The sequence below is a fragment of the Canis lupus genome, chromosome 28 (assembly GCF_011100685.1).
Source record: "Canis lupus familiaris isolate Mischka breed German Shepherd chromosome 28, alternate assembly UU_Cfam_GSD_1.0, whole genome shotgun sequence".
Classification (NCBI taxonomy): Eukaryota; Metazoa; Chordata; class Mammalia; order Carnivora; family Canidae; genus Canis; species Canis lupus.
Genome location: NC_049249.1, coordinates 17,016,043 through 18,169,475, shown reverse-complemented (window position 1 = coordinate 18,169,475; position 1,153,433 = coordinate 17,016,043). Strand labels below are relative to the sequence as shown.

General features: G+C 40.7%; 2 protein-coding genes, 10 long non-coding RNA genes and 2 other non-coding genes across 38 annotated transcripts; 6 read left to right on the top strand and 8 right to left on the bottom strand.

The window, feature by feature from the left end:
* Positions 1-38,709: 38,709 nt before the first annotated feature.
* LOC102155227 lies at positions 38,710-120,516 on the bottom strand. 6 transcript variants are annotated; one of them, XR_005380573.1, is made up of 8 exons: positions 120,445-120,498; positions 76,963-77,062; positions 76,315-76,414; positions 73,167-73,412; positions 71,948-72,078; positions 54,959-55,012; positions 47,794-47,984; positions 38,710-38,830 (listed from the first exon to the last, which is right to left on the bottom strand). It is a non-coding gene; the product is annotated as an uncharacterized LOC102155227 (long non-coding RNA). The 6 variants fall into 6 exon arrangements; XR_005380572.1 differs by lacking the exon at positions 38,710-38,830 and adding an exon at positions 45,829-46,403; XR_005380568.1 differs by lacking the exons at positions 38,710-38,830; positions 47,794-47,984 and having other exon boundaries at positions 54,870-55,012; positions 120,445-120,485.
* On the bottom strand, positions 40,719-41,132 carry LOC100687619 (peptidyl-prolyl cis-trans isomerase NIMA-interacting 4). Its single transcript, XM_038578742.1, is given in 1 exon segment — positions 40,719-41,132. A coding segment is annotated over 1 exon segment (396 nt). The 5' UTR covers positions 41,115-41,132.
* A 51,698-nt stretch (positions 120,517-172,214) lies between the features above and the next one.
* Positions 172,215-172,340, bottom strand: LOC119866655. The gene has a single exon (XR_005380827.1). It is a non-coding gene; the product is annotated as a U6atac minor spliceosomal RNA (small nuclear RNA).
* A 157,136-nt stretch (positions 172,341-329,476) lies between these two features.
* On the bottom strand, positions 329,477-388,787 carry LOC111092973. The gene is made up of 3 exons (XR_005380279.1): positions 388,665-388,787; positions 346,773-346,886; positions 329,477-329,529 (listed from the first exon to the last, which is right to left on the bottom strand). It is a non-coding gene; the product is annotated as an uncharacterized LOC111092973 (long non-coding RNA).
* Positions 388,788-407,499: 18,712 nt separating this feature from the next.
* Positions 407,500-407,664, top strand: LOC119866656. The gene has a single exon (XR_005380828.1). It is a non-coding gene; the product is annotated as a U1 spliceosomal RNA (small nuclear RNA).
* Positions 407,665-410,171: 2,507 nt separating this feature from the next.
* On the bottom strand, positions 410,172-414,821 carry LOC111093008. The gene is made up of 3 exons (XR_005380278.1): positions 414,746-414,821; positions 413,376-413,434; positions 410,172-412,308 (listed from the first exon to the last, which is right to left on the bottom strand). It is a non-coding gene; the product is annotated as an uncharacterized LOC111093008 (long non-coding RNA).
* A 68-nt stretch (positions 414,822-414,889) lies between these two features.
* Positions 414,890-476,781, top strand: LOC111093071. Of its 5 annotated transcripts, none has more exons than XR_005380274.1 (5): positions 414,890-414,987; positions 422,307-422,456; positions 429,799-429,967; positions 448,666-448,794; positions 473,888-476,781. It is a non-coding gene; the product is annotated as an uncharacterized LOC111093071 (long non-coding RNA). The 5 variants fall into 5 exon arrangements; XR_005380275.1 differs by lacking the exon at positions 473,888-476,781 and adding an exon at positions 448,919-449,203; XR_005380276.1 differs by lacking the exon at positions 448,666-448,794 and adding an exon at positions 419,065-419,101 and having other exon boundaries at positions 414,907-414,987.
* Positions 476,782-485,325: 8,544 nt separating this feature from the next.
* On the bottom strand, positions 485,326-1,066,936 carry SORCS3 (sortilin related VPS10 domain containing receptor 3). 2 transcript variants are annotated; one of them, XM_038578740.1, is made up of 27 exons: positions 1,066,283-1,066,936; positions 895,169-895,236; positions 814,561-814,660; positions 760,559-760,717; positions 689,027-689,100; positions 641,490-641,554; positions 623,191-623,309; positions 592,751-592,840; positions 584,463-584,642; positions 574,643-574,789; positions 573,092-573,194; positions 568,534-568,610; positions 565,343-565,434; positions 555,387-555,494; positions 532,696-532,813; positions 531,556-531,689; positions 522,323-522,436; positions 519,155-519,326; positions 516,610-516,796; positions 511,248-511,381; positions 501,527-501,650; positions 500,017-500,129; positions 496,339-496,470; positions 494,516-494,615; positions 493,423-493,528; positions 488,031-488,191; positions 485,326-487,286 (listed from the first exon to the last, which is right to left on the bottom strand). In XM_038578740.1, exons 1-27 carry the CDS (start codon positions 1,066,934-1,066,936, stop codon positions 487,222-487,224), a joined length of 3,696 nt encoding a protein of 1,231 aa, XP_038434668.1. In that variant the 3' UTR covers positions 485,326-487,221. The 2 variants fall into 2 exon arrangements, with proteins under 2 accessions (XP_038434668.1, XP_038434669.1); XM_038578741.1 differs by lacking the exon at positions 1,066,283-1,066,936 and adding an exon at positions 929,118-929,199 and having other exon boundaries at positions 485,330-487,286.
* Positions 591,676-605,577, top strand: LOC111092954. 2 transcript variants are annotated; one of them, XR_005380565.1, is made up of 4 exons: positions 591,676-591,927; positions 592,052-592,184; positions 602,592-602,710; positions 604,534-605,577. It is a non-coding gene; the product is annotated as an uncharacterized LOC111092954 (long non-coding RNA). The 2 variants fall into 2 exon arrangements; XR_005380564.1 differs by having other exon boundaries at positions 602,482-602,710.
* On the bottom strand, positions 1,011,186-1,045,793 carry LOC111092955. The gene is made up of 3 exons (XR_005380566.1): positions 1,044,493-1,045,793; positions 1,016,062-1,016,308; positions 1,011,186-1,011,424 (listed from the first exon to the last, which is right to left on the bottom strand). It is a non-coding gene; the product is annotated as an uncharacterized LOC111092955 (long non-coding RNA).
* On the top strand, positions 1,042,248-1,059,047 carry LOC102155182. The gene is made up of 3 exons (XR_005380567.1): positions 1,042,248-1,043,863; positions 1,052,243-1,052,352; positions 1,058,850-1,059,047. It is a non-coding gene; the product is annotated as an uncharacterized LOC102155182 (long non-coding RNA).
* An 18,759-nt stretch (positions 1,066,937-1,085,695) lies between the features above and the next one.
* LOC111093081 lies at positions 1,085,696-1,088,951 on the bottom strand. The gene is made up of 3 exons (XR_005380272.1): positions 1,088,855-1,088,951; positions 1,086,668-1,086,774; positions 1,085,696-1,085,958 (listed from the first exon to the last, which is right to left on the bottom strand). It is a non-coding gene; the product is annotated as an uncharacterized LOC111093081 (long non-coding RNA).
* A 39-nt stretch (positions 1,088,952-1,088,990) lies between these two features.
* Positions 1,088,991-1,115,526, top strand: LOC111093027. Of its 10 annotated transcripts, none has more exons than XR_005380557.1 (7): positions 1,088,991-1,089,125; positions 1,089,919-1,090,017; positions 1,093,636-1,093,928; positions 1,095,556-1,095,632; positions 1,095,778-1,095,961; positions 1,096,493-1,096,520; positions 1,099,301-1,099,516. It is a non-coding gene; the product is annotated as an uncharacterized LOC111093027 (long non-coding RNA). The 10 variants fall into 10 exon arrangements; XR_005380556.1 differs by having other exon boundaries at positions 1,093,629-1,093,928; positions 1,095,791-1,095,961; XR_005380554.1 differs by having other exon boundaries at positions 1,093,629-1,093,928.
* Positions 1,115,527-1,125,716: 10,190 nt separating this feature from the next.
* LOC111093075 lies at positions 1,125,717-1,152,674 on the top strand. 5 transcript variants are annotated; one of them, XR_005380546.1, is made up of 7 exons: positions 1,125,717-1,125,860; positions 1,127,933-1,128,032; positions 1,143,735-1,143,873; positions 1,145,111-1,145,263; positions 1,146,063-1,146,103; positions 1,146,512-1,146,635; positions 1,148,486-1,150,039. It is a non-coding gene; the product is annotated as an uncharacterized LOC111093075 (long non-coding RNA). The 5 variants fall into 5 exon arrangements; XR_005380548.1 differs by lacking the exons at positions 1,143,735-1,143,873; positions 1,148,486-1,150,039 and adding an exon at positions 1,152,546-1,152,674; XR_005380547.1 differs by lacking the exon at positions 1,143,735-1,143,873 and having other exon boundaries at positions 1,146,532-1,146,635.
* Positions 1,152,675-1,153,433: the final 759 nt, after the last annotated feature.

The window sequence follows — 1,153,433 nt, the reverse complement described above, 5'->3', positions numbered from 1 at the left end:
TTTTTTTAAGATTTTATTTATTTATTCATGAGGGACACAGAGAGAAGGAGAGGCAGAGAGACACAGGCAGAGGGAAAAGCAGGCTCCACGCAGATGTGGGACTCGATCCCGGGTCTCCAGGATCAGGCCCTGGGCTGAAGGTGGCACTAAACCGCTGAGCCACCTGGGCTGCCCGGACTCAGGTCTTTCTAACACTAAAACCCATGCTCTGAACCAACAGGCTCTGAAAACAATACAACCAATACAATCTATAACCCTTCTTTGATACGGTGTTTGTATTTCTGGCTTCCATGGAGATTTGGCTTCTAAGCAAATAAGGTATTAGGATGGAAACTGAATTCTCCCAGGAAAGGGAACAAGGGAAAGAAGGTAATAAAGCCTTCCTACCAGGCCACAGAAAGAGACAGCTGCAGAATCTATTCACCTCCATGAAACGACTCACCAAGAGGGAGGCGTTCAGCAAGGCAATTGGGGTGAAAGCCCTGAAAAATGCCCCAGTCTTTCCTTGCCGGGTTTATGAACCGCTTTGGCAGGCTAACAGCAGCACATTATATGTAATTGCTGGTTTACCCTACCTTGTCTGCCTTTTATTTTCACAAGGAATCCTTGTTATTCGGTGGAATTAGTAAAGGAATCCATTACATGCTGGCTACAAAGACTGCACAGTATTTATTCCAGTAATAAAAAGTCTAATTTTGCAATAACATGGCAATCTTTGGAAAGCGCTGGCTGATGGAATCCAAGTCTGGCAAAATCAGCCTCTTTTGGTGGTGCTTATTATTACGGTGCCTGTGAGAAGGGGTACATGGGGGGCTTGCTTGCCAAGTAAGCACTTTTACCAAACAAAACAAATTCTCTTTCACAGAATCCTAAAATGGGAAAAATGGGGAAACTGCCATCAGGCTGAGAGAGCAGAAACACCAAGGGGGCGGGCTTGTAATTAATGTGGCTGAGGCTCACTGCATTTAGTGTCCTTGGCAAATGCACTGACTGGTTTGCCACCTGGTCCTATTCCTCCCTTCCTGAGCCATCGGCAGGTGTCTCGTGCCATCAACAGGCCTGTGGTCTCCCAGCACCTGTTGGTGATTCGTGAAAACCGACCCGCACCAAGCAATTTATAGAATATCAGAGCTTGAGGGGACCTGAGAACTTGCCTCTTACAATCCTCTTATTTTACAGGTAACTGACAAGTTATCAAAGACACAGCACCAGGACTTTAAATCATGTCTCTCGGGTGTCTTTCCCCTTTCTTTTCCCATAGTTTCATCAATTAATGTTGTTTTACACATCACCATTTCTTCGTAGAACAGCGTTAACAGCAGATCCCTAGACCACATTAGAGTTGTACCGTAGATTCAGTATTCCTTATTTCATCAGCGGAAATCCCAGCGGTGTTCATTGATTAGGATAGCAGTTGCTTCTTTCTTGATCTGAAAGATGTTTTAAAATTCAAATTTCTAGTCTGACAAAAAACAGCTGTGCGTCTCTTTCCCAAAGTCTGCCAGTGCTAGACTAAGGACAACTTATTTTTCTCATCCTTCCCATGCCTCCAGAGGCAGGAACTACAAACTTGCTTGCCTTTATTTCTTAAACAATGGCTTTGGTGCTGAAAGAATTTAATAAGTGTGCTGCAAAGCCTTAGTTCTGATTGCAAGAACATGAGACTGATCTGTTGTGACTGCATATAAAACTCGCACTCCAATTAACCCGGAGACTCTAGGAACTCTGAGAGGCAGCTTCACTTCAGAGAGAGATCCCCACTAAAACACAAACTCAGGCTGCTACCAGTGGGAGGGGGCATTCTAAAAATTAACCGGAAATGACTAACAGCTGTACCAACCAGAAAGTGTGAACATTATAAGGCACCTAACATGGTAATAAGAACGTAAACAGACATCACAGAAAGTGGGTTATGGCTTCTATTCTTTCACACCCACTTTTAATGTAGCAGCTACTCTTATAAAGTAACAGTGATTATTTCATATACCCTTATTTGGTGTAAAATGCATAGTAGATCCTTAAGATTTCAGGATAACTAAATATAAGCCCACTTTATTAAACTTGTATTGAAAATTCTAAGCCCAGGTTACCTTAGATTTTAGCCAGTGAACATCAAAGTGAAGGATTGACTCTTAATCTATATTTATGAGGAACGGATGGTGTTCTTGTTATCCCGCTTACTGAGAGAAGTCATATATGAGTTGGGCTTGTGAGAGTTTCTGTCTAGGTTATGGCCATTAGTAGTCATTAGTAATCATTGTGTTTGAAATGTGTAAGTAATTATTCGTAGCGGCTAAGTTCAGTCAATGAATTCATTAAAACCTCTGATAAAGCATAGCTCAGTTAAAGGACCATTTAGTTACTTTGATTGGTGGCTTTGCTTGTTCTTGCTCACATGCTGTTGCCTTATCTTCCACAGCCTGTGATCTTGATCCCTTCCCTCCCTTTTGACCTTCCCTGCTACCTTCTGGGGAACATCATGGCCTTCAATGAAGGTTCTGAAACAAAAGCGATATATCGACTCACTAAATCCTACTTAGGCTCCTTGCATATTATTAGGTCTGTGGAGTCTGTATAAATACTTGCAACAGCATCATCATGTGAAGAAAGAAACTTGAATATTGTATTTCAGAGCAAGCTTTCACCCATCTCTCGGAAGCAACAGTTCAGAATCTAAGCGACATTTAATGGAAAACACATATAAAGGAACATGAGGTACTAGTTTCTTGATAACCAGTCCTTCTAATCCACCCAATGCTACCCACTGCATAATACATATTAACACTCACACATACTCCTTTACACACATAGTAACATCTTAGAATGCCCAAAAAAGGGTAATTTTTGTTGCTGACACTGTTAAAATTATAGTTATTTATATTTTATGTAGATTCCAGGCATTCTACAAGAGACTGTGACTTGAGGAGGATCCAGTGCCTCCACTTAGATGATATAAACACTAAAAGTACCTTCTTCACTGATCTTAATTTGGACAGAATAAACATGCCCACTGGTCAGAAGGATGAATGTTAGCTTTGATGCAAGCAACTTCGTCTATAAAGAAAGAATCTTTCCACTATGATTCTTCTCAGATGAGATTAAGAAATCTGTGATTTCTGTAAAGGATGGAAGAAATGTAATTGTGAATAAACAAGCATGTGGGCAATCCTTTTTGAGACTCTGCTCTAATGTAACCACAACAGAAAGCATAAGAGAGTGTAAAGTTTTTAAATCACTGTGCTGTTCCATTTCCCACATCCTTGTTCTGCAACAGCAGTGCTCTTTAGCTGTTCCTCCTGCCACCCACATAGCAACTTATTCATGTGTAAAGGTTAAAGCTGAATAATTATCTTAGAAACACATAAAAGCTACACAGCCTGATGTGTTCAGCACATAATATTGGAGGGAGTAAGGGACAATTTGTACACATGGAGCAAGAGAGATGAGAGAGATGCGGGGAGGGTGTTGAGGTTCTCTGCTTTGGATGGAATTGAATTTCTGGAAAAAACAACAACAACAACAACAAAAAAAACCTGTGGCCACTGCATTTGATAATGGCCATGAGTTAGCAACTAGGCACATCTAACCCTATATGACAGAAAGGAAGCTTTACTTTCCAGATTTCCAACCATCTTTCCTCCAAGGACAACTCATGTTAACATCAGATATTTTGAACTCAAAAACACAGGTGTACTGATTAACAAATGAAGATTTAGAAACGACAAATACCCACCATTTTCTTCGAGGTGGGTGGAACTGGAGGGTATTATGCTGAGTGAAGTAAGTCAATTGGAGAAGGACAAACATTATATGGTCTCATGCATTTGGGGAATATAAAAAATAGTGAAAGGGAATAAAGGGGAAAGGAGAAAAAAAATGAGTGGGAAATATCAGAAAAGGAGACAGAACATGAGAGACTCCTAACTCTGGGAAACGAACTAGGGTGGGGGAAGGGGAGGTGGTCAGGGGGTGGGGGTGACTAGGTGATGGGCACTGAGGGAGGCACTTGACGGGATGAGCACTGGGTGTTATTCTATATGTTGGCAAATTGAACATCAATAAAATATAAATTTATAAAAAAAATAAGAAGATTGATTTAAGTGATCTAGCTTAGAATTTCCGTCTAGAAAAGACACTCATTTAGGCACACAGTAGGGGCAAAGTAAGTGCTAGTTGAGTGAAATGAATTGTACCTGGGGACTAATTATGTCAGAGGTGAATTGTTGCATTGGTTTAAATTAAAAAGGAATATATTTTGCGAGAGTTCCTGAAATTCTTTAGATCTTGGTGAAGTAGTCACTGCTAACGAATTGGGAAGTAGTCCTGGAAGATATAACTTACCTTAAAAAGAAGATAGATTGGTTAGTGGTTGAATATCACTTTAAAGCAGAAATTTTACTTTCCTTACAAATAAACATGAGATCAGTGCCTGAGTATAGCCTATACACTGTAGCTGAAAGAAGATCCTGATGAGATACCCAGTGTTTATATTATATATTCTAATGGTAAATTCTATTTGCTTTTTAATTTAAAGGGATGTAATGGCACCATCTCAGATAATTTCTGTAAACATAATCCCCTGCAGCACCATTTTATTTTATGGAATAGCAGACAAGTCTCCTGATATAAACTGAATGAAAACTCTCAACACTTTGGCATGACATTTATTGATTCCTTATTACTAGTCCAAGTTGAGAGAAAAATGAAGGGTAAAAATCTAAAACCCTGAATAGTATAATATTAGGATCACAAGAGATCTGATGACATATTTTATATGCAACATTGATATTACAGCTGACATTAAATAAATCCTCAATTGATGCCTAATTCTATTAATAGGGAAATTACTGCTCCACAAAAAGTCAAATCTCAACCAAAACTCGCTTCTTCTCAATCAGCTTTCAGAACATATTTGCCATTTTAATTTCTGAATTGGAAAATTGTCATCTGAGTTAACAATGTCTACAATGTATGAAGGCAAAATTCCCCTGATTCCTGGTCACTGGGCATGTTTATCGGTCTCTGGTCATCCTTGCCTCACTTCTAGTCACTTTTCTACCTACCTTAAGCCACAAAAATTTAGATCTACAGGTATGGTATCTCCTTCCTTGTAGAATTTTGGTGCTTCCTCTGAAACTGGGGCTACATAGACAGAGGTATCCTGGGCTTAGAAATGGTTTCAGAATACTTGTTCATTTACAAAGCGTTCACCCATCTTGAATGGATGGACTTCAATGAGAAAAGGGTAATATTGATGAAGATGATGATGATGGCTGTAACAGCTCACATGTTACAGTCACTGTGCTAAGCACATAATCATCACAACAGCTATTACTCTCCATTTATAGTGGAAACCAAGATGCGGAATGGTTAAGTAAGTGCATGTCAGAAACTAGGTCTAAATTCAGATGTGACTGATTTATATGCCCTTGAGCACTATATATTTATTCATGAGAGACACAGAGAGAGAGAGGCAGAGACACAGGCAGAGGGAGAAGCAGGCTCCATGCAGGGTGCCTGACGTGGGACTCGATCCTGGGTCTCCTGGATCAGGCCCTGGGCAGAAGGTGGTGCTAAACCACTGAGTCACTGGGGTTGCCCCCTTGATCACTATAGAATGTTACCACCCAAATGAAGAAATCAGAGAAATAGTCCGTAACCTCCAACCCAGATGACTCAATGGAAATTTCCCCGGAAATTTTCTCCCTGATGCTTTTCCTCCAAGAGATTTAGAGATGTTCTCTTATTATTATGTTCTTGCTTAGTTTTCTTGAAAGCCACACAGTGGTGATGTGATACTGTTCTTACTAATTAGGTGAGGAAATGGAAGTAGAAAAATATGATTAGGGTTACTGATGAGGTCTATAACTGAATTACACGAATTACAGTCCACTTTTCTAATTTGGGTATCTTTTTTACAAAGAATTATTTACACCACATTTAAAATATGTAATATACATATACAAATACTCTTTACCATTTACCATTTATTTTATTTCTAAAGTGTTTCATTCCCAAAGTTATCAGTAAGTTACTGTGCACCTGCCTTTTTTCAGCATGCTTACACGTAACACGGCTACAGAGAAAATGAAAGTTTAAATAAAACTCAGTGTTTGTGTGAAACCATGAGAGTGGAAATGAAATGCTCTACTTTTATTTGTGACAGTGAAAGTATTACAAGACCCACAGGATTTCCCAATCTGTTCTAGTTATATTGAAAATTCAGTAAATTCATAAAGGCTTGGAATTCTTAGAATTCCTCTCATTTCAGAAATTTTCCCTTATTGTACTTGGTCAGGCAAATTATTTCTCTAGCGTTGTTGTTGAAATGTGAGACCATTCTTTGATGCCCCTTTTGGCTCTGCTGAGGGACTGGAGTCAGGTGGAGAAGGAGAAAAGAACACTGGATCATCAGCCTTAATCAATAACCTATATGAACTTCCAGCAGAACAAAATCTCAGCGAAAACCTCTTAAATTCAATGGAACTTTTAAAAAGGCATTTCTTTGTTGATATTAACTTTGAAGGCTACTTAAAATGTTTTTTATTCCAGGGGGAGTAGGGTAGGGGTTGAGATGGTGCTGGTGCTTGAATAGGGATGTTTTCTTTTGATTTTATTATTTTAACATTATACTTAGCAATGTCACAGAAGTAATGCATACTTATGTAAAACCTCCAAATAATGCAGGAGCACTGGGAATTACTCAAATGGAAAAGATAAAAATAAAAAATAATACTGAGAACATACTGGTTTGACATTTATTTTTGTCATTCACCCTTCTAAGCACTTCACATGGATTATAACCTCATTTACTCTCCACAGCCTTCCCAGGAGACAGTATTTTTAGTGTCTTCATTTTATGGATTAGAAAACCAAGAGTTAACAAGGCTTAAATGATTCATCTAAGACTGTACAACTAGTAAATTGCAATTAAGCTGTAACTTCGTGCTTGTGTACTTTCAAAGTGAATGCTATTAACCACTAGTTTATTTTGTCTGGTTTTTTTTCTGTGTTTTTCTTTCCATTTTCATTCAATCTTTCAAAATATGTGCTCCTCCAAATTAGCAACAGCTTAAAAGTCAGCCAAAAATACAACTTTGACTATAAACAATGTGAATGTCTACTAATTATTTTTATATCTTATTACTTTTTTAAAATTGACCATTTTGTTCCCTTTTCCTAATTTTTCCCACACCGCACCCCCTGCTTCTGGCTACCACCAATCTGTTCTCTGTATCTATAAGTTTGGTTCTTGTTGTCATTCTTGTTGTTAAGATTCCACATATAAAAGTGTTCATAGGGTATATGTCTTCCATATACTTCTCAAATGAATGCTATTAACCACTATTTTATTTTGTATAGCTATTTATTCCATGGGAAGAAACCAAGTCACTATTCTAAAGAAATCCATCAAACTGCCATGGAAGAAAGAAATGCAGACCTGTCTAGTCTCTAAAGAAATTATTTCCAATGGAAGAAATCACGCATAAGAAATTTCAATCCCAATGTACTATTTAGGAGAATGTTATATGCAGAAATAGAGGCAGTGTCCATAATATCCACTTCGGTCTTTATTTTGACACTACTTCCTGATTCTAAATAACCTTTTCTTATATTCATAGCTCACACATATTGAATACTCTAGATATTCCCGGAAACGTACAATGAATGGATCAGAAAAGCTATGATTTCTTCTCCCCTTGAAGTATATCCCAAGCTACCATTAATTTCTCTCCTGCTCTTCTTTTACTGAATTCCCACACTGTGTGAGATTTTGTAACTTGCTTCCAGAATGACTGGTAATGGAAATTAAGAAAAAAATTTTAAGGATGCAACTTGGTCTTTTTTTCCTTTACTTCCCTATCTATGTCAGTTTTAATTTTATCACCAATTTTTTTTTCCAGATTTTATTTATTTGTTTGAGAGAGTAGAAATGGAGATAGCAACAGAGATAGCAAGAAAGAGCACCATTAGGGAGGAGAGAGAGAAGCAGACTCTCCGCTGAGTAGGTAGCCTGATGCAGGGCTGACTGGATCCCAGGACCTGGGATCATGACCTGAGCCTACGGTAGATGCTTAACCAACTGAGCCAGCCAGGTGCCTCATTTTACCTCCAATTCTTTCTAGATCTCAAGGACTTTTATATCTAAAAGCAGGAAGTGAGAAAGGGGTGGCCTTCAGAGAAAGAGCATAGTTCCTTATTACCAGTCTACACTACTATAAACAGAGATAAAGTATACTACTTTGGCTTTCATCATAGCCACTGTCTCTTTAAGGCAAAAATAATGAATTTGATAGATCTTGTTCACTCCACTACTTCTATGAGGAGTTGCTTAGCAACCACAGGACATTGGTGAGAGGGGGATGTTAGAGCAGGTTTCAGAAAGAAGGAACTATCATTAACTGCAGATGTTAAATATGATCCATCTCCTACTTCCTTTCTTTTGTGTTACCTATTGGTCAGTTCAGACCCAGAACTCACGGTTCACTATTCAGTCCTTTACCCTTCAAGCCAGTGATCTGATCAAACTGAAAAAAATAAATTGTTCATAGAGCTGAGGGAGTGTCATGCTTACAAATAACAATGCCCTGTATGGATACTATAACAGATATTTCTCACATTTTTCAGGTGAGAAAAAAAACCCTAATAACCAAAAGCCCCAAAATATTTCAATAGTTTCATTCGCTAATTTTCACTCTGCAGTTGGATTTTGGACCTTTTCTCCTGCTCATAATATGGACTTGACCTCATTAGAAACTGATTCTATGAGTTTTTTAGTCCATGGGATAATAACATCGGACTATTTCTTTGAGAACCCGATTCCCTTGAGAATCTGCTGCCACAGGATTCTGTTATTATTGTTTTACATATTTAATGTTATGTATACATAAATGATTGTCAGTAACCTTTATTTGATCAATATCTCTTGATGATTTCACATAGTTCTACTTTTTAATTATGGAAATAGATATTCAACTTGCTAAAATAATTTAAAGATCATAAAGTCTGGGAGAGCAAATTTACTTCATAAAATAAGTAGTAACCAAGAGAGCACAGATTTTATTGTGTATTTACTGTGTGCCAGGCTCAAAGCTAATTGCATTAATAAAGCATTCCATTTAATTCTCATGGCAACCCTTTAAAGTAAGTACAATGATTTTAGCCACTCTTTAAAAAGGAAACAAAGGTTTACTATCTTGTTCAAGATCATAGCATTTTTCAGTGGTAGAGACAGTGAGTGAGCCTTCATACGCTTACCCCAGGAAGCCAAACAAGGAACCCCAGTGGTGGTCTATGTTTCAAAATGTTGACTGTTCCACAATTTATTCTTCAAACATAATAGTAGGGAAAGGAAGGAAGGAAAGAAGGAAGGAAGGAAAGAAAGAAGGAAAGAAGGAATGAAGGGAAAAATATTATTGTCTGGTATTAGGGTTTAAAAAAATAAGAAAACAATAAAACCATGCCCTCATCTTCCAATAACTGTCACAGAAAGTCATCAGTTTACTTCTAGGCGATGGAATCCAGGACACATAAGTGTGAAAACATAGAAGATATTTATGGTATGGTAAAAGCACTTTCTCTTTTTTTGTCAGAACTAAATTCAAATCAAGGCTCTACCTATCTATCTCTAGTTGGGCTGAGTGTTTTAAGCTCTCTACACTTCAGAGTCATAATCTGTAAAATGAAGTTTACAATACTAGGTTTGTATGGGAAATTGAGATTCTAAAGTAAAATTGCATTATTTGTTTCCTATGCATACAGGAATTTAGCAAATACTGGTTAATATTATTTTTGGAAAATGAAATAATTAAGGATCTATGAAAATTTTAAATAAGACAGGAAATAGTCTCTATTAATGGTAGGAGAAATCCACAAAACCGTTCATGGCTGATTTCCATGGTTCTCTAATCACTTATACTTATTTCATTTTTCTAAAAATTATATAATCAATTCTTCAAATCCAAAAGAAGTCTATAAACATAATAATCATCCCTTCTTAATAACACACTTTCTGTGTAGAACACACTGTGCAATAGCCTATGTTCAAGTGCAAATAGAACAAAGTGCCTTTCATCAAGGATTATAAGAGGGAGAAGGCACATGCACAAGTAGATACAACAAGGCAAACAAACAACACTACTTAATGGAGTTTATTTAGAAAGGGAGCTTTCACTTCTGGCTAGTGTATCAGGAAAAAGTTCCCAAAGGAAAGAAAATATGAACAAGGCCTCCTTAGGTGGGCATTTGTAGGTGATCTGGTGGTGGCGGCTTTTATTTATTTTTTCCTCCATACAGTGACTAATTATCCCTCCTGCTATAAGGGAGTCTTATGATCTTATTTTTATTTAGGGGACTTGCTCTCCCTCAGTTTCAGCCCTTGAGGTCTGGTGGTGCTGACTTCATTTGGTTATGTGTAAGCAGCTGGCAACTGTGTGGGCCAGGTAAGAGAGTGAGTGTTCCTGGCCATAATACTTAGTTCAGGGGTAGACACACTAATTCATGACAATCAGGCCAATGAAGCCCACTCTGGCTTTGACCCAACAGAATGCTGCCTCCCTCTTCTATAAGATTGGTATGCTTCCTACTGCAATGTTTCTACGTCTAGGAATCTATTCTCATATCACTATCGTTGATGATATCATTTAAGCACTGAGCTTAGCCATGCTGGAGCTAAACCTCCACCTTTGGACTTAACCTGTGTATTTTAGGGGCACCTGGGTAGCTCAGTCGGTTGAGCATCTGCCTTCAGCCCAGGTCATGATCCTGGCATGGAACCCTGCATCATGCTCCTTACTCAGCAGAGAGGCTACTTCTCCCTCTTCCTTTGCCTGTTGCTTCCTCTCTCTCTGTGTCAAATAAATCAACAAAATATTTTTTTAAAAAAATTAAAAGGAAAAAAGTAAATAACCTGTGTATTTTAATTATGTAAGTCTGTATGTATTTTTCCCTACCCATGTTTGTTGTCTTTGTTTTTTTTTACTTTTTTGTCATAACTGATAAAGAACCTGGTTTATAGTCACAACTGATACAGCATTGAAGACCAAGTAAAATTTCAGCACATAAAGAGAGTGGAGAAAGACATACCAATAGTGAGAAAACTATAGGCAAGGGTAGTGCACTCGCCAAAGTGCTCAGGAAATAGAAATATCAGGTCACCAGCCTGCTTTTCTATTAGCAGCTGAAACGTTTACTTCCCTTCAGGAAGGCTTTGTGTTGGCTTCCTCACCCCAGACAACTCCTGCTGTTTGAGCTACTGAGACCCACTGAGCCATTTCCCCTTCCACAAGTGAGGAAGAACGTGTTCATCCTTGTTACTGAGCTAAATGACTTCCATTCCCATGTGGTTTAGTGGCAGGGACCTGCTCTACCATCTGTAGGACACTGGTACCAAGCTTTTCACATGGTTTCTGGCCTTTCCTCTTTAGCCATCTAGACTCCAATAAAGAAGAAAAGTCATTTAGTGTTTCTGTATAAATAGGCAGCTGTGGTCCTATCATATGGCCTCATAATATTAATTAGGTGTGATGAATCTTTCTACATTCACAGTTGTGTGCTGAACCTGAAAGGTGCTGGAGACACATGCTTGGCAAGGTTCATCCCCCAGCAAACAACTCTCAGCTAGACAGAGTACCAGGACTTTTGTCTTACCAAGATATTTCCCCCTTCACACTTGTCCTGAAGAGCTTGATGAGTATGTAAAGCAAGGTGCATTTAATTAGAGAGAAGGAACACAGACTTCCTTTCCGCAAGGGGCAGCTCACTGCCTTTCATTCTTCTCCAGGGCATCAGTCTTGAGTCTGAAGAGACTGCCATATTCAATATTTGGCCATTAATAGAATACCTTTATCCTCCTGCTCTGAGTCAAAACTTGACCCACTCATTAAAGACTCCGTTCTGATCTCACCTTTCTGATTTAGTTTTCCCAAAACACATCAGCTCCCATGGGTAGGGAGAGTGAGGATGATGTGTCACACATAATCTGTCACTAATAACACAGCCATTTGTGAATAATTCATATTTTTTCAAAATTTAGACCCTACAGAAACATCATCCTCCACTGTCTTTGTTATGTGCTTTATTTACTGGGAGAAATAGGGTAAGGGCTACAGCAAATGTGGTCAGAAATTGCAGGTAAGTGTGGTCAGAAAATCCTCTTTTCTATTTTATATGTTCCAAATCTCACAGTTCTTACCTTCTTCACTCCTACCCCCCCCCCCCCCCCCCCCCAATTCCCAGCTTTTACTTGAACTGTCAGAACCTCCTAACTCATTTTTCTCCTACCATTGTCTGATCACCACTCTGGACTGTAACCTACCTATAAACCTCTCCAATGCTTCCAAAATGTAAAGGAGATCATGTCACTCTAAGTATTATAACCCCCCCAACGACTAGTCAACCATATTAGAATAAGATTGTCCAGCAGCTTCTATATGACTGGCCCTTACTTTCTCATACTCTTTTCTCACCCCTCTGTCCTTTGCCATTCCACAGTAAACAAAATGAGCTCCTAACTATTCCTTGAACACATTAAGTGTCTTCCAGTCTAAGGGCCTCTGCACTCACCACTCCCGAGAGGAATGTTTATTCCCAGATATTCACCTAGCTTTCTTCTCCCTCACCAAACCCATGTCTCTGCTCATAGACCAAGTTCTCAAGGAAACCTTTTTTTTTTAATATATTTTTTATTGGTGTTCAATTTGCCAACATATAGAATAACACCCAGTGCTCATCCCATCAAGTGCCCCCCCTCAGAGCCCGTCACCCAGTCACCCCCACCCATCGCCCACCTCCCTTTCTACCACCCCTTGTTCGTTTCCCAGAGTTAGGAGTCTTTCATGTTCTGTCTCCCTTTCTGATATTTCCCACTCATTTTTTCTCCTTTCCCCTTTATTACCTTTCACTATTTTATATATACCCAAAATGAATGAGACCATATAATGTTTGTCCTTCTCCAATTGACTTACTTCACTCAGCATAATACCCTCCAGTTCCATCCACGTCGAAGCAAATGGTGGGTATTCGTCGTTTCTAGTGGCTGAGTAATATTCCATTGTATACATAAACCACATCTTCTTTATCCATTCATCTTTCGATGGACACCGAGGCTCCTTCCACAGTTTGGCTATTGTGGACATTGCTGCTAGAAACATCGGGGTGCAGGTGTCCCGGCGTTTCGCTGCATCTGTATCTTTGGGGTAAATCCCCAGCAGTGCAATTGCTGGGTCGTAGGGCAGGTCTATTTTTAACTCTTTGAGGAACCTCCACAAAGTTTTCCAGAGTGACTGTACCAGTTCACATTCCCACCAACAGTGTAAGAGGGTTCCTTCTTTCTCTACATCCTCTCCAACATTTGTTGTTTCCTGTCTTGTTAATTTTCCCCATTCTCACTGGTGTGAGGTGGTATTTCATTGTGGTTTTGATTTGTAAGGGAACTTTTCTTGATAATACTATTTAAAATGGCACCTTCACCACTCATTATTCCTTTCTCATCAGAGAAGTCAACATTACTTGACATTATCAGACTACACAATTGTTTAATCTGCCTTCCTCACTAGAATATAAGCTCTATATCCATCCATCCATGATGGCATGGATGTTGTAATGATTACTACGTTGTAATGTCCCCTTGAACAGTGTTTGAACAAAGTAATTGCTTAATACTTACTGTTGAAAAGCCTGCAACATGAATTATCTATTTGAAAGCCAATAATGTGTCTAACATTATTAAACATGGCCAATTGTTGTATGTTCCCTGGAGTAAAATAAACAATGGTATCCAATTATGACCGTCTATTTATAATAATCACACTGATGTTTAGAATAATATGTGGAGCATAGCAAACACTATATGAGTATATACACACAGATTTGTTATGTAATACTAATATAATACAAGTCTCTGAGGAAGGCACTGTAATTGTCTCCATGTTAAATATATGAAAACCAAAGCACATGTAGTTTAAGAGATTTCCCCATGGTAATGCAGCTAATCCATAGAAAAACCAAGAGGAGAGGCCAAGTAAGCTGGCTCCAGATTCTATAATTCTAACTAGAAGGCTATACTCCTGTATTACTAAGTTGTTTGGAATAGATAATGCTTTAGGACAGTGGTTCTATCAGTAGGAATTAATCAATTACCATCTTTATTGTTCTCTTTACCATCTCATCCCATCAACCCTACTAAGATAATTTGCTGTGAGTAGTATCTGGGAGTTCTATAGCCCCACAGGGCTACACACATAAGATACACAGAGTACGAATTTGTTGATTGTTTAAAATTCAGATACTCTACAGGGACTAATCTTAACAGCTACTTAAGCTATGTCTTTATTGACTCCTGGTTGAGAATAGAATCCTTAAAAAAACAAACCCAGAATAAGCACCTAATTATGGTACAAGAAGAAAGGATATGTGAATATGGAAGGGAAGAGAGAGTACTTAGGGCAAATTTGATATCCTTTACAAGTTTGCTTTTTAGAGTTTCATTTCCTTTTCTCTCTCTCTCTCTCTCTCTCAACACAAAATGGGGCAACTTCTCTCTTTTGAGACAAATGTACCTGGAGTCAGAGTTTCTGGAATGGTAGAAAACATTGCAAGTAATTCATATTTATGTATTAGCACCTTCTCATGCTTCTGTGAACTAGGAGTCTGCTTCCATCATGGATTTTCTTCACTATTCCATTTGCCTGTGACAACACCTTGCCAGACATTAACATTATTTGTATCTTCAAAATCTATTCTGAAAGAGTAGTTTTTCATAGAAAATGTTTGCAATAACAAATGCTCAATAATCATTTTCACTCTCTTGCTGAAATATCTAAAACGGTGACATAAATTGAATTAGTCACTTATAATACTATTCAGATTATGTTTTTTGACCTTTCCTATTTGGTATAAGGTTCTTTTATTTGAAAGGAATTGCAATGGCATTTATTGGACAATACAGAGGTCTGTTAGAACTAATTTTAGCCTTTCCTCCTATTTAAGCAGCATAGAAAAAATGTTTCTTCTTGGGAGCTAAAGTATTCCATTAGATTAACTTGCCTTCCTTCTTCTGTGAGCAAATGTTATATTCTGTTTAGGAGGTCATGAGTCAGAGATCCGGAGATCTCAACTAATCCTGATGTGAAAATTTTTGCTATGACCCCAGAAACCTTCCTCAAAATGTCTTGCCTCGATAGTTGCAAAAGATATCCAGGATAAGAACTGAATTCACCAGCAAGGACCTCTTTGGTTGCCCTTAGCTTCTGTGTGATTTGCAGAAGCAATGTGGTTTTTTGTTTGTCTGTTTGTCATGTTTGTTTGTTTTATTTTCCCTGAAGGTTTCTTGTTTCTCTTTTTTTTCTTACCGTATTCACAATCCTAGTCCTTGGCATTTCTCCTCCTGCCTTCCCTTCACTTTCTACCATCTCAAGTAGAATAAACTTTATAAATAGCAATTTGACTCAGTCTCCCCTGGCTTAAGCTGAGGAAATAACAGAATACACCAAGTTTCACCCTGAGAATGTTAAATATGTTTTTAAAATATTGTTATCTCTAAAATAATCAGATAGCTAAGTGCTAAATATTGAGGGAAGATTGGATGTGTGCATATTGTATATGTGTGTGAATATATATAATGAATATATCATATATTATGTATATTATATATGTATCTATATAATGCCATACACACACACATAAAACACACACACACACATACTTATCTTGCCTTGGCTTTGCCTTTGTGAATGTATAAAGCCTAGTCATGTAGTACAATTTAGATAAGCAATGCCCTCTTTAAACACCTGGGGCCTTCTCTAAATGATGCCACCACAAATGTTCAATGGAGTCAATTAAGTGAGAAAATCAGGCAAAACAGCTATTTGGTACCACACAGACAAAATATGGGCTAATTAACTTTTCTCACTTAACTTGTTTGAGGATCATATGGATTTGATCCTGTAGCAACAATCTAGGAGTATAGCCTTTCTGATATTTACCAAATATCTATTTTTAATTCTGTGAAATCCTGTATATTATCACAATACTTTAAACCTATTTTCCAGCGAAAGCTCTATGGCATATCATTGTTTAAAGACTTTCTCCAAGATTAAATGCACAAAATATCAAGTTATGTCTTAAAAAATACATGATTCTCTTGGTATGTACCTGTGGGGATTGCTGTGCCTTCTCCGCTCCATCAGGCTATAAGCTCCATTTTCCTGACTACATATTGAAATAGTCATCTACATTCTCCACCTCATATTTTTCACCTCCCATTTATTCCTTAGCCAACTGAAATCTAGTTTCTTCTTTCATCATCCCTCTAAGACGGCTCTCTCAAAGGTTAGCAATAATCTTTGTATTGTCAGATGCAATGACTTTTGCTCACCCTTTATCTGGTTTCAAGTCTACATAAGTTGACTGTTTTGAGTACCTCCTATTTGAAACTTTGGCATTTATGCAATCACACTCTTCTCTTCTAGTTTTGTAGGCAATCTCTCAGAATCTTTCACCGGTTCATTTATCTCAACCTGTTCCTTAAGAGTAGGTGTCAAGATAAAGTCCTGTTCTTTCACCCTCATCTTTCCTCACACAACACAATTTTTGCTCATAGCTAAGTTTAGCTATTTCTAGATATGAAATCTCTGCCTATGTGGGTAGCCTGACAAATATAAGCCTTCAGCCTGGATCTCTCTGAGAACTATAGTTGAAGTTTTGAACTGCCTGCTAGGCATTGCTATCTGGATCTCATAGGAAGACTAACTAGGAGGCCATATCAAATTCTTTATCTCTTTTCTCCAGATGTGATCTCCTACCTCTTCAGGGTAAATGGATATTAATATGTTCTATATTAATTATACTCTTACGAGTTAACACATACTAAGTTGTCCCACTATTTTAAGAGCTTCAGTATAATGCCATTGAATCCTTGTAGCTACCCTTCAAGGTAAGTACTATCATTATAATTTTTTTAATGAGACACAGAAAATTCTCTAAGGTCAACTACAGAGAGGCGACCTACCTAGAGAGAACAGAGCTCATATTAGGGGAGACCATATGTGCAGTGTGGCTGAAAAATAAGGAGAGAAAAGGAGAGAGAGCTCAAGTTGGCAGCTCTACCTCTTCTATGGCGGAGTCAATCCCAGATGGTGCAGGTACACGGAATGGGCCCTGTCATGCTTGAGGAAAGAGAACCATGCATTAGTAGCTTCTAGCTGACCTGGTATATCTCTGGCTAAGGCACCCATTCTTCAGAGCCTCACATGGGAGCAGTTAACATCCTACATCTTGTATATTCGATAATGACCCACTCTCGCAGAGTCTATGCATTTGACCTGTACAAACTTTAAAACAGGCAACTACCATTAACACCTGATTTTTTTTTAAAACTCTCTACATTGCTTTTAGTGGATCAGTTTTGTGGTATACAGTGCCCTTTTATGAATTTCTTTTCATTTGATCCCTTTAAGAGCCAAAGACTTAAAGTAGAGCATGAGCTATTTTTCCATCTACGGATAAAGAAACTGACTGAGCTCTTGCATTTGCCTGATGGTCAAAAAAGACAGAGCTGATTCTAACTTTACCACTATTTAACTAATTAACTTTAGCAAACCACTTACTCTTTGGAATCACCTCTTCTTTTCAGGGTGCCTTTTTATCCTAACATTCTGAATCTAAGATTCTCAAGTAGATGGTATGGTTGTGATACTCTTACCCATTCCCTCTACTTTTATTGAGGTGGAGGAGGAAGTAAAGACAAATGTCTAACAATCTTCATCACTATTTGACCTTATCTAATTTTTGAGTTCTTGTCCAAAGACAACATTCTCAAAAGATGTGAATATTCCATTCCTCTTCTGAGAAGAAAGTCAGATGGAAGCAGCCATTGTTCTGAAGCTGTACTTAAACTAGGGACAGATTTGCGACCAAGTCTGCAGGCATTTAAAAACATTATATTAAAAAATAAAACATTGTATTTATAGCCTCGACATCATTCTTTGCTTCTCATAACTGGTTTTGGTAGTAGGCACAAAGAATACAGCCATTTTGATAGATCATTTTGATAGATCAGGTTGCCCTGGATGTGCCAAATTCTAGCACTTTCAGGGTGACTTGCTCTCCCAGACAGGAAGAAATGTGTCAGACAGAAAAACAAAAATACAGGTCCCTGTGGTGAGAAGCTATCATGTTGTTCAGGAAATGTCCACTGGAGCTAAAAATAAGATTAGAGAGGGAAGTGGATGTGGGACAGGTTGTGGACAGTGAAGCTACACACCTGGGGGTAAGGACCTTCTGCTAACATTGTTCCACCCAGAGGAAGAATGGATCTAAGGACCATGCTCATTCCTCTGGGAGTTTACCAAGACTAAAGCAAGTCCTAGGAATTGTACCATGGTCAAAAGTATAAGAGCTCTTATGTTATAGAGTTAATATAAATGTAAATATATCAATGGAGCCATGGAGCTGGGAATAAGATTTTGGTTCACTGAATTTTCAAGTTTGACAAAAATACATACATACATAAATAATTCTGGTGTTAACACTTGATGAAAATAGTTTTCTACAGTCTGAGTAGCTTTATTTGTATCAATGAGAATAGTCCGGTAAATGTGAATAAATAGATGTTTGATACTTAGGACTTTGTAAGGCATTAAAATAACCTTTCTGAGAGTTAATTTTCCTGATATATGGGCTAAAGATAAAAAAAAATACATGGGAATCTGAGTTGAATGTAAATTTAGTCCAGGATATACACTGACTTTTTAAAATATCCTTAACAAATCTTCCTTTACTGATTTTTGTTAAATTTTTTTAAAAAAGAAAAATGTACAGACATGAGTAAGGATAACTGAGAAATCATGCTTTTTCATATTGTACTCCTTTAGGTTTTTATCCTGCTGAGTTAATAAAATATGGAAATACTTGGAACTTCAGCTATTCTCTGAGCAGGATTCCAAAGATAAATTAGAACAGTTAGTAGAAACAATGTGAATGAAAGAGGACAGTTTTTTGGCTTGAGCAAATTAGACTAAAAATATGCAACACATTAGAAAAGAGATAACTTTGTCTAATAGAAGGGAGATTAGTCCTAAAATAATTACACAAAAATCATAATCACAAGATAAAAGTTGGCTGTACCTCTCCAAGCTCTATGAGGGCAGAGGGAATTTAGGTCAATGAAATGTGAATATTACATGGCTGTTTAAAAGGCTATCCCTGCTGTGGAGATGGACAGATCAGGCTGTTTTTGTCTCACATCATTAAGCCTAAAATCATCTCACTCACTCTCCTGTCTCTAATTCCATACTAATCAAGCAATCCTTCTGATTATAATTTGGTTTCCCGCATTGGTCTGCCTACAGGGTGAGAATGCATTGGCCATGCTTAAGCAAGTATTCCAGTCAGGGCAACTATACTTCTTATTGCAAAATAATGAATTAGTATCCATATCCACATAATTTTTATGAAAAAAATGGAGCCGTCTTGTGATTCTATAATCTAGTTTGTATACTCAGAAGATGAAGGCCCATAGATATTGTTTCGTCACAGGGTGGTTTCTCTGTGCAGTTTCTCAGAGCAGAGCAAGTTACCCCCATTCCCTTTAAAAAAATTATTCTATATGTTGGCAAATTGAACACCAATAAAAGATAAATTAAAAAATAAAAAAATAAAATAAAATAATTTGTCAGAGAGAGAGACAGAGACTTAGAAAGAGAGCACAAGCAGGGGGAGGGCCGGAAGGGGGAGAAGAAGACACCCCACTAAGTAGGGAGCCTGATGCGGGACTCAATCCGAGGACTGTGGGATCATGACCTGAGCCAAAGGCAGATGCTCAGTGGACTGAACCACACAGGCACCCCTGAACCCGACTTCCTAAACTTCAACAACACTCTTTGTGAAGTCTTCCCATTTAAGACATTTTTTTGCTATTATTCCTGACGATTAGCCCAAAAATTCTCACAGGTAAAATTTTCTAGTGAGCCCTCAAAACTTCAACTATAAAAGAATCCAAAAGGTTGATGTCTCTCATTATTGCTTATTTCGATACTTCACTGATGAGATGGAAAGAAAGGAAAGGATGATTCCCGCTCCCCCCCCCCTTACTGAACATCATTTCTGAGATTATTCAGCAATCTCACACAAAACCCAGCTCTAAACTTCCTGAAAAGAGGAAAGATCAGAGACAGAGGGGCATGAGACAGATCATGCTGTAGTTTGGGGTTGTGTTTATTGTCAGAAACTCTGGGCTATCACTACGTACATTTGAATTCTGGCTAAGTTCTATATGATCTACAACAAGATGCATAGGTTTTTCTATGCTTTAGTTTCTACATTTGTAAAATGGGGTCACTGATAACACCTACATCACAGGATTGTCATGGTAGTTTAATTACATAAAAAGTTTAAGTTAAATGACCACATACTCTTTGCACATTAAAAAAAAATTATTGCACTTACCAAATGTGTTAGATGAGTGGCAAAAAAACACTATTTTTAAAAAAAGAATCTATTTATTTGAGAGAGAGAGAGAACATGCATGTGCACACGCAAGGGAAGGAAGGCGGGGGGAGAGAATCTCAAGCAAATTCTGTGCTGAGCATGGAGCTGGGCATGGGACTCCATCTCACAACCCTGAGATCATAACCTCAGCCAAAGCCAAGAATCTGATGCTTAACCAACTAAGTCACCTAGGAGCTCCTAGAATAAAATTCTAGACCCTGGAAGAGTGGCCTAAAATTCCAGACACTAGTACTTGATCTACAAGATTTATAGACCTTTGGTACCAATCTGCAACTTCTGGGTGTCTGCTGGAACACAGTAGTGAATTTAGGCCCTGTTAAACCCACATTAGAAGTCTCCTCAATTCATTCGCTAGGGTTTCCATGAAGCAAGGGCAGTGTATATGGACAGAGGATTTGTCGCTGTGCAGTGCTGTTAGACATGTTAGTTCTGCCGACATTTTCTTCCTAACTTGTCTTGATCCACAGACACTAGTCTACTCTACTGGGTCCAGCAGAAGAGCCAGAAAGGCAAGTAACAGATGAATGTGTTGATTTCTAAGATTCTTCCAATTCTCAGATATGGACTGTGAATCGTGTCTCTTCATGAACATCCAAGCAGTTGACCTTCCCCCTTCTGAGATCACTGGTCTCAGAGAAATCCGAATGCTTATGCCAACCAGTTGATATTCTTCCAGACAATGGAAAACCTGATGGCCTGTTGTTGCTCTGTGTTATGATGTCAGTTCCCACAACTTTGGAACAAAAGGCCCAAAGTTTTAGACTTGTGCTATTTAAGCATTTTATTATCTGTGGGCAAGAAAAGCTTGAGATAAGTTTTATCTAATCTGTACAATTTTATTGTCACATACTAGTAGACCATACTTGAAGAGGAAGTGTTCAAAAAATGATAACTTCCTTAGCATTATCTGGACTTGTCTGCATCTTAACATGTCAGCAACTGTTATTTTACACATCTTCAATGAAATAGAGATAGCCTACTTGGGCATTTTCCAGGTGATAGAAGGTGAAATGACCAAAAATAGAAGTATCCTGTCTTTCCAAATTACTACATCTTGCATATAGTCTGTCAGCAGAGTTGCCCTGGTCTTAAATATTAAAATTGGAAGAATGTCAGCTGGACTGGATGTTTGCTAGATTCGGGGTGATGTAAAGTATTTTAAAATTTGTAGTGATAACTCTTGCTGTAATGTGCTATTTTGTCTCAATTGGGGGAAACAATTACATTTCAGTCTTATGTATAAGACTTCAAACGTCTTCTCACGTTACCATAACTCATACTTGTGCACCCATCTTTACAACTTGTAATACTACTTTTGTGTAGTAAAAGTGAATCTCTTCATTATTTCCTGATATACAGGCAGGTCTGGAAGCCCCACTTTAAAAAAATATGCAGTGAATGCCAAAATTGTTTTCAAAAAGGTATTTATTCTTACTACTCGGGTTACAGAAGAGCATCGTGCTTGCTTTCTAGCATGCCCGGCTTTTACACTTGATAAATCTAAGTCATTCTGTAAAATTCACAGGAAGTGCAAATTTATTTTTGGAAGAATAGTGGTTTGGGAGTAAGAAGGTGAGCCAGAGGTATTAGCTCTTCATCCTAAGCATCTGTGATTCTAACATCTTCCCAACTCCTGCCAACCTCCTCAAATTCTTGGTCCTCCAGGATGTCTCTCTTCCATAAATAGAAATGATCTTGCATATAAAAATCTATCTAGCAGTTCAATAACGACATAAGAGCATAGTTCTTGTTTTTATTTGGAGTCAGTGGCCTCTTCAAACAGTGTTGGAATGCACCTGTAGTCTCCAAAAGCATCCGAAAATTCTATTATCCAGATAGTTTCATTTGTCTAAACATTGCTGTTCCTTATCAAAAGCACACATCACCCAAGGGACCAAACACTGCTAGTAACATCTTGGTGAGGGTATTAGTTTATTCAGTTAACACTTGTTGAGTGTTCATTATCTGCCAAGCATTGAACTAGTGGAAAGATGGCTTTCTTAGGTGGTGTATGCATGTCTTTCCCTGAAACATCCTGTTCATATTGCCTGAAGAAGCAGGATTCATAGTCAAGTTTATGCACAGAAGTTTGCTCTGGGATAGTGACAGAGAAGGCCTTATTTAAATCCAACTCATGAACTATTTAACAATCAGCAGTTCCATGAATTTAACTCCTTGACCTCCTTGGCTCATTTATAAATAATTTGCATGGCAGCTTCAGTTCTGTGTTTGGGGAGTAAACTGAAATCTATTTACCAAAATGATTAATGTCCACTCCTATTCAGTGATATAAATATATATTTTAAAAATTTATGTTTTGTAAATAACTTGCTCGCTTGAAAATTCAGGTGGCTGGAACAAGACTGAGAAGATGTGATTTTGTTATCTGTGTTCAATGAGTCCTGAAGTAGAAAGGCCAGTAAAGGTATTCAAGTTCACCCCCTAACTCTATATGTAAGGCTTGAAAAAGAACTGGGGGCTGACACTCCAGGAACTCCTTCAACATCCTCCAACACAAGGTTCTCTAAGATATTTGTAAATATCAGTTTCTCCTAAGATTGTTTCATTCCTAATTTTAGCCAAAGGAGATGGGGTAGGTGATGGGAACAATAACATAGATGTCAAAAATAAGGGAATGGTCTTGTCCAAGTCGAGTTCATTACAAAAAAAAAAAGGAAATTTGAAAGTTCCTTAAGTGCAGTGTTAATAATTACTAACATTTGTACTGCTACTTTTGTGTTTTGTTATGATTGCCATATCTGTGTTCTACTTTGCATACTAACGGACAGCTTGTCTTCTCTGCCATGGATATGAAACCCAACAGCTAGAATTTTTATATCATTTTACATTTTTTTTCATTTTTTCATTAATGAGTAAATTGTTTGAACTTTGTGCTAAGTGAAGAACGATGTTTTTGGGACCCGAGTCTTCTCTGTGTCACCAATGGACTTACTGTGTGATCCTAGATATATCCTTCCCCAGCTCTGTGACTCCATATCCTCTTTGGTATAAAGAGAGAGAGAGACAGTGGTCTCTAAAATTCCTTCCACCTTGGACAATTCAGACTTGTGATACTCAGGCACCAAGGCCCCTCATTGGTGGTTTGATACAAGGCTGAGGACAGTCTCAGGGACTTGTATTTATTCATCTCTGTGTGCAAATATCAGTAAGACTTTTTGAGTTGTTTGATAGGGTCAATTCTCTGAAGAAAAAAAAAAAAAGAATTGAAAATAAAGGTTCAAATCCTTCTCCCCTGCCTCCAGCTATGCTGCTGCCAATTCATTTTTAAAATAAAATTTAGATATTCTACTCCTGCTTTAAAAATATTTTTGATTTTTTTTGGGGGGGAAAGTCAAAACTTGTAAACAAGGCCCCTGAGACCCATTGAATGCAGTTTCAGAATATCTTCAGAAGCTCACTTTTTTTGTTAAGAAATTCACATTTTTCAGAGTCCTCTAGTAAATTCTCCCCTTTCTTTTCACATTCCAGATATACTTAAATGTTCTCAGTTCCCTTTTCAGGTTTGCCATGCTGCCTTCTCCATTTTTCCAAGGACTCTCTTGTCCCCTGTACCTGGCCAGGGTGACTCCCACACATCCTCTACATTTCAGTTGCTTTGAGGTATGAATACCTTACTCTCTAGAGAGACTGCTTCAGGTACCTGTCTTACTGTGGTCCTGCAGCTCTCTGTATTCCTGTCCCTTAGGTCCTATCTCTTAGTGCAAGGGTCACCTACATTTATTCATTTCTATTTTATTTTCTGATGCAGCTGTTAGTTCTTAATATAGAACAGGATGTACAACAGGTGTTCTGTAATATGTGTGGCATGAATGAATGAAGGAATGGAAGTAGAAAGACACTTATAAGGCTTCGTAGTCCAAAAGATATCTTTTTCCATATCCCAACCATCCAAGGTGTTCTATGGCCTCCCCTAGACACAAAAACAAGGACACCATCTCCAAAATGGCTCAGATCACCATTTTGGGTACAGCTTCCTGAACACCTCTACTAAACACTGCTTGTATTAGGTCATTCTTCTGTTCCAATATGTTCATTGTCACCCTGTTTCCACCCATTTCTATTGCATTTCTTTTCCTTTGGCTGGCATGAACCATTCTTCATTACAGCCCCTACAGCCCATTCTATAATCCTTTTCTTCTTTTCAGTTTGTACCATTATACTCCAAACATTGGAATACTCTACCATCACATCCACATATTAATGGTTATTCCCATTTCTCTATATTCTCTATATTCAGATATGATCTTCTATTTGGCATGAGAATTCCCTTCCACCAATTCTAACCCTTTTCACTAACAAGAACCATTGTGAAACTTTCGTAGATCATTTTAACTAAGCAGCTTATTAGAATCATTTTGGATGTTAACAATCCAAAATACCTCTACATCTGGGATCTCAAGTATTGTGTTTGTCCAAATTCAGTTTACAAAATTTTTGTTTGACCCATAATATGCTTTTTTAATTTTTATTTTATTATTATTATATATTTTAGAGAAGGAGAGAGAAGAGGGGCAGGGGGAAGGATAGAGGGAGAGGAAGAGAGAAAAAGAGAGAGAGATAGATAATTAAGCAGGCTCTACATCCAGTGTGGAGCCAGACATGGGGCTCGATCTCGTGACCCTGATATCATGGCCTGAGAAGAAATCAAAAGTTGGACACTTAACTGACTGAGCTACTCAGGTACCTCATAATATGCTTTTAGAAAAGTGAGATTACCAAACGATAAATAGAAAAGCATTTGCACAAAAGTAAGGATTTGGTTTAGTAAGGATTAGGGGGTAAGGATCTCTACAAAAACATCAGGACATCTGGCAACAGTGGATAGGACCAGAGTAATAATCATTTGATGCTGAGATGCCTCCGTCCACTGTTAGATGGCCTGTGACCTATTCAGTTTCACCTATCCTCAGATAGCCCTTCTTACTCATGGATGTTAGTTGCCTAGCCCCTGTGAGAGCTTGAGACACTTATATAGGGTAGTTTGGGGAGTGGTGTAAGAAGAGAATTACCCATTGAGTGAAGGACAATGCTCACTATGAACTCCCAGCATAAGTTTATTTCCCCTGACTTTTTTTCTCTTAAGATTATTCAGGGGACACTAGTACCAAAATAATTTATGATCTGTGTTTTGTTTGTACAGAGAATTCACATACCCTTGGTTGCCACTGAGATAACAGGGAGGTACAATCAGAGAGAACTTTCAAAAGGCTTCAAGCTACTGCCTAACAACATATGTTCTCTTAAAAATACAGGAATTTATAAAAATGCCAACTGTTGGAATTTCAATTTTCTGTTATAAATCATTCTCTCTTTCTTTTAATTTTTTTGACAGCTCAAAGCTAGCACACATAATTATTTCTTGTTAGATACTGAATAGAAAAGCCCAGAAGATATTGGGGGGATGACAGGAGACCCATAAGTAATGAAGGCTTTCCTGCATAATAGCAATATTGTTGTTCATACTATGTGATAATTACTAGTTATTACTTTTTTTCCAAAACACAACACAGTTCTGATCTATCTGTGCACAATTTAGAGTGGCTAGAATTCCCTTTTTTTTTTTTATTGGAGTTCAATTTGCCAACATATAGCATAACTCCCAGTGCTCATTCCATCAAGTGCCCCCCTCAGTGCCTATCACCCAGTCACCCCATCCCCCCCACCCACCTCCCTTTCCACCACCCCTTGTTCGTTTCCCAGAGTTAAGAGTCTCTCATGTTCTGTCTCCCTTTCTGATATTTCCCACTCATTTTCTCTCATTCCTCCTATCATCCCTTTCACTATTTTTTATATTCCCCAAATGAATGAGACCATATAATGTTTGTCCTTCTCCAATTGACTTACTTCACTCAGCATAATACCCTCCAGTTCCATCCACGTCGAAGCAAATGGTGGGTATTTGTCGTTTCTAGTGGCTGAGTAATATTCCATTGTATACATAGACCACATCTTCTTTATCCATTCATCTTTCAATGGACACCGAGGCTCCCTCCACAGTTTGGCTATTGTGGACATTACTGTTATAAACATCGAGGTGCAGGTGTCCCAGCGTTTCACTGCATCTGTATCTTTGGGGTAAATCCCCAGCAGCGCAATTGCTGGGACATAGGGTGGCTCTATTTTTAACTCTTTGAGGAACCTCCACACAGTTTTCCAGAGTGGCTGCACCAGTTCACATTCCCACCAACAGTGCAAGAGGGTTCCTCTTTCTCCACATCCTCTCCAACACTTGTTATTTCCTGTCTTGTTAATTTTCCCCATTCTCACTGTGTGAGGTGGTGTCTCATTGTGGTTTTGATTTGTATATCCCTGATGGCCAGTGATGCGGAGCATTTTCTCATGTGCTTTTTGGCCATGTCTATGTCTTCCTCTGTGAAATTTCTGTTCATATGTTTTGCCCATTTCTTGATTGGATTGTTTGTTCCTTTGCTGTTGAGTCTATAGAATTCCTTTCATCATATGATTGCTGCAAGTCTTATTTGTGAATACTTCCCAGAGTATTCAGTGGACAGTGAACAGTGGCTCAGTCAAGAGACAAAGAAGGGAAAAAAGAAGCCTCATAAACCTCACAGTTGTAAGATTTAATTTATTCTTGGGGCACCCAGAATCAGGGAAATACATGAGAACTGAGAGGTGGAAGATTTAGACAATAGTACATTGAAGCTTTTTCCAAATATATTAAATCTCTGAATATAGTCTGGATTTCCTTAGGAGTTAGTGAGTTCTCCGTCACAGAGATGACTGAGAAGACAATGGATGGCCATTTGTAGGTGAAAAGGTACTGAAGCATTTAATATAGGTTGGAGTATACCTTCTCATGTTACTTCTAGACCATTCATAGTTGTGTAAGGCAATTCTGCCTCTCAGACTCTAAAAATAAATCCATCATATTTATCTAAATTTTAATAGTGGTCTATACAAGCTGGTGGGGTTTGGATTACCTTTAATTTCTCAGACTTGCTGAATTTTTCATATAGGCACTTACAATTTCTAAACAGAAAAAAAAAATACAAGTCCTAAAGAGAAATCCTCACTGTTTTTGTTGGGTTGCTGAAGGAAGCCAGCACCGCTACTTGAACTTAGAACATCAAAAATAAAACTTCAAATTTTGGGAATAGCTAAATGTTACAAAAAATAGATGAGATAACTAATGCAGCCTCCAAACATAATTTAAATACCAGCTTCATCATCCAGTATGTCCTGGTTATCTCACACAAAAACCCAGCTTCGCTCCTTCCAGCATTTTCTATAGCATATCCTTGAGCTACCACCTGCTTAGCTACTTATGACCTAGAATTAATTAGCATCTTCTGTGTATTTATTCTGCCTTCTCAACTAGACTGTAAACTTTGAAAAAGCTTTCCCATGACAGCAATTAGCAGAACACTTAATGGACTTGTACGTATATAATTTAAATGCTTCTAGTGTGTGCATGGCCATTTTCCAAACAAACATGGCCATGTCTTTGTCAGTTTTTTTCATCTTTATAATATAGATCTCATCCAGTTGCAAACAATGCCTAATGACAGATACATTAAAAGGTATTTGCAGAAAGTTTATGCAGATATATTGACATTTTTTCCAACAAAAGCTTTCTGATGTTAAGTCATCTTTCCATAAGGTGTGTTGTCTGTGTGCGTGTGTGCGTGTGTGTGTGTGTTTCCCCAATATACAATAATGGAACAACAACCCCCACACAATAATCAGGAACTTATTTGCATTACCTTTTAGAATTAATTATATTTATTTCTAATTTTCTCTTGCCTCTCTCAAGCTAAACAACTAATTTTTGGTTAAGTTTAATGTTCTTTCTGTCTTTGCTATTATTATTTTCTTTTTCACTTTCCCAGAACACACACTAATGAGAAAAGGAGGCATAATATGTATATCAAGGGTATATTGGAGATCAGGGTTGTCACTCTTCAGAACTGATGATAGACTGATAGATGATAGATCATAGATAGATAGATAGATAGATAGATAGATAGATGATATATACAAATTTAAGGAATGTTTTATGAACTTATGTTTAGGGGTATAGTCAAAAGATACTTAGAAATGTCATTTGTTTCTATTAAAATATCTTTTTCAAAAAGTATATTTTTTAATAAAAAGTTTTAAATCCAGTCTACTTAACATACAGTGTTATATTAGTTTCAGAAGTAGAATATAGTGATTCAACAGTTCTATACAATACTTAGTCTTCATCATGGTGTGAGTGCTCTTTCTTAATCCCATTTACCTACCTACCTAGATTTTAAATGAAGGGCATTGTGCTAGACCAGGGTTAATGCTAATATTGGTCTTTCTTGGTGTGCTTACATCTTCATAATCACATTCATTTTGAGATAAAATAATTGAAGCCAATAAAGCTCATCCAAATTTCTTTGGAGAAAATGTAAAGAGGTATTACAATAGAATCTAGTGGTACAATTCAGTCTAGCCAAGTTTCCACCTTCACCCCAGTGGCACTTAGGTAATGACTGACCAGTGTGGGCACAAATGCCCAGTATTTGCTTCAAAGCTGGACTATGCAGGGATCCCTGGGTGGCGCAGCGGTTTGGCGCCTGCCTTTGGCCCAGGGCGTGATCCTGGAGACCCGGGATCGAATCCCACATCGGGCTCCCTGCATGGAGCCCGCTTCTCTCTCTGCCTGTGTCTCTGCCTCTCTCTCTCTCTCTGTGACTATCATGAATAAATAAATAAAATCTTAAAAAAAAAAAAAACAAAAAACAAAAAAACAAAAAAACAAAAAAAACAAAGCTGGACTATGCTTATGGTATAATTTATACTTCAGAGCTTCCCAAGGGATCAGCCTAAGGCTAGACCTCATCTGAACCCATATATTTGCTGTTTCTTCCCCTTCTCTAATCTGCTTCCCTCCCTCACAGATATCTCTAGGGAGCAGTCCTTTGATAAATTGCTTGCACACAAATCCCTATTTTGGGCTCTTCTTCCAAGAAATAAAACCTAAGACAAATAACATTAAAATTAGATTGAAAAACTGAACTCTGTTTCTTGACAATCAATCTTTGATAATAACATCCATAGTAGATAAGCATGTTTAGGATAGTCATAATGGAGAGATAATTGAGATTTTTACTTTGGACCGGTGTCTCTCAACCAGAGCAATTTTACCCAACAAGCAACATTTGGCAATGTCTGGAAACATTTTTATTTATGAGAAGTGGGGTGAGGGGAAGGATGCCACTAGCATCTAGTGCACAGAAGTGAGAAATGCTGCTAGATATTCTGCACGGCACATGACATCCTCTTCCAACAAAGAATATTGGGCCCAAAATATCAATAGTATTACTATTCAGAAACCCTGCTATAGATCCAACACACTTTTTAATCCTGTGCACCTGCCTGTGTGCATGTGAATGTGTCTATATAGCCTTTAAGTTACACTACAAATCTAAAGAGAGTGTATCCATTTTTGCTTCCCTTACATCATGGGTTTTTATTAAAGCCCTACAATTTAGAAGTACAAAAAAATCTACCCAGACATAGCTTGGGATGCATTCAAAAAATATATAGGGACATGTGATTGACCAAGTCAAATTTTCTTTTTGAGCAGATACTTAATTTTCTTCACGGAGATAATTGCTACTTTCCTCTTGCTTTGCATTTCCCATCCTGTGTGAAAAAAAGGATTAACTCATATCTAGCCTGCTTTGAATCCTGTACCTATAAGGCAATTATCTGGATGTGGGTTTTGTATTGTTTTTATTTGCAGGGCACAATGAAGTTAGGATATTTTGTTATAAATGTACTTATGTAACTATTATGAATTTATGCATATATATAAATATGCCCACTTATACATATGTGCTTATTTTCTATGATTATGGTCATTAACATTAAAAGTCTTAAATAATTTGAATCCTTTCTTTTGTCAAGAGGAAATGAATTAAGTTTGAAATTCTATTTTGTGATTTCAGAACTGGCACCCTCCTTTTATATACCCTTAGTATGCCAGGGCATATAGACCTCCCTCATGCCCAAAATGCAACAGTGAATGTGATTTCTGCCACCATAATTCTGGTCCATGACAAAGCACATTCTCATTGTGTTTAAAATATATCCTTCAGCTCATCCCATGCAGGGGTGGTTTGAAAGGGCTGGCTCTTCTTTGTGTTGGTTCTGAATCCATCTGGCACTCCAATGTAACAGATTCCTTAGATTATCTGAATGCCAACTGATAAAGGAGGTGCTGGTGGACCCGCAGCTAACAGCTACCTCATGGCTTTTAGTGGGGCTGCACAGAATCCAGTAAAGACTTGGCTTGTGGGAAACGGGGAACTGCAGATGCAGCTTAGGCAAAGTCAATTTATAAAAATCCAAGTTTACACAAATGCTGAATAATGGACAGATTATAGAAAATAATTCTTCCTTTTGTGGATTTAATGATAGAGTTCCTTTAAATTGCATTATCCAAGTACATTTACAATATAACTTCATTTTTTTGAAAGAAATCATACAGAATATTCCAGGAAATGGTTCCTTTTCTGCACTAAAATTATAAATCATAGAAAGTGTTGAGAGAGACCTTATTGATCATGCAGCTTAAATTTTAACATTTTAACTGTGGAGAGAAGTACTCAGAGAGGTTCAGTACTAAACAGTCCAGATGCCTTCAACCTCATGGAAATTTTGATTTAATAGCATCTGTTTTATAAAGTGGTCACACACATCAAGGGTCTTGGCCTGAGCTAATGCTGACTTTCCTGTGCAGAACTTTTCTTCCTCTGGTGAATTTACACAGCCATTGTTGACTCTGGGAATCATGACTCCCTAAGGGCTCTTTCACAACTCTTGAGTCTGTTATTACCTTCAATGCCACAATTATCAGCCTTTCTAGGGAGATAATCAATCAACTTGATGGTTCAATAAGTGCTTGTTAAATTACACTGCACCAAGTTTGTTCACCCATCCATCCACCTGTGCTAGACTCTGGGGAGCATGGTGAAAAAATATAGAGGTTTAAGTAGATCAGATACTCTCTTGATGAGTTTTTGTGTCACAATTATAATGCAAAAGCTAGCTATGGCCACAGAACTCCAAAACATTGCCTTTATCTGCTCTCTGAAGCTTGAAGCTCTTTAAACAGTAATGAGCATCCTTGAGAGGCAACAAGTTTTTAGGAAAACCAAGTTGTTTAAGCATTTAACTGGAGTGGAGACTGAGGGTTGACTCAAGTACCAGGATAAATTGCTGGTTACACATCCATTGTTCTGGGCCTCAATTATGCTTGTCTGCAATACAGCTCTTTCTCCTTCTTTCTAGCAATAGATCCAGTCTACTTGGTTATGGTGGTTGGCCAGAACCTAGTCTAAGCCAAATTGAATATCTCTACCCTTGGACCATATTGATTGATTAAAAATCAGCTCATTATACATGTTGTACCAGCTCAGGCATTCTCTAAGACTTTTGCAATGGGATCTGGGATTTTTCTCTGAGCCTGGAGGTGCCAGTGGCTCTGCTTCTTGCCAAAAGAAGGAAACAAAATTCCTAATCTCCAAGAAATAGAAAGAGCTTCCATTCATGAGAAAGTCTATGTCTAGAAATGATTAAGGATGATCAAGTGCTTAAAAATACACATTTTAAAACCAGTCTGCCTCATTTCAAATCCATAGTTCTCCATGAATTCTGAAACCTCGAATGTTATGTATCTTCTCCTTAGCTCAGTATGACTCTAGGTGTGATGAGGATACAGTATCCACCTCATAGGACTGTGGTAGATCAAAGATGGCCTCAAATTCTTTGATATTCCTTTCACTGAGAATTGGTAAGACTCTGTGATTGTTTTAGAATCCAGCAAAAGTAGCATTGCACCAGTTTTGTGGCTCAGGCCTTAAGAATCTAGCAACTTCCACCTTGTCTCTCTTGTAACATTCCCTTTCATACTCCTGAGCCACCTTGTAAGAAATTCAACATCTTACTGGAGACATCATGCAGAAAAGTTCTGAAATTGTATGGAAAGTAAAGGGGACCCCACTGAGTCCAGTTCATCACCAAGTGAATGTTCATGGAACCATATTGGATGCTCCAGATTAGCCCTGTTTTAGTGGACAATTACCCATGCCTTATGGAGCCATGACCTACCTGAATTCCTGACCCCTACACACTCAAAATATAATAAGATCGTTGTTGTTTTTAGCTCCCAAGATGACCAAAACAATAATTTTAAGATTAAACAAAGCTCTATGAATAACGCCTGCCAATAGCAATGTTCGATAAACTAATTATCATTGCCATGGTTCTGATCTGTTCTGAATTCGATTAATTCACTCCTTAGTAGTTAGCTATTCTTTTTTTTTTTTAAATCCCCCTATTTATCTGTAATCAATTTAGAGTTAGGGTCTTATCATTTGTGTTCAAGTGGGTTCCTACTAATTCAGTATTTAAGATTCCTGAGATTCTCATTCTATGTGGATGATCCATCACACAAGTTACACAGAGATAAATATTTTTTTCACTTTTGTTCTTTTTAAATCACTATTTTTTCTGTTACTGGCTACAGATCTGTGACTTCATAATAAAACCAAACATAAAAACAAACTACCCCCCACCTTACAAGGTCATAAGTTCTGCCTTTTACTTTTGTCTTATTTTTTTCCCATTAGTATATAATTTGTGGGAAACAGAACTGTCCATGTTATCAAGTATGTCAATGAAGACTACATCTTTCACATTCCTCTGTACCAAAACAATGAAACAGAGAAAGAGAAAAAGAGGAAGAAAATAGTAATTTGCTCAATGGAGAACAGATAGTAGTGACGGTGGTACGCTGATGGAACCAAATAGTAGTCCTTAAGGTTTTGAGGAAATTGAGTAAAGTGAGGTTATACACACCTATTATTAGCAGATCTCAGATGGTATGTCCAAACCCTATCCTTGTTCATAAGCAAGAGTAGCAGGGAGAGAGGAGATTTTATCCTACATTTTTAGAGGAATTAAATGCTGTATTTTTCTGGATGGGTTTTTGACAAATGTTTTCTTAAAAATGCATCAACTTGTTTGCTTTGGTTTGTTGTCTTTTCTAAGTGAATCTGAGAGATTGGGGTGAGAAGTGGGGCATGGGGAAAAGGGAAGGTATAAGAGCTGTACTGATTGAGAGTGATTCAGGCCAGAGACTGGCAAAAAAAAAAAAAAAGTATATATACATATATGTATGTATACTGTCTTTATGTGCCATTTAAACCCATTTAAACCCATATGAAATGGATATTCTTCATGATAGGCACAAAAACTCCTGGTTCTCTGCTAGGCACATGTATACATATCTTGCAAAGGAGGGGACTCTACCATCCTCCCAATTAACCCTATTACTTGTTCACTGGAACATGAAAGCTCTTTCATGGAAAGAAGTAATTTTTAGGGGAAGAAGGAGATGTATATTAGACATGAATAGTTATCTAGATAGCATCATTTCCCCATTCTTCCTTCTTAACAAAGTCCCTTAAGTAGCCTGTGTGCCTGGAGGAAGATGATCTCATTCAGAATTCTCAGGGTAGAGCTGATTGGCAGAAAGGAAGGTAATACTTTTAAAACAGTGCTTGTTCTAGAATGGGGCATCTGACTTGGTCCAATAAGGCTGGAAGAAAGATCATTTACTCCTTAATGATGAAAAATGACGTTTAATTTTAAATTTTTAGCTGCTTGATGGGAATAAACAAATAGGTAATCCAAATTATTACTGGCAACTATGTTTCCATAAGTGCAACTATCCCAATGTTTAAGCCAGTAGTGTAATTGGAAGAACAAAGAAACAGGACCCTAATAACACTAGTGAGCTGTAGAATTTACATACCCAAATCCTTCCCTGATACAGGACTTATTATACTTAAAATGTCATTTCCATAATCTTTAAGGCAGTCAAAGAAGGTGCTTCTGATACTTACAAACCAAAATCTTCCTAAACTCGGAAGGAAATGACACTGGAACATTAAGAAATCATTCCTTATTTCCTGCAATTAAATTTATATAAAGAAGAGAAAGTGAAAGAACATGTAAGGACTCAGGATGACAAAAGACAGGACAGAAAAAAGGAGATCTAAAAAGTCACAGAAAGTGGAGACTGGCTGAGCTCAAAGAAAACCTCCATAAATTCACAATTTCCCCACAAGCTGTTTTAAAACTAGCTAACTCTAGACTAGAGGGCTGCTGCTTTTATTCTGTAATAATTTCTTAAATCCCTATCATGCACTTAGAGTAGTCAAAATTATAGAGACAGAAAGTAGGATGGTGGTTGCCAGGAGCTGAGAGGAAATGGAGGGCAAGGAAGTTAGTGTTTAATGGGTATAGAGTTACAGTTGTATGAGACAAAAAGAGTTCTGGAGAATGAAGGTGGTGATGGTTGTACAACATAACGAATGTATTTAATACCACTGACTGCACACTTAGAGATGGTTAAACTTGTAAATATTATGTTATGTGTATTTTACCACAATAAAAAAGTATAAGAAAAAAATCCACACCATGTATTAAGCCAATAGAAATGCAAAAGATACATACTTAGCTGTCAAGAAATTTTCAATATTAAAAAGTCCATAATAACCTCTAAATTTTTTATAGTTTCTTCTACTTACATTATTTCATTTAATGCTTAGAATAACATTGTGGGCATGTATATATTTCCCCATTTTATAGTCAGTGACTCAGTTTCTATAGTCATATAAAAAGGAATCTGTGAAGTTAGGGTTTCAATCCACCTTGTTTTTTACACTGCACTACCATCTTTGGATATTAAGATTCTCTATCACATTGGGTATTGTAATCCATTTTGTAGAGGAAATTTCTGGGCAATACAGTAATAACAGTACTCCCCCAAGACCCAACACTTTGATACCAAGAAAGAGAATGATATTTTGGTATGACCACATTGTTTGTTAGATGGAGGGGTATAATCCAACATATGATCAGCAGTCACAAGAACTGGAAGAGAGAAAATGGTCCAAATTGTGATTGAATCCCTTAGCTTCAGATTCTAAAGACAGTACTACACCAGAACTAGCATCTTAGTGCCTGGAAAGGGACCAGACCAAATCCTTTGCTTTATCATGTGTCACATCTTTTCTCAGAGGAGAAGTAAAAGACACAATTTTGAATCACAATTCCTGAGAGTTATTAGTGCACTAAGTATCAGTGAATGAGCTCTGCTGGTTGCAAATAAGACTGACAGGAAGCTGTACTAATTGCAGCACAATTAGCTAAATAATGGAGGAAAGGCAAGGTAATGAGTTGGAGAGTGAAGAAAAGAGTAGGCAAAGGTACCATGGATCATTATTAGTGGATCATTTGTGATTTTTTTTTTTTTGCATGGTTCCATTTACCTGTCATGCTCCATCTAAGACTTTTGTATAGTTGACAATTGCCCATAGGTTAATATTTAAGCAATATAACATGTGATATATAATCTCTTATAATCTGGCACATATGAAACCTGTCTCTTCTAGCATTATATGTAGTTCCCTACATTTATCAGATCTCTTATATCTTTAAGTTTTCATTAATTACTATTTTTTCTGGCTGGAACATTCTCTTTACATCTCTTGGAAATATTAACTATTAAAATGCTTCAAATTCTTATCATTCAGATAATGGTAAATAATCCACTTCTAGATTTACCTGCTGTCAACATTATTGAAGCTCTTTTAAATATTCTATTCATACTTTTTTTTTTAATTTCTTGTCCATATGGGCAATTCCTGAAGATAGCACTATGTGTTGCTCACTGTTTCATTCCCAGTACCTGATTTGTCATAGTTATTAAATATTTGTTGGATAAATTCTGAATGACTTTATACAGTCCTCTAAATATTTATGCACTTACTTTCTCATGAATAACTTGGCTGTCAGAAAGGACAGAGTTTTCTGCACTGGTTTAAGTTAGAGCTCATATAATTCAAGGAATATTTTTGTATTATAAGTCTATGATTCAGTGTGTTACTAATAAAAAATTAAATTGCATGCACCTTATTGTTAGAGATGGCAGAGTGAATACATATATTTCTATTTAATCCATTCCCTAAGCCACATAAAGATGACAGAAATGTTTTAAAGCATGAAATACTATGGAATAAAACAATGGGGGATAAGACAATAAAAAGATTTCAGAACCTGGAAACAAATGGAAAAGTGAAAACTGACTTAGCAGATCCCAGAAATCTGAATTCTGTGCTTAAAGTGAGAAAACCAAGAAGAAGCCTTATGTATAAACCCCTAAAAGATGTAGGACTTGGGGAAAACAAATAACTTAGAAGTGGGGTTTAGCATGGGAATAAGTGTCTTGTCTGAAGATCTCATTAGGAAAGAGTAAAATCCATGTAATGTGTAGTGACATGGCTGATGAGTTGATGGCTAGAAGTCTATTTTCTACAGCGGGCGAAGTAGGTAGTGTTTTCATTTGGGATTCCAGACACGTTTTTTTTTTTTTTGTTTTTTTGTTTTTTTTTCCAGACACATTTGAATGAAAAAATTCATTTCTGGGAAAATTTTAAAAGAGGGAGAGAGAGAAAATAAGTGAAAGTTTCACAGTAAATGTTGAATGTCTTTTCCAGTCTTCTCCTATATGATTCCCAGAAAAGTAGCAGCCAGTTTATACCCACCAAATGGGAACACTGAAGCAATTCTTGGGGATCTGACCAACTGGAGCTAAAAGACTGAAAAATACTGACATTAATGATTCTCAAAAAAACAGCCAATTCAGATATGCTAGAGTTAGGATCATACTGAATAGCTCCAATCAAATACACAGGGTTTCTGATCAACTCTATTCAAGCAAAGACAAGGCTTACTAGACATTTGAAACAAGCATTGGCTATGGAAAACAGATACCAAAGCTAAATGAACAAGTAACTCTTCTCCATTTTAGTTTCTTTAGTGTATTACTGTCCATAGTTTCTTTATTAATATTCTCAAAAAGATTAAGTAGCTATATTGCATCTGTGCAACAAGAACAGAAAGCTACCTAAAGGAACATGCATAGGATGTACATGAGATCTTAATGATAGAAAAAAAATAGAACATTTAGAACATAAAGTAAGGAAATAACCTTAATTAAGGAGAGCAAAGCAGAAGAAAAGTGACAAAGAATAGAAGGTAAATGATTCAGAAACTGCAATGTCTGAATAAAAAGCAGTCCAGAAAAAAGAGAGAGAAGAAAATAGAGGGATGATATCATCAAAAATGTAAACTTTTTTTTCTAGAACCGAGAGGCATGAATATCTAGAAAAAAAGACACCAAAGAACATTACTGAGAATTTGAAAACATGAGTGATAAAAACAAAGTTCTAGAAGCTTCCAGATAAGGAGAAAAAATATTTACATAAAAATTATGAATAATAATGGCTTGGAATTTCTCCCAAATTAGCAACTTCAGCTGTTAAAATGGGATAGAAAAATGTCTTCAAAATTCTGAGAATTTTTTTTCCAAAAGAACTGTATATTCAGAGCGTCAAGATACTTTCAGTTGTGCCAAAAAATAAAAAAAAAGTTACCTGCTATACACTCTGTCAGGAAGTTACTGGAAAAATCTTATACTAATCTGAGGGAGAAAACTGAGAAAGACCAAATGTAATGCAGGAAATAGAAGAGTCAGCAAAAGAGGTAAAACATTTCCCTATAATGTCTTAAGGGGTTTGCACAATGACATTTGTTCACTAGATTTAGCTATTTTTTTTTAGAATGGAAATGGCTGGAAAGGAGATATTTCTCTAAGAAAATTAAATTCATAAAAATTTAATTTCATTGCAGGTATTGAGAAACAATTAGCTCAGCTAGTAAAGAATTTGGGATTGGATCACTGATTTCCTCTTATACAGGAAAGGAAACCAGCCATATCAAATACTACATGTCTCATTTATGAGCAGTGTTAACATGGTAAGAATAATTTAAATAATAAACATTGACCGATTTTCACTTTACAACTATGTCAGAAGGATGTTGGGGCAGGGATAGTCAGGATAGTGATGAAATAAGTACATTATTATCTTAGTCTACAGACAATTTTTTTAAAAGAACTAACAATATAAGCTTTACTTAGAGATTTTTTTTCCTCGTATGTTGGTAATGACTCTTCTGTGTATTCAATCAGGAAGAAACACTACATTCTTCAACTTGATCTCTCAGCAATGTTTATCACTCTCTGAGTCAGTCAAGGAGCATAGAGGAACACCTATGGGAAGTTCTGAAGGAACATGGCAAGTGTGAGAGAGTCATATCATTTCTGTCCCAACTGGAGTGATAGAATTCAGTCACATGGCCATTTCTAATTGCCTCAGAGGTTGAAGCCTAGCTGTGTATCAAGGAGAAATAGGAAACAAATTTTGATGAACAGTTAGTATTTCTGTCACAATTTGTGAAACTATTTGATTCTTTAAGTCCATGTACAGCCTACTGTTTCAGCTATGATATTTTTCTTTATTTATTTATTTATTTATTTATGATAGTCATACACACACACACAGAGGCAGAGACACAGGCAGAGGGAGAAGCAGGCTCCATGCACCAGGAGCCCGACATGGGATTCGATCCCGGGTCTCCAGGATCGAGCCCTGGGCCAAAGGCAGGCGCCAAACCGCTGCGCCACCCAGGGATCCCAACTATGATATTTTTCTAAAACGATAAGTAGACCAGAAGGAGTCTGGCATTGTTTTAATTATAAAATTTCATGGAAGTTACAAAGTACTTCTTGTCTGGAGTAACTTTGTTCCGTGCTTCCTATAGGGGAAAGTCAATGGTCTTTCCTAAGAAGACAAACTATAAATTAAACAACCTAATCCTAAAATAAAGACAGAGAAGTGGAATTATCTCTATTTTACATAGGGAACAACTGGATTCTTGAATAACTGACAGACACAAAGTTGGTCATTTACTCATTCACTTCTCTGATATTTATTAGAGCGTCTACCATAGGCCAGTCATCATCTATGTGCAACAGATATGGCAGCAAACAATCCAGACAAGCTTTCTGCTCAGATGAAATGTTAATCCTAGAGAGGTTGTCCAGGGCAGAATGAAGATTCTAATTCAGGTGTTCATTCTGAAAGTTCAAAAGATCCCCACCAACTCCTGAGGTGCTTCTTTGGCTCATACATTTCCTATATCGCATCTCATCAGTTGCACTGAAATAAATTCTCTGCAGCTATACAATCAGAGGGAACTTCTCCTATTTACACAGTCAACAAAAGATGCAAATTCTCTTTGGGAGAATTTCTGTGAGTCAAAATCACACCCCTTTTTTCCCCTTACCAGCTTTTGAATGATGCTTCACACCAGTGAGAAAAAAAAGACATGCACATTCTCTTTCTGGACCTCCATTGCTTTCCTCCAGCAATTACAGAGGCACTTGTGACAGGCACTTTTTTTTTCTGGCTGCCTCTAAGACATGTTAGGCATGTTCTTCTATTCAAACAGACCTGGGATAGTCTAGTTTCCTGTTATGATGTCTGTAACATATTTATCTAGCTGCCTGAAAATTCACCAATTGTTTCTGTTTACTTCATTTGGGAAAACATCACCCTCCAACATCCCTACTTGCACTTACATGGTGTATGCTTAGTGTATTAGTTAGTGTTAAGTTTAGTGAAAGAGAATCTTTTACAGAAGAGTTCTAAACTTGCACTGAACATAAGAACAGTTACAGGAAACACAAAAATTCTAGAAGAGCTGTCCTTAGGGGATAATCATTCAACTCATTGTTCAAAGCAGGATAATTTTGAGAATGAGAGATGATGCTGTTAATGTCAGTGATATTGAGATCACAAATATAAATAGTATCTTGGACCAAAAGGAAATGTGAGCATTCAAGAGTAATTTCACTTTCTTTATCCATTGATGAATGAATGGGTAAACAATATGCGGTACATACATCAATAGAATATTACTTAACCTTAAAAAGGAAGAAAATTCTGATACATGCCACGGCATTATGCCAAGTGAAATAAATCCGTCACAGAAGGGTAAATGCTATATGATCCCATTCACACGAGGGTGGTCAAATTCATAGAAGCAGGGAGAAAAATATGATGGTTGCCAGGCACTGAGAGGAGGGGGAAATATGGACTTAATGTTCAATGAATATAGAGTCTAAGTTTAAAAAGATAAAAATGTTCTGTAGATAGATGGTCGTGATGGTTACACATGTAAATTTATTTCTTTTTTTTTCAGTCTTTCATACCGTTTTATTTTCTCCCTTCAACCATAATAATATGATATCCAAATTTTGTCCTGATTGGAGGGTCGGTAAACACAGGCTTATCTGGACCACTTACAGGCAAGGCAAATGCTGCTTCTTGAAATGGTCCCACCATGGAACCTCTGGTCATCCAACCCAAGTCGCCCCCTTGCCTGGCTTTATCTTCACTATACTGTGTGGCCACTTCATTGAATCTCATTCCAGACTTTAACTTTTCCATGGCTTCCATGATTTTCCCATGTTTTTCACACAGAATGTGTCTAACCTTTATTGTATTACCACCACCTTTGGGACCCTAGACCTTCTTGTCAGAACTGTCACTCCCAGAGGTGGCTCCCCCTTTCCCCCCTTTCCTGGAACCGCTCTTTCCCTTGGGCGGCATCTCCGAAAACTGAGACCGAACCCTCAATGGCTTCCTTCGCCGCACAAAGTCCCTGTAAATTTATTTCATGTCACTGAACTATATACTTAAAGATGGTTAAAATGATACATTTTATGTTACATATATTTCACCACAATAAAAAAATGATTGACTTCACTTTATCTATTGGGAAAATGTTAAAACTAGGACCTTCATCCCAGGCATAACACATCATGATCCTAATTAAGAGTCATAGAAGTTAGGGTGTGGTTGAATTACCCAGTGTTCCCCTCTGTTATTATCATTTGAAGGACAACATGAAAAATCCAATGGAGATTTACTCCTGGCAAAGCTGGTCAGAGAACTCAGACAACCTTCTCACCTCCCTCCTCAACCTAGACTTGAGTACAGACCAGATATTAGTGACCATGGCAGGCAAAAAATCTGTAACTAAGACAGCAGATTTGCTGGCTGCTCCAAAGCAAACTCTTTGGTTTGGCTGCTGGCTCCCCCAAAGCAAACTGCTTGATTTGCTTATTAAAGGAAGCAAGGTGTACTCTCTCTTCCTGAGAGTCAGAGGCCCAAAAAGCCAAGAGGGAAAAGATCTAGGCGATCAAGAGGAAGCTGATCTTACACCATGTGAGTTTCAGATAGTGGCCCAATCTGCCTTTCTATTAATGCCTCACAGATGTCAGGTTCTTCCCAGGCTCAGCAATCACCCCAGAAGCCCCCATATGCTATATAGCTATATCAAGTGAAGAGGAAAACATAAAGGGGTGAAAGAGAACTGAAAACAGATTCCTCTCCAACAAAAAACACTTTTAACCTTTGCTTTTCCTGTAGCCTCGTAGACACACAACAAAAACATTTTCTATCCCTTTAACATCCAACATTGGAAAGTATCACATTTTCTTCTTCACCTTGTGGCCCATCATTTTCTACGCATGCCATTCTGTTTCCCATTTACTCCTGAGGTGGTACACAAAAGAAAGAACCATTTGGAGTGCACATCACAAAGAGGGAGGGGGGTCATGGTCCTTAGATGCAAGGTGGACTGTTCTGGCACTGTGTCAATCCTGCAATCTACTTTCCTTTCTCCTGACCTACACTGATTAACTGATTCATATGTCTATGACCTCTAATCCTTAAGCCCCAACTTTAGAGCAAGCTAAAGTTGGGGCTGAACACAATGGTGTTAACTTCTGGTTCCTGTTTTCCATAAGAATCCATGCCACCTGCTTCTCCCTCTGCCTGTGTCTCTGCCCCCCTCTCTCTCTCTCTGTGACTATCATAAATAAATAAAAAATTTAAATTTAAAAAAAAAAAAAAAAAAAAAGGGATCCCTGGGTGGCGCAGCGGTTTGGCGCCTGCCTTTGGCCCAGGGCGCGATCCTGGAGACCTGGGATCGAATCCCACGTCGGGCTCCCGGTGCATGGAGCCTACTTCTCCCTCTGCCTGTGTCTCTGCCCCCCTCTCTCTCTCTCTGTGACTATCATAAATAAATAAAAAATTTAAATTAAAAAAAAAAAAAAAAAAGAATCCATGCCACCACAGCTTAGGGGTTCCATAAATGCCAGTGCTCCTGAGAATGTCCAGGTTCCTGCCCCAAGGGATCCTATTCTATAATAACAATCTATAGATTCTGGAACAGCTGGTGTCAGGAATGCCTCCTCACAGGCCCTGTGGGGCCTCCGGGAGGAAAGAATTTCAAGAAGATTAGAGGATGAACATGTTCTGAAAGACAGCACACAGTTAGCCTTGACTGCAAATTGGGTATTTTATTGCATTTGTCTGATGGATAATCACAGATAAAGACTTTGATCTTTATCCCCATGGCTGCAATAAGAAAAAAGGCAGGAACTCTGTGTACTACCGTTTATTTCTTTTTTCTGCAGTTCCTGGAAAACAGAACCCATTAAAATGCTCAGAAGAATCTCTCTGTTGTCTTCTTAAGCATCAAATCAAGTGCTGCTGTGTGTTACTGCCCCCACCTCCCTCCACTGCCATGGTAAGAAGGAGAGAGGGAAAGAATATGAGAGTCTTCTCCCTCAGCAGAGAGATTCATGGATAGGGAAGAGGAAGAATGTTAAAGGGGAGAGAAGAGAAAGAATGGAGGATTAGATGCTGAGTATCAGAGAAAAGAGGAGGAAGAGAAATTACTCTGGCCATTGTTGCATGGCAGCTGGAATGCCATGATCAGATCAGGGCTTTATTTCTCGCACACAGGACTCTGAGGGCCTATGGCCTGGAGTGGCAATGTCAGGAAGGTTTTTCCTCCCTCTGTAATTGTACCAAGTGGTGAAACATTCCACAAATTTGAGAACTGAATCCAAATCAATCAATCAATCAGCATGTAGGGAAGCAGTAGCAGAGTTCCAGGAGCCTGATAGCCTAGCACAGTGCTCCTTCCATCCCGCGATGCATTTAACTGAGTCCACTTGTTATCTAATCAATATGATTAGTGATGATGTTCATTAAGGACAAAAGGGTAACTTTCATCATAAAATGAAGATTAATGTTAACTTTTATGTGCCCTCACTAAGAAATCAGCCAAAGACCAAATGCTTCAAAGCTTGAGATAAATTCTGGTGTGCTGGAGCAGATGTGTATGGTTGCACAGGGCACACTGATGTGCTAGCACCCAGGGCCCAACCCCGAGGGAGGGTGTGGGTGCAGGACCACACATATTTCATCCTGTTTTGACAGACTTCAATGTAATCATGTACCATTGTATCCAAAGAGGACAACACACAGAATCATTTAGTTTTAATGTGAGTTTGTGGAATATTTTACATGTTTAACATATTTAAAGTCTTAATTCTGTATCTTAATTTTCTCATGTTTTAATGTACTGGCATACCTCAGAGAGATTATGAGTTTGGTTCTAGACCACTGCAGTAAAGCCAATATCATAATAAGGAGAGTCAAATAAACTTTTTGGCTTCTTAGCATTTATAAAAGTTACATTTACACTATACTGTAGTCTATTAAATGTGTAATAGCATTATGTCTAAAAACAATGTATATACCTTAATTACAAAATACTTTACTGGTAAAAAAATGTTAAGTATCACCTGAGCTTTCAGTGAGTCATAGTCACTGACCATAGATCTCACCTTGTTTTACTGTGTTTCACTTTATTGTGCTACACAGATAGTGCATTTTTTACAAATTGAATCTTTGTGGCAGCCTTGCATTGAGCAAGTCTGTCAGTGCCATTTCTCTGCATGCATTTGCTCACTCCCTGTCTCTGAGACACATTTTGGTAATTCTCAAATTTGAAGCCTTTTCATTATTATTATATTTGTTATGATAATCTGTGATGTTATTATTTTGATTGGGTGCATCACCAACCACACCCATATAAGATGGTGAACTTAAATGATGAATGTTGCATGTGCTCTACTATACTTCTTATTCCCTGAGATATAACTATATTGAAATTGTAAAAACCTTACAATGGTCTCTAAGTGTTCATGTGAAAGAAAGAGTCACACATCTCTCACTTTTAAAGCAAAGGCTAGAAGCGATTAAGTTTAGTGAGAACGACACGTCAAAAACCAAAGCAGGCTGAAAGCTAGGCCTCTTACACTAGTTAGGCAAGCTGTGAATGCAAAAGAAAAGTTCTTGAAGGAAGTTACAAGCGTTATCCTTGTGTACACACAAATGATAAGAAAGTCAAACAGCCCTGTTGCTGATATAGAGAGAGTTTGAGTGGTTCAGATAGAAGATCAAGCCAGCCACAATATTCCCTTAAACCAAAGCCTCATCCAGAGCAAGACCCTGACTCTCTTTAATTCTATGACAGTTGAGGGATAACAGGAAACTGGAGAAAAAAAGCTTGAAGCTAGCAGAGGTGGGGTTCACGAGGGTCGAGGAAAGAAGCCATCTCCACAATGTAAAAGTGCAAGGTGAAGCAGCAAGTGCTGATGTAGATAGAACCTGCAGCATGTCATCCAGAAGATCCAGCTAAAGGTAACTACACTCGACAACAGATTTTCAATGTAGACAAAACATCCTTCTATTAGAGAAGATGCTGTCTAGGACTTCCATAACTAAAGAGGAGAAGTCAGTGCTTGGTATAAAAAAGGCAGGATGACTGATTCTCATATTAAGTGCTATTGCAGCTGGGGACATTACATTAAAGCCAGTGTTTGTCTCCAAGTCAGATGAGAAGAGGGAGAGGGAAGGGGAGAGAAGGAGGAAGAGTTTATGTGTGTACACCACATTTTAAAAATAAAGATATAAGAACAAAAACAAAACAAAACAAAACAAAAAGCCAGTGTTCACTGATCATTCTGAAAATCCTAGAACCCTTAAGAATTATGCTAAATCTACTTTGCCTGTGTACTATAAATGGAACAACAAAGCCTGCATGATACCACATCTATTTACAACATGGTTTACTGAATATTTTAAGCCCATTATTGAGACCTCTGCTCAGAAAAAAAGATTCCTTTCACATTCCTACTGCTTACTGACAATGCACCTGATCACCCAAGAACCCTGATGGAGATGGACAATGAGATTAATGTTGTTTTCATGCCTGCTAACACATTATCCATTCTGCAGCTCACAGATCAAGGAGTGTTTTTGAATTTCAGTCTTAATATTTAAGAAATACATTTTGGCTGTAACTGCCAAAGATACTGACTCCTCTGATGGATCTGGATAAAGCAAATTGAAAGCCTCCTGGAAAGGATTCAGCACTTCAGATGTCATTAAGAACACTCGTGATTTGTGAGAAGAGGTCAAAATATCAACATTAACAGGAGTTTGGAACAGGTTGATGCCAATTTGAGAGGTTCAAGACTTCAGTAGGGGAAGTAACTGCAGATGGGGTGGAAATAGTAAGAAAACTAGTATTAGAAGTCCAGTCTGAAGATGGGGCTGAATTTGTGCAATTTCATGATAAAACTTTAATAGATGAGGAGCTGCTTCTTATGGATGAGCAGAGAAAGTGGTTTCTTGAGATGGAAACTACTCTTGGTGAAGATGTTGTGAAGACTGTTGACATGACAACAAAGGATTTAGAGTATTATATAAACTTAGTTGATAAAGCAGCAGCAGGGTTTGAGAGGATTGACTCCAATTTTGGAAGTTCTGCTGTGGGTAAAATGCTATCAAACAGCATCACATGTTACAGAGAAATCATCCGTGAAAGAAGTCAATCGATGCAGCAAACTTCATTGTTGTCTTACTTTACGAAATTGCCATAGCCACCTCAATGTTCAGTAAATGCCACCGTGATCACTCAGCAGTCATCAACGTCCAGGCAACAACCTCCACCAGCAAAAAAATTATGACTTGCTGAAAAGTAGAATAATGGTCAGCATTTTTTTAGGGATAAAGTATTTCTTAATTAAGGTATATACACTGTTTTTTTTAGATGTAATGCTATTGCATATTTGATAGACTCTAGTAGAGTCTATCAAATATGTACTGGGAAACCAAAAAATCATTCAACTTGCTTTTTTGTCATGGTCTGGAAATGAACTTGTATATCTCAAAGGAATGTCTGTAACCTTAACATTGCATGTACCCTAAACCCCACTTGATTTTTGAAATGCCCTGTGTGTGTGTGTGTGTGTGTGTGTGTGTGTCTTAATGGTAGAGAGGGAAAGTCTTAAGGTGAAAAGAATCCTAGGTTGAAGATTAAATTGCATGAAATGTTAAGAATTGCCAGGTTTGTTCACCAGCCCTTTACTTATTTACTTTTGGATGGCAACATAAGTCCCAGAGCAATTAATTATGGGCCTAGTCACTGGAATCACATATTTACCAGGTACAATTTGTAGAAATAGTTAAAACTTCTGGAAAGGAAATAAACCTCTAAGGTTGTCTCAGAATCAGGTACATCGGGCATGGTTTTTGAATGACACATGTAAAAGAACGACCCCTAGTGGTAAGAAGCCAAAGCTACAGGATGTAATTAAAGAACCTGCTCTGCCTGGGTTTGAATGGAAACGTATTGAGTTATAAAGCAACGTGAAGCATCCTCGAGGAGAGCACACAGCTGCCTGGATTTATCTCTAATAGTTTAGCAATCCCACTGGAGTAATTCCAAAGGCCCCGTTCCCCATAGAAGCCTAGACTTAGACCATCAGCTTGTAGGGAACTTTTCTTCTAACTTCTCTTTCCAAAGAGCAACACTATGCACAGTATTACTTTCAGTTATCCATCCAACGTTTACCTGAAAGGTTCCAGTCACAAAACACATTGTGGTCAGCATTTATCTTCCCCTTCCTCTCCCCCCCCCCCCCCCGCATAACAACAAACTCTATTTCTTGGGGTGGGGGTGAGGCTTCCTTCATGTGCCTAATTTTGGGGAAGGGGTAGGAAGCAGAGATTACTCTACTTCTTAATATAGACATGGGATGTAGAAGATCTTTCCTTTCTCAGCTCCTTTACATCTAGGATCTAAGCATGAACTAAGAGTAGATAGTTGTATATTCCTGCTCAGGAATGTGGAACTAGAATGAGGCAGTGATTTACAGTGGCAGTGGGAGCATGCAGAGTTCATGTCTAGCAGATGGGGTGTGTCTGATGCATTTAACATATCGTGCCATGGCCAGATTATATCATCCCCAAATTTTGTACTCCCTTGATTCCACTCCTTTCCAAACCTCCTCCTCCAAACTTTCAACATCTTATAACATCCTAGTAAACCTCCTGCTTAGGCAAAATTGGTTTCTCTTACTTGCAACCAAGAATCGTAATGTCCCTTGTCTACTTCATCACTGGGATGATGAACAACTTCATGTTATATATTCCCATCAGACCTGGTGCTGCATTCTTCTGCAATTTGATATTCCTTTGGTCTAACGTGAAATTCTTCTTCAAGTGTTCACATTATTTTTTCAAAGCCTTAGTATCTTCATATTAACATTTCTGTAAGGATAGAAAACCATCTATATAAAGTTGAATAACTAGAAGACAATTGCCTAGATATTTTCATTAGTCTGAGGTGGTGGTGCTATTATTGTTGAGACAACGATCTTCCTCATAGTATCTCATAAAACTTGTTGACCTTATGGTGCCCCCTACCATCTTGGAAGTAGACAATGTAGTGGCCTTAGTCAAGCTCAAAGGTATAAGATGTCTTATTTTTCCTTCCTTGAAGGAATCTTCTCTAATTATCCAGTTATCTAACCAACCTTCATCTACCTCCCACCTACCCTTAATCACCATGCATTCCATATTTCACAGCCAAGGACATTAAAAGGAAAGACGGAAAAAGAAAATTTGTCTATTTTTCTTCTAATATATGCCTCCAGAATCCCTGACTTTCTTGTGTCAACTAGAACTTTTAAACTTTCCAGATTCATCAGGACACGTACACTACCTTCGAGAAAGCTTCCCCACCTCAGTTAATGATAGTCCCCTCTAAGTATCTCCACATAAAAATGAGACTGGACAAATTATATAAATCTTCCATAGTAAATAGAATACAAATGGATCATGGAATTATAATTAGATTTCAAACACCAAAAAGGCCCAAAACTCATCTTGGAAATATAGGAAATTAGAGGAGGTACCATACACCAAGAAGGACTTCTAGCCAGGAGAGAAGCAGGCTCTGACCGGCTAATAATCTTTAGTCCTACAAGCTAGAGAGTCAGCATGGCTCATTCCAACTCAATTTGACTCTTTTTTTCTAAGATTTTATTTATTTGAGAAAGAGAGAGAGAGACAGTGTGAGAGCATGAGCAGGGAGGAGCAGCAGAGGGAGAGAGAGAAGCAAACTCCCTGCTGAGCAAGATGCCCAACACCAGGCTCTGTCCTAGAACTCTGAGATCATGACCTGAACCAAAGACAGACACTTAACTGACTGAGCTACCCAGGCACTCCTTTCTCATTTCTCTTTCTTTTTAAACCTCATTAAAATTCTATAAAATTTCTATCCAGAGTGAGACATCTTAAATTCTCGTTATGAGAATTTGCATTCGAAAATCAATAGTACCCAGAATTGTCAGAGAAAGACTCCATGCACAGTTGTATCCTTACTATCTCAAGAAAAAGAACTTGAGCAATGTAAGTTTTTGGTGTTCTACAGCAAGGAGAGGTTAACCAGAAGATGAGTGTAAGCCTAAGTTATTTGCCTGAATTTTCAGATTACCAGTGCTCCCATGTATTTCCTTTTCCAATTCTATAACAGGAAATGAACAGCCTCCAAACATCTTCCTTTGAACAAACAGTGCTTTAATTGCTTCAAATGCATCTTTACGGCAATTACGGTGGATCTGCTAAAAACCTACAACGCATTTAAACAAAGCTTTCAGAAGCAATCAGTTGTCCTATTGAACAAATATGGACAATAACTTTTTTGTAGCTGGTTGTTACTACTGTACATTCATCAGAACACAAAATAGTATATCACACTGAACTATTCTAGAAATTAGCATCAGATTGAGCTATGTGGGGGAAAAAGTTATCAAAAAACTCAAGTGGCCTTATAAGTATAACAACATACTGGAAATTTTGATAGCAAGATATTTCCAAGGAGTCAAATTATCTGTAGAAGGCAAAAAGGAGACAGACTATACATAAACGCTATGCATAAATGGTCCCACAGCTGCTAGACTATGTCTCCCTCCTACAGTGCTTCAAATGCACACATTAACACATAACCTCAAATGATATTTACCTTCATGGTAAATAACCATGACTCAAAACATGCACACACCTACACGTGATTTAATCCTACAATTTAATCCAGTTTAATATGTTCTTTTTTTTTTTTTGCCTTGATATCCTCTACATAATTTCCCCCCTTTTGCTATTATTGAGGAATAAAGTAAATATGTAAATTTGTACATCACAAAATCCATCGATTTTGAGTGCACAGTTGGCTCAGGCTTGACAAATGTTTACACCTAGGTCATCACCCGAATCAGGATATGTCCAACATACCAAAGCTTCTTTGGGCACCTTTTTAGTCAGGCTTCTCTCGTACCCAGACAAATACTGCTCTGATCTCTTTGACCATACATGAGATGTGCCTGTTCATAAACTCAATATAAATAGAAGCATACAGTGTGAGTTCATTTGTGTTATCTGATGCATTCAACTAAATTCATTTTACAGCTCACTAACGGGTTGCAACCTTCAGTTTGGAAAAAAAAATGCTGTAATGCATACCATCAACTGGTGTGCATCTGATTGCTTGGTGTGTTTTTTAAAAAAACAAACCACTCAGGCCTCTCCCACAGAGTTTCTGATTAAAATGTAGATTACCGGGACCTACTCCAGGCCAACTAACGCATACATCCTAGCGTGGTTCTGATGCAGGTTTGTTCAAGGACTACATTCTAATATGTTTTACAACCAGGTTTTTCAATCACTCTAAACAATGCTTTCACCATGTCACCACCTCTATCCCATCTAAGAAAATACAATGACTCCTTGTTTACTGCCTACTGAATCAAACCAAAGTACCTTCACCTGCCACATAAAGCCCTCCATCAAAGGGTCTTGCTTTCCTGGCTGATGCAGCTTCCTATTACACAGCACCGAGGATCTCCATGGTCATCAGTCTCCTTAGTGACCCCTGCTGCCCATTCAGCCCCGCACTGCAAAATCTAATGCTAACTTTTTCCTGCATTCAAGAATCTATCCATGCTCTTTAAATTGAATAACAGTCTCAGATTTGTATTCCCTGGAACCCGTGTTGGTGGTGGGTAGGTCTGTAATAGTCAAGTATGTAAGGCATTGGAGCTTCCTTCAGGCGATTGATTGACTTGTGTTAATTCTCCTCCACAAAACTGTGCTCTGTGTGATTTCTCTGTCAGAGAGAGCATCCTTTGGCCCTATCACCTTGTTAGAACAATGGTGCTATATGGTCTCCTGGGTATATTTGGAAACAGTTTGGTCTCATTTCTCCTTATGCTTTTGTACTCTGCAAATAGAAGAAGTAAAGGCCCTTAAGTTATGGCTAAAACAAAAGCTGTAGAAATCTATCACTAAAGGTAAAAAAAGAAGGAGCAGACTAAAAGAGAGAAGCCTGGGGAAGCTAAAGGCAAATTTCAATTTATGATCCTATGTTCTAGTCTCTGCTCTCTGACTCATATGAAACACAGTACAAATGCATGTTGATACCAGAGTTCAAAGCACTCTCTCAGTTATGTTCATTCATATAGTCATTCATTCATTCATTCTCGCTTTTATTCACCCAACATGTATTCTTGAGAGTACAATCTATGGTCTCTCAGGCACTTGTCTAGGCACTGAGACCCCAGCTATGAGTAAAAGAGTCTTTTACATTCAAAACAAAGGCTCTTACATTCTAGCAGGAACATGCAGAGAATAAACCTGTAAATATATCGAGTGACAGATCATAAATTTAGGTGAGAGGAAAAAAAGAATGCATTATTTACAAATGGTGATAATAGAAATTCTCCTCAATAAGGTAACATTTTAACAGACTTGAAAGAGGTGAGAGAGCAAGCTATCCAACTACCTAGAGAAGAGAAGGTCGGGCAGGAAAAAGAGGAACTGCAAAAGCCTTAAGGTGGAAGCCCTATTAGTGTTTGATGATCACCAATGAAGCTGTTATGAGGGAGCTCAGAAAAATACCATGATGCTAGAACACAAAGATCCTGGTAGGGCCTTGTGAGAACACAGCCACTTACTCTGAGCCAGTTAAGAATGAAATGGAGGGTTTTGAGGTAAGGCACACATGGTACATTTTGTATTTTCATAGATTTACTCCTGCTAGTGTGTTGAGAGAATAGAACACAGGGAAATCAAGGAGTAATCAAGGGAGGCTGTTACAGTAAACCGAGTATACAATGATGATAACTTGCATCAGGATGGCAGGATTGAAGGGGCTAAAAAAATGAGAACTATGAATATATTCTGAAGGCAGCAGTGACAAGATTTGTGAAAGTGTGAGGCACAAGTACAAGAGGGTAATCTAAGATAATTCCAAGGCTTTTGGTCTGAGGGGCATGAGAGATGGGCTCACCATTTCCTAACACTGCTGGAGCAGGTGGCAGAGGGTCTAGAAAGTAATTGTCCAACATGTTAAGTTTGAGGTGCCTTTCAGACATCCAAGTGGTGGTATCCAGAAGGCAGGGTACATAAAAGCATGGAGTTCATGTGATATGTTCAGTTCTGCAGTTCATGTGATATGTTCAGTTCTGCAGTTTATTTGATATGTTCAGTTCAGAGACAGGTCTTGGATTTGTCACTGCATAGATGGTATATAATAGTCATGAAATGGGATGGCTGTACAAAGAGAAGGAATGATATCTATGGAATGAGCCATTACCAATATATGACTGTCAGACAGGTGCGGAGAGGCCAATAAAGGAGATGGAAAAGTAATGTCCAGTGATGGAAGAGGACAAACAGGAAGATGTGGTGTCCCAGGAGCCAAGAAAAAAAAAAAGTAGTTTAACAAGGAACATGTTAATAAGGTCAAATACTCCTATAAGACAGTAGGATGAGGACTGAGAATTAACTACTGAATTTACAAATATAGAGTTCATTAGATTTTAACAAGAGAAGGTTCAGTGAATGTGTAAATACTTACAGAAAGGGGTTGAATAGAGAATTTCAGGAGGTAATTGGAGATAAAAATTATAAATAACTCTCTCAAGGATATTTGACACAAAGCAGATGAAAAAATGGTGGAATGCTTGAACTACCCAAACAAGTAAGTAGGAACAAGATACATACACATATATCTCATCTCTCTGTCTCTCGGTCTCTCTCTCTCTATATATATATGTGTGTGTGTGTGTGTGTGTGTGTATGTATCTGTAAATATATATATATATACATATATATACAAATATATTTGTAAGCTTAGAAAATCCAGTTGAGGGACGCCTGGGTTGCTCAGTGGTTGAGCATCTGCCTTTGGCTCAGGGTGTGATCCCAGGGTCCTGGGATAGAATCCCACATCGGGTTTCCCACAGGGAGACTGCTTCTTCCTCTGCTTGTGTCTCTGCCTCTCTCTTCTGTGTCCCTCATGAATAAATAAATAAAATCTTAAAAAAAAAAAAAAAGAAAATCCATTTGAGAGAAAAAAAAAAAAAAACTGAAGATGCAAGAGAGGAAGAGAGAGAATTCTTGAAGTGGTGTACCTAAGGAGGAGACAGGAAATGGGATCTGGGTAACAAGAGAGTTGCTAGCCTTTGGAGCATGAAGAGCTCACCTATAACATCAGGAAGGAAAAGTAAATGCATGGGTGCTGATGATAGATTTATGGTTGGGGGATTCTATAGAACTTCTCTTCTAATCGTTCCTGTTTTCTCTAGGAAATAAAAATCAAGGCCATCAACTGAGATTGAGCATGAGAAAGAAATGTTGGAGGAGCAAGAGGAAGTGTGTCTCCAACAGGAGAATGACAGAGTAAAAGGATTTCCAGGCAGCCCTGAAGGCCTATAGGACAGTCATGAGTGTGCAATGTCAGTGGTTGCAAGACTGGATGACCTTGTGTCAGTTCATCCTTATCATTCCCATCTTGCAGATAGAATATATTCTATGATGAGATGTAAGTTGCTAGAAGGCATATTGGCATCAGAGGTACCCCAGGTCCCAGTTCACTGCCCCCTGCCTATATACTGTTTTGTTTTGTCTTCAGTTTTGCACATGTTAGTTTTATTTCCCTAAGCAGACTTGAAACTCTTCTGGGATGGTAGTGTGTCTCCAATGCCATTGAGACTTTTATGGGACCTCATACCGTAAATGGCATAACATGTGTAATTCCACTATTTATGTCCTTAGCAAGTTTTTATTTTCTAGCTGTAAAAACTATGGCAGATGGGAAGCTTCCTGGAGCCTATTCCCTTAGAGAATGATATAAAGTGACTATTCCTTAATTATGGAGAAAATCAATTTAGGAAAAGGAGAATCAGTATATGTAAAGGATAGCATGAGTGTTCACCCCTTTCCATCTCTAAGAGTCTGCATCAAAGAAGAAGGAGACTCCAGATGAGCACTCCCTTTGTTTTAGATAGAAATAGCAATGGGGTATTATTTTAGTAAACTTCAAAATGTTGCAGCTGGACTTTATAATTACCTCAAAGGAAAATAAGTCCAAAGGTTTCAGAGTCACTGATAGCAGATCCCATTGGAGCCTATGTGCTTGATTCTAAAAGCAGTATATATTTTTTCTATAATGTCAACTAAAGATCTTCTCCCTCTGCCCCTTTAGTTAAGCCAAACTACTTACCTCTCTCCTTCTCAGGCTTGAGCTTGAAGGAATGGACAGGCTCTCAACTACAGAGAACAGACTGGTGGTGACCAGAGCAGAGGTAGGTGGAAGGATGGGTGAAATATAAGTGATGGGGATGAAAGAAGGCATTTGTCACAATGAGCACTCGCTGGTGTATGGAGGTGTTGACTCACTATATTGTACACTTAAAATGAATATAGCACTGTATGTTAACTATCCTGGAACTAAAATAAAAACTTAATAAAAAAATAATACATTTCTGAAGTCTCTAACTCAGCACACTAACTCTCAATGAACTGGAAAGCAGTTGTTCCTAAGAGATGGTCTTTCAAGGTCCTTAGCATTATAGATGTGATAGGCCTTGCAATAATAATATAAACATTAATTGGAAAAAATAAGAGTCTGAGCTTTTGTCTCCATTGTGAATAAACAATTTACTCATGGGACTGAAGGAAAACCAGATACAACCTCATTGGTATCTCAAAAGAAACTCAAAATTTATAATCTGACTGGCTTTATTTTGAAGTTGATCAAAAACTATTTTTTAAAAAACACATCTAATTCAAGTCACTGGGCTAAAACAGGCAATATATAACAATGAATTTTCATATACTCCATTGTTCAAAAAGCACTGGTTTTGGAAGAAGTAGTTTTAAAACTGAGTCTCTGTGCCACCTACTCATTCCATGCTCCAGCACAATGTAGTTTACTCCTCTGAGCCAAGCTTCATAACCTGTGAAGTAAAGATAATAATATTAGGCTCTGATTTCTGGTCTAGCATGTAAGAAGCCTAAAAGTCTTCATTTTGTCCTAACAACAAGTAAAAGGCTGAACAAATTGAAAAAAAAAATCAATAATTCTTCTTAGCTCTGGCAAAGAAGAGAGGTCACAGGGCAAACCACTCACCCCCAAATTGGAAAGACACACAGGCAGATAATAGAGATTTATAATTTATCAAAGCAGAAACCTCTTGCAGAACCAGTATGGGAGTAGAATAACATGAAATGTAATTAACAAATTGCTGGAGGCTTAGCATGAATAAACCTGAGATATAAAAATTTCAGGGGATCCTTTTATTAGGGGGGGGGGGGGTGGATCTTGGCATTTGAGGAGTTTTACCTCCAGGAGTTTCTTGCAGTGAAACAAAGAAAAATCACCTCATGTTTCCATAAAGGGAGGGGTGGGGGGGGAAAGGAACAATTTTGAAATATACAACATTGTGTTCTTAACAAGGCCTGTTCCCAGCAAAAACTATTTTACCAGAGTCTAACATGCTGGAGTTTATCAGAGCCTAAACAACTTGGAGAAAGGAAATACCTAAGTCAAGCTCTCTCCAGCCATCCTGTCTCACCTAAAGGTTGGTGGTGGGGTAGTGGGGAGAGGCATGAGAAACAGAAACGAAGTTCACAGTCCAGGGGCACAGACTTACCAAAAGACTGCTAACACATCAAAGGACCAAAGAAGTCTTCCTCTCCCCCTACACCTTATCACTACATTACTAAAGGTCAATTTACTTCAGTTCATTTTACCCAGCATATCATGTCCACCTTTCAATAAAAAATTACAAGGCAAGCTAAAAGATTTAAAACAAAAGGAAAAACACAGCTTGAAGAGACTGAAGAAGCATCAGAGCCAGAGTGAGATGGCAGGAATGTCGGAAGAATCAGATCAGGATTTTTTTAAAACTATGATTAATATGCTAAGGGATTTAATGGAATAAGTGGAAAACATGAAAGAGCAGATGGATAATGTGAGCAGAGAGATGAAAAGTCTAAGAAATAAAAAGAAATGCTGGAGATCAAAAACACTAATAGAAATGAAGAATGTCTTTGATGGGCTCATTAGTGGCTGGACATGGCTTTTTTCAAAAAATAAAATAAAACAAAAACCAGCTCTTTGAAAAGATCCATAAAATCAATAAGCCTCTAGCTAGGCTGTGAAAAAGAGAGAAAACACAATTTACTAATATCACAAATGAAAGAAGGAATTACTACAGATCCCATGGACATTAAAAGGATAAAAAAAGGAATTTATGAAAAACTCTATGCCTAAAAAATTGATAACCTAGATAAAATGGGCCAATTCTTTAAAAGACACATCTTTCAGAACTCACACATAAAAGAAGCCAATCTGAATAGACCTATCACTATTAAAGTAATTGAATAAATAATAATCTTCCAGAACAGAAAGCACTAGCTCTAGATGGGTTCACTGGTGAGTTCTATGAAACATTTAAGGAAAAAATTATATCAATTCTCTACAACCTCTTTCAGAAGATAAAACCAGAGGGAATGCTTTCTAATTCCTTCTATGAGGTCAACATCACCAAAACCAAAACCAGACAAAGACATTACAAGAAAAAAAAAAAAAACCTGCAGATAAATATTTCACAGGAACACAAATAAAAAATACTCATCATAATATTAACAAATTAAATCCAATAATGTACACAAATTATGCAAATCACTGAGTATAATACATTGCAAGTATACAAGACTGGTTCAACATTCAAAAATGAATTACTGTGATATATCATATCAAAAGCCTAAAAAAGAAAAAGACATTCCTGTTTAAATAGCTGCAGAAAGAGCATTTGACCTATTCATGATAACAAAAATAATAAAAAAAAAAAACTGTCAGCAAATTAGGAATAGAGAGAAACTTTCTCAACTTGGCAAAGAATACTTATAAACCTATACATAATATCACCCTTATTGGTAAGAACTAGAAACTTTCTGGCTAAGACCAGGAACAAAGAAAGGATGTCCCTTCTCACTACTGCTTTTTAACATTGTACTAGAAATCCTAGCTAATACAATAAGACAAGAAAAGGAAATAAAACCTGTGCCAGTTAGGAAGAAAGAAAACTGATTTTGTTTGCAAATGATACAATCATCTGTGTGGAAAATATGAAAGAATTGAAGAAAAAAAACCTCTTGAAACTAGTAAGTGACTAATAGCAAGTTTTTGAACTATAATGTTAATATACAAGAGTCAATTATTTTCCTATTTACTTGTAATGAACAAGTGTTATTTAAAATACAAAACACAATACCATTTATATTAGCGTCCCCCAAAATAAAATGTTTCAGTATAAATCTAGCAAAATATGTATAAGATCTACATGAGGAAGACTACAAAACTCTGAGGAAAGACATCAAAGAAAAACTAAATAAAATGGAGAGACATTCATATTCATGGATAGAAAGATTCAATATTGTCAAGATGTCAATTCTTCACAATTTGATCTACACATTCAATGCAATTCCAATCAAAATCCAAGTAAGTTATTTTGTGGATACTGACAAATTGATTCTCAAGTTTATTTGGAGAAGAAAAGGACACAGAACATCTAGCGCAATACTGAATGAGAACAAAGTTGAAAGACTAATACTACCCAACCTCAAGACTTAGTATAAAGCTACAAAAATCAAGTCAGTGTGATATTAGTTAAAGAATGGACAAATAGATCAATGAAACAGAATAGGGAGCCAGAAAGAGACCCACATAAATATAGGCAACTGATCTTTAACAAAGCAACCAAGTCAATACAAGATAGTCTTTTCAACAAATGGTGCTGGAACTCTCAACATCCACATGCAAAAAATGAATCGAGATACAGACTTTAAACCCTTAACAAAAATTTACTCAAAATGGATCATAGACTTAAAACTAAAATGTAAAACTATAAGACTCCTAGAAGACATAATAGGAGAAAATCTCAATGATCTTGGATATAACGATAAATGACCTTGGCTATGGTAATGACCTTTTCAATACAACACCAAAGTCAAAATCCATGAAGGAAATAATTGATAAGCTGCACTTCATTAAAATTTTAAAATTCTGCTCTGCAAAAGATGATGTCAAGAGATGAGATGATAAGCTACAGACTGAGAGAAAATACTTACAAAAGAGACATCTGATAAAGGACTATTGCTCAAAATATACAAGGAATCCTTAAAACAATAAGAAAACAACCTAATTTAAAAATAGGCTAAAGATCATAAAAGACACTTTACTAAAGAAGATATAAAGTTACAAGAAAGTGTATTAAACGTTGCTCAACCTCATATGTAATTAGGGAATTGAAACTTAAAAACAATGAGGCACAACTACACACCTACCTATTAGATGACCAAAGCCTTAGACACTGACAATACTAAATGCTGGTGAAGATGTGGAACTCTCATCATTATGCATATGAATACAAAATGGTACAATCACTTGGAAGACAGTTTTACAGTTTCTTACAAAACTAAGCATACTGGGCAGCCCCGGTGGCGCAGCGGTTTAGCGCCACCTGCAGCCCAGGGCGTGATCCTGGGGACCCGAGATGGAGTCCGGCATCGGGCTCTCTGCATGGAGCCTGCTTCTCCCTCTGCCTGTGTCTCTGCCTCTCTCTCTCTGTGTCTCTATGAATAAATAAATAAAATCTTAAAAAAAAAAACAACTAAGCATACTTTACATAATCCAGCAATCACACTGTAATTACCCAAATGAATTGAAAATATAAGTCCACACAAAAACCTGCATAAGCATGTTTATAGTATATTTACTTGTAATTCCCAACATTTGAAAGCAACCAAAATATCCTTCAGTAGATTAGTGAATAAATGGTACACTAAGACAATGGAATATTATTCAGTACCAAAAATTAATGAGTCATCAAGCCATAAAGAAACATGGAGAAAACCTAAATGCATATTACTAAGTGAAAGAAGCCAATAAAAGGCTACTTACTGTAAGATTCCAAACAGAAGGCATTCTAGAAAAGGTAAAACTATGGCAATTATAAGATTAATGGTAGTCAGTGGTTAGGCAGGAGGGAGCGATAAAACAGAGTGAACAGAGTGTTTTTAGGGTGCAGTGAACAGAGAATTTTTAGGGTAGTGAAACTATTCTGAACAATAGTACAATGATAGATACATGTCCTTATACATTCATCAAAATCCATATAATGCACAACACCAAGATTGAACCTTAATGTAAACTATGAACTTTGGTTGATAATTGGTTCTAGAATTTCTGCTCCAGAATCCCTACTAGGCTAGAGGATCTTGTTTCCAATTAATGATTTAATATGTAATGCCCTAACTAGATTCAAATTCCATGAGGACAGCAATCTAATCTGTTTTGCTCATAGCTGAATACTCATCATCTTGCATAGTATGAACAAAATAGGCATTTGTTAAATAAAACATATGGAAAGTAACAGGCAGATAAAATAAATAATAGCACAATCAGATGTTTTTTTAAAAGAGAATTTAATGAAAGAACCACTAAAAGTGTGGGCAGGTTTAAAGGAGCCACCAAATTATCTTAAGGTACCTAGCAATTAGCAGCAGTGAGAAACCATTGCTACATCTAGACCTGGAAAAGCAGGGGAGAAACAATATGATCAAAGCATAATAATAAGTGAAGCAGTGCAAGAGTTGCCACCTGCAAGGGAATGAAGTTATAGAGGGCAGAAGCCAGTGCCGGAAATGTGTGCCAATGTAGGGAGGAAGTAGGTAAGAAAAACCCTCCTCTCTCCTGCATTAGTATCCTTCTTGTGTATACCAATGGTAAACCAGAAGTCAAGAATGCATAATAGAGTTCATAGAAGTCAGTCTCTCGGGGTCCCAAGGCATGCAGAGAACAAATATTAGTGAACTGGGGGAAGGAGAGGTTGGCGATGGACAATAATCAACACAAGGATGATGTTATTTAGAAAGGATCTTTGATATCTTAATATTGGATAAGAATAAAATGCAAATACATGGAAAAATTTGACAAAGGAGAAGTTTCCATCTGTTCATTATTCAAGCAACTCTGAAAAATAAGATGCTAGTAAATCTGAAAGAGTTGGAACACCATCCGGAATATACAGAATTAATAACATTTTGCTGTAAAGAATTGTCGTTCTAAATTGCTAAAGGTGTGAAGAAGCAGTTTGTCCTTTGGCATCCCCTTTAATCTAAATATACTCAGTAAGAAAATGATACAGCTCAAACTTCCTTCTTCCACCTCAGAAGCCCAGCCCAACCACTGCTCAGTTCAACCAATTAGTAATTTGCAGGGGGAAACATGAACCAATTAATGCTGATGATTGCAGGCCACTAATTGGCTACTGGGCTGTCGGAGCGGCTTTGCAGTTGCTAAATCAAATTGATAGCTAAGGGCCATGAGCTGTTCAGCTGTTTGCTCTTCTCGTTTGGGACTTCAAGGCCAGGGAGGAGGAGTGGTTTCCCATGACATTTCAGTCACTCTGTCATGACCAGCCCATCATCTTCATGGCTGTGCATGGTCAGTATATTTACCCATAATTGTGGGGTTGGTTACAAGACTGTGGCTCTGGAAAGGCACGAGGCTGCCACTCTTGGGGAGATGTTCTCATCCTGTCTGACAGGCAGCAAGGCATGTGAGGTGAACTGTGAAGTCGATGCACTTCTGGAGAAAGCAGTGTGACTTTTTTGGAGGCCACACAGTTGGAGGCTAGAGCAAAAGTGTAATGGGTCACCAAAGAAGGGGAATCCATCAGGGGAGCTGCTCAGACCCCTTAGAGGCAGGATGCCTGGGGCTGAGTATAGCCAATACGTCCAAGTCACTGCTTGTCTCATGGATACCTTGTGCCATCTCTGATAAATGAGAGGATTCATTAATGAGCACTGCTGGACTTGACAGAAGAATATGTGCTATATGACATTGATGTAAGGATTCCAGTTTTATAAACATATACAAACTCACAAGAAAGTAAACATCAAAATGTGTGCTGTTCCTTTCAAAATAGTCCTCTTTGAAGGCATGTTACTTACTCCAAAGATGCTGTAACGTCTCCAGTTATGTCTGAGCATCTTTTTGGAGCATAAAAAAACAAATATTGGCAGCTCTAAAAACAAATACAAAACAAAAACCAACCAACCAAATAAAACAGCTCTTAATGGTTTACAACAGTGTTTCTTAACCAGGGACCCTGCTCCACCCAGCCCTTTTGTCCCAGCCCTTATTCACCCTGGGACATTTGTCAATGAATGGTGACATTTCTGGTTACTACAACTAGGAGTGTGGAGGGGGAAGATGCTATTGACATCTAAGGAGTAGAGACCTAAGGGGTGCTACTAAACATCCTACAATGTACAGAACAACCCCCAAAACAATGAATTATCCAATCCAAGATGTCAATAGTGTCAAGGTTGAGAAGCCCTGATTTACACTGATTTCTTTCAAGAGGAAATTTGGTTGATTTTGTGGAACTATCTAAAGGTCAGTCAGAGGTAAGTCTGGTGATTAAGGAGGTCCACCAAGCTGGAAAAGCCATTCCTGGACTAAAATAAGGGTAATTATAGAGTAATGAGACTGATTTTCTTACATGATAATTTCTAACATGGAGTCCACACAAAGAAAGGTTTCAAGCAATATTGCCACTCATTTTTTAATCCTTCAATTCATTAAATATTTATTAAGTATTTAATATGTGCTAGGAACCAATTAGCAAAACAAAATTCTTATGTTGAAAGAACTCTTAGTCTAGAAGCAATACAGGGTAATGTACCAGGCCTGTCTGATAAGTAAACTCTTTTAACTCTTTCATTATTCTTTCAAAAGGTTGTTTCTTTTTTTTAAGACTTTATTTATTTATTTGAGAGAAAAAGCAAGAGAGAGAGAGAGAGAGAGAGCATGAGCAGGGTGAGGGGGAGAGGAAGAAGCAGATTCTCCACTGAGCAGGGAGCCCAATTTGGGGCTCAGTCTTGGGACTCCCAGATTATGACCTAAGCTGAAGGCAGACACTTAACTGACTGAGCCACCCAGGTGTCCCAAAAGGTTGTTTCTTATGAGGATTATATAAATTAAGAAACACAAAACCTTTCTCACAGTTACTTGGCACATAGTAAATACTCAATATTTGCTAAATACAAATTATTAATATTAAAAATGCAAAAAACATATATGATTTTCCAAATGGATTCCTTTGAGGAATAAATATTCTTTAGAAGCATACCTTCAGTTATCCTTGTAAATACACACATACTGCCAATTGTATTTTTAGGCCATGATTAACAATGTTTTCCACCAAGAGAAATATGACTACATCCTCATTGGATTTGATGTAACAAATCAGAAAACAACAGCAACAAGCATCTTGTAGATACTTGTCTAGCCTTTCTAATCTGGAAGGCGCTATACAGGTAATGTCCTAGATATAAAATAATACATGCAACTATCTCTGCCTTCATCTGACTTTTAATAATCTTGAGGAGACAAACCACAAGATAATTAACCAGGAAAAATTAGCAGGGGCCACAAATGGCAGAGAAGTTCAAAAGAGGGCAGGATCCTTATAGGTTCCTAAGAGGAACATGTCCAGAGGACAGTATCCAAATAAGAATACAACAGACAGACAGACAGACTTTGGCCTCTGTTTTTCTCATCCATAAAGGTCTCAGGAAAATAGAAGTGTATCAAACCATGACTTACAAAGAAGGTGCCAGAAAATTCTGCAATAAGATGATTTTGTAATGGTGTTTTTAAAGGGAGAAGAAAGGAAGGGCCTGAACCAGTTGGAAGCTAAGAAGTCAGTCTCACTATTAAAATTAGTAGTTAAAAATTACTATTTATTTATTTATTTTTCATTTATTTATTTATTTTTAAAAGATTTTATTTATTTATTCATGAGAGACACACAGAGAGAGAGAGAGAGGCAGAGACACAGAGGGAGAAAGAGGCTCCATGCCGGGAGCCTGACGTGGGACTCAATCCTCCAAATCTCCAGGATCACACCCTGGGCTGAAGGTGGCACTAAACCACTGAGCCACCCGGGCTGCCCTAAAAAATTATTTTTTAAATGGTAGTAGTTAAAAATTATTTTAGACTGAGCAGATGGAGTCAGGGAGGGCCCCCAGTGACTCACTGGAGAAGCTCAGGGCTCCACGTGTTATGAACCTCAACATTATCATAAAAAATGCAGCTTCTTTTCTGAGCAAGAAGCACCTTGCTGATACTTTCTGAGACTGGACCTACATTGAATATTCATGAGTGTCTCCTGGAATGCCTGTTTAGTATTAAGCAAAAGAAGGGCTAGAAAAGGTGGTATGTAAATCAAATCTCTGCATACCAAATTCTACTTGAAATGAACGAAGGGGGTTCATTATTCAAAGGAACTTTGTAATAAATCCTTATGAAAAGCAAGTAAGGGATTTTTGGGATTGTCCCAGCTTGACCATCTTCTAACTGTGGGACTCAGAATAAGTCATTTCAACCCACTGAAACCTATTAGGACTCCACATTATAAATGAAGAGACTCTCACCTCAGCCTCTCCCAAAAGGTTGTAGTAAGCCTCAGGGGAGTTAGTTAATGTATGTGACAGTACCTTGTAAACTTTTAAATTGTGAGCCACTTCAATTTCTTGAAGACCTCTGATTTCATCTAACAGGCTGTTTTACAATGACTGCTTCCTACTAAGCTGAGACACGTTTTAGGGTAAGAAAAGTTTGAATTTGCCAACATCATATGATAAACCTAATTATTTCAGCCTTCTCTGTTTATGAAATGGTATCCCTGAACTAATCTTGGATCAGGAGCTTAAGACCTAAACGCTGTGAGCCAGTTGTCTCACCTTGAAAACACCAGGAAAATTACGACAATTTGCTCTATAGAATGTTGGTACAAAAGAACAGGCTAACAAATGGGAAGATATTTTTAAGTGAATAGTATTATGCTCTTAATATATAGGGAAGCAATGTTAATTTCTTGTCTTCTACTGGAGTTATAAATTTGAGTTAAACTTGGTGTTTACAAGGAGGAGGCACATCTTGGCAGGAATTCACATTGCTTCAGGAGAACCTCTTCCCATCCCTGACCACACATGCTCCAGGGTGTGTCTCAGGGATTGAGTAGGTCCATTCTTAAAGAACCTTGTGGCACATCTTCATGAAAAGCACATAAAAAGTTATGGATTTTCCCACCTTTACTGTTTTCTGAGTATGAGAAAACAGAAACAAAAATATTCTGTGCTGCCATTTATCTATCAGGGACTATGCAGTGATAAAATTCTATAGCTGATAGAAGCCTTATCTGAACAAAACCTGTATGTTTATGCTTTGAGGTTTCCAGGAAGTAAGGAACTCAAATAGTGATTATTCTTAATAGTGTTCTATTAAACTAGACTATTAAATCAGACTATTTGGTCCCTAACAGGAATTGCTTGATGAAAAGGATGAACCCAGGATGGCTCTAGCAGACCAGCAGACTAATTGCTTTATAAGTGTTTTAACGGAGTTTCAAGAGGCAGTGCAAACCAATGGTCCATCAGAGAGAAAAGTAAGACTTTCTCCTCTATCTTCATTCTCACTGATTAAGCTCTCTGCCCATAGGCTAGCTGTAGGCTCCATGTCCAAAATGTACCCAAACTTCTCTCCATTTCATGTCTTAGTAGCTTCCAGACAACAAATGTCTGGAACAACAAATGTCCCAAACAGCATGTCTGGTTCTTCTTCATGATGAATTTCAATGTTTACTTTTTAGTTTCAAATATATGCTTATTTGTGAATCTGTGTTTGATTAAAAAAAAAAAAAAACTTCTATAATCCAAAACTACCAAATACCATAAACTGAAGGAGAAGATATAAAGTCAAGCCAAAATCCAAGTCGATCATGAATACAAGGGACAATGATTAACCACCTCAGCATGTTGAGGAAAATCACAATATCACTGATAATGAAAGAGTATGTTATGCAGAGATCTTGAAATCCATTCCTTCTCTCTTTTGTTCATTCAACCTATGAATCACTCCTCCTGTCTCAGACACTGTTCTAGGTTCTGGGTTGCAGTGGTAGTGAGCACATTAGCAGACTCAGTGCTTTCTGGAAGCTTAAAAATGCAGCTAGAACGAGTTGGGGAGGTGGGGGCAATACACGAATGAACATGCAAGGAAATATGGGTGGCAAGAGCTGTGTTGAACCCAAGCAGGCTAGCAAGAGTTGTTCCTCTATCAAAAGGCCGTGAAACAATGGAATATCACTCAGCCATTAGAGACGACAAATACCCACCATTTGCTTTGACGTGGATGGAGGGTATGTGGAACTGGAGAGTATTATGCTGAGTGAAGTAAGTCAATCGGAGGAGGACAAACATTATATGGTAATTAATTTGGGGAATATAAAGAATAGTGAAAGGGAATAAAAGGGAAAGGAGAAAAAATGAGTGGGAAATATCAGAAAGGGAGACAGAACATGAGAGACTCCTAACTCTGGGAAACGAACAAGGGCTGGTGGAAAGAGAGGTGGGTGGGGGGTGGGGGTGACTGGGTGATGGGCACTGAGGGGGGCACTTGATGGAATGAGCACTGGGTGTTATGCTATATGTTGGCAAATTGAACTCCAATTAAAAAAAAAAAAAAAAAAAAAGGCCGTGAAACAGCTCAGTGAGTAGCTGGGAGGCCTACCAGCACGAAGTTCACAAAATATCTGATTTCAGCAAGGTATCATGGCCAGGGAACTCTGAATCAGGGATTGGCACCTGGTCCAAGCCTCTCTCCTCTATGCCATGCTGTGTTGAAGAGTCTTATTTTTGTCATATTCACATGACCAGACACATGCACGTTCTGATGCATAACCTATGGTATCAGCAGGATATTAACAGTGACACTCAGGGCAGCAATTCACCGAAGAAAGATGGAAGGGTCTAGAGCTATATGGAGTCGAATTTGAATTCTAGCTTTTTCTGCTTACTGTCCCTGTGAACACTGATCTCTCTTGTGCCTCTGTTTCCCTTCTGTTAATAATAATCCATAGATGATAGGTTGTTGAAGGGGGTCCAAGGAAGATTTAATTTTTGTTTTTAAAATATTACCTCGCACAAGATTGCAGGATTGGTTGAGTAAGGAAAATCCTATTTGGTAGAAAGCAGATTGTGGTAATTTGCAAAGAGTGTTTTCTATTAACCATGATATGAGAGGCAATTAAATCCCAGAAGAAAAATGTTGAAAGCTCAATATCAGCTCTTAATATGCTGGAATGTTAGTTAATGACTTGGTTAATTTGTGGGAAGTTTTGTTCTTATTTGTTTTTTAATTCCAGTATGGTTGACATACTGTGTTATATTAGCATGCAATTACTGTGTTATATATTGAGCTGTGCAATATAGCGATTCAACAATTCCATATATTACTCAGTGCTCACCATGCTAAGCATCCTCCTCCCCCTCTTCCCCCTTCTCCTTCTTCCTCCTCCTCCTCCTCCTCCTCCTCCTCCTCCTTCTTCTTCTTCTTCTTCTTCTTCTTCTCCTTCTTCTTCTTCTTCTCCTTCTCCTCCTCCTCCTCCTCCTCCTTCTCCTTCTTCTTCTTCTTCTTCCCCCTCCTCCTCCTCCTCCTCCTCCTCCTCCTCCAGTGTACTCTTCAATCCCCATCACTGATTTCACCCAGCCTGCCACCTACCTCCCCTCTGGTAACCATCAGATTGTTCTCTATAGTAAAAAGTTTGGTTTTTTGTTTGTCTCTTTTTTTTTTTTTCCTTTTAGTGTGTTTTGTTTCTTAAATTTGATTTGGGGAGAATGTTCAGCTTTGCCTCTCCTTTATAATCTTATGGCCAAATTATAATAAATATGTATAAAAATATTTCTATCTTTAAAAATTGAATTATAAGTGTTTCTGAAGCTATAGCTGAAAAAAAAGAAGCCAGAACTAACACTAATCTTAAAATATCAGTCACACTAATTCTGAATGATAAAAATCTGGTCTCAGGGGATTTTTATAGACCTCCAAATCAGTTTGAAGGTCAGGTCACCTACATCTAAGAAGTACTAAACAAAATCAGCCAAGTTTCCAACATGGTAGAAAGTGTCCTTCCAAGGAAATAGGAAGAAATGAAATTGAGTTTCACCACACAAATGTCTGCTTATTTTTTGGAATTTTATGTATATCTGTTGTCAGCTGAGGTTCTGAAAAATAGTTTATGCATGACTAAATGTTCATGGGGAATCAGTAATTTATTTTAATTTCTATGTTTTAGGCTCTTTAATTAAAGGAAGTCAGCTATAAGCCTCAATTTGTAAGGTTGTTTTGAAGTTTTAGAAAGACACCTTAATTCATGTGTCATAGGACTCGCACATAATAGGCACTCAATAAAACTTAGATATCATTATCATGATTGTTCCTCCCAAGAAATTTAGTTCATAAAATCATAAAATAACACTGGCACTAAAAGAATACTTCATGAAAGCAAGAACTGTTCTGCTCATAGTTTTTAGAACCTTCTTTGGCCAATGCCTGGGAAGTAATGGGAGGGAATCTGTTTCTAATTACAGTATTTTCTGTATGTCATTTGCTTAAAAAAATTACCTCAAACTCATTTACAAGTATTGAAGAAATATTTAAGAAATATAAATTTGGAAAGGAACTCTTGTATTGGCTAGCTTAGGACTGCCATGTGTTCTGGCCAGCCTTGATCACACAGAATGCAAGGTTAAGGTATCCAGCATTTTGCTCATTTTAACTGACGCTGTCTCTCCCAATTCTCCAATTCCTAAATAAAAGGAATATCTTCTAACCATATGGTCAGTGTTTACCAGGAAGCCTGTTCTGGCAATAATTTCTGTATCTATATGGATCCAGGACGTCAAGGAACATTCACCGGAGAAATGAAGACAAGCCTCATGCATGTCCATCACTACCATAGAATGTAGCAGTGTTTCCTCCACATTGTAGGTTTCTTTTTTTTTTTTTTTAAGATTTTATTTATTTATTCATGAGACACAGAGAAACAGAGACAGAGACATAGACAGAGGGAGAAGCAGGCTCCTCACAGGGAGCCCGATGTGGTACTTGATCCCCAGACCCGGGATCACACCCTGAGCCGAAGGCAGATGCTCAATCGCTGAGCCACCCAGGCGTCCCCACCTGGGAAGGTTAAATGAATGCTTGACACAGGAGCAGTTCTGTGTGTTCACTCTCCAGGGAGTGAACAGAGCGAGGAGAAATTATATGGAACTTCAAAAGTATTTTTAGATACCTTTCCTATGCCCTTTTACTGATTCAAAAGTATATGAATTGTTTTTTCTTCCTTGACCACAGGGTCTAGAGAGTTTTTCTGTATTTTACAGTAATACTCCTGACTTGTGAACACACATGTAGGTTTCTGGATGGTGACTCAATAACTGTAGAAATTTTAAATCGGCAAGTCTTTTTGTCCTGAACTTTATTGACCTGGGATCTTGAATGGATATCTCTTGTTTCTCTGAACATGAAGCCAGGAGAGCATCTTCCAGTAGTTTATTCTGCTGCCAGGAGAGCATCTTCCAGTAGTTTATTCTGCTGATTGCTTACGTGTATCACTCAGAAGCAAGCTGAGATACTGCTGAGTGTTTCTTTTTGCTTTGCTACTTCTGTTTCGTTTCTCCTTTCTGTTTATTGTATTTGTTTAATGTGATTCCTACTAACGATATTATGGGATGCAAATTAGCTTTGATTGAAAACTCCTACAGATACACATTTGCCTAAATATATAGTCCATTCCTGTAAGACTCTTCCTCAGAAAGGAAGAGAATGGGAGGATGTATACTGAGTTAATCGCAGCCTTAGTTACCTTTCTGCTTTAAGAGTTAATAACTATGTGGGAGCAGGATTGGGGGTGGGAGGAGTTGTTCTATTTTCAGCACCTTCAAAACACACAGCATAGTGCTGGCTTTGGCAGCACTTATACTAAAACACACAGCATAACCTCCATTCTAACAGCCCCCAGTCCTTGAACCTGCCCACTTCCCTGAACAGGCAGGGCTTTTCCATGCACTGCATTCCTCAAGAACTGCCAGTGGAGTGCAGATTGGTTTTAATACCCTATTAGCAGTTAGGGCAAAGCCAGCCTCTCTTCTCAGCCTACACACTCCATACCTCTAGACTCGTTTTTAATCAATTACATTTTACCTTAAACTTTGCAATTTTCCAGCAAAGCTGCCGCGTAGAGTCAGAAGCTAAGGGGTTTACATCATGAATGTTAGTCAGAAATCGATGTCCTGTACAGATACTATCAGCCCTGTTAATATCTACTAGCATCATATAAATCTTAGTTAATGGGTTGTCTAATCTGTATACTTTTTGCAGTGTGTTCTACTCTAAAGTGGTGCCCTGGCAGCATTTTCTCTGGTCATTGGAGCAATGTCACCCATATAGAACAGTAGGACAACCCCCACCTGCACCCCACCCCACCCCACAGACTGTTATACACAGAGCGTGGCCACCACCATCTAAAATGGTTTGGATTAATAGTTTTTTCGTTAAGAGTCAATAAACAAGCTCCTAGGTCCACGCAAGCTTCTTACAGCAAAAGCTCAATGTTGCCATTCATCATTGCCACCAGAGAACCAGAAATTCCATTTGTTTTCTCTGCTGCTGACAAATGTAATTTATAGGCTTTAAAGACCTAATTATTTTCTGTGACGCAGGATTAAATCTGAACACTTCTTACTGGAGGGGTGAAAGAGGTAGTGGATATCTTAGAAATCTGGAGCCTCCAAATTCTAGGTCTCAGATTCTCAGGTGAGAGGAATTAATGGTGATAAAATTGCAAGTTCAGACCAATAATACAAAAAGAGGGCAAAAAATAATGTTCTCATACAACCAGTACTCTGGAAGCATTTACTGCTGGTGCTCATCCCAGGCCCCTTATACCTTTTCGGGGCATCCATCCCCTGATGTCTGTGTTCTTTTGAATCTTGTCTCTGGCTCCTTTTCAGGGGGGCTGCTTTATCTTCCAGCACAGAGCTAGAAGTACCTGGAAGTTTACTTTCTTACTTCTTCCCCAGGCATTCCTTAGCCAATGACTACTTGGCATAAGGAAATTAAAACCCATCTCCCTTGCCTTGATGAATTCACAATGAGCTCAGGTGTAATTTACACCCCAGAGTTCCTCTGCAGGATGACTGGGGCTGGTTCTTTGCCTGAAATAGATTCCTTACTTGGCTTCTTCCCTTTCCTTGTTTTTGATTCTCCACTTTGACCAGTATCTCTGGAGAGCATTTCCTTAATAAAGCACTTGACTATCTCTCATAGTCTCAGAAACCTGCTTCTGGGCCACCCGTCCTAAGACACCCCCCAACTAACCCCATTATGAACAGAGTACCAGTGGGATGCTGAAAAGGAATGTTAGAAGAAGCTATTATTGTCCAAGAAGATAGCAATGACAATAAGCCCTCACAATCTGTGTTTATCCTATTTAGAGTTTCAATTTGGCCAATTATCTTCAAAGTTGGTTTGATATGTGAAAGCTTCCTAGAGAAGCAGACTTTGGTCTATATCTCCTGTATCTGAGCTATTGCCTAAGTGGGCTGGCTAGCACAGCACTGCTTAAACACAATTTCTGGCACCACCTGGGTCCCCACCAGAGCAAGTATAAGCATCATTCCCTGGCCTTGAAGATCTCCCGATATCCTCTTACCTCCCACCTAGCTAATTTCGATTTCTACATGTTTCAGCTTATGTCTTCTATGCCCCAGTCTATTCTGACTCTTTGCCCCCAAAATGTTTCAGCTTCATTCCAACCTCAGTACCTTTGTTCATAGTCTTTGTCTACTTAGAATGCTTTCCCTTCTACCAGCTACTAATCTACCATAATTTAATTTTGATCTTCAGCTCTTGAATTCTTCTAGAATATATATATCTCCTTTCTCATTGGCAAAAACTCCTTTGCCAATTTCTTTCTTTCCAAGATTGTAAGCTTCTCGAGTGTATTAAACACCTATCTTTTTTCTTTCCTTTACTGACTAGCAGAAGGCTATTAGCACTAGTCATATTTTTAAAGTACAGTTACATCTATAATATTATTTATAAATTATACTAAATGATGTAAAAACTTACATCTGTATTTGTATAAAATAATTACACACATAGGATGAAACAAAATTTTAGGCTTCTGTGGGTTTTTGTTTCCAGAAATGTCCATAATCTTAGGATATAACCCTGATCCCACTAAATTATCTTCTACTCCACTTTATCCTGAATCTGATGCCTAAAAATCTACCCCCGTCATTCATGACTTGGGGTTAAGCATGGTGTTCTGCTGATTTTCTGTCAGGTGCAGCGTTTCTGAGTTGGGTAACACATTGAGCCACCTACATTAATAATGACTCTCTTATATGTTTGTCATTCTATGATATGAGGTGTACAGAGTCATGTGGGATGACTTGTGCCTTAAAGATTGAGACAAGGAAATAAGTAAATGGGAACAAGGAGAACACAATACGATAATGTCAGATTACAAAAACCTCACATTACAAAACCACCTACCAAATTAATAGAGTTGACATTCAAGCACACTAGTCTTGTAATATGAGGTTTTTCTCCCCACCAAATGTTGCATACATTCTTGGTGTTATTTACTTGGAAAACACTTTACTTAAGTTTTCCTTTGATTTTAGATTAGCTCAATTTCAGAAAACCAAGTTAGGAATGAGTGTGCTAATTTAAGATGTCAAGCCAGTGGGGAATTCACTGGAGACCAGGAAACGGAATCAGACAATATCAAATACTTGATTTTCTCCACCTCTGCAACTGCAGAAAATAAAAGTCTAGCTAAATCCCTTTGTTGGTCACTTGAACTTAAACTGCAAAGGTATAAGAGAAACGTACCATAAGCCTTAATAAGCAGGTAACATTTATCTACAAACAAATTGAGAAAAAGGAAATAGATCAAACTCACCATTCAAATCCCCTGTCACTCTATTCACATTGATAGTACTGGTTTGCAATTTTAGGGGTGCATCACTATACCATGAAAAGTTTGTATCTTGTTTGGGTTGGATAACTTTACCATGTCTCCAACATTCTTGTCTGGAAAAGTGGGGGAAATCATATTCGATTAATTCCTTTCCTTCTCAATTCTATTAAGAGAGACTAATTTTTAAAGGTTTCATTTTAAGCAATAAAATATGTTATAAATTTAAATATAATAAAAATCTTAAGGAATTATGGTACTCTGATAGTCTTGGATGACAACTACTCTTTAAATACTAATTTCCTGTCTTAGATTTTCTGTATCTTTATATTGTGGAGAAATATATTTCTCATGTAGGAGACTGGCATATATGCTTGCTTTTTATATGTGAGGAGAAACAATTAAGAATGTCTTTTATCTTTCTGAAAAAATATATGGATACGGTGAGCTCATTGCATCATTTTAAATGACAACAACTATCTCTCAGTAACTTGTTTTGGGGAAGCTAAGTAATACCTTAAATGTTAAATATGCTCTTTGGCAAAGTGAGCTGATGTCCACAGTGACTCGAGCACTAGTTATGATCACAGACTAAGCTGCTTACACCCCACTCCAGTTATGGAGATATAGGGATGTTAAAAAAAAAAATGGCACTCCCAGCTTCAAAATCAAAAAGAGCCAATATTTACTGAGCACCTGCTGTATGCCAGCTTTTATAGCTTATCTCATTTGATTCCTACAATGCCCCTCTATACAATCATGATGATTGTCTCCATTTTATGTAAGAGGAAATGAGGCCTCCAAAATTAATTACTTGTTTAAAGAGTCATTGCCAGCAAAGGTCTGAGTGAGAATCCAAACTAAGCAGTAATGACACCACAGAGTTCTCACCCCTTACCACTGGATGGCACAGCCTCTCCTGAGCAGCTGCCTTCACCTGCCCAGAGGGTAAAGGAGTCAGATGTTCTACACATAGGACTGTCTTATACAAAAACATGTATCCAGTCATGTCTTAGTTTAGGGGAGAGCAAACTAAAAATAATGGGATTGGACAGAAAAGGATCTATTTTTTTTTTTTTTTTTCAGAAAAGGATCTATTACTCAGAATGTCAAAGAGTGGGTTTGTGGGAAGTAAGAACAAGTCAGAATATATGGAGAGGGGGAGAAAGACTAGTATGAGAGTATCTCATGGCCAATTACTTACCTGGAAGAAGAGAAGTCAGTTTGAGGTATATACGAGACAAACTTTCCAGAACATAATGATCCAATTAGGAGAAGGAGAATCCATAACTATTGGATGATTTGCCTTATCAAGTTCAATAATTATATCTGAGAAACTTCCAAATCCTCAAGATTCTCTCCTGGTCATGTTCCTTTCACATTATGATTAGATGTAGATATGGCAGAGGTAACCATTTTTGAAGTAAGCCCTGAAAGATATTAATAAGATCTGCCAAAAAGGATTATTTATTGTTTTATCATTTACTCTTTAAGGAAGGAAAACTTCTATTTAAAATGAGTGGTCTATTAGATGAGCTCTGGATTTAAGTTACGCTGTGTTTAGAATCACCTGGACAGTGTAGGATGCCACTACTTTGAGATATAGACGAGGTACGTGATAGTTTAAGAGCAGATATGCCTTGAGGTAATGTGGGGAGAGAGCAAGATGAAGTCTGGCCTCACATAATTTTATTCCACTTCTCGGTACAGGGTAGCGATATAGAATGGGAAGGCTATACAAAGGAAGGGACATTTAATTGAACATGTACATGTTTGCCCTAGGCTGAATATGCTCCCCTCCCCCAAATATGTCCATGTCCTAAACCTCGGAACTGGCACATGTTGCATTATGGGGGAAAAACAAGGAATTTGCAGATGTGGATTGAGCTGAAGATTTTGAGATTTTGAGATGAGATTATCCTGGGTTATGCAGGTGAGTCCAGTGTAGAAGAGAAACATAGGCGAAGTCAGATTCAGAGAAAGAGATGTGCTGCAAGCAGAGAAAGAGTTTAAGGAGATGCCTTTTGAGATGAAGTAAGAACCCCAAGTCAAGGAATCCTTGTAGCTGGTTGCTAGATTCAGGAAAAGGCAAGGACATGGCTTCTCTTCTCAGATCCTCAGAAGGAACCAGTCCTGCAGACACCTTGACTTCAGTCCTGTGAAACAGATTTTGGTCTTCTGACCTCCAGAATAGTTAGGGCATAAATTGATGTTGTGCTTATTTATTTTTTAAAGATTTTATTTATTTTTTTTTTTTTTAATTTTTTTTTTAATTTTTATTTATTTATGATAGTCACAGAGAGAGAGAGAGAGAGAGGCAGAGACACAGGCAGAGGGAGAAGCAGGCTCCATGCACCAGGAGCCCGATGTGGGATTCGATCCCGGATCTCCAGGATCGCGCCCTGGGCCAAAGGCAGGCGCCAAACCGCTGCGCCACCCAGGGATCCCTTTTATTTATTTTTTATTCATGAGAGACACAGAGAGAGAGGCAGAGACACAGGTGGAGGGAGAAGCAAGGCTCCCTACAGGGAGCCCCACGTGGGACTCGATCCGGAACCCTGGGATCAGGCCATGAGCCAAAGGCAGACGCTCAACCACTGAGCCACCCAGGTGTCCCTGATGTTGTATTTAACCCACTAGGTTTTGGTCATTTGTTACAGCAATACTAGGAAACTAATACAGTGTTCAAGGGGTTGCCTAGTCTTTACTCCTTACCAGCTCCTTTGCCTCTCTGGCCACCTTTTTAATCACCTCCTTAAATCAAACCCTTTTAAATCAGCAACTTCTGCTTCTGCTCACAACAATCTCCTTCCAGCCCACAACTTCCCTTTCCTAGACCCTTGCTACATGAAGCTGATCCTTGGATCAGCATCACTTGAGAACTTGTTAGAAAAACAAATTCCCTGGTCCTCATTAAATGTATTGGAAGTCTAAGTGCTTTTTATAACATGACAGGCTGTAGCCAGCCTTCTCCGTAGAGTGCCTGGTGTGGGAAAGACAGGCAGGCAGGACTCCATTTTTAGAGTAAGAAATATTCCACTCAGGATTGGTGGCATTACCAGCCTCCACCCTCACCGATCTCTTTCCCTTCACCATGGTTTTATTTTGTTTTATTTTTTTAATATTTTATTTATTTATTTATGAGACACAGAGAGAGAGAGAGGCAGAGGGAGAAGCAGGCTCCATGCAGGGAGCCCGACATGGGACTCGATCCAGGGACTCGATCCCGGGACTCCAGGATCACCCCCTGGGTGGAAGGCAGGTGCTAAACTGCTGAGCCACCCAGGGATCCCCTCACCGTGGTTTTATATGAAGGACTAGATTGTTTGCTGAGACATCATCACCCACCCTTGGACTCTCCTCCAGAAAGATCACACGTTTTCCTTTGGCAAATAATGTTAAAGATTTCTCTCCAAGGGCCCACTTTCTCTGTGCAGGAGCACACAAGTAGTGAAAGGAGGTAGTTGGGAGTGAGCTACCCAACTAGCTCAGCTGTTTTGGAAATAGTTCACAGGGCACCTGGGCGCTCAGTGGTTGAGAGTCTCCTTTGGCTCAGGTTGTGATCCAGGGGTCCTGGGATCTAGTCCTGCATTGGGTTCCCTGCAGGGAACATGCTTCTCCCTCTGCCTACATCTCTGCCTCCCTCTCTGTGTGTGTCTCTCATGCATAAATAGATAAAATCTTTAAAAAAGAAAGAAAGAAGAAGAAAGAAAGAAGAAGAAGAAAAAAGAAAAAAAAAAGAAGAAAGGAAGAAGAAAAGAAGAAAGCAACAGAAAGACAGAAAAACAAAAGAAGACATAAAGAAAGCAGACACCGAATACAGCACTACAGAATGAACGGAAGCCTGAAGAAAAGCCTTAAGAACGTAACTCCCTAAAGAAGAAAGAAAGAAATACGAACCACCATAGAAGAAAGAAAGAAAGAAAGTTCACAATCAGTTACTCTGAGCATGGCCCCAGGCCCTGCCTCCACATTTCACTCTCCCTGAGGGTTAATCTCATCTCATCAGGGCATCTCATCAGGTGACCATGAGCTGTTCCTGCTTTATTTTACCTTTCAGGCTGACACCATTGGCTCTCTGTCTTCCAATATTTACTCAAAGTAATCTGCTGCTGGCTGCCTCTCTTGATTTGTGGCACTATTATAGGGTCATTATTTTTACATGTATCTTCTTACTTTAATATCTTCTCTTTTCACATGTAATAGTCATCACTAGACCTTCATCCGCATCCCCCAAACCCTATAAGAGAGGTAGCCCAGTATGCTTTCCTTTGGTGGTGAAACCTTTCTAGCTTCAGCTTTGTCCTGTTGAGGAACCCTAAATATAAATTCATGGTGTGGCCAGCTCTTACCCAAACTCCACGTCTATTCATCCAGTTTCTGTTCCACAGCCCTGCATGCATCCAGAGGGTCTTTCCTCATATCTCCCCTTCTTCCCATAACCTCCATTTCCTGACCACAAGGATGAGTGAGTAAGAAAGGATTATTAATAAATCTTGGAAATTATGTCATATCCTTCCCTCCCTCTTCTCTCTGAACTTTCAGTCACCAAAACAGTGTTTTTTCTCCTTTGCCATGTCTCCATTCCCATATTATTCCTAAGCTTTGACCACCAGTCCTTCTTGCCTGAAATACTATATGTGCACTTGACTGCTAAGACATCCTATCTCTAGCTCCCATGTTCTCTTCTCACGGTCAAGCTCTGATCTCACTTACATCTTTAAGTTTTCTCATCTCTTGCTGGCCTCAGGTGAATATACACTGCTTAGTCCACCATTCATTATCAAATCTCTACCTGGATGGTCTTAAATGTGGCCATTATATGCAGCACACTGGAATTTTTTAATTAAAATATATCATCGTTTCACTTTCATACCTGTGGTGTTCCCATCTGAGAATTTCTTATACATTCCTCCCCTGTTCCACCCGGAACAACCCACACTCTTCTTTCAAAGCCCCTAAAATATCTTATCTTTCATTTTATATTTTTTTAATCTTACCAGCTGGAAGCCATGTTTCCTTTCTTTTCATTTCCAGAGCTCTCTATACGTCTTGTTTAGTTCTGATTCTATTTTTCCTTGAATTATATGTATACATACCCTAGGGAATAAATTTCTTTAGGACAGGGACCATTCTTTCACACTTCAGTACATTGCACATTTATAAGAGTTCAATAAATTTAGACTGAATTAATTAGAATCGACAGTGCTTTTTAGGGTTCCTGAAAGTACAATTTAGAATAGTAGCTAGTATGTGCTTCCTTTTCACAGGTCATGAGCATATGGGAGTTAACACATTACTTAATACATTCAGCAACAAGAAAGTTATAATGACAAATTAAAAATACATTCCCAGAGTTAACATATGTACTGAAGGGAGTGAATTGTTATTCCAAAAGTGAGCTTGTGTCTTTTCCTCTGCAAATTGTCCACTGTACATATTCTAGATTATTTATGTTAGATCAGCATTTGAATTTATAAGTTGGAAGTTCTAGATGATCCAACATATCATCTAAGTCCCTGAAGGTACAAGTTATTAAAATAGGGTTGATTTAAATTATTGTATTCTCAGTATAAGTGTCATTTATTTTAATATAAATAAGATAGATTTTCATCTTAATTCCTGGTGGATGCTTAAGGCTCAAATTTGAGGGTTTTCATTTAATCTCCCCAAAATTAGCCCCCAAATTTCATCACCGTCAACAGCATATATACACTTTTCTAATAAGCAAGGGGCTGATTGTTTTATAGGCATTAGCTTATTTAGTTCTTAAAACAGTCCAACTTTATAGATGAGGAAACCAGGACTTCCAGAAGTTTGGGTATTACCCGAGATATCAGAGCTAATAAATTTTAAAGCCAGGATTCAAAGTGATGTTGTGGTTTGTTTTCTTTTTTTTTTTTTTTTTTTTTTTTTTTATCTGTTTGCAGAGCACATAATCTATAAAATTGGACTTAATTCACTAGAATTCCCTTCCTTCTTTGATGTCCCCTTATAATTTTAGAGACTTCTCAGGTAGTTGTAAGCCTACCACTGTCTAGGAAAATTTAAAAGCACTGTTAGAATTTCAGTTGATTGACCTGGAGAATCAATGAATCAAACAGACACACATCTCCATGTTCTATTTATGTGATATGGAAATATATCTGGATTCTCTTTCTCTCCTCTCATCATTAGAATAGTTTCAAATACCTAGTGAAAGGAACCATATATGGTGCAATTCTGTTAGATTTTTGCTTTTGCTTCTATTCTTCAAAAGGAGACCCAGGGGGCTCTTGAAATGTCTACACCTGCAGCTTGAAGAAAGCATCTCAGCCTGGATGAGTTCCTCTGAGAGATTATGCTCACCCATCTGTTTTCATAAAATTTTAACAGCAGACAGCAAATTCATATATTGTTTTAACTTAATTTTTATTCAATCTGTTGTCAGAAATCTGACTTCTACAATCTGGTGGCAGGTGCGTAGTAACAAACACACAATGTGGTCTCCCCATGCTTCCCCAAGGAACCGTTCATGAACACACTGACTCTACATGTGGCAGTAATTAGGACTCTTGCTCAATGCAGGCATTGATTCCTGGAGCTTCCCTTTTATTCTGCAAGAGCCCAGAGGTGAAATATTCCCTTCCTAAACACCACAGTTCTCATTACTCAACCCAGGCCAACAATCAGGGGTTTGGCCTCCCATTGGCTTCTAAAATCTAGAGCCCAGGAGGCTACGGCCTTATACCACCACTTCACTGCCCCCAGCCAACAACAAGAACAACATCTAGAGTTCTAGTCCTTGCAGTTAAAGCCCCTGTAGTGAACTCTTGAAATTGATAGTAACTATAGTAACTATTCCATTATCATTATAATTCATTTTAAGCAGGAGGTAGGGATGCCACTAGCTCACATATGAGACCAAGATTACCATAGAGGTAGAAGTTACATGATCCTAGTTGTAAAGGTTAGAGAAATAGTTTTCAATGCTGGGAAGTCTTTAAAAAAAAAAAAAAAAAAGTGCCCAGACTCAGACTCTACCAGTACCAATATTTCTAAATAACAGTGAATGGCAAAGAAACAGAGCAACCCATGGTTCTCCTGCTGTGGTTCTCAAACTTCACTGTGCCTCCAAATGACCAAATGGACATGAATTTCTGGGTCCAATCCCTAGAGTTTCTGATTCAGCAGGTCTGGAGTGGAACACAATAATTTTTCTGGACAAGCTCCCAGGTGGTACCCATACTCCTTGTCAAGGCCCACACTATTCTTGGGGTCCTCCAATTCAGTTGCACATTGGAATCCTCCAGGAAAACAATGAAAAGACATAGATCCCACCCCAGGGCAATTGAATCACAATGTCCATGGCTGGATTTAAAAATTTAGTGTCTTGAAGAGCTTCTTGGGTGACTCTAAAGTGAACCAAGGTTTGAGAACCACTACCATTGAATCATATAGCTCCCACTTACTGTTGGACCTATTCTCACCCTGTTCCTTCCATTTCCAAGGAACAGGGCAGGCCACTTTACTCAAGCTTGGATCTTACCAGGTCAGGCACCTGCTCTAATCAACTTTTCAACTTCTAGGCAAGAATTTTAGAGAAATATAGCACTGTACATGGTGTTTCACGCAATGGATAGTGTAAAAAGACATCAATCTCTCTTAGGAAGAGAAATATCTTCTCTATCTATCCCCATAGCACTATCTTCCTCTCCTCCAGCCGTTCCCTTGGAGATACTATGTCCTTTGGAGCTCAGTGATGGATCTGTCAGAGATCAGGCAAAGACTGAAGTCGCTGCTGTGTGACACACAAAGGAGTGCATTCACAGCCCTCCCAGCAGCAAAGGGCTTCAGCTAATTGCTCTATACTAAAGAGGTACCTCGAGTCAAAAATTCCACTGAATTAATTGGCAACTCCATTATTTCTGCTGAAAATAATGGCTTGTTGTGGTGCTGAGACTCAGCTGGAGAGAACATACCACAACAGAGTAATTAACTGTGTCCCAGCACTCACTGTTGTGCCTTCCCCTCTGTAGCTACGCAACGCTTCTTACCTGCCCACTTAGTGTGTCTGAAATAGAAGTAAGCAGCACTGGTGACATTGCTTGAGCAATGCTCCTTATATATTTTCAAATGAGATGAGAAATGGCTTGAGCTTGGGCATGTGGATGGTCAACCAAATAAGCAAAATAAATCATGTTGTCCAAAGGACTCAAGAGATTCCCCTGTTTTCTTCAAAAGCCTAAGAGCTAGAAATTAAAGATTAGAGGACTACAGAACTTCTGGGGAAAGTTGGTTTTGGAGACTTCCTCATTCTCTGGCTGATTATGAAGATCATTTAACTTAAACTACATATTCCCTGAGTTCATTTTGGGTATCCATGCAATTTAAATTTTTCTGACTCTGAATGTGTTAGCTTGACACAGTTCTCTTATTTACTTTGGAAAGGAATTGGAGAGGAGTGGAAATGAGATAAAACTCGTTAGAAGGGTTTTCTCTCTCTCTCTCTCTCTCTCTCTCTCTATTTTCTAGCCTATTTGTCTAAACCAGGGATTTCCAACCTCATAACTTTTGACACTTTGAACCATGTAATTCTTTATTTGGGGGGTTTGTCTTGTGCATTATAGGATGTTTAGCAACATTCTTGCTCTCTACCCACTAGATCCAGTAGCAGACAATACCTGCCCACTCCCACTCCTCTCACCATCCCCCACCAGTCTGACAGCCAAAAATGTCTCCAAGGTTGGAGGGAGGTGGGCAATGGGAAATTGTCACTGTTGTGAATCAATGATCTGAAACACCACCTATCCTTGACAAGTTTCTTGTGGGTTTGTAAGTGCTGGCACTCGTAAAGAGTTTTATACTTTAAATGTGCTCTTGTGTGCATTGGTCTAGTTGAGCCTTACAAAGTGATATTCAAGGTTGAGAAGAGAACAGATGATTCTGAAAATCATACCTCAGATTCATGACAGAGATGGGATAAGAACTTGAGTCTCTATATTTACAACTCCACACTCTGTTACTGCTATCATTATAAGTGGGGCACAAAACTAACCTGTGATGTCAAATTGACATTGAGGATTGTGACTCTTCAGACCCTCTAAGCTGCAATAACATTCTGTATGACACAACTGATCTCATTCCTATGGACTTTCATACTAACTAGAATCTGCAGTGGGTAGTCAATTTCTCTGGCCATGTTGCCCTTGTGGCCTGGCAAGTATTGGAAAGAAAAACATAAGCTGAAGGGAAGTGATGATACATTATCCAGTCTTTACTAGCAGGTCTGTGTCAAATTTAAGTGCTTTCTGAAGTTATTACTAGTATAGTCTCAAGAGTCAAAGCACATTCCCATACCCATGATCTCTGAACCTTAGTTTCCTCATCACATAGCTATTTTATTTTAAAGATTTATTTATTTATATCAGAGAAAGAGTACACCCATGTGCAAAAGTAGGGAGGTGGGCAGATTTCTGCTGAGTGAGGATCCCAATGTGGGGCTTGATCTCAGGATCCTGATATCATGACCTGAGCTGAAACCAAGAGTCAGACACTTAACCCACTGTGCCACCCAGGAGCCCCTCAGATAGCTATTTTAAAGATTAAGTATGATTGAGACACTTATCCAAAAGCCCTGATTTCATCAGATTAGTTGTTCACTCTGGGCTTGTCAACAATCAACCCTAAGGCTATAAAAGTTAAGTGAGTTGCCTAAGGTCACAAAAGCAGTCAGGAAAGTTACTGACTTCCTACACAACCTACATAAAGCTCTAGTTCCTCTCTGCTCAGGCTTTTCCCATGCTATCATTTTAATGAACTAATATAGAACTTAAATCAGGTCTCCTCTCTTTCCTAGAGAAGACAGTACCAATGAATGGAATAAGCCCAGTTAAATGGGTTACTTACTGTATTCAATAAACTAGTATTGGGCGTCTTCATTGGGCAAGTCATTGTACAATGCTGCCTCTCTCTCGAGTTCTCTTTTATAAACGACTTCTAGATGATACCCAAAGTTTACAAATGTATCTGGGGAGGCAGGGAGGAATCTGGTACATGTGTGCCCACGATGTGCATTTACATTCCTACATTTGAATTGTTATGCTATTACATGTGTAAGCTTTATTTTATTAACTGTCCAGACTATGCAGACACACACCCAACCACAGCTCTCATTTTTCTAATTTTCAAGTAGTCTGTTCAGTGCTTTAGTCAATTTACAGAGACTGATAACACCAAAAGAGTTGAACTTTCTTTTAACTTCAAAGATATAGCTTTTGGCTTCATTACTATGATTGGTTACTTCTCCAAGTGAAAGAAAGAGAGTAGCTGATTATGTTGATGAGTAGGAGTTTTTGGTTTTTGAAATAAAAATCTAGGATTTTATGTGAAAGAATTATTTATTCTCATTGGATGTGGCTTGCCTAGATCTAAAAAATGCACAATGCTTTCACTTTCCAGAGGCTATAAGGAGGCCTCCTTAAACTTGCCTTATATTGATTGGAAGAGACTTGAATAATGCCAGGATAGGTCATTAGAGAGGTGGCTTTAATTTATGAAGAGATAGCGATCAATGGGTCAACTGTCAGCCCCAAGTCTGATTTACATGTCCCAGCTATTTGGGACCATTATGTTGATCAAGCTGTACATTTAGACTTATGCAGATTTTTCTATCTTTTACTATCAGAGTTGTCTGTTACACTGTTTCATTTATTATTTGTCCTTCAAGCCTTCACCTAATCCCTCATCCCAAGTGGAAATATCAGTCAACAAGCCACTAAATATTACATCATCTTAAAAATTTTTTTCAAACTTCAAACACATCTGTTGAACCTGAATTTTAAAAGCCACAGTCCTCTGAAAAGAGTGTTGGTGTTGGCAGGAGTGAAATCTTTTCTTTTTGAAGAGGTATTTGTTTTGCTGTTGTTGTTTTTATAACCCAAATGAAAACATGGGCAACAGTCTCTGTGTTACTCAGCAAATAAAACTTTCATTCTTCAGCGTTAGCTACAAACTAGAAATGAAGAAAATTCGTATTTACCTTCTTCCTCTGGTTATTATAGACCAACAGGGTTTTCACTTTGAGAAATGTCAAACTGTTCTAATCCCTCATTGCATATTTTAATTTACAAATCTTTTATTTATTTGCATGTTTTTCTTACCTTTCTTTAGACTACTAGACTACTGTAAGCTTTGAGGTTTGTATTTACCTACTTAGCCCCAAATCTTTTTCTGTCTTTCTTTTTTTTCTTTAAGAACTTCACTGGTGCTTTTTACCATTTTTAGTTGGGAAAACAAACAAAGCCTTTGTAGATTGTGTCAGCCCCATGTTAAGCTTTAATTTATAGAGTGACTTTGAGATTTGAAACAAGGTAATTGGCAGAGTACTGAACACTGTGGGAAATGTTTTACATGAATAAAAAGAAGGGAAAGTTAGTTAACAAATATTTGTTTAACAACTGCTGTGTTCAGAACCTTGTGTTCAGCAGCTCAGAGGTGGTGCAAAGAAAACAGAAGTGCTGAGAGGCCTACTGCATAAGTGGGAGCCTGAGGACTGAAAAGACATGGGGAAATGATTTACAAAGACACATAGCAGAAGTCCTGAGTTATTTAAAACAAGCAGAACAAAAGAAACAAAATATAATGGTAGGATGAGTATCAGATTTATGCCCCTACACCTGTGCTCAGAACATGGCTTCATCATCTAATAGCCACATGAACTTGGGAAATACACTTAGACTCAAAAAATATCACTTTCTCATAAGTAATATGGGCTTCATATTCTTTATGTAACAGGGTCAGAGGTAATATCTGTAATGTATTGTGCATAGTGTGCTGGCACACAGGCAAAGAGAGCATGGTACCTGGTAGTGGCCATGGTGGGTATAATCTCTGTCACTGTTGTTGGCGCTGCTACTACCAGTGCCATCACTGCTTTCATTACTACAATTGTGATTTTAACTGCTTTATCCTTCCAATCATTGCCCATTCATGTAGAAGGAACTAGAATACTTCACTTTTGGCTAAGGGATATGCAACCACACATGTGGGTTTTTTAAATTAATTAATTAATTAATTAATTAATTAATTAAATTTTAAAGATAGCAGACTTTTAAAAAAGATTTTATTTATTTATTCATTAGAGACACACAGAGAGAAAGGCAGAGGGAGAAGCAAGCTCCATGCAGGGAGCCGGATGTGGGACTCAATCCCAGGTCTCCAGGATCAAGCCCTGAGCCAAAGGCAGGTGCTTAACCACTAAGCCACCCAGGCATTCTGCACATGTGGGTTTTAAACTCCACCTAAGAACCAATCTGAAGATTTAAGTTTACAGTGTTCCATTCTGTAATTCTAGAAGTCCTACGTAGAAAAGTGGTCTGGCTTTCTAAGTAAAGGAGGAAAAAAGAAAGCCAACACACAAAAATTCAAACTAAGCTTGTTGCAGGTACAATGCCAAGGGTGTCAGTAGTAGTGTCTCCTATGGAGCATCAGGATAGTCACCATTATTGAGACCTTTGAATGTGACATGCTCTCTGTTAAGCAATTTACAGAAACCATCTCAGGTATCTCAGAGCAATCTTCTTCTTCTTCTTCTTCTTCTTCTTCTTCTTCTTCTTCTTCTTCTTCTTCTTCTTCTTCTTCTTTCTTCCTCTTTTTAAGATTTTATTTATTTATTTATTTATTTATTTATTTATTTATTTATTTATTCATGAGAGACACAGAGAGGGAGAATGGCAGAGACACAAGCAGAAGGAGAAGCAGGCTCCTTGCAAGGAGCCTGATTTGGAACTCCATCCCAGGACCCTGAGAACATGTCCTGAGCCGAAGGCAGATGCTCAACCACTTGAGCCACACAGACATCCCATCAGAACAATCTTCTAAGGCAGAAATTATAGTTTTTCCCATTTACTAATAAGAAACTACGACTGGGAAAGCCTACTCTACTGAGGTCATTATACTGACCCACAGAGCCAGAATTTTAAAATCAGTATCCATCCACAAAATATTTAAATGCTACTCTAGCACCCCCATGACTAATCTCCAATCTCTCTTAAATAAATAATAAATATAGTGTTATGTGAATTACTTCTGAAGAAAGCCAGTTTCATTCTTCTCTATTGATTTGTCTTGTTTTACATTCATGATATGGCTTTCTCTGGACTTTATCCTCAAATCCCTGAAGTTTTTGTCATCTCACAAGAATCAAAGGGATCTAAAGCAGGGTCCTAGACCACTGCTTCTTTATTATTCTGAAGAACCTAGTCATTGGATTGCTCCCTAGCAAAGAGAGTTACACAAACAGCATCTAGGATGTTTTCGATGGCCCTTCCTTAACGGCTGAATGCTTGATTTTGCACTAACAGCAACTACCATCAAATCACCCAAGTGGTATTATATCCCCAAGCTATGGTAGAAAGGGAGATTTCACTGGGCTTTTTACATCATGGAGAATTGTATGGTTTGTCTTCACAAGAAGAGATATATTTTTTAAATTGGTTATTCCTTTCCTGCCTGCCATGCTTCTGTCGACATTATTTTCCATGAGATTTCAGGATACTTCACTCACCGTGACAGTATCCAACACTACACAGGTTCTGACCAAGAAAACTACAAACAGTGAAAGATGCAAGACATTGGGTACAGTCTCTCATGAACAGAATACAAGTGTAGAAGAGAGAGTGCAGTTCTTACTATTTTAGATGAAGATGTGCTTACAATGTATATTTTTAAGTTATTCCTGTTCTTTAATTGGACTCTGTTGGCTTAAAAATATCCATAGTCAAGAAAGAACACTTCCACCATGAGAAAGAAGGAACAAAACAAAACAATATCCCATTGAAATGAAGCTGAGACTGCCCCAGTCCAGGTACTCTCAACCAAGGGAAATGGAAGTAGCGGAGGGGTTGCAGTATTGCCTAGAACGGTTGACTCTCACTATCAAGGGAGATAGATACATAGTGGAAACAAGAAAGAGTATGGCAAATCTTAGAGGATCCCCTTACACATTAGAACTGTTTTTTTCAAGGATAAATATTAAGGGAAGACTGCAGGAATCCCATATAAACACCACCATCACAAGCTCACATCCCTCAGGAAAACTTCCAGTTGCTGTACTTGCTGAGGGCAAGTTGAATGTGGACTCAGGAGTGGAGAAAGTTATCATAAATACCAATTATGCCCTCGGTGCCAATGACAGAAACAAAAATTATAGCACTGACCTATTTATTTTGTTTTGGTGTTTGCCATGTATATACGTACCTATATATCCATCAATTTTTGTAGTCATCTTATAAACGAATTTTCCTCTTCATTCTTCCTTGGCCCCATTATTTGACATGTGATGGTATACTGATGGTTGACTATACAATATAGCCCACAGGTTACAGAACATTAAGACAAGATCGTTATAATGGCCGTGAGAACACTCCCCACAGATCCCTAACCACGAGGTGTGTAATTGACCAAGGTCCTCAGCTACTGTGCTCTAAAATCCAAAGCTGCATTAGTGCTGAGGCCATGCCTTGCATGAAGTGTTCCAATCCAATGACTGAACATGACAGCAGTGCTAAAATAGGTTCTTTCCTAGGCGACATGCAGAATTTTGGCTCAGGACTCGTCATAGGCCTCCTGAACTTTCCTTGGACAGCACAGCAGCTCAGGGTGCTCCCACTCAACTTCCCTTCCCCCTGTCCTTCACTGAGGTGTGGGACAGGATTCATACCTCCATCATATCCTGACACCACTCCCAAGTTCTCCTAGCTCCTTCATATTGTTTTACAGGGGTTCCCTGGGAAATCTCTTGAAAATATAATCTATAAATGGTTTAATATGCATAGAATTATTGCATATTTAATCCCATCTTGTTTTCTGCTTTCTAGACTAACACAATCATCATAAAATAAGAATAAACATCATGTAGCAAGTCTGGGTTTAGAATAGGATAAAATAGCCATGTATTTCTGGGCTAAACTTTTTTGATAAGGAAGTAAAAGAGGCATATGAGGAATGGGATATTAAGTTAGGAAAGAACTGTCGTTCCTTACATTTCTTTTAAGAACTAGAAGTTAGAAAGAAAGCAGTTGTGGGTAGTCAAAGTGGTAGATTTTACAGATGACTGTGAACATCTTTCACCTATTTTCCCTCGGTCTTGTCCATGGTCAGTGGTACAGAGGGTCTGACGTTGGTGGTGTCATCAGCACAAACTGTGTGTATGTGCTTAGCAATAGCAGCTTGAGAGTTTTCAGCGACCATTTGTCAGCAGCAGAGTTGGTATCATTCGTGCTGCCTAGCCAGTATCCCTGGCCTTCCAGCATTCTCAGATTGTGTGAGCTTTCATAATTCCTGCTTTGCTTCCGACTTCTATCATTACTTCTTCCTATTCACAAGTAAGACCATATCAGTCTAGGTTTTTATAGGAAACAGATGATGGGATCAGTAGGATGGATAATCAAGGGTAGTTTAGAGAAACACTGTTGACAAAGTGTGGGCAGCATTAAGAAAAAAACTGCAAAGGACAGAGGAGTGCTCTGCAGCGAGCAACAGCAGAGTCAGCATCTCTACTCTTCTGAGGAAGCGAGGGTAGGAAAGATCACCAGGAGTCAGAAAGAAGGCTTTAACTACTGGAGACAGCTCCAGCAAGAAGCATCAACACGCGTGGAGGAATATAGCCAGTGCAACTCACAGCTTATCTGGGAAGGAGCAGGGGCTTTAAACAGTGATATTTTCTTCTCAATTTCTACCCTCCTTCTAGTACTGTCCATTGACTGAACTCAGCTGGAAATCGAAAAGCAAGTGAGACTGTTGATGTATCCCACAGCAAAAAGGATGAAAAATGGTAGACAACAGGTCTGAAGAAAGAGACCAAATTCACCCAGTACACTGACTGAGGAGGGCAAATGTTACTGCTTTTGGTTGAGCTTCATTTAAAACGTGAACATATTTTCCTTGACACATCTACAAGCAGAACCCTCTGGCAGCTTTGACCTGATTCATTGATTATGAAATGGGCTTTTTAAAATGTTTAATAATGTATAGTTTATACCATAGTATTCAGAAAGATGAGTGAGGCTATTACTTTTACCATTACTTTGAAAAATATGTTCACCAGACAGAGAATTCTGTATTGACTGTTTTTCTAGCACGTTAAAGATGTCATTCTTGGGTCTTTGGTCTGCAGAGTTTCTGAGGACAAGTCAGCTATTTTTCATATCATCATTCTTCTGTATGTAATATATTTTTTCCTGTTTGCTTTTAATATATTCTATTTATCTTTGGTATATGTAGAAATATATATAATTAAATATATATAAAATAAATGTATTGAAATATATAATTAAATATATATTGAAATATATTTATTGTAATATGTGTGTATACATATATTATATATAATTTCAATTTTAAAGCTGTGTTTTAAAGTTCAATTTTAAAGTCGTTTTTGGAAGAAACACATATCCAGAGCAAGTTACTTCTTTGTGCAGAAAGTGGAATATCCATTTGTAATTTATTTTGTAAGAATACAAATTCTTGCCAAGTGTTTTAGGAATTGTTCCAACATTGCTTTTGAATAAACCATTCTTCTAAATCTAGAAGTTCATTTTATCATATAAACAAAAAAATTTATTTGAATCTCTTTCTTATATCTAAACTTTGCCATTGGTATAATATACGTGACTACATTCTTTTAGTTACTACCTGTAACTACCTGTGCTACCTGTGTTTTTAATATCTGGTACTAGGTATCATTACGGCACTTTTACTAATTAATGCATGTATATATAACATATTTCTTCACAAATTTACTTCTAGATAGTATATTTTGTTCTTATACATTACATATTCTGTTACATTATATAACAAGGTGTTCATTGTAGTCAGAAAGCTACGGAATATTTACATTAAGTGTGGGTGATATGAAATTATGATTTCATTTTTAATATCTTTAGTTGTATCATCCAGTTTTCCATGTATATTATCATATCATCTGCAGGAAATGATGGTTCTTAATTCCTGTTTTCCAATTTTAACACCTCTTATTTCTTTATAAAAATGTAATCTACAGGGCAGCCCTGGTGGCTCAGCGGTTTAGCGCCACCTTCAGCCCAGGGCCTGATCCTGGAGACCCGGGATTGAGTCCCATGTTGGGCTCCCTGCATGGAGCCCGCTTCTCCCTCTGCCTGTGTCTCTGCCTCTCTCTCTCTCTCTCTCTCTCTCTCTCTCATGAATAAATAAATAAAATCTAAAAAAATGTAATCTACAGAATGGGAAGAAATAGTTGCAAATTATATATCTGATAATTCATACCCAAAATGTATAAGGAATTCCTACAACTCAGTAAAAAGAAACTGATTAAAAAAAAAAAAAAAGAAACTGATTAAAAAATGAGTAAAACAAGTAAACAGATATTTCTCTAAAGACATATAGATAGCCAACAGATAAATGAAAAGGTGCTCAACATCACTAATCATGAGGGAAATGGTAATCCAAAACACAGTGAGTGACCATTCCACCTGTCAGGATGGCTATTTTCAAAATAACAAAAAATAACATGTTGGTGTAGATGTGCAAAAAAGGAAACCCTTATGCATTACTAGTAGGAAGGTATATTAGAGCAGGCACTATGGAAAATAATATGAAGTTTCCTCAAAAAATTAAAAATGCAACTACCATATGATCCAGCAATTTCACTTCTCGGTATATATCCAAAAGAATTGAAATCAGGATCCTGAAGAGATCATCTGCACATCCATGTTCATTTGTGAAGAAATATGTTATTTACAATATCAGGGACATGGAAACAACCGAAATGTCTGCGAACAGATTAATAGATACAGAAAATGTGGTATATACATACAATGGAATATTTCTGTCTTTTTTTTTTTAATTTCTCAGTCTTAAAAGAAAGAGATGCCACTGTTTGCAACAACATGGATAAAGCTGGAAAACATTATGCTAAACTAATAAGCCAGGCACTGAAGTACAAATACTGCATGATACCATTACACGAGGAATCCAAAATAGTCAAACTCCTAGAAGTAGAGACAGAATGGCAGTTGCACACACCTCATGTGGAGGGGAAACAGGCAGGTATAAAGTTCTGGTTACACAAAACGAATTAAGTCTTAGACATCTACCATATTGCCTATAGTTAACAATAGTGTATTGTGTAGCTTAAAATTTGCTAAGAAGGTAGATATTATGTTAAGTGTCTAAGGTATAGACTGTAGAGATGATTTCATGGGTGTACCCTTATCTCCAGGTTCATCAAGTTGTATACATTAACTATGGATAGTTTTTTGCATGTCAAAAAATTTTAATTAAAAAACTACACTGGTTATTTAAATATTTTCTGATAGTATGCTTTAAATTATTTTGATAACTTGGTATTCATTAATTCTCCTCTTCTATTCATATGAAAAACTGCCCTTTGTTTTCCATGTTTTGTGTGATATCTTTGTGGGGTTTTAGTATCTATATTATACTAGGCTTCAGCAAAAGATTAGGAAACTCTTCTTTTTCTGTGCTCTGAAACAGGGAATCAGGGAAGCACAGTTAAAAAATACTGCAAAACATTTCACACATATCAGATAGGAACAGTAATTAAAATGTTAACAGTAATTAAAAATATCAATTCTGTACTTGGAGAAAGATGTGGAACCTTGTTCTCTGCTAGTAGGAATATAAATTTATAGCACCAATTTGGAGAAGTTAGTCAATCCTAGTAAATATTAAGATGCACATGCACTCCAAGCAATCAATTACACTCTCAGGAATACAACAGAGGACTTTTTACATTTGCTTGTAAAAAAGACTTTATAAAGGCATGTTTTTAGCACTATTGTCATAAAAGAAGTTCCTGAAACAAATGTCTATCAATAAGGGAGTGGATAAATCAATGGTACCATAGTTATAGTTGAAATAATTAAGGTAAAGCTCTGAGTAGCAACATAGTTAAATATCATAATGTGGAAAATTTTTAAAATGTTACAAAAAGATATGCACAGTTTAATTTTATTTACATAAATTATTTAAAATATGCAAAAATCATATATTCTTGGAATAAAAATGTAGTTAATCTATAAAGACATGCACTGAATTAGGAATAGATGTTGGGATTTAATGCCTTGTTGAATTTTTAATGCCTTTCAAACATTTATGGAAATAGCTTTCTTCTTTTTTGGACTACAATTGTGAAATATACCATTTGATCTGACTTTGAAAGATCATTACATTCTTGTTCTGAAACACATTTTAATTGCAAGTGTTATTTTAACACGTTTCTATATTTTACTTATTTGGAATTTTTGCACTGACATTCATAAGAACAAATAGACTATATTGTTGCTTTTTTTAACATTTGTTTTAGCAATAAATATTATACCAACTTTATTTTATTTTATACCAACTTTATTTTAAAGAGTATTGAAATACTCCTTCTCATCTATGTTTCAGTGAGTTTAAATAATATTTCTCTATCTCTTCCTAATGTTTCGGTAGTATATACCTAAAAAGCCATTGACTCTGGTACTCTTTTAAGGATAGCATTTGAATAATTGTCCACTATTTCTCTCTTTAGCTATTTTGTCATTCTCTTCTGCAGGTAGATTTACTAATTTATATTTGCTAAGAACAGCACTTCTTCTACGTGGATTTTGAATCTATTTGCACAGTCTTGTGCTAAGACATTTCAGTTTAGTAACATTGTTTGTCTCAATATTAATTTCCCTATGCCCATTTCTTATTTTATATGTGTGCTTTTTCCCTACTTTATTTTTAATTCAATGTATAATTTATTTTATTTTCTTTGGGTTTTTCAAGTGACAAGTGAATAGATTTATTATTTTCACTACTTTCTCTTTTCTAATTCATTTTTGTTACACCCTTATTATAGTTCTTCAACTTTTTATAGGTCTTTATTATTGGTCATTTTCTAACTTATTGATATGGGTTAAACTTAATTTGGGTTAAACTTAATTTGGGTTAAAACTTCATTTGTTTTTACTTTTGTTTGAATAAATATATTTTTGCATTTGCTTTAGCTATATCTCATAGATTAGAATATAAGCATTTTAAAATTTTGCTTTCGATAAATTCTGTGATTTCAGTTTTTTTCTCTGTTGTTTTGTAGTTTTATTAATTTATTAATAGTTGATTAATTAATTTTGACTAAAGATGGTCAGTCATCTGTGCCATCTCCACTTTTTTGGAAAGCATTGAGATATTCTTTATTACTCATTATAAGATCAATTTTACTAGTACTCCAGGGCACTTGGAATGTGGTATATTTTCTTTTTCCATAAAATATATCAGATGAAAGTAGCTAGATTCTTTAAGACCATACTAATCTTTTCCCCTTTTTTAACTACAATCTCTAGTGGATATAGATGTGATTTGACCTTATGTTGGCTATGCCCTCTAAATAGTGTTTATTGATAAAAGAGTTTTAAAGAATTATATAATAAATATTATGGTAAGAGGAAATAATGTGTTCTTCTTTTTAGAGCATCTGAGATCAGTCAATAGATTTACTCCTTGTTTGTCACCTGTGGAGAGTTGTGTTTAGAGAAAATCTGGGAGACCGGCATATTCAGTAATTCCTAGTACTTACTCCAATGAGAATGAGCAGACTTGTTAAAAATAATAAACAGCACACAATTATACCCATATGCATACAATTATCCTATTCCCTGGATCCGTTCCCATTTGTATAAAGCAGTCTGTAAAGGGTAGTAAATGCCATCATTATTTATAAGACTAGCTTATATGCTGTTTTAAGTCAGAATAAGCAAGCTTTAAAAAATTCCTTTCTATTTTGGTATTGTGTATATAAAATGAAATGAAATGTACATTTTTAGACTCACAATACATTTCTTTTTCAAGATGTGCTCATTTGATCTGGAAAGGGCTCAAATGTGATTGCATATTTCAAATATTCCTGGAGCACCAACACATATTTAACTACCATTTGGAGAGTGTAAGTGTGGAAAATAAGACATTTGGTGTTTAAAGAGGAAAACCCTTGAACTCAGAGTCTGCAGAGCAGGGCTGTATCTCATCACTATAACTATCTGAGTGACATTGCAAAAATGAGACACTGTCTTGGTTTTGCCATCTGTATAACAGGAGTGATTGCCATTTCCCTATATACCTTAATGAACTAGTTCACAAACAGAATGAGATTAATTTTGACAACTCTGAAGCCAAAAAAAACTTCTAAATTCAAAATGGTGGTATTGATGTTTTCCCAAACCCCTTTCCTCAGAAGAGATGAATTTGTCTTCTGCTCTGCTTCCAAATTCTTTATGAATGAGAATTTCTAGTGAAATAAATGTGTATTTATCTTTTATACATATTTAGAGGCTTTTCCTTAACATTTTGGTTACCCACTCAAAATCAGAAAGTTTACATTCCAAGTTTATCTTCATGGAACTACAAATGCATCCTGTGATAGCTAAAGTCAGGTTGTCTGTACATGTATTTCCATTCATTTCAGCAGGAATGCACTCCTCACATGTTATTTTAAAAAATATAACTTGTGTTATGTCCCAGGGGTATTCAAAGTTAAACTGTGTCCTCCAAGAGCTTCCAGTCTAATGTAGCTAATCTTGATATTTTTCTCTTCACAGAAATACCCTATAATAAGCACAGGCATGCAGGGTCCCCATATGAGAGCCAAGAAGAAAATGGAGTCTTCTAGGGTAACATTCATGGTATATTAGCCTTAAGTTAAAATAATTTTAAAAACTACTGAGACATGATGAGCCCATATGATGGGAGAAGCCTCAATTCTCAGAATTAACTGCCTTAAAGAAATGGAAAGGCAGTTTCTGTCAAGCCTTCTCCAAGGTAGTGACTGGGATATAGGAAACGTGCAGGCAAATAAAGCCAACATTAGGCATGAAGGAACGATCTGCCGAGGACACACTAACACGTATTAATCTTTCTGAGTGATTAGCTTACAAATACAGGGTGAGAAAAGCATTTTATTTCCTTTCCTATGTTTAAGTTTATTTGCTTTGTAAAATGCAACACAACCATATCCAAGAGCTGAGGTTCTGCTTTAAAGCAATCTCCTGTATATCGTATTATTGTAACGTGTTTATTTTAATATAAAAGTTTCCTGCTGAGTGTGTGTGGCTAGGGCTGTGTTTATCCAGGATTTACATTAAACCTTCATGTCATAAACAAAACACAAAGCAGATTGCTATATGCTAACAGCACAGACATCACTCTTTTCATGTTTTTTTTTTTTTTTTTTTTTTTTTTAATCTCTCACAGCCAAGTTACAAATGGTAGAGTTTTAATTCCCCTTCCTTGGTTGGGATCACCATCAAGCTATAGGACCCTCCTGAGTGCGCCCTCGTGGTGTTCATCAGCAGGAGAGCTTATAAATATCAATGCATTTTCAGCTACTGTGTCTGAGCAAAAAGGATCTGGAAATATTTAGGTGTCCAAATGCACAGTACAATAGCATTCTCCATCTCTGTCAATTATGATTTGGGAAAATAAATCCCTTCTAATTCTGAGCAGCTTCAGAAAAGCTATTTATTGTTAACAATTATTCTGGGGCTCCAGAATATCTAGGCAGCTGCACTGTCCTCATATGCCTCTCCCATGTGCCAGTATCTGTGACGTGGGTGCTACAATTGGGTTCTTAATACCAAGTCTCATTAGATCCACTTTTTGTTTGGGGAGTTATTGTATTCATAAGACTATTTTCTTTAACATGCATTCACTCATACCCAAACCTGAGTGTTTAATGGAACACAGGTGACTCTGTTAACTATCATACTCATTAAATGGAATAATCCATAAATAAATAACATGAAAACAAGTCATTTTTACACTCAGATGCTTTTTTCCCCTAACCTCTTTCTCCCATTTCTGTTCATAGTTGCTGTTGAACATTACCCTGTCAACTCTTCAAGTATTTGACTACAAAATATGCTTGGTAAATAATGTAGGGAGATTAACTAAATGGTACATAATTACCACAAATTTAGAGTCCTGTAAAAGAATATATTTTATCCATGATTAGAAGGCTTACAGACTTTCCAAATCCATTTTAATATATTTGACAGTAAGCCATGGGAAATTTTAAACAGCAGACAACGCTTATTCAGAATTCATAATAACTCAGCCTTAAATTATTGTATTATTAAAGACCGCAGCACATGAAGCTACTAATTTGTTTCCTTTTCCTGAACACACATTCTTCCTCCTAGCACATTGTCACCACCCCCCCCCACCACCAACTATAAACTTTCCTATGCCGAAAGCTGCATGAAATTGGAATTTAAGTTGATTTTCAAACTTTGCCACTCTAACAAGATATATCCAGTTCTGGCACACAAACAGGTCAATTAAGTAAAGCAATGAAGCAGTACAGGAAACTCTAAATTTTTTTTTTTTCGTCTTTACTTAATTGGTACCAAGGAAGGCTGGGTACACTATCTCTAGCGGGGAAAAATGTCCATGCAGTAATTGTCTGAACAGCTTTGAAATGTCACTAGGAAAAAATAGAAAACAAAAAACAACTTGATCTTCTCATAACAGGGCCAAGACCCACAAAACTGATAAGGAAACTGGGGAAATTTGAACTATTCTTTTAAAAACTGATCATCAAAAGGATCAGAATTGATGAATATATTGTATCTCTAACCACTCTTTTTGTCCAAAAATGTATGTTCATTTTGGAGCAGCAGATACCATCCCTACCCCACTCATGACTCCTTCTTGATGCAGATTGCTTCCACTAATAATTTGTGGCAGTGATCCCCTGGGACTCTCTGCTGAGCACTTCCTCTGGCCATGGGGTTGTGCTCAGTCTCCACGCAGGGAAAACTAGGCCTGCTGCAGAGTTGACATCCCAGGAGCTGCGCTCAACAAGTGAATCAGCCTCCTTGCTAATTGAGTGATACAGCTCTGACCGTGTCCAATATCATCTCCCAAAGAGCCCCAGCAGTGTGCTACTCATTCATGTATCCTATCTTTGGCTTCCTCCCCTTTCCTGCCTCATTCTCCACTTCTCCTACCAGTACTTCCTGGATCATTCCTCGAATAAACTATTATTTGCAATCAAACAGATCTCAGTATTAGGGAATCTTCTTCGGGAATCCCCTATACATGAGAAGAACAAGAGTATGGATTCTGGAGTCAAAATATCTGGGTTCAAATCTTTGTTTCCATCAGAATAGTTGTGCGATTTGGAGAAATGTATCTATCCTTGCTATGTTTTACATCAGTTTGTTCATTGTTGTGGTTATCACATGGAATGATGCACGTAAAGCACATCTAGAAAAGGACCTGGCACATAGCAAATATCAAACAAGTTTTTAATATTAACTACTTTTATTACTATTACGTTATAGCCAAGCATTGGGCTAAATGCTAAAAATAAAACACACAAACAATGATAAATAAGATAGGTATTCTGACTTCCATTCTTATGTTGCTCACAATCTAAAGGAAAGGCAGAAAAAAAAAATTAAAAAAAAAAAAAAGGAAAGGTAGACACACAAGAGACTAAAATCAGTTAGACCTTTTTAATAGTTGTTTATAAAATATCATTTCCTTTTATCTTCTGTGAATATTTAGATGAATTTCTATTTGACATGCACATATGCTAATCTCAAGGGATGGCTGAGTATAAATATAATTTTTGTTATTCAAGTAATATACTCTACAACCTTTACAAAACTAACACTTAAAGAATCTCTACTTTAAATTAAATTTAGGAAATGTAGATGCCCTGATTAAGGTGATTTACATATTTTATGTGTCAGATTTCCTTAAAATAGAGCTAGCCCAGATTGAAACAAGTTTTCTAAGCACCCGTTGTAGCCTCTATTCATGTCGTGGTCTTCCATTCGTCTAGTAAGTAAAGATGCTCTAAGGGGAAAATGACAAGGATGCTATCTATTAGATTAATTGCTAAGCTAATTCTATCATTCTATTCTATCAGAACATTTTCCTCATTTATTCCTGGAAATACTGAAAGACAATTCTCAAAGGAACCCTTCATATCCCCACGGACAGGCACTGTTACAGGATGACAAGGAAGAGATGGACAGAGGAGCAGGACTGCTGACATCAACGCAGATAAAGCAGTGCACCGGCTACGCCTCCGCATGTGCCCCATTTTCTCTTTTCTTATTTAGAGAGAAACACACCTAGTGCAAAAATCTTAATGAGGAGACTTTGTTATCCATTGGGCCAGGACCCAATCGGCTTCATGCTGAACCTATGCTCGTTTCTGGGATGGAGTCCAGCGTCAGATGCCATGTCAGTATTTTAGGAGAAAAGTATAACTGGTCCCTGGCCCAGATCCAGAAATGAGTCAATGACAATAAGAGCACCAGCTCTAATTAGAAGGGAAAGCTGTTTGTTCCCCCTCTGTGCTGTCTCCTTCACTTCCTCCAGTCCCCTTAAATAACGATAACATTAATAATAAATTTTAAAAGAAAAACAAAGGTTTTATGACCCTGGTTCTCACCAACATCTTGGAGCTGAGTGCCTATAAGGCATCAGACACCAAAAAAGGACAGGGTGCTTGCCCCTTATGAGGTGCCTTTCTTTTCTAAAGCATGTTTATAGACCGACTAAAGCTAGTGTGAACTCACAGGTGTGACTGGCTCTATAGATGATCAGTCCCTTTAGTCCCTTTGAAAAACATATGCATTTGAAGCTTTTCTTCCCTTTGAACATGGAACGCTGATAAAAGAAATTTTGTTGTTGGTAACACGGAGACCTGCCGTTCTAGAACTTGAAAGCCCACCTGCACTTTAAAGTTGAAACCTCAGCCTAGCCCCTGGGGGGAAAAATAATAAATTAAAAAGAGCAGTTCTGTTCTGCTTTGAGAAAAATCTCAAGTTTCAAGAGTGAATAATTAGAGAAAATCACAGTTCTGCCTTGCTGCTTTTTCCATTTCTGTGTTCTCCTTGCAAGACCTTGACATTATTGGAAACCATGGTCTATTCTTTCCTTCTAAGATTATGCAATTCAGCTTGTGGACACTCCCTCACGGCTGTGGCTCAAAAACCTCTGAGCATGGCATCTGTGCCACATGGCTCTAGAAACTCATGGTTAGACCATTCATTCTCAATTTATGTTACCTCCCACGTGCATCCTAAGGTGACTTTGTCAGGACTTAAGGCGACTCACAAAATCGTTTTTCCTTCAAATTATGACAGTATTTATTTCTCAAACTTCTCATTTTGAAAAATAATTAACTCATCTTGGATCCAACCCAGACAGAACAGTTCAGCATTCACTGACCATGTGCCCTGGGCCCTTCTCTCTTTGATTCTACTCTTTTTTTTTTTAATTTTTATTTATTTATGATAGTCACAGAGAGAGAGAGAGGCAGAGACACAGGCAGAGGGAGAAGCAGGCTCCATGCACCGGGAGCCCGACGTGGGATTCGATCCCAGGTCTCCAGGATCGTGCCCTGGGCCAAAGGCAGGCGCCAAACCACTGTGCCACCCAGGGATCCCTCTACTCTTCTTTCCACTTAGAGTACTTGACCCAAATATCCATTCTTTTGTTTCAGTAATGTTATAGTTTTGTCCTTCAAAATCCAAATCATCTGATTCTTTTTTTTAAATATTTTATTTATTTGAGAGAGGGAGAGAGAGCACCAACAGGAGTGGGAGCAGGGCTGGGGGCAGGGCAATGGGAGAAGTAGACTCCCCACTGAGCAGGGAGCCCTTCTTGGGTCTCAATCCCAAGACCTGAGATCATGAACTGAGCCAAAGGCAGGTGCTTAAGTGACTAAGTCCCCTAGGCATCCCCAAATCATCTGATTCTTATTCCAGGAAGCCTTCCTGATTTTCCCACCTAGTGGGATCTTTGCCTCCTCACTGAACTCTAGCACACTCTCTTTTCTTTCTTTTACACTGAACCCCATTCCCTTTCCTATTTGTAGAAGCCTCCCTGTTGAGGATCTCTCAGGGACAGACTGTCCTGAAATACTTCTATTGTGATCTGAAAACCAATCATTATTGTTGCACTCGCTTATTAGAATATTTATGTATGAGGAAGCTGTTTACCTATGGTCATATTTCCCAAGGTTAAGAGATATGCAAAACCTCAGTGAAGAGCAGCTTGGTATCTCTATGATTTATGGGATATTCATGATTTATCTTTTTTGTTTGTTTATTGGTTGTTTTGTTGTTTGTGTGTTTCTTTTCCTTTTGGAGGACTGAAAACATTGTAATGTGCGTGTGGTGTCCAGTATCACACCCACCCAGCCCATATCTGGTTTGTGTCCTGGGGTTGTGAACTATTCTGTGCAGGGTGATAATGCTATCCTTCAAGGCCCCACTGTGGATCTCTCTCTCTCTGCCACATAGTCTCTAGCATCTAGCTCAACCCAAGTGAAGGCAGAACCTGCAACTGTAGGCCTACTAAAACCTTTGAGGATAAATCTCAAAAAATGGGGGATGGGAGCCAATGGATAAATATCTGAGCCTCTTATTCTCTGTCAGGTAACTCTAGGAGGTACCTGTAATAACTCTTAGAGTTCTCTGTGGAATCAAGTCTTCATTTCCTATAGAAGCAACCTTGACAATGACAATCTTACTTGTTTTCCTCACTTTTTTGTCTCATTCTTCTCTATTCCTTTACTCCTGCTTAAAAGGATTTCTATCCAAATGAAATACCTATAACCAATCCTTTGTATAAGGGAAAGCCAAACTTGGAATGTAGAAATGGCCCTAGGAAACAGACCATCATAATAGAATTCTGATACCAGATCAATTTGATGCCCACAGAGACCCCACTGCTGATGGTAGTGTAATGATAACATCTGATGTGTTGAAATATCGCAACTATTGAGCTTCTAACTCTTGGTAGAATGGTATATATCACAGATATAAAGGCAAACATTAGTTTAAGCAGTAGTTTTAGCATTTGGACAGTTTGGGTAAATTAGCAATTTACAGCATAGTGGAACTGGTTGGCTTTTAATACCTTAAAGAATGAAAATGGTAGGATCCCTTCAGATAACTATAGCCTCAGGGTATGCTGTGAAAGCAGGAAGTTTTCTTGGCAACATTAAAAAAAAAAAAAAAAAAAAAAAAAAAGAAGGAAAACAAAAGAAAAATATTTCCTGCAGCTGGTGAGCAGCTGATTTTAAAAATCATGCCAGAAGTGGGGCACCCAGATAGCTCAGTTGGTTAAGTGTCCGGCTCTTGATTTCAGCTTGGGTCATGATCTCAGGGTCCTGAAATTGAGCCCTGTGTTGGGCTCTGTGCTGGGTATGGAACCTGCTTAAGCTTCCTCTCTCCCTCTGCCCTTCCCTGCTTTCCCTCTCTTTCTTTCTCATAAAAAAAAAAAAAAAAAAATCATGACAGGTAATAAATGTAGTCCTGGCCTAAATTTTTTTCCACATGTGTTCTTTTCCAATGCCTTTGTGGACTCATCAAGTGAACATTTTCCTGGTTCATTATGTTGTTCATCAACTTGATATGGAAGGAAAAACAGACTTGAGTAAGGATTCCATTGACTCCATCTCCCAGCTGAACCAAGGACCTGGAATAAGCAACTCCAGAAGACAGAAAAAGAAAGGTCTAGGGGATAGGCATACGGATGAATCTAAAGATATGGCACAGAGTATGCCAAATTTTGTGTCTTACTTCAATGTCCAACAGAGAATTTCAACTGTGGATGAGGCACTCAAGAATCAGGTGGATTAAATAGCTCATCCAGTAGATGTCAGCCAGCTTCTGTCCTCAGCCATTCTAGAGCTTATGCAACAGTGCTATGAGGGGAGCAGCCGTGGTGGAAGGCGTGGGGGCTCTGCATGAGCTCTCCCATCAAAGCTGATCTACGCACAGCTGCTGATAAATGCCCAACCTGTAAACAATAGTAGCTGAAGCTGTGTGCTTAATATGGGACTATAACGCGAGAAGGCCAGACAGTCTCTTGGTAGCCAGTTGATTTCACTGAACTTATTCAACCTTGAAGAAGCAGTAATTCTTCCTTATTAAGAATGACAATTACTGGGGCACCTGGCTGGCTCCATTGGAAGAGCATGTGATTCTAGATCTCTGGATCATGAGTTGGAGCCCCACACTGGGTATAGAGATTACTTACAAATAAATAAATAAACTTTTAAAAATGACAACTACTTCGTGTATGGGTTTGGCATCCTATCCTACACTATTCCACCAGCCGCATCATCAATGGGCTTATAGAGTAGCCTAATTTCGTGACATGGATCCAATAAAATATTGCTTTGAACCAAGTGACTCATTTTATTTTATTTTATTTTATTTTATTTTATTTTATTTTATTTTATTTTATTTTTATTTATTTATGATAGTCACACAGAGAGAGAAAGAGAGAGAGAGGCAGAGACACAGGCAGAGGGAGAAGCAGGCTCCATGCACCGGGAGCCCAAGGTGGGATTTGATCCCGTGTCTCCAGGATCGCGCCCTGGGCCAAAGACAGGCGCCAAACCGCTGCGCCACCCAGAGATCCCCATCATTTTAAAGCAGATGAGATGTGACAATGGACTCATGACTAGAATATTAACTCTTCCCACTATATACTTTGTCACCTCAAAGCAGATGTCCTGATAGAATTTTAGTAAATTATTTTTTTAAAGATTTTATTTATTTACTCATGAGAGACAGAGAGGGAGACAGAGAGAGGCAGAGACTCAGGCAGAGGGAGAAGCAGGCTCCATGCAGGGAGCCCGATATGGGACTCGATCCCAGGACTCCAGGATCACACCCTGAGTTGAAGGCAGTCGCTCAACCACTGAGCCACCCAAACATTCCAGAATTTTAATAAACTATTAAAGGCTCAGCCAAGGCACCAGCTAAGGGATGATGCATTATGGGGTAGAAGTAGTCCTCAAGGAGGCTGTGTATGCACTATACTAATAGCAGAAACCATAGCTAGACTATATCAGATAGGAAACTTCAAGATGGGTATATAATTGGCCCTTCTTCTCATTATTCTCAGAAACCAATTACAGAATTTGTTCTTTCTGGCACCACAATGTTACACTTTGCTGGATTAAAATTCCTGTTTTCTGGCAAAGAATATTTCCACTGAGAAACACAATGAGAATTCTATTGAACCTGAAGTTACAAATATTGCCAGATCCCCTTGGGCACCACACTCAAGTAGCACAGAAGGCAAAGAAAGATTGGGGTTATCAACCCTGCATATCATGAGAAGCTGGTGCACTGCTATTATAGAGATGAGAACTTACTAAAATATAATTTCAGGCATTACGCTTGGTCTTAACAGTGAGTAGGAAATTACAACAAACACAGTCTGACAAGTGCAAGAGAATCAAGGATTATCTCTCAAGGATGAAGGATTGGTCATCATAGCATGTAAGCAATCCTTATGGACAGATTTTCTCCTTGGAGGTGAGGAAAATGTAGAATGGATAGTGAAGGAGGTACATCATGAATATCAATTTCACTTTCAGAACCACGGAGCAGGAAAGCTTGTAACATATTCAATTAAATTCTTTGCCTTTCTTTTCTTTTTCTATTTTCTTTCTTTCTTTTTCTTTCTTTCTTTCTTTCTTCTTCTTTCTTCTTCTTTTCTTCTTTCTTTTTTCTTTTTTTCTTCTTCTTTTCTTTCTATTTCTTTTTCTTTTCTTTCTTTCTTTTCTTCTTTTTCTCTTCTCTTTCATTCCTTCCTCCTTCTTCTTTCTTCTTCTTTTTTTTTCTTTCTTTCTTCTTTCTTTTCTTTTCTTCTGTTCTTCTTTTTTTTCTTCCTCCTCTTAGAGGTCCTTGCCAAATTCAGCTCTCGTTGCTGTGAGAACACAGCAACTCAATAGTGAATTTTCATAACATGCCTCTATTAAAATGTTTACCTTTTCTGCCTCACTGCTCTTACTCTCACTGTTGCTTCCTGAAATTATTTTCCAAAGAAACCATCCCAAATCAAGTCTTGATCTCAGGTTCTGCTCTTAGCAGCATCGTAACCAAGGCAAAGATGTTTACATTTGATAAGCACATATATTTTGAAATATGACACACATGTGATTTCAAAATAAAATTTTCTTCCTGGAAAATCTATTGTGCTTGTGGCAGGTTCCCTCTAACAATGCTCTAATCAAGTTGTCTTTAACATTTTCCTCAGCTTAACCAAACTTTAGACAGGCTTCTGCCTGTCTCTAGGCCCCTGACCTCCCTTTCTTTAGATTATTTACTACAGAAAACTTGTAATTTCAAATTATTTATCTGTTCCTTGGAGATATATATATATATATATATATATATATATATATATCTTATATCTTATATATTACATATGAGTATGTATATTATATATATTTTTAATATTTTATTTATTTATTATGAGAGACACAGAGAGAGAGAGGCAGAGACACAGGCAGAGAGAGAAGCAGGCTCCATGCAGCGAGCCCAATGTGGAACTCAATCCCAGGACCCCAGGATCACGACCTGGGCCAGAAGGCAGACGTTCAACCGCTGAGCCACCCAGGCATCCTGAATATCTATATCTATATCTATATCTATATCTATATCTACTCTTTCTTAAAATATATGCTACACTTAGAAAGGTAGTTGCACAAATTCCTTGTCTTAGCACATATTGCTCTTTCCATCTTGAAAACTTTCCCTTTCCAGTTTTCATTTGAGTCTCATCCTTTAGGTCTCAATAAAGACATTACTTCCTTTGAGAAGTCTTTTAAATGGCAAGTCTGAATTAAATGTTCTCTATGTATTGTACTTCCCTGTGTATCTGTTTGTCTCCCTACCTCTACCACCCTTCCTTCAAACTGTGAGGATCACAGTTCCCAAACTACCTAGACAAGAAATAAATAGCTGCCAAATGAGTGATTAAAACATCTGTCTCCTTATCATAGTCATATATTACCTTCAGCTGATTAATATTTTATCAAAAATAACAGAGGATAAAAAGAAGATTTACTTTATAAAATATATTTCTGATCTAAAGGAAACTTAAGAATTTGAGGAGGCTTTATTTTTGTTCCATTGCTATGCCTTTCAAGAAATTACCACAAACATAGACATCCACTTTCTGATCTCTGATTTATGTCTTTTCTCTTAATACAGGAAAAAATAGTCCTCAAAGGATAAATTACCCAATGATTCAGAATGATAGCCAAGGCTCTGAAAATACAGCAATCTGTTAAGGTCAAATGTCATAAAAATGATTTCCATTGGCACACTCATATACCTAATGTCTTCATGCCTCAACACCATGAGATTTACATTATCATTCCCATTATACAGATGAGGAAATGAGGCTCAAAGACCTGTGAAGTATGGCCCTGAGTCAGCTAGCTGCTCTGCAAGTCTCATTATTTAATGTCATTATGTTGCCTTTTATTTAATAACAATTGCTCACCCTGGTGTAGGGTGAAGGCTGAGGAACTGCCATACCATAGTAGGCTACAAGGGTATTATATTTTCCCACAAATGAGTGTATACACATATATGCATGTATAGTCAGAAGAACCCAATATGTCCAAAGCTAAGATAAATTAAAAATCCACATTTCATCTCTTTTTAAAGCTGTATTGAAATATAATTGATATTTTAAAAATCACACACATTTAATATGTACACATTGATGAATTTGAATATAATGCTTAGAACTGATACCATCACCACAATCAACATAATAAACACAACCATTATCTCCAAAAATGTTCTTTATTGTGTCTACATGTGTTAAGAACACTTAATCTTAACATGTGTTAAAATCGATCCTCTTCACATATTTTAAGGTGCACAAAAGCAGAGGCACTGAGGTGGCTCAGTTGGTTAAGCATCCTAGCTCTTGGTTTCAGCTCAGGTCATGATCTCAGGGTCATGAAGTCAAGCCCCACAACAGACTCCACACTCAGTGTGGAGTCTGCTTGGGATTCTTTCTTCCTCCCCTTCTACTCCTCTCCCTACTCATTCTCTCTCTCTCTCTCTCTCTCTCTCTCAAATAAATAAATAAAATATTTTCAAAATTAAAAAAATTAAAAACATAAAGTACACAATACCATATTGTTAACTATAAGCACTACATTATATAGCAGATCTCTAGAACTTATTCATCTTGCATTACTGAAGCTTTATATCCATTGAGCAACAATTCTCCATTTCCCTCTTCCCCAGGCCCTAGCAACCACCATTCTCTTCTCTGTTCCTGTGCATTTGACTATTTTAGATACTTCATATAAATGTAATCATATAGTATTTGTCCTTCTGTGGCTGGCTTATTTCATTTGGTATAATATCCTACAGGTCTATATCTATGTTGTCACAAATGGTGAGATGCCCTCTTTTCTTTTTAAGGATAAATGATATTCCTTTTTTTTTGATAAATAATATTCCATTGTAAGTATATGCAACACTTTATTCATTCATCTGTTGATGGATATTTAGGTTACTTCAAGGTCTTGGCTATAGTGAATAATATTGCAATAAACATAGGAGTGCAGATATCTCCTCAAGATCCTGATTTCTACTCTTTTAGCTGTATGCCCAGAAATAGGTTTGCTAGATCCTACGGTTGTACTATTTTTCATTTTTTGAGGAACTTCCATTCTGCTTTCCATAGTGGCTGCACTCAATATACATTGTCACTAACAGAAAATAAAGGTTTCAGTTTCTCCACATCTTCTCCAACACCTGTTATCCTTTGTTGTTGTTGTTGTTGTTTTTTATAATAGCCATCCTAATAGGTGTGAGGTGATATCTCATTATGGTTTTGATCTTCATTTTCCTTCTGGTTAGTGATATTGAACACACCTATTCAAAAACCTGATAGCTATTTATATGTCTTGTTTGAAGAAATGTCTGGGTTTTTTAAAAGATTTTATTTATTTATTCATGAGAGACACAGAAAGAAAGGCAGAGACATAGGCAAAGGGAGAAGCAGGCTCCCCATGGGGAGCCCAATGTGGGACTCAATCCCAGGACCTCGGAATCATGACCTCAGCCAAAGGCAGACACTCAGCCACAGAGTCGCCCAGGTGCCCCAGGAGAGATCTATTCTTTTTCCCATTTTTAATTGGATTATTTGTGGCCTTTGTTTTGTTTTTGGTTCACTATTGAGTTGTAGGAGACTCTTACACATTTTGGAAATTAAACCCTATCAAAAAGATGATTTGCAAACATTTTCTCCAATTCATAAATTGACTTTTAACTCCTTTGATTGTTTCCCTTGCCGTGCACAAGCTTTTAGTTTGATATAATTCCACCTATCTTTTTTGCTTTTGTTCCCTGTGCTTTTGGTGTCAAATCCAAGAAATTATTGCCAAGATCAATATCACGATTTTTTTTTAATTTTTAAAAATTTTTTATTTATTTATGATAGTCACACAGGGAGAGAGAGAGAGAGAGAGGCAGAGACACAGACAGAGGGAGAAGCAGGCTCCATGCACCGGGAGCCCGACGTGGGATTTGATCCCTGGTCTCCAGGATCGCGCCCTGGGCCAAAGACAGGTGCCAAACCGCTGCGCCACCCAGGGATCCCAATATCAAGATTATTATCCCCTGCATTTTTTTAGGAGTTTTACACTTTCATGTCTTATGTTTAAGTTTTCAATACATTTTGAGTAGATATTTCCATCCAACAATTTCTTTGATGGCTTTCTACTGTGTCTTATATTTATATCCCCTTTTTCCCTTTCTCCTTGCTTCCTACAAATTCTTATTATATACAAACTTTCTTGAAAATTAAAAATGCTATATCATTTATTGGATTCTCAGTGTGTGCTGGGCACTCTGATAAATATTATATATGTGAGATATATATATATATATATATATGATAAATACATTGTATTTGGTAAGTATACAATGTATATGTGACATATATATGTACATTTCCAATTAAATCCTCCACAATCTTAGTGGGTATTAATAAACCCCTCACTTTATAGAAGAGGAAATTGAGGTTTAAGATGTTTGGAAAACTTGGTTATGATATATAATTATGTAAATATTAGAGAAGGGTTAAAAGAAGCAAATTCTGGCTAGGATATTAGTGATTACAAATGATGTGTTTTTCCAACAAAATAGGATTTCATTTTAATAGATGAAAATTAATTTCCCTCCCAGAAAAATATTTATATTGGTTAGAATCTAGGCATTGTAGTATTAGAGGCAGGAACTCTGTCTGGTTTCCTTCAACATAACGCTAGAGCATACTGATGCCTCTTTGTATGGTGGAGGTCTAATGCTCAAGTTGTGATGGTTCAAAGCACCCATCACCAAAGCTGGATCTAGAACTGTTACTTAGACCTCAGTTCAGTGCTGATGATGCACAACAATGAACTGCATCTTATAAAGAGCAGTGAATTTTCAGGGAAAAGTAGTCCTACTTTTGAAGCCATGTTTGTAATCAGTGAAGCACTGGTTTGAGAACTATACTGATCTTAAAATCACTCCAGGATCCTCAACCTACAGTTTATGTAAAGTAAAACAAGTTACTTAATCTCATTGTGCTACTATCTCCCTATCTATAAATTGGAGATAAAATTCATTCTTTATGTTGGAAATATTTATTAAAATCATTATATACATCTACTATGCCTAGAGCATAATAATAATATATACAAATCTAGCGTGGCCCATGGCATACTGTTAGAACTCTGTAAACAGTGCTTCCTTTCCAACTGTGATATAAGGGAAGAGGCTATGGAGAAATAGCAGACTCAGGAGGGTAGAAAGATTGGGAGAATTTGTTAGAGCTGCTATGTGTTCGTTATGTGAGAAGAGGAAGGGAAGCTGGATCTAGGCAAAGTGAAAATTATAAAGAATGGTAACAGACAAAAAAATGTGAGTCACATAGGTGGGTCAAGTTTTTGTTACAGTTGAATGCTATAAAGGAAAATCCAGTAGGAAATATAGTTTAGGGCCAGATAAGGGAAGACCTGTCACTTGCCTAAGGAGTTTAGAAATACTTGTGTGTATAACATGAGGGGCTACCGATGGAGCACAGGGATGTCATAGTGTCATGACTATGCATTTTCTTCAGGAAAACTAGTAGAAAAGCAGTACTGAAGACTGATCAAAAGAGCAAATAGGTTGTAGGCCAGAAGATCATAAAATTATTCAGAGCAATGTTCCAGGCAAAACTACTGAATAACTAAATTTTGGCAATGACTGTGTAGGTAAGGTCACTAGGACATTACAAGATAGTGGTTAGCAACAGTATAGAAATCAGATCGATTATGACATTGGCATTTTGACACTAAGATTGGGAACAGAGTGGCATCATTAGTAGAAATAACTGTGTTAGAGTATACTATAAGGTTTGGAGTAATGGTTGGTTTCTGGATGTGAGCTTTCAAGTTCCAGAAAAATTTATAAACATAAGTTTATAAAAGGAAGGCAGGAAGAAACACAATCCTTAGTTGGGGAGAGAAGCTGAATATTAGATCCCATTTACATATGATGAAGGATAGTTGGAAGAAAGAGACGCAGGGGCAAGGACCCCCCTCTTCCCCAAACTTCCCCCAACCTGTCCTAAGAGGAAACCACCATTAAAACAATTTTACACCACCCTGGAAGGAGCCCTCCACCTTCTCCCATGACAAAACAGATTGGATGACATGTGCATGGAGGGTTAATCAGATTAAAACAGCTCCCCAACAAGCCCATAAAAAATGCTAAACTTAGAAACTCTGGTGGCAACACTTTTGGATCTCCTCCCGCTTTGGGAGCTTGGTACTGTCACTTAATAAACTTTACTTTACTATCACTCAGTAAGCCTTGATTTGCTGCCCACCTACATTCTTCAAAGTGGTATGACCAAGAACTATGGGCACCAGAAGAAAAGAAATCCTGTAACACATAGAGGTTGTAATGAAATCTGTGGGGATTAAGTGAGGGGATAATAGAAATAGATTTACTTAAGGGCAGGTCCACAGAGATTATATCTGAAGTAGAGGAGAAAAGATTTGAGATTGAGAATAGTTTTAGTACTAAGATGAATAACAGAAGATATGGAAGCCAGAGTAAAAAAAGTAGTTACAGGAGAGATTTTCCAAGTTGGATAGGAAACAAAAGTGATGATGAGCCAAGTGGTCACTGACTTTTTTGGTGACTCAACTTCACAGAAAGAGAACTATTATGGACTAGTAATATAGAAGCCAAATTGTAGAATTTAGTTATAAGTGGGTGGAGAGCATATGAAGGCAATTAGTGTAGAACAATAGTTTCCAACCAGAGGCAATTTGGCTCCCAAGGGACATTTGGCAATATCAGAAGATTATTTAGTTGTCACAATGGGGGTAAGGGGCTGCTACATCTAGTGGGTAGAAGCCAAGGATGCAGCTAATCATCCTACAAAGCACAGGGCAGCCAGCCCTACACAACAACTGTCACTAATGAAGAGGGTAAGAAAAAATGGCATAGAATTAGAGACTTATTGTGCATTTGAAAGAACAAGACCAAAACTATGTTTCTTTCTGTGCCATTAGGTAATATTTGCAGATATAGGTAAAGTAGAACTTGAAAAGTAAACATTAAATGTTTAGTTGAGAGGTTTTACTGATAGAACAATATCTCATGTGAGATGGATTGAGATCAAGTCAAGGACAGGTGTCAAGGATTTCCCATTCTGGAGCTTTACTGTCTTTTGTATGCCCACTCAAACAATTATTTGACCCATCCATTTGCCTACTCCCTTGACTACCATGTTCTTGTTCCCATTTTCCTCTCACTCAATTTAATCCTATAGTCATCATTATAACCACTCTTTCAAATGATCATAACTCCTTGGATCTTCACTTTTTCCATTATATTCACCTATAATTCCACCAAATATTAGTAAAACCCTAACAGCCCCACTTTTGATTTATAATATCAAATCTTAAAATGGACCCTAAACATTATCTAAAACCTCTTCAATAGCATGTTTACGCTTCAGTTTTCAAAATTATTTCATACATCTTACTTACCTCTTTAAACTTTCTTTACCATTTCCCTTATTCAATCTCAGTTGATGACATAGACTCAAATTTCACTTAGAAAATAGAAACAGAAAAAACTCCCTCAAATTTCTACCACCTAGTCTCCCATCTAGCTGCATTTACTTTGAAATCTTTGCCTCTCATCCATTTGCAACAAAATAAGTACCGACTCTCATCAAAGGTCAACCCCTTTACTTGTACCCTATATATTTTCTATCTCTCCTCCCCTCTTCTTCTTCTCTTCTCTTCTCTTCTCTTCTCTTCTCTTCTCTTCTCTTCTCTTCTTCTCTTCTCTTCTCTTCTCAACTCCTTTTCCTTCTCTTCTTCTCTCTTCTTCTACCTCTCTCTCCCCTTTGCTCATTCGTATACTTTTTCTCTCCTTAAATATTTATCTAATATGGACACCTGGGTGGCTCAGTGGTTTAGCATCTGCCTTTGGCTTAGGTCATGATCCCAGGGTCCTGGGATTGAGTCCCGCATTGGGTTCCCTGTGGGGAACCTGCTTCAACCTCTAATTGAATTGTATTTATGTAATACAATTTTCTGCCTTGTTTTTTACATAATTACTTTTATTCTCTACTGAAATATTCCCATCAGGGTATTTACATACTACAGTCATTTCATATATATATATATATATATATATATATATATATATATTTATAAAAAGTCTTTAATTTACATATCCCTTCTTTTACTGTCTTACTACCTCTCTTTGCTCCTGAAGATCAAAGTGAATGAATTTTCTATACTTACTGCTACACCACCTCTCTGGTTTCTATTAAACCCACTCCAAGTAGGCTTCATGACCACCATTCTACTGAAGCTGTTTTTGTCAAGATCAATGACATTTCCATCTTACCCAGTCCAATGGTCCTCAAATATTCTCTTACTATACAATGTATGTGATTATATTCACGATTACTCCTTGAAATGTGTTCTGCTGAGTATCAGAACATCACACAAACCTCCATCCTCAGATCATTGCAACTTGGTCTTTCAGTTTGGGTCATCCTCCTCTGCTCAATTTCTAAAAGTTTTTGTCTTCTATTCTATTTGCTCCTTTGTCAATACGCTCTCTATTCTTCTTTGGCCAATCTCATTCAGCCAAATACTACTTGTATATCAAGTAGTATTAATGTAGCTCAAATGCCATTTCTGAGCACTTTACTGAGCTCAAAACTCAAACTTACTGATTACTGATTGTTTGACACCTTTAATATTTAGTGGGTATCTCAGAATTACAATGTCCAAAGCCAAGCTATACATTTCATCACTGTCAAATGTGTTTCTCCTGTCTTTCATTTTTCAGAAAAAGGCATCAATATTAAGGGATATAATCCTGGGAACCATTCTTTATTTATGTCTGTTTTTCATCTCTCCATCTAAAGTATCAATGAGGGGGATCCCTGGGTGGCGCAGCGGTTTGGCGCCTGACTTTGGCTCAGGGCGCGATCCTGGAGACGCGGGATCGAATCCCACGTCGGGCTCCCAGTGCATGCAGCCTGCTTCTCCCTCTGCCTGTGTCTCTGCCTCTCTCTCTCTCTCTCTCTCTCTGTGACTATCGTAAATAAATAAATAAAATAAAAAAAAGAACTGCTTTAAAAATAAATAAATAAATAAAGTATCAGTGAATTCCATCAGTACTACATCCAACATAGATCTTGAGACTTTCTACCTTCATTGCTAACATGCTAGGCTATACCAAATGATTTGTCTCATGAACAATTTTTATAATCTCATAATTGGTTCTCTGTATCCCCTTCTTTCTCCATGATAACAATACATTCTTCTTCAGAAATTAAGAAAAAGTGTTGAGATTTAAATCCAATAATTTAATCTCATTATCTTGACAAAGCCCTCTATTGGCTTCCCACTGTCTTATAACCAAATCCAAACTCCTTACCACAATCTTAAAAGGTCTCCATGCTTCTGCCCTCCTTTCCAATCCTTTTTCTTCTCTCATCTCTTTCTCCCTCACCTCATTCTTATTCTCTGATTCTTATGCTTATAACTTTGGTTTTGTTCACCAGAACATGCTAGGCTTAAGGTCTTTATGCTCATTGATTTAATTATCTAGGATATTCAGTCTCAATATCTTTGCATGCTTGTTCTTTAAAATTAGCTCAAGTGGCACTTTCCTGATAACTCTCTATGAAGGAACACTACACATACACACACGCATTCTCTGTCATAATGTAATTTATTTTCTTCAAAATGCTTATCATTATCCAGAATTATCCAGCTGTTTTTTAATACAATGTATGTTTTTACAATTAGAATTCGATGTCTACAAAAAGGACATTGCCTTTCTTATTCCTTGTATCCCAAAAACCTAGAGCAGTGTCTAACATATTGGTATTGAGGACATATTGTCATAATGTGTGTATTTCATTTTAAAAACACCAAATAATGAAGAAAAATTATTTCTTTCTCTTAATTGGAGGTGAGACTGACAGGATGTTTTTTAGTAAGATTTAGGTAAAGTTGTAAACGTGCAGATTTTTTTTATCTTTACCTTGGAACTGTATCCTATTCATCTGGCTCCTTTCTATCTGTCACAATGCCTAATTTATGATAGGTACTCATTAGTTATATCTTTAAGCATGGAAACTAGGGGGCAAGAAGTCAGGGTTGAAGCAGGAGAGTTAAGGGCTCAAGAACAAGTGTCATGGATAATTTGAGAGACCTCTTGCAGTTGAGGTTAGATATCACAGATTTGTAATAAAATCCCAGCACCAGGTCACCAGTCCAAGGACGCTTTGCTCTCTCCAAACAATACCAGTATACCTTACATAAGGGAGTTCTTAATAAGAAACCGCAGCCTAAGAAAATTAAATATTAACAGATTTACTTTCTCCATTAGCAGTCTATTGTTCCCTGAGCACCATTTAAAGTCTTCAAATTAAACAGAACCATCTTTGTCTCTGGAGCCAATCTCAGCCTGGTAATCATTTTCCAGGTGTAGGACTGGAGGCCTCTGTGAGATGTCTATGTGTATCAGCATCAAACATGGTTCTCACATATGTCCACACAAGAGTTGGCAGTAATTGGCATGTGGGGAGGAAGCACTGGCCCTAAGGACTGAATAACCCCTAGTCAAACATGTACCTGCCAGAAAGAATTGAGGCCTGGCTACAAAAACTGGAAAAAAAGAAAGCATCTTTTGTCTCTTTCAGCATTTCAGAAAAAGGAGACTTCTTATCTGTTGGCAAAGTTACCCCCAGGATTCTCAATTCTTTGGACATCAGAGAGCAGTGAGCTGGGTAGAGCAGACTCTTGAAACTATATTTGTCATCATTCTATATTTCCTACCCAGAGGCTTAAACACACACACACACACACAGTTTGGGTGACCTCCATGTGTTTGGCATTATCCTTATTGCCCTCTATAATTTGAAGAATCCAGAGAAAATAGAAGATATACTGTGTTCTCTAATTATGATGGAATTTGTTCCCTAGGAAAGGGCTAGAAATAAATGCATTAAAGCATAGCACTCAGGTATTCCAGAGTGGAAAAATTGTAAGAAAATTAGCTATAATGAGGGACAAAATGGGGAAGAACCAATAGCCTCTGGGATTAATCCAAGTCAAAAATGGCAAATTCAGCCTAGTTCTCAGACAGGTATCCAGGCCTACGGAAACATGGTTGAGAACACAGTAGAGTGAGGAACTATACAATAAAGCTCGTGGAAGTGCCAGAGTCCAATCATTCCATCCAAGTCTCTGTTGGAAGGCACCCTGTAGAAGAGCAAAGCAGGATCCAGACCCTAGATAGTATAGCCTATAGAGAAAAGGAAGGTCAAATGGGATTCAATCAGCCTATACTACTTTTCCACATATTTTGTCCTTCATGGAAAATATGTCTGGGATAAATAAAGTAACAGAAAAGAAAGGATTCTGTCATAATAGTAATAGATAGGTTATCTGTTTATCCACGAAGGCATAATAAGATGGCACCTACAATGACCTGACTCTACCATACCCAGTTCAATAGGAAAGTAGAGTCTTCCAGAGTGGTTGGGATGCTACTTAGCTAGATGTGGGAGATACCGGCAGAGATTCACTGAGATGACAAGTTAGAGAAGAAGATGCCTTGGTTAGTCCTAATCACTGAGGCTTTTAGTCAATGCTTTGCTGACTATTAGAAATAGCTATCCCCACTTCTCTGGAAGAAATAGGATAAACAACTTTTCCAAATCTGTAGCTGATCTAGAGTCATTTAATCAATAGAGTCATAATTAACCCGCACTTTGTGAAAAGCACTTTACCATGATCTAGGGATGCAGCAAGGAACAATAAGTACAATAAATTTTCCCTGTGGAATTCTACAGTGAAAATGTAGCAAGTAAAGTAGTTACAATGTGAAATGATACTAAGGCAGCAGATATCAGGGAGGCTTCCTAGAGAAAGTCCTGTCTGCATTGATTCCTAAAACTTGATAGGAGTCAGTTGGCTGCAGAGAAAATGGGAGAAATGATGTTCTGTACAGGAGAGAGAAGGAACATATGCAAAGCCTTAGAAACAGAATGGAAGTATAGAACATTTGAGGGATGGAAGGAAGTTGAGTATGACTGAGTTGTGGCATGCAATGTGGTTTTGGGGGAGGGAAATTGAAAGAAAGGAGATAGGAGAGGTAAGTGGTTATAGATCATGCAGAGAACCTAGAAGCCTCTTCAAGGAGCTTTATCACAAGGCCCTTTTCCTCCTCAGAGTTCTTTCAATATTTACTAATGGCACTAAGATCTTGGTACTTGATATTCTAAGCTGTGTGGGTATGTGTGTCCATGTGTGTACATGTCTCCAGCTAATATATAAGCACCTAGAAGAAAACAATCAGTATTTCACTTCTTTAGGGATATTTGAATGCCCTCCAAGAAAGAGTTTGATCAATATTTTTAATTGATTGGTTAATACAATGAGTGTTTCATGACATTGAACTCATGACTGAGAACCAGATGGATCAAGTCTCCATGCAGATTAAACCATAAAGCTTGGAGGGAGTACCCACAAGAAGAGATAAAATAATAAAAAGAGCAAACAAGGTTCAAGAGAGAATATGACAACATATATAATTAAATGTGAACAAACATAGCATTAATGTTTTTAGCCCTTACCATGTGCTGCTCAGTGTAGTGGTGAGAGAAGGCTCTCTGAAAAGTGATATATTAACACAAGCCTTGTGAAGAGCCAAGGAAAGGGCACCCCAGGTGGAACCACTAACATGGTAAGCCTCCACTCTGAGACATGTCTGTGGGTGAGCAAGGGGCCCAGTAAGAGAGGGAAAGAACCTTAGACAATGCATTGGGAGAATAGCCAAAAGCCAGATCTGGTAGGATGTGGTAAGAGGATGTTCTGAGTAGGTTGGGAAGACACCAAAGGGTTTGAAACAGGCGTGATCTGATTTGATTTTTATTTTACAGAGAACATTCTGGTGGTTGTGTGAAAAGGTGATGGTAACATGGACTTCGGTGGAATAGGGGTAGAAATGGTGAAAAGTAGTTAGATTTGCTCAAAGAATGGATGAAAAATATTAGTCTATTTCTCTAATATTTCAGTGAAGGGTGACATTGAGGTTTGGGGCCTGAGTAAGTAGACATTGAAGACAGAATTTAAATCTGACCTAGGGCTCTTGACTTTTCAACAGGTCTCTTTTTATTACTTCATGATAGTAGAGGCCATGAAGGGATTCTTATCATCTCATCTCAGAGGAAAACAGTGCATTTACAGTTAATATTATGCTTTTAAGTTTTAAAAAGCAAAAGAAGAAGAAGCAGCAACAGCAAAAAGCATTAAAGAGATTTCTTATTTCCCTATTGCCCCCCCTTCCCTTAGAATTCAGGGTAAAAATAATTATAGCCTAAAAGCCTTAGAGAGGCGATAACTATTTCATACATAAATTGAAGCTTTGCAATGTATGTTTTTGGCTAAGCAGTGGCAGCCATTTTAAATCCCTTTGTTTCTGGGTTAAGAATGGCAACATTTTGCTTATTTAAACTCATGGCTTGGTAAACTCAGGTTTTAGCAGAAACATAATGCATCAGCTGTAGTTTGGGTGTGAACAGAGCAATCTGGAGAGCGATTGCTTTCCGATTCCCGAAATAGCTTTTGGACAGCGTGCTCATTCAGGCTAGACAGATTTCATTTGTTCACCTTGTCTTCATCTAGCACCGTCTTTCTTCCCTGTCCTCTAAGATTCTGGCAAGCACAGAAACCTCCTCTCTCTCAGCTGGGATTTTCAGAGTGGATTTGGGGAGGAATTGTTGTTGCAATAAGAGACTACATCAGGGTCCCCAGGTTGGAACACGGTCCCTAGATGCCCTCCCGGGCCCAGAGGCTCCACTTGGATTCACCCGGCATGTGACTTCCAATGGAAAACCATCACCAAGCCAAATGCATCCAATTCAAGCCCACAATCATTTTGCATGTTAGAATGTGAATTTATTACCTGTAATAACCTTTTGAATCTTCATTTCTTATGGGTTCAAGAGTGATGATGATTTTTTTGTCCCAGTTCCTTCTAATGCCACCTTTATTAATGCCATTACTGAGGTAATAGCCAGTGGAAAAGAATGGGAGCATTTTATTTCTCATCTTCCACTCACTCTCCTTGATAGAGAGCATGGGGTTCAATTAAAAGAACATTGTTATGTAGAGGACAATGAGGTTGTTAAGACCCCCCTCAGTGAAAAAGCAAGACTGGGCCTTAACTCTTCCCTTCATCAGAAAAGTCCTCACTAAGACTCTGTTGCATTTTTCCATATCACCATTCTGGGACCCCTCTCAGACTTGGTTAGTTTTCTAAGGGAAATAGAAATGCAGCTTCTAAATATCAGTCATCAAGTGACTGTTTCTAGCATATTCCACCTAACCCAGTGAGTCCTAACATTTGAGATGGGGGAGGGAGAAAGGGGGATGTACACTGTCAAAGGCTATACTATTTGGCAGTATGTTTTGAGAGATTATAAAAAAATAAAGCAAATTTTAGACAATAGGTGGAATGTCACCAGTCACTTGTCTAGTCACATGAGACCCTCCCCATCTTTCTGCTACTGTCAGGTTGGACTCAGTTTCCTTGGGCAAAGTTCACATATGGGTGAAGTTGAAGTGATCAGGTCCCTATTCTTTGGAATGGCTGTGTTCAACCAGCTGCTCTGAGGAAAGAGGAGTGCTGATGGACTTGGAGCAGAAAGAATGGGGGAAGAAGATGTTGGGATGATTTGGAAATGCCCGACCTCTGCCCAAAGGGGTGGACCACATTGGGGAGCTGCAGTGGAGTTTAGAGTAAAAACAACAACAACAACAAAAAAACAAACATGTATGTATTTTAGGCAGCAACAGAATGGTGATATTTCCTACAAGTGGATGGGAGAGAAAGTCATTCTTAAAAAAAGCACATGAGCTTTCAAATGAGATAGACTTTAGTTAATTATCGATTCCAGTACTTACTAACATTGTGACCTTGGGTGAGTTAACCTCTCTGAGTTTCAGAATCCTGGTCAATGATGAAAGCACCTAAGTCACAGAGTTGTTGTGAGAATTATTATTTTTTTTAAATAAATTAATTTTTTATTGGTGTTCAATTTACCAACATACAGAATAATACCCAGTGCTCATCCCGTCAAGTGTCCCCCTCAGTGCCCGTCACCCATTCACCCCCACCCCCCACCCTCCTCCCCTCCCACCATCCCCTAGTTCGTTTCCCAGAGTTAGGAGTCTTTATGTTCTGTCTCCCTTTCTGATATTTCTCACACATTTCTTCTCCCTTCCCTTATATTCCCTTTCACTATTATTTATATTCCCCAAATGAATGAGAACATACACTGTTGTAAGAATTAGAAATTGTTCATGCGAGAATATTTAGCTTTGCGTCTAGTGTTTAGTAAGCATTCAATGAATGTTAGATGCCACAACCATCACCCATACTAAAAATAGATTCATAGTAATTGTACTTTAGGGCCGACCATGAAGGAGGGAGGATAGTAAGGATAACTCTAACTAAAATGGAGACAAAATCCTAGAAGGAGAAAAACAAGTCCATTTAAATATAACAGGAAAATGCTCCCATAAATATTATCAAAAATGTGATACTGACTCAAACCTCTCAAAAGATTCTTTTCCTCATCCGGCTCTCAGGGACCTTAGAGGTCACCTAGTAAATGGGTTTTTCAACATGATATTTTTGTCTCTCTGATTCTATTTCCATCCAGCAAGAATCAATAGTAGTAGAGCACTAAAAGTTCCAAGAAGCCTCATCCCCAAGCATTTCTAAGTCAACCACACATCATAATTAGAGTCATGGCCATACTGGTATTTTATGCAGTAAAATACACAGAAGGAAAGGAATTCCTTGCCTCCTGTTCATTGTAAAGGGGGAAGGTCCAATTCAAGGAACTGTTTTAGGCCTGAAAAGACCATCAGCTTTGGAAGCAGGGAGAAAGGATTGTATCAGAGAGTCTATTACTCGCAGTGATGCTTCCTTAAGAAAACTATGCTGAAGGGTGCATGGATGGCTCAGTTGGTTAAGCATCTGCCTTCAGCTCAGGTCATGATCCTGGGGTCCTTGGATCCAGCCCCAGGCACTGGCATTTTGCTCCCTGCTCAGTGGGAGCCTGCTCCTCCCTCTCCCTCTGTCCCTCTCCACCTTTCTCTCTGTCTCTTAAAAGAATGAATAAAATATTAAAGCAAAAACAAAAACAACTCTGCTGCTTTCTAAAGCTCAGTTTCCACATCTGTAAAATAGAAGATGGTAATATAAGAAGAGAAAAACAAAGATGTGTTATCAATAGTAGATGGAAATTGACCAAAAATGGACTTTTCCAGCAGGTTGGAACTACATGGAGATGGTATTGGAAGTTCTTTCCACAAAACAGCTTGTATTAGTTTCCTATCAATGCTATTTAAAAAAATAAATAAATAGACTAAAGTAGAGTTTAAAACAATATGAATTTATTCCCTTACCATTCTGGAGACCAGAAGTCCAAGTTTGCTAGGAGAAAGCCAAGATGTTGGTAGTGCACGTCCCTCTGGAAGCTCTGTTTCCTTGCCCCTTCTAGCTTTTGAAGGCTACCTGTATTCTGTGGTTGTGACTTCTTCCTCACACCACTCCTACCTCTTGCTTCCATTTTTTGTTTGTTTGTTTAAAGATTTAATTTATTTTTTCATGAGAGACTCAGAGAGAGAGAGGCAGAGACATAGACAGAGGGAGAAGCAGACTCCCTATGAGGAGCCCCATATGGGACTCGATCCCAGGACCCCAGGATCACTACTCAAGCCAAAGGCAGATATTGAACCACTGAGCCACCCAGGTGCCCCTCCTACCTCTTGCTTCCATCTTTATATCTATTTCCTCTTTTTTTTTTTTTGGATTTTTAAAAATTTATTTATTCATGAGAGACACACAGAGAGAGAGACAGAGACAGAGACAGAGAGAGAGGCAGAGACACAGGCAGAGGGAGAAGCAGGCTCCATGCAGGGAGCCTGACGTGGGACTCGATTCTGGGTCCCCAGGATCAGGCCCTGGGCCGAAGGAGGAGCTGAACTGCCAAGCCACCCGACCTGCCCTCTATTTCCTCTTCTATATTTAAATCTCTCTCTCCCTCTTCTGAGAATACTTGTGATTCCCTGTAGGACCCATTCAGAAAATCCAGAATAACCTCCCCATCTCAAGATTCGTGATTTTTCTACCTCTGCATGTACCCTTGGTCCCATAAGGTAACATTCACAGATTCCAGGGATTAGAATATGCACATTTGTCAGCCTATCTCAGAAGCCATTTCCCTATTTCTTCCCCTGTCTGGTCAAAGTAACTGTGGGCAAACCTGCAGCCCAGCATGCTGGGAGGTAGGAATAAGGAGACTTGTGAATTGTGGGATAAGGAGGGGGATACAGAGCCACCGCATAGTTGAACTTTAACAAAGACTTTGAGTAGCCTGGATTTGAGAGGACAGAGATGAGGAGAATGGATATATCATGAAGTGGAAACTGAACTTTAGCCTCACAAAACACACCAGAAGCTGCTTGAAGCGAGCAGGTCATCTCTCAAATTGTATCAGCTCTGAATGGTTTAATCTGCGTCGGTGACTGGCAGCTATGCCCTGAGTAAACCCATCATGACAGGCCCCAGGATGTCTTGAAGACAAGCACAGACATAAATATAACTAATCAATAGTTGGAATTGAACCTTCTGCCGGAAGATAACACCATGAGGGTTAGGACTCTTTCTATAGAGCTTATTTTAAAAACACAAAAAAACCAAGGCGTAGAAGATGAAAACAAGCAAAGACTACCATGTTGTATGAGCTATGCTATCATTATCAATTTCTATGGATTACTGCATATAACTTGATAATTGGATCCCTAATAATCAATATCAGATACGGAGAGTCAGGACCCTTGAAAAGCAGCAAGGTGACTTGGCTTGTCAGAATATATCATTCCTGGAATTCTGTTCTTTTGTTGTATGCTCTTCTTTCTATTCTGACTGTAATTCAATGTTTGTGTGTATGTGTGTGAGAGTGTTGTCAATATTCTTATTTCTACTTTAATAAGGGATTGGCTTACTTACCTAATGAGCTATATGACTGTGGGGAAAGTCTTTCAACCTCTCTGCCAGTTATCCTTTTTAAAAAAAAAAAAAAAAAAAAAAAAAGAGACCACACAAAATGGTCTCTTCAGGGCTCCCATTATTTTTCACCTCACAGCTCACACAGAATAAATGTCATATTGGGGTAAACAGATGAGGCAGTCCATTGCCAGGGGTTCCTGGCCCAGGGGCTCTGCTGTCTCAAGCCTTGTATGTCCACCAGAAGGCTGAAGGAGCCACAGACCCGCACACCTGTAACCTACTGTGATTCAACAATAGGACTCGGCACACAGAGGGTAACACTGCCTGGAAGAATTAAAATCTGTGGGATCACAGCTCTGCTATCTCCTGAACAGATGATCTTTCTCAGCTTGAACCATACTATTTCCTTAAATCACGCTGTCACCAAAGGCATCAGGTCTATGTATAAAAAGATATTGCCCATATTGGTGCTAATTTTTTTTTTCTATGCCTCATCCTAACAGATCTATTTTATAATCCTTTTGTTTCATATTTAAGTTGTCTGGTCCTCCAAGCTTGCTTCTTTCTTTCTTTTTTTTTTTTAATACCTGAATTTCTGGGATACATGTCTATTATCAAAATACAAACTTTAAAGAGAAGTAAAGAGAGAAACTAAAACTCCCCCTAAATTCTACTACCTGGAGATGACTACTTTTAACATGTTCTGAAACCTTTCCAGCTTATTCTTTATGCCTATATCATACTCATTGCGTGGTTTTATATACACCAGGTCATCTTTACCTCTCTTTGCCACTTAGTGATTGGTTGTGGATGTGAGTCCATCTTCACTTGTAATGAGTGGATTGTATTACTTTGTACAAGTTAGTCCATTACATATTTATACAATGTCTACTTTTCTCTAATTCAAAATGAATATTTCACATAAGCATTTTTGAGCATGTTTCTCTCTCCCCTTTTGCAGTTAGTGAAATTACAGAATCAAAAGACATAGACCATTTATGTTTTGATAAATGGTGATTGAGCCTGCTACCAAAAAGGCATAAATGTGCCCTATTGAAATTTTGTATATTTTTCTGGCATTGTAGTCCTCAAGATTCAGCTGTAGTGTCATTCCTCCAGGAAACTTTTCTCTCCTCAGTCAGAAACGTACTTGTTTTCTTCTCTGTCCTCTGACAGACTCTTCTATATACCTCTACTGCAGTTCACATCACATGTGTGGAACATATTCTCCACGTCTATCTCTTCCAAGGCTGCTGGTCCCTAAAGCACAGAGATCACAGGAGGCCATACACAACACCCTGGCCTCTGGTTTCCTACTATCTGGGCTCAGACACCAGCTCTTACTAGCTATGTGGTGTAGAACATGTAATTTATTTTGTTTAATTTTCATTTCCTCATCTGTAAGATGGAGACAGATGCAATACCTACTTCATAGGATAGATGTGAGAACACAGATAGTGTGTTGTATAAGTCAAGGTTCTCCTAAAAAACAGAACCAATAGGACATCTATCTCTAACATCATCTACCTCCACATCCACATCTGTATCTACCTACCTACCTTCCTACCCAGAGAAACATAATGAGAAGAATTGAATCACATAGTTATAGAGGCTGAGAAATCTCAACATCTGCCCTCTGCAAGCTAAAGACCCAGGAAAGCCAGGGATGTCATTCAGTCTAAGCCTGAAGGCCCAAGAACCAGGGAGGCTAATGGGGTGAATCCCAACCCAAGGGCAGAAAAAAATGAGATAAGAAGTCCCAGCTCAAGCAAGGAGGCAGGAAAAAAGGAAGAAATCCTCCTTCTTTCACCCTTGTATTCCATTTGTGCCTTCAAGACATCATCTGATAACGCCTACCCACAATAAGAAGGTGATCTACTTTGCTGAGTATGCCAGTTCAAATCTAATTTTATCCAGAAATCCCTTCACAGACATACCCAGAAATAATGTTTAATCTGGGCACGCCACGGCCAGCCAATTATCACAGAAAAGTAACCGTCTCATATGTTTCAACTGTAAATTAGTTAAACTCAGTGACAAAAGGAAGTAAACAACAGAGTGCTCATTTTGTGCCAGACACTGTGCCCACCGTATTTTTGATGAATTACATTCATAACGACTCACTTTTATGTTATTTTAACAACACCTTACTGGTTTCTTAATTTCTGAAGTTAACATTTTATAATCCTTTGCTGCTTATTTGATCTGGAATACATTTTTGCTCATATTTTCTCTTGAAAAAAAAAAAAGTGTGTAAAAGGTGACTCCCCAGACCACAGCAACTTGGAGTAGCAGAGAATGATAAACCTACAGTTCCCAAAGATTGACTTTCCCACTTTCTCATGCTGCCTAGACCTCTGACCTGTAGGCTAAGTTGCTCATAACAATAATGTTGCATGTTGCTAGTAAGTCTGAGTCAATTTTTAAGCTGGGATTTGGCTGACCACCCATGTGGCTGGCTCAGGAACCTGGAGCATGCAGCCTCCACTCACATCACACAGTGGGGTGGGCTACTGAGAGAGTTTGACTCACCTGCTCCCCTGGAGGCTACCTTCTGGATTCAGGCCACCACACATAACAGTTTTAGGTGTGTCTGATGGCTCTTTTTGTGCTGCTTCTGTATGAAGTCAGATCATCTTCCTCTTTTCTTGGGCATCCTGCCAGCCACCACCTCCCCTCTCTTCATTGGCAGATTCAACCTTGGTGTTTTTCGCTAAAACTATCACTACACCTCCTATAGCTCTCCATTTCCAGTTCTAATTTCTGTATCCTTCTATTTCAGTCTCTAGAACAGAAAAAACCGGAGTGCCTAAGAATCAACTGTGAGAACACAAGGATTGAGGTACCAGTATGTGAAACAGAGGGAATGATGGGAACCATGGCACAATGGAAAACTCAAATACTTTCTAAGTAAGGTCATGGCCATGGACACATAGGAATACAAGCCTAAATAAAATTGGAATGCATATTGCTAGACTTCTCATTTTTATTTTTCAATAAAGGTAGAACTCTAAACCAAAAATAAATAAATTCCAACTTAAAAATGTTATCAACTAATTCCATTCTCTTTAAGTAGTCCATGATCCAAATGAAGTATGCATAAACCTATCCTCACAGTTATTTTATTCAGAAATAATTAGCCCCATCCAACTGAATATTCACTCTGCGTTGTCATGTCTAGTGGCTCCAGTCTTTCTGACTAAAGTCCCATCCCCATTTCTGTTCCACTGGTCATCACTGTACATCTAAATTGTATCCATCCTTGAGAACTTCTTCCATTGATAGTCCCTTGACATTCACTCAAATTTCTGTTTCCCTTCTATAATTTAAAGCACTAATGTCTGACTTGTATTTTTAGTTATTATATGCAGGTCATACCTTCCCCCACACACATTAGATATGAACTCCATGAGACCAGAGAGAAACACTACATCTCACATTTTATCTTCCTACATGATTATCAGTTACTAAAACACAGCAGGTGCTCCCCTCACAATATAAACTATTTTATAGAGGTAGGGTCTACCATAATACAAGCTAATACTTTTTGAAGACTTATTATACAGAAGATACAATTACAGACTGCACATAGTTTTTTTATTGTTCTCAGTTTGACTCCCTGATGTTCTTAAAAAGAAGTTAAAGATTTCCACCCCGAAGGAGCTATCACAGGGTAAAACCCTCATCTTTATGAGTATTCATAGTTTATTCCTAATTCAGTATGCTGAATTAGGAAACTCTGGCACAGAGGGGTTAGGTTGCTTGTCCAAAGTCACAGAGCTATGAATCAGAAAACACCAGTATCTGAACAAGTCAGTATGTCTCCAGAGACTACATTTAAGATACCATGCAGCCTTGAAGGGTAGCAGAATTAGAATGCTGCTGACTAGAGATGATGTGTCCTTGGGGTTAGTGTATCAAGGCCAAACAAGATATGTACATCAGGAAATGAAAAATAGATCTTTAGAGAACTTACTGCAGGGGAAATTTACCTCAGCAGAAAGGGTAAATAAGCCAAAAAGACTGCTCCCCAAAAAGATGGCACCATTCTTGGAGTTCCAATGTTTACCTACTTGGCTGCTCTAATCATGTGATAGAAGAAACAGTGCTCCTTATAAATAATCTTTAAATGTGGACTCTTTTAAAAAAATTAGTTCACATCACAGCTGCTACATTTATTGAAAGCACAAAGGAATCACTGCACTTAACTCTATAGAGAAATAAAAAGTACTAGAGTTTGTTTCTACTGTTCTTTTACTGACTAATGAACAGAATGACAGAGGATAACTGTGATGCCCATAAGGGCACTGCTACCCCAAACTAGTCCTAGGGTTGACTGCCTTCAACCTGTATGCAGCTTAAATCCACAGTCATATCCCATGTTATGCATTAGATGGAAGGTGAGAGACAGTAATATATAACTCTGCTACTGGTTTTAGGAAACATGATATTATTACTCTTAATCTGTGGTGATTTGATCCCAAAACCTAGAATTATCAAAGTACTTTACAATGGCTGGTTGGAAGGCTCCCCCAGGACTATTTACCTGACATAAAAGATGGTAGCAGATGTGCTAGAAATTAGCTTGGCCAAACTCAGGAATTACTCTATCAATACATGTTTATTCAGTCCCTGTGGTGTGACTATACCTGGTTTGGGCACTATATTAATAAATTAATTCTTCGTGGACCAAGTACTAGAGTATTGGCCCTGGTGCTTTGCACTATGAAATAAAGAAGGAATTTAGTATTTATGGAGTTCTGGGAGCTATGTCAGGTACTTTACATGCATTATTTTATTCATTTCTCACAATACCTTATTGGGTGGGCATATTTTAATCTAGGTTTTGCTAATGAGGGATTGAGGCTTTGTGTCCTTCAGGGTTTGGTCAAGAAAACTAAAGATCCTCCAGGAAGTCCTAGTAAAAAATGTTTTTAAACAGGGATTAGAGGCTTGCACCACTGTTGAGATGTCTACCTAGAGAAAGGGAATGAAGAAGCCATTGGTTGGAATTCCAAAATCAGCAAATCTGTGTGTGGAATCCCTTGTAACAGTAAATTGGGAAGTTAAAGATTTCCACCCCGAAGGAGCAATCACAGCAAACATCAGCAATCACAGGGAAGAAGGCTACTGAAGATTTCTCTGTTTTCATCACCTCCATGAGTGCCCCTACAACCACCATACAATGCTGCCAGAACATTCACTTCTGCCCATGTCTCTACCTGTAGCTGCCCCAGAGATTAATCATTCTCTTTCTCATTCAGTGTTCAAATCTCACCAATGTAATGAAATCTAACTTATGTAGGAATAAGGCTTCCAGATGACATTGTTCCAAACTTTCCCCTGCTACACAGAGGACAATGTAGAAGGGGCTGGTAATGATGCTGAGCTAACAACAAAAACTCAGAAAGATGCTTATAAAACTGAACATTTTCAAAGACATCTACTTTGTCATAAGCAGGAATGTCAGGAATTGGGCTGGTAACAGGCTCATTCTCACATTGTGTTGTGCTGAAGCACCTAGCTCCACAAGAAACTTGGTAGCTTAGGTCGCCACAGAAATCATCAAGCAGGAGACACGGTTCCAGTTGGTCTGTAGGGTTCTGATGGGTACACGGGCATACCAGGTACATTCCTGAAATGGCTTGAGCAGAAAGGAGTGTGCTGGTAAATGGCAACTTCACTGCAGGACTATAATTCTAAATGTGCTTCTTTGGCATTTCTTGTCCCTGCCTCCAGTCCCTAGCCCACCCTGGATAGTGAATGAGTAATCACCGAAATAATGATAATGACCTGTAACCGACCATGTTTAGAGACATCTGGATCCCTTTGGGCAGGGACAGTGGACTGGAAAGGGCATGTGGTACACTTCTGCCTTCTGTTACACCTGGTGAAAAAACAAGGGGAGCCACAAAGAAAAGTCTAAGAGCTGCAAGAGTTAATGAGTTGCTTCCAGTCTCAAAAATCACTTGTTTAGATGAGGTGGAGTATTTTACTGTTTTCTTTTTAAATGCAATATTTCTTCCTTTTTATCCTATGTCTTCAAAGCTATGACAGGGAAGGAGAGGGAGGGGGCAAACTGGTAAGTAAACCAGATATTTAGATGTAAATATGAAACTCATTGCTGTTCTGCATTCAAGAGGAACAGGAGTTGACAGTCATTACCCTGAAAACAGCTTTAGCTCACTACAGATTTCCTCTCTTCTCTGCCCATTTCCAGTGACAGAGCCATCATGAAGAAGGATGTTCAAAGACATCACATCTATAACCTTTGCCAAAGGCACACACAATCTTTGGAAGGAAGACTTTTATTTTCCCTGTCACCTTTAATGCTGGATATACCAGCTGAAAGCTGAATTCCAAGTATAAGGTCACTGCATGGAGGCTTCCTAAAGACACAGAGCTTGAAAAGAAATCTTTTCTGAATGTCACTCTTATTTCAGCTCACATTTTCCTGATGTAGCCTAGATGCACTAATTGGCCTTGCTGTAGACAACAGAAGGAAAGAAAGAAAGAAAGAAAAAAAGAAAGAAAGAAAGCAAGCAAGCAAGCAACATTATTTGCCAGCATCCCTCACTGAAGCATCCATGCCTGTGATGAGCCCAGAGCTCAACACAGAGGGGCTGAGAAACAAACAGGAAATGCCCACTGTGCAGTATCCTTGTTCACATGCTCTATGAATGTCCATGTTCTTTCCCTGGAAATGAATCCTGTGCATTTTGTCTCACTTGGATTTTGAAAGAGCCATTGGAGATCTAAAGCATGAGAATCGGATGAAGATGTATACATTCTGTGCCTTTAGCATTGGGTGGCTTTATTTTTCTATCTCTCATATTTGACAGCATCATATTTGCCCCATCTCCAGGACACATAACAAAGCCAGCTCTTTCAAATCAGGTGACCTACTGACCATACCTATCTGATAGATAGGTCTTACTTTTTCATGAGCAGAATTTTAAAAGAAAAAAGGCTAATTAATTGCTCACAGTGGAAGATTTCATTAAAATTCAGATGATGCATCAACAGGAACCCTCCATCCCAGCATAAAGTTATTCAGCTTCTTCTTCCAGTTAGTGAAGCAGACTCTATCCAGTATCCTCCAGCCCTGCCCATTAGACATGTGTGTGGACTCACCAGATGGTCCACAGACACAAGCAGATGGCATTACCTGGGAGTTTGGTAGAAATGCAAATTAACTGGCCTCACCCTAATTGTCCAATCAGAATCTCTGGTGGAGAGGCCTTTGACCTGAATTTTAACAAGATCCCTGGGTGATTCTTAATGCACATTAGATCTTTAAAAACCTTGTACTGTACTAAGTCATTTGCGTGCCCAGCCTTGGTTAGCATGTAGGTTTGTACCTACTAACCTGGCCTGGCAAACAATGTTATTTCCCAGGTTTTATTTAATTACCTTACAAATATGAAATTGATGATGTTTTATTTTCTACCAGGTCAGGCTATATCTGAAGCACCCAGTTGTTTTGTGACCTGCCAGAAAATGCTGACTTGATTAAAAGTCATTGACACATTTAGTTATTAGTCATTGAAGTATCCCTGATTTGTTTTGCTTCAGAGGATCACTGAAAACTGCTAGATTTGTTTCTTTGTTCACTGGAGCTCAGTTATTTCAACACAGTGATTTTATCTCCTCCTCAAAGGGCAGCAAATTGGTCTCAGGCTAAAGTCAATGTTAGAGCAAAAGGCAGTGGTCCATGCTTGCCCAGCCATGCTCCATCACAGGAGGTCCTTTGGCCAGAGCCACTTGCCTACCGTAGTATAAAGTGAGACTTCTCCCAGTAGTAACAAAAGCTTAGCATCCTCCCATCATCTTTCAAAGCCAGATCCTCTCTGCCTCAAGAGAGTAGCTTTAAATAGCAGACCTCAGGCTGATTATAGCTCTGCTAGATGCCACGTAAAGCATCTTGGTGAAACTCTCCATTACCATTTGAAAACATCAAATGTTTTAGAAATGCTTCAGGTCTTTAAAAATCTCATCTTCCAATTCTGCCAGGACATTCAGTAAACTAGAATCAAGCCTCAACCCAAAGATTCAGAATCACGATGCCATGTAATGGCATTTCACATCTCTCTTTAGATCACCCAGAGCAGAATAGTCTAATTGTTCATGCTCAATTTATTTGTGCTCCTCGGTTGCACTCACACGGGCAGCGTGGACAGTCTAACGGGAGCGCAGAGTGTAAAAAGCATTCCAATTAGCAACTGGTAGTTACAGTAATTGAAGAATCAGGCTCGAGGTTAAGGTATTGATTCATTTTGATAACATTATATATGCTGTGAAATTCTCTAATAGTTAAACCGCCACTGAGATCTACTGAGGTAATAATACACGCTTCATCATGTTTCACACGACACCGCTGATGTGAGAATGCTTTGTGCTTTTCAGCTCCACTGTTGAGTCAGCCTGTTGGGATTCCGTGGATGCTGGTATCTGCTCAGAATTTGAGTGTGGGGCCAAGGAAATTTTCCAATCGATGACTTCAGGATGAATCTGCCTGTGGGCCTTGTCCCCTTTCATCAAAACTGGGCTTAATACAGGCACCCTCCTCAGGACGCAGGCCAGAGCTGCTAGGGTCCTCTCTGAGCTGGACAGAGAAACTATCAAATGTTAGCAAAAACTATGGCTCCTGTCTAGATACTCAGCACCAGAAATTGCCTTGGACTATTAAAGAGAAGGTCCAGCCCATAGCAATTACTGGCGTTTGTTCCTTAAAAGTGACCACCTGGGGAGGGATGCATAAAGGGCTCATTCTTAAAGAAAAGGCATCTCAGAAGAATATATTCCTGTAATGTATCCCAGCACAACCAAGAGAGTCCAGCTCAGAAAGGGCACGGGGACTTAAAAGATTAGCATTGGTAAAGTCCAAATGTTCACCTTGGCATTCCAGGCCTCCCAATGCTGGTCTGCATCTGACTTTGTCTCACCTTGCTCTGCAGCAGGAACACATGGTCCACGTCCTCCTGGCAACACCATGTGCGTGCCTGCCAGCCAGCCAGCCTACCAAGCTTGCTCATAGACCTAGCGCCTTCCTGGAGCACCATCTCATCACTCTTTCTCTGTGGATCTGGAGAAAATACATCATCTACCTCATGGTGTTTCTGTACACAATGGTTATTAAAATGGTGCACCAGGAAAAAATAAAATTAAATTAAATTAAAATAAAATACAATAAAATAAAATGGTGCACCGATAGGTTTGCTTACGGTAGTGTGCAGGGTAAATATTTTATTTTCCGATGAGTGCTTGGGTTTTATTTGCCAGCAAGAAGACTCGGGTAGAGTGGCTGGAGCGAGGAATCTAGATATTTACCAGCACAAGGAGATGATACGCAGATGCTAATGAAAGCTCTGGGGGTAGTTTTCCGGGCTGTTGAGTGTAATTTCTCACATCTCCAAATGGCTATAATAGGGAAACACCCTGAAAAGAATTCTCTAACGGCTGTGCGAATGCGGCAGAGGATCGTTGGAAAGTTAATGGGCCATGCCAAGCGGAGCTTTCTTCATTCATTCAGTTGGTTCGGTGTAAGGTGGCGGACTGAACATCGGACGCTCTGCACCTCGTTCTTTTTGGTCCTTTTATTCCTCTGCCACCAACCCTCCACCTCTGCCAAGTTACTTTCCCCTCAAAGATCAAGGCTGATGCTCTTAAGGGACCTCTCCTTAGCACGTTCACAAACCAGCTCTACCTCCTGTGTTCATATAGCACCACTGATGGACCTCTGTTACCCAAATTAACACATTTTAAATTAACTCTGTGTTTACCTCCTCCGATAGTTCACCAGATTGTGATTGTTCAAAAGCAGAGAGCATATGTTATTCTCCGTTGTATTTATTGCACAGCACCTTGCAAATGGGCCCTGAAAAAACAAAGAATCCTAGTCTATTCATCTACCTTTTCATTCTTTCTGGTACTTAAAACATGTTTGTGTAATGAACAAATGAATCCACAAGGCAGGAGACGTTGGTTGACTCTAAGAAAGTCGCCTCATTTTTTCCTGTGTTCTCAGGGCAGGGATTCAGTGACGAGTGTGTTTTGACAGAGAAGTCACATCTGTATTCACGAATGTTTACCATTGTCCTTAATGAGCAGGACACTGGGGAGAAGCAAGAGCCTCCTTTCTAACTCCAGAGAATCCTCCCGGAGGAAGCTGGGAGGAGCCAAGGCCAAGAAAATATAAAAGTATGTTGCCAAAGCTGTTGCTAGAAAATTCAGAGAAAATACAGTAAGGGCATGATTAAGACAGTATAATTTTGCTTCTGACTTCCCAGGACCACCCACTGACTCGAGGAAAGGCTTGGCTAAAGAAATCAGGACTCAGAATACAAAATGTGCTTCCCAATCCCCAAATCTGGCACCAAGACAGTGTTCTGTATAGAGGAGAAGCTAACCCAGCAAAATCTCAATTGGTCAGCCCACCCTGAGGCTGAGGATTCCAGCCAGAAATCTGGTCCCGATCAGTCGCTAGACCTAGGTCTCTCAGACTCCTGCCTCTGTCTGTGTATTTACCTGAGGCGCTTCTTCCCCATCAAACAGCGCTTCCACCCACCCTACACTGGACGGGGTCAGTCTTCTTGAGCAAACTTCTATCTGAACATGTGTAACTCTTGCAACACACCACACTCTCCACAAAGAACCTCATATACGATGCCTCTTTAAGAAGAATCACTTTTGGTAAACTCCACCAAGAGAATACCTAACCTAACTGCAGTTGCAGCCTCTTCCAGGAGTGGAATTCTTAACCAGTAAGTCTGGAATTTTCTAATCAGTACTGGTGAGGTCATTTGACTAAGACACTCCCCCCCCCCCCCCCCCCCCCCCCCCGCCTTCCCCTTAAGCAAGGATAACCTTGCCTGAAAAAATTCACTCTTTTAAGTCCCTTGTCCCATCTACCTTCTGCTTATAAAAGTCTTGTATTTAGCACAGCTCCTCAGCCTTCCTCTCTTCTTGCTGGATGTGATGCTGCCCAATTAAGGACTTGTTGAAAGAAAAACCACTCAATTAGATCTTTTAAAGTCACTCAGTTGAATTCTGTTTTTGTTTTACACTAATCACATGGTCTCAGTACAAACACTATGGCTGCTAACTACAGAGGAAAAGAGCAGGGTAACTGATAACACAACCCCAAGAAAATTAATCATCCCTCTATGATTTTCCCTGAGAACAAAGTATGCAGCAACCTGACGGTTTATACTCTGCCCCAACCTTCAAGTAGCTACATCCCCAGCAGCTCCTTACTGAATGAGCAATTAGTGGAACTGTATACTGCAAGCTGAGCAAATCCTGTCTGATAAAAGAAGTGGTTTCATGTTATCTTTAACTTTGCATGTCAAAGATTAGAAAATACAAATTCAAGTGACTGAAGTATCTACAATACAAACTGCTGGTAATTTCTGGATGGGCCCCCACCCCATGCAAGAAAGAGAACAGTAAGGAAGCTGGAAATTAGTGCCTTATCACAAAGACCCAAAATCTACATGTTTGATGAGAGAAAAATAAGATGACATGATTTTGAAAACAGACTGATGAGATGCCTAGAATTAATTTGGGGCTTGGAAAAAGAGTAAATGTCAAATCATCTCTAACAAAGGTCGACCTAAAGAGCAAGTGTGCAGAATTGCCTGCCTCCTGGCTTTCTCAACGGGGAGGCCTTCATCATGGCAGGGTGGCTGTGAGTCTTAAAAAGAAAGAAAAAAAAAGATAGAAGGAAGAAGAAACCTACTGGATCAAAACGACTGGGAGCTCTATGACAGAAATGAAATGTGTAACCACTGCTGTCACTTTGTTTTGCCTTTGCACTAACTGAGCCAGAAGTGCTGGGAAGACCATTCTTCCATTCTTGCTCAGAACAGTCTGAGCAAACAGAAAAGTGGAGCCCATCCTTTCGATTTCCTCCTAGTCCCTTCACTTGGAGAAAAGTCCTTATCTTTCTATCAAGCATAGCCTCCCAGGCCCTGCTTCCTGGCATCTAGTAGCTCAAATATGATTTTGGCATGATGTTATCCATAGATCTTTTCTCCCCGTTCACTCTCTCTCAGGATCCTTGGCCTTCTTCTGCTGTCTTTGTAGGGGCCTTATATCCCTCCATCCATCACTGACCTTGTCAACACTTTTTGTCTCTATCACACTGCCTTCTCAATAGCCCTTTGAATAATATTTTAAGTTACAGTTTAATAATAATTTTCTAATCCCAGGGCTTTCTCTTTCTGTCATTATGATGTAAAGTCATGTCTAATACCCAAATGTTACTCACTTTATATTCCCCGCAATAGCTCATGCAAAATATGTTGCCAATGTTTGGTACATGCACTTTGGAGAATCAATGGCTGTAGGCACAGTTTTATTTTGGTTGCAGAGTAGAGATGAGCATCACTCAGTTCACTTCTGGAAAACACATGCTTGTCATGCCTGATGAAGAACTAGCTACAATATCTTACATATGGCTTAATTTACTCCTTACTAATTTTACAGATGAGCGAAATGACATTCAGAGATAGGGTAAAAGATTTGCCCAGAAGTATATTTCTGGCAAATGTCTGAACTGGGTTTCAAATTTAGTTGTCTTCATTATTGATAGATGTCTACATAATATGAATTCGGGAGGAACAGTGGAGGATAGCGGGGTGGCAAAAAGAACCCTTGCCTCCTCCTGGACACAGACTCCTCACAAACTCTCCAAGACTTAAAATTCCAGGATCAAAGTTTCAGTCCCTTTATTCAAAACATTGTTCCCATTAAAATGCAAATATAAGTAGGAGTAGAAAGATTAACTATGAGCCTTCAGTCATTGTCACAATCCTGACAATTACCCTTGCTCTTTTCCTGAAAGTTGACTTTGATAAGAACCAGTGTGCCAGAGGGAACAAGGACTCTCATAAAGAGCCTCAGGCTTAGGAGGAGGTCGGGAGCTACTCTGGTCTTTGGTCCTGGTAATGTGTGATTTCCTCCAAGTCCCCCCTCCAACCCACAAGTGCCACAAATTTAAGGAAATCTAATTCTAAAGAGAATTAGAAAAGGATAAAGATTGAAATACCTCTGTCCTACTCAGTATAAATTTTAACACTGATCTCTAACTTCTAAGGAGATGTTTATGCCATTTGTTTAATGCTGCCTACCTGGCCAGCTTGGAAATAATTGATTTTTGGTTCCTTTGTATATACTGTATTTCTTTTTCTTTCTGTTTTTCTTTTTTTAAGATTTTATTTATTTATTCATGAGAGAGCGACACAGAGAGAGAGAGAGAGAGAGAGTGTTGTGCCCAAGATTGCGAATCCGAGAAACCACCAAGGAGCTGACAGCCGATGCAAGCCCATGAGAGTTTATTTACAAGCTCAAGCTTGGGTCCAAGTATACTCGACACAGTGGAGCAGGGACTTGGACCCCGAAGTGGCTTACAGCTGGGGTTTTTATGGGCTGGTCTAGGGGATTTTCAGAAGGGGTGAAGGAATTTCTCAAGTTCTGTTTACATTCTGATATGGGGCTTTCAAGGGCATTGAGCTCTGTTCTCATTCTAATATGGGACTTACAAGGGCATTGGGCTCTGTTCTCATTCTAATATGGGGCTTTCAAGGGCATTGAGCTCCGTTCTCATTCTAATATGGGACTTTCTACCACAGGCGTGGGCTCTGTTGTCTTTCTGATATGGGATTTTCTGCCGAGGACATTCTGCAGTTTTTCCTATAAAGTTCAGCTCTTATTCACAGGGGCCAAAGTGCTAATGCTAAACTTGAGGTGGAATGGCCTTATTTTTTCTCGGCCTCCACAAGAGGCAGAGACACAGGCAGAGGGAGAAGCAGGCTCCATGCAGGGAGCCAGATGCAGAACTCCATCCCTTGACTCCAGGGTCATGCCCTGGGCTGAAAGCAGGCGCTAAACCACCGAGCCACCCAGGGATCCCCTATACTTTATTTCTTGAGGTTTATTAATGGGGAGAGGCCTTTTGCCTCTAGGTAGGGCTCCTGGTTTATAACAAACAATTCAATAGCAAACAGACCCATTGTATTGAGTTTAAAGGACTACCCATCCTAAAAGGAAACAAGATACCAGCCAAAGGTCACAGAGAAGGTCCAGGGACTTTAAATAGCTGTGTCATAGAAACAAAAGGAAAGAAAAGGGGGGGGGGGAGGGAGAGAAGAGGAGAATACGAAAGAGAGTGAAAGAGAAAAAAAAGGTAAACCTTGTCTCTAAAACTCTATCTTTAATTCTATAGATTGGCTTTTTCCTGCCTATTTCCCCAGACTTCAAACAATCTACTTACTTGGCCCCTGTAGCGGGGCTAACGGATGCTTAAAGCTCTATATTCTTATTAGGAGGATCTAGATCCCTATTCACTGTCACCAACTTAATGACAGACTGAAATTTACTTCCTCAAGTAGTTGGATTTTGTCTCTGTAAGACCACCAACACTCAAAACTGACTTTCAACATGTCTATTGCCTACACAAGAGCAATAAATTAGAGAAAAATTAAAAACAATGAATGACCAATAAATGTCAACTATGAGGATAATAATGATTGATTATGATAATCACACCCATTTTTTGCTAACAAGTATCTGAAAGACATAATTAATGTTGGGTGACTTAACGTTTCATGTATATGTATCTTTTGCCAATTAATTTTACAGTCATTGCATAATTGTGTGTCTATGTGTACCAAACATACACAGACTACTGATATTTTCAGTTTCACATTACCCAAAAGACTTAAAAGTGAATATTTCTTTTAGTTTCCATTTTTGCCAATTCTACCCTTCTATCTCAAAGAGAGATGTAAATAATACTGCCTCCAAAGAGTCAGGATTCACCAAATCTCATATCTCAGTTAGGCTTCCTTCCACTGCAAACCCAAGGCCTCCCAGTATGGCAGTGCCTTCCTGCTCTCAAGCTCAGGAACTCCATGTTTATGAGGACTGTGAATAGAATTTTCATTCTCCCAAAGAGGAGAGCTGATAAAAACCACACATTAGGGCAGGTCAAAGTCTCAGAGAAGAACATCGTTATCAAGACTTTGCTTATATGAGATTGTGCTGATTTAGGTGTTTGGGAGTAGCTTATGGAAAACTAGTGCCCTCTTTTTAAGACAGACTATTTTGGACTATTTTGAAACAACACAAAGTTGTCTCAGAACATTATAAAAACCATCTACTCAAAAAAATAAAAATAAAAAAATAAAAACCATCTACTCGATTCTATTGTTGTGGTTGTTGTTTATTAGTTTTTTTTTTTTTTTTTTAAAGCATACGCAAAAGTCAAGTAGGGAAATGTATCAAACAAAATACCTTTCAGCTTTCTCTGCATCTGCCGATCCTAGTATGGTGTATGTAATACACCAGGCAATAATAATAATAGGCATTCAATAGTAATAGACATTCAATACATTATGTTCAATTATTAATTGATGAGCTTTTGGCCTTAAAGAATATAATGGACTAATGATACCAGGTTTTTTTAGAAGAAAAAAAAGTAAAGTTCTTTATGGTGAGTATTGTTAAAAGACAAGTGAAGCAGAATATTAAGTCTATTTGAGCAGAATATTAAGTCTATTTGAGCAACTGGAATTGGCATTGCCGGATTCCAACTGATTGGAATCCGGCAATGCCCAACAGGAAGTGTCAGGAGTACTCCACTGACAGAAGCTTTAGGAGATTTTTATAGAGAAAAGGCAGAAATGAGCCAGGGAAACTGAAGGACTCCATAAAAATATGCTTTTTGCTCCTTCTCCCACTTCTATTCTTGCTAGGACCTGCCTTCCAACTCCAGTTTACACATGCCTCATAATGCACACAATGTATGCCCTCCTTATAAGGGACAAGGAGTTAGTGATCTCTTTAGATAGATAACATCTAAGGCAGGACCCAGTGAGAATGACCAGACAAGCCATCATATGCACATTCTGACTACCAGCGCTAGACATCTCAGTGTCATGGGCCCCTGGCTCCAAGGAATAACACTTGGACCCTTGTCTTCACCAGTTCCTGTGTGCCTGAGGGCTCACCGGACCATCACTCTCAATAAAAACCCCAGTCCCTGAACAAAGCCAAGACTCACACTTTGGTTCCTTACCTTTCCCAGTCTCCCAGATGTTCATCTGTATCTACTCTCTCAGAGTTTATCTTCAATAAACTCTGCTCTCACTTCCTGCTGGCTTGCATTTGATTTCCATCCTGCATAAAGCCAAGGGCCGTCTTGGCCAGTCCTGCAGGCTCCCTCTGCCTGTTGGCATCAGAAGCAAAATAAGAAAACTATTTATTAGCAATAGCTTAAAGTCTAGTTGATTGTTTGTGATTGTTGTCCTTAGGTTTCGATTCTATAACCTTGAAGCATGTGTATAGGTTTGGATTTTTGGATTGCCCATGTAGGCTACCACAGTGCTGGAGCCACTTCAGTTTAATGGCCTCCTTGTTTAATTAATTTAACAGCATGGACTCAATCCCAAATCTTCATAATGGGTTAAGGCAGAGTTCAGTTTGAAACAGAGAATCCACATAGGCTTCTATGAGTCAGAGCAGGGGTAGGATTTTGAGTTAATAGAGTGTGATCAAGAACCCAAAAAAAGGATGGTTAAGTCTTCCTGCTTATGGTATACATAATAAATCTAGAAAATCCACCCAGTAGAGGGGGCTGTAGGCCTAAGAGTTCTACCTACCATGATATGCAAATGAGGCAAATCTTAAGATTCCATTTTTTCCTCACATCTCCAGATGTTTGCTATGACAAGAGATGTATCAAACATATCTCTATACCCAATATCTACATATCTCTTTATCTCATTATCTATACTTCTACAGTCATCATAATGTAGAAATCAGATTTTAAGTTGGAACATGGGTATGGAGTGTAAAAAAAGAAAAAGGTGTATTTAACTCCAGGAACTGATATGGGGGAAAAATATTTGAAGTATTTTTCCAGAAGTTTGAAAAATTCTGAAGCTCACAAATCATTAGAGTGAGTTTGTTTTCTTGATCCAAGTGGGATTGTTAGGAAACTCACATTGTACTTAAAAAGTTCTGCCTTGGGGCACTTGTGTGGCTCAGCCCCTCAGCCCGTTAGGCATCTGACCCTTGGTTTTGACTCAGGTCATGATCTCAGTGTCAAGAGATGGATCCCCTGGTCAGGCTCCATGCTCGCTGTGGAGCCTGAGATTTTCTTGAGATTTTCTGCCTCGCCTTCTCCATTCTTCCTCCCCCTACTTGCACACATACACTTTCTCTTTCTCTCCCTATTTCTCTCTCTCTCTCTCTCTCTCTCTCAAATAAATACATAATATATATATATATTTTAAAAGTTCTTCTTTACTATACAATTTGGTCTCCAGGGGTTGGGGTGGACTGGAGGGAGGTGGGACCTAATCTGCACATCTATTTTTGAAAGTCTGGCCCTGGAAAGTGCTGTTCAGGGTGTTTTGAAGATGGGAAAAATGTTGAGGCTAGTGATGAAGTATTCAGGGCACAGGAATAAAGAATCTAAACAAATAAGGAGACAAAGGAACTTAGCCAAAGATTGGCAAGATACTCGAAGGAAGTTCTAATAGATGGTTTTCAGTGGGACAGATATTCTTGGTAGAGGGAAATCATTTGTCTTTTGACTCACACAATGGAGCTGTTAATCCCAGTTCACCAAGAATATAGAAAAATACAACATTAAGACTATCTAATAGGAAAGTCATTAATAGTCTCAGTAATGATGGGAAAATGTCCTTTTTATCTCCTCACTGCAGCCCCAGAATTGAGCTTGACTAGGATTTAAAGACTGGAGATGTGAAATGCTGGAGCTGCATTAATGGAGAAGACCAGGAGGTGTCAGGACAGAGATGGGAGCAACTCCAACTTAACTATTTTAATGGCTCCCAAGGAGATTGTATAACTGCTCTGCAGGTTTCCACCACAGGATAGAATTTTAAGTCCTGGTAATTCTAGTGGTGGTAGCTCAAAACCAAACAACAACACGTTCCAATCACCGTCCATGATATTATTCATACCTTTTTTTTTTTTTTAATTCTCCCCAGGCTATATCTAACTAAAATAAAATGCCCCACAATGAGAAATCAGATTGTTACAGGTACATGGGTTGTTGTTGCCAGTGAAGACGAATTGCCAGTGTACTCTTTAAACCTTCCACAAGGGAAGTGGCTATTTCAAAATATCTTCATTAGGTTGGTCATTATAGAATATCTCACCAACATGAGATTTCCAATGACTTTTCATTTGTCCTTAAGAGGTTTCTTGTATTAATAAACTACCAAAAAAGCAGACACTTGCTGTATTATTCAATGTGACTACTTCCACTCAGTGTAAGATCCACCTTCTTGCTCTCTGCCCTTAATGTGACAACAGATTTCATTACATCCACAAATAGCCAGCATTTGGCAAAATAATTTTAACTTAAACCTTTAATCCCTTACATATGTAGAGCATAAAAAGATCATGTAATAGATAGGATTATTTTAGAGCTAATACAGACTTTTGAAAATATATAGTTAATAAAACCATTTTATAGTTTGAAAACAGGATAAGAGATATTACTCAACGTTTCTAAAGTAACTCAGCAGAGCTAGAAGTACATTTTAATTTCTTGATTCCAAGTTTTCTATTTTTTTAAGATTAATCATAACAACAATGTCAGTAATGATTCCAATTATTTGGTTACTTACATTTTTGAGTATTTTCAGATATTAAGGTCTTAAAAAAATGTTTCAACCATAGGCTAAGCTTCCGGTTCTAGGCTAACATTTATTCAAAATATCACTGGGTCTCTGACAAGATATTTAATGATTTGGATGAAGTTGTTTGAATTTATAAAGACCAACAACAGCGAGGAAAGAAATTTAATAATTTGGATTATTTAAATGAAGTTTCATAGCTCACTTCAGAAAGGCTTACTTGAAAAGAAGAACAGCTGTATATTTCTTCATATTATTAATAGATACATAGATGGGAGACAAATAAAAAAAACTTTGGGCTCTTAACAAAGGTTTACCACTATTTTTCCACAGACTGAAGAGTATGGTAGTGAGGGTCAGTCCACCAGATCATTGACTAGAACCCAATACAGAAATAAATTAGACAAAACACAGCACACAATGCAGTGCACACACTTTGCTTTCTCTGCATCAGCCCCATGATTGAGTGAGGCTAGAAGTGCAGCCAGCCTATTCAGATTGAAAATAGCTGCCTTTGACCCAGAGGAAGAAAAATGAAGTCCTTTATAAGGTAAGGCAGCAAAAACTAAAAAGGAATGTTACGCTATATCTCTACAGTGCACAGCCAATGAGCATTGTGGCACAAGAACGGTGTGGCGGGGGAGAGGGATGGAGATGTCAGAGAACATATGGGAAGAGTCTCTTCTGTGCAATTGTGGTCAGAAATAGAAATCTTTTTAGTTCTCAGTATTTTTTCTTCCTTCTTTTCTCTTTTTCCTCCCCCAATTCATTTAATGCCAAACTAAAGAAAAGATATATATTCCCGTTAGTTCTGTAAATATAATTGCGGAGTAATTGTAACCCCTGAATAGGCTATGTAGAACCGTTCTTTATATGTTATTTATTCATATATTTGTTAATTGGTACACAATATAATGAAGATCTGCTAAGTATAAGTCTGTACTCCTTACTGGTAATAGAGATAATGATGACTATTTTTGCTCTCTTTAAGTTGGCCATCAAGAAGGATGACCTAGATAAATCTCAAACTGCAATAAATATCTTTTTTTTTTTTTTTAGTTCATAAAATCTGGAAAATAGGAGAAAATCAGCAAACCAAAAATGGTTAAGACTTTCTGAAAAATAGAACATGGATAAATTGGATGAAGGGAAAAGATCACAGACCAGACCAAAACATGCAAATTAAGATGGTTACAAAGTTAGGCTAATTCCAGAGGTTGTTCAGGCTCAGGTTTGATTAAGTTAGAGAAAATGAAAGGGCTCTGGGGAAATCATCAAGGTGCTTAACTGAGAAACTTTTTTTAGAGCAGCAGGCTGCTTGGAACCTTCTCTATTTTATGCTTTTTTACTGACCAGGGATTTTACCATCGGGAATAAAAAGTAGGGCAATGTCTCAGGTGACTGGCTACTCCAGGAAAAACAGATTCTTTGCCACAAATACAAAGCATGAGGCACCCCTTCGGTAGCATATATAGTCAAACTCCTAAAGATGCTAGAAATAGGCTTCTGCAATCAGAAGTGGCATCCACAGAAAGGAGAGCTGCGATTATAAATGGCAAACAAAACCATCATTTGAAGAGAATCAATAACTGGAAGAAATGGCAATCCATTCAACAACTGGAAGAACACTCAAGGGTTTAAGATACAGTGATGCATATGTAATGAAATTAAACCTTTGAGTAAATAGATCCAGGATAATGAAAGCCAGGGTTCTCACTACTGTATGGAAGATTACAGATAAGAAAGGTGAAGAGGTTAAAACAATCCTTGTGGTAATGGATTGGAGTTGGAAACATCAGTATGAACTCATGTTTAGATTAATATAGACACAGATGGATATCATATATCTATAGATATATAGACATAGATGAATATAGATTATATATATTATTTTATCTATAGATACACATATTAGTATACATACATATAACTCCTTGTTCCTTCAGCCAAGAAGCAGTAGAGGCAAGAACTCTACTGCTCCAGTAGCAATGAACAAACATTGTCTCAGATCTTGGTTTCTGATACCATTCTCAAATAAAGGAACTAGGGCTCCTTGGAGAAATAGCTGATTATAGGTCTGAAGCATCAGTACATTTACAAAATGAGCCTGGAGCATCCTGTAGTGTCAGAAAGTAAGGCTGTGCCAAGAAAAATATTTTTAAAATGATGGGAATGTGTCAAAGGACACAGGAGCTCTAACTGAATGAACTTCCAATAAACAAACTTGAAAGTAGTGTCAGAAAATAAGGCAGTGCTAAGAAAAAGATAAACAAAGCTGAACAAATTTGAGCAAAAAATAAACAACGTACTATTGGATTACAAACCAACATATAAAATAAATATCCATGAGTCCATATTGATATAAATAAAGGATTGGGTGAATAAATAAATGGGGAGAAGAGACACATCTTGTGTGAGGAATCCCAAATAATTTATGTACTTCCTCCACCCTCAAGGATGTGGAACATAATTCCGTATTCTTTAAGTGAGGGCTATAAATGGTGACTTCCTTCCAAAGAGTACATTATTCAAGGGCAGTAGAGAGAGTTATTTTACAAATGAAGAAACTTGACAAACATACACCACTGCAGCCAGTGATCAAGGTCATTCTCACTTGTAATAAGTTATGTTGATAGCATGAACTCTTGATATATTCAAGAATCACACTTTACCTCTGCAGTCTTCCTCCCCAAAATCTAGAATCCTAGTCCAATCCTGAGAATAATATCAGACAAATTTCAATAGAGGGACATCCTATAATATATTTGACTATACTGTTCAAAACTGTCAATATCATCAAAATCAGAAAAAGTCTAAGAAATTGCCCCAGCCAAGAGGAACCTAAAGAAACATGATGATTAGAAAATGTAATGTGGTATCTTGGATAGTATTCCAGAACAGGGAAAGAACCTTAGCTATAAAAAATAAGGAAATCTGAATAAATATGGAGTTAGTTGTTAATAATGTATCCATACATGTTCATTGATTTATAATAAATGTATCATATTAATCTAAGATGTTAATAATAAGGGAAACTAAGCACAGGTTATATCGAAACTGTACTATGTTCATGATTTTCTGTAAATCTAAAAATGCTCTAAAAAGTAAACTTTACTCTTAAAAGAATTAAAACTTAGAGGTATACTAAGACAATGCAAATACCTGGTTACTACCCTTGAGCTCATTAAAAAAAAATCAAGATATTCTGCAACAAACTTAAAAAAGAATCTAAAAAAGAAAAAACTCACGTATCATTGTATCACTGATACTTCTGTATTTTTGTACCTTGTGATATAGGAAATGCTGGTGAGCAAAGTAAAATTTCCAATTAAAGAAAGATTTTGTTATGTTGCATAATATAAAGATATTACAGTAATCTATCAGTAAAATCTTACATGCTACCTATGTCCTGGAAAAGGGATAGAGGGAGAATGAAAAGATTCTTACCATTTTGCAGGGGAGGTAAAAAAGGATTAAACATAGATGTTTATAGGAAATATAAAGTGATTTTGTATTAAAAATTTAAGAGTACTCACTAGAGCAGCAGGTTCTCAAAGTGTTCTGCAAAGTGTTGTGCAACATCATTATCACCTACTAATGATTAGGATTACTAATAATGCAAATTATGGGGCCCACCCCAGAACTAATGAATCAGAAACTCTGAAAGTAGGGCCTGGCAGCAAACCCTCCAGCTAACTTTGAGGCACTCTAAAATTTGAGAACCACCACACTTGAGTAACAGAAAGAGAATTTACAACTTGAAAAATACTAATTAAAAAAAAAGAACTTTAAAAAGTGGTAAACAATTCAGCATATGGCAGGTTAGGGAAAAAGAAGGAAACATTAAGAACATAAAGTAAACAGGAAAAAATGATTGCAAGAATTAAGTCAATCATAGAAAAGTGATCACAATAAGGAGGTAGAGTAAAACTGAGTAAAATTGATTTACTCTTAGATTAAGTAAAATTTCAAAATAAAATCAGATGCATGCTAGTTGCAGATGACACAGAAAATGACATAAAGAGTCAAAATCAGAGAATGGATAGAAAGTGATCAGGAAAACTTAAAAAAAAAGCAAGCATAGAATCATTACTATCACAATAGAATTTTAGGTAAAAAATGAAATGGAACAAAGTGAGATATCCCATGATAAAAAATTGAATTTGTCAAAAAGATGAGAAAATGAGGATTTTTTTGCACCTCATAATATAGATTTAAAATATAGAAAGTAAACAGTAATAGAAATGTAAGGAGAAATAAAACTAAAATTATACCTGCAGATTTTTGCATATGTCTCGAGAATAAGTGGGATTCTAGGGTGACAAGCAGGACTTTCACTTTTGACATGATTCATTTTAAATTTGCATATTAGAAGTGGATTGTTCTCACTATGAGAAAAATGAAAATCTAACTAGTAATAAAACTAAATTTCTCCTTGATTGCGTACACCAATCCCAATCTTTCTCCAGAGTTACCCATTCTATGAATTTAGTACTATCCTTGTAAACATTTTAGTTTCTTGGGTTTTTTTATTTTTTTAAAGATTTTATTTGTTGAGAGAGAGCATGCACAAAACAAGAGAGAGAATCCCAAACAGACTCCCTACTGAATGTGGAGCCCTCTGTGGGGCTTGATCCCAGACTCTAAGATCATGACCTAAGCTAAAGTCAGATACTTAACCAACTGAGCCACTCAGGTGCCTCTAAACATTTTAGTTTTAATAGCATTTATGTAATATATGAATCTATCAAAATACATAGTTTGTCTCATTCATTTTCCTTTATCTGGGTTTGACTAGTTTCACATAAATGATATGATTTGTACATATCAATCTGTGTTTTTTTTTTTTTTTTTCATTCAGTGTGTGGAGTGAAAATCTCTCACTTGGAGCATTTCCATGTTCAGATATAAATCTATCTCATTTTATTTGTTACATATCCCAAATACTACTGTAGATCTTACCACTATCTTATTACTGAATATATAAGCTGTTTCTAAACTTTCAGCTGTGTCTTGATGCATGCTACCTCGTGTACATGTATGGTTTATTTCTTTGGAATCACAGGTACCTCGAAGTGAGATTGTTAAAAAGTATGCTCATTTAAAATATTGATAGGTAATGACAGATTGCTTTTCACAATGGCTACATACATGCACCAATGTAAAGCAAGAATTCCAGTTTTCCTATAGGCAAAATCAATATTTGATATTAAAATTAATTTTTGCCAAATGAGTGAAATGCTATCTCATTATTGGGATAATTTTCATTTTTCTTGCTGTCCATTTAGATTTGCCCTTTTGTGAATTGCCTATTTTATATCAAATTTCTCTGTGTTTTTTTTTTGGTTTATTTAATTTTTGTCTTATAAACTAAAACTAAATTTTTGTCTTCTAGGGATTATTATGTACATTACCCCTTTGCATATTACATTTATGGTGAACATTTTTTTTCCAAACATGGTATTTGTCTTTTAACTTTATTAATGATACATGGATGTTTTCTTTCAAACTATAGCATTTGGACTTTTGCACATTTTTATTCATGTAGTACAGGTGTTTTAAAGTTGTCTTTGCAAAAAAACTGTAAACCCAATGACAAGGGAATAGAGACAGAGAATTTAACTTTTCCCAAGAGAGTAGGAGAAACTTTGAAAGGAAAAGAGTGCTGGAGCTTTCCAGGTAGACAAGAAAGGAATACTTTTCCCTTACACCCCTACCCCTAGAAAGGGGGCATCTCTATTCAGGAAACCAATGTGAGTTGACTATTCAAGTCATGCAAGGATATGAAGAGAAATGGAGTGGAGGAAAGGCAGGATGCCCTGTTGAGCATTTGGACTCTTTTCAATAACCAGAAATAGCAGGTGGTGTTTGACAATGTCACCTTAAGAATAAAGCAACCATACTGTTCCAGGGGAAAACACTGACCTCCAATGGAAATTTGCCCCATAAGGGAGAGAAGACAAACTCACAAAAGGTTTTGTGGAATAAATGAAGCCAAAGGATCTCGTGTTCACCTGATAGGCCTAACCTGTGGCAGTTTGGACTGGGTTAATACAGTGATCCTATTGTAAATATTCACTATATTGAGCTTTGGCCTTTATTTCCTGGCCCTATATTTATCTGGCTTTAGATGGTCTGGGAAAGAGCCTTGGATTTCTAATTCCAGCTTGGATGCTGACTAGGTCACTCTCCAGACATCAACTTCCCATTCATCTATTAGATGCCTGATTTAGAGGATTTTGTGATGTGGTCCACAGTTTTACCCCTATTCTATTAAAGCACAATTTTATATTTCAGATTTGGAATGTTGAATAAAACCAACTCATAAAATAAGAACACTTTGAAAATAATAAAAACGCTATAAAAATTGAAGGCATTGTTAGTTGTTAGGCTGCCAACCTTCTCTTACTAAACAGGGAGAGAAGTGGAGAGAAGTGTTTATTAATAGGTCTGATTCACTACCTGAAGCTCAGACACAGAAGATATAAAAGTGAATACGGCATTTTAAAATTATTTTGGCAGTGAAAGTATGAGAAGAAAACAGGAAGTGATTAAAACTACGGATCAGCCAACATAAGGCAGAAAGAAGAAATGCACATGCGCACATGCACACACACACCCACAATTGTAAAATGCTTCAAAATAACCACAAAGGGGAAAAAAGGAAGGACAAGAACACTGACTTGGAAACAGAGGCAGGCAGGGGAACAGGGCTAAAAAGCGGTGAAGCTCATATACAGGGTTGCCAGATTTACACATTAAAAAGCAGGACACCCAGTTATTATTGAATTTCAGATAAGCTACTGATAAATTTTTAATGAAAGTATGTCCCAAACACCAGAAGGTGCCCCCTAAATATTCATTCTTTATCTAAAATTCAAATGTAACTGGATATCCTGCATTTTATTGGGCAGTCCTACTCCTATTTCGATCTCAGTATTGATCTAAGGACAAAGCCAGCAATGAATACTTGGAGTTCCAGTTCAAGTTGGAGAAATATCCAGCTCTCTACTGGACATCTCTTAAATGACTCATAGACTCTCCAACACAATATATATATATATAATAAGCTGAACTCCTGAGTTTCTCAAGCCAGAAACCTTTTCCGGTAGGGACTTCTACCTTACAGCCAAAATCTGTTTCATCACAAGTGCTGACAAATCCATCCTCAGGACATATCTCAAACCCTTCATACTTCACTCCATTCTCACTTCCACCAGCTTCATTGAGAACCCCATGATCTTTGGCCTGGATTAATCCAATTGTCTAGAGTGGACTCATACCGCCCTTTAAACTTTTCTTCACCCCACAACCAGAGTAGGTCATTTTATTTTATTTTTTAATTTGAACTTAGTTGGTGCACGATGTTATAGTAGTTTCAGGTATAAGAGTGGACCATTTTGTTTCCCTCCTTATAAACCCTCAATTGCTTCTCCTTAAATTTCACACATAATTATATTTCTTCCCATGGCCTACAAGGCTGAATGTGACCCTTCCTCTTGCATGAACTCCCCCGTGCCCTTGTGACAGACACTCCTCCACACAGTCCACTGGCTCCAGCAGCTATGGTCTTCCTTTCTTGAATGGGATGACCTTTCCTCCCTTGTTAACACATTAGCATGCCAGGCTGCTGTTAGCTTTCTCTTAGGTTTTATCTAAATATTGTCTCTGCAGAGATTCCTTATCCAAAGCTGGTCTAGCAAGCTGGGCACAGATTTGACTTACTCTAGGGACAACAGCCTTGCAAAAAGACAGGTGTGACATATTTTTGAGCCCTGCAAAAATGAATGACAGAAGCATGACCTAGTCTGTAGTCTCTCTTACCCTATGCTTCCTATGACAGTTCTCTTCCAACTCAACTACTTTACTCACTTTCTCAGCTCATTTTACAGCTGTGAATTTGCAAACATCCTTTCCCTTATTACATCATCTTCCCTGGCTTTTGAATTGCCCATTTACCACTTTTCTTTCAAGTCTCATTGAAGTTCTACCGCCCTCTTGAAATTCTGGGGCACCCTTCCCTCCTTCTCTAATCTCTGGGTGCCACATGGTGAGGCAGAGAGAACCCCCAGTCACACATTCTTGGTTTCAGTCCCACCTTCACCACTGACACACTTAGCTATTTAACTTCTTAGAGCTTTAGGTTCTTTAGCTATGAAAAACAGATTACTGGGTGATGCTTATTGTTTTAGAGGAAATAAAACAAGATATAATAACAGTTCCTGGAATACAGCAGACAATTTACATTAGATTCCATTTTCCCTTTTCCTTACTTCATGCTTAGACTATGCCACCACAGGATATTATAATTAATATAGATAAGAGCAAAATGATAAAGATGTAAATTAATAGAATCCTAGGACCAACGGAAATCTTGACAGTCATCAAGCCCCTCACTAGTACCTGCCTAGGCCATTCCAGATCACTCCAGAAAAGCAGGTTTCCTTTTTCTTGAAAACCTCTGGGCATTAATGCTAGGAACTCGGCTCCAAGAGACTGCAGAAGAAATTAGAAGCTGAGATTTATTACTGTCTCATGGAGATCTTTGAAACTGGATGCCCTTCTCTCCCTTATTCTCTAAAGATCTACCTGCTGCATATAGACTGACTAAATCTGTTCTACATATTAAAGATTTTGGTGAATGGGGAGTACTTTGTTCTGTTTATGCTTTAAGATGGGTATTTTTAAACTAATGATAGTATCAATTGATATTCACACTTGCTTCCAAATTACTTTCCTGTTAATTTAGAATGAATAGCTTCAACTCCCAAAATGTTTTACTGTCAATGTCTACAAATTATTTTGAATATAATTTAACCAGAAGAAAGAAAAAAAAAAAGCTTACCCTTTTCTCTTTGGACCATAGTGAGAAAGGATTCTCAATGAAGGGGAAGGACGAGATGATTTCTTTTTTCTTTTCCAGAGTTATCTGCATTCTGCAAATGAAAAAGAGCATTTTAATTCTGAAGAAGACAAAAATCACAAGCTGGAGCAGATATAAATTTATGATGTGAAGTGACTAGAAAGCACAGTTCAATTGCAGTTTAATTGGTGTGAAGTATCTATTTCTTATTATTGTTTTAGGTAATCACAAAATGAAATCTGATCAGAGGATTTGCCGTTCTACCTTAGTGTATCCTTCATCTCAGAAATTCTTTGGGAAGTGAGCATCTTCTTCCAATCTCTGTATGAGTCTGTACAAGATCCAAAGTCTTCTCTTCGCAAACCAGATTTTTCCTGGTGCCAGTTGTAAGATGAGCAGACTGGACTCTCTAGCAATCTTCCTTCTTCTAAGCAAAGATTCTTCTTCAGCTATAGAGCAGCAGAACCAAAATCACCTTTCAGGTAGTTTGGTAAGCAGCAAGGCTTGCCATGTAAGCTTGAAAGAGGAAACCCAATTTTGCAAGGTGATTTGGTTCTACAGTTTGTTTCTGCAAAGAATTCTTTAAGTGGAGAGAAGGGGATGACTGGATCAGCGAGGCTAGGGTACTCTGGAGGCCTATCAAAGAGTTTAATTTATTTGTATTTATTTTACATTTATGCTCAGCAGGGGAACCTCTTGAGGAAAGTACACTGTGCATACATACTAAATGCAGCTACATCGGTTTCCACGTTCACTCTCCTCATAAAACACGATTAGAGCACAATAAATATGGAAATATAAAATGCATTAAATTAAAATGTTATTAGTTAAAGCAGTTGTAGGAACTTCTTATACATAATCATAAGGCCATAGCTCCCATGGGAACGTCAGGCAGGATGTTTCAGGCAATAGCTCCAATGGGGAGACTTAGGAGGCATCAGGCATTATAAAACCCCTGTTCATTAAAATAGATTCATATCCACCACCAAAAAGATCTAAACTATCATTACCTCACATGTCTTGTCTTATATGATAGACTTGGAAGGTAGGGAAAAAACAACATAGGCCAATAGAGAAATTAGGCCCTCCATTTTAGATTAGAGTTCACCAACATAAATGCAGAAGGTAGGGATTTTCTAGTTTTTATCATCTAGGTATAATATAATTATATATGACAATAAAAAATGTATACATTTTTGTCTATTTCTTCAATCAATTGCTTCAGTGTGACACTGGGTGAATCCTAAGGTACTTCCAGGACTGTGGTGGAGGCATGAGGAAGGAACTCTCCATAAAGTTAGATCAGACCAAGTTTATAATCCCACAACCACCAATTAACAGCTCTATTCCTTTAAGCAGGTTCCCTAACTTCTCTGGATCTTTTCCTTAAGTTTTAGATAAAAGGGTTGGTGGATGGGATGGGAAGATAATAGATATCCAATGACAACAGGATAACAGGTAGAGCAACAGATTGAGTAGCCAGTGTTATTACAGCATTTATTATACATCACATGCATGCAAAAACATTGGAGAAGGAATACAGGAGTATGAATTCAAAGGAGTCAACTAATTATAAATGTTTTTCGGGCATCTACCAAAAAGACAAAGAGCAAAACAAAACTTGGTTAAGCCATGAAAGATGTATGAGATAAAATCCTGGCCCGTAGGCTTCTTTTAGAAGGAGACAAGTCTACCACACTCAACAAAATCCAAGAAATATACATAATGTTGGCAGCACACATATGGTATCTAGCAAAGAACAAACTTGGATCAGTGGGTTGTGGCAGTAAATAAGACTTCATGAAGTAGATGACACCAGAGGGAGGGTGGGTAGAGAAACTGGGAAGGTTCAAAGAGATATTTCAGGTGGCACAAAGAGCATGAATAAATGCCTTGAATCAAGAAGTACACAGCAGTGTATTTGGGGCTCAGGGGAGATGTCAGCAAGACTAACGTAGAGGCTTTCTCTAGACATCTAGAAAGCCAGGCAGCAGAGGCTGGGCTTGAAGTCACATAAATTCTGGAGCCCCAGGAAGTCCCTAAAACAGGGGGTAGCTAAGAAATTAGAGTCTGGAGTCTAGATAAATCATGTTTAATAGTTGTCCTTAGTGTGGCGAAGATTCTAGTAAAAAACCAACTAGGCTGGTGGCTAGAGAAGTCCAGATGCCCTGAGTGGGGGAGGGCCTGGAGGGGCCAGGCCTGTGGATCTATCCCTTAATGATTCTGTTTCATTTCCAGAGGGGAGTGTACACAGCACATTCGTTGGCAAACCATTCTCCACAATACTTTATGGGTTCAACGATTAGCTTACATTATTCAAGAAGCAAGTGAGGGCTCTTCTTGCATCACTAACCAGGCACAGTGTTTCTTTCTTTCCTATTTCTTTCCCCAGCCTCTTCCCCCTGGAAGATTTACCCTTTCTTTGCCCAGGACCATTTAAACTAGCTGTTCTTTTCCTGGAGAGCTTGAGAAAATAGGCTTTGCAGAAGCCCTTAAGAGCGAACTGGTGAAAGTCCCCTGAGAGTAAAGGTGTTACCCAGCTAATAGCCAGATGACTCACCATGTCCAGGTGAGGAGGTCTGAGCCCAGAGCCTTCCCGGGAGGCCAAAGAGAGGGCATTGAACAGAGTGGAGCACCAGAGGCAAACTCTCAGGTGTAGGTACTGCTCAGCACTCCTCTCCGCCAGGCCTGTCAGCTAACTTAGGGTGCTGATGTTCCGCGGAGCGGTGGAGAGCAGTTGAAGGTGGCTCCAGGGATTTTGAGGCTTCGTTATCAGGAAAGGAAGACAGGAGCTGGGCCTGTGGTTACTGCTGTTTGCACCAGGGGTTCCTGACGGGGAGCAGCCCTCAGAGAGACCCCAAGTGTGCAATCTGGGCAGGCCCAGAAGTGTGAAGGAGGAGAAGAGAGTGCCAGGGAAGCACGTGGTCCCTTCTGCTAAGGCCATGGTTCTCAAAGTGAGATTGCCAGGTCAGCAGCACCAGGTTGCACCTGGGAACCCCTTGGAAATGTAAATTTTCTCCCCTACCCCAGGTACACTAAATCAGAGACTCTGGAGGTGGAGCCCAGTGATCAGTGTTCACAGACCCTCCCAGGTGATTCTGATACACTCTGAAGCCTGAGGACCCCTACCCTGGGGGAATGAACACCCCTAAAAGCTACTTCCTCTGCCAAGGGTCTGTGACTTAACCCATTTGCCCAGCTTATGGGCTACAGAGCCAAAATTAAAATTCAAGCTTCTACTTCTCATCCAGTAATCTTTTTTTACAATGACTTGACGAGTCTAATCCAGCATTAATGAAAACCAATGTTAAAATGATGTTATTTCAAAACTGCCCAAAGGGGTTGATATGAAAATTTAGAAAAATCCGTCTAAAATTTCTCATCTGTTATGGAAACCTCCTTGTCCTTTAAAATACAATTAGAGATTCCATTTCATTTTGTTACTGGATTTTTGTCCTCTTAGTGCCCAGGTTCTTGGTTGTGCCACTTTCAAGAATGAAGAGGTAGACCAGACAACGATTGGTGGCAGCAAAGCAAAGTTTATTGAGCAGTAGTATAAAGTTCCCGGAGAGGGAGGGGGCCTGAGACGGTTGCCCCAGAGGTTTTTTTTTTTAGGTTTTATTTATTTATTCATGAGAGACACACAGAGAGAGACACAGATATAGACAGAAGGAGAAGCAGGCTCCCTATAGGGAGCCAGAGTGGGATTCAATCCCAGGACCCCAGAATCACGACCTGAGCCAAAAGCAGATGTTCAACCACTGAGCAACCCAGGTGCCCTGGAATGAATAATTAATTAGATGTTTAGAATAACATAGTCACCCATACTGGCCTGCTACTAAATAACTATTTCCAGTTTTGATTTGTGATAGATTAGGAGTCAGTCAGCATTAGTTTATTAGGAGCATTCAGTTGGTCCAGGAATGTGGCGCATTAAGAATATACTGAGCTACACAAAGGCCCCCGCTGGCAAACTTGGATTTATTTAAAGGAAAAATGTCAGAAGATACGCCAAACTATATTCAAGGGTAACTGATACGGTGCAGACTAGAAATCCAACAGGAGGCCCCACTATTCCCTCTTTTCATTTAGTCCTAATTGGAGAACTAGCACTCTGAGTTTTCCTTTATTTTTCTGTGATACAAATACTGCCTTCTGAAACGAGTGTTCTTCCAACGCTCTATTATGTTATTCATGCCTTTTCTCACCTGCTTCTGCCTGAATGTCTTGATTCAAGTCGACCATTTATTGAAATTACATTTCAGAAATCAAAGGAGCAGCTCTTGTAGGGAAAAAAAGACAAAAAAAAAAACAAAAAACAAAAAACAAAACTGAAGGGGGGCTTGAGGGTGGGGCCGACAAGTGGTGTATGCAGGTAATTTCACAGAAACAATTGATGCTCTTCTACAATAGGAAATGAATGAGATGAGTTTTTCCCCAGTCCTCTGGGGAAATCATTCAAATATACACTCTTATCAAACTCTAATAATGTTCTTGCTTCTGCCTGTTTGCTTTGATGAAGCTGATAATAACAGAAATCTACATTTATTTGCATTTTTCTACTAGAAGCCACTGGAGCATCCCAGAACATAATTTTAAAGTGCATATGCCTATAAGTGGCAAAAACATGAAATGTCATACAAATGCAGGCAGAGGGGGAGGGGTTCAGAAGCAGAATTCATTTCATTTCATTCTCATTTCAGGAATGAGCTGTGAGCTTGCATCCCTCTTCTTGGTATCCTTGACCTGAGAAGCACAGAAGGAAGTATCTTTTTGTAAGTCTTCCTCAGGCTGAAGACTAAGCATTTCTCCCCCAGTAGCGCAACTAATGCTCTCCCACTTCCATTTCCAGCCACGCTTTCCCTGCAAACACTGACAGAAATCATGTAGGGACACACAATGACAGTATTTAAAGAATTCAATGAAAAATAAGCTCAGAAAGGATTTTACGGATCGTCTACTCCATTCATTCCCCTGTACAGATTTGACAAATGTATCCCAGAGAGTGTAAATGACTTTTCCAAGACCACAAACCATAGTGAGACAGAGTCAAGGAAAGAAGGAAAGCTGCCCAATCCCTGCTGCTGCCGCCGCCAGCTCCATCCCCCCAACAACCTTAAGGCACTGCCTTAGGCTCAGAACTCACCTCGGGGAATCCATCTGCTGTTTAATTTTTTTAAATTCCATTTTTGATTTTATACTTCTTGATACAAGGTGTCATTTTTACTTTGATTGAATACAGATGAAAGAGCACTGGTCCTTTCTAGCCCTGCAGTGTGGGGATTCTGTGATTCAAGTTAATTTACGTGAGTCAATCCTAAAGCCATCTGCAGGAGTTGAAGCAGAACAAAACTAGACACTGGCAGTTTCAGAGTTAGTTACTCTCTCCGTATACATTTGTGATTCTGTGATTTATTTCCGAGGGGTTGCACTGTGCATGGGTGGTTGTAGGAAGAAATAATTTTGAAGGTAAGTTAGAGCAGAAACTTTAGAAAACTTGCAAGGAAGAAAGGTAAAATCTCAGTTAATTCAAGAAACAAAACTTTCTTCCACTATGAGGCACAGAAAGTCCCCATTGGGTTTTCAGCTGAGTTCATTTAGAACCTCGCTTTTCGAATGCCATAAAGTGTGGCTGACTTTGTGTCTATGAATTCCAGCACCACCACGTAGTAGCTGTGTGACCTTAGGCAAGTTACTTAACCTCTCCATACCTGAACATCTTTAGCCATGAAAGGGATAATCATAATGCACAGGTATTTGTTTGTGTGAGTACTGAGTTTATCCATGTAAAACCCTCAAAACAGCATGTGGAATATTAAGTGCTCAAAGATGTTAGGAATTCCTTTATGTCATTATTCACCTTACATACAGTGCACATCAAGTTGAAACAACCGGTTTTCTACCAAACAATGATTAGTTCTATGGTACTTTCCAGCGCTCAATACCTTTGCCTCTACCTGAATATGTTTCCTCATTGCACCAAAGTATGAGGGAGGAGAAAAGATCATTATTACTCCCATTTTGCATATCACATAACTGAAATAAAGGGAACTATGTTCAGATTTTATGTGGGGAAAAGGGATTAGAACCCCTGACTTTAATTCCATTGAAACTGCTATAGAAACCTAAAGATGGGGGACACTGGGGTGGCTCGGTGGTTGAGCATCTGCCTTCTACTCAGGGTATGATCCGGGGGGCCCGGGATCAAGTCCCACACCAGGTTCCTTGCATGGAGCCTGCTTCTCCCTCTGCCTGTGTCTCTGCTTCTCTCTGTGCGTCTCTCATGAATAAATAAAATCTTTAAAAAAAAGTAAAACCTAAAGATGGACAGAAATTAAGATGGGCACATTAGTGCCTCAGCAAGGGTTGACTTTAAACTGAACAATTTTTTTCTGTTCTTCATTCTTGAAGCCCACCCCCCTTCACTTGCTTTTCTGTAGATATCACTGTTCCAGGAACTAGGTATCCATGTTGACATCCCACTGACCTCAATGCATATTTAGTAATGAGACTCAGATGACTGGTGCCAGTGCTAGTCCTGAGGCCACCCCGAAGACAGGACCACCCTAGCTAGAAGCTGCCTGGATCATCTGTTTTCCTATAAAGACCCTCAGCCTCTCATTCCAGGCAGGCTTGCAATTTTGGAGGCATCAACCTGATGCAGACTCCTATGCCTGGCAAAGTAATAATTTATCTTCCTTCTTTACCCTCAAACTTCGTCTTCATGTTACAGATTTCTGTTCTGGAGCACAGAGGTCAGTTCTCTGCTGGTATATGTGTAGTTATTTCACAGAAAATGCCCCAATTTCATCCTTATTCTCAGATCGAAGATTGCAGTGAGAGTTCCAAAACTAAGGTGGGAGGTGCTGATCACATGAACTAATATAATGTATTAATTGTATATTATTGACTTATTATTTTCCCATTATAAACATTGAAAATAACATGAATATAAATGATACAAAATAAATCTGGTCCCATGGACCATCCTGTTTTGGATCCATGTTAAATCCATTGAAAATGTTAAGGATTTTTAAAATTGAGAGTTGCAATCCACATATGCATTAGAGCATTGTGGAATTTAGACTAACTCAATGGGAATCTGAATAAATAGAAACCTATGAGCAACCTTGTGTATTTTTAGAGGTGGATGGGGAATAGCTGTGGCTTTCTTTTGACTGTTCTCAATTACATAAGACTTCCCATTGTGCAGAAAATTCTTTTCACTGACCCCAAGGAAAGCTCATCTAATGGTTTGGCATCATTAGACTTGACCAAGAGAAAGACAGACAGAGAGAGAGAGAGAGAGAGAGATTGGATAGATACATAGATAGGTAGACATCAATTAGATACATAGATACATAGATGATAGAGAAATTTGGCCCTTCATGCTAGAACTCAAGTCTCAGAGCCACTGCTGAAAAGCAACCAAAGTTAGTCCCTTAACCAGTTCAAGTAGGGATGAGTATATCACACACACGGTTCTGTGGCAGGTCATGTGTTCTTGGCTTGGTTGTTTGCTTTGTTTTTTGTTTTCTGTTTAGCTTAGCACTATGTCTTGAACATACCATAGCAGCATACTTGTTTATCTTTCATTATTTTCAGTGATAGAGAGTACAGCAGGATGGGCAGTATTTTCAACAGTCTCTTCCTTAGTCTTTTGCTATAACACAAAATGCTGCAAATGTACAGAGTTTTGGAAACCCGAGTATCTTTCATTTTGAAGTTTACCTATCAGACTTAATGTGCTCAATTTTCACATTGCAGCAACTCTTGCTTCATGAGTTGACCCTTCCTGAGAAAGTCTTTGAATATTCTCAGTATTTTGGAAGGCTTCGTTTTACTCTTATGGGAATAAAACAGTCATTAACCAAGAGGACAAGGAAAGGATAACACATGCAGAGAAAAGCTTTCTTTCTGTTTCATTCTCTTCATGTTGATGGAGGTCAACTGTGGGAGCAACAGAACATTATAGCCATATATCTGAATATTATCATGAATACAGATGCCACATCTTCTTTTTGGACCATTTGAACACAATGTAATGATAAAAATGATAACAATAAGACAGAGAACCCAAATTTTTAAAATTCTTAAAGAAATTTCATCCTGTCACCAACTATTTCTTTGTAAACTTTAGAGGAGTTCCCTCAGTGAATGAAACAAAACTTCTTCTATCACTTAACTTGCTTTACATCAATCTCATTGTTTATCAAGGTGTAATTTATCTGTAGTAAAAATTATCCTTCTTAACTTTATTCTGTTATACGCTGCCATCATTATAATTAATATTTTACTGTGGGTTTTTTCTCAACTTTATATTTATTTGTTTTCTTCTGGTTAAAATAGCTAAGGATTTTTAGCTCTATTCCTTTTTTTTTTTTAAGGTTTTATTTATTCATGAGAGACACCAAGAGAAACAGAGACATAGGCAGAGGTCTTGAGAAACAGTTTCCCTGTGGGGAGCCCATTGTGGGACTCGATCTCAGGACCACAGGATCACAATCTGAGCCAAAGGCAGATGCTCAACCATGGAGCCACCCAAGTGTCCCTTAGCTCTATTCCAAAAACACCCTTGTACTTTGTACAATCCTTCTTGTACTACTACTACTGAACTAGTCTCAACACAATTGTATTACTTTTGGGAGAAATTTAACCAAATATTGGGTTGTGCATTTTTATACTTATTTGCATGTTGTACTACAGAGATATAGTGTACATGATTACATTTTCCTTCTTATATTTCTCTTTTGTTTTTCCTTTGGCTATGAGTGGCTGTTTTCCCCCTCGACTTTCTGTGTTCTGTTACTAATGTTCTCTTTGTTTCCTCTTTAAATGTTCTGAGAGAGTTGTCAAAGGCCTGTAAATGTTTTTGTTCAAATGCTCAATATTTTCACACACCCTCAGTGCCCATTTACTTTTTCCCTGGAGTCATCTCTTTTGCAGCTCTTCAACTTATTACTTCAATTTAACAATCTAACCTGGTTGCTGTCTCAGTAGCTATGGATTTCTCTTTCACCTCTTGTCTGGATGAGATTCCCTGGATCCTGGATCCTAAGTCCCATCCTTTGTCCTTGTGTTTAGTTAAGTACACTAGCTATTAGCTGCCTAAGAAAGTGCTTGCAAGTCCATTTTATAAGTCCTTTTATATATGGAAATTTACCACTTTTACCTGGTATCAATACTGATGACTGGTGGGGTAGAGAATTCAAGTTCAGAAATCGTTTCCAGCTAACATTGAAGGAGTTACACCTTCAGTCTCTTGATATGTCATAACTACAAGTCCAATGCTATTTTCACTACTCATCCTTTGTAAACTCCATTTACATTTTGGTGTTGCAATGGGGTATACGGAGGGTGGGAGGTTTAGGGTGGATTGTTATCTTTTTTAAGATCTATTTATCTATTTTAGAGAGAGAAAGAAAGAGAGCATAAGGAGGAGCAGAAAGGGAGGAACAAGCAGACTCTTCACTGAGCACAGAGCCGGATTGGGGGCTCAATCCCATGATCCCAAGATCATGACCTAAGCCAAAATCAAGAGCCTGATGCTCAACCTACTGAGCCACCCAGGGTCCCATCTTGTGGATTTTTATCACTCAATGATCTCTTTCAATCATGAGGACACATATCCTTCTATTATAGGAAATTTTCTTTATCATTTATTTGACAATTTCCTATGCTTCATTTTATCTGTTCTCTCTCTTTTGGAGGGATTGTTTTTAATTCTATCTTCCAATCCTTTTATTGATTCTTTTCTATCACATTTTTAATTTCTAAGCTTATTTTTGATTTTTGTTCTTATCTCTACTCCCATTTATTGGCATCCTGTTTTTATTTTATGACTATGAAAGGCTCTTCTCTTAACTCAGAGAGAGAATTGATAAGAGATTTTATATTTTAAAATTTTATTCTAATCTTTATGTTAAATAAATTTTTCTGAAGTTTCTTTCTTTTAGTTTCTTACATGTTGAAAGTTTTCCTTTAGTAATTTATAATCCTCAGCTATCAATTTGAATTGTGAGGTAAGGCATTAAATAGCTGATAGAAACTCTAGAATCAGGGGAGGTTCTTTCTGACTTGAGGCCTTCCTAGTAGAGTGATTGGATGGCAGATCTGATTTTTACTGGAAGTCCATCAAATCCTAAGGTTATTCCATTTCTCCTAAGAAAATTTCTCTAGTCTATTGCCTTGGTGTGTGAGAGTAGAATGGGTGAGTAATATATCTCACTAATCTTAATTCTGGAAACTAGCCAGGGTAAAACAGTCGGGAGACTCATGACTCACTTCAGATACTTCCTGAAATGTCCATATTTTCTCTCCGATACCTCAACACAATTTACTACCACAAACATCAGTAGGACCACCTACTTAATTTAAGGGGCCCAGTGCAACAAAAGTGTGGAGCTTGTTGTTAAAACTTACTAAGCATTTCAAGATTATTATGGCAAGTATTAAACAAATATGGGTCCTTTCTGAGAGTGGAGCTCTGTGTGATCATACAGGTTGTATAACCATGATGGTGGTTCAGATAACACACTCCGCCCCCACCTCTGCCAGGTTCAGGTTCCTCAGAAAAGAACAAATATGCTATCTTCTAATAGGTTTGGAAAAGGATAACCATCTGGCTAAAAGGCATGAGAATGCAGAAGTGGGAATTAATTTTAAACCAATCCACATGTTTTCCACATTATACCTCACTCCTGTTTGCTGTGATTTTTGGCAGTTCCAAAAATCTAGACTTTTCAGGGCACTTAGATGACTCAGTTAGTTATGCATCTGACTCTTGATTTCAGCCCAGGTCATGATTGCAGGACTATGAGATCTAGCCCCGCATTGGGCTTCATGCTCTTGAGATTCTCTTGCTCCCTCTCCTTCTGCCCCACTCCCCAAATTCTCTCTCTCTCTCTCAAATAAATAAAGAAAATCTTAAAAAAAAATAGAATCCAGGATTTTCAGGGTTCCATGAATAAGTCAGTTCATGTCTTATAATTTCATAACTATTTCCCTCTGTAGCCATGGTCTACTCTTCAAAGTAAGGTATTTCTCTTCTTTCCATCTTTCAGAACTTTGATGACATCTGTTATCTGGTTATCATTTCCTCTCCCATTCTCTTCCAGTTTTTTTCTTTCTTTCTTTCTTTCTTTCTTTCTTTCTTTCTTTCTTTCTTTCTTTCTTTCTTTCTTTCTTTCTTTCTTTCTTTCTTGTAGGCTCCATACCCAGCATGGAGCTCAGAGTGAGCTTAAACTTACGACCATGAAATCAAGACCTGAGCTAAGATCAAGACTTGGATGCTTAATCAACTCAGCCACCCAGGCACCACTATCCTTCTTTTTTTTTAACTGTCATTTTTGGGACTTAGCAAGTGAAATATATGTCAAAGCATTTTGTTTTCCAAATCACCATGTTTGACCAGAACCATGATATTTAGCCATTTTCTTTTTTTTATTGTATTTCTATAAGATACTTTACCCTTCAATTATTTAATATGTATCCATATTCTGCCAACAAAAAGATACATTTTTCTTTGCTGGGTCATCTAATATTTTGAGTTATATATTTTACTCCCTATTTCCACCTCCTCTTCCCAATTCTTTGAAATAAAAAAAATAAAACACATTTTCTGGAAGATAGAGTTGACTATGTAGTGTGCTTATCGACCCAAATATTTCAGGACAGTGTATGTCTTGTTCCAGCCAAATTGCTGGCTAAGGGAGATAAGATATTGAATTTTTAATTGCAAGTCATTATGAAACTAGCTGTTTTGTATCAACCAACATATAATCAGTAGTTAACTATTCTCCATTGGTTTCAAGACAAAAACCTCAAATTTAATTAGAATTCAGAGGCATAGCCAAGGACTTGGTGACTGATAACCATTCTGATAGACCTAAAACTTGAAGAAGTTGGATGGCAATAGAAACTCTTGAGCCTTAATGAAATGAGGGAATGGATTGTGTTGAGCTTAGTGTGTATATGCACAGATGCAATATCGTTTTAAACAGAATTCTTGGTTGAGGCTGCAAACAATGTTATTTCAGGCTTCCCTTGCTAAAGCTTCAGTAAAAATTAATATCAGTGTGCTATATCAGTTCCCAATTGTCCAGAACAGCTGAAAAAATAATAAAGTATCAAGAGAATTAATTGGACCAGATTCAAATTCTCAATGATCTCAGCCATTTCACAATCATGGAAGCCAAATATAACCTGGATCTCCCAACTAGTAGTGTATTGACTGTCTAATTAAGAAGCAAAACTGTCTAAGGTGATTTAAGATCTAGCCTCATTCTACAGTGAGATAGATGTCTTGTCAAAAATCTGATAAAATATTCACGACGACAACCTATTTGACCCAGATGCCACTCAGCCAAGTTGTGGAGAATAAAAAAAAAAAACTATATATTTTTTCTTGCAAACCTCTTTTATTTTGGTAAGGATATCTCTGTCCTGTTTTATTTCCCTTAGACTCTAGAAATGTCTTCACTACATTTCTTAGATTTGGGGAAATAAATGAGTATCTATGGGTAAATGTAAGTCATTTTGTCAGACAACTATTTTTAGGAAGGCAATTAAGGTGTTCTACTTGTAATATGGACCTGCCCTACCCTGGTCTTTCTTGAGAAACAGAAACGGAAGTGGGAGTCTGGGGCTGAAGATCTTGTTAGTCCTGATCACAGAAAATTGAAGGCTTTTAAGAGGTCTTTCTTCACATCTGCCTGCCAAAGGATCTCCTAAACGTTACTCTTCCTGAAATTTAAAGCTGCTACCTTTTTATTTTTACAAAGTAGAGTGTCAGATTCTTATTTATCTGATGATGGAAAATAATCCTAAAATTCTTGATTCAATAAATTTAGGTTGCAAAGTATTAAGAGAGTGAATTCACTGACTTCTCTACAGAGTAGATTTCCATTGACAACATGTGATTCCATGTCTTCTTAAGTAGAGTGAATTGGTGATGATGTAGAAAGAATAATAAACTAGGTAGAAATTCTAGTCTCTAGTTTGGTTCTGTGATCTACTTACTACCCGGGTGCTTTTGTATAAATCCCTTAGATTTTTTACATCTCATTTAATTACTCTTTAAATTGAAAGGTTCCTGGGTGACTCAGTCAGTTAAGTGTCTGCCGTTGGCTCAGATCATGATATCAGGATTCTGGGATCCAGGCCCACATTGGGGTCCCTGCTAAGTGGGAAGCCTACTTCACTCTCTCACTCTGCCTCTCTATGAGGCATTCATGCTCATGTATGTATTCTCTCTCTCTCTTACAAATAAAACAACAAAATCTAAAAAAAAAAAAGATTAATTACTCTTTAAATTGAGAATAAATGTCATCTGCTCATTTTGTTTTAATTTGGAACTCATTGTGTTACCTCAGTGTCAAACTTTCTGCCACCCACTTTATTGGATCCACCTGAAACTAGAGCTATTATCTTATTTTACTCCCCACAATAATCCTACTATTAGATGTGACATTAATATAAAGCTCAGAGAAGTCAAGTTACTTGAAGAAGATCATGCAGTTTATAAACAAGAGAAGCAGGATTTACAATTAAATCAATATGGTGACACGATTTAGAACCTTATGTCATACTACTCTGTGACTATAGACAAGCCATTCCACTTCTTTCTGATATCTGGTTTTAATCTATTTAATCTAGTGACACAAATAATGATGCTCTTTCATTAGATTGTGAAAGAGTTATATAGGATAATACATGCATGCCAATTGGACCTATACACATGTGAAATAATATCAGTTATTATAGTTATTAGTGTAATATGTTATTACTATAAATGTGTTTGGCCTCTCCAGTGCCTGTAACTTTGATCCCATTGCCATTCATAAGCTGTCTGGAAAGATTCTAAATAAGTATATGCAGAACTCTGCAATAAGGACTATCCTGTTCAGAGGATTTGGAAGCTCTCTATGTGTGCCCCATTGTCTCCTGAAAATTTCATCAACCATTGTTAGATGAAGGCTGAGTACTCACACTTTCTTAGTGTGTATCACTAATGAGAAGCCTTCCCTGTTAGCCCAAACTCCCACTCTGACACCAGAAAGCATTTAGACTACTGCAGTTTGTTCTTCTTACCTCAGATTTTAGGAAATCTCACAGACTGAATAGGTTATATATAGTTAGAGCTTGAAGAGGAAGAATGCATAAAATCTATGACAATGTTAGTAGATTTCCTCCTTTATCATATGGGCATTGCTTCTCTTCTTCCCCCCACCCCCTTCCAGAGCAACAGAGTGATGAGACACTGTACTACTTCTTGAAAACCCAAACTCTGTAAGACAATTGCAGGTGGAGTGATGTTCTGGCCACCAGAACCCAATTCTAACTTTCTCTAAACATGTTGGTTAATTTCTATAAGTATTCGCCTCATGCTACAAGTTGTGCTGGGGTCATTTTGGATGAAGATGTACACACTTTCTCAAATTAGGACTCCAAGACCATTATCAAATCATCTTAGGGTTTTAGGCTGCTGTTGAACTCCCCTCACCCCATGCATCCCTCTCCACCTCTCACTCCCATCAACCCACCCATCATTATCTGAGACTCCAAAGTCATCTCCTAAAAAGCCAGCAGATGAATTGAAGTTTGCTTTCTACAGCATGGCCCTCAGGGTGTCTGTGCAACTGTGCAACTGCCAGGTGTTAAAAAAAAAAACAAACAAAATTCAACTGAGTAAATCTTAAAGATCTTATTGGCTTTATTGAACAATTCATGAATTGGCCAGCATTCTACATAGCAGATAGAAAAGAACTCCAAGAAGCTATATAAAATGAAAGACTTTTATGAAAGCAGAAGGCATTGGGACAAGGAAGTTATACTAGTAAAAAGTGGATTAGTTGTGGCAAGGTCACCTTCCCTTAGGGGATGGCAGCGGTCTATCAGGCAGATTTCCTCACTAGTGCTGACCAGGTGATTCCTCATGGACTAGTTTAAGATTCCATCTTTCAGAGATGCTCAAACTATAATTAAGCTAAGTCTCAGACTGGTACATGAGGCTTAGCATAAGTGACTCCATTTTGGGCCTGTTGTCTTGTCTTAACAAAGAATTGTTGTACTTTAATGGTTTTCTTGCAGAAAGCTGCCTATGTGAAATAGTTGCCTCTTGAGCTGGTCAGATCCTTGTTACTGGTCTCCCCAGCTGTATGAGGTAGGGTGACTCCAGACTAAGAGCCTGAGTTAAAAGGGAGCCTCTTAAAATAAACCTGACTGGTTTCACCTTTCTATTTTAAAGTACTGCTCTGTGAAGGGCTCTGGCTTGCCATCTTTTGCCTTATAGCATATTTCTCCATAATAAACACCCCACATGAAATGAGACTATATACATGTAGGGCAGGAAGGCTGGCCCCTATCTGGGGACAGCAGAGTGACAAGGCTGCTTGTTTATTTTTTTATTACACAAAAGATGCTCTTGCAACAAAGCCCTGGGAGAATTATTGGTGAATAGGGTAAAACCCAGAATGAGTTCACTTCTATGGAAGGATAAAGATGGTTGATCACGGTGTCTTACAAGAAAAGACAATAATCAGAGGAGGTGAGGGCCTATTTTCAGTTTGCTTATTTATATCCTGCATATATTTCCTATTAAAGTCAGTGCTTTTGCAGATCTGATCCCTAATGGATTTTATAAGTACAACAGCAAGCCCTAAAAAGGGAAGGCCAGAGGTGAAAATTTTGAAGAGAGAGGACAGGGGATATATAACAATATTAGAAGTAGCATTTAGAAAAAAAGAACAGAGGTGAAGACAAGAAATTAAATAACTGACATATTATATGGGCTCATTTCTGTTTCCCAGGTTCTCTGGGGCATGGCAAAAGTCTTGCTTTCCATAGTTTTGCCTCAGTAGGGCCCCTGGTATAGACACACCTTAGGTATTTTCACCTCTGGAGCATTTCAGTAGAAGAATCGTTGCTACATGGATACTGGACACCAAAGCAGGAGGATTGAAGCAAATAAGTTAAAGTGACTAGTCAGGGTAGCTTAAAAAAAGTGCTAAACCAACCAACTTTAGAACACATGCCTGGCTTTGAATAAGAAATGTCTTCCAGGCAACGCTGTGAGTTCGGTGAAGGACAGGACTGACTATTGCCAGTAGCAATCACAATGGAAAATGCTCATTTGTCTTTTAATTAGCAAAATATTTCACACATCTCTTGCATTCACAGGTGGGATTTAGAGAGTCTCTGTAAGTGTGAAGGCAAATGGTTTTGTCTGGAATATATGAGGTTCACGTGGCCAACAACTGAACTGCTTTAGAGAATGTAAGACACATTTTCAATTTAACATATGGGTAAAAAATAACTTCCCTTTTCTCCTCCTCTCCATTCAGCAGGTCTCTGTATGCTGGAAACCAATTTTTAATATTATAGATGTGAATCAGTTAAGCTTTTAAATTTGGGGACTTTCAATTATATGGAGATTATTTTGGATAAGCAAAACAACTGCAGGAAACAGTACTTGGTCTCAGCAGATTTTGTGAGCTAAAATAAATTAGGTTTATTTCATCAAATAGAGAAATACTATTTCTTATTAAGTATCTTTATGTATTGGGAAATGATAGAATCTGCTAATCCATAACACCTAAGGATTCTGAATAATCAAAACAGCAAAACACTTTTAAAAATATCATTTGCTAGAAGATGATATTTTCAATGAATTTAAGATTTAGCAGCTCAGTTTCACTTCCTGTTGGGTAATTTCGGCCTCATCTGGGGCCTTCAATTTAGCGATCTCAATTTGGGGGGCCATCCCTAACAGTTTTATGTTGTGAGCTTTTAGCAATAAAAGGCTCACAGTTCAGAATGCCATTTTCTTATATTCTGAGACAGGTCTGAGGCAGGTTGAGTTATATTACCTTGCAGACTGAGGTTAAAGACTTTTGAATGGGATCAGATGTAGGTTGATGAATTTGGGATTGCAGATATTTTCATTACAAGGAGCACTACCATGCTGCAGCTGGAACAATTGGTTTAATTAATCTGAATAAACAGTGGGCTTTGACAAACAAATAATAACCATCAAATTAAACAGCTTTCTTGGGAGAAAACCATCCAAAGTGGCAGTATTGCCTTTGGGCTTTTGAGGGATTCTATTTAACAAGCTGCTTATTGCATTTTCAAAGGGAGAAGGAGGGGATAGAATGCTTGTATTGAGGAATGGTGGGAGGAATTTGACTTACCTGAAAGTGCAGTAATGTGAGAATCGTTGAATTTGGGAGTTAAATGAGACCTCGGTTGTCATTTACACCATCCACCTCTCATTATGTCCAAAGAAAAAAAGAAGATTGAACTGCAGAGAGAGAGACAGAGAGACAGAGAGAGGCAGAGAGAGAGAGAGCCCAAGCCTGAGCCCAAGAACAAAACATGTCAAGTCTATTCTCACATTGATAAGAATGATCATGGGGTATAGGGGTGATATAAGGGAAATCTATATTCAATGCATTCTATTATACTAAGAAAAAGATTTAGGTAACAACTTAAAAATCACAATAACAAGGTTTGGAAGATTCAAATACTGGAAATTTCACTAATGTGTTATATCCATGAATGTCCCCAGAGGTTTGAGATAAAGGAGCGTCATTGATCTAAGTCACACACTGGGCAGGATCATTATCAAATGCATTGTTCCAAGAGATCTTTGACATCAAGCTTGAACCCGGATCATCATATTCCAGAAATTACTGTTCAGTTGGGGAGCATTATGTATAGTTAGTTATCATTCCCTATCTGCAGAATTCTTAGATGGTTAGATAAGAGTGGACATTTAAATATTAGCAGTATAATGAGCTCAGCCTATTGTGATCCTGCCCACCACTGCTGTTATCTCTAATTTCTCCTATAAAAGAAAGGTAGGAAGGACCAGCTCCCTGTAGCTCCTCCAGGAGGGGCTCCTTTAATCCTGTGATGCAGGTTGTGATACAACACCAATAAGAATTTTAATAGGTATTTTCCCATCTTCTGTCACCTACTCAAACTCAAGGCTTATCTTTCCATTTTAGGTGGATTCATTGGTACCTTTTTGTTAAGCTATAGGCAAGCAGAGGGATAATGGCCAAGATCTTCAGTGGCAAATAAACTCTGAAAAACCAAGAAGGATGCTCTAAAGGTACCACAATGTCTGAACCTAAATCTTCATTTCTTTTTCTTTTTAAGTATTTTTAATTTGTTTCCTTTTTCCTTTTTTTTTTAAAGATTTTATTTACTTATTTGAGAGAGAGAGAGAGAGAGAGAGTGAGAGAGCATAGGGCGGGGGGAAGGGGTCGTGGAGAAGCAGACTCTCTGCCAAGCAGGAAGCCCAATGCAGAACTTGATCCCACTGAGATTATGACCTGAGCCAAAGGCAGATGCTTACCTGAATGAGCCACCTAGGTGCCCCTATTTTTATTTTATTTTTTCATAGAACTCTTCTTTCATGAAACCAGCAGGGCCTTAGTATGTCCTTTAGGATTTAAGTTAAGCTTATTGGAAGTTTTACTCTATAGACAGAACACAGATGCATTATTTAGGTGGCCAGTGTATCAATTAGAAGCAAAGGCAAACAGCTTCAAGACATCTTCAATATTTCCTTGTGTCAAGGCAAAGTCATTCTATGTGAAAACTCATGGCTTCTGCTCTTAAGATGCATCAAAATATAGATGCAACACTTAAAAGTTGTTCTTTTTTCTTCTAGGATATAGAGTATTTGGTAAGGTGGAAGAATGGCCATGAAGTAGTGGGGAGGTATAGAAATAAGGGTAGGAGGCTAGTGGTCTGTAGGGGAGCACCAGGTGACAAAGTCAACTCATGAAAGCATCTTTGGTTGCCTCTTATTTTTCAGGAATACCATCTTCTTACCCTACCTCCCACATCAAGATAGAGTCACTGGCAGTTTAAGCTACCCAACATGCCCAACACATGTGTCAGCACACATGGGTGTGCATGTGCACTTGTGCCCGTGCACACACACACACCAGTCACTTACCAAAAGAGCCACACATAACAACATCTCAAATTTCTTACCCTTCTCAAAGCCAAACTGTTTCCCATTTCTATGGGATTGTCTTGTTATCTCCTGTGTAATGTATTGAAAAGCTAATAGAATAGAGTCCTTTCACATGTACTGCTGAATACTGGGAAATATTGTCAGTACCATCTAAGATTATGTGATAGCATTCACTCTGTGACACTATTCCTAGAAACATTTTGCTCACTAAGTTTTTTGGGGGGACACCTAGAAAAGAAATAGTTCATTAAAATCAAGGCCCAAAGGCCAGTTCTGCTCCTTAATACTCTGGCTGAAGTTTGCTACACCTGGCCTACTGGCAGGGGAAGGCAGTTTATCCTTCTCCATTCCTTAGGCTTTGCCCAGTAAAGAGCATCCCTGGAGCGAGCTTAAAATGTGTGCTGACAGCAGGCAAAAGCTTCTATCCAATTGTCAGATTAGACCCTTAAAGATGGTGTATGTGATGGTGTGTGTGTGTATGTGTGTGTGTGTTTTAAACTTTTCCCCACCTTAGAAAAACAAGGAGAACTTTCCACTGGGAAAGTTTCCATTGAGCATTAAGCAAGAAGATTATGGCAAACAGTTATCTCCCCTTGGATAATTGTCTACCAAGAGTTCTCAACTGATTTGCAAGATGAGATGAGATAGTTCATGATATATTTTTTTCCTCTCCAGAAAATGCAGAATGCAGGACATGGACTCAATAAATTGACCCCAAAGAAGGGAAGCAGGGGTGAATTTAAAAAGATGCTAGTTTGCATTTCTTTCATATCCTCTGTGTGTGAGGTGCTTATATTTGATTCTCACACAAACCATGTGAAACAGGACACTGTTATACAAAGCTAGGTCAGGCTGGATCTGTCACTCATGCTTTCCCCACTGTAAACTGCCCCTCCAGATAGCACCTTTAAAAAAGTCATATAGAGAAAACTGAGTGGCTCAGTCCATTGGGTATCTGACTCTTGATTTCAGCTCAGGCCATGATCTCAGGCTCCTGAGATCAAGCCCAGCATCTGGCTCTGTGCTCAGGAGGGAGTCCACTTGAGACTCCCTCCATTTCCCCAACCCCTGCTAGCTCTCTCTTTAAAATCAATCAATCAATCAATCAATCGTTTTCAAAATAAATAAATAATTTAAAAAATCATACAAAGTGTCAGAGAAACTGGAGAATTTTAAATAAAAGGCTTTCCAAATATTAATGCCTCCTGAGTAGCAGAGAATTTAGTTCTCTTTTAAAACAAAGTGTTGATACGAGATGTATATGAGGATTTGTGTGAGAAACAGATGAAAACCCAGACTGAACTTTTGAACATTTGAACTATGCAGCCATGGAATGGGGGCAACATTGGAAAAGAGAAAATGGCCACAAGGCCAGGATTCTATAAAAGTTTCTATGTCTACATCTGAGAAATTGGACCAATAGTCCTCAGAAAAGCTGTAGAGTTCTACAGTTCTGCTATATGGAAGTAATGCTTCCCAAGCTGTCTGGATTTTACCTGTCTGCACTACACCCTCCTGGCCAATGCTGGATTCACTCAGATGGCATTACGTAACTTTTGTTTTAAAAATCCAATGATTACTATTGATGGACACCTGGACTCTTTCCATATTTTAGCTATTAAAGCATTGCTTCTATAAACATTGGGGTGCATGTACCCCTTTGAATCATTATTTTGCAACCTTTGAATCATTATTTTGCACCTAGTAGTGCAATTGCTGGGTCGTAGAGTAGTTCTATTTTTAACCTTTTGAGGTTAAAGTGTGTTCCAGAGGGGCTGCACCAGTTTGCATTCCCACCAACAGTATAAGAGGTTTCCCTTTCCCTGCATCCTCGCCAACATCTGTTGTTTCCTGTGTTGTTAATTTTAGCCATTCCAACCTGTATGAGGTGATATCTCATTGTGGTTTTGATTTGTATTTTCCTGATACTGAGTGAAGTTGAACATTTTTTGTGGGTCTTTTACCATTTATACGTCTTCTTTGGATAAATGTCTGTTCATGTCTTCTGCCCATTTCTTGAACGGATTTAGTTTTTGGATGTTGAGTTTAATAAGTTCTTTATAGATTTTTAGATACCAGACCTTTATCTTATATGTCATTTCCAAATATCTTCTTGCATTCCCTAGGTTGCCTTTAGTTTTGTTGATTGTTACCTTTGCTGTGCAAAAGGTTTTTATCCTGATTAAGTTCTAATAGTTCATTTGTGCTTTTGTTACCCTTACTTCTGGAAACACGTCTAATAAGACAATGATGTGGCAGAGGTCAAAAAGGTTGCTGCCTGTGTTCTTCTCTAGGATTTTGATGGATTCCTGTCTCACATTTAGGTCTTTCATGCATTTTGAGTTTATTTTTATGTAAGGTGTAAGAAAGTGATCCAGTTTCATTCTTCTGCATGTGGCTGTCCAATTTTCTCAACACCATTTATTGAAGAGATCTATCTTTTCTCCATTGGGTAGTCTTTCCTGCTTTGTCAGCAATTAGTTGCCCATAGAGTTAAGCATTCATTTCTGGGTTCTCTATTCTGTTCCACTGATCTATGTGTCTGTTTTTGTGCTGGTACCATAATGTCCTGATGATCACAGCTTTGTAATACAGCTTAAAGTCTGGAATTGTGATGCCACCAGCTTCGGTCTTTGTTTTCAACATTACTTTGGGGTCTTTTCTGAATTCATTTAAATTGTAGAATTGTTTGTTCCAGCTCTGTGAAAAATGCTGGTGTATTTTGATAGGGATTGCATTAAATGTGTAGATTGCTTTGGGTAGCATAGACATTTTAATAATATTTGTGATTCCAATCCATGAATATGGAATATTTTTCCATTTCTTTGTGTCATCTTCAATTTCTTTCATACGTGTTCTATAGTTTTCAGAGTACAGATCTTTTACCTCTTGGTTAGGTTTATGCCTAGGTACTGTATAGTGTTTGGTGCAATTGTAAACATGATCGATTCCTTGATTTCTCTTTCTGCTGCTTCATTGTTAGTGTGTAGAAATGTAACAGACTTCTGTGCACTGATTTTATATCCTGCGACTTTGCTGAATTCTTGTATTAGGTCCAGCAATTTTTTGGTAGAGTCTTTCATGTTTTCCACATAGAGTAACATAGGTAAAGAAATATAAAATAAGATAAAAACAGAGAGGGAGGCAAACTATAAGTGACTCTTAACTATAGGGTACAAACCGAGGGCTGCTGGAGGGGAGGCAGGTGGGGGAGATGGGGTAACTGGATGATAAGCATTAAGGAAGGCATTTGGTGTAATGAGCACTGGGTGTTATATGCAACTGAATCACTAAATCTATGAATCACTAAATTCTATCCCTTAAATTAAAAATACAGTATATGTTAACTAAATTGAATTTATTTTTTTTAATGTAAAAAGAAGAAGAAGAAGAAGAAGAAGAAGAAGAAGAAGAAGAAGAAGAAGAAGAAGAAGAAGAAGTCCATGCTTGCTATCTTAAAGCTAAACAGGCATGAATCTGTAGTGTAGTTTTTGAGTGCACTTATAAGGAGCATTGGAAAGAGCCCCTAGGGACCATCTAGAATGGTTCTCTGTAGTCACTGTGGTTATATTCCAGTTGCATCTTTGAAATCAGAACTTTAGTCGGTAATATGAGTATTGTTGAAAAATTTTAAATAAGACCTCTATGAAACATCAGAAAAGCCATGTCTTTAGCATGCAATACTCCATATAACTACCGAAAATTGTTAAAATTATATGGCATGAGATCTAGCTTAGGATAAAAGATTAGCATGGATTTAGCGTATTTTGGGTCACATGTCAGAAAAATAATCACAGATTGGACAAAACAATGTCATTTTTCTAGGAATCATGAGCTCAACTTATGTTAAACATTTATCTATTACTTGTAAAGGCCATAAGAATCATTATTTTTTCTAGCTCCTTTTTTTATCATCTGTACACATATTAACAACAGCATATTATTTATTGCACATTATACATAATCCTAATGTCTATTTTGCATAACATTTTTATTATATTTCCATAAGATTATATTATTTGAAATGCTATTCATCAATATTAAATACAATTAGGCTTATTTTGGTTGTCAGTAACAGAGAAATCAATTGAAGTAAAATAGAGAAATGAAGTTTAAGGATATACTAGTGATGCAATGAACCCAAGGGCAAGATCTCAGGAGTGAGCTGGAAGCAGAAGATTATAGTGTTCTCAGGACAACCTCTTTTTGTTGTTTGTTTGTTTGTTTGTTTGTTTAATTTTGCTCCTGTTCCTGTTAGGTACACTTCATTCATCTCATGCTCCCAGTAGATCAGTTTCCATTTTCCCATATCCTTGGTTCATGTGGAATAAAAAACTAAAAAGTGAGGGAGGTGCAGCGGCTCTGGTTGGGTACTGGGATGCAGAACAGCGGGGATTCAAGGCAGCTTCACCAGCAAGGGTCGTTGTTGAAGCCTGCAGGGTCTTCAAGGGTCGAATAGCTGTGGGATCCTCTTGTTCTCCTTTTCAATCGTGGGGAGAAGTTGTGGCAGAGGGGATCCTTCTAGATGTTAACCTGTGCCAGTTTAGGGGATAGAGTGACACAGGTAAAATGCTTTCTACACTCTTCTATGTGTCCATCCATTGGGTTTTGTGCTCCATCCCGAATTGTACTCTGGAGCACACCCAACATTTTCAGTAGTTGTTAAACAGTTCTTTTTGTGGAGCCCTGATAGGGAGGACTTCTTAGTCTTGCTGACCTCTGCCTTAAGTCTCTCGTAATTATTTTAATGGTTAAATAATATTCCTCAAGGTTAATGTACTGTCATTTTATTCCATTTACCATTCTCCTATTGGAATGTTGATGGACATATTTTCATTTCTTTTTGGTATTACAGATAAAGATGTAATGGTCAAGTTACTTTTTAGACAGTGAAAACTCTAAATAACTGTTGACTCAAAATCAGGTTTTGCTAAGTAAAATGTGGCTTTTACAGCCAGTTGAAGAATTAAATATAAACAGAAAATTTGAGGAATATAGACAGTACTATAAGTCATAAGGTATTTTTTTAGAGTATTCACCCTCTTTTTAAAAAGATTTTATTTATTTTAAAGAGATAGAGTAAGAGAGACAGGAAGAAAGAACATGGGGCCAAGGAGTAAAGGGAAGCAGACTCTCTGCTGAGCAGGGACCTCAGTGTAGGGCTTGATCCCAGGACTCAGGGATCATAACCTGAGTCAAAAGCAGATGCTTAACCAACTGAGCCACTCAGGCACCCCTAGAATGTTGGTTAGATGCCACAAAGTAGGTGGCAATGCCTTAACCATATGTATATTGTCAGGCCCAAGAGCCTATTCTGTCGTTGTCAAGGGGAGTGCTAACCTTCTTTCCTTTCATACAACACTTATGAAATGCAAACTCGAGGTGTCTTCAAATGTTCCACAATGTAAGTATTTGCTGAAACTCAATAATGTTAAAAAGTGTGATCTTGGGGTGCCTGGATGTCGTAGTCAGTTGAACATCCAGCTCTTGGTAGCCACTCAGGTATTGATCTCAGGATTGTGAGATCAAGCCCCATGTTGGGATTTGAACTCTGCAGAGGCTGCTTGGGACTCTCTCTCTCTCTCTCTCTAAAATAAATAAATAAATAAATAAATAAATAAATAAATAAATTAAATAAATCGTTTTTCTTTTTTAAAGTGTGACTTTAAACATCAGTCTCATTAATAGTAGATTTGTGTGAATCTAAATCATATTTATAATACTCATGCAAAATAAAGTTATTACTTTAAAAAACCTGCAGTAACAACGAACAAGTGTTTCTCAATAAAACCCTGACAGATCTTAATTCTCAATAACTAGTTATAATAGCAACCCTTTGCATATAACCAACTAATTAATGAACTTGAATCCTTAAAAATCAGTTGGTTCCTTTTAGTAGATTAAACACATCTCCATACAATGACATTTATTCTAATGTGCTCAGCAAATCTTTCTTCCTAGAGAGAGTCAAAAGTAAGTTTGAACCCAAAGCTAAGTCAAAAGATGATAATTCCGCAATTACTGGAGTATAGATTAACAGTATTTCTCTGTATGATACACCCTGCATATGTGGGAAGAGGGAGGATCCATTATTGTTTACTTTCAAGAGGTTTCTAATTTTTTTTAGATAAAGATACATAAAATGTATTTAGCAAGTATAATTTCTGCAGCTTAGCTGCTTTTCCTGCTCTGAGTCTGACCAGGAGATTTCCCAAACTCTATTGTGGTTGGCCTTAACTCAGATAGCTTCTGCTTCTAAAAGCTAGGCTATTAAGTCCTCTTTATATAATTATCATACTGAAAATGACTATAATCTATCTTCTATTAGAGTCAATAAAAGTTGCAAACAGATATTGGGAAAAGACAGTTGAAATTAAACTCATGGGGATCTCTTTATTTTCATGTTAACCCAAAGAAGTGATAAAGGTTTCCTCACAGGAGCCTGTGGAGCATTGTCAGCTCTTACCTACTAAGATAGTGATGTTAATAAGTTGTGAAAATGTAGCCCCTTTTTTGTACATAGTTATATAACAGGAATGAGATTAGTCTTCAAAATGTGTCATCTACTTCCCTTTAATGATGCTGGTGATGATGCCAAAGAAAAAAACTATTATTTACTACTCCCTGTCTTCAGGGCATTCATGTAGTTGCTTTACATCTTTATGTGCTTTTCATTTTTTTTTCTTTCTTTCTTTTTTTTTTTTTTTTTAAAGTAGGCTCCATGCCCAGTGTGGAGCCCAATGTGGAGCTTAATTAAACTCATGACCCTGAGATCAAGACCTGAGCTGAGATCAAGAGTCAGACACTTAACTGACTGAGCCATCTAGATGGCTCCATGCTTTTCATTTTTAAATCTTTGCAACAAATCTATGGTATTAATGCTCATTTTAGGCCCATTTTACAGATGAGGAAAAAGTTTAAGCTCATGATTCTACAAGGTTATGTGGTAGAACCTAGGTTGGATCTAGGCAGTGTATTTCCAAATACAAATGTTTTACAACTCTATTCTTCTGCCTTGGGTAGAAATTGCCCATGAAATTATCAAATTCTCTCAGATTGCCAAAAAAAAAAACCCTATTTCAATTAGCATTTATCAAGTACTTGTGTAAAGAGCATCAAGTATGTATGTATTTTATAGAAGTAATTGTGAGACAAGTGGAGTCACATCACCTTGTTTTGTTCAGGCAAGTCTCTTAGTCAGCTCTGGCTGCCCTAACAGCATACCATACACAGGATGGTTTAAACAGCAGAAAATCATTTCTTAGACATCTGAAGATTGGGAAGTCCAGATCAAGGTGTTTGTCAGTTAGGTTTCTGGTGGGGACTCTCTTCCTGGCTTATACACAGCTGCCTCCTTGTTGTGTCCTCACATAGTCTTTCCTCTGAGCACACATTTGAAGAGAGAGAGAGTAAGCAAGCTCTGTAGTGTCTCTACTTATAAGGAGACTATTACTGTTATGAGGGTATCATGACCTCATCTAATCCTTATTAGTTATGGTTCTCCAGAGAAACAGAACCAATAGGACATACATAGATATACAGGTTTCCCCAGCTATCCCAAAGTAGCCCAAATCAACTATCCTATAAACTCAAGGTCCACTTATCCTTTCAGATGTTCCAGCCACACTTTGCGTGAAAAATTCATGCAAGACCAATAAAACAGTGTTCCGGAGCCAGGATACTGTTCTCTTAATAATTGACATCCAGCAGATAGAAATTCTCCAAATCAATGGTACAAGTCTAAGGATCAAGTATCAGGTGCTAGCTCCAGGGATGGAGCAGGACCTACTAGGTTCCTAGGTCCAGTTCTGTAAGAAAAGGGAGAACCTGTTTTATCTACTGCTTCTCTGGAAATCTTGAATGGCATCAATGAGAGCCCACTTCTAACATTTGTCATGTTATTTAACAAGATTGTAGTTTCATCAATAAAGTCTGTTTCTGAAATTGCTAATTAATGAAGCATTTGTTTCCTATTGGGACATGAACAACAAAAATACTTAGAGTAGTTGCTTCCTAATTAGATAGTTAGTCCTCCCAGAGTCTGAATTCCTGTTGAAATCAACTAAGCTGCTGCTTTAGAAACAACCATGCATACGTAATATCAAAAGCATACCTGCACACATAATACTACATTGCCCCATTCAAGGAAGGACAGACTACAGACAAAGCAAATAACATTTATTCCTACTGTCCTAGAAGAATAAATGTATGTAAACATTTACTGTAATAGTAAAAAGGATATTCCAACTTGAGAAGTTTTCATATTTCAGTGAATGGAAGATATTTATTGTAAGATGCCCTTTTATTCTATGTATTTCAGGAAGAAAACCAAAACTGCCTAAGATGGGGAGGTTGTTAGGGAAGTGGTGCCTAAAGCCCTGATACCAAGCCTTAAAAGGGAAGCTAGAAATAAACTCAACAGGCAGGAAGACACCTGCACCCCGATGTTTATAGCAGCAATGGCCACGATAGCCAAATTGTGGAAGGAGCCTCGGTGTCCAACGAAAGATGAATGGATAAAGAAGATGTGGTTTATGTATACAATGGAATATTACTCAGCTATTAGAAATGACAAATACCCACCATTTGCTTCAACGTGGATGGAACTGGAGGGTACTATGCTGAGTGAAGTAAGTCAGTCGGAGAAGGACAAACATTATATGTTCTCATTCATTTGGGGAATATAAATAATAGTGAAAGGGAATATAAGGGAAGGGAGAAGAAATGTGTGGGAAATATCAGAAAGGGAGACAGAACGTAAAGACTGCTAACTCTGGGAAACGAACTAGGGGTGGTAGAAGGGGAGGAGGGCGGGGGGTGGGAGTGAATGGGTGACGGCACTGGGGGTTATTCTGTATGTTAGTAAATTGAACACCAATAAAAAATAAATTAAAAAAAAAAAAACAGGCAGGAAGAGACCACAAGCAAACATGCATGTCTAAAACTTGGCACCAAGCAGAAAAGGAAGAAAAATTTGCCCTGAACATACTTTTATTTACCAAGCACATATTCATTGGGGTTTAAAGGCTGAGGAAAGGCTACCAGTGTAGTCCCAAAACCTCATTGAATGTAAAGTGATCTCTCAGGTGGTTAGCAGCCACCAGGTGACTGGCCAATGTAAATCATCTCTGAGAAAACCCTTTATCAATAGAGACAAACAGCAATTGTCTGGACACTGTTGATTCTAAGGCACATACTAATTTCAGGGAAATTAACATGTGAAAAATATGTGCATATTGTAGTCAATGGAAGTGTGGATAATTATTACTTCATTTGCTTACTTGCATTAAAGAATCTCTTAGACAACAGTTTTCCTTTACAAAGGGCATTACAATACCATAGATCAGTTGAGTATATTCTGGGTTTGGTTAAATAATAATGATTGAATATATCTATTTATGGTGTGAAAGAAACCATGAAAGGAGATAATTTCAAGGCTGTATTCTAATATCTCACTGGCACTGAACTCACTTGGCTCACAGAAATGGCTTCCCTTTTGTTGACTTGTCATCAACCTTCTCTAATGGAAAAGAAGCCTTTTGTGGAGCAGGCCTCTGGGAAACCTCTCTTACAATTTAACTTATTTCAGGTTCATTCTTTGATTCTCAGCAGATATTTCTGTGTCTCTGAAGTGCAGTTGTTGGGGTTTTAACTTGATTAAGCTGTCACTCAAAATTGTTGTTTATGTGATCGATCCAACATCAAAAAGCCTTCATGCCATGCTTCTGATGTCAAAAAGTTAGGGAGTCTCAGCAGGAACAGATAGAGTATTATATCTTGGGTGTTCATCTCCAAAGCACTCAGGATGTTTCCTCCTCTGGAAATGGATTGGGGTTAACTTAGTCAACACAGATCCTCTGATTAACCCATGTCATGTCAAGTACAGAGAAAATGGAACAAGTTGTCTGAGTTGGGAGATGATTTGAATGGGCAGGCTTCTCAACCCTGCATTTGAAAAATAATTGGATATCAAAGCTTTCTTCGTCGTAAACTTTTTATTTTCTAATAATTTTAGACTCAAAGCAAAGTTGCTGAGATAATTCAGAGTTTCCAGTAAACCCTTGCCTAGTTTCCTGTAGTGCTAACATCTTATGTTGGCTTAATACATTTGTCAAAATGAAGAAACCAATATTGAAATATTCAAAGGTTTTTAAAATAGCATTTATAAAAAGCCTTTTTAAAATACACTGCTAAGTTCTAGATATTATATAAATGCACATGAGATTATATATAAAATAACTAAGCTTTGTGCAAAACCTATGCTGAGTTTATTTCTCATGTTGTTTATGCTATACCTACCCCACCCACTACATCCTAAAATTTAAAATAAATAAATCTGGCCAAGATCAAGTTCTTCCATGTCCTGCTCCCACTGCCATAAACTCATACATCTGCAAACTCCTATTATGTGTAGTGAGTACAAAATACATTCACACAAATTTCTGATTCATATAAATAAGTTTTCATACATAAATATATTATAAGGTTAGGGTTTAGAATATAAAAGACCTGGGTTTGTATTCTGATTCTTCCATTTTCTGTAGCTGTGTGATCTTGAGCTAGTAAAATAGTATTACTACCATCTACGGGCTAAGAGATTTGAATATTTGATAATCTTTTTAACTTAAAGTGCTTAACATAGTATATGGATACAGTTTACACAGCTAATAAATATTGGGTAGTAAATATAGCCAATAAACATTAATACTGCTGCTACTATCATTGACCAAAACTGTCCCATAGCTTGTCTTGGTATAATTTAAGAGCTAAAGAATGGTTTTTACATTTTCTAATGGTTGAAATAAAGAGAGTATTTTGTGACATGCAAAGATTATATGAAATTCAAAGTCAGTGTCCACAAATAGTTTTATTTCAAAATAGCCATGTGCATTGTTTTAGGAATTGTCTATGGATGCTTCTGAACTACAATGGCGGAGTTTTTTTTTTTTAATACTAAATTTATTTTTTATTGGTGTTCAATTTGCCAACATAAAGAATAACACCCAAAAAAAAATTAAAAAAAAAATTAAAAAAAGAAAAAAAAGAAAAAAAAATTGAACACCAATAAAAAATAAATTAAAAAAAATGAACACCAATAAAAAAATAAAAAAATAATAAATTGAACACCAATAAAAAATAAATTAAAAAAAAAAAAAGAATAACACCCAGTGCTCATCCCGTCAAGTGCCCACCTCAGTGCCCGCCACCCAGTCAGTCACCCCCACCCCCCGCCCTCCTCCCCTTCCACCACCCCTAGTTCGTTTCCCAGATTTAGGAGTCTTCCATTTTCTGTCTCCCTTTCTGATATTTCCTACAATGGCAGAGTTAAGTGTTTCCAATGGATACAATATGGCCTACAAAGAGGCCATATTTACTGCCTGACCCTATTATAAGAAACATTGTCCTGGAAGCTTTCCTTGCTATCTCTTATGTTGATCTCAATAAAAAAATAATATGACACTGTTTTGTCTTTTTCAGTTGTGGACACTACCTAAATAACTTATTCTTGCCTCATGAGAGCATAAGTGGGTCACAGCAACACTATGAACCAAAGGGTCTTCATCTTCAAAATGGGGATGATGATAAATAACACCTACCTCATAGAACTTATGAGGGTTAAATGAGAATGCATGTGAAGTGCTTATCAATGTTTCATTTACAAAGTGCTCACTGATGATCATGTTTTGCTCTCACCCTCCCCATCTGACTTTGCTGGATAATGGAAAAGACAGTCTTCTCTGAAGTTGACCTCCACACTACAGCAAATACCAAATGGTCAGTTTACAGTATGCATACCTAATGTTGAGACGCTAAAAAGCTGATTAAATACAGGTTCTAGTCCAGTGCTAGACACGAGGTAATTTCTCAATTACTACCCATCGATTAGTTCATTCTCATTTCCAAGTGGTTCATCAGAGACTAATTGGTAGAAAATAACAGCTTCTTATATTAACTAAAGTTAGTATGGTTCTTGTTTTATTCTGATTGCACACTTGAGACACTTGAAACCACTGAATTCTGGGATTTGCAGAATTAAAAATTTTTTAGTTATGTGGAAATACTTATCGGGCACAATACTAAGTAGAGTGCTATGTGTAGAAGATAAAATCATGAGCCTGCTCCATCAGATATGATGGAGCATACAGTCTAGTGGGAAAACAGGCATTATTGATCTGCTGCATACATACGTGTGATCTTTTCCCTGTGTTAAATGCCATGAAAAATAAGCATAGGGAGTTATGGAAACCTTTAAGAAAATCAGGGATGTGGATCAAGGATGAATTAGACTTGATTGGCTGCAAGAGGGGAGATTTAGACTAGAAAGAATATTATATTAAAGATTCTGCAGCAAGGGGGAGGATAAAGACCATGAGAGATACCAGAGCGGGGGCACTGATGCCACTTAAGGAAGGTGTTGGCTGTAGATGAAAGTGGACAGGTAGTCAAGGACTGGATCAAAGAAGGACTTGTCCGAATGTTAGATTTGTTCTTTAATCATAAGTGCAATGGATATCAGGGTATTGTTACCATCACCCTTGGTATCTCTGCTATAAAGTGAGATGATTCATTAATTTAGTAAAAATCTGATAAATACCTACTATGTTTCTAGTACTAGGTTCTAGGCACTGAGGATATAGTGGTGAAAGAAAACGGAAATCATCTTCAGGCTCAAACTCTGGAGGATTCCTTCACAAGATTTAGGTGAGTATGATATAAAACAATATTTTTCACCTTTTTTTTTTCATTATGCCCTCCCACACACACACAGCGCTTTAAGCATTTTTACCTATTGTCCTCTCCATGAAATTTTAATACCATGTATATGCTGTCTATGTATTGTATGTATACCTATGCTTTAAACATAAAATAAGTATGACATTGCATACTCAAGAACCAATTTTGAACCCCTTAGGGGCAATATCATTTGCACTGAAAATACGTACTACTCATATATAGACTTATGATTAAAAGAGAAATTTCTAAATCTTTATCTCTCTGCATATAGCAGGCCAGATCTTATCTAGGAGGTGACTTGGCAAGTACTAGCTCTGCATATCCATCACTGTCTTGATTAAAAATGATAAATTAGTAATGTTTGTGCTAGCTCCCTGCCATTATCCAATTTGTTTTCCTGATTCATTTCCCTATTCTGCATGTGTCTATCAGCTCCAACAGCGCCTCGAAACTTCCCACCATCCTTACTTCCTTAGCCCACCCATCTTTGTTCTTAGCTCAACTTATTCCAAGACCTAATTTCAAATTATTCTTTATTAGAATAAATTCATGAGGATTAGCGATTCCATAAGCAATCTTCTATCACCAGCCTAATTCTATACCTAAAAATGTCCATTCATTTCATTTAGTTCATTGGCTTTCAAAAAGAATTACATTATCCCTAAAGAAAATGCCATATAAACATCCTGACAATGGGTGGTTTAAGTGATGAAGAAAAGTTCAGGAATGGGGATAGTTTATTTGTATGCAAATGTGATAGTCATTGTGCATATTTCAGAGAAGAATTAGTAAATGACTTCATTAAATACAAGATAATTGGGAAACACCAAAAAAGGGTAAATTCTAAATTGTTTTGCAAATTCAGTATAGACATGCTGAGCAAATCATATTTTAGGCTGCCAGTTTTTAGTGCTGTAAAATGCATTACAAAGTGCCAGTCATATATCTTGGATTTTGTTTTCTCTTTGTAGAATTAAATTCCAGATTTGCTTTGATCTCACTCTTGTATTTACATCTTGCTCCTTTGTTTAAACTGTCTTCTTTTATTTACAGTATGCAGAGAGGGAAGCAGGTTTAAGTCCAATTACCATAATTTCTGCTTGACTTATGTGCACTTAAGCAGTTTAAATCTTGCTTTGGTGACAAGAGATTTTTCCTTCAGGATTCCTCAATAAATCCTTCCAAACCTGATGAATAATTTGATTCACAATCAGTCCCTTTGGTGCACAAAATACTTAGGTTCATGGGTATCACTAAGTTTGAGGAGCAAGCCTTATATCTGTAACACAGGACAACAGCAGAAACACCACTTGGCTGGGCCAAGTTTGTGTTGTATTAAACTGTTGTCAACAATTCTCTTTCTCTCTGAAAAAAAAAAATCACAAATTTTCAACTACTGAATCCAATACAAACTCTAGCTTAAAATTCCTTAAGGCTCTGTAAGAAGTGGCTCCCAATTTTTTTTTTTTTTTTTTTTTAAAGATTTATTTATTTATTCATGATAGACATAGAGAGAGAAAGAGGCAGAGACACAGGAGGAGGGAGAAGCAGGCTCCATGCACCGGGAGCCTGACGTGGGATTCGATCCCGGGTCTCCAGGATCGCGCCCTGGGCCAAAGGCAGGCGCCAAACCGCTGCGCCACCCAGGGATCCCCCAATTTGTACTGACTCCTTTCCAATTACTCTCAAATTAAATGTCTGGCTTTAGTGGGTTCTCTTTCTATTACATCTCCATGCTCTTGTTTGTTCTGACTTCCTTACTTGGGTCACCATTCTGTATCTCTCTTAAAATCCTACTCACTACTGAAGGCCTAGCTCAAATTTAAATCCCCTTGGGTTACATCAGCTCACATCCACCTATCTCTGCCTTAAACTCTATGGAAGTCTATTGATATTCATTTATTTTGACCAAAATTCTCACATGAAATATTGATTACTTTTATTGGAGTGTACATAGTGGGTCTATAATTGCAAGTCGTATCACTGTACAAGCTTGAATCCTGAAAGTTACTTATGATAGTTTAATAATACATCCATAATTCTTTGACACTGCTCTTTTCAGAGGGTGAATATAATTCTCATCTCCTTGAGTTCAGTTGGGCTGGACCAAGGGATTCATTTCTAATGAGTAAAATATGGCAAAAGTAACAACATATGACTTCTGAAACTAGTTTAAAAAAAAAGACATAGCTTCTAGTCTTCCCTCTCTCCTATCTAACTTGTCTTTAAACATCTGCCATGTTGTAAGGACACTCAAACAACCCTGTGGAGAGGTCTGTGTGTTGAGGAATATGAAGCTTTCTGCCCATAGCAATGGAAGTGAACCTTCCTGGACACAGATTCAACTCAGTCCCCGAGATGTGTGAAGCCTCAGCTGACATCTTGATTGCAATACAGCTGATATATATCAAAATTCCTAATGTATAGAAACTGAGAGACTATAAATATTTGTTGTTTGAAGCTGATAAATTTGGGGGAAATTTCTTTTGCAGCAATAGGTAACAATGCCGTGTCCACTCCTCTTTCTCTCATCTTTTTTATACATCTTTTTCATCACCAAGGCTTGAATATATATTCTTCAGAATATATCCAGGAACCATCTACTTTTCATCATCTCCACTGCCACTCTGGTTGTCAGTCACCATTGTTCTTCACTAAGACATTATCCTTCCAAGTGTTGTTCCTGCCTTCATTATTTATCTCCCCACCCACCTCCCAGTAAATCCTTCACATTGCAGGCAGATGGGGTCTTTATGCCAACTACAGTTATGCTCTACAAGGGCCAAAACTCATACTGCAGTAGGCAGAATTCTAAGATGGCCCCAAGGATTCTTGTCCCCAAGAATATATGCCGTGTAGAATCCCTGTCCTTCTATGGTGGGCAAGACAGTGAATATGATGGATTTCACTCCTGTGATTAAATTATATTGTATGACAAAGGTAAAGGGGTGTTACGAATTACACTGAAGTCTCAAACTAGTTGATTTTGAGTTCATCAAAAAGATGATTATTCTGAGTGGGCCTGACCTAATCAAGTGACTCCTAAAAAGGTATTGGCCTCTTCCTGAGGTGACAGATTTGAAGCATGAGAGAAGTTCCCCTGCTCATTATGAAAAGGTCAGCTGCTTTGTTGTGGAAAAAGTCATGTGACAGGGAACAGTGAGTGGCCTCTGGTTGTTGAGGGCCTTACTATAAAAACCTGAATTCTGCTAATAACCAGTGAAGTTGGACAAAGATCTTGTGCCTCAGGAGAGATCATAGTTCTGGATGATACCTTGATTTCACCTTTGTGAGACCTCAACAAAGAACTTGGCTGTACTGTGCTTCATCTGTTGACCAGCCGAGACTATGAAATAATAAATTTGGGTTGTTAAGCTACCAAATTTCTTACACAGTGACAGGAAACTAATAGACACACAAGCCCCTTAACCACCCCAAAAGACATGAGTATATTGGTAAGTAATCCATTGGAATAATTCTTGATTTGTACATTTGATTCAGTAATGTCTTCTTTGCTATGCTGCACCTGAACATAATTTATCACTTTATCCTTATAATCTTCACAGTAGACCACTTATTGTATTCCAATATTTTATACTAAAATATGCTACAAATATTACCTCACTTAATCCTCTTAACAAGCCTAGGAGGTTGATATTATTATTATCCCCATCTTAGAGATGAGGGAGCTACAGTACAGAGAACCTTTACTCTCAATCACAGCTTCTTGGAACTGACAAGAAACTAATTCATTAGAAGCCATCACCCAACATTTATTTAGGAAGTGAGGCTACCACTCCTTTCTGCTAGTGAGGATGTGGCTGAAACAGTGAAATTAAGAAGATGAGAACACCTGGAAATTGTGAATCTGATTATTTTCTTGCTTGAAATATCTAAGTTTCTACCCCCCCCCCAAATATTTATGGTAAAACCTGAAACCTTTGATTTACCTCTAAGCCAATGCATGGTGTAATCTTTTTCCCTCTTACCAGCTATATTTCATGCTATGTAATTGATAGTTTGTGAACTCATAATTCAACAGTCAACAAACTTATAGCAAAAGCCTATGAGTTATTCGAATCCTAGTTATAGTGACAAATCTCAGTCGAGGGAACAGATATATCTTGAACACTTACTATGTGCTGTGTCAAAGAAATTCAAGAATGGTTATGACACAGCTCTAACTTTCAAGCTGTCAAGCAGAAAAGATAAACATTTAAGTGCTTAGAGTACAGACTGATAAGCACAGGCTAGAGAGACAAATATTTGTGGAAACAACACTGGCATTTAGTGTTCTTACTTGTTTTAATGCAGAAAGAATATATAATGTGTAATATAGTATGATAATGTATTGATATTGGTTCATTAATTGTGACAAATGTACCATACTAATGCAAGATGTTAGTAATAGGGGCACTGTCTGTGGAAGTATATTGGAACTCTGTAATATCTTTGCAATGTTTCTATATATCTGGAATTTTTCTAAAATTTTAAAAAATATTAAAAGAAGTCAGTAAAATACTTTGATGTCATTTTTATTTCCTCCACTTTGAAGTTGTGAAAACAGAGACTCTGAAAAGTTTGAGGTTTACCATGGTCAAATAGCAATTGAGAAGCAGAATTGGGACCTGAGTCCAGTCTCACTGTACATGAGTGCTGACATTTGAGTTATTTTCCTAAAAAGAATCCCCCTGGAAGATGCACCAGTTCTAACAGAAGAGCTAGAGTCCCCAGTGGATGAACTCACCTCTCTTGGATTCTGGCCGTAGGGTTTCAGGTGACAAAAGACATACGCTGAGACTTAGGAATAGATGCTAGGAAATCCTAGAAAAGCCCAACCCAAGTAATTTATAAAAGAAATTAACATTTACAACAAAGCTCAGAGCATTTAATGCATACTTCCTTCTATTAGCTGTTTGCAAAGACCATAAACTCCACGAGGACTCTGAAATGTGGACTATGACTTATGACCCTGATAGTATTCACAACACTGGTTACATATTGGAGGTCCTGGAGAATATTCATTGATTGCATACACTCATCCTAAGTGCCAGCATCGGTAAATCAAAGATTCAAATAGACAGTGAGATAAAATACAGACTGAAGTCCCCCGATCACATTTTCCATCTGCAATTCCTCATGCTTCAATTCCATTGGCCTCCTTGTCCCTTTCTCATACACTGAGGCAGTTTGCTGCTACGTTATAAATAAAATCCACTTAAAATTTTTCAGAAAATAATGCCTTTTTATTTTTTCCTGTAAAAAGCCAGGAAATCAATTTTATCTCATGCTTCAGAGCATCAAGGGCTCCTCTTGGGACACTGCCTGCCTGAAGTGGCTGCCCTCTTGATGCCTCTCTGCCCATTCCTGTAAAAAGGAGTAGCTTTTCCCTTGTATTCTATGAACAATCTTTTTCTGACTGACCATTCTGTGGCAGTCTCCGTGGTAGGCACCAGAAATATAATGGTGAAAAAGATACAGCTTCTCCTTTACAGAATGCATCTTTTTGGAGGACAAAAAGAGAAGTCGTGGGACAATCACAGGTGATACATAAATAATGATACAAGTATCAGCCTTACAAGTGCTCTAGGGGGGCAGGGGCCCTCCTTTTCTGAGCTTGAGATTAAATGCAACTGAGAGACAGAAGAGTCAGAAAAGCAAAGCATTTTAAAACTCATAAAAAAATATATATCCTAAAACTGCAGGTCTAAACTGATGTTTACATTGCAGTGTTTCTGTGGAGAGAGAACAGACCAATGACTCCTGTGGAGAAGTAAACCCTGAAAAGACAGAAAAAGAATGATTGATCCGGGTATGCTCAGTTTCTTATCTCTGCTTCACCAATCACATCAGTACATGCTTCTGTCATAGGAAAGCATAAGTGAGACAACAGAGAGATGATAACACCGTTCCAGCAAGTGGAGAGTGAGGGGAGGGCAGAGAAGGTAAGATCCACGGGAGGAAGTACGGTTACATTGTGCTGAGAAGGATGAATGGTAGTTTGAGAGGGAAATGGGGAGTAAGACCTCATCATGCAATGCTTTTAGGTCATGTAAAGAATGTTTCCCCCTCATATCCTAAGTGTAACTATAATTTATGATATGGGAACAGGGTATGCATCTATCTGATTTGTATTTTAAAAGTAGTTCTTTGGGAGGAGGGGCAAGATGGGGGAAGAGTAGAGTCCCCAAGTCACCTGTCCCCACCAAATTACCTAGATAACCTTCAAACTATCCTGAAAATCTACGAATTCGGCCTGAGATTTAAAGAGAGACCAGCTGGAACGCTACAGTGAGAAGAGTTCACGCTTCTATCAAGGTAGGAAGATAATAAAAAGAGATAAAGAAACAAAAGGCCTCCGAGGGGGAGGAGCCCCGCGAGGAGCCGGGCTGAGGCCGGGGGGGAGTGTCCCCAGGACAGGAGAGCCCCGTCCCGGAGGAGCAGGAGCTGCACCGACCTTCCCGGGCGGAAAGGGGCTCGCAGGGAGGTGGAGCAGGACCCAGGAGGGCGGGGATGCCCTCGGGCTCCCGGGGACACTAACAGAACCTGCGCCCGGGAGAGTGCGCCGAGCTCCCTAAGGGCTGCAGCGCGCACGGCGGGACCCGGAGCAGCTCGGGGGGCTCGGGGGTGGCTCCGCGGAGGGGGCTGCGGGGCGGGAGCAGCTCGGGGGGCTCGGGGGCGGCTCCACGGAGGGGGCTGCAGGGCGGGAGCAGCTCGGGGGGGGCTCGGGGAGGCTCCGCAGAGGGGACTGTGGGGCAGGAGCAGCTCGGGGGGCTCGGGGGCGGCTCCGCGGAGGGGGCTGCGGGGCGGGAGCGCGAATCCAACAGCACAGACCGGGGCACAGGGCGCCGGGACACAGCCGGGGATCCGGCCTCCCCCGGGACAGGCAGAGGCCGGGAGGGCCCAGGACAGCAAGGACGCTCCTGCCCCGAGCTGAGCAGATCAGCGGCCCCGCCCCGGAGCCTCCAGGCCCTGCAGACCGAGAGCTCCGGAGTTACTGTGGGAGCTGACTCCAGGGCTGCAGAGCTGGCCCCGCCACTGGGGCTGTTCCTCCTGGGGCCTCACGGGGTAAACAACCCCCACTGAGCCCTGCACCAGGCAGGGGCAGAGCAGCTCCCCCAAGTGCTAACACCTGAGACTCAGCACAACAGGCCCCTCCCCCAGAAGACCAGCTAGACTGACAACTTCCAGGGGAAGCCAAGGGACTTAGTGTACACAGAATCAGAAGATACTCCCCCGAGGTTTGTTTTTTGTTTTTTTTTGTTTTGTTTTTTTTCCTCTTTGCTTCCGCCACCCTTTTTTCCCTCTCTTTCTTTTTCTTTCTCTTTTTATTCTCTTTTTTTTCTTCATTTTTTCTTTTTCTCTTTTCTTTCCCTTCTCTCTCTCCTCTCTTTTTCTCCTTTTCCCAATACAACTTGTTTTTGGCCACTCTGCACTGAGCAAAATGACTAGAAGGAAAACCTCACCTCAAAAGAAAGAATCAGAAACAGTCCTCTCTCCCACAGAGTTACAAAATCTGGATTACAATTCAATGTCAGAAAGCCAATTCAGAAGCACTATTATACAGCTACTGGTGGCTCTAGAAAAAAAGCATAAAGGACTCAAGAGACTTCATGACTGCAGAATTTAGATCCAGTCAGGCAGAAATTAAGACTCAATTGAATGAGATGCAATCCAAACTAGAAGTCCTAACGATGAGGGTTAACGAGGGGGAAGAATGAGTGAGTGACATAGAAGACTAGTTGATGGCAAAGAGGGAAACTGAGGAAAAAGAGACAAACAATTAAAAGACCATGAAGACAGATTAAGGGAAATAAACGACAGCCTGAGGAAGAAAAACCTACGTTTAATTGGGGTTCCCAAGGGCGCCAAAAGGGACAGAGGGCCGGAATATGTATTTGAACAAATCATAGCTGAAAACTTTCCTAATCTGGGAAGGGAAACAGGCATTCAGATCCAGGAAATAGAGAGATCCCCCCCTAAAATCAATAAAAACCGTTCAACACCTCGACATTTAATAGTGAAGCTTGCAAATTCCAAAGATAAAGAGAAGATCCTTAAAGCAGCAAGAGACAAGAAATCCCTGACTTTTATGGGGAGGAGTATTAGGGTAACAGCAGACCTCTCCACAGAGACCTGGCAGGCCAGAAAGGGCTGGCGGGATATATTCAGGGTCCTAAAGGAGAAAAGTATGCAACCAGAAATACTTCATCCAGCAAGGCTCTCATTCAGAATGAAAGGAGAGATAAAGAGCTTCCAAGACAGGGAGGAACTGAAAGAATATGTGACCTCCAAACCAGCTCTGCAAGAAATTTTAAGGGGGACTCTTAAAATTCCCCTTTAAGAAGTAGTCCAGGGGAACAATCCACAAAAACAAGGACAGAATAGATATCATGATGACACTAAACTCATATCTTTCAATAGTAACTCTGAAGGTGAACGGGCTTAATGACCCCATCAAAAGACGCAGGGTTTCAGACTGGATAAAAAAGCAGGACCCATCTATTTGCTGTCTACAAGAGACTCATTTTAGACAGAAGGACTCCTACAGGCTGAAAATAAAAGGTTGGAGAACCATTTACCATTCAAATGGTCCTCAAAAGAAAGCAGGGGTAGCCATCCTTCTAGCAGATAAACTAAAATTTACCCCGAAGACTGCAGTGAGAGATGAAGAGGGACACTATCTCATACTTAAAGGATCTATCCAACAAGAGGACTTAACAATCCTCAATATATATGCCCCGAATGTGGGACCTGCCAAATATATCCATCAATTAATAACCAAAGTTAAGACATACTTAGATAATAATACACTTATACTTGGTGACTTCAATCTAGCACTTTCTACACTCGATAGGTCTCCTAAACACAACATCTCCAAAGAAACAAGAGCTTTAAATGATACACTGGACCAGATGGATTTCACAGATATCTACAGAACTTTACATCCAAACTCAACTGAATACACATTCTTCTCAAGTGCACATGGAACTTTCTCCAGAATAGACCACATACTGGGTCACAAATCGGGTCTGAACCGATACCAAAAGATTGGGATCGTCCCCTGCATATTCTCAGACCATAATGCCTTGAAATTAGAACTAAATCACAACAAGAAGTTTGGAAGGACCTCAAACACGTGGAGGTTAAGGACCATCCTGCTAAAAGATGAAAGGGTCAACCAGGAAATTAAGGAAGAATTAAAAAGATTCATGGAAACTAATGAGAATGAAGATACAACCGTTCAAAATCTTTGGGATGCAGCAAAAGCAGTCCTGAGGGGGAAATACATCGCAATACAAGCATCCATTCAAAAACTGGAAAGAACTCAAATACAAAAGCTAACCTTACACCTAAAGGAGCTAGAGAAAAAACAGCAAATAGATCCTACACCCAGCAGAAGAAGAGAGTTAATAAAGATTTGAGCAGAACTCAATGAAATTGAGACCAGAAGAACTGTGGAACAGATCAACAGAACCAGGAGTTGGTTCTTTGAAAGAATTAATAAGATAGATAAACCATTAGCCAGCCTTATTAAAAAGAAGAGAGAGAAGACTCAAATTAATAAAATCATGAATGAGAAAGGAGAGATCACTGCCAACACCAAGGAAATACAAACGATTTTAAAAACATATTATGAGCAGCTATATGCCAATAAATTAGGCAATCTAGAAGAAATGGACGCATTCCTGGAAAGCCACAAACTACCAAAACTGGAACAGGAAGAAATAGAAAACCTGAACAGGCCAATAACCAGGGAGGAAATTGAAGCAGTCATCAAAAACCTCCGGAGACACAAAAGTCCAGGGCCAGATGGCTTCCCAGGGGAATTCTATCAAACGTTTAAAGAAGAAACCATACCTATTCTACTAAAGCTGTTGGAAAGATAGAAAGAGATGGAGTACTTCCAAATTCGTTCTATGAGGCCAGCATCACCTTAATTCCAAAACCAGACAAAGACCCCACCAAAAAGGAGAATTACAGACCAATATTCCTGATGAACATGGATGCAAAAATTCTCAACAAGATACTAGCCAATAGGATCCAACAATACGTTAAGAAAATTATTCACCATGACCAAGTAGGATTTATTCCTGGGACACAAGGCTGGTTCAACACTCGTAAAACAATCATTGTGATTCATCATATCAGCAAGAGAAAAACCAAGAACCATATGATCCTCTCATTAGATGCAGAGAAAGCATTTGACAAAATACAGCATCCATTCCTGATCAAGTGTAGGGATAGAGGGAACATTCCTCAACATCTTAAAAGCCATCTACGAAAAGCCCACAGCAAATATCATTCTCAATGGGGAAACACTGGGAGCCTTTCCCCTAAGATCAGGAACAAGATAGGGATGTCCACTCTCACCACTGCTATTCAACATAGTACTGGAAGTCCTAGCCTTAGCAATCAGACAACATAAAGAAATAAAAGGCGTTCAAATTGGCAAAGAAGAAGTCAAACTCTACCTCTTCATAACATGATATTCTACATAGAAAACCCAAAAGCCTCCACCCCAAGATTGCTAGAACTCATACAGCAATTTGGTAGCATGGCAGGATACAAAATCAATGCCCAGAAGTCAATGGCGTTTCTATACACTAACAATGAGACTGAAGAAAGAGAAATTAAAGTGTCAATCCCATTTACAATGGCAACCAAAAGCATAAGATACCTAGGAATAAACCTAACCAAAGAGGTAAAGGATCTATACCCTAAAAACTAGAGAACACTTCTGAAAGAAATTGAGGAAGACACAAAGAGATGGAAAAATATTCCATGCTCATGGATCGGAAGAATTAATATCGTGAAAATGGCAATGTTACCCAGGGCAATTTACACGTTTAATGCAATCCCTATCAAAATACCATGGACTTTCTTCAGAGAGTTGGAACAAATTATTTTAAGATTTGTGTGGAATCAGAAAAGACCCCGAATAGCCAGGGGAATTTTAAAAAAGAAAACGATAGCCGGGGGCATCACAATGCCTGATTTCAGGTTGTACTACAAAGCTGTGGTCATCAAGACAGTGTGGTACTGATACAAAAACAGACACATACATCAATGGAACAGAATAGAGAATCCAGGGCAGCCCTGGTGGAGCAGCGGTTTGGCGCTTCTTGCAGCCTGGGGCATGATCCTGGAGACTCTGGATCGAGTCCCACGTCGGGCTCTCTGCATGGAGCCTGCTTCTCCCTCTGCCTGTGTCTCTGCCTCTCATTCTCTCTCTGTGTCTCTATAAATAAATAAACAAAATCTTAAAAAAGAAAAAAGAATAGAGAATCCAGAAGTGGACCCTCAACATTATGGTCAACTAATATTCAATAAAGGAGGAAAGACTATCCACTGGAAGAAAGACAGTTTCTTTAATAAATGGTGCTGGAAAAACTGAACATCCACATGCAGAAGAATGCAACTAGACCACTCTCTTTCACCATACACAAAGATAAACTCAAAATGGATGAAAGATCTAAATGTTAGACAAGATTCCATCAAAATCCTAGAGAAGAACACAGGCAACACCCTTTTTGAACTCAGCCACAGTAACTTCTTGCAAGATACATCCACGAAGGCAAAAGAAACAAAAGCAAAAATGAACTATTGGGACTTCATCAAGATAAGAAGCTTTTGCACAGCAAAGGATACCGTCAACAAAACTAAAAGAGAACCTACAGAATGGGAGACGATATTTGCAAATGACGTATCAGATAAAGGGCTAGTTTCCAAGATCTATAAAGAACTTCTTAAACTCAACAGCAAAGAAACAATCCAATCATGAAATGGGCAAAAGACATGAAGAGAAATCTCACAGAGGAAGACATAGACATGGCCAACATGCACATGAGAAAATGCTCTGCATCACTTGCCATCAGGGAAATACAAATCAAAACCACAATGAGATACCACCTCATACCAGTGAGAATGGGGAAAGTTAACAAGGCAAGAAACCACAAATGTTGGAGAGGATGCGGAGAAAAGGGAACCCTCTTACACTTTGGTGGGAATGTGACCTGGTGCAGCCACTCTGGAAAACTGCGTGGAGGTTCCTCAAAGAGTTAAAAGTAGACCTGCCCTACGACCCAGCAATTGCACTGTTGGAGATTTGCCCCAAAGATACAGATGCAATGAAACGCCGGGACACCTGCACCCCGATGTTTCTAGCAGCATTTTCCACAATAGCCAAATTGTGGAAGGAGCCTCGGTGTCCATCGAAAGATGAATGGATAAAGAAGATGTGGTCTCTGTATACAATGGAATATTTCTCAGCCATTAGAAACAACAAATACCCACCATTTGCTTCAACGTGGATGGAACTGGAGGGTATTATGCTGAGTGAGAGGAGTCAATCGGAGAAGGACAAACATTATATGTTCTCATTCATTTGGGGAATATAAATAACAGTGAAAGGGAATAGAAGGGAAGGAAGAAGAAATGGGTAGGAAATATCAGAAAGGGAGACAGAACATAAAGACTCCTAACTCTGGGAAACGAACTGAGGGTGGTGGAAGGGGAGGAGGGCTGGTGGTGGGGGTGACTGGGTGACAGGCACTGAGGAGGGCACTTGACAGGATGAGCACTGGGTGCTATTCTGTATGTTGGTAAATTGAACACCAATAAAAAATAAATTTATTATAAAAAGATAAAAGTAACATTTTTTAAATAAATATAAAATAAAATAAAATGAAAATAGTTCTTTGGAAAAAGAATAGAAAAAATTTGACTTTTTCCTATGGCCCAGTGAGAAATTATGGTGGTTTATATCAGAATGATGATTGTGAAGAGCAAGAACATTTGTCATATTTAAAAATTTTGGGGATACCTGGGTGGTTCAGTTGTTGAGCATCTGCCTTTGGCTCAGGGTGTGATCTCTGATTCCAGGGATTGAGTTCCATATTGGGCTTTTTGCATGGAGCCTGCTTCTCCCTCTGTCTGTGTCTCTGCCTCTCTGTGTGTGTCTCTCATGAATAAATAAATAAAATCTTTTAAAAATTTTAAAATTGTTTGTGGGGGAAAGAGTCTAGTTTATTGAATATGGGAAGGGCTATGAGGCCAAGAAAAGTATTAAGGAGGACACTCAGGATTTTAGTCTACACAAAAGTGATGAGTGATAAGGTGAGTGATGGTTCCACTTACCAAAAGAGGACCCTGGATGAGGAGTGGAATGAAAGGTACAAGCTTTGTTTTCACTTGCTTCATTGTAAGTACCTTATAATAGCCAAGGAAGATGGAAGGCAGGCAATGGGGTTATAGGAATCGGGATTTTGGAGGAGTGACAGTTGCTTCTTATTAAGACTAATTTGGGGGTTGCCATGCCATCCCCTGTATGGCTTCCCAGCTTTTTCATCACTTGTATAACCAATCAATATATTTTATTTTCTTTGAGCTAAGTATTTACAGTGATAACTGTTTTCATGACTGGACTGGGGTTCAAGTTTTAGCACAGTGGTGTCCCTACAAAAAAATGGGTAAATCTGGAAAAAAAAGACACTGAGAAAATTCAAAAGGAGAACAAAAAACCTGACGTGTTTGGTGTCATAGAAGGCAAGAAAAAATTGCTATTTCAATAAGGCAATATGCAAATATATTAATTCTCATGTGGTGATTAATTCTGTGATGAAAGTCTCCTGAATTTGATAATTTGGACACCATGTTAGTATTCATGGAACTGGTATAATGGTTAGAATAGAAGTCAGACTTAGAGTGGATAGAAGGGTATGAGGAGACCGCAAGAGGATGAGAATGTTCCTTCAACTGTTGAGTAGTTTAGTTATAAAAGGAGAAGAGGAGAGAAATTGAGATAGAGGGAGATGATGGAATGAAAGAGAGTAAGCAGGCCATGGTGTCTGTGATGGTTTGGCTATATTTATGTTCAGTTTATTTCATTCAGTTTGGTTTATTAGTTTGATGGTTGATCGGTTTTCTGTTTGTTGCCATGAAAATTTACCACAAACTAACTTAATTACCATAAACTTAAACTAACAAACTACCACAAGCTTAACCAATGCAAATTTATTATGTTATAGTTCTGTAGAGCAGACATCAGACCAGCTAAGATCAAGGCTTTGCTACTTTTTGGAAGCTCTAGGCAAGATCTGAAGAGGTCACCCATATTTCCTGGCTCCAGGTTCCCTTTCTCCATCTTCAAAGCCAGTAAATTCAAATGGAGTCCTTCTCACAATCCATCATCCTGGCCTCCTTTCCTGCCTACCTTATCCACTTTCAAGAACCCTTGCAATATCCCAGGCCTACCTGGATCATCCCAGGATAATCTTTTTATTTCAAGGTGAGCTAATTAATCACTTGAATTCCATTTGCCATGTAAACTAATATATTCACATGTGAATAATTCCTTTCAGGAATTAGGATGTGAATATTTTGGGGGAACATTATTCTGCCTACTACAAAAAAATTATGGGCCAGATATAAATGCTGCTGAGATCTTAAAAGGAGAACATTAGAAATATGAGAAAGAAGGTAATAACAGAGTGTGGTCCCCTTCATCTTAAAAAGTAATCCTGTACCCACAAGGATAAAATTTCTGAGCATAATGCATGGTGGGCAGGAATGTTCTCATTTGAGGCTTTCTCTTTTCTTCATGAAATGTGAAGTTAAGCCATCGATTGAAGGAGAGAAGGTTTGAGGGGAGGGCTCAGGCATCTGAGGGTAGCGGAGAAGATGTGGGGCTGCCATGAGAAGTGAGAGAGACAGCTACAGAAGCAGAAGTGTTCTGAACGTCAAATAGCTGATTCCAGTCAAACATCACAACCAGAATGGTAATTTTCCATGATCCCTTTTAAGTTCAACATATACTTTTTGCATAAACTAATCTAAGTTCATCTAACTTTGTGAGTTGCTGATATGACAGTTACCTTTCTAGAGAAAGTTAACTGGCACTAGAGGAACATAAATGATGCCACATAATTATAAAATTGAAATAAACAAACAAACAAAAAATAAATAAACAAGTGTGCAGGAGAAGGAAGCCTGGAAAAAGGGAAGATTGGATTTTCATTTTTAATTTTTACTCTGAGCAATTCAAGATCCAGAGGTCTGAGAATCCTGAAATAGTATGAAAATGCTTTCTTTGGGAATCCAAGAAAAGTGACAAAATAGAAGCTTCTCTGGGGTCTCTCTTATTTATTCTCCAGCTTTCTCCCTCTCCCCCATTTGACTTTCCTGTCCTACCCTTCACTTTCAGAAGTGGCGAGGCCCAGCTGGCTATGCTGGCTTGAAAGCAGTGACTGCAATTCTCGATCACTGCCTGAAATTTGCCTAAAAACCCAAATACGTAAAACAGGCTTGGCCTGAAATCCTAATAAACAGCACTGAATAATATAAGCTGCATGCTACTGGATTTTTCATCTAAGGGAGAGTAAATAAATTGTTTCAGTACCAAGAACCTGGAAAGAGAAGGGAGAAAAGAAAGTATTTGAACAGAAAGCTGACAAAAGTTCCTTTGATACAGTTCCTGCTGACACCTTAGGCAAGATGTTCCTTGTGTAAGATAGATCACAAAATGCATTAAGAGATATTATGCTGTACACTCCAATTAGTATCACTGGTACCCCTTTGCTAGCTTACTGTCCAAAAAATTAATTTTACTGTTTCCAGAACTTTGAACAAACTCATATAACCCTTCAAGCAGATGTACGAGGCATTAAAAATCACAATTATATTACTTCAAAGCCATAATTTAAAAGTTTGGTTCTAGTTCCAGGCCTACCATTGATTTCTAAGAGAAACACACTTCAGATCTGATATAAGCCCTAATAAATTACCAGCTTTGAGCAAAATAAGTTTAGCTTCCCATAAAGAATAAAACGGGGTTTTATTGTGAGAAAAGGGGAAGACTAAATGATTGTAAATTTGTATTGCGTTTTTATAACCACTTGGGTTTGAAGTCAAATATAATTTGACATTTTATTGATATTTCCAGTGTTTAAAGCTGACAAGAAGTACATTAAATTTTACCATGTAAATCTGATATGACAATAAAAAGCCTTTCGCACTTCTCATTGGAATTGTTGCAGTAAAATGAAATAAGGAGTTCTATCAAGAAAATGATTTTTTTTTTCCTTCTGGAAACCTATTTCTAGGAAAAGATGTCAGGAGTGAAGATGTCCTCTCTACCATAGGATTAGACTTTTCCTCCTAAGTGGCAATTCTCCCAATACTTGTGAGTAAGCCCCAAGATAAACCTTATACCTCCTATTCTATTGCTTTTCTGACAAGCATAATAAGTGATTCTAATAATCTGTAGTATTTTTCTAGGGCTGCTGTAACAAAGTAGCACAAACAGAGTGGTTTAAAACAAAGTACAGTCTCTCAGTTCCATAGCTAGAAGTCCAAAATCAAGATGTCAGCCTGGCCAACCAAATATGGCTGGTGTCCTATATTTTCACCATAAGCATCTTTGCTATAGACATCTTTGCTTCAAGAATTTATGCAGCAAACATTTTCACTGCATAACTAATTGGCCACAAAAGATAAAAAAAATAACTGGTTGAGTTGGTTTGACAGTTTAACTTTATCAACTGGTGACAGTTTGTTTCATTTCTCCACTGGTACAGTGCTCCCATTTTTCTATTATATAAATCTAAGCTCTCGTGAGGGTCTATACTCTGGCCTACTTTTGAGCCCACATTTCCCATAGAACCTTGGAATGTCTATCAGTGGATGTGTGGCCAAGCCCACTGTGGAGGGCTTTCATAATGTAACACCAAGCATATTGTAACACAAGTTACAAATACGCATCCTAGTATTTGGAAAAGGATATCTATCTTAATTAAGGAAGAAATCTCAGCAAAAAAAAAAAAAAAAAAAAAAAAAAGAGTGATGCCAAATAAGGAGATGAATGAACAGGTAAAAAAAATGCATAATACTGAACTGAAAAATGAGAGAAAGACTGCACATAAGTGCTTAGGTGCAATATAAAAAATAAAGTCAATTATTTGCACAGTATTGCCTTGAATCTATATTCAAATATTTTATATTTTTCAATAAAGCCTTTTTAATTTTGTTATTCATTTTTCATGTTTCATTATGTCATTTTTAGTGAACGTTCTTCTTTTATTTGTCATTATTTTCTCTTTTACAGCAAAATTGCCTTTTGGCCAATCTGTGATGTAGCAAAAAATAAAGTGAAATAAGATAAAATAAAATAATAAATAAATGTTTGCAGCAGAAAATGCTTGTGGAGAAAATGCTTGTAGCAGAGATCCTTGAAGGAGAACTACATAGAACCAGTGTGCTTTCTCTGAACTCTGAACAGACAGACCCTTCCTTGCCTGCTTTCATGTTCTGGTGGTCTCCTAGCAGTCTCTGATGTTCCTCAGCTAGCAGCCATACAGAACTTATAACTTTGCCTTGGTTTTCCCATGACACTCTCCCAGCATGTGTCTGTCTCCACATGACCATCTTTTAATAAGGACACCACTCACATTAGAGTAGGGGCCCACCCTCATCTCCTATGATGTCACTTCAACTAAACACATCTGCAAAGATGCCTTCTCCAAACAAGACCACATTCTGAGGTACCAGGGAATTGGACCTCCAATCTTTCTTGGGGGGATGCATGTCAACTCTATCATAATCTTTATTGAAATCAACCATGCAAAGGCATCAACTGCCATGGAACACAGAGATATGGCTTCCATAGTGGTCTCTGCACTAAATATGTTGTCCTCAAGATGTTTCCAGTAAGTTATACATATTAAAAGCAGAATCTGGATCTTATTTAACGTGATATTCACATTCTATCCCACAACCACTCATTTGTTGCCATACCCAAAACATCATTTGACATTGATGAAATAAACATAAAGGAAGAATGTAATAAAATATACTCACAGCAGTATCATTGATAATCAGCCAGGACATAAAACCTAGAAGGACTGAGCAGGATCAAAACTTTCACTTATGTCTCAGTACAAAAGTCATACTGCAGCCTTTCCACCAAAAACAATTAAAAAAAAAATCTTCCATCCAGAACAGAGGACTCCTCAGTGAAATCTGACTTCAGGTGAGTAACAAATCATCTTTCAATGTAAGTATATCTCATGCAATATTTTTTTTACCTGAACTTAACATTTAACTGGCTTCCTGCATTTGACTTTGCTAAATCTGGCAACCCTATCCATGATGCTGTTATTGCCTATTAAAGTGTTTTTTCCAGCTATTTTCCTGGTGTCATGGGGGAGCATGGGTGACACATTAAGGGGCATATAGATGAATAAGCATCCATTAGGTTCACTCATTTGCAATGTTTCACTTCAAAAGTCTCACATTTAGGGCAGCCCTGGTAGCTCAGTGGTTTAGCACCATCTTCAGCCCAGGGCCTGATCCTGGAGACCCAGGATCGAGTCCCATGTTGGGCTTCCCTGCATGGAGCCTGCTTCTCTCTCTGCTTGTGTCTCTGCCTCTCTCTCTCATGCATAAATAAAAAAAAGTCTCAAAAAAAAAAAAGTATCACATTTACGAAGGTTGAGAATAGAAACATAAAAATGTGTCTGTGTTAGCATGTGTGTATATATATGTATATATATATATACACAGACACACATTTATAATATGTGCATATGTATAATATGTGTATTTATATTATGAATTTATATGTATGGTTTGTATATGTATATTTTACTGAACTGTGTCTGCCAAAATTCTTATGTTGAAGCCTTAGAACCCAGTGTGACTGTATTTGGCGTCAGGGCCATTAAGGGAGTAATTCAGGTTAAATGAGATAAAGAGGTTGGGGCTCTAAAAAAAAAAAAGGTTTAGGGCTCTAATCCCATAGGGCTGGTGTCCTTAGGGGAAGAGACACTAGAAAGCTCTCTCTCTCTGCACACACAGAAAGGAAAGACCATGTGGAAATACAATGAGAAGGCAGCCATGTACAAACTAGGAAGAGAAGTCTTACCAGAAACCAACTCTGGTAGTACCTGATTTGGACTTTCAGCTTCTAGAACTATAAGAAAGTTAATATCTGTGTTTAAGCTACCCAGTCTGTAGTATTTTATTATGGCAGCCCACACAGTCTATCTATCTAGTCTATCTATCTATCTGTCTGTCTGTCTATCTATCTACCTATGTAAAATTTTATACACTCGCGTGCAAATAAATGTATGAATATGTGGTTGTGTATGACCAAGAAAAGTTCAGTACTGCTATGAAATAAACATATATTACCTATTTCATTTTCAACATTAGTAGTAGCCATCAGAAAAACTTCCAGAAATATTTCAAAAAATTAGGTATAGGGGCAGCCTCGGTGGCTCAGCGGTTTAGCACCACCTTCAGCTTGGGGTGTGATCCTGGAGACCCGGGATCGAGTCCCACATCAGGCTCCCTGCATGGAGCCTGCTTCTCTCTCTGCCTGTATCTCTGCCTCTCTCTCTCTCTGTGTCTCTCATGAATAAATAAATAAAATCTTTATAAAAAATTAGGTCTACAAGCAATGCTTTAAGCTTAAAAAGTGCTTCTTAATAATCAACAACATTGGTTTTCTGAAATTGTCTACTTGGAATTACACACTTTCTGTATGGATATCTCTTACAATTGGGACTTACCTTTTTGAATGCATTGCAAAATGTGAACATCCCAAGTTTGTCTTCTTACTGAGAATTTTGTGTTTACTTTACATGTGAAATCTATACTAACATGCCTTCCATAGAACCTTCACTGGAATAAATTAAAGAAGGATTTATTTGCACATTTAACTGGAAGGACAAGGTATAGAGATTTGATTCATCAGCTCTATAGTAGTGGCAATAGGGACCTGCTTTCCTTCTGCCTGCCTCCCCCCGGTCATCAAAAAGTGGCTTTCCACAATACCTGGAAACATGAGCTTCTTCTACAACCCAAGAGAGAGAGACATTGGTATAGAAGCTTTCCCAAAGAATGAGGAAACTTTCCTCCCCAGAAAACTTGAACAGACTTCACTCAGATCTTAATAGTCCATCTCTTTATACACACCTGTGATGGAACCAACAATTATGGCTGAAGGATTGGATCATCTGATTTGTTTTAACCTGAGTCTAGTGTCTTGACCCACAGTCCTAGAAACAGAAAAAAATTCAGCTTTGCCCAAATGCAAGAGCTACACAGGAAAATAACATGTCCTGGTAACCAACAGCTTTCCTGAGGAGACAAATTGCATTGCTTTTGTTTCCTAAGATTTTATTATGAGATTTTTCAAACATAAAATAATTGAAAAAATTACATTATGAACATCCATATACACATCATATAGACTGTGTGACTGAAAATTTGTTATATTTGCTTTATCATATAGCTAGCCATCTTTCCATTGTGTTAGGTTTTGATGATCATATAAATGTCCTAAGGTCCTGGAGCCTACAAAATCCAACATATTTCTAAAGTCAATTACATTTGTATGAGCTTATAATGCATTTGTTCTCAAACTCCTTTCACAAGCTAAGTGAAGTTTAATCATCAGGCCACATATTTTGCATTCAAAGCTTAGAATTTTAAACCTCTAGGGGAGTAGTTTTTGGCACTGAAGTTCTGATTCTAGTGAATCATGTTTGGATAATTCTCCTGCAAATCGAAAGATTCACTGTAGATCTTGCCATTTACATCAATTTTCTTTGATTGTGAATTCAACACACCCATGCTTTATAAGGTGTTAAAACATAATACAGCTTCCAGTTTCTCAAAGTTCTGCTTCTACAAAGCCTGATCACTTTTACTGATTCCAATGGGTTTCATACATTTGTTCCTCCAAAGCACAATTCAATTATCCCCTCCCCTTATAGTGCTCCCAGACTCCCACATTTAGCCTTAGGCTAATCTGTCCACCTTAGTGTCATTGTACATTTCTTTATGATAACATTTATCATGTTATAATTGTAATTATTTGTTTATGAGCCTGTCACTGACCACAGTATTTTTATTATCAAGCTCCAATTTTGTGGTTTCTGTCCCGTAGTGGGAAGTCTATAAAGATTTGTAGAATTCAATTTAAATCAAGAGATGTGAGTTGGACCTGGAATTTTTCAACACTAGAAACTAATAAGAACAATCACTTCACATGTAACTATTTCTAAAAATCCCTGTTATATGCTTTAGAAATCAAAATCCATTCTGCAAGATATTGGATTCTTTAATACAAATCTCACTCTTTGTAGAATCATGTAAAAGAAAATCAACCTAGGTGGTTTTTATTAAACCACAAATAGCGTTTAGAATGATGAGTCAACATGGAAAAGCACAGGCATGGAGCTAAAGTGCAAGGGTTCAAGTCCAGACCACTCCTTTCTAGAGGTCATACCTTGGAAAAATTACTAAAACTTTTACTGCTCTGTTTCCTGTCCCGTAAAATGGAGATAATATGATTACCTATTTCCTTGGGTTGCTGTGAGCATTAAATAAATTAATTCACATGATGTTTATAGTACCTTACACATAGTAAGTTCCCAGTCTGTGTTGCTTTTTAAAAGAAAAGATGTAATAGACACTCTCTTCTACATTAATAGGATCTAAACTTTCCCACTCTCATTTTTTTTTTTCTTTTAACAAAATTCAGATTCATCCAGGTGGCTATAGAGATCCCTTGATCTCAGGTTGGTGGGACTCCATCAGAGCCCCAGGGACTAAACCATGATGCTCTAATCTAGCCATGTTACTGTTCTAGCACTTTATCTATAACTGGTATAGGAGTGGCCAGTGAAAGTTAAGTGAGAGACTCTGGGTGGGGAATCCAGAACAAGTTTTTTTGTTTTGTTTTGTTGTTGTTTTACTTATTAAAATGGATAGATATGACTAGGTTAGCCCTTTCTCTTTTCCCTTTTTCTTTCTTCCTGCCTATATTGCCAAGGGAAGCAGCTACATGATCACCAGAAGGAGGTAAAAGGACAGAAGCCCGCTCATCAAGAAAGGCAGAGAAGACAGATGGAAAGAATTTTCATCTATGATGACATCATTGAATTGTTGCAATAACATTAAATTATCTACTTCTAGACTTTGGTTATGAGTGAAGAATACCAACTATGGTTTAAGCACCATCACTGAGGTTTTTGATATTCCTAGTCAACACAATTCCGTTGGTACCAACAACGTAATATAGCATACCTTGGTGTGGTACATAATAATAGCATTCTTACTGATAAAAGAAAAAAGCTAGAGTAGTAAATACCACATTTTAAATGTTTTATTTTGTTAGAGGTTCATAGGTCACCATGAGTTTAGTCCCTGTATGAGTCCATTAACTTTCCCTCTTCTACAGATAAAAGTTGTATCATCGATCTTAAAAGACTGTTTTTTTATTTGTTTGTTTGTTTTGTTTTGTTTTTTCTTAGCTTGGCCTTTAACTACAATGAACCAGGGAGGAGGAGAAAATAGATCACATGGAACAGATTCTCACCCTCTACAGAAAAGGTAAATCAAACAGATAACCTTGTGTTTGAATATGCAATAACAGATCATTTAAAACCCAAGAAGTACATTTCTAAAGTGAAATACTTTAAACAGTAGAAAATTTAGGGCATTGACATTTGTGTTACACAATGACAAAGACATAAATTCAACTTTTCAATTCATTCATTCATTCAACAAATGTTCATAAATCTGTATCTTTTGCAAGGTATTATGAACAAGACAACACCATCTTTGGGCTCACTGGCCTTTCTATATGATGGCAGGAGAAATGTTTTTGAGGGTTTTTAATATAATGGAAAACAAGATTAAGATTGGACCGAATTATATGGGAAACCAAGGTAAGTTTGGAGACTAGTTTTTTCCCACATACGTGAAAGATGTGATCAGAAGACAGGTTGTTGGTACTGATGCCAATAGCAAGAAAGAAGTTTGAATTTCTGGAAGGAATCGACTTTTGAAACAGGTTCCATTTATAGACTCAAAAGGCTTTCACAGAATTTGCTTTCTACTTGCCCCAATTATATACATTTCTCCTTTCTTTCAGTTTATGTTTTGAAGTGAGAAGTATAAATTCTAGCTGGATCCCTGGTCAAAACTTTAGAGAGTTCCCCTCTTGAAACTATAGGAATTGCTAAATTTTGCAGGGTGCCACTGTCCTAAATTACCCAAAGGGAAGGGGCTTTACAGTATCAGCATAAACCATAACTGTATAATTTGTAGAATCTTTGCCTTCTTCAAATGCACTCATCCTAACACCACATTTTTTAAAGAAAAGCAAAATCGCAGCCAACCAGTTGAAAAAGAAGGAAAACTTTATTCAAAACTATTGCAATAAGGGAGAGAGATTGAATTGACTTCTCAAGTTTACTTGCCTGTAGACAAGATATTTGGAAAAGCACTGGAGGACATTAGCAGGGAGGTTGGTCTCTGTGATTAGCCCAGCTATATTTGCTAATTGAGCTTTATTGAAGTTAGGCTTCAACTCTTTCACAGAGGCTGGAAAATAGGGGTGCTATATTTCTAGATAATTATATTTCAAAAGAATGACCCCTAGGCTTTTGAAAAAGACATTTAGTAGAAGATTTACATCTCAAAGGGGCAAAGGAAGATTGTACAATTCCAGGTTTTCTAAAGTAAATGCTGTAGGAAAAGGGACACCAGGGGGCTACCATCAGAAAGAAATCTGTCTAGAGTTGAATCAGGGTGAGAGGAGTCTCACTCTGTCTTTGTCAGTTTCTTGTCATTATCTCCCTAGATCGTAGCACCCAGAATTGCCCCATGGAGGAATAGAAAGATGACTTTCACTGGGCAACTGCCCCAAATTGCTTTTAACTTTATGCATTTTTTAGAAGTGTTCACATCTCTGGGATGCCTGGGTGGCTCAGTGGTTGAGCATCTGCCTTTGGTTCAGGGTGTGGTCCCTGGGTCCCACATCTGGCTCCCTGGAGGGAGCCTATTTCTCCCTCTGCCTATGTCTCTACCTCTTGTGTCTCTCATGAATAAATAAATAAAATCTTTCTTTTTTTAAAGAAATGTTCACATCTCATCTTTTTTTGCAAAGCTCCCATGTCACCTTTTCCTATTCCTTTAAAACAGAAATTTAAAGTGAGGTTGCCTCAGAATGGAAGAAGAGATATCACTGCATATTTAAATATCTCCAAATAGATGAAAACAGGTGGGGAATTCCATTAAAAGTCACCCCCTGAAGCCAGATTTCTCTCGACCTTTCTCCTCTCAATGTTTCCAGTACTCTACAATAGAAGGAACTTTCTGCCTTTTATGGACTCCTATTATTTAAAACAAACATGATTTTGTATTTAACAGTGTTAATCATTAGCTTATATTGGAATATAAACCATTAAGCTATAGTAATTTCAAAGACATTTATTTACTTCAGGTACCTTTGTGTAGGATTAAATATTAAGCAGTTTCATAAAGCTTCCTTATTCACTATCCATTCTTTTCATGATTACTTTTCTTCTTGGCTAAAGATAAAAAATTCTTGAGGATCAAGAAATCTCTTGCTTTCTCTATCTCTTGCTTTTCTCTTACCGTACCCCTAAAGTGTTGATTCCATTTTATCTTCTCATCTGTGGCTTTATCTTACTCTGTTTGCTCCCTTTTTATACCACTTGCTAATCCGTATTGTATTCTGATCTGGAAAAAAATATGGAAATCTCTTCTTGACTATAGTGTATGCCTGACAGTTTTATGTGTACTATTACAAACCTCTCTACAAACTCAAGAAGTTGGCGTGTGTGATGAAAAGGAACTTTTACTAGTCCTAAAGAAATTTTCTGCTCCCCCTTTCAGAAAGGAGAAAAATCACAAAGGTAACCTCTGGCAGGGTAACATGTTACATACCCATACTTTTTTTTTTTTCTTACAACATCTGCCTTCTGGCAATGCGGTTCTCATTTGCATTTCTAAAGCAGCTCCTATTGGCTTCGATTGTTTCCAAAAATACTTAAGTTCTGTTTCCATTTATATTTGAATCCAGATAATTCTGCTTATCCTAAGGGTTGCTCTCTGGAGGATAATGAAGGGCATATCATTTTATAAAATAGTGGACAAAACATATATTATGTTTCTGTAAAAACATACAGAAGTGTAGCCGCAGCTGCTGGAGATCAGTGTCTGGAGACGTTTTAATACGTTTAAGAAATAGATTAGCATGTGGCAGGGGAAGGAGTGTTAGTTTCACAAAGGGTTCCTCAGAAGTGACTGATCACAAGAAACAAAGACATTTTCTTTTGGTCTCGTAATGAGATGGATTTCACACATGCACGCGCTCACACACACACACACACACACACACACACAGCCAATTGCTCAGAACTATGGAACTGTTAAAGGAAATATAAAAATAGAGTTGTAGCTCGGAACTTGTAAAAGAGAACATATGATAATGAAGATTTAACATGTGGCATGTCCTAGTCCTTTCTCCAGAGTATTCTCATCTAATCACAGACAGAGGTGCTGAATCCTCTGGTACCCTCCAATGGAATTGCTCCAAAATGTAATTATAGTGTGCAGCATTAGCTTTCTGAGAAAAGTCAGAATCTCTCATTCTGGAAGAATGTGAAATCAATGCTGCCATTAGTTCTTGTGAAAGAATAATTGATATATCTACAGGAATTACCATTGAGGTATTGATGCTTATTTGCTTATTTGTTTGTTTGAGCATGCCATAAATTGCGCCTAAGTTTTCTCTCAGCTGATGCTTTCTGTATGTATTCTTTGCACCTAAGAAAAGACATTGAGGGTAAAGTAGCACCCCATGTTGGGTTCATCTCCATGTGTTTTTATGTTCTCTCTAAGCAGCTTGTTGCCTCCATCTTGATTTCTTAGTCTCTTGGTTCAAGATCTGTTGGAGATCTTGGTCCTTTAAGCATTGGATTTCTTGGTAGTTCTCTGATGCCTTCATACCTTCGCACATATTTTTAGAATTCTAACCAGAATTTATAGTTGATATTGGCAGAATCATTGCTCTGTTATAAGCTAATCTGTCATAGAGTGGAGTTTGTTTGTTTTCACTATATAATTAGATTGCTCTAATTTACATTTGATATAAAGAGATATCCCTAGATCACCCCTGTTTAAATAGTCTAGGACTGGTCCCCTCAGCTTTGGTATCTGCTCTGATTGTTCCATACAGGGCCCAGTTACATATTGCACTGGTTTCTTCCTAAAATCCCTGCAGAATCATGGGGAAGAACCAAACTTGTTGCGTGGCCCACTTCCTTTCCAATTTAGTAGCAAGGGTCTAGATGTTCATAATGATCACATAATGATGACACATCCCCACCCTTCTTGCTTTATCTTGACACATGTACTGCTGTAATGTCATCTTAAAGGAGGCTTCTACAGATCTTGGAAGAAGTTCTAAGCCTTATCTTTAAAAATTTTTCTGACTGAGACAAGGGGACTAGACCTTAATATGTCCATGTCACTTAGTCATTGAGTGTGGGCCACCTCAGTAATGAGGCACTATCTTGAGGGAGGCAGCTAGCTTCAGCAGAGGTAGTCTCTTTAAGGGCTGAGTCTACAAATCCTTCATTCTTGAAGGGAGATCTGGGTAGCACATTGCAATATCAACCACAAAAATATTTTATCTATTCCTCATGTTTCTTGGAAATCAGAACCACCAAGTTTTGAAATTTTAAAGTGACAAGATGAAATGTTTTCAAGACCCACAGGCTCCTAAGACAATTAAGTATCTAGTATTCACTTCAGAAATCTAATGGAATCCAGGTGCCTCATTACCAATTGAATCTTACTTTCACAATAAAATTCTTCCTGCTGTGATTGATCTTTCCTGTTACTCAGCATTTTTGGGTTGTTCATAAGATAATTCAATGGTCTTATTTGTAAATGGAATTTGGGAACTCATGCAATTGTTTCCAGTGGGAGAACATCTGTTCTTCCTGGATTAAACTGTCCAGGTCTCTTATGAAATTTTGTTTTATATCTTCCCAATAGTTCCAAGGAGATTTCTGGTACTTTATACATCTTCCAGCATAGAAATTACAGAAATTGCTCTAGAATTTTGTATCCACATTTGTAGGAACATTTACAGAGTACAATTTTTTTTCTTCCTGTGTTCCAGTGTTGCAAAGTGCAACAGCCTCATTACCTCATCACCTAACGAAGTTACTCACGTAAGTAATCCATATGGTGTGTGTTTTATTTCTTTATTTTCTATTACAGTGAAAAAGGGAAGAAGAGCAAGCCATGTGAATCTGGGAATGTAATTAGTCTTGGCACAGCCCTGGGTCATAGCCCTGGCTCACTGTGCATGCAATTAGAGATGTATAAATAAAGCTAGTATCCCCACACCAGTGATAGCACTATAAAACTAAGCCTTCACATAAATTTGTCAAGACTGCCATACATATAAACTATAAGCCTTGGCTTTACCCCAACTAAATCACATCAGAAATGTTTGCTTTGGTCTACTAATTAAGTTATATGGAAAGGCAAATTCATCTGGGGGCAACAAAACCAAAACCCCCCAAAGGCATTATAAGCATGGTGTACAAATAGCAGTAACTTACATGCCTGTTTTCTCCTCCACTCACATTCAACAAATCAAAGAGATTCCCATTGAGGCATGCAGAAAGCTCCCTCTAACAGATGTAGACAAGTGCATTAATAAACCATGACCATCATTAAAATTCTAAAACCAATATTTTGCGATCAGACATACTTCTTGCTATCAGTTTTGGAGTTAGATAGAAATATTGCATGTATGGAACATTAATTAATGCAATCGTTATAGTTGACTAGTTGCCAAAGATTACTAGCAACACAATCATGGTTTAGGAAACAGTCAAGAAATTTGACTTGCAAAGTGTCTGTGGAGACATGTTGCAGCTAATAAATTTGTGCAGCTCCTGCTCACGTATGCTACCCTTGGGCAGAGCAAGGTGGCCCTAATTGTTCTTGTGTTTGTGCATATGCTCTCCACCCTATCCCAACATTTTTCAACTGTGCCCACAAATTCATATGCTTGTATTTTCAGATTGTGCACAGGAAAGCCACTTAGGTATAAACTGGGATTTAAAGAGGCAGATGAAATTGTATCACCCTAAGAACTGTGCAGTTTATAACAGATGCTGAGAGCTAAACTTTCCAGCCAAACAATATCAGAAAATTAGAGATAGCCGCAAATATGACACCAATTACAGCAGTAAGCTCTACAATTCCAAGAGTAAATTTCCTATAGGAGATGTTTAGGGATGTCAGAGTGAAATTAATACTTAGCATCTTCTGAATCTTTTAGTTCACCAAAGCCTTCTTAATTTTAATCGAGGTCAAAAATGTTTTCTTTGTCTAATCTAGCTTTAACTGCATAGGGAACATATGTTTTAGAAAACTGTAAGGAAAAATGATATAGGCAAGAACATGCAGCACATGCAAACCATTTATCCTCCCTCATTCTATACGCACAGAAATTATTTTTTAAAACTCTGTTTAACTTACAGTTTCTGTTTGTAAAATATCCTGATGCCTTCAAATATTTACAACGAGCATTTAAAATATTAAGGGATTATTTATCTCAATGCATTTTTCCCTAGAAGGATGAGGTCTTTGAAGACCCTTAACAGAATGCTGTGATTCAGCCCCTCTCTGCCTCACCTATTTGTCAAGTGATCATGTAGTTAGGACTGTGGTAAAGCAGGCATTATTTATTCAATAAACCTTAACAGCTTTATGGAAAAGCTCTAGATTCAGTTGTTATAAGAGAAAGGATGTTTATAGCATGACATCTTAGTGAAATTTGTCTTTGATGGACTTTGTTTTAATGGAATTCTCTAGCAAAGGATCATTTCTGAAATAATGTGACCCTAAGTATACTGCCACTTTTTAAAAAACTATTTAAGGCAGTGAGGAGGCGATGGTTGTTTTTGCTTTAATTTTAGAGTGACTTCTATGCCATGGTAGGCTAGATTTTGGCAGTTCTGTGATTAAGACATTACGAACCCATTTAGAGCACCCCTTTCAAATAAAAAATTATACTCTTTTTCTAGGAATAAATGGAATCAGAAGAACATTAGGCCACAATGAAATGTACACTCTTTCATCTTAAGCCAGTAGATGCTCCATAGAGAAACGATCCTCTCAGTCTTTGTAAATTTGTTATAAGTACTACAGGCAAGCGCAGTCTGGCCCTCACTATGGGAAGACCAGTACATATTATTCAGAGACCCAAGTTGGAGTAAGTAAAAAGATTGAAATCTAAAGAGATTTCTCTTGTCCTGGGTCTTAATACTTATTCCAGTCTCTTGCCTAAACAGTTGTTAAATCTAGAGTCACAGTCCATATCTCTGTGCTAGGTCACCTTGTTCTTATTCTATAATCTGTATCTAATTCTTCTTTTCATTGCATGGAATCAGTCTTCAAGTGAAAGTAGATAAGTGTTGAGGCATCCTAACCTTGCTAACAAATTCCGTCCTCTTCCTTTATTAGTCATCTCCTTAAAACAAATTGAAGGTGGGAGGGCATTGTGAGTAACTAAAGATTAGCAGCAAGGAGAGTTTACTGAATGCTGCAGAAGAGGGCAAGAAGTGTGAGAAAAATGAGTGATCCCCAAAATAAAGCTAGATGGCTAATAGTAGATACTTATTAAAAGAGAGCTTCATTATCTCTCTCACCCCTACAATGAAACAGAGACAAAGAACATCTAAACCTTAATGTTGGGGAACAGCTCAAAAGATACATTTTCAGTGATGAGTGTTGGATTAATCATCTAATGGAAGAATTTTGACTCATATGATTAATGTTATACTTTGCTAGATAATAGAAAAATCTGAGTGTGAGCATGATGCAGAAAATCTAGTTTTATCTCTTGCTAAGCAAATTTTTGTTATCAGTCTTCCTTACAATTTCATTCATTATTCATTCATTGAAGAATATTTTTATTGAGCACTCACCATGTGCCAAGTATTATTCGGGACACTGGGAATCATAATAGTGAACAGAGAATTTCCTGCCTTCCATGAGTTCTGGTTTTGTGGAGGAGAATAAAACAAACCCATATGCAAATAGATTATTAAAAATATTTGATACTGGTAAGGGTGATGGACATCAAGTGTGGTTATTATAGAATAATTGAAAATGAGGGAGGGGCAACATAACATTATGTGATTAGGGAATATCTGAGGAAGTGATCTTGGTGGTAAGAATGATATAATAAAAAAGATGAAGCCTTGGGGAAGAGTGTTCTAGACACATGGAACAGCAAAGGAACAGCAAAACAGCAAACTGAGATGGGAATAAATTCAGTATGTTTGAAAGTCAGAAAAAATGGCCAGCATGGCTAAGCTATGGTACAATAGGCAGTGGTATGAGAGAAACATAAGAGGCAGGTGGAAACCAAGGCATGAGAGGTCTTGACTCCATAGTAAGGGTTGTGGATTTCATTCAAATTATAGATGAAACCCATTGGAAAATCTCCCTTCTAACCACTAGCTAGAACTAGCCACTCTGCGGACAATAAATTATTATAGAGACATAAAGATTTAAAACAAGAAGATCATTTATGACACTATTTTTGAAGCCCAAGACAGATAACCATGACTTGGACTAAGGTGATAGAAGAAATGGTAAAAAGCAGGCATATTCAAGGTGTATGTTGGAATTAAAGCCAGTAGGAACTTCTGGGTTCAAGGTGGGACATGTGGGAGAAAACAAGTAATCAAATATAACTTGTAGGTTTTAGGCCTGTACAAAGTATCAGAGCTAGAAAGAAATATTACAAAGGAGAGATTGAAGGCCAGATGCCAAAGAAACTTGCTAAAAAATCCCATAGCTAGTTACTATTATAGCTGGGACTACTAGACTCCTCTGAGAACCTACTCCAGTCTACTTTCTAGCATGTTAGGTAGATGATTTCTCTCTTTCTTTTCCTCTAGGTAGAAGAAAAACTCATTCCAGTAGGTGAGTAAAGGCTGTATGTTCTCAGCAATCATTTCATTTTTTTTTCTCTTTCACCTCCACTTCACTCATGGTTTGTTTAATTTCCTATATTAAAATTAATCATTTTACAGGATCCAACTGTGACAATGTAAGAACAGAAAGTCTTTACTCAACTTTGTGACAAAATACTGATTGATTTTGGCTAAATTGATACCACATAGCATCAGGGACATGGGAGTCTTATGTAGGAGGGTGCTATATATAGTTAATTGTCCCAGAAGGATGAGAATAAAATTTCCCTTAAAAAAAAAAATATAGGGGCACTTGGGTGACTCAGCTGTTAATCAACTGACTCTTGATTTCAGCTCAGGCCATGATCTCAGGGTTATAAGACTGAGCCCCACATCAGGCTCAGCACTGGGAGTGGAGCCTGCTTATGATTCTCTCTCTTCCTCTCTCTCTGCAGCTCTCCCAGCCTTCTAAAAATTATATATATGGTACAACTTTATGTAAAGTTGTTTACATTAATAAAACACATTAATTAAAACTTACAAATATATGAGTTAAATACATAGCCATTATATAATTTTTATGGCTTTATTGAGATATAATTGACATATAACATTATTTAATATAAATATTAAACAATACTTATATTAAAGTTTAAGTGTAAGTATAATGTGATGTAAAATGTGTATATAATGTATAATGTGTATATAAGTATAATGTAAGTATAATGTGATGCTTTTATACACATATATATTATGAAATAATCACCACAATAAGTTTAGTTAAAACTTTCATCACCTCATGTGATTATGTGTGTGAATGTTTGTGTGTGTGTGGAGGGGGGAGAATATTAAAATTCTACTCTCTTATCAAATCTCAAGTATATGATACAGAATTGTCAGCTATAGTTACCATACTGTACATTAGTTGCCCAGAAATTTTTTGCATTATAACTGGGAGTTTGTACCCTTTAGCCAATGTATCCCCATTTCCCCCAACTCCCTGCCACTGAAAACCACCACTCTACTCTTTATTTCCTTGGCATTTTTAGATTCTACAATGTCAGTGAGATCATATGGTATTTGCATCCTTCTGACTCATGTCACTTATCATAATGTCCTCAATGTCCATCCTTTGCTACATATAGCAGGATTTCCTTCTTTTTAATGGCCAAATTATACATATGTACACACACACACGCACACATGTAGGCTGACAAATACCACACACAATAAAATCTGTTCAACTTATTTTCATTAATTGTCTGATACATATGTGATAATTTCCCACTACCTTTTTATTGCATTGTCTTTGATTTTCTCTTCTCATATGGTCAGGATTGTACAATACCATTTCTCTAGGAAGAATAGAAAGATAATTTAGCCTTTATCATGATTTATCAAAACATTTTTTATTGTTATAGGTTGAAAAAGGTGTTTTTAGTTTCAAAACTCATGCCTATTTTTAAGATTCTTATTAAACTACTCCATACATGACCTAAAACATTTCAGGTCACTTCAAATGTTCTTATGAATGACTAAAATTAAATAATCTTTAAAATAATCATACTCATTAACCAGTTTGTTAATGACATCATTGCTGTCATAATACATTATAAATTTTCTTTCATCTTCATCTCTCTGTAATTTGCTCTAAATTCGCAAGAAATGTAAACCTTGTCCCAATGCATTTATATGATCCACTCTTCTTCATTAACTAGATTATCAAGTAGTTTGAGAGCCTATTCATTCATTTAGTTATTATAACTTTTTTTTCAATTTGAAAATAAGGTACATACAAAAGCAATGCAATTGTCATTATGTAGTAACAAAACATATAATTGCATAATTAAATAATTCTTATGCTACATATATTAATTTACTGATGCATATATGGATGTTTTTGTAAAGGCATACTTATGTTTCTAGATCTTTCTCTTGGTTGCTAGTGATGTTGTGTACTTTTTTGCCTAATCTACCAGAATTCTCTTCAGGATAAGATATGTCACATATGCTTAGTGAAGATCTCAGGCGTTGGGATGCACAAAACTTGTGAATACATACAAACATACTTACTTATATAGTATTTATGTAGTTTCATGCCTTACAGACACAACTGTTGGTTATATTTCATGTGATTATAACAAAAAGTAATAAAACAAGTTGTGCTTCTAATTACATGTTGTGTACCTTGTTGCATATGTCCCATGAGTATGAACTTTTGTTTCGATTGTCAATGAAAGGTCAATCTATCACTTACACTTTATTATGTCTATAGATTAAAAGAATGTTCCCCAGACTAGTTTCTGGTCTACACATTTCAAATCTTGTTTCTCTTCCACTATGTATATGCTTATAGGGCTTGATCTGAAAAAAACAAAAAAACAAACAACAACAACAAAAAACCCACATCCTCAGTGACTGTATAACCTCTGGCCTCTGGTGCACTCTTATGTCACACCACAGGAACTGGTATAATGGATGGTAGGAGTATTTCTGAAAGCCATTCTTACATCAAGGCAACAATGTAATCTAGCACAATATAATTATCAACAACATAATGAAGCATAGGTGACTACAACCCTCATAGATGTATCCCACTAAACTAAAACTAATTGTGTCTTCATCTTAACTTTCCTTGCTTAACTAGATCTCCAAAGGACTCATGAAAACTCCAGAACCAACTGGTGAGAGAAAAGAGGGGAATCAGAGAGGAGAATGACAGTGGTCTTAACCTATTATGGTTAAAATATCTTATCTTTGAAGATTTTATAAAATAAGTATATGATTATGTAAATATGTGGCCAGTACCCCACCCAGGGTCTTGAAAATGATCCATGCAGTCAAAGACTGATGTTTAAACTCCACTGGCTTCATGAGAAATTTAATTCTGCTTGTGTCTCTTAGCCACAGTACTGAGAGCAAGCACCTGATGTTCTCAAGCATAGAGCACGTGATTCCTGGCTGCTGCTTTAGAAAAGGCGTTTACCTTATCACAATTTGGCCACAGGCTCTAAAACCTGCAACAGCCTCTCTCCATCCAAACTTGCCCCTCAAGTTCCATTTTATTGCTATTAATACAACCATCCCAGATCCTCCATTTAGAAACATCCAGAAACCTAAAAAGGCTGCACATGTGTGTTTTCTATCTCTCTTCCATATGTATTCTTGAAGACTATAAGTATGATAGCTCTAATGACTCTTTTATGACATTTGAAAAGATCATTAAGAAGGCTATTAACTCATTGAACATGTTTTCGAAACATTTTAAGTTGGTCTATATTGAAAAAACACGCTATTCAGCTTCTTTCAACAATGGAAAAGTATGATAAATTATAAATTGCACTCAGACTTCTTCTTATAAACTTATGTTTATCAAAAGACACCATTAAAAAAACAAAAAGGCAAGCCACATCCTGTGGGCAAAGCAAAGGCAAGCAAAAATATTCATAATAAACATATATGACAAAGCACATGTATCTAAAATAGATGGACTATTACAATTCAGTAATAAGAATACAAACAAACCAATTTTTCTAATGAGAAAAAAAAAAACATTTGAACAAAAACTTAACAAAAGCGGGTATACAAATGGTCAATCAGCACATTAAAAAGACCAGTCAACCAGGAAATGCTAATCACTATCACAACAAGATACTACTCTATTCTTCCTAGAATGACTAAAATTCAAAATGATAATCAATGCCAAACATTGACAAGGGTGTGGAGCAACTAGAATTTTCATATGTTGTCAGTGAGACTGTAAAAGGATATAAACATTTTTGTTAAAAAAAACCTGGCAGCCTACATACCTGAATAGGTCTATCCTCTGGCCCAGCCAGTCTACTCCCAGGCATGTCCAAACCAAGACTTTCACAAGAATGTTCAAATAATCAAACAAACAAACAAACAAACCACTTTTGAAATAACCAAAAGCTGCAAACAACCCAAATGCCTATCAGTGAGCATAAACAACGGTGATACGTAACTGGTTACAACTCGGCAATAAAATGAACTAATGATTCCTGCAACCACATGCATGAATCTACTATGACAATTTGTTGAGGGAGTGAAGCTAGGCACGAGAGTCGGCATGCTAAGTTTCCATCTAAAGGAAGTTTAAGAAGAGCCAGAGCACTTAATTATGATAGAAATCAGAACGTGGTTGTCACGGAAGTGGTAGGGGTAGCCGTTAACTGAAAACTTGCATGGAACTTTTGGGTTTGATGGATTTTTACCGTATTTTGATTTGGGTGATGGTAACAAGGATGCATACATTTGTCACAACTTAAACTAAATACCTAAGATCTGTGCCTTTTATTACATATGCAGTATTCTTCGATAAAGAAAAAATGCATTTGGGATAGCCAGCTTAAACACTTCTAAGTCTCCTTGAATTCACCAACGAATGCATTGATATCTTTGAGATAGGAGTCTGCTATTAAAAAGAAAAAAATTCAGTTTACATTTTTGCAGGCATATAAATGGCAGGAAATCTAATATTTATTTTACAAGCTTAAATTTATAACAGTAAGATATTTGCCTTCTAAACTATGGTGTCTAGAGTGACACCTATCAGCAATCCTTCAGTCTGTTCTACTAGCTTTTCTAATCTTCAGGAAGAAAGGAATAAATAATCACTAGGACAAAGCATTATGAATCAGGACCTCGTTATCTCTCTAGAAGGGATATCCTGGGAAAGAACAAAAAAGAGAACATGGCAGAGAAACATTCACATTTTCAAATATGCCACAAAAGACTAAAATATCCTTCAAGCCCTATGCAACTATCTTACCTCAATAGCCAAGATTACTTTAATTAGAGAATTTTCTACTTTGCCATTATTATGAAGAATATATTAACAGAGGTGTCTCTAAGTTGCCAATCATATCTCCATTCCTTAAGAGATTTTACTATTTATGAAATTGTCTTTACTTCTAGAAAAGCTGTATTGGAGAATGCCATTTAAAAAGGCAAGTAAAATCAGACTGCCCCTATAAAAATGGGAATTGTTGAGCTCTATATTTTAAAGATTTTTTATTGAGAGAGAGAGAGAAGAGAAGAGGGGAAGAGAGGAGAGGAGAGGAAAGGAGAGGAGAGGAGAGGAGAGGAGAGGAGAGGAGAGGAGAGGAGAGGAGAGGAGAGGAGAGGAGGAGAGGAGAGGAGAGGAGAGGAGAGGAGAGGAGAGGAGAGGAGAGGAGAGGAGAGGAGAGGGGAGGAGAGGAGAGAAGAGGAGAGGAGAGAAAAACCATCAGTGGGGGAGAGGAGAGGGAGAGCATCTCCAGCAGACTTCCGGCAGAGCTGGAGTCCCACACAGGGCTTGATCTCACAACCCTGAGATCATGACCAGGGCCAGAATCAAGAGTGAGACATTCAACCAACTGAGCCACCCAGGTGCCTCATGAGCTCTATATTTTAAAAATTCCTCTCTGGACAGAAAAATCTAACTGAAATCATTCGTGAAAACTGTTAATGAAACATGAAAGAATAGAAGATTATCTGAGTTGTTTTCATATTTTGTTAGGTTGAACAGAAGGTTGGCATATATTTCCAAATCCATTTCCAGAGAATTTCAGATAAATTTAAATTTATTTTATATTTTGCAAACAAATTACATTTCTCTCTGACCACTAGCTGAGAAACACAAAAATGTTAGTTTGTTTGAATAGACAAGGACAACTGAAACCACATCAAGTGACTTATAAACTTAAGATTTAAAATTGTTATAAAAGGTCTCTTAAAATATATATGAAAAAAACTATACATTCACCTGAATTAGTAAGCTATATTTGTCATAAGAAGTTGATTTTACTAGCCAAAACTTTGGAAATAATTAGATTTCCATAATATCATTATGCAGATCTGATGAGCTCAGAGAGGAAAGACTGCTTAGACTCTGAAAAATGGGAGCATAGTTAAAAGCACTTCTATAAACATGCTTTATAAATAAATAATATAGAGAGAGTCTCAAATGTGGATTCTCGATTTGCTTAGACACACTAGTCTAAATATTAGAATCAACTCAAAGGGAGATATAGTTGGTTTTATAGAGGTGACTGCCTTCAGCCACTCAGTCACAAACTCAATAGGTGGGTAACTGCATTAACTCCCCAACCTCAGGCTTCACCCATCAGCACTATTCCAACACCTCAAAGGTGACTACTAACTTTGAGGAAGAGAGTATGCTTCATGTTATAAGCAGGCTGATCCAGAAGAGAGAGGCAAGGAGGTATATGCCACCATTTCTCTGACTCCTTCTCCCTATCCTACTTACCACCCAAGTTATTCCTCCTCTCCTGGGCAGAAATGAGTTATTGATGAGCAAGAAATAAGATTTACAATACCTCCTATACAGAAGAGCTTCATTTTCATGGACCCCAGTGGAATAATGGAGAACAGGGAAAATTGTTTTTCTACAAATATATCTTTTTTTTTTTAAGATTTTATTTATTTATTCTTGAAAGACAGGCACACACACACAGAGAGGCAGAGACACAGGCAGAGGGAGAAGTAGGCTCCATCTGGGAGCCTTATGTGGGACTCAATCCCGGGACTCTAGGATTACGCCCTGAGCCAAAGGCAGGCGCCAAACCGCTGAGCCACCCAGGGATTCCCTGCGCCCCCGCCCTACAAATATATCTATCTCAGATTTGTTTCAGAAAATCTTACCTATATCTAAAATAGACATCTATGGAAAACAATTCTACTTTAGAACTGACAGTGAAGAGAGGAGTTATATTTATATCCTCTAAAATGGGGATTTGTGAATATTTTATTTATATTTATTTTGCACATTATTTTTCACTTAGATCATTGTGTTTTCCTTTCCCAGAACATTCAGAGTAGGCAGCAAACAAGGAAGCTTAAGACCATACTGATTTAATATAATTTTTTTATAAAGCATCTACTATGCCAAAAAAAAAAAAAGACAGAATAATGACATTTATAGAAAATATTAAATGATTCAGGATTATGCAAAATATCTCCTATATTCTTTTAAATCTCATAAGTTAGATTCTTTTTAGCCATAGGATTTGGGAAAGAAATCACTTACTGTTCAAACAGCAACAAACACATCACTGGTGTTGGTATTTAAGTATAACAGCTTCTGATGTGCTGCAAGCCAGATTACTAAGACTCTTACCTGTGATGGATTGGGATGCTCTTCTACTGGAAGGTGAAGGACTAGCTTATATAGTAATCTGGGTATGTAAACACTGTGAAAACACCAATAATTAAAAGGATTGCGAAGAGCACTGACTTTATTCCAAATCAATTGCTTTGGAAATCTTAAGAGAAAAAGTAAGCTGTGAATGGCAGAAGGTGTCCACAGTGGTGTTTAAAGACATCCTTACCTTCTACAGAAAGAGGGCAGATGGGGCTGAAATTCATGCCCAGGATGTCATGGTAAAGGTGGCAGTGTCCCAAAAAGACTAAGCATATAATCTTAACAGGCCTCTATGTTAAAATTAGAGTTCTCACAGTAGGTCACAGTAGCTGAAGTCTGAGTTGAGGACATTGGAGTGACAAACCTGAGAATCTTGAATCCTAGATTGTTCTGAACACAGGGAATTGGCCGAAGCAGCCTTCATCTTCTTGCCAGCAGAAAGCAGCCATAGTTCATCTGGATGGCTTGCAAAAGACCACACCTGAAGCATCCTGCTTTCAAGATGATGTTTATTCTACTGTGACACTACTTAAGGCCCTCAGCTCAATAATCGTGGACAGATTTCAACATGATCTGAACAGGAAATTATAGTCCCTACTTGGAGCAAAAATTGCATGCTCCCCAAAAGAACTGCAGGACCTGGCTTATATATACAGGAAGGAGCCAGAGGGACACATGTGGGCGAAGAGGGAAGAGTGTAACATGAGAGGATTCTTCCATGATCCAGATTTACTGTCATAGCAAAGACGCCTGGAGCCTATCCTAATGTGCTGTGGGAATGTTGGCTTATACAGTAAATGATGTGGAGACTCTGAAACAGCCTTTGCAGAATATGAAGAAGGAAGGGGTTGAAAAGCATAGGGAGGTGAGATTAGAATGGATTACTTGAAAACAGAGAAAGAAACACGTGGCAAAATTTTCTAGAATGGCTACCTTTGTGCCTGTTCTCACTCACTGAAAAAAAAATCCAAAGAGGATTTTTGCTTTTAGGAAAGAAGCTGTTACCATTCTAATGTAGGTTTCGTATCAAAGGAAAGTAGTATAATGTGAATTCTCAGGAAGTGGGGATACCTATACATAAAAGGCAATTTATTATAGATATTGGTTCATGTGATTTGAGAGGCCAGAATGCCTCATACTGGCATGAGCAAACTGGAGAACCAGGAAGGCTGGTGGTAAAATTCAGTCTGAGTTCAAAGACCTGAGAACTAGGAGGCTGCTAGTGTAAGGTGCAGAGTCCAAGAACCAGAAGCTCTGCTGCCCAAGAACAGGAAAAGGTGGATGTCCCAGATCAAGAAGGAACAGAAAATTTGCCCTTCTTTGACCTTTTCAATCCATTTGGGCTTTCAAATCAAAGAGGAGGGTTCCCACCCATATTGGTAAGGGTGGATCATTAATCAATCTATTGAATCAATGCTAATCTTTTCCAGAAACAGAAATGCTAATCTTTTCCGTCATAGACACACACAGAAATGATGTGTTGCCAACTATTTGGGCATCCCTTAGCCAAATCAATATGATATAAAAATTAACCATCACGATGGGGAACATGGGTATCTAATATGAAAGATTTCAACTGTTTGAGCATCTAGAATGTGTAAGATTTTAATGGGTAGAGATGAGAGGAAGGTAGTCTAGTTGTCTTCCTCTTGCTTGGAGGCCCAATAGAACGAACTCCACAATTCCAACATGGTTGTCACAATTCCACAATTCAATGTCATGAACAATTGATTAGTTCTTAAGTTAGAGAGCTAAATTTGGACCAAATTAGAAAGTGGTGGTGGTGGTTTCAGAAATTTATTCTCAAGCTGAAATAAATCTAACAAAGATTTTGGGGCAAGGAATAACATTAGCAGAATGTTTGGGAAGATTCACTTGGCAATGATATATATTGAAAGGGTAGATCTTAGAGATAGGAAGAGTATAAAGTTAGCTTTTGAAATAGTCCAGGCTTGAGGCATCCAGATCCTAAATTAGAATTGAAAGTGTGAAAAATAGAAAAAAAAATTAAAAATTTGCATTTATTTAAAATAAACTATTTCCAATGGGCTATAACTATGTTTAAGACGTGATACAAGTTACTAAGGCACTATAAACTGTGTTCCAGATTTCACACAGATAAATATGTTTTTATCTAGATGTAATTGTTTACATTGAGAGGTAATTATTTTTAAAAAATGTGTTTAGTGAGCTTTTATCCCTCGATGTGTAAAGCAACAATTCAAATTATGTTTAGTGGTAAATGCTTTATGACCTCCATCCCTAAGTCCCCTGCATTCATTCATTCTGCAACTTTGAGGTAAAGCCAATAGTCTAATTCAGTGCTCAGACCTGGAGATTTGGGATCCACTTAGTAACTGGAAGTTCATGAATCATTTACAATCTGTGCTCATGGTAGTATATTAAGCAATTTCAAAGGTCACCTTTCTGAAGAGGTATATCAGTCTTAATATAAGGAAACACCAAATAAGTGAACACATATTAGCTCCAGGTGTCCCGAGTCCCTAAATTGCTCTGATTTTTTAGAGTAATTAATGTTGGACCCAGATGACAAATGTTTGATAGGGGGAAGTGAACAGGCCAACTGATAAAAGGCAAGATAAGAAAACAAAGTATTATGGAAATGGATGATCATGTATTTAGCATGCCTTCCTTAAAACAATCAAGTAATTTGCTGTCTTGATTGTTCTGTTGTTCATTTTGGTGTTGTGGAATCTACAATAATTGACACTGATTTCAGATCTGAAAGTCCTTATAATTCAATCTCACCTCCACTTCCTTTGTCATCTGACTCTTCCAAAAGGAGTCTCCTGCCATAGGTGTCTGAGATTTATTTTTTTTAAGATTTTATTTATTTATTCATGAGACACACACACACAGAGGCAGAGACACAGGCAGAGGGAGAAGCAGGCTCCATGCAGGAAGTTCAACGTGGGACTTGATCCCGGGTCTCCAGGATCACACCCTGGGCTGCAAGCGGTGCTAAACCACTGAGCCACCCAGGCTGCCCTCAGATTTCTATTCTTAGAAAGTCCTGCTTGTAAGTTTGGCACTTGGCTGGACCTGAGAACTTGCCTTTTGGTGTTTTCCTGGTCAAGAGCTAACTGATAAAAGTGGATCATATGCCATGCTGTTTGTGGAAACAATATGGTTTTTGATGAACACTTGCTTTATTTCTGGGAGTCTGGAATTTTAGTACATGCAAAGCAGATGGTGCTTATGTGACCAGCCCCCAGTTTAAAAAAAAAAAAAAAACTTAGGTGCTTATTCTCTAATGGGATTTCCTAGGCAAAACCATAATACACATGTTGCTGTTTTTTCACTGCTGGGAAAGAGTATGCTTTTGTGACCCTTGCTGGGAAGAAAAGAGCGTAAGAAAGCCTGCACATGAAGTTTTCCAGACTTTGCCTGTTTTTTTTTTTTCCCCTTTATGAAATAGATGCATATCCTTACTACTACACTGTTATATATCTTAGCATGAGTATGACAATATGCTAAATCCATGTGTCCTTTCCAACCAATCTCCAAATGTGATTGTGTCTGCTCTCAGAGACCCCAACACAACCCCACTCTTCTCAATGATTTAATGAGTCTGGGCAAGAGCATTCTATATTTGTTTAAGTAAGAAATAGCACTTTTTGCATCCAGTTGAAGATTGGCTCCTCCCCACCCACCTGCCCCAGTGGAAAGACGGATACCTCCTAATGAAAGATAAAATAACTTTATTTTTCTTAAAGATTTTTATTTATTCATGAGAGAGAGAGAGAGAGAGAGAGGCAGAGACACAGGCAGAGGGAGAAGAAGGCTCCACGCAAGGAGCCTGATGTGGGACTCGATCCCGGAACTCCAGGATCAGCCCTGGGCCAAAGGCAGGCGCTAAACCGCTGCGCCACCCAGGGATACCAGGATAAAATAACTTTAGCCCAAAGTACAGGATATACTTTTCTACCTATTTAGGAAAAATGCTATCATTGTTCACACACAAATGTATAATTGCTTCAATAATCTTCCTTGGCAATCTGCAGCCACAGTGTCTAGAGTTCATTATAGGCTGTGAAGTTTCCTTTCATTTGTTTTCCATGTGCTACTTTTTGATTTCCCCAATTGAATGAGTGCCCTCTCGTTGTTCTGCTGTGGGAAAAGGTAAGCAAAAATGCCACTGGCCTTCCTCAAACCATCCATGATGATTTACCACCATTGTCATAATTGTTCCTTATATTCAGGTCTGCTAAATATCACTCAGTTCCATGCCCAGAGAAACCTCCATTTCCTTCTTCCCTGAATGGCATGAAAAAAGATGCTGTAAGCTTTTCTCAGGTCACCCTTCAGGTGGCTTTAGTGCAACCTTTCGAACAAGTGAAGGTACTACTGGCAATCAAGCAAAGCATGAAACTGTTAAGGTACCCTATTAAAGTTGAAACAATTTTCTACCCTTCTCTTTACCCCACATCGAATTGGAATCATTTTATTTAGCATGGATGCCTAAAACAGAGACTTCCCTCCAGAGCTCTCAGCAGCAATGACCTACAAAACACAGAAGTCCTTTATCTCTGCTCCATAGTGCTACTGATTACTCCAATCCCATTAGTAGAAGCTCACTACATGTTCTTTTTTTTAATAATAAATTTATTTTTTATTGGTGTTCAATTTACCAACATACAGAATAACACCCAGTGCTCATCCCATCAAGTGCCTCCCTGAGTGCCCGCCACCCAGTTACCCCCCTCCGCCCTCTTCCCCTTCCACCACCCCCAGTTCGTTTCCCAGAGTTAGGAGTCTTTATGTTCTGTCTCCCTTTCTGATATTTCCCACACATTTATTCTCCCTTCCCTTCTATTCCCTTTCACTATTATTTATATTCCCAAAATGAATGAGACCATATAATGTTTGTCCTTCTCCGATTGACTTATTTCACTCAGCACAATACCCTCCAGCTCCATCCACGTTGAAGCAAATGGTGGGTATTTGTCATTTCTAATGGCTGAGGAATATTCCATTGTATACTTAGACCACATCTTCTTTATCCATCTTTCGATGGACCCCGAGGCTCCTTCCACAGTGTGGCTATTGTGGACATTGCTGCTAGAAACATCGGGGTGCAGGTGTCCCGGCGTTTAATTGCATCTGTATCTTTGGGGTAAATCCCCAACAGTGCAATTGCTGGGTCGTAGGGCAGGTCTATTTTTAACTCTTTGAGGAACCTCCACACAGTTTTCCAGAGCAGCTGCACCATTTCACATTCCCACCAACAGTGCAAGAGGTTTCCCTTTTCTCCGCATCCTCTCCAACATTTGTGGTTTCCTGCCTTGTTAATTATCTCCCTTCTCACTGGTGTGAGGTGGGATCTCATTGTGGTTTTGATTTGTATTTCCCTGATGGCGAGTGATGCAGAGCATTTTCTCACATATGTGTTGGCCATGTCTATGTCTTCCTCTGTGAGATTTCTCTTCATGTCTTTTGCCCATTTCATGATTGGATTGTTTGTTTCTTTGGTGTTGAGTTTAAGAAGTTCTTTATAGATCTTGGAAACTAGCCCTTTATCTGACACGTCATTTGCAAATATCTTCTCCCATTCTGTAGGTTGTCTTTTAGCTTTGTTGACTGTATCCTTTGCTGTGCAAAAGCTTCTTATCTTGATGAAGTCCCAATAGTTCATTTTTGCTTTTGTTTCTTTTCCCTTCGTGGATGTATCTTGCAAGAAATTACTGTGGCTGAGTTCAAAAAGGGTGTTGCCTGTGTTCTCCTCTAGGATTTTGATGGAATCTTGTCTCACATTTAGATCTTTCATCCATTTTGAGTTTATCTTTGTGTATGGTGCAAGAGAGTGGTCTAGTTGCATTCTTCTGCAAGTGGATGTCCAATTTTCCCTTACTACATGTTCTAAACAAAGGGCAGCTCTCTATTAGTAATTGTCACATGTCTATGTATCAGAATCTACCACTAAACTTTAAATATATACATTCATAGGGTGATCCCTGGGTGCTTCAGGGTTCATGAGGTCTCATGTGTCGTAAGATCAGGCTCTGTGCTCAGCAGGGTGTGTCCTTGATGATTCTCTCCCTCTGCCCCTCCCTCTACTCTCTCTCTCATAAATAAATAAAAAAAATAAACACACGCACATTCTTAGGATACAGCCCTCTGAGACTCTGCCATTGTAAGTCTAAGGAGACCCAGGAATCCATATTTTTTAATAAGTTCCCCTGATAATGCTTTTTTTATAGATGGATATGATGGGAATGTAAAAAATCTTAACTGTAATTTGGGAAAATGTCAGAAAAGTAACATTTCAATATACTTTGCCCTCTATCACATGATTATCTAAAAGAGATAAAACAGAGAGGCAGTGAGCAAGCTGATTGGTCACAGCTTTTAAACCTAAGAGCTTTCGACAACCTACATGCAGCAGGAAGACACAGAGGAAAATGAAATGGACTGACCTTTTGGGAGAATTGTCTTTTCTCCTTTCCCTTCTATTCTTCTGTGAATTTGCATAGATTTTCATAATCTTCTAGCCTCTAGAAGCAGTTGTTTCTTCTAAGCCTCAGAGATAAAAACAGTTTGGTGAGGCTTGGTGGTAAGAACTAGAACAGCTGAGTACTCTAAGGAATTAACCCAAGAAATAAAGAAGGGGCATAGAGAAATTAAATCTATTTGCCTGCTTGGTTGGTGGCTTTTATGATTAAGGAGTACATGCAATGCACAAAACTGTTAGGTAATTATAATGTGTAAAAACAGATCAGACTAATCCATCCTGGGCCACCCATGATGTGAGGAACATTTTTTATACAATACTTCAGCTAAATTGATTTGAGACCCTTAAGACACCAACCCTTTAGGCTAGTGGTTCTTTAAATGGGAAGGAAATCTGCATTTTTCACTTTTCCACCTGGCTGCCTAATGCATCAAGACAGCTGCCCAAGATACACCTCATTTAATTGCAATTGTTGCGGATAAGTTTATGATTCTCTCTGAAATGTGGAACCATCGTTTAGAGTCTTATTTGCTCCTATATCTTGGACACTCTTGGTAACTTTTACTTGCATTTTTGTTGTTTATTTTCTTTTCCTCCTTATGCCCTAGTGGCACTTTTCTCTCTCACTCTCTCTCACATCTTTTTTTCTCTTCTTTCCCCACCACTAAACCTTTTGACTTTGTACAGCAAGAGGATAAGGGAAAGGTTCTGTCCTGATCATTTGGTAAAGCTACAGACCTGGTCCAGATATTCATTGCATACTATCTGTGATGTTGTGGTTTATAACAAATATATATTTGGTCTTTGTCTCCATTTCTTACACAGAACTCCCAAAACTCTTGCAATTTCCCAAGGGCTGAGTGTGTTAACGTTGTCTTGTTATGTTAGTGACTTGACTTTCAAAATGCACCTGAAGATGGAAGCCTGTTGCCAGGGGAACCAACCCTGCATTTAGGGGGTTGAAACTCTCAGTTCCACCCTCTGATTTCTAGAGCAGGGGAGGGACCCTGAGGTTGAGTACCAAACTAACCTAAACTTTATGATAAAGAAAAGGGGGCTCATGCGTCCTTTGCAGATTGGAATGCTGGTACTGGTTTTGGGTATCTTACCAAAAAATAGCAAATTACCTAAAAAGGTGGGGGTGGGACTTTGGAATCTGGGCCTTTATTAAGCACTCCATGGCCAATCACCAATGGCCAACAATTTAATCTATCGTGCCTATGTAAGGAAGCCTCCATAAAATCCCCAGGAGGATGATTTAGGAGAGCTTCATTAGTTGAATACATCCAGAATCAGGGAGAGTGGACACTTCAAAGAGAGCATGGAAACTGACCCTCCCCATATTCTTACCCTAGCATCTCTTCCATTTGGCGGCTCCTGAGTTATATCCTTTCATGATAAACTAGTGATCTAGGAAGTAAAATGCTTCTCTGACTTCTCTGGGACACTATAGCCAATTAAACCCATGGAAGTGGTTGTTGGAACCTCCAATATATAGCCAGTTGGTCAGACGTACAGGTAACTACTTGAACTTGCAACTGGTATCTGAAGTAGGGTGGGTTAGCAGTTTCCTAGGACTAAGCCCTAAACCCGAGGGATTTGATATTATCTCCAGGTAGATAGTGTCAAAACTAAATTCAGTTAGAGGTCACCCAGCTGGTACTGGAAAACTGCTTGTTGGTGTAGGGACAGCCCCACTTCACTCTCTCTTGCCACATGTTGGAATCCCTAAAGATTGTCTCCCAGGATCTCTCTGTGTATTTCCAGGCTCAGGGAGCTTATTACTTCTCAGGGCACCAGGCACTACTAGTGGACAAACCTAACTTTTTTTTCCGCTATGCTGAGCTCTAATATGGCTCATTAAAACTGCTGAGCTTTTGCCCTGATTCTTAACAGAATTTGGGAAGATAAATAAATGACTTAGTTTAGGTATAAAGAAATAAATTGGAGTTAAAATAAAGAATGGTGGGCACTTGGGTGAACTGAAATATTCTTTTACCTTTGAAAAGAGCTACCGGAACCAGTAATTTTTGTGGAAAAGCATGGTTTAGTGTCATCAGATTTTCTGATCTTTAAGAAAGACCAAAAGATTAGATCCTTATGTAAAAACTCCTAGTTTGTAAATAATAACAATGACTCCAAATTTGCAGCATTATGTAGGGTAACACCATGAGCTAAATAAAATGAATTGGGCCTATTGGCTTGAACCAATGCTCTTTGCCCTAAATTCTGTACTTTTTTCACACAACGGCTTTCACATTTTGGGAGCGAAAGCTCTTAGATTCTAATTTTTTTTCAAGCTAAATTTCTATTTCTTTAGATTATTTCTATCTAATCTAATTTCTAGAACCCTCGTTTTCACCGTGATCCTTTTCAGGCCCTTTTCTGTCAAACAAAGTTTCTCAAAATGAACACGGGAACACTGAGTCCTAGCAGGGGAACTGTTCTGTAAACTTCCCAACAGTGCACTAGACTTGACACCTGTCTTGAAAGAATGCTTGTGAAGTTGGCACTTCTCCCTCCTCCAAGTGGGCATTTATAAGCATATGCTTACAGTTACACACACATTCACACAGGCGCACATACATAATGCAAGGCACACATGCACTTCACAATTTTCAGTTCGATTCTAACTTGTAAGTATGACCTTAATTGTAATCTAGTGAATTCATATTATCTCTGATGGTGTCATCTTCTGTTTGGACCTAATAATAGGTTAATGACATCCATAAATTTAATAAGCCCATCTCTATGTCTTTACCAAAGGCACAGTTAAAAGATGACTATGCCAAGTGCAAGGATAGAGCCTGGAGATATAATATTAGTGACTAACTTACTTGCTGTTATTGCATTATTAATCAGACACTTTCAAGGTATAATAATGCAACCATGTGAAACAGGCGTAAATTGTCCAGCTCTTTTTTGAGGATACTGTGTTTTACTGAATTCTGAATACTCATAATTTTCCTACTGCTCTAGTCAACATCTTCATCATTGAAAGAAAACACAAGTACTCTCCAGACTATCCATCTCCTCTACCCAGGGTCCTGCAGAGTCACATGCCTCCATGGAGAAGCCCAGGCTATTTTCCAGCAGAACTTCATGCAAGAAGAAATACAATGTTCCCAGATGGCTTCAGTGGAATACATTGTGATGAAGAAAGTCCCAGCAGTGTGTCCACACTGGCCTTTCTGCCCCATAAGTAAGTCAAGGACATTCACTATAAGAAATCTGCAGTTGATATTTCCTTTGACTTACATAGGTAGCTTCTCTGCATTTTGAACTCCACTCAAATGTCACTTCCTCAAGAGAGCGTTCCTTTTATCCCATCTCTGTCTGTTATAAGTCATCGGACCTTAGAAAGCTACCCAATGTCTCTGAGATTTGGTTTCCCCCTCTGTAACAGAAGGGCAAGAGAACCACCTGCTTCACTGAGCTTTTGTGTGCATTAAATGATTTAATAACTGTAATTCCCTCAGAACAGTATCTTTGCAGTTGGAACTCTATCATTATCATTAATGTTATTGTCATTGTTTCAATACTTGCTTCCTTTCCTTACAGTCATTCTAACACATTTACCAATTTCCATATCTTCAAAGTATTATCTTGGTCACTGTTTACTTAGTGGATTTCAGTAACCTTCAGCCTGACAGGTAAATGCCATAAGAATATGCTTCTTGTCTCTGCATGGCTGCATCTCTGTTGCCTGGAATGGCATCTGGCACAAAGTCATCACCAGACACCAACAGCTGAGTGAAAGAATGCATACACAAATGGATGAAAGGCAGTCTCCTCTAGAGCAGCCCTGGATAAAGGGTGCTTATGCCAGGGGAAGACCCTGGCATAGGGAAACACCAATACATTTATAACCTTTTGCACTTGGGAAGCTTCTGGCCATTCCAGACTTTGTGAAGTCTAGAATCTCTATGTTACTCAATTTAGCCTCAGTACTCTTCATAATATTCATATCAGACCATAAGAGAGAGAGAAGGAAACAGAGTTCTATTCATAATTGAGGACCATCAATCTAATTTACAGGGAAAAATCCAGAGACTAGGACTTAGTGTATTGTAAAGCAACTCAATAGCTCCCAAAAGGAAACATGGAATGCCACTGTACAAACACAAACAGTGGGCTAGTGGAACTCAGTGTGTCTGAAGAAAATTATCTAGTGCTTGATTCACACACAAAAAGAAAGTAGGAAATAGGCTTTAAAGTATGCTGACTAAATTGTGTTATTTTATGAACTGGGGTGTTATGCAAATCTTAATAAAAGAATGTTAGATTCTTATGTATCTCTTCAGAAATATCCATTGGCATTTTTAAATAGGATATTCAGAATAGTTAATAAAATATATAACATTTTTGTGTAATGGTGGAATATAAGAAATAGTGAAAGGGATTATAAGGGAAAGGAGGGGAACTGAGTGGGAAAAAAAATTAGAGAGGGAGACAAACCATGAGAGACTCCTAACTTTGGGAAACAAACAAAGGGTTGTGGAAGCGGAGGTGGGTAGGGGGATGGGGTAACTGGGTGACGGGCACTGAGGAAGGCACTTGATGGGATGAGCACTGAGTGTTATACTATATGTTGGCAAATTGAATTTAAATTTTAAAAATGTAAAAAAATTAAAAATAGGAAAAGTGAAAATTACTAAAATAATTCTTTCTCCATTTGTCTATATGCATGTGTATGTGCATGTGTAAATAAATAGGAAAAGGTCTTGAGGAATGCACAAGTTACAGTGGGGGTCATCTTTAGGGAGGAGCAGAGAAGGTCAGAATTGCTTGAGGTGGTTTAAGTGGTGTGTAGTCTTATTTGTAATATTGATTTTTTAAAGATTTCATTTTTTGACAGAAAGAGCACAAGTAGGGGTAGAAAGAGAAGCAGGCAGAGAAGGAAAGAGAAGCTCAGCAGGGAGCCCAATGCAGGGCTCATCCCTGAACCCTGGGATCATGACCTGAGCCAACAGCAGACACTTAACCTGCTGAGCCACTCAGACACCTTTGTAATACTGATATTTTACATGAAAAATATATTCATGCCTTGTTTGATTGATAAATTTGATTTAAAAAGTAAAAACACACATTTTCTACATGTGGGGAAAATGCCGTCAAGTTCTATTTGCATATTAGACTTCTGCATGGTTAATACAGCTATAATACTTATCAATACTACTTAAATAAAGATAGTTTGGCACCATATTATCCAGAATAAACTCATGCTGTATTGAAATGAGAGTGACTTACTTTTTCAAGGGCATATAAACATCTGTTTCTAAGTTATAAAATCTGCCAGTAGGCTGTTAGCACGCTGAGTGATGAGTATTTCTTCCCTATAGTCTATATTTCTCCTTCTTTAAAAATGAACATCTTTTTTTTTTTTCTACTATCAGTTTGGAGGCTTCTCTCCCAGCCTCTAAAACCTTTCAAAGATCATTCATGGTTTTAACATGAGTACTCCTATTAATTTTTCTCCAGAGTCTTGAGCCTTGAATTAACTTTGTATGGGTCTAGAGACATAAGTCATTTGTGGCTGAAAAACAGTGATTTCCTCTTCTACTTTGGACTTATTTATTTATTTAGGGAATGAGATGCAATGCTTGTTCTACCTTTTCTAGAAGGGAAAAGTATTTGGAGAAGGCTGAAAAAATAGGAACTATAGGTTTGTCTGTTCTCTGTTATGACAAATATTTTGCTATGTATCCCGAAGTGCCGTGCTCTCTCTTCCTGCATTTTACTTGATGGCAAATGCAGTTGCCTGGCTTGTTGCAAAGGCCTTAATTCATTTAGTCCTTCAGCCATCCCAGCTCTCTCTCAGATCTATACCTCTGTTCAGGTTTGGACTTTTCTTCTATCTCATGTAGTTCCCATGTTTGTTTGTTTGTTTGTTTAATTTTTTATATTTTTAAAAATATTTAATTAATTTATTTTAGAGAGAGTCTGACCATGAGTGAGGGGAGTTGGCAGAGGGAGAGAGAATTGCAAACAGACTGTGCCCTAAGTGCCGAACCTGATGCAGGGGTTTAATCTCAAGACCCTTGAGACCGTGTCCTGAGTTGAAATCAGAAATTGGCCCCTTAACCAACTGAGCCACTCAGGTGCGCACCATGTTTTTAAATGGAGTTCACTGAGAGCACCCTAAGATGTGATATGGGTTTTCTTACCTGACTTTCCTTTTCCTTGTTCATCTACTTGTGATGGATTGTAAGCTTAGATTTTCAGTTTTTCAATATCTATCCCTTTTGAGCCACATACTTTTAGAGCCACTCTTTAAAAAAATCCTCTTTTCTGTGGATTGTTTCAACTCTGGTCTATATTCTCTCCTCTCGTTGCTATTATAAAACCCTCCCTGACATGGTGGTCACTTTCCCCCAGGGTCCTCTTGCCCTCCAGAGCACCAGTGTATTCTCCTTTGTTGGCTATAATTCTATCCAGAGGGGCTGTGACACTCAACTGCTGCTTCCACCATTGACATTGTCAGGTGCTCAGCTCTGCCTCCAAAGAGACTTCCAGTTGGTCTCCGGACAAATGATGTCTGCTGGCACCACAGTATCTGGAAATGTTCAGGGTTTATTCGTTTTGTTTTTCTGGCCACAAGATCCCTTAGTAATCATCCTCAGTGGTGTCATTTTTTTGTTTCTACTTTCAACCTCATCCAAATATCATACTATGTATGGGGCCTGAGAATCCTGACAGCTACATGTAAAGACTTTCCCTCAAACTAGAAAGCAAATGAGATTTTAAAAAACTGACTGTTTCTGATCTTCATAAGAAGAAAGATTTTTGTGTCTCTCCCAAGAGATAAGCTGCAATGTGGAAGAAAAACATGCAAAGCCTGAAAATTCCATTAAATGTCTCCTTTGCTTAGAACTTATTTTTGCAATTTTTATATGCTTACAAAAGAATAAGGAAAAACGGCTATAACAGAGACTTATGTGTACTCTTCCTCTTATTTCCTCTTTTTAGTATTTAAATTTTTCTTTTACCAAGCTTTATTGAGATATAAATGACATATATAACATTGTGTAAGTTTAAGGTGTGCAATGTGTTGATTTGATCCACTTACATATTGCAAAATGATGACCACCATCATGTTCACTCTCCCCATGCCCTCTTGGCCTCTGTGTTCATGGCTAGATCACATTTTCCCAGTGGATTTCTGCTAATGGGATGTAAGCAATGTAACCTGCATGGTTTCAGGGTCTTGCTCCTATAAATCCTCCCACTTGGCCCTCGGTGCTCTCCTTGCTGTAGGCTATGTCTGAATTCAGAGGATCATCTGGCTAGAGCTAAGAGACAATGGCAGAGGCACAAGGGGACCTATGTCCCTGCAGGATGTCTGGAGCAGAGTACTTACTCCATAAGCTAACCCAGTAAGCTAACCCACTTCACTTCAGCACCTGCGTTCACAGTCCTTGCACTGTACTTAGTGACTTTAAGCTACTAAATCCAGATTGTATTTTTTTAAATACACGTACTCCTGCTCTCTGTTGCGTTTGTTCCCACTGACCACACCTTGCTTCATCAAGTTTTCCCCATCCTTGTATTTCCCTGCATTAGTTTTTGTAGTTCTCATTTTGCCACTCTACAGGTTTTCTGCCTTCCTCTTCTTTCAATGTGGCTATTCGCAAAGTTCTATCATCACCTACTTAGCACTCAGCACATTCTCCCCAGTATTTCATTCCATTTCTATCTTTCAAACTAACACTTAATAACCAGCTTCAAACTGTGGGGGAACCTGGTTGGTTCAGTTGGTTAAGCAATGACAACTCTTGGTTTTGGCTCAGGTCATGATCTCAGGGTTGAGAAATCGAGCCCCACATTAGGCTCCATGCTCAGTGGAAAGTCTGTTCAAGATTTTCTCTCTCCATCTACCCCTCCCGTCCCCTCTTAAATAAATAAATAAATAAATAAATAAATAAATAAATAAATAAATCTTTTTTTTAAATGTGACCCCAACTTCTCTCCAACTTCACTTTTTTTTTCACAGCATGCTCTACTTCCACCCTGTGTATCAGCGCTAGTGCACTACCTATCCTTCTGTGGATATGCTACATTAGTACATGCTTCTCTTCTCATGTACTGGTTTCTCTGCTTTTTATTATCAAGCTCCAATTTTCCTCTCAAGGAAATCAATCATCACTGCTTCTCTGAAACCTTTCCTGTTCTTCCTTGGGCAGAATTGTGTGTACTCTCTTTTATGATCTAACCATAACTTTCACTTATCTCCATTATTAACATGTACCACAAATACTTTTCATGCTTATGTAGCCATCAAGTTATACATTCTTCAAAGGCATATTTCATATCTTATTTGTTTTTGCGGACCCAATTTTTTCAGCAGAGCATCTGCCACATAACAAACAGCCAGTGAAGGTAAGTTGAAAAATTATGAAATGAGCCTATAATTTACTACAATTTTACTAAAATTTGGAAGGATTTCCTTTACTGGGCTACACGCAAGAATTACATAGACAATTCACCCAACTTTTAGTCCTCTGTCACAAATGCCAAGGAGGATTTTTTTTTGTTGGTCTAAAATGAGGTGGCTTGATTGGGTGGTTGTGGTCAAAACAGAGGGGTTTTACTTCTAGTCTGTGTTGTAGGCTTCTGTGGGACAACTGGGTTCACAAAGTGTTTGAGTATTGAACCATTTATATTTCCTTCCCAGGGTCAGAGTTATTTTGGGTACGTAGTTATATTTTATCTTTATAGGTCTCTCATCTCATTTGAGAATCAAATATTAGTATATTACTCTGAGGAGGGATGAATCAGTAACCAACCAATCAAAAAAACCACTCAAAAGAGTTTTATATGATAAAAGAAATCTATTTACTTTTAACTCACAGTAGAGACAATAGGTCTGGAGAGCTTTTATCTGGAGACTTGGAAAGAGGAAATGAGATGTGCACATATGCCGCCAAATGGACAATAAATGTAGAGAAGTTTTAATTTATCCCCTCCATGGCCACCCTCTTTGGTTTTAAAACAGGTAAAACTCAAGGAGGTTTCTGCTCTGTCTCTCTTATTATTTAGAGAAGGAAGAGTGTAAGAATGGATAGTTGAGGGAGATTCCAAAGTAAAGAAGACAAGTGATAGCATCCATATCATACAGTTGTTTAGCTTTGGATTGAAAGACATGCATCACAATAGGAACTGGAAAGAGGCTTCTTAACCAAAATTTAGGCAATACTGATATTAAACATGTCCAGAAGAAGACTGGCTCAAATGCCTTCTCTTCCATGAAGTCTTTCCTAATCCTTCCTACTTAAAAGCAAACCTTCCCTCTTGAACACAATTGTATTTGGATCTGCCTCACTTGTGATCTTTACTATGGTGTATTTCATCTTGCCACATCTCCTAAGCCACTCTGCAAACTTTTTGAGTTCAAGAACAGCATTTAATTTTACATCTTGATATGACCAATAGCAGCTAAGATGGTGCCTGGTGCACTGTGGCGTGTCAACAAGCACTTATCATTGGACTCACAATAATAAACAGTTCTTTTTTGTAGGTTAGAAAAAAGCCTATAAAGAAAATTACTCTCACTTCTTCCTCTATACACAAATTTCCCAGCAAAAAATTTAGAGTATTTGTCATATGCACCTGTGTGGAATACCTTCCAACAGATTTCTGCTGGAATTCAACAAAAATTTATTGAGTACCAAGTGAAAGTGAAGAATTTCAAGAGGCTGGTGTTTGGAGTCAGCTTTTTGCAACTTCAGAGACTTACCTCTGACAAGAATGAAATTCCTCTGGCGTGTATCTCAAACTGTTCGTCAATGATAAAGAAAATTTCCTTGGTTAGGTGTATCTGTATTTGTGTCCCAGGGAAATTCAGAGAGAAAAATAGATTTTTGGAAGATCTAGATTCAGTGGTCCAGGCTAAGATTTCCGATAGAGGCAACTACTGTGTTTGCATCCTTGTTCTCTCCAATTAATTCAAACAAATGTTGAGTAGAAACAGAGAGCTGGTTTGTTATCACCTAACATGGATGATAATGACTTTGGGATCAATACCTGCTGAATTTTTCCCTTTCTTCTCCCTAAACATACAGACACTGCTCGATCAAAGGCAGCTCTGTTACAAAAGAATTGATTTACCATTTCCAAACACATGTGGCTGAACTTGCAACCAATTGTGTAAGCTACCTTAAACCCTTTTCTAGAAGGAAGATGACTGTAAATAAATAAATAAGGGTGCTGTATTTTCCTGCTTTCGTGAGAATGGTTTTCTGGGCTTCTTTCTTTCTGGAGAAATTGATGTTGTATGTTCTGCTGCTAACCCCACATTGTAAATAACATTTTGACTTTGAGCATCCTGGTGAAATATACTTAAAAATAAATCAGATGGGGCTCTAGGCAAAGATAAATTTGGAAGTGAGTACCTGCTATGGCTCTGCACTCTGTTGCCATAGGGCTATGCTGCCCAAACTATATTCCTCTTTCGACCATAAAAAATAGAAATGTGTGTTTGCAAATTATTGCGTGGGCTTTTTTTCCATTGCTACTTCATGCATGGCTTTCCTGGGGATGTCAATAGAGTGGGTTAGCAAAATAAAGACAGATGGCAGGGAAATAATTCTGAAGGTGGCTGTTTTTTTTTTTTTTTTTTGGTCGTTTTTGTCTCTTTTTATTGCAATGCAACTATTATAGACACTCAACTCCACTCATTGTTAACTAGAGATTTTGCCATTAGTTTTCTGCTCTTTCTAGTACCAGCTGCCTTTCCTTGCCCTAACAAGGGTAAGATTTTTTATTAGGAGGTGGGTAAGGGGGCAGCCCGGGCCTGATCCTGGAGACCCGGGATCGAATCCCACGTCGGGCTCCCGGTGCATCGAGCCTGCTTCTCCCTCTGCCTGTGTCTCTGCCTCTCTCTCTCTCTCTCTGTCTCTCATGAATAAATAAATAAAAATATTTAAAAAATTTTTTTTTAAATTTTTAAACAAGGAGGTGGGTAAGCACTTTGATACTCTGTCACACTTTCCGAATCTAAGGTAAATTAATGTAAACTGGACACTGGAAATGCAGGGGAGAAACCAGAGTATCTGGTATGGAAATGGATTATAAAAACATGCTCAATTCTCTGTCCCTTACTATTACTTATTTGCTTTGCAAATGCAAACTTCCCAGCTCCTTTCATTAGGGGGTAGAGACTATTTCCCCAGTCCTTGAGTCTGGGTTTTCTGATGAACTTTGGTACATAAAATGCAACAGACAAGATAGAGATGCAGTTAAGAACCAGGCCTCAACAGATCTTGCGGTTTAGGCTCTGTGCTGTACTAAAATGCTGCAACTACTATATAAACATGTCAGGGCTACCCTACTTAGAGTATGAGATGATGTGGAGGAGAGCCCAGTGGAAGAGAGTCCAGCTACAGCTATCTCAGAGTAGCCAGAAGAAGTCAACCTGAAAACATATGGACAACCCATCTAAGATCAGTGGAGCTGCCAGCAGCACATATATAGCTGACAGCAGATGCCTGAGTGAGGCCAGCCTAGAACAGAAGAATCAGCTAACTGAGTCAAAGCTAAAGCACTAAAATGTAGAATCAGGAGCTAATTAAATGTGGGTTGTTTTCAGCTATTGAGCTTTAGGGTATTTTGCTATATAGAAAAATCTAGTCAAAACATATGAAGATTGAATTAGCTTTTGAGTTAGATCAGCTGGTGTTCAAATCCTGTCTGTAGCATGGAAATGGTTAGCTTTGAGAAAATTTTAACTTAATTTCCTCATTTGAAAAGTAATAGTAATAATACCTACCTTTGTATTATTTCTAAGAAGTAGAAATTACACATGAAAAGCATTTGACTCTAAGCAGATGGTAGCTATTATAAGTAAAGAAAAATAATTAGGAATGAGAAAAAAGAGAATAAGTGATAAGAGGAGAGATGAGAGACAAGAATGAGGGAGAGAGGAAAATCTGGGAAAGGAGATATGGGGGAAGAGGCGAGGGAGAAAGGGGTAAGGATAGATGGGGAGGAGGAGGGAGGATGAAGAGTTTGGGATAACCTGGGGATAGAAAATTGAGGTTGGAAGACTGTCTTCAAGTCCTTCCTTAAACCTAGCGCATGGTTGTTGTCTGTATACATAGAAATTATACAGCCAGCACTATTTGAGCCCATGATCTGATTTAGGAACCATGCTAAGACCTTCAGAAACAATATTTCATTTCAACCTTACAATCTTCCATTTAGGTAATTATGATTGGTACCCCCATGCTACAAATGAGCAAACTGAGGCTTGGTGGGTTTAGGAACCTATTCAAGGCCACACAGCTAGTGAGGGATGGGGCCAAGTAACGGGGTGACACTGCTTTCTTACACACCATGGAGTATACTTCTTCCCTATAAAGGCTGCAGTTAGAGGGTAATTTGAGTTTTACAAACCTATCATAATGAATCAAGGAAAGACTCTCCTTTAATCAAAAGAGTTTTGTGAATTAGATATATCTTAAGTGCACATCAAGCTTTATAAATCAGACACATCCTTGAGAATGCATTCAGTAAGACGTTAGGTTCATCTTTTAAAAAATCAGGGAACCTAGAGGCTTTGTTGGTTCTCTTGTCTTCATCTTTCTCCTGGAACGAAAAAGAGACCCTTTTAATTAGAAAGTTGGCAGGGTATAGATTTTGTAACCATTAATGCAAGAACTAGAATTGTATATGAATCAGGTCAGGAACATTGCTTTGAATCAGATCCTAGAAACACACTAGTGACATGATATTTTAACTAACAATGCATTTGCTGTTTGACATCTTTCCCCAATCAGAAAAAGCATACTCTAAGACAAACTCAAAAAGCCCAAGGGATTTTGGGATTTTACTTTATCACATTTTGAATGTGGAAGTAAGGGACTGAACGTGTTATATTTCTAAGCCTTGACTGATTCCTGAGCTGTCGTTGTCTTTACTCCACTGAACACATGACTCTTCATCATAACAGATTTCAGTGAAGAAATTTCTGACTCAAAATTTGTGTTGCAAAGGACTACATATTGTTATAACACCATACTGGTGAGGTTTTCAGGACATACGTTTGCAAGTAACTTAAAAAAAAAAAAAAAAAAAAAAACAAAAAAAAACAAGGTATCTCCCACTTTTCTAAAGTTTGTGACACTTTGCTTTTACAAAAGACCTACATTAGTGGCTGATTTTGCTAACCAAAAGAAATATGAAGAGTATTTTTGCTTTTATCAGAGTGAACATCAAAAATAGCATTCAGCATTTGTTTTGCAGTCAGCTCTTAAAGAAGTGGTGGCCCCCCAGAACAGCAGGAGTGGCCCTGCCAAGCTCTTTCCTAGAGAAAGACACAGCCTCTCAGCATCCAGCCGCCAGAGCTTTGAACTGTGTCTGTGAGTGTCTGTGATTTATCTCCATTTATTTTGTGCTTCCATTCACAAGATGTGTCCTAAGGTATAAGAAAAGTCTGAGAGGTTATGTTTTTGGGTCTGGGAACACTCAAACATTTTTCCTATATATTTTCCATATATATTACTGATAATTTGTTTCCCCAATTTATGCTTCTTTGGCTTGGGAAAATTTCACAGGAGCATTCTACTTTCAAATAGTGGGGGAAACCATTGAGTTTGATTTGTCATCTCAGGGTATGATGGGGGATCTCACACTTGGAAAATTGAGTCTTACTGCCTTCAAATAAGTTGTATTTCAGAATTGCAATGAAGCACCATGACTTCCAGCAGCTAAGAGAAATCCTGCACTAGATAAAATTTCAAGTGACTCATCTTTGACAAAATCAAATGGGCTTACAAAATTATCTTCCAGAGCTTATATGCATATGCCAGAGCATTCCATCTGAGAGAAAGAGCTTCTAAGCATGGCAGGGTCTGACTTGATGACAAGACCATTAGACTCACAATTGTAGCAGAGCCAAGAGAAGGAAAAATACTCTTCATGTTTTTCAGAACACAACACTGAAATGTAGAAACTTAAGAATGCTTCACCCACCTTTCTTATTTTTATCTCAGAATGTTCTCCCCATTACTTATCCCAAAACTTCAATACTTGAAGCGCCACAAACTTAAATACTTGATTTTTGCCTTTCAGGAAGATCTGTCCAGCAGTTTCTTTTTTATGCATTATTTATTTTTACACTCAACTTTACAACTGACTAAGAAAATCTTTTTAAAATGGAGACACTCCTGAAAAGCCACAATGAGGCCTCTATTCATTTTATTGACTTAAAGACAGTAGCTTGGTTTAATAAAACCAGGAATCCTTTGAAATGCAGTGACTGGTCTCAAACATATTAGACCACATAACCAAGTTCTTTCACATCCATCTTATTCTCATTCAATTCTAATGACTACCCACTGCAGTAGGTGTTACTGTCTCCATTTCACACAAGAGAAAATGAAAGGAAATAACTTGCATATGGTTCTGTGACACTAAGGGAGTGCTAGCATGGAGACCCCAGCCTTTACCCATCTGGGTCCCGGTTTCCTGTTCCTCTGGGCATCAGGTTGCCTTCCTGAGAGTTTATGCTATTGAATATCCTCTTTTTTCCTGGAGAACTTAAAAAGTGATATCAATGAATATTTGCTCGTTTCTTATAGTGCTACTTAAAAAAATGTGTTTAATCCCCTCTATCTTTTACTATTCTATCCTTTTGTCCTTGTTATTTCTTAACCATATTGTTTGGATATTTGTTCTTCTAGAAAAAAATTGCATTCCCTCTATGCAAGTGATCTTCCCACCGCTCCCAGAAGCCCTAGGGTTTGCCTGTCACTTTTGAAGGCAGATAATAATCCAGAGACTAAGTAAATAGTGCTGCACACAATACAGACGCAGGGAACCAGTGAACCATGAGTAAAACAAGAACAGCACTGAAGCTAAAAATTCAGTTATTAATTCACACCATCAGGATTATTGCTTTTTGGAAAGGTATTTTTAATGAGGGGAGATAAACAAAGCCTTTAAAAATATACACCATTATAACTCTGGATCATTGATTTTTAGTGATTTCCCTGGGGCATACATTTGCTTATAAAATTTTTTGGTGGGGTGAGAAGTTTATGTTACATAAACTGATAGGGGCACAAAGGTCTGCTTTCTTTGAGACAAGGGACTTTTATAAATTATGCATTTTTATTATATAACTGTTATCACAAACTTTCCAAAGAAGACCTGAGCTTATATAGGTGTGCGTGTGTGTATGTGTGTTTTAACTACTCTAAATTCCCCAATGTAGGCAGAAGAAAACTCTGAATTGTAACACGGAAGAACAAAGTCACTAGCATGTCTGGCTGTGTGTGTGCCCACATGTGTATGCATATGCACACAAAATGCTGTTCAAAGGCTTGCAATTTAATTTGTACAACACTCAATGTGTTTATCAGACCAGGTGAGTTCTATGAGTGCTCAGAGAGAGATGTCTCAGGAAGCAGTCTTCAGTTTTTCATGTGAAATGGTCTTTTGAGTGTATGGTCTTCCTGATTTCCTTGTAGCATGCCTGTTTTAAAATATAACAACTTCCTAATAAACCCAGCTTTTCATATTCTGCTAACATGATTAGGACAACCATACATGTGTAACTAGAAGGTTGGACACCCTGTCCTAGATCTCAAAGGGAAATCAGACTCCTAATGAGGTCTAACTCCAAATCTCATGATCTCCTCATTCTCTGAACTGAAGTTTGAACGAGCACAATTGTGCAGGGTATACAGAGAGGCTCCTGAGAACCTGGATAAGACTTTTTATCTCTAGGGCAGAGAAAGTCCTTAATTCAGCATATAAGCTCCAGGCCTGGGGCCATATCTCGCTTATTCCATACTGAATCTTCAGCATTTAGGATAATAAGATACAGCCATTATTTTAAAATGTTGGTTTTATTATTATTTGGGTATGGTGAGACCAAGACCAGGAGACAACTGTTACTGAGAATATGGTTTGTTACAGAAGCAGGAGGGGTGGGCAAGGCATGCCATATAGGACCACAGGGCTGGTCAGGAGGCAGAAGGAGTAAGAAGGAAAAAAGTGGGCAAAAGCTATATTATGGTTTTCATACCAAGAAATGGGTGAGGCAAGGTAAGCTGGTTTGGGATCAACTAGTTTGAATAATGTCAGCAGGTTCTGGGGCATAGGCGCTGTCTGGAGTTGTCGGGTATCTTTTCCTGGTTGATGAAGGCAGGGGGTTATTGGCTTGGCTTGTGAGAGTTTGATAAAGGAGAAGATTGAGAAATATAAACTTTGGATTAGTCAGTTTGCAAATGAAGGGTTAGTTCTAAGGGGTATAGTTTCCCTTCTCTAGGAATTAGCTAGCCCTGGGAAAAGCTATCCCATCTGAGTCATCGAGTCCCACCTGAGTCCTCAAGGCCCTAAGATGTCAAAGCATCATAAAATACAGAAAATAGGGATCTCTGGGTGGCGCAGCGGTTTAGCGCCTGCCTTTGGCCCAGGGCGCGATCCTGGAGACCCGGGATCGAATCCCACGTCGGGCTCCCGGTGCATGGAGCCTGCTTCTCCCTCTGCCTGTGCCTCTGCCTCTCTCTCTCTCTGTGTGACTATCATAAATAAATACAAAAAAAATTTTAAAAAAAATAAAATAAAATACAGAAAATAAAAAGCAAGATGAGAATAGCCATACAATAAATATATATTCAGTGAATGCAACGATAAAAGAACTCCTGATTGCTGCATCTCAGGGTTATAATCTTTGTTCACACCTTCTATGATCCCTCTGAGAGTCAGCAAATGATTGCAAACAGAGCTGAGCACAGATTTGTCTCAAACTTTGCCCAAACGTTCAGGATCATTCAGGTTAGAGATTATATCCTGTTCAAGAGCAAGTATGGAGCACATGGGCATGGCTGCCTCTAAAAATCAGAGTCCTTCCACTGTGTATTTTTTATAGGTGTGCACTAGACTTGGATGATTCATTTTTCTTCAAATCTCAGATCCCCATCTACTGAAGAACTTAGACCCTTATGTAAGTAAATGCTGGTGATATTGGAACAAAAACATAAGCAGCCCACATGTAAGCTTTCAGGGAATGAATTTCAAGTAAATATTTCAAGAAATAAGTGAAAGGGAAGGTACTTTAATTTTTGGAGGCCTTAATGACTACATGGTACACATTGAAACGACTAAATAGTAGCACTGTTAAGGGAACTTTATTCACATAAATAAATTCACAAGGACAGTTTAATAACATTTGCAATTAAAATTATTCTCCAGTGCTGGAAGGACGGCTTTCAATTACATGTAGATCATTGGATTCATTTAATTCATATGACTTGTAAATTTGAGAGTCTGTGCTTCTAAAAATAAAGCCATGAAATTCTTCCTGAATATACACAACTCCATTAACGACTTCCTTAATTAAAATTATCAACAGTAAATACATTTGATTACAGTTGCTATATATTATGCCTTACTTAATGTTCCATCTATTTTATATACTATCATACAGGAATTTCCAACTATTGCCTTCATATTCATATATTTAGGTTTAATAGAACTTTATCTGAGTTTAGCTTCCCTTTTTAAAGAGAGAAAGGAATGCACTGTATTTTACTCACAAGCAATTACATAAAACAGAATCTTTATCTTTTGTGATGGTCTCTCTACACCAAGTCAAGACAGTTCATTAGATTTCTGTGTCAATTGTTTGGTGCCAAGCCTACACAAAGAGAAAAGCTGTCCTACCAGGACAGAATTACAGAAAGCTTGGGATGGGTGGTTCTAGAGCGGCTGGATGATTTTATCATTATCAAGGGTCAGAGATATTGAATTCTATGAGAAAGAAAATACTGAAAATTAATCCAGAAACAAAACAGAGGCAGTTGGCTAATCCAGTTTAGTAGGTTAGTTAAGGACAGAATGGATGAGGCAATGCCAGATGCCCAGGCAGGCAAGCCCAGAGTCTGGGAGGAAAAATGCAGAGAGTGGCACTAGTGAATGAAAGCACAGTTTTTGAAACTCTCGGCTGCATGGGTATAGTTGGATCTGCTATCAGAGGAGAGGCTTAGTTCTAACAGAGGCAGGGGGAAAAAGGTTAATCTCACAGAGAAGTTTTCACTGCTATTTTGCAGCATTGCCAAAAAAGCAAAGTGACGCATACCTGAGGTTGGAACAGCTAGGTTTGTTTTAAGAGTATGTTGCTCAATTCCAATGAGACTCATGTATAGTTCATTAGTTGAATTTGTGTATATGGTCATGACCCACCAGCAGACACAGACTCCCAGGCACACTGGCAAATGAGATTTGAACTTTAAAGTGACTAAAGTCATTAAAATGCTTTCTGAATTCTGTAAAAAATTAAAAAAAAAAACACCAAGTAAATGTTTATTAAGCATTCTCTATGTTCCTTTCAAGTAAATAATTTAATGTAATTAGCAAGAGTCCTTGAGATTAACCATGGGTGGTCCCGGGATTCAGGCATAGCTGGGCATGTATGGGTCAGTTAGCAGAAGTCCTTCTACATGAGGTCCAAGGAGCTTCCCAGAAGGAGTTCCTCCTAGGAGCTACTATCTGATATTAGAAATAGCAGATGATGCTGAGTTCAGCATAAAACTTGCTAAATACGTGGTCCTGTCTTCTAGCCACTGGGGAGGTGTGCCAGGGGTAAAGAAATAATAAAGAGAAAAGAGAAAATGCTAAGAGAAGGTCTCTCTAGATGTCCACGGGTCATTGATCTTAGCCCAGTGTTAACAATAATGGCCCTGCAGCCTTAGCAGCACTTCTGGAGGGATCTGCATTGGCATCAGAGCCTTTGGCATGCTGGTATAAAAAACAGTGACTAAGGGTTAGGGAAGACCTGGGAAATGTAGTATTAAAACAATAAAAAAAATTCAGGAAGGAGTAGGGTTTTTTAAACTTTATATAATCATAATACTATGTATATATTGCATATAATTTATATAATATCACATACAGGTGCCTGTGCACACACACTCACACACCAGTGAAAGAGGTCAAATAAGAAATGTGTTTGCATGCAGGATTGCTATATCGGAGAGTAGATGGAGAGGCGCTTTCTCTACCATAACAGAAAAAAAGGTACAAGTTTATCGTTCAGTGCCTGGAAAACTAGAATGTATAATCGTAGAAATATTCAGGTTTAATCAAATCTCAAATTATAAAAGGTAACAAAGGAGACTCTAGAGGACCTTGAATTATAAAAACCTATTTTGAATTGGAGACAATATTTTTCCTTCAGGAAAAGAAATGCCAAAATAAATTTACGTTCTTTGGGAAAAATTTTTTATATTGTTCTTATGGTCTTGTCAAACAGGTGTCTCCCTTTCTTCCCACCTATGGAGCTAAAAGTCTTAGTGGACTCACTTCTTAATATTGGCATTATATTCCTTTTTTTTTTTTTTAAAGATTCAATTTATTTATTCATGAGAGACACAGGCAGAGGGAGAAGCAGGCTCCATGCAGGGACCCCGATGTGGGACTCGATCCAGGGAGTCCAGGATCACGCCCTAAGCTGAAGGCAGGCGCTAAACTGCTGAACCACCCAGGGATCCCCTAAGCATTATATTCCACATTATCATCTGGTCACATAAGACATAAGTCTGAACACTCATTGAGGAGTTTCTAGCCTCTGATACTAAAGGAAATCAAGGTGTATTAAGTCAATGATATAATAAATGTAACATCTGCTGTGAATCAAGAACTTAAGAGAACATCTTCTGTGGGTTGCAAGAAGTAGAATCTGATCATTTATGAAATATAGAACTTTTGGCCAAATTACCTAAAAAATGGCATCAAGTATATATTCCTTGGAAAGGAAATTTCTTAATGTTGAAATTATTAAGGGCAGATAATGAAAGCAGCGATGCTGTAAATCTTTATCCCTTATCATTGAATTTACTTGGAAGCAGTAGCAATATAATTTTTAGAGTTTAATATTTGTAGGATTCAGTAGTAGTGCCAAGAAATAGTAAATTCACAAAAAACTCACTTTCAAAGGGCTTATGACCCTAATTGAGATAAGGTAATTAGATAAATATAGATAGATAGAAGATAGATAAAAGCAGAAATTAACATATAGTCTGTTCTAATAATTTTAAAGGCATAAGTATTTCAGGAATTAGCAGGTAGAACAAATCTGATAATCAAGGGTCCCTTATAATTCTGGACAAATTTTCAAATTAGCTGGTATTCAGATAGAGATATTATTAAATCTATAGATCAGTTTGGGAACTATTCCCATCTTAACAATGCTAAGCTTTCTGATCCACAAGCGAGATATTTTCCCATTTATTTAGAGGATTTTTATTTTTTTTCAACAATAGTTTTCAGAGTAAACTCCTGCAATTTTTTTTGCATTTTTTGTTAAATTTATTGCTAAATATTTTATTCTATTTGATGCTATTATGAATGGAAGTATTTTCTCTTTTTTTTCAAATTGTTCATTGTAAGTGCATGAAAATACAATTGAGTTTTGTATATTGATCTGGTATCCTGAAGCCTTGCTTAACTCACTTATTAGTTTTTGAAAAATTGTTTTAGTGGATTCATTAGGATTTTCTATATATAAGATCATGTTATCTGCAAATAAAGTTTTGTTTCTTCTTCCAGCCTAGATGCCCCTTATTTCTTTTTCTTGCCTAATTGCCAATATAGAACGGTCAGTACAATCTTAAAGAAAAATGTTATGAATAGACATCCTTATCTTGATTCTTGATCTTTAGGAGAAGGTATTCAGTCTTTTACCATTAAATATCATGTTATCTGTGGATTTTCATAGATGCCCATTATCAGGTTAGGAAATTTCCTTCTATTCCTAGATTTTTATTATGAAAGGTGTTGGATTCCACCAATTGCTTTTTATGCGTCTATTGATATGATCACGTGACTTAAAGTTTCTTACTCTATAGATATTATATTAATTGATTTTCAGATGTTGAAGTAACTGTGTTCCTGGGATAAATCCTACTTGATCATGGTATATAATAGTTTTTATATGTTGTGGAGTTTAGCTTGCTAAGGTTTTATTGTGGGATTTTGTATCCATATTCATAGGAGATATTGGTCTGTAATTTTCTTGTCATCATTTTGCTTGATTTTACCACCAGGGAAATGCTGCCCTTATTAAATGAATTGGGAAGTGTTTATTCTCCTATTTTTTGGAAAATTTTATGAAGAATTGGTGTTAATTCTTTGAATGTTTGGTAGAATTTGGCAATCAAGGTGTCTGGGTTTATTTGTGGGTAGTTTTTTTTTTTTAATATTAATTCAATCTCTTTAAACTTCCTAACCAACATTTTTCTTCAAGATTTCTTTTCTTTCTGATTCTATTAATTTGAGTCTTTTGGGGGGAGTCATTTTTTTCTCCCCTTGGCCAATCTACATAAAAGTTTATCAACTTTGTTGATCTTTTCCAAGAATCAGCTTTTGATTTCATTGATTTTTTTCAATTGTTTTTTCTATTTCATCAATTTTAACTCTAGTCTTTATTTCCTTTCTTTTGCTGGTTTTCAGCCAAGTTTTACTTTCTTTTTCTCCACTGTCTTAATGTAGAGGTTAGGTTACTTATTTGAGATCAATCTTCTTCCTTAATACGGGCATTTCCAACTTTAAATTTCCCTCTAGGAACTGCTTAGTTCTTAGTTCTTAGCTATATCCCATAAGTTTTGGTATGTTGACACTTCATTTCCATTTATCTCAAAGTATTTTATAATTTCTCTTTTGATTTCTTTTATTGCCCATTGGCTAGTTAGGAGTGTGTTGTGTAATTTCTACTTATTTCTGAGCTTCTCAATTTTCTTTCTCTTCTATTGATTTTTAATTTTATTTCACTGTAGTCTGAGAATGTACTGTATTATTGAGGTTTGTCTTATGGCCCAGTTTATGGTTGATGTTCCATGTGCATTTGAGAAGAATGGCTATTCTGTTGTTAGATAAATTGCTCTATGGATGTCTAGAAGGTCTAGTCATGGTGCGGTTCAAGTCTAGCTTCTTGTTGACAATCTGTTTAGTTGTCATAATATGACATATGTCATAATATGTTTACCCATATTATTGAAGATGGGGCATTGAAGTCTCCAGCTATTACTACTGTACTGTCTATATCTCTCCTTATATAGGTCCTTTTTTTGCTTCATGTATTTTGATGCTCTCTTATTAGATGCATTTACATTTATCGTTATAATGGCTTCTTGATTGGTTGACCCTTTTATCACTATGAAATGTTGCTCTTTTATCGCTAGTAATATCTTTGAGTCTATATTGTCTGACATTAGTATAGCTACTTCAGTCTTCTGTGGTTGCTGTTTCACTGTCTGAGTCTGCTATGGCTGCTGTATGAGAATGCCATATACTGGGTGACTTAAAGAGCAGAAATATATTTTCTCACAGTTCTGGAGGCTGAAAGTCCAAGATCAAGGTATCAGAAGGGTTAGTTTCACAGGTGAGGCCTCTCTCCTTGGTTTACAATTGGCCGCCTTCTCATTGTATCCTCACATGGCTATTCCTTTGTGCATGCATGCTCCTGGTATCTCTTCTGAGGTAAACAATCTTGTTTTCATAGAGATGATGTCAGAGTTCAGCATTCTCACTACATTTCTCTCCTCATCTCCACAAGGAGAAACCAGATAAGGGGCATCTTAAGAAAACACAATGAATATGGGCTTTTATATCAGTTTAACAATTGAAACAAGGGGGAGATATGAACATGTACAAGATATTCATGGAATATGATTAGATTATTGCAGCTGTATTTTTTTTTTTTTTTTGGAAGGAGAACTTGGATATAAGGGGATAGCATGAGGGTCTTGAGTGTCAAGGTAAGAGGTTAGTTCAACATTCTGAAAGAAACAGAAGAGCCATAGCCCAGGAGTACAATAGTAAAAGAAATGTTTTCAACTATCAAAATCCAGCTCATATAGCAAAACCTTATGAATACTGTAACTGTGAGCATTTCAACTTTCTATCTCAGTCCTTAATAATTAACAGAGTATGGTGAAAGGTTACAGGTTAAGTGAATAGCTTCCTGTACTGTTACATGTGTAGACCAGATATCTCTATTTTATATATAAATATATGTATAAAAATATTAATATATATGTAGAAATAATATACCCCTTATTCATGGAAATGATCACAGATATAACTTCACATATGTTGTGTTATTATTTGATTTCTATTTCTTCATAAGTAACAGCTCCACAGGCAAGAACTGTATATATGTTTTTTGCCATTTATATCTCCAGTATCTAACTCAGTGCCTATGACATAGTACAATTTCAACAACATTCCTTAAATAAGTGGATGGACATAGGATGGATGAATGAATGGACAGAAGGGTAGGAATTATTTTATAGATAACCAATTATCGAGGTGCCTGGGTGGTTCAGTCAGTTAAGCGTCTGCCTTCGGCTCAGGCCATGATCTCAGGGTCCTGGGATCAAGCCCCTCACTGGGCTCTCTGAACAGTGAGGAGTCTGCTCCTCCCTCCTTTTTTCTCTCTCTCTTTTGCACTTTCTCTGAAGTAAATAAATAAAACATTAAAAAAGATTTTAAAAAGATAACCAGTTATTTTAGTTCAGTGCATGTCCAATTTGAGATGTTTGCTATCTTTTTTCTATTGTCAAATTCAAGAAGGAAAAAAAAAAATCCTGTATTCCTAGTCCATGAATTGCAAAAAGTACCTAAAAAATATCTGTCTTCCTTTGCAGATGGTATAACTATCCAGAGGTTAGTGAAACTTACAAAATAAGAGCCTTCTATGGGGACAGGTTGAGGTTCAAGTTATCAAAAGAACTAACCATACTGGCTAGGGTCCTAAAAAAACATTCTAAGGACTCTCACCTTTAAATAATAACCACTTTCATTCTAAATAAAATACAGATAACTTCCCCAGTGAAAAACTGCTGAGCACTGTTTTCCCAATTCATCAAATGTAAAGCTAGCCCATACACAAATCAATTCAGGGGGTGTGCAAAAGGGAGGAAAGGAGAATACCAAGACAAAAATATCCATTAAAAGTGCAAAGTGCAGTAATGATTAGGAGCCTATATAAACTCAGCTTTCACAAATGGCAGCAACCAAATTTCTGAGTAATCCTTCCTAGAATAGGTCAAGGCAGAAAGGATTAGTTGAAGGTGAATGGACAGTAATGTGGTCTGATCAATTGCCCTCAGTATGCTTCAGACATTCCACAGTGTCAAAGCAGCTTGGTCTGATTGGTTGTGCCAAGGGTTGTCTTGTCAGAAATTCAATTCACGTAAGTGAAGAAGCCAAACAAACTTATACTTCTCAAGGACAAGCTTTGTTTGGAAACAGGAAGCAGGTACCCTGCAGTTTTCAAACAATTGCATGGGATCTATCCCAATATCAATACTGACAGTTTACTTGCATAAAATGGTCTCATTTAACAAGCCCCCCACACTCTCCTGCTATCATTTGATCCAGATTTAGGTGGGTTTTATCTTAACATTGGAAGCCAAGTTAAAAAAAAAAAAACAACATACTGGCAGCCAAGTTTTATGTTTCTTTTAAAATCTCATGGAGCCAATATCTCTTGTTAGAGAGACAATAAAAAATCCTGAGACTGCTCACCACAGCCAGGTTGCTTCTAGCATAGACTCAGGGAACTAGTACTTAACAAGAGAATAAGACATGCCTGGAAGGAGAGGATCTCAGTCTAGGGAGGGCAAATCCAGATGCTGGTGTTGAGGAAGGTGACACTCTGGCAGGCTAGCCACAGAGCACAAACGTCATAGCACAAAATGAAGCAGTCTTGGCTAGGAGGAATCTACCATAGAAGATAGAGTAGTACTGCAAAGAGGGATCATTTTACAGAAAAAGATATTCTTGAATTTCAAGAAGCAGGCACTTAACATTAAAGATGGGAGTCTTAACAAGCATTTTCCTTCCTTCTTCCATTCACTCATTCATTCAAAACTATGTTGGAGGGCAGCCTGGGTGGCTCTCCGGTTTAGCGCCGCCTTCAGCCCAGGGCCTAATCCTGGAGTCCGGGGATGGAGTCCCACGTCGGGCTCCCTGCGTGGAGCCTGCTTCTTCCTCTGCCTGTATCTTTGCCTCTCTCTCTCTCTCTCTCTCTCTCTCTCTGTCTCTCTCTCTGTGTGTGTGTTTCATGAATAAGTAAATAAAATCTTAAAAAAAAAATGTTCAAGTGCCTATTCTGTAACAGGCACCAGAGATATAAAGAGTTAAACAGATATCCTTGCCCTCACAGATCTTACTGTTTAGTGAGAGAGAGACATTCATGAGATAAATACACACATAGATGAATTATCATGAACCGTGGTTTAATTCTAAGAATCAGAAGTTCATGGAACTATAAAAGTCCTGAAATAGTCTGGTGGGTACAGTGAAGCTTCACTTCCCTGAGGAGACAAGTAAACTAAGATCTAAGAATTAGCAAGAGAATGGGGATGAGGAAACATTCAAAGTTCTTGGGTAGGAGATAACTGTACATTCAAGGAATTAAAAGAAGGCCAGGGCAGGTGAATTATAGAAAGCAAGAGGGGTATTGATAGGGATGAAAAGGAAACAAAAACCAGTCACTTAAGATCTTGTGAATCATGTTAAGATTTTGGTTTTTATTCTAAAAGCTTTGAGAAGATATTGAATGTTATAAATGAAATAATATAATTGGGTATATTTTTAAAAGATGATTCAGACCGAGACATGTAGAGAGGATTGTAGGTCATGAAGGTGGAAGGAACAGGAATGAATGATGCTGGGAATCACTTAGGAAGATTTTTTTTTTTTTAATTTGTCTTCTGGATGAAAAATATCAGCTGTCTAGATTAGGGTGTTTCAAACAGATGATGTAGAGAGGCTGATATATTTCAAGAGGCGAGATCAACAAGAGTGGTGATGGATTGAATGAGCTGTGTGGTGGTTGGTGGAGACAGAAGTGATAGAATTACTCCTCAATTTCTCCTTGCAGAATTACCCAGATGATAGTCTACTTTACAAAAATAATAAACACTGGAAGAAGATTGGATAGAGGGGAGGATTGAGTTCTATTTTAGACACTTTCAGTTTAAATTCCTTTGATACATCCTAGGAGATGTAAAGAGAACATAGTTGAATATGTAAGCCTAGGAGATGTAAAGAGAACAACGCTGAATATGTAAGCCTACAATTCAGAGTAGAGATCTGGGCTGGTCTCATTAACTGGGGAGCTATTTGCATATAGGTGATTCTTGTTGATGAAAGCATTTGGTGGGTATGTCATTGCCTAGGAAGGCCTTACAGAATGAGGAAAGAGGAGCACTTGGAACCCAACCTTGAAAAAGGTCAACTTTTAGAGGTTAGGAAGAGGAAAATGGACCAAAAAGAGACTGAAAGTAGCAGGCAAGAGAGGTGGAAAAGAAGTAAGATATGTGTGACATATCACAGAGGGCGGGGGAAGAAAGTATTTTAAGGAGAGAGGGATCAACAGTATTGAATGCTGGTAAGGAATCGAGAAAGATGAGGATTGAAGAATGTTCATTTAATAGTGACATGGAGGTCATTGTGACTCCAAAGAGCTTTTTTAGTGGAATTTTTGTGGTTGTAGATATTGTTGTTTTCTCTCTGAATCAATGAAAACCTTTTTTTTCATGATCAATACACCTATTGCCTTGCTGATTAATGAATTAACTAAGATATTCAGCATTAAGCAGGTTTTAAAAGGAGAAGGTAGAAGGCCGATAAAGATACACTGTGGAGATAATTTAGGATTCTTGTTAGAAATGCAGATACCCACATTCAACCTCTTCAGAATTTCATGCAATAAGTCTACACTCGGATAAGGGAACCCTCCATGGCAAGTAGTCTCCTTGCCCTAGAGAGTTCTCTTGCCCTCGAGAGTTCTCTCACACTGACTCTGGGCTCGTCCATTTGACTGGCTTCGACTATTGAAGCATCAGTGTGAAACAAGCAAAGCCTTGAGACGTGCTTACCACCGGGGCTTGCCATCTGGGAATGCTCCTTCTTGGAACACAATCATAAAGAAGCCCAGGTAGCAACATGGAATTGTTCACAGAGAGAGAACTGAGACCTCTAGTTGGGGCTTTCAGCTTGCAGAGAATAACAGTGAGAGGGTCATGTTGAACCTATTAGACATTCCAGCACTACTGCCAAGTCCACTTGAGACAGAACTGCCTGGTCAGCTCATTGACTCATGAAAAAATAATGGGTGATTCTAACAATACTGTTCCAGAATATATCAGCCACCATAAGATGCCACCATCTTCTCCCCTCTTCTTCTTCCTCTTTGTTCTCCAGCTTCTGCCTCTTGCAGCTCCCTACCTGGTAGCATCAAACATGAGAAGATGGAGCAGGAACCTGAAATCTTTCCCCACTAACATGTGATACTGCATAGCCGACTTAATTCTGGGAGCCTCAGAGGGCTCATCTCTATAACACAGGGCCAAGAGTTCTATCGCAGAAAAAGATGAGGTGATGTGTGTGGGATCTAGCATCTAGGTTTCATGTTTCAGGAGCTCCCTTTCTCTTGTTACCAGTTTATCTTTTACCCTTGAAGTCCTCCTTAGCATATTTATCTAAACTATTTTCCTCATGTTTGGTAACATTCATTTTTATTGGCTTCACAGTCATCAGCGCTCATATATAATAGAGTTTCTTATAGATTACTTACAAGGTGTGAAACAAGACTTCTGGAAGGGTGAACGTTTCTTCTTAGAAAACCATCTGCACTAAAATGCTATCTTATAGTGAAGTGATCCTTTTAGATGAAGGCAGGTGGGTGGAGGTTGCAGGGTGAGTGCTCTCCTATTCTCCTGCACCACCTCCTGAAAATTTCCAGCACTGTGGATTTTGCCTAATAGAAAACACTAGAAAACTTCTGGCTTCAGAAGTACTGAGGGGAAGCCAAAGTTCCTATTATATTTCTAAGCTCTTCTTTTCTGCTTGAACAAGTAACAGCATCACTCACCTATTCAAGCTATCAGTAGGAAATTGTGATACTCTTTCCCTCCGAACAAATCCAAAATAAACTGTCAGGAGCCTGTAACGGCACCAGGTTCTCAGACAACTGGTGTCCCCAGGCATTTCTCAGGATGGATAAGGAACTACTTGTGAAACTCATTGTGTTCCCCCTCTCCTCTGAGCCCTGGGTGACCTCTTATTGTGGCCGATCACTGGTCGTTCTGCTTCAGGGTTGCTCATGCAAGTGATTGGAGTTCGAGTATAGGCTGCAACCTAATCAAGCCCAGGGCCACTTAGCTGGGAATTCGCTCCACTCGCATGTGTGGCTGGCCTTGGTAATATGCATCATGGATATACTGAATGGCTCGGGATATTATTGAGGAATTTGGGTTACTGGGAATGTGGAGGAAAGTTTTTTGTCTTAGCAAAATCACTGAAAAGGGGCTCTGTGAAATCTGCCACTTGCTTCCTACTCCATCTTCTTACCCCGTTCATTGGACACATGCTCTTTTAATAGGTAAGAAGATGACATGGCTGATAATCCTAGACAGAAAAAGGTGTGCAAAATTGCCCTAGAGTTTGAACCACCTTTAAAATATTTTTTTTCTGTGAAATTTATTCTAGAGGCTGACAATTTTTTTTCCCCAATAGTGCCTGGTTCCCAAGTAGGCTAAAAGGCACTATGATATCAGAATTGTCACAACAGAGTAAAAATATCATCTATCTTACCCAAAGCCTGTCTTTGGAATACCAAGGAATGGTTGTTAAGAGTAGTAGTATCTTCTCTGCCTCCTCTGCTAACTCTCTGCTAATCAGTGACCTTTAGTCACTATTAATTATTCACTCATTCATTCATTCGCTTATTCATATAGCATCCACTATGTGTAGGCCCTGTTAAATGATGGGATACAGAAATGAATATTCCATGGTCCCAATAAAATAAGCAGCCTGTAGCAGGTAAAGACACATAATAATGGAAATTTATACAAGATAAGTGATTGTTCCAAGAAGTGATTAATTCTGCCTAAAGGGGTAAAAAATATCCTCAGAGAATGGATGATCCTTGATTTCACTGCTGTAGGATGAGTAGGAATTCCCTGGGAAGTTGTGATAGAGCTGATCCTATCAGGAAAACATCAGAGTATCCTTTCTTTTTCTTTATAACCAGGGACATGTCCCCACTGCTGGTTCTCAGTCTGGAAGTGCATAGAATCACCCATGGGGCCTAAGTAAAACCAAACAAAACCAAATTCCTATTCTGAATGGAAAGTGCTATGATGCCCTGTCCAGACTGTCCTTGGGCTATTGGCAGATGGTCCTTCATTGCCAAGGCTAAAGACTCAGGTCTCATTCTCTCCCCAGGGCAGTCAAGCCAGCATCGAATGACTGACCAATATGGGGGTATGAAGTCCCAGCTCCTTTACCTCAAGTGAATAGATCTCTGGGAGTGTCTGAGGGACCCCTTAGGTTAGCTGTGGCCTCTGTAGAGACTGAGGTGTAGTTCATCTTTCTCTGCCCAATCTCTCCCCTTTCCAGAAGTCACCTCTATTTGAGGGTCAGCCTCTTCGGGAGCTCCACCTGAGACAAGTGGCCTCCTTTCGCAGAAGTCTGAGTACACCAGGTCTCACAGAGCAGGGAGGTGTAGTTTATGGAGTTCTGCAGGCAGTTCTAATGTATCTCTTGTTAAGGACAACTAACTGGCCCTCTCAAAATGAGATCTGAAGACCCCTTGCCACAGAATGACTTTAAGCAGCCTTATTAACTAGAGATTCCTAGACCTCCCTCCTGGGCTCTCTGAATTATAATTTCTGGGCAAGGGAGGACTGAGAATCTGCATTTTAACAATTTCCTCCAGGTTCTTTATATGCACATTGCTTTTAGAAAGCACAAAAGCTCATCTCAAGCATTTAAGAAGGTATTTATCTTTTTTTACTTTATTACTTATAAATTGGGCTTGTACTCTAAACCCTGAGATCAAGACCTGAGCTGAGATCAAGAGTTGGATGCTTAAAAAAAAAGAAAAAAAAAAAAAAAAAAAGAGTTGGATGCTTAACCAAATGAGCTACTCAGGCACCCCAAGTATATATTTTCTAAATATGTACCACATATAGATATGAGTACATGTGATTCAGTAAGAGCGACACTGATTAAATAAGATTAAAAAAAAAAAAAAGAAAAAAAGAGCAACACTGATTACCCTGGAGCTGCTTTCACTCACACATGCTTAGCACTTGGGTAATGATTGAGTGACCTCTGGCCATGTGGCAAAAACAACAACAACAAAAACAAAACAACAAAACAAAACAAAACAAAACAAAACAACCAGACTTGCCTTTTAAGGAGATTTGTTGGCATCTGAACATTTTTTGTTTTGTGTCCCTAGCATGCACTCTGACTTTGGCCATTCTATTTCCCCACCTTGGCATGCAGTCAATACCAAAGATCGGAAAGCATCATTCAATATTTCTTAAACCTTTAAAGTGGAAGCCTCTAGACATAATCAAGCATGACTTCTGGAAGCTCTTTCAGGCTCTCTTTATGTCTCTCCTTTAATATACTTTGCTCATCTATTTTAAAATTATTTCTTGCAATGTTGCCTCAATAGCTTTTCCTGGGCAGGCACTCCATGGTCTAAATGGGCTTTGAAGGTTCTTTCCTCCTCAGCTACATCTTTGCTTAATCTTTCTTTTTTTTTCTTTTAAGATTTTATTTATTAATTTGATAGAGAGAAAGCACTAGCAGGGGGAGAGGTAGAGGAACAAGCAGACCCTACACTGAGCGGGGAGCCCAATGTGGGGCCCAATCTCAAGATCCTGGGATCGTGACCTGAGTCAAATGCTTAACTGACTGAGCCACTCAAGTGCCCCTCAACCTGTCTTCTTTTTGAAAAGCAGACAAACGCTATTGTTTATGTTCCTTTCTCCTTCTAGTGTTGCTGTAAACAAAGTACAAAAATAGTGGCAATGTGGTACAGTCATCATGTAACTGAACTAAGGTGAGTTAGCTCCTTGATGAGTTACAAAGACTACACTGAGTACACTTGTCACACAAAGGAAAACTGATTTGCAGCAAACAAGGAGATGACAGGGAAGAACTTCCAAAGCTGCGACTCCCTGAGTGGGGGCAAGTGGGTTTCTTTTATTTAGGGTTAGGATGAATATTCAGGTTGGGAAGCGTCATCCCACATACAGGTGGGCATACGGGTGCACAGGACAGCTTAGAAAACAAGGCTCTCCATGTATCCTGTGTTATGTTAATGAGGCTTGTGCTCCTCCAACATTATAATGAGAGAAAGGTCGCTGTCGAAGACTCTGTGGTCCACCTGTGTAGGTATGAGTTGATGGTCAAGCTCAAACTAATCTAGGCTGCCAAATCTCTTCCTCTTGTTTGCTTCTGAAAGAAGAGGTTAACATTCCTGTGAAGAAGGGAGGATTCAATGGGGGTCTTGCTGACAGTTCAACCTCATTAACCTTATGGGGTCCAGTTTCAGTTAGACACGTTCCTGGAATCAAACTTCCTGGATTCCAACCCCGGTTCTGCTCTTTGCTACCTATATATAATCTTGGGCTGGTTGCATCATCTCTCTGTTTCTTTGTTTCTTTGATCTGTAAGTCTAAGATAATATTACCACCCTCCTGGGGGTATTGTAAGAATCCAGTGAGTTAGGACAAAGAACTTTGGAACTGAGCCCAGTCTGGAGGAGGTCTTCGATCTGGCTGAGTTCTGGCTCTCATTATCCCAGAGATGGGCAAATGGGAACCAAGTTATGCTTATCTGCTTCACATTCCTGGGCCCTGTTTGTATCTTTCAAAATGTACTTAAAATAAAACAAATCAAATCAGTAAGAAGTGGGCAGAAGAGATTTGATCAGAGAGGCTTTTTTTTAATAATAAATTTATTTTTTATTGGTGTTCAGTTTACCAACATACAGAATAACACCCAGTGCTCATCCCGTCAAGTGCCCCCCTCAGTGCCCATCACCCATTCCCCCCACCCTCCCGCCCTCCTCCCCTTCCACCACCCCTAGTTCGTTTCCCAGAGTTAGGAGTCTTTATGTTCTGTCTCCCTTTCTGATATTTCTCACACATTTCTTCTCCCTTCCCTTATATTCCCTTTCACTATTATTTATATTCCCCAAATGAATGAGAACATATAATGTTTGTCCTTCTCCGATTGACTTACTTCACTCAGCATAATACCCTCCAGTTCCATCCACGTTGAAGCAAATGGTGGGTATTTGTCGTTTCTAATGGCTGAGGAATATTCCATTGTATACATAAACCACATCTTCTTTATCCATTCATCTTTTGAGGCTTTTTACAGAGACTAGTGGAAGCATGGAGGAGGAAAGTAGGAAAGTGCTTAAGACCAAGAAGAGCCTGTGAACATGTCAAGGTTAAGAGGTCTCAATCACCAAACTGAGATCTGACTCCATGGTAGATAATTTTTCATCTGAAGCCCCAGATATCAGCATAGATCTGGATCCTTTTTTTGCAAAAACTGTCTGGGTGGCTGTGGGCAAGACATTTGACTTCTCTGAACCTCAGTTTTATCTTTAAATTCAAATCACTCATCCCCCCCTTCACTGGATAGTTGTAAAGGCAAATAAGAGGGAGTACACCAGTATTCATCACAAAGTTGGTATTAAGCATTAGGGGTATGTATGAAGATGGAGGGAGTGAGGGAGGAAGTTGAAGACACAGCTAGAAGTATGGGGCACTGACTAGGAATGCTAGGAAACGGGGGCTTCCCGCTGGGCTGATGGGAGCCCTGGTGCTATAAAACCAGCACGGTCTATTTAACTTCTTTCCGTTTTGATAATCCCAGCAGTGGCTCCCTTAGGAGTAAATACTGATGGCTAAGAAATGTATTTGACAAGCTGAGAGTCAGTGACAGTCACTCTTCCACGCAGCAGGCAGCCCCAGGAACAGGGAACTTATTCCCCAGGTCACAGTCCCTGGAGGGAATCATAGCAGATCTTATTTTTAAAGGTGGATTTCTGACTATTCACCCCTGCCTTGGATGTTATACACCATTGGGCTTTAATGAACAAAGGGAACCAGCCTCAAGGTCCCATTCACAGGATTCATTACACAGATCCAAAGAGACACAAGAAGGTTGTTTCTTTGTCCCCAGACATTGGCCCTCCTGATTACCTATAGCCACAAGCTGTTGGCATATCTTTCTTCTAGATTACTGTTCACTTTCATCTTCAGAGGTAAAGAAACAAAGATAAAGAATGAACATATGTAAAAATAAAAACAATAAAATATCACCAAATATCTGCTTTGCATCAAGAAATTTACACTGTATCTTTACTTTTAACAATTTTATATAATCTATTCCCAGTTCCTCAGAGGAGGGTGTTGTAAGTAGATTCAGAAATGTATGACAGTTTATCCTCGGTCACACAGCTAGTAAGTACTTGGCTGGGATTCAGAGGGTTTTATTATTTTTGCCTGGACTCGGGCTCACATTCTTTCCATCCACCATGCTTCTCTTCCCTGAAAATCATTCAAGCTGATAATGATAATGGACAGGAAAGAGGGAGGATGGAGTTGCTTTCATGTCCAAGTAGCCCAAGAGTCTCTCTGCTTATGTTTACTTTGAGTTCACTGCTTTTGCCTATAGATGCCCTGAGAATAAAACAGCAAATAAGGCCACTGCCAGTGGACCACATTTGAGATAGCATTACAGTGCTTCTGTGGTTATACAGATTTGGAGAGATCTAGTAATGAAATCGTCTCACTTGACCTCTTGGGAGAAACAAAACAGAACAAAACAAACAAATTTTAAGCCCCTCACTCCCTGTATATTTTAAGTCAAACATTTCATTTTTGTTATCCAAAAGAAAGCGATTCACGCACTAAGCAAATATTTACTGAGCACATACTACATGCCAGTAGCTATCCTAGCACCTGAGATGTATCACTGAATAGAATAGATAAATATATGTACTGTCAAAAAGCTTATTTTGTCAAATACTCATAAATCCCAAGACACAAGGAGCCTTATGGAAGAGGATACAGCAGCTCCTTCTCCTAACACGCATTCCAGTTTTCAGTACATAGGATTAGCAAACATGTTCTGTTTCCTAATTTCTGGGTGTCCATGACATAGTAAAATCCATATCATCAAGAGCTCTGCAAATGGAAACTTAACAGCCAAATGTGACATTGTGGACCATTATGATGTGTTCAGCAAAAGAAGACAAAAGCAAAAAGTATGCTCAGAGGGAAATTTCTGGCAGCTAAGGTAAATTCAGTGGTACACAATGACACCAGCTGTGGGGTTATTTTACACAGACCTGATATGAGTGCATTTGTATACAGAGACCTATGCTGTGATTAAAGAGGAACTGATGGAAGTTCCAGTTCCAACTCTGCCACTCTCTGGTATGACCTTGGACAAATCAAGTGTCCTCTGCAGGCTTTCTTCATTTCCAAAGACAAATCGTGTCTATGTCATTGTGTTTTGTTTTGTGTATGTGTAGGTCTTTTTCTCTTAAAATACAATGAAAGTATGTATATGGTTTCATACACTTGCATGTCTTTATGCACAAAGCAATTTTTATCACGAATAATACCAGGATAAAGTTCCTGTCATCCTGCCATCTCTTTTTCTTCTTGTAATAAATTTGGTATTTTCTCTATATTCAGTTTCACATACTTGCCCTTTATATTCCTGTTGCAATAGTTCAGGTTCCCTTAGGGTCACTCCTGAAATACTGTAAGAGCTGCTCAGCTCCCTGGTTTTACCTTGTGTACCTTCCAATTCTATATATTTCTGACAGAGAAATCTACATTACAATAGTTCTTACATGAGAAATTCAATTTTTCCAATACTTCTTAATGTCCTGCATTATACATAAAATGAAGTTCAAGTTAGCATTTTTGGTCATAGTTTATTTTTCCAGGCTTGTGTGTCTCTACTAGCCAGGGACTCCTATTCACTATTCTTGATTGTGTCTCATAATTGCTTCCATCTCTTTGCTCAGACTATCCTCACTGAGCAGCATCCCACTTTGCCTCCATAGCTATGAGTTATGTTTCATTGGACAGTGTCTGCTTAGTCACCAATTGTCACTAGGGTCCACTACCAAGTAGGAGCTCATAAAAGTTTGTCAACTTGAAGACCAAATAAGATGCTTAGGCACAATTGGCTGATGAGTGAATTGATTCACACCTCTAAGTGTAACTTCTTGGTATTCTAGGAATTTTTGAGATTTTTTGAGTGTTCCTAGAATTTCCGGTTCATTATTATGTCCACATAAAGAATTACAGTTCCTCAATATTGTTAGCACCTGCCAAATTCTTCAGTAAGACCATGAAGCCCACTAAGGTGAATTAAATTTCCCAGATTCACAAACCTTTGGAATCCTCATTGTTAAACACTAACTCTTTAGGAAACAACAGTAATATTTGATACTGCATAATTCTCTCATTTGCTAAAACAGAATAATAAGCAATGAATACATTTTATATACCTTATCTTTTTAAAAATATATTTTATTTATCCATCTGAGAGAGAGAGAGAGAGAAAGAGTGAGAGCAAGAGAGCATGAGCTGGGAGAGGGGCAGAGGGGGAAGGGGAGACAGGCCCTCCACTGAGCAGGAGCTCCATACAGGGCTCGATCCCAGGACTCCAGGCTCATGACCTGAGCTGAAGGCAGATGCTTAACCAACTGAGCCACCCAGGTACCCCTACTTTATCTTATTTTACTTTCATTCAAGCCCTGGGAATGGGGTATCATTTTGTCCTTACTTTACAGGTAAAGAAATTGAACCTTGGTGATGAAAAATAGAAGTTATTCAAACCCACATAGCTTGTCAGAGTCAAGATTTGAACTCAAGTCTTTGTAGTCCACAGCCTGCACATCTGTTGAACAAATAAGGTGATAATAGGTACATGCCTATGTATGATGACCTACTTAGGATATACTGTCTCCTCCCTTGCCCCCTCTTACTGGCATTCCATAACACAATCAGAAATAATTTTCAAATACCAAACATTTTCCTGCACTGATAACCTCTTTAGAGGCTTCCCATGGACTCCTGAATAACATTCAAACTCCTTAGCATGAGATATGAGCCCATTGCTGGAATGGATATTGCCTGTCTGAACACCTCAAGACTCTTCCTCTGCAACCACTTATTCCACCAAATGTACCCTGAAGATCCTGTCTTCCTCTGGATTCAGTTGCCTTTGGGGTTTGCCCCAGGCTTAGTAGCTGGACAGTTAGTTTGTCATTATGGATCAAAAGAATGTACAATTTTGACCCCTCATCTCATATTCAGGCCTAAGGGAGACTACTTTGAGACTACATCTTGGTCAGTGGGGTTTAACCGCTATTATTTGAAAAAAAAAAGTTCAGTTTGACAAAACACATCCTGAAAATACCTTAATCTATGCATAAACTCTTTATCTATTGGGGGAAAAAAATCTCGGTTTTACTTGGCAGACATGCAGCACCTATCATGAAAGAAAAGCAAATGTGTGACAGGCTGTGAAATGGAAGGCAATATTGCCTCATTAGAGTTAATTTTAAGTTAGTTTTAAATGACGCTTTGTCATGCATCTAAATAACTTAAGTGGGTACCAGGAATATGTTTACCATAGTGCTTAGAATACGTTTTATTTTGCTCCCCTAAATATAACCCTTCTCAGAATTGCAAAGGGGGAGAGAAAAAAGCCTCCTTCCCTGCAGGAGGTTGTGAGTGTAATCAGGATTTTAATGACATTTCCCCCTGAGTCTGCCCTTGTCTATTTCCAGGAGCAACTCTGAGCCAGGGAACACTAGGAAAATCACTGTTTTGATGGTTTTCCTCTTCTTCTTTTAGCCTCGCTTCCCTCTTGGTACTATCTTGTTGAAATCTCAACAAAAGGTGCAATATGTGGAGTGGCTAAGAGTGGAGACACTCGGTGTCAGGCTGCTCTGATTCTAAGCCTGTCTCTGCCATCCAATGGCCGTATAACCTTAGATAAGTTCAATGATCTTTCTGTGATGCATTTTTTTAAGTAGGCTCTATGCTCAACATGGGGCTCAAACTCATGACCCTGATATTAAGAGTTGCATGCTCTACTGACTGAGCCAGCTAGGTATCCCATGTGATGCATGTTTTAATAACAACTTTATTAAGACACAAGTCACTGAGCATATAAATTTATGCATTTGAAGTATACAATTCAGTGCCTTTTAATATCTTGATAGATCTATGCAACCATTACCACAATCAATTTTATTTTTTATTTTTTTAATAATAGATTTATTTTTTATTGGTGTTCAATTTGCCAACATACAGAATAACACCCAGTGCTCATCCCGTCAAGTGCCCCCCTCAGTGCCCGTCACCCATTCACCCGCACCCCCTGCCCTCCTCCCTTCCACCACCCCTATTTCGTTTCCCAGAGTTAGGAGTCTCTCATGTTCTGTCTCCCTTTCTGATATTTCCTAAACATTTCTTCTCCCTTCCCTTCTATTCCCTTTCACTATTATTTATATTCCCCAAATGAATGAGACCATATAATGTTTGTCCTTCTCCAATTGACTCATTTCAATTTTAGAACATTTTTTGTCACTCCCACCCCCAACAACAACAACAAAACTGTAATTGTTAGCATCCACTTCCTATTTCCTCCCATCCCTACCTCTACCCCTGACAACCACCAATATACTGTCTCTGGAAATTTCATATAAATGAAATCATACAATCTGTAGTCCTTTGCAACTGGCTTCATTCATTTATTTTCAAGGACCATTTATGCTCTCCTATTATCAGTACACCATGCCTTTCTATTGCCAAATAATATTCCATTTCATGAGCATATTACATTTGTTTATCCATTCATCAGTTTGGACATTTGGGTTGTTTCCACTTTTTGGCTGTTATGAATAATTCTGTTATGAATATTTATGCACAAATTTTTGTGTGGACATATGTTTTCAGTTTTTTTTTTTTTTTTTTTTTGGTCTATACCTAGGAGTGGAAATGCTGGGTCATATGGTAACCTTATGTTTAGTCTCCTGGGGAACTGCCAGACTGTTTCCCAAAACAATCACATCAATTTTCATCTGTAATATATGAGAATTCTGATTTCTCCACATGCTTGACAATGCTTGCTATTATTTGTTTTTTTTTTTTTTATTATAGCCAGCCTTGTTGGTGTGATGTGATACCTCATTATTGTTTTGTATTTGTCTATTTGGTTTTTAATTACTAGACTTTATGTCTTAGACACACAGTAAAATTGAGAAGCTATTCTAGAGAGTTCTCATTTTATCCTCCTCCCAACACAAAGTTTTAATTATTAACATCTTATATGGTACTGTATTAGTTTCCTGGGGCTGCTGTAACAAGTAACCATAAGTCAGGTGACTTAAAACAACAGAATTTTATTCTCTACAGTTCTTGAGGGTTGAAGTCTGAAATTAAGGCATCAGCAGGTTCATGTTTCCTCCTTCTCTAGAGAAGAAATTTCCTTGCCTCTTCTCAAATTCTGTTGGTTGCTGGAAATAGTTGCTGGAAATCTGTAGCCTTCCTTGGCTTGTAACTACATTATTCCAATTTCTGCCTCTGTCTTTATCTGGCATATTCCCTCTGTGTGTGCCTATGTCTCTCATGGCCTTCTTCTAAGAATACCAGACATTGGATTTAGAGCCCACCTTAAATCAGTATGATTTCTTGAGTACATATACAAAGACTGTTTCCAAATAAGGTCACATTCATAGTTTCTTGGGTTAGGATTTCAACCTATCTTATTGTGAGAGACAAACCCACAAAAAGTATGCTTGTTTTTTTTAAAGTGTGCTTGTAAACTAAATTAATGAACCGATATTGATACTTTATTATAACTAAGGTCCATAATTTATTCAGATTTCCTATGTCCTAATATTCTAATATTCATTATGTCCTTTTTTATCCTAGGATTCCATACAGGATACCACATTACATTTAGTTGTCAAGTCTCCTTATGCTTTTGACTGTGACAATTTCCTTTGTAACCTTCCTTTGATGACTTTGACAGTATTGAGGTGTACTAATCAGGTGTATGATTAGATGGTCCTTTGTTGGAATTTTTCTGATTTTTCTCATAATCAGACTTGGGTTATGGGTGTTAGGAAGAAATCACAGAATCTTCCCAGGGAGATGAAAGAGACTATACAATATCATTGTCATCATGTCTTATTAAGGATACATACTATCAACATGACATCACTGCTGATGTTAACCTTGATAACCTAATTGAAATAGTGTTTGTTTGGTTTCTGCAACAAAAAGGCACTCTTTTCTCCCCTGTTCCATACTGTACTCTTTGGAAGGAAGTCACTATGCAAAGCAGCCCATACTTGAGTGGGGAGTTTTTCTTGCTTTCCATGCAAGAACTCTTCCATATTTCCATCTGTAAATAGGGATAACAACACTAGCTATCAATTCAGAGTGGTGAGGTGAAGGTTTATGGAAAAATTTATGTAAAGCCTAAGAACAATTACTTGTACAGAGTAATCACTCAGTAGACATCAATAATTATTACCATTATTATCATTATTAAAACACTCACCCTTTGCCTTTTATTGTAATAGATTTGTACCTATCTGTCCTCTCTTTGATATGGTAATTTCCTTGCTTATAAATGCATCTCATTATAATATTTCCATAATACCTAGCAATGGCACTATATTTCAAAGTCAATGCTCAGCTAAAAATATGTTCATTTGTTAAAATATAAACAGATAGATATAATTACTTAATAAATCCCTTTCTTGTCCTCACCCTCTTTAGCATGGTGTAGCTATTCTGAAAGAGTGAATCACATAGCTGACCTTGGTTAGGTCATCATGCAGATTGAGGCAGCTCTAGATGGGAGCCACTGCTCCAAAATATTCTGTAAATGCCCGTTGTTTCATCATTATAATTTATCTTCTTAGTGCCCTAAGAATTTTCATCTTCAATTTTCAAGTTCACTTTAATAAGGATTTCTTGGCTGAATAATCAGTCATAGGCACTCCGGGGATCATGAAGATGAGTAACAAATGGTCCTTGGTCCCTGCCCTCATTAACCTTACAATCTAATTGTGGAGACAGAAATAAATAACTCTAATGTGAGCCAGAACTGTAGTATAACTAAAGCTTTTTGACAATGCACAAAAGGGAGTAATTAATTCTGATTGTGATTATCACAGAGGACTTCACAGATTTGTAGTATTTGAGTTGACCTTTGAAGAATAAGTAAAATTTCAACAAGTAGAGAGAATAGGGAAAGAAATTCCACCTTATAGAAACTATATGAGCAGAAACATAAATATGAACCATGATAAGAGCAAATAAGAGCTATATTTATTGATAAATCATTAATAAGTGTTCTAATAATTTTAGGCCCTTACACAGTTAAATTATTTAATCATCATTAAAGAAATTCTGAAAGATCAATACTATTCATATGATTATCCCTTAAGAGAGTAATAAACAGTGACTCATTCTGACTATTCAATAGAATTTAGGGCATGGATGACAGGCGGTAACACAGGAAGGATAGTGGATAGGATGAGGCTGAAAGCTAAATTGGAAACAGATTGTAAAGGGCTTTAAATGCCAGCTTATGAGGTCTGGGTTTTGGTTCTGAGGTCACTAAGGAGTCATAAAAAGATGATGAGTGCCTCTGTATGTTCAAACTGGGTTGTATTGTGAAGAAGAAAAATCCAAGATTGGTGGAGAGAAATATGTCAGGTTTAGATACTATAAATAAATTTAGAGGAACATATTATATCAGAAATACCTTGTTGAAAAGAATACAATGAAGGGAAAACTGCAAAGGGCTTATGACCTTAACAATGAAATGAGCTCAGCACTCAAAATTTTAGCAAATAGAGCAAGTAGTGTAGAGGACCTACCCAATCTGAGGCTCACATGCTTGCTGTTTTAGCAAAGGTGCTTTGTACTTGTGTTATTATTACAATGGGAAGAACAAGACAAAGCCAAAACGTTCTAACCAAAGGAAGAGCAATTCAAGCCGCTATAGGGGAAGGACTGGAAGAGTTTGGAAGGAGTTGGTACCTTAAAAATGAATAAGAAATATCCTTTAGATGTGACTTAAAAATAAAAATGAATATATTAAACATGATTTGGAAGTTCTTGGTACTACAGACAAGTTGTGCCCTTGGTTGACTTTGTCATGGTAAGTTTATTTTACAACACTTCCATGTGGTCTCACTTATCCCCTGTGTAATGCCATTACATGTTAAATAGGTTAATAAGGTAGAGAAATCCATGAAGGATGCAGGGTGGTAGATCACTAGTTAGGAAGCTCATTTAGGCAATAGCATGTAGAATAGATTGAGGGAGAGGATGGTAAAGTATAGGAATTTTGGAATGTTAGTCATAATGAAAAAACCAATGGGATTTTAAAGTCATTTCTTTGTAATTGTAGATACTACTGAAAGGAATTTAGGCGATTTTCTCATTGCTCATTAGAGCTAGATAGACATAAATGTTTGGTGTAGAAGGCATCCCTTCTACTGAACAGCTAGTTCATTCATTCTAAAACAGAGGGAAAACTGAGGCCCAGAGAGACAGATGAAAGGTCAGATCTGTAGGTAAGTTAGTGGGTGAATTGGGATGAAAACAAATTTTATGACCTTCAAACTAGCCTGTTTTCCAAAACACCAGGTTCATCAGTTCTCAGTCTGGAAATCTGTTTGCTAATTAAAGAAAGAATGAGGCTGGAAGGATCCAGGTGCCCGATTAATGTGGAATCGAGAGCAATAAAATAAAAAGGAAGGGAGGAGAACACAGAAGATGGACTTGACCAACTTCGCATTTTGTCAAGAGGTAGCCCCACTAAATCATCACTGAAACCAAGTTCAGCCTATGGGAAAGGATAAGTGGAGATGGAATTATCTTTTTAAATAAAAATATATTTGCCCTGAAACCATATCCCCTCCTAGTCACCAGGCATGGTCTAATATTTTAATTTTCTTTAAAGGCTTCTCTGAGCACCACTGATTTACATCCAGTCCTCTGAAGAAGAGTGAAATCTTCCGGGTGAGCATTTTCCATAGATCATACCTTAGAATCAAGATCAAGATAAAAAACTCTTCCGGACCAGTGTGACACATATTATATCAATAAGTATGACGAAGAGGTAGATAAAATGTCTGTATTCATAATGATGACTCCTTTCTGTGTGAACTACAGATAGTCACATGACCTTTTTCTTTATCCATAAAATGCAAATGATGGTATAAACCTACTTTACTAGGCATTTATGAAGGCTTATGGCAACATGTTTCTAAAATTGAAAGCTCAATGTAAATAGCATTGCGCTGTGAGTTGTTAATGTGCTCCAAAGTTCTTTCAGTCAGTACATTAAAACATCTTTAATTCACCCTCAATTAATTCAAGCTTTGTAAGAATTTCAGCACAAGTTAGGCTGACAATTGTTTTATACTATTTGTTTTGTTTCATACTATTTGTTTTGTTTCACATATAAACATTTTATATAGTTACCATAGAAAAACTGTAAAATTAGCACCCGGCTGTGCAAGACAGAAAGAAAGGCATAGTGGTTAAAATCCCCCGGCACTCCATTTTTGAGCAGTTTAGCCCTGTACTTTAAGTTACACCTCTGTGCCTGGATCAGTTTTTTTATTTCTAAAAAGAGAAAATCGCAGCAGCCCCTCCCCAGAGCTGTGCTGGGAATGAAAGCTCTCCTTGCTGTAAGCTATAAAGCCCTGAGAATAATTCCTGGCTCAGAGTAAGTACTCGATAAATGTTAGTAGCTGTTATTACTACTTCTTTTTCTTATTGTAATGAGAGCCAATTTCTAGAAATAAATTTCAGCTGTAAGATACAAAGGATAACAATACAATTTTAGAAATAAAAAATTAATTGGCACCTTTGAAGCCTTCTTTGTCTCCTGGACTCTAGCACTCTATCCCAAAGCCAGAGAGATAACCACTGGCCTGAGGTTTGGATCTGTTACCCTCCTTAACAGTCTTTCTTAACCACATACTGATGTATCCCTAAATAGCATTCTTTGGCTAAAATCATATTGATATACTCTGTCACCAGTCTCCTCTGACCACCTCCCTGCCCTATCCATTTCCTTGAATCCACTCGTATTGATTCATGGACATGTAGACCATCCCTCCTTTCTGCTGTATGATATTCCATCATGTTCCACAGGAGACACTTCAGATGGACAGTTTGATTGCTTCCAGTGTTTTTGCTTCTGTTTTTCTCCCACATATGATGTTGTTATTAATATCCCAATACACATTTGTTTTTTACCCATCCAAAATTATTTCCAGGGTAAATCCCTGAGAGTAGAATTGCTGTGCAGTGGCATATGCATCCAAACATGGACACTAGAATCACCTGGCATCGAAAGAGAGCAATGACCATAGTTAGGCTTGAACAATAGTCAGAAATTGGAACTATCCCAAAGAAAGCATGAGGTGTAGTCATGCCAACCCTTCTAGATAATGTCTTTCTAAAAAAAAAAATTGCTTTTTAAAGTATTTCAATTTACACTTCTGCAAGTTGCTTTTTGCTCTTGATTGCAACTTGAGGCAGCTTTGGTAAGTCAGTAAGATACATTTTTCTAGTAATTTGCTGATATTCTACATTTTCAAATTTACTGGAATAAAATTGTTTTAAAAAATTACCTTACATTTTATTCCATTTGGTTACCTTTAGATATGCCTGCTTTGTCATTTCTAATATTGTCTTTATGTCCAATTTTTTTGATTGCTCAAACTTCCAAGAGATTAGTCCCTTGGGAGACAAATAGAAATTTGACAAACAGTTGTCTTTTTAGGATATTCTCTATTACGAGAGTATTGTTGAGGTTATTAATTTGTTATTACTTACTTTCTTTCACTTTCTTTCATGTTGTTCTTATTCCAACTTCATAAGTTTAGTGCTGAGCTTATTAATTTAAACCTATCTTCTTTTCCAAAATACAGATTGAAGTGTTTAAGGATATAAATTTCTCTATAAGAACTGCTTTAGTTTTATCTCATGATATTTTTTTAGGTAGAGAATTCTTATTATTTCGTACTGACTTTTAATCATTTTTCAATTTATTTTTTAACATCCCAAAATTTTGTGAGTCAGAAATTAGAAAGAGCTCATAGGAAATTTTATGTTCCTAATGGCTTTCCCTGTGTTCACTGGAGTCATCTGATGGCTAAGTCAGGCAACTTCATTCATGTGCCTGATGTGTCTGTGAGTCTGGGTTCAGCCTGGTTTCTCTCCATTTTCATGTAGTCTCAGAGCCTTTCCATGTGGTCTCAGGGTTGTTGAATTTGTAAGGTGGCCTCGGTGTCCATCGAAAGATGAATGGATAAAGAAGATGTGGTTTATGTATACAATGGAATATTCCTCAGCCATTAGAAACGACAAATACCCACCATTTGCTTCAACGTGGATGGAACTAGAGGGTATTATCCTGAGTGAAGTAAGTCAATCAGAGAAGGACAAACATTGTATGTTCTCATTCATTTGGGGAATATAAATAATAGTGAAAGGGAATATAAGGGAAGGGAGAAGAAATGTGTGGGAAATATCAGAAAGGGAGACAGAACATAAAGACTCCTAACTCTGGGAAACGAAGGGGAAGGGGAGGAGGGCGGGGGGTGGGGGTGAATGGGTGACGGGCACTGAGGGGTGCACCTGATGGGATGAGCACTGGGTGTTATTCTGTATGTTGGTAAATTGAACACCAATAAAAAATAAATTTATTATAAAAAAAGTTAAAATAACCTGTAGATCACCATATTTTCATGAGCAAGAACAGACACCCTATAAAGCTATAAAGTCCCCAAAGTAGATATGCTCTCCAAATTTAAGTCAATGTTATCATGAAAATAGAAGAATCAGGAAATATCGAATCTGAAGATGAAGACATGAAGAAAAAATCGGTAAAGGCACCCCTCCCAGAGCAGAGAACTGGAGCCTAAATGAGGAAGATCTCCATTTCTAGGCCTTCACAATCTCTTCCAAGCAGGATTTCAGAATTACTAGACACATGATTGTTTCGTGTCTCATATTCTTGTCTTTTCCCAAAGAGAAGCATTTTCTGTGGTTATATTTACTGCAGGCCACACTGCATATTCAGAGCAGGGAAACAGCTGACTTGTCTTTAGTTTCTTGGTCACCAGAAAATGAAAAGCCATGTTTGGATTTGATGGTATTGACTATAAATCGCTGGGAGGTCTTGAAACTTGAGTTGGATGCAGTGACAAAATGGGGCCTTAGTAGGTATGATAGAATTTGGATGGCTGTAAGTTCTTTGCTACTCCTGGTATCAAGAGGCAGAATTTAGTCCTTCCCTCCTAATTTAGGCTGACATTAGTGACATTCTTGATTTTTTTTAATTTTTATTTATTTATTTATGATAGTCAGAGAGAGAGAGAGAGAGGCAGAGACACAGGCAGAGGGAGAAGCAGCCTCCATGCACCGGAAGCCTGACGTGGGATTCCATCCCGGGTCTCCAGGATTGCGCCCTGGGCCAAAGGCAGGCGCTAAACTGCTGCGCCACCCAGGGATCCCAACATTCTTGATTAATAGAACATAGAAGTGATGTTCCTAACCTCTGAGAACAGGCTGTAAGAAGTCTTACAGATTCTATTGAGGTCTCTTGAGTCACTTGTCTGTAGAGTCTCATTGTGGTTTTGATGTGTATTTCCCTGATGGCGAGTGATGCAGAGCATTTTCTCACGTATGTGTTGGCCATGTCTATGTCTTCCTCTGTGAGATTTCTCTTCATGTCTTTTGCCCATTTCATGATTGGATTGTTTGTTTCTTTGGTGTTGAGTTTAAGAAGTTCTTTATAGATCTTGGAAACTAGCCCTTTATCTGATAGGTCATTTGCGAAATATCTTCTCCCATTCTGTAGGTTGTCTTTTAGTTTTGTTGACTGTATCCTTTGCTGTGCAAAAGCTTCTTATCTTGATGAAGTCCCAATAGTTCATTTTTGCTTTTGTTTCTTTTGCCTTCTTGGATGTATCTTGCAAGAAGTTACTGTGGCCGAGTTCAAAAAGGGTGTTGCCTGTGTTCTTCTCTAGGATTTTGATGGAATCTTGTCTCACATTTAGATCTTTCATCCATTTTGAGTTTATCTTTGTGTATGGTGAAAGAGAGTGGTCTAGTTGCATTCTTCTGCATGTGGATGTCCAATTTTCCCAGCACCATTTATTGAAGAGACTGTCTTTCTTCCAGTGGATAGTCTTTCCTCCTTTATCGAATATTAGTTGGCCATAAAGTTGAGGGTCCACTTCTGGATTCTCTATTCTGTTCCATTGATGTATGTGTCTGCTTTTTGTGCCAGGACCACACTGTCTTGATGACCACAGCTTTGTAGTACAACCTGAAATCTGGCATTGTGATGCCCCCAGCTATGGTTTTTGATGACTGCTTCAATTTCCTCCCTGGTTATTGGCCTGTTCAGGTTTTCTATTTCTTACTGTTCCAGTTTTGGTAGTTTGTGGCTTTCCAGGAATGCGTCCTATCTTCTAGATTGCCTAATTTATTGGCGTATAGCTGTACATAATGTTTTTAAAATCATTTGTATTTCCTCGGTGTTGGTAGTGATCTCTCCTTTCTCATTCATGATTTTATTAATTTGAGTCTTCTCTCTCTTCTTTTTAATAAGGCTGGCTAATGGTTTATCTATCTTATTAATTCTTTCAAAGAACCAACTCCTGGTTCTGTTGATCTGTTCCACAGTTCTTCTGGTCTCGATTTCGTTGAGTTCTGCTCGAATCTTTATTAACTCTCTTCTTCTGCTGGGTGTAGGATCCATTTGCTGTTTTTTCCTAGCTCCTTTATGTGTAAGGTTAGCTTTTGTATTTGAGTCCTTTCCAGTTTTTGAATGGATGCTTGTATTGCGATGTATTTCCCCCTTAGGACTGCTTTTGCTGCATCCCAAAGATTTTGAACGGTTGTATCTTCATTCTCATTAGTTTCCATGAATCTTTTTAATTCTTCCTTAATTTCCTGGTTGACCCTTTTATCTTTTAGCAGGATGGTCCTTAACCTCCATGTGTTTGAATTCCTTCCAAACTTCTTGTTGTGATTTAGTTCTAATTTCAAGGCATTATGGTCTGAGAATATGCAGGGGACGATCCCAATCTTTTGGTATCGGTTCAGACCCGATTTGTGACCCAGTATGTGGTCTATTCTGGAGAAAGTTCCATGTGCACTTGAGAAGAATGTGTATTCAGTTGAGTTTGGATGTAAAGTTCTGTAGATATCTGTGAAATCCATCTGGTCCAGTGTATCATTTAAAGCTCTCGTTTCTTTAGAGATGTTGTGCTTAGAAGACCTATCGAGTATAGAAAGAGCTAGATTGAAGTCACCAAGTATAAGTGTATTATTATCTAAGTATTTCTTCACTTTGGTTATTAATTGATTGATATATTTGGCAGTTCCCACATTCAGGGCATATATATTGAGGATTGTTAAGTCCTCTTGTTGGATAGATCCTTTAAGTATGATATAGTGTCCCTCTTCATCTCTCACTGCAGTCTTTGGGGTAAATTTTAGTTTATCTGATATAAGGATGGCTACCCCTGCTTTCTTTTGAGGACCATTCGAATGGTAAATGGTTCTCCAACCTTTTATTTTCAGACTGTAGGTGTTCTTCTGCCTAAAATGAGTCTCTTGTAGACAGCAAATAGATGGGTCCTGCTTTTTTTTTAATTTTTATTTATTTATTTATGATAGTCTCACAGAGAGAGAGAGAGAGAGAGAGAGAGGCAGAGACACAGGCAGAGGGAGAAGCAGGCTCCATGCACCGGGAGCCTGACGTGGGATTCGATCCCGGGTCTCCAGGATCGCGCCCTGGGCCAAAGGCAGGCGCCAAACCGCTGCGCCACCCAGGGATCCCTAATTTTTTTTAAATTTTTTTTTTAATTTATTTATGATAGGTGCTTTTTTATCCAGTCTGAAACCCTGCGCCTTTTGATGGGGTCATTAAGCCCGTTCACGTTCAGAGTTACTATTGAAAGATATGAGTTTAGTGTCATCATGATATCTATTCAGTCCTTGTTTTTGTGGATTGTTGCACTGAACTTCTTCTTAAAGGGGAATTTTAAGAGTCCCCCTTAAAATTTCTTGCAGAGCTGGTTTGGAGGTCACATATTCTTTCAGTTCCTCCCTGTCTTGGAAGCTCTTTATCTCTCCTTTCATTCTGAATGAGAGCCTTGCTGGATGAAGTATTCCTGGTTGCATACTTTTCTCCTTTAGGACCCTGAATATATCCCGCCAGCCCTTTCTGGCCTGCCAGGTCTCTGTGGAGAGGTCTGCTGTTACCCTAATACTCCTCCCCATAAAAGTCAGGGATTTCTTGTCTCTTGCTGCTTTAAGGATCTTCTCTTTATCTTTGGAATTTGCAAGCTTCACTATTAAATGTCGAGGTGTTGAACGGTTTTTATTGATTTTAGGGGGGGATCTCTCTATTTCCTGGATCTGAATGCCTGTTACCCTTCCCAGATTAGGAAAGTTTTCAGCTATGATTTGTTCAAATACATATTCTGGCCCTCTGGCCCTTTCGGCGCCCTTGGAACCCCAATTAAATGTAGGTTTTTCTTCCTCAGTCTGTCGTTTATTTCCCTTAATCTATCTTTATGGTATTTTAATTGTTTGTCTCTTTTTTCCTCAGTTTCCCTCTTTGCCATCAACTTGTCTTCTATGTCACTCACTCGTTCTTCCACCTCGTTAACCCCCGTCGTTAGGACCTCTAGTTTGGATTGCAACTCATTTAATTGATTTTTAATTTCTGCCTGATTGGATCTAAATTCTGCAGTCATGAAGTTTCTTGACTCCTTTATACTTTTTTCTAGAGCCACCAGTAGCTGTATAATAGTGCTTCTGAATTGGCTTTCTGACATTGAATTGTAATCCAGATTTTGTAACTCTGTGGTAGAGAGGACTGTTTCTGATATTTTCTTTTGAGGTGAGGTTTTCCTTCTAGTCATTTTGCTTAGTGCAGAGTGGCCAAAAACAAGTTGTATTGGGAAAAGGAGAAAAAGAGAGGAGAGAAAGAAGGTAAGAATAGAGAAAAAGAAAAAAGAAAAAAAAAAGGAAAAAGAGAAGAAAGAGAAAGAAAAGAAAGAGAGGGGAAAAAAAGGGTGGGGGAAGCAAACAGAAATCAAAAAGCAAAACGAACAAAACAAAACACAAACCACGGGGGAGTATCTTCTGCTTCTGTATACTCTAAGTCCCTTGACTTCCCCTGGAAGTTGTCCGTCTAGCTGGTCTTCTGGGGGAGGGGCCTGTTGTGCTGATTTTCAGGTGTTAGCACTTGGGGGAGCTGCTCTGCCCCTGCCTGGTGCAGGGCTCAGTGGGGGTTGTTTACCCTGTGAGGCCCCAGGAGGAACAGCCCCAGTGGCGGGGCCAGCTCTGCAGCCCTGGCTTCGGCCCCCGCAGTAGCTCCGGAGCTCTCGGTCTGCAGGGCCTGGAGGCTCCAGGGCGGGGCCGCTGATCTGCTCAGCTCGGGGCAGGAGCGTCCTTGCTGTCCTGGGCCCTCCCGGCCTCTGCCTGTCCCGGGGGAGGCCGGATCCCGGGCTGTGTCCCGGCTCCCAGTGCTCCGGGGCCTGCGCTGTTGGATTCGCGCTCCCGCCCCGCAGCCCCCTCCGCGGAGCCGCCCCCGAGTCCCCCCGAGCTGCTCCTGGTCCCGCCGCCCGCGCTGCAGCCCTTAGGGAGCTCGGCGCACTCTCCCGGGGCGCAGGTGTCTGTTAGTGTCCCCGGGAGCCCGAGGGCATCCCCGCCCTCCTGGGTCCTGCTCCACCTCCCCACGAGCCCCTTTCCGCCCGGGAAGGTCGGTGCAGCTCCTGCGTCCTCCGGGACGGGGCTCTCCTGTCCTGGGGACACTCGCCCCGGCCTCAGCCCGGCTCCTCGCGGGGCCCCTCCCCCTTGGAGGCCTTTTGTTTCTTTATCTCTTTTTCCCCGTCTTCCTACCTTGATAGAAGCGCGAACTCTTCTCACTGTAGCGTTCCAGCTGGTCTCTCTTTAAATCTCAGGCCGCTTTCGTAGATTTTCAGGATGGTTTGAAGGTTATCTAGGTAATTTGGTGGGGACAGGTGACTTGGGGACCCTACTCTTCCGCAACCTTGCCTCTCCTCCTAAATAAAATCTTTTAAAAAAGAGTATTTTAACTCTTGATTCAATATGTTTTTAGTCTAAGATGGTTGGGGTGTTTTTTTTTCTTTTTAAGATTTTATTTATTTATTAATGAGAGAGAGAGAGAGGCAGAGACACAGGCAGAGGGAGAAGCAGGCTCCATGCAGGGAGCCTGACATGGGACTTGATCCGGAGTCTCCAGGATCGCACCCTGGGCTGAAGGTGACGCTAAACCCGGACTGCCCTGTTTTGTTTTGTTTTTGTTTTGGGTTTTTGTTTGTTTGTTTTGTTTTTGTTTTTGTTTTGACAATTAAATCCTTCCAGCACTTAGATGACTTCTGGTCTGTTTCATTCCAAGTTATTTCTTAAATCCCCAGATAAGCTGTCTTTCCTTACTTCCTCACATGTTTGGTGACGTTAGAGGTGCTTACTCATAGTGAAGCTGAGCAGATGACACTCTCAGGCCATACCATTAATCTGATATTTACTGCAAATCTAGGTCTTAATAAGTATTTGTTGTATCAAGTTTCTCTCAATATTATTTGCTGATCTATTGTCTATCAACAGTAGGTTTGTTTGTTGCTGTTTCCGAAACGTAAAAGTCTCAAATTTCTGCACTTTCTATATTCTCTTGTATTTTTCCTGCAAATAAGCCACTTATTTCCTGAGTTAATTTCTGTCTTAGAATACTTTGCAAAGAAAAAAAAAAAGTAAGTTGCTAACAGACACTAAAAATTTGGTTAATTCCAATCCCTTCTTATGCTGGAGCTTTCAATTCTATAAGCATATGACCTGTTTCCCAAGTGTCAAAGCTTCAATTGTACCAAATGTTTTGCTACTGTAGTACATAGATCCAATCTTTGCAGCCTCTGATATGTTTCCTCCCTGCTCATGGAACAATCATTAAGCCAATGAGATCTACCTAAAGATCTCAGTTTCTGTTAACCCAGAATAAGTAATAGTAGGTACAAATATAGGCAACCTCAAATACTCCAAAGCAAATACAAGGACGTTTTAGGTCTCTCTTATACTTCAGTCTAATGCAAGTCAATAGATAAGTAGACTCTGCTTCACTCTGAATGATTTTTCAGAGATCCTGAGGTCTAAGACCATCACTTTTAGATTCTACTGGTCAAGAATGTCTTCTACACCATGGCTCTGCCATTCTCAACACATTCTCATATGTGCCTTCTTATTCATCCTGATATACTTTAGATAATAGGTCTGTATGTGGAGGGGTTCAGTGGTGGAGAATTTGGAAAAGGTACACCTACTCATAACTGCCTTGGGCTGGATGTGAGACATCCATTCACATTCCTCAGGCAAAGACTACACAAATCATCTCATCTAGATAGATGCAAGAGGTTTTGGGAAATTTGGTTCAGCTATGTACTTGGAGAAAGGAAACAGGGTGGTGAACATCTATCACAAATTGTATGCAGGCATTTTTGTTGTTTATAGTATAATAGTTCAGGGTACTAAGTCTGGATCACAGTTAGAAACGACAGTGTATTTTAATTTTCATCATTCTTTAAGTAGTCTGAAATTCTAGTTTTAACTCCCTTATGAACTATGGTTTCATAAAAGTTTTTTTTTTTCTTTTTGAAAATCTCCAGGTAATAGATTTTTTTTCCTTTTGTTTTTATTAAATGCTATTTTTACCTCATTGTGAGAAAAGAAAGTGACCCATATAATTCATGTCATTGGGAAATTAATGAGGCCCACATTTGGCCTAATATATGATCATTAAAAAATAAATGTCACATGTACTATTGAAAATAAGGTAAATGAGAAAATGAGAGACTTAACAACCTCCAATTACTTCCTATATCAGTTAAATACAGTTCAACTTCTCATAAAGCTCTGGGTGACCCAGTCTCTGCTCACTTCCCCACAGTCATCTTAGCCACTTTCCTTCCCCTTAATCATGGTGCTCCAGCCACACTGGCCCCGTTTATTCCTGCCTTGGACCCTTGGACCTGTTGTTCCTGCTGCCTCCAGATATAGGGCTGTGTGTCCATTACCTCTCATTCAAATGTTAGCCCTCTACAGCATCTCTTAGGCCAACACTGGTGAACACATCACCAGTTTCATTCTTTTAAACAAATTGTTAATTTGTTTATGCATTACTTGTTCTCCCCAACTAAAATATAATTCTGTGAGAAGGACTTTGCCTTTCTCATGAATGTTTTATTCTTCATGTTTATAAGAGTGCTATAATAAACACTAAATACATATCTGTTAAATGAATGAACATACGTTATCTCACTTTCTCATTCATGCCTACTCCAAGATGCAGAAGTTATGAAGTTGAATCATTCAGAGATGGTTCCTATTCCTTATCTTTCCCCCAGCCCTCTCTTCTGTCCCTCTCTCTCTCTCCTTTCCCCTCTTTACCTTCTCTTTTTCTTGTTTGTGTGAGTTGTGCATTCAAAAATATATTTCTTAACATAAAACATTAGACTGGGATTTGGTAAATGACTTTCTTTATTCCTTATTTATGGTCCTATTTCCAAATTTTATCTTCTTATGTATCTTTATCTTTTAGTTTGGTAGGAGAATGGCAAGAAATGTCTCAGTTATAGAGAGTCATTTACTATGTTTTTTCCAAAAAGTCTAGCAGAAGTTTTATCTGTGCCCTATTCTTCAAAAGTGTTTTAAAATAAAGAAAGTCTATATAAGATCTTGGGGACAAATTGAAGGTTTTTATGCAAATATATTTTTCAAGTGTTTTAGCAGCATTCATTTACATGAACTCAATGGGCTTAGAACAAATCACTCTTAATCTCTTTATGGAAGCTGCACTCAAGAATCTTCCCTTTGTAATAAAGCGTTGCATTTGCTTATGGTATAGGGTAAAAACAATTTGATTCCCCTTAAAACTCACTTTTAAATTTTTTTTTAATTTTTATTTATTTATGATAGTCACAGAGAGAGAGAGAGGCACAGAGACACAGGCAGAGGGAGAAGCAGGCTCCATGCACCGGGAGCCCAACGTGGGATTCGATCCCGGGTCTCCAGGATCGCACCCTGGGCCAAAGGCAGGCGCCAAACCGCTGCGCCACCCAGGGATCCCAAAACTCACTTTTAAATTCAAGTTTCTACATTCTTAATTATCTCCCTATTACTTCAAATGAATGTTTCATTTTTATTAATTAGATTAATATGATACTAAGTCCAGTTAACTTGACATAGCATATTTCAGAGAAGAGACAGCTGTAGTGTGTGTGTTTAAGTAATGGAGGTGAGGGAGGTGGCATAAGGGCTTTTTAGAGTGAAGAAAATAAAATTAAGTTCAAACTATGAGCTTGTGTTTTGTATACATGTCTCATGAGTGAAGGCTGGTGGCCCAGGGACATTATCTCGTATTCAGGTCCCTTAGGAAATAGCAGGGTTATTTTCAGGATAGTCTGTGCACAAAGGGCCATGTAGCAGCCTTCAAACTGATATTCATTAGGAATGAAAAATGCCAAAGCAGTTTATGTACATCCTATACCATGTCCTGGTTGGTCTTGATTGCTCTGTCCCAGGCAAGCTATCTTGAAATCTGGGAAAAGTTCAGAATACAAGCCCCCATGTCTTTTTTGTAAGAAGCAGCTCAGCTTAAGGAGTTGGTTGGTTTGGGGCTTCTACAGGATTTTTATAGAACTGTCTTGCTTTTTGGAGAGGAGAACTATTCAATAAGTTGGTGATTTCCTCTTATACCTATTACATGAAAAATAATTAAGGAAGGGAGCTAGTTAGCTGGTAATTCAAATTTGAATTAAATAACAACTATTACTTTTAACACTAAGTGCTTAACTCTGTTCCTGACTCAGGTGCTAGGAGTTTTAAACTCTTTAACTCCCTAATTCAATATGAGGAATCTCTGGGGCTAAGTACTATTATTCCCCCCCATTTTATATGGAAGGAAACTAAAGCTTAGGAAGGTTAAATCATTTGCCCAAGGTTGTTGTTACTAAGTTGAAGTTCAAGATTCAGAAACCAGGCAGCATAGCTCCAGGGATGATGCTTTAAATGACCAGTAATTGGATGGATGGATGGATGGATGGATGGATGGATGGATGGAAGGATGGGTGGATGGACAGTCAGATGGATAAGTGGTGATTGGTGGATAAATGGATGAGTTAGTTGTTAGATGGTGTCAACTAAAAGTAGGAGATTCAAATGCATTTGAAAATTGTTTCTTTATTCTAAGCTAATTTTAATGAAATCTAAAAAAATACTGATTTTTCTCTAAAGGGCCAATTTTTTTTTTTTTTTGATGCTAAGCTGATTTTAATGAAATTTTTAAAAATACTGATTTTTCTCCAAAGGGCCAGTTTAAACAATGTCTCCTACCACAGCATTTGCATCTCATGGAAATTTTGGACAGCCTAATCTCTCATTTGTATCTAGGAACTTGCTACACATGGAGTCACCTGTCCCAACTGAGAAGAGCTGGCGAACTGTGCTGTTCATTCATTAGCACCATCTGAGTGCCAAATTGATGTTTTACATTATTTACTTGCCTATCATTAGGAGCAAGGCCAGAGTACCATTCAATTCTCAGAGCAAAACACCCCAGAGTTTCCTCACATACAATTGCACATCATATAATGGTAAGGTTTGTTAAAATGCCACATGCTTGCAAAAATTTTCAATAATTGCTACAAATATTCACCAGAGGGGGGAATGTTTATTCATTTGCTTAATTTCTAATAACGTTTTCTGCTATGGTAATATTTCCTTAGTCTCTTACATTTAATTTGGCATCTGACCAGTTGAATTTATGCTTTTAAGCAAATGGTACAGGCTTTGAATGTTTAGCATCTCATTCATGTTATTTGTTCTTAGATTTGGTACCCATACAGCCTGTTGGCTGTGTTATTTTCTAAGGAGAATTTTGTAAAATGCCTTGGAGGCTCATTACAATTTGAGCCTCTTTCTTTCCATTCAAATGAGCCCCATTTTAAAATATAGCATCTCTTGCCACTGGGTGAGTGTTGGCTCTGGAGAACACAGGCTCTTTTCTGCAGAAAACATGCTGCTGCTAAACCTGGGAATCTCAGTACTGTGCGTGACACTAAAGCTTGCCCTCCTAAACTAAGAAATTCTTTCCCCACTTTCTAGTGGTTCTTATGTAGCCACATTATATCTTGTATTTTTTTTTAACTTTGTTAAGAAACTTTCTGATTTTCTTTTGGGTTTTATTGATGTATAATTGACAAATAAAAATGAAATATATTTCAAGTGTTCATGTGATTATTTGGTGCACATATACATTGGAAAATAATTCCTACAATTAAATCAGTCAATACATTCACCATCTCACACAGTTACCTTTTATTTACTTTTTAATGAGGATACTTGCTGTTTAACCTCTTAGCGATTTTCAAGTTAGTGAATTTCAAGAGTTACAAAGTGTTAAGTATAGTCACCATGTTGTACATGAGACTCACAAAACTTACTCCTCTTAGAACTATACCATTTGAACAACCTCTCTCCATTCCCCTCCCTATATCTTATAATTCTTCTATGAGCCCTGAGAGTGTTTCCAGTACTCTAATAAGGAATACTGAAGCTTGGAGACATTAGGTGACATATCAACCATCACCCAGTTTGAAATTCTAGGTTCTACCTTCAAACACATATTCTCGGACTCAAAAAATCCCTTGCTTTCTCTCAACATCCTCCCAAGGCACACTAATACCTCACTCCAACGCACCCATGCAACAGCTTTCACTAAACAGCTTTTATTGCTAAAAATTTGTCTCTCCAGTGACTATCACCAATTGTTTTTATTTCTATGGGTTGTACCTCACAGAATGGCTCTTAGCTATCTTCCATTTGAACTCCTTCAAGTATTAGGATATAAAACAAATAGCTTAATTTATTTCCTTTTTATTCCCCAAATAAAAATCTTCCAGTTCCTTTAACTGTGACTCTTTATCTAGTATAATTTATAGTTTGCTCAGCTACCATGGCCACTCTTCTGTGATCAGATTCTGCTTTTGGGTACAGAGTAGAACAATATTAGCATCTTCCTATTTCTAGATACTCTACTCTTGTTAATACTACCCAAGGTAGCATTGTTGGAATTTTATTTTGTGTTTGTTTAGCAGACTTGTGACAAAGTTACGTCACTTTCACTGTGGGCTGACTCCAAGTCATGCTTATGTATTTTGCTAATGAGGCACCCCCCCCCCCCGCCCCGCTTCTACCTTGCATCTGTAAGTTTAGTGGGGATGGGAGGACACTTTGAATTAGACACTTTCTGTACTACATCAGACATTCACTGCTGCCAAGCACTGCTGTAGAGACCAGCTCTGTAAGGTTCTGTCCATCTCCATGCAAAGGCAAACTGTCAGTGTCTCCCCTCATTCCTGTGCCACCTGTACCCCTACCCCAGGGCTTCCCTGCAGATGTGGAAGAAAAGGGCACTGCAAGATTCCCATTGGTTTCCCTGTCTGTGCAAGTCAGGAGTGTGAGGAAGTCGTCATCTTAAGGAATAAATTTTGACCAAGAAGATATGGGTGTGATGGGCAAATCCTCACCCAAATTGTTTGAGAAGCAATTCATGCAGCTTTTCAAAAGATATCTCTGCAACATCAGTCATTTGCACTGGTGCCCATTCAATGAACTACCCTTTGCATTAGCTTTCCTTTCTGCCTGGTTCCCTCTCCTTTTGTTCACTTCTGTCTTTCCCTGATTTTGTTTCTTAGTAAGATAGTGATGTGTAAGCTTTGGGCTCTGGCTATATTTTCTAGGCATCCTGGATCCAGGCATCCAGGCTAAGACCAATTAACAGAATGTTAATATCTCTCCCTTCGGTTGACTCTATTTTACACTTTAGGCATTCAAACTTTTAAAAGATTCCAATTCTTTCATGCAGAATATTTGTTCTTATTTTTGTTGTCATACTTTTCATTCAGAAAGTAGAACATTCTCAGGCCCCCTGTGTGGTCCGTCAGTAAAGTGTCTTCACTCAGGTCATGATCCCAGGGTCCTAGGATTGAGCCCTGCCTTCAGCTGCCTGCTCAGCAGGGAGCCTGCTTCTCCCTCTCCTCCCTGCTTGTGCTCTCTTTTGCTCTCTGTCTCTCTCTCTCTGAAATAAATAGATAATATCTTTTTTAAAAAAAAGAATGCAAAACATTCTCAATTATATAGTAAGGCCTTGGCCATAATGATGCTAGTTGGAAGCTAAATATTTTGGCTATTATTTTTAGCGTCAAGATGCCTTTATAACCAAAGGATACTTTTTTTTTTTTTTTTTTTTTTTTTTTTTTTTTTTGTGGAGGAAAGAGGAGAATGGAGGGATAGTAGTTCCATAGAGTTAGTACTTATACTGATTGAAGGAACAAGGGAGATATTTTCACTGCAGGGATTCCAAATTAAAAAGGTACATGCAGCAGGATTCAAAGGCCCATGGACTCTGTTCTGATAGGTATCATTTGTCATTCTTCAGATTGTACTTGCCAAACCCTATCAACATCCAGAAAATATACTAATTTTAGTAAGAAAACTACATCAATGACCATTTTCAGTCTGAGAAAATACATCTGATCAAAAACCATGTAAGTATGTTGAAATAAACCTTACAGCTTATGGAAACTAATCATTTGCTTAAAGAATGTAGCTGGAGGGAACTTGAATATTTTCCAATTCTTGCTTCCCATTCACTTTTCAAATAAAAGGAAACTGAGGTCCAGAGGAGGTAAAGCAGCCTGTTCTGGGTCACCAGGAAAAATTAACAGCAGAGTTTAAACCAGATTGCTAAACCCAAGGACTTTTTCACAACACTCGTTTTTGAGCTTTAAAAGAGTAAGGGCTTTTTATTCTATTCTGAGGAATTCCCACTGGGAATAGTCCATTAAACTGTGGAAATGTGGCTGAGAAGAAAACAGTTTGTAAAGCCTATTTTTTTGTATTTTCGCATTTTTAAGTCTCTTTTTAACCCTTGAATATAGTATTTCTCTCTTATTCTCAAATACCACAATCCATTTGCTTCCCAATCCTGACAACTGCAGCTTCAAGAATATATTCTGAACACTTTCACCTTCTCCATCCCTAAACCATTGTCTAAAAACTTGTCATATCCTAAAATAGCTCTCAATTGGTCTCCTCTTTTTTTCCCTCTCACATCCCATACGGTATTATCTACATAGCCATCAATGCGATCTTTCTAAATGTAAACATGACAAGACCATTCATTTTTCTCAAAATCTCCCAACGGCTTCACACATAAATTCAAAGATGGCCTCCAAGGCTCTATATGGTCTGGCCTTTGCTTACCTTTCCAATTTCATTTTCTAGAGCTTTCTCCTCACTCATTTTACAGTAGCCAGTTTGTTTAGTATTCCTCAAACAGACCAATCTTGTTATGTGTGGTGTTCCTTCTTCCCAGAATGGTCCTCTCCCAGATTTTCGTTGTTTGTGCCCTTGCAATACTCAGGTATCTGCTCATGTTATTTCCATGTAGTCCTTACCTAACCATGTATCACTTCCTTCCTGCTCTCTCTATCCTTGTATTGTGCTCTTTATTATAGCAATTATCACTATCCAAAGTTAGATGGCAACATAGTTAATACATACATCTTGTGTCTTGCTTACTGTAATGTAAACCTCAGAGATCAGGAAATTTGTATTGCTCATCTCAGTATCTGCAGCACCTAAAATGATGCCTAGTACAGGGATGGTGCTGACTAAATGTTTATGGAATGAATGAACGCATGCAGAAGGTTATAAATCTTTACTACAGAGAAGTCATTTTCTGCAAACATATGCCATTATGATTTTACTTCCCATTCTCCAGCAGTTATCCTGTTAACTAACTAAGCAATTCACCATTAATAAAGAGTCAATCAAGAAAGCGAGTCTCCAGTTCAAGCTATTAAAGTGCATTGAATTATCCCATGCATTACAATGCCTGGAACCTGAATGTCAAAGCCATTTGGCTGCAAGATATTTACTGCTTTTGGACCATAGAGATGGTTGTATTCAAATGATCTCATAATAGCAGAAGAGCTCCTAGATGGCCTATCATCAATTACATTATTACTCTACACTCTGTGGGCAATATCTAATTAGTCCCCACAGCATTGCTGGTTGAGAGCAGAAGCAACTAAAAGGACTTGGGGACAGACATCATCATGGGTGGTTTGTACGCATGGATGAAATCAGATTCAAAGAGCAAGCGTACAGCCTATTCTAGTCACTGGCCAAATATCACAGTGTATCCTCATCTATGTGTATTTTATTCCTAAATTTCTTCCTTAAGGAACTAAAATTTATCAGTAGGATGTTGCATGATACAAAAGTTTTCTAAATGTGCATTAAATGATACATTGCCAGAGGGTGGGCATACAAGAAATTTAGAGGCAACATAACACACAGGATCATTGGAATCAGTCAGAATTGGATTCAAGTGAAGGACCTGCACCTTCGTGGCTGCACATTTTGTGGGCAACTTAGTGAACTTGTCTGAGATTCATTGTCCTTATCTGGAAAATTGAGATGACAGAGGTACCCACCTCACAGAGTGCTGTGATGACTAGTAAAAGCAAGGCACAAAAAGCAGTCAGTACAATGCCTGACAATGCTTTATATGTCATTTATCATTATCACTGCTTTTTTAAAAAAAGATTTTATTTATTTACTTATTCATGAGAGACACACAGAAAGAGGCAGAGATATAGGCAGAAGGAGAAGTAGACTCCCTGCAGGGAGCCCGATGTGGGACTTGACCCTAGGACCCCAAGATCACTACCTGAGCCAAAGGCAGATGCTCAACCATTGAGCCACCCAGGTACCCCATTAGCACTGCTTTTTAAAAACGTCAATCATAGGTATCTATCAAAGAGTTATTGCCTTCACATAATGTAACTCAGACTGTAGGAGTGAAACAGTGACTCTGCCTTATATGAGCTTATGATCACTTTGGTGAAACAAAGTGTGCCTTCCATGTAATGACAAAATGAAATATGATGATTAAAAACTGCAAATATGGTAAAAGATGTAGTCATGGATGTACAGCACAATAGAAGTTTTTTCAGCTAAAAACTTCATCTGGTTTGCCTCACAATGAAGGATGAAATTCAAGGAGTACTGATAGAAGGTGGAGATTCAGAAAGTTAGAAATGGAAATAAAGAGATTTTTCTGTGGAAGAAATTATGCTGATTTCAAGTTCCTATTGTCTAGGTTCATTGTTGTTTATCTTGTGATTATTCCTGTGGAATACAGGCCCCCTAGGGACTTTGACTTCAGAAATACTTTGATAGCCTCATTGGTGCCAAAATGTACCTGAGAATAAGAGAATTGTATTTATTCAAGGACGTTATTTGACACCAACATATCTAATACCTTATTTTTACATATATTAAGATTCAAGTGTTCCCTACAGTTAGTTGTTTGTTCTTTGTATTATAGTCCTTGATTGAGTGAATGCAAAGAATGAAAAATATTAGAGCTATGGGTAAGTAAGCTTATCTTCTGATGGGAAAAATGACCCTGTTTCTAGACCACACAAAAGAAGTAAAAAAATGAGTGGATGAAACGCTTTTTCCCCAACATTTCTCCTATATGCACTTTTTCCCCTAGTTAAAGACACAAATTACATTGCATTATGATTGTTAAATATTTCAATAAAAAGTGGAACTCTGATATAAAGTGACTGCCCTACATTGGAAATGGGACTTTTTACAGGGCTTTTACGGAGTGTGACCTCATTCCATTATTAATAATGCACTTTGTGAGTTTTCTTTCATCCATTGATCTTGCTGGAGCTTTGCTAACATTAATTAATCCTCTTGTCATCTCCATGAACAAGGTAAGGCATTTATTGAAAGGCTTGCTCTGCCATGATGAAACTTGGGCAAAATCGCTTGATGGTGCTTGATGGATGTGTGGTGCCCAGGTGACAGTGAAGAGCTGACTTTTAAAAGAAAAGGGCTGTTTCAACTTTTCTGGCACAGGCTCCTCCATCTCAGGAGCAATCTGACCACTTTCTCTATCTACGTTTATTGGCTCAAATGTATCCCCATCTGTTTGGAGGGCATGCTGCCGAGGCAGGCACTGGTCAGATCCTTGGCGCTGATCTTGGGAGATGAGCACTTTCTGGGCAATATGTGTCCCCCTGCTAAGTTGCATCTGTTTTACCAGATGTCTCACCTCTGGATCCATTGGTATGCCAGCCCTGTTACTATGTGTCTATTTACAGCACATCTGCTACTGTGTAAATGCCAGGCTTCAAAGTAAATGGTAGGGATGTACGTGGGACGTATGTGTACGTGTGTGTATTTGTTGGGATGGGGGTTGGTGAAACCTAGAGTACAAGTTGCATTATGTACTTATTTAGCACTGCCTCCACTCATGGTAGTGTTTGCTGTTGGCTATAGCTGGGGAGCATTAAGACACCTGCCTGTAGCAGTCAAAGTGGATGTCTCAAAGTATATTGCTTCCAGAATCAAATAGCATATAAGTGTTCTGTGCTAGAAGTGTGTAACAAAGTTAAAAGGACTACAACATCTCCCCCAAATAGAAGCAGTACTAAGACATATTGGAGCTTTTCGTAGTGGTTTCTGCATGTCATCGTTTATTCATTTATTCAACAAATATCTATTGAGCTTACTTCTGAGCTATCCAAGGATGGGCTATCTTCATCCATTGCACATGAATAAAGAGCTACCAGGATAAACTAGATCTAAGCATCTAAGATGAAAGAGTTGAGTGACCACACAAGATAGTCAGTGGTAGGTGTCCAAGGGAGTCCTTTCTGTGGTTTCCAAGGCGAAGGAAATGATACCTAATGGTGATGGTGAATTTCCGTTCCACTCCCTCTACAAAGAAACAATGAAAGTATTCCGGACCCAAAATGTCACTAGGGTCTGTGTTATATTGTCTGCATGGTAATTTACTTTAAAAACAATATATAAATGGTGAAACATATGTTTTCACATTGTTCAACACTAATCTGTACCCTAGGGTCAGTTAAACGAAAACTGCACTCTCATCGGAGATGTGTGTGCCAGGGTACCCCGAGGGTGTTTAACTAGCAAATGAACTACTGCAAGCAGGAATTGACACATCCAGACACGGTTATTTGGCACTTCATACATCTTTGTCAAAATCCACACCAGAGGGTTTTTTAAATTAGCCTACTGATGTTAGGAATTAGATTTGTTAGAAAGATTGTATGGGCTTTAAGAAGTTTAGGAAGCCAGTAAACTTTGCTATTCAGTGACAGAGCATAACACTTGAGTTCTGGAACATTCTTGGTTTCACATTCCTGTGTCTCCTCTATGGCCCTGCCGCTTGACTCCTTACAATGCTAGCTGATCCTGCCACAGAGTTTATTGTTAGAAAAAGCTTTCTAGTGATCCCTGGATGGCTCAGCGGTTTAGTGCCTGCCCTGGGTGTGATCCTGGAGTCCCGAGATGAAGTCCCGCATCAGGCTCCCTGCATGGAGCCTGCTTCTCCCTCTGCCTGTGTCTCTGCCTCTCTCTCTTCTGTGTGTGTCTCATGAGTAGATAAAATCTTAAAAAAGAAAAAAAAGAAAGAAAAAGCTTTCTATGCAAGGTTCTTGTCTGAGTGCCTTAAGATAGAGAGTAGGAATTTCCCAAACCATAGTATAAGTCATATTTTATGCCAGTTAAGTGATGCACGTTTGTACACTAGATTTGCTCTATAGGTTGCTTTCATTGTAATATACAAACTCGTACGAGGCATTATAGTTATCCCATTCACACCCCAACATTGAAGTTTAACTGTAATTACTGAAAGGACTTGATATTGGCTCAATAGTAAACTGGCTTACATGAGTTCTCTGATGTGAAGAATGGTTACTAGTTGAATTTATAGCCAACAGGCAGAAGACATGAAGATGAACCTTAAAATATAAAACTCTATTACTCCCTACAAATCATGGTTTATAATTATTGACACGCAGGACAATTAAACAGCTATCACTAAATCAGCAGAGCTTGTGTACAATCCCTTTCTTTCTCCAACCTCCCCATTCTATCTTGTTTATATGTCTGGTGTGAACACTTTATACTATTCAGAGCCCTGAGTTTGCTCTTTTCTTGATAAAAAGTTATCTTTTAGCAAAGTTATGGCTGGTGTCCTGACATTTAGAATAGAAATCGACAGATTTCTGAAACAATAATGGTGCCCTCTTCCTTCTGATTCCTACCAACAGATAGTGTTTTAATACTTTTAGGCTAAATTTAAGTTCTCCACACACCTCTTTCATTTACATTTTAGTAATCTTTTATTTTTAAGAATGAAAAATTCAAATGAAAATCACAAGTACTTCTAGATTTATTTATAAGACTAGGTAAACTTTGACTTTGGATACATCGACTCCAGCTTATAAATTCTAGGATTGTTTTGCTATTTCCCTCACGCTTTTCACATGGGGCATTTCTAAACCCAAGGGAATTGGTACAAAGGCTAAACCCAGGTAAAATATTCCCATATATCAGCTCCTCCAGTAATTCTCCCCATGTTTAGGAGAGTTCTATGATAATGCATCAATAACTTCATCTGTAGGGGAGATAGTTAAATCAGTAAATGCATGAGAAACTGGTTGTCAATAAAGTAAATCAGGATTTTTTTATCTTGTTTACTTTCCACTTATTTAAAAAAAAGAGCTATGGCTCTTTTTCCAGCACAAAATCACAGTACACATTCACAAGACATTTTGTAGGGATATTAACTGTATATATACCATCACTGCAGTCTTGAACAAGACCGTGGCTGGTATTAGCTCTTTTGACAATAGGCCTGTTTGAAATTGTCAAATTAGGTTCAGTCGAGGGACAACCATGAAGATTTTTTGGTACATGGCATATAGTTCCAGAACATATCATTTAAGAAAATCCCAAATTCACAGAACTGAGACACATCTGACCCATTTGTTGAGTCCATTCTCAAAATGTTAGTCTCTGAACAGTGGCTAATGTAGATGATAAATGCCTTTTTCAATGTGACAATTTTGACACCTATCCTGGTCATATTGAAATGATAGTGGGAAGAAATATTAATAGAACATGCACTTAAACTCCAGAAATGATCAGAACAAGTAGCAGGGTAAAGTGAAAGAAATATGGGTTTTGGACTAAAAGATTTTCTTATTCCAGTCCCACCTGATGGAGTCTTAGTCTTCCCATCTCTAAATAGGTATCAAAATACCTGTCTTACAAAGTTGATATGAGACAAAAATCAGATATAATATGTAGGGGATGCTGCAGGGTAACTGAACTATTCTAAATCTTCTCCGGCAGGCTACCTATTTTGTAGAGCTAGAAAACCCAAAGCTTTATTTCAGAGACTCCCTTGCAGGTAAGCCTTCAGATGCAGTTTCCATTCTGCCACATGGGTCCACTTGCATAAGATTTAGAAAGAAGAAGCAAGAAACAGGCATCAGAAGGCACGCGGAAAAGACAGTACAATGAGGAGGGAAATAGTGTTTGTTTCTTGTGGCAATGGTGGTGAGGGTTCCAGTCATCTGATCTAGAGCACTGCAAGTTCCAAGAAGTAGCCTGAAGCCCAGGGGAGCTTTCCAAGAACCTATTTCTTCCAGTTATTCTCCCTATCTGTGTATCATCCAAGAATAATCCCCTAATCCTCCTGGAAATTGTTATAAACTGTTTAATGTCACTTGACTCATCTCTTCCTATTTAAACTTATGGAAATTAATTATAAGGACTACAGATAAGATCTCTGAGACCATATCTGAAAAGTATTTTGAGAAAGATAAAGACATTAGCTGTGTTTTTGAAAGAAAGAATCATATCACACTTGTGTTTATTAATTTCAAAATATAATAAGATCCTCTTAGGAAACAAAGTCTCTAAATCAGATTATTGAGCAGCTATTATATGATCAGTACAGACATTTTAAGCAGAAGGTCTATTTTCTGGGTAAAGGCTAGAATAAAAAATCTTACTAGGTATACATGAAATAGAATTCATAATTCCTACTAACAGTCATTTTCGGTTGTATGCCTTCTTGTCAAGTGCCCTCATTCTGCCCCACTCTCCCTAATTCATATCGCATGTTTGCAGTTAAAACAAATATGTATATACAAGATATTTTAAAGTATCAGTGTGTAAGAATTATAAAAACATATGTACAGGCATTCAGTGCAGATAATCTCTCTAAGAAATTGATTACTCAAGACTCTTTCAGTTGTAAGAGAGAGATTCAAATTGAAAGGAGAAAAGAGTTGACTTATTATTTTTTGTAACCAGGTTTTATAAAGGAAGATCTGGTTTCTGGCACAATGGGTATAGAAAACTCAGGGCTGATCTTCAGCCCTCTTCTTCCTATGTGTTTATTTCAATTCCAACTGCTTGTGGGAAAGATGATTTCTGCTAGTCTTTTATTCATATACTCCCAGAAACATAATCCTAAAATCATGTTGCCTTTCTTTAAGCCCCAAGCAAAATCTACTGGGGAAAATACCTCTTGCTAACTTGAAGCATATGCCCACCCTGCAGCCATCATGGTGGCCTGGGTGTGGTTTATGGCAGACCAGCTTGGTTCCCACAAGTACCAGCAGTTTTGAAAATTGAATTGGGAGTCATGTGATTGGAATGGAGCAGAAGAAAATTCCCCAGAGAGAGTTAGAGTGTTACATAGGAGAAAAACAAAGGTCCATTTCACGGTGTTCCTTGATTAAAAAAAAAAAAAGAAAAGCATAAGGCATCCCTAGTGCTCCTTTTCCTATAAATTGTAAAGTGCATCTCCAGTCATTCCATATTCTGTACCTTCCATCTGTACCTTTTTTATCCTAACATGCAAATTTCCTTTCTCTGAATGAGATAGTCAAGATATAATCACATACTCTCCTATAAAAGAAAAGCTATTTTATGAGGAACCACTAAACAAAGGGACAACACACACTCTTGATTGTATTCCAGCACCTTTGAAAGGCAGAGCAATAGGACCTGGGAATAGCTCTAGCATATAACATTGGATGGCCCCTTACAAATGAAAGCAATTATCTGATCTCATTCAGTCTCCATGATGGTGATGATTTTTACCTATTTTATGAGAATGTAATATTATTATTATTTCTGACTGTTTTATACCTGAGAATACACTTAGAGGTAGGCAAAATAGCTAGCCAGACTCAACATAGAGTCATTGAGCGATAAAGAGAGGATTTTTATCAAGGTAATGACATACCTCAATAACTTGGTCTTTCCATTGTACTCAAATCAGACCACTAGGGGCACCTGGGTGGCTAAGTGGTTGATATCTGCCTTTGGCTCAGGTCATGATCCTGGGGTCCCACGATCCAGTCCCACATAGGGCTCTCCATAGGGGGCCTGCTTCTCCCTCTGCCTGTGTCTTTGCTTCTCTCTGTGGGTCTATCATGAATAAATAAATCTAAAAACAAAAATAAAACAACAACAACAACAGAAATGACTCATGGGCTAAACTGTGGAAGATAAGTTGTTTAGGTCATTTTAATGAATTCTGGAATGCCTTAAGAACTTAGTATATGGCATCACTCTTTGGGGTAGGGTTTTGTGCTCAATCTAAAGAGGATGATATCCAGTGGAAAAATTCAGGGAACCTACAAAACTATTAAGTAAGTGCTGAAATTATCAGATTCCTATGGTCTACAGGAGGGGGAACTCCAAGTCTCTCCTATGTTTGGCTTGTAAGAACAATTATAGGAATCAACTCTTATATACTGTCAGAGTCAGGAATCCAGAGCTCTTCACTGATGTTCTCATCCTAGCTAGAAGCAGAACCTACCCATTATCCACTGAGAAAGTCTTACCTTGTCCTTAGATCCTTGGAGATATATTTTCAGCATAACACACAGATTCTTCAGCACTGTGTATTTAGCCACTACAGTGCACCAAACTTGCGAAGTAAGTTGTTTTCCATTATTATTTTTTTAATATCTAATGTCAGCTTTGCCACTAATAGCGCCTTCTCTCTCCAGGGATATCTAAGTGATTTTGGTCTCCTTAAAGTTTCCATGTTGTAAGTCATGTTTATGAGAAAAAAAGGGGGGAAAAAGTCTTGCATTCGTGTTGTGCAAAATACTATCAAACTGTCCCATTTCTGAGTTCTCACAAAAAACATGTAAGACATTCAGGGTATATATGGATATCCCAGGGGGAGAGATGGAGGAAATGAAATCCCGTGGAGTGAGTGACTTAATGAACAGTCCCAGATCTTTAGGGCAAATTAAGAGGGCAGTCAGATCTCCCCCATCCCATACCTAAGGTTTTTCTATAAGGCTTGTGGCTTCCAAATATATATATATATATATATATATATATATATATATATATATTTACTCTTATAAGATTTTATTTATTTGGGGGAGGGAGAGTGTGTGTATAGGTGGGGTGTTGGGTAGAGGGAGAAGGAGAAGCAGACGCCTGATGAGCAGGGAGCCCAAGGTGGGGCTAGATCTGATCTTAGGACTCTGAGATCTTGACCTGAGCCGAAAGCTGCTACTTAACAGACTGAGCCACCCAGGCACCCGTCAAATATTTCTTAATCTTTTTTTTAAAGAAAATCTGGCATTTATATATTGATGCCCAACATATAAAATAAATAATAGGGAAGCTGTTTTATGGAAGTGAGTGGGCTGAGGCCAGCTTCACCATGGAAACCCGTGGAGCATCACTGCAGAAGTCCTGTCTTGGACACAATTTGAGACTCACAGAACTAGCACAGGTTCCTGTCTCCTCTCCTCTTTCTAGTCTTTATGAAAATGTGCTAAAATGTTGATTCCCTTCATCCACCAGAAAGGCCCAGGAAGCGTGAGCTCTCTGGGACTGATCATCTCCATATCCAGATAATTGTCTAGGTGGGAAGCATTACAGAAAGTTTAGGAGTTTCTTCATTTTATAATACTACAGGAAGGTAATCAGCTACACCTGAATGGAGGAGGAAATTCCAAAGAATTCAAGTCTTTCTACATAGAATTTGCAAGCAAAAAAGAAAACTGGAGAGGGGTTGTTATAGAGCAAAGCAAACAAATGCAATGTTTAAATCCTTATTTGAGTAAACCAATATAAAACAAAGACATTTTCAAAAACCCAAAGATATGGGCAGCCCCGGTGGCGCAGCGGTTTAGTGCTGCCTGCGGCCCAGGGTGTGATCCTGGATCCTGGAGACCGGGGATCGAGTCCCATGTCGAGCTCCCTGCATGGAGCCTGCTTCTCCTTCTGCCTGTGTCTCTGTCTCTGTCTCTGTCTCTCTCTCTCTCTGTGTCTCAAATAAATAAATAAATAAATAAATAAATAAATAAATACATACATACATACATACATAAACAAACTTAAAAAAAAAAAACAAAGATAAGTATTGGTGAGGATGTGGAAAAAGGGAAATCCCTGTACACTGTTGATGGGGATATAACATGGGCAGTGTCTATAGAAAATGTTATGGAGCTTCCTAAGGATACTGAAAATAGAAAACCAGAGAATTCAATAATTCCAAAAGATATATACCCAAAAAACTAAAAGGGGGAATCTTAAAGAGTTGTGTGCACTTCTATGTTTACTGCAGCATTATTCACAATAGCCAAGATATGGAAACAGCCCAAATGTCCATCATTGGATGAATGAATAAAGCAAATGTCACATACACCCATAATAGAATATTATTCAGCCTTAGAAAAAGAAAGAAATTCTGCTGTATGTGATGCTATGAATAAACCTGGAGGTTCATGCTAAGTGAAATATGCCAGTTAATAGAAGAACAAATACTGCATGATTCCACTTTCAGGAGATACCTAAATAGTCAAACTCTGAGACAGAATAGAATGGTGATTGCTAAAGATTAAGGAGAGGAGAAAGCAGTGCATTGCTGTTCAAGAGGTATAAAGTTTCAGGAATACAAGATGAATTAGGTTTAGGTATCCTCTGCACAATGTAATTTTTACAGTTAATAATATAGCAATTCATTTGAATATTTAAGAGGGTAGATCTCATGTTAAGTGTTCCTACCACAATTTCAAGATCAAAAAGCTGCTTGATTCAAATAGAAAATTAAAACATTCATTTTTATTTTAAAAACGCATTTATAACCAACAGGTGAAATTTGGATACAGTGTAGATATTAGTTGAAATCTAGTGAAAATAGTAATAAGTTAATATTAGTGATTAGATAATGGTATTGGATTATTAGGAATCATTGTATCTTAGAAGTATCATAAAATTACATGTCTGTATGATGAATATAACACACAATCTAAGATAGATAAAATAAGATTAGTTATACATTACTAATTAGTAGAGCTGGATAATAAACACATTAGGGTTGATTAATCTCTATTTTTTTTTAAATTATTTATTTATTCATGAGAGACAGAGAGAGAGAGAGAGAGAGAGAGAGAGAGGCAGAGACACAGGCAGAGGGAGAAGCAGGCTCCATTCAGGGAGCCCGACGTGGGACTCAATCCCGGGTCTCCAGGATCACACCCTGGGCTGAAGGCAGCGCTAAACCGCTGAGCCACCCGGGCTGCCCATTTTAATCTCTATTTTTGAAATTTGTGTAATAATATGTTAAAAGAAAATAAACACAATTCCCAAAAAGAAAATAGGCACAAATTGCTAATACAGCAATAGATCAATGAATTCACCAACAGTCAGCAAAGTATAATTTGCAGGTCCCAAGAAGAATCAGGATGGAGACCAGAATGTGTATATATACACATACACATACACATACACATACATATACACATACTGAATTAATAAACTACCTTTGTGACCGAAAACAAAGGTGGTAATGGCAGCAGCAGAGTAGAGAGTTTTGGGAATCAAACTTAATCAGAGAAAGTGCTTTGAAGAAATAAAATTGCAAATGGCCATATAGTCTTATAATTAACAGTGCATAGTCAGTTTGGAAGTTAACCATAAATTGTTAAAAGGATTTTTTTAAATCCTTTTTTCCCTCAAAGGCAGTTTGTCTTCCATGCCTTATTAAAATTATTGTCTGTAGCTCTTTGCCCCCCTTCCAGTGGTAACTTTGTTAGACAAGTCTCAGGTTTTACTCACTGTACCAAGAAATGAAAGCCATGATGTGGAATTGGAGTTGGCAGCAATGATGTTGGGACGGGTTCAAATGAAGCCCATCACTTGAGTAAAAATTTATAGCCCTGCTTGTGCCGTGCTGTGCTGTGCATTTCAGTTCAGGGCCAGGAAAAAATTTGTCAAGGGAACGTAACAAGATGTATGGAAGTAGCAGGTAAGAATTTTGAAAGCCTTTATAAACTAGAGTAAATCTTGAAACCTTGGGCTTATTTTCTGAAAGTTGGGCTTCTGGATATAAGTACAGGTCAACAGATGACATATTGTGCAGGGGAAATAAAAGGAAGGCACTTAGGAAACCATGTCCCTAGTAAAACTAAGAGGTCTCCATTACACGGCACATGCGTGTGAATACCTATGAGAATCAGGCAGGTACCTTTACTGGAATGGCAATCAGCATTGGGCATTGGAAAAAGCTGGATCATGTGGGTTTTTTGTGTTTTTGTTCCTATATTTGTTTTTTTTGTTTTTTGTTTTCTTTTCCAAGAAAGTGCTTGCTGGCTCACTCCCAGCCACTGGTTATTACCATGCTAAAAGCCAGGCTTTTGGGTACAGCTTTTCAGATTTTTTAGGAAGAGCCAGAAATTTAGATAAGTATGTGAAATCTTCTGTTTACATAATGTTGGCAACATGTCCAAATTTATTAAGTCCTTGTGGGCATGCCTACCAGACCAAATCCAACTACAGCACATTCTACCTGAAGATGGTAAGTGTGCAAACTCTGGTTTATGTTCATTCATTTTTTAAAAATCTCTGTCCTTCTATGTTTTCCCCCATATTTACCTTGGTTCAGGACCAGCTTTAATATTTTTCTCACACTGAATTTGGTTTTTTGGACCTTTCCTGTTGTTTCAGCCTTTGAAAAATGTCATTTCCAAATCCTCCTTCATTTCGTTTGTGGAATATTGTTCCAGAGAACATAAAAGAATGAAAATGAATGGGTTGAGAGTTGGTGGGAGAAATTGAGGATTAATCTGTAAACTTCCTTTTCTTGGGCAGGTTAGACTTTGGTGCTTACAAAACCCACGTGAACAGTTTCACTTTTATGCAAACCTGCAAAGAATAAACAATAGGTTTCTCTAACCAAAGCTGAAAAAAATTGTGAATCACTGTGTATAACTTATACTTCTGAAAAAAATTAAGCTAAACTGACTCTTCCATTGGTTAGCTAATGCCGTACTAACATAAGATGGCAACACAGGTATCTCTGATTTTAAAGTGACCTAGCGATGCATGTAAGTGAAGTGTTGAAAGTACACATGGCAATGCCATGGTGATTATTTATGGAGCCTTCCAGGCTACAAGGATATAAAGTGGAGCACCCACAAATGCAGAGGGGAGACAGGATGTTACAGAGTGAGGGTTGGGCTGGGAGTTGGAAATTAGGACCGAGTCCCAGCTCTGCTGCCAACAGAGCTGTAAAAACCTCTCTGCTCCTTCATTATTTATTTACTATTTATATCTTGCCTATTTTCAAACAGATTGGAGGTGGCTTTCAATGAAAACCACTAATGTATCAGAACTCTTTTACAAGGTAATAACCTGAGATTAAAAAAAAAAAAACTTACAGCAGCAAATCTAAGCTAAGGGAATACAGTGTAATGAGCACCAAATGCTGCTATGAGCTCCATGGTTAAGGAGTAAAGCAGGAAACAGATTACAATCCTGTCATCATCTATGGGTCTCACCTTTCCTCTTTACCAAATGAGTGGGAAAAGAGGGTTGGATGACATCACTTTTTAGGTGTTTCCCAGGTGCAGTTGTTTCTGTTACAAAGTGACACATACATTTCCAAAAAGAATTCCTCACATTCTGCACAATCAGACACTACAGGACTTATGGGAAAATCTGGGGTCAGGCATTTCAGTCATAACCTGTGTACCTTTGTAACCAGAGATCAATAAGAATAAATAACAATGCTAATGGAAATCCTGGCATGGTTTAAAAGAAAACAAAATTCCAAGTAAATAGGTACTATAGTACTTAGAAGGCTTTATCAAGTGGGGACCTGAATATAGTTTCATGTAAGCCTATGTAAAGAAATCTTGAGACTTATGGGTTCAAAGACAAAACGCACACAGATCAGGTAAAATGTAAAATTAGATTTCAAGACAGAGCAAAGACCATGGTACTCTTCTCCTCAGCAGACTGCTCATGTACTTTCAGTTCAATCACAGAGAAATCTGTGACCAGAAACTGGTCAGTCTCAGATGGTATTTCTAAGAGTTTCTATACTGGACTAGACACACCTGGAAACTTTAATTTCACACAATATTGATTTGGCCAAGAGAAGACCTGGAAGCTGGTTAAGTTTTAACAACACAAAAGCTGTAGGAAAGGATATGGCCACAAGAAGATTACGATCTAAAATTGCAACCTAGAAAGATTGTGAGAGAGATTGTAAGAGAATTTTGAAAAATAAAACAAAACAGGAGAGGCATGAAAAGGCATTAGGAAATGGAAGAGAAGATAGTGAATATGTGCATAGTGGATGTAGGAAACTGAATCAGGAAATCTTGTTTGACCAAAAGAGAATCCATGGAAGCATTGAGAAAAAAAAGAAAAAATGGAAGGAAATTATCCAGCCATTCCCATGTTGGAGAATAAAATTCCTTTAAATCAACTAGGGATAATTTTGCTCCCCAGGGGAATTTGGGAACGCCTGAAGTGGTTTTGGTTGCTCCAACTGGAGAGGTACTACCAATGAGTAATGGAAAAAAGCCAGTTACACAACACAAAGAAAGGCCCCACAACAATGAATTATCTAACCCCAAATGTCAGGAGTGCCACGGTTGATAATCCCTACTCTAAATAAAAATAGGGCCACTTTTGCAGTCTGGAATCAATGCTTTAAATATAATTAATATGTTTCCTTTATTAAGGCAATTTTCCATGACCTATTCTGCTTTCCAGGACCTACGTGAAGTTGTACAGAATTTTTTCAATCTCTTATATGATAATTCTTAGACACATCTACTCCCACCAACCTGATCCGTAAAGCCTTAAAGAGAAGCTTGGCTCAACCCTAATCCATGCCTGAATGTCGTTTAAAATGTTCCCATTTAGATTATTTTCTGCCCTTTGCTATAATTTAGTTTCTTTGACCTTGAACAGAGCAGTGTTTTGACTCATAGAGAAATGACCTTCTGGTCCTGATTATGACTCTTTCTCTTCCTTCAGTTTGAGCCTCTTCTGATATCCTGAGTTTTATCACTCACAAGTGACATTCATGAGAGTCAATTAAATGGTGGTGGTGGGGGCACCCTCTAATGTTAGCATTTTCAGTGTACAACCGAGTTTCTGAATATTTGATGGCCCCTCTGTGCTTCCTTAAGACATTACCTTCATGACAAACATAGTTTTAACTGCTAAAATTATGAAAACAGCCCTTAGAATAATAATGCTCAGCTTGAAGAAGATGAAATCAATCAGAAGGAAACAAAAGAACTAGAGTCAAAAGCATTGCTTCTAAGAAAGCAGAAGAACTATGTTCTTACAATTATAGGAGGAGAAATATAGCAACACAAACAATTGACATTGGCATCTCTTTCTCAGGGATTTAGAACAAATTGCTGAATGGTTGAAGTTTACTTAACCTAGAATCTTTTAGTTTGGAAGTCAGTAGAGAACTCAATTGAACCTTTTGGGTGACCCTCTGTGCCCATAGTGGATCTGATTTGAATGGAACATTATTATAGAAAAATCTGCCCTTTTCCAGCTGTTTCAAATGCCAATTGCATCTGAGGCTTCTTCTATAAGGGGACATTAATGTCTTTTTCTGACATTTTTCCTAGTGATTGACATTCACCAGAAATTCCTCCTCAGCCATTGGTTTCATTAACATTATTATTGCTTTTGGTTGGCACTCTTCCCTCCACCTAATCCTGTAAAAATCAGAAGACATTTTTTTCTTAAAAGATAAAATTCTCATTGTCGTACACATGCATACCACACAAGAAGCCCCAGGAACACAGGCTATGTAGATGGAGCAGATGCCAAAGAGAGTGCGCTCCCAAACTCCAGGCAGAGGAAGATGTTTACAGTTATAGCCTATACTTCTCACTAATGCTCCAGAACAGGACTGAAAGAGAACATGTTTCACTTCTGTGCAGTAAATATTCCTCACTGAGGACAATAAAAGGCCATTTCATGGACATCACATCTACCCTTTCTGTAGCCCAAATGGAAAGCAGCAATATACAGTGAACTAAAGATATGTCTAGAAAGGTTCACTAGAGCACAATGAAAGGAAATTATAGTAATTCCTTTGCTGTTTTCTTTGAATATGGGCATATGTGTGCAAATGCATGCAAGTCTGTCTGCTTGCAAAAATGAATGCATCTCACTTTTTTGCTCTTCACAGTGGATCCTGAATTTTAGGATTTATGAGCTGTCAGAATTTCAATAAGTGAAAATGTCATCTTATTTCTAATGATATATTTGATTAAGCCATGCGGATATATAATAGACATTTTTCAGGAGTTTATTGAAACCAATCAGTATGTAAAATTCTTTCTGTATTGGTAACCAGCATTTACTGAATACCTCCTCTGGGCATCAGACACTATGCCAAGGGTTCTTTCTACACATGTTTTTTTTTTTTCTTTTAATTTAATTCTCTTGTGTCTTAGAATGATGTGTTCACCAAATCACCCCTTTCAAGAGAAATATATTTTTCAGCCCCCTTCAATTTAGGTGGAGCCATGGGACTGTTATGGTCAATAAAATGTGGGTAGGAGTAATGCATGCCATGAGCAGAGTTTGCCCTTAATATCTGTCATGTGCTCCTTTGTATGCATGCTCTTTCCTTTTCCCATTGCAACCTCTGGATGGAGAATATCCAGGGGAGGATTCTGAGGCCTGTAAGAGCACTAAATGAAGACTTCCTGAACTCTATGGAGGAAGACCATTCAGGAAAGCTGGTGGGGAGTATAGTAATTGATGAATCTTTACAAGGAATAAATAATGCTAAGCTACTAAGATTTCATTGCTGTTTCTGCAGCAGCTAAATTATTTAACCTAATATAGAAATTTTTAACTGCAAAAAAGTTGCTGCTATAATACAAAACTGAAATATGTAGTTTTTGCTTGTAGGTTGGAAGATAGGCAGGAAGGAGACAAGGAAGAGAGGCTCAAAGGATGGGAACCCATGTCCTTCAATGGCAAAATACTTGGTATAACTCTCTTCAGTCATAGTGTAGAAGGTAAACCACATGTCTACTGAGCCAGCAGCTAGTGTGTGTTGGATGCTATTAGATGCTTTGATAAGGTTTTATAAAAAAAGAGGTGAACATGGGAAAAACCTGGCTGGTGCGTGAGTAGAAATGAGATGGAAGAGAGTCAGAAAGCAATTGCCGTGTTTCTAGAAAAGCTATCTGCTTTTGACACAAACAATAAGAGATGGAACGTTAAAAGGTTTAAGTGTCAGTGGTCCACTAAAACTCAGATGAATAAAATGTCTATAGAAAACTATTAAATTAGAAATGTGGCTTCTCGGGCAGCCCTGGTGGCTCAGCGGTTTAGCGCCAACTTCAGCCCAGGGCCTGATCCTGGAGTCCCAGGATCAAGTCCCATGTCAGGCTCCCTGCGTGGAGCCTGCTTCTCCCTCTGCCTGTGACTCTGCCTCTCTCTCTCTCTCAGTCTCTCTCTCTCTGTGTGTCTCTCATGAATAAATAAATAAAATCTTAAAAAAAAAAAGAAAGAAATGTGGCTTCTCATTCAAGTCTGGCAGCCAACATTATATTGAGAGAGAAAGGGACAACAATAAGCAAAAGTCAAATAAAGGAAAATAAATAAGGGAAAGGAAAAAAATAAAAGTGACCTGAAGGTAAGTTTAGAAAAGAATGTGAGTAGGATGTTTGCATGTGGAACTAACTAATCAAAAGATCATGTGCACATGATCTAAAAACCATAATGAGATAAACACCTATTAGAATGGTTAAGTTTAAACAGACTGACCATACTAAATGCTGACAAGAATGTTCAGGGACTGGATCTCTTATATACTGCTGTTGGTGATGTAAGATGGGATAACTACCTTGTAAGTCACTTTGGAATTTCTTAGAAAAGTTAAATGTATGCCTACCATCTAATCCAGCCATTCTGCCCCTAGGTATTTATCTAAGAGAAAAAGAAGGCTTATGGCCATATAATGACTTACAAAAAATGTTCATAAAAATGGAAAAAAAACCCAAGTATCTATCAGTGGATGAAGAGATAAATAAAAGTATCAAAAAAAAGTAGGCTGAATAATAAACAGTAAAAACAAACAAACAAAAAAAAACATACACAGTGTTATAGGTTGAATTGTGTCCTCCAAAATTCATCAGTTGAAGTCTTGACAGTAAACTCAGAATGTGACCTTATTTGTACTGGATGTATACAGAAGTAATCAAGTTAAAGTAAGGTTATTAGAATGGGTCTTAATCTAATATGGCCAGTATCTTTATAGGAAGAAAATACTTGGACACAGACTCATATAGAAGAAAGACCATCTATAGACAAAGAAGAGGGCAAAGCAAACCAAGTGAATTGGTTCTATGGTTTCCCTATGAATTCTCTATGCTTTCCTCTTTTAATTTTCCAAATGGCAATATCACTGTGATTAATTTGTCCCTCCTTACCATCATATATTAAGTATGTGAAGAGGAAGGAAACGCCTTGTCTTTTAAAGTCATAGGTATTAAATCAGGAAGAGCCATATCTATGATATGAAAAAAGTCACTCATTACCCAGAAATGCTGCTGAATACAGTGCCTTCATGGATCTTTGAGGTGGCACTAAGAATGATCTGTGCATGGGAAGAGCATAGCTGAGACACTGTTCTAATCTCTCCATACCTTTTGATCTCCTCTTGGGCTCTACTATCTTTGTACGTTGCCTTACAGGTACTAAGACAATGTAACACAGGTATGGGGGATGAAATATCAGTAAACTAATGTACTGATGGTACTTCTAATAGTGGCCTCCAAAAATCTCTTTCAGATCTCTTACAAAATTTCTCTCTTCTCCTCTCCTTCTCCCTCTTCCACTTTGTCCAGACAGATAGAAGGGATCCAACGAGTAACTCAAAGGACTTTTGGGGAGCCCAAAATTTCTAGAGTAGATGAAAGGAGCCCAAATCCCAGAGACATTGCTTTACAGAGCCAAGAAAAACTGCCCATTTGAAGACACTCATAAGGAAATTTATGGGAGCAAGAAATAAAAAAAAATAAAAAAAAGACTTTTATTTGGTTAAGCCAAGAATTTTCAGGGTTTATTTGTTAATGAAGCAGCTGGTATTACTTATCCTGACTCATATGGTTTCCAATAATCTAGAAAAATAATTTCTCAAGTTTGTACAGTAAATTAGCTAACATGTGGTGGCTTAATCAAGTCTTAGTTTAGTTTTAGCTCAGAAGATTGAAGAAACTTAGATATTATGTCACTGTGGAAATGCATAGAAAGGGGATCTTTCTGAGCCATGACAGCAATATGCATTTAATCTGTCAATAGTGTGTGCACACATGCATATCCACATCCACAATTTGTATGAAATTCTTTCTGCAATCATGTGATGAATCACAGCAATTCAAATGAGTTAAGAATGAGGGAAAAATCACCAAAATCAGAAAAACATTAGTTGACCCTTATCCTTGCCAATTTACAGCAGGTATAATGGATTGTGAACATGAAAAAAGGGGGGGGGGGAGTCATTTCAATGTTAAATGGCAGTTGCTATAGAATATGTCTGAATAGAAAAATTACTAATGAGGCGGCCCAGGTCTCAAACCAGCCATCCAAATGCCAAGTAGAACTGAAATAGTGCTGCAGAGCAAGAAAGCAGCAACAACACAACCCCAACCAACAGACTTGCCAGTCCATAAAGAAAGCTGAATGGGCAAAATATTGGGTTACCTGGAGGCAGGAGCATTAGACAATCACAGTTCACATAGTGCATTAGTGTCCTAATGAGAAACCTAATGCCAACCTACTTGCCAGTGATTATTTCCCAGGACGACTAATCACAGAGGGAATAAGAAATGAAAGACATTAGAGTTAGCATCATTATAGAAATCAAAGTGTACTTGTTAAGGGGTAGGGAAGAGGAACAACCAGAAGATTTTTTTTTTTTTTTTGCCATGAGTTTGCATAGATTTACTACTTTTCTTTGAATGGTGGCATTACACTCAATTTTACTGCCAGTGTATTATGATCAGATAGAATTGGACTTTTCCTTTCTATGCAGGCATGATTAGGTGCTGACTATAGACATGAACAATAGGCAACTGGTAACGAATGATCCCAGTGTCACAGGAGAAACAGATCTATGATTGTACTTCTCACAGGTATTCGGCAAAGCATGATTTAGTCATTGCAGAAGGACTAGTGCATATATGTATGCTCTGTGCTTACCTTTACAGGGTATTTCAGCCATTATTAATGATACCATGAACAATCTTGAAGGGTTTTATTGGATCTTCCTCTCCCTTCATCTCTCCCTCCCTCCTTTCCTTTTTAATAGATGGAGCTTATATTGTAGTTGATCTTAAAAATACTTCACGTTATCAGAGACATTGTGAACACCTCTTGTTTTGCAAAGATGAATATCATTGTTGGTATAATTCTAGAACAAGAGTAAACAACATATGACACACAAAAGCACAAGAAAAAAAAAACCTTAAGAGACTTCTTCCCTCTAATGCCCAGTATCATATCCTCCCTTCCCACTTTGATCCTGCATCCTTCCTTACTCTTCTCCACTCTCCCCTAACATGTCCTTTCTACTCCCATTCTGTCCTTATGCTTCCAGTGACACACCTTGGCAGTTTCTATTTCTTCTCATAAATTCCCAGGGAGTTAGCAGGGGATTTATTTTCCCTTTTAATTTAACTCCTTTTTGGATAAGTTTTCTCAAAGCCTCCTCCCCGCAGACTAGGTCTCTTTTGACTTTCAATGGTCTTTTGATTATGTCTTCATAAGATACAGAGAATGTCTTCCCTTATGCCCAGTGTTGCTCTTCCTGACTTCCTGGCCCTGCAAAGGTAGCTAGTGTGCTGAGATGGGCTTTAATGGATACAAACCCAATGGATGGATAATCACAAGAGCTCTCCTTTTTCAAACCCAGGGTTAAGTCCCAACTCTGCCATGAATTCCCTGTCCTCCAAACAAATCCCTTGACCTCTGAACCTCCACTTACTCAGCTATAAAATGAGGGCAATAACACCTATTCCTCAACTGAATATCACATTACAGATCTCTACATTACAGAATATAATACACTCAAATTACCTAGTCCCAGATTGTGGCATATTGTAGGCCTCTAATAAATATTAGCTTCTTGGCAACTCCAGCCTTTCTTCTTAATCTTGCTATTAAGAACCAGCATGCAGGTTTTTTCGATCTTTTTTTCTCTTCTTTTTTTTCCCCCTTAACTTCCTACTTAATCAGTTGGGGATTCTTCTCTGTGTGTTCCCTTAGATTTAGATAAAGACTCTTGCAGGCCCAGGATGGTTGGTAAAAACAACTTCCCTCTATTTGCCTGCCTAACAAGGATGAATGACTCTATCTCTGTGGTTTATGTTGAATGCCTGATAATGCATCTCCAAGAGAAGCACTTAGCAAGAATACCCATAAATATGGCTATAATGTTTATTCAAACTACTCTATTTGCAAGGCCAAGTATACAAATGAAGGATGAAAACAGACAAAATGTGTCACTAAAATTAGCCTGCACTGTTTGTGAGGTGGATAATAATAATACAGTGTGTTGCTTTTACAGCCTGTGTTCCAAAGAGCTTTAGTTACATAAGAAAGATTTATTGGAAGAATGAGAAATTTATTCTCTTCCATCTTAATGTGATGTCTGCTGGTCGGGAAATGCAGGTCACAAAGATGTATTGCTAAAAGTGCACTCTGTGGAAGGTCCTTTGCCTCCCAAACCTTGATATTTGAATATTACATAAAGTCGATTTATATTCCTTAATCATACAGAAGCATTGCATCTCTTTCCCTTAGCACCATCACAATCATGTCCTATAGAACTGGAATAAAACTCAGAAGTTATTTACCATTAACAAGAGAAAATAAAAGAGAAGAGAATAGCTGTCTGATCATGAAAGAGCAACTCAACTTAATCCATATTGATTCCAGAGCTGGATGGAAGATAAATGGTTGAGACACAAGAAGGCTGATTTTGCCTCAACAGAAGGAAGGAAAGAAGGGAACAAACTAAAAATATTAACTACCCATTATGTATGAACAGCTGCACCTAGAATTTTCATATTTTATCTCATTTATTTGTCTTTACAAGTTGCCATTTTACACTTGAGAAAAAGAACAGACCAGAGATGTTTATGGGGCTTCTAGTGGCCACACAGCTAGTGAAGAGCCTACCTGACATTCATCTCCATTTATGATTGATTCAAAGCACTTCTCATTCTACCATTTTGTCTCTATAACCTCAGAGAACACTTTCACACCTCAAGCTGCTGAAAAATTCAATCAGTGACTGAATGGGTAAGCACTCTCAATCACTAGAAATAGGTGCACAGAGCCTGGAGCAGAGCATTGAAGAAAAGCTCCCCCAATAGGTGGAGATTGGACTTCCACTAGGTTTAATATCTTTGAATATCTTTGTTTTTGTGTTCGTCTCTCTTCTTGCTATTATTCTTGTAGTCAGCCTGTTAGATCTGCATCCTTTTTCAAACAGCAATAATAGTTGTTGTTTCTACCCTCTGTTACTGGTGTCTTGCCAAGTACTTTATAAACATGGCCATTTTCAGTCCTTAGCACTTACCTCAAAGGTTGTTTCTTTGTCCTATTTTTTCAGATAAGGAAAGTTGATTTCAGAGAAGGAAAGAAGCTTGCTTGAGGACATGCAGGTAAGACATTTGAAAGCTGGGATTCTAATCTAGATCTCAGATTTGAATGAAGTTTCACACTCTGGGCTGAAAGATCTCAAAGTTCTTTGGAAAAAAAATTACAGTAGGAAAAAAATCAACACTTGCCATGTGAAGGATCTGCCTCAAAAATTTAGAAGGGCTGAACCTGGTTCAGGTTGTCAGGCATGAGATTAGTTTTACATATTCTGCTAGTGCTTAGCTACCCACAAGAGCTCTCCTTTTTCATTTGTCAGTCTGTCCAGGTTTCTCTTTTACTATTGGAAAATATGACAGGGAGTTAACACCCTGCATCTGTTCATCAAGCTAAACAAACTGGTTAGAACTACTGAAGGAAAACAAGGGACTTGTCTATCCCTATACATACCCTTATCACCCTCCTGATCTCTGAGGGAATGGGCATCATTGCTGCATTCAATTTCATTTATATTTGGCTTCTTAATACATAAGCAAATGCATAAATACATGAACAAGTAAATGAACAAGTAACTAAATAATCAGAACCTTAGAGCATTTTCTTTGTTTTCATCCCAAAGCATACATTGCTGGAAGGAAAGCATAGGATGCTGCATGGAAACTTCTGCTTGACTTCTATACTCCCTAGGTTTACAGAGAGAGGTGAGTCAATGCACCACAGCTTGGACTAAGTAGGACAACACTTAAACAGGGATCTGGCTTTTTTACGGGAGTCTTCATCGTCACTTTCAACCTTCTTGCCGCCTTCATCCCATTTCCAATCAAAAGGTCTGGAAAGAGATATCTCATGTCTGCTCTTCTTGCTTTAGAAAAGAGTGGAGGTTGGTTCAAATCTAGCAAAACTGTGTATCTGAAACATCTTTAAGACCTCATACTGGATGATTTTTATATCTTAATTGTTTGTCTGCCAGTTAATCATTAACTTTCTATATGGGAATGAGCTACGACCCTATATTAAGTAAACTTATGATGAATTAAATGTATCTTCTTAGTTTTTCCTACTGACTTGTCTACCATCAGTCTATGTGTCTTAAGTAGTAACCCAAAGGTAACATTAGAATAATTCAAAGAGAATTTACTAACGAGACTATTTACAAAGTGTGGGTAGAGTTTAGGGAAATCACAGGGGATAGTAACACCCTGCCACATCTCTGTCACTTCTAGGCAAAAGGAGAGAAGGGAGGAAGTGATACTGAGAGCCCAAAGGAGAGAGAGTGGGAAGGGAGTCCCTAAAAGCAGTTTTCTTCTCTGCCAGAGGAAAGCTACCAACAATAGTCTCAACAGGAGAAGCGAGATGCCTCCCCAGTTTACATTCCTTCCCTCTGGTCTCCTGGAGCTCCTCATTGGACAAAAGTGACAAGAGGCTGGAAGGCTAAGAACTCATTAATCTAATCCAAACAAATCAGCTTCTTGGAGTAGAGTGATAGATGAAGGAGGGTGGAGAGTGAATCTGTAGGGGCCAACAAGATGCCCATCACACCATGTACTCAAGTTATACTCCGTAGCCCCACACATACCCCAGGCACCCTTATTGTACTACTGGAACAAAAGCATTTCTCCCCCTCAATTGTTTCTCCCCCTCATATTGGTTAAGTATTATCTCACTCCCTAATTGCTTTTGTTTCATATGTGGCTGATTACTGTATTAGATTATGCCCTCCTAGAAGGGCTAGTACTACATCTAATATCTTGGAAAGTCTAGTGTTGGGGTGGACCAAGGTGCAGACTGTTGAGGTCAATGTAATATAATGTAAGATAACCAAAACCTGTACAAACTTTACTTTGAGTGTATAAATGAAATGTCAGTGGATTTAAGCAAATTGACCAAAGTCTCTCACAGGGAATGAAGTTGAGAAAACACTTAGATTTATTCCAATTTTATACATTTAGGTCTTGTGGCTTTAATTTGCAATCAGAACATCTCTCTCTATATATCTCTCTATCTCTGTCTCTAGAACACATACACAATTTGGGTATTCTCTCTCTGGGTTAAGATCATTTTGGAAAGGCAATGTTCATCTTCTACAAGAATTCACATGAGGGAATTTGATATTCTACATGAATGTAGCAGGAAATAATAATATCCTGCCTTTTATTTTGAATCTCCCTACCGTCTCACTCCCTCTAAATCACCGTGTAATCAATCTGAAGCAGCAACATGCAACAGCATTAAAATTAGGGATGTTTGGAGAGGGAATTAGTCTACTCACTCATTATTCTTGATTAATAGAAAATTATCCTGCTAACATTTACTGTGCTATTCATTTGTTATTTGGAAGTGATTAGCCACAAATAGCAGTTAAGAACAAGTCAGTTTTGTAGTTCCAGCCCCAGCTATAATTACCTCCGCAGTGCCTCTTCCTTCAAACATGCTTTCCTTCACTCTGAAAAGAGCTCATACCCTTCCTTAAACGCCACCTCCTCTCAGCCAGTGTGAAATCAGCAGCTTGCTCACATTCACCCAATTTATGAAGACCCGAAAATCATCAGGGAAGAAGGTCTATGGCCCAAAGCTGGGAAAGCTTGGGGTGCAGAGGATTCTCTTTTCCAGATTGGAAAATCTTTTCCAGATTTCCCCGTGACCTGCTTCCTACATCTTCAGCTCTCAGCACATCTCTCATTCACTGACTTTCCTCCGAGAAGGAAGCTGAGGGGGCCTAGGTCAGCCAGGGACCTCGCAGCCCAGCAGGTTCAGCAATCTCTGCCCTCTTTCCTTACTTCCCCTTTGAAATACCCCTTGCCTGGACATTTCCTTTCTGTTCCTCAGGGTGTCCTCATGATAAACAGTGTTGCTCTAGGCATTTCAGATTGCTCACCTTGAATCTCCCACTTAAATTTCCTTTTTCTGCATTTTGCTCCCATAGGGAACTAGCTGCACCTCGCTGAAGGTTACTTGAGAAAGAGCAAAAGAACTAGTTTCCCAAAAGATGTTAATAATGACGGAAAATTGGGCTTTCTAAGGTGTCATCATCCTGAGATATTTACATTTTTGTCACTTTTTGGGCCCTAACACAGTAATTATCAGCCCAAACTGCTCATTAACATCATGTCAGGAGCTTTTTAAAACTTTCAATGCCTGGGCCTCATGTCAGAGTTTTTCCTAATATGTAGGTTGGAGCCTGAACCTAAGAATGGGCTCTTGTTGGAATTTTAGGAATTTGTAACAAGATAATGAGAGAGAAGCATCATACTCATCTATTGTATGAATGATTTATTTATATAACTGATTCGACTAGATTGTGATCTAATTGGTAGCAGAAAACATGACTTATTCATCTTTGGCCAGTACTTAGCAGACCACCTGGCAGATAGAAGGTATATAATACATGTTTGTTGATTTGATGATTATATTGCAGTGATTTACAGCCAAACCGACCAGTTTGTATCCTGACTCTACAGTTTGATACTGGTGAGACATTGGTACAGTTATGTAATCTCTGTGTCTCAATTTCCTTGTCAGTAAAATGGGAAAAAATAATTTTCTAATACTATTTCAAATACTATTTTTAAATGTCAGTGGGGCTGATATAAAGATACAATGAGTTAATACATGCGAAGTGTACAGGAGTGGGTCTGGGGCATTACTAATATTTTTATTAGTAGTAAAATTGGATAGATATTTCTTCCCTACATCATTCTTCTTAGAATCCATTTTATTCCACCGCAGCAGGTGGAAGTGCTTGAGCAAGTGGCTAGTTACACATGCATCTGTGACACCTTATTTTGATATAGGACTCCCATTCCCAGCGCTTAAACCTTTTATGGATATTGCCTGGCATCACTATGTGGCATTAGCAACTGACATAGAGAGATCTCAGGTACTGTCACAAGTCACGCAGTGAGTCAACAAAATAGACAAGACTTTACATGTTTAGGTCAATGCCTCCTACTCCCCTTCTAAGGATTGAGAATTTTGCACAGCAGTTCCTAACTTCTAAACTACATGCATCCCAAGCAGGTACAACCCTGAGGTCAGTTTTAACCTTCTACCCTAATTAATGCAATTTCTCTCAGCCTGGGAGATTGTGCAAATTTTTAAATGTTTCCTCTTCCATTGCTGAAGAAAAGGTTTCAAGCAAACTATCATAAGCTGTCTTGTAGAGGGCACTGGTCAGTCCATTGCTTCAACCTGAAGAGCGATGACTCTACCTGGGATAGTTTTGCCCCTACCTGGGGACTTCTAGCCATATCTGGAGACATGTTTGGTTATTTCAGCTAGGGGATGCTACTGGCATCTAGTGGGTACAAGTTTGGGATGCTGCTAAATATCCTTCATGTGCAGAACAGCCCTGGCAACAAATAATTATGTTGCCCCAAATATCAATAATGCCAAGGCCAAGAAACTGTTCTCTAGAGTCAAGTCACTACCTGAGCACAGGTTTAAAGAAATGGTATATTTAAATTCAATTTGCCAACATATAAAATAACATCCAGTGCTCATCCCATTAAGTTTTAAACGAATGTTCTACAAACTGCCAAATAAATTCGTATGTTTACACATTAAAAAAAAAAGAAATGGTATAAATTTTAAACATCCCGTATACTGGCTCTGTTTATGGTAAGTAAAACTCATGGGAAGAAAAGAGTAGACAAAGTAAAAAATGAGGACAATACAGTAGGGCAAAGAGACCTTTGGGCGATAGCATGGACTCCATTTTGATGCTTCAAGATTTCTACATCCCAACAACACAATTTGCTGCCTTTTTCTGACAACAGATATGCTGCACAGTCATTTGACCATTGGCTTCTATGGTAATGATACCCAGCAAGAACAGTGAGCCTTAAGAGCAGCTCTGTGGTTTCTGTGGTCTGACCTACTGCCCTTCAATGAGGCTAAATTCCCTTTGTGACTCTCAGCTGGCAAGGATTGGGGTCCTGGGAGCAAAAGCCTCGTTTGATTCATTTTACCCTCTAGTTTTCTTTAAAATTGCACACGTCATATTGGAGGGCCCCAGGTGAGAAGAAAAGTAGCAGGCATCAAATTGGATAAAATAATAAAGCAACTGGAGTCACAACCTCTCTCCTCCCCAGCTGCCTTCCTGTGATATTCACTGAGTTTTCTGTCTATAAAGCAAAATCATCTGATGGTTCCTAAACCATTCCAACTTAACATGCATGTCACACTTTAGTAATTGTTGGTCGTAATTACAAGTAAGCTATCCTATCTTTTTGTAGGGAGATTATTTTAGCCTTCTAATCCCAGAGCCAATGAGTTGCTCTAGAGTTATGTGGATAAATTATTTGTGTTCATGCATTAGTGCTTCAAAGGAATTTGTTAAGAAGAAAAGATAGAATGTTTTATTTTTTGCAGGTAATTTCTCCTCAATATCCCAAATTTAAAATATTTAAGATATATCTAGTTTAAAAGCTTATTCAACCTAAAATAAATTAATACTTCTCAGCTGTAGTCAAATTTGACTCTGGAATTTTGGTTTTAATAGATCATTGAAGGTATGAATTTCCATAGATAAATTCTGATCTTCTATCAAGATATATTCTTTTTCTTGTGATTTACCTAGTGTTCTATGATTCTACCTCATAGCTACCTGTTTGGAGGTTTCATCTGCCAAAAGGTTTGCAGATGTTTAAATGTATTTCCTTCCTACAAAATCATTTTTCTGCCAAGTTACTGGAGCAGCCTCAGTGGAGAGAGCCATGAGCCAGCAGAGTCTAGAGGCCATTGCAAATATTTCCCACTGTTATTAAAGGTTAACTCATTTGCTCCTCAATCTCTTTCAAATCCCAGGACCAAAAGCTTATGCTGCTGAGTACAATCAGAGACACAAGACAAACAACCCTGCAACATACCAATTAAAAAGAAAAAAGAAAGAAAGAAGAGCAGTGTTTAAAACATGGAGGCAACCTCTCTTTAGCAATGATTTAGTTTGGGTCAAAAATCATATAGACAAAGAATGTCTTAGTTAAAAATTTTTAATGTATTATAAGTGGAAAAAGACCAGCTCATGTTTTCCTAATCAAAGAAACAGAAAATAATGGCTTCTAAAAGTGGCCCTGTTAAAACTTAAACAGCTCATGTCATTCCTTTGCTCAAAATGGTCCAGTGGCTTCCTAACACTTTCAGAGTTAAGACAGAATAGGAGAGCTTATTGGGACCACCATCTCTCTGATCTCACCACCTAATAACCTTCCTCCTCACTCCCTTCAATGATTACAGGTAGACTCCTGCACTTGTACTAGCTGTTCCCTCTGCCTGGAAAGCACTTTCTCATTACTTGAAGTCTATTCCATTCACTTTACTGAAATTTCATCTCATCACTGAGATTTTAACTAGCCAGCTAACCATAGTTGAACCTCCAGCCATGACACTTCTTAGCATACTTTATTCTTCTCTTAGCAGTTATGACTATCTATTACACTATGTATTTTAATTATTTATCTTGCTTATTTTATATTTCCCACATTTTCATATAAGCATTATAAGGGTAAGGGTCTATGGGAATGGTTGGTGGAATGTATTCCAAGAACAAGGGAGGGGGTGAGTAGCCTCCAATTGTCCCTGTGTAGCTCCTGGGTCAACTGGTGATCAAGTCCTCTTGATGAAAGAAGTTAATCTAGGTTTCACAAAGGACCAGAAAGCTGTTAGAAACTTTGAAAGCTTCACTTATCAATTCAAAGATTCCTTTAAATGAATCTTCTTTGTTTTGTATAATTCTTCTTACCATCCTTGCAGCCTCACTTTCATTGATTCAATGTGTAACCATTAGATTCTCATTGCCTCAGTTCCAGATGAGAACTCCATTAGATTCTCTAGACTTTCACATTTCTGGAAGACCTTCATTTTTCTGGAAGAGAGAATTCAATTGGCCAACCTTGGAATAAGGTGTACCCATCTCTTGTGGCCAATCAACGGTAGCCAAAGGAAAGTGACCATGTAAGGCAACAACAGAGCTATAAGGTGTTCATGCCTATCAATGTAGGGTAGAATTTATTAGATTTTGAAGTATTTTCCAACTGACATTTATACTCTTCCATTGATATGTAAACACGCAAGCAGCAAATAAAGACAAGTGTAATAGGAAACGGAGATGGTTCTTTCTACTCTGGCCCTGTTTAAATGAACAAAACCCTGTGTTATGAGAAAAAAATTCAATTCTGTATAGGCACACCCTGCAGGGTATCAGTCTGAAGGACCTGTAGCTATTCCTGGTCATCAATTTTCAATGCCTTAAGAGAGTATTTTTCAGCTTTTTACGTGTGTGCCCTTTTTCCTTTAATGCTCAGGAACTTTATCATGGATAATCCCCAAGACATAGTCATAATCATATTAGCCATTGAATGGAAAAAAAAATGACAAGGAACTATTAAGATTTAAGTAAAAATTTGAACAGTTTTATATTTCAGAAATCATAATAGTATCTATATACAGTTAAAAAATAGTATGTCTATGTGTGAGACTTCCTTCTTGGTCAGCAGACATTGTTTTAACAAATCTCTTAAAATAGATCTGCTAGTCCTCAGGGCCCATGGTAAATGAGTCAGGAACTACAGGGCTATATGTACTACACTAAGACCTTCAAAAAAATCTGTTCTTCATTGAACTAATATATATTTACACACTTATTCTTTTCTGGGTACTACATTAGTGGTACACAAGATAGACACAGTCTCTGCCTATAGTGATATACATGATTTGCCATTATTTGCTGGTACTCTTAGGCCCTTGGATGAAAATAAGTATTTGAGCACTTATTGAATAGAAAGTTCTGTATTAATCTCATTTAATTATTCACAAAAAATCAGGATGTGGAAACTATTATATTTCTGCTCTATAGAGAGAAGAGTGAACTGTCCAGTTATTAGACAGAATTGTCCAATAATTTGACCAACCTTTTAAAGCTTATAAATGATGTAGCTGGGACTTAGAGCTCCAAAGTTTTCAAGGGAAGCAGGCAGTTATGTAAAGAGAATATTTAAATAGAATGCAATGGGTTTTCCAATATAGGATTTGACAAAGTTTTATGGGAGCTCATAGAAGAGGTGACAATCTGTGAGTAACTGCAGTAGATAGGGGCAGGGAAAGGAGGACATTTGAAGACAGAAATGGGTTTGAGCTTAGTCCCTCCACAAATAAATTATACCAATTACTCAACCACTGAACTTCCTGTTGCTTTCATCAGAAAACTGAAAATAACACACACACATATTTTGTTGTGGTAAGTACCTGATAAATGATAAATGTCAAATATATTCCAGGTACTATGTTTGAGAATTACAAGACTATACATGGAAGTTCTGCAACATAGTGTATATTCAATATTATTATTATCATTCCTTATTTTTTCTCTTTCCTAATCACCTCTGAATGTGTACAGGTAGGAATTGGGTAAAAACCTTCTTGTCTATTTCAAGAACATGTATTTCATTTGGATGTCTCTGGGACAAAAAGCAGTTTTGACTCATCTCTGTGTTATGGCCGTCTTTAGTTCACTGGTCTGTAACAGTCATAAATATCACTTTGGCCGGGTGCCCTGGAGTCATAAGAAGTGAGGGGCTAATTTTAGGTCTTGACTACTCTGTTGGCAACAAAAGCCTTAATTGGCAATCAATGTGTGTAAGGCCATTTAGGAAAGAATGAATGGGCTGTACGTGGACACTGGAAGCTCATTCATTGGGATCATAGAGAACCTGTTCTGAGAATCTGGTCTAAGAACATGCTTTACATTTCCTCATAACCTTGCTGAAAGGAGAGCTATGTTTTTACAGAACAGGTGAATCACTCTGCCAATTTTAGCATTGCTGTCATCCCCAACTTTGTTATTTCTTACTAAAGGCATAGTGGGTTGAACCATGAAAGAGTTCTGGGTTCCAGGCTCAGTTCTGTGTGATTGGATAATTCATTAGCATCTCTGGGCTTCATTTTCTCCCTTCACAAATGGAGAAAATGTGTATTGGAGCATACTTGATCTATGCTCGTTGAGAAAGCTTGTGTACAACAATGAATAGGGGCATTCATACATGGACAACTTTCTACATGTAGAAGACAGGCAGGACCTAGGCATACGTTTATATTGGCACTTTCTCATTAATTTCCCTCATTCTCTATTTTTGGTCATGCCATGGCATTGTACTGAAGAAGAAGGGAAGGGGTTTATAAACAAAAGGAGACACATATAACTTGGTATGAACATCTTTTAAATGTTAGAGAAAATGAGGGTATAGGACTTCAAGAGAACTGGGGATTTTGTTGATTGTGTTGTTTTTGCACCTATCTATAATTAATTGGCAAGTCTTCAAGATACATATCTAAGGATTTAGGCTAGGTGTTATAAGGGGAAAACAGACTTCTGTCCCTTTCTCTCCTCAAGGGACTCAGATTCTATCTAGCTTGAGAAATAGAACAGAACTGCCAAGGTAAAAATAATAATAATAATTTCCTCCATGACACAGTGTATTCTCAAACCTGGTAAGTGACATGGACATTGAGTTCAGATGTAGGAGATATAGAGTGACAAGGGAAAGAGTCTGAGCAAATCTAGACATTGGAAGAAAGTATGATTTAGCTTGTCAACAGATGAGGAGAGGGAGCCTGCCTACCAGGTTGAGGAGTAAGGTGAGCCAAGATGCACCATGAGATAAGCATGACTGGATCGATAAATTCTTATGATGAAATAGTAGACAATGAGATAGAGAGGTGTGTATTAGTCACTTTGGGAATGATTTTCAACATCAGATTGAAAGAAATTCAACTGGAGGTCAATGAGAGTTATTTATGATTGTGGCTGCAACAGATGAGCCCTGGGTATGAAGCAGCCAATGATGTGGGCTTCAGCACTGACTCCTTCTTCTTTGTTCTCTATCCCCACCTAGACAAGGCTGATGTACATGACCACAGCTTGCCTTTGGAGAATTTGCCAGTAGGCCATTGGCCATTGGCCCATTTACCATGTTTACCAAGTTTGTTTTTTCACAAAAATATTTTATTTACTTATTTGAGAGAGAGAGAGAGAGAGAGAGAGAGAGAGAGAGAGAGGAGAGAATAAACAGAGAACAGCAGAGAGAGAGGGAGAAACAGACTCCTCACTGAGCAGGGAGCCTGATCTGGGGCTTGATCCCAGGACTTCAAGATCATGACCTGAGTTAAAGGCAGATGTTTAACTAACTGAGCCATGCAGGCACCCTGGTCTACCAGGTTTGTAGTGGCCTCTGAGCACTGTCCCATATTTCTGTCCTTTTTCACCTGTTGAATTCCAACCAAACTTATCTGTCCTGAAGCTTCCATTTGGCCTCCCATTCTGTTTCCTAAGAATGGGAAATTGAGTTGGTTAAATTGATAAAATGATTGAGTGAATGGCTAGTAATTGAAAAGCAAAAGACTTCCACAGTTTTTAGACAGTGGATGTCAGGTTTGATTCTGGTCAGTAGAAGTAATTCCTTTGCACATATCCAAAGGAGTGATCCTAATAGTGAGAAATGCCTGGAAGGGCAGGAGGAAATGAGAAAATATACCCTCCTTCAGCTTTACCTGCTGCTGAATACAACTGGTGCTCTGTTCACGTTGTAGCATCTTGGAAAGTGTTCTCACAACTGTCTCCCTATCAAAAACACTACTCTCTTTCAAAGGTCAACTAAAATATCACCACCCCTGAAAAGCCTTCTCTGATTCTCCTTTATAAGGGTAACACCTAAAAATAATTGGCTGCCGCTTTTTCTCACCATCTTTAATAAAACTGTTTTTCTTATTATCTTTGATTTATAAATGAGAAAACCAAGGTTTAGAGCAGTTAGGGAGTTGTTCAAAGTTACAGAATTAGTGAGTGGTTAGGTTAAAGGTTAAAATTCTTAACAACCAGCTAATCCAGAAAGATATATTTCTTCCTCCTCTATATCCTCTTAAGAATTTTGTTTGTGTCCTTATTATTATAACAACTAACAGAGTCTGCTTTGTACTTTAGTAAAGTGTGTACCCCACAGTTGGCCTTGATAAATTATAGATTTCTGAAGTTTATTTATAACTTCCTCTTATTCATCCTTTTATTACCATAGCACCCAGTGTGTGCCTAAGGAAAATAAAGTGCTTAGCAAATTTTATTCGAATTATAAAAAATAAGTGAGAAGAACATATGCTAAATAGGTCCTTAAAATTATTTTTGTTTATATTTTTTTCCACTTTTACCTGGTATGTATGTGTGTCTATGTCTGTGTGTGTTTGTTTATGTGAAGTTCAAGGAAAACTTATCAGCCTAAGTTCACATTGCATGCCTATTATTTTGCCTCTTGTGAATGGTGTAGAGGTGGGAAATATAGCAGAAATAGGTATAGGAAGCCACTGTTATTATTTTGCAGAAAGAAAAACCTTGAAATATCTATAGGCTATGTCCACAGAACTCCCAGAGAACAAAGCCAATGAAATTTCTAATATGCATTCCTAACAGAATCACCTCCACATTTATTATTTAGTGTAAATTGTTTGGTAATGATTTTTATTTTTTTTTCAGCTTTCTCCCTTCTGGCTTCAGCTTTTAGATAAAAAGCATTTCATATCCCTGGCTCTAGTAGCTCCCAGCAAGTGGTAGGGGTTTTGGAGGAATTTTATCTCTCTTTCTCTTTCCCTAGCCCTGAGGACTATGCAGATGGGCTTTTTATGGTCAAAAACTTCCTGGTCCAGGACCAAGGGAGTGGTGCCCCTTTTCAGCATTCAACGAAGGGACGCCTGGGTGGTTCAGTGGTTGAGCATTTGCCTTTGGCTCAGGTCATGATCCCGAGGGGTCCTGGGATCACATCCCACACAGGCTCCCTTCAGAGAGCCTGCTTCTCCCTCTGCCTATGTCTCTGCCTCTTTCTGCTTGTCTCTCATGAGTAAATAAAATCTTAAAGAAAAAAATCTTCAGTGAAGAAAAATCACCTTGAAAGGAGGTCTTACGCCTTTTTTTTTTTTTTTGGCCCAAATTGCCAATATAGATATATAGGCACTTTGTAGGATAAAGCCCTGAACCAAACACTATAGAGCAGCCTCTTGGCTGGATGCTAAAGTGATTCCATGAGATTCTTCAGCTGGAAAAGTTGTTTTGCTTTGGAAGTATAATTTTGAATTATACTTCTGGATAATTTGCTTCTGGAAGTATAATTTTCCCACTTTCCTCAGAAATTATCTGACTCTTCTCTCTATTCCTTAAAAAGTATAGCATTATGCATGGCCCATTGTAGATTCTCAGATTAGTTGTAGCTACATTTTACTTCTCCTTAGCAGGTAACTCATGAACCCAATGTGTGTCACCTTCCAGAGAGAGTAAAAAGGAGGCCCAAATCAGCTTTGTATTAGTGCTACACTCTGTCTCTGTCCAATTCACAACTTACGCATCCTTGGCTCATGTATCACAGGCTAATAAGCAACAGGGAGATGGTCTAGTGCACAGAATCTAAGGTCAAATAACTTGGAAAAAATCCTAGCTCTGCAGTGTTAGCTCTATAACATTAGACAAGTGCTCTGACCTCACCGAATCCAGTTTTATAAAATGGGTATACAAAAGTGCCTACCTCATGCAGTTTCTGTGAGGATTAAATGAAATGATGGCTATAAAAGCACTTAGCATACTATTTAGATAAATTTGAGCTGTTGCATGGTGTTTTTATTATAATAATCAAGTTCTTCCCATTGCCATGTCAAAGTGAAGAGGTAGCATGGGCTGGATTTAATTCCTCATTTAACCACATATCAGATGTGTGGGCTTAGACAAGTTCGCCAATATCAACAAAATTGTTTCTTATCTTTCCGTCTGTGAAATTAAGCTAATAATAGTAATCACTTTATTGGACAGTTGTAAGCATTAAGTACTAATGCAAATAAAATCCTTAGCATAGAATTTGGCTCTAGTAATGCACTTAATTAATATTATCATTTAAAAATATCATAGGAATATGAGTATTATTATTTATTGTTATTATCAGTCAATTGTATGCTTTTTGAAATAAGAACAAGCTTCTCTGGAGCAATCTATCCTTGGCTCTCCTTAACCATTCAAGTGGTTTCAGCCAATCCAGATGCTGAACTCCTAAAGCAGCAAGCCAGGTGGCATTATTTCACCACTGGGAAGGAGATGCCAGTGTGCCAGCAGAGTGGCCAGCCATTTGGCTACAAAGAATATTTTCAAGGAAATTCACAACTGTGCTTCTCAGTCCTGGGACTCGTTTTTCCTCCTCCCTTCTTTACTCACTGGATACATGGGTATTCATTACTAATATTAAGAATTTTTAAAAAGGCTTTATTTATTTATTCATGAGAAACACAGAGAGAGAGGCAGAGAGATAGGCAGAGAAGTAGCAGGCGCCCCATGGGGAGCCCAATGTGGGATTCAATCCCCAGCCCCCGGGAGCATGGCCTGAGCCAAAGGTAGATGCTCAACCACTGAGCTACCCAGATGCCCCATTAATATTAAGAATTTTGATTTTAGGTTTAAATAACCTCCATTGATCTTTCTTCTCCAGAGGTTTTAGTTTCTTTCAGTGTCTCTCTCTCTTGAGTTTTGTTGGGGAGGACAGCTACCCTGCTCTGACTATGAGCCTGTAGTAGGTACCTCTAGTTTATTACATGTCACTTAGAATTACAGAGAAAAGAGAGGTTTGTACTCACTCTCTCTCCTCCCTCCTGTTCATTCTTCAACAAACAAATGTCTTATAACTCCTGCTCCCAAAGTGTATGCCCCCATGTAATCCTCTTTTTTTTTTCAGTTATACCATTTTTATTTTTTTTATTTTTTTAAATAATAAATTTATTTTTTATTGGTGTTCAATTTGCCAACATACAGAATAACACCCAGTGCTCATCCTGTAATCCTCTTTTCTTAAATACCCTCTTCCTTATAGGCTGTGACAGTAAGTTCTTCTGCTTTACCTCTTGTCCCTTTGGCTGTTCCTTCTCAGTTTCTCTTGTGAACTCCTCTTTCCCTTCCTAGGGAGATTTCCTCAAAGTTCTATTTTTTTCTTCACGAATGTATGTCTTCTCCAGGGTTTCACAGGTCCACCCATTTTCTCAAGCCAGCAATCTGGGCAGCATCCCTGAATCCTTACTCTTGTTTATAAAAAATGAATCTCCCCACAAGAAATCATTAAGTTCTGTTGAGTTTTCGGTCTTATCATTTCTTGAATCCATATATGTTTATTTTCCCTACTTCCACAGTTCAAGCCACCATATCACTTACTTGAATTACTGCAGTAGCTTTTTAATCCCCACATGCCAAACTTGTTCCACATCCTTCAAATTCATTGTCTGCACTGTAGCTAAGATGATCTTTCTAGAATATGTGTGATCATGTCAGAGTACCACATAGGACCTGTCAATACTTCCCTTACCTCTCTAATTTTATTTATCTCTTCCAAACTCCATGCTCTAGCCATAATGGATTGCATCTAGGTCTCAGAATGCTAGCGTTGACTTTTCCATACATGCTATTTGCTCTTCTTTTAAAATCTCCTTTTCCTCACCTTCACACACAACATATCTATGTATGATCCTCTGAACTTGAGTGGAAAAGTGGCTTCCTCTAGGAAGCCTTTCCCATACACTGAAGTTTTGATCTGGTAACTCTCCTATAATGCTCATTGACTTGCCTCATGAGAGCAAGCTTGAAATAAGCTATGTTGTAATTGCCAATATACTTCCCGTGTCCCTGTATGTAATTATTCATGGCCAACAGGCAAAGAGGAGCTGTAGCATTCATATTCATCTCCATGTCTCCCACATTGTGACTGGTTCCTCCTCAGTAAAGGAAGAAAAGAGGAAAGAAAAAAAAGGACAGAAGGAATGTAACCAACCTCACAAATAGGAAGAGGGGAAGGATGCTGTAACACCCTGCCAGCACAGAATATCTCCAAAGTAATTTACTGGTATCTAAGTGAGTTTTACACCAGGAGATTCACTGTTTCTTGGGTTACTTTATCACTGCCATGTTTTGATTTTCTTTTCCTGTTTGTGTTTAATTGCCTATTGGCTGCTTTACTCCAAACAAATAAGTAGATTTGCAGTTGAAAAAAGTTGAAATTTCAAGCATTGAAATGCATTTACCGCTGTAAACAGCATTGAATGCACTTTTGTTTACAGAAAGTAGTATGAGCCTTCCTCCCCCTCACAGTACTTGCATTCTTTGATGCTTTATTCAACACAGCAGCACTGTCCAAATTCTAAACCAAATGTTCCAATTATCCTGTGTTTATATCTCAAAAAACACTAACTCCTACCTGTTAAATTGCAATTATATCCTATTAGCGTAAGTGTCTTAACTTTGAATCGCTGTTTTTTCATTCCCTAATTACAAAATTGGGGAGAAAAAAAAATCCACCTAACAGAAAGCTGAAAACAATTTGAATTAGAATATAGCCATCCTCCAGAAATTAAAACACATCATCACAAAGATGATCACTGACAAAAGTTAGTTGCTTTGGTGTGTTTAATTTGAAAAAGATTATGACAAATAGGGACCATTCTGATGATGAGTTTGTCCATGTTGTAAGCTCCTGCAAAATGGGTGGCAGGCTCAGATACCTTTTCAGGGAATCACCTTATTTAATCACTATCCTAAGCCCAAAGGGTAGATACTATTAGCATTATCATTTCTATTTTACGGGTAAGAAGACTAAGGTTTAAAAATGTTAACTTATTTGCCAAAGGCCCTGCCTTTAATTGGGTGAGTGGGCCAGAATTCTAGTTCAGGCTCTGTAACACAAAAGACCTGTGCTTAACCTCATGCCAAGTGAGATTAATACTCCTGAGGCTTTATCATCTATTATTTAGGTTTGCACACTTCAGCAGACATACTACTCACTTTCTATTTGAGTATTTTGCTCATGATAAGGAAATAAATTAGCAGTCTCCACTGATTGATTTTTTATCTCAAATATCAGAACTCCTCACTTAAAAATCCAAACATGATTTTTTCAAGTTATTTTATCAGATGTATTTTTTTACTTAACTTTATTTGAGAGAGAAAGAGAGAGAGAGAGACTGAGCATGAGTGGGGGAGGGGCAGAGGGAGAGGGAGAAGGAGAAGTAGATTCCTTTCTGAGCACTAAGCCTGTGTGGGGCTTGATCCCAGGACCCTGAGATGACGACCTGAGATGAAGTCAGATGCTTAACTGACTGAGACACCCAGGTCATCCTAGATGGCATTTTAATATATGATAAACATTTAGACTTTTAAAATATATTTCAGTACAATTTAGTATTACCTACAAATTCTTAATTTGTAACAACAAAGGCATAATTTCTCATCAGTCTTCTGCAAATTACATAACCTCATTATGTCTCCATACTCTGATTTGTATAATACAATAATAATATCAAATTCATTGAGTTATCGTGAATATTAACTGATAAAATTTAAGTAAAGCACTTAGCGTAGTGCCTAGGACATAGCAGGTACCCAGTAAAGGCCAACTGTTGTTATTATTAGAGTTTACAAACTAGGGGCTGCTTTTACAATTTACCTTATATAGAGTCAACCACTCTATAAAGTGGTTTCAAAGCTAGAGAGCAGCTTGTCAAAATAATTCCTTTTGATGGCTTACCATAAATCTCAACAAGCCACCACAAGTTGTTTCTTTGGAAGATTCATAAGTTTATATAAAGGGTAAGTCTGACCTTGCTTTCCTAGTTTCTAATTAATTATCAAGGTCTACTTTTCTTTCTGCCTACCTTGCTTATGCACCCACATAGCAGCAGAAAACCATGTGTAGACAAAAGCAGCATGAATTCCATAAAAACAATTTTTAAAAACGAGTTTCTCAGTCATTTTTTTCTTTCTGCATTTTTCTGCCTCATCTGCCAGAGAGTGTATATCTATTTCTTATAATTAGTTGGCATAGGACTCCCTCATGCACACAAATACACAAGCTTCTGCCTTTCTGGGTGCCTACGGGAGCCAGAATATGTTTAGGCTTCAGCCTAGCTGGGTCCTGGCTTTAACTGATTTTATCAGAAAATGTGATCTTTGACTCTTGATTTTACCAGCTGATGCTTAGCTTCCCTGTTATGCTGTTTTCACATGGATATTTGATGCCTACAGAAAGTCGGATGTGGTAATACTCATCTACATTTTTCTTACAGTTAGGTAGTTTGTGTCACTAGTTCTTGACAGCATGCAGCAAGAAGAGGTGATGTGTCACTACCAGGCTGACAAAGTGAGAAGCTCGTGCTCATACCTCCCCAGCATTGTCTTACCTGCAACACTGACAGAAGAGACCATGTACCTAGATGGCACAGCACTTTCATGAGATGTTTAATCAGATTGTATACAAAAGTCACCACATGGGGAATTGCTTGAAACAACAGTAGACCTTGTGTGAGATGAATATAGAATAAAATTTTTGATGTGCTATTCTAGTGATTTGGGGGATCTTGTTACTGTAACATTACCTATCTTGGCTAAAATAATGAATATCAGTCTTACAGCTCACAAATCCTAGAACAAGAAAATGTTTTTCTCAGTATGTCTGGCAATGTCTTAGTGAGGATTGTCATAGTCCCATTTGAGTTGACCATTCCTGAAGCATCACTCTGACCATGTGATTGAGTGATCTGGTTGGCTGGTCCTATATCATGATCCACACCCTAGATGGAGAAGAAAGGAGCAGAATACACCTGACATCATCACCTAGACTGAATAGAACTCTTATGGAAGAACAGAGAACTAGTTCTCTAAGGCATGCTCTATCTATAATGTGGGGCACTGATGGTTTTTGACCCCCATCTCTGTCCAACATACAATAATCTTTGTATAATAATGTTGAGGGGAGTGATGCATTTGCTTTTTCCTAAAATGCCTGCATGACAGAGTTTGGATTTTTACTTTTGTGGTCATCAAACACTTTACTAAAAAGGTAAACACACACAGTTGTGAGTGGAGAAAGTTGTTAAATATGAGTTAGATCTACTCTTTTATTTTCTTCTATTAGCTATATGCAATGTGGCCCTTTCAATTTAATTCAACAAATCCACACAGAGAATTTGCTGAGTAAAAGATATTGTGCTAAATGCCATGTAGGGCACATGCCAGTGGGACAAGCATGGGGGACAATCCGCCTAATATAAAGAGGAACTTGGGACAATGAGTTCTGATTTTCAAAAGCAGGAAAAAGTGAAAGAATAAAGCAGCAATTAGAGTGGGCCTTGAATGATTAGGAAGATGTCGATAGCTAGAACATGGATAAAACAGCATTGCAACCTTGGAGACCAGGATGAGGAAAGGAGAGGAAGTTTGTGTTGTTGCTGGAAAGATGAGTTCATAGTTCCAGAGGATACAACCATGGTCCTAACCATCCACATATGGATGATTACAGAAAGTCTAATGAGAACTTTTGCAAGGCACTAAGGAGGGCCAGTGAAACTCAGCAAAGGCTTGTGCAACATGCCATGACTATCAAGAGCAAGAAGCAGCTAAGACATGAAGAGGCAAGGGGAAGAGGCCATTACAAAATCTGAAGAAATTGACAGCTGTAGGAGAAGGCCACTGATAGGATTGTTGGATTTTTGCAGAAGAATGAACCCATTGCCAACATGGGTCATAGGGGGGTGAAAGGGGGTGAGTGCCCAGGAAATGAGGCCAGGATCCAGGCTTATTACCCTCCGATACTTTTCTGCTCTGTCTCATTGGCCAAACCCAGCTGGAAACTCAGTTAAAATCAGCCTCTTGGATCACAGAACAAGACGCACAAGATGCAGATATGCCAGGACAAACAACGCATGGCAGCACAGATGCACAGGAGGAGAGTCGTAGATAAACCTGGAAAGGTAGCTTGTAACAAGAACAGGGAAGGCATTGGACTGAAGGGAGGTAGCCTGCATATTTGGGGAAAGAAGCACCCTAGGTTTTACAACTCTGGAAAAAGTACAAGAGATTTATTCCATGCAGTGCTTCCGAAAAATTCTCTTGGATGACTCATCACTTTCTAGAATATTATCAGGTATAATACATCGAAAAAGACCCCAGAGTCAGATAGCCTGTGGCAATGCTGGCACTCACCAAGTGAAACTAGTGATTATAGGACAGAGTTTTTGGGGTCTTTTAGCACACTAATGTACACTTGGAATCTGAAGAAGTGAAATATAATAATGTAATATTTCCTAAATGCATTTGATTGTGTAACTTTTTAAATAGAACATCTCTTGATATTATATAGAGCTCAGTGGTGATAATTCAGTAATTGTCACCTGGCATAAATTTGCTTATTCTATTTCATTTCATGATGTATTTTATACTTATCCAACTATATTTTAAGTTACTGGGGAGCAGGTAGGTGTCTGCTAATCCTTTTCTCTTCTACAGCAGGCTGCTTATTGCTAGTGGATTGGAGATGGTGAAGAAAGAAAAGGATTAAAGAGTCAAAGTAGGAGCAGTGCTTGATTGGCTCAGTCAGAAGAGCATGTGGCTCTTGATCTCAGGGTTTGTGAGTTCAAGCTCCACATTGGGTGTAGATTACTTTAAAAAAGTATGTTAGTAAATTGAACACCAATAAAAAATAAATTTTTAAAAAAGATTACTTTAAAAAAAAAAGAACCTACATACATATACTGTACAAGAATGTAAAAGTCAAAATAGGGAACTTAGACACATGGGTATCTCTAGAGTGTAAGTAGGGGTGCTATGGATGAACAGTAGTCAGAGAGGTATGCAGTACTTTTAGAAAGATCAAGTCTCATGGAGGAATCAAGTTGGGAATAACAGTTGTAGAGACTTTCAAAATGGTGTGGGAGCCCTACACTAGGGAAATGTGGCCAGTTTGCCAAAGATGTAAGCAGTTCAGTGGGACGAAGAATGAAAACATCCATGAGGTTAAATGGAGTTTATCCTCACAAAGCGTGTGTCTTTTCATGTTCTAGGCTCCTCGTCCCATGATCATTTATTTTTCATTCTAAGTTGAGTGTTGTGCCTGGAGCATATTTCCTGGAAAAAAAATTAACTGACCAGAGAGATTCAATAATCATGTTTCCATTGATTAAGGAGTGATGTAATAGTTCATCAGTATGTCATTCGATATTCAATGAAGAAATGCTTATGAAGTACCTACTATTTACACAAGATGGTGTTATCTATTCTCTTCCCCCATGTTTTATAAATGAAACGAGTAAAACAGAATTTGCAGAAAGCCAGAAAAGTTCTTAAATGGGAGATCCAGAAGGTCAGTGAGGAGAAATACTTTTTGGGATACGTATGATTAGAACAGGCCATGCATCTTTTGCATGCTTATGCCTCATGTGCGGCATACATGCGGTTTGCACACAGTGTGCTTACAGCCAGCCAATATCTTCTGTGTCTCATCCCTCAGCCTGTTCCATCCCCAGCTCAGGGAATCTGCTGTGGGCCAGTCCACAGCTAACCCAAAGAAGTAAGAGTTCTAGAATGACCATTTTAAGGGCAAAGTGACAGTGCATTTGGATTATAGCAGAAAGTAAAATTCATATTAGAAGAAGCTTTCTGCAATTTTCTTTTTTGTGGGGGAGCATAGGGGAGGATATTGCCTGGTGAGCATACAAGTTAAAAAATCATGCCAATTTCACTAGAATTGCTTACAACCTCAACTCTGGTGAACCGCAGATGAGAGTATTTTAAACTACACTGTTAACATTATAGGGGGCTTCCTTAGAAACTGCAGTGACCCTGAGATGACTGAAAATTTGGAGTAAAAGCTTTGATGTAGTTCATAAAATTGGATTCAAATGAAAAGGCTAATATGGGACCACTTGAGTATAACACAGAGAGCTTATCCCTGAATTCAGAAAATAAGGCCAGGGAAATGTGCCAGACACAGTGACAACCAGGTTTATGGGTGGGAAAAATGAAAAGGAGAGTGTTTTGTTTTTGTTACGTCTGTTTTTCTCCTCACTAAGGAATAGAAGGTGGATGGCTTGATGTCTGAGGTAATGAAGTGTGTTTCATCAATTCAGAAATGGTCATCTGTTCATAGTTCAAATACGAACACATCAGAAATCAGTGTGAGATCTTACATTTCTGTAAGTAATGGAAGGTCACAAAGTGGTGGTTGTCATTGCTTGGGCATGTACAAACTTGGTCGTAAATCCTGATGGCCTGACTAGACTCCTTGACACTTTGATCAAAAAACCATTTAGGGATCATTTGAGGAAGGAATACATGGTTGTTATCTTTCTAACAACTAGTTATTGTCTGAAAACCTTCCACTGTCACTTTCTGGTAATGCACTACCACCTGGGTTTGCTGATAGGGCATTGGCAGCATAGAACAAATCTGGAAGAGAATAATGGTGCACTGTTCAGAAATGCTGTGTCATCAACATGATCAACACATTTAAGGTCACAAAGGAAGATACTGTAGAGAAAGAAAATATGGATATTGAGGACTCTGAGTCAGAATGATTCCTGGAGAGCTGGCAAAAACAGACAGGCTTACCCAAAGAGTTAATTTTGTTATTATTTGAAAGGTTTCAGAAAAAAACATATTGATATCTAGAAAGGAAGGCGTGTGTCTGTGTTTAATGCTTTTGGTAAAAAATGGGAAATTCAGCTGTTTAGTGTTATATCACCAGCAACTTTGAGCTTCAGAGCCTTTGTGATAAACAATTTTTATGTGTTCAGTTATTTCTGCAACATATAGGTCAGCAATCTGTCTTTTATTGCATCTCTCTTAGGATAGAGTGATCTGAATAATTAAATCTTTACCTACCAGAAAAATAAAAACCATCACATATCGATGACCAATGGGGAATTAGTGAAAGTATATTAACGTGCCCCTAACAAAGGTAAGAGTGTAAATGGGTCATAATTTCAGTTTTCTTATTTTTTAGAGATCTTATTTATTTATTTATTCATGAGAGAGGCAGAGACATAGGCAGAGGGAGAAGCAGGCTCCAAGCAGGGAGTCTGAGATGGGACTGGATCCCAGAACTCCAGGATCATGACCTGAGCCAAAGGGAGATGCTGAACTCCTGAGCCACCCAGATGTCCCTATAATTTCGCTTTTCAATGATGATTAGTTATTGTTTATGCTTGGGGAAGCCACTCCCCTTCGCTGGCCTTTAGTTTCCTCATCAAGGACAAAAGGAGAGAAAGGGTTAAATGGATAATTTTATGTTTTGAGTGTCTAATGCTCCTACTGTGGTAAAAGCATTAACACTGAGGCTGGGATAAAGCCATTACACTTCTGCCTCTACATGAAGTGTGTGGATTTTTTTAAGATTTTGTTTGTTTGTTTGTTTGTTTGTTTGTTTGAGGGGGAGAGAGAGAGAGAGAGAGAGAGAGAGATTGTGTTAAGTGTGGGGAAGGGAGAGGAAAAGGAAAAGAGAGAACCTTAAGCAGGCATTATGCCCAGCTCAGAGCCTGACATGGGGCTTGATCTCAGGATGCAGAGATTATGACCTTAACTGATATCAAGAGCTGGTTATTAACTAACTGAGTCACTGAGGCACCCCCAAAAGTGCATTTTCATTACAGCAAAACAACATAGCTAGGTTTGGCACCTAGGTGACCGTGGACAGTTAATCAATTCTGGGTTACGATTCCTCATCTGTAAGAAGAGCATCCATATAAAAGGTCTATGAGACTCCAAGCTGCTATGATTTTTAACAATATTAAGTTTAAGCACACAAGGTTTAGTGGACAACTTGAAACAAGATATCAGAATCTTTGGCTTTCTCTTATGGAAAACAATTCTGAAGTCAAATCTCAAGCAGTTTTCTAAGCCAACTTCAACTGTAGTGTACACGTACAGAGTAAAACTTTTGTCATTGTGTTCTCTACTGCCCTTTCAGGGGCTGCCCAACTGATGGACTTCTCCTACTACCTGCATCAATAGCCTGGTCCATTAGTAACTAGATATCAAGTGCCTATTTTATGCAAGGTAGAGTTTTAGAAGTTGGCTTACCTAACAGAGGGACACAATCTGATCAACTTGTTCAAACTAAAGTTAGAGACTTCTACAAAGTGTTGCAGGGTACTCTCTGTAGGAAAACAATTAGAAACATAGATGACCCTTCTGGTAGTCTGAACTCTGTTTCCTCTGTGATTAAGAGTCCAATTAACAAGGCTAGTTTAGCAGTTACAGTAGAATTACTTGCAGGTGCAAGTAATTGTGAAGATAATTATCAGCTGGCTCCGTTTTGGCCTAGTCTGTAATAATCATATATATGTATTTTTAAGTTCGTTTTATGGGACCTTTTGAGGCACAAAAATGTTACCTATGTTCCCAGGATATTTGAAACCAACAGACAAAAGAGATTTCTTTTAAAACTACAACATCCAAACTTTTTATTGTGTTCAGATCAAAGGAATACTTAGAAAATTTCCACTAATTGTCATTTATTACTTTATTTTTTTTCTTTTCTGACCATATATTCTAATATTCTAAGTTATAATTACCTTAAATAAAATAATAATAATTACCTTAAATACCGATATTCCTGCTTCCATGTTTGAGTTTAATCATTTAGTATTCATGTGGCGCATAGGATTTGTAAATCACTTTACAATAATTAATTTGTTGAAGAAAACACAGATGGATATTTTGGTATTCAAATTATATTGCACCCTGGAATTTCCTTTAAATATGTATAAATATATATGTAACCAAAATGTTTTTATAATTATGAAAATCACAGTGATTTTTTTTTCAAACTGACTTTCTATTTCTGTCTTCCAAAACTACCATTTTACTCTTTTTTTTAAAAATTTTTATTTATTTATGATAGTCACACAGAGAGAGAGAGAGAGGCAGAGACATAGGCAGAGGGAGAAGCAGGCTCCATGCACTGGGAGCCCCACGTGGGATTCGATCCCTGGTCTCCAGGATCGTGCCCTGGGCCAAAGGCAGGCACTAAACCGCTGCCAGGGATCCCCATTTTACTCTTTTAATTGTGATGTCTTTTGGCAAATAAATAGCAACAGTTCCTACTGTATAAATTTCTTATTATCAGAGACTTTGATCTAAAAGCATTTGGATATAACCCCGCATGAATGGTTTAGTGGATATTTAGGCAGACTCTCTCAAACCAGTAAATTAATAAACAAGTGCATTATTTTTTCTAACATTTTCATTTTTATATTGCTTTGTGTTCCTATGGACTTTCCTTCCACATCCCTCAACCACCTTTTCCTGATCAGTAATAATGTTAGGCCTCCATCTGTTTGTCCCCTCCATCCTTGCTCTCTTCAAAAAATACAGATATTTAGACTAAGAGAAAATAAATACTATTTAATCTTAGTTTATTAGAGGCACCAAAAAAGAGAAAATATACATAAAATGTTTGTTAAAAGGCAAAAAGATTTTAAAAATTGAAGTAGAAATTAGTGATATCAGGGATACCTGGGTGGTATAGTTGGTTAAGCATTAGACTCTCAATTTTGGCTCAAGTCATGACATGGGTCCTGGAGGCAGCCCCACATGGGGATCCCCACTCAGTGCAGAGTTGGCTTAAGATCCTCTCTCCCTCTTCCTCTTGTGCACACGCTCTCTAAAATAAATAAATAAAATTAAAACAAAAACAAAAACTAGTGACATGGATTAAATATTTCAAAATAAAGCCAGTAAATTTGATCAACCCTCCAAAACAATTGTTGAGAAGGGAAAGGGAACACAACACAAAAACAGGAATATACAGACAATCTGACTACTGATACATAAGCTACTTGAACAATTATTAGTATATACTGAATGATATTTTATAAGGCTAAGCTAGTAAATCTAGAGGATCTATTCACAGTAGAAGTTAGAAATCTAAGTGGGAAAGTGTAAAGATAAATAGAGATAGCTATAGACTTAGTGCTCTCCCCCAGAAGAAACTAGACCCACTTTGTGTTACCAGAGACCTGCAACACACCATCAAAGATAACATAGTTGTTATATTATTTAAATTATAAGAACTAAGCAAAATACAAAAGTATCTCAGTCAAAAACAAAATATGCCTGAAAATAAAATTGAACAGAGGGAACATGTGCATTCACACATACACATGCAATACATGGTAGAAAGTTTCTCAGATTTTAGTAACATGAATTCCTTTCAAGAAAAATAAGTCTTATAGAACCCCATTTTGATTTATGTATTTATGTACAACTATATATGTACAAAAATTAAATTGAAAGCCTATATTAATTACACCTGTTTTACCTAAACCTCCAAAACAAATACACAGAAATTAAATGCGTACTTTAAAAAAGATAGAGTATAGAGTAAAACTTCTTAGCCACTCAATGTCAACCATTATATTAAGGGGGATAGTATTTAAAAGAGGAAAGGTCTATTTTTTTCTATTTTTAAGTTGAATAAAACTGATAATGAGTATGCCTGTTCACATAAATATACTTTTTAAAGAATTGCTAATTTCAGGGTTTGATTTACTAGTTACAAATCATCAGAACTCCTAATTTTCCAAAAACTGCTAATGAGCAATCTTGTACTCTTTAAACATGAATTTTAATTTTAATCAGGTGCCATATAACAGATCTGTAGATATGCCTAGTTCACTTGAAAATAAATTAGCATTGTGAAAATATTAAAGTAGGCATTAAATAGCTATTTTACTTTTTATTGCTGGAATAGGATTAGACAAAACCTTCATCACTTATTTATAATTTCATTTATTTTTACAAATTAATATATATTAGGGGAAAATATACATCTGTTCTTCTCATTTCTTGGTGCATATCAGAATTATTTGTAAAGACTAAAAAATATATATTGATATCCATATCCCAACTCCATAGATTCTAATTCATTTCATCTAGGGTGAGGTCCAAAAATGTGTATCAAGTGCCAAAGATTTCTGATCTCTACCACGCACACACAAGTAACTTTAATAAATTATTAACTGCCGCAATTAAACTCTTCTGGGCTTCATCTGCCCATCTTAATATGTTCTTTAAGGATGACCCAATTCTCTCATTTTTTTTTACCCATTGTTGTCTGTGTACCTTGTGATTTTCTGTGGTTAAATGCTCCACCACTGAGCCATACTCCCAAATCTTGTCATTTATTTTTTTTAAATCTATCCTTGGTGAGAAATCCATCTTAAGCACAAAGGCAAAGCAGGACCTTGGACTCATATAAGTTCTCAGTTGTAGGGTGGTGACCCTCATTTTCAAGATTATGCTTAAATATAGAATATCATCAAAATATGACACAATATGGAAGTATTTTACCATGAAAATAAATCTATAGAATACTTGGGTCCATGTATCTCAGTTAGAAATATGATTAGAAACCAAAATAATCTATAAATATGCAAATATTCTAGGTAACTAATAAAAAATTGAATCCAACTACACTTTAAAAGATGAATGGCATATTATGATCAATAAGGATTTTTACCAAGAAGGTAAATATAGCTTATTATTAGGAAATCTATTAATACAATTTACAATATTAATGATTTAAAAAAAGGAACTTAAGACAATCCAAATAATTTTTAAAGCATTTTGATGAAATTCACACATTTTTAGTAAACTATGAATAGAAAAACTCCATTAACTTAATTAGAGTTTCTTCCTTAAATCCAGAGCAAGTCTCTTGTTTAATGGTAAAATATTAGAATCATTGGAATTTAAATTAAATACAATATTTTAAATGCTCCAAACTACTATCATTCAAAAATAATGGTGTTGTCAGTAAAATAAGAACAAAAGGAAATGTGAGATAAGTTTTTTGGAAATTAAGTAACAATATTTGTATTCTACAAGTGATATTAACTATCACCCTAGAAAATCTAAAAGAATCATTTGAAAACGTTATCCAAATATAAAGGTAACACATGGAAATTAATAGTCTTCCTATATGCTAGTAATAACAAATCAAGGAGCCTAATGGGAAAAAAAGTTCTATGAGTTCTTTATAAACAAGAGCTATAAAGTAATTGACAGCTATAAAATAACCACTTAAAGAAATATTTAAGGTATTTAAAATAAAACAATAAATGTAATCCTGGTTTCTGGCCAAGATAAAGTAGGACTAAATTTACCCAATTGTCTTCACCAAATAGAAAAATGCAAAAAACATACATAAAATAGAGATTTTTTTTAAGCATTGGAGAATAGTCAAATGTCCCTCAGCTTATACCTTGAGAGGGTTTCTAGGCTGAGGTGCAGGGAAGGGGAACCCAGGTGACTGTTGGTGTCTTCCAGTTCAGTATGGATACTGGGCTTGCTTTCTTTCTTTCTTTCTTTCTTTCTTTCTTTTTTTTTTTTTTTTTTTTGATACTGGGTTTTCAAGAAGACTCTATAGTTAAATTTATAAGGAAGGGTACCAGAGAGGAGAGAGAAAGAGCACTCTGAGGATATGCAGAGGCCTGACTTCCAAGTCTTCAGGTGAATACATATCAGAGCAGGTACAGGAAGCAACCACTGAATGCTGGGGAAAGATCAGTAAAAAGCAGGCAATTGGGATTATGAGTATTAGACACATGGTCTACATTGACTCATGATCCCCTGTTGAGCATGCAACATGTGGGGTGCAGGTAATAAATGAAGTTCTGGCCTAGATCTGGTTCAGAATGGATCCACTGCATCCGCAGACAAACTTGGTGAACATTTTATTTTCTTGGTCTCTTAATGTGTGTTCATAATGGACATGCGTGTAGTTGTCAGAATCCTAATGTTGCTTCCTCACTAAGAAAAGAGCGATTATATCGATTATATCGGGTTAGATTAGATACTTTCGAAAGTCCTTCTCCCTAAATAGAGTAGATAAAAAACAATGATGCATCTTAAGTGAAATGATACATAGAGTGTCACTTTCAAAGACACAAAGGATGGAGGGAAGTAATTCCTGTCCAGTCTTCATTGAATTCACCACTCTGGCCCCTAATATATGATATGGATCACAGTATAGGAAAGACTGCTAGTACAGAATTAACCAGGTATTAACTCCAACTGCAGTTTGGTCGTATCCACCTGCATATGGAATGTGACTATGCTGCTGGTGAATGCCTATTTCACATTCCTATCAGGAAGGAGAATCAGAAGCAACTTACCTTATGTGAGCATCATATACTTATGATGTTAGCAGGATTATGTTAACACTCCCAACCTTTGTCATAATATTGCCAAAGATACTTGGATCATCTGCAAATTCTGCAGAACAGTACACTGGTACATCATATCAAGAACATGAATCCGATAAGACTAGAAGAACAAGAAGTAGCAAATCGGAGCCTGTGATCAAACATGCATGCTCCAGAGGTTGACATGTGTGGAGATTTTACCAGTCTAGTGATCTAGGGCATGTGAGGATAATCCCTTTCATAGAAACAGACAAGCTGTATTTTATAACTCTCATTAGTAAAAAAATAAATAAATAAATAAATAAATAAATAAATAAATAAATAGAAAAGAATTGATAGGCTTCCCTAGGTTTTGAAGTAGCATATTCCACTTTCTTGGAAACATCCGTCTCATTCATTTACTATATGACATCTTAACTCTCCAGTAAGAATGAGGCTTAAAAAAATAAAAAATAGATAAATAAATAAATAAATAAATAAATAAATAAATAAATAAATGGCTACACACAAACTGGCTCAGTTTATGAGAGGCAATCCTGCCATGTGGCCTGTATTACCAAGATCTTCATGAGTTAGGGACAATGATGCCTCATGCAGTTTATGGAAAGTCCAAAAAGAAGAGTCACAACATAGACCTCTATGGTTTGGAGACAGGTCCATCTGCAGCAGATAACTACACATTGTTGGAAAAGTATGAGATATGCTATGAGGTCCCCACAGACACTGAGCTTTTGAGCATGAGCCATCAAATGACACATGGCCAGAGCTGCCCACTAGGAATTAGATTCTTTCAAATAGCCAAGTCATAGTCAGGTGGGCTAAGCAGTAGTCTATTGTAATATAAAAGTGGTGTAGATTTCCTAGAAATCTACAAAAATAAAACTCCTAGATAATAAGGTCACAGAATGTTATATTAATATACAAAAATTGTTTATTTCTATGTACTAAAAATGAACACGTAAAGACAAAATTAAAACCTATTACCAATTACAATCACTAAAAAAAAAAAAAAACAAAAAAAAAAAACCAAAATACTTGGATGTAGTTCTAGCAAAATATGTGCTTTTATGGTAAAAACACAGCAACAAAATGATTGAGCCAAGAAATCAAAGTTAAATAAATGCACAGACATACTGTTTATATAACTTCTTCCAGGTTGCAAACTGCTGACTTCTTCTTGAATCCTCACATGGCAGAAGGAGACCTTATTAGCTTTTTCTGGCCTCTTCTTAGGACAGCACTAATCCCATTCATAAGGGCTGTATCCTCACGACCTAATTATCTCCTAAAGGCCCCACCCCCAAATACCATCACATTGGGATTAGGGTTTAAACATATTTGGGCTGGGGCTCAAACATTCAATTCACTGCATATGTACATACAAAACCACTTACACCTATTTCAATCATAAAAAATTTGTGCATATATCTAAGTAGGATGATGATTTACCAATTAGTTTATATGCATTGTCCTTCCTCACACTTACAACTTTTCTTTTGCCCCTGGGCTTGGCTTCTGGGTATTTGGCTGGGAATGAGCTTCTAATGGACCAACTTTCTGTGACAGACACAGCACTGAATGCAATGTTTTACCGAAAGGAAAATAAAGATGGGGGAGAGAGGAAATCATTGTCTCATTAAGCAGATGATAATTGCAATTATTCACCAAGAATTATGAATCACAAATGAGGATTGCAAAGTCAATTGGGAAACAATTTGGCTATAAATACTCTTATTAAACAGCTTAATGAAATCCGCTTTGCTTTAGAAACTTCCACTCTTGTTTTCATCAAGTGCTTTGCAGAAGTGCAAATCTTGATAAATTATTCCTGTCTCCTGCAATGCAGGAAAAAGGAGCAATGTACTATAATAATCATGTTGATAGTTGCAAGACCTTCTGATGGTAATAATATCCCCTACAGTTCAATTGCACAGGGTTTTTAGTTTTCTCACTCCAAACCATCATTTCATGTGGTCTCACAACACCATGTAATATCAGTCAAGGACAATATTCCATTGCAAATGTACAGCTAAGGAAAATGTAGTATAGAAAGGCATAATGATTACCCTGAGGTCATACAGTCATTGCTGGAGTAGAATCTGGGTCTGCTTATTTCCTCTAAATCTTGCCCCTGAATCACAATACCTCCACCATCAGTTTCAATGCCTTTGGTTTCACATAACTGAAAATCGAGCTCAAACTGACTTCAACATTAACAGAATTTACTGATTTATGTAAATAGGAATTTCAAATGTAGATAGGTAGATATGACAATTGATTTCATCTAATAGTTCAGAAATGTCATCTCATTTTTTTTCCTCTCTTCATTCATTTTCTGCAGTGCCCTTTATCCTTTCTTGCCTCAAGAACAGCTCAGGCTGTCACAGCATAACTTTCAGCAGCTTCTCCAGAGAGATAGATAGTGGCAGAGAGACAGAAAGAGAACCCATTACAAACATAAGTGTGGACTTAATTCTGATGGGCCAATGTAATTTAAATGCCCTTGCCATATCCAAGTGCTATGACTAAGGCAAAAGCATGTACTGATTGGCTTCAACTAGTGTTTCTGTCTATTTCTTTACCTATTACCAATGGCAAAGAGTTGAATTAATGCTGATTACAGGAACAATCAAAGCCCAGTTCCAGAGCCAGCGTAGAGTAAATCATACCCAAATTCAAACCACAGAGACGCTACATAATGATGTGGGGAGAGCATTCCCCAAAGGAAAACTGAGTTATATTAGAAAATGCAAGTGGATAGAAACATGAGCTGGAAAAGGAATAAATGAATGTCTACTTTACCTGCAAATGTACCACTCATTGGACAAAAAATGAGCAAGCCTAGAGGCTAATATGCATGAATCTAGACCACGGAAGATGCTGGTTAGAGCTAGGATTAAGAGGGCTATAAATGTACATTAGTTCTCATATAAACTCAAGATTTGAAATGGGATGGAGAATGGGATTTTAGGCAAAAAGTAGTTTCAAATAAATCTATGAGGCCAATGATACATGGTCAGTGTCCATGTTTTACCTACATCCACTTCCTCCTTATTTTGCTCCATTTTTTGAATCTCAAAGCTTTCTGCTAATATTAGATTGTGTTGGTAGTTGCAGAGCTCACTGTCTATTGAACTTATCCAAAGCCATCTGGCTACAGCCCCAGCTGTGTGATCTTATAAAAATTATTTGACTTCTCTGGGCCTCATTTTACTCTTTTATAAAATTAGTATTTTTCTAAAGTTGGTTATAAAAAAAAAAAAACTTCATCATCTCTAAGGTACCTTCCAGTTTTAATATCCAATAATGTTCCTGCTCTAGAGATGGGTTCACTTACCTTGAACATTATATTTGGTTCTATACCAAACCAAAAATATTCAGGAGAAAAGCTGAATACCTGTATTCCCCATTTTATCAAACATTAGACTGATTTGCTTGGCTGGGGGGAAATCAAAAGAATCCTTGTGCTTTCCAATAGACATAGAAAACATAGAAGACATAGATTTCCAATAGAAATCCTTGCTTTCAAATGGGGCTTCCTATCCCCATTTGCTGATAGGAGGAAGATTACTTACAAATAGGCTCCTACTTTCTTATCCAGGACTTTGTTTTTTATGGTAGCATTTGGTAGCTGAACCTAAACCATAGCTGCTGTTTTAACTGAAACTGCTGCATGAATGATGCCGGATGTTTACTTAAAAAAAAACTACTGAATTAACAATAACTCATCACCTCCAACCTTGCATCTAGTTTTTTGTTGTTACTAATAATCCTTCAAAAATGTGATTTGTATTTCTCTCTTTGTAATGTTTGCAATAGATTCCTAAAGTGGGATCAGTAGGTCAAAGACAAAATAGAGATGTTATTTTGCTAGAAGTTGCAAACTTTCTGACCATAGATATTGCATTACTTTGCATCCACAGCAGCAAAGTCTGAGAGTACCTGTTTCCCCATAGCCTCACAATCAGAGTTTCCAAAAAAAAAAACAAAAAAAACAAAAACAAAAACAAAAGAAAACAAATAAACAAAAAAACAAACAAAAAAAAAACCACTTTGGAATTCTGGTCAATAGATAAGAAACTGCATTGCATTGAAGTTTTAATTTGCATTTTCCCTCATGTAAGTGAAATTCTATTAAGCTCTGTAACTTGTAATCCTATGGTATAGTTGAACTTTTTCTTCTTTTTAGAAGTTCTTTAAATTTTAACTTTTGTCTGTGACAAAAGGTGCACATTTTTCTGCTTGGCATGCCATTTGTCCTTCCTCTTTGATTATAGTGTATTTTTTGGAGATATTTTTGTTTCATTATGATGAAATCAAATTTATATTTACTTATTCAGAGAATACTTTAAATAAGGTGCTGAGGGAATGTCAGAGGATATATTAAGTCTGAGAAACTGGAAGGTAGGGTGACAAGACATCCAGGTTTACCCAGATCAAGGGGTTTCTTGGGAATGAGACTTAAAGTGCTAAAGTCACAATAGTCCTAGGTAAACCAAGGTGAGTTGATAACTCTATTCAAAAGTTGAGATAAATTTTCCATCTGGGAAGGCCAGGAAAGAGTATTTGTGAACAGCAGAGACAAAGTTTAAAAGCAGAAAAAGCACAAATGTTTCCTAAGAAGTGCCATAGGACCACTGTAGAAGGAGCATAGCAGTGGAAGAGGATGGTAACCTATTAAAATAATGAGATAGAAGGGTCTGATCATGAAAGATCATTACACCATGGCGAAGTAGGGGTAACTTGCATTTATTGTAAAAGCTTTGGGATGTTATTTACGGGCTTTAATACAAGAGCGGCATGATCCATTCATGCCATTTGGAACTTGTTCATCTGTCATTGATTGAGTGTTGGCTTTTGGTTTAGTTTTTAATCTTTGCATTCCAGTCTCTCTATAGAAGACCCTTTATCTGCTATACTGAATCTTTTCCTCCTCACTTCAACATACATGTTATCTACCGCTAGAGCCTGCACAAAGAGTGATGAAAAATCCTTGCTGGATAAACAAATGGCAGAAGAATTGAAAAGTGGCCCATGTTCCCCTCATATCAATCCTATGAAGTGCCTTTTCAAGGGAAACAACTGATGGGAAAGCTTTTAAAGGCCAGAAAAACCCTCCAATGTAATACATTGTCTTTAAATTTACAGCACCTCCGTTTTCGTATGTTTCTTTTCTTATGGCTCAAAGGGAAGTATTTTTAGGTTTACCTGATAACTAGATATTTCCCATTTAATTGAACATTGTGAACTTTAAATATAAAAATGGAATGGTTTAATTATCCTTTTTCAATTCCTGCGTTCAAACATATTCTCTCAGACCACTCCTTTTGGTCCCTTAACAGTATATTAGGTAGATTCTGTGATTTAGCAATCACTTTAGATTATTAGAAGATGTACTCAGCCCAAACTGATATAAGTCCCAAATGCAATTCAAATACTAACTCCTCCTTCCCCGCAACAGCCCCCTGCAGGGGATATCGGTTGTGAACAAAATCTGTCATTTTATCTTAGACCCTCACATCCTAACACCTTCGAGGAATGTGGATTGTGTGGTTTGGTTCTCTGGCTCTAGAACACCTCCTCTCTTCACCCTTCATCTCTCCTCCCACCTCTGTGTCAAGCCCCTCTCCATAAAAGCAGCAGAGAGAAGAGAGTAGGAAAGGAAGAGTGGCAGTGGCTGGAAATATCTATGTTCTTACTCTGAGTCAGGCTAATTCCATTTGTTGTTGATGCTATCCACCAATATGGTGATTTTCTGCAAACACAAGAATGGTTTTCACAAGGTAGAAATTGTTTCACTCTGGCCCCTTCATTGTTAGGGACTCCAAGAGGAATAGCTGTAGTGTCTTACAATCCTGAGATTTCCACACACCCAGTCCTCTCTCTCAGAAGCCACATGGGCAGCCATATGGTTCTTGCCCATGATCAATTCAATAGTTTTTCACTTCACTTGAAGTCACAAGTGACTGCTGAGATGTTGTTTCACACTCTACAACTACATCTGGCATCCATTTTCACCCATATCCATTTGCTAATGTCACTTAGGTCTCCCTTCAGAGAATGACTCCTCTTCCATTGCTCAGTGGCACCTGTGTGGTTGATTTGAGTTTGCTAGGTTTTGCTGTGCCTCTGCATCAGAACTGAGATCTCATTGATCTAAGGCCATGATTTCACTCTTTGCCTGAAAATTAGGTTGGGTGTGAGTTCCTCTCCCCTTCTTTCTAAGCATACTATAAAATGATTCCTGCTTGCTCTGTTGATCTGAACAATTCTGTCTTCCAATATCTCCAGATGAGAAGCAGATCTTTGTTTCTTTGGGAACTTCTCCCAACTCTGGGGAACAAGGGTCAGCCCCTAGCCATAACCTAAAAAACATTTCTATTCCTTTGCAGTGCCTGCAGATTCTGCAACTGAACAATACCAGGAAGCAAGTGATATGCCAGTGTGCCCTTACCATAGATACTCCAAGCTCTCCTTCTTTGTAGACTTTGGGGTCCCTCTCACTTGGCTTTGATGAAGAGAAATATCTCTACCCTCTATAGGGAAGAAAAGTGCTATAGATTCTCTCTCCTCTTCTTAGTTCAGAGACAGGTACGGACAAAAAAGGGATGGGATGATGTGAGACACTAACAGAGATGCTGGTAGTCCATATGGCCCCTTCTCATTAATCAGAGCCAGGCATTTCCACTCTGGGAGGATGTAGCCTGTGTACCCACAGCGAGATTAGCAGGATGCAAGCTGGATTTCAGTTCTTATTACCCTCTTGGCTATGTATATTAGAAGCATGAACAACCTACACAAAACAACTATGAGCCATGGTCCCAACGCTTGCAGTGATAATCAGGTATAGAAGGTCTGGTTTGACTACTGCTTAATAAATACTGAAGAAGGGGGTCTGGCCTCAAGTGGCATTTGCTCTGTGTCAGCTATGTCATGAAAATGAAAGGTCAAAGAAAATTACCACCCAGCTTCCTTCTTTTTTTTTTTTTTTCCAGCTTTCTTCTGAATATGTTTAATTAAATTCTGTTGGACATTGTGTTCAGTGACTTGTACTGATGCTGGAAAAATTGTTATAAAATCATATCCAAGGGCAATTTGAAAGAGAAGCAATTGCTTGTAATGATTGAGAGGAACTAGGCACTTAAGAAAACTAAACTATACTTTAAACTATACTTTAAGGTTAAGTCACATTATCTTCATGTAACATACTCATAATAGCAAAAACATATTTCAGTTAAAAGAACCAAACTCTGGATCCAAATATGAAATGCATTAAGAAAATCATGAAAAGAAAATGTAGTCTTATGCCTCATAAGAATGGAGATGTGGCCCAAATTCCTTTAGTATTGTTTGTTTGTTCATTTAAGAGTTTTTTTTTCTCTTTTTCTTTTATTTATTTATTTTTTTAAATATTATTTTTTATTGGACTTCAATTGGCCTACATATAGCATAACACCCAGGGCTCATCCTGCCAAATGCCCCCCCTCAGTGCCCAGACCCAGTCACCCTAACCCCCCATCCACCTCCCCTTCCGCTACCCCTTGTTCATTTCCCAGTTAGGTGTTTCTCATGTTCTGTCTCCCTCACTGATATTTTCACTCATTTTCTCTCCTTTCCCTTTATTCTCTTTCACTAATTTTTATATTCCCCAAATGAATGAGACCATATAATGTTTGTCCTTTTCCGATTGACTTATTTCACTCAGCATAATACTCTCCAGGTCCCACCACGTCAAAGCAATTGGTGGGTATTTGTCGTTTCTAATGGATGAGTAACATTCCATTGTATACATAGACCACATCTTCTTTATCCATTCATCTTTCGATGGACACTGAGGCTCCTTCCACAGTTTGGCTATTGTGGACATTGCTGTTAGAAACATCGGGGTGGGTGTCCCGGCGATTCACTGCTTCTATATCTTTGGAGTAAATCCCCAGCAGTGCAATTGCTGGGTCATAGGGCAGATCTATTTTTAACTCCTTGAGGAACCTCCATACAGTTTTCCAGAGTGGCTGCACCAGTTCACATTCCCACCAACAGTGTAAGAGGGTTCCCCTTTCTCCACATCCTCTCCAACATTTGTGGTTTCCTGTCTTGTTAATTTTCCCCATTCTCACTGGGGTGAGGTGGTATCTCATTGTGGGTTTGATTTGTATTTCCCTGATGGCCAGTGATGTGGAGCATTTGCTCATGTGCTTGTTGGCCATGTCTATGTCTTCCTCTGTGAGATTTCTCTGCATGTCTTTTGCCCATTTCATGATTGGATTGTTTGTTCCTTTGCTGTTGAGTTTAATAAGTTCTTTATAGATCTTGGATACTAGCCCTTTATCTGATAGATCATTTGCAAATAGCTTCTTCCGTTCTGTAGGTTGTCTTTTAGTTTGGTTGACTGTTTCTTTGGCTATGCAGAAGCTTCTTATCTTGATGAAGCCCCAATAATTCATTTTTGCTTTGTTTCGCTTGCCTTCATGGATGTATCTTTCAAGAAGTTGCTGTGGCCAAATTCAAAAAGGGTGTTACCTATGTTCTCCTCTAGGATTTTGAAGGAATCCTGTCTCACATTTAGATCTTTCATCATTTTGAGTTTGTCTTTGTGTATGGTGTAAGAGAATGGTCCAGTTTCATTCTTCTGCATGTGGATGTCCAATTTTCCCAGCACCATTTATTGAAGAGACTGTCTTTTTTCCAGTGGATAATCTTTCCTGCTTTGTCCAATATTAGTTGACCATAGAGCTGAGGGCCCATTTCTGGATTCTCTATTCTGTTGCATTGATGTATGTGTCTGTTTTTGTGCCAGGACCACACTGTCTTGATGACCACAGCTTTGTAGTACAACTTGAAATTCAGCATTGTGATGCCCCCGGCTCTGGTTTTCTTTTTCAATATTCCTCTGTCTATTCAGGGTCCTTTCTGATTCCACACAAATCTTAAGATGATTTGTTCCAACTCTCTGAAGAAAGCCCATGGTATTTTGATAGGGATTGCATTAAATGTGTAAATTGCCCTGGGTAGCATTGACATTTTCACGATATTAATTCTTCCAATCCATGAGCATGGAATATTTATCCATCTCTTTGTGTCTTCCTCAATTTCTTTCAGAAGTGTTCTGTAGTTTTTAGGGTATAGATCCTTTACCTCTTTGGTAGGTTTATTCCTAGGTATCTTATGCTTTTGGGTGCAAGTGTAAATGGGATTGACTCCTTAATTTCTCTTTCTTCAGTCTCATTGTTGGTGTATAGAAATGCCACTGATTTCTGAGCATTGATTTTGTATCCTGCCACAGTGCTGAATTGCTGTATGAGTTCTAGAAATCTTGGGGAAGACTCCTAACTCTGGGAAATGAACTAGGGGTGGTGGAAGGAGAGGAGGGCGGGGGGTGGGGGTGAATGGGTGACAGGCACTGAGGGGGGCACTTGACGGGATGAGCACTGGGTGTTATTCTGTATGTTGGTAAATTGAACACCAATAAAAAATAAATTTATTATAAAAAAAAGAAGACTATTTACCATGACCAAGTGGGATTTATCCCCGGGCTGCAAGGCTGGTTCAACACTCGTGAAGCAATCAATGTGATAGGTCATATCAGCAAGGGAAAAAACAGGAACCATATGATCCTCTCAATAGATGCAGAGAAAGCATTTGACAAAATGCAGCATCCATTTCTGATCAAAACTCTTCAGAGTGTAGGGATAGAGGGAACATTCCTCAGCGTCTTAAAAGCCATCTACGGAAAGCCCATAGCAAATATCATTCTCAATGGGGAAGCACTGGGAGCCTTTCCCCTGAGATCAGGAACAAGACAGGGATGTCCACTCTCACCACGGCTATTCAACATAGTACTGGAAGTCCTAGCCTCAGCACAGGCAACAAAAAGAAATAAAAGGCACTCAAATTGGCAAAGAATAAGTCAAACTCTTCGTCTTTGCAGATGACATGATACTCTACATAGAAAACCCAAAAGACTCCACCCCAAGATTTCTTTTTCTTTTAAAACAACACAGATGAAAAGTTACTTACAACCCTTAATTCAGGACACCATCATTATTGGTTCTTCTATTGTTTACTTGTTTATTTATTTATTCTTCTCATGTGTCTCCATTGTGAATGGTGTTCGTCTCCCAGCCACAGGCCACTATTTTAATAGGTTCTAAATATATCTGTGAATCTCTACATATTCTTGTACAGGACATGCATTTGGAAGGTATTTTTAAGCTTTTAATTTTAATTATTTTTGAAATATTCTATTCTATTTATAATTTTTATTCTTAGCACTGTTTTTAAGATAATTCATTTTTATTATGTATGTATGATTATGTGTATGTGATTTTTGCTTCTACTTGCAATAAAATATTCCACATCATGGTCGTCCTGTCTTTAAATAATGGGTTGCCTCCAGCATTTAGTATCCTGATCCATGTCTCATTACGAACCTGTGTAAGACTTGGATTGCTGTGTCATAGGGTTCTGCACACTTAATTTGACTAAGGACTACTATGATGCTCTCTAGAATGGCCACACTGTTCTACACTCTCACCCCAGTGAATTATGGGCTCTCTCCTTTGCCAACAAATATCACCTTTACAACTGGCTTGCCTTGACTCTGTCAAGGGGACATGCAGAAGACTGAATCTACTTAATGAATCTACTTAAACACATATTCTATGCTATCAGAGAGAAGAAACCGGGATGAAGGTGGCTACAAGGTGTGTAAGTGGATATAGAGGGAATATTGTAATTATTAATGAAGCTGTTGCAACTTGAATTTGCTAAATAGATGGTAAGTTGATAGCTTAAAGAGAGCCCCTTTGCCTTTCTCTCTTTCTCTCTCTCTCTCTCTCTTTATATTAAAAGTAAGTTTATGGCTAAACAGTTAGAAAAGAAAATATGTCAAATGGCCATGAAAAAAAATTTTTTATAATAATACCAAATAGAAAACCCTCTGGAAAACTTCTGTTTTATATTTCTTTTCAGGTTGTGTATGTGTGCATGTGTGTGTGTGTGTGTATGCATCTTCATGTGGTGGGTTTTAAAAAATTTTTTATTATTATAGTAAGTAAAGATATAACATGAGATCTACCCTCTTCACAATACCACACCACATACTTAAAAACTACTTAATTATAAGCAAATAAGGTTAACTATAAGCAGCTCTCTAGAACTTTCCTATCTTGCATAACTAAAATTTTAAACCCAGTGAACAGTAACTCCCTGATTTCCACCACCTGAATCCCTAGCAACCCCCATTCCACTTTGTATCTCTCTCTTAAAACTATTTTCTGATTATCACAGATATATGCACACAGATCTTAATCTCAAAATCACTTTTGAATTTATAATTTGAGGTTATGGTGATGATTATAAATCCTTGCAAACACAAATTTATCATAGAAATTTCAAAGCAAAAAATAAAGGAGACTCACACCATTTCATATCACAGCCTGATATCTCCCTTGATCCAAGGATAGAAACAACATGAATTCTTAACCTACATTTTAGCAATCCAGCTCAAATATTTGATATTGAGATGGAATTTTTAATGTTTTCTTCTAGGGAAAATATAATTTAAAAGATCAGGGTATTATGTCAGGTATTGGGGAGGAATCCTTAAATTTTACCTTATAGCATTGTCAGGAAAAGTCATTAGAGAGGGGCAGGGGAGCAATTGAAAGAATCTACAAGGACTTGTACACTTTCCCTTTGGCAATGCAAAGGGGACAGGGATGTCAGCTAATTTGAGTTTGAACTTCTCAGAGATAAAAGCTAAATTATTTGAACAACAACAACAACAAGAACAACAAAGTGGTATAGCTTTTTGAAGTCAGAGATCTACCAAGAAAGTGAGAATTTTTAGAGCTAACCTTCCAGAAAGCAAGGAAGCCCTAAATGGTGAAACCAACATTTGGTACTGTTTCTCCCTTTGAGCATTTGCTGGTCTGAAAACAGGAAGTGAGAGGCTACAAATCTAAGCATAAAATAGGAGCTAAAATGATTGGCAGTCTATAGGTCTGGGTGTAAAAAGCCATAAAAAGGAGGGGCTGTTTGCTCACAAATGAGACAAACTGGGTACTTGAAAACCTGCATTGTAAATCTAAGTGTGAACTAAATGCAAACTGGCTCCTGCAAGGACTGAAGATTAGCTTTGAACCAGCTCAGATCTTGATTAAAAGATCTCCCCTAGCAAAAGTCCAAGGAGGACTTTTGAACTTTTGTCTCTAAATTGTGTAACACAAAATATCTAGCATCCATTAAGAAAACAACCAAGAGTATCAGTGAGAGTCTAGTCAGGAAGCAGAAACCATGCAATGTATTTAAATAGAAATGATTTCATATAAAGAATTTTTCAGTGGAAATTTATAAACTGAAAGGCAAAAGGTAGGACACTAAAGTGTCACTAGGTAGTAAGTGCGGAAGCAGCTATCTTATTTACAACTGAAAGATGAGAAAGAAGATGGAACTATTTTAGTGAAGTTTGGAAGAGAAGTTTCTCAGAGATAAAAATCAGGATATTAAGAAGGAATTGATCAGTGGTCTCTCTGATCTTACAGAAGGATTCTTGGGGTGCTGAGACCCAGACTTCTCCGGTGGTAATCCTGTCTGGTTGGTGCTGGACTCTGTAAGCAGTCACATTAAGGCTGGTTCTTTACCTAAAGAACTGGAAACTGGATTCCATTGGTGCTACTTAAACACCTGCTGTGGAGTGAAGAATCACTGGGAAGATAGCCATAGGAACAGGAAGCAGACAGGAAGCAAACTTGAAAGATAAAGTACCTTCTTTTCCATCCAACCTTCCAATCTCCCTCTAGTACCTTTATGGTTAAAGCCACATAGGAAGTCAGCAGGCAAATCCAAAATGTTTTTTGCAGATTCCCACTCTAAGAGCAAAGAACAGTGGGTTTTGAGGCTGAGAAGTAATAGCTCAGCAACTGTTGCAGCAAGCATGTAAAACAGCATGATTGACCAAGAGTGAGTGAAAAAGTAGACAATTCAATAGAATCAGAAGGGATCCAGATTTTGCGGTTGTCAAACAATTATTTTCAAATAATTACGATTAATAATATGCTCAAGAAGTAAAATGACAAGATGGAGAGAATTCTGGCAAAGAACTGGCAACTATAAAACCAAATCAAATGGAAGCTAAAAACCCTAATAACTGAAATTAAGAACTCAATGAAAGTTCAACTTATGGTTAACAAATAGAAGAATATAAAAGATCAAACTGTCAGGAAATAACAGAAAAAAAATCACATTTTTCTTTAATGTCATTGAGACCAGAGGGCAATAACCATCTAGAAAATGGAACTCTATAAAGTGATAAAGCTTTCCTAGTGTTGCCTCAGTAATAGGTTCTTGCCCCATTCAGTACCATTCACCAAATATCCAACTAACAAAACAGTATTTGATGGCAAGCAGATAATTTATTCGATGGCCAGAACATGGAGAAGGGGACTCATGCTCTAAAGTCACCTTCTCTCCATTAGGTCTCATGGTCAGTGTTTTATGGATTTAGAGTAATTAAGGGGCTGATAAGCAAGATGGTGTCAGGGTTTTTCAGGGAATGGGGAGGAGGTTTCTTCAAATTAGAGTGCCACCTCTTTTCTTCTCTTAAAGGGGCACAGTCAGATCTGTCATGGGTTGCTAGGTGTGTGTGTGTTTTTTTTTTTTCATTTTGACAATTAGATGGTAATAATCTTGAACTCACCTGGGGGTTACCTCATCTGAACTGGATCAAGTGGGCCAAAAACTGGGTCAGGAGGACTTAGTTGGAGCTCGTGGATTCTGACATCTGGCTTTACTTTCTGATAGTAAGCAGCACCTGCAAGCAGGGATGGAAAACTGGGTTATTGTGGCTTATTTGGAGCTTCTTGGTTAGTCCCTGGTGATACTAAATGAGTAATACAAAAGAGATTTTCATGCTTGGGGCCAGTTGCTAATGTGGGAACTGAAGGAAAGGCAAGTCTATAGCCAATTAAACATTTTTTTTTTTTAAAGATTGTGTTAAAAGACAGAGAGAGCACAAATAGAGGGGGGAGCAGAGGAAGAGGGAGAGAGAGAATCTCCAGCAGATTCCACACTGAGTGTGGAGTCAAATGCCGGGCTTGATCCCATGACTCTGAGATCATGCCCTGAGCCAAAATTAAGAGTAAAATATTTAAGTAAGTTACCCAAGCACCCCACCAACTGAACTTTTGATGAACATGTATGTATATTAGCCTGTAGATTTCGAATAAAATGCAAAACTATTCTGTCTAGTAATTATCTTACAAGGAAACTTTTTAGGAGTAAGCAGATATGGAGGCAAGCTGAAAAGCAGATCTTTTAATTTTCCAGTACAGAGTTTCAAATTGTCATAATCTCAAAATCTTGTAGTATTGTGGATTTACACTCACATAACCTCAGAATCTCATGGTTCTACAGTCACACATTCCACAGTATTGCAATATTAATGTTTCCAGAAATCATAGTCTTACAGTGTCACAATCCCCAAGCTTTGCAAACTCATGGTCTCAAAACCAAAAAGTGTCCTAAATATCTAAGGTCTAGACATCTAAAAATCTAGCAGTTTCACAGTTTTGAAGTCTATAAAACTTGAAATATCACAGTCTGAGTATCTAGAAAACTTATGATCTTTGGTCCCAAGGCCCTTCTAGAAGAAGTCAAATACATTTAATGCACTTAATCTAAGGATAAAATTTGTCCAATCAAAACTGTAACCAAACCTCACTCAAATTCAATGATTTATAAGATGAATGTTCTCAGTGTATGACAGTGCAAGAAATTGGGAGTTGGACTGATAAACAAAAGATATATTTTTTAGACTCACAACACTCAACTTCTAAGATCTTGCAAAGACTATTGAATGTTGAATGTAACAGCTAAAAGCAATAAAAATGTATTATGGAGCTGATAAGATATAGAATTTAAATACATGAAAACAAGAGCATGAAGCGTAGGAGCACTGTTGTAGTATCGTAATATTGTTTGCGTATTATCTAAAGATAGGATGAGAAAAGAAAAGTATATACACACATATATATACTTCAGAGGAACCACTAAAAATCAATGCAAACTATATAGTAATACACAAGATGGGTGCTTTGGTGGCTCAGTCAGGTTAAGCATCTGACTCTTGGTTTCAGCTCAGGTCATGATCTCAGGGCCATGAGATCAAGTCCCACAACAGGCTCTGCACTTTAGCGTGGAGTTGACTTGAGATTCTCTCTCTCTTCCTCTCCCTCTGCCCCTCCTGGACATGTGTGTGCTCTCTCCCCCTCTCTCTCTCTAAAGTAAATAATCTTAAAAAAATAATTTAAGGGGCGCCTGGGGGACTCAGTGGTTAAGCGTCTGCGTTTGGCTCAGGTCATGATCCTGGGGTCCTGGAACTGAATCCCTTACTGGACTCCCCATGAGGAGTCTGCTTCTCCCTCTGCTTGTGTCTCTGCCTCTCTCTCTCTGTATCTCTCATGAATAAATAAATAAAATTAAAAATAATAATTAAACAATTTTCAACACTTGAGATTAAGTGATATGCAAAAAGCACACACAATTAGCCAAAAATTAACAAGGAAGAGAGAACACAAATAGGACAAATAGAAAATGAATAGAAAAATGGTAAATAACCATATCAGTAATTACATTAAATGCAAAGAGACTAAATATTTTATGTGAAAGGCAGAGATTATAAGACTGGAAGGAAAAGAAAAGACCGACTATAAAGGCAAAGATTCTTAGACTGCATAAAAAAGCAGATACACATAAAATATGACAGAAGCTGAAAGTGAATAAAAGAAAAACATAAACCATGACAGTACAAAGCATAAGAATTTGGATATACTTCAAGATAAAGAGTATTACCAGAGACAAAATGGGACATTTCAGGAAGACCAAAGTGTCAATTGATCAAGAAGACACAACCAATCAAAGTGAGTATACATCCAATAGAGCTTTAAATCTAAAAAGCAAAAATTGGCAAAACCAACGGGAGAAATAAGCAAATCTATGTTATAAATAGAGCTGTAATATCTTTTCCTCTGTAATTGATAGAATAATAACTCAGTGAGAATATTGAAGTTTTGAACAACCCCTTCAACTAAAATGAGCTAATTGACATTCATAGATTACTACATCTAAGTCCTGAAAAATAAATACTCTTTTTACATGCACATGAAATATTCACCTATAATGACATAAAGAGCCATAAAACAAGTCTTAAAATTTTTCAAAGGATTGAACTACAATACTGAACATTGACTACACTGAAATTAAATTAAAACCCAAGAACAAAAAAATCTCTAGAGTATCTCCAAAACTACAACAAAGCAACACACTCATTCATGGTCCATGAATGAAAGAAGAAATAAAAAAGAAAATTAGAAAGTGTTTTGGACTGAATGATGACAACACAATATATCAAAATTTGTGAGGTGCATTTGTAATAGTTCTTAGAAGAAAATTAGAGTTGTGATGATTATATCAGAAAATAGGAAAGAGCTACATTCAGTGATCTAAAGTTCTACCTTAAGATGGGGGGGGCAAAGAAAAACAATTTAAACCTAAAATGAATAAATGAAAAGAAATACACTTTAGAGCAAAAATCAATGATATGAGAGACAAACATCAGGTAAAATTAAAAACCAAGTTGTTTTTGTAAGAAGATGGATAAAAATTGCTATCCTATAGCTAACCTGGTCAACAAAAAATAGAAAACATGAGTTAGTCAAAATCAAGAATAAAAGACACATCATTATCCATTTGACAGCCATTTAAAGGAAAACAAAGTAATATTAAGAACAGTATTATGCCAATAAGTTTGACAACTCAGATGAAATAAGAAAATTTCTTTCTTAAAAGCAACTTTATTGACATATGGCTGATGTACAAAAAAAGCCTGAGCATCTTAAACATATATGATTTGATGAGTTTGGACATCTGAAAACACATGTGAAACTACCCCTATAACCAAGGTAATAGACATACCTGTCAATAAAAGTTTTCTTGTGCTTCCTTAAGGGTTTTTGGATTTTTTTAATAAGAATATAATATGACATTTTCTCTTTAAAATAGTTTTAAGTACACAACACAATAATGTTACCTATAGGCACTATGTTGTACAAGAGATCTCTAGATCTTGCATAACTGAAATTCTATATCCAGTGTGTATGGATTTTTGGCATATTTTGCTTAGATTGTCAGGCATTTTTATAAGGCTTTATGCCTCCTAATATATTGACAGAATTGATGAAACAATAAACAAGTTTATTCATTTTTGTTTACAATCTCATTTATTCTTACTGACAAGTACAAGTTTTGGCTCAAGAAAGCATTCAATAAAGATTGGAACTGAGTACCACGTATTGAAATAGAAAGATATTTTCATTTGTACACCGGTAATAAGGACTATAAAGAAAGAGCTGACATTTTTGAGGACCCAGGAAACATCTGGCACTGGGCAAGGTGGCTATTTCCATCACATGTTTTGGAGTTTTATGAGTATTGAATGACAATTTATTTCTCACATCTGAAGTCAAAGGGGGAGTATAAACAGTACCAGTGAACTGACATTGTAAAATGCTTTGTAGTTGCACCCTGTACTTCTTTCTTCCTCTAATGATAGAAAGGTAACAGCATGACATAATCCTTTGTGACACCTTCATCTAAGTACCAATCCCCATGTAGACTGATGATGTAACCTCTCTCTTCCTCTACTTCCTCCTCTATAAAACCATTACATTATAGAGTGACAGAAAAATTGAGATAACATATGTAAAGTACTTTTCACAGTGCTTGGCATCTAAAACATTCTCAAAATATGGTATATATTAGTATTAGTACTAGATTAGTATTAGGTTAGCAGGTAAAAGCAACAAAGGACAATAGTAGTGTGATCTCTAGCAAAGTATGTGGCCCTCTCATGACATTGGTTTCCAGACAGATGAAGAGAAGGTCTTGGCTTTGACTTCTTAAAAACCCATCCAGTGCTAAAGCTTATGTATAATGCATGCTTTTACACCAAGGTGTATACATATATACATCACTGGTCTTTATCTTAAATGATACAACGTGCATTTCTGTTTTCCATTTTCATGTATTTGATTGTCTTCATAGTACCTTGTTACTGGATCAGCACAGTAAAGTTTTAGTAAAAAAAAAAAAAGAGGATGTAGGGATACCTAGGTGGCTCAGTGGTTGAGTGACAGCCTTTTGGCTCAGGTTGTGATCCTAGAATCCTGAGATTGAGTTCCACATTGGGCTCCCAGCATGGAGCCTGCTTCTCCCTCTGCCTATGTCTCTGCCTCTCTCTCTGTGTCTCTCATGAATAAATAAATAAAATCTTTTTTTAAAAAAGAGGATGTACATTAGAAGAGAAATGGTTGATTATCTATCTATAGATAATCATCTATTTACACAATATATAATTATTAATTTGCTTTGTCATGTAGTTTGCAAACTCAACCTCATTAGAAATGTCTTCAGTACCTTCCAATATACATTCCTACAAACTTTTACTTTTAAAAAATATTTTTTTTAATTTATTCATGAGAGACACAGAGAGGCAGAGACATAGGCAGAGGAAGAATCAGGCTCCCTATAGGGAGCCAAATGTGAAACTTCAAGCAGGATCCTGGATCCCCACCTAAGCCAAAGGCAGATGCATTGTCCCCTGAGAAACTTTCAGACCAGGTATCTGCCCCCAGCCCACTGAGCCACCCAGATGCCCTAAAATTTCACTTTTAAATCCAACAATTTCTATGGGCTCCCAGTGGCTTTGTGCAATTAGAACTTAGTCATATTTTTGCACAGAAGATGACAAAGTAGGAAAATCCTAGGCTCACCTTGTCCCATAGATACACCTAGAAAACACCCTCGTTGGTGTAAATAACCCCCAAAATGACCCCAAAACTGCCAGGACCAACTCTCCACAACTACATGTAAAGAAGAGGCCACATTAAAGAAGGTAGGAAGGGTGGAGGCATGACTGGGCACCAAACTGACCTGTGAGACTGTCTATAGGAGGGAGGGATGCCAGGGGCATGAAGAGAAAGGAGCAGACCCCACATCAGGTACACCAGGTACTCCAGCCATAGAAGAGCCACAACAGGAAGCTAAATCCCATAATACTTAGCTTTGAAAACCAGAGGGACCTAATTTTGTGTGTTCTTATAATCAGTGGAGCTTAATATGTGGAACTTTAAAAATCAGCAAGCTTGGCTCTGGGAAACCCAGAAGGGTGGAAAAAAAACTGAGCCCCTGTCCTTAAGGAGACAGTACAACAAAATAATCCCACTGAGATAGAGCATAGAAGCAGCAGTTTTAAAAACTCCTGAGGTATACAGGATGGAGATTTTTTAACTAATCTCAGAACATGTCCTAGAGGGGCAGATATCTTTGGGAGACTTCTCTAAGAACAAAGGAGCTGGAAGGTACCATTTCTACCTGCCCTGGCCTACATATACAGACACCTGCTGGAACTAGCATGCAGTACAAACACTTTTCACCTAGCTTGCTAACAGCAAATCCCTGCACACTTCTACAAATTCACCCTCTTCATCCCAGGCAGCTACAGATCTGCAACTCACTGGTGTGGAACTTGCTGGCACCACATGCCCCAACCCTGTATTCTCCTGTGAATCTCCCCACTCCCAACACACCCTTAGTAGGAGTTCATCCAAAGCGGTGCCACAAGCCTGGCACTATGTAAGTAGCCCTGACAGAGGTCAGAATCCCTTCAAAGTGACTGTTGCCCCAGCAAGAGGGGAAGATAACCACACACACATCTAAATGCAGCCCCAGCAGTGGGCTGGGGGCAGATACCTGGTCTGAAAGTTTCTCAGGGGACAATACAGGGAAAGCATCCTGCAGTTTGGAGCTACTACAGCTCTGGCAAACACTGGTCTGACTCACCTCAAGCAAAAAGTGTCCCCAGACTGGCCCACTAACAACACAGGGAGCAAACCGTGCTCACAAAAGGCAAAGAGAGCCATTGTAGACAAGTGGACTGAAGGTACACATGGGTTAACCGCAACAGTAGGGTATACCCAACACATGCAGGAGACACCCCTGAAGTGCCAGCTTCTGGGGAACAGAGGGCATTGTACTACAGGACACACCAGGACCTCTTCTTCATAAGGCCACTATTTTCAAGAGCAGGACACATAACTGACTTCCCTAACACATAGAAACAAACACAGATTGTTGTACAATATGAGGACACAAAGGAATATGTCCTAAAGGAAATAACAGAACAAAATCACAGCTGAAAATTTGACTGTAAACGTTTTCTTTTCTCTTGTTGCTTTCAAAATTCTTTATCACTACTTCTTTTTCCATTTTAATTACTATGTGTCTTAGTGTGGACCTCCATGGCTTGATTTTGTTGGGGATCTCTTTGCCTCCTGGATCTGGATTTCTGTTTCCTTCCCCAGAATCAGGAGATGTTCAGCTATTATTTCTTCAAATAAATTCTTCCTTTCTTTCTTTCTTTCTTTCTTTCTTTCTTTCTTTCTTTCTTTCTTGTTTTCGTGGTCGTTTCGGCTGATCGTTTCTTATATCTGTCTGAGCTTAATTCTTCTTGCTTCGTCTTCTTGTCGTTCTTTCTTTTCTCTTGTTAGTTACTCTTTTCTAGTTCTGTCTTCTGTCTTTCTTTCTTTCTCTTTCTTTTTCTCTCTTTTCCTCTCTTCTATTCTTTTCTCTTCTTTCTTCTTTCTTCTTTTTCTTTCTTTCTTTCTTTCTTTGATAGTCAGAGAGAGAGAGAGAGGCAGAGACACAGGCAGAGTGAGAAGCAGGCTCCATGCACCGGGAGCCCGACGTGGGATTTGATCCCAGGTCTCCAGGATCGCGCCCTGGGCCAAAGGCAGGCGCTAAACCGCTGCGCCACCCAGGGATCCCTCTTTCTTCCTTTTTTAATAATAAACTTATTTTTTATTGGTGTTCAATTTGCCAACATACAGGAATAACACCCAGTGCTCATCCGTCAAGTGCCCCCCTCAGTGCCCGCCACCCATTCACCCCCACCCCCCGCCCTCCTCCCCTTCCACCACCCCTAGTTCGTTTCCCAGAGTTAGGAGTCTTCCATGTTCTGTCTCCCTTTCTGATATTTCCCACCCACTTCTTGTCCCTTCCATTCTATTCCCTTTCACTATTATTTATATTCCCCAAATGAATGAGAACATATAATGTTTGTCCTTCTCTGATTGACTTATTTCACTCAGCAAAATACCCTCCAGTTCCATCCACATCGAAGCAAATGGTGGGTATTTGTCATTTCTAATGGCTGAGGAATATTCCATTGTATACATAGACCACATCTTCTCTATCCATTCATCTTTCGATGGACTCCGAGGCTCTTTCCACAGTTTAGCTATTGTAGACATTGCTGCTAGAAACATGGGGTGCAGGTGTCCCGGCATTTCACTGCATCTGTATCTTTGGGGTAAATCCTCAGCAGTGCAATATGTTTTCTGTCCCATTTTCTCTCTCTTCATATTCTGGGATCACTATAATGTGAATGATATTAAGCTGGATGGTGTCATTGAGTTCAAACTTAAGTGGCTATCAACTTTGTAATATAGACTACTATATGTATAAGCTATTATATATAAACCTAATGAAAACCTCAAGTCAAAAACCAGTAATAAATATGCAAAAAATAGAGAAAGGAATACAAGTATATCACTAAAGCAAGCTAGCAAACTATGAGAAGAGAGTAACAGAAGAAAGGAATAGAGAAGAACTATAAAAATAATCATAAAAAAGTAATTAAGGGCAATAAATACACACCTATCAACAATTATTTTGAATATAAATGGACTACAATGTCTAATCAAAAGACAGGGTGAAAAAATGGATTAAAAAGCTAGAAACATCTATCTGCTGCATATAAGAGACTCATTTCAGACATGAAGACACATGCAGATTAAAAGTGAAGGGATGGGGATCCCTGGGTGGCGCAGCGGTTTGGCGCCTGCCTTTGGTCCAGGGCACAATCCTGGAGACCCAGGATTGAATCCCACGTCGGGCTCCCGGTGCATGGAGCCTGCTTCTCCCTCTGCCTATGTCTCTGCCTCTCTCTCTCTCTCTGTGACTATCATAAATAAATAAAAAAAAAGTGAAGGGATGGAAAAGCATTTATCATCCATATGGAAGTGAAAAGAAAGCTGAGGTAGCAATATTTATGTTGGACAAAATAGACTTTAAAACAAAGACTGTAACAAGAGACTTAGGACATTATATAATAATTAAGGGAACAATCCAACAAGAAGATATAACAATTGTAAATATTTATGTGCCCAACATGAGAGCACCAAATATATAAATCATCTAATAACAAATATAAAGAAAGTGATCACTAGTAATACAATGATAGTAGGGGACCCTACTTCCATCAATCATTCAAACAGAAAATCAACAAGGAAACAGTGGTTTTGAATTATAGATTGGACCAGATGTATCAGATATATTCAGAACATTCCATCCTAAAATAATGGAATACACATTCTTTTCAAGTACATAAGGATCATTCTTCAGAATAGATTACATATTAGGCCAAAAAACAAGTCTCAACAAATTCAAAAAGTTGAAGTTATACCACACATCTTTTCCAATCACAACATTATGAAAATAGAAATCAAGCACAAGAAATAATCTGGAAAGAATACAAATGCATGGAGGTTAGATAACGTGCTACTGAGCAATGAATAGGTCAAACAAGAAATTAGAAAGTAAATTTAAAAATACATGAAGACAAAAGAAAATGAAAACACAATGGTACAACATCTTTAGGATGCAGCAAAAGCTATTCTAAAGGAAAAGTTTATAGCAATGCCAACCTAACTCAAAAAAGAAAAAATAAGGGACTCCTGAGTGGCTCAGTGGTTGAGCATCTGCCTTTGGCTCAGAGCATGATCCCACGATAGGGGTTGAAGTTCTGCATCTGGCTCCCTGCAGGAAACCTGTTCTCCCTGTGCCTATGTCTCTGCCTCTTTCCCTTTCTCTCATGAATAAATAAGTAAATATTTTTTAAAGAAAAATAAAAAATTAAAAAAGACTCAAATAAATATCTTAACCTCATATCTAAAAAGGCTAGAAAGGAACAAACAAAACTCAAAACAAATGGAAGGAAAGAAATAATAAAGATTAGAGCAGAAATAAATAAAATAGAAACTAAAAAAAATAATACAGATGAATAAAACCAGACGACAGTGTTTTGAAAAGATCATAAATTTTATAAACTTTAACCAGACTCATCAAAGAGAGAGAGAGAGAGAGGATTCAAACAGAATCATAAATTGAACAGGAGAAATAACAGTCAAAAATACAGAAATACAAATGATTGCAAGGAAGTATAAAAATTATATGCCAACAAATTGGACAACTTAGGAGAAATGGATAAATTTTTTAGAAACATATAACCTCCCAAAACGAAATCAGGAGGAAAAGATTTGAATAGATTACCAGCAATGAAATTGAATCAGTGGGATGTCTGGGTGCCTCAGCAGTTGAGCGTCTGCCTTCCGCTCAAGGCGTGATCCCGGGATCTGGGATCCAGTCCCACCTTGGGCTCCTGGCGGGGAGCCTGCTTCTCCCTCTGCCTGTGTCTCTGCCTCTCTCTCTCTCTCTGTCTCTCATAAATAAAAAAATAATAATAAAAAATAAAATCTTAAAAACAGAACAAAACAAAACTAGATAAAAACACCACAAAAAGTGAACTATAAGCCAATATCTCCAATGAACATAGATGCAAAATCTTCAACAAAATATTAGCAAACAAAATCCAATAATACACTAAAAAAATTATTTGCCATGATCAAGAGGGATGCATTCCTCATATGAAGGGTTAGTCAATATCCACAAATCAATCAATGTGATATGTCACATCAATCAAAGAAAGGATAAAAACCATATGATCATTTTAATAGATACTAACATTTGTATGGAACCACAAAATATCCCAGATAGCCAAAGGAACCTTCAATAAGAACAAAACTGGGGGCATCACAATCCCAGATTTCAAGATATAGTACAAAGTGATAGTAATAAAAAAAAGTATGGTTCTGGCACAAAAATAGACATATAGATCTAGGAAACAGAGTAGAGAACCGAGAAATGAACCCATGATTATAAGATCAATTAATTTTCAACAAAGAAAATAATATCTAATGGGAAAAAGAGTATCTTCAACAAATGGTGTTGGGAAAACTAAATAGCTACATTCAAAAGAATGGAACTGGACTACTTTTCCACACCATACACAAAAATAAATTCAAAACAGATTAAAGGTCAAAATGTAAGACCTGAAACCATAAAAATCCTAGAAGAGAGCACAGCCACTAATTTTTTGGACATTAGCTGTAGCAATATTTTTCTAGATTCATGTCCTTAGGCAAGAGAAACAAAAGTAAAAATAAACTATTGAAACTACATCAAAATAAAAAGCTTCTGCACAGTGAAGGAAACAACAAAACTAAAAAGCAATCTACAGAATGGGAGAAGATATTTGCAAATGATATATCCAAAAATGGGTTAATATCCAAGATACGTAAAGTGGTTATAAAACTCAAAACCCCAAAAATAATCCAACCAAAACTTGGTAGAAGACTTGAGCAGACATTTCTCCAAAGAAGACATGCAGATGGCTAAGAGAAACATGAAAAGATCCTCAACATCACTCATTGTCAGCGAAATGCAAATCAAAATTACAATGAGAGGTCACATCACATCTGTCAGAATGGCTAAAATCAAAACTACAGGAAACAATAAAGGATATGGAGGAAAAGGAACCCTCAGGCACTGTTGGTGAGAATGCAAACTGGAGCAGCCACTGTAGGAAACAGTATGGAGGTTACTCAGAAAATTATAAATAGAATTATAAATAGAATACATAGGTTATTATCATATGACCTAATAATTCCACTACTGGGTATTTAGCCAAAGATCACAAAACACTAATTCAAAAAAATATATACACCATATATTTATTGCAGGGTTATCAACAATAGCCACAGTATGGAAGCAAAGTGTCCATAAATAAATGAATAGATAGGGATGCCTGGGTGTCTCAGTTTGTTAAATGTCAGACTCTTGGTTCTGGCTCAGGTCTCAGAGGTGTGAGATCAAGTCCCACATCCAGCTCCATGCTCAGTGCAGTCTGCTTAAGATACTCTCTCCCCCTCTCTATCTGCCCTTCCCATAGCTCATGTGCTCTTTAAATATATATATATAAATATATATATAATATATATTAAGTATACATATAAAAGATAAAAAAATAATAAAATGAATGAGAAAGATGTGGTATATGTATATATATACACGCACACATATATATACATATATACATGTATGCACACAATGGAATATTACTCAGCCATAAAAAGACTAAAATCCTGCCATTTGCAACAAGATGGATGGATCTAGAGGGTATAATGCTAAGTGAAACAAGTCAGAGAAAGACAAATACCATTTGATTTTTCACATGTAGAATTTAAGAAGCAATTAAAGAACAAACAAAACAAAATAAAACAAAACAAATATAGAGAACTGATAATTATCAGAGGAGAGGTGGGTGGGGTGATGGATGAAATAGGTGAAGGGGACCAAAAGTACATTTACTATGATGAGTACTGTGTAATGGATAGAAAAATCAATATATATATATAATATATATATAATCTCTCTATATAATATATATATAATATATATAATCAATATATTATATACTTGAAGCTAATATAACACTATATATTAATTATACTGGAATTAAATTAATTACTGGAATTAAAATTATCTATGTGTATCTATACATGTATAACATGTAATTAATTATACTGGAATGAAATTACATATATATGTGTGTGTACAAGCTTAATCATTTTTTAAAATTTTTTAAAAGATTTATTTATTTATTTATTTATTTATTTATTTATTTATTTATGATACACACACACACACACACACACACAGAGGCAGAGACACAGGCAGAGGGAGAAGCAGGCTCCATGCCGGGAGCCCTACGTGGGATTCGATCCTGGGTCTCCAGGATCACGCCCTGGGCTAAAGGCAGGCGCCAAACCGCTGAGACACCCAGGGATCCCTTAATCATAATTTTAATGAGATATCTAGATCCAGAGTTGTTCACATATACCATACGTCTCCATACCATTTGTTGGAACTCCACTTCTAAACGTTATTTAGGAAAATTTGCCAGACTGCAAGTGTTAGTAAACAAATGCTATTAAGTCTACTCTAATAAAAATAAATGATTGTAAAACTTCAACAGTTATTCTGGATCATAAATTACTTGTGATGTATATTCCAGTTGAAGATGAAAGTCCAAGATTTAAAACACCACCAGTAAGAGTGATTATTCTAATGAAGGAAAAGAATGCTGGCACAAGCTTTAGAAGCAAATTTACTATATTTACACCCTGGATTCAATACTTTCTAATTACATGATCTTGTACATGTAACATAACCTCATTACTATTCCATTTTTATATATGTGAAATGGGAATTCTTGAAAATGGTCAATAAAAACCAAAAGCTTATCATGGTTTCCATGGCAAATTCTGATTAAATACCTTTTTTTCTTAGTGAATTATCAATTACTAAAGTTTGAAATAATTTGTGTGGTTTGTTAGTTATAACGAGGATGTGAAACATGAAGGAAGACACTAGGAATAGAAGTTGGGAGAGTCCCAAAGGGCTGCCATTTGCACTAACAAATAGTTTACCACTATCTCCTAGGCAGTTAGTTCACCAGTCAGTAAGTTTTCTAGCCCTGATTTCAATTTTTTTTGTTTTGTTTTAGAGCCTCATCCCTAACCATTTCTCATTTTTCTATGTTCCCAGGCAAAGACAGCTAAGCTTGATTTCACACTCTCATTGCACTTTGTTCAAATACCAACTGCTGTACATATTCTACTGATTTCCTTACAGATTATTTTCCCAGGCAAACTGAGTGCCTCAAACATTAGGATCACTACTTAGGTTTTTTTCTATCAGTTCCACTAAAAACATGGATTGTGTTGTTGTTGTTGTTATTGTTGTTGTTCATTGCTATATTCCCAGCACTTAACACAGTGCCTGGAACATAATATTTATTGATTAACACAATTATGATTTCAGTGCCTAATAAATGTTTGTTCCCAGGAAACTTTTGTGGAATGTGTTAGTGACAGAAGAAAGGGGATGAAGAGAGATGAATGGCTCAATTGAGTCAAAGCTTTTACATGGAAAGAAAAATCCCTCACCCAGATCTATACAGAAAAGTTAAAAATGTCCCAGATGTTACAAAAATCAGAGTTCAAAATAGAATATCATCCTTGGGATGATTTAAATAATATCAATCAAGTCTCTTGTTTCATTTAGGTCATTTTATGATATAGAATCTACACTTCTAAGCATTGCTTTAAAATCATTACTCATTTCTTAGCTGCATGGAAATAGAGGATTTGCCTTTTCTGTTTAGCTCGGTACATGTTAAATCAAGTAGTTTCAGAATGGCATTGCATGCAACTTTAGAAATAAGAACTCCCTGAAAACAACTAATAAGCATCATATTGTCTATGTTTCATTTATCTTGGATATTACATATGTCGCATTAGGGTCAGGACCAAATATTCTTAACATTTTGACTAGCACATTATAGATGACTGATAAGTATATGTTAAACAAACACTACAGGAAAAAGTGAATGCCACAGATGTTTTGATATGTGAAAGCAGAAAAACACACAGCTTATATTTTGAAAAATAATTCTGAGATTTTAAGAAAAATGCATATATCATCCCATTAAGATATATGTGGCAATAGAAGTTTTCAGTGTCCAGATCATAGAGGTAAGTAAGCTCATTAATATACATTGTAAAGCTTGGGTCACAAATCAAGATACTACTTTCTATCTTTGTCCATACTGTCTACTGAGTGAAAGTAGCTTGGGTCAACTAGTATTCGTCTCTCCATTTGACCATGAATCCATTTGCTGAATAAGTATTTGCTGAATATTTATTAAGGTAAAGATTAAGAACTAGACAGTATTTAGTATCTACTAGTATCTGGTATTTATCTCTATATATATCTGCCTTCAGGGGCTTAACGATAGAAGAGAAATAAATTAATTAAATTATTAGTAATAGTAAAATATGATAAGTGCTATACCAGCTACATCATATGGAAGAGTAGGAACATGTCACTTATTCTAGATATAATCAAAAGGTGGTCCCTAGAGAAAATGATATCTGAGCTAAGATCTAAAAGATAAGTAACTTGTGAGAAATTGTTTCAGATAGAAGGAATTCAGTTGATGGTATAAAGACAGTCATTTCAAACTGAAGAATAAGTCTTTCTCTTATTTGCAACATAGGGAGAGGCTATGGTCACCTCAAGACCTGACTCAACAAATGGAAAAATGGATACAGCAGGTTGGAGACTATTTCACCTTCCTATTATTTATGATTATCAAAAAGTCAGAGAAGTTAATTGTAAGCATGAACACTGACAGCAGTACTCTATCAAGGAAGACAAGTGAAAACATGTGAAATGATTGAGTACCATTTGTCAAATGAGAAGTCAAAAAAAATTGGGGGCAGGTCCACAGGTTCTTTTATGCAGAGGAGAATTATCAGGCAAAAAAAGTCAAGGTACATAAAATTCAAACCCAGGGATAGGTGGCATTTATTTTTAAATATATAATTGAGCTTTCTAATTCTTCTAAGTGTCTGAGCCAATGAACACCCTATAGATAGTATTAGTAGAGGCACGCATAAATTTATTGGCCAGCAACGTTCCTTGGTGCCTCAAGTATGTCTCCAACATATGTATCAGGAAAAGATGCATTATTCTGAGATATTTTCCAGTCCTACTGATTTCAGATGACAACATCAAAACTCTATGAAATTTTTATTCTCAAAGGCTTGCAGCTATTCCTGGCCTTCTTAGATAAAATAATCCAGTGACCCAAGACTTCTGCTTGCCTCAGAGCTCTTCCATTATCTCTGAAGACTTTCCTTGTAAGCATAAGAATTATAGTATCATGTCGGGAATTATTTTCCCAAATTGGTTCAGAGTCAGGCTATGCAACTGCCCTGGGCTCTATGTTTTGCTAGTATTGATGATATTCCAGGAAAGCTTTTCTCTAGAATAGACTTTAAGCCACCTTTATACTCATTGTATTTATTGCCCAATTTGGGGCTTCAATATTTCCAGACTAAAAGATATTCTCACTTAGAGGTATCTATTGAAGAGAAGATGGTGCCATAAAATTCTTTATAAATGTGTAGCTGATTCTGCAATGCAATCTTGGTCTCATCATTTTTTGGAAAAAAAATTCGTCTTAACCTAGTTTTATTGAAAAATAACTATTTTCCAACAAAATAGATGAGAAGAGCAGCATTGCTTTACATTTTTGCCAATTTCTTTTGTGCCCTGCTTAATAGAAGACAGCTGGATTCTCATAATATCAGTTTCTGTATTCAATGTATTGTGATTTATGTTGTTTTGGCTGAAGTATATGAAGAAATTATAGCTTTACACAGATAAGTAGAGAAGACTTTATAGATCTTCCAAAAGATTTGAGGGACCCCAGAATCCTAAGAGCACACCTGACAGGTCCTAATCTAACCCACAGTAGGCGGTGAGTCTTTACTGAGTTCAGACACGAATTAAATAAACTGTGGAAACAGAGGGAAAGAAGTCACAGAGAGAAAAAGATTTAATTGTAAAATTTGGTTAACATAGAAGCACTTCCTCTTTATATTGCTATTTATTACTGGGGAGAAAAATTGTGCCTCCATCTTGCCCCCTTTATCTTAACCATCTAGTGGTTTTCTTACTAAAGGTTCCAGTGAACACACAACATCATTTATTGGACAACAAGACTTTTTAGGGCACAGGTTCCATAGTATCCTTTATAACATCTTTTCTCAGAATGGGGCAAGTCTATCTTTTGATTATTTAGAGTTAAATGAATTTGGCCAGATTTTAAAATATATGTGAAACATTTTATCTGTTCCAACGGGTTGGTACATTTGTGTGTGTGATACTTTAATTTTTTTTAAATTATTTTTGCATTTTTTCATTAAGATATAATTGACATAATATTTTGTAAGTTTAGGGTGTACAACACACTGATCTGATACATTTATATATTGAAATAGGATTACCACCATGGTGTTAGCTAATACCTCTATTATGTCACATAATTATCATTGCTTTTTTATGGTGAAAAGAATTAACATCTAGTCTTTTAATAACTTTGAATTTTATAATACAGTATTATTGACATATAATTACTTTGCTGTGTATTAGATCTGCAAAAGTTATTTAGCTACCACTTATAAATTTGCACCCTTAACCATTTCCTGAATTCCTCCATCTTCCAGGCTCTGGTACTCACCATTTTATTCTTTGTTTCAAGGAGTTCAGCTTTTTTAAATTTCACATAAGTGATATTACACAATATTTGTCTCTCCGTCTGCCTTATATCACTTAGCATAATGCCCTCAAGTTCCATTCAATTTGTCACAAGTGGCAAGATTTCCTTTTTAATAGTGGCTGAGTAAAATTTCATTATGTATGTGTGTGTACAAACACACATGCACACACACATCATATTTTTTATCTATTTACTTGTTAATAGACACTCAGATTGTCTCCATATATCTTGGCTATTGTAAATAATGCCGCAATAGCTTGGGAGTGCAAGTATCTTTTTGATATCCTGTTTTCATTTCCTGTGGGTATATACCCAAATGCAGGATTGCCGGATCTTACTGTAGTTGAATTTTTAATTTGATGCAGAACATCCATACTATTTACCATAGTGGCTGAACCAATCTACATCCCCACCAACAGTGCATAAGGATTCCCTTTTCTCCACATTCCCACCAACACTTAACTCTTGTCTTCTTGAAGGCAGCCATTCTAACAGGTGTGAAGTGATATCTCCTCGTGGTTTTGATCTGCATTTTACTGATGATTAGTAATGTTAAGCATCTTTCCATGTGCCTATTTGTCATTTGCATAACTTTCTCTGCTCATTTTTAAATGATTTTTTGTTATGAATTGTATGAGTTCTTTATACATTTGGGATATTAATCCCTTATTGGATATATGGTTTGCCAATGTTTTCTTCCACTCTGTAGGTTGCCTTTTTTATTTTATTGTTTCTTTTTCTGTCTATTTTAGTTTGAAGAAGTCCCACTTGTTGATCTTTACTTTTACTGTTTGTGCTTTTGGCATCATATCTGAAAAAATCACTGCCAGGACCAATGTCAGGGAGCTTCTTCTCTATGTTTTCCTCTAGGAATTTTATGGTATCAGGTCTTATGTCTAAGACTTTAATACATTTTGAGTTAGTTTCTGTGAGTATTGTGACATAGGGAACCCCAAATTGATATTTATGCATGGAGTTATCCCAGTTTTCAACACCTTTTAGGAAAGTTTAGTATATTAGTATGTTTTTTTATTACTTGTTGACATGCATGGATTAGGGATGAGCTGTACTTTTCATCTATCTTCTGTTGCTACACCAAATAAGAAGATAGCATGGTAGAAATAAGCATAGTATTCAGTAAATATTGGTTGAAATGGAAGATTAAAGGGTTGATTTGAGATGAATCTCTCTACCCAAACATTCTTTCATACCTAGTTTAAGCTTAAACCTTTGTCTGGAGTTTCCTTGTTAGCTTTGAATGAGTCTAAATAATGTGGCGTCCAGCCTTGCAGCGTGGGTGAAGACTTCAGGCTCTAGTTCTTGTTTCCATTCTGAAGTGTTGTGAGGTTTATTCTCTCTATATAGCCAATAGCTTCAGGTTTGCTGATACTAAACAAATATAATAGTAATTCCCTAGGGACACTGAGAGCTAGAGATTTAGTATTTTGAAAATATTTGAAGTTTTAAAAAGGGATTTAAGCAGAAAATATTAATAATAAAATTGAAAAAAGAGATGAAACATTTCTAAATAGCACAGCTCCCTTGAGCAGGTTAGTTCAAACCCACTTCATCTAAAAATATATTTACCCCTTATTTTCAGAGCACTTAGTGGTATTAAATGCTACTTTCTTTATATAAAAATAAAAATATTAAAGCAATTTTACTACATTTGGGGAAATCAAGGACACTAATCAGTCCTACTGACTTGACTACAAGTAAAACAAAATGATTTAGGGTATGGTACTTCAAAATACAACTGAAGGCTTCTTTTTTTGGTAAATGTATAAAAGGGTGTTAGTCAAAGATAAGACATATTTCCTAGCTTCTTCACTTACTTGTTAAATATCCATTTATTTTTTTCAATTCACTGCTTCACCTGAAATCGTTGAGTCTATCTTTTCTGTCTCTTGTTAATTGAATGTTTGGAGTATTACAATAATGATATTCTCATTTTTGGATTTCCAACCCACTATTATGGATGAAAGTTATAACCTATTTAGCTTCTTCAATCACATAAATTCCTTCCAATACATCCATTTAGCTCCAATAATAATGTTTAGTTACTCCCACAGTATCACTGATTTTTTGAGGCAGAGGCATTGGCAAACGTTTAGATAGATAAAACCTGGTTTAAAAAATACAAGGAAAGATCTGTTGATCCACAATGCCCCAAAAGGCATAAAATATAATTAGATACAAATTTGGTTAGAAATAGTGTTCCAGATTTTCTAGAAATATTGACATATGATATGGAATAAACCTACTTAATCAGCCAACAGCTGTTTGCTGGATTAATATTCTAGGTATGCTACTGTATTGAAAATTGTAGAAATTACAATGAATCATGAGACTCTGTCCTAGAGGGACCTGCAATAAAGTAGAGGGAAAAAAACACAAATATTTTAAAAGTTAAGAAAACAAAACAATATAAAAACTCAAAGTCACAAGGCTTCGTGGAATATTCAAAGTACAAACTTGAAAAGGTGATATATTGCTTCCCATTCTTACCTCTATGATTAAGAACGAACAAATTCAGGGATCCCTGGGTGGTGCAGCGGTTTGGCGCCTGCCTTTGGCCCGGGGCGCCATCCTGGAGACCCGGGATTGAGTCCCATGTTGGGCTCCCTGCATGGAACCTGCTTCTCCCTCTGCCTATGTCTCTGCCTCTCTCTCTCTCTCTCTCTCCTCTCTCTCTGTGACTATCATAAATAAATAAAAAATTAAAAAAAAAGAAAGTCCAAATACCTTAAAAAAAAAAAAGAATGAACAAATTCAAAAGAAAATGCCTATTTCTGAGCTTTTAATTTTTTCTAAGGTTGTGTTTCCTTGGACATCTGTCTGCTCTAACTGTACAAAACTCAGATTCAATTATCCTCTAACATTCTACTATTTAATAAACATGTATTTTTACCTATATTTCAGGTTTAATACAAGCCTCATTTTGATCCATTTACAAAGTGCTAGCACCCAATGGGGGCATTTGGCGAATGAATTATAAATCCATCAACTGTCATTTCCTTCGTTATTTTGACCAGAAAGAAAAAAAAACCTAATGATGATTTAGAAGTAGGTATAATATTTTGAAGAAGTACCACAGAAGATGAAGAAAGAAAGAAAAGAAGAGGAAAGATCTGTGTTCAACATTTGAAAAGCAGATTCAGGGAACAGTTTAATACTACTCTATAGACAGATATCATTAAAGGAAAAGATTCTATGGAATTATTCAGAAGTATTTACTGACAGACTTTCATGTGGCATTGTACTAAGCATAGGGACGATTTCTGAAGAATGAGCAGTCCTAAAAATGAATTTTTGACAAAAAACTCATCATGAGAAAAATGATTTATCAGACACCTTTCAACTTAAGATTATGTAACTTTCAAATTCTTTCTTTTTTTTTAAGATTTTATTTATTCATTCATGAGAGATACAGAAGAGACAGAGGCAGACACAAAGGCAGAGGGAGAAGCAGGCTCCATACAGGGAGCCCCTTGTGGAACTGTATCCTGGGACTCCAGGATCATGCTCTGGGCCAAAGGCAGGTGCTAAACCGCGGAGTCACCCAGGCATCTCTCAAATCCTTTCTTAAATAAGAAGTCCCCATTAAATGGAGAAAACACTGTAGATCTCTAAGAACTGGAAATTTCCCAATGTATCCTCCCTCAATAACTTATGACCTATACCAGAACAATGCCTCAAACAAATATCAATGTAAGACATGGTCAACATCACTAAGTTTCATTCGAGATAAAGGTTATCTTACTATAAGTATTCACAATCAGTTCTTTCTTATCTGCATGAAGCTTCTCTGGAACAAAATGTTAGGGCTATCATTTTCGGTCTTTTCTTTTTTTTAAGATTTTATTTATTTATTCATGGGAGACACAGAGAGGCAGAGACATAGTCAGAGGGAGAAGCAAGCTCCCTGTGGGCAGCCTGATGCTAACTGGATCCTGGGATCCTGCCTTGGCCAAAGGCAGATGCTCAACCACTGAGCCACCCAGGTGCCCCTATTTTAAGTCTTATATTTTGAATAAAGTAAGTATTGTGTAAAATTTGGAATGCATAAAGAATGTAAGCCATAAAAAGAAAAAATATACATAACATATATATCAAAAGATGATGTGTAATTTTACTACATCACAAATATGTTTGTGTATTTTAATCAAAAATAAAATAGTAATGTTGCAATGTATGTCATCTATACATAGGTGTAATAGGTTTTATGTATTGTTTCACAACTTTTTAGGAGCATAACTAGATATTATAAATATTTTTCTACTTTATTAAGATTATTTACAAAATTACATCATGTAGATATAACTTACTGACTCAGTACAAGATATAATATGACTTATTGACTGGTTAATCCACTATTGAACATTTAGGTTTCTCATAATTGAGAATGATCCTTATATGAACGTCTTAAAGCATTTGGACATCTCTCTGAGGATTTTATGATTAATTTATAGATAGAGTATTGCAGGGCTAAAGGGTGTGAACACTTCTAAGGATTTTGCCGTATCTTGGCAAATTGTTCCAGAGAAGAATAGTCTTGTAGTCTTTCTCATCCTTTTTAGGATTGCTTCCTTCCTCATATCCCAAATAGGATTTTTTTTTTCAAATTTATGGGTAAAAAATGTTATTTTAGAATTTGTATTTGTCTAATTACTTGTAAGGCTGACTAGATTTAAGTATTGGCTATTGTATGCAGATTTTGGTTTGTGATTTATGAATTGTCTGTGATGATCTATGCTTATTTTTCATCAGAGAATATTTCTCTTGCATGTTTGAAAGAGATATTGGATTTTTTTTTAAGATTTTTATTTATTTATTTATTCATGAGAGACACAGAGAGAGAGAAAGAGAGAGAGGAGCAGAGACATAGGCAGAGGGAGAAGCAGGCTCCTTACAGGGAGCCTGATGTGGGACTCAATCCCAGGACTCCAAGATCACTCCCTGGGCCAAAGGCGGGTGCTAAACTGCTGAGTCGCCCAGGAATCCCCAGAAACTTAAGGTTTAGAAGGATTAAACAATCCAAATATAGAGTGAGTAAGAGACAGATCTGGCTTTCAGAGCAAGGTATGTCTGAGGCCAGAGCCCTAATTCTTGGACTCTACCTTCTAGCACCACACCTTATATATTACTACAAAGACTTTCCTTACCCAGAAATCAGATAAACATTGATCCATATTTTCTTTTGGTTCTTTTGTGGGTTTATGTTTATTTTCAACTTTCAAAAAATCTGGAATATGTTGTTAGAGGTCTCCCTAATATGTGTGTTTATAATTTGATAATCAATTGTCTTATAAATATTTATTAGTTCCCTACTGATATGAACTGATTTGCTATTTTTTTTATTACCAGGCTAGTTGCCCCACCCCTATTAGGATCTGCAGTCTAGATACAGGTATATGTTCTGAGTAGATAAATTTTATTCAGAATCTGAACTAACAACCATAATGACAGTGAAATATATTAATACATTAAGGTCCAGATCCAAAGGGAAATCAGTTGAAGACAGTCTGTTCTTTTAGAGGCTGCCACCAATAACAAAGGGTTGACTCTTATGGTTTTGGACTATAGAAAGGTGAATATAATTCCAGCATTTATTAGGTGCCTGGCATAGCATATATTCCTGAGTTCTAAAGAACCTGACATCTAATTTATCATGTTGAAAGAGAAATACAGGGACTGGGGGGAGAATGTGTTAGAGTTCCTCTGACCTAGAATGATAAGGTAAACTGAGAGACATGAGGTTCTCCCGTATTGGCTGAATTATCTCAAGGGCAGTTCTCACATGCCTACAGAAATCACTCATTTCTAAGGCAAGATCAAGTTCAACTGCTGTAACCAGAAGAGACTGAGGCAAGCCAGGCTTGTCAAAGGGAAGGCCAGAGTGCAAAGGGAGGCCCTCTGAGCTAGCTTGACCCATACTTTCACCCTACAAACAGCTTTTTGCAGCTTCCTCACTTCCAGGCTCTTTCAGGGATTGCTAATATAGAATGTGTTTATTCCTTTTTAACAAGCTATGATTACTCCAAAAAAGAGGCAGATTTCAGAAGGAAAACATGTTAATCTGAGAGGATGGCACATACATATCATGGATCATTGTTTAGAGACCTACCTAGTTGGATCAACATTTAAGTTTAAAGTGTTATTTTATTCAATGGCCAAAATACAGCAGTAATAAAACTGAAAGCTTATAGATAGAGTCTGAACATGGTTAAGAGATTTAAATCATTGTCCTAATGAGGGAAGCAAGCATCTGTGAGGAGACAGAAGAGAGAGATGGATCCAGAGAAGAGCCATCCTGTTTACAAGTGTAGGACAAGCAGAGAGGATCAAAGAGAAGTCGCCAATGAGATGATACCTGGGTCACTAAGGGGTGCACTAACAAACTGGTCAAGCTGAATTGGGTTCCATGCATAGGTAAAATTAGTATCACTAGCAGAATAGAATCTTAAATCAGTTTCTCTCTGCAGTGGGTTTCCCAGACTCCTGTTCCAGCAATTACTTAGGCAATGGGCTACCAGAGACCTTGAGGAAGACTGAGTTCACTCTATGAGGTGCAGCCAGCCTGGTGTTTCTCATTTTTTTCTGGCCCAGCAAATATATGGAGACCTGAGCAGTGGCTAAGAAGCTAGTTCACCAGGGAAGTGAGACCCCTGCTGGCCATATATGAGGTCCGTTATGGGTCTCATATAAACCTGGCCTGGAGTCCCTGTTTGTACAGGCTCCTCTTTGATGGCCTGGTATAACTGCATAGTTATATTGCTATTTGCTTAATAGGACTAAGAAATACTGATTCTGCAATGATGGTGGTCAAATAAGTTGTACACAGTACCTTATATAAATAGATACTTGCATTAATTGTACTTAAAAATATCTGATTGGTTGCAATGGTGATGTACCATACAGGAATTGAAGTGAGTATAGCTGTCCTTTGCTGAAGTCCTTCTGGAAGGTTTCCTTGATGGCTATCATCCTTAGCATCTTCTTTCTCTGAACTCATACTACAAAAAATTGTCTAAATAATTAAAATGTAGCATTTGATTACATTTTAATTGCTTCTTCCTATTGTTGCTTTCATTTTGTTGAAATCTGGTTTCCATGACTAGACTGTAATTCCTTTGAATGAGTAAGAGAGCCCTTGCCTGTCTTACTCATCTATCAAAATGCTCAGCATAGTGCTGGGCACGCAAGGCATTCAGTGAAGAACTGCTGAATCTTGGGAACTAGCTACTTACTATCTTCTTTCTGGAAATTAATAGCAACTAGTTGATAAAGCAACTGAGACTGGAATCTCCAAATCTTTTCAGTCTTTACATGAAAAGAAAGGCCTTCTAGAGTAGGCAATGTAAATATTAAATTAGACCAACCTCAAGTGGAGCTTTTCTGCTTAGGAAAGCCCAGCTACCTCAGGCTTCTTTGTCTGGAAATTTAGGGCTCTTTCTTAACATACATGGCATATATAACATGGGTAATGAAAAAGGAATTCTGTGGCTTTGAAAATGCCATCCGAGAATTTGGTAAAACACGCCAGAAAAATTGCAAGCTACTTTTGTGTTTGTGTGAATGGTGTGTGTGTGTGTGTGTGTGTGTGTGTGTGTGTGCTAGAGAAAGAGAAAAGGAGAGAGAGAGGGAGGGAAGATAAAGACAGTAGAAGAGACAGAAAGAAAGTAATAGGAGTGGAAACTATTAACTATATAAACTATATAACATGTATAGAAACTATATTACACATGTGTAAATTATACTTACATTTACAATATAAATATAATTATATATTTATATATGATACATGCATATACGATATGTATAACTTTTTTTCCTAGTACAAAGGCATCCTATGTAAAGGTAGTGGTATAATTAATAGTTTCATTGATAAGAAGATTAGCATGTACTTACAACACCAATAATGCAGGAATACCAATTAAATGAAGAAAAAATGGAAACAATATGATCATTAATACTTTCAAATGTCAAAATTGTCCTGGGGAAGCTTAGGTCTACATTGTCCTTGTTTCAGTTTATTTTATGGTTTGGTTTTATTTTTGTTTTGAATTACAGATGGTTGCATACTCTTCTCTATACTTGGGGGACCTGAAGATCTAAACAGAGTCCTGGGAAGGTGAGGAATTACAGGTTAGCAGATGGGAGAAGTAAGAGGTATAGATACTTGCTCAGGCCATGCATAATGAGTTTTTATACTGGATCCCAATTTTTTTTAAGTTTCTTTTTTTTAAGATTTTATTTATTTATGAGAGACAGAGAAAGAGAGAGAGAGAGAGGCAGAGACACAGGCAGAGAGAGGCAGGCTCCATGCAGGAAGCCCGACGTGGGACTCGATCCCGGGTCTCCAGGATCTTGCCCTGGGCTGAAGGCAATGCTAAATGGCTGAGCCATCTGGGTTGCCCTGGATCCCAATTTTTTGATCTAATACTATCACATATGATATGACACAAACCAGTCCACATTTTGGAGCCTTTCTTTTTTAAGCAGCAGTTAAATGACAATAGTAATAATGGCTCTCTGTTTGCGAGAAAGTCTTGAGATCAAAACAGAGTAGAAGTCAAGAATTATGATTTGAAAAGTTAAAGGTTCTGTACAAACAAAGCCCTTGATGACTGATGGGACATGGGAGTCTAGGGAAAGAGAGGACCTGAAAAGAACTTTGTGTTTTTCTACTTTAATTGTGGGAGGAGAACAATGTCATGACATTTTTTTTTAAGATTTTATTTATTTATTCATGAGACACACACACACACACAGAGAGAGAGAGAGAGAGAGAGAGGCAGAGACACTGGCAGAGGGAGAAGCAGGCTCCATGCAGGGAGTCCGATGTAGGACTCGATCCCAGGTCCCCAGGATCAGGCCCTGGGCTGAAGGTGGCACTAAACTGCTGGGCTGCCAGGCTGCCCGTGTCATGACATTAAACAAAATAGAGTGCTCACTATAGAGAATTCAGAGAACTGTGCTGGACTGCAGGTGATAGGTTATACCCAGGTAACATTCTGAGCTCTCTACACAACTTATGTGTCTTTATTATTTCTAGAAACCCATCAATAATTACACACTATCTCTGCTACTTTGGAAAGCCTTTTGATGGTAGAGATAGTCTTATATGTATTTTTGTACTTTCTTTGGTGCAAGGCCTCAAAATGTACAAGATTTGGTTGGGTTTGGGTATTTTCTTATCATCTTAGATGTTAGTCCCTTTCCATCTTTCTTTCTTCTGGATTCACTATATTAGCATAGTGCTTGGGCTTCTGGTTTAGCCAAGGAGGCAGCTATAGTCTCCTTTTCTAAAGGAGATCCTATCTGTAAAACATTTATATAGTGCATAGCATATAGTAAGTAACGTAAGTATTAACTATTATTACTTTTTTAAGAATCAAGTGCTAAAATTATAGGACTATGAATTTTCCTCTGAATAAATTTTTGGCTGCTTACTGTTTGGCTGCATTTTGAATCACGTACTTTCACATTCTTAGTCTGGAAAGGTTATATAGACCATGCTCAGTTTTTAAGAGAGAGAAATAGAAACATAGCCAGAAAGTAACTTGACCAATATCAGAGTAGTTTCCAGAGTATATATATGATTAGGCTTGCTGAGAATATATTAGTAAAAAAATAAGTGAATCTTCTTTAAATTGCCTTTTGGCTATATTTTGCAGGATCTAATGTGTAAATATCTGAAATTATAACCAACTTTACTATTGGTATTTCTAAGGAAGTTCTTCATTAACCAAAGAAAAATGAAAAATCAAGCAAATGAAAAAGTGAATATGGAAAAACTCACCCCCATGAAGTCCAAAAGGGTATTAATTTTGTAGATTCTCATAACAAAAGCCAAAAAAATTAATTACTTAAATAATTATTGAATTTTCAAAACTATTTTGGAAGTGCAGATCTAAGCCTTCCTATGTTATAGAAGCAAGGAAGCCTTGGACAGTTTTAGCTCTTTAATTTCATTCTTGAACATCAATTATAAGGAGAAGCTGCTGCCTGGTTATAAAAATTCATAGCTAAAAATTGGTTTTGAAAAATCTTCATCCACTCCATGGCAACTTATTCCTTTTTTCTGATATAATCATTATCATTATTATTGGCATATCCAAGGTTTTCCCTTTGGAAAGCTAAAAGAAATCACAAAGAGGCTAGCTATGTACAGTTGACATGCCCTTTACAAAATCTCCATTAGGTGTCTCATTTGGAAAATATGAACCAAATGAACAAACTACAGGTTTAATTTTGTTTCATTAGATTGTGAAGAGACCAACATGAATTAATTAGTGTTAACTACAACACGCTTCACTAATATCCTGCCAAAACAAAGATTTCCTACAGTGCCAAGATGAGAGACATGTTCAGGATGATAAGAGAGAAATGTAAGCCGGTTGGTGCAATTATTATTACAATTACTGCAGCAAAGACTTCTAATTGAAAGGGGATTTTGCATGGGGAGGGGGTGGTAATAAGCTCCCTTAAGATCCTGAGCTAGACATTTAATTTAGGTTTAATGGCATCATTTTATGTTAAATGGATGCAAATTAATTATTAAGGCACATTTATTGTGATTATTCATACAGGCAACAACATTTTAAAATGACAGGGACTTTTGAAGGGTAACCCAGTTACTCAGCCCCCAATGGGTTGAACTGATAGTAAATTGAGAAGTTTGGGGCATGGTAAGTGTCCATTTATGTGGTGAAGGAGAGGCTCCATCCATATCAGAGATATGCCATTGGAAAGGTGCTGCCTTCAGGTTATGGCTCTGGTCATTTAAACTTGAGCATCTCTGGTTATTAGAATACCTATTGTATAAATGACGAAATTTTGTAACACTCTGAAGGTTGTTCTCACTCTCTGTATTGCAACATAAATCACAATAATGTTAGCAAATTAGTGGTAACATTTTGTCCTCCAGGCTTCCTAGAGAGCAAAGTACACACACCAATGGAACAAAAGCAGGATGCAAACTACCCGCAATGCTAGACAATGTGTACTTATGTGTATGCACATACAGAAATTACACATTGCAGTGATTTCTAATGATTATCCTGTGCCTTGTAACTATACCAACAAAGTAATGTAATTCAGCTTTTACATCTGGCAAGTGTTCTCTGTGATACTTCTAGCTGTCACTCAGAACTGTCAATGACTTAAAATATTTAAGGTTGCAGAGAGAGTTTATGCTCTCCACCCCCACATACATCCTACATAAATATACTATACACACAAAGCTTTTAAATATTTCCTGATCGTTTTAGTATTTGCCTAACACATAATTCTTTGAAAGCTGGGGAAGATCTCTATGGCTTGGCCCCTGCTCTTGAGTTTCTAAATGATAAATTCAGAGACACTTAAACACATTATTATAAAAAAAAATAATTATATGCTAAGCATTTCCATGATGTGAGTTAACAGTCACCATTGACTTAGGCAGTTTGGAAAGTCATTAATGGAGAATTAAATTATAGGTATAGGAATTAGATAGGCAGAGAGATGAAAGGATGTTCCAGGGCAGGAAATGATAGCAAGGTTGGAGGGGACTTGGACATGTTAATGAGGCAGTGAATAGAAACAAATCTTCACAGGGGGACGTAACCAATAATAAGGTCAGATGGGTGGGGTTTAGACTTCAGTTTAACTTGCTGGCAGATAGGAGGCACCAATGTAAGAGGAATGATATGCACACTGTGACATTTTTTAAAAAGACTTTGTCTACTGTCTCATGAAGAGACACAGCAACTTCCTAGGAGGAGTGAAGCTTTACTAAAAGTAAGCCACTGCTGAGACAGATGGACTCCCCAGGCACTGAGATCTCTTAAAGTAAAATATCCAGGAGTTTTCCCTCTCAATTTAGGAGTAAATTTCCAAACCTGATTTCCCTAAAGAAGGGTGACATAGAGTTCTCCAAAGTTATGCAAAATAAAAGGATTCTTTATGAAGAATTGTCTGCAAACCAATAAGGATTGTACCTCATTATAGAAAGAATTTGTTAAGATCTGACTTGACGCTGCTTGGATAACAGTAGGGGATTTCCAATATCACACCACACCACCACAACTGCCCTTGCTTTACAAAACAATTATCAACATTGTAATTCTATCATTTGGACAATGGTCAACTGCGTGAAACCATTTATGCCCACAGATGCTTATAATAATGAAACAAGTCTTTAGCACTAAGATCCTAAAAATTCTAAAACATGAGATGGCTGCCCTATGGAAATAGAACTTTTTTTTCCACAGCTGTGCGTACTTTAGAAAACTTCACAGAATGGGAAAATACTTTGTCCCTCTTTGGAAGTCTGAAAAAATTAATTAAACATTTTTGGATATTTTAAATTCAGAGAAAAGTTAAAATATGTTTAAAATAAGTTTTGACAACATCTGTTCTTTTCGTATGCTAAAATTTCATTTATTTTTACTTTGTTAGTTAAAGTAGTAGTTTTTGTTCTTTGTTTGCTTTCCCTCTACAATAAACAGGCAACATTATACTAGTATTAGATATTGAGTACTATCTGACCTCTGTCACTTAAAATTTTGAAAAACTTCAAGATTGTTTCTTTGCTTGATCTTCTTTCTCAACTCAACCCTGTTTTCTATCATCTTCCTTAGTTGGTCACACATTAGAAAAAAATATTTACTTTCTTTTTAAATAAATGTTTACATTCTTTACTGTATAGTTTGAAACTGATGATGAAGTGGTTAACATTTTATGATCTCAAAAAGTGAAATAGGGGCACCTGGATTGCTCAGTCAGTTGAGTCTGCCTTTGGCTCAGGTCATGATCCCAGGATCCGGGGATGGAGTCCTGCATTGAGTTCCCTGCTCAGTAGGGCGTCTGTTTCTCCTCGCTCTGCCCCTCTGCCAGCTTGTGTGCATGCACACACTCTCTCTCTGAAGTAAGTAAATAAAAATATTTAACAAAAAAGTGAAATAATTGGCTATTTACCTCTGGAACTACCTACTTGTTTTGCTCCCCAGTTTCTCCCTTCTTGCTTGCTTGGTTCTTAGTAGAAAAGATATTTATTTCTGCCATTCTTATAACTAGCTTTTTAACCAAATGATTCATGGTAAGTGTGTGCACCCCGTGTGATACGTAAGCATGTTTCATATCCCTGTCTTAAGACTTCTGACTGACTTCCACATACAGAATAGGCACCTGCCTAGAACCAACTCATTTTTATTATTTATTACCATCCCTATTTAGAGGGGGAAGGGGTTTTTCTATCCTTTGTGTGTGCAAATGTAAGCCGACAGAGTCAGGAAATGGATATGAGTTCCCAGAATTGCCATGTGAAGGGCAGACAGGGGACGCAGTTGCCATGTCTGCTGCTGTCCCCTTTCATTCTAGCTGTGAACTTCCTTTGGCTGTTTGCAGTCACAGAGGGTCAGAAGCTGAAGTTAGCTTCTGAGTGTAATGTCTGTTTACAACATTTCACTCACCATGACAAACGGGACCCGGTCAGGCTCACTGTATTCTGAACCCATTCCTGGTGGGTTTCATCATTTTGTTCTTTGACCGCAAGTACAACTCTGAATATATATCTGTCAGGATACAATTCTACAGAGATACTGAAAATTTAACCCTCAGTTAAAAGTGGAACCATAAGATAAATTAACAAAATGCATTTTATGATGTTAAATTCTGATTTTCCTCCTTTCAGAGAAATCATTGACCTGTCAGTCTATAAGCAGTATATCTATGCCTAAATCCTCATGCCACTCAGATTGCTCTCGGTCTCTTCAACAAGAGTCCTCAGTCCATAATCTACTAATTTATACGTGTTTTTTCCTTCAGTGTATTCACCATCTTCCTGCCTATATTACAAGCTATTATCAGGCAAGTTGGGGTCTCTGAGTGGCTCAGTCAGGTTAAGCATCTGCCTTCAGCTCAGGTCAAGACCCTAGGGTCCTGGGACCAAGCCCTGTGAGGGGCTCCCTGTTCAGTGGGGTGTCTGCTTCTCTCTCTCCCTGCCACCCCCTGTTTATGCTCACTCTTTCACTCTCTCTCATACATGTGCTCTCTCTCTCTCTCTCTCAAATAATGCATAAATAAATACATAAATAAATAAAGTTTTTAAAAAACAATCTATTCTAGGATAAGTATTCTCTTAATTCACTGCTGTATATCTTCTGATTCCCTCATCCTTAACTTGTTCCCCTTCCTTTATCTTGTGGAAGATTTTGTTTTACTTCTCCATTCAATAAGCATTAATTGATCACTTCATTTCTTTTGTTATCAAGTGACAGTACTTCTAGTTATTTATTTGTTCAAATAGCTGAAATTCGGGCTATGGAAAAATCTCATATATAGCTGCAACCAGGATGTTGGAGAGAGGGTCAAAATAACCTTTTCTCTATCTGTCTCAATTCCATCCCTCTTTGTGGCTGCAGGCTCTGCTTGATTTGGAGCATTGGCCTCAGTCTTATTAAAGATAATTTTCTCCATTCAGAAAAGGAAAATAAACATGGGATGTTCAGCTCAGGTGTTCTTAGAGCTTTGGACTCTAGAAGAAGAGAATGTATTTTCCCAAACCTTCTCAAAACAGTTTGGGGGAGGCTTCTCATTAACATGATCTGGTTTTATGCCTATCACTAGATTTAAATGGTCCAAGATCAGACATACCAGAATCGCATACAATGAAGCCTATATGATTTCTGAAAGGATAGTAGGCAATGCTCTGCAAATGACCTGTTATTATATTAGTCACTGGGGATGCAGAGGTGAAAGACATGTCTGTAAGGAACTTGTAGTTAGTGAAGGAAACAGACCAAACAAAACACAACACAACACCACAAAATGCAGTTCTAATTTGGTGTGGTAATTACTGAATCTCCTTATGCTCAGGATGTTCTTGGAGCACAAATGTAGGCAAATCAGAGGAGGTGTTATCTCCAAGGATTCCTGGAGGAGCTAAATCTTGCAGAATGCTTAGGGGTTGGGCAAGTAAAAACAGATGATATGTATGGTACAAATAACCATTAACAGCATGAGGAAAATTTTTCAGGTAAGACTGCCTGACATAGACTAGGATCTGTTAGAAGTCCTGGGGGTGAAGAGGAAGGAATGGGAGGAAAGAGATGGAAACTATTAAAAGCTATAACATAATCCTATGCCTATATTAGTAGACATAAGTCTAAGAACACTAGGAAGAATGAACTCAGAGGTAGGGGAAAGGAGGGCAGAGAGAACTGCGGGAGGGTGGCTGCACCGAGCTCAGTGAAATTGCATAGGGAAGAAGAACAGCAATAGGAAAGGGACCTTGAACTGGAGAGCTATGGAGGAGCTCAGAGGGACAAAACTGAGTGACAAATTGGATAGATGGGATGAATGTTCAAGTTGATTTCTAGGTTTCAGATCTAGATGAACAGAGGGATGACAGACTAGAAACAAGATCTGGAAGGCTGAAAAAGGAAGAATATTAACAATTATTTACTATACTTCTATTCTACAAGCCAGCTGGTCTTCCAATATTACAGAAGTTCAAGGATCATCTGCTTGAGATGAGTTATCTCATGTTTTTTTTCTTTGTCTTCTGAAATGATGAAGTTCAATGTTTTTGGCCCACAAAAATCTCAATTTCTCTAGACTTAATTTAATCTGAAGGCCATGGGGAGGCCCCCAAATGCCACCTGAAATGGTATGACCTGTAAGTGGATTGAATCCTGGGTATGAAGAAGGTCTTGGATAGAGAGAGCCTGGCAAGGGTTCCTGTACACAAGAAAAAAGTGATGATATGCAGGAGTTCCAGGGGCTGATAGAAGAGCCCTGACAATGTAAGTGAGCTTATAACCAAAGATGGTTGGCTACAAAAAAAATTAGAAAAATATGGTTTCTCTTCAGCTCATATAAATCTTTTGACTTTTATACAAGCAATTAGAAAATGCAAAGCCATCTACCTATAAATTGTGGGTCTGCCTGTTAATTCCACTTTACCCTCTTCAACATACATTCCTGTTTTCTTTCTTTGAAAATTCTATTCATCTCAAAACTTCTCAAAGCTTATGGCTTCTGAAGGGAAAGTGAATATGATACATCCACCTCTAGCTCAATTTTCTTTAAGAAATAAACATGCTTGAAATAAATATGCCAAGAGTCTGTCAAACTTTTCTTTTTCTCATTGTTTTTATCTCTACCTCTCCCATTCTTCTCTCTCTCAATCTCCCTCTTGTTTTTCTATATCAAGACATTTGCTTTCTTTACAAAATAAACAAACTGAAATCTTCATCGTCTGACATCTTACTGACATTCGATAGAAAAAAACAAGCTGTAAATCAGGGAGCTGAATTACCTCAAGGCGAGTAAGAGTAAAAAGAAAATTTATAGGGATGATAGATCATTGTCACTGATTTCTGACCATGGGGGCAAAGAATCATAGGGTCCACATGAAATACCATGTGAGCAAAGGCTACACAGATAAAGCTAATCTTCAGGTGACATTCTCAGAGCTAAAACTAAGTACCATAAGGCAAATCAGCATTCTTAGCCCCCACATCTAAATAAAATCTCCTTCCAGACCTTTGAGTCTGTAGTCCTCATTCTTATCTTTATTCTATTCATACTGAGTTCAAACTTTCTCCCACAGATTATATCAACTGGTCCCTTTATTCTAACCATATCCCCTGGTCAAGGCAAAGCTCCATATGCACCTCTTCCAGGCAACAACCCCAGAGTAACTCAACCCTATAAAAACTTTTCCAATCAAGGATATTTTGAAGTTGTATAGATAAAACTACAACTTTCTATGCCCACCTGTTTGTTAACCATTCTGTATTATTCTTCTAGCTCTTTCATTCAGCAGCATTAGATCAAGTGTTCATACATGTATTCAAGCCCTGTGTTGATCACTGATGATATAGAATATGTTGAATGAGACATGCTTTCAGGTCTCATAGAATTTTAAGGAAATTGACAATGGCTATTCAGTAAGTTAGATTTTAGCTGGAGATATGAAGAGAATGCTGTAAGAGCACAGAACAGATGCGGGGCTTTCAGGCTAGGAGAACAAGAGGCTTGCTGGAAGGTTAAGAGGCCTCAGTTAAGTTTCATAGAGATACCAAGTGTTACCTGGGTGGAAGATATGGTGGGAAATCCCAGAACACTTGGAAAAAAATGTATTGAGGGAATTTTAAGTAGGTCCAAGTTAATGCCACAGGGAATGCAACCAGGGGTGGGAAACAGGCTGGAGAAAATCTTAAATAGAAGGTCTCAAATATTGCTACACAACTAAATCAACCTGGAAACTTACTAAGGGACGGAATCCTGGGGGGCGGGGGAAGCAAGAAATCTGATTCCCTGGGCCCAGTAATCTACATCTTTAACAAGCTCTTTTCCCCTAGGTATTGTTCTAAGGCATGACAAGTCTTGAATGTTGAGAAAAGACATTTGAAGGGGATCTTGAAAGATTCAGGGAAGCCTTGTAGGGTCTTAAGTAGTACATCACATCCAACTTAATTGAGCATTTGCCTAATCGGGGGCTGTTTTTTTTTTTTTTTCTTTTTAAAGATTGTATTTATTTATGAGAGAGAGAGAGAGAGAGAGAGTAAGAGGCAGAGACACAGGCAGAGGGAGAAGCAGGCTCCATGTAGGGAGCCTGATGTGGGACTCTATCCAAGGTCTTCAGAATTGCACCCTGGGCTGAAGGAAGGTGCTAAACTGCTGAGCCACCAGGGTACTGTGGCTGTTTCAATGGCGATTGCAGTGATTCACTTATTAGATTTATACACAACGGAGATTATGTCATACTGGTTTTTAAATTTTCTTTTGTTGTTGTTGTTGTTGTTGTTTATTTTCCAATCCCCCAAAGCAGTGTTTCTAAACCACTAATCATATCACAGTATCCTGTAATATTGAAAAATAAAAATTCCTGGGCTTTATTCCTTACATACTAGATTAAATCCCCCAGGTTGGGATCCAGTATCTACATTTTAATAAGTTCCTTAAGCAAGTCTCACATGCCACACACAGCATAACATCTCCAGAGCATCTCAAAAGAGTAAATTTGTCAGGACCTTTCAGACCAGCCCTTTAGGTGACCACAATGGGCTCTAATCTCAACACCTTTTAGCATCTCAAATGCAGAAATCATACTACACTGCATCATCCTTTAAGGTAATATTTTGTTAGAGCAGGGGTTTTAGTATTTCCCTGAAGCACTTAATTCCCCTCCCACAGCAGTTACAAAACAATACAAAACAAAAAGTGCTCATGCAAACTTTTTAGGCTGATACTGGAGGAACAGCAACTTCTAAAAGTCACATGGAAATAACCACCTATTAAGATGTATCTTTGAAAAGAGTTGCCACTGCTTCTGTGAAGCTTAAGGAGCTTTTCCTTAAAAGAAATCAAGTAATTCATTTTGAATTAAAGTTAAGCACTTGGCTTAGTTCTCTTTCATTTTTCTTCTTGTAAATCTCTGACTAAATTAATTAAACTGGTGTTTAAAACCGGCAGCCAACCTGACACAGGGGGCCATGAAGCAAGAGGGGTGAATTTAGAATAAAAGTTAGAATCTGCTGCTTGGAAAGAGATGCCTGATTTTCTGTCACCCCTCTCCACACTTTCAGTACACACATGACTGCCTGCCAAGACCTCCCATGCTGAATGCTCCCACTCTAAATCCCACAGCTGACTTTTTCCTCTGTTATATATATAAGGGATGACAAATGCATGAACAATAAAAGGAAGCTCAGAAATTTTCCACTCTCAAGCTTAACAGTGCGAACAGTTGCCATTAATCCCATAATCCAAAACCAGATTAAGACAGAATATTCAGCCAGATGACAGCAGACAAGTCAGCCCCTAGCAGACGTATAGGTGGTCCTGAGATTTTATTCACACCGGATACGATGGCTAACTTGATGCGTCAACCTGACCGGGATGAAGTATGCCCAGAGAGATGGTAAACATTATTTCTGTGTGTGTATGTGAGGGTGTTTCTGGAAGAGATTAGCATTTGAATCAGTAGACTGAGTAAAGATTACTGAGTAAAGAAGATTGCTCTCATCAAAGCAGGGTAGTCATCATCTAATCTGTTGAAGGATTGAATAGGATAAAAAGGTAAAGGAAAGCAAGTTTGCTCTTTTTGCTTGAGAGGAGACATCTATCTTCTCCTGCCCTTGGACATTGGTGCTCCTTGATTCTTGGACCTTCAGACTGAGATTGGGACTATACATACCATCAACTCCCCTGGTTTTCAGGCCTTTGGATGTGGACTAAATTATGCTACCAGCTTTTCTGGTTCTCCAGGTCATGCAGGGCAAATTGTGGAACTTCCTAGTCTCTAACATATAATCATGCAAGCCAATTCTTATACTAAATTTCCTCTTGTAGATCTCTCTATATCTTTTTTTAAAAGTTTTCTTTTCAGTTCCAATTAGTTATCATACAATGCAGTATTAGTTTCAGGTATACAGTTTAGTGATTCAACACTTCCATACAACACCGCGTGCTCATCGTGACAAGTGCACTCCTTAATCCCCATCATCTATTTAACTCATGCCCACCCACCTCTTCTCTGGTAATCATCACTGTGTTCTCCGTAGTTAAGAACTTGTTTCTTGGTTTGTCTCTCTCTTTCTTTTTTCCCCATGCTCACTTGTTTTGTTTCTTAAATTCCACATATGAGTGAAGTCATATGGTATTTTTCTGTGACTATTGTGCTTAACATGTTACTCTCTAGCTTTAGCCATGTCATTGCAAATGACAGTATTTCATTCTTTTTTTTTATCAGCCAAATTTTCTATCTCTTTTTGAAAAGATTTTATTTATTTATAATGAGAGAGGGAAGGAGAGAGAGTGAGAGAGACTGTGTGTACATGAGTGGGGGAGGAGCATAGGGAGAGGGAGAAACAGTCTCTGCTGAGCATGGAGCCTGATGCGGGGCAGGATCCTGGGACTCCAAGATCATGATCTGAGACAAAAGCAGACATTTATTTTTTTATTTATTTTTAAAAAAATTTTATTTATTTATGATAGTCACACAGAGAGAGAGAGAGAGAAAGAGGCAGAGACATAGGCAGAGGGAGAAGCAGGCTCCATGCACCGGGAGCCCAACGTGGGACTCGATCCCGGGTCTCCAGGATCGCGCCCTGGGCCAAAGGCAGGCACCAAACCGCTGCACCACCCAGGGATCCCCAAAAGCAGACATTTAATGAATTGAGCCACCCAGGCAATACCCCCCAAATTTTCTTTTTTATACCTAAGTAAATGACATCTGATAAAGAGTTAGTATCCAACTTATAGAACTCAATACCCCCGAAATGAATAATCCAATTAAGAAATGGGTAGAAGGAACATTTTTCCAAAGAAGATATATGGATGGCTAACAGACAAATGAAAAGATGCTCAACATCACTCATCATCCTGGAAATACAATTCAAAACAACAATGAGATATCACCTCACACCTGTCAGAATGGCTAAAAGCCACAACGTGAGAAACAATAGGTGTTGGTGAGGATATGGAGAAAGGGGAACTCTCTTACATTGTTGGTGGGAATGCAAACTGGTGCAGACACTCTGGAAAACAGTATGGAGTCTCCTCAAAAAATTAAAAATAGAGCTACCCTACGACCCAGCAATTGTATTACTAGATATTTACTTAATATAAAAATACAAATTCAAAAGGATACATGCACTCAATGTTTATAGCAGCATTACCTACAATAACCAGATTATGGAAATAGTCCAAATGTCCATCAACTGAAGAATGGATAAAGAAAATGTGGTATAGTGGTTGAGCGCCTGCCTTGGCTCAGGGCGTGATCCCGGGGTCTGAGATTGAGTCCCACAATGGGCTCCTTGCAGGGAGCCTTCTTCTCCCTGTGCCGCTGCCTCTGTGTGTGTGTGTGTCTCATGAATAAATAAATAAATTCTTAAAAAAGAAAAGGTGGTATATATATACAATAGATTTTTTAAATAATTTTTTTAATTTTAATTTTTTTTTAATTTATGGTAGTCACAGAGAGAGAGAGGCAGAGACACAGGCAGAGGGAGAAGCAGTCTCCATGCACCGGGAGCCCGACGTGGGATTCGATCCCAGGTCTCCAGGATCGCGCCCTGGGCCAAAGGCAGGCACCAAACCGCTGCGCCACCTAGAGATCCCTAGATTTCTATGTATATCCAAAAGTGTTTCATGATCATTTCTCTTCCTTCCTACTTCCTCCCTTCTCATTGTCTTTCAGCTTTCCTTTCTCTCCCTTCCTCCTTTCTTTACTATTGTCCTTCCTTCCTTTCCTCCTTTCTTCCTCTTCACTTAATCAAGCCCCTACTCTGTGGGTGGCATGATAAATCAGTAGTGACAATAGAAGCAAAATCCCTGTCCCTTTAGGGGGCTTGAATTCTAGTGGGGAAAACATATCATATACAGTTAGAAAATTAATGAATACAAATAAATAAAGATTAGGACACATGCTATAAAGTACCAGAACAGAATGCTGTAGGAGAGGATAGCAGAGGGGACTTTCAACAAGGTGGAGATGGCAAGGAGTATTTTCGAATGTTGCCATGCAGCAGGGGAGAGAGCCCAGATGGTACAGAAAATGTGTTCCTGGTAGAAAGGGGCAGTGGCAAAGGCTCCTGGGACGGTGCTCTGAATTTGAGTGGAACTTGTTTGTTTCTTGGAGGCCACACTCTCTTTCTCTCTCTCTTTCTTTTCAATAAGAAGTCACATTTTTTCCAAGAGTTCTAAATGGAAATTTCACAGGGCTCTCTGTAAGGGAAAGGTTGCTTTCAAAGTGAATTGCTTACCCTCTTTCCTTGTAAGGTTAAGACATGAGTAGCGTGAGTGCATGTGGATCAAGGCACCAAACAACAACAACAAAACACCACGGGGAAAGGGCTCCCTGTGAGCAAAGCTGTTGCCTTGTCATAATTAACCTTTGTCATAAGCTCTCCATTCAGCACAGTCCTTCCTATAGAGTTGACTACTGGGGAGGGGAAGGCATCTTGTCATCTGCACTAATTATATGGGTTCAGTTATTTGGGTCCCTGAAATTTATTTGACCTGAAGATTAAGGCAATTTAAAGCAAAGTTTGTTTTGGTTCTAGAGTGGGACAGGCAGCAGGGGATGACGATGGGGTGTTCCTAAATGCAAAATAGTAGCAGCTTTGAAATGCCAGCTGGGTCCTGATGGGGCAGAGACTGGGCTGACCCTCTGCCTGTCTGATTTGTGCCTGTCTCTGCAATGTAGGTGATGTGATTCGACACCAATTAGTTGGCATGCACAAAAGTCATCCGTTTCCCCAGTTAGCAGTAACCGTAGAATATCATGCACCTCTTCAAACATGACAAGTCATTGCCTTCGTTAATGCTCATCAGGGCTGACAGGCAGTGAGTTTCAGAGAGATGCTGGAAAAGCAGAAAATGTGATTGGCCACACACAGCATCAGGGAGGACAAAACCTCCTGATGTTTGGACCAGGTGAAATAACCAGGCAAAATTTAAGTTTATTACTGCCCCAAAGCATGAACTCAGAAAGTGTCTGTAAACATCCTGTGCATCTCAGGGGACTCGTTGGACCAGTAAGAGGTAAGATGCTTCCCACAAGACTCCTGACCTCCACTCTCCTGTGTAAAGTCTGACATGTTAACTAACTTCCAGAGAACATGGAAGTTTGTAATGTTCCAGTGTCTTAAAAAACTGTGAGCATTCTCACAAACAGGGAACAGCAACTTCAGTGTGGCTTTGATGGACATCATTTTATAATTTATATAAACTGTGTTTGTTTGTTTTAAATCGTGACCCTCAATGCCTAAAAAAAAGAACTTTCATAACAGATATTCATTGTGCCCCTCACTGACCAAACTCACCTAAAAATCTGCCGTTTCATGCTTTTTGCCAGCATAAGAACTATGGTGGTCCCCATTTCCTCTAAGAGCCCCCAAATCCTCAACCCAGAATTCTCTCAGATTCATATCTCTATGAAAATTTTTCCTTATGAATTACATGTTATAGTTATACTGGTCCTCTTTTTATCTATGATCCAAAGAAAGAAAGAGGCAAAGAAAAGATCCATAGGATTTTTTTTAAGATACAGAAATCAGGTATAAAAAATATGCATACCATATGATGCTGTTTTTTTTTAAACTATATATTTATATATTCAGTTAAAGAAATGGGCTGAGAAATTACAGGCCCAATGAGAAGGAAATTTTCCTTTCTACCTTTCTCCTTTGAAAACTTTAGAATTTGGGACTTTTTAAGATGAGCATGGATATGCATGTATGGATGGTATAAACTTACATGCTATACGTCAGTAGTATGAGTACTCAAGCAGGAATGGGGTGACCTCCAGGATTTGTAGACTCCACCAAAATACCAGAGAACCAACACCCAGGGGAACAAAGCGACTTACATATCTGAACAAAACCAGTTTGTTGGTCTAAAATAATATAAATTGGGACGTCTGGGTGGCTCAGTGGTTGAGAGTGTGCCTTCTGTTCAGGGCATGATCCTGTGTCCTGGAATCGAGTCCCGTATCAGGCTCCCTCTGTCCATATCTCCACCTCTCTCTGTCTGTGTGTCTCTCATGAATAAATAAATAAAATCTTAAAAAAATTTTAAATGAAATGATATAAATTAGTCAATGCATATCCCCTTCAGTCCCTTCAATATTTACCAGAGAATGTCTAGCTCATCTTCCGAATAGGCTGAGAAATGACACATTTCACTCAAGTCAGACCATAGCTGCCCTCAAACTCTAAATTCAAACTCAAAAACTCAGTTGATAGAAACAATATTTATGACCGATTGCCTAGAGGAAGTGCAATTCTGTTGCTTCCCTCAATCAGCGTTTCCTAAGTGTGTCTCTTGGGACATAAATTGCACAAGATGTCCTGTTCAGTGAAGAGAGAATTCTTTAGTCAATCAGGTTTGGCAAATGCTGCATATTTCGTCCCCCTCTGGAAATTCAGAATACACCACAGAGTACAAAGAGCTCTGAGAATTCAAGAAGTCAAGAAAAATCCTTCCATTTACTATACTAGAATTTTCCAAACCTATCTGGTAAAGAACCTGGTTTTTGTTCGTTTGTTTGTTTTGTGCAAAAGCCAGTGTAACGCACTCAGGAGAAGTGCCAGCTAGTCCTAAATGTACTCCCCATTTACACCCCAAACCTTCTTCCCCAGCCCCTGGGTGTGTTCCATCCTCCAGCTCCTCCGTAGCACTGCAGTTACGGAGCTGAAATCCCTGATGCTATCGCTTTATATGTATGCACTTCGAAACATGTTATTTTGATCAATGGGGACATTATTGTGAAAATTGTTTTACTTACATCAGGATAGAAAGTCACTAAATTTGAGCTGCTATTAGGAATGCTGAATTCTTTCACAGACTCCCTAAGATAAGCCTCAGAAGGATCCTATAAAGTGAGCATTGTTATTCCCAATCCGTGAGGAGGAGAAGAGCCCAAAGGAGCTCCTGCAGCCTTGCCCAGGATAGCGCAGAGGGTAAACTTCAGAGCTTGGATTCGAACCCAAGCAGCTTGGCCGCTCAGCTCACACTGTAACCTTGTTACAAACGCGATGCCTAAGGAAGCCCACGAGGGACTGTTCTTAGTGTTTTCTCTACCAGAAATATACTGATTCCTACACGCTTGTTATTGTGTTTTTTAAATATTTTGTTCACTGTATGTCACGAAAAAGGCGGGTTTCCTTTTTCCCACTGGTGCCCAAATACCTACAACCCCAGACCTACAGAACTTCAAGGCATGTGTGCAGTGGACTAACCTTGTATCGGCACCATATGATGTTTTTACTCTTATTTTCCCCTTGCCTCATTTTACCTCATTTTGTTTCTCATCAGCTTTAATTCATTTTTTTTTTATTGTTACACTGCGCATATGCTATACAAATACAGGGTGACAAGACAGAAACATATTGCATCTCTAGTACCTCCTATACATCTTCTAAGTGCCACAGACCTTTTCTCTCCAGCTGCATCATCATAAAATATCATTATGAAAATAAGCCACGATTGAGTTTCACTCATAAACATACGTTCTTTACTAGGGAGCTCTAACCCAGCCAGTCAATTAGCATACAGTGCATCACACAGGAGAAAATTTATCAAGAGCCCAGTTTGTCATCCATAGATAAGTAAAAGGTAGTTAATGTAAATTGCATTTCTAAAATTCATTCCACTTACGGTTCAGGAAGGACCTTGAGGATGCAATCTAAAGATTGCAATAAGAGTGAGTAACATGCCGGCCACTCTCCGTTTATGTGAGCATCTTTCTCCAGAGAGCACTTTGCTGTTGTCCTATTTACTCCTCCTCGATACACTTGTTTGGTTGCTCTGGTGTGTTATGAGAACATTGAAGCCTGAGCAAACATTAGTGGCAGTTTCCCAGAGCAGTTGCTTAAACTATGTTAAGAGATCTGGTTCAAACCAAGCTCGCATAAGTGTTGATTGCCCTGTGTGAGGAAGGACTCCATTTCAAAGATGGTTGACCACGCAAGGTGTCGACTTTATTCACCTGGGTAGTAGTAGCGCCAATGACCACCACATGGCCCATCTGTTTCTTCTTCTTTTTCTTGTTAAATATTTAAATTCAATTTGGCAACATATAGTATAACACCCCATGCTCATCTCATCATGTGCCCTCCTTAGTGCCTGTTGTTACCTGGTTACCCCATCCCCCCACACACGTCCCCTTCTGCAACCCTTTGTTTGTTTCTCAGAGTTAGGAGTCTCTCATGGTTTGCCTTCCTCTCTAATTTTTCCCCATTCAGTTTCCCTCCTTTCTGTTATAGTCCCTGGCCCATCTGCTTCACTTTCCAGGATAACAGAACTAAAGATCGGGTTTATAATTCAAATATTCAACCAGTTGTTTTAAAACAACAAAATAAGGAGCACCTGGGTGGCTCAGTCGGTTAAGTGACCCATTCTTAGTTTTGGCTCAGGTCATGATCTTAGGGTCATGAAATCAAGCCCCCTGTTAGGCTCTGCACTCAGGTTTGCTTGAGACTCTCTGCCCCTCCCCACTGCTCTCTCACTAAAATAAAAATAAATCTTTTAAAACCCCAAAATAACATTTTGTTTCATTGTGAAAATTTAAAAATAATATATATTTTGTATATAAATATACAAAAAGAAGAAAATATACAGCACCAAAATGGTCTTCTGGGCCATGGGAATGTGAGTGAATTATATCCAGACTTGGATTCATACACACAAGTACATACCATACATACACCATACGATGTAGGCATGTATGCATGTATGTATGTGTATATGTATGTGTGTATGTACGTATGTATGTGGTTTCACAAATCAGGCCCAACACTCAGGAATATAAACTTCCGCTCAACTCCCCAGTGGACTGTATTCCTATGTATGTACCATCACCCAGTTTCTTGTTCTGTGGAAATATTTTATTTTCCTGCCACCCTGCAGTCTGGCTTGACTGTGTCACTTCTTGCCTTAGCCAGTGAAACATAAGGAAACTGATGTGAGAAAGGTAAGAGCCAGCACACAATTCACCATGTTCTCTCTTTTCTCTTTTCCATGATAGCTGCCCTGTCAGCCTGCACTTCAGGGTGATGGCAGTGACAAAGCTGTAGCTGCAGACCCAGCTGACACTTTCTGGATGTCACGTGACTGGAAATCAACCTTCTCAGGTAAAACTGCTACCTTTTGGAGATCGTTTGTTATTACAGCATCATCTAGCCTGTCCTGGTTGCCATACTACGTACAGAAACCAGTTGCAACCAACTTCAAATGCCCATGGCAAAGATATATAAGTTAGCACTTCTTAAGAAGATCAGACTAGGGGCTTTTGGGTGGCTCAGTGGTTGAGCATCTGCCTTTGGCTCAGGTCGTGATCCTGAGGTTCTGGGATCGAGTCCCTCATCGGGCTCCCCACGGGGAGCCTGCTTCTCCCTCTGCCTATGTCTCTGCCTCTCTGTCTCTCTGTGTCTCAAATGAATAAATAAATAAAATCTTTAAAAAAAGAACAGACTAAATAGCTACAAACATCCACACCAGAAATGGTGCTCACCAGTGCTTTAGAAGGTTCTTGTCGAAAGCCATAGTTTAAGGTAGGAGCTTGGTTTTTGCTTCACCTGTGACATAACTTTGAGAGAAGTAATTTTACTTTACTCAAACAAGAAACAATTCTTTCTTGTTAATACAATACAAAGAAATACAATACAATTCAATACAATTCAAAGAAACAATTCTTTCTTGTTAATACAATAATATCCTGCTATACTTTAATAAGTGGTATCCCCAAAATTCATATAAGGTGTGATATTGTGTTCTTGCAATGATTTGAAATGCTCAGGCTTCAGTTTGATTTCCATGTTCCCTCTCCCTCACTCCATAATAAGAGAATATTTGTTGTGCGCCCTGCGGCAACATGATCAGGGTCCTGAGGATAAGGGGATGAGGAAAATAAAAGTAAAGAGATGGGGACAGGAGGGACACAGTGGATGATGTCCAAGCAGTGCCAGCTTTATTCAAGGTTTTACAACATTTTATAGCATGAGCAAAACAAAGCCAAGAAGGTGTTTATTTTTAGCAGGTTTGTGAAACCCTCCAAAGTTCCCTTTTCTCAGCATGCAAGACAGACTCACGGGTGCCAGAAGACCTTGGTAAATAGATAAGCTTGTTGCTCCAGATATGCATACTTCAAAGGAACATTAGGTATGGTAAACAGACCAGCAAGGACAGACAGACCCTTATTTACATTTATGCCCAGGTCAGAATAAGTTTTATCTATTGTGTTATGTGGGCGATCACGTACAAGCGAGCCCTGAGAACCATTGCTCAAGCCCTTTCTCAAGCGTCTACCAACTATTCACCCTTTAGGCTCTCGAGCCTTTTGAGTGAATGAGGGACACAAGTCCGGGCCTGGTTTGGTTGAGTTACTCCAGCTAGTTCGTGGTCGCCCACAAATATTTGACCTTTTCTCTCTGGGAATTAGAACGTACTTGCCAGTTAAATCTGATGTTGTACAATCATGACGTTTGTGGGATTTCTTGTCTACTGAGATGCATTCAGGTTTATTCCAGATTGGGTGGTCTGATTTATTTTTCTGTCATTCCCATTTTCTACCATTTTACAATATTATTGCTGGGTACTGCGATAAGAGGGAATTTATTAAGAGGCTCTCTGGGTATTCATATAACGAAACCCTCTTAAATAGAGCTTAAAGTTAGATAGTTTTATAGTGGACTTGATACTGTTGTTATAGTAAAATTTGACTGTAATCCACACCCAGTGGTTATAGGAATAAGGGTAACCCAGCATAGGCTAATTATGTCATCCACCACCTGAGATCGTTTTTAAATGGAAGCTGTAATACCAAGAATAATAGTGATCACATAATATTTATTATAATGTCTTGTATTTATGTTAAACCATTATGTTCTGGTGAATGAGACCAGATGATGTTTTAGCAACTAACTCAAAATCACATAACTAGCATAGGCTTTAAATACATATCTCTCTCTCTCTGTGTGACTATCACAAATAAATAAAAATTAAATAAATAAATAAAACATTTAAAATAAATAAATAAATAAATAAATACATATCTCTCTGACCCAGACCTGTCATCTTATCTTAAACTGACCTTCAGCTACCCAAAGCGGGTTAAAATAACTTACAAATAAAAGAAGTATGATTTCTGTAGTTTCAGAAAGTTTGTGGTATCACCAGGCATAATAGCCTTTAACAGATAAATACTTGATAGGATGGATGAGAAGGGATAAGATGGTTCATTCACTTAATATATCAGTCAGGAAGTCATTAATCCCAAAACATTTATTGAACACCTACTATCTGCTAAAGACTATGCTAGGAACTGCAGATAAAATGGTTCCCAGCAGATAACATCCTTTCCTTATAGAATTTAGTCTCATGAAATAGAAGCTAAATTTAAATAAATAAATGAACAAACACATAAATAAATACTCTTTCTAAGTTCGTAAAGGAAGTAAGCACAGTGGTGCCCTGAGGATATCACACTGAGGTGAATGGATGTGGGTGAAGGCAAATTTTAGAAAGGGTAGTGACAAAACCTCTCTGAATAGATGACACTTGAATAGAGACACTTGAGGGATGAAGAGCTAACCACGAATTGCCAGGTGAAATAAAATCTGCAAAAGCAACATCCAGGGCCTGAAGCAGGAGAAAAACCTTGAAGGAGCATGGCTGAGGGGAAGCAGGGGCATCAGATAAGTCAGAAGGGTCAACAAGGCCATGTGATGTGGGGATGTCAGGCTCCCGGTATGAAGCATGATCTTCGTGCCTAGGGCCATAGGAAGCTATTGACGTTTTAAGTGAATATGAGATTAGTGTTTCTCACATTGAGAGGACAGCACCCAGAGGCATTGAAAGAACCTTCGGAGGTGTTTGACTCGGGTGTGGGGAAGCTAGTTATGGCCAATGAAATCAACCAGATGATATATGCCACATGTGTAGACATAGCCCAAGGCTTCAAAGCTGCTTGTCTATTCAAGGTCCTCTTCCCTTCCCCGCTCCTCCTAACCAAGCAAATCTCTCCATCGTATGCTGAAAGCTCCCATGTGAGGCCTGTGCTCCCTACCCCCCACCTTCAAATTTATCCCAAACATCCCAGAATGCTATCTTTGGATTCCTTGCTAGTCTAGTTTACAATTAATTTGAGCCACAGTGTTTGCATGCATCTGGCCTATATCAGTAATCTTTCATACAAACCAAAACTGTGTTAAATATTTAACAGTTGCACAGAAAAATATTTATAAGGATTCATCCCCCTTAGCATAACTATTTACATCTCTCTATACACACATAAAATTTCACATAGTTGTAATCAGTGTTTACATAAAGTTGTGTGGCATTTTTTTATTTACATCTTTTGTAGGCATTTTTCATGCTTCTATAATTTTGATATTTATCATTTTTATGGGTGCATACTACTAACAAGTTCATGTATCATAGTTTAATTAATTCTTACTTAAGAAATAAATATATTACCCATACATCTTCCTAGTCCAAATTGGTTCCTAAACCCTTCTCAGTATGTTTCATGGTTCGTGCATGTTTCTAGAGCACTTAGGACTTTTAAAAAACAAAATTAAAAATTAAAAATGATCTTTTAAAATGATTATATATTCATGAACATTCAAAAAGTTTTTTCTCCTTGATTTTTAAAATATTTTTTTTACAAAGTGTGTCATACCCCTTTAATTTTTTTAAGTTTTATTTATTTGAGAGAGAGAGAGAGAGAGAGCACAAGTGGGAAGGGCAGAGGGAGAGGGAGATGGAATCTGAAGCAGAGTCCACACTGAGCTTGAAGCCTGATAATGGGCTCAATCTCATGACCTTGAGATCACGACCTGAGCCAAAACCAAGAGTCAGAGGCTTAACCAACTGAGCCACCCAGTTGCACCCCCTTTAGCTTTTCTAACTTTATTCCTATAAACCTCTACTGTTTCTTAACCTTTCTCTTTAATCTTATCTTTTTCTTTGGTTTCATTTCCTTTAGAACAAAGGCCCAGAATGGTTAACACACTCCATTGTACTCCCTCATGCTTCTGTAGTTTGACTCTTTTCCTCTAGGGCTTGGAGCTTGCTTAGACTTCTTCATTCTGAAAAATAGACATGGTTTTTGGTTTTTTGATTTTTTGTTCATTTTGGAGAGGTCCTTCTAGGTGATGGCTTGGACTTTAAAGAAAATGGAAAATATTAAAAATCACGAAAAGGAAATATATATGAAGTTCTACTGCTTCGTTACACTAGATTTAATTTATTGGTGGAGTTTCATCCTTCTCTCTAGGCATAAGTCCTACCTCGCTGTCACTATAATTTGACATCATGACCTAATAAGCATTGTTCCTACTATTTCAATTTTTTCATGGCCAACATTTTTAATGGCTACATAAGCTTCCTTTGATTGGTGATATCACAGCTTTGTTAAGTATTTTCTTATTTTGTATTTTCTAAGTTTTGTTAGGCTTCTTGTTAAAAATGCATTCTTTTCTAAGAAGAAAAGCTCATCCTTCAGGAGTCTTTAAGCAAAGTTTCTACTATTTCATCAACTGATGCTTTGATGCTTTTTTCAGGTGTTTGCACTGAATTTATTAGACTGCATTTTCACCTTCTCCCAGCTCTTCCCTTCCTCCCATGCCCTTTCTGCCTTCCTACATAGCTTGGAATTCCCTATGACAAGCATTTGATTTGATTTTCCCCTGGTTACAAAGCACCTTCTAATCTGTCAGGAAAGCTCATGCCTTACATTGCTTACCCCAGGAGTGATGCCTGGCGAGGCATCGATGATTGTCAAAAACATCACACACACTCTCAAGATGAGCCCAGAGGGTGTTCATTCAGGGAAAGGGAGGGAGGAGGAAGGCACACCTCCTCTGTGAGAGAGAGGAAGAGTGATGGTAAAGTGACCTGGAAGGGCAGCTTTGGTTTCTAGGAGAAACATTCTGCACGGAGAAATTCCTCAGAGGGAAATGGACTTCCCTAATGGATCATTCCACATTGATAAGGGAGACCTGGAAATGGCATTGGCTAAACACCACTACCCATTCAGTGCATTAATGAGACAGCTTTCAGAATTCCCTTGTACAAAGAGGGCCATCAATACTGGAGAAGACCAGAGGTACTGCAGCAGATTAGAGCATGATGAATGCTTGCTGAGGGGATGGGGGTTTTTCATGCTGTTCTTCCTTTTCCTACACACCACTGTCAAAATGCGGCAATACCCAGAAGTCTGAAATCCTACCCCATGCTTGTAAATAATTGTGTAATTTCATTGTAGTAAGCGTGCAAAATATTAGTGGATCATTCACACCAGTCAGCTTTTGAAGCTAACCTGACATTCTGATGATAGAGCCTCCACAAAGCTCTTCAAGTCAAGACATTTTATTGCTCAAATATATGTCCAAAGAAAACACTGTTTTAGATACAAATTTTTTTCTTGTTACTGCCCTATGTTAATAAACAATAAGCATTCATTTACTGTTCATTTATTCATTCATTTATATACCCTTCTACATATTCCACAAAGGATTTGAGGCAGTTACTAGACTATTATTAGAAAACCTTAGAAGGTGAAGGTTTATTAATAGTAAAATTGTATGTACTGTGATCAGGTTAATTTTATTGGTAGTGGCTAGAGCATTCTTTCTACTAGCTTATAATGTATCCTGGTCCATAGGATATAATTAATATCTCCTATAAGAATAATGTACATGTGGCTGGCTAATTTTGTAACATCTGACAATTTAGAAGTAAGAAAAGTTTAAAGACTTCCAATTGTACATTGTGAATGTCATATATGAATTAATCTTTGTACCCATATGATACCACATTAAAATATAAGAAAATAAATAAAAATGAGCTGTAAATATATAAAAGGAATAGACTAAGAGAGGAGACTTCAAGATGATTTTGGAATATAGGAAGATGAAAGGATGAGATTTTGCTAAGAAACCTGAATGCTTGCTCAGTGGGAAGCCAGCAGAATGCTAGCCAATTAGATGCCCAGAACTTTGGGTACCAATACCCCTGAAGAAAACAGCAAAGCACTAGAGGAATAATAAAGGGGGAGACATTGATAGTACCCTGGCCTATTATCAATTCCACCCAGCCATGCAGCTATGCTTTCTCCACCCTAACATGAGGTTTATAAAATTATTTATTTTATAAAACATGTAAGCCAGCATTGTTCTGTTCTGGGGGACCCTAGACACAGGACATCATGGGAGAACAATGATGTGATAGAAACAATATGATTGGGTTGAAGTTATCCTAGCCACTGCCCATAACTTTTTAAAAACTTTTCCCCCCAAGAATACTGGTACTGAACTCCCCCGACAATGACCACCCACCCCAAAATCTGGACCTGGACTTGGCTGCAGACAAAGCTTGTTCTTCTATCTTTTTAAAAAAGAATAGGTAAAAGAAGAAGTCAAAGATACAGCCATTGGAATCCCACCACCAGTGCAATTATTAGGACTAACCAAATCACTGAAAAATTTCTATTCATATAACAGACCTTCTAATCAGCTAGTTAGTGCCTGATCTGCCATATGAATCATAGAACACCAAGGCTAGAAATAAGTTTCTAAAATATCCTAGAAAATAAATAAACAAGGTTACACACAAAAGAATATGTATTAAAATGATACAGGATTTTTCAGTAGCATTACTTGAAGCCAAATGAAAATGAAACAATGCTTTCAAAACTCTAAAGGAAAATTCGTTTCTGATGTATGGCACCATAAATGGTCAAATCATCAATCAAGTCTGAGAATAGCAAATTCTATTTTCAGAGATGCAAGGCCTCAAGACTCCCCCTCGCGTATCATTCTCAGAAAACTACTTGAAGTGGTGTGTCTCCATAATGAGGGTATAGACCAAGAAAGACAAAATAGACCACTCATCCAGGAAATATCAGAACAACCACAAGAGAAGTGTAAAAAAAGTATTAAGAGGCTAGGAGGCTAGATACTCAGTTTAGAAGGCAACCAGTCTATAGTAGAAGTGGAAGATAGAGGGCCCAGGGTGGAGGATGGTTTCAAAGGGAAGAAAAAAAAAAAAAATATATATATATATAAGCTCAGTTGCTGTGGAGGAAGGTACTCTAAAGGATTCTCTACTTCTTTTGTAGAGTTTGGGGAAAAATGATTATATATTAAAAATTATGCACATTTTTATATAAAGGCAATGATGAACTCCAATATAAAATGTGGTTCCGGAAAGAAAAAGTAGTCATAGTACCCTACTATTGAATGATACCTATGTAGTCATGTAATGTAAGACAGAGTTAAGGGCTAAATCCTCATCTCTCACACAATAAAGTGAAAAAGTGATGCTCAACAGTACAAATCAACAATTGCTGATAGTATATTACTTAGAAATTTGGAAGTCAAACCAAATTGATAGAGATATATGTACCTATATTATTGATAGTAACTGACTCAGATGATCAAGGAATTCAGGTATAAAATGGAATGGGGGGAGGCAAAGAGAAGTGTTTTGTGGAAGCTTTATAGTACTGATTGATTTTTACTTTGCATGTTCCACTTTCATAAATAATTTCTGGGAAAAAAAACCATTATTTTTAAAAGGGAAGAAAACAGTAGACATCTTCAGGTCTTGAAGGTTAAGACATTTACATGGGAGACAGAGAAAAAAGACATTTGTGTTGGTCACAGTATTCCTGTGCATTTTTGTGTGTTTAAATTGTTTTGTAATTAAATCCTTAAGAGTTATAATGGAGGTCAATTCTACAGAACTTGTTGACTGCTTGATGAATGGTTGGTGAGAGAAAGGAATAAATCAGTCCCTTGCTGTGAGGATGAAAGCAGTGCTGTTTGAAGAATCAAACTCAGGAAAAAAGAATTCAAGTGGTAAATCTGTTATTTTATCCCAAAATTCCTTCCCACTTTAAGGTTTTTTCTCGTCCATCTGACTTAAGAATCATTCGTGAGCCACTGTAGCTCAGAACTCTCGATCTTTCTTGAAACAATGGGTCCTCTGTCCCCATCTTTGGTGATGAACACTATAGATCTATCTGGCTCTCCTTTGCTCTCTGTGTCAGTTACACACCCAAGTGTGTCTCACATACTCACTCTCTCTCTCTCTCTCTCTCAGGCTTTTACATTCTCCCTCCACACAAATAGACACACAAAGAGTTCTATTTCAGATTTCTTCTCCAAAGATTCCAGGGACTAGGAATAGGGATCTTATCTTTCTCAATAGACTATTAACAAACAAACAAACAAACAAACAAACACCACCTGCCCCTGACATCAAGGAACTGGTCTGTCACAGCTAGGCCTCAGTGTTTTTAGAAGCTGGCCTATTGCTCATAGCAAGGCTGTTATTGTCCTGGACAAAAACAGTCTTCCAAAACACCAACACTAGGCAAAGCCACTGTGACACCAAGCTAAAGTGAGACAAAAATAGGGCCGCTTCGTAACCTCCCATAAGCACAGACAAGAAAAGGTCAACGTGCAACCCACCAAAAGCCAAACTCCTCCCAGCCTGTGTGAATGACAGCTACTGTGTATCAACTACACCTTTATCCTAGCTCTAGGTTGCTTCCCTCAAAAATTAAGTTGAGATACCGCGTCATGGGATTGTCCCCACTTCCTAAAAGCCTCCCATTCAGGGTAAATCTTTGCTTCCTTTAACTTTAAAAAACATCACTCAACCAAAGCCCAGATCTTTTATCAGTTTTTTAAAAGATTTTATTTATTTATTCATAAGAGACACAGAGGCAGAGACACAGGCAGAGGAAGAAGCAAGCTCCCTACAAGGAGCCTGATGTGGGACTCAATCCCGGATCCCTGGATCACACCCTGAGCTGAAGGCAGACTCTCAACCCCTGAGCCACTCAGGCATCCCAAGCCCCAGGTCCTTTAATAGATCCTTTGTAGCACTGTCTTACTGAGACTTTCCATTTCCAATAGTGCACTCTCTCCCTTGTTGCAATGAGTCAAACACAAGACTCATTCCATACCGTGTGTTCAGGATGAGCTTTGGCTGCAGGGCATTGATACGATGGAGTTCTTTTGTCCATGGAAGCTTCCTGGCCCAAGTAGAGACAATTATTCTTCTTGTGAACAAGAATCACTTTTCCCTTAAACTAGGCTTAGTGTGCCTTGGATGAAATCTTCAACTCACACAATATGCCCAACACAGTTCAGGTACATTTGCTTCTTCCTTCATGACTAAAAAATGGGGTTTGAATTCAGATGATCAGATTTCAAATGCTGGCCCCACTGCTTACTGTTTCTCTAGTTATATCATTTCTCTGGGTCTCAGATGCCACCTCCTAAATCTTGAATAATTACAGTTCTACCCACACTGGGTTGCCATGAATACTGGAGAAACAAGGTTATATGTAATGGGCCAAACATAGTGCCCAACCCATTCCAGTTCTCAACAACTGCTCATTACCAATATTGCCATTTCCCCCAGTGAAATTATTTTGCATGAAGGAATTTAAGATTCAGTTGTGGAAGAGAGGATTATTTTAAGATCTTTTAAAAATGTCTAGCACATAGTAGGCATTCAAACATGTTTTTGAATGAATTGGCTACAACTTAGTTTGTATTTTTTCCCCTGCAGAGCTGAGTATCAATTCCATTTTTACAAAGTGAAAGCATACTAGGCTTATTCAAAGTTTCCTTCTGGTATATTTTTAGTTAGTGTGAATAAACACAATCTTGAGATTGATTTTAAGTTTAGAATTTCTTTCACATGAAGGGCATATCTGGAGTATGGTCAACCACTGAATTTTTTAGAGCAATGATGTATCACTTAATTTTTTCAATACAAACTAATACTACTTTTGCCTAAAACTGGAAAAAACTCCCACCCTGATGACATCCTACAATGATGTATCACTTAATTTTTGCAATACAAACTAATACTACTTTTGCCTAAAACTGGAAAAAACTCCCACCCTGATGACATCCTACAATCATTTTTAATGATGAAACTCCCGATGAGATTTTTTACAGGTCTGACCAGTAGGTGGAATATTTTCACACAAGCCCACCCACTAAAGTATCACTTGTTTCTAAATATATTTCTTGTTTACCCTTTGAAAAGAATGCATCCATCTATCACTCTTTTGAAATTTGGGAAGGAAGATGCAAAAGTCAGCAAGATCCACCCCTGGCACCCATGATTTAGAGCATATTGCAACAATCACATTTGACATTGCTAACAGTTTATCTGGCTCAACCTTAATTCTGATGTATTGACAAGTGAAAATCTGGCAACATAGAAGCATGGTGTGCAGATTCCTTAATGCTTCAAAAGCTCAATGGAGCTTCCTTCCAAACTATTTCAGCTTCAGCCTTTGCCTTAACTCTATCTTGGAACACTGTATTTCACAGGCTTTCAACTTTGTTTTGTTATTGTTATGCAAGACCAAGTTCGGAGTTAAAAGGATTTAAATTGATATATATGTCTGTCTGTTTGTGTATATATGTGTGCGTGTGTATGTGTTTACATTTCCATCTGTCAAAATAACTCTAGTAAAATCTCAATGATGGATTTTTTAAAAATCATGATTGACATAATGTCCTGATTGAAATGCTACTGTTGAGATATGTATGAAAAAAAATCCCAACCAAATTAATCCACAGCAGTGGTTCTCAAACTTTTCTGCATATTAGAATAAACTTTAATTTTAGAAGTTCTGATGCTGAGGTTGCATCATTCCAATGAAATATCTGAGAGTGGAAACTAATCATCCATATTTTCTGAAACTCCTTGCTAGGTTGATTCCAAACTAGCTAGTCATGGTGCTGATTGTGGGTTAACAGCACAGATACTATCTGGAAGCTTATCAGAAATACAGTTCTCGGTCCCTTCCTAGATCTACTGATACAGAATATGATCTGGACCGGCACTTCCCAAACTTCAATGTGCCTTCCAATAATCTAGGCATCTTTGTCAGAAGACAGATTTGGATTCAGTTGTTAAGTCATAGAACCTGAGACTCTGCATTTCTAATCATCTAGCAAGAGCACTTATGCCTACAGCTATTGCTCTGATAAGGATAATTATGGCCATGGCTTTTAAGTAACTGCTACATACCAAATGATGAGCTACAATGCAGGATTTTTTTTACAAGCTGTATATAGAAACTATGATAATTTGTACTTAAAAAATAAGTTTGAAATAATAATAAGATAATCTGTATTTAAAAAATAAGTTTGAAATAATAATAAGAAAGAAATGAGGTTCAGAGAGGTAAAAAATATGGCTCCAAGCTGCTCAGATTACTCTATGTTGAAGACTCTCATTGCTCAGAGGGATTATGAGTCACCCAATGTGTTCATTATATATATCAGTTATGAAATATTCTGTTTCAGTGTGGTTGAGGTGAGGAGAGCCAATAATCTATTATTACCCCAGGAAGTGGTCTGAGTCTCTTCCTTAGTTTCAAGTAACGGCACCAAGGCAACAGGATGTAAAGTGATTCTCACAGAACATGCCAAACAAATCCAGAAGGATTTCTACTTAGTAATGCTTTATCAGTATTGGTAATATATAGTTAACTGTATGTACTTAAAGTAACAAAGCATACTATTGAAATTAATTTTTCAAGGGATGAGCTTCTTATATTTTTAATAAATGGCAAGGCACCATCATTGTGCTTACCACTCTGGGACATTCAAAATAAGTGTAGTACACAGCATGTCCATGAAAGCCACTTTTATAGGAAACAGATATAAGCCCATAAAGTAGTTCAAGAATAACACAAGGTGGCATATGGTAGATGCCAAATGAGCAATAGAGGCAGTACTCATAATGATAGTGATACCACTTATTGAAGGACTATTATGTGGCAGATGTTTTACATAAATTGCCTCATTCAATCACTACAATCTATGTAAAGTTATAATTAATATTTCTATTTTACAGATAAGATAAAGGAAGCTCAAGGAGTTATGTGATTTTCCCAAGGACTTACCGATATTAAATGCCAAATTGGGATTGCAAACCTAGGTCTGTGCGACTCCAAATGAAATTCTATTTCTAGAATGCCTTATTGCCTCTTCTATACCATACTACCTCCTCCATATTCTTGGAGGTCAGTGAAGGAAAATATGCAGCAACAAAGAAAACTTTGTGGAGAGATTTTATATGAGCTGTTTTCATAAAGACTGCTGGGATTTAAATAAACAGAGAAGGGGCAGGAAGAGAAATTGAGCCAGGAAAAGAATGATTGGGGAGCAGTATCAGGACGCAAGAGGGTATTCAAGTTTGATATGAATAGCCTGTTTGGGGAAGAAATATGGGAGTGGAGTGCATAAGCTAAGTTCTTTTTTGAAAGACCTTAAAAATCAATCTCAAGGATATTGGTCTAAGAACAATGTGGTCTCAGAAGTTTTCAGGAAAGGGAGAGAAATGACCTTGGAGTTTCCATAAAATGCATAAAACCCCAATGTGATGGTTTATAGGGTGCAAAAGGAAGGAATTTGTGAAGTACTCTATTAAACCACATTGAAGCTCTGATGGAATAATAAGACAATCACATTTTCAGAGTAGAGGGTTTCTTTATGGAAATGGAAATATAAAGCAGTATTGTCTTCATAGTTCCAAGTTGTGGAGATCTAAGGGATTTGGAATCTTCTCTAGGCAGTGGAAAGTCATTATGAAAGTCCATCTTTGAAACAAAAAGACCTTTTTGAAAACAATGAAGTTTTAAATTGAAGTGTTGGCTGTAGAAATGGGAAGGAAAGTACAAATAATGGGAACCAAGTGTCTATAGATCAGAAGGTAAAGGAATTCTTTTTTTTAATAAATTAATTTTTTATTGGTGTTCAATTTACCAACATACAGAATAACACCCAGTGCTCATCCCGTCAAGTGCCCCCCCTCAGTGCCCGTCACCCATTCACCCCCACGCCCCTGCCCTCCTCCCCTTCCACCACCCCTAGTTCATTTCCCAGAGTTAGGAGTCTTTATGTTCTGTCTCCCTTTCTGATATTTCCCACACATTTCTTCTCCCTTCCCTTATGATAAAGGGATTCTGATTGGAACTTTGGTTTTCAGAGAGAAGTCAGAATGACCAGAAGATGGTAACACCTAGAAGACTGTGAGCTGTTTACCTATTTACTTATATTTTAAATCTAGACTTTGAATTTATAATGTAAAGGAAATAGTACCAAGTAGAATGTATTTTTCTTTAAAAAAATCCATAGTAATAATAATAATGGTTTGTATATTTTCTTGTTTTTTATTTATATATTTTATTTATTGTAATGTTCAAATAACTCTTACATAAATCACCCCATTGACATATTACTTCTCCATAGAATCAGGGTAGAACTTATTACCCACATTTTATCTGTGAGGAAAGTAAGGCAGAGAGAGGTTGAGATATTCACTTGAGCTTACTCAGCCCATGAGTGGCCAAGCCAGAACTGGTCCCATGTGTTGTGTCTCCAAGTCTCAGATCAGTCTCCTACAGCTAAGATAGCAAATCTTAGGCAAGAGGAGGCAGGGCTGGATGGAATGAGCACACACATTTCTGTAGCAATGTGTCATTCCTTCAATTAGTCCATAAAAGAGAAGACAATTCAATAAAAGTAGGTAATGGCTTTGCACTTTGTCATTAGATTTAAATTATAGAGGTACTTCTCATCAGTTTCCAGAAAAGGAAGACAGCAGAAGTGAAAGTTGAATAAAGGTGTGGGGTTTTTTCCTTTTCTTTTTGAAGTGCAAGTAATGCATATCTAAATGTGGAATTGCTTTGCATGAATCACTGACCCTTTAATTATTGAGCTCCAAAGCTATTCATCTCCCTGGTCAGAAGAAGTCCACTTCCAAATGAAGGCTCTTGGGGTCAACAACTCTCAGATTCTGGTCAGGACCCATTTATGACACCCAAGCATGGAGGTCAATATCACTCAAAATTTGAATTTTATTTAAACTTTCTCCAACTCCAGATGGGCAACAAGATGACAAAACTTAAGACTGTATATGCCTCTGCTTACATCTAACATTGCTTTTCTGAGAGGAAACAAATAAATGAAACAATGTAATTCTGGAGACCTGGATACATCATCTATAAATTGTTATACACCTGAGCAAGCCATTTAATCATTCGATTTCAGTTTCTTACCTGTCAAAGCACAATAAAAAGCAATAATTCCTAAATCTATTTACTGATTTATTTCATGCACTGAAGACCTTACTATATACCAAGGATTAAGTTTAGTGCTAAAGAGGAGCATGGAATAACACAAATTGTAGCCTAGATGAAGCTTAGGGATTATTAGGTGAAAATATAATCAAGCAAAAAAATTATTAAAATAATCCTATTTAATAACCCTAAGACCTCAATGGTTTAGTGAGCTTTTCTAGAGTGAAGGGATCTCTAAACATAAGACATGATGATTAAAAAAATAAAGCAATTTTGGGGTACCTGGGTGGTGCAGTCAGATAAACACCTGATTCTTGGTTTCTTTTTTTTTTAAGATTTGTTTATTTATTTATTCATGATAGAGAGACAGAGAGAGAGAGAGAGAGAGAGAGAGAGAGGCAGAGACACAGGAGGAGGGAGAAGCAGGCTCCATGCAGGGAGCCCGATGCGGGATCCGATCCGAGGTCTCCAGGATCACGCCCTGGGCCAAAGGCAGGCGCCTAACTGCTGAGCCACCCAGGGATCCCCTGATTCTTGGTTTCTGCTTGGGTTGTGATCTCAGGGTCAAGAGATCAAGCTTGGTGTCATTCCATGCTCAGCATGGAGTCTGCTTAAGAGACTCTCTCCCTCTGCCCCTCTCTCCACTCCATTCTCTCTCTCAAATAAACAAATAAATATTTAAAAACATATATTTTAAAAAATAAGCAATTTTAAGGTCAGAGGAAGAAAGCTAAATTTTATTGAGCACCTCCTATTTATTAGGTAGAATGCAAGGATCCTTATATGTATATTCTGATTTAATTGTTTCCTCAAACCACATATTATTTGCTATTATATATGTTTTCCCATAAGAGAATAAAAGCTCAGGAAAATTAACTTGCCCAGATTCATCATATTTTGGTGCCTGATAACCCAAATTCTGAAGTTAGACAAAATGGATTCAAATCCTAGCTCCATCTCTACACTCTGTGAACCTGGAATATTACTTACCCTTCCTATATCTCAATTTTCTCACCCATAAATTGTGAATAATAACATTATCTCTGTCCTATAGCTGTTGTGAGAATTAAATGAGTTCATTGTACCTGACAAAAAGTAAGGGTTATATAAATATTAACTAATATATTATTGTTAATATTAGTTGGTTTGATAGTTAATTTCATGTATCACCTTGGCAAGGCAATGGTGCCCATTTGTTTCATCAAACACTGGACTAGGTGTTGCTGTCTAGGTATTTTTTAGACATAATTAACATCTAAATCACTAGACTTTCAGTAAAGCAGATTATTCTCCATAATGTGGGTGGGCCTCATCCAATCAGTTCAAGGCCTCAAGAGGAAAGACGGAGTTTTCCTGAAGGCTAAAGGAATTCAGGTTCAACATTGCAACATAGAAACCCTGCTTGAGTTTCCAACCTGCTTGGCTTACTCCATAGATTTTGGACTTGCCAGTCCCCACAATAGAGAATATCCTCTTGGTTTGGTTTCTTTGGGGATCCCTGATGAATATCGCTATACAACCTGAATGTAAATCCCACTCAGATTGCAAAAGTTGGTTCAAAGTTTCAATGGGCTTTCCTGTAGTTAAACTTGAAGCTATTCAGTTTGTGCTGCCCTCTGTAACCAATCTGGTTTTCGAAAAAACAAACGAAGATTTTGATGAGTTTTCACTGAACAAGTTAGTGGCAGTCAAGTCCAAAGAGACCTGACTATAGGTCTGTTCTCTTCATAGTCCAGAATGTTCCTTCCCCGAGGGCTTTGTCACTGTGAATGGGAGCACATGTGACAAGTTGTATTTCTTTCATAATAGAGAGAAAAGTTTAAAATGAGATTCTAGACTTTCATTAGTTTTTCTGCTGCCCTAATTTCTTTTTCTCCTTTGCTTTCACACCAGCTGCAGACTTTAATTAAACTGTGGCAAGTCTCCTAAACTTGGCGGGCTTTCCAGAGAAAACAAGGGCATCTCCTCCCAGGGCAGATCTTTCTCTGAGCTCTCCAGCTTGCATTTATTTTCCCAACTGTCTGGATTTGGATCTAGAAACCTTGCACGACCTCACATCTCATTTCCTCCACCCTTTATTCTCTTCTATTTAGCGGATTTCACCAGAAGTTCCTGAGCTGTGTATTACTGCCACGACTGACTCAAAGTAATATTTCATTGCTGTAATTATGGTAAATTACTACACTAGTTTATCATTTTGATTCTTTATTTTAAAGAGCCATTCATAGCCACAGGATAAAACCATCATATCTGTATTTATGGATTAAATTAATGCATCCCTTTATTATGGACAATGATAAAATGAAAGGTGGAAAGGAAGCACAATCTTACTAGGCTGTAGACAATGACAAATATATTAGAGACCATCTCAAAATCTTCTGAAACTCAGTGGCTATGTACATTGGGCTGTGTTTTCCATACCCATTTTGTGATTACCAAACTGTATAGTACAGGGAGCTGAAACTCATCCCTGCTTAAGTGGCAAGGCTATTTAAATACACCAGTATATGTATATTTTTATTTAAAAGACCATTTTCTTCTGCAAAGCTTATTTTGAAAAACTGCATCACTGGACTCCTTCTACCTTATTTTATTTTATTTATTTTTTTTAGAAGGAGAGAGAGAGATCAAGCAGGAGGAAGGGGTGGAGGCAGAGGGAGAGAGAGAATCCCAAGCAAACCCTGCTGAGCTTAGAGCCTGACTCAGGGCTCAGTCTCACAACCCTGAGATCACGACCTGAGCTGAAATCAAGAATCAGATGCTTAACTGACTGAGCCAACCAGGCACTGCAATGTCTACCTTTACATAATAGCGACAATTTATAGGAAAATTCTAGAAAGTGGTTATGTAAAGATACTACCACCTGAATAAATGAGAAGGTTCAATGACTGGACAAATCATGGGAAGAAGTATGTATACATACCTTCTGCTGAGGAGTGACAAAACTGGGAAATGGTGAAGAGAAGATTTTCAAACCCAAAGAGGTAAAATCAGGAGGTCCAGGAGAGCAAGAATAAAAGAAACTTAAAACTAGTCTTGTTCTAACACCTAACCAGGATTTGCCTAAATTAAAGGGCATTCTTTACCAGATAATAATCTCAAGTGATTGGGCATCAGCTTATCCATCCTGGCTAGGCACCGGATATAAATAATTAAATAAATAGTCATTGAGACTCTACCATGCGTCTGGCCCTCAACTAGGCACAGAATATAACTGTGAACAAGAGAGAGATGGAGCCTGCCTGTGTGATGCTTACAGTTTAATTAGAAAGGGACACGTTAAATCAATAATCTTTAAATAGCTGATTATATTTAGAATTTTTAGAAGTTCTATTAAAAACAACAACAACAACAACACAGGATATATATACCTGTCAGGGGAGATATAATTATCACCAGGGTGGTTTTTCCAGAGTAAGTCTTACCCTCTGTACTGCCAATATGCTGACCTGTGATTTTTCAAATGGGGGAAAACTCGACTGCAGAATTTGTGGTGAGGTGGGAGGACTGTGTTCATACTTTCCCCTGTTTTGTTCTGGCCAAGGAGAAAAACGTCTCATTTTCTGTTTTGGCGTAGGTTTTCTTTTAAGCCTGAGCCCTTGGGTCATTTTTTAAGGAAATAAACATGTTTTGAAAAACTGAAAACAAACAAACACAGGATGGAGGTTGTTTTGGCTGGCCAAAAATCCGAACACCCCCCGCCGCCCCCCCCCCCCCCCCCCCGCTGGAAGTTAATTTTCAAGCCAACAAATGAGTAAGGCTTCACACAGACACACAGACTTTTCTCTCTGCCTGGAACTCCTTCTTTCCCTACACATGGCCGAGGACCTAAGATGGGAGGAAGCCTAAGGAAAGTGAAGAGCAATGATCTTGGAGGACAGTGATGGAGGAGGAAAGGGGTGTGGGGTGAGGGATCAGGAGGGTTTTAGGAAGACTGTGACAGGGACCCGCCGACCACATGACGTTTAAACTCTATTTTCAGAACAAAGAGAAGCAACTGAAATATTTTAAGCAGATGAATAATATGATTAGATTTGCAATTTAAAGACGTGCCTTCTTTCGAGAATGGGGCACTGGTAGAAGAGGTTTCGGACAATTTGAATATAACCTAGTTGGCAGGGAGAGCCTGCTACATGACAGGCAGTGCAGTCTGTATAGCCTTTGCCTCTGCTCTGCCAGGCTGGGATTCAGGGCTGGTTTCATGAGCAAAGGCCCCACACTCAGCTCAGTCAAGAAGCGCCTGATACTCAAAAGGCTCTGCATGAGGGGCTCAGGGCTCTGTGGTATCAGTCTTGAAATTCCTAGCAACTTGGTTATTGATGATATTTTGTAAGCAGAGTTCAATGTAGTGGAGCATGCCCAGGGGCTGGAAGCCTCAGCTCACATATGGTCCTGACCCACCCCTTCCCCCAGCCTCTCTGCCTCAGCTGTCTGCTCCCAGCACCCTGGGCCACACCAGACCTCCCCAACTCTATCCCAGCCCCATGACACTCTCTCCATTCTGGGCAGTGACTAAGTGGTACTGATCTGGAAAGACCTGCATCCCACCATCATCCTTTGTCCCCAGCAGGGGCTATCCCTCCTTAAAAGTGTAGAATGGGGCTCAGGCACATGGTGGCAGTTGTCCCTGCTCACTGCCTAGGGCTGGAAGCACCACATGTGTTTGATGGCTGACCTGTCAAGGACAATTTTCTCACCCTAATTCAGGTACCCAAACATGGTTTTGATTTAGAACTCCATCTAATGCCTATTTATGAAATTCTGACCTATAGACAGATAGGTAGATTATAGATAGATAGAATTCTAAATCTAAATTATGTCTCACAAGAAAATTCTGGGAGCCAATTCACATGTCAAGAACCTTGGGGACTGGGTGGCTTAGCGGTTTAGTGCCTGCCTCCGGCCCAGGGTGTAATCCTGGAGTCTGGGGGTTGAGTCCCATATCAGGCTCCCTGCATGGAGCCTGCTTCTCCCTCTGCCTGTGTCTCTGCCTCTCTCTCTTTCTGTGTCTCTCATGAATAAATAAATAAAATCTTTAAAAAAAAAAAAAAGAACTTTGGGGATTTTTTTAATGGGGATGATCACATTAATAATAAACATATTGAACACTTACTACATGGTTGACCTAAATCTAAGCTCATCACATGCATTACCTCTATTTATCCTTATAATTAACCTTAAAATCTGTTATCTCCATTTGGCAGATAAAGGATCAAGTCCTAGATAGTTAAGTAACTTGCCTGAGACAAAATGGCTTCATTTGCAGAAGTAAGATTTAACACAAATATAGGTAAATTACAGGCCACATCTCATTACCAGCCTGGACATCAGTACCAATCAGTCCAGCCTGCCCTTTTAACCAGTTGGGAAGAGCAAAGCCAGAGAGCCTAGAAATTTTCCTAAAGGTCTTATAGGGTAATAATTGGACAATCAATACTGGAACCCGGTCTGCTTCTTAATGCAAAACTCTGCTTTATAAATGATAACATTTCCAAGCCCTCCATAGCCATTGACCTCAGCTTTACCTGAGAGCATTTCTGCTAACAGGAGTTAAGGACTCACTTTGTCTGTGTCCACAGCGCTCAGGAGTGTGAGGTGGAGCTGCTCTTCACTAGTTCACCTTGGGAGGAATGAAGGCATCTGTAAACTGGCCAGTGAGTGGTACTTCCCAGAGTCCTCTGGGTCCAGAGCAAGTTCCCTGATGAGTGGACAGCTGAGCTCTCCAATACTCTCCGGACACTGCCTTGGCCCAGAAATCGCTGGATGAGTATGATGTTGCTTTCCTTTTCAGTGCCATGTTGAGGTGAGTACACTGATGAGGAACCTTCTACTTCTCTGCCCTCCTATTGAACCACCCCCCTTCATGTAAACAAGCAAGAATAAACACAAAGGAAACACACACAAAAAATACAAAGGATATATATACCTGTGTTTATGGACCTGGAATCAGTTCCAAAAAACTCAACTAGTAATAATCATTCATTCATGCATTCATTGATTTTAAAAAATGTATTTATTGCCTTTCTATTAGGTACCACACCCTGTTCTGGATATTGAGGATTACATCAGGGAACACAACAGAAAATGCAATGCTCTCCTGGATCTGATATTCTACTTGGGATAATGACATGGTACTTAGACATAGAATACATCTAATGGTGATCAATGCCAGGAAGAAAAATAAGCAGCTAAACACAAAAAGGAATGCAGGGGAGCAAGCAAAGTGCTATTTTCATAGGGGATCAGGGAAAGCTTGTCTGTTTTATTTGGGCAGAAACCTGAAAGCAGTAAAGGGTTAAACTACATACTTACCCGAGGGAAGAAAATTCCAGAAAGTATTCCACCAAAGTGCAAAAGCCCTGAGGCAAAAGTTCGCTTATCATGTGCAAGGAAATGTTAGGAGGCCAGTGTTCCTAGAGCAGAGTAAACAAGTACAGGGGGAAGAAAGAGGCCAGACAGGTGGTAGGGGGTGGGCAGGGGCATCACATAAAGCTTTGTAGGCCAAAGCAAGGACTTCGCCCTTAACTTAGAGATGGGAAACCCACCAGAAGGTTTTGAATACAATGGTCACATGATCTGAAAGCCTGGACCCAGCCAATGTGCTGGCGGGAGATTGAACCAGGTTGGAAGGGATGAAGGCAGAAGCAGAGTATCCAGTTTAGAAGTCATGGTGATGACCCCCGTGAGAAATGATGGTCCACAAGGGTGGTGATGGAAGAATTGAAAAGGAGATATGTTTGGGGTCTATTTGAACACCGAGCTAAAAGGAATTGCTCTGAGGATTGGCTGTGACGAGTAGGAGGAAAAAGATGATTACACAATTTTTGACCTGAGCCATCAGCGCTGATGGGGAATGGAATGTGAGAGCTCAGGTGTGGAACTGTTAAGCTTCAAGTGCCTACTAGATATCAAAAAGGAGATGTTGAGTAGACAAGTTTATATATAGTCTGTGGTTTGGGACGGACATCCTGGCTAGAAACGAAAATTTGTAGTTTTTACCATATTGATGGTATTTAAAGCTATACCACTGAATAAAATCACATAGGGAGAAATATACTCAGAAAAATAAAACATAATTAAAATGTGAATACCATTCTATATATATTATATACATTAGGATACAGATTACATGTATAATGTATATAATATATGCATTAGTTTAAGGAATCTTGTAATATCTCTGCAAAGTAGGTGGCATTCATCTCATTTCACAAATGGGAAATGCAGGAAGGTTAAGTGGCTTACCTAAATTAATTCAGGTAGCAAATGACAAAATGGGACTCAAATCCAGGACACTACACTCCTTTAGTACAACTGCCTTGATTACTATAGGCTCTGGACACCACAGTTTATCCTAAGTGTATGTTCTTTTCTCACCTGAGATTGAAAGTATTCTTAGGCACCAGTTCCCTAAGTGCAGAGCATCCGAGAGAGGCTGCTGAAGGATAATGATCACTGTTTTAGCATCCTTAGCCCTCCTTACAGGCGGAATCCCGCCTTGCCAAGTAGCCAGCAGGGACCTCAAGAAAGGAGGCCATTGGAACTGAATGATTTTGTGGCAGAGGAAAAGGACCACAGAGTTCTATGCACAACCCAAACCTAAATGTTCCTATAGCTTGGAGCTGATGCCGAAAGGCCAGGCTTTGCCCTAGGGGCTGCTGTGAGCAATGGGACGCAGGGCTGGTAGGAGAACGCGTCTGACTCCCTGGGGGCAAGACCCCTGGGCAGCTGGGCAACCTCCAGCCCAGCCTCTCCAAGGGTGGTGCTCTCTGCTTCCTAACCTGGACAGCCTGGTGGGATTCTTGTGTTTGGTTCATTTTAGCTGCCTCTCTCTCCTGAATGCACCAGCTTTTACAGTGTTCACAGCTGTTAATTAATGTAGACCTCTCTTCCTGAATAGCCGTTGGCGTCTTTAGTGAAGTCATGGATTTTCTTTCTCGATTGCTCTGGAGTCACCCCGAGGCTATTAATTTGGGCTATTAGCTGTGGGTGATTTCAAAATCCATATTGATAATGCTGAAGCTGTGGTGGCTGGCGGCTCCATGGGCTGTAAGTAAACAAGCAGTAGCCTCCTCTGTCACCTCTGCTGCAACCCGAGTTTTCTGGGAGCTAAGCGGCTTAGGTCATTTTATAGGAATCCTGCTCCGTGGATAACCCGGAGATAATAGCTGGCTTTTGTAAGAAAAAAAAAAAAAATATATATATATATAGCAATAGTCATGACAATAGTGATAAGTTTATATAATAAATTAACAATATTTTATAGCTAATAATGTTAATTCTCATTGCCTAATAACTTATTATTTAGATCAAATACCAATATAATAATTTTAATAAACAATGATGATAGATAGTTCTTTTTATGATAATTCACTTATGGAGTAACTACTACTTGCAAGGCATTGTACTAAGCAATATTTTTTTCATCAAATCCTCATACTCTTCTAAGAGATGAGAAATCTGAAATTAGAAAGTTTATGCAGTTTATCCCATCACACAATGAATGGCCCAGGCTCCAACACTTGTCTAAGTCCCAAGCCAGCACTCTTGGGTTTAAATGTTAGTTCTACACACTGGCTGTTTCCCAAGCACTTGAGCACACTTGTTAACACACAGATTCCCACACTCCTCTCTAGATTCATTCGGTCAGGATCTCTGTGGCAGGACCCCAAAATCTACAGTAGTAACAAGCTCTCCAAATGATACTCACATATGCCCATCTGGTAACTTTGGTTTAATGGCTTTTGGCCATATTTTATGAGTAGGGGGCTCTTGAGCCAGACTGCTTGACTATGGAGCACAAATTCATCACTTATTGACCATACATCATCGATGAAGTTACAGGATCTAAACTATACCTCAATTTCTTCACCTTGTAAAGGAAGGATAATAATAGTATATACTTTAAAATCTTGTTCAATCCCACATTTTGAGCATTTACTTATGTATTAGGCTGAATGTGGTCAGGATGAGATGAATGAACATGTATCATGGTTCTCTGACAGTGCCAGACATGCAGTGAGTATTCATTATCAATACACTAATCTTTGGCATTGTGGATTAGAGACCACAGCTGCCTATGGGCTTAAAGCAGTGCCCCTATATTTTTAATTCTTGAAGTTTAAGATTGGCAATTCAAAGACCTGAGTTGGAACTTTATTCTACCCCTTTCTATCTTGTGACTATAAGGTCACATAGCTCTTTTTAACTCAGTTGTAAAATGGGTTAGTAGCACTTACCATGCACCACTGTGAAGAGACAGCTGATATGAACATGCCCATCTTGATCTTGATGGTGCCTAAATGTGGCATGTGAACAAGTGTTGACTTTAAGAAGCACTAGAAAGGGCTCCCCTCTCTTGTAAACCTGTGCCTCCTTGCCATGCAAAACTTGCTCTATTCCCTTGGGAATCCAGTATGGAGAATTTATTATTTGGGGTTAAGGTATTATTTCAGGTTAAAATGTAAATACTGCATATATTTTACAAAGGAGCTCCTCCTCATTGAAACGAGCCAATAGCCAGGCATGGATTGCAGGAAGGATCAGATCTAGACTTTGCCTGATGTAGTTAACTAACGTTTTAGAGGAATATCAGTGTAGACAGCGTGCACAGCAAGAGTAAGCATAAACATTCTCTGGCAGGTGTTGCTCAGTGAATAAACATGCTGAAAGTTTTTAAAGCAAGAAATTAAATGTCCCACTCTCCCCCTCCCTTACTTCCTGAAATTATCATTTTTATAAAAGTTTTTGTATTTATTCAAAAGAATATACACTTTAGGTGTTCGTGGTTTTCCTTTTGTTTTTTTTTTTTTTTGTTTTTTTTGCTTTTAGGTTGCCATGGCTGGTGTGGTGTTGACAAGTGAGACTAGAAAATGTAGAAGGAAGACGTCAAAATCGCCCATAAACTCACCACACACAGATAAAAACACATCAGCCTGTTTCCTTCTGATTATTTTCTTTGATTGTATAATCTTTGCACTGTCAAAGTCTTTCTGATGTACAATGCTGCTTTCTTCTTTTTACACCCATTATTTGTATCATAAGCTTTCCGCATCTTTAGAAATCATTTAAACACATCATTTTATTGACAGTCACAGGGTAGATGTGTCATAATTTACTCAAGCAACCTACTATTATTTGACATTTCAGTAGCTTCAAATTTACACTCATTGTAAAAATGGTTGCATTGAATATGATAATGTGTAAATCTTTGTCTTCATCTGCATTTCTAATTATACTATTTATTTAGGAAAGCTTCCTCAAAATAGGGTTCCCAGGTCCATTTCTTTAAGGTTACCAATACCCCAACCTACTTTCCAAGAAGGCGGCCCCAATCTCTACTCCTGCCAGCAGTAAAGTGCCCAATTAATGAAACCTTCTGGGAAACCCTCTTTTTACAAATAGTAAAAAGGTTGAGATCATCATAAAACTCGAACCAGTCAATATGAAGTTAATCTAGCTTTACTATATATTTATTTGCTGATTATTAATTGTATACATTAACTGGTCTAATTTTAATCCCACCCACAGAATTTGGGATAGAAATAAATGACTGAGAATCAGACTGAAACAACCTCAAGTTCACATAGTGAGAGGATATCCGACTGACCTGATTTATGTGTAGTGTGATTCTCTGCTTCTCTCCCCACTCTCTATTCTATTCACTTATTCCACAAATATTTATTGAACATCTACTAGAATCATCTGTTGATTCAATAAATGATTACTGGAATCTTATTATGACACGGGGCACCAACCAGATTCTAAAGCAACATGGGCAAATAAGGCAAATATGTCCTCAAAGAGCTTCCATCTAATTGAGCAAATAATTACAAGCATGATAACTCTTAGGTGAGATAAGGACAGAATGTCATATCTATCTGGGAAATGAAGGATGACTAATAATGGATTAGCTGCGATGTAGATACTAAGAGGAAATAATACACAAAAAAGAATTTGGAAAAGGAAAGTAGGTGATATACCTTGAGGAACTGAAAGAACCCCAGTGTGACTATAGCACTGAGAACAGGGGTGAAGCAGAGTGCCTGGTTGGGATGAAGAAGAGGTTGGCATAGGTCAGACTTCACAGACCATTTAAAACTCAACATCTTGGTTCAAACACGAAACTGAAAGAATGCTTGAAGTGTTTTATAAGAGAGAAATGAAATGATCAGATTTGACTCTCAAAAGACAACTCCAGCTTCTGTTTAGAGAATAAATTGAAGAAAGAAAAGGGTGCAGATCTAGTGGTCCTTTAGCAGGTTAATGCAATCCAGAAGAGGGATGATGATGTGGACCCCAGGAGGCAGCAGCCATGATGGATGGAGACGGGTGATCTTAATATCAATAATCATAGTGGCAAAGCTTTTTGCTATTCTTAATCCCTTACACAGCTGCTGAAAATCTTTCTTCTTGTCCCTTCTCCCTTGCTCAGTGAGGATAAAGGATTGCTGATCACCGTTCATTCTGTAAGACCTTTCTCCACATAAGATCTGCATTATAACATTTCTCGTGTTCTTTCTTTTCCTTTGGTCACACAATCACATTTATTTTTATCTTAACTCTCAGGGTACATAAATTCAAATTCTTTAAACTGTTGTTTAAAAAAAATACTTTGGGGGGTGGTGGAATGAGTCCCAAGCTTTGAAAGGTGAACATGAATTCGTCATTTTCCTATCATGCAAGGGACACTCATATTTTCCTTGGTTTCTGTAGAAACACTGCATATGTTTAATAACCTAGTCATGAAATGCTAGAAGTTTATAGTTTATAAAGCAATATTTCTATTCTGTTTGCTATAATTTGATGAAAATATGATAGGACAGAATAAAGTTGTCTGCAAATGCACTTCTTTTGAGGCATGAATATAGGATTTTTTTCCTCTGTTAGGCAAGGTAGGAAGCTCAGAATGGTCACTTCTCTGGAACATATCCAGTTGTTGCCATGGAGGTAGGAATAGTATTGATTTCCTCAGACATGTCCCCTGGCTTGATCTTCAATTTTTTGCCCCATTTCTACAGATCACCTCATCTCACAGGGAGAGAAGTAAGGATTAAGGAGATAGCTTGTGTGACTTTATATAGCTCCTCAGAATAAAAGGGCTATATATATTCAATACATTATGAATCTGATGGTGTTTGCATTCATGATTTTTGCAAACATTGACTTAGCCCCTGAGCTTCTTGTTTTCTAATTTTGCATCAAGAGAGGAATTCAGCATTCGACCCCCAAGTAAGATATTTTTGTTAGATCAGGAAAAACAGGAGGAAGGTGGCCTTCATTCATGGTTTATCTTCTCACGGTCAATTCCTTTCTCTTTTACCAAATGATCACTCTCTGAATCCTTTCTCTCATCTCATGCAGACACAGCCCTACCTCTAAGTGACTTCACAAAATGATTGTGTACCTCCTAGTTACTGCTTGTTACCCTTCCATGATCTCCACACCCAACACACATCTTTGCTTCTCTGTTAATCATATGCTGGCTTTGGGAATTAAGAAGGAAGAACACTACAAGGAAAATCTAAGAGTGATATATTTTCTGCTATTTGCCTCATGATCCTGTACACTGATCCCTTATTGAAGGCTTCTGTATTATGTTTGATGTTTCCTGTTATGTTACATTTGATGGAAGTGGCAGGCTGAGAGTGACATTTCGCCTAAGTGTGTCAGGCAGTTGGGAGTAGCGAGAGGCTGCTTTGAGTAATTCCATGAAGACGCCTCAACCCTGACCTTTAATTGCTTTCATAGCCCTCAGCCCTGTCTCCTGCGATTTAAAACCATGATGAGATGGGTCCACGTTCAAGGTAGCTTTGTCAGGCTTGAGGAGTAATCTCACATTTTCATTTCTTTACTCTTGGCAATCTTTTCTGTGCTGAGCAATACAGGACAATGGAGAAGTCAGGTGTGTGTGTGTGTGTGTGTGTGTGTGTGTGTGTGTGCAGGGGCAGGCAGGGTTTGGAGTGAGACCTCAACTTCTCCAATATTCCTGCCTAGAGCATTATTTATACCCATAATGATGAGGATGGGCCAGGGTACTACAGACCTGCAGCCACTTGTATCACTTCCCATGACCTGCACTAAAGCTTGAACTCTACCTGTTTAGCCTCCCAGAGGAAACTCTTGTGTTTATTTATTTGTGATTTATGAAATTGTACCTTTGGCAAACTGCTGGTTTTGGGGAGCAAGCACACAATTGGAACCAGCCTGTAAGTCCCGTAAAGACCAGTATAGCAATCAACAGCTTTTGTCAGCAGGAACTGACTCAATGATGCCACTTGCTTCATAGCAATCAGGGCAGGGCTATTTACAAAGATGGGGCCTCCTCTGAGCCCCCAGAGGAAGGAGGTCAGGGTTTCTTCTTTAAAGACTCACAAATCCTCTTAGAGAAGTTCCATGTTCTTTGTCCTCCTGAGACTTGATTCCTGACAGCCTGGAGAGAAAGTCCATTCCTAAGAACTCTGGGAAAATCTCGGTAAATCCACTTTAATATAGAGCCTCCTGTGCCTAGCCCAGGGTGGTGCATGGGGCAGGTGAACACATGAACCCTTTATCTTCTGTGTAAAGATATACATTGTATCTCCTTTCGATCCTTGTCTCAAGGACTTTAAAAGGGCAGTTCCCATGGCCTCGTTAGCTGACAAGATGGAGCAGGGGAACCGGCCCCAATCAGGCTGTTGGCTTTGCGAATGAAGGAAAATAGCAAAGCTCTTGCCAGAGAAAGGGTGGTTGGGGAATCTGTGACATTTTGAAAATGTATCTTGCTGTGCTCTTTGTCTAAAACACACTACACAGAAAGTGCCTGATGATACGTCATCTTATACATAGTTTTCATTATGACTCTCTTTAGAGCTGAAGAATGGTGAAGACCAACCCCCCACACACTCTCTGCTTTAGCCTCACCACCCTTAGCACCCCCACCAGCCACAAATATATCTGTTCCCTTTCACTCTCCTTGTCAGAGTGGAGAACGAGAGGATCAAATATGTATTCATTTAAAATTGGGACCACAGTTATTGAAAGCTACACTTTCTACCTTATTGACTTTGTTACTTTAGGCATTTCATTGACATATGTGTTGGGCCTGGTGATTAATGAGTGGTGGCTCTGTTTTTGCTATTATAATTATGGATGCTACATTCTCTGGGCCTTGGTTTCTTCATCTCTAAAGCAGGTTAAAATTTTACCAAGGAGAACTAGTGTGAAGATTAAATGAAATAATACATTATGACTCTCTCTGACATCCCCATAGCTACATAGCAAGGTACTCACCCTCTGTACCTTCATGGGTCCCTCTGCCCCTATGATAGCTCTTTCTGATTTTGATCATAATTATCCATATACTTGTGATCACAACATGACACTAAGCTCTTGAAGGCAGGAGTATTAGTCATTTTGGGCTTCTATAACAAAAATACCATAGACTGGATGGCTTGAACAATATGTATCTCTCACAGTTCTGGGGGCTGAAAAATCCAAGATCATGGCACCAGTAGCTATGGTGTCTGGTGGGAGCCCACTTCCTGGTTTGTGATGTCCATTTTGTCATTTCCTCGCATGGCAGAGAGGGAAGGATCTGGTCCCTTCATCTCCCTATAAAAAGCACTAATCCCATTATGAAGGCCCTATCCTCATGACCTAATCTAACTGTAATTGCCTCCCAAAGCCCCACTTCCAAATACCATCATATTGGAGATTAATGATTTAACATATGAATTCAGGGGGACACAACCATTCAGTCTATAGCACCAGGGAAATTGGCTCTGTCTAGATTGGACCATAGTAATTAACAAGTATTCAAAAATACGTATTGTGTGGATGGGGGGGATGGATGGACAGATGGACAGATGGAAGGAACAGTAAGGTTTTTGGCTCTTAATATAATCTGAATAAAAACAGTAATGTCCTTCCTCTTAATATCACCCCCAGGATATTCTATTAGTATGCTCCTGACAGTGCTTCTCAGGTAAGGCTCAATTTCTAGTCTCTTTTTTCTTCTTTCCTAAAGTCATCAGACCCAATATGTGTCTTATTCCTAATAGAAAGCTAATGGCAACTGGCTGTCTAGGTAAGAAAAAATAAAGCAATCTCACAGCCACACTGGCACTAAATTGCTAATGACCAGCACAGTTTAATATATTTTTCCATTTAGAGATAATTTGCATTTTAATCAGTGACAGTACCTTAACCAAAGGATGGGTATATAAAGTGGCTTTTCAGGACTCAGCATTTTCAAGCTGGATCTTTCTATAGTATCCACCATAACAACTACCACCCACCCACCCATCTATCCTAAGACATTTAAGTATAAAATTAGTTATGAACCAGAACACCCATGCATCTGCTTTGTTCCCTCCTTGGCCAAAAAGAAGCCTGTCACCAAGTTATAGTATATTCCCAACAACCCGAAATATATACTTACGACATGTATTTGAGGTTTTTTTCCATATAAGGTAAGGGATGGAAGAGGAGTTCTTCCTGGGTGTTTTTTCCTACAACTGAATAGCTGGTCCTCCTCTGAACAGGGCCAGCCCTCAGGCAGCACCGTCACTACAAAATGAAGGTAGCCACACCCAGAATCAAACCACATGGACTGACAATTAGAAGCCGACTTATGAGAGAGAGGTGGGAACATTGAAATCTAGACTCTCCTGGAAAGGGTGGGACATGGGACTCTCCTGTACCTGTGGATAGCTAAAGAGGCTGCCTTTGCCCTCCAGGATTAGCCCCTTGACAAGTCTGGTCATGTGCAGCCAGCTCTATATGAAGCTTAGGACACAAAGGCACTGTCCTGTTCAGCAAACATCTCAGCAAAAGCCATGTAACAAAGGGATAGTCTTGCTTCCAATGATGTTGAGTAAGGGAAAGTGAGTTTTACTTTTGTGGCCACTGAAATGATTTGCCCCAAATCACCTATCTGTTAATAAGACAGAGCAGACCCATGTTTATGCCTTAAAAAATTGTATACACCATTTCTAAAATACTTTTTTAAAGTTACATTTGATTACAACAAATCAATGTGGTAAGCAGGGTAGAGCCAACACTTCCATTATATAGATAATGAGGATTATAGTGGTTTAGTCACATAGAATTTTCTAGAGGATGTAGTACAAGAGTTCAGTTATACCAACTCATACTCTGGTGGGTTTTTTATGTTTTTTGTTTTTTGTTTTGTTTTGTTTTCCTGTTTTTTTTTGGGGGGGGGGCCGGCTATTTGTTTGTTGTTTGTTTGGGGGTATGATTTCGCACAAAATGCCCTCTATTCTCTTTTTGCAGTGGGAGAGCAGCGTAAGTCCTGCTCTCAGAAAGTACCCTTCTCTGCCAGCATTTAGCAGGTGATCTTGGGCATTCCAGGTGATGGCTCTGGGCTTCAATTCTCCATCTTAAGTATGAGGAGGGGATGCACCATGTGGTTTCTAAGAAACTTCCCAGCTGCCTTTAAAAAACTGTCATGACCTTTGTTTATATTTCTTGACAGGCAATACCCAAGCAACAAATTCATACATGGTCTGTCCATAATCTTCTAGTTGCCCTTAGGCCCATTTCCACTTTTCTAGTTTCCTACTGTTATTTATGTTTATTTTTGCATAAGGTGCTCACAAGCACCCTGTCAAGAAAGCAGCAGAAGTTTCATGGCCCAGACTTGTAGGTTCTTTGGCACAAGAATTTAGGATATGGGGGGATCCCTGGGTGGCGCAGTGGTTTAGCGCCTGCCTTTGGCTCAGGGCGCGGTCCTGGAGACCCGGGACCGAGTCCCACGTCGGGCTCCCGGTGCATGGAGCGTGCTTCTCCCTCTACCTCTCTCTCTCTCTCTCTCTCTCTGTGTGTGTGTGTGTGTGACTATCATAAATAAATTTAAAAAAATAAAGAATTTAGGATATGGGGTCTCGAGTGACAGACCTGGGACTGAGTCAAGGTTCACTAAAATCTCAGTAGCAGCCTATAAATAGTAGTTCTAGAGCATATTAGTATTAGTGTTCAGAAACCAGGACCTGGGGGGATTAACTGCTCCTCGCTGCTGGCCAGGGCTCAACTTAGTCTAACACAACTATAGGACAGTGAGCCCTAATGTAGCAGGGACAGGAGGAGGGAAGGGAGGGAGCATATTCACTATTATAAATGTTACTAGGTTATATTATAATTTAGTATTTGCAAATGTACATTTTGTCTTTGTGATACACAAAGGAGAAACTCTGCCAAATTGTTATGGTTTCTGGGGATGCTTGCACATGCCAGATTTTCCAAAAGGGAAGGAGATTCCTATGTTTCTCCGATGCAGACGTAGGGTTTCAAAACTGGGAAATCCACGTGTAGCTTTGGCATGTGAGACCTGCACAAGTCCCTTCAACTCCCACGGCCTCAGTCTCCTTCCAACTGAAATGAAAGCTGGTCCTCCAGCCTTATGGAACACAGCAGGGGGAGCGAGGAGGCCCTCCTCTGTGCCCTTACTCCCCACCCAGCCCTCTGGCTGCCTTCACACCCATCCATGCCCCTTGAAGCCGCCCTGCTCCCCCTCTCCTTTGCTGCTGATAGCTGCCCTGCCAGGGGAGGTACTGAGAATTGCTAGCCCTGTTACTTCTTCCCCCACAGCAGGCACCAGGGATGCCAGTCACCGAGCCTTGACCTGGCTCTCTCCGAGTGTTTCTCTAGGCCTGGCTGAGAATAGCACACCTCATCTCAGAGATTTCTGACCTTTTCTCAACGTCTCCTTGCTGGCTGCCTCTGTCCTTTCTAAAAGCTTCATATTGATGTTTGGCCCTAATAGAGAAACGTAAACAAGAGATAGATAAAGGTTAACAATACCCAATCAATGCTGCAGAGAGAGGCAGCACAGGGAGGGATGTATTGAAAGGCCAAATGTAAAGAGAGTTCTATTGACAATTTAATTGCATTTATTCTTTCCTCTTATATGTTGAACTAATAACAGGGCTGCCTGATACCCTTTCATTTTAGCTACGGTGGCTTCTTTTTAGCAGAAGAAAAGCTGACATGCAAATAGATGCAGTATCATTTTATTAATTTTTTCAAACTAACTCTTTCTCAAATATACTCATAGATTGCCTATTTTCCATGGCATTCTAAGGATGGTATTCTAAGTGATTCTCCCAATCCCTGAAATAAACTCCTTTACCTTTTATCTCTTCTTTTTCTGTTATACCTGATCCACCTAGGGAAGCACAATTCTGCTGCTGTACCTCCTGGGAAGCATGTCCTGAGGCCCACCTTACAAGTGATGCCCCTGCCTCTGTCCTGGCCACCCCATCATGGCTCCATTGATATCTGTGTTCCCTCAGTCCAGAACTTTCACCCAAACTCATAAGGTGAGCAAAGTAGATGTTAAACAGTTGATAGAGGAGAAAAGTGAGGCTCAAGAGGATGATTTGCATTTCCTGGGGTAGTACAAAATGTCACAAGATTTGGAGTTAGAAGTTCATTCTTATATCTACATTCTACTATATTTTTCTACTGTGTTACATACTTCTTTTAGTTTCTTATACAAACAGCAGGCAATGAACTAGTCTATAGACAATACCTAGCTATACCTAAAACACACACACACACATAGTAAAAGAAAAAAGGAAGGAAGGAAAGAAGGGAAGTAGGGAGGGAGGGGAGGAGGGAAGAAAAGAGGAAAGGAGGGTCACTATGACAATAAATGAACCAGTCATTGGCAGGATCCTATGGATGAGGACAAACCTCTCTAATTGATTCCAATATTACTTTTTCTTTATTATAACTTATTTTGCCTCACTCCTTGTTCCCCACACCTCTGCATGTCTATGACCTAGCATTCCAAGAGTGAAAACTAAATATCCTCTTTTTCTTTTGAAGAATTTGGTAGGTTAGAACCTAGAATTGAAAACACAGGGAACAACAGGAGTGTGGCTTAACAATAACAAAGTCTATTATGATAATTCTTCCTTTACTACCTGTTTGTATGATCAGGATTCCCAATATTTGATTATTTGATTTACCAATTTCAAATTATTAAAACACATATGTGGCAGTATATTGGGATGACATGAATAGAAACCTGTTTTTTTTTTTTTTTTTTTTTATACCTTGCCCATTATGAGGCTTGACCATCCATGTGGCTTGTAGATAGCACAAGTCATGTCTAGAAACCTTCTATCCCAAGACAGGTGTACAGAATAAAGGTTGTATTTGAGTAGAGATCCTGCAATTCAATAACTACATGGTTCTTTTCAAAAGTGGAGAGAAGGAAATCAAGGTTTCTGCTCCCTCCAGAGTGGGAAAGGAGGGCAGAGGGTGCCAACAACTGGGAACCAATCTTTATTCTATGTTCTTCTCCATTTATATGCTGCAGGAAGAGAAACAGCAAAATACTGTTGCATCAAAGAAAATTGCATCAATTTTTAATTATGCACTTAATCATCCTCTTCCAGAAGGGCAAGCTGTCTTTCATGACATTTTTACATATTTGAAGGCAGCACTGTGTGATCACAGGGCAGGATGTTGGGTTTATTAGATGTCACAGACAATTTCAACTGACACTGATGGGTTGATTCAAGGGACAAGAGCCTTTTAAGGGGTGTGAGTACCAGACACGGAAGAGACATGCAATGCCTGGCCTCAGTATTTTTCTTCTTTTGTTTATTCACTCAGTTAATTTGCTAAGACAAATTCCACGAGGTATCATATTCTAAATGTCAGCAATGTAGAAATGAAAGACAGTACCTACTCTGAAAGAACTCACAGTATAATTATGGGTGCAAACATCAATAAATAGGTTAAAAATGAGAGCAATATTAATGGAGGCACAGACAGGCAAAGATTATCTCGATCTGGGCCAAGTAACTGTGAAAGTTTCTGGCTTCCTAGAAAAAGATTTGGCAGGTTATGAACAGGGTTTGGGGGGACAGGTAAGAGTTGGGAAAGGAGGCAGTGTGATATTGTGTGTTTGTGTGTGTCCCTTTAGTGCACACTTTGGAAGAAAAGGGGGTGAGCTCCAGTTAGAGGGAACAATGCCTACAAAAGCCTGTAGACACTTTTTTTAAAAAAGTTAACATTACACCCTACCTGCTAGGGCCGACCAAAAGCAAATATGGTATGCAGATGCTGAATATTGTCCACAGCTGTTTCAATACAGAACCTTTGTTTCTGTAAGTGATCGAATGCAACCAAGGGAAGATATCAGGATAAAGCTGGGATCCTTGTGGTTGACTCTAGTCTGACTCTTGAAATGTGTCATTTTTTAGAAGTGCCTTCCTTAATCTTTTGTTGTTGCTTATAGGCTGGCTTTTTTTTTTTTTTTTTTTTTTTTTTTTGCACTGTGGTAAAATACGTATAACACAAAATTTACCATCTTGCCTTTTTTAAATGCACAATTCAGTGGCAGTAAATACTTTCATGGTATTTTGCTACCGTCCCAACCACCCATCCACTAAACTTTTTCGACTTTGCAAAGCTTAAACTCTATTCACTGAACAATAACCGCCAAGTCCCTGGCAATCACCATTCTAACCTCTTGTCTCTATGAATTTGACTATTTGACTACTCTAATTACCTTACATAAGTGGATAATATACTAGTTGTCCTTTTGTGACTGACTTCTTTCATTTAGCATAGTGTCCTCAAGGTTCATCTATGTTGTAGCACATGTCGGAATATCCTTCCTTATTAAGGCAGAATAATATTTCATTGTAAAGTATATACCATATTTTGTTTATCCATTCATCCATCAGTGGATACATTGCTTTTACCTCTTGGTATTGTAAATAATACAGCTATAAACATGGGTGTACAAATATGTCTTTGAGACCATACTTTCAATTTTTTGAATATATATATACAGAAGTGGAATTGGTGGATCTTATGGGTCTTTGCTTTAACAGTGAAGATTAGAGTGTAGCTAGGCTGATTTTTGTCTTGCGAGGATCTTTGAATTCCAAGTGAGAAAACATGGGCTCTCATCAAATTTGTATCATTCATTTGACATGTAACCTTGAATAAGTCACTTTAACATTTTGCACCTTAGTTTCCACATCTGTTAAAAAAGGAAGTTGGATTAAATATTATCTGAGCCCATTTTAGCTCTAATATTCCACAGTTCTACATTTATGCAGGCTGTGGCTCCAGTCAGACTGATGAAGACAATGAACTCAGTTTATCCATTCTGACCCCACTACACACCAATGACCTTGCCTTGTCCTAGATAGGGAGGAATGGCAGACAGTGACTACTTCATTTTTTAAAAAGATTTTATTTATTTATTTATTCATGAGAGACAGAGAGAGAGACAGAGAGAGAGAGAGAGAGAGAGAGGCAGAGGGAGAAGTAGGCTCCATGCAAGGATCCCAATGTGGGACTCGATCCAGGGACTACAGGATCATGCTCTGGGCCAAAGGCAGGCGCTAAACCATTGAGCCACCCAGGGATCCCCTGACAGTGACTACTTCTGAGGGCACAACAGTGAGTGGTCTAGTTAGAAAAGTAAATTTAAATGTGCATTACTTAAATCATACTGCATTTTGTTGTCTGGTTATGGGCTAGTACTATACACAAGATCTTTTGGAAGAGACAGTTTATTAATTTGGAGTGAAGTTTCTGGAGCAAGACCATCTGGGTTTAAATCCTGGACTTCTACTTATTAGCTATATGACCTTAGGAAAGTTGTTTAATGCCCTGTGCCTTAGTTTCCAGACTGTAAGAATAATATACATGTCATGGCATTGTTGTATTAAACAAAGCAGCTAGAACAGAGCCTTCTCCTTGCCCATGATATTCTCCTTTGGCATTGTTCATATTTATCTCCCTCTTTGGTAAATTCTGCTTCTCTTTGCTTGGCAAATACTAAGTGTTGGGAATTTATATTCTGGACCTCTCAGATTCTTTGCCTTCACTTTTATTTTGATCCCTGTTTCTCATCCCTTCACCCCCTTACATATGTCCCTAGTTCCTCCCATTAGTGTTATTTTTCTTGATTTTATTCTTTTGCCTCCCCATTTCACCACTCATTCTTTTAATTTATCCTAACACCTTCTGGTCTTTTGCTCGTTTTCTTTATCTTTCTCTGCTCCTACAAGGAGATAAGCTCCTCTCTGCAGGTGAAGCACTTATGATTCTCAAATAAAATGAGGTCACAGATAAGATGCTCCCATAAAGGCCCAGGATACTCCTTAGGGCTCCTCTGAGATCTTGAGGAAAGGAGAAGTAAAGCTTAATTTTAAATAGTTGTACCTGCTTCTCAAATCTCGTATCTGTCAATTTTACTTTATCAATTTATTCTCTTGAGTAAGAAATAAAATAAGGGTTTATTCAAGGATCCTTTTTTCCCCCCCAAAGGAATGATTTTATTACATAACAACAAGGCCATTTTCAAACCTTAGAGCCATAGCTGTATTTTTTAAATAGCATCTAATATCTATGATTATCCATGATCATCCACAAAATGTCTTTTTATGAGTGGTTTCTTCAATCAATGTGTAAAGCAAAGGTTCATTGTCAGATTTGGTAGCTATCTCTTAAGTCTCTTTCAGCCACTTCTAAAGTAAAAAAAAAAAAAAAACAACCTCTTTTCCTTTCCTCTTTTAAAAACATTTCTTATATTTTGAATGAACTGGATGGTCATTGCACATTCTGAATTTGCCTAATTATTTCCTCATAGTGTCATTCAATTGTCCCTCTATCCCCTGTGTTTCCGCCATGGCCTGCAGACTTAATTCCTCCTAAAGGCTTCATTGGATCCGGGTTAAGACTTGGCAGGAATGCCTCACAGGTGGCGCTGTGTAGTGCAGGCTACAATACACCAGGAAACATGTAACGTTTGTCTCACTTTTGGTGATGCAAAGATTGATCGGTGGGTTCAGGTGGTGACAGCCATATCTCTGCATTGTTCTGTGATTTGGCAGCAGAGCCTAGATTAGGTCATTTATTTCAAGTATCATGGGCAGTGACTGTCTAGCCTTCATGGAAACTCAATAAATACTAAATGACCAGGGTGGATAAATAAACACTTCCCTCCTGCCTGGAGCCCACTCTCCCCTTAGATATTAACAATGATGCTGTCATTTACAGACTGCATGTGCAGTTGCCAGGGACTATTCAAGACACTTTACAAATCTTAACCCATTTATTCTCACAACACTCATCCACATTTTACAGATGAAAAACCTGAGATACGAAGAAGTTAATTAACTTGCCAAGTTCACATGGCTGAAAAGTGAAAGCTCAAACTCAGGCAGCCTTCAAAAGCCCACTCTTAACCCTCCCCACCAATTCCTGTCGAGATCACCTCAAACCTTACTTTTCCCAAAAGCCCAGCCTTGACTGTTTCAGTCCTTTCTATATTCCATGTGACACAATGTAGTAATGAAATTATGAAAGGTTCTATAGCCTGTATTTCTATGCTGCAAAAAGCATACCCCACCTGAAAATATGAGACGTGAAGTCAGGAGGGGAAAACTTATCTTAGGCTGTCACTTTCTAGCTCTTTGTCTTGGGGCTACTTAAATTCTGAGAGTCTAGTTTTCTGCCATAACAGTATTTTTCTCTTGAACTTCTTACGAAGGTCCAGTGAAGAACTATGTAACTTTAAGGCACTGCCTCAGTGCTTCAATCCTCTCATTCATTTATTCCCTCTCCCTCTTTCATACACAGCCTCCCTATAATTAGACATAAAGTTATCACACTCAGGTGCCACCTTGTCTCTTCCTTTTTTTCTCTCCAATAGCTTTTACTATTTTGCTATTTACTAACCACCAAAGCTTTATTCCCCAATGGACTCTCAGCCCAAAGATGACTCAAGATCCCAACAGGTCATCCAGCCCTGGAGAGCTGCTACATCTAGCACTCTGACAGTATTAAATTGAAGGCAAAGAACACCATTTCTATCAAAGTCACATTGATTAGGATTCTTCTGAGTTACATCATTCAGACATGAGAAATGTGCTTCTCATTCAGAACTAGCCTTGAGGTGCATGATGAGGTTGGCGAGAACCTCTTTGGAATCTAATCTTTTCACTCCTTTTCCCCCTACATGTTGAATTCCCTTGATCCCTGGATCTTCTTCAGGGTAAAACAATCTTTTATTTGTGTGTATGTGCATGTGTTACTATAAAATGAGGTTTACGTTTTATCTATCTCTAGTGCAGATGAGCAATTTGATTGAGGTCTTCAGCTGACTATAATTTTACACAAGGCATTAACTCCAATAGGTAGAAGCCTTAGACATGCCATTGGTGTTAGGGACATATGTGAAGGGAATTTGAGACAGAAACACTTTCCAGAACTCGTCAAAATGATTAAGAATCAGATAACTCCTATTCTACCTATATATAAAGCTATTCCATTCTCGATGTACAGACTGAGAAATTCTGAGTAATGATTTCTCTAGTGAATCTTCAGGAATTGTCCATAAGATGAGCTGATTCTAGTTTAAAGATTATTTGCCACAGTGCAATCAGAATTAAGCTTCTCAAGTCTATTATTTGGGTCTTCAGTTTGCAAAATGACACACCTAATTGTTATGTGTCCATTAGAGTCAATTTAATAAGATTTTTGTGAGCATCTAGGCACAGTAGGTCACTTAAGCCAAGAAAGACACAGGCTGCCCCTCTCTAGATGTTGCATGTGCAGAACCATGTAGAGAAACAGGAATGGACAAATCTGAGCCAAATCTTGGCACCAAAACTTACTAATTAAGAAATTATTTAACCTCTCATGCCTCAACTATTTTTTCTGTAAAATAAAAATAATTAATTGAATACCCCAGATATTTTGTTTTTTGAATAACTTAAAAGACACAAGAATCATGTTGTAACCTGAAACTAATGTAACATTATGGGTCAAATACACTAAAACAATAAGAGAGAGAGAAAATGAGACAGACAATGTAAGAAAGTGCATGGCATATCATGGTCTCTCAACAAAGAGAAATTTCCTTTTTGTTTATAATATAGTGTACATTGTGATAAGTTTCATAGCATAAGTGAAAAGTATCACAAACCTATGGGAGGAAATTAATTTAAAGAGATGTTTGTCAGATTGTATCATTATGTCCAATGAGACCCATATATATAATGCCTTCAAAGACAAATGCCTTCTTCTCTTAGAAAAATGCCTTCAAAGACAAAAGTTTCTAATTGAGACTCTCCACCATGTCAGAGAATCTTATGTTTGCCCATGAGAGGGATTTTTTTCTCTCTTGGCTTTCTATACCATTCCCTCTCAGCCAGGCAGCCAGCCTATCGGGGTCCATGGACACTATTCCTAAGCTTTACCATGCATCATCCCCGATCAAAACCTATGCAACTTTATGGGCTTGCCACGTTTCAAAGAAAATCTCTCTCTCGTCTCTCTCTCTGTCTCTGTCTCTGTCTCTGTCTCTCTCTCACACACACACACAGAGTCTTATGGGGTGGGTTTGTTTCATTTTGGGAGCAGTGACCATTCACTCAAATTCCTGGGCTTTTGGTTTCTGTTTACTGTTTTGAAGAAAACATAGATCACACCTTATTTCCTCACTCATTGTTGCTTATGTTTGGGGTTTTTTGTTGTTGTTGTTGTTATTGCTTGATTTTTTTCTTTTCTGTTTTTCCTGTTACTTTTGGAATAAACGCACTCTTACTAAATACTTAAATACTATGTGCTCTGAACTGTTCAGAAATAACCAGACACTTTCCATATTCTGTTGTGTTTCAGAGAAGTGAATAGATGGCTGGTTGAAGCACATGGAAGTCCATATACATCCAAGAAGAGGCTTCTACAAATTTCACATGGATTCTCAGAACCAAAACTACATTGCCAGAAAAGATCCACCTTCATTCTGTCATGCACAACAGTGTTTACTTGTTCCTTACAAGAAAACAAGGTAAGTGAGTAAGTGAATATTTGGGTTCCCAGCAAATGCAAACATTCACTGGTCAACCCTATATGAAGAGAGATCCAAGTATATGTACTAGACAGGTTTATCTCATGTTGAAAAGTTTTGTTGGGCAGACCTGATCGACACTGCAAATTCTGTGCACCAAAGAATGCATCTGTGTCTGAAATAGGATAACTTCATTTCTTTTTAAAACTTAACCTGTGCTTCAGCCATTAGAAAGGACAAATACCCACCATTTGCTTCAACATGGTTGGAACTGGAGGGTGTTATGCTGAGTGAAGTAAGTCAATCGGAGGACAATCATCATATGGTTTCACTCATATGCAGAATATAAGAAATAGTGAAAGGGACTATAAGGGAAAGGAGGGAAACTGAGCGGGGAAAAATTAGACAGTAGGACAAACCATGAGAGACTCCTGGCCCTGGGAAACAAATAAGGTTTGCAGAAGGGGAAGAGAGTGGGGAATGGAGTGGCTGGGTGACAGGCACTGAGGAGAGCACTTGATGGGATAAGCACTGGGTGTTATACTGTATGTTGGGCAAATTGAATTTAAATTAAAAAAAAAACTCAACCTATGCTGCCTCCCATGTTTCTTATCTTCTTATGACTATAAAACTTGCTTTCTGCACACAAAACCATGTGCCAAATAATTGAAAACACAAGTTTATTTGATTACTTATTGCTTTATAAACATATACACATTACAGAATAAAAAATATCTTTCATGGGGTGCCTGAGTGATTCTTGATTTCAGGTCAGATCATAATCTCAGGTCCTGAAATTGCACCCCATGTGAGGCTCCATGCCCAGCTTGGGATTCTTTTCTCCCTGTCCCTCTCCTCTGCCGCATCCCTGCCACTTATGCTCACTCTCTCACTCACTCTAAAAAAAAAAAAAAAAAAAAAAAAATTCTGTCTTACCACTTTCTATATTGCTTGCATCTACCTGACTGGCAGCCAACAAGACCCTTGAATATGTTCATCTTACCCTACACACCAGAAGAAGCAAAAAAGTACATAATTACACAGAGAACTATACATCTGCTTAGTGTATGTTGTTCTTTTCTCTATCCAACCCCACTGCCATACAAAGACAGATCAGATAAAGTACGAATGGCTTGACATTCTTGAGCAGTAATGTTTTGCTCTATATTTATTAGAATAATTGTTTGTAAACCTCAAGGTTAGATTGAGGATTGAGGGAGAATTTTCTGGTGAGCTACAGATCACTATATAAATGTTGGATGATTGTCATTTTCTTCCCCACATTATTTTCACCTATTTTTTTAATCAAACTCATATATTTTCTTTTCTTTTAAAGACTGAGATCCTAAAGATTTATCCAATCCAGTTATCAACCCCACAATAACAGTCTATAGTCTTTGTGGTCTAAAAAATAAAATGTAAAGACTTTTAGGGAAGATGGCAGAGTAGGAGGATCCTAGGCTTACCTCATCCCACAGATACAACTAGATTACCTCACATCAGTGTAAATAACCCAGGAAATTACCCAAAGATTGACAGAATAAACTCCAGAGCTAAATGTAGAGAAGAAGCCACATCAAAATCAGTCAAGGGACTCAGAGAATAAAAGGATGTAAATTAGGACAGCATATACCTAAAATGTAGGGAGGGGAGGAATAAAGAATAGCTTCAAACTTAAATGACCATCAACTAAAGATAGATTGCTATATACAGAGGATGTTATATGCAAACTGAATGGTAACCACAAATAAAAAACCAATAATAGATATGCAAAAAAATAAAGAGAAGGGAATCCAGGTCTATCTCTAAAGGAAGACAACTTATCATGAGAGAAGACAGCAAGGGAAGAAAGGAACAGAGAACTACAAAAACAACCATAAAACAAGTAACAAAATAGTAATAAATACATACCTGTCAAAAACTACTTCAAATATAGATGGACTAAATGATCCAATCAAAAGGCATAGAGTGACAGAATGAATTAAAAAAAAAAGACCTATTTATATGCTGCCTACAAGAGACTCACTTCAGACATAAAGACACATGCAGATTGAAAGTGAAGAAATGAAGAAGCATTTATCATGCAAGTAGATGTGAAGAGAAAGGGTAGCAATACTTATACCAGACAGGATAGACTTTAAAATGAAGACTGTAGCAACAGACAAAAAAGCATACTATATAATCATTCAGGTGACAAGCCAACGAGAAGATGTAACCATCATAAGTATTTATGCACCCAACATGAGCACCCAAATACTTAAAGCAGTTAATAACAAATATAAAGTAAATAATCAATAGTAATACAATAATAGTAGGGGATTTTAACACTTCACGTACATCAATGGACAGATCAAGCCAACAGAGAATCAACAAGGAAACAGTAGTATTGAATGATATATTGGATCAGATACATCTAATGGATGTATTCAGAACATTCCATCCTAAAACAGCACAACACACACTGTTTTTAAGTGTATAGGGAATATTCTCCAGAATAGATCACGTATTAGGCCACAAAACACATCCCAACATATTATAAAAGATTAAACTCATTCTGTGTATCTTTTCTGACCACAATTCTATGAAACTTAAAATCAACCACAAGAGAAACTCTGAGAAGAGCACAAATGCATGCAGGTCAAACAACATGTTACTAAACAATGAGTGGGTCAGCTAATAAATCAAAGATGATATAAAAAAATACATGGAGAGAAGTAAAAATGAAAACACAATGGTCCAAAATCTTTGAGATGAAGCAAAAGCTGCTCTAAGAAGGAAGTTTAGAGCAATACAGGCCTGCCTCAAGAAGCAAGAAAAATCTCAAATAAAAAAATCTAATCTTATACATAAAGGATCTAGAAAAAGAAGAACAAAGAAAACCAGACATCAGTAGAAGGAAGGTAGTAATAAAGATTAGAGGAGAAATAAATTAAATAGAAAATTTTTAAAAAACACAACAGGTCAATAGATAGTATCAGGAACTGCATTAGTTACCTCAAAAGTTGCCTTGTACAATTACATTCTCTTCTGTTACATTTCTTAATTATGTTACCTTCCAGCAAGATTCTAAGTCTGTAAAGCACCATGTATAAAGATTCAATAAGCCAAGAAGGAATATCCTTTTCTTACATACATTCTGCAATCACCATAATGCAATGCTCATACTTGACAAATATTTGACTGCTTAATAAAACCTGAGCATGCTGAAAAGATACACTGACATAATCTATATAAAGGAAAGCCAGACAAATATAAATATATATTGAATATTTCCATACATATGAAAAATATATAACATATATAAATATATATTACATGTGTTGTTTTTTTAAAAAAAAGATTTTATTTATTCATGAGAGACAGAGACAGAGAGAGAGAGAGAGAGAGAGAGAGAGAGAGAGACTGAGACACAGGCAGAGGGAGAAGTAGGCTCCATGCAGGGAGCCTGATGTGGGACTTGATCCCAGGACCTGGGATCATCCCCTGAGCCAAAGATGGATGCTCAATCACTGAGCCACCCAGGCATCCCTACATGTGTTTTTATATATTTTTAAACTTTTATTTAAGTCAAGAACTAAATGGAAGTAAACCATGACTTACCTACAATTCACTATGTTGGGAAGAGGCAGAAGGCTGAAATGAGTGTTTTGGGGGCCAGATGAGAAGGGAAACTCAGCTGATTATGGTCCATCATTCCCATGACCATATCTGAGAGCCCTTACCTAACATGTTTGATCATGAAAAATCTACATACCAGGGAGAATGTAAGATTGCTTCTATCTGGAAAAATGAGGAATCCTGAACTAAGGCAAAAGAAGAAGAAGGACTTGGAAAAGAGGATTGTCCTTCCTTAGTTCACCCTTCCAGGTGGAAAGTGTGCACATTTTGGTTTTGCTATCCACTTCCATTGATTTTGTGACTCTGTCATGGTGGATTTATGATACCATTATAATACATGCCACATTATTATTTTTTAAACAACAATAAAGTTTAAAAACTGAATAAAAGCTTTGCTCTGTGATTGACCAGATTCTTTCTCAGAATGAAGAAATGGATGAACAAATCACACAGCAAGATTGAGAGTCTGTGGGGGACATTTGACACCGTTTCTTTCGAGGGGGGTATTTGTAACAGTATGCTTCCCTGCACAGTTCAGAGCAGAAAATGCTGCTCTAGGTTTTATAGTTAACTGGCTTTAGGATATTTAAATCTCCAAACTGGGAAAATGACAAACTAAATCAGATTGCTAGTTAGTTGTCTTTGGATAGGATCCAGTTTGTACAGTATTGGCCTGTTCGATGTCTTTAAAAAAATTGGAGTTAATGGTCAACTTTTTAAAATCTGGCATTGTTATATAAGTCTTTGGATTTTTAGTTTTATTTTAAAAATTCAAGATATCTCTAATTCTGTGCAACAATTTGCTGAGTTGAGAAGAGGCTATTTCCTTTAGCTCTCCTATGTTCTTTTTTCTTAAGATTTTATTTATTTATTCATGAGAGACAGACAGAGACAGAGAGATAGAGAGACAGAGACACAGGCAGAGGGAGAAGCAGGCTCCATGCAGGGAGCCCGATGTGGGACTTGATCGCGGGTCTCCTGGATCAGGCCCTGGGCTGAAGCTGGTGTTAAACCGCTGAGCCACCAAGGCTGCCCACTCTCCTATTTTCTATAGTTTATCATAGTCTCGTGGGCACTGAGATTTGCATGCCAGTGGTCATTTAATATAGAGGAAGGTATTTGGGCTTTTTCCAGGATTCTATTCAAAGAAACAAAGCAAAAAAAAAAAAAATGACTTAGTGTCCATATGTTTCAAGAAAAGTTGGAGACAGCATATGTCTTTGTGGAAATATAGAACACTCTTCCATATGTATAGGTAGGCAAAAACATAATATAATTTGAGTCATCATTATAAAATAAACTCAGCCTACTTCATCCATTTATTATTTAATAGCAGTAAGGACCAGGTGTTTGACTTGTGGATTTATTAGACATTTTTTAGTTCATTTTTTTGACGTCTTCTAAGTTCAAATACTCTATTTATTCTACAGTAAATTCTAAGTGTGATTTACCATTTTAACAGAAGTAGCAAAATAATTCCCATGTGGACTTATGGAAATGAAGAGTGGGAGAAGAGATAACTGTACTCTATACTGAGAAGGACATAAAACTACAGAAAGTAAGCAAAGGCTAGAACTCAGATACCCTAGGTTGCAGCCTAGGACTATTTCTGCTATGATTTCTACCATTTCTGCTCTTTTCCAGATATATTAATCCATGATGGAGGCATTACTGAGTGGTTTGGGTCTCCAAGCCTCCTTTCGCTTAAGAAAAAAAAAAAAAAAAAGTGTACAAATTCCCGAACTTCACAAGAATCTTCCCTTTCATTTTCTCAATGATTTTACAGTTTGCAATGATGGTGTATAATTTTTCTCTCTTCTATATCCCTTCTCAGTTTCCTTTGGAACAGCCTTCTCTCTCTTCTGAGCTCTTAGAGTGTTTAGTTTTTACTGTCACTGGAACTAGAAGTGAACATTTTCTTGGTTTAATAATAGGATAGGCTTGCTTCCCAAGACATGAAGTGATTTTGTTCGGTGCAAAATTGCCTACTGCATTTTGACCATTAATGATTCATGATGCTTTCGATTCTACTTGCAAATGTTGAGTTTTATACTTCCCAGGGAAATCCAGACTTTCTCCCTTTTTCCAACCTGGAAAAGTTACTTGAGCAGAACCCACAAGAGCCAGTGATTCATGAATTTCATAAAAGAGCAGAGGAGAGTACATTTTAGGAGAGCAATATTTCAAAGAGCCCAAGGAAGACCCTCCAGAAAATATGTACCCACACTCACAGCACAGAACTAAGGCTCAGAATGAGGTTCCCTTAAGAGAAGAAACATTAGAAAGTTTATTGTTACAGGAACCAATCCCCAACCTCTTATTTGTGTGTTTTAAAGTGAAGTAATGCTTTATGAAGCTAGGTAAAAGTGTTTTTGCTCTAAGAAACACTTGTTTAAAGAAATCCTGACCTGTAGATTTGGACTAGATAATCTGAATGCAATTACTCACAAATTTCTCAAAACCTAACACTAGGTATTGCTTTAATGAATGCAAAATAGCTAGATTGATATCTGAATCTGTCAAATGTCTGTCTGCATTTGAAGGAAGTTTGCAAGGTCAAATGGAGCCCAAGATGTTGGGGTTTCTAAATAACAGAAAGCATATATTACCTTTTCTGAGATGGAAAAGTTAGCATGAGATCTTTGACTTCATTTACAAGTTAAGTGGACAATTTCTGTTTCTTAAAATGAATATACTACCTAAGTAAATGATATGTTTCAAAAACTATGTGGAATGAAAAGAATGACTATAATCATATGCAATATATTTAGTAAATAAAAACTCATGAGTAGGGGATCCCTGCATGGCTCAGCTGTTTGGCGCCTGCCTTCAGCCCAGGGAGTGGTCCTGGAGTCCCGGGATCGAGTCCCGCGTCGGGCTTCCTGCATGGAGCCTGCTTCTCCCTCTGCTTGTGTCTCTGCCTCTCTCTCTCTCTCTCTCTCTGTCTCTCATGAATAAATAAATAAAATCTTAAAAAAAACCATGAGTCCATAATAATAATAAAGGGAAAAGATCATTTACTATCATTGGAGGTGACTATTATACCAATTCCACACTCTGAAAATTGGCAATTAAGAATGTGGAATAATTCTTTCAACAATCATTTAAAGGGAACAAGATAATAAAATTGCTTAAATAAAAAGCTGATGGGGAATGGAATATTTGTACAGTTTCTAAGTATCACTCCAGACATATATTTGATTTCTGTGGCTGTACAACAAATTACCACAAACTTAGTGGTTTTAAATGACACCCAGTATGCAACATCAGTTCTGACAAGGCTACAGCCAAAGTGACAGCTGGGCTGTGTTTTTCTGGAAGCCACCTGTAGTTCATTGCCAGATGACCTTCTCAAAGACCTCTCACAACAAGGCAGCTTATTTCTTCAAAGACAGCAGAGGACTGAGGGGAGAGAAGGATGGGGAGGCTTCTGTCAATGTGTATAGTTTCAGTTTTGCAAGATGGAAATGTTCTAAAGATCCGTTGTACAAAAATGTGAATACAAGGACACCTGGGTCGCTCAGTGGTTGAGCATCTGCCTTTGGCTCAGGGCGTGATCCCAGATCCAGGGATCAAATCTCGCATCAGGTTCTGAGATGTGAGCAGGGAGCCTGCTTCTCCCTCTGCATGTGTCTCTGACTCCCTCTGTGTGTCTCCCATGAATAAATAAATAAATAAATCTTTTTAAAAAATGTGAATACAGTTAACACTACTGAACTGGACACTTCAAAATAATTAAGATGTTAAACTTACGTCATCTATATTTTAGCATATTTTTAAGCCCCAAAAGGAGGAAAACATAAAATATCTTTTGATTTTGAGGATTAATATTGTAGAAGTCAATTACTGCCTACCTTTATTAGATGCTCTGGCATTGTTAGCTCATACCAGTCTGGGTTGCAATCAATAGTTCAGGTCCTAAAATACTCTCAATGATGTGACTCAGTAGGGAGGGTTGTGGCTCCTACATTTTAAATAGTCAGAAGCACAAAGAGGTAGAAAAAATTTCCTGAGAGAGAGATTTTCCCAGCCACTGACTGTCCAAGAATAGGTGACAATATTTTAAACCAGTGTTTCTTGAAATTTCACACGTATAAGAATCACCTGGAGTCTTGTTAAGTTGCAGATTCCTATGCAGGACTTCTGGAATGGGATCTGAGTTTCTGCAATTCTAACACTCTCCCAGGTGATCTTGATGCTGCTATTTTGAGTCATGAGAACTTAAAGACATTCAAATAATTAGCAAAGGTTGAACTAACTATGCAGTATTTACTAATTTCATGTGGTCATAAAGATCACCTGCTACTTTATTAATACCAATGTCTAGGCCCCTACACTAGGGTTGATGCCTTAGTTGCTCTTCAGTGGCAGTCTGGTATTTGTGATTTCAGCCTCATGATTTTTATGATTAGCTAATTTAGGGAAATATTAAATGATATCTAAAATAGTTTTCGGTACTGACTTCCCACAATTCTGTTTCTCCATATTTCTCCTAAGGGCAAGCTGTAGACTACATTTTCAATGGATACCTCTCTCCACTGCTGGCTTGGTGTGCTGTTTCATCCCAGGGACATTAGAATCCCTATTAAATGGAAACATCCCTCCCCCTTTTATTGCTTAATAACCAAGAATAAGCTCTCTATCCATGAACCTGCTGTCATCATCTAGTTAGATGAATTCACTAAGAGATAGACATTCATTTTTATAACAACTCTGTTAGGTTTTCATTATTTCCCTCATTGTGTGGACTAGAAGACAGATAGCAATAGAGGTTAACTGACTTGCTCAACGTCAACCAGAAGGACAAAGTTGTAGGGTCTGGATTTGACTCTCATCTCAGTCTTGAACCTCATCCCTGAGACACCAGAGGCCCTATCATCTGTGCCGCCTCCTCCTTCATGTACTTGTGAGGTACAGAGCCTACAGGCTGTTTGCATATTCTGCTCTCTCACCTTGATGTCTCCATTCACCTCAGCTTTCTTCCTCCTGCTAGGACTTCAACACTCTGACTTTTGCATCTCAGGTCGTCTAGCACTGGACTTCAAGCCCTGATTCTAACCAGTGTCAGATTCAGACTCACTCTCTCCAGTATCTTCCCTTGGTCTTCTTGAACATCCACATTCATCTCGGTCTGGAGGAAAAACCAAACTGAGATGTAATGAAGCTCCTGATGGTAGGCTCTTTAGAACAGCAGTCAAATATAGTCCCTGGATTATTCTTCACTCAGAACGAGCTGCTCTGTGGAGAGCCTTGAGGTAGGATTGGTGGGGTGGGGAAATACACACTCATAGTGGTTAACAGAAACTTGCTGATTCTTTTCTATTCCTCAGTGATCATTACTACAAACTGCATGAAAGTCTTTGCCTAAATGATATGCTTCGAGCACCAGGCTAGAACTGCTCAGAATACTTGGAGATGTAGGGCTGAGTCCAAATGCCCAGGAATTATGTCCTCATGGAGCTTCTGATTAAATGACGTGAGGAAGATACTTTTATCTCTTTTTAAAGATTTATGTATTTATTTATTTGAGAGAGAAAGAGAAGAAAGAGAGCACAAGTGAGGGGAGGGGCAGAGGGAAAGGGAGAAGGAGAGAAGCAGATTCCCCACTGAGCAGGAAGCATGAGGGGCTGAAATCAAGAGTCAGATGCTCAATGGCCTGAGCCATCCAGATGCCCCAAAGAAGATACTTTTAATTAAATAGTCAAAACAATCCATGTTTGACTACAAGTAGAGATCAGGGCTATGAGGAGAAGGAACATAAATTTTGGATTAAAGTTTCAAATGTGTGGTAGAAATCAGCAAAGATCTGATCAGGTTAATCTCATTTTTCCTTGTATTTTTTTTTTTTTTTAGTGGAGTTGTGATGTTTATAGTTGTAAAAAGAGTTAACATTTATCGAGCCCTTATTAGTACAATTGGTTTCTTCTAAGTACTTGATATGCTTTGTTATATTATATCTGCACAGAAACTATATTAACCCTATAAAATAGCTACTCTCAATCCACTTGAGTTTCTTCATTTGCAAGTGTTGGACAGAGTGGTTATGGAACCATAAGCATCATACAGCCAGGGAGCAGTGGGTGCAGAATTGAACACAAGTCTAACTGATTCGAATGTTCAAGTTTTAACAATTGTTGATTGTTTGTTGCCACAGGAAAATATAGTAGACATGGTGTACTGAGAGCCAGGATGGAGAGACAGTGGCAAGAATAATATGAAAACAATTAGGTAGACTGCTAATTGGTGAAACACATAGACCCAAAGAAGATTTTTTTTTTGATGGATGGCAAAAAGGAGGAAGGGTTTGTAATAGCATCTGCCTGGGGCTTTCTCCTTGGCCCCATCTGAAATAGTTTGTCTAGTGGACCTAGAAATATGTATGAAGGGGAAGGGCTTATCCCCTGTACAGACAAAAAATGCCGAGAGGAGGAGCAAATATGCTGATTGACAAAATCAGTACTCACAAAAATCCCCACCAGGTCTGCATCTCTTAATGTGAAATGTAATGCAAATGAAAATGAAGTCTTGCCTTTTGAGTTCAGGTCATCAACGGTATAAACGTAGAACTGGGGAGATGACATTTCACATTTTGACAGAGGAATTTTTATGGGTTGGATACTCTAGATCTAGCAACAGCATAAGGGGACAGGTAAAATCTTTCATGAGACCTGTGCTTCACTCTGAGATGTGTAAAATTTTTTAAAAAATCAAATAAAACAAAGGAAGGAGGAGACAGCATTGCTTTATCTGAGCTGACCATTTATGGAAAGAGGTATTCCAGTATTCCACATGGTTTGGCACCTTCTAGTGAGGTTATATAGAGAACAATCAAGTTTTCTGGAGGAAAGAAGCAGGATGGTAAATGCTTGGAAATAATTTACTATGAAGGGAAGTCAGAACTTAAATGAATAAATAAAACAAGGTGTTGACTGTAGGGCAGATAAGATTCAGGATAGTTGTCAAATTGTCCTTAGCACTTGGACTGTTCAGCAGAGGTGGCACAACATCATATTGGGGATTGTGGTGGGAGTGTTGATGAGACCACTGGGCACAAGAAGAGGAAACTATGAGAGAATAATTGATCTCCATTTTACAGATGAGAAAACAGAGGTTTAGAGAGCCAGTAATGTTAGACTGAGTTAAGGGCTTGCCAAATAAATCAAGAGGAAGAGAGAGTAGGTGAAAGATTTTAGGGAAAGCTTCAAAAGGCAAATCAGAAGTCAGTACAAATAGGTATTCTTTGACTTGGGGCACCTGGGTGATTCCTGCTTAAGTGTCCAACTCTTGATTTCAGTTCAGGACATGATCTCGGGGTTGTAAGATCAAGCCCCACATCTGGCTCCACAGTGTGTCAGGAGTCTGCTTAAGATCCTCTCTCCACCTCTGCCCCTGACCCCCACTCGTGTGCTGTCTCTAAACAACAAAAACAAAAAATGGGATTCGTTGACAAAAATAATTATAGATAAAAATGTATTACTGTTATTTTACTCTGTTACATGCTTTCCATACCTAGTCTCATTTCATATTTCTTGCAATCCTTTCTCCATCTTAAAGATGAGAATACTGAGGCTAGGGGAAACTCATAACTTGTGTGTACATGGCTGAGACCCAGCCATATGTGGGTTAGACTCCAGAGCCCATGTTAATAGCCAATCCCTTGTTGCTTCTAATAACATAGAACAGGATTATATTGGAGGTTAGGGCAGAAAGACAAGAGACACCGAGGCCAAGAAAAGAGAAGTATTTGCTCAAGGGGAGAAACTGGCAGAGTCTAGTAAGGACTGGGCTGGAGACACAAGTGGTTTAGATGGAGAGTGATAACATGAGGATCCCATGTCACTAGAATAATCAGGAATGTGGCAATTTCTGGAAAGCAATGGTTGTAACCAACTCCAGCTAATAATACCCTTCCCTGGGGTGGGATCTTTAGCCACAGCCTATCAATATTGTTAGACAAATGCCTCCCGGACAACCTCATATCCATATCCTTTCAGGGCAGTATCAGTCTGCTTGAGTGGTGTTTTCACCTTCTTTTGCCTAGACAGGTTGTCTGCACTCAGTTTTTAATGAAAAAAGAATCATTAAGGACGAACAGAACGCATACAAAGTGCTTCTGACAGCAGGGCTATCATACCAATATTGTAATTTGTATTGAGGTAGTGTCTCTCTGCCCAAGCTTCACACAGTTTCTCCCTTGTAGACTTCACACATTTAGCACAATAGACATTATCTTTCTTCCTAGGTGACAGGGAAAGAAAAACCACCATGCATTCTAATCTCGGGCTTAGTTCTAGAGAAACTGAGGCTGATAGGATATGATCTGAGTCTTCAACATCAAAGACCAAACCCTGGAACAGATTCTACTCCTCAAATCTTATATTCTATCCCCCAACCTCCAGCTCGCTGCCTCTGCTACTTAAGCTAGAGGAATCATTTTGTTTTCTAAGTTCTTCATCCTGAATGTAATAAGGCCACTTCTGAAACAGGGCAGGGGCCTATTGGTGGAACAATTGCCCCAAGCCTACCCCGTTGGGTTCTGGCCACAGAGGCCCCTTTTCTCCCCAAAGCGCCAAGTGCCGCATGAGTTCACTTCTTGCTTCCCTGGCATCTTGCTGTGCACTGCTTTATTAAGAGGAATTTACTCTTCAATTTCCTGTAGTGATTTCAAATTCCCAAGGTTACTGCTGCGCCTTACTTTATAGCAACAATTACACACCACTCCCTAAGGTCGTAAAGGATTTGGAAATACATCCTCAGAGGAGCCTTTGGATGTCAGATGCCACCAGCTTGCAACAACATTAACTCTGTCATTAGAAGCTCGGGTGTGAGATGCTTGGAGGTGGGAGAAGAGAAGGAGCCCAAAGAGAACAAGGAGAGGGTTCTTTAAATATCCTGGCCTGGTCTCAACACTCGGGGAGTGCTGCGAGAGGGGGGCTCACAGCGCCAGTAGTAATGAGTGTTGGTTTTCTCTTGCAGAGAGCAGTTTCTGTCTGCAGGGGGTGGGGTTTCTCTCCTCCAGCCTCTGATCACAGAGCCACATGGCTCTCCTCACAGAGTAGTTATTTTAAATGTGTAACATTTTCAAAGAAACTTACTGCTGAGGCTCTTTTAATCTTCAGAGCCAGTTGGCAGGAGGCCTGTATGGAGCTTATTTTATGGTATCCTAACAATGCGTACAGGGCGCATCTCAAGGAATCCCACTCTCCAAATGAGGGTTGAGGACAATGTTCCAGACCATCAGATGCAATTCCTGTGTTTTATAAAGAGGGAAACTGATACTCAGAGAGAGTAATTCAGCTCACATGCTGTCACCCTGCAAGTAAACTGGGAGATATTTTTTTTATACTTTATTGCTCATAAATCCCACATTCATCACAGAAAGAAGAGTAATGCTTTGACTCATCCAAAGGTTCTTTTTTCCTTTCTTTCTCCCCCCCTCCCTTTTTTTGAATTAGATGTATTCATTAATTCAGTTTGGCTTTATAACAACCCAAATTTAGGAGACTTATGAGTAAAATAAAGCAGGAGTGAGCAGACTCTGGTACTTGGATTAATTTAACTTAAGAGGAAAATAAGATGTGTAATCCCCATTTTATGACAATAGTTGGGGAAAGACCAAGGCTTTTTTGAAGGGCTTAGTGTCAGCGGTGCCAGCAAACATGAGATGAGAAAGTCACACCATGAAATTGTAACCTTCCACATGGTAACCTTGCCTTTCCCCGATAAGGGGATCAAGAAAGAGAAGGAGCCTCCCCAAATGACATGAGTCAAAATCCCTCATATGTCTTTCTTGTTAGTATCAATGCCTTGTCTCAGTTTGGCTATGAAAGAGTGGTTCATAGAAATGTCTATTAGTAAGTGAATAAGTTTGTATTTCAAAGGGCATTTTATAAACAAAGAATATAATTCTTTGCTTCTCCCTCTGGCTCTGATAATAGTAGAGAGCAAAGGAGGCTCAGCAATGACTTGAGGTATATATGTCAGTGGCTTTTATTTAAAAAATAGTCCCTTCTGGAATTTAGATGAGGAAACTTTTGAAATCTATATCCTGGCCAGAGACTTTACCAAAAAAAATTCACTTTTTTTCTTTCTTTATTTATCAAGCAGCTTTTGAGTGAGTACTACAGGCATGGTTTATGTATGTCTCAGTCTTTACATTCAAATAAGAAATGCAGAGACCCAAATTTGAGAGTGGTCATGAAAACGTACAGCACAGTAGCTTCTAAGAAATTGAAGAATAAAAGTTCAGGAGAAGATAAGAGAAATGAACATGTGCTGAGCTCCTACTCTGACCAAGGTTTTGATTTGGATGCTCTATTAACATTGCACTATTTTCATTATGAAAGGAATTTAAACTCTGTATACTCTCTGACGCAGGAAAGTTTAATCACATGAAGTAACTTTCCTATGGTCTCACCTCTAGAAGGTCAGTCTGGGGTTGGAATCCATGTTTATCTGATTCAAATGCCCAGCACTTTCCTTTATTCTGCACGAATTGCTCATTGGTGCCAATATATATATATATATTGCATTCCCAGAATGTCAAAATTACTTTTTATAAAGTCTGTCAAAGCAGGCTTTAGTTTATAAGAGACAAGTTAAATTGAGTTCTGAATCAAGTACATAGTTACTGATTTTATAGGGCAGCATAACGTAGTGGTTACCAGCCTGGGCTCTGAAATCCATCCTTGTGATTTGGAGCCTGCTTTAATCCCTTGGCAGTTGTGTGTGGCAAGTACGCCTTTCACCACTCCGAGTCACAGAATCCCCATTATATGAGTCCTGCTTAGAAAAAGACCGAGGGACGTAATGGGACTTTAGTAAAGCAATTTTTTACAAAGGTGTGGACAGGTTCCTGGGAAAGACTTGGTATCTGCAGCAAGTAACAGTACCAAGAGCTGCTACTTTCCCATGGCTGCAAAGGCTGATGGAGGGGGAATGTTGGAACCCAGAAGACAAGGGAGAGCTGCATGGAGAGGGCTGTCCAGCAGAAGATGCTGCCTTCAGTTGAGACATGCATCCACCCAAAGGCATGAGGGAGCTGGACAGGAAGTACCCCAACTTCACTCTCATCCCTTTCTATAGTAATCTCCTATTCTATGTTGGTGGAACTGAAGCAGAAGCCAGGAAAAAAAAGGAATACCATTCACATTGGTTGTCTTCCCAAGTATTCTAGCAGGATGGGGAATGATGGAAAGTTGATGCAAAAACAAGCACACAGCCATCAAATGGGGTTAATACAGAACTTACTCTGAGAGTTGTCACCAGGATTACTTGAATTAAAGCATGTAAAGTACTGAGATTGGTACCAGTCATGTGATCAGCTCATGTGTAAATCCAGAATTGAAGTGAACTGAGAATGATCCACTCCAACATCTTCATTTGACCAATGAGCACACAGAGGCACAGAGGGAAGTGGCTTGCCCCAAGTTATACAGAAAGACTAACGCTTGTCCTCATCTAGTTGCTAGAGACCTATATTTGTCACTTGTCTACCTTAATGGAGGGCACAGACTCAATCTCAAGTCCAAAAAGGTAAACAAAATGGGCTCTATAAAATCTGCACAGCTTGTATCTCCCTGGGACTTCCAGTACGTTCCCTGTAATGGTGTGCACTCTACAGAGTGGACTGTGATTTCTTGAAATAGTTGTTGAACTAGCTGACTTGAATTTTTCTCTCTCATGGGATTCTCTGTGTAAATAAGAATCTACATGGTAAATCTTAAAGAACCAAAAAGCAAAGTGCAGGGACTCCCTATTTCAGACCCATCAGTTTAAACAACAGATCTCTTCTGGTTCACAGTGGCCCTCTCAGAGCAGAAAGCAGAGTAAGGACATTTTTAAAAGCAACCTCTCTTTTCCGAGAACATGAATGCTGTACAGGGGGCAGCTTTAGCCAAGGTCCTTCATGATAACTGCAGCCAATTATTTGATGACAAACCATTGCTGTTTGCTTGAGATTATCTTGTTTCATTACAGAAAGTCCCTCATCCTGCAACAAGCTTCACTCATGCATCCCACTCCATCCTAACAAGTCCAGGGAAAACCAGGACACTTGGTCACCCTAGATGATTTACAGAGCTCAGATCAGACAAGCCCCTTGTATCTTGGTTCTTGCCTGGTGCTTAATTGTATCATTTTGGAATTTAAATGGTTGCAGTTCTAAGCAATAATCTACATTTACCTCTGGGAATTCTGATAAACATATGCTACTAAATCAAAAAGTAGTCACAAGGACAGGAAAATTAATAGACAACTAAAAAACAAAACAGGGAGTGGATGCTATTACTACTTTTAATTCATAAAGCACTGAATTCCTTTAAGAGACTGCTCAAAGTGAGCAAGACTAGTGTAGTGGCCACCAGAAAACTGGGTGGGAAATACAGAGGATCTCAGACCCACTACTGACTGGGGCTAGTGACATCAAGAACTGGACATAATTGCTCAAGATGTCCTTTCCTTTGTGGTATCTTGTAAGGAAGTTAGGCTACTATAGTATACAATATATTAATTCCTGTTGAATTAATGAATAAAGAATAAAGGAAGGGGAAAAGTGCCTCCAATGATATGACATCTTGGAAGGGGTCTTCAGGGTCATTATTTCTAGGTGTTTCTGAACTAAAATTTAAGTAGGTTTCCTTGGACAGCTGCTCTTATCAGTTCCCATCCAGATCCTTGTCCCACATCTGTGTCATTAGGATGCGTTAGGCAGAGCCGTGCACCATGAGCATTGTATGTGCAACATAAGCTTAGTATAGCTCCAGTTAAACTTATAATGGGGGTGAAAATCAAACATAGTCTATGCAGATCCAAGACTTTTCTTCTTCCTGAATTAGGTAGTATTACTTCTCAGCCTGCCTTTATTTTTTTGAGTTGTACCATTTGAAGGAGAACTCTGTCATGCCAGAGCAATTAATAGGATTTTTGTGGTTAGATAAAAAACCAGGAGGGTTGATTTTTTTTTTTTTTGAGAGTGTTTCAGTAGAAGGGAGAGTGAAATGGAGGAGTTTTCAGAGTCATGAAAGAAACTATGATTCATCTTTACAATATTCTAGAAATATAAATTAGAAAATGGAATTAATTTATGATTAATTTTGTTGCATGAACTATGCTCTTTTAAACATGGCATCATTATGGGATAGAGACACACAGGTCATGATCTATAAGTTTAAAATAATATGTGATACTAATTTATACTACTGACAGAGTATGGCAGGGGGCTGCCTTGGGTGGCTTAGTCAGTGCACCAGACTCTGTATTTGGGCTCAGGTATACTCTTAGGGTTGTGAGATGAGCCCTGTGTCCAGCTCTACACTGGACATGGAGTCTACTTAAGATTCTCTCTCTCTCTCTCTCTGTCCCTACTCACCCCTTAAAAAAAAAGGAATATAGCAGGAAAATAAGCTATTCTGGCGTGTCAATATCAATGCATAGCATAGTTGTTACATCAGTGATTACAACACGCTCTGACACATATTTACATCTATGTAACAGCATACTATTCTGTTATATATTCTGTTCACATTCTAGCACCTAAAATTTTATATGCAATTATTGCATTTTCAAGCAAGTCTACAGTATAAACTAGTCTGGAGAATAAAACAGTCTCATTAATTTAAAGTAAATTATGGCAATTTTGTTTAGTAGAAAGTACAAAGAATACAAAAACAGAAAGTGTGTGTGGCAATCCCTGCTGGGCCACTGATTCACTGTGTGAATTTGAGAACGTTCATTCACTGCTGTGGGCCTTAGCAACTGAGAGTTACAGTATATCCAGTCTACTCACAGATTTGGGGGATGAGACTTGACCCAAATAAACCCATTGAGAAAAATCTCAAAGCCCTACATAAATGAAAAGTTACTATTATATGCACTGCATGAATGGGGACTTGCTAAAGAATCAAGAAAATACAAGCGTACCTATATCAAACAGACTCTACTTTTAGTCTTCTCATGATGGTGCAGAAAGAACAAAGATAAAGCAGGCCCTACAAACTATAGCAGGGCAATTTGGTTCAATGGTAGTGCTTCTATTTTGGATTTGATCATGAAGGTAGTGCTTCTATGTTGGATTTGACAAACATTTTTAATTTGCATTTAAATTTCCTTGAGGCTTATTCTATAATGATTTAGAGGCCATTTCCCATGGCCTTTGTCAGCACCTCTATATACCCTAGTCCTTTTTTACTGGGCCCTGAATACATTTAACTGGAGCAACCACTGCATGCAATCTCAGGTCAGGCATGTCTTGGCTCCTTATTTTTTGTACCTTTAGCCTCAGAGTTAAACGGCCCTCCAGAATCCTGGCAGAGAACTCCAGCTAGAATCAGGAGAGAGCTCTCTTTTTCACTAAATCCCTAATAGCAGGATTTATTAATCCCATGACAAAATGAAGGAATTACCATAAGGAAGCTTTGGCCTTCGGAGCACATTCTGGGATTAGGTATTAACTTCTTGAGCCTCTAGTTTTGCACCTATGACTGGAGGTAACTTTCTTGTATGCCTGTTTTGAGGATACCATGAGATGACTCATGCTTGGCATTTAGTATAATGTGGGACACAGAGCCAAGCACCAAGTACATATATTTTATCTATTATAATTTTCATCCTTTAGATTAAGTCATTTTCCACAGTCAGAACTCTCAGAGAACTGGATTCCTTTCTTTTGTGACTCTGATAATGCCTTGTAATTACACCTTCATGACTATGATTACTTGCTTAAAAATGTGCTCATCACCTTGTTGGCACCTCATCTGCAGTTGCTTTTGCTTGGTTTCATAATTCCTGCTACCAGCACAGTGCCTGGCACATGGGAGGTACTCAACATATACCTATTAAATAAATACATGAGCTCCGTGGAATTTAATGATCACCGAGGAACAAAAAAATCAGCAAATGTTATTATTAATCATCTGCTAGTCCTAATTTTCCCGTCCTAACATCCCCACCCACCCCACCACACAGCTCTGCACAGAATGGCTGGTTCTGACCGCAGAATAGTTCAGGGAATATATTTTACTGCTGATCTGAAGAGCCTGTCATCAGGATCCTCACTGCATCATGATTTGCTTTTCCTCCAGACCGAGATGGATGTGAATGTTCATAAACCACAGGGAGAGACTAGAGCCAGTTAACTCTGAGGTTAAAGGTACAAAAAATAAGGAGCGAAGACATGCCTGACCTGAGATTGCATGCAGTGGAGAGACTAAGTGAGTAAGTCTGATGTGACACTGGTCACATCATCTGCTCTTCTCCCCCTAACTCAACATCTTCATTTGTCTCAGTTTCACGTCTCCTGACCAGGACTTTACTTTTGCTTCTGCTCTCTCCAAGTCTTCTAGCACTGAGCATCAACCCTGATATTGACCAGGGTGATTTATAGGTGTACACATCTATTATACCAGTGGGATTGGAAGTCTAGTCTCTGAGTGACCGGGCTTCAGACTTAGATGAGAATCCAGTACCGACCCCACAGCTTCTTCCATCTGTGCGAACTTAAGCAAGTCATTGACTTCTGTTGGCTTCTGGTTTCTGATCCACATGATGAGGACAATAACATCAATGTCACAGAGTTGTTATGCAACTAAAGTTGTATCTGTTTACAAAACCACTAAATAAATAATCACAGCAGGCTCACATGTTGAGTGCTGATTCTTGGTTATTCATAATTAAAGGATGTGACACCTTCTGGTAGGAATCTTATTGTGTCTGAGATGAAAAAAGGGCAAAAGAATAAAACAAATACCAAACCAATTTTCAGGAAAAATCAATAGCTAAGTTCTGTGGGAAATACAGAGAAATAGCATCGGAAAACTTTCTAAGATCATCATTAGTGTTTCCCAAAAATGCCTGATCATAAACATTTCCTCATTAAAATTCACATCCTAGAATTCCACCTACATCAGAATGTCCAGAAGAAGATACTAGAGAGTTAGATTAATAAGGATACCAGGTAAGTTCTTATAACCAAAGTTGGGAAACTCTGCTTTATTTAGTTCAGTCTATTTTGTTACTTGAGCCCTTAGGTGTGTTCCATGGACCAACAAAATCAACATTATCTGGGGACTTTTTAGAAATTCAGAATCTCAAGCCCCACTTCAGACCTCCTGAATCAGAATCTGCATCTTTAAGGTGACCCTTAGGTGAGTCTTAGGGTCACTAATATGTGAGAAACGTTGGTCTGAGGTATCACTCCTACTTGCGGACCCCTTCAATGATAGAAAACACCTGCCCTCTCAGGAAAGCTTTTTCTACCTTGTGGGACCTCTGGCTGTTTGAAAATACAGGAGCCATCTCTGAGAGTCTGCACCACCAACAGTCCTTTAGGATCTAAGCCAAAGGTGGCAACACAGACTGGGTGGCAGCTGACATTTCCAGAATACCTAATGACAGTAGGTTATTTTACCCTTCTTGTGTTTCCTGTTATATTTCTTTTTTATTTTTTATTTTATTTTTTCTGTATCCTGTTATATTTCATGAAAGGGGCAAGATATGCCTGTATCATTTTATTAAATTAAATGTGTATTTCATAGCCTCATATTATAGCTTTACATAGACTTAAAAGCTATATGATAAACATATCACATTTGTTCTTCATAATTTAAAAAGATGACTAAGAACTGTTTAAAAAATACAGGTAAGTTGAAGAATATAACAGTATAGTAAATATTCATATACCTCCACCCATTATATATTTTACTCACTTATCTTAAAATAAGTTACATTCATCGGGCTGGTTAGCCCTTATGGACTTTATCAGGCATAAATATTAGATAAAGAGAGACACTCTTCTATATAGTACAATGATTATACCTAGGAAAAGTAAAGAAAATTCCCTAATATCATCTAATACTGCACACATATTTAAGTATTCTTAATTTCCACAAAAAACAAATTTTGTAGCTTTAAGATCCAATTAAGTTTCACACATTGCATGTGGTTGTCTCCTATCTTTAGTCACACTTAATATAGAAGAGTGGTTCACAAAGTTTTAAATCTAAAGACCCATGAGGCACCTGGGTGGCACAGTGGTTGAGCATCTGCCTTTGGCTCAGGTCATGATCCTGGGGTCCTGGGATGGAGTCCCACATTGGGCTCTCTGCAGGAAGCCTGATTATCCTTCTGCCTGTGTCTCTGCCTCTCTCTCCCTGTCTCTCATGAATAAAAAAATAAAATGTTCATTTTTTAAAAATTTAAAGACTTTTACACTCTTAAAAATTATTGAGGACCCAGAAAGCCTTTTGTTTTAATGTTGGTTATATCTACCATTGGTTAACATACTACAAATTACAATTGAGGATTTTTAGATGTTAAATATTAATGAATTCCTATAAAATAATGATAATCCCATTACACATTAACACAAATAATGCTTTTTAATGAAAATTACTATATTTTCCTAAAACAAAACAGAATGTAGTAAGAAGAATGATATTGCTTTAGAGTCTACAAATCACTTCAAGTTTTGGTTAAACAGAAGACAGCTAGATTCTAATACTTGCTTCTGTATTCTTTCTGTTGGAATATGTTGTTTAGTGGAAATATAAAGAAGAAAACATGGCCTCATATAGATAGCCATTTAGGAAATGGAGAAGTTTTGTTTTGTTTTGTTTTTTGAGAGAGAGAGAGAGAGTGAGAGAGAGAGAGAGAGAGAGAGAGAGCAAGCACACATGAGTGGACAGGGAAGGGCAGAGGGAGAGGGAAAGAGAGAATCTTAAGCAGGCTCCATGCCCAGTGGAGCTGGACATGGGGCTCGATCTCATGACCCTGAGATCATGACCTGAGCCAAAAATCCAGAGTTGGACACTTAACTGACTGAGCCACCTAGGCACCCTATTTTAGCCTTTTGAATAATTGTGGATATTCTTGTTTGATATTACACCCAAACCAGAAAAGTGGTAGTTTATTATAGATTAGTTACAATGTTGAGTTTGAGATTGTATCAATGAAAATTTACTACTCTATTATATTATAATTTATTAGTCTATCTTGCATTTTATACCTTTAAATAAAAATATTGGTTCACTGGCTTACGCAGATATTCCAGATATTGATACATTTCATTATGAAATATCAAACAAGTCATATATATTAATATCACCACTAGTCTCATTAGGAAAGTCTTCAAATTTTGTTAATCTGTCAGGGTCATAGTAGCTAAAACAAGTTTTCCAAATTTCAATATTCATAAATTTTTCATTGGTAACAAACATTATCGGTTGTTTTCCATGAAGTGACATTCTTACATTTATTTTTGAAAAGGTGTCTGCCAGATAATTAAGTTGAATAATCCTGGTTTTTTCCTGTCTGTCATTCCTTCAAGTAAGAACAGTGTTCTATGAAAAAAGTGATTAATTCAGTTTGCAACTCAAACAATCGTACAAGAGTTTTTCCTGAAAGCAAACACAGTCCTTCCCATGGTGGCAGGCATTCTTTATGCATACCTAATATTTATGCATACCTAATATTTAAAGGTCTGAGATTTAATACATTTATTACTTTTTTCTGCTTTATCAGGACATTTTGAAGTGACCACCCCTCTCCCCCTTTTCCCACTATGATAGTATAGTAGAGAAACACATAGTTATTCCAAGTGTAGTCTGGTGCTACTGTCTTTATTTGTGTGAAGGTATCCGTCATCTCTCCCACCAGCCCTGCTGTACTTTCCACTCCTTCGCGGTCTTTCCCTCATTCTGGACGAGTTCTTCTGATCTAGTTTCCAGTTCACTCATTTTCTTATCAGTTATATCAGATGTGCTGTTAAACGGATTCAGGTTTTAATTTCAATAATTATCATTTTCAATTCTGTTAGTTCTGTGTTTTCTCATTTATTTCTCTTTTATGGCTTTTGTTTACCATGTTTTCAACTCATTCTTTTATTTTTTGAACATATTAAGCTAATTTTACGTTATTTGATCGATAAAAAAAACAACAACAAAACCGTTAGGTTTTACCCACTGTTGCTTTTTGCACCATGACTGCAAATATCAACAGAGTGAAAAAAAAGCAAATAATGTCTTAGTAAAGTTGTGAAAATAGTTTGTCCTTGTGGACCTCAGGGGTCTTCAGGCCACACCTTGAAAATTGCTATACTAATTTGTTCTCTGAGGAGATCTTTTCCCTTTCCCTGCTTCTCTTTCCCTCTCTCCCTCTCCCTCTCACTTTATCTCATCTATTTATCTTTTCATGTAATATAATTTTGCCTTACCTTGATGTTCTGTCCTTCCTCCACAATTTGACTATTATAGGGCTTACTGAAAATATAGATCAGGGTTAAATCATCTCTGTATCTGTAATGACCTGAAAGATCTCAATTATTCATTACATTTACATCTGCTCTAAAGTCAAGTTTTACCTACAGTGATTCAATAATAGGACATTTCTGTCAGTAACCTAAAATGAAAGACATGTTTGGAAAGATAAAGTTTATACATTTTTATTATCTTTATGTATCAGATAGGGTACTTCAAAGAAAACATAAATCACTATATGTATTTAGAACTATATTTTATTTTATTTTTTAATTTTTATTTATTTATGATAGTCACAGAGAGAGAGAGAGAGGCAGAGACACAGGCAGAGGGAGAAGCAGGCTCCATGCACCGGGAGCCCGACGTGGGATTCGATCCCGGGTCTCAGGATCGCGCCCTGGGCCAAAGGCAGGCGCTAAACCGCTGCACCACCCAGGTATCCCTAGAGCTATATTTTAATTTAATAGAAGTAGATGGTGACAAAGATTATGGAAAAACTGGAAAATACATATAAATCAGTAGGGAAATCCAGATTTTAGCCGCATCAAAAAGCCATTGCCATTCCTAGGCTCAGGGGAAGGAGGAGGGATGCAGTGCCGTTCTACCCCAGGGGCTGAAATAAGTTCGATACTTAAAAGTTTATGATCCAAAGCAGAAAGTAACTCTATAACCACCAAGAGAAAATGTTCAATAGATTGAATGGATCTGAGAGAAAACAGGTCAAGGATGGACACACCTTGGTTTTGTTGTAATATTGCCATAGAAGAATTTACTTTATTAGTTTTTTTCCCCCAAAATCATTTTGTAGTAGTTGAGCAACTATTATGTGCTGGCGCCTACTGTGGGCAATGAGGATTAGTGGTGTACAAGAAAAAGACATAACATGAAGCTGATGATCTGATGAGAAAAGACAGATAAATAACCCCACAAATAACAAGTAATATTAACTATGCAGAAATTTAAAATAAGATGATGTGACAGAGAGTGATTGCATTGCCCTTGTAGATTAGGCATGGAGCAGGGGGTCACTAAGGAGGTGATATCTCAACTGCAATATTGACAAGAGGGACCAGGTCTTGAGGACCTGAGGACATCATTTTTCAGGTCTTAAAGGCAGAAATAAGCTGGACATATCAGAGAAGCAAAAAGAAGGCCAAAGTGGCGTGATTTCCAGATAGAATGGAAAGTAAGAATGAGAGTAAAAAAAAAAAAAATTAAAAAAAAAGAGAAAAATCAGAATGAGAGTGAAGCAGAAGCCAGACTGGGTAAGGTTTGTCAGTCTACAAACCTTTCATTGTCAAGTTGTAAAATTTTCTTTTATTCTAAATGCGATGAAATGTCATTGGAGAATTTGAACCATGGCCGTGACGTGATGTGGTTTATTTTAAGAGGTTCTCTGGAGGGTGAGAATGGAAAGAGCTAACTAAGCTACTCAGGGAATCAAGAGGAAATCCTCTGAAGTCATGAAGAATGGTCTCAAGAATCAAGATGGAAAAGAAAACAATGACCCAGCCACAAGGAAGTTTATGAAGGAATAGGTCATTGGAGCAGGACCTAGGACAAGGTCTGATGGCATGAATATCCACAGAAGCAGTGGTTTTGAAGGAAGACTAAAGAAGTGGTTTATAAGTAGATGTCTTCATGCTGTTGGGTCAACACATTGTTTCCCATTCAGCTTTCTCTAGAAGAGACTATTATTGCTATTTACAAGGGGACATCCAGATTTCTATTAGGGCAAGAAGGTGAAGAGAAAGCTTAGGGACAAGGGGATGATATAGGGTAATTCACAGCTAATAGATCATAAATTAAAAGTCAACAATAGAAAGTTATTCTCTGGTGGAAATAAGAAGTAATTAGTAACTACAGAGAATAGTCTGAGTATGGGGATCCTGGCAATGAAGAGTTTAGGTGCTTTTAGGACAAAGAGAAAAGGGATATGAGGCATGATTGGATTAACCCCAGAAGTGTCTAGGAAGAGGTAGTAAGTAACCAGGTCAAGCAGGACATCTAATATTTTCTGATGCTCAAGGGGCATAGCAAGCAAAAATTGAGCCCAGGGCCCTTCGGGGTGGCGGGGGGGTTGCTATTGGTGGCTGTGATATGGCAGATAGAACAGGCTGGACTATGGAAGCTGATGCTGAGTGTTGTTTTAACTCTGAAGATCTCTGGGCTATGACAGCACTTGTGGCCTTAGTCACTGTCTCTCCTCACCAAAACACACTCACGGGGCACATGACACTGAATGAGAATGCGTGTGTTTCAAACTTTCAGCTATAGAACCCTTTAAGGGAAAGTTGACATAAAGGCCCAATACAGAGAGTTGAAGTCAGAGTCACCCCACACTCTGAACCCGACACTCCAGGAGAGCTCAGGTCCCCTGGGCTTGATGCCACATGTTCAACCCACCCCCGAACAGTGCGAACTCCAAACAAATTGCAAATATCAGATTCAGCATTGGTGTAATTCACACTGCTCTGGCTGACGTCTGCAGCCACGACATATATGGCAAAGCCTCACTAATTTTGAATAATGAGACTAATATGACTCACTAACAAAACTAAATTACAGTCGTTTTGTTAACAAAATGCAATTTTATTACTCTCAAGTAGAGAATGTGTTATAAACTGAGCTATAAATGGATATTATTAAGCTAAATGGAATAAGTTTATGTAAAATTACAACTCACAACAGGCCTGCATAAAGTGGTGATGTATCACAAGCATGTAAATCCTTTAGCGTAAGGGAAATCATTGCTGTGGTTGAGAAATTGAAGGCAGAGCAAAAGGAGTCTTTGATTTATTGAGTCCTTGGTTTTCAAAGCTAGTACTCGTAGTTTGAATTCTCCCTTATATATAAGACTCTGAAGAATCAAAGATAAAGAAATTATTTCAATATTTACTTGGAAAAAGTAAACTGTACAAAATTATTGTAAATCTCAAGTGAATCTAGCTGGCGATAATCAAATGCCATTGTATATTAAGGTCTGGGTCCTTGATGATATTTGAAGACAGATCCTAAGTTAAACAAGATCAAATAATTTATATGGGTGCAGGACTCTTCAAAAATTTAATATGATAGCACAGAGCATCTCAAGCTTGAATGTGATTAAAAATAACCTGGGGGATCATGCTAAGATCCAAATTCTGATTCTTTTGGTTTAAGGAGGGACCTGGGATTCTGAATTCTCCATATGATGCCAGTGCCTCAGGGTCATGCACCATACTTTGAGAAGAAAAGTGCTATAGTGCATCTATTCTTTATTTGAGAAAATTGAATAGCTATAGTGTAGCATTTTTGACATGGCATATTTTTTGTGGGAAGACAGATTCTAGAGAAATTTGAAGATTTTTTTAATTGCAAATTTTTGTACACATGGTTTACCTTTTCTAAGTAAGGGGATCTGTTAATTTCAGCCCCTTCCCTGTTTTGCCATCTACACTTTTCCTAAGCACTTAGCAGGTGGGGTGGTGGTGGTGGTGGTGGTGGTGGTGGTGGTGGTACTTTCATTATGGGGAATTAAGCAAGTTACACAGGAAAATCAAATACAGAATTCTCTAACCAAATACTCTGATGTTGGCATGGGGGTCCTGTAGTTGGCTTGATGTGAGTTTTTAAAATAGTGTATTTTTTTTAGGTAAGCTAATTTTATTTCATTAATGTTGGTTAATCAGTGACCTCACCTAAACATGCGTTTAGAAAATGACTTTGCTTCATTTAAGGGTAAAGCCAGCAATTGCTCTTTGGACTCACAGACTTAGAGAATTTTAAGGTGAGCAGGTTATTAGAGTGTATGTCATCTAAAACTGTTGCCTTTCAGATGAGGAGACAGAGACGCTGCTTCCATTGTGGGCCCAGTACCACCCAGGACATTTCTGGTAGAGCCAGGTTTAGTTCCCATACCTTCAGTCTTCAGTGTGAGCCAAAGTGGCTCTTGAATTTAAACTCAAATATTACTGATCTTGTATACTTCTGGCTTATTAAAATAGTTCTGTTTATAAGTGTATCAGTATGGAATACATGAGTTTTATTTTCCTACTCATGACCTATTCTTTACTATTTTTCAGAGGCTAGAAAATGTGTGTCTTGAACTGTGTTTGGATGAGTATCTTGAAGATTGAACATCTAGTTGCTTCATCTTTCCTGGCCATGTTCATGTTTGGGGTTTGTATGAGCCCTCCTTCCAAGATAGATTCAACAGAATGGCCACTTCATCCTAGAAAGACACATGTTTAGGGGAAATGTAACATAGGTTCAGGACCATAGACTTACACAGCCTCTGATTATTGTCCACAAAGAGTGCTGAATGTCCCCAGTAATCTGTGAACTAGGCAGCAGGCACGCTCTCCAGCTCCAGTCGCTCGCCACTCAGCTCTGGTGAGCTGGCTGGGATCCCATTCAGGTAATTGCATCCTGTCTGCTCAAATTTCCCCTGCAATTTCAATCAGATATGTTATCCTCCTTAGCGTGGCTGCCCAGAATGATAGTTCAGGATTCCCTTACAGCTGCTAAACAGCTGTTGTGTTCAACCCAAGAGGTGACTACGTTTCAGTCATGGGTAAAATGATTCCTTGTTATTTCTTTTCACATCACAGAGGCATTCTGAGGCTTAATTAATTAAGATGTGCACAGCTTCCGAGGTGCAAATGATGGTAAAGATGGCAGGCATTCATTATTAAGCATTTTTAAAGAGTTGTACACCTGCCTTCATCTCAAAGGAGAATCTGAGGATGATATGTTGCTTGCACTACAATACCTCCTGCTTAAATTTAAAAAGAAAATCTATCAGAAACTGGCATTGGCTGAATTTAGAATTATACAACAAATTTCTTCTTTTTATCATTTTAAATGATCTTCAGGTCTAAAGAAGCAAACATTTCACTTAGAAATGCATTAATAGGGATCCCTGGGTGGCGCAGCGGTTTGGCGCCTGCGTTTGGCCCAGGGCGCGATCCTGGAGACCCGGGATCGAATCCCACGTCGGGCTCCCGGTGCATGGAGCCTGTTTCTCCCTCTGCCTATGTCTCTGCCTCTCTCTCTCTCTCTCTGTGACTATCATAAATAAATAAAAATTAAAAAAAAAGAAATGCATTAATAAACTTTCCATTGAGGTTCCACATTACTAAATACAGATGCTACAAAGATATTGAACTTTTTTGTGCTCCATACATCCCCCAGTTTTGACACATGGCTTTCTATGCATATACCTTTTTCATAAAAATATGCTGTATTTAACAAAGTATCCCAAAACTTATGGTTTAAAAAAATCATTTTATTATATCTCATGATTTTCTTGGTTAGCAGTTTGGAACTGCTCAATTGGGAAATTCTGTACCATATGATATTGACAAGGCTCACTTGTTCGTATTCAGCTGGTAGCTGGACTGTTCTGGAGGTCCAAAATTGATTTATTTACCTTCCCAGTGCCTTGTCAGAGTCAGATGAAAGGCTGGGCTCCACTGAGTGACTCTCCATTTAGTTTCTGGGCCTTCATTGGTCCCTCCAGCAGGGTAGTCAAGCTATTTCATGGAAGCAAAGGACTTCAAGAGGCTGAGACAAAGGCTGACAATCCTCTCAAAGAGTGGACCCAGGAAGGGTACAGCATCACTTTAATTCTTTTTCTTCTTCTCCTTCTTCTCCTTCTCCTTCTTCTTCTTCTTCTTCTTCTTCTTTTATCAAAGAAGTCACAGTTCAGCCCAAATTCAAGAGGGGGGGGAAATAGTTTTACCTCTTAATGAGAAGAATGTCAAAGAATTATGAGCATCTTGAGTCTACCATACAGACCATCCTGACAGGGTTCTTATCCATGGCAGTTTCAACACAGAGATCTGAATTTTCCATGAGGGACATCTCTACAATTTAACAACCAGATGTAAGGATGGACTGGGTACCAACCTCTTAGCTGTAACATTGGCCTAATATACCTTTGGAAGCATAACAAAAGCAGATACTGTCTCAGCATTGGCACCTAATAAAAGGTGCTAACTGCAATAATTCCTGTATCTGCTCTCTAAAGGATATAATACTGTCCCACACCTGAATTATCATTTCAAATAAAATTGCAAATAGTTTCAATTATACCAAGTACATTTGCAAGTAGAATTCTCAAAAAGACTTGCAATGTAGATAGCTCAAATATGATTCCTTCTACTTTGTTGCTGAGGAACTTGAAATAAAGAGAAGTAGTTGCTTTGGTGACAAGTCTCCAGGTAATAGTTAGAACCACTCAGTCCAGTTTCTCTCCCATTTTCCTCTTTTATGACTTCTATCCACATTTTCTCTCCCAGTTATTTGACTCACAACCTAAAAATCCTTGATGAGGTTCAAGATTCCTGATTTCACTGTAATGGAGATGTGTATGCAAGAGGATAAAGCAGTTCTCATGTTAAATCCACATATTCTAAGTTGGACCTACTGCTATTATGCCAAGTTTCTTTCTCTGGACATGGAGTAGGAGGGTCTTCCATGGTTGAATGATGTACGGTTTTTCCCACTTGGCCACAATGTAACCAAAAATGTAAGATCATTCCAGTCATCTGGATTTTCTCTTCCTCAAGGAAAATGCATCATCTGCCTTATTGCACTTTTCTCTAATTCCTCAGATCCTTCTCAGTCTGAAAGATTCAACTCTAGAAAGACCTTTCCCGCTATTTGGGTCCACATTTCACTCTTTCCCCTGAACTCAGTCTGACGTATGCATTATCACAAATCAGTTACATGCATTCTTTCACTCATCAAAATACGCTAAGCATATTCTCTGTATATATTTCTAGCTTAGCTGCTCTGCTAATATTAAACCAATCACATGTGGATCTTGCTTTAAATAGTGAACAGCATTGCAGGGGAGCGTCCTGAAGAGTCATGATATACCGTGCATTATGCATTATGCTATAAGGGTATTATATACATCATCTTATGGACACCTCATGACAATCTCCAAGAGCTTCATAATGATGAAGCTGCAGCTCTGTGATCCAAGGTCACATTAGTAGTTAGTGGCAGAGACAGGACTTAAGTCCAGAACTGTCTAACTCCAGACACAAAGCTCTTGGCCATCAGGCTATAATGTCTTTGGATAATTGTATTCTACACATGCACTTCTATGTATCTGTATATGTGTGTAGACATAGTTTTTTTGGGAAATGTATGGTGACATATTTCAAATGTCACATGTAGCATAAAAGAGGCACAGACAAGGTATATGAGACTTTAGATGGAAGCAAAATAATTTCATCTGAAATAAGATTTATGGCACTTGACCTGAGCCTTATCAGGACAGTAGTGAGTAGTTTGGTTTAACATGAGAAAGGGGTGGGTAAGCATGATGGGAAAGAACATAGCAGAACAAACACATGAAAAATATGCTAAGAAGTTTGAACATGGTCATATGGTCATTGCTAAGTTTTTAAAGGTGTTTGATGTAGGTTGTCAAGATCAGAAATGAACTCTTAGAGGATTAACCTGCCAGCATGGGCAGCGGGATGGATTAGAGTAAGGCCATGTCATTGATATAAATTAAGCCTTGCCCTTTTAATTCCTTCCAAAAGTAATTATGAGTCTATTACAAAAGTTCAAGTAAAGTAAAATTATAGCACTCTGACTATTATATATCTAATCTTGGCTTGTTTGTTGATGGTTTTAAAAGTGCATTTCTTGCATTATTAACTATTAATAATAAAAACAGCAACTGACATTTTTTCAGATACTTTCCTTCTTTCATTAGTCCTTCACATATATTATCCATTGAATTTTAAATGGGCCACCGACTCCATAAAGCTCAGGATTATAGCAAAGTGCTGAGGATATAGATGCCATTCAAAAATTTTGGTTAATTTACTAATTAATCTACAAGCAGCCATTCTACCTCTAGTCTCAGAGTAATTCTCCAAGGTGCCTCCACTCATGGTTATCAAAGCACAAATTATAATCATATAATCATAAAAATGATAATAGCCTCCAATAAACAAGGTATTATGAATTCTGACATAAATCAAATGATTAAAGCATAATCGTATAAGATATATATTATTATATGTGGTTTATACACAAGGAAACTGGGGACAGATAAGGGTATTTACTTGCACTTATCTATCTATTGGGGATGGATCTGAAATTCAAATGCAGGCATACTGATTCTAGAGCCTGTATATACTTACTCATCAAGTTCTCAAATCTAGATTTTCTAGCCTTGGTTCTTGAGTTTAAATGAGATAAGATTTTTTACTAAGGGCACAAGAAAGAAAAACTGTATGCTTTTAAAATATATTTTTGGATTCTCTAATCTAAATAGAGATTGGCCATGCACATCTATATTTAGGATATAATTTAAGAACTGTCTACATCGTAAATCACAAGTTTAAACTTAACTGTGTTCTCCCGAGTTTAACATGTCTAGTGGCAAAAGGGGAACTTGAAAACCAGTAGGTGGAAAGAGTCCAAACTCCCTTATCCAAAATGAGACTCAATTTCTAAATCCCCAACAGGTTTTCCTCCTCCTAGCAGCTGGCTGCCAGAAACAGAGTGAGTTCACCACAGCCCTGCACAAGATTTAATGGGGTAATTAAAAAGTGTGCTGAGAATTTGGCCTGAGAATAGGTTCTGTTTTCACTCTGAACATTTTGTGTTGGTGGAAGCAGTTTAGGCAATTCATCATTTGTGCTTGGCAATGCCGGTGACATAAGTCAGTTCTTGGAATGCAGTAGGGGACAATGGTATGATACCAAGTGGGTAGCCAGGGTTTGACAGCAACCTATAGAAGAAGCTTTAGGGACCTTTCAGCTGTGGCTGGTATTCCTCTCAGATAACTGTTAGCAGCAAGTGGCAGGGGAAAATGGGACTGCCATTCCCCAATCTGTCCAGACTTTGGGGGCTTTTGTTTTTGTTTTGTTGGCTTTTTATATCCACATGCAGACTCTAACTTCAGTAAGAAAGCTTCATATGATATCCCTGATATAAGTGATAAATGGTAGCTTTGGAGTATGTGAATGAATAATTGTGAGATAGATCTTCTTTTCAAATGTTGGAGAGCATTTGTATTTCCTTTTCCATGAACTGTCTGTTCTTGCCATTGAGCAGAGATCCACAAACTGCTGTGCTGAGCTATGAAATTGGTGCCCACATACGATGATTGTGGAATTACAAATGGGTTCAGCAATTTGTCGAGATCTGGGAAAAATTTTAAGTGCTTGTTCCCAGCAATTACACTCTTTTGTATTTACCTTACAGATAAACTACATATGTGCTACAGGACATTCTTATGACACCTTCATTGTAGCATTTTATATAAAAATAGGAAAACATATATTTATTAATAGATGCCTGGTTGAGTAAACTATGGGAGGACGATCTACTTGAAGCCATGATGGTGTAACTAGTATAAGCTTGTTCCCCAGCCATACTTACAAGACTAGAAAAAATATATGAGGCAATATTCTTCATTTTGGGACAACAAACAGCACAAGATTTTGACCCTGGAGAGAAGTAAGAATAAAAAGGTGAGGCCCACAGTAGTCCAGGCTTCTACTTGGGGAAGATTTCCTGACCGTCATCCAGACAGCTGGCATGCATGCAGGCTGTGGCAGTTCTTCTTCTTTTTTTTTTAATAATAAATTTATTTTTTATTGGTGTTCAATTTGCCAACATACAGAATAACACCCAGTGATCATCCCATCAAGTGCCCCCCTCAGTGCCCGCCATCCAGTCACCCCCACCCCCTGCCCTCCTCCCCTTCCACCACCCCTAGTTCGTTTCCCAGAGTTAGGAGTCTTCCATGTTCTGTCTCCCTTTCTGATATTTCCTACCCATTTCTTCTCCCTTCCCCTCTATTCCCTTTCATAGAATATTATTTATATTCCTCAAATGAATGAGACCATATCATGTTTGTCCTTCTCCGATTGACTTATTTCACTCAGCATAATACCCTCCAGTTCCATCCACGTCGAAGCAAATGGTGGGTATTTGTCATTTCTAATGGCTGAGTAATATTCCATTGTATACATAAACCACATCTTCTTTATCCATTCATCTTTCAGTGTCCATCGAAAGATGTGGCAGTTCTTCTGAGTTGAGGGGACAATGATCAGAATTTGGGGAGCTGAGATGGCTGGAATTTGCAGTATGGTATCATATAAAAGTGGAGCTGTATTCACAAAAGGTCCCACATAATCTACACGAAAGGTACATTTATACTGGCAAAGAACAATGGAGAATTGAAATTGAAATCAGTACTATTTACAAAAGTACACAAAAAATAATGATAAACTTAGATATTTCAATATGCTAAATACATAGATTTTTATTCTGAAAATTATACAACACTGTTGAGACAAATCAGAGAATACTTTAAAAACATAGAGATATAGCACATTAATGGATTCGAAAGTTAGTAGTGTTAATGTATCAATTCTTCCATAATTCATAAATAGATTCAATGTAACTCCAATTATGTAAACATGCTAAAATTTATGTGGAAAAACAAAGGAACTAAAATAGCCTAAGCAGTATTTTTTTAAATAAAGAACAAAGTTGGAAGTCCCACATTATCTATTTTCAAGATTGTTATAAAAATACAGTAATCAAGACATAGATAAAAAGAACATAAGAGACCAGAAACAGATACCACACATATTGATTTTTGACAAGAGAGCTAAGACAATTCAATCAAAAATAGTAAGCTTTTCAATAAATGATGCTGGAATAATTTGACATCCATTCTTTAAAAAAGAAAAAACCAAGTCTGTAGCTCACACTAATTTAAAATTTTACTCAAAGTAAATTATAGGCCTAATATAAAACCTAAATCCATAAAACTTTTCACAATAACACAGGAGACAAGCTTTGTCACCTTGCATTAGACAACTATTTCTTGGAAAAGATACAAAGAGCATAAACCATAGGAGAAAAAATATATACATTATACTTCATCAAAATTAAAATTGAATCTCTTTGAAAGATACTGTGAAGAAAATTAAAAGATAAGCTACAGACTGGGAGAAAAATATTTGAAAAACATGTATGTATCCAATATATATGAAGAATGATCACGATTCAATAAATAGGCAAAAAATCCAATTCAATTCAATGGGTAAAGGAAAAGATTTTCAGCAAATGGTGCTAGATCAACTACGCATCCAAGATATAATAAGTGGGGAGTGGAATTGACTGTCATCTCATACCATATGCAAAAGTTAACTTGAAATGAGTCATAGACATAAAACCTAAATCGATAAAGCTTTGAGAAGAAAATATAAGAGAAAATCATTGCAACCTGAAGTAGGCAAAGATTTCTAAGGACACAAAAGAACAAATAAAAAAAAACATTTTGATAGATCAAAACTTCATCAAAATTAACATCCTTTGCTCTTTGAAGGACTCTGGTAGACCGAATTATGACCCCCCACAAACATATACCAAAAAAGATCCCATGTCCAAACCCCTAGGACGATTGTGAATATGTTGCTTTATATGACAAAAGGAACTTTGCAGTTGCTAAATTAGAATACTAATCAGCTAACCTTAAAATAAGTAGATTATCCCAGATTTCTGGGTAGACCCCCATGTAATCACATGAGCCCTTAAAAGCTAAAGAGGAAGTCAGTAGGGAAAGTTGAGGAGATATGAAGCATGAGAATAATTTAATGTTTCTGGCTAGGGGGAACCACATATCAAGAAACAGGGACCTGTCTTACAACTACAAGGAACTGAATTCTGACAGCAACCTTAATGAGCTCAAAAACACGTTCCCCTGATGGCACCTCTGAAAAGGAACAGACCCCACTAATATCTCAGTTTTGGCCTCATGAGACTGCGCAGAGAATCCAGCCACATGGTACCAGACTTACACCCTACAGAGCAGTGAGATAATAAATAAGGTGTTGTTTTCAACCCCCCTGTGTATGGTAATTTCCCACACAGCAATAGAAAACTAACACAGACACCATTAAGAAAATGAAAAAGCAAGCCATAGAGTGGGAGAAAATATTTGCACCACGTATATTAAACAAAGGACTTGTATCAAGAACATATAAAGAACTCCTACAATTACATAGACAAACCTAAAAACCAATTTTAAACTTAGAGAAAAGATTGGAACAGATAATTCGCAAAAGAAGATATGTAAATGCCCAATAAAACTGTGAAAACATATTCAACATCATGAGTCATTAAGATTCAAGTTATACACATATTGAGCTATCTTTGAACACTGATTAGAATGGCTAGGATTTTAAAGATTAACCATACCAGGAGTTGGCGATCATGGTGCAAGTGGAATACTTATGCATTTTTGATGGGAAAGCAGAGAAGTACACTTTGGAAAATTGCTTGGCAGTTTCTTAAAAATGTGAACAGACAACTACCACGTGATCCAGGTGATCCTGCTATTCTATTTTTTAGATGTTTACCTCAGATAATTAAAATTATCTATGTAGGGATCCCTGGGTGGCCAGCGGTTTGGCGCCTGCCTTTGGCCCAGGGTGCGATCCTGGAGACTCGGGATCGAATCCCACATCGGGCTCCCGGTGCATGGAGCCTGCTTCTCCCTCTGCCTATGTCTCTGCCTCTCTCTCTCTCTCTCTCACTTTGTGACTATCATAAATAAATAAAAATTTAAAAAATTATCTATGTAAAGACTTGTATGCAGATATTCATGGCAGATTTATTTACGATAACCCAAAACTAGGGGGAAAACCCTAAATACCCATTGAGAGTTGAATGGATTTTAATTTTGAAATTATGGTGTATTTATACAGTGGAATACTATTAAGCAATTAAAAGGAATGGACTACTGGGACACATGGGCAGCTCAGTTGGTTAAGCATCTGACTCTAGCTCAGGTCATGGGACTGAGCCCCACATTGGGCTCCTTGCTTAGCAGAGAGTCGGCCTACCCATCTGCCCCTCCCACCACTCATACTTTCTCTCTCAATAAAATATTTAAGATAAAATAAAAGGAATGGATTACTGACACATACAGCAAAATGGCTTAGTCTCCAAGGCATGATGCTAAGTGAAAAAAGCCAGACAAAGCATAGTACATAATGTAAGGTTATATTATATAAGATGCAAATGAATCTATTGTGACAGAAGCAGGTCAGTAAGTTACCTGGGCAAGGGGGCGGGGGGAGAGATGTATGACAAACCAGCATGAGAAACTCTTAAGGTGACAGAAAAATTTATTATCTTAACTGTGATGAGTTTCAGGAGTATATACACATGTCAAAACTCACCGAATTGTACACTTTAAAATGTGCAATTATTGCACTTCAGTTGTGTCTCTATAAAGCTGTTTTAACAATGATATGGCCCACCAAGTACATCTTCCAGCCAGGGAGGCCTGGCTGTGGTCCAACAGTTTGAATTCTCAGATGTCATGATTATCATAAAAGTCAGAAGGACAGTCAGATAATTAGGATTCTCTCCCAGAATGATCCAAATCAGGGTACTTATGAGAGGCAGGTGGGGAAAGAAGAAACCTTCCTTTCTCTGTCTCTATTGCTGATTTGAGGGAAATTAGCTTCCTGAAGAACCAGATTGTCGTGGCTGACTCCCTTAACCCACCTTGATACAAGCCGCTGAGTTATAATCAGTTTGCCAGCACTGCAAAGCCAGGGGGATTTCTCAGGTAAAAGGACTCAGTTCCTAGGATGCTAGAAGGCTTGATATCTGGCCCCCCATTATTATCAAGCATTGCATTTGAGTTTGTTAGTGGTGGCCAATTGGATTATCTATAGATAAATCTCAGAGACTTTTGGTTTAAAAGACAAAGAAAACCCCTGAGAAATTTTCTAACCAGCCTCAGAGCATCAAGATGACTTTATCACATCTGTGAAAGAAAGAAAATTGTCCTAATCACATCTTTTGAATTTTGTATTCCAGGGCCCACTTGGAGGCCTATCTATCTGCATTGTAGGGCTAGTTTCCAAGCTCATGGTTCTCAGGAAGCATAGCTGATTGCTGAGCAGAAATCTAGGAATTGCTAGTGCAGGGGGGATTGTGGCTCCCCCTGGTACAAGCACCCGCAGCATAGCGGAGCAGACTGACCTCCATCCTTCCCACAATATGCTTCGGCCCTGGCACAGACACCAGCCAGCTGCAGAGGCTTTGACCCCTTCTCCACTAGCAGAGTCAGTGCCAGGTTGGAAAACAGAAAAGATGTAATCTCTTCTCTGTCATGGGCAGCAAGCTCAGTGAGTAGCACAGATAAGAGTTTTCACATGACATCATTCCTATTAGCTTCAAGACAACCCCCTCACAATCCTTATTCTCCAGGAAAAACATTTTAATGCATCTTGAGGACAAATCATTTAACCTTCCTTACAATGCAAGCTAGATATCATCATAAACATTTTATAGTTGACAAAACAAAGGTTAAGGAATTCACCCAAGTGACTAGTCTAATAATTGTCCAATCTGTAATTTGAACACAATTTTAGGAATTTCTCAAACCCATACATTTTCTACCCTACCAGGCACCTTAGTAGATTACTCAGCTTGTTTTAAGTGATTTTTATATGGTGATGCTTCTTTATTTATAGAACTTCAGCAAACATGTTCACACTATTATCTCTGGCACATTTGTAGGGCATTAGAATAGTAAGATGGCATCTGGCTTCACAGGTCCTTGGTGGATTCCTATGGTCCCGTTTTGGGTTCTCAGTCTTCAGGTTCAGAACTCAATTTTTCCAACATCAGAAACTAATTTACTAGCTACTAGGAATCTGATTGGTAAATAAGAGTTCTAATTCATTATTTAAAAGGATAAGTAGACCCAGAAGACAGATTAGAATGTTGGTCACAGCATCTCACCCGTTCCACAAATATTTATTGTGCACTAGGTGCCAGCAGAGTTCTGGATGCTTGGGATAAGACAGTAAATATGAGAAAGATCCCTGCTTTCACAGTGGTTACGTTGCCAGTCCTGATAATTTAAATTGCTAGTTGAGCAGGAAGCAGTCATGCAAGCCGTGGGATGTTCAGCTTTGACTATGCAGAATTTGAAGTGTCTATGGGTTAATCAAGAGGGCATTACCAGCAGAGGCAATGGTGTGCTAGCGTTGCCTCATGCCAGCTCTGGAGAGCCAACTGCTAAATTTTCAGTTATTTTGTGAGCTGGTTGATGCCATGGTCAGTGTATTTGTGCCATGGAAACTGGCAAACTTCAAATCAGAGCTCCTCTTTCCTTTCTCTATGAGAGCCAGATATTAAAGATTCCCTGGTACATCATTGAGTAGGGAAGCAGAGGACTGGGTATGAAGACCAGGAAAAAGACTCGAACTTCCTTGGATTCTAGAGCCTATAATTAAGTTTAGGGATTATTATAATACTACATATGGTAGTAAAATTCTTGGGATAGATACAATAGCCTAGGGCAGAGTGATAAAAGCAGAAGATTGAGAAAAGAGCTTAAAACACAACAAGCAATGGTAGGGGTGGATTAAAAAAAAAAAATAGCCCTAAAAGAGATTTGTTAGGTTTGAAGTATCAGGAAGGAGATTCACAAGGGAAAGTGTAGTAAGACATTTCCAGAAGGAAGCATTCCACTTTACTTCGTTAATCTTTTTAAAATTCTTGTGTGAAGTTTAGCAAATGTCCCAGAGTTTTGATAACTGAGGTAGGTGAATTGGTGATAAACTTGGACATTTTCAAGGAGGAATGGGGAATGAAGTCAGGTGCATAAAATGAATGTAGATGCGGACCAAAGTGGAGATAACAAGAAGAGAGGACCAGAGAGCACATGTCTGATGGTAGGGAGGCCCTCCTTTCTGGAAAAAGGAGAGCAGGCTATTCTTTTCCAAGTTTCACCCCTTGGGTCTCACTTTCTTTGCCTGATGCAGAAAATTCCTTCTATTAGCACTTTCTTCACACGGAGGATGAAGAAGGCAATGGCTTTAGCTCTGCAAAGCAACCATACCCTCCTGAGACTGATGATGCCCAAATCACTGAACCTAGAAGTTCAACTGCTTATCATTTAGGCTAGGTTTTTCTACAGATGGCTAATCTCATTTCCCGCATGTTGAATTTTTCCTAGCTTTCTGCTCAGAAGGTAATCTAAATTTCATGCTTAGGGAATACCTTTCTCTTAAACCCATGAACATATGCTCCAAGAGGGAGTATTTTCTCTGCTCATTTTTAACTCATAAAAGATTCAGAAGGCTTGTGGGAGAAGAGGAAGAAGAACAGAGCTGGAGACTTCCATTGCCTTTTTAGTAACTACCACCCCATCCGCATCTCTGAGAAGCTGCCTTCTCTACAGATGCACTGAGAGGGATGCTCAAGCTCTGAGTCAGGATATCCCATCTCTGGGTCTCAGCTGAGGGGGCTAGGGGTGGACAACTACTCAACACAAGATCATTTCACAGTCTGGACAGAGATAGTGACTTTCTATGACTTCTCTCAAAAAGACAAGCTGAATTAACTAGAATTAATTAGATTCCCTCTCTCTGAAACTTCCCTGTAGGAATCTTAGCTTGAATCCTTCCAGTTGCAGGAGGGTATGCTGGAAGGGAGAGTAAACACAAAAAGGAATAGGAAGGCAGAGGAAATCAGAGATGGGAGATCATGCACTTTCTGAGAGACAGAGAGGGTGAGCGCCATAAGCTGGAGCTTAGAACTGGAAAGCCAGAAACCAAGAACAAAGTCTGATCTAGAGATCATTTATGCAAGGCCTCAGTTCATGACCAGAGCCTACTTAACATAGACATGAGAATTTTATCCTAAGACAGTATCTTTTCATGATTGCCACTTGATGCCCTCAACAAACATTTATTAAGAATTTCCTCTATAGTCAATGTTTAAAATTTTTGAGGAATCTCCATACTGTTTTCCACAGTGGCTACACCAGCTTGAGTTCCTACCAAATGCGCAAGGGTTTCTTTTGCTCCACATCCTCATCAACACTTGTTATTTCTTGCGTTTTTGATTTTAGCCATTCTGAAAGGTGTGAGGTAATATCTCATGGGGGTTTTGATTTATATTTCCCTGATGATGAGTGATGTTGAGCATCTTTTCATGTGTCACTCTTATGTGGAATTTAAGAAACAAAATAAATGAACAAAGAAAAAAGAGACACAAAGAGACTCTTAAATACACAGAACAAACTGATGATTACAAGAGGGGAGGTAGGTGGGGGAATGGATGAAACAGGTGATGGGGATTAAGAGCACACTTACCGTCATGAGCACTGACTAATGAATCGAATTGTTGAATCGCTATATTGTATACCTGAAACTAACATAACACTGTATGTTAATTATACTTGAATAATAAAAAAAGAACTTACTCTATTCCAGACATATAGTGCATTAGGCCCTAACCTCACAGTGCTCAGATAGTTCTCTAGAATGGGAAAAAGAAAAGAAAAACCTCTGTGCTAAGAATTCTTTGGAAAAAGTAGAAGAGGAAAATTTGAAACCATGGCTAAAGCCACCATGTAGGGATAGAACAAAATTGCAATAAGTGAAGGACAGTCTGATTTTCTATCAGCAGATTGAGGATAGCTCAGACTCCAAAAGCCAACTACAGGGTACTTCGGCTTCTCTGTGTTTATAAACACTGGCTCATCATTTCAGATAATATAGACCATTTAGTCCACTTGACAGATTGGTTAGTTTCTCTCTGGTACACCATAGTCTGAGCACAACCAGGAGGAGTATGTTGATTTGGCTTGGCTAATTCCTATAAAATGCAAACACATTTTTCTTGAGAGCCCCAATCCAAGACACATGAATAATGCTCAGGCCAGAGGCACAGAAATTAGTATTTGATAAATGGGAGCTAAGTGGGATGCAATAATTAATTATCTCCTATAATCCTCAAATAGTACCACGAAGTGCATAGTATTATTATTTGCACTTTGAGATGAAACAAAGTTAAAGCTTAGTGATGTTAAGTCACTTGCCCAAATCACTGGGCAAAGGAGACCCCATTTTGCACCTGCAGTCTTCATTACTACACTATACAGAAGGTGTCATCCAGATTTTTTACCCAGACTAACCCACACCATTGGCAACAACAAGATGCAGTCTAAGTTCACATTCACCAATGACCTTCAGGATAGCTATGGCCTATGGGAAGGACAATTGTAAAGAATGACCTAGAAAAGGCTGAATGTAATTAAGTAAAAGATAATGTATGGACAGCATAGGAAATATGGTCAATACTATTGTAATAATGACAGATGACCACTACACTTACCATGATGCGTAGTCTAATGCACAGAATGCATGGAAGAAAATCACTATTCTGTACACCTGAAACTAATATAACATTGTATGTCAACTATACTTCAATAAAAGAGACAATATGAGTGGATATTCAGTTGTGTGAATGTGTGACTATTCAGAGTGACTAAAGAAAAAAAAAGCTAGAAATACACAGGACTTAAAGCGATTTTTGGGAATGGTGAGCTGGTCTTAATTAGCAATAATTGAACAAGGTAATGTGGCAGCATTCTCTCTGGCAAACAGAGTTGTTGGAAACTTTTAATTAGCAAGAAAATCTCACAAGTTGTGGCTTGTATCCCTTCCCGCCAGGCAAGCGCAATGTGAAAACAGTTGTGTAGTGACGAAAGCACAGAGTTAAATAATGAAGCAGTTCTCCAGTCCTTGGGAGGGAAGCAGGGCATCCTTTCAAAGTATTCACTTAGTGTTGACTGGAGGGAGAGAAGAGAAAAAAACATATAATCCATTCATACACCAGATGTTCCCACTAAACAATCACTTTAAAGAAAGCTCAGCTTGTATAGATGATAATCATTCTTGAGTTTGGGGGCTCAGCAAACACAAAAGAGCATTCCTGGTAGAGGGAGGCTCGCTGCTGTGACAGGCCACAGTACTAGGTCTTGAGACAAGAGGACTCCACTGTGCTGTGTATCCCACTGGCCTCTATGCTGGACACTGGGACTGAAGCACTCAGCTAGCTGGGTTTGTGGGTGGTCAGAGAACTTGTTTCTCCTGCTCCTTGAGATATTATATTGAAGAAAGTGTAGGTGTCCTATATCTCTTATATCTGTGCAAGCACTTTGAATCACAAGAATGGAGATGTCTTGTTTTGTGACCTGACCACCATAGGATCGTGTCTTAGGTTGGGTTTCCAAGAAGGAGAGCTTGGGACAGAGATTTGGGGCAGGTAATTTGTTAAGAGGTTGATCTAAAAGAAGGAAGGAAGAAGATGGAAAAGAGAGAAAGAATCCAGCAAGGACTTAGTCTCAGATTAGATTTAGTTTTGACTTGATCCCAGGGGGCTGAGGAGCATAAACAATACCACAGACTTGCCCCATCAATGGATAGGGTTGGGGTGTTGCTTCCAAGAGATATGAGGATCCCTCTGGGGCAGGAGCAGCTGTGATACATTAGCAGCCAACACTCACAGACACTGGTACCAGGTGCACAGCTGCCGGCAAAGAAGTGCAAATACAGGTGTAGGGAGAAGCCAGGAAATTGCCTTCCAACTCATCTCATTGTGGTGGCAGCTCTGAGCCAGTATATTAAATTCATTACAGGATGGGGTATCTCATTTGATACATACAATGACCTGATAAGATAGGCAGAGCAAACACAATTTCTCTTCAGTTCTGACTCCTATTTCATAGCGGAGGAAATGTGCCCAGATAGGCTGATTACTAGCCTAAAGAAGCCAGATAATATGAAATGAGTTGGAACTAGAGTCTAAGACATCTGCCTTCAAGTTCTGTGCCCTTTCTGCTACATCTCTCTCTGCCTCTTACTGCTCATGGGTAAAGGTGAGAAAAGTCAAATGGTGACAGCAAGCATACCAGAGGTAGCACAAGCAAATGCTATGGGGAGCAGGGACAGATGAGCAGAATTGAGCTGGCTTCACCAGGAAGCCTTGCTGAGAGGTCACATCTGTGCTGAGCCTTTTCTATGGTGGTTAGGATTTAGATGATGAAGGGCCTAGAGCCTCCCAGGCTCAAGTAGTCCAGAGACTAGAATCATCCAGGGTGCATCTGGAGTATAGTATGTGAATCCTTCTGGAGAGGGGCTGGATTTGCCTAGGCAGTGTTGGACCATGTATGTATGTTGGAAAAAGGGTCCTCAGTCTCTGAAGACTGCCTTTGCTCTCATTCATCTCACAGAGTCTCTCCATGTGCCGCCCCATACCCTTCTCCAGCTTGTAAATTCAGTTGTAGTTTCTGAATGTTAATTTCTGAATAGTTGCCTCCAGAGTGTGGAGAGTCGCATGAAATTGCTTCCCATGATCAGATGAAGAAAAATGAAACCCTTTAAACTTAACATGCAGTTTCTATGAAGTCATGGTAAGATGTCACAGAATTAATATGGATGGCTTCAATGAAGTCTAAGTATTTGAATGTCTCATTCTTATCTCAAACACTTCTACCTGAGAGTTTCCCCAGAGTCTCAAGGAAAAAGACAAAGGAAAACAAATTTCCACCTTCTTGTTCCTGAGACCTGGGCCACCCTAGTGCAGACGGTCTTGTAGAAATCTGAATGATCCCTGTGGCCCAGTCTAAACACTGAGGTTGCCTCCCCATCCACCCTCCCTCCGTCTGCAAGCTCCATTGACATCCCAGAATAGAGTTAGTCTATGCCATGAAAATATGGAAAGCTGCATGAATTCATGAGAAATTTTTTTTTTTTTTTTTTGTGGCTGTGGGCTGGCCACATCATAGCAACACAGTGACCCAAACGACTAGCAAGGGAGGCCTGATCTGTGTCCTAGAGTCTGAGAAATGGGATCATTCTCTCTCCTCCCTCAAAGAGAAGTGGGGATGCAGGTATTAGTGGGTAGTGTCTTGTTAATAATAAACCATTTAGCTTATGGGATTGAAGGGCTGATACAAGTTATGGTGTCTAACAATAATAATAGCTTATAAAAGGCAGACGAGAAAAATAGTCATAGCAGACAGGTTGTATTCACTTTAGAGAGCCAAAAGGACTGGGACATTGACCTGGTAAGCTTTGGGGAAGGAAGAAGTGGATCACAGGGCTTGGCATTGGATGCTGAGAGCTAAGGCCACTAGACGGTGATCCCAACTTTTATTTTTTTGCTTAAATCTTTGTGTTTTTTTTTTTTCCAGGAATAGGTCTATGGTATGAGCTGAAATGATGACCCATGAAAAGATGTATTCACCCAGAACCTGAGAACATGACAGATTTTTTACTTGGAAAAGGGATCTTTGCAGATAAAATTAAGTCTTTGGATGAAATCATCTTGGATTAACTGGGTGTACCCTAAATGCAATGACATGTCTCCTTATAAGAAAGAAGGGGACAGTACACAGAGGAACCCTATGAAGATGGAAGCTACATCAGAGTGATGTAGCTATAAGCCAAGAATGTCAAGGATCACCAGCAGCCACCAGAATCTAGGAGACAGGTGGGGAATGGATTCTTCATTGGAACCTTCAGAAGGAACTGACACCTTGATTTTGAACTTCTAGCCCTAGGACTGTGATGGAAAAAATTCTTGTTTTCAGCCACCTGGTTTGTGGCAGTGTGTTCTAGCAACTCTAGGAGATCACAGCCTGTTAGGTGTACACTCTCAGGAACAACATGTGGATGGATGAACTGCCAGACTGCCTGCAGCCCAGGTACCTTAGCTACCAGGGAGCAAGCCTATCAGCCAGCATTCTAATCTGCATTGAAACATGGGGGATTTCCATAGTCTCCCAGGGCCAGTGACCCCACACAGAAGCTTCTGCCTTTGGCACATCAGCTAGCATCGCTGCTCAAAAATATCCCATTAAACCAGGCTTAAGCACATCTCAGGGCTCCTGGGAAATATGTTCAAATGACAAAGCTGTTCTCCTTTTTGGCAAAGGTCTTTTATCAAGTGATACAGAGTATATTTTCAATCATTCCCATATCACAATGAAGAGACAAACCCTGTTAGCGTGTGTTCACTGTGAAAGAAAAAAAGAAAACAAAACAAACGTAAAATACCGCAGCTTGGTACACCCAGGGACTAGCTGGGCTTTGAGCCTCCATGAATCTTAGCAGTAGCCAGTGAAGTGTAATTCGATCTTTTTAACTTCATGATATATATTCATGTCAGTGGCTTTAAGATAAGGAAAAGACTTTACTGAAAAATGAAATATCTGATGAATGACTTGGAGGACGTTGAATAATACACAAATATTTCTTTCCTCTCAATCAGAGAGATTCCAGATCCTGCTGAGTGAGCTTCCATCCCTGTCGCTGCCATTCTTTTATAGGGAAAACAATTTGGGAAGAGGAAAGACAAGAAATCGGGGCACTTGGGGTAGGGGGGAAGGTGCAGGGACCAGGAAAAAGAAGGAGAAGAAAAACTCAGCATGTAGTAATTGAAAGATCCTAAAAGATGTAGGAAAATTGGCACATTGTTGATAATAACCATAATAACAAAGTTAATGATAGGCTCTCAGAAGGACCTCCTTGGTCTCAGATTTGTTATAAAGAAAAAGAGCCGTTCAGCTGGCAAGCGTGGCTGAGTTTAGCAATGCAGCATCCGTCCGCCAGCAGCCACCTCAGGGGCTGGCTCCTTGTCTCCTGCATCATCCCAGCCCCCTGTCTCTCCTGCAAAATTATTGGTATGGAGCCTCTTTGCGACTTGACAAAAGAACAGGTGTAATCACTCATGGGATGGTGTGGATGGTTTAGGGGTTGCCTTTTCTAAATTTATTTCATTGTTTCCTACGGAAGGGAGGAGAGGCAGCACTGGGTTTGTCAGATGGGTTAAAGTAGGGCACAGGTGGCCCGAGGGGTGCAAGGAGCATGCTTTAGGGGGTCGGAGCCTTCCCCTGCTTCCATCCTCCTGGTAAGGAGTCTGTGCTCTGCTACACAGGTATCCCAGGGAGGCGCAGAGGAAGTGCGGAGGGTGGGCAGAAGAAATGCTGAAATGCTCCCTTATGATGAACCTGTGATGCTCTGGATGTTTTCTATTTCACTTTCTTCATAAGAACAAAAGAGGAAATGAGGCTTAGGGAGTTTAGAGAACTAAGACCACATAGCTAATAAATACAGAATCCTGACATTGAACCTGGATCCATAGCTCATCAAAGGCAAGATCCTTGTGACAACACCATGAGCCTGTCCCCACAGGTGGAGGTGGTGCCCTAGATCAGCCAGGGATGGGATGTGAACCCTTAATTCTGAGAGCTGAGTGGGAGAGACTCCATTCAAAGAAAGGAAGTTTGCACAATACATCGATAAACACTCATAAAAAGCGTATACTGTACGTGGAAAACTGTTTGGAGAACAGCCTCTTTTCCAGAGCTGGCGGGGCCAGTTTGAGCCTACTCGCCTTGCATTCCATGTCTTCCACAGGTGCTCTCACCCAGGCCCATGGCTTCCAGAATTCCAGTTTAGAACCTTGAGCTACCCACCCTGTATCAAAGCATCAGGTGGGTGCTAAAGATCAGGCAAGACACTGGGTTTTTAGGTTCGCTTCTGTTTAAAATGTTTTTCAGCAGCAGGCATCGCCTCCCTCAAGCTAAGTTCTTCATCCCACAGTTCATGCACAATTTCTTGCCATGTTTGATAACCACTCAGAACCTTAATTGGTGTCGTTTTGTTCCAACATTTGTTAACAACAGCAAATTACTTATGGATGAGGCATCGCCAGTAAAATTGCTAAGCAGAGAAGTTTCTCTACTTTTGTGAAAGAAATAAAAGAGTAGCAGAGGGCAACATAAGAGCCATTTCCTTTGCCAAGAATCTTGAGTAATGATTTCCTGTATCTTTAATACTCATTGCGAAGGAACTAAGTAATTACAGTTTCGTTTTCCATTTATAAAGACCAATAAACCATTCTCCAGCAGATATTATGCGACCATAAGTCTCTTTAGAAGTTATTGTCCATCTTTGACCTATGAACGTCCCTATTTTAACTATGTTTCATAATTAGTATTGCAGAACAGCCTTATCACATTTTTTAAAACTTTATTTAAAAGGACTTGAATAAAATACCTGGAAGCCTGCTAAATCTGGAAATCCATTATGGATATTTGATGTGACTTTTACTTTCTTTCTTTTTTAAATTATGAAATGATCATATGTTCATCATAAAACTTTGGAATAATATAGAAAATAGAAACTGTGCAGATTAGAAGGTCAACATTTTTGTAAGTCCAAATCTCTGATTTTTAAAAAATAATATAAGATTTATTTTAGAAAGAGAGAGAGCGAGTGCACGGGGCAGAGGGGCAAAGGGAGAGGGAGAGAGAATATGAAGCAGACTTCTTGCTGAGTCCAACACAGGGCTGGACCCCAGGAACCTGAGATCATGACCTGAGCTGCAATCAAGAGTCAGATGCTTAACTGACTGAGCCACCCAGGTGCCCCTCCCCCCCAAATCTTTGATTTTTAATTTTTTTTTAATTTTTATTTATTTATGATAGTCACAGAGAGAGAGAGAGAGGCAGAGACACAGGCAGAGGGAGAAGCAGGCTCCATGCACCGGGAGCCCGATATGGGATTCGATCCCGGGTCTCCAGGATCGCGCCCTGGGCCAAAGGCAGGCGCCAAACCGCTGCGCCACCCAGGGACCCCCATGATTTTTAAATTTTATAGTTGTCCTGTGAGTCCATTTCTCACCATCCCCTCTTTCCTATTCATCCTCCAGTTCCGCCACTCCTTCCACGTTCAGAATTCTATCACTGTGCCAGGAGAGAAGGGAAAGGAAGATTCTAGGGGGAAAGAAAGTGTAAACCCCAATATTTGTTAATGCCATTGCCTTTAAGACTTCTTTCTTCACCTCAGCATCACCTTTCCTGGGGGTGGGGAGGACGGTATCCCTTTCTACCTCTCTGTTACTTTACTCTAAATGACCCAAGTGCTCTGTCTCCCCCTCCCCCAAAGTGTGACAGAAAATTGAATACGTATTTACAAGACTGGTCCTAAAATTATAAGTTCCACCAGGGCAGGACGTGGGCCACAAATTCTTACCTGAATTCCCAGCACCTGCAGCAGCATGCACTTTATTCCTTGGTTTATGCTCAATAAATGCTGAGAGAAGAGTGATTTTTAAAATGACTTGAATGCTTATCCTCTGTCCCCCATCCATTCTGCCTTCATTACTATCCTCTTATTTTCACTGGTGGCAGAGGAGGGAGGACTTGTCTCCTGGTGTAGGGAGTCCCCATGGGAGAGTAAATCCAAATGCCTCTAAATCTCACTTCAAAAGCCACAGCAATACTTACAGGTTTATTTCCCCAGATAGTTTCCCTCACCTTTAGTTTTCTAAGGCTGTTGTGTAACAAGTCCCACAGGTGAGGTGGCTTACACAACAGAAATGTATTTTACCACAACTGGGGAGGCTAAAAGTCAGAGGTCAGTGGTCGGCTGTGCTGGTTCTTCTGAGGCTCCTCTCCTTGCCTTGCAGATGGCTGCCTTCCCCCGTCTTCACGTGCTCAGCTCTCTGTAACCTGTCTCCTAATTTCTTTTTCTTCTAAGGATATCTATCAATCAGATTGGACTTGAATTTGCCCTAACAGCCACATTTTAACTTCGTTCCTTAAAGGCCCTATTTCCTGATATGGTCACATTCGGAGATCCTAGAAGTTAGAGCTTCAACGTATGAATCTCGAGGTGACACACTTCAGCCCACGCATCATGCACGGAGCGTGTGACCTAAACTACCAATTGGGAAATTTATCTGGAACTTTGAATTTTCAGTAACATGAGGGTAGAAGAGATAACTGGAGTTCTTTCATTCCATGGGAAACTACTGGTAAGATACTATCTGCCAAGAAAGCACTCCTGCACTTCCTGACCCCCATGCCTCCAAAGCTGTCCTAGCTCCTGGCTCTTTCTGAGTTATGTTCCTCAAACTGGAGTTGATTCCCTGGGCTTCTGATAACCTTCCCATAAGTTCCTTTTTGCTTGAATTAACCAGGAGCAGTGACTATTTTCTGCAACCATGCAACACAACTGATATAATGTAATAAATATTTTTATTGTATATATTAGAGAGAAAGAGTTTGTGCATGAGTGGGGGAAGGGGCAGAGGGAGAGGAAGAAAGAATCCCAACCAGACTTCCCACTTGAGCATAGAACCCAATATGGGGCTGGATTCCAGGACCTTGAGACCACGACCTGAGCCAAAACAAACAGTAGGCTGCCTGACTGAGCCACCCAGGTTCCCCTTAGATATCTTTTTAAAAACCATCTAAAGCTTTGCTCACTGACTTCTGACTATAGAGGGGTTTACCATCCCAAGACTGTAAAGCTGATAGGGGATCTCCATAAACAGCTTTTGAGCACAGAGAATTGGGTTTCTATTCCTGGGTCATGGATTGAAAGTGGAAAAAAAAAAACAACTAGGGTGAATAGAACATTAGCACACCTCTGACTTCATGTCCCCGCTGAATTTTAAGTTATGGTGACCACACATCCTGGTTTGCGTGAGACAGTCCTAAATCCATGCTTGGTTTCCCAGAGTAATTACGAATAGTCTTTCTTTCACCCCCAACCGTGTCCCAGTTTGAATTAAAAATGATATGATCACCTTATATTAAGTGTGTTTCGATCTTTATTCTCAGTATCCAGAGCAGAGTCTGTGGGAAAGCAAGTTCTCAATAAAAACTTTTCCTTTCAAAGTTTTTATTAAAATTCTAGTTACTTTAACAAATAGTGTAATATTGGTTTTAGGTGTAGAATTCAGAGCTCCATCACTGACATATAACACCCAGTGCTCATCACAGTAAGCGCCCTCTTTAATACCCATTTAGCTTATGCCCCTCATACCCCTTACAGCAATCCTAAGAGACAATATATTAACTATAGAGCTCAATAAATGCTGTTTAAATGAATGAACAAAAGGGATCTTGCCCGTTATCATCTACAGATACACGTTTAATTATTTATTTTTCCTCTACTTGATATCACTTGCTGGGTCTATATCATTAAGCCAAGAGGTTTTGGAAGGACAGAATCTTGATACAGGGAGCTCTTAGAGATACGTTTGGAAGCCTGCCATGTTCCTGTTAGCACCCATGGTAGTGGTGGCAGCCTCTTTAAAAGGGATGCATTGCAAGGCAAGGTGTGAAGCCCACCTGTTGTTAGAAAGTCTGCCAAGATCTGAGCTCCACTGGGCTCAGAATTCTTTTTCCCCCTACCTTCCCTCCCTACTGCCTGGATGAGGCTCCAACTTGATCAGTAGGCAACCAACATGCCACTAATTAGGAGGCACAAGGCATAGCAGAGGATGATTAGCTCATGATGAGCACACACTGCCTAGAGTTGTCTTGTTACCATTATAAATAGATTAGAAATCTGGGGAGCATCTGCATTTTCCCCTCACAGAGAATCTGAAATTGACAGGTTGAAATGAGAATGTGTCAAAGTAAAGCTTCGTAATTGACAAAGATTAACTTTATTTCTCTGGACTCATTTCTCTCCTCTTCCTCCCTCAATGCCCCTCCCACAAAATATCCCAGCTGCCAATGGAAGAAGCCCAGCAATTCTCTAATTGAACCATGAGATTTTGGAAGGTCAGCACATGAAAACTATTCTGGTGCTCCGAGGACCAGGTGTGTGTTTATAGAGACAATTAAGTGCTTCCCAGGTGATTCTACCCAGAAACGAAGGAAGATAGATTAGTGACAAGAACGACAATTCTGTTCTCTGTTGCTTCTGTGTGGCCTCCTTTCTCTTTCCATCTACCATGTTTGGACATACTCTTAATTGCAGCCAGTTCCTGGAGTACTGACAGCAATAGCCCTCTGCAAGGGAGAATAAGCAACAAGAGACTGCAACATAAGAAGAGGCTTCTGGGAGAGGCTCTAGGGAGAAGTAGGATCTTAGTGGGGAGAAATCCTTGGAGCCTAACAGCCTTCAGCTCATGGGACACTTTAGGCGTAGATATTTCAGCTCAAGAAGTCTCTGATTTTCAGGAAGCAGACCACATACTTTCTGAGGAGCAAATCACTGAAGGCCCCACTTTATCTGGTTCATTTCTAATAGCTGCAAACAGTGCTGTTCCCCAGATACTGAGCTGTAATGACAGATGGCATGTATGCCTGTCATGATCTATTTTCCTCTGTCTTCGGTTGACATTTCGAAAAGAATCTGCATCTTGTGCTCCCCCTCTGAAAGAGCTCTCCTTGAATTGTGACCAGAGTTGAAGGCAAGAAACATGTCCTTGGTACCTTCAGATATATAAAATGCATATTTTTACAAATAATTGTTTCATCTGATTATTTTTCAATGGGTGACACGGAAGGAACTCAAGTCAGTGACCCTCAGAGAAGCTTTGGGAGGACTCTGTAACCTAGAACTGCACACATCTTCACAAAAGCTTTTTAAGAAAAAGGACAAGAAACAAGAAGCAGGTTATAAATTTTGTAGCCAAAGAAACCATAAACGAGCCTCTAGCCTTTAATTTTATGAGGCATTTTGGGCAGCTCTGATTAAAAGTACCTATTTCTTGCCCCTTCTCCATGGTCTAAGTGTTACCAGAGTCAGGTTCTTGGGCGTGTTAGCAACAAGGCCAAACTCCAACGTCAAAGTTACAAGAAAGTTGGAGCGACAGTTCCCCTCTAAAAAGACACAGGGGTAAAGCAGAAAGTCCTTAGGCTAACCTCCCCAAGAACACTGGCAGCCCGGCTAATATAGAGAAAGTCCCTGCCCACGTTTCCACTCTGGTCCAATATGTTAATAAGGGGAAGAAAAAAATGACCTCGTCCTGATTGGCTGGAAGGACCTCGTTCTGATTGGTCGATATTGGCAGGGAACTCGGGCAGGGCAGCTCCTTGATGGGTTCTGAAGTCTGGGTCCTCTGTTTTAAACCAGCTTATGTTTGGGGCCTTGTTCTGGTTCTGATCTGCAGGAGAAGCTTTTTGACAACAACAGTCAGCAGAAAGTGCCCCAGGTGCATGATGTTTTTCTTTTTTTTCTTTTTTTGCATGATGTTTTTCATTTGGGGTTTACTCCCATGGTCCCTGTCTTACAAGGAAATTAGATCAGTTATATATTTATATATATATATATAAATATATATAAATATATAAAGTCTGCCAATACTTTAATATATAAATATGTAAATATATATTTTAAAGCTATAAATATAAATATATTTTAAAGCAATAAAAGGCGCTGTGACTTTTGGGATTAAGGTGTAAATAGCTGAGTTTAACTAAAACTCTTCCTTCTGAGGGGGAGTTGAGGAGGATGGTATGTATCCCCAGGTAATTCTGATTCTTCCCCTAAAAGTACAGCTGTAGGTAAGAGTAGGTGAGAGACTGGCCAGATAATTTTTACAATTTGAGGCCAAGGAGAACAGAGAAAAGAGATCCAGCACAAAAGAACTCCGACCTCTCAGGTTCAATTCATTATTTTCAAGCCCTAGTTATTTTGTCTCATTTGATCTGGGTTCCAACCCTGTGAGATAGATAGATTTCATTATTGTCCATTTATAGATGGGGAAATTGGCCCTGATTATGTCATTATACCTCTCTGGGCCTCAGACAATGAAAAAGTAATGCAGTTTTATTGAGACTTTTAGTCTATGAATAAATTGAACGCTATCTGAGGTTCTCCTCCCGTTTTTGTATACAATGTCCCATTGATTCCACTCTGAATGAACCTATATCTCACCATGATATATGGCCTGAGCACCCGGAAGCAAAAAGCATTTTAAAGGGCACTCTGCTACTGTAAAGTTAATGATAATTAAACCAAGTTTAAGGGGCATCAAGATGCAGTAATACTCAGGAGGTAATTGTTGGGCTACATCTGGTCCCCTTTGGCAGTATAGTTGGAGTTGAGGAGAGAATTTGGCAGGATCTAGTATGTGTGTCAGGATGAGGCATCCCCGTTGCTTATGTTTGCTCTCTGGCCTTCTTTTCTTCTCTCTGAACAAGGCCAACTGCTTTAAAAGTCAAGCAGCATAGCATGTGAAGCTGGGGCCTGGCAATCTGTTGGGCAGCCTTATTTCAGTACAGCGAGTAAAGCGAGGGCGTCAGGCCATGGGCTGCTAAACAAGTGGGTCAGCAGGGCAATGACATGTGCAGGGCTGTGAGCCACTGGAAGATGAACACACTTGGGAAGTTACATTCTAAACTGTTCTGGACACGAGAAATACAAGGGCCATCCTGGCATGACCATCAGGCTTTGTGCCGACGTTCAGTGATGTACTGTTCAGTTTTGCCTCTGTCAGGAGGGTATGTGGTGGAAAGACACTGCTCCCATATAAAGAAGATATGGGTTCTGTCTTTGGCTCCCCTCTAATTTGCATATAACCTTAAGGAAGTCACTTTGCTCTCTGCCTCTAGTTTACCCGTCCACAAAAGAATAGAGTTCTCCTAAGTTTGCTTCTACTAGTCATCTACCAGTTTTGGAATGTTCTCTTCACACCCCTGTAAATCAAAGGTAGCCAGTGAGGCAGGCCATAAAGTGTTTTCTTTTTGCAAATAGAAATCATGATCCAGAGTGACTTGCCGAAAGTCAGAGATCTCCTAATTCCTGGCTTAATATATTCTTTCCGAGGCACAATCCATCACCACCTTGACTCACAGTGTGCTTTTGTTCCAGAGAACTCAATCAGGTGACTCTCTCAGAGCTGCAGCTGTTGCCCAGGAGGAAATGAGCCAATTTGGAAGTGGTTCTCACTTCTGCAGATTAAGGTGCCTCGTATCATGGTAACAGGAGCCAGGGGAGGTGACTTTTCCCCAGTAACTCTCTCTGAGCTATTTTAGTGGCACACAGAGCAATTATTCTCAAAGTTCAACAGGAGAATCCTCAGAAGCTCTGCTTAAGGTGCTGATAGCTGGGCTCCACCCTGAGTACTTCCACAGGTGTGCTTATCTGGTTTAGCATCTCCTGAGAGAAGACAATTCCTGTGAGAAAGCCCACAGAGAAATGACTACAAAGCCAATCACACCCTCTGCCATCTGCCTTTGCCTGTGTGCTATGAGAAATCTGGCAGACCTGGGCTGGTGGTGGACATACAGGTTCTATTCCTAGCCAATGGCTTAGCCCAAATGAACCAGCTGACTGATGCTCTTTTACCACTGTATTTCATTTTCGTCCTTTTTCATCCAGTGGAGTGATTTTTATCAACCCTGACATAAACAAACATGGGAAGAACTCAGATCCCATCAGAAAGCAAAATCTATGGCATTTAGAAAAATCACTCCTGACATGGGATACGAATATTAGACATGTTACATTATTGGGAAAGCTCATTATAAACCCCTCCAAGATGTGTAGGCACTTTATGTGGTGAACCACTAGTTAGACCAAAAAATCCTCACTATTTCCTTTAGAGGTACCATAAATGATATCCTCACTATTTGAAGAAGTTACTTATGTAGTATAATTTTTTTTAAAAGGTGAGTATAACCTAGGAACGTTACACCAAGGATAATACATAATTTTTAAATGCATTCACAAATCAAAAGAAAATTACTTTTGTCTCATCCTACATCGTAATCATTTGAGTTCAGAAAATATGATTCTGGAATGCTCAGCTAGCATCCACAATATAGGAGCAAATTATCGAACAAAGCTTTCTGGTTTCTTGGGTTTCTGGGATCCGTGGTAATTTATGACATAGTTTGAATACTAAGAAGATTAAAACATGTAACTTACAGCCCTTATTCTAAGTACTTAGTTCATGTTCCCTTATTATCTAGTGTGTAGAAGGGCCACTCACTCATTCTTCCAAATTCCTTATTCAGCAGTGGGCAAGAGAAGATCTGTTGCTGGTTTGATGCATCAAACAGCATTAAAAAGGTTAAAATCATAATAGTGAAAAAAAGAATATATGTCTTCTCGGTTCCCTTTCCTCTTCATTTCCTCTGCTAAAGTCTTCAAGGCCTGCATGGTCTATCTACCACTCTGGGATCTGATGCCACTTGAAGGCCTTGTGGTGACCAAGCCTTCTGATCAAAAATCTTGACCACAAATATTGGGTTGGGAAATTTGAAAATGAGCCATCTGATGAAAGCTCCCCACAGGACCACAGCAAATGAATAAGTAGAGTAGACTGAACTATCGTTACTCTTGTTCTCAGTTCGTCATGCCCTCCCCCAAACTGGAATTCTATATCCACACTGTTGTCAGGTATCTTGGTGGTGCCTCATGCCAGAGGAGGCAGAGTCTATTTCCTGGCCTACAGATGTTGGGTGTGGCCATGTGGTGTCCTTTAGTCAACAGAAGGTAGTTGATGGTAAGCACAGCGACCCACGGCCTCACAGGCATGGAGTGTTGTGCTGGTCTCACTTGGAATTCTGTAATCAGCCATGAAAAACCATGCTCTGGGTGGCTGCTGGTCCCAGACGATGACAACTCATGGAGGAAACCTGGACCCCAACTGAAGCCAAAATCCTGACTGATTCAGGAGAGCCTGGTCAGTTTCGATGGCAATCATCCAAACCACAACCAACCTGGAGATTCACCAGTAAAACATACGTATCGGGGTCATAAGATATTTGTTTTGTTTTGTTCTTGGCCATGTAGCATTACTGCAGTGACAGTTGACTAATAGCACTAGGTGAAGAAAACAGCCCAAAGAGAAAAATCTCAGCCAGGTATGTAGCTTTGATGTACAAAAATACATTTATTTTCAACAATTTCAAAACCACTGTCTTTTTTTTTTACAGTAGAAATATTCAAATGGAACAATAAAATCAAGAACAGTATATGTACATATACTGTATATATAGACATGACTCATGCATTTGTATTCCAGTATTTAGTACAAGTATTGCAATTGTCTGCCCCATTTAACCCTTGGAACAAAAAAGCAGGATCTTTAGAAACACTCCTCATCCCGATCTATGCTGTAGACGGTCGGATTTCTCTAGGTCGCATTCTCTCAGCATCTCACAGAGAAGAACGCAAAGGATCTCTCACAAAAATTAACAGGTACAAAATCCGGCCTTTCCTCCCATATATATATACAGTATATCATTTTTTAAAACAAGTGGACTCAGGCTGAGCCTGAAAAGAAAACAATGCTGACGGCATGGCTTGAAGTGACCCTACGGAACAGAAGTGGAGTGTGCGAATGTGTGGAGGGGCTGGGGTGCTGGAAACGAGAAAGCTGGCTTGGAAAGCCACACGCCTCAGGGGCAAGAACTAGCTTAAGGGAAGTGAAGGCAGACATTTGACTGTAAGGAAGTTGTGTACATCTGACAAGCAAATAGCACAGCATTGCTAAAATCATCTTTGACTAATATCATTAAAGGCTAGCCCCCTATTTGGCCTGCAGGGCTTACATGGACTCACGATGCCACCAACACCACGTCCCTCCCAACCTCACTGATCATCCTGTGCCCAGATGCACTCACTAGGCCTCGCCAGGTGCCCAGGGGACTTTTCTGAGCTCAAAGTAGCTCATGAATTCTCCAGAAGGATTATACATTCCCACAGCACCCAACCAGAAAGCAGAAATTGCTGTCACTTTTAGACCTATGGCCAACCTTCTTTACAGAAAAGCATCTTCTCAGGCTGATAAATATCCTCAATGCTTTCCTTTTGGAGGGGAAGCCTTGTTTCCCTACCTGCGTCTCAGTTTGGAGTCTCTGGTGGGCTTCCTCTTGCAACTTCTTCTATGTCACTGATGGCACAAAAAGACCCCTTGTTCTAGGATGTCACTCTAATCCTTCCTTTACTAATTGTCCCAAAGAAGCCCTCCCCCCGCCCCCCTTTATATACATAAGTAGAAACCAGCTATGGCATGGATACAGAGATGCAAGAGTTATGTGTGACAGACAACTGGAGAGCATCCAGAACCCAACACGTCTCGCAGGCCTGGGGGTTGGTCAGCTCTGAGGGTGAGTGCATAAGCCAACACACGCATCTTTCTTTTTTCTGTTTTCTTTTTTACTAAACATTAAATTATTTCTTAGGAAATAAAAAGCTATTTACATTGTAATTATATACAGTAAGCCACCTGTAGCCTCGCTATTGACATGCACGAGGCAGGGCATCTTTCGTAAAGGTGTGCACGCTTTCTGCAGCAACTTTCACTCCCCACCAACCCACCTCCTGCAGATCTAGCTGGGAATGGTCTGTGTTTTAGGTGTGTGTGCTGGGGGGAGGGTGTTAGTGATGATGGGTGGGTGGGTGGGGACGTGGGAGGTTAATGAAAAGCCAACCAAACTTAAACAATAAAAAAAAAAGGGGGGAGAGACCACAAGGAAAAAGAGAGTCTTCACATGGTCGGTCAGTGGCAGAACAAAGCAAGAAAGCCATGGGAAGATGCATCCTTTGCCCTTAGCACAAATACAGCCATTTATTCCTTTTGTCTCATTTTAATCAGCTAAGAATGCCTTTGTCTCCCAAAGCTAAGCATCTGCCTGCTATTTATGGAGGGACCCTTGGTAAACAAAAGGTAAAAAAGACATTTTCGTTTTCCCATAATAATAGTCATAGTAATCATCAAAAATAAAGTCAGAAAGATGGTTGACCACGTGGCTTGTTGGTATTAAACGCTAGTGCAGTTGGGGATCTCCTTTGTGCTTTCGCTGTTTGCAATGGTGGCAATGCCTCCTGCGGAGGAGAGAAGCAAAGAGGATCAGTTTCACAAGGGCAAGGATCTTCGTCTGTTTTATTTACTGCTAAATATCAAGCTACCTTGAACAGGTGTTTAATATGCATTTATTATAAACGGGACACCTGGATGGTCTATCCTAGCAGCTCATTGACTTAGGTCACCTGTGTTTATAGTGCACCAGCTCCCACACCAGCACACAAGGGAGGAGCAATGCCTTGCCATCTCCCACACTACTGATAACGACAGTAAGAGGCAACGTGCAGTGAACACTTGTGGTGTGACAGGTGCTATGTTAATGCCGTACTATCATTTCGGTATCACCACAATTTTAGAAGATAGGTACTATTATTCCCATTTGACAGATGAGGAATTTGCCAGAGCCTGTATGCATCTGGTTATTCATTAGGACATTTACTGCTTTTGCTTCATAGAAAAAAAAAATCCCAACAGTAATGGATATTTGGCCTCATCCCTCCCCTACTCTGACTCCAGCACTTTTAATCTTGGTCTACTTCTAAGGGAAAAAAAACAAAAACAAACAAACAAAAAAAAAGCCCTCCACTTTCATGTAGCCAGAGGTAGCAGACAAATTTTAAAACATGATTGTGCCTCTGTAGTCAGCTGTTTCCCACCCCATCACCTCCAGTCTGGCACTTGCTGAAGGACAGGCCCCGTGGGCTGACTGCCCTTATGTGTGGAGGACAGAGGACACGGGGGCTTGGAGGTACCAGCACACATACCTATGACCCGGGTGTCCAGCTCTTTGTCCAGCAGTTCCTCGGGCTCGGTGAAGTCACTGAGTGTGATTTTGGGGGCGTTCTCACTTTGGCTTACTGACCCAATCATCTCCTGCTCCTTGTCGTGTTGGACTTGGGCATAGATGTTAATCCAAGGGATTTTCCTACAAAAATCAGATTATGATCACAGGATACTCCAACCTTGGGCCATTGGGAGATTCTGGGCCTTCAGGGGAGGAAGAAGCTATTTATAGGATATGCCAATGTCAGGGAAAGGGGCTGGTCACCTAGACACTGTAGCCATGAGGCCAAGCAACACAAGGCCAGAGACCAGACACCGAGGGGAGATGTAAACCACAGAATTCCCAGAGGAATACACCTTCTTCTGGGGTAAACCAAGCAGGTGTAAACATAAGGCTGATGCCATTGAGCAGGTAGGCACTAGAACCCTCAAAATACTTCTCCATTATTAAGTTTTTCAAGGAGCTGGACTTTGAGACTCATATCTTTTTCTAAGGTTGCATCAATTTAATCAATTCACATTGGTTTCCCTTATGAAGAGCCAAGAAAGAAAAGGCCTCTAGCCATTGCTACTATTTTCGGAACACTGTCCATGGGCCAAAGATCTGAAATACTTGGGTACTCAGTTTCCTCATCTGCTTGATGGGAATAACAATAGCTTCCTTGTAGGATTGTGGAGAGGAGAAAGGCAAGGTTTAAGAGAAGCTAAATAATTTCCTTCAAAGACACAAAGGTTGTAGCTTTGGAAACAAGGCAGAAAGACTTGAGGTTGGAGGAGTGGGCGGTTGAGACTGAAATTTTCTTGGAGGATTCATCTTCTGACGCCTTTCTGTATCCCCTGACCTACTGGGTCCCAGGCCTGTAGCATCCTGTGAATCCCTCTAACCCAGTGCTTCTCAGACTTTAATGTGCTTATTTCTCACCCAGGTTCTTGCTAACATGCATTTGTGACTCAAAAGGCTTGGATGGATGGGGTGAAATGGTGCATTTCTGCCAAGCTCCTGGGTGATGCTGAGGCTGCTGGTCTGATCCCCAAACTTTGAGTTGCAAGAATCTAGGATATCAAACTCAGCCCCCCTCCTCCTTCTACTCTTCTCAGGATGGTGTCCTTTTTTTTTCCTTCAGAACATAGCTCTGAGAGGCCTCTCCTGCCCACCCTACCTCTCCTGTGATAAATATAGAATTATGGGACAATGTTTATGAAAAAAATGAATAGGGTGCTGGGTTTAGGGCTATATAAAAGGTAAGTCTGCTGACTTTGTTTCCCATTACACTAAAAGCCCTATATGTGCTGGGTTCATGTTCTCTGTCTTCTCTGCTATAGGTGCAACTTAGCCCAGTGCTTGGCATGTGGTTGATATTCAGTAAGTATTTGTTGAATGAATGAACAGATGACCTCAAAACTTGTGCTCTTTCTATTTCATATATTAGATCCTCAAACAGAAAGACCACATTTTTACCTTGGAATATTATCTCTAAAAGAAACCTCTCTTACCCATTAAATGGTGGGGAAATTGGATTGAAGTCCAAATATTTCCTGAAGCTCATCAAGGGCAATGATATTATTAAAACTTAAAACATCCGATACCCATCCCAATCCAGAACATACTGTAATTTTCCAAAGGAGAATCACTCTGTTGCCCTAGTACAAGGCAGTGGTGTCTTCAAGCTTCAACCTTCCTTTTCCCCACTCCAACCCCAATTAGGAGAGTGTGGGGCCATTTAATAAGGCTTGCTTGTAGCTAATTAGCTTGTAGCTAATTCATTTGGAAGGATCCAAAAATAGGTATGAAACATGAGTGGTTTCTACCACTCCTTTACATTCAGTTTTTGTTCCTTTACTGGTCACTTTTCATACATTAAGAGAGGTGTCCTTGTGACTCCTACTGGTCTAAACCAGCTTAATATAATTTACAAGGACCTTAAATGAATAGATTCTATGTGAGGCAGCAAATCTCAGGCTCTCTAAATATGTATAATTAAAAATTCATGCTGGCCCTTACTTTCCTCTTATCTAAATAGAAATGCAGCCTAACGACTTAGATTTCTTCTAATCATAAAAGTACATATTACTCATGAACGTTGGGATCAGCTGTAATATTTATTAGGTGCTGGAGGCAGTCAAACTATTCCTGATCACACGAGTTTGTGTACTTCAGAAGTAGTCAGAGTTCACTGCCTCCCTCTTCCTGCTTTCCTGGTGATACTTGTGAGGATTTGGATAAATCTGCCCTTATAAAGACTGTTCTCTTTATTATTTAAAGATAATCTTTAATATCTAAAGAACAGGCAGATTTTTTGAACATTTTTCATAGTTGGGTGGGAGGGAAACAATTTTATGTCATAATGTTTACGTTTTAAAAACCTGTTGAATTACTTTTCATTTAACACATGTACTTGAAGAACTAATGAGAATATTAGATTAAGCCCAATTTCTGCAGGTAAGAAAGGTGGAAAATAGATTTAGGGAGATCTCTTGGCCTACACATTCATATCAGTTTGATTAAGAGAAGGAAGATGGATCAACCAAGTCACCTATAAAAACCTCCATTTTTGTTTGCTCCAGCTCTAAGTGTTAGGAGCCTATAGGAGGCAATTTAGGTCTCTCTCTATTTCTCTGAAGCAAGTATGTTTCAGACCATGATGAAAGACATGCTTAAAAAAAAAAAAAGGCCAGAAAAATATATAAAATCTCAAAAGTTTTCTTGGATAACCAGAAAAAAAATCCCAGATCTACAGTATAGAGAGAAAGTCTTGTTGGGCAGATTTCTCAGAAATTAGCTATCCAAGAATAATATCAAATGTGAGAAACGGTGATATTTATTTAAAGGAAGCTTGGAGCTCATGGTAACTCTCTTCTCCTTCCCCTGCTAAATGGCCACTGGAGGCACTGAGGTTTTTCTCAGTGCCTGGCACATAGGGGGCACTCAGTAAATGTTTGTTGAATAGATAAGTGGTGTAATGACTTAATGCTAATGATAACACAGAGAAAAGTATTAGGTCTGAAAACAGCCTGGCCAGTGATCTGGAAACAGAAACAGAACTGCCCTTTCTCTGGATGTACTGAATGTTTGCCAGCCAGGTGCAGAGATTTATATTTAAATTAATTAAAGTTAAATAAAATTTAAAATTCAGGTCCTCAGACATACAAGTGGTTATTGTATTGGGCAGGACAGATTACGGTACACTGTCACCATCACAGAAAGTTCTATGGGACAGCAATTGAAGAAACAAAGGAGGGTCTGGGAAGCACAGATAAGAAGAACCTGACCTTTACTGGTCAGCAGGCCAGGCACCCTACACAGCACCATCACTATAGAGGTCCAGGTGATGTGGAGAACAAGAAGACCAAAGAAATAAAAGAAGACCCAATAGAACCTCAACCAAAGGGCTCTAGCCCTGGAAGAAAACCTCCAGAAAAGGTAATTGATGACTGGTTATACTTGGTGGACTCTACTGTGCATCCAGTTTGAGTGGTATATGTTCCTTCTGGCCTTAACTACACTATTCACTGTCAGGGACAGTGAAAGAATTGGCTGATACTGGAGATTACAGAGGTAGAAGAATTCAGAGATGTCATTATTATATGGCAGAGATTCAAGAATTCCAATGTACACATTTCGAGATGCCTACATTAATAAATTGACTGTCTAGAATGTTTAGCAGCATTGGTAAGACAACAGAAAACCTCCTAAGTCACAGGATGTCTTGCCTTAGTTTGGAGATGCCTGACACAGATACCTTTTTGCAGGACTTCTACTGGCTATTGTCCTCAGCAACCATGAGATTCTAGAAGCCAGAAGGTGACAAATTTGGTTTAGTTGATCTTGAAGCTCCAGCAACCACTGGGCTTCCCCACAATCAAATCCTTGGATGAATAAAAGTGTACTCTGCATGTAACTGAAGTATATCCATGAGTGAGTGTTGCCTTGACTAGACTGTTTCTATTATAGAATCTTTGTTCTCTACTTGTGATATGAAGGTTTGTTTCCATCTTCAAAGGCAACATAGGCGGGTAGGTTCACATGTCTTGATCCAAGATAATAGGGACTCACACACTGGTCTAGTGATTGAGTAGGAAGGTAAAGTTCACTCTGTCCTGATATGGAGAGTGTTGAAGGCTTCCTGCTAGTTTGGTAATGCTGAGATGTATATCGAGGAAAAATTGAAGCCTGAGTTATGCACCACAGGGCAGCTAAGGAGGCCTGGGAGAGAGGGTGGAGGAAGGTACCTTTACATCTGATGGTTATCAAAATCTAAAAGCATTACCTCCAGTGTCTAGGATGACTCCCAGGACCAAGTTTTGCTTTCAGAATTATTAATGACATTTTTACTTTGAGCAGTCTTTTTATGAAGCACATTTCCATGCCACTGATATGATTTTTTGAGAGCCTACCATATGCCGTGTTATGACACAGAAGATACTTTTGGAAGTCATGTTCTCTGTTACCTGTAGTAGCTTGGCATTGTCAATTATTTAGTATATACCAGGTATAGATAGTATTATATTTACCTTCTATAGCAAGCCTAGTAACTATTGTTTTTTCTATTTTGCAGACAAAGAGACTAAAGCTTAGGGAGGCAGATTCAGTTGCCCAAAGCTACAGATGTGAAGTTAAAATTGGGTCTGTCTGATTACAGAGCTCTACTCTGAACCAGGACACCATTTGGTAGAAGTTTTACATTATATAAATAAAGGTACAGAATTATTGATTTCAATTTCATGTTTTAATAAGTATCCTGTGATGTCACTCCTCCTGTGGCCTTCAAATATAATTTCTGAATACATGTGAAGTTTGGTTTTCCTGATCAATTGCCCTTTAGAAACAGGCGAAGGAAGGACAGAGATAAAGGTTGAATATTTTTGGCATGCAAATTTACACAGAGAGACCAGGCAGCTATAATACAAGATAAGAAAATGTGTATTTGTATGTGTCCATGTGGCTCCAGATTTCCGCTGCATTTCATCTAAGTAGATGGTTAAGTAACCACCCTGAACGGGCGTTAGGCTGTAGAAAATCAGCTAAATTTCTAAAAATTTTTTAGAAAAGCTCCTGAAAAATCCAAAACCTTACTTTAGAAATTTAGGTGAGGTTTGAAAACTCTTTCCACTTCTCTTGAAGAAAATAAATTGATTTCATAGGTTATCTTTTATTTTCCTAACTCAATATATGTATAAATTGGATAGAGTTCAGATTCTTAAACCCATTTATTCCTTGACCTTCAACCATCCCTGCTTTCCCCCAATGCCAAACAGAGCTTCGAAGATAATTAATTTCACATATTTGGAATGAGTTTAGGAATGTTGGCTATAGGAAGAATCAGCATCCAAGAATCTAGCCCCAATATCAAAATTGAGTTAGAGTAGCCATACCTTTTAAACTTGTAGATCAAAAACACAGCCAGGCCGACAAATACCACTGACAAGAGCATAAGCATGGCCGAGCTGCTGTGCCCAGCACTGGAGTCCACCAACGGAGCTATGGAGGAAAAAGCAGATGGCTCACTTGGAAGCTACTAGATGGAAGGATTTCCCACTGGAGAAAGGAGGCCAGCTAAGGTTGCATTCTTACATTTAGTCTCCAACTGCCCTGCACTGTATGCTATCTGGGCATAGGAAGTTTGGTTTTAATATGAAAATAGTATTCTCAATCACAGCTTCTGAGGACAAGTAAACCTCTCAGCTCTGCCTGGGGAAACTTATGATTCTTGGTGTAAATTGAGCAATGGGTATCTAGCTGAAGGGAGTACAAGGACTTGAATGCTCTTTCTCCTAGACAGGCTGAGTGCCTGTCAACATAATTATGGGTGGCCCCTTTGGATTAAATATTGATGCAATGTTTCATTTTGTTCCTTTACATTGTTCTGCTAAAACACTGCTGGGTGGGCACATTTAGAACCTCCACATCTGAAAAGTCTTATATTAATATGAGATATTTAGCAAATAGGCTCTCTTGGAGAGCCCAATGAGACATACACTTCATTCTTTTTATAAATCAATCATTAGAGCTGATCCCTGCATCAATTTAGATTTACCTATTGTAAATCAAAAAGAATTTTAAAGTTATCTCATTTGGCCTCCCAAACAAGATTAATGGAATCAGAGAATCGCAGAATTTAAGAGACCCTGAGGATGACCTGCTATAATCCAGACTGTTGCAGATGAAAACAAACAAAGAAAGAAAGAACAATTAAGTCAAAGCCCAAAGAAATTGTAGTTTTTCCCAAAGGTCATCCAGGGATTCAATAGCAAAGCTACCTCTAATTAAGTCTTCTTGCCACCTCAACAGGAAGCCCCAAGAAAGATGTGATTAATCTTTCGTCACCATCACTACACACATGAGCCCTGCCCACAGAGCTATTTTCAGGCATTTGTGGAAAAGTGTCTGCTAATTATCTCCTCCCCTTTCTCCTCAGGATAACAGATCACCATGCCCATTTCTCCCTGTATCCCAGCAGGCACTCACCTAGTGTCAGCTGTGTGACATACACAATGACTTGAACCCCGGGCTTCAGCTCAAACTGAACCAAGTTTTGGTTTAGAGCATTAAACAGCATCTCTACAATCTGGAAAAAAAAAAAAAAGAGAGAGAGAGAGAGGTGCACAGAAAGACATGGCATGAGACAGCACTCCCTCATGGAGCAAGAAGCCAAGGTCACTAGACAACCAATGACCAAGTTCAATCAGGCGACAGGATATTGGCACATTTTCATCAATGTGGTTCTCATAGCCCTTGGAGCCCTGTGAGGCCAAGGAAGTAGTTGGTGTTCCTGGCTCATACTGGAGAGCAGAGGGAGACAGAGAAAGGTACGTCCAAAGTCACTTAGTGAATTAGAGTTGATAACAGACATTGATGCTTCATGTAAGCCCTGCTTCAGTGCTTTTTCATCCATGCCTTTATAACTCACCACAGCACAACCTATTGTGGTTTCCAATGAAAGGACATCAACCTATCATTAGTTCTTTAATCTAATGAAGTAACACACACAGTGTAGAGAGGCCCCTGCCAGGATTAAAGTGGGCATGTATGTCCCCAGCCCACTCCTCTGCTTTTTCTCTTTGGGAGACAATGGGAAGCAGACATCAAAGCAGAAGCGGCCTTCTTTTTATGGGATAATTTTTCCTCTTTACTTTTCCCCGGCAAGTCTCGGAACACATAACATCGATTTAATCACTCTGTAATTCCCACATGAAAGCCGAGGCCAGCTTGGGCTGTGGTCCCTAACTCTTATCTGGCTGTACGCGCGCCTTAATATCACAGCTGCTATTCATCACCGTAATTACCTATTTATCTAAACGGATGGATATTGTAGCTTCCAAATATAGTTCACACATGCCACTTGCTATTTCAGAATAAAGAGGTCTTGTAAAAGTGATGCATGCATTGAGAAGCTGAATTTATTTCTGGCCAACTTTGATACGCGGCCCTGCAACGCAAGGATCTGCTTCATTTTCCAGGGAAACTAACCCTGCCGGTGTCTGTGCTGTCCGAGGAGGACTGTGGATGGCCATGGGATGAGGTGACAGCCAGACAAGGAGCAGAGGGACACGGAACATGCCTGCACGACTGCCTCGTGTGGGGGCAAATGTGTGCCTTGTGCCGCTGTCTAGAAGCCTCTCAACTCACTTTTTTCTCCCTCTCCTGACTTAGCACCACTGCAAGGCAGGGAAGGGTGAGGCAGAGCAAGGCCCACGAAACCCCAGTAGGAGCAGGGGGTGACAGAGGGAGAATCAGCTCCTTTACTTCAGGGACGGTGCACCGAGCACAGGACCTACAGGCCCCTCCGAGGAGGACAGGAAAGCAGTCCCTTTGGACATACTTTTTCCTTAGTCAAAACAAGATGAAGCAATCCATCTCTCATGTTTAAAAGCAGTTCATTTTCTCTCCTGAAGCAGAACTTAGATTGACTGGGAGGGGTCTTTAAGGACAAGAAGCAGGTTTATCCCAGATATGGACAGGGAAACTCAAACTCCTCTCTTTGTCCTGTGTCTCACCCCAGGGTAGGTCACTGGACAGGAGACCTGAGGAAGCTGCAGGAAAGCAGGTGCGGGAATGAGCACTGCCAGGGACGCTCTCCCTTCTCGTGCAGGGAATGCTGCAGGCTGAGCGCCCCGGTGCATCTTCTGGACAGGGCTGATGGTTCCTTGGAGCCCTGGGTGCTGGACAGATGGACAGGCCGCTGGACGGATGCGAGGAAGCCCCCCCTCCCCTTCTGCTGTTGGTAAGGCTGTGTGTCCTCAGACGGGGAGGTGTAGGCAAGTACCCTAGCCAGGTGTCCCCTCACTTACTTGTTCCAGGTCCTCTTCATTGCCTTTCCTCCTCTCTGTCAAGTTCTTGGGGGGCAGGATGAAGAGCTCTGCTGAAGTGGGGAGGCCAGGGAACACGGCCACCAGGATCTGGTCTTCTGGGACACCGGTTACCTGCAGAGACGTTTAGATCACAGAGTGAAGCCCTGGAGAAGCCAGCCTCCCCGAGTGCACAACAAGGAGTCACACCTGGGTATGAGGCTCACGTGTGGTTTTTAAATACAACATGTTAGGCACAGGCCCCAGTATATATTCAGGCTTTCTTTCCTGAATAGCATAGCTTAGAAGTGCTATGACGAGTCTTGCTACCTCCTCTGGCTCTTACATACATTTTTACTGAAACTAAAATACCATAGTGATCTTCAAAATATTGCTTACTGGAAACATTGGCTAAAGCTCCTCCCATATTTTCCATTTTTCTGCACTGAGAGGACTAGAGCTTCTGGCAAAAACATGAACATACCAACCGTAAACAAGGAATACGAGGTTACGAGCAAACGTGGGGAAATGCAAATTTTAAAAAAAGAAGAAGCCAAGCTACATGATTTTTACTTACAAAAGCAGGATTTTTTGTATTAAGTTAAAATTGCTAATATTGGTGAGACTTCCGTTAAGAGGCTCCCTCATTTGTCGCTGGCGGCACTAAAAATCAATGCACACTGCCGCTTTGCTTTTCAAAAGACCATAAAAATATTCAGACCCTTCATTCAGTAACTGTAACTTGGAGTGTTTCTCCTAAGGAAATGATCCAAAATATAGCAAAAGCTACATACAGGAGGAAAAACATTATTTATAATAGCAAATAAACAGAGTAAAACTCAAATATTCAAAAAATTAAGTAAATAATGGCATAATCACCGGTTAGAATGTTATTTCACCATTATGATGACAATTAGTACAGTCAGCCAACATGGAAAAACACTTATGAAAGCTGCATTCTGATCTATTTCCTTACATTTCTTTGGTTACGACCCTATAAAAACAAAAATGTGTAAGAGTAAAAAAGCAAAATAAAACACTAAAAGTTGTGTTAAGATGCTGAAATCTGAGTGAATTTTTTTTCTGTTCCTGAGTGTTTAGTAAAAGGATATTGTTTTTCGATAAAAACCTAAAGTAAGCTTCTGTCTGGAGGCAAATTCCTAAGGCAAACAAAACTCTGAGTCATCCCCCTCGCGCCCCCGTAAAGAGTATCGTTATTCTTCCCTACATGCCCCTTCGCTGGGTTGACCCTTTTCTTTGTCCCAGGGGATAGTGGTCTCAGGGGGTATCAGTCAGTTAGCAACCTTGGAGGGATTCTGGAGGTGTGTGTCTAGAGTCACTTTATCCCATCCAAAGGGACACCTGAGGGATAGGTTCTTGTAAGATTTAAGGCCCAGGCATCAACCAGTATGGCTGATTATTATTATTGATTAGTATTATTATAATTTCCAAGTCATTTATAAAAAGCTAGTAGTATGTTTTTAATAAACACAATCATACAAAATATACACAACTCTGGATGTTTCAGTCATAGGCGTACAAAAGTAGTCACATTTCCACCCTTTTCTAAAAATAATCTTTTTGGAAAAAGATTTAAGATGAAGATCATCTGGTAGACAACTCCCCACAGGAATGTTCTCTCGCATTATTCTATTTTTCCTCCTCCTTCTTCTTTTCTCTCAGTTCCTTCTCCAGGTCCTTCCCTGGATCATCCTCCTCTGCCTTGGGAGGCATCAGCATTCATGTTGGCCCTGCCCCTCACCTCCCCTGGGTCTAATCACCTCCATAGTCTCAGCTCCCACATCTTTGCCCTCAGTAGGAATATCCAATTGACCTTCAGATCTATATTTTCAATCCCTCCGGTTATCTTCACCCAACTGTTCCTCATGTGCTCCAAACTCACATAAAAACATCACGTCACTGGGGCACCTGGGTGACTCAGTCAGCTAAATGTCCCACTCTTGATTTTGGCTCAAGTCATGATCCCAAGGTCATGAGATACTGCCCTGCATCAGTGGGCTTCAGCAGGGCCCTCACTCAGCAGGGAGTCTGTTCCTCCCCCTGCTCACTTGCTCTTGCTCTCTCTCTCAAATAAATAAATATATATATTTTTAAATCACACCATTAGTATCCCTCAAGCATGCTTCTCTGACATGATCCTGCTAAGGGCAAGGCCATCTCCTCCCTGCTCTGGAACCAAAAAGCTTCTCTCCTTCTCATTCCCACTACATCCTATTAGTCACCCATTCTACTATTCAACTTCCCAAGTACCTTTTGAATCTTTCCTCTTTGAGATCTGTTACGTCTGGTCTAGAGAACCGCAGTACTCCGCAGTACTCTTTTTTGTTTGTTTTTTGTTTTGTTTTGTTTTGTTTTAAGATTTTATTAATTTATTCATGAGAGACACAGGGAGAGAGAGAGGCAGAGAGACACAGGCAGAGGGAGAAGCAGGCTCCATGCAGGAAGCCTGACGTGGTACTCGATCCCGGGTCTCCAGGATCACGCCCTGGGCTGAAGGCGGCACTAAACTACTGAGCCACCCAGGCTGCCCTGCAGTACTCTTTTAACTGGTCATCTATGGTGAAATTTCTCCCCCACCCTATTCACTTCCCACCTCAGCAGCCCATCCTCTGTACTGTGACCACAATGGGTATCTGAATATAAATCTATAGTCAGCATTTTTTGCTTAACTAAGAAAACATTTTTCTAGTTCCCAGGGGCTATTAGGTGTCTGTCAGTCCCCTTTGAGCTTCTCTGATGATTCAAGAGCTGCCCTAACCATTCTAGCTCAAGTCTAGAAACACTGGCCTCACAACTTGTAGAATGACTGCCATCTCACCAATATGCTATGCTCTTTCAGTACTCCATGGCTTTGCACATACTGTTCATTCTACCTGAAAGACACTGTCCTCTGTTAACCATTAGGTAACCTTTAAAACTGAGTTCAAGTATTCCCTGCAGAGACCACCCTAAGAGCTCACAAGTATCTAATGAATCAGGAATAACAGGCTAAGCCTTCATTTCCCTGGATAGAGGGAATCATATTTTTCTCCACACTCTTTTGAAATACTGTCCATGCCTCTGCCACTAGTCACATGTTAGACTGACCTCTACATTTGAAAAACCCATGTTGCATTTGTCATTATCTTCTAGTACCTAGTTCTGAGCAAAGGGATAACAAAACTCTTTGAAAGCTCTCTAAGGCCAGTCTGACCTTGGGTTAACTCTAGAATTCTATTACTCTGATAGTATGTTCTGTTTTCTGGTCTGTATGTAGCCTTCTGATTGTCATACATAGCCAATGGTGGTCTTGTGAGTCTGAATACCTGGTTAAGAAACCCCCTTGGTGGGCAAAGAACAAGCCCAGTGAATGATATCTGTATAGATTTAATGAGTGTTCCATCTATTATTCGTTAAAGAGGTCAAACTCCTGTATTAGAAAAATTAAGTATAAAGACAGGGCCAATTCCCATCCTCAAACACCGGATCCTGTCTTTCTGTCTTCCCCTGCCCCTTCCCTCCACCTTTCCTTCTCCTTATTCTTGTCTCTCTTTTGACAGAGAGATAATCCTTATATAACTGAAGAATGGTGGTTTTAACCCATAAAATTTTATTCTGGACCAGACCATTTGGTTCTTTTCTTTATACACTAACACATAAGCAGAGATACAGCCAACTTACTTTAACCAGAGCTCGCTTGATGACATTGCCAATATCTTGCCTCCACTCAGGAATGTCAGGGTTATGGTAATCCAGGTTTGGAGAGAATGACAAAAGTTGGGACTGGAAATACTCTGCAATGACAGAAGATGTGTGAGTAGGGCTGAGAGGGGGGTGGCAGGCTAGCAGATGCCAAAATCATTGTGCTTTAGGGAAAAGTCCACTCTTCCATGTGGCCTCACCTAAAATTCCTTCCTATCTGTGTGTTTCTTGGCTTTTGAAAGAAGGTGAGACTTTGTGAATGGAAGTAGATTTATGCCCCCACCATGTAGGAGTTCCTAGCATCTTACACCCTTCTTCTGGTAAAAGATATTACTTGAAAGTATGAAACCTCTAGAAAGAGGAGTCTTTGCTATTGTTGGTAGTATCATGCCGAGCCAACAACAAAGCATTAAGCTGGGCTCGATGGGATTGGAACCTTGCTTTGTCATCCCCTTGGTTCCTCTTACCTTCCTCCTAGGAACTGTTTTAGGGAATTGAATCAAAATCCCGTGTGTAGGGTGTGGGTGATGTTCAGTTTCTTGACCCAGTTAGTGGGTACACAGTCTGTGTACCGTGTGGTAAGTCATGAAACTAAATACTTGTGACATGTGTGTGCTTCTGTATTAAATTTATACCTCACTAAAAGTGTGTGATTAAAGTAAGTCTTACAGGTCCCTGTTGAGAGAGCCAGAGTATCAAATTTGCAGAGATGTAGAAAAAGGCATTCACCTGACATAAGGCTGAAGAAGTATGTTCTCAGTCAGAGGACTGCATACCTTAGTACAACTTTTTAGAAACCTCCATCTATAGTGGCGGTCTTTAGGGGCCTGGGGGAAGTTGTGTGGGAAGGTTCTAAAAGTAAAGCTTGATTTGAAATAAATTTAATAATTAGGAATGGTTTTCCAGGATTGATAACAGGATGGTGGCCTTATTATCCATTCTCCTTTCTAGTTCTGCACTCATATTCTTAGCCTTATTCTTGAGACTTTGCAGCCAAGGATGTTAGAATTTTCCAACAATTGGTTATGTGTAATTCATCTCAGTAACTCAGCTGTCAGTTCTGCAAGGTCAGAAGCCATGACTCCTCTTTTGAAATCACCAGTCCCCATGGTCACAAAGGGTCGGTGCTGCACAGGTGTTATAGATACCTTAGCAGGACATCAGATCTAGATGCTTCTATGACAATTTTTCTAGCTTAGAATCCTTCAATTATGATATGTATTTGTCTAATGAGATACCCATCAGGCTGTGATGCAGAAATATCTTAGGGGATAATAAGTGCTTGTCTATGCCCAATTGTGCCAGTTTCTCTCACAGCCTTAGTGTCTATTCAGGAACAAGGTAGAGTACGTTTGGAAAACTCTTGTTGACCTACATAATCTCCCCCTGGCCTGGGGAACTTCCAAAGCAGTCAAGGGATGCCAGGAGGGTAGGCAGAGGGGATTCCTTGGGCAGGAGGGGGCATCACAGAACAATTTTCAATGCTTACCATGCACAGCAATGTCTTTTGTGTCCTGGATAAGGGCATTCCCAGCAGCCACCTGGACAGTGATGGTGTTGGTACCCTCAGCCAGGAATGTGAAGGAAATGCTGCTGTCCAAGGTGATTAGAGGCTAAAAGACAGAAGGAGAAATACCCATTTAGTCCTCTCTGGGATATCAGATTTTCTTCTTTTCTTACAAATCTCAGACTGTCACAAATCTGCATGGTATTTGTGTAACGCTAAGGGATCTGAACTTGAAACAAGAAAAAAGAAAATGACTTTTCATAGCTTCCAAAAACTGTGATTATATCCACTATCCAGGAAGAGTATTAATACCCTTGATATATACTGTAAAATGTAATCCTGAAAGATACAGATAAGAATGGGCACTGTGGATTTTGCATGTCACTCTGTTCCTTCTCCTGGAGCAAAGTAGAAGCAACATTTGTAACCTATTCCAGCTGGCTCTGGGAATAGATCATTTATTTCTCTTCTTCTCCAATATTGTGTGTCACTTGCATTTCCTCCTGTATTCTCTTGGACTGTAAGACCTTTCGAGACATGGTCACATTTTATTTACTTCTGCATCACTCATCCTTGGCACATTGCTTTCATATATATGTAAGTTGGATGTATAGTCCAATCACTGGCATTTTCTTTTATTGTATCTGTATTTTCCACTTCAAAGCATTCTAACATTTTAAATAGGTTGGAAAATATATAAACACACACATCTGTGACCGTTTTAATTCTATTTTTCTTTTTCTGCTCTATTTTCCTGATAGCAACATACAGGGGCTTCCCAAAGATAGAGAAATACAGAATATATTACTTTCCTGAGTATTTGGATCTTGATAAAAGCAGGTGCCTATGGAGAGAAGAATGCAGATCCTGAGGTCAAAGAGTCATTATTCAGCTGTCATCTTAAGGCCTATGCCCTTCCAACTTCCTGTCATTTGCAAGGTATAACATAACAGTAGGAAGCTGCTCTAAGGCACCTCTTAGAGATGCCACAAAAACAGATGAGCAGACTCCTTCTCTTCTTTATGTGTCATGACAGCAATGGGCTAGAGACCAAGAATGTAGCCAGTTGGGGATGCATAGAGCAGCTCTTTAAGGGGATGGGGGTGGGCCAGCACACTCAGGCACTCCTAACTGAACATGGCCTAGTTGTGTGTGCCAGAGCCCTGCAGAGACTCAAAGATGCAGCTTTAAGACAGTGTCCCTGCTGCAAGACTAGAATTTTTTTCTAGCTTGTAATTTCCAACTGGGCCTCTGAAACATAATTTGATTTCTTCTGCTTTAAAATTCTGGAGTCAGAGAGGCTACTATTGCACCACAAGTATTATGCTAAGTGAAATAAATCAGTCCGAGAAAGACAAATACCATATGATTTCCTTCATATGTGGAATTTAAGAAACAAAACAAATGAGCAAAGAGGAAAGTAGGGTGTGTGGGGGGAAACCAAGACACAGATTCTTAACTTCAGAGAACCAATTGATGGTTACTAGAAGGGAGGTGGGGGGGGGGGATAGAAGGGATGGGTTAAATAGATGATGGGGATTAAGGAGTGAACTTGTTGTGATGAGCATTGGATGATGTATGAAAGTGTTGAATCACTGTATTGTTCATCTGATACTAATATTGCACTGTATATTAACTAACTGGAATTTAAATTAAAAAACTTTAAAAAATAAAATAAAATTCTGTAGCTCTATTATTTTATGACCAGGCTGATAGCTGGAGTTGGGCAAGATTAGAGATGTGACATACTTTCTTCTCTGTTTTCTACATGAAAGAAAGAAGTGAGTATAGAAATGAGGGCACTTGTGTTAAGCACTGAATATTCTATGTAAAGGATGAATCAGTAAATTCTACTCCTGAAAGTCAATATTACAATATATATATGCTAACTGACTAGAATTTAAATAAAATAAAAATTTAAGAAATAGATACACTCTTTCCTTTAACTAAGAGCAGACACCAGAGTTCAAGTATTCTTAAGGCTCAGTGACATTACACACAAGGGTGTGGTCTTCTGAATTAAACAATGAATGAGTTGTAAGTAGGTTCTGTGATGTACATCAACTCCTATAGTCTGACAGTGGCTGTTGAGTGTCCTGTGTTGAGAAGGAAGCTGAAGTCAAGTAGGTTTCAGCATACCAACGTTGGCCAAGGCAGTGGAACAACACGTGTGCCACACAGTTGCCAGTTCTAGTGTAATAAGAACAAAGTCTTGAAACTCTGGCTTTATTCTATTGCTATTATAATAAATTACCTTTAGCAATTATTCAGCAATCAGAATATACAGGATTGATGAATGGCTTAAGGCAAACTTTCTAGTCCCTACTGGTTACCCCATTCAATCTTATCTGTTAGGAGACCTTCATTATCTTCATTATCTAGTCATATTCTTTGGAATAAAAATGAGATACCACAATATACCCAACAAAATGGCTAAATTTTCTTTAAAAATGATAATATAAAATATTATTAAGGATGCAGAGTAACTGGAACTCTCATACATTTTTGGGGGGATGTAAAGTGATATAACTACTTAGGAAAAAGTTTAATTTTGCAAGAAACCTCAATAATTTTTCCAAAGTAGATGTACAATTTTATATTTTATATTTTATGACTTAGCAATTGTAGTCTTGAGAATTTAGTCAAGAGAAAAGAAAACGTATGTCCACAAACAAACAAAAATGTTCACAGAAGCCTATTCATAATAGCCCCAAACTGGAAACAGCCCAGAAATTCATCAATGGGAAAATGGATGCACAAGCCACGGTATATCCATACAATGAACACAAAAGCAAAAAACAAATGATATATATAACAGTATGAATAAATCCCAAAACTAGAAGTGAAAGAAGTCTTATATAAAAGAATTCATATGGTATAATTATATATATGAGGTTCTAGAACAGGCAAATCTAATCTCTGATAGAAAAAAAAGGAGTGATTATTTTGGGAATTGGAGGTGGGTACCAACAGAGAGAATGTGAGAACTTTCCAGAGTGATGGTACATATATTTGGTACATATATTTTGACAGGAGTTTGGGTCACATGTGAATGTCTTTGTCAAAACTCAGAAAGTGTACATTCTGGATTTGTGCATTTGATCACTGATACCACCACGGGGGAAAACGTATAAGCAAATACTGAACTCTAGTTAGTGATTTGCAAACTGAAACATTTAGGACAAAGTGTATTGGTGTCTAAAATTTAAAATGAGTGAAAAAAATAAGATTAATTGATAGATGGACTGAAGAACAGAGAGATAATCAGACATGATAAAACAAAAATAGTAAATGTTAATGGTAGACTACAGAAGGTGGGTATGTAGATGTTCACTGTAAAATTACTTCAACTTTAGTGTATGTTTGAAGTTTTCCATAATAAAGTGTTGGGACAGAAAACATGAAATAAATAGTCAATGTGATTTTATTTTCCCTAATTCCATGAATGACTCTCTCTGACCATGGCTGTTTTCCACTGTCCTCCATATTGGATCCCTGTTCTCAGCTGTCATCTTCCCACCTCTCACTACCAGGTACTTTTCTCTCTTAACAGTTGTCTCTTCATGAAACCTTCATTATTTCCCTGTCATGGAATTTAGAGGTCCATGTTCCCCACTCTCCTTTCTTTGCATACTCTTATAGCCTTAGTCTAGTTGGTACTCTGCCAAGCAAAGGCATCACTTAAAAAAAAAAAAGATTCATTTATTTATTTTTGAGAGAGAGAGAGCATGCAAGCAAGTGGGGTAGGGAGGGGCAGAGGGGGAGGGAGAGAGAGAATCTCAAGCAGACTCCCCACTGAGTGTGGAGCTCGACACAGAGCTCGATCTCACAACCCTGAGATCCTGACCTGAGCTGAGATCAAGAGTTGGATGCTTAACCAACTGAGCCGCCCAGGTCATCTCTTGTGAGATGAGTGGAATTCTTCTTGTCCCTGCAGATCTGCTCTTCTCTCCATCTGGCTGCTATCCTAGGAGATCCAGGAGCCAAACAAGGGTGCAGGGCTGCAGGACAAAAGGAATGCCATCTGTGGTAGGAGGGAGTGTGCCATCCTATCAGCCATTCAGGGCTCTGAGTCACAGCAAATAGTGCTGAATGGGAACACTTGGTCCCCAGGTGGCAGACCAAAGGCTTCCATGCTAGGGAAGAGGCAGGAGCTAATTTTGTTTTCCGAATTGCCTTTGTTTTCATCAAGTGATATGGCATCATGGCTGATTTCACCTTCCTTGCAAAGCTGGATCACTCAACAGGATTTCTGAATTCTTTGTTGGCCACTAATATCTAGTGCATAATGCTAAATTAAATCAAGAATTGTAAGGTTCATTTACTAAATCTATTAGGCAAGCAGACACATTTATTAAGCCAGACCTCTGTTAATCCAAGCAAATTGGCCTTTCAGAGCCCCACAAATCCAACAGGCGGCTGATTGACTTCTCTGTCTCTGTGCTTTGTCCAAGCTGCAGGGCCAGCCCATGGTGAGACTCCTTGGAATAACACCTCATTCCCTACCCAGCTTGTGAGTTACCTCCCTGCCCACAGAGAACCCTTATGTGCGACAGGTCACAGATTATCCACTGTGCCCAGAAAGATATCGACAAAGCTCTGAGTGACTATTTAGTTATGAGATTTCCACTTGACTAATGGAACAAGGAGCTTCAGGGAAATCTTTGGATGCAGCCTATACCAGTTTCCCAGACGCTGTTAAGTCAAGTTAATATTGAACATTATAAACCTCCACAGTTTAAATGTATATCTTGAGAAAAGCTGCCATTTCCAAATTGGACAGACTAAGCAATCACTATGCTTGCCTTACTTAAAACCTGCAACAGATTTATACAGTTACATGTAAAAAAGTGTTTATCATATGAAGTGGAAAAGGCAGAATGTATAACTGTGGATATACTATGATTAGAACTATGCAAAACAACCTAAAATATGTACAAAGACCAGAATAAAATAAAGCAAAATGGTATCTATAGATGTGTTACGACTATGGGATTAACGTGAAAATTCATATTTTGGGGAAAAAGTCCCCTCAATCACTCAAACTCTCTCTCTCTGTCTCTATCTCTCTCTGTCTCTCTCTCTCACACACATACATACATACACGCACACACACACACGTGCACACTCAAGACACATCCAAAAGCTCATCAAAAGTATTTCACTGTATCACTGGGAAAGTATCTCTGTCCCTGAATCTCGTTCTATCTTCTGTAATCCTATCCTAAATATGAATTTCTAAGACAAACAAAAATCATCATTTCTGCTATTCAAAGCCACCTGTTATCTCTCTTCCCTACCTTTTAGGGCTTTCTCTAAATTTCTGCCCAAATGAATCCTGTGTTTTGTCTGAATCCTTCTACACAGAACACGAACCATGTCTTACCTTTCCATACAAATCTCTTTCCCTTTCTCTGCCTCATTTCCACCATTTTTTCAGTGCCAAGTTAAGACCAACTTCATCCATGACTCATTCCATGATCAGCAAGGCATATATCCACCACCACCTAGGCTGTTCGACTGGGCCAGTAATATTACATCCCTACCACCATACCTTAAAGTATTTATATCTTTATATTCTCAAACAGATTATTTCTAAATGGAAACAAATGGAATTTACACTGATTTGCATTCCTCACAACATCTGGCACAAAATATGGGTTCTTGAAAAAGATCCACAGAGTTACTGATACAATTTTGCATCTCCCTGGTAAGTTTGTTGGTATAAAAGACTATTGTTGGATTTTAGGAATGCTTCTTCTCTTCTATTTGATTATAAATCACACTTGCTCACCATCGTTGCATTTCTGTCCATCATGCCTTCTCTTATGGACTATAATCTCTTTGAAGGTAGAGACAATGTTGTATGTGCTCCTCTATTCTGGAGAACACCAAGTGAAGGGCTAGATATAAAGGCAGGGGTGAATGAATTCTTCTTGAGAGGTTGATTTAATTTAGTTATTTGGGTGAACCTGCCTAATTCTTTTAGTTACCACACACACGCACACGCAACCATAAAACATTACTTTCTGAGGCTATTAGCCTAAGTGTTTTCTCTGAAAAATGGGATAATTTCTCCATCAGTAATGTCCTAATGATTAAATTAAATAATGTGTAGGAAGAGCCTCCTACAAAGCAGAAGTAGGAATAAATGCTCAAAATTAGTATTAGCTCCTTTTACAGATCAGTTTGCTATTCAAAGGGAACCAAAATAGCTCCAAAATAAGAGCGCTCACCAGAACACTCAAAGACACTCATTAATTTGCCAGTCAAATATGGCTCATTGGATCAATTATTGGGCAATGATGTCACCTTGATGTGTTTCTGGTATGGTGTTGGCAAGTAGCACTGCAAATATCCCTCTCTCAACTGGACCAAATAACCATTCTTAGAGGTGGGAGAGAAATCTATGGAACAGAGTCAGTTACATCATCAAGATTCTTAGCACATCTAAGTTACTAATATTTATTATTACTAATTCCTACTTGTTTATTATTAGTTACTAATAGTGATTACTATTACTATTCTGACATTATAATGACCCAAACTAAAGCTTAGAGAAATTGCATGATTTGACTAAGGAAATATAGCAAAAAAGAATATGAGTCTGGTCTGCAACCCAACTTTATCTTATTTCAAAATTACTCTATTCTGGGAATTTGTGCAGCATTTCATGCTCAAGCTCATATATGAAAGTTCCTAAGTGAAGGAATATCTCAGGTCATCATCAAACAAAACTAAAACAAAACAAAGCAAACTATAATGTGATTCTGTAATTTAAAAATTTCCTCTCTCTTAATATGACATAATATAGATCAACTAGATAGATATTTCAAATAATAACTCAGTGATGTTTGTGAATTAGATATTCGTATCCTTGCTCTACATAAAGAAAAAACACTGAGATTTAGATCAGGAGATTTGTCCAAGAGAACACAGATAATCATTAGAGAAATAGAAACTTGGCTTTGCATCACTTTATCCACTTATGTGTTTATTTATCAAAATTTATTAGATACTAATCTAATAAAGGCTTTGAAATTCAGGTCTTATAATACTCAAAGAAAAAAGCACTGAAAGGGGAAAAATGATGCTGTAGAGAAATGCTGTGTCTCTGGCTCCTTGGGAGTTCTAAGTAACTCACTGTGTTGACAATGGCCAAGAACTGCCTCCTTGTGCATAGCAGCTTCAGTAAAGGTCACCAGGTAAATGAGCACTAACAGAAAAGAATTCCCTGGCTGGACAGCCAGAAGTTCTCAGGAGAAAAATGAGCTTAAAATCCTCTGTTTCTGGGCAGCCCCGGTGGCGCAGCGGTTTAGCGCCGCCTGCAGCCCAGGGCGTGATCCTGGAGATGCTGGATCGAGTCCCACGTCAGGCTCTCTGTATGGTGCCTGCTTCTCCCTCTGCCTGTGTCTCTGCCTCTCTCTTTCTCCCTCTCTATCTCTATGAATAAATAAAATATTTAAAAAAATCCTCTGTTTCTAATTTTCTCCTCCCAAAGGATCTTCTCTCTCTCTCTCTCTCTCTCTCTCTCTCTCTCTCTCTCTCTTTTCTTTCGGTTCACCATGTATGCCCACTGTTGATCAAAGCAGGATTTTAGAGTCTGTAACCTCTAGCAGACTAAGAGAGTGATGTCCCCAAAGCATTCTGGGGCTGGGGGTGGAGCATGGTAGATGGAAGTTAGGAGACTTGACTCTATAATTAATCAGATGTTTGTCCTTGGGATGCTCATCTCACACAGGGGACTTTTATTTCTCTAATGTACCAAATAGGGATCTTAATAACTAACTTCTGTATCTCTTGTCCTGGTGAATAATAAGTCCAGAAATCCAAAAGCATCACAACCTATTCTAAAAAACTGATTTGAAAGTATATAGCATGAATAATGTAAACAGAAAAGGGTCCCTTGGGTCCATATGTCTGGTTCTTTTATTAACCCATCCTAACTCCCAGTTTCCATTAAAAGCATCCATTTATTGAGTACCTAGTGTGTGCCAGGGAGATATATAGCATCTCACTTAGTTTTCACAACAGTCGAGATGATATAGGCATTATTCTCTCCAGTTTGTGTTGAGTGAATTAAATTTTAGGTCAAATGACTTCATTAAGCTCACACAGCCAGTATTGTCTCTGTCACTTCAAGGTCCATATTTTCACCACCATATCATGCTGCCTCCCTAAGAAAGAGCAGGGGTGAATTATCTCCCACTCTTATGTACAGTGTAAAGTTCTTTTTGGTCACCTTGAACAAACAAAACTATCATTGTTCATTCTTTTTTAAAAAAGAGATTTTAGGGCAGCCCGGGTGGCTCAGTGGTTTAGCACTGCCTTCAGCCCAGGGTGTGAATCCTGGAGACCCAGGATCGAGTCCTGCGTCAGGCTCCCTGCATGGAGCCTGCTTCTCCCTCTGCCTGGGTCTGTTCCTCTTTCTCTCTCTGTATCTCTCATGAATCTTTAAAAAAAAAAGATTTTATTTATTCATGAGAGAGAAGCAGAAACACAGACAGAGGGAGAAGCAGTCCTGCAGGGATCCTGATGTGAGACTTGATCCCAGGACCCTGGGATCGTGCCCTGAGCCAAAGGCAGATGCTCAATCACTGAGCCACCCAGGCATCCTTGCTTATTCTTTTTTTTAAAGGAATTACTACACTTGAACTGAATATTTATTTCTACATTCTAGAGATGTCTAGCATTTCCAAGTTTGATATGATATCATTCTTAAATTATTTTTTTTTTAAATGAAAGGTCTCAGGGTACTTGGGTGGCTCAGTTGGTTAAGCGCCCAACTCTTGATTTCAGGTCATGATCTCAGGGTCGTGGGATCAAGCCCAATGTTGGGCTCCACACTCAACACTGAGTCTGCTTGCCCCTCTCCCTCTGTTCTTCTCCCTGCTAACTCTCTCCCTCTCTCCTAAATAAATAAATAAATAAATAAATAAATAAATAAATAAATATTTCAACAACAACATAAAAAAAAAACATGAAAAGTCTAAGATGAGCAATGCCAAACACATCAAGAATGGCCAAGGAAAATGTGAAGATAGAATCAGGAATAGAGAAAAACATTAACCTCTTACATTTAGGGACCCTCAGCCCAAATATTCCCAGCTCCTATTTTACAAGTGTGGTCACTATTGACACAAGCGTCACCATCACAAGCTACTGGGAGTAGGAAGGATATGCCATGTTGACAGTCTGGCCCTCTTAGCTCCCTCCTTAGAGACTTGGCAGCATCAGCACCATCCCTAAGATGAACCCTGACCTCCCTGGGTCACCTAGTAGGTCTTGGAGAAGGGTTCTTTACATGCATTACCCCATTTGATCTTCAAAGTCCTGCATTTAGAGAACTAATTCATATTTCCAGAAGGAATCACTGGATGTCAGAGATGCACTTAACATTATATATCTTGTCAGTGGAAAGCCCAGGATTAAAACAAAATAAGGCAAATGAAGTTGTAAAAATATTGATTATGGAAGCAGGTTTCTCAAGATACTCTTGCTTCCTTAGGATTGTTTGAATTTTCCTTATTATAATAATGAAATGGTAGAGAGACGTATGTGGTATTCAATTATGTGGATCCGTAGCTTCATTAAGTACTTCCTACTGCTCACATCCCCAGTGCCCCCAATATCAACATGGCAGCTGGAGCACAGGAGAAATTCAGTAGAGATCTACTCAGACATGGATCAGAAAAGGCCTAACCTTTGTGCTATTGCCGAACCACCAGAAATAGGTTAGGGTCCCCAGTTGACTGGGCCACACAACTGCACTGATGTTGACCTCCTTATTTCTTATGGCGACAAATGGCACTCGGAGATGAACATGCTCCACCGGACCTGACAGAACAAAAAACAGTGTCAGTGTTTATGTTCCTGGAATAAACAAACTTTATCATACTCCCAGATTCTTAATCTTAACCCCTATTACTATAAAATATAATAAAACAAGGATCGCCAACTCACAAATGTTGAGATGTGTGTGTGTGGTGCTTGAAATAAAGCACCTTGTGTAATGGGGAACTCAAATCAGGCTTCAGACTTTTTGAGTGACACCCAAGATGCATTTACATCTGATGTGCCCAACCATGAATGCTTATGAACCTCCAATCCAAGGCAAAGCTACTTTCCTAGACACTTAGCCAATAAATAGGGAGATAAACAGCAGTCTTTCATTTCTGACAATTAGTCTGTATTGTGAGGTGGGATCAGTGCATCATATGGAGGGCTCTTCTATTATCCCTGATTGTTAATTGGTCCCATCCTCTTCAACAGTCCACCATTGCGCCTTGTCATCTGCAATACTCTTTGGGTGTCGTTCGGAAGCTGGCAAAGCTGTTTTACAAAGAGGAAAATAGGGCATCCCCCTAAATCAAAGGAGAAACAAATGCCAGGTTCCCAAATAATAAAAAATCTGCTGCAAAAAGGTAACCAAATTTCTCTTCTTTTCCCTCAGAAAACTGATATAAGCAGCATCATACAGGAACATATCTTACCCATAATAAATGAGGACTGTAATTTAATGCATTTCCAAAATAAAATGAGAAGAGGAAAAAAAATACTGATGGGAAGTATTACTGTGTCAGTGTCACACTCGGAGGTGGGGATGTGATTTTTCAACTCTGGGAGGTTTTCTCCTCTTCCCACACCTCTTTCCCTTCTTTTCCTTTTTCTCTCTTTGCCTTCCTTCCTTCTTCCTCCTTTCCCTTCCTTTTATCCCTCCTACTTAACAAATCCAGAGATTCTAGTTAGCTGTTCACACTCTGCTAGTGCATCATTTCCTGGTTTCTGCTATGATAGCGCTAATGTGCAAAAGTGGCTCAAGGTCAAGACTGCAGTCCACACATCTCCTTAGCCTGAGGGCCCTGAATTCTTCTTGCAGGTGGGACATTATCCTGACCACTCAGGCTTCACTGTTTACATCGTGGGTCATTTGGGAGACAGTTCATTTTAAAGGGAAGAAAACAGATGGCTTCTTCTCATTTCTGGTCTGGTTTAAATTTAGCTGCAGGATCCTTTTCTCTATCCCCAAGAGGCTTGACCCTACACAGAGTATTACCCCATCCCTTGGCTTCCTTATCAGAATAAGAACATATGGATGGGATATGTGGATGTTAAAAGTACCATATCATTAATTAGGGGATGGCACTATTTCTACCACCACCATCACCACCACCACTATCACTACCACCCCCATCACGGTCTCTATGTATCATTGGGTAGAAGTCCCTCTAAGACATGGGAGTTCTTCTGAGTCTCATGGTGTTGTAGGTAAATTTATGTTGGGGAAGAAGGTGTTGGCGCAAAAACTGATGTTTAAATGAGGACAGCAGCCAGGTCTGCTTGCCACTCTCCATATTGTACCCTCTCAAACAAGCAACAAGTATTGAAGGATCTGTGTATCCTGACTGAGAGTATTCCCTGCCTACAGCACTCTGACTGGACCACAGAGCTAGAACCCTCAAGGTTTCTTCCAGCAAATAACTTATTCTAGCAAATCATTTCAACCTTTTTGCTTCAGAAACACATTTAGCTAAAGGTTTAATTATTTCCAATAAGAAGATCTGCTCAATTATTTTTGTATGGCTTGGTTGTTGGTGAAAATAAAAGAAACCACAAGGTATGAGAAAACACTGGGTACTTTTATGACTTTATTGACTCATTTTGAGGATTTTGTCTTTCTTTGTCGTTCATGTTTTACTGAACCATGGGGAAGAGAATGAGGCAGTGGGAAGAAGTCCCTGGCCAGCCATGTCCTAGCAGGGAGGTAAGAATTCTGTGTCTTACGGTAACACCTCAGAGTCTTTCTTAGGCACTCAGGTGCAGAGCTAATTCCTCTCTTGCTGGGAAAGGGGCCCTTACCCTTAATGTCAATGCTCCTGTTATTTATCACCCTAAAAATACATGTAGTTCATTCCCCTGGGCAACTCATCAGAACCTCGGGCCTTTCCACAGTTAAGTGATGATACTGCTAATGCCTTGTGGTCCTGGAAATTCTTCTGTGCTTTCTGTCACTCAGGGGCCTTGGCCCAGCCACACATTATTGGGTACCCATGCCCAAAAAGATAAAAGGAGATCTCCTTCTTCCTAAACCCATGCCAAGAGAAGGGATACAGCTTCTATGAATTAACATACCATCAAACACAATCACATTTATTCCAGTTCTAAGATAAGCATGTTTGGCTAAATAGAGTCTCAAGGAACAAGAACATGTAACAGCTTTTTAGGGCAAAGAACCTGAGCCAGAAGCTCTAGGCTTCAACCTAGGAACAGAACACCATGGACCAGGGAGAAGATTGCTGAAGGGATTCAGGAGGGAACACAGCAAAATCCTAAAATCCTCACTGTCAAATAGGGCTCTTTTTGATAAAAATCTAATAAGCTGTGTGAGATTGGTTATTATGGGCGGCTAACAACTACTTTTGTTAGCTAATGGCCCAAGGTGAGGCCAAGAGCAGTTTCCACTGTAATAACTGTCTGGTAAATGCAGCCATGATTGATTTGGAGGGAATTATGAGCATGATAAAAGTTTCAAGGAACATTTCCTCCTTCATGCACATAACCCACAGTATAAATCAGTTCCTTGCTATTGTGTTTTTTGCCCCTAAGATACACTGGTCTTTGCACCCTTCAGGCAAGGTCCACTATTGGTAGAATTAGGAATACGGGTGGGGCAGGTCGTTGGGATACAGGAAAGTAAATTTTCTCTGTCTTCATTTATAAATGCAGCAGAAGTGAGCAGGCAGAAAGTTAGTAGGTAGTCCTTAGTAATTGCTATAACGAGTAACATTCATCATGTGCCAAGCTGGGTGGCAAGTGGTATTTGTATACTGTGCAGGAAAATGTTAACATAGGCCTGAAACTGCCATCCTTAGAAAGACTTGTGTGCAAGATTAGCCCTTGCTAGCATCTGGAAACTTGGCTTTGAGACTTAACTGATAAGAGTGGTTCACCACGCCTAGACAGTTTATGCCAAAATATTCTAAATATGTATTTTCCTTAGGATGTCTGGTATTTTGGCATATGCTTGGCAGTGGATGCCTACTTGACCAGTCCCCAGTAAAAACCATGGGTACAAGTCTCTAAGGAGCTTCCTGGCAAAAAGCCCTTCTTACATGTTGCTAGAACTCCTGGTTGGAGGAATTTCACGTCTTACAAGACACCACAGGGAGAGGACTCCTTGCAGGTCACAACTGGTTTGCTCCAGGCTTTGCCCCATTGCCCTTTTCCCTTTGCTGATCTTGTTTTTTCTCCTTTCGTTGAAATAAATCATAGTTTGAGTATGCTTCTATGTGGAGACTATCAGTCCTTTTAGTGAATCAACAAACATGAGGAGGTGTGGTCCTGGGGACCCCTGAGCCATACACATAATCCAAATTGATTCTCATAGCTTCCCTATAACCTAAATATTAAAGATGAGGATTCAGAAGTTTGTAAAGAGCAAGAAAGTTGACCAGTATTAGATATTTAACAAAGAGATATGATCAGATTTCAAACAGAGTCCATCCTTCTGCTCTAAACCCTGGGTTATGAATACCTTGCACATCACCTGCCTGGGTCTTTGACGTGGTGCTTCTGACACAGAATGAGTATAGTTGGTGTAGTGTGGTCCATTTCTAGCAGCACCTGCCCTCCCCCAGGGACTTGAGGAATGCCATATATATATATCAACAAACTTTTGCTGAGTAAATTAGTAAATAATTGGATGTTTTATTTATATTTCCTATATGCTTTTATAAGAGCCCCTTGAGTCAAGGTATCAGTTAGAATTAAGCCATTTTAAAGTTGGAGTTCAGAAGACCCACAGTAGGAATAATTTACCTCATGGTCATGCAGCCTGACATCTTTAGGGATATTACTGATCTGTAATCCGGGTGTCCCCCATGCACTTCCCCAATCACTGTTGGTCCTTGTGCTACTATTAGGATCAAATGCTAAGAGACTAAGTAGCCTACTGTTTCCTAGAAACCTTTTAAATGTGGGTTGTTTATATAGTGGAGTTTGTTATCATTGAGTTGGAGGCACTCCTTATATTCACTTAGACTTTTTAAAATATAAATTTCACCATAGGTAGCATATTACTCCCAAAACATCATAAGGTATGTAAATCAGAACTACAGAATTCCTTAGGCTTGTGAGTATCACTGATAAAGACACAGGAAATCAATACCAAGCCCCATAACAATATGTCTGGATTCAATATTTTAAAATCATAATATTTAAGTTTTAGTTTACATGAACTAAGTCCCAGGATAGAAGATACACAAAACATATCCAGTACAAAGTACTTTGGGACTTCAGCTTTTGTTTGGTTTGTGCCACGCAATAGTCAGTAGCAATGAAATATGTTCTAGGACAAAAGAAGAAGAAGAAGAAGAAGAAGAAGAAGAAGAAGAAGAAGGAGAAGAAGAGAAGGAGAAGGAGAAGGAGAAGGAGAAGGAGAAGGAGAAGGAGAAGGAGAAGGAGAAGGAGAAGGAGAAGGAGAAGAAGAAGAAGAAGAAGAAGAAGAAGAAGAAGAACCAGTAACCTTGTATGTAAGAATTAAGTTCTTTTGTGTGTTCAGTACTACATTTAAAAAAAGCTAAACATGCTTCTTTAATCCTTCTTTAGCTCTTCCAGCAGAGATTAGAAATTTACTTTGATTTGGGCTGCCTTCATTCACAGCTGCTTGAAAGTGAATCTGTGGCCATGAACTGGTTTCTTCTTCCTCTATCCCTAGGAGTCTCCATAGCAAAGGGAAGGGACTGTTACCCAAATGTGTGTCTGCAAGTCCGTAATTCCATCAGAATATAGTGGAACTGAAAAGAAGGGGCCAGTTGGTCATGTTAACCAAACTTTCAGAATAATCTACTTCAGTATCAGAAACCTGAAACACAGTTCAGAATAATCTACTTCAGTTCCAGAAAACTGAAACACAGATGAGCACACATCTCAGTCTTTCAATGTGGGTCATTATTTGGGGCAGTAGTCACACCAAATGCAGTCTCAGCTCTGTGTCCCAGAAGTCTGGACAGTGGGATTTGTCAACTGGAAGGAACGTAAGAAAGAAAATGGTTCATGCTACTTACAAACCACGTGCAGGAAGAGGACAGCTGTGTCTGAGCCCAGGTTGTTCTCTGCATAGGCCGTCACCTGGAAGATCCCCGCACTCTTGTACACGTGCCTGATGCCATCCTCGATGGGGCTGAAGTTAGCATAGGACACCGCAATTCCATCCCCAAAGTCAAGCTGGATGTTTGTCCTTTGGAGATCTCCCTGAAAAGGGGGTATAGCTGTTGGGGCACATTGCCATGGCCCAGTCTGACTCCTATTTGATGCTTGGTCCTGTGCCTTCAGCATCCCCCTCCTGAGGACCCAGAGCCTTTCCCAGGGGGCGAAGCACCCTACACACAATCATCAGTCTCTTAGGTGATACCCACTGGGCACTATGGGCAGGTACTATGGACCTGTTAACCCCAGGTGCCCAAGCTTGAGGCAGCCTGAGCTGGTTGAATGGGCACTAGGGCACTAAGAGATAAGTAAAGCCTCTAGGGAGCTCTGGAGTGGGACAGCCAAGGCATTCTCTGTTCCCTCAAATACATGGTTTCATTATTCCTCTCCTGTGTCAAAAAATAACAATAGCAAAAATAGTAACAGCGAACACTTATAAAGTTTCTTTTCAGTTCCAAGGAATTAATCTCACAACTTTATAATGCAGAAGGCATTACTTTCCCCATTTTACAAATGGGGGCAAAAATACATAAAATAAGTAGACCAAAGTCTCACAGCTGGTAGTGGAAGAGATAAGTTTGGAACCCAGGCAGTCTGGTTTCAATACTAATGCTTTCAACTACATTGCTATAATTATAATTGTTCCTATGTTTTAAGATTTAGTACTGTGTTCAAAGCATTATGCTAATCACTTAACACATACTATATACTACACTTTCAAATAACTCTGTGAGGTAGGATGATTATTCCCAGTCTAGACATGAATACTGCATACCAGTCAAAATTTTATCTGTGCTCTGTTGACCTTGGATTTTCCCTAACCTGTCTTAGCCCTTCTACCCTGAAGCCTCTTCCAACCATCCCAGCTCACAGATTTCTCTGCTCTTGGAAGGCCAAGAGCCCCCCCAGGTGCCACCTGGTGGTGTGATGGCATCCGTTCAGGTGAGTGCATCTTACCATCCCAAGCTGATGCTCGGCTTCTTAAGAGCTGATGTTGAACCCCACCCTTATTCTTCCTTCCTCCCACTAGACTGGGTCAACACTTTGGATAAATGCAATTGAACCTGACCACAAAACAAGGATCCTAGATGAGAAACAAGAATCAGTTCTATTTACAAAGATGGTTGATGGACTAAAAAGGGGTATAGATCATTTTGGAACTGTGAGCCAATCCCTCTGTCCAGTGAATATGCACTGATCACAGTTTCATGTTCTGCGTCTTCCCCCATGGCAACCCAGATGTGAGTGAAATACTGATACGTGCTCCCCTGCCCCCCACACAATGTTGACTACCCTTGAGTTTATGAATATAAATTGAAGTGGAAATGAACTGGAGGCAATTCAAATGGATAAGATCATGGCTCTTCATATCCATTCAAGAGAAGGTTTTTATAGCTCTGGTCCTGGAAACTCCCTAGTGGAAATGTGATAATGACCTCCTGTGAATGTTAAAGTCCCTTAATTCAAGTGCCCAGTGTGGGTGAAGGCTGAAGAATCTGTCAACCCAGGATAAGGAACCTTCACCGTCCTGTACAGTACAGGCCAGACTTTAAAGGTTTCTGAAGTATTCATGTTTAGAGGGGGGAAAAAAAAAAAAAAAAAAAAAAAACAAAAACAACAACAACAACAAAAAAAACTCCTGGCCTGCTTTGGTCTCTTTCCAAGATCTGAAGAGTACAGACCAATTTGCATACAAATTTGAGGGCTTTGTAAATCAGGCAAGCTTTCTTGCCCCACCACCTCAGCAAGGAGTGCCTGAAAAGCTCCCTGGTTTGGGAAGGAGATGAAATAGCTTATATAGGGAGCAAGAAGCGTAAGACACAGCTATTTCCATCCTGGAATGAATGAATGTGGGCTGATTTTACTGTCCTGATTGCAAAAGACACTAAAAAATGAAATAATGGAGAAACTTGCCGATGGAAAAGCAACTAATGTGACATTCTTTATACAAATAAGTTCAAAGGATTGTAATAATCTTACCCCACACTCACACTCATACTTTCAAGACTCTCTGAAAAGGCCTTCTGGGCCTTTTTAATCAGGAAGGTTAAGGGTTAGGATAAAGCAAAACAGGTTCCTGGGAGCAACAGGAAAAATAGGAATTCCCTTCTCCTGTTAGAGTTTAGACTATATGGTCTTCTGGTGAGAAACATTCCTTCCACAAAGTAGACCCTAAAGTAAAGGGGGACCTCAAAGGATACATCTGCCCAGAGACAAGCGGGCCGGGGAACCTGGGTCTGCGGTATGGGAGAAAGGGAAGAGGGTCCCTAATATCTAAGCCTTCTTTTACCCCAGGTGTCTTTAGCTGGGTGTCTGGTGCTGGGATCTGTGGGGATACCTGATCTTTCTTTTCTTCCTTCTCTGGGAAGTGAGTCATGACCTCGAGACCAGGACAACACCTACCTCCTCCATGAGGATGATGAAGGTTGCATTATGCCCCTGCTCTGCCACCAGGCGGCCATCAGTCGTCACCACGTGGAGGCCTCGAGGGGCTTTTCCTGGACACATCTGGGCCTTGGCTGTGTACTTCTCCCTCAGCCCGTCCGTGCAGTTGTTGGACACGATCCGCCGGTACCTGAGGAGTATTGACAGGTGCCGGTGTTGTGGGGCGAGCACGTGTGCACATGTGTGCATGTTAGAAAGAGGGTGTGGGAAAGCCACAGGGAGAGGTGTTTGGCGCAGCTGCTCCTGAAAACTGAGTCTCAAGGAAGAAAGCCATTTAAGAAGCCAAACAAATGTTGAGGAACTGCTATCCCTCCATCTGAGGAAGAGCAGCTCTTTAAACTTTATTATTGATCCTACCTGGTGAGCCACGGATCAGATCAGTGTCTAAAACAGCCAAGAAAAAGCAATGTCTGACTCACATGTAAGACAGAAGGAGGCAGACCCACCAGACTAGTGGAGCAAGAGAAGCGAGAAGTGCTCCTCCCTGTAATGGGGGGACTTGTTTTTATTTCCCTAAGGCTATCTCCAGTTCTGTGTACCCAAAAAGCAGCCAAAGGATCAGACTTCTAACTGATTTGTCAGGAAGCTTTTTCCTGTTCCCCTTTACCCCCAGGCCATCCATCCATGCTTTAATACCTAATTGTCCTGACTCTGGAGCCCAGAGGCTATTTTACGACACATTTTCTCTCCTTACTAATATTTCTCTTCCCACTCAATGCAAATGCCAGATCAGAAGCCCAAGTCTGAAGCTCCTATTCAGTCTTACTGATAAATTAGCTCAGAGAGGAAGCTAGTCCAAGAAACCTCCCCACAAAGCACGGTGGCCTTTTAGAACAAGAGCATCTCTGTGCAGTGATGCCATGCCATCTTGCTTGACCACTGATCCCAGCATGGGAAGCCAAGCCAACAGCTTGTCCAAAATCCTGACCTGCAGGACAGACATTATTTCCACTATCTATAAGGCTGCATACCATCAGCCTTCTGGTAAAACCACGTAATATAAATGCACCACCATCACGACCATCATTGTATCATGTCTTCTTTTACCCTGTATGTCAGGAGTAATTAACCCAACCATCCATGTTGCCTTCTTCTAATAGCCCCTCAGTTGAAAGCAGATGAAACAAAATTCTTTATGAATGATATGTATCTTCCACTATACTTGATATTTTCCCACCCCTCAAACACTGCTGAACTACTAGCCCTATATCTCCATCCAAAGATCTCAGGAGGATATTAAGCAAATGCTGTGTGTAGTTACTTCCTCAGATAGAATTACAGTATATCCCCTTGTAGATACACATTATTTTTAATTGCCAGCTGAGCTCACAATGGGTCTAGAACTATATCCAATATGCTAACCACTTTCTACCTGTGACTACTGAGCACTTAAAATGTGGTTAGTCTTGCATATTGAAATGATACTATTTTTGACATATTAGGTTAAATAACATATATTAGTAAAATCAATTTTGCCTTAAATTTTTTTAATGTAGCTACTAGAAAATTTTAAACTACATATGTAGCTCATATTTTCGTTCTTTTGGTCAGCATGAGTCTACGGAATCAAGCTTTTGTAATCAGTTTATACTTTCTTGCTGACTTTTAGTCATTTATAAGATATTTAATTTTTAATTATGGCAGATATTTTGGTGGGTACCATATCCTAATGCAAACTTGATATCCTCTACTCTTCTTCAACCTCAACTGCCCAGCTGGTTGACAACTTGTAATGTAAGCAAACATTTAAGCAACCTAGAGATAAGTGTAGACATTTGTAGTAAATCTTTGGGAAAAAAACTTATCTTTCCCTTTCATCTCCCTGATTTATTTGGCTGGCTATTTGAGGTTTTGTTATACCTAACTAAGTTGCTTAAAATTAGGTATACCTATCATGTCACATGATCATAGGAATGTTGTTACGCAATCCTCTTCCAATTTTGCCCAAGGTGTGCTCTGGCTTGTAATTTGGCGGCCTAGAACATAGCACTATGTTCTCTGATACCATTTCTCTTAAGTTCATTCTGCTGGATCTACAGTTTGAATGGCTTAAATCCCTGAACCAGATACCTACAATAAAATAATATCAAAAGTGCTTAAGCCCCAGCTCAAGCCCCAGCAACAGTCCCCTAAGAACTCAATATTGAGCTAAAAATTCTTGTGTTTCAGCAGCTTATTCCCCTCAGCACATCTCTTCCAACACATTTTTCCCCCTCTGTTAACATCACTTGGGTAGACAGTACCTACCAGTATTTTATAACCAGAGAAGGTAAAAGTACTGAGATGGTGAGTAACTGGTACGGCATGGCAGAGGATCCATTGGACGAGTTGAGAATGAAGTCCAGAACACCTTTGTCCTCTGCTACTCAAAGAATAGTCCCAGGGCCAGCAATGTCAACATCGCTGGGCAGCTTCTTAGAGATGAAGGATCTCAGTCCCACCCCAGATCTACGAAATCAGAAGCTGCATTTTAACTAGAGCATTAGGTGATTCACACCACACTGAAATTTGAAAAGTGCTGTCTCAGACCACCAATCCATTTTCCAAATCTGTTCTGGGCCATGGAGGTGGCAGAGGAGAGGGGAAGACAGCAAGTCTTTGAGGAAATATTTTCTCAAGCACCTGAGTAATTGTAAGTGAGCAGAGGAAGAAACACACACATAACCTGACAATTACAGAAAGTGTGACTTGACCTTATTCCAGGAAGTCCTCGAACAGGACTTTTGAATTTGCAGTTTCAGTTTCCAGCATCAGTCTAGGAGAGCTTCAGTCCATCCATCCCTGGAGAGTACTATCATATGTGCCTACCACTTGTATTAATTTATTTCCCTCAGGAACCCCCAAAATGAGGTGGCATCTCTTTCCAGAAGAGAAAGCCTGACCAAAACAATAGCTATGATCTGCCAGAAGCAAATGGAAAAAGGGTATTAAAATCTGGTAATCTGGAATCTCTTCAGACATTCCAAAAAAGCTGCTCTCAGCTAAAGAAATCCTCAGCTTTCTTCAGAAGCCACTTGCAAACAAAGTATCTATGCTCCATCTTGCTTCAACAGAAATGCTATCTTTGATCCCAAACGAGGGAAACAGGAGAATAGTGAATAAAGTGTCTTCATGTGTTTTACTTACCCAGTGCTGTTAAGGTAGCTTTGACCAAGGCTGCAGTCCTTTGACGGGGATGCTGGGTTGTACCAGAAAGCTGGGACACACTGGCTCTCTCCATGTCTCTCATAGCCATAATCACTGTCCAGAAAATGAATATTGTTCACTGGTATAGATGCACAAATGTTAACACACCCGCAGACACACACAAACACAAATACATCCCTATAGTCTTCCAAAAAGCTGCAATGAGTTCTCTCAAATAATCCCAGTGAGAGCAAGTATTTATACTCTGAGAATGGAGTTTTAGATTTAGAAAAAAATCCCAAATCATTGGAAATCCAGTGTGCATAAGGAATAGTGCATTATCAAATGAAGATTCCAGTTTAAACAAAGGTATGGATGTACATCATGTAGCAGGTACACTGGCTGGAGGTGGGTGTCAGGGATACTAGAAGCTTAAAAGCATACTCTGGATCACAGTGGAGTTACTGACATAAGTGAATGACAACGAGAAGATGATTTTAAAGGTCAAGATTCATTTCTGGGTAAGATTTCACAGGTGTTATTCCAAAATTAATTTCATAGCTTTTATTTTAATTTTTCCTACAAAGTCTTTCTCAAACAGATACATTTGCATTCACGTAATACAAACAGCCAAATTATCCCAAATACATATAACACAGGTTCTCTGTTTCCCTACAAACAACACAAAACTGTGGTTCTTTTCCATGTTTTCATTAAAGCCTAGCTCTAATAAAATGAACTCAGGTATAATTCCCTTCTCCTTTCCTCCCATTCCAAAACTAAGAAGTAACAGACCAATGTAGAAAGGAGAGCCCCCATATGATATGCAAATGGTGTTTCCTTACTTCCCGAGTTTCATAAGGCTCCCAGATGCATAAATGTCAGGGTAGAAAAAGAGCAATAAAGAAAGTATTATTGCTCTTGAAACCAACCAGAGGTCAGTGAGGGTGGCTTCACTTGGCAGGAGAATTCATGTTTCTAAGTTAAGCATCCAAGGATTTCCTGAAACCCACAGACCAGGAAGAACAATCTGGACATTTGAATATTGATCCTCTGAGTGTTAAGGAAACATAAAACAGCCAGGGAAGTCACTCTCTCCAGACCTACCCCTCCTTTCTTTTTCTGCTCCTACGTTCTTTGAGCCAAGATTAAATTAAGGCACAATGAAAATGGAGGCAAATTGTCTATGTGTGTGACTAGGACAGGAAGGAAAGGGAGAAAGGAATACAAGTTTAATTCCACGTTTACTTATTACTCAATATGTGCACTGTCTTGGGAGAGAAGTGCAACAATCGTTGCCCTCAAGGGCTTTGAGTCTTTGGAGAGAGGGATACAACATGCCTCAAATCCAACCAAAAGACAGAATAATACAGCAGGAAGCAGAACATGATAATACAGTATGAAGCGGTGCAGTTAGGAAGCACCAACTGATTGATGAGATTACATGAACTGTCCTCCCAGTGTCACCCCATCCTACCTCCTCACCATCTTCCTCTACACCGAACTCATACCTCAACAGTCCAGGCCAACTTTTCGACCCTCTTTGTTTCCACATGTGTTATTCCTGGGCTTGAAGCACTCCACCTTGTCTATGTTTGGTAGTTTGCTAAGTATCCTTCAACATGTAGGTCAGAAGAGGCGGATTCCCCAGACAACATCTTTGTGACCACAGCATGCTGGAAACACTGAAGCTACAGAGACCTCTGATAGTTTTGTTTGTCAATATAAGAGTTCAAGCAGTACTTAGGATGTTGGAGGTGTTGAATATTTACCGGGTGAATAAATACTCCAATTATGTTTAAAAGTAATCACATTGATTATCCCATCGATTGGGTCTATCTGCAGGGAGAAGTCAGCCCACAGGTGAACCTCCAGTGTGGGCCCCAGAAAGCATCCCAAGGGCTCGACAGATGCCTGAGCAAGAAAGGTGGAACTCAAGACCAGCTTTGATATGGCCATGTTTAAATAAAACTGGAAGAAAAGGAGAAAGGGACATGTCTGTCAAGCAAATGCTTTGCTGTGCCTCCTAATCAATGATTGCAGATCTCTCCACTTGCAAGTTCACTGCGGACTCAGTGCTGTGACAGCTTATAACTGCCTCATGAGAATGGACTTAAAATTTCGGGATTTTTGCAAGCTAATTAATGGTTGTTAAACACAGCCATTATCAAAAATTAAGTTATATAAAATTTTAATTAAATATATTTGAAAAGTAACAGAGATTCCTTGTTATTTTGCTAACTTTATTGTAATAGTAATATGTATTATGTTATATATAAAATGTTATATATTATTTTTTTATCTGTGCTCTTGAGGTTCTTTACATTTGTGTACCTGTGTGGTAGAAATACTGTATAATACTATTTCTCTATAATAATAATATTGTGCTACTGCACATCTTTTCTCAATTTTGTATTCACTGATGTCATGTTGGTAGCTAGAAATCAGCCACACTTGGGGAATATTTATAAAAATCGGAAAATACTACTAATGAGAACTTATTTCTTTATTTGTTCCAAGAGAGCCAGTAGTTAAATATTTACCAGCACGGCACTGAATATCTGTTTCTAAGTATTGCTTATTGGTAGAAACATTTGGGCTACGATGTGTCTGCACTGCTTCTAGAAAATTCCCCAGTTGCTATATGAGCTAAATCTACTGAATGTCCTGCTAACCCTGAGCAATATTAGTAATCTTTGAAGGAAGAGTGCCCTCCTAAACAGCTTTGGGAAGGAGAGAAATGTCTTAATGCTCTTTCCTAAATGTAACCATCTTTAGCAGTTCTGTTCAGCTCTGCTACCTGTTAGCGATGCAGTAATTAAAAAAAGTACATCAGGCATGCCATTTTGCCCCAAAGATAAAAAAGCACCTCATTAATATTTAATAACATTAACAGAAACATCACTGGCTGCCCCTAAGCTGTGGACTTCTTCATTAACTTCTGCTAAATGTATATTAAAATCTCATACTCCCTTCAGCTCTGGAGTTTGCATGATTTCAGCAAACAAGCAGTTCCAGCTGCTGTTCCAACTTCCTGGGGGAAAGGTGTTTTTCTGTTGAATTGTGACATTTGGAGAGAATGTACCAGAAAGTCTCATTTGCCTCAGGGAAGTATGCTGCCACAGCTTCTGCAAACACACAACCAGTTTCTTTCCAGAAATAAGTCACCTCTGCATCTTGGTTGATTATAAAAGGGTTTGGAACTTCTAAAAGTTTAGGGGGAAATTCGTCCATTTCCAAGAGATGTATGCCCTCCAAATCCCATTCAGGGAGAAGCCTTAGACCACTTAAAGAAGTAACAGACAAACTTCAGAAATCATAAAGCTTCTGCATACCTGAACTGGAAGGGGCGCTTATATTCCTTGGGTCCAATCCACAGCTGACAATGGCAGATGGAGGGATAATTGAGACTCCTGACCCTTGAATCAGCATTAGTACAATCCCATGGAGCACAGACTTATTCATCATAAGGGAGGGCCCCTCTGGTCCCCAGGAATGACATTCTGAGACTCTTGGAGCCAGCCCAGAGTCATGGTCTCTGCTCTCCCAGCTGCTGGGGCTTCCTACTCTTAGACCATGCACAGCCCTATCACTACTTCACTGATCCCCTCGGTTCCTCCATTCTCCTATTTGGCAACTGAAATTCCAGGAACAGTCCTCCACAGGTGTTTCTGTCACATTTTAGGAGATCAGGAAGACAGACCTTTTTGGCAGGCGCAGAGTGAACACTCAACAAACCAAAGCAACCACAACAAAAACATCAACACAAACAATGGAATAATAATTAACATCATCAGCACTTTGTTAAGGTGTAAGCCTAAATATAGGCATGGAGAAAAATGATTACCCCCAAAACGTTTCAAAAATTGAATAACCCAGCAATCATCCCTCAGATATTTCTCCTTATCAAACCCCATGCTACCTATCTTCCCTCATCCCTCTGCTAATCAACAACTCATCCCTCTACTCATCAACAGTCTCTGCTTTTCTGGAAGTGCTGCCCCTTTTCCTTGTACTTGGCAGCAAGTTTACACAGCTCAATCATTACCTCCTACAGGAAGCCTTCCACTCTTTGCTCTGACCACTCTGGCACTTACAGGTAGGATAAGTGCCGTCTGAAAGAACTTTCTGTTTTACATCTATTCTATCTACTATGGTAGTCACTAGTCACATGTGACTACCAAACACCCGGAATGTGGCTAGTGCAACTGAAGAACTGAATGTTAATTTTATTTAATTTTAATGTAAATAACCACACATGACTAGTGACTACTATATTAAACAGCATAAATCGGGATTATAGAATTTAGCTCCTAGTTATTGTGCTCTATATGCAGAATACTAATTGTTAGATGGATTTCAGATACACCTGCACCTATGTACGACGGCATCCCTCTATATCTCTTCCCTCTCTCTTCCACATTACCACATGATAAACTCACTGTGTGGATCTGGAACTATACCACACCTGCAAGGAAAAACTAAAACACACCAAGACTCAGGACTCTAGGGTTAGAATATTATTATTTTGAAAGAGTTACTTAACCTGTTCGTGTCTCCATTTCTTCATCTATAAAATGCCTCCAATAAAAGACTCTCCTTCCAGAAGCTGGTTGAGAAGATTAAGTAAGATAATCCATCTAAAGGACTCGGTGCATCGTAGGTACTCAACAAAAGTTACTGCTGAGTGAGTGGTTGGATGAATGAGACAAAGGAATGATTAGGTTCAACCTGGTTCAACCTGGTTCTCATTGAACAAAGGTATCTGCATCTCTCAGAGGGCAAGTCCTTTCTAGGAGCCTCATATGACTTCAGAGCAGGTCTCTTATGCTCCTTTTTCTGACTACCCACAAGTCCCTGACAAACTTAATTCTCAGGGAGGATTTATTTATGGCCCTTTACCAGTGCCACAATGGAAGTGGCTCTCTAGAATCAGCATGAGGCTACTAAGTAGAAACATCATTATTTATGCAAAATTCATGCTTATTATTGACATGCACTCTGGATGGAAGGGTGCATATTATTGTACAAATAAATGCTTCTGAGAGTCTAAAACCATTCCTCTTCAAACAAAGAAAAGATACAGAGTGAAAATATCCTCCCTTTGTGGATTCTGGCTATATTTCTTAACTTTTCCACCCAAATCAAGACAGGTAATTCATCCTTCCCAGCCCCAACTCCCCCTTCCACCAATCTGATTAAAGTAGGTTACTCCCTCTCCCTGCTGTCCCTGCTGTCAACACTTAAAAGTTGCCTGAACCAATCAAATGAATATGACCTGATTTGGCTTAGGCAAACAACTATGTAGTATGTACATCATAATTACTTATACTAACTGAGCTGGGCTTTTCAGATTCTTTAGCTAATAACAGTTCCTGGTAGGAAGGACTATTGAGAAGGACACAGGGCTATGAAATTGTTGTGATGCACTGATTTCTAGCAAGAAAATTGGAGACAAACAAACTATATTTAATGGAAAAATAATATTTTTGAACCAATACTTATGCTTGTTGAAGTTCACTTAAAAGCAAAACAATTTCAAATACTCAAGCCTATTTTCCATAAAAACCACTGTAGGAAAACAACAGAAATATCAGAAATGAAAGGTCTCTTCCAGGGATGCCTGGGTGGCTCAGTGGTTGAGCATCTGCCTTTGGCTCAGGATGTGATCCTGGAATCCCTGGGTCAAGTCCCAGATCAGGTTCTCTGCAGGGAGTCTGCTTCTCCCTCTGCCTATGTCTCTTGACTCTCTCTATCTCTGTGTCTCTCATGAATAAATAAAATCTTAAAAAAAAAGAAATGGTCTCTTCCATATGTAAAAGTAGTGCATTTTGGGAATGACTTTTAATGTTAGAATAACTAAACTTGGGGAACTGTTTCTTCTGAAACATCAAGTGAATCTAATAGCAAAGGCTTATTTGATTTCTTAAGAAATAGCATGATATAGTGGAAAGAACACAGGATTTAGCCAGACTTGCACTTGAACTCCAGATTTCTCTCCATTATGTGATCTTGGTCAAGTAACTCACATTCCAGATGTTCATTTTCTTCTCATCAAAATGCCATAGTACCAGTAATGATATCACAGAATGTTGTATCCAGGTGGTACCTCTACCAATGCAAGTGTGAGAACCAAAGAATACCTTGCAAAGGCTTCTTATTTTTCCCTGCTTTACTCACAGATGCATTCTGATAGCAGTTCCCAAAGAAGGGCTCAGACATATTTTAAGCAGTGCCACCAACAATGAAAGAATGGATAACACCCAAAGGTACGACTTTCTAGATAGGACACATTTGGCTGCATAAGCTCTGGTTTACTTGCTAAAAACACCATGGGGACCACTTAACTCTGGGGCACAAGATTAACCACAGCTACCATATGGATGCCTACACCAATCTGATGAACACCTTACCTACATTAATGATTAGATTGATTCACTTATTCCTCTCTAGCAACCAATGAGATAAATGTTATATATTTGTATTTTACAAATATAATTGTATTACAATATTGTAATTGTATTACAATTACAATACAATTCATATTACAAATACAATAGGATTTCACTGAGAAGGTGAAATCAGAGAGATTAAGAAACTTTGCCAAAGTCACAAACTATGAATATCAGAGCTGTAAATTTTTCCAGCCTAGTAAACGTTAATGGAATTACTAAAAGAAAAATATCTATGTTACAGTTTTTCATTCCATATTATGAGGTTTCCCAACAGTGGGTGAGGGTCTATTATGCTCAGAGAGACACAGCAGAAAATGTAGCACGGCATGCACACACAGTGTGCCTCCAAGGAGTCAGTCTGCAGATGGACACAAGGAACACCGGAATTCATATTCTGAATATTTAAGCTGACATCAATATGTCACGCATCATCACTCTCAAGCGCCTACTGCATATATTGCTATGACAATTTTGCTGGATTGTGGTTAATAATTGAAAATTAGTCTTCTTGAGTGTAAAAATATCCTGTTTCCACAGGGTCAGAAGTGCCACAGAGAGGACGCTGACATTCAAATTAAATTCCATTTAGCATATCCCATTTGAATGACTCTCACTGAGGTCAAGCTTCCAGAAGAAGCAGGAGTTCAGGGATGAAGAGTAGGTAGGGAGCAGCCACAGTCATCTATCTGGCTTGCAGTTACGGGTTATAGTCCTGATAGAAAGTGGGGAACCAAAGATGACTTCCAGCACAAAGCAAGCTTCAGAAACAGGTTGGACAAGGTTACTTCGCAGGGGCAGCTGTTCTGCACCCATTTGGATTTACTTCTGTTATTCAAAACAGAAAAGCCCAAATGCAACTCTATCACTGCCCTGCCATATTTATAGGCTGATGCCTGAGCACTCAGCTTTGTCTTTTAACCTGGAATGGGTTATAAAAATATTTAAATTAAACTTCAACTTTTGAGTGTGATGCAGAGAAGGAATTCATTCAGCTGGGATCAGAGTGGGATCATCACCATCGGGATCACCCATGCACAGACTTGGGACATTTTTTGACACTTCTAAAAGGAACAACATTTAGGAACACGGTGCAACTATTTAATTTACCATGGGCAAGGCAATAAAGCAAGTCTGACGTTTCTGGCCTCATGGCACTTGCATTCTGTTGGGGTAAGATGGCAGTAATACGTCAATCAGAAAACATGGTCACTCCATATGGTGACACCATATGAAGACCATGAAATAGGGTGAGAGTCAGAGTGTCAGGGTGGAGGTGAGATTAGGTGGTTTCAGAAAGCATTTCTGAGAAGCTAATATTTTTGCTGACATAGGAGTAATCTAGGGGTGCCAGGCAGGCTGAGATTTGGAAGAAAGCCTTAAACTTGCTGTTGTTTCTGCTAGGAATAGGCCTGGGTTGATTAAGGTATAGAAAGAAGATGGTAGTGTGGCTGCAAAATGGTGAATGAGGGGAGCATAGTAATAAATAAGGCACAATGGTAGCAGGCCAAATCATCTAGAGTGGAGCAAGCCAAGGGAGGAAGATGACAGGATATTTTAAGGGAGAGAAGGAGCCACTGGAGAGTTTTGAGGGTAGAATGATAATATCTGATTTGGGTATGTATAGTCTAATTTTCATTGCTGTGAGGAGAAGTTTTAGGCAACAAGGGTGGAAGTAGAGAGACATAGTAGACTGTAGGAGTGTCTGGGTTGTGGGAGAAATGGGCAGAGGTGCTTTGGATTAGAATGTATTCTGGAGGGGCACCTGGCTGGCTCAATCAGTTAAATGTCTGACTCTTGGTTTTGGCTCAGGTCATGATCTCAGGATTGTGGAATCAAGACCTGCTTTGGGCTCCATGCTCAGCAGAGGTCTGCTGGAGATTCTCTCCCCTTTTTGTCTCCCTCTACTCCTCCTGACCCTGGTCACACTCTCTTTCTTCCTCTTTCTCTCCAATCAGTCAATCAATCAATCAATCTTTAGAATAAATAAATAAGTAAAATAATGTGTTCTGGAGGTAAAGACTTAAAAGGGCTTGTGGATGGCCTGGACCTTAGGGTAAGGGAAAGGGAAAAATCAAGCTCTCCTGGGATTTTGACTTAAGCAACTGTGTACTTTATTGAGTTTGGAAAAACCAGTCCAAAAAATAGCTGAAAAACTGCTCCCATTAATAAGGTTCACAAGAATTCCCCCTTGGCCACCCTGAGTCCAAAATCCCTATCTGCAATTCCAGGGGAGATGGTAGCTGAGTTTGTAAATGGACACACATGTCTCCATCCTAGAAGTCAGTGAGGTCCAAGCTGGAGGTAAATATTTGGAAATTTGTGAATCATCGGTTAAGAGGTGAGATTTAAAGTTGTTCTTTGTGGTTGTTATTAGAGGGAGAAAAAGGTGATGAAAAGAGAGAGTTCACATGGAAAATCAGCGTTTGAACAAATGTCTGGAGGTAGCTGTCCAGTCAGAAGCTCTCCAAGCTCCGTCAGTGCCCCACCCAACCTCTCTGATACTTTCTCAGAGATGCTAACTTAAAATGAGAAGAAGTTTCCTTGGACACACTTCCCTAATAGAACAGTGAGTTTTTTTGTGAAACTGTCTCCTCCTGTTCTACTTCCAGGGGTACAGACTTCCATCTGGCCCAGGGATTAGAGCCCTCAGGCCCATAGGCCAGTAAACACACCTCCCACCTGTGGGTCATGACTTCCTTCCTTATCTCCATCTTCATTCCCATCCCCTAACAGGTAAATGTCTGGCTGAAATTGACAATGAGATGCCAAGGGACTCACCATTCAAAGTCCCAGTCGGCACAGACACATGGTTCTGAGACCACTGTCCCTGAGGAGTCTCGGCCCAGGGCACACTGAGCTCCTGGCTTGCGTTTCTTGAATATTTTCCTTTCTCCCATGACGCAGGGCTCCCCCTTAGAAAGAAAGTCCACAGTGAGAGAGGCAGAAAAACACAAAGGAGCTGAAATAAACCTCTCTAAGAAATATTAGTCTTTTCATTCTCTTTTGGTCACTCTATGTAGCAATCTCCTTCCCAGCAACCATTCAGGAAGTCTCAAGGGAAAAAGAGCCAGTCTTTTTCCTCCCACATAAAAGGAACATCACAGAGCTATCCCATCTTGACCCTCCACCTAACCAGGCCAATGATGTCTACTTCATCTTGTTTCTTTCCTACTTTCAGAGAAAATCCAAAGATTCTAAGTCATCCTCAGAGATCTCCAGATTGCCCAAATGATCTCAGTATAAGCTCTAGTGGAAAAGAACTCATTTCTGGCAGAATTTTCACACCATCTTCAGAGTATAACTGAAGCTAGCCCCAAAAATTCCCTTCTCTGATAAACAACCACATCAAAGTCCTTATTCCCAATCAAAGACAAAAAGAAGAGGAGAACTTGGTACAAATTACATTAATCCAGTGTTTCTGAGAATGCATAAGTCTGGCTATGTTGCATAGCAACAAATATCTGCCATTTCTAGAGCCACTCACTCTCATTGTTCACCCTTTCCCTATAGTCCTGTTCCCAGTGATCTTGGGGCTCTTACTGCAGGATGGCCTAACAAATGTTCTCACCCTCCCCACTTGAAGGTGAGATGATAGACCATACATAAGTCTCCTGGCTGTCTGAGCTTACTTCTCCCCAGGAAGAACTAAGCCCCAGCTTATCATTGTCACCTCAGCCCTAGGCTACTTGGTGACCTCAATGGGTAGATTGGGATCCCAGGGTGCAAGAGGGGCCCTAAAATATCATCTGTTCATGCTGGGCCTGGATGTGTAGACTCCAACCTTTCTTCTCAAATCCACTATCATATTCAGATGGCTCACTACCTTCTTCCTCCAAATAGGAAGGCCCAGAGATGACCAAAAAATCTTGTCATAGTTCCTCTTCCAAAAAGCCAGTATTCCCCTATTCTGTGGTGTACCTGATTGAGCAGGTGCCAGGTCTGATAGTCCTCCTTGGTGCAGCGCCGACTGAAGATAGATTTGTAGTCCACTTTCACCAACTGCCATTCGGAACGGAGGCTGAAGTGGCCAAAAACTCTAAGTGTTCAGGGGAGGCATGGGAGACACAAGCAGAGAGAGCCCCCTAGTCAATCACTCATGTGCAAGTACTGGAGAGAGAGAGGACTGAATTGCCACCTGGACTCAATAGGTTCTTGCAAAATGAGGTCTCTGATGGTCAGCTAGGACAAAGGCCGCCATTTATATAACTCTAGCCAACTGACATTCAGTATTCACAGTGAGTTTAAAATGAACTATTTTTTAATTGCAAAAGTAATATAGGTGCTTTATAGGAAGCACTGAAAACATAGAAAGATATATCACCCAATAGTTCAAAATATTCCACCCAGGTAAAACTTATTGTGTGTATTTTGACATGTAGCCTTCTTGTTTCTCCTTAATGCAAGCACAACTATCTTATCTACTGATGTCTATTGACAGGGACTCAGTTTTTTCACCTATAAAGTAACTTGTATGTGTGTATATTGGAAGGGGGTGGATTAGCTCATCTAGAGTATGGCTGCCAGTTCCAAAATTCTGACTAAATCTAAGTGTGTTTTAGTTGAAATCTCATTGCTTAATTCACAGGATTACCACTCTCCTTCCCTTTTCCTTGAAAAAAATCACAGTAGCCTCATAAAAGGAACTCATATTTATGTAAAGTAAAGAAGCACACCATCTGTGTGACTTAGATAATCAATACTGACCTTTCCAAAGCCCAGAAGTTGATGGCCCTATAAATATGAATGATCAGTCATTTCTAGAAAAATAGAAAAAAGGACTAATCATCCATACTCCACTTGGGTGGCATGTCTTAAAATTACAACGCAAGGCATCTATCATAGTGCTGTAAATCGGAGACCAGTCACTCTGGGAACCTACACCAACTGAAGTCTTTCAAGGCATTGGATGGCTTCCATGTGGGCAAGACTTAATCAAGCTCCCAGCCTTGGATTCTCCTCTCCTCACAGTCAGATGTTCCTATGGTGAAACCTAAGAGACCAACTCTCCTCAAGGGACAGTCCCTTCTGCCCTCTGAAGGATGAGGACACTTTGGGAGGGGTGAGAGCAGACTCAAATTATGAAGTGGACAAAGAAATGGGATCATATTGTAGATTGTACAACTTATATTACACCTTGGGAAATGTCCTATTGGTTTAAAAGTTAAATACAACTCTTTAGAGTCTTGTCTAAAAGAAGATTAAACAGACTTTGAGGTGAATAAGTCATGAGGATAAAAGGCACAGCATAGGGAATACAGCCGATAATACCACAATCGTGTTGTATGGTGACAGATGGTAACTGCACTTGTAGTGAACCTAGCATAATGTATGAAGATGCAGATCACTATGCTGTACACCGGAAACTAATGCAAACTGTTTGCCAACTATATTAAAAGAACAAAACCAAAAACGTATTGTCTTTATAAAATTCTTAGCTCAGCACTGAGTAGCAGAAGCCATGGGGCTAGATATCTTGGGTTGTGTGGCCAATACTGTATGGAGGAGAGTGAATGTAAGCACCTCACCCCTGGGTTCTCTCTGTTCTCCATTATTCTTTCTCTATTCAGTGGTCTCCAAATCCAATACATCCATGCCAGGTCACTGAGGTACTTCCACCTTTTTGTCTTAATTCATTTCATGGAGGGGTTAGAAAGCAGTCCCTTTCAAATCTCTAACAAAGCAGTTATATCTTAAAAACTTCTACTTCTTTGAGGAGAAAGTTATATTGAAAGATCACAGGAAGAAACAAACAAACCTACAAACAAACAGTGGGAGGAGACTTTGATGAATGTCTTCTGTCTTTATCCATCCCATCTAAATCCTCTCATGTTCAAATGCCATCTCCTCTAGTAAGTCTTCCCTGATTGGAATACTCTGAGTAGAAGAATATTAGTGATGCCAAACCAAACACTTCTACCTATTCCAAATAGTTTACAGTTAAATTTCATGGATCACAAAATACATCATGTCTGATTAATCCCATTCTTTTCTATGAAAGGGTTACCAGGCAGACAGAAGGAGGAAATAGGAGGCATATGATTTACTTGCATATCAGCAAGGCATCTGACAGTGTTTGCCATATTAGTCTTGAAGAAAAGATGAAAAAATATGAGCCAGGTGCCAGTAAAATTATGTGACTGAACAGCACCTAATTAAAGCATTAAAATCAGCCAGGAGGGAGGCCACGAGTAGTCAGCTACAAGGTTCTGCTGTCTGCTCTTTCCTGTTCATCATTTTTATTAATGACTTGAAGACATGAAAATAATGGTCATCATTGGAAATCACATTTTCTGATGACACAAAGCTGGAAGAAATAGTCAATATGCTTGATGGCAGAATTAGGACCCAAATGGTCTTGATAGACCGAGGGGAAAGATAGAATCTAATAACATGTGGAGTAACAGAAAGATGTCAAGTCCTCCCCCTGGCCACTACGGAAGTATTGAATAAAGGAAATAATGCGACTCAGGTTAAATAATAGTAATAATAATAATAATAATAATAATAATAATAATAATGTGGTAGCTTAAGACTTTTAATACACAATGTAATTAATATAAGTAAATATTTCAGAGAAACTGAAAATATTTAAGATGATCTTATGCATTAATCAATGCATTTTGCAGACTACCTAGAATGAAAGAGGCAATATCCAGGTCAATTTTACATTAACTAGGTCACAAAGAAAAACTGCAGTTAGCTTTGGATGTCACCATTCAAGGATACAGACTATCAACCTAGGGTACACATATGGGTTTTGGTAAGCATTTGAATCTCCTGAAATTTTAAGTAAAAATATGGATTGGCCCATGTAAATTTATTATGAGGAAATTATATATATTTTATCAGATTTTCAAAAGGGGTTAACAGTTCCCAAAGCCAAAGGACCACTGAAAAGAGAGTAATAAGATGATGTCCTGGATTGAATAGTGGCTCCTCCAAGGGTCATGAGCACGTTCTGCTTCCCAATTACCTGTCAATGTGATTTTATCTGGACCTTTGCAGGCATAAATAAGTTACGGATCTTGAGATGAAATAATCCTGGATTATCAAGGTGGGCCCTAAGGACAAACATCCTTGTAAGAGCTACAAAGAAGTGAGACACACAGAGAGGAGGAGGTTATGTGAAGAAGCACAGACTGGAGTTACGTGGCAACAAGCCAAGAAACATCTGGAGCTCCCAGAAGGAACTTTTCCCTGGTGCACTAGAAGCAGTGCTGCCATACTGCCACTTTGATCTTAGACTCTGGCCTTCAGAACTGTTAGAAAATTAATTTCTAGTTGTTAACCACCTAATTTGTGGTGATTTGTTACAGCAGCCATAGGAAGTTAATACAGATGATGATATGATTCAAAAGCACTTTTCACCTATCTATCCAAGAAATGGTTTAAGAACACTGGCTGGATAACTGGGAGATGATTTAGGAAGGTGCAAGGGAGGGGGGACCAATAAGTGGGCACTCTGGGGAGATCTCCTGAGTATAAGAAAACTAACAAAATAGAAAAGCGTGAAAATTTACAAAAAGTGAGAAAACTTTCAAATGAAGAAACCTCCCCACAGAGAAAAGGAATGCTCAAGACTTAGTAAACACAGAGTCTCAAGCTCAGGCTTACACATTTCTCAGGGCTGCTGCTGAGGAGGATGCGTGCATCCTCCAAGGGCCCAGCCAAGCTGACCCAGACTCTCTAAGGATGTTCCATGATGTTGGTCTTCTCATCTGTCTGGGTTATCTGTTTCTAGGCTCAGAGAGCTCATTTCAGAACTGCACATAAAAATAGATGTCCAGTCATGACTTGTGGACTAACCCAGCCTCTTCTTTACTCAATCTTGCCAGGCACGTTCTTTTGTCTAGATTTCTTTGGCTTCTATCCCAGATGTCCTTACACTGTGATTCCCAGGTCTTTCCCCAAATTGTAAATTGATACGCTAATATTTTTACTTGGGAGTGAGATAGTCTGCTCTTCCATGTGATCACTTTTATATGCCAGACGCAAGATTTTAAACACTGAATGTCAGGATTATGTCTGTGGGGGTTCCAGCAATAAGAATGATGGTGATGGGCAGCCCTGGTGGCACAGCGGTTTAGTGCCACCTGCAGCCCAGGGCGTGATCCTGGAGACCCTGGATCGAGTCCCATGTCAGGCTCTGTATGATGCCTGCTTCTCCCTCTGCCTGTGTCTCTGCCTCTCTCTCCCCCTGTCTCTATGAATAAAGAAATAAAATCTTAAAAAAAAAGAAAAGAATGACGGTGATAATGAACATTTGTTGTCCATTGGAATTTTCAAGATTTTCACATATATTCCTTTTTCAAGGTACAAACTAACCTCAAGTGCAGGGCTCTGTGTGTGTGTGTATGTGTGTGTGTGTGTGTATGATATTTGATACAGAGCCTTGAAGAAAGTAGATACCACCTACATAAATACAAATCACTGCCTGGAAACAGGTAGCCTTCCCTTTAGTTCTCTTGAAGAAGTTACTCCCAACCACAGAACAAAATTAATGAATTTTCTAAGCCATTTCTCACTATATGGATTTTCAGGTAAAATCAATTAAAATGTATTAGTTCTGTTTTTCTTTTTCTTTTTACCTTGCCACTTGGATTTTTTCATAAGAGTTTTTGGCTTCACTTAAGATTCATCCTCTTGGGCTATATAAACCTGAGACCATCTCTTTCTTTAAACTCCTTTGGTGCCAACTTCCTACACTACAAATGTGACTCTAGTCAGATAGTATCCTTTTATGCTCTTGTATTATTACTTCTAACATACAGATGGTCTGGGCATGGTGGCAAGGGTAGGAGGCAAAGAAATAGAAGAGATCTTTCCCTAGTTCTGTCTGCCACTAAATTAGTTAGGTGACCTTGAGCAAATCACTTCATCTCTCAAGGCTTCAGCCTCCTTAGGGAAGATAACTTTAATCAGTGACACATACTCAAAGGATGACTTTCTTCATGCAGAAACAGTCTAGGTAGAATCTGACCATTTCAAGATAATTTCTAAGAGTTTATTTTCTTTTACTCTCTATGTCTAACTCCAGGTGTACAAGCCATCTATCTCTGGTGACCCCATACACAAAGGATTTATCTATTAGAGACATTCATCTTTGTCTCCATTGGCACTTCTTCCATATAACAGATGCTCATTAAACAATTCTGGGTTGATTAATGGATAGAATTAATCTATCAAAGTCATTCACTTCTTCCAAAATTGGGGTAATAGCTTTATCTGCCCTTATTTCTGGGCCAAAGAACATGGTTGAGCTGCATGTTCTCTGGGGTTTAGAAAGACAAAAGCAATCTCAAGAGAAAAATAGCAGCTGCTTCTCTTGTCTTTGTTATCCTGGACTGTGATAGGATTTCCACAAACAACTATGATTTTCTGGGACCCTAACATATCCTGCCTAATCTACCATCCAGACTTGAGTGCGTATTTTGGGGAGAGGACTGATTAATCTGAGGGAGGAAAGTGGTTCACAAAAAATAAAAAGCTTCGTTAGAATTCCATACACATCACGGGTTAGCTAATCATTAATTAAATGATTTCAAAGGGGATCTTGGTATATAATTGCTATAATTTAGGTGAAAACAATGCCACATTAAATGTAATTAGAGGAGCAGCCACTGTAAAGATGTTTTTCTCTTTACAGGAAAACTACTCTGGGTCACCTGATTCTCTCCTGCACAGTTCTCTTTCCCACCTCCAATTATACCAACCTTCATACATAGTTGTAAAAGCCAAGAGAAGTTTCTAGGAAAGAGTGGTTGATTAGTCTTTCAGAGAGGAAGAAGACAAGGACTCATTACTAGAAAGCCACTAGAAATGTGCACAAGAAAGAACAAATTGTGATTGGGGAGTAAGATTAGGACTTTACTGTTCAGAGTAAGATTAGGACTTTACCGTGGACTAATTTTTGAGAGAACATTTGATGGAACTCAACTAGGAATGATACTGTGCTGCCATCGACCTGGCTCTGAACCCCCTTTTCCTTTAGTTTCCTCAGGGACTCCTACACCTGCATCTTGGGCTCCTCTATTCACCAACTCCCCCATTTCTATCTGCCTGAAGAAAATCTTAAGAAAGAGAACAAGGCCAAAGTTGACTATGTCAGTTCCCTCCTGACTTTCCTTTCCCTGTGGCTGACTTAACTGAGTTCTCAGTCATCAGGCTAGAAACTTAATTCAACACTTGTTTTTGCCATGTTCTTCACTCCTTCATTTGCTGCCTGTTCCAATCTCATTCCAAATGCCACCTCCTCTTAGAAGCATTCCTTAGATATTGCAAGTCTAAGAATCTCTCCCTCTAAACTTTTGACTTCCTGTGTGAGCAGATGGTGACCTTCTCCCACAGAGGCAGATGATTTTCCTCAGTTTCTCTAGCCTTCTGCTTCAGTGACACCATATTCTCTTTGCCTTTGTCTTACTTCTCTAAGTGAACTTCTCACCCACTTCTTCTTCCTCCCATCTCTTAAGTTGTAACTTAAGCCTTCTTCTTCTTGGTTCCTACACTTGACCTTGGGAATCCTATTCATTTCTGCAACTTCAACCTCTATGTAGAAGACTCCCAATGTAAGAAGTCTTGTCCTTGAACTCTCATAAGATCTAGTCATGAATATCAGGATAAGACCTTTGAATTTGATTCAAAAGCCACAGTAGCCTCCATCTATCTTTGTAGTATTATCTCCTGCTACTCTCCAATGTTACTTGTGCTCAAACAATTCCATTTGCTCCACCAAAAGCAACATGATTTCCTATGCCTGATTTTCCTGTGCTTGGGATGCTGTTCCCGCATCTTGTCCAATTCCTACTCATTCTGTAAATCTAAGGTAAAATAATAGGCAGGGTGATGAGAAATAATGGGTTACGATGAAAGGAGGGGAAGCACAGCTTTTCAAATCTAAATATTTCATAGTGGCCACTTTGATTTCCTCTTTAAAAAACAAAACTACTCCTAAATAACCCAGGGTTTTGTTTCCAAACATATGAGGTTTTTCCTTTATTTTCTTTATCATCATTCTATTTTAAAATTTTGATCTAATTATAATATTTAGAGAGAACATGATCTCAATTATATCAGCTTTTGGAATTGGTCCAGTATTTCTACTGGCCTAATATATGGTCAATTAAAAAATTAAATGTTTGCTTAAAAAATAGATATTCTCTATTTATTGAGTAGCGAGTCATATACAGGTCTTTTATTTTTTTTTAAGATTTTATTTATTTATTCATGAGAGACAGACAGAGAGAGAGAGAGAGGCAGAGACACAGGCAGAAGAAGGAAGCAGGCTCCATGCAGGGAGCCCGATGTGGGACTCAATCCCAAGTCCCCAGGATCAGGCCCTGGGCTGAAGATGGCGCTAAACCGCTGAACCACCCAAGCTGCCCTATACAGGTCTTTTAAATAAAGCTTGCTAATAGTACAATTCACATCAAAATTATACCAACTTTCTGACTCGCCTATTGGTTTCCATATGAAATTTATTAAAATATTCCCCTATGGTATTGCAAATCCTTCATTTCTCCTTGAGTTTTTGTATGTTTTTGCATTATGTAATCATAACACTATACAGGTTTTGAAATTATTCTATCTTCTTGATGGATTATTCTTTTTAGTTTTAACTCAAATGCTAACTCTTCTATTATGTCCTCCATGATCTTCCTTCATCCTCCATTCCTTTCCTTAGAAAGAAACAATAAATGCCTCTTTCCTCTGAATTTTGGTAGCATTTTTTCTCTATTTTGCATATTACCCTTAATACTTCCAATAGGGATCAAAATTCATAAACTATATGTGATGAGTGTCTTATCCTCCTTGATAGATTTTAAACTCATGAAAGTTTACAATTTACAAACACGTGCCTTCAACATCATAGGTGTTTGTCATATATTTATTGTTTGAGAGCCAGTTGAATCAAGTAGTCAAACATAGAGGTGTTGGCATCACACAGGGCAAGATGTGAGAGCCAATCCCAGGCCTAAAGAAAGTTCCTTACATATATTAATTAGACCTCATGTACAAAATGAGGATAATAATATTAACTAACAGAATTCTGAGATTTAAGTGTGTTGCATATTTATAGTGTTTTGTATAAATTAAGAAGTAAATAGTTTTAAACTATTAATATTTTTATATAATAGTACCTAATTATGATAATTTGCTTTATGTCCTTTGTTGAATGCCTGATAACTTTGTGGGCAGATAGTGTGCCATATACTTTTATATCCCAGTGATCTCCACTACAAGACTGTAAACAGTAGGTACCCAAGTAAAAGTCAATCAAATAACAACAATAATACTTAGAAATATCAATAATAGTGATAATTTACTGAATGCTTACAATTTATTAACTACTTTGTATGGATTACCTAATTTCATTTATTATCCACATTTAAGAGAAAAGGAAACTAAGGCTCAAAGAAGTTAGATAATGCATCCAAAAAGAATTATACAGCAAGTAGGTGTTGGAGCCAGTCCAACTTAGGCAGTTGCTACTAATGTAACACAGTTTCAGCACTGTACTTTTAGCAAGGCCCATACCCCTTTTTAAGTGTTTTGTGATTCATTAGCAATCATTTGACTGCACAGTTTGGCACTGAGGTATGAGCATGGGGGTCCGCTTAGCACCAGGTCATTATAGGCTGTTTGCACAAAAAAGCAGAAATTCCATGAAATATATAAAGCTGAAAGCACAGTTGGAGGAATAAAAGAGAAATCTGAAGAGAAGATATATCCAGAGAGCTTCAATTATGACCCAATCTTTCTCAAGGTCTAAAGCATCTACTATTTGAGCAATTATGTATTTGAACTTGAAGTATGACCACTTTTATTGGTTCTACCTCTAGTTGGGAGTCCATGGGGCATGAAAAAGAAAGAATCATAAAGTCTTAGTAATCCAAGGGGCCATAGGGATGAACCTTTGACCTAATCCTTTCACAGGTTGGATGGGGAAAACAAAGTAGTAGACTGCTTAAGAACACAAAGAAGTAGGACCCAAGTCTCCTAAAACCCAACTCTTCCTCCTACACCGACTGCTTTCATGGGAAACACTTGAAGCATGCAGGCAGAGTCATGGTGCACCATATATAATAGTAGTGCTAGGAGTCACTGCTTGGCGGAATGCAGAGTAGACTAGAGATTGTATCTGGGGCTATGGCAAAAAAAGGAAGTCTTCAATCCAGACTTGCTTTCAAAATTTGGCTGGCTTTTCCTTCAGGCTATCATGTCTAAGGGATGCTTTGGATTTTCCAAACTCTAGCCTGCCAATCTGGAACTACAGATGTATACTCCAGCTTCTTCTAAGAGAGAGGATTTTCTTTGATTTGTTAAGATGTAGCATGTTTCTCTGTACACTCTATTGAATCAAATGAATCATCAGAATGACATAGACAATGATGTCCTTGGTTTCTGGGGAACTGAGCCTGCTTCTCTCCAAAGACAGCTTAGCTGTTCTCACTGAGAAAGGTGAAGGTCAGAGGTACTAGAGTAATGGAGTCTAAGTTTCGCTTCACAAGTGGCTGGCAAGCTAGAGGGCAGGCATAGACCTTTAATTTATAAATGAGGGAGAAACCCTGTGGGTATCAGGGAAGAAGAATTCTTTCACTGGTCCAGGTACTACTTCCACATTGACATGTAGATAAATGTGCCCCAAATCAAATCTTCTGCAATGACCTCGTCTGGCTGCCTGCAATTTCCCCTATTGACACACTGGATTTATTTCTCATTCCTCTAAGTAAACAGTTAAACCTGTTGTGGATTCCAGTGAGTCACATACCATCTTCTCTGCCACCTCCGTCCAGGACTCAGAATTAGCCATTGCTAGGAAACCACAAATCCCAACTCAATCCTTTTACCCAGCCTCAACTCCTTTCACTGGCTGGATGTCATTAATTTGAGAGCAAATTATTAGAAACCTGGAAAACAGTTCTGAAATGCCTGCAGATTTATGATGAAGTCATTTCACAAAAGGTCACAGGCAACCCTGCTATAATTAAATCTTTCATTAATTTTTAAAATACACAATAACTTACAAATGCATCATAAATTAACCAGATGACCTTGAAGAAATTATTTAGAGCACTGCTTCTTCAGAAGCCACTATCTAGCAATTTCCTGAATTTTTATTTTATGACTGGGATTTGTCTATTTTACACTATTGTCTTTGATTGGGTTCCAGTAGCCTGTTTATTTCAAATGATTTTGTATTAATTCACTCAGAGCACTAGTTAGCACTGGAAAGTGATGGTGGATAGTTAAAACTCTCCCTTCCTTTAGGTCATAGCCTCGAAGGTTGAGTAACTGTGACCCACACAATCACCCAAATATACTTAAATGTAGCAGCTCTTTCATTATCTGGGAGATAATGTGTACATTTTGATAAATGATTTTCCTTTTCTCATTAAAAAATTAGAAAACTGGGGATCCCTGGGTGGCTCAGCGGTTTAGCACCTGCCTTTGGCCCAAGGCACGATCCTGGAGTCCCGGGATTGAGTCCCACGTCAGGCTCCCGGCATGGAGCCTGCTTCTCCCTCTGCCTGTGTCTCTGCCTCTCTCTCTCTCTCTCTCTCTCTCTGTCTATCATGAATAAATAAATAAATCTTTAAAAAAATTAGAAAACTATAAAAATGTATAGATGAGAAAATAAAAGCCCCATTGGAGGTAATCACTCTTAATATTCTGTGAGGTTCCCTTCTATTCATTCCCAGTGTTGTTATTTCTTAGACTAGGATATAAGTGATCATCAGAAACCATAGTCAGGATTGGAATTGCAGGAAGTTAGAGGTTTATGGCAATCTCTCTCTCTGTCTCTGTCTCTCTGTCTCTCCCTCCCTCCTTCCCTCTCTCCCCACTATCATGTGTACCCACCACCACCACCACATTAAAAGCTCATAATTGGATGATAGAAGAGATTCCATGAACTCTAGACCTGAAATAAAACTCACATAAAACTGTTCTTTCTTCCATAGGATGTGCAAGAGGCTTTAGAACATAAACTTCCCATCAGCAGAGCCCTTAACTATCCTATGTATGCCTCAGTCTAACTCCTGGAACTCTTAGAACAGTGTCTATCTTGTAGTGTGTATGCAAGGCATCCTTTGAATAAAGAACTAATACATGTTTTTGTAATAGGGGCTTGATACATGTAGATCCCTGAGTCCTTTTCTAAAAATCTAGTTCTCTCTGGAAGGCCAAAGTCCCCCACATCTCCTCTTGCCTCCTGCTCCATTAGGCTTCTTCTCTGCTTCCATGGAAGATGCTCCTGAGAACCAATTTCAAATCAAAGCAGAAACAGTGGTATTGTGGGAAGGCCAGCCATCAGCAGCCCACAGTTGTCACTATCCAGAAATTCAGGCCACATCCCTGGCTACTGGTGTGTGTCCATGCCACCTGTTTGTTTTCACATTAGGGTATAGATCGGCTTAGCACTAAAGGAGGTCAGCAGATGCTATGGAATTGCATGGAGTGAAAGTGAGACAGGAACAAGACATTCATAGAAATAGGCAGGGGTCAGCAGCTAGGGATCCTGCAAGCAGAACCTGTGTCAATGGCAGGATGCTCCGATCCATGAAATGGTGGACAGAGGCAGGGATTAGAAGGTTTGAAAATAAGTCCTAGAAGAGGCAGAGAGCAGAGGGGAGAGTAAGAAAGAAACCAAAAGGCATCAGAACTGACAAGGCATGGAAGAAATCTGAGTTTTTAGGATGAATTTAAAGAATCATTCTATGTCCAAACAACTGCAATTATGTTCTAAAAACTTAATAGATTCCTTCAATGGGTTTGAAAGTTTAAAGTCCCTAACAGTGGGTTAGATACTGTGGTCTGCTAACCTGTGAATGATTAGTCAGCAGTTGGGGGTTGAAAGGGGAACCTCAGAGATGAAAACAAGAGGGAGAAGGTGGATGTTGAAGACAGGAGGAAATACATGGGAATCAAAAGAGCTGGAAGAAAGGAAAAGGTATACCACCTGGTTTCCCCATGGCATTCTATTTCTCAGTCTCTGACTCTGTGTCAAATCCTGAAACAAGGGCAGCCTGGGTGGCTCAGTAGTTTAGCCTCTGCCTTCAGCCCAGGGCGTGATCCTGGAGACCTGGGATCGAGTCCCACATCGGGCTCTCTGCATGGAGCCTGCTTCTCCCTCTGCCTGTGTCTCTGCCTCTCTTTCTGTGTGTGTGTGTGTCTCTCATGAATAAATAAATAAAATCTTTTTAAAAATTCTCTAAAATCCTGAAGCAAGAGATAAAAAGAATCTTAAAAAGCGTAAAATTCATCCCTTGCCCTTAAATGTCTTCAGTTCAATTCAATGGTATGATTCACTCCCCATGCACCTGCTGAGCACTAATCATGCATAAGCTTCCATGATCAGGCTCTGAGAGAGGACCAGTAAGACCCTATGAATATCCCAGACTGAAAAAGACCTCACACTCCCATTCTGGAGATAACCAATATATACAACACTCAGCAAACAGTGCAAAAATCAAGACAATGGTAATTCTCCATGACCCAGCAATCCCATTTGTAGGTATGTAGCTCTGAGAATTCTACGGACATACTGGGAGGCATCTGCAGAGAGAGAATAGTACTGTTTAAAATAGTACAACACTAGAAACAATCGCAATGTCCATTGATAGGAGAATGGAGAAATAAACTGCATATTCCTATCATGAGAGAATGCCATAGAGCATTAAAAGTGTCTGGACCAGATGGATATGCCCCAAGATAGGTAATGCTGAGTGACAGACCCATGTAGGAGAATGGTAACAGTTAGATAAATTACATACTTTAAAAACACATAAAACAATACTACATATATTTCTGTGGATAATTAAGTACATACCAATGTGTCAACACACTCACTAGAAGGATATGCATCTAATTCATGGGCATTCACTGATCTGTGGAGGGAGTAAGGGAAAAAGATCTGAAAAGGGGACACTCATGAAAAGACCACCTATTCTGGGAGTCCCCGTATCATAATTAAAAAAAAAAAGTCTGAAGCCACAGCCATAATGTGTTAGTATTTATTAATTCCTGATTGGTACACTGGTGCTGATAAGATTATTCTTTGTACTTATATTTATTCCATTTTTGAAACTTTTGAAAAGAACTGCAAGAAACAATATAGGTATGAAATCGTGAATAGAGAATCTATCCTGCAAACCACAAATTGAAAATCTTACAGAAGCCAGAAGGGCGGCTTAAATGGACCATGAGTGAGCTGAAGCACCGCAGCAGATACATGCATATCAGGTGAGAGGTGGGGCACCACACAGCATGCCCAGTCCAAAGCAGGCAGCTGCCATGCAACTCTAGAAAATTGTTAGACTGTGGGCATTTGGGTTCAATGCTGCCAGATGTTTCCAACTTTGCAAATTTTGGCTCCATTGAGAAAAGCACAGACCAAACTAAATACACCTGGTGAGTCAAACTCTGCAGCTGAAGAAAGAAATTCAGTGAAAGAGAATGAGTAAGAGCTGAAGGAACTGAGGAGGGCTTCAGGAAAGAGGTGACCTGCCTATGAGGTTAGGATAAGAAATGAGGATACTTCCAAATGATATCAAATGATTGGCCTGTTCAATATTTCAGAAAGGGGTGTCCTGGGAGATGTAGTTTGTGAGTGGGAGAAGTTTATAGAAACTGGGTCAAAAATTCAAATTATATTTGTAACAAGCCACATACGTTAAGCTCCATGTGCCCTCTCACTCAGAGACAACAAATCACAACCTGTGGGACAAATCTGGCCTGCTATCCATTCTAGAAGGCCTATAGCTAACAATGGTTTTTACGTTATAAGTGGTTGTGGAGGAAAGGGAAATGAAGAATGGTATTTTATGACATGCAAAGATTTCATGCAATTCAAATTTCAGTTTCCATCGCTAAAGTTTTATTGGAACACACTGATGACCATTCATTTGCATATTGTGAACGGCTATGGCTCTTTAGACCCTAGATTGGGAATCAAGTAGTTGCATCAAAGACTTTGTGGCCAGCAAAGTCTAAAATCTTTAGGGAAAATCTTTGTTGATCCCTATCTAGGTGGCCAAATTCTTCCCTGCAGGTGACCCATTTCTCATTCATTATACTACAGAGACTACAAACATCGCTAATGTCCCTCTGTGGAGATTATTTCACTTAATTCTCAACATCCATGACAAGAAAGCCAAACTCAGAGAGAGAGCAGGTAAGGTTTCTAAGGTCACATGGGTCATAAGTGGTACCCTTAGTGCTAGCTATGGAACGTAGAGCCCCAAAATCCATGGCTCTTGACCATCATTCCTTCCCACACAGCAGTTTGTTGGTCAAAAGAAATCTTTTCCTTCCAGGCTGTTGCCAGCCTCCCATACATCCTAGTGACATCCAAAAGCTCCTATACAAGCACACATTCTGCCTCTGTATTCCCTGGCACAAACAGCAGTGTGCTTCTGTGATGATGGAAGTCGGCTGACAATGTGGAGGATATGAACCCAGCAGCCAGCCTGAGATGCAATGTCTTCAGAGTTCCACTGGATTTACCGATTACTCGAATGACTTACTTTGGGCAAAGTAAAATCAGGCTCCTCCAGCAAACAACAGAGAATTGAAAAACAGATCAATGGAAGCAGCACTGGTTCATTTCCAGCGACTTTATCGAATGCAGTTACCGAAGGCTAAACAATGCATTTATGCTCAGGGTTGGGCCTCTGCGTTGCGCAAAGGCTATATTTAAGGGCATGTTCCCTGCTAAGCATGTGGTCACAGTCTCTTAAGTGGAAAGAAGATCTTCATTTTTTTTTTAACCTCTGCATCTTCAGGTTTTGCATAATTTTCTAGGCAAAATGTTATCTCTCCCCCTTCACTGTGGCTATTAGTTCTGGTGGTGGAACAATGGATCAGAGATTTATGCCAATTAGAATTGGATTTATACAGGGAGTCAGTGAGGCAATTGGCCCTAGACAATTTGCTATAAGCATCTCTAGCTTTCCTACCACTCATTCTCCTCTCTGCAGGCCAGGCACAGTCTACTATTCCATGTTTGCTCATAATGCTCCCTCTCCTTCTCTGCAGAGCCACAAAGCTGTTTCTAACTATTCTATCTTTAATCCCTTCTTTAATATCCAATGGCAACTATAATTTGCCCTGTACCTTCCGATTTCATTGTGGTCCAGTTCTAGCACATGTTCGGCATCTTTTCAAACAGGTTGTGTTTAAGTGGGTCTACTGTGACCTGACCTGATGTCTAGAGCACAGTGGCCGCCCATCAATACTTAGTGAATAACTAGCATGCTGCCACTTTTTCCCCACACACCATGGTCCTTTACTGAACAAACCTTGGAGAACTCTAGTATCTTTCCTCCAATTTCAGCTCTGAGCCTGATGCTTGAAATTCACATTCTTTGCACTCAATTTGCCTCTTACTGAATGTGCGAGGTGAGCACTGAATTTGTCTGAGCCTCAATGTCCACATCTGCCCAGTGGTGACAATCTGAAGTATCTGGCATGGTCCTTGGGAAGAATCCATGAAATCAAATTTGAGAAATCCTCAGATACCTGGCACAAAAGAAGGTGTTAAACAGACACGGGTTGGTAAGAAGATACTTCTTCTGGCAAGAAATGTCCACTTTCTTCCAGGGAGGCAGGTATTCCCTCTTGGTTTCATTGTTTTTTTTTTCCCTGAGAGGCTGCCAGGTTCTCCCTGGCTCCTGTAAAAGATCAGCTAATTCACAGCCAATTGGTTCAAATAGTTCACATCAAGAAAGAATTTCAAATGTAGCTTTGAGGATGCAGGAAAGCAGTTTTTTTTTTTTATTTTTCCATCTGATTCCATATCTAAGCCATACAAAAAAAAAAAAAAAAAAAAGAGCTTTCCTTAAAGTGTAATTTGGGGCCAAATAATACACCAAAGAGGCCCAAGTGCTCCAGCAGCACAGGCATCTCATCAGCTAGAAAGCCACTGCCTGAGATGGCAATAGGCCCTCTGGCTTGTCAATCATCCAGCCCTATTCTCAGCCTTAAGTAATAAGAATGGTCACATTTCACAATGAATTAGGCTAGACTAGATGGTTCCTGTCAAGGTTACCAGGGAGATGTTGAAATAATAACATTTGAAAAGACAGTGGAAAAAAGAGCAATAAAAGTAAGCAAATCTCATGCCTGCAACCTGGGGACTGTCTTTCTCACATAATTCCCCTATCAAGTTAGTGTTGGAAGGTACCATGCTGCCCAAGCACTGGCCTCCAGGAGGGGTAGAAGCTGTCAGAGTCTTCTGAAAGGTGGAGGAAATCAGGGATCACTCCCAGGAGGGGCCTCATTCTCCAGCTGCCCCTTTGTGCCCATGCATCATTCCACCCCTTGCATCATCATCTTCCACAGGACACCTCTGCATGCAGAAGGCTCCAACTCCTACCTAACCCCCAGGTCCCCATAACTTGCAACTACTGGATTCTGATCATAGCACTTCAAAATCTAAGGAAGTCACTACAATCGCAATCACTTGCCACTGGGAAAGATCACTGAGGATCATAAAATGGACTTGTTAATTCATTCACTTACTAATTTAATCATTTAATACATGTATACCATTAAATCCTTAGTTCAAGCACAAAACTGATAAACATATGACACCCATTAGCAGGATACACACAGATCCTCCCTCGTAGAATTTAAAAGCCATTCATGTGTTTACACAGATACACGCATGTGTCTATCTGCCTGTTTTAAGAGCAGATAAAGGTGGAGGAGGAAATTACCAAAAAAAAAAAAAAATACCATTTTCATTAATATTTATTGTTTCAAGCATTTGAAGGAAAACTACATAGGGCTAAGACAGCGTACGGCAAGGAGTCCCCAAAGTGATCAGATGGGCCAAAGAAGGTGTGCTAGAAGAGCTGATTCTTAAGCTGAGACCTGAAAGATACCTAGAAGTTTGGCTGTTTAAGTGTGAAGTACAAGTAAATTCTAGGTAGATACACAGACAAAAACCTCAGGGCAGTAAGGCACTAGTGGATCAGAGAAAGGTGGTCAAAATATGGGGGCCAGAAGTGAGGTCCCAGGCATGCGGTCAGTGTAGATATTTATAGGCCATTCAATGAGTTTGGATTTTATTCTACAGGCAATGGACAGCCTTCCATGAGTTTTGAGAAGAGGAGTGGCATTACTATATTTTCAATTCCAAGAGCATCACTTTGAATAAGGTCAAATTCCTACACATAACCTAAGAACCCTCACAGTACCAATCCCTTGACACCCAGTCATATGCTCTTATGTGGCTCTTTCTTTTTTTGTGTTCTTTGTCTTGAATCAGTCATTCTTTCAACAAATAATTACTGACTTCTCACAATGTGGCAATTCCCCTTTCAGGAGGAGTACTGATGTCACAGTACTCAACAAAATGATTAAATTTTGTACTTTCTTTGACGTTCTATTACCTGTTACCTGGCTTTCCACTGGTGACCTTCTATTGAAATTTCAAGACCAACTCAATTGTCACTTTTTGTGTGTGTGAAGCCTTTACTCCCTTATACTCATATCCTGGTTATACCCCTTGGGTCCTTTGATGATTGGTGTATCTCTCTCCTCCAACACATTGGCCTGAGTGTTCCTTGAAAGTAAAAAGAATTGTATTTGCCTCTTTAATTCCCTCTAAGAGAATATGAAACATATTTGAAGCTTATTACACAATTTCAATAATTAACTGTGTATTATTCAGAGCTTTCCAGGGAAACAGAACCAATAAGATGAATATGTTGACCCTTGAATAATGCAGGGGTAAGGAGCAACAAGCTTCTGCACAGTTAAAAATCTGTATATTGCCTTTGACTCGCCCAAAACTTAACTATTAATAGTCTACTGTTGCCTGGAAGCTCTATTGATAACATAAAGTCAATTAACATATATTGTGTGTATGCATTATACACTGTATTCTTACAATAAAGCCAGCTAGAGAAAAGGAAATCATAAGAAAGAGAAAATACATTTATAGTGCTGTACTGGATTTATTGAAAAAAATACACATATAAGTGGACTTGTGAAGTTCAAACTTGTGTTATTCAAAGATCAACTGTATATGTGTGTGTGTGTGTGTGTGTGTGTGTATACAGAAATATACAGAAATAGACAAAGAGAGAGAAGAATTTGTGATAAGCAATTGGCTTACACAATTATGGAGGCTGACAAGTCTCAGGATCTGTAGGGTGAGTCAGCAAGCTGGAGACCCAGGAATGCTGATAGAGTAGTTCTAGTCTTGAAACTCAAGAAGAGTAGATTTTTTAGTTGGAGTTAAACACCAGAAAAAAACCATGTCCCAGTTCAAAGGCAGCCAGGCAGGAGGAATTTTCCCTTGTTCAAGGAAAGGTCAACCTTTTTGTTCTATTAATATTTGTAACTGATTGAGTAAGCCTCAAAAATATTAGGGAGGGCAATCTGCTTTGTAAGGTTCACTGATTGAAATATTAGTCTTTTCCAAAAACACCTTCACAGAAACATGCGGAATAATATTTGACCAAATATATAGGTACCCTGTGGCCCAGTCAAGCTAATATATAAAATTAATTACCCTAAACTGATAAATATTTAAAACCTCCAAATGAAGGTAACAAGCTAAACCAATAAAACCTTAGTGAGAATGAGCTAGCCTTTCTTCCTTATTGACCACTGCTGAAATACAGAGCTAGGGTTAACCATGAGAAGAAAATTACAGAATTTAAACAGTCCAAATCAGTAGTAATATTTGGTTAAATGGCAAGAATAAGCATGTCTATTCTCAAATGGCTCCCAGACCCCTAACCAGTGCTTATAGAATATGTAAAGTTTTTGAACCCCTGCTTCAATCCATGTCATTATCATTCCACAAGGGAAAGCACTGGTTAGCCCTGTTGGATCACCTGGTTTTAAAGTCATTTTCAAATCTAAGGAAAAAATTATAAATAAATAAGTAAATAAATAAACAAATAAATAAACAAATAAATAAATACACATACACACACACACAAATCTAAGGCAGAGACAGAAATTGCCTCTTGGCAATCCTTCCTGGGCTCACAACAGTGGCTGCCTGAAGAGCTCTGACAACATCTGGATCATTTTTATACTAGAGAAACTCTGAGTTTAATAGAAAGTTAAAAACAGGCAGCCTTAATTGCTTACACTTGGTTGGACAACCACTTCCAAACTCATCTCAATTTCATTAAAGGACAAATACCTGTCTGTCCCAAATCCCATTCCTTTTCTACTTACCAGCGTTTAAAATATCTTGAAAAAAAGGTAGAAGAGGGCAGAAGCTTTGTCTGTTCTTGTGCAGTCTTACTGGGGAGGAAAGGAAAATAGGAATGCTATCTCGTCTTTTCAGTAAATGGTTTGGCCCTGAGGTCAATCTCCTCATATCCATGTGACCAGCTAAACTCCATGAAGCTGAGAAAAAAATTATTACCATTTAAGATTAGATGAACACAGAATTTAAACTGTAGGCTTAGACTTGCTAGGGAATGCCCAATCATGCTGAGATTGGTGTACATGTGATATTGTTCAAAGTAATGCCCAAGAGAAGCATGTGATGAGTCCAAAGAGGCCCCATACAAGAAAATGCAGGATAAATGACATTATGGGATGATGAGAAAGCTAAAGAGAGGGATCAGTATGTGTCTTTCATACAAAAGCAGGAAACACCTGACTTTAAGATCATATATATCTTCACTGACCAAGATTCTAGGACCATGTCAGGTTTGACTGTGATGAGCAGCCACATCTAGTTTAATAAATTCAAGCAAACTATACAACCTTCTTGAATGTGTGTACGTTTGCCTTATGGAATTTAGAATTCAATATTTTAACTCCTTGATGGCCATATCAGAGGAAGTCCTAGAAAAGAGGAAGATTTTCTTTTTATAGCTAATAACTTAGTAAAGGATAGGAAATAATTTGGAAAAATTAGCTCATGTCAGAGATCCTCATGAAAAAAAGATGGTGGTATTCCCAGGATTCCATATGCTTCCCAGAATTCATAAGAAAGCATTTTAATCTCTTGGCAGAATATTCTGGGTAAAATGACACAGTCATTTGTACATCACATTAATTTAATATACAAGCACACAAAATATGGAGATAGGAATTTCTGATTTGTCATCTAGAACTGCTGTGTCATCTACCACATAGGTACCAGCAATTTTTTAAACTTTTATTATTGTTATTATTTTATAGTAGAACTTTATAAAGGTCTTTCCAGGACCCTAAATCCTTGGGATTTCTCTCTCACTGTATCTCTCTTACCTATCTCTCTGTGTATATAGATATATGTATATAAGTGTGTGAATCTGTATACACATACACTTGCATATACATGTATACCTATATATTTACCAAATCGTTTGTATTTTAGAAATAATATTTATATTACACTTCCTTTAAGTATCCAGAACTTATATTACACATTATAGCTATCTATCCACCAAATGATGAAGCTTTAGAGTCTAGGTATCAATAATAATATACTGTATCTTAAATACTGTCTATGCTTGTACAGCTACACTTGCATACAATATTGTTAACTCTTAATAAAGTGACTTCTCAGCTTAACAATAAGAGCCCATCTGTTTAGGAACTTTAATTAGAAATTTCGTTGGTGAGACAATTCTGTGTAGGGTGTACTTTAAGAAAATGGGAAGAAATTACTGGACAAAACTCAAATTATAGACTTATATCCTACCTGAGCAACAAATTCTACAGGAAATCCTTGCTCACATTTTACTGCCCAGAGAACTGCCCAGAGAAGTCTTACCATAACATAGGTTCACAGTTACAGACATCAGTTATTAACACAATATACACCTTGGGAGGATCATAGCAGCTCTTCATAGGGTTTGATATCATATGTTTCTACTTTCAACTACAGAGCTCTGGGATTTAACCCAGCACCTGAAACATAGCAGATGCTCAAAAATGACGGTTCAGTCTTTAAAAGACAAGTTCACCACCCTTGGAGTTAAGAGAAAATATTTACCTGGCAATTTAGAAAATTCAGAGAGAATTAAAGAAGAGAATTTAAAATCACTCTTTGTTGCACTGTCCTAAATGTTTTAAAGGCATTCTTGTGGAACCACTCAGATTTTCTATTATAAATCTTTTTTTAAATAACGAGGACACTGGGAATCCAAGACATTTTCTGTACACAAGTCGTGTAGACATGAGACCCTTGCAGTGCTTCTACTAAATTTCTAAAAAGGTGAAGATTTTTAGCATTTCAAAATTTTGAAAAGAAGCATAAGGAATGATTCAATCTTAGAAATGAAGAAATGAAGATCCAACATGGCTAACTACCAGATAGGTAATCCATAGCTACTGGATTGTACAGAATCTTAACTCAGGTACCCTAAATCTGGGATCAGATATTTGTCCATTTGTTTTATTTTCTCTGATTAGTGTACCATTTTTCCATCACAGTTGAGTTTTTTCTGTCACTCTAAAATCCCAGAGGACTAGCCAGTCAACACTTTGGATGTGAGAATGGAAGTAGAGGGGTGGGACATGGCAAAGTAGTCAAGTTGGGGGCCAGATTACAACATTTGAACAAAATTGTGTAGATGCAGTTATAACAGATTTTTTTTAAGCTGATACTCTGGGAAAGAGATAAAGCACAGAACTAGCCATTTGCCCTGTTTCTGCCTCCTCCTTAAAGCCCATATAAGTCTCATACTGGAAAAGAATGATTCAAACTATAAAGACGTTCTTGAACACAAAGTTTCAAAGAACAGCAGTGTTTCTTAGAGGAAGAAGACCACTCTTTTCCCCAAAACCAGCAGAGAAGCATCCTGTGAGCCCTTCTGTGCCAACTCCATGACACAGCAGATTCCCTTAATCTTGCCCTTTAGACCCCTTTTATTCCACTCAGTGAAGATTAAGGTGTACAATGTTCTAGTCATTTCAAAGTGAGGGAGGCGAGGGCAGTATTGGCTAGTGGAGGGTTACCATACTATCCTCCCACATCCCCCTACATATCCATATGCACACAAACACAGAGGTCATCAAGTTTTTAGGGATTAAAATTAGATAGACTTTGAAAATAGTACCAATTTATTAATATTTTCTTTAAAATTCAGAAAGTACTTGGGATCTTTTTACAACTTTAAGACCATCTATTCTCGGGGTAAAGGAATGTAGGAAAATGTTCACAGCAAATTAATCTGAAGTAGAATGACAACTTTGGGTATGTGGTGTGTGTGTGTGTGTGTGTGTGTGTGTGTGTGCGTGACAGACTCCAGGAGTTTCCCTTAAAATATTCTCTTATTTCAGTATGTTGGCTATTTTATTTGCCGTCCCTGTCCCTCGCCTTCTGCGGGACTGTCCTGGAAAGAAAAAAGAGATGTCTAAAGACTGTAGCTTTCTGTTTCCTTGGATAAGTAGAAATTTGTTAGAATATCTTAAATACTGTTAGAAACCTTAACTGGTTAATTAGGAGCCTTGCTTCTCAGATGCTGTCAGTAGCCTTCTGAATCAGTGGTACAAGAACATATATTTCCATTTTACAGATGAGGAAACTAGGGACCAGACTAGAATGCTTTGGTATAGGGTTCCCCAGGAAAATCTGTGGCCTCAGTGGAGCTAGAACCCAGGTCTCAGGCTCCTATCGGCCACAGCAAAGAAGTACTCACGTCATGATTTGGGTCTCCACTCCTGCCTCCACCAGAGCGCCATCAACAAAGAGAGGAACCGAAGTGAAGCCATACTTGTCCCAGGAGTGGCCCTCGTCAAAACTCACCCTGGGTTGGGAACAAGTACACAGAAGAGATAGTTGAAAATCATACCACACTCCTTCACAACCATTTTTCAGGTTATTAAATTCTCCTCTGTATCTCACTTTCTGGCAGTTTGAATTATCAATAGGTATTCATCTTCAATATCTCCCCATATTATTATGAGATTTGATCAAAATTGCATTTCCTGGCCCAGGCAGAGACAGTACCAGAGATACAGAAATATTTCAACATATTAGGATCAAAAAACAACAACAAGAAGAAAAAACAACCCAAGCAGGAGGGCTTAGTTGGTGGAGTATCACATTTCAAGTACTCAGAATGTACCCTAAGGTTCAATTTACAGCACAATTTGGTCCTTGGAGTTTCTGACACAGATAAATTGAGTAGTGTGGGGTGTACTCTAGGGGAGGGGAGGTGTATTGTATGTCTTTCATATCAAACTTTAAAAAAAAGCCATTTCCCATTTGTTCAGAACGAATGTTAGGCTCATTTTCCCTTCCCAGAGCTACATTCAGGAGCTTTTAGAGGTGGCTGCTGAGTGTCTAAGATGTTTTGGGCAATACTGTGTCATCTTTCATCCAGTGGTAAGAGAAAGGTCTAGCCCTTTTTAGTTATAGAACCTAAAACTCTTTCAAGGGAAGGTTACTAGTAGAGGAGACTGGGGTAATTTTGAGTGCTTGCTTCTTTCCTTTTCTTGTTATTATCAAGTACCTGGTCTTCCAACTTCCCCAAGGCAGCTGTATTTGCTTCATTCCCTGTGATCCTTCTTGGGTAGATTCATTCTTAATTCTTCTTTGACTCCATAACTCAGGATTCTCTGAGTTCAACTGTAGTAACTCTGTAGGCTTCTCCACTTAGAGTGAGTGCCGAGTGATAACTTCTTAATGGACCTTAAATCCACCAATTCAAAACTATAATCTTGGGAGTTCACGGGTCATATAGGTCTGGTTCATTCAATGATTCCTTAACACCACCCACACATCTTTATTATAATACTTCTTACCTGATGTTTTATATATATTTTAATAAATCTATGTCTAATTTTTCCATGGAATTGTGAGCTTTTTGAGGTCAAGGACCATACAATTCATTTTTGCATTCCTAGTATCTAGCAGAAAAATGGTCACCTGGTTAGCACTATATAAATATTAAATGAATAAATTAATGAAATAAATAAAGAATGATTTACCACACTCTTCCAATCCATCGATTTTTTTCAAGCATGATTTACGCTGGCATCCATGAACTGGATGCAGAGTCTCTCTGCCCATTACCAGTCAACCTACTCAGCCTGTTCCCGATATATTTACTTCTTTGTCTCTCTCACCCTCTCTGTTTCTTTCCATTTCTGTCTTATCCTTTTTAACATTTTTTTTAATTTTTGCTATACCTAAGTCTATATTCACAAAAAAGATGAAAAGCAGACAGTCTGATGTTAAGTTTTTATGATTTCACAAGTTATCAGTGTCTGTCTTGACTTTTTTAAAACGACTTTTTTGAGTTATTTTTGACAAGTAAATATTGTATATATTTAGTGTACACCTTGGTATTTTGATAATATGTATACATTGTGAAAAGATCACCACAATAAAGCTGGTCTTGATCAACAGGAGTGGCAGGCAGGAAGGAGAAATGAGGACATGTTGGTTGAAGGATTCAAAGTTTCAGTTATGCAAGAGGAATGAGTTCTGGGGATCTAATGTACAACATGAGGATGACTGTAAACAATACTGTCTTGATTAATAATACCAATTTAAGAACTTGGTAATTTCAGACTTTTTTTTTAAGAGGCTAAAGGTTACATAAGCATCAAGCTGACCCAGAAAAAGCTGGGCAGAACTGAACTGCATTTCTTGAAAATGAGTTTCTTGCTTTAAAAGGAAAAACCAAAGCATGACTGGGAATGGACCTCACCTTTCTTGCCCTGGACCTACTTGGTTCCTAAATAATCATAGTTGGTTTCAAGTATTTTGTGGCCACTAACTAGTTAGCTGGGAGACAAATCTAGGAGATAAGAAAGCATTTGTTTAGATTTTGTTTGGCAACTTAGGATAAATTGGTTATTGTATTGATAGGAAGAAGCCAAAGTGAGTTGAAGGCCTCTGTCCTTATCTTCTCGGAATTTCCTGACAATTGAAGGTCATAATTAATACTAGCAGAGTAAATAGTATTGGATGCCACCAGCATCCCAGGGAGGGAGAGCCTTCATGCCACTGCCATTGAGAACAAGGCAGAAGACAGTCATTGTTACTTTGTACAGTAAAGACAAAAAAAAAAAAAAAACATGGCGTAAACAACAGTCTTCTAGATGTGAGATGGAGGTGCCAAGGAAAAACCAAGCCTAGGATGGAAAGAAAAACTGGAAGATAAGAGCCCTGTTGTATGAACTGAGTTCCTATGGAAGGATAAGCAGCATGGGTTTAGATGGAAGAATGAGATCAGAAGAAAAACTAAGAAATGCCAAAACTCAGGTGAGAAAGCTAGAATGTACAATAACCAAAGTCCTAGGAAGCCGTTATAATCTATGCTTATAAGCATAAGCAAGAGGGCAGCCCTACAGAGTCAGGGTGAGGAATGGATCCTATGATTTTCATTTATGATCAACATGCTACTTGGAAGCTCAGGATTGTGCCATCAGGTGACATTATGAGATCAGTAACTTCTAACTTGAACATTGTGAGCTGAGGTAAGTATTAAAAGCCAAACAAAACAAAACTCTCTAAACAAGATCCAAAAAATATGACATTAGAAAACTATCTTAGGTAATGGAAATTTGGGTCTGGAGGGCCTGCCATTTCTGAGAACTATTTCTTTTTGATTGCTGGGAGTTTTATCATTTTTTTAATACTCTGAAGTAAAACAGGACTACAAAATCACAATAAAAGAAACTTTCTTTGTCAAATATTTATTGATGCCTACTATGTGCCTGGTCTGGCAGTAGCCTCTGTTCAAAGGATCTAGTGGTGACTAGGAAAGGGAATGCCCTAGCTTAAGTGGAACTTACATTCTAACTTGAGGAGACAAACAATATTCAGGCAAATAGATAAAAAAATATGAGTTATAAAAAATATGAGTTATAAGCAAGTGTCATGAAGACAATTAAAACAGAATGATGTGATAGAGAGTGACTGCATAGCTACTTGGTATTGAAAATTTAAGTCCTCTTTTATGGTGACATTTAAGGTGAGATCTGAATAATAGTAAGGAACAAGCTATGCAAAGACCCAGGTGAGAGCCATTCCAGAGTGAAGATCTAATGTGAAAGTAAGTTGTCATGTGGAAAGGACAAAAATATGGTCAGTAGCTATAGATTAGTGGGAAAGTAGGTTAGCAGAAGGAAATGGAGTCAGAAAATAAGCCTGGGAAGACTAAGAAGGACCTTATTTCCAGTTGCAATGAGAGAGATATGTTTGGTTTAAATTTTAAAACATAATTTTCACTTCTTTATGGTTAATAGATTGTCAAGAGTCAAAGTGGATACAGGAAGGTGAGCAGGAGCAAAGAGTAACAATTGTTAAGAGACATAAGGAACAGGACCTGGGTAAAGGTTATAGTAGTGGAGAAAGAAAGATGGAAAGGATATTTTTAGAGGTGAAGTCAATAGGATTTGGTGATAAAATGTGTACAGGTTGCTTGAGCAAAAGAAAGAAATCATGGACAACATAGATTTTTATGGTTAAGCACTTGAGATGGGGAAATGGAAAGAAGAGGAAAAGCAAAGATTTCTGTTTGTTTCTATTTGGTCTACATCAAGGTTTGGATACTTTTTGGACTTCCATGTTGTGACATACTGTCAAGGACACCTTTGGATGGATGGATCCAAATTTCCGGGAGGTAATCAAAGTTGGAAATATAGATTTGGAAATCCCTTATAAGACCAAATTAAAGCAGAATGTTTAATTAGAAAGGGAAAAAAAGCCCCACAGCCAGAGAAAGGAAAAGAGTAACTAATGAAAATCTCAAGCTGAAAAGAACTGGGGTCACTGTCAATCATAAGATACATATTTTCTAGAAATGACACTATTGTGAAAGGTAATCAAGCCACTGTGAGTTGAGTATGTGTTCACAGATAGGTGACATGCATAATAGAAGAAACTATCCTTCTACTAAATCCTCAATACTATGTTTAGGTTACAATCATTGTAGAGAAACTGACAATCAGTGTGATTAAAGGTAAAAAAAAAAAAACAGGCTGTTTCAGAAACAGGTTATATGAATTGAAGATAGCTTAGGGAAAAGAAGAATAGAGCTGAATTAATTACCATTGTCTTTTAATTTTTTTAGTAAGAAAGCTTTAGTTAAACAAGTAAAAATAAATCTATTTGTTGACTACTGAAAAGTGGCAATATCTGTGAAAAAATCAGTTGTTGAATGCATAAAAAAATCAATTAAAAATACAGATAAAGGAGAAAATATTTTCATTCTCATGACTGTTCTAAAGACAATAGTCAAATATTTTTACACAAGAATTTAAGCTCTCAAGTATTTTGTCTTGTTCACTTTTACAACCCAGACCTTAAACTAATGCTAGATAAATAATATATGGTCAATCAATGTGTGAGGAATGAATACGTAAACTCATACAATCTGACTTGAGTTGCATATCTGATCATTTTCCAGAACTTAGAAATGTTAGACAAAGAGGTCTCTTGAGGTCATTTCCAGCTATATGATTCTAAAAATCATGTACAATTCTGGATCAGACCTATTCAGCATAGCTCTGGACAGCAGAACAGGTACCAATGGGCATTAGTTACAAGTAGATTCACTATTGCTCAGTATAAAAACAGTCATTTAACAGCTAAAGCCTTTGTACAAAATGGGAACTCTCTTTCTTGGGTATATGGGAGTTGTTGAGCCTTATGGTATTGTGATGAAGTAGGGTGAACCTCTGGGGTGTCATAGAGGTATCTGCTACACGAGGTGTGAAACCAAACTACATATTCTCTAAGACCCTTCCTTATTCCAGTGTCAATGACTTTATGATATTGAGATGGGATCCACTAAAAGGAACAAAATCTTCCAAGAACAACCAAGTCCTGCCCAGAACTCTCTAGCACAGAAATAGTTATAATAGGTCATTGAGAATCAGTGTTCCCCCCTTTGGTGACATGCATTGCTCCATATTATTTGATTGCAAATGCATAAGGTGGTAGCATTTTAGCCACCTAGAAGTTCTTCACAATAGTACATGCACTTCCATTTTTCAGAGGCAAGTATTGGTTGGGACTATTGCTTGCATATGCATGTGCCTCTAGACAAGACACAAGTGCTCACAACCATCTACAGAAAAACAAAGGAACACAAAAAGCTATGTAATGTTTCATTTTCTGTTTCCAAGAACATTCTAGTGAAAGGAGTCACTGACAGCTTGTCAGGGCTAAGGAAACAGTAGGACCCCTGTCTACCTGCCGATTAGTAGCTCTGTCTATTGTGAGTTTTCATTAGAGCACCACATTTCATAAGGTTCCATTATTCATTTCACTCTAATGTATCCATGGTCTAAAGATAATACCGGATGAAGGGCTTACCTGAAACAGCACTTAGGTTCTAATCTCTATGCATCCAAATGTACATGGTCACAAATAGATGGGTTCATTTGTATGCTGTTTTGTCTTCATGCATATCTAGCTACCTATCATTTCAATTTATGGGAAACAGCATGCCTTATTAGTCTAGCTAACGCTTCCTCAGCTTTTCAATTATGACTCCTCTTTTCTCTGAAAGGCAACGTAGCTATTATTTAAATTTGAGAACCACTATACCCTTGTGTAAGAGTGGGTAGGCTGGTGTGGGTTTTTTAATGCAAATATTTATACATCTTTGTACAAAATAATGTCAGTTTGAGGCCTACACAGAAGATAGCAATGAACTGAAAACTTTTCTTGCACTTAAAATGAGCTGTTTATCTCAAAGGTTTTGACTTAATCAGAAGCTACTGGTGATAAAGAACTGCTTGAGTTTCACAAACTTGCAATTCATATGCAGTAGACAAAAATCAGTCAAGAATTTCATAAGGAAACATTGATGATAATGGTATGATTAAGGCCTTCAAAAACACGCACTTAGCCTTTGAAAGAGAAGTGCAAAGGAGAATTCTTGAATGGGTTTTTTCTTGTTGTGTTCTAATACATGTCTTCAAGAGCTGGTATTTAACCGTTGAAGAGATTATTTCAAATAATGACATTCTGGTAGGCAAGTAAGCAGAAGTCATGAGTAGTGTCCAAGTTCATGGAAACATTTGTAGCATTTATGAAAAATGGCAGTGCCGACATCCTTTACATGGAGAAAATGCTATCTCCAAAGCATATGTGAAAAATCATGTTTAATACTTTGTAAGCTGGAGTAGTCAAACACAGGAGGGAGGTGGTATTCTCATTATTATAAGAGGAAGATGAATGAGAATGCAGCTATATTTTTTGAGCTTTGCAAACATTTTCTATCAACAAAGAGGTATTTCATGGAGCAAGAGAGAACTCAAACTTTGTACTAGTGCCTTTGAGAAGCACAATTTTATCCTATTTACACAACCATGAGAGAATATTAAATAATTTTCCCAACTTGGATGGGTTCCCTCCAGAAATTCTCAAATGCTCCTTTGGGAAGTGATCAGTTCTTGGGTGAGAAACTACTGCAGAACAGACTGAATGGTCTGATGGAAGGGTGGGAAGATTAACCCAAACTCAAACTCTCTCATCCCTTCACTCTATGCCAGATATTCTCTCTTCTCCTATCCCCCACAGGAAACACTACAACCAAATTCCTCTTCTTATAACAAGGAAATTTTTGTGCAAAAGGCTCTAGAAATCAACCACTAAGTAAGTACTAGGCTCCTATCACAATGAAGGAGAAAGAGCAGGAGGGTGATGGTCAAGTGTGAGATGGTGTTGCCACCCCCTTCTCTCAAGACTTAAGGGGGAGAAATCTGCTCAGCTGTCTCTGTCTGCAGGGCATTTATCATTTTTCTTATCAAGGCATCCATTGAAGTTCTTAGGACATCATGATAGGGACTAAAAACTATTGCCTTTCTTGGTTAAAACACAAATAAACAACTGAACTTGATTTAAGAGTCAAGTAATCCTCTCTGAGAGTTTAAGTGCTATTCAGTCCTCAATAGAGAAGCTCTTCCCTACACAAGGAGGCATGTCTTTGAGGTAGAAGGAATTACCTACAGGCTCAACTAGGCATTTCAGTTCTTTGGAGTCCTACCCACTCTATCTTACTCCCATTTTTTATTCCAGGCAAATATATTTCCTGAACACTCCCTCCTTTTCCTGAATCCCAGGCTTTGGTCACAGTTTTTCTTCCCTAGGTTTGCCTTATCAGTCCTTTGACTCATGGCATTCTTTTTTCAAGAATGTATAAAATAATGTCAGTTTGAGGCCTACACAGAAGATAGCAATGAACTGAAAACTTTTCTTGCACTTAAAATGAGCTCTCATGTCAGCAGCTGCATGAACACCCCCTTTCACACTAAGCAGGACTCCATCCTGTGCTAAGATCCTAGCAATATACATGGCCAGCATGCTTTAGCAGGCATTTATTGGATTTCTGTGATGTGTGGACTGTCTAAGCTCCTTATCTTGACTCTGATCTCCCAGAGGGCTGGGACCATGTGGCCTCTGTGTACTCATTAAAGTATCTGGAAAATTCAATTAAAACAGAAGAGCATCCATGTCTCCATGTCATCCATGTCTCTCCGACAGAGACCCAACTTAGTGCTGCCAGGTACTAGCTGTGTAGCCTTGAGCAAAGAATTTAATATGTCTGCATTTCAATGCCATTATAAATATGTGATAAAAAGAATAACCACATACATATGGTGGTTAAAGAACTAACTTAGATAATTCATGTAAAGGGCTTAGAATGATACCCGGCATATAATAATTCCTCAGAAACTCCTGACTATCATTAGTATTAAGTAATTCCACTCTTCTGATTCTACCCAAAAAGTATATAATCAGTAGTAAAAGGATGATAAAGAATTACAATGGGAACTTGTATATGCTCATTCTTGAGTTGGTAGAGCACTTTTCCTTACAAATGGCTCCATGCATCTTTTCCAAATTTAATATCATAATCTCTCTGTAGGAAGATAGAGCAGTAGGTAAAACCACTGCACTTTATGTTAGCTTGAGCTCTAAGAAATTTATGATATTTGACCACTTTTGACTAACAAAAATGGCAAGATTATGCGGTTTTACTTAATAAATGGCCAAATGGAGAGAAACCTTAAATTATTGCCAAGGTTACTGAAGCTTGAATTTGGCACCTGGAAATCCTACATCTTTTCCTGATTATACTCTGATGCTTCCCAGTAAAACTCTGACTTTAAAAGGGTTAGTCAGGGCAGCCCGGGTGGCTCAGCGGTTTAGCACTGCCTTCTGCCCGGGGTGTGATCCTGGAGACCCGGGATCGAGTCCCACATTGGGCTCCCTGCAGGGAGCCTGCTTCTGTCTCTGCCTGTGTCTCTGCCGCGCTCTCTCTCTCTGTGTCTCTCATTAATAAATAAATAAATCTTTAAAAAATAATAAACATAAAATAAAAGGGTTAATCTCCCAAAATGAAGGATCTGGGAGCTAAGCTAGAGTCCATTCTCCAGCTCTGGCTCATCCCAACAACTGTACTCTAGATAGCATATCCTCTACTACCAAATATTCACTCTCAAGTATTCACTTTACTGTATCTGAAGCATGAAATTCTTCTCCTTTGGCATATAAACACACATAATACTTATTCATCCCCAAAAGCAAAAACAAACAACAGAATCATCATCATCATCAAAATATCTCACAGATCCTTCTCCTCATTGGAGGGTTTTGCATATACACACTCAACCTCATTCCATAATCTACTTTATTGAGAGTTATCCACTGCCTCCACTTTACTCCATTGCTTTTCATTCATTCATTCATTCATTCATTCATAAATCTACTGCAACCTACCTTTCTTTTTTTAATTTAAATTCAATTTGCCAACATATAGCATAACACCCGGTGCTCATCCCATCAAGTGCCCTCCTCAGTGCCCATCACCTAGTTACCCCATCCCCCCAACCCATCTCCCCTTCCTGCAATCTACCTCTCAATCCCACTTCTCTTTTGAATCAACTCTGACACAGATCACCAATGACACCCTTTACTCCTCTATATATTGCTTAATCCTAGATTGTTTTTCATGGCATAACTAATTTGGTCTGATTACCCCTTTCTTCAGCATCCATGCAAGCATTTCTCCTGTGTTTTTATTGTTTAGTCTACTTCTCGGTCTGTTCCATCATTTATTTTCTGCTCTATGTGTTGGTATTCAACAGGGCTCTGTAGGAATTCCTGGTTTCTCCTTGTTGTACCCACTCTTCTGAGGCATTGAGCCCACTTCCATGACTTTACTTGCCATCAGTGTCAGCCCAGACTCTGTCCTGACCTTCAGATGAATATATCAGACAAATCATCATCTCTGCTTTAATACTCACAGACATCTAAAATTCAACTTATCTAGAACTGAACTTTTTATCTGCTATATGAACCTAATATTCTTCTTGCAGCAGTTTCCATTTCCCGTATTTTAGATTCTTAATCTTGGATGCTTGGACTCATGGGACCTTTCTGGTCTTTTCGACTTATCTGAGCACCCATTCCTACCACCCCACTCTAATCATCACACTTCCCTATCTAAATGATCTGGCCTACCACTGCTACCTAAGTTAGATGATGAGATGTATATTAAATGGACGGATGGATGAATAAATGGAAGAGGAAATGGGTAAATGGGTACAAAATCATGCAGAAAAATGTGTCCCAACACTTTCCACTGAAAAATTGCTCATTAATAGGGTAGGGAGCTGTCCTTACCACAAATGCCTGACTGGCAGAGGTGTGTGTTTCATGGCCACGAGGGCGCCACCCCAGTCTAGGAACCAGACATTGTACTCTTCATCAAAGATCTGGAACAACAACAACAACAACAATCATAGCAACACCTTACAATTGCACAGTGCTTGATAGTTTACAAAGTCTTTCACAAACATTGTTTCATCCAGGTTCTGAGCCTTCCAACAACCCTATCAGGTAATTTGGCAAGTACTATCAACCCCACTTAGTAGATGAGGAATGGACTTTGCAGAGAACCAGTAACTCTCCCCAGGCCACTCAAATGGCATTTCTAGGGCTCCTTTCACTAGTTCTATGAACCTACAAGAAATTGAAACAACAAAATGCTCAGCTAGATAACCCAAAGGAAAATAGGACTTCACAAATGCTTCCTCATTTTTGCATGCAAGTAAGTTACTACTCATCTCTTTCTTCTTTCTCATCTATGTAGATTTTTTTGTTAATCAATAAATGGTGTCTGCCTTACAGTGTTGTTCATAAACTATAAATGTAAAGACAATTTCTCTAGACATTATGGTATACATGATGACTGAGTTCTTACACTGAGCCACCACCGCCTAGGTTTCCATACAAGCTGGATGACGGCCTAAGTTTGGCCCTTACAGATCTTTACTCTGTATATGCACTGATTCATCCCTTTGAACATTATTTATTCACCCATCCACTCATTCATTTACACATTCAGTGATCCATCCATCCATCACCCCATAGGATTTCCTAAATACCTACTCTGATGCCAGGCTCTGAGAACTTCAGATATAATCCCACATGTATCAATGCTTCTATTTTATAAATTATATCTCCAACCTGAAACAGGAAAAAAAATTCCCCAGAAGAAAACCAACCTCCTACTTTAGATCTCTTAGAGGAAAGTGGAATTGGACAATTTCTCTAGCTCTTAATCACTACTGGTGGTTCCTACAGCCTAGATGGAGAGGTTGGGATGGTAGATTAAGTGAAACATAGTAGAAAAGGAGGTATAAACATATTTAAAAGGGAGGGAATAAGAGAAATAGGGTCTTCTATACATATGCACCAGGAAACACCATAAAGAAAAAGTAAATGAATTCTCAGGCCTAACCTCTCAATTGGTTTCCTTTCTCGTATTTGCCTTTTAAGGAATAAAAATGTCCACAGTAATGGTAGTCTTATGCAAAAAGGATCTCAGGGCGATTCATTTATATATTAGATATAAACATGGACTCTGAGCCTACAATGCCAGCGTTTTCTCTCCAGAGCTCAAAGGGGGCTCTGTAATAAGCCACTTAATGGAGATGCTGGATTGAAGTCTGAGGATGAGGGGTACAACGAGATTCTCAGCATGAGGAAGAGGGAGACACCATTACCTTTACACTTTCCTCTCTACCACTCTGGCCACTGCTAACGATTGCCCTGTCCATCGCTAGAGTGGAAACTGGAATCCTTAACTATTTGTAAAAAGAAAAACCAAAGTAGTGGAAGGAAGGAATACTGCAGGGGCCACTCAGCCAGGTTAGCTATTTCTTGAGTTGGAGGGACAATAGTTTGTTGTTGGGAGCTTCTATACTAGAAGAGTTGATGTTCCAGTTTCCATCCTCAATTGATACTTAAAAGAGATTATCTTCTATTCTGAAGATAAGTTCTTAATTATGTGTCTGTTCTTCATCTACCTGATTACACCTTGTGGGTAGGAATCTTAACTTATTCTTTGTTGTATGACTTATTCTTATTCTTAACTTATTCTATGTTGTATGTTGTATTCTTATAGTACTTAAGATAGCTGGTTGTGCTGGTAGATCCTTGGTAAATTTTTCTTTTGATAATCATAGTGGTGACAGTGGTGGCAATGGGGGTGGTGATGATGATGCTGGTGATGGTGATGACAGTCTTCACTAAGGGATCCAAAGCTGGAACTTGTCCAACTAGGTTGCGAATATGGCTGCACCTACATCAAGACATTCAATGTCCCTCTGTCGTCTTCCTCAGGTGAAAAACTTCTCACATTTAAGACTTAGTAAAATGTCAACTCTGGTAAAGTCTTTCCCAGTTTCTCCAAGTAGAATCAATTTATCTCTTTTCTCTGCAAACTAAAAATGCTGCTAAAATACAGCATTGGATTTGGATTGGTGGATCAGTTATTTAAGCGTCTGACTCTTGATTTCATCTCAGGTCATGATCTCAGGATGGTGAGATCATGCCCCACAAAAAATTCTCTTACAATTGTTAAGATACTTTCCCTCTCCCTCTGCCCCTCCCCTCTGCCTGTGGGTGCTCACTCTCTTTTAAAAAAAATCACTCTAAACTACAGTAAGTTATTTATGAAGCTTTTTCTCTACTTAATTTTGAACTCATTGAGAAAAGAGACTCCAAAATATTCAACTGTCTCTACAGGTTTGTATTTGACACCTAGCTGACATTGTATAAATCTGTGTTGTTCAATACAGTAGCCACATGAGACTATTTAAATTTAAATTAATTAAAATAAAATAAAAAATTCAGCTCCTCTGTCACACTAGCCACATCTCAACTGTTAAGTAGTCACATGGGATGGTATAGACACAGAACATTTTCATCACTGCACAAAGTTCTATTGGACAGTGTGCTACCAATATTTGTAAAATTGAATTAATTTTTCACACAGTCATGTATCTATTAAACTGCTTCACACTTACTGAAGGCTGGGCCTACATAATATTTAATCCACCAAATTGACAGCTTTGTGTTTTTAGTATTCTGACCCCTTATCTTATAGATAAAGAAACAGATCCAGCAAGGCAAAGGAACCTATCTTCCCAGGTCCTATGTCACATTAATGATAGGAATCATTTCATTGGTTGTATCCCCAGAAAGCAGCCCATGACTCAGCATCTAGTGGCTGTTCCTTACTTACTGCTGGATGAAAGAATAGAAAAAAAAAAAAAAAGAGAGAGAGAAAACTCCAGTTCTTCCTATTCCTTCTCCAATGCTTCCATTTTATTCCATTTTACTCTATTGCCTATCTATCAGCAAAAATGGACCAAACTGAATAGCTGCTTCAATGTTGGTTTTTTTTTTTTTTTTTTTTTTGCAACCATAGGACTCTATAGGAAAATCTACTGGAATCTATAGGGAAATGAGATGTTGGCAGAACTTGCCCTAAATGCCTCTTCCCTGTCCCCAATTCTCCCAGTTACCTGTCTCCATGTGTTGCCCCCATCAGAAGAGATGAACACACCAATATCAGTATATGAGAGCTCCGGGCCAATATTGCCTGAAACATAAGCACATCATTTATAATTGGTTGCAGATTTGAGAGTGGGGCGGGGGAGGTAGCAGAGAGTAAAGTTTTTCCAAGTTATGTTAAAAGTTGATGTAGAGCGCCTGGCTGGCTCAGTCAGGAAAGCATGCAATTCTTGATCTTGGGTTCATGAGTTCAAGCCTCATGTTGGGTATAGAGATGACTAAAACAATAATAATAATAATAATAATCAATTGTTAAAAATTCCTTTAAAAAATAAATACAGGGCAGCCCAGGTGGCTCAGAAGTTTAGCGCCGCCTTCGGCCTGGGGCGTGATCCTGGAAACCCGGGATCAAGTCCCACATCGGGCTCCCTGCATGGAGCCTGCTTCTCCCTCTGCCTGTGTCTCTGCCCCTCTCTCTCTCCTCTCTGTGTTTCTCATGAATAAATAAAATCTTAAAAATAAATAAATAGATAGATAGATAGATAGATAGATAGATAGATAGATAGATACAAATAAAGTTGATGTGTGTAGTGCTTTCTTGGTGTTATATAAAAAACCCACCACAATGAAAAAAACAATATGGGAACTATAGTAAATAACATGACAGGAATGCATCTTTAAAAGGTAAGACTCAAAGACCCAATATTAATGAGCTTGGCTTCCTTGAACTATTCATGCTGTAACCAATAGTCTCTTAAAATTGATCTTGATAGGTGGTCCCTGAAGGTGGCAAAGAGTGGAACAACAGACATGCATGGAGAAGGTGGGCCTAAGGACACTTTACTCCTCACGTATAATTGTAGCCTAAGGAAAACTGGAATGCATGTCTGTGTGTCTATGTATCTCTATGTATACATGTGAGTGTGTACCCAACTTAAAAATGTAAACTGTGTAACCAAGTTTACAGGGTGCCCAGAATAAAATGACTACACTCAGCAGATCATGACTATCAAGTATGGCAGGAGAAGGCATCTGGTTTGTTCCAATCTTATTGACTCCACTGCTTTACACTTTTATTCCTTCTTTCTCATTCTTTTTCTTCCCCTTGCACATCATCACCTTGCGATTATGTTTATTAGAAAAGGCAGTGATCAAGATTTTCTAGTCTACCTACGTTGCCCAAGGTTCCCCACTATGCACGCCTCCACCTCAGAGCCCAGAACAGTGCCCCAAATGTAGCAGTTTATTGCTCAATAAATAATTGTGGAATGGATGAATGAGTCAACAAATGATTACATCATGTTTCCGATGCTGATGTGCATTTGGGGAGGTATCAAGAACCAGGAAAGTACCCTAAAGATGTAAGAATTTATCATTTCGGCTGATATTTTTTTTCTTTAAAAATAGCAGGAAGGGAATGTTAGCTCCCACACATCTGTAGCCTAAGTAAGAGCACAATAAAAATGCAATAATGAAAATGTTAATTGAGCTCCTGACATTTAATGCTTCAAAATGAGAAATTAAAGCCAGGCTACAGCTTGTCAAGCTCCCATCAGCACCAGGGCGCACACAGCTAGCCAACTTGTTTTGACACTCAGGCTTCCAAAAATAACCCCAGGGCTCACAGCTCAGGCAGTAGGTGTGAGAGGAGCAGGGAGAGGCACGGTGAGCAGCTCTGCGGAGATTTGTCTGGAATCTGGAATTCAACTCACCAGATACAGTTTTTGGAAGACAAAGATGAAGAAAGAAAAGAGGGATGGGGCAGAGAGGTCATAAGCAGCAGGAGCAGAGGGGAGGGAGCCCAGGTCACAGACACTCAGAGTCAGGTGACATGACTGGATGTGGGAAAGGGCCCTGGAGAGACAGGCTCCACGCAGGCCACTGAAGACATCCTTGGCTGACTTCATAATAATTTTCCTGATAGTGAACAACCTCCCAGGGAGAACTAGCAAATAGGGTAAGGAGAAGCTGGGAACGAGGAGACATTTGCCAGCAATCTGGGTCTGGTTTTTCATCAGGATCTCTTCAGCTGTGTTATATCCCTCCCAACATCCCAGGGACATTTGTATGGCAAGGGGCCACACAAAGTTATAAGAGTTACAAAGGGGAGAATAAAAAGCAGTAGTAAATTCTGATACACAGTTGATCCTTGAACAACATGAATTTGAACTGTGTGAGTCCACTTGTGATTTTTTTTTCAGTAAATACAGCACAGAGCTATAAATGTATATTCTCTTCCTCATGATTTTCTTCATAACATTTTCTTTCCTCTAGCCTATTTTATTGTAAGAATACAGTATACAGTGCATATAATGTGCAAAATATGTGTTAATAGACTATGTTATTGGTAAGGCTTCTGGACAACAGTAGGCTGTTAGTAGTTAAGTTTCAGAAACTCAAATGTTTTATATGGATTTTCAACTACTCAGGGATTGGCACCCTTAACCCCCATGCTGTTCAAGGGTCAAGTGTCTGTGGACAAAAAAAAAAAAAAAAAAAACTTTCAAAAATAAATCTTTAACTTGTCTATGTTTGTCAATTTATAAAGACTTAACATTCAACTAGTTTAGGGCACAAGATGATCTCAGGTAATATCTACAACTAATCCTATCTCACTATGGTCCGAGCACTTTGCTGGATCTTGACATCCTCTACTATCTCTAATTTTTACAAACTCCCACAAGGTTGGAAAAAGAGAAACCTGTTTTATAAATGGAGGAAACAAAGCCCAGTGGTTGGAGAACTAAGCAAAATTCATAAGGCCAGTGTCAGAGCGCAGCTCTGAAAGCAGGACACCAGGGCTCCTGAGTACATTCATTCAGTCAGCATTTGCATAGTGTATGCATATGATTTATGGATTCTGTTGAAGGAGATGCACAAGTCACAGTCTCTGATATAAGAAGATCAAGGTTAAATTTCTGTAATATCAATGATGGTAAGAGCTGGCGAGTACTGAGCACTCAATATGTCCCAGGTACTGCCCAAGCACTTTATTTTATTTTTTTTTTAATTTTTATTTATTTATGATAGTCACAGAGAGAGAGAGAGAGAGAGAGGCAGAGACACAGGCAGAGGGAGAAGCAGGCTCCATGCACCGGGAGCCCGATGTGGGATTCGATTCCGGGTCTCCAGGATCGCGCCCTGGGCCAAAGGCAGGCGCCAAACCGCTGTGCCACCCAGGGATCCCTGCCCAAGCACTTTAAATCCAATTCTTCATTTAATCCTTCAATTCTGTTATGTCAGTACTGGTAACCCCACTTTGCCAATGAAAATATTGAAGTTCAGAGTGGTTAAGTCACACAAGACAATGTCTGGCTATATAGTTGGCATATTAAGTAATATTAACTTTTATTATTGATTACTGTTTTCTTTTCTTTCTTTTCTTTTCCTTTTTTTTTTTTATTACTGTTTTCCATGTTGCTTCTACTCCACTTCAGGGTGTCCTCTAGGCCTTGAGGAGAAGCAGAGAGTGTTGCAGTCTCTGAATTGGGAGGTCCAAACCACAAAGATTAGGGAGTATGGGGATCACTCCTCAAGCCAGGACAGCAACAAAGCCTGCCCCCATCTCTCACTAACCTGGGCTAAAGCCTGTCCTGAAGCCAGTGGTGCTCAATATGGGGATTCAATCCCTACGAGGTTGAGAGAAATGACTGGAATGCTAGAGGATGACACTCGCTCCAGATCTGATCAGCGTGGTCAGTCCCTGACATTTTTCAAAGTTCATGCAGCTGGGGGGCATGGAGAAGGAAGTCCTGTCCAGGAGAGCTGTGACTCCAGGAGCCAGAGCTTCGGCTTGCTGTGACAAGACAGAATGGACCATCTCAGGAAGTCACTGTGCACTTATCTGCTTTCATTAGAAAAAAAGCCTACCCACCAGAGCCCTAACTTCTGAGATTAGAAGCCCGCCTTGCTTTATGCCATCAATGTATTCCTGAGAAGGTGCATGTAAATCGAATGCATGCTAATCAGAGCACATTCCCCAGAGGCTTTCATTTTCATTTCAGAGCTGTTTTATCCTCATTTTTGATTGATGTTCAGTGGACAGTGGCTCCAACAATGCAACCTTAGGTCTTTCTGCCCTTTCCCACCAGGCTCTCAGCCAGGTGGTTAATCATGTGTAAACAAACCTTTACATGCACCAGAGGCCTCCTGATTAAAAACAGCTCTGGGGTGAAAGCCTTTGCAAAGAATCCTCTGTGTAAAGAGAAAGCTACCCCAACTTATATTTGGTGAGCTGGCAAGTTCATATATCAAGGTGTCTTAAAGTAAGAATTCCCTATGACAAACAAGCTTTCTGATCAGTCAGTTTACTTTGAGAGGAACTCTGGCCTCTTGCTAAGCACAAGGAATAGCTCTGTGACTACGTGGGACATGCAGTAACCTTGAAGTTACAAGTGTCTGGAGCTCTTTTCCTGGGTCATGAGATTGGCCCTGGGGTTCCATGACCCTGCCTATTTTCTGGGGAGAGTGTCCCTTGCTTTTACCCAATGCTCAAATGAGTCCAAAGAGGTGATAAATACATTCCAGAAACCATCAGGGAGGAAGAAGCACAAGGAATGTCTTCCTTACCTGTAGCCACCACAAGTCCCGGGGCTGTCTCCTTGCTGGAGATTCTTCCTGAAGAATACGGATTTTCAGAGATCTGCAAGTGCAGGTGTAAGGAGCAGAAGGGCTAAAATGGAGAAGAAAACATCTTCATTCCAGCAAACTTCTGACACACATACCGGCCCCACCAGAGATGAGGCTTCCAAAAGCAACCGCTCACTCAGATTTGGGCAGGAGACATTTCTGTCTGAGGCAGCCGGTATGCTCACATCAGAAGCTGACCCCATCACAACTGTAGGCCTCCCCTCCCTTACTCATTCCTGCCTCATCCATCAGGGTCCTGTTCACGGTCAGCCTTATGAAGCCTCCCTGACTATTCCTTCCCACAGAATGATCCTGACCTTCCCCTGTATCTGATCTTGACCATCACATCCAGTTTTTCAGAGTTGTAGGCAGCCTCTGGGAGGGATGCAGAGCAGAAGCTAAGTGAGGCAGTCTCCAGGCCCTCTACCCTCTTCTTCAACCAGATTGTGTCTGTTTCTCCTTTATTATTTGATTCCTGTTTATAATGTTTCTTGAATTTTACCTAAAATTTACCCTTATTTAGGTGTTCTTAAAAAGGATGATTGATTTATAAAGATATATCCTATATAATAAATAAGAACAAGAGAATGGTGAAATTGGGGAAAGAAGAAAATTAGGTTAAGAAAATAAGAGAAAATAAGACAAAGCCATGAGTAAGGCCTAAGGAAAAAGAAAATCCGTGCTATGACCAGTTGCTAGAGGTAGGCACACACTTGTCTCTGATTTTCCTGGCACCCCCAGCAGAAAACAGGGGGTTATATTGAAATCTACAAAAAAGGAAAATCCCTGTCTGCCCCATATCCCCGTTTTTAACCTAGTGTCCAGAGTGTGGTAAGTTGTTAATAAACCTTTTTAACAATGGCAAAAGCCAACCTTGGAAGACTTTCTCACGTAGATCCTCTAAGAATGCACAGAGGGTCATGAATTTCACTGTTAATGATCTGCCTTCCCTCTCCACCTAGAATTGCCACACTTAAGGGCAGAGAAAACCTCTTATATATCATGTCCTCCAGAGTGCCTAACCCAACATTCCACACACCTGGCACCCTGGGAATGGCTGGCAGATTAACTGCTATCCCATGTGGACACACCAGCCTGACCTCTCCTGGGCTTGCAAGGCAACTTCTGCTTACTTTGACATCTATCAAGCACTTACCAAAATGCATCATAGTATCAGTTAGCAGGTGTGTTTCTACTCCTGAGCTCTTCCTGAGACCCTGGAATGTAGGCACTGTCTCCTAAACATTTATTTATCTTACTGAGAGTTGGAGCACATAATATATTCTCAGTAAAAGCCTGTGAACTTCAACTGAACTTTCCATCCAAATGGTGTGGCAGTCTGAGTCCATAGATCATCACCCTGGGAGTTGCAGGAAAGCCCTGCCCAGAACCAGCCATGTTCCTAACACCTTAATGGAAGAAAGCCCCTGATGCAACATCCCCAGGCAACCAGCTTGCCCAGTGGACTTCATGTGAGACTGGGTGACTGACCAGCAGGCAGTGTACCGGACTTCCACGCAGATCCACATCTGGAGCTTGAAGTAGGCGCCAATCTCTGCCTTTGTTATAAGTGATATATGTCTTCACCTGGTCATCCACCTTCTTATTGGCCAAGAATATCCCTCTGATACCTGCTACCTAGGAAAAAGGGGAAGAGATGGAGAACCATGTTGGGCCAAATGCTGATAACCTGGGAGAAGCCCCAGCGTTTTCCACAGGGCATTGGGGGTACCAAAGAAGGGAAGAGGAGGAACGTGGTGAGAAATGCCATATACCATGTGGCCTTTGAGAGAAGTTTAAGATTATCTCTGTGCCCTCTACCGCCTGCTCCTGACTCAGATGTCCCACTGTCCTTTTACCCATCTGCTTTTTCCCACTTTATATGTTTCTGCATTTTGTTCATAGTATCTTATCCTTAATTAACTCTTAACATTCTCTCTGAGTTGGCAGTGGTTGATAACGACTAAAGAAGTTGCCCCTTCGGGGAACACATACTTTTGCTCAGGAGGAGGTTGGAGCCAGATTTTGAAAGCATAAAGGTATTATCCTTAATGCTAGAAGTTTAGGCATCCTGATTAGTAGTGAGGCAGATATTTTTAGGCAGATGACCCAGTTTGGTGACCCGGCATCCATCTTTGGCTGTGCCATTGGCTTTCTATGTGATCTCGCACAACTTCCATGTCATCTTTGGGTCTCAGCCAATCGTCACTTTGAAATAGACAGAATCAATCCTGCCCTTCCTCTTTTTCCTCAGTTGGCTAACAATAAACACATGAAATAATGCAGAGCATTCTTGCCAGAGTTCCCGATCTATTGGAATTTGCATCCCCTTGATATTTAGAAGGGAGAAGAGCATGACCACAAAACAAGAAGCTAAAGAATGAAAATAAATTTTTAATTCAGAAAAGTTCTAGAGTAACTACAGATTCAACTCAAACTTTTATTTCTTCTATGTTTACATTTTGGGAAATAAGAACAGATATTCTGAATGACAACACTCTACATCAAAGAAAGAGTCCCTAACTTCCTATAATAACCCCAGCATGTTCCAAAGCCAAAAGGCAAGTCAAATCACTTAAAAATATATAAACATGAGGTTGACTGACAGGTTTTCTGGAAATAGATATCTCAGAATTTTAAGTGTATTTATTCCCCGTTCTTTGAGGATCATGGTTAGTGGAGATAATACCAGTGGGAAAGAATATCACAGAAGTGAACTCTTTTATTTTTTAATGACAACATTTGGTTGGTGAAATAAGAAGTTTGTTTTAATTTTTGCTCTTTAAAAAAAAAAATAATAACCTGATTGCCCTTGTAAAAGAATGCCAAACCAGATAAAAACAAACAACAAAAATGGACAAAGAATGTCAAGAGGAGAACAGAATTTATCTGGGAAGGACACCACCAGGGGAATTTGACAAATGGCCAAAAAAGGAATTGATTAGATTTCTAACTTGAACAGAGGGTGGGTAGGGACAGAAGCCAAGGTAGGGGGAGTTCTGTGTCGGTGTCAGAGTTCTGTCCTTCCCCGGGCAAAGCCTCCCTGCCCTAACTGCTTAAAATCAGTGCCATTTCAGGAAGACTGGCATCTTCTATGCTCATCTAGGGGCTCTGAGGCTCTCTCATCACCTCAGTCTTTAAAACCAACTGCAGGGGCGCCTAGGTGGCTCAGTGGTTGAACTTCTGCCTTCTGCTCAGGGTGTGATGCTGGGTGCTGGAATTGAGTCTTAAAAAATAAAAATAAAAAAATAAAATCTACTGCAAAACTGTTTTTCTTAAACCTGACTACCAATTATTTCTCAGAGACAGTGGAATCTGTGTTCCTTTAGAACCAACTGTCTGATGGATGCCTTCTGGTATTTTCTTTAGCCACAGAGCTAGTACCTTTTCTGTTGGACAACCAGATAATGATTCTAGAGAACTCTCCCCGCTGAGTCAGCTGGCCCCCTCCAATGCATACCAAGGGCCTTGGTGTCTACCTCCAGGAGAAAAATATACAAGTCTGACTTAGACTTCTAAGCCCGCTCCTGTGGGGCTCCTGTCACCCTCATCTACTGCCTCCTAGCTGGATGCATTACAGCATGAATTTACTAGCCATTCAGATGCTTTGCTTCTTGTGTCCTCCTGGATGAGTATCTTGGGCAAATGTAATGGTCACTACCATATTTTCCCATTGAGCACTACACCACCATATTTTTGAGAACAAAATATGGAAAATGGGGTCTGAAAAGACACAGGACTGAAGATTTCCCAGAAAGCTATCTGCAGCTCTAAAAGCCTTTCTCTTGCAGTTGCACATGAGTCAGGGCAATCTCCCTCCAGACCCAAAGAACCAGAACACTTCCAATTTGTATTTGGATTGCTCAAAACTCTTACATTATTACTGAATTGCTTCTTGGCTCCATATCGTGTATGAATAGACTATAAATTTGGAGGGTACTTTGCTTTTGTGTGCCGTAGGCCAACAACTTTTAAACTTTTTATCGCAACCCAAGTATGAGATGTATTTATGTTGCAGCATAGTACTCATATCCATATATGCATGCATGTGTACACATGTAGGCACACTATATGTCTCTGATGCAAAAGTATCATGAAACACTACTTAGCCCACTGTATACAATATAAAGGAATAAAAGAATGAGACACTCATTTTAACTCTTCCATCCAAGGAGTTACCTGACATCTGATAAACTCTAACCATCTCCCATTGTTGTTTGAAATCAGAAGCATGGCTTGTAGCTGTTGGCCCAGAGTTCAAAGAGAAGGGCACAAGCTTGGGATGGTGGCCACAGAAGAGGGTCATACAAGTATAGGTCTGAATGGCCCACTTTCCTTCTGGGAATCAATTTGAGGTATGAAGAGAACCTGACAGCAACCTCTTGGCAGAGCACTGAATCCAGGTGGCACGGTCATCTGTTGCTCATCTCTCTGGGCCCTTAGGACAAGGAAACCAGGGCTCTGCTGAGAAAAGCAATTACTGTAGTCTGCCTTGAGCTGTCCCTAGAGTGGGACCTGTGGTGAGGGGCCGACAAAGGTGAGTTTGGGAAAGATGTCCCTGTGGAGGCTATAAGCAGCTGTCCATCTGGCCAACGATGGGTCACTTAAGTTCATGATAAAGGGTGGGAAGCAGGCACAAGGAAAGGGAAAGGAATAGAACATCAAAAAGACGGGCAAAGAAACCAGAATACTAAAGATGACTCAGACAGTCTCATTTTATCCATCCTGGTGAGGTCCACATAGTCATTATGAAATTCAAATTAAACCCACAATAAGGTATCAGTAGGCCCCCCTTCACAGTGGCTAAATGCACTCACATACCCTATAATACCAAGTATTGGTGAAGATGTGAGCATCCAGAACTCCCATACATCTCTGGTGGGGATGCAAAATGAGAATACCTCTTTAGAAACAGCCTGGTGGCTTTTTATAAATATATTTTATTATATTCAACCCAGTAATCCTACTCATAGGTATTTACCCAAGAGAAATAAAAACCTATGTTCACGTGGATGTTTATAGAGGTTTTATTCATTATCACGCAGAACTGGAAACAACTTACATGTCCTTCAACTGGTGAATAAATAAAAAAATCAGAGCACATCCACAAAATGGAATACCACTCAGCAATTTAAGAAAAAGGAATACGTACAGATACTCAACAACATGGGTGAATCTCAAATGCATGATTGTAAGTAAAAGAAGCCAAAATCAAAAGACGATCTACTGTATAAACCCAATTACATAAAATCTAGAAAAGGCAAAACAGGAGAGAGAAAGAAATCAGACTGGTCTGCTAGTGATTTGGGGTGGAAGAATGGTTGAAAACAAAAAGGCCATCAGGGACGCCTGGGTGGTTCAGTGGTTTAGTGCCTGCCTTTGGCCCAGGGCATGGTCCCAGAGTCCCAGGATCGAATCCCACATTGGGCTTCCTGCATGGAGCCTGCTTCTCCCTTTGCCTGTGTCTCTGCCTCTCTCTCTCTCTCTCTCTCTCTCTCTCTGTCTCTCATGAATAAATAAATAAAATCTTTAAAAAACAAAAAAGCCATCAGAAGAAATATTGTGGGGTGACAGTTCTCTATCTTAATTATGGTAGTAGCACAAATGCATACCCTTGTCAAAACTCATAGAACTTCATATCAAAAAGGGAAAATTCTACTATACATAAATTATACCTCAATAAAAAAATGTGGAAAAAATGCATGGTGGGAAGAGCCTGGGCTTTAAAGAACAACAACAACTATATATATATATATACACACACACACACACACACACACACACACACACATTTATATATTTATTTATTTATTTATTGGAGTTCGATTTGCCAACATATAGCATAACACCCACTGCTCATCCCATCAAGTGCCCCCCTCAGTGCTGGTCACCCAGTCTCCCCATCCCCCTGCCCACTACCCCTTGTTTGTTTCCCAGAGTTAGGAGTCTCTCATGTTCTGTTTCCCTCACTGATATTTCCCACTCATTTTCTCTCCTTTCCCCTTTATTCTACTTCACTAATTTTTATATTCCCCAAATGAATGAGACCATATAATGTTTGTCCTTTTCCGATTGACTTACTACACTCAGCATAATACCCTCCAGTTCCATCCACATTGAAACAAATGGTGGGTATTTGTCATTTCTAATGGTTGAGTAATATTCCATTGTATACAGAGACCACAGCTTCTTTATCCATTTTTCTTTCAATGGACACTGAGGCTCCTTCTACAGTTTGGCTATTGTGGACTTTGCTGCTATAAACCTTGGAGTGCAGGTGTCCTGCCATTTCACTGCATCTGTATCTTTGAGGTAAATCCCCAGCAGTGCAATTGCTGGGTCACAGGGTAGCTCTATTTTTAACTCTTTGAGGAACCTCCAGTTTTCCAGAGTGGCTGTACCAGTTCACATTCCCACCAACAGTGCAAGAGGGTTCCCCTTTCTCCACATCCTCTCCAACATTTGTTGTTTCCTGTCTTGCTCATTTTCATCATTCTCACTAGTGTGAGGTGGTATCTCATTGTGGTTTTGATTTGTATTTCCCTAATGAGCCTGGGCTTTTTATTCAAATATACATTGGCTGGTTAAAGCATAGCTCTACCATTTTACTATCTGTGTGATCTGACCCAAGTTACTAAATTCTCTGCATATCTGTACTCTCACAGGCATGAGAGGGGGTGACACCTACCACAAAGAGATATGGCAAAAGCATATGAATCATTAAAGTTATGCGAACCAATACTATGGCCACTAGCCACACATGGCTACTCTCCACTTGAAATGTGGCCAGTGGAACCAAGGAACTGAAGTTTAGCTATATTTTATTTGAACCAATTTGAACTTCAGTTGAAAAACTGATACCCAATTCTTTATTGGCAAACTTTTAAGTATGTTTGGAATAACCTGGGTATGTGAATCTACCTTTCTACCACAAATTTTATGAAATGTAAATACTGATGGAGTATTTCTGATGAAAATTTAGCATATGAATCGAGAGATGTGGGATGTGTAAAATAAACCCAGAATTTTGTAGATTTAGTATGGAAAAATATAAAATACCTCATTAGTAATTTTTCAAATGGAGCATATACTAAAATGATAATATTTTAGATATTTTGGTTAAATAAAAAATATTATAATTAATTTCCCCCGTTTCTTTTACTTTCAACACTGTGAGTGATAGAATATTTAGCAGTGCATCTACAGTTTGCATTATATATTTATTCAATGACACCAATCTAAGGCATTACCTGATATGCTGCTATTATTATAATGAGGTGTGAGTTGGATGCTTAATATCCAGGAAAATATTGAAGAATATGCATCCAATCAACAGCTCAGAGCATGTTTCTATAATATAACTGAGGGTGTTGGAAAATATATTAGTTTCTTGATTTATCAGTGGAAAGCAATGAAGAAGAAATGTAGTTTGGAGTTAGTGATGTGAGGAAACCACAACACAGCTCTACGTGAAAAGAGTATCACAGAATAATGGTGAAAACACATTAACAGATTATATTCATTGTCATCACCAAACTGGTTTTGATGGAAAGGGCTCTGATACCTTAATAGAGAGATTATTATTCGGCGGCCTGCAAGAATTATTTTCTCACCTTATTATGTAATTACAGCCCTGACAATATTGTACTTGGAAGCAGAGATTAAAGAAGAATGAGAAGAAACTCTCAACAACAGGCCAGGAAACAATGTCTCTGCTTTATTCAGTTTTAGGGAGTTCAGAGAGGGTGGATTCCTACCCATGGTTTCCAAGATCTTTTAGTGTCAAGACCTTCATGGTGAATTCTCAAGTAAGTTTTCTATTTTCTTTGTCCTTTCTCATGGTCAAGAAGAAGCTTGAGAGGGCCACATGCAAGATGGAGTGATACAGTACTAAGTAGATTTAAGTGGCTGTGCTCATCCCAAGCCACCTCACATCTGTGTTATGTAAAGGTATCTCTGATATTTCAGACAAGGCTAAACAGGTGTAATACCCTATCACATCATAATATAAAGTTATATATTAACTTGGGATAGGAGATTGCATCATGCATCCAAGTATCATTTCTAGGTATTAGATGTAGGGGAAGGACAGATAGAAATGTTAGCCCACCAAATAAATGCCCAACTCTTCAATCTAGCTCTTTTTTACTACCTTTGCAATATTAATCCCCACTGTTCTGCAAAATAATTCAACATTCCATGAAAGTGGGCATTTACTCATCAGACTCTGGTTCTCATTTTATGCTGGGATTCCACCAGACATGCCTTTCTCCCAGACTCCAATAATTTATCTTTTAAGCCAGGTCATCTCCAAGTCTCTCCAAATTCCTCAAGTTAGAATTAACCTTCCTCTCTAGTGATTCTACAACATGGAAAATCACAGTTTTAATACAAGTTAGTTTGTGATCCCTAACTACCCTAATAGGGTCACATATCTTTCCAGTAGATTATGAGTCTCAGGCACCAGCTTCATCTCATCAAACAAAATATAGTTTATGAGACTGTATTAATTTAGTTGAATTGAAAATGTGAAAGCTTACTACTTTTCCCAGCTGCATTACTCAAGGGCATTCAGAGTCCAGAAAAATTATAGTCTCTTTGTTAACTGGCCATATGGTACACAATCTCAGTTTCTATGAGAGTCTCTAGTGAAGGAGGTTAAAAACTAATGACCCCTAGAGACCAATTAAATTCAGCTTTATCTCCAAATCACAGAATGCAACTCCAGGTGCAAAACAGGCATCACCCTCTGTTAAAACCTTCAATATGGTCATGGTCTAGATAGTGTCAGGATACAATTTATTTTCTTGGTATTAAATGCCTTCTAGAATCTGAACTCCAACCACCTATCAGGCACTCATTCTTGTACCTGTGAGCATCTATTCTATGCAATTAGATTGGCTAGCTCATGGCCTTACAAATCTATACTATCCATCTAGTTCTTGACTCATGCCAGTCATAAAATATGGAATATCTTCCAGTTCTTCCTCCCTAGGGAAAAAAGACTTACGATCAGATTGGTAACATTGCAAAAAGGAACTGGGCATATACAGCACATCTGAATGTTCACTATTTTAGGGATCTACCTGCAAAGATCACATTCTCTGTACCTCATGGCAGTGGTGCATCCAGTTCTGGCAGGCAGTATTAGCAAGCTCACTTGCTCCTACATAACTTTTAAAAGCAATCAAACTGATATTTGACTTCCATTTGTCTCACCCTTTGTCTCAACTGACTCCAGTCTGGGCAGGTAAAAAAAAAAAAAACAAAAAACAAAACCTTTGTTCACTGACTTCCTCCAAGTCTGACAAACTAGACTGAAAACTTCCTGAGGGTAAGAATCAGTATCTCTCTTGTCTTCCTCATGGGCTTTAACATAAAGCAGGGGCACCATGAACCTTGATAAAAATTAAACGGAGAACAACCTCAATAGAACTGGCTTTAGAGAAGTTGCTTTGCCTGGTATCTCTCTTCTCTATAGATAAGATGAACGTCATGCATTATTTTTTCTCCCAAAAAGAATGAAAATGCAAGACTGACTTCAGTAAGACAAAAAGAAATACATACACTTAGGCACATTCTTCATTTCGATCCATGCATGCTCCACTTCAGAGTGTCTCACTGTTCACAATGACCAAAGTACTCTTTATTACAAAAGGAACAGCACAGTGCCAAACTCACCCACCTTATCAATAGGATCAGAGACAAAGGGATTTCTCATTTGAAAGGTCATCTGCAGCAATGTCTATCCTGCCCTACTAAGGTCTGGCCACAGGAGAATGAATAATCCTCTTATCTCTACAGCCTCATTTACAGGAACCTGGTTGCAATGGCCTCAGTCTTAGGAACATTTCATCCAAACCTTCCCACCAGAGGTGACTTACTCCCCAATAACAAACTGTATTTCTGCCTCCAGGTATGATCAGATACATGGAAATGTAAGCTTCCCAAAGCCCTTTACACATCTTAATCATCAGTTTTTGTAATTCTAAAAAAAACAAAACAAACAAACAAGCAAAGAAAACTGGGCTATTTCCCAAACTGAGGCCTTGTTGTTACAGGAATAGGCATTTGTCAACAACCTCCTAGGAAATCACAGTATTTCTCTTGATTTGTTTTACATCCAGGGCTATTCACTTCTCTCTATCTTTTTGAATGTGCTTCTATTCACCCCAGACCTTTGTGTGGCAATCCTACCTTATAACATAACTAGAATCTTACATGTTTCCAGCACCCTCAGTAACTTAGATACCAGTGTGGGGATGCTAGAACTCTGATGGGCACTGCTCAGAAGAGACCACTATAAAGCAGAAGCCCCTACATGGATCCCTCAGTTTTGAAAGCCACTCTCACTCCTCAAAGATGATACTTGTAATGGAGCAGCTCACCCATACCATCTGAAGCTACCATTCATGGCAGACAACTCTTCCCTCCAAGAATGAATGATCTCAAACAGCGTAGCAGGTATAGGTTTGACCACCAGTCACTAGTGAATGCTGGATAATGAAATACACCCCTTTACTTGAATCAATCCATCATAGCAAGGTGAGTGCAGTGGCCAGGACAATTAGAGGTCATACACTGCCACTAGAGATATAAAAAAGGACCACAGGCCAGTTTTTCTCTAATCCCTATGTGGAGTCACTTGGTTTCCCAGATAAATTATTCTTGAACTGGTGATCACATTGAAAAACAAAACCTCAACAGAACTGAAAACTCAGGAAGATGATCATATTAAACAACTCAACATAGATCAAGGTCAGTTCTTCACCAGGCACATATGTTGGCATCTCGTGGCATCTTAGGGAAACTCTCATCCTTAGCAATGATAGTCACTTTTCTTTCCCTGTAAAATTTGTTCATAAAATGTAATTTCCCAAATAATTTAAGGTATACAAATAGATACATACCTCCACACAGGGTCCATAGAGTTGAATAAAGGGACTTAAGCAAGCCCATGTAGGTCAAATACCTGTGCATCTGGCTTGTAATCATGCTCATACACAAAAGAGCATCAGCTTCAGCTACCATTTGTTCAAGTTTGCTGAGTCAACCACCACACTAGATGCTTTTTATACATTATCTCTCATTCTCACAAGCATCTCATTAGGTAAATATTTTTACAGGTGAGGAGATTAAGGCACAGGAAGGTTAAGTTCCTTGCCTGAAGTCACACAATCGCTAAAGGGTATAGCCATCATCTGAACCCAGGACTGGCTGACTGCAATGCTTGTGTTTATTCCATTAAAACTCGTGGGAAAAAAAAAAAAAAAAAGGCAGTTCCAGGTGCAGGATCATCTTGGCTACATACCTCATACAATTCAATAATAATGTTTCCCATTAGACCTCGGCTACTCTTAATGTTCTCCATGGCCAAGGTGAAGTAGATGCCACGCGTGTCTGAGATGTACAGATTGTACGTGTCATTCTGGTTCCATTCTTGAACGGCTGCAAACACTTGGTTCTCATCGGTACTGATGATGTGCATGTCCTATAAGAAGATGGAAAACCTGTAAGGCAGCAGATCTCCATATCTCTCTGCCCATTGGGACCCAGAGTAATTACCATGACTCATGAATGGTTGGGAAAAAGCTTGAGTTATAGGCAATGTTAAACAATTCTGTGTCGGACCAAGGCTATAAATTAAGAGCTTCGTGATTTCTGTTCCTTGCTAAGTGACAGTAAGATGGGTGTAAGGGGCTTTGGTGGGTATCATTTTCCACGGCTTCAAGGGATTCATCCACTTTCATTTTTTATTTTTATACCTGAAAGTTAGTGTTAGTGCTAACGGAGACATACAGCCTTGCAAGAGGAAACTCGCACATGCAAAGAAGACAGGGCTTATCCCTGGCTTTAGATCTTCATTCATATTTTCAAACTTTTTAGTGTAGTGGTTTTGAAACTTCTCTTTGGGATCTTCAGAGTCATGGAGATTGCAAGAAGGGTGGCAGGGAGGCAGAGCCAATGGGTAGGGCTCTGGGCTTCCAACACTGTTTCAACCAGATCGGCACCATTTTAATTTGTTTTATCCTGGACTTCTGCATAATATTTGGGGAATAAAAGGTGAGGGAGGTTCTGCTGCTAATAAGATAATATTTGAAAATCATAGTTGCAGAAAGGACACTCAACCTGGAATTTAGTGTTCTGGGTCATAACAGAAACTCTGCTATAAGTTAGCTATATGGTGTGGAAGGTGTTTGTGTCCCTGAGTTTCAATTTTCTCACCAAAACACTGAAAAGATTGGGCTACCAATAAAAATAGCTGACATCGGAGCACCACTCTAAGTCATCTAAATGTACTATTTCAGTTAAAAATCCAAATAATTCTCCCACAGAGGTAGTATAATTTCCATTTTACTGAAGCATAAACTAAGGTATGCAGAGGTTTGCCAACTTGCTTCATGTTACATACCTAGTAAGTGACAGAAGCAGTAGAGCTCTAACTTAATTGTTAGCTTCTAACCATTTGGATACACAGCCTCCAGATTAGAAGCTGCAATCCTATGACCCATGAGACGAATATGAATCACAAATGCTTGGTCTGATCACAGCCTCTACTGAATACCTGCTGGTGTAGTCTTTTTTTTTTTTTTTTTTGGTGTAGTCTTTTAGACGAAGTCAGCACTCATGAAACTTCAGCCTCAAGCACCCAAAAGTTCTTATGATCTGCCTCTCACATATCAATGTGATAGGTGATGAACTTTCTAGTCCCTGAAGTCACTTTAGCTTGTATACCTGGACTAGAACATTTCCAAAATCAAATCTAACCAGTTCACAATTCAAAAAAGTTTACAAAAGCCAGTTTTCATATATGGCAAGGCACCATACAAAGATTATCACAAAATCTAGTTCTTGCCCAAGGAATTCACACTGTCAGGAGGAAATGACACAGATATAAACACTTGACATAATGGAAGTGTGGAGGCCAAGAAAAATTAAGGCCATTCCACCTCAAGTTTAGCATTAGCACAAGTACAGCCATGTTAGGTCCCTGGGAATAAGAACTGAACTTTACAGGGAAAACTGTGATTGTCCTAGGCAGGGAATCCCATATCGGAAAGACAATAAAGCTCAGAATGCCCTCGGCAGAGAATCCCATATCAGATCTTAAGAAACTCCCCCACCTTTGCCCCCATATTGGAATTGAAAAAATTCCTCCACCCCTTCTGAAGATCCCCTAGACCAGCCCATAAAAAACCCAGCTGTAACCCACTTCGGGGTCCAAGTCCCTGCTCTGCTGTATGGAATATACTTGGACCCACGCTCGAGCTTGTAAATAAACCCTCATGTACTTGCATCAGTGTTGGCTCCTTGGTGGTTTCTCGGATTCACAATCTTGGGCACAATAGAAGCAGTTAAAAAATGTATAACTAAACAGGTGTATATGCCAAGGAGTAATGGCATCCTGAGAAAGCAGGAGAGGACCCCTGTCACTGTGGTGGTAAGCACCCATACATAGTACGGGCATGGGGAATTAGAGTTGACAGTAAGTAAAGCACCAGGCTCTTACCTTGTTTAACCAACCTTTCCCAGAAATGATTTCAGCAATAAAAGGAGGTAGCAATGTCTATAATGTCACAACTATGGAGAGTTTCTCCAAGATGTTTTTAAAAAGGAGCAAGCTCATTCGATTTAGACAACGATGAGGTGGGAAAAGTGAGATGCGTTCTGGATCTTTTTATTGGAGGATCTGTCAAACCTTCAGTGTCTGGCCTTGAACTCCCTAGGTCGCCTTGACTAAGACCTCGCTAGCTCATTTGTGCTTACATACCTTATGGAATTACAGGTTCCTGCTGAGCTGCTTGAAAATGGAAATAAGGCTTCCTCTTAAAAACCCTGTGATGAAATTGTGTTGTGTTGGTGTGGAATGAAAGCCCAAGAACCCAGTAGGAGGGGAAATAGCAGCTGCAGGAAATACAGATTAAATTCACTTACCCTGTTAAAAATGCAATAGAAATGCCCGGCTTTTCCCAGATGTTTTGGTTATAAAAATGAATGAGCTAAGTTATTTTAGACTAAACTAATGTAAAAAAGTGGGAAAAAAAAAACAATTTAAAACACTGGGGCATGGTCAGGATTAAATGCAGCCAGGTTTGCTGTGAGTGTATCTTAGTTGGGAGATGTGCTGGGGTATATCACCTGGTGCTCAGGTATTGCAGGCTCTGAGGGATGGAGTGCTCTTTAGCATCTAGGACTGGGAAGTTTGCTCCAGAGATTCTTAATTTCCCTAAATCACTTAACTAATAAATGATATCACTAAGATTTAAACCCAAGACTATCAGAATCAGGAAGCTAAACTCTGTTATCAGTGAGTGTATAACTCAATATGCACCAAAATGACCTGGAGATCATAGCATGCGGACTCCTATGTCCCACTGCCTGAGGTTCTGATTCTGTATGTCTGGTTGTGAAGCCTTGAACTCTACCATCCGAACCAGCCTTCCAGATAAGTCAGGTGCATGCAGTCTGGAAAATCACTCTTTGAAAAAGCTCTGAACTATGTGTCCTCTCTCCAGATAGATCTTATAGTTGAATAGGGATCTACCAATAATAACCAGAATATTAAGTTTTCAAGAACAAATAAAAGCATTATCAGTAATATTGGTCTAACAGGGATCTGAATGATAATAAAGTATATTTCTTAAATCCTGTGATCTCAATCTAACCTCTAAGCATGTGTCACCTCCTTCCTACAAAATTGAAGACATTCTTGCTACTCCTAAGAACAAGTAGGGCAAGATGTAAGTGGTGATGAAGAGAGAGAGCTTCAAGGGGGAAAAGCGGTAAGCCAGTTCTGATCGGGACTTTACTAAATGGGAATTTGGACAGCATCAGATATAACCACATTCTTGCCTTTATTTGGATAACAATTATAAATAACCCTTTAATTTGGAAGAATCATATTTGCCTTTCACAAACCTAAATGTGAGACTTCGTAGGTAAACAATGGTGAAAATACTTCCCCATGATTGAAGCATTTTTGTGTAATCTGGGCTAAATGTAACTTCATTCATTATAAAAATACATAGGTTATTCAGCACCTGCCATGTGCCAAGCATTATAATAGAAGTACAGAGAGGAACAAGAAATACAACCTGACCTCAAGCAGGTGCCTCATGGTGGTGGGGATATCATGCACTCTTGTCCTTCTGTGAACCTGACTAAAGTCTTCAGTACAGTACTGATAGGAATACAAAGGCTTATAGATGGGGGGCAGGGGAATCCATGGAGACATATGGAACTTGAGTGGCTTGAAAACAGTTTTTCCCTGAGGGAGGTGAGGACAGACAGTGGCCACACCATAAGGGGCTCCGCATGGCACACTTAAGTTTTACCCAGAAGGAGATACAAAATTGGCACAAGATTTTAAGCAGGAAAAAAGGAAAAATTAGCAATGACCAATGCAGAAATCTGGCTGGGGAAGACCAGCTTCATTGCAAGATCACATTTGTTGTGGAGGCAGCGTGAAGGTAGACTTAGTGGACAAGGAGGAAGGCTTATGAAGTGACTGCAATAATCTAAGTAGTGAAACATAAGAGCCTGAACAAAGGAAGCAGGTTTTCTATGAGAACTCTATGAAATGGATGGGTGAGATATGGAGGCAGAACCCACAGGGGGATAAAGGAAAAGGGAGTATCTTTAATATGCCTGATTTCTGACTTTCAAAATTCTCTGCTTCTTTTTAGTGTACACATATAATCATAATTAAACACCCATAGCTAAAAACTTGCATAATCATTTATTCTATGTCAGTCTCTCTCATTAGATGGTAAGTTCCCAGAGAGAAGACACTGTATCTTTCTTATTTATCACTTCACTTCTAGCACTTTCTAAGTATTTAGCACTTGGTAGATATCCAATAAAAGTTTTCATATGAATAAAGAGAGGGAGTAAGTAAACACAGGAGAAGGATGAAATTTTAGGGATATAATATAAAAACACCGAGCTCAGTTCTAGAGTTTTAAAATGGGATCTTTCAAGGGAGCTACTTCAAATAAGCAGTCCAGAGTTCAATCAATATGGGAGGAGGCTATGGACACAGGTGTCACCAATATGGAGAGAAGGGATGAAGTCACCTAGGAATCATGCAGAATGCCAGAACTTAGGATCATTAACATTTAAGGGTGGCAGGGGAAGAGGAACCAGAAAAAGAAATTAGAATAAAATATTCCAAAGAGAAGAGTATCAGGTATGGATTTTTTTCCAAGTGTCAAATGGAGAAATGTCTATTGCACTTGGCTGGAGATGGTCCCTGGTAACAATGGCTAGAGGATTTTTGGTGGAATAGTGGAAAGAGGGGAAAGCAGAAGATAGCTGGAACTAGGCTGAAGAGTAGATAGGAAGTGACAAAAGAAATTAGAATTACAGATAACAATTTAAGAAGTGCGGCTGTGACACAGCAAAGGATTAAATCAGTATTTGGGGCAATGTAAAAATTAAGGAAAATTGTCCTAAGGAAATTAAGGAAAAGGTTAATATCACTGTCATTATCATTATAATAAATTTTCTCAAGCATATTTCCCTCTTCTCCCCTTTATTATTCAAAATGGGATTAAACATATTCTACTGTCAACTAAAAGCAAACCTAGACTTAGGTAGGGAGAGCCTTTATTTGCAAAGACTATTGTGATAGGGAGAACACTCTAGCTGTCATTGCAATAGGAAGAACACTCTGGCTGCCGTATCTGCAAGCCCTCAGAGTAAAGTCAGAGAAGAACTACTTTTCACAGAGAAAGTAAAATAAGGCTAGAGACAACCTGGTGTGTGAGCAGGGTTAGCAGGTGGCAGGACAGGGGGCCATTGAACAGAAAACCGTCCTCCTTATAGTCAGGTGATTTTCAGAAAGCCTGTTAACAAGGGGTGTTCTGAGTTCTAGTGCTGGCAAGAGTACCCAGTGCTCACATCTGCTCAAGACTGAATCAAAGTTAAGGGCTTGGGGGAAGGTGAAAAGCCAAACTAAGTCTGGTCAAGTCAAACGAGCCAGCATTTTGTCCAGGTTGGTCAGTGAGGGCAAAGAGTTCAGTTAACCATTTATGAGATAAAGAATGGGAATTTTATCTTGTCGAAGGCAGGCGTCTGCATCTTAGTAGGTGCATGGGAATGAGTGGTTTTTGCAGTGAGCCACATCCAGGAACACAAGAGTAGGGAGTGTTTCTTAAACCTTACATTCTCCAGAAGCTCAGGGCTTAGTATAGGTCAATGGTATTGTGATATCCATTTCACAGATAAGAAGACCTGAGCTCATGGGTAAGCAAGTGGAAGAGCTGGAAAGATAGCTCAGGACTTCTTGCTCAGAAGCTCCATTGCCTTTACGCCAGGCCGTCAGGGGTCCCTGTCCTGTGCCTCTTTGCCCTCTGGTAGTGTGGGTGCCTTCCATGTCAACTGGACTCCCAGGGACTGGTTATGGAGGACTCCACACAAGGCTCCTAATAATGCCATTCATTATTGATGCTGTTCATTTCATTCTCTGCAAAACCCTCAAAGCCACGGAGTGCCCCAGGAGACTGTATTCTGAACAGACAGGCTGGGAGGAGGGAGAGGTGTGAGGGCAGTGATGACAGGGAGCTTCTCCTTGTTTTTGTTTTTAAGCACGACACCTAACAGCAATCGCAGCTCATAGAACAGCAACAACTTGCTTAAAAGCCATTTTCATTTTTAAACACTTCCACCCCCTCTGTCCTTACCTCCTCAGCCTAGGCTATGAAAATCTGAGCCAATGCTGGCTAATAAAGGGGATCAATAACCATCCAGCTATTTTCACAGCAGCCCTCATATTAATGAAGCTGCTCTGGATGAAGTTCTATAAAAGGGTCCACACGGATGGTACTCTACCATAATAAAGTGCCATGGGGTTGCTGATCATTAATGGAGTGTTCCAGGGTTGTGATCAATTCCAGGCTTCATTTGTCTCCACCTGCAGCCACACTGCCCAGGGGAGCAAACTGTTTGTTTTCCTCGGAAGGTTAAAAATACATAAAATATGCACATGATGCAGAGAAAGAATAGGATTTATGCTGGGAATATGGTTTAGAACATGCTTGAAATACTTCTCCAGGGCCAATACATGGAAATCATCAAGTTACTGCAAGGGGTCTTTCTCCTTCTGAAAGAGCATGACAAACTTCAGGGATCCTGCTTGGATTTAGAATATCTGATGGGTACATTTTGCAACCACAATGCTATATGATGGCCCCATACTAGTCAGTCACAGAGAGGGCAGAGAAAATGAGAAATTGATTCCCGTGGCTCCTGAGGCTACTTAAAACAGTCCTTGCTCATCTCATTGGCCTCTCCATTTCTCTACAACTCAGTTTCTTAAATGGTGTTGTAGTCTGTTGAATGAACCATATTCTCTCTCTTAAAATAGGGCTTATGCATGTCTTTTGGCTTCCCAACTCTTGTTGCAGGGTTAACTCCTTAACCCTCTTACATAAGCTTAAACCCCACTCTCTTTAGGAAACTCATCCTCACTGTCCATATAGGTAAGTTCCACCTATTATGTCACAATGGTCCTTGAACTTCTATACCTATAACACCCCCTACACCTACAATCCCTTGTTCAGGGACTCTCTTCTCTATCAGAATATAAGCTCCATGGAGGCAGGGATCATTTGTAGCTTATTTTCTACTCTATCCATAGAGCTTAAATTAGTGCCTGGTACAGAGTAAAAGCTTAAATGGGAGAAAGAACTGTTCAATGGATGAATAAAAGAAGGATCAAATGAATGGATGAATCCATGCATGCCTATGTGAATGAATGAATAAAACAACCAGAGGTAGACACTTACCCACCTTCTTGTCCCATAATCCCTCCCACCTATGTACTCCTCATTTAGCCTTTCATGATGTTTCCCAGCACCAGCTTACAGACCCAAATCTTTGCAACATTACATTTGATAGGTGGCCAACCAGAGACTTGGCTTTTTCATAGCCTCATTAAGTGATGCGACTGTATCCTGTCCATGTTCAGATTGAGGTTCTAAGATCCATTTCCTCCAAGAAGACATCATTCACAAGGGATGGAGTCTATGGGGTAAGTTTTATGATTTTCCAAAACAGGAGTTAATATACCATCATTTGATATTAACATTATAGTAAATTATTCCTTTTTAATTGCTCATAGTGGAAGAAGGGAGTAGAAACATAGGCAGTGCATTTACATTTGACATTAAAATGTAGAGAGAAGCATGAACTACACAAGACTCACCTGTGCACCTCTACACACACGTACACACAGTATCTGGGATCCTGCCTGGGCCATTCTGAGCCTCTACCTCTATTTGGCAGGAAGGCTCTGGCAAGAGGGAAGGACCCCCAGAAGAGACTGAGTACTAGCTCCCTTTTCACTGGGCAATGACCCCAAACTATCCAGGATGTATGAGACCTAGGGAATCCAAGCTCTTGCCTGCATGCCGTGCTGAGAGGGGAACACAGAACCCAGGTTCAGGGACATCAGCAGAGACCAACCCCCCATGGTGGGAAGTCAGGCTCCATGCCAGCTATCTCCCAGGTAGAAGTCATGCCTCCTCACAGCCCAACACGGCAGCATCTCCCCTTTTGTTTTGTCTGGCAGGACCTGGGACAGCAGGTGGTGTGTACCTTGGGCAGGGAGTACTTGGGTAGCTTTATCTGGGCGAAGGCTTCTCTTCGATAGGACACGTAGTAGCTGGCTCTTCCACCAGTTGTTACCTGGAAACACAAAGAAGTCAGATGGCATCAGGGATCATGGCCAAGTTGAAAAGTATTAGCTTCTCCATCAACAGCCACAATCGGTTTGTGATAACTTTTTAGAGAATATCCCTTGCTGGCATTTAGCCTCTGGTCCCACAGCACTGAGCTGCTCTTATGTCATGGCACTTAGACAACAGATGAGCAATCACAACAGTATTTCTCAGTGGCTGACACTTTCTGTGAGAGCAGGGTCTCCGCCTCTGGTCACTATGCTCCATATATGTACACACCTAATAAATATTTTCAACTGATAACAGAAGCCACTGATGCAGGATGTACCCATGATGGATTTATTCTGCCTTAAGAAATAAGTATCTAATCTTTTGCAATCATGACATGATTGTGAAACAACTTTTTTTCTGAATCTAAATAACTACTCTTGGCTAAAACCTCTTGCTACTTTGAAATTAATTTCATTTCTCATCTGAGCACAATCTTTTTCCCTTCATATTTACAAATCCATGCACTGAGAGGGTATTTTTTGGTCCTTTCCATGTATAAGTTATTTAAAGGAATCAAAGGTCAAAGGAAGAACTCTGGACCAGAAAGTGAGAAATTCTAGGTTTGAGTCCCAGCTCTGCCATCTGAGGGAGTCAAACTCTGTAATCTCACTTGGCATAGATGGATTCTTATAGGAACCTGGAAACCACTCCAAGGAATGGTCCTCTGGTCGGGGCTTGTTGAAAAGTCCTGCCAACATGGCACAGCTCTGCAGATGGCTGCTCTCAGCCCAATCGTCCTAACTCAGGGGGACATTAATATTCACAAGAGAATATACCATAGACTGTTCAGAGAAAATAGCAGGACCACAATAGCAACACGGCTGCTGTGCCGAGGAGGCAATTACTGGAGGCACCCGCTCTGTTCTCACCAAGCACTTGCTGGAGATGGGCCAGTCCTCCCACTCTAGTCCAAACCTGGCACCCATCCACAGCGGCTACAAGGAGCAGGCGAGGTGTCACATCTCTATTGAAAGCCACCCATTGCTCCTCACTCCAAGAGGTGGCATCTCCCATGGCTTCCCCTTGCTCTTCACAGACTGGAAGCCCACAAATTCTCAGGCAGAGCAAATATTAGAGTCTGTGTGAAGGCAGAACCTTGGAAAAAACTTGGTCAAAGACTTAAGCTATGAATCAAAAGGAGAGACTGGTTTTGTCCCTAGCGTTCAGCACTATCCCTGCATCTCTATTTCCTACTTAGAGCCGTTCATGTCCTGTATTCCAAGATTTCTGTTTTTTTAGTTTTTGTTTTTTTGATAAGACCTCTGTTCTGAATCTATATCATTCTGGATTGACTTAGAGGTGGGGCATTCACATATTATCATCAATGAGTTGCTAAGAGGTCTTTTTCTTTCTTATTTTTTAAAGATTATTTATTTATTTATTCATGAGAGACACAGAGAGAGGCAGAGACAGAGGCAGAGGGAGAAGCAGGCTGATGTGGGACTAGATCCTAGGACCTGGGATCACAACCTGAACCAAAGGCAAATGTTCAACCACTGAGCCACCCAGGTGTCCCAAATCTTTCTCTTTTGAAAATAAATTTCAATTGCATAGAATCAGATTAAAATATAATCTTTGGTACTGAATACCTAGTCACTCCTAACCCTTGCTTCATCCTATAATTTCCTTCCTCTCCTTTCCTTTCCCTTCTCTTTCCTTCCTTCTTCCTTCCTTCCTTCCTTCCTTCCTCCTCCTCCCTCCCTCCCTTCCTCCTTCCCTTCCTTCTTTCCTTCCTTCCTTCTTTCCTTCCTCCCTCCCTTCCTTCTTTCCTTCCTTCTTTCTTTCCTTCCTTCCTTCCTTCCTCCTTCCTTCCTTTTTTCAGTCTAGTTAACACACTGTGTTATGTTAGTTTCAGGTATACAATATAGTGATTCAACAATTCTAGATATTCCTAGGTGCTCTTCAAGATAAGTATCCTCTCAATCCCCATCACCTATTTCACATCCTCCCTGCCCCCAGTCCCCTCTGCAACCATCTGTTTGTTCCTGATAGTTAAGAGTCTGTTTTAGCATTTGTCTTTCCTTCCTTGTTCATTTGTTTGTGTCTTAAATTCCACATATGGATGAAATCATATGGTATTTGTTTTTCTCTGACTTATTTCACTAAGCATAATACTCCTAGATTCATCCATGTTGTTGCAAATGGCTAGATCTCATTATTTTTTATGGCTGACTGATGTGATGTTCCATTATGTGTATATATATCCATTATGTATGTATATGTATATATAATATCTCATACCTTCTTTATCTACTCATATGAGTAGATATATATCTATATATAGATAGATACAGATATCTCATATCTTCTTTATCTACTCATCTATTGATGGCTACTTGAGCTGCTTCCATAATTCAGCTATTGTCAGTAATGCTGCAATAAACATAGGAGTGCGTAACATCTTTGTGAATTAGTGTTTTAATTATAAATTATAAAACCAACACATGTACACCTGTCAACCTAAGAATTGGAACAGTGGTGCTTAAGCTTAAGCTGCAACAGAATCACCTGGGCTGCTTAAAACTCAGACTTCTGGGTCTCACTTACAGAGCCGTTAAATTGATCAATCTGAGGTGAGGTCCAAGAATTGTCTTTTCCCATGAGTTTCCAGATGATGCTGATGCTGTTGGTCTGGGGACCACACTCTGAGCAGCTCAGTACTAGAATTTTAATGACAAATGACATACACTTCTGTGGTTCCATGCCCTGCACCTATCCTGACCCTGGCCTCTCTCTGAGATATAGCCACTTTCCTGATTTTGTGTTGACAATGACCGTAAAGTTTTTTTTTAATTGAAGTGAAATTCCTACTACATAAAATTAACATCTTAAAATGTACAATTCAGTACAAATTTAGCCCATTTGCATTACACAACTTCTATCTAATTCTAAAAGATATTCATCACCCTCAAAGGAGATCTCATATCCAGTGATAAAATTGTTAAATCCCAAAATATATGCTCTGGTCACTTTTCTTTTTTTTTTTTAAAGATTTTATTTATTTATCCATGAGAGACACAGAGAGAGGCAGAGACATAGGCAGAGGAAGAAGCAGGCTCCCTGCAAGAAGCCCGATGCAGGACTCAATCCCAGGATCCTGGGATCACAACCTGAGCCAAAGGCAGATGCTCAAACATTGAGCCACCCAGGTGCCCTCTGGTCACTTGTCATATGCTTAAAAAGCAGCTTTCTACAGAAGACACCCTGAATATTACCAAACTTGCCTTGGGAAAGGAAATTGGCATCACAGAGGTCTAGTCCTATCACTGAATGCTGGTCAGAACACAATTAATTAAAAGAAGTTTCTCCTGAGAAGACTCAGTTGGCTCCATATGGAACAAGGTGAGAGTACCATCAAGCATCAGATCAGCACCATAGAACAACACTGGGTCTCCTGGGGTTTCCCAATCACGAAGAGTCAAAGGAGAACAGAGTGGTCCCCTCAATAGGGTGATGGGCCTCACCAACTCGGGAACTGAGCTGAGCCATGCCTGATACAATCCTGCATGAGTACAGACTCTCTCTCTCACACACACAAGCTCACACACACAACCTGGAGACTTCGTGCTTGAGAAATCAAAGAAGGAGATTATACTTCAGACACACACTTGGACAATCCAAACTACTAAGGGGCTGATGAAGCCCCAGGGACCCAGAGGTTCTTCCAGTATCTATGATATCAAAGTATCTCCCAGTGATACCAAGCTGGCTCCTGCAGTTCTGCTTTGTCCTGGTTGTATCCTTCTCTGTATTTCTCTGAACCATCCAGCTGATAGTTTAACCTCTCTGTAAGACCCATGGGTTCATGGAAGGGCTTTGGATGCCACCAAATCATTACAATTTCTCTCTCCTCTCAATTCTTGAACTTTGTCCTCTCTATTCCTACAGCCCTTTCAACATTTACTCTTGTGGTGCACATAGTCCTACAATTTTCCCTCCATGTCTTATTATAGGATTGCAACCTCCCTGATTCCTAGTCAGTGCTGGACTCATGGCAAGTGATTGGTGAATACATAGTAATAAAAGTAATGACACAATGGTCATTGATTGAGTTCATCTATTATGCTCCAGAACTGCATGTAGCCATTATATAAATTATCTAGTTTAATCTTCATGACAACCCTTCAGAGCCTATAAGGTACTGAGTGACTTGCTCAACAGAAGATAAATTTGAACCTAGCAGAGTTTGGCTCTAGACCTGTTCTCCTCCTCTTGTGACTAAGAAGGGTCTCCATTCATCTTACTCATCTCACTATAACAACAGTACATTGTCTTGATTCCAAGATGTATTTTAAAACATGTAAAAATCTTGTAGTTGGCATGTGTATCTATGTTTATTTTTGTTCATAAGCCCAGGAAATCTGTCATGACGTTGATGGTGTATCTTAAAAATAATGTCTTCGTAGAAGAGAGGAGGTAAGGGAATAGAACAAGATTAATAATGACTACCATGCAAAGAAAGCTTATTACACAGAAAATGGGACAATAAGCAGTTTATATACCATACTTCACTTGATTTTAATTATATATTAAATAATATATAGTACCTCTACAGGTCAGGAAATTGAGGCTGAGAGTGGTCAACTAACCTGCTCGACACCACACAGCCTTTTGCTGTTACAGCCAATCTGTGACTCTTACCTGTGTCCAAGCCCTTAACTAGGAATAAGTGCATCCCCAAAATGTCATGTACAGAGCAGGGGCTCAATATGCAGTGACTAACTGAATAATGAATTGTGGGGATTAATCCACTCAACCAGAGACACTTTGAGTTTGACTTCCTCCATTGCTTAGTAACTAAACCACGGTGGCACTGAAGAACTCTCCATTCCATCCAGTCCCTAGATGGTCACCAGAATTTATCTCTAGCACCCTCCTTTGAGAGCAGAATCCTCACAATGTTGGGATGATAATCAAACCGATGCATTTGCTGCCTCTCCACTCTTATTTGCATGGCTCTCTGGCAACCACATAAGAAAAGAATAAAGTTTAGTGACTATTAATCTATTTTGATGAACTTTTCTCTTCCTCACAAGCAAATCTGCTGGCATTGTAAATCCCAAAGATTATTACCACTTTCCCTTTCAGTGACACCTTTTATTTTACATATGATGAATGTCATCCAATTATTTGCTCTGGGCCCATCCGTCATGCTAAACACTGAATTAGCTGGGTCTTTTCCTCACTAATGACTGGCTCGTTAATCTGATTTTCTGGATTTCCATTTTACAGGTTTAATTGGGCTCCTGGCCAGTGAAAATGATTCCTTTGGACAAATGTACTGACCATTAAATACATCTGTCTCTTCTGACTTGTTCCCATTCTTGCCGTAACCAAGTCTAACCTGACATATCTTTTATTTTTTCATTTCTCCTTGCTTCTGGATGATGGCTTGTCCTAGGGGAGAGAGAGAGATTTGCCAAAAAAAAAAAAAAAAAAAAAAAAGGAACCAAAGCACCTGGAGTCATGTTGAACCTGTTTCTGCCATAGACAGAGGAAAACTCATAGTATCTCTAGAACTCATAAGTGATCTGAAAAGAGAAGCAAAAATGAATACTTTCAAGTATCTACTGTGTTGAGTGCCTTAAATTCATGATATTATTTAATATCCACACTAATTATGATTACTATTATTATTGCTGGTAATATTAGTAGTGCCCTAATAGAATATTCTCTGATATTCTCTGAGTATTTAGCATATGCCAAGCACCATTCCTCTGTACATACCAGTCTTCTATTTTATGTTCAGGTGAGAAATTGAGGAGTAGGAAATTTACACAATATACTCAAACACACCAATTAAATGGTGGAGCTGGAACTAGAACTCAGGTTTATCTGACTGCAAAGCTTATGCTGGTCCCTTGGACTATGTTAGGTTTCCAAACCTTTGTGGATAGGAATGGATCCCATGTCATTCAATTTCCAATTTCCCAGGTAAGATGCCTACCAACAAGGCAGATCCTTTTACGTAAGGGATCATATCAGTTTCTTAGTCTTGAGAAATCAATGCTCTATTGTTGCACAGGAGTTAACAGTGCTGCTCCTAGAATTTGTGAGTAAGAGGGACCATTGTGAAAGAAATCTGGCTGACACGAGAAATGCAGAAAATGGCATTTAGGAGATTTTACAGCTAGAGGACCTTGCTGGGCTCAATATGATGTGAATAATCTGCCTAAACAAGAGAAGTGGCCACCTGTACAGGCTTCCGTTAGTGACTCCCACACAAGCCTCTGCAGCATTCCCTCCTCCTCAAAGAAACAAAAGGGAAGAGCATAGTTGTTAGGATGCACAATTAACTTTTCCAATTTCTTTGCTCATTAATTCTATTCAGATTATTTAAAATAAATCTTGACATTGTTAGGCCTTTCTCTTCCTCTCCACCTACATAATTCCTTCAAAGATCACATTTCTCTTTCAAGAACAAAGGAGCACGATTCAACCGCTGGGCTAGGAAGTCAATAAATAGCCATCAGTCTCATCAGGAAGTTGCTCTAAGTGTTGGGATGGCCCTGGGGGCTTCTGCACAGCACGTTACATTGCCCCTGCCATCCTAAGGTCATTTGCCAAAAGTGTTTTACTATGGCACCATACTATAGGTTGGAAACAAAACTTGTGGGATGGCATTTGGAACAACATGACATCTTACCAGCAAGCCATCTCCTCTGCTAGACTGTTTGATGTTGAATTTAGTGTTTGTCACACTGGTGTCTGCTCATTTTATGTCCTGGAGGCTGTGTGATATTAATGTAATATACAGTTTTATCTGCCTGTTTCTAGAAAGAGTGAGTCTATTACCTACCATGCATACACTGTGCTGAGGCTGAACTTCCTTTGAAACAGATTTGCACATAAAATCTTTTATTGGGGCCCTAACACAATAAAATCTTTTACTGGGGCCCTAACATAACAACCCCCAAATCTACTCACGAAGAGTAGATTTGGAATAAGATGGTTGACACTGAAGCCAATATTGTTCTCTCAATTTGGAGAGACAGAGAGAGAGAGAGAGACAGAGAGAGAGCGTGTGTATGTGTTTGTAGGGGACGTGCTGGAGGGAAGATGAATACTGAGGTTGGCCAAAGCAAAAACATACTGACAAAATACCGCCTTCACCCACCCTGCCAAGAAATTTCTTGGGACTTTAACTGTCCCTTGGGAATGGTAATAAGAGAGAGAAAAGGTGGGGAGTTAGAAAAGCATGGGGGGAAGATTTGTGTCTAGACCACCGACAGCTCTTGGAAAGAAGAGCCTGACTCTGAGACTGTTACTTTGAATACAGTAAAGGGTCTGGACTTGGTAAGTTTCCAAGGACATATTTAAAAAAAAAAATACACCTCCTCTGATTTTTTAGCAGTATAGTACATTGGTTTGGATCCCAGACCTGTGTTTAAATCCTGCTTTGGCCACTTGCTGGTTTGGCGACCTTGAACAGGTAATTGATTTAACCTTCCTAATTTCTTCTGGAAAATGGAGACATCAATACTATCCATTAATGCATTAGTATAAGGAGTAAGCACAGTACAGCATGTAAAGAGTTTTAACCCTGATGCTGGCACATACTAAGCAGTCATTGCATATTACTCACCCCTGCTGAGCTAGAAGTACAGTTACCTGCACCAGTGCAACATCTTGGGGCCAACTGGGGATTGACTATGGTGGCAGTTTATATATGCAAACAGGAGGCTTTAGGAAGTGCTGGGGTAGCCACACGGGCTACCTGGTCAGGATTGACCAGGGACAGAGGATTGAAATTCTTCTTGTGGTCTTCAGGAAGGATGACTTCATGGAGAAGACCATGAAGCCAATGTGTTTTGTGCCAGAGACTTGAGCCATTTGTGGCTGCAAGCCTTATCTTCGTGTTATGGCTTTCATGACTTAGAGGGAGAGCAAGAAGTTCTTAGGACATGTATCTGCCTCTTCAGGATGAAAATCCTTTACCTTTCCTCTTTAAGTTCTTTTGGGGGGAATGAGGGTGGGATGGGGAGGGTAAAAAGGCAAAGTTAAATGTAGAAATAAAAAAAAGAGCAGACAATGGACTTGAATTGTCATCTTGGAGCTCAAAAGTTGGAAGCGGCTTGATACTCCCAATTAATGTAATAACAGCTAAAAAGCTAAAACCTAAACAGCCTCTTTGAGTGTTCTAGATCAGGATACCTGAGTTTCCTTAAAAAAAAAAAAAAAGAAAGAAAGAAAGCAATACCCATGGAAACCCTAAAGTGACATGTTTCCAAAACATCCCCCCCGTCCTCTCAGAAATGTCCCTGTTCCTAGTGGACTGTGAACTCCATATGGCTTTGGGAAAGATGAGACTGAGGGGGTAGGAGCAGATTATAAGGAGCCCAGCTTCAACAGTCTTACATAACTTTTCTCTTTGACTTGAGACCTCACATAGCCTTTTTCCTTACTATAGGTGGATATTATGAGGTCAATTAATTGACTGAAATCTTCCCAAGCCAAACACCAGCCTCTGCCTTTGCTCTAGTATTCCAGAATTTCAGAAAATGAATACAAAATAGTGGGACAGGAAAGGAAGGAAGAAGGGTGTAAGGTCCTGGAATACGTAATATCTGTGTTTCTAGTTTCAGCTTAACCAGTTAACAGATATGCAATTTTGCATGGTAACTAATCTCTTAGAGTTTTAGGGCTATTGTTCTATAAAAAGGGAGCAAATAATTACCCTTCTCTTATAGAGAAGTAAATGAGATAATAAAATGCTTTCATGTAACTGTAAAGTGTCCTACAACTGTAATGATTAGAATGTTATAATTGACCTGTAGTATGTACCTAAAAACCCAAAGATGTTAGAATTATTTTCACTAGAAAATTACTGTAGACTGGATGTTTGTGTTCTCCACAAATTTCTATGTTGAAATCTAATCATCAATGTGATGGTATGTGGAGGTGGGTCCTTTGGGAGGTGATTAGTTCATGAGGGTGGAGCCTTCATGCATGGGCGCTCCAGGGAGTTCCAGTGTTCCTTCTACCACATGTCTGTGAACCAGGAAATGGGTTAGCTTCAGCCACCAAATCTGCCAGTACCTTGATCTTGGACTTCCCAGTATCCAGAACTGTGGGAAAGATTCTGTTGTCTGTATATAAGATTCTGTTATATGGTGTATATCTGCTATAGCAGTATGAACAGACGAAGACAGAAATCAAGCTGTGGATCCAGCTACTCATTCTATTGATCATGGGGACACTGAAATTTGCCAATGAGGCTATAGCTATCTGTAGACTGATGGGCAATAAGGGATGTCACAAGGGAAGCAGGAAGTGGATTGGCAGAGATATAGAACAGAAGTGTATTCAGCCACAGAAGATGAATGGCAGGCGTATATAGCCACTTAGAGAATGATTAATTTTATTGATATGTTCAAGATATTTTACATATCCTAAAAGGGCAAGGCAAACAAAGTCATTAATTTTCTAGAGAAGAAAGGATGCTTCTTTGGGACATGGGATTTCCAGACGGCCTTGGAAATATGTGTGGGCTGCGAGATATGACAAAACTTCGCCAACATGGGATTTGCATGCTTCATGAGTGAATTTTGGGACAGCAGTGGACAGATTTAAACCATCTGTCAACCTGTTTCTCAGGAAACACTGCCACTTCCCCAAGAGAGCCATGAATATTTGTGAGATGCCAACTGCTACTTGGAGCCTCCCCACTGTACTCTCCGTGTCATTCTTTTCCTGTCCTCCATCAGCAGAAGCACCGCTGGACAGTCAAGCTCTGTGCTCATACTTTGTAGGCACCGTCTGCTGTCCTGCACAATGGCCACATGGAGGACCTGTGGACATGGGACTTTGCAGCCCCACTTTACTGGTAAGTTAATTGACATGCATGGGATCATGCAGCTCCAAAGTGGCAGAGTGCAGATTTGAACTTGGCTCTCGAACCACATCCACTACACTGTACAACTGGAACAAGCCTAAAGTGTCACCTGCAGAGTCTTTCCAAAGAATGGCTAATTTAGGATCAATTGCCTTGAGGGATTTATCATGACCCGGATCATGAGAAGTCTCCAACATCACTGAATTCACAGTGACCTGTATCACAAACTATCTCCCTAAGGAAGCCTCCCCACTCCAATTTCCCAGGGGGAATTCATCTTTTCTTCTGATTTTTAGGGCTCTTTGTGGCCCTCTTGCTGCCTTATAAGCTGCCATTCAAAATTATTGGAAACCGGGTACGTTTTAATTCTCTTGTTGTACTATTTTCTACAGTAGATAATGTGCTAAATTCCCATTTTACCCTCTCTTAGTTCCTAGCACCCATGTTATAACAACTAATATTTGTAGAGTACTCTATTCTCTGCCATTAGTTTGTATTATTGGACTGAATCTCATTTGGTCAGGGCACAACCCTGTGAGGGAGGTCTAATTACCTCCACATTTTAGAATTAAGAGGCCTGACTTTAGGTCATCTTGTTACTAAAAGGTGAGGTTCAAAGCCAACCACAGAACTTCTGACTTGAAACCCCAGGCTCTTTTCATGTTGCCAGGCTGCTTCAGTCTGTGTCTGCTGAGTCAAGATCAGAAAAAAGACAAAGTGGAGATAATTGCATGGGTTTTCACAAGTGGGTCGTGATTTTACATCAAATACTCCCTTGAGTGTTTGGCAACACCACAACATGGAAAACCAGGGACGATAAGAGAATGTGCTTTCCTGTGGGAAACAGAGAAGCAGATTATGAGATGTTCTTCTCCACCTACTGCTGAATCTACATGTTAATTAAGGGTTTGGTCAAATTCACATCATTCCTTGCATGCTGCTCATGTTTAGAGATTTAATTATGGATACTTGCCCCAATTCTACTCTATGCTGTATTTATCAGTCATTGAGCAAAAACATACTCAGCACTCTTGTGCCCAGGCTGCATCAGGTACCATGGGAGTCATAGGCCTATGACCTCATGGAATTAACCATTTCTTTGTAAAAACAAGCCTAACATATAAGATGTACAAATGACAATATCAGTGATAAATGCTATATGGTCTTCTGAGCTGGGTTAAGGCTAGGTGCCAAAGAAATACCCCCTCAGAACCAGAGTACTTTACTCCACTTATTTTCATGCTACTCCTATAATCAGCAAAAAATCAGTGCACACAAAACACACACACACACACACACACACCCTGTAATATAGAGTATGTAATATATGGGCATGTGTGTGCAATATATTTTACATACATGGAATGCGACAGGCACTGCCACTGCCTTTGGAGAAGAATGGGTTCTTGACACTAAAGGACTTTCTGTTTGCTGAATGGGATGATGGATTTGAAGATGGAAACAATGGAGTAACCAGGATATGGCTGTGGTGTTCTATATATCCAAGGGAGGGATGGAGAGAACTGATGGGGATAAGGTGGGGATGAATCTTGAAAGAAGAAAAAGATCACAGCAAATCTGCCGAGGTTGCAGGAAGCAGGATCTAAGAGGGTGGGTCACACTGGTTGTTGGTGCTTCGGAGGAATGCCAAGAAACAATGGGTGCTTGTAGGTTTTTATTAAGTGTTTTTGCTGCGCGGTATCTGACATAAACACCGTGCTTCATTTTTGCTTGACATTTCCAATAAAAACTTTACACCACATTGCTCAATAATCTTATTAAGATTTTATTTATTTATTTGTTTCTCTTTGCAGAGGCGGTTCATATCAAGAATGTAGATCTGCTTCAAGAAAATGCCCAAGAGTTATAGCTGGGTTATCAGAAATTTATCTTTTTGAGTCTTTTTGGCTACTTATTTAGTTCTTTGTTGGAAAATTAACAAAGGGCCTTGCATCAGAAAGCCTAGACATGGATTCCGTACCTCCCTCACCACTACTGGCTATGATGAGTCTTTGGGAAAAGCACTTAACTGCTTCTAGACCTCACATTCATCCTAAAATGGGTGGGCACACTCACAACATATCAGTCCAACACACACCAGAAACAAAGTAGTTTTGTGTTCCTCGTTCCTTCACATCTCAGGTCCTCATTTCCTCAGTACGAGGGTCTTCTTTAAACTCTCAAATCCTAAGATTCTGCACTGTCAGTTTCTTCTGTAGTCATTCAATGACTCCACAAACATGTTTAGGATGCTATTTTGTGTTAAAAGTTTCTGCTCCTACTTACTGCCCCCTACACACATGCCTTGACCCAATTGGCTCAAAACATAAGAACATTTAGCTTCTGGCTCTCATTTAAAATGCAGAACAAGTGTACTGGTATCAGACGGCCTCGGTCAAAATCTCTGCTCCATTCTTTACTGGCTATGTGATCTTAGTTTGAAAAGGACTTCATCTCTCTATGCCTTTTCTGTGAAATGGAGGTAAGAGGAGGACTTACCCCATAGAACATCATGACAACAAAATGCATTAATACCATGCCTAGCTCACACCAGCCACTCAGTGTTAGCTATTACTATTATCTGTAATTGACTCTGCAAGAACTACAGATTACTCAATAAGAAAGTTAGCCAGGAGGTAAAACTCACAGAAGAATGCAGAGGACAAATCTTAAATAAGATGCTGAGAATCACAGTGTTTCTTATACGGAAGGGTCTGTTCAATCAACTTCACAAGGACTCCTATCAGGATTTCAGAGGAATTAAGGAAGCCACCACTTCCATGACTTCCCTCCCCTGCACACACAGAATACCTAAGAAGCAATTACATAGCAGAACGAAATAATAAACACAATCATATTAAGAGCACTTTGATTATTTCTCCATACTGCAATCTGGAAGCAATCGCCACCTGGGGCAGGCAGTAAAACTGCAGGCGTTGATTCCAGAGAATTGGCCAGAAGGCCTTGGGTACAGCAGACTCTCCATTCTAATTGCGTTCCATGAAATCACCACTGCGCATTATAACAAGGTGTGCTTCTCTTCTGGAAACATTTCTCAGAGGAGAAGGTGGAGGCCATTTTGCCTGGCCTCTAGAGGTTACAAGGCTAGAGAGAGAAGAGATGGGGGTAAATTCATGGTCCTATCACATTCAAACTGGATTAGAGAAAGCAAGAGAGAAGAGAATGGAGATGAAAGAATCAGACAACTTTAAAGCCTAAGAAACAGAGAGGGGAAAAGCCAGTCATTTTTTTTTCCAATTTTGCAACAGATGTTTCACTTGCAGACCCAAATCTAATAGCAGTTGGTGTAGTAAAGATGAAATAGTTGGAGGAAGAAAAAGAGAGCTAAAAAGGAAAGGATTCAGGGAGTCAGGCTGGCAAAGGGGAAGTGCCTCCCTCAGCTTCCTGCCGCTATTCTCCACCCACTGGGGACAGGTGCAGCGTGTCCTTGTCCTGCTGTCTCACCAGCCCTGCAGCTCTCCTGGGCTCCAGCACACACAGCCCCCTGCCTGCAGGCATTCCTCACCAGGAAGGCAGGGGTAATCAGGCCCATCCTTCAAACATCTTCATTCTATTACTTCCATAATCAGCTTCTAATGTTCTGTTCGATAGATGTGAGGCCGACCAGAGCAAGCGCTTGAACAGCTGCTCGGGCCATGGAGCTATTCTCTGTGTCATTGATCACAAAGACAAAAATCAATCCTGGCTAAGGAGAAAGAAGTTAAAAATAAATTGCTGGGATTGATTTCTGTTCAGACCTTCTGACTCCCAGTTTAGAAAGGGGGAGGGAAGATTGTGCGTGGATCCACCTCTCATGAAATCACTTCATATGTCCCAATCTCAAAAGCAAAACAAACCAGGAGGTATTTTGCGCACACACAGTCAGTCACACATGCGTGTGCGTGCACAAACACACAGGCGCACATGCACATAGTTTCCTCTTAATTTATGCTCTTATTTTATTGTTGCCTCCTGATAACTATCAGAGGTGAGAATCCACGTAGATTGTAAACTCCCATGAGAAGAGGGCTGGGATTTTCCACGTTCACTACCAAATCTCCAAAGTGGGGTCCTGTGCTTTGTGGACAGCAGTAACTCCAGAAATATTTGTTAAGGAACGGACAGCATAAATGAATTAATGAAGTCCCTTTTTTGCTATGATTGGCTCTTGCAATTAGGTCTATTTCTTCATTGATGTATCTTCATGTATCAATGTATTCTTCCTCAATGTATCACAGCATGTAATTACTTTTCTTCTTCATTATTATGAATATTCTCTCTCACAAGACTACAAACCCTCCTATGGCAGGAATTTTTACTTTTTTTTGCTTTTTAATTTTTGATCTATTGCACTATCTCCACCTTGTACCCTCAGTAGATGTATGTGAAAGGGAAGGAGGAAAGAATGGTTCAGTGATTCTCTTAAGGGATTAGCAACATCTTAAATATCTTTGGCTTTGATTCTGCCACTGGAGAAATAAGTTGGGAAATACTTCTAAATAACAGTCCCCTGCCCATCAATGTTTAATGAAATGGAGCATCCTGGAGAGTAAGCAGACTTGTGGAACTATAGGGTCAGAAGGGAACTCCGGAGTCAGATACCCCACTGCCTTCCAAACTGGATTCCATGGAGTTCTAGAACCCTACAGTGATGCCTTGGAGGTGTCCATAATGGGTGCAAATGGATGGGTGGGAGAGTTCATACAGCCCCTCACCCTCTTTAAACTAGATCCACTCTAGCTGTATCTGTTTTATAAAGGTGATGGCTCGAGGTCACTGAGTGAGTTAATGGTAGACAAGAGTTAAATCCAGGAATACTGTACTGACCACCCCCGGTGGTCCCTGCACCAACCTGCCCACCCCATCCTGTGGCACACTGTCTCCTGCCAAAGTAGGGTCTCTTCCTTAGAGTACTGGCTGGTCCTAATGTCAGACTCCTCAAGTCAATTCTCCACCTGGAGACCTAACTTGAGCCTTCCCTTCTCCAGGAAAGCATCCCTGATCATACCATGGCTCACAGAGCTTCCTCACCCTAAGAAAGAGCCTAGCACTCTCTCAAGAGCTTTTGAACATTGCTCAGGAAGAGTGTCAGTCCATAGAGTCCCACATCCTCACCTAGTCTGAAACAAAATGAAAACAACAACATTGTTGGTCTTGTTTACCATTATATTCCTTTCATTTAGAATAACAGGGACACGTCGAGTGCTTAGCAAATGTTCGTCGAATGGATGAATGAATGAATGAATGATCAGTCCTTCTGTCTCAGACAGATCCAACGGTAGCCTGGGCACATAGTAGGTGCTCAAACAAATTAAACTGATTGATCAGCCACTGGCTCTGCCACTAGTAAACTCCAGAAAAGACTTTGTTTCTGACTGATCATGAGGGCTTTCAGAGTCAAATTCTTAAAAGTAGCTTGCAGAAATCCAAAGCATTTGTTTACCCCATTTAGCAAGCTATGGAGTTAAAGGCAGGGCAATTAAAATTTTTAAAAGCTGAAACTCTGAAATAAATAGATCTGTATCCTAGTTAGAATGGTAATGGGGAGAAGGCTGGACTTAATAGTCTGCTTCTCAGTCCATAGCCCAACTGCCTTTATTATCAGCACTGTTGTTTTTACAATACAATTATCTTTAATAGGAGAAGGCCCAGAAAAGAGATCCCCCTGGGAGCTATGCTTAGAAGAGCGGGTGTGGGTAACTTGCTGGGACCTAGAAGGGAAGGATAATTGGGAGATCCAGCCGGGTCGTGATTCAGTAGCTCCTCCACACCCGGGAATGGGACACAAAAGAAGCTCTGCCCAGAAGCACATGATGGAAATTGGATAATTCATGGCAAGAGGTACAAGGTAAGTGGGGAGGGCTGGAGAAAGCAGAGCCGGGGATGGTAAGATGATTAACCATGTTCCATGCTGCCACTACCTTCCCCCCCCACCCTAGTGATGAGTGTTTGAATGTTTGAATAATCCTCTAAGTGCATCTGAGGGACAACTCTCAGAGGTGCGGGCATGATTACATTGTACTGAATCCCATTAAGCCCTTCTTTGGTTAATGGTGCAGAAAGTTTCTGATCTGAAACAAAATTGAAACAGATCCTGACAAACAGTCCACTGAGCAAGGAGGGAGTAAGGCTTTCCTGCCCCTTAGTGTCTACAAAGACAGGAGAAACAGCTGCCTCTTTTTCACTTTTACAGCCATCTGGAAAAGTTTCTGGGAAAACCAGCTATTTAGTGTTAATGTGAAGATCTTCAGGTTGGGAAAATGTAATGAGAACTAGATCACTGTCTTCTTTTGTCATCCCTTATAAACCCAGGCAGCTCTGATGTCATATCCTGAACTGTCGTCTATGGAGCTCTATGACAGAGGGATTGTCTAAATCTCTCTGAAATTCAGCTTCTCCGTTAAAAACTAAAGAGATTAATATCCATCATAAAAGATCCTATGAAAATTTAAGTAGAATTAAAGAAAATAAAATGCACCCTTAGGAGACATACATTTGGCACGAAATAAATGCAAGACTCAACAAATAAGTTGTGACAATTCTTTCAGTTTGTTGATTGGTGGGTAAAAACTGATGGTGAGGTCAGGTGGGAAGAACATTCTGAACCACAGCTGCTTTGAAAACAGGAAATTGCACATTTTCAAATAGTGGAAGAGACTGAGTGCGGGTGATCTCACTCCTTCGGGCTGAATTACAGAAACACTTGTGATCCCCTGGACAACATCTCTGCTTTTCAGACCAGAATTCATAGGCTGTATCTAATCATGTGAGGCTCCTGGATAATTAAACACTACGAGTGCCACCCTTCCTATAAAATAGACTGCACAGCATCCAAGCCACTACTCTTCCTTCTCATGCCCATGGAGACACTACTAATTAACAGCAGCAGTTTTTCCTACTGAATCACAACAACACAGCCTTCTATATAGCTATTACTAATTACCCAAAGGTGGTACACAAAATAAAAACAACGTGACAGCCCAGAGTCAGACATATCCCATTCATGGACTACTAGAAAAGCAAATACTTGTGTTATAATATGGGGCAAATTACAGAACAATTCTCTGAGACTAAGGGAAAACATCCCTTGCTATGCTGGCCTAGTAAATAACTTGCATGGAATTTCAGTAGATCTCCTGGGGAATAACAAGCCTTCATCATTCATTAGGGACATGCACAGCAAAGCCCTGAATGCAGTGAAGAGATCACCAAGCCTAAAGGATTGATGAGCATTCTGTAAATAAAGAGCCCCTTCTGGAGCCTTCTCAGTCTCAGCAGGGGACACCAGGGAATCATCACCATCTGGATGGTAATTGATGCCTTGCTGGAAGAATCAATGAGATGGGATTGCTCAGAGACAAAGAGAGCTTAGGAAGTGAACAGAGAAAAGGAACCTAGGAAAAGTTCTGAGAACAAACCATATTTAAGTGGTGGGCAGAGGAAGAGGCACCTGCGTAGGAGGGGAAGCAGAAGATGCCAGAGAAGTAGGAGGAGAAGCTGAACCACGCACTGGAAAAGAAGCAGAGCTGAGTGCACTCAGGAAAACATCAGCAATCAAGAGATCCCAGTGCTGCGGACGGTCAACTGTTATTTATGGAGAGGTGTTGTCTGGGTATAATTCAAAGATATTTCAAGAACTTGGCAAAAGTAATTTCAACGGAGTGGACAATGCAGAAGTCAGCCTCAAGTGGGTTAAAGAGAAGAAAATGAGAAAACAGGATCATGAATATAGACAGCTCTTAAGAAATCTGGTTGCCAATGAAAGATGGGACATTTACAGGGAGGAATGTGGGGTTTGGAGAAAGTTTTGTTTTCTTCTTTTTTTTTTAATTTAAAAAATTTAGTAGAAGGATCCCTGGGTAGCTCAGTGGTTTGGCGCCTGCCTTTGGCCCAGGGTGTGATCCTGGAGTTCCGGGATCGAGTCCCACATCGGCTTCCTGGCATGGAGCCTGCTTCTCCCTCTGCCTGTGTCTCTGCCTCTCTCTCTCTATGTATATATATCTATCATGAATAAATAAATAAATCTTTAAAAAAATTTTAGTAGATATTTTTAAATATTTCAGGACTGATGGGAAGCCTGAAATAGGAATGAATATGCAAAAGAGATAGGGGAAGAAGGATAATAGGTAAAGCCAGGTCCCTGAGAAGTTAAAAGGGATGGGACTGGGTGTTTGGATTGAGAAATTTTATAAGGGCATGAAGATGATTCTTTCTACTTCTCTTGGGTAGTTTAATCTATTCACAATACTGTACATAGTAGGGACTCAGTAAATTTGAGTCTTTTTGTTGCCTTGAGTTGGGTTCCCTCAGCCTGGAAATGTAGAGCCTGATGCAAGGGCTGTTAGGCAGGTAGTTTTCTTTTTTTTGGAGTGGGGGAGGTCTTTTGTTTGTTTCTGTTTGAGAAATGATCCTAGGGAACAGAAGTGGCAGAACCAGAAAGTAGGGTAAAGAAGGGAGAAAAAGCCATCCCAAGGAGTGTTACTGAACTGGTTATTACTCTGAGTAATTGGGGCTCAATCCCACTGGGGACCCTATGAAGACCCATAGAGAATGAATGAAGCTCGGTATTGCCCTTCTGACACAGGAAGAGAGGAGTACTTGTCCACTGGCTCCTGACTTCTATCAGTCTAATTGGCCCAGAGGATCCTGACACCATCGTACTTCAAGGTTTGTATCTGCGCCAGGATGGCTAAGGGGTCTCTCAAGAGCATCCCATTTGGGGAGAAATCAGCTCAGAGCAAAAAGCAAGAGGTTCACACTGCAGCTGAGGCAAGGTAATACGAGGTCACCTCTGTACACAGTGAGCAGCTGAGCAAATATGAGCCAGGAGGACGTGAGGCGAGATCTATGAGATGTTCAACACAGAGATCAACTAAATATCATTACTTCCCAATCAGTTCACTAATTTCTGTTTATTCATGGAAGTGTTTCAAATATTAGCAGCAACTTTTACATCAAGCCACTAAAATCATTGCCTGTATAGGCAACACATCCCAGCAACATGCTATTTAAAGAACTTCCATTAGTGCTGGCTGTTGAAAACACCTCACTTAAGATTCTGAAAGTGCTTCAAGAATATTCACCTGAAGATGTCTTTATTGAATTTCTTTTGAAGACTGTCTCTGCAACTCTTTCATTTTCCTTTAAACTCCAGTGTTGTAAATGTGTCCCTAATGATGAAATTGCTATTTATTTAACATTCAAATCTCTCCCATTAAGGCCAAATTAACATCATTTAAAATATTGCCAAATAGTTTTTCTTTGAATAATTACACTCTATTAATTTCTGCCTCAGGGTTTTTTTTTTTCTGTCAGAAAGAGAACTATTAGGGATACAGTAGCCATGTCAGAGAGGCTTTTGTACCTTCCACATTAGGCCCTAAACCAGAAACTTAAACTATCAAAACCCTGGGGAGCTGGGGGCCAACATGCTACTAGAAGGTACTCAAGAGTCTTGAAAGATAATTAAACCCCAGAATATCTACAGTTACGTATCTATCATTAGAAGTTGGTTTCTTTGATAACTAGCACTATGGAAGGTATGTGGGAAGATTTTATTATGTATATATGTCGATACATGAGCTGAATCCATGAATAATTACAAAATGATTTGGGGAAAAGATTTAGAAATCTTTTCTATGACAGGCTTATAAAAACTCTTAAAAGAGAATGTGCATACACAAAAGTAGTGAGGCTGATTTTTGCATGTGGATTAATCTCTTGATTCTTGCATTTGATAGGGCTCTGTAGCTTTCAGAGCATTTCAAAGCCATTATTATCTCCCTTGATCCTCACAAAAACCTTCCAATTTAGTAAGGGCAAGGGGCATCATTCCATTCTACAGAGATGAGGAAATCAGCATTCTCAAAGTCCAAGTGAGTTGCCCAGTGTTCCCTGCCTGGTAGGTGGCAGCACCCTGACTACAATCCAGGATGTAAGTTCAGGGTCCTTTGCCCCACATCACACCACTGGCTACTTGAATCATAAACTGCCTGAGAACAGGGACAACGTCTTCTAGCCCTGCCATGCTCCATTGCACCTGAATACTTCTAGGACCTCAAGAAATATGTTAACTAGCTACCATTACACACTAATTGCTAATACTTCTAGAATTCACCTTTCAACTCTGCACAAGAGCAACTTATATCCAAATTACTGACTGGTTTCATTGTAGTACTGGAATTATCCTAGGACCCCTCATCTTCATGCCATTGCACCACCGCCCACAGAATTCTTTGCTATAGCAGGGACTTCTTGGACTACATCTACACAACGTTACTAGGAGTTGAAAATGTGGATCTACACACTGATACCAGTCTAGTTGTGGATGTTAAGAAGGATTTGGCAGAGTTGGGATGGCCCTCCCTTTGAATTTTCTGCTATCTCCATGCCTCTGGAGTATTTTAATCTTAATTATGGATCTGTTTATTCTCTTGTGTTTTAGATATCTATATCAGATCTATTTTTTAAATACAATTGCACTCACTATGAAATTCTGTTCAATGAGTGAATGAGTCTTTTTTACACTGAAGGCCACCTCTTGTGTCATGAAGAGGGGATAAGGCCAGGCTCCGTGTAGCTCAGTAAAGACACATGCATCTCTTATGATGGCTTATTAGGGCTCTGTTCTTGTTTCTTTATCACACTCCTTAATAGACAGGGTATGAATCCTATCATTGAAGGATTTTACGGCTACCAGTGCTGAACTACCTACTCTCCAGGATAATCACTAGAAAAGCTACTCCATAAGGAGAAGAGGCAGGATTGCCAACCTTCTTGGCTCAGAACACAGAAACCAACTTATCTCTATCCCCCTGCCCCTACAGAGGAAAGCCGATTTCTCTTTTATCCATGTGGAACGGAGACATTTCAGGCAGACGCTTTCCCATTAAAACAAGGGCTCTTCTGGGAAGGATTAGCTCCTTTTGATTTCATATGAAACCCCAGGCCCTGGGGCCCCCTGCACAGAAAAGGCATTGACAGATTAACAAATTTCACAGTGTTCTGTACATCTTCAGCTCAGCTGAAAGCATGAGATCAAACACTAGGTCCCCTTAAGCAAAACCATCAAGATGACTACCTTTACCTCTTTGTCAATAGAACAATAAAAGGTGAAGCAGAGCCCCTGGGGTCTCTTCTGCACTGTAGGAGCCATGTGAGTAGTATATGGACCCTTCAACCACACACAAGATACAGAATCAAAAATAATCATGTTTAGAAAAAAAAACAACTGGGCCTGAGGAGCTTTTCCTTAGAAGGGTAAATTTTTTGAGGGTGATTTTTTTATGCAAAATTAATGTCATGGGAAAATTATTATGAAGAGGTTACTTGGGTTTTTGGTTATTTAAACTTTACTCTCAGATGCATATGTTTGTATATGACTCACTCCCAGGTAAACAGTTATGCTGTGTATACCTACATAATATTTCTTAATCTGTAGAGAAAGGAAATGTGACTGCATGTCACCTAAATGCCTCGTGGTTCAGTTGTCCACGCATAAAAAACACCTGACCTTTGACCCATGGAGCCAACAGTGCTACAAAAAGTCTATAGTTTTCAAACATGTCTTAGCAGTAGATTGCTTTTGTCAAATGAAAAAAAGTATAAAGACCCTGACATACAAAACAAACAAAAGCTGAGTTACCCTATTTAAAGAGGGGTTAAGAGGGCCAGATACTTTCTTCCATTTCCTGGTAGCTTCTGAGACAACTTCCCTAACATTCAATTAAAAACTGCAAAAAAACACATTTGGAAAAAAAAAAAAGTACAGAAAGTGCGAGAGCATAGACAGACATCCTTTTCTGCAAGGGCTCTGAGGGCACTAAAACACAATAAGAGATATCAATACTCTATAAAACTAGAAAATTCAAGTGGATAAATCCCTTACAATTATGAAAAACTAAAGCCACCAGAGCCCTTTATCCCCACCCTGTTTATTTAGCTGCTCAGGTTTTAGGCAAAGAAGAAAATAATGTGGCTCTAACAAGGTTCCCCTTTAAAAGTCAAACTCTGGGGCAGCCTGGGTGGCTCAGCGGTTTAGCGCTGCCTTCAGCCCAGGGTGTGATCCTGGAGACCCAGGATAGAGTCCCACGTAGGGCTCCCTGCATGGAGCCTGCTTCTCCCTCTGCCTGTGTCTCTGCCTCTCTCTCTCTTTCTCTCTCTCTCTCTCTCTCCGTGTGTCTCTCATGAATAAATAAATAAAATATAGATAGATAGATAGATAGATAGATAGATAGATAGATAGATAGATAGATTGATTGATAAATGTCGAACTTTGGAGTGACAGCAAGCATCTTTCAGAAAATATATAGCCCTCAGTATCCAGCTCTGTCTTAGCCAGGCTCCCTGAAGATGATGCTCATGAGAGTAGGCTGGACCTAAGTCTTGACACACTACAGTTTCTTCTCTTGACATCTTTCTTTAGTAGATTGCTGAAGGGGAGAGAGAATACCACCTACCCTGATGCCCTGAGACCTTGCTCAGGTATAAACCCCGGAGGAGAAAATGCACTGTTGGTCTGAGGATTTTTGGCTTTCACAAAAGCCTTCTGAGGCAGCTTTATTTCTATGAACAGAATGAGGAATCCTTCCCTTTCCTTGCTTCTCAGATAGACATTAATCATTGCAGTACAAATCTGACCTTCTCCATAAAGCCCTTCCTGATCCCCATCTCAATTTTCAAAACTCATACCCTCCAAAAAAGATTAAAAACCCACACTGATCTCAGGAAGTTCTATGTGATGGCTTCCAATAATTAAAAAAACAACAACAAACAACAACAAATAATTAATAGATAAAAGAAAGCAGCCACGTAATCACGAATGGCCAGTAGGAGAAAGGAAGAATAGTATCACCCAGCATAATGCAGGGAAGTTGCTACAATTGACACAATAATTAGTTCTGAGCTTCTTAGCACTGTAAAGAAGGAAACATGAAATTATCCTGAATAACTGAAAGGAAATAAAAAAGGTTCACCTCACCTGGACGAATTTCTACTTGATTTTTCTGCCATTTCACTCCCTCCCACAACTATGCTACCTGTCCTTGGATAAAGAAGTTCTGGTGCATTATGTCCTCTCACTCTTAACTGTATGCCTGCTTCCCATCTGCCTAGAAAGTTCTTTCTCCTTCACCTACCTAACTGGTCCTCCTAGTCTTCCTTTCTAGGGAGCTTGTACTAACCCTCCTCCCAAAGCTCTTCCTGCTTACTGCAAGAGCAACACATACTTCGCACTAATATTGCTCTCATCACGCTACATTATAATTGTTTAGCTGTTGTGTTCCCCACTGGGCTGATTTTATTTTAATATATTTAAATGAATGAATATAAAAAGGGTACTGAATAACATAATGGATAACTGTTGGACAGCAGTTTTATAAAAATGCAGAGACATTCCACATATGGTCATTTCTTGTGCAGTGAACAATTGCCAATTACCCTAAGTTGTCTTATATTGTTAGTTGGAGAAACAAGATTCCATTGCTTTAAAAAGATAACTAACTGCATTCCCTGAGAATAAGGACAGTGTCTTATCTTCTCAGTTCAGTTCAGTTCAACAAACATTTATTAAGTACCAGTCATTATGCTAAGTGTAGGAGAAACAATGATGAATAAGACATAGTCTTGTTCCTCTTGAAGTTTACAGGCCTGGCTAGGGAAACATAATACACATGGATAAGTAGTCAGCAAAGAAGCTTGGTGCAATCCTGATTAAGAATATCAGGGAAGACTTTCTACAGGCAGAAATGCCTAAGTTGAACCTAAGGATGAGTTTGTCTAATAAAGGCACATTCCAAGCAGGTGGAAATTTTTCATGCAAGAAAGGCATGTTAGGCAACAAATGACATGGTGTATGCATGGATACTGAATGGGTTTATTGTTTTTGGAAGGGTAAAATATAACAAGGAAGGTATACAGAGAGCCATAGTGGTTAAGGAATTCCCATGAAGCTGATGGAATATGCAGGATCCAGATCATGGAGGACCTTGTGGGTAATGTTAAGGAAATTGGATTGTAACCTATAGATGATGAGCAGCTGTTGAAGGCAGGAACATTGATTTTTGTTTTAAATAAATTACTTTGGAAGTAGTGCTGTGAATGAATTGGGGGTGGGAGATCTGGGAACAAGAAAAATCAGTTAGCAAGCTATTGCAACATTTCAGAAAATACACGATAAAGGTTTATAAATGATTTTAAATAGCCAAGTAATAATGGTGCTTCCTTTTTCCTCTCATAAATCACCCTGGAGCAACATGAAAAACAAGAAATAAAGATACAAATTCTATATTCAATGAAAATCTAACCCTGTAATACAATATATATGGAAAGGAAGCCAAATTCGGGGAAGAACAAACAGGATACAGACAGGCACCAGGGCAAAAATGCCTATAGCTACTAATCTTGGATCAAGCTAGAGAAATAGCATTCTCTAAAGAAAATACTTCATAAGGAGCAAAACTAACAATCTATTATTTGGAACCAAGTAATGATGGCCCAGGAGTTGGCAGTGAGTTTAGTCTGGGAACTGAGTGGTGACAAGATGCTGGAGAGGTGCAGCTGGATGAAGAAGCAGCCAGGCAGTTTTACCTTATGCGAAGAATCCATTCATAGACCAACTATCTTGAGTTATGTGAAACCTCACTGAGAAACAAGAAAGATACTCATTAAGCTAAAACAGAGCTCTGGTCTATCACCAAGAGGAACCTCCTCAAACAGTCTTTCCAGGAAGAGCTCATGTCATGAAAAAAATAAGTAATGGTTAAAAACATAAAGACAAAAGAAAATAGCATAGGAATCATAAAATAATACAGCAAATAAGAGAGGGAAAGGGACAGAAAAAACAAATAGGAGACACAGAACAAAAATTGCTTCCATGAAACAAATGAAAATTGTGACCATACTGCTATGATTAAAAATGATCTGTATGATGAAGAGATCACTTCTGTAAGAGAAAAATTCAAAGTAAAATACAAGAGCTAAGGGTAGATAATGTTGAGGTAACAAAAAGTAATAAAATATAAGCTGGCAAAGTTCAGGAAAGAAGTATAGTAGCAGCAAAAAGTGCAAAAAAGAGCCTGTACACTCTGCTAAATACTTGTGCATGGATGATGTAGGTAAGACTTTTTTTTTTTTTTAATATCACTTTGCTCAGGGAGTTAAAGCTGATTAAGAGAGAAAAAATGATGACATCCTTTGCTTTTTCTGCACATATCCTAAGTGTCCTAGAGGATAGGAGCCAAAATAATGAAACTGAAATAAACTACATATTTCAAAATATATATCAGAAACTTTTGAGAAATTAAAAAGGAAGGAGAAATTGAACCAACTGAATGAGACTTATATTTCAGGAAAAGAAATTGACACAGTATGACCAACCACAAAGCATACACTAACAAAGTAAACAACATTTAAATATATATTTTTTAAAAAGACTTTAAGGCATCAAGGGCAAAATAAATTAAGACATCTAAAAGGGAAAATATCAGACTGGCCTGACATGGTAACTTCTAGTAAGTTAATGAAGCAAGGTTCTCACAGAAAGTAAATGACACATGCATTTTATAGCCTAAAAGGAGAGATAAACATATTTTCAACATTCAAGAATTTACCTTTCTTGAAAACATTACTAAAGAACAAACTGCAGACAACCAAGAAATAAATAGGAAAACTATAGTAAAGGGTGTATATTTACCTATAAACTAAAATAAAAATAAATGCAGAAATGATGGTTCACAGCAGAATGCAAATGCTTTGAATGATTTAATTAACAAAACTGGAGTTGGATATAGATCATAAACATAGACTATTTTTCTACCTTTGTTCAGCCCTGCTTCATAAAATACTTAAGTCTAAAAGAATTATATTTTCAGATAGAAATGCAAACTAAGAGTTATAATATGGCCAACCAAAATCAGGGGAAGGAATTTAAGAGAGAACTAAAGAAAGAGAAATGCATGGAAATCCAATAATTGTATCCTTGCTCACAAGAGGAAATCAATAGATATTACCCCAAAATAGAAGATTCGCTATTATATTCATAAAGTAGCTAGAACAAATATTCAAAATTATCAAAGAAACACAGAAGCAGAAAATCAAGGAAAACAGGGCAGCCCCGGTGGCACAGCGGTTTAGCGCCGTCTGCAGCCCAGGGTGTGATTCTGGGGACCCGGGACCGAGTCCCATGTTGGGCTCCCTGCATGGAGCCTGCTTCTCCCTCTGCCTGTGTCTCTGCCTCTCTCTCTCTCTCTGAATAAATAAATAAATCTGTAAAAAAAAAAAAAAAAAAAAAGCAAGGAAAACATCTTTAAAAAGAAGCAATATTAACTAAAAACTAAGCATACACTGTCAGAATTAAGACATATCAGATTGATCAATGCAAAAGGCCAGTATCACCTGCGAGAAGGAAAGGACTCGTTAGCTACTGCTGGCTGAACAACACACATCTGTACCTGCTGTATGTGCAGTTGTTCATGCATAATCCACTGACATGCTTTTCCTTTATTTTAAACTTAGCCAATTGATAGTTGCAAATAATAGCATTTCATCTCCATTTATTTGGTGGTTGATGAAATTGCATGTTTTTCTCAAGACTATTGGCCTTTCGCATTATTTGGGGCATTGTTATTCCATGCTTCCCATTGCTCTCATGGTTTACAAAAAAAAAATCTTAAAACAGCCTTCGAGGCCCTTCGAGGCCCTGTGGGATCTAGTGCCCTAGGTGTTCATGTGGTTATCTCTAAACTCTGCATCTAGGTCTCACTTACTCCTTCCTTCTCATCTCCCTAATATTAGGGTACTCTGTGCCCTAGTGTTTGCATTGTTCCTCATTTCTGTCTGTACTTACTCCCTGGGTCACTTCAATTTTGCAATTCAAAAATAATGACTATATGCTGACATCCTTCCAACTTAATATCCTCAGCCCTGGCCTCCCCATTACCTCTGCTCCTAAAGCCAGCTTCAAATCTTTACTTATTCACCCCATGCCGTGGGGATCAAGAAATTATAGGGCCCAACACACCTGGCTCTATGTCCCCTTCTGACTGCTGACTTCTGCCACCCTCTCCTAGATCACTACACACCAAATGAGTTCTTTTCAGGTCATCCTAAATGAAACAGCAATACCAACAGACACCTAACATTCACATTCTTCATGAATTTTCAGCCAGAGCATTATCATCATCTGATATATTTTGTAGATAGACAGATGACAGTACAAGATAGATAGAAAGATAGAGAGCAACATTTACATACCATTGTTTTGGCACTTTACAGACGTAATTAACAAATAGAATCTGCCCAGCAACCCATGAAGTGAGTACCGTAATTATTCCCTTTTTATAGATGAGTCAAATAAATGTAGTATAGCTCAAGGTCACCCACCTGAAGTGTGGCCAACTGAGGTCAGAATAAATATGGGCTATTGGATTCCAAACTACAGGGTCTCAACCACTACTCTTTACAGTCTTTCATATCTCTGTCTATATGGAAATGTATCTTACATATACATTTTCCCTGTAAATATAAACACCACTTGGGCAGGAACTTTATTATGTTCACTGTCTTAACCTCATCTCTTAGAACAGGGCCTGAAATGTAGCAGGCAATCAATAAAACTTTATTGACTAATGGGAACTCCTATCTCTTTCAAACAAAATAAAAATTGATGCTTATTAAAGAAAAAACTTCTAATGGCTGTCAGTCTAATAATAATAAAAGATATTTCGTAATAGAAAAAAAATCTGGATGTCTGCCGGCAGAATTACAGAAAACTTTATGCAATAAAAGGAAAAATGAATTTTAAGAAATCTGAACATTTTAAATTCTAAGTCATGTTTCCCAGAAACGATTCTGCCATGTTCATCATTATATGCAGTATTAGCATTAAGTAAAGGGCAATCGGATTGGTAAATTCATAAATCATCTTTGTGCTTCTACCATGAAAAAATTAAATACAGTTAAAGAAATAATAAAGCCTTAGCCTGGGACCATGGCAATGGGAATGGAATGAAAGGAAACATTTGAGAAATGACTAAGGGTGATAATTGCAGGGGCTTGGATTCACTAAATCTGGTAGAGGGTAGTGCCACCAGTGTGTCAGGTTCAAGGAGGACATGCTGATTTTATTTTAGCTGTGGAACATCCAAGTAGAGATATCAAGATGACTATTAGACATAAAGAACTGTAGTATAGGGCAGAGGTCACAACTCCCTGACTTGAGAGTCATTAGAACATGGCGAGGGGGGTGTCTGGGTGGCTCAGTCAGTTAAGGGTCTGCCTTTGGCTCAGGTTATGATCTTGGGTCCTGGATCGAGCCCCATTGGGCTCCCTGCTCAGTGGGAAGTCTGTCTCTTCTTCTCCATCTGCCTCTCTACTCTCCTCCTCTCAAATAAATAAAAAAGAACATGGAGATGGTACTTAAGACCATAGGATCTCCCAGACAGTGAGTGCTAGGGACAGAGAGAAGCAGGCCAAGGGCCGAAGCTAGAGAAAACCCAAGAATTGTACCTAAAACTGTTTATTTTGCATGTACATGTTCAATAATTACTCATGAATAAGGAAATAATAGTGCCAATGACCTCCCAAGATTTTTTTAATGATAAATTTATTTTTTATTGGTGTTCAATTTGCCAACATACAGAATAACACCCAGTGCTCATCCCGTCAAGTGCCCCCCTCAGTGCCCGTCACCCATTTACCCCCACCCCTCAGCCCTCCTCCCCTTTCCATCACCCCTAGTTCATTTCCCAGAGTTAGGAGTCTTTATGTTCTGTCTCCCTTTCTGATATTTCCTACCCATTTCTTCTCCCTTCCCTTCCATTCCCTTTCACTATTATTTATATTCCCCAAATGAATGAGACCATATAATGTTTGTCCTTCTCCGATTGACTCATTTCACTCAGCATAATACCCTCGAGTTCCATCCACGTTGAAGAAAATGGTGGGTATTTGTCATTTCTAATGGCTGAGTAATATTCCATTGTATACATAAACCACAACTTCTTTATCCATTCATCTTTTGATGGACACTGAGGCTCCTTCCACAGTTTTGACCTCCCAAGATTTAGGGGAAAAAAAATTCTGAGATTCTGGCTTTTACTTAAACTAAGAAACATGGATTTTTCTCAAGCCGCAAAGACTTTTCTTTCCCTTCCTTCTTCAAGCTGGTTTTTAAGTGGCTAGCTCAAGACTTCAAAAGTCTACGCAACTAATTTTTAAAAAGAAGTAACTCCTCCATCTACAATCTATCAATACAATAAGTAGTCACTGAGCACCCTGGATTTGCAAAGGCTTCTTGTCAGGGCCAAGAATGAGAAGTAAAATGTGTGTATAAAATATTATCCCTATCCTAAGAGGGTATAAAGTGCAAGTTAGAAAGAAAACAAATCCACTAAGATTTAAGTAATGATTCCTAATAGTCCATGCACTAGAGGAGAGGCAGACAAAAACAGATGCCATTGCAGCTGCCCTTGCCCTTCCTTCAGAGGAAGTGAGGCACACCCAACACAGGGGAAGTGAGGCTGATCTGGACTGAAACACTGGGAGTGGAGCAGAGAAAGTCATTCTGGAGCTTAGGTCTGAGCAAACTCTAGGAGATTCCAAATATCAAGGGTCCTCTAGGAAACAGTGTGCAAAGGAACTGACAACAGAAGAGTGGAAGGCAGAGTGGGGGAAATGAAGGCTGCTGCCAAAGGTCAAGTTCGATTTCTCTCTCTCTCTCTCTCTCTCTCTCTCTCTCTCTCACACACACACACACACACACACACACACTCTAAGTCACTTGATGGAATATCACCCTTTGTTTTTCCTCATTTTTACTCTTCTTAGCATCTCCTTCCAGTGAAACTCAACACCTAATACAAGGCTTCCCTTGCCTATCTATAAATAAGTCACACCTAGTTTTCTCTGTGACTCAGAGTTCTTGGGAGCATAGGATTTTGGACTTGGGATATATCAGGGAGTAGTCAGCACTGAAAAGGGAGGCCAAAATTTAGTGAGTTCTAGATTTTTTTTTAGAAAGAAAATCCTAGACCTGCCTCATTTCTTGGGGATTCTCATTCCCATGTTAGACAGGCCACTTTGGACAGAAATGGAAAGGAACTTAAATTATAAGTTTAATCTAATTATATCTTAATTATATAAGATAAATTACTTAAAGTCAGATCCCACTGGAGATGTGGTTCTAAGTAACCTCCAAACACTAGCCCAATGCTGGTCATTTTAATACCCCTTTGGTATAATAAGACAGCAACCCAACTGAGGGTTCAGGGGGCCACTGAAGATCCCTGTACATGACAGTGACCCATAACACCTTCACCTTTCACCAGACGTCTCATCCCCCCACAGAGAACAGATCGTCAAAGCAAAGGAGAGCCCACACCCCAGCTCTTCACAACTGTGGGAAGGCCGCCTTCATTTTCCCAACTTCACCTAAGCCTCCCCTCTCAACCACTGACTGCATTTTCCGGACTCACCTGAATGAAGATATATTCATCCTGAACAACCAGGGAACTGATGTCAATGGAGCGGGCAAAAGGCCCACTCCGAGTGGTCTCGGCGCATTCTTGGATCCTGCAGGTGAGGTAGTGAGCATCTGAAATGGGAGAGCAACACTTAAACACATGGGGAAATGTTCACAAAGCTCTCATCAGCACCCAAGGCTCTGCCTCATAGGAAACCAATGATGCAGTTTAAAACAATGAGATTTCATTCGTGTTCACAAAACTTGTAATATATTTTTTTTAAAGGCAATATCTAGATGAGGCAAGGGAGTGAGGAAAGAGTTAATCTTACATCCTGTGTCAAAGGGGGTAAACTGGTGTAGCTTTCTGGAAGAACAAATCGGAAATATCTACCAGAATTTTAAATGCGCATATCTTACATCAGCTATTCTAATGCAAGCAATGTCTTCTAGAGAAATACTCAAATATTCTCCCAAAGAGTCAAGGGCAAAGATGCTCATTGTGGCATTGTTCATAGTAGTGAAAAATCAGAAAAAGGCTAAATGTCCCTGAATATTTCAATAAACCAAGGTGCCCATATTACAGAGTGCTAGTTGCAATTAAAAGAACTAAGTAGATACAGACACATTACATGATTTCTCTAAGATTTCTGTTCCTTTTCAAATAACCTTTGACAAAGTATTTGCCAGTATAATAGTAGCATTTTTTTTCATGTCCCAAAAAGCCTTGTCTTTATAAATGTATAGGTTTGTGCCACTGTACACAGAAAAAAAAAGTTTTTAAAAATATTTATTTATTTATTTATTTATTTATTTATTTATGTATGTATGTATGTATGTATGTATGTATGTATTTTGGAGAAAGAGAGCATGAACAGGGGGAGGGGCAGAAAGAGAGAGAATCTCAAACAGATTCCATGCTGAGTAGGGAGCCCGATGCAGGGCTTGATCTCACAGCCCCGAGATCATAACCTTAACTGAAATCAAGAGTTGGATGCTTAACCAACTGAGCCACCCAGGCACCCTTGTGCATAAAGGAACCCATACAAATTAGCTATGATTACTTGCAGGGGAAAAGAATGGACTGGAGGAGAAAGTGTTAAAGTGGGATCTTTGCTTTTTATATAATATACATCTTTATTATTTTTGCCATAAGAATGTATTCACCTATTACTTGTATAAAATCTATAAAACTTGTATCATTACTTGTCAAATCTTCTGAAGATCTCAGTAGGTGAACAGCCCCTCAAGCTACCCAGGAACATGATGGCAGGAGCTGTAGCTGAATGGGAAAATCTTTGACTATAAAATGCACTTTGATTCTGACCTGAGGGTCATCCAAGAAAGACAATCCACTCAGTTATTTGCTCCTTAAGCAAAAAGTACAGGTAAGTCTCTGTAAAGAAATCTGTGTGCACATTGGCTTTCAAAATGGTTTTAACTGAACAGTATTTAAAAAGTGTAAGCTGCCAAAATGAAAAGTTAGGAATTATTTTGATATTAAAAGCAGAGGAGTCTTTGTTATCACCCAAAACCACATACATTATGACATGTATCTAATGGGACTGTTCCCTGGAATGTGCACCCAGGTGTGCATAGATGTCATGGGCTCCAGCAGAGGAGCTCACAGGCAGTGGAGATAAAGGCAAAAGTCTTAACTAAGCAAAAATTTATAACAATTGAGTTTAAAACACAAGTACTTAAAATTATTCCCGTTTTTCCTTAATTAATTAATTTACCAATGGTTTCAATGAGTCTCGTGCACACAAAACATACTGGGAATTGCTCAGGTACTAGGGAAACAGCAGTGAGTGAGACAGATCTTCGATTCAAGAGGACCTGCTTGGGATCCCTGGGTGGCGCAGCGGTTTGGCGCCTGCCTTTGGCCCAGGGCGCGATCCTGGAGACCCGGGATCGCATCCCACGTCGGGCTCCCGGTGCAAGGGGCCTGCTTCTCCCTCTGCCTGTGTCTCTGCCTCTCTCTCTCTCTCTGTGACTATCATAAATAAATAAAAAAAAAAATTAAAAAAAAAAGAGGACCTGCTGCCTAGGAGGTGACTCACATTATCTGTGGCTAGCTATTTCACACATTTATTTATAAACATTATGCTCATTTAATAAAGAAACATAGTTGGGTAAGAAATGAATTCATTATGTGCTATATTCCTGCTTCCTGAACATCCATAGCTGAACAAAGTCTATTTTTGTTGGCATTCTTACTTGGAGCTTGTCAAACACCAACATCCTTCTCTCCGTCAGCATTCGTATCATCTGCCCACAAGCACAAGCCTCTTCACTCTTTTTACTTTTTTAAGATTTTATTTGTTTATTCATGAGAGACACACAGAGAGAAGCAGAGACACAGGCAGAGGGAGAAGCAGGGTCCCCATGGGGAACCTGATGCGGGACTTGATCCCAGGACCCTGGGATCACGACCTGAGCCGAAGGCAGATGCTCAACCACTGAGCCACTCATGTGGCCCCTTCCGGTTTTCTTGCCTCCAGGTGCCAAATAACCCAGCCAGTTCCTAGCCCTGACAATGCTGCTCCTGAAGTGCTTCCAGAGTCTCTCCCCTTCTCTCCACAAGCCCTGCCACCAGCCTGGGACGAGTGCTGCCCATCTGTGTGGCTTGTTGCATCTACCTCACCACTGGCCTGAATGTGTGGGATGGACCCAAAACTGGACAGGCCCAAGGCAAGGAGCCAGAGTCATCTTTAAAACTGCAATCTGAGCTTCTCTCTCCTGGCTTCCAAACAGTTCTGAGTGCCCTGGGACAAAGCCCAGACATCCTCCTGTAGAACAGAAGGCTTTTTACAAGAAGCTTAATAAAATCAAATGCCTAAGGAGCAAGACAAATAATGTGTAGGGGTAAAATGAACTGAGTGAGTATGGCAAATGGCAGCTGGCACATGGCCTCGGGGTCGGGGATCACTGTGGAGTGGTGGGGACTACAGCAAAATGGTTGACACAGGGCTCTTCAAGGAGAAACTGCTCACTGTCCAGCTTGATGTGTAGGAATAAGAGATTTGGTGTTTTGTAATCAATCTAACTGTCCCTACTTTTTTAGGTGTGAAATTGTCTGATTTTTTAAAAAATTGATGGCTAGGGGCCCATGGGTGGCTCAGTCGGTTAAGCATCCAACTCTTGATTTCAGCTCAGGTTCTGATCTCAGAGTCATGGGATGGAGCCCTACATCTGCAGTCATGCCCAGCAGGGAGTCTACTTGTCCCTCTCCCTCTGCTCCTCCCTCGCCTGTGTGTGTGTGTGCTCGCCCTCTCTCTCAAATAAATACAATCTTTTTTAAAATGATGGCTATTTTAAATTTAAAACAGGGTGCAGGCCAAACACTGTAAAGCCAAACAAGTCTACAACCAAACAAGCCCCAGGAGCCACTCATTTCCCATCTCTATTCTGTAACTTGGTTCCCACCTACCTCTCCAGAGAAGACATAAACCCTCTTCCCACTCTTTCCTGACCCATAAGCAAGACCAGCTTGTTCACCATTCTGTAAGTAGGGCCCGCCTGTGCCTTCCTCCCTTTGTCTCTGTTTGCAGAGAAAGCCAAGAGTGGGCTGGCTTTCCACTGCTGGCTGAGAGGGCAAGGGAAGGCAAGGAGCCCAGGCTGTGCCGTGCAGCATGTGGCCTGCCCACTAGGAATACTCTTGGATCCACAAAGCCTTAGTAATTTTCTCCTAGAATAAGGCACTAAAACCCAGGGAAAAGCTGTAGTAAATACATATAAAGAAACCACAAGTGTTGACAAGACAACCTGCTTCCTTATTGCCAGCCAGTGTCTCAGAAAACTCCTTATACAGCTAATCAAAGGTACACACAGGAGGACATCTGTTTGTCCCCCCACACAGGCTCATTTTCCCCTGTCTATTTACTATTCACTCTCACATTTGGACACTTTGGAAAAAAAAGAATCAAGTGTATTTAAGGCCACCCCAAACAAAATCAAAACCTACCTAAACTTTGGCCCACAGCAGGTAAGCTATTCTGCCAAACTCATCCTACTTTTTGGCTCTCCCCCTGCTTGCAACTGCCCAGCATGGAATGAAAGGTCCAATTTAACAGGAAAGCAGCTCTAAAATGAATTTTTCAAATCCACTTAAAATTCAGGGGCCTTGTAGTCTTTAGCTGGACTCAGACATTAGAAGTCTCAATTCTTTTAAATTGTTTAAAACATAATGACATGATAGTAAGTACTATGACACCCACTGCCTGGTGACAACCCAGAATGGGGGAGATGGGGGGAGTAAATTACCAGGCAGACCTGGCCACCAGATGGAAGTGACTGAGGGTGACAAAGGACTCTAGGTGTCAAAGGTGAGCAGAGGACACCAAGGAACTCACATTTCTGAAAGCTCTCAAATTTGGGCTTTGGACATTATCCTGAAATGAGGCCAAATACAGTCATGGAGATTCGAAGATGAAACTGAAAGACATTTGTCATTTTTAACTTGAATCCCAAACGAGGCTTCTAACACCTGTGGTCCTTTTATTTTCCTTTAATAATACCAGATGTCTGATAAAATGGCAGAGGTCTGGCTCTTGAGTATAGCATAGTGTTTAAGAGCAAGGCCTCTGAAGCTAGAATGGACTGAATTCAAGTCCTGAACCCACTACTTGCTGATCACCCTTAACTAAGTAGCACAGCTCTTCATCTGTGAAATGTTCATGAGTTAGCATTTTCCTCCAAGGACTGTGATCAGGATTAAATAAGATTATGTATGAAAAATGCTTTAACACATTGTTAGATACATTTTAAAAGATTAGTATATGTTACCTCTTTGTTGTTATGAAAAGAGAAGGAAATTTAACACTCAGTATCTCTCATACCTTCAAATAATAAAACTAATGTTTGATTTGACTATGGAGAATTAAAGCACCATACTACAGGTCCTACTAGTAAAGTCATATTCCAAATTTATATCACTGTTTAATTTATTGAAGTGCTTTGGGTGTGCAGACAAAAAAACAGAAAACAAAATATGTTTGAGCTGGAATAACCAAGGAGGACCTAATGGAGGTGGCAACTTCTGTATTTAACCAAGAAGGAGTAGTCCATGAGAAGGGAATTCCTAGAAAGGGAGTGAAAACTACAATGATCTTTTATATAGGCAAAGCTCATGTAAGGCACGGTATAATCACATGTTAATGGATTAAGTTTGATTAATCCATATTCTCAAACTTTTATTTTCTATCTTTTCCTTTGAAACGTTCTCAAATGAAAAACTAGAAAGACCAGATTGAATGAAGAACTCATTTGTATATCTCTGTAAGAAAATTAGAGAGTGATTTCCCCTGTGGTTGAGAGTCAATCATTACCCTGATGATGAATGTATTTCTAAATGTCAAACGTCTTCCTAATGCATTTCGAAGAGCTGGTGTAGTCACTGCTCCACTTAGAAAAGCCAAAAGTCAAAGGCTTTGTGCCCCACAGTGTGAATAGAAGGATCTACTCAGTAACTTTCAAAATATCTAGCCCTGTTTGAATTAGCTCTAGCACTAGCAGACCCCTTAGCGAAGGGCATCTCCCTAGGGCACCCAGCCTTGATGCCTTCCCACATAGCAGATGTTGGGCCAAAGGTCTCACACAGAGAGAAGGGGTGGTCTTTAACTGATTCATTCATTTTTGTATTGGGTCAAGGTGTACAATGATACTGTGGGTATCAGGCACTCCCTGAAGTTCAGCAAGTAGAGAACATTCTCAGAAGAATCCAAGACCAGTGAGGGACATGGGATATTCACAAGTGAACGTTGCCTTGGGTTCTGCACTGGACAAAGGAAGATCTGAGAACTGGGGAATATGCACAGAGAGAATGAAGGAGATAATGTGGCATCCTTAGCCTTCTTTTCTTCCTAAGGAACTATATTTTTGCCAGGAGTTCTGTAGGGCCTAGGGAGGCAGCCTCTAACTGCACCCATCCAGCAAGGCAAGCTTCTCTTTCATCTACATCCAGTATTTCTTTCTCTGTCAAACTTTTCCAAGTGTTACCTCCTTAGAAACAGGAATAAAGTCTTAGTCATTTTTGTTTGTCTCCCAAGCTAACTTTACAAAGCCCCAATAAATGCTAGTTAATTGAGTTACATTAAAAACATACATTTTTTTGTTATGTTGAATGATACTCTGACTTGTAAAGGTTTGCCTTTGAGAGTACTAAATATTCAAACTATCCTAGCCATCTGGCCTCTTGCCACCTCAGAGAAAGAAACTTTCCATAATTCACTCAACTCCTATCCCTTTAGGTAATACATATGTTGTCAAAATTTGAAAAAGTACATTAAAATTGTGAACAAAAAGCAAATCATCTTCTTAGGTCTTCTCTTAGAGAAATACTCAGGAGTTATTTATTTTGAATAATAATATTAACTCTGTGATACAAATAAGTAAAAACCAGCAGATTCCAGGAAACTTTAAAAAGTTATTTGGCTTCCATAAGCCTCCTTTTCCTTGATTTAGGAGTGGGGCTAACCTGTGTGCAGGACATCACACTGCTGCAAATGCCTATACAGCTCTCGAGACCTAGTAGGTACCAAAACCAAATCAAATAATTTAAAAAGTTAGCTTCCATTCCTGCCTAATTATGCTTATGGATGTAGAGTTTTTGTGAAACTTCTAATTGCCCAAAGGAGAATTCTAGTGTCTCCTGCTTTCTTAAGGCACAGGGGGATTCTGGTAGTTATAGATATTTACAAGTCACAGTGATCTTGAGTATCTTAGGATTCTTGATACTGCATTCAGGACTCCTTTCACTCCAATTGCCAAATAAACTGACCCTGACTGAATATGATGACTAGGTGATGATGATAGTGATAATGACAATGATGAATAGATGATAATAGTGATGATGACAGTGATGATGACAATGATGATAATGATGACTAGATGATGATGAGGATGATGATGAGAGTGATGAGGACAATGATGATAATGACAATGATAATGGTGATAACTGACAATGATGATGATAATAGCAGTGATGACAATAATGACAATGATGATCACAGATATGACAATGATGACAATAATGACATGACAATGATGACAGTGACAATGATGCTAGAATGATGACAGTGAGACAATAATGATGATGACAATGACAATGATTACAATGATGATGAGTATGATGATGATGATGAAAACAATAAGAAGTAACATTTTTTGAATGTGCACTCTGGCTTCCAGTATTGCAGGAGCTACATGTATTAACTGATTTAATTCTGGCAACAATCCAATAAGAAGTTAAAATTATTATCATCCACATTTCATAGATGAGGAAACTGAGGCACAACAAGTGATTTGCCTGAGTTTCACAGCTTCCAGGAAATGACAGAGCTGGGATTGATATGCAGGCATATTGACACCAGAACCAACTAACCCAACCATTATGTATTTGAACCATGGAAGAAAAGTCAGTCTGAGAATTAGATCGGAATCCATGTTCTTGTTCAGTCATTGTCCCTGGTTATCTATGTGACAGTGGGAAAATTGTTACACATTTTAGTGCTTTTTTTGAAACTGATTCAATTTTTCTATTTCAACTTAAAAAAAAAGAAAATCCTGAAACCTCTTATTAAAGATAATTCTATATTCTCAATACAGAAAGTGTATTTTAGTGTATCTGCTCTAGTTGAATGGATGTCAAGAGTTCTGCAATCCTGCTGACTTAACCCCACACTCCATCCCCATCTTGGCCTCTGAATTCTTAGAACACTGCTAGAGCTTGGAGTTAGACAGTTTAAGATTACTGAACTAGTCAATAATCCAAGGCTCTTTAAGAGTCAATATTCTGTGTGTCTAGAACCCAAAGTTTAGGCAGTAGTATTAATAGTTTTGCCTTGTGTGCCAAGCCCATTTGATTACTTATGACTCCCTGGAGTCTATTAAGAAATGCTGGACTTTATCTTGGCTCAGTGAGAAAGTGCAGTGATTGATTAATGACAGGTAAAGGTGGCACCAGGACAAGAAATTGTGGCATATGTGCTACAGGTTTTGATTCTAGAAATATCAAGAGTGCCTAGATGTCAAAAACTTTCTGCCTATATCCAGGTTCACTTATTACAACGTCACTATGATATGTCCAGATAGTTTATGCTTGAAAATTTCTAATGAAGAGAAACTTATTATTTCATACAGTAGCCCTTGCCATTCTGGGATACTCTTTTTTTTAAAGATTTTATTTACTTACTTGCTTACTTATTTATTTATAGAGCACAAGAAAAGGGAGGAACAGAGGGACAAAGAGAATCTCTAGCAGACTCCACACTGAGTGCTGAGTCCAATGTAGGGCTTGATCTCACAACCCTGAGAGCAAATGAAGAATCAGACAATTAACTAACTGAGCTACTCAAGTGCCCCTTGAGGTACTCTTAATTGTTCACTGAACTGAGATCTAACTCACTGTGAATCTTACTCTACAATAACACCTGTTAGCCCATTGATGAAAAAACTAATAACTAATAAAAATGTTTCTTATATTTGTTAGTTTTTTTCAAGTATATAAAGCACTGAAAGATAAACAATCACAGAAAGGTTAAGAAAATTCTCCAAGGGGGACACCTGGGTGGCTCAGCAGTTGAGTGTCTGCCTTTGGCTCAGGGTGTGATCCCAGGATTGGGAGATCAAATCTCACATGGGGCTTCCTGTAGGGAGCCTGCTTCTCTCTCTGCTTATGTTTCTGCCTCTCTCTCTCTGTGTCTCTCATGAATAAATAAACAAAATCTTAAAAAAAGAGAAAGTTCTCCAAGGTCTAATAGCTTCTAGGTGACTGAGTTAATTCTTCAACTCAACCCTTATGGCACCAAGATGATGCTCTTTCTATTGACACCCAATTCTTTTGGATGGAGGATGCTAACAAAGGTGTTACTGTGGAGTAAAATTTGCAGTGAGTCAGGTCTCAGTTCAGTGAACAATTAAGAGTACCCAGGGAGAGCCTGGGTGGCTCAGCGGTTGAGTGTGTCAGGTCTTTGGCTTAGGGCATGATCCTGGAGTCCTGGGGTCGAGTCCCACATTGGGCTCCCTGCATGGAGCCTGCTTCTCCCTTTGCCTATGTCTCTGCCTCTCTCTTTCTGTGTTTCTCATGAATAAATAAATAAAATCTTTTTAAAAAAGAGTACCCCAAGGAGCACCTAGGTAGCTCAGTTGGTTAAGAGTATGTCAGAGAGGGGGTAATGGTAGGGAGAATTCACAGGGGACATTCTAAGAAAAATGATTTCCAGAAGACAATGGGAGAAAAAGTCATTTGAATCCAGAACTGCGTGGCAGAAATTGGTTTCACACATTGTTAACCAAACTAGCTGGCTTTGCCTTGATGAAGCCCTGCCAGGCCAACAGCTAATTCAGTGGCTTCAGCTTAATCTGGAAGTCTGACTTCCAAAAAGAAGGAATAAGACTGGGCTAGAGTGAAGACTCCTACATCAAAACAAGAACAGAGACTAGTTTTACTGGGTTATATCTGGTGTGTGGGATCCAGATTGAGAGAAAGGATGGCTGATGTCACATACGGTACAGAAAAGCCACCCTCTGTGCTGCTCACCTGCAGTCCCTCTAGTTTAGAGTAGTGCTGTCCAACGGACATACAATGTGAGCTGCAAATAACCTTTACTAAAAAGTCAATAGAAAAGTGAAATTAATTGTAACATAGTTTAATAACCCCAAATATCCAAAATATAATGATTTCACATAGAATCAATATAAAAATTATTAATAAGCTATTTTCCATCCTTTAATTCATAGCATGTCTTTGAAACCTGGTATGTGTTTTGCACACATGCCACACCTCAATCTGGACAGCACATTTCAAGTACTCAGGAACCCCTTGTGATAAGGTGGCTGCCACACTGGCCAGCACAAGTCCCCATCCCTCTTTCTACCATCCTCCTGGGGAAATCCAACTCATCTTGCACAAGATGTGATGAGCACTGAGTGTTATACACAACTGATGAATTATTGAACACTACGTCTGAAACTTGTGATGCACTATATGTTGGCTAATTGAATTTAAATAAAAATTTTTATTAAAAAATGAAAATCCAACTCATCTCCCAAGATGAAACTTAACCACAGCCTCTTTTGTGTGGCCCTCAGTCTCCTTGGCTGTTGGGATATCCTACCTTTGGGTTCCTGTAGCACTTTCTTCATGAGATCAGAAATCAGTGGCTTTCAGCACATTATATCACAGTAACAATCTGTGTATCTATCTGCGCTCCCCTCTCCTGTGTGCTTCTCAGTCCTAGCTGTGTCCTATTTAACTGTATATCCCTCACAACTTCGCATAGTGCAGTTCTGATCAGAGTGGGGTCCACAGACCAGCCATCACCTGGGAGCTTATCAGTATATGGAATGTGTGTTTTAACAAACTCTCCAGATGGTTCATATGCATGCTACATTTGGGGAAGCTCAGATCTGGTGAAGTGGTTTTCAGCCCTGCTTGCATTTTAGAACCACTAGGACAATTTTATAAAGGACCAATGTCCAGGACCACCCTCCCCGTGTTGTGTGTGTGTGTGTGTGTATTCTCCCAGTGATTATAACTAATGCTAGGTTTTGAGAACCACTGTCTTCTATATGTGGGAAGTGCTCCATTTCAGTGGATTGAATGTAAGAGAGTGAATAAATAGGAAACACACATTTCTACATTGTTATTTGTATGAATGCCCACATCCCTGTCTTGCTCTGGGGACTACACAGAGTAACATTTAATTGTTGTTTCATAACCATATCTTGTTTCTATTCTCAGAACATCCTTATGGGTTTCAAACCATTTTTTTCTACTACTTATGAACCTCTCCCTCTCATCTCAACATATAACATGGTTTTAGACACATGGAAGTTATCTTGACTTGGAAAACACTTATAATGAGCTATGATTTATTGTGATTTTTGTCTTGAGAGGCAAAGGGAAAGAAAGGTGGCAAACAAAGACGTGCTTGCCCTCCTTATATGTTCTCACTGTTCCAGCCCTGTGATAGCCCAGTTTCTGCATTTTTCACAGCAGGGTAATTCCAGACTCCAACACTAAGGCTCTTTCTTCACACTTATGAGGATATAACTATGTTGTGCTGTAATCCCAGCACTATCTGAGGTCAGGGATCCCTAAAGCAGTGTTTGTGAGTGGGCTACCTGGATGAGAATCATGTTGGGAGCGTGCTTAGCAATACATAGACTCCTTAGAGCAGACCATCTAACCCAAAACCTCTGGGGTGGATCCCAGGAATCAGGGAACAGGTTGCCAGAGGATCATGAATGCTAGAAGTTGAGAGAAATGGCCATAGGAACTATGCTGCTGTGGAAAGAAACAGAGAATGGAATTTTACTGCTCAAAGCACCTTTGAGGGTAATTTGCAAAACAGTAATTGGCAGATCCAGAAACTGGGGTAAATGGCCTGAAATAGGCTGATGAAGGAACAGGCTCTCCAACATGGGAAAAAAAAAAAAAAAAGGTAGAATAACAAAGGAAAGTCAGAGGAGGGAAAAGTAACAATTATCTAAGCTCTACTAGTTCTTGTAAGATTCTCAGAGAATTATTTTCCTTTTAAACATATGAATCACAAAACAAAAGGGCTAGAAAATCTAAGTTTCAACTGGCTTCAAATATATCAAATATAAAGAAGTAATCTCTCCTGTGAGTTCCTAACATGTCTTGTGTATAACTACGACAAGGCTATTCAGGAACTGCGGGTCATTCATCTGCTTATTCCCTTTTAGAATACAGACTTTGGGGGCAGAGACCATGTTTTATTCCCTCTTTATATCTCTAGAAATCCATGTCATGATTAGCATCCAGTAGATGCTCAGAAAATATCCTCTAAAAGAATTAGTAAGAAAAATGAGTAAATTATTAATTCTGTTTCATTTTACAATGAGGGGACAGCAACCTCAGGAATTTTAGTTGATTCCTGGAAACACAGCCTCTCAGTGAAAAAAAAAAACTGGAATTAAGATCTAGGTTTCTATTCTCCCAGTTTGTTTGCCTATAAATATCTGAAAGACCATTTCTTGGGTGCCTGGGTGGCTCAGTCAGTTAAGTGTCTGCCTTTGGCTCAGGTCATGATCCTGGGGTCCTAGGATTGAGCCTGTATCAGGCTCCCTGTTCAGTAGGGAATCTGCTTCTCCTTCTCCCTCCTCCCTCCTTCTCCACTCATGCTCTCTCACTTTCTCTCTCTCTCAAATAAATAAATAAAACCTTAAGAAAATAAAATAAGAAAGACCATTTCTCCCTGCTCCTCAAAAGGGTAAACATAAGTTGCAAATATGGCCCCCAAAGAGACAGAGCTGGAGGGATGGTAGTGATTCTGGTGCCTACCCCCACTCCAGGACTGTCTAACCCTCTGCCAGGGCTTGGAGAGTGTGCTCCTTCCAGCACTCTGCTGAGGCCCATCTCCCTGCCTTGGCAGTTAGAAAGTACAAGATACCTCAGCGAGCACAGAGTGACCAGGCAAGAAAAGATCAGGACACAGAGCTGCAAGTGACTAATAAGCGTCTCTGACCAATGCACTATTCCTTAGGGAATACAGGGTGCAGGATGTCACTGGTCTCATCACAGATGCCACCCTCTGTTCCTCTTCCCTGTCCCAATTAAGGAGGTCAAACACAAACCAGCCCCCTTCTCTATCTCGTGAGTCAGGAGCCAAGTGGGGCAGGATGAGGGACTTAGGGAAACATAGCAAAGCTGCCTTGTGCTCCAGAGATGGAGACATAGCAGTATCAGGAGAAATGCTCAGTGTTGTGGTCTAAATAAGCTGGAATGGGTGCTAGCTTTTCCTCTAGCAGCTGCTTATAGCTTAAACATGAAACATAAACAGAAGAGGCAGAGAGAAAGGAACTTGAAACAACCAAGTGATATTGTCTAGTACAATCCGTACCTAAGGTCACAGCTGGGGAAATCACAATTGTAACTTTCCATTATAAAGGTAAAAATGGCCTTTGATGCGTGGTGTCCAATGTGGATCACGGCTCAGGGAGCTACCTAACCATTCCTTCACAGGACCTCCCCAGCATACCTTTACTAGCCTTTTGTCCCTCTATCTTTGACAGCCATGGACCATAATCAAACCACTCTTCATGGGTGAACACTAGGCACATGTGAGGTTCTCCTCTCTATCAGAATGTTCTGATAAATTCTTTCTAATCTTTGAAGTGCCAGATTTAACAGTTTTGTCTTTCTGAGAAGTTTCCCCCAACTTTCTGAGACTATTAGCCATACTCCCATTTGTAACTCAACATATTTTCAAGTCTATGAATGTTCCTGTCAGATTGTGCTAGAATTACTCAAATCCTTATCTGTTTCCCCAGCTAGTCTACAACTTCCCTGAGGTAATGATAATACCACATTCACCTCTATGTCCCCTCAGTGACCAGAATATGCAGATTTTAAATAAATGCTGGTTGAATAAAAGAAGAAATAAGTGGATCAAGAAGTTAAGTAATTAATCATGAAAGATAAGAACTAGAAGCCAAGAACTGTGTATTCTAGTTTTCCCTCACTATAAGTTATATTAATATAAGTTTAAAAATATTTATTTATTTAAGTAATCTCTATATCCAATGTGGGGTTTGAACTCGTGACCCTAAGATCAAGAGTTGCATGCTCTTCCAACTAAGCCAGCTAGGCACCATTAAAAAAAAAAATATATATATATATATAATACTAATATAATATTAGTATTATTAGTATTAGTATTATTTTTCAATATGAACTTCTTTCAATTAATACACAGCAATTTTTTGGCTTATAGTTCTAAAGTGTTAATAGATATATGGATTTATGCGACCACCACCATAGTCAGGTAGTCAAATATTTACATTACTCTGAAAAATTCCATCATGCTGCTTTCCTGTGAAATATTTTCCCCACCCTGGAAACCACTGATCTATTTCTCTATTGTTATAGTTTTGTCTTTTCCATGTGATCATATAAATGGAATCATATAGTATGTAACCTTTTGAGACTAACATATTTCACTAATTATAATGCCTCTGAAATTCATCTATGTTGTCTTACAGATGTAGCATAGCTTGTTTATCTATCCATCCATTCAAGGATATTTAGGTTATTTCCAGTTTTGGATGATTATTAATAAATCTGCTACAGACATTTGTGTACAGGTTTTTGTGTGAATATAACATTTCTCTAGGGTAAATATGAAGGAGAGAGATAGCTGAATCATAAGGCCTATGTAACTTTATGAGAAATTGCCAAAATGTTTTTCCGGAATTATTGTACTATTTTGTATCCCCACCAGGAATATATGAGAGTCCCAATAGCTTTGCATCCTTGCCAATACTTGGTATTACCAGTATTATATATTTTAGCAATTCTGATAGGTATGCATTGGTATCTTATTATGGTTTTAATTTGCATTTTCCTAATATCTAATGATGTGAGCATCATTATATGTGCTTATTTATTTGTCATTCTTACGTCTACTTTGGAAAGTGGCCTATTTAAATTTTTGCCTATTTTTTTTTAATTGGGATGTTTCTTATTGCTGTTTTGAAAGTCCCTTATATGCTATGGCCATAAGTCCTTTGTTAAATATACAATTTGTGAAAGATGAATGGATAAAGAAGATGTGGTTTATGTATACAATGGAATATTACTCAGCCATTAGAAATGACAAATACCCACCATTTGCTTCAACGTGGATGGAACTGGAGGGTATTATGCTGAGTGAAATGAGTCAATCGGAGAAGGACAAACATTATATGTTCTTATTCATTTGGGGAATACAAATAATAGTGAAAGGGAATAGAAGGGAAGGGAGAACAAATGGGTAGGAAATATCAGAAAGGGAGACAGAACATAAGGACTCCTAACTCTGGGAAATGAACTAGGGGTGGTGGAAGGGGAGGAGGGCGGGGGGTGGGGGTGAATGGGTGACAGGCACTGAGGGGGGCACTTGACGGGATGAGCACTGGGTGTTATTCTGTATGTTGGCAAATTGAACACTAATAAAAAATAAATTTATTATTAAATATATATATATATACAATTTGCAAATATGCTCTCCTTGTGTCTTCATTGTGCCTTCAGCAGAGCAAATGCCTTTAATTTTGGTGAAGTCTATTTATCAATTCTTTATTTTGTCAATTTTTCTCTTGGCGCCAACTTATGGTCATGGAGATTTTCTTCTACATTTCTCTATATGTCTTATAATTTTATATTTTACATGTAGGAATATGATCCATTTTTGAATTAAATTTGTATAGTTGCAAATCATAGATTGAATTTCACTTTTCCCCCATATGGCTGCCCAATTTTTTCCAACACCTTTTGTTAAAAATAGCATCTTTTCTCCACTGAATTTGTGCCTACTTATTAGTTCTAGGAGCTTTTTATTTTTGTATATTTCTTGGGATATTCTACATTGACAATTGTGTCAATGAGGATAATAATAGTTTTATTTTTTCCTTTGCAATCTGCATGAAGTATATTTGCATTTCATTTTTCTTCCTTTATTGCATAGGCTAGGACTTTGGGCATGATGTTGAATATGTTGGTAAGAGTCAATAAACTTCTTTTGTTTCTTTAGAACTCTTATAGGGAAAGCATTCAGTATCTCATCATTAAATATGATGTTAACTGTAGGTCTTTTGTAGACATCTTTTGTTGGATGTTCCCTTCTACTTCTAGAGTATTAAGAGTTTTGTGCTATAGTCTTTATTCTGTTACTAGCTAGCTGCACGAATTTGGGCAAATTTTAGTTCAGACTACCACATCAGAAAAAAGGAAATAAAATACATGCTGTGTCTTTTTGTGATGATTAGAGGATGAAGATGGGTGTGTATGTGTGATTTATAAGTAAGAAAGTTCTCACTACATAGCACAAAAGTATCATGCATTGCATTAGGATCTGTAAAATACAACATTTCCAGGTTAATGCAGCCATGTTATATGCATCTTCTAAATAAACATGGGTTAGACCCAACTCACTAAGTTTAAAGAAGATTAGCTATTGAAAAATTTATTTTAAAAAAATTGAGGAAAGGGAACATAATCAATATATATATATATATATATATATATATATATATATATATGTATACACACACATACACTATACTTTAACCTCAGTGTGGCACATGACATTTATCCCTATTATAGTTCTGTCTTTCTTTGATTCTTGATAATGGGCCAGAAACTATGCTATGTGTTTTACATTTTTAATCTCATAAAATTTTGCAGCAGTCCTGCACCACAGGCCTTATCCAAATTTGGATCAGAATTTTTAAGCTTTCAGAAAATAGGTTTAAGCTTAATGTAAGAAATTACCTTAATAAAACAAAACATAGGAGTTGCCCAGCAGTAGAAAAGGATGTGTCTAATTAAGCCTGAAGTCAGGGGACCTGAGGAGACACTGTCAGAAATTTTCAGGAAGGGATTCCTACACTAAGTAGGAAGTCAGGCAGTCCTACAAGGTTTTACCAACTCTAAAATACTACAAACAGCATAGATCACATCTAAGGCATAAAAAGGTTTACATGGGAAATAATGCCAAGGCAAGAATTGTACCAAAAACTGGTCTGTGGTCATCTTAGAGCTTCTATCTTCTCTCCTGCTGCTGCTCTGCTTGCTCCTTCACATCCCTATATCTCACTCTTCCCCCAGTTTCTTTCTCAGCAGTAAGAGTCAGATAATATAATTTTGAACCCAAGCTTCACTACCCATGATCAGTGAATTTGAATATGTGGTATTATTTTCCTAAATCTTTTTTCTAAGATTTATGTATTTATTTTAAAGAGAGAGAAAGAACATGAGTGAGTGGGAGGGGCAGAGGGAGAGGGAGAGAGAGAATCTCAAGCACACTCCCACTGAGTGAAGAGACTTGATCTCATGACCCTGAGATCACAACCTGAGCCAAGACCAAGAGTGAGACATGCAACCAACTGAGCCACCCAGGTGCCCCTATTTTTCTAAATCTTAAATAGCTCTTCTTGTTAAAAAACTTTTTTTTTTTTTTAAGAGTGTGGACCATCCCACCTCCTTGCCTGCTTTAGAGACGTCTACATTTAAGGATCAAATAACAGAAATTATAACACAGAAAAAGAAAGAGAGACAAAAATTGAGTATTCAGCAGCCAGGCATATAACAACAGTTGCTGGCTATCTTCTAACCCTTTCACAAAATAAAAAAAAGCAAATGAAATATTCCCCAAAATGCATGTTTCTGGCATGTACCTGTGTTTGGTATCAAAAACAGTAGGTTTCTCTTGGACAAAGCACATGCAGTTTTAGTTAATGTATCTGGAAAGATACTCCAACACTCACAGCCAGGTTAAAACTGAACCTCTTTACATTTGTATGTTGTAGAATTTCTATAACATCCCTCTCTACTTGGTCAGCCTATAACTCTATGAGGTGGACAGGGCAAGGATGAATAAGTATTCTCAGACAATGCAGGGATTTAGCACAGAGATCAGAGGACATTTCCCCAGACCCTATGGTTGGTGGGTAGCAGAATCCAAGACCCCAACTCATAATCAGGCACCTGTTCTTCTGCATTCCCCCATCACTACTGTTTCCATAGATTATTTGGCTCTATTGTTGATTGATGCTGATTACATTTTTATCTATTTCACATTGATCACATATTTTCACATATTTCATATATTTTAAGTTGATTTTAAGCTGATTTTTTTGAGTAGAGAACAGCCTTATAGTAATATGATCAACTCTGGGAAAAAAATGCTTAAAATGGTGCAAAATGATACATCATCAGTCAAATTCCATGCAAGATGTATGCAGGTGCACAATGTACAAAGGGATCACGTGTTCAAGATCCTGGGATTCTACTGCTTGTTTGTAGAACAATATAGGTTTGCTCACCACTATATCTGCAGGGCCTAAAACAATGCCTGGCACACAGGGTCCACCCCTACATATTTATCGAATGAATGAATAAACAGGTTTGAAAAAAATTGCTTTTTTGGTAAGCTTGACTATAAGAAGGGTTCATTTTTAAAGCTGGCAGCCCCTGCAACTCACCCTGTGAATGCAAAATACCGTGATGAGCTATAGCCATCCCTATTCGAATTACACTGAAGATGCCAGGAAATTACTAACAGGAGCCTCAAAATTCATCACATTAACTCACATCCCCAGAAAATTCATTACTGAGGGTTTATTTCCATGAAACATCTCCCTTGGGACCAGAGGCCTCTCCCCCTACTCTGGGAAATAGGATGGATATGGCAGTAATGGAGCTCAGGGCTTTTCATCTTCTCAAGCCATTAAAATGCAAATTGGGGGCGGAGAGAGACCTGCAGGCAGATCTCCTCTGGCCTAGGCTGGCGTGTCAGCACTCACATCCGTCTGCAGTCCGCACCTCCATGTGCACCAGGTCTGCCTCCTTATCCAGTCCAGCCACCGACCTGGGGAAGGAAGGAGACACAGAAGCTCAGTGACCACATGGACAGCAGGTGACAAAGTGGGAAAGCATTCAGGGATGATTGTTACTCAGAAAGCCACTTTCTCAAGAGAGGACCCACGGAGTCTGGCCACTGAGCCTGGCAATTCAGCAGTCACCTGTAATGCTCACAACTCATGAGTCCTGGTATGGTGTCAGGGAGTCAGGGACTCTCACAAAAAACCATAAAGGAGTCTAGAGTCCACAGTGATATAGGTCTAAACCTCTGTCCTCACCTTTTTCCACCACATGGCACTTAAGTTCCCTCTTCCTCACCATCTTCCTTCTTCTCCCACCACTGACCCTCCCATCTTGCCACACCTGATTCCTTCTGGCACTTTGTCCCACTCCGCCCTCCTGCTGGGACTGCTCTATTCCTTACCCTGTTCTGTCCTCTGGGGAGAGAGGTTTAGCCTCCACTCTGGCTGTTTGCGTCAGGGCACTGTTGTCCTCCTGAGTTTGAGGCTGTCTGCCCTTCCTCCCACATGCCCGGAAAACAAAGAATGTCTGGTGACAAACATTTGAAATCTCGTCTGACAAGAACAAAATTCTCCCAGTGATCAGGGTGGGAAACCTTAAGGGTCTATGGCCAAGAGCCAAAAGAAGGATGGCTGAGAATCCTGACAAACTAATTGTTGTGGGCCTCCGACCTCACACACCTAAAGCCCAGGCAGCCATCTCTTATGTGAGATATCCAGGTCAGAAGATGACCCAAAAAGTCAGCTAAAAGAGGCAACACAGACATTAAAACATTCATACTGAAGAGATCACATAATCCACTCTCTTGGCAAGCTCTTACAGTCTATTTACTCTTGTTTTAAATATCCTTCTAAGAGGGGCTTTCTGGTTTTCCAGTCTTCAAGAGGTAAGAAGTGGCAAGTTAGAAAGAAAAAGTAGAATTTAAAACAGTGAGAATCAACAGCTGATACCCAGACAGCAAGAAAATAGAAAAATCTATGAAAAACAGACCTAAGAACTCAAAACCCAATCTTCCACACCATAAATCTCTATACTTCTCCCTGGCCCCGAGGCCATTACTACATTAGAGCAGAGTTCAGTATCTGACACCTCTGCTGAGGGAAGGAAGGCGTAGAAAACAGGCAGCAGGGGGCACATGGCATCAATGCCCTCTCTTTATGAAACTGGGTTGCAAATGATAGATGTTAGGAAAAACAAAGTGATTTTTAAAAATTTTTTATTTATTTATGATAGTCACAGAGAGAGAGAGAGAGAGAGAGAGAGAGAGAGGCAGAGACACAGGCAGAGGGAAAAGCAGGCTCCATGTACCGGGAGCCCGATGTGGGACTTGATCCCGGGTCTCCAGGATCGCGCCCTGGGCCAAAGGCAGGCGCTAAACCGCTGCGCCACCCAGGGATCCCCAAAGTGATTTTTATTTGTCCAAATAAAATGATATTTTGAATGGCTAAAACCTGTTACTTAAAAAGCTCATTTATGATCATTGAAATACTACATTTTAGTTTTTGCTCCCCTGAGTTGATCTTCAGGGCAAACCCCTAAGGCTTGAGAGCAGAATGAGAGCAGGTATCACTAGTTAGGTTTGACTGCATGGAAAACCAAGACACAGGAATGTTGCTGTTTGTCTAAGGTCACACAGGGACAAGACAAGAACTAGGGAGATTTACCGACTCCTCAGCCAAGAACAATTCCTCTCATCACTTCTCGGCCTTTTGGCTAAGATCAAGTGAAGAACAATTCCTCTCCATTTGGCTCATCTCCCTTTTGTTTGCCATGTCCTTCATATCACTGGTCTCCCTGTCCCCCTTTCTTCTCCAGCTAACTCTAACCCTTTCTTCAAAGCTCACCCTGCTAACGCTTCCAACAGCCCTTTCACCCTTCATCTTGCTGAAGAGTCCTGTATCTGATTCCATAGCATCTTTACCTTAGTGGTTTTCAAACTTGGCTACTCAGGAGAGCCACTGGAGGAGCTCTGATATATCTAGATGCTTGAGCCCCTCCCCAGACCCATGAAGTCAAAACCTTTGGGGATAAGATGAAAGCATCAGTATTTTTTTAAAGCTCCCAAGTGATCTCCATGTATAGCCAAATGTTTGAACCACTGCTTTGCATGGCTCAATCACATCACTCACGCCATTTAACTTGTCTTCTGTACTTGGATATAAACTTTAACAAAGTAGGATCCTGTCTATTTATCTTGGAATCCCTGGCACTTATGTGCCTTGTGTGTGTGTGTGTGTGTGTGTGTGTGTATCGGGGGCTACCAATGTGTTTATTAATATATTATTGAATTAATAAACACCCAGGCTCCTATGATAATGCCAAAATTTCAATGTGAAACTCACTTGAGGTCAGACCCACAGAGGGCTGAGGGCACCAGAATGGACTTTATGGACTTCTGCTGTGTTTCAGTCTCCTTTTTCTTTGTAAGTAAGTTGGTATTGTCAGGATAAGAGGATTCTCAGGTATTACTCTTCTATCCTCCTCCAAGATCAATGGCAGGGTAGAATGTGCAGAATTGCAACCATAAACAACTAAGCCTAACTCTGATTATCAAGTGCTATGCTCTAGAACATATAGAGCTGAAAGAAATGCAAACACCACCAAAACAAACAAACAAACAAACAAACAAACAAAAAAACCAAACCAGAAACTATTCCCTCATCCAGGATTCCTCATTCCCTTCTATCTATATAAAATCTTATATAGATTTTAAGGTTGAAATTATGAATCAAGTCCTCCTGGAAGCCTTCCCTGGTCATTCTAGCTCATGCTGATTTCCCTCCTTTGGACTTCTACAGAATTCAGAATCCAGATCATATATCTGCTAGCATTTTTATTTTTATTGTTTGTTTCCCTAGAGTGGACAATGGTTCACTACCTTAATTGGCTATCTTAATACCCCTCTAACCCTTCCATCTTTTAAAGACCTCTTCTACCCAACAAGTCATGTGCTTTGTCCAGGGAGGTCAATCACAGTAGCCAATCCATCTGAACCCCTAGGATGGTATATGATCCGGCATGATCATGACATATCTTTGCTATGGTGATTGAGACATCCCAGGACAATACAGAGGACTTCCTTGGGATTTATCTAACTGGAGCTGGTAGGAAAGAACTGCCTTTCCTCTCTATTCACCAGGTCAAAATTGTTGAGAGAATTGTTTCCAGCCTGTTAGGAAGAATAGGTCTAAAGGAATGATGTGGATATAATACAGAAAGAACTGGCATTGTGACAAGGAGTCTCACAGAGACAGGGAGGAGAAACAGTGATATGAGGATAGTGGCTGAGACAAAGATAGACAGACAGAAAGACAGAGATTTAGAAAGAAACAGAGATAATAGACCAAAATGGAAGGACTGGAGACTCCTAAGCTCCCTTCCTCCCATGCACACACTGAATGCATAGCTATATACAGAGCAATTCTCTCTGAAAGATAACCAGAAACTAGCTGAGTGACTCCTATGCATTGGATGAATGAGAAAACACCTACATCAAAATAGGTAGAAAAGACTGAGACACACTCTTACCATGAACACCTCCCCCCTCACCCATACAGTGCCACACATCCAGGAGGGAACCTCCAACTGCCAGCTTCTTACTTAGGAGCAAAGGGTTTGGTCTCCACATCTAGCTTCACAACTTTTAAGGCCTACACCAGAGGAATGGGTCCCTAAAACGCCTAGCTCTGAAAGCCAATGGGGCCTGTGCCCCACCAGGCTGTAGCAAATGAAGAGGCAATTCTTCATGGTGCTCGAGTGATCCCTGCAGGGACTGCCCCAGGGCTCAATACACATTCTCCCCATCTTTCCCTTAGAGGGCTTTATCTGCAGACTTTATAAACTGCTGCCTAAGGGCTAGGCTTCTAATTTAGCAGGCTTCAAGGAGCTGATTATGATCCTCCCCCGAGAGGATCACCTTTCCAATCTTGTCTCTGTAGCCCACTCCAAGTGGCCAGTAGCTCTTTGGAAGGAGCTGTGCACATGACCCCACTCCAGCTTTAAGGGCTGCTGCCCAGGGGATGGTTCCCAACATTGCCCAAGAGGGCTTCATTTAGGAGTCCCAGAGGACTATAGCAATCAAAGAAGAGTTCTTCACCATCTACTTCCCCAAGGTTCAGTGCAGAGGCAACAAGCTAAAAACACCTATCTCCCAGTCTCTCCCCAAAAAGTGTTTATCTGCATACATTAAAAGCTACTGCCTGAGGGCCCAGCTTCTAATTTAGCAGATATCTGGGGGCTATCCACAATCCTCCTCATGGACTGGGGAAGCTGACAGACACTTCCCCACCAGCCTGCTCCAATAATAAAATCAAGTCACCAGTATCTCCCTAAAAGGAAATTATACACATATCTGGCACCCCAGCTCTTGCAGCTATCACACAAGGGATGGTCCTCAAGATCACCTGGCACTAGTAGTCAACAGGCCTTGCATTAATGAGGCACTAGCAAGACTGCATCCAGCAAAGAAACAGTTATTAATGGGCACCCCCACCCTTGGTGGCTCCCCACCTGGGCCCAGCATTGAGGGAGCTGGCAAAAAAGTCCATTTCCCAGTTTCTCCCTGAAAACCTAACTATGTACCTTCCCAACTTGTACCTAGGATGCAGCTTCTCATCAGTCTGTATCCAGATAGTGATGGCAATCAGCACTGCCAGGTCACGGGACAGTCAACTGCTAAAAGCCACTAAGAAATAAAGAAGGCCTCAATAATCACAGAGCTGAGAGACAGCTAAGAGCTCAGTCATGCTGGTCTATGAGGTTCTTCTCCTACATGAGATCTGTCAAGACTGGAAAAGGTGGTTCTTTTATATACTGCTCAGAAACCAACACAAAGGGTCAAGGAAAATGGGGGGGGGGACACAGAAAAAAATTATGTTCCAAACAGAAGAACAAGATAGATCTCTAGGAACTGATCTTAAAGAAATGGAGGTAATAATCTACCTGATAGAGAATTCAAAATAACGGTCATAAAGATGCTTAACTGAGGTCAGAAGAATGATGCATGAGAATAATGAGAATTTCAACAGATAGAAATATTAAAAAGTACCAAACAGAAATCATGGATCTTGAGTATAATAATTGAAATGGAAAAAGAAAAATCAATAGAAGAGTTCAACCACAGACTAGATCGAGTGGAAGAAAGAATCAGTGAACTCTAAGATGGAAGTGGAATTCCTCCTGAGGAGCAAAAGAGAGAAAGAGAGAGAGAGAGAGAGAAAAAAAAATGAATGAAAAAGAGTGCATATAGTTTAAGGGACTTATGGGAAAACATCAAGTGGACTAAAGTTCTCATTGTAGGGGTCCCAGAAGAAGAGAGTAAGGGACAGAAAACCTACTTGAAGAAATAATGGCTGAAAACTTCCCTAAGTTAGGAAAGGTAATAGACACCCAGAACCAGCAAGCCCAGGGAGTACCAAAACAGATGAGTCCAAAGAGAACCACATAACATACATTATAATTGAATCATCATGGGGATCCCTGGGTGGCTCAGCAGTTTGGCGCCTGCCTTTGGCCCCAGGCGCGATCCTGGAGACCCGGGATAGAGTCCCGTTGGGCTCCCGGCATGGAGCCTGCTTCTCCCTCCTCCTGTCTCTGCCTCTCTCTCTCTCTATGTCTATCATAAATAAATAAATAAATATTTAAAAAAAATAATTGAATCATCAAAAGTTAAAAACAAGTAGAGAATCTAAAAAACAGCAATAGAATAATCACTTGTTATATCCCAGGGAATCCCCATTAGGACTATCATTAGATATTTTTCAGCAGCAACTTAGCAGGCCAGAAGGGTGTGGGATGATATATGCAAAGTACTAAACAAACAAAACCCCTGCTAATCAACCAAGAATACTCTACCCAGCAAAACTGTGCTTCAAAATTGACGGAGATATATACCTTTCTAGACAAACAAAAGCTGAGGTAGCTCCTTACACAGATCAGTCTTACAAGAAATGTTAAAGGGAGTTCTTCAAGCTGAAACAAAAGGATGCTAATTTGTAACAGGAAAACATAAAAAATAATATAAAACTCACTGGTAAAGGTAAGTATACAGTTAAATTCAGAATACACTAAAGTAATGGTGGTAGATATATCACTGATAAGTCCAGCATGAAGGTTAAAAGACAAAAATATTAAATTAACTATAATTGCATTCATTTGTTAATGGATATATGTGGAAACAGATGCAAATTGTGACATCAAAATGCAAAATGTGGAGGTAGAGGATTTACACAAACAGAGAAATGCACTGAGAGATAGAAGGTGGCAACTAGATGCCATTGGAAAGTATTTCAATCTGAATCCATTTGTGTGATGGTTAATTTTGTGTGTCAACTCGATTGGGCCAGGAGGTGTCTAGATATTTGGTTAAATGTTATTATGGATGTGTCTTCTAGTATGTTTCTGGAAAAATTAACATCTGAATCAGTAGACTGAATAAAACAGATTGCCCTCCCAATGTGGATGGGCCTCCTCCAATCTGTTAGAGGCCTGAACAGGACAAAAAGAAGGAGTAAAAGGAGAATGTACTTACTCGACCTGAATATTTTCTAATTGGGAAATTGGCCTCCTCCTGCACTCAGATAGAAATTCAGAGCACTGATTCTCCTGATTCTTAGGCTTCAGACTCATACTGGAACTACACCAATAACTATGAATCTCCACTTGTAGAATGCAAACTCTGGGACTTCTCAGCCTCCATAATCACATGAGCCAATTCCTTCTAATAAATCTCTCTCTCTCCCTGTCCCCCAAGCTCCTATTGGACTGTTTGCATATATTATTGTTTCTTCCATATCCTATTGGTCTGTTTCTTCAGAGAGCCCTAATACAATTTGTCTATTAGTTCCACCCCAACATCGCAGCCTGTTTATCCACGTAAACCCACAGCATACCTCTGTGAGTGTGTTTCTGTATTTGATTAAGCCATGAATTACAGAGACAATGATTCTTATTAATATAAAACCAACTGGACAGTGAGTTTCCTAAGGACAAGACCCTAATTATCTTTCTCCAATATTTACTACCACACACAGCTCAAGATAAGGCATACCTTCAGATTAAATGTGAGGGTTTCCAAACTGCACTTCAAAGCTGCTCTGTCTCTGGGTCCACAGGAGAAGATATTCAGCTGCTCAGCTGGTCAGAGGTGGAGCAGAAAAACGTGAGTGCTGTAGGTAAGGAGAGTACTCCTGCCCTTTTCCAACACACACAGGAATGCCACTGCCTACTTTCTGCAGTACTGCTGGCATCAGCCAGAGGGTTCTCAATACTGACCCTGGTGACATTTTGGGCTGGATAATTCTTTGCTGTGGGGGACAATCCTACACATTGTAGAGTATTTAGCAGAATCCCTGGCCTCTACTTGACTCGGCAGCTTCCCTGCAGGCCTGACAACCAGATCTCTAGAGAATACCTACCATTCCCTAGGGTCAAAACTGGCCCCAGTTGAGAACCAGTGCCATATTGGGTGCACTTAATTAATGTCTGGACTCTATGTTTCTCCTTCTAACAAGGCAGCAACAATCAGCACACAAAGATTTCCCTTTCTCACTTAGGCCTACCACTGCTGAGATGCCCATGAACTACTGCTATCCTGGGCCACAATCACTTTATCAGGAAACTCTCTGATAATCATCAGGTAGAAGCAATCAGATCCCTAATCTTAAAGCCTCAAAAGCCCCCACTTTTAAAAGCCCAATGTAAGAAAAGTACACACAAACACAGCAAGCAAAGAAATCCTAGATTGTAGATATTTTGTGATTTTTCTGAGGGTAGGCAGAAGTTGCAAGGAATAAACTTGTGGAAATTTGGGGAAAGTGTATATAGTAATAAGGACATTCGTATGTCAGGCATTGTGTTTGGTGTTTTAAATGCATTATGTAATTAACCCTCAAAACGATTCTTTAAGAAAGGTACCATTCATTTCTAAAAGAAAAGAAAAAGAAAAAGAAAAAAGAAAAAAGAAAAATACCATTCATTGAATATTCATCCATGGTAAAATGGGGATAATAAGAGAGATTAAGTAATGTACCTAAAGTCACATAATAACAACTGAGAGTGAGAGTACTGTGTGTCAGGCCTTGTTTTATATGTAAATGCTAATCTTAAATCTTTATATCAATTCTATGAGCCTTGAATCATTTTTTCTCCATATTTTCCATATTAAAAGGGTACAATTAGGGATCCCTGGGTGGCGCAGCGGTTTGGCGCCTGCCTTTGGCCCAGGGCGCGATCCTGGAGACCCGGGATCGAATCGCACGTCGGGCTCCCGGTGCATGGAGCCTGCTTCTCCCTCTGCCTGTGTCTCTGCCTCTCTCTCTCTCTCTCTCTCTCTCTCTGTGAGACTATCATAAATAAATAAAAATTAAAAAAAAATAAAATAAAAAAATAAAAGGGTACAATTAGGCATCGAGAGATGAAGCAATTTACCAAAAGGCACACAGTTGAGTAAGCAGCAAAACCATGATTCAACCAGGCAGGTGGCTTTGAGCTAGGAGTTTAACCTTCCTGGTAAGCTGCCTCTCCTGGCTGGTGAGAGGTCTTCATACAACTATCTCTCCCAGAATCAAGGACCAGAACCATCTTGCCCCATTGCCTCCCTCTTCCCTTATGAAGCCCTTTATGGTAGCAATGTAGGAAATATACATGCACTCACTCTGTGGACATTTTCAATACAGTGTCTAAGAAAATTTTGATTCAAGACTTCATGAACCAGGAGTCCCTCCTATTGGTGATAGTCATTAAGAAGAAAATGTTGGGAACAGAACAAAGAGGCTGGGCCAATAATAGAGAAGTAATAAATGGAGATCTTTGCAGAAGCCTGAGAAAGAGAAATACAGTTGAGGAAAAGAAAATGTGTGTTTGGGTTTGAGTCTCCTTCAGGTCTATGAGGATGGAATAAGCCAAAACTACATAAGAGGTACGATGGCATTGCCATGAGTATAGGGGAGGGGATGAGAGGCATGCCTGCTCAGGCACGCCAAGAAGGTTAATCCTGGCCCCCGACACCTCTTCCATCACAACCACACAAGCTCCTTCACATTCCCAGGACCAACATGAGGCCAGGGTGGACTGGAAGGCCAGGTGCTGTACCCAGTGCAGAACCAGAGATGAGAAACATCAAGCTCCCTGCCCTTAATGCCTGCAACAAAGTAAAAATGAATTTGCAAGCATCCCATTGAAGTTACATGGAGGGAAACTACCAGAAAGTTTCTAAAATGTATCAGATGCTAAAAGAGAAATAACCATATGTGTATTGCTACTAATGCAAAGTAAAAACAAGTCATCGGTAGTGCCTTTATTTAGTGACAAGTATTCCTGGTTTTAATGAAGTAACCATGAAACGGAATTTAAAAGAACAAAACCAAAAAAAAAAAAAAAAAGAACAAAACCGTATCAAGAACAGGTATGGATCTATGCAAACCCTTATAGATACGTAAAAATTCCTCAACAGTTAATTCTCTTATCACAAGGTACTCCTGAAACTTAACACCCATGACTGGGGACAAACCAATCTATTCCAGTGAACCTTCCCATTCTTCCTCGGGAGAAGAAGTAAGATCAGGCCCCCTTCTGCAAACTCCCCATCACATACTACATACGTGTGCCAACAATGACTTTTAGCTTCCTCGTCTGTGAAATGGGAAGATCATGACACTGATGTGACAGAATTATGGGATTAAATGAGCTAGGTAGTAAACACTTAGAACACTGCCTAACATAGAAAGCATTCTTCACAACTTAGCTATTATTATTTTTTATTTGAAGGGCAGGATAAACTAATCTGCCTTCCTTCCTGCCCTCAGACCTCAGTTCCACATTTGTGGAGAGCTGAATAATAGCATTGTTCCAGGCACTGGACCTGAAAAGTCCCTGCTATGGAAGTTCAGTGTAAGCACCTTTCCCCCTCTTCAGATGGATCATACACCACAAACCAAGGGACCAAGCCTTGCTCAGGATCCCTGTAACAGCCTGCCCTCCTGTCCAGAATAGAAACCATCATACTGAATTGCAATTGCCTCATTCTGCCCGTGGGACACAATCCTTGACCTCACAGGCTTCTGCTGGATCCTCTCTTGACATTTTCCATCACAGTGCTTGGCACATGGTAGCTCATCAATATGTATTTGATGAATGAATGATTACAATTTCATTCAGTCAGACAAACTTTGTAAGGCCCTCTGTGAGCCTGGAGCTCATGTTTGAGTCTCAAAGACAAACCTTTCTTCAGGCCCAAAGAGATCTCACTTTCCTGCCTGGGCCCCAGATCGTGTTTAGCATGTGGATTGCTCAACAGGTGTTAAAAAGGGAGAAAAAAATCTATACATGCATGAAAAATGTGTGAGGTAGTTTCCTCTCAAGGATATTTAATTTTATAATAATTAATAAGCCCAACATCAGCACACAAGGATCATGCAAAACTCTGAGAGGAAGGGTCATGTTATTCACCAAAACTGACAGTCCTTTTGAGCTCTGAGCAAGGATCCAGGACACATGATACACAGGAAATAAGGAGCAACACCAGAGCCACACGTCCAGAGAAGAACCCACGTCTGCACCTAGAACCATATACTTACAGGTGTTACTGATGGGAACACTTGAAAAGGTCAAGTAACCTTCAAACATATTTTTGGCAACTAAAGTGTCTGTTCAAAGGCAGTCTCCATGTCCTAATATAGAAGTAGGTCAAACAGGGACTTCTCAGGAACTGTTAATGGCTCACCCAGACGCAACTGTGCCTGAGAGCACGATGCAGCCACTTTAACACTCTGGTCTCGTCCAACCCCTTCACAGAACACTGAGCCTCACCAACCATCCAAAGACACAGCTGGTTTGTATGGTGTGGCTAGATTCCAATTTGGAACTTCATTCAGCCCAGCCTCTCCCTACACACTTAACTGCCATGGGGAAGTGGCAGGCTAGACTTTTGTGCATTTTCCTCTCCCTGTGGATGTGAATCGCAGAGCAAACCTGTTATTAGAAATAAGAAAATTGGACATTGGGGATGCATGAGAGAGAGATCAAGGGTAAAACAGTTGGTAAGGTCAAAGTATAAATGCTTTATGAAATGTTCAACTAGACATTTAAATTTACAAAACAATCTCAACAGACTTCTCCAATTCACACATTTTCCCCCTTTATGTCTTTGCTCAAGCTGACTGTCCACTGGACTTCTCCTTCCATTCTACTCTGCATATTCCCTGTGTATGGCCCAACTCACTACCTACTTTCCACGAAAGCTCCTGACCCTGGATGAATAGTATAATTCTTTGAGAAACTTTCTAAAAATACTAAATACTGGTACACAAGCCTTACCCCCGGAGTCCTGTTTAATTGGTCTGGAGCAATGGATTTTATACAGTTTAGTTACATCAGGATCTTCTTGTTAAAACAGATGTTGGAGCTCCACCCTCAGAGATTTGATTGGAGAGGTGTGGAGTGAGGCCCAAGAATCTGGATTCTTAGGAAATACAGAGATGATATCGTAATATGGTCAGGGATCACACTCTGAGAACCACTAGCCTAGAGTATAGTTCGGGAATCAATAGCTTTTAGATGTTCCCAGGTGATAAAAATGTGCAGTCAGAGCTGAGAATCACTCATTAGAGCTCAAAACACGGCCTCCATGAACTCATCCTGAAACACTGCTTCCTTTGATGTGTCAGAATAGAAATTTGGAATCAGACTCTGAGGTGAAGTCTTGGCTCTACCATGTACTAACTGTGGAATCATAGGCCATTTACTTAACCTTTCTGTGCCTCAATTGTCTCATCTGCACAACGGGGAGATAATAATAGCACTCTTCTCATTATTTTTATGAGAACCAAATGAATTAAATGCACATAAAACATTTTGAAGAGAGAGGCAGGTGTTAACACTTAACACTATATATAGTACTTACTATTATAGTGTTCCCATTATTTTAAGTACAATTAATATTTATTGAGTGCCTAATGGACCAAGAATTGAATTACCAATTTAATGTTATCTCAATCTTTAAGCAAGCTTTAGAGACTGGGTATATATATATATATATATATATATATATATATATATACACACACGCATACATATATATAATATATTTAATTAAAATATATATATATTTTTTTTCCCCTGGATTAGAAAATGGAGATTTTGAGATGTCAGATTACCTAACCATTGGTGCAGAGTGAGTAGGAGATGGAGCCTGGATTCAAACATTGTCTGTCTTGTTCCTTCTTCAGTTATTCGTGGGCCTGAATCTTTTCTCTTTCTTGATTGTGCCATTCTCAAATACAGGCTCTAGAGCTGATTAAATCATATTTTCCATTAGTGCCTAACACTGTGCCTTGCTCTTTCCTTTTAAAATATCAGCTGAGTAGATGAATAAATACACAAATCAGAACAATAATACCAGCAGCGTATATAAGGTAAATGTTGAAAATAACTCCATAACATGGTAAAGCAGATTTCATTCATTTAATTAATTTCTAGGCAATTAAGTGAATAAAGTCTTCGTTATATATTATTATGCTGCTATTTTTTTTTACCATTTATCCTCAAAGCAATATTGTATCTGTCAAACACAGTCATCTGATTTGCTTGACAAATGTGATCTTCCTGTGAAAATGCTAGGGCAGCAAAAAGATGGATCTCATCCAGCTCAAACGAACATGGTCCCCCCTAGGGGGCACTGTGGGAGCTTTCCTCTCACATCACCAATAATCCCCACCTCCTCTCATATTCACATATTTCTAGGTGCAGACTCCCATGACCATGCCTGTACTATATGGCCCCATCTCTCTTCTACAGCTGATTAGACTAGGGGTTGACCCCCAACCCAAGCTGGGTCAAACATATTTCTCTCTCAGATTTTGGGATTGGTTCGAGAGACTACACATAAAGACTTGGAGCAATTTGTCTTGGACACTTTTAGCTGTTCTGCCAGAAAGAAGACAGGAACAGAAATAAGAGCCAGAAAAAGACCACTCTGTGAGATCTGGAATAGAGTCCCTTGTAGGATCTGAATGCATTTATTTTCCTAAATCCTAATAATTCATTTATTGTCTGTCATTCATTCTCTCTCTCTCTCTCTCTCTCTCTCTCTCTTGCTCTCTCTCTTTCATTAAGCTAACCCAAGTTAGTTACTATTTCTTACAGCCACAGGGTCATTACCAATACACCTGATAAAAGTTGCTCAGCATACACTGGGCCTTCTCACATTTGGATTCACTACTGTCCCTTCAGCATGCTGGTCCTCCCAGCAGGAAGGGCCCTTGACTACTATATCAGTGTCTTTCAACCTATGGGCTATGACCCATTAGTGGTTCATAAAATGTATTTGGTGGATCACAATCTCAATTTTTTTATCAAATAGAGTGAAATGGGATAGAAAATAACAGAGAACATCTCATGTGGTAAACTAAATATTTTCCATGCAAATTTAAGACACATAGAAAGGCATGGGTTAATAATGGATCACAAGCATAACACTGCCTACTAGAGAAATGTTCTAAAAAAGAATAAAAAGCCAATATGGTCTAATTCAATATATTTTTATAAGCTCTAGATGTGTGGAACCAAATCTAGCAGGTTCATGAAACAGTGTCAGGACAAAGCATACACACACCAAGAGGTCACTCCAAGCAGACAAGGAGGTTAACTTAACTAGTAAATCTCAGTGGAACATAGCCAACACCATGCTACATGCTGGTGGTAGTAATTAGAAGCTCAGCTGTGGTCACTGAGGTTTCTTGATTCTGCTAATGCAGTGATAATTCATGAGGCTTTATCTAAATGTAACTGAAACAACTAGGAATACGACCAGTAATCCCTTGGCAAGTACTTACCAAATACCTACTATGTGTGAGCACTGAGGGAGTTGCCAGAAAGCCCACCACTTGGCCCATGTGTTTGCTGCATATGTGTGACTACAGCCTGGCATAGCTCTAGTGAACAGCCATATACTTCCAAACAAGATGGTGTTAAATGACACAGCTCAAAAAAGACAAATGTTGCTTATAGAAGATCAGTTAATCCTATAAAACAGTCCAAGTACACCGCAACATTTTCAGAGTGGTCAGCTAGAATGGGTCAAGTCCTTTATTCTAGACATTTGATTTTGGAACTCCCATCTTCAGACCCCTACTTATCTCCTGAGAGTATACTATCCCTCTACTAGGTATTAATGGGGTGATATATAAAGGAACCTTTGAAAAGGCATGGTGGATCATGAAGGGTTTCATAGAGATGGAGAGACAAGGGCTAGACTTGAAAAATGCATGGGATTGGAAAGTCAGAGAGAAAAAAGGGATGACATAATGCCAGGCACAGTGAGGCAAATGGACAAGCTATAGGAGTGGAATTCTGGGCAGAGGTCATGAGAGATCACTCTGGAGACAGAATAAGAAAGAGCTTGAAGGCCATAAAAAACCACCATCCCAGGAACTGTGAATCGGTTCCTACAAACCAAAGTGTAACATTCCCTTTATTTTGAGTGCATCATCGAACAAAGTCTGTTTCTGAGGTATATTCACTCTATTTCTTTAGAAATAAATTCATACAGATACAACCTTTGTAAACTGGTTTATTTAGAAAAGACGGGGCTTTTTAAAATTTTGCTCTGGTTTTCAGTTTTTGGGATGTGCTTAAAATATTACAACTTGGAACAAGCCCCAAATGGTGGTGATTATTGAGATGCTCTCACTCCATCCTTCACCAGGGGCCTGAGTCAACACTCATGGCCACTAGAGGGTTGCAAGCCAAAGCACACGAAATGCAAACTCAGGACGAAAGTAGTGTACACCAAACTATCCCAAACTACTCAAAGTGTGCCATGTGAGAAGAGTGGGAGGAGGCATTTTGGTTGGCAGGAATTTCATAAAAACTTGCATTAAGAAGGAATATTTCTCTATCATTCCCAGTGTCACATGACAGGGTCTCTTCTGGGCAGAGCAGCACACTAAGTTATTCATTCTACTATTCATATGCAAATACTGAGCTCCAACTACAAGTCCAGTACTAAAAAGACAATGGGAGGAAGACGTCAAGATGACTAAGATGAGGTTCCAGCTCTCTGGAAGCCCAGGATGATATGCGAAAAGAGGTAGGTTAATAGAATTTGTATGAAAATGTTCACGGAGCGGCATGGGAGTCCACAAAGGGGTAGGTTTTTAAAAGTGAGTAGAAGAGAGAGGTACAAATAGATGAAGTACAAATAGATGAAGTACAAATAGATCCTACTGGTCCACCAGTGTGGCCCTGTGGCTCCCAAGAGCTCCCTGTGTGTCGAGCACAGACACTGAAGATAAGATGAGGGCCAGGAGGCCGGAGGCAGTGGAGGGATGGATAGAGTGGGGCAGGACAAAACTTCAGAGAAATAGACCTTTGAAGGTTTAGAGATCAGTGAAACAAAAGCAATTAAAAATGGATAAAACCCTCAATGCCCTGCATTTCCCAAGCTGTAGTCTGGGATGCCACAGTTACGGTTATTGGGATTCCACTGATCAAACTGATCACTCATAATGTGTTTGGGGGACAAGAACTTGTCTCCTCAATAGTCCAGGGTTAAGACAGGAGCTCTGGAGTCATAGGTTTTAGATCTTAATTCTGGCTCCACACCTATTACCCACGTGGCCTTGGCCAAGTTGGTTAACTTCCCTAAACCTCCTATCCTCCCAAACCACCAGAACTTCCTCATTTGGTCTTGGTGAAGGTAAAATAAAATGACAGATACACACAGTTTGTGAATGTGCACACTAGTTTCTAGGCATCTTACCAAGCATCCAGGGATGGACACACACATGTACACATACGTGCACAACACAGATGCACAAGTACACTCATTTCGACATGAACTATGTAGCGAGTATCTAATAAAAATTTGCATTGCAATATATCAGAAAGACCACTGGACTGAATCGAGGACAAAGACCTGGATTCTGGTCCTAGCCTATTCACTGACCTGATACATCCCTTGACACCCTGGGCAGTTTCTTGCTCTGCAAATGGAAAGGGCTGCCAGGGCTGTGGGGCACCCATGGATCCTCTTGGTCTCTGGACTCTCATTTTGGGTTAGCTCTGTAGCTGAGGAGGACTCAGGCATATGAGTTTCTTCTTTGCACTGACAGCTCAGCAATTTTACCCGACTGTCAGGTTCCTCCTTGTTCACCCTGCCCTGATCCCTTCTCTGAGGGAGGACTTTTATTTTTCTTTTTAGAGAGAGAGAGAGGGAGAAGGAGAGAGTGAGTGGGTGGGGGAAGCACAGAGGGAGAGAGAATCTCAAGGAGACTCCCACTGAGTGTGCAGCCTGACGTGGGACTTGATCTCACAACCCTGGGGTTGGGACCTGAGTGGAAATCCGAGTTGGATGTTTAACTGACAGCCACCCAGAAGCCCCCAAGGGAGAACCTCTCTAATCAGGGGAGTTCAGTGCAAGGCAGAGGGAAGTCCTACTGAAGATGTCCCTGAGGTGCCATTTCTCACTGGCAGGGCCCCCAGTGGGGGCTTCTCGGAACATCCCCGTGCTGCCAGGGACAGCCTGCCCTGCACCTCCATGGGGAATGAGCAGGGCATGGCAAGTTAAAGAGCCTCTGGGGATTGGTGAGCAGGAGGTTCTCCACCCTTGACAGTTTGCAGAGCACTTTCACATTGTCACCTAATTTTAATGCCATTGTCTTGAGAGGTAGATGTCATTGTTCCCATTCCACAGATGAGCAAACTCAGAATGCTGAGGTCACTGAAAATCACCAGCCAGAGCTGGGGCTCCCAGCCGGCTCTGCTGCCCCTGAGCCCAGCTCTGCTGCACTGCGGGCTTTCCCGCTGCCTCTCAGGTAAGCCACGAGACCACACAGAATTAGATGCAGATTATGTGGTGCTGACTGCAAGTGCTCCGAGAGTTAATTAAAAAAGGCAAAGGGCATTAAAGGAGATGACTTGGGAGGATGTTCTGTGGAAGTTCTAGAGAAGAAACAGAAAGGAACCAGGTGTATTTATAGACTAATAATGTGCAGAAGAAGGGAAATATGTGCTGCCTCTGGCAATTCTCATCAAGTTAATGGATGTTGCCAATTATTGTGGTAACATTTTTAATTGTATCTTAGCTCTGAAGAGAATAAAAACAGAATTTCCTAGTCTTTGCCTCGGGACTGTTAGGGGCACACATCCTGGTACATTATACCAATGTAGACAGGCATGCCCGGAGTCTGCATGGGAAGGCCTTACTCACAGCTGTCCCAGGCCTAATAGGGGGCGAAGGTAGTTAGGGAAAGGGCATCTGCTTTATGAGTTCCTGAGTACAAATGGGCTGGAAGGCAACAGGCAAATGCAGGAGGGGACAGGACATCATCTTATCTGTCTTCTTGCAGACCCCATGAGAGGATGTAAGCACACAGCACCCCACTGATGATGTGACAATAGCTAGTATGTATGCACTATGCTGTGTTACGGTGGGCTGGTCCCTTTAATATTTGCTTTGTGTCTATGATCTTATTTAATACTTACAGTAATCTATGTGATCATTTGAATAATGTCTGCCTCCCTTCTGCTTTGTAAGCTTCTGGAAGGATGTGGGCCTTGCCTGCCCACAATTGTAATTTTACTTCCTACCACAAAGCAGGTGCTCAATCATGTTAGTTGAACAAATGATCAAAACTCTTGGGGATCCCTGGGTGGCTCAGCGGTTTGGTGCCTGCCTTTGGCCCAGGGTGTGATCCTGGAGTCTCAGGATCGAGTCCCACATCGGGCTCCCTGCATGGAGCCTGCTTCTCCCTCTGCCTGTGTCTCTGCCTCTCTCTGTGTGTCTCTCATGAATAAATAAATAAAATCTTAAAACAAAACTCCTACAAAGCAGGGGCACCTGGGTGACGCAGTCAGGTAAGCGTCTGTGTTGGGCTCAGGTCATGGTCCTGCAATCAAGTCCTACATCCCGCTCCCTGCTCAGCAGGGAACCTGCTCCCTTCCCTTCTGTCCCTCCCCCTTGCTTGTGCATGCTCTCTCTCTCTCTTTCTCTGTCAAAAAATCTTAAAAAAATAGCCAGGAAACAAACAAACTCCTACAAAGGAGGTACAATTTTTAGCTGCATTTTACTAACAGGACTACAGGCTTGTGTAAGTCACACAGCTAATAAATGGCAGTTGCTGGGTTCAAGTCCAACTCAGATTGGCCCAGCTCTGGAGCACATCATGTGATGCACCATGGAGGCCACCTTTCTTGACTGGAGAAAGGGAGGAAGGTGAGAATATGACCAACATGTATTAATTAGCTACTCTGCTCTAGGGAACTTATTTCTTTATATCATTTAATCCTGAGAAGGAACCTATGAAACATACACTGCCCACAGATTGTGAGGGCAGAAATAGAGGCTATTTTAGCGATTTCTTCAAGATGACTCAGGTAGCAAGGGAGAAGAGGGAGGATTCAAAGGGCTCCATAACTTAACCTCCACAGAGTTTCCCTTTACTTCATGGCTTCCCAGAGAGTGACACCACACAGGTGAAATTACATCCCCAAAACACAAGGCATTGAGGGGAAAAAATAAAATTGTATGGCTTCTGGTTCCTTCAAACAAATCCTTTAGAACAAATTAGGGACAAATTGTGATGCAGATCATTCTCTGATGACCCCTCCATCCCTGACTGAACCCCTCTTTCAGTTCTTTGATTTTTACAGCCAGTAGCTTCTCACTCTCATGCATCCCACTCCTGCCCCAGGATCCAGGATCCAAGACAGTCCCCCATTTAAGCCTACCCTTACTGAGTAATATTCTGGGCTCTCAGATCAGCTACCAGTAGCCCATGGATATGCCCAGGCCCTCAGCAAACAGCAGCTGAAGGAAAGCAATTGAATGAATGAGAGGATCTCCTTCAGTAACACGCAAGGACTTATTGGAAGGGGCTACACAACAAACCAACAATAACCAGTTATAGTTACTAGGCTGGTGGCAGGCACTGAACACCTATTGCCCAGCATCACTCTTTAAGCAGGGGATAGATGAGTGAAATGTCCCCTCTGTCTGCACCTGGTGCAGACATATGCAAACACCCCAAGACCTCCACACTTGGGACCTGTACAGAGAGCTCATGCCACAGGTTTTGAGAACTAAGCCTGGCTAATCTGAGAATCAGCCATCTTCAATTCAAAGTCAGCACTGGTCCCTTCCTACCTGTGTCTCTTCCTCACTCCAACCTTGTTCAGTGCATTTTACTATGAGGCAGTGACAGAGGGTGGTGGCATAAAGCATGCCCTTCTTGCTCAGACAGACCTGGGTACAAACCCAGACCCAAGACCCAACAGCTAAGTGACCTTGACCTGCACTTGACTTCTCTGAACCTCAGAATCCTCAACTCTGAACAAGGAATAATAAAAATACTTACCTCAAAGTGCTGTCTTAAGACTTAAATTAGATAACAGAATGAAACTTCTAATGCAGGCTTAGGAATACTCTACAAATGCCAGTCATTAGTGTTTCTGGTCTTTCTAATGGATCAGCTTTGACCCCCATGACCATCATGACCCCCTATCACCATATTATACCTGCATAGATGCTGCTGTAGGTAAATCTCCTGTAGGTACATTTTCTTGGCTAACAAGAAAAGCAAGTGAAATCAGCAGAAATTATCTATGGGTAGAGCTATTTAATTGTCCCCCAAAATAATCCTCCCTGGGGCCCCAGCACATTTCAGAGGCAACATGTGAAAACTCTCAGGCCCTGGAAAACAGAGTCCGAGATGACAGCATCATCCTCTAAGATACTGCTCACACCTGCATCCTGCCACCCGGAGAAGAGCTGCCCAGGGGAAGAGTAAGAAGTCAGACCCTCTGGGACAATTAAAATTAAACTGAACCAGACACTCTGGAATCCTCTCTTGGGACTCATTCTGCCAAGCCTAGGGCGGGGGCAAGATCACTTAACAGGCCCTTTTTCATCTTTAATTTCTCTGATTCAGAAAGTTTACAAGATCAATTGCTAAGCAGGCTAATGTGAGGAGATGAGGCAGCAAGTTGCTCTGGGCCCAGCATCAGCTAATTCCTTAGTTTCTAACTAGAGTCCCCAGGGACCCACTTATATAAAGCCCGAGAACTCGCCTCACTCAATCACCCTCCCATCCCAAATCCTCCTCTATATAAAGAATTTGAATTGCAACCCAGCAAGAATAGCAGATCAACCCCAAGCCAGCCTGCACTTTTCTAGGCTGAGGAAGAAAACTCAGGAAGCTCCTACCTCGTACACTTAGGCTTCTACCTAGGATAGGGCTCAGGAGTCCAGAGCCTGCTCCTCTCAGTCTTCACACCAAAGATCCCAGGGACCTTGCACCTTCAGAGACTCTGTGATGCAATGCGACATCGTGATCTAATCACTGAGCTCTCAAAGTGCACAGATTTTAATTCCATTTCTACTCTTTCTAAGCCTTGGTTTCCTCATCTCTAGATGGGAGTCCCAACAGAGCTTTGTGGGCACACAACTAAACAGTGCCAGTTAGGTGCTTAGCAAGGCACCTGCACTTAATAAATGCTAGCGACCATTCACTGTCCATTATGCTGGGGCCACCAGTCTACCATGCTCATTTGAAAAGCAAGTAAAAATGGATCAGCACTAGGAAGCTCCAGGGTTTCACAAGGAAGGTGGACTGTAACCAGACTTCATTTTAGTTAGCTCCCTAGTAGCTGCTGCATCCCCAGAGAGAAGTGACAGCCTTTTTATTCCTTTTATTATTTTCCCTATCCCCTTTATTCCTGTAGTAAGTTAAACCCTCCCTCCTTCAATCCCTCCCCACAGGAAGCCACATTCGGGAACAATGCTGGCTGATGACAGTGTTGCCAAACGATGCTTGGAAACAGCAAGGGAAGAAGCAATAGCTGCCTCCCATTCAGGAGACCTACAATCTCCGAAAGGAAACAACCCAGAAGGGGAAAAGCTTGTACCAATTGTTCTGGAGAATCCATCCTCCAGGACCCTTCAATTTTCCTAACAGGACACTTGCTTCTCTTCCCCCATCATTGTCTGCATATTTTCCTTAATGACGGCAGAATTAAACTGAACTTTTTTTTCTGCACAACTGGCTCTGAGGGATTCTAGAAAGCCTGGGAAGGAAGTTTCAATTTGTTCACTTGCTGAGAATGAATTCTGCCTCATATAACTCCTGACAAATTGCCATTTTTAAAGGGTTTGTTAATTTCCAATGAGCAAATGGCACATCAGATATCTTGTTTATTCAACAGATGCTCCTGAGCTAAACAAATGGTTCTTGTTTAACAAACATGGAAACATCTTGTCAGCTTTGCCGAGATCATCCTGCTTAACTATCAAGGGAGGGTCTCGTGGCTTTTGGATAAAATATGAGCAGCCATGGAAGGTTCACAACAGGGCTGGGGATGGTGGTGCCACTGAAAGAGATGATGTGAAGCTCCTTGATCATTGGCTGGGAAGTGGCTCTCTGACAAAGGACCTGGGGTCTCTCCCTTTCTCTAACAATGTGGATATTTCTGATTCAGTCTGTTTAATCCAGCAATCTCCTCGGTGATGAATCTGAAAACAGCCTTGAAGGAGATATCATCTGACATATGGAGATGATGGAGCATTGTGCGTAGATCTCAGCTTTGGAGTAAGCCTAGCTTGGAGCCCAGCTCTGTCACTTACTAACCATGTGAACTTGGACTGCTATTTTAACCTCTGTCCATGTAGTTTCCTCATCTGCAGAATAGGTCTAATGATGACATGAAAACCAAAGATGCTGATGACACTGATAAATGTTCACACTCTTAATCCTAATCACTTTTTCTTTTTAATTTTTTAATTTTTTTTAATTTTTTATTTTTTTAATTTATGATAGTCACACACACACAGAGAGAAAGAGAGAGAGAGAGAGAGGCAGAGACACAGGCAGAGGGAGAAGCAGGCTCCATGCACCGGGAGCCCGACGTGGGATTCGATCCCAGGTCTCCAGGATCGCGCCCTGGGCCAAAGGCAGGCGCTAAACCGCTGCGCCACCCAGGGATCCCCTAATCACTTTTTCTGAGAATTTTTTAAATGAAACAGAACCCAGGAATGAGTTGCCGGGCAGAGAAAAGGTTGGGAAGAGCCAGGCTCCTGTGTCCTCCACTGTTTGGAAGGAATAAATGTAGAATGTTTGACAATGTGATGGCTCAATGACTCTAGTCAGAAATGAAATCTAAACAGACAGTGGAGTCTTTCCAAGCCTCAAAACTCCAGCCTGATATCATAATTATGTTCAGCCAGTGAGCTAAGGATCTGGCTAGACCAGGAGGCGGGCTGCGATGGGGAGGGCTACGAAGGGAGGGAAAGGAAGAGGCTGGCTTGCCGAGCGCACAAGAGGACTCATGGAGAGAGATGATGGCTGACCTCTGTCAAGTCTGAATGCGCAAGGAGAAATCCATCTGCCGATGGGTGCAGCACAGTACGAGGTATTAATTATACGAGGGATGGCATTTCAAAGCCTCCCTGCTGGAAAGTATTACAGAGAACTACCTTGGGACAACATCTAACTTGCTGAAAATTAATTTACTCCACAGTTTAGATGCTTTGGAGAGATGCAAAGTGAGGTTGACCCCAGCTGAGCGTGACATTACCATGTCTTGTCTGAATGAGCTGCAGATATTAACCAACCCAAATGCACAGAAGGACCAAAGAAGAAGCCCCCAGGCATGGTTCATTTCCTGATAGAACCTCCACATTGACTTTCTGAGGTAGACAGCATTATTATCAGCATTAGCCTGATGAAGAAACTGATGCTTAGAAAACTGGCCCAAAATAATAGAGTTTCTAATGTAGGAGGCCAAGATGTCTGTTTCAGGAAACATGCACGTAACAACTCAGTTTCAAAAGTAAGGTAACTTCAGAGCAGAACTTGAGGAGATATTGACTAGTTTGCCTGGAGCTCCATGCCCTGTCTCCATGGTCCTGGCAAAGAGGGAGTCATGCCCGAAGACCCACAAGGAAAACAACATCAGAACATGTATGCAGAACAGTGATGAGTGCAGAGAGTAGGTGGGATCTGAGAAGCAGTAACAACTGTGAATTTGGAAACATGTCTGGAAAATGTCTGGTGTGAGAAGGCACTCAATGGCATGCTAAAGGGCTTGGAATTTAATGTCTAGGGTAGTTCTCAATTCGATCCCCCGAAAAAGCTCTGGTGGATGCCACTCACATAAGACACAATCAGATGAGCATATCATGATTTTGAAAAAATCTCAAGTCATCTTTAGTGAAACCCTGAGCAGCAAAGATGGACATTCACTGCATGTCTTTGTGGCCTGTCTAGAAAGGCGGCTCACTACAGTCAGCAAGAGAGACAGAGGAGGCCAGGGACACATTAGCTGTCTCTCAATTGATTTCTATTCATTTAGGAATGCAAGGATGTAAGAATGACATAATTTTATTGATAACCTTGAATTGTCTCAGATTTACCAAAAAAAAAAAAAAAGAGAGAGAGAGAGAGAGAGAAAATCAGAGGAGAGAGCGTTCATCAACATCAGTTATTTATTATTTTTGTCACAAAATTTTTGTGACACACTTCACAAGTAACCATGACTCACCAGTGTGTCATTACGCTTTCTATTTAAAATTCTTTAATAGTTCTCTCTGGACTTCAACATCAAGCTTTCACCAAAAGATAACAACATCATTTAGTCTGCATTTTAGAAAACTTACAGGGCAATACAAAGGACTGACTCAAGTGGTAGCAAAGCTGACAGCAGAGAAGAAGCTGGTCCAAGCAAAGATGATGAGCACCTGGTGTAAGAAAATGCTAGAAGGGACAAAAAAAAGGGGGAAAACTTGCAGATGTCATAAAATGGCATGGGGATCAAGTGTGTGTAATGGTTGAAAGAATGAATGAAGGAGATCCATGGTGATTTGAGATTTCTAAGTTAGACAAGTACATGGAGGGTGATATTCTCATTGAGATAATCTGTGAAATCAGGAGAAATAATTTAACAAAGTGGGGGGAAGGAGGAGATTTTTCTGCCTTTGGGGAATGCAGTATGTTCTGTTATGACTAGTTTGGACTTTGAGGCATTTGAAAAATATCCCAGTAGAGCTGTGTAGCAGTGGGTGAGCAATATCAGTGTAGAGATGTCTAGAAGGGCATGGGAAGTGTGTGTCTGAAATTCTGAGAGAGAGAAGAGTAGGGGAAGGGTTTGGTGGTCTCTACAGGAACTAACAGCAGCAATGACTACTAGTGGGTATGCTTCTCTGGGAAAATAATGGATCTTTTCAAAACCAACAAGACAATGATGTGAGCACCCAAGAAACACTGATTTGTACAGGGTCCCCAAATCTGGAGGAGCCAATGAAAGATAGAGTTAAAGGAATGGTCAGGAAGACAGAAAGGAAAACAAGAAAATCACAGTGGTCAAAGAAGGATGAGGACTCTAGAAGGAATCAGACAACAGTGAGAACATCTGAAGTCAGGCAGAATGAGGAATGAAAAAGAAAGTACAGGATTTGGCATGAAGAGGTCCCTGATGATCACAGTCCAAGGAGCAGTGGTGCAGAGACTAGATGGAGGGGGTTTAAAGGTGGTTTGAAGGGAAGAAAGCATATTCATCATAATGATTTCATTAAATTTGGCAAAGGAAAAAAGGAGACAAGCAGGGAAGTCACTTGGGTGGAAAACCAGACAGGTTTCCTTTTCTTTCTTCCTTTTGTTTTCAGGATGGAAGAGAACTAACAATGTATTTGGGTGGAAAGGAATAAAGAGTTTGCATTTATTGGACAGAAAGGGTAACTGATGAAACAAAACCCCCAAAAGGGGGGAAGAGACAGGACAAAAATGTTACCGGGAATTTAAGTTGACTAGGAAAGGATAGCTAGTCTTCCAATACAGCAGAGAAATAGGGCCAAGTAGAAAGAACTGTGGGGAAGGAGGGTACAAAGAAAGTAGGGTGTGTTAAAATGCGGTAGCCTCTTGTTTTGGTGAGACAGAAGGCTCAGTGATCGCTGAAAGGAAGGGACAGGGAAGAGGGGGGCAAAGGAGAGTGGTGAGGGTCCAGTAAAGATTGGGACAAACCCACGTAAGGACAGGAGGTGAGCCAATTAGAGAAAAACACTGTGGCAAGAACAAGGGCTATTTGGCTCATCAAATAAGGGACGTGGAAGGAAGCAGGTCGTGGCTGGTATTGGGCAATATGATTCTCTTTCTTCAAGCCTGGAGTGACATGTGGTAGGTGCCCATAAAATAAATGGCAGAGAATGATGACAAATTCAATTAGGTCTTTGGGTGTAATGATCCAAATTCAATGTGGCAAATCCCCAATCCCATACCGGCTCTGCTCCTGGCAAGGAAAAAGCAGCAGCCTTTTGTGGCCAGTGAGGTGGCAGCCCTAATCTGTTCCTAATTTATCTCCAGCTCTTCTAACCTGTAAACCCAGAGCCTTCTCCTCCCTTTTCACCTCCTGAAGTCCACTGTTTCCTAGCAAGATGAAGTCTAGAATAGGTCCTCCTGCCTGGAGCATTGAAGAAGGGGAAGCCAAGGAACTGTTCACAGGGAAAGACCTCAGCCGGGACAGGATGGGGGGAAAGAGCTGCTGCTTAGTATTATTGCAACACGGTCACAAAATGTCAGCTGTGGACTGTTCCCCCGGATAAGCCCATGAATGAATATTAATCGAAAAAAAAAAAACCATTTTGAGTACTAGCTTTTTATAAAGCACAATATTTACCCAAGGGACCATCCATTACAGCAGTTAAACAGAGACACTCTAATTCATTGTATTCTAGGGTCCTGGGAAATGGAAATCCTTTAAGTACCTTTACTCTGCTTCGTGGGAGCTACTTTTCAAAGTTTAAATTGCTTATATTGCACGCCACTCACTTCCGAAATTCCATTTATAAATCAAAGTAGCTTTTGAGCAATTTGGTGGGAGTGAAATGGATTAAGAAGAACAAACAACAAATATATATATATATATATATATATGTAGTCATTTGAGTTTATCAGATATTTCTTTCTTTTGTCTTGTACCTCTTTTATAGAGATACTCTGAGCTAGGTCTGATGTGTTCACCTTTGGCCCAGAGATCAGGTGTTTTGGCAGAAAAGGACATGTGGCTGTCTTCTTAGAATGACCAACATTTGTGATGATATCATGACTTCTGTGTTCTATCCGTGCACCAGAGTTGATCTGCCTAATGTCTCAGAGACCCAGACTAAAAAAAGAGTTCTTTCCAGAATAACATCTTGTCATTCATAATCACTCAACTCCAGCCTCTAGATCTCACCCTGGGTATTTTATAATGCTGGCCCAAAAGTTTCCATCTCACCCAATTAGAAGCAAAGGCTCTTCGTGCTGGAAGAGCTCTCAGAGGTCATCCTGTGTGGTTGGTTTTCAAACCATTTGGGATGAATATATATTTCTCAAACTACTGCCAACTGATATTTTTGTAAATGCAATAAAAACATCACAGAATGTCAAATTGCTCTACAAGTTTCTAAAAAACTCTCAATGGATGTACTTATCCCATCACAGGCCAGTGGCAATTTGTGGATCAGCACTGGTCCCTGAACCAGTGCAATGAGGCTGGGACCACCTTCTCATTCTTCAGGTATGGAAGCTGATGTGCATGAGGAGGAGGCGATTAACCACAAACACACAGTTTCTTCGCTTGAGAATTAGGTTAGTACCAGGACCACTGATGCCAGCCACAGCTACTGAACCTCCTCGTATTCATTCATGTATAGATTAAGACAGATGGACCCAGCAGGAAGACTTCCTACCTGCACTCTACATATTTTGATTTTGTTAAGTTTATTTATCTGACCAGGTTAGGTTCTGGAACCATACACACACACACATGCTGTGAAGGCAGGCCTTTCAGACTCCCAGATTATGCAGAGTCTGTCTGTTTTACATTCAGATGGCAACTTTTAATCGTTCTTTATTGCTTCTAGCACAGTTAGCAATCACATCTTTAATTCTCTGATTATTTGGTGATCGTCATGTTTTCCCTACTCAGGGAGCAGAGACCATGTGGGCCTGGCCTCTTATTATATCTGGGTGCCTAGTACAGTGCCTGGCTACTAGTAGATGTTCAACAGGTGTTTGTTGAAAGAACTACTGAGTGGAGAAGTCATGTGGGCTAGCACTCTGGGGCCATCTGCAGGCACTGTGGAAACTAGCAGCCTGCCCAGAGCTGCCACTGTGAGGAAGACACCAGCAAAGTCCTAGAGCTGAGCTTGGCTCTTTAGGGGACTGGCTGACTTGTTAGTTTTCTCCAGTGTGGCTCCTCAAGGCCAGAAACGTCTGTGGCCCTTCATCAATACATCAGGTAGGACAGTGCTTCCTTCCCTCCCCCCTTCCTGCCGGTGGTCCTGTCTCCTCCTACTTCCTTCCTGTGGTCCTTCTTTCCCCTCTGGAACTATTCCCCGTCTCTAACACTATGAGAGGCAATGTATACAGAGACAACCTAGCAGGACCGCTGCCTAGGAAAGTTTTATAAACTAGTAGCAGAGGGAGCTAAGTACTGTGGGTAGATGATGAGAGAAGTCAGCAAAAATAAACATGGAGACAACATGAGCTACAGGAGTTGCAACTCCTCCACTGGGACCATGAGTCCTCTATAATCAGATCGTGTCCAATCTGGTCAAGGCTTCCCCGGTGTGCTTCAGAGACCTTGAACTTCTCAGCACTTCCCAACATCACAATGACTTCTGTCTTCGAACCTCGGGCTCCTGCTGCTGAAACGTTCCTCTCTCCTTCTGGCTTTGCTAGGTCTCACCTCACTCTCACTCAGCTCAAGTGCCACCACTCATGAGACATACGCTACCCTTTGGTCAATCTCCTATGGCATGGATGACCTGGATCACACAGGTGAATACTAGGGCCTTTGACACCAATGGTCAGGGCTCCCAGCTGGATTATAAGCTCTTTGAAGGAAGGGACCGTGGCTGGGAAATATTCAGTGTCCCCACAGTGTTTCAAGTGCCAAACTGTGAACGCTTCAGTGAACCAGGCTGCTAGGCCAAAATGATGTAATCTTAGGGCATTTTCCTGGTCTATGGCACCCAGAACATGTGAAAGCAAATCCAGGGCAACAAATACAAATAGTGTCACTGAAAGGCATCATGCCTTACCTCCCAGGTGGTTATGCCAAAGTAACACACAAAAGAGGTTTCCATTGGTTTGCCATTTATAAAATAGGGACAGTAAAAAAATAGATAGATAAATAGATAAATAAATAGAACAGGAACAGTAAGGACAGCTGGGAATAATAAGAAAACTACATAATTACTAGGAACAGCAGCGCAATAGATTTATCCATTCATAGGGCCATCATGATTCTGAGTGAGTTATTCTACCTCCTGGCCTCGGTTTTCTTATCTGTGAAATGAGAATCCCAGGGCTTCTTTCTCTAGAATTCCTCCCCTCTAATCATCCAGGTGTCTTTTAGAAACCAGCCTGCCTCTCCCAGGCTCCCAAGGTCAATGGCCGTTCCAGAAATGCCTGCTGATTTCCTCTGAGCTGCCGGAAGGAAAAGGCTCCTTTTCATTATACAGCCCCATAAATCATCTGGAGTCCATAGGATGTTTAATATGGAATCACTTAATTTAATAGTCATTTTGACATAAGGAATTGTTTTCTTAAAGCTAGAACTGGCTGTAAAATCTCAAGTGATATTTTATGGCTGCCATATAATAAAATCATTCAGCAATTAGTGATTAATGACATACACCAGTAAGTTTCTCTGTGGTCACCTCCCCCATAGCTGTTTCTCTCTGGTCTTACCCACTCACCAGGGCAGCGATCATAACTGGAGTGATGAACATCTTTTCATAACTGGGGTAGATTTCTGAGCCTAAAAGACCATCACCTCCATCAAAAAGTGTCCAACAGAGCCTGGCACTGTAAGGCTGAATGGAACCATCAAGATAGACACAATCTATGGCATGGAGCACAGCCAGAAAGCATGGAGACTCCCTGGACAAACTGCCAAGGATGGGTGTTCAGTAGCAGGTCTTGACTCCCTAGGTTTTTCTGTTCTTATGACAGGGTCACCCTTGCCAGGGAAAAGCATGTCAACACTGTGAGCTTGACAGTCTCCTGCACCCTCCTGCCTAGCACACTTCTGCTCTTCACAGCGCTTTTAGCCCTGACTCTCCCATCTCCAAAGTACGTGACACCCCCTCACTGAGCAGGGTCCCCAACACCACATGCTTCTCTGGCCTACCACCCCACAAATACCAAAAGCCAGACTTGACTGTACCAGCTCTGAACTAGGAAAGACCAGCCCCACTATTTTCTGGTTCATTTTAACACTTATTACAACTCTATGGACCACACTACTGGTGTTAATCCCATTGGTGTTAATCCCATTGTTTTATGAACAAAGAAACTGAGGCCCTGGGCCAAAGATCACACAGCTAAGAAGCAGTACATCTATAAGTCAAACCCAAGTGGTCGGTGGCCAGCCCAACACATTGGGCCGCTACCATATCCTACCTGCGTGCTTGTGAACAAGAGCTGCCATACAGGTGCCATGGACTTAGCACATCGTTCAATGGCAAGTTGTCACAGTTATTGTTTACATACATATTTATTATTATTACTTTACATTGTTTTTATTATTGCACCATTATTAATTGTTGTTATTATCAAAACTCATTTCCCTCCTTAGGAACAAAGGGAAGGATGAGGAGTACAGCTTGCTCCCCCTGCTGAAGTGGACACAGTGGCGAGTGGTCCGCAGCCCTTTCTGTCCTAGGCATTCCCTTCCCATGTTGGAAATCTGTGTGTGGCTGATGACTGCCAGCTCAGCTGCTCTCTGCGAATTTTCCACAGCTGATGGCAGCCACCTGGCCAAGGTCACACTCTTCCCCGAGTGGCAGCGCTCATAGTATGGCCAGTCAATGCGGAGGTATGAAGGCCCAATCCCTTGGCACAAGACTGGATGTGTCTGAAGGGCCATCCCAGCTGCAGGGCAGCCCTACCTCTTCCCTGCTTGCCATGTTCCCTCATTCCTCAAAGGGAATGTTGTACCTCAGAGCTCCCAGCTAGCCTCCTATAAACAACAAACCTCTTTTGTAAAATCTTATTTACCTAGGTAATACCACCTACAACATCAACCCATGCCAAAAAAACAAAAAAAAAAAAAACAAAAACAAACTTAAATAACAACAAGAACATAGAAACAAACAAAACCACCCAGAGAACATTGTTTCAGTGCCTTTTTACACTGGAGGAAATCATGCCTAAGTCCAGAGCATGGCTTTCCACCAAGTCTGTAAACATCATGCTGAATTTGAACATCCATTAAAAGATTTATTTCTAACATCTATCAATCTGTGGTCATTATGACTTGTCCATATACTTCCAAGTACAATTTGAGTTTTTAAATATCATGAAAACATAAAACAATACTGAAGAAGGATTTGAATGTATTTTCTATGCTTCAGGAGGTTCTTTTCCTCATTTATTTATTTTTTCTTTCATTTCCTCTTTAATTACAAAGCATATTTTCTGGAATTTCCTAGAGTCCTGTCTTTTCTTTCCAGGGCTCGCTGCTCCGAGTAAATAGCCTTTTAACAGGCCACGTGGTCTCCAGTGACTTGCCCTTCATCACACTGCAAGAATGACCTTCCTAAAGGCCAGGCCTGAGCATGCCCTGGCTCTGAGCAGAACCCTTCAAGATGTGTGTGCAGTATGAACTGCAAAATCTTCCACCCAGCACTTAGGACCTCTCAGTGATCACTTGAATATTCTCTTCCAGCCTCATCACCATCTCTTCTCCCACAAGCACAGAACATGAACTTCCTGACAATCTCAACTATTAACAGCTTTCTTTATTTTTTTTAAATTTTATTTATTTATTCATGAGAGACAGAGAAAGAGAGAGAGAGAGAGACAGACAGACAGACATAGGCAGAGGGAGAGGCAGGCTCCTCAAGGGGAGCCCGATGTGGGACTCCATTCCAGGACTCCAGGATCACACCCTGAGCTGAAAGCAGATGCTCAACTGCTGAGCCACTCAGGCATCCCTATTAACTAACCACATCCCATGTGTCCCCACTTTGGAAGCAATCCCCCTGCTCCTTCCCTTGCCTGAAATTTCTGCCCTCACATCACACTAGAAGCTCCAGGAGCACAAACATTAGATGTAACTGAACCTATCTTTCCATGTTCCTCCCAAATGCTACCTCCTCTGTGAAGGCTTCACTGATATCACTTCACAGGGCCCCTCTGGCTGTACCTTCCTCTGCCACTTCACCATTGTCCTTTGTATCAATTATTTGTTCATTTATCTCAATTTTCCTTTGTCCTACTGTATCAGTTAGCTTTTGCTGCAAAATAAGCTATTTCAAAAATCAGTAGCTCACAACAATAGTTATCTATTTTGCTTACACATCTAGGGGCCAGCTGAGGATTGTTTTATCTAGGCTGGGCTCCATGGGAGGCTCTGCTCCGTGCTAGGAATCCAGCAGAGCTTGGCTCCTCTCAGAGGGGTGGGCTTAGGCATGCATCATATGTTCCTCCATCATGTGGAGCCCCGGGCGCAAGATACCATGCCATGGCCCACATAAAAGGGCAGGCACTTTAAAAGCTTCCTCTTGTGTCACATCTACTAAACTTGAAGAAAGTAAGTCACATGGAGCCCACAATCAATGGCATCAGGAAGTATCTGCCAGGTATAGTAGAAAGACACCACAAATTTACATGGCAGCAGGTTTGGATGTATAATTCTATTACTTAAGAGGGCTCAGAATTGGAACAACTCACAACTGTTCTTTATATCTCTTTATGTCGATGCACAATTCACAGAGGTGGTACTTAAAACAATCTCTTGAATGGAATAGCTCAGTAAATACATCTAAATGGACATAGAGAAAAATCAATAATCTCATTCATGCCATAGTGTTTATAAAAACTAAAGGCATTCTTTTTATAATGACTAACATCTAGACAGCATTTTGCAGTTACAAAGCATTTTAATAATGTTTTACAGTTTTAAAAGCACACCTAAATGTATTATCTCATTTAGCATGGACTGTGTGCATTTCAAAAGATGCCTGGAGGTGGCCTTGTGTCTAATTGTGGATGTCAGATGCTGCAGAGAAAGGGGAAGGTTTTTGCTAAGGAGACCCAGGCTGTTCAACTCAAAGTACAACATCTGGTAGTCCACTAATTTGCCTCCCTGGTTTTCAAAATCACTTTGTAAAGACTTTCTCTGGTTTCTAAAACCTGAGATGCAAAAGATTTGCCAGGAGAAAGTACTAATGTGGAGATTCCTGAGGTCCAGGTCTGGAGACTCAGATCAAGAGTTCTAAGATGAGACCCAAGAATTTGTATTCTTAACAAGCATTTCAGGTCAATCCACTGCAAATTCTTCCTTGACCATCAACTAGAAACAAAATTCTCCCCCTCAGTCAAAGGAGTGGACAGGATTTCCTCTTACACCACTACCTACTGCTGGAGACCAACACCCAGTCTGCAAGAGGATCACAGACTCCCAGAAGGAAAAGACTGGGCCAAGCCTCCAAGATGTTCTGGTCAGCCTTCTGAATTCTAAAGATGAAAACACAGAGAGCCAGAGAAATCTCTGAGTACCCCAAGGCCTGGTGCCATTCTAGGGAAGATGTAGAATTTGTACCCAGACACCCTATCCTCTAGTCAAATTCTCTTCCCATTGTATATCACAAGTCACAGAATTTTCTCTACCCAATTTATTGCGTTTCTCTCTGTTCTGGAAAAATCTTAGCAAATATCACAGAAAAGGAAGGAAGGAAGGAAGGAAGGAAGGAAGGAAGGAAGGAAGGAAGGAAGGAAGGAAGGAAGGAAAGAAGGAAGGAAGGAAAGAAGGAAGGAAGGAGGGAAGGAAGAAAGGAAGGAAGGAAAGGAGGGATGGAGGGAGGGAGACAGACAGACAGACAGGGAAGCGTCCCCCAGTTATATGATCCGTGTTCCAAGTCTCTTCTTCCATGGAAGTAAAAAACAGTCATAAAACCCGACTCTACTTGTTCTATTTCACTGTTGCTTACTTTAATGACACTTGTTAAACAGGGGCAATAATGCTAAAAAATGTATGAAGCAAGATCTTGGACCTCTTGTTCCCGGTGTCACGTGGACAAGTGCATGGCCACCCCAATTTAACCCCACAACTCTTTCGGCCTGGCTCTCTGACAATTCTTGCAACTTTGTTACCTTTTATAGATCAGCCTGGTCCCAGGGACTGACCTTTTCAACACTTCAGTCTCTGTGCATCCATCCAAAATGCTGAGTGGGCAGAGCAGGGATTCCCCTAGGGGCACCCTCTCTGCCTCCACTGTGTACACTTCTTCCCAAATTACCTGACAGCTTCCCTTCAACGCCGCTGGAGAAAAAGGTTGGAGAGGATCTGAATAGGATGCACTGGCCAGTGGGGACATGTGAAGGGGTGGGGCCTGCCCCTAGTCCATCATCCAAGCTGTCTTCCTAAAGAGCAGGCGTGAGTGAGATGCCTGAAGCAGGATAACCCATCCTGCCTGTTGGTTTGGAGGAGAAACAACAGATTCTTGAATCAATATTTTGGTCCCTCATTGTAAGCAAAGGGGATCCAGGCAGTAGAATATGACGTTGCTGGATTCAGGAATACACAAACACGTACGCAAGCAGAAAACTGGGGTCTGAGAGGCAGGACGCTGACAGTTGAAACAGTCTACCTGCCTAAAAGGAGTGCCTTTTTCGACATCCCTTTGAGAACACCACCAGTTAGGGTGTGACTGAATTAATAATCCTCGGTGCCATTTGCCACCAGAGATGGAAGGGCCCATCTCCTATGATCCAGTCCCTACAAGTGGCCGTACTCTGTCCACGGAGCTCTATGAATGAGCACCCCAGTTGCCAAAGCCATGCTTATCTGAGTGTGGACAATTATCTCTTCATCAAAACACAGTGAGCCCATTGACAGAGAAGAACGTCACCAGGTAATGTCCTCCATCAATACAATGGTTCATGTAGTTTTGGCCACCATTTAAACTATGAAGCTGGACTTTTCAGGGTGTTAGAAGCATGGAGGAAAGCTATCCGGAAGACTTCCATCCCTATGCAACTTGTGTAAAATGTAAAGACCAGTCTCGATCAGTGATCTTGTAAACATTTTGTTTCTTTAATAAATGGTTTTCTGGGGGATCCCTGGGTGGCTCAGGGGTTTAGTGCCTGCCTTCGCCCCAGGGCATGATTCTGGGGCCCCAGGATTGAGTGCCACATCGGGCTCCCTGCGTGAGGCCTGCTTATCCTTCTGCCTGTGTCTCTGCTTCTCTCTCTATGTCTCTCATGAATAAATAAATAAAATCTAAAAAATAAATAAATAAATAAAAATAAAACAATAAATGGTCTTCTATCTTCAAAGGAGATTATATGCAGAAGCCTAATGTATAAAATTTACACAGAAGCTGAGTAGTTCTGGCTGAAGTAGGTAAAGGAGACCCAAGGACTGGATCACTAAACACTTTACAGGCTTTTCTGTGAATCACATGGTCCCAGGGGCAAGTAATCTGAACCCCCGTAGAGCTTTCAAGGACACTGTCAGAGAAATCACCAAACCACATAACATTATAGGGTCCTTTCCACTCCATCTTTTCCATAATTCTTTAGTCTAAATGAGAGTATATCAAGTCAGTGCAATATTTTGCCATCATTAAATGATCTTTATGAAATTATACACACATACAGAAAACTGTTTTGGTGAGGCATACATAAAAAATAAAGCTCTAAAATGGGCACATAATATAATGAAAACTTTGTGATAAATTGCTTTCATGTGTACAAAAATTCTAAGATGACAAGAATAAAAAAAGTCATGTTAAAATTATTAAACCCCTAATTTAATAAAAATTTTAAAACTATTTTATCAATTAAGATGTACACAAAAAATGTGGTTTAAAAACATATACTAGATATATGTTTTTTCAAAAGTTTACAATTTCATAATTTCTCAGTGGAGAATGGAACTTAGGATCAGGATACTAGAGAAGATTTGCATCTGTCCTGAGAAAAACCAATAGCTTATCTACTGACAGTGAGTTGCACAGAAATCCACTTAAGCATCTCAAAAAAAAGTGCCATATGTTAATAAATCTTCATAAAACATGTATATCATGCCATTCACCTACACAAAAGATGAATGCCCTCCATTAGCTGGAGTGACAAGTCTAAATCACTTCCCCAGTATGTGAGGCCCTACACAATCTAAATTAAGTCTACTTCCAGTTTTATTTTTCACTGCCTCTGAATGCAGATCCTATTGTTCTGGCACAGTGGTTCTGCCTAGCAGGGGCTAGCTCGAGAAGGCTGTTACGCTTCTCAGAGAATATTAGGCAATGTTAGCATAGCCAGAGACATTTCTGGTTGTCACAACTTGGGGAGGGGTGATGTGAGCATTTATGGAATAGAGATCAGATCCAGCTAAACCTTTTACAAATGCACAGGACAATCATCCGGACAAAAATGCCAAATTGCTGAGGTTGAGCAACCCTACTCTAGCAGAACCATTAACTGCTCTCCAAGCATATCATGACCTCTGCTTTGATCCAATCATTCTCTCTTCCCAGGAAAACCTGCCTCCCTTCCTCACAGTTCAACCCACTCCTCAGGATTCTCCAATCCCAACTCCTCCAAGAAGCCTTGGCTCAGCATACCAGACTAATCAGAGTCCTGCAGATTCTGAGCAGGGATAACACTTGCTCTAATATTCTTTTGGTGTTTAACATTTCTGGCCATAGTCCGTGGGCAATCCACATGGACTTGTTCTTTTTTTTATTTATTTTTATTTTTATTTTTATGATAGTCACAGAGAGAGAGAGAGAGGCAGAGACACAGGCAGAGGGAGAAGCAGGCTCCATGCACCGGGAGCCTAATGTGGTATTCGATCCCGGGTCTCCAGGATCGCGCCCCGGGCCAAAGGCAGGTGCTAAACTGCTGCACCACCCAGGGATCCCTGGACTTGTTCTTAACATCTGCATCACATCTGTTAAAACACACATGATCTGATACAGCACCATCTTTAATTTATGGCTTTCTAAATTTTATTTAATTTTATTAACATCAAGCCAGAAATAATTTTCTCTAAAAGTAGTTTTAACAAGTATAATAATAGACATATACTGAGAGCTGGAAAAACAGATCAGAAATGCAAACACCAATGATTAGGCAATGGGATTTGAATGTGAAAAATAAAAAAAGATATTTAGACATACCCAGCCTTGTTTAGTTTAAAGAGATGCCAAGTTCTATTTGCCACCTAATTAATGAGGATGGTCACTTCTTCCAATTCTCTGCTTTTAAGTTGTTTTATTATTAATTTTATAGCTAATATTTATTAAGTACTTATTATGTGCCAGGATGAGAGGACTGGCATTTAGTCAGGAGGCAGTGGTAAGGTATATCAGCTGGTGCCTCTTCTGACTGATGGGGCTTTGGTCGGAGATGGGGCATTGGTCAGTTTGGTATAATTGTCACACAACTATTAAGAGCAGTGCTCTCCTCCTATGTAGATCCTCAAACCTCTGCAAAAAAATCAATCCCTAGTCCCATCCTATCACACTCTCCTAATCACTTAAAGTTAGTTTAAAGTTTAAAAGACATATTTTTTGTACTGTAAAGAATATAATGGCACCAACTTTGTATGCATGCAGGCAAATTACAGCTACACATCATGGTTACCCAGTTCAATCATGCCAATCTGAAGAGAGATTCTGTGTGCAAAACAGTATTACTATGGCAACCTAGGGAAAATGTTAACTAGAAATGTATAGGACCCATATGAAGACAGCTATAAAGCTCTTCTGAAGAACACACAGCAATGGAGTAAAAGAAGAGACAAACCATGTGGCTAAAAATGAAAACCGGATATTCAAAAAGATTCAGTTCTCTCCAAATGAATTCATAGCTTTGCTGCAATTCTAATCAATAGTCTAATTAGCTGCTTTGGTGGGGTGGGGGTAGATTTGGGAACATAAAGTAATTCCAAATTCTTTGGGATAGACAAATGAGTAAGACAAGCCAAGAACAACTTTTTGAAAAAAGAAGTCAGGCTTCTACTTTTGTTTTATTTTGCTAGGTCTTGCAGGAGAGGAGACTTGTGCAGTTAGGCTCTATGCTGTGTTATAAACAATAATTAAACACAGTTAAGGTCCAGCTCAGGGCACAGAGGACCAACCAATCCAGTAGAATAAAAGCTAACTGGGCAGCCTTGGTGGCGCAGCGGTTTAGCGCCGCCTGCAGCCTGGGGTATGATCCTGGAGATCCAGGATCGAGTCCCACATCGGGCTCCTTGCATGGAGCCTGCTTCTCCCTCTGCCTGTGTCTCTGTCTCTCTCTGTGTGTGTGTCTCTCATGAGTAAATAAATAAAATCTTAAAAAAAAAAAAAAACTTTCCTTTAAAAAAAAAAAAAAATGCTAACTAATGCCACGAACATCAAGGTACCTAACAAGACTAGAGCTTTTCTTGCAGTAAATCATCAGAGGAAACGGTTCATGGGCACAGAACTAAGTGGGAACATGTTCACTGCATTTTATTTTACTTTAAAAAAATAGAAATTCTATCAATTCTAAAAAAATCCATCAATATGAATAAGATTATTAATTTATTAAACTGATTATAAAATGGTCACAAGATGATATGGACAACTATTATGAGATTTCTGAAGCATAGTGCCAGAGAACCCTCAGCATTTTTATGCTTGTACATTACCTAATGTATATAACATATACATAGTATATAGTATATGTACTTTATAATAGTATATATTACATACAATGTATATCTAATATATAAAAATATATTACATATATCACTTAATAAAGTTGCATTACAAATCAGAAAACACATAATCACAGTTCAAGGACACGATCTGACCATGAAATAAAAGAAGACATTTTAATGGGAAAAATAAAAAGATTTGATCTTTTTTTTTTTAACTAAGAAGTATGTTAACAATCATAAGGCAATTAAAACCCAAAGAACAAACTGGGTACAATATTGAAACAAAATGAGAATCCATATAAAGAACTCATAATAAAGAAGAAGAAAAAAACAGATGGCCACATAAAAGAAATACAATGGCTAATAAATACTTGAAAACATGTCTAAACTCACCGGTCTGATAAGAAATGCAAATTAATACAAGGAAAATCCATTTTTGCATATTGAATTAGATTACTTTTTTAAATTAAATTTTTATGAGGTGTAGTGAAGTGATGCTTTACTAGTTGGGGTGGAAACTGGCATAAACTTTCTGGAAAACAATTCGGCATGACCACATTATATATATATTGCTTTGGTACTCTAACCTTAAAAAGTATAATAATCAGAGTTTGGACAAATAATTACTTAAAGGTTTTCAAAATAACATTCCAATGCCTTTTATTATAGTAAAAGTTTAGAAGTAAGATCAATGTTAAATGATGAATGATTATGTAACATATCTGCCAATTAGAATATAATGCAGATAATATAAGTTTTAAATTGTATTTGGAAAGTGTAGAGGATGGTACAGGAAAATGTTAAAGTACATTTTTAAATATTTTTAAAAAGATTTTATTTATTTATTCATGAGAGACACAGAGAGAGAAAGAGAGAGGCAGAGACATAGGCAGAGGGAGAAGCAGGCTCCCTGCAGGGAGCCCGATGTGGGACTTGATCCCGGGACTCCAGGATCACATCCTTAGCGAAAGGCAGACGCTCAACGGCTGAGCCACCCAGGCGTCCCTGTTAAAGTACATTTTTAAAAGATACAAAATTCTATAAACAGCATGATCTTAATTATTATGAAAACTTTGGGACGCCTGGGTGGCTCAGCGGTTGAGTGTCTGCCTTTCGCTTAGGGCATGATCCTGGAGACCCGGGATCGAGTCCCACATCGGGCTCCCAGCATGGAGCCTGACTCTCCCTCTGCCTATGTCTCTGCCTCTTTTTCTCTGTGTCTTTCATGAATGAATGAATGAATGAATGAATGAATGAATAAATAAATAAATAAATAAATAAATCATTTTTTAAAAAAGAAAACTTAAATTTTTACGTTCAAAATTATATTGTAATAGGGGAAATCTCTGAAGATGTACTTGATTTTTTTTTAAGTGGTGTTCTCTGAACAGTGAAATTATAGGTAATTATTTTCTTTTTATTTTCCTGCCTTTCCTTTTAAATGTCTACACAAGCTTTCATTGTGTCTACAATTAGGGGAAAAAATAAGGTAAATGCATTTGTTTCTTTTTAAAATTATATGTGTAGTTTTGTCATTGCTTCTCCATCTTTCCCCACACACCTAGCCCTTTCTGCTCCAGAACCCTTGTTGGTAAGAGATTCTCTTGAAGGTTTGCATCCTTTCCAAGCTCTTCCAGGCTTTATACCCTATATGGACTGGTCTGTATCTCCCCCACCCAAATTCAGATGTTGATGCTCTAATCCCTAAGGATTGGCGTCCTTATAAGAAGAGCCACCAGAGCTTGCTCTCCCTCTCTACCATGTGAGGGCACAGCACGAAGATGACCATCTACAAGCCAGGAAGAGAGCTCTCACAAGAAACTGAGTATACTGGCACCTTGCTCTCAGACTTCTGACCTCCAGGAATATGAAAAAATAAATTTCTGTTGTTCATACTGCCCAGTCTATGGTATTTCATTATGACAGCCCCAGCAGACTAATATACACCCCTAGCCCAAGCTGTAACAGAACATTCCTACAGTTCCTCAATGAGAAAAGAAAAAGAGTGACTCCTGTCAGCAACCCTGCATACAACCTGCATTTTAAACAGCCTCCAAGCCTTCAATTTGGTGTTTTCTCCTTGGGCTGCTTGGCTCACCATTCTTCCTTTTCTCCCTAGGCCTCTTCCTGACTCACCAATTCTCCTACTCCCTATTAGTGAGGCTGCAGAAGAATTCATTACTATCCATATGTACACTCTCCCCACTTCTTCATGTAAGGAGCAAGCCCTGCATGAGCAATCTGGGCTTCAGAGTAGTCAAGGTGCTCTACTTTACACAGGAGCTCTCCTGACCGGGCCCTCACAGGACAATAACCATCTCAAATCTCCCCAACTGTGAGGACAATCAAACTTACTCTCCTCTGAAAGTTTATTTAACAGTGAGATTCCACTGTCTCTGAGCTGAATGAATATTCTCATGCCCTACACATAATCATCTGGGTGGAATAAGCATTTGTAAGTCATGTGTCTAATTCCAAAGACACCAGCCAAAGCTAGGGAAAGAAGGAGAAATGGTATTTCCATTGTGTTCTAGAATTTTTCTTATACTGGATTAGGTGAGTACTGTGGCTATCTTTGAATTCTGTTTAACACACACAAATATTTTCAGATATGCCAAGGTCTAGTCAAGTATGATGTCTTCTCCTCATAATAGAGAAGTCATTAGTACATAGCTCCATATGTCTCCTTATTTCCTGTCTGTCATAGAACACATATGTGCCCAGCATCATTGTCACATGAGTCCAACATATCTTGACTTCATTCAAAATGGTGAGCACTCTATCTTCCTCAGGGCACTGGCTGACTACCATGTATAGCTTTTGAGTATTGTGCTTGCTCTTAGCATTAACATAGGTCTTCTGAGGCCAAGATGCAACCAGACATACAGAATGGGCAGCCCCCATCAGCCAAGTAGAAACTGATTTCTGCTTGCAAGCTGAGTTTTCACATCTCCCCTCCTGACCTTGCATGTATTATTTTGAATGTAATGCATTTTTAAATTGCCGCACCGTTTTAAAAATGTAAGGGAGAGCTGAATTAAATATTATTTGTGGCATACCCTGGTTTGCAAAGGGCCTCTAAATCTGATCTCTTATATCAGGTCGATGCTTAAATCCCATTACTTGAGATTGCAAATGACTGTGTTTGCAAAATTGTAGATGCACATTTAGAGGCAGCTTCAAAAATTCAGGCCATGATGTTAACTTTGTTTGAAAAGTCCTTGCTTTTCCAGGAAGCAATCTTACGTGATCCCGCCTGTTCCTTAACTCTGTCTCTGTCGTGGACAATGTATTAATAGCCTAAAGATGACTCGCCATGTAGTTCTTCAGGAATTATAGTTTAGGGTCTAAATGAGTTCCTGGATGAGTAAAAGGAGGCCATTTTTGAAGCAAAACAGGATACAATTTCAGAACATGTAAGATCTACAGAGTTCAAATTGAGGTAAAGTTGCAAGAGGGTTCACACCAACCATGTTATCTCAAGGTAATCACTCCCTATTTTTACCTCCTGCTTCTCTGCCCAATGTCTTCTACATCACAGCTGCTACTATGCAGAGATGGGGAGGCCTAGGACCCAGACACGAGGGAGGTTTTGCCTTAGGGGAAATTAACACTTCTCTAAAATGGCACAGGCACACTTTTTATGTGATAGACTACCATGAAACTTAGCAGCTAGAAGCAGCAAATATTTATTATCTTCCTGATTCTATGGGTCAGGAATCAGGATGTGACTCAAGTGGGTTCCTCTGTCTCAAGGTCCCTCACAAGGCTTCAATCAATGTGTTGGCCATGGCTGCAGTCTTAACTGAAGGGATGAGCAGAGAAAGAACATCCAAGCATGCTCATGTGATTGTTGGCAGGGTTCAGTTGTTCTCTGTTGGAAGGGAGCTATTGGGCTGAGGCTCTCTGTTCCCCATTGACTAGTGGCTGGAGACCTCCCCCAGATATTTGCCACATGGGCCTCTTCACAGTACAGCTCATGACATGGCAGCTTGCTTTGGTCAATCAAGCAAGAGAGCACACCGAAGATGAAGACCACTCTGAATCCAAATCTCTGAAGTGACATCTCAACACCTCACTTGAGGTGTTGAGAATAGTGAATAGTCTGTTCACTAGACTCAAGTCACTAAATTCAGTCAAACTCAAAGAGAGGGAACTATACAATGGGGTGGTCCCCAGAAGACAGAGACCACCAGGGGCCATTTTGGAAAATGCTTGCCACAAGGAAGAAATATTAACCACAAATAGACTTATATTTGCATATGCTCTCGGTGGGAATATATGTTAGCACACAACTTTGATAATTTTTTTTTTTGAGAGAGAGAAAGAAAGCACATGTGAGCAAAGGGTAGGGCAGAGGGAGAGGTTGAGAGAGAATCTTAAGCAGGCTCCACACCCAGCATGGAGCCCAAAGAAGGACTCAATATTTATGACCCTGAGATCATGACCTGAGACAAAATCAAGAGTCAGACACATAACCGAGTCACCCACCTGTCCCAGCTCTGATAATATTTTTAATGACAGGTATTAAAGATACTCAGAGTGTATGTATTTTGATGTAATTACTTCCTTTCTGGTGGTGATCAAGCCAAAAATATTAAGCTCTAAAAATTACCAATTCCTTCTCCTCCATGTTCTAAGGGATGTGTGCCTAACAAATATTACACTGCTAGAGGGGTGAGGTGAGAGTGATGGGTGGAGAAGCAAAGAACAGAGGGTAGGCCACCAGATAAAAGAGAAGCCTGTGAATTTGGGTACGGAGGTGTAGATGTGTGGGGGAGGAGAGCTCTGGAAGGGCACCTTTCTGACAATAAGCCCATAGAAAGAGATGGAAAAGATGAGAAAGTAACCCAGGATGATCAGGACTTTGGGATACAAATACAGACAATGGAGTTTTAGAAAAAAGACTCACTCTGTGCTGTGTGATACAATGCTTCTTTGCAACCCATTTAAGAAAATGTTCAGTAAAAAGTAGCACTGCACTGAAATGCTTTCAGTACTGAATTTGGGTCATAAATATTTAAATGTGACACTCTGCTGAGACTGGGAAAAACACAAAGTTTTCACTTGGGCTACCTAGACACTAGTGCAAGAAAACAATCCTAGATGTTAAAGACATGCATAGGGACACCTGGGTGGCTCAGTGGTTGAGCATCTGCCTTTGGCTCAGGTCATGATCGTGGGTTCCTGAGATCAAGTCCCACATCAAGCTCCCCACAGAGAGTTTGCTACTCCCTCTGCCTATGACTCTGCCTCTCTCTATCATGAATGAATGAATGAATGAATGAATAAATAAATAAATCTTCAAAAATATGTACAAAATAGTAATGAAACTGTTATTTATGGTAATCAAATATGTGAAAATTTCCAATGGCCAATAAAAATAAAACACAGTAATAAAGTATGTATCTTTATATAACGAAGTATTGTATAGACAATTAAAAATGATGGTTATAAAGATTTTATAACAAAATTTTCTATAATAGAACATTAAGAGGAGAAAAAGTAGATTGTAGAAATTCACATGTAATGTGTGTAGGCTACATATAAATGAGCATATGCAGACAAAAAGAAACTGGGAAAAATAAGAACAATAGAAGCTTGGAAAGATAAGATTATAATAAAACTTTTAGTCTGTTGTCTTTCCATATCATCCCTTTCTCCTTTAAAAGGCATTTTCCTTGGACCTTCTATCTGTTTTTCCATTTTTCCTACCCTCCTTCATGGCCTTTCTGAAAACCAGAAGAGAAGCTGGTGGCACAGCCATCACCAGAAATCTACAGTGAGTATACTGGCCTTAATCAAAGTACAATAGAGATGTGGAGCCTATCGTAACTGTCCCTACACACCAGCCACTAATCAGCCTGCAACCAGGCATCATAACAGCTCAAAAGACAAGTCCTCAAGGAACTTTCTTGCTGTCCCCCTAAAGTGTGCTGATCTAAACCCAGGTTCTACATCTATTGACTCCTTATAGGGTTTCTTACTCTCAAGAGCAGTAATTGTTGCAACCCAAACATTCCAGAAAAGGATTAAGAGTTTAAAGTCCCTGATGCTTTAGGATGTATTACCTTATCAGAATACCCTCCTGCAGTGATGGCAAGAAATTGGAACAAAAAGACTCTGATCTTTCAGGAGACAGAATAATGAATGGCAAGTTAATAAGAGATATTGGAGACATTCCTTCTCTCTTTCACAATACTATACAAGCAAATGCCATCAGACCAGAGGCACTCAGAGGCCAGCCCAGTTACACGAGAAGAAGGTAAACACCTAGGAAGTGTGAGGGGCCATAAAGGCAAAGCTGTGAACCACAACAAGAATTCACATTGGATGTGCAAAGAAAACAATCTGCAGAATGCACCTGACTGTTAAATATCTCCCAATGGAAGAGTGGAAATACTATTCATTTGCAGCTCAGTAGGATATTTTAAAAAACAAAAACAAAGGAAAACACATACTTTTTCCCCATGATAGCTTTGTCCAAGCAGATGGGAAAGGGATTATATTAAGACACACATTCCACTTTTGTGCTCTGCTTGCAAATTATAATTGCTGAAGTAGTTGGGGGTGATAAATGGGAACATAAGACAGGCCCGGTGATCTGCCTGTTAACTAGGTATCAAATGAAAAGTTCACATACAAAGAAAAAGTTTTCATGTCACTCAGTACTATTCTTTGGGTATGCATCGCATAGCTGAATCACTCTATAATGTAGGATTCCTAGGTGACCTCCCTTGATGGGGTTAGAACGTCTGGAAATCACAAAGAAAATTTTATCTCCAGATAAAGCTTTTATTATTGCTGCTAATGAATATTATGCCCCATGCCCTGCCTAATTCAAAGGCACTGTGGGGCACTAAGGAGAAAATGGATAATAATGGCAGCCCCTTACTATTCCCAACATACATTCACAGCCATTACAGCAAATATGAGGCATGTGTGGTCAGTTCTTCCTCCCGCATCCTTCACAAAAATCACTTCTGGATCACAGTGTTTTTTCCACAAATCTCTTCCAGGTGCTACATTCCATTAACTGAAGGCACCATGGGGAAAAAACCCTTACATTCACAAAGGATCTATCCCTACACAATTTCAAATTATAGACAACAATATTTGGGTGATATTACTTGTGAATTGCACGTTCACTCTATTTGTCCACATACAAAATAAAAGTATTAACATCATCCTTCATTTCAATGTCTTGTTTTTAATTTAGCATGACTGCACTCCCTCCAGTGTGCCCCACTGTTCCCAATACCACATCACTACACCATCCCTCCCAGAGAAGTATTTTTAGGTCTTTTTGTTGTTGTTGACTTGTTTTGGTTGTACCACTTCACAAGAATAATGATTCAATAAAGAGTAGAGGGCAGTAGAGATTAGGCTGAGAAGTGGATCTTTCATAGTAAATTAGATCCAATCAATTGTTATCAGATGTCCACAGTTATAAAAATCTCACCATGCATGGGAAACAAATTTATGTCTCAGAAAAATAACATCACTTAGGTTCCATGGTCTTTGGAAATGCTAATAAGCACAATTTTTAATGACTTATAATGTACAAATTATAAATCTGATATGAAAACTGAAGAGATGAAATTGCCAAATGTCCAAATGATCATATCTGGTCCTTTAAATAACCTTATGAAATTGAAAGAAGAATCATGTTCCATTACAGAGATGAGGGAACCACAGCTTGAAGAGTCCTTATATTAGCCAGAGCAGGGCTCTACACCAGACAGATGCAGGCTTTGTCTTTTCTCAAGGAGGTTCCAAATGAATGTTTCTACTCCTAACCCATATAGGCTATGTCTCTTCTATACAAATGGCTTAGAGCTTTAGATAGATGTGTATTTTGTCACTGGTAGAAAAATGTCTGTGTAAAATGAGCTCTTCCACTGCAACTCCTATGACACCTAGAAGGATAATCATGGCAATTAAACATCAGAAACTAAGAAGTGATAATTATGAAGATGGAATTTCCAGTTACCACTTGGCTAGCCAGTACGGGCACTAACTTTTATATTTCCCCATGGGGGCATATATGAAAGAATCACAGAGTGCAGGAGAGATGAAATACAATTATCAGGACCTGGGGATTTATTCTTTCTGCTACACAAAGGAAGGGGGAGGGCAGACCGCAGCTGGAACCTTCTCTTATTGTTCTTTGCAAAACATAGGAAAATGCTGCCCCTCATCCACTTAATTTAATTTCCCTCAGAAATGATGACAAGGCTCATCCAGTCTATTGTACTTTCCTTTTCCATCAACTTGACTTCCTAGTCAGCTTATAGCCTCACCATCTCAAGAATCTGTTCCAGAAATAGCAGAGTGATTTTTTTTTTTCTTTTCGAGGGACCAAGAACCTGGTCCCTCTAGTCACATAGCTGGAATATCAGAGAAACAGGTATTTTCTTTTTCTGCCTTACTCTATTAAAAAATCTTAGTAGTTCAAAATACAGACCAAATAAGTATAATAATACTGTAGACCAAATAACAATTGTTCTGAAATGGGCAAAATAAGTGAGGATAGTCCAGGTGTTGAGTCAAGAGCACTAAAATCCCACACACACCCACTTACTGTGTGTAATCGGTACATTGGTACACAGTGCATTTTCACAGGAAACTTCTGCAATTAGCTTTCTGAATGCTAGTCATAGTTTTGTGGGACAGAAGGGACTAGATGGAGCCATTGTTTTCAAAGATGTTGGTGTGAATAAAGTACTCATCAACATCCCCCACTACACACACACATACACACCATCCCCACAAAAATGGCTATCTCATGAATCTTTAAGGGCATTGAATTAAGGTGCTTAAAAAGAGATATGAAATTGAGACTACTTTAAAAGATTAATTCTGGTTCTGTTTTAATTAAGCATATAATTAAGCATATTAAACACATGGATGTGTGCTTCCTAATCTCTATTCCTTTGGCCAGACCTCTGCTAAAATGAAAGCCAGATATAAGTAAGAAACGCTTTCACATTGCAGCATGGAAGAATAAAATATAAAATTATACCAAATCAGATTTAGCTTGCTACAGCTAAGGTAAAAATAGCACACTCATCTATAGGAACACCAATTAATAAAAACACTTTCTGATAGGGGGAGGGCTAATTTTCCATTTGGAACATATATTCACTCTTTAAAAAGGCTTTTCAAAATGCGCTCCACAGAAGTTGTTCTAAAGGATTCATCATGTGTGACATGAGAAGAGATTCTGTAGTGAAATAAGTTTGGGAAGCCTCTTCAGTCAGGGCTTCTCCAGAGTCTTAAATATCCTAACATGAACCCTGTGTCTTCCATAAGTCCGAGTTAAATAGTCAGGACTTAAAATTACTTGACCATAAAATGCTTAAGGAAGGAGAAGCATTTTGTGGAACTAGTGTTCTTTAGAGTACATTTTACGAAATACTATTTTTAGAATGGGTACATAAAATGTATATTCTTCTCAAACAAAGGGAGATTAGCACACAGCTAAGAGCACCTGGTCATGACCTTCTCATGGAGCAGCCTAGCCCAGTGCTTCTCAAACTTTAATGTACACACTGAATCACTAGGGACCCTGTTACATGCAGACTCCCACTCAGGAAGTCTTTCTTGAGATTTCTAACAAGTTCCCACGTGATGCTGATGCTGCCAGTCCATGAACCCCACTGAGTAGCAAAGGGCTAGAACACACGTGTCTCCAAGTGCTGAAGGTGTCCAGTATTATCCTGAGTGTTATGCTCTCTGACAATTCTTTATCCAAGAGGGTAGTGGATATGTGGGTGGAGCTTACCAGTAAAACCTGTTGGGTGTGATACGTTCGTGCATAAGTTGCCACCGTCTTCCAAAGTCCATGGAGCTGTAGAGCTGCAAAACAATGAAGTGAGGAAAGCATAAGTATCAAGGGCACTGTCAACATAAATACATGTGGTATCCCCCTGGATAAGGACATTCCAGCACATTAGACTGCCTAACACACCCAACTAGGCACTCATTTTATCTAGATAGAAATCTGCTATGTTTATCATGGTGCCTTCTCGAGCACCAAGTAGGTGCTCAATATATATCCAAACAACTGCTGTTTTTTGAGCTGAGTGTAAATCCTTTCTGATGCCACCCATCGTTCAGGAGGAAAGCCATTCATAAAATTCTTATTTTTCTTCAAATTCTATCAAGTCTTTAGCTACATTTAAAACAATTAAATTTTAAAACAATTCAGCAAAATTTATTTAAAATTATTTATTGAATGTCTCCTACATGTGAGGCACTCTGATGGCTATGAAGATAAAGAAGAGGTAGATTCTGTATTCTCAGGGAAATTAAATACATGTAAAAATACTCATCAGCCAATATTATGTGCAAAATATTGTGCTATTCGAGTTTTATCTCTCCCTGCTCCTATATATAATCAAAACGAAATGGACTCTTCACTGCCAATAATGGTACCACACTTATTTATACTGCCATTTCTTCACAGAGATAAGGTCATGCTTACACTAAGTAAACATTACACAAGTGTGGCTTCCTCCACAAAACCTTTTCCAACCACTTCAATCCACTCATCTTTCTCCCTTCTCAATTCACTGCACTCATCTTTGGTTTCCACTGAGCACTTATCATGAGGTAATACGTGGTTATGTCTTTTAGATTGGTATGTATTATTTAGTTGTGTTTATAGGCCTTCAATACATATAAAGTGCTCACTAAATATCTGTTGAATAAATCAATAATTAACATAGGCACGTAAGGATGGATACCAACTCATGGTATGAGAAAAAATTCTAGAAGAACCTCAAGACTTTGGAAAAATAAAGAACTCCCAGCATGGCTAATAAAGTCAGATTCCACACTCACTTACTTTATGGATGTAGAGTCTGACCCCTTTTTAACATATAAGGGAAAGGCCAGCATTCCTATAACAGACTAGCCAAGAGAATGGGGCTTATTTTTAATTGTATACTTGGAAGTATAATAGTTCTGAGTGATAATGTAAATAATAATAATAATAATAATAATAATAATAATAGGTGGACCACATTGCTCATTCACATACATTTGAGCCTTATAAGGACACTGTAAAGAAGGCAAGGCAGTTATAACGAACTTGAATCCTTGTTCTCAAGCATTTTCTAATCCACCAGGAATCAACCACTCCCTCCAGGCACCATTACTATTTTTACTATCTGCCTCTAAGAAGCTGTTCACACCAAGGCAATCAATACTGGTTGGTATGCCCCTCCCCTCATCAGGCTATGAGTCATAAAAGGGGCAGGAATCATGTCCAATTCACCTTTGTCTAATAGTGGTTATACAATGCTATACAGGTGAGCACACAAACCTCCTATTTCACAATTAAATTCAGTTTTATGGATGTTAAGTTTTGGTCAAAAGAAAAGAACTAGTATTTATGTTTTCTGATATCTAGCTCCCATCTTCTTCCATGGAATCATGGTGCCTAGTTTATAATGAGAATTCTATTATGTTTCTGTTCTTCACACTTGCACAGGTGGGGAAACTGGGAAAGGTAGAAATAGATGGGATTCAAGTTTATAGAAATGGGGTCGGATGAAGTATCTTGCCATTATCACATCCCCAGTAGTGTTCACCTACAGGGATGCGCTGTCTGGCACACCACACCCAGGTAACACTGCCACCTCTAAAGTTCATAAAGTCCATAATCTTGCAACCCATACAGAAATAATTTTTGTAGGAAATTCTGGTCATCTCAAATATGATCTGGGGGGACTTGAAGAAGTTTTAGCCCATTTCAATTTAATTCAAATATTTATTGGACATTGGCACCATGAACTACATAAAAATATCTTTTTGTCCAATAAATAGTAGAGAGATGTATGCATGTGTGATATATTATTACATATATATCATATGTAATATGTAAATATATATGATATATATATATATATTTGATAAATGTCCTACAAGGTAGTTAAGGAGATATATTAGCATTCTGATTTTATAGATGAAGATACTGATGATTGGTTCTACAAAGTGACTGTAAGAACTATATGAAAACCAAGATGTCAATCCTGATTTAGCTTATCACAGTTTATACTGTACTTGCCAGCTCTACTCTCATAGTATTTACCCAAATTGGGTTCCCATTCCATCAGTAAGTGCTAACTACTATGTGTATTCAACTCTGCATATGGGAAAAACAGGCAAAACTACCCCTTGTCATCCTTTGTCCCCTTCTTTATTCACCAACTTAATGAAGAAAACATACATAGCTTATGCTATTAAATTGTAGAACATACAGAATTACATTCAGCTCTTCAAAAAACAAAAATGACAACCTTTTCCTGAACCTCAAATATACATACAAAGTCTCTATTTGGTTTTGCCCTGTCCACACCACCTAACTCTACAGGTCTAGCTATATTGCTCCAGGAAGCCTCATCATTCCATTTCCACCCCTGTTAATATTATCCATCTCTCAACTTATACACAAATGACTTTCAAATATACATATACAACACCAAAGGGGAAAGTGGGCAAAAGACAAGCTCTAGAAGTAGAGAAATGGGCAAGATTAACAAGAATGGAAATGGAACAATGAGCCTTCCTGGAGCAATATAGCTTAACCTAGGCCTTTGGAGATAGGTGATATGGACAGCAGAGGGGTTGGTAGAGATTTTACAGGATGAGGAAAAAAAAAGAACAAAGATGTCAGTATGGTCAAGGTCTTGAACTTCGTTTATGTAGAAGCTTTTAAGACGAAGGAGAGATGTGATGACTGTCACTGGCTAAAAGGAGGTGGAGGTTGTCCATTTTCTTGTCTATCTCTCTTTCTATACATCCAACTATTTATGACTCATCCTATATTTATCTGTATGTATATTTATACTGGAGATGGTGTTGGGATGTAAGGAGAGAGTTGGTGAGGACCAGACTACTGCATTGGAAAGGATGTATCCTTATATTTTATTGCAAACCCTGAGATTTCCATGCAGAGTTTTAAGAAATGGGTCACTCCTTCCCATGGCAGGTGTCTGAGAGACAGATGCTCAGACATAAGACACATGTTTCCCAATTAAATACAGAAGAGACTTTGGTTGGAGCCTTCTATAATCCAAAGATACCAGACTCTTTGTCAGGCCAGATTCCAATCATAGAAGCAAAGCCCCACATTCCTTCCAATAAAACCCAGCATGATTATGTCTTTCTCTGAGGCAAACTCTAGAGACAAGCCAAGGAAGAATCATGAGGGTCACCCTGACACTGCTGGAGCCTCAATCCTCCAGAGAAATGATCAGGTCTTCTGTCACAGAGGATTCAGTAGTAGCAGAATGCCTCCACTACAGCTCCTGCTAGGACTCACCCTTGGGAGAAGTATGGCTCCTCTCGTCTCCTGCTCTTCCTAACGGAGAAAGAAGAGATCAGCTCCTGATCTCCACATCCAAGCCTGTTCCACTTCCTGCCTTCCTTGTCTCTGGTTTTGCTTTTTCAGCTCTTCTGTTTGACTGATGAGAAAAAAATTAAATTGAATTCTCTGCCTAGAGGCTGATTCAGATGAAGAGAAAGAGCAGGCTTCTATTCATTAAGAGCCTTTGGTTAGCTACCTTGTCTCTCCATCTCCAGTAAGTTTCTGAGTCTGAAATGAATTTTATTCTCCCACACGCTGGATCCTTGCAGCCTCTCCATTCGTATACGTGTTCATCCATTTCTTCCTTCCTCCCTTCAGTCACTAAAAGTGTATCAAGCAACCACTCTGCTTTAAGCTCTGAACTAAGTGCTTGAATTACAAAGGTCAAAAACATCATGAACCATGGAAGACAGAAATTCAGACAATTACACTGTCATGCAATGTATGTCACGATGGTATTGCTAGTTATCTCTGCAAGAGTAAGATTGGAGGCCATTGGTATTTTTTCTTTTGCATATCTGGGTCTTTAAAATTATTAGGCACATGTGTTACTTTAGTAATTAAAAAAGCTCTAACACTCAATGAGAAATAAAGAATTTAGGGGCAGCTCGGGTAGCTCAGTAGTTTAGCGCCACCTTCAGCCCAGGGTGTGATCCTGGAAACCCAGGATCCAGTCCCACGTCAGGCTCCCTGCATGGGGCCTGCTTCTCCCTCTGCTGGTGTCTGTGCCTCTCTGTGTCTCTCATGAATAAATAAATAAAATCTTAAAAAAAAAAAAAAAAAAAGAATTTAGGCAACCATTCAATAGTGTTACAATGTCATTTAATGATATGAAAATGCTTATATTAATTATTTTAAAATCTATTATAAAACATGCATACGTTGACACTAACTTTATTTAAAGCATTCTAAAAACTTGAAACATATTAGAAGCAATATGCCAAAATATTAGCAGTGGTTATTTCTGAATTATGGCACTCCGGATAACACATACTTTTTGAATCTTTTTATCATTTTCAGATTCCTTTACAATGGATATAATATTTCAGTAGTAATATAAGCCAATGTTTTATCCTATTTATATTTTTAGAATTATAAATTGTAATATTTTTTTAAAGATTTTATTTATTTATTCATGAGAGACACACAGAGAGAGAGGCAGCGACACAGGTAGAGGGAGAAGCAGGTTCCATTCAGGATGTCCGACATGGGACTGGATCCTGGGTCTCCAGGATCACACCCTGGGCTGCAGGCAGCACTAAACTGCTGCTCCACCAGGGCTGCCCTAATTTCTAATCCTAATGTATACATTATATGTACCTTCAAAACTACCTTTTAAAAGGCCAAAAAATAAAATTCCAATTTCTTTCCATGAGGGACCTGGAATCAGACAAAGCAATATGGGATTTTCCACAGAATGGTATTACATAGGGATCATCATGAGTAGAGGTGAATTCTTCTTAGGACAAGCAATGTATTAGTTCTTACACTGTTTAAATAGTCCTGCATGGTTTCAACCCAACATGTTTCATGCAACACTAAAATGAAGCAGGTTTTCAAAATAATAAACATCCTTAGAAACATTTCTTATTTAGGGGTGCCTGGGTGGCTCAGTTGGTTAATCCCCCAACTCTTGATTTCAGCTCAGGTCATGATCTCAGGTTCCTGGGATGCAGCCCTGCATCAGCCTCTGTGCTCAGCAGGGAATCTGCTTGCCCTTCTCCCCTTGCATTCTCTCTCTCTCTCTCTCTCTCTCTCAAAAATAAATAAAATATTTTAAAATTTTCTTGTTTATACAAAGTTACATATATGAGACTGTTCTCCACATTCTGCCTCATGGCGCCCCCTCCTCCCTTCAAGGATGACATTCCTGGACCTTTACCAGAGAACAATCTAGATCTTCTCCCTTCCCTTCTTCCCCTATGTGTCCTGATCTCATATCTCTTAACAAGCACGTATTCAGTGGCAACACACACACTGAAAGCCCTAAATGAATCATTGGAACAGATGGAAAATATGAAAGAACATGTTCTTTTCCTTATTGATCCAGTTATTAGTTCCCTAATTACATCAGCCTGCCAGGGAAAAGCATCTGAACGCAAAAGAACTAGAGGCAATTTAATCAATGTAATATTCCACAAAAGGAACAACAAGTTGTATCTGGAAAGCTTAAGTCCAAAGAATGATACGACTACATGAGGAGGTTATTACTTCAACTGTTTCCCCCCAAAAAAGATATGTTGAAGTCCTAGTCTCTAGCACCTCAGAATGTGGACTTATTTGAAAATAAGGTCTTTGCAGATGTAACCAAGTTCAAATGAGGTCAGGGTGGGCCCTAATTCAATATGCTTGATACACTCATAAGGATAAACTTGGACACATAGACAGGAACAGATGGAAGACAATGTGAATACAGGGAGAGAAGGCCACGTGATGACAGAGGATTGAAGTGCCATGGGATGGCACAAGCCATGGGATGGCAAGGACTAACAAATCATCAGAAGCAAGGAAGAGGCAAAGAAGGGCTCCCCTTTATAAATTTCAGAGGAACATGGCTCTGCCATGAACCTGGATTTTGGACTTCTGGCCTCCAGAACTGTAGGACAAAAAATTTCTGTTGTCCTAAGTCACCTAATTCGAGGTACTCTGTTATAGCAGCCCATGTGAAACTAACATAATTGATCCTTGAACAACATGGGTTTGAACTGCATGCATTCACTTATACACTTACAAAGATTTTTTTATTTCAATAAATGCAGTCCACTGCTGTAAATTATTTTTTCTTCCTTATGATTTTTTTATTTTTTTCCTCATGATTTTAATATTTTTCTTTTGATTGCTTTATTGTAAGAATACAGTGTATAATATATGTCACACACAAAATATGTGGTCATTGACTGTTAACATCATCAGAGGTTTCCTGCCTTCAATGGGCTATTAGTAGTTAAGCTTTTAAGGAGTCAAAATTATATATGGATTTTAAACTGCACAGGGGATCAGTGCCCCTAACCCTTGTGTTGTTTAAGGGTCAGCTGTACAAGCATCTTACACCTACCACCAAGAGTAGTGATGACAGATCTTGCTACATTTCTCTGTTTTTATGTCTCTACTCCTATACACTTAGTTGTATGACCAGATTGTTGAATCTGTGAATAAAAGCCTGAATCTCATTTGCCTATATATTTCTCTTCTAGACATTTTCACCACACCCCTAAGGATAGTATTTCCTAAGAATAAATATGAATTAATAATGACCATATGGTGGTAACCAGACATACTCAGAAGAGGCAACAAACTATGCATTTTATGGAAGCTTTTGGTGATCCAGCCAGATTCCCTAGAGCCAGCATATCATCAAGAGGGAAGAATAGTTTGGAACACATTTATATAAAAGCTCTCCCCTGTAGCAAATTCAAACCTAATGTACATCTGTCCTGATTTTTTTTCTCAAAACCAGTGGAATTTAGGTAGCATTCTACTGAATTGTGGTCATGATGGTTTTTGTCTTTAAATTAAATGAGGCTGGTTTCTGATAAAAATTAGCTTTTTGCACTTGTTTCCTTGGTAGCCATGGAGGGAGTGGTAGGGCGTGGCTGGGCTGTGTAGGACTACAGGGAGAATCCACTGGGTTTGGTAGTCTTTATGATAGGCAGGAGAGAAACCCAAGTCACATAAGCAGAGTCCTTTCCAACATGTGTGCCTTTGGTTCCTTCCTCAGATATGCCCCCCCCCCCCAAAAAAAAAACCCTCCCTTCATAACTCGTGGGGAAAGTCCCACCCAATGTGGTTCTAAGCTCTGGGTATTTAAGTAAGAGCTTCTGTCCTCAGTAGCTTTTTCCCTTTGCCCTTGACAGATATAAGGTTTCTATACCATAAATACACTCATTTATAAAATAAGCCTTCACCTAGTTGTGCCATTTTTTTGTAGAAGGCAACATTTTTTCTTCTCTTCTTGAAGATTTCTAACCATAGATGTTTTCTTTCTCTCAAATGGTTTAGATCAGTCATTCCTTTGTCTAACAAATATTGATCAAAAGTCTATTAACAACCAAGCACTTTTCAATGGGTTTAGGATACATCAATGAACTAGACAAAAGCCTCGTCCTCAGGGATCTTACTTTCCAGTAGAGATCAGGAATTCAAATGCCCTCAAGTCTGTAGTGTGAATATGTGAGGGAAGTGTAAGAAAAATGGTACCATTGTCTGTATTCTTTAGACACATGATCATTTTGCTACCCTTTCACACACTAAGAAACTTTCTTCACTTACTCAAGAACATGATTTTCCCCATTTGTATAGAAACATTTGCCACTTTGAGGGCTATTCTGTTGTTTTCCTGCTTTTGATAAAGACACAAGCTCAAAAATATTGTGTTTTCCTCTCAAATTAAGGAAGACAGGTCAAGTGTGATAAAATGTTTGGTAGATGACATTTTCCCACAATACCAGGGAGAAAAGAATCCAGAAAGCTCAGGTTCCATTTAAGAGGGCTTAGCTATTCCTTAACTGGACAAAGAAAGCGAATCTAGTGTGGTCAGGCTATTATAATTTTTCAAGAGGACTGATATTTCAGATTTTTATGAGAAATCTCTGTATTTTTCAGTTTGAGCAAACATTTAAAAAAATTAAAATATATTGCTGGGCAAATAAGATGTCTTGATCCAGCTGGCCAGATGCTGCCTGAGAGCCACAAATTTGTCACCGAATCTTAGCATCATTGTTGTATGAATGCCTGAAGGAGAGAATGGGACTATTTGACCTTGATGTAGGGTTATCAGATTTAGCAAATAAAATACATAAAGCCCAGGTAATTTGATTTCAGACGAAAAATGAATAATTTTTTGTGTAAGTATGTCTCATGTAACAGTAGGGATCTGCTTATGTTTTTTAAAACATTATTGTTTATCTGAAATTCAAATTTAGCTGTGTTTTATCTATGTGTCCTTTATTTTACCTGGCAACACTCCCTTAAAGTCTCTCCCATTCTATTTCTAAGCATCTGAATCATAAGATACATCCCCTTACACTATGCATCTCAGTTATTTGACATTGGACAAAAGAAACTCAAAAGTATTGTAAATACTCCCTGTAGCCTATTAACTCACATCACTTTACTCAACTTATTTAGTATTCCTTAAGCACCTAGCATGTGCTAGGCTCAGTGCCAGGTGTGATGATACAAAGATGAGTAACACCAAGTTCCCCGATCTCCAGAAATGCAAAACTTTGATGAGAAGACAAACATGTCAACAGGTAAGTACCACACAACACAAGGAGGCCCATGCCCACAGAGGTGGACGACAGCTGAGGGAACTCATGGAAGGAGTGGTCCGTGCTGCTGGGTCGGGCACTGTGCCATGAGCTGAGTCATAATGAGTGAGTAGGAGCTTGCCTGAAGGATAAGTTCCCCCAAAACACTTAAGCTAACAAAGGTGAAAAATTCTGGTCATTAGGAAAGATGTTGGAAATAAAACAGAAACATTATCTCATCCTCCTCCAAAAGTATCATTTGCTTGGCCCTGGATCAGTGCACATTGGTCTAACTGCCACATCAAAAAAGAAAGAATAGAGAAGGAAAAGGAGCCAAGAAAGGTCATTTAAAGGATCTAAGAGGAAGAGGAGGAAACAACTGCATGAGACTATGGGTGTGCATGTAAAATGAAGGCTTCGAGATGAGTAGCAAGAGTGAAGACTGTAAAAGCAGGGAAGTAGAGGTAGATACACCCTCAGTCCTCGAATTCTGAAACACCCCCCCAAAAAAAACCTAAAAGAGGCAAGATTAAAACACTGAACTACTTCTAAAAGCATAAAATTCATTAGTAGGAAGTTGGTAAGAAAGTCACAGGACATCCTATAAACAGGATCAGTCACAAATTAAGACTCCATGCTTCTCAGAGTTGTTCATCAAAAAAATTCTGATGGCCAAAGGGAATACAGCATCCCACCAGGAATCTGAGGCTTTGGTTATAAATAGTCTGAAAGAAGGATAAATTTCCTCAAATCTCTAAACTCTTAACTTAAACTCCCATGGATATTTTATAGTCTATGCTACCATATATCTGTGCTTAGAATACAAGACAATTTTTCTTTTTTTTTACAAATTTTCAGGTGAGGTGGACCCTCTAGAAAAACACTCTATAACCTATCATACTTACTCCCTTGTGCCACTGCCCCTAAGGGGTGCATTTTTGAGCCAAATTTAAAGAAGAGGGAGAAGTAACACCAAGAATGTCTGGGGCAGGGCAGCCTGGGTGGCTCAGTGGTTTAGCGCCGCGTTCAGCCCAGGGTGGGATCGAGTCCCACATCGGGCTCCCTGCATGGAGCCTGCTTCTCCCTCTGCTTGTGTCCCTGCCTCTCTCTCTGTGTATCTCTCATGAATAAATAAATAAAATCTTTAAAAAAAGAAAAAAGAAGAATGTCTGGTCCATCATTAGGGCCCGGGTGCTATTGATGGGAGTGACTCACCTATCTCAAGTGTGTCTCATACAAGGTGACCACAAAAGGGGTTTGGTCATTTCTTGGTACCTATGACACATCAAAAACTGCCACATCAAAAACTGCCTCATCAAAAACTGCCACAAGACTCTTGGACTTGAAATGAGAAGAAACCCTATGGGCAGGATTTCCATATCCTTAATTATAATGAACAAGGGAGAGGAAAATATGCAGTGTGGGTGATGCCATACTTGCAAGAAAGCAATTCCATCTGACCCTGTCAGTTAACATAGCAAGTCTCACTTTGGGAATGAATGGCTTTTGTATGACTCTTTAGATTTATCCTCCTAACTATGACTCCAATGCCAACTGGACATGCAGAAACTAGCTCGTAATGGGACTAATGTCTATACTCTGTCGAAGAGGTGACACCATGCTCATACCCCACCTGCCTTTCTCTCTAGGATTCTCTTCTCTCTGCTTATTTTCTAAGTTCCAGTCATACTGGTTTTCATTTAGCTTCTCAAACATGTCATGGACCTTCCAGTCTCAGGGCTTTTGCATGTGCTGTCCCCTCTACCTAAAATGCTCTCCTCCTACCCTGCATTTCTCCCTCTTTCCATTCATGTACTAAACTGCTATTCAAACGTCAGGTATCACCAGAAATAACACTTCCTAAAGGAAGCCCTTTTTAGTTACCTCCTGCCCAGGTACCTCCTCCTTTCCTCATGGCTCTCTAGTCTCTTATTTTATAATACTCATCAAAGTATGAAATTACAGGAACTCCCAGCTGGCTCAGTCAGCCGAGCATCCGACTCTTGGTTTCAGCTCAGGTCATGAAATCAAGCCCCGCGTCAGGCTCCAGGCTCAGCACAGAATCTGCTTGTTGCTCTCCATCCCCCTCTACCCTCCCTCTCCTCAAATAAATAATAAATAAAATATGTTTAAAAATACTAAAAATATATGAAATTACATATTCATGTATTATATGACTGATTCCTGTCTCTCTTTGTAGATAGCAGGGTTTGCTACCTTAAAAATCCCCAATGTTTAATAGCATGCCAAATACAGGAAAATAAATATTCACTGAATGAATACATAAATATTCCTTTCCAAGTCTTTTAAAATGCTATTCTTTCCACCCAAAAGCCCCCTGCTTCCCTTCTTAAATTTGTCTAAAATCTACCCTTCTTTCCATATTAATTCAAACGGTCTCCCTTACATGATGCCATCTATGGGCATGCTTGGCCAAAAGAGGCAAGATGACAACAGGAGAACTGAAGAACTACTTTTAAAACCAAATTCATACAACTCATCACTGTAAGGTGCCACTAAGAAGGGAAAAATACCCTATAAACAGTATCTCTATTCTCATATTTAACACCCAGTGTCTAACCAGATTCTAACAACAGCTTTCTCTTATAAGTTTTTGAATTGCTTTTATTTAATTCAATCTAACAGTGATCCATTCACACATTTGTTTATACAGCAAAACTTCAAGTAGTCTCTTCAAATTGATTAGAGGTTCCTGGATAACAGGAATCCCCTCTGAAATCTTGATTCCGCCCCCTTCAAAGAAACTGCCCCTCGGATGCTAGACAACATAGAATCAGAGAATAGCAAACTTTTGTAGCTGAGACTGAACGATCTGGACTGTTGTCTTTATGCACAGGGAACCTACAGCTCAGAGAACCTCGGTGACTTGCCTGCAGTCCCACACCTAGTGAGCAGTGGAGCTGGAATTCAAACCCAAGGTCTTGACTCCCATCTCACTGCTCTTTGTACTGCATGTGCTGTCTTTTTTAAATTACCTGCATGACTTTAAAAGAAAAACAAGTTAATATAACCTCACAGGAACAGCAGCTCATTTGGGTATGCCATGCATGAATGACACTGTACCTTGAATCTATCCAGCATTTTTATTTACAAGTCATTCTCACAATTCACTTTATCCTCTTTTATACTGAAGAGCATTTTTCTGAGCCAACAGTCATATAAAACAATCTTATAAACAATTTACATAGTATTACTCAAATCCATTCTTTTGTCTCCACAATCCTATTCTCTTGACCATTTTGCTTTGCAATCAGGTTCTATTCACTTTTATATATTACGATTCAGAAACATCTCATAATAAGCAGCGCCCTTTGAACGCAAAGGTTGGTATTCCTCTGTGAGTTGACTTTATTGTTCTGACTCACATCCCTCCACCCTTATCTGTGTTTTCTCTCTCCTTAATGATTTTGGTTTCATACCATATCCTGTTATTAAATCCACTTGATTACCTATTTTCCTGGCCTTTTCACTATATCCAATTTGTCCTTAATTCCTTTCCAGATTCAGATTTGTTTTTCCTTCCTAAAAGCCTGAGTCTAAAAGAGACATGAAGAACTTAAATCTCTTGGCATTAGGTCATTTATTTAATTTAAATTACCTCCTCAAAAGTATCAAAACAATAATACCTGCCCTCAGTTTGGAAGAAATAAAGGCTTCACTATCCCTAACATATGAAATACCATTTAAAACATACCTCTAGGTAGACATTTCAACATGTACATGGCTTTACTATTAATATATAGCCAAAATTTTTAAAGTTCATTCAAATTCAAGATATTCAAGGAAAAACAATGTGTATTTCAAAGGCTATTCTTTCAGAAGTATAAGGGGAAAAAAGAAACTAACATTTATAGAGAATTTGCCCCAACAGGCATTTTTGTATATGCTTTCTAATGTAAATGACACAAAATAAATAGTTTGATGGTTATTTCTGTCCACACATCTGGGAGGAGAACAGAGGCTTCATGGGTTTTATAATTTTTTAAAAGATTTTATTTATTTATTCATAAGAGACACAGAGTGAGAGGCAGAGACCTAAGCATAGGGAGAAGGAGGCTCCATGCAGGAAGCCCAATGTGGGACTCGATCCTGGCACCCCGGGATCATGCCGTGAACCAAAGGCAGATGCTCAACCGCTGAGCCACCCAGGCATCCGGGATTTTATAAATTTGATCAAGACCTCAAAGCACATTCCAGAACATCTAATTCCAAAACCACTATTCACTGTTGTTGTTTTTTTTTTATGTTATTTACTTATTTACAGAGAGAATGGAGGGAGGGGAAGAGGGAGAAGGAGAGAGATCTCAGGCAGATTCCCTGATGAGGTGGAGCTTAATATCAGAACCCTGAGATCATGATCTGAGCCAAAACCAAGAACCAAACACTTAACCAAGTGAGCCATCCAGGCGCCCCAAACCACTATTTATTCTAAAATACTTGGGTGTCATTGAGAAATGAGTGTTTGCAAGGAAACTTCCTGAAGTGTGATGGAGTTCAAACTATGTCCTAGGAGAAGTTGTAGAAACTGAGATTACTAGCACAGAAAAATGACCAAAAAGCAAAGAGTTTTGTAACTGTTTGCAAATGTAGGAAAACATTCTTCCATGGAAGGACAATGGAACTTTCTTTTGTGCTGCAATAGAGGATAGAAGTAAGACCAAAAGGCCAAATCTAAATGGAAGTAAATACTGGCTAGATGTAAGAAATAATATTCTAATGGAAAGAACTCTCTGAACATGGAAAAGCTGCCTCACAGGGCAACAAGTTCTCTAGGGACTTATGGGATGTGTTTAAATGGATGATGAATGAGCACTTCGATTAAGGTGATACTATCAGGAAGTTAAAGTGTCAGATGGGGTTAACCCAATGACTTCTTAGGTTCCTTAAGATACAGGATTTTTGAGTCTTTATCTGAGAAGAGTAATCCAAGGAATAGAACCCAAGAGAATATTATTATTGATGTTCCCTAAACATTTGTAAAAGCTGGCAGATAAATTTTCTTCTAAAGGCACTCAAATGTTGTGGGAAAGGCCCAGGACTGTGGGGCAAGTTTGGTAGACTGATTCAGCTTCCCTATATCTACTGCTTTCATAAAGCAATTCTCAGCCCTTCCCCTCAAGAGCTAGAGTTTATTTCCTCACTCTTTGAATCAAGGCTGTCCTTGTTCCTTGTCTTGGCATCAGAATGCAGTGGAAGCAACAGTGTCCCAGTTTTGAAGGTGGTCTCTAAGAAGCCATTTATAATCCCAATCTTTCAGCATACTGTCACATCTCTCTCAGTGACACTACCTTAACGGGGATTGAAAGATCACACAGAAGATAATCTAGGTACCTCAGCGGAGGCCATCTCAAATCATCATCCAGCCATCTGATCTCTACAGGTAAGAGCCCAGCCAACATCAGTACGGTTACCTACTCAACTATAGGTGACCACAGACACTTCAATGAATCTAGCTGAGATAGTAAAAACCACCCACTAACCCACAGATATGTGATCAATAAAGAATATTTACTGTTTTTAAGCCTGTAAATTTAGGGAAAGTTGGTTACACAGCAGTAGGTACCTGATACACAGAGCAAGATTTAAGTCTTAGCTCTATCAATGACTTCACTGGGCTGTTTTGAGGAAGACTTTAAATTTCCTAATCTCAGTCTTCTTTTATAAGTATGATGAAGGGGGTCACCTGGGTGGCTCAGTGGTTGCGTGTCTGCCTTTGATTCAGGGTGTGATCCTGGGATCCTGGATCGAGTCCCATATTGGGCCCCTGCAGGGAGCCTGCTTCTCCCTCTGCCTTTGTCTCTGTCTCTCTCTCTCTCTGTGCCTCTCATGAATAAATAAATAAAATCTTAAAAAAAATAAGTATGATGAAGGGCTTTCTCCAGAATAGTGGATCGCAAATGTCTAAGTTATCCAGCTATCTTTTTTAAAATGCATTATCCAAGCATCCCTCCAGAAATTCTGGAATCAGGAGGTCAAGAGTGGAGCCCAGAAATCTGCATTTTGACATGTAATGGATGACTCTAATATACATGCTAAGGAGCCACATATTGAGAAACTCTGCTCCAGATACTTCTAAGGAAGCTTAGACATTTATAACTAAGCTCAGCCCTATCTTCAGCCAGACTCTATCCCATCACAGGTAGACAATGTCCAGCTGAAAATTCTGAGCTCCTTATAGATGGAAGTACCACAAGCTTGCTCTGGGGCCTATTAAAGAAGAATGACTTGACCTCAAGGCAGATATCTTTTGGCTCCTGGGAACTCACTCCTAGCTCCATTACAGAAGCCATGGCCTTGACAAAGGAAATGGCAGAGTGTTTCCACTCAAAACCATTCTGTCCAACAGCCAATACTGAATACAATTAAATAGCAAAAAGCATAGCTTCAGCTAAAATGCACAGTAACAGCTGGACTGTATTCCCTGAAAGTACAATGCATTTATTACATAGATAATTAGACTTCCCTCTAGATGCAAAAGTGATATGGTCTGTGCACTAAGCAAAAAGGACTTACCACACAGCCTGGCCAACCCTTGCCAAAGCTCTCAAACAGTGCTGATCCCTGGGTTCTAAAACAGGGTAAGGAGGGTGATGGGATAGGGGCAGGAAGACAGTGACTGTTCATGGCTTTAATGATCCAAATAAATGGTTCTAATTTCTGCAAGAGAGTCACCCAGGAGTTTTAAGCAATACTGAAGCCTGTGCCCCATCTGAGAAAAATACAACCAGGATCTCTGGGAATATACCACCTGGGCACAGTATTTTTAAAGCCCTTTGGGTGATTCTAATGTGCAGATGGAGTTAAGTACTACTGGTCTAAAGCAGAGGTTGGCAAACTATGATCCACCCGTTTTTATAAAGAAAGGTTGATTAGAACACTCATTTATTTAGAGTTGAGTTGTTGCAACAGAGATCATATATCCAGCAGAACCTAAAATATTTCCTATTCCATCCTTTACAGAAAGATTACCAATTTTGCTCTTAGGTGCCAATCTTTAATACCAGTTAAGGGGTTCTGACAGGAATTTTATCTTGAGTGCCTCCTGGCTTGGCTTTACATCCCTCTGACCTATTTTTCCAACATCAGGAGCTCAAAATCTATAGTAATTTTAATAGGTGCTTAGTATGTATCAGGCTCTAGGTTAAGTGGCTTGCATCATCCTACCTAATCCCTACACCTACCCAGTAGAAAAATTCTGGTTGTCTTCATTTAAAAAACAGAAAACAAAGATTTGGATGAAACTGAGTCACTTGCCTCAGAATACAAAATTTGGAAGTTATATTCAGACCAAGATGCCTGATTCTCTGGCCGACGTGCTCAGTAACTAGACAAGCCAAGAGTCACAACATAGAAACAGAGCTTCTGAGCCACAGTGTAGTGTGAGCTTGGGCAGGACACTTCAATGGATGAAGGTAGGAGGTCCTAAAATGCCTACCATATGGGGATATGGTAAGATATTAGGCATCATGTCTAATAAAATAAGAATGCACATTGAAACTATTATTCTATCAGATGTTTTTCTTGAGACATTCCTGATTGTGCTTTACTCATTTTTTGCATCCATTTAATGAACTGAGTAATTTAGTGAGTACCTTCCATAAACTGTGCATGGTTCTAGGTGCTACACATATAGTAGAGAACAAGATGCTGGAAAACAGTTTGCTGACCTCTGAATTCATGGAGTTTACATAGAAGTAGGGGAAATGGGCAATAACCAAACAAATAATTACATGTACATAAATAAGTAAATATATATTTATATATGTTTAAATATATAAATTAACTATTTAAATATATAAATTAAATATATATACATATATACTTCTCATTATCCATAACAGTTATGTTCTAAATTGAATTTAAATAAAAAATTAAAATAACAATAATATTTAACTCATGGAATTGTTTTGGGGATTAAATAAGAGAATGTTTTTAACTGCTTAATAAAATATCTGGCACATAGTAAATACTCAATAAAAATCAACTTTCCTAGCTGCAAAACAAAAACAAAGGTCACCATAAACACTGATGTAGCAAATACTAAATCACTGCTCCCAGGGGAAATGCAAGGTTAAGTGCTTGTGAATCTCTGGTCACATTTTCACCAAGCAATCAATATGTAACCTTATTTTAGGTGTGTCTCTACTTAAAGACACATTATTTACTGTATATTGTTCATACACTAACATTGAACTCATGGCCAGCATACCACAGGAAGGCACATCATAGCCACCTTCTGTTTAGAAACAGCAGCCAGATAGACCCTCAGCACTACCCTCGTGGGCCATTTTAAATAGCAGAACCACCACAGGAAAGCACAAATACTACAAAAAACATGGCACAAGAAAGACTACAGAGAGGACAATTCTTACAGCATAAAAACTACAAGGAGGCAGAGCGCCTCCTCAACCTCAGCTGAGAACACATGCATTGGGCGACTCCACTTTTTTTTGCCACTCTGCTCCTATCTACAAATGACCATGAAAATAATCTTAGTGTTGATTTGGAATTACAATAAATTTTAACAAGTAAGGAAATTCACAAATACAGAATCTGCAAATTATGAGGATTCACTGTACAATGTCATGCAGAGATAAAGCTAAGGAGAGGAATTAAAGCAGGATAGAGGATACAGCAGGACAAGCAGTGCCATTTCTAAGGTAGTCCAAGAAGTCTTCTCCAAAGAGCCAACATTTCAGCAGAAACCTCAATGAAGTGACAGAGCACGTGAGGTGACCATCTGGCTAAGGGTGACCCAAGACAGCAGAAGAGCAAAGGTGAAGGCCCTGAAGTAGCACCATGGGTATCTGAGGGGCTGTTGGGCCAGTGCAGCTGGAGCGTGTAGGTGAGGGAGAACATGGGGGATGAAGGGAGAGAGAAAATGAGAGACAGCAGCATGTTGAAAGGCATGTCTGCCACAGATAGGCCCCCGAGCATCCTTCTGTGCACGACGGAAATGTACAGAGGTGTTTGAGGGGAAGGTTGCCAACAATCTAAGTTTTCAAGCTCACTGGCTGCCCACTGGAGGGCAGGAAGTGGGGAGGCAACGGGAGAGCAGGGAGACTAGAGGGATGGCTGCGGGGGTCCAGGAAAGAGGGGTGGCTCAGAACAGTATGTTGGCGGTGGAGCTGGGAAGCTAGGGGTGACGCCAAGCAGGTCTGGTCATGGGTTGGTTGTGAAGTCTGAGAATACAAGAGGAGTCACAGATAATGGAGATTTGAGGCTCTGTCCACTGAGTTGGATGGAAAATGAGGCAACAGATCATACTGGGTACATTATGAAGGTAGATTTGCCACCATAGTGAAGGTGGGTGTGAGAGAAAGAGACAACTTCAAGAACTGGAGTGCATGGGAAGTGGTGTCACTGACTGCAATTCAAATCTGAAAGAGAAAGGAGTCTGTGGGGCTGTCAAGAGTTGCACACACCAACGTATTCTTCAGGTTTTGTGTGTGTGTGTGCATGTGTGTGTGAGAGAGAGACAAAGAGAGAAAATGATAAAGACGTAATAGGTGCTCACCCAATATTTATAAATTATCTATTGTACATGTTCTGCAAACAGCTCAGGATTAGACAGAAACAAAACACGGCTGCCCTGGAGGAGCCTTGAAGTTTAATGGGAGAAACAGACAGGTCAACAGGTGATTCTCATAAAAAAAAAAATCTCAGTACAGGTTTTGAAGCCAGAGAATGTCAGGCAATGCCCAACACTGCACAGAAAGAACACTGGACAGAGATCCCAAAATCCTAATGGGCAGAAACTCTAGTTTCTCTGAAGGAAGACCTAAGAAGAGATAACTTTGTTGGTCTCAGAAACGCACCACTAGAAGAAGCTTTGAGCCCAGGTGGCTCAGCTGGAGATGCCAGTGCTGCGGGGATCTCTCTGGGAAAAGTTTCTGATAAAGTCAGCCTGGCAGGCCAAGAGCCACTGGGACAGTAAATGCACAGAAATGTTTCCTCGCTCAGGATGACAGCCACCAGCCACGGGGACCAGCAATCTGCACAGTCCTTCATTCAACCTGCTGGGTGTGTGTCCAGAGGTGCTTGTTGCTTTCTACATGTAACCAAGAGGAAATCTTGGGTAGAGCGGCCAACAAAACTAAAAGCCTTTAAGCAAGGGAACTGCTTCCACATACAAACAAAACACAAATTCCTCCAAGGTCTGAGCAAGGGAGAAATGGCACTCTTGAGGAAAATCCCTGTTGCAGGCAGGATACCTTTCCCTCCGAGTTTGCCTCTACCTTTCTCTCTGGCCCCAGCACTGACAGAGACAAAAACAAAAACAAAAACAAAAACAAAAAAGACAATAATCCTTTCCCTTAGTCCCCTCAGGATAGCTGTTCAAGACCAGTATTTTCAAAAAGACCTTACTCTAGAAATCCAAAAGGGAAATAAAGAATGAAAATATGAAAACCGTAAAAGCACTACAGTCACCAAACAGAGGTTCTTGACCTTACAATAGCTAGAAATGTTACTTACCAGACACACAGGCCCTGCTTGGTTGCACATTCTGTCTGGATGCTTCAGGTCCAGAAGACACCTGTTAAAACCTTAAGGAGGCAGCTTGTGCACACACAGACATTTAGACACACTCCTGGGCTGCTTCTTTTCTAGACAGATGTCTGGAGTGGAAACTTTAACCAGGGGCAGTTTGGGGGAAAAACAGTATGGGTATTGGGGTTACTTAATTCCCACCTGAGCAAACAATACAAAACTCATACTCTTTCAGGCATAGAAAAACAAAGATATGGGTTGGGCCAAGATCTGGTCTCTTCTTTAGCCCTGTCCCTATTGCATCCCTGTTTCATGAAAATTTTGCAATCCAGAACTGGGCGGGTCCATGAGATCAAAGCTGGCCTCCCCTTTGAAGCCAATAACCCTAATAGATGGGTTTGTATCTTTGTCTGATCATAGAGCAGCTCTACGACCCTCTTATGTTGGCATTTCATACTCCCAGAACAATGAAGGACAACAGACCAATGCACTCCTGGACATTAATTTCATTAATGGTTCCAAGAACAGAAAAGTGTGCATAGCCCTTTGAGAAAGACCAGGAAGATGACCCACAGAACCATACAGGGTCTACCAATGAGCTCCCAGCCCAAGTTTAGTCAGGGCTATGGCATATCACCTACAGGTATACATGCCTCTTCTACCATTTTGCTTTCCATTTGTACTGTCACATTATTGTACAGAGAACACTATGTTCTGATAGTGTTGCCATCCAGAGTCAAAATTACAAAGATAAAAGTAATTAGGCTGGGAAAGGAGAGGCTGGCTTCACCCCGAAATGGAGCCTCCTGGCTCCCTGCCTGCTCGGGTAGGTGCCTTGGAACTGCTCCTCATGAAAATGGCTCTCCCATTTTCAACTAAATTCTAGGAGTTGATAATCTCTTGCTATTTGTCTCCCCCAGTCTATCCTTGTGCACAGCTCATAATTTGCCAGGAAACATAGAATTTATTTTCCATTTCTTCCTCACCGCATTGCTCAGCAACTACAGAGGTGCCTCCGACTGATTTTTCCATCACCCCCACCACCGTCCCCAGGCAAGGGACAAAAGTTCCTATTGGACTCATCACTTGGATGTGCTCACTCTCTGTGGCGTGATTTATAGAAAGGCAGCCTCAATTACAATTTCTCTTACTCCTTGCATTGACAAAATGCTGAAAATACAGAATTGCCAAGATGGCACGGTACACAGCCTCCGACTCAAACAGCTTTCTGCCATCAGCCTCAGGCACAAGAAAAGCTGCTGTGCCAAAAACAATGACTTAATCCATCAGTGCCAAAGAAGGCAAGACTGGGAGCTGTTTTCCTAACTCCGATAAGTGGCCTCCCCACTGCAACTTTCCTCTCTAACCAACACAGAACTCTCCGTTCCCTTTCTTCTAAGGCTGGGGGCTGAGAGGCAGCCACCACTAAGGGCCAAGCAATTGTAGCAGCAGCCAGCAGCCAGCAATATTGGGAGATTAAAAATTAAACCTGCATATGTGTTCCATTTCCAAGCCTCGTTTATTCATAGTAAAAACATGAAACCAGTAACTGAAATGAAAACAAATACACCCCTTATCTACTGGCCTTGGTTTTACTTTTATTCTGTTGGTTTGAGACTGGGGGGAACCCCAAACTAGTGTTCCACTAAGTGAAGGAGTTTGTGGGAATTACTGATCGCAGTGCTCTGATCAGGAGTGGCAACCCCGGTGGCCCAGCGGTTTAGTGCCGTCTTCAGCCCAGGGCGTGATCCTGGGAACCCAGAATTGAGTCCCGTGCCGGGCTCCCTGCATGAAGCCTGCTTCTCCCTCTGCCTGTGTCTCTGCCTCTCTCTGTGTGTTTCTGTGTTTCCCACGAATAAATAAATAAAACCTTAAAAAAAAAGGTATGAGCCTGGGGTCACCTCATACGTGTCATTTGTGGGTAGAAGTGGAAGCAGGTAAAAAATCAGGTCACTCTTGGACGATCTTCCACAGACATTTGATCTTTTTCTTAATCTGTCTCTTCTAAAGTCTCCTTATTATAGACTTAATGATCCTCACAGCACCTTAGAAATTATTGTTTTAAAAGCTCCTTGTTTGGTAAAAGTGCTATGAGGAATAAACGGTCATTTCTAGCTTGCCCAGAGTGCTTCAATACGCTGAACCATATCCTCCTGGCCATGGCCTTTCACCAACCTCCCAAAATGTCCAAGATGGTTTTCTGAGTAAAACATCTAAGGAGTCATCTCTTGACAACTGGGATGTATTTTATTGTGTTAATTTTTAAAATGAAAAAAAAAAAAACGTTTAATTGACACACTTTATTTTGGGGGGAGCAGTTTGTAGTCTACAGAATGGAAAGTACAGACCGAGAGTTGCCATATATCCTGTCACCTCTCCCTATTATTAACATCTTGCATTAGTGTGGTACAGTTGTTAAAATTCATGAGCCAAAATTGATACAGCATTGTTAACTAAAATCCATACTTTACATTAGGGTTCACTCTATGTGTACATATTATGGGTTTGGACAAATGACAAATGTATGACATTATATGATATATAATGACATGTATCCATCATGATACTATGATACTTAATAGTTTCACTACCCTGAAAACATCCTCTGTGCCTCATCTACCCATCCCTCCCTTTCCCTCAACCCCTGGGAACCACTTATCTTTGTGCTATCACCATAGTTTTGCCTTTTCCAGAATGTCATATAGTTGGAAACATATATAATGTAGCTTTTACAAATTGGCCTCTTTCACTTACAACATTCATTTGAAGTTTCTTCCAGGTCTTTGGTGGAAGAATTGTTTTTTTTGTTTGTTTGTTTTGTTTTGTTTTTTTTTTTTTTTTTGAAGAATTGGTTTTTTATTTTGATTGATTGTTGGTTTGTTTGCTAGAACTAGTAACATTCAAACCCAGGCCTCAAACTAGTCACTTGTAAAATATCTCCCAAGTTTTTCCTGTCTTAACTGTAATCCCTGAAGCAGATTGGGGACATCATGAAAAAACACAGTCAAACAAAAGCTAGGTACTTCCTAATATTTGTAAGGGTAAAACCATAAAGATTCATTTTATACTTTCCAGTGGATATTTATAAATATGTCAAGTGAGCCAACCAAAACTATCCCATCTCAGGGAACATTATTATAATTACTAGTTATTAGAATTATTCATTATTAAAATGAGAATGTGCCAGAGTTCAGATAGAAAAAAAAGAGGGTTTGAACTCTGTAAAACAGCACAGAAAAGATATTCATTCAACTAATTGGTTAATTCCATTTTAGTGTATGTACATGCTGATGGATCAAGTACCAGCCAGTGGATGCTATCTGATAATATACTAATGACAAGGCTTTGTACAATGCACTTTGGGCATGAAACTATCTTGGATATGCACCCTGCACATTAGCAGCATATGATCTGGAGAAGTGTGATGCTTGCAGCAATTACTACAATGTTAGACATGGAGTGCTGGAGCTGGGGGAGGTACAGATCATGGGTGCCACGGGGTTTAGACAAGGAAATTCTGACTGAGTGATATGGGAGCTCATAGCTTGTAGTTCACCCTGACAAGGGAAAGCCACTGAATATTTGACAACTTTGGAAGAAACTATCTTTTATGGTCAGTATTTATGAGGCCCTTGCCTTAAAAGATTACCTTTCCATAAAAATATCCAGGAATAGGTAAGTATAGGCAGCCCCATGGATGCCAATCAAAGAGGCAGAAAGGTTCCTGATGCAGCAACAAATGCATACTACATGGTCTTGGAAATTAGACACAAGAATTCTCAGAGAGCAAACTTGGGCTCTGGTTTAGTCAACTGAGTTATTAAGCAGAGTCATAAAGTGTTAGAGCTCTAAGGTCTCAAAATTCAAATGCTTAGTCGTTGGTGCTTCTGTAAAATTCAGGGAAGAGAAAGAAAGGGAAAGGAATGCAATTCTATGGTAAACAGTATCTTTCTGACATAGAACAAAAAAAATCAGCTTCCACTTTAGTCAGGAAAAGTGGGGCCCTGTATCAAGTTGATCTTTAATTCAGAAATAAGTACATTCCTTCATTTATTCAATTTTCACTCATTCAACAAATGCCTGTTGATGGTCTTCTGTGTGTAGGGTATTGTTCTGGATGCTCAAAGAATAGCAAAAATGATTAGATGGATTCAGTCCAACCATTCATGGCTCTTAGATGCAAAAAGAGTGCACATCATTGGTCAAGGCGGAATAAGTGCTGAACACAGGATGGGACACACAGTACACACTTGATAAGTAGCTACTCTTAGCATTAGATGAAAGGAAGGAAGAAATGTCAAGCTTCAGAGGAAGTGTGATCATTTTCTGTTGGATGACTACAGAAAGCTTCAAGGACAAGTGGCATGATCATGGAAGTACATGAGCGTTTGGGTTGGCAAGGTAAGAAAAGCAGGGGAAGGAGGCAGAAAAATAAGCACTTATAGAAATGAAAACAACCCAAACATGTCTGGAACATGAAGCCTATAATGAAGAGAAGTAGAAATGGTAGAGGGTTCTGGAATGGAAGACCCAAATGCTAAATCTAAGTATGAGCAATGGTGAACAACTGGTTATTGTTCCACGTGGGGATGACATACTACATCATGTAGAAGACCACAGACTAACTGAATGACAGTAAGCAGTTATCTCAATCTTTCTTCAGTCATATCATCTGTAAAATAAGGAAAGGGATGACATCTGGAGAATGATCAAACGTGTCAGTCTTCAGAATGTTAACTTGGCATAGGATGCTTAGAAAAGGAAGAAACTTGGCGGGATATCCGAATCATATGTAGTAAGTCAATATAAGTGTTGTACAATAAACACAAAAACTGACATGGTAACAGTGGGGATGGAAAGAAGGGGAAGTCAGTGACAGTACACCAAGGTACAATGATTTTAACATGGGTGACAGGGGCTAGAAGAAGGTAAAGCTTCAGTGGCAGGAAGAATGGATGGATCATGGGTAGAACTAGGGAAGATGAGAATAAAGACATTAGGCTGGAGTTTGACAGATGAGGTGGATGAGTTTTAATATTTCTTCTGTGCCCCCATGAACATAAGTTTGAGACAGAGAGAGAGAAAAACTGACTTTAGAGTAAGTTACTATAATTAATCAAGGGAGAATTTGAAAGAGCAGCTATGGTTTCTTCTAGACTCTCCTGAGGAAAACAATTCAATTAGATCATGTTGAGTCTGTCTTGAATCATTACTGTATATTCTGTTTTTTTAAGACTTTATTTGGTCATGAGAGACACGGAGAGAAAGGCAGAGGGAGAAGCAGGCTCCCTGGGAGCCTGATGCAAGACTCGATCCCAGGACCCCAGGATCACAACCTGAGCCAAAGGCAGATGCTCAACCACTGAGCCACCCAGGTGACCCTGTATATTCTGTTTTAAAAGTCAGGAGAGAGACAAATGAAAATATAGCCTCAAATGCAATAACTTTTAAATGCAGCTGAAAAAAATGTCACATCCATGTTTCTACATAAGACATCTTTATTAAACTTCCATTGGTTTCCTACTCCCTACATTTTGATATTTCCCAGTAAATTCAAACTTCCCTGGAACCATTCCTCCTTGAACCAGTTTCTGAGATTTGTGTGGAACCTCCTCCACTTCTACCTTCACATCAGGGTCAGCATGTGATTCAGGTCTATGCCAACTGCAGTGGCCTTGGCAATTAGTTGAGTGGGTAGGTGGCACAAAGGCATTCAGAACCAATCCCATGACTTTTTGCCTCTTTCCGCCAAGATAACTAAGATACTAGGACTGAAGCCTGGAGTCACCAGCGGCCACACTTGCCTCTTTCTGAGGGGAAAGTTTCCTGAGAACAAAGACAATGTCTGAACAAAAATAGAGCTTAAAGATAACAAAAAAGAAACAACTGCTAGCATGGTCTGATCTCTCAGGCCCAATCATGCTTGGAGCCAAGTCTTCCCTTAAATGCCACAGCTATCCTTTTTTTTAAGGGATTTTTATTTATTTGAAAGAGAGAGAGATCAGGGGGAGGGGCAATGGGAGGGGAAGAAGCAGACCACCTCCAAGCTGGGAGCCCGATGTGGGGCTTGATCCCAGGACCTTGAGATCATGACCTGATACTTACCCAACCTGAGCCACTCAGGTGCCCCTCCCCTGCCACAGCTCTCTTAACCCAAAAACTCCCCTTCCCTCAATGTTCCTTTGAGATAGGATTTTTATCACTTCCATCCAAAATATTCCCATCATACACAGCACATAACCACATGGAACACTGCATCATATAGGATCTAAGTCCAGAGAGAAGCATATACAACAGTACAGGCTGCAGTAGCCAATGAACACTCCATGCAAGAGGCCAGTTCTGGGAGGTTAGTTCATTGTGCTTTAACTAATGAAGTTTCAATGGGCACTGCAGGGAATATAAAAAATGATCTCAGTGCAGCTCCTGCTAGTCAGGGACCTCATGATTTCTTGTAGGAAATAGCTGCATGCCAAACTCAACAAAAGAGCGAATCAAGTTGAAGGTGATGAAGAGCAGAGTCTAACAGGGAAGGATCCATCTTCTGAAACAAATGAAATTAGGAAAGACTGTTTTCTTTTCTTCAAATGTGCACGTATTGAGCAACATTCTATGGGCTAAAACTTCTCTCATTTACTATCTCTGTAGTTCTGTTTTCAAAAGCACTTGTAATGATAATAATAAAAGCCATAAAGCCCATGACCGCTTCCCCCATTTTTTTTTTTTAGACAAGACTATATAATCTCAAAGTCCATACCTTAACCATTATACTCCACAACCTAGCAACCTCTTGCTGCCTGGCTGATCCAAATGGACTTTTCAGTTAACTGATCTTTGTACTCATCCCTGAATCTGCAGAGAAGGTTCTTTATTTGACACCAGTTGGAAGTAGCAAACTACCTTCCTATTCTTTGATTGCATCTTGGACTGCTACAAATCAGTTGAACAGGACTGTTCATCTAAGATAAGGCCTTTCTACTACAGTCACCAGGGCCACCTTTGTGTCGGACTCCCCCGATCCACCGCCCACTACACATCCCCTGACAGTACAACCATTTCATGCAGAGACCTGCAGAAGAACCAGATGGCTCCCTCAAACAAATTCCCCTCATTACAACAACAAATAACCTTGATAATTACCCAGAAGTGGCAGAAAAAAATATTACTAGCATGGGAGAACAAGCAAAACTTAATCTTTAAATGAGACGTAATGGAGTCTTTCACACTGCATCAAAGTCACTGTTAAAGAATGCTGTCCTCAAAATGAAAACACTGCTCTCCTGATTCCAAGAGTCAAATCAGCTTAAACACATCTTTCCCCCAAGGCAGTTTTCAAGATTAATAATATTGTATATGTTGTTTTAGGAAACTTTCTTCTCCCTGCAACTCCCAATAACATTTATTTCATGAGCTATGCCAGCCATCCTTTCCCCACACACATGCTGAGTAGAGAGACATGGCAACTTTGGCCAGGACCTTGAGCAATCGGCATGGTAGACGGGAGTAATACGGATTTCCTTCAGGGTGTGTCTTCTAGCCAACTCAGCAGCCTTCATCCTTTGTGATAATTTATACAAGGGGGATCACAAAAACCATGATCCCCACTTGAAAAAAAGTTACAGCTCTAGTAGCAATGGCTATTTTTTTTCTTATTCAGTGATTAGACTGTAGACATGGTGCTGAATGTTTTTAGCTCTGCAATTTTTCCAGTGTTGTGTTTTAGCTTTTTAAAAATCCTCTAATAAGTTGCATTCTTATACTATATATGTGATATTTGTAATATGTAATCTGTAACATCAGTTGATGAAATACAACAAAACACATACCTGTAAACCTAGCACCAAAAGTTAAGAAGTAGAAACTTACCTATGCCACCAAAGCTCTCTGTGTACCTCCTGAGCCCCCAGGGCAAGCACTCACCATAACTGGCCTTCTGTTGACCCCTTGCATTTAAATTAATTCTGCTCCATAGGTTTGTAACTCTACACACAATATTATTAGGCCTTGCTTGTTTTTTTTTTTTAAATTTATTTATTTATGATAGTCACACAGAGAGAAAGAGAGAGACAGAGACACAGGCAGAGGGAGAAGCAGGCTCCATGCACCGGAAGCCCGACGTGGGATTCGATCCTGGGTCTCCAGGATCGCGCCCTGGGCCAAAGGCAGGCGCCAAACCGCTGCGCCACCCAGGGATCCCTAGGCCTTGCTTGTTTCTGAAATTTATAAAAATGCCATATTAGAATAAAGCCCTATTTAGATGGATTTTTTTTCCACCCAGAATTATTTTTCCAAGATCCACCCATGTTCAATGCAATTTTAGTTTGTTAATTTTCATGGCTGAATAATATTCCACCGTGTCACTAGAACACAATTGTTTATCTCCTGTTTACCTGTTTACCTCCAGCTTTTTTTGATATAACAAGAACTTATGTATGAACATTCATGCATAGGTCTGCTGGAAAACATTTCCCCCGGATTTATAGCCAGGAGTAGACTTTTTCACTTGTAGGATTTGCATTTAGTTGGTGTCAAATGTATTGCCAGATTGTTTTCCAAAGTGACTGTTCAAATTTAAACTGCTGCCCAGGATGTACTAAGATTCCCATTAAACCTCAATCTCCCTCATACTTGAAATTACATGGTATCTTAATTTTGTCAATCTGATGGGTATTAAATGGTACCTTATAGTCATTCTAATTTGCATTGCACTGATTTCTAATGAGCCTAAGCATTTTTCTCATGTTGGATTGCAATTATTTCATGTTTTCTCTTAAATCTTATTCCTCTTCATTTATTTTGGCAATTATTTTGCTAATTTGACTATATTTTCTTTATGAGTTTATAGTATCTCTTTATACAAAAGAGATCCTTATCCTTTGATAGGGACGTGTATTGCAAATATGTTCTACAAGTCTATGGCTTATATTTGCACATATCATTTCTGATGCTTTTTTAAGATTTTATTCATTTGTTCTGAGAGACACAGAGAGAGAAGGGGTAGAGAAAGAAGGAGAGAGAAAATTTTGAGCAGACTCTGAGCTGAGCACAGAGCCCAACACAGGGCTCAATCTCACAACCCTAGATCATGACCTGAACCAAAATCAAAAGAGTTAGACACCCAATTGACTGAGCCACCCTGGCACCCTGATGGTATCTTTTATTGAACAATCATTCTTTATTAATTATGAACTTCAATTAATATAACTTGAATTTACTCAATTTATGGTTAGCATTTTTTATGTCTTATTTGAGAAATCCTTTCCTATCATAGGGTATAGAAGTTAGTTTCCAAAACTTTCTTCTTAAAGGTTAATATTTTTCTTTCATATTTAAGTCCTAAAATATATATTAAATTTTACTTTTATGTATCATAAATGTCTTTTGTCCCTACACATAAATAATTATCTCAATATAATAATTAGAGTCCATCCTATGTCTACTGTTCTGCTAAGCCAACTTCATTATTATCAGTTTATTATGTTTTATCTAGATCTGTTCTGAGCTCTCTATTCTGTACCAATTGCCAATCTGCCTGTGCCTCTGTGTGTGTGTGTATGTGTGTGCATAAATTTAACTACAACTTTTGACATCTGTAAAGTTCTCCATCCCAGCCCAACAACACATACTTTCTCCCATTAAGACCAATCTGCCTTATTGTTGAACCTTTGCTATCTTTTATGCATTAGAAAATCACCTTGGTTAAGTTCCTACAAACACCTATTGCTATTCGATTGAATTGTATTGAAACAGAGCAATTGACATTTTTATGCTATTGAGGCTTCCAGGAAATATATGCATGTTATATTTCTCCACTTAGTCTGGTTTCTTTTTATGTCTTCTCAAAAAGTTTTAAAGCTTTCTCCATAAAGGTCGTGTACAACTTTATTCCTTTTGGGTAGTAGAAAAAGTTACATTTTAAATTGTTTTCTAACTCATTCTTGCTGGAGAATAAAAATCCATTTGATTTTGCCAGGCTTATTAAGTTTAATAATTTGTAGTTTCATTTGAATCTTATACACAGAGAATCATAGTATTCTATGTATAGAGAACAAAGAACATTCTCTGTCCCCACAGAGAATGATTTTCTTTTTCTTATCTTATTATCATGGTTAAGACTCCAAACACAATGCTGACTTGAAGCTACAGTAGGTATCCTTGTCTCACTCCTGATTAAAAAAAATGTTTCTAATATTTTATAATTAAAAATAATGTTTATTGTATTTTTATTAATAATATTTATCAGGTTAAAGAAGCACTCCTCTTTCACTTGTTTGTTAAGGATGTTTTTGTTTATTTCTTTACTTAGTTTTGTTTTGTAAATAACTAGTGAGTGTTGAATTCTATTCAAGAATTTTTTGAGTCAATTGAGATGTTAATGTAGTTTTTATCTATAAGCTTTTAATACAGTGAATTACATTTTTAGATTTTCTAACATTAAGTGATATGCATTCTAGAAATAAAATCAATATAGGCTCTTTTGCATACATGGCTGGGTTCAATTTATCTCTTTGAATCTTCACATTATGCAGTAGGTGCTTTATAATCTCTTTACAGAGTGTCATTTACTAGTGGTATGACCACAGGTAAAGGCATAGCCTCACCTCAGGGCAGTCTGACTCCAAACTCCAAGATTTTAATTATTTGTTCTAACTCCCTGGGTGCTTTGAATCTGACAACTCATGATAACATCTCAACACACAACACTTCTGTAATGTCTACTAGGTATCTAATCCAGTCTCTTACTATTAGAAGAATAAAATCCCCACCAGTTAATTTAATTACACTTGACTGGTGGACCTTGAAAGTCAATCTTGTAGATCTGTGTGTGTGAAGGAAGGAAAAGAAGGATGGAACTGCTGGTACTAAAATGCTCTAAGACCAGAAGGGACAGGTGTAAATGAAAACTGAAATGTCTTTTAGGGCTATTAGGGGGGATGGCTAGAAGTTTTCAGGTTACTATATTAATGATAATGGGCCTCCTTACCTCTTTTCCAGCTAGACTTAGGAATTTATCATGTCTGTTTACCCAGCCTCACCTCTACTTAATTTCAACACTTCCTTATTACAGCCTTCACTACTGTCAGTCATTGAATACTTAACTTTAGGTTGCAAGGACATTCATCAGAAAATACAAGCAAGCTCTCACTAAACCATCCAATGTTCAAAAGTCTATTCTGACTGCCTCCCAAGGATGGCTCTCATTTTGAACATGTATGTTTTCTCAGCTTGCTCCAGTTTCTCCATATCCTTTTTTTTAAGTTATTAATTAATTAATTAATTAAAGAGAAAAAGAGAAAGAATGGGAGAGAGCACAAGCAAAGAGAGGAGCAGAGGGAGAGGGACAAGCAGACTCCCCACTGAGCATGAAGCCCAATGCAGGGCTCATTCTCATGACCCTGAGGATCATGACTTCAGCTGAAATCAAGAGCTTAGATACTTAACCTACTGAGCCACCCAGATGCCTCTCTCCATACAGTTTTCTAACTTTAGCCACCAGAACCAAACACCGCAAAGAACTTAAATGAAATAAGAAGAACACATAACTATAGGGATGCAAAAGGTTTCATCCCTTATGTGCTTTTAAAAAGCCTGTCCACCTTCAAGAAATCATGCTCTGAAAATTCATATTATGCTGCAGACCCACAGCAGTGGGTGGAACCCCTGCTCTGGATCTTTGGTTTCCTCAGATGGCAGTCTAGATGAGTTCTTCCCTGGCCACCCTAAGCTGCTACTCTCCCATCATGGCTCTCCCTATTCGCTTCCTTGTGTTATTTTCCTTATAGCACTTATGACCAACAGTATATAATATTGTTATACCAGCTATATCAAAAGTTGGCCACCTATATAAAGGCAATTATAATGATAAATGTTATGATTTTATTTTTAATTTCATAAATATGGCAAGCTTCATAATGGGTAAGATTCTAGCTGTCTGTGTTTTTGTTTGATTTGTTTCCTGGTATATTCAGGTGCCTTGAGCAATGCTTAGGACATAGTCAGTATGCAATAAATATTGATAGAAAAGGGAAAATGGAAGGGAAGGAGAGAAGAAAGGGATGATGGCCTCAGTCTTTCACTGTGCAACCCAGACTAGAAAATGATGTTCACTATCGTTGGTCACTAGCGCAGTCCCCCTACTTCTAAAGTGTGGTGGCAAAGGACCTCAGCTCAGATATGCATAGAGAATTTCCCAGGTACAGAGCTATCAATTACAGCCAAATAATAAAGGTAAGAATTGTGTTAACCTTAAAACACCATAATCAATAGAAAGGAATGAACTACAGATATGCACAACCACAAAGAGTAATGTGAGAATCCTTGTGCTTAGTGAAAGAAGCCAGACACACACACAAAGTACATACTGTATGACTCCATTTGTATAAAGTGCTAATCAATAGTGGCCAAAAGCAGAATAGTGTTGGCCTGGGGCCAGACGTAGATGGAAGGATGATCTACAAAGGGGCATGAGAAATCTTTGGGGGAAGCAATGGATATGTTGTCTATCTTTGGTGGTTTTGTAAGACCTTACAACTGTCAAAACTCATTGAACCATATAATTTAAATAAATGTGGTTTATTATATATAAATTATTTTAAAATAAAGTTGATAAGGAAAAAAAGGCCATAATGGGCACAGGCAGAAGCAGATAGCTCTTTCACTCAGTCTCCCACCCAAGGAACAAAAGCATTCACACTTTGTACAGTTATCAGGCCAGACATCTACAACATGCAATCTCAACTCTGTAGTTTTTTTTCCTGCTCACCCTCCCTCTTTCTCCAGCCATGACTCATCCTCCTGAAACTAAGAAATCCTCTAACAGGATCCCATGCATGCAGTAGTTCCACTCATTCATCCATCTCATTAACTGTGTGGCCATAATGGACATTGCTTGCACCATTTGTCACTACATAAGGTTGACCTAACACTATTTGGTCTATGGCAGCCTAAACCCCCAACATCTCCGTGGAGAATCTCACTTTGACCCTAGCCTGCCCTTCCAGTTCTCTCAGAAGTGTTTAAACATCAGAAAAGTACCACAGAAAGAAAAAAAATAGAAAGTGTACTTCCAACAGAAAGATTTTTCATTTAAATGCACTTTATTGTGTGATGTATTCCTTTAATTAAAGTGTGTGTCTGGGTGCATTGGTTGCTATTACAGTGCAATCCCTCATGTTTATTGAATGCAAGAGTAGCTGGGGCAATGCAGTGGAAACTCACATATTAGCTGGAGTGGAACTTAAAGTGGTAGTTACCTGATCTTTTGAGCTTCTAAGAAGTAGATAATCTTCAAGATGATTTTGGTTAATGGCCAAGTATGATGAGATGCCCTCTATCAATTTGAATAGGTCTGGTCTGAAAAACCAATTTCTTTTTCCAAATATCTTGCTTGGTTCTATCTTGTTGTCTATCCCAGATTACATCCTTCATCTCCAGAAACACTTAAATCCAGACAGAGGAACCATGGGCGCTAGACAGTTTCTACAATTTTCAAATACTGGTGTAGTGAAGTGGAATTAACAATCTTGACCATTCATATGATACTTTATGGTTTACAAAACATCTTTATGCTTCTTCTTGGGCTCTTCTTAAGGAGCTTGGGAAGTCAGTGACATAACCTTCCATAGTGTCTTAGAAACTGAGAGCCTGAGACCCAAAGGATAAATGAGGTACCCAGTTGCACAGAAAACCACAGAGATGTGCTAGATCCATGCCTTTGACTCTGAGTCTGGTGCTCTTTCCAGCAACACAGAGCTGACACACAAGTCTGTTCTGCTTCTGCCATGAGTTATGACCGATTCAGAGACCAATCTCTGGATTTCCATGTCCCTGTGTGAACAGAGCTAATATTTCAACATCCCTTCAATTTTTAAATTCTAAGAGTCTTTTATATATGCTTCCATAAACTAATGAAAGGAAAACCAGAGGAAAGGGGTTTCATTTCCTGATCACCAGGAAGGCTGGTTAATTTTCTCCCCAGCCAGGGCCCTGTTATATCATGAAGAAAAGCTCACCTTTCCTTTGATATCATTTATGGTTTTTCTCTCAAAAATATGGAGAAAAAAATGTCATCATAAAAATATCAGAGTTAAAAAATCACTCAATAATCAGTCACTCCAATAGATCACTGTTTTCATTTCTCCATGATCTCTGTCAGGTCTTGCCAACTTTCGTCTATACATTTCCAAGTGGATATGTCATCTCACTGCTGTTTCAGAAGGAATAAGATACATCCTTTTGTTCTTCTTTCTGGTTAAAATGTCATGTCCTGCAAACTTTGTCTCTCCACCTGAATTGTAAACCACCTGAGGACACAGACCTTCAATGTTACCTCTTTGGATGGGCCTTGGCATTTACAGTTTACTGCTAGAAGCACAGAAATACTAAACACACATTTATAGTATGTTTCTCCCCTTCTTGAATTTGTCCTTCCACAATTAAAACTCTGCTGCCTTTTTTAGATTTGCCTCATAGAATTACTTTCTCATTTAGGCTCTGGCCTAGCTCTTGATATAGTGGCCAATTACTTACTTCTCCATGTCATGTATTTAATTTTTCAGTATCCCAATGAGAAAAAAAAGAACCAAGCCTACCAGATTATCATGAGACACAAAGAACATGGAAGAACTTAACACAGTAGCTGGACTATAGAAGGTGCTCAATAAATACATGCTAGATATGAGAATATGAATAATGCATGTCTTTGTTCATAGTCCTCCTTAGAGTTAAAGGGAAAAGGGGGAAGAAGAAAAAACGTGCAATCAAAACTTGATTCAATGCTACCTTCTCAAAACCATTCAAAATTGTTCTTTCAGGAACATTCGGTAGGATGGGCAGCATCCTCTAAAAATACCCTGGGAAGTATCTTGTCATCACCTCTTCTGATAACACAGATGCAACAAAAACCATGGGTCAAGCATAAATCATATCTTAAAGCCACATCAGAGAGCTGGATACATCCAGGATGGTGTGACAGCCTTCATATTCAGCCAGGTTTGAATATATTTTCTTGATCGAGGCTGTTGACAGGAAGAAGATTCCTTCATGGAGAATTTCTACCAGACATTAGTGAAACGGGGGCCTTTATTCAAGAGCTGGTTATTGAGTATTTACTATGTGCTTGGCACTAGGGAACAAGAAAAAACAAGGTGTCTTCTCCACTGTTGCTCACAGAGCAAAAAGTAGTGGTTATAATATGAAGTGGTAGATGCTAAGATGGACACGTGTCTGTGCAGCATTTGGAAGGACTGAGGACAGCCTGGTAGAGATCACAAAGGCTTTCCAGATACTTGAGCTTAGAGAGAATTTGCTAAACAGAAATCATACTATGCAACCAGAATCATGCATGGCCAATGACTTCTCTGTTCTTTCTTTCCCATCCCTTGATAGCTACACACTTACTTTTTTCTATTTTGTAGGCCAGCCTAAAATCCTTTCTTCTCTGTGACACAGCCAATCATCTCAGCCCAAAGGGGCTTCTTCCCTGGAAGGAGATCTCTATACTTCTAGATTTCTAGCTGCTATCCTGATTTCAAATTTATGTCCTTCAACCTTCTGAGCTCTTTGGACAAGGTCATTGCCTGGGGTTGCTCATCATTTTATGGCCTGCACAAAGCACCTGTCTGGTGCCACTCCTATAAATAGGCAACCAATGAAAAATCATCCCAACAATTTCTCTTGTTAGGAACTGATCTTATGCTATATTTTTTTTTTTTTTTTGGTCCAGAAAACATTTTTTTTCCCACTATGCCACAGACAGGCAGGTGGTCTTGAATCCAGTTTCTGCTGCATCACTCACTGCCCCTTCCTCATAAATTCTACTCCAACATTCACCTTGGAAAAGATATTCATGCCTTCTAGACATCCATGCCCTCACCATTTGTTTGTTTCTTTCCTGGGGGGCTGCAGTGGCAGGGGTAGGAATAATACTGGTACTTTTCTCATAGCATCATAAAAATTAAATGATATTCCAAAAGTAAGATTTTGATACAGTGCCTGGAACATAGCTATTAATATTTACTGGCATCACTTGGTATTTTTCATTATTGCTATTTGTGTGTGCGTATATATGTGTATGTGTATTTCACCTCAATTAGAAAACAAAGATCCTCGAGAACAGAAATTATGTTACATATTTTATGGTATCTCTCTTAGCACCCAACAAAGGGCTGCACAGAAAGTTGAATACTAATAATTATTAACTGACCAACTGGTTTAAAAACCCAACCCCTAGTTAGTACTTCAGGATAAATTGGAGCCGTCTCTTCCAGGTTGAAGTGACTGCCCTTTCTTTTTTTTTTTTTTTGTTTAAGATTTTATTTATTTACTTGACAGAGAGAGAGCGAGCGACAGAGAGAGAGAGAGAGAGAGAATACAAGTGAGGGGAAGGGGCAGAAGGGGAGGAAGAAGCAGACTCACCACTGAGCAGGGAGCCCAAAGTGGGACCCAATCCCAGGAGCTTGAGATCATGACCTTACCCTAAGGCAGAGGCTTAACTGACTGAGCCACCCAGGCACCCTACTTCCCTTCCTTTCTTGGGAAGAAGCTGCCAAGGATGGCTTCTTACTAGAGTGAAGATCTTATATAGAACTTTCTCAGGTTCACTCATGCAGTTGGTCAACAGGGGAGTCTAAGACACCTGTCCAGTGCCAAACCTTGTTTGAAGTACTGGAGGCCCATCCCACATATATACGCACACACAGAATGAACTGAAGAGCCCAAGTTCTTGCCTTTCCAGAACTTTAATTTTAGTGGGAGAGACAGACATGCCACCCAAGAATTAACATGCTGAATGGTAACAACTCATTATGAAGAAAAACAAAGCAGGATAAATGGTACCAGTAATGGATCAGAAAGAACTTGAACTTTACAGAGAGTGGTTTGGTAAGGCATTGCTAAGAAGATGGTGCTTGAGCAGAAACTTGAAGGTAGTGAGAGCCCAAGGCAATTGAGTAACGTGCATCCCAATGAGCATGCTAGAGAAGAGGACTGGGACAGGATAGTGTTTAGTGACTGCAGCCAGAGCAGCTGGGTGCACAGTGAGTACACAGGATGGCAGTGGGAGATGGGGTCCAAGCACCGCGGCAAGCACACCAGGGAAATGACAGATGATCTCATGAGCCATGAAAAAGACTGAAGGTTTTACTCTGAATAAGATGGGATCTACTAGAAGTTTTGAAAATGATGACATAATCCTCACATTTTAGTGAATCATTTGGGTTGCTTTATGGAGAATTGACAGTAGGTGGACAGGGGAGGAAGAGGTTGCAACCCCAACCTATGAGAGGGCAGGGTGATGGTGGCAGGACCCAACAGAGCAGTGGGGGAGGGAATGAGGAATGGTGAGATTCCAGATGTGTTTTAAAAATAGAGTCAAAATGATTTGCTTAGGGACTGGCAGTAGAGTGTGAAACAGAGAGATGAGCCAAGACTCCAAAGTATTTTTCCTGAAAAACCAGAAGAATGAATCTGTGAGAGGAGTAAATTTGAAAAGGAGAATGAACAGAAATCAGGTACTTGATTTTTGAATGGAATATTTGGCCTATTTAGGAGAAATCCACATTGAGAGGTCAAGTAGGCATTTGGAGATGAACAAGTGGGGGTACAGAGGAGAGATGTGGGATAATCATTAGGGCAACTAAATGGCATTTAAAACCACAAGCCTGGATGAGATAATGATAATAACAGGAATGAATGAGCAAGGACAGAGATGGAAAGGGTCCAAGAACAGTGCCCATGGGCTCTTCAATAGTCGGAGACATCAGAAAGATGGGGCTTCTCAGGCCGGGTATCCTGAGAAGGAGCACCCAGTGAGTGGGAGCTACAAAGGAGAACAGTATTCTGTCTTTCACAGAATTCCCCTCCTCTTCTCCCTCCGCCCCATCTTCTCCTTCTCCCTCTCCTCCCTTTCTTCCTCTTTCCCCTTCTCTTCCTCCTCCTGAACACATTTCATTGGCACTGCTGGATGGCTTCTATTCATCTTCCAAATCTCAGCCTTTGTACCAATTTTTCAGAGAGGACTTCCCCAGTCTCCAGAAGAAACTACCCACCCACCTTGTCACATCACATAGGTCTTTGCATCCTTAACACTTTGGGTATGAATCTATGCACATACTATGTGACACATGGCAATTCGTATCACTGCACGTTTGTTCACACACACACAGGCACTGAATACCTGCCTATAACAAGCAGTTGCTACCTGCATGCAAGGGTCTCATGTATTTCCATCCACCCAGGGTGCATCTGGCCCTGGGCTGCATGACCTGTGTTCATTCCCTAATTGCAACTGAAGAGCCATACTGCAATGTCTGTACAATTCGTCCCACTTTACACATATGAAAAATGAAGCTGAGAAAGTTGAGTGAGCGGTCAAAAGAAAAGCCAGGTCTAAGTTAAAGAGATACCCTTTCTATCCTCGCTGTTAATAGCTCAGTAAATAGTGGGTGCTGGACTGCTTAAGGGCAGCTGATTACATACAGTGCACGAAGGAGGAGACTTGATAAGCTGGAGCCTCACATTCCCAGACAACCCTCTACCTTTCCCCATTCTCTCCCCACTGACTCCATTACTTCACTCACACCACACAGCTGTCCACATCTGTTTATGTCAATTATTCTCCATGTTTCCTCCCTTCACAGACACTCTCAGCCCTTCTCTGGCCTGTCCTCCACCTCCTGCAGGGGTCATCCACATGCATTGCATCAGTCCACCTGGCTTCCTTGCCTCCCAGGTAGGTTCAGGCCTCCCAGGTGGGTTCAGGCACAGGCAGGAGCTCACCAGGTGAGAAGAGAGGTCACCACCTGCCTTTCCACCTCTCCACTCCCTTCCTGCCTGCAGGTGCCCCATATTTCTGCCATGGGCTCCCCCTGGCTACAGTTTCAGCTGTTGCATGCCCCCCGCCCTCCACTCAGCCACTGGGCTCACTCTGGGAAATCTGCACTGAGTCCTTCAGGCACCAGGTCCTCACAGCTGCCTACTGCTGCCCTCTAGCACTGCTAGTCCAGGTGCCTGCCCATGCTGCATTGGTTCCCTTAATCCTGCCCATTCCTCTGAAAAAGAGTCCCCTCACTCAGTTCTCACCAAAATTCTCACAAGAAGGCCAACCTTCTTCTCTGGATACAAGGTCAAAGTGCATCCCTTTTTGATCCCATCCTGCTGTGGCCCTGACCTCTCCCAGGGTCCTGCACAGTCCAGGCCATTAGGCAGCCCGCAGCATTGTGCCTGCTTAGATTTTACAGCCATCCACAGTGCCATAAAAATCAATGGAACAAAAACCCAGAGAATCTTTATCACACCTGAGAAATTTCCCATAACTGCCCTGAAATTGTCCTGGATCTCCAGTGGTAAAACTTAAGGAAGGTGCTGGGGGGATGGCAAGGGGTAGGTCTGACAGCCACGTGTGAACTGGTGGTAATTCCCATCTTTTCCCTGATAAATGAGAAATGAAGTGCCCACGAAGAGCTCAGCCTGTCTGAACACAGACATAACACCGCCTGTGCTTCCCATTCTGAGGGCTGCACAGTTTGCAAAAACATTTTCAAAACCCCAGCTCCCGTACGCAGAAGGGAGCCCGGGACATGAATCAGAACATGGTCAGAATGGCAAGGTAGGGGGCCAGGCACCCAGGCCAAGCTTCCTGCCTCCACGCACTCACACTAGCATGCTGGATAAGCATAATTAATGACAAAGTGGTTTGTACAGTGTATGTAAACACACTAAACACCTTGCTCTGCACATTTATCTGACATTAAGTGATTAACCAGTTGCATAAGCTAATATTTATACACGACCTGCAATTGTGCCATGCAAATTAGGCCCCATTTATCATGCAATCGAAGAATTTGAAAAAGGAAGCAGAGTCCAGGGACATTCTGGCTCAACCCTCCCATTTTGTAGATGAGAAAACTAAAGCAGAAAAGGGAGGGGGCAGGAAAGAGCAAAGGGTCTGGGCCTGTCTCACACGACAGTCCTTTTTCTGCCACATTTTGCTATTATCTACTAACAAGGAGAACAAGGGATCCACTTGTCCTGGATTCTTGAAGAAAATAACAATTTCTCTAACTTCCTTGGAGGCCAGAATAATAACGGCTAACATTTCCTGAGCTTTCTCTCTATGCCAGGAAGATACTAAGATCTTAATGGAATAAATGATTTAATTCTCCCAACATCACTGTGAGATTGATGCCATTATTAAGGAATTGTGATAAAGATTGAGGGCATTGATTCTGGATCCTGACTGTCTGGGTTCCTATCCAGCTCCACTATTAATGAGCTGCATGAGTTTTCTGCTGTCTCCACAGCTATGAAATGAAGATAACAATAGCATTTATCTCATGGGGGTGGTTGTAAAGATTACATTAATTAATATACATAATGCATTTATAATGATGCCTAGAACATAGTGAGTGCTCTATAAGATATTCCCTAGTTTGTTGTTGTACTATGTTCCCTATTTTGCAGATGAGGGAAGAAAGGCAGGCATATAATTTTTAAGCCTGTTCAGGAACTCACACAAATACACAGCTGCGAAAGGACAGAGCCAGGTTCCAACCCAGGCTTTCTAATTCCAGAACCAAGGCCTGTTCTCACTGATGCTATCCAATAGAACTTTCTATAATGATAGAAATGATCTATAACTATTCTAACCAATAGAGTAAATATCAACCACATGTGGCTACCAAGCACCTGAAATGTGGCTAGTGTAACAAAGAATGGAATTGTTCTGGGTGCCTGGGTAGCTCAGTCAGTTGAGCATCTGACTCTTGATTTCAGCTCAGGCCATGATCTCAGGGTAATGAGATCGAGCTCCATGCTCAGCAGGGAGTCTTCTTGAGATTCTCTCCCTCTGCCTCTCCCTCCACTCATGGATGCACTCTTGCTTTAAAATAGATAAATAAATCTTTAAAAAATGGCATTATTTTCTTTATTTGTAACCAATTTTATCTTATTTAAATATAGCCACATGTGGCTAGCAATTACTGTTATCAGACAGCTTGCCCCTTCACTACCTTATTCAGTTTGCTGTCCTTATATTCTAGCTCAGTGCCTGACATATGGTAGACACTCTTGTCTCACTCTGCAGTATAGAAACCCTCATTCCCATCTTTATGATTTTATTGCCTTCACAAGTCTGTCCTCAATAAAGGGTTATTCACCTCAGATGAATTCATAAATGTCTGTAAGATGAATGGATAAATAGATGAATGAAACTCTCATCTCAGCTCAGTTGAGAAATGGCTCCATATGAAGTAGCTGGATCTCCTGATGTCTCCTCCTCTATCATGATGTAGACTCCCCTCCACAGCCTATAGCCTTCTGGCTTCTGGCTTCTCTTAAGAATAGACCAGTGAGCCAAAGTCGGAGGCCATAAAGGTCCTGAATCACTTGTGACCTAAGTCCTACCTGGGCACACATCGTAGTGTCTAGAAGACAACTTGGAACTCGCTGATCTCTAAATTTGATTCTGGCAGCCACAGGCCCCCATGTGTCCATGGAAATTTCAAGAACCACTTGAAACAGTTCCTGCTCTGGTACCTAAAGCATTAAGATGCCTCACCATGGAATCTGACCAGCTACTGTTTGAATCCCAACTCTTTCATTTCTGGCTTTTTACCTTGGACCACATCAATGTTCTAAAACCTAAGCTGCCTCATCTTTAAAATGGGACTAATAGTGAGTGTCCTTTTCCAAAGGGTTGAGACACTGAGTATGAAGAGCTTCGTGCAGTGCCCAGTGTGTTGTCTGTGTTCCTGAAAGAATGTTCCGCCTCTCCCTACAAGGCTACAATGACTGCATCCACCTTTTCTAATTGGCCTGTCCTAACTAATCCTTCCTCTCAGTGATTCTCCCCTGAGGGGGTTCTATAGGCAACTTCCCAAAAAAAACATGTATTCAAAGGGTGAGCAGAAAGCTGGACCTGATCCCACATTTTTGCATACATTTTTCAAATGGGAAGAGCAATTTCAAGGAAAATTTTGGATAATCACCATCATCATCAAAAAGCACTTAAATGCCTATTTGCAAGTAGTGCTGAAGGTAGAGGACAGAACTACAGTTCTGCCCTGCAGGTCCACTTCAAAGAGTCCCTTAAACACAATCTGTTCTCTACAGAAAATTGTTAACCCCAATGATTTTTTTAGTCCTTACCCCTCTAATAACATTTGATTCTTCTCCAAACCTTGAACCATTTTCCTTTTCTAAAGTCCACGGCACTGCTCTTTCCTAGTTTTCTTCCTGCTTCTACCAACATTCTTCCTTTGTCTCCTTTGCTGGCTGCTATACATCTCTATTTTAATACTTATTGGCTATATAACCTCTGAGAACTTACCTAACCATCCTAAATCTCAAGTACCATCGATGAAATCAAAGTGGTGATACCTACTCTTAGGGTTAGCTTGAAGATTATACACGAGAGAGAGAAGCCACAATGAATTGGACCCCACCTCTTAACAAACATTTTGACACAGTAAATAAAGAAAAATTCAAAATCTCAAATAATTTCTCAGTTTGAAAGTAAATTCCTGCATGTCAAAATCAAACTAAGAACTCAAAACCAAAGTGATAAACAGGACTTTATTCAGTCATGATCCATGGTATTTTGTGAAACAAATATAGGCTCTGAGAACCAAGGGAAGGGTTCTAATATCTACACAAGGAAAAGATTCTTGTCTTTATGCCCTACAAGGCAAAGAGCTGGAAACAGTGCCTATATAAAGTTTGAAGTGTTATCAGCTACATGACATGGAGCCTTGAAATATGTTGGCCACTCTCCAGGGAAGCAGAAACAAACTGCCTTCTGATCAGAGCCTTTTAGGGTGGGGGATGTGGGAAGAGTCACTTGAGAGAAAACAAAACCCAAGGCTAGCTACAGCTCTGAATATGAAGTTTGAATGTGCATGACCTGCATGATGCAGAAATCTACCACAAACAAATATATATTTAAATTTGTCTATGTTCACTGATACTTCTAGAGCTCAAGCAGAAACAAAAGAAAACCACCTATGGAGGATATTTTATAATCCAGGGCATCTTGTAACAAAGCAGACTAGGCAAGATGAACTGACTCTTAAAAGACACACATAGCCACACACACACACACATAAACCAATATAAGGTTTGAAGTTAATAGAATTAATGAATGAATCAGAAGGAGGCTAGCATAGTAAAACTAGCCTAAGTAAAAACACTTAGCACCTTAGCATAATGCTTAATATATATTAGGTGTTCAATAGTTCCTATTTCCCGTTCTCTTTTCTTCTATACCATAAACACTGATTCTAAGATCCTTTCCTTGTCTCTTCATTGGTTTTAGACATTTATTTTTGGTTTTGTTATATTTCATTGATTCATTCATTCATTCATTCATTTATTCACTCAACAGGGGAGCGCATGACCAGAACTGAATTTTAGGAAGACTGCACTTTATGCTACCACCATATTTATACATTCACTATTGTAAAAAAAAAAACAATTAAAATAATCAGAAGCAATAAGAGACAGGTAGTTGGTCCAAGAGATGGGTAGTTGGTCCAAGGGAAAGGAAACTCTTCTGCCCACCACAGGAGTGTGGCCATGTGGTTAAAAATTTTTAAAAAAGGATGAGAGAAGGAGAAGAGTGGGAAGGAGTTGGGAACCACTTAGGAATACCCAGCTCCACCAGTGGACTTTAGTGGGCTGTATCCGTGACCTAAAGCCAAAGTTTAGGCGCTAAAGGCATTCTTCCAAACTTTCTGTGTGTGCTTTAAAGATCAACAGCTGGACCACTGGGGCATGAATCATCCAACCTTACACAAACAGGGCCACAGTTCAGCATTTTCAGACATTACCAAGTGGGACAAGAAACAACAGCTCTAAAAAGGACAGGAGTAAGACAACAAGTAGGCTATGTCACCTACTTGAAGGGCTTTCTTAAGGAGATGGGGGGACTTGTGGGTTTCAAAAAAAGAGTGTTTGAACAGAACATAAAAAGAAACTATTTCTAGTGGAAAACTAAAAAAGAAAAAAATTTCATTTTTTAAAGATTTATTTATTTTAGAGCGAGAGAATGCAATGGGAGAGTGGCAGAGGAATAAGGAGAGAGAAACCCAAGCAAAGACTGCACTGAGCATGGAGCCGGACATGGGGTTTGATCCTACGACCCCAAGATTATGACCTGAGCTGAAACTAAGAGTCAGACTCTCAATCAACTGTGCCACCTGGTCACGCTGAGAAAATTTTAATTTTACATGTAAGGTCTGAGCTAGTCATCAGAACTCTCCAACACCAGAGCTGGCTGCTTTGAGGAACTGATCTCCCTGAAACTAGAAGCATATAAACAGAAGCTGAGTGGCTGGTGGTTGGGCTAAAATAGCGATGATTGGGGAGCTGGACTAAAGACTGGTCCAGCTCAAAATTCTATAGGAATTAATTAAGACAACAAAAAGCAAAGAGGTTAAAAGAAGTAAAAACAATTATAAAAATATTTGCCACTGAGATTATATACAATGAACTCCATACCTAGAAGTATTAAAAAAAAAAAACAAAATAGTTTAATAAAATAAATGATAAACAGGCTTTTACTCTCTCCCCATTTCTTTTTTTTTCTTGTATATTTTTAAATTGGAGTTTGATTTGCCAATATATAGTATAACACCCAGTGCTCATCCCATCAAATGCCCCCCTCAGTGCCCGTCACCCAGTCACCACAACCCCCCGCCCACCTCCCCTTCCACTATCCCTGGTTCATTTCCCAGAATTGGGAGTCTCTCATGTTCCATCACACTCTCTGATATTCCCCACTCATCTTCTCTCCTTTTCCCTTTATTCCCTTTCACTATTTTTTATATTCTCCAAATGAATGAAACATATAATGTTTGCCCTTCTTCTATTGACTTATTTCATTCAGCATAATAACCTCCAGTTCCATTCATGTCGAAGCAAATGGTGGGTATTCGTCCTTTCTGATAGCTGAGTAATATTTCATTGTATACATAGACCACATCTTCTTTATCCATTCATCCTTCGATGGACACCAAAGCTCCTTCTGTAGTTTGGCTATTGCGGACATTGCTGCTAGAAACATCGGGGTGCAGGTGTCCTGCCGTTTCACTGCATCTGTATTTTGGGGGTAAATCCCCAGTAGTGCAATTGCTGGGTCTTAGGGTAGCTCTATTTTTAACTCTTTGAGGAACCTCCACACAATTTGCCAGAGCGGCTGCACCAGTTCACATTCCCACCAACAATGCAAGATGGTTCCCCTTTCTCCACAACCTCCCCAACGTTTGTTGTTTCCTGTCTTGTTAATTTTCCCCATTCTCACTGGTGTGAGGTGGTATCTCATTGTGGTTTTGATTTGTATTTCCCTGATGGCCAGTGATGCAGAGCATTTTCTCATGTGCTTGTTGGCCATGTCTATGTCTTCCTCTTTGAAATTTCTGTTCATGTCTTTTGCCCATTTCAGGATTGGATTGTTTGTTTCATTGCTGTTGAGTTTAATAAGTTCTTTATAGATCTTGGATACTAGCCCTTTATCTGATAGGTCATTTGCAAATATCTTCTCCCATTCTGTAGGTTGTCTATTAGTTTTGTTGACTGTTTCCTTTGCTGTGCAGAAGCTTTTGATCTTGAGTAAGTCCCAATAATTAATTCATTTTTGCTTTTGTTTCCCTTGCCTTCATAGATGTATCTTGCAAGAAATTGCTGTGGCCAAGTTCAAAAAGGCTGTTGCCTGTGTTCTCCTCTAGGATTTTGATGGATTCTTGTCTCACATTTACATCTTTCATCCATTTTGAGTTTATCTTTGTGTATGGTGTAAGAGAATGGTCTAGTTTCATTCTTCTGCATGTGGCTGTTCAATTTTCCCAGCACCATTTATTGAAGAGACTGTCCTTTTTCCAGGGGATAGTCTTTCCTGCTTTGTCGAATATTAGTTGACCATAGAGTTGAGGGCCCACTTCTGGATTCTCTATTCTGTTCCATTGATCTATGGTCTGTTTGGGGGCCAATACGACACTGTCTTGATGATCACAGTTTTGTTGTACAACTTGAAATCTGGCATTGTGATGCCCCCGACTCTGGTTTTCTTTTTCAATACTCCCTTGGCTATTCGGGGTCTTTTCTGATTCCACACAAATCTTAAGATGATTTGTTCCAACTCTGTGAAGAAAGTCCATGGTATTTTGATAGAGATTGCATTGAATGTGTAAATTGCCCTGGGTAGCACTGACATTTTCACAATATTAATTGTTCTAATCCAAGAGCATGGAATATTTTTCCATGTTTTTGTGCCCTCAATTTCTTTCAGAAGTGTTCTGTAGTTTTTAGGGTATAGATCCCATACCTCTTTGGTTAGGTTTATTCCTAGGTATCTCATGCTTTGGGGTGCAATTGTAAATGGGGTTGACTCCTTAATTTCTCTTTCTTCAGTCTCATTGTTAGGGTATACAAATGCCACTGATTTCTGGGCATTGATTTTGTATCCTGCCACACTGCTGAATCACTGTATGAGTGATTTCTATGTACAGTATCATGTCATCTGCGAAGAGGGAGAGTTTGACTCCTTCTTTTCCAATTTGAAAGCCTTTTATTTCTTTTTGTTTTCTGATTATTGAGGCTAGGACCTCTCATACTATGTTGCATAGCAGTGGTGAGAATGGACATCCCTGTTGTGTTCCTCATCTTAGGGGAAAGGCTCTCAGTGTTTCCTCATTGAGAATGATATTTGCTGTGGGCTTTTCGTAGATGGCTTTTAAGATGCTGAGAAATGTTCCCTCTATCCCTACACTCTGAAGAGTTTTGATCAGAAATGGATGCTGTATTTTGTCAAATGCTTTCTCTGCATCTATTGAGAGGATCATATGCTTCTTGTTTTTTCTCTTGTTGGTATGACCTATGATGTTGATTGTTTTACGAATGTTGAACCAACCTTGCATCCCAGGGGTAATTCCCACTTGGTCATGGTGAATAATCTTCTTAATGTATTGTTGGATCCTATTGGCTAGTATCTTGTTGAGAATTTTTGCATCTGTGCTCAGCAGGGATATTGGTCTATAATTCTCCTTTTTGGTGGGGTCTTTGTCTGGTTTTGGAATTAAGGTGATGCTGGCCTCATAAAATGAGTTTGGAAAGTTTGGGAGTATTCCGTCCCTTTCTATCTTTCAGAACAGCTTTAGTAGAATAGGTACTGTTTCTTCTTTAAACGTTTGATAGAATTCCTCTGGGAAGCCATCTGGCCCTGGACTTTTGTGTCTTGGGAGGTTTTTGATGACTGCTTCAATTTCATCCCTGGTTATTGGCCTGTTCAGGTTTTCTATTTCTTCCTGTTCCAGGTTTGGTAGTTTGTGGTTTTCCAGAAATGTGCCCATTTCTTCTAGATTGCCTAATTTATGGGTGTATAGCTGCTCATAATATGATTTTAAAATCATTTGTATTTCTTTGGTATTGGTTGTGATCTATCATTTTTCATTAGTAATGGTATTAATTTGAGTCTTTTCTCTTTTCCTTTTAATAAGGCTGGCTAATGGTTTTTCTATCTTATGAATTCTTTCAAAGAACCAACTCCTGGTTTTGTTGATCTGTTCTACAGTTCTTCTGGTCTCTATTTATCTGAGTTCTGCTCAAATCTTTATTAACTCTCTTCTGGTTGGTGTAGATTTTATTTGCTGTTCTTTCTCCAGTTCCTTTAGGTGTGAGGTTATCTTGTGTATTTGAGTTTTTTCCATTTTTTTGAGGGATGCTCATATTGCGACGTATTTCCCTCTTATGACTGGTTTTGCTGTATCCCAAAGATTTTGAATGGTTGTATCTTAATTTTCATTAGTTTCCATGAATCTTTTTAATTCTTCTCTAATTGCCTGGTTGACACATTCATCTTTTAGCAGGATGCTCTTTAACCTCTACGTGTTCGAGTTTCTTCCAAATTTCTTCTTGTGATTGAGTTCTAGTTTCAAAGCATTGTGGTCTGAAAATATTCAGGGGACAATCCCAATCTTTTGGTATCAATAGATACCTGATTTGTGAATCAATATATGGTCTATTCTGGAGAAAGTTCCATGTGCACTTGAGAAGAATGTGTATTCAGTTGCATTCGGATGCAAAGTCCTGTATATATCTTTTAAATCCATCTGGTCCAGTGTATCATTTAAAGCTTTTATTTCTTTGGTGATGTTGTGCTTAGAATATGTGTCATTTGCAGAAAGTGCCATGTTGAAGTCTCCTACTATTAGTGTATTATTAACTAAGTATGTCTTTACTTTGGTTATTAATTGATTGATATACTTGGCAGCTCCCACTTTAGGGGCATAAATATTCATGATTGTTAAGTCTTCTTGTTGGATAGACCTTTTAAGTATGATATAGTGTCCCTCTTCATCTCTTACTACAGTCTTTGGGATAAACTTTAATTTATCTGATATGAGGATTGCTACCCCAGCTTTCTTTTGAGGACCATTTGAATGGTAAATGGTTCTCCAACCTTTCATTTTCATGCTGGAGGTGTCATTAGGTCTAAAATTAGTCTCTTGTAGACATCAAATAGATAGGTCTTGCTTTTTTATCCAGTCTGAAACTCTGCATCTTTTGATGGGATCATTTAGCCCATTCATGTTCAGTTACCATTGAAAGATATGAATTTAGTGTCATTGTAATACCTGTTCAGTCCCTGTTTTTGTCTCTTGTTTCTTTGGGCTTCCTTTCTTTTTACAGGGTCCCCCTTAATATTTCTTGCAGAGCTGGTTTGGTGGCCACTTATTGTTTCAGTTTCTGCCTATCTTGGAAGCTCTTTATCTCTCTGTCTATTCTGAATGAGAGCCTTGATGGATAAAGTATTCTTGGCTGCATGTTCTTCTCATTTAGGACCCTGAATATATCCTGCCAGCCAGGTATCTGTGGAGAGGTCTGCTGTTAATCTAATATTTCTCCCCATATAAGTTAGGGATCTTTTGTCTCTCGCTGCTTTAAGGATTTTCTCTTTATCTTTGGAATTTGCAAGTTTCACTATTAAATGTCGAAGTGTTGAATGGTTTTTATTGACTTTAGGGGGGCCTATCTCCTGGATCTGCAAGCCTGTTTCCCTCCCCAAATTAGGGAAGTTCTCATCTATAATTTGTTCAAATATGCTTTCTGGCCCTCTGGCCCTTTCAGCGCCCTCTGGAACCCCAATTAAATGTAGATTTTTCCTTCTGAGGCATTTATTTCCCTTAACCTTTCCTCATGGTCTTTTGTTTTTCTCTTTTTTTCCTCTGCTTCCTTCCTTGCCATCAACTTGTCTTCTATGTCACTCACTCTTTCTTCTACCTCATTAACCCTCGTTAGGACCTCCAGTTTGGATTGCATCTCATTTAATTGATTTTTAATTTCGGCCTGATTAGATCTAAATTCTGCAGTCATGAAGTCTTTTGAATCCTTTATTTTTTTTTTCCAGAGTCACCAGTAGCTTTATAATTGTGCTTCTGAATTGGCTTTCTGACATCAAACTGTAATCCAAATTCTGTAACTCTGTGGCAGAGAGTACTGTTTCTGATTTTTTCTTTTGTGGTGAGTTCTTCCTTCTAGTCATTTTGCTCAGTGCACTGTGGCTGTATGAGCAGGCTGAGTCAAGAATATCAACCACAACCTAGGTAAATTTCACCCTAGATGATTCTGCCAAGGTCAGAGACCAGAAATTGAAAAAAAAAAAAAGATCAGAATAAAATTAAACAAAAGGACCACTAAAGTGAAAAACAGAATTTAAAACAAAGTAGTAAAAAATAAAAGGCCAAGAATCCCAAAGAAGAAAAAAACAAAGAGTGAAAAAAAAGGAGAGAAAGAGGCAAAAGTAAAGATGAAAAAAAAAAAGAAAAGAAGAAAAAGGGGGGCACTGAGAGATGGTGGTGGTGACAAAGTTGTAGTATTTGGAGGGAGAATGCAGTCTACCTGAGGGGTCCTAGAGGGTGAACCTCTTGGTTCTGAGTATATTAAGTTCTATATGTTAGAAGATGCTTAGTCCCAAATTTATATAAACCAGAAATACTTGTAGAGGGCCCCAACAATGACCACCGAAACATAAATGAGATAAAAGAGGGGGGGAGAATGGGAATGAGGAATCTCACAGAATGAACTAGCACGGTATACCACTTCATTCTGTGTGCATGCTGGTCATATTTTAGAAGGTATTAACTTCCACAATTGTAGAACAAAATGAGGCAGAGAAAACAAAAAACACAAAACAAAAAAAGAATACCTTGTATATCTCCCAAAATTGAGTATGTTGAAGGGAATCTAGAAGTGGAAAATATATCTAGGACCTGTAATTGTAGAAATATAAAAGCCAAAAATGAAGAAACTTAAAAAAGAAGAAGTGGTAAAATATTGTAGTTAAGGTGGGAAAAGAGAAAAAAAATTGGAAATTTACAGTCTGGTATAAAAACGAGTTGTACTGGAAAAAGGAAGAAAAAAATAGTAGGGATACCCTCTGGTTCTATATACTGTAAACCCCTCGACCTCCCCTGGAGCTTTCCAGCGTTGCTCGGTCAAGCACTCGCTCTTCCCCTGTCCTTCTAGCTGGTCTTCTGGGGGAGGGGCTGCTGTGCTGAGTCTCAGGTGTGTGCACCTGGGGGAGCTGCCCCGCCCCCCACCAGGTGCACGACTCAGTGGGAGCTGTTTACCCGGTGAGGCCCCTGTTCCCTGGTGGCCCCGCTCTGTCCCAGGCACAGGGTGACACCAGGAGGAACAACCCCACTGGCGGCGGCCAGCTCCCCAGCCCTGGAGTCAGCTCCCGCAGTAACTACTGCAGCTCCCGGTCCGCAGGGGCCTGGATGCTCTGGGGCGGGGGGCGCTGACCTGCACAGCTCCGGAGTGCCCGGGCAGGAGCGTCCTCGCTGTCCTGGGCCCTCCCCGCCTCCGCCTGTCCCGGGGGAGCGCAGGGTCCTGGGCTGTGTCCTCCGCACCCTGGGCTCCAGGGCCTGTGCTGCTGGCATCGCGCTCCCGGGCCGTGGCTCCCGCAGGCAGCAGGCGCAGCCCCCTCCTCCAGAGCCCCCGCCTGCCCCCGGCTTCTCCCCGAGTCCCACTCTCCCGGCTTCTCCCCGAGGCCCCACCGGGCGCTCCAGCCCATTACCGAGATGGGCCCGGGTGTGTGGGGCGCTCTCCCCGGGCGCCCTTCCTGTTAGTGACCCCAGGAGCCTGGAGGCCCCGCTGCCCCTCCTGCTCCTGCCCGGTTCCCTGCTGAGCGCCTTTCCCTCCGGGAAGAATCCCGTGCGGATTTGTTAAAGTTCCCGCTTCTCCGGGGCTGGGCCTTCCTGTCCCGGAGCATCCCCCCTGCCCATCCCCCCACCTTAGCCTGGCTCCTTGCGGGGCCCCTCCCCCACTGAATTCTTTTTTTATTTTTTTTCTGCCTTTTTAATTTTTTTTTTTTTCTGCCTTCCTACCTTGTTAGAAGCAAAACCCCTTCTCTCTATAGCGTTCCGGCTGTTCTCTCTTTAAATCTCAGGTCAAATTTGTAGGTTTTCAGGATGGTTTGAAAGTTATCTAGGTAAGTTGATGGGGACAGGTGACTTGGGGACCCTACTTCTCTGTAATCTTGCCCCGACCCCCCCTCCCCATTTCATTCTGTAGCAGACTGTGAGTGCGTGTGCACACACACACACACACACACACACACACACATAGACACAAGCCATTCAGGGAACACAACCAAGAGATGCTGGCACAATTGAAATGCTAAAAATGTCATAGTTCGCACGTTGTCATAAATTTTCTCCTCTGTGTATGTTTCCATGATAAAGAGAAAGAGCTGGATAATCTGAGCACTGCTGTCTTCAACTCTGTAATTAGAGAACATGGACCCTGATGAATTGCAAATGGAGTCAGAAGCCCAGCTTGTGACTTAATGAGCAAAGACAGCCCAGTCAGACGTCTACATTCCATATTAATCAATGGTAGATGATTTCTGCTGGAAAATTGTCCTCAGTGACATATGGTCTTATTAGCCAACTATTACCCGGTTGGCCTCCTTTGCCTGAGACCTCTGGCCCTTTGAGTTCTGAGTCCTAGACATTAAGGAGACTGAAGTTCCAAAGAATTTTGGCAGATAACTTCACCCAAGAGAACATACCCCTCTGAAGTCTTAGAGAAGTTAAAATTCAAAGTAGCAAAAGAAGAGGAGATTTACAAAGAAACAAATAACTGCCCTGTGGAGAGGAAAATCAAAGTTAGCCCAGCCAGTTCAGACACCAAATCATATGAAAAGTGGTGTCATCTACTTGCTGTGGGGCCCGGTATCAGGCAGAACTGGTTTCTGCCAAGCAGAGATATCACAATGAGGAGGGACTTAGCTTATGCATAACACCATTTTCCATAGGATTCTCACAACACGCCTGTGAGCTCTCCATCATTATTCTCATTCTACAGAAAATGAAGCAGGCTCAGAGAAGCTAAGCCATTCACTCAAGGTAACACACATCTGGAAAAAAGAAAAGCATAGGATAAAAATCTAGGAATTTTGAGTTCAAGTCCAGTTCTCTTTCCAGAGCTTAGTACTATATTCCCCAAGGATGCCCATTTTCAGCTGCATATTAACTATGAGGTGTCCTCTAAAGTACTGATTCTTCTTAACTGAGCCTCTTTGTTCATAACTGACTTGTCACCAAGTATGCACTGGGCACCTAATAAGTACACTTAGCAGGTTCCTTTCTTTAGTGAAATCCCCTTCCTCCCCTAAAACTCAACTCCCTTCCTCCCCCAATATTTTGCAGTCTTCAAAAACCCTTCCCTGCTTGTGGCTTCAGGAAGTCACTGGTTCCTAAGGTTCCAATGGCAGCATAGGTGATTAACAGTTTGTGCCTTTTTGTCTCACACCAGACTAAGCCACTTCAGGGAAGGTCTGAGTCTGACTCATCATTATAGTTATATAAGCACTGTATACAATTATTTAAACCCTTCAAGTCTTCAGCAGAGGTTTGCAGAATGCAAAGGTAGGGTCTAGCATAAGGAAAGTGGGATCTTGTTACAGAGCCAAGATGTACACACAAAACAAACGTTGAAGAACAGGAAACGATTAAATGCTAAACTGTGTCCTGGATTTTAGCTGCTGTAGAGCTAATCTCCAAGGGACAGTCCCCAGAAAATAAAAAGCACACATCTATATCCCCCTTATCCTCAATGCCTGATGCACCTTCTCCTTCCCTCAAGGACTGGAAGCATCCACAAAGAGCTGTTTCTGATTACCATAATAAAGGGGTGTTAGACTCAGATTATCACCTGGCCTAGAATGGACTTCTTCATTGGGGTAAGACCATTAATGGAAAGGTCAAGTTTCATACCAGAGACACAGAGCCAGAGAAAAACTATCGCATCTGAAATTCTGAAACAAATTGGATGTTCATATGAAATTGATGAAAGACAAAATTGAAATTCCCTTTAGATTTTTAATGGTTAGTTCATGGTCAAGAAGTGACTTATTCAAATAGCCTTTGTTATTTTAAATAGACAGTTACCAACCTCCACATGGACTGTGTTAAAAAGAAAAGAAATAATTTCCCATCTCTACACAATAAAACACAAATTCCTTAGGTTAATGCCAAATCCACCTCCCATCCAAGCTGACCACATACTCACTTTCTGACTATACTTCCTTTGCTCCCCATCCTGCAGTCTGTGCCCCAGCCAAACTAAAGGACTTGCTAAATTTAGTTATACTTTCCAGGAACCAATCTCCCAAAAGCCACTTTTTTTTCATCTTCCACTGCGCTGTCTCCATGTCTCTCCACTGAACTAAAGTACACAGTATGATGAGAGGGGGGAAGTTTGTACTTACTTGACATTTCAAAGTCACATTTTAATAGTATGGATTTTTTTTTTTTTTTGCTACTATTAATTCTTGATTCTCACAGTCTCTTAATGGCTTCAAAATACTTTTTTACACATTAGGTAATTTTCACACTTCTCTGAAACTAGTCAAAATAGTTCCATTTTACAAGTGAAGAGTTACAAAAAGTGTAGTTAGTCACAAAGGATCAGAATATGGCCGATTTTGGTAATTGTTCAATATGCACTTAAGAACAATGTGTATTCTGCTTTTTTGGGGTGAAGTGTTCTATCAAAATCGATTAGGTCAAGTTAGTTGATTGTGTCATTCAATTTTTCTACATCCTTACTGATTTTTCTTTCTACTTGTTCTATAAAGTACCAAAAAAAGATTAAAGTATTGAATTTTTAAGTGCCATTTAAAAAAAGTCACAGGGCAGCCCTGGTGGCTCAGCAGTTTAGTGCCACCTTCAGCCCAGGGCCTGATCCTGGAGACCTGGGATTGAGTCGCACGTCAGGCTCTCTGCATGGAGCCTGCTTCTCCCTCTGCCTGTGTCTCTGCCTCTATCTCTCTCTCTGTGTCTCTCATGAATAAATAAATAAAATCTTTTTTTAAAAAAAGCACATCTATTACAATGTTTAGGGATAAATCTAGCAAAAGAGTGCAAGAACTATAAACTAAAAACTGTAAAGTATCACTGAATTAATAAATTAAAGGAAACCTAAGTAAGTGGAGAGATATAATGATGTGGCTATGAATCAGAAAATATTTGTCAAATGTCCAATTGATCTGTACTGCAATTGATCTATTGACTTGATATAATCTCAATCAAAATTCTAGAAGAGTTTTCTGGAAGATAGAAATTGACAAGTTGATTCTCAAATTCATATGAAAATGCAAAATATTTAGAATGATGAAGAGAATTTTCATAAAGAACAACCTGGAAGACTTACACTTCTGGACTTCAAGACTTTTATAAAACTATGATAATTAAGATAATGTAATGTTGGTTTCAAGATAGAAAACTAGACAAATGGAATAGAACAGAGTCCAGGAAAACACTTGCATGTACATGGACAATCGATTTCTGACAAAAAAGCAAAGCCAATTCAATGGAGATATTGATAATAATAAACTTTGTCTCATACCTCTCAAACACCATACACAAATTTAACTCAAAATACATCATAGTCTAAATATAATACATTAAGCTATAAAACATCTAGCCATAGCCATGAACAGAAGAAAAAAATCCTTGTGACCTTGACTTAGGCAAAGATTTCTTAGATATGACCCCAAAAGCATAATCCCAAAATAAATAATTAACAAAATACACTCCATCAAAATTACAACCCTCCTTACTGAAAGACACTTAAGAGAATTAAATGGCAAGCCATGGAATAGGAGAAAATATTTGCAAACTACATATATAAAAAAGGACTTTTATCTAGAATATAGAATGGCTTTCAACATTCAATAACAATGCCAAAACAATTTTTCAGCAGGCAAAATATTTGCCCAGAGACTTCACCAAAGGAAATTATGTAGATCATAAGCAAGCACATGAAAAGATGCTCACCACAGCTAAGTTACTAAGAGAATGAAAGTTAAAATCACAGTGAGATACAACTGCATGCTTTTTAGAATCTAGGCTAAAATGGAAAGACAGACCATAATCAGGGATAATAAGGATATGGAGCACCTGCATGTCTCATGTACTATTCGTGGAAGTGTAAAATGGTACAAACACTTTGGAATATAGTTCGCCATTTCATAAACATTGGAAGCTACATCTACCACATGACTCAGTCATTTTACCACTCAGTATTTGTCCAACAGAAATAAGAATATATAGCCATATAAACACTTGTACAGGAATGGTAACAGCAGCTTTATGTGTAATAACCAAAACCTGCATTCAAACCAAATCTCCATTCATGGGTGAATAAACAACCCAATTTTGGTTTATCCATAAAATGGAATGCTACCCAGCAAATAAATCAACAAATAAATACTCATACACACAGCAACACAGATGAGTCTCAAAATAATTGTAAGAGAAAAAAGCCATGCAAACAATTGAGCATATACTGTATGATTCCTTTTACAAAAACTCTACAGAATGCAAGCGATCCTATAATCAGGCAAACTATGGGATAGGTATAGGATATGACAGTGAGCAAGTCCCCAACTGTGACTCTGGTGGCAGTGGAGTAATGAGGAAGGGTGGGAGGAAGGAACTATGAAGGAGCACAAGGAAACTGCAGACCAGGGGTGGGTGATGGCTATGCTCATTTTCTTGACTGTAGTTGAGACTGTGTGGGTATCTTCACATCAACACTTATCCACTGTGTATACTTTAACTTCTGCACTTATTGAATGTCAATTATACCTTGATAAAGTTTTTATGGAAATCTGAGAGCGACAAGGGGTGCCTGGATGGGTCAGTCAGTTGAGCATCTGACTCCTGCTTTTGGCTCAGGTCATGATCTCAGGTTGTGAGATCGAGTCCTGTGTCAGCCTCTGTGATGGGCATGGAGCCTGCTTAAGACTCTCTCTCTCCCTCTGCCCCTCCCCATGACTGCTCTCTCTCTTTCCCAAAAAGAAAAAGAAAAAAAAAGAAAGAAAGAAAGAAAGAAAGAAAGAAAAAGAAAGAAAGAAAGAAAGAAAGAAAGAAAGAAAGAAAGAAAGAAAGAAAGAAAGAAAGAAAGAAGAAAAAGAAAGAAAAAGAAATCTGAAGGCAACTCATACAGTGGCCTTAGCTTTACTTTAATAATATATATATTTTTAAAGATTTTATTTATTTATTCATGAGACACACACACACACACACAGAGAAAGAGAGAGAGAGAGAGAGAGGCAGAGACACAGGCAGAGGGAAAAGCAGGCTCCATGCAGGGAGCCCAACGCAGGACTCGATCTGGGGTCTCCAAGATCATGCCCTGGGCCAAAGGCAGCACTAAACCGCTGAGCCACCTGGGCTGCCCATACTTTAATAATATTTATGAGCACTTAAAAATGTTTAACTTCAAAAGAATATCTTAACTCTTTGAGTACAGTAATAATATCAAACATTTCTGAGGCTAGGTCAGAGTTTCTCCCCAATATATGCTATTTTAACAATCAATACTTTCATTTTGTGGCACTTGTCAGAACTGCCATCAATTGCCTATTTGATCAGTGTGTCTCTTTCCATGCCCACAGAGCTTGTATCAGTACCCTGAATTACCGAATCCCTAAGTCCTGGCACCTAGTAAATTCTCAGTAAATATTTGTTGAATGTAATACTTGACCTGGTATCTGTCTCATAAAGAGCAGGCTGTTGATACTTTCAATGACATACACTTAAAGCAAAGAAATGGTTTTTGCTCTCTGTACTTTTCATTTTCCCATTTACCTTATCATTTTTTCACTTGAGAAAAAGTTGTGGGTTTTTTTTTTTTTTTCAGTATTTTAAAACATGAATCTGTTGGGATTTGTTAGACTCTGGTCTCTGTTAGTAGGTTCCCTGGGAGAAAAAAAGACAAACACCGTAGCATAATTTCAGTGATTTTTAATGACTGATGGTGTGATACCATTAGTGGAGATCACACAAATAATATCAGCTTACGACTTGACAATTAAACTGGCAATGTCAGCATCCAAAAAGGGAAAGAGGTTGTATAAACCTAAGGGAAGACAGAATGCATCACAAGTAATGATCTACTAGTGAAACTGGAAAGCTCCCTTTGGGGGTTGAAGCCTCTGGGCTAGAAGGTTTCAGAGCCCCTCCAGGCCTGATAGACCCGGGAGAGTGGATTCCTCAGCCCACCTTCCTACATCTTAATTATGAAAACACTCAAGTTCAATATTAGTACAACAATATTTGAAGAAAGGAAAGTTAATATATCTTTTTTCCCTCACTCTTTCCCCAGCTGCCTATTACAAAGCTTCTAGATTACAACCTCTGGTATCTCTACCAAGCACTTTAAATTAAAAAGTCTCCATTTTAAAGAGCCTTGTTTCAATAACTTAGACAGCTACTGCTGGCTGCTGCCTCCGGCACTCAGAGCAGCTGAGGGAGGCAACGGGGCAAAATGTCAGAAAAGCAGCTAACGGGAAAAGTGACCACAAAGGAAGGTCATTATCCCCTCCATGGTACACTTCAGCAGCAATGCACACCAGGGTCTCCCCTCCACCACTGTGTGCTTTTGAGAAACAGGCATCTCCTTTGTCAGGAATGAAACATGCTGTGGGCACAGCCCTCAGCCTTAGATATTCTTTCAGGCAATCAGCCTATCAGATCGATGGTGTCCTTTTGGCTCTTGTCATGGTCAGAGTCATCAGGCACTCTTCCTCCCTGTGACTTTATGCAGTCATAAAGTCTGCTTCTATTTTCAAATCATACCATAATTTGTCCCCTTTCTTTTCAACCCCATAATTATTACCTTAATGCAAGTCCTATTTATCTCTTGTCCAGGGACAATTTAAGATCATTACATGTTGTAAACACTGAGAAAAACATTGGTCCCACCATCCCTTAGGTACTTATAAAATGTAAAACCATAAAATAAAAAGCTTTCCATGTGCTGAAATGAATAGCTTCTCTCCAGATTTTTCTCAAAAATCTAGGTAAGTTCAGTTACATTTCCACAGGCAATCTTAACCAGGGAAAGCTTTCTCTAGAAAGTCTTTGTTTTCGGACTAGCCAGATGAAGAAGGGGAAAAGGTCTCCCAGAGGGAGGCGCATGTTCCAAAGTATTCTGGTGTGAAACAAGAGGGTGCATTACCTGTTGCATGAGTTAGGGGAGTGCCTAGAAAGAGGTATAGGAAGTCAGACAGGATCCAAACTATGATGATCAACGTACTAAGCTAAATTCATCCTCCAAATGACAGGGAAGCCAACAATTAATTTTAAGAACAAACTGATGGCTGCCAAAGGGGAGGAAAGGTATTGGTAAAATGGGTGAAGGGGAGAGATCCAGGTCTCCAGTTATAAAATGAGTAAGTCCTGGAAATAAATGCACAGCCGAATGATTACAGTCAATGGTATTGTGATAGTGATATAATAGAACAGATGGTAGCTACAATCGTGGTGAACATGGCATAATGTATAAACTTGTCAAATCACTAAGTTGTACACCTGAAACTAATGTATCATTGTGTGTCAATTGTACTCAAAAGAGAAGAAGAAAAAGGAGGAGGAGGAGGAGAAGGAGGTGGAGGAGAGAAAGAAGAAAGAGGACAGGGAGAGGAGGAGGAAGAGGAAGATCTGTAACACATTCAGGTCAAAGAAATCTCTTTCTGTAACTTCTGGCACATCTCAGATCTACTGACATTTTCAAGTGCAAAGAAAGAATAAAAATAAAATACCAAAATAAAACCAAACTAAACAAATCTAGATTATACAAGCACATAGCCATGACTCTAAAGGATAAGTTTCCATCTCAGACTTCTTTCACTCTGTTCCCTCAAAGTTCTTCCCAGTGGTTTTCTTGGCCTGGGTGCCATCTTTTCTGTTGTGCCCTCTATGATTTCCTAACTTTAGCCAGAGTCAAGGCCAAAGATCAGTTTGAAACCTTCCTGACCAGTCTCAGGACCTCTCATGTGGCTCTGATTTCCATCTTAGGGATAAGTCCCACCCTCAGTTCATTACCTCCCCTCCATTTCAAATCCTTTCTGGTGGTTGGTTCCACTCCATATGCCTCAGGAACATCTGAGGCTACAAAACAGGAAGGGACTCTTACTCTGCCCTCACACAGGATGGTAGAGACCCAAAGCTCAATAAGACTTCCATCACTCACCAACCTTGACATGTGAATATGTTATGGGTGGACTGTGTCCCCTCTAAATGCATATGTTGAAGTCTTCACCCCCGTTACCTTAGAATGTAACTGTATTTGGAGACAGGCCATTTAAAGAGTGAGTTAAATTAAAATTAGGTTATTAGGGTTGGCCCTAATGCACTATGACTGGTCTCCTTATTAGAAGAGGAGATTAGAAAAAAAAGGAGATTAGGACATAGATACACAGAGGAAAGACCATGTGAAGATGCAGGGAGAATATGTCCATCCATAAACCAAGGGGAGAGACCTCAGAAGAAACTAATCCTTGATCTGAGACTTCTAACTTCCAAAACCGTGAGACCTTATATTTCTATTGCTTAATCCACCTAGTCTGTGATACTCATTAGGGCAGGCCTAGCTAAATAATACAATGTGTGACAAGACAGAGAAGTTTTTTTTTTTTTTTTCTACCAGAATTCCTCTCAGGAGGACCTCTTCTTACTCCAGGACTTCATGGATCAATGTAAAGACGAGTCAAAAGTATAGCCTGGATGGCCTGAATCTGGGTCTGTGGAAGCCTGGGCATCCAAGAAGCAGGCACAGTCAAGCTGAGGATTTTGCCTGCTGTGGGACAGAAGACCTACTGAGACTTCGGGAAGGGTCAGGAAGGGTATCAGTTTCCTATCACTGCTATAACAAATTACCACAAACCTAGTGGCTGAAGATAACCCACATTTATTAATTTTTAAAAATAATTTAGAGAAGATAAGTTTAATTTATAAATATAAATACAATTTATAGACTATAAAATATTTTCTGGAAGTCAGAAATCTGAAATCAGTCTCAGATTAAAATCAAGGTATCCACATGGCAGCAATTCCGTTTGGAGGCTCCAGGAGAGAATCCTCATCTTTTCCAACGTCTAGAGGCCACCTGCATTCCCTGCCCTCATGGCACCAACTCCAAAGACTATCACTCCAACTTCTGTTTCCATTGTCCTATTTCTTTGACTCTTCCTTTTTTGCCCTACTCTATAAGAACCCTTGTAATTACACTGGGCTCACCCGGGTAATCCAGGATAATCTCTCCATCTCAAGATCTTTAACTTAAACACATCTGCCCAGTCCCTCCTGCTCTGTAGGGAAATTCACAGGTTCTGGGGATTCACAGGTGGACATCATTGTGGGAGAGGGCATCATGCAGCTTCTGGTTTTCCTCACCAGAGGGTGGCATGACGAAGGAGAAACCAGGAACATGGAAATGTTGAAGGGAATTTGCTGAGTGGAAACCTATGTGCTATGATCCTTAACACCATGATTCTTTAGTGACACTATCTAATCACAAAATGTTTGGTATAGTTGGTTACAGTTTCCCCCAAGAGCAGTCAGTGACATAAGAATTAAGTGGTCTAATTGGGAGGTGGTCTGGGAGTAGAGAAATTACCCAGACAATGGAAGGCAGTTGATACATGGTATATTATAAAGCCACCTAACTCTGTGGGCAACTAAAGCTTACCTGCAATGGGAAATTCTGGAAAAAGGTCTATAACACTTGGCTCAGAGAGAAGTGAGGAAACAAGAGGATCTATACACCAAATTCTGTTGGTCATTGGCTCAAGACTCTTCCCACATGTTGGCTTCCTGGCACTTCTACTGCATAATGTGCAGAGGAGTGGGGTAGCCTCTAGAGGGTCTGAAAATAGGCTTTCAGCAAAGAAATGCAAATCTTAGCAATCAGATGTCAGTGGGACCACTCTGGAGTGGAAATACCAAATGCATATGGACAGGACATCAACAGTGTCTGTTAAAATTAGATTTCTCATGGAAACCAATGACATGGCTGAGTTTTACATCCTCATTGATGTGGGGTTGAAATAGTCCATAAACATGAGGTAACAGCTGACATCTGGAATAGACAGAGAATAAATATCAGCAAAGCAGTGGCTTCTGTGCTTGTCTTGTACCTTATGCATACAGAACTACCATCATTACAACTCTTCTGTAAACTTCGACACAAAAAGCAGCCTCGAAATCCTTGCTATCTGGCTCCAGCTCAGGACTTCTGTGGAGTCCCCATTTTCAGAGTTTTCCTGGTATGAAGCCAGTATTCCCCTCCTCTCCCACTCCCACAACATTTGGCTTAGACAGAACATCAATCTGCACTGCCACACATCTCTATTGCTCTTTTGAGTAGATGAAAATATATTGGATAGAGTTTCTCCCCACCTACTACTTCCTCCCTTGATTAAAAAAGAAAATTAAAAAAGAAATGACAAAAAGAAAAACCTCCAACTGTTATTTGCTCCTTCCATTTCACTCCTAGTCTTCAGTCCTTCTCCACCCCCAGCCAGAAATCAGGCATTTCTGGAGCTTCCACGTCCACATACATGAGACAATATGCATGCATGTGGATACTTTTAAGTAAGAAGTCAATGCTCTAGAATTTAATTTTCTCTTCTCACATTAAACCTGCCATTCTTCACATAATCAGAGTGATAAATGCAGAGTCAGACTTCGTCTTCATGACATTAATACCCATCAGGACTTCAAATGCAAACAATTGTGACATTCGACTTTATAAAAATTACCAAGTGCACCAACTCTGCTTAATTAAACCATTTAAAAGTTGCTTTTGTTACATTTAATGAATGATATATTATACTGCAATGAAACATGCAGCAATACAAATACTTCACAATGCTTCCAATTAAGACTCACTTCACTTATGCCAATTGACAACACAAGTGTTCCACACTTCATTCAGTTTGTGCATTTTAAATGAACTGGTTAGTGAGAAGGGTGCTTCTGTGCTAATGAGTTTTGTAATCAAGGCATCTATTTTAATTTCAAATTGGCTAGATTGGGGGAAATTGCTAGACTAAATGACTGGTACTAATTAGGATTATAAAAATATTCATCATGCCATGGAATTAACATGGGGGTCTGATTTTCCTACATTTGCATATTGCTTGAGTTTTGGGGGAAAAAAATCTTGACAAATTGTCTTCTCTTTAGTAAATTGAACAAACACTATATCTGTTTTAGCCCTTCTTTTCATTTAAAGCATAATACATATTCATGATTTGTAAATGAAGTTAAATGATTTCAACTTCTATCTTCATTACCATATTAAAGATGTTGTCTCCATAAACTTCCTTAAAAAACTTCAAATCATAGTATTACCTATTTAAATGGCAAACTCTTTGGTTTAATCTACATATTAACCCACATGTTCGAACAAATTAACGGGCAGAGAGCAAAAATGGACAAAACCTGGGGAAAAAAAAAAACCAACACAACTGCCTTGTTGTTTCTTTTTCTGCTTGAGGCAGAATTAATTAGTCCTATGGCCTAACATCAGTAAGCAGTTTGATGGCTTCCGGCCTCAAGGTCCCGCCTGGAAAGTGCTATCAGCTAAGGGATGTGACAAAAGAACTGGATCCATCTGAAGGCCTAGTCTTGGTATGGCTGATTTTGTTATCGCATCATTACAGTGTTTTCTGGGGCTAGGATTCAGTGTGAGCTGGCCCATATGCATTTCTGCCCAGAGGAGGTGGTAAATCTATCTACTCATGAGGGAGAGTGAGGTGTGGTGAGTCATAGTGGGGGATCTCAGAAAGGCGGAAGATAGAGAGCAGGCCAGGCCCCTCAATGGGTAATGACCCTGAGCAAGTTAACATTGCTCTTAAAAGTCATATGCTCACCTGTAATTCGGAAATACTACTATCCACCTTCCAGGCTCCCATGAGAATTCAATATAATAATGTACATAAAAGCCCCTGTCACTGCCCATACATAGGAGATATTTGAAGTCATAAATCTCCATTTCTGAGAAGCACCTACATGTCCAATACTGAATAACATAACACGGGTGTGTAAGAGTTACTCAGCACAGACCTTAATTCACTGCATATGTCTACACCCCTTAGCTCCAAAGTATTTGTTTCCATTACAGCTGTCAAATCAAATAACCAAATACTAATTCAATTTTTGGGTATAGTCGCAAAATTCATTTGAAAAACTACCAGAATAAATCACTTCCTTAACATCTATCTATAGTGGATGTTTCTAAATAATAAGACCTATATATATTGCTGAGTTGTAAATAATATAGATTGAGGTTATATCCAACAAGAGTACACTTTTTGTTACGAGAAACAAACATAATTTCTAGACTTTCACAGTTTAAAAGGGACCAGAGTGAAAAGCAAAGCTTAAGGAAAGAGAAATCTTAGACTCAATGTACTATTAGTTCAGGGAAATTTCCCTCTGCACCACACTATCTCTTGAAAAGGTATTTAAATTATGATTTGAGACAATTTTACCCAACATGACCCTATTCACACCTACAAAGTTTTTTAAGAGCACCTTCTAATTACTAGGACTGAACATAAGCTATTTAAAGTAGATTACTTTTCAGAATTTTTTCAATTATAAAAGTAATCTAATGAAATAACAGAAAACTTAGAAAACAAATGGTATGGAAAAAATGCACAAACATAATTCCATCATCCGAAGAGAATCCAGGAAATATTTGGGAATATTCCAAATCCCAATCCTTTTAAAATTTTTCTACTTCCCTCCTTATTTGCTCCCTTTCTTCCTCTCTTTACCTTATTTTATTTTTTGCATATCTGTATTCAGATAGCACAACTTTACTTAACACGTCTCATGCATGAATGTGTATATACATATGATATATATGATCTTATATATGTGTATATATATATCATAATATATATGATTCATATATATCATGCATGTAATAGGACATATATATATATATTAAACAGGAGCTAAGGTGTATCTATGTTGCTACACGGTCATCATAACCACAATTTTGATGGGTGCATAATATTCTGGCAAATGTATGGACCATGATTTAAAGTCTCTTTTTTTTAAGATTTTATTTATTCATGACAGACACAAAGAGAGAGAGAGAGAGAGAGGCAGAGAGAGAAGCAGGCTCCATGCAGAGAGCCTGACATGGGACTCGATTCCAGGTCTCCAGGATCAGGCCCTGGGATGAAGGAGGAGCCAAACCACTGAGCCACCTGGGCTGCCCCTGATTTAAAGTCTCTTAATGTTAGACATTCAGTAAGTTTCCATGCAGTTTTTCCCTTTATGAATGACTATGATTAACATAATCATACCTAAAGCTTTGTGGTATTTGGTATTATTCTCTTGGTACAGTCTCAGAACTGGAGTAACTGAATCACTGAATCAAAGTTATGAGGATACAATATACCTTTTTATTAAAAAAAAAACAGATTTATTTATTTATTTGGAGAGAGAGAAAGTCTTTGGGTGGGGGTGCACAGGAAGAGAGAATCTCCAGCAGACTCCCAGCTGAGCAAGGAACCCAATGCAGGGCTGGATCCCCAAACTCTGAGATCATGACCTGAGCTGAAATCAAGAATTGGACACTTAACCAACTGAGCTCCCCAGGTGCCCCTCAACTTTGCCGACACTAAGTATCCTCTTTATGATACAGAAAGGAAAACATTTTTGAAAATGAAACCTGTAGGGCAGCCACTGTGGCTCAGCAGTTTAGCACCGCCTTCAGCCCAGGGCAGAATCCTGGAGACCCGGGATCGGGTCCCATGTCGGTCTCCCTGTATGGAGCCTACTTCTCCCTCTGCCTGTGTCTCTGCCTCACTCTCTCTCTCTCTGTGTCTCTCATGAATAAAGAAATAAAATCTTTTTTTAAAAAAAAAAAAAGGAAATGACACCTGTGAAATTAATTTTAGAGGGTAATTTTTAAAAAATTTTCTTACGAATGTTCTGTATGAATTGGGCTTATTCAATATCAATGAATTATTGCTTTTGAGGCAGAATTAATTAGACCTATGGCCTAATCCAATTCTCTAAAGTTAATATTTTTAAATTCTCATTCTCTGTCATATTCCTCACCTGCTGTCTTCTAAGGACTTCATCTTTGTCTATTCCATCACCAGGTTAGCCAGAAATCAGCTGCATGTCATTACAAATGACCCTGACTGGCGCAAAGTTGAGGCAACACCCATGGTCTGACATAATATTGATGGTCAGGCAAAGGAGTTTGCCTTCCTGAAAGACATCTTGGCAATGTGCATCAGGAGACCTACAAAGGGGAGCCTGGGAGGCTCAGTCGGTTAAACGGCCAGGCTCTTGATTTTGGCTCAGGTCATGGTCACAGAGTTGTGGGATTGAGACCCACATCAAGCTTTGTGCCCAGTGGGGTGTCTGCTTGAAGATTTTCTCTCTCTCCCTCTTCCTCTGCCCCTTCCCCCCCATGTTCTCCCTCCCCCACTTTCTAAAATAAATAAATATTTTTAAAAAAATGACCCTGACTGATAGCAGCCCCCTCTAGGAGTGAAAGATAATGACTGCACATTGCGCAAGGGGATTCTGGAAAGCCAGTCACATGCTCCTTAATCAGGGTGCTAGTCTCATAGGTTTATTCAGTTTATGAACATTCACTGAGCTCATGAGATGTGCACTTTCCTCTAGGTATGCAATACCTTGCCTTAAAAGGTTTAGACTTTAAAAGGCCATGTGCTGCCATACCAGGGTGAGGGGTCAAAATGGAGGCAGAGAATGAAGGCGACATGGAAGATACGGTCAGGTCTGGTAGACAGGGTCCTAAGTCTAGAGATGCTTGTCAAGGAAGGGATAAGCAGAAGAGTTCCTGAGTCCCACAGGAAAACTGGAAAGGGAGGGTCAGAATCAGGCAGAGTCAGAGTTAGGGCAGCAATGGGAACACAAAAGATCCGGGCATGTGTGAAGACACAGTCACTGTGTACAGGAAATGGGTGGGAGAAGGTCAAGAAGGCTGTGAAGCTCTCCACCTCCTTCCCACCTGCAGCTATAATCACTTCTTCACCGAAATACTGTGGCTGAGTTTCTACCCTGAGAGCATAACTGCTTTGGAAACAGTGTTGGGAAAATGTCCCTGACTACCCAAGATAATACATAAATACGCTACATCTCCCATTAATTATTTTAGCAAATGTTCGTTTCCCTGGCAGAAATGTGTCAGCTTACCAAAAGGGACACTTAGAAGGTAAAGGCAGAGCACACACGCCGAGACATGATACAGAAAAGCAGGTTTGGGAAGACAAAACCCACCAGATCCATAATTTTGTTGCAGGTTGTTCCTTTGAGCTAATGTTCTCATGAGCAAAGGTACCATCGGTGGAGACTTTTCCTGCATGACCCTCACTAAATGCAAGTTAATACTGTATGGTCAACTAGTTTCGTCATTCAGAACTCAGCTCGGAGAGATTAATGGTGATATCTGAATAACAGAGAGGTTGCTCCACCTCCTTAATAAAACACAGGGCCATTCTTGGTCCACTCTTTGTTTTCACCTACATGCAAGTGGCCTCATGGAAACCAGTGTTTCTATGGTGATGGAGATCGCACATCCCCACATCCCCACTGTACTGCCAAGATATCCTGAAGAGGAGTCAGCGTGATGTAGGTGAGTGGGGCTCTGGATTTTCTTTCTCTGAAATGACACAGAAATGGTTTTATAGTTATGGAAGGGACCTTGTGAAACTGCAATGTTTTTCTCGAAATAGAAGGTGCCCTTCGGTAGGACTCTCATTCCATGGAGGATGTGCTTCAAAACCACGGTCATCCCTCGTTAATCCCCTGCAGCTTTATCCCCACCAGGTGGAGAGATAGAAAGCCGGTTTCTGCCAATGGCTACTGTGGAACGTTGTCATCACCTGCTAATCCCGGAGCTCTGAATACAATTACATTTCTAATCTGAGGGTTTACAGGAGAATACAAATGAAAGGAACAGCGTGTTTTGTATCCAGCATTCCCCAAGTACGAGTTTAAACTTCCTTTGAATTTTCAGGCCCTCCACACTCCAGATACTCTAATTTGCCAGTGTCCCGCTCATGCAGGATGCAGCAGCCCCAGTTAGGGTCCAACCGGCAAAGTCTGCATGGAACCAACGTCGCCTCTTCAGCTGTGGACTCTGTTTTGCCAGTGACCATGCCCAGAACTGCATCAGCTCCTTAACCAGCTTGTCAATCTGTCAGCTACTATTGAACATAGCTGGTAGCCAGTGATGAAAAACAACAACGAAAACAAAAAAACACCTAGCTTCCACAACCCCCAACTACTACAACAGCAGCCCTTCATTATGTGTGCTAGTGTTTCCGAAAGTGGTGTTTACGTTGAAATTATTAATTCTAGGCCAGCCTAGCCCAGAAGTGTCTGAAAAACAACAGAGTCTAAAATCCCATGGAGTTCCTCATCTCTGATCTCCAAAGCCAGCTGTATTTGTTAAAGTTTCATTTTGCCAAGAAGATAAATGATAATAGAATTTTGCAATTCCACCTCTCCCACAGAAAAATAGCTGTTTTCAGCTCTATCGCCTGTGGAAGACCCCTGTGCCAGGACATATGCATCTGTGAATACATGAGCATGTGCCCAGTTAAAAAAACAAACAAACAAACAAACAAACAAACAAACACACCACCAAGTCTCTTGTCAAAATGAGGGATGTTTAAAAATCCAGCTTTCTAAAGCAATGAGAAAAACACCTACCTATTTAGAGGACTGCAATGTCCTCAAAACCTATCTCAAAGTCTTTTTTTTTTAAATCTCCATTTGAATAATATTATTGAGCCCTCCAGCTAATCCAAAATATCACAACGTACTTTCAGTCATCAGTGAGGGCATAGCCTGCTGGAAACAAGAGAATCCTGCCTCTTAAATAACTGGTAAATACATAGCCCTCCAAAGACGTTCTAGGGCTTTGATTCAAAAAGGAGAGGAAAGGAGTAGCTTTTCTTTTATTATTCCAATTTGGTCAACTGTAACCTATTACTTTTGCTGGTTGTTTTGCAAAGATTCTTATAAAGCATTTCCACAGATTCATATAGCCAAGAAAGAATCTCTTGTCTTTAGTAAGTACTGAGTTCTTTTATAATAAAATGCAAAGTGCCAGGAGAATCTATAGGACAGAAGAGACGCTGGCAAAGGAATTAGCAGGAATTGGGAAGCTCCTAGGATGGCTAGAATGGAGGACTTGGTCAAAAGCCCAGGTCAATTCTGAACAGGAAACAGAAATGACTTTGCTATGTGCTATTGTGACACATCAAAATTGTAGAGCCACAGCCCTCCAAAGGGTCAAGTGCAGGGTGCATCTTTCCCTACCTCCCCACCCTTTTGCATCTTTGGAAGTTGGGACACTTGGGTGATCACCCACAATCTGTCCTTGACCAGTTCCGGGTAGCCACATTTCCTAGTTGACTCACAACCTGCTATCCAGCATCTCGAGTAACACAATACTATGTGCATGTCTCATTTTCTAGCTACCATTTTGTTCTATCCAGAAGATATTTCCTTAATTCTGCAGCAGTGCTTTTACTGAGTGAGATCTCCGGGCAAGTCTCCTGCAGCTTTGAGGTAACAATTTGGAAGGTAAAGCAATTGGATATTGTCCCTTTAAAATATCATTCAATTAGGTCTTTTGTAATACATACAACATAACGAGATAGCCTTACCAATTCTAAAGAAATTGCTAGTGCATTTCATCAAAGGCACAATAATAGAAACATTGATTCACTCTTCACCACAAACATCTCCCTTTGATGCTGCAGTTGCCTTCCTACTAACACTTTTCATTTTCTCCAGAAGAAACCAGCTGCCTCAATGCATGCACATTAGAGAAGGTTCCAGTCGGAAATAAGACATTTGTATATCAATCTCAACTCCCCTATATCTCCATCCGGTGCTGCATAGCATTTCTCTTCTTGACTCTAAACCAATAAATTATTCCAAAATAAAGAAAAAGTCTTCTACATCCTGGATGATGAGGGCTAGGTGTTTTATGCCAGCTCTGCAAATGTTGCCAGGGGCATCGTCTGCCTCCTCACACCATTTATTTAAAAGAATGGCAGGGTACCAGTTAGAAACTTTATGGGCCTGAAGAACATTCAGCCACTTTATGCAAAAGATGTCAACAAGAAAGAGTACCGAAGGAATAACACATCCAGAAATGTGCAGTGTGATTAGGAAAATCCATCAACACCCACTGCCACATTTTTAAATATTTTTACTATGTAAAAAAGCAGCCACCAAGGGACGCCTGAGTGGCTCAGTTGTTAAGCATCTGCCTTCAGCTCAAGTCATATCCCAGAGTTCCGGAATGGAGCCCTGTGTTGGGCTCCCTGCTTAGTGGGGCGTCTGCTTCTCCCTCTCCCTCTGCTCTTCCCCCTGCGTTTTCTCTCTCTCTTACTTGCTCACTCTCTCAAATAAATAAATAAAATCTTTTTACAAAAGCATCCACCAAGCCTGAAAGTATTTTAAATATGTTATATCCACAAGACTACTTCATATGATCACAATGCCCCAAATGTTCTTAGTGCTATGGAGATGGAGGAAAAGATACTCCTTCTAGATATACTCAAAGCATACTATGTTTGGTTTATTAACCTCTTGGCATGAGATGTCTAATCTAGCTTGTCTCTATATAAGTAAAAACATAGTTTAGCATTTCTGAGTGTCATCTAAATAAATTACCATCCAGCCTTTAATGACAGCCAAAAAATTTATTTTTTTCAAATAGCCTCAAAATTCCCAGCAATACTAAGCATCTAAACTCACAGATTATATGACATTTGGCTAAGTCTTTCATACAATATCCACTTGATGCCATGAAAGAAATGTATATGCAATGGCTTTTGCTCTGCAAATGTCATGTGGCTGTCCTTAGGGGATTGCATTAAGCACCTGGCACCCACCATGAGGCTCCATTAATGAGAGATATAAAGGTTATGCTGAAATTATTGTTTAAAGGTGCTGACATGTCTCTCCCTCCCTCTCTCTCTCCCTCCCTCTCTCTCTCTCTCTCTCTCACACACACACACACACACACACACACACACCACATACTGAAAATCACATATTCAAATATATACTGAGGAGTAACTATCTCAGGATTTAAGAGAGAACAGAAGAAAAGAAGCTATTTCCATTAAGGTTAAACTGTGGATATCTCTATGCAAGACATGCTTATAACTATCTATTTTCTTTCATTGATTAATTCCACATTATTACACAAGAGTTTGGCATCAAGTACTGTCCTTAGGACTGCACATCATACTAAGGAAATACAAAGAATAATTCTAAAGTCCCTTTTCTAAGTATAAGTTGATCACCTCCAAAAGGCTCATTACCATAGCATTCATGCATTCATCTACTAATCTGTTTATCTCACAAATATTTAGTGAGAACCTATTAGGTACCAGATACCGTGCTAGCACAGGTGCTACGTCAAGGAGTAAAAGAAGACCTGGTGCTGCCCTCCTGGAGCTTGCAGTTCAATGAGGAACACAGATAACTGAAAGATAACATTAGTCAACATAAATTCTCAACTGTGGCCTATCCTCTGAAAGGGAAGTAGACAGCACTACAGGAAAGACCACTGAAAAGCACTTAACTTTGTCAGGGAGTTTAGGAAAGACATCCTGAGGAAGTAAATGCTAGATATGAGATCTGACAGTGACAAAGTTGACTTCAGGGAAGAAGAGTCCAGGCTCAGGAAATGGAGCCAGGGAGACATCTGGGGGGATGAACTGAAAGAGGGCCATTCAAGGGAAAGTAGTAATGGTGAGTCAAGACAGAGGAGAGACCAGCAAAGGAGGTCCTAGCAGATCCTACAGAGGACTCCGGTCTGTGTTTGGTGAGCAAGGAGAAGATGCAGAAATCCTAAGATCTACATTTGGGAAATAGATTGTTCAGGTTATCATATAAACACACTGGAAGAGGCTCCAGTCATTGCTCAAATGAAAGATATATCCTATGCTTGAATGGTGGTGATAATAGAAGTCCATGGAATTAAGAGATGGAGACAGAATGATATGTTACAGATGCTAGGTGAAGAACAAGGATACCTCCTAAGTTCTGACTTTTGTAAGCAACCTAATGGATACGATTAGGGAACACTGGACTAGAACTAGCTATGTTGAAGGGAGAGCAGAAGTTCACTTTTTGGAATACACTGGATCAAGAGACTTCTGAGACATAGAAGAGATAAGGTCAAGTACACAACTGGATCAATGGATCTTGAGCTCAAAGAGGAGGACTTATTGGGTCATTATATCCTGAATGGACTTTCAGAAAACCACAAAATGGATATGTTTGGGACTTCCTTCCTTTGCTAAACTACAAACAATGGTATATTCACATTTTACCAAATCAATGTGGCATGTTATGCTGGAACGTGCCCTAGACTTAGAATCTGACAACATGCATTTGAGGTCTGGCTCTTCCAACAACTAGCTGGGCAGGATTGAACAAACATCCTTAGCCCTTCTCACCTTTGTTTACTACCACCACTACAAAACTACTATGAATACACATTTCCTACTTACTTCACAGGGTGGTTTTAAAGGTCAAATGAGTAAAATTACAGAGGAAACCATCTTAAGCCTATGAAATGATAAACAGTACTGCCAAAAGTGAAATACACCTGCCTGCATATTTTGAACTAAAGAGCAGAAAGGAAAGTTCGTTGCTGCAAACAAAACGAAACCGGTTGGAATGATGAAACATTGTTGAATCCCCTCCAAAATTCAGACTAAGTAAACAAGTGCTTTCCACCAGGTGGTACCTGGGTGACAAGATGTGAATAAAAAACAGTATTTGTTCACCTTCTGATCCAGACTATAGGCCAGCACCCAGTCCTCCTGCCTGGGATGGAAGAGCAAGCTCTGGATGTAGAAAGTGAGCCGGTATTTCTGATAGGTGGCGCCCTCGTCAGAGCTGATTAAAATGCTGCTCTCCATTTCAGGATCACTAAGAAGCATGATCTAGAGAAAAGAGGGGGGAGAAAATAGAGATGGAGTTAGCATGAGAAAATAAATAGAAGAAATTAAAGCATAAATATAAAGTCATCTGTACTTGTATATCACAGCACAGAAAGGGGCGTGTGGTTCTCTATAAAAATATTGGCATTTCCTCCCTGATTTAGTCCTTCATTGCTGTATAGAGCTGGAATATTACGCATGGTTAGGTCTGCATACAAATGAGGCTTTCATTTTGCGATGTCCATCTTACAGGTACTTACATTGTTGATGTCCATCTTTTAAGTAGGGGGAGTATATTCCTATGATCTTCTGTCCCCTGACCTTAAGACCATTACACAGGCCTCTGTCTGCCCCCTCTCTCAATTCTCCAGGTCACTTTTCATCACACCATTGTTCTTGTTGCCCTTTAATCATGAAAAGGATGCCCCTCTTATCCCACTGTGTATTTTGTTCTTTCTGAATGAATTGTTTGAGTGATTTAATGACTTAAGTGTTTTCAATGATCCCTTTGTTCTAGATACTTTCCTTTTTTTTTTTAATTTATTTTTTATTGGTGTTCAATTTACTAACATACAGAATAACCCCAAGTGCCCGTCACCCATTCACTCCCACCCCCCGCCCTCCTCCCCTTCTACCACCCCTAGTTCATTTCCCAGAGTTAGCAGTCTTTACGTTCTGTCTCCCTTTCTGATATTTCCCACACATTTCTTCTCCCTTCCCTTATATTCCCTTTCACTATTATTTATATTCCCCAAATGAATGAGAACATATAATGTTTGTCCTTCTCCGACTGACTTACTTCACTCAGAATAATACCCTCCAGTTCCATCCACGTTGAAGCAAATGGTGGGTATTTGTCATTTCTAATAGCTGAGTAATATTCCATTGTATACATAAACCACATCTTCTTTTTTTTTTTTTTTTAATTTTTATTTATTTACTTATGATAGTCACAGAGAGAGAGAGAGAGAGAGGCAGAGACACAGGCAGAGGGAGAAGCAGGCTCCATGCATCGGGAGCCTGATATGGGATTCGATCCCGGGTCTCCAGGATCACGCCCTGGGCCAAAGGCAGGCGCCAAACCGCTGCGCCACCCAGGGATCCCTAAACCACATCTTCTTTATCCATTCATCTTTCGTTGGACACCGAGGCTCCTTCCACAGTCTGGCTATCGTGGCCATTGCTGCTATAAACATCGGGGTGCAGGTGTCCCGGCGTTTCATTGCATTTGTATCTTTGGGGTAAATCCCCAACAGTGCAATTGCTGGGTCGTAGGGCAGGTCTATTTTTAACTCCTGAGAAAGCATTTGACAAAATACAGCATCCATTCCTGATCAAAACTCTTCAGAGTGTCAGGGATAGAGGGAACATTCCTCGACATCTTAAAAGCCATCTATGAAAAGCCCACAGCAAATATCATTCTCAATGGGGAAGCACTGGGAGCCTTTCCCCTAAGATCAGGAACAAGACAGGGATGTCCACTCTCACCACTGCTATTCAACATAGTACTGGAAGTCCTAGCCTCAGCAATCAGACAACAAAAAGACATTAAAGGCATTCACATTGGCAAAGAAGAAGTCAAACTCTCCCTCTTCGCCGATGACATGTTCTAGATACTTTCCAAAGCCCACATCCCCAAGGGCCCTGGGGAAAAGGGTCCATGGGCTCATGAAAGTGCCTCATCCCCAAGCCAAATAGAATGGTGTAGGAAAAAGGCTCTGGCATTCTAGGGAGCAGATTCAAACTCAATGTCTCTGTTCGTAATGGGTCACCTTGGAGCCTACTTAACTCTAGAGGCCTCAGATTCCACAACAATAACTGAGACAGTATTTAATCCAATAGACACTTAAACACTCGGACTTTTCTCACAGTTGAACTCCTAACCGTCTCCGATACCACTGGCAATTCCATCCTTCCTGCAGCATTCTCTACCAGGGGCTTCCATAATATCATGCTCATCTTGTTACCCTTTTCATCTGTTTTGAATACTCAACTTTCCCTGATCTCCATATAACGTGACCATTGCTAAACCTTCAATATAGATCCTCCTTTCTTTTTATTCAATGTACTGTTCCTCAGCGACTTCTTCCAAGATTGATTGATTGACTGATTGATTGGTTTTACAATTACCATCATTCTGGGAATAACTCAAAACTTCAATGTAGACCTGAGGTCTCCTCTCAATCTCAGACTCAGCTTCCTGACAGATTCTTCTATTTGGATGTCCACTTATCCACAAACACCTCAAAATCACCATGCACCACAATGTACTTCATCCCAAGCCTATCCCCCTCCCACAATGTCCTGCCTGGCTCAGTTCTTGTTCCTATTAATGATTCAATATAAAGCCCAAAACCTGAGATTCACCCTTGACTCTGTTTTCCAATCACCTCTGAAAATTAGTCTTTGAGATCCATATATTTTATCTACTAATTAGCTCTAAAATCAGATCCATGCTCTCCCTGCCCATTGTAACTACCATAGTCCAAAACATCATAATCTCTATACTGGATTACTATAAAATACTCCTAGCCAATCTCAGTGCTGTCACCTCTTGCCCTGTCCCCCAATCCATTTTGTCACAAGGTGGCCAGAACAATTGTCTTATAATACAAATCTGATTCTGACATCCCCCTACTTAAAACCATTCAATGGCTTATCATTGATCTTCCTATATTCTAAAATCCTTAAAACAGCCTAGCAAACTCGGCCCCTGCTTTTGTCTCTGGCTTCATCAGAACCACAGCCCTTTTGACCTTTATTATCCACCTAGACCTAGCTTCTTTGAGTTCCTCCTGTTGTTTGCTGAGTGACTGAATGAGCAAATAAATTTATTTCCTCTCAGAGTTTTCCCTGCCTTTGGCTATACTGCCACTCATTGTTAGGGCTACTTCTACACATGGTCTGAATCCCAAGACCCAAAGTACGAAATAAATCTGAAAACCATTCTGATACCTTATAAAATAAAAATTATTAAGTAGCAGGATTTTTAAAATGTTACCCATAGTGTATATTACTATTATAAAGTAAGTTTTAAAACAGATTCAATCCCTTTAACTGCAAAGATTCACAGTCCTTTCCCTCTTTTATTCGTTTCAGCTTCCAAGACAAGCTTACTTTCTTTTTCTCAAATATTTGCTTTGGCTTCATTGAAATAAGTTATTACTAGTTATCAGCAAATTTTTAAGGAAAGGATGCAGTATATTTTTTTCATTCATAGGTGAATAATCTTGGGGAAACGCTCTGAGATGGATTTTTTATAGACAGAATAGCTTCACCTCCCTTAGCACTGTAAAGGGGTAGGGGCAGCAGATAAAAGCACCCCTGCTGCCCTTGAGAATACCTCAGACGATGCATCTATGCTCCTCACAAAGTCTGAGAGGAAAAATATGCTGAGGAAGAATGAGGCTTTCATCACCACCCTGACTTGCTTCCCACCATGTGCTGATGGGCTACATAACAGGCAATGAAATCATTTTTCCCTTGGTGCAGAGAAATTAAACTGCTTATTTTATGCAGGTATAAAGAAGCTTCATGCCTATGATTTTAATTAGAAGATAAGACCAACATCATAAATGAACTTTATTTTATATACCATGAGTTACTATATCCTGAATAAGGGTTACCATCAAATATCTAGTGCAGTGTAGTCTCTTCCCCCCGCAGCTTCCTTCTGGGTGTATGCATGCATGCACATACCTGCGCGCGCACACACACACACACACACACACACACACACACACACATTAATCCACACACAAATGCTGCATGTATGTGTGCACATACTCATTCACACATATGCTGATGCTGCATAAATGGGCACGCACACATACATTAATGAATTCATATATAAGGCATATTGACACTGCTTGGTGGTTTTAGAGAGCTTTTGTTGGCAAGAGCACATTTTTATTGCAACCTTTCTCTGACATGCTCATCAAAAATCCTTTATATACTTTGGTATCACTGGCAGTGTCTGTATTCAATCCCAGTTTCTGAGAAGAATGAAATGAAGGGAAACAGAAATCTGTATGTCCTGGATTTCGAATCTGTGCTGGGCACATCACCAGATACTTTATCGAAATCTCACACAGGTGAACCGAATATCATTAGGATCGTTAGTGTTTTATAGATAAGAAAACCAAGACTCAGAGGAGAAGAGCAACTTGCCTACTTCCTCCTCTGAGCAGCTGAAATGCCACCACTTTCCTGGACCTTGAAATCACAGTACTTTACTATTTTTACCAAAGGACAAGTAGGAGTTGGAGAAGCAAGTCTTTGTCCTTTTCTTAAGCATCTCTAAGAGATCCACCAAAAAAAAAGTAACTTCAAGAAAGTCCCCTTTCCTTGTCTGATTCATATCTATCTCCTGCCTAGAGACCATGAAGAATTAAATAAATAGGAATCCAAAGAGGAAATAAAATGTTAGTGCAAAAACAAAGAAAGAAAAAGAGGGGAGCATAATATTAACATAAATATAATACAAGAGCAAATGTCTCACCAGAAGTTGTCTCAAGGTAAAATATAGGTATTTGTATATTAATATACAACATATGTGAAGAAAATCATCCTATATCCACCCAACATTTTACTATGACACAGGGATTTCAAACGCAAATGCTTAAGGGGGCAAAGCAGGTAAACAAGCGAATGAAGCCAAAAAGAAAAGACAAGGAGTGGTGTGCAATTTGCCAACATGAAGGGTGCACACCTTCTCTGAAAATATTTGAAATTAGTTTTTAAAAAAAAAAAAAAACTATACTCAAGGGATGCCTGGGTGGCTCAGCGGTTGAGCAATCTGCCTTTGGCTCAGGTCCTGATCCCAGAATCCGGGATTGAGTCCCACACTGGGCTCCTTGCAGGAGCCTGCTTCTCCCTCTGCCTATGTCTCTGCTTCTCTCTGTGTGTCTCTTATGAATAAATAAATAAAATATTTTAAAAAGCTGTACCCAAATTAAATATGCCTGTGGACTGAATTTATGAGCTAGGCACGTGATTCTTATGAAGCTGTGATAGTTTTGAGTAAGGGACGGGGTGGGGGGTGCTAGTTAGGGAGAGAGAGGTAGGGGGCTACAGTATCAGGCTCACAGAAATCTCAAAAACCAGAGGTAAGAGAAGAAACCAGACCACCCTGCCCTAGGTGTGTGTGTGTAGGGAGGAAGGCGGGTCTTTTTTTTTATGACAGTCACCTGTGACCAACAAAGGATAACCAGTCCCTAAAAGGAAGCCACTAAATATGAGATCACAAGTCCTTTCTCAAACCAAGACATCCCAAGAATGATAAGACTACAAGCTCCCTGGTCAGTTCTAAATAAAAGACTGTGATGGAGGTCCCCGTTGGCAACTCTGTCTGGACTCTCACTCCTGAGAGCTTTTTCTGTATCCTTGCTTAATAAAACTCTATTGCTTTACTCTCCTTTGTCTGTGAGATTCATTCTTTTTTTTTTTTTTTAAGATTCATTTATTTATTTATTCATGAGAGACACACAGAGAGAAACAGAGACACAGGCAGAGGGAGAAGCAAGCTCCATGCAGGGAGCCCAAAGTGGGACTTGATCCCGGGTCTCCAAGATCACGTCCTGGGCTGAAGGTGGTGCTAAACCGCTGAGCCACCCAGGGCTGCCCGAGATTTATTCTTTAACTTGGTGAGACAAGAACCTCGCTCTCCTGCTTCAGTTGGTTTCTACTGACACAAAGAAATGTACAACCCTTGTCCCTTAATTTTTAGTTACAGGTATGTAAGTATAAAGCCTATGGTGATTAATTCCTTTACATGTCTGTGGGTTCTGTATTTGTGTGACTTTGACAATATGAATGGGAAAGAGTTTACACTGGAGATTTTGGTTTTGCATTATTTTGTTTTTGCTTTCTTTTCGCTTTCTTTATCCAGCTTTTCCTGACATAAGACCTGCAGTGAATGTATATGTGTACTGGAAGGAGAACAGGGTATTTCAAATATGGTTTAGGAGAGTTACTAATACTATAGGCTCTGGGGGTGGGTGGCTTGAGTTCAAATCCTCAGTCAACTACTTTCTGTGTAAACGTGAGGGTATTACTCAATTTTTCCAAATCTGTTACCTCATCTAAAATTAAAATAAATAAAATAAAGGGGAAAGGAGAAAAATGAATGGGAAATATCAGAAAGGGAGACAGAACATGTGAGACTCCTAACTCTGGGAAACGAACTAGGGGTGGTGGAAGGGGAGGTGGGCGGGGGATGGGGGTGACTGGGTGACAGGCACTGAGGGGGGGCACTTGATGGGATGAGCACTGGGTGTTATTCTATATGTTGGCAAATTGGACACCAATAAAAAATAAATTTATATTTAAAAAAGTATTAAAAAAAAAAAAAAAGAAAGAGATAGGTGAGGGGTGGGGTGGGAAAGGGGAGTTCCTGTTCAGGGAACAGAGTTTCAGACATGCAAATGGTAAAGTTCTTAGAGAGCTGTTCATAGTTAATGATACTGTATTGTATAATTCGAAGAGTTTGATGAGAGGACATCTCCTATTAGATGTTGTTTTCTTTTTTCACCACAATTAGAAAAACCATGAAAGAGTAAAAGAGAAAAAAAACTATATTTTACATGCATTTTACATTGCTGATAATATTTTAAGAAAAACACACTCTATTAGCATATATCAACACTGCCACAATGAACACCCATCAATAGGCAATTGTGAATTTTCGAAGTTTGTTTGTGGCTTTGAATAACCACTTTCCTCTCTTCAAAGGAAGGTCCCAGCTCTTGAAGGAATTAAACACATCACTGCCCTAGGGGTAAGAACTTCATACAATCAGTCTTTACCAATTTCCCTTGTTTACTGTATGTGAATTGTCTGTATTTTGGATTAGAAATGGACAAGCCTTAGAGTTTACCAACATTTGGAATATCTTTTTTTTTAAGTGTGTAATGTTTTTGCAGGAAATTCCTCGGAAAGTTGAATAACAACAGCCCTAATTATAATAGGGTTTTGCAAATTGCAAAGGACACACAAGGAAGTCAGCAATTAGGCAGGGCCATGCTTAGCCAACTTATGCTTTCAAAAACTTAAGTTTACTTGTATCTATACCAGTCAAAATTAATATTGAAGAGGTCAGAATCCTCCCCACAAATCTTTCCACAATGCACCGTTTCCTGTTGCTTGGCATGTCTTACAATACCATTGATGAATATGCTATTTTATTCAATTCTAATCTCTCTGTTCTGTGTGCCATCTACAAAATGGGTGAAAGCTAAAGGTTTCTCAGTCTCTCACTCTGCTTAGAAATGCAAAGGAAAAAATTGGAGTTCAATGCTTTGAAAATAGTCTCAGAGTACAACTAGACTCCCTCTGAATAGAAAAGGAGAAATACTATAATTTACTGTATAATTGAGTTTTAATGGGGGACACTTAGCACAGTTAGTGTTCAATAAGAAATAACAATAATATCAATACAAGCTCACAAAGAATATAAGAAAGATGTTCTTTAAGTTGACCCCCAAACCAATTGACATAATTGATATGCTGTTGAGTATTGACTTATACATAAATAGATCCTGTTATAGATAAAGCTTTTAATCACAATATAACAACAAACCAGCATTCACTACCACCCCATCCATCTACCCATCTGTCTATCCATCTATCCATCTAACACCTCCTCTTATATCAGTGGTTCTCAACTAGGGCAAGGGTGGAGGACACACTGCCCCCAGGGGACATGTAGCAATGTATAGACACGTTTTAATTGCCACAACAGGGGGGCAGTGGAAGGAGTTACTGGAATCTTGTGATTTAAACCAGAGATGTTGCTAAATACATTACAATATACAGGACAGAACCCCGCAACAACTAATTATCCAATACAAAGTGTCAATAGTATTATTGTTGAGAAATCTTGTGTAATACATACATGATATGTACGTACATACATATACATACAAGTCCTCTTTTGAGAAAAATATGTAAACTACATATACATTTTACAGATACACATCAATGCATATTTATGCTTATTCATGTCTCTTTCACCTACCATTTATACATGCCACTCACTTTGCCAAGATTAGACTCCTTGTCTTTCTACCTCAACCAATTGCATTAAGCATGCTTCTACTTGTCCTTCATAATTTAACATAAGTTTCACCAAGAAAGCAACAATCACTGAAGCCAGTTGGGGAGAAAAAACAAAGAAAAACGACTAACCACATAAAACAAACTGGATTAAAAAATGGGCAAAGAATTTGAATAAATATTTTCCAAAAAAAAATGTATAAAAATTGGCCAAAAAGCACATGAAAACATGCTCATCATCAGTAATTTTTACGGAAATGCAAATAAAAACCACAAATAAGACACCATACCTCACATCCACTGTGATGGCTATGATCAAAAAAAGACAAAAACTAAAACCAGAAAAAAAAAAGCATTGGTGAGGATGTAGAGAAATTGGAACCCTTGTGCATTTTTGGTGGGAATATAATATGGTGCAGCTACCACAGAAAACAGTATGGTGGTTCCTCAAAAAATTAAAAGTGGAATTTCATATGGACCAGCATTTTTACTTCTGGATATATACCCCAAAGAACTGAAGGCAGGGTCTCAAAGAGATGTTTATACACCCATGTTCATAAAAGTATTATTCCATAATAGCCAAAAGGTAGAAGCAACCCAAGTGTCCACTGATGGAGGAATGGATAAACAAAACGTGGCACATACACAATGAACTACCATTCAGCCTTAAGAAGAAAGGTGATGCTGACATGCACTACAACATACATGAAATGCAAGGACATTATGCTAAGTGAAGCAAGCCTGTCACAAATAGACAAATAGTATATGATTCCACTTCCATGTGGTACCTAGAGTAGTCAAGTTCATAGAGCCTGAGAGTGGAAAGATTGGTGGCTAGGGGAATGAAGAATGAAGAGTCACTTAATGGATAGAGACTTAGCTTTGCCGGATGAGAGGTGTCTGGAGACTGGTTGTATAACAGTGTAAAAGTATGTCACTGAATATATTCTTAAAAATGATTTAAGATGGTCAATTAAAAAAAAAAAGATGGTCAATTTATTGTTATGTGCATTTTGTCACTATTTTTTTAAAAATGCAAAAGTAGGGACGCCTGGGTGATGGTGTTGACATCCAACTCTTGGTTTCAGCTCAGGTCATGATCTCACAGTCCTGGGATTGAGCCCCACAAAGGGCTCCGAGCTAGGGTGGAGTCTGCTTCAGATTCTTTCTCCCTCTCCCCTCTGCCCCTCCCCGCTCACACTGGTGCTTGCTCTCTCTCGCTCTCCTGCTCTCTCTCTCAAATAAATGAATAAAATCTTTTTAAAAACCCACAAAAACAAAAATATACAATTAGACATGAAAGGACATAAAACAGTGTGCTGAGGAAAATTTAAAACTAATCAAACAAACACCATTTGTGGTGTTTTATCCAACCATTATTAACTGAGTCTTTATGCCAAGCTCTATTATAAGGAATAAGAGCAATAATTAAACCAAATGAGAATCCCTGCCCTCAGAGAGCATACACACCAGTGGGGGAAGAATAGATAGTAAGCTAACAAATAAGTAAAATATGAAACTTATCAGAAAGTAATTAAATCCTTCAGAGCAAAATAAAGCAGGATTAGAGACAGGAAGTACTGAAGAAGGTCTGCAGTTTTGCCAGGGAGGAAAGGCTTATTGAAAGGAGAGGGCATTTGAAAACCAATGGAGGAGTCCAGCGAACTAGAACAGAGGGAAGGAGGTAGGGTGTTGGAAACAGGGTCTATAGGTGACAGAAGCACCCTGGCTTTATCCTAAGTGATGTGGAAAGCACTGGTGGGCTCTGAGTAAAGCACTGACAGGCCATGGTTTGTCTCTTGATCCTTTCACTCAGGCTGCCACTCTGACTGCATAGAGCATTGCAGGAGGCAGGGGTAGCAAGGACAGCGTTGGAGTCTAGGTGGAAGCCACTGTAATGACCCAGAGGGAGAGGCTGTTGGCCTGGGCTAAGGCTGATGTACTGAGATGCTCTGTCTCCATCTCTGGTTAATTTTTAGAGATTCATTTATTTGAGAGAGACAGAGCAGAGCAAGAAAGAGAGCACACGCACAGAGTGGGGAGGAGCAGAGGGAAAGGGAGAAGCAGGCTCCTCCTTGAGCAGGGAGCCTGACATGGGGCTTGATCTCAGGACTCTGGGATCATAACCTGAGCCGAACGTGGAGGCTTAACTGACTGAGCCAACCGGGTGTTCCTCTGGTTATATTTTTAAAGGAAAAGTCAAAAGATTCTGCTCACAGATGAGATGTAGGCTGTAAGAGAAAGTGAAGAGACCCACTACAAAGTTTTCTACCTTGTACGTTCATCTCCATGTTGCTTATCATCATCAAAAGTTGGAAATAACTCCTATTATCTGATAGGGTTTGGGCCTTAACAACTGGGGAAAAAAAAAAAAGACAAAGTGAGCATTTAGGAGATAGGGAAGCCTGTGAAAGGGCAGGCTGGGGGCTTTGGAAAGAAGAAACAGGGCTGTGGAAAGGCTAGGTTTAAGATGCCTCATAGACATGCAAAAAGGCCCTTAAACGGACAATGGGTAGAACAAGGTTTATTTTCCGAGTGGGCTGGCCTGCAGATAAGAATTTAGGCGGCATCAGTGTTTGAATAGCAGTTAGAGATGTGAATCTAGAGACCAACAAGACAGCAGACAGAAAACAGAGCTCTTGTGCTCTGTTGAAGGAACAAAGACATAAGGAGGCACTAGAAAAGGAGTGTGAGAAGGGAAGGAAAGCCCAGAGTACAGTGTCCTTGAAACCTGGAACCCAAGGAATGAAAGCCTATCAGCGAAGAGAGTATTCAACTGTGGCAAATGCAGCTGACAGTTAAGTAGGATGAGTGCTGAGAACTGACCAGTGAATCCAGCAACCTAGAGGATACCGGTGACCATGGCACAGGCAGTGGAGTGAAGGAGGCAGACAATCGGTGTGGATGCGAGCAGAAGTTGGCATGATTGTTCTGGAAAGCAAAGTAGCAACATGGAACCAGACTCTTATAAATATTCATACCTTTGATCCTGTCATTTCTCTTCTAGGAATCTGTCCAAGGAAACCATCAGGGACCCAATAAAAGGCTAATGCACCTATATGATCATGTCAGGGTTATTTATAATAATAAAAAACTGGAAACAACACAAATATCTGATAGAATGATTAAATAAAATAGGACAAACCCATTCCATGGAATACTATGCACCCATTCAGTATGAATTCAAATAGTTTTATGACATGTGAAAAATAAACAGATGCTTAAGCAGTGTGTATAAAAGCAGTCTGAAAACATGGCATAATCTTAATTTTGTTCAAAGTTCTTTATATCTCATGCCTATATTTATGCATAGATAAACAACTTGAAGGAAAAATTCACTACATGTTGGTAGTTTCTACTGTGTGGTAAGATCATAAGTAATTTTCATTTTTTCTTTATACTTCTCTATTTTCCTCAAGTATTCTGCAATGAGCTATATTACCTTCATAATAATGGTTTTCCCCTCGCTCTTCATGCATGTGCGCACACACACACACACACACACACACACACACACACACACTTCCCCATTAGCCCTATCAAGAATCTCAACAGGATTATGCTACCCACTACCTGCCCTTGGAGAAACTGGGAAGATGGGCAAGTGCCTGTGCACATGGGGAGCACTGCTCTGAGCACAGGAGAAGTGTGGGGTGAGGGCAGGATACGGAGGGGATGTCAATGGAGAGAGCAGTAAGAGCACCTGCCAACTCAGGACTGGTATTCTGCCCTGCCCTCTGGAGCAGGAATCTCTGTGCCCATCTGCTCTCCACGCTTTAAACTACCTTGCACTGCAGGATGGGTCTCCCTCAGTCCAGCTCTGAAAACAGGGTTTCCTCTCTAGAAGAGACTCCCGTATCCCATACATGTCATGAAAAGCAAGCCTGGCACCTCAGACACTTTACAATTGGGTTCCCGTTGCTCTCAGGCTTGACCACTACAACGCAACCATGTGCTCTAGTAGCAAGCGTTCCCCAAAAACTTTTGTTCAAATCACTCTGCCTTACCCTCACATTCCCTACCTTTGCTAATGCTACTGTCAAGCCTGGAAGGCCCAGCATCCTCCCTGCTCATCATTTTCTTCAAGGCCCATTTTCATTCCTTGCCTTTCATGAAGCCTCCTGAATACACCAGCAGAACAAGCTCTGCTTTCCATGAGCTCCACTGGCAAATGCATGAACTATGGTTTTATTTTTAAAATATTGGAAATATCAGGGCACTTGGGTGGCACAGTCGGTTAAGTGTCCGACACTTGGTTTCAGCTCAGGTCCTGTTCTCAGTGTCGTGAGATTGAGCCCTAAGTCAGGCTCTGAGCTCAGCATGGAGTCTGCTTGAGAATCACTCTTCCTCTTCCTCTCCTGCTTGTGTGCTTGCTCTTTCTCTTTTCTCTCTTTCTCAAAAAGAAATAAATCTTTAAAATAAAGTATCTAAAAATCTCTAACTATTTTTATATATTTAAAAATGTTAGTTATATTTTGTTTCACTTGTATTCATCTCACTTGACCACGTTGGTGTTAAGTTTCTCAAAGGCAAAGAGCTCCATTCATACCACACTCCAGTTTTCTCTGCTGTGCTCAGTAAAGCACATGCTCAGTAAACATCTGATGTGTGACTGAGTGAACATTACTCAGGGTTTCTGAGTTTGCTTGGCCAACTATTCAGTGCATTGTATTTATGGCTTACCAGTGCCCTGGACAGAGAAGCTTGCTCCACCTGAATAAAAATAGTTAGCAAACCTTTACCAGAAGCACTGCTGGTGGCCCGAGCATTACCAGCCCCACCTACAGTATCGTCACTCAGTCACTCAGTTAGCAGCAGTCCCTCTGCTAACTCCAGTACCTCTTTTTTGGAAATATAATTTAACAAAGCAACAGCCATATAATTTTTCAGCAAGGTGTTTATTTCTAATATTTTAAGAAAGTAAGTCCACCCCAGGGAGAGAAGGAAAGAAAAGTTTCACAATTTAAAACGAATAATAATAAAACTGAAGTCTATAGGATTTGGGCTAGAAGTAATTTTCATTACGTGGGTTGAATTACTTTTAATGTTTTGTTTTGGTTTGGTGGAGGGGCTTTGATTTGTTTTGTCTTTGGCCAGGTTAGGACCACTAAAGAAAGATGCAAGCCCAGCCGTGGACTCCCGCCATCAGACGGAGTGTGTAGAGACGTGGCTTAGGTGGGGACAAGGCATGGGATTTGGCACACTGCTGTCACAGGCACAGATAATGACCAGGTGCTTTGGGAGAGGTTTTGATAAATATCAAACCAGTTGCATCAAGATCCTCCAAGGTGTTTGCTGTTTCAAGCATCCACGCCACTACTGCGCATGTCTGGGAACAAGGTGGAACCCCAGAGTTAAAAGTCACTGCTTCAAATCCTAAAATCAGAAAGGCAGGGGCTATATGAAGAGGGAAAAAAAATGCTCACCAGTACGCATACTATCTGCCACAAAACAAACCCTAATTTATAAGCATCTTGTTAAATCTGCGTGGGAAGGAGATCCTGAAAAGATTCCAGGGTACAAGGGATGGTAAATGGAAATTAATTGCACAGTACCCATTATGACTAATTTAAGAATTACAGATTGTCACTGATATAGTATTTATTTAGTGTGCTATCTTTAGTGTTTAATTCAGTGAACATTGAGGAAAAAAAGGGACAAGGGCTTTCCTAAGTTTACCTGCTCATTCTGTGTTTTTATTTTTCCCTACGGATCTTATTCTTCATATAAGAAGCCCCTGACTTAGGCAATTTTCAGGAACCTAACCTAGATATTTGGGAAAGATTATTTTAGTTAAGAAAGGTAAGATAAGAGGACCTTTCAGTTATCACAAGGGAAACAATCAGGGGTGTGAATAAGCTTGGAAATAACCCACATCCTGTTGGGAGAGGCTGCTCAGTCAAGAGCATCACTGGTACTAGCAGGAAGCTCACTGCACTCAGGGGGCACCACCCCACCCAGGAAGAATGCTGATTGCATGAACACACGTTCCAACTCAACTCCTCACGTCCCAGTCACTGCCCACACTTGGGGCGGTGGCGCAGGAAGGAGCTCACATACAGCTCAATGCTAGATGGATCAACAACGAACAATGCAACTTCCCAAGGACCCAGCCCTGGAGCCTGCCTGAGGAAAGCGAAAGAGGGCACCAATCCCACCCTCCCAGGGGTAGACCCTCAGCTACCAGGAAAACAGAATGGAACCAGACCGTGCAAGGAGTTGGGATACCCCTGAAGCCCTTGGTCTGTGCTTTCTGTCCCCAGCTCAAGACACCTGCTCTGCATCCCTATCACAGGCTCTGGGTTATATTGCATTTTATCATTTGCCAAGTTCTTCCACAGACAGTCTCTCCTTGATCCTCTTTCTCTCCTCCCTGGAGAAGCCAGGCCAGGGACTATCGCCTACAATATTCAATTCCTAGTGCTGAGAACAGATAAGCACAAACTTAGTGGCCTGAAACAATATAATTTTGTATCTTACAATTTAGATGTCAGAAGCCCCAAAATGGGTCTTGCTGGGCTGAAACCAAGATGTCAGCAAGGCTCAGCTCTTTTCTGAAGGCTGTGGGAGAGGATCTGTTTTCTGGCCTGTTCTAGCCCCTAGAGCCTGACTGTTCACATTCCTTGGCTCATGGCCGATTTTTATCAGCAAAGCCAGCCATGGCCAGACCAGTCTTTCTCCCATCACTTCCCTCTGACTGCTTCCTCCTTCTTCCCCAGTTGGAAAGATGACTGTGATTACAGCCATCCTACTGGAGAATCCAGAGTACTCTCCTTATTTTAATGTCAGCTGACTTAACATCAGCCATTTATAGGTTTCTAAGATCTGATTTAAGATGTAGTTCATCACCATAATTCCATATACACTTTAATTCCCCCTTTGCCATGTGACCTAACATACTCTCAGATCCTGGGGGTTAGGATATCTTTGGGAGGCGGGGATCCGGCCTGTCCCACCCCATTCTACAGGCAAGGAACCACCACAGTCAGCACCAGGCGACCTGCTGGAGGTCGCAGCTAGTTACTAAGTGGAAAATGGGGCTCAAACTCAGAATGTTATCTCCTGAGTTGAACGCTTTCCTTGCAGGACTGTCCTTTGCAGAACACACAGCAAACGTGAGCAAGAGCACACAGCAAGGGAATGACAGAGTGCGCAGGAACAAAAGCAGAAAACAATCAAACAGAAGCATTTACTGTAAAGGTCCCTAGTCCATGGTCTTCTCCCTTTTGTTTTCCCTCTGGCTGCAAATCTGACCCTTCTATCCCCAAACAAAAGAGACTGTAGCAGTCTATGTGTGCATTTTTTTTTCCTGTGGGGTTTTTAAGAGTTTCTCTTGGTTGTTTGGTGATGCTTCCTCTCTTTCCTGATGTGAAGCAGGAGGGGAGGGAGCAGAGAGGTAGCAATTTGGCTAGGCAGGTACCCTCTATAATGACCCCTCATCCTGTGCCAGGTGGTCCCCAGGCAGGCAGGAAAGAGAAAGCTACAATAACAGTAATAAACGGAGCAGAAGGCCTTGCAGGGAACAACATAATGAGGAGCCTCAGCTGCCTCAGTCAGGGAGGGTGGGCAGAGGCAGGAGATGAGAGGTGGTGGCTAAAAGCTGGAGGTGCCCAATGGTGGCAGTCTTCTACTTCCCCCTGTGACTGCCTGGAGCCTGTGTGTGTGTGTGTGTGTGTGTGTGTGTGTGTGTGTGTGTTTTCTTTCTTCACTGCTCAGAGGAGGAAAACAAAACACCACACCTCCTCTCACCAACTTTCTGTTGTGGTTAAGGATAGAGCAGCACATTTGTCAAAAGGTCCAACTGCCACTTCTGATTCCAAAGCTCGGCAAAGGATCCACCCCTATGGTGATTTAGATTAATTGCTTCTCATTAAGAGCCAATAAACAAACTGCATTCAGGAGCTCGTCTCCTCCTCAGCCCACTGTTGCAGGGTATAATTGCCGAGAGGGAAAGCAGAGGCACACCAGAGAGTTGTCAAATGTAATTTATAGGTTTTTAAGATCTAATCATTTTCTATAATATTAGATTAAATGACAGTCTATATTAAAGAGGAAATTACATTTCACCTTGCTTTCTTCAACTTTTCCCTCCTTTTCTAGCTAGGGTTTTCAAAAAGCTCTAATCCCACAGCAAAGGGCCAGAAAATGTCCTTGACAATGTACTTGAAAAGGATCAGCCAATGGATTTCCCTGCACCCAGCAGTCTGTCCAGAGAAACAGAACTCGAGATAAAAGGGAACATACCCTTGCCTAAGCCAACTCTCTCCAGGAACCCACAGGGTCCCTCCCTCCTTACTTCAGCCAGACCTGTGTCATCTTAGCCCCTGACCGCACCCACCATAGCTCTGGAGTATTTACGTCGGTGTGTGTGAGGTAAAAAGAGTCCTGGAAACAACATCCTACAAAATCTCATCCTCTTGAGATTTGGAATCAAACAGACCCTGGTTTGGGGGTTTTTCTGTTGGGTTTTGTTTTTGTTTTTGTTTTTGTTTGTTTGTTTGTTTTTTTGTTTTGTCAGTTAGCCATGGAGCCAATCAGTTCACCACTTTCACTTACAGAGACTCTGTGCGCCAGATTCTAGGAGAGGCATGGGGGGCACAAGAGTGAGTGAGAGTCACACCCCATTTCCATTTATTAGCTCATTTATTAGGCAAACCTTTAGTTTTTCTCTGAGGAAAAAAGTAATGGAATCATGCCCATCCTCAACACCATGGTGGGCTTAGAGGGGAAGATGAGAGAGAGAAGTAATGTCTGGAAACCTCCTGACATATATTGGCATTTGGCAAATGTCAGGGCCTTTCTTTCCCACCTGCTCCCCAAGACATTTGAGAACAGATGTTCTCAACCTAGATGGGGGGCAAAAGCACACAATCTATTTGTGGAAGGAGAGGGGGGTCACTCAGGTTGCACAGCTGAGATGTGTGAAGCAAAAAAAAAAAAAAACTGTAAAGATCGATAGCCACTGTTGTAGAAGGAGGTATACAACCCTCAAAGCATAAGAAAGGAGCAGGGGGACAGCCATCCGTCCTGTGCCATGTTTGGCATATTTGGTGGCAGATTACAGATAATCAGTTCTTTAGCCTGGAGGTCATTGTGCTTCACTCACTGGTTCTAACAGAACTTTCCAACCCCATGCCCCCAGAATGCCTATACTCTTGAAAAGATTCAAGAGCAATTCACTGCTCCTCAAGCATGCTACTGCCCCACCTTGAAGCCATTGCTGAGGCCATTCCTCTTCCTGGAATGTTCTGTTTTACATTCAGTACACCTAAACCCGATCTGTCATTTAAGGCCACACCAAAAGTCTTCTAGGAAAGCTCTGTGGGTTCCTGCCTCTTCATAGTGCTTTGCAGAACTTACAACTAGCTGCTTAAATTAGAGTAAAACTGTACGCTTTTTCATAGCAGAGAGATTTCCCCTCATCTACTTATGCCCCTACACAGCCCAATTTAGTATCTTATAGAGGAAGCTCAAAAGACCTACTGGTCTGCCCCGTGAGGTCTGCATTCATGAACATGCCTGAAGGAGCAGCCCTTACCACACCTACAGAACTTTCAAATAGGGAAACGAGTCTAGCAGAGCCTCGAAATGGCTCGTAAGATTGCACTTCACAAAGGGCTCTCATCACCTCTGCTCTCATCACACTCATTGGCCAAAGCAAGTCATACGGACAAGCCCCCTCCCATTGAGGGGAGGTGTACAATCTTCCCACAGAAGAACCCCAGTAGGTGGCAGGGTGGAGGCAAGGAATATACCGTACAACTTATGTACTCAAATTCCACCCCTACATATACATGCAAATGAATCGGAAACAGATACTCAAACAGATACAGGTACATTCTTGTAGCACTATTCATAAGGTGGGGCCAAAACATGTGGAAACAGCCCAAATATTCATCAAGAGATGAATGGATAAACAGATTATGGAACATACACATGGAACATTATTCAGCCATAAAAAAGAACGCCATACAGATACGTCCTACAATATGGATGGGCATGGAAAACATGCTAAGAGAAAGAAGCCAGGCACGGAGGTCACATAATCTACAACTTCATCTCTCTGAAATGCCCAGAACAGGTAAATCCATAGAGACAGAAATCAGATTGGTGGTTGCCAGGGGCTGGGAGAGGTGACCGCTTAATGGTTCTGGGCTTCCTCTTTAGGGTGATGAAAATGTTCTGGAACTAGACAGAGGTGGTGGTTGTACAAGGCTGTTAATGGACTAAATGCCACTGAACTATTCCCTTAAAATGACTATTTTTAAATTATGTGAATTATACAATAAAAAATAAAGTAAGAAAGTTGTAGCCAGAACTGGTCAGCTTCTGCCTCTCCCTTGCTTGCCAAGAAAAACTAGAATGACAATAGCAAGCTAAAGATACTAGTAAGCACCAAACTAATTGCCAACTCGCTTGTACAGTGACCCTTCTGCTGAATGGCAAATGATAATAATACAATTGGTCTAAACAGGAGCCATGGACGACCACCATCAGGATAGCCCGAACAGCTGTACGAACCCCACAGCCAGCTACCGGCTAGTGACTTTGCAGATCTGCTTGCCTCATGCGATGCCCAAATCCCAGCTCAGCTGCAGCCCGTAAAGAGTCCACATGTCCTGATGAAAGTGATAGTTCCAGGTGGATTACCCTTCCCAGCAACAAATCCTATTCTAATTGTCTCAAGCCTCCTCTTCTTATTTCTTAAAAATTAACATTACCAACAGGTTTAATCCACAAGCAGAGGCCCCTCATGCCTAAATGCCATGCTTGAATGCTCTCATTTTAAAGGATGGTATACAGGCTCTTGCTTTATACAGCTTTATGAAGCATGTGTGATAAAAGTACCTCACCCATACGGCTTTTTAATACCATGGCAGTCCATTCAATTCAATCTCATAAAATCCAAGCAATATTTAAGTGTTAAAGGTGACTTTCACTATGATATTTATTATTGGATAATGAAAAATGGGACACATAGCCTTCAAAACTCCAGGCAATGAAGTGAACCACATCTCCTCTAAGCTTTTAATAATAAGACCACCATATTTTTTGGGAGTGACACAAATCTCCAGAGTCCCCTTTGAGATTCCCTCTTGGCAACATGAGTTTTCTTAACAGTTTTTTGTTTGTTTTTGCTTCTTAGTGACCAAATCCCTTATCAGTTACTTAAATATTGGATCTGCCTTTTTTTCTATCAGAGTGGACATTTTTAAGGGCAACATTGCCCATCCCATATGATCAAAGAGTTAGTTCCCCAAGATTCCCAGTCTCCTGTTATGATAGATACTCCCAGAGAACCCAATATAGAAAGCTACTAGAACACAGTAGAATTTTAGTCTCTGTCTGTCACTTTCCCAACTCTGGATCTTCCTGGGTCCAATGTCCTATTGCTACTATCCAGCTAGGATGTTTAGTGCCATTCACTGCTCTGTATGTTTGTGTCCTTAGCAGACTGTGACATCTCTGAGAACACTGACTATCCCTGATTTATCATTCTTATCCCCAGCTTTTAGCACAATATCTCATACATTGCAGATGTTAACAGATATGCCTGAGTGAAATATCAGTTAACTAATTCTGAGAAAACTATTACAGAGCAAGCTCATCCATCCTAAGTATTTCAATACACATTTGATGGGACAGGAGAAATTGAGCCGTCTTCTTGAAATCCCAAAGTTATCACTGATATCACTGTTAGCCAATGTTAGCCATTGTTACCAACATTAGCCAGTAGTAGCACTTCAGAAAAGACCATCAGAATCACCTGAAAAGCTTGCTAACCCCTGTATGTTCCCAGGTCCTATCTCAGACATCTTGGCTTGGAGTTTCTGACTTAGGGAGGAGGAACTGCTGCCTCTAACAAGCACTGAGATTATTCTAACAAATACACAAGTGTAAGCATCACGACTATAAAATGTTTGCAGCAACAATCCTTCTCCAGTTCCTTGCAGAATGGAAATAAACTGCTAGTGCCTGATAGTCCTCCATCAAGGATGTGGCCATGGAGAGTTTGAAGGACTCATACAAGTAAAATGGACTGTGAAATGTAGTTGCAGCCTTCACCATTATGGGTCAGTTTCCTTGGACTCAAAAGGAATCAAGGACTGCATCAGAGAATGATGGGCCCCGAGTGCCACAGGGAAAGAACTAATTACAACAAGGGAATCAGGGCACCATTTGTTAATATCCTGCTTTGAATAACCTTTAACCCCCACTACTGTCAGAAGCAGGGTCCCCAAATATTCCTTGTGTAACTTCCATAGCTACACACTAAGCCCCCAGAAAGTGTGTGTCTTTTCCCTAAAGAGCCTACATTTTAGGCTTTCTAAACATCACCTATTTACTCATACCATGGTTGGAAAGGAATTAGCCTCAACCATGGAGCAATGAGCTGCTACTTTCAGATTCTACATTTACTTTCCAGAATAGAAATGAGCAGGAATTAGCCATTCTCTTTCCTCATTAATAGGCAAGTGTTGCCATTCCTGCTAGTTTACAACATGTTAACATCACTCTAGCTACTCCCTGGCTGTTGTGCCTAGCTTAAGGTGATATCAAAGGGAAGCAAATAAAAGTATCTGGTGTCAGTCAGTGTGCATTTAGGTGAGGGAGGCATGCACGCACAGAAGGAAACCTGAATCTAATCAGAAAAGAACGCGTACACTTCTCAACTGAGTCCCATGGTGGAAAATGGAAGGCCCCTCAGCACCTGGCCCTGTACCGTGAGTGAATGCAAACCCCAAGGATTCTCCATATCTAGACCAGGAAGGGGTCATTTAAGATTTAGGGGAGAAAAGAAAATACAGTTTAGAGAAGTGTGTTTCAAACTCCAATAAGCTCATCAATCACCAAAAATCTTCCTAAAATACAGATTCTGATTCTACAGGTATGGTGAGAGGTGTGAGATTCTGCATTAGTGTGCATAAGATCACCTGAAAAGCTTAAGAGACCATTCAAAATCTATGCTCCTTGCTCTGGAGATGCTGATTCTGGAGAGCTGTGATGCAGATATATATCTCCCCACAACTCCCCTTTTCTTCTAAGACAGCGTTTTCCCAGTCTGAGCCAAAGGAAGATGTTGCTTTTCCCCAAGCCACTTGGACTAGCCTTTCTATTCAAATGGAAATTTCTAGCAGGTTTTCTCCAAAACCAATTTATGAAACATATTTGTAACTAAACCAGGTCTATAAAAATAGCTTTAAAATCATAATTACAATCATAATAGCTAATACTCCTAGCTCTTGCTATGAGCCAAGCTGTATGCTAAGAATTGTTTACATGCAGCGCTTCATTTAACCCTCACAAGGACCCCACATGTTAGGACTCTTTATTTTAACCAGTGATTCAAAGATCCAGTGAGGTAAAGAACTATAACCCAAGATCTAGCAGGTAATATAATAGGAACTAAAATCCAATATTCCTAACTCCCAAACTCACTATTGTGTACTGTCCTAAAATTAGCTTTTTTTTTTTTTTTTGGTCAAAACCGGCAATTGGCAGTATCATTGGTTGTGGGTAGTGATCACACATGGCTTCAATCCAGAGGGTGACATTTTGAAAAGGACCTCGAATGCGGTAGAAGGTTCACAGGAAATGATCAGAAGAGTGTGGCAAAGAGGTGAACACAAGTACAGAAAAGTAGGTGCGGTGCGCTCAGAGGAGTCCTGGCTACCCTTTATTTTTGCTCACCCTTCACCAGACCCTAGATTCTATCCCTGTATCTTAGACGGATGCTTCCTGTGACTCACCTGACACCTGTACCAGTGGACTCGTGCAGCTTAAACAAAAACTGAAGAAATGGAACTCATGTAAATCGAATCTCATTCCTCCACTGACTCATTACCGTTTCACTTCAAATTGATATTCAATGTGCAATTTAAAGTTTCTCTCCTCTCAGTTCTCCGCCAAGTAGCTAATGATCTGCAAATGAACAGTGAAATACACCAAGGAACTGACCAATAAATTCACTATTCTCTCCATCCTTCCCTCCTCAGAACATGCAGAAACTCAAAGCCTGCGTACTTTATGATTCAAACGTTTATGTAGTGGGTTTTCTTAAAGGGAACACAAATTTAAACATGCACTTATCTCTATTCAACAAGCCACAGTGAACAAAGACTCAAAACCTAGATCAAGCCAGATCGTTGCCCTAAGATCCCTATTACCTACCTATGTGAAGGAAAATGGAATATATTTGTGAAATGCTGCAAAGAGATTCCAAGGGACAGCATCGAATTTCCAAAGAAGGAAAGATGGAAGTCACATTTAACTTCTTAATACTTCACACACTGAACCCAGAAGAAAAAGCCTTCTGTATTAAAGCATTTCACTCTCTTACTGAGAGAAATAATTCAGGGTGTCTATCATTCTCCCGAACTGCCAATTCAAACTAAAAGCCTAACTAGCGAGACGTCAGCTACATTCAAAACTATTTTGCTTCCCCTATGGCATATAAGCAAAAAAGCTCCTTCCATCACTCGGGTCTCCCCACTGATGCCCAAACACAAACATAGTATCTGTGGGGAACATAGCAATTTAAAGACAAAGTGAACATAGCAATTTTAAATAAAGCCAACTCTCAATTTTCTGCCTCTGGAGTGAGGCGAAGATTATGTGTGCTAAAGGGATCTACTGACTTTTGTAAACATGGGAGAAAAAAACAAACTGGGCTTTTACTGTCAAAGCTTGGTTATTCATACCACAGAGAAGACCTAGAGGGCCGTGGAATCCCAAATAGTGGCTTATCAAAGTAATTTTTTCCTTTATGTCCTGGATGGTGGTCTTTTCTGCAACAAATTAGCTCGATTTAGCATGGGCTACTATTAGCATGATTTCACATTTCTTGACAAAGTAAGCAATATTTAATGGGTGGCTGGGAGGGATGAGGGTGGTACCCCTTGTGGAGAACAGTAGCCAATAACTAAACACCTGCCCCAGGAACACCACTGTGAACAATCAATGCTGGAATAACGGAGGGCGGGCTGGGTTGCAGCTGTCCAGCAGGATAGCCTCTAAGAAGAGGAACATCCCATCCCATCTTCACTCATTCACTTCCTGTGTGTTCCTCCTCTTGAGGAGGTTCCTTTCATTTAAGGCTCTTCCTTTGAGCACATAAAGCATGTCACAAAGAAAAAGGAGCTGCTGAGAGACTTCAAACCGTAAAGTCAACAACATGAGGGCAGGGCTCTGTTTGGGTTTAGCTACTGTGTCCCCAGGGCCTGGCACCCCGACGGTGCTGTGAAATGAACTGCTCCACGTGCAAGCCCAGTTTCCAGCTGGACCACTTCTCTCGTCAGAAGTTCCTTCTTCCATTCCACCTGCCTCCCCATCGCCCACTTCTCTATAATCACCCCGACAATCCACCCGATCTGTCAGGTTTTCGTGCCCAACTGGATGCCTATGTGATGTATGAGGCTGGTTTCTCAGCTCCCGATGCTGGTTTCTCCATTCTTGCATGAAGCACCCACATCCGAATTTACTGGTAATAACTCACTAATTTGGTAAAGCACTCATTTCTGGGCTTTTTATGCCATTCTTTTTTTTTAAGATTTTATTTATTTAATGATGAGAGACACAGAGAGAGGCAGAGACACAGGCAGAGGGAGAAGCAGGCTCCCTGCAGGGAGCCCGATGTGGGACTCGATCCCTGGACCGGGATCACGCCCTGAGTCGAAGGCAGATGTTCAACTGCTGAGTCACCCAGGTGTCCCTTTGAATGCCATTCTTTGCAACTTCTATCAGGCACAACAGAATCCTGTGGCCGAGGTGGCGCACACAGCTACCAACTCTTTGGAGGAAAGCAAAGCCCAGGGGCACTCAAGATAGAGGGCACTCAAGATTTATTCAGGGATAAATATCCTGAATCAGCCGGAGAGGTGGACAATGTAGTTGGGAAAAGCATGGAGGTTGTATATGTGTTGTCCATTCCTCAATGCCAAGCCCATCCTTTGCCCTGCTGAGAGTCCTCTATAAAGAGTCCCTTAAACATTCTCATTCATTTTTACAGTTGACAAAAATAGCTCTGGTGTCCTGACAAAGGTGATTTTCTTCTTGAATGCTTATGTCCAAGGTTGGTAAAAAACCATACAAGCCAGTGTTGGGTCAGGAAGTGAGCCCTGGGAAGCACTGCCTTTCTCTGGGGATGGTGTATAACTGACACCGAGGTCAGCCTCACCATCCAGGAAGAGACAGCACCTGGGTGTTGGCAGAGCCTTTGTGCTTTTGAACACAGTGAGTGTATTTCAGGAGGAAAGAGAATGAGCCTCTTCTCTCTAAATCTCAGCATTTTCTAAGCTTCTTTCTGTCCCAAATGGAGTATGGGATTCCTAATGGTATCAGCCCTTCTTTCTAGTATCCATGAAAAAGAGAAAATTATTCACCAATCTGCATAAACTATAGCAGGCATGGGTCTTATTGCTAATCTCTGTCATAGAATCTTCTTTTATCAAAGTGCATCTCTTTCCAACAGAGTCCTTCCTTGGCCAACCACATTTTCTCTCCTGAAAGGAGGAACAGGAAAAGTGATGGGGCAACGAGGATGGGGATAGCAGATTAGAACAGGTGGCAATGCTAATTTTTATAGGTCACACAACTGATTTTTCTGAGACGGAAACTGCCATGCCTGAGATCACAAACAACCCCAACTTGCAACTCCCAGAAAGAAGTAAGTTTAGTTTTAGCACAGATTGCTAAAGTTGTTCCCCCTACTGGTACCTCTGCCTTCCCATAAGCCCACCCCAAGGAACAGGCTGGTAGCTCAGAGGAAGTGAGGGCTGCTATTTTTTGTTGTTTTTTAGTTTTGGAGTTTTTTTTTTTTTTTTGGATGGATTTATAAATTGGTTCTCACACAGAAGAAGAAGAGGAAGAAGAATATCTCAGTTAACTTCGTGCCTCCAAGGGAAGGTATGGAGGAGGGGAGAAGCACAGGGGTGAGCAGTCCCTGAATGTGCAAACACTTTCTACCAGTGGAAATGAAGTTTCTGGTTTCTTTTGAAGCCATGGAGTCAGTGAGTCAGCAAGGTTACCAACCTGTAAGCAACTTTATGTCAAAGCAAAAAATGGGTCCTAGTATTTACAGAGTTTTGAGTGGTCTGTTTCCACATCAAAGCCCCTGCAACGGTCTGATGATGACAAAGCATTTATCAAACAATTTTAGTTTCTTCTGATAAAATGTATACAACTACTTCCACAATAACCTCACACAGTACTGGGAGAAAGACAGGTGGTGTGAGCCAGGCAGGGAGCAATGTGGCTGGAGCCACTGAAAGACTGTAAAAATGGGGCCCCAAAGGAAGAGACAGACAACTGAGCACCACAAGAAGGAAGTTCTGTATTTGCGACTCTTTGTGACTCTTTTCTCAGTCCCCTACAGGTATCATCACCAGCCCAACAGCCTCTCCTTAGCCAGTACCCATAATTGTGCTACCACCACGACCACCAAACCTTTCATTTATGAGATATACTATGTGCCTGTCACGGCACAAAGCACTTTCATGGATTATCTTGTTTGATACTCAGCAACACCCTGGAGAATAAGCATTAATATCATTCCCATTTTACAGATAAGAAAACTGTAGAGGCCAAAGGCAGGCACCCCAAGATGGGCCACTTTGGCAGGCAGATTCTGTTGAGCTGAAAACAATCAAGGCCCAAAAGATTTAGGAAGAAACTCTGACTTACCCCCAAATACCTGAAATAATTTAGACAGAGGACCTTCTCTAAGAAGAGAGCTATCACCACATGAACTGGGTGTGGTAGGGATGAACCTTGGAAGGCCTGCTTGATCTAAGTCCTCTCTACGCCCCATTGTTTCTGAGTGGCACAGCAAACATTCCTTTACCAAACATTCACTCTTTTTCATCTTCCTGTAAATTGTATTCCTTCTCTCTGAAGTCCCAGACCCCAACCTCCTTCTCCTTAGTCAAAATGACATATATACTTCATTAAACCTATCTTTGGAATCTCATGTCTATGTGGAATCCCCCGATATACAAAATTAAATTTCATTTTATTTTATTTTATTAATCTGTGTCATGTCAGTGTCATTCTTAATCCAGCTGAAAGAATCTCAGAAGGCAGGGAGAAATTATTCTCCCCTTCCCCAATACTGAAGTTTGCAGAACTCAATCCACTCACTCTAAATAACCCTGTCAATAAGTCATACAGCCTGGAACTCCGGTCTGTCTAAAGCCAATGTGGGGACTCAAAAAACACAGAAACGAGGGTACCTGGGTACCTCAGTAGGTTGAGTGTCTGACTCTTGATTTAGGCTCAGGTTATGATCTAGGGGTCCTGAGATCGAGCTCGGCGTTGGGCTCCAGATTCAGCACACAGTCTGCTTGAGATACTTTCTCTCTGCCCCTCCCCCCAAATCAAGCTCTCTAAATAAATAAATAAATAAAATCTTAAAACAAAAACCACAACAATGGCCAAAAGATGGCAACCACTAAAGTCAAAACCCATTCCTATAGACTGAAGTCAGAGCATAGCACAGAGCAAACACTTGTTTTTTCTTTGGTGTGTGTGGTTATTTTTGTGAAAAATGCATGTGCTGCTAAACATGGCAGTCATGGCCCTCTTTTGAATCAAGGCACTTGCTTATCTTTACAAAATTATTTAATGTAAACAATGTATTAAAGTCAACATACATAAAATTCACAAATCACAAAGGTACAGCCTCATGAATTTTTACAGGTGAGTGTATGTGTGCATTCACTTTTGACATAAAAAGGACATTAGCAGCAGCTCAGAAACTCACTGTGTGTCTCTCTTCTCCCAAAAGGAACCATTATCCTTTCTTCTATCAACATTGACTAGTTCTTACCATTCTAAAATGTGATGTCAACAGAGCCATAGTGTGTCTTATTCTTTTTTTTGTCTTGCCCGTATAGCTCCACATTCTATGAGATTAATCCATCTTGTCATTGCTTAGAGCATAGATTCACTCTTTCTCTTCAATGTACAGTATTCCATTGTATGAATATTTGACAACTTATTTATCCATTTTACTACAGATAGACATTTGGGTTGATTCCAGATTGTGGCTTTTATTGCTATGAACATTCTTCTGCATGCTATGTGGTGCACACATGCATGCATTTCTGGATGATACATATACCTCAGAGTAGAATTGGTGGGTCATAGGCCATATACACATTCAGCTTTAGTAGCTGTTGCCAGTTTTTCAAAATGATTATATAATAGTTTACATCCCTTTCAGAGTGTATGGAAGTTCTAGTTGCTTTATATCCTTGCCAACACTCAATATTGTCTTTTTCTTTTTAGCTAATATGTTGGTTATATAAAGGCATCTCAGAGTGGTTTTATTTTGCATTTCCCAATGACTGATCAGCATGTTTTCATGTATTTACTGAACGTTTAGATACCTTCTTTGGTGAAAAGTCAGTTAAAATCTTTTGTTCATTTTCCTATTAAGTTGCCAGTCCCTTTTTAATGACTTTAGGAGTTTGTTATATATTCTAGATAAAAGTCTTTTGTCATATATATATATATATATATATATATATATATATATGACAAATATCATCTCTTACCAAGTAGCTTGCCTTTTTACTTCTTTATAATGCTTTTGTTGAACAGAAGTTATTCATTTAATTCATTAAAGTTCAATTTAGCAATATTCCCATTATGACCAAAACTTTTTGTGGCCTATGTGAGAAATCTTTGCCAATCCAGAAGCCATGAAGACCATCTCTGATGTTCTTTTTCGGAAGCTTTATGGTTTTCACTCTCATTTTTCTGTCTATAATACATTGGGAATGGTTTCATGTAGGGAGCGAAACAAGAGTTAAGAATCTTTTTAAAAAATATATAAGAATATTCAGTAGATCAAGTTACATTTTTAAAAAGATTACCTTTTTATTGCTGCATTTCAATGTTACTTTTGTTATAAATCAAGCAAGTGTGTGTGTGTGTGTGTGTGTGTGTCTGTGTGTGTGTGTGTGTGTGTGTGTGTCTGTGTGTTTGTACCTACACTGGGCTTTATTCCACTACTCAATTTTTCTATCTTTGTACTAATACCATGCTGACTTAATTTCTGCAACTTAAAATAAGTCTGGATATCTGGTAGTATAATTCTTTTTTTAAGATTGTCATATATTCTTAGCCCGTCACAATTTTCTATAAATTTTAGAATCAGCTTGTTAAATTCAACAGAAAATATCCGCTGAAATTTTTATTGGAATTGTTTTGACTTAGTGTGGGAGAGAATTAATATGTTTAAAATATTGTTTCTATCCATAGCATTGTTTTCTCTCCAATTATTTAGGCCTTCTCTAATTTTTCTCAGCAGTGTTTTGTAGTCTTCTGTACTGAAGACTTGCTCATTTTTTATTACTTTATTATGTTATTATATCACATTATTTGATACTATTATAGGCAGAACAATTTCATATTTTTAAAATTTTATATTTGCTCATTACAATCACAGAGACATAATTTTTTATATATTGACACTGCATCCAGTGACCTTGTTATAATCACTTACTAATTCTAACGGCTTGTTTGCAGATTCTCTTGAATTTTCCACATAATTATGTTATCATTTCTTTCTCTCCAAGCCTTATACATTTTATTTCTTTCATGCATTTTGCACTGCCTAGAACCTTCATTATAATGCAGAATAAAAGAGATGATAGTAGACATCTTTATCCAATTCCCAGTCTTAGAGAAAAACATTCAAAATTTCACCATTAAGTGTAGCATCTGCTGCAGGGTTTTTTTCAAAAATATATTTTATAGTAAGGAAGTTCTCTTCTTTTCTCATTGGGCTAAGAATTATAACCAAAATGGACGTTGGTTGTGATCAAAGACTTGTTCTGGGCAGCCCCGGTGGCTCAGCAATTTAGCGCTGCCTTCAGCCAGGGCCAGATCCCAGAGACACGGGATCTACTCCCACATCAGGCTCCCTGCATGGAGCAGGCTTCTCCCCCTGCCTGTGTCTCTGCCTCTCTCTCTCTCTCTCTCTCTCTCTCTGTGTCTCTCATAAATAAATAAATAAATAAATAAATAAATAAATAAATAAATAAATAAAATCTTAAAAAAAATAAAACACTTGTTCTATATTAGCTGAGATTATTTTACAATCCTCTCCTTTATTATGTAATTGTGTTAAAGTACATTTGGTTTTTTTTTTCAATATTAAAGTAATCTTGCTACTGTACATAGAAAACCCAAAAGACTCCACCCCAAGATTGCTAGAACTCATACAGCAATTCGGCAGTGTGGCAGGATACAAAATCAATGCACAGAAATCAGTGGCATTTCTATACAATAACAATGAGACTGAAGAAAGAGAAATTAAGGAGTCAATCCCATTTACAATTGCACCAAAAGCATAAGATACCTAGGAATAAACCTAACCAAAGAGGTAAAGGATGTATACCCTAAAAACGAAAGAACACTTCTGAAAGAAATTGAGGAAGACACAAAGAGATGGAAAAATATTCCATGCTCATGGATTGGAAGAATTAATATTGTGAAAATGTCAATGTTACCCAGGGCAATTTACACATTCAATGCAATCCCTATCAAAATACCATGGATTTTCTTCAGAGAGTTGGAACAAATCATCTTAAGATTTGTAGGGAATCATAAAAGACCCCGAATAGCCAGGGGAATATTGAAAAAGAAAACCAGAGCCAGGGGCATCACAATGCCAGATTTCAGGTTGTACTACAAAGCTGTGGTCATCAAGACAGTGTGGTACTGGCACAAAACAGACACATAGATCAATGGAACAGAATAGAGAATCTAGAAATGGGCCCTCAACTCTATAGTTAACTAATATTCGACAAAACAGGAAAGACTATCCCCTGGAAAAAGGACAGTCTCTTCAATAAATGGTACTGGGAGGGGATCCCTGGGTGGCTCAGTGGTTAAGCGCCTGCTTTCAGCCCAGGGTGTGATCCTGGAGACCCGGGATCCAATTCTGTGTCAGGCTCCCTGCATGGAGCCTGCTTCTCCCTCTGCCTGTGTCTCTGCCTCTGTGTGTGTGTGTTTCTCATGAATAAATAAATAAAATCTTGAAAAAAATAAAAATAAATAAATAGTGCTGGGAAAATTGGACAACCACATGCAGAAGAATGAAACTAGACCATTCTCTTACACCATACGCAAAGATAAACTCAAAATGGATGAAACATCTAAATGTGAGACAAGAATCCATCAAAATTCTAGAGGAGAACACAGGCAACACCCTTTTTGAACTTGGCCACAGCAACTTCTTGCAAGATGCATCCATGAAGGCAAGGGAAACAAAAGCAAAAATGAACTACTGGGACTTACTCAAGATAAAAAGCTTCTACACAGCAAAAGAAACAGTCAACAAAACTAAAAGACAACCTACAGAATGGGAGAAGATATTTGCAAATGACGTGTCAGATAAAGGGCTAGTATCCAAGATCTATAAAGAACTTATTCAACTCAACAGCAACGAAACAAACAATCCAATCATGAAATGGGCACAAGACATGAACAGAAATTTTTCACAGAGGAAGACATAGATAGACATGGCCAACAAGCACATGAGAAAATGCTCCACATCGTTGGCCATCAGGGAAATACAAATCAAAATCACAATGAGATACCACCTCACACCAGTGAGAATGGGGCAAATTAACAAGATAGGAAACAACAAAAGTTGGAGAGGATGTGGAGAAAGGGTAACCCTCTTGCACTGTTGGTGGGAATGTGAATGGGTACAGCCACTCTGGAAAACTGTGTGGAGGTTCCTCAAGCAGTTAAAAAAGGAACTACCCTACGACCCAGCAATTGCACTGCTGGGATTTTACCCCAAAGATACAGATGGAGTGAAAGACCGAGACACCTGCACACCGATGTTTATAGCAGCAATGTCCACAATAGCCAAACTGTGGAAGGAGCCTCGGTGTCCATCGAAAGATGAATGGATAAAGAAGATGTGGTTTATGTATACAATGGAATATTCCTCAGACATTAGAAATGACAAATACCCACCATTTGCTTCAATGTGAATGGACCTGGAGGGTATTATGCTGAGTGAAGTAAGTCAATTGGAGAAGGACAAACATAGTATGGTCTCATTCATTCGGGAAATATAAAAAATAGTGAAAGGGAATAAAAGGGAAAGGAGAGAAAAAGAGTGGGAAATGTCAGAGAGGGAGACAGAACACGAGAGACTCCTAACTCTGGGAAATAAACAAGGGGTAGTGGAAGGGGAGGTGGGCGGGGGGTTGAGTTGACTGACTGATGGGCACTGAGGGGGTCACTTGATGGGATGAGCACTGGGTGTTATACTATATGTTTGCAAATTGAACACCAATTAAAAAAAATAAAAGAAAAATAAATAAATAAAAAATAATCTTGCAATAACTTTCCTGAAACAAACCCAATTTAGTTGTGTTGCACTATCCTTTTTATATTTTGCTGGCTTGAATTAGCTAATGTTCTGTTAAGGATTTCTGTATCTATGTTCAAGAGAGGAATTAACTGGTAATTTTTATTTCTTTTAATGCCATTTTCAGGCTTTGGTATCAAGGTTACACTGCCCTCATAATGAGTTGGAAAGCCTTTCCCCTTTTTTTTTTTGTTCTCTGAAGAATTCTCTAAGATATGTGTTATTTTTTTCCCCTAACATTTGGAAGAATTCACTGGTAAGGCCATCTGGGCCTGGTGATTTCTTAGTAGGAAGATTTTTAAATACAGATTCAGTTTCTCTAATTGACTTGACTCTTCAAATTTTCAGTATTCCAAAAACATTTCAACAGGTTTTCTAAAAGCTATGGTTAGCCTCCTAGCAGTCCTTGGGAAATGCTGCAACAGGTTCCACTAGGCAGGTTCCACTCATGATTCTTCTTCCACTGTTCTAATCTTTTATTTTTTTATTTTTTACTTTTCTAATCTTTTAGACAGCTCTCCTACATCCTTATTTCTTTATCTGCACTGCAGCCTCTGAATAAAGGATGCTTTTATCATTAAAAAAGAAAAACAACCCCTGTTCTATGTAGGGTGATTTATCAAGAATCTAACAAAGCAGAATACACTATTAAAACATAAAATTGTGTCTTCTTTCTCAATGCTTCAGACTAATCATCCTGAAACAAAAGTAAGGTCCCAATTCCCCACATAACCCTTCAAGACAGGCTGCTAAGTCTTTGTTTGCAAGGACCAGACTCTCTTTTCTCCCAGTGGGAATGTCACAACTTTTTTGCTACTTTGTTTTCAGAGCCAGAGCAAGAAGAAAAAGAAGCTTGTGTTTGGAAGCCAACCCTAAAATCATCTTTGCTTTCTTCTCCAAAGTCTAGACCAGTCCAGGGAAGTTAGCCAGATTGTCTAAGTTTTGGTGCTCCACTGAAAAGAGCAGAGTCCAAGTCCTTAGAGTCTTATTCAACTGCAGTAAGAGAGTTGAGGTTCTCTGAGTCTGATAAGCACCATCTGGGTGACAGAAATTCAAATGTGGGTGGCCATGAGTGTCCACGTAGGCTGTAAACAAAGTTGGTGACTGTACGAACCTGGAAGGAGGGGGGTATAGCCCAATTCACCACAGACGGAGTAAAGATGGCTTCAAAGTCAGCCACTTCTGCGTGGACCAGACAGATACTTGTCCAGAGCCAAGCGTAGTGAAGAATATCACCATATGAAGTCAGAGATGTTTCCATTCTTCCTTGGATTATGTTAAATTCAGCATTTTTACATGACCCAAGAGAGAAAGCCAGAAAGAATAATTGCTGTGTATTGCATCAAGAAGTCCAGTGATGAAAAGGGCCTGATCTCCCCAGTATCTTTTTTTTTTCATTTTTCAACAGGAAAAAATAACATTTAAAATTTTTTCTTGGCAAAAAAAAAAAAGATAAAATAAAAAATAAAATAAAATAAAATTTTTTTCTTGGCTCATCTCCTACCCTCTGGGTGTTGTAGAGCAAGAGACACCCATGTCCACATCTCTTTGGATATTCTAGAGTCAGGTCAGGATGAAAACCCATGAGGAAATTAGTGTTTTGAGTAGGTGAAGGCAGGAACTTTACAGAACCTCAAAGACAGTTTGGCCTGTTTTGATGTCCATCTTCCCCAGTGATGCTTCCACCCAGAGGACAGAAAATAGCCCCATAAAACTCCAGTGTGTAGGAATATCAAGTTCAAGAGGATACTCAAGGATTTTAGGAAGAGTAGTGGCAGGAACACAGTATGGGGTTCTGATGGTTCACTGCTTTGATTGGGCACTTTCTGGCCCATTGCCAGTTAATAATTGCTTATTGATTTCAGCTTAGTTGAAACAAATGGCAACCCAGTGCCAAGCACTGTGTTAGGTACCAGGAAGCCTGAAAAGATAATGTGTGGTTCTAGCCCCAGGGCATCCAATGTTTAGCAGGGGAGACAGAAACATAAATGGCTGAGCTGTAGGAAGATACAAAGTAGACAGAAGATAAACAGAATGCTGTAAAAGTACCAAGGAGGGAGCCATCAATTCCACTAGAAATGTCCCCCTGACTGAGCTCTCTCCCCCCAGCATAAGGTGCTAGGCTCTGGATTCTGGCAGAGGATGCTGGAGGAAGACTATAAGCTATTACAGCTGGAAGCCATTAGTCCTGTTGCAATGACAGGAGAGGCCAGCAGAATGCTGAACACAGAAGGTGAGTCCAGGATGGAACAGCCAAAGTCAGGTGCCATCTGGACCAGGAAAGCAGATCTGGGAAGCTGGGATAAAACCCGAAGCAAAAGCCCTCTTCGTTAGTGAGCCCTCCACAGGCCTTGCCCAGGGAAAGACTGAGAACCATTGACAGGTGGCAGAGATCCAGCTACCCTGGAATTGCCTTGAACACCTGCACCATGGTTTCCCTCCAAAAAAGCAACAAGGCAATTGAGCCCTGAAAGCCTGCAAGACATTGCACCAGGCACTACAATGGGTACAAGAATGGGAAAATCTTAGTGCCTGTCCCAAGAGAGCTAACCACATTCCTATAGACAGAAATGTTAAAAGATAATATACAAGGTGGGAGGAAACACTGATCGAGTTAGTCAATAAAAGCCTCTTAGAGGAGATGACCTCTGCATGGGGCCCTGAAGATGGTTAGAATTTGGATAGTAGAGAGAATGGGAAGGATCATTCCAAGAAGACACCATGAGAATAAGCACTGGAGCTTCCAGGGGAGCTGAAAAAGAACACGGTGTCCCTAAATCCTATAAAAATACAAGAGTACAAGGGAGATGAGGCAGGAGAAAATATCTGGTGCAGGTTACAGGGGAGCTTTAGTCTCCTGCTATGGAGTCTGGCCTGAATCCTGAGGACAATGGGCAATCGTTGGCAGATTTTATGCAGGGTAGGGAGTGTATAAAAGCAAATTATCTCACATAACACTTCTCCCCCCAAAACACTCCTCCCTGACCCATGAAGGCCATTCAATTAGAATGTCAAAGTGCAGTCTAGTCTCAGGTTATAAATTTATCGGCCAACTTTCTGAAAGCCACACCAGCTTGAGAAGGTTTGGGTCTCTGCACTGTATTTATTTCCCTCAAAACCTGAAAGCACTAACAATAGAGAAAGAGACAGGCTGAGGCTGAATGGGCTCCTGATGCACAGAGAGCTCTGAAAGTACAGAAAACACATTAAACTGCAGCAAAATGAAAGGGAAAGACTGGAGTCCAAGCTCTGCCAATCAGTCATCCTTCACCGGGTCAAGCATCTACCACTTGGCCGGCTTCCATCCCCACTGGCACCTGACTGCAAACCACTACTCGCTGCGGGGCCTTGTAATTAAAGGTAAGAGTACACACAAGCACTGCCAAGGAGGAGAGCCAACATGTGGGGAAGCATCATTTGGAAGTGCCCAATGGCGTGGCAAGGTGTGTACGGCAGTGCGCTTCTGCCACCACTTTGCTGTGTGACCTTCACTCAAGCCCCTCGAGATGAGCAAGATCTGGTTCACCAGCTCCTATTTAAGCAGCTATGGGGAATGGGCATCTGCCTGGAGCTTTGGGAAGAGATGTCCTTCCAAGACCCAAGCTTGACTTGGCTAGTAGACTAGAGGAAAATCTATCAGCTATTCAATGTCACTTTGCCTCGTGGTTGAGTGCAAGTGATGGGAGCTCTCAGCCAGCCCCAAAGAGAACTTAAAATGGGTTGCAGAACACAGTCAGTGTTTGCTACTCTCTTAGAGAAGAACTTCTTTGGGGACCCCTGGGTGGCTCAGCGGTTTAGCGCTGCCTTCAGTCCAGGGTGTGATCCTGGAGTCCCAGGATCGGGTCTCACGTCGGGCTCCCTGCATGGAGCCTGCTTCTTCCTCTGCCTGTGTCTCTGCCTCTCTCTCTGTCTCTCATGAGTAAATAAATAAAATCTTTAAAAAAAGAAAGGAACTTCTTCAATTTTATAGTGGACTCCTCTAATGGATTTAATATTCTGTTTCCTGGCATTCAAATTAATACTCACTTTTTCTCAAATATGCTTAATTTCTAAAGTGAAATCCAACTGCAGCGGTAAAGCATAAAACACTGATCCACTTGGCAAAGTCAAACTCATCTTTTCAGGCCTAGTCAAATGTGACTTCTGCTCTGTCTCTTCCTCTAACCACTCATGGTAGAATTAATCGCCTGCTCTTCTGTGTTACCAACGCACTTGATACATTTCTCTATTATAATATGTTTCTTGGACAGAGCCCAAGTCCCATTCATCTTGGCGATCCTAGTGCCTGGCATCGTGCTGAGCATGGAGTAAGTTTTCAATAAATGTTTGCTGAATTGATGGCTAGCTAGGCTTATGTGCACTCGATCCTAGGTTCAACAACAAGAATTGCAAACAGACTGTATTGTTGAATTTATCTTTGTTTGCCAAGACTTATGTGTGCTCTTAAGCATAAGCCTGTCTCCTAGGATCTGGATCCATCAAAACAACTGCCTAAAAGCCTTCTTACCTGGATGTCCTAGAGTATCAAACTCAACATGCCCCCAACCAAACTGATTATCTATGGTCCAAAGCCTCTTGCTCTGTAGTCCAGGCATGGTTTACGAATATCCCAGACCCCATGCATTTACCCAGCAGCTCAAATGAACTCCTGAGACCTGGTATAGAATCTTCTCTGGCACTTTTCCAAGCAAGCACTAGATTGGGCTGTCTTTACCTCTCTAGCACTTTTCATGGCTAACTCCCATGGCATCCTTCCACCACTGCAAAAATCCATGCCTATATCAGCCCTTGCCTAGACCAACATGGCAGTCATCGTTGTCATCTTCTTCTTCTTCTTATCTGCTTTACTTCTAACATATAAGTCTATAACATTTAAAAAATTATATATAACAAATAGCTTTCCATATCAACAAAAATAATCTTTAATCCCCTACATAGTATTCCATCATACTGTTTTTAATTTACTAATAAATCTCTTGTGGTTGGGCATCCAGGTGGCTTCTGATCTTTTCAGCTTTTGTAAGGCAATGTCATACTAGACCCTCTGCTGTCAGACTCGCCATCCTCTTAAACCACTGTGCCCCCAGTGATCTTTCTAAAACATCAATCAGATCCAACAACTCCCTATTCTGTCAGGAAAAAAACAAAAACAAAAACAAAATCTCCCTAGCCTGATACAGGAGACCTTCAATCACGTGACCCCTTACCACCTCTCTTTCCCTTCTGACACCTCCTCACATGTGCTCCCCACCCTACCTCACCAATGATCCTGGACCTTCCTGAATACATTTCCCTCCCGCACACAACTATTCCACTCTACATGCTACTTCCTCTGCTCAGAAAGCTCATCCCACCCACTTCCACCATCCATCCTCAGTAAACCCCTACTTATGTGTTCTCTCAGCTTAAACACTAGCTTCACTCAGAGCCTTCCTGGGCCTGTTAGGCAGAATCAGTGTCTCCTTCTTCTGTGCCCCACAGCACTTATCACCCTCCAGGGCATGGCTCCATGAAAGCAAAAGCCCAGAGCATAAGACCCTAAGATACACTACAAAATAGTGGACTAATTTTCCTTCACTCCAACTAAACCAGCAGTTCTTAATGCTACAAGCACACTGGAATTATCTAGAAAACTATATATATATATATATATATATATATATATATATATATATATATATAATCCAGGGCCTCATCCTATCCTAGATCTATTAACAGTCCCTGAGGTGATACCTTCATAGCTCCCCAGGAAGTCTGAAGGGCAGCCAGAGTTTAGAAGTCCACTACTTAGTGGGGCAGATTTCTCAACCTCTCTCAGGCTCTGTTCCCACAGCTGCCACGTGGGGGTAATAAAGTGCCTAACTCCCAAGGATTAATCAATCATATCATGCATATAAAGGCAGACCCGACCCCAGCACACAGTGAGCATGCTCTGGGCTGGGATTTGCTCTTCATTCATAGTCCCTCCCCAGTGTCCACAGCAAGCCATCATGCACAACAGTCATTTGAAGGATGCTCATGGACCACATGATTGCTCTACTACTCCGTATCCATCAGCTCCCTGGAACTCCAACTGGAAATGCTGTCACTTGCTGCAGAGATCATTACTGGTAAAAAAGAAGCAGTGCAAAAGTGCCCCTTCCCAGCATTGGTGGTTTTCAGAGATAATGTTAAGTCAATTTTGACTTCTTCTGCCTCTGCTGTTGTAAAGGAAACCATAGTCAGACCTTCTAAATTGGTTATAATTCCGAAAGGAGGATAGGAACCCTGAGTGGCAAGCCGAACTGGGCATGAGCTGGCACATCCTTCTATCCCTCCGGCAGGACGGCTGAGGCATATACCAGCAAACCTCTTCTGGTTGTGAGTCTGAGAACACTAGAGGTAGAGATGAAATGAATATACTTACACATCTAGAAGAACTCTTGAAATTTTTAAAAACTCCTCTCACTCAAAAGACTCAGTGGAAACACACTTTAAAAACTACTAATAGCACACCTGTTCCCAGGCTGTGCATTAAGCAACAGACAAAAACATATAAGACAGGGTTCCTGCTCTTCAGCCGGGGACAGTACTTGAAAACTTATCCACCATCTTCACAGTGGGTAACAAAGCTCTGATGTTAAGTTCCAGAAATTATTTCCAAATCTGGCTTTACATCAAGAATGTCTAGAAGACTCTTTTTTGTGTGTGACTTTTTGTTTAGTACATATCCCTAATACCCCCCAGATCCATAGAATCAGAATCTCCAGGAGTCTTTGAGGTCTGGGTTTCAATGTTTCTCAAGGTGCCTCACATTATCTAATGCAGACCATCCACAGACTGCCTACAGATTTTCAGGAATTGGAGGCAAAAGTTCTATATGGGTGGAAAAAGGAAGTGAGATATTGGGGTGTCAGGGAAAACCTCACAGAGGAAGCGAGGTACAAGCTGAACTTTACAAGAGAAGTAAGATTTTGGTAGGTGGAGCAAACAGTATCGTTGAGAGCCAGGACATAAAGATGGGAAGGATGGTGAATAGGAAGAGTGCTACCATCTTTATGATTTATGTGACTTACCCCATTTAATCCTCAAAAGGCCCCCATGAGGCACTGTGACAGGTATTGTTGCTTGCCTACACAACATCCATCCATGCCTCTCCTTCTTCCCTCCTAACAAATCTATTGAGGTACCCCATCTGTGTGGGCATGTGCTTGGTGGAGGCCAGCCCCACGCTGGCTGCCCTGGTCTGCCCAGTCCTGGCATGTGCATGTAAGAGGGATGCAGTGCTAAGAGCTGGCGGCATCTGGCAACAGTTCCCTCATTCAGAAAATATGTTGTCTCCTATCCTTCTTCTGGACCTTTTCATGTCCAGATGTGATGTTAGAACTGCAACTATCTTTTTCCCAGCAGGAGGAAATCAGCCTGAGGACAAAAACTAACACTTTAGATGGCAAAGTAAAAAAAAAAAGAAGAAGAAGAAGAAGAAGAAGAAGAAGAAGAAGAAGAAGAAGAAGAAGAAGAAGAAGAAGAAAAAGAAAGAAGAAAGAAAGAAAGAAAGAAAGAAAGAAAGAAAGAAAGAAAAGAAAAGAAAAGGAAAGAAAAGGAAAGGAAAAAAAAAAGAAAAGAAAAGAAAAGAAAAGAAAAGAAAAGAAAAGAAAAGAAAAGAAAAAGAAAAGAAAGAAAAGAAAAAGAAAGAAAAGAAACTGGCCTTTGACAATGTCTTGGAACTGATGAATTAACAACCTGGAAATACCCTACCTTTAGATGTCATCACATAAAGCAATAAATCCCCCATGCTCTAGTGGGGCAAGCAGGGCTTCTGTGACTCATAGAGCCAAAACATCCTAATTGGCATGGGCAGGTATGATGATTTCCATTTTAGGGAAAATGGCCAGAGGTCTGAAGCATTTAAAACTTGTCCAAGGTCACAGAATGGACACTGTTGAGAGGGATACAGAGAAGAGTGGACAGTCAAGCTCAGAACCACTTGCTGCAACACAAGATTTTCTCCCATGGACACCAGGGGCTCTGGAAAGTTTCTGAGGAAGGACTGGCCTGATCAAAATGGTGATGATGCCTGACAATACATGAAAAGTTCTGAGCATATCACTTTTTGAGAGGATGATCATGGTAATGATCTGTTCTTCCCCACCTCCTTCTCCCTTACTTCCAGGGGTTGATGGTTGGGCCCCAAGTACCTGCCCTAAGACTTCAGGGTGGGGGGGGACTCGGCATGCAGAAGTTCATAAGCAAGCATCTTTAAGACCAAAGAGGAATGATTTTTATCGCCGCTCAAGAGGAGAGGGTGACATGGAGTACTTAAAGTCATTTACATTTGGCTTAGGGTCCAGTGGAGGCAAGACAACTCCTCTGGACTGCCATGTCACACGGTCATTAACGCTGAGGAAATCTCAGAGAAATAACTTTTTACAACCTTGCATCTGTGAGGCTGGTCTGCTCTGAGCTATCAAATGCTGATGCTCTCTGATTTGGGATCAAGGTGGGGCAGCTGACACCAGGAAACCAGCAGTTTATTATTCCAAGTCGCCTCTGCAGAGCTAACCTGCGTGCTAAGATTCTGCTCTGACATCAACTCACTCCTCTGTGAAGGTCCGGAGCAGAGTCAGGAAATCTTCCATGCATATATATGCTGTCACTGCCTCCCCGGGGATGATTGAAGTCTGGAGGTTCAGGCCAAAGACCACTTTGGATAATTGCATCCTATCTCTCTGCTACTCTTCTTATGTGACTGTCCTTCTTGTCTGGCCCCAGCAGACTGCTTTAATCAGTCAAGTGCCTCCCCTTTTAACATCCCCCTAATGAGAGAAAGGTGCCCTATAAAAATGGGCTGCCAATAACCCACCATCTCGGTCTAGATTCCTATGCCAGAGCCCACCTCGTACTCCATGGCCGGTCTCCCTGCTCTCATCCCTTCTGCTTGATCCTTCCATCTGGGGCTTCTTCTCACCGTTTGGGCTTTAACAGACCTCAGATTTCAACCTCTTTTCTCCTTGTTCAATCTTGACTCAGCCAAAGGCAGCCCCTGGTCCAACTTACCCTCGGGGGCCTTATCCATGACCACATGGCTCCTCACTGGTCTGAAAGACGGACTTGGCCTCTTCTAATTCCAGTGCCCTAGAACTCTAGGTTTCCCAGACAAGGACGAAAAGCATCTCAAAGCTCCTAGTTACCAGCGTCCTCTGTAACTACGTGTCTTTCCAGGTCTGTCCTGCGTGGTGCAGTGTCTTTCTATGTAACTTCATAGGAAGAGCGCTGGGCTTGAAGCCAGAAATCTGATTTCAAAAACCACAGTTCTGCCACTAAGTGCTTGTATAACCTTGAATAAGTGGCTCCCCTCACTGGGACAGTTTCTTTATCAGTTTAATGAGAGGTTTGAACCAGACAACCTTTGAGTTGCTGACCAGCTTCATCTCCAAACAGAACATCCAATGTCTGAGAGAGAGAGGCCAAGAGTGCCCAGCTAGGCTGAGTGTTCATTCATAAATGGACAGAAACAACATGAAACTAGCCCATAGAAGCCAGGGGTCCTGAAGTTAAGTAGTTTTCCAACTGGGGACCAGGGGTCAGTCGCTGGCAAAGCATTCGCAAACATTTCTCATTTAATACTATAAGGTGAGTACTAATATTACCCTGATTACAACAACCAGGAAACAAAAGCTTGGAGAATTTAATAATGTATGCAAGCCACCAGCTGCTAAGAAGTAGAGTCAGGATCTGAACGAAATAGCTCCTTGCCCAAGTGGAAGGAGACCCTCAGGAACCTGATCAGCCCTTACCCTGTGGGAGCTTCCAAATGGGAATGGCAGAGCTTGGCCCTGATGCTTGCTCCTGTGAATTACTGGATGCTAGGGCATTTTCACAGGCTATTTACTGCCCCCATGCACCCCAGTCTATCATTTGTCTTATGTTTAAGAAAAACTTGGCAACCCTACACTCCTCTGACTTCTTGCCTCAGCAGAGAACATTCTTTAGAACTTCTTAGCATAGGATCACAGCATTGTTGAACTAGAGGAAAACACATCCCTCTGCATGTCTATACTCCTCTGAAGAGAGGTTCTGGAAGGTCATGGTGTCCATCTAAGCCCAAAAAGGTCAATAAAACACTGTCCTAAGACCTTATGTTTTAAAATTGGGCAATGCAGGTTTGAAACCTGGCTTGACCACTGTTCACCTAGGAGAACTTGCCTGAGTGTGCTCACCCTCTCTCTTTCTCTATCCTTCTCCCTCTTGCTCACTTGTAAAGCAGTCATTCTCAGCCTCTCCTCACGCCCTCCTCCCAAAAGGGAGATAGTAACTGTATTACCTCATATATTTATACGTGTGAGAAAAATATTCATGTAAAACCACTGGCCTGGCACACAGTAAGTGCTCAATAAATGTTAGCATTTTTTGACTTTCTAATGCCCAAGTCAGAGCAAGACCCTGCTCCAGATGTCTAGCAGCAGGTTGAGCATCTATGGGGCGGCCACGGGCACCTGGCACTGCTGCCGTAACTGCTCTCAGAGGTGTTGGCCCCAGCTCAGTCCCAAAGGAGAGTCCCAATTAAATACAATGTCTGCCAGTATGGGATCCAAGCCTGAAGTGCCGGCATGTTTCCCAGGTCTGGCACCACACGGCAAGGAGATCTGCAACCATCAAGACAGATAATCTGTACACCACCAAGAGGAACTGATGCATCTGGATGTACGTCTGCAGAGACGAAGGTGGTGTTTCATGGGGGTACAACACTGGAGGGGCTGTTGGGGCTCAGAAGTCAGACAGACCTGGATCTGACCTCCCACCCGCCAGCTCCATCTGCCTAATGGGGCTTGTGTGATAACAGGTAGAAACCTGCTTTGCACACACCGCCCAGGACTCACAACCATCACTTTTAATTTATACTTCATTAAGTGAGGTAGGAGAAATCAATGCATCAGTAAGAAGACACACTAAGCATGTGGCTAGGAGAGAGAAAAACGGGGGCGGGTATGCAAAGGGGGCTGTTTTTCATTTTAGAGGTTGAAAGGATATTGTCTAATGCTAGTCTGAGGGAAACAGATGCCTTTTCACAGGACAGCAAAGTTAGCTACTTGCACATGGGTTCCTTGGGAAGAGGACAGCATCATGGAGCAGGGGAAAAGCCAGAGGTTCATTTCACCCAGGAAAAGAAAGGTACATTGTTGAGCATCTATTCTGTGCACTGCATGCAGATGTCATCTAATTCTTAAAATTGTTTTTTTTTTTTAATCCTATTGGGAGCCCCATTTACAGATGAGAAAACGAAGGTGCAGGCAAGCGAAATGACATGTTCAAGGTCACACAGCTAGTTGGGCACAGGCCGCGCTGTGAAGCTCTTCCCTCCACTATCACACCACCTTGCTGGGCACTGGGGAGGAAGCAGGGATAGTGGCAAGCTTCTAAACTGAACACATCCTCCTCTCTCTGGAAGCTAGGAGATCCTTGTGCGCATTTCTCGTAGCTGCTTCCTCTCTGGTTCATTTCTTTCCTCTATTTGGTCATCATAAGACAGTCCGAGCCATTGCTCAGAGTTAGACTCACGCTGTGGAATGGCAGGGCTGACTGTCTGCATCTGCTCCCGGGAGGCCCTCCACGTGGAGCTGCCAGCGCCAAGCCAGGCCTCCATTTGTCACTGAGGTCAGCATCTCGCTCTGCACTGCCGACTCAGACCCCCAGTGTGCAGGGACACTTGCTGCAAATCTGCCCCCGGGCCATTTGGCAGAGCCAGGGATCCCAGGATGCTTGCTCTTCATTACCCGGCCACGCTCACCAACAGAGTGTGCGCTGAGTACTGACGTCTGTCGTTCTGACCTTGGGCCGGGAATGGGGGGCCGGGCCGGGGGCGAGCCATGCATGTCAGTAGCAATCTCTCTGCTTGGTTGAGCTCACCAAGGAAGAAAAAAAACAGAGTCATTTCTTTCACTGGTGGTGGTGGTGGTGGTTTTTGTTACAGATATCTCTACCTCAGGGGCAGCGAGATCCATTTGCTATATAACTGTGCGTCGGAACATTAGGAAGAACACATCACCCTGCCATCCCAAGCTTTTTGCTAAAATTGCTCTTGCCTGCGATGCTCAGAAAATACACCCAGAGGTCTGGGGAGGGCAGGGTAAGGATGGAGAGAGCTGGCGTGCGACGCTTGACACGGGCACCTTGTCAGCCCATCGACTCTCATCAGCCTTCCTATACATAGCTCTCATGCTGTTGGCCTCCTGCTCAAAAACCTGCTGGGGCTTCCCATACCCCTGCCCTGAGTCCTACCTCCATCCCTGAGATTTTGGGGTGAGGGTCTACAATATTAAATCCCCCTCTGTCTCTCTCTTGACTTGCAACTGCTAAACCCAGTATGTCTGTTAAAACCTCCACAGCCTGCCTCCCCTCACAGATTGTCCTTGTTCTTCTCTTCTCCAAATTGCAAGATTTCTTCCAAAGTCGGCCCGATTTTTGCCTCTACTCTTCACCAGTTCTGATTATGCCACAGGATGACATCTGCCTCGAAGCGTGGTGCTTTATTAAGTCCCTCAGACCAAGATACCTTGTGTTTTTTAACATCCTTTAAAGTATAAAATTCCCACAATCTCCAGAGATCATCCAGGCCTGGTGTGGAAGCCTCTTGTCAGTGCCCATAGTGTTTTCTCGTACCCAACCTGACTCCTTCATGGCCAGTTCAATGTCCTTTCTTTTGGGATGAGCCCTTAGGCTTTCCACTCATATCACTGGTTCTGTCTTCACCTGCACCCTTGCCTGTCATCTCCCTCTGCATGGAATCCCTCCTCTGAGGCTTCACTGAGTCACTGTGGCAGTCAGCCAGGGTCCCTGGGATAAGCTAGGCAGCAAAACAGAACCAGCATCTCATGACCACCCAGAAACACAGGCTTCCTTTTGATCCTTAGGTCATTCCTAACCAGAGTTTGCCCAGAAAAGGAAGAGGGTTTTTGTTTTTGTTTTTTCTTATTTCTTAACTCTGAAGTTGCCATAATGCTCTTTGTTGACCTCTTTTGAACGCACAGATGCACACGTACACACACATATACACATAAAACCCAAATCCAATAAAAATCAAATTTAAAAAAATAGGTTAGGCAAACACAAGCCACTAAAAAGTGCAGTAAGTGGCTAATTTTTATTATTCCTCTTAAATGCCTGAACAATCTTACTGCAAATCATATCTTTATTTAAAAAAATATGATATACTCAATGCAAACCCCAAAGGGCACTTTGGAGAGAAGCCAGGCTATAGGTTTATATTCTTCCCATTTTCAAATAAAATGCAAAAGAAAAAAACTAGTAATCATTTTAATGAGCCTTTAAATAAATTATTGGCTAGAGCACACTGCAGTAATTTATACGGAGAACCACATACATATATTTGCTGAGAAAGGGACTTTGTGACTAAAGAGTGAATTTCCAAGAATTACTTTAGATTCTCTTTCCTTTAAGTGATTAGTTCGAGTTGATTTCACATCTACTCCATCACTGGTCACACTTGCAAAGGCGGGTGGACACCTGTAAACCGGGGTCTCTCCCCTCGTGGGTCCACCTTCTGCTGATTTCTTAGTTGTCCTTTATTTGCATTCCTCAGACCCCAACAATGTTTGATGCTTTTATTCTCGGGGGGTTATTTCTCTGGGTCACTTTCTGGATATACTAAGAGGAGAAAGGTTTGGACGTGGAATTAGTAAATGAAGGAGGTTTGGTCCAAGATCTGTTATCTTTTTCCTTTTTTCACTCTTTCTTTTCACAGATCTTGCCATAAACACTGCTCTAGCCTCTTGGTAACTGTTAATTTATGAGGCAAGAAAAATGAAGTGGTTGTGAATTAACAAGAATGGGACCATTTCTCTCCATCAGCAGAATAATCCATCTCCCTCAGGCTGTTAGCAAGCTTGGTTTTAAGACACAGGGAAGAAGACTGATGGAGGAAAAAAGGTAGCAGTGTGCCTCTGGGACAGGGCGGGATGTGAGGCCCTTGAAAACACAGGGTTCTGGGAGCTGCAGGCTCTCCTCAAGGAAGCCAAGAAGCAGGTAGCCCACCTCTGGTCAGAACAGGGGTACAGCCAGGGAGCCAGTGCACAGGGAGGCTGATTCCACTCTGTGATCATGATGCCAGCTCCATCTGAGCAGATACAATCCTCTCCTACCTTTCTGTAGCTTATTTCCTCCAATGCAGTATTATGTTTCTCATTTTACCCTAAATTTTTTCCCAAAGGAGAAGATAGGTAAATGAGCCTTTATGCCCACTTTACAGATGGAATAACAGGGGCTTAGACAATTTAAATGATTTTCCCAATCTCTGCAGCTAATTAGGAGAAAGCCTAGACCAAAAATCCTACTTCCTCCCCCAACATCTCTTCCCCAGGGATGCCAGCCTCTTGCTTCTTGGATAGCCATTTAGGGTTGAGCACACTGCTTAACCCCATTCTGCCCTCCAACATACAAAAGGCAGTTTGGATTTCAGGCCCTTGGTTTCTCACCCAGGTTCATCTTAAATAGAATTCCTGCGGTAATATCCTTTGAGACCAGAGAACTGAGAAGCTACGGATGTTCATATGACCTACAGCTACAACACACATTCAGTGAGACAGGCGGGGAGTACATGCTCCCAACAGTTCCCTACTTGCATTCACTCACAGCTGGGGTTCTCTATCAGATCTAAGTGCTCCAGCAGCCAAACAGCCTGTGGACCTGTAGACAGCACTGGATTAAGAGTCAGTAGACCCAGTTCCAGCCCTGGCCCTGCTGCAAATGACTTAGTGACCTGTGGCAAGTCCCCAAGTGGCCTCTTCTGCTAAATGAGAGCCTGCACAGTCTCTGGGGGCCCTTTTAGCTCCAACATGCAGTGAGTCTAAAACTAAATATGAGCACAAGCGAATTAGGTGAGCATGCTAGACCAAGGTAAGTAACCATCAACAACTAAATTTGAGCAGGTCCCTGACCTCTTGGTGCCAGCTTGGTGCCAGACTTTCACCATTTGTAAATGGAATAATGATAGTACTAACATTCCAGGATTGTTGGTGAAGTATTCAATGAATTAATTCACTTAAAACACTTAGAATAATTTGGGACATGTATGGAACTCTCAAAAAATGCTAGCTACTTATCATTGTTATTGTATTATCAACACCACTGCCATTAATATCAGAGATACTTGTTAACTTTGGAAACAGAAATGAATATTAGCACTAGGAGGGATTTGTCTTACTTGCTCTTCAAAACGTGGCTTATTATACACAGTTTGTGAAGGGAGAAAGCCGGGCTGATGAGATGAGATGCCTGGTTGAGGATGCAGCAAGCAGGTAACCACGACGGAGGAAGTGTGATACAGCCAAGCTGGTCTGCTGCCTGCTATCATGACAGTGTCCTCACACCTGGGCTGCCAGAGCAGATTCGGACAGCATCTCTAGTTCCCTCTCCTGCAAGAGGAGGACTGTGCATGTCTGGACAGGGACAGCAATGCTCATGTGAAGCTGTATCACCTCATGCTGATGGAAGCCTGCGATTGTGCCATTGAGGACTCTGCTGCTCTGAGTTAAATGGGTAGAGCCAGTGGGTTACAGGAAAGCAACCACCTTCTAACCTAGGAACTGTAACTCCAGAAAAGAAGTTTCTAGCCTGGATGGAGGCACTTAGCTGGCCAATACGTGTCCATAAAACCAAGAGCTATGGGGATCACACCTTCCAAGGACTACCCAATGGGCTGTGCATTGAGCCCAAAGTCCATGTATCATCACATATAACTACACAGACCTCTGAGAGGCCCTGTCCAAATGGTGGCCATCTGGACAACCTGAGATGGAAGGAACCTCAAAAAGTGTAGGAGTCAACCTTGCCATTATAGGGAAATGGAGATTCTGAGTGGGGTCAGGCTTATTCAAGAACATGGTTACCCAGGAGTAGAACCAGGACCAGAAAGGAGAGGTCTGCCTTCTACTTCTACCTTTCCCTTCGATGACACAAAAGGTCTCTGCAATGCAGGACCCACTGTGTGATTCCTTTGAGTCAAAGGGAAGTTTTTGTGAGTTGCACTCAACTTAGTTGGTATCTCATACAAATCACAAAGGCATCACTGTGGGCCCTCAGTAAGAGTACCCGCTAACCGTTATCCTTATGCTGGGGCCCCAAAGGCCACTTGGCAAATGCCAACTTTTCAGTTGGAGAATGACTTAGTACTCAGAATATGGCCCATGAGGAACTGAAATGGATTTGGGACAGCCTGCCAGGCCCCACACTCCAAACTCCACATCCAAGCATATCTGAAACATTTTCAAATACAAAAATTTCATATGGGAATATGCAGAGAAAATCAGGAGATGGTGACAATGATGTCATAGCTACACCAGGCCCTCATTCTCACACGCTTACTGTCACCTGGAGCACATGAGTGGAAGCCCCTTTACCGAGCAGCCACCGTACTCCCCGCCCAGCCCACATCACTCACTGACAGCCCCTGCCTGGCCCCTCTATGCCTTTGAGTTTGAGACCCCAGGTCTCCACCTGCAGTTGTTGTTCATGTACACATTTTCTGCCCAAGCAGATTGCACATTTCGAAAAGCAGAAAAATCCCCTCCAAAAGACTTTGCTCAGAGCTAGATATTTAACAGATTGCTTAACAGCCTGAAATTCTCTCTCCACATTCTCATTATTATTGTTGCTGCTTTGCTTTTGTGTAAGAGATTTTAATACCTGTGAATTGAAAGTGTGCCACCCTACAGTGGACTTTCCTGGATCCTCCAACCATCCCAGGAGACACAGCCAGGGAAAACAGGAGGCCAGTAGTTCAAAATTCTCTGTTTTGTGGTTTTCCTGTGTGTCACAGAGCTCAGGGTTATGCTGTTCTTTTAAGAGAATGATATGGGAATAACCAACATCCGACCACATTCCCAATGCCTCTTTAGCAGCCTGACAGAGGTGGCTTGCTTGTCAGAGTATCTGACTGGTAGTTCCCACTCCATTTCTGCAGGGCAGCCTGGAAGTAATTATCCTCTTCAATGGTAAATCAATTAGAAAGGCAAGATCTCACACTCTCCTTCTCTTTCAAGACACTGCTAATTCTCTAACACTAATGGACAGAAAACCCCAAGTAACAGCTACTGTTGGGGTACTGACTGCACTCACCTGGTCTTTGTATCTGTGCAAGAGCTGCCAACCTATGGATCAGAGCAAACAGCATGGCCTATGGCATCAAGTAGAGCTGAATGGGGATCCGGGGCCACTCCTGCTAGCTACTTGACAAAAAGCAAGTGGCTCGCCTGCCCTGGCCTCAGTGTCCTCATCTGTCACATGAGAATAAAAGTGCCAGGCTCAGGGGATTAGAAGAAGAACTTAGAATAGGGTATAGAGGTGAACTCAGCCCAGAGCTTGGAGTTTGTGAGAAGCTCAATAAGAAGTAATTGCCCTATTCTGGTGCCATATAGCCTCCGGCCACTCACTCCCCCACTCCCCTGCCATAGGCACACCCACCTCTACTCTGCAGCGATTTAGCCACATTCCCTGGCAGTCAGACCTTCCTATACTCTCTGCCTTTTCCAAAGCACTCTTTCCAAATCGGCAGGTGGCGGCCTCTTTCCAGAGCAATTAGGCGATAGCAGGCCCACATTTCCCCATCCACCTAAAGATTTGTTCTCAAATAGGCACCCATAGGAGCCAAATCCTTCTCTTGTTGGGGGCACAGAGTCTTCAGCATATTTGTGTTGTACACAGCACAGATCTGTTAAGCGCAGGCTTGACCTTGGCACATGACATTCTGCATGGACTAGAGAAGAATCAGCTGAGAGTAATGAGTTCTAGGACCCCAGGGACTTTCATCTCCTGTGAGGAGAGGAAGCTGTGAGAAGGAACTCAGGACCCTCCCTGCCCGCCATAGCAGAGCCCCTCCTCAGGGTGGCAAACCTCACACACACCTGCTTCTAGAACTAACACACTGCTCTTCATCATGTTCAAAGTGTCAGGATCAGACATCATGGACAAGGAGCTCCTTGGCCAATGGCTGGAGAAAGGCAAACAGCGACAGATGAAGAATTCACATCACATACAGTCAGGACAGCTCAAGATCATTAAAATAATGCTGGTGCCACCGTGTCTTAGGACAGTCTAGATAGAACAACTTCAACTGGAGTAGCTCCCAGCATTTCACATCAGTACTCTCATTTAGGAAAGACTAGTAAAGGCTAGTACAAATCTCAACTTCCTTTAGGGAGTCCAGCATCGCTAGATGATGTATCCTGACAAATCTGTCACTCACTTTCCTCATCAAGGGGAAAGCTGTTGCAAACCCACCATTTACAAGTAATACAGCCATGGGGTGATCGACATGGAGCCATTTCCTTATCATATCTGCCTTCTAAAGTGGCTGGGAAGATTGGAGGTTATATAGGTTAAGCTCCTAAAGGGCAGCTTAGCATAGTAGGTGCTCAACTAATGCTAATTACTGTTAATTAGTTGTTAATTACAGTATTAATTACAGTAGAAGCAGACTATACACACGTAAGACACACTTCTACTTTCAACCTAATGGCTTATTGGCTATCTGTATTTGGAGATTTTATGTTGTCAAAAAACCATTAGAAAGACAACAACAATATAAATGCAAGCACAATTTACTGTTTTGCCAGGGGCCACAGATCTCTGATGTTCTTGCAGCCTCCAAGGAAAGCAGTAGCCATCTGTTAAACAAATAACTCATTAAGTAAAAAGCAAGTATTCCATAAGATTAGCTGAAAATCTGCTGGATTTTTCACTGGCTGTCAATGAACATGGGCAGCTACAGAAAATTTGGGTGCTAGAGTATCAGAAGATGTTGAATAAGGCAAGCTGAGATGAGAATCCAGAGACCACAGGTTTTAAACTTTAAGACACAGTTAAGAAAACAAAAATGTCAAATTACAAGGTCATCATGACCCAGAATACTAAGCAATAAGGAAACAAACCAGAGGATTTTCATTTAATATCTGTCATTTTGCCTAAGTGGCTGGATAAGGGTTATTTTTACTAAACCAAATATTCTGGTTAAAATAAAAGTCACCATGTAAAGTATTTGTGAATTGTCAGCATCCAGAAGCTCAGAAGACAATCAAAAACACTTACCATAAAATGAAACAGAATCTAATTTCATCTTTCCTTGGATGATTCAGAAAGTACTTCAAGATCACACAGCCTCCTTATGAATTAATTTCTACTGCTATTAAAGAAAATAAATAAAACCATGGCAATAGCCTGTCATTTATCTTTCCCCAATCTGAGTGAGGAAAATGTCTATGCTTTTAACTTTATGGGCAGCAGTGACTCTTAAGTGGGAGTTAACTGTGCTCTGATGGCATTTCTCAGAGAAGACAGGCAAAACAGGTTCAACTTTTTGTTAAGTGGGAATTAATTCCCATGAGAAACTGTTCCAGAGAGCCCATGGTATAGATATCACCTCTAGGAAGGAGAAATGGAGACAGCATTTCTGCACCAGTGGTCTCTAAATCTCAGTGTTCTGTTCTTTCTGACCCTCAGCATCTGCTTTAACCAACCCTCTGTTTCCTGCACTTCTTTTTTTTTAAAGATTTCATTTATTTATTTTAGGTGGGGAGGGATAGAAGGAGAAAGAGAGACACAAGCAAAGTCTTCACTGAGCACAGAGCCTGACACAGGGCTGTATCTCATGACCCGGGGATCATGATCTGAAACCAAGAGTCAGACACTTAACCAATGGAGCCATCCAGATGACTACCCCATGCTTCTAATCACCTCTAGATTGGACCAAGGAGAGATAAGGAAGTCAGGAGTAGAGAAAAATAGCAAAAGACCAAAGGAGACATCATTATGAGTAGAAGCCCAGAAAACAGACATAACAGATGATCACCAAACTGGATGCAACCAGGTATGATCCTTTACATCCCACTTGAGAGAAAAATGGCTGACCTATCATCTATAAGAAAATATGATTAATTCTGTTGTGGTCATAGGTCACAGAGCAGTGCTAAAGAGCATCTGCCATGTGTCAACTACCTGCTTCCCCCATAGCGCATACACCCCAAGATGTGATTCCATCCGACCCCAAGTCATTTGTGCAGAATGGAAAAAGTTTTATACTGAGTCATGAGAACAACTGGCAATGCTGCCACAAACCAGCTGAGTGACACGGGTGGACATTTATATTCTGCGGGCCTCAACTTCCTTCTTAATGAAGGGGGCAGGGCAAAGGAAAAATTGAGACAGATCATTACTATTGGATCCATGGATGTGGCACCTACTTTCATGTAGGTCAAGAAGCACTGCTTCAAGCTTCCAAGATAGGAGTAGAGTGTAAATTTTAAGCTACTAGGCTATAACTGTATAGGAGGAAAAGGTGCAAAGTGTGGTCTGGAACAAAGAAATCTAGACTGAGAATCAAGAGTCCTGACCTCTACCTGGCTCTGTGGGATTTTTTTTTCTTTCTTTCTTTCTTTTTTTCTTTCTTTTTTGGCTTCTGTTTCCTCATCTGTAAAATGAGGTTATTAGTACAGAAAAAGGATTCCTAACTGAGATGTCCTGGACATCCTGCGTCCTTGGGTGGGATTCCAACTATTCACAAACTGCTAAAAACTGTTTCCAGTCTTGTGGGCAGGTGCATATTTCCAGAGACGAGATCTAGAGCTTTACTCACTTCTGCAAAAGCACTGAAGTTCAAGAACTAATAATAACTGTGCAGATAGATAAAATCTATGATCCCTTCCAGCTCTGATGTTCAACAAGTCACAAGACAATACTGAAAACTATGGAAATGGCAGCAACTTTGGGACAAAGCAAAGAAAAACTACTCCACCAAAGCCAGTAACAGATGATCAGCCATCAGAATGGTGGGCACAGACTCAGGTCTGGGACCCCCTCGCTAGATCATTGGGCATCCATCATCAATACGGAACCAGGAGTCATCCATTCTGCTTCCTCCCTTTGCTGGGGATTAGGGGCGGCAGAGGTGGGAGTGAGAAGAGAGGAGGCTGTGAGTGCTCATGTCATGGGTCTGAGTCAAAGCTGCTCCGCTCTGAGCAGCATCAGAAGTCATCATCCCAGGGACAGCTGGGTGCCTCAGCAGTTAAATGTCCACCTTTGACTCAGGGTGTGATCCTGGAGTCCTGGGATAGAGTCCCACATTGGGTTCCCTGCATGGAGCCTGCTTCTCCCTCTGCCTGTGCCTCTGCCTTCTCTGTGTGTCTCTCACGAATAAATAAATAACATCTTTAAAAAAAAAAGTCATCATCCCACCTTGGCCTCCACCAGGGTGGACTCAAAGGTCAGAGACATCTGAACAATGGATTGAACGTCAGCCTTGCACTGATTCTCACAAAAGAAAAGGCTGGGAATCCATGGGGGAATGCAAACCATATTGCAAAAGGAAAGTTTGGGAGTGCTGTTTTAGAAACACTAAGATTGGGGCACCTGGGTGGCTCAGTTGGTTAAGCAACTGCCTTCGGCTCAGGTCACGATCTCAGGGTCCTGGGATGGAGCCCCACATCCGGCTCCCAAATCATCAGGGAGTCTGCTTCTCCTTCTCCCTCTGCCTGCCGCTCCCCCTGCTTGTGCTGTCTCTTCCTCTCTGTCAAATAAATAAAATAAACACTAAAATGTCCTCTTAGATCCCTGGTGTGTTTATAGGGGCTACTGGGCCTGCCTAAATTTCTAAACAGCAGTGCCTTCCTGGCTACAGAAAGATCACCCTGTCTCAGAGTTAACATATGACACAGTATTTATTTTCTAAAACCATCCATCGTTCCATTGATTCCAGGTCCCCTCCTCCCAGCGTGTCTCCATGACTGAGCTCTGGCCTTACATGATTTCCTCCACATCCTGGCTAGTAAGTCAGTTGGGAAGTCAGAGAACAGAGGAGCCAGTGGAGCCAAGTCTGCCCTCCTGTGCCTCAGCAGCAGCTCTGGATCAACTTGGTGAATCCAGGAACCACCTATCCTTCCCTTGGCAGACGCAGACTCCCTTTTGACAAGGAGTTCCCTGCAAACAGACCAGCAAGAGGGAGGCTGTGGGAGAACTCAGCCCCAGAGACAAGCAGACCCACTCTCAAATCACAGATCTGCTACTGACCGCTGTCTGACTGCGGACTAGAAAATGATGTCCTCTCTCTGACCGTCAGTTTCTTCATCTGTAAAATGGGAACAACAATAACCTCTAGCCCAAAGACTGACCGTGAGGATAAACGAGATAAGGCAAAGAAGAACACCTTCCTAGTTACATAATTCTACTGCTGCTGCTGAAATTATTATGATTATTGCTCGACTGGTGTCATGGCAGTAGCTGTGATGTTCATGGCATAGAAAGCAGGCCCTCTCTGACTCCACGCCTATTGGTTTTCTTCTTCATGCCAAGCCCCGGCAGCCCTGCTACCCCGCGGGGAGTGTTTGGGACCCCTGACCCCTAGACTTACCTTCCTCTTGTTGGTGGGATTGACGTAGAGGTAACTGAGGACAGTCTTCAAACCTACTTTGTCATTTAGCTTTTCATAGGTGGTGCCATAATCCGTTGATCTGCAGGTGAGAGAGAAAGAAAGGGAGAGGTTGTTTTACCAAATGGGGGATTGTGTTCAAAGGGCAGCCAAGCTCTCCTTCAACTTGCACTTTTGTTCCCAAATCACAGGAGTGATTCAGAGATAAAAGGCTCCATTAATTCTGGAAGAGCAATTAGACTAGTGCATCTGCTTACTATCTAAACTCACTCCCCTTTGCTTCCAACCTTTCTCAGAGACCTACTTTCCCACCCTCTGTGAGGCTGTCTGTGGACATTGCTGCTGCGGACTGCCTGCTCCGAGTTCAGTCCAAGGGTCCTCGGCGTGCTGCTGTGAAGGGACGTGAGTTCTGGCCCGGAGCTGGGTGAGAGGCCAGACTGGCCAGACTGTCTCCTGAGGTCACCAGAGTCCAGTCAACCTTATGCCCCCTTCACTGAGCCCCAGGTTCAGGGACCTCGAGGTGGAAGGATGCCCCACCTGCAGAAGCTTAGAGGGTCCAGCGGCCTCACTGGGCTGCAGTGGGTAGAGGGTATCATGCTTTCCAGAGAGGCAATGGTGTGTCAGGGTCAAAAGCCAGTGCTGTGGAATTATCGCCAATAGTGCATCATTCCAATTACCCTGCTGGCTACTTCCTTGTCCTTTGGGCCTAATTTCCAGGGCTCTGACCTTATACCAAAACCACAAATCACGACTCAGAGAACAAAGGCAGGCCAAGCCATAGGCTCCTTCCTCTTCAACCTGCCTCCCCATGGCAGAGGAAGGAGAGCGGGTGGCAAACAAGGAGATCTCAGGAGCCAGCCTCGCTGCCATGCTTTGTCCCTCACTCCCCAACTCCACTCCATATGTACCTCACTCCCTCTTAAAACCACCGGTATCATCAGCTCTGTACCCCATCTTTCCCTCACTGCCTTCTTTGGCTAGATCACAAAACTTCTCTCACCCAGGCTTTAGAGAATCCCAACTCAGTTTTGTTTCTCTGTGGTCACCTGACCTCACGTGTGCCTGCATTTTGCCTCAAATCTCAGTTCCAGACTCTGGCTGGGTGCCTCTCCTAGTAACTGCCTGCTCCTTCCTTTTACCCTCCTTCTCTCCAGAATCTGCTCCTTCCCTGGTGCACAGCTTAGTTTGATGAGCATAGTCGCCAGGGCTGGTAATGTGTGATGACCTTTAAGAATTATCCGCACTCCATCTCATCGAGAAAATTCAATGTCCCCACACTCAGCTGAGCTGTCCCTCCTCACCCCTGTTAAGGCTTCACTAGCCCTCTTCCCAGTCCCCATCATCCCTTCTCTGCCCTAGAACAAGCTTCCCACCCACTGCACCCCCAAGGCACACTGTGCATGCCTCCTTCTCTAGCTCTATGATATTGTCCTGAGTTCTGTTTCTCCAGCACAACCTCAGCTCTCAAAGGACAAGGAACCTCAGAGAACACTACGGTGAGACAGAAGAATGTGACCTTTGAGCATAGCAAAATCTCTATTTCACTGCTAGATCCTCAGCTCTCTGGTTGCATGACCACATGCAGATTATTTAACCTGCTACAGCCTCAGGTTTCTCAGCTGAAAAAAATTAGGGAGATTTCATCTCACCAGGCATTTGTAAGGATGCAAAAATATGTCACATAGAAAACCCCGTGACAAGATGTAGGTATAATGAAATGTTTAAAATAAATAAAAATAAAAGGGTATTCACTTCTCCTCTCCCCCAAATGTACAGAACCAGGCTTTACACATCATACACACTCAGCATGTTTACTGAATAAACAAACATCAGCATTTCAAGCCCCTCCCTGGGCTACTGGCTCCCACATGGTCAGTGACTGTAAGAACTGTTAAAATCAGCCACCCCCCTAAAATTGACTTCTTATCTTCTGTCTCCTGTCTACCTTTAAGCACAGGAGAATCACTCCCAATCTTTCTTGTTGCCTTTATCTCTCAAACCCAGCTCAGTCTCCAAGTCTTAATGATTCTATCTTCTAAATAACTTGGACCTGTGGTCTTTCCATCTTCACTCCAACGCTGTGGTTCATGCATCACTATTTTTGCAATAGTCTCCCAACTGGATACTCTTCTTCCAGTTTTCTCCCCCCTCCCGCCATCCTCCATGCTGTCATCAGGCTATATTTCAACTTCCAGGTCTGTCCACCTCATCCTGCAGAGTAATCACCCGCGGCCCATGCACAATGAGGACGTAGTTTCCAAGCTTAGTCTTGGCAAACCTGGCTTCAGTCTTCCTTACTAGACTCCTTTCCAGCCACCTGCTCCCTGCCCCTTTCTCTCCAGCCTCACCAAACTTTCTGGAATGTCTTGCATTTTCACTGCCTTTCATTTCTATACGTATCATTCCCTATGCCTAAACTATCCCTATCCTAGTTCTTTTGCTTGGGATATTTCTCTCCAATCTTCAGCACCACCAATATCACCCTCCATCCAGCTTCCCCCACTGGGAAATTAATCATGATTTCCTTTCCGTTCCCATACCACCTCAGATATGTTTCTCTGTTAGCGTGTATCCTATTGTTTTAGTCAAACTATTTTTTTTCCAGAGATCTCTTCCTTGTCTGTAACGCTGTAAGGGCAAGAGCTGTTTCTAATAATAGCCCCAATGTCTGGTGCAAAGCAAGTGCTGAATGCATTGGTTTGTGTATTCTTCACTTTGCTTTGTCTTCATTTGCAAGAATGAAAGAGTGGCCATTCATGATCTTGGTTGGTCAAGTTTTTGACCAACTCCTAATGTCTAGTGGCCATTCAACACATAGCCACACCTAGAAAACACACTGCATACAGTTGGATGCTGGTACAACTGGAAAGGTTTAATCTGGTGCCAGGCAAAGATCTGTGGATCACTAGCAGAAGCATCAAGATTAAGTGACCAATCACCCCAAGACCCTATCCTCTCCAGGGCAGGGAAGGAGACACCCCAATCTCTAGAGGCAGTCAGTTGCATACTTCTATTAGTACAAATGAAACACTGTATAGGATGAATCACTTCTTGGTTCTGCACTCTTGAAGGCATAAAGACAGCATGGTGTGGAGGAAGGACACTGATCCTTGAGTCTGGAAATCGAGGTTCTACAAGTGACTCTCAAACATATGCAAAGTGCTACCGTGGACAAGCCAATTCCTACACCTGTTTAAAGAAAAAAAATTCTCTGACACGTGTTAAAATGGTAAGGGAGACTTCATTCAGGACAATGGTAATACGTCTAGAGGGCACTGCAATGGGGCTTTGCAATAGGAGAGAGACTGGGCTCAACTCTGAATACAACAAAAATCAAGAACTTTATAGCCAAAGAGAAGGGTGGGGGTCAGTGGATGGAGCATTACCAGAGGGTAGAGTAATTCTTTTATAAACTGACCTGACAGGATTCCTACTGAAGGCAGGCCAGGGGATCATGACCTAGGGCACTGTAGGAGATGAGGAAGGAGATCAGTCATATATTGAGGGTGGGGGCTTCCGGCTAAACTGACTTAGCAGGATTCTTGGTAAAAGTGGGCTTTTGAGGATGCACCCAAAGGCAGAGCCTACTTGACAAAGAGCTCAGAGGGTCCTGACTAGAGTCTGGCCAAGAAGAGAGTCTGTCAAGCCCTATTCCACCATCAACAAAAGAGGTTGAACTCCCAAAATCATAAGGCCCCATCTGAACCTTAAATATCTTTATGCCACCAACACGGAGCTAAGCTGTGTTCTAACCAGTGCATTTTCTCCACTCTATACATAGCAAACATCTTACTTTTATAAAGAACTGAATTCTCAGGGCTCCCCGTGTGGCTGATGTCTCAACAAACTTCCTTCCAGAATCCAAATAAACGTCATCAAAGCTAGTATGCTTAGCATCACACATAGTCTCTCTCTCTCTGCAGGCTGCACCACAGTTTCAGAGTGACTCTGCGCTTCTCTTAGAGGGGCTGCTTCTCCCAGAGTAGGGACTTCCCAAAAGAAGATCCCCCACCTGTTAGCTTCCTCTGCTTATTCAGCCTCACTGAAAAGGCCTCACTTGTTGAAGACACCTCAGGGAACCAGGTCTCTGTCCTTTCCAGCATAGATGCTTCACACCACACTGACCATGGAGTTCTGGGGAACCCCTTTGCCTGAGGTGAGAGGCAGCTTGCAAAGAGGCCTCAGCCCCAGTGCCAAAGATAGCCGCACTTGCAGAATTCATTTTTATAGGAAAGTGGATCATCCTCCACCTTGTCGCTCCAGACATCTGTAAGGGGGGTCACTTGGAAGAAATGGGCTCCTTTATCCTATTTCTTTTTTAAAAAATTATTTATTTATTTATTTATAATTAATTAATTAATTAATTTCAGAGAGAGAGCACAAGAATGAGCAGGGGGAGGGGCAGAGGGAGAAGTAGAGTCACTGCTGAGCAGAGAGTCTGACTGCTGAGCAGGGAGTCCGATGCAAGGGCTCGATTCCCAGGACCCTGAAATCATGACCTGACCTGAAGGCAGTGCTTAACCAACTAAGTCACCTAGGCCCTGTTCTTTTTCCTATTTCAAAGCTAACCTCTCAAATCTTGACACTAGGGTCCCAACACTGAAACATCCAGAAAGCCAGAAACATCACACATGTGCATCGAGCACCTGCCGTGAGCCTGGCACTATGCCAGTAACCATTCTGAATCATTCCAAATATACAATGAACCTGGAAGGCAACACATGAGAGGTGCAAGGGCTTTGGGCTTCTGTGCCCTGGATCAGCATACCCAAGTCCATCAGGCTATTCTACTCCGTCCTCCTGCTCTTTATTCCTGTCTTTTTAATGAATGATTTCCAGCACACAGAAAATACAATGAGATGCCAATCATGTGACCACTACTAGATTTAACAAGTATCTGTGTCCATAAACAACATATAGCCATTTGGAGTTTTCATGTTTACATAAGCCTTATATAGGACATTATCCTGCAGCTTGCTTATTTTGCTCAATATTCAAGCTTGCTGATTTATCCATGTTGACACACCTAGCCATAATTCATCCTTTTTTTTTAAAAAAAAAAGGTTTATTTATTTATTTGAGAGAATGAGCATGCACATGTGAGTGAGAGAAGGGGCAGAGAGAAAGGAAGAAAAAGCTCCATTCCAGGACCCTGAGATTAGGACCTGAGCCAAAATCAAGAGTCAGATGCTTAACCAACTGAGCCACCAAGGAGCCCCAAATTCACCCAGTTTTAAATACTGTACAGCATTATAGCTTATGAATAAGCCATTGTCTATCCATTCAACCACTAATAAAATTTTGTTTTTTTTTCTTTTAAAATTTGCAACAGTAAGCAATGTTTCAATGAACATTCTTATATGTGCCTTCTTACATATTTATGAAAAGAAGCTTTTCCAGGGGAGACATCCTGATATGCAATTAGCGCTTCAAACTCCATGCATATCTTCTACTTTTTTTTTTCTCCAAGAAGGCTGTAGATACTCCCTGTAGATACCCCCTGACTCTCCAGCTCCAGCAACAAGCCTTTCTTTATTCCCAGAGCCTAAGTCCATTCCTTTTGACTAGTCTCATCCCAACTATCTCCGATTCCAGAGCATCAGTTAGTATCTAGGGCCTTGAATCCTCGCCCCACTAATGCTACCCTGGTTTTCCCATTTGCACCACTATGGGTCACCTGCTCCATGGCTCCCTCACCTGACCAGGGACCTGCTTGTTGTCTAGCTGGGCCTCCCAGCTGCCAAGCACTCATGCTACTCCCCAGGTACCCAGTGCTCACTGGCAGGCTGGATGCCTTCCACCTTCAACTTCAGAGATGTAGTTGGGTCTAGGCCCGGACCTGACTCCTAGTGAGTCCCGTGACCACTGGGGGCTCTTGGCCTATCCTGATGGTCCTTCACAAGAGCTCTGTGTGGGCCAGCACGTTCTAGGAGAACATTCCAATCTCATCTGCCATAACCTTGGTTGTTCACCAGGGCCACCTTCTCCATGACAACTTCCAGAGCTGAGTTGAGAATACGAAATCCTTTTATCCACACAGCAAGCTCCTGCTCCTCTAGTGAGCTTCTGGGGGAGAGGCTGGTGGCAACAAGCATATGGGCTGCTATTTTAAAAGTAAAAGAACAGAAAAGAAAAACTTTCAGCCAACGCAGCCAAGTCAGCTTCCCAGTAGAGCCGAGCTGCAACTCAACACCCCCGTCCCAGTGCCACGTTCCTGCCAGAGGTGAGAGGACTCTGGAAGGCACGCTGCCAGTTCCCATCGGCCCACCAGATGTTCGGGATCCGGCGGGCACGCCGCTTCCCTTATGCAGCAGCCGCCTTCCTCTGGTTTACCAGCCCGCTCCTTGGCCCTCTCCTCCTGCCCTCCACAACCCCTGCCCCGGATTCCACAGAGCAAAGCTGCAAGGGGACCACAAGTCCTTCACTCCTGGATTCGCTTATCAGCCTCTCCTCTCCTCCAGGACTCCTTTCTCTGTGAGGTCATCTAAATTCAGCCATCACAGGCTTGATTGTTCCATTTCCTGTAAGCAAGTTTATTTTCTTTTGTTCATTTCTTCATGAACACATATCTGTTACCTATTGTGGCACCTACTGTGTGCCAGTCACTAGGCTTTGCCTCCCCTTTCAGACTCTTATGAGTCACTCCAGCTCAGGTTAGCAAACTTTTTTTTCTATAAAAGGGCGAGAGCAAATATTGTTTCCCTGATCTTGGTCACAACCACTCAGCTCTGCCCTTCGGCTCTAGAACAGCCAAACACAGTGTGTGTCCATGCGTGGATGTGGATGTGTCCTAATACAACTGATTTTACAAAAGCAGGTGGTATGTAAATTGGCAGCCCCTGCACCAGACGATCAGCCCATACTATCTCCACCACCTGACTTTTCCCCTCCTTCTGTCTCTGAGACAACTTCCCAAGATTCCTGCCAGGGTGGCTTATGCCTCAACTCACCCTTCAGGTGTGGCTGCCACATGGTGTCAAAATGGCTGCCCGAGCCCCACATTCACAGTCAGCCCCAGCCCCATCTAACCTCCCATTTCCCACTCTCCCAATGAGCTGATGGCTGGCAACTGTCCAGACTCCCCCTTTTTGCTGACTCTCAGCTCTCCTCCTACTGATTACATCGTGGGGACTTCTTACAACTTCAGCCCACGCCCTCCTCTGCATTTGTATCAATGGCACCTTGGAGTTCCCTATTTATTCTCTGAATGGACAAATTTTCTTTTCAGCAACCATTAAAAGATCCTTAAAAGAGAAATAACAAATGAAATGTCTTTAGAATCTCTGAAAGTGCAGAGCCCAGTTCTAAGTAGAGAAAACAAAGAAGATGGGATCTGGGCAACGACGAGGAGGCACATTGCTGGAAGAACTAGCTGTGCGAGCGGTCTGCTCTCTAAGCCTCAGCTCAGACCAAACGGTGGTGGTTGTTTCTATGAAGAGGTATGAGATACCTACTCTAGGATCTGATAAAAGCCTTTGTTCCATAAATGCTTATGATTGTCATTTTTATGAATGGACCAGACTGTATTTTCCTCAAGGGCAATCACCTTGTTTTCTCTTCCTTGATTTATACTCTTTACACTAACAGGGGGTAAGGCATATGAACACCCAATAAATCATTAAAGAATCTTTGGCCACTGTTTCAATTTGGTACCATGAAAGTACAATATGGCCCAGCTGCCTGGAAAATCAGAAGACAGAACCAAGCTTCAAAGTGGCATGCCTTGGGGAAGCACCCACCAGCCATTCCCCCTGAGTATGTTCCATTGAACTACACTGAGGATAGTCAACAATCAAAACCCACAGGCAATTAGGGGCTCTGGTGTGTAGTAAACCACAGACCATTCTAGGGCCAGGGTCAGGAGTTTCCACAAAACAGCTCCAGGCCAGTGGCTGCCCAGAGAGTCTTTATAACTGAAATGGGAAAATAGTGATGCTCCCCTCTGGCCTGTTCCACTTCTCATCTTAGGGCCAGTGCTCCAAGCCACATTGATTTGTACCTTTGCAATGGCAGGAGCCCAGCCTGATCACAAATAACTAGCCATATAACTAATTTCAGACCTCAAGCCAAAAGCAAGTCATTTAAATAGCTTCATTCTCCAAGTGAGTATTGGTACCATCCTCTGTTTTAAAAAGCCACAGTAAGGCCGATGCCAAGGCAGAAGTTCACAAAGGTCTGTCTCAGTGACCTCTTTGTGTCATCTGACTCCTCAGCTGCATTATCTAGTCTCACAGAGAGAGGCACAATGACACAGAATAATTAATTCATCTTTATGTCCTCCTGCCCCAGCTATTTGAATGAGAGCCACCACTGGGCTTCAAATACAGAAAATTGGGGGTTAGCTGACCCTGAAGACCAGATCATGGAGGATTCATGGTTTATATCAGATAACATGGAGGTCCAACAGCAGCACCATTCCAGCACAGGTCAAGGAGGAAAGGTGGGCAGCATAGAGTTGGTCAAACATTCAGATCCTTGTTCTTTCTCACTGTGTGAGCACTTTGATTCTTCCTGAAGAGCCTCGCTTCAGACAATAAGGTTGCTGGGTTGTTATTCTGAGGATTCTAAGGGACAGTCTCAATCCTATCAGCCAACACATCTGTTTGTGTCATACAGCAAGGAGAGGAAAGAAGCCCTCCAGAGAAAAGAAAAAGCATGAGCGGACCCCCCACAAAAGTGTGACACCCCATAATTCAATGACTCTTTGTTCATGTGACCATAAAGAAAGCAGAAAGCCTCAATAAGATAGTGTGTTTTACACACACACAGACATGCACACACATACGTATACTATACAACATTAAAGAATAAGGTATATCTGAAAGTTATTGATCTAGAAAAGTCTCTAACATATATCACTATATGCAAAGGGCTACTGAATAATAACATATTAAATACACAAAGAGGACACCCAGATGAAATAAAATATCTCCATTAAATTTATGAGTATGTACACAGCGCATTTAAAAATTTTTACAGCAGGGGCACCTGGGTGGCTCAGTGGTTGAGCTTCTGCCTTTGGCTCATGTTATAATCCCGGGGTCCTGGGATCAAGTCCTGTATCAAGCTCCCCCACAGGGAGCCTGCTTCTCCCTCTGCCTGTGTCTCTGCCTCTCTCTGTGTGTCTCTCATGAATAAATAAATAAAACCTTTTAAAATATTTTTTAAAAATTAAAATAAATAAAAATTTCAGAGCAAAACACAAATAACTGGTAATAGAAGTTAACACTGGGTATAAGATTGGGGTGGAGGCACTGGCTACCAGGACTTGAGTCTTTTTGTAATGCTGCAATGTTTTAAAATAAAAATGCATCCATGGATCACTCATATAGGTAAAAATAACTGCAATAAAGGGATTTGTTACCGAGCAGTCACAATATAGATAGTAAATTGACACATCTGTAGAGGAACCCTATTATAGATAATCATTTGCATTCAAAAAGACCAGCCAACACAATCGTAAGAGGATTCATTTCAGAGTCAAGCAGATTTGGTTTCAAATCCAGCCTGTGGAACCTCAGGCTAATTACATAAGTCTCGTGTTTCCTATCCACTCAATAAGAATATAAATATTGCCTTCATAGGATTACTGTGAAGCTTAAATAGCCCTAATATCACAGAGCTCACTTCACTGTCAGTTGTTGGGAGATCCCATGGTAGAACAATAATCACTGGAGGAGAAACTGTCCCATCCATTTCTGGGCAAACAGCAGCTGAGTTATAGTTCCATAACCACCAGCAGACAGGCGAACGCTATCCCCTTCCCACCAAATCAGCAGTAAGCTACCAAAAGGCACAAGGGAAGACAGAGGGGTTGCTACACATAATCAGAGATATAGCCTCCAGCAGGTGGCCAACACTTGCAAATTAAAGTCTAGGGAAAACAGAATCAACTTTTTTTTTTTTTACTAAGTTTTCCTGGGGAAAAAAATAATGAGGCACGAACTAGAAGGTGCTGGACAGTTTGAGCAAGGCATCTCTGTCTGGGGAGTAGATATTTACCATTTCCCTTTAAAATTATATGCAGCCGGTTGGGTCTCTATGACATGCGAGCATTATGTCTGTTTGTGCACATCCAGAAACCCCCAGGATAGAATGTGTAGCTGCTAATGGAGAAATGTGAACCGATGGAGAGCCTCTGGACCACCCCTAGAGAAGTTCAATTCTGGGTCCCATTCATTTGTAAATCTTTTTCTGCTCAGGGATAAGTGCAATGCCTTGTATGTGGTGGGCACTCGGCGCAGTAATTAGTTGCTGTCCATTAACAGAGTGTGCTCCTCCCAGGAGCAGCCAGCCCCGTGAAGCAGAGAGCACGTCCCTTTGCTGTATCCTCCTCCAGGAAGCCTCTCATCTCTCCTGCCTCTGGTTTCCTAGCACTTCGCATCTGTGTCACTCCCGGGGAGCATGGCACCTGCTCTCCAGGGACAGACATCTCTTCTGCTGTTGTTTTATGGCATTATTCAACTTTGTCTGCAGGAGGTTTCTTTCTCCAGACAGAATAGGTTCTCTGAGGTCAAGGAACTACCTTGGATGTCTCCTTTAACCCCTACAGCATGGTGAATAATGCCATGCTGGGTAGATACTCAAAGTGAGCAAATATGTTCCAGGAACTGAAATAGTCGCATACAGACAGATTCCATTTTCTTCAAAGATTTTATTTATTTATTCATTCATGAGAGAGAGAGAGAGGCAGAGACACAGGCAGAGACACAGTCCCATGCAGGGAGCCCGACGTGGGACTCGATCTCCGGACTCCAGGATCATGCCCTGGGCCAAAGGCAGACGCTTAACTGATGAGCCACCCAGGCGTCCCAACAAATGCCATTTTGACTGTGAAAGTGTTCTGCTGTCAGAGACTATCAACAAAGCAGATTGTTCCCTCGCACGGGGCAGGTGCTATCAGTTATTCTATTGGTCATTCAGGGGAGAAAGAAAACTAAAGTCCTCCAACACCAGACATCTCCACCACAGGAAACAGGAGGAAATTCTCAGATACCAAGGAGTGAATACCAGCTCTTCTAGTTAAGGCTATTGTATCTTAATCACCTCATCTCGTGGGCCCAGAAACCTCTTCCTACTCAAGAATTATACTTGATTGTCATGCTCCCTCCATTGTGCCAGCTGCACAACGTTATTTAAACATTCGCCCTGTTGGGACCTATATTCTACATGCCAAATGCTCAGAAGGAGAGACTAGAGCACCATAGGGTATGAAAAGAAGATCCAGGGTTTTTTCAAGCTTTCCTTTGAAAGTCTCAGTAAAAAGGCAACCCAGCTAGAAGTTGGGTTTATCCTCAAGTCACAGAGTATTCCTTAAACCATCACTGTGGCCCCTTGCAAAATTCCCCCTCCAAGATCTGAGCTAGCACTCCCCTACACCCCAGGTGGCATGGACTGACTCAGTAGATTGGTTCCCATAGCCACACATAAAAGAAAGTCACATTCTCTGCTCTTCTTAAAAGATAAATGTACTGAAAATTTATGGTAGAATATGAAATATAGAAAAGGATAATGCACAACACAGACATCAATTAAAGCTACACCATACAGAGAAAATCTCAGTTAACATCTGGTGTGGATTTTCCCTAAATTATGTGGATGTGTACATTTTTAAAAATCAGGGGTCATTCTTTGTGTTTGATGTCCTCCTTTTTCACTTAACATATTTTAATCATTTCCCCTTGTTGTTAAATATTCCTCAAAAATTATTTTAAAAGCTTTATAGCATTCCAACACATAAATGTATCATAATTTATATTAACTCTCTTCTTGGCCATTTGGTCAGTGTTTAGTCAATATTTTACATGATATAACTTTAGTGTGTATCCTCGTACATAAATCCTTGTGTGCATCTTTATTTGTTTCCTTAGAATAGATTCATGTAACTGTAATTATTAGTTCAAAGGGTACAAATTATCATTAAGGTTCTTGTTATAAACTGCCCTACAGAAATATTCTGGTCAATCTGCACTTGCACCAGTAAAATATGGGAGTAAGAGCTTCACTGCACACTTGCCAACATTGGGCATTACCATTTTAAATTTTCCAGTCGTGCATGTTCTAAGATACCAAAGTCATTCATGTTGACAACAAAGCATTATGAAAATATGAGGCCTTAACTGTGTTTTCAGGCCAGAATATCATGTCTTTAACAGTGGCTCTCACACATTTAGGACTCAGGATTCCTTCATACTTTTAAAAATTATTGAGGACTAGACTCTAAGAAATTTAATTCACACATTATACTAATATGTACTATATTAGAAATTACATCTGATAAAACTTTATACTTAATTCATTTAAAAATAAAAACAATACATCAAAAATACCACACTTCTATGAAAAACAACTAGTTTCCAGAACAAAAACAATTTAATAAGAAAGAGTGGCATCTTATACTTTTTTGCAAAATTCTTTAACATCTGGCTTAATGGAAGACAACTGGATTTTCCTATTTATGTCTGCATTTAATCTGTTAGGGCATCACATATATCATGTAGCTTCTAGGAAACCCCACATCACACTAGTGAGAAAATGAGGATAAATTAGTGGCAAATCACATTTTATTATTACAAAGAGTTTGATGTCATTAATCTCCTGATAGGGTCACAGACATCCCCCAGGGGTTTCAGGGCCTCCCTTGGAGAGCCACTGTCCTATGCCAAATGGCTACAGGGTCCCAAGAGGACTGTACACAAAAAGATTTAAAAAAAAAAAAAAACTAAAGCTATGTATTTCTTGAAAATCTCCTCTCAAACATTCTTCTCTTGACCCTTTAAAGTTGAGCTCCAGCCTCCTGCATATAGCTCTCTTCTACCCTGCCCTGTGATCTTTCCCTGCTCTGAGTCTCTATTGCTTTTAGATCACTACAGCACTGAATGGCCTATACCCTCAGATTTGCACAGTAACTTGTCCCCATCCAAACTAGAAGCTTCTTGAGGTCGCCAATCAAGCCTCTGGCACACAGTTGTGCCCAGTAATTGATTTCTCGGAAGAGTGCCACCCTAGATCACCACGCTGTTTAAGTACCATGTACACAGTGCCTTATGCAAAACACTTTATCTTGGAATATTTCATTCACTTCTCAGGAAGTTCCTCTGACATAGGTTTTTTATCTTTGTCATAAAAGGAGGAAACAGAGACTTAGAGAGGTGAAGGGACTGAGTAAACAAGTGTTGTAACTCGAAATCAAGGTCAATTGATTCCAAGTCCCCTAAGCTCTACACCAGCTCCTGGCTAGTTCCTTAAGCAGTAGTCATGTAGCACATGCTTCACCAAGTGTCATGTGGTAGGGGGTTCACTGACTCAGGTTTTCAAGGCCTCTCCAAAGGCACTGCTGACTAGGAGACATTACGGGTATTGAGGAGGAGAGGGGAGTTAAAATTAGGCTAGAGTCCTTGTTCTCCCACTTACTAGAAATATGACACTGCACATTGCCTTATCTTTCTGGATCTCAGTTTCCCCATCTCTAACATTAGCATAACAACTGCCACCAGGCAGAGTTGTTGGGGACACACAATATAAAGTGAGAAAACTGCATAAAGTGCAGTGCAGGAGCCAGCTTAGTTCCCTGAAACTCTTCCATTCCTTCCTAAGGCCATCTTTCCACCATTCCCTACTTCCCTTCTCAGAAACAAGAATGACTTCATGAAATGAAAGTAGGTACTTCCTATAGTCTGAATAATTTATTGAATGGAAAAAAATATTTTATCCTAAACACCTAGATCTGGGGTCTTTGGAGCACAGAAGCTGTAGGAGCCCAGGCCAAAAGTGTCACTGGAAAGAGGACAGTGGTTTTTACCAAGAGACATTCACTCACTGCCAAGTCACGTGAGGGTCTGCAGGGGTCTTGGCTCTGAAAGCCAGTTGCCATGGCACACTCCTCTCACCATGTAGACATTTGTCAGGCCCAATGTCCACTCTGAGGCACTGGAAGTCAGCCCCTTTCCTGAGATGGGTTGCTCCCATAGGGGAAGAGATAGTACTCAACTGGGCAAGTCAAGGTGCTGAGAGGAGCCAGCACCCTGATTAGGAACAGAGTGTCTCTCAGCACATTAACAAACACCGGGACTGGCAGCAACATGATGCTATTGAGTGTCTCCAGTGGCTCAAACCTAAGCATTCAGCCAGCACCATAAGTTCTGGTCTATTGGGTTTCCAGAATCTTATAGTTACACATACTCCTTGTTTGCAACCCAAAACAACCCTTCACAGTTTGATTACTCTTCTCTTTTGTAAAATGAGAGGGCTGGAATCAATGATCTCAGAAGTCCCTGCCATCTCCAACCTTCTGTGCATCTGCTAAAGCTCCAAATGGATTCTGGTTGCTTCCAAAATGCAGATCTATGCTCTAAGGATGCAAATGTGCCACTGAGGTCCTGCAAAAACTGCCTGACTTAAAACATGTGCCGGAAATAAGTGTTCTGCCTGCCAAAGGTCTACCAGTCTATGGATCCCGTATTCTAGGCACCTACAGACAGGACAGCAGTCTGAAAGAATCATATAGTCTTGGATTGGCAAGATCATCTCTCATTTAATAACTAGAAATTAGGGCATGAGTGAGTCTTGAAGGCCAAGGGATAAAACCCAACACCTGAACCACCAGAAAATTATAGGCAAAATGACAGAGCAGATAGGTGAAATTCTGATAAATCCCTCTCCTGGAAAGATCAGAGGAGAAGGAGGAGCTTGGGGAGGGAGATGGTGATTAGGAAAACAGCTCAAGAATGCAATTAGATAAAACTCTGTGAGGTCAAGTCCTTACTAAGTCCCTAGTATTCTCCTCCTGCTACTTGATCACTAGTTTATTTTTAAAGATTTTATTTATTTATTTATTTATTTATTTATTTATTTATTTATTATAGAGAGAGAATAAAAAACACATGAGCAGGAGGGAAAACATGAGGCAGATTCTGCGCTGAGTGCAGAGCCTGATGCAGGACTTGATTTCATAACCTGAGCCAAAACCAAGAGTCAGATGCTCAACCAACTGAGCCATTCAGACACCCTTCTATTTTAATAAATAATAAGAGATTAATAGGTAGGAAGTTGTTAGAGTAAATGCAATAAGTGCACAAGTTTTAGGCTCAGAGACATGGTGGTTTCAAGGCCTAGCTCCACACCCCTTACTGACTATGTGATCTTGAGTAGGTAACTTAAGCCCTGTGCACTTCAGTTTTCTCATCCATAAAATAGGCAAAACTATCTAAGCCTACTGCCACACAGAATTTCTTGAGAGTTTAATGAGAAAATACACATAAAGCACTTAATGCAATGTCAACCCTACAGGTTCTTACTGAAAGGTGGTCATTATTAATACAATGATAATGACTACAATGTTGAAGACAGACATTTATTAGGACTAGAAGATCTCAGAGGAAAGGAAGAAAGACTTCATAGAAAAGGTGAGCCTTGAGGAAAAGGTAAAGTATGAAAAACCAAAACAAGGGGCACATGGGTGGCTCAGTGACTGAGCATCTGCCTTCAGCTCAGGATGTGATCCCAGGGTCTTGGGATCAAGTTTCGCATCGGTCTCCCCATAGGGATCCTGCTTCTCCCTCTGCCTATGTCTCTGCCTCTCTATCTGGTCTCTCATGAATAAATAAATAAAATGAGAAAGGAAAAAGAAAGAAAAGAGAGAAAGAAAGACGAAAGACGAAAGACGAAAGAAAGAAGGAAGGAAGGAAGGAAGGAAGGAAGGAAGGAAGGAAGGAAGGAAGAAGAAGAAGAAGAAGAAGAAGAAGAAGAAGAAGAAAAAAAAGAAAGAAAGAAAGAAAGAAAGAAAGAAAGAAAAGAAAGAAAGAAAAGAAAAGAAAGAAGAAAGAGTCAGCCAGCCAAAGCAAGCCAAAGAGCATGTCCAAAGGCTTAAAACCCAAAACATGCAAATATTTTCAGAAGATAATTAGGAGATGGGCCAGTCCTGAAAGAAATATTCTTACATAGGCATAAGGGGGCATAAGTTTAGATTAGTAGAATAAGACCCTTTTCCTGAAGAGCCCAAACGTTACAAGCAATGGGGGCCCCAAAGGCTTTTGAATAAGGCAGGGACACAAAAGAAACATGTTTGGGAAGACTAATCTTTTAGTGATGTATATGATGGATCAGTGAAGCATGTCCTCCTGGAGGCAGGAATACTTATTAGCAATCTGTCTCACTAGCCTGATGGCAGTAGGTTATAAGAAATGAAATAGGGACACAGAGAAGAAGCATAATCTGTTTCTTGGACAAGGGATAGAGATGAAGGAGAAGGGGCTGGTGGTGGTAACTTAAAGATTCCAAGCCACCTGAGAGCCTAAGAGAATAGTGTTGCCATTGGCAGAAATAAGAGTGGAGCTAACACCTCTGGCGCAGATTATAAATGAACTTTGATAAAGAAGAAAAGCATTCCAGGCTGAGTTCCTTAAAATCAGAGCCTGCATCTAGGATTTTGAAGCTTGAAAATTACTGAAGGAGTGCTCTTAGACAAAACCAGTCAGAAGAGAAGAAGTCAAGATAGTCAAGGAGTGCCAGACAAGCAAGGATGTGGTTGCAGGTAAAGCTTGATCCAGGTAAAGCATTCCCCCTGCAGATGATCACCACTTCTCTTGTAGCAGCTGATGGATGGATAAAGGAGATACCATCCTAAGGCTTGACACATAACACTCAACAAATTTCTTCTCTAATTATAATAAGTTTTAGCATGAAGAAGATGGCAATATGTCCACCATAGCTCATGGATGAAAAAGAACAACTTTAAGCAACTCCAGTTCTCTGCCCCTGAACAACCTCTGTATAGGAATGTAATTCACATCACCCCCATTTCTTGATCTGCTTTGTGTAAGCAGCAGAAAGCTCAGTAGTTGTCATTTTCTGGGTTTTCAACACTGGCCATGCAATGTATCTGAGTTACAAAAGCAAAGTTAGGTGAGGCTTTCTAAAAAGGTGGAAGAGATAGGATGTTTCTATTTTAAACATTTAAATATGGATGTAAAAATCTGGCCTGGATGTTCTATTTCTTTGGGTCCCTAACATTCACTGACATTCTAGTGTGGGAGCCTCTCTCTTGGTTGGATCCTATCCCCAAGACTACTCTAACACTTCCTGGATTCTCTATGGCTACATTTTCCTTATATATGGCAGGAATCAGGTTGTGTAACTTTAACATTAGTTTTAATGTTCCAAGTAAGCTGAACCCTGTTTAAGAGCTGCATACTAAATCCTACAGTACAGAATCACATCCAAATGCATATTTCCTCCACAATATCAGATCTGTCTACCATAAACCATGCTTTCCATTTATAGGAAGCTGCTGTTTCATCCTTTGACCTAGAAATCAATCAACAGATGTTTATTATTGAGTGCTTATGGTGTGAAGGGCACTATGCTAGATGCTGGAAAAACAGCATATCTTGGGAATAGTAAATAGATATTCTGGCTAGAGAACAAAGGTAATGGAGGAGGAAAAAGACTGGGTATGCATTTCAGAGACTGTATGCATCCAGGCAGCTATTTGCAGTAGCAAACACCATCAACATTTAGTCACATTTCAGTGACTGAACACTATGTTGGTGTATTTCTCACTCATGTTATAGTGCAATATGGACCGGCAGGGAGGTAGGAGACCAGAGGGGGCTGTGACTTGGGGCAAAGATTCAGAGACTCAGGCTCCTTTCATTTCAAGGTTCTGCTCTCTCACAGATCTTAGGAATTCTCAACTGAACTGGTGGAAGGAGAAATGAGTGAGCACGGAGAATGATGTAAGAAAGAAGTGTTTTTACCAGGTTTGGAAGTGGCATCAATCACTTCTAGCCTGTTTTTCTCTGAGCCAGAATTCAGTCCTATGGGTACATTTAAATGTAAGAATGTGGTCTAGTCTAGTTGTTTGTCCTGGATGAAAATAAAATAGGTGTAGTGAATATCTATCTCTTCGCCCTCTGCCATGGGAACATGATGATAAAGTTTCAGATTTTTGAAATTGGTATTTTGTCTGTTTAAATAAAAGACTGATCAGTTGGGGCACCTGCGTGGTACACTTGGTTAAGCATTTCACTCTTGGTTTTGGCTCAGGTCGTGATCTCAGGGTACAAGATCAAGCCCCATGTAGGGGAACCATGCTCACCACAGAGTCTGCTTGAGATTCTCTCTCCTTCTCCCTCTGTCTTCTGTGTTTGTGCACTCACTTTCTCTCCCTCTTTCTCTAAAATAAATCAATAAATCTTGCTACATGTTGGCAAATCAAACTCCAATAAAAAATATATCAAAAAAATACAATGAACTTAAAAAAATTGACCAGTTAATGACTTCTTGCTCATAAGGATATTCTGAGCTCAAAACTGCCAGAAATACATCCTATTCACCAAAGGAACAGGAATGTAACTTGTGGATTACCTATTCATTTACCAAATGTTTATGCGGGGCCTATGACTTGCCTGACACTGTTCTAAGTATCCAAAACATCCCTTTAAAGGAAAAAAAAAAAACAGTCAAGATTCAATTCAATCCCTATCAAAATTCTAATAGCACTTTACAACAGAAATAATAATAAAAAAACTAACGTTTGTACAGAACCACAAATAACTCGAGATAGCCAAAGCAATCTTAAGAAAAACAAAGATGGAAGTGTCACAGTTCCTGATTTCAAACTATATTACAAAGCTAGAGTAATCAAAACAGTGAGATATTGGCATAAAATCAGACACACTGATCGATGGAACAGAAGTAAGTCTATGCATATATCATCAATTAATTTTTAACAAATGAACCAAGAATATACAATGAGGGAAAGAACAGTGTTCACTAAATGGTGCTGGGGAAATTGGATATCCACATGTAAGAGAATGAGACTGGATCCCTCTTTTACAACATACATGAAAATCAAATGCAAATGGATTAAAGACTTGAATGTAAGACCTGAAATCATTAAATTCCTAAAAGAAAAAACAGGGAGAAAGTGTCTTGACATATATCTTAGCAATAATGTTTTTAATTTGACACCAAAAGTGATGTCAACAAAAGCAAAAATAAAAAAGTAGGACTATATCAAGCCAAAAAGTGTCTGCACAGGAAAAGAAACTAGCAACAAAATGAAAAGGAAATTTGTGGGAAATTGGATAAATACATGCACATGATAAGGGGTTAATATCCAAATACATACAGGAACTTATACAACTCGATAGCAAATAAATAAATTAAATAAATAAATAACACAATAAAAATTAAACAAAAGACTTGAATAAACATTTTTCCAAAGAAGACATACGAATGGCCAACAGGTAATGAAAAGGTGCTGAAAATCATTAGTCACTGAATGCAAATCAGAACCACAATGAGACATCAGCTCAATACCTGCAATACATCTATTACAAGTGATTAAAAAAAATATGGTGGGGATGTGGAGAAACAGAAGCCCTTCTATTCCACTGGTGACCATACAAACTGGTGGAACCTCCGTTTTTAAGGAGGTTCCTTAAAAAAATCAAAAATAGAACTACCATTGGATCACCAATTCCACTTTTGGGTATATACTCAAAAGAATTGAAATCAGGATCCCAAAGAGGTATCTGCACTCCCATATTCATTGTAGCATTATTCACATAGCCAAGATATATGGAAACAATCCAAATGCCCAATGAACAGATAAAGAAAATACGGTCTTTATATACAATGGAATGTTATTCAGTTTTTAAAAAGAAGGAAATCCTGCCATTTGTGACAACAAGAATGAACCTGGGGGGTATTATGCTAAGTTACATAGTCAGTTAGAGAAAGACAAACACTGTGGCATCACTGACATGTGGAAACAAGAAAGAGAGAGGAGAGAAGGAAGGAGGGAGGGAGAGAGGAGGGAGAGAGAGAGAGAGAGAGAGAGAGAGAGGAAGAAAGGCAAGAAAGAAGGGAGGGAGGGAGGGAAGGAGGGAGGGAGGGAGAGACGGAGGAAGGAAGGAAGGAAGGAAGGAAGGAAGGAAGGAAGGAAGGAAGGAAGGAAGGAAGGAAGGAAGGAAGGAAGGAAGGAAATTAAATGTCAAACTCATGGAAACAGACTAGAAGAGTGGTTACCAGAGGCTGTAGGGTGGGAAAAACAGGGAGAAGCTGGTAATAGAATACAAACATTCAGTCTGAAGATGAATAAAGTTTGAAGATCATTTAATGTATATTATGGTGACTATAGTTGATAATAGTGTGCTATATAACTGAAATTTGTTAAAAGAGTACAACTTATGAATTATCACCATAAAATAAAAATATTAAAAACAATAAAAGTGTTGAACAAATTTAATCACTCAAGTAGAGGTTGAAAACCTCTACCCTAAAATCCATATGTGTTTTGGAAATGGACAGTGGTGAATACTGCACTACTCTGAATGTACTTAATGCCAATGATTTATACCCTTAAATGGTTAAAATGATATTTTGTATTATGTATATTTTACCACAGTAAAAAATGTTCATTAGAAAGAAGAAAGAAAAGAAAAAAGAAAAAAAGAAAAGAAAAAGGAAGGAAAAAGAAAAGAAAGGAAGAAACTACACTTAGGGAGACCAAGTGACTTGCTCAAGCTCACACATCTGGCAAAGTGGGTATTTGAAACCAGGTCTACTTTACTTCAGAACTCAAGTTCTCCATATGCCATACTAGCCCTCAAAGAACACTTCTCTGAGCCAAAGAGACAGATAGACAACTTCAAAGGCCAGAGCAACCCAATTCTAAATTACCTTCTCAATAGTGCTGAGATGTGCAATCAAGGAGATGTAGTCCTCTATTTTCCACTTCCACTAGAATGAACCAGCTAGATTGAATATGAGAAGTCAGTATGAGCTGAAGATATCTGGGTGTGTGTTAAAGGCTGGCTGGCAGGCATGCGTGGGACTACCCCAGGCAACCCATTCCAAGCAAGCAGGATTTACTCAAAGCATTCCATTCCCAGGACCACCCAACAATTGCTTGCAAGGAAGCAAGGAAGACTGCAAGGAAGACCATGTCCTTCACTCACAAGGGAAAGATGAAATAGTTTTCTCCCTAGCTTCCATCACTGATCCCTATCATCTCATAGTTTACCAGACTATAAAATAATGAGTGAGAGCCATTAGGTCAGTTATAGGGAAAGAGGACCAAAGAAATTAAAATCTTGGAATTCAATCCAGCTTTCCAGAAAAATATATATTTCCCTTAAAGAAAAGTAAATTAATAACTTCAACTATCTATGAATTGCCTTTTGAAGAATCCTACAGATTTTAGAACTGATTTTAGTGGCTGGATATGTTGTGATGTATTAAGTCAGTCCATTTCTTTTTTTTTTTTTTTTTTTTTTAGTCCATTTCAAAAATGTCCTCCAACAGTCTCTCCAGTGCCTCCAATTCCATGATTAGATATTCATTTATTTGGGTTAAGTAAAATGAATTCATTGAGATCATTGTTGGAAAAGACAAAGTCCTGAGCAAGGTATCAGATAGTCCATGGCTTTATGTGAATTATATTATTTGAAATTGTTTGGTATAAGAACAAGGACCAGATTTGAAGTGAAATATGGTGGACTCATAGATTTTTACCTCTTAGACAAACCCTGTCTGAAAGATTAACCCTAGTCTCCCAAAGCCCAACAAAGCTGGAAGTGGCATTGCTTTCACATTCTCAGAGGATGTGTCTTTGTCTCGGGTTTGCATGGAAAATAAGCTGACCTGCCCCTAATCAACATGTTGTATGGGCAGCACCCAATGGGACAACCAGCAGGCTAGAGTTCAAAGCCTAGTTTTAAACCCACTGCCTCCCCTAAACATGTTCTCCATCATTCCAATTATAATTCCTAGTGCCTGAGGCCAGGTGACAGTAGACTTTTTCTATTCGGGACTACAGAGCAAGTATTGTAGACTTGTAGGGAGCTATTCAACTCTGTCATTGTAGCACCAAAGCAGTCTGGGGCAGTACACAAACAAATGGGCATGGTTAAGTCCCAATAACATTTTGTGTAGAGACATTAAAATTTGAATTCCTCTTATTTTTCACATGTCACAATGTAGTATTGTTTTTCAACCATTTAAAAATGTGAAAGCTGTTTTTAGCACACAGGCTCTATAAAAACAGGAGGCAGTGTAGATCTGGTCTAGAGGTCACAGTCTGCTGACCCCCACCTATGGCTGCTGCCTACCTGCCCCCTCCCAACTAGAAGCTCCCCTGACCTTTTGCTGACCTCAAAGAATCGACACTCAGATTTCCTCCTAGACCAAAATCTGCACTCTTACTTTGAGTCATGCCTTCTTTAAGCTGTCCCTTGCTTGAACCACCCTAGTCCCAGGATGCTATCCTGGCATTTGTCTTTGGTGGTTGGCACGTCCATCTGATTCAATGTAGCTTTAGAAGTAGGAAAGCAAACAACAGGGCTGCCAAATGTTTGGTTTTTTTAGGCCTTAAAAAGATCTGCAGTTTCAGAGTGGCCAAGTTGCAGCTTACCCAATGGACAGACATGCAAGATGCCCAAGCTGGGCTTCTTCCAGAAGAGGATGGGAAGCATCCACCACTTCTTCTTTTTTTTTTTTTTTTCCACAAGACCAGTAAGGAAGTATGTGTCCTGTAAAGAAGGAAACTGACATTTCCAGCAGGGAAAAAGATGCACCAAACCCATCTGGTCAGTGCAATCTGGCCAAGCCCATGTGGCTATATTCATGTTGCCTAAAGCAACAGTTTACCTCCAGGTTGGAGAATGGCAGCAATAAAAAACAAATGGAATCTAGCCAAAAAGATGACTCTCAGTAAAGAGACTCTGCGTAAGAAATGGGATGGGGTGGGGGGATATTTATATACATAGAGAGAAAAGACATTATCTTCTTCTCCAACACATTTTTCTGAAGTTACAAATCTATGGTTTCTATTTATTCCCATTGGAGGGAAAAACAAAAACCCTGAGATTTATGAGCAGTGTTGTTTATTTATAATCCAAGAACTCTCTTCATACCATATGGTTGGGAAATTTACAGAGAGACAACGTGAGAGGAAATTGCCTGCTTAATTCAATGGCCTTGGCAAAGCTCGCAGGCAGAGAGAGCGTCCCAAAGTCTACCTCCAACACATGTGTAAGCATGTAGGGCCGTGGAGGCATGCATGCAGAGAGCAGAGGGAGCCCTTGGTTTGCGAGCAAAGTCACAACTTGGTGCAGTGGGAATGAGAACAGCTGATGAGTTCAGCTGAGGAAGGGGACATTTCTCAATTCTAGCGCAGAGACACGGACCGAGAGAATCAGACAGGAACGGAGGGTGAGGGCGGAGAGACTCCGGAGCAAATAGTTCCCTAGACAAGGGAAGAGGCCGCGCAGTGCCTGAGAGCTCTTATGAAGGCAAAGTGCACCCAGGCATATTTGTTTGATTCTTTTCCTTCTTGGTACTAGTGGGAAATAAGGAGAAATTTCTGATTCCATTTCTGCTGCCCAGCATGCTTTCAAAGAAAGGCAATCACTCACTACCTTTAAGGAAAAGATACAAGTTTGTACCTGATGTTTTTCCTTTATAGTCTACCTTCCACTTTCAGACTTGATGACAAACAGAAAGAAAGGAAAACCCTGAGGCTGAAGACTATTAATACAAATAAAAATAGCATCCAGATTTGGAAAGGCACGGACAAGGGAGAAAAAAAATACAAATGACATGATAGGGGAGGACAGAGGAAAGCCCAGCTCTTTAAGAAAGTCCTTGCTGACAGCTCCTGACCATGGGACTCCATCCACCTGAGTGTCCACAGCCCACAGGACCTGTCCCTACCATGCTGGGGTTCCACACCTGCTGCTTGCGCTGTGAGCTCCCTCTTCGTATGCATACTGCTGCTCCTCTGGTTCACCTCCCACTTCTGTTTGGATGACTCTCAAAACGTATTCTGCACCCTGAGCTCCCATCCCGCATTCCAAATGCTGTGCAATGAACGACTGCCACTGCAACCCCAGGACGCTAAAACCGGGCTGAGCACTCCCCCCCACCATGGCACTCCTGTACCCATTTCTCCCCCCCCCCTGCAATCCCTGTCCCCTACCACTCCCTACTTCTGCAACAGGACCAAAACCCCTGAGTAGCCCAGGCCCAAAGCATTACAATCATCATGAATGTTCTCTCCCTCACCTCTAATCGTGGCCAGGTCCCATCAACTGTGCCTCAGAAAAACCTGTTGCATTGATCCTTCCTTCTTTCCTTCTGAACAACCCTAGTTCCACATCACGGGCTGCCTGTCCACCCCCCCGGACATCCTCCTGCTCAGTCCAGGGACCAAAGTGGCGTCTAAACCACCCTCCTAAAGCCTAGCCTAGCTGTGAGCACAAAGTCACTTTACTCTGGTGTAGTCTATACCCTGTCTGCATTTACCTCTGCCACAGCTCACCCTCAACCCAGGAGGGTGCACACCGTCCAATCTCAGTTATTGCTTGATGCTGAAGTGGTGGGTGGCCAAAGAATACGAAGAGCCTTATGCTTTTTTTTCCCTTTCCTTCTATGGCTATTTGGGAGGAACGTGCCATTGAGAGAGCCTGTAGGCTTATAAAACTGAATTGATTTGACAGTTACAAGTGTGTAAAACAATGATAAGAACGCAGAGGGTGGAGAGAAGAAAGGAGATTACACCGGAGTTCATGACAAACAACAGGGAGGAAGCCCAGTCGGTGAGCAGTCAAAATAATTAAGAGGATGACCCCTAAAGGGCTGTGAGTAAAGCAGAAGGACCCAGGTGAGCCAGGGAAGAGTAATTTATTGACGAGGAGTAGAGACGTAGCTAAACAATGGAATGAATTTGTCGGTTAGGAGTGTTGCAGAAAGGTAGCAGGGAACAGGTGCTGGAGAGAGGCATAAATTTGCCACAGGAGAAAACCCGAGGTCCTTATCAGAATGGGTGAAGGAGAGTCTCAGAAGAGCAGAAGGCTGACCAGACTACTAAGTGTGACAGGGCTTGCCTGAGAAGGAAATAATTGGAAAAGCAAGGAGCCGCGGTTCATCCTGCCATTGAGACCGCTGGCTGCCTTTCAACATGCAGAGCAGGTATGGCAAGGAGTCTTGGCACCTGGAAGGAAACGAGCCCTCATTCCTTGAAATTGATCCCACAGAAGCACCAGTTAAAGGTCCCACCCCAGGGGACTGGGTGACCAAAAGTCAGACGAGGCACAAAAGGGGGCAGGAGGAACAAAAGGCATTAAAAACAACCAGTACCTACCACTGATGGAGTTTGAAAGCCAGGAAATCACACCTGGAATGACATCCAGCTTGGGTGACTCCCTTGTTCTGAAGGCCAGAACCGACAAGGCAGACAGTGTGGGGACTGGATGCGAGAGGCCACTGTCATCAGCGAGGTTATGCTTGGTACTGGGCGATGCCTGAGAGAGTGACTCACCGCTCTCGGAGATTCAACTCCCCAAGTGCCAACTGCGTATCTACATCAGCTTTCCATCATGATCCTATTTCACAAACACAAAGTGTGAGCCCTCTGCCTTCCCACTGTTCTTGGTGCAAATCAGCCACTCCACAAGTGATAAAGCAAACAAAATTGCAGCTCGCGTGAAGCTCACAACCTAAAGTGGGAAGGAAAAAAACACAGTGGACTAGCATGCTAATAATAAGTATATTCAAAAATGGAAATTAAGGAGCACGCTGAAGGAAATGAAGAGCAACTATGGTAGAGACAGGTGGGAACAAATGTTTTCTAAGAGAAGATGCCATGGACACTGGACCTAGAGCAAAAGGCATGTGGGGTACCCAAGCACTACAGCAGGAAAGGCACATGTCAGAGCCCAGAGGCAGGAATGAGGCTGACCAATTTAAGAAAGTCAGTGAACAAAGGAGAGAAAGACAAGTGGTAAGAGCACACTCTGTGGCCCAGCCTCACATTTCACATCAAGGACACAAAGTGGAGGGAGGAATGAACACAGACGCTGTCCTATGTCTCAAGCAGGGAGAGGTCTCTGTAGAAGCTTACAGGGAGAACTAACATACCCAGAACAGAATGTCAGTCATGTGGCACCTAGCTGGCTCAATTGGTAGAGCATGTGACTTTTGATCTTAGGGTTGTCAGTTCAAGCCCCATGTGTAGAGATTACTTAAAAATAAAATCTTAAAAAAGAAAAAGAATGGTCAGTCATGTTGGAGATATTTTTATTGATCTTGATTTGCTAAGAGTTCACATGTAAGACTTGTCATTTTGCAAAATCCCTCAGCCAAAATAGCACCTAATCCCAACCAGCCTGATTCATCTCCCTCAACAGGGTGCTGAGCTAGTCCATTATTACTAAGTTTTTCTACACTTAAAATCTAGGTTTCCTAGCACTAGAGATTGATAGAACCCTGAATGGACATCGTAATCATCAAACTATAATTTTTTAAAGGGACACATCAACAATCCAGTATATATTCTTACAACATCAAATAGTATAAAGTTCTAAAACTTAAAACCAGAATCTTCACAAAATATTCATGCCGACACACAGTCTACATCTTCTTCCCAGGGGTCACAACCCTGTCTACAGAAAAATGCACTTAACAAATAAGGAGCACAGAAGAGGCAGTGAGATTCTAGGAACTTCTCTCTGTTTGGGATTTAAATCTTGTCACCAAAGATCCAGAAGTCAAATCATTGCCTTTGGAGTCAGTACTTGCAGTGTGTGAAATTGGCTAAAAGGGCACAAACAAGGAAGAAAGAAGTCTGGGAACCAGGACCTAGTCTGCCTCTAAACTGGCTGAGTAAACCTCAGTACACACTCACGTCTTCTGACCTCGGTTCTATCAGGTATAAAGTAAGGTACAGATGCTTTTTTTCTTTTTTTTTTTTAAGATTTTATTTATTTATTCATCAGAGACACACAGAGAGAGGCAGAGACATAGGCAGGGGGAGAAGCAGGTTCCCTGCAGGGAACCCAATGCAGGACTCGATTCCAGGACCCCGGGATCACAACCCAAGCCAAAGGCAGATGCTCAACCTCTGAGCACCCAGAAGTCCCAGTATAGATGCTTCTGATTTTGGACATAATGGAGTAACCCAGACTGAATCTACTTTTCCATATGAAACAACTAAAAAATAAATAAAATCTATAAAAATAATTGTCTTCAAGTCATTGGACATCAGGCAATGAAGACCAATGAGGCCTGACAAGCAAGAAGCAAATGAAGCTAGCCTTTCAGTTGTCCCAGACCACGGCAGAGATTTCCAGGCCACATGCAGGGAAAGAAACTTCAGTGAAGCCCAGTAATCTACCTGAGTGAAGCTGATACCATGGAGAGTGTGGGCAGGCAAAGGTGGCTCGAGGTTGCAAGAAAGAGCATTGGAGGAGAGCCAGTAAATCAGTAGAGAGAACTCAAGAGAAATGCAGAGGATCCCCCTCAGGTCTCCTTCATTGTCTTCATTGCCTGATTAATGAGCTCATGCATATGAAGAAACCACCCATGGTTGGAGAAAGAACCACCTGAAAGGATTACAGAACAATCCGAGAAGATCACACAGGGTCAATCCTGCTTAGTGTTCCCACTGGCCAGAGTGGTGACCTTCATGGAGTACCAAAGAAAATACCTCATAAAAGTTCTGCCTCGGTAGTGGGGCAAAATTAGCCCTAAGCAACATGCTATCTGATGCCACCTTATAAAGCCTTACAGCACCTGAAAGAATTCAACTATTTCCTAATTACTTAAGTGTGTCCCAGAACAGAGCCCACCAATATTTCTAGGAATTCAAAAACATCTAGCACCCAGTAAGATAAAAATTGTAATAGCTGGCATCAAATGAAAAATTATTTGGCATGACAAAAGCATAAAAATATAACCCAAAATGCGGAGAAAAAAAAAAAAACAATCAATCTAAACTGCTAGTTCTCAGCTAAGGTGATTTCTCACCCCCTCCAACCAGGGAACATTAGTCAACGTCTGGAAAAATTTCTATTGTCATGACTGAAGATGCTACTGGCATCTAGTGGGTGGAGAATAAGGATTTCACTAAATATTCTACAACACAAAAAAAATTCCGCAATAACTAAAAATATGCCAACCCAAGATGCCAATATTAAAACTGTTGAGAAATCTTATTCAAAACCATCTCAGAAATAACACAAATGATAGAATTAGTAAAAAGGACATTAAAACAGTTATTACAACTATATTCCATATGTTCAAGAAGCCAGGAAAAAGTGTACATGTTAATTATATTTTTGAAAGACATAAAAATCAGACACAAATCAAACTTCCAGAGATGAAAACTACAATATCTGAGCTAAATGAGATTTATGGCAAATTCGACACTGAAGGCAAGTGAAATGGAAACCAAAATAACAGCAACTGTACAAATGAAATACAGAATAAAAACTGGAGAAACATAAATAGAACATCAGTGTGCTATAGTACATCAAATGTAATTACAGTCCCCAAAGGAAATGGGGGGGTTGGGACAGGGAGTAAGGGGGAGGCAAATATAGTTGAAATAATAATGGCTGAAAATTTTCAAAATGTAATGAAAACTATAAACCAACATCCAAAAAACACAAAAATTCCCAAGCACAAGAACATGAATAAAACAACATCAAAGCACATCATAATCAAATTGCTTAATACCAGTAATAAAGATATAAAAATACAGAGAAAAAAAGATATATCACAAATAGTACAGCAAAGATATATATATATATGACAGCAGATAATAAAGTGAAGCAATATTTTCAAAGTACTGAATGAAAAAGAAACAAACAAAAAATGATGCCAGATAGAAATCTGGATCTACACAAAGGAATGAAAATCAAAGAAATGGCAACTATATGGATAACTGTCCGTCTTCCCTCTGATTCATTCATTTGGGGAATATAAAAAATAGTGAATAGGAATAAAGGGAAAAGGAGAAAAAATAAGTGGGAAATATCAGAAAGGGAGACAGAACATGAGAGACTCCTAACTCTGGGAAACGAACTAAAGGTGGTGGAAGGGGAGGTGGGCGGGGGGTGGGGGTGACTGGGTGAAGGGCACTGAGGGGGGCACTTGATGGGATGAGCACTGGATGTTATTCTATATGTTGGCAATTTGAACACCAATAAAAAATAAATTTATAAAAAAATAAAAATAAATAAATAAAACTCTTTTTAAAAACTCCTTTGTTAAAGGGCTCCTGAGTGGCTCAGTCCATTAAGTGTCTGACTTTGGCCCAGGTCAGGATCCCAGGGCAGGCTCTGAGCTCAACAGAGAGTCTGCTTTTCCCTCTCTCTCTCCCTCTGCCCCTCTCCTCACTCATGCTCTCTCTGTCTCTCTCAAATAAATAAATGATTTTTTTTAAAAAATCTCTTTGTTAAAGCAAAAATAATAGCAACACATTGTAGGGTTAAAACATATGTAGAGATAAAATGTGTGCCCACGATGGCCCAAGGGCTAGAATGGGAAAAATAGAAATATGCTGTCATAAGGTTCTTACACCATATGTGAGATGGTAAAATGTCACTTGAGTCTAGACTGTGAACATTTTAAGGCATGTGCCATAAACCCAAAAGCAAGGACCAAAATAACACAATTTGAAGAGTTATGTCCAATAAGCCAAAAAAAAAAAAAGAAGGTACAATGAAATAACAACAACAACAACAACAAAACCTCAATCCAAATGAGGAAGAAAAGCAAAAAATGGAACAAGGGAAAAACGGGACAGGTAGAAAACAAAAAATAAGGTAACAGACTTAAATCCAAATATATCGATCATCACGTTAAAAGTAAATGGTCTAACCATTCCAAAAGGCAGACACAGAGTCATATTGGATAAAAATCAAGACCCAACTATGATGTCTATAAGAAATGCATTAAATATAAAGATACAAATAGATTAAAAGCAAAATGGTAGGAAAAGATGTAACAATCAAGAGAAATCTGGAATTGCTACACTAACATAAGAAACTGTAGTTTCTGAACAAAGTATATTACCATGGGTTATGAAGACCATTTCATAATTATAAAGTACTCAATCTTTCCAGCAGACAGAATATTCCTAATGTTTACATCTGCTAATAGAATTGCAAAATATATGCGGTATAATGAGACACAGACAGGGACAATATTCAACCATAATAATGTTAAAATAATGGAATTTGATAAATTGTTGATGCTCTAGGCCCCCAAACATCTCCCAGCCATCCTTCCCATTTCCCCCAGAATCGTCTTCAACTTGGAAGCTAAAAGGGTAACATCTGTACACCATGGTGTCTCCTTACCCTGCAACCTCTATCTACTCTGACTAATTGCTATTAACTCCTTAGTATTTTAAATATAAACTCTGGGCTTGGATAAAGGTAATCTCCAAATTTCTTGTCATTTATGAGGTTTTCTGATTGCATTTATTCAAGCCGACTCAACACAAAGAAAATGTTGAGTGGTAGAGGGGTATTTAAGATCAAAGAAGGGGATCCCTGGGTGGCGCAGTGGTTTAGGCGCCTGCCTTTGGCCCAGGGCGTGATCCTGGAGAACTGGGATCAAATCCCACGTCAGGCTCCCGGTGCACGGAGCCTGCTTCTCCCTCTGCCTGTGTCTCTGCCTCTCTCTCTCTCTCTGTGTGTGACTATCATAAATAAATAAAAATTTTAAAAAATGTTTAAAAAAAAAAAGATCAAAGAAGAATAGACAACATCCTCTCTTGTCACAGGTAGTATGTATAGAGCACATGTTTGCAAAACATAGAAAACAAGGGTTGGGCCTTTTTGCATTTCTCCCTGAACACCACAGGGTCTGATGTTCTCTGCAGGAAAATACAAGTGAGAGCAATCCTTGGGCTCAACTGGCACATGAGGCTCTTGGTCCAACCACTCGACCAGTCACTTTGCACTGGTGGTAGCTAGGGATTTATGGATTTGATTTCAACGTTTAATTTTCAGTTTTATTCTCAGTAGCAGGGGAATAAAAGTCAGAGTAAAATCGTTTAAAAGAGGTTAACTGTTACAATTGTATGAGACTCTAAAAAGTGAAAGGAAGGGGAACATTTTTACAATGCTCACTAAAAGAAATCTATGATGTCTCAATGCTGCAAGCAAGAGGAAAAGAGGTCCTGGGGGAAAGCACAGCTTCCCAGCCACCTGCCAAAAAGCAGACCATAAACTCAAACTCTTAGAAGCACTCTCATTGGCCTCATGCTGTGTCCGTGGGCTCGCTACTCCCCATGCTGCTGGGAGCTTCTGGAGATAAGAGAGGTGGCCTGCCTTGCACTAAATGTGCAAGCATCTGTACTTGGACAGTCCATGTGCATCTGGCCACTGTAAATCACGACAGATGCAGAATTTACAACATCCACAGACACATGAGTAAGACAATAAAGTAACAAAGATGCAGAAGAGGTAAGCATGATTCTCAAAAGTGGTACCGTTTGAAAACAATCCAGTTCATATGGGATCCAATAAAATTCTGGATAGGAGCCACACACCATCAATATTACCACCTGGAGACCTTGAGGGAAAATCCTCAGGTAAGCACTCAGCAACCTGACCCAGAGCAGCAGCTCTATCCCTTCCTATAACTGGACTCCTGTCTAGGAGTGGCATTCTATGTAACAAGCCCACAGGAGCATACCAACTCTTGTCACTGGAAATTTGAAAGCCTCTGTCATCTCCACTTTCCCACTCTCCATGTCTGTGTCTGTTTGGTAATTCCCCTGCAGTCCCACTCCATGCCAGCAGAACTGAATGAATCCAAGACTCCCACAAAGCCATGTTCATTTCCGACTCAAGCCCTCGCTTCTGCTGTACCTCTTTGTAGAATGTTTCCCATGACTCCTCTCTGCCCAGCTCTTTCCTAACCATCCTTTCAGCCCTCACCCAAGCAGCTCCCAACCAGCCCACAACGAATGTTTTTTATTCTGAAGTTCTTTGGCATTATTATAAACAGTGAAGTGTCTATGCCACTTGCTCAAAGAGGACTTTAAATTCTCATATAATTACTGATTATGTGCATCCTTTATCTCCCCAACTAAATAATAAATTCCTATAAAAGAGACACTCCAGAATAAATATTTTCCCTACTATGCTTAGTGAGGTATTCATTAAATTACTTGCTAAACAAAGAAATTTGAATCGCTAAGCTTACCCAGATCCTCCTACCCAAATATTCTTTTTGGAAAATTCTGTCAACCTGTACCACAACTGAGCTCACAGACAGGTGGGTAACCTGCATGTGTTCCACTCAGATTACTCAAAAAATTGAATGAAGTAGTGGTGGGTAAACTGTGAAAAAAAAAAAAAAAAGAGAGAAGACAAGAGAAAGAAAAGAAAAACTCTCTAAGCAAGCCTGAAACTGTCACCATAGATAAAAGTAAACATTTTATTCAGGAAATCTAGGGAAAAATTTTTTTCCACTATGTTACAAATTTTACATATTAATTTAAACAAATCACACAATGGCAAATAGGTTCTAAATTGCATGCCGCTTTCAGTAGACACCTAGCAATTATCTTGACTTAACTAAAGGATTTTAATCTATGTTTAGGGAAAAAATACATGCATACACACATGTACATATACATGTAATATTTTTGTATATTATATATACTATTATATATAATTAGGTTATAAACAGTATGTATATTGTATATACAATGTATATACATATTAGATGTGTATTGTACATGTAATGCAAATTATATAAATATATATAATTTACTGCTTACATGGCCTCGGGGCATATTCTATGTATGTGCCTATTCTAAACAAATGGAAGTATAAAATTAAGTCCATAAAGTAAATGGAATGAATTCATCAATTATCATTTTAACAAAGGTATGCAAATTCAATTTCCAGGAAAACTGAAAAGAGAGAAGCAGCACTTGAATAAGCATTTTAGAGCCACTGATGAGAAAGGGATCAAAATAGATTTTGCTGCCTCCATACAGGAACGCCCCCAAATCAAAGCCTCCATTCCAACTCCATTGTATAAAACTATGATATGAAGAGAAATCGCACAGAAGAAGACATAGACATGGCCAACATGCACATGAGAAAATGCTCTGCATCACTTGCTATCAGGGAAATACAAGTCAAAACCACAATGAGATACCACCTCATACCAGTGAGAATGGGGAAAGTTAACAAGGCAGGAAACCGCAAATGTTGGAGAAGATGCGGAGAAAAGGGAACCCTCTTGCACTGTTGGTGGGAATGTGAACTGGTGCAGCCACTCTGGAAAACTGTGTGGAGGTTCCTCAAAGAGTTAAAAATAGACCTGCCCTATGACCCAGCAATTGCACTGTTGGGGATTTACCCCAAAGATACAGATGCAATGAAACGCTGGGACACCTGCACCCCGATGTTTCTAGCAGCAATGTCCACAATAGCCGAACTGTGGAAGGAGCCTCAGTGTCCATCGAAAGATGAATGGATAAAGAAGATGTGGTCTATGTGTACAATGGAATATTCCTCAGCCATTAGAAATGACAAAGACCCACCATTTGCTTCAACGTGGATGGAACTGGAGGGTATTATGCTGAGTGAAGTAAGTCAATTGGAGAAGGACAAACATTATATGGTCTCATTCATTTGGGGAATATAAAAAATAGTGAAAGGGAATATAAGGGAAGGGAGAAGAAATGGGTAGGAAATATCAGAAAGGGAAACAGAACGCAAAGACTCCTAACTCTGGGAAACGAACTAGGGGTGGTGGGACTGGGTGACGGGCACTGAGGGGGGCACTTGACGGAATGAGCATTGGGTGTTATTCTGTATGTTGGCAAATTGAACACCAATAAAAAATAAATTTATTATAAAAAAACTATGAATCAAGTAATCAAGTTACTTTTACTCAAAAAAAATATTAAATATGCATTTAAAGACTATGGAATAGGGAGCCAAGAAACATAAACTCTAGTCCTCACACAACTGCTACCTAACTGGGGTATCTATGACACTATCGCCTGATCTTTCCAGACCCTCAGTTTTTCAATCTGCTAAATGGGAGGAACACCTAGGAGGTCTTCTCTGGCTATGAGGTTCCTGCTTTACTTTGAACATTACCAAAAAAAAAAAAAAAAAAACTCAAACAACCTATCACAGAGAATAGATATGAATATGCTCTCTTAATTTTAGATTTATTTATTTATTTATTTTAAAGGGATGGGGCATGAGGGAGTGAGGCAGAGGGAGAGGGAGCTCAGAGCCCAATGTGGGGCTGGATCTCATGACCTGCACTGAAATCCAGAGATGGACACTTAACTGACTAAGTCACCCAGGCTCCTTTGTTCTTTTCTAACCATTCTGTTGACATTGCTGTCATTGATGTTCGGCTTCAAATCATATGAGCCAAGAGAAATTCTTGGAACTATTAGGAACGAAAGGAAAAAAAGTTTAGAAAACACTAAGGTGTACCCAAAACTTTCCCAGGATAAAGGGATCTTACCTGCTTTACACAATATATCTCATGCAAGTAGGGTAGCATGGGGTTGGGAGAGAAGTAAAAAGAAACAGAAAAAGTCATTTCTTGGTTATGAATTTTATATTTGAAGGAGAACCGTTTTCTTCTGAGTCTTAATACCCTGCAAGTATTTTTACAAAATGATGTCCATTAACATTTTTCTAATCCTAACAAAATTAAAATACATAAAAATATACTTTAAAAGTCCTCCTGAGTACTTAAGACTATATTGCCACAAGGACTATCTACACAGCAGAGCCTGTGGAATAGAAAGGAATGTTTTGAACATCTCTAAAGTGCTTCCTGTGCTCTTGAAACTCAAGTGTGTATGCCCCAGAAAGCGACTCGATCTCCTTGGCAGAATAAACTGAAATCTGCTGTCCTTGAGATCTTTCTGAACATGACCCTGATAAAGGCCAAAATGCCTAATTCCAGAATGCACAGTGAAGAAACACCCTTGACATGGGAGACCGCAGCCCACTTGGCTGTAACTACGGGCGTTGGTTAGGGGACATGAAAACAATGCTTCCTGTGTGGGTGAGCAGCACATAGGTCTCCCTTGCCTCAGCCTGGTTTGGAGCAGCCTGGTCATAGCATTCCAGCCTCTGGCATGATGGCAGGCACCTAGTGGATTCTCAGTAACTCTTTGTCAAAAATACTGACTTAGAAATTTATTACCAGTCTACCCACAATTTCACAACCTCCTACAAACTTCAATGAAGTAGAAGAAATGGTGTAAGAAAATAATCTATAAGCAAAAGATGCAAGGGATACTCTGGGAAAAGAAACCCATCTCCGTCTACTATGGTTGGGAGCAAGCATGCCTGGAGGAACATGGAAGAAAAAAAGGCTAGAAACATATATATATATAGGACCAGATTCTGGAGAGCTTTGCTGATGGGCACCATGTTTCTTTCAACCAAATTACTACTTATGGGAGTTCGATACTCTATTTTGAAAATATTTACTTTTCCTTACACCAGGACATTCTATGAAGTGTGACGGATTTTTTTTATGATTTTATTTATTTATTCATAGAGACACAGAAAGAGAGAGAGGCAGAGATACAAGCAGGCATCATACAGAGAGCCTGATGTGAGACTCGATCCAGGGTCTCCAGGATCACGCCCTGGGCTGCAGGCGGCGCTAAACCGCTGCGCCACCGGGGCTGCCCAAGTGTGATGGATTTTGTATCCATTTTACATGTTGAAAAGGTCACTTTCTGTCTATACCCAATGGAAACTCGTCCTTCTTTTCTAAGACCAACCCATCACATACACCTCATACAGTATCACCAGATTCTTTATCCTAGCTTTCATATCTAATCCTCATACAGACACTGCAAACCCTTCAACGGCTCCCTGAATTCTGCTGACTGCATCCTTAACCCAGTATCCAAAGTCCACTGTCCTATCATCTCTCTGGACTTCACAGTAGTGTGTTTCCAAGTCTCTCATAGAACATATTGATACTTAACGTCACAGATCCTAGATGTTGGGTTGCTTTATAATTTGTCAGGTCTTATTTATCATTTTATCTACTCCAGCATAACCTAGTAGGTGGTAATCCCTACATGTGTGAATGAAGTGATCAAAGCATAATGTGCACTCAACTATCTCTTCTGCAAAGATCTGTATCATCTGTAGGGTTGCAAGTTGGAAGCTTCTGAGCTAAGTCTTCCTGAGCAAGTACTTAAAAATCTGAACTTGAATGATTTCTGAGGGGATACAAATGCTTTTGTTGACCACAGGTCCAACCACTCTCTAGTACCTGTCCTACTTTACCCATTTATTCCTCTCTGTATATTTGACTCTGTAATCCTTGACTTGACTCTGTAATCCTTGACTTTTAATCCATACACATTTTAATCATAATAATAACTACACTTATTATTTACTTGAGTCAGAAAATGTTGTAGGTACTTTTCACATGTTACTGCATTTTACACAATCCAGCAGTCAACAGCAAGGGCCTGGAGCTACACATTTCATAGTTCTGTACTGTCAGCCACTATCCCCAACCCAAAAGTAGAATCTATGAAAAAAGAGAGAGGGTGGTCCCCACAGTTCACACACAGAAGGAACTAAAGGTTCACACACTTATTGGCTACCTAGAGAAAAGGTGTCATGCCTTCTACAGGAAGTCTAGGAACTCTTGGGAAAGGCAAAGTATCAGTTTCAGAGGCCACTCTAACAAATTCACCTCCCAGCCTCCTTGGAATTAAAAAAAAAAAAAAACTTTGAGTTACCCCAATCTGGCTCCACGAAACCTAAGATGCTTCAAGTAAAAAGACCCCCACCTCTTTTCAGAGTCCTGAAATGCTCCATAGGATCACCAACAAGGAATTAGACATTCCCCACCTAGACTAGCCCCAGCTGGCTGTTTCATAGACCATCCCTGAAAGACTTGACCCAAAAAGCCATTTTTCTTAGCTCAGCCTCTCCACCAAGCTTTTCACGATGCTAATAAATGAGGTAAAGTTGAAGGTTCTGCCTTTAAAAATACATATTTCAGGATTTTCTTTATCTTCCCTTCATTGCCAGTGAATCACTCACAGTCTCCGCGCAAAGGCACTTAATCTTTTCATCTAATGACACCATCTACGGAAAGAAGCTGCAGTGTCTCCATTCACCAATAGCCAGATCAATCATGTGTCTCTAAGAAAATGAAGTCATACCAAGTTGATTTTTTACATTACTGAAGGGGGTCGTTAAGACCTCAGAGACTCTTTCTGCTGATGGGCTCTGATAGCCTATGATTAATTAGGTGGCTCTTTCCTGTAGATGCCCTCCCCGCCTCTGCTGTCAAACCTCCTCACCCCAGTGTGGAAACTCCTGAGCTCCCCAGATCTTGTGGCAGCCAGACCGAACGAGGTCCAGGAAAGTTCCCCACACCCATTGGTTCACTCTGGAATAGAAAAATGGAGCCCCTTACTGAGAACTAACCAAGCAGATGGTATGGCCTCTTGTAACCTTAAAATGTGTGCCCTTTCTCCATGTAATTCCATGATGTTGGTCTCCCAAGGACCACGACACCTTCTTGTATACTTCACTGGAAATCAGAAGCATTTTCTTTGAAGCAGAAGAGAGGGGGTCAAGAGGAGAAACACTGGGTAACAATGAAATAATGAATTAGTACTCTTTTCTAGTCCAAATGTTCACTAGTTCCTGTGATTCTCTCATCCCAAGCTGTGGCTTGGAGAGGGCCATGGATGGGGAAATTGGAACAGGCTATGATAATATGAACAGGGCAGCACCAAATTGGAAAGTTATCCAAGGAAATATACAAATCTCAGTGTATGTTATGAGCAAGGGAGTGGCCATTTGGATGCTTCTTCCCTAAACAAAATGTGCTTTCTTTCTTTGGACCTCAGTTTCTTTATTTGTAAAATGATTCCATAGAATTCTGCAGATGTAGACGATCATGTTCCTTCCTCATCACAAACAAGGAGGCCATATTTACCAGGATTTCCTTTCAAAACCTTAAGTATTCTGAGGATACTTGCTTCATGACCTGATGCTCTAATAGCCATTTTTTTCTTTCTCATTCCAAATAATGGAATGGTTCTGTTCTAAAAGCGTCTAGTGCCAAGGAATTCTTTTTGACCAAGGAATTAGTCCTACTTTTTTGATCATGCATCGAAGCCAAACAAACAAACAAAAAAGTAACTTGGGAACCACCTGTATAATAAATCTGGGCATTTCATAGTCAGGTTGAGAACAAAGCAGAGGTAGAAAATGAATCAGGTGGATCTCTACCCACAATTTGTCACAAAGGAAAATTAAGATTTTTTTCCTCTACTCTAAAAAACTGGTGTACTGATCAGAGAATGTGATCTGCTAAAACCCTTTAGAGGAGAATCTACTATTTCAAAGGAGAATCTTCCTTCTAAATCACAGTATGCATCCACTGAGCAGCTACGCACCTCTGGCTTCAGATCCCATTTGGGGACTGACTTTTTCCCATCTGGGAACAGAGATGCCTGCCAGCTGGCTGCTAACAATACAAACAGCTTTTATCCCATTCAGTCCACATGAAAACCATGTGAATTCCTTAGGGTAAGTATTGTTCCTCCCATTTTACCAGTGAGAAAAACTGAGCTCAGACAGCGAGGTGCCTTGGCCAACACTATAGTAGCTCCTTTGGAATGGAGGCAAGTGCTAGCATCCAAATCTGATAGCACACCACATTCCAGGGTCTTTCTGCTCAGTCACTCTGCTAGGTTCTTGATAAAACTACTATATAGTTCTTCAATCATCAGTAAATCAAAGACTTTGCCTTTAGAGCTGCCAATGTGTGTACTTATCTATATTTAAATATAAGCAATTGAAAAATGAACACTGCCCACCCTTGTATTCTTAATATGAAGTTCTTTAGATTGTTACTCTTTTCTCTATTAAAAGAATTCACTTTAATCAAGAAAAAAGGCTCAAATTCTGTCTGCGTGTTGTAGGTTCCCTCCTAAGTTTGGTCTTTGCAATTGAATATTTCCATTTAAATGCTCCATCAATTCAATCAAAATGTTAATATTCTGATTACAAAGTATTGCTCTATGCATTTCTAACACATTTCTTTCCCGTTTCTTTCTCCCAGCAATGCACAGAGCTGGAGGGCCATTTTGGTTTAAAGGGGACAACTGCACACTACTATGCTGCAGTAATTGATCAGTAGAAATATTCCGGGAGATTAAACTACAATCTCTATGCGCTTACCCTTATTCCTATCTCTTTTGTACGCTGCACATAGCTATTGCACAGCTGCTAACCCTCCGTGCATTTGTAATGATTGGGGGGACCACTAAACTAGCAGCTGTCCTTTTAAACCTGCATTAAACGTGGGTTTAGTGATGTAACCAAAGAGTGTAACTCTTTTTTCATACTTTGCTGCATAAGTGACGCAGAAGTTGGAGCAAATAATCATGGTTTCAACTTCAAGGCATTTCTTTCGGACTACAGAGATGGTATATTTTAGTGAGTCAGATTCAGAGGACCATCTTGGGAATTTTGAAATATTAATCTCTTTCTCCGCTGCATGTAGAGTGACAAACATGGTTTTGAAATCCAATTGTGGCTCACATCATGACATTCCCACTATAGAGTGAACTGTGTGTGATGGTGATCTTTTAACTAATGACCCCACAGACATTGGCTACCTCCTTGCTTATCTGCATTTATAATGCTATAGAGCAAAGCAGGGAGGCCCCACAGAGGGAATGCAGGATTTCTAATCTGAGGTTGAAGAATGTGCTCAAATGTTCTGCAAGAATGCCTCCTCCCCATGGGTGGGGCTGGAGGGTGGCTGTTAGAGGAAACAGTGAAGGAGGCGACAACTTATGTGATGGGATGTTCGAGGGACCAAGGAAGCCCCTGACCTCAAGATGCTTCTCCCTCCTGCTCTGACAATAATCCTAACACAAAGTAAAGACTTTGTTCTGTAATTAGGCATTGAAGGCATGTGTCACTGAAAGGCAGATTACAGTCATAAACTCAGTCATACTTGAGCATCAAGACCAGCCAGCAGATTTGGACAGAGCAAGGGCAAGGCAGAGAGCCAGGAGCAGCCCCTGGAGAGGGAGGGAGGTCCCACAGAAGAAAGAAGTGCTCAGGGAAGGAAGATGAACTGATGTCTGATACTTTTCTCTGTATGACCATAAGAAGAGGAGCATGGCAGCATCTGTTGGTAAGCCTCGAAGATCTTTTACAACCCACATCATGTTTTATTTCAGTCACTGGCTCATTTAGGCCACACGTGTCATTAAGCATCTAATAATCAGGTTAGGCTATAGGGAATGTAAGGAGAAGACTAGGTAGGCTTGCTGTCCCCCAGGAACTTATAGCCTGGCTGAAGAGGTGATTTATAATTTTTTTAAAGTACAGATCGAAGTATGAGGAAGTGAATCCAGGGTGGGTTGGGCCCTGGGGAGAAGAGTTTGAGCTGTGGGATCCTCATCTGCCCCAGGGTATCAGCCAGGTTGACCATCACCACCTCCACCATCCTGAGAATGAAGTGGCAGTGAAATCCAATAACCTTCAACACCCTTCTTCTAGATGTTTCTATTCCTTAACCTTGCCGAGGACTTTGTATAGTGTTGTACAGGTGAAGAACATCCTGCTGAGGGTAAAAATGGTCTGAAACCCAATCTCTGTTCTGTTAGGTGGTCTGGGAGCCTCAGCTCAGAGCCATATCTGTTCAGTGGAAGGGGTAAATTCTCAAATTCGCATGCAGGCTCCATCTTCTCGTCAAGGGTCCACGTCCAACTACAGGAGGTACCTTTGTGAAAGTTAGGCAAATGCATGTGTTAGACAATGGGCCGGTGGTGGCCTGGATCCACCATCATTTTCATGTACATTGCTATGCAGAATAATGGTCCCCAAAGATGTCCAGGCCCTAATCCCTGGGATCTGGGAATATATCACTTGCAAAAGGGACTTTGTAGATGCAGTTCACTACAGATCTTGAGATAGGAAGAGTCTCCTGGATTACCAGGTGGGCCTAAACTAATCAAATGAGTCCTTGAAAGTGGAGGACTTTTCCCAGCCATGGTAGATTCAGAGATACAACATGTGAAAGACTTGGTTGCCACTGCTGCCTTTAAAACTGAAGGAAGGGGGATCCCTGGGTGGCGCAGCGGTTTGGCGCCTGCCTTTGGCCCAGGGCGCGAACCTGGAGACCCGGGATCGAATTCCACATCGGGCTCCTGGTGCATGGAGCCTGCTTCTCCCTCTGCCTGTGTCTCTGCCTCTCTCTCTCTCTGTGTGACTATCATAAATAAATAAAAATTAAAAAAAAAAAACTGAAGGAAGGGAACCATGAGCCAAAGAATACAAGCAGCCTTAGCAGCTGGAAAAGGCAAGGCAACACATTCCCCCAGACTCTCCGGAAAAGAGCACAGCCTGCTGTCACCTTGGTTTTAGACCCATGAGACCTGTGTCTAACTTCTCTCACACAGAACTGTAAAATAATAAACTTGTGCTAAGCCATTAAATCTCTGGTAACTTATTACGGCAGCAACAGGAAACTGACATGATGGATAGGATGACTACCCGTCCGGAGTCTGTCTATCCTAAAACTTTCCAAAATTGAGTCCTTGCATGCGGCACAAGTCTCACCAAAAAAAAACCTGTTCTGTACAGTCTCTTGTATCATGAAGCCGTCCTTGAAAACCACTGATTCTACCAATGGAAACTGATGGAATAGGTTGGCTTCCTAGAGCATCCTGGAGATTTGTCATAGCTTCAGGCTGAGCCCTTAAAAGACATCCATTAGGACAACGTAGGCTGCGTCAGGGGTGGCATCCCCCACCTATGTTCCTAGCCCTTCCAGCAAATGATGCCATTCTCTCTAACCCCTTTATGAAAACCCTCCATATCTGGAGCACACAGAGTGTATTCCCCAGAGACTTAAGCATGATTGATGATGGTATAATTCTACGTACTTACATTCCAACCTACACGATTTAACTAACTTCCTCACGTGTAATTCATCACGTTATTTGAAAACATTTGTGAAGTCACTTGAATGGTAACATAGTATTTCATCCTATAAACCAAATTACTTAACATTCTTTGAAGGGAAGAGTTCACTTTTTTCTCTCGAGAACATCTTTTCCTGGTATAGACACGTACATACATGTGCACATGCACAAACACACACATTTTTAGTTAAAGACAAGAAATAAGGGGGAAGGCAAGAGTTTGAACTCTTTGCAGGTTTTGATTGAATCTTCTGGAACATCACGCACTTTCCGTGACAAAGTCCTTTGCCCAAAATGCTCATTTAATGAAGTTCCCGATAGCCCAGCCCTCCCACTCTCCTTTCCCTAATACCACACCATTTATCTCCTTCGCAGGATTTATTAGCAACTATAATTATACTGTTTATTAACTAATCGGGTTGTTAGCTGCTTCTCCCACCAGCATGTCAGCTTGCCAAGGGCAGAGACTATGCTTGTCTTGTCCACATGTGGACCCCCAAGGGCACAGCAGTTCCGAGATACAGTCCAGGTACAACGTCTCTATAGATTAGGTAAACAAATATAGTTCTCCATAAAGATCTCCATGACTATACCCTTGTACCCGACCTAATGCTCAAGAAAGACAAAATAATATCATAAACAAATGCAGTTGAAAAAAAATCTGTGTATTTCCTAAATGCTGGAGTTAACGTAGGCACCGGGATGACAGTCGAAATCTACCAGGCCACTCGAAGTCCTTTCTAGAAAACAGTAAGGCATGGATACATAAATAAAAATTGTTCAAAATAAAAACATCATTATCAAAAAGACCTCTTAAGAAAACAAATTTTATAACACAGAGATTAAAGAGGATTTTTCAGAGTCAAAGTATTAGAAATACAATTTGTACCTTTCAGAACTTCGGAAAATTTCACATGATGACACAGGCAAGGGCATCCTCCGTGGTATCTGATTCCTTCTCTGGGACCCTCCCTCTTAGTACCCTAAAAACTACCCTATTTTCTATCTCCCATGTGGCATTCCTTTACAAGGCCGTGCCTTGGAAATGATTAATGGACATCTTTCTTTTTTAGATTCCAAGCCCCTTGAGAGTATGACCAATCTCTACCCTATTGATCCCCCGTGCCTGGTTCAGGTCCCCACACACAGGCTTGAAGGGATAAGTGATGATACACTAAATTAATCTCAGTGGGAAATTATATTTCTTGAATGTCTTTTATGGGTCACATACCTGTGCACTGACTACTGACTTATTTAAATCCTCATCAGACATAAGCTATAGCACTATCCATCCTACGGATGAGGAAACAGGTTCTGAGGGGTAAGTAAAATCACCCACAGACACACAGATCACTGTGGGTTGAAACTGCTGGGGCTGGGCTTTGAAAGATGGAAAGCAGAAAAGACAAAGAGAGGAAAGGGAGAGAGACATCTCAGGGAAAACAACAATATGGGGAGCTCCAAGTCATGCTGGATGGCGGGGGGCAAACCAGTTGGAGCAGTGAGGGAAGTTCCTGAGAAACAGTAGGTGTGATGATTAAAGCAGGTAGACCCGGCCCAGGCGTGGGCCATGTGGTATGCCAGCATGGAGCCACCATGCTGCCTGTGCGTGAGACATCCCTTCCACTCCATAGTCAGCAAGTGTAGGAGCCAAGACTCTGAATCCCCAACTCAGGCTCTCTTTTATATCACACCTGAGGTGTGATCATTTCCTAAAAGGACCAGAAGTTCTTTTTAAGTCTGTAGTATCACGCCCATGGAAACAGGCCTTTAATTGATATGCAATTTCTATGCTTCCATAGATTAATTTGGAGATTGCATAAGTCTAAAATATTTTGGAACCTAAAACATTTGTTAACAGCTAAAAGAAAGGACAGAAACCCAAAGATAAAGGGCAATGATATTAAAATAAGCATCACCCTCCAACAGCCAGAAAAATCAAAACAAGTAATTAACATCTGATGACACAGTTATCCAAGACAAACTGGCTACAAAAGGAGATGATTACAATCCTTAGAACACATTCCCTTTCAGGAATGTTTATTGCTCCTAGTGACTTACAGCTGAAGTCACAGTCCCCCTTTGTCAGCAGGCTTTGCTGTTTTTCTCAAGAAATATCAGGTCTAACAACCAGGCCAAGGTGAGAAATACGATTTGCTACTTATTGGCATCTAACCTTGACATCTAGAGTAACACTAACTAGAGAGAAAAAGACACGGTTCAAAACTCCCAAATAAACTTTAGGAGCCTATGAACTTATGTTTGCAGTGTTATGTGAAAAAGAGGCAACTTTCTTTGGCTGTGTAAGTCTATTTAGCCATTCTAAGGCTTTCCCATCAGTGTTAGAGGGTCGAGAGATTCAAAAACACTAATAATTACATCCATTGTAAAGCTTTGCATTGACCATCAGCCTAGTACTTATTCACTCAGACAGGCGTGCAGGTTTTACAATTTAGAAACATTTCTAATATGCACCATTGAGCCCGTGAGACCATCTATTTTCTCATGGACATGGGCAGGCCAGAGGCAATAACTAACTAGGAATTTCATTAGAGCAACTTCGTCTCAGCCACAATTTATAGACTCAAATTTCTTCAACACTTCAGAGCTGAACCTGAAATTTCAGAGGTTCATCTTAAGCAAACACAGGCTTGAAACTTTGATAGGTCAAGGATTCCTAGTAATAATAAGTATCATTTTTTAAGAGTTCACTAAATTCCAGGAATTATGCTAACCATTTTATAAGCATTCATTAATGTAATTATCACAGTAACTTTATAAGGTGGACCCCAGCATTATGCCCCATTTTGCAGAAGAAAAAATTAAAGTTAAGAGGTGTAATTTGCTCAAGGTCACACAACTATTTATTGAGAGCAAGAACTTGAACTCGGGACTGGCGGTTTGTGTGTATCACTTTTGTGAAACAAAAGTACAAATGATGGTATTGTGTCAAGATGGCATCCTTGAGCCAATGCATATCCCAAAATAGAAGTCAGAGTGTAATTTTCTTATTGATTGGTCAGACACTCTTGACTAGAAAGGATCTACCAACTGGCAAACATTCACTGAGCATCTCTCTATTCCAAGCAGAGCACTTTCTCTACAGAAGGCTTGATCCTCACCTTTGAAGAAGACAGTCTTTTAAGGTAGAGAAGATACATGACTTCAGAACTTGAAGGTAAGGAGCAGTTGAGAAAATGGAAGACATCATAGACTCAAAAACAGACATGCAGCAGGCATAAGAGTGTGTGAGCAGATGGAAGAAATAAGATAATGTGATCCAATAGGGAAATTTCAAGGTTCAAGTTATCACAGGTCAAGCAGTGGAAATGATGGGAGGACCAAAATTTGATGATGCCAGCAGGTGGTTGACTAAGAGAGCTGAAGACAATGAGGCCAGAGCACTGGAGGCGTCTTCTAATAGGGGTGGAGAAGTCATCACAGAGGGTGTTAAAGAACATAATGATGAAGACAGGGGTAAGGAGGGGGTAAGGACAGCGAGGGACATGGTAAGGAGCGTGGTGAGGCTTACTTGGGGTTAGGCACTACAACTGCAAAAACAGGCAGGCTGGTTGTCACTCTCCATAATGGCACCTTCACAGAGCTGGAAGACACAGTAAAGCCATTCCCAATTTCACTCATCCTGATTACATATAAGGTTGACTTCCATTTATTAGGAGAAGTAGTCTTGGGAGTTTTCAGAAGGCCCCCGTGGTTTACATGTCCTGAAACTTCGGGGAGCTTATCAGTCCACAACAATCAGGAAGAAGAAGAAGGAGAAGTGGCAAAATGCTGGAAAGGGAACAGCGCACACAATTCAGAGGAGAATAAGGCCTTTTAAAATGTTTCTCCTAACAGAATAGCTCTTGGTGGCAGATATTCCTAACATCAACTAGAACAGCAACATGAGCCAGAGACAAGACAGCAAAGGCAAAAGGAAGTAAAAGAGAAACCCAGCTGAATGCATGTGCCTCTTAGTGGCAGATCTGAATGGCAGATACGTAAACTCAAGCCAAGCACTATCTGAAAATGCCTCCTATGTTGTCATTTATCACAATTTGTCAGCATGACCAAAGCCTCTCACTCAAACAAAGAATGGGGGGATGAAGGAAGCAAAGGAGATAAGCAGGCTACATTCTCACCCCTATTAATGTGATTTCTCTGCTTGGCCATGTGCAGGGTAAACTCCCTTTACTGTGTTAGCCTCACCACACCAGTGAATTTTTAATGCTAATCAACTATCTAACAGTATTTGTATTATAATAATAACCTGGAAGAACTTGTCTAATATCAAAAGACTTAGTGGAACAGACGAATAGTTTCAACACGATATCCATGGGATAGAAATTCAATTAAAAACTGCAAGTAGAGCTGGAGAGAGGTAGTTATAGTTCAACACATACCACAGAGCCCTTCACTGAAGCACAGCTATTAACTGAACTGGTTGAGAAATTCTGTTTTCTTTTATGACAATCTGTTAGCTCGTATAAAGTTAAATTAATAAAAACACCAAGCCGCCTCTCTGGTGGGAGAGCAGAACGAGGCCAAGGGCTAGCTGCATATTTTATAATTATGGATTAAGCGCATTAGGCCACGCAAATTAAAGATACGCCACAATTATAATAAAAATGAGAGATCGTACATCTGCAAACGGTGATTGTATGACTTCTGCATCCAGAAGAGAATGCCAGGGCTGTACCCACCAAAGGCAATTGTTTCTGCTACAAAAGAGGAGGAGATGCCTTGCATGCACACTTTCCTTCTGGATAGGCAGAGCAGTGCTCCTGAAGATGGTCAGGTGAAAGCCAAATGGGGCTGATGACAGACTCTGCTCTATACTCAGAGCTAGGCCCCACTGCTCAAGAGCCTGCTCGCTGCAGTGGGGAGCACTCTTGAAGGGAGTACAGGCTCTCCACTCCATTTAGGAAAGAACAGATTCCCAGTAAGGAGGAATCTGGCCAGCAATGAAGGAAAAGCAAAGAACCAGAGGTCTCATCCACTGAGGGCAAGTGGGTCCAGGACATGCAGTTCAGCATTCCACACCCCTGGCTGCATTTCTGTCTCAGAAGCCCTCACTCTCTTTCTATTTTCTGCTAGTTTTGAAAACAAGAAGTAAAAGCTCTCCTCGTGAGAATGACTGACACACTGGCATCCCCTGCCTACTGCTGCACAGAGGGTGAGGATTCTTTGGATCTTTCTTTTCTCTTTTCTTAACACATTTGTTGTGTGGGAGCATATTCAAGTATATGGGTGTGTGTGTGTGCACGCATGCACATGATTATAAATCACATTTTGCAAATGGAGTATCTGTCCCTCTAGCCATAAGCTTTCACGCATGGCAAATGATAATGCTTTCAGCACATAACACAATCTTCCTTCTGCCAAGACTCCAGCATATTGTGCTTTTCAGAAAACAAACTTTGCAACCCATATTGTTTGTAATGGTGTGTGGAGTGGGCGTGCCTGTGCACATTTGGGCAAGCACAGGAGACACACACATGAGGATCTGGAGTTCAAGAAACGGAGCTCATCAAAAACCCAGACACCCTAAAAGGAGGGTCAGCACAAGTAACTAGCTGCTTCACCCTCCCTTTTCTTCCTGCACTGGAGGACTTCCCCAGGGATGTCTTATGTGATAAGTGCATCCGAATCCCTTGGGATGTCTGAAAAGAAAGAAAAGAAAAGAAAGAAAAGAAAAAAAGAAAAAAGAAAAAAGAAAAGAAGCAAGAAAATAAAAAAAAGAACAGAAAAGAAAAAAGAAAGAAGAAAGAAGAAAGAGAAGAAAGACAGAAAGAAAGAAAGAAGAAGAAAGAAGAAAGGAGAAAGAAAGAAAAATAAGGAGAAAGAAAGAGAAAGAAGGAACAAAGAAGAAGAAGAGAAAAAGAGCCCTCCAACCCCCCCCCCCAAAAAAAGAAAGAAAGAAACGAAAAAAGAAAAAAAAGAAAAGAAAAGAAAAGAAAAGAAAAGAAAAGAAAAGAAAAGAAAAGAAAAGAAAAGAAAAGAAAAGAAAAAGAACAGGATCCCATACCCCTATCCCTCATTACTGGGCCAGAGTCTCAGGACGGTGGCCCCCAAAACTGGTGTTTGAGCAGGGCTGTGTTGTGCTGTGGCCAGATAATGTTGATGCGAGCTCAGTCTGAGCATGGAATCTCTATTTTCTCTCCCCAGGGCAAAGGCCTTGCATGCAAATAGATTGTCAAAAATACTTAATCAGGAGTATTATCAGTCACCACCCCCTCATTTTCCTGACAATAAAATGAAAGTCCAGGAAGGAAAACCAACTTGCTAAAGGTCAGGCAGGAGTCAGGGCTAGAACTCAGTCCAGTCTGGAAACAATAGCTGTCATTTATAATTTAACGTATAATTTAAAAGCACTTTGCCAACTATTATCACATGCATTCCTCACGGCATCTTATGAGTTTCACACGGCAGTTATCATCAAATTTATATTACGGACATGGGTATAGAGGATTGGAGTAGGATTTGGTTGACCAGGTGTAAAGTTCATTTGCTTTATTCAAGCCAAGTAGATAAGTGTCAGGGGAAATCTGTGAATCAACCAGAGTGAGTGGAGCAGCCTGAGAATGTGGGACAGAGCTGAAGTCACCTCCCTACCTAAAGCACAACTCTTCCAATCAGTTAAAACTACAATCAGTACTACAAGGTAAAGAGGCAAAATGAAGACCTCTCAGCAGGGTTTGAGCACTAAACAAGAATATCCCACAGAGCGAGTTCTGCCCATCACCCCGGGGACTCCTGCCCTCCCTCAGCAGGCTTCCAGGAAGGGCAGAAACAAGATCACCATTAAGCTATGTCTCAGAGGCAGAAGCTCTTTGGCCTCACCTCACAAACACTGAGAGAAAGGATTCCAGCAAGGCAGCTCAAGTAAAAATGGATCAAGGATTCCAAACCAATTACCAAAGCATAATCTCACTCAGATGCGCATGCTAAGAATAATTACTCCCTGTAAGAAAAATGTCTGTTGTAGACACATTGCAGAAGGCTGCATAATTAAATACAGCTGCCAATTCTCATTTATCTTTCCGGAAATTTGCATTTGAAGGTCCACCTGGATTGCCACAGGCCCAGAGCTAGTGCTCACGATGGGGCAGAGGGCAGAGGCTTCACATTTCTAAAGCAGAACTCTAAACATGACACAGGACCCCTAATGAATTCTGATTCTTAAAAAATTGTTTTGCACCAATTAGTTACAGGGACCCTGTAGATAAGACTGCATGCCTTTCTTCCTCCCCTCCTGGGAAAGCTCCCTCCTTTCTCTTTGCAAAATTAAACCCTAGCCCTCCTTCAGGGCATAATCCACAATAGAGTTCTCAGTGAAGCTTTCCCTGTGCCTCTATTTCTTCATCTGCAAAATGGGGATCATTACAGTATCCATCTCCTCCAATTGCTATGAGAATGTAAAAAGTTAATCTATGTGTAATTTTTAAACAGCGCATGGCATGTTGTAATCTCTCAATACATAGGACTGTTATGGGCTTGTTTCTTCTCAGACTTGCCATATCTTCACATCCAAACACACGCGGTCATGAGCATGCAGAGCTGTTTCGCCCACTGTGGTTTCTGCTCACTCCTATGCTTTGTGTTGGTTTCTATGCTCCTTGAGAGCCAGCAGCCTTAAAGCCTTTGGCCTCCCACCATACAACATGTTCAGGAGACTGGTGGACAGCTTTCTCAAACTGATGTGCCAGGCACTGACTGATGGCAGGTCTAGATGTTACTTTTCTTTTAAGTGTTATAATAGTGTTTAACAAGAACAAAAGCATTTGATTAGATTATGTATAATAGTGATGTGTCACTTTCATTGAGGGGTTGGCCTAGAGCCTGGCACACGGTGGGGCTCGGGAAATACCTATTAAATGAATGCATGCATGAATGAATGAAAGAACACATGATCCCCACTCACTGCCACTTACTAAAGGGGTCTCAGTGTTTCTCCTTCCCAAGGATTCAGATTGGCCAAGGACAGTTCCAGAACATAAGATCCATGATAGAAAAAAATAAATATTACTTTGTGTCCTTTTTGTTTATATGTTTCATCTGCAAGATAAAAATAGGCTAAAATGTACCATCCTTTAAGAGCCATTGACACTCAGAATACACATCCACTTTGGATAAAATAATAATAATAATAATTAATAATAATAATAGCATTTCTAGAGCTCTTGCAATATGCTGCCACTGTTTCAAAAACTCTCTGTGCAACGATCCTTTCCTCCACACCACTCCATGTAGTGTGTGCTTTGGGTTTGAGAAGACATGGCTGGCGGTAGTGCCTGGAAGGTTCCATCAGAAAGAGGCCATCTGGAAAGCAGAGCCAGGGGAAAGTTTTCTGGACAGGCAGGCAGTCCCGTGCACAGCTTTGCAATACTGCGACGTTCTGTCGGGAAACACCATGCATCAGACATGGCTCAGAAGTTAGAACTCTGCTCGCAGTTTTGGAACTTTGCAAGGTGGCATTTCTCAATGATGGGTTAATATCACGGATGTGCTTTTAATTAATGATCTTTAGTTGTGCATGCTAATTATAAAGAGACATTTCCCCAAGAAGGCAGCCAACACACCCTCCCTCAGCCAGAGAACAAACCCCTAAAGCGCCGCAAAGAGGAGGAAGTGGATGGAGCCACCTGGGCTGAGCCACAAGGCTCCTCAGCAATTAAAAACAACCGTACATGAAAATACGAGGAAGGATGGGGGCGCGTGGTTCTAAGAACCACGCGCAGCCACATTCGTGCGTGCTAATGAATACAGAGGAGCTCAGGGTTGTAAAGCAAGATGAATACCACCCCTCATTAGTGCTGCATTTGATGGCTGTGTAAAAGGGAGAAAATGATCCACTTAAAAAGGGTCTTTAACATTGATGGGTCAATTTTGGCAATTAGGATTTACGTGGCTATCTTTGCACCACGTTGAAATGAGCCACAGCAAAGGCAATCTTCCCTCTCTTGTTTAGCTGATGACCAGACAGCTCTTTGAAGTCCTGGCCCCTCATTATCCTCTGGGTCCCAGCTCAGAAATCACCTCCTGGGCAGAGCTGGAACTAGCAGGAGGCAGACAAGAAGGCTGTCTCCAGCCCAAATCTTAAGGAGGCCCTTGTGGAATCCTTGGAGTGAGCGGCTCCTTACATACTGCACCCCAGGCACCCCACTGGCCTCGGCCAGTCCCTGCCCCCAGGTGTGGTCTCCCCAGACCAGGTGAATAAATGCACCCCTCCCCACTCCACTCCCATGCCCACCTAGTATCTATCACAGCACCCTGCAGCACCCGCCATATCGGTTATCACCTGCTTAGCTGTTTAATCATCGACTGCCTATTCTATTCCGTCAGCTGCATGAGAGCAGGAACGCGATCTGTGTCCCCCTGGCCCCCACGGCCACAGTCCCCTCGACCTCCCTCGGTGTGCAGCCCACAGCCAGCCCCCCAGAGATCAGGTGCTGAATGGAAACAAAACAAGGGTGTTGAAACCTCCATGGCAAAGCTGTCCCGTGACCCCAGACAACCCCAGAGGATACTCCCAAGCCTTCATTCTTCCTACTTAAAGTATGTGGAGAGAACCAGTATCCAAGAACAGGGTAGGTGTTCAAGAGGGAGACACTACATAAGAAATATGGGACAAGAAAAAGCACCTGATTTGGCAAAGAGCAGTTCAAAAACTATGAACTCTATAAGCATTAGGATCACCTCCAAATCATGGCGAGAAAAAATGGAAATAATGAATGCAGCCCTCTTTCCATAGGCACTTCAAGATTATTCCAGTTAATACTCACATGAACTCAGATGAAGACATCAATGTGAAGACTGAAGAGGCTCTCTAATCTGTCTGTGATTTTATTTGGGCCTTCAAACTGCGGTTTCTGCCAGCACCAAAATTACCCTCTCACATGACCTAACAAAGCCCCTAGACTGATTTCACTTCAAAGACTCAGGCTATAACCAATACAATGACTGACCATCACTATTCTCAAGAATTCCTAGATCAACAACCCCAACAAATCTACCCTTGAGTAGGCAACATAATCGGACAATTTGCTTTCCAGAAGTACATGCCCTTTTGCATATTTTATATAACCACCCTGCTCCTTTGCAACACAGAGTCCTTAAGTGCTGTTACATGAAGCCCCATTTCCCTTACCTGAATCTATTTCTTCTTGTTCAAACCTTGATGTCTCGAGTCCCTGACGGTGAAGAGTAAGCCATGCTCCTCACACTCCCTCAAAAGGAACCACCACCAGTAGGTCTCCTTTCCCTGTTAGAGCTTTTCCCTAGCTCGCTATTTACTGCTGAAGCTAGGTTTTAAGTGTATTTCCTTGCTCCCCCCCTTTTCAAACTGCAGGGATAATACATAGAAGGAAGGTGTCAACCACAAGTGGATGAGCGTGAGAAGTGAACAGAGGACTACTTGTCTGATCCCTTACACATCTCCCTCCCAGGGAGACCCATGGCCAAAGACAGAAGCACTGCAAGTCAGTCTCCATGTGTGAAACACTGCCCTGCAAAGGAGGCAAAAGATGCACGAGCCTTCCACCCCCGGGGACTGTTCTGAGGCAGAGCCTGACTCATTGTCGGGTGCATTGTCCTCAGCTTGTGGGTTCACTTTAGGGAACAGAGAAAGCCCTGCTCTTTCAAGGTCCCTCTCAGAGAAAGGCTTTTCAGACTCAGAGATCACTCCCGGGTAAAAGCCAGTATTTGATTGTCTTCCTGTCTTCAGGTTTCCACTATTTCTATTGTTCCTCTAAAAGGCAAAAGGTTTAGTCACAAATCCTGAAAGACTGGGCTCCCAAGATCTTTCAGGGATGCCTGCCTTCCAGTCTGAGGTGTGCTGGTTTTATTTCTGGTCCAACCTTAACTAAGTGATATGGAGCAAGTCTTCTCCCTTCTGTGAGTCTCACTGTCCTCATCCCTACAATCTGGAGGGAAGGTCTGATGAAATATGTCTCTTTTAGCATGAAATATCAGCAATCTAAGTGAGAGAATGTATAAAGAAAGGGATGCCCAAGGGGTTAATGCAAGAACTGCCACCCAGGGAACTGGAAATCACACATCTACCTGCCTATTTGTCTGCCCTGGCTTCTGCCTGCGGCTTCCTGCCTGCCTGCCTACTTCCCTGTCTCCCTGCTCCCCACCCCCTTTTTTCTTTCCATTGCATGGCTCCTATCCATTGCAGTTCCTGGTGGTGAGAAAAGGTCGTAGGAGCCAATGAGAATTGGTTGTCCGAGACAAAAAAACGACCCCTGAGCTCAGTGAATCTGTGTAGTGGTGAAGGCGGAATAGTAGTGAAATAATAAACACCCCTACATAAGCCATAAAAATGAAACGATTGCAAGTGGTACAATATCTTGTGCTGTTAGAGACTGAGAGACAGACCAGCATGGAAACCTCGGTCAGCTAGAAAGGCCAGACAACACCTCTCTGGGGAAGAGAGGCTCAGACTGAAGAATTTTTTTAAATAAGAGAATACAATTAAAAAGAATGAGGCGTGTGAAAAATAAGATCGGGGGCAGGTGGAAAGGGGGAGGGAGGGAGAGAATGAGAATATTGCAGACAGATGTGAGGTCCCCAGGCAGGAAAGAGTGTAGTTTGTTCTAAACATACTGAAAGAACACCAGCTTGCCTTTGGTGACTTGGGGCGGCATGCATTATCACCCCAGGATTTGCTCCTATGGGCTGGTATAAACTTGGTACATTGGTCTTGTCACTGATGCTTTCATAGTGGACAAGAGGGAGCAGGATGGCTGGTCTAATGATGTCTCTGATGCAAAGATGTGGGACACATGCTGGTCCAGCACTCATGGGCAGACATCACCCAACACAGCATGCCAAATAGCCATGAAAGGAAGATAGTATAACCCAGGAAGATGCTTATGGACAAACCTCCTAAAGCTTAATACTGGATACCACTCTAGGGGTGCACTGGTGACAGGAGTGAGCAGAACCCTGAAAGGACTGAGTGTGATGACTGACGTCATCAGTATATATGATGACGTCAGTAAGGTATCCTAAGATGTCCAAAGCTGGACAGATCCCTCTTTGACTGAATTCATCCAGTGATTCCCAAGGAGGCCAAACTCTGGGCTCTGAGGCTGTGGCTGCGATGACACTAAGCTCTCTCCTACTCCTATGGTTCCTAGCAGAGGAAAATCTTAAAGATATTTTTTTCTCTTTAACCTTAAGACTTTTATAAACATGCAACGATTCCTGACATCTCCGGGCAAGATAGCAAAGCCAGAAGGCCATGCAATAGCCCTCCACACATGCCATCTTGCTCTGCTCATTCTATATCCAGCACTTCCCTAAACATCTTGCCATCAGGGTGTTTAGATTAGAGATCATATCAGAAACTACCTATTCCTGGCACACAGTAGCCATTCAGGATGCACTAACAATTATAACTGCCCCCGAATACATATTGCCCCCACTTATCCCCCAATCTCTTGGCAATGTTCCTTTTGTCAACCCTGATAAGCAATCTGGCAAATGTCTCAAAACAGCCCGTGAATTTCGATAACTGTGGCATTCTGTGTGTGCCATTCTCAGTTATCAGCTGGCTGCCTTCCAACACATGCTGTCACTCCAACATATCCATTTATCCCATCCTACACCATCTAACTCTGACAGAGGACAAGCTACAGCAGAAAACACTGCCACCACAAGGTTGGTGATAGGAGCAAAGGGGACACCAAGGACCAAGTATCCATAGGAGGCTGCCTGGCATTGGGGGGCCCCCGCAGGACCGAAGGCTGCTAGACCCAGGCAAGCTTTCCACATACTCCCAATATGAAGAATAAAGCCACTCAGGTGGATCCTGTCCTTCCTCTACCCAAAAGACATTTATGGAGCGCATGTAACACCCAAAGCACACAGCCAGGTGCTGTGGGTGATCTTAAGAAGCTTAGTAAGAATCTGGTAGAGAATACAGATTCTAAGGGACTCAAAAGAAAGAAGAGAGAGGGCACTCAAGAAAATCTCCGGGAGAAAGTAGAACATAAATCCCAAAAGTGAAGAGGATGGGAAAGGAGGGAATTCCAGAACAGGAAGTGTCATAAGGAAACATCCATAACAGGGGTGTTAAAAGTGAGGCACAGTCTAGCTGGGAACTTAGCATCTGCTCTGCTGGGAACTTTCTCCTTTCCATCTGCAAAGTAGGTACTAAGGTCCAGAGTAATAGGGTGGAGACCCCCACAAGAGACAGCCCAAGGCTTCCAGCTGAGACGTTCCTCGGTTATGAAGAAGTCATGAGTCTGATCATCTGAGGTTAACAACCCAAATCTACCCATGTAACCTGAGGCAGATTACTCATTTCATTAAAAACTCAGTTTCCCCATCTGCACAAAGGAAAAGTATAATAGTACCTACTTCATAAGGTTAGGAGGAGGATTTGATGAGATAATTGAGCACAAAACAAGCAGATGTTTCCTCAAATGAATGTTACAGCTTATTCAACAATTTTTAGCACACATTTCCCACCTAAGGGATGGATTTGCTGTCATGTAAGAATCCATGAAAAAGGTGAGAGCTCTTCAATCTTAACAAATAAAGGTAAGAAGGAATGTGATTTTAAGTAGAGATTAGCAGATTTGATTATTTACAAAATGTGAAACTCCCTGCTTTATGAAAAATAAAGCTATGATAACGGGGAAGAAACACAATGGGGGAATATTGACATCAGATTCCATGTTTTCAGTTTATATATTATATTTAAGAGAATATGTACAGAATGATAAAGAAAACAAATCACCAGTAGATAACCATACAAAATGCTTGGAAAGAAGCTTTTGCACAGCAAAGGATACAGTCAACAAAACTCAAAGACAACCTACAGAATGGGAGAAGATATTTGCAAATGACATATCAGATAAAGGGCTAGTTTCCAAGATCTATAAAGAACTTATTAAACTCAACACCAAAGAAACAAACAATCCAATCATGAAATGGGCAAAAGACATGAACAGAAATCTCACAGAGGAAGACATAGACATGGCCAACATGCACATGAGAAAATGCTCTGCATCACTTGCCATCAGGGAAATACAAATCAAAACCACAATGAGATACCACCTCACACCAGTGAGAATGGGGAAAATTAACAAGGCAGGAAACAACAAATGTTGGAGAGGATGCGGAGAAAAGGGAACCCTCATACACTGTTGGTGGGAATGTGAACTGGTGCAGCCACTCTGGAAAACTGTGTGGAGGTTCCTCAAACAGTTAAAAATATACCTGCCCTACGACCCAGCAATTGCACTGTTGGGGATTTACCCCAAAGATACAAATGCAATGAAACGCCGGGACACCTGCACCCCGATGTTTCTAGCAGCAATGGCCACGATAGCCAAACTGTGGAAGGAGCCTCGGTGTCCAACGAAAGATGAATGGATAAAGAAGATGTGGTTTATGTATACAATGGAATATTACTCAGCTATTAGAAATGACAAATACCCACCATTTGCTTCAACGTGGATGGAACTGGAGGGTATTATGCTGAGTGAAGTAAGCCAGTCGGAGAAGGACAAACATTATATGTTCTCATTCATTTGGGGAATATAAATAATAGTGAAAGGGAATATAAGGGAAGGGGGAAGAAATGTGTGGGAAATATCAGAAAGGGAGACAGAACGTAAAGACTGCTAACTCTGGGAAATGAACTAGGGGTGGTAGAAGGGGAGGAGGGCGGGGGGTGGGAGTGAATGGGTGACGGGCACTGGGGGTTATTCTGTATGTTAGTAAATTGAACACCAATAAAAAATAAATTAAAAAAAAAAAAGAAAATGCACTGAGGAGTTACAAGCAGATAATAAATAAGAAAAAAAGTTCCATTCACACTAATACAGAATCAGTAGTAAAAATTTAATTAAGGTTCAATAACAATAAATCTTTAAAACATTCATTACATGATGAAACACCCCTGCTTAAAGCTTTTTAATCGTCTCCCATTGTGCCCCAAGTAAAACTCAAACTATTTAAAATGGTTAACAAGACACCACAGGGCACGTCCCCTGCCACCACCACACATCTGAGAGGCTCTGCTCACCCCTCACCCGCTGGCTTAGTCTGGCTCCTTGAAAAGGCAAACTCGTCCTCCCTCCACCACAGGATCTTTGTACAGACCTGCCTGGAATGTCTTCCCCCTCTGTCATCCCTAACCCCTTGACTCTTGATTAATTTTCACCCCCAGTGAAACACCCCATTTTAGAAACAAGGTTTTGTGAATATAATTGGTTAAGATGAGGAGTAGAGTGGGCCCCCAATCCAATGTGAATAATGGCCTTATACAAAGGGGAAATTTGGACACAGACATGCACACAAGGAGAACACTATGTGAACATAAAGTCAGAGGTGGGGTGATGCTTCTACAAGCCAAGGATGCCCAGGATTGCCAGCAAACCATCAGCAGCTAGGAGAGAGGCATGGAACAGATCCTTCCTCCCAGCAAAAAGGACCAATCCTGCTGACACCTTGATCTCAGACCGTGAGTCAAAAACATTTGTGGTTCAAGCCACTCAGTCCGCAGTACTTTGTTACAGCAGCCCTAAGAAACTCATACACCCAGGAAAGTCCTCCCAGATCCTTCCACTGGCTAAGTTCCTGCTGCCTCACTGTCTTGTGGAGACTGTGCTTTCCTTCAACCACCGTAAAGACCATTGATATCTGCCTCCACTGTGGAAGGAAGCAATGAAGAGGCAGGCAGCGTGTCTGTTTGCTTCCCCCCAATACCTGTGGCATCTAGCAGGTGGGAGCACTCCATATGCACGTGTTGATTATCTCTGAGGACATGGGAATATGCCCTGGCAGGCAAGAGACATCACCAGAGCCCTGAGGGATAAGGACAAAAGGCAGAGCAGTCCCAACAGGAATGGAAGATAATACGGAGCACATGCTTACTAGGAGCTACCAACTGTTCCAAACACTTTAGTTTACCATTATTACCTCAGGGATCCTCTCAGGTGCCCAGTTTGGGGGAACTTTTAGAGATTACAAAGTGGGGCCCAGAGAAGTGCCTGAAGCTCACAGCTGGGAAGTGGCAGTGCTGGGATCTGAACGCAGGCAGTACATGCCAACATCTGTGCTTTGAACCTGTCTGCATAGAGACTCTCGGGAGTGTATGGGTAAGCAGGTACAGGTAACAGGTAAGACCGGCATGAACAGGTAAGCTCTTTTCAACAAGTCCTTTAGGGGTTATTAAGAGAAGAAGTGGAGGGGCACCTGGGTGGCTCAATCATTTAAGCGTCTGCCTTTGGCTCAGGTCATGATCTCAGGGTCATGGGATCCAGCCCCACATCAGGCTCCCTGTTGAGTGGGGAGCCTGCTTCTCCTTCTGCTCCTCCCGGCCATTTGTTCTCTGGTGATGTTCTCTCTCTCAAGCCATCTATCTATCCCAAATAAATAAAATCTTAAGAGAGAGAGAGAGAGAGAGAGAGAGAGAAGAAATTTAGCGCTATCCCAAACCCTTATAGAAAGAAGAGACTAGACCTCCTCATGCTCCTCCCCAAGCAATTCCATAACAGACAGTGCCTTGGGTCTAATCCAGGAGGTATTTTCTTGTAGTCTCCTTCCTTCACATGAGACTTGCCCTAAGTGGGCTGTAAATCTAGACTGTTGGGAACCCTCAAAACAACTTCCAACGTAGGTCAGATCTAATGACTATCCACAGTAGGATTAAGTGCACAGGCTCTAGAATCTGAGGGCCTGGGTCTAAATCCCTGCTCTATGACCTACCAACAGCACCGCCTGGGGCAAAGTTATCTAAACCCCCTGGCTCTCAGGTTCCTCAGCTGTAAAATGCGGATGACAGCAGTATTTACCTAACTGGCTTATTAGAGGGCTAAGTTAAACATACGAAAAGCACTCCAACCAGTGCCTGGTACATAATTAGTGTTCAGTAAGTGTGAACAGCTGTTAGTATTGATGTGGTTATTACTGTTTCCATTTTATCAGTTCAGAATGGCCTGGATATGTTCACTCAGCAGGAGACATGCATGTTCTTCCTGGAATCCAGGGATACATCATTTTCAAGGATCTCATTATGCAAGTCTTATTCCAATAATTTCACAATAATTTTAGGCCTACTTATTACCTTAAAGCATGTAAACACGTGTGCACTATGCACATACCACACACACACATGCACACTACAGTGTGTTAACTTATCTCTTTTAATTTCAGAGTTGTTGTTTTTCCAGCCTAAGACTTTCGGAAAAGCAACTTTCTCATCACCAATTTGACAATGTATACCAGTCTCAAAATTTCTCCTCCAGAAGTCTGTCCTAAGGAAATAATATAAAATGCAGATGAAAACAAAATTTATGTATCTAGATATTCATTACAACATTTTTAAAATAGTGGAAAACTGTAAAACAATCTGAATCTCCAAAAATAGATGAATGAATATAGTTAAGTAAATTACAGAACAGCAATACAATATACTATTATGCAAACATTAAAATTATGTTTGCAAAACATTTTGAGTAACACGGAAAGATGCTTACTCAGATGTTATATGAAACTAAAACACAAAATTGTTGATACAAGAGGATCTCAATTATCTGGTAAAACATGGATAGAAATACAGATCCTGAAACAACGATGTTTTTGAACAGGACTGTAGATAGGGACTATTGCTTTATAGTACTCTTCATTTTTCAAGTTTTGGAAAATTATCCTTATTAGTGAAATTACTGCATTAAAATTTAAAGATGCAAAAAGGAGAAAAGTAGAAGCTTAGGAAACTCAATGTTTCTTCCCTGTTGGCCAGAGGCAATCTCATATAACATGTCAATTCTCAAATCTTAGGGAATTCAGGCAGAGGAGTTTAAAGAGGATGCCAATATGAGGTATCAAAATATCAAAGTAAATCAGAATTAGATGCAATTCAAAATTCTTCACAGGCTGCCTTGTTAATCCCCCACCTCCCCTATCCCCCAGGTGAACACATGTTGAGGAAAGAAATGGAATCATCTTATAAAGACAGGCTACCTTCTTTATTCTCTGCCCTACACTCACAGAATACTGAAGTCTGATTTTAGTCTGAGTGCAGGAAGCCAAGGAAGCAGGGACCATGGCCTCTTCACCAGGTCCAATTATAAGCCAGTCACCACACCTTTACCTCAATGGAATAGAATCCACATTTATACATTTGAAAGCCAGTCAGAGACACGGGGTGTAGGGAGGAAATTTCTGGTTTCCCTCAAACAACAGGGCTTTGAGCTTACACCTCCTGCGTTCCTCATTCCTGACCCATTAAACAGATCAATCAGACCACTGGAGAGTCTACCAGGGTAAGAAGGTAAATAAACACACTAGCAAACACGTATATGGATTCATAAATGAGCAAACAAAGAGGAAAAACATGATACAAGTGTCCTAATCATATCAAAACTGATCCTCTGGGGCTACAACTTTTTCCACATTCATTCGCCCTTTCTAAAGCACAGCTATTATTTACAGTTGCTGTTCATCAACCTGTGCTCTTTCCTCTTTACCTCACAGAAAAGGTTCTAAACTGGTCAATCAGGCACCAAAGTCTTCCCCAATGTGACATTCACTTCATGTCCAGCCTCCTCCTCAGCAACTTTGCCTGCTCTGCATCAGCACTTCAACTCTCCAGTCTCCTGAACATTCTCCAATCCTGCCCTGGTCATTTTCTCTCTGGATTTTCATCTATTTCTTTATCTAGCATGCCTATTCCCTCCCCCATCAAAGTCTTTCTCTCCCTCCAAGACCCAGCTCATATACTGCTCTCTATGTTAAGCTTCTTCTGATCTCCCAAAGGAAGATATTAATTCTCAGGCCTCTGTTAAACTTCTATTATATTTATTTCTAACAATAAGTAATATGAAAGGCTTGTATTCTCTATATGTATCTTGCTCTGTCCCTTGACTAGAGATTCCTTAAAAGGGGAGCATCTCTTCTACATCTTTGCATGGTCCACAGCACTTAACACAGAAATCGCACATAGTAAATCCCATTGAATGAACTAACCTAACACATGGTCATGGAAGTGCCAAATCGCCTGGACTCAGAGCCCTCCCTGGGAGAACTTCACACTGTCCCATGATGTATTTATTCCATGATGTATAAAAGGAACCTAGCAGAGCACTAAGTCCCCAAAAAGCATTCAAAAGCAAATATTAAATGAGTTGGTCAAGGTCAAAGGATAGAAGATCAACAGACAAAACACAAATATATTTCTATTTCTATTCATTAATAATACACATGTGGAAACTGAAATTAAAAATACAACAACCTGGGATGCCTGAGTGGCTCAGCAGTTGAGCGTCTGCCTTTGGCTCAGGGAATGATCCTGAAGTCCCGGGATCCAGTCCCACATCAGGCTCCCTGCATGGGGCCTGCTTCTCTCTCTGCCTGTGTCTCTCATGAATAAATAAATAAATAAATAAATAAATAATCTTTAAAAAAACATAACAACCTTTTATAATCACTCCAAAGGAAATGAAATATTTAAGTACACAATTAAAGCATATGCAGGTAAAAATTTTAAAATGCCAATGAAAACAATCACAGAATTAAATAAATGAAGAGGTGTACCATGTCCATGTATTAAAAGACTCAATATACAAAGATGCCATAAATATGAAAATATAAATCTCACTGGCAAAGTAAATATATACATAATCATTCAATACTATAATGGTGGTGTATGAATCACTTTTAACCCCAGTATAAGAGTTTAAAGACAAAAGTATTAAGAGTAACTATAACCACAGCATTTTGTTAATGGATATATAATATGTAAAAAATAGTAAATTCTGGGGTGCCTGAGTGGCTCAGTCAATTAAACGTCCAACTCTTGATTTCTGCTCTGGTCAAGATCTCAGTTTGGTGAGATGGAGCCCTAAGTCAGGCTCGGTGCTCAGCAAAGAACCTGCTTAAAATCCTCTCTCTCCCTCCCTCGCTGCCCCTCCCTCCCTGTTTGTGCACTCTCCCTCTCTCTTTCATAAATAAAAAAATAAATATTAAAATGTTTTAAAAAGTAAATTCTGACATCACTGACATAAAGTGTTGGGAGAGAGAATGAAGCATTGAGATTTTATGCAATTGAAGTTAAATTGTTTTCAGCTTAAAATAGGCTATTAAAACTATAAAAAGTATTATGCAAGCTTCATAGTCACCACAAGGAAAGAAAACCTGTAGTAAATACAAACATAAAATAAAAGAATCACAGTATTCTTTGATTCTTCACTACAAACAATCATCAAATTAGAAAGGAAGAGAACAAAAAGAACTACAAAACAGAAAACATTAACAAAATGACAATAGTAAGTATCAATGACTACTCTAAATTTAATGTTTTAAACTCACTGATCAAGAGATAAAGAGTAGCTGATGTACTTTTTTAAAAAAGATCTAACTATATGCTGTCTGGGAGAGACTGACTTTATATTTAAGAACACACCCAGGCTGAATGTGGAGGATAAAAAATGATATTGCATGCAAACGGTAGCCAAAATAGAGCACTGGGGTATCTATATTTATACCAGTCCAAACTGTCACAAGGAAAAAGGAATGTCACTGCATAATTTTAAATGGGTTCATTCAATAGGAATATACAGAAATTATCTTAGAGAACTCAACATTAGAGAGCCTAAATATATAAAGCAAACAGATCTGTAGGAATAGACAATAACACAATGATATTAATAATCTTCGATCTCCTACTTTCAATAGTTGATAGATCATCTAGACAGAAAATCAATAAGGAAACACCTGAACAATACTATAGACCAAATAAGCCTAACGGACATACAGAGAACATTTCAACCAACAGCTGCACACACAACATTCTCTAGAACAAATCACGGGCTAGATCGAAAAACAAGTCTTAACAAGTTTAAAAAGATTTAAATCATCTCAACTATCTTTTCTGACCACAATAGAATAAAATTAGCAATCAATAACAAAAGGAAAACTAAAAATTCACCAATATATGGAAATTAAATACACACTTTTAATCAATGGGAAGGAAAAGGAAATTAGAAAATAATTTGAGATGGGGCACCTGGGTGGCTCAGTCAGTTAAGCATCTGATTCTTGATTTTGGTTCAAGTCATGATCTCAGGTTTGTGGGATCGAGCCTGGCATCAGGCTCTATACTGGGTGTGGCACCTGCTTGGGATTCTCTCTCCCTCTTACCACCCCCACCTCTATTCACATGTGCTCTCTCTCTCTCTCTCTCTCTCTCTCTCTAAAAAAAAAGAAAATAACTTGAGACATGAAAACACAGAACATACCAAAACTTATGAAATGAAGCAAAAGAAGCGCTGAGAGAGAAGTTTACAGCAATAAGTGCCTACATTAAAAAGAATATCTGAAACAAGCTGACATTACACCTCAAGGAACTAGAAAAAGAACAAACTAAGCCCAAAATGGCAGAATAAATAAAATAATAAAGTTTAGAGTATAAATCAATGAAATATAGAATAATTGAATAAGTGAAAAAACTAAGAGTTGGTTTTTTTGAAGACATAAAAAAAATCTTCAGTTAGACTAAAAAGATTAAGAAATAGGGAAGGCTCAAATAAATAGAATCTAAAATGGAAGAGGAAACATTACAGCTGATACCACAGAGATGAGAAAATTATGAAGGTACATGCCAACAAACTGGAAAACTAGAAAGAATAGATTCCTAAAATATATGCCTTACCAAGACTGAACTCCCTAAAAATAGAAAACTTGAACAGACCAATAATAATTAGATTGAATCAATAATAAAAAAAACTCCCAACAAAAGCCCAGAATCAGATGACTTCATAGATGAACTCTACCAAATATTTAAAGAAGAACCAATACCAATTCTTCTTGAACTTTTCCAAAAAATAGAAGAGGAAGAAACACTTGCAAACTATTTTATGAGGCCAGCATCACTTTGACACCAAACCCAGGCAGAGACACCACAACAGAAAACAAAACAAAACAAAAAACTACAGGCTAATATCTCTGCTGAATATAAATGCAAAAATGTCCAACAAGATATGAACCAAAACCTAATTCACAACACATTAAAAGGATCACATACCATAACCAAAAGGGACTTATTCCTGGGATTCAGGGATAGTTCAACATACGCAAATCAATCAATGTTACAGACCACATTAACAGAATAAAAGATAAAAATCACATGATCATCTCAATAAATGCATTTATTGACATAAAAAGCATTTGTTACAACTCAGTATCCTTTCTCACACACTCACACACACACATACACACAAACGCACACAACTCAACAAATTAGGAATAGAAAGAACTGAGCTCAACACAAGGAAGGCCATATATGAAAAGTCCATAGCTAGCTTGCACTCAATGGTGAAAAAGCACTCTCATCACTACCATTCAGCATGGCACTAAAAGTCCTAGCATAACAATCAGGGGAGGGAGGGAGGCTGGGAATAAAAAGGCATTCAGGACACCTGCACCCTGATGTTTATAGCAGCAATGTCCACAATAGCCAAACTGTGCAAGGAGCCTTGGTGTTCATAAAAAAATGAATGGATAAAGAAGATGTGGTTTATGTATACAATGGAATATTACTCAGCCATTAGAAACGACAAATACCCACCATTTGCTTCGATGTGGATGGAACTGGAGGGCATTATACTGAGTGAAATAAGTCAATCAGAAAAGGACAAACATTATATGGTCTCATTCATTTGGGGAATATAAAAATTAGTGAAAGGGAATAAAGGGAAAGGAGAGAAAATGAGTGAAAATATCAGTAAGGATGACAAAACATGAGAGACACCTAACTGTGGGAAACGAACAAGGGGTAGTGGAAAGGGAGGTGGGGGGGGTTGGGGTGACTGGGTGATGGGTACTGAGGGGGGCACTTGGTGGGATGAGCACTGGGTGTTATGCTAAATGTTGACAAATTGAACTCCAATAAAAAAATTTTTTTTTAAATTGGGGAATATAAATAATAGTGAAAGGGAATAGAGGGGAAGGGAGAAGAAATGGGTAGGAAATATCAGAAAGGGAGACAGAACATGAGAGACTCCTAACTCTGGGAAACGAACTAGGGGTGGTGGAAGGGGAGGAGGGTGGGGGGTGGGGGTGACTGGGTGGCGGGCACTTAGGGGGGCACTTGATGGGATGAGCACTGGGTGTTATTCTGTATGTTAGCAAATTGAACACCAATAAAAAATAAATTTATTATTTAAAAAAAATTTCAAAGGAAAAAGCAAAATTATCTGTTTGCAAATGACATGCCATTATAATGTTATATATTTAAAAAACCCTAAAGACTTAAGAGAAATAAAAACCATTTTAACTAATAAATTCAGTAAATTTGAGGATACAAAGTCAATATACAAAAATCAGTTGCATCTCTCTCTCTTTATTGAGATCTAATGGACATGTAACATTTTCCTGGTATGCAACATAATGATTTGATATTGTATATATTGTGAAATGATCACCACAATAAGTCTAATGAACATTCATCATCACTCCACACAGTTACCAACTGGTTTTCTTGTGATGACAACTTTTAAGATCTACAGTCTTAGCAACTTTCAAATATACAATACAGTACTATTAACTACAGTCATCATGCTGTATATTATATTTCCAGTTCTTATTAATTTTATAACTGCAAGACTGTACCTTTCGAACACCTTCCCCCATTGTGCCCATCCCTTCCCACCCTCTACCTCTGGCAACCACCATTCTGTTCTCTGTGTCTGTGAGTTTGGTTTGTTTGATTGTTTTTAAATTTTATATATAAGAAGGTTCCTACAGTATTTCTCTTTCTCTGTTTTATTTCACTTAGCAATAATTCCCTCAAGGTCCACTAGCAATGAACTATCCACAAAGGAAATTAATAGAACAATCTCATTTACAATAACACCAAAAAGAATAAAATATTTAGGAACAAACTTGACCAAAGAGGTAAAAGACCTATACACTGAAAATTACAAAACACTGATGAAGGAACGAAAGCAAATACCAATAAATGGAAAAACAGCCATGTTGAGATTGGAAAAATTAACATTGTCAAAATGTCATACTACTCAAAGTGATCTGTTGATTCAGTGTAATCCCTATCAAAGTCCCAATGGAATATTACACAGAAACAGAAAAAATAATCCTAAAAGTCATGTGAAACCAAAAAAAAACCCAAAGTAGCCAAATCAACTTTAAGAAAAAAGAAAAAAGTTAGGGGCATAACACTTCCTAATTTCAAAATACATTACAAAGCTACAGTATTCAAAACAATATGGTACTGGCATAAAAGCAGACATGTAGAGACCAGAAATAGATCCAGTCATAAATGGTCAATTAATCTTCAACAAAGGTGCCAAAATACAGTGTGAACAAAGGATATTCTTTAAATAACAATGCAGAGGAAATGTGGTATCTACATGCAAAAGAATGAAACTAGACCTTATCTTACACCATACACAAAAATCAACTCAAAATGAATTGAAGACTTAAATGTAAGACCTAACATCATAAAACAGCTAGAAAAAAAAAAAAAAGCAACAAGTTTCTTGACGTTGGCTTTGGCAGTGATCTATTACATATGGCACCAAAAGCACAGGCTACAAGAGCACAAATAGGAAATAGGGATCACATCAAACTAAAAAGTTTATGCACAGCAAAGGTAACCATCAACAAAATGAAAAGGCATCCTATGGAATGAGAGAAAATACTTGTAAATCATGCAACATGATAAAGGGATAATATTCGAAATATTTTAAGAACCCCTACAATCCAACAGCAAAGAAGAAGAAGAAGAAGAAGAAGGAGGAGGAGGAGGAGGAGGAGGAGGAGGAGGAGGAGGAGGAGGAGGAGGAGGAGGAAGAGGAGAAGAATAGCCCAACTAAAATATGGGTGAAAAAACTGAGTAGACATATAGATAAAACATACAAGAAAACCTATAAAATGGCCAACAGGTAAATGAAAAGGTACTCAACATCACTAATTATCAGGGAAATGCAAATCATAGCCATAAGGAGATAACACTTCATATCTATTAGGATGTAGATAAACAAAAAAAGAAGAGATAGTAAATGCCGGTGAGTACCAAGTGCAAAGAGAACTCTGTGTACTGCTGGTGGGAATGTAAGCTGGTACAGCCACTATAGAAAACAGTACGGTAGTCTTACTACCATATGATCCCGTGATACCACTTCTGGTTACACATCCATAGCAATTTAAATTAGAAACTGAAAGAGAGGGGTGCCTGGGTGGCTCAGTTGATTAACTGTCTGCCTTTAGCTCAGGTCATGATCCCAGAGTTCTGGGATCAAGCCTGGAGATGGGCTCTCTGCCCAACGAGGAGACTGCTTCTCCCTCTGCCCTCCCCATGCTGGTTCTCCCTCTCTTTCTCTGATAAATGAATAGTGTCTTAAAAAAAAAAAGAATCTGAAAGAGAAATCTGCACCCCCATGTCCCCTGCATTATTATTCATAACAGCCAAGACATGGAAGCAACAAAGATGTTCATGATGGAAAAATGAATAAAGAAAATGTGGTGTATACATACAATGGAATATTACTGTCTTAAAAAGGAAGGAAATCCTGCCATTTTCAACAACATAAATGACACTGTAGGACATTATACTAAGTGAAATAAGCCAAATACAGAGGAAAAATATATGATACCACTTAAATAAGGAATCTAAAATAGGCAAACTTATAGAAGCAGAGAATGGAACGGTGGTTGCCAGGGGCTGGGGCGTGGGGGTGGGGAAAGGAAACAGAGAGGTATTAATCAAATGGTACGAAATTCTAAGTTATACAAGATAATTGTGTCCTGGAGTTCTGCTGTATAGCACAAAGCTATAGTTAACAATACTGTATTGCGGACTTAAAAATGTGCTAAGATGCAGAACTTGTGTTAAGAGTTCTTATCACAAAAAATAATGATAATAATGAATAAAGAGGATAGCAGGAAACTTAGAGGTATGGATAAATTTATGAAATAGACTGTGGTGACAGTTTCACTTATTTCCAAACTCACCAAGTTGTTTATATTAAATATGTACAGCTTCTTGTATTTCAATAACATCTTTAAAGGGTTGTTTCTAAAATGGGCAAAAGACATGAACAGACATTTCACCAAAGTCAATATACAGATGCCAAGTAAGCCCATTAAAAGATGCTCAACATCATTAGCTATCAAGGATGCAAATTCAAACCACAATGAGATATTGCTGTCTCCCTCCTATCATGGCTAAAATTAAAATTAGTGAAAACATCCTTGCTGACAAGGCTATAAAAAAATTGGATCCCTCATACATTGCTGGTAGGAATATAAAATGGTACAGCCACTCTGAAGAAGTTGTCAGATCTTCTAAAACTAAACACACAACTACAAAGTGACCCAGAAATCACACTCTTATGCATTTATCCCAGAGGGATGAAAACATGTTTGCACAAAGACCTGTACTCGTATGTTTATAACAGCACTACTTGCAATAAACAAAAATGGGGAACAACTCAAATGTCCTTCAACAGATAAAAGGCTAAACCACCTTGGGTATATACATCTGTGGAATACTACTCCGAAATCAATAGAAACAAACTATCAACACACAGCAATCTGGGGCAGTCCCCAGGGCATTGCACTAAGTGAAAACAGTAACTCTGGAAGGTTACATACTGTGTGGTTTCATTTCTTTAGCATTTTTGAAATGGAACATTTTATAAATGGAGAACAGATTAGTGGTTGTTGAGGTTTAGTGACTAAGGGTCTGGGGATAGGGAGGTGACTCTGATTATAAAGGGGAAGCATGAGGGGTGCCTGGGTGGCTCAGCTGGTTAGGTTAAGCATCTGCCTTTGGCTCAGGTCATGATCCTGGGGTCCTGGGATCAAGCCCCATGTTTGGCTCCCTGCTCAGTGGGAAGTCTGCTTCTCCCCTTGCCTCTGCTCCACACCCCTGCTTGTTCTCTCTTTCTCTCTCTTGAACAATAAATTTTTTTTAATGGGGGGAACCTGAGAGATTCTTGTGATGGAAGTGTTCAGTATCTTCACTGCAGTGCTGGATAGACAAACCTACACACACACACACTAAAATGAGAACAACTAAAACTGAAGGGATCTGTAGAAGATTGGGGGATTGTGCCATTGTCAATAAACTTGTGATATTACATTAGTTTGACAAAATATTACCATTAGGGAGACTGGGCACAGAATACACAAGATCTCCGCATATTATTTCTTCAAGCTGCATGTGAATCTTCAATTATCTCAGTAAAAATTTCAATTAAAAATGTGTGTGACTGCAAATGGTGCAGTCATCCCAAGTAATATTCTATAATCAATAACCATCTTTCATAAAAGGAACAAGTGAGAATTTACAGATGATTAGAAGCCTTTTATCTGCATCTCTTGGTGAGGTGGTGGGAGGGGGAATTTCAAAAATTAAGAATTTTAGACAACATATCTGATCAATCATAATGCCATTATTTATGAAGACTATTGGTACTGTGGTACGTTGTCTAAAGTTCCGGAAAACAGATATGGAAATACAGTATCCAAGACTGAGAAAGTAATCACTAACTACACCCTGAATTTAAAACTATTTGAGGAGGCAGTATGGCCAACTGAGGCTAGTGTGGACTTTAGTTTTATAGACGTGAGGTCAAACTTCATCTCTGCTACCTGCTGATTATAAAAACCTCATATTCGTCTCTACCAATATGGGATCAAATCCTTGCAAGGTTGCTATAAGTGATATCTTTATCCATAAAGCTCCTAGCACATTCCCTGACACATTATAAATGAATCCTTTAAATCAATAGTAAAAATGAAGGTATGCTTTTTAAAATTTAGTGCATTTTCAGTCTTCTTTACATTAAATACATCAAAAAAAAACATGTGATACCCCTGAAGGCTGTTGGTCTAGTATTCCCAAAACCCTTCCCTAGCTTTTTTCTGGTGGTCCCAGTCTCCCTATGCATAGGAATAAACAAGAAAGATAGCCTAGTCCAGGAAATTCTCATCTTCCAAACGTAGAAAGTTTGGACTACTTGACACAAGTGGTCCTTTCAATTCTGTCTCAGGACTTTAAATCACAGGGAAGGTTGTTGTCACATGATGGCGGCTCACTAGAGAGTAGAAGCCGTGACATCCAACTGCTGTGATCTTTGGAGATGTAGAGAATCAAGCCATGACTTACCATGGCCCCTAGAGATGTTTAGGACTTTGTGCTTCCTGGAGTCTTATTGTTAATCTCTCCCTTCAAATGCTGAGTGATCCCAATATCCTTCCAACAAATCGTACATCTTGACTAAGTTAGTGATTACTTCTGTGGCTTGCAACAAATTTACAAATGGATAGCCTTCCAAAGTCACCCAGAAACCATTTCCCATTTGTTGTGCCTTCCAGTCCCCTCGGGAACCTGGATTCCCAGCTGTCAATGCACCCTCGTAGGGTTCGTCTCAAGCATAACTCCATGGATAGCAACACCTTGTAACCATTGTCTTGTGGCGCCACTCCCTAAAATCAATGGAATTACCAATTAAACAAGCTTGATGCTGACATAATGTGAGCTAATTAGTAAGTGCCAGAGCTCATTCCAATTATTAACCTTTATAGTTGTCATTTATAAAGATGAGGGTGCAACCATGGATTTTTTGCATGAATGACTGTGCTTCTCATTCTGAACCAGCCATAAGGACAACAGATAGCAGGGAAAGGTGCTATGCGGAGGGAAAATTCCCCAAAAGAATTTGTCACGCACCTTCCAGAAGCAAAGATGGCCATGACATCTCTTAGGTTGGCAGTTATATCAGAATCAATTGGGGAACACCTTCAAACGATAAGCAACTAGATCTTGACCCCAGAAACTGGCTCAATAGGTTTGGAGTAAGGCCCAGGAATCTGGCTTAGCTTATATTTCCCAGGTGGTTCTCATGATCCACCAAAACTGAAAATCACTTAGACAAATATCCAAGAAACCCATTCCTAGTCCCTTGGCTGTAGACCTTTTATGAAATATGAATGGTAGCTGAGCTATAAAGACCAGGAAAAGGTGCTTAGTAATGTAACAGCAAGAGCAGGGAGCCACTGAGATTGGAGAGACCTGGATTTGGGTCCCAGGTTTGAAATCACCGAGCACCAACCCGTTCAGTATCTTAGTTCATCCATTCATAAAATGGAATATTCGATGCACAGGCCTCATATTCCTCCCAGAGATATGAGGTGTACCAGGCCTGCATGTGGGCAATGACTACAAATATTATACCAGTTTAAGAGATAAGCACCACTGAAAAGGAGAGCCTTTAAAAGATAAATTCTATGCATCGCATTTTAAGACTTGACTTTAGCTTTAACTTGGGCACAAAGCATTTGGAAGCAACGGCAAAATGTGAAATGCTTCCTTTGTAAGTTCAGCAATTCCTGAAAAGAAACCTCACAGACATGCAAGAGAAAAGAAGAGGTCTTTTCACCAGTTTATTGCTTCCGAAATAATATCTAGGGCTGTGGTCTTTGCGTGGAAGCTGCCAAAAGCCTCCTAAAGACATTTACGGTGTATGTCCAATAAAGCAATTGACTGCCAAATGATAAGAAAGTAACTACGAAGCTTGACTAGCTTATCTTTATAGGCAATATATATATGCAGGAATGGGGTATGTAAAAATCTACTCTCTTATAAACTTGGAAAACATAGGCTCTGTATGAATTGAAAATTCCCTCCCCTCCTTTTTTTTTTTTGGCTTCAAACCAAATTCCAAGGGCCCACCTATCATAGTTTTACACACGTGGACATCTGGCAGGGAAATAAATTAAGGCTTACCTTAGAGAGTAGGGAAATGCATCCATTTATAAATGTTATTTTAGAAGGGACTGTCTGATCCTGTTTACTTATTAACTTCATTAGAAGGCTAATGAATCTACTGCTGAGAAAATGAGAGGGAGCTCAGGCTGGGGAAAGGGATGGGCAGGATTTCACACCCCTTCTCCAAATGGTGAGGTTATTTATGATTGCGATAAAATGGCACTCCATTTGGATGAAAGCGAAAACAACATAAAATGACAATCAACAGACGCGATCCATACAAACGTGTTACATTCTCCCAGCCACTGGACAAAAATCAAGATTTATACATGTCTGGGTCCTGCCTTGTGGAAGAAAAAAAGAGTAGGCCATAAAAAGAACTCCTCCTTCTCGTAATAAATAGGAAAACAATAAATCTGTAATCCAGACCCTTTTCCAGCGTTCTCATTTCTCCATTCTCTAACAAAGGAAGATGTTTGAGGGATCAATATTTAAGCCAAACCCCTTTCTCATTCTGTTTTTTGAAACAAACTTTCATAGCTTTAATGACGCTCCCTTTGTTTAATGAATTCAAATTAAGTAGTTTGGAGAGGTGCTCTAGCTAATCCCTGCCAACTGGCCACTGTCCATCAGTGAATAGCACGTTAGAAAGTTACGTCTGTGTTGTTGACACTACCTGATTTTTGAAGGAAGGTGGCTGTGCTCAGGAGTGGGGCTGTTATCTGCTGTGCATCATAAATCCCAATGTGGTGTGTTTCTTGTTTGATTTCCCAGATTGGAAGAATCAATGGACTTGGGAGTTAAAAGAGACTTGAGAAGTCATTGTATCTCACAGTTCTATTTATAAGGAAACAGAAGGATGGCAAGAGTTATCCAATTTACCAGTAACTGAGATGCACCCAGAGCCCAGGCTTCCTCTGAGTTCCCTGGTCCCTGGTCCTATCTGACGATAAGAAACCACTAAGGCTCTCTGAAAATTATAGATCCCATGTAATCCCCAGCCTTACTAACTTAGAATCTCTTGGGTAGGGCTCAGGAATCCAGACTCTTAAAACCTTCCACAAGTAATTCTGAGGATGTGCGAAGTTTGAGGCATACACACGATCCTACCTTTGTTGATTACTTAGGAGATAAAAAAACTCTTCAACGGGTTCAGATTCCCCTATGGTTACATTAGAAAGAAAATAACCAGCAACAGATGAGTTAACTCGACAGTATGTTATGGGAACTTAAAACAAATTGTGCTTTCCATCCTGTAGCCCAAAATCATTATCAGCATCTGATGTAAAAAAAAAAAAAACAAAAAAAAAAAAACAAGAACTATATTAACCTTCTCCTTTTGCCAAGCACAGATGAGTATCCAAAGGAAAAGACTCCAGAGTATTCCCTCAATAGAAGCACATTGTGTCCAGGGGTGCCTGGGCGGCTCAGTCAGTTAAGTGTCTGCCCTCAGCTCAGGTCATGATCCCAGGATCCTGGGATGGAGCCCCATGTTGACTCCCTGCTCAGCCAGAAGGGAGGACTCCCTGCTTCTCCTTCTGCCCCTCCCCCAACTCATGCATGCATGCATTCGTGGGTGCACTCTCTCTCAAATAAATAAAATCTTAAAAAAAAAAAGAAGAAGTGTATCCTGTCCAGGTATTATGCACTTATGATTCTAAATGTGTTCTGCACCCTGGCCTCCTAAAGACATCAGCACCACACTCATGTAGAGTCTGGTAGAAGCTGCTGTGCTAGGAGGATGTGGACCTATGAACAAATGAAAAGACCATATAAACTAATGACTAGATTGCAGGCATTCTGCATTCCATGTGCCATCTCACCGACTTCCCACAAAGCTCCCTTACTGTCATCCCGTTACATTGGTGAGTAAATGAGGCTTAGAGAAATTAAAACATTGCTCAAAGTGGTGCAGCTAATAAGCATTAGAGCTGGGATGCACATTTAGGCAATATGAATTTGAACCCGCTCCTGTAACCACTCCCATGTTCAATCCCACCTATTACCAGCTGTTCTGAGAACCATGGGAAACACTCGCATATGATTTTTTTTAAGATTTTATTTATTTATGCATGAGAGACATAGAGAGAGGGGCAGAGACACAAGCAGAGGGAGAAGCAGGCTCCATGCAGGGACCCTGACGCGGGACTCGATCCCGGGTCTCCAGGATCCCACCCTGGGCCGAAGGCGGTGCTAAACCACTGAGCTACCCGGGCTGCCCTCATATATGAAATAGTCTTTTCTCTTAGGAGTTTCACACCATAACAGAGAAATAAGACATTTTATTTTAACCAGCAAAACAAAAATTAGGTGCCATATTGATCACTTCTCTAAGTCCTTCCTAGAAATGTTTTCATCCTTTATAGAATGAAGTGGGTGACAATCATAAAATATGTAAGTATTTCTATAGCAGGGCCACTCATTGCAGAGTGCGCTGTATTTTGTATATACATATTATTCTTGCCTATGCCTAATGTTGTTTCCTAGTACATTAATCTTACCTCTCAACCAAACAAAACATTCCTTGAGGATAACAAGCATGACATAATTATCTTGCAATCCCCAGCAATGAGCACAGGGCTGCTTATATAATTGATGCTCAATTAATATCTGTTCAGTTGAATGCTCTGTGACCCATTCAGGAGCTTTCACCAGATTTATTACTCCCGAAAGCAAATAGAAGGAGGACCCAGTTCTAAAGAGAGGATTTCACAGCCTGTATCATCAGCCCAGCCTTCGGGACTTCACATATGAAGAACCTAGCGAATAGGATGGAAAGTTTTTAATTAACTGCCTAACAAAAAAAATGTCATTCCAATCTACAGTTTTGTTTCCATTAATTCACTCAGATTCAGCAGGAATTCCACTAAGGAATTGGGGTGAGCAGCTGTAGAGGGAGGGAAACACATAAATAAATCATGAGTGTCATTAAAGTTTGTAAACTAATAACTTGTGGGAAGTCTTAGCAATTATTATCAGGGCTTTCTTAGCAAACAAAAAATTAATAAATCCAAAGGTCTCTATTTTCTATTTAAAAAAAAAAACAAAACAGCATCCCCCAGAAAGGTCACTGACAGAACAATTAGAGGAGGAAATAAATGGTCCAGTCAACAGCTTGCAGACCAGATGAAAAGTCACGGGATTCCCCAGTGGCGGGTGAATGAGATGACTCAATACAAGGAAAGTGACAGGCTGGGGCAGGCTGATGGTGTGATTGATCTGGGGCCACTGGTGCTTTGGTTTCGATCTCCAGGCCTACTTTAGTGCAGCCTAAGGGCTAGGTGTTGTAGATCCAGAAACAAGAAAGGCACAGGGGACCGGGGCCAGGCTCTGGAGAGTCTCACAGGCTGGAGATAAATCACCACACAGTGTAAGTGATGCCAGTCATGAGCAGAGGAGGGGCACCACACTTGAGGAGAGGCAGGGAGGCTGCCCAGGAGGCTGTGCATGGGAAGTGGTAAGCTTCAAAAACACCTTAACCAAGAAACTGTTCATCAGCTCTGGGGGCCCCAGAAGAAATGGCTGAGCAGCTTAGTTGATTTTCTTTTCTTTTTTTTTTTATTTAAAGATTTTATTTATTTGAGAGAGAGAGAAAGCAGGGGGCAGGGAGAGCAGAGGGACAAGCAGACTCAGCACTACGTGCAGAGCCTGAGGCAGGGCTCGATCTCACGACCCTGAGATCATGACCTGAGCCAAAATACAGTCACACACTCAATGGACTGAGCCACGTGGGCACCCCAGGCTGATTGCTTTTCTAAGAGCACAGCATGTCAGGTAGAGGAGCTAGCATAGAGAAGCAGCTCAACAGCCAGGTTACGCGATGATGACCAATGCTCCCTCAGTGTTTTCCATGGGAAGGTACTATGTGCCAGGCACTTTCCCAGGCAACTTACACATTTCATTTCATGCAAAACATCATACCCACGCCAAGAGGTGGGAACCAGGATAGTCCTCATTGTACAGTAAGAAACGGAGGGAGAGAGAGGTGAAGAAACTTATCCACAGTCGCTCAGTGGCTAAGAGGAGGAGCATGGACTTGAACATCGACCATCAGTCCCAGAGCTTCCATTCTTAGTTACTTCGATGAGGAGGAAACTGATTGACAAGCAGCCTCCTGCTTTTAATGCATCTCTCCTCCTTGGGTCAGTCTATAAAATCTAGCAGTGCTAGGTGCCAGCATTACTCCTCACTGATGGGAAGCCTCCAGATTTGACATATTATGGACTGGAAATGCCCTGAAAGTGAAGTCCTGGGTCCTTTAAAAAATGTCAGTCCCCAACCTCATTAGTCTAGGAGCTTGACTAATGGACGGAAAATGTCCACTGACTAAGGGATACCAACAGACAGTTGCTGTGCTAATAACCAGCTTACATGGCCATCCCTGTGGTGGAAGAGAAAAAAAAAAAATGACCCCCTGTCAGTATAACAGCACTTAGGAGTTTTAGAAAGAATGTCACAGGAGCACAAGATACTGCCACCGTATTGAATGCTTTTAAACAGTCTTTTGTCTATTTAGAAGTAGATAGCCTCTGAATTATTAATCCAGTGAGGTGAATAATTATATCACACTGTAACCTGGCAGGGAGTGTCATCTTGTCATGACAGCTGCTGCTCCAGGCTCCTCTGTTGTGCAGAAAATTGAAGAAGAATCCCCAAATTCAATTTCAACTTGGTTAAGCATGTTGGCCCAAATCATGAAACTGAAAGGGTGTGTGTTTAATTTAGTTTCTTTCCTCTGCACACTGTATTAGTAAGGAAGATCACAGTGCTCTAGGCTCTCACTGCAAAATACATCCTCATTATCAGGACAGAAAAGAGGATGGGAAATACAGATCTTTAGGGGAGGAGTAGGGAAGACAATGAAAGGTTAGAAGAAACTCCGTGAGGCCCCAGCACCCTGGAAAATTGCCCTGGAGTTTAGAAGCAGCCCTTTTTTCTCAGTCCAGCTCTACCAAGGGTTTGCTCAGCAGGGTTTTATCAGACCTGTGGACCCCTAGAAACACAGAACAAAAATATATTTATATATAACATCTACCCAGAGGGAAAGCCTACATTATTCACCAGCATTTCAAATCCCGGTAAGGTCATACCATATGAATCTATCATCTGTAAACTACACTCTGCATTACCCTCTTTGGTTTGGCCCCTTCTGTGAACATGATGAGACCCCAAACCCTCCATCCCTGGTCTAAGACCAGCTGCTCTCTCTGCCTCCTGTTTGGCTCCCTTCTCTCCTGCAGCTCAGCCTTACCTGGCCATCCCCCTCTGCTAGAGACATTTCTTCAGTTCACATTTGCCAAATCATATCCCACTCACCAGTACAAACCCAGCTCAGAGAATCTTATCTACAAAAGAACATCCTTGTGTTGCTAGAAACTGATATTTCAATTCCCTCCAATCAACACAAGGAACAACCATCTAAATCACTCTTCTCCCCTCCCTAATCCCCAGAAGATCTCTGCTCATTCATCCATAATACAGAATACATTCCCCTGGTGCCCTATAATTTCCACCACATGGATCCTAGCATCAGTGGATCCTTATAAGCAAAGCCAATAATGGAATGAACACTATACAAATACGGAAGGTTATAGTAGTCATTAGTCATTATAACTAAGTGAACACTTTCTACATATGAGTCACTGTCTTAAGGGTTTGTCCATTTATTATTTCATTTAGTCCTTGCAATCCACCCATTAATTCATCCACCGAGCAAGTATTAAGTATCTCCTGTGTCCCAGATACTGTTCTAAGTGCTGAGAGTACATCCCTGAATTAAATTAAAACCCAAAACCAAAAAAACTCTCTTCACATGCTTAGATGTTAGAGGGTGTAGGCAGACGATACATCAATTAATAAGTAAAATATTTAGCAGGCCAGATGGTGGTAAGTTACCAAGGAGGAAAATGCAAGTTGAGTAATGGAATGTGAAGTCCTAGGGAAAGGCCTCCCTGATTAGGGGAACAGAGAGGGTAAGGAAGTGAGGCACTGCCCACCCCACAGAGAGGAAGGGCTGTTGCGGGGAGAAGGAGATGTGTCTCAGAAACAGCAAGGACAATGTGGTGGAGCAAAGGAAGGTTCTGTACTATCTCCAACTTACATTTGGGGAAACACAAATGGGTTGAATGGTAACCACCCGAAAAAAATACATTCAACATTCTCATCCCCAGGATCTATAATGGATCTTATTTCAAAACAGGATCTTTGCCAGGGGCCTGAGTGGCTCAGTTAGTTAAGCGGCTGCCTTTGGCTCAAGTCATGATCTCAGGGTCCTGAGACTGAGCTCCACATAGGGCTTCCCTGCTTGACAGGGAGACTGCTCTGCTCTTTCTCTGCCCCTCCCCTTGCTTGTGTGATCTCTCTCGCTCACTCACTCCCTCTCCCTCACTCACTCCCTCTCCCTCTCTCTCATTCTCAAATAAATAAATAAAATCTTTAAAAAGAAAAAAAAAAAGATCTTACAGATGTAATTAAGGGTCTCAAGATGAGATCAACCTGGATGATCCTAGGGGTCTAACTCCAATGGCAAGTGTCCTTCTAACAGACAGGAGAGAAGACACCAGCATAGAGGAGAGGGCCATGGGAGCTGACTGACGGAGGTGGAAAGGGAATGTCAGTAGCCCCTGAGGCTGGAAGAGGCAAGGGTTCTCCCTAGGGCCTCCAGAGGGAGTGTGGCCCTAAAGACACCTTGATTTCAAACTTCTGGTTTCCAGACCTGAGAGAGATCACATTTCTGCTGCTTTCGGCCACCTAGTCCTTGGTACCTTGCTACAGCAGCCCCAGGAAACTGATACAGAGAGGTTATGTAACAATCCTGAAGTTACAGAGCTCTTTGGGTGGGTGAGGTGGGTCCTGAATCCTGGCACGTAGACATCAGGGGGCCCTCAGGACCACTCAGCAGTCTACAGCCTCTGCGACACTCCAGTGAATATACTGGCTTTCATGAGCAAGGACCCACATTTCATCACTTAAGGCCTCGAGGAGCAAGCACCTGGCTTTGGCTCCGTGCCTTCGCCTGGCCCATCCCTAGAACTAGCCAACCTTTCTTGAAATGTGGGCTGCCAGGTAGAGCTCTTTCCCATTGTAAAGACAGGATTTTCTGGATTGTCCCATTATTTGTCCCCAGAACATAGCATGGCAGTCAGGCTTAAGGTATCAGCATAGTATCACAGTGCCTGGACATAAGGGGAAGGTTTCTAAGGCTCTAATTCCCCGGGAGTCCCGTGTGAGTGGAAATAGGCATGGTCTCATCTATTAGACAAACCCTGGTTACTTATATCTCTGCCAATTTTCACTGAGCAGCAAAATTAGGTTTTAGATATCCTGTGCAAATGGAGGCAGGTCTGAGTCGATATGAGCAATTAACCCTAAATATTTAATAGATGCTCTGACAGCTTCCCCTTCCTAGGAAACAGACCCTGGCTAGTCCTCTGCAAACAAACAGGTTAAATGAAGAAGGAGCAAGGCACACAGATAGTCACACCCCAGCCCTGTCTGGTTCCAAGACCCCAGGAAACCCTCAGGACAGGGCTCTGGGGATGATGATGCAACCAAGTGAATGGCCTTTGGGAACAGTGTCCTCCCCAGGGTTTACAAATGATGAAGCAAACGGGAGGGACGCACAGCCTTCCCAGAGTGTGAAGTGCCGACTCACAGTGACAGATGCAATTTGCTGTTGCCTTGTGAGACTGCTGGCACTGCGTGTGTGTGTGTGTGTGTGTGTGTGTTCATGTATATGTGCCTGTGCAGTGTACAAAAAGGCGAAGGCACCAGTGCTTCCTGTCCAGAGAAATTCCTCAGGTCATGGTTCATTCAAGCTCTCTCTGACCGAACCCACCCACATCCTTCTCCCTGTCCCCTATGACAAGCATGCCATCAGAGCGGACTTATCCAGAAGACACAATGGACACAGGGCTTAGGGCTTACAGTACTTTGAAGAATCCACAAAAACATTTTCTTTTTTTTAATTTAAATTCAATTTTGTTAACATACAGTGTATGATTAGCTTCAGGGGTAGAATTTAGTGATTCGTCAGTTGCATATAACGCCCAGTGTTCATTAGAACAAGTGCCCTCCTTAATGCCCATCACCCGGTTACCCCATTTCCCTACCCCCTCCCTCCCCACCAGCCATCCTCAGTTTTTTTCCTAGATTTAAGAGTCTCTCTGTCTTTATCTTATTTTTCCTTCCCTTCCCCTACGTTCATCTGTTTTGTTTCCTAAATCCCACATATGAGTGAAATCATATGGTATTGGCCTTTCTCTGACTCACTTATTTCACTTAGCATAATACCCTCTAGTTCCACCCACGTCATTGCAAATGGCAAGATTTCGATGAACTTTTAGGCCGAAAAATGTTTTCATATACTATACCAATGCATTTATCTTTATACCAATGCTGGCGTAAAATATACATTTCTCTCTATATTAAAATAAATGTATTTCCAATATTCATGTTAATATATATTATATAGTAAACATTTATTATATAAACACATTAAATATATAGTAAATATTTATTAAATGCATACATCAAATTTATTAAAATACATATATATTAAGGAGCCCACGAAGGTCACTATGTGGACCTGATCCCCACATGTGTCTATTCCCTCAAATACAGCTAAGAACCACAGCATCTCATAGACACAAAGGAACAGAAACGGTCCTTGGGCCAAGACTCACACCCAAGGCCAGACTCCCCCCTCCCCTCCCCAGCAGGCTCTACTTGCTCTGGGCAGGCTCAGCTGATCTCTCTAACCAGACGTTTGTTTGTCAAGCAGAAGGAGACACGGCAGGAACGCAAAAGCAACAATGGTGCCAAGCAGAAGGTGTCGCAGGCCGCAAACGAGGAAGCCGAGTGCTAGGGGAATTCACAGGTGGGGCCATCCATTCCACCCCGGGCATTAAAGAGGCCTTCCACGAGGAGGACTGTGTTCTGTCTCTTCCAGAACGTGCTTCCCAACCGCGAGGCTGGCATTCTTCGCGTGAGCCGGGCCAGAGTAGCTTGTCAAGAACCTCTAATCCACTTACCTCCACAGCGAGCTCTCCGTCACGCTCCCCAGATTGAAGTCATACAGCTTCGTCAGGATAAGTATAACCTGCCATGGGGATGGGGAGGAGGGCAGAAGAGAGGAACAAAAGGGGAGAAAAAAGGAAGCTTACTTTAGTTTGGGTAACAATATACAGTGCATGTCAAATCACCCAGAGGAGGGCTTAGTATTTATCTGTTGAGTGGAGGGGTATTATAGGATCAAGCAAGAAAAAAAAACAATTATTAATTTAATGCATCCCCGTAACTGGTAGCATTTATTTTAATCCCGATGATGCTTTGCATTTGAAATAAAACATGCCAACAGGAATTAACTGGGTATCGACAGTTGTTTCTCTACATCTGTCCCTCTTCAAGGCGACATACTGGCCGGCTGGCTCTGATCACTCGTACAGCCACCCAGGGATCAGAGGATGCGCTTGCTTTTGATCTAAGGATGACTCTGACTTTACAGCCTTAGACCTAAATGGGTAAGAAGGAACTGGGTCTAATTCTATCCATTTACAGAGAGGTTCAAAGAGATTTTGTGTTTCTATCACTAAGGTCTCAGCAGCCCCATATACTGGAATGGCAGGCAGGCCCAGTCCCCAACATCCTCTAACACCATCTGCCATCTACCATTTGGCATCTGTCCTCGTCATGGAGTAAACAGGTCTTTGGACTCCACTGGACTCCAGGACCACTTTCCTGACTCAGGTAAAATTAAGAAACCTGGAAGAAGCTATACAGGAAAGAGAGCTGGACTTTCTGTAATAGGGTTAGCAGTTTCCCGAAATGGTCTTGGGCTGGTCAGTCTGGTCCTATGCCTTTAAACTTCTCCAGCTGGGGACCTGGATACCAGATGTCTCCCTGCCTGCCCCTCATGTGTGTGGGCAGTGGCTTAGGCACAATTCCAAATCTACAAGGATGTCAAGCGTATGCACCTGAATCGATTTTAATCAAAACGCAGGTGCCTAATATACAGCGCCTGCCTGCACACGTGATAATCCAGTTACACATAATTGTGTTTATCTAAATTTAATGCACAACTCATTTCACTTTTCTCGGCTCCTTCCCATTCCACAATTTAACTTCCTCCAGTTCATTTACACAGCAGCCATTAAACTCTTTCCAAGATAATGAATTTCTGCTACCAAGATGGGACTTTCCCATTCTAGGTATCTATTTAAGATTAAAGAAAAATAATCAGCCATTATATTGAACATTTTTATGGCGTTTAACTGACAACAGAACACTCACTTTGGGATTTATTCTCAACCAGCGCCCCATGGGGTCAGTCAGTACCATTTCCATTCCTTTTATGTAAGCTAAGAAAAAATTAGAGGCAAGGATGTGACCCGTTATAGATCAGAGAGAGTCGATGGCAAAGTTGGTTTGGGATGTTCAACTTCTCTGCAGGGCCATGACTGGAGGGCTCTTCTAAGAGTGCATTCTTTGATGGAGAGTTACCTGTCCTTTTGACATTACACAACAGCAAGGAGCGTGTATCCGTGCAGAGAATGCTTCCCCTAGTTACTCAGTGGTCCTTGCATCTCCCATCCACAGAGAATTTCCTCATTTGTACAATTCAGGGACTCATGAAAGCAAAGGACTTCTCCCCACTCTCCCCAACCAAATGCCTAGGAACGCAACAATAATTCTTGTTTGCTGGATTAATACACACACGTACACACACACAGCAGAACTCGTATCCCCTTCATTTTACCTTCTTTCATATACAAAGGCATTCTCACAGTCACTATGTAAAAACCTGGGTTGGCTATATGTTGGCCAACTCAAACTCTGGACAAACTAAAAACTGTGCTCTTCTAGAAATAGGTCAGGACACCCATCCAGAAGAGCTCTGCAGGAGCAAATCAGGCCATCTCATTTCTCCCAATATCAAGCCTTCAGGGACATCAAATAGTCTCCAAAAAGTACAAAGTCCACATAGAAGAAAGAGGTGTAGGGGGTAACCAAGAGAGTTTCTAACAAACAAACTGGGTCTGGAAAGTCCTGGAAAGAACTATTTTCATTCTACAGTCTCCTTACACAGAGTTTAGATCCTCTTCTTTCCTCCCTCCATGTTCTCTGTCCTTCATATGTTTCTTGTATACCTAGTCTCATGTTGGTGTCTGCTTCTTGGAGAATTCAGACAGACAAATCCTTCCATACCTCTATGACTATTATTTCTGCCTTCATGGTAGATACTTTCCAATTCTGCCTCTTGAGCATGCACTTCTTGGTTAGAAATCTTTGCTGGTTCCCCCTGCCTAAGGACTCCAGACTCCTTAGCCTGGTATACCAGGCACTACACATAACACATGCACATGCACACACTTAGACACATGCTCCTCCAACCACTTCTCCACAGTTCTCAAGATGCTGTTTCTGCTTTAACAATCCAAGTTTCTCAGGATGCTGCAAATAAACCAAACCTGATCTCCCATCTCTGATTGCACTCTTTCATACTGTATAATGTCACCTATTCTTCAGCCTTTTATTACCACCTGCACAATGTGCCTGCCTATTTTTAAAGAAATAACTTGAAGCCCACCTTCTCCAGGCACTCTCCCAGGACCTACCCAGCCATCAAAGTCCTCTCTCTTCTGAAGTCCTATTGCACTTAAAATGGAATTACACAACTTGGCACTTAGTCAAACACCATCCTGATACCTTCTGGATGTCACAGGATTTGCCTTCTCAACTAGATTGAGGTAGGGGCTGTGTTTTGTATTTCTGTCTCCCTAGCAGGTAAGCTCAACATGTCAAAGATTCCTAAAAATAATCATTTTGGGGTCAATGAAGGATAATGGTGTTTTAGTGGTAAGTCATAGTCTTCAGATGGGGATGATATTAATATAGTCTATTTCCCTCGTTTACAGATAAGGGACCTGATACTCAGAGAAAGGAAGGGACTCAAGTTAAAGTCTCAATAACATGTGACCTTGACCAAGAGCCCGGAGCACTGCTCTTCCACTCTATGAGTAGAGCTGGGGCTTAACAGTCACTGAAAAGCCTTGTAAATGCAGATGCTCTGGCACAACTTCCAGCAGCTTTGACTTGGTGAGTTCTGGGTAGGGTCCCGTAATCTCCCTGCGGTAACTGGAGAACCACACTTGAGAAAGACTCCATCCCACTGTGATTTTTCTCCCAACTCCGCCATGGTGATCCCACTCCTCCACCATGCTGAGATCCTCATTTAGGAAAAAACACCCCTTCCTTTTTTTTAATTTTTTTTTAATTTATTTATGATAGTCACAGAGAGAGAGAGAAAGAGGCAGAGACACAGGCAGAGGGAGAAGCAGGCTCCATGCACCAGGAGCCCGATGTGGGACTCGATCCTGGGTCTCCAGGATCACGCCCTGGGCCAAAGGCACATGCCAAACCACTGCGCCACCCAGGGATCCCCCACCCCTTCCTTTATATGGAGTTGAACCTTACAAAGAAAGCACACAGTAAGAGATGTATGAGGAAGATGTCTCAGCAAAATCACCCCTACATTCCCTGTAGGAAAGGTCTAAACACTAAGAATTAGGGGCTGGAAACTTCCTTTCCCCCAGGAGCCAGCACAGAAGGACAATAATAAAGCTATGAAGAGATGAGCCTTTAGCCTTAAGATATTCTGTGCCAAGCAAACAAAACCAAGAGTGAAACAAAGCCTGCCCATTCCTGGCTTCTCTCACCACTCAGGGCCTTCCAAAGGCCTCCAGGAAGGAGGGAATTAGTGGGGAAGAAAACTGAAAGTAGATGTAGTAAACTCACTAAACCCCAGACTGCTGAGCAAGTACCCAGATGAGAAAGAGAAGAGAAGGTGCCAGTGTGCCTCGGGAATCACCAGTGGATGAGATGTGGCACACAGGCAGGGTAGCAGGACTAGCCCAGGTTCCAGAGCAAAGCCTGACTTGACTCCTTTTCAGCAGATGCCCCCACAGGAGGGTTGGCGTCAAAATCAACAAAGGAAAAGCAGTGAGAAAACATTAATTGAACCCCTACCACGTAGTAAACACTATAGTGGGTGCTTCTTAATCCTCACAACAAACTTTTGAAACTAAGCAAGGGTAATAGAATATCCCCATTTATAGTTGAGAAAACAGAATCCCAAGAGCTAAGCAAGTTGCCCCCTCTGCCATGCACACAACTAGCAGGAGACCGCCGGCATTCCCACTCATGGCTATTCGACACACCATGCTTGCCCTGCTCTAATGCAATGCTCCTCCATTCTGCAAATGTTTATGTAAGCTGGTTATGACGCAATGAGCAGTCATACAGAGAGGAGAAAAGTACATCCTTGCCTTCAAGGAGTTTAGCATTTGCTCATGAATTTCATAAATATTTTCTAGGTTCCTCTTAGGTGAATTGGAAAGACATCTGCTAAACCGCAACTCAGGGAGAGATCCAGAGCTCAAGGCCCAAGGGTGACGGTAACTTTTGTTTTCTTGGTTCTTGGAGAAGGAAATAGGAAACAGAGATAGGGAATAAGAAAAGAGTTAGACAAACTGCTGGGAGACTCAGGTTTGTCAAATAAGCTCGTTTTTCACAGGAGTGGCTACAATCCTGGGGGCTTTCAGACAGCAAGAAAAATGAAAATAAATTGGAATAATTCATGAGTAAATAGCATAATATAAGCTATATACCTAGAGCTTATATTATAGACTGTGGTAGAAGTCCCTAGACGTGTGTGTGTATATACAAATATAGTTAGAAAGGTCTAGATACATACATGCATATATACATACATAGAGTACACACACACATACACACACACACAACCTTAAATTGGCATCTGACATCTTCTCTAGAATTACGCTCTGGTTATTCATCTCTCATAGCTTCCAGCACATAGGATCAATGTGACTTTTCCGTAAGTCTGACTAATCTGCTAGATTGTGGCCTCTCTGAGGTTAGAAATCAGGTCTCATTCAACTCTGCATCCTCAATGCACAGCACATCACCTGACACTTGGCAGGCACTACACAGGGTCCACTGAATGAATTATGGATGCAGGACAATAAAAGCAGAGATGAGATGATAAATGTATTTGAGAGGTACAGATAATGTGCTATAAGAGTTGAAAAGAAGAAGCAATTAAGTCCATTGAATGTGATCAGAAAAGTCTCCATGAAGGAAAGATTACATGAGCTGGAACTCAAAGTATGGTAAGAATTTGGATATACTAAATTGGACGATGTTCACTTTCTTTCTTTCAGTTTTTAATTGGACAGAGATAGATAGGGAAAAAGGAGGGTGGGGGAGGCTGCCATTCCAGTTACAAGAGGCAGTGTGGAGATAGAACAGCATGGGCCACTAGGAGCCAGAGCACTCATGTGTTGCATGCAATGTCATGTGTACATGAGCCACATGGAGACACAGATCATGCCAAGTTGGGAAAGAAGACACAAAAGACAATGGGATCATGCTGGAAGGACAGAGGAAGCCCAAACTGTGGTCAACTATGGGTTGATAAAAAGTTTTATAAGAATGAAGAGGACAGGGGCAGCCTGGGTGGCTCAGCAGTTTAGCACTGCCTTAGGCCCGGGGTGTGATCCTGGAGACCCAGGATCGAGTACCACATCGGGCTCCCTGCATGGAGCCTGCTTCTCCCTCTGCCTGTGTCTCTGTCTCTCTCTCTGTCTCTCATAAATAAATAAATTAAATCTTAAAAAAAAAAAAGAATGAAGAGGACAGTAACAAGGGGGGGGGGGGGCTATGTTATACCAAGAGACTTACTCTGTGTGTGTGTGTGTGTGTGTGTGTGTTTGTGTATTATATCTAATAAATAGGGACACCTGGGTGGCTCAGCGGTTAAGCATCTGCCTTTGGCTCAGGACGTGATCCTAGAGTCCCAGGTTCGAATCCCAGATCAGGCTCCCTGCATGGAGCCTGCTTCTCCCTCTGCCTATGTCTCTGCCTCTCTCTCTCTGTATCTCTCATGAATAAATAAATAAAATATTAAAAATATATACATCTAACAAATAATAGAGGGGCTAATTATAGGAGACTTACTATATATATATACATTACATAATACATTATATATATATATATATTAAGGGACTATGTTTTAATAAGCAACTTATATAATAAGGTGACAATAAAGGACATGGCTAGCCTTTTACAAAATCAGCTGGTGCTGTCTTTGTTGAACATCGACCTCCACTTTTCTTGTCCCTAGGCATCTAGTGTCTTCTGCTGCCCCCAGATGCTCAGGTCAGCCCTCGGCTAACTTCCTGCTCTTTAGACACACACAGAGTGGTAACTAATGTCTTTATTTCACATTCCCCCTTTTTCTTCCATTCACCTATGCCTGACTTATGCCAAGCACAGCATAAGATTCTTGGTGATAAGGTGATCAAAAGAGAAATGGTTGCTGTCCTCAAGAAAGGTAGAGTCATCCTCAACCTGCTGCTTCCAGAATGATCTATTTCAACTCAGAAGTCCAAGTCTGGCAGAATTTCTATACTCTTCCCACCCACTGCCTATGAGCAAGGAGGTACCCACACCCAGAACTGCAAAGAAGTCTCAATCCCTATTCCACCTCAGAACCCTAACAAATCCCTGTGTCTAGATTCACTTACCCACTGAGTCCAGCTGTCAGCCTCCTGGATGGGGCCTAGATGGCAGCTTGGAAATCACAGAGCACTTGCAACCTGAGGGCTGCATCAAAACCCAGTCTCAACATATGCTACCATACGAGACTGAGCAACTTATTTACGTTTTTGAAATCTGCTCCAATTTCCTTAAATGGGGACAATGATACACACCCCTGCCAACCTCCCAGGGTTGTTGATTCAAATCAAGTAAGGACACCTGACCTGCTTTATAAGCTGTACCATGGCAATATGAGTTGTTAGTATGATAATTATTCTTTAGGGGATAGGAGATCCAAGTGATTTTTATTTGGGGGAGGAAAAGGGAAGCTCAGATTCTAGAGTTGCTAGACTCTAAAAATGACTCATCCAGGGGAATTGGTGGCTCAGTGGTTGAGCCTCTGCCTTTGGCTCGGGGCATGATCCCGGGGTCCTGGGATTGAGTCCCACATCAGGCTCCCTGAAGGGAACCTGCTTCTCCCTCTGCCCATGTCTCTGCCTCTCTCTGTGTGTCTCTCATGAATAAATAAATAAAATCTTAAAAAAAAAAAAAAAGACTCATCCATTCTAGACCCCAACTGCAAATACAGGAGGCCACAGAGCAGAGCCCGTGCATTCGCCTGCCCTCCCCCAACCCAGCTTCAGAAAGAAGACAGGCAGCCTGGGGGGATTCCTGTCCTCTGAAAGGATAATGCATAATCTGCAAATTCATAAATCACTAGGACGCTCTCGCCCGTGAGCACATTCAGTGAAGGGAGGACCTTTAATGCCTGTAAAATTTTACTCTGAAGGAAAATTACTTTAGTTCATTAAACCTTCCTGAAATTTTGGTGCCTTTAAATCCACGGTGCTCTCTGCACATCCCCCTCACAACCTACCACTTCATTCCTGCCCCTACCTGATAGCCGGAGAGTTCTTTGTTTCCAGCCAACTGGAATAAGGACATTATTTATATTCCCCAAATGAATGAGAAGTGAAAGGGAAAATAAGGGAAGGGAGAAGAAATGTGTGGGAAATATCAGAAAGGGAGACAGAACGTAAAGACTGCTAACTCTGGGAAACGAACTAGGGGTGGTAGAAGGGGAGGAGGGCGGGGGGTGGGAGTGAATGGGTGACGGGCACTGGGTGTTATTCTGTATGTTAGTAAATTGAACACCAATAAAAAAATAAATTAAAAAAAAAAAGGACACTCTTTACCAGAAATAGTTGACGATGGTAATGTAACAAGGATGCTAAAATGTACCCCGCTGGGACTAACTATTAAGAGTGTACTTTTCAGCTCTAGCAACATCCCAGGGTCCTCCTCCCACCTTGAGGAGCAATACCCCCACCCCCAACCAGGGAACAGAAATTGAATATTGGCAGTCCAAGATCTCCAGTACAAGGATGTCTGGCACCAACTGGACAGCCTGAACTGGGCTAGATGTGTGCCAAATCCAGAGTGACATAGAGTGCTTCCTATCTGCAATGAGTTTATGATCTAGTTAAGAGGACAAGGAAATAGTACAAAATATAGAAACTTTATCATACATAAGGCACAGAATTTCACAAAGCTGTTATTCCCTTCCCTGCTTTTTATAAAGTCATTTCACTAACTGTGGCTTCCTGTTTGCCAGGTAGTATGGATTCAGCACTGAAAAAATAAGCCAGTTTCTTTGCACTCATAAAGTTGACATTCTGGCAGGGGAGATAAATAAGTCAGTATGACATAGTCAGACGATGGTGAGTGCTATGAGGGTGCAGTGGGAAGGGGAAGCAAGGAGAATCAAAGAAAAGAAGATGAAGGAGCCCAGGAACATCCTCTAGGAAAAACCTGCACTCCTGCAAAACCTTGAATGAGCCAAGAGGTTAAGTCATGTGGCTATCAGGGTAATCAACATTACAGGCAGAGGAGCAGCAAATGCAAAGACACAGAGACAGAGCTGTTCCCAGCATATTCAAGAAAAAGCAAGGAGACCAATGAGGCTGGAGAGGAGAGTAGCAGGAGATGAGGTCAGCTATCCGGAGACTTAAATCTTGCTGGAACTTGTGAACCAACTTAAGGATCCAGTTCTTACTGAGTGAGATGTGGAGCTGCTGAAGGATTTTAATAGAGGACTTTATTTTTAACAGGATCACTCTGGTTGCTCTGTGGAGAAAGGCAAGAAGGGGACACAGGTGAATTAGGACCCTGTTGTAATCACCCAGGTGAAATACAGCGTGTGTTAGAACAGAGCAACAGCAGTGCACAGGGTAAGGGACATGATGTTTATATATTTTGAAGGTAGTGTCAGGCAGGAGAGCTGACAAATTGGATATGGGGTATGAATGAAAGACAAGAGGATGACCCTCAGAGTTCAAGAATAAGCAACTGGAAGCACAGAGTTGCCATTTTATGAGATGAAGACTATAGCAGGAGGTTTGGACGAAAGATGAGAAGTTTAGCTTTGAATATGAAGTTTGAGATGCCTAAGAGAATTCAAATGGAGAAGTCCAATAGTCAGCTGAATAAATGAGTCTGGAGTTGAGGGAAGAGAATCTAGGACAGAAATATCCATTTGGGAATTGTCTGTAATTAGATGGTATTTAAAGGCACAAGACTAGATTAGATCGCCAGGAGAGGGAGTGTGAACGGAGTAAAGATATGAGGATTGAAAGCTGGGGTGTTCCAGCACCCAGAGGTCAGAGGAGTGAGAAAGGGGAAACCAGCATGTGTACAGACCTCTCAAAATAGGCACAGTGGGTATCTGGGTCTTGCATGAATGCTCACCAAATGGTATTTACTACAGGAGGGACCCTCAGTAATCAAACAAGATGGCCTTCAATTGAGACCAGTAAGCCCCTTTCCCCAGATATCCCAGTGTTTGCTCTGTGGGCTCCTCTGTGGCCACTGCTGTGGCAGAGTTGGGGCCTTGGCCTGGTGTGACATGGACTTCCTCTCACCAAGGTGACATCGATATGACCATTGCTATGTTGCCCACCTGTCATCTTCAGAAACCAAGGCTGAGCCTCACTGTGGCACCTGGTGGTTGATTACACTGCACCCCTCTCATCACATATAGGGAACAATTTCTTGTCTGCAATTGCTTTCCCTACTCACATTGCTTATGCTAAGGTCCAAATCTTTCCATTTCAGAATTCCTTATTCACTGTCATGGTATCCCACACAACATTACTTCCAACAAAGGAACTCATTTCACAGCAAATGAAGTGCAGTAATGGGCACGTCCACAGAATTCACTGGTCTTACCACAAACTTCATCACCCAGAAGCAGCTGCCCTGATACAATGGTTGAATGGACTTTCAAAGATTCAATGACAACCCTACCTGGGAGCAAATGCTGTGAAGTTGTGACATTATTTTCCATGATGTACATTTGACCAAATATATGGCCAAAATGCAATGGTCTGTGAATCAAGAGGCAAACATGGTAGTGGTCCTCTCATTATGGTTCCCAATAAGCCATCCCACAGTATCTTCTTCATGTCCTCACAACTTTTGATTCTGTTGAGAGAGAACTCTTGATTCCTAAGGAGAGAATTGTCAAAAAGGGGACACCTGATCCACTGAACTAGAAGCAGAAACTAATACCCACCTATTCTGAGCTTCTCCTGCTACCACTGAAAAGAAGGAAAAGAAGGGGTTAATTAAGAATAGGGGATGGAGAGGTGCCTGGGTGGTTCAGTGGGTTAAGTGTCAGGATGGAGACAGCCCCAGGTCAGGCTCCCTGCTCAGTGGAGAGTCTGCTTCTCCCCCTGCCCCTCCCCCATTTGTGTTCCCTCTCTCTCTCTGTCTCTCAAATAAATAAATAAGATCATTTTTAAAAAAGAAGAAGAAGAATAGGTGATGGAAATGGATGCTCACAGTAGCCAAAGGGGAGGACTGTGCTGTGTCCTCTCAGTTCTCTTTCCTGCCTATGTATTGTGGGTAACCAGGACACTCAGAATTGTATTTCTAAGACTCTCCTGTCATGCAGCTTCTGGTTTGACCCAAGGGGGGAAGCTGTGTACCAGTAGGGACCAGTAGGAAAGGGGAAAGCTACTCTCTTCCCATTTCTGTTTTGCAGTCACAGCAGCAAAGGAGCTGCAAGAGCTCCAGCAGGGGGGCTGGGCCTCGGTGAGGGAAAGCTCAGATCCCTGGGTCCCCTGCAGGGGCAACTCAGCACACAGGACAGGGGCTCGGTGGTGGGGAAAGGAGAGACCTGTGACCTCCCAACCTCCCATACAGTTTCTTTTCCTCCTGTGCAGGGGCCTGTAAAGGTTTCTGCAGTCATTAACCTTTGAGCAACTCTGTCTTTCTCTTCCTCACTCCTCCAGCCTTGTACATAATTCTGCATTAAATGTCTTCCCTTAGTAATACTGGAGTCAGAGACCCTCACTGATGCAGAATGGACTACGAGGCGAAAGAAACCCAGGAAAGTGTGTGCACTGGGAGCCAAGTAAAGTGTTCCAAGGGGGAAGGAGGGATCAGCTGTGTGAAGTGCTGCTGATAGTTCATAGATGAAGACTGGATCATTGGATTTAGGTGAGGGGGCACTGCAGCAGCCTCCAAAATCACTAGTTTACTTAATTTCTTAGTTTCTTAATTTCTTCACCCCTCTTCCATCCTTACACCAGAATGAACCTTCTAAAGCAGAGGCTCAATCCTGTTACCTACTGCCAAATAGTCTCCATTGGCTTCACACTGCCTTTAAAATCAAATCCAAATTCTTCAGCATGACTCAGAAGGTTTTCTGAACCTGACACCTCTTGACATGTTAACCTTCTTCTAGGGACCCCTGGATGGCTTAGTGGTTGAGTATCTGCCTTTGGCTCAGGTCGTGATCCAAGGTCCCAGGATAGAGTCCCACATTAGGCTCCCCACAGAGAGCCTGCTTCTCCCTCTGCCCATGTCTCTGTGTCTCTCATAAAACAAACAAACAAACAAACAAACAAACACCTCCTTCTAGAGCCACTTTCCCAAATGACATCTAAATTCCAGCCACACTGGAATACCCATTTTTCTCCCTGTTCCCTGCTCCCGGGCTTTGGCACAGGCTCTCTCCCCTTCTTGAAAGTCCTTCATCCACTCTTCACCTGCCAATCCCCTTCTCGTTCCTCAAGGCCCAGCTCAAATGTCATAAACACTCTCATACCCCACCTGTCCTCTAGGATAGAATGGATTCCCTCTTCATCCATGTTCCTCTAACTTGTTGCACATACTTCCAATTATGCTACTTGCCAGATTAGATGAGAATTTTCTATTTCCTTATGTATGTCTATCATCAGGCCATGCGCTACTTCAGGACAGGGACCCTGATTTTCTCGTTATTGTGTTGTAAGAGTATTATTATGCACTTCCCACAGCCAATGAAGACACAACACAGTCACTGAATTGGAACTATTGCCATAAGTGTTCGGAGGAGGAGATGAGTCTGGTCTGGGGTAATCAAGGTCCTCAGAGAGGAAGAGAGGTATAAGTGAAGATCTTCAGAGATGGGAGGAAAATGGGAAGTTCTCGCCCTCTTCTTTTGGAATATTTGGTAAATGCCTTCAAGGGTGTCTTTTCCTTAGATAACTTATGCAGCCAAGTCTCTCCAGAAGGAAAATTCAAGGTAGTTTGGGAGAGAACTTTATGAAGATCTACAAGAGGTTAAGAGAAAGAAGACACAAGGGCAAGAAGGGAAGATAGTGAAAACAATCTTCTAAGTATGACTGTGTTCAGTTTTAAACAGCTGTTTTTCTGTAAGGACTTCTAGAAAAGATAAAGATATATACCTATACCCGATGGGATGTAGGTTAAATGAAAATACTAGATCTAATGACAAAAGCATGACTTGACCAAGTAGGGTGGCTTAGAGAAGAACAGAATAAATCAGAAGAAGCAGAGGTGGGCCACTGATAATATCCTGAGCACCTACTAAGTGCCTAACACTGTGCTTGATGCTCTATGGGCATTACACAGATAATTGAAATAAGCACAGTGAAAAGGTGATGCCCTTATCCACATAATCCCAATGAGGAAATCATCCAGTTGGTGCCCAGCACAGATGTGTCTATTCTTGCCTGATCCAAGTAAGAGATAAGAGATTCAAAAATTAGTAAGTATTAGTCATCCCTATTTAAAACAGGGCTATTGTTAAGAAAGTACTTTGCAGAATTTAGTTGCTGAATAAGGTAAGTGACAGATCAAGGAAATGGAAATACAGTGTTGTTGAAACAAGAAGCTTGTGGAAAATGGTTGTTGAATAGTAGCAGGTTGTTCTGGTTTTGTATAACTAGCCATTAAAAATTAATTAAAAATCCATTCACTCTCATTCCCTAAGGGACTTTGAAAATGAGAGAGACAATCATCTCCTGGAAATGATTTAGGTAGCATGAAGCCCAGTAACGGGGATGGGGCCAAATGACCCCAGAATTCCCTGCCAATGTCTGTATTCCATGATGATAGTTCACCAGAACTAGAGTTCATTAGCTCAAGGTGTGCCATTAACTAGGAGTCTGAGTTCATACTTTCCTATGTGCCTATCACCACCTCCAGCTGACCACCACCAACACCCCCTGAGGAGGGGACCAAGGGCAGGAATAGATGTGAGCAGAGGAAAGATGAAGTGCTGGCCCCAAAGCCACTGGAGTGAAGCTTCCAGAGATAATCTTCCAACGTAAAGGAAAATATAAGCAATCTGTTTCCCTGGGAAAGGAACAAAAGTTCCAAACCAGTCTTGGTGTGTAATCCACATTCTGCCAACTACTCTCTGTATGACCTTAGACAAAAGGCTGACCCCAAGGAGCCTCGATGTCCTCAACTGGAAAATGAAGCCAATATCATTTCTTCCATTGGACTATTTTGAGGATTAAACAAAAGATATCTCCTGCCAGGTGCACGGTAAGCCTCAGCATGTATCAGGTCCTTCCCATCCTGGTTTGTCTCTGAGAAAACCAGGTCATTTGCCATCAGAGTAGAAAAATGCCATGTCCCAAGAGGGAGCATGTCACTTCTTTAGTGATGACAACTTGAAGCTTACAAATAAAGAGCAACCTCGCCAGGCCTCTCACTGATGTAGAGATGAAAGCCCAGAGCATTCCCTGAGTGCTGGTGCTTACTTTATGTGGACATGCATTGACAGCCTCAGCAATGGAAAGATCACAGGTCCATCAAGTCCATTTTGCCTGGTGTATGATCTTACCCACTTGTCTCTTTTCATTTGAGGGTCTGTCTCTGCCAATCCCGCCAGCAGGAGCATGCACTCTCCTTCCTTCTGCCACTCCTGTCAGGGGCATCTTTCCTTCTTGGATCTCAGAAGCTGAAAGAGCTCTCAGCCAAATCATTATAGCTGCTGACCCCAGTGGATTTTCTGGGGATCAGCCATTCCCCAGATTGGAAGTAGCGATCAGCCTGAGGTGCTTCAAATAAGTCCAAGAGCAGGGACTGAACTAGATTGTAAGATACCTCATGGCAAATACAGCAGCTGTCTTATTTGTTCCTTTATCTTCAACACCTGGGACAGTGTCTGGAACACGTGCGTGCACACACACACACACACACACATACACACACTCTCACACATCTATCCCATGTTTACAAGGGCAGAACATATGATCTATCACAACTCATCTTTTATCCAACCCTACAAATTACTCTCTCATGGGCTATGCACTGTGCTAAACATTGTGAGAGATGGAGAGACAGAAGACACAAAGTTCCTTGCACTTTCAGTGCAAGAAGAGAGATTAGTATTTACACAACTTTCACCTTTGGTGAAAATTGGAAATGGTCTGACTTATACCAGGCTAGACACATTCTACCTAATGGTTCATGTGAGTCTCACAATAACCCTGCAAGGATGACATATAATAGTAATATTAATTAATAGTAATAATTATTTCCAAACTGGGACGGACTAGAGGATGACCTCCATGAAAATGTTTACAAGGGGTAATATTTGAGCTAGCTTATTTTAGAAGGTGAAGAAAGCAAATGTGTTTTTGTTTTTGGCTAAGGATGCATCACAAGAAAACACAAGGAGGCTAGAATTGTGAGTCATATTTCAGGACCAGAAGGTGGTCTACTTCAGGTGCACAGAGAAAGAGATGAAGACCCAGACTGGAGTCTGATAATGATGGTTTCAAATGCCAGGTGTGTAAACTTCCTAATGTTTCTGTAACAGATCGTCACAAATGTAGGAGCTTAAAACAATACTACTGTATTATGTTACAGTTTTGGAGATCAAAATCCAAAATGGGTTTCAGTGGCTAAAATCAAGGTGCCAGTTAGGGCATGTTTCTTTATCCCTTCTTGAAATTGTAGGGAAGAAACCATTTTCCTGCCTTTCCCAGATTCCAGAAGTTATACCCATTCCTGGCCTGTGGCTCCTTTCCATCTTCAAAGCTAGAAATGGCTCACTTTTTCTCACATTATATCAGTCTCTCACTGTTTCTCTCTTTCTCTTCCTCTTCCCTCTTTAAGGATCCTTCTTAAAGGATCAGCCAGAGAACTCCAAGATAATCTCTTTATCTTCAGCTCAGCTGAATACAACCTTATTTCCATTTACTATCTTAATTCCCCTGCATCATGTAACCTAATATAATCACAGATTCCAGGCATTCGTATGTGGACATCTTTGGGAGGTCACTATTCCGCCTACCACGCCAGGTTAAAGAGTTTCTACTCCACTCAGCAAACAGGTCCAGATATCTAAGTGCTTGAGCAGGTGAATGATTTGTTGGTACCCATGTTCTGGAAACAAAACTGTCAGAGTATGAAGGGTGGATCAGTGAAGAGGAAAAACAGGGAGGCCAGTGAAAAGGTTACTGCAATAGTCCAAACCTAAGAGATAAACTATCTGAACTGAGGCAATGACAAAGGGAAAGAAAATAAGGAGGAAAAAAATGCTATGAAAATTTTTGCTAAAAATTGCAAATGGGGCATAATTGAAAAGAATGGAATCCAGGATGCATCAGAGGTTTCCCAGAAGTTAATGTGCTTCATCGTAATTTGAAGGTGTGTGCTTGAATCCAGCTCCAACAAGTGTTACTACAGGAGGACCATCTTGCCTGCTTTCATAACTTAACACTCATTTCATGCCCCAGGTTGGTGGGATGAGTTTCCAACTCAATTTTCTGAATCTATACATTCTCCCTTTCTTTGGAAACATGCTTATGGCCAAGTTCTCCCTCTACCCACTGTTGCTCTTGCCCATCTACCTAAGAGATGGACAGGCATTTCGTTATTGCCTAACCAACTGCCTAAACTTCTAAGAACATCCACCCCTTAGATTAACATTTCTTGGCCTCAGCACATATCTGGTCACCTCTTCAGCACATTCACAAACCATTTGCCTAGATCTCACTTGTAGGTTGCCCAGATCACCATGTTCATCCTGAGTTGGTTTTGTTCTATATCTTGACCCAGGATGGCTGAGAATTGGGCCATGACAACCACATTTTAGGGCATAACAGATGAGGGGCTGCTCCATTCTTATAGCAGGGAGTAGAGAGGGGGAATAGATTTTAATTTGTTCAAGTTCTTGAGCAAGCACTTAGTCAATGTGTACAGGTCTATATCGTATATACTAGTAAAAGGACCATCCATTCAAGCAAGAGAGTGCTTGTAAATCCCAGACATTAGAGGTAAAGAATATTTAGTGTGTAATCAGGGCCATACTATACCTAGAGAAGAATTGCTCCCCTCTGGTCTTTTATTGTTGCCAGCATTCCCCTAGCAGCCAAACCAACGTCCCCACTAGAAAGTTATCTGGATCACCTAAAATAACACAAGTCTAGACTCTGTCTCCATATAACTCCTTGAAAAGGAGCAGAACTTCCAGCAGCTGATGGTGGATGATTTAAGGGTCCTCTCTCATGTAGCCTAGGACATAATAACAAAGAACACATAATTTATTTGTATTGATTCACCAGCACACATTTGATCATATCTCCTTGTCCTTCCTTTTGCTAAGAATCCATGGCCACGATCCTGAGAAATTTATCTTTTGCAAAATATCTCTGTAAAAAATAAGTTCCTCACATATCTTAGCTATAGCAAAGGAGTCCAGCCAGGAAGGCTTGCCAAGGAAAAGGCGAAAGGGAGCCGACAGGCCTTCTTGTGTACTGACTCTGGTCTAAACAATCTCCCTCCACGATATGAAACAGAAAACTAAAGCCTTAGTTTTTCCAACAGGGACCATTAGATATAAAAAAAGAATTTGGGTACAGATCAGATTCCTGTTTTAGAGGAATAAGGAGTAGAGAGAGCCTAGGCTGGTCAGGAGCAGAAACAAGTTTGGACCTTGTGACAGACTGAGGTGGCATGAAAATGCCCAGGTGTTCAGCACTGTTTCCATTTAACCTTGAATGCATAACCTTCTTGTACTGAGCATCTACTATGTACGTGGTTCTGCTCCAGAAGCTAGAATAAGTTAGACATAGTTTCTTCTCTCCAGAGATTCTCAATCCAATGGGGGTGGGGAGCAAGTAAACAAATATTTACTGTGATTTCTGCACTAATGAGTGTGCTTAACTGCACTAACTCAAGGACTCTAGTGACACTTTTAATCCTACAGTACAGGGGCTCCTCCCAGTCCAGAATGCAACAGGAAACAGTGGAGAAAAAGAAATGGCTTGGCATTTTGACCAGGATGATCAACATGGATGGGCACAAGGAACTTTAAACCTGATGTTGAACGTCCTGAGTGATCACGCAGAAAGGAGCCATTTGCTTTGAAACTGCTGTATCCCTTGGTGTCCCATAGAGACGTGGCAGCAACAGGATCCTCACCTTTAGCCTATTTAGTTGCCCCTGGCATTGAGGAGACTGGTCTAGAAGACCCCAGAGGGCACATAAACCCTCCCTCATGTGTTCCCCGCTCCCTGTCTCTCTCTGCCTTCCAGGATCCCCCCAGCCACTCTTCAGGCGTCAACTCCAGTTTGCCACCGTTGGCAGAATCTTCCATTACCACAGCCATACACATCTCTCCATCTGTGGTCAAGTTATTTCTCACCATCTCCCATCTCATGCGTTTATCTTACAACTTGACCTCAACACTTCTCCCACTCAGTGGTGGAGTTCATGTCCCAGATCTTCATTACTGCCCCAACCAACAGTGTATAGGGGAAGTCGTACTAAGTGACTTCCAAGGCTACACTGTGTGCCCTTAGGATGGTCATTCTCAGGGTCCCAATGCCACACGTGAGGAAGTATCAACCAGCCCGCAGCAGGAGAGACCACATGCAGGAGCCCCAATGTTTCAGCCCACAGCCCAGCCCAGGACCCAGTGGAGAGGAAGCATCAATCACCAGACATAAGAGAAGACAGCCTCCGATGACTACAGCCCTCGCCAACAAGTCAGTCTTGGCTTTGACTCATTCAGTGAGGCTCCAGACATTGCATACCTCATGCTTGATCAAACTCCTTGACCCACAGAATCCAGGAACATAATTAAATGTTGTTCTTTTGTATCACTAAGTTTCAGGGTGGTTTGTTATACAGAAAAGGTACCTAGCGTAACATTCAAAAAACATATGCAGCATTTAAGGCAGAAAGTCATTAGACATATGGAATTATTTTTCAAATGATTTGATTCACAAAGCCCTAACTTCCATAGGTGGATTATATACTTCTTGAGAGAACACATTAGAACCTCACGGGCATCTTCCACAGGCATACTAAATACCAGATGCCCTGCAGAATAGTCATCAAGGACCCCTCAGACCTATCCCCTCCTTGAGGAATGCCAGATCTCAAAGAGCACGATCATTCCCCTCAGCATTCAAGCCAAACATCCTGCTATATTCCTCCCCAAACCACATGCAACCCCACCCCACTCTTCCACTCCTGGGGTTCATCTCCCACCCTTCTATGCAGTCCCACCTCTTCCCCAAGTTCAAACCCTCATCCTCTCTCATGAGCACTATTGCAATTACCTCCTTCTGGTCTTCCCGCCTCTAGTTGCACAAGCCTCTGTTCTGCAAAGTGCCAGGCTGCCTTCCTAACATTCAGATATGATCTGGCCATTCTCAAACTCCTCCCTGACTCCCTACTGCCTGTGTGGTAGAATCAACTGGGACTGGCGAGGCATGAGGACCTTGTCCACCTGCCCTGACCCAGGTCTCTATGTCTCTATCTCTATTCCCTGTAACCAACCCTTCACCTTGGGCTCTATTTTCTGGGTTACTCATCTGAGCCAAACAACAGAACATGATTTGAGTGACTTTTTCCAATTTTCTTCACGATGGCACATAACCACAGCATTCGGGCTTAATTTATGCACTCTCATATTCTCTGGTCTCCGTCTCTCTGTCTCCATCTTACTCCCAGCTGAATTATCTTACAGAGCCCTCTCTAGAGCCTAGGGCTGCGCTCTCCAATACCACAGCCATTAGCTATACATGCTTATTTAAATCTAAATAATGAAAATTAAGTAAATAAACAAAATTGAGTAAATAAAAATTAATAATTCAGTTCCTCAGTCACACTAGTCACATCCTAAGCACTCAGCAGTTGCATGGCTAGTGACTCCTATTATACTGGACACAGCAGATCACACATCATCTCTATCATTGCACAAAGTTCTGTTGAATAGTGTTGATCCTGAGATCCTTGACTAAGAGTTGTTCTTAAAATGTAGTTCCCTATTTTCTCACCTAAAATGCAGACTTTAAATCCCCATTACTCGTGTAATGGAGAGCTAGCTTCTCCATGTTTTCCAGAATCTATGCCCTTTTCTTCTGGGAACAATACGTCTTAGGGGAACCAGTCTCTTCCCCTGATGAGCCATATGGTTCAGGCAGCACAGACCAAGGCACTGACCCTATCCTCAGCTTGAGGAGCTCTATTTATCCTAAGCCAATCATTCACCCCAGTCCCATGGTATAGTGATTGGTTCAGGGAAAAATGGGTTACCAAACTGGAACCAATGACATCCAAGATGAGTCTTGCTGGGGCTTCTGGGAAATAGAAGCATCCCCTTCCTTCCTCAGGTAAGATCAGAAAAGACCCATGTCTTCTGAATAATATGGACTGAAGGTGTGAGTTCTATGATACTATGACCATTTTGCTATCTTGAAAGGAGTGCCTGAAGTTGCTGAGGGAACACTGTGTGAGAGCTGAGGATGCAGCCAACACTGCATAAACCAGAGGAGAAATACAGGAATGCATGTCCTTGCATTTGAGCTGCTGTATCAACCCTGACCTGAAGCTACTAACCTCTAGTCTTTTATGTCCAAAAAGCCAGCAAATCCTTTCTGTCTCAGTTCATCCATGTCCTTAACTATTACACTTGAACTACCCCAGCCACTCTGTAGGCCTCAGGGCAAAGTCAGCTCTCCCACAAGGCCTGCTCAGACTTCTCAGGACAGACTGTTACTCCTTCTTTTATATGACCCTCAGTGCATCCCAGCATCACAGCAACTCCTTATTAGATTGTGATGTTAATTTTTTTAAAGATTTTATTTATTCATGAGAGAGAGAGAGAGGCAGAGACATAGGCAGAGGGAGAAACAGGCTCCATGCAGGGAGCCCGATGTGGGACTCGATCCCGGAACTCCAGGATCAGGCCCTGAGCCAAAGGCAGACGCCTAACCACTGAGCCATCCAGGTGTCCCATGATGTTAATATTTTTTATCTTCTTACGACATTGTGAAATATTTGAAAGCAAGTTTTGAGCCTCTCGATCATTCTTACAAAGAAGTAAATAAACAAACATAGGCCTACCTGATACACATTAGATGGTGCTAAGCATCTGTTAGTAAGTATTTCTATGATAAATGGGAGCCAACTGATAAATTTCAGTTAATAGCAGTATAGTAGCAGGACTACATCCACTACTTCGTTTCACCCTCAGAGCAATCCTGTGAAGTGCCACCACTATCATTCCTTTTATAGGGATCAACCAGAGACTTGGGAATATTATGTAATTAAGCAAAGTCCCACAACACATAAGTGACAGCACTTGGTATATTCTAACTAAAAAACATGGCTCTTCCCTTCCTCCCAGTGTTTCATATCCCACATTCCTCTTGATTAAGGGTGTCAACAATTCAACAATTTCGGAATCAAGGCAGCTTGTATACACTAGAATCTCTGCTGGCTAACCCTCCCTCAAGGCTGAGTTCAAAGTCAACTGAACAAAATTATTCAAGATGGAACCATAGACTCAACCTCAAGCCAACTGTTTCTTCAGAGCTCAGTGGTTAAGGAAGACACGGGAAACCTCAGGTCAAGCATGATGGCAGCATGAAAGACGTCAGCTCTCTGGAAGCAAGGACCATGATACTTCTTCTGCAGTCTCCTCCCACCTCTTGGCTCTCCTGATGCCCAGGCTCCACCTGTACATTTTGAGTCACACTCACTTTCAGTTTCTGCCTCCAGACCACATACCTGGCAGGTCTTGGATGGCAGGCTCTAGTTTTTCTTCTAAAATTGGGATTTTGACTCAAAAGAGCAGGCTCAGTGTGAGTTACAGGTGATCTAGTGGAAAGGAAGGAACACACACACACACACACACACACACACACGTCTCCCACCGTCCAGGACACTGAAGGGTCCAGATGGACAAACAGTTCAAGGTATGGTTCTTCTCCAAGGAAAAGTTAAGCCCAGAATTACAGGAAAGAGATCATTCAACCAACCAGCATGTACCCAATACCTAAAATGCGCCAAGGGCTTCTCAGGTGTTGTGGATGTATGAGGGAAAGATGAGGCACCTACTGAGACAGGTAAGTGAATGGGAAGCTGAGAGGGAGGTATGGTGGGAGGGAGAGTCAGAGACAGAAAGTGAGATGGAGATATGGTTGTATGTGCATGTGTGTTTGTATACACATATACAACATACATGTGCAACAGGTAAGAACCTCTCCAAGTGTAATTAGCAGACCAAGGAATCAGACACATTTAAGGAACTTACTAAAAAATGTAGATTCTGTTTCCCACCCTTGGTGCACTGAGATCTGTGCCCAGAGGTGATCTTCCCTCTGAAACCGCACTGGGGTTGCCAGCTGTTCAAGGGCTCTGTTTCTAAGCAGACTGGGATCATCTGTAGGAACCTCCAGAGGAGACCAGATGGCACAAGTGCCTCTTGGAAAGCTAGATTTATTTCCAGAACTCCAGTGACTCAAGATAATCAAGAACTACATGAGAAGGTCCTCCAGGAGTTACTGTCTGCAGGAAGGTGACGGGAGGCACAGGACATACAGGAGTAGGGCTAAGGAAATAGGAGCCAGAGAATATCTGCTAATGACTCCCAAATGTTTATTCCCAGCTGACCCAGAACAAGAATGAACCTCCACTTTAAGGACCTTTTGCAATGAGACCTATGGGTCAGTAGGAGTCCAGCTTCCTTTTTACTTATGAGCATCACTCAAATGCTCCAGGAGTCTCTGATTATCTCAGGCCTGAACAGCATGAGATACAGCACAAACAAATCCCACCCCTGCCTCAGTATGGCAGGATGCAGGCACTGGAGCTGACAAGCCACCAATGACAGGACATACTTGTCCCACCTCATGGAGCTCATCTTCACCAGACAGCAACACCTGCATAGGAGAGCCCCCACTGTGTGCTGAGGATGGTGGGGCTCTGGGCACATGGGAGGTTCTCAACAAATCTTTGTTGATCGGATGCACGCAAGAGCAAAGCAACTCTATATATTTTTTAAGATTTTATTTATTTATTTAAGAGAGAGAGAGAATACAAACAGAAGAAGGGGCAGAGGAAGAGGGAGAAGCAGACCCCCTGCTGAGCAGGGAGCCAGATGCGGGGACTCTGAAATCATGACCTGAGCCAAAGGCAGATGCTTAACTGACTGAGCCACCCAGGTATCCTCAGAGCAACCCTTTAAAAAAAAAAAAAGGAGCAAAGCACCCCTGAGCTCCTGGGGTATATCCTAGTGTATAAATTATTTAACAGAGAAGAAATACCCTAGAAACTGAATGTCTAGTAGTTAAAGCCCAAATCCTGAACACAAACAGCCCTGAATTCATATTCCAGCACCACCACTTCCTGTGTGCCTCCCCCACCCCAAGAGCCTCTCTCTCTACCTCTGTATGCCTGCACATCGACATCAGGTCAGTGTGCCTGTATACACGCCCGCAGTAAGGAACAAAGAATAAAACCATCAGTTCAAACTCAGTTATTGGCACACAGAAAAAATTGGGCAGCATTAGGTGGTATTAGAATTAGCTCTGGAAGGTTCCATTTCTCTTAAAAGCTAGAGGAGAGAGGGATAAGAAGTGGCAGGAGATGGAAGGTAGAGGAAGGCCATTCTAGGTAGTACCAATCTGAGAGTCCAAACAGCCCCCCAGACCAGGTTCTGTTTTCCCCAGAATCCAGCTATGGAAGCTCAGGCTCAAAGAAGCCAAGAAACCTCCACGAGTCACTCAGTGCAGAGCTGGGGTTCAAGTCCAGTTGGACCTCAAAGTCTTTGTCTTTCCTTAACACAAGGTGATATGTCAAAGCCTCTGGTGTGTCTGGAAGGTGACTGAGCAGAAGCCCATCCCCTCCTGGTCCCATGGGCACAATTAAGAATCCACTAAAGCTCACAAACTTCCTGCACACAGGACCTGGGACAGGTGTCATCAGTGTAATGTGGAAATTAGCTGAGAGGGAAAGGACAAATATAAGAAAAACAACGAGCGGAGTGATGCAGTCAGTTCTATTTTTCCTTATACTGGAAAGAACCATCTGGGTCTAAGACCCAAAGCTGTGCTTGGGTCTCACTTAAGAGTGAGAGTATCTGAAAGCAAAAAACAGATAGTTTAACCACAAAGAAATGAAGAGTGAACCAAGGCAGGACAACTACCCGGTGGCCCAACTTCAACAGAATACAGAAAAGCAAATTAACTCCTTTCTGAAATGCCAGAATACTATCTATTTGAATTAGCAAAAATTAATTTTGAAGCTATGAAGTATACACATATTCTAAAGAAACAAGTATTCTCTCTACTGTATGCTGGCCCAAGCCTGCCAGGGAACATTCTTGCAGAATGACAAAGCTATTTATGCCCATTACTCTGCTAATTCCACTTTGGGTAATATACTTTTATATTCCAAAGAAATCATTCAAAAGTAGAAAAGAAAAAAGCTATTTGTATGGAAATATTCCTAACACTGCCATCCCTCACAGGGGGAGAGAAAAAAAAAAAAACAATTAAACAACCTAAACACCCAACAGCACAGACATATTCGAGCAATTAATAGCATACTCTATGATGGATTCCACATTGTTTCTGCAAATTGAACATTGAAGCTACATGCTTAGATTAATACAGGGGGGAAAATGCAGAAACATACTAAGCCACAAATTAGAGCAAAGAGTGTGCTGATGCTTATTATAGCTACATATAAATATGTATATCTACTGAGAAACCTGTTTGGTATTAATGAGATTATATTCTATAAAGTTATATACATAATGAAAAACTGGTTTTCTTTTAGGTATTGACTTAGCCCAAGGCCTACCTTCTTAAAAGTATGTCTGTTTAATATGTAATTGTGGCAATGCAAATACGTATCCCTTTATAGATGATCATAAATGACAATCAAGACAGAATAATATTTTTAAATGAATGGTCATGATGAATCTACTTTGGATATCAATTTCAAATCCTTATTTATTTATATTTAAATGTATCCAAGAATGCTATGTTACAGGATCCCCAGTGGCCAACTTCCACTACTGTGGTTTGCCATTATTAACCGCTGTGCTTTAGTCAATGTATCAACAATCATCTCCTGTTAATACTGTTTCTCTGTCCTGGCTCTTCTTTCAGATTGCAAGCTTTTTGAAAATAGGGACTGTGTCTTCCCTTTTCTTCCAAGTGTATCCACTGAGAGCATCTCTGAACTTATCATTCACAGACGGGGGCTCAATTAGGATTTCATGATGAAGACAAAGGAAGAGAAAAGGAAGAACAATTATCAACTATATTTACAAGATGTAATAATGCTGGAAGACTAAAAATAGGAGCTACGTACAAATAACACTTGCTGTGTTTTATTTTCGCAAAGGCCTAGAAGCAAATAAAATATTCTCCATATTCATTCATCGATAAGTCATATTCAGAATGTGCTAGTGATACGAAGATAAATTAAACCTGGTCCTGCCTGCACTTCCCCCCGAGTATTTCACATTTAGTGAGTCTGATACAGGAACGTACAATAGCAATATAAAGAGCGTGCCTTTGATGGGTGCCAGCATGAAGTTCCGTCAGTAAAGAGAAGGCTCTCTTGGCAGGCTTCTGGGAGGAGGACTGATGCTAAGCTGAGTCTTAAGAGGATGAATACAGGGGAGTCATCAAGAGACAGTGGTTGGTGGTGGGACAGTAAGGGAGCAGCCTTCTGGACAAAGGGACCAACATCTGCAAAGGCAGAGGCATGATGATCAGGAACAGCGAGAAGATCTCAAACACAGGATTTGAGTTAGGGCCAGCTGAGGCTGCTCACCATAAGAGCCTACCTTCTGAGGAGGGTCTCACTCAATTACTTTGGGCGGTATGTGTCCTTGGAATGGGAAAAGAGGGCAGGAAGATGGGAGGGAAAACACATAGAAAAGGCCAGTGACACATCACTGAAGGGAGAGATGGCAGAAAGCATCTGAACACCGTCTCCGACATGAAAGGAAAGCTGGTTTCATTTCCTCAACATGCCTTGAGACTCAAAACACCACCACTCCCACTACAGCAAGGGCCTAGCAACTTGGAAGCTACTCAGACAAGAGATATTCCAGCAGGATGTTACGTGATTGAGAGAGAACACAGACCAATTTCTCCATGGTAAATTGTAAAGTTACTCTGGAAGAGTGTGGGAAAAAAAATCACACGTTTTCCTAAACAACTCAGAGAAACCCCTCCAAAAAAATCTGACTCCCCCAGATACACTTTATCAATGAAAGAGGCTTTTTTTCCTGCTCAAAGAAGCAGATTTTAAAATATCTAACGTGTTGACAATAATGATCAAAGGAAAATATCCTCTTTCTTTCCTCCTCAACAAACCTATGAAAATACTGTTGTCCTGGTTACAAATTTTGTTTCATTGCAGAGACGGATTATTTTCCTTTAACATAACTTTTGGCCAGCCCACAGGGTCTTCAGTGGAATATTCTCATTTGGGGCCATCAGCACCACCCACCCAGGAAGAGAGACCCAGAGGTACAGGAAGGACCAATCCAATTGTCCAGCCTTGAAGAAAAGAAAGTCTCTCTGTGCTGAGGATGTGTGATATGCTCACACCTAGTCACACTGGATATTAACTGAGGTAGCCACAGAAATGCAACATCTGGGGTTCAATCATTTGACAAATATTAATGAAGCCTCCTCTATGTTCTAGCCACCAAGCTGTGTGTGTGTGTGTGTGTGTGTATGCACATAAAATAACCTGTCCCCTTTCTCAGGGAGTATTAAATGTAAAGATGTAAAGAGTAAAGATGAGACTTGTAAACTAGACAAAGAAATAAATGTATAATTACAATGAAGTTTCTGAATTAAAAAAAATAGTAAAAGGGCTGTCACATCCAGAGATCAGACGTGCCCTTTAAATGGATCATGAGAAGCAGTTGGTCACTCAAAGAACAGCAGAAAGAAAATCACAAAAAAAAAAAAAAAAAGAAAGAAAAAAGAAAATCACAGCCCTCGCAATGAATGACGGCGGTGGAGGCCCTGAGGCTGAGAAGGCCCTGGCACCCTAAAGAAACCAAAAGAAGTCAGTGAAGCTGGTGAGTGGCAGATCAAAGTGAGATAAAACTGCAAAGGGGGTGAAGCAGGCAGGGGCCTTGTAGAACATGGAAAAAAGAAAACTATCCTAAGGATAATTTGGGAGCTAAAGACCAAGATGCAGGTGTCTTCGAGGTAGAGGTTGAGGCAAAGATGGCTCTAGAGAAAAAAAAGAGGTAAGTTCTTCCTTCTGTTGCTTAAAAAAAAAAGAAAAAAGAAAAAAGAAGCCTTAAAATTCAGATTCCCACCACCCACCTGTAACACCCTCATCGATAGGAAACTGGAGGTGAAACTGGCCCACATTTCCTCCCAAGTCAACTACTCTGGCTATCCTTTGGGAGGCTCTGCGGGTTCCTCTTTCCCAGCTGAGATTCCCAGGGAGCCACAGAGTGTTTCCCTACTATCTGCTCCCCCAGCCCTGCCACAGGGCACCCACCAGCCCCAAGCTTCATCCAGACCATCTGACAAGAAGAATCTGATTTTTGGCTGAATGGCTTCTGTAGGGGGCTGGGCTGCTCAGGCTCTAGTCTCTCCCATCCTTACGCACTCAGGGCACAGCGTTATTACTCACTGGAGTATTTCAACACCATGTGTTGTTATTATTTAAGAAAACAAAGCTTTTTATTTTTGGAATCATGAGCCAAGAGTGGAGGTGGAAAATAGAAAGGAAGTCATATTTTTGAGTGGAAGAGGTTTTATTTGCTATTTTAACTGAGATAATACAACAAAATCTAGGTCAGAGTTTTTTTCTTACTGTTTTGACTAAATTAATAAGAAGAGTTTCTATAGCAAACAAAAGCCTGGCATAAGGTGGGGACTGAGCTTGGGCCAGGATGCGCCCCCTTCCCCAGCCTAACATGGATCTGCGGGGCAGCTCTCTGAGACAGATGGAAGTCTCCACTACCCCACACATCTAACTCTTGAGGCTGCTACTACCAGGTTCATCTTTTCTGATGCATATCTCTGGGGCAGGCAAGTTCCTTGGTCTCCAAATATCAATCGCTTCACTGCTACCAGCTAAAGCCTGCAGCCCTCGGTCTAGAATGCAAGGCCCTCTGCTGTCTGGCTCTCTCACCACCTCCCCAATCTACTCTCCTAAAGGAACCTCTGCTCTCCATTAACTCCCCGCTTCTGATCCCCATCCAGCTCTAACTCTTCCTTCCCCATTCCATAAGGCTCATCCTCAACCCCAGTCCCTCTCTAGAAACCCAGTGAGTAGGACAGAAAGTACAGATGTAGGTGGAATCTGTGACTCTGCCACTTGTAGCTGGGTGACTTTTGGCAAGTATTTAACTTCTGCAATAAGCCTCAGTTCCCTCCTCTGGAAACCAAGTAGGAGGCCCCTGCATTTCAGGCAACTGTGGGGAAGAAAGGAGGCAAAGCACTATTCCTCCTTTGTGCCTCATATCAAGTTCCCTCTCTTCTCAGAACCCAGCCTCTGCTGCCCCACGCTTTTTCCTCATACATGTGCACTTACTGCAATAACCATCCTGTCCTGGTGGTGACTATTTGCAGGTCTGACACCAAGAAGCTGGGGCCTCTGAAAGCAGACACTCTGGCTTTCCACCTCTGTATTCCCAGGAAATGAGCAAATAAAGGAAGGTATCAAACACCTGGCCCAGCCCCTACCACACAAAATGTGCCACTAAATATTTTCCTTTCTTATATGGTATTTTAATATGTTGTCTTGTGTTGGAATTGTTGTGTGCATGCCTTATGGCTTTCACTGCATTTTAAGTTCCTTGAAGCCAAGGACATGTTTTAGTCATTTTTTTTTCATTTATTTTTAAAGTTTACATAGAGTAAAACTTACTTATTTTGGAGTATAGTTCTTTGAGTTTTGACAAATGCATCCCGTTGTATAACTACCCATCTTAGACATTTTTAGTTCTCTCTGCGTACTTTATCTCTCTATAAGTGTTTACCGAGTAAGTGAACAAAAACTGAACAAACGAAATAATAAATGGGGCACCTGTGTGGCTCAGTGGTTGAGCATCTGCCTTTGGCTCAGGTCATGATTCTGGGGTCTTGGGATGGGGTTCCACATCAGGCTCCCCGCAGGGAGCCCCTTCTCCCTCTTCCTATGTCTCTGCCTCTCTCTGTGTGTCTCTCATGAATAAATAAATAAAATCTTTTTTTAAAAAAGGAAATAATAAGCATACAAATACTTGCTGGGAAAGTTTGCACAATATCCACCTGGAGAGTTCTTGAATCACAGCAAATCCATGGGCTCAAATTCTAACTGCTCCACCAACTTTCTACAAAGCAATTACTTAATATCTATCTGAAATCTTTAAAAAAACACTTGTACCCTCTAGCCCAGTATGTATGTTTCTAAGACAATGTACAGACAAAACACTCAGATGCCCACAGTGGTTTAGGTTCCAGGAAGAACAGATTAGCATTGTTTATAACAGCAAATTACCAGAAACAACATGAACACCAACAATCAAGAAAAGGTTAATTATGGTACTTCCATATGATGAGATAAAATCGTATGCTCATATACATATTTTACAGTATTGAATATAATGTACAATTGTGCAACATCAAGTGTAAAACGCAATCTATAAAACACTATATAATACAAATGTTTTAAATACATATGCATATTTGTACATTCTGTATAAAGACAATGTGAAACAAAAAAAATTTATATAAAGTATTAACCTAATTTCACAGAATAAATGCTCATATATGCAGACATAATCATCAATGCATGATAGTGGATATTTATTTTCATTACATATTTTTATATTTTCTAATTTCTTACAATAGATACTCTAATTTCTTTTATAATCAGAAATGTTCTAAAAATAGTCTTTAAAGGCCTTTATTTCTGCTTTAAAAATCTCATAACCTTTATTTCATCTCTAGATGATTCAGTGGTGGCTAAATTTTAACATTCAATATGTGGCATATGGCTCTGCTGAAATGAGAGGGTGCTTTTCTGTCTGAAGCATGTTCAGAAATAACCCGTCCCACTGGTGGGTGACACATTTCCTGCACACCTACAGGAAGCAGACCCTGTGCCAAGGGGCTGAGGCTTCCACGGTGGTGACATCAGGGGAACGTCAGATAAAGGATGCTGGGCAGAGTCTGGGACGTGTAGAATGGCTTCACCCTCACCACCAGCAGGTGCCTGACTTCTCTTAGCTCGAGACCACGCCTCTTTCCCTTCTGCATCCCCAGCAACTCACAGAGTGGCCAACCCACACAACAGACAAGCACAAAGCGCCTGTTAAATGAGGATGGGTGAGACATGAGTAAGAGCTGGGAAATAGGAGAGGGAAGATATACTCTGAAAGTACAGAGGGTCTTGCTTTCCTGGAAGACACACGTGGCCAGCTGCCTGTAGTGATGGCCCCAACTGTCACACCTCTCGGCACCCCATGTTCATTTCAAGTTGTGACTTGCAGCTTCTGTCGTCAAGAGCCAGAAACTGTTACCCCATCCTTTGAATCTGGGTTGGTTTTGACTTGTTCTCTCCCCTCTCTAAAGAGGTGCTGGGCCTGAGCCTAGGCCCGAAGAGACACTGTGTTTCTACTTGCTCTTTGAGACCCCTGCCTACCCACCAGGAGCACACTCGTGGGTTAGCCTGCTGGAAGGGAGACACTCAGCTGGCCACCACACGGGAGCCCAGCCACTGGCTGGTGTGTGGAGGAGAGCGGATGCATGAGGAATCCCAGCCAAGACCAGAACAACTGACCAGCTGGGCCCAGCCCGAATTGCTGACTCATACAGCTCCAAGCCAATTCAATGTTTTTTATAGCCACTGAGTCATGAGAGATGTGTGACAAATAGACCTTTATTTCAGCTTTTAAATCTCTATTTATATATCTTAAAGGTACCTAAAACCCAGTGCACGTAAAACAGAACTCTTGTGCTCCCTCCCAGAATCTCTAGTATTCTGGGAATGTCATGATTATCCTTCCCACTGTGTGTGACAAAAATCTAGAAATCATCTTCAAATCCCCCTTGTCTTCACCCACATGTTTCTATATCCAATGCATCAAGTTCTGTTGATTTTTCCACCTCAGGATTCTCCAATCCATTTACTTCTCAGTCTTTATCATGAACATTTCCCTAAATTACCATCAATCCATTTCTGCTGTGTGACTCTGTCTACTTACTTTACTACTCTGAGCTTCTGTTTCCTGGACTGTAAAATAGGGATAATACCAGGACCTGCCTCAGAGAGTTGTGTACGTTAATGACATAATGTATCCGAAGTGCTGAATAGGAGATCTGATAGAAAATAAGCCTTCAGTAATGTTAGTTTGTTTTCCTTATTCATATAAGTACACAGGACCCATTATGATGGGCCCCAGTCTTCTAATATACCAACAGTTGCTACCATCTTGCTTAACCTGACAGCAGTGCAAACCGCCTTCACCCAATGCCCCATTCTCTCACATACAGCTCCAAGCCAATTCAATGGCTTGGAATTCAATTTAAAGGCCTCCAGACCTTTACACATGCTTTTTCCTCCATTTGGAATGTCTTTCTCAGCCATCCATTACAGATGGACTCCTATCCATCCTTCAAAACTCGAGTCCTATTTTTACCTCCACACTTTCACCTCTCCCTGAGCCCTCCATCCAAAGCTTAGCAGTCCTCTAATCAGTCCCTTGTTCACACTATCTCCATGCTCCATATGTGTTCCCATTTGCACATTATCATAATTTAGTTCTTTATATCCATCTCTATTTATTGTTAGCTAGTTGAAGGTAGAAGCTATGTCCTTATACCTTGGCAGGTAAAATAGTGCCCAGTACACAGTATGTGCTAAATAAATGACTGGTGAGTGGTGAAATAAAGATCCATACTTATGTCCTCCGCCACCTCAAAGAAGCAGAACGTACCCTGAATCAATGGAACCAACTTCGTCTAGGAGCTTTAAGAGTCTTAGTTCTTTCAGTGCCAAAGTAACTGGCACCCATGTGGAAAATATTTGCTGTCACTCCCCCACCCAGATTCCAAATTCTAGTTCAAAGCCAAGTGCCTGTCTCCCCGCCAGGGCAGCCCACAGCTTTACTGCAAATGTTTCCCTCAGCTCTCCTCTGTGCATAACCTTAGCTATATTATTTACTACCGTGAACACCATAATATGTATTTAAATATGCTGTAAAGGTCAGACAACTGAGCCATACCCCTTCCCGGGAATCCATTTCACACCACGGCAGAGTCAGGCCTCTCAGCACTCACTCAAACCCAGATTTGAAGGTAAATTATGAAGGCTTCTTTTTTCTGGTGTGAGGACAACCTCATCATGCATCATCTTCTATGGAATAATAGCGATAAATCCATCTGTTACAAGCTAGGATAGCAGCAAGTGTTGCAAGCCACAGAATGATTTTAACTTCTGGGATGTCACCCTCACATTCACAAAGTTCATCTATAAAAATCAAGCTGAAGTGTAAAAAATAAGAAGGGAGATGGAGAAGGCGCTTGGCAGAAAGATGCTGCTTGCCCACCAGCACCAATGAGAGACACTCCCAACAGGTGATTCTTGAACTTTTAGAAGACCACTCCTGTGGCCTCCATCTGGTCTAGTTCTCCCTTTACTTTTCCTTGCTCTGAGCCTTCAGTTTGGCTCTCCTTCATTTAGAGGCTCAAAGAGTTCACAGAAATTGATGAAATGATGGATCCTCCCTCCACAGAAATATACACTCAACATACAATTTTCCACTCAACATCAGAGGCTTCGTGGATCCCCCTAAAGCCTCTTCATGGATCAAGAAACCCAAAACTCCTTCTGTGTCACCTGTAATTAAGTTCCCATTCTCTCTATGCCTAGACTTAACCTCTGGGCTCACAGAAAATCAACTCAGAGGAGTCAAGCTAAAAGCAGAAACACCTAGACTTGATCATTAGTATACTGTTTAGAATCCTAGCTCAAATCCTCTAGTCAAGGGCACCAAAGTGAAGCACTGGGACCATGGTTTGTAGCCCCCTGATAACCCCAACAGAACAGGTGCTCGTTAGATTTGAGTGGTACTGGAAAACCAAATTACTCCCATGAAGCACCTAAAAATCAGCTAGGGGTGATAGCTCATGATTTGTCTTCCCCTATTTTGTCTACTTATCTAAACCCTACTTGTTTGAATGAATTAATCTGAGTGTCTAGAGTTTATCTTTTCATAAGGCACACAGAAAGCTCACATACACCAGCCAGTCCACCTCTAGTATTTCTGGTAGAAATCAAATAAGTTTTCCCAAATCATAGGATGTGGCATCTCTTCTGGTTTCCTGATCGGTATCAATTCTCCAAATCTTATCCTATCTCTACCAGGAGCTTTGTTAACTTCTGAATACTGAATGTCAACTTTTAAAATAAGTGTATCAGGGGCACCTGGGTGGCTCAGTAGGTTGAGCATCCACCTCTTGGTTTCAGCTCAGGTCATAATCTCAGGGTCCTGAGATGGAGCTCCATGTAGGACTACACGCTCAGCAGGGGGTCTGCTTAAGGATTCTCTCTCTCTCTCTCTCTCTCTCTCTTTTTCTCTCTGTCCCTCTACCAGATTGCTTGCTCTCGCTCTCTCGCTCTCTCAAATAAATAAATCTTTAAAAAAATAAGTATATTAGGATCCCACTTCCATAATGCAGCTAAACTCATGGAAAGGGACTATACTAAGCTTAAGTTGGTGGATTTTACTAGTTATGTGACAGTCATAGAGCCCTTTCATCTACTTTAGCCTGTGTATCTGTATGATGGACATAACCAGGCACACCTTGCCTACTTCTGGGGTTTAAGAGTATGTGGGATACTGTAAATGAGGGCACCTTTATAAAAGTACCAGGTATGATAAAGAGGAAAGAAACTTATGTTCACTTTGTGCCCCTCCTACAAAGCAAGGGCCATGAAAGAAACTTTCAACAATCTATTTCATCCTCTCTACAGTCCATATAAACAAAATTTTATGGACATGAAGGGACAGCCTAGAAGGACTGAGTTCAAATCCAGATTCTGTCTGTAGCTGTGTTGCCTTGGGCCAAGTCCCTTAACCTTTTATTATCAACTGTTTCCTCAATTTTAAAATAGGAATGAGGAAAATTCCTGCTCACAAGTGCTTCTTAGAATCAAATGAAATACTCCCTGTGAAAAAGCTATGAAAACCATAAAGCACTAAACCATTTCAAGGTATTATTAACTAAGATAACAGAACACTTTATCCTGAGATATCTGGGCAGCTCAGTGGTTGAGCTTCTGCCTTTGGGTCAGGTTGTGATCCCAAGGTCCTAGGATTGAGTCTCAAATCAGGCCCCCTGTGGGAAGCCTGCTCCTCCCTCTGCCTATGTCTCTGTCTTTGTCTCTCTCTCTCTCTCTCTCATGAATAAATAAATAAAATATTTTTTTAAAAAAGAACACTTTATTCCAACAAGGCAATTACATTGCTGGAGGCAAATGGGAGATGTACACCCACTAACTGGGGGACTGCCATCCAAAAACAATTGCTCAGGTTTGAGCTGAGGCCCAGCATTATGTAGTAAGCAAGGACAGAATGGCTCTTTCCCTGGGGTTTGAAACCAGCTTTAAGAGATAATTGAAGATCTCTGTGACAGCAGTAAATTTAGTCAAGGAGGGAGACCTTGAGCCCTGGAGGAGGGCCCTCAAAGGAAGAGCTAGAGGAGAAAACGATCAGGAACAAAATACTGCCTTTCATGAGAATTCAGAAACAATAATGAGGTCACTCACCTGCAGTAAGAGCCTGAGTGAGTAAATGAGCCTGGGGAACTCACGCGGGAACATTAAATGCATTCCTTATAAACAGCAACCTAGAGATACCCAGAAAGGGAGAAAGGTGATAAGGTAGAAGGAAAAAGTGCCAGTGATGGGTAATATGGAGGATTACAGAAAGTGCTTACCGCAGTGCTTTATAAGAATATTTTAGCCCATTCTTTCTTTAAAGGAAATCGATGGGGGAAATCCAATGCATAAAACAAAGTAAAATCAAGGTGAGCCAGTTGAGGAAAGGTTTAGAGCCTGAATGCTCAGCCCCATGGTGCCTCCATCCCCTAAAGGCAGCCTCACTGAGGAACATGAGGAAGTCCTTGGGATCTGACAGTAGAATCAGAAGGCTATTGATTTAATAAGGGATGAAGTCTGTGACAAAGACTTCCAGCTTCCATCTGTCTGTCTCTCTCTCTCTCTCTCTCTCCCTTTTAGCACTGAAACCCCTCCTGCCACCTCTCGGTCTCCATCCAGCTAGAGATTTCAGTTCCAGCCTCCCTTGCAGCTAGAAATGATTGTGAGATTCCCCTTTTGCCAGTGGAATGTGAGTGGAAGTGGTGCATGCAGTTTCTGACTCACTTCCTTAGAAAGAAGTTGACTGCTCCCTTTCTGGCTCATTCCTGGCATGGGCATGACAACGGCTAGCATGTGGGAAGCACACAGGAGCTAGTAGAGCAACAAAAATGAAAGGAGCCCGAGCCTCTGGATGAGCTGGTGGAGAAGAGCCCCATCCCTTTCCTGGACCACCCACCTACACCTGGACATGGGAGAAAAAGAAATCTCCATCCTATTCAAGCCTCAGCACTCTGAGTGTCACAGTTACAGATCCCCCATGACCAACCTAAATAAGTATATATGAGAGGAGGAGAAAAAGTGAGCAATAAAACCTTCAATTTGGTGCTTCCTACCCCACCTCCAAGATCTCTGAGCCCATGACTTGGCCCCAACATCAGAATGATGACCTCTTCAAATGAAAAGAAATTCTTCATTGCTTTGAATGGTAACAGATTCTGCTTATGCTTCATTTTTTAGGAAAAGCCATTCAGTAGATGCTCTGTAGGTCCCAACCAGATCTTAGGACTAGATTATGGCAGCACAGAGTTCCTTCCCTCTCCTCACTTTTGCTACGTCTGGGCTTCCGATGTGGAGCTGGGATGTGGCAGTCCTGTACATTCTCCACTTCCCAACACTGCTGCCTCCAGAACACTCCCAGAATGAGCCCACCACTTTCTGGGGGAAAATCTCAGCCTAGTAGCTCATTCTTTAAATCCCAAAGAGATCCATTAGCTCAGGCTGCAAGTGGTATCTCAAACTCAAGAACTTTTACAAGATGTTGAAAAGCAACCGTTGTATAAACCCCTTAAGTCCTAACTCTGTTGCAAGTGCTACTCAGTTTCTATTCTCTTCTATTCTCTCATCTTAGATGATTCAGTTGTTAAATATAGCCAGAATCAGGAGATTTTTGGTCCTCCGTTCCCATCACCTGACAGGCTCACCCTCTCTTGGCTTCAGAGATCCAGAATCTTCATGAAATCACCGTTAAATACTAGATCATTACTGAAAATGATGATGTCGAGGTGTATAAAAGAAACTTAATGCCTTGGAATATAAAATCTATTCTAATCACTACATCTAATTACCAAGAAGAATGACTCACCAAAATATTTAAAATGTCTTAAAATATAATAAAGTGAAAAGAGAGAATGTGAGCAATTGCTTAGTGAGCTGGCAATGGAAAGGAGATCTCAGAGAATACAAATCCCATTTTAGCATCAAAGAAGCCAGGATCTTTCAAAATCGTTGTACGTTCTATTCTTATCCATGTTTAAACTTAAGACCTTCAGAAGTGAAACTTTCAAATTTTTCAACAGGATCTGAAGCTTGCCCTTGCCATATACTACAATGACACTGTAAGCTTTTACATATCTGTAAATTCATGTACAATTCAAGTGTTAGAACTAAATGTATGCCTCAGTGTGTTAGTTTCTTTCAGGCTCTGCTTCAAAACATACATGCCCAGATGAAAGTCCTCAGATGTAAAAATTATCTTCGCAGCAGATTCATATCTCACCCTCAAAGATTCCATTTGCACTGCACCACAACACATAATTCATCCATTCATACACTCACTGTTTTTATGGCAGCACAAGTGACAGGCACAAAAGCAATATTAGCAAAGACTGACCAATCAAGAGCTGGCCTTTTACAAGTGTATTTTTCACACTCAAAAATATTTCCAGAGGGGTACCTGAGGGGCATGGTTGGTTAAGCATCCGACTCCTGGTTTTGGCTCAGGTTATGATCTCAGGCTCGTGAGATCGAGCCCCATGGCAGGCTCTGCGCTCAATGAGGAGTCTACTTAGGATTCTCTCTCTCTCTCCCTCTCCCTCTGCCCTTCCTGCTCATGTTCTCTCTCTCTCTCTCTCTCTCTCATTCTCTCTCTCTCTGTCTTATAACTATATAACTATATAAATATATATATATAGATAGATAGATAGATAGATATAGATATAGATATAGATATAGATATCCAGAGGTAGGTGTTTTTATTTCCATTTTACAAATAAGGAAATTATGCTTTGAAATGGTTAAAGAGTTTTTCTGAGGTCAGAATCAAATATCTTTCTGGTTGAAGAGCCTATCTATTCCCCTACTCTATCTCCCTCCAGAGGAGGAGGGAAAGTGGAAAATGAATAATAAAAGCTGTGGTGCCTTAACCTAGTAGCCCTAAGCTCCAAATGAGAAAGACCTTATTAATTTCCCTGTGTTTACAGATGAGGAAGTGTGAATATGGATAAATGAAGTGCCTTCCCCAGATGACACCAGCAGTAAGTAGCAAAAACAGGGTTTGAACCCAAGGCCATCTGGCTCTGCCCCTTACCTCTACATTAAAGCTGCCTCCTTCTACTAAAAGAAGTGAAAATAGACAAATCAAAAATGAGCAATGAAATAGTCACCAATCTCTATAAATTCAGGAGAAGGAGGAGTCAGTCCTGGCCAGCTGAATCAGGGAATGCTTCATATCCCAGGTGCTTTTTGAAATTAGTATCTTAAGATGGGGGCGTAGCCTCACCATCAAAATAACCAGGAGTGAGGAAGGAAATTTATATGCACAGGTTCTTGCATCGACTGACTCAGTCTAACCCGAAAGCCCATGGTTTATATTCACTGTTGGTGTCATACAGTCAGTGGGTTTTGAAATGTACATAATTATATGTATGCACCATGACAGCATCATACAGCATCTTTCAACTGCTCTAAACATCCTCCTGCTCTTCCTGTTAACCCCTGGCAAACACTGATCTTTTTACTGTCTCCATGGTTTTGTCTTTTCCAGAAATGTCAGAGTTGAAATCATACAGTACATAGTTTTTTCAGATTAGGTCTTTTACTTAATAATATGCCTTTTGGGTTCCTCCATGTATTTTCACAGTTTGGTAGCTCATTTCTTTTTAACACCACATACTATTCCATTGTATGGATGTACCACCGTTTATTCGTCCATTCACCTACTGAAGGACATTTTGGTTGCTTCTAAGTTGTGGCAATTATGAACAAAGCTGCTATAAACACCCATATGCAGGTTTTTGTGTGGACATATGTTTTCAACTCATTTGGTTAAATACCAAATTTTGCTAAATCAGATGGTGAGAGTATGTTTAGTTTCCTAAAAATCTGCCAAACTGTCTTTCAAAGTGGCAGTACCATTTTGAATTCCCACCAGCAGTAAATAAGAGTTCCTGTTGCTCTACACCTTCACCAGCATTTGGTGTTGTCAATGCTTTGGGTTTTCACCATTCTGATAGGTGTGTGTCATAGTAACAAAATTGTGTTTTTAAAAAGAGCTTTCCTGTTATTCTCATACAGATGGCTCGAGGTTGAGAAATAGGGACCTTAAAGAAAAAGCGGCCTTTGCCCACCAGCTTACAGTTTCTCATGTGAGGGTTACCAGGGTGGATACTCAGGTGGTACTCACTGGTATAGCCCTCCCAGTTAAAATATGGACATAATTCTAGTAAAAAGCTATTGTTCCAAGCCCTCCCTATGTCACTCCACCACCCAAGTAGCCCCAAACCCACTGCTTAGACCTTCCAGTGTTACTCACATCCTGTACCCAAGGAGCTAAGGCTTGGCCCTGAGAAAACCTCTAGAACTCTGCTCTAGCTATTGCCAGGGTCCTTCCTGACTGATCGAGCCCAGTCTCTTCAAGGTTATTAAATATTTCAAATATCACCCCTGGGATTACCCTATAAGATTACAGACTGTTTCCCAAAGCTTCCTGAACCCTGTAAACACCTGCTAGACTTGTTCATCAGGTGCCATTCTCAGAATCATTGATTCAGTAGATCTGGGTTGGGGCCCAGAATCCCCTTTGTGTGTTTTTTCCTTTTTCTTTTATTTAAATATCCAAGGTGTTAGGTTTTTGTTTTGATTTTTCAATCTCCCAGGGTGATTCTTATCTTTGGGAGAGTTTTGCAATTAAAAAAAAAAGAGAGAGTGGGAAGAAATATTTTCACTCAAGCTAGAAAAATTCTTCTAAGTCCCAAAAGCACAGATTCTGATTATAGAGACATTAATGAGAGATATAAAATTCAAATCCTAGTCCTACCTCACCTGCTATGTGACTTTGGGCAATTGATTTAACCCATATGAAGCCTTACTTCTCTGAAGCTACAAGATTAGGTAAGATAAATGTATGTGGCACATAGGAGTTACATAAACAATTACAGCCAATACCATAAGTACCCAGCACACTTGTGGACTGTCTCTCAACTTAAAAAAAAATAAAATTAGCCTTGATTTAGACTCAAGGTTTTACTACCTTTATCAGAACAGCAAAATTGGCCAAGGTTGGCTTAGCAACAGTATGACTCCATCAAGCCAATGTCAAATGTGGCTCCTTTTATCTTATTTATTTGGTGGGCATCCAACTCACATCAGTGTTTGCTTTAAAATATTCATTTAGAAGGAAAAAAAAGCCTTTGACTCCATTTTTAGTTAGAAAACATTTAACTCCAGCACTGTCATTAGTCACTAAAAGTTTCATTTTCCAGCCTTCTTACCTATGCCATTTATTTTTCTTTCTATTTTTACAGCAGCAAATATTCTTGGCCCAGCTTCTTGCTTTGTTCTAAACTAAGGAATAAAAAATAAAAAGGGAAATGCCTCTTTCAAAGAATTTCACCCCTCCTGAAGACAAATGATTCTTGGGAATCCCAGCCCAGCCCATGTCATTAGGGATGAATGCCACCTTGTCATAAGTGGTAGGCTGCAAAGAGTGGGGAAATGGGCAGATAATGAAATTACTGAACACTCAAAGTGTCAGAGACTGACAGACTGGGGCCATCCATCACCAATTATATGAGGCATTAACATGCTGCTTTTCTATCCAGAGACAAAGACAGCAACAAGAATAGTAAATAGTCTGGAGTGGGTCTGTGCAAGAAACCAATAATTTAATGACCTGACAACCAGCAAATACCCTCAAAGTGTGGCCTGCCTCTGCCCTAGAACTTGTTTTACACCCAGCACCTTGAATGATACAAAATGTCAATGTTTCCTAAACACCAATCTTTCCTGCCCTACCTTCTTTGCAGCTACATCTGTGTAACAACTGTACTAAATGCAATGTGCTTCTTTAAATTGGCTCTTCTTACTAAAATTAATTTATTTCAAAAGAAAACTTGGTATTACTATCAAAATGAAAAATCTATATCACCTGCCATAAATGCAGAAGAATCGTGAAAATAATTGCAAAGCAAAGAAAACAAGGCCATTAAAGCCTAGTCAATACTGTCCCCTGCTGTGGGTTCTGAGACTGAAGCCACCTTTTACTGTTAAAATAGGAGATTATCAAGTGTTAGAAAGCTGTTAAAGACATACTATCTTCAAACTGATATTCTTTCCTTGATGTCTGAAAGGGATCAAAAGCAAACTTGAGAATTAAGTATCTCACTGAATGGGCCAATGCTACTCACAGCCATACCCATGAACTAGATGGATTTCCACTTTAGAAAATACTACTAAGAGCTCTGGCTACAGAAGGTATGGCACTGATAGGTTTTTCACAAATACAGAACAAACTATGGAAATCTCAGGCCCTGCTAAATACAAATGTGAGAAAACAACAATGTTCCACCCAGCTAAAAGGTAGGCAACTCATAGAATCCCTCCCCAAGAACATTCCTAGGAAATATCTTAGTTTGTGATCTTTTCTTCCTTTGGATCCAACCGAAAAGGTTTACCCAAAGCCACACCATCACTCAGGATGGTTCTCAGTCCGAAGTAGGGCAAGGAAGCCTGACTGGTGACCTGGCCATTAGGCATATAACTCACATTATGGAGAAAGCTAAAGCTGGTAACTAGAGCCTTGAATCAGGGAACCAGGATCAAAGAAGTGTTATGGTGTCAGGTAAGACTTGGAATTGGTCTCAACTGCGGGAATGAAATTAGCTTGCGCCAAAGTGTAAGCAGCACCAGGGACAGCTCCTGCAGCCCCAAGCATTGCTTACAAAAGAGAAGTAGAACTGGTGTTTTCTGGCTACCACCAAGTCTTTTTATATACATACATATGTATATGTATATGTTTTATTGAATACATTGGACACTTTATATTGGTATCAAGAGGGCAACTACTGGCCCTTAGAGAGCGTTTTTAAAACTGGGGCAGGTGCGGGGGGGGGGGGGGGGCAATGATGCAACCAGCACTGGATTTAGTGGGCAGAGGCAGGAATGCTGATCATTTTACACTAGGTTGCACCATGGAAAATCATCTCACACCTTACACAGCTTGAAACAGCCACCAGACATTCTTATAGGGAAGAAACTATTTGTCATTAACCAAGCCTAAAGCCTAAATTCATTTTACATATAAGCCAAAAGTATTTTGCACAGTATTAATAGGCTTAATTTTCTAAGCACATAACTATTATGTAGGTTATAAGAAGACTGTGTTTTGTTTTATAAAGGATTTTACCAAAAAAAGTATTCACCATTTTTTTAAAAATCATGTAGCAAATGGTGATACTTGTGTGTGTTGCCAATACCACACACCTGTAACAGTCTGCTTTTGTAGTTGCCTCTCTGTGATTCTAGGTATAGGAGCAAGCATCTGATGACTTCATTGTATCTCCAGTGTAGTCATACCCGAGCATTTATCGAAATACATGCTATTTTGTTATAAATTACTCTTCGTTTACTTCTCCTTTATATTAAAGTCAGAGCATTATGTTGATTTTAATTATGTTTGTAGGCACGTTACATTATCTCTGAATTTCATTTCAGTACTATAAAGGGAGTGTTTCAAAATATTTGTTATAAAAAGGGGAAAAGGGATCTGATATGCCTGAGAATACTGTTCTCAGTGATCAGCACCATTGTGGTTTGTCTTCTTTGTCTCTATAACCCCCACCATGTCCATGGAGGACCCTCCTTAGGGCAGAGAGAAACAGGCTCCTCATCCTCTCCAAGCCCTATGTGGGTGTTAGGCCATGACATCCAGAGGGATATGGTACTTAACCAAGGAGATCAATTCCAGTGGGATCTCTTCTGAATCCCACAGCAAATCCTTGTCCTGGTAGCAAATTCTATAAGAAGGTATGTAGGTTGGTGTTGTCTATTGAAGTAACTTTCAACTATATGCTACATAATAATCTCAATCTCAATCATTCTCTCTCTCTCTCTCTCCCTCTCCCTCTCTGTGTGTCTGTCTGTCTGTCTGTCTCTCTCTCTCTCACGTACACACACACACACACACAGGATCTACCTTGATAAAGCTCCTTGATCTTTTGTTTAAATCCTTGTGATAAAGGCTCTTTTGGTCCACTTTCCCTAGATTTCTATAGCTAATTCACCTCAGAGCTCCCAAGCCTCTCCACCCCATACCATGGTATCCATTCTGAGCCTCAAAGCCCCCTTTATCACTGTTTGTCTTTCCCATCACTAGCAACCATTTGGCTCTTCACCACTTTGGCCACATGATAGAAAATGTCCCAACCAGAGGGAAAACAGGGGAATACCCCGTACTCCAGAGAGCGGATGAGCAATACATGTATGACATTCTCCAAACCAATATCCCAAACACAATATTTGACAAAAATATGGGCATAAAGTCTGACAGCAGAACAAAGTATTGGGAATCATGACTGTTCCAGAAAATCAGGGATGAATGATCCAGATGGAGAGATCTTAGAACTCTTCAGAGGTAGCTGCTAAGAACAGCAGCAGTTGCATATTACTTTTCCCTGGTGTAGAAACTGAGGCAAAAGATTCAGTCCTGACCCTCCTACCACTGCCAGCATCTTCTCTAGCTTTGCTATTCCTGCCCTGCCTCACTCTATCCCTTAAATTCTGGCCACTGCAAGAGTTCCACTGACAGTTCCCCTCTCTCTCTCCAGATTCCACTCCTGGAAAATTTAATTCATTCTGACAGTTGCCTTACCATATAAGTGCCAATGCAGCCAAACCTTCCCTCTCCCATTCAGACCTCCTTCCTGCTCTTTAGTTCTCTTCATACAACCACCTTCTGGAAAAATCCAACCTTTTTAACTACCAGTACTTCAACCACAATATGTCAAAATTGTACACATCCTCCTTGCCACCCCCTCCCAGTAAATAAAATCTTTGTTCCTATCTATATTCCTGTCTCAACTAACAGTCATCACTGTCTTCCCAGCACCCATAACAGAAACCTGACAGCCATATTACTGAGTTAACTGTCCCTCAAACTCAGGGCTAAGTCCTAAGAACTCAGTCTTTGCAATGGTAACATGTTACTCTATCCTCCGTTCCCATGACATCAGTCCAGATTTTTATCACTTTTCACCTGGAATATGTAATACCATGGGCTTGCACTGATGGCTCTTCCTCCTCAGAGCCTCCCACCCATCCCCCAATCTCCTAGCATCATGATCCTATTAAAGTGTCTAGTCAAATCTCACACTTAGCTCCCACCAAGCTTTCAACAGTCACCCGTGGTGCAGAATCCAAGTTCCTCAACACAGCCCTCCATGACTGTTTCCTTTCAATAAGGAAGGACTAGAAGCATTTGAATCAGTCAGACCTGAGGTTGAATTATAGGTTCACAGACTTCTGGCTGCATGACCTTGGATAAGAACAAGAGTGCCAACTCATTATTTTAATTGTCCTAATTGTAGAGTCTGTTTGTTATATATAAAGTTAAACTTTCTATTCAGCCACTTTAGGTAAAAAAAAAAAAAAAAATACATCCATAGGAGATGTATCCGACGTTCAAAATAACTCACTTCTAAAATGATAAAAATCTCTTCTTTTATCATTAATGGGGATAATAATGATGCTTATCCCAGGTTTGTTGTGAAGATTTAAAGGAGAAAAAATATATACATATTAGATATATATATACATTTATGTATAATTATACATACATTTGCATATATATACATATATAATTATATACACACTGCATACACACATACATGTCTACATATAATTATATGTACATATTACATATGTATACACATTTATTTATAATTACATATACAAACTGTGTATATACACATATGCATATACATATGCATTGCTAGATACATACACATATACACATTTATGTATATGTTTATATGTATACATATATATATACATTTTGTTGTGTGTACGTATATACATATATGTATATGTATATATATTCCAGCACAAATTCCAAGGCTCCTTTCTTCCTTTGCCTAACCATGATACTTTGATGTGGTACAACTCCTTATTAAGAGGTAAATTTAGGAAATCAATGACCCCAAAATCACCCAAAAATCTCAAAATAGACAGTTGTTGTTAAAGACCAAGGAACCCACAGTCCATCTGAGGGTAGAACAAAAATCCAAAGGATAGGGATGCCTGGGTGGCTTAGCAGTTTAGCGCCTGCCTTCAGCCCAGGGCATGACCCTAGAGTCCTGGGATCAAGTCCCACATCAGGCTCCCTGCGTGGAGCCTGCTTCTCCCTCTGCCTATGTCTCTGCTTCTCTCTCTCTCTCTTATGAATAAATAAATAAAATCCTTTTAAAAAACCCAAAGGACAACACACAAGCTACAAAAATTTGGGAATTTTGAAAGGCAGGCCATGTCAGTCCCAGACATTAGAAGTTTCATGAAGGAGGCTGCTTCTAAACTTCTTTTGAAGGAAATAATAACTGCAAAGAACTGTAGCCACCCTGATACCAAGAACTCTTAGAAGTTCACCCGCTAAAGCAGGAAATGTTACAAAGATCACAAGGACAAACATTCACTGCATTTCTTCTCACGGCTGTGAACAACCCAAAGGGAATAAAACACTCACTGCCTTCGAGAACCAAAATGATCTTATAAAGCTGTTAACATGTTTAACTAGTGAAGCAAAGCAGAATGGGCTGCAGTGGAAAAGAGAAACCAACCACATGCCACAGGAGGATGAGACTCTAAGTGGCATCAAGGGCACCCCTGATAAACAGGCAGGTAGCAGCTGCAGGGTGAGTGTGGAAGTGCCAGTATGCGTCCTCCATCTTCTTGCCCACATACCTCCAACAGGATAGGCCTCTGATGTTTTAGGATAACTCTGACTTTCTTGGACCCTGTTTTTCTTAATTCAGACCAGAACTAGCCCCAAAACATGAGTTTCTCTTTGCAGGTAATGTAGACACTGGTCCAGGCTTCTCTCTGTGCTTATGCCTCTACTCCTTCCCCTCCCTTCTTTCTAATTTCATTCCAAAGCAGAAACATGACAACTCTGCAGAAGATTACAACCTCTGGTTTTGTTATGGAAAGAGGTATAGAAAATATGAATATCTGCTCTGACCACAGCCACCTAAAGATTATCAATTTGGAGAGCTCCAATTTTCCCAGAGTTGCAGAGAACACTAGATGATCCATTATGCATCATCATAAGAGCGTCTCTGCTTATGAATGATGAGAAGGGCTCAGGGATACCCTAGCATGGGATCCTGGGTGTCTGTAGCTTCCCCAGCTCCCAACCATACCAGAGCAGCATGAACACCCTTCCAAATCTTCCTATGTCACCAAAGTACAGTGACCAAAATGCAAAATCTTAGACTCCAGGTTGTTCCAAGTTGAGAGCCAAAGGGCTGGCTTTAGAGTCCATCCTTGAGGAGCCTGGATTTCAGAAGTGCCTTATTCTAGTCAAATCCAAATTTTAAAAATGTTCAAAAATGGCCACTTCACATACCATTGATCACCACTGGGCTACCACTGGGCTAGGTATCTCTCCTGGGTGGTTTTAGACCCTTAAATTCCACTGAGCCTCTTTTAAGTCATCGTAAATGGAGACAACATCTTAGCTGGCATACAGGCAGGGGACTAGATCAGATGACTTCTGGAGTTACTGTCCAGCTCCGATTTGCCTGCATAGCAACCAGGAAAAGAGAAGGCTGTTTTCCAACTTCAACAAGGGACTGGTTTTTTGCCAAGTTTGGATAGATAGATGTTTGTTTGTAGGGCTCTAAGTCCATATTGCCTCTAGGACTCAACAAACACCTGCAAAATGTCCAGTTAAAGAGGAAGGTATCAGTTTCATTGAGCCCAGGGTCTGCCTACAGCCCTACAGTCCATTACAGCACCTCCTAATTTCAGGGAGTCCTGTCTGCACCTTTCTCAGACATACCCACTCTTCCACTGGCCTTGCTGTGAATAGCTCATGTGTATTCTTTCTTTAGATCTCAGTGTGCCCTGGGAGTTTTATTCCCAGCTGTGGTGGGGGGGGGGGCTGGGGCTCCCCATCCTACCTTTCATCTATCACACAACTGGCCAGGGGAACAACGCTTTCTGTAGACTACAAAACAGATCAAGAACAGAATTGCCTGAGTCTCCATCTTTAGGCAAACCAGAAGTGCCATCTTACGAAGATCAAGTAGCTGCGGACTTCAATTTCCTCCTTAAAACAGGGAAGAGAAGGTTGAATTGGGTTCATTCAGAGCTCACACATGCATTATGCAAAGAACCATATTGATTCTGCTAAAGGTAAATGCCATTAGTGCTAAGGCCACATTTTGCTCGTCTAAGTATTCCTTTCTAGCACTGGGAGTAGTATATAGTAAGCAATCAGTAAAAGAGCTGCTAAACTGTCAACCACCCAGTTGTAATCTCTGCCTTCAGAGTACTTAATATATCTGTAGGAAAAAAAAGGGACCCAAATAACCATCACAGAGGGTAGATAGTGAGTACTAAGAGACAGATGAGCAATGAAACAGAGTTAAGTCCTAAGAGGGAATATTGTTTTCACTGGGCATATCAGGGAAAGCTTCAGGGAGGAGGTGGCACATGGGCCCCTAACTGGGTAAACTATTAGACTCAGGAAAAAAGGAAAAAAGCTTCCCAACAGTAAAATCAAGGGGATCTTTCAGTGTCAATCAGTCCACCTGGGGATCTCAACTCAAGACCCGAGATTTTTCTCTCCCACTGTCTTAAAAAGAATCTCTCTCCTTTTTTTTTCCTTTTCTCTGGACTTCTTTCCAATACAACTTATTTTTTGTTCCCCCTTCACCTACTTCCCCAGCCACTGCAAACTCCTACCGGGAAGTGGTTTGTTAATGTTCTTCCTTTCTTTTTGTCAGCCCTAAGTTAATGGGCTTCTGGCTAAATACTTGAATTTATGCACCCTACATTGTCTTTTCAGCACCATTTTCAGTAATTTATAGGAACTGCTGTCTGCTGCATTGTGTTATTTAAGACTGTGGATGGTTTTCGAATATAGTCTGCACAGTGGTGCTTCTGTGGAGGACAGAAGCAGTGTTATATGGAACCTGGATGGGCTCTCGCTCTCCCGTTCTGGGGATGAAATTCGTGTATGGGTGAGTTACTGAGGAGAGTTATGGCAGCATTGGCACAGAATCCCCTGAGTCATGCCAACCCATTAAGAAGAGACAGGATGAGGGAGAAAGTCCTGAATTATCCGAGAAAGTTAGGCATTGGGATCGCCAAGACCCCTACTAGCCAGAGAAAGCCAGAGAGAGGAAACATCGCTCCAAAAGTCACACAACCATATATTCTTTTTATGGGGATGGCAGCAGAGGGCTCAGAGCAAGACTGACTAAGTGTTCACCTCCACATACAGCTACACTTTCAAAGAGCAACCATTTTCTTCTTTATGCTTATCAAGTTCTTGTTCTGAATTCACACTGTGCTAAGAATGATTCCATTCATTTATTTAATTTTCTCAGCAAATCTGTTGTAGTTTCTACATTTCCTGGCAGAGAGATATGCCCTGGGAAGAGAGCCTCCCAGATGCAACACTACATCCCAATAACACCCTGTATAACCCAGGTTTTCTAAGAAAAGCCCAAGGCAAGAAGTGTTAGCTTCTACTCTGAGTGAAATGAAGAAGTCCTCACCCTCCAGGAATCTGATATCCAAGAGGAAAAAAAAAAAGAGGAGATGCATTTTTCAATAACTTGAGGCAGAATGCATGAAGATGTAAAGAGCTGGGCTACCTCCTAGCTACCTAGCCAACTTTCCCCCACAGACTCTCAATGTCAATGCCCAGGGAGGATACTTTCTGACTACCAAACATGCAGGCCTGGGCATTACTAAAGGAGGAAGATGGGAAATGACAGAAACGTTCAGGAAAGGAATTGTAGAACTCCCCAGATCTTGGACAAGGTGTGACCTACAGATTATTTTCAAGCTCAATTTAATTTTTTTCTAAGTGGGGCATGCCAGTCTGGTTGCCAAAGGCCTCACCACCTTTACTGCCTCCCTCGCTTGGCCATTTCAAACACTTATGTTACCTTTTTGACACCTGAGATTCACAGGAAATTCTGAGAGCCCTGAGAAACAGACTGTCCGTGCCAACCCTGCTGAAGATTAACAGGACATTGGCAGAAAAGGCAGGGAGCCTGGGTGGTGGAAACAATGATGTCATTAGGAGGGAAGTTTGAGTTTCTAATAGATGGCACATAACAAATCGGTGTGGTATAAATGCAATTTATGTGGACCATAATGTACTCAATTCATCCTCATAAATGAAGGTAAAATCGTACCTCACCTGACAGGTTCTAGTTCTTACTTATCATTAGCAGTGATAAATCCCACACAATAATGGGAGTTCCTGGAGACAACTTTTCATTTCTGGGTAGCTTCGGTTAGTCACATTCAAACCACAATTTGCTCATCCTTCCAAAAGCAAACCTTGCTAGGCATTATTAGATTTCAAATTCATTTTTTTGCCTTAAGTGATTTTTGAGAAAGTAAGACAAGCACATAGAAAAAAAAAATCAGAAGCACAAAAGGTCTTATATAAAAAAAACCTTTCCCGCCTCCCCTGTCCCTCAATCAAATCCTTCCCTAGTAGCAAATATTACAGATTTCTTGTGAGTCTTCCCAGAGATCACCCTTCTAGACACTAAGTACATAGTCATAGATCACTCATACTTTTAAACAACTAGAAGCACACTACATATATTGCACTACACTTTGTTTTTCTCATTTCACATTATACCATGAAGATCGGTCTTCATCAGTGGAAACAAATCTTCCCCACTCCTTTTAACAGCTGCATAGTATTCTATTTTGTGGATGGACCATAATTAACTTAACCAGTTCCCAGCTGATGGATATTACGGTGATTGTTCCAGGCTTCTGTTCCCACAATGCGGCAATAAGTGGTCCTCTGGCTCCATTTTCATTTTCTTTCCATTCAGCCACTGTCTGATTCAATTTCCCCACCTTCTTCACCTAGATTCAGGAGTCTATCCTGAGATAGAACAGATATCTCTGCAGAGCGGTGGTTCTCATCAAAATGAAAAAAAATAAAATCCTCCCTCCATAGGCCCTTCTGGAGGGTGCTGCTATGAGCAGAGTCTGTAAGAATAATAAATCTCTCTTGACAAGGAGCTGGGAGGAGGCTGCCCAAGCCACAGCAATGGGCTTCTCAGTTTGAGATGTCGACAGGCTATATTGAAAGCAGAGAACGAAGCCATATAAATCTGTAATTGCAACCCCATTCTCACAACAGAGAGCTGCCTGCTTGTAGTTGGTTCTTATTACCTGCTTACAACTGTAATTTCTGTGTGGTCTTTTTCCTTTCCTACACTGCAGTTTTCTGAGGATTCAGAGCTGGAGAGTGGTGCTGGCATTTCTAAAAGGAGAATGGAAAGGTACCAATTATGGAAAAGTGATTTTTTTCTTTTGAATCCAACTGCTATGAACTTCATTGTCCCTCTTCAGGTGAGAACATCACAACCCGGTGCAAGCAGATATTGTTCTGGGAAAAAAGAAATCCCACCTGCCCATCCTGCCCATGAGCATCAGCTGGTTAGGCTGGGTCACAGTTGAATTCAAAGTACTCACCAACTCAAACAAACACAGACCAGCTTGTCCTCTTCCTAGGCTGCTCAAAGTATATGTGCTAGCCAGAAATGAGGAATCTAGTTGTTTTATTGGATTCATTACAATTCATTATGGAGCCCAAACAATGCAGAGCAAACAGAGGTAACCATGGCATTAACATGATTCACTGCAAAGTTGTTCATCATTCTGTAAAGTTCTTTCTCTATGGAGACTCCACATCAGTAAGCCCCACTGATAGGGATACTGTTATCAAAAAAGTCAGCCTAATCCCCTATCATGCTCATTGCTATGATTGGTAGGGGCTGTGGGTGCTGTGGACCATAAATGGTAAGACAAGTCCTAAAACCCCAAGGTGGAGACCCTGTGTCCTTTCTACATGCCTATAAGAACTATGGAAAGTTATAGAAGTGGCCCCAGTTCTGCAGAGGGTACTGTAAAGGGGAAGTTCAGGGCTTTCTTGGAACACTGTAAAGTTCTGGTTGACTCCTTAGTGCTTTTCACCAACCTTGAGTCCAGGACCAACCATGAAGCACCAATGCAGACTCTGCCTGATGCTGCACAATTCTTTAATCCCAGCAGGCGGACCTTAGACCAGGGAAGCCAGGGCCCATTGAATGGAAGCCCTGATCTCATATGGCTTGCTCTCACCCAGCTCACACTCTCCTTCTGAACCTCAAGCCACTCCTCAGCTTGTCTTCCAGTTTCAGTTTTCTTTATATTGTCTTTTTAATTCTTATATCCTTTTTTATCGAGAGAAAGAAGATTGTCTTTTCATCTGTGACTCACCAGTGGTTAACACTATTTTTGACAAATAGGCATTAAAAAATATGTGCTGAATGAATTAGTGAATGAGCTAAAATACAAGGAGTTACTAACTCATTGTGGTAATTCTGATTTGGGGACTTCTTGGAGTCCAGAACTGAGGCAGCTCCTCTCCTTGTCCTCCCCAATGATAATGCTCAACACAGAGCCACAGAGCAGCCACAGTCTCTGAGAAGTATCCTGTAAATCAGGCAGGTCAAATTCTGAGCTCACGGACACAGAAGTCCATGCACCACCTCAAATCACACTCAAAATTTTATGCATGCATCTATATGCATTTTTCTGCTAGAAGATCCTTTAATTCCATCAGATTCTGAAAGGGATCCATGGTACCCAAAAAGCTCTACAGTGACAGACTTAAAGAATGAGAAAGCCTTAGACCTGGAACGGTCTCCCCTGCCCTCCCTGATGCCGAGCCAGCCTGAGTGGGGCGGGCAGGGCCACTGCAGGTGTGAGTTTTGCTGACTAACAAGCATCATTGCTCTGCTTTATGGGAACAGATAAATCACCAGGATTTAAAGAATCCCAGTCCCCGGAACGCTCTTGTGCTTGACAGCAAGCACATTTTTTTTCCCACCAAGTCAACATCTCCAGAAGGAGCAGCCAAGCCCTGTCGAAGAAAAAGAAAAGAGGCTTGGAGCAAGATTAAAGAAATAAATAAAGCACAATCTTCAAGCCAGGAAAACAGGCTCGTCCTATAATGGTGCTAAACTGCCTGATTCTGGGAAGGGAGGAAAAGAACAAGGTGGTGCACCTGTCAGCCCTGATTCCAGATGCTCTGCTGTGAGAAGTGGCCTTTCATCCCAACCCACATTGGGGGATTCAGGGAAGCTGGGAGATGCCTCTGACTCTGAAGGAGCACTGAACTCTGGGTTTCTGTTCAGGAAATATTACCCGCATGTATCTCCTTCAGCACTGTCCAGAAAATATTCCTCATCATAAAAGGCTTGGCTTGAGTACTTGATTTTGCAGAGCTTTGCCCCACATTTAATCTGACCCCCACCCTGTCCCTGCCTACTTCCAGAACAGGATTTCTCTACCTCAGCATTATTGACATTTGGGGCCAGATAATTCTTTTTTTTTTTTTAAGATTTTATTTATTTATTTGAGAAAGAGAAAGAGAGCAAGAGGGAGAGCAGGAGCAAGGAAGGGGCAGAGGGAGAGGATGAAGCAAACTCCCCACTGAGCAGGAAGCCTGATGCAGGGCTAGATCCCAGGACCCTGGGATCATGACCTGAGCCCAAAGCAGCTGCTTAACTGACTGAGCCACCCAGGCATGGGGCCAGGTAATTCTTTGTTGCAGATGGCTGTCCTGTGTATCTAGCATATGTAACAGCATCCTTTATCAATAAAGCAGCCTTTTTTCACCAGATGCCAGGACCACTCCTTGTCCCACCTCAAGCTGTGACAACCAAAAATGTCTCCAGACTCTGTCAACTGTCCCCTGGAGACCCAAACTGCCCTGAGAATGGTTGTTCTAGAATCTACCAACAGTGTCTCAGGGAACACCAGTACTGAGGGATGTTAGAAGTTGTTACTTAAGGGAAAATAAGATACTGTCAACAGTCTGGGAAACACTGTACTGAACAAAGAGAAACAGGACTCCTCCCTAATGGATTTCTCAGAGTCTGAAACAGACCAGGGTACACTATGAATCTCTGAGAGGAAAACATAATAGCCAGCATTTCCCCAAAGGCACTTGGTTACACAGTCTTTTTTATCTCAGAGCATTTAGGATTAGTATTCCAAGGGACTGACTTTTGAAAACACTTCCATAAGGCCAAACTGGAAAGGTACCTCTGAGGCCAACACACGCGGAGGAGGGGATGGAGGAGGAGAAGCTGACAGGTGCCAGGAACGGCCTACAGACACACAATTTCCCACAACACAATTTCTCTTATGACCCTAGACTTCATCAACAGAGATTCATATTTTGAGAACAGATTGAGACTTTCAGTCTTTAAGCGTCCTCAAACATTTTGGAAGAGATTAAAACTTTAAATCACCACCAGGTAACACATGGTAACCAGGGTAAGGCTGTGGGAGAACTTCCCCATGGTGACAGCTGACTGGGTCCAATGGTCTGTGGTGAATGGGAAACCACAGAGGCACTTGGGCTGGAGAGAGACTAACAGAGGAAAAGGACACTGAAACAAACCTCTCCTACCTTATCATTCTGTCTGGGGCTGTCGCTGAGGTAATATTCACGTTCACAGCCTGTGTGTATGGACTTCATAGAGGCTGTCTTATAAGAGGCCTTATAAGATCTTATAAGATTTGTGCTTTGTAAAATAGATTTAAAATACTATCATTCTACTAAACAGACTTCCTTGTAATTTCCATGTATTTCAAAGATTATAAAACATTAGAACTGAGAAGGACCTTGAATTATCTAGCCTTATCCTTTTTTTTTTAATTTTTATTTATTTATGATAGTCACAGAGAGAGAGAGAGAGAGGCAGAGACATAGGCAGAGGGAGAGGCAGGCTCCAGGCACCGGGAGCCCGACGTGGGATTTGATCCCGGGTCTCCAGGATCGCGCCCTGGGCCAAAGGCAGGCGCCAAACTGCTGCGCCACCCAGGGATCCCTCATTTTTTTTTTTTTTTAAGTAGGGTCCACCCTCAGCGTGGAGCCCAATGTGGAGCCTGAACTCGCAACTCTGTGATCAAGACCAGAGCTAAGACCGAGAGTCTACAAAAGTCATTTACTCGAAGCCCAATACATAAAACATAAAATTGTAAATATTCTCATTTAGTATTGGCTAGAGTCTCACCCAACCCTAAACCCCCACCAACCTCCCTTGAAGAACCTTCTAGAAAGCCCAAGCTTCTCAGAGCAAACATTGGAAACACAGTCCCCACATTTCAGAGGCTGGGGAAAGTGAGGCCCAGACGTTATGTGACTTGCCTGGGACCCCAAGCTTCTCAGTAAGAGTCAGGAGAACCCAGGGCCATGCCTCTTAGCCCAGTGTTTTCCTCATCTCACCACATGCTGACTCAACACAAGAAAGAGAGTATTAACCCTACAACAGAAAGAGCTACCTTGGAATGGAGTGATCTCCTTTCTGCAGGTACTCCAGAAAGGGCTGGTGACCATGTGTAACGTCTTGTACCACACTGCTGTGATGAGCTAGACATCTGTGTGGTCTCTTCTCAAAGGCTCCCAACATTGCCCCATCCTGCCTCACTGTAGCCTCAGGACACTTGGGGAAGCCCACTCTTGAGAAGCAACACAGCCCCAGACAAAGGGTGGCTCCTGCCCATTCTCTCGGGTCCCCAAGCCCCTGTCTCCTCCTGATGGAGACACACCAGCGGAAATGAACAGCGGGTGCAGCGTGAGTGAGCGATGGTACACCACCAGGCGACACATCCCTAAGCCAAGTCGACAACTCCAGGCTCAGTGTGTATCAGGCAGAAATATGACAGTGACTGTCAGTCACAGTAAATATCATCAGAGAGGTTTACAATAATAAAGCTGCCTCGGAACTCAATACAAATGATCCACAGACAAGATGGCAGCCCCTGCTCCAGATTACTGAGCTGTGGGAGGGCGGTGCAGCCCAGGCCTGCTTGTGAGTGTGTGTATGGGCACACATGCAGCCCAAGACACACAAGCACCTCTGGCTACCTGCACAAACACCACCAGCAGCGTGTCTCCTTTATGTGAAGGAGGCCCTAGGCCCTACTGTGCAAGAGGGCAGAGGAAGGAGGCAGACCCGGAAGATCTAGGGAAAGGAGCAGGAAGATTTGCCTTGATACCAAAGACCAACACAACTACAAATGCCCAAATCGAGCCCGATGGTCAGAAGAAGGAAATGGGGGCACCTGACGACCCTTACCCATCATTTGCTGTTGCCTTTCTGGAACATAGGAAAGGAATCCTAATATTTGGCAACTAGCAAGAAACAGTGACACGGCCAAATGTTCTTTGTGGTTACTGCTTTTTATTACTGTTTCTCATTCACTCTGTTCTGTGTGCTTGTCTTCTTTTTTTTCTTGGTGTTTGTCTTCTTTTTTTTCTCATTCACTCTGTTCTGTGTGTTTGTCTTCTTTTTTTTCTTGGGTGTGTGTTTTCTCCTAAGATAAGTTAGTAGGCAACTCAGAACCCTGTCCTCCAACAGACCTCTGGGCCTCTGAAAGAACCAGAGTACAGCCGACCCTACCCCATGCACTCCCTTTCTGTGAGCCTCAGAGAGGGCTCCTGGGAAAGGCCTCTGAAATGTATGCATTGGGACACCTGTACCACATAGAACTATGTAACATTCTGTGGGGTGAGCAGCTATGGTGCAGGGGACAAGTCTCAGCCCTGGCATCACAAAGGGTTCAAATCACAGCTCTTCCACTTAGCAGCTGTGTGATACAAGCTACTTAACATCTCTGGGCTTCAGTTGACTTATAGTTGACACTCGTGAAGATCCCATGACATGTAAAAGTGCATACAAGCTATGAGGCCCTCCACAGATGTTAGATATCAGTGCTGCTACACCTGCCTACAGTTTCCTACTGCGTATAATATTCAGTGATACTTTCTGTGCAAAACACATCTATATTGGTACAACAGTACTCTCCATTTATTACCACCACTAGTAGTATGCACAGCTAATAAAGCTACATACCATATCTCATAACAATCCTATTTCTCTCTGATACTAGAGGATGATATTTTGTCGAGCAGTGCTGGTGGCAACAGTACTAAAAATAATATTCTATAGCTAGTGCCCGTATGTTGCTATTTTCTCCCTAAGAAGACAGTGACCTCCTGAGGAGAGACCTCATCTGACACTTCTGTATCCCCTGTAAGATGAGGGTCATCCAATAGGCACTGAGCAAATGTGTGATTGACAAAAGACACAGAAAACCTCCAGTGGATGATGCCTGGTGGGCCACTGGCCTGGCCCCTGGAAGGGAACTGGTTTGGGAGCCTCCGTTAAGCATATTCCTGCAGAGAGTTCTTAATCCACCCAGAGAGCCAGTTCCAAACCCCATAACCCCCAAAAAAGGAAAACCTGCTTTCAGATCAGAAGTCCCTCCAGATCCAAACAGGGAAAAGAACCAGAACCGGCCATCTCATTGAACTACCTGGTCCATTTGGAAATAAGAGCAGCTACCCAGGGCTCCCGACCCTAGATGGCATTGGCTTGTATGTCATTCAAGTTTGGGCAAAGCCGAGCAAAGACAAGTTCGGGGTAAGGGGTGAGAGAGCTGAAGGTCATGCCCAAGGTTACGAATAGCTTCCCTCTCCACCTCTTTCTTGTCACCTTGTCACCTCGGGCAACCTCCACAAGTCACAGCATGAGAGAACATCATCACCATCATTATTATTATTATCATCATATTGGTATGTGCGCTCACAGATGTCTCTGAGTGTGTGAGGTGCCCATTCTCTTGCGTTTGCAATTCAGTGTCTTAAGCCGAAAATACTCCCGTTATCAAATTACGCTCAGCTTTTTTTTTTCCCTCTGCCTCTTTACTCCGGGCAACTCTTCCCCATCCTCCACAACACAGCCAGTTCCTTGTGCCCCCCTCACCGCCATCCCACCACCCGCCCCCCTCCGCCTCCCCACAAGCAAAATAGCAACGTGCTTAAGGTCGATACGCCCGCCGAGCCTCCCTCTGGTGAATGACAGGTTAATGATGTGCACATCTCCTTAAATAATTCCTACTTCTAATAAGCGTGTTAGTCAGCATTTACGCCGCCCTCGTCAACTGGCACAGGGTGGTGCAGGGTGAGGCTTGTGTGCTTGTGTGCGTGGGAAGGATGGGGGATGCAAAGGGGCCTCCCCTGCCATCCTGTCTAAGCAGAGACACCCGGGAGGCAGAAGCTGCTCGGAACACGTCACCCAGCAGCAGGGGTCACTGTGCCACACGGGAAAGCAGAAGGCAGGAGACCAGACCGAAGGATCAAAATCTCAGGGGTCGGCTGATCACTAGGCAAGAGAGAAATCATCTCCAAGATCCCAAAATGCCTTTAAGAGACATCAGCTGGACACTGCAGGGGCCACACTCCCCACACTCTCGGAGGGGGGGGGCGCCCCCCTAGATTAACAGTACCGCTTAGGAGACTCCTTACTGTCAATATCCTCTCTCAGATGTTTTCATTTGCTCCTTGATGCAAATTCTCCCAGTTTTTTCAGCTGTGTGCATCTCCTCTAAATGGTTAGACAACAGACATCTGACCCTCCTTCTATCACTGAGAATTTGTGGATATGAGACCATGGTAAGTGTATTAGTGTCCGGAGGCTGCTCTCACAAATGGCCACAACTTGGTGGCTTAAAAACAACACAAATTTCTTTTCTTTTTGAGGAGGGGGGGGGTGGCCAGAGTCTCAAACAGAATCTCCATGCCCAGTGCAGAGCCCAACACAGGGTTCAATCTCACAACTCTGATTATGACCTGAGCCAAAACCAAGGGTCAGATACTTCACTAACTGAGCCACCCAGATGCACCACTCCTCCCCAAATATATTTTCTTACAGTTCTGAAAGTCAGAGGTCCAAAGTGGGTCTAACTGAGCAAAAGTCAAGGTGTCAGCAGGTCTCACTCCTTCTGGAGGATCATGGTGAGAATCCAAGTCCTTGCCTGTTTAACCTTCTGGTGGTCGGCAGTGAGCCTTTCCTCAAATCACTCCAACCTCTGGCCTCCACCATCCTTTCTCCTACTTCTCCCCTGTTATGAAGATTCCTATGATGATGACCAGCCCACCCAGGTAATCCAGGATGATCTCCCCCACCACAATATCCTTAACTAAATCACCTCTGCAAAGTCCCTTCTGCCACACAGGATAAACATACGTGTTCCAGGGACAAGGATATTGACACCTGGGGTGCCATGATCCAGCCCACCACAACCAGGGTACCTAAAATGTGCCTCAGCTACAAAACAAGGTCACTGTGAAGCTAAGGGAAAAGATATTGTAAAAGCACTTACTAGGGAAGCTGGCATATAAGTGGTTGATGAGTGGTAGGTATCACTATTACCAAACACAGTGAGCTCATGTGACAGGTATGAACACAGCTACTGTTGATCAGGAGCTGTGATGCAGATTATCTCACTGTATGCTCACTGCCAACCATGAGATGGATGTGGTTGTCCCTCCTTCAAGGATGAGAAAACAGGCTCCAAGAGTATGTGACTTGTCTGAGGTCACACAAATTGACGAAGGGCAAAGCTGAGGTTGAGATCCAGATTTATCTGAGTGGGCAAATAAGTTTAACCAGCAGTGTTACCCAACCCATGATTTCACCAAAAGAAGCTCTGTGGCAGAGTAGCAAAACAGACTCCTGGGCACCCACTAGCAATTCTGATTCTGTATATAGGGAGTGGGGCCTGGGAAGACAGCTGATCCTTGAACAACAGGGGGATGCCAATGCCCCATGCAGGCAAAACTCTGCATCTAACTTTTGACTCCCTCCATAAATACTAACAGCCTATTGTCAACTGGAAGCCTTAATGAAAACATAGCTGATTAACACATACCCTGTACGCTACATGTATTACATACTATATTCTTACAATAAAGTAAACTAGAGAAAATAAATAGTTATTAAGGAAATCGTAAGGAAAAGGAAATATGATTACAGCACTTTACTTATTGAAAAAAAATCTGCATTATAGGTGGACCCGTGCAGTTCAACCAATGCGGTTTAACTGCCAACTGGGTGTGTTTTTTTTAACAAGCTAAACATGTTCATTCGGATGGTTGCACAAGTTTGTAAAACAGGAGCCTAATCCACCCCCAAAATAATAACAGTATCCTCTCTGCAGTCACACTCAACTCTCATCTCCTCCAAACACACACACCCACACACAATCAGACAGGCAGTTTCTCAACAGCACCACTATCAACATGACATTTGTGGTCAGATGACTCTTCACTGCAAGGGGTTCTCCTGTGCATCCCAGGATATGTAATGGCCTCTTTGGCCTCCACCCACTGGCTGCCAGTTGCGCCCTCTCCACCCCTAGCTGTGACAAATGTCTCCAGACACTGCTGAGTGTCCCCTGGGAGGTAAACCCGCCCCTGGCTGAAAACCACTGAAATGGGGGTATCAGAAAGAGTTAAGTCCTAAAAGCCACATCATTGCCTGAGAGATGTCCAGTCTCTGGGCAATTTATACCAGTCACTAAGCTGAAGCAAATGGGAACGGGCAGCAGGAAGGGCACAGCCTGAGAATCCAGAGGATAGGGCTGTGATCCCATTGCCTGGCCAGCAATGTAACCGAGGAGCCAGTCCTCCAGAGCCGCCAGACTCTTGCGCATCCCATGAACTTGGCAGAAGTGAGGAGCTGCTGAATTTCCCAGTGTGGGTCTCAGTTTCCCCATTTGCAAAATGAACAAGTTGAGCAACAGTATCTCTAGGGTCACCTTGAGTTCTGAGTTCCCCAAAGGGGATCCCATTCCCAGCCAGTTCTCCCAACCATGAGTAGGCAGGGCCAGAGGGATGCCCTTGGGGGGGAGGGGCGGTGAGGGGGAGGATGCAGGAGGAAGGCATGACCACAGACCTCTGCAAGGCCACAGCCCCACTGTGTCCTGGGTGTGTGCAATGAGCCAAAAGTCTCTGCCTCCCAACACCCCCATTTTTTCCCCTCATTCTCTAAGCACCTTTATCTCTTTCTCGCTGTAGGTTTCTTTCTCTCTGTCTCTTTGGTGCCCTATAACACGGAGGAACTATGCAAAGCTTTGTGAGGCTTTTTTTTCTCACCCCCCCCCCACTGCTGAATAAGCCCAGGTACTTTTATTTTGATTAAAGCTGATACCTTCAGTGAAGACAGAACAGAAAAGTTCTGTGAGTCCTGAGGTATAAGATTATTACAATTTTGCCTGACCCAGGTTCTCGGAGAAGGATGAGCTGATACAGTGATCTTAGGTAAAGACCCAAGAACACGCTGGTTCTCAGAGGCAGGCACAGTGCATATTTGGATTCCAGACTGCCCTTTATGAAAAGATAAAGACAACCTTCCATGCAAACTATATTTGATGTAATTATTTGGCAAGAACAGGCACTTAATTCCATTTCGAATTAATCTTATTTCACTAGCAGAGTGTGACCTGAAAAGAAAATGTTTTAGAAAGCCAACAACAAAAATACTCAAATATTAGGCATAACTGTCTTGTCCCATTTTCAAAAGGCAAATGCAATTGACTTTCAGATGAGGGCTCCATGCCAACTCTAACTACCCTTGTAATGTCTGGCAACAATCAAGCTGGCCTAGCAGAAAGAGCTCAAAACAGACCTAAGAATTCCCCATCCTAGGGGAGTGCCAGAGAATTCCACAGAGTGAGGACTCCGTGGCCTACAGAAGACCTGAGGAAACAGTACAGAGCTCACTTGCTCCAAATAAACCTCCCCTGGCCACTGTGGACTCCCATGAACCCCCTCTTTAAGTGACTTGGTACACCACACACCCCTCACATCCAGGTAGACTTTGCCCTATACCCCCCTCCCTGGCCCCCAACTCTATCCCAGTGTCCTTGGCACCTAAAATACTTTGCTGAGCATACTTGCTTATATATCTGTCTCCCAGTCAGACTAGAATCTTCCAGAGGCAAGTACAAGGTTCGCTCATGCCAGGTCCCTTAGCACTTGACACCAAGTGTTCAATATCTGCTTATTTAATGAAAGAAAAGGAGAGAAGGACAGGAGGGGAAGTGATACATTATCATGCACTTGCCAGGGTCAGAAGCAACAGCTCAGCTCTGCCTTCAGCTTCTTGCTATTCAAGTGAGCACACCTTGTCTCCAAGCTACGTAAGAGTGCTTGGCTTCGGGTCCGTGTCTTTTAATCTGTAGAATCCCATCCTGTTCCCATAGTACTAGTCCAGCACTGGAAACATCATTGCCCATGCCCTTCTGTCTGGAAGACAGTGGCGCCAAGAGGGAGGCAGTGTAAACCCGTCGCCCAAGGCCAAGGCAGCACTGGGGCTGCATCTCCTCATTGTTACCAGGAGCACGCCGACCAGTGGCTTGCTAGGTCATGACTCTACAAGCTGAACATCTCTATGTCCCTGACCATTATGGTCCTACATCAAGTGCTAATAGATGCCTCATCACAGACTGGGTGTGTTGTGTCTGCCTAAACCTCAGTGGGAAACTTGCAGAATCCCGACTTATATATCTTTGTATTCCTAACACCTAATTAAGGCCTTGCTCCATATGGGGAAAGGAGAAATATTTCATGCTTCAATTATTGTGCTTCGTCCCTTAGCCTCAGTGAGGAAGGGGCTCTTGCTACCCTCTATTTCACAGATGGGGAAACTGAGACTCAGAAAGTTTAAGTGTATGCTCAAGGCCACAGCTAACAAAGAGCAAATTACAGATCAAAACCTAGGCTTTCGGCTTCAAATTCTATGTTGCTTCCAGGGCACTATACTTTGTCTCCACAGTGGACACTCAATCAATGCTGGTTGAGTTAAGCTGCAGACCCAGAATGCTCTGAAACTGAATGCACTCACATACCAGGCTCCTCATAGCTTACTGCTGCTTGTTAAAATTATTCTTGGCTAACAAGAAATAATTAGAGTCTCTGGAGTATAGTCCACTAGAAATATGTCCTTGGGAATTAGAACATAAAACAAGCCTAAATAGGAATGTCTCTGCTGGTTGGTAAAGTTCATAAAATCATACAATCTCTGTGCTGAGAGGGATGCTGGAGATCATGGAGTTCATGTCCACACTTCACAGAGAGGTCACCTCAGGCACAGATGGACAATGACTCGTTCAAGGTCACACATCAAATCGCAGCCATGACAGGACCAGAATCCACGATGGTCCCTTCTTGCTCCCTCTGTGTTCTGGGATTCTGGTTCTGAATGTCCTGCCTGTTATTTCTCACTGCCCGCAGCCCCGAACCAAGGCTCACAGAAGGACCGTGGGCCAAACTTCTCTTTCTTGTCAGGTAATTGGGACTCATGGCCACAGATGGAAACTGCCACATCATCTCAGCATTTAATCACCCGCAAAAGCCATTTCCTGCCTCGTTTGCTCCACTGCCAGAAATATTATTCTTAAATAATCAATACACAGCAGACACCCCACGAGGGACAACACTGTCTTCCCCTTTCCTGGGGAAACAGTGAAATCAGTACAGGCCGCAGAATGAGACGGCGAGGCTGCTCAGCCTCTGAGGCATGGGGGTTAACAGTGTGACCTCACAAAATCGCACCATAAACTCCAGGGAGCCTCTGAGGACGAGGACAGCCTCCTCCCTGCTGTCATGGAAAGGGCTGGGACAGTCCTTTCAGTCCAAAGCAAAGGTGGCTCTCCCACTGAGAGCTGTGAGTGCGGGGGTAGCAAGAGGGGTAGCAGAGGACTGAGGGTGACTGTAAGGGCACCAAACAATTATTCACAGAGTTTATGCTTTCCCAGGAGGCATAGATCCCACCTTCTTCCAAAAGGATGGGAACTGGCTTGCGAAATGAAACACAACATAGAATATTATCCTTTATAAAGCAAAACTCAAAATTCTAAACAAAAAACACTTCAAGGGACACATGGGTGACTCAGTAGTTGAGTGTCTGCCTTCAGCTCAGGTCGTGATCCTGGGGTCCTGGGATCGAGTCCCACATCAGGCTTCTCACAGAGAGCCTGCTTCTCCCTCTGCCTCTCTCTGTGTCTCTCATGAATAAGTAAATAAAATCTTTTTAAAAAATTTTTCAAAAGGAGCAGAGAACAAGTATTTCCAGTTCTTGACGACACTCAGATAATCGAGAGATGGAGGAAATTATCAGAATCTGGTTTGTGTGACTTGAACCAGCAAGGCCTGCAGTTTGAGCGGCTCTTCTCACTTATTTCTCAAATCCATCTCGATATCCCCATGTGAAAAGTGAGGAAGCTGAAGCCCCGAGAGGCTAAAGACCTTGATGGGCAACACGCAGCTTGTGCCTGGCTCCCAAATCTGAGCTTTTCCTTCCCGCCTCTGCTTCCCGCTCAGTAGACCCAGCCCTGGATCAGCTGGCAGGGATGTGCTGGTAAATGTTTAAACACCAGCTCGCTGAAAGAAAAAAATAAAAGAGCCCTGATTTATAGCATTCACCAATTTCCATAGTGTAAATATTGTCATCATGGCCAATTTCAAGCAACTCATGTGCATTACCCAGTTCAAAAACATTCCTGAAAATCTATCAGTCAGTTCTCAAAGTCACTAGGCGTCAGCACGCCGCTGCCGGGGAGGACTCGGAGGCTTCTCAGGGCAGCAGCCTGATGTACCGCAGGACAATGGCACGACGGCATGAAGGGCCAGGCCTCAGCCGCCCTGAGGGATCTGACCCCCTGCCAGCCACCTCTCCAGTCTCCTGACCTCCTCTGCAAGCCTCAGGGCTCACACCTATGCTTTTCCACTGTTTGGATACCTATTCCTTCATTTCTCACCCTAAACGTTGCTTCTCTAGGGAAGTCTTTGCTGAGGTTAGGGCTCTCTGTAAGAAACTCCAACGACAAGGCTGAAATTACAACAATTCATTATTATGCTGATGTGTCCATCCTCTGTCCAGGAATCCCAGGGACATTTACAGGGTCGGGGGCCAAGCACCCATTCCATGAGTCAGACCCACCTGCTTTCACACACAGAGGGGCTCCCATTCCTCAGGTGAGCTATATTTATTAGTTAACCGCATCCACACAGCATCTGAGGAACAGGAAATCTTGGAATTGGAAGGCAGGTCATCTAATACACCTCCTCAAATCTAAAGGTGCACAGAATCCCAGGACAGTGCTAAATGCAAATTGCAGTTCAGGATATCAGAAGTCCTTAGACTCTGCCTTATATCAAGCTCCCCGGTGACGCTAATGCTGCTGATCTTTGGGCCACACAGTGAGCAGCAAAGCTCTCACAGATCTGCACCGTCCAGTATGATACCCATGCAAGTACTGTGGCTGCACAGCACCTGGCTCCTGGCCAGTCCCGAGTCAGACGGGCAGCAAGTACAAACTCTGCACCAGATTTCAAAGGCTTTGTAGAAAAATGGACACAAAATACCGCATTAATAATTTTACGTACTGAAATGACAATATTTTGAGTATACTAGGTTAAGTAAAATAAATCATGAAAAATAATTTCATGGGATTTTTTTTTTTTTTACTTTTTAAAACACAGTTACTAGAAAATTTTAAATTTCCTATGGTGCTTATGCTGTATTTCTACTAGACAGTTACTACAGGACAGCGCTGTCCTAGATCTTACTGTGAAACACAGTAAACCCCACAAAAGCAGCATTCCCACAGAGTCCCATGGACCTGTACCGCAGCCTCATCATAGGAGTCCTCGCTCCTCTTACACACAGTGAGGACCCACACTCAACTCCAGAAACGCTGAGTTCATCAAAATCAAATACATTCCTTCTCTATCAGATTTCTCAGAACTTTTATCTGGCTCCTGCCCCCTGTGAACTTCCAACAAAAGCTATAGTATACTTTGGGGTTTCCCAAACTCCTCTGACCACTCTAAGCAGCAAACTGCCCTAGACTCGCTTTTTTAGGCAAATCCCTACATCCCAATCCAAGCTTGCCAAATTGGGAGTTTCTGGGGGTGAGGTCCTGGAATCTCATTTTGTTAATGATCAGATGATTCTGATGAAGTTTTCTTGGAACCACTCAAAGTATTCTTTAACTTCTGCTTGAATACCCCTCATAGCAAAGAGCTCATCACTTCATAAGGCAGCCTGTTTCACTCCTGGGCAGCTAACACTGTTGTTACAGCTGTTACCCACTGGTAATATTATATCACCATCATCATTACCCTAAATGGCCCCAAAAGAAGAGTTACATGACCAAAGGTCATAACTCATAAGATCAAGTTGGGACTTAGGGCTTGCCAAGCCAAATCCTTCGTTTTACAGCTAAGGAGCTGTAAACACACGAAACAGCAAGTCATACTCGAGGTCACACATGCAGATAGAAGTAGACATCAGTCTCCAAATTAGTGCTTACTCCCAACAGCCCTGCCTTAGACCTTGGCAGCAAAATGCCTCTCTGCTCTGACTAGACATCCTGAACCACCCAGAGGCCAGGTATCAATTCCTGGTGGGCATCCATTGCTCTAACAAGACATCCTGAAGACTCTTCCCATCCCCTCTAAGTACCAGAATGAGACCCTGGTAATTCCTGCTAGCCTCTTCCAGCTAACACTGAATTTTGCACCAGGGCCCCAGTTCCTAGCAGGCATCTCACTTACCTGGGCACAGTCCCCAGAGCTAGGACAGTGGCTGACCTCACTCCAAAGAGTGGGAATGTCCACTGTGACATGCCAAATACCTCACCAGATACTTATGTTCTAAAAGAGTTCCCCCTCTCCAAAAAAAAGAGTTCCCAGAAATGGAAACAGCCAGCAGCACCCCTATGGGCACAGTGCCTGGGGCAGCCTCTAGACCCAACCTCTGTGAACACGGCTTCACCCTGGCTTTTCCTCTGGCTGTAAGCTAATAGAAGCCCAAGAAGTGGGCAGCCCAGGTGGCTCAGCGGTTTAGCGCAGCCTTCAGCCCAGGGCCTGATCCTGGAGACCCAGGATTGAGTCCCTCGTCAGGCTTCCTGCATGGAGCCTGCTTCTCCCTCTGCCTGTGTCTCTGCCTCCCTCTCTCTCTCTCTGTGTGTGTGTCTCTCATGAATAAATAAACAAAATCTTAAAAAAAAAAAAAAAAGAAACGCAAGAGGCAGCAGTCTGGAAGCCCCCTGGGGGTGCCTCACTTCCCCCCGCCCTGCCTTCTCCCTGGGGAGTTATGAGGAACAGACCCACTGTCTGTGATTCCCTCACACATACATCCCTTTCTTAGGTATAAGTAAACTGGTGGTTCTTTGACCCTCTTTCCTGACTCTCATGAAAACTAGGGAGGCAGGAGATTTGGGAGACAGAGGTTTCGGGTGAGGAAACAGCAGCAGAGAAAGAGCAGAGTGAAGCCTGACGCCAATCTACGCAGGGAGGGTGCTCAAGGGTGGAGCTACTGTCTCTGGCCACTTGGATTCCATCACAGAGGGAGGAGGACTCTGTGAGTGGCCCTGGCCCCCACACTGCCTCCCATGTCCAGGCCCTTGCACACTTGTCCGCACGCTCTGCGCTCTCAGCGTGCCTCCAACGTCAGGTCACTCCAGGGTCACTCGGGAGGAGGAAGGCCTCCAATTAGGCAGAGAAGCAGATGATTCTTACATAGAAAATTGGGCTGGAGGGGAGCGAGGGGTGACTCGTGAAGCTCCTGAATAGCAAATTCTCCATCAGGAGAAGCATCGAATGACTAATAAGCACCAGGGAGAAGGAAACTTCACCATCGCCTTTGAGCGCCTCGGTGGCTTATTATAGGTGCTCTGCGTGGTGGCCATGGATACCACACTGTCGAGGAAAACAAAAACTCAGATTAGCAAAATGACAGGGCTTTTTTCTTTTCTATGGATCAAGAGTTCCCGCTCCTCCACCCACTTCTCCTGGCCCCATCTCAAGCACAACCTCTTGTCAAATATTCCTTGCACGATAGAACGCAATTTACACAGAGAAAAAGTAGAGGCCTGGTGGGGTTTTTTAATATAACGAATTCTCAGATTTCTCAAAAAGATGCCTGTTCACCACCTCCTCACTCCTGAACGCCAATCGATGTGCCTACTTATCTCCTCCTGAAGGAGGAAGCATGCCTACACCAAATGATTCTCAAACTTTTGTGCACAGAAGAATCGCCCGAGAGTTCACAAAACAGCAGCTTCCTAGGCTCCTTCCGTACAAATTCTGATTCTGCACATCTACTTTGGAGCTCAGGAAACCGTCCTTAGAACAAGTCAGGCACACCTGGAGAAGCTCTGCTTTAACAGTTTTAAATGACCCAAGTCACAAGAATGTATGTAGAAGTTTCTTTTTAGAAAATATTTGATTCAAAGGGCTCCCGGGTGGCTCAGTCAGTTAAGTGTCTGCCTTCAGCTCAGTTCATGATCCCGGGGTCCTGGGATCCAGCCCCACTTCAGACTTCCTGCTTAGTGCGGGGTCTGCTTCTCCCTCTCCCTCTCCCCTGCTCCCTTCGTCTTCTCTCTCTCTAACCCCCAAATAAATAAATAAATAAATAAATAAATAAATAAATAAATACTTTTTTAAAAAAGGAAGAAAATACTTGACTCAAGTGCTAATTCTGCTCTATCCATTTAAACCCCTGGGTTCTCCTTCCCTCCATCTATCCTGTCCTAGAAAGCCATGGGCTTTGATGACACTTCACCTGTAGTAAAAACTATTTGGTGAGTGGCACCTACCGGCCATCTTTTATATTATAGCCAAGCTCTAAAGGACTTGTAAATCCTAAAGAATCAAAGGGAAGAGGGGAGGGCCACAGTTCTAAAGAATGTGGAGACAATTTGCTTTCAGAGTAGAACCCAAGGGCTTGCCACAATCAAGTCCTCTACAGTCAGCATTACAAAAAGTTATTATTTCTACAGGCCTGGAAACCAGGGTTGCACCCGTGTCCTAAGGTGAAATTTCATTTAGCATAGAGGCTAGAGATCCCAGGGCTACTTAGAGCTTTTCATTTACTCAGTGATTCAGAAAACAAACCTTGCCACTTTCTTGGGAAGGTCATATTCTCAGCTGCTCCAGCACAGATTAGTTGTACCAACCCTGACCACAAACTGAACAAGTATTTACTGACCATCTTCTCTATGGAAAGATGGGCTGATTCAGAACAAGTCATAGAACCAGGTCTTGGAGGGCTTGTACTTGAGCTGGGAAAGTAAGACATTGAAAATCGGAACCAGGGATCGCTGGGTGGCTCAGCGGTTCAGTGCCTGCCTTCGGCTCAGAACTCCATGATCCTGCATGGAGCCTGCTTCTCCCTCTGCCTGTCTCTGTCTCTCTCTCTCTCTCTCTCTCTCTCTCTCTCTCTCTGTATCTCTAATGAATAAATAAATATAATCTTAAAAAAAAAAAAAGAAAATCAGAACCACATTCAATGGGGAGTGAGGAAGACTGGACATGAAGCTATCCACCAAAAAAACTGGAGGAATATAAACCTAAAGAATGGCCACTTTTCTATCTTTCCTCTAAACCCAGAAAAACTAGAAATCTGACATCTATTACTTAAGCAATAATGAGTCTTACCCACCATAATGTAGTACTGGCAATATTTACATTAAATTAAACCCCAGAGGCAGTCATGGTAGACAAAATGATGGAAGAACACATCACCGAAGACCAATATGCACATATGGGGTGGAGACAGGAAGGAGGTATCACTCAAGCTATAAGGAAGAGTTATGCTCTTTATGTATTATGTATTATGGCCCCGCATCTCCTTGAGCCCAAGGGGTAGCATTTGCTCCTCTTTTCACTTATGACTTACCCAAATCCTCTTTGTCATGGGCCTTATGCCAGCAGCAAGAGAAAGCCAAGGTGAAGGCCCAACTTGCCACCAGGTTGGAAGTCAGCCTCCTCCAACCATCAGCAGTATGAAGGCCCCTTCCTTTAATAAGTCATCTGTCCACAGTTCATCTACCAACTGTATGTCCAGCACTGTGTCTGTGCTTAAGATGCAAGACACAGCCCCTACACCTCCCACAGAGCCCACACAGGACACAGAAAGTAAATAAACCCTGTGAATGCAATGTACCAGGAGAAAGGTATGCAAGGATGCCACTTGACTCACTTCCCACAATGCTCCCCTCATTCGACACAGGGGAGTTGAGGTGGAGCTGCAGCACCAGGAGAAGGAGGCAAATATCAACCACATCTGGTGAAGGCTTCCACTCCATCAGTTCTCATGACCCACCTTCTCAATTCCTCTCATGTATACCACAGCAATCAGACCACAGCTTCACCATCTTGGTTTTCTCTAGACTGATTTTATAGCTTCAATGGGTCCACCCCAGACTCGGTCTCCCTCCCATTCTGACTTTCCCCCGGGTCATTTCTCCTGAAAGCAGCAGGATAATATCAGGGTCAAAGAGAAGAGCTGCTTCCAGATACTATAGAAGATAAGGAATTCTACAGGAAACAGAGCAAATCTTTACCATCTCTGGCTCCAAAAGGCAGGTTGGTGGCTATGGATACCAGGATGTCCTCCACCTCAGGCCTAGATGAGGTAGTACATGCAATGGTTGAAAGCACAGACTCTGTAGCCAGACACCCTGGGTGAGAACCCCAGCTCTGACACTGACTAGCTAGGTCAACAATGTCTGTAACTTCTCAGGGGCTTGGTCTCCTCATCTGTGAAACAGTACCTGACTCAAAATGTTACTATGAAAATTAAATGAGTTAATATTTATAATGTACTTCAAATTATACCTGAAAGAGAGCAAGAGCCTTGGAAATTCGTGTTAAATAGAATAATTATTCTTTTTTCCTACCAAACACCATATATGAAAGTCATCTAGATTCTATGCCAAATTAGGTCACAACTCCCAGCCTATGCCAACACTGTTGAAACACTACACACACTGTGCAGAGGACCAGCTGTAAGAGGGAAGCAACACTGACTTCCTGCCTACTTATACCAGCCACTGGTGTGACTATTTTCATATATATTATACATCACTTAATCTCTCAGAAACTCTGGGATGTCAAAATCCTTAGCTCTAATTTTACAGGTAGGGAAGCAGAGGTTCAGAAATTTCTCAGACCTGGTTAGGAAGCAGAGACCAGCTCCATGACAATAAAGATCTAGAAATGTCCATAAACCTCTTAAATTCTTCATGTTGGTATTTGTCTGTTTCCACAGAAAGATTAGGAATTGAGCTCTAAAGGAAATGGGGTTTACAAGGAAGATTGGAGCTGGGGAGACATCCCTCCTCTCTGTTCAGATCTGTGGAGAGATGAATCACATCTCAGAGGTTGATTTTGTGTGTGTGTGTGTGTGTGCATGTGCACACGTGCGTGTGTGTGTATCTGAGGTAGAGTGGAAAAAACAGGGTTTCATGGCACCAGAAGAAAGGTAAAGTTAGGGGGCTAACATGGACCTAGAAAAAGGTTCTAGACCCTAATGAGAGTAGTTTCTGGCAGGCTCTGATTCTTGGTAGAGATTCAAACCTAAGTCAATATGGTTCTAATGACCATCCCACCACTTCTCCTATCTTCTGTCAAAAGCAGACATCAATAATCGATCACAGCACTCATGCCTTCAGGTCTGGAAGCAGTCCCAGCCTTCAGACTCCAGGAAGCCCTGCCAATCAACCAGAGTTGACTGCTAGATAAAATCTATTTTCCATCCGTTCTCTTCACCATGCTGTCAAAAGGAGATTAAGAAGCTCCCAGTCTTCAGAGGATGTGGAATCTACTTAAGGAATGATTGGGACACAGGAAACAAGTGATAATATATATTCTTAGAGTTCGCTGTGTGAATCTTAGTTAAGAATTCTGAAAAAAAAAATCAATGGATTAGGCAATGCAGTACAACTAACTATTCAGACACTAATAATTCATTGCTTTCTTAGCTTAAACTTCTAGAATATTTTGATTTATAAATTACCATCACTTGACTCTCACAACCACCTCACCAGGGAGGCAGGCACCGTATAATATCCAAAGTATAAAACCCTTATTAGTTTTAGTGGTTTGTCAGCTTTTTAGGTAGACAATCACCTTTGCAAATAATTTCCTTTGCAATTCTCATCCCCCTCATTTTTTTCTTCCTATTGTTGCATCAGCCAGAACCTCAGAGTCTTGCTGTTCAGTGTGCGGTCTGTGAAGCAGCAGCACTGGTATCACTGGAAGCTGGCTGAAAATGCAGAATCTTAGGCTGCCACCTCAAGACCCCTCGGAATCTGCATTGTAACAGAAGCCCCAGGTGATGTACAGATACAATAAAGTTTGAGAAACACTGCTCTACTACCTGTTGAGAAATAAGAATATGAAAAAGTATCTTGATTTTTGTGCTGATTATAATGAGAATGTGTCTCTTTCTTCAACATTATTTATGATGCTTATTACAAGTTTTTGATGGATCTCCTATGTCAGGTAAAGCAGAAAATTCTACGTGAATGCTAATGACTATGAAAAAAGTAAAGGTCTAGAGAAGTTAGCATCTGCCACAATATCACCCAGCTTGTAAGTAACAGATCAAGTACAGAAGTCCAGGCTTGTGCTGCCCTAATGCTGACCGGCCACCATAGGTAAAGATGAGCTGAGAAAATTGTCCATGCCTAGCAGGAGGCTCCCAGCCAACACATATCTGATGGATGGATGGATGGATGGATGGATGGATGGATGGATGGATGAATTTCACTGTACTTTGCTGAGGTTCCCACCATCAACACATACCAGTGAATGAACGAATGAATGTCATTATACTTCATTTTATATAAGAGGTTTGTTTCTGCAGAGCTGAATGAACATTAAATTTTAGATCCCTGAATATTTGTGAACCACATGATTCAGTGTGCAAGAAGAAATCTCTATTTTAAGGTACTCTGCATTAAATCCCTTCACAAAGAGAGGGGGGAAGCGCTTCATGAAAATACACTCTCCTTGATAGATTTTAATCAACAAATGTTGATTGGGCACAGCTGTGTGACTATAACTGTCTTTAGTTCTAATAAGGATTCAGGAGACATAAGACAGTAGCTTTCATATTTAGCATACACCAGAATCACCTGGGGGTTTATGAAACCACAGATTGCAGATCTAACCCTCTTTCTCCAAGTCTCTCATCTGGTAGGTCTGGGGTAGGGACCAAAATTTAGCATTTCTAACAAATCCCAGGATAATGTGTCCAAGGATCAGACTTTGTGAATAACTGGCTTAAAAATATCCTCCCTGAATCTAGGACCATGGTTCTTGCCTCAGCTGTACATCTGAATTACCTGGGAAGCTTTTAAAAGTACTGATGTCTGGTTCCTCCCAACGACCAGGTGAATCAGAATCTCTGGAAGTGGAGCTGGGCAATGGAATTTTTCATTGGTTCCCTGGGTGTTTCTAATGTGAAGTCAGAGCTGTGCACCACTGATCCTTAGAGTGTAAGTGGGAAGGTAAGAGAGAGATGCAAGAGAGGTCCCAGGACATCAGGTGCCAGAAGCAGCCGACACCACTAGCTGGAGAAAGCCAATTGTGCACACCTCTTCCCAACTTTGGATTGAGTCACATCACATCATTGGCTGGAAACTAACCTCTGCAGGGGTATTTACACTATAGAAATTGGCAAGTGCTGTAAATCAGGGTCTCCGTACCCCCTCCCGCCTCCCTAGAGAGCCAGTTCTTAAACATATACCAGCACACCACTGATAAGAAGGTAGATGTGATAGGTACCAAATGAACAGTCAGGTAACAAATAATAGAAAGATGAGAAGATGAAGAAATGCCATTGGGCTGGAGTGGTCATGGAAAACTTCATGGACGTGGTGAGGCCAGGAGTGGGCCACAAAGGACTGATAGGTTCTGTGTGGAAAGAAGGCCATCCGCCTGAGGAGGAAAATAGGGGTTTATGTTTAGAGGTGGGACAGGGCAAGGTGCTTCTGGGCAGATTCTTGTTGCAGAAAAGTATTTCTCTGAAAATCTGACTTTAGAAATTTAGAATTTCATAGGATGGGTTTCCATAGAAAAGTGCATACCTGCAGTCTAGAATCATAGATTGGCCACACTTTCTGCAAGGATCATTAAGACAGAAGCAGGCTACAGAGTAATTACCCAGCACTACCAGTGCTTCCTGGAGACCTCCTGACTTCGTACCAGTCAACAGCTTGCATGGTGCCTGAGAAGCGCTCTCCACATTCTCCTGTTGATGATACCAATCTATTTGATCCCATGCACCTCCTCGCAGAAGCCTTTAGGGGGAAAATCTGTAGCTTCAAAATCTTGAGCTCATTCTCAAGGGGAGATGGAACCATCACTATCCATTCAGGATCCCGGAGCTTCTGTAAGACGCAGATGCATCTCAGTTTATTGGAAAACCAAGATGTCAGAATGAGAAAAAAAGAAAGTTGGCATTGGAGTGGAAGAGCTTCAACTCTCCCTCCCTCCCCCTAGAGGTCAAAGAGAGGCATGCAGGAGCCACCTCTGGCATGCTTCCTGGACTCTCGGAACTTTTGCCCTGGAAACTTTCCACTCCTGTGTCTGGGGAGGGAAGAGGCGAGAAAAAGAAAGATAGCCATGAATATTTCATGCAGTGCCTCTGCTGACTTTTTAGTTCCCTGAACACCCATTAAAGTGCCACTATAATAATGTCATTGTTTGCTCGTCATTTCCTACCTGGCTCTTCGGGAGGAAAAAAAACCCAGAAATAATCATTCCTTGCTCTGATTGGGAGGTCACAGAAAATCACCTACCACTTGTACGAAGGTTTTTGAAGATCAAAAGGCTAAACAATCACATTCTCATTTATTTGGCATCATTCAAGGAGGTAGACTTCCATAGACGTACATTTTCCAGATAAATGAAGCTTACCCTTCAGTGCCGGATTTGTTTTTGAATTTGAACCATTTCAAATGGAAATTATTCTCGAATGGTACTCACTCCCCTATTTTCTTAGACAAAATACATGGAGCAAAATGTAATCTTTTTTGTAGTACTTCAGAATGCTCATTGTGAACAGCCTGCATTTTTACCATGCTGGAATACACAGTGTCTCAGCTTATTGTGATGCGTGGGGCTGCTTGCCCTGAATTAATAGCCTCACACGGATGAGCATTCTGGATTCGTAGTTCCGCTTCTTTTTTTTTTCTTCACACCTGTCCACTTTCTTGCAGCCAGTCTCCCACCGTCACGTCATGCCCACATCCCGCTGTTTGTCTCTGGTGTCCATTCCCCACCCCACTTGCTTCCCAATTATAATTTGTTGCTCTAAATTTGCTGGGACTTGGGAAATTTTAACAACCAACATCATTATAAAAGTATGTAGAAAGAGAATTAATAGGCTCTGAACAAGGGCCACAGGCAGTGTCTGCTAAGGAAACTGCATGACCTTGAGCACATTAAAACTCTCAATATCTTGCCTTCGCATCTCTGAGCCATATTTATTTATTTATCATCTCTTGATGCATCCTGGACAGCAGAGTTTGCGTGAGAAGCAACCTTGAATAAATGACTAGTGACTTCTAGCATTTAGTGATTTTTTTAATTAGAATGTGTACATATAGATATTTATGGCTGCTGTTGAATACATATTTTATTTATTTATTTATTTATTTATTTATTTATTTATTTATTTATTTATTTATTTAATTTATCACTGACTGTGTGCTGGGTTGCTCCGGGGACAAAGTTTATGAAATCCTTTATATAGTCAGTTCAGTCTGGCAGGGAAGTAAAGCTCACACAACCCCAGTCCTGCTCATGTCTTCAACCCCCTCTCCTGCTGAGCTGCCATTCTCCAATCACTCTGGCAAGAGTGTGCTGGGACCACTACCCCCTCTGGGGTTGGCCTTGGCATTCCCCCCAACCCAGGACTTACCCTGCAGATCTCTGCATGGATGGCTCCTTCTGCTCTTTCAGGTTTCAGCTCAGCTATTCCCCCTTTGAGAAGCCTCCTTAAACTTCCCTATGTCCAAGGCTCCCCACCCCCTTCTACTGCATTACTTTGGTTTATTTTCTTTATACCACCCTCTGCAATCTAACACTATTCTGATCCACTCACATACTTATCATCTACTTGCCCCACTGCTGATTAGCTACCTGAGCACAAGGGCCTTCTCTGTGTCAGCCACCAGCCCAGACTCCCCAGGATAGCGCCAGGTCCTCTGTGGAGCACCTGCTGAACTGGGAAAGCAGAACTAATGGTTAGAACACAAAGCAAGTTACCAGGAGGGAAGAGAGAAAACACCCAAGCCTGGGAGTAGGAAATATCTCAAGAAGGTGAGCTCTGAGCTGGATCTCACCAAGTGCCTCTAGCACATGAGCAAGGAAAGTCCAATGGTATTCCAAATAAAAGGTCACATACAACAGACCAAAAATATATATGAAAAAAACCTCAACACAAAATCTCAGCCTAATGATTTATTGTCCAAGAATCCCCACATAAGAGAAGCCCCTCCACCATCCCTGCCCTCCTCAGGCAATGATTTCCGACCCTACAAATCTGAGAGAGTGCTCTCACTCTGTTTGGAGCCTGCGTTAATTTCTAGGGCTACTGTAAACAGGGTACCTTAGACAACAAAAAATTTTTGTATCAGAGTTCTAGGGGTTGGAATCTAAGATCAAGATATGGACAGGTTGGCCCCCTCTAAGGGCTTTGAGAGAGAATCTGCTCCATGCCTCTCCCATAGTGTCTGCTGGTTTGCTGGCAATCTTCGGTGTTTCTTGGCTGGTGGATGCATCACCTTGATCTCCATCTATATCCATTTCCCTTTAATGGAGATCCTAGTCATATTGTTTTAGGGGCCCATCCAACTCCAATATGAACTCAACTAATCATATCTGCAATAATCAGATTTCCAAATAAGGCCACATTCTGAGGTCCTGGGCATTAGGACTTCAACATATGAATATTAAGAGGACACACCTCAATTCATAACAGAGCTTCAGATTTAAAATCAGTTTCCCCTGGGGCACCTGGCTGGCTCAGTCAGAGGAGCATGTGACTCTTGATCTTGGGGTCATGAGTTCAAGTCCCATATGAGGTGCAGAGATTACTTAAAAACAAACTTTTAAAAAAGATAAAAATAAAATCAGTTTCCCTAGCAGGAGCTGCCTCAGCAAGGCAAAGGCATGTCAGGGATCAACCTGGGAAACTCGTGGAGGAAGACTGGCCTTCTCAGGCCACTAAGTGGGTTATACAAAAAGAAGAGGCCCCCCTGCCCAGGTTTATGAAGCAGCCTGGGAGAAGAATCATAAGAGGGCTGGGAGATCGACTTATACTCAGGGAGGGTCACATGACCAAGAGTACCAGCTAGATCACAGGATCAGCTCACAGGTCCCACAAAGTCCTAACTGTCATTTTAAAGTGACGAGGCACACTGCATTTGGAAAACAGGATATCCCAGAGCCTGGGCCTGGAAGAAAGAATGGACAGATGATGGGGAAATGGAGATTAAATTTCTTGCCTGCAAAATGAGAGGCAGGACAATGGCACCTACAGACCTTTCCTGTCATCATTATCTACACTGCCAGTTCCTAGCTGTGGCACAGGTCACACCTGGGAGCCACCATCAAATAGCTGAAGGAAGGAAGTAATAAATGAATGAGCCCATAGCCATAAGGATAAAATGTAGTAACCCTCATTCTAGTTAATATCCAAAAAAAGAAAAAAAAAAAGAAATAATAAAAAAAAGACCAGGCATGAATCTAGGTTAAAGATCATTGCCCTGTGGAAGTAGTTAAAGTCGAATAATACTGTAGCCACTGCAACAGAGTAGTGCAAACACACTGAGGGCCTAATTAGACTCCCAAATACATATGCACACAGGCCCCATCAGAATTTTCTCTGCCTACAACACAGATCTCAGACCTCTTCTCTCCAACCAGAACCTAGCAGTTGCTGGGGTCCAGTCTAAATCCATTCTCAGGCATGAGGGTGCCTCAGCAATCTGCTTGGAGAAGCATGTATCTCTGGGGCTGAGAATTCTCCTGTTTCCCCGTCCCAGCCTGATGTGAGTTCTTCCCGCCAAGGGCTGAGAAGCTACAGCCAAGAATACAATCAAGAGAAGGAAAACCTGTAATCTTGACTTTCCTTTTGTACTTCAGACAACCATGATCAGCATCAAGGCCGGGGAGGGGGTGGGGGATGGCGGGAGGGGAAGGGGGCTGCCAGTGGAAGAATCCAGCACACCTGCACGGTGAGACTTCTCCTAGAGAAAATAAAAATGCCTCTTTAATGCCAGAGTTTAAGAAGAGCAATCTCTTTAGAAAAGAGAACTCAAAAGAAAGAAAAGGGAAGAGAAAGAAATGGGGAGGGAAAGTTCACACCCCCAAACTGAATTACAAACCCCCACCACAGAGCAATAACCAGCTGAGAAAAAGCAAGAGGAAACCCTATTCTGACAAACCCCCAGCCCACCAAACAGGGAGGAGCACAGACACGCAGGCGGGGGACCTGGAGCAGGAGAGTGAAGGAGAGCACAGAACTTGGGGCGCCATCTCTAAGAGCAGAATGGCAGCCTGAGGAAGCCCCCCCGCAACCCCCCCCCTGCCCACAGGAGCCAGCTCTGCTACTGCCCCAGCCTGGTGTATGAAGGACTAGCATTCCTAACCCTGCCTCTGAAAGCTTGGCAAATGAGATGGAAATGAGCTTGCAACGAGACTTGGGATGCAGTGAGAACAGGCGCTAATGGCAATTATTTAGTTTTAATAACTGGGTAATTGCTGACCAGACCAGGAGAGGCCAAAAGGCCAATGCCTTTGCTTTCCCAACGAAACCAAGGGTTAGGTGTTAACTGCATAAAATTAAGTGGGCTGCTGTCCTGGTCACTTGTAATTGGGCTGTGCTGCTACAACACGTGGGGACAAACCATTTGGGTCAGGGGGCCTCTGGCAGATCCACCTGGACAAAGCAAGCACAAACTTTTATGAGTTGAAATTGGGACCCCTCCTCCCCTGCCAAAAAAAAAAAAAAAAAGACCTTAGCTTGGACAACAGCAGCTGTTCAGTGCTGGAGTGGGTTAGGGGTCTGAAGGTAGTGGTTGATCTTCAATGTGGACATAGACCTTTCAGTTTTGGGAAAAGCCAAGTGACTATCTCAGGGGGATCCTAAAAGTAGGTAGAACTGTTAAGAGGTCAAGTCCTTAGCACTCACTCTGAAAAATCACTAATCTGAAAGTCGGGAAGATTTCCCCATGCACCAGCACAGAGCATGAACACTCAGGATCTCAACCCATGTGCTGCCAGATGATTGTGAAGGGAAGTACTTAACGTCCTAAGGGATTTGTAATGTCACCCTGACCAGTGCCAGAGGGTCGATGCCCTGTGAGGTCCACTCTGATTCCATAGGCAGCCTCTACCCTGCATGCTCACTCTAGTCTCTGACCCTTCCCTGTCTTCCTCCCCTCTCTGGACGATTCCTCCTCTCCCACTCCAACCATGCCTGGTACCTGCCAAGCTCGACCTGACTCCACCCTTACCCTGCCAAGAAAGGCCACTTACGAAGACAGTGCTAAGTGAGCATTACCTGCCCTGCACAGTGATCTACCCCTGCTGCACTCTTGGAGCCCTTGATCAATTTCAAGTTCAAAGGGTACTTAGAGATCATCCAGTCCAATGTTATGGATAAAAATAAACCAAGACCCAGGCAGGTTATTTGGCCCATCCAATCATTCTTTTGCTAATTTCTGTTTCACGTACTGGACTTTCATCTGTCCAATATGCTGTATGTTTCTGAAAGACAGAGTTCCTATATTATTCCATATGTTAATCTTTTATATACCCCCATAGGAGTTCACATAGGACCAGACAGAAGTAGATCCTTAATAAATATCTGTCCATCATTGGACACTTTTCTGTGTGGTTTATTAATGACCTAACTCCAATAATAGTACTGTGGAACTCAGAATAACTTTGACTTCCTCTAACCACACTGACGAAGAGCCACATAACAACCTAGAACAAACCACCCTGGCTGGTGTCCTGCATGTACCAGGCAACAAGGAAGGGAGAAGGCATTGGTCCTTCACCCTTATCCAGATATATCACAATTCAGTACCCACGCACTAACTGGGTGCACATCGTTTAGACAAAGCTTTGCCTAAGGGATGGCACCTGAAAGTCAAAAAAGGCAGTCCTAGCTCTTGAGGAGTTTCGATCTAATGGGACAGATAGGATCACAGAACATGATGAGTCCATGTGACAAGTCTGATGACAGAGAAAAGGCAAAGTAGTATCATGCTAGATCATTAAAGGGAACTCTGTATCTCTCTCGACTCATCAACATGTTCCCCATGAACACAACATGACTAGCTGGACTATTTGCCAAAGCCCCCAACATGCCTCCACACACATTCTCCCTGCCCAAACTATCCTCATTTCCATGTAATCTCAGTCCTCTTTGCAACTCAAGTTCCAAATTCAATTCTAAATCATGTAGGGCTATTCCTTTCATCCAGGCTCTCCTTAACTACTTTACCACTCCCTTTCTGCAACAACATTTACTTGGTCTCTTATGATATTTCTTGTCCAATTTTACACCCTTACTTAACTTTCATGCACTCTTGTTATTGGCCCAAATTTTTAAATTCTTTAATGGTGGGCCCCAAGTTCTTTTATCTAGAAAACTAACACATGTTTGAGTCTCAGGTACACAGCAGGTGGTCAATATATCTCCTTGCAGAATGACTGCATGAACGAGTGAATGAATGGATGTGCCCTATCAGTAGTCAGGTTTCAGCTGTTGTTCAACAATTCCAGATAAATCTATCCTTTGGGTGTCTCTTCTTCTCCCTATTATACACTAACACACACAGACACATGATACTATTTTCAAACAGAATGAGTTACCTGGAATGATTAGCCACAGATCTCTGCTAAGATTAGCTAGGTTACTTCAATAGCACCTCTTCTAATTTAATTTTTTCTCTGGCATTCCCCCTCCAACCCGCCCTGACTCCATCTGGACTTTTTTAGTGCTTGGGGAAAAGGAGAAAATGAGTAAACGAGCTGGCAGGAATAGGGTGTAATTCTGCGGTTCAAATTGCCATTCACTAATGAGTGGAATAACTCTTTATTGATGCTAATAAACGAGATGCCAATACATGGGCATAGAGGTCAGGGCCCAGCCTGGTGGGGCCCCAGCAGGGACTGACTTCTGTAATCGGTTTTCATTCCTCTATGAATATCCCAGGCTATAATAGAGCAGGCTGGATAAGAACCATTTCCTGGGTAAATTACTACGTCATAGCATAGCAAGCAAAGCCATGAGCCCAAACATTGAGTTCAACTACCAAGCTCAGGGAAGCTTAGATTTCAGTGTCTCTTTTGACGTCTCCCATTACAGCACCTAAAACCAGAAATGCCTGTGGAAAGAGTTTTTCCCCCACTGTTTTGGACTTTGTCTCTAACATCTGCCAGTAGGTGTAAGTGCATAGCAAAAGTCTTACCCTTGACAAGGTTGCAATCTAAGGCAAGCATTAAGGCAGAAGAGCCCATGACCCAAATCTGGCCACATATCCAAATTCCACCTGCAGAGCTGGCCAAAAACATCTGGAGAGATTATGAATTAGTAGGTCTTGGGAGAGGTCTGACAGTCTGATTTTTAACATGGGCCCCAGATGATTCTGATGTAGCCAGCCCATGTGACAGACAGGTAAACAACATGGAAGCACTGTGTCATATAAACTGCATGTGGTCTTAAGTGAGGCAGGGCCTTGGTGGAAACCTCAGCTCCATTATTTACTGCAAACTGGGGCAGGTTACCTCACTTATGGGTAAGAATAACTTCCTCAAAGAGCTGTTGTAGGAATTAAAGCATAGAACACAAAATTACTAGTGCAAAGCCAAGCCCTTGGTGCAATTTTAGTAAACAAACTGCCCACAAATCCAACTTTTGAACTCCTCCTTCCCAGACGGTCTGGCCCAGTCCACATTTCACTAAATCATATTAGGTCTATCAAATTAAAGTTCTATTTCAGGATGTAAATATGATGTAGTCATTCCACATACATAAATAATTAGGAAAAAGGATACTTGGGGTTTCTGAAAATATGGTCACCATAATGGTAGCACAAAATTCCCTAGTTCTAGGTCAGCCCTGAACTTTTAGATCACTGATCTGAAGAATATCATGATGATGCTGCCTCAGTCATAACATGGTACCACAACATAAAGCCCAAGGACAATGTCATGCTAGAAAATAAGATCATTGACAAGGAAGCCCTTCAAAAACTCGACCCTAGAATAATGAAAGTACTTTTTAAACCACATTTGTAGGAAACAGAGGGAAAAACCATCAACAAAGTCACACATTAGGATCCTTCTTATATTTCTATTACCAAAGTTAATCATTCATATAGTAATAGGAAATGGGCTTTGGATTAAAGTTAAGTGTTGCTTTCAGAAAATAGTTGCATTCTTTCTGTTCTTGTTTTTACACATATTTTATAGTCAGTGCATCCTTCAGAAGCTAGCTTAATGGAAGCTGATGCAGGACCGCAGTGCACAAGTTCTCTTCCTGACATGACCTGGCTCATCACTCTACATGACTGTAGATCACTTTTTCCTCCTATATTTCTTGGCAAGGAAATTTGCTAGTAAATATCATTTAACCTTTCTCAAACAGTGAAGGTGGCCCTGGTTCCATCCATCAAATGGATTCCTCACTCTTAATTTAAAATATTAGAAGGTGCCCTAAACCTTTTTCTGTGGGGGAGACCCATGCAAACCTTATTTGGATAGATTCCCCATGGTTGTCTAAAGTCAATGCCAGATTCTTAAAAGATACCTAGCCAGGTACAGCATTTAATTAAAAGAAGGTCATTCAGTAGAGTAGACATACTCCTATTTGAGTAGTTAATTGTTAGAAAGAGTTTAATAAACTATTTTTGAAGCCAAAGTCCTAGCTTCCATTAAGGTTTTTTGTTTTTTTGTTTTTTTCTTAAATCTCTCACTGAATTCCACCAGCTAACTCTTTCCAAGGTTGTTAAAGAGACAAAAACAAACAACTGTCTATAGGCATTCAGGATAATGGAAAAATATTTCAACTTTCTGTTTTAAGTCCACAGTAACCATCTGAAATCCAAAAGTAACTTCATTTTATATACTGCCTCATCCACTCTTTGATCTTTGAATTTTTTTAAAGATTTTTTTTATTTATTTGAGACTTAGACTGAGCGAGCATGAGCAGATGGAAGGGCAGAAAGGGAAGCAGACTCCCCACTGAGCAGTGAGCCCAACATGGGGCTCGATTCCAGGACCCTGAGATCATGACCTCAGCCCAAGTTGGACGTTTAATTGGCTGAGCCACCCAGGTGCCCCTGATCTTTGATTTTTAACAGGAAATAGTCAGATGAGAGTAATTATTTCCATGTCACAGACTCAAGTGCTGGTGAGAGGAGGTGATATTTCAATCACTGGGAAGACAGAACAATAATCACAATGGAAAACACCTAACATCCTCAAGAGCTTGTTCTCAACAGGATGGAAGGAGCTAAATGAATCTGTGACCAGCCAGAGAGCTGACCAACCCACAGCAAAACTAAAACGATTTAAGTGTGCCCTTGAACTCCTACTTTTACCTGCAAAGGTGACTCCCCACTACCCTATATCTGTCGATTGTAGAACCACACTCAACTCTGAAACCCAAACCCTGTCCTCCATAATTCCTTAACACCAAAAATTTCTTTAAAATCCATGTTTAACTGAAGCTTTTAGAGAAAATGAACCAAAACCTAATTCCTGCTAGAATTAAACTACTGACCATGGTTTAATATGTGGTCCTTCCATTAGCATTTCTTCAGCTTTTAAGAGAGATGTGGTCTTCTCAACTCAATTGAATAAAACCTAAATGGTGAAATTCCAGTTGCTATATAAAGTCAACGAAGGAAAATAGGAGAAAATATATTTGGGTAGGAGTCACCTCCATTTCCTTCTTCATGTCATATTAAATAACTAGGCAGCCACACAGCCATTAATGCACTTTTCCAAAAATGTGATTCTTACAGCTTGTTTTCATCCCAGAATGTCATGAATGAAAGGAATCCTGACTCTAGCCTCTCATTTCACAGATGAAGGAGCTAAAGACCTTGGCCATTTAATGACTTGGCCCAGATCACACAGCAAGCTACAGCCACATTGTATTCACTCACTGTGCTTTACAAGGGCTGTGGAACAATGGATATATCCTAGACTCTTCTGCATCTACTTAACCTTTATGTCCAAGCGGTTGCTAAGCTTCATTTCACCTCAACAATAGCAAGAGCCTCCTAACTAGTCTCCCTGATTGCAGGCTAGCTTACCTCTTGCAGAACAGTGAGAACCCATATCACTCAAAAGCTCCCATTGCAAGATATACCGGCAATCTACAGAAATGTCTGTTGAAATTCACCCTACTTGGTGTTCCAGCTGAGGATTAACTTCCCATAATAGAATCATCAATATCTCTTCTTTAAAAAACTCATGATCAGGCATTCCTATTAGGAATTGATGCCTTGGGATCCCTGGGTGGCGCAGCAGTTTGGCGCCTGCCTTTGGCCCAGGGCGCGATCCTGGAGACCCGGGATCGAATCCCACGTCGGGCTCCCGGTGCATGGAGCCTGCTTCTCCCTCTGCCTGTGTCTCTGCCTCTCTCTCTCTCTCTGTGACTATCATGAATAAATAAATAAAATCTTTAAAAAAAAAAAAAAAAAAGGAATTGATGCCTTATTTTGAACCCCAATCTGTCTCCCTATAGCTGCCATGGATGAACACCAGTTCTGCAATTTGAGACTATATTAAGCAGTCCTAATGTTTCTTATATACTTTTCCTGATCTACAGCCTGCTATCATGTCTCTTCTCTGCCTTCTCTTTTTCTTTTCATATTAGTAAGTCCCCATTTCCTCAAACATCCCCTATAGGACATGGCTTGAAGTCTTCTCATCATCAGACTCTTTCTCCTACATGTCTTCCAATGGGTCCATAACCTACCAAGTATTTACCGAAACAGAAAAATTAGTCCAGGCTAAAATATTACAAACACAATATTCCAAACTAAAAAATGCAGAGTACAAAGAAGTCATCCCCGCTCTCATTCTACACCATGCATGTATCAACATAGGTTATGTTTAGTGATCTTTTTTGGCTTATTATATCAGAGTTGACTCATTGGTATCCTTGTGCTTACTGTTTCCCCAGCCATTTAATAATATTTCACTCATGATACTAATTCTCTGAAACAGGAGGGAGCTCATCCGATTTTGTGCAGTTTAATTTTGGGATTTGTAGAACTTTACATTTATCCCTGCTACATTTTGTTCTGTTAGACTTGGCCCAGATCTCTGGTCTATAAATATCATTTTATATCCTGTTTCTGTCTTAGTATTCACTGTCCCTCCTGTCTTTGTATTATTTGCACACTGGATGAATTGGAAAATATCTCCCCTAAACCAAGAGAAACAATGCTGGCATCTCTTAAGTAGACAGGAGGATGGAGCCAAGGACAGCACCTTACAGCAGGCTACTAGGAGATTATCTCCAGATTAACTTTCAAACGTGGGTCAGTATCCTTTGAGAATGATTTGTGACCAGTTACTCATCCATCTAGTTTCCCTTACATATAAGTACATGTCCATATTGATCACAATTTCACAAGGACATTGCTTAGATATGTTGCTGAGATTGTTTTGCTTGTGTTATTTTTTTCTCACCTAATACAGCAATGACCATTACAAAAAAGGCAAGATTTATGCTAGCATGAATTCCTTGCATAAAATCCTCACAACATCCCAGTGATCATCACCACCTCCTCATTAAGGCCACTGCTTCAGGGTCACAACACCCATCATCTGACATCTATCTCATTCTTGAGATTCCTTAGAGTCTTTAACAGTGATCTCCGATGTCATGTCTTTCAGAGCCTTGGCACAAATCTCTTCCATGACAGAGAACTTGAATTTATTTAGATCAGTATGGTATTCTGTAAGTCTCTCTCTTTTTTTGAGAGAGAGAGAGAGTGTGAAGGGGGATGGCTTTGGGGTGCAGAGGGAGGAGAGAGAGAGAGAATCCCAAGCAGGGTCCATGACCAGTACAGAACCAATGCAAGGCTTTATCCAACAACCCTGAGATCATGACCTGAGCCAAAATCAAGAGTCAGATGTTCAACTGACTAAGCCACCCAAACACCCCTTCTGTAAGTCTCTTCACACACTCTGTGGCTTTTCTTATGTATCTATGATCATCTACACATGTTCATTCTATGCTGTTCAGCCCAGAGATCATCTTCCTTGACACAGAAGACAAAACTGAAGGGAGAACTGAAGTGTTCTGCTTCCTCTCTGTAATCCATCATTCTAAAGGACCTTCCCCCTGGGCACCTGAGTGGCTCAGTTGGTTAAACGTTTGCCTTTGGCTCAGGTCATGATCTCAGGGTCCTGGGATCCACCCGTGTCAGGTTCCCTGATCAATAGGGAGTCCGCTTCTCCCTCTCCCTCTGCCCCTTCCCCAAGCTAGTGCTGTCTGTCTGTCTGTCTCTGTCTCTCAAATAAATAAATAAATAAATAAATAAATAAAATCTTTTAAAAACTAAATAAACAAATAAAGGGCCTTCTCCAATATCCTTGTTTCAAAAAGTTACAGAAATCTCATTTTTGTCCTTGGGTTTCTTTCTTCTTTCTTTCTTTCTTTCTTTCTTTCTTTCTTTCTTTCTTTCTTTCTTTCTTTCTTTTTGAAAAACACAAAATATTCTAAATTTTTCCCTTCCAAACTATTCTTTTAGGTCAATGCCACCTACTAGTTTATATTACACACACCTTGCCTTTTAACATATTTTCAAATACACTGCTTAAAAATCATGTCTGATGTAGATTAAGACAAAATAAAATTATATCTGATGCTGACTAAGGCAAAATAAATTTAATAATTTTTTTCATGTGTTGATTTTCAAAGAACGATATTTAATTCCATTATTTTGCAAGGGACCTATAATTAGTGCAGGCTCTAGAAACACCAATGAGATTATGGTTTTAAAAATATGAAAATCTTTCCATGTGGAAATGCAAGAAAAAAATGGAAAATATCAAACGTGAAAAGCAAGATAATTGACTAAATCCTACAAAAAGTAAAAGCAAGAAGAGTACAGTAGTGAGGAGTGCTGGCTTTGTGTTTTGCAAATTTGACATTTGTTCAAATGCTTTCATGCAGCTCACACTAGGTACATTATCTTGAGATGGTGACCTACTCTGAGGCCTCGTCCTCCTCATTTGTGAGACATGCATAATCCTAGTTCCTGCTACTTAGGGGCTGAGAGAATCCTATGAGAAGAGAAAGAATTAAATTGTACAGTTATTGACATACAACAGGCACTCATTGAGCTCTACTGTATTTTTTACACTCTTATTTGAAATCTAGCCTTAATATTAAGCACTTGAACCAAAAATGTCCCAATTTGTAAGGAGCATGAAGTATGGGGTAGATATAAATAGCTTAGGGAAAAACAACCAGAAAAACAACTGGTCACAATGATGTTCAAATTGATAAAGCCATCTGGGCTTGGGCCTGGTTTTATGATAAAGCCATAAGGACAAGGTCCCCAATGTAGGCTATTTTGTGACCACCATGTGCTTGCTCATGCATGCATGTGCACACACTCAAACAAGCACCATTCCTTGCAGAGTGAGGTACGTGGTAGGTGCTCAGTAACCACACCTGATTGAGTAGTGATCTCCCCAGAACTGGAAAACAAGAAGTAAATTCACAATTCTCCAGTCTACATGGAAATTAACTGCAATAAATACACTGTCGCCCTTCCTCTGGCTTCTGCCTGGCCCACGTAAAGTGGTGGGCTCCACTCCTTTTTTTGCTTCATGACTCTGGGCCCTCCTGGCCACAGCAGATGGTTTAATGGTAGACACCTGGCCAAAGCTGAGGGGGAAAAAATGGATTCTTTCCCCTGGGGATCTGTTAAAAATCTAGTTACATTACTGGTAGAGACCCGTAAGAAAAGTCTACAAACTCCTGCCCCTGAGGCTGTGGAATTTCCCTGGTCGCCACCCTTTGGTGGGGTCTGATTATTCCCTGAAAGTATATGGTAATACAGTATCTTTCCAACAAATTTCCTTTTCTTGCTTAAGTGAATCCAGCTGGTTTTCTGTTGGCCTTTAACAAAAAAAAAAAAAAAAAGAAGAAGAAAGAAAGAAAGAAAGAAAGAAAGAAAGAAAGAAAGAAAGAAAGAAAGAAAGAAAGAAAGAAAGAAAGAAAGAGAAAGAAAGAAAGAAAAGGAAGGGGGGGCACACCTGGGTGGTGCAGTCCATTAAGTATCCGACTCTTGGTTTCAGCTCAGGTCATGATCTCAGGGTCTTGAGATCAAGCCCCACATCAGGCTCGGCACTCTGTGGGAATCTGCTTAAGACTTTCTCTCTCTCTCGCCCTCTGCCCCTCCCTCCCTCCACTGCACTCATGCTCTCTCTCTCTCTCTTAAATAAATAAGTAAATATTAAAAAAAAAAAAAACCTGAACTAATACACTGAGAAAAATGAAGAAAAGAACACTGGTTCACTGGTTTCGACAGCCCAGCCCTCCCCATGGCTACATATGCTCTGGCTGATACAAACAACCAAAACAAGATCTCATCGTTTACTATTTGTAAAACCAGATTCAACGGGCTCGGTAAAGTTATTTAGAAAATAAATTATGGAATCATGTCATCAAAAGTGTCATCAAACTCCATGAGATTACAGAATTTGGAATCAGACCACATGATACCAGAGAAAAGCCAGAACTTGCCAAAAGAGAGATTTGTCTGAGATGAATCACGATATCATGGCAAACTGAAGAGCCAATGTTGGCTCTCTATGTGCTAGCTACTGCTCTAATGGGCTTTTTCACACACTAGCTCATTTAATCTTCACAATAACCATGTGGTATGGAGCTACTATCAACCATTTAAAGATGAGGAAACTCAGGGACTAAGAGGTGAGCTATTTTCCCAAGGTCTAATGGCTTGCAGGCAGCAGATTCAAACCCATGGTTCTTGGGATACCTGGGTGGTTCAGTGGTTTAGCACCACCTTCAGCCCAGGGTGTGATCCTGGAGTCCCAGGATCGAGTCCCACATCGGGCTCCCTGCATGGAGCCTGCTTCTCCCTCTGCCTGTGTCTTTGCCTCTCTCTCTCTCTCTCTCTCTCTCTCTCTCTCTCTCTCCCTGTGTGTGTGTGTGTCTCATGAATAAATAAATAAAATCTTTTTAAAAAATAGGTCTTAATGTATAGTAAGCTGTGTTCCTCCAGATGCTGGTATATTCAGTGCAGTAATGGAAAAGTGAAGAGAGAAAACTGTCCTGGGGGAACTGTTTTGCAATTTCTGTGTTCACTTATTCATTCAACAGACCCTTACTGAAGCCTCCTACTGTCAGGCACTATGTTAGGTGCTGAGAACAGTCCTAGCATTGCTCCTCTTGTAGACCATGAATCCACAGGCTTACAGGATACATTCAGAGTTGTAGCACAGTATTTTATACCAAGAAGGTATGTGATCATCTTCAAGGCTCAACCTACACACCACATATGGGAAGTATTTCTTGCCTCCCTACAATCTACAGGTTAGGTTAGCACTCCTCATGGATTCTCCTGGAACCTCATGTATCTATCACAGACCTGCCACAGCACTTTGCAAGGATCTATGTCTCTATTTACTCCCCTATAATATAAGCTATTTGCGTGTGTGACCATGCTGTTCATCTGTCTCACTCGGTCTGGGACGAATTCCCAGCATATGTAGGTGCTCAACAAATGTTTGTTAAACAGATTCCTCCATATGACCTATTTCTTCTTCAAAAGCCCATCCTTTGAAAATAAAAGTCACAGTAGGATAAACACTTTGAGCAGCTGCTCCACTGACAGAGTTGGGTTTGTCCTAAACCAACCATTCTCTTTCCTACTGTCTTCTTTATGACCAGCCCTGTGCATCTGGGAGGTGGCCCACCAGACAAGGGGTACAGACAGAGAAAGGCTGCCACCTGAGAGGAAGTACGCCATTCTTAGTGGAGCAAGCATGGACTTGAACTCACACAGACCTTGAATCCCTGTTTCTCCATCCAGAAGTCACGTAACCTAGATCAAGTCAACTTCTCTGAGCCTTAGTCTTCTCCTTTAAATATCTGCCTCGGAGTCATTCTGAAGATGAGATGGGGATCACACAAATGAAGGGGTGAGAACATCGTAGATGTCAACAAATATGAATAGCCCACCCAGCCAACATAGCATATGTCTTTTAAAACCATACACTGATCCTTTGTGATGTTTTATAGGCTACTTTTCTATCTCCTCCATCTACAACTTTCTGAGATGGTAGGTTTTTAAATATAGGTATGACAACAGGAAGTAGCTGTGAGATACAAATGATTCAAAAGGAAAACCACAGCATTAATTGAGGATGATAGCCTCATTTACTCAGTTTTTGGTAAAATCTTGCATGGGGAGCCTCCCTGAAACCTCCCATCTCGCAAAACCCAAGGCTCACAGCCATGTTCACCATGAAAATGAAACATCACTCCTCAAACCTCAACTAATTTTATGTTTAACTTTTTTAAACAAACCGTAACAAATACTAAGTGTAGCTAATCATTCCCTGATTCCTTTGGTATTCATTCTAATAGCATTAATTACGATAAACACATTTGGAATTAATGTGCATGTCATATGCATATATCAATTCCATTCTAATTTGCCATTGATTAACGCCCGTGAAGCGAACAATGAGTCTCCAGTTTTAATATGCCACTCACGTCTTGGGCAGCACAGCCTTAAAATGGGTCCCAGGCACACAACACCAAACCAGCAGCCTGCAGAGAGGCAAAAGGCAGGAGAGAAATTGCAGGGAGAAGATTCTGCTTGTCCTTCACTTCACAGCATTCATGATGCATTCTGGGGCTGCAGGCGGAGTCCAGATTCTGCAAACCCAGCATTAGGAAACATTCATGAGGGAGAAAATAAGGTTTGGAAGCCAAAGCATGGGCTTTGGAATCAGACAGATCTGGTTTCAAACGATGGCTCTGCTCCTTACTAATGATGCTGTTTTAGGCAAGCCCCTCCAATTCTCTAAACTTCAGCTCCTACACCTGGAACAGCTGAGATAATAACATGTTCTTCACGGGACTTTTGAGAGAACTGTATAAGAAAAAGCAAACACTGCACTATTCTCGGCACATGTTTTGTGTTTTTATAAAAAATAGTATCACTATACTTCATAATCATCATTATTGCCATAGAAAAATTACTATTACAAGCTGGGATTCTCAAAAGTAAGCACTGCATAAATATCACTCAAGCAGGCCCAGTGTGTCCAGGGTGGAGGAGGAGGGGGAAGGAGAAAGATACCTCTGATGGTCTATTCATTTTTCAATTTTGGGGGGATTTTGTGTGTGTGTGTGTGTGTGTGTATGTGTTTTAAGTAACTGTTTCAGAAGATTGTGTATAAAGAGCAAAGTGATGATAGGGCCAGGGAGAGCTCTGGAGTGACATCCAGACACGGTGCACAGGCCCATCAAGCTTTGAAGAGTTGGTTTCTCCACTTGGCAATACGGAAATGAGAAGATCCACATCATGGCATTGTGAGGGGCAGTTGAGGTGATGAACTGGGTGAAATCGAAAGCACCATTATGGGAACTAACAGTGTCTATTATTAGCATAATTAGCAGCAGCAGTAACGTTATTCATCAACATCATTATTGGTGAATGAAGGTTTAAGGAAGCTCACTTTGAAATCCTTTTCTTGGAGTCCTAGCCCTTTATGCATATGCCTGAAGAAAGGGCACTTTTCATTTTCCCATTCTGAGCCTCTCTTTCAAGTTTCCATGTCCACATCTGTACAGGCCAGGCAGATGTCCTGTATTTTCTGGCCCCAGCCCTTTATCTCACAGAATCATACTCATGCACCCAGACCGGCTTAGGAGAGCATGTGGATGGCTCAAAACAAACTCATCTGCTCCCCAGGAGAAAGATCTTAGTCCACAGGCTGCCCTGAGAGCCCACTCTCAGGAACACCGACTTATAGAGAAAATTTCTATAATTGGGCACAGATCTGGGGCACGCAGCTCCTAACATCTCTCAACCCCACAATGATCCACCTGGCGGAAGACGTCTAGCACAGGGTGAATGCCTAACACAGCACCCCTCCCACCTTGCCTTCTACTACACCATTCCAGCGGTAGGCTTAACCTCCCTGGAGCTTAATAGAGCCTCTCTGGAGCTTCTGTTAAGCCTAACAGGGGACCATGAGACCCTTGAGTAGGAAGACCATTTGAACATAGATTTTTGCATCTCCAACATGTTATTAGCACATGGTGGATGCTTAGTTAAAAAATAAATAAAAAACAAAAGTCTGGATACATAACAAGATGGGTATGGCCACCAGGACTCCGGGGGGCAAGTGTACTACTCTGACGGCTGGATAGTGAATATTGGTACTGCCTTCTAATAGTTAAAAAAAAAAAAAAAAGGAAAGGCTTTAACTTACTCTTTGAAACCAAGACTGTCAAGATGGGAAGTTAATATTATTGTGTGGATGGAAATATAAACTTTGCCCTGCCTTAATGAAGCCAAGCTGTTGGCAAGATCCTAGAAGAAAGTTCAAATCACGGAACCTCGCCCCTTTTATGTCATTTCTCCATACAAACCACTTTCCTTGCCTTGAGATATATAGAAACAATGAAATAAAAAACAGTAGGTATCCTTCCTTTATAAACGCTCTATGTGATGCATATTAATCCACTGATCTTCCAGGAGGCAATGCACCTGTGTGACCCTGACACAGGCATCCACTCCTGACAAGGAAACAGGGGTCCATACCATTATGAAAGTTACCTAGAAGACAGACGAAGCAGTAACAAGAGGAAAATGCTGTAAAAAACCAGGTCGAGGCTACATGAACATAAACAAGAGGCCGCTTAACCTGAGAGATCAGAAGATCAGAGAAGACTTCCTGGAGCAGGTGGCATCGAAGAAGAGTGAGGAGGTGAGACAAAGCAAAGGGTTGGTACTTGATATATTTTGATCACTGTCTGATCTAGGGAATTACCTGGACTTACTAAACCTTCATTGTATCAAGAGACACAAACTTAAGAATTAAGTACTTTATTCAGTGATATATGAGTGAGGAAAGAAGGTCCCACAGATTTTTAGGACTATTTGGTACAGGCAGATATTTTGCTATAATTAATGTTGATTATTTCAGTTTTAGATAATGAAAATAGTGTGTCTTCATTAGAATATCTTGCAAAATTTTAAATATGTGCCTTTTTATCTTTTCTAATCATGCTAACAAAGAAATGCTAGGGCAACCCTCTTAGGTCCCCTCCCTCTTCTGGAGCTTTGTACTATCCCTCAATAAACTTTGCTTTGCTGCCCATAAAGGAGGAAGGAAGGAAGGAAGGAAGGAAGGAAGGAAGGAAGGAAGGAAGGAAGGAAGGAAGGAAGGAAGGAAGGAAGGAAGGAAGGAAGGAAGGAAGGAAAATTCTATAAACAAAGGGAATACTTTCCATCTTGTCAAAATTAATACTAGCTACCATTTTGTGCTCCACAGTTTTTCCTCTTCACCATTATACACACTGCATCTCCTTACATCCTATACAAAGGTTTCAGGTGGAATGTTGTTTGATAGTTGAATAAACACAGAACCTATAAATTACCATCCAGGAATCCTGGAATCCTACAGAGGTATGTGAACTCCATGTTTTATTCTGATTGGATTTTAGTAGAAATACAATCAAAGGAGAGAAATAGGTGTGGCAGGATTGAGGAGGAAGGTGTGATCGCACCTGTCCCAATAAAAGGACATCAGTGACTCCAGATCCCTCTAGATGCACTGGGTGCCTTCGGCATCAATGCCTGAGGAGAGACATGGTTGAAAAGCACCTATGGCTGTGACTCCAGACAGCGCTGCCCAGTCCCTGTTTCAGGAACAACTCTGAGAGCTCTTCTCTATGAAGTACAGACCCTGGGTATGTCTAAGGTGCCTTGCCTTTTTGGTAATGGACACTGATAAAAAGCCTTTTCATCTGCCCAGAGTGCTTTCAGTCCTCATAGAAGAAAAAAAATTTCAGGCAAACCTTGAGCTGGGCAATTTGGTCAGCCTCATCAGAGCTCTGAGAATTCACCCTGGGGGTGGTGAACTCCCATGCGACCGTGGCTGCATAATGCAAAAGAGATTGAATCCATTTGCCTGAACTATTCTGAAAACCCCTGCTGGCTGTTCTGCAAACACAGCCTCTGCTTTACCTGTCTCAGGCATTCGGAGAGAGAACCCACATGGTCTTTTGGGTTGTCCCTCATGCTCTGACATCGCTCAGATACAGAGGATCCAGGTCAACCTGACCTGCGGCAGCCAGTAACTACAACTAAGCCTGTACTGAGTATGCGCGGCTGGCTGCTCACATCCTCTAGGAATAGAAGCCTGGATCCAGGCATAACCAGTAGCTTCTTCTTTTCTCCTAATAACTTTCAGAGGGTCAGATGTGTGAATGCCCAGCAGAGTCCACCTCCACCAGAGAACCCCGAGACACCCAGCATGGTTCGATAGCAGGAGCCTTGGGTTCCACTTGCTTCTTCACTTTCAGCAGCCACTTCTTAAAGGTAGAAGCCAGAGAGTCGGCTGAACAGGCTGTGGGTGCTTGTAGGGCATCTGCATACCCATCATGGAACTCCCTCTGGATCTTCAGACTGTGGCTTATGAGTCTCACGGGAAGATCCGAAGTTGCTGTCAGATCTGAACTGTGCCCTGTTGTCCATGTGAATCAAAACTCACACAGAGTGAGCATTTTCCTGAACCTAAAAGCCATTTCATTTTTCAATGCCTCTGATAGTGTCCCTTTACAGGCACTCACAAACGTGTCTGCCTCAGGGTCTTTATAGCTCCTCTTCTGCTTCGAAATCCCAAGAGAGAAAGATGAAACCCATGAAAATCTGTCGTGGGGAAGCAAATATTGCAATTTGGCCAGAGGCCCCTCAAGAAGATATGTTTCTGTCCAGAAAGAAAGAGCAAGAGGGAAAAAACACCCAGTTCAAATATTCCCAAGCCCTTCTGATATTACCCAGTGTTTATAAAAGGCTATGTCTGTGAATTGCTGCTTCAAAAGGAATCGAGAACCTGTTTCAGGCAAGTGCCTGAGTTGGATCGGTGTAAAATGTCATGATGAGTGGGTGAGTTGTGAACAAAGAAAAAGTCATCACATTAAAAGTCTGAACACCAAGTAAGATAGATGACAAATAATTGAATCAAATTTCCAATTGAAAAAGCCAAAGGAGGACTCAGACACGGAAACATTTTGAAAAGAAAAGAAGAGGTTCACTTGCAAAGGGTGCAAGGGAAATAGACTTTGGAAGGGCTCATTCTCCAGAGAATATAACAACTATTTAGTTGAATAATATGCACAATTATTGAAGTCATTAAAAATGGATATAATGCCACAGTGTTTTGAACAGGGCTGAGACCTGCATCCAATTAGGAATGCTGTGGTGGGACCGACCCTTCTGGTTCTTATAGATTGCAAGATGTTCTTCAGCCACAACCATCAGAAAACTTAGAAAAAAATAAAAATTTATTACTTAAAAGACCTGTAAATTACACAACTCATCTGGGGCCATGGGGTAAGGTCGCAGGTAGAGAGAGAGAGAAAGTGCACACTGGCCAGGGGTGCTGCTTTCATTGGGGTTGAAGGTGGGGGCCTGGGGTTTTGGGGGCTCACCCTTTATTGGTGAATTCAAAACAGCAAGAGCATGAAGAAAAAAGCAAGTGGCCCAAATAGTCAGTTACAGAAATCAACCACAATCTCTAAAACCAAGCAGCCTCAGTGGGGGAAGGTGACCTGTGGCTGGCAACGTGGTTATTTGACATACCTGTCTTTGAAGCAGATGCCTCTTTAAATGGGTGCCCCGTGATCAAAAGTTAAGTGAGGCATTCATATTGCAAAAAAAAAAGAAGCAAAAACTGTCAGGGCTCACACTACACATAGTTCTTTGGGGATGCCAACAATAATATCCAAAACCATGACTGTTAAATTCATCAATGTCACTTTAAATATATATATATATATATATATAATGTATAAAATATATATATATATTTTAACAAGGTGTGTGTGGGGTGGGGGCACAGAGGGAGAGGGAGAGAGAAAGTTTTAAGCAGGCTCCATGCCCAATGCAGAGCCCAATGCAAGGCTTGTTCTCAACTCTGAGATCACGACCTGAGCCAAAATTAAGTGTTAGATGCTTAACCAACAGATACAGTCAGACACCCCTAAAATATATTTCTAAATTGGCAGAATAATGAAGTGTGACTGTGCACTCTAAAACACAGCCCTCCCATGCAACAAAACACACATGTACGTGTGCCATGTCACATACCCTGAGAATATAACATGTGCACACATGTTCCCCCAGGGGGTCCTTTCCACTCAAGTGTTTATTTCTCTTGGGAAGATAATGGAATGGTAAGAAGAAAGCATCCCTCACACAAGACCAAAAGAATCACTTTTTTTAATGAGCTAACACCCCTTCCATGGCCTTCTTCTCCCTTGTTTGAAGTCAGACCCCAACCACTAGGCTTCTGCACTCCATCCAGTCAGTTCACAAGAGGGTCTGGCTGAGAACAAATGATGGGCTGTGTTCAGTGATGACACCCAGAGGCCTGAGGCCCAGGAACTCAAGCATTCAAAAATTAGGATGACAAATTTAGTCCCGTCGCAGGAGGACAATTAAGAAGGCTGGATGGTTTATTTCATAAGTGGGATCCTGGGCAGCCCCAGGATGACAGCTGTTTAACACCGGCCCGAGGGGATGTGCCAAGATGAAAGGACAGTGAGTTCAACCAAGCCTCATTCTGGTATCAAAAGGAAGAGAAAGAAGAAGAAAAGAGAGATGCAGACGGCGGACTTCACCGTGAGCTACTCCCGTATTGTGTTTGGAGGGCTGCAATTTTTTCTGGGGGAGGTGGTGGTCAGCTGCCCGGGAGAAAGGTCACATTTTGAAAGAAAAGAAAACTGGTTATTAGAGAGCAAATCGGAACCTGTTCCAAGAAAGCTGAAGCCTGGCTGGAGCCCGTGGCATATGTAATAACCGTATCCCAAACAGAAATCCTTATCGGAATGCTCATCCCCCAAGCCGGCTTCCACGGCTGCCTTTTCATCTCTGAAGCCTCCGTCGGGCCAGCGGCTCAGCAGCAGCTTTCATTAATTTCTGCTATCACTGCTGATCTTGAAGCTTTAGCCAGGAAGGGAGCCAAGGGCTTTGTCTTTTTCATAGGTAATTTACAATTACAAGGGCCGGTTTCCTTGAACCCTACCATGGGGCAGAGGGGATTGGGGAGCAAGCTTCTTTCTCTCCCAAAGAAACAAAGGGATTGGTAAAAAACCAGACGGTGAGAGCTCATGAATACCCCAGCTCTGGCTCCAGCCAGAAACAAACATGAAAAATAATGAAAGTCCTGAAAGTGAACAGCTGAGGATGCATCTCTGGCTGCATTTGGGGGTAGCTCTCAAAAGCCACCTGGAGTTTCCTGAATCCCAAGTAATAACTTTCAAACTATTTCCTGAGCCAATTTTTGAGAGCCCTGAATGGCTGACATAAGTGCCAAGAACAATGCAGTGGCACAGCTTCCAAGGAGGAGCAGCCCGGCCCCCTGCCCGCAGACATTCACCAGGCAGGAGAACCACTTGAAAGCGGAGTGGCAGGGAGACAGCCCCCTCCGGGGGCCCTTCTCTATCCTCATGTTCTTCACTGACTCTTGAATGTATACTCCACCCCTTCCAGAGAAAGAATTTCTAAACCGAACACCCAAAAGTATACATTCTTTTAGAAACTATAAAAAAATATATTTTTTTAAGGAAAAGAAACCTCACTTGCCAAGCCTATTAATACTAAGTTAGTAAGCAGCCCTGCATACACGTCACATCATTTATACTCCCATCACATACACAAGGTCACTGTTGTTTTCATCTCTGGTGACCAGAGAGGTTAAATCACTCAGTCAAGGTCACAAAGGTAAGATGTGCCTGAGGTGGGGTCGAACCCGGGTCTGGCCAGCTCCGCCAAAAACTCGCAAAGAAAGTCTCTCCTGTCAAGTGGTCCTGAGCATTACCGCTGCAGGCTATGGATGAGGATATCAGAGGTGAGCCTCTCTGCCCTCAAGCAGACCCCTCGTGATTCATTCTCAGAGATGGTCGCTGAGGCCATCACGCCTGTGTGATCCATTATGCTGCAAACCCGCCTTTCCTGAGGTCCTGGGCACGGCACAGCTTTGTCTGTGATCTGACTGCTTAGTAAATACTTCTGAGGGAGAAACACAAGCCCTGACCCCAAAGCTCTTTCAATCTACTTGGGATGACTGGGCCAAGGTGAGCTCTCAGCTAGATTATAAAAGCAGCAGTTGGTATTTGGTGCCTGGGCTCTCGCTCGCGACCTTCTCTGCCTTGGTCCTCATTTATCTCCTCTTCATCTCCAGAAGCTCCAGACTGCCTCTCACTACTACCATTTCTCCTACAGCTAGAAGAAAAGACTACTGACTAATTCATACTAAAGTGTACAGGACTACAGATGTTCATCCTTATAATAAAGAAGTACATTTCTCATTACAAAATTTGCCATTGCACACTTCAGTAGGAAATGAGACTTACTTCTAGGTAAGAGATGTTTCGTGCATCCCTGAAAAGAAAACACAACACATATACATGCAGGTAGGCACACAGACAACTTAAAAATAGTAATATCTCCATCAATTCAATCCAATTATTATATGCTGAGTGCTTCCTATTGTAGTGAGAGAGTGAGGGCAGACTGGCAAGACAAGCAGGACACCGGGACGCTTAAGAAGCTTATAATTTGTCTGGGGTCAGACATGCATCTAAAGACATCGCTGGGAAATATCACAGCCTCAGTTGTTTGGTTTCAGGGGGACGCTGAACAAAGAGCAGCCCCATATCAATGAGGTTAGGTTTGCAACGCTCCTCACCCTGGGGCTCCCATCTTCCTCCCCTACCACAAAATAGGGATTGAGGAAATTTTTTTTAAAAGGGCAACCTTTGGACACTACACCCAAGTACCAAACCTGGTGCTTCCCAAGATAAACTGTAGGGGAAACACTGCAAAACAGCTTTATTTAAACACATAAGCTCCTGGGATTATTTGAAGGCAAACCTCCAGATCTCTTTATATCTTAAACCGAACTCAATGCCTGACACACACAAACACACACACACACACACACACAAATGTGCTCAAAGAGTTGGTGAATAAGTGAATGAATGAACGAACAAGTTCATAACCTAGGGTAGGCATCAGGTCCAGCGCTTTTGCATCTAGCTGGAGGCCTGATATAGGCCCTTCAGCCCTCTGTAACTCTGCCCAGGGGAGAGGGGTGCCAGCCCTCCCTTCCCCACCTCTCAGGGTTCTGGGGAGCATCAGAAAAACTCATGAACTCCAGAGCATTTTCAGAAGCATAAAGCATTCTGCAAGTTCAAGGGTTGTTATTATTCTTTTGTAGACACCCATGACAATCCACAGCAGTTCCTGTAGGGAAATTGAATCCATCCCTGATTAATCAGCCTGTTTACTGCTGGCTGATTGTAGCCTGACTTGCCCCCATTCTGGCTCTAGGGCTCTCTCCTCCACTGTTTGCTGCTCAGACCCTCAACTTTCAGATAGCAGGGCCAGAATGGGGCCTGGAGGACGCCCTCCTTTTCCCTAGCAACCTCCACCTGCATGGGGTCTAGTCACCTCTACCCCTACACTCCATACCACTCTGAGCATTCCCAGCTGCACCCAGAACACCTACACAAAGCTCTCCAGCCTAACAGTGCCTCTAGATGACAAAGCACTGCTATGACCCCACGCACCCTCCCTCCCTCGCCCATGCCAATCCTGCTCGTTAGCATGGCTATTTCTTTTCAGGGAAGTGATGAGACATCTCTGCTCCACAATATGCAGAACAGTTCAAGACAAAGGCATCTGAACAGTGGCAGCAGCCTGCAGGCAGAAGCAGAGGCTGCTCCAAGCTAAGGAGGCTGAGATTGGAGTTTATCCTTCTATTAATTTGATATCAGCACCCCCTCCCACCCCCTGGGGGTACAGAATGGCAAAGCCATTTGGCATTTTGGCGTTTGGCATTTTTAACTTCCTGCAGCAGAGCCTGGTTCTGAGTGTTCCTCTCTCACCAGGATTTATCATAATCTCTAAAAGCAGCGTTGTGCTGGAGTGACTCGCCTCTCAAGTACAAGCACCACAGTTTAGGAACATCATGTCCCGAGACAACAGAGAACACTGACGTAACAATGGCCCTGACCTCATGGTTCTCTATTTCTCTTTCTGCTTCCATAATGTCTGCTGTTAAGCCTCTGAGCTAGCACAATTCTGTGAAAATAAAACAATATCATGTTTTATTATAAATATGTCAAACCCCTTTGCTGAGTCCTTTCTTGCTTTCTTTGTATGTTGGGGTCCTTATCCAATAAGCGCTCAAGGCGGATTTATTGAGGGTCAATTAAACACCAAATCAACAGTAGTCATATAAGGTGGTGATGTCCTGCCTTCCTGATATGTGCACTAGAGCCAGCAAGGATTTCTTGAACACTCGCTGTGACTAACAAGGATATTATGTCCAGGGGTGTCTGGATGGTTCAGTTGCTTAAGTGTCTGCCTTTGGCTCAGGTCATGATCCCGGGGTCCTGGGATTAAGCCCTGTGTCAGGTTCCCTGTTCAGCAGGGAGTCTGCATTTCCCTCTGCCCCTTCCCCACTCGTGCTTGCTTTCTCTTTCTCTCAAATAAATAAAAATCTTTTAAAAAAAAATAAATAATAGTATGCCCATAATCGCATTTCAACCTCCCAACAACTGGTATCTCCCTGTGTTGAAGAAAGTGAAGTTTAGAGAAGTGAACTTATGTGCCCAAGTTAGCAGAAAGGCTGAGATGTGGATGCAGGCCTCTGACTTCTGAGACTGTAGCTTGAAGATAGTGTCTATCACCCACAAGAAACAACCAGAATCCTGAAGGGCCTAATGGCACCTGCCTATATTCCTCCCTTCCTTTGTTTTTGTTCTCTCAATGGATCTACTGAGTGTCTTTAGAGGGCCTGCCACATTCTAAGTACAGGGATCAGCATTCCTGCCCTTCAGTTACTCAGTCCAGTCAATCTATGTGGGCTTAATACCCTGGGCCAGTCCACGGAAGGGCAAGCTGTAGAATCAAACTTGGAAAAATACGTGCAGCATAAGGGACTCATCACAGTGGAAGAAAGAGTGGGAGCCAAGTCCTAGAGCCTGGAATTTTGAGTTAAGGTGACAGGGAAACTGAGGCTCTCAGAATCAGAGGGGAGGAAGAGTCAGGAATCAGGCAGCCCTTTCTGGAAGAATCCTGAGCAGTGACTCCTGGGAGAGGAGATGATTTACAGTTAGCCCCCAAGCCCAACTCTTTATCACAGGAGGAAGATGACTCAGTCAATGAAGATGCAGACTAAGAAGACACATCAATTTGCATCTCTGCCTCTGGCTGGGACCCAAGAAAACCCTCTGAAAAGGTCACCATGCTATTCCCATGGATCATTTGTTATGCTCTATCCCAGAGCAGTAGCTATCTGTCACAGATGTGAATGTATGGAGGGTGACAGTATTTCTCAAAGGCCTCCCAGGCCTCCTCACCAGGCAGTTGGCTTAGCAGGAGCCAGGGCAGTGGGTGAGACCAGATAAGCAGACAGCCTCTGACTGTCTTGGGAACCTACTCACCGATAGTCAAACCCCACCAACCCCCTGCCCTCCCAACCGTATACACACACTCCATGGCCCTGGGTCATCTACAAGGTAGAAAGGCAAGCCTGGACTCCCCACTTTTTCACCCAAAAAAATGCCCAAAGGGTCCAACTGAGGAATACATGGTAGAAAAGTGGGAGGCAGGTGGGGAAGACAGGAGGAACCAACTTTCTTGGTGTCCAATCTAGATGGATCTCTCCATTTACCCCGAAATACCTTCCCTTGATACTTTGCCAATTTTCAGCATTCTAGAATGCAAGAGATGAGACATGGTAGTTTAGACAGAGGCAGAATGGACCAACTCGGTTCATGCCTAGCTACAGAGTCTTGGTCTAAATGCATCTTGCCAGATCTTCACTTTCCTAATCTATAAAATGCCAACGAAACAGTACCTACTTCACAGGCCTACACAGAAAGGCAAATGAAATAATCCAAGCGAAGCACTCAGAACAATGTCTGGCAGATAATACACATCCATCTCGCACGCCTCCAAGTCGACTCTTCTCTAGACTATGTATCTTCACTTGACATGATTTTCAACTCCTCTTAGAACCGTGTTCACTCTGTTAGCAGGAACAACAAGAATAAATCCAAGAATTGCTGAGTACCAAGTGTGAACAAAAGCTTTTCTAAGGGATGTTCACAAATTATATGATCTTCACAAAACTTAATAAGGTAATTATTGCTCCATTTGACTGACAAGGAAACTGAGGCTCAGAGAGGTTTAGCACTTACGTCGAGGTACACACAGCCTGTCACTGGCAGATTTGGAGGTTGCCATGCTTTTTCCACCTCCCACTCTCTTCTCACTTTTGTTATGTCCCCCTGGAAGTGCTGTGACTGGAACAAGTCACATCATTCCAGGTGTGGCAGCACCAGTGTCGAGGGAGAAGGACTTTGTCCAGCCTCACCATGGGCTCTGAACTTCCACTCGTGTAAGCTCACACGTACCGAACTTGACACTTCATACCTTCTGAAATATGAGTCTGCCAAGCCTCTCCATCCTGCACTTGAGCAGTTGTTTTACTTCTTTAATGCAAGGATAAAACCTAACATATGACCCTATTAACCATCATTTTGATAAATTAAGTTCATGTTTTCAAGCCTGAACTAATAATTTTGGATCTGAATCTTTTCATCCAACATATCCATTATCTCTCCCATCTTCATGTCACCTACATATTTCTTTCTCTGTCATTGACTAAAGGGAATGTTAACAATGCAAGATCAAGAATAGAACCTTGTAGCTCTAGAAACCTGTCTCTGGCTTAAGAATGCTTTGTTAAAAAGTACACTGAGTATGTTCCATGAATAACTGATCCAGCCCAAAGCCTTCTGCCTTGAGCCCAAGGTTATTTGAGAAGTCTTTCCAATACCTTGCTAAAATTAGGATACAATACCTTGCCTACTGCAAGGAAGGGAATGAGCTTAGCTGAACAAGACTTGTTCCTTGCTTAGCACATGATGACTCCTAGAGATTACTATTTACTTTTGCAAGGTTATACAAACCATCTTTTGAATACTGTATTTTAGAATCTTGCCCAGGATTTTAAACCAGCTCATGAATCTATAAACTAGCTCATACAGACCACTTTAAAAACAGGAATAACTGCCTGTCTCCAACCTGCTAGAACATTCCCACTCTGCAACATTTTCCTCAAATATCACCAGCAACATTATATTACACCAAAGCTTGACATCTAACCCGGGATATAATTGTTGAGCTCAAGAGGCCTGAGCCCATTTAAGGCAGACGGAGTTCTCCAATAATTGGATCACCAGAGCTGGTCATCCACACTTATTAGTGCTGATCTACCCCAGGCTTGTGACCTGCAGGACTAGCCTCCTAGTGAGCCTGCACTTCCACCATCCCTTGCGAAGCTCGGACAAGCTGGGGGTAGGAAAGATCAGCCAGATAGTATTTTCCAGGGCTTGTACTGAGATACTACTTGAGCCTGCAAGCCCCGGGAGAGCCCCATCACACAAATTAGTCCTTGATTTCCAGTAGGACAGGTGTAAAAGGCTTCCTGCCTGAGGCAGGACTTACTGCAGTCAAGATCCTCTGGTTTAGAGGATCCCCAACCTCAAGGTCTCTGATTTGACCTAACCTGACCTGTGCACTGTCCTAACCTAATTCCCAAGCCCTTTCCCAGTTTCCACCATTCTCCTATGACTACCTCAGGCACACCCGGACTCCCAGAATCCAGACCCACCACACGCACAGTTCATTCTCAGCCTTGCCTGGGATCTCTCAGCCCTGCAACACAACTCACTCTCCTCAAATTTCCACTGCTCAGGTCTTTGAACAGCACAGAAGGGCAAGGGCTCAACCAAAGTTGAGATCCAAGCAAGGTTTAACCTCTAGAGCTCATTTCCTCTAGCAGGGGTAACCTGCAAACTACAGCTGCACCCTGACTAAATTTTTAAAATCACTCGGAAGGATCTGACCTAGAAATTTTACCTCTAAGAATTTTCCCTTATGGAAACAATCAAGAATGATTTAAAAAAAAAAAAAAAAAAGGAGCCACAAGAGCAAAATTTCGCAAACAATTCTAAACGTCCAAGAATGGGGGGTTGGTTTAAAAAGAAAAAACTGATGCCTCAGCCACAAATGGAATGATAGATAGGTAGACTGATAGATAGCTCAAATAAATAGATGACATACATATTGATAAATATATGATATACATGACATATGAAGATATATATCCTTTAAGAATTATAACAGGATATTTAATTGCATGAGGAAAATGTTCATGATATATTGTTAAAGGAAATAACAGGTTATAAAACAATATGTACCATAAGATCCAAGTATTTTTAAAAAGATACATAAACAGGTGACGATTCGATAAACAGATGAAAAGGAGGGAGGAGAGATATTAGAGAGATAGACAAAAAGATATTAATAGTAGCTATTTCTGGATACTGCGTTTTCAAGCAATATATGTGTGCTTTTCTATTTTTTCCACATTTTCTGTAAAAATACAATGAATATTATTTGGTAATTGATAAAACTAAAAATCAATGTAGTTACAATACAGCCTTTCACTTCAAAGATAGACTCCATTCTCCATTCATTCATGCATTAAATAAGGTCTAAACACCTACCATGTGAAAGGCCCTGTGCCAAGTGCTCCAAACGGTCAAAAGCATGAGACATGGTATTGCCCTCAAATTACGTACACTTAGAAGGGGAGACAATAAGGGAGCACAAACACCTATGACAAAGGACAACAGGAACAGGCTGTGCCATATGAATGTGCAATCAGTGCACAAGCTCAGAGGCCCAACAAAAAATAAATCACCACCCTGGAAGTGGGTGTAATTTCAATAGGTGGAGATGGCGTGGGAAGGGGGTGACCCACTTATCCTGGTTTACCCAGGACTTTACCAGCTTGAGCCCTGAAAGTCCTGTATTCCAGGAATCCCCTGTCCTGGGTAAACTGAAAATATCGGCCACTCTCTTTGGGAGGTGCACTCTGGCTGAGAAAAGGTGAAAGAATTAAGACAGATCAGGCAAGGCTTGTTCCCTGGAAGGAAAGCAGTCTACCTTGAGAAAACATTGCTATAAACCAAATTACAAATGGCTCTGAAGTCTAGCCACAGGGGATGGATTTAACCCTGTGGCAACAGAGAGCTATTGACGATTTTAGAGAGGAGCAACTTTGTAACAATAACCTGGCACCAGTCTACCTGGCAAACTAGGAGGAGACAAGGACTGAAGGTGAGATCCCAGACCCAAGAGACTCTCTCTGGGGAAGCAGTGTGGCAGGATGACACTAATGACATTTACCTGCAAACGTGAAAAACAGATGAGTGGGGAGAGGCTCTTCAGGTTTATATCCTGGCTCTGGGTTCCACCCATCACCTCAGCTGTCATTTTGTTTGACTAAAGGAAGAGCCCAAACGAATAAGCACAGGGTTCGCTCCAAGCAAAAGCACACTGTTTAGCAAACTAAAACACCTGTTGCAAGCAAGTGCCTTGACAGTGATGAAGAAACACTGGGCTTCAGCGCTTCTGAGAGGACACAACCAGATGTGTGCCGTGTCTCCTACAGGGGAGGTGTTCTCTTAAGTACAGGATGGTAACCCAATGAAGGGGGTCCTTGAAATTTAGAGCCACTGAATATTAAGGTAAATCTGCCTCTGGTGCCTTCAATTGCCCAACTTGTTTACTTAAGAGACCTCCCTGAGCAGAAAGCTCAGCCAGCTGACATGGTCTTACATACAAGCAGAAGAAGAGAGAGCAAGTTTTTTTTCAGATGTGGGTTCCTCAATCCTAAAACCCAGTTCCATTTATTTCCTTCACCCCAACACATTCACAAGGAAACTGCTCCACTATCAACATGAGTATAATTCCCATAGTTTCTTACCGCCAACAAGGTTACCTTCTTGCAAAGACAGACCCACCACAAGAGGACCCAGCTCATTTCAATCATCTTAAAATAATTTTTTTAAAAAGCCCTGTCTTGTGGGCATGTGATATTTGTACCTTTTCCAGTGCCCTCTAGTCCAGTGTTCCTTTATCCTCATCACAATTTCAGAGGCAGGTATAAATGACCCCACAGTCCTCATCTAATGGGGAAGGAAACAGAGAAATGGAGAGGTGACATGATTTCGCCTAAGATTAGACAGTGACACACAATCATGTCTCTCTCTGTACTGCATCCACCATCCATTCTCCACAAACTCTTCGTTTCCTTAGGGCCTGAGTCAAAAAACACAGAAGTGAAGGGAGATATTCCATCCTCCTTAAATTCCAGCCTTACATTCAATTACACTAAAGACCTAAAGACCTGAATTAACCCAACCCACCATGAACACATATGTACTAGAGACAGTCTTGTACCTAAGGGCAAACAAAACCAGGGAATGTCCATGATGATGAAAAAATTAAAAAAAAAAAACAAAAAAACACAGAGATTTTAGAAAAACAAAAAGGATTTTCTTTTTCTTTTTTTAATAATAAATTTATTTTTTATTGATGTTCAATTTTCTAGATTTACATGACCTAATACAGTAGCCACCAGCCACATGTAACAGCTGAGCACTAGAAATGTGGCTTATCTGAATGGGGATGAGCTGTAGATATATAATACATACCTGATTTCAAAGACTTCATATGAAAAAAATAAAACATTATTAATATTTTACATTGATCACCTGTTGAAATTATACTTTTTGGAGATATTGGGTAAAATAAAGCATATTACTAAAATCAACTTCACCTCTTTTTACCTATTTTTCCCTGGCGAATAGAAAAATTTTAATTATATGGGGCATCTGGCTGGCTCAGACAATAGAGCATGCAACTCTTGATCTCAGGGTCATGAGCTCAAGCCCCATGGTAGGTATGGAACCTACTTTAAAAAAAAAGAAAAAGAAAAAAGTCTTAAATTATATGTGTGGTTCACATTATATTTCTATGGGGCAGCACTGTTCTAGAAAGTTTTCTTTTTTATTTTTATGGAGTAGAACCAGAATGTCCTGTTTTTCAAACATTCTTAATAGCAAGTAAACAGATGTTTCCATAATGGCATATTCCTGATGTTTGCCCCACTTTCCTGGACCTCTCCCAGCCCCGCTGGCCTAGTTTGTCCATCATGTTGACTCACTTCTCAGAACAATCAGAGTTTTCTGTGTTATAGTCTTTGATGGAACTGCTACATTCAATACACCCAATTCCTCAGAGCAGGAGTCTGCTGCTGGAGTGCCCCTCCCTTGCTGGCCTCCATATTTCTTTCTCAGAGCAGAAGTCACCAGAAGAGAGTCAGGGCACAATCAGATTTGGGAAACTCTAAATGTACTTCAGAGTCACCTCCCAAACTTTTCTTCTCTGGTAACAAGGTTCACCATCCCGAGGCTCTGTATACCTTACATCTCATCACCCTGCCCAGCCCTGTCCTCCTGCTTTCCCACTCAAATTGCTTCCAGTTGATGATGTGACCATTTCACAAGCAAAATAGGCAGGCGATGCCCACAATGACCTCCTAACTGTCACTGTCCTTGGGTTTTATATGTGAGCATCAAAGAGAAGATGCTCATAAGCAAAGGCAGCAACCAAAAGGGAGGAAGAGAAAGAAAGACACCTGGTCCTTTTCACTCAGTGGAAAGGACCTATCATGGGCATCCCGGGGGGCTCAGAGCGCCGCCTTCGGCCTGCGGCGTGATCCTGGAATCCTGGGATCGAGTCTCACATCGGGCTCCCTGCATGGAGCCTGCTTCTCCCTCTGCCTGTGTCTCTGCCCCTCTCTGTGTGTTTCTCATGAATAAATAAATAAAATATTTAAAAAAAAAAGAAAGAAAGAAAGGACCTGATCACAGACAGCAGGCAACAAAGCAGTGTCAGAGATGGGCTGGAAGGGAAGAAATGATGCTCTGGGTAAGAGAAAGAACTGGAAAACACATGGAAACACAGGCCTTTATTTCCTTTCATTATACCGTGTGCAGCCAATTTTAAGGCCAGAACATACTTCTTCTTTGGTGGGGAAGGGGATCAGGATGATGGCTCCTCTTCCAATGGCAGAGAAGCACTATGAGTGCCTTCTCCTTTCCTTAGGCAGAACTGCAGTGTCAACTGGCATCTAACTCACTAAGGACAGCCCTCCCAATAAAGATGACAATGGTCGGCCCCTGGGGGTGGGGGGTGGGGTGTAGAGGACCCAGAGGAAATCTGGCTCCTCTGACCTGAGACACAACTTCAGAAGACTTGGGTAAGATAAAAGAACCACATTTCCAATCCAAAAATATTCCAGAGGTCAGATATCAAGGGCCTGGAGAAATGAAGATGATTTCTTGTCCCAAAAAAACTATCTGGACATGGCTAATGTTTGCTCGCCTTGGTTCTGATCATTTCTCTTATTTATGTTCAATCTTCATTTTCTCTCCCTCTCTCCTTACCTCTTTCCCTTCCTCCATTCCTCTCTCTCTCTCTCTCTCTCTCTCTCTCTCTCTCTCTCCTCTCCACCCGTGCCCTTTCTTCCTGAAAAGCAACTCGGGGGAGTGTAGGCTTTGGCAGAGAAAGCTCTGATTTTGACACTCAGCTCTACTTCGTTCTGGTGGCCTGCCTCAGCATCCCTTCCCTGAGGATAAATATGTTTTCACTCTGTAGCTCAACAGTCAACAAAATTTAACATCCCCTGAAATAGTCATTCGTGCATGCATTCAACAGGTGTTTACTGAGAACCTTCCATGTAGGTGTTGAATGTGGAAGATAGAGCATTACTCAAACTGACCAAAACCTTGACCTTGTGCATTTTAAATTCTAGCTGGAGGAAGTGGATCAGTAAACAAATGAACAAAGAAATTAAAAGTCTGACAGTTATAAATTTTGTAGAGGAAAAATGAAGCAGGGAGGAGGAATAGAAGATGCGGTGGGTGCAAATTTTAAGGACTTGAAACAGAGGAAGCAGGTCAAGCAGGCTCAGGGAAGAACACCCGGGCAGAGTGCACAGCGTGGCAAAAGATGTGAGGAGGGAGCAGCAAGGAGCCTTGTACTGGGGGGGCTGCAAGTGAGATAAGAGGCAGGAGACAAGGTAAGTGGTAAGGACTTGGGAGTTGCTTGAAATGAGACAGGAAGCCAGAGCTGGGGGTGCTGCGAGGTGGGGGGTTGCTGATCCATGTGTAACAGGATCACCTGGTCTGAACACATGGTGAGAAGGGCAGGAACAAGAAGATTGGATCTGAGATCTGAGGCTACTGCCATGATCCTAATGAGAGATCACGATGGCTCAGACCAGGGTTTTTAGCTGTGGCGGTAGTGAGAAGCAGACTTTATCAACTTTGTGGCTCTGCACTAATGTGTGACATACATTTAAAAATACACCTCAAAATAGAAATAGTAAAAGGAAAATGTTCAAAAATAAATATAGAAGATCTACTATTTTGCTCCAACCACTCAGTGAACTACCTTGTCCACTCCCTGGATATACCCCATTTTAGAGAGCACCGGTGTATAGATGAAACAAAATAATGTGTGTCAAATACCAAGCACAGGTGTAAGAACACAGGACAAATTTAACCATACTGGTTGATCCTGCCCTGACCCCTATATAACTTATCCTATGACTCCTTTCCCTACTATCTTCTTGCCTCGGGCCCTCCTGATGCTGTCTATGACCTGGCTGCTTGCCTGGTGTAACTCTTGGCTAATGCAAAAGCTTCCCTCCTGGAAAGGCACCATCTTCTGGGCTGGGAGGAAAAGGTGGGGAATCCCGGAGTCTTAGCCTAAGTCTACAACTGACATCACACTCTATCCGACAGTAGAATGCCCATCCTTCCCAAGGTAGCATGGAAATTTCACCAAGAGGGACCACATTCTGAGCAAATGAGCGCACCTTATCAAGTTTGAAAGAACAGAAATCACACAATGTTCTTAGACCAAACTGGAATTAGGCTAGACATCAATAATAAAAATATAGTTATGAAATACCCCAATATTTAGAAATTAAACAACACATTTCTCTTCCAAATAACAATGGATAAAAATGAAGTTTCAGGAGAAATTTTTAAATATTTTTAACTAAATGAAAATACAGCTTATCAAAACTCATCAGATGCAGCAAAAGCAGTGCTCAGAGGTAAGTTTATAAGATTTACAGCATATTAAATGCATGTGTTAAAAAACAAGAAAGATCTGAAATCAATGATCTAAGCTTCCACCTTAGGAAACTAGAGGGAAGAAGAGCAACTCCAGCCAGAAGCAAAGAAATATGAAAAATAAGAACAGTGCTCGAAGAACTTGAAGCCAGGAAAATAATAGGGAAAAATTAACTAAACCTAATGCTGGTTCTTTGAAAAGATCTATAAAATTGACAAACTTCTAGTGAGACTAGCCAAGAAAAAAAGAAGAGACACAAAATACCAATATCAGAAATAAAAGAGTAATCATCACTAGTGATCCCACTGATATTAAAAAGATAATAAATAATTGGGGTGCCTAGGTGGCTCAGTTGGTTATGCATCTGACTCTTGATTTCGGCTCAGGTCATGATCTCAGGGTCGTAAGATCCAGCCCTGAGTGGGACTCCACACTCAGGGCAGAGTCTGCTTGTCCCTCTCCCTCTGCTCCTCCCCCTTCTTGCTCTTCTCTCTTTCTCTAAAATAAATAAATAAATACATAAAATCTTTTTAAAAAGATAATAAATACATGTCCATAAATGTGATACTTTAGGTTAAATGGACCCATTCCTTGAAAGGCACAAACTACCAAAACTCACCCAAGGATAGAGATAACCTGCAGAGCTCTATATCTGTTAGAGAAATAGAATCAATAACTAATAATCTTACAAAAAAAAAAAAAGAAATCACCAGGTTTATATGGCTTTACCTGTGAATCCCACCAATTACTTAAGATAGAAAGTATACAAATTCTTGTCAACCTCTTCCAGAAAACAGAAGCAGAGAGGCCAACTCATTCTATGAGGCGAAAATTACCCTCATGCCAAAACCAGAAGGAAAAAAAATATATAAGAAAACTATAAATACCCCTCATGAACATAGATATAAAAACCCTTAATCAATATTAGCAACTCAAGCCCAATAATGTATAAAAAGAATTCTACAACACAACTAAATGAGATTATCTCAGCTATGCAAGGCTGGTTCAACATTAGAAAATCAATCAACTTAAAGTCATCACATTAATAGACTTAAGAAGGACACCTGGGTGGCTCAATTGGTTAAGCACCCAACTCTTGAGCTCAGCTCAGGTCTTAATCTCAGGACACTGAGTTCAAGCCCCGCCAGCAAGGAACCTACTTAGAAGAGAAAAAAAAAAAAATAATAGACTTAGGAAGACAACCCTCATGAGAATATTAATCAGAATTAATATTCTGGTGCAGAAAAACCAGCACCTATTCATGATTTAAAAAAAAAAACTTTCAGCAAACTAAAAAGAGAGGAGAATTTCCTCACTTTGAGGAAGCATATCTACTCAAAAACCAATTGCTAATATGATGTCATGAGCAAAGGAGAAAACAGGAAAGAATCCCACGAAAGGACAAACAGTGAAAGTGGATGCTTTTCCTGAGTTTTAGGGCAGGCTGAGGAGGGCTGGGGCTCCTTCCTTGTTCCTATCGCCCCATTTTCAATTGGGATGATGACCGCATTGTGTGGGGAAAAGGCTGAGATGAGGCAAGGTGACAGAGCAATGCCTCTGATGCCCACCCACAGCGCACCCTACACTCTGTTGGCTCTCCATAGCACTTAGCACCTGCTACTGTGCTGTGTAATCTATTTTCTTAACTATCACCCACTAGAATGTAAACTCCAGGGGGCAGGAGTTTTGCTGTTCGAGTAACTGCCATATTACCACCAAACCATCGGTGTGTGCTTATTTTTGTTGAGTGAATGAACCAGTGCAGGCCTTTGTGATCTTTCAGGTGATTCAGGGGCCAAGGACACTGAAAAAGAGGGTCACAGGGTTGGGATGGAAAGGGCAACAGCCATCCTCCTCCTGTGGGCATCTTCTTAGAGAGGGGGCACCACACGGTGGAAGCATCTCCGCCTCCTCCTCCCCTGGACCCACCTACCCTGCAGGGAGACAGCTGCCAGGCTCTGCAGTAGCTAACTGGCTCACCTGGAACAAGGAGGCCAGACCATCCTTCCTCAGCCTCTGCAGCCCTCCCCAAACCTGGCATGGCTCCCTGAGCCAAGAGAACCATATGTGAGGATGGCCTAGAAAACAGCATCGTGCAAACGTTTTCATTCAACGGCAAAATCGTTTGATTTCATTCAAGCTTGTCTTTGCAAGGGCAACTGAAGCCAGCTTGACAGAGAACCATTAAATAGTCTAATCAGGAAATGATCTGGAGAGGCGGTGTGGCAGGGTGGGGAAGAGCCAAGCAATGAGGATCGGGTTCTGGCACAGGTACTCGCTGTGTGGCTTCTGGCAGAATGAGAACCTCTCTGAACGTCTGCCTCTTCCTCTCTGTTAAGTGGGGAAGAACCACTGAAATCTATGTTGCTCTCATTCTATTATTGTGACTATTGGAAGAATTGCAAAAGGAGGAAAGCAGGGGATCTTCCAGGTGCTGGAGATGTGTTTCGGAGAGAATGAAAATCTAACAGTGGATGGGAACTTGGCTGTCTTAACCACACCACAGGCTCCTCACAAGAAGCATGGGCAAGCAGGAAAGCTGGTGGCAGATAGCAACCTCCTGCCTCCCTTCCCATCTCCACTTGTCACGGAACGCACAGGGTACCACTTTAGCTCAAGCACCCCATCTCTCAACTTTCCTCAAGGAATCCCAGAGCCAAACCTAGAGGCCCAGCCTGAAAAGAGATTTCCTGAACTCAGTAGCCTGTGATGCTTCCAAAAATCCTTCCTGTGCAACTCCACCATCATACCCAGAGGCTGGCCTGCAACTGGATCCTAATTCCTGCAGAGATGCTCGGCTTGGTTCAGCTTGGTTCTGGCAAAGTGTCCCAGCCTGGGGCCAGTTCTGGTCCTCCCTAAAGCACAGAAAGTGAGTGTGGCCTGAGCTGAGTTGCCATGAGAGGCGCAGTTTGGGGTCATGGGGTCAGAAAGACCCACATTAGACTCTGGCCTTTGCACAACTACCCAACTATGTAACCTTGAATAGGATGCTTGACCTCTCAGAGCCTTGGTTTCCTTATATAAGGAGGAGCAGCACTTGGCTTACAACTCTGACCATAGTGTCTGGCCCACAGTTACCTAGAGATGTCCACTCGGACCACCCAGGTTCCTAGGTTTGAAACCTGGATAAGATACTCAATGTGCGACCCTGGATGAATTGCCAACTTCTCTGTGCTCCTGTTTTCTCAATCATAAAATGTGGCCAATAAAAGAACTTATTTCTTAGGCTTATTGTGGGTATTAAATCAACTAATCCCTGGAAAGAGTTTAGAAAAGTGTCTACCAGATTGTAAGTGCCCAATAATGAGCTAATATTTGTTTAAAAGAAAAACATCATCATCATTATCATCATCATCATCATCATCATAATAGGAGATTATTGCAGAAGGAGCTCAAAAACCAAAGCATCCCACCCCATCCTACAGCCTCTTGCCCATAATAGAAAATAGACAAACATGTTCAGGGAAGGACCCTGGTGACTTCCACCTAATCTCTCATCACTGCTATATTCTATCTACACATAAATTGTGTTTCTTAGCCAAGAGAGGCAGAAAGTGTGAACTCATGTGTGTCACCTCGGCCAGATGCTTCATCTACTGCCTGGAGGAAGCCACAAGGAGCCAGAAGAAAGGGCTACCATAGAAGATCCAGTTCAGATCAACTCATTGCTCTGAATAGAGTGGTGGTGGGGTAACTTGGCCTAACAATGAGCATACACCTCATGGATTTGCTGTGTCCCTCTGGCTGCAATGCTCTTCCTCCCTTCATTCCAGCTTTTCTCAATTATCACCTCCTGGGAGGTGTCCTCCCTCAACATTATGTGTCTGTTATCCTGCTTTGTTTTTTCTTCATAGGATTTTATGTAATGCTTATTCATTAGTTTATCATTTGCTTCCAAAAACCAGCAATACTTGCCAGTTCCGTTCACTACTGAACGTAGAACAGTGCCTCTTACATATATTAGTAGACACTCAAGATATGGTTGATAAATGAATGAACAAAGTAAAGGTTTTCCCCTGCAGCCAGCTGGCTAGATTACAGAGTTGACACCCTTCTGCCAAATGACTTTTCTCAAGCCTGGGAGGATGGGCTGGGCTGGCCTGGGCTGTAGGGCAAAAGGAAAACTGCAAATCTGAGTCCCAATCCTATTCTTTCTGGTGGATGGTAAGACTTTGACTGCCTTTTATCTTGGAAAACACACTCAGAGACATTCCATCATTCAATTAGAATGTTAAAGAGTTGCAACAAAATTAATTTGCTTATCACCAGGGAAATTAAAATGTCTGCAAATAAATTCTACCCCTCCAGCCCAGTTTCAGGTGGTTGATACATCTGATGTGTTGGCAGCAGTGAGAACCAAGAGCAGAGTACTGGGAAAACTAGTTTCTAGCTGGAAGGGAAAATTCAGCAAAGGTATGAAAACACACACACACACACACACACACACACACACACAGAGCCAAGCAAGGCTGCCTGAGTCTGTGTTTTAATGTCTTCTCCAAAATGGACAAATGATTTAAGGAACTAAAATGTAGGAAAATGTAGGTTATACAGTTAACATCACACTCTTAAGCAGAGGCGAATGCAGACATCAACTCTAGCCCTAAATTACTTGAGTCCTGACATCTAGCACAGTGCTTGAGAATATAGGCTTTGAAATTAGACAAGCCGAGGTTTGGACTCCATCCTTGACACTTACTAGCTGGGTGACCTTGAGATATTTACTAACCTCTCTGAACTTTGAGTTTCTCATCTGTAAAATAAGGATAACAAAATTCATCTCCTGGATTGTTGAAATAATGTATGATTATAAGGCAGAGTAGGTGCTCCGTATGGGAGAGTAGGTGCTCCGTATGGGAAATATACTTTAATCATTACATTAATGACATTAAATATTAGCAATGTTAAGAAAATAATAGCAATAATAAACATAAAAGATAATTTACTCCAAGTTTATAAAGGGGGATGGTACATATCAAAAGACAGAGTAGGTCTGGCAAGAAATCCCATCAAGACTGCGGCTTCTCCTGGAGCTTTCCTCACAGCCCTTCTGTCCCAGATCCACATGGCATTCCTGTTCTAAGCAAGGACAGAGTGAGATGGCCTGGAATGATCCCCAGGAGATGAATGAATTCCATGTGATTCATTTATAGATCCAAACACCCAGCCGGAATCTCCCCACTACCCTGCTACATCCAAAACCCACTGCAGCCACCTCCTTCCAAACACACAGAAGGTATATGCAATACAAAAGGAAAGCAGTGACTTGGGAAAGCATGGAGGTGGGGAGGGCTGCTAGCTGCAGGACCAGAACAAGAGAGACTGGAGGTCTATAGGGAAGTGCTCTCAAACCAAAAGCAAAAGGGACAGGCAAGACAAGGGGGGACAGAGGATGAGGGGATGAGCTCCAACATGCCATAATGAGCCTCCATTATAGTGATATGATGGGATGGAGAAGCCCTCTTGCCATTCTCCCCTTTGTAATATGACTCTGTTTCCCTGGAATCACTAGCAATTAAAAAAAAAAAAGCAGCTTCAATATCTCAAAAGAGTTATGTGATTGCCTAAGGGACAGGAGTACAGAATGAGCTGGAAAAGCATCCTATTCAACCTGGGAGCAATAGAATCTCAAAGGAAGAAAGATGAAAATATGACAGTGGAAAGGGAACTCAAATCAATGTCAGAGTCCAAACAATGATGGGGTTAAAAAAAAAATGACCAGCCCAAGCCAGCTGGAGATTTCCAGAAAAACAACAGTTATAACCCAATCTCCTTTCTCCCCAACCCAGAATGCACGCATGAATTTTTGCTGTCTGTATGCACCAAACAAATTACCACAAACAACTTACCAGTCAAGCAAAGATAAATGGATCTACTCTCCTTTTTTTTAAGATTTTATTTATTTATTCATGAGAGACACAGAGGGAGAGAGAGAGAGGCAGAGACATAGGCAGAGGGAGAAGCAGGGAGCCTGACGTGGGACTCGATCCCAGGACTTCAGGATCATGCCCTGGGCCGAAGGCAGGTGCTAAACCGCTGGGCCACCCACGGATCCCCATCTCCTTTTTTTTTTTTAACTAAAGTTTCTAGCATCTACTCTTTCTTTGTACAATGATTCTCATGGACAATAAGGAACTTTCCTTACTTTGCTACCTTGGGCGTCTTAGGAGGAAGGATGGCCCAGGACATGGGCTGGTAAACTTCTATACTTAATTGCAAGCCTGTGGTGGCATACAGTGCCATCAGGAAGCTGCACCAGGTGACACTGGTGCAGTCCATATTCATTCACAGCTGCGGGTGGGTTTATCCAGGGCACCAATTATCTAATTGCTGCTAATGTTCCGTATATTTACTCAGCTGCAAATTTGCAAGATGGGGCCTGACTCACAAGAAGGGGATAATAATGGGAGATATATTTCCATTTGAAAATTCATGAATAAGCAGCAAGAGCCCTGTTTATTAAAATTCAGATGCAGATAAACAATGAGTATAGTTCCAGGAATAATTGCAGGTTTTCCACAGTTACAGAAAACCAGCTCCTTTGTCAACACTCCATTGTTCTATTTATACCTTGGGAGATATTGCACTGAGTTTCTATAAATACAGTGGAAACTCATTCATCTCAACCTCTCTCACGTGTAAAGTCCCAACCTTCTCAGTAATAAAAGAACTGCATCCCGAGTGTATCTGACATTAGGTCTCAAGACTGTCATAGGCGAATCTTTCCCAATATAAGAGATAAAGAACCGGCTTGGATTGGACTGGGAAGAGGGAGGAGAAGCAACAGGCATTCTATTCTGGTTTCTGAAATAGACATGAAGCAGATACAACCTTGCCAGCTCTCAGTCCCTGAAATGTTAAGAATATCCGAGATTAAAAGCAGAGGAAACAAAATGCCCAAGGTATCTTGACCCCTGCATGAGATGGAAGCTCATCGGTGATACTCATTTATACATTTTCTTTGAATGCAATTCTGTCCTCTATGGATATTAGACCCCTCTCCTATTATACTGCAAATCTATATCGTGCAATCTTGAAATCTACTTCTTTGATCCCCCACCTCCACAATACCTAGCACTACACTTTGTACCACCTGGAGTTAATCAGAGTCTGGTTCACTGAAGGCCTCCTGATCCCAAGCAGCCCAAAAGATGCCCTGATAGCGGGCCATAATTGTGCTGTCTCCAGATATACTAATATTTATAAGAGTATCACATTTTTAAGTGTTTTATGTTGAGCAGACATTGTGTGAATTACTTTCCATATAAAAATCTCATCATCCCACCAGCTCTGTGAAGATGGTCCAATGAATTTTTTTTTTATTGACTAAAACACAAAGCAATAAGTGACCCAGCCACAAAGCTAGCAGGCAGCAGACCTAGAACTTGAACCCAGAACTATCTGAAACAAGCAGATACGCTCTTGGCTACCACCTCACCACATTATTCTGCTTCTTGGATTTAACTTTGAACCACTCCATTTTGTGAATAAGCCCTGGAGTGTCCTATCTCTATGCCATGGCTCAAGCAGATGTTGCTTCTTTCTACTAATTTAACCACTACACACACACACACACACACACACTCTAAAAGCTTCAGTCTATGTCTTTCCATGATCCCTGGTTTGCAAGAGGTGACCCCTATCTCCAAAGTAACCTTCCATGTACTCATACTTACCTGTTTCATGTTTAAGGGAAAAATAATTTTATATAGATACATGTGTATATGTGTGTGTATATAATGTATATATACATGGGGGAGCTGCATATGTGTCATGTGTGTATATGCGTGTGTGTGTATATATATATGGGGGGAGCTGCATATGTGTCACACACATACATTAGCTTCTCGTCAGTGTCTTCTCACAGGTAAAGTAAAATTATCCACATGGAAGTGGGGCTATATCAGAAATATATCAGAAATCTGATGTACATGCAACCTCCCTCACCAGCTGATGTTCCATATGCTGCAGTGAAATCAGATTCATTAAAAGGGTTTAAAACACACAGAATATTAATACAAATGACTTCCTCCAGTGGTATATCTCTCTAGAAACTCTGGTCCCTGAACATTTTACAGGTTTCAGAGCCAAAGTAGAGGGGGCTGAAATAAGAAGTAATAGCAGAAAGAGTACCCAGGGAGCAAAGGAGACACTTCATTCATCAGGAAGACAGCAGTTGTGTTGGAAGGTGGGGCAGGGGTTTAGGGAGCCAGCTGGCAGGCTCACCCAGAAATCTGTGCCCTGTTCATTGGAGATACATTTCTGCTCATCTCTTCATTTCAAAGACAGTGGGGAAAGTCTAGCCTTTTGAAATGGGTTCAGCACTCCTATAGACAGAGATGGGCAATTATGAGTTCAAATACCAGTGGCCTATTCCCAAAAGTTCTCTCCTTCACTTACTGGATCATTCATGCATTCATTTAGCATATTATTGAACACCCACTTGAATAGGCACCATAGTAGCTCAATCAAGAACATGCACTCTAAACTGAACTTTGCTTAACCGACCTGCTAGATTAACTGATGCTCTTGTTGTTTTTGATGCCCACCTCAATCACATCCTTCCACATGAGTCACATATTACTCTACTCTCGTATACCCAAGTGTTCCTTCTCCCACCTGGTGCATTATATGTTCACAAGAGCTAATTGTGTTTGTTCTCAAAACTATGTATAGGTGTCATACTTGTTATTATATTATAAAATTAAATAGTGTGTAAATCAACAGAAAATGAGCACAAAAAAAATCCATGTTTCTATAAAAGCTTATTTGGATGTTTTGCAAAGGCTTGATAAAGGTGAGACATTTGAAAATGTGGTTGAATCAACTGTGAACAGGAAAAGTATAAAATATTGGGTGTTAGGAAGACTCCAGAATCTTTGAATTGTTTTCGTTTTCCCAATGTCTTCTCACTCCATTAAAAAAAAAAAAAAAAACCTTGGGCAGCCCAGGTAGCTCAGCAGTTTAGCCCCACCTTCAGCCAAGGGTGGATCCAGGGGACCCGGAATCAAGTCCCACGTCGGGCTCCCTGCATGGAGCCTGCTTCTCCCTCTCTGCCTTGTGTCTCTGCCTCTCTCTCTCTCTCTCTGTGTGTGTGTGTGTGTCTCTCATGAATAAATAAATAAAATCTTTAAAAAAATTAAATTAAAAATTAAAAAATTAAAAAAAAATCAGGGGACATCAAGGTGGCTCAGCCATTGGGCATCTGCCTTTGGCTCAGGGCGTGATCCCAGTCCAGGGATTGAGTCCCACATTAGACTCCCTGCAGAGAGCCTGCTTCTCCCTCTCTCTGCCTCTCTGTGTGTGTCTCTCATAAATAAATAAATAAATAAATAAATACATAAATAAATAAATAAATAAATAAATAAATAAATAAATAAATAAATCTTTAAAACAAAATCAGGAACTGAAAATTAAAGATGATGTATTACAGGTGTGATTTAAACAAGAACAGAGACCTAGATCACTAACCAGCAGACCAAAATGCAAAGAAAAGACCTTGAGCTTGCTTGTCTTTTTTAAAAAATGGGTAAATAAACATACAGCTCTCAGCTTTACATCGAAATAATATGTTCAGGCTATGTGTGTATTTTTTCTATGACTTCCCGAAATTTCACACACATTTTTCAATTACCAGCAACTGGTCTCCATCGTAGAATACAAACAACTACAATCTTGTGAGTCATGGGCTATAATGGAGCCACGTGAATGGGAAAGTAGAGGCAGAAGGGGTGAGATGGAACATCTGAACCAGGCTTGTTGTGGATAAGGCAGGAAAAGGGAAGAGAAGAAACCTTCAGGGAGGAGAATATGTGTAGCGTCTTTAAGAAGAAGAGCTAGTATGGCAAAGTCGGGGTGAAGGGTATCCCCTTCACACAGAACCACATCTCGAAAGGCACATGGTATTCTGTGAATCTCCAAATGAGGTGGTATGACTGAAACATCAAACATATGGTGGCATTCTTTCCACAATGATTTACACACTCTTGGTTCTGCCAGGTGCTGTCCTGGGATGTGCACTCACGAGCCCTATTTCCTTGCTGCTCCAAGGAGAAGGTGATCCATCATATTTTACAAAGCCTCTTCACATACACTTTCCAGAAAGTTGACCCTCAGAAGGCTGGAACCGGAGTCTGCCTGTGTTTAGCTATCTACCACCACCTCCACCCCACCCTAGATTTCCAACCCCATGCAGGGCCCAAAGGTATTTCTCAGAAAATATCATAGAAGTGAACTGGAACAGGCTATCCATTCTGATTGACAAGAAATCCACACTGCTCAAGATGACCCAGAGTTGAAAATAACTGCATCATTTTCTCTCCTGTTTGATGCTATTTCCTTTGAAACTGAAATGCTTACCCAACCACCCAAATGCCACTGAAATGGGTGACAGATTAGATTACCTGATAAACACCTCTACACCCTCCAAGAAATTTCCTAGTAATCACAGCAACTGCTATCTTTTCCAGCTGGTTCCTGACAACGTTTCAAAATGAATCCTCCTACACTCTTATTTTTACCCTCGACTAGCTGACTTTAATGGTAATCTCCTTAGGTTGAGAGCCCAGATGGAGTTGAAAATCTCTTTGATTTCTCTCAGAAGGGAACTTTGGTAGGAAGTAGCTCCATCAGGCCACTCTAACACGTTTTGCTTTCATTTTTCTCCCTGCCCTCACACCCAACCCTTATCATTTTATCTAAACTACCCTCCCATTGGCTTTCTTTATAGTGTTCAGCTTCTAAACAAGGAACCCAAAATCTCCCTTCGTCTTTGGGAATATTTTTGTTTAAAAGGGTCAGGAAAATTTAAACTCTTGTATAATCAATCGATTTGAAGTTTTGTCTACCATTAATGAATATGATCACCTGAGGGTACCACAGGTGTTTTGTTCACCAGTATATCCCCAATGCCTAGCAAAAGCAATGACAGTAAGCAGGTGCTCAGTAAAGAGAAAAAGAATGAATGGGTAATCCTTACAACAGCCCCATAGGGTGAGCAAGGTGGATATTCTTATAGTTGATGACAGACATGAAGATTAGGTAGTTTGCTCAGGGTCACTCAGCCTAAGACTCACCAATGTCTGTCTAGTGCCATTTTACTAGACCATGTACCTGAACTCCAACATTAGAACCAGAAGATTTTTCTTGGCTTCTACAGAGCTAGCATCAAGCCCCCGAGTTTAGTCCAAGGTCCATAGCTCTCAAGATGGAAGTGCAAAGCCTGGAAAAGGGGCTTTTGGAAACACCGCTAAAAATTGGAATCCTGTAACAACACATCTGCATAAGAAACAGGAAGGGAGTGGATGGAGGCTGCAGAAACACTGTGAATACACAGTGTGCTCATGCAGAGGAGTCCACATGGACCCCAGCGGGCTGTGTACACCAGTGATCTGCAAACTACTGTCCATGGGCTAAATCTGGTCCTCCATCTGTTCTTGTGAATAAAGTTTTATTAGAACACAGGCTTACCCATTCATGTACATAATGTGCATGGCAGCTTTACACAACAACAACAGAGTCCAGTAGTTCACCCTGTGACCCACAAAACCAAAAATATTGACTGTCGGCCCCTCTGCCCCTCTACAGAAACAGTTTGCCAACTCCTTGGGTACTAGACTCACTTAACAACAATACCTTACAGCAGCAGCAGCAGCTACAGAAATGAAACAAAGTACTACAAATGCACTACAATGTTCAATGAGCTGGGAAGGATCATTTTCCACCCAATACCAAAAAAAAAAAAATCACAAACCAATTACTTCAGTACTTGATACCTGCTTAGGAGCCTCTTGTCAATAGTATCTACTCTTGCCTGAACTTTTAAACTAGACATCCACTCCCTTCATTACCATTGCACTGAGTATTAGCACTCACTGGAAAAGCTACAAAAAACAAACTTTTTACTTTATTTTAAAAGAAAAATCAGAGAAAGGCACATTGTATGCAGTGCTACAAGTAAATGGAAACTCAGCATGCCTTGTAAAATGGTGTAGATCTCATTAAATGATTTCTTGGCTATTATCCTTTGGGCTCACCAATGGATCTGAATGGACTCTCCAGTTAAAGTGAATGCTCAAGGTGCTACTCTTTTGAAAGGAAATAACATATTGAAATCAGAAAAGATGACAACCAATTGTTAGGAATACGGATTGCAAATGAGGAGTGCCATTTTCCATCTTTAGGCTTTGCCACTGATATTCCCTCACAAATCTCTTACCCTCCCCATGTCTTACATTCCTAACCCATCAAATGGAGAAAATCTTATCCATCTCCCTCCTCCAAACCAGTGATGTGGAAGGGATGCACAAAACAGTGTTTGCTGTGAGCTTTTTAAGAGCCTCTCACAGGGAAAGGCTGTTTATGTGTACACTCCCTAAGCTCAGATTGTTCTCCAGGGAGGCGGCACTCAGGAAATATGAACTTGACACAGTAGAACAAAAGCCTGGTAGCCAAAAGCAAATGACCTATTAACTCATCTCCTACATGAGCCTTATTCCAAGTAAAGCAACGCACGATGGAAAACTCACTATGGATTACATTCTGGTAACTTCTAAGAGAACTTCAACATCTTCAACCTTTAAGCAAGCATTGCTCTCTATCAGTATGAATATTTTTTTCTGGAATTTGGGGCAGAAATTTGAAGACTTAAGTCACTTTATCCAGCCAAAGAGCTTGGGTTGTAGTTGGCTGTGAGATCCAGTAGGTCCCTGCCTCTGATAGCCATTTTGTTTGCTGCATACAGGTTGAACCTAAGGCAAAGTCCTTTGGTCCTGGAGGGGGCTGATGGTGTGAAGCAGAGAGCACCTAAAACCATAGGACCAAAGGACCCCACCCTATGATAGCAAGCATCAGCTGGTACCACCTTGAGCTGAGCTTCTCTTTCTCTCGCTTGCTCACTCTCTCACTCTCTCTCATTCTCTCTCAATCTCTTTCTCTCTCTCTCTGGTCTGGTCCATATACCTACCTTTGGGAAACTGCTTCTCCCACTCCACTTTATTCTGATGAGGCTGCCAACCAGAAAGTGCTGTCTCCTCGAGCCGCCCAGTAATTGGTCCAGTGGTATGGTGGACCCATGAATCAAGCAAGAACAACTTCTTCAGAAATAATAGTAAAGAAAGAGAGGGGAGGATGAAGAGGGGAACGAGGAAATGGACACTCTTTTCATCACTGCAAGCTCTGAATTGCCATCTTCCCCACCACATGAAGAATACCTGTTGGGAAATGAAGGCTGACAATGAGGAAAGCAGAGTTAGAAGGAGAGACAGAAAAAGACAGACTCCTCCAACTGAGCCTATAGAACCTACCACAACTGAAGCTACATCCACTCCAGACTTCTTAGTTGAATTTAGGTTAATTATTTAGTTTGGCTAAACACTCTGAGTTGAGTTTCTGTCACTTGCCACCCAAAGCTTCCTGACTGGAACAGTGAAGGCACATCTCATTTACCTTCACAAAATGATCAAGGGACAGAATGTGGATGGCTCAGGGCATACCATCCCACCCCTAAAACCACAGCTCAATGCCTACCCACACACTCAAGCATCTGAAGCACAGCCTTAGGCAGTGCTTTGACTTCATTCTGTTCCATGGCATGTTATGTTTGCAACATGTCAACAGTCTCTTGAATGGTTATTTATTACATTTTTATTTAGAACTGGGTGAGAAAATAATTTCTAAGAATCTTGGAATATATTATTTCTAGACGAAAGCTCACATTGCACCCAGATGCAATTATCCTAATGAGTAACTCAAATCATCCATCTTTTAAAATCTTGCATATTTTTAAAAATCTATTAGCTCCTATTATGTTGTAACAATCAACAATTTCCTGTTATCTTCTCATCTATTCTTCCTGATTATAACTTTTAATACTCTGTACCCAAATTCTTAAATCTCTTAAACTGATATCAAAGACTCTCACATCAGAGTGACTTTCTCCTCCTAATGTCCCACAAATACTCTAGTTGGCCCAGAAAAACTGATCCCCTCTTTCCCAAACAGACCATCACCATGCTGCCCTGCATTTGTGCAGGTGGCTCTTCTGGCCCAGAATGATCTGGCCCACCCATATTGCACTCACTCATCCAGCCAGCCCCATCCCAGCCTTCCTCAAGGACCAATTCCCACCCTCCTCTATGAAACAAGACTAGACATCCTAGCCTAAAGTTAACTCTTTTTCAGAGTTTGGACCTGTTTGCTACCTGGCATATACTTTGTAGGACAGTGATCCATATGTAGGATTGGTTTTATATTCTTGAGAAGGCACCCTGAGGATGAGTCTTCCCTACATAGCACGGCCCCCCTTCAAGAGCTCTGCCCCCACATCCATGGATGATAATGATAAGGTGAGGATACAGAGATGATGACTCAGTAATCAGAGACACTAAAACTAAAGCCCAAAGTATTCAATCTGCAAGATATGTTGGTAGTCCAGGCTTTTATTCTTATATGCATATACCCTTGGGTATTGTCAGTGCAAATAAGCCCTGGGAATCAGTGATTCAGGCACCTCTGTAGGATGCCCTGGAAGCTAACAAACATGATCCAAAGTAACATGATGCATCATCTCTGCTTACGAATACCTGACATTTCCTCACTAACCTTCAAACCTACTTGGAGCTCGTAGGGCCCTAGAATGCCCTTCCTTTTCCCATTCCGTTCATCTGAGTGCTACTCAGCCTCTAAGATCCTTCTGTTGTGAGACTATAGGGACCCATGCTGCTTCCCTGACTCCTCCATCCCACAGGAAACCCACTTCTTCCAAAATCCTACGGAAGGGAAGAATTCCATGGTTTGTGATGGACAACTGGTTACACGCTTCCCTGTGTTATTTAATGGTCTTCTCTTCTCAACTGGATTGCAAGCTCCTGGGGGTAGGGACAATTCTTTGCACAGCTTGGTTACCTTTCCTGAGTCAAAGCCAGAGTTAGACAGGGTGGGCGTTCAATAGCCATTTGTTCAATGAGGGGTCTAATTAAATTTCCTTATAATGACATCACTCCTCTTTCTTCCTAAATGGCTTTATATGTAATTTGTGAGCGCTGATATACATGTGTGTATATGTACCTGTGCTTAAGGTCAGCCATACAGTGAACTGTGAGAGTGACACTAAAAGGGCAGTTGAATGTCGAAAGTAAACAAAAACCCTAAAAATTCTCCCCAAGGAATCTGAACACACTGAATTCATTGGGTGCTCCAAATGTTATGTATCAGTGTACACACTCTGTGTACACAACTTAGATATGTTCGATGGGCTGTTATTTGCTGAAGGAATCTAAGGACTTCAAAACAGGAAACCTGGTCTTAGGTCCCCGCCTTATCACTGATCCAGTAGGAACTTGCATGAGCCAGTAAACTCTGACCCTCAGGTTTCACACTTGTAAAATAGGGCTACTAAGTGTCTGCCCTGCTTCACAAGAGTGCTGTGTGAAGGAAAGGAGGGAGTGCTTCGACAAAGTGATGGTGCTGCATGCATGGACTGTGGATTTGCACGGTCCGTGATTTCCTGGAGAGATGCTCCAATAGGGGCCCTCATGGAAACCTCCTGTGCTGAACTTGAGGTAATACAGTACAAAATACATGAAAAAGTCGCCCTTTGCTAAAGCACGATGGGGCAGGCAGCATCAGGTGCATTGGGCCCACATGGGCTCCCGGATAATAGAATTAAACCACAGACAGGACCATGAATATGCTGAATGGCATCATTAAATTTAGACCTTTCACTTAGATGCATTAATAGGGCTATAGATCAACTATTATGTCAGAGAGTGTGTTCTGGATGCATTTTAAAATTAACTATTCATAGGGGATCATTTTCTAAGTGTATTTACATGTTGGAGGCTCAGCACCCCCACAGTGCACCTGTTCTCTTTGAACAGTTCTCTCATTGTGTAAAGCCTAAAACACCTGTGAGCATTTTAACTGGCTTGGGTGACAGCCCTGTGATCATCAGCATATGTGCTCGGATCAAAGCCCATACCCTAAAACTGCAAAGGAAGAGCACACCAGTTATCCTAACATCAGCATACAGGCAAAGCCCACTGTACAGGAGAGGTTCTCTGTGACATAAATACAAATGGCAGGCAGGACCAGGGCGTAGGCCATCAGGCCAAAACAAACTTTCACCAAGGAAGACTTTGGTGCACCACACCCTTTCTTGTCCAAATATTTTTCTGATGGTCAATGACGTCTATAAAATCAGGCACCTCTGATTGTGTACTAAGGAAGGCTCCGCCTTTTAATCTCTCCTCAAGCTACACTGAGCCTTGAAATCAATTCAATGATTATTGATTCAGCTACTATTGTGCATCCAACCCTGTGTGAGCTGAGGGTCATTTATCTAAGTGGTATAATGGATGTGTGAACAAGGATATTCACAGCAGCTTGTTTCACTATATTGAAAATCTGGAAACAACTTCAATACCTACCGATGGTAGTTTTAAATAAATGTTAGAGCAGCCATTCAATGGAGTATTGTGCACAAACATCAGAAAGAATGGAGGGTATTTATATATACAGGTCTGGAAAGATGCCCAATTAGAAGAAGTGCAAAAGTAAGTGACACAAGAGAATCTATGATGGGACCTCATTAAAAAATATACACATATATATGCACATATATGCATGCAATGAAATGCATCATTGTAAATCTATAGGGATAGGATCATACACATATAGAGAAAATCCAAGGGAGGCATGTGCTAAATTTATGATAGTGGTTACTTCGAGAAAATGGAATTGTGTTGAGAAGCAGGGATGGAAAAGCACCTTTCACTGTTATGCTACACATTTCAGTAATGAATGAATTTCTTCCCATTCCTTTTCTACTTCTGTTATAATCACCTGCAAAAGGTTATTTCAAAACGATATACTAGGCCCTTTTCCATCAGTGGAGCCTCCATTATCCTAACCACTCCCACTGATGACCATCAGCTAAATTCCGTAATGCTCCAGCAAATAAGAAACCACAAACACACTGTAGGGACACACACAGGCACACACACTGGGAAGACTGAAAGAGCAGGTGCAGATGATAACACGTTCCCTCTTCCCCTGCTGGATTTACAGCACTTCCTTTCCTCATTAATTCCCCCCTAAAAGACTGAGTTTGGTTAAGCTCTTCCTAAAAGCAAAAATATCTTTGGGAAGATCCTTAAGAGAGCATATCACTTCTAGTAAAATAAAATTTAAAAATCATCATGATAAATTCCCTTACACAGAGCTGATCCAAATGTCCCAAACCACTTCTTATAATGAAGTTTGACATGAATCAATAGGAAGGCTTCCTTCACAGCTCCAAAGAATTCCTACTTTCACTGAAATTTATTAAGCCCTGATCACAACTGCATATTCAATATTTTTCCAAAATACAGAAAAGTGGCTTGAAATTTTATAGCTATATATTTTATGAAATGTTAAAGCTAATAACATGAAAGATACATTTACAGAGGACCTAATGCTTTTCAAGCACTACCCTGGGCACTAAGATCAATGATTTCATTTAATTATCACAAAACAGAAGTGTCTTGGGTTGGGTATCAGGAACTCAAAGAGAGATTTGCATACAGGAGGGTTTTTTCAGGGGAGAGGCTCAAGACAACTGTCCAGGGAGAAGCCAAGTCTGGAGACTTGGGCAGAAGGCCATGAAGTCTCCTTCTTGGGAAGACAAAGGGAAGATGCAGCCACAACAGAGGCCTCTGCCCATCCACAGGAGTCAGGAGTCATCCAGCCTTAGGTCTAGATGCCAGGTCACTTGACCCTCAAGGTGGACACAGGCTGCCCTCAGGGAACAGGTGTGACCTTGAGCTAGGCAGCTCTCATAGACTGAGGGCAATCCCTGGGGAGGACTCAGCTGCCAGCATTCATGGCAGGAGTGGGGGAACAGAGGGAAAAAGAGGCACATCTGGAAGGGAGGGATCTTGGTGATACAACACAACATCCACTGTTTCACTTATAATAACCACGTTCATAGAAAACGTGAGAAATTAACTAGCCCAAAGCAAACAGAGAGGCAGGATTTGACTCATCTACTTCTAAAATTCCTTCCCTGATCCCCTGCTGCCTCCCCAAACCAAGTGCCCACCTGGGGCCTCTGCCTCAGAGAAGGGTAGTTTCAGGTTCTGTTATCTGACAATTTGGATTTCTGTGCTGATAAGAATATCCGTGTGCCCACCAAAAGGACAGAGGGGGAAAGTTTTTAATCTATCAAGCCAAAGCTAGTTGTCACCAACAGAGAAGAGGGACTCTGCTAACAACCACACGGATAATCAAGGCTCTGCTATTCCCCAATCACTTCAGCTCAGCAGCACCTCACCCAGAAATGCATGCTCCTCTTGCTCGCACCACGTGACTCACTGAAAGGTTTCATTCCAAACGCAGGCTTGAAAAATCCATTTATTCGATCCCATTTCCACTCTCCATGTTCCATAATAAACTACAAGGCTAGGATCTCCATGGGACAAACTGGATGACAGGAAAATGCACGTCTTGTCTCATGGGAAAAGAAGTTAATAAGACAGGAGAGAAGAAAGCTGAATCAAAGACTCTCCTTGCATATGCTTCCAACAGAGGGATCCACATCAAACCTCAGATCCATCCATCGCCAGCTGTACCTTGTGAGGCAGGTTATCTTGGATGCCTGTTTTCTCCACTGTTAAGTGGAAAGCGATGATGCACAGACCTCATAGGGTCAATGTGAAGATTAAATGGGATGATGAACATTAAGTGCTTAGCACGGTGCATGTGCAGACAGCACTTAGCAAATGTTAGCTCTTGGTTATTACTGTCAGGGTTGTGAATGTAATCATCGGTGCCCTCCCAATATCCAATGGCAGCACGAAGTCAGAATGAATGAAAATGTGGTAGATGGATTGGGTTTTTCTGAACCTTCCGTGAAGTAGGTTGACTTATAAATGGCTTTGCTTTCCTATTTAGAGATACCCCTTAAAACAGCAAGTCCTCCCCCGAAATTCTCTATCCTCTCCGGCACTTCACAGCTCCCACGGTGTGGCCCATGGAACGACAGGAGCTCACCATCACTGGCTGTGTGTGAAGCTCACACACCCAGCGAGAGCTTCCTCTCTTCCCAGTACACACACTGGAGCTCAGCCCACTTGCCTTTGCCTCCTGGCTTCACCAGTTAAAGATAAAGCCTGAATTGATGCTTTCTCCTCTACTGGAGAAGGCAAGGTTCCCAGATCTGCCAGTCCCACAGACGCTACCTTACTGTTGTTAAACCTGTTTACAAATCCCCTAAGAAGAGGAAGCCTCAAAGCTCATGGGCTCAAAGAGGCTTTGCAGTATGAGGAGTGCCCTTGAGCTAGACCAGTGTTTCTAAGTGTGTGATCCCCAGCTGACCTCCAACAAAATCACCTAAGTACCTCATTAAAAATGCAGACTCCCAGGACTCCTCAACCAGAATCTTTGGAGCAGGGCCCCAAAAGTTGCATAAACAGATTTCCAGATGATCCTGATTCAACTCAAGTTTGAGGGCTCCTAGGATATAGGCATATTTGGGGCAGCCCCGGTAGCGCAGCAGTTTAGTGCCGCCTGCAGCCCAGGGTGTGATCCTGGAGACCCAGGATCGAGTCCCGCATCGGGCTCCCTGCATGGAGCCTGCTTCTCCCTCTGCCTGTGTCTCTGCCTCTCTCTGTGTCTCTCATGAATAAATAAATAAAATATTTTTTAAAAAAGGATATAGGCATGTTTTCCTTCACAGCCTAGATCACCAGCCTTGGTGATCATGATCTTTTTTTTTGAACCTCCTCAATCTCTGAATATCTAACCCCTGCCCCCATATGTCCCAAACATTCACTCACTGGCCAGCAAATTTTTATTTGACACTTGAAAACATGTAGTCTATTCATGTTTCCATTATCCATGGAGAGATGTTCCATTTTCTCAGGTAGAGTGTAAGCTTCACAAGGACAAGAACAATAGTTCATTCAACAAACACAAGGCATCCAAATACGGGGACCCATCCCTGTGCAGGCAGCATGGGGGTTAGAAAAGTCTAAGCCCTTGCCTAACCTTACAGGATCTCACTGTGTATACACAGAAAACTCGACCCATTCTACCCAAAGGCCTCAAATACATTTGCATCTTGACCACTGAAGCACCTGTAATCCAGACGTATGGCTGGAAGTCACAGACCACATGCTCTTTCTCTGCTGCTACAGACACAGACCTCCCTGCTGTAGTCCATGCTTCCCTCTATTTTTTTCTCCCCAAGTCTTCCCATATTCTCCATTCTCCCTACTCTTCTGTAGCTGATGAGGAAGGAGAATGAAGGCTCAAATCCTTTCTCAGATCCATACTGAGACAGTCCCATCTCAGAAAGACTGCCAGGCTACTAAAAAGACCCCAGCACCAGAGGCCACCCCCAATCAATCACCTGACCTGACCCCAAATCAGATCCTGATCCACTCACAAATATCTGCCTGTATCCACACTGCCCAGTAAGAAACCAGACACTCAGTCCATGCAACTAACCAAAAGAGACACACATGGCAACATCACAAGCCACGTGGTGAGGGACAGAACAGCCAGTGAGTGTTACTATAGCATCTATTCCACATCCTGAGGAAGTAAAAGGAACAGAGAAAAATAGTGCTCCGAGAAAGAGGCGGAAAACTGAAATGAGTGTTGTCTCCAAGGCCAAGGTCAAATGTTCCAGACCAGACACGAAGCAGAAAAACAAAATGGCCCCAGTGAGGAGAGGGATGAATCAGGACACGCTTCCCAGAGTATGTCATGTAAACTCAGATCTGATTTCTTTCTCTTTTATTGGTACTTATCCAACAGAGCCTTCTTTATTTCTGTTTCTCTTAATAATTTTATTTTATTTTTTTTTTTAGTTTTCTAAACCCACACACAAAACCACTTCTTCCAACCTTCCCTCCCTAGTGGTTCTCACCCTCCTCCTACCCAGCTCCCATCACAGAAGACCATAGCCTGGTTGCTAATGCAGTGGGCCAGCCGAGTGCGAGAGGTCCAGGGGTCCCTCTGTCACTATGTGGATGGAATTCCTCTGTTTGGTTGCCATGACACCATGGCGCTGGGCTCTCCAGCCTCGTTACCATGGAGTCCTCCCTTCCCCATCCCTTACCGCATGTCAGGAGGGCAACAGCACTGCCAGCAAGCTGCCCAAGGCTGCTGGCCAAGCCCGTCCTCCGGACGGTGTCCTAGAAGAATTCAGTGGTCTGAGCCAGCTGCAACCACCCACCCGAACCAAAGCAGCCTGCAGAAGCGTTTTCCAGCAGACCCCTCAGAAGGTTAGCTACATAGAAACAGGCTTTTAAAATCTTTATCTGAAAAACAAAATGCTCTGAACACATGTAGGTGCTCTCTTCCATAAAGAAACCAACGGATCATTGCTAGCAGAGGAAAGCCCTCGGCACAGTCTGTCTGGTCCCATGAGGCACAGGCAGGGTTCAGCAGGGCCTGTTTGGATCATGGATAACTGGGAAACACCTGTTGCCTACCCACTACCTTCGAGCCCAACACTATACCTTCATCTGCTCAATGTTCTCATGCTACTGAACAGGAGGAAGAGGAGGAATATGAAAGAAGAGAAATATGTTTGTGCAATGAAAATAAATATAAAGCTTCCTGCTGCACAGAAGTGTACACTTCTGAATTAACATCCTGCGCTACATGAGGGTCCAGCTAGCTAGATAAGGGCGAGGCACCCCAGATGAAGACATAAAATCTGGGTTCTAGTCCTGCCTCAGATGTGTGACTCTGGGCAAAGCATTTCTTCTCCATGAGCCTTGGTTTCCTCCTGCAGAAAAGCTCTGGGTGGAGAATCTCTCAGGTCCCTTCCCAGGAGGCCAGGCTTCACTCTTTTTTTTTTTTTTTTTCCAGGCTTCACTCTTAGCAGGAGTTCCAGGGACTAAACATTTAGATCCTCAAATTTGCTCCCTATCTCCTTGCCTGGAGGAGTTCCAGGGTCCAGAGAAGGGCTTCACCACCAAGAACAGGCATTTGTGAGTTGTGCCACCGAGGGCCAGATGTATTTATAAGGGAATCTCCCAGCTGCAGGCAAGGGACAAAGGACACTCCAGCCCTCAGTGTGCCAAAACCCAGAGCTGACTCAGGCACTGTAGGTACTCTTCATCAAACATCCTACATATTTTCAGAAAAAGAACCCTTCTGTTGACTAGATTGTAAGTAACCAAACAGAAAATTTCAAAGACACATATATATTAAAATTAAAATGTGCAAAAGGAAAGAAACGATAATGGCACACACTGGAATTATCTGCTCTAAACTTAACTAAGGTAGCCACATACAAGACGGAATGTACAGTTACATAGAAATTGGCCCCCATGTCCCTTCTCCATTAATCACATCTAGGGAATCCTGACTTGGAATTCCTTTTCTCCTGGCCTTCAGTGTTCCTGCTCCACATGCCTCTCCCTCTCCAACCCATCAGCAAATAACCCTGAGTTTAGGTGTGAGGACACAATGGTGACCCAGCTAACAGAGCCTTGCCCTCCTAGGTGCTATCCTCTAGCAGTAAAGACTGACAAAATAATTAGCTAGGGGTAAGGTGAGTCAGGGCAGGCCTCTCTGACAGGGTGACATTTAAGCTGAGATCTGAGGGTTGATATGGCAGCTGTTGCATTGAACAGTGACAAGATGAGGGTATCCCATGATGATCCAATAGCACATGCCAAGGCCCTGAGGTAGGAATAATAAAAATATATGATTCAAAGAACTTTCAGTGTGGATGAAGAGACAAATATGCAATCACAATTTCATAAGGTAACAAGGGCTTCACTGTCACTACACACAAAGCAGACCATAGGAGAAATAGCCCTGAAGGTCAAGTCTCCCAGGGGCTGGTCAGGAGGGCTTCTCAGAGGCAGAGGTATCTGAGCTGAATTTTGAAGGATGAGATCTTGCCAAGAGAGGAGAAACACAGAGTGACAAAGGCCTGAAAGTATGAGGGGTAAAGAGCTTTCTTAGAACTAAAAGCATTTCCATTTACCAGGAACTTCAGGGGGTAAGAGAGGAGTGATGGAGAAACAGCAAGAAAGAGAGAAAATGGGCAAGTCCTGAAGGGTCTTTTGTGCTAAGGTAAAAAGAATGGGGGCCAGAGTTTTGAGCCCCCTGAACATATGAAACAACAGAATATTAACCCCATAAAAGGGCATCCCCAACTGCACTAAAGATGATGGCTTTTCTACATGTCACACCCTCACTTTGGGGGCATGCTTGCCCACCTGGAGGGGTGGGGACTAGGCTCATCTCCTCGGGGTCACACAGAACCTAACCCCTGGTGTTCCCTTGCTGCGGGGAGGGGGTGCTCAGGACGCTGCCGGGGAGGTTCTGGAGTCAGCACGTGGAGGGGCAGAAGCCTGTGGGTGTGGAACAGCAGGTAACCAAGGATGCATCAGAAGCCCACCCACACCAGCTCTCTCAGAAAGACTGCTGGGGGGGGCAGGAATGAGGAGGGGAGTGGGGAGGCGATGGGGAGCAGGGAGGAAAGGGGGGCAGAGGAGAAGAACTAGAGCAGGGACAGGAGAGTGGAGTGCGCGGCCCAACACGCCCACAGGGGGGGCACACTCAGGAGCTTCCAGGAAGAAAACAGGAGCGCTCCCCACTGCCCACTACCCCCGCTGGGATGGGCGCGGGCCCCTCGGTGTGGCTGCTCCCTGTGCCCAGGGCCTGTGCCTCTGCGCACCCTGATCCACAGCACCCTCCGTACCCCCTGCGCCACCCACCCTAGTCCCCCCACACAGCCCGGTCGGGGAGAGGCTTGATTGAGCAGGGTTCCCAGATACAGGGCGTTTGGTGGAATTTGAACTTCAGATATGCAATAAATAAATGTACTGGCACTTTTATTTGCTAAACCTGGCAATGCTATGACTGACGATTCAGGTATGTGAGTTCCTTTTACTTTTGCTCCAAATTCCTAACCCAAAGCTACACATGATGGTGAGGATGAGGGCGGGGGGTGGAGAGAAGGAGGACTAATGTTTTGAGATGCTATGTGCCAGGCACTTTGCAAAGTGAAGTACACGCCTTATTTCATCAAATCCTCAGGACGACCCTGTGAGATCAGTATTATTACTATTCCCACGGTACAAATGAAGAACCTCGGGGTTAGGACCTGTTGACCGCAGCCAGAGAACTAATATTGGAACCAGGAGAGTCAGGCTCCAGAGCCTATGACCTCCAGCTCTGAGCTCCCTTCCCCCCTCTCTCCAGATACACAGTGGATCTGGAGCTATGGGTGAGCCAAAGCATTGATATGCTGAAATTATTACCTTTCGACTTGAAGCCACTGCCCCAGGAGAATCCTGAAGGGCGTCTCTTCCCCTGCCTCCCACTGGTGCTCCAGGCTCTCCCTCGGCTCCTGCTCCCAGCACATGAACACACTCCAAGGAGAACTTTCCATCAGTCATTTACACCTTAATGTGTATTTGTGTTTGCCATGACCTCTTCTAGACATTTGAACTTGGGGCTGTCTCATATTAGAAAATAAAAAAAAAAAAAGGTTCAGTCACTGGTGACATTTGGTCAAGAAAGGGCGTTTGCACTCACTCAGCCACTCCTTACCTAAAGGCAGCAGGAAGAGGGAAGAAACCCAGCGAGCTCCCAAGTGTCTCAAAGAGCACTTCACTCCCCAGGCCAGACAGGTTGGGGGATCTTTAAAAGTGTGAGTCATGTGCTCTGATTGATGGAGCTTACAGCTGGGAGAGAGAGGCCACCTTGGTGGAGGGAGAATTTTAAGCAGGACTGGAATGGATGGATGGATGGATGGATGGATGGATGGATGGATGGATGCGGAGCCTGAGAGAAATGGCTCTATGGTTCTGAGAGACCACTGACTGCATGGAGCTCCTCCCAGGAGCCTAGGTCTTTTCCATCACATAGAGTGAGAGGTTCTAAACACAAGTAGAAAGGAAGAGATGGGAACAGAATAGCCAGGAAAAGTAAGGAGGGGGAAAGCAAAGCAGGAAAACAGAGCAGAAGAAAAAAAAAATGTGTCATTCTGAATTCATCTAGTTCCCTCTTAAGGTTCCTGAACCTTCCAGGCTTGTTACACCAGGGTAGAACCAGCCCCATGGGGACCCCAGCTTTTCATCTCTGCAATTTACTGGGTGTGGGTGTTCTAAAGCTCACAATGATCAGCATTTTGTCACTTTATTTGCCCAGGAGGCTGGCTGCAGGGGTGAGTAAGGCAGACGCCTCTGCAGCCTGAGTCTGCAGCACTTGGCAGTACCTGGACCCCTGTCACCCCCAGCCCCAAGTTGGTCACCACTGCTATCAGCCCCCTCACCTATGCCACCCCCACAAAAAAACTGAGACCTGGAGAGCACTCCTCCAGAGCCCCTGTCGCCTCTGGGAAAGCCAGGCCCCTGTCAGAGCTTCACTTCCAGAGACACAGTGGCTTCCCCCGCGCCTCCTCTCATCAGAGAGAAGGCAACATGGGGGTCTGCCCCTCCAGGGAGGCCCCGAGCTGCTGCCACCTGCACTTGCCCACTTTCATCCCATCTGCATTCACTCCACTGCCACAGCTGTGCTTCTCCCTGGCTCTGCCTCCCTCCCACCCCAGGACCTCACTGCCACCGGGCAATAAGGAGCAGACAAAAGGTCAGCAGGAGCATCAGCCAATGCCAAAGAGGAAAGAAAGTCAGAAAAAAAAAAAAAAAAAAACACCAGAAAAGAAGCAAAAACCTACCCCACCTCAGCTCTAGGGGGTCTCACTGGGCTAGGTGCCAGCCTCCCAGGACATGTGGAGGGAAAGGGAGGGGAGACCCCCAGTGACCACTGGGGGAGAGCAGGGGTGCTAAGTCCTTCCATCCAGAAAACAGTCAGAACAAGAAAGAATGTTTTCTCTGCCCCCTACTAAAAAAACACTGCATGGAGTTATGCCTTATTCCCAGGCATTTATAAGATTTGTGAGGGCTCAGCGGTGTGGAAGGTGGAGGGCTGGAGTCAGCAGGATAAGAAATTCTAGTAAACTGAGGGAAGCAGTGCTGGGTGGAGGGGCCTTGGACCTGAGGATCAGACAGGTAACATGATTCCGGATGTGTGGGGTGCAGTGTGCAGATGACCCTCGTAGCCACTGCCTCCCACTCTTGGCTGGGCAAGGAGGGCTGAGTGCAGGCCCATGGCCCTGTGATCTCACTCCAGAAAGGCAATGGAGGCTGGCCTTGGCTTTTGCAGCCTCTGCCCACCGAAAGGATTCCGCTGGAGCCAGGAAGTAGTAGACTCGGTGTAAGAGGTGACACCAGGGATGACCAGTGACCTCATGCTTGGACATGAGTTGTGGTGCCCTTTGTCTCTGCCTCACAGACGCAGTTCTGGCAATGCCCAGTTTAGTCTTCCTTCAGAGCCGCCCTCACCAAACGGCCACCACGGATCTTGTCCATCTCTCTAATAACCAGAACCAACATTTCCTGAGTACTTTCTAAATAAATGCCTAGCGCCGTGCATGTCCATGTAATGGCTCATTTAGTCCCCAGAGAAACCTCCTAAGATAGGTATTACCATCATCCCCACTTTACAGAGGAGCTGCCAGAGTTGCAGAGTGAGTCAAAACTGCCCAGAGGTCCCACAAGTGGTCAGTGTTGAGCGTGAGGGCTCACAGAAGTCTAATGAGGGAGCACTGTGCCACACTGCCACACGGCAGCCCACGCCGGTGTGTGAGGGCCAGTCTATGGCATTTGTTAGGGCAGCTCAACAAAGGCAGGCCTATCCCAGGTCTTGCTGGCCACTGGTGATACCAAGCCAGATTTTTCTGGTGCTGCTCCACCCCAGAATTACCAGGCTTCCCCATCCCTCTCTGAGTTCCTGTTTGGTTGGGATAAGAGTCAGGTGATAAACACCAGATGGCCCCAAAAGTCACCCATTGTATAAATGCAATGAGCCATCACAAGAGCACCAAGGCAAAATCAATCAATCATCCCTCCCTCAGGGCCTCATGCTGACAGAAAAATCATCCTGGAAGTTTCCCTGACATACCAGGTAGGTCTTGGTTGGCTCCTCCTCTTCCACTTCTCCATGAACAAGCAAGAGAGATGGCCCAGCAAGGGTCAGACAGTTGGGGCTCCCGTGCAACATCTGCTATTTCTGAGTCAAAGGTGCTGAGACTCTCAGGTGTTCTGGCCCTGAGAAGTATTGCTAAGGCCAAGGGGCAAACCCAAGCCTGTATCTAGCCTCCTATTTGATCACCATGCCCAAATAAAAGAAGACTTTCTCTTTCCAAGTCTTCCTCAGCTTCCTGGACCCGTGGAGACCCAGCTCCAACATCACCTTGATTTGAATGGTCCATGTGAGGAATGCAGGAGGGAGGGTGGGAGTAGCTATCCCTACCACCTGGACATTCAGGGTCTTCCTCTGAGTTCTGTAAGGCCCTGAGCCAAAGCAAGCTTAGATGTCATGGGTAAGCAGAGTGCCTAGAACACTGGTCAATAGCCAGTGACCCCCAGACTGGCAGTGATGTCAGGGAAGATCTGAATAGGTAAGATCCTGCGGGAAGACTGGGCAATAGCCTGGAGCAGAAAGCAGAAGACCTGAAATGCCTGTGTCTGCCCTCCAGAGCAGCTTCTGGCTTGCTCCAGGGCCCAGAACAAGGCCCCTCCATCCCAGCCTCCTTCTAGATACTGAACTCAGGGCATCTGAGTTTCCTAACCAGGGATCACTTTAGAATTCTTCTCTTCTGCCTGGATGTCCATTTTCCAAAGACATCAGCAACATAAAAGCATTGGATGACATTTCATCCAACCTGCAATCTGTCCAGCAGCACCCACCCTCCTCTCAGACAACACCATAAGAGGCAAGATGCACCAACCACATAAGTGCTACAGGAGTCAGTTCTTGAGGGCTACACCAAGATCCTTAACCCAAGAGAAGGCATCCCTCTCCTGGAATTGGAACAGGAGAGCTGAAAGTACTTTTGAAAATAAGAGCTGGGATCCCTGGGTGGCGCAGCGGTTTGGTGCCTGCCTTTGGCCCAGGGCGCGATCCTGGAGACCCGGGATCGAGTCCCATATCAGGCTCCCGATGCATGGAGCCTGCTTCTCCCTCTGCCTGTGTCTCTGCCTCTCTCTCTCTCTGTGACTATCATAAGTAAATAAATAAAAATTAAAAAAAAAAAAAAGAAAAGAAAATAAGAGCTAACCTGCTAAGCACGGACAAGATGCAGGCATTCTTCAGACTTGCATGGACTGCCCCCAACAACCCCACAAGACAGTTACCCCATTAATCCCCATTCTTTACAAGAAAGGAAACCACAGTCAGGGAGGCTAAGGAACTGGCCCAAGTTCCCAGAGCTGGTAAGTGGAGGAGTCCAGGCCACATGGCCCCAGACTGGGCCTCATATTCACTCATTCAGCAAATACCTACCGGCACCAAAGAGAACCAGGAGTAGAATCAGTGTGAAAGTTTTGTTTTCCAAGTAAACAAGCTTCTTTCTGGATATAAGAGGCCATTTCTTTTCACAGCTCAAGATATGAAGAAGAGACCGAAAGCTTGCAATCACAAAGGGTTTCCACTACCTTGCTTTGCTGAGTTTCCCATCTCTGTAACTACCTGCCCTGCCCGCTCTACCACATGGGAGCTGGAAACAAGAGACAAATTCTCTGTCTTCATGAAGTTTCCATTTTCACAGGAGGAATAGACAATAAATATATTAGTTAAATGTGTCATATGCAAGACAGTTACTGAGGAAAACTAAGCACAGAAGGGAAAGAAGGTGAACCTGAGGAGGGATGCACAATTTTAAACTGAGGGACGAGGGCAGACCTCACTGAGAAGATAATTTTAGGTAAAAACCAGAAGTGGGTGAGAGAATGAACCATGCAGCTACCTAGGGACAGAGAGCATTCCAAAGAGAGAGAAGGGTCAGTGCAAAGGTCCTGAGGCAGGAGCACTGAGGGTCTGTTGAAGAAGAGAGAGACCAGTGCAAGCAGACAGAGCAAACCAGGGGAACAAGCAAAAGGTAAGGTGAAGGACTGACAAGGGTCAGTCATATAGCCTGGAAGGTTGTAGTAAGGATGCAGGCTGTGACTCTGATCAAACCCATTGTGATGGATGAAGAAATTAGGCTAAGAGAAGGCACTTGATTCGTTAAAACCACACAGAGCTAGTGTTTGAACCAAGGCTCTGAAACAAAACCAACCCCAATAGGTCATCCCATCAGACAGAGACCCCAGAGCCTCTTCCTGATGCCCACAACCTCTCCGACCTGGCATCCCATCCACCTCTAACTTTAAAAAGCCACAGTATGCATTGACACAAAAAGGCGAGCTGGGTGCTATTAAGTAGGAGGGCTGACAAGGCAGTCAGGGGTGGGGGAGGATGGTAGAGATGGGCCTCCCGATGCCAAGGAAGGGACACCAAGGTGCCGGAAACTCTGGCAATGGTGAGCTTTCTGGGGCTCCATTATCTCTCCGGCTGTAAAAAGAAACCGCCTCTCTAGAAAGTGGGTTTGTTTACTTGGAGAAAATCCCCAGGCTGGTTCATGAGCATCTCCCCATGCATGTGCTACAAATAAATAACTCACATTTCCCATTTTAAAGCAGGAAAACACGACCCACAGAGTGCAGCATGTGTTACACCTACACGTGAGCGCTTTTTCCTCCCCAAAGAGAGGTTTCACAGGGTGTGCTACTTTCCCCTTGCACTGTCCCCCTGCTCTCTGATTGCCAAGGTGCCCACTCAGGCTCCTGCCATACATCTGAGGGGACATTCTGGAAGGTGTTTGTCAAGGCCAGGCCTTTGCCTTCCTCATGCTAGCTCCCTAGGTGGGCTCACAAGAGCATTCTGGAACTCTCAACAACAGCTCACCTGTGGTTTGCCTGCCTCCTCAAGGAGCCAGACCTTACAAGAGGCCTCCAGAGAACCTCAAAGCCCTACAGCAGGAGAGAAGCCTGAAGAATTCATGGACCGAGGCCTCAGAGCAACTAGCAATGGCAAATGGAATGTGGATAGTTCAGCATTCTGTGTGCCAGCACCATTCTGGGCACCTCACATGTACCAATTAGTGTAGCCCTTACAACAGCCCGTGAAGTAGGTTCTCTGATAACCTCCATTTTACAGATAATGAAACTGAGGCTCAGGAAGGTTAAATGACCCACCCAGGGTCATATTCACCCATTGTAAGTTCCAGAGCTGCAATGTGAACCCAAATAGTCCAACTTCCAAGCCCATACCCTACATAGCTCTCTAGAGAAAGGTAGGTGGCCCACCCTCTTCTGGGACGCAGCCAGAGATGAGACTTAGTAGGCAGAGGAAAGAAGCACTGAACGCAGGACCAACTAATAAGTCCTGATGGGGATCAACACCTGTCTGCTACTTCACCGGCTTCCCAGACAGTTACCCTCTGCTCCTCTGGGAAGGCTCTATTTCCTGCTTTATCTTTTCATTTACCATGCAGCTCTAGCATGGCTGGTTTGTGTTCCTCCCTCTTCCAGGATTAGACCATGAGCTTCTTGAGGTCCCTGTTCTAGTCTGTTTGCATCCCACTGAGAAGCTCTGTGAGGGCTCATGGTAGTAAATATGTGCTGAGTGAACTAATGAAAAAATGTGTGAATGAATGAATGGACCTGGCCAGGTCCAGATATTTTAGGCATCTCCTTTGGAAACTTCAAGACAGAATATCACAACATCCAGGTCAAAGCCTCCTATCTGCCTCCCACACAGTCCCACAGCAGAACTGAAATAGATATGTACATATGCTCTCTTTTTTTCCTTTTATTGCATTTAATTCCATGTTTCAGTTTAATTAAAAAAACACAATAGCTTAAAGTGTTGGATCCTGATGCACTGTGATATTCATGAATATTTATCACTCCAGGCTATATAAAATTGAATAATTATTAGCAATTAAAAGAAGGTCAACAAAAGGCTTTCTGGAACTCTCCACCAAGGGGAAGGGGTAGAAATGGGACACTGCAATCGAGAGCCTTTGGCAAGGACTCTGCAGGAAAAAGCAAGTCTTGGGCTGACAAGGCAAAAATTCATTCTTAGAGGGCCATCCAAGCTCCTGAAGGAAGTTCCAGAAGGTTTAGAAGCAGGCTTGTTCTACCTGCAAATCATTTATTTAGAGGAGGAAAAAGTGGGCTTAGCATAAAAAAAAAAAAAAAAAAAAGATCGAGTTAACAGCACAGGATTCCAGGAAACAATTAGGAAAGGAAAATGTGAGCCTTAGCCAACTTACTCTACCTGAGTGCTTCCTTCTCTCTGCTCACCTGTGCGCCAAGACAAGAAGTCATGTAAAAAAAAAAAAAGAACCTGGCAATGCTCCTGATATAGAGGAAGTGCTCAGTAAATCATAGGTTCCCCTCATTTCTCTTTTGAGATTTCTCACCAACCCTGACTGGCTCAAATGAGCCACCTCAGTAGTTTTCACTTCTCCACAAGTAAGAGAAGCCAGTTTTCATCCCATTAAATGTCTACTTTGGAAGGAAATTTGAAGGTAGATTCCAAAGTCCTCCACACACCCCAGGACAGCTACCTAAAAAACTCCCCTGAGACTCCTCTAACCACTGCTCCCCAGGGCAAAGCTCCTCCTTATGGTGCAACAAAAACAGCTTCTTTGCCACGTCTCATCTCCTGTCTAACTTTTGTTCATAAGGCTATCAAGAACAATTCTTATCCTCCTGCCCAGGAGCCCTTCAAATATTAAGAGCTCCAGGCCCCCAGGTCTTGTCTTCTCCAGGCTAAATGAACCTAACTTTTTAATAGTTTGTTTTACAGTAGGGATCCAGTGTCCTCACCTGTCCTGGTCTCTCAGGGCATGATGCTGTGATCTGTCTTGAGCCTCCAGACCTGAGGGTAACACTGCAGACGCACCCCAGGTAGGGAGATCAGAGCAGGAACCTCCCTGTGGGCACGATGCTATTATTTCAGAGTGTGTAAACTTCGAGGGCTACCACAGCTCACCATCAAATCATTTTGAGCACATCGTCCATTTCTGCAACAACATATTTTGAGCACATGCTCCAGGCAGCAGACTGCTGAGGTGGACATGGCCCCTGCCCTCAGGAGGCTAAGCGTGGGTGGCACAACTCTAGAGCGCACTCAACCACACAGGTTATACCCAGCAGAGGGGTGAGAGGCAGGTAAAAGACTAAGTCTCCCCCACTCTCCAGCACTGAATACTCTTTCATCCTAAATGGCCCTCTTGCCCTCAAGCCCTGACTCCACCTGTCTTTGACCAGGTCCAGATGGCTGTGAGGCATCACCTCGTTTTTAGCAATGACAATTGTGTTCACTAATATTGATGGAGTGCTTACTGTGTGCCAAATAGAGCCAAGAGCTTTACAGGTATAAACTCATTTAACCACGGCAGTCTCTGTAGGTCTGGACTCTGCTCCTGGAAGTCCCTAGTATTGACCAGGTCTAGTCCACCCAACCAGTCAATGTCACATGACAGAGTCACTTTACTTTCCTAGGATTCACTACTACTAAAACCTTCATGCTACTGTCACGTGTCACCATCCTGAACTCAAAAGCCTGAGGGCAGGATTTAGGAAGGCATGAAATGTTGAGGCTCACTCTTGTTCTTAAAGTATACTCAAAGGTTTATCAATGCCCGGGTAAGAAATCTAATTTTGACATCCTCACATTTTTCTGTTCTAAGACCATGTACATGTGTCTACAACCAACATCAATTATATCATTGCTGCTAGAATGGTCCTTGGAAGTAAGAGTGCCTACTGCTTTAAACAAACATGTGGTCATGCACCATCCCTCCTACTTTAAAATCTTATACTTAAGAGAAAAAGTTGGAAAAATCTCAGAGTTGGAAGCAATTTCAATGGGCCTCTTGGCTAAGTATGCACACATGCACACACATTCGTATGTTGAAAGCTTTGTCTCCAGGAATGGGGAATGGATAGTGCTGACTCATCCATGCTTTCTCCAGAAGGTCATACTCAGAGGATACTTGCTATGGCCTGGGGCGGGGGGGGGGGGGGGGGGGGATAATGGCCTCATTCCTACCATATTTTGCCCCCTGAACCTCCCCTCCCATGGCCAGTCCTGGAGACCAATGGGCATTTAATAGTTCAGTAATGAAAAATGATGATTTAGGAGCCTTCAGACAGGCACCTTCTCAGCCCAACACACTCAGCCTCTTGTTTAACAAACTTTTCTGCAACGTAATAAATGCCCTAGGTTCCCAGGCAGGCTATGATAGATTGGCTAATGTTAGGGGAGCATCTCGAATATATTAAAACACTGCAAAAACACATTTGCATTCATCTTTCAAAGAGTAAAAAACACTTCTTTATTCTGTTTCTTCTTTGGTGCTTTTTTGTGGTTGTTTTATATTGTTTTCACCTTAAATGGAACCATCCTAATTCAGTCAGGACTAGAAAGCCAAACAATAGCCTCAGGATAGATTTTGCAAAAGAGAAAGCAAAACCGACAGGAGAACTGGGCAAGCTAGGGAAAGCTCAGGCAGCACAGCAGCATCCTGGCTTCCAAACACAGCTAGGTTGGGTCCAGGACACAGGCCTCAGCCACCCGAGATAAGCTTGGCTTGTTGCCAAAAAAGGTTGGGCTTGTCTGGGGTGTGGATGATGGGTGCAGCTTTCACTCCAGGCTGAGCTTGCTCATCGCTCTTATTCCACGTGTACCAGCGAATGTTGGATGGCCATATTTGAAGAGCGTGGACACTGAGACACCAAGGAGGCACCCACCATGCCTATTAATCTCATGCCCCAGCCATTATGATCTGAGAGACGGGGTCCACTGGCACTAGGTAAAAACTGAATTAAAATAAGAGGTAGCCTGGAGAAGAGGAGGCTCATATGATCTGGATGGAAGGGGAAAGAAGACACATTACCACCATTCCTCACTATAGAGAGCATGAGATTGAGCTGAAGTCTATGATGAAGATCATGACTGAGATAGAGACACAGAAAGAGAAGAGACAGGAAGAAACAGAGATATGCAGGAGGACTTTGCTTCTGCAACATCTGCTCTCTTGCTTATAGATCTTCCTTTGGTTTACTCTCCCTCTGGGTGCAGCAGAAAGAATAAGCCCTGGTTCTCAGAAGACCTGAGTCCTCAGGAAACCTCCAGCCCTCATTGGTCATGTGACCTATTGATTACAACTTACCTCGGTTCTCACGGTGCCTGAAACATAGGAGGCACCTAGGAAATTCTTCTTTTACTATTATTTTTAGCATATGTCATCTCCTCCTGTTGTCTTTAGTGCCTCTCTGATTCTTGCTCATGTTATCATCATTATTACTCCTTCTTATAGATTAGCTTTTACTTCTTTCACATACTTAGCACATAAAAAAGAAACTCCAAGTGGATTACTGTCCTAAATGTAAAAATTAAAACAAAGCATGTTTGGGAAAAAAAAAAAACAAAGAAGATATCTGCCTGACACAGGAACAAACAAAAATTTTATAACCTTAAAAGAAAAAACTGATAAATTTAACCCCATTAAAATTAAGAGCATCCCTTTATAAAAATATACCATTAATAGGATAACAAAGCAAGCCAGAGACCAGAAGAAGGTATCTGTAATAAATACATCAGACAAAATATATCAGAATATAAAGAACTCCTATAAATCAATTTTAAGGAATAGACAATTTATTATAAAATGGGCAAAATATTTGAACAGGTGTTTCAATAAAAAGGATATCCAGGGGGCTCTGGGTGGCTCAGTGGTTGAGCATCTGCCTTTGGCTCAGGTCATGATCCCAGGGTCCTGGGATCGAGTCCCGTATCAGGTTCTCCATGGGGAGCCTGGTCCTCCCTCTGCCTATGTCTCTGCCTCGCTGTGTCTCTCTCATGAATAAATAAATAAAATGTTTATGAAAAAAATAGGATATCCACATGACCATTAAGCATATGAAAAACGGTCAACATCCATAGTCATCAAATTAAAAACTACCTAGGATATACCACTACACATCCACCAGAATGGCTAAAATAAAATTTTTATTTTTATTTTTTTAAAGATTTTATTTATTTATTCATGAGACACACACACAAAGAGAGAGAGAGAGAGAGAGATGCAGAGACACAGGCAGAGGGAGAAGCAGGCTCCATGCAGGGAGCCTGACATGGGACTCGATCCAGGGTCTCCAGGATCACACCCCAGGCTGAAGGTGGCGCTAAACTGCTGGGCCACCGGGGCTGCCCTAAAATAAAATTTTTAAATAAAATATTACAGATATCAGGCCTTGGCAAGGAAGTGGCAAAGCTGAAAATATCATACATCGCTACAGGGAGTATAATTGGTATAACCATTTTGAAAATTGATAGTATTTACTAAAGTCTATTTTATGATACAGTTATTCTACCCTTGGATATATATCAAGGTAAAGTAGAGCATATACACATACATGCGTGCACATGCAAATGTAAAAATGTGTGCATATAGCCAAAAAATTGAAACAATCCAGTTGTCCATCAATTATAGAATGGACTAAAAAATTGTGTATATCCCTACACTATAATACTTTACAGAAATAAAAGAGAACAAATTAAAGTTCTATATAGCAATAAGGCTAGACTTCAAAGACATGAAGTTCAGTGAAAAAGGCCAGACACAAAACAGAACATATTACACATATTAGTTATCTATTACTAATGAATTTCACCAACACTTAGTGGCTTAAAACAAGAGACATTTACTGTCTCTACCACTTCTGTGGGTCAGGAATCCCAGTGCACCTCAGCTGAGTCCTCCAGCTCAGGGCTGCTCACTAAGCTCTGATCAAGGTGTTAGCCAGACTTTGGTGATCTCAAGGCTTAGGGAAAGATTTGCTTCCCAGATCACCCTTAGAGTTGTTGGGCCAAGGGCTTCAGTTCACCAGCTATTACCCAGAAGGCAGCTCCCAGCATGGCAGCCAGCTTCATCAGAGCAAGACCCAGAGAAGGACCAGGGAGAATGCAAGCAAAATTCAAGTCAGTCTTTTGTAACCTAATCCTAGAAGTCATATTCTATCACATTTGCCATACCTTATTCATTTGATATGGGTTGCAGGGGCCAGTCCACACCCATGGGGAGGATATTACACAAAGGCATGAATATCAGGAGGCAGAGATTGCTGGGAGTCATCTCAGAAGCTACATACAACACTCTATTATTCCATTTATGTAAATTTTTTAAGAACAGGCAAAATTTGATAGAAATCAAAATATTGATTACTTCTAGAGAGAAAGGCTATTGATGTGAAGGGGTAATGAAGGAGCTTTCTGAGGTGCTATAAATGTAAAGTTCTATAGTTTTATTTCATTTACCTGGTGAGGTAACATCAGTGTAATCATATGTAAAAAATTGAGATGTATGATTAAAATCTGTGTACTCAGTGCATGTATATTGCACATCAATAAACACATGGTAGGGTGAGGATCTAGTAGTCCCTGCCTTCTTCACTGTTATATGTGAGGATACAGAAAGATGAACTGAATTCCTGAAGGTCAGAGTAACCCCGCTCACCTGGTCAGTGTGTGCATGTCAATCCACATACATATGCGGTTGAATTTCCCCTGTGGCAGTACCATGTGAAGAGAACTATTTGCTCTTGGAGGCAGAGGACTACACCTGTTTAATTTGCTCTTACAGCCCTAAGATCAGGGTCACACTTGGAAAACCATCTCCAGTACATGACATAGTTCTCAGAAATCCGTTCTATACCAGGAGTTACACATTCTGGGCCCCTTTCATCTATGGAGCCTGTAAATTATGAAAAAAAAAATGCCAACTATTCTGATCCTTCTAATTCAAAATTTGAAAAATCTAGATGTGATCTAGGTTATCGTCAAAGTTTTGCACTGATTGCAAAAGGGTTAACAAACTATCGGAGAAAATACAAGTAGTACATTTAACCCTCTTAGTTACGGTGGACTTTGACAATACCGGCACACAGTAAGACTTTATAGGTGTATCTCATGGAATCTGAACATTAGCTCCATGAGAGAAATACTAAGGTTCATGCTCATTTTGTAAATGAAGACATTTACACCTAGAGAATCTAAGTAAATTGCTCAAGATCACTTAGTAAGTAAGAGGCCGACCAGGATCCAAAACCATGTCTATCTCACTCCCAAGCCTGGGGTTTTAATTAATTCATTATATGAATGTTCATGAATCACCTAAAAAATAAGCCACTTACTAATTCTGTTATGTTCCAGTCATAAATGGTTGATAGAATCGATAAAGAGCCCCCTTATCAGTTAGACTGAGATACTCTAGGTCTTAGAAAGTATAAGCTTAGATTGTAAATGCATTTAATCTAGTTTACTAATTAAAAACTGTACATGTGTGCGCGTGCACGTGTGCACGCGCACACACACACACACACACACACACACACACCTGTCACAGTAAGGTATAACAGCAGAGCTCCAATCAATAAGATGCTCAGCTGAGATGAGTAGCCTAGACTTTGGAAACCAAAAAGAGACCAGTCTACCATGTTAGGAAAGAGATGATGAGGACTTGAACTCCAATAGCAAATACTCCTAAAAGCTCAGCATGGTGGCACAAATGGAGGGCAGTAGGCTTCCTTAGATCCATTGATTGCCCCAGTGGGGCACAAGCATAGGAGTACCCAGAGGTGGCCTATGGCAAAGCACCTATAGCTCATGGAAACCTAGAAAGCATTAAGTTACCTGCCACCGTCTTACAGACTAGGACCAATTTTACTAACAGAAAATGTTGCTGGACCACATGAATACAATATGAAATCACAATCAACATGAACCATGCAAACAAGCTATTGAACTAAACATGACTGGGGGCACCTGAGTAGCTCAGTCAGTTGGGTGGCCAGCTCTTGGTTTTGGCTCAGGTCATGATCTCAGGGTCCTGGGATAGAGCCCCATGTTGGACTCCATGCTGGGCATGGAGCCTGCTTAAGATTCTCTCATTCTCTCTCTCTCTGCCTCTCTCTCTCCCTCCCTCCCTCTCATGTGCTCTCTCTCTTCCAAATAAATAAATAAATCTTGAACTAAACGTGATTGGCTAACTGGGGGGAGGGAGTTCCCTTTTAATTCTCATTCATCACTTATCCATTCATTTAGTAGCCAAAATTTGATAAGTCTCTAAGAATATTTTTTAAGGGTGTAAAACCTAGCCATATTTTTTTTCCTATAAAAAGAACCACTGCTCATTCATTTTCGCAACAGATCTTCTAGCCCAATCCTTGGGCAAACCAAGGATCTTTTATATCAGATAAGAATATCTTCTCTCTCTTGAGCAGTTTGCAGTCTAGAGAAAGAGAAGGTGGGGGAAATGGCAGAGGAATATGGCATCAAGGGAGGAGGGCCGGCAGGAATATTTCAGACAAACAGAGAAGCAGGATGCGGGCAGAGGAGAGCAGCCAGGGAAGAGGGTAATACCTGTAGTGCCCAGCAAACAAGCTCAGGCAGGTCAGAGCCTCTATGAGCACAGTGTTTGAGCCCATACCTACTAGATGAAGAGCCATGTTCCAAATTTAATACCATACAAGAGTCAACTCCCGCTCACTCTCCAAAACTTCCTCACCGAAGCACCACATTTATTTTCATCTCTACTGCGCAGTTTTAACTGTGTTTTACTTACTTAATAATTGTCTCTGTGTACACACACACACAAAACTACAAGCCATGTGAGAGGACAGACTAGAGCTTCTACCTCCAACTCTTGGCTCTGCCTGTTCCAGCAGTGTGACCTTAGACAGGTTATTTAACCTCTCTGGTCCAATAGTTCATGAATATTTTATGAGGGGCAAATGAGAAATAATTATAAAATCTAGGGTAGCCCTCATTAAAATTATTTAATTTTCCCTAATACAGAGCAAGAACATAGAGTCCAGGGGCCGTATTCACTAACTCCTCCTCTTCCTCCTCCTCCTCCTCCTCCTCCTCCTCCTCCTCCTCCTCCTCCTCCTCCTCCTCCTCTTAGATGAGGTTTACTCTGGCAAGCCATGGTCAGACTCTTCATTCAAGAATCCAAACAGAAAAATCCTACATTCCTGCCATCACTCGGTATTTTATTGGAATTTCATCCCCCTGGGCAGTCTCAATCCTCTTCTCTCCTCTCCCCCTCCTCCTGCCTGATGCTATGATGCCACAATCCAGTCTCTGTGACTCGGGGATGTTTCCATGGTGACAAGCAGTGATGTCATAAAGGGGTAATTGTTACAGGGCTGAATGAAATCTGGCACTTGATGCACCCTGCCTCCTTATATAAGGGGGGGGTGGGGCGGGAGACAAACCCTGTGGACACGTCCCAGAAAATGGGAAACCGAATCACCAAAGGGATGGCAAGGGGTGATCAGAGAGAGAGAAAGTTCCAATCCCTTCCACACACGAGCAGCCCCATTTGGAAAAGAACGGATTTAACAGACCTCACCAAGACAAGAGTCATTTTTCACCAGAGAAAATCAAAGGAAAAAGCAAGAGGCAGCGACTACCGGAGACTCCACCTTCTGGTCTAGCAAGATTCAAGCAGAGAGTGGCTTCATCCAGCAAAGCCCCAATGAATCACATATTTATTGAGTAAAAAGCCACAGACTGTTTCCTACCAAAGCCTTAGATCGCCACGTACGTCTGATTGCTCCAGAGACAAACCAATGTGATTTTCAGCCCAACATGTTTTTTATCATAACAAGTCTTAACCAAGAACAATAGCAGTCACCCCAGTTTAATTCCTAGAGGAATTCAAACCACCTTGTTAAGAAAATTCCCAGAGGAGATTGTACACGAAAGAACATCCCATAATGCTGTCTGTCATCTCTAGGTTCTCTAAAAGCAAGGCCAGCCTTTTTTTTTGGCGGGGGGGTAAAGGAGTGCCTGATATAGGGGAATATGGTTGGATGGATGAAGTAAGGAGAACTTTACCCTGAAGAGCAATGCTTGGAAGGACAGAAGCACTTGAACTGAAGAATCTGATCGAGGTGACCATCGTCCACAGCCAGTTCCTTTTCTATCTCTTAAAATTGCAGATTGAGTGATTGCCACAATCGTGAGTGCCAAGGAACAGGTCTTTCCCAATAAAGTTTCCCTTGGTCCCACAGGAGGCTCTGTGAGCCAGTGCTTTAGACAATGCATAGTTCTTTCTTCCTCTAGGCAACTGCTTTTCCTGAACACTCCACTCTGCTGCTGGCGAGTTTGGCCCACAGCGGTAGCTAAATACGTGTGCAGGGAGTGCATACTTTTATGGCCTTTGTCATTATTTATGAACTAACTTCAAAGGGAAGTCATTTCCATCCAGAAAACCTGACATAGGCTTTTCCTTCCCCACCCATGCATAGAGATAAGTAACTCTGCTTTCTCACTATTCCGGTGAGCAGGAGACAATGTTTTCCGGATGCTGTTATGGGCAGCACCAAGCTACCTACCGTGTCTCCCAGAAAAGCCAAACGGCCCAGAGGTTCCATTTCTAAGCCACTCTCTAGTCCCCAAACATGTCACCATCTCTCATACCTCCTGACCTTGGCCCATGCTGCCTCTTGGTGGAAAAGAGCCCCACCTCCATCCTCCCTTCACAGTCCCTACAACCAGAAGATCTGGGTCCAGATCAAATGGCCCAGATCCTCCTCTCTAAATGATTCCTTCTAAGAAGGAGTCCCTCCTCCCTCTCCTGTTTATCCCCTCCACTACAGTGAGGGCTCCCTGAGGGCAAGGACTGGTCCCATTCTTATTGAATAATGGGCTGGATCACATGCCCTGGCATCTGCAGTAGACATATGCCAAGGTGAACAGTGGGACAGAAGCCAAGATCCTTGTGCCCTGCAAACCTTCACTGCCAGCTTAAGCTCTTCCAAAGTAAAAACTGACTTTTAAAAGTAAGTTTCAGAGACTCAAGTAACTAATGTTATCGACAAGGGTCCCTTAATAAGATGGAAGAGGAGCAGTGTGGTCAACTGAGAAGGCCTGGGACTCTGGAGACCCAAAGGCTGGCTCTGAGCAAATGGTTCATTCTTCTGAAGCTCCAATTTTCTCATCTATAGAGACAGGGAAAGGTGGACATTTGGGCTCAAAGTCCAGTTCTGACATTCTAGCTCACTGAAACAGTATGTGGCATTTTCACATCCTGAAATTGGAGAATGTTCTACTTCAAGGATGATTCCTTAAGGCACTTTACTGCCCTCCTAGGTTGAGATCGTCCCTTTCAGCCTCCCTTAAAATCCCCCCTCCTGTTTACTGCTCACCATGCACTCATGGCTGGGAATGGATGACAAGACCCCATGAAGGGCAGACTGTAAAACAAATGGAACTGCCCCTCCTCTTCCCAAGTACCTCTGAGCCTAACCTTGGCCAAGGTCCCCTCCCTCCTACCCCCCAGGCACCAGCAAAGCTTTTCCTGGGTCCTGCCTGAGCCTGGCAAATTCCATTATTTTGCAAAGGCATCTCTGTGTACCTGTATATCCTGTCATTCTCCCTGTCCATGACAAATGCCTGATATAAAAATTACCTTCAGAAATGTGTTAAGTCGGGCAGCAAGCACATCCAGAGGTTTGGGGAAGGTGAGAAGGCTGGAGATTGGTGGAGATGGTCTTCATTACTGTGCATCAGAAAAATAAAAGGAGAAAGAGGAGCGGGGGCAGGGGGTGCCAGGGTGAAGAAACTACTGGTTCATTCACCAGCAGCATGCATGTGTTGAAAGTCTATCCTGGTTGCTCAGCAACCAAGAAAAAGCATTTCAGAGAGCAAGGGGCTAATTGGATAAATGAATTAATTAGACATTTCCGGAGTCGGGCCGTAAATGACAACAGGCGTGGGTGGCCAGTTTTCGCTAAAGTGTCTTCCTACCCCTACCTGAGCTTTGGTCCAGCAAATTGAGTGAGCCAGGGAGAGTGGGAGCCAGATAACAATGTGTCAGAGACGCTGTCCTGGGAGGGGCAGGGGATGGAGGGAAGGCTGCCCTGCACTAAATGACCTTCGAGGTCGCTTTCAACACTAACATTTTATCAGTTTTGCCCTGCAGGGTAGGGAGGGGGAAAAAAAGGAGTAAATCCCCACTCTGGCAGCCTGAAGGTATCTTAACAACCTGCTTTCCCACATCATCCTGTGGGGTTTCCCTTTGCTGTATTTAAAGCAAGCAGGTTCCCATGAAAGCCAATAGACGCTAGTTGTAGGGAGTTTGCGTGGGAAATAAGATGTTTTGTTGGTGATTGTTTTTTTTTCCCTTGCTCTGCTTTGCTTCCTCCTGTTGGCTTCCTTTAATTACAGCAGAACCCCACTGGTTGCTCTAATGATGGAGAGGGCCACCGCGAGGTGGTGCAGAGCTCCTGAGTGAAGGAGGGAGCAGGCTGGGGGGGCCAGGGAAAGAAAGGCAACCAGCAGCTACCAGAGCCCCAAAGCTGGGAAGGAGAGACAGCAGGGCCGGCTTCTGGTTTCACTGCCTGAAACAATTTACTGGGAGCCTCCAGGCAAGCTGCCATGCCTCTCTGAGCCTTTGTTTTCCTTCCCACCAAGGAGAGAGGATGGGTTTTGTGATGGATTGAGAAGGATTGATGCCACTACTAATTGCATCTCATCCTTGCTCAAAACTACTAAGGGTTGCCTATCGCCAATAAAAATAAAGCCAAAAAAGCCAGCAGGACGTGCAATGCTTCCATAATCTGGCCTCACTTTGTCCCCCTCTCTCCTGGTTCCCACACACACCCTGTTACTCTTATCTCTGACTCTTTATTCCTCTTGCTCCTGACCTAGAAACACCAGAACTTAAGAACACATGCTCAGCTTAGAGATGAACAGGATGGTCTAATTGGGGAAAAGTTGAGGAGTTGGAAATGCATCTTAGCCCTAGTGGGGTACTTGAACCTCACAGTCCTGGGGCCTGGCCCTCATTGTTGGGACCAGGTGGAGAAGGGGGCTACAGAGAGGCTCTCTGGCCCTGCCTGCAAGGAGCTCTCCAGTCAGGCGGGCCCACGCGGGAGCTGTGGCTCGGTCACTCAGCAGCTGTGTGACCAGGACCAGGAATGTAACCCCTCTGTGCCTTTATTTCCTCATCCTTACAAGGACGATGTAAACATAATAGTAGGCACGCAGAAACATTAAGGATTAAATGAGATGCTGAATGCAGAGCTTACAACTCAACATCTGGTACACGATGAGAATACAGTAAACGTCTGTGATTTTTATAAAATTATATCTTTGTAGAATGAAATAAAAGTTCATCTCCTCATCTCTACACAACCATTCGCTCTGGTTCTCTCAGCCTGTCCCTACACCCAAACTCTATAAGCTCCTCATTTCTATGTCAATAATATAGCAGACTCCATGACCTGCTATTCTCAAAAGGTATGTTCTTCTATTTCACTACCTGTTCCGTAGCTTACTAGCTCTGTGACCCTGGCAATTGATGCAACCTCTCTCCATCATGGTTTTTTCATCCATAAGGGACCGTACAACAGTAGCCCCAACTTGTTCACTGACATGGGGAAATGAGATGACACATGCAAAGCACCCAAGACAGACATCGGACACATAGTAGGTCCTTGGTAAACATTAGATCATCTTCCCGAAGGTTTCACTCCGGGTGCCAGTGTAGAATTAGCATTTCCATCTTCCTCTATTTACATGTACTTATCTTAGATTTCAAGTTCCCAGAAGACCACAGCAAATCTGAATTGTCTCTGTTCAGCATCTGCCACAGCATGGAAGCACAGTTCGGAATTTACTCACAATGTGTTCTGAACTATTGCAGGATGATATATATTATTTGTAAATACATAAAAGTGCCCGAACCACAATGCATTGCTCATCATCATTCACTACTTATAATGACAAAGATAATAATGAATACAGGAGATAACAACTCAAATATGGAGTGTGCCTGTTTCTGATCGCAGTTACATAGAAATAAGTCTCCCACAAAAAAAGGCTTCACTGAGACCAAGTCCCAAGTATAAGACTGCATTGGACATGCATGGCCAGCCTGTCAGGGCTCTGGCATAATGCACCCAAGCCAAAAGAACACGTTGAGGGTGGAAGAAGGCACGGATCTTGGAGTGCAAGAAGTGTTTTTATTTTCACAGCTGAAGAATATGGAACATGAAGGGGGCAGAGGGTTGGAAATGTTGGCTACTTCTCAGCCCTGAATATTACAAGCCTTCTCCACATCCCCAAAGACATGGGCCCCTGTGGTAGAGGAAAGGAGAAGAGGGGGAGAGATGAGGGATAGGGCAGGAAAAGGAAGAATGGAGGAACCAACAACCCCCCCAACCCCCACCCCGCCCTGTGCTGACAAAGAGAATTCAGAGCAATGGGAAGTCACTGAACCGTATTCACAGACTTTCTGTCTGGGCAGTGAAAAAGCTTGGGAAGTAGATAGTGGTTTTGGGTGCTCCACAATGGGAACATAATCAATGCCACTTCAAAACAGTTCAAATGGCAATTGTTATGTTATGTTATGTTATGATATATATATATATATATATATATATATATATATATATATATAAAGACTTTTTATTTATTTATTCAGAGAGAGAGAGAGAGAGAGAGAGGCAGAGACACAGGCAGAGGGAGAAGCAGGCTCCATGCAGGGAGCCTGACGTGGGACTCAATCCCAGGTCTCCAGGATCACACCCCAGGCTGCAGGCGGCGCTAAACTGCTGCGCCACCGGGGCTGCCCTATATTACATATATGTTTTTAAATAAATAGATTTATGGAAGGGAAGGGAGACAGTACAGCTCTCCCCAATTCCTTGCCTCCTTAACCAAAGAAAATCCAGTATTAGAAGCATGTGACCAAGGGGTACCTGGGTGGCTCATTCAGTTGAGCACCTTTCTTTGGCTCATAACATGATCCCAGAGCCCTGCATCTGGCTCTCTGCTCAGCAGGGAGTCTGCTTCTCCCTCTCCCTCTGCCCTTCTCTGCCCTGCACTCATGTGTAGTCTCTCTCTCTCTTTCCCTCTCAAATAAATAAGTAAAATCTTAAAAGGAGGAGGAGGAGGTGGAGGGGAGAAGGGGGAGGAGGAGGAAGAGGAGGAGGAGGAGGGGAAAAGGAAGAAGCAACCTATGACCAAAGCCAGTCTTTGGTCAGAGCTATTGCTCTCAGCTCTGAGGAGTGTTCTGAGCCTCAGGGAGGGGTCAGAAAGGAAATGAGCATCTCTGGCCAGAAATGGCATCAGTATTATCCCCAATATCTGTGATACAGAGTCAACCCAAGTATCCATCAAAGGATGACTGGATACAGGAAAGATGGTACACACACACACACACACACACACACACACACACAATGAAATATTGTTCAGCCTTAAAAAGGCAGGAAATCCTGTCACTGGTGACAATGTGGGTAAACCTGGAGGACATGATGCTAAGTAAAATAAGACAGGCACAGAAAGACAAGTACTGTATGATCTCACTTACATGCAGAATCTCAAAAAGTCAAACTCCTAGAAGCAGAGAATAGAAAGGTGGCTGTTGCCAGGGGTTAGGAGGCAGGAGAAATTGGGAGAGGTTGGTCAAAAAGTATGAAGTTTCAGTTATGCAGGATGAAAAAAGTTCTGGATACCTAAAGTACAGCAGGGGTGACTGTAGTTAATACTACATTACATACTTGAAATTTGCTAAGAGACAGATCTTAAATGTTCTCACCATCAAAAAAAAAGGTAACTATATGAGGTGATGATACATTAGCTTGATTGTGGTAATCATTTCACAATGTATGCATATGTCAAAATATCACATTGTACATTTTAAATACATGCAATTTTTGTTCTTTGATTAAACCTCAGGGAAGCTGGAAAAATGTCTAATAAAATGCAAAGGCCTCAGGAAAGAGAACTGAAGCAGGGGAGGACTGATGTTAAAACATGTTTCCAGTGCAGGGAGCAAGAAGACAGTGGAGGGTGATGGGCAGAGGGGAAGGAAAGAGCCAGGAAGGGGAACCAAATACCCTTCCCTGGTCCAGTTCTTTTTCACTTGAGGCAAACGCTGGCTCAGCCCCCAGCCCTAAGAGTAGACATAGGGTTCTGGGGTGTTTCAGATGTCCTTCTGTCTCTGGAAATCCCATCTTCTGCCCAAGACCTAACCCAGGCACAGCCCTGCTTTACTTGCCATAAATTCACAAGAAATAATGGATGCTAGCCAGCAAACAAGGAATTTAGGATGGACTTGTTAGAAGCAAGATTAAACTCTCAGTTAAAAACAAACAAACAAACCTGAAACCCATTTTCAAGAAACCACATTAGTAGCTTAAACCAAGAAGAGGAGCCCAAAGCCTGGGTAGCTCAGTTGGTTAAGCATATCTGTCTTTAGCTAGGGTCACAACCCCAGAGACCTGGGATCAAGGGGAGCCTGCTTCTCCTTCTGCCCCTCCCCCACTGCTCATGTGCACATGGGCTTGCTCTCTTGCTCTCTCTCCCCCTCCCTCCTTCTCAAATAAAATCTTAGAAGAAGAAGAAGAAGAAGAAGAAGAAGAAGAAGAAGAAGAAGAAGAAGAAGAAGAAGAAGAAGAAGAAGAAGCCTATATGACATAGAAGCATGCAGAATGTGGATATAAGCCTATCTCTTCTTCCAAGTCACCTGCTTATATCTGAAGATGCTCATTCTTACCTCTTGCCATCCGCACTTCTTCTAGGCGCCTCTAAATGGGACTGGGTCTGCCCTGTTCTGAGATGAAAAGAGAAAAGGAGAGCCATTGCTATTAGCCCATCCATCAGGCCATTACAGGGCTCTCCTCCCAGGATACATCACAGCCCCCTCCTTCCCCACCCCAGGGCAGGGCAATGGCAGTGTTGAGAATGCAACTTCCCTCTCCTCTTCACACACACCCTCACCATGGGCAAAAGGGCTCTAAGGAGAATACCGACTATGAGGCAGACCATGCTAATCTGCAGAACCTCTTACCATCTAAAACTCACCTTCCAGTATCCTCCACCTCAGGTCAGGAAACTTGCCAAGTCTTTCAGATTCACTAAAACATCACAACAGCTGTGTAAAATAGTGATTCTAATCCCAGTTGTATAAAGGAGAGAAGCAGGTTGCAGAAAAGTAACCTGCCCAAACTGACAGTGACAGGCGGAGTGAGGTCCACTGGACCCAAGCATGACTATGCCACCTAGAGTATCCCTCCCCCAGTGTCTCCCCAAAGTCACCAAATGTGTTCGTTCTACCCAAGGCTCCCTTCTGGGAGAAAAGTCCTAGATTGTATTGAGAACTTCATGGAAAATGAAAGAGCATCAGGGTGTGGCAGAAAGAGCACTGAACGACGAGTCAGGTAGCTAGACATGGGTGTGGGTGCTTCCACCATCTTGGTCACTCCACAGTCTCACTTGGTCATGCTTTCCATATTTAGAAAAGGATGTGGTTAGATCATAATTTGTTCTTTCTAGCTCTCAAATATTGTCTCTCAACAACTGGTATTTTAAAAGGATCTTGGTGACAATAATGTTTAACCCAAAAGAATGACTCTTGCATTGTGAAGTTTCTAGCAAAAACAAAGACAAAATCACACAGATAATACTTCCTGCTGCCCCTAAGAAATCACACCACAAGTACAAGCAACTTCTGCTATGATTTAATAACAAAGGCATGCCCTTAAATATGTCTGGAAATGTATAGTTTATAATATCCTTTCAAATATGTGATTGCATTTTGATTTCTGAAATGATGAAAAAGTTAAGGAAACGTAAGTCTGGGTTATTGACTGATGTGGGCCATTTCGTAAAACTGGCAGGTGGTGATGTGAAGGCTGGTCTTCCAACAACCAGAGGGATACTCCTACATGTGCCTTAGGCTTGGATCTGGAGTTCTATTGCAGCATGAGCCCATCCACACACCTAAGCTATCCCCATCACCATCATTACCATCATCATCCACAATGATCTTACTGGAGAACATAACAGATCCAAAGTAATAGTTGCTGAAACAATTAATAAGGAAGCCTAGTGCTGTTTCAACACTTAAACCCAAACACCTGCCAACCCCACCTACAAGAAAGTTTGGCTCTGCTCAGAGACATGTACACATAGCATGTGTGCCCACACATGGCCTCCCATTATCTTCTCTCCTCATCTCAGCTCCTGAAAACGTACACTGATGAGTCCTTTCTTCCCAGTCATGATCCTTTCAGCATCCCTTAGTCTGGTACTACTGACAGACTTGGCTGGGGCAAGAGACCATCAAGAAATCACAGGCTTTCTCCCCTGCCTGCCTACATTGTTACGGGGTGTGACAATGGTGTTCTACACCATATAATCAACCCTGCCCCTCCAACTCCATTTCTTAAAAAATTCATAAGTGTACAAGAAAGAGAAGAAAACACAAAATAGAACCAGAAGGGGAAAAGGCAATCGTGAAATGAATTTGACTGCAGAAGCTTACGTTCCTGCAGGCATAGTAGATATTAATAATTCAACAAAATATTACAGTAATTACTATACTTTGCAAAATCACAACAGTGCACTTTAGCACAACTCCTACCAATCTCCCTGCAACTGCAATTAATAAATAAAACACAATTCCCTATATTAAATTTGTTGTTTAAAAGCTAAATATTTTATCAAAACTAATATATTTTAAATAATCAGTCAAGACTAAGAAAAATCCCTGGCCCCTCATGTCTCCCCACTTGAAAGTGAAATCCCATCTTCACAGCTAGCGCAGAAACTGACTACAACTCACAAGAATACACTGAGTGTTTGGGCTTGAAGGCACCCATTGAGGGACCTGAGGACCACTTGGCTCCAGCACTCTGCTGGAACACATGTAGGCTACTGGAAAGAGAAGGGGGAAAGAGGGAAAGACTAATTCTTTTGGACCATGAAATCTGACCTACCTCATTCAGCTCTGGGAAAATCCATGAATTATAAAGAGAGGTGAGGGGCAGGAAACCACCAAAGGCACACCTAAGTCTAGCCCAGAACAGGTATGAGGCTAATGACCTTGAAACATAGGTGAGCCTTACTTTGTTATACTCTAGTTACGCTCCCACAAATTTGCTACATCCAATCCATCAAGTTCTGTTGATTTCACCTGCTGTATCAGTTAACTGTTGCTGCACAAATGCTATGGAGTAAACCACTCAAATCTCAACTGCTTATTCTCACAAGAATCACTTATGCTCATAACTACATAGGGCAGCTGGAGGTTGGCTGACATAGCTAGGCTCGGCTGGGCTCTTCTGCTGCTCTTGGCTAAGTTGGGCTAATGTAGGCCAGGCTTGGCAAGGAGTGGCTGTATATGACCTGTCTCATTCTCCTCCCAGACCAGCAAATAAGCATGGACATGCTTCCTCATGGCTACTGCAGAGCACGAGATAGCACGGAAACACCTGATGCCTCTTGCTAACAACTGGCACTTCTTCTGTTGACCAAAGTAAGTCTCAAAGCCAAACCCAAAGTTAGAAGGTAGAGAATGAAGGCCCCACCTGTAAAGAAAGGGCACTCCCAGGGCACAATACAAAGGGGGTTATATCGAGGCGTGAAGAATTATATAGAGAAGCCAACAATACCATCAACTACACTTGCTAAATACTTCTTCAGTTGCCTTCTCCTCACCCACCTCCATGGCCACCACCCAAGCTATCACCCTCTCTAGCTACAGCGACAGTCTGGTCTCCTTTTCCCCATCTATCCTACAGAGTGATCAGAGTGGTTATCTTTAATGCAAATTTAATTATAGGACTCTCCTACGTTAAACCCTCCCAATGTCTTAGGATACAGAATAAATTCCTTCCCCTGGACCCATAAAACCCTACCCATGCCTGTATGTCTAGCTTCATCTCTCACCAGCCTCCAACCCATACATCCTCTGCTCACCAGCCTCCAACCCATACATCCCAGCCACAATATCCTTCCCTCTGTCTCTTCCATATACCTTCTTCCCTCACGTCCCAGACGCTCTGTGCCCAGAACATTCCACCCTCTCCTCTTCACCTAATTAACCCAGCATATTTTTGAGACCTCAGCTCATCTGCTTCTGCCTCTCTGCTCTTCTCAAGTTAAATGTGCCTGGTATAATATCTGATAATATCATGAACCTCTCCTTCAGAGCACTGATCACCATTATATACTTAGAGTCCAGCAGCGCCTGCATATAGCAGGTACTCTACAAATACTTGTTGAATATTGATGAATGATGTTTTTAAAAGCTATGTTACATTTTTTAAATAAAAAGTAGCTAAAACTACATTTTTGGGGCTAAGTTTTATATTAAAGGTATTCAATAGTAAATGTCTATGGCAATTGCTCTGTAGTGATTCATCCCCCACAACATGTTGCCAATTTTCCATAAATCAGATTGTAATGCATCAGGTCTCTTTAAAGGGTTGTGCATGACTAACTTGAACGAAGCCACAGGTAGCCCATGCTAGACTTCTCCTTTCCCTACCCTCATCCATCATGAGTGAGAGGGGGACACATATAATCCAGAATTAGCAGATGATACAAAACCAGAAGGTAATCTTAAATCTTTCAAAGATCCAACAGAAATTTTTTTGACCCTAGATTTCTATGTCTAGATAAACCTTCAAGCCACTGTGAGAGCCAGATAAATTTTTGACATGTCAAGAATGAGAAGAAAAAAAAAAAACTATTGCTGAAGTGCTGGGTGACCATATAATTTATCATCCAAGCCAGGATCTTTTGAGAATTAAAAGCAATCTATCAATATTTATGTCAGGACATATGAATAAGCCAAGACATTCCTGTGACCTCCCTACAAAAGAATACTGAGGATAAACCTCAGGAAAATGAATATCAGCCCCCCCCCAAAAAAAAAGAGGCCAAAAAAATAGAAGCACTAACCCAGGAGTAGAATAAATAGTAAAGTGACGGCAGGAAGGCAGACCTAGAAAGAAATCGGTACAAATTAGAACATCCAATAATACAACTAAGAAGCTATAATATCTTAGTACAATGGTGAAGAAACAGATGTTTCTTCTGTCTAGGAGGAAGATAAAACAATTAGAAACTTGAGAAAAAAAAAAAAACCTGCACAAGAAAGTCACAACCCAAACTAATGTGGCGGGATCTTCAGCAACTGTCAGAGCATAAAATAACCCACCTGGGGCAGCCCAGGTGGCTCAGCAGTTTAGCGGGGCCTTCAGCCCAGGACTTGATCCTGGAGACCTGGTCTCGAGTCCTGCGTCGGGCTCCCTGCATGGAGCCTGCTTCTCCCTCTGCCTGTGTCTCTCTCTCTCTCTCTCTCTCTTTCTCTCTCTGTGTCTCTCATCAATTAATAAATAAAATCTTTAAAAAAAATAACCCATCTGATCTTAAAGCTCAGGACATCCCACAGGTTTAGTCATGAGGATTGTCAACCATGCTATGGGATTTTGTCGTAGATACTAAAAACAAGCATAACAGTCTCAGTATTTTATTGGTGGTTTTCTTTCACTGTGGTCTAGATCACATCTCAGGCATTTCTTAAGTATCCCACATTGTTCTCTGTTCTCTAATATTTTCCCAGTATGTGTTTCTCACATACAAGACTATATGCTTTTTGGGTGTCTAGTCTACATCACTAGACATTATAGCAGATGCTTCCCAAATACTTCATATTATCTGAAAGGAATAAGGCTGAGCAATCAATACAGGTCAAGTCCTGGAACAAATGTTTTTTTAAACATCCAAATTACACTCCCATCTGAGAATTTTATTATATCAGATGTGACTTGAAATAAATTGTACATCGTGCCTGGAATAGGAAGTCTGAGGTTTTTAACATCATGGTATGTGTGCTAATGGAAGCATTTCACTTGCACTGGGAGAAGGCAAAACAAGGTGGTTGCTGGACATGGTCTCAAATCTGTTGTGGAAGGACCTCTAGCTGCTTAATAAAGGAGAGGTAAGGTGAACAAACATCTTGAATCCATATCGCCCCTGTTCACATTGCTTTGAGAAGCATTCTTTTTAAAATGCTTCCAGGTGCATTATGTCATTATTTTAACAGTGACATAAAGGGAACAAAGAAGATTGTCCCCATTTCACATGTAAAGAAATGATTGACCTAATATCACATCTAGTTCAGGCTGAGATGGGCCTGCATCAATTTATGCAACTGTTCCATTTTATAGATAAAGAAACTGAATCCTGGAAAATTCAGTAACTTAATTAGCATCACACTACACAAAGAAATGAATAAATGAATGAGTGAATGAATGAATGCATGCATATCCACTTGGGTAAGACCGAATTTATGCATGCTTGAAAGAAGCATTTTCCAGTACTTTTATCATTCTAGACTCTCTCCTTACTAATGCACCCATTTAAAAACCTTTTGAGGATGCCTGGGTGGTTCAGCAATTGAGCGCCTGCCTTTGGCCCAGGGCATGGTCCTGGAGTCCCAGGATCAAGTCCTACATCAGGCTCCCAGCATGGAGCCTGCTTCTCCCTCTGCCTATATCTCTGCCTCTGTGTGTGTGTGTGTGTGTGTGTGTGTGTGTGTGTCTCATGAATAAATAAATAAAATCTTTAAAAAAATAAACAAACTCTTATAGACATATACTAAAGCGTCTTCATTCCCTTACACCTAAGAAATGGTGACCTGCTGAAGGCAGTTAGTGTACATCAGGAACTCAAATTTAGGAGTCTCAGCTCCCAGACCAATATTTTTTCCAAAGTATTACGATGCCCCTCACTAATGAGATCTTATAAAGGAGCATACCGATGGCAAGCTCAGCTGCTCTCTGCCCAACTCCTTACGAAGTTCAAGAAAAAGAGAAATTGCACCCATTCCCAGGCAGGAAGTCATCTGCCAACAGGTAGAGGTCAGAATTTTAGGGAGCCTCTGTGTATTATGAAAACCACCACGCACAGGCCCTGGAGTGAGGTGAGGCTCCTTAGTCTTGAGAAATGACAAGGAACACTAATTTGGAGGTGTTGTCCCCTCCTCAAAGCCCAGGACCTTGTTCCTGCACTCAATATAACCCCAGAGTGGGCTCCTTTCTTCTGGAGGGGCCAAGTCAAAAAGGGGACCCTCTCAGAAGTAGGATCAGTGACTTCATCTCCCTCCTTACACCCAGTATGTACCATTGGAGAGCCCTGCGCCGACTTTTAAAAGAGGCTGAGGGAAATTCCTGGCTTGGTGTGACGGTTAATTTTATGTGTCAATTTGATTGAGCAGTGGGGTACCCAGATATTTGGCCAAACACTACTCTGGGTGTATCTGTGAGGGTGTTTGTGGATGAGATTAATACTTGAATCAGTAGACTGAGTAAAGCCCATTGCCCTCCCAATGTGAGTGCCCTCATCCAAGCCATGAAGCACTAATTAGAACAAAAAGGCTGAGTGAGAAATAATTCTTTCTCTCTGCTTGACTATCTTCAAGCTGGGACACTGGTCTTCTCCTGTCCTCAGACTCAGACTCAGACTGGAAGTACAACATCAACTCTCCTGGGTCTCCAGCTTCCTGACTACAGATTTAGGACTTCTTAGCCTCCATTACAGTGTCTGCCAATTCCTTATAGTAACTTATTTTATGGAGATTGATACAGATATAAATATAGATATAGATATAGATCTCCTATTGCTTCTCTTTCTCTAGAGAGCCCACAATAACACACTTGGAAATAACCAAGGTATCTCAATTTGCATTCCTCCAGAAACACACCCTGAAACAAAGACTTGAATTCAAGTCGTTTATTTGAGAGGTGATCCCAAGAAATATTGTTATGGGAAGGGGGACATGAGAGAGGGATGGGAAGGCAGCTGATAAAGCAAGCAAGTTACCACAGTAGGCAAGTGGGGCTTAATCCCAATGACTCTGGGAGACAGTGTGGAAAACAAGTCTCAGATTTACCCTACCCCAAAGGGTAAGGGAGCTGGGGTATTTATCCACCAACTTCCACTGATCATTGATAAGTAGCTGCTCCCTATTCCTTGATGGGAATTAATTCTCTGACACTTCCTAGCCTGGGCCTTGGGTGATTAAAGTCAGTTCCAGTGGGCAAACAACCCCTAGCGCTGATGGTTAGAGGTCAGGCCAGCAAGCAGAGTGCCAAGGGGATATGTGCAAGGGAACCAACAGATCTGCTACAAATGGGTAGACAACCTACACCATTTTCTATCTAGACAAATAATGAGAACATTCTTAACCAACATAATAACCTAGCATGCTCGACCCTTTATAGGCATTGTCTCTAAGATTATCAACAACCCAAGTTCACTAGTATCCCAATTTTCAGCCAGTGGAACTGAGGCTCAGAGATCTGTTCAAAGTCACCGTTGCTTGGGTACTTTCTCATAACCCAGAAGACATTTAAAATTTTGGAGAAATCTTCCAGTCAAAAGTTTGCTTTCAAGTATGAGTAACAGTGACAGCAACACAGTGACACAAGCAACTCTTTTGCCTCTAAAAATAGCTTCCTCTACCTACCACCATCCTGGAAAACAAATGTCTCTGCATCTCCAGTTTTATGGTCTTGAAAGTCTGATTGTAACAAGTTCCTCCACTACATGTAATCACATTCAGATATGGCAGCTTGAGCTACTTTTCTATCCCTGAAAAAAATGTTCGACTCAGTAATTGTTCTCCATCTCCCACTGAGAACAGATTTTAAAAAGAAAAAGTTCATTTCTGATGCCGCAGTGTAATGTTTAACCTGACTCTAACCATCTGGAAGAGAAACTGCCTACCTTACCATAGACACCAGAAAGACTAAAGCACTGAATTGGGCATGTGGGATCGGAGCACTGGTGAGAGAGAGCAGAGATGTCCAGGGTAGGGCCCAGGTCTGGGGAGGCAACAAGAAGAGACCTTCCTACACCTTCAAGGCACTCATTCTTTACCCAGGCAGCTTTAGGTATTTAAGAAAGTATTTATTCCATTCAACTCAATAGGCTTCTATTGACTGACCACCATGCACAGGAAGTGAAAGGGTACAGAGGGAGGAAATGCAAAGGAGACAGGGGAACCAAGCCTGAGCATCGCTTCCTGCTGAATTTACTTCTAGAGTATTAATTGGGTCATTAATGGGTGGCATGGACTGCAGAATGGACATATTTGGACAAAACACCCATTTCTTTTTCTCTGTAGGAAGTGGCTGAATGAGCAACCCCCCAGGACTGAACAGCCCTATTGCCAATTAATATGTATCTTTGGGTCACCAAACAACCCCTCACACAATGCACCTGCAGGGTGCTGCTTCTCTTTTTCTTTCCTTTGGAACAATTCCTTGCACAGCATTTTTTTTTATTATTTCATTCTATTTATTTTCACTTCTTTCCCAGGGCAACACTCCCTCTAGTGTCTGTGTAGGGATCTCAGGTTCCATTCTTGGTACACAGGATGCAGGCAACAAGGGAATACAAGCCAGTATCTTGATGAGTACAAATCACTACAAAATAACTAATGGGTTTGGTCAGTGTGATATTTCCAGGAAAGAGGCTGCAGATATTCTGCAGAGAGTTCTAGTCATGGATATTTCCATTTGACACCAGGCATGAACCAGAGAGAGCTAGGAGATCAAAAGGAGGAGCAAAGCTGGAATGTCAAAGTTCATCCTATGGTTTCCGTGTACAAGAGTCTTTGGCCCTACAGGCTCTATTTGCCAACCAGCCCCAGCAGCCCACTGTTTTCCTAGTTTCCTGAAGCTACCTATCTCGCTCACTTGCTTCAGGAAGTCTTCCGAAGTTAGCTGTAAAGTATAATTATGGATGTCCAAGCCAAGTGAAGCTACTCTTCAACTTTCTGGGTACCTTCCTTAACCCTTCAATGAAGTCCCCCCAAAATATCCAACATATAAGCTGTTAATGAATATAATCTTTCACTTTGTTCTATTTGATTCTAACCATTTCTATTACAAATTCTGAATATGAATCTCAAAGGCTCCAGTCATTTGCTTCTCTATTGCTTCCACTATCACAACACAGATGAGAGACATCACAGAGACTACCTGGCCATGATCAAGAGGTGCCTGAAGTGAGCATCTCCCAGAGAGTTCTGGCCAAGGCTTTGCGATCGGCTCACTGGAAAACCTAGAGCAAGTACCTCCTTCCTCTGCTTCAATGTTTCCATCTGAAAATGAAAGGAAAGCCCTTTCCAAAATAAAAATAATGATTAAAGTAAGATACCTGGAGGGATACCACAGGCCCAGTACCTCTTTTAAGCACTTTGCCATGTACATGATCTCATTTAATCCTGCCAATAGTCTGTGTGAAAGGTACTATTATTACTGCTCTTTTTGTAGATGAACAAACAGTGAAGAAAGAATAACAACTTACCCAATGTCACACAGCTATTAAGAGACAAAGGCAGGATTTGAATCCAGGCACCTGGTTCCAGAACCCATGCTCCAATTTATTTTATAGAGCTGTTCTCAATAAATTCTGAGAAAGATTGCATTGGTGATTAATACAATCCATAAGTATCAATTCAGACCCAGACCAAATAATCCCACAATCTACAACCTAAAAGGATCCTTGATTGCCCTATCTAGCTCTATTTCCAGTTTTCCCCCTAAACTAGGTTCTCATCCAGGGTGTGCGAAGTACCAGGCCCCTACATAGCAGCAGGCAGATTTACTGGCCAGTAGTCCTGTATGACTAGTCCCACAGTACTGCGGGTCCCTCTCATCCCAACCCAGTGGGGATGGCGTCCTTTGCTCCCCATCAAGGAGTTAATAACAGAAAGCTATTTGTACAATCCTAAAGTTCTTAGACTCCATTACTTTTTTCAAATTTACTGCAGCACATTTATTAGCGTACTATAAAGAAAAGCATTTCCATAAATGATTAAACCCCAACTACACTGATCAAAATAAATGAGCAAAATGTGCCTGGTGATGCAAACAGGCTTGATTCACTCACGAATTCAAATAACGAGGTGACTCACAAGAGGCCCCCATTAACAACAGTTAGTAAGATACAGATTGTCCAACATTGAGGAGCTTGATATTTATGGCGTGCAGCCACCTCAGTGGGTGGGCATGTGGATATAGAACACAGCCAGGGGACCCGAGGGAGGAACCCAATCCTAAGCCTCTCTGGTTAGCTTTGTGTGTATAGTCAACTTCGGACTCAGTCTATCCTACCTATAAAATAGGCAGCATCCTACTTCCTCCCCCCAAGGGAAAACACATAAATCCTCTTGGAAGAAAACTGGTCTGTCAACCCCAGGGGAAAGGAGACACTCGGAAGTGAGTAAGGGATGGCTATACAGAGAAAAGGAAGAGCGGAGTCTGGAGCATAGGATGCCATGATTCTGTCTGAGTCCCACACCCCTCATCTCTATGCTGAGTGATTTGCTGAAGACAATTAATCACGTGCACTTCCAACCTTGACATTCTGAGTCTCAATGCCACAGTGTCTTCCCCAGTGGGCCTCTCTCCTCTGAACTCATGGCCAGAAATGACTGCTTGACAATTAACCACATATCACCCCATGGCTTCCATCTTGGTATCATGTGTTATTTACCTTTACTGTTAGCAGTCTCACATCCGAAACATACTGGAAGGCCCTTGAGGCAAATGCTGTCTTATCCTTGTTTCTCTCTCCCTCCATCACACTCCGACTGACCCCGCAGTGCCCAGAACATGGCCAAACACGTAAGAAACACTCAGCAAATGGTTGAATACCTTCTGTAAATCTATATGATCTCTGAAGTCTGAGAGGAAGAAGCCAGGATTATTGCCAAGTCCCTATTTCTCTTTTCTTACTAAGTGGCATAGGGATGCCTCCAAATCTTGAACTAAAATTCATATATGAAATAATCAACCAAGTATATAAATGCAATGCTACTAAGACACAGTGTTAGCCTGTCCTCCCCACACAGCTAAGGCACTGTCTAGTTCCCCAGAGTCAGTTCAGTGAGGGAATACTGACCTATGTGACAAGCGCTGTGCCATGTGCCCCTAGGAGAAGGGCCAATCTCACATTGAGGGGTGGGGGAGGTGCCGTGGTAATTATTTCATACCTCATCCCTCACCTTGAAAACACAATATGATATAAGATTAAAATAAACAGGTACTGAACTAAATCATGATCAAATGTGTGGTACAGTCTTTAAATTCTACAGGCAATTAGGAAAAAGGGAAATAAATGCTTTTAAGGAAAGCTCTATAGAGAAATGCATTTGGATCTTGAGCAGAGCTATGAATAACAGGTGCATCTCAGTAAAGGAAGAAGTATATTCTAAGCAGAGAAGACCTCAAGGGCAAAGGCTCAGAGTCGAGAAGGGACTTGGGACAATGAGGGGGCTCCCTTGGCTAGAGGGAAGGAATGTACCAGGGAATAGTTGAACAGAGAGGTGGAGAAGACCCAGGACACATAAAGTGAAGGGGCCTGAATGCCAAGCTAAATGACTCTGGATTTGAATCCAAGGTGAAGGCACTCGAGCTAGAAGATAGACATACTCACTGAAATATGCCTGATTATGATAACTCTCAAGTTAGGAAGAACCCAAGAAATAAATCACTGACACCTCAAGGGACAAGGACTTCTAATTCTTTTGAAGCTTCTGCTCTAGAAGACTTGAGACTCACTCTTCACCTACTTGGTGGAACGTGGTTGAGTCCCTCCTGCTTGTGAGGCAGAGCTCTCTCATCTTCACTCACTGCCAGCAAAACCAGAGCACCATCCAGACTCTTCTCTCAGTCACCCCCCTGACACAAGGGGGTGAGTATGGCCAGCCAGCTTCCATCTACCCCCTCCCCACCATGACGGTTCCGCTGAAGCCCACTGATGCTCACATTCCCTATTTTCCACCTTCAACTCCATTAAGACCTCTTTTCTCCCAAACTTGAAAAATTATCCTTGGACATTTTCCCTCCCTCTGTAAGGAAAAGTATCTCAAGCCTGTCAAGAGGCCAAAGCAAGCAGAAAATGAACAAATGAGCCAAACCACCAGGCCTCAGGTGTATCCAGCCTTGGATGAACCCTTGGTGCACCTTCCTATCTTAGCAGGTCTGGCTTTCTCACACCTCTCTGCTCCTTACAGGATGATCCAGGGCCAATCTACCATCCAGTTCCAAAGTTCCCCAGTGACAATAACAGATTTACATAGCCCAAGGGAAAAGCAGTGCTCCCCTCAGCCCCCTGAGCCTTCTTGGCTCTGGAGCCACAAACTCTCCTCTCTTTAAATCCAAGACAACTGGGGAAGCCACTCCCCAGTACTCCTTTGCCAACTATGAAGCAAGTTCCAACCACTGCATTTCTGCAATCATTAAATCAGGCCTCCCAATTAAGGAGTTTGCAAATTCTGCTCACCTTGGAAATCACTGCAGGGTCTGAGAAGCAAATCACACCCTGTAACCCAGCCATCAGAGGAAACGCAGAGCAGACAAATAGAGACAAATAGCCTTATGTCCAGCCCCCTCCTCTCCCCAGCCCACCCCCAACCCCAGATGACAGTGACCAGGAGCAATTAGTGCTGTTATGTCCCGCTGCATTTCCCAGCTCCATCTCAAAGGATAGGCTCCCCTTGTAATATTAATTAAAAAACAGATTCTTTTTGGCAAACCCCTGAAGAACGGCTTATGTGGCAGGCTTCTTTATTAAGCTTCTGAGAAGGCAAAACGCATTAAGATATTGTGACACGAGGATTGTGAGCAGGGACGATGAAGGCAAGACAATCCAGCCAAAAGCTATTTGAAAAATCTGTCTGAGAGCTACAATTAGCTGCTCCAGTGAGTGAAATACAATTAATCTGATCAAAGCTGTCACTATTTTGCACATTAGGAGTAAATATTTTAGAACACAGTCCAGCTGAATTAGTTAAAGGTATGAAATTCCTCCTGGGAGCTTCTGTGTGTTCCACCTCCTAGCATGCTAGGGAAGGGTGATCTGGAGGGGACCTGGAATTATCAGCATTCCCTGCTTCTCTTCACCAAGGTGCATTGTTGGGCACATTAATTGAAAACTATCTGGCAAGTCATTCCAACCAGACACACACTGCAGGGGTAGCAGCCTGCAAATCGCTCTCCACTGCCAGTGAGCTGCTGGAAAGGGACGGGGGTCATCCAAGGGAGAATGCAGCATTCTCAAATCAGCACCAGGAAGGGGGATCCCCCCCCCACAAGGGTTACTCCAAGGAGGAGGGGGCATGAAGAAGTAGACCATAGCCTTCAAAACTTTTCAGTCTCCAGAGCCATCTGCCAATTCACTGAGCAAGCAGAAGGCATCTTCCTTCATTTAAAGAGGAAGGGCAGAATGATGTGTTTTTCTGTCCCCCCTCCCCTCCCGCAAGCCCTGGGAATGGAGCTCCCACCGGGTGTTTGTGAAACAGTCTCTTGCCCATTAATCACCAGGAATCCAGCTAGAGATTGCCAGAGAGAGGGTGGCAAGTGCCCTTCCAGCATAGAGGCTCCAAGCCCAAGTCCACTCACCCCTCACCCAGAACACCTGGCAGGATAGTAAAGGCCAGAGAGAGACCCTGGGCACACCTGGACAAATGGAGTGGGGCATGCCCAGCTCTGCATGCCTGGCTGCAAACTGTAGGAGTGGAGTTTGATTTCAGTTATACGGGGTGACTGAAAACCTCCCCAAGGGGAATTCATGTCAAGTAATGAGGTCCACCAAAGGCACTTGGAAAGAGACCAGGCAACCCCAATGTGTTCACAATTAAAGTGGTGGCCTTCCCAGAAAAGGACACGTTTGGAAGTCAGAAGGTGGAACTCTCTTTTCATGCTGGAAGAGCCTGGTGCTAGGACATCCCCCTTCATTTTGAAACCAATGATGAGGGAAGCTTCCGGAAAGTTTGCATCCCCTGGCTTTTATTTACAGCATCTTCTTTTGCTATCTTTAGGAGAGGGGGAGGGGAGAACAAAGCTAACCTGGAAATGTTGCAGGACCTGGTTTCCCCTGTTTCGCTCATGGGGGGTTCCTTAAAGTCTCTCAGACACAGAGCCACATGACCATGTATCCCCCTCATCTCTTAGAGCAGCACAGACCTGATCCTCAATGAAACCTTTCCTGCTGATACTGCCTACACAGTGGGGTGGGAAGAGGCAGGTCCAGCCCAGGTGCTGAACAGGCAGTCCCTCTCCACCAGAAAGGACAGGATGGGGTCCCTGCACCCACCTGTGTTGCCTTGTCCTCTGCTTGGACAATTAAGACTGGCCAAGAACACAATCAATAAGCATCCTGACGGCTGTTCGTGGATTGTCCAGATCTCACTGCTGTCACTAAGGGCTTCAAGACCCACTGGTCCACTCCCCCAGGCACTTCTCCCCCTCTTTCAACTTCCAGCCATTTCCCCAGGAGACCTAGGGCTAGATTTGCCCCCTCACTTCCTCTACTGCACATCCACATTGAAGATGGGCAGAGAAGGCCATGCACCTAGAACTATTATTTGCAAAAAGCATTCTCTCCAAGTCCCATCCGTAAGTCAACAACAACAACAACAAAAAATGATCCTTAAAATAAAGGCACAGACATAAGAAAACTCTTTAGGCAGAGTGAATTTATATTGTCCAAATGTGACCGTAATAAAGTCCTACATATGTGAGGACAGCACCTCCTCCCCCTAGGGACACATTTACTTCCACATATCCTCTTCATCCTCCTCGCCCAGTATGAACATGAACAAACACATACATGCGCACACACAACTCCTCATTATCAAACTAAAATGAAGTTGAGAGTCACACCAGCTGCTGTCAGAGAATTGCCTCTCCCCCTCTCCCTCTCTCCTCCGGGGACTTTAGAGTCTTCGGACACCCACCCCTACTAAGGCACGCGATGCCCACCCTCCACATCCCCCATTGCCCAGGAGTTGTTCCCTCCGAAGCGTTGGAGGTCTTCACTGGAGGCAGATGAAGCCAGCCACCGCGCCGCTGGGGAGCCAGACCGCACAAATCCTCCCAGCTCCGCATCTGCACCCATCTGTGCCGGGGCTGGGCTGCGTGCTCTGTGCTGGGGGACGTGGAGAACCAGGAAATCTGTACTCGGCAGCGCCAGGTGCTGCACTCTACGGACTCCTGGCTTTCCTGTCATTCACTCCTCGCCCCTGTGACACCCCCGGGGGGCACCCTTATTTTAAAATAAGGCCAGAATTTCCCAGGGAAATCTCTACTGCCAGTCATAAAGAGAGACACAGGGGGAGGGGCAGTGCTTTCCCATCAAATGAGTTCCCCAAAGCTGCGCAGACACCCATCATCCCGCAGACTCTGCCCCAGCGCCGGGCTCTGATGTGATCCGGAGAGCCAGAGAAGCGGAGAGGATTTCTGCACGCCTGGCTGAAAGTGGGGGCCGCGGACGCGAGGGGAGTGGGGTAGCCCGCGGGAGGCCGCGCCCCCACCACCTCCGCGGGTGACCGCCTTCCCGCGGTTTCTCGGCGTGGCCGCGCCGCGCTGGGCCCCCGAGGGCGGCGGGGGTGGGGGCGCCTGTCGGAGCGAGCTCCCCGGGCCGCAGCAGCCGCCCCGGCCGCCCTCCGCTGCTGCTGCGAGCCCGACGCCCGACGCCCGACGCCCGGCAGCCAGCGCCGGGGCCGCGGGAGGGGACTCGGGGCGCCACCTGTCGGCACAGCGGCTCTCGGGGGAACCCGGCAGCGGAGAGAAAGGGCTGGAGAGGAGCGCGGGGAGCGCAGGGACCCAAGTCCGCTCCGCCGGCCGTGTGTGAGGCGGGACGCAGCGGCCGAGGCGAGTTTTTCTGCTCCGAGACTTAGGTGTGCTCGTGCATGCGCAAGGGTGAGCGGTGCGGAATGGGTGCGGAGTCTCGTTTCACGCTTTAAACTTTTGTTTCTGCTGCCCCTCCTGTAGCTTTCCAGGCAGCTGCCGGGGCTTGGAGAGGGGGCTCGGTCACGCGCCGGCCGGGGCTTGGGCACACTAGGCGCAGCCACCCCCGGGGCCGGGAGACAGCGCGCCTGGGCAGAGAACAGCGGCCCTCAGGCCGGCAGGGCTCTGGGAGCCCGAGTGGCCTCCAGCTGCCGGGGCCCCTTTAGTGTGGCTGGAGCGGAGACGAGGTGGGGGCTCGGCGGTCGGAGCGTCCGTCCGTCTGCCCAGCAGGTCCTTCGCCGATTCAGGCCGCGCGTCCTCGCCCACGAGTTCAAGCGCCCGACGGGAGAACGGGCTCTCCGGGCCGAGGACCGGGCGAGGGACCACAGATCCCTCTCCCGCGCGTCTCTGAGACTCTTCCCCGCCCCCCACGCCCGCCCCTCCGAGTGGCCCCAAACCTAGGGTCTCCAGCAAACACACGTACGCACCATCTTCCAACAAACTCCGCTAACCTGTTGGGGGCGTGGGGAAAGCCCGAGAAACCTGTTCTCTCTACAAGTCGGGGCGCCCCCGCCTCTGCCCCGACCCTCGAGCAACTGTGCGTCCCCGGTTCCCGCCCTCCGTCCGAGGACAGATCCGCCGGGCGGTACTCACGCTGCTGTTGTGTCCCGACCAGTGCACCATGGCCTGATTGTGGGCCGAGTCCCCGGTCAGCGCGAACGAGGTGCTGGGCAGCCGGAGCTCTTCGGCCGCCGCCCCCCCGGCCCGCGGCGCCTTCGCCTCCTCCCGGAGACCCCTGGCCAGAGCGCGGCTTCCTTGGGCACCACCGGCTAGGGCGGGGGCCCGGGCGTCCCCGCGTTCCAGGGCGCTGGGGGGCTGCGCCCGGCGACTCCTCCTCGCGCCGCCAGCCTTGCCCGGAGCCGGGATGCCGGGTCCCCACGGCGCGCCTGCGGGCGACGGCGCCCCGGCTCCTCCCTGCCTCCTTCCAACGCTGCCGCCGCCGCCGCCGCCGCCGCCGCCGCCGCCGCCCGGCTGGGGCAGCAGCTCTGGCCCGGGCCGGCGCCCCAGCGCGGAGCCTCCGCGCGCGGTCGCCAGCTCCTCCGGCCACTGGCTTACCGCCGCCCGCGGGAGGAGAGGAAGCGGTGCCGGCGGCCGCGAAGCCGGGGCTGCCGGGCGCCCAGGACCGCCCGTCGCTCCCCAAGTGATCTCGGCGCCGGCCAGGACCCACGTCGACAGGAGCAGGAGCCCCGTCCGGGCGAGGGGCGCCCCGGGCCAGCCTGCGGGGCGCTCGGTGCGCGCTGCCTCCATCCCGCTGCGGCTGCCGCGGCTCGGGCTGCCGGGAGTGTGGCGCCCGCCGAGGTGCGGGTCCGGCGCGGGGGGTGTGCGCGCGCCGGCGAGCCAGCGAGCGAGTCCGTGTCGGGGGGAGTGGGGAGGGGGCGGCCGGGAAGGAGGGGGCCCGGGCTGGCGCGCTCGCGGGTCCTCTCCCTCTTCCCTCCTCGCTCTCGGTCGCCCGCTCTCTCGTCCAAAGGGGGATTCCAAAACCCAAGGAAAATTAACAAATGCCCCCTCGATGCTTTTCCCCCCGTAAGACAAGATTCCCCCCAAAATCTTCCTCACGGAGCTCCTCCAGAAATTTTGTTAAAAGGAGCGTTCAAAGGTAATGAGAAGAAAAAAAAAATCCTCTTTTAAAAGATGGAAATCAAGCCGGATCCAGGAGGAGGGGCTGGCGACGGACCCGAATCCAGAGTCTCTGCGAAATCCAGCCTCCAACCTGCTCCCGCCGAAGAGTTGGGAGCCGCTTCTGGCCGCGTTTCGGGGGGTGGGGGGGGCGGGGGGTTACTCTTCGGGGCTGTTGTGGGGAACGGGAGGTGGCGAGCGGAAGGGTGGGGGGTTCTCGAGGGAGGAGGAGGAGGAGTAAAGTGTTTTCAGCGCCAACTGTTCGGGTTCGGAAGCCGAGGGGGAGACCAGAGCCTCCGCGCGGGGAGGCAGCGCGCGGAAGCCCAGCGCGGGATGGACCCGGGACTCCGCTCGCGGCTCCGGGGCCCGCCCCTCCCCTCCCCTCCCGGCCCGCCCCTCCCCTCCCGGCCTGCGCCCCCGCCCGCTGCGGGGGCGCGGGGACTGCGTGCGTGCGCGTGCGTGCGCGCAGGCGGGAGAGGGGGAAGCCAGGGGTGCGCCGGGGGCTGGCGGGCGCCGCGGGGCGGGGGCACCTGGCGGAGCCCCGGGCCGCTGGGGTGTGCGGGGGCGCGCGGCTCCGTGCGTGCGCGCTTGCACGCGTCTGTGTGCGTGTTAGTGTGAGCCACGGGCTGGGGGGCCGGGGAGGGGTCCGCTCGGCCGTGGGCGCGCGCCGATCACGCACGGGCTGTGTTTGCATTCCCGGAGCCTGCGAGTCCTCGGAAAGGCAATACCGAGAGCAAGGCAGGCCGCCCCGGGTAGCCCCCTCCTCCTGGCGCCCTGCGCACCCCCTTGGCCCCCACCGCCCGTGGATGGACCGTGGTCATTCCTTAAGCCTCCTGGAGGGCGAGGGGAGAGAACAGGGAGGCGCCCCCGGCAGGGGCGGGGGTTTCTCACCGCTCCCCGGAACCGCGGCTCTCCTTCCCGGGACCCGGGTCGGAGCTTAGGAAAGACAGTGGAGAGCGTTCGCTCCCACGGGGGGCATCCAGCCCCCACCTTCCAGCCTTCCTCACTCTTCCTAGATTGGCTTCTGAGCGGGCTCCGTTGTTCCTTCGGAGCGCCGGCCGCCAGCGAGAGGGCCCCCGGCGCGGCGCGGGCTCACCAGGCCCCCCGGACCCCGCTGCAGAAGCGCAGCCTGGGCGCCTGGGACGCAGTCTGGGCCGGGCCCCCGGAGCCCTGTAGGAAAAGGGCGACTTCGGAGAGAAGGAATCTAAACTCGAGGAGGAGATGTGGCTTACAGGCCCCCCAGCACGAAGGGCCGCCCGCCGCCTCCGAGAAGCTCCCGTGATTTCTAGGGGATGGAAAGGCCAGAAGCGCTGAGCTGGAGGAGGGGTTGTTTAGGAAAGGAGTAGGATGGAGAGAGGGGCTCGGAGAGCGTGACCGCCTGGAGGCCCTTCCCCTCCGCCTCGGGATGAGACGGAGAGTTCCTTTGTGGGCGATGGTTACAGCCTAGCCAGAGGGGGGGAAACGCGGGACACGGGGCGAAGGTAAGAGAAGGGAAAGGGAGAAGAGAGGAGAAACGGGGCGGGGCGGGGGGAGGCGAAATAATGGTGCGGAAGGAAAAGCGGGAGAAGAGAGGAGGCGAAAGAGCGCCAGGGGAGGACCAAGAGGGATGGAGGAGGCCCAGGCGGCCTGGGGACCGGAGCTGGCCACGCAGGGCGGCAACCAGTGGTTCCCGGGAGCCCCACCCTCGCGCACGTGCCTTTCCAACCCGAGCTGACGTCGGGAATTGGGAACCCAGGAGGCTGGGCGGGAGAACCAAGCCCGAAGCAGCCCAGAATGAGGCGGGCCTCGGGGTCGGGGATGCCAAAGCCCGAGGGCAGCAGAACGCCCCAAGAAAAGTTGCGGCGCGGAGGGCTGAGGTGGGCGCTGGACCCGAGCCGGCCATCCGCGGGTTCCCAGCGCCCCTGCCGGGGAAGGCCCGGCGCTGCAGCCGAGCCCGGCTGGGGCCTGGGGAGGGACGCGAGGCCTCTCTCCCGCGTGGGCTGTGCGCGGAGGGGCTAGCTGCCAGGGTAGAAGTGGACTGGCCTCCGGGAGGCAGGCCGCCCGGAGTGGGCGCTCCCAGAGCCCGGGAGCGGGACCCCCCCCCCCCCCCAGCCGCAGGCCCACAGGGGAGGGGAGCGGCAGCCCACGGAGACAGTCCTCTGCAAGAGCAGTGCTGCCAACTCCCTGCTCTCTCTCCCATCTGACCTGGACCGCGCCTGCGGAAAGGTCCCATCCTCGAGGTGGACTTGAGATGTGACTATTAAGAATTTGTTTGGAAAAAGTGGATGAAAGATTCCAACGTGTCATATTTTCACGCATCTCCCGCCCCACTTCAGCCTCTTGGCCTTGCTCTATGGATTATCGCCCCTCCTTCTACCTACAGGCGCTCCCTCCTAAACCCTTTGCCTAATAGTCCTTGTGCCCTGTGCTGCCTCCCCCTCCTCAGGCAGGCTCCCAGTCCCCACCAACCTTCTCTAGTGGCCAAACATCTTCAGAAGAGTTCTCCCCTCTACCTGTAGTCTCCCCCTTCCGTGCCTGCCACTCTCTGCTGGACTTTCTGCAAGCTGACATTTGCCTTCAGGTGACTCATCAAAGCCTTACTCCCAACAAATACCACCTAGTGGCTTCCCTGAGACAGCCTGGCCAACAGCCTCCACTTCCTGCATTTGTAAATGTGTTCCATCTGGAAAGATCTCCCTTGGTCTATGTGGTACCAGGGTCTCTGGGGTCCTCCCTGACCAGCCTCAATCAAGCTCAGCTCACCTCTCCACCATCATGACCCCAGTTCTCTGTGCTTCCTTCTCACTCCACCTCTCCCTCTGTGGACGGAGCTCATCAACTCACCCATCTCCCTGCTTCAGCTGTCACCTCCTGCTTGTTGACTCCTGAATCTACTCTATTCCCTCTCTGGAGCTTCTCATCTGGATTCCCCATTGCTTCCTATACATGCAAGTCCACACAGAAATCCACATGCATCAAGTTCTTTTTTTTATTATTAAATTAAATTAGCCAACATCATTAGTTTCAGATGTTGTTTTCAATAAGTAATCAATTGTGTGTAGCACCCAGTGCCCATCACATCACGTGACCTCCTTAATGCCCATCACCCAGTTACCCCATCCCCCCACCTACCTCCCCTTCAGCACCCCTCAGTTTGTTTCCCAGAGATAGGAGCCATTCATGGTTTGTCTCCCTCTCCAATCTTTTCCCATTCAGGTTTTCCCTCGCTCTGCACTATTTCTTATATTCTGCATGAGTGAAACCATATGATAATTGTCTTTCTCTGATTGACTTATTTCACTTAGCATAATGCCCTCCAGTTCTATCCACATTGATTTAAATGGTAGGTATTCATCCTTTCTGATGGCTGAGTAATATTCCATTGTGTGTGTGTATATCTCACACATCTTCTTTATCCATTCATCTGTCAAAGCATCAAGTTCTAAAAATGATTTTTCACCTTCTCAGTCACCACGACTAGAAATTTAACATGCAACTTTGTCTCCTCTCTCTTTCTAATCCCCATATCCAGAAAAATTATTAAGTCCTATTTTAAAAGCCTTTTTACCTTTTGTCTGCTGTTTATTCCCAAAGTCACTGCCTTAGATCTGACTCTCATGCTCTCTTGTCTTCAGGTTTTACTGTAACTTTCTGTCTTCTCCTACTTTTCAATTCTTTCTTTCTCCAAGCCAGCCTCCACACCAGCGCTGTCCAATAAAGTATAAAGTGAGCCACATGGATCATTTTTAATTTTCTAGTAGCTTCATTAAAAATTAAAAACAAACTAATGAAATTAATTTTAATAATATACTTTCTTGAGTTGATTACATCCAAAATATTTTCATTTCAACTGATAATCAACATAAAAATTACCAAAGTATTTCTACATCTTTTTTGTACTGGGTCTTCAAAATCTGGTGTATATTTTATAGGTACTTATATTTTCAACTACTAGCTACATTTCAAGAGCTCAATAACCACACATGACTAGTTGCCAGCTACTGTTTTAGACAGAATAGTTCCATAGATACCTTCTAAAACTTAAGGAAGATTATGCCATGGATTGCCTTCCTCAAAAATCTTCATGACCAACCATTGTCCATAAAGTCCAAGCTTCTCAGAATGGCATGAAGGCTCCATGCACGGCCTTACTTCTATGAACTTTCTTACCATATTCCTTGTGTCTATAATCTGCCCTCTGCCACAATTTCCATCATGGTCTGCTCTAAATGTCACCTCTTCCATGATGTCTGCACTGACTATCCCATGGGACCCAAAGCTGAATCCATTATTGTCACCACCACCATCTTCATCATCATCACCAAATTTTACTGCTGTAAGATGGAAGCTGTTCAATATCCATCTAGAATTTAAAAGAGAGGCTAGGGTTAGAATGGACTCTCATTTCCCTTGCTGGCATAATGCCTATTTCAGCTGAGAAAGGCAGGTGGGAGCCAGGATTAGCCCTCAACCAGGTCCAATGGGGAGAGCAAAAGCAGCCCTACTGAGAATGCATTTTCCCTCCAGGCTCCTGTCCCTGTTATAAACAACTGGAGAAAGCAAAACCTATGCTCCAAGTTACCCTTGAGATTACACTACTGCCACCCTAAAATGACTTCTTTCAGGTGTTTGGGGGGTGGGGCTGGCCATCACAATGAAATAACACTCTGGGGAACTATTTTTCCTCCCTGACATTACAAATACATTCTTATTCATATTCATGCACTCTCTCTCTCTCTCTCTCTCTTTCTCTTTTTCTTTTTCTCCCCCACCACAACTCTTTAATATTTTAATAGATCTTGCCATCAGCACCCAGGACCAGCACATATAGAGAAGTATTCTGATTATACCTGTTTCTCATATTTTATAACATGTTCAGCACTCCTATGAGGATCTAAAGACAAATTCCTCATAAAACCTAAAGCCAAGAAAAAAGTGGATTTCTCCTGTGAAAACTGACATCCTTTTTTAAAGGCTTTCTGCAAGTGGCTTTGTCTTCTCACTTTGTCATCCTCCTGTCTCAACAGTCAAGCTGAGTACCAGGTTCATTTGCTCTAACTGTCTTTAGAACAAGATCTTTATCCTCTGTTCCCCTTTTACTAAATACCATTTGTTTTTATTGTTTGATACTCTTCAGTCTTACCATATCTGTGCAGTGTTGATAAGCCACTTCACATCCATTTTGGAACTAAATAGGAAATTAATTAATTGATTAACATCAAAACAGTAGTTCACATTGTAACTTTGTGAATTTCTACAGAGGTAAATGATTATAAAACAAACCCTAAAATGCAGATGACAGTAGTCAGAAGACCACTGGAATCGAGATTTCTTACCAGTGTGTGTCCATGAAGGCGGCAAGTATCTGTTTTGCTCCATACTACAACTTACACCCCTCCCAATCCAGGCATAGCACTGACCCTCCATAAATGTGCAATCACAGGTGAAACAGATGGTGTAAATAATAACACTTCTGCTTGCAGCTTCTAATCATCTGTTCTTTTTAACACGTGTACACTTTCTTAAGAAGCAAAGCTCTATGATCTGATTGATGCTCTTTTCTACCACAGGTGACCATATGCCCAGCAGTCATAGGTACAGGTAGTAACATTTTTTTAAAGATTTTATTTATGTATTTGTTTAAGAGAGAGCACATAAGCAGGGAGAGGGAGAAGCAGACTCCCTGCTGAGTGTGAAGCTCAACAAGGGGCTCGGCAAGGGGCTGGATCCCAGGACCCTGAGATAATGACCTGAGCCAAAGTCCTACACTTAGCCAACCGAGCCACCCAGGCACCTCAGTGTAAGTAGTAACATTAAGAAGCTTGGCTGCTTGGGCACCTGGGTGGCTCAGTGGTTGAGCGTCTGCCTTTGGCTCAGGGCATGATCCCAAGGTCCTAGAATTGAGTTCCACATTGGGCTCCCCAGGGGGAGCCTGTTTTTCCCTCTGCCTGTGTCTGTTTCTCTCGTGAATAAATAAATAAAATCTTAGAAAGAAGAAGAAGAAGAATGGCCATTGTCAAAAAAAAATTTTTTTAAGATTTTATTTATTTATTCATGAGAGACACAGAGAGAGAGAGCAAGGCAGAGACAAAGGCAGAGGGAGGAGCAGGCTCCATGCAGGGAGCCCAATGTAGGACTCCATCCCAGGTCTCCAGGATCACGCCCTGGGCTGAAGGCAGGCATTAAATCTCCAAGCCATCCAGGAATCCCCCCAAAATTTTTCCCCAAAAATTTTTAATTAAAGCTCTTTAAAAAGAAGCTTGACCTTAAAAGCATCAAAGACTTTCTGATGAGGAAAAGCAGAAGAGAAAGAGGAAAGAGGGAGGAGCAGGAAAGAACAGAGTCAACCCTGACATTTAATAAGGACTTTAAGTCCTACTCTGTGGCTTCTATGTGACTGCTTTACTTAATTCTGCCGAAGGATGTCTGCTTGGTTCCAGTCCGTAAACTGAGAAACAGAATTGTGTGCAGGTGAAGCTATGATGTTAAAGATCATCACGCTGATGTTAATGATGAGTATGACCATACCCCCGAGCACTAACTCTACACCAGATGTGTAGTAACGACCTATTAGGATTCTAGCAGAGTGATTAAGAGTCCAAACTTTGGAGCTAAATTACCTGTGTTCAAATGCCAACCATTCCAACCCTAGCTCTGTGACCTTGGACAAATTACTAAACCTCTCTGTACTTCCATTCCTCATCTGTAAATGGGACTGGTGAAATACATACCATACAGAGTCATCATAAAGATTAAACAAATTAATGCACATAAAAGAGTCAAACAACATGTGGCACAGATAAAGTGCCAGGTAAGTTTGGCTATAACTGTTCTTACCCTTCTTGACAGTCCTGTGGAGGTCAGCACTTTGGCCCCATTCTACAGATGAGTAAACCTTGATGCAGAGAGGCTGGGTCGCACTGCTTATGAGTGATAGAACTAGGGGTTTGAATCCAGATCTGTCTGATGTGAGAGCTAAGTTCTTACACAGTGGTTTACACTATCTCCCCGCTCTAGATCATACAGCCTAACCTAAGGCAATATTTACATTCAGGTCTCTTTGGTTCTAAAGCCAGTGTTCTTTCTGCTATGCCACCTGTCTCCCTGCACAAGGACACACCATGAGGACTAATGCTGGCAGCTGGTACTGATGGCACACATGGTTCCCTCCACATGCCTAGCAATTGAGAAGAGGGTGGTGATTTAGTTGGTGACATCCTTATCTTTGAATGATACCCCTAGTAAGGAAGAGAAAGTTGTGGTAGGTGAATTCCAGGCCTGTGTTCAAGTAGCAAGTTCAGGCGGAAGAAGGGAAGTCAACAACGGCAACATAATAACCTCAAGGAAAGAAGACAGCATTAAGCTGCTGAAAGTCATTAACAACTCTGTCAACCCTTGCCTCCTACTCATGTCTCCAAAACAAAAGAAGGGCATCAATCTAATGAGGTGTGTGCAATGAGAAAAAAGGTTGGAGGAAATAGGTTCTTGTTTTACTCTTCTCCTTGATGACTTTAAAAGTAATGCTGCCTTTCTAGAAAATGGTGGTCTCTTCAAGACAGCATGGGAAATGAAAGCATCCAACTGAGACCTTTGATGTTGGTAAAAGGGTGAGCCAGGAGGACATACAGATGGGCCTGGGAAGGGACAGCTTGAGCAGTAGGAGGGGAGCCCATAGATAGTGGTACCTCCTGAGTGCAAGTTTGGATATAAGAGAAGCAAGAATGAGGAGCCTGGGTGGACAAAGAGGGGGCAGGGATTAGCTTCCAGGGAAACAAGAACAGCCAAGTGAAGACTGTGCTGAAGCTCAGAAGCAGCATCCCACTGGGGAGGAGGATGGATACCCTCAAGAATGGCCTAAGGCCATTTAGCAGCAGCCAGAGGAGATGTATCATGGATGCCCTGTGGCCATCCCACCACCCACCCCCACCCCCACACTTGGGCCATCACTCTTTCACCCATCCACACTCAGAATCAGGAGCATCACAGGGGCTGTAAGAGAGCTGGCAGTTCTTGGAAAATTGTTCAAGCGCAGCAGAGAGAGCAAAGCAGAGAACTAAATATAGCCTGAAAACAAACATGTGATTTACACCCAAGTTCAGCATCAGGAAGGCAGAAGGAAGGGAGAGTGCTGCTCAGGTCATAGAACCAGAGCCCAGATGAGGCTTCTCTGGAAACTATGCAGGGATTTGCCAGTGCTCCTTGGGAGGTGCAGGCTCCATGCTGCTATGGGGTCATTGCCTACATTGCCTTTCCCCCTCCATACCTGCCTAATTGATTCTCAGTGATTCCTTCAAATCTTAGGTCCAGCTTCACCTCCCACAGGGAGCCGCCCCTGACCTCAGGACACCCCCTCATTATTAGGGTGACCATGAGCGCCAATCTAGGTCTACTCCCCCAGCCTAATTAATAATATACCTCCTTGCGCTATCAAAAGTGTCCCAGTCTGAATAATAAATTCACCCGTCCTACCTATTACATGTTCTCCTGGGACTAAACATCTCTACTTTAAAGCATTACTACAGTTGAATTGTTATGTGTTTACATAGAGATTTAATTAATGACTCTCTCTTCCAGAATACTACAAGACCCATCAGCAAAGGGGTCACACCTATTTTTTAATGAAACTTTTCATTTCGAGGTAATTGTAGATTCGCATGGAGTTATGACATAACACAAAGACACCCGATGTACCCTCTACCCAGTTCCCTCCAATGGTAAGATATAACAAAAATTACAATACAATATCAATAGTATATTGTCCCTGAAACAGTCAAGCTACAGGACATGTCCATCACTCAGGGTTGTGAGATCGAGCCCCATCTTGGGCTCCATGCTGGACATGAAGCCTGCTTAAGATTCTCTCTCTTCCTCTCCCTCTGCCCACCCCTCCCCCCTCATTCTCTCTCTAAAAAAAAAAAAAAAATTGTGCTGGGATTTTAATAGAAATTATATTAACCCGCACATTAATTTAGGGAGAACTAACTTTTTTAAAACGTTGAGTCTTCCAACCCATGAACACAGTATGTCTCTTTGATTATTTATATCTTCTTTGATTTCCTTTATCAGTTTTTTATAGTTTTTAGCACATAATTCCCACACATTTTGTTAGATTCCCACATACGTATTTCATTTTTTTGAGTTATTATAAATGGTATTATATTTTAAATTTTGGTACCATGAATTAATTACTAGGACATAGAAATGCAACTGATGTTTGTATGTTTATCTTGTATTCTGTGATCTTGGTGAACTCACTTATTCTAGAATGATTTTTGTAAATTTCTTGGTATTTTCTATGTAAACAATTATGTCGTATTTGACATATAAACATATAAACAACTATGTCATGCAAACTGGCAGTTTTATTTCTTCTTTTTTAGTACATATATATGTCTTTTGTTTCCTTTTCTTGTCTTACTGCATTAGCTTGAACTTCCAGTTGAATTCAACTACGTTGAATAAAAATGATAAGCCTTACCTTGTTACTTATCTTGGGGAAAGAGCATTCATTATTTTGCCATTAAGTACAATGTTCCCTCCTGGTATTTTGTAGCACATTTTATCCAGAAAGTTTCCCCCATTCCTATTATTGTTTTTATCATAAATAGGTGTCAAATTTCAAATGCTTTTTCTGCATCAGTTTGTATGATCAGTTGATTTTTCGTCTTTAGCTTATTAAAATGGATTGATGTTCTTACATTAAACCAATCTTGCATCCCTGCAATAAACCCCATTTGGTCATGGTATAAAATTCATTTTATGTGTTGCTGGATTTTATTTGCTAATATTTTGTTACTGATTTTCGTGTCTATATTTATGAATAATATTGAGCTGTGGCTTTTTTTGTACTGTCTGTCTGGTTTTGGTATCAGGGTAATATTAACTTCATAAAATGAATTAGAAAGTGTTCCTCCTTCTTCTATTATTTGGAAAAGAGTATGTAAAATTGCTTTTAATTCTTCTTTAAACTTGATGGAATTCTCCAGTGAAAATATCTGAGCTTAGAAATTTATTTGGTGGAGTTTTAAAAACTATGAATTCAATTTCCTTAATAGTTAAAGAGCTATTCAAATGATCCATTTCATACTGAATAAGTTGTGATAGTTGGTGTTTCTCAAAAATTTGCTCTATTTTGTTAATGTTGTCAAATGTGGGTGTAGTATTCCTTTAGTAGTATTATTAGTAGTATTCCTTTATTATCTTTTGATATCTGCCGAATAGGTGGTGATATTCTCCACTCCTGATTACTAACTTCTTCCTTTTTCCTTTGTCAATCCTCTCCAAGATTCTTGAAGTGGGAGGTTATTGACTTGAGACTTTTCCACTTCTCTAATATATGCATTTAGTGCTATTAATTGCCCTCCCAGCATTATTTCAGCTGTATCCTACAAATCTTGATGTGTTGTGTTTTTATTTTCATTAAATTCATTATTTTTTTTTAATTTCTCTTGAGACTTCTTTGATCCATGGATTATTTAGGAGGATGTTCTTTTATTTTCATGGTTTTTGGAGATTTTCCTATTATCTTTCTATTATCAATTCCAATGTGATTACATTGTGGTAGGAGAACACATTCTATATTATTTCAATGTTTTAATATTAAAATATTAAATAATTTTATTAAAATTTTAAGATGTGAAAACATTTAGGTTTGTTTTATACTCCAGGATATGGTCTATCTTGTCTATGTTGAGTATGTACTTGAAAACAAAGTATATTCTACTGTGGAGCGTTTTATAAATGTTGGCTAGATCCTGCTGGTTGACAGTGTTGTTGAATTTTTCTACATCCTTGCAGATTTTCTATCTAGTTTTATCAATTGGACAATTGAAAGGGGTGCTATATTCTCTAGTTACAATTGCGCATTAGTCTAATTCTCCCTTCAATTCTGTCAGTTTGTGCTTCACACATTTTGCAGCTTTATTGTTTGATACTTACACATTTAAGATCACTATATCTTCTTGTTAGACTGATCCTTTTGTCATTATAGAATGTCTCTTTCTCTGGTAATTTTCTTTGTCCTGAGATCTACTTTATCTGTCATTAATATAGCTAGTCTTGCTTTCTTTTAATGTCTTTATGATATATCTTTTCCATCCTTTCATAGTTATATTTGAAGTATGCTTCTTTTTTTTTTTTTAAGTATGCTTCTTGTAGACAGCATATATGTAGGTCACATTTGCTAGTCCACTCTGCCTGTCTTTCATTTTGTATATTTAGACCATTTACAGTTAATGTGATTAGTGATACATTAGTGCATAACTCTGCCTTTTTTTTTGTTGTTGTTTGTTTTCCGTTTCATTCTGTTTTTTAATTTATCTTGTTTGATTTACCCTGCCTTCCTGTGAGTTACTTGAACATTGTTTAAATTCTAGTTTGAGTTCATCTCTAACATTTTTGCATATATCTCTGTAGAACTTTTTTAGTGCTCACTCTAGGTATTGCATTAAACATACACAATTTATCATAGCCTGCTGGTTTTTCTTTTTACCAGTTTGAGTGAAGTATAAATATCTTATTTTTCTTATAGTTTTTTACTTATAATTGCCTTAAATTTCCTATACATACATTTAGAACCATGTGAGACAGTGTTCTAGTTTTTGCTTCAACAATCAAAAAATTTTAGAAAACTCAAGAGGAAAAGGAAAGCCTATTTTATTTTACCAGTATTTTGGCTTACCACATTCTTTCTTCCTTCCCGAAGTTTTAAAGTTCATTCTTTTATCATTTCCTTCCTTTCTTTTTTAGGATACTTCCTATAGTCATTCATTTAGACTAGGTCTGCTGGTGACAGATCCTGCTAGTTTTTCTTCACCTGAGACTGTCTTCATTTCCCCTTCATTCTGGAAGGATATTTTCATAAGCTATGGGATTCTGTGTTGGTATTTCTTTATTTTCAGCACTTGAAAAATGTTGTGTCACTTCTTTCCGACCTCTATGGTTTCTGATGAGAAATACATTGTCATTTGAATTATTTTCCCCTATAGGTAATGTGTCATTTCTCTCTTGGCTGCTTTCAAGATTTTTGGCTCTAGTTTTCAGAAGTTTGATTGTAATATGTCTTGCTGCAGATTTCTTTGTAGTTTTTTTTCATTTGTTTGAGGGTCACTCAGCTTCTTGAATATTTAGGTATGTCTTTTGACAAATTTGAGAAGTTTTCAGCCATTATCTCTTTTAGCACTTTTCTTCCCCTGTCTTTTTTCTCCTCTCCTGTGAGTCCCAAGACACAAATGTTAGGTCTTTTGTTACAGTCACACAAACCCTGGAGACTGTTCTTTTTTATTTTTTCAATCTATTTTCTGTTGTTCAGATTAGATCATTTCTACTTTTCTATCTTCAAGTTAATTTTTTTTTTGCTTCCTCTATTCTGCTGTTGAATCAGTCCTTTGAAATTTTTATTTTTACTTACTATGTTTTTCAGTCCTAAAATTTCCATTCGGTTCTTCTTTATATCTTTTATTTCCTTGCTGAAATTTTCTATATTTCCATCTGTTTCCAGCTTGTTTTAATTGGTTATTGAAGTATTTTTCAATAGCTGCTTTAAAATTTTTATCCAGGGATGAGCACTGGGTGTTATTCTGTATGTTGGTAAATTGAACACCAATGAAAAATTAATTTATTTTAAAAAAATAAAATAAAAAATAAATAAAAAATTTAAAAATAAATAAATAAAAATAAAATCTTTATCAAATAATTCTAATTTATCTATCATTTCTATGCTGGCATCTATTGTCTTCTTACATTCAGTATGAGATTTCCTGGTTCTTGGTATAACAAGTGGTTTTTTACTGAAACGTGGATATTGTGAGTATTATGTTTTGCGACTCTGGGTCTTATCTGAACCTCCATTTTAGGTGGCTTCTGATAGATCCCTGCTCAGGGAAGAGGGTGAGATGGTACCTTGGTGCTGTCAAGTGAAGATATAAGTTCAAATTCCCTACTAGGCCTCTGTGGGTACCTGGGGGTGGTGGGGCTAGGCAAAGTTGGGAGCTTCCTGCTTCCCCCAAATTTCTACTAATACTGGAAGGGTTAGGAGTTTGTCTCATTACTGCTTCCCATGTGGCCTCCACTGATACAAAAGCATGGGGGAGGAGGTTGGCTTCATTACCATAGGGCAGAGGTAAAAATCCTGACTCTCCAGTAGGCCTCTTCTGATACCACTCCAGTGGGGAGCAGGGAGCAAGCAGCAGGAATGCCTCATAACTGCTATGTGGGGGTGGAAGAGCTTCTGCTGACATCACAGATAGGGAGGTGGAGAGCCTTCTTACCCTAGAGCAGAGGAAAGTCTTGATTTTTTCCATGGCCTTTTCTGATACTACTCCTGCAAGGGTTGGAGCACCTTGTTACAGCCTCAAGAGAGTAGGAGCCTAGGGTTCCCATTCAGCCTTTGCAGATATGGGTGGAAATAAGGCCACAGTTTTTTTCTGTGGTTATTAGGTTGGTAAACTTTTATTGTCTGAAAGTTCTCAGCCTTGCCATGCTGCCCCTTTTCTACTCCTTTGACTAGGAAGATCAGGATTTGCCTTGTTTGTGTGCATGGGCATTTCCATTTCAATGGCTTCTTCATCTTCAAGTTTGGGATACTTGAGGCAAAACAAACAAAAAACAAAACAAAAAAGTAAACAAAACAAAACCAAGAACCAGAAGCAAAAACAGAGAACTCACATGTCATTCCATGGGTCTCAAGGTCTCTAACTGATCTGCCATCTTCTTCCCACCTTTCAGAGTCTTCTTATGTTTGCTTTACATATGCTTAGGGATTTTTTGTACACAGCAGGAGGACATATAAGGAAAAGTACATCTTCTTCATTTTCTCCAAAACTGATCACACCCACTTTTTGTTCATTATTGTATCTTCAACACCAAACTCAGTTCCTAGCACCTTCTAGTAGAGCCCATATAAATAGTTGTTTGATGATTGTATGAATACAACTAAATCCACATTCTACAGAGTTTAAGGAACCTCCTCCTATATGTAAAGTTCTGGTGGGTCTACACTCCCCTAAGCTGTGAAAGAACCTCTTTAAGAAGTAAGTGACCTTTCATTTTCTGTACCAAGTGCGTCTCTGAAGGGTTATGTGTCTGTAAAACTGAGATAATCATAGAACCAAACTTATAGGTTATGGTAAGAGTTAAATAAGGAATCCACATAAATGCCTCTGTCAAATTGCAAGGTCTCAATAAATACTATTATTGTGTGAAAAACTGAATTTTTGTCAGTTAGATTGCATTTTTTTTTACTGATTTGCCTTACCGTTTTAGAGGTGATGTCATTTCATTTCTGATTCATTTTCAACTGACAATGGTCCCCAATGCTTAGTTTCTCAGCTTCCCTCCAAATCTTTGTGACATGCCATCAGTGATCTACAAATGGACTGTCTCTATAGCCAAGGGTCTTTAGAATTTATTGAATTCTGCTGTTCCTTCTTTTGTCCAGCCTTTACATCACCCCCTAATTGTTCCATTTTATAACCTCATATATTGGTGTCTCTAAATTCTGCATGTTTGGAGTTGAGCATAATTAGCTCTTCCCCAGCCTTTATAAAGATTTTCCACTGGGTCATCTTAGGTGGCCCAGTTATAATAATACCCAGTTTTTCTCTTGATAATAGTAATAACAACAGTTGCTGCTTATGGAGCATTGATCATATTCCAGGACCTTTTTTCAGAGCTTTACCAGCATTTTCTCAATTCATTCTCATGAGAGAATGGGGCTATCAGCTATCTTCCCATTCCCACTTCTAAAATGAGAAAACTGAGGTTTAGAGAGTTAAGTAACTTGCCTAAGTTCAGGGGCTGCTAAGGGCTGGAGCCAGAACTCCAGCCCAGGCCTGCCTGAAGTCCAGCCCAAGTTCTCTTGACTGGGAAGCAGGGCCATCTTCTCTAGCAACCACCACCACAACACAAATCAATGATGTTTCCCTAGAGGCTCCCTTTCCCAGAGGTAAAGCAGTTTAAATCCTGAGCAAACCTGACTCATGGAAATAAAAAAATCAAATAGGCTAACAGGAGGAGGTCTGAGTTCTGCTTAATTGACCCAGTTTAATTATTTCCATTGAATTGCTCTACATCTGGGGATGGGTATTTACTAAGCAGCTTGGCCCAGTGGTTCCCTTCAGCACCTGCTTTAGGATGGAAGAAGTTAATCGCATGGAAAGTTCTCATCTAAATCACTGAGCTCCTTATTCCCATCATTGCCAGAAATACATGTGGGTGCATGCATGTGCGCGCACACACACACACACACAGAGTGCCTTGTGCCAAAAGGACTTTGCTAGAATATGGACTTGCCCATTAGCTCAGATGCTGTTTCTAAATGACAAAGTTCAGCTCATTTTGAGGCTCTCACTAGCATAGTTATTCCAAGTAGTTGTAACAGGGCCCTCTGCATCAGAGAGAGAAGAGATCAGTGAACAGTATGGTTTCTGGACCCCCCTCTCCAAACAAAGACATCCTCCCTTCCCACCACCAAACCAGCAATAGAATGCAGGGAAAATGTGCTTGGCCAAAGTTGCCTTTTTTCTTCTTTGTAAACACAGGGAGAAGATAAATTACAGCTTCTGTTAGTAACATAATTACTTTAATTAAAATTTAGGGGGTTGGAAAAGCCAATTCTGAATGTCAGATTTCCAGTGATGTGTGTTAAGCCAGGGAGAATAGAAATACAGCCCTGTAAATAACTAGCATATTATAACTGGAGTAGTGTGTGTGTTCTATTCACTTAGAGCTGGAACAGCAATTAGATGATAACCAGGATTCCACTCCCTTGCCTCTCCCTCATTGCACACACAGGCAATAAGACTGTGGTGGCTTTTCCCTTCCTTCATCCAAGCAATAGTCAACCTCCAAGGCCCCTCTCAAACTCTTTCTTGAACCATTTCCTGAAGACTGTCCCACAGAGATCCACTCATCCTAATCAGCCCTGTGACTTGTTTTCTGTACCATGCCTTTTTCCTCCTAATTGGACTGATTTCAACTTTGTACTATAGTCTGTCATATATAGTCCTCTAATTGTGTCATGTTTCCCTAACAAGATTATAAGCTCTCAGGAGGCTCTGAACATGTCATATGAAAGTACAGACATTGGGCAGCCCGGGTGGCTCAGTGATTTAGTGCCGCCTTCAGCCCAGGGGTGACCTGGAGACCTGGGATTGAATCCCATGTCAGGCTCCCTGCATGGAGCCTGCTTCTCCCTCTGCCTGTGTCTCTGCCTCTCTCTCTCTCTCTCTCTTTCTCCCTGTCTCTCATGAATAAATAAATAAAATCTTAAAAAAAAAAGTACAGACATTTGGAGCTGAAGGGATCTCAGAGAATACACTGCAGATGAGAAAACATAGCTATTTGGGACCTGGACTAGGTTTGAGAAGTCTAACTCTTAGTTCCATGTGGGGTTCCAACCCCTTCTTGGCTCCATGGCACATAAGTTACACCTACTTATCACCCTGGTCAGGTGTGACAGGAAGGGTAAGGAGGGAACCTTTCCTTAGACTATCACCACTCCTTTAAGCTCCATTCTAGGGGACTTAAATGGGGTGCAAGAAGGCATGTTAGAGGGTAGAGACAGGGAGGGAAGAGAGGCTCCTGGTCCTGAACATCATGCTTGTGAAGTAGGAATACATTAGGGGTGGATGGGGCTAGGCAGGGAAAAATAAGGGAAAGGCCCAAAGTCAGGCTCCCATAAATCTCTGGGCTCCCATAAATCCCAAGAACATAGAGAGGCCCCAGAGTCAGGCTCCTACCCATCCCAAAGAAACAGAGATAAAGCAGCAAAAACAAAATAAAAAATAAACCTCCCTAGCTCCAAAATGTTAGGGAGTATCTTCCTTTGATGGCTACCAAGTAATCACAGAAACTCACTAGACCACAAAGAAATAAGTCATTAAGGGTGTTATCAATAGTCCTTGCTCAAACCAAGACAGCACAAGAATCTCAAGGCCATAAGCTTCCTGGTCAGTTCTCAATAAAAGACTGCCACTAAAAGCCCTCAGTGGCAAGCCTGTCAGGACCTCTCACTTCTGAGAGCTTTCTCTGTATCTTTAATACACTTCTATCACTTTACTCACTCTCCAAAATTCATTCTTCGACTCTGTGAGACAAGAACCTAGCTCTCCCATATCACTTGTGTCTGTCGGACAGTACAGCTCCTATCATTCAGCTAAGGGGGAGGGTCTGCTCTCTGAAGGACAAGGAGATGGGCCAGGCTGGCCCAACTTCCTTGCAGCTCTCTGATCTGGCAAAGGACTGAGCTTGCCCGGAAGTTTTTCTAGCTTCTTCCCCATCTCCTTTCCCATTTGAGGTGTCAGGTTCCCCAGACGCAAGGTGGTGCTTCCAGGGAAGTGGGGAAACAAAAGAAAAGGAAGAAGAAGCCAAGGTTCAATTTCATGGATGTCCCGTGGAGGACAGCTTCACCCTGGTCCCTCAGGGGTGCTCTAGAGTATGTTACCCCTCAGTGTCGTCCCAACCAGAGAACAGAGGGTTTGACCCTCACGATCCCAACTCATTAGGCATTGGTCAATGACCAACTTGAGGGACATAAGTTCCCTTCTCTTTCCTCCTATGATTGGGCAGAGCAAGCTCCAGGTGCACAAGCACAGGCCTCTGAAGAGTAGCTGCAGGTGCTGACTGTCAGAAATTCAGGAACACTAAGGAGGGGACCTGGGCCAAGCACTGACATTGTCAGTAGTACCAGGACACATTTATTCCATCAACCAAAACTCAAAAACTTAATGATGTGGCCTTTTGTTTTCTGGTTCCATAAAGGGAGGACTTGTATGTAGTTATTTGGACCAGAGGTGGTGGGGAACAGGCAGGGTTTCCATGAGGGGAAACTCCTCTGGGCCCAAGTAAAGGGATGTGGTGGCTTGAGAAGGAGTGCATTCTGATCAAGACCTTGAAATATCCTCCCACCACACTTAGCATGCAAAGTGAGGTGGGAGCCACTGGGAAGGCTGGCTGGCAGGCTGCCAGGAACTTCCTGGGGTGGCATTTACTTTGGTTTACCAGGAGGTAGTGGATCATATTATGTAAGAATGCACACTGGTTTCAAAACCCAGCCCTATGACTAACCAGCTATAAGTCCCTGGACAAATTACTTAACCTGTGTAAAAACTGGGGAGTCCTAAGAATTATCTCATGGGGCACCTGGGTGGCTCAGAGGTTGAGCATCTGCCTTTGGCTCAGGTTGTAATCCCAGGGTCCTGGGATGGAGTCCCACATCGGACTCCCTGCAAGAAGCCTGCTTCTTCTTCTGCCTATGTCTCTGGCTCTCTTTGTGTCTCTCATGAATAAATAAATAAAATCTTTTAAAAAAAAAGAATTATCTCATGGATTTGTTGTGAAGAATAAATGACAGATGTGTGTGTGTGAGAGAAAGAGATGTAGCAAAGCCATTGAATATAGTAAGTCCTTGCATCAGGTTGTATTTTTCAGGGAAAAGCACAATATTATCTCCCGTCTCATGTGCTCTTTAAAACCATGCCATTTTCCCATCAAGAGGTAGAGTCTATCTTCCTTCTCTCTGAATCTTGATGGGACTGTCACTCTCCTATAACAAACAGCAGGCAATTGGAACTGATGTGATTTCTGAGGCAGGATCAGAAAAGTTGATAGCACTTCCACCTGGTTCACTAGGAATCTTGCTTTTGGAACCCTGAGAATGCCATATTGTGAGGAAGCTGGAAGCAGCTCACATGGAGAGAAAAAATGGAGAAGTTCTGAGTCTATATGAAGATAGTGACACCAGTCTACCCTCAGCTGTGGTAGTCACTGACCACAATCCAAGCCAAAACTGTTCAGCTAAGTCTTCCCAAATTCCGGATCCACAGAAACAGTAGGGGGGAGGGAGTGAAATGATTGTTTCTGATTTAAGCCACTAAGTGGTTATTTGTTACACAGCACAGATAGCTGAAGTAGGACCTCATAAATGCTAGGTATTGACATTGTCCTTCACCATAGCACGTGGCTATGATCCGCAGCCTTGTAGGTTCTGAAATGTGATTTTGTTTTATTCCGGAGAGAGTGACTCACCCTCTCAGGGATGGACTGTCACTAATCAAGGTCACAAGGGATGGATGTACAGCCCAGAAAGCCAATTTACTACCATAACAGAACTGCAAGGGGGTTAAATGTTCTGTCCTCAGGCCAGGCAATTTTTTTCATGTAAGAAATTTACTTTGGAAGCTAAACTATAATCAGATTATCTGGTGAGCATAAAGTGAGAATACGGGAAATTAGTTGTTCAACTCAAATGATCCTATGGTATCAGGTCAAGCAAACACATGGTGTTATCTCCCTGAAAAGAACCCACCAGCTGGGTCCCACCAGTTGTAGGATGCAACAACCCAGACCGGGGCTGAGACACCATTTCCTTCAAATGCCCTTTACCTGACAACATTGGTCCTTCTGTTTTTCTTTTTTCCAGCTTCAATATAGACCAATTCCCCTTCTGAGTGGTACAACATTTCTTTAGTCCAGCAGATAGTCATAGTATTCTACAAAGAAATGTTTAATAATGTATGAAAAATATAAGTCATATGAATTCAAGAAATACTATATCCAACAAAGTGAAAAAAGGGTTCATTAGTATAGGACTTCTCAGAAAGAAGTCCATATAATGAATATGCTAATTCATGATACAAACCATCCAGAGGAAAATAATAAGACAGTGCATTTTCCCTTCACACATACATCCCCACCAGTCCCAGATTACAATTGATTAATGCTATTTTAAAAACACTTTCAATCAAGTTATGCTCTGAACCAGGAATCATTCTGACCACTTAAGTTGTATTTATATATGACTTTGCTGGCCCATTAGGTTGATTTTGTTATTTAACTATCAGAATATTCTTCTCATTTGCCTTTTGTCCAAGTTCCCTTAAAGGTGTTACTCTGCTGTTCTTAAGGAGTTCTGGATATGGGATGGGAAGGGGGGCAAGGAGAGGAAGACATACACACAGTGATTTAGGGAAGGTGCTAGGATAGAGAACCAAAATAGTATGATGCCTACTGGAAATAAGGGAAATAACTTTAGAGAGAGGCAGCATTCAAGGTGAATTTTGAATATAGAGTAGGAGTTTAACAGGAGTTCAACCAGCAGAGGTGAAAAAAGAACACTACAGGCTGAGGAGCAGATCGAGCTGAAGCCCAGAGAGAAGCAGGAAATGGAGTATTTGAAAAGTTGGCTGGAGTACATGATGCTGGAGGGATGAAGCTGGCAATTCAGGAGTGGTCTAGAAAGCTCTATCAAAGACACTGGGCTTTATATGAAGGTGTAGGGATCCAGAGATGGACTGTAAAAGAGTGAGTATGAACAGATTAGTCTCAGGATCTGGGAAAAGAACTCGGACACTAGTGTATGGAATGCACTGGAAAAGTAAAATATGGGAAGTGACTTAGGAAGTTACCACAATATCCCATAGGAACATTAGCTGAACATTAGCTTAGATAGATGTGGTGGCTCCATAATTTTCTTTATATTTCTCCGTGCAAAGGAGACAGACTATTAGAACATCTGCTGTTAAGAAAAAAAAAGATACTGAGCTCTGTGCTTGGGGCTTTTTGAAAAATCATCACCAGATCATTTCAGGCATGCAACTTCACACAATGACAAAACAAAGAGAAAGTGCTCCTTGGTGACAGCACATAAGCAAACCACATAAATCCAGCCCCGCAGGTAGAAGAATGAGATTCATCCCAGCTCTCAATACAGGGAGACACGAAGATACAGCCAGACATCCCCAAGGCTAATATATAACAGCTGATGTCTCGTCTCTTAATCAATACTCTGTTCTGAACTCTCTCCCATATCACCAGGGGATATTCAGTTCTGTAATCCTGGGGGCCTTCCTTTAAGTGCTGTTCAGAAGTTCCAGGGATCTTGTACATCTTAAATTTTCAGAGGAAAATCCCTTTGTCTTCAGCTCTCACAATTACAACTGGGTGATTCTGGTCATCCAAGGAGACAGATCTGAGCCTGAGCCCAGAGCTGTTCTGATGCAATGACCAAGGCCACAGTCTTGGGTCTCCCAGGCATCCCCAAGCTACCTCACAGCAGTCCTATGTGGGCAGTTCACGTCTTCCCCTTACAAAACCCACAGAAGTCAGTGAAGAAGCCAGTCTTCTCTATGGCTCAGAGAATCTCAACTCTGCTTCCCTGCCAGCTGCCTCTGCCTCCCCCCTCCCAAGCCCTGATCAAGCCCAGGAGTCAGAAACTCAACTACCTAACAAGCCCAACAGGTAGTGCAAATGAATGGTACCTATCAAAAGTAAGATGACAAAAAGGCCAAGGACTCAAGACCTGGTCAGGAAGACAATAAGGAGTGGTAGGGACTGTGGCTAATCAGACACAAATGCCTTCCAAAGGGGACAGACCCATTGCTGGCACTGCAAATATGGAGCTAATATCTGACTTAGCACCCATTTTCTGGAAAAGGCCTGAAATCTGGTTTTTTTTGTTTTTTTTTTTTTTTTGTAGAATCTCTCCATTTAAAGATTTTGACAATAATCAGACTTAAAACTCTGTACTGACTAATACTGTTAAGACTATACCAGACACATCACTTTACTGACTTTGGCCCTGGGCTGTGCTAATGCAAGGCACAACTAGTCTGGCATTCCCCTTTCACAAAGCCTGGGCTTTCAAAAGCAAAGGAAAAGTCTGCTGTAGCCTGGCAACACAGAAGTTCCTGAGGCAAAGGAGTTCAGAGGTTTGTCTATGTTCTATATTCTTGGACAAGCTTTTGAAACCTATGTTGTAGCTTATAACTACAACATAAAGCACAAATTGAAATCTCAATATGGATTCCCAACACCAAGCCTTTACAGAGCAGCCGTAGATCTGGTAAAGTGCCTGTGGGTGGTCGTAACATCCCAAGGCTTCCTGGAGGAGGGAGGGTATGGCTAGGGCTGATATTCAATTAGAACACTAGTTTGATTGTGCCAGCTGTTAAAATATTAAAATATAGGATTTGTTCATTGTCCAAACCCTCACTATTTAAAGCTCTGAAGCCAGAGACATTCAGACAATTCAATTCTCTCTGAACTTATCACTTAAATGTGTACTGTTCAAACTCTGTACCCAACTAAGTACTCAGAACTGCAGCTTTGAGCTTTATTTTCTTGGGCTTACCCATCAGGTGGCAATGCCCACACAGGGTGAGAGGAAAGGAGAGCAAGGTCTGGAGATACTGTTGAGCAGCTCCCCCAGAGGGTAGCCCTAGGCAAGAGGCCAATCCAGTGGAATCCTCAACAGAATAATAGAAGGTGCAGCTACTATGATCTGCCCTTGAGTTTACAGAGAATGACTCCAACCCCTCCAAATAGTCCCCTCTTGGTTGTCATCTGTTGATCTCATGCTTGGGGGCTGGGGGCCTTTTGTAAGGTACTCTGTGGTCAAGCGGGACTCCTCTCATTAAGGAACCATTGACAATACTCTCTGTCTCCCTGCCTTTCCAGTTTGGAGGGGACTCTCCACACTCCCCAAGATATGTCACACCCCTGAATCACCTCCATTTTCTTTTAGTTCCCTACTCTGCCAAACCCCTGCTTCACCCCCTCCCCCACCATTCTTTGGTCTCTGGTAGTCTAGTAGATTTATGGTCGGAATCAGCAAATCTGAGTTTCCTTTTCCTCAGAGCAGAAAGGCTTCAAATCCTTCTACTGCAACAAAGAAAAGGACTAATAAGAGCTGCTAATTGGTCATGTGAAAACAGCCCCAGTCTTCACATCTTGCTGTAAGTAGTGTGCTACTCATTTGCTGTTTTGGCTTCAGATACATTCCTTTCCTTTGCCCTGAAAGCTACACTTCCCTGACTGCCTTGCTTAGCTGCCTTCTGGTTTAGCCAGTGAGAGATCATTTTGGGAGACTGGAAGGCAAAAGAGAAGGAGAAATTAAGGTATTTCTCCCCTTCTTTCTGCTTGGATTGGCATCCCTTCTCTGGTTCCAGCTCACAGGAGGCAGTCTTTTTCATAGATCCAGGTCCTGCTGGGAAGCCCCTGGTGCTCTAAGTCCTGCTGGATGGTCCCAGCATCCCAGGTCAGCATCTGATCACACCATCTCCTCCCTTTATTCCCTGCACCTCAGAGCTTGTAGAGGCTTCCTGCTTTGTTAATATCTGGGCTGCCTCATGGTCCTGTTTGGCTCTCAAGTTCTCCCAGTGCCTTTGTAATCAATTCCTCATTTCAAACTCCTTCTATTGGACTATCTAGCATGTGCTCTGTTTTTCTGACTATATACTGACTGTTTGAAACAGGCCATCTCATCATCAGGGCACCAGCTTCTGGACTCCTATTCTTGGTTGCACTTTAGGAGGGCGGAATCAAGCCACCAAGAGATGGACTCCAATGCATTAGCAGGATGTCATTTTAAGATCTCAGCTCTGCCAAGGCCACCACAACCTAGAAGCCCATCGTTTCTAATGTGTACCCTAGTCCTGTTGCAACAAATGTTATTTTAGTTGAAAGTGAGAAGTCTCCTTTTCTTTAAAGGGTAGATGGTAGGAAGTATCATATTTGCGTTCTGGAAATTCACACAATGAAAAATAACTCACACATTCTGGAGGAAAAAAAGAAATTGGTCAAATACGAAAACCCAATTCCAATCCCTTACCATTCATGAAGGTACAGGTTGGACCGAAAGGTCTTTGTCCTGAGGTATCTCTGAGTTTGGAGATTAAAAATAAATTCTTTCAGACTGTTTTTTGTTATTGTTTCTCTTTGTCAATTGCTGATGGAAAAAATGGAACGAATGAATTTCTTCAAAAAATATTCGATTAAAAATGTGTCATAATAATGTGTTTTTCTGCTGATGCAGCATCCTTCCTTAATTCTCCTGATACTGAAACTCAGAGTTTCTTCCAGAGGGAGTACCAGTGCCGCACTCTCCCACTGTCCCTTAGGTAGAGCTGATTATACCCCAAACACCATGGGTAGTCATGTGACTCAGGTAAGGTCAATTGGGGCACCACAAGCTCAGGGCTGTGGTGATTGATTGGCTCAGGAATAGACACATGACCTAATCCAAGTCAATCAGGTCAAAGAGCTAACCTTGAGACTTTTGCTTGAGCAACCAAGAAAGGAGTTTCCTTTTTCCTCACAGTTCAGAGCTGTGAAGATGCAGTCCTTGAGGTCCCACATGGGTGACAACTGCCTCAGAGTGAAATCGGAGAGAAATGCACTGAGGAGAGATGGAGAGAGAGAATCCAGGTCCTGATGGTGTAATTTGGATCTTTTAACCCAGCTGTATCTGAAGTTTGTCTGCCGTCGGATCGTCTATATACATTTTATGTTTTTTGGTCCCTGGCAACCAAAAGTTCTGCTTAATATACCTATAACAAGTAAAGGATTGCATTAGGCATTGTGGAGGGTCTTAAGATGAGCAAGCTCTCAGGCAGTTTACAAAGGAAAGAAATGGATCCATTACTTGAAGCAGACAATGTAATGGGAAGAGCAGATAGAAAGCACAACTACTCCACTTCTCTTTTGCCTCCATTATTTCAGGAAAACTAATCTTCATACGGAGAAGGTAGAACAAATGTTTTTTTCAGGGTTCAGAAGTCTGAGATAAACGAAGAGAAAGAAGAAAGCTCATCACTGCTTTGATGAGTCCAAATCGCTTTTCCCAACTGAGACACAGTGAAGTGTGCTTCCAGGACTTAAAGATGAGAATGCTGAGCCACTGGGGGTACTCTCTGGAGGGCTGTGGGGGAACTGGGAAGTAATCTGGATTTTTAAAAATGGATTTTATTATTTACAGTCTAATGAGTTGTATTTAATCCTTGGAAAATTAAGTAGTTGGTTTTTGAACATAGAAAAATGTGTTCATTTTTCAATTAAATATTTTTTGAAGGAACTAATTAGTCTCATGTTTTTCCCACCAGCAACTGGATATGACAGAGAGAAACAACAGTAACAAAAAGCTTAATCTTAAAAAGAAATTATTTTTAATCTCCCAATTGAGAGATGTCTTAAGATGAAACCTTTAGGTCCAACCTGTACATTCATGAATTGTAAGAGATTTGAATTGGGTTTTAGTAGTTGATGAATTTCTTTTCCTCCAGAACAATAGCATGGATTCCAAAAGAATAATTACACCAAACCACTCCAATCTCCTTTCTTTAATAAAATGATAATATGGGCATAAACAGGACCATAACAGACATAATTAATCCAAATGGTGAAGTAGTTGGCAATCTTTTTTCTCTGTTTTTGAAAATTCTTGTTTTCACATAAGGAAACGAGCCATATGATAGTACAGATAAAATGATTAATTATCAAAGCCAAAGAGTGTTTGATCAATGGAGTAATGAAATGTAGAGAGTGGCCTCCAAGGGAATGCTGTGAAGATTTATCCTATTTAAAATGATATATCAGTGATTTTCGTATTATTGATTTTAAAATCATATAAACCTGGGAGAGATTGGTTGATGAAATCAAGATTTAAAAGACCATAACAAGCTACTATAATTTATCCTAAAAGCAACAAGATAACTTTTAATATAAAGATAGTCCTGCATTTAAGTTTAAAAAAAAACAACAGAATTACACAAGTAGAGAATGGAGAAGACCTGGCTTAACTGCATTTCCTTCAAAAAAGATGTAGGTAATTCACAAAGTACAGTATGTCACCATCACTATGAATGATAATATAGAAGGAATTCCCTGATTTAAGAAAAATCCTCATAACAATTTCTTCAGTGGATAAAAACCAGTTTACTGAAAACACATACACATAAATACATATACAGAATATTAATAGAAAAAAGACTCAAAAGGCAGCAATTAACTCTGAATAGTGAAAAATATAGGTGATCTTATTTTCTTGTGTTGTTTCATATTTTATACATTTGCTGCAATTACTTTTTATAATGTCATTTTAGCTCAATATGGATCAACAATGTAACATGGCTGATAAAACAAAAAGGAATGCAGTCTTAAGCTGCATACATAGAATTGTATTTCCCAGAAGAGAGATATTGATCAGTTCACTGCGCTCTGTACTGGGGCAGCCATATCTGGAATAATGAATCAAGTCCTGGATGTCAGGTCTTAAAGGAGCACTTTGACAATTTGGACTCATATGGGATTTGGGAAGGGCATAAGGGATCTAAAGGTTGCAAGCATGGCCTGTAAAGAAAAAAGCTCATGGAGATATGTTTGCTTTTTTACAAATATGAAGTGTTCTCATCTGGAAGGAGCAGCAGATTTGTGACAGATTAAAGATGGCCACGAATTCTTCAATACTTGGGCCATTGAGAGATGGGAATCTTTGTCCCTCCCCTTTAAATATAGATGGTCTCTATGACTGGTTTGATCAACGGAAAATGTCAGAGTGACACTATGCCAGTTTGCAGGCCCAGACCTTAAGAGACTGGCAGCTTCCTCATCCTGCCTTCTGGCAAAACACATTGCCTTGTGAGAAGTATGCCTACGCTATGACCACCAGACATGGAGAAGCCCACGCTAGCCATGCGGAGAGGCCATGTAAAGGTAAGGATGTCTGAACAGACCCCAGCTGATCCAGCTATCCCAGCTCAGGCACCAGATATGTGAGTGAAGAAGCCTTTGGACAACTTCTGGCTGCAAGCATACAAAGGATGCCAAGCAAGAATCACTGTTGAGCCCACTAATCCCAGAATCATGAGAGGTAATAATAGTTATTTTAAGTTACTGTGTTTGGGGATAGTTCATTACAAAGCAATAGAAAATCAGAATGCTTGTTAAGTCTAGCTTGATCTTAGTATAACATCCCACGAGGAATGATTAAAGATTTTTGAGCAAGAGAAGTTACCTTGCTCTTCATGGTAAGTGCTCTGCCAATACAGGGTAGGATGGAGGGGTGTGTGGCCCCTGAGACAGTTCAGGAGTGACACTCCAGCTCTGTAGTAAGCTGCTAGATAACTTCTACTTGTGAGGAAGATCTGACCACAAAGATAACCAAAGTTGGTTCCATCATCAAGAATTCCCATCTGGGGCAGCCCTGGTGGTTCAGTGGTTTAATGCCGCCTTCAGCCCAGGGCATGATCCTGGAGACCCAGGATTGAGTCCCATGTCAGGCTCCCTGCATGGAGCCTGTGTCTATGCCTCTCTTTCTTTCTGTGTCTCTCGTGAATAAATAAATAAAATCTTTAAAAAAAAAAAAAAGAATTCCCATCTGGGGGGCACCTGGGCAGCTCAGTTGGTTAAGTGTCTGACTCTTGATTTCAGCTCAGGTCATGATCCCAGGACTGTGTGATAGAGCCCCACATAGGGCTCCCTGCTTAGCAGAAAGTCTACTTGAGATTCTTCTTCTCCCTCTGCCCCTCCTCCTGCTCATACTTGTTCTTTTCTCACTCTCAAATACATCTTAAAAAAAAAAAGAATTTTCATATGGAAAGGGGACCATAGACAGAAGCAAATGGGGGTGGTGTTTATTAGTGAACTGGGATTATCATCCCTTGAGCTGGTGCACATGCTGAGCCAAGTAATGGGGCACTTGTCCCTACTTTGCCAGGAGCTTGCTGTCCTGGTTTCTGGCTTCTTCTCATTTCTATTTCTCCACCTCTCTACTCCTTTTCTCATAGGCTCTGCTTTTGCCTCCGACTCCTTGGCATAAATCACCTGGATTTTGGATCCAATAGACCTTGGATCCAGAGTTTAGGGGCCTCCTTCCCCCCCCCAACCCCAAGAATTCTGAGTTAGTCTGGAAAGTGAGGGAAGAAATCATTCTTCCACAGCATCCTGCCCTTAACAGTGCAAAAAAGAAGAATACCAGAATGCATTTCCCCAGAAATGCATTAACTATATATCCCATATCCTTGAGAGAAATCCTCCTAGAAAACCCATCACAAGAAGATGGTGCATTTCATCACAGATCTAATGGTCTCTCTTCCAAGAGGCACCAGCTTCTTTAGCTATGGGTCTGCCAGGAGTCATCTGTATAGGATGGAGGGAACTTATCCTTGACTCTTCTCATCTGCAAAATGAGGTCTTTGGGGTTGGGTGATCAGAAACCACCCCTTCCTGAGTTTTTCCTTCTATGTTTTTCTTTCACAATACCCATACTTGTTTCACTATGAGAATTTATCTCAATGTGTAAAATGTCTATTTGCTGTTTCATCGACTTGTGTTCTACTAACAAGTTCGTGAGGACAGACACCAACCTTGGTCATTACTGTGCCCAGCTCCTTATACGGCACCTGACATAAGGAAGACATGCCATAAATATTCACTACATAAATGAGTAACTACAGCTTTATTTTACTTTATGTCACTGTGCCTATCTTTATATATAGGTTTCATTTACTGGATGCATACTTGGGAAACTTTCCACACACATCAGACTCAGAGGAAAAGGAGAAATAATGGAACTGTAAGAAACCAATTATCAAAATTTCAAAGTTTGGGCTTGATACAAAATTCACAAATAACTAGGGGCCAGCCTGCAGTGTGGTGGATTAAAAATAAATCACTTCCATATGATTAATGTTGCTATCTTTCCAAACATTGCCATTTAGTCTCTGTTGACAGGACATCGGCATCGGCAAGCAGCAAAGAAGACAACTGTTGTGACCGAGCAAAATTCAACAAAGTTACAGTGCTTCTGAGTGTTGGGGTTTTTGTTCCGTGGATTCACATTTAAGACAGATTCTGAGCAGATGAAAGGAAATGTGCCATAAGTGGACTTGAAGAGAAAGACAGGTGCGTGGCCCCCGGAGGAAGACAACTGGGCTTTCAGCAGATATCAGGATTTGGGGGTGGGTGTTGAGGGGTGGACAGGATTGGGAGGAAAGGAGCTGCAATCTCTGTTGTGGGTGAGTGCAGTTCGGTAGGTATCTTATAGCTAGAGGGGCGGGGCGGGGCTCCAAGTAAAGATTTCCAGATGGTGATGCAAATTAGGACCTCTCTGCAGAGGTGTCTAAAAAGAGCCAATAACCTGGGGAAATGCTTGGAAGCAGCTTGGATAAAGGAAAAGTGGTGGGAGGAAGGAGGCGGAATGTCTTTGGCTAAAAGAACATTTTTGTTGTTGTCATTAATGACGATGCTAAGAAAGGTTTGGGTTCTCTGAGCCAGGGTCCCAGGTTACCAGGGTCAGACTGTTGACTTTCCCACTTAACACCAGAAGAGAAATGCTCCACTCTTCCAACCCCATCTGGTCTTAAGACCCCCTCACACCTCACACCTGTACCGTTCAACTTCCTCACTGCAAATGTGTGGGTCTCTTTTCTGCAGCCTCTGCCCAAGGCTCCTTAAACACAAGGTGAGTTTCTCCCTGTTTGCCCTCCAGCCCTCAGACCTAGTTAATGAATGATGGCTCATGTGGTGCTTTACAGTTGTCTAAACACACCCACCTACCTTGTCTCACTTGATCTTCATGATAATCTTTTTAAGGAACCCAACTCAGAAAGAGGAAAAGCATGAGTGACTGCTGAGAGTATGGTCTCTGGAGCTAGACAAAGCTGACTGAGCCTGAGTCCTGTTCTCACTTTTTAGCTGTGGGACTTCAGCCAGTTACCTAACCTTTCTGTGCCTCAATTTCCTAATCCCAGGCTGACTTTCGACCTAGGAGGTGCTACCGGGTTTGGTTAAGAGCTTAGACTAGGGAGCCCGACTGCCTTGGTAGAATCTGGTTGGCCATTTGACCTTGGACAAGTTACTTAATATTTCTGGGCCTCAGTTGCCACATCTGGAAACTAGGGATAATGAGAACCAGTCCATCTCAGAGGTTAGGATTAAGCAAATAAGTATAATATACGAGAAGATGTTAGGGTTCAAAGCTAATGGCCAAGAAAGAATTCTTGAGACATCTTTGATGCACAAAGTGGTGTTACTAAAGCATGGGGTCAGGACCCATGGGCAGAAAGAGCTGTACTGGAGCCTTTTATATACTTTCAAGAGGGGAGGGGGTTAGGGAGAGTGTAAACCTCCCAGGTATTTTGGAAACAAGGTTCCCAGGATCCTGAGGGCACTAGCTATTGTTGGGAAAGATCACTTATTATTGTTTAGTAAACCCTCAGTCATGAAACACTTCAGATGTATATTGGTGAGTCAATGATTGCCAACATATATCTAGGGGAGGGCAGCGATAAAGGAGGTTTCCAAAGAAATTTTTATATATTAAAGTAGACTCACAGGGTCCTGAGGGTTGGACTAAGATTGCAAAAGTGTCAACATCAAGGCAGCTGAGTCCCTAGAGGAACGTCACTCTGCCTTTTTCAAGGACTTGTCCATGGGCTGTAGGTAGTAAGGAAATTTAATAAGTTTTCTTCTGCCTTTGTTTCCACATCAAAGTACATGTGAAACACTCAGAGGAAAAAAAAAAAAAGCCTGACATGCAGTAATCACTGTGTGAGCTTTACTATCAGTCTTATTATTCTTTATAAAATATATTTTTGTCCTGCTCCTAAAAGTGACACATCAGCATTATAGAAATCCTGGGACATATCTGTCTTGCTATTTATACTTAATTATTTTTTAATAAGAGTCTTAGTGAACACTGCTACAAAATATTTAGCCAATGCCTCCCCCCCCCCCCCACTCATGGTACCATCTCCTCCCCCTGGGCTGTCATAATAACTGAGTGAGGACACTGAGAGGAGAACACAGATCCAGCTGCACACTGTCCACCAACCACTTTTCCCCTTCCCCACTGACAACAACAAACAACCAAGAAAGAAAAGGATTTAAATTAAGGCCAGAAGTGTCTTCCTCCAGGCTGGTTGCTTGTTCCTTTCACCTGAGTGTTGTTGTTCAGTTGTCATTTTAATTTGGCCTCTCTGCATCATCTCCCTCTGGCAAGTAGCCACTCCCCTGCAGAATCTAGGAAAATGGCAAAGTTCTTATGGTGTGTATTGACCTGGAAAAAGAGAGGAAGAAAATAAACATCCATAATTTTTCCAGGAGAGGGAAGGAGATGTCTTGTCCATCCTTCTTTGCTCCTGTGGCCTCCCTGGCAACACTAGAGAGGCTCCCTCACCTTTTGCATCCCTTCCTGAATGTTAGAGCTGGCCAAGTGGTACTTCCAACCACATCCCTTTGACCTGGGTGGAGGTGTTTTTCTTAATTAGGTCAAGAATGGAAAACCACTCATGTTCTATCTAGCAAGACAGTTTGCAGGTGGAAGAGGGCACAGTTAATAATAACATCAGGAAGGCAGGCAGAGAGAGACCAGGATGAGCAGTCACCCCTTTAATGCCCATGTCTACTTATGCCATTAGTTCCCATCCCAGGTCCCAGGGATGCAACTGTTTTGTAGATGGGTTCTCCTCATGAGAACCCCAACTCACAGAGCCAAGCACCCCCGCTTGGGGATTCCAGTGGCGCCATCTTATGTTCTCCAACAGAGTTTCTTGTACGATGTTACAGTGTTCTGATTAGGGTAGAGGAAGTAAATATTCTTCCAAAACAGAAAAGATGTGCGTGCTTCCTCATTAAGGAAGAAACTTTATTCATTACCAAGCCCACACTTAGCACAGACTTTACTAATATTTGTTGAATGAATGGTGTTAAATTAAGAGAGTTCTCAAGATAATAGGAAACATTGATTGTGCTTTCTCTGTAACAGGTGCAATGCTAAGTCCTTATATATCTTGTCTTATTTGATGCTCAACCCCAGGGGATAAAAGACACCCCCATATAAGAGAGGAGGACACAGAGACTTAGAAAGGTTGAACAATCATCCAAGGTCACAGAACTGGTAAATGGCAGAGCCAAGATTCAAACCAAAATCTCTCTGCCACCAAAATCCACTCTTTTAACCACTGACAGTAATAATAAAGGTAATGATAATGGTTACAAGCACTGTGTGCCTGGCACACTCAGCATTTTACATGTATTAATTATGTATATATACATACACACACATATATACATATATATGTATATATAATCACTATATATATAATCACTATATATAGTGATTATATATATAACTACATATAATATAACTAATATAACTATATAACTAATATAACTATAATATAATATAATATATATATATAAAATTACTAAAACATTAGTATATTTGTGCCCTTCTAACAGGTGAAGAGATTGAAGCACAGAGAGGCTAAATGACACATCCAAAGTCACACAGCCCTTAAATTGCCTGAGCTGAGACATAAACCCAAGCAGTCAAGGTTGAAAGACCCTGACGACCCCTTTGTTCTCCACCTTACCTTGTTGCCCTATTATTCACGATGACCCAAGACAACATTGAGTGGAAACTTTTCTCTGGCAGGACTCTGATAAAATAAAGGCCCAGGCAGACAATTTAATCCAATGTCAAAATCTGTATTATATTCTTATTTATTTGGCTCAGAGCTTCCTAGAAACTGTCAGGGACACAGCAGAAAACACACATACCTTTACTCTTTAGAACCTTAAAGTCCGTTCAAGGCTGAGATTCTGGAAGTAGTAAGCCTTTACTGAGTACCAGCTAGACACTAGCACTGTGCTAGGTCCTTGTGATCACCTGTTTCCTTTGACCTGCACAACCGTCCCAATACGGGGAATGTCCCATCTCGAGATGTATCCCAATAATGGGAGACTATTATTCTCTCCCATTTTGAAGGCAAGCAAACAGTGGGTTTCGGGAGAGAAAGAGGTTTCTCAGCTATCGATTCTGGCCCCACCTGATCAGAAATCCTACCAGGCCCATCTTCAGGTCAACCAGCTTCACACATAGCAGCAGTCAGTGCTCACACATATATTTTCTTTTTCTTTTTAAAGATTTTATTTATTTATTCTTAAAAGACACAGAGAGAGAAAGGCAGAGACGTAGGTAGAGGGAGAAGAAGGCTCCAGGCAGGGAGCCTGATGTGGGACTCCATCCTGAGACCACGGATCACACCCTGGGCCAGAGGCAGGTGCTCAACCGCTGAGCCACCCAGGCGTCCCTATTTTTTTCTTAATATTCATCACACACACATACACACACACACACACACACACACACAAATCCTAGCTGTTTAAGAACTAAATATAGAACTGATTGCTGGCTTCAGTGTTTATTCTAATCCGTGCAGGTTCATAAAGTCACTTAAGACCAAAATAAGGCTGACTCACATATGTAAAAGAAAATCAGCTCATATTTACAAGCTTCATAAAACCTGCTGCAAATACTTAGGTAGAAAGATACAGCAAATGCGTTTACAACTTTACCCAAATGTCTCACCAGCAGTAGTCTGGAGGAGGCTCAGAGAGAACTGAACACCAAGAAAGTATAAGGTTCAAGCAATCTGCAAGAATAATGTACTCTAATTACTAAATGAACCAGGCAATCTAAGAATATTGCATTCAAATGTTCAAAACCACTGAAGAACTCCATAAAAGGAGCTCATGACATGTTTAAAGGACCAGACTCATGGACACACGCACACACACAGGCACACACACTATCGCGGAACAGAGGTGATTACCTTTCTGCCTGAAACATTTGGACAATTGTTGACATTTCCAGAGCAGACACACTCTTTGTGCCCAGCCTAGTGCTACCCAGGCTCATCATTAATGAAACCAACAACTACTATTCAAGCTGTATTACAAAGCTGTAATCATCAAGACAATATGGCACTGGCACCAAAACAGACACAAAGAGCAATGGTACAGGACAGAGAACCCAGAAATGGACCCTCAACTCTATGGTCAACTTCTCTTTGACAAATCAGGAAGGAATATCCAATCGAAAAAAAGACTGTCTTCAACAATTGGTGTTGGGAAAATTGGACAGCCACATGCAAAAAAAAGAAACGGGACCACTTCCTCACACCATACACAAAAATAGACTCAAAATTGATGAAAGACTAAATGTGAGACAGGAATCCATCAAAAGCCTAGAGGAGAACATAGGCAGCACCTTCTGTGACCTTGGCCACAGCAACTTCTCCCTAGACACATCTCCAAAGGCAAGGGAAACAAAGGCAAAAATGAACTATTGGGACTTCACCAAGATAAAAAGCTTTTGCACAGCAAAGGAAACAGTCAACAAAACCAAAAGACAACCTACAGAATGGGAGAAGATATTTCCAAATGACACATCAGATAAATGGCTCTTATCCAAAATCTATAAAGAACTTACCAAACTCAACACCTGAAGAACAAATGATCCAATCAAGAAATGGGCAGAAGACATGAGCAGACATTTCTCCAAAGAAGACCTACAAATGGCCAACAAGCACATGAAAAAATGTTCAACATCACTTGGCATCAGGGAAATACAAATCAAAACCACAATGAGGGAACCACCTTAAGACCAGTCAGAATGGCTAGGATTAACAAGTCAGAGAACAACAGATGCTGTCGAGGATGAGGACAAAGGGGAACGCTCTTACACTGTTGGTGGGAATGCAAGCTGGCAGCCACTCTGGAAAACAATATGGAGGTTCCTCAAAAAGTTAAAAATAGAGCTTCCCCTATGACCCAGCAATTGCACTACTAGGTATTTACCCAAAAGAAACAAACATAATTATCCAAATGGGCAACTGCACCCCAATATTTATAGCAGCAATGTCCACAATAACCAAACTATGGAAAGAGCCAAGATGTCTATTGGCAGATAAATAGGTAAAGAAGATGTGGTATGTATATAAAGAGAGGAAAAAATAAATCATCAAAATCAGAGAGGGAGACAAACCACAAGAGACTCTTAATCATAGGAAACAAACTGAGAGTTGCTGGAAGGAAGGGGCATGGGGGGACGGGATAACTGGGAGATGGACATTAAGGAGGGCATGTGATGTCATGAGCACTGGACATTATATAAGACTGATGAATCAATGACCTCTACTTCTGAAACCAATAATACATTATATGTAAATTAATTGAATTTAAACAAAAATTTTTTAAATACTAAAAAAAAACCAACAACTACTGTGCCACTAGCATCTCTTACTTACCCTGCCCCAAATTGTGCATTCAAGGAAAGGCAAGACTAGAAACACCCCCAGGCACCTGGCTGGCTCTGCAGGTTAAGGTTAGGCATCTGACTCATGATTTGGGCTCAGATCATCTCAGGGTCCTGGAATCAGCTCTGTGCTGGGTATGGAGATGGAGCCTGCTTGATTCTCTCTCTCTCTCTCTCTCTCTCCCTTTCTGCCCTCTTCCCACTTTCTCTCAACAACAAATAAAAAAAAGAAAGAAAGAAAGAAAGAAAGAAAGAGAAAGAAAGAAAGAAAGAAAGAAAGAAAGAAAGAAAGAAAGAAAGAAAGAAAGAAAGAAAAAGAAATTCCTTTAAGAAACCTACCATGTGACCCTCATGGCTTAAAGAAGAAATTGGTCGGGGGTTATTTGTTGAGGGCGATCAAAGCCTAAGTGACGGAAGGAAATGACTCAAGTTGAAAAGGGAGATTTGTTGACAGAAAGAGCAGCTTCATGAAGAAGCAGGAGCAGGGATTACAGCCAGCTCCACTCCCTTTCTCCTCCTTGGGGCCCATTGGTTCGTTCTTTCACCTCCATTCTCAAGGCTCCTCTCATCTCATCTTTCTCCATCAGCCGCTCTGCCTCCACATGGCTAGCCATGTGGAGAGTGCTTGACCTTACAACCACGCCCAGCTGTGAGGGAATCAGGAGACTGCTCCAGAGAAACACTCAGAGCCACTCAAAGTCATGGCTTCCTAGGGGAACGGGTGCCACCTTGAAGACTCCACACCTATGGAGAAGGAGTGGGTCAGCACATTTCACAAGGGCTTTAAAGCTAGCTCCCTGAATCTGACCCTGTCTTGGGAGAAAGACTCTCTGCAGTGGGGCCACTTTGCAAAAAGGGGTCATAACTCGGAGAGATAGATACTCCACCTTTTTTGGATGTCCAGGCTTTGGTAACTGCATTTCCTTGGATATGGAGAGGAAGAAAAGACCTGTGTCTCTGAGCCTGCAGGTGACAACACAGCCATTGCAACCTGCCTCAACAGAATTTACTGACTTACGATATTCTCTATTCTGCAAGCATGAATGGAGAGACTGCAGCAAGTCTATACCCCGCACAGGGGGACCCAGAATCGGGAAACACAGTCACCAACCTCAAGGACTCTGAATCTTACCAAAGAGTACAGACATGCCTTTAACCAGCCATAATCTAAGGTGAGAGTGGAATGTGCCTAAGTGCAGGGATAAAACTAGAGTTTGTTTAAAAAAAAAAAAAAAACCTGCATGCAGGCATTTCAGCCTCACATCCTACCTGAGAGACACGAGGAGTAACCTAGGCTCAGAGAGGCTAAGAAGCTTGCCTACAGTCACACCATTTGTTGTAGAACTTGGACCCTGTTCCTTGCCAGTCTTGGAATGGTGCATTGCCCGAGAGTGTGCAGAGGGCTCAGGGTATAGAGGGCCCAGAGAATGGAGAGGAGGAAGAGGGAGGAGACACAACTGCATTGCTGAGATTTCCCCCAGCCATGCTGGGAGAATCATTATGCAAAATTAAATTACTAGTGTACTTTCACAGTCAATAGGGCCTGGGGAAATAGATTTTAGAAGATTTGTTTGAAGCAGTCACAATAAGAGATTGACGATGACAAAGACAGACTGAAGAAGTACCAGGAGCAAACAACCAAACTACGTTAAATGAGCCCATTGAGTATAGGAGCAAACAGACCCACACACCTCAGCCAGCCCTTCCCTGCAATGTTATATGGTAATTAGCTCCTAATGACACCCCTGGGTTACCCAGAAATAGATAGATTACATTGACATGTTGTCTAAAGTCAATAGAAGATGCAGTCGGGATTCTATTGACTTTGCTTCGGTCTTCGGCTAGCTGTGTGATCTCAGAAAAGTCACTTAACTCTTCTGGACCTCAGTCCAGAAACAAGAGTCATGGCAACTCTGCAAGTCTAAAAGCAAAGTCTGGAGACTTTGGAATCTCCCCCGGGACCATCCTCAATATCTAGACAGTGATTCCAAAGGGGCTTTCTTGCTGTGCCCCCTCTACTCCATTTCCCCAGAAGCCCTATTTCACAATTCCACGTTTTCCCAGGTTGTTACTGGTGATAGCATGACCAGAACTGTTTTTAAAATCAAGGCACTTTGCTGCTTATGAAAAAAAAAACATATTAATATGGCAAAATTATTTCTACTCAAAGCATGAGTCATTCTGTTTGGATGCTAAGTGACTTTTGCTATCCATAGGCAGCAAAAAAGAAGATGTGTGACAGAGAAACCATCCAACTTCTACACAAAGGATGCTGATCCTGACTGTGGCCCCAGATGAGCTACCTCTGCTCTGCTGGAAGCCTGCCCAGTGCTGAGGCTTTGGGGGATTTTCTGTTGTCTGTCTCGTTTGTCCTGTCCTGTGTTCAAGGGTCAGAGCCAGTCGGAACATAAGATTTGAAAACCCCCACTTCCTTCCAAGTTCAGTACCAGAAGGGACAGCCTTAGAGATCCTATCCTGGGAGTGTTGCTCTTTAACTTCCAGAGCACACTACTTAAAACCCAAACTGTGGAAGGAGCCTCGGTGTTCATCAAAAGATGAATGGATAAGGAAGATGTGGTCTATGTATACAATAGAATATTCCTCAGCCATTAGAAATGACAAATACCCACCATTTGCTTCAACGTGGATGGAACTGGAGGGTATTATGCTGAGTGAAGTAAGTCAGTCGGAGAAGGACAAACATTATATGGTTTTATTCATTTGGGGAATATAAAAATTAGTGAAAGGGAATAAAGGGAAAGGAGAGAAAATGAGTGAAAATATCAGTGAGGGTGACAAAACATGAGAGACTCCTAACTCTGGGAAGTGAACAAGGGGTAGTGGAAGGGGAGGTGGGCAGGGGGTTGGGGTGACTGCATGATGGGCACTGAGGGGGGCACTTGGTGGGATGAGCACTGGGTGTTATGCTATATGTTGGCAAATTGAACTCCAATAAAAGATTTTTTTTAATAAATTAAAAATAAATTTAAAAAATTAAAAAAAAAAAAAACAAGTACCCGGGATGCCTGGGTGGATCAGTGGTTGAGCATCCGCTTTTGGCTTAAGGCGTGATCCTGGGACCCTAGGATCAAGTCCTGCATCAGACTCCCAGTGGGGAGCCTGCTGCTCCCTCTGCCTGTGTCTCTGCCTCTCTCTGTGTATCTTTCATGAATAAACAAATAAAGTCTTAAATAAATAAATAAATAAATAAATAAATAAATAAAAAGAAAAACCAAATACTCTTGCGAGAGGCAGGACTTAAATCCACAGATGGTAAATAAATTTCATGTAAACTACTAACAGTTGATCAATTGGTAATGACCGCCTGGAGCATTGTACTGAGAAAAAATATTAAGCTGTTCCCCAGGGTGACAGTCAAAAGATTTAACAACCCACCAATCAGCACAGACACGGGCCGCAGAGCCGGGCAAGCTGCAGCAGCCCACCGACCTAATCCCAATCCCAAGGCTTCTGGGCCCTTCCAGGTGCCCCGCGGGCTTGGGGCTTCGCTCTTCAGCTGCCGGCTCAGTGCCCAGAGGGGCAAGGGGAGCCCTCCAGGCCGAGGATCCAGCAGTGGCTGCAGGCGTTTAAACCACCTGACGACAGGTCAGGTCGCCTGTCAGCTCCGTGTGCCCCCCAGGTTCATGGTCAGCCTTACGCGGAGACGAAGGAGGAAGAGTACAGCATCCCGTCAAGCATTTTCTCTCACTTGACCTAAGGCATCTGCATTTTCCTCCGGGGGGGGGGGGTCATCTGTTGCGGCCACTGTCGATTCTGAGTGGAGACGAGGAGACAGTCAAGAGGGTGCACCTGGCTGTGGCTACACTGAGGGGTTCTGCACTGTCAGTGACCCGCGGCCGTGAAATCCCCAGCACTCGCTGGTCATGATGTCACTTTACTGGCATGAGCCTTGGACAGCTAAAAATGACAGAAATGCTCCTCCTCAGCTGCTTTTAAAGGTATGGGTCGGGGCAAGCCTATTGGTCTGACACAAATGGTGGCCTTCAGACCTTAGGAGTCCCGGAAAGGTGGTGAGCTCTCCTGGCCCTTCTGGGGTGCTCATTAATTAGCAGCTATTGCTACAAATCTTAGGCAGGGGGCAGCTCGGGGTAGGCCTGCCTCTTGGACGCCTGGGCTGGCAGGAAGAACAGGTTTCTATCTACCTGTGAAGGACCTCTGGGGCCAAGGACCTAAGTCTCTCATGCCTCAGTGTGCATCCCTGGGAGTATGTTAAAAAGGATTCAAGGGTCTGCTGTAAGATTCTAGTTCAGCAGAAATCTGCATTTTAACAGCTTTCCAAACTGACTCTGTGGTAGGTTATGGATCGCATTTTGAGAAACCTCCAGTAAGTGGGGATGAAACTCCAAGAGGCTTCTGAGGAGAGAGAAGAGGATAATAAGATGGAAGAAAACAGTGCAGTGGGGACATGGGACAACTGACAAACTCTACCCACTCCAGCTTTCTTAATAGAGCGGTGGGGCTACTGCCTTCATTAGAATAATGAATCAGGTCTGTTATTGATACAGTGACATGTGCTTGATGTGCATTCATTGCCTCACAGCAGCAGCCACCTGGAAGGGGGACACTCATTTTTAGGTTAAGAAACTGAGGCCAACACCGTACAACTTGAAGGTGGTAAAACCGGGACCTGAAACCAGAAAGCCTGACTCTAGAGCCTGAGCACTCACCACCAGCCTGGGCTGCTCATGTTTGAGGACAATACTGATATTCCTGAGATAATAGCTCATAATATTGATTAGCTACAACATAAAAATACAACCATCAGCTTTTCTCAGTTTATTATTTTTTTATTTTTTTTAAGAGAGCATATGAGCAGGGCAGAGGGCAGGGGAGCAGGAAAAGGAGAGAGAATCCCAAGCAGACTCCCCTCTGAGCCCACAGCTCAACACGGAGGCTCGATCTCAGGACTCTGAGGTCATGACCTGAGCCACAGTCAAGAGTCAGATGCTCAACTGAGCAAGCCACCCAGGTGCCCCGGCTTTTCTCGGTTCATAATGAATACTTCTGGTAGAAAATATAGAATGGAAAATAGAACTGACTGGCTAAAACTGTACATAATAAATTTCATTATAGTGAAATATAACTAAAGAACCTTATCTCCTTGACACAATTTAGATTTGCAAAATTGAGCCCGAAAAAACTGGACCTGAAAAAAAGTGAAATCAGCCATCATGGCAAAAGCTATAATGGTCAAATAATGAAAAATAAAAACCCTGAGCGACAAACCAAATATTCATTGTACAGTATATATGGAATAGAATTTCTCCTAATGAAAATGGAAATGAAAACCAAAATGGTTAGAAATGTTTAGATTCATCACATAGCAGAAGATGATTAAGAAAATAAATGTACTTACTAGAGTTTGTTTTCTAAAATCATTTTTCGACAAAAACTAATGTTAAAATGACCTTCTTTGTACACAAAGAATCAAAATATCCTCAAGTGGTCAAAACAGCAAGGAACAAGCTTTCAGGAGGTCACACTGGGTTATATTTATAAATGTTGCCCATCACCGGGGCAGCTACCCTAGGCATTCACGCATAGGTAGGATCTGTGTAGTAGTCAGGACATAAGAGCGTGCGGCAATGGGTGGGATACCAGAGTATCCCCACGTCCTCTCCCAACAAGGTGCTGCTACTGTTCCAGGGAATCCCAGCTGAGAATCACTGCTGAATCTACACCCTGTTTTTTTGTTTTTGTTTTTGTTCTTTTTAGTAGGCTCTGTGCCAGTGTGGGGCTTGAACTCATGACCCTGAGATCAATAGTTGTACGCTCTACTGACTGAGCCAACCAACACCCCTTGCACACTTATTCTGATGCAAGTGTACAACATTCCCCACAAGGGCAGCAAAAAGATGTTTGAGAAACTGCTTTAAATATTAAGACCGTGCCCTACCTCCTTGTGTGTCTATCCCACCCTCTCCGCCCTGGGCATTTAAATATCTGTGCACTGTTTGTCAACCACTCCTCTAGTATACACTATGGCTGTTGCTCAACTGGACCTCTACAATAACTTCACCAGGCATCCTAATTCCACTCTGCCTCTTTAGAATCATTCTTCATTCTGAAGGCAGAGAGATTTCTCAAAAACATAAGTCAAATTATGCTCCTCTGCTTAAAGCCATTCAATGGTCCCTGTTGCACTTACAATAAAGCATGAAATCCTTATCCTGGTTTACAAAACCCTTTACATTCTGACCCCTGCCTACTTCACCATATATATCATATACTGCCCTTTCATCTCTCACCTCACTCTTCCTGCCATGCTTTTCTTTTGTTCCTGCTAATTCCCACCCCACATCCTTTGCACCAGCAGCTCCCCCCACCTAGAGTCCTTGGTCCGGATCTCGTCCTGGTTGGCTCCTTCTTAACATTCAGATGTTGACTTACGTGTCATGTCACAGGGAGGCCTTTCTTCACTCCTGTTCCGGTCCAAGACATCATATAGTCACTAATGTTTCATCCTGTTTTAATTCTCTGCAAAACACTGCATTTCATTTTTGGTATATTTGTGTGTTCCTCTCATATCTGATCCTTCTGGTACATTGTGAAGCTCCATAAGGGCAGAGTCTAAATATATCTTGTTTACTACATGTAAGCACCCAATATCTGTTTATGAATATAATGAAGGGATAGAGGGGTGAATGAATGAGCAAGTGAATAAATGAAGTACCTTAAGGCTGTTGAAATTTTAGGAGCCAGTGTGCTGGGAACACCAAAGAGAAATAAAGCTAAGACACATCTTCCTTCTCTCAACCCAAGACCCTCTTCAAAGTCTCCTTTTCCAGTAGGAAGCCTACCCCATCTACCATGCCTTCACTCTCCTCTGAGCTTTTGGCCATCATTTACTTATAGTTGCAGTTAGCTCTTCGTTCCTCAGTGAAATCACTTCTGCTGCTACTTTGCATTATGCTATTGCTCACCCCAACTGCCCTGAACTGGATCTCCCCAACTACAGTAATCTCCTTGCCAGTGTGGGCTATATTTTTTATATATTTTTTGTAACCTTCAGCTCCTCGTGGGTACCTAATAAATATTTCATGAACCATAGGAGTTCAGGGCTCCTGAATCAGAGAGACCACCTTCTGGAAACTTCCATCATGGAGGTTAGAGAGCAGAGGCCTAGAGACTTGCCCAAGGTTGGGTGGCCAGCTAGACATAGGATGCTCCCCCATCTGTGTCCTGTTTCTGAGGCCAGTTTTCTTTCCACTGCATCAGTGGAGACCTTATTAGAAATACAGACTCCTGCACACACACACACACACCACCAGATGTGAGACAGGACCCAGCAGGAGGTGTTCAACATGACAGTGATAATTGTGGCTCTAGGGGCCCAAAGGTGGTGCCACTTGCATAGCCCACTGTTAGGTTGAACTGTATGAAATCACGGCATTCAGCAGCTTTTGATACACAAACTGGAAATTTCATATGGTTCAACTTAGTGATATTTTCTTGAGTGAGAGGTGTCAAGGTTAATGGGAAAAGATGCAGAGAAGAAATGATAGCTCTCTGAAAAAAAAAAGAAAGAAAAGAAAAAAGAAAAGAAAAGAAAAAAGAAAAGAAAGAAGGAAGGAAGGAAGGAAGAAAGGAGTGAATGTGCGGACTGCGTCCTTCCCTTCCTTCCTTCTTCCCCCTCCTCCCGCCCTCATCATCCTCCCCACCCCTCCCTCCCTCCCTCCTCCCGCCCTCCCCCCCTCCCTCTCTCCCTCCCGCCCCTCCCTCTACTCCCCTCCCCTCCCCTCCCCTCCCCTCCCCCCAGGACAGACAAGACAAAACATCCACAAGACAGAAGTAAAGCCTGAGAAGGATAACAAATCGACTCCCAAGTGGAAATTTGAAGAAGACAGGGAAACTCCCTTTGCTGGACACAAAGCTGCCCAAAGTGCCAGGAAGGATATGGCGTATAATTGGCCTTGGCATAGTTCCTCATCACAGAGAAGGTTATGCACAGGAAGAAAAGCTTTTAGCTTTTTAAGTAATCTCTACATTCCACCTGGGGCTTGAACTCATCACCCTGAGATCAAGAGTCACAGGCTCTTCCGACTAAACCAGCCAGGTGCCCCATGGAAAGCTTCTAAAATTGGCATTTATCAAGGGGATTGTCTTGCCAAGAACTGCTTTAAGCACTTTATATCTATCACCTCCTCCTGGCAGCAATGTCACAAGGTCGGTTCTATCCTGTGCCACTTTACAGATGAGTAAATTGAGGCAGGGAGAGAGTAAGGAACCAGTCAGAGGTTGCGGAGCATAAGTGACAGAGACTATGTCCTCACCCACCGATGTTCTCAGGAAAGTCTTCTGACCATTCAGCACAAAGAAGCTGTCTCCAGCATGGGGAGGGCAGTTGGATTAAAGACCTTTCAGGAAATCTCTGGGCCTGGGGTTTCAGGTTTCTAGGATGCTGAGTGGGCAGTTCTGGTAGATGACTGTCTCACCAGTGTCTTTCCCCCCCACACACACTCCTCACCCCCCTCCTCCCCAGCACGGTCACTCTATGGCTGGGGGACATGTAGGGTGGCTCCAGGACTCTGAGGTTAGGACTCTGAGGTTAATCCTATTGATTATACACCTGGTACGCAGCAAGCCTGGTCGGTCTATCTGCAGAAGATGCGGTTTCTCATATACTCCTCTTACCTGCCCTGGAGAGGGACATTTTTTCATTTTACAGACAAGGAGACTAGGTCACCAGAGAAGGGCCTGGCTTCAGCTGCTTAGCTGGTCCATAACAGAGCCAGGATGGAAAACTGGGTCTGTCTGATTCCAGAGTCTTGTGCTCTTTCTACAAAACAACAGAATACTTAGGGAATATTTCCAGATAGCAACAGGGCCTGTGAGCTGAATGGAGCTAAAGGGAAGAAAAGGAGTTTTTAAATTCTTGATTCTGACTGCAAGTGCCCTGTGCTTCCTGTAGCCTGGGCCCCTGCGTCGGAGAAGCTGGCCACCCAGCCAGGTCTATCCCATGTGACATATGACACCCCAACCAAAGTCATGAAGTGGGATAAGCAACATGCAATTTCCAACTTTAATTGGTCAACTAAATTGGAAAATCACTGTCAGACAACCATCGGACAATAAACAAAAGGAAGTCAGGTTGCTCATGAAACATTTAAAATCTAGACCTACCCAAGCCTGATCTTCTCTCCAGGTGACATCAGTAGAAGCAAGTACTCAGCTGTCAGCTCCCTCGCTCCTCGGTGAGCACTGCCTGCCTGCATGGCCTCGGGGAGCTCCCCTGCACCCCAGCTCCGGTTCCTGCCACGGCAGGGGACAGATGCTGTTTCCTTTACATTCCCGATAATGATAGCGTTTACCTTGCAGGTTCCTCCGGCTGGCTTTTGTTTTATATGCACCAGGAGTTCTCAGTTAGCCTCTCCCCCACCATCTGCTGGTAAGGGTGATGGCATTCATGGTAGCAACTACTGTGGCTCCCACCTGTCCCTCTTAGAATCACTGAAAAGTGACACAGAGCCTGGCCCGAAGACCAGAGTCACGGTCTCCCCACCCAGGAAGAGAGCAGAGACAGCAGAGAACACAGTCAGGGGCTGAGTTTACTACCACGTGAGAGTCGCTGCCACAGTTCTAAGGCTGATTTACCCACGCCCAGCTCAAGGGGCCTTTGCCTGCTGAGCTCCACTTGGCAAACCCAGGGTCACCCGTTCACCTTCCTGAATATCTGCTGAGCAGAGGCCCTGGCCTAGGAACCTCGGCTCTGCCTGTGGACGTAAGGAGGGAAGCCTCAATGGCTTGACAGCCCCAACATTCAAGAGAGCATGAACCATGTTTCTGAAACTATTCTTCAGGATATTTATTCACAGATGTTCAATTTAAATGTCCCTTCATCAAATACAGTGACACAAGCCCACTCCCAGGTGTTTCCCCCAAAGAAATGAAAATCTGTGTTTACCAAGCACTTACAAATATCCAGAGCTCTTTTACTCTGAATCATCTAACATCCCTCAGCCGGTGGGTGGGTCAGCAAATGGGGGTGCTCCATACGAGGGACTCCTACCTGGCAGTAGAAAGGAACCAACTGCCAATACACACAGCACGACTGAAGCTCAAGGAACATTATGTGAAGGGGAAGAAACCAGAGACACAAAAGACTACTTGCTGTATGATTCCATGTACGTGAACCTTTAGAAAAGGCAAAACTATACCTGTAGAGAACAGATTGGTGTTGCCAAGGCTCGGGAGTTGGGGGAGAAGGATGGTCACAAAGGGTCATGAGTGAACTCTCCGGGCTGATGGAAACATCCTATATCTTGATTGTGGAGTTAGTTACCTGAGTGTATCTATTTGTCAAAACTCATTGAACTGCACTCTTCCATGAGTGAATTTTATTGTGTGCAAGCCATACCTCAATAAGACGAATTATCGTTTAGAAAAATCAAATAGGTCGTTTTTAAACCACAGGACTTTTCAGAGCCTTAGATATATTGCTGTGCATTTTAAATCTTCAAGATGAAGCTAAGATGTCCAAGGTTTAGCAAATTCACTTGACATAGAATTTAATAAGTTTTACAGAAGGGAGCCTGGGTGGCTTAGGCGGTTAAGCATCTATCTTCAGGTCAGGTCACGATCCCAGGGTCCTGGGATTGAGCCCCACATTGATTGGGCTCCTTGCTCAGTGGGGAGTCTGCTTCTCCCTCTCCCTCTCCCTCTGCCCCTGCTCATACTCATTCTCTCTCTCTCTCAATCTCTCTTTCTCTCACATGCTCTAATAAATGAATAAAAATCTTTAAGATATAAGTTTTACAGAATACCAATTAAAATCTTGAGGAAACAGGTAAGAGGAGATTGCATTCGAGAATTGCCCATCTAGATAAAGAATTGCCCTCTCATTGTTTCCTCTTAAAACTCAGACCCTCTTGGGATCCCTGGGTGGCGCAGCGGTTTGGCGCCTGCCTTTGGCCCAGGGCGTGATCCTGGAGACCCCAGATCGAATCCCACATCGGGCTCCCGGTGCATGGAACCTGCTTCTCCCCCTGCCTGTGTCTCTGCCTCTCTCTCTCTCTCTCTCTCTCTCTCTCTCTCTCTCTCTCTATCATAAATAAATAAAAAAAAAATTAAAACTCAGACCCTCTTGAGAAAGGCAGTACATTCGGCCAGACAGCTTCCTGGGTGTTGGGCTGGCAGACAGCTCTGCAGATCGGAGAGCCAGGCCTCAGCAGGAGCACAGAGCATGTGCAGAAGGTGCTGAGCAGGGAAGGAGGCACCAGGAGCCTCACCACAATCCCTGGAAGCTTTGGCCATTGTCCCTCCATCCAATTGTCAGATGTCCTGTAAGGCACTCTGCCCAGCGCCAGGGAAACAAGCCACCTATGGTGCCCCCCTCCAGTAGCTCACAGCCTCACTCTCATCAAGAGCTGCTGTCCCAGGGCCCCCCTTGCCCACCCTCTCAATGATTTTCTTCTCTGGTATCTCATTGCCTGACACTTGGGCTGGCACATTCCCAAGGACCTCCAGCCAGTGTGGTCATCAGCTCTCACCAGCAGGCCGTCCCAGGCTCACTGACCACGAGTTGTTGGACACAGGCCTGGGAATTCAGGCAGGTGGCAGCAAAACGAGAGAGTTTTCCATCTTATTTCATCTCCAGCCCTGTCCAACGCCTCCCCTGGGCCTGCCCATTACTCTGAGCTGAGGGGTACGAGACAAGAGAGAAGACCACAGATACAGCTGCTGTGTAGAACACGCCAGCTTTGTTAGGTGGAGGAGCCCTGGCCCAACTAGCCCTGCTCTCTCTGCCTGCCTGTTCATCTTCTGTCTCTCTACTGTCTACCTGGCGTGGCCACCTGGCCCCTTTCCAGAAATGGCCATACCCAGGGAAGCAGAGCACAGATCCCAGTTGAGGCCCTGGTCTGTTTCCAGAAATTGAGCTCTTCATTGCTGCCATATGCTATTAAGTTCCTCCCCTGCCCTGAACCGAGGAAAGCAGGCCGACCCAGAAGGGTCACAGGCTCTCCTCGCCCCTTTCTGTATTCCATGCTCCTTGCCCCACAACCACAACAGATCCCAAGCCTCCAAGGCTTAGAAACCAAAGTGCCCAGGAGATGGAGCCAGACGTGCTAATACATGACTGCCCCTTGTCTGCACTCCTGGGATTTCTCAAGGGAGGTTTAGAGAGGGCACCTCGGGCCCAAGGAATTTCTCTGGAACTCTCTGTGGCTGCAGGGAATTGGTCAGGAGTTCGGGTGCCCACCACTTCCCGCTCTGGACTCCTGGGTGTGAGAGAGCACCACCTCCTCTATAGGAGCCCAAACCCTCCTAGGCACTCCCTGGGCTCTGAGGCTGCCCTGGGCCTCTGACCGGTGAGCTAGGCTGTGAGACACATCTCCTCAGATCTCACACAGGAGCTGGGAACACAAACCCAGGACCATAGTCCCCTAGCAGTGGTGGGAAGAGCAAGACTGGAAGCTACGAAGCCACTGCAGTGAGAGCAACACACTTGTCACCACCTCCCCAGCCAGAAGTTCCAGGAGGGCAGGGGGTGGTTCTACTTTGTCCAAGGCTCTGTCCCCAGAACCTAGAACCCCTAGCGGGCACTCAGTAAACGTGTGTTGAATGAATGGATGGATGAATAAAACCCATATGTATGCACACATATATTTTAAACAATCTGTTTAAATTTTTTGAAATTTTTTCAGGGGAAGAAAGAAATTAAAAAGGAAAGCCTAGACGCCTTAGGTGATAAATCACATACAGGAATCTCCTGGCAGCAGACTATGTGAGGAAGCCAAGGAATTAGGTAGTCCAGTCATTTTCAATTTCTTTCTTCACAACAGAATCGTTATTCCAAATGGAATCTTCCACCACTCACTGCAAGAGAAAAGTGAAGCTGCTCCCCTATGAGGCAGGAAGGGAAGACCAGAGCTCCTGGAATCAACCCCTTCAGCTCTCCTCCAGCCACACCGCATCTCCTTCCTGGCGGAGGCCCCCCATTCCAGGAGGGACCAGTGGCCACAGCCCCACCCTGCACACCCAGGAGACAGGGGGTCCGCTCTGCGCTCCCAGGAGAGAGGGGTGTTGGGAACATGGAGCCCTGCTTCCAGATGGACAAAGCCCCACCCTGCTCCCAGCCCCAGGCTCTGTGAACCCCACCCCTGCATCCAGCAAGATTTCTTTCTCTGTTGCATAAGCCAGTTTGAGGAAGGTGTTTGTCAATTGAGGCTTGAGTGACCTTAATCAATTTAGGTGATCTGTTGTGGGTGCTCTCCCAGGTGCCCCTAAGCCTTTGTTTTCCCCAGCATTTGCCCAGAGAAGCCCTGATTAGAGCCTGTGGGCCTAGGATGGAGAAGCGGTCAGCATAACACCCCATGACCTTCTAGCTGACCAGCACGTTTCCAGCCTGCAGGGCAGGGGCTCTTCACACTCCATGAAATCAAAGTTAACCCCCTTACTCTAGAAAAAAAAAGAGAGAGAGAGACAGAGAGAGAGAGATTGGGAGGAGGAGGGAAACTCTTTCATTTTTGGCAAAATCTAAATGCAATTCTAACTCACGAGATCCATGAGAAAATTGACGAGAGCCAATCCTTTGCGCAAGGCATGCTCTGATTTCATGCCGACAAATTATTTTTTAAAGGGCATTAATATCACAAGCTGATGACTTTTAGCCCTGAGCAAATGATGCATTTTAATGCTTCTTTACACATAGCTCTCAGCCCAAGTGAAGCTGTCTTCGGCAAAGCATTAGCAAACATTTACATTTCAAAATTCAACAGAGGGTTGTTGTTGGGTGTTTCTTTCTCTCTCTTTTCATATATGCCCGGACGGAGGAATCGTATTTCACATGTTAAGTGGTGTGCAGCATCCGTTTCTAACCCCTGGCATGCCGTTAGGAGACAGTGGCACCTGGTTTTCAGGCCTACAATCTGAAGATGGATTTTGAAAGGGAGAAATACAGTGGCTTCATCAAACACCATTACTTTGGTGGCAGGCAGGCTGTTTGTGAAATGGCAGTGTGTTTTCGGGTCCTTTATTTCCCGGCACAGGGGAAGGCACCAGGCGTTTGATGTCTGAAGGTCAGAGTGGGAACCTTGGAGAGCAAACAAACCCAGCCATTAGTGTTTATTTTTCCAGGTGGAGTCAAAGCCAAAAGGACAGTGAACCCAGGGCTAAGTGAGAATCACAATCAATCAGGGGTAGGGATTCATATAAACTCAAATCGGTTAAGAGTCACAAAATTAGAGGTCTGTAGCATGCCGCCAAGGTCTGTCACATTTAGTCATTCTACTATAGATGCAGAGGTCCTCACTCTAGACCAAAGCTTTCAGATGCCCCACAATATAATGGTTTGAACATGCAGACTGTGCAGGCAAAGACGTATGTGTTCGAATCCCAGCTCAGCCACCTTCTAGCAGTGAAAGACCTTGTCCAAGCCACTCGATCTCTGTTGACTTTCGTTTTTTCATCTGTAAAATGGGAATAAGAGGGGTTGCCCATCTCCCTGCGCTCCTGTTAAAAGCAAACATGATAATGCATGTGATGGGGTCAGCATGGCCCCTGGCTCACTGTACATACATGATGAGAGCTATCGGGTCTTGTCATCATTCCCTCCACAAGGAATCTTGCCAACCAGGTCACTCCAGCATCTCCATTTCTTACATGTCCTCCTCTCATAACCATCCAGGCTAATCATTCAGAGAAACAGGATGATAAAAATGAACACTGTTCTAAAATGGGATCACACAGATAGTTGAACAAACTACACACTTCCGAAAACCTATTGGACATGCACAGTGAGGGAATTTTATGGTACGTGAATTAATACTTCAACACAAATCAACAACCAAGACGGGAAAGTTACCAAGGTTCTGAAAGGTTGGTTGCCAAAGATTGACAAATGGGCTGGAATCTCCCGAATGTCTGAGATTTAGGGTCTGGTGGCCAACACTCTTGACTCCTCCCTTCCTGTCCTTAAATAGAGAAGGCAACCTGACATTCTTCACCCTTTGGCTCTGCATCCCAAGGTGGGGACAGCTGATTGTGAGCCCTGAAGACAGGGGTGCCAGCTCCTCTCCAGAGGGGAAATCTGTGCCCGGCTCCCCCCTTGGTGCTTCCCTTTCCTTCCCAGGTGACATTGATGAGAAGGAACTCAATGAATATGAATGGTGCAGGGAGGGGGGGGGGGACCCGCTCACAGAGAAGCCCAGACCCAGGAGCCATCTCATTACTGAGCTAAGGGAAAGCTACCAAGACAACGCAATCCATTCTACCTAACATTCACTTGCCCTGACAGCGCATCTCTCCCACACACTTATTCCCCCAAATATTTATCTATCTTGCTTCCCCTCTGGGTACACAAGGGGCCCTGGCTGGCTGTAATGGAGATGGCATTCTCCTGAAAAATGCCTTTTGCTGTGCTGTGTGCACTCTGTTATTTGGGGAGAGGCAGACGTCTGGATGGGGCTGCAAGATGGCTATTTAGAGTCCCCAGGGCATCTTTCAGGTGCTTCCTTTCATTCTCCATCTCTGTCCCACTGAGGTGGGCACAGTCCAGCCTGCCTCAGTGTGACCATGAAAGGAAGGAGGGGACAGCCCTCCCAGGTGCCTGCAGAGGGCACACCAACTTTTCCATTCTCTTTTGAAGCTGCCGGGGGCTCTGCTTTCTAATCCGGACTGCCTGCCCCAGTTCCTTTCCCCTTGGTTTCCACTTTCCATTTCCCAAGGGTTCTGTTCTTTGCTTGCATCCTAATGAGTATTCCCCTGATAAACAGGAGAACAGTTCCTGACTGTGGTTTTTCCAACAGCCTCTCAGCAATAACATAAGGCAAACGAAAAACCCAAGTGAGAATCCCCACGGCCACCCCCAGAGAGCAGCTAAGCTGGGCCGACTGTAACTGCCCTGGCTGCAGTCAGGCCTGCCTTGGGCCAAGCACCACCGACATGGCTGACCGAGCCAGCCAAGTGCTCACAGGGCAGCAGGCTTACACAGAAGTGGGGAGCAACCAGGAATCCGCCGAGGACAGGGCCATGGACCAGAGGATGAGTCCAAGGCAGCCCATAGACATGTCCTACCTGCTGATTGGATAGGTCCTAGCAGAACTTGGTTTAAAGATGCCCTGACCTGCCCATATCCAGAAATCCCCACCCTATGTTCCTTTCACAATTTTTCTCTGTACAGAATAGCCCCGTGCCAGAGTTTGCCAAAGCCACCCTGCAGATCTCAAGGTCCCAAAATAACTCTGGTTTCCCGTTTCAGGCCTCAGATGTTCTCATGTCCTGTTCTTCTGGAGCACATGCAGGATCATGCTCTTAGCATTTCCCTGGGCTTTCCTGCCAGCAAAGAGGATCCCTCATCCTTCAGAAGCTGTCTGGGCGGCTGTCCAGGTCTTGCCTTCCTCATTCTCCAACAAGCGCTCACATGTTACATTATTCTGCCCCAGAAGGGCCAGTTTCTGAAGAAGACAGAGAAGTGAGTTTGCAACACTGCGAACAGAAAAAGCCCAGGAAGCTTCCCCTAGATTGCATCTACCTATACATTCCTTCCCTGGATGACTTCTCTGTAAGTCTACACTTCCTCCAACCAGATCTTTCCTCAATAAAACCCTTCACTCATTCTCTTGAGTCAGCCCTTAATGAGATTTAGCACCAAATGAGTCCCTCTGACCAGGCCTGTCTTACCTGTATTGGCATCCCAGCCCCAACCCCTGTACCTTCACCACCCTGAACCCTCCAACCAGAAACATGGCAACCATCTCTGGAATCCCAGAGGCCAGCCATATACCTCCTGCTTTTTCCTAACTGGTGAAGATCCCCACCAGGCACTTAGTTCCTACCCTTGATTGCGAGTGTGCGAATGACCTCATTAATCAAGTGCCTCTCACCAGAGCTCTGACTTATAAATCCAGCTGCCCACTGGGCATCCCCATGTAGGAATGTTGTAGCATCACATACCCCCCATGACCAAAGAGGACACTGATCCTTCCCATCTTGACCCTCCTAAAGCCCGTCTCCTCAATAAATCTCACTACCACCCACCCAGGGCCCAGACCTTTCTCTCTCACACCTCTGGTGGCAATCTGCCAAAGAATCCTACCAGTCTTAACTCCAACAGATATCTATTTGCTTTTCTTCATCTTCACCAATGCCACCCTGGCATGAAACAGCCTCCAAAGACCCCCATGACGCTTGGAATAAAATCCAGACTCCCTTCCATGATCCACATGGTCCTACTAACCCACAGCATGCCTTTCAGACTTCATGTCCCACCCACATTCAGCGAATGACCAACAGAACAAATGCCTGCTTCATGGACATTATCTTCCTTTGCTTCTGAGGGAGAAATTAAAATACCCATAAGGTAATCTCCCTGGTTCTGACAGCGCTAGAACCTCACCCCACCAGTAGCTTCCCCCGCAACCTCTCCAATCACAGTAAAAACTAGAGGCATCGCCTCAGTTGTCTAGCCACAGTGTTCCACCTGGGGCTGAAGATTTACCTTCCAACATCATCCTTCACACTGTTACCTATTCCCTGCACAGCAGAAAAGGAAGGAATGGAGAGTAATGGAAACTCTTTGGTGCCCCCTTGTGGTCATGTCTAGTCAGCCGGCTGGGGATGCCCATAGAAATGCTGGCTTCTCTGGCAGTTTTGGAGGCGGAAGTGAAGGGTACACTGGGCACTCTGCAAAGGGGAGTCTGTAGCTGAACAGGGAAGTACTTCCAGATGCCAATCCTAGACATATGCATCCGCCGCCCATTGGGAGAGGAATCCAGGATAAGATGCCTGCCAGGCAATTTCTCTGCATCTCAGATTCCTGTTTGGTAAAATAAACATAATTCCTGACCAACATTCTACTGTGTTGTGGAGCTACCATGAGATCATCTTACTTAAAAAGGCACAAATAGCTAAGAAATTATATGTATCTATATATTCTAGTACTCAATCTTGATAACTCTAAACCTCTCCTCCTGCGCCTGCACACTTGCTTATCCATATAAACTTTCTGTAATCACCAAATGAATCGGGCAGGATGGGAATGAGGATGTACTTAAGATAATGTGTGTCTGACAAAGAAGTACCCATATGCCACTCATCGTCATACAAAAATGTCCTGGAGAAAAGTCTGCCAGTAGGAAGACTTCACAAGTAGTGAAGCAGAAAGAGGGGAGGGTGGTGGTGTTATCTCCCCCAGAGAAACCCAAGGGTGGTTGTTGGGTTCCAGCATTTGCAAAGGAACGGAGCCCAAGTGAAAAGCCAAGTATCTATGATTAAGGAAGCTAACGTTAAACTCTTATAATTCCAACACTTTTAGAATTCCTATCTTAGAGATATTTATCTTTGCAGCCTGGAGCCTAATAGTGTTTGACTCCAAACAGTACCTGCTAAGTAGACAGCGCATGCATGCATGCATGAATGAATGCATGAATGAAATAACTTGATTGAGGAAATATTCGCAACATCTACAAAGCCTCTAGCTTTGAAGCTGCTTACTTTCTAGTCCTATCCAATCCCTGAGGAGCCTTTTCAGAGCTTTCTCATATCTCCTATTTTGAGTATAGTGAAAAGGGTACTTGGCTAATTTTGTCATGAATGCCTAGAGTCTCTAATTCCCTCTCTCTGCACAGCTAATTTTGCATTGTCTGCCTATCACATTGTCTGTCTGATTAAAAAAAAAATCCGCCTAAAAAAATCTGCCTAATTCTAACAGTGAAAATGGATAACTTTTTCTTCCAAACCAGTAGTTCTTGGCTCTGGCTGAACATTAGATTAAGCTTAAGAAGCATGTACCCACACTCCACCCCCAACACCCAGGCCTTATCCCAGACCAATTAAATTAAAATCTCTAGGGGTCAGGGCCTGGGCATCAGTGTTTTTCCAAAGCTCTCAGCATTTTCTAACACACATCCAGAGTTAAGAACCACTGTGAAGGAGTTGGCCTTTGCCCAGAGAGCAGAGACTCACCAATTATGCACGAAGCAAAAGCAGGCTATAATGTTGCCTTCCAAGTACCCTGAGACCCAGGCCAGGAAGAAAGGATCTTGAGCCCAGGGCTGGTAAAGAATTCCAGCCCTCACTCCTCCTTGGGCACCTCTCTTGTTGATGGCAGAGTGAAAAGGGGACCCCAAGCAAGATCTGCCTTCTCCAGATGGGGCAGGGACAGCAATTCAGAAGGAGGTTCCCACCAGTGTAATGGCTCCAACAGACTCTAGGGTGGTCCTGCCCACTCAAGCAAGCCTGCAAAGCAAGCCATGGTCATGGTAAAGGTGGTGGCAAGGAAGGGCTCCCTTTTATGGCACTGGGTGGAAACCTGGTTTACAACACAAATAACCAGACATCCAAGGAGATTCTGCATAAGGAACCCACAGTTCATTTTAAATTAGGTCTCCAACAGCCTCTCATATATTTCAAACGCAGCACATGAACCTAAATTCAATCTGCTGCATTGTATTTTCTTGCTTTTTATTTATGGCCTTAGGCTTCAACTAATTAAAGGGACAAGCTGGTGACAAAAAGGAGACCATCTTCTTACAAAAATTGTCATTAACATAAGGTACTGCTTCCCAAATTTGCAGCATAATTGAGACTTTCCAAATCTTACCTATAGGTTAGGAGTCTTTTTAAGTTATGCATCTGAGCCATATAAAATAAAGTTTGTGTATTAAGGAGCAAATCATTTCTTCTACTCTCCACCACTGTTTGTGCATGTAATGTCTCCATGGTCTTAAACATTACATGGCTGCCTTTGAAAGCACGGAATAAATATGAGCACAATTCATCACTTTGCCATGTTCAGACAGTGATCTGACCATGTCCTGCTGGCTCTCAGTGAGAACAGCAGTCATCAGCTCATCAACAAGCTCCAAGCTGGGATCAGAAGTCCCACCCCAGACACAGGGTACCGATCGCTTGTCACTAATGGATGGGAGCATCACCAGAAGGGCCCTTTGTGTCTGAATGGAAACACGGAGGAGAGGGCCCTGTTTCAGGGCTGTCTTCAGGCAGCTCCTGACTGGCAGGCCAGAGAATAGAGGTGCTGGCTGAAAGAGCACAAGGCCGATCGGCATTCATGTTGACAGCCTTGGCCGGATGCAAGCAGGTGCTCTGAGCTTGTCGTCCTGGGACGTCCTGCCCAGGGCAGAGGCCTTCAAGAGGCACTTTTGTCCATAATGATGCAGGGAAGGAAGAACTCTTCCTCTACTCTTGAAGACCTCCCAGCTGGACTAAGAATTAAATGACATGCTCAGACGAACAGGAGAAGAAAACCCAAAGTTTTATTACGTGCACAGGAAGGCCCAGTAATGACATTGACACCTAAACAGATGACCGAGGCAGGTGGTTTTTATACTTTCTAGACAAAGAGGCAATAAATCCTTGGGAAACTGATGACAAAGAAGCCTAACTTTGGGAGCTTCAATTAGTAAGGAATTTTAAACAGAATTTGGGCTGTGGCAGTAAATTAGTAAAAAGTAGCAAGTATTGCTTATACAGCATTCTGGGCCCTGGCTTTCCTAACACGGGTGACAAGGAGGTCTTTATTTCCTGCTACAAGGAGGGGACCTTTTACAAGGGAGACTTATTTCCTGATTTCATGGGGACAGAAGAGGGTTTGGGTGCAAACCCCTCTTGCACAGACTGTAACTTCCATTAACATAATCAAAAGTAACTTTTATTTAAAATACTCAAAACGCCAAAGTGGCACACTTTGGGGTGGCCTGCCCTTGGCTCTTACATGGAAAATGAGTTAGAACTACTAATTTTAGTTTTCAGAGGGCTCATCCCCTAGGATCTACAGGAAACTAGTCTATGTTTTTTAAAAAGCCTTGACTTCCCCTTGCCTCCCTACCCTGTCCTCAAAATGTGCTTGCTACATGAAGAACCTTCAGTAAATATTTATAATAAAATTCCCAAACACCAAGTAAGCCATCCTCCATTAAAAAGCAAACCTATGAGAAAAGAGAAAAAGAAACCTAGGATAGATTCTCCTCTTCTATAGAATTTTTGTGCTGAACTCTCATTCATTACAAGCTCATGACCTGAAATATCATTGTCTTGATGGGGCTTTTCCTGCTCCCTGGAAGGTGTTGTTAGGAGTCTCAGAGATTTCTTTCTTTCTTTTTTTGTATATGTTTTTATTGGGGTTCGATTTGCCAACATATAGAATAACACCCAGGAGATCCCTGGGTGGCGCAGCGGTTTGGCGCCTGCCTTTGGCCCAGGGCGTGATCCTGGAGACCCGGGATCGAATCCCACGTCAGGCTCCCGGTACATGGAGCCTGCTTCTCCCTCCGCCTGTGTCTCTGCCTCTCTCTCTCTCTCTCTCTCTCTCTCTGTGACTATCATAAATAAATTTTTTTAAAAATGTAAAAAAAAAAAAAAAAAGAATATCACCCAGTGCTCATCCCGTCAAGTGCCCACCTCAGTGCCCGTCACCCAGTCACCCCATCCCCCCCCCACCTCCCCTTCCACTATCCCTTGTTCGTTTCCCAGAGTTAGGAGTCTCTCATGTTCTGATTTTTCCCACTCATTATGGTCTCAGAGATTTCTTAAATGAACCCAGTTGTTCTTTGGTGGAAGAGGGACTAGAGGGACACATGGGTGGCTCAGTGGTTAAGTGTCTGCCTTTGGCTCAGGTCTTGATCCTGGATTCCAGGATCGAGTCCCACACCAGGCTTCCCACAGGGAACCTACCTCTCCCTATGTCTCTGCCTCTCTCTGTGTGTCTCTCATGAATAAATAAATAAAATCTTTAAAAAAAAAAGAGGTAGAAAGGCAGAGAATTACAGAGACTTACACACAGAAAACTTTCAATAAACGTTCAGTGAATAATGAAACTGTGTTGCATGGAATGTGCCAAGAATTCATCTTCAAGCTCCTGCCTCAGTGCCCCCTGCATGGTACCACCCACAGGGAGGCAGGTCAGGATGTAGCCGAAACCACCCTCCTGTTCTTTTGCATGTGTAGGTTGCCACTGAAGCCCACTCTGGCCAGTGCACCCCACCTTAATGAGGCAATGCTTCCAGGGAGCTGGAAGAGATAGTAAGTCCAACCCCATTTTGGAATAGATCATGAATCCTTTGGTGGAGCCTCAGATTATGTAGCTACCTGTGATTATGGGCATGTTATGAGAAACAGATTAGATAAGGGACGGCTAAAGAGGAAGAGATGGTAGGAAATAGATATTCTTCCAGCATCAATGCATATCCTACATGAGGAGATGCTCCCACTCCTGGAAGCCTGAGGAGCTGAGCATGGATAGGGAACAGCAGGTTCACTCGTCTGACCTCACATTCCCTCCAGGAGACACTCACAATGAGTGTATCAGTCTGCTCAGGCTGCTATCACAAAATGCCACAGAAATTGCTTTTCTCAAAATTCTGGAAGCTGGAAGTCCAACATTATGATGTTGGCAGAGAAGCCTGAGGCCTCTCTACTTGACTTACAGACGCCTGCCTTCTTGCTGTATCCTCACATCATCTTTCCTCTGCATGTGCATGCCCCTAGTGTCCCTTTATGTAACTCAGTGTCCTCTTCCTATAAAGACACCAATGAGACTGGATTACAGTCCACTTTGACAGCCTCACTTTAACTTATTGTCTCTTTAAGGACTCTCTCTCCTGTAAAAAGCAAAATTCAACCAAGTAAATTTGAAGATCTAGTTGACTTTATTAAACAATTCATGAATCTGGTAGCATCCAATCTAGCAAGTAGAGGGGAGCTCTGCTGAGCTAAACAAAAAAGTTTTTAAAGGCAGAGAGAGGAAGAAAGAAAGAAAGAAAGAAAGAAAGAAAGAAAGAAAGAAAGAAAGAAAGAAAGAAAGAAAGAAGAAAACAAACTCATTCACAAGACATTATCGAGGCAAGGTTGCCCTTCCAAGGGGAACAGAAGGGACCTATTAATAAATTTCCTAGTGTTGATCAGGAAGTCCTTTATTGACTGCCTGAAGCTTACATTCATGGGGTTTGAAACTGCAGTTAAGTATCAAGTCTTGGTTTGCTGACTTGGGGGCCTTGACCCAATTGACACCTGTGGTTTTCTTTTTAACACTAGAAATATAGTCACATTCTGAAGTACTGGAGAATCCAACTATGAATTTTGGGGGAAATGGATGAAATCTCTCTCTCCCCATTCCCATTCCTTCTCCCTCTCCCACAGGTAAAGCTGAATTTTCATAAGGTCAATGCACATGCCAGCAGCATGAGAGGTTTCTTGGTTCAAGATCCACTTTGAGTAGATGGCAAGTAAAGTAAATCTATCAAGCTCAGAGGATATAGTGAGCTCATGGAGAGCCAAGAAGGTCCACCGGTGGGCAAGATGGGGGTTGTGACTTCTGAGAGTACCTTTTGACAGATACTCGGGAAAGGAGTAAACAATCTAACAGAGGGAACAGGGCAAAAGCAGCATGAATGCTGGAGTGGCTAGGATGTGTGCAGATGTGTGCTGAGTGGCTAGAGGAATTGAAGGTGGCAGAGGGTTCACACCATGGATGCAGGTGGGAGACGAGCCTAGAAGTAAAACCAGATTGGACCAGATCTCAAAGGAACACGAATGCTAGAACAATGAGTATAGAATTTACCAGTAGATGTAAATCCATTCAGAACTTTAACATCTAGGAATGTCACAGTGAGGGAAAGGAAGGGCCTGCTTGATGCAAAAGACCAAAGAGATATCATAAGGTTGCAAATAGCTGGAGACCTGGAGTGACATAAGACTTCCTGCGATATTCTGCTCAAAATCAAGGTTAGAAATAGCTATTATGATCTCAGTCTGAATACCCTCCCCCAAAATACCAGAACCATCACGTGACTCATCAGCTTCAAGCCACTAATCAAAGTACAAAAGCCAACCTCATGCCAACAAAAATCAATCTCTGTTTTGCCCTTTGCTTTACAAATGATCTAGATTTTCCAAGTGCGGTAGAAGAAATAAGGTAACTTTTCCAATAAGATTATTTCATGCAAGAAACAGTCTCCTTTTCAATAAATAGTTTTAAATCGTTCTCCCTGGTTTCTGAATTACACTACTCTCTGAAGATATATAAATATCAGGTAGCAGTTTTATTTCCTGTAAGTGGGGAGCTTTGGTTTAATAAGGAGGAGAGAGGCAGGGTGATAGACTTTCGGAGATGAAGCAAGATCTATTAGATCATCTCGGCCATTTCACTGGGCCCGCCCGAGATTGCTCCCAGCTGCATTGGCATATTCACTGCTGCTCAGGCTAGTCCAGTTTTAAATGATTTAAGGGTAATATATTAAAGGCTCATGACCAGCTATAAAGAGGTGCTTCTTCCTGAGACACTAGCAGAGACTTGGCTGTAATTATGGATGGATGCTCATCCTACCAGAGGTCTGAGGGCACCTTGCTGCCCTTCAGGCAGTACTACACCAGAGCCATGGAAGTCACACCCATTTGGGCTGTGGTCATCATCCAAGGAAAAGTACAAATGCCATGTGCATTTATCACAACCTGAGAACGACCATGGGCTGTGCTGCTGACATAAAGAATTGCATTCTTACTATCCATGGCAAGGAGATATGGTCATTCTGTTCCTTTCTAAACCTGATTTATATACAAGGTGGGATGCGTACCTCAAGAAGCTGGTCTTGGGATATAGCGTGAAGTGGGGCAGGCATAGTTACCTCCTCCTCTTTCTTATTAAGAGTTACAATCACCTCCACTGAGCCCTGGGATTAATCCATTAGAGGACTGGGAGTTCCAGAACTAGGAACATCCTGACTTGTACACCCTCATCACACCTTAGGTCCCTAGGATCAAAATGCTCTGAGTTTAACCATTTGAAAGCCTTGGTGGCATGGTCCAGGGCTTAGAAATAGAGGAGCAGGTAAAAAGAAATGGGGTGACTCGATCAAGGGACTAAAGGTCACCAGTAGTCTCAAAATACGTCTTTAGAATCACAATAATCATCATTAGATCTAGCAACCACTTGCTACACATCAGACACAAACACAATTTCTCCTTTTATGGTATATACTTGGATACTATTATTATTTTATAGCTGAGGAAACTGAGGTTTAAGGCAGTTGATTCACTGCCCCTCCCCTTATTTTCATAGCTCTCTCCCCCACCCATCCAATCAGCAATATTTGGGCTCCTCGTAGGCTTGCTGTCATTACTCTTCATTTGGGTCACTGAGGTGGGGCATCCCCTTGCGTGCATATATAGGAAGGCCTGGGATCAATGCTGTGGGATTTATTTATAGGAGGTAGTAAAGGTCACACATATGACTAATTCCATCTAGGTCTTCTTAATGGTAACTCCAGGAGAAATTTCTTCCAGCCTTGGTACTTGTTACAGCTACAGGTCTATTGAACCACTAGTTTGTTTTTTACCTTCAGACATTGCAAAATCTACAAGTGATGGCATTTCACTTTCTGCATCCCCAACTAGCAACTTGAACAAATTTCTATCCTGCCTCTATTAAGTGTGTGAGACATTATTCCACATTAATTATTTAATTATTTACTCCTGGGTAATTATTTACTCCTGGTTTTGTTTTCCTTCTTTTTTCATTACTTTTCCTGCCTCCACTTTCCTCACTTATTTTTTCTCTCTTTGACATTATATGCATCTTTATAAGTTAACATAAGCAATTTTTGAAATGAGATGAGATACAAGTGTGTTTTAAGGCACAAAAAGATCTGGAGGGTGAATATAGAGATGTGTATGCCTTGTGAAAATTCAAAACTTCATCCAGCTGTATACTTATGAATTCATATATTAAGAAGCAAAATGGTGGAATAGGTAGCCCTAAGAGACTATCCTTCCACAGAATTTTTTTTTTTTTAATCAAGGAAAGGCTATCAGAATCAACTTTGTCAGAACTCTGGAAAACAGACCAAAGTTTACAGTGTCAAGTTAATTCTGAAACCACAAAAATGCAACTTTAAAATGGTAAGAAAGCTTTGTGACTTTTTAGTTACCTTTTGACCTAGCCTGTCCAACTTGACAGTGGTCTTGAAAACATTATCCCATGTTACCTGTGGGGTCCCTGGTTCTGAGGGAGGGCAGCAGGGCTTGTTCACATGGAACTGTGTTTGTCTGTTGCAACCTACAGGGAGATCTGCAGGGCTGCTGCAAGCTGCGTGTCCTTGGTTAGCCTAACACAGAAAGCACTCAGGGTGGAAAAGGCAGTGCGCATTCCTTAGAAATATTATGAAGCAAATGAAAAAACCTGAAGCCACCTAAGGCAAAAAGTTATTGTTGAGGCATATAACAATGTACTAAAGACAGGGAATCAAAGCTGAGGAGGAAGTTTCCTTGGGAAACTAGGGCACTCAAAAGTCCCCTTGTATACTGGGGATTTAAGAAAGCCATGCATGTATATGCTCAGGGTAGAATGTATACCTAGAAAAAACCTGAGAAGACCTATACTTTCACCTGTGGCTGATCTCTAACCTCAGTGAAGGTAGGAATTGAAGGCTAAGGAAAAATGGAAAAATTTTAAATGGTCTAATAGAGCATTGAAGGAGCACTTCTATACAGAGCCAATCTTCATAGACTGGGACACATTTTTAATATTTGACTCTTTGAGGGTTTTTTTCCTTTTTTTTTCTCTCTCTCTCTCCCCTTGCTGCCCCCCTCCTCTCCTTTTGGCTTCTAGAATTCAGGAAAATCTTTGTCAAGACACTAGCTGAGCTCAAAAGAAATAGAAACTTCAGAGACCACACATAAAAAGAATGTAAAAGTAGTTTAGAGAAATTTCTAAGCAAATAGATAAAGTCTACAGCAAGCAATAAAAGTAAACACTGAAGAAGATAAATATGATTTATGGAGTTATTACATTATAATGTTAAATGACCATTTTTCAACAAAAATTTAGGAGGCATGCAAAGAAAGAAGTATGGTCCATTCACACACATACACACACAACATTAACAGACACTGTCCCTGAGGAAGCATAAACATTGGACTTACTAGACAAAGACTTTAAATATACTGTTTTAAATATGTTCAAAGAGCTAAGAGAAAGCAGGAGAATAACTATGAATAAATAGAGAATATCCATAAAGACATAGGAGATATAAAAAAGACCCAAGCAAATTGTGGAGCTGAAAATCTTAGAAATGAAAAACTTACTAGAGGTTTTTGATAGCATATTTTAGCAGGAAAAAGGAATTATCAGTAAACTTGAAGATAAATTCATTGAAATTATCCAGTCTAAGGGAACAGGGGAAACAAGAATGAAGAAAAATGAACTTAGCCAGAACCATGACAATCTTAGAAGAAAACTAAGGAGCAAATCTTCATGACTTGGATTTAGAAATAGATTCTTAGCTATGACAAGAGCACAATCAAACAAAGAAAAAACAGATTGGACTTCATCAAAACTAAAAACCTTTGTACCTCAAAGAACATTATCTAAATAGTATAAAGACACTATTATTTATATTCCCCAAATGAATGAGAACCTACAATGTTTGTCCTTCTCCGATTGACTTACTTCACTCTGCATAATACCCTCCAGTTCCATCTACGTTGAAGCAAATGGTGGGTATTTGTCGATTATAACGGCACTGAGGGGGGCACTTGACGGGATGAGCACTGGGTGTTATTCTGTATGTTGGTAAATTGAACACCAATAAAAAATAAATTTATTTTAAAAAAAGAAAAAATAAATAGTATAAAGACAAGCTACATGGTGGGAAAAAGTATTTGTGAATCATGTATCTGATAGCAGTCTAGGGCCAGAATAGAGAACTATCGAGCTCAAAAACAGAAAGATGAACAATCGGATTTAAAAATGGGCAAAGGACATGAACAGACATTTCTCTAAAGAAGTTGTACAAATGGCCAACAAGCACATGAAAGGATGAGCAACATTGGGATGCCTGGATGGCTCAGCAGTTGGGTGGCTGCCCTCGGCTCAAGTTATGATCCCGAGATCTGAGATCAAATCCTACATTGGGTTCCTGCAAGGGGCCTGCTTCTCCCTCTGCCTGTGTCCCTGTGTCTCTGCCTCTCTCTCTCTCTCTCTAATAAAAAAATAAATCTTAAAAAAAAGGAAAGGATGAGCAACATTATTAGTCTTTAGAGAAATATAAATGAAAACCAGTGATGTACTACTTCATATCCACTTTAGATGACTATTAAAAAAAAATCGCAAGTGTTGGTGAAGATGAGAAACTGGAACCTTCATGTATTACTATTGGGAATGTAAAATATCCTGCTGCTGCGGTGGTTCATCAAACCACTAAATATGCTACAATATTTACCAGCAATTCCATCCTAGGCACATACTCAAAATAATTGAAAACAGATACTGAAACAAATATATGTACACACATGTTCATAGCAGCATAATATCCAAAAGGTGGAACCCCAAATGTTCTTCCACGGATGAATGGATTAAAAAAATTATGATATATATATATATCATTTATATTTCATATATATTTTATTTATTTCATTATATTTCATTTATATGAAATAGAAGAGGTGGTAAATCCACAGAAATAGAAAGTAGATTGGTGGCTGCCACGGGTTAGAGGGGAGAAGAAAATAGGAGGTAACTGCCTACTTTTGGGGATGATGAAAATGTTTTAGAGGTGGTGGTTGCACAACATTGTAAATGTCCTAAATGCCACTGAATGATTCCCTTTAAAATGGTTAATTTTATGGGATGTGAATTTCACCTCAATTAAACAAGGAATAAGCCAGATAAACCAATTAAAAAGTTTATTATAAAACAAAGCTATGGAAAGTAGAAATCCAGTCCATTCATCTTTATGTGCCTTCGTCCTGGTGATCTTTAGCATAGGCTAGTACATAAAGACAATGAACAGTGTCTGCTTGGATGAAGGAACAATTTGGAGAAAAGTTATAAACTTGGGGGACTCCAAAGTCTCATAAGATCTTTCTTACCTTTCATTTACTCTTTTTATTTGCTGTTTAAATGTCTTAGATTTTCTTTTTTTCAACTATAAAAGCAGTATGTGTTTGTCACTACAAGCCAAAAGAGACAAGTATACTGAGTACTCCTACCACCTGCCCACCTTACTCCCTAACACTGCCACCCTGCACTCTTCAAAAACACCAGGTTTCTGATATTAACAGATTAACAATCTGGTATGGACCTTTCCACTGTTTTCCTCATGCTCATTCAAATATTCCCCAAATGATGTGTGCAATCCATCTCTCAGTTATTATCCTGGTATTAGTATTCCAAGGATGAATTCCTTCTGGTGCTTTTATTCCTTCATCTTCTCTCCTGAGATGCTGGGGGCTAAGAGGGAATGATCAGGAGGCATTTTCCCAGGTCAAAGGAATGACACTTCCACTGCTCATGGATTGTTTAATTATACCAAAGTAGGAGTTTGATTTGAAACTTGAAGTGAGAAAGCTTAAGTGGGTGGGACATTTGGCAACACCCATTCTCCCACCCCTAATATAAGCTATTTATTATTTTATAACCATTCCCATTTGTCAGCCTCCCAGCATGGATTTTATCCAAAAGTATTTCGACTTTTATCAATTCAAAGATGGATTTTCATCACCTTCTAGTATTTACTTTTTTATTTTGCTTATTGTCTGCCTCCCCCACTAGCAGTTACCTCCACAGAGCAGAGATTTTAGTCTGTTTTGTTTGGCGCCAAATGCCCCCAGCACTAGCATACCTGCCTGGCACACAGTAGATGATCAGAAGTATTCATTCAAAGAAATTCTACATCTCCTCTTTTGGGCCTCTTATAAAGGTTACATCCCTCTAGAAAAAGTTAGGGGGGTATATATCCGGAACATTTCCTCTTCTCTCCTTCCTGGTTTCCCTCAAACATTACAACTAACCAGGGGGGTGAGGGAGTTAATTAGCTGACAAAGCTCAAGCTTCCAGCTTCTCACCTTGTGGGTCCCCAGTGAAGTTTAGAGATAAGGCCCTCTATGCACATCAGTCAAAAAGCTCCTCCATGTGATCTCATTGGGTTCTGAGGTTGTACTTTGGGAGAGGCAGAGAAGACGTATCATCATATCACAGAAAGATATCAGGGAGGCATTTGACTGTCAGGAAAGAGCTGATATCAGAATCCATGGCTCCAACCATTTGTCCAAGAATATCTCCATCACCAGGAGAAGACCCACTGCTCCCTCACAAGGCTGCATGTTAAAACTCCAACTGAGTGTCCTATTTTTCTTCCCCAGTGAGCAATGTCCCCAAACCTATTTTGAGATCAACAGAGTACAAAAGCAGAGGCTCAAGTTTTTTTTCAGAAAAGTATCAGTTGACCAGCTACTTTGTTGAATGCCCCTCAACTTGGGTTTGTCTGATGTTTTCTCTTGATTGGACTGAGGTTATATATTTTGGGCAAAAATACCATAGAAGTGGTATTTTTCCATGGAGGTAAAGCTGTGCCCTCAGTGCTATACTCTTTGAAAGGGTCAAGGTCACAAAAGGCAAGGACAGACTGAGGAAATGTTAGAGTCTGCAGAAGATGAAAGAGAAATAGCAACTAAATGCAATGTAGGATGCTGGATAGGGTCCTGGGATAGATAAGGAACGGTAGTAGAAAAACATTCAAAGCCTGTAGTTTAGTTAATAGATTGGACTAATGTTAATTTCCTCATCTTGATAATTGTTCTATGGTTATGGAAGTTGTTAGTATTAGGGACACTCAGGGAAGGGTACAGGAAAACTATTTTGCAATTTTTTCTGCAAGTGTAAAATTAATTCAAAATAGAAGATTTTTAAAAGTGGTTATTCCTTGTGGGAGCTTTCCTAGGCATTTCTTACAAGGGCATTAATCCCATTCATAAGGCTGTGCCCTCATGACTTAATGATGACCTCACAATGACCCCTCCTTCTAATACTATCACCTGGGAGTTAGGATTTCAATATATGAATTTTGAAGCATTCAGACCCTAGCACCAACAGCTTCTGTCCCTATTTCTTCCTGTAATGGATTAAATCATGGACTCATCCTTATCGGTGGAAATTAAAAATAGGAATAATTTGGGTCCAACATGACAATGACTTGAATTTTGAGGTTTTGGACATTAATAGGGCAGTGGAATGAGAAACACATTCATTTTGGGGAACAAACCCAAGGATCTGAAGAAAGATTTTTAGACTCCGCCCCACTTTTGTGCATATAATGATATAACCATGGATTTCAGAGGCCATTGAGTACACCCTTTAGTCTCTGCTCCTTATAGTGTCCAGGCCATTTGGGTCACTGAATTGGAAAGGTGATGAGTGCGATGCTCAGAGCCACCTCCCCTGGATGCTGAAGGAGCCATTTTTCATTCAGTCCCTTAAATGTCTCTCAGCATGAGTGAGATACAGCCAGCTACCTTGTTGCCCAACATACCAGGGAAGTGTGGCTGTCCCACATCTGCTTAGCCCATATTTTTAATTGCTTAATAATAGTGAGTGGGCTTCCCTCCTCCCCTCCAGCATAGCAGCGTAGGGGGCTTTGACATTCTGGGCCTGGTGCGTGGGCAGGAAACACAGATGAGGCTGTGAAATGTCAACCTCCCACAGCTTCTCTCCCAATTAATCACAGCGTCATATGACAGGGCACACCTCCAATGAGGAGCACTGGGCTGGCAGTCCCCAGAGCTCAGCCCCAGCCCCAGCTCCAGCTCCACTGCCAAATTAGCCACATGATGTGGAGGAAGTATCTCACCCTCTGGGATAGTGATTAAAAGCACAGACTCAGGATCCTGACCACTTAAGTCCACCTCTGACTCCTTTACTTGCCAATAGTGGGATCCCAAGTAAATGATTTATCTGATCCACACAACAATTCCCTCATCTGCAAAATAAGCATGGTGATACCTACGCAGTCAGGTGGCTGGAAGAACTCAAAGTCGAGCACAGCGTGAGGTATACATTAATAAGTGTTAGCTGCTGTTATTATCCCAATTCTAGTCACCTGATTCGATCCAAAGTTCCACAGGAAATACTTTAAAAGATGAAGAACACATGGAATTTACCCCCGGCTACTCAGTCTTATAAGACAGACAGAAGACATTTGGGAGTGGGGGAGGTGGGCTGCCTGGGACATGCCCTGTAACAGAGGCAGGTGCTGGAACTGAGTAAGGGCTCTCCCTGCATCCTCTCGTTAACCCTCACAACCATCTGGTCAGCTTGATCCCATTGTATAAAGTGGGAAGCAGAGAAGTTAAATAATTTGCCTGGGATCACATAGCTTCTACGTGTCAAAGACAGGATGCAAACTCAAGTCTCAAGTCCCTTGCTCTTAAACTCCATGTCACCAGGGGTTTGGATGGGATTTGAGGAGTGCCTTACAAAGGAAGTGGCATTTGAAGAGCCTAAGCCTCCACATTTTTATTATGGAAAGACAGGATTTCTGGAGCATCTCCCAGCAATGCTTCTTAGCTACATGGGTGAGTTTTTTTAAACTCTCTGAGTCCTGGTTTCTTTGTTCCTGAATAATTATAGTGCCCACCATGGAGCTGACAGAAGGAATCAGTGAGTTTATGGATGTGAAGCTCTTAATAGCACCTGGCACGTGGAAAGCAATTAATAGATGTTAATCTGCCATCACTGTATCATCTTCCTCATCATCACCATGGTCACTGTGTTTAGTTGTCTCTCAGCTGACAAGGCCACCTGTTGGTAAAAAGGGAACCTCTGTTTTCACAAGCGCTCTCAAGATGATCCTAGCAGCTCCCTGAAACGTGACAATCAGCCATTTGTTACTGAGGTTAAGTATCTGTTCTGTGCCCGGGGTCTCCGTGTGAACATGAAAGCCACCGAGAGGAATGAGTAACACATACAGTCCTTAATAGCATTCAGTTAGTTATTTAAGAGGGAATCCATACCCGAGGAAGGACAAAGAGAAGGTGAAGCAGAGATGAAAAAGGCCCCTACAAGTGGTGACCTCCTGGAAAGTAGGAGGGTAGAGCAAGATACTGTCTCCTTCACAATTCCACCAAGGGCTGCCCTTTCCAGATCTGCCAAGAGGCCAAGCAGGAATGGTACATGAGCTGGGCCCTCATTAGCATGTACTGCTGGAGTTCAGAGGGGTGAGTGATTGCTCCCCCAGAACGGAGGCGTGTTTGATGTAGGCTTGTCAGCCCGGCCATCCTTCACAGGGACCTGGGGCCAAGATTCATATCCTCTGTCAGAGGCTCATCCAACACCCTGAGCTGGCCTCTACTGGAGTCCAATTTGTATACTCTCTCTCTGAGAAGGGCAGGCAATTTTTCAGGGCCTAGAGATGGGGAGACACACAGCAATGTTCCATTTTTCCTGGGAATAGCTTAGGGGCTAGAGTCAGGATAAATTAAGAAGAGGGAAAAGGAGGGGAGGATTCAGAAGGAATGCATCAACCATGGATTTTGCCTGTTTTCTGCCATTGCTGCCTCCCTCTCCAAGCCCCATCTCAGGTTTTCTGGACAGTATCACTTAGAATAATGGCATGTTATTTCGTATCAATTTAAGATACTAGTCTGTCATAACAGACTGTGGCTTACCAAGAGGAAATAATGCCATGACATGCAAGATCAGATTCTTGAGGAATAAAATCCCCAAATCAAGATGAAGCAGTTTGACTATTTTAGTTTGAAGCTTTGTTTTGCGGCTCCTCCATTTGTGTCTCACTTGAATTGCTTTGTCTTTAATTCAATTCGTTAAGTCCCTATTAAGTGCTAAGGGCTGGAAGACCTAGGGTGAGGAGCATGACCAAGTTCTGTGACTAGAAGCCTGCCCACCAAACGCAGGAACCAGGTCTGAGTGGCTCACTCTGTAAGCCTGTGGCTTCCCTAGTCTCTGCCCCACAAGTAAGTGCCTCTTCGTGCTAAATTTCAATGAGGCCTTTCCCACAAAAAATGATGCAGAAACCAACAGGAGCGAAGTCTTGTTTTCTTTGATCTAATCCATTCCAGGGGAGTATTTTCCTCATTTTCCATTAGAATTGGAGAATAGTAAAGATGTTACAAAAATTGACACTACCTGTCAGATGACATGATCACCAGTATGTGAGGTACCAGCAGAAGGGATTCTAGCCTCACCACCACCAGTTAATGCTGGTTCTGCCCTCAAGTCCCTGTGTGACAGTAAAGCCCCTACAGATCTGAGCCTGCTGCATCGTGTAGGGCTGGCTCTTCCGCTCAATCAGGATACCAGCAGGAGCTCAAAGATGCTTTAAAACAGAGGTTCTCACTTGGGGTGCCTGGGTTATGCTCTCAAAACCTGAAGCTAAAGAAACAAAATGGTGGCCCCCAGATGTGGGTTTGGGGCCCACACAGGGTTTTAAAGAAAATTGAATTCATTGAACATTTTAAAACAAGGAGTTCTTACATTTGAAAATCTGGATTTTCAGCTGCTCTTAAAAAATAGAAAAATCTGACTGACATCAGACCAGAAGCTCAACCTGAAAATAGTCTTCTGTAAGAAGAGTGGTTTTGCATACTTTCGACTGAGTCTGGCCTTTGTGGGTCACCACACTTCTCACTACCATCATCTTCCTCTTCTAAGCCACCTCTCTGGACCCTGTAGATGTGTGAGTGTGTACAAAGTGACCAGATTACTTAGTGGTCCAGGGCAGCATGTGCCCACCACCAGCTAGGAATTTACACTGACAGGAAGAAGCTAGCCCCCACAAATTCTGAGGAAGGGGAGCTTCAGGGTGTGGAGAAGGGCAGAGGGAGGGATCAAGGAAAGGAGTTAGAAATGGATGTGGCCCTACTTTCAGTCCAGCGCAGGGGACCTGGGGGAGTCAAGCAGGGGGTGGTAAGGTGAGCTCATCCTATTGCAACAAGGGCTTTGAATGCCAAGTACTGTTATTCTCAGCTGTTCATGCCACAAATTCCAGATATGATACGGGGGTTAGGAACTAAGGCTGCCAGGCTCATCTGGACACACATTTCCACGTATAGGCCTCAGGAAGTACAGGGCTACATACCAAGTTCTGGAAAGCACCCTCCACCTTCACAAACTTGTCAGCTATAGGTTTTCTAAAGCAGCCAGAGGCATCCTACAAAGACCCTGCAGCAGCAGGGGATAAGCTTCTGGGTTGAATTCTCCCAAAGTAGCTCAGGGGAAATAACAGAAGAAAGAAAGAAGGGAATAAACCTCCTTTCAGCTTCATTAGAGCTCTTGCTTAACCAAGCTAAAAATAAAACTAATTGCTTTTGCTATTCTAATGTGAAAAATCAGTTTTTAAAGGATCAAAATTCTCTCTCCATGGCTGGAGAAATCATCGAATCGGTAATAGACTGACTGCCAATGAATTATGAATGTCGTAATCAAGCCTTCTTGGAAGGCCAAAGTCTTGGTTACAAATGGGCACTATAATTAGAATGATGCTGAAACTGCCTAAAGCCAACCCCCTTTTGTCCTTTTTTTTTTTTTTTTTTTTTTTTTTAAGATGGAAGAGGCACTACTCTTCTTCAGGTATCTGGCTTTTTCCAAATGATGCCTTTGTTCTCACCATTAGAGGAGACACGGGAGAGCATGGAACACCATCCCTTTTCCCTCTAAGAAGCCCGGCCAATCTCCCCCAATGGTGATGGGGAAAGTGCTTCGATTTTCTTCATCCATTGCCTAGAATTCTAGAAATTAAAGGTATTCTAGGACAGCAAGCAGCCTCTTTTCAAATACAAGGGGGCTGAGGTATGGGCAGGGCTCAGTGTCCTACATCTTTGTGGGAATCACTCTGATCCTGTCCTTGTACTTGAACAAATAGCTTAGCTCTGCAGGACTGGGAGCTGGAGGAGACAGACATGCATATCAGGCAGTAAAATGAGAGAAGGCCAGCCTTGCAATGGGAATAAAACTGCCTCCCAGCATCAGCACCAAGCCCCAGCCAGGAAGAAGTGGTCTCCTCACAACACTTACACAATAAGAAAAGCCAATCTAGATGAACAGGGCCAATAATAACAATATCCCACCATGGAAGAATCATCTCAGAAGGGATCACTTTACCTTGCTTTCTTGAGGATGGATCTGTTTTAAGAAAAAAAAATCTAGGAGTTTCTAGTTGCTCCTTTCCCCCTCAAATCCTTTACCTTTGAATGGCCTCTGAGATGGGATCCATTCTAACCAGAAAGCCCCTAAACCAGAGGTACTTCCAAGAGCTTGTCTTAGCATAGCCATGGACATGATCAGTGGGGGGAAGGAGGTCAGGGCTCTCCTTCTCTGGAGCCCACGATTGAAGGTTGATGAGCCCAGCTCCTCAATCTCTTGCCACTTGCTGAGCACCACCATATGGCCTTAATCAGTGGTTCTCAGCCCTGATTGCACATTAGATTCACCTGGGAGACTTTTCTGTGTTGCTGCCCAGGTCATGTCCCAGACCAATTAAATATAATATCTAGGAGTGGCTCCAGGCATCACTACTGGTTAAGGCTTCTAGTGATTCTAATGGACAGTCATGGTTGAGAACCACTGATTTAATCATTCCCCTTCCGGCACCTGTTCTCTGTCTTTCCTGTCCCTCCTCTCATTTCCCAAACCGGCACTAAGGGGTTTTTGTTAGATAGAGACTCCAGAGGTAGCAATGCTTTCATCTCGCCAGGTCGGCACCAGGTCCTGAAGCATCTCTGTATGGCACCCAGAACAGTTTGCTCCACACCCCAAATCATTCCATTATAAAAGACTTTAAGGCACATCTTACACAGGGCTGTGAATATGACTTATCCTCAGGCCAACTTCCTTGGACCAGAAATCACTCCCTAGGGCACTATATTGAGAAAATCCTTCTCAATCGGACATGTTGGGAAAAAAATACCATCTTCAGTGATCAATGTCAGCCAAGAAAGCAGGAGAGAGAAATGGTGGTACAGAAACTGAGTATTTGCCAAGTCTCAAAAATTTCCTCATCTGGCTTATAGGAAAATGAGAGCCACAGAAAAGAAGCAACATGGCCATTAGCCAGTTCAGTAAATCAACAAGTTAGCTTGAAAAGTTTGGTCTGTGTCAAATACTGCAGAACCTTGCTACTCAAAGTGAGGTCCATAGAGCATCAGGATGAGCATCAGCTGGGAACTTGTTAGAAACATAGGCTCTCAGGCTCCACACAAGACTAACTGGATCCAAATATATAGTTTAACAAGTTCCCCAGGTGATTCTATTTGACAATGAATTTCAAAAAGTTCTGTTGGAGAGAAGATGGAACAGACGATGGGAATCACAGCAGGGTCTGCCAGGTCTGGAAAGGAATATAAAGAACACTCAAGAAAAGAAAATGCCAAGTTGTATAAGAGAGCAGAAATGCTGTCTGGTTCCAGAAAAGAGGGATATCCTTGTAAATGCAAGAGCCAGAAACTTCTGAGAGAAGGAAGCCTTTGGGCTGGGTGCTAAAGGATGGATGGAGTTCAAATAGGCAAAAGGAGCCCCTGACAGGTGTTAAAGGATGGATGGAGTTTAAATAGGCAAAAGGAGCCCCTGACACTGTCCAGCGGCTCTCCTCTTCTCGCCTTTGGGAGCCCTCTGTCACCTTCTCTGCTGCCTTAGCTCTGGATGGAGACCAATTCTGGTGGGAGTCTTCTCTCCCCAGTGGGCTTGAGAACTTGAGGTCAGGGATGGTCTCTTCTCCCTTCCCTCTGCCGTACAGATCCACACAGTGACCAGGCCAATGTCATTCAAAACATTTTGAATGAATAAATGAGTGATTGAATGAGCAAGGAAGGACTGAAGCCACACCTGAAAAACACAGAGCTCAGCTCCATCCTGCCCCTCTCCATCACCACCACCCCAAACTGACCCAACGAAATTTAGGCTTGTGCCCTCAATTACCAGGCCATAACTTTGAAAAAAGAAAACTCAATCTAGTGCCCTAAAATTCATCCAAGTCTCATCGGCTGCTAACCATCCCCAACACTCACAGATGAATCCCAGGAAAAGTAGCAGAGAATAAGGCTTGAAGAGAGAGTGTGGAAGCCCTGCCTAAAATTTTATGGGACACGGGTAACAATAACTCTAGAGATGTGGTCCTCCCCTAGTCAAGATGTTCCGTCCTATACAACAGCATTCAAAGGCCCTGACCAGCCAGTCTGCAGACCGTCCTTACCTCCAGCCCATCCCTCAGAATTAACAGATGTGGAAGTACTTTGTAGAGAGTAAAAAGATGTACAGTGTAAAGAATGATCATATCAGTATGATGAGAAAACCTCAAATAGAATCTTGAGAGATATTTTCTGTACATTTATTCTTTCACAGCCTTGCATTTGTGAATTCTGAAAAAAGAGAGAGAGAGACAGTATGAGCTCTGGGGTGATACTGTTTTCAGATCCTGGCTCTGGCATGTTTTAGTTGTGTGACCTTGAACAGATTATTTAACTTCTCTGTGCCTTGGGATCCTCATCAATAAGAGGAAACTCATAATAATGACACTTATTTCATAAGAGAGTTCCAGGGATAAATGAGTTAATGCATATATGAGTTTCCTAGAACATACTACATATTCAATAAATGTTGGCAATTAGTATCTGCTTTTGGCTCCTGCCCATCTTACTTTCGAGCCCACTCAGCTATACATATTTCATTCTATGCCCACTCTATGGATGCTGCCCCTGGTTCCCCAGGCCATCCCATGTACATCAGCCAGACCTGGCATAAGGCAATAACTCGTGCTTTAAAGAAAGCAGTGCCCTCTAACATTTTGCTCTTTACATCCACCATTCTCTTTGGGTATATTCTCAGTAAAATGGAAGGAGAGGGTTTGATAATCTAAGTTATATGGAGGTATTACAGACTCATAGATGTCTATATTCTTTTAAAGACACCAAATATCTGCTCTTTAAAAAGGAACCTAACGATAGAAATGCCTCAACAAAAAGGGACTAAACATTAGCACGGAATTTTTGGTATAGTCCCAGATGTTTTCAAAATAAATGAGGGGAGAAACCTGAATGCCCAACATGGGGACAACCCTCCTCCTATAAGACCAGGGAACAAGGGGGATCCCTAGGTGGCTCAGCAGTTTAGTGCCTGCCTTTGGCCCAGGGCATGGTCCTGGAGTCCCGAGATCGAGTCCCGCATTGGGCTCCTGGCATGGAGCCTGCTTCTCTCTCTCACTTTCTCTCTCTCTCTCCCCCCTATCTATCATGAATAAATAAAATAAAATATTTTTAAAAAAGACCAGGGGACAAGGAGTCTCTAGGAGGAATTTCAAGGCAGATGTATGATTTGGTTGGTTTCTTATTCCTGAACTTTAGTGAACTACCAATAGGTGGTCCTCCTACAGTTACAGACCGCAGGTACCACCTCTGCGGCTAAGGGTAAAATCCCCATTGGCATAGTGAACTCCATGAGCTGACCCTCCCTGAGAAATCTTCAAGCATAAGCTAGCCAAAATCTCTACCAATTTCTCACCACTAACCAAGGAAAACATGTTCCTTCTATATGCAGGGAAACATGGTACTAACAAGCAGGAAGGCTTAACCGTGTTAGCCCTGCTTTCTCTAGAGCAGACCACATGTGTAGGGGAAAGCCTTGGGAGAGACTACCCTTGTGTGATACAAGGATAGCTAGGACAATGGAAGGTTACCTCTAAGCAGCATCCCAGGCCCCACTCAAGGGTGGTTCAGAAGTCTAGAAAGAAGAGGTGAAATTTTATTTCCTATCTCTCCTTACTCGGCTACTTAGAGTTCTGATATCTCCCTGTTCTCATCATGTCATATAACTGCACACACGTGTGCCACACACAACCAATACAACCATATTAGACACAACAAATACACCAGAGAGCAGCAGAAGAAGCTCCATACTCTGAGTGGTATGGATGTCACCTTTGTGGTGAAAAGGTGTGAGCAACAAAGGACTAGCTGACCCAACTCTCTCTTTTTACAAAGTAAAAAGCCACTGAGTCTCAGTAACGGGACCTCTCTTGCTGTAGATCACAGTGAGCCTGAAGCTGAGTTAGGACCAGATCCCAATTCTTTTTTACTATCTCCTGCTGAGAACTCTTCTACTGGGTGACCTCACACGGTAATTTCTGGTGGTGGCTAATAATAGGTACTAGAAGGATAGGTGAGCCTACATTTGAGGGTTCTTCTTCCCTCATCTTGACTTTATGCTGAGCCTCTGGAGCAACGTAGCCTTGGTTATGTGCATATTCCCCATCTGTCTAGATACTGCTACTAACATGGTTCCTGCTATAATGCAGCCTTTGCCCCATCCTCTGACAATCGGCAGGTTCTCATGGCTGCATCTTCTCCTCAGAAGCAAAGACTTATTTGCCATCTGGAGATGTTCCCAGTTGAAGAGCCTCTATTCTGATATCAATACCATCGGAAACCTCTGGCCTTAACAGAGCTAGTATTCCTTAGGGAAGAACCTCGCTACAGTCAGATCTACCTTCAGAGAAGGGATGGCATATAGGGGAGGGGACACCCCACCTGTCCACAAATAGCAGCCAGCAGCCTCTCTGTCTCCCCATGCTCACACACTCATTCCCTCTATGCACTCTGCAAAAATGGAAGACTGTTCAGGGGAGAGAATCAGTAATTGTGGAAGAAAAACAATGGATTCTTATCTGAAAATAGGGTCTCATTCATATCCTCTATTAGCACCAGCTACATTCTTGATGAATGCATCACTTCTACGTGCTGTTCATTTTCTTTTCTGCAGAACAGGAGAGAGTCTTGAACTCGGGAGGGAGATGAGGATGGAGAAAGTAGGGCTGAGAGAGAACCGGAAGGAACTGCTGTAGTCCTGTTTTTAAATGCTCCCAAAGAAACAAAACGAAGGATCTCCTTCAGACTAGAAGGACATAAGATGCGATTGGCAATCGAGCAGGAAGGCTGCAATCTCCCCAGGGAGATGGCTCTGGAAGAGGCTGGCTGATGTGAAAGCTGGGGGTGATGAGGATGAATGTGGCTGAAAAATCAGAAAGAACTCAGTCTGAAATCTAATTCCTCCCCTCACTTGCTGTGTATTTTAGACTAGGGTCTTAAACTGTACAGTACTCAGTCTCCCCACTTAAAATAGGATCATAATATTTGCCTCATGGGAATGTTATTAAGCTTCAATGAGCCACTGAGTGTCAAGTACCTGGAACACAAGAGACATTCAGTAAATGGAAGCCAATTGTATAATGACTTTTTAGTTTTCCTTTAAGGGTTTTTAATCTCCCAAACCAAGAGTCAGCATGTTTTGCTGCAGTGACTTTCAAATCATTTTAGGGAGCAAAATATTTTCCTCGAAATAAATCAAACAGATAAAATTAGTCCCATCATCCCCTTCTCTCCTGAAGGATCACTTGACTGCCTCTGAACCCATAAGGAGCTGTTGGGGCAGGACAAATCTGAAGACCTGAGTTCTAATATCTGGCATACCACTAACTCCCAGGAAGACCCCAGAGAAGCTCTTCTACACTGAGTCTCAGCTCTCTCCCTGTTAAAATGAGGAGTTTGGGGGTGTGACCAGTAATGACACTCTAATTTCTTTAACTCAAGGAAGACTCTGGTTACTGGATCTGATTATTGGCTTTCCTGTCTTTTCCCCATGCGTATCCCAGTCAATCATGCTGAATAACTATTTATTGGTACTCTATGGGGTAGCTATAACCCCACCACTAGGGTGCAATTAATTCTATTAAATGAAGCAATATTGTCTTGTACTGCCTTGGTCTGTACTGGGGCACTTGCATGCAGCAGAATGTCACATGCTAAAAATCAATCATTCCACAGGGTCCTGGGAATGAAGCTGTGGTTTTGGTCAAAAGTGACATTATCTACTTTAATCCAAAGACCCTGAAGTATCCTCCAAAGGGAAGTCAGGAGCTGGGGGTTCTTGGGATTTTAAAGACCACATAATTTCTCTCTGAAAGTGAGTAAACATCCATAACCTGAGGACTACCTATTATGAAAGAAGAGGGAACACTTAACAACTAACTAAAGGCTTAAATTTGTATCCAGAGAATGTATTAATAGGGGGCAAGTTGTCTGATATAGAGAGAATGGTAGGAACTTAAGCAGGAAGCACGAGAAGGCAAAGTCTTGAGGAGCGGGCAGACAGGGGAAGGGGTAATGGAGGGGCCTGGCCCAGGACTTAAGGAGTCAAGAAGTCAAGTTTAGGTCTGGACAAGATGAATAAAATAAAAGCCAAAGATCTTGCCATTCCAGCAAAGCCTATCTGTCAACAGAAAGAGGCTTAATGAGAGGCTGAAAATCAAGCTGTAATTGTTAAAATATAGCTAAGGCATGGTGTAGAAAGTGCCAGAATTCTTCCCGGTCCTACCATTAGCATATTCAAAACTCTGTTTTGTGTATCTCCCAGAAACAATAGCAGAAGCAAGTGAAAACACATTTTAGAGTCCTCTGGAGACAATGAAGTGTCTAACAAACATAAGATGCTACTTATTAAGGTATTGGACTCAATCAGTGCTTGAGATCAGCATCAAGGACAGCTGGCAGCTGAGCTGCTTTCTGGGTCTTCCTTCAGCTGGGAGGGTCTTCCAGGATAGGCCTTACCCCTGAAACAAATCTTGAGATTTAAAGAACTTGTCAGGATAGGTCCAAATTGCTTAAAATAAATGCTAAATGTAAATGTCATGTGGCACACATGCCACATATATGTATTGCATGTAACAATGTTTTCCCAGTAAATGATTGGCTCAGGTGGGGATCTTACCTAGTGGATTACATGGAGTTAATTCCTCAGTGTCCCCTTGGAGCTGAGGCAGGAGCCTTGAACCATACCAGCAGATGATCTAGAGTAAGGATCAGCAAAATTTGTCCCTAAGTAGATATTTTAGGCTTTGCAGGCTCAGTGCTGTCATTGTAGTGCAAAAGCATCCGTAGTCAATCTGTAAACCAATGAGTATGGGTGTATGCCAATAAAATTTTATTTACATAAACAGATGGTGGAATGGATTTGTCCCATAGGTTGTTGTTTACCAACTCTTGATCTAAAGAGTCAGTTGTAAATCATTTGAGGCAGGACTGGCAGTGCTTCACTATTGCATACCCAATACATGACCCCATTTGGTTGTATACAAGGGATGTTTAAAAAGTATGAACCATCCTTTCATCATCTTGAACATTGACTTTAGCCTTTATTTCAGATATCCATTTGGAAGAGCTCATATAGTCCAAGCCAACTAGTGGAGAATGTAGAAAATATCAAGAGAAGATACTGGACTCAAAACATTTATGGAAAAGAGAACCATGGACAGCATCATAGAGTTGGCCTTGCAAGAGACATTGTGCCTCAACAGGTAGAGATATTTCTAATAATAATGAACAAAAGTAGACCACTGAGAACTGAATGAGAAGGGGAACTCTGACTGCCCCAGAAACATTTTGAGTCCAGAATGAGAAGACCAGGCCCGGGATCCCTGGGTGGTGCAGCGGTTTGGCGCCTGCCTTTGGCCCAGGGCGCGATCCTGGAGACCCGGGATCAAATCCCACGTCGGGCTCCCGATGCATGGAGCCTGCTTCTCCCTCTGCCTGTGTCTCTGTGCCTCTCTCTCTCTCTCTCTCTCTCTGTCTCTAGTGAATAAATAAATAAAATCTTAAAAAAAAAAAAAAAGAGAGAAGACCAGGCCCAACATCAATCGGGCATCCACTTCATGCTCAGACCATCACTGGGAGATCCACCGTGTTACTGTGCTTATCCTCACCTCTCCCTCTAATGGAATATTATTCATCCTAAAACATGAGATATCCAAGAGGCAGAGAAATGAAATCCCTGCCTGAGGCCATGAAGCTACTGAGTGAGGAAATCAAGATGAAAATAGAGAAGAATTGAATGTCAGAGCCAGGGCTCCCCACCCAACTCCCCGACCACCATCATATTCTAAGGCCTGAGTCACTTAGGGGTGCTAGGGGCTTGTTCCTGTGAAAGTCTAGTGCAAAGAGCAGCCCCTCTCCTCCTGAAAAATCTCCATTTCAACTGGGACTGCTGTGGCCAGTCTCCAACTCCCTTCTAGTATCTTCTGCTTATAGCTACCCAAATTGGGAACCACTTGGAACCACTCCCTCACTCTAAGGATGCTCTCTCTTCCTTCCATGCAGGCAGCACCATGACCTTCATGCAGAGCCCTGGAGAAGGCAAGGTTTGGCCATAGGGGAGCTCTGGGGGGAGTGAGCCTAGAGCAGAAGAGTGTGTCTGAGGGGCTGCCAGAGTGAATCCCCACCGCCCTCCTTGCTCAAAGGGAGCCTGGATGGCAGCTGCAAATTGCCTATGAAATCCATTTTTCAGTGTTGCCAAGTGTTGGGTGGGAGGCAGTGTTTTGAAGTAAAGCTATAATATGGCTGCAATAAAAGTTTACCGGCTTTTATATAGGTTCCCAATAATGAGGGGAGAGATTTCTGCAGCTCAGAGACTGCCGTGAGAGGAAAAGCAATTCCTGGCACCACCTCTTTAAGCGAGAATCTGCCTCCCCCACATGGTTCATAACTGGGAGTTTTTCCCATTTAAAGGGGATTGCATCAAGTTCCATATCTCTTTCATTCCTCATCAGAGCTTGTAATGATTCCTCAGGCTTCTGAATGAAGAGTCATAAAGTGTAACTTTGCACTGGAGATGGGTGGTGAATTTTTATGCCCACAAACCTTGGAAGAGTCAAGAATTGCAGCAACAGAGAGGTAAGGAGGTGAAGAATTCTGGAGTGTTCCAGGAGTTCGGAGCTGGGGGCCAGGGGCGTGAAGAGAAAGTGTGTGTTCCATGACCTTGAGAAATAAGTTGGGGCTGGATCAAAGGGTTGCTGCCCTCCAGTAAGGACTCTAAGAGGTGTGGTATCCACGAGCTGGTCAGAAACCTGAGAGAAAGTGTAGAGAGGAAAGTGCCTGGGAAGAGAGTACAAATGGGTAGCCCGAGAGAATGACTGGCTGCCTGGAAGCAGAGAGAATGCCCTCAGAGATGCTGGTGAGGGGCAGCAGAGGGGCGGGGTAAGGGGTCTGCTGGAGGGAGGCCAGGCCAAAGGCAGGTGAACCCAGTGTATGGCCAGGAGGGAAGGCTGCTCGTGGTCTCCGCTCTCCCATGCTACCCAGAGAGCGAGGGCTCTCTTTGCTACGCAGGGAACTGATCCTCAGCTCGTGCTGAGATGCCTGTGGGATGCGCAGCAGACTCATCCAAAGATGAGTTGGAGCTATTCACTGGCTAATGGGCATCACGTCAAACCTCATTAACAGCAACATGCCTGATTTCAAATTTGCGATCATTTGGACACAGATGAGACTCAAGTTGACATGTGAGCTTTCAATGAAAACAGAGTTTGTTACATGAACTGCGATGTGAAAGGGTGATGGGCAAGAGGGATAATTAACCTCCTTTGAAAACGTCCCACCGATTTCAAGAACTTGGCATGACTTTAGCTCCTCTCTCTCTGCATCCAAACAATGTCACTAGCAACGCTTGCTGTCTCACCTCAGCACAGACGCAGTGGACCCTCCTCCTCATAACATGTTGTCGGTCGCTAATAGATGCTGTGGCATGTGCTTAAAATAGCAACAGCGACTCTTCTTCCTTCCAATGACCAGTCCAAACCACCATCCTCTCTCTCTGTATGGGGCCTTCGCAGCCCACAAAACTTCCCCGAAAGCAACTAGATCCTGCGCCACCCATGTGCCATGTGCAGGCTCCCTTGAACGATGAGTTCTGCCCCATGCCCACTCTTACAGCACTAACTAGACAAGAAGTACTTGAAGACCAAAAACGGGTCGTACTTATGGAGATTTGACCCATAGGTCACCGAGAACTGTAGGTTGGCTAACTGAAAAAGAAGTGCAATTTTCTAGCAAAATCTTTACATATGGATATTATGAAATATTAGGAAGCAATTTTAAAAAGATGAGTTGGAGCTATATATATTCATTGATCTGGAAAGATACCCATGTCAGTTTTAGTGGGGGAAATTGATACACGTCGTGTGATCCTACATTTGAAGAAAAATACCTGTTGGGGTATTTTGTAAACATTTAAATGTGTTTGAGAGTGGAGAAGAGTATAGACACCAAACCGTTAATGTTTGTTTTCTCAGTTTAGGGGATGGAGGGAGGAGTCCGCCGTTTCCTTTGCAGGGCTCTGTGCTGTTAGGTGTGTTGAAATGAGCATTCATTACTTTCTAATTGAGGGGGAGTCAGTAAAAGCTACACATTGGGCTTTATACATTGTGCAAAGTCCAGCTATGTGAGACTTTGCACTAACCCACACAGCACTGCCTCTTTTCCATGAGGCTGAAGGTCAAGCCCGGGGTACAGAAGGACATAGCAGGTTATGTGTTCCTCCTGCCACCTCATGCAGCATCCACACACAGTCTCCCTAGGGAACTCTTTAAGAGATCTTAAGAACTCCACAGCCCCCTGCATTCCTACCTTTGAGATTCCATCCCATCACGTGCTTCTCCCCGGGGGTGACCATGAGTGGACCTGTTTCTTGCATTCCAAGAGCCCTGTAGGAAACAGGAGATAAGCTTGGGAGCTGTTTTTCTTTCCAGATGCACTCTCCACCCCCTCCACCTTGCTCAGTGCCCCCCAGAGGCTGGCATCTATGGACTGCATCAATGAGACTTCCTCACGCACTGGGTTGGGTTCAGCCAGGCCAGCAGGAAACCTGAGGACAAGAGGCCAGAGCAGGCTGGGCCTTCACCTCCAGCTCCATCGCAGCCCAGCCCCAAATTAACAACAGCTGCATTGCTCTACTGAAAATCACAACTCCTGTTGGCAGCCCTTCTGCAACTGTCACTTGCTTGGGGTGTGGTTTCTGCATCATGTCGGGTGGGGGACAAGTATGGGAAGAGATTCTTGATGGTCTTAGTCCCAAGGTGCTTTCCATCTCTTGCTGGTTCCTTCAAACCCTCACCCTTGTGACCTGTCCCTTCACTGTACTCTCTTCAATCCTCCTCTTAAGGGTGTGCCATCTTCTTCCTGCTCAGACCCTGAGCCTCTTCAGGGCTCTCTGCTTCTAGCAAAGGGCTGCAGGGGGCTCCAACACAGAACCAGGGCTGTCTGCAAACCCTGTCCCTGCCATGAGAAGCTTCTCCATGCCAGAGACAAGTACAAAATACCTCTCTCCAGCAGATTGCCCTGAACCTAGGGGGGCAGGGGCTTCAAACCATGATGTCTCTCGTTTCTCTGATCCACTAGCCATGAAGAGTTGGTAAATAAGCCCAACTCACCTCCCAGCAGTCCATTTGAACGTAAGAATCTAGGCGAGCTAACAGAGATGGAAATCTCCATGCATCCGCACAGGCTAGAAACAGGGGTGCTGTGAAGCCAGCCACTGTAGCCAAATCACTCCCAGAGCAAAGTTCTGCTCCTGTGCCTCTCACCCAGCGGGTGTCAATCAGGCAGAGAACAGGGAGAGAACAGATGCAAACAAGCCAACTAAAAATACACCCGTAGCAGACTTCGTTAAATGTGCAGGAACATTCTCAGTCCCTGGGGCAATGATGGGACCTCCGGATCTCAAGAGGCAGAAGAGGGATGGCAACTAAAGTAAAACCCAGTATAAAAACAATAGCAGTCGTGACAAAAATATACACCCAATACGAAAAGAAATCCAAAACTGTTCATGATCAAATCCTATGGGATACTAACACCTAATTATTAATCAAGTTGAACCAGAATGAGCTATGGCCTCGGGATCAGCTTCCTTCCACTGCCCGAGCCCATCATTCACCCTGTGTGTGCTACTAACCCCATGCTCTCCAGGAGATGCGAAAGGGGGCCCATGTCAGGACTGCTTCCAGACAATGCAGGAGGCTCCAACCAGGTGAGGCCTGAAGGCCAGGCACAGATGACGGCAGACAAGCAAACAACCCCTCCACCAGCACCCACCACACTCCCGACAGCAAGAAAGCAAAGGATGTTCCTGACTCGGGTTTAGAACCACCAGGAAAATAAAAGACTGGTTTTACATCCATGAAGGCCAATGTATTACCTTTATTTGAATGAAAATAAAATGGTAACAACATGCACTGGTTGCGTGTTGTAGAAGTTCCGATTAAACTGGCTGAAGCAGGACTGATTGGCTCGTAGAACTGAAAAGTCTAAAGGTATTTCTGGCATATGCTGGATCTAGGTACTCAATGGATGTCACAAGGAGTCTCCAGGTCTCTGCCTTTCAGATCTGCTTTCCTTGGTGGGACTTGATTCTCACTACTCATGGGTGCCCCCAGAAGCTCCATACCTGTTGTTAAGCAACTCCAGAGGAAAGCACATGCTGGTTCACAAGAGTGCCCACAGTAGTATTGGATTTGAGTTTTAATGGTGTGACTGTGTCACCTGCCCGTCTGTATGTAACCGATCTCTGTGGCTAGGAGAATGGAATGCTCTAATTAGCCAGGTCTGGGTCACATGCTCACCCCTGAGTCTTGGAATAGTCTCGCATATAGCAGGCATTCTGAAAACGTATGTCGAATGCACGAATGAATGAAGGGCCCAGAGATGTGAAAGTTCATGGTACACTGGGAATCAGTGACTTAGCTACTGTGGGTCAAAAAATGTGATGGGAAAGCCAAGAATGAACAGATAGTATGGGATATGGTGGCCACAGGTAAGGTACTTGACCAATTGCTCTACATGCTACAGGACACGTGGAGAAGCCCAGATGCGCCATCTGCCTTCTGGAGCTTACAGCCTCATAAGAGTCATGTAGCAGCCATCCACATGTTATGGCACAAGGCAGATGCTCCTGTAGGGGCAGAGGGTGTCTTCCCACCTGGAGAGGAACAGGGCATCAGAAACCTTTGGTGCGAGGAGTATATGTTCCATTTGGGGTTGGTGAGCACAAAGAGTTTGGACAGGTGAAAGCAAGGACAGGCACTTGGGGCAGAAACGCTGCACCATGGGGAGGGGGTGGGGTGGGTGGGTCCTGCGAGGACAGGCCCATGAGGGGCCCCAGGAGGCGGAACTCTAAATGGGCTCGGGAGGCCCCAGGGGAGGTGGGGGAAGGCTAGGGCTCCCGGCCGAGGACTCAGAGCTTTATTCCGTTCGCTGCGGCTCACTGCTGCTGCTTCTTGAGCCAGTTCCTCTCAGTCACCAGCCTGAAAATAGAATCTGCCTTTTCTTGGGGCTTAGCAACCCAAATTCTTGGTTTTAGGAACTCGGCAGGATCTCATCTCCCCGGCTGCTGCTACAGGAGCCAGGAGCCCCGATTCCTCTCCAGGGGCAGCCTCCTCAGGCTGCAAATCGCCCTCCCTCTGACTTTCAACCACTTCCAGGGACCACGGCAGAGCTCAGAGAGCCAGGCTTGGCGCCGTGCGTCATACACGCAGCTCTAACTGACTATTGAAACCCACAAGCTGTTAATCCAGTGGCTGCCAGCAAAGCCCCATTCTCTCCACTGTTTAATCTTCACTTATAATGACAAAATTCATATGTTCCCTGAGCTGCTCTCAGCACCCCCCCACCTCCTTCCCCAGACCTCTGCCGCAGTCCCTGGCACAGGGGAGGCGTTCACAGCCCCCGCTTTCCCTCCCAGCCCCCCCGCCCATGGTCCTCTAACTGAGGCGTACCAGAAAGTCTTGGTCGAAGCCAGCAAGGACATCACTTGACGGGGGTAAAGTCTGTGCCGGGGAAGGCATGGATACTCAAGGATCCTTGTGGGGGTGCCCACCCTGCCAGTGATTGGTCCAGTAGGCTCGGAGAACTTGCTCGGTTCGATGACATTGGCCTTTGCTGGCCCCGGGGGGGGGGGGTGCGGGGGGGGGCCTGAGCAGCTCAGAGCCTTGTCAAGAGCTTCCTGGGGGTAACAGGGGAGCATCCCCGGAGTCAGTGTTGCCCCCGCCCCCAGTGAGCAGCTTTACCTGGGACTCACAGAGCCAGCACTCACCTGGCTGAGTTAGAGGTGCCTCCCTGTCCCCCTCACATCAGAGGCACCACAAGCACAGGGCAGACTGCGACCTCATTGCTCTCACTGTCCCCTGCTCTTAGCCCACCACGAGGCCTTCAGTGGCACCTGAGATCCTACTCAGACTGGACCCTCCCCTTCTCTGAGGTCCTGTTCTTCATATACCCTCACTTCCAGGCACATGGAGATGCCTTCTGTGGCCCCAGGTACCCCCTGCCCTCCTCATCCCTCTGCCTTTGCTCCCCATGACAACCTCCATCAGGCCACCCATCCTGCCACCATCCCCTGCTGAGAAGTGCCAGCTCTCCAGTTCCTCCCTAACTTGCGACCTCAAATGTTACTCTTCTGCAAAGCCTTCCCAGGTTCCTGAGCTCACCTGGGAGCCCTTCCTCTAAACTCCCATGACAATGTTTGTGTTTCTGTGGACACCTCTGTTCTCCTTTGTATTGCAACAGCACGGCATGGAGTTTAGAAAGTAAAGTTTGCTGTGCGGCCCTAGAAGATGGCTCTATCTTAATTTCCTAATCCATGGGAATAGTATTCCTACCTCAGAGGGTTGTTGAAAAAAAATGAAGGGGCCAGTATCTTAAAGCATGTATCTGGTGTACAGTGACTGTTTAAAAACCAGCAGGTGTCTTATCACTGGTAGGGTGGTTGTTACTATAAATATCCTATTTCTCTTACTGTGCTGTGTGTTCCTTCAGGACAAGACAATGTCTTATTCCTACTGGAATCCCTCTCCATTGCCCAGTATATTTTCTGGCATGTGGTATGCACTGATTAGTTGATAAATGAGTGAATACCAAAAAAAAAGAAGAAGAAGAAGAAGAAGAAGAAGAAGAAGAAGAAGAAGAAGAAGAAGAAGAAGAAGAAGAAGAAGAAGAAGAAGAAATTGCATAGGACTGGCTTTTCTGCTTGGATTAATTAATATTTTAACTCCTTTTCCTATTGACCCTTCTTTACACACATTCACATACTCCTCCCCCCATATCCCCTCATATATAGACAGTGTAGGCATATCAGATGCCTTAGTCATCGAAGGAGGGCAGAAATAAGCCTTTGGGGAGAACAGCAAGGCTACTTTTCTGGATCCATGCTGCACAGAACACTGCAACTCGTTCTTCTCATCATTCCGTTATTTCACTCATTTAGTCAACAAACATTTGCTTAGCACTTACTCTGCACCAGACCCTGGGCTAGGTTCCAGGGCAAGATAGGCATCATCTGGCCCTCACGGTGCTTGAATCTAGCAGAGAAGACAGACCTTATGATGAACTCAAAGAGCTGCAAAATTATAACTATGACATAGGCCATGAGAGTGTCATTTAATAGGATCAGCTGGCCTATCTGGGAAGGGCAAGCAAACAGCAGTACACAGCCCAGGAGCCCTTATTTCTTATTTATAGCACTTCCTGTGTGATTGTACCCCAGGGCTTGCCACTCATATGAAAGACCATTCAAATGATGCCTCCCACCGAAATTGTGCAATGCAGAAGCCTGAGAAAGACTTCTGGCAGAAGGCATCCTGGGCTGAGCCCAACAGAATGAGTAGGAGTCAACCAGAAGGAGAAGAGAATATTCCAGCATGTGTC

Coding starts and splice junctions, on each gene's coding strand:
- SORCS3 (XM_038578740.1), bottom strand. CDS start 1,066,936: ATGGAGGCAGCGCGCACCGAGCGCCCCGCAGGCTGGCCCGGGGCGCCC. Junction 574,790..584,462: donor TTATTATTGAATTGTATGAG/GTATGTAGCCAA, acceptor CCTTTTTCCTAG/GTAGCAGGTATCAGAGGGAT. Junction 573,195..574,642: donor GTCCGGTACACTGCCTGCTG/GTCAGTCACCCA, acceptor TCTCCATTTTAG/CCCTTCTGCTCCTTACACCT.